General features: G+C 41.6%; 2 protein-coding genes across 11 annotated transcripts; one reads left to right on the top strand and one right to left on the bottom strand.

Moving 5' to 3' along the window:
- Positions 1 to 29,784: 29,784 nt before the first annotated feature.
- On the bottom strand, positions 29,785 to 625,585 carry NLGN1 (neuroligin 1). 10 transcript variants are annotated; one of them, XM_054040478.1, is made up of 8 exons: positions 625,051 to 625,585; positions 485,243 to 486,048; positions 484,751 to 484,810; positions 344,513 to 344,572; positions 334,315 to 334,467; positions 42,145 to 42,357; positions 34,284 to 35,073; positions 29,785 to 33,112 (listed from the first exon to the last, which is right to left on the bottom strand). In XM_054040478.1, exons 2-8 carry the CDS (start codon positions 485,733 to 485,735, stop codon positions 32,290 to 32,292), a joined length of 2,592 nt encoding a protein of 863 aa, XP_053896453.1. In that variant the 5' UTR covers positions 485,736 to 486,048; positions 625,051 to 625,585; the 3' UTR covers positions 29,785 to 32,289. The 10 variants fall into 10 exon arrangements, with proteins under 10 accessions (XP_053896453.1, XP_053896455.1, XP_053896451.1 ...); XM_054040480.1 differs by lacking the exon at positions 625,051 to 625,585 and adding an exon at positions 624,442 to 624,503; XM_054040476.1 differs by lacking the exon at positions 625,051 to 625,585 and adding an exon at positions 498,929 to 499,388.
- A 135,830-nt stretch (positions 625,586 to 761,415) lies between these two features.
- Positions 761,416 to 882,608, top strand: SPATA16 (spermatogenesis associated 16). Its single transcript, XM_054040820.1, has 10 exons — positions 761,416 to 762,030; positions 783,811 to 783,956; positions 795,638 to 795,727; positions 816,440 to 816,524; positions 834,223 to 834,370; positions 838,751 to 838,897; positions 840,790 to 840,902; positions 850,149 to 850,313; positions 853,616 to 853,696; positions 882,486 to 882,608. Exons 1-10 carry the CDS (start codon positions 761,416 to 761,418, stop codon positions 882,606 to 882,608), a joined length of 1,713 nt encoding a protein of 570 aa, XP_053896795.1.
- The last annotated feature ends 28,127 nt before the right edge of the window (positions 882,609 to 910,735 follow it).

Genomic DNA, 910,735 nt, shown 5'->3' with positions numbered 1-910,735 from the left:
ATTGAGGATGAGGCTAATGATTAACACTTCGGGTTTCCCTGCAAGGGATAGTATGAGCAATGCAAGTGCTGGACATTTTGTATTCTCGCTAGCTCACTTGCTATGCTGTGATGTTTGTGGTTCGGTGTGCTCATCAAGGTTCTCACACTAATGACAATTCTAACACTATAGCTGATCTGCCTGAATCCTGCCGGATTACTGTATGTTAAACTATCAGTTATAATCTATATCCAAATGCCAGATTTGGCTAAAGCATTCTCCATCCTTCTAATAATGCATTCAACACACAACTGACATCACTCACTGCTGGTACTGCATCCACCCCTGCAGCACTAATAATATATACACTAATATGCCACACATGGGAGAAGGGATTATTCAAGGAGTGTTGCAGCATGTGCACTCCCAACATTTTCCAGGGAGTTCTCAAAGACTTGTACTTCCTGGCACTTTGCCTGGGATGACACAATTTCTTATTGCCCGACACAGGCCAGGCCTGTCCCCCATTGTTTTGGGAGATGTTTATTTCTTACTGAGTATAGCCCTGGTTATGTAACTAGAATTGTCTTTGTTGCTCATCTTTTCAGCTCTTACCTTGGCTTCATGAATGACCTGTGAAGGGAGATATGGAGGCCATAAGGCAAACAAGAAGTGGGAGGTAGTTCAGAGCACAGAGAGTACCATGCAGTGCGGAAGCAGGGAGCACAAGGAAGGAATTTCAAGGTGGAGGACTCCCTGATGGCTTGCATGGAATTTAAGTGATGCATAGGGGTCTTTTGTTGGCTGTCTGTGCATGGATCTTTTCATTCACACGACACTTATTGGTCATATTTTGTAGCTTTGTTCATAAGTAATGATGGAAGCTGAAGAAGGAGAGAGGCTTTTTCACTGTGAATAGAAGTATATGTACAGGAGTGTGATAATGGCTGGTGACTGGGTAAATGCACTGTCCCATCTTTTTTGTCATTAGATGAATAATTCTGCAAACACATGCCTATCCACCCCATCACCTTCTGTATATCTCAAGCTATTACTTGTGCCAGAGTTACTGTATAGTGGCACAGTTGGGGTATGCTGTGAAAATTCTGTACAGTGGAAGGTTTGATATATATAGAAGGAGAGAGAGGGAAAAAAAGACCAATTTCTTCACCTCAGGGGCAAAATTGAAGTTCACAGGTGTGATGGATTGAATAACACTTCATCACAAGAGCCAATTTTCTACCTTCCCCCCTGCAGCTCTTAGAACATGGATTTAGATTTGATAAATGGTTTTTCTCTCTTTTTTTCACCCCCTGATTTTTTTTTCTTTTTTGAAAGGCAAATACAGAATTTTGTGATTTCCTGTGCTCACCAGAAGCTGGCTATTTTTAGCAAAAGCCATTGTTCTCTCTAAATAGGTAGCTGACTGATTAATTATCTTTATTTTTTTATATGAGAAAAGTAGAATTCTTTCCTTGGTGAAAACAAAAGGCTGAAAGGAAAGAGAAAGCCATGAAAAGATTAATTATTGATATTATTAATTATTATTATTATTATTATTTGTATAATCATAGCATCAAGGAACCACCATCACAGACCAGGACCTCATTAAACACAAACACAAAACAAAAAAGATAATGCCTGCCCCCGCCCCTACCTACTTAATTTACATAACAATATAAGAATAGCCATACTGGGTCAGACCATTAGTCCATCTAGCCCAGTATCCTGTATTCTGACAGTGGTCAGTGCCAGGTGCTTCAGGGGAAATAAACAGAACAGGACAATATCTAATGATCCATCCTCTGTCATCTAGATGCAGCTTCTAGCAGTTAGAGGTTTAGGGACACCACGAGTATGGGGCTGCATCTTTGACCATCTTGGCTAATAGCCAGTATGGAGCTATCCTTCATGAATTTACCTAATTCTTTTTTTAACCCAGTTGTAGTTTTGGCCTTCACAACATCCCCTGGCAACAAGTTCCACAGATTGACTGTGTTGTGTGAAGTTCTTCTTTAAGTTGGTTTTAAATCTGCTGCCTATTAATTTCACAGGGTGATCCCTGATTCTTGTGTTATGTGAAGGGGGTGAATACCACTTCCTATTCACTTTTTCTACACCATTCATGATTTTATAGACCTCTATCATATTACCCTTTGGTTAGCTATTTCTAAGCTGAACAGTCCCCGTTTTTTTTAACCTTTCCTTGTATGGAAGGTGTTCCATACATCCTACCCACTTCTTTGTACCTTTTCCAATTCTAATATATCTGTTTTGAGATGGGGTGACCAGATCTGCACACAGTATTCAAGGTGTGGGTGTACCATGGCTTTATATAGAGGCATTATGATATTTTCTAGCCCTTTCCTAATGGTTCCTAACATTCTGTTAGCTGTTTTTGTCTGGGTGGAAATGGTAGGCAAAGATGCGGAATGGGAGAGAAATAAGTTGGGGGAAGAAAAAAGTAATTGAAAGCCCTGACTCAGGGTATATCTACCCGTTGGGCTCTGGGGTGTGATTCCCAGCTCAAGGGAATATATTTGTGCTCACTCACTGGAGCTACCACATTACAAACAGAATGTAGCTATGTAGAATGTACAAACAGGCTGGGTTGTGGGACGGTCTAACAGCCCTGAGGATGACAGGCATCCACTTGGGGCAGCAAGCCCGTCCCAATGCACACATTCTATTTTGTGCTAGCTCAATCAGAGCTGGCATGTGTATGTCTCCTTGAGCTGGGGGTGGAGCCTGAGTAAAGTACTTAAACATGTGCATAACTTTAAGCACTAGACTAGTCCCATTGACTTCACCACTTTATTGGGCAGTGCCGCTAGCTGCTAATCCTGGGGCTCTCAAACATTTCCCTGCTATGGATCATTTCTTTGGAAAGAGAATCTTAGAATGGGCCTTCTCCCTTCTCACGACTGATTCCCCCACTTTCCTTACAGCCACTATAGTGCTTGATTATATGGAAAAATAATGTTAGTATGGAGAGAAGATGAAAATGAAATTGTTTTAATGCCAGTAGGTTTGGCTGCATTCACCAATTTCAATAACCAGGGTTATTAAAAGTTCTCAGATTTGATGATATTCACTGGGGCTAATTACCTGCAGTGCTTGAGTATTGAAATCTGTATCCATCCCTGTCTGAATTCAAATCCAAAACTCCCCATGCCACTTCCCTCCTTGGGTACGACACGCAAAATGTGCTTTTCATGATTAAGCTAAGCAGCCTCAATGTACCTGAAAGAATTTAAAAAGTTACATGCTAGCATTCACATAATCGGCATTCAATCCAAGAAGGAACTAGAAAGTGTGACTAGCATTAGGAAGCCCAATTAGGAAACTTGATGCCGTAGGACAAGAGACTTCTATTAAATAAATGCTTGTTGATGGCTGATGCAAAGGCGACTCCCCATTGAGGAGCTCACATTAGGGAGATTATGATAAGACCTTTGAAGAGTAGTCTTTGGTTTTTGCCTTTCTTCTGTTTTCACTGAGTGTTGTGCGGGCCTAAAATTTGCTTAAGAACAATTAAGTACTTTCAGTCTCTTTCACAAGCCATGTTACCAGAGAACTGAAGACACAACTGTGTTTCTGCCAAGGTGTCATCTTGAAGCAAAGTGAAACCTGGCCAAGACAAGAGTTCTAAGAGTGTTTTATAGCCATTTTTAATATGACAATTGGTCTCTGGTGGCCCTCACCATTATCCTTAATACGTAACACCAGCCAGAGGTGCTTTTTTTATTGGGTTAATTCCCTTGTGAAAGGTACGCTTTGGTGTCATTAAAATGATCCTTTTAGTTAATCCCCACTTGCTTTACCTGTGTCTTTTAGTCACAAAACAGCAATAAAGTTAATCAGATATATTTTGGGAGAATGAAAGGCTGTGTGTTTCATGGACTAATGGGATTTTTTTGGACAGATATTCTGGCCCCAAAAACCCTCTATGGCCCAAATCCTTAATTCTATACTTACCTTTATTCAAGCAAAACTACTGCTGACATCAGAGTTTTGCCTGAATAAGAAGTGACAAAAGATCTCCTGCTTTGGCCCTATAAGCCGGCAAATTCAGACAGGGTAAAATTTACCCCTTTGTAGAGGGGCAGCCCAAGGTCTATGAGTCACAAAAGTCCCATTTAAGTCTATTTTGAAATCATAAATTTTACATATTCATGCTTTGGACTGCAATTATGTCTAGAAGCTGCAGTCATAGACCAGGGCCCCATTGTGCTGTAGAAATAGGTCTTGTTCTGGCCCGTTGCACAAAGTTTTGTGCACGTAGAGAGAACAATAGTTTTTCCTATCTGGAAATGGATTCTCAATTGTCACTCGATTAAGGGGTCTTTCCTGGGATCTATTAACAGGTTGTCATGGAATTCTTTTTCTTTGGCGTTTGATACAACTTATCTCTGTCTTAATCATATGGCTCCACTTCAGTTTATTGACAGAAGCTCCAGGGCACCTTTGTCTTTTATTACAGCCCATATACAACGGTGATGCCATTCCAAAAAATCTGTGCCACTCTGGGTTCTATAAACTCTATTACCTGTGATTTACTTGGTGTGTCTGGAGTTTTCGGAGATGGAAGAAGTAGAGGAAAGGCAAAGAGATAAAATGCTACAGACTCCGGGGTCCATCAGCACACTGCTTTGCGGTTAGAATCTGCAGTTTAGAGACAATAGTGTCATTTCTTCCCTTGAATCATATTCTTCCTGTTTAATAAATAATAAGAACGCAGTCTGACTCCCATTATAATCAGTGAGGGTCTTGCCGTTAAAGTCAATGGGAGCTGGATTGGATTTTTAATCTGGAGAAAGTTTCAGAGAGTGCATTTCTTGTAGCATCCCCACTGCTTATCTTCTGGGCTAGATAATGCCTTATAGGAAGAGTCCTGCTGCCACACTCCTATATAGGGTGCAACGTACCTCCTCTGATGTGACTAGAAGCTCTGCTGGCTGGTGGCTTGAGGGAGGGAAGAGAGCAGAGCCATGGGCTCTGTGCCAAGTTTGGGGCACCTGTGGTCCTAGGTGAGTAGAGAGGGATCAGGGACTGGAATTCCTGCATAAAGGTCAGCCAGACTCTGACTCTTGGGTTAAAAACCTGGCTCCACTGAAGTCATTAAGAGTTTTACTATCAGTCAGAAGTGTTCGTGTCCATAGATTCTGCCAGCTCCATTGATAATTGCTGGATAGTTACAAGAAAGTCAAAGACAACCAAAGGGATGCCAGGATTTTGCTAAAGGTCTGATACCATCTAAAGATGATCTATATTACAGTAGCACTGTCAAGTGCTCTTGGGGCAGTCTCTCTAGCGGTCCCGGCTTCTCCTAACTAGCTTCCCTTTATTCATCTCAAATTAGCCCAGTCCATCAACTTAACCTAAAATGAGTCTATCAGCCCCGAAACCCCAGGGCTTGCAGTCTTCCTTTGACTCATTGTCAGTTTCTTAGCAGCAGCCTGTCATGGGGCTGGGGCCTTTCTGCCTCTTCAGCGCTCTATGATCTCCTTACTTCATAGCTGGGCTTGTTCTCCGTACTGGCTCCAGCTGTGAGTGTCTGCCATTATGACTGGCAGTTTTGCTGGGGTGTAGTCAGCTTGGTTGCCTGTAAGCAAGGAAGACTCTCCTTTCCCTTCTGCCTGTTCTCACTATGAGGTCTGTAAACACCATTACAAGCACCTAAAGCCTCATTCACAATTAGGGCCCCAGTGTGCTAGGAGTTGAATGTTAGGAACACATAACAAAAGATGGCCCCCTGCTGCAGAGAGATTACAGCCTATTGCCTGAGCCGTGTGATTGGGTGCAGCGTATAACTTAATACAAGGGCTTGATTTTGATATTCTCACTTTGGGTGGTTGTGAGGAGGCCTGTGACCAAAGATTATGGGCCAAATTTAGACCTGGTGCAACCCCCATGAAGCCATTGTGATGCGGATCCCTTCAAGTCCTGTTGGCATATCTTGCTGATATTCTTCTGCCGCAGGTTTGTCCCCAAATGTCATTCTCAGCCATCTGTATCTCCCTGCTGGTGTCCAAAATGTGGGGAGTACACGCTTACCTTTTCCAATAATACGTATTAATATCTGTCTTTGGCATCAAGTACTGAGAATAATTTAGCTTTTGCCAAGTAAGTACAATTGCAGACATTTGGTAGTGAGCTAGTTTTAGTGCTTTGCTTAAATAGCTTGTTTCTATGCAAATGCACAGCTTGCCTGGGTCCTCAATGGCGACCAGGCTGCTTATCCAGCTTGTGAGCTCAGTGACTTTAGCAATGATTCTTTCTTTTTACATTGGCTTTATTGCTCCCATTATTTTTTCTCATAATGCAATGACTACTCTGCAAGGCAGGTGCTCTGCAGTCTGAATCATTTTATTTATTTCTAAGTATAATACACCTGGAAAACAGCCCATGTCTTCGAAAACATCTTGGTAATCTGTTAGTGGCTTTGCTACAGGTATGCCACAGTGCATTGTCTGCTTTAGCTGCCTTTTTTTCATTTTGGTTGTGTATTGGAATCATTTGACACAGGTTTAGTGTCACTATGTTCATGCATTCCCCTGGTTTAGGTGAAAGCAGTGACTTCTATGTTGTTTATACTACCTGAAATTTTAGCCTATATACTTTTCCTTGATATTCTGATTGCAGTTTACATTGTCCTGGTGGTATTATGACTGTACCATCATTTTAAATTTGGCTTTGCTTGGTTGCAATTTAACTTTCTTTTCATGCTTCTCCGATGCTGCTTGGTGAATTACCTCTGTGAATTACCTCTGATGGACGGAGGCTTTGCATTTAGACGTGAGCTTGTTAACTAGATGGGCCTGGAGCCCTTGGTAGAGTTAGTGTGGGGTTTCTGAACATTCTCATTCAAGCTCCTGCATCTTTCGTCCCTAGTACTAATCTATCACAAATGACTTCATTGTTTAAGATTTGATAACTCCCTGAGTCACCTATTTTGCACAGTTTGCCAATATAGGGGTCTGTTGTTTCTCCAGAGTTTTCCATTACCCTTTGGGAAAAGATACTTTTTGAATATGATATTTTTTGTGGGTTGAAAATGTTTTTGAAGCACTTCTAGGATTTTACACAGGGTTTCCTGGTCTGCTGCTGACATATCCCTACTTAGAGCAGGTGGCAGCCTTTGTCCATTACAACTAATAGTATGGCTGTTCCATCCAGCCCCATTACGATTTTGTAGTTTTCTCACTGTGATCTAAAGAATGTTCATTTGCAAAACTTGTCTCCTTTCATGTCAGGGACAGGAATCGGATAGGCTGTGATAATAATTTTTTTTTTCTCTTTTTTCCCCCCCTGGTGGGTTTCATTTGGTTTGCTGCGGGGAGGGAGGCTGGAGCGCTTTAGCCACATATTGTAGCAGTGATGTTGCCTGACCAGCATGAAACTTACTGGTCTCTTCCTTTTTGTCTCCTGTCCTGCCTTTCCTGGTGGTACATTTCAGTTGATTAGCTTGCGCAGCAATGACCCTGACCATTGTGTCCTCTCTCTTCCTCTGCACTGGAGTCCATTTTCACTCCTCCTGAGCCTTTTCATCAATACAGAAGCGCTTATTTTCTGTTCCCTTTCTTGACTTAGTGTCACTTTCTGTTTTATCCTTAGGCGTCTCCAAAACAGAACACCCGGCAGTCTCTTTTGCTGTAATCAAATGGGCAAGTGCCATAAAGTTATTTTCCTTTACAAGCCAAACCTGCAAGGGAATTTTTGTTGTTGTTCATTCTATTTCCACTGGAGATGTAAATGTCCTTGTTGCTTTCACCGCTAGTGGAGACAGGGCAAATGTCATATTCACAGAGTTGGCTTTGAAAAGCTATTGATTTTTTCCTTTCGCTTTCTGAAGCTTCGCTAGGCTCCACTAAAGCCTTTCTCTTATACAGAGGCTCTGAATTGAGACACAACAGGGACAGCAGTGACATTAGGTGATGCAAAAGGGAAGTGGGCAGTCTGGTCAGGAATGAGGAAAAGAGATTGGCAATGGGTTTTTTTCAGAAGCTGAACCGTTTTTGTTTTGACCCCTGTAGTACTATCAGGAATCTTCAGGGACCAGAACAAAAAAAAAGGGGGGAAATGTACTATGATGTACAGAATGTTGGGAATCGCTATGAAAGGAATACATAATTAGACAGAAAATACCATATTGACTCTGTATAAATCCATGGTACGCCCACATCTTGAATACTGTGTGCAGATGTGGTCGCCCCATCTCGAAAAAAGATATATTAGAATTGGAAAAGGTACAGAAAAGGGCAACAAAAATGATTAGGGGTATGGAACAGCTTCCGTATGAGGAAAGATTAATAGGACTGGGACTTTTCAGCTTGGAAAAGAGACGACTAAGAGGGGATATGATAGAGGTCTATAAAATCATGACTGGCGTGGGAAAAGTAAATAAGGAAGTATTATTTACTCCTTCTCACAACACAAGAATTGGGGGTCACCAAATGAAATTAATAGGCAGCATGTTTAAAAGGAAGTATTTCTTCACCTAGTCAACGCACAGTCAACCCATGGAACTCTTTGCCTGAAGATGTTGTGTAGGCCAAGACACTAACAGGATTTAAAAAATAACTAAATAAATTCATAGAGGATAGATCCATCAATGGCTATTAGCCAGAATGGGCAGTGATGGTGTCCCTAGCCTCTATTTGCCAGAAGATGGGAATGAGTGACAGGGGATGGAACACTTGATGATTACCTGTTCTGTTCATTCCCTCTGGGGCACCTGGCACTGGCCACTGTCGGAAGACTGGATACTGGGATAGATGGATTTTGGTCTGACTCAGTATGGCCGTTCTTATGTTCTTATTTGTGACCTTATTTATATCCACCCATTCCTTCCCACTCCAGTTCTTCATGTGAATTGCAATGATCTTGGTTTGTTTTCATACTTCATTCTGAGACAGAGAGTCAACTAGGTAACTCTAAGGTGTTCCCTCTGGAGAGATAGCTACTTTTGGTGACAATGATGGTTTTATTCAGTGCTATGCAGACTCAAAATGTCTTTATCATTCCCCAGCAATATATAGCTCTCCATAAAGTTCTCTGAACACACACCATGTACTGAAAAGCAACCCAGCAGAGTAGTTCTCTCTCCTTGTGTGTTGTGGCAGGATACTATAGCTGGATCTCGGGTTTAAGTCTCATCCAAAAGATGGCACCTCCGGTAGTGCACTGTCCCCAGCACATTCTTCTGTTGACCTAGCTACCGCCTCTTGGGGAGGTGGATTACCTATGCCAACAGGAGAACCTGTCCCTACATTAAGTAATCATTCCAAAATACCTACGTTCAATTATTGCCTTTTGTAAAATTACCACCTACCTTACGTGACCCAGAGGAGGACAGGGAAAGAAATCAGACATGAACAAAGAGGAAAAGTCCTCATGTTACTGACTGTGAGATTATGGAGCTCAGGCCCCTATCCACTATGCTTTAAAATAAACGCATTGTTCAAAATAGTCCTTTTTATTTAGAGCTGGTTGGGAATTTTCTGACAAACCCGGAAAGTGCCAGTTCATTGAACTCGAGGGGACGCCAAGGTTTCCAGGGTCTGTGGCTCTGCCGCAGCCCCAGGGTCCTGGAGAATATATTTCCAACACGTGGTGTTTCCGAAATAATTTTTTTTCAGAATTTCCAGTTCATGGGAAATCCCGAGTTTCAGCCAGCTCTGCTTTTATCCCTTTTCCCTGTTCAGTCCTTTCTTCCCAGTAGGTCTGTTTACTGAAACCTAGACATCCACACACTGCCCTTCACCCACTCAACTATTCTGAGTACAAGAGTGAAGTTAGGCCTGGTCCCCACTAAGTCCCCACTTCGGACTAAGGTACGCAAATTCAGCTACGTTAATAACGTAGCTGAATTCGAAGTACCTTAGTCCGAACTTACTGCGGGTCCAGACGCGGCAGGGAGGCTCCCCCGTTGATGCTGCGTACTCCTCTCGGCGAGCTGGAGTACCGGCGTTGACGGCGAGCACTTCCGGGATCGATCCGGGATCGATTTATCGCGTCTTAACCAGACGAGATAAATCGATCCCAGAACATCGATTGCCTGCCGCTGGACCCTCCGGTAAGTGAAGACGTACCCTTAGAGGGCCTGGAAATAATGTCTCATTTAGCATCTTTGGAAACCTATTTTATACAAAACAGTAAAATGGTTCATTGGGCTAAAGGCCACTGTGAACAATTCATTGAAAGAGGAATAGGGCAGTAAGCAGTTTTTGAAAGCCACCTCCATAATGAATAAGGGGAAGATGTTTGATAGTTAATAAAGGTAACAGGAGTAGCTTTTCCCCTCAAGTTTGCTTACTGACTTTCCTTCCACTGACCTACTTTTTGTGCATCAGCACTGCTCCAGCTGGTGCTAACGCTTGTCAATACACTTCAACCTCACCCAGCACAATCATGGCTGGGGCTCCTTTGTTCGTCCCACCACCTTGTACTTGTCAAGTGCAATTTTACTGTCTCTTTCTCTGAGAGGAGGAGGGTGTCTGAAAACAATGACACACACCGCATGGGAGAAGAGAAATGTTATGGATACTGTTTGCCCCATAAGGACCCAAGCACAGCAAGCAATAAATACATGGTAGCTTTTTCAGTGTCCTGGGTCAGCTTTTACATTACACGGTCATCTCTGAAATGTATAAGGGCGCATCACACCTTCGACCAGTATCACCCATCCAAGTGTCAACATGTATTCGTTTCCATTACACCTGCCCTCCCTGCTGTTTTCTCTGACAAGCTTGGGATTTGAGAGCTGCTTTACGAGGCCTTTATTTCACAGACCAGCATCAGCTAGACTGCCTATGGAAAGCTGCAGCATGGATTTGTTTTCACAAAAGGCATCTACACAACCTGCCTAATCAGCAGTTACCTAGTTTGCTCACACTGGACAGCATCAATTTACGGACCGTACCTGCTGTTGTCCCTCCTGCATCCTCTGAGTTATTCCAATCTATCTCCACTAACTGAAATTAAAAGGTCTTTTAACAGGTGTTTATTGGTTTCAGTATCCCATTCCTAGTGGTCCTATAACTCAAAGAAAACAGGAGGAACTGGACATAAGGAGTCAGATTCTGCTCCCTGATACCAGTAAGGCTCTCTTATGCCACTCTGGCTGTGCAAAGCAGCTTTAAACTCACTTTAGACAGCTATCTAGGGACTTCCTTGGCACTGGAGAAATCCCACGTGGTCTAGCTAGCTCTTTGCCACCCTAACCCAGTTCACATGCACCCTTGTATTCCGGAGATCCTGGCTGCTGGAAGGAGGCCATGTGAAATTGTTGCAGCCACTGCAGCTAAAAGCAGCTCTAAATTTCACTTGGGCTATGGAGAGTTCCCGGTGGCTTGAGGATACTTATCCGCAAAACTTACAGTCACTTATGTAGACTTCCGTCCCTGCGGTAGTCACCAAGGAATCAAACAACCAGTCCTGAGAATCTTGATCAAGATGTTTTGGTGCTGTTGCTTCTCTTTTCCTTTTTTTTAAAGGACGGATGAGATTTGCAGATATTTCTTTAGAAAAGGTTAAACTTTCTGAATTAGAATTATGCCTCTGGAGATAAACAAAACCACCACCACTCCATCCTTCTGGAAGGAAGGAGATTATTAAAGAAGAGAGCTCTCACTGAAGGAAATATGGAGATTGAAAAAAATTATTGAAAAAACAATTTACTTGGCCAATATTTACTGGCATTTCCTTTGCTTTGTGTTTTAATTAGGCTTTCCTTTTTCTCGGGCGTTTTTCTCTACTTGCTTTTGCCCAGAATTCATTTCATTACACATCTTAGGATGAATCTTGCCTATCCTAAGAAGTTCTGCTGGAATGGGTGAGCAGGCTTTGAGGCTGTAAATATGTGGCCTACCTCCAAAGGGAGATAACTTGGTGTGTTTTTGTTGTTGGTTTCTTTTTGGTATGCCCTATGCACTCTGTGGGGTGGAGGAGCTGGGAAAAGGACAGCCTGGAAGACAGCAAGGCAGACAACTCTGCAGGAGTGAAGATCCACTGTCCAACTGAGGGCTCAGACATAGAGGTTCCAGGAACTAGTTGCCAGAGGTTGGATCTATTCCCACACATGCTCTGCAGCATAAGGGGAAGATTCTTCCCTCAGGCTCTGAGGAAATTATTTGTGTAGGGAATAGAAAAAAAGGGGATAGAAAATAAGACAGAGAGTATCTTATTGCCCTTGTATAAAATCCATGGTACGCCCACATCTTGAATACTGCTTACAGATGTGGTCTCCTCATCTCAAAAAAGATATATTGGCATTAGAAAAGGTTCAGAGAAGGGCAACTAAAATGATTAGGGGTTTGGAATGGGTCCCATATGAGGAGAGATTAAAGAGGCTAGGACTTTTCAGCTTGGAAAAGAGGAGACCGAGGGGGGATATGATAGAGGTATATAAAATCATGAGTGGTGTGGAGAAAGTAAATAAGGAAAAGTTATTTACTTGTTCCCATAATACAAGAACTAGGGGCCACCAAATGAAATTAATGGGCAGCAGGTTTAAAACAAATAAAAGGAAGTTCTTCTTCACAAAGCGCACAGTCCACTTGTGGAACTCCTTGCCTAGGAGGTTGTGAAGGCTAGGACTAAGTCTGTTAATGGCTATTAGCCAGGATGGGTAAGGAAGGGTGTCCCTAGCCTCTGTTTGTCAGAGGGTGGAGACGGATGGCAGGAGAGAGATCACTTGATCATTGCCTGTTGGGTTCACTCCCTCTGGGGCACCTGCCATTGGCCACTGTCAGCAGACAGGATACTGGGCTAGATGGACCTTTGGTCTGACGCAGTATGGCCATTCTTATGTTCTTATGTGTACAGCTTGGCTTATGCCTGGATTAGGCCCATAGCCAGGGGAAGTTTATGCTCTCTCACACTCAGGCACTTAAAATGTAAATTTGAAAGAGTCCCTTTTCTTAAAGGTTCGTAAGGATGGGAGAGTTATAGAAACCTGCAGAATGATTTCTGCTGGTTTGCACAGCATTAGTGTCATACACAAGCAAAAATCTCATCCTCTGAATTACTGGTTACTTGCTCAATATGTCTAGACAAAAGTTACATACAAAATATGATGTTCGATGATTACTATTTATATTGCATTAGCGCCCGGGAGCCCCAGTCCTGGATCAGGGCGCTGTGATGCTAAGAGCTGTACGAACAGAACAAATGGATGGTTCCTGCCCCAAAGAGTTTACAATAATCTCTCTACCTGTACAAAACCTAATTGCATCCATTGCAGAATGACTCTCCCCAAAATGCTCCAAGCCCTTATTCAGCACTTCCTTACATCCGAAGGAAAGTCATCGGATTCTGACTCTAGCCATCCAGGGGAAGGCATTAAGTGAGCTGAAGATCTCTCGCAAAGATCACCCTGACGGCAGCTAATGCTCCTTGAAACCAGGGGAATGCTAGTTTGAGAGCCTCATACAGTTGGAATGGGCACTGGAATCATATGAGGGAAGAGGCAGTCTTTCAAGTAGACAGGACTGAAGGCATCTACAAGTGAAGACCAGAAATCAGATCCCACGGCACTGGGGCATAATGTTCTTTATGGGAAATCCTGCTGAGTTAGTGGGCAGCTGCATTCTGCCCTAGCTACCATTTTGGAATAGTCTTAAGGTAAAGCCCCGTGTAGAACACAATGCAGCAATCTGGTCTGGAGGCACTAGGTGAATTTGACACGATCTACATCTGCAAGAAAAGGCCGAACCTTCTGACCAGGCACCACCAGTGAAAAGCACTCTTGCCAACTACAGCTATTTAGCAGCAGCTGGGGGATTCAACATGCCTTCCCCAGGATGTAAGCCTGCACAACCAATGGCATAATATTCCACAGTCTTCCCCCATTGCTTCCTCCCACCCTCTGAACATCAGCTCAGTATTATCTGAGTTGATCTTACAAGAGCTAGCCCCCATTCCCACTCAGGTGTGGTACATACTCATCCACACTGGGTTAACAGCAGAGAGGAAGATGTCATCCCCATTCTGAAGACAGCATCACCCATATTCCTTCACTAATCTGACTGGGCCCACATACGGGCCAGATCCTCCATTCCATTTAACTCAATTGAGTTATGCCAGTTTATGCCAGCTGAGTATTTGGTCTCATATGTTGCACAGGAAGGGTGACAGATGAGCATCTTGTGGAGAACCACATGAAGGAGATGAGCAATAAACCTGTACCAGGATCTCTATGAAATAAAGAGCAGAGCTACTCACGAGACACCCAGACCACCAGTACAGGTAGGGCCCCACAGATGTGCAAACACCTCACGATCAGTGGTAAAGAAGGCAGTTTATGTATGTAAAAGAATCACCATGAACACATCTCCAATCAGCTCCATGAGCTAGTCACCTGATTCACGCAGTGCAATCTCGATGCTATGCGGAAGCCTAAAACCAGAGAGAGGGAGAATTCCACAACACGTTCTGCTTAGTAACAGAGGCATTACTATTTATTTTTATTAGCTTTAAAAACTCCCAGTTCTGCAGATAAACAGTGGGGCTCTTAGGGAGGGCAGACCCTGGTGTAGGAATCTCCAACCCTGGCCCCTTTTGTGCAGCAGAAACACACCAGTTCCACTGTAGCTAATACCTCCCCTGATAGTAATGAGCTAAGATGAAGCCGCATATCCAAACAACCTCACTGTTACTTTATTTATTTATTTTTAGATGTAGAATCTAAATCCAGCTACGGATCCAAGTTTAACGTGTTGATCCCTATTTCTGTACTGGAAAAAAAAAACACCCAAAACTCTGGATCTAAACATCCCAGAGCTTAATAGCAGTGAAATCCATATAAAGGATTAAAATGTGCAACTCGGTTCTTCATTAGTACTAAATTCCAGTCTGCTGGTTGGGAATGTACAGTTTGAATGTTGACTCAAATGACGCTGACCTGTTAGGGCACCACAGGTGCATATGAGCCTGATAAGAGGCATTCTCCAATATCAGTGCATCCTTTTGATAACCTTAACACAGCTTCCCAGTGTGACCTTCAAATGTAGCACAGAGCCAGATGGTAGGCCTATGGAAGCTGCAGTGTTTGCATTCCACTGTGATGAATGACTGTTTCAGATGATCATCATGTTTTTACTCTATTACTGTATTCCAATGTGACTTCCAGCGACACACTTCGTTAAGTGTATGTGTGTAACTGAGACTAATAATGTCCTATGAGCGTACTGTCACTGACTCAAAATGAGGCCAACGTTTTTGTAGTCGGGGTAGAACAGGCACAGTCAAGATTTCTGGTTTAATTGCAGCATGCCTGTGAGAATCAGGGTGAAGGGGGAGGGGGGAGATATTAACACAAATTCTATTACAGAAGCTAACTACCTCAGCATTAAGAAGGAAATCAAAAAGTCTCCCATTTCCTAGAAGCACTCTTCATTTAATTACCGAAAGCCAAACGAAGCTATTAACATGGCAATTAAATATGCTGCACAATCTCCCTACCTCATCTCATCAGAAAATGTCACATGTAAATCAGGCCTCCTTAATACACCACAAGAGTCAGTGCTTTTTTTCAGTGGTATCACAAAGGCCTGAGTGTTGCCTGAGCAGCTGGTTGTCCAGTCAACATGAGCTGACTGAAATCATGCCACCAGAGAACTGACCTGACTTCACCATAAAACAGAACCAGTGAGACCTGGTGTTCAGCAGAAGAAGCTGAAGATAAAGCTTTTCAGGTCTTCAGAACTCTCTAGAACAGACGATGCATCTGTGAAAACCAAGCCATCTTTTGGAACAAGAAGATCCTAGGTTCCTAGTGAATCCCTTTTATATTATCTATTTATTCTGGGATAGTGCCTCACCAGGAAGTTCATATAACTGCTTTGTTCTCTTAGCAGATTCTTTGGACTAAGAGAATCCCTGGAAGATTAGCAGAGTTATTGAGTTCTGTGAGAAGATGGTCAGACTCCTGTTCCCTGAAAATCAGAGGTTTCTGTCAATCAGTGCTTTCACCTCTAACCCTTTTAACTGGAAAACCAGTTCATAGAAATTTTAGAGATTGACAGTATGGACTTCTGCTTGGTAGCGATCACAACACGTTTTGTATCAGGTAGGCTGATGCCTTTCTTAGTGATCTCTCCCCAACCTTTGCTGTCTCATTGAGACAAAAAACATTTGTTTGTTTTGCACACCTGTGACCTGAAGCGGGGCACACCTTTGGCAGTTTCATCCGTTTTGCTCTGACCTTTTCCTCCCATTTCATCTGAATCCAGTCTGAAGTTCACAGGTTTCAACCCACACAGATATTAAAAAAACAAAACAAAACCCAAAACAAGTTACAGACCTCACCCTCTAAGAACTAAAATGATCAAGTTTTGCATAGCTCCTTATACAGTCATTTGTTCTATCGCGGCACTGCTGCTCAACTATCTCTTTGGCCGAGTACAGTTTACAATTATTTAAACCAAATATAGCTCCGGAGAAGCGTTCAGAGCTGCTTGTGATCTTGTCTCCTGGATGTTAGGGACCACACAGAGGGCTAAAAATACAATGTGCAAAACCATCTGCAACATCTTGACATGGATCCATCTATTGTACGGCTTCATGCTCAACACCGATGGGTTAAAACAGTGCTCTCTCTCACAAAGCCAGTTAACTGTGACATTATAACTAGAGGCTGCAAAGCTGACATTTGATATGCTACTCAATAGTAATAAAACACCCTTCCCTTTTGGGCGATTTTGCTAATGTGTATCTTATTCTTCCAATGCCTCCAAAAGGGCCCACACCCCCTTTCTACTCTTACCTCCCCTCACATGCTTTAGTCACTAGCTTGTTGAACATAGACACATTAAGAGCTAGGTGGACTCCATTACGTAACCAGTGGCTGCACTTGTTAGCAACCAGGTGGGTATGTCTTCACTACCCGCCAGATCGGCAGGCAGCGATCGATCCAGTGGGGATCGATTTGTTGTGTCTAGTCTAGACGGAATAAATCGACCCCCGAGCATTCTCCTGTCAACTCCTGTACTCCGCCGCCACAAGAGGCCCAGGCAGAGTCGACGGGGGAGCAGCAGCAGTCGACTCACCGTGGTGAAGACACCATGGTAAGTCGATCTAAGTACGTTATTCACGTAGCTGAAGTTGCATAACTTAGATCAACCCCCACTCTCCCCCAGTGTAGACAGTCTTGAGTACCTAGTCAGTGTCAATGACAGTGATCTCCTGCTGGTAGATGCTTCTACTCCTGCCCCTTGTATTCCACAAGTACACATCAACATGCTGGGAGTTTTTTCTCCACTCCCTTGAACCTTGTGTAGCTATTTACCCCAGCCAGGGAGGAGCGAGATAAACTCCAACTAGTAGAGCAGACCCAGAGGCAGCCACCTGAGGTTCTGTTACAGGTACCGTCAGATGCTGATGACATCAGACGGCTTTCTGCATTTTCCCCTCAGAACCATCTCTTCCCTGTGCTGATTGGCTGTTCACTCCACCCTGCCCCTCCCTTCACCGTCTCTTCAGCTCATCCCCAGTTTCCTTCTCCCTCTTTTCTCCCATGCTCTATTCCATCTTACCTCCCTCTCTTCCATGCTCCCTCTCTGTTCCTTTGTCGTTCCATTTTAGTTAACCCCTTCCTAACAAACCTCCCCACCAAGAATGAAAAAAAAATGTGGCACTAACATGATGTTTGCAAACCACCACTTTGTGTGTCTTGTCTATTTAGATCGTAAGCTTTCTGGGACATGAACTGTCCCTTACTCTGAGTTTGCACAGTGCTTTGCACACTGAGTCTTTTTCTCAGTTGGCACTTAGACACTACCATAATAATAATTAAGAAAGTGGATGTAATTGCTGCTATTCTGACATGTAGCGACTTACACACTTTGTAAAACAGTCTATCTTTAGCCTTTATATGACTCCCATTATTGTAGTGTCTGAGTACTTCACATCTTTAATGTATGTATCCTCGCAACACACCTGTGATGTAGGGAGACCGGGAACTGAGGAACAAGCAGACCAAGTGACTTGCCAAAGCTCACACAGGAAAGATGTGGCAGAGCTGGGAATCTAATGCAAATCTTCCACCAACCATGTGAATGTCCTGACCAGTGGGCTATCTTTTCTCTCTAGTGAGAATGACAACACAAAGTGCAAAGCAATGGAAAATCAGGTCCAATGTGCCTAAAATGTTTTTGCCTGTTGTTATTAAGTCATTTCCTTTAACTATCTGGGGTGAAATCCTGGCCCCAGTGAAATCAATGGGAATTTTACCATTGACTTCAATTGGGTCAGGATTTCATCCCTGACGTTTTGTCTGCTGGAGCTCAGCTAATAAGTGGAACTATTTGTAACAGGTATCACAGTCATCTTGACAAAACCTATTTATGTATTTTCTTTGAAACAAAGTATTCACCGGGTCTCATGCTGACAAGTGCAGGGACAATGCCCGTATTTTGGCTGTGAGCTGGTCCACGCACATTCATAGCCTACTCCATTTGTCCCTCCTACTAAAGGTGTAAGGACATGCATAGCAGGCACTGCTGGGTTTGGAGGTGCATAGGGTTACCATATTTCCACAAACAAAAAAGAGGACACTGGGGGGGGGGAAGCCCCGCCCTAGCCCCGCCCCATCCACTCCCTCCCACTTCCCACCCCCTGACTGCTCCCCTCAGAACCCCAACCCCCCCTGCTTCTTGTCCCCTGACTGTCCCCTGCTGAGAACCCCCTACCCTAACTGCCCCCCCCCAGGACCCTACCTGTCCCCTGACTGCCCTGACCCTTATCCACTCACATGGGTGGCAGGGTTGTAGAAATTTTGGTGGTGCCCAGAACCCCACCCCACCTGCCTAAGGCTCTGGGAGGGGGGTTGGGTGGGGGGAGGAGGTCTGGGGTGCGGGTCCTGGGCTGGGGATTAGGATGCAGGAGGGGTGCAGGTTCTGGGATAGAGTTTGGGTGCTGGGTGCAGGCTCCAGGCTGGGGCAGGGGGTGGGTGTGCAGGAGGGGGTGAGGGGTGCAGGCTCTGGGATGGAGTTTGGGGGTGAGAGGCGGTGCAAAGGGAGGGGGTGCAGGCTTTAGGAGGAAGTTTGAGGGCAGGAGGGGGTGTGTGGGAAGGGGGAGGGGGATTGGGAGGGAGTTTGGGGATAGGAGGGGATGCAGGGGTGAGGGCTGTGGGTCTGGGGATGAGGGGTTCATGATGCAGGAGGGGGCTCAGGGATGGAGCAGAGGATTAGGGTGTGTGGGGATGAAGGCTGGGGGGGTTGGGGTGTTGGAGAGGCTCAGGGCTAGGGTGGAAGGGCAGGGTAAGGGCAGCCTGTCTTCCCATTAGTGGATGGGGGCACTAGGACCCGGGGGCAGCAGACAGCAGTTGTCTGCGTGTACTGCCAGAGCCAGCACAGCAGACAAGGGAGAGGCAGACAGGGATGGGGGACCCACGGAGGGGGGGTGGCAGGTGGAGGCTGGGGACCCATCCAACACTCCCCCACTCCCTGACTGCCCCCCCCACTCCTCTTACCATTCTGGCTCCACGTGGGTCGGTTTGTGCGTTACACAGGACTACAGAGAGAGGGAGGGGGGAGCAGGGGAGGGCTCTGGCTGCTGGAGGCCAATGGGAGTGGGTCAATCGGCCTAGCCGCCCAATCAGCAGCCGCTCTCTGCATGGAAGGGAGGGAGGGAGGCGAGGGAGAAAAAAACCCCGGACATTTTAACCTTGTTACCAATTCCTCCCGGACGGCTATTTAGAGACGCAAAAGCCGGACATGTCCGGGGAAATACGGACGGATGGTAACCCTAGAGGTGCATGTGCATTAGTCTGCAGCCCCTCACTTCTTAGCTATGAGGTGTTCTCTGCCCCTCCTCCCATGGCTCTTGTCACAGAGGTCCTATAGAACTGCATCCCTCTACCATATTTCAAAGGGAAAAACCACCTTCTGCGTATGTGCAGCCGCTGATGGCTGTGAATTTTCTGGGCATTTGCTACTCAATTCTGGCTCTACCCAAACCTGCACACATTGCCTCCAGGATGGGCACCTATAAATCAAAGGGGGCTGCTTCACCAGTTTGAGTGCCTGTACCCTGCCCTGGCAACTCACATATATCCACTTTTTCCATCCTCTGCTGTGTAGACTACTCGAATTCCAAGCAAATGGCGTGAGATGGACTGACTATGGGCAGCCCAATACAGTGGCAGGAACACTGATGTTACAGTGCTCATTTACACCTGTTTGGAGGGAATTTAGGTTCTGGAAAATAATTTGTCCCATTATTATTACTGATTTGAACTTAAAACAAATATATTCCAGACAGAACTAAAAGATTTTCTTTCTCAGCAATAAAGTGTCTGTGGTTGGTCGTATGTTCTAATTTTCGCAGCAATGTTGTCAGTATAGTTATTTCCTATAGGCACGAGGAAATGAATTGAGAAAGACTTGAAGGAACATGGGGCCTAGCTCCCTTCCTACTTTTACATTAGGTCCTTCCAGGTCAACAGGGAAGCACACTGGTGGTGGAGTGTGGAGCAGCTTGTGATCAGTTCTGGTCACCCCATTTACAAAAAGAATATTGTGGGAATAGACGGGGTTCAGAGAGTGACAATGAGAATGATTAGAGGCATGAAAAAACTCTCATATGAAGAGAGATTGAAAGGATTGGGACTGTTTACCTTAGACAGGAGCTGAATAAGAGGGAACACGATAAACGCATTCAGAATAAGGAATGGTTCAAAGAAGGTTAATTGTTCTTTTCTTTCTGAACAAAGGGACGTTTGGCAAAATCAAAAGGTAGCAAACTTAAAAGAGAAAAGAACCAATTTTTGACCCCAATCTGCTGTTGTTACTCTGTGTAACTCATTATAACAGAGTATCAGAGGGGTAGCCGTGTTAGTCTGAATCTGTAAAAAGCAACAGAGGGTCCTGTGGCACCTAACAAAGTTAGTCTCAAAGGTGTCACAGGACCCTCTGTTGCTCATTATAACAGAGTATCATCGAGACTAAGAGCTGGGCAGATTTCAAAAAAGTATTGAACACGTATATGGACACTAAGAGCATTTAGAGTTAGGATTAAAAACCCCCCACGAGTTTAAGAAAGGATATAAACCCTCCTGCTGCAGGGTATAAGCCAACCTCTGACTAAGAGGCGGAGGTGATAGAAGGAAACTTTCCCTATAGACAGGTTATTCCATAACTGCTGACTGCAGGGTTGTTTGCACCTTCTTCAAACAGCTGGGACTGATGGTTGATGAAACAAGATACTGGATCAGATGGATCACTGGTCTGACCCAGTATGGCAGTTCTTATATTTGTATGTTTTTCCGTAGGTAAGTAGAAGAATTTGGTCTCCAGGCTGTCAGGGTGAGCCTTTATAACCCCACACAAAATTCATAGAAAAGTGAAAGAAAAGTCTTTAGATAAACCAAAAGTCCAATTAAAAGAGACAAAAAGAGTGGTAAAGATAAGAAGTGAAATGAACAGAGATAATGAAACCTTCAAAATAACAGTTTACAAACTTGTGCAAGACAATAGGAACAGTGATGAGAGAGGTGATGAAGAACAAAATTGCATTTATCAAGAAAATGTGTTTTTTTTTAATTAACATCTTGAAAGCAGTAGGAAGAAAGGAAAATAAAACATAACTGCAAGGACTGGAATGCCATCATTGTCAAGAGAAGGATGAAACTGAGAACAAAAACATTATATACCTCGCAATACTTCAGGTCTGTGATTTAACTAGATTGCTAAAGAAGATACTTCATTAGTAAGGCTAAGATTTGGTAATGGATATTTTTAGTAAAAGTCAGGGACAGGTTACGGGCAATAAACAAAAAGTTCAGGGAAGCCCGTGACCTGTCTCTGACTTTCACTAAAAATATCCCTGATAAAATGGGGAAGCGGGTTCAGCACCCACTGCTGGGGCTCTGAGGTCCCCTGCCGCTGCAGTGAGTGGGAGCTCCGGGCTTCCCCCTGTGCGGCAGCTGAGCAGCTCGGGGTACAGCGACGCCACCTGTGGCGAGTGGGAGCTCTGGAGTCCCTTACTGCCCACAGGGGCTGGGAGCTGCGGGGAGTCTCCCCACCGCCCGTTCTGGCTGGGCAGCTGCAGGGTCCCCCCACCATGGCTTGGCAGCTGCAGGTCCTTCCCACACTGCCCGCCATGGTTGGGCAGCTGCAAGGGGATCCCCCCACCAGGGCAGTGGCCGGGAGCTGCAGGGGGGAGGGCAGCTGGTATCTCCAACCCCGGGGGCAGAAAATGTCACAGAGGTCAATGGAAGTCACGAATTCCGTGACTTCCATGACCTCTGCGACATAATCGTAGCCTTATTCATTATCACACACGCCCTTACCCCCAAAATCACAGTTGTTGAGGAAGAGCCAGGAAAAAATGAGCAAATACTTAGGAATTTGGATGTTGTACTACAGTGTAGTAACCCAGAATGCTGGTAACATGCTAAGTAGCTGTGTTGAAGAACATCAAGCTATGGCCCTCCAAATAGTAAGAAAGGTTTGGAGAAGATGGCATAAAGGGGTTTTATTTTATTTACTTACTTATTTATGTATTAAGCTATATGTAAAAATAGAAGTATTTGAATCATTCTAAAATAAGGTAATAGAAAATCTGCTAATCTGCTTACTCTACTCTGTACCTCAATTCTCCATCTGTAAGACTGGGATATTATTTCCCTACTTCACAGGTTGCTATGTGAATAAAAACCATGAATGATTGTGACACTTAGATACAGGCTGATGTGGGCCATAAAGTACCTAAATAATTCCAGCTATGCCAACATCAACCATGCGGTATGAAACAGGACCCCCAACTAAAGCTACCAACTGAAGGCCTAATGTAAAGAAATGCCCCATCTCACTTTTCTTCCCTGCAATGAGAATTTGTCACAGACACCTCAGTTGGGACAACACAGATGTGAACATTATCCCTCACCATCCAATCCCAATTCAGATTTGGAGACAAATGGTCAAATTCTGCTCTATTTTACAACCTGTACAATCCAACTGAAGCCCATGGTCTTCCAATGACTTGGATAGGAAGATCTAGCAATCAGCCACCATCTTGGACAACAACATAATCCATTATTTTTAAAAAAAAGTAATTGTAAAACCTGGACCAGCACATTAGTAACATTGTATCATTGTATTAAGGTTGTATCACTGCAAATAAAATTATTTACTTTTCAAGAACAAAATGTCAATACCATCATAGACATACAAAAGTTACCAATATTCGATTAATGTAACAATAACACGATGACCTCCCTCTACGTAAACATAACAAGGTATGCAAGAGAAGGTATCTTTAGTTGCCCCTGAACAGAGTAATTTGAGGCTGGTTCCCTGGAGGAATCTCCATTTATGAGCCCTACCATTCCCTTAGCATTCGAATTACTCAATCACTGAAAGCCATTGCTTACTCAGCAGCCAATAGAGGAAGGAAACACGACTATGATCGACAAGGCTCGTGGCTCAGCCATTCCTGGCACTATTGGTTCCTGGTACCTTGGTGACCCTACAAAAAGATCAAAATGCCAGCACTTGGTCAGGGCCGGCTCTAGGTTTTTTGCCACCCCAAGCAAAAAAAATGTTGGCTGCCCCCCCGTCCCAGCCCTGGGCTCCTCGACGCATCCCCCTGCTGCCCCAGCCCTGGGCTCTCCCCCCCACCCACACCCCCTGCTGCCCCAGATCTGGACTCCCTCATTCCTCCCCACCATTGCCCCCCACCTCCTGCCGCCCCAGCCCTGGGCTCTCTCCCCTCCCAACCTGCACCTTCCTTCCGCCGCAGCTCTGGGTCACTGGTAACTCGCTCCCAGGGCGGGTCATTCAGCAGGACTTTTAGATGTGCACAGGGGACAGGCAGCGGTTGGATAGGCATGGGAGTCCCGGGAGATTGTCAGGGGACAGGTAGGGGGTGGGGTCCTAGGGCGGAAGTTGGGGGGGGGTCGCAGGAGGGGGCAGTTGGGGACAAGGAGAAGGGAGGCTTAGATGGGGTCCCAAGGGGCAGTTAGGGGCAGGGGTCCCAGGAGGGGGCAATCAGGGGACAAGGAGCAGCGGCGCTTAGATAGGGGGTGGGGTCCTGGGGGGCAGGTAGGGGCAGGGGTGATCAGGGGACAGGGAGCAGGGGGGGTTGGATGGGTTGGGGTTTCTGTGGGGGGCAGTTGGAGAGGGTGGATGGGGGCAGGGTGGGGCTACCCTCCCTCCCTCTGGAGTGTCCTATTTTTTTAATGTTAAAATATGGTATCCCTACTCACAGTGCAGCTCTCCATTCAAGGCAGGCTGCAGCATGAGGACTCAGCTACTTCACTCCCTCCCCCTCCTTCTTGTTGGTAGTGGCCAGGGGAATGCTGGGAAATGTAGTTCTTTCCCTGCTCCAGGGCTGGCTCTATAGGCAGGGAGCTAATCAAGGAACTACAGCTCCCAGGGCCCCCTGTTGGTTCTCAGCTCCCATGCTGGATCCCTGCCGCCCCTGCAAATGGGCTGCCCCAAGCATGTGCTTGCTTTGCTGGTGCCTAGAGCTGCCCCTGCACTTGGCTAGAGAGAAAAACAAAAAGAAGATGCCTTGCTGTCCTTCCTCCATGTACACCCCTTCTTGATCCTCTGGCAGGCCACAGCAGTTCAGACCCAAAAGTGAACCAGTGGCCAACATTCTCTTTGCCTTCTGCAAATATGGCATAGCACAGTGAGTCCAGCAGCTGAGAAAGGGAGGGTAAAGTATAATGATATTGGGCTGAAAATTAGTAAACATCAGTACTTAGTTTCACATTGTGATAGGGTAATGATTTTTGGACATTACTTACCTTATCTGGATTTGAACAAGTATCCTTGAAATGAAAGCTTCTTTATCTCATTTCACATTACCTGAGCCATCTTGATCCCATTTTCAGAAGTCCAGATTTTGATCTCAGTTATTCCAGTGGAAATCCAGAGGATTGCCACCAATTTCAATGGACTTGCTCCAGATTTGTTAGAGAAAAAATTGCTCCATGGTGTTCATATCATCAGAGCTACCCAGCCACACTTATCACACCAGTGCAGCAGCCTTATGATGGAAAACAAAAAGGGTTTACAGCTGCATCTTATATCATCAGTCAGTGAAATACCATGGAATTTAATTTGAAAGTACATTTGAAAACATTTATTCAGAGCTACAGTAGTTTGTTGTTTCAGACAACTGTCAAAGATACTATTACAAAACAATGCAAGCCCCATACCTTATTTTACACAATACTAAAAGTTGAACTTGTGCATAAAGACATGGTGGTCAAATATCCAAGAATAGACATTGCCCATGGTCACATTTCAAATGCACAGGGACCTAAATTCCACTACAGTTTCCCTTGACACTTGTAACCATGCTGGGCAAAAAGTCAAAACATGGCAGATGGAGGGAGATCACAGAAGCTGGGCTGCAGCTGAAGTATCCAGAAGGAATTCTGGCAGAGTCACCAAGTGTTTTCCTGATTGTTCCTGGGCTGTGTACATTGGTGTGAGAGCTATACTGGGGGTGAAGTGTTTTTTCCCACCCCCAAAAACTGGCTAACTCTGCTTGCTAGTTGCTGGGGGATTGAAGGGCATGACTCCACCATTCCCTCCTTCTTATTACAATGATAATCTACTTAAGTAACTAATCCACAGAGATTTGGAAAAATCCAGGGGATCTTAGAAAACATGGCCATATTTATTTACATCAACCATGCTTTTAAGAAACCCACAGAAGTCCAAACACAGACTCCTGACCCAATCTTTTCCTCAATGAAGTCAATAACAAATTTCCCATTAGCTTCAACAGGCGCAAAACTAAGTGCAAACTTGCCTTTTATACAACATAGGTACAGTGTTGTCAACTCTCACAATCGTATCTTTAGACTCATGATAATACTACTAGTATTAGGGCTTGTCTACATGGGGACACTAGGGGCTTGTCTACATGCACAATTAGACTGTGGCAAGCTGAGGTGTGACTCTACCCTCTCTCTCTAACCAGCTGTGGTCCAGTTGTCCATGCATCCTGCTGATGCAGGTTAACAGTTTGTTAATGTGCTTTGAGCTAATCCCATTTCAAAGAGGACCAGCTCAAAGCACACTACCAAACTGCTAACACACATCAGCAGGGTGCACTGGGATAGTTATGTGGAGGTAGATTCACACCCCAGATTGCCCCGATCTCATTGTTCTATAGACAAGCCCATAGGAAAACGAATCAGAAATAACTAAAGAAGTGATTCACTTTGGAAGTGAATTAAGATAAACTCAATTAAGGCCACTTTAATTTTGCCTGAGACTGTCCACACAGAGGTTTATTGCAATTTAATAATTAATCCACTTTCAATTCACATCTTTAGTGAATTTGGAATAACTTTCCTGAGTGTCCCTGTGTAGAGAAACCCTTAGATATTACCTGAGAATCCCAATTTTTAAAACCAAGTAAATTTCTCATCCTCAGAGCTGCAGAGAACAGCCTACATGCTCCAACCCCAGAAAGCAAATAAAAAGAAGTTAAATGTATTATTTTTTAAATCTCAAGATTTTAAACTAATGTCACAAGTTTTGGGGGGCCTGACTCATGATTTTTGAATGCTTGGGATTGCTGGTGCTGTAGTTTATACTGTATACTGACATCAGTGTACATTTGGAGCTACTTCATCGACTCTAAATTTACATCAGTGTAATAGAAAGTAGAATTTAACTCAACAGTTTGGCTCGTTTCATTTACCGTTCAAATAATGGGAGGTGGACAAGGAGTGAAGAAATAACAATGAAACATATAGGGTTAGATCTTCAGATGGGGTAAAATATTATAGTCTCAATAACTTCAACTGAGCTACAATGATTTACACAAGCTGAGGATCTGGCTTGAATATATGCAGAAATGTCTTTAAGCACAATTTTTGTTTAATTGTAATATTGAAAAATATGGTTTAGCCACCACACTCTCTGTAACAGCTTCATTTGCTGAGATGTTATGCGTGTCAGAATGTCATTAAACGCAGAGGGCCTCTCTTGTTTGGACAATCATACAAATGATGGCAGGCACATTTTATAGCACAGCTAACTCTTTGATTGCATTCATAAATCCAGCAGTCATATGCACTTGCAATTATTTTGGGGGCAGGGGGAAATTGGAGGGTGAGATGAGCCATGATGAACACTGAGGGCCCCGGGGGCAGATCTTCAGCTGGTATAAATTTGTCATAGATCCACTGAAGTCAATGGGGCTATGATGATTTACAGCAGTTGTGGCTCTGTCCCCTAATAGTAGGAATGCAGGATCAGATGCCAACTCCACCTCTGTACTTAATACATGCACTTATCCTTGAATTGTATCCACACAGGGTAAACAGATAATACTCCCTGTTTACATGCTTTGAAGGTCTGTGACTTACAACATATTCATCAAAATACAACCGACGTATATAATGGCCCAGAAAACATATATATAAACATACTATGACAAATTAATTTTTACACCATTCTCAAAATTCCTGTGCTATTTTGTCTTCATTTAAACTTCTGTATCTAGTTACCATATGAAATTAACCTGTAGAGTCTGATCATAGCTCGACTGAAGTCATCAAAAGTTTTCACATTGACGTGAAGGAGCAGGAAGATTAGGTCCTCAGTGGGCCTTAATTTACCATTTTAAACATTATAATTAATTTTTGTCAGTAGATAAAATATAGTAAACATTCTCAATAAACTTTATTTGTTCATATATGCATGAATTATCGGGGCTATTTGGTTACTACTTAAGACAATGAAGGTTGAGTTAGTTGCACATCCACATTTTGGAAGTTGGTCATCTATCAGTCCAAGGTGATTTTATAATTTTTCCCTTCCAAACTTATTTCATCAGTTAGCGTTTAGCATTCTTACCCTACACGATGCCTTTAAATCAAGTTTCCACTGGATCTGCCAATATGAAATCAATTATGCAACAGCATTAAAAAAAAAAAAACAAGACAAAAAGGAACCTCATGTACTGCTTGTGGTTAATTCATTGATTCTTCTGTATAATTCTATTGAACTCTTTATCAAATGCAGCTAATTTCTGGCGTGCATACAAATACAGTGAAGTGCCAGAACTAAATCAAATCAAAAAGCTTAAGAGAAAGAATCAACTTCAGCAGTGTGTGTGTGTTTCAAACAGTCAGATTTCTTTGAAGACCTCAGAGGGACAGCTGACTCACGGATTGTTATCATTTCAAGAGGAAAAGAGGTATAACACTATTTGAAGAAAGTCCCTTAGTTTATTGAATTAAAAAAAAAAAAAGCCAAAACAATTGCTGCAATTGACAAGATAGCTGAAGGAATGATAACAAAACCTCAGCAGGGAAATGACCATTAATTTAATTTATGTGGGAGCATGTTTTTGCAATAATGACCAAATTATCTAATGTTCGCTTACATTAAAAAGCAATAGTCCATAACAAATCATTACTAGAAAAGGACGGGTGAGGGACAGGGGAAAGGCCAATACTTTGAATTAATACCACAGAAGAAAACAAGTTGCTAACATCAAAGAACCACCATGATGTTTTACAGCTTCCTAACAATTCCAGTTCTATTTTGTCTCTTCAGAATATTTCAGTGAAACTCGCAAGAGAAATCTCAGTAATTTCTATGCAGTGGTGTTTAAAGCTGGAACATGTTTATTTGTTAGGCTTCTTTTCACCCTGTTTTTATTGCATATCAATATTTATTTGAGGTTCAGTTAACCAAAAATATACAGTAAGAATCCATTTTTGAATACATTTAATAACAATAGCACTAACCCTGATGCTGTCTTATAGAAGAGTATGTTTAGCTATCTTAATTTCATGCTCTGTAAGTCTTCACTGGATACAGTATACAATATATGGCCTACTGAGATACTATTAAGCAAAATGTGTTTCAATTTGCTTTATTTCCCTATGCAATGTCAGCACTGCCTTCTCTGTGTATAAACTACGCATCCAAGACTAGATATAAAGTAGCATATGTCTATAGTTTGAATAGAAAAAGAATGGGGAAAAGGAGACATTGATTCCATAGTTTTTTCCTCAAAATAATAAAATATTTTTTCTTAAAAAGTCTGCAAACATATTTACAAAAATGGGAAAGCAGTAAACACAGGCTTTTCATATTTTTGCTGTACTTCCAAACTGACTAATATCCTAATTGCATTGGAAATCTGCTCCAATGAACAATACACAAAATAAAATATCACACTCCATTTGATTTCTCATTGTCTATTTTGAAAAAAAAATCAGACAAATATATCTTTTAAAAACAACAAAAGTAAATTCCATAAAGCATAACCATCAAAAATACTCCAAAATGTTTCTTACATTTGTGAGCATTTTCAGTTTTAAAAAACAGTTTGTTGCCTTCATTTATGTTATAAAATGTGGGAAATCCTCTTACTTTCAGAAAACTAGCTTCTGAACTGTAATTATAAAATAGCAACTAAAATTGTATTCACAGTTTCTGCATCATGTGAATTTTTGAACAGGAAAATATTATAAAATTTGCATTGCTGCCTTGAACTTTCACATTTGTGGTATTATTGGCTGACAGAAAAGAAAAAGTGTACTGTCATGCTTGGTTTACCTCAATCATTTATTTCTGAACTAATAAAAGTAAACAATTACCAGATAGTGAATATAGAGATAGTGTAAATAGATATAGATATGGCCACCATTAAATTATAGTAGGAAACTATGTTGAGTTTGATAAAGTTAAGAAAAGCACATGAAATCATATTTTGTGTATATCTTGTTTTATGGCCATTCATGGTTTTGTTTGTTTTGTTTTGTTTCATTAACATAGCAAAATACAATCTTCCTATTAAACAATAATTATCAGATGGCAGACAATTCTTTTTATTGGTTTACATTGGCAGGTCACAGTCTAAAAGCACAACCACATCAGGCAGAAATTGCACATAGACCATCCTGGATTTTGAAGACTTCAATCTTTATGCTTCTACCAGAAATGCTCCTTTTAAAACCGGGGATGATAAGCTATATTATATTAAATGTTAGTGGATATTTTTTATTAGTTTAGCTAAAGAAAATGACTGAAACTGTAGTGGTTTTTCTTGTTGTTTTGTTTTCAGTGTCACTTTTGAAGTCTGTATTTGATGTTCTTAAACACACTTCGAAGGGTAAGTTTCTAGTAAAATCATTTCATGTAAGTTTAATCACCCTCACAGTGTGAACTAGGTGAGTTTCATTGAATGGAATACTGCATATTTATCTGTTCCTTGACATTTCTAAATTTGATGTATGTATTTTTAATTCTTACTTCTGGCTGAAAAATGATGGCAAGTTAGTGGGTAGTGGTAATTAATGTAATACTGCAACATCATACATTCATAATGTCATGATTCTTATAAGGAACTGTTTTAGATAGGACTGGCCTATAAATATGCAGTTGTATTATCTGTAGAAGGCATATCCATGTCTTCAAAAACCAGACTAGTCTTAAGAAATGACTCTTTATTTGAGACAGTTACCATTACTTCATTAAAAAATGACAAAACAGCAATAAACATTTTAGCTCTTTAATGAGCAAAGATCAGATCTCTTAGCATTGGAATAATATTTGTTATCCAGATTATCTTTATTTCACTCAGTGACCAGTAATATGGCCAAGAAGTACAAAGTAATTTTCCATCAAGTAGTATACAATTCTTTTTTGTGTGTGTAATAAGCTTTCATTCTTGAAAAAGAGTAACTGAAAAGAAATGTTTCTGTTACTGCAGTTAGTTTGTCAGAGAGAGTTCTTTGCATTATCTTACAAACTATCAAAATTGCTAGTAATTTGAAAAAATGTAAAAAAAAATCACATAACTTTAGTCTAATAGAAATATAGTACAGGTAAGAGAAAGTATTTATCAGGGATGTGCTCTTAAGTCCATCTCATTTTTTTATATAAATGTACATCTGATTACATATACAAACATTTTGAAAGGACTGTGATATACCGTTTCTGAAAAACAACAGGGGAATGAAGAGTTTCTTGTGATTTTAGAACATTCATTTAAAATCACACAAACAAATGTAAGATTCAGGATTACAAATTTCCATTTGTTGGCTCTCTCCATCCTTATGGACCCTTTCTATCTACATTTGCACTCTATAGAGATCTCATCCAGTGAATTCACTTGAACGGCAAGGATAATGTATAGCAAAAAGGGAAACAACTTTACATTAAAATATTAGCAGTAAACTTTGTCACATGCACCATGAGTTAAAACAATAACAGAGCTGTAATCAGAGTGGTAATGTTGGGGCATCTTTATACTGCAAAATATCCTTGCAATGAAATCTTTGGACACACTTTATCTTACCAATATGAACTAAATATTTTGTAACTAAACCACAGCAAATTATAAATCCTTCATCAAAGAGGTTCCATTAAGGTTATAGTTCTATAAATTATTTAGGTGGAAACAAAAGAGAACATTAAAAACACAGAAAGATATTTTTCCCTCTGGGATTCACTGAGCGAGTGTTCACCACTATATACCTAGAATACCATCAAATACCTTTAAGAACTACTGTAATTCCTTCTATTACTGAAGCTACTGTGAATTATTTTACTGTAATTACTTTTGCCCCTTTAAAAAAATCTTCTTTAGGTTGTGCCAATTGATGGAGGAAGCTTCTATTAAAAACTCCAATGGGATGAGAAGAATTTTAATTACGGCTTAATCAGCAGCACAGCCACCAAGCATATAAATTATCATGCACATCGTGCTAAAAATATCCAGTTTCCTTTATTCCCACAACTTTTATACTGACAGCACTTATGTGATAATGTTGTACCTGCCAGGCTTTAAAACTTCTTTGTTTGACTGGCAGATTTCAGCATGAGCCCCTTACTAAGGCCTTAACAGCATTGGTGCTTTGTGTACTTATCCAAATATGTAAATATGGACTACACAATAAAACAGTTCAAAATAAAAATTGGTGAAAATTATCTGACATTCCATTAGTGTGTCCCTTGTGCATATTTATAGATTTTTTTTTAATGTCAGTCAAAGTTCTTTTCTGTTTATGTTGCACATGCCTAATTCCATTATGTAACTTAAATCTTCAAAAAATTAATAGTTGAATGTGAATGAAAAAGTATCATTCAGGACAATTGCTTCAAGCAATTGCAAAGGTTTTTTTTTAAGTTCATTTGTATATATGTACAATTCATTTTTTTTCAAAACCCCAAAAGTTCTTGATATGTATATTCACATAATATTCCTCCATATTTAAATAGTAAGATTCTTGTAGGTTGAAAGCCAAGTAATCTTCAGTAATGTCACCTACTGTAATCCATCAAAAAAAAATAAAGTTTGTTTCATCTTGTCTGGCTATACCCTGGTTGTTGAATGTGAATGGGGGTGGGGATGGGGGTGGGGCAGAGTATTATTCTGTCCTCCAGTAAAGGTATTGAATGTGTGTAGGGGCTGAATCCCTGGTATAGTGTTGGGAATCATTGTAATGGTGTTGGGTGTCATTAAGGGAATATCATCAGGAGACCTTCTCATAGCTAGTGTGTAGTCTGGGGGACAGGCGGTCCGAAGAACCACCTCATGTGGATGGATGGACTCACATTCATGATCCAAGTCAGTGTGCTTCATTTGGAGGGACATTATCTCCTCTTCTTGTGCATGGGCAAGATCATTGGTAGTAGTACGCTGTGGGCTACATCTCCTATGAACATCATGTCTCCTCTTGTCCTTTTTGTAGTACAATGCTGCAAAGGCCAGAATGTTTAGGAATAGCAAAGATGCTCCAACTGCAATAGTAACACTCAACTCTGTGGAATAGTCCCTTTGATCCACTGAAAATGGACTTGGTTGTTGTTTGGGATCATCTTGTTTGGCTGTAGGAAAGGCTGAAGTAACAGGTACAGAATTTTTCCTTGTTGGTCTGAAAGTAATATCAGTTGATGGCACTTTAGTTGTGGTCGAGGTATACTGTGAAATGTCGTTAAGATTGTGCAGATGAGGTACCAGTTCCAGCCACAGGTTCACTTTATTGGCCCTGTAATGTTCCTTCACTCGTGGTTTTAATCCAATGTGAAGATACAGTTGGTCTTTTTGAGAATATCTGGTCCATGCTACTTCCTCAAAACGATTGGGTTTAGTATGAATGAATTTTGTATCTTGTGGGACTGGTTGATTTGGGTCACTAGAATTAAAAAAAAGCTGAGATGTAAAGTCTGCATTTCAAAAGCAATTATAAAATTAAGATTTGATACTGCATTTTAACATTTATTTGGGGGAAGGGCAGTGAATGGAATTGCAGGCCTAATAGCAGTTAGAGCCAACACAATGCAAGTGGACATTGCAAGCTTCCCCAGTGCCCTTCGTACCTGAACCCCCATCAGCATCTAGCAACCCAGTCCTTTTCTCTCAAGGAAAAATTGTTAACAGTATTATACTTTGGTACTAGCGATGTAGATTAATGCCTACTCGAGACTAGGATGAGGGGTCAGAAACCTTATTTTTATTTATAACTTAAATCTCAGCCTCTGAATTCAGGTCTGCAGAGGTGAAAGGGCAGTGTGTTAACTCAGTATAGCACACATCCACTGAAAGCCCATCGGAGTGCGGAGAAGTGATACAAGGTCAGTCCTCGGTATCTCTCAAGTGCTAGTCCATGTATCTTACTTTCATAAATGCCTATTCATTTGAATAAGTGGACATCATTTTAAGACTCAACCTTCCATGTGCTGTGATGTCGGTGGCATTTTGCGTTCTTTATAATCAAAATACCACCACTACTGGAGTACAGTCAAATATTGTGGTTTGTTAAATGATGATCTGTTTTTAATGATGGGCACTTTATAACTGCTATACGTGATCTCAGTATGTTCCTTATTCACTGTAATACATGTTACAATTTCTTACACACTGGTCAGATTAAAAAAATTGAGAGTTCCAACAGATTTCCCTATTTTAAATACAGAGAATCTCACTCAAAGCATCGGAATCTTACAAAGCAGAATGAACTTTTTAAGGCCAACTACAGTACTATGAGAAAGCTAAATATTAGATTGAAAAAGATAAAAATATCAGGGAAGCTGCCTTTTGCAGCCCTTTTTTATGTACGAAGTATTTATCACACTGTTATGTATAAAATAGTCACATGGACAGTTTCCCCATGTGTTAACAGAATGTACAATTTTTAATTGAACTGAGAGATATTAAAAACATATAACTCTCAACCTAATCCTGCAACCCTTATTCATGTAAATACTCCTTCCTGGCCCAAGTATTTCCTACAGAAGTCCATAGGAAAGGATTGCTGGATCAAGTCCTTAATTTATATATGAGATTACTCTCTATCTAGTACTCACCCAGTTTTTGCAAAGTTTGTCCAATATGTCATCACCACTGCGCTTAACATGACATCATTTTTGGAGAAATTACAGGGAAATAATTCAGTAGGACCAATCATAGGGATTCCCAGAACATAAGGAACCTCATCTCCATGGGCTGCATCTGCCCAAGCAGGTACCTGATCTGTTTGGCAATGATGGTAGAAGGCATAGAAGTATGTAGGCGATCCAAAATTCGAGTGAAGATCTGCTGTAGCCACTGCTGGTGCAACCCACTGGTGATCAGTAAACAAAGCTAGCAGTGTTTTCCTTCTTGTCTCTGGATTGTGTCGGTCTGCCCAATCAGTATACATAAATTTAATAGTTTCTCTCAATATATCTTTGCCTTCAGGGTATCCATATAAGTTATCAACAAAATTGGAAACAGCAAAGTCAAAATCACTAGCTGATATGCCATCTTCGCTATCAACTATATTTTCAACAAATTTTAAACCTTCTCCTTGGTTAACTCCCAACATTATGTCATAGTTGAGGAATTCTCCTTGTTCCATCAATATCTGAGGATCATCTGGTATCACATCACCATCAATTACTGGTCCAAAGGCTATGTGGTATCGTGCTGGTTGAATGTCCTGGTCCACAAGTTCTCTATAAGGCTTCTTCTGTAGACACTCTACCAATTCTACAGTGTCTGACATGTTGCAACCAACTTTTGTAGCCAACATCCTGGCATATTTTGCAGGTTGGAAACTAACTGCCCAGCTGGAGAGAGCTGTTCCACTTTGAGCTATTGCTCTTTGAAAAAGTCCTGTGGGGGAAAAATATTTAGAAAGTACTGAGGTGACCTTTATAAGCATGTGGTTGTTTAATGTTTAGATTAGGTATGTGGGAAAATAGGAAATCTTTTATCATGATTAAAAAATTACTAATAAATAAATGCAGTACAGAAGGTAAAATCTGCTTGTTGCTGTATCCACGTCTAACGTGTACAAGAAAATGCACATGTATATATAAATCCTAGACCAATAGATAAATAAAACTCATGCAAATGCCAATTTATAGCAACTGAGGATCTGGCCCTATGTAACTCAGGAAGCTGAAAGAGTGGGAGAAATTGTCTGATGCCATATCTTGTTCAAGACAACACTGTTTGCTTTGAAAAACTCATAATACTAAAATTATTTTATTAGGTCGGAGGAAAAGCCAGTCATGCCCTGCAATTGACTGATTTCTTAGATATTGTTCAAGTCATCAGCACTTGCATGTGTATGACCATGTTTTAAATGGAAAACTGAATAGGACCTAATATACTGTTTTTATAGACTCTGTTTAGGATTGAACTTGGCTTGAGATGTACAGGGCTTCTCAATTGGGTATTATAACAAATTGTATATTCTGAAGCCATACAAAATACTGGGCAGCATTCCTAACTCATTTATCTAAGAGTCAAGATCCTTTCTTGTAAAAGATCCTATTTTAATTAAGGTTTATGGTGATCACATTTAAATAAAAAAAGGAAAATGATAAAATTCAGGTACACTGAATATCCTAAGTTTCAGAGTAGCAGCCGTGTTAGTCTGTATCCGCAAAAAGAACAGGCGTACTTGTGGCACCTTAGAGACTAAAAAATTTATTAGAGCATAAGCTTTCGTGGACTATAGCCCACTTCTTCGGATGTCCACGAAAGCTTATGCTCTAATAAATTTGTTAGTCTCTAAGGTGCCACAAGTACTCCTGTTCTTTTTGTGAATATCCTAAAATATTGCTTTGTGACTTAGACATTTACACATATACTCAGGTATTCATTTATGAGAGATGGGGTGGATGGGGGAGATTCTGCTGTCACTTATACTTGTGTACACCTGAAGTAACTCCACTGACATCAGTGCAATTACTCTGGATTACTCTGGTGTTACTGAGGGTAGAATCTGGACCAAAACCTCTGCTCACAAATATACGAAGCCGGCGGCTTAAGATCAGCATTTTAATTTAATTTTAAATGAAGCTTCTTAAACATTTTGAAAACCTTATTTACTTTACATACAACAGTAGTTTAGTTAGATTATATATAGACTTGTAGAGAGAGACCTTCTAAAAAATGTTAAAAAATGTATTACTGGTACGCGAAACCTTAAATTAAAGTGAATAAATGAAGACTCGGCACACCACTTCTGAAAGGTTGCCGACCCCTACTCTACTCCATACTCCTAGCAAATCATAATTTAGTCCATATTAGGCAATATATTTTACCCTTCTTGCTAATGAGTTTTAAAGTATTAAAACTTTTTTCTGCATCACCACAGAAGTCCTACAACTGAAGGACAACAAAACAATTTGTAATTATGCAGTCTCTTTGTACAGTCTATTGGAAAATATTTTGTAATCTGACCTATATTTATTTCATAGCTAACTATAAGTTATGCAAAATGCCCTTTGACATATACACATTACACGAACATAAAGCATATTTGGCCAAAATTTGCTTTTATTTACACCAGTACAAATCTGGAGTAATTCTAGTGACATCAGTAGAGTTACTAAGGATTTGCAATAGGGTAACTGAAGGTAACTTCTGAAGGCAACATCTGACCCTCTATCATTGATTTACGCAAATAAAATACCTTTGGGGCACACCCTGCTGATCAGCCAGTACCAGGGCCGGCTCTAGGATTTTTGCCGCCCAAAGCAAAAACAATTTTGTCCGCCACCCCCCTCCCCGTTTTTTAATTACCCCACCCCCGGCCCCGCCTCAACTCCGCCCCTTCCCCAAATCTAGGGTTACCATATTTTGAGTGTCCAAAAAGAGGACACTCCACGGGGCCCCGCCCCACGCCCCGCTCACGCCCCCCACGCCCCAACTCCGCCCCTTCCCCAAAGTCCCCACCCCAACTCCGCCCCCTCCCCTGCTTCCCGCGAACATTTGATTCGCGGGAAGCCTGAGGCAGGTAAGGGGGGTGGGGGGAGGAGGCGCGGCCCAGCCTGTCCCCCCCGGCGTCTCCAGCCTGGGACGGCTCGGGCCCTGGGGTGCCGGCCCCGGGCCAGCCCCCGGCCCAGCACCGCCGGCCCCTGGCTCAGCACCGCCGGCCCGGCCCCCGGCCCAGCACCGCCGGCCCCGGCCCCCGGTTCAGCTAGGGTTACTATACGTCCTCTTTTTCCCGGACATGTCTGGCTTTTCGGCACTCAAACCCCCGTCCGGGGGGAATTGCCAAAAAGCCGAACATGTCCGGGAAAATGCCGGCCAGGCACTTCCGCTCCCGCGGCGGCTCTGCTCCTCCACTGACTCTTCGGCTCTGTTTAAGAGCCGAGCTGCCCAAGCGCTATGTTCTTCAGGCAGTCCCCTTGCCTCCGGACCCCAGCCGCCGGCCGGGCACTTCCCCTCCCGGGCTCCGGCGGCGCAGGGTCCAGAGGCATGGGGGCTGCCCGAAGCCGGTAGTGCTGGGGCAGCTCAGCTCTTAAACAGAGTCAGGGGAGGAGCAGAGCCTCCGGCCGCGGCGGCTCTGCTCCTCCCCGACTTCGGCTCTGTTTAAGAGCCGAGCGCTACGGGCTTTGGGCAGCCCCCATGCCTCTGGACCCTGCGCCGCTGGAGCCCGGGAGGGGAAGTGCCCGGCCGGGGGCGCAGGGTCCGGAGGCAAGGGGGCTGCCCAAAGCCCAAGCACTACCGGCTTCACGGTTTGCCAGGCAGCCTCCAGACCCTGCGCCCCCGGCTGGGCGCTTCCCCTCCCGGGCTCCAGCTGCGCTGGGGAAGCGCCGGCCGGGGGTGCGGGGTCTGGGGGCTGGCCGGCAAACCGTGAAGCCGGTAGCACTCGGGCAGCCCTTTCCGTGTGGCTGGGAGTGGGAGGGAGGAGGGGGCAGAGTTAGGGCGGGAAAGGGGCGGAGTTGGGGCGGGGCTGGGGGTGGGGAAATGTGCGGGGCCATGGCCCGTGGAGGATCCTCTTTTTTTATTTGTTAGATATGGTAACCCAAGCTCAGCACCCCCGGCCTGGCCCCGGCCCCCGGCTCAGCACCGCCGGCCCGGCCCTGGCCCCCGGCCCAGCACCGCCAGCCCCTGGCCCCACACCCCCGGCTCAGCACCGCTGGCCCCTGGCCCCGCACCCCCGGCTCAGCACCACTGGCCCGGCCCCGGCCCCCGGCTCAGCACCGCCAGCCCGGCCCAGCACCGCCGGCCCCGCATGTCCCGATTTTCCCGGACATGTCCGGCTTTTTGGGATTTCCCCCCAGACGGGGATTTGAAGCCCAAAAAGCCAGACATGTCCGGGAAAATCCGGACGTATGGTAACCCTACCCAAATCCCCAGCTCTGCCTCCTCCCCCCAGGCTCTCAAGCCTAGGAGGGAGGGGGAGAAGCGGCGCGCGAAACGGCTGTTTCCCGCACCGCGGCCGCTCGGGATCTCCCCCTCCCTCCCAGGTTTGAGAGCCTGGGAGGGAGGGGGAGACCCCAAGCGGCCACGGTGCGCGAAACAGCTGATTTGCGCGTCGATGCTCCCCCTCCCTCCCAGGCTTGAGAGCCTGGGAGGGAGTGCTTGTCGCGGTGCACGAATCAGCTGTTTCGCGCACCGTGGCGAGCTAGGGCGGCCGGGGCACATTTTTAGGGGCGGCATTCTGGCGCTGGCCATGCCGCCCATAAAAATGTGCCGCCCCAAGCACCAGCTTGTTTTGCTGGTGCCTAGAGCCGGCCCTGGCCAGTACCTCCAGGGAACAGGAGTTGCACCTGCTTGACTCATCTCAGAATTTGGCTCTTTAAAAATACAAATTATGGCCTTCAACTTGCAACATGATGTGCGGATGGACTCAGGCACTGCACAGAGCCTGAGTCAGGGCCTACCTGAATCACACTGCAGGATCAGGACCATAATCAAATGCTAGTTAAAATTAATTGCTTCATGAAAACATTTTTTAAAAAGATCTTGTTGGAGTTTTAAAATCCTTGAAGATAATAACAGGACCAATTCCTGAGGTCCTTACTCAGTCTCTACTCTGCCCTTACTCAGGCAAAACTTTCATTGTAGTAGAATCTGGACGTGGACTGAAATATGTGGCTGAAGAGCATCTCTAGATCCATGAGATGAGTCATAACTGAGTTTTGCCTGAGTAAGAGCTGAGTAAGAACAAAGCAGAACCTCAGAATTAAAGGCATAGAATATATAATATTTATAGGGCCCAGGTATTCAGTTGATGTAAATCAGCTTGAAGTCAATGGATCTACAGTGATTTATACTAGCTGAGGATCTGGCCAGTAGAATATATACAGCATAATACCAAATTGGAATTTTCACTTGGATGTAATTCTTAATGCAACGTAGCTTTACTTTATGTGCATACTGTGTAAATATCTTTTTTTAATGGTTTAGAATTATTTTCTATATCAATGAAAGAAAGAGTCAGTTACATGGTAAGAAAATGCTGATATAAACACGATAGCTTGTTAAATGGCACATAAAAGGCCAGATTACGTTAAAAGTCATCACGTCCTCTAGCCATAAAGTACAATTCAGTTACTTTAAAGAAATACTTCTGTTGAACCATGTTAGTGAATAATGGATGACAGCGAGAAAAGTAATTTTCATACTGTAACTGATTTCTGCCAGCAACAATGTACAGTAAAGGAAGTGAACTAGATTTCTATCAGGAAATATTCATACTCATGGCTCAAGGGGCTGTAGGCTGATATTAAAATGACATTAATGCATAATGGGCCATATTTTGCTATCGTTTGTATGTCAAGGTCCTACTGAGGTAAATAATAATTTGCATTTATTTGTCCACAGATTTCAAAGTACTTTACGAGATGGATAAGCACTACGGTTCCCATTTTGCATATGGGGTAGCCAAAGCAAATTATTTAAGATCTCCATCTTTCAATGTGCTGAGTGTCTCCTGACCCCTGCAGAATGCTCTGTTCAGTGGGGGATGAGAGCACTCAAGTACGCACTCAGCATATAGTAAATGGGCTTGTGCTTTTGACCAAATTTTATAGTGTTACAACATGACTGTGTAGAGTTAGCTGACAAGATGCAGATCATGACTAACTGGTCATTGCAGATAAAAGCATATAGTGTTCAGCATTACATCAGCTACTTGTAATTAAACCAAAGGTTCAGTCATTGGCAGAGAATGGAAACCAGGTTTCCTGACTCTTAGCCCCATCCTCAATCCACTATGCCACAGATGACCCACACTGTGAATACTGCAGAAAAACCGATGGCATGATATGACCCAGAGATTACACATGGTTATGGGCACTATGCTTAGGCTAAGTTCTGACTAGTAAACTACTGGCTTAAAATGCCATTTTACAAAACATGTCACAGGTTAACATGCAAAAGATCTATATAATTGAGAGTGTCAAATTTATACGTGGATTCTACACTTCTACTTCAAGGTATTTCAAGTATTAGAGTGGTCTTTGGCTGGAAATGGTTAAACATTTTTTTTAAAATAATAATAAATAAAAATAATAATGATTTTAAATCATTTTAAGAATAATTTTTAAAATTAAGCCCACCAGCCTAGGAATCTATTTTCCATGATAGTATTGTTTACATAATAGAGAATTGGCCTGATTCTTCTCCTATTTAGAATCATAGAATACCAAAGTTGGAAAGGACCTCAGGAGGTCATCTAGTCCAACCCTCTGCTCAAAGCAGGACCAATCCCCAAACAAATTTTTGCCCCAAATCCCTAAATGGCCCCCTTAAGGATTGAACTCACAACCCTGGATTTAGCAGGCTAATACTCAAACCACTGAGCTATCCCTCCCCCCTTCCTCCCAGCACAGTAAGGCCAGATCCAAAAGCTCACTGAGATTTAGTGGGATTCTTTCCATTGACTTCAATAGCCTTTGGATCAGGTGCTCAATCAGAAGTAAATTCTACTGATGTCAGTGGAGTTACTCCAGTATGAGTGTACAATCAGGCCCTACAGGGAGTTCACCAATGTAAATCAGAGGAAAATCAGGCCTTATGTGTCTCTCCAGACTCCATCAACAAGGGTTTTCTGTCATCTGTCTGCTAAGTCTAAACAATATAGCATACATATATGTGAAACGGATACTGACAGGATGGAGGAAGAAAAACAATGTGATCAAAAAGCAATGGCGGTGCAAATGAGAAAAAAAGTGTGTGGAATTCTGATGCCAAAATGGAAGGAAAAAAGGTTTTTTGGCCTCAAACAACATGTTTGTAATTTCCTGCTGTCTGCCTTAACTTAACTAGAGAAAAGGTGTTAATCTATGGAATAGAAAAAACATATAGGGGCAAAAAAAAAAAAATTAATTTGTGACCTTGATGCTTTGACAATTTTGGTTCATGCATGCAAAACATTCAAACATTCTTTTCTCAGAAGACAGCAAGTGAAATTCATGCAGTTTCAGACAAAAGATTTCTGAACTAGGCACTTTTTTCCTTCCCACTAGATAATACTGTTAAGCATTTCAGCCATTAGCTTGAAAACAGGAACCATGTCGTTTTATTTTTCTTTAAATCCTGCTCCTCATGAGAAACTAAACATGCCTTTGATGACTGATTGAATATAGTCGACCTCATCGACTGTGAGCATCTCTGACTGGTTTTCCAAAGAGGACACCCTTAGGTAAGAAAGAAAAGAGACAAAAATGATGTGCTGTGCATGTGCTGTTCAGAAGTCTGTTGCAAAAGTGTTTCTACAAAGCTCCACAGGAAACAGAAAGAAAGCCACCCCAAATTTAAACGTGCACAGAAGAGTTGAGGGGAAGGCAGCTATTACAGCCTTTAAAAAGCCAGATTATTATTGAGTTGAACTCAGCAGTCCATAGAAACAGAGAGAGAAATACAGAGCATCACAGAGTACTAATGGTGGTGGCATGCAGACACCAAAATTGTCAATATTTGCAACCTGCATAATACCTTTGGTTGAATTGCTCCAACGGTTACCTTCAGAATAATGGGATAAAGTCAACAGATTGACGCATGAACCGCCTGCACCGGATCCAAAAACAGTTATTCTTAATGGGTCACCACCAAAGAACCCAATATTTTCACTAGTCCATCGCAAAGCCTGGATTAGATCAAGGAGGCCATAGTTTCCTTTTGCTGCTTGATCCCCAGTACTCAAGAAACCTGCAAATGTAAAGGAAAAAGAGAAAAGGTTTAGCATGGGCTCCTCAGATTATGCTTGTTGCACTGTTATCTTTTCAGTAATGCTTCAAATGTAAATGGAGTTAAGTACTATGGAAATACATACTTTTTTATATCCACTTGGCAATAATTTACAAGTAACTCATCCTTGCTACAGTAAATCCTTTGCTGTTCATTGTAATATTAACCATGATAAATGAATGTGAGAATTGTGTAGGTACAATACAGGATAATATGCTCATTGCAGTACAAGACTGGGAATAAGTCAGTAAAGACCTATGGCTTTTAAATATAATAAATTGAGAATAAAATCTTTGGGGAAGGGACCATGTTTTCGGTATGTGAGCAGTGCCTTTCTAATTGTGCGCACTGTTGGAATGCAACTAATGAAAAATAATAACACATACGTGTGAACAGAACACCGCAAAATTTGTAAGGCCAAATGTTCAGCTTGCAAACGTGTGTGTTAAAAGGATTGTGTCTGCAAAACTCGGCACATGCCTGTTTATGGAAGCATAGGAGTCAGATGGGCACCCAGCTACCCAATTTGCATATGCAGATGTGGGGTTGGTGCATGCCAGAGGGGTGGCTGCTCAATTTTGCAATCCATTGATTGTGGTGTAGGTACTCCCTGTATTACCACATTGCCTCCTTTCCCCCTCTTTTCTCTCCCATTCGCTTTACTCCCCAAAAGATTCAATTTATGTCACAGGACAGGCTGAGCTGTACAACCTGAGTGACTCTCCTACTCCCTGAGCTCCAACCCACATCCATTAACCTGGGTTAACTGAGTCTGCATTAAAGGATACACGAGGCAATTTGAGCTGCTCTAGTAACCCCTTAGCATTAAATAGATAGGAGCTTAGATGTAAACCAGGGAGTACATAACTTGTTTCCTCATAGTCAGATTGGGAATTGTATCAGGTGGAGAAATGAGTGCTTTTCCTGTAGTCAGTACAGGAACTTTGTTTTTTTGTTTATTAAAGACTTGTTATCATTAGGCAGCTGACTCTCAAAGCTGAACCATAAACACATCAGAGAAAAGCCCCTCTTGGGTTTTATCTTGGACCCCATGGGTCCCGTTGGCCTCCTGTATAAAGTCTTTTGAGCAAAGGTTTAAATAATATCAGCATTTGAAGGAAAACCAAAAGCCTCCACTTGTGTATGAAACTGATTTCACGCACACAAAATGGACACCGTAACAGCCTTTCAATGAGTGCCCTGTAGAGAAGTACCACCATTAAAACAATTATCTCCACAGGAACTAAATATTAGCAGTTCCTCTGTTCTACTTAAAGTTACACTAATTTAACTCTCCTTTGATGCAGAGATCACCACGCTAAACAAAAAAGTTTACAGTAGTTTTCCAGAAGAAAGCATACAACAATTCTCTTACAAACCTATTCACTCACACTATCACATCAACAGCAATACTTGCAGCTCTTAAGACTTAAATTCAGAATAATAACTGTGTATGATATTGATGGGGAAGGAAGAAAAAAGATTCCTTATTTATAACAGCTAGTTACTATGTCCTTTAAAAAAATATATCCCTTTTGCTACCCAAAATACCAGGGCATAAACAGGGAGAAGCTGAATTTACAGACTCAATTGCATAGAGAGAGAGAGATGACCATTTACTCTAGAAGTCAACAGGACAGCGACTGCAGAAATACAGAACACAACATGTAGTAAGAGCTAACAGAGGAGCTTTATTGTAATTGATGCACCTTTCCAGTGAGAAATGGATACAAATTCAAGAGAAGGAAGGTTTCAGAATATTTCTTCTCTTAATGCATAGCAACATTAAGGCCATGATTTCAAGCTTTGTGATAAAGGACTTGATTCCACCCCCACTGAAGTCAATTAAAAGACTCCAACTGACTTCAGTGGCAGTGGAACAGGTCCAGAGTTAGGCACCTAAATACAGGTGTTGTGATGTACAGAGGGGCTGAGCACATTGAAGTAAATTTGAGCTGGTATGTCCAGCCTCTCTGAAAAATAGGTCACTTTTTTTTTATAATGTGCCAAATTTTAGGCACCCAGGTGTGAACTCTTAATCCTGAAGGGTGTGACTAGATATCTGATTCAGAGTTGTACAATCACTTGGCTTCTACTGAACAAGAACTCAGATACATTTTGACCAAAATATTGATATTCATCTGCAGCCAAATAACATTTGCCCAGCATGGGTTGGGGGAGGAGATGACAAGATAAGAAGGCCCCATTCTACCTTTTGGACATTCAGCTACTGCTCCTCTTCTCTTTATGCTCAATGCCCTATTGGCAGCCTTTCCCTTTCAACAGGCCCTTCCCCCACCCTCCATTCTTTCACTTCTATTCCTCTCTCACTCACCTTCCCAATATCAAATCCCCTCCTTCTCAGGAGGAAAGTCATAAACTGTAGCTCTTGCAATCTGCATGTGAATAACACACTGGCCAGTAGTCCTCTGTGCACTCTATCCACAGAAGATGTGAATCTGTTACAGCCCCAGCTACAGAATACTCTTCTTGACTCAAGCGGGCGAGCTTCATGCTTTTAGCTCTACTGCTCCCCATTTCAATCCCCTGTGTTGGCTGGGGGCGGCTACAGAATTTGTATCATCTGCTCTTTAAAAGTTTCATTTTGATACTAGCAACAAACTTTGTTTAAGAGAGACAGATATGACTCTGAGCTTGCAGATGTAGATCTTCACCTGCTAGACCAATAGTAAAAGCAGAAGCACAATCCGATTAAATTATATAATCTTTCAAGAGGACAGCAGTCCGTTATTTTTTATTACTATTATTTTTAGACTGCAAAACAAGCAAAACTTTTATTTAAAACAAGTAACACTGTTCAGACTAGATTTCATTACACAAAATGGGAAACAACATTTAATTCTTATTGGGGTGGGTGAAATTTTCAGACGGGTCTTGATGATCAAATGGAGATGTGCTATTTGCTCCGCCTTTTTCATATCGTGGGATGACAACAGCAAGTTACGTATAATAGGAAAAGTAGGACTAGACTAAATTCTGCACACAGTTACGCCACAGTAAATCTGGAGTCACTCCAATGACTTAATGACTGGTGACTGAAGGCAGACTTTGGTTCACTGTACCTAACTGATATGTTCTGTTTTGTCAGATTATGCCTAATCACTGTTACTAGTTTGTATTACTAAAATTCTGCAGTAACAAACAAATATTTGTAATACACATGACTATTGTTTATTGCTCTAGTCTTTAGTGTTCAGTCAAATGCTCTCACATTCATTCTAACAGACCTTCCCAAACTGTAAACTGCATGGAAAGCTAATTGGCCTTGCTGCAGAGAGATCTGAGCTATGCTACATTTAGAACTACATTTGTTTGTTTTAGGTCAGTGCTGAGCTTTATTGCCCAGGGAGGGAACAGGCTAGTGGTATAAAGTGCAAGGCCAGCAGTTCTCCAGTGTTAAGACCTAATATACCACATCTAATTGGCATATTTTGTTCAGTGTAGTTATATCCGTGTAGATTCCTATTCTCAGATTTAAATTTTTTATTAAAGCTAATGTTAAAAAAAGTATATAATACATAGGTTGAGAAAAGAGTGTCTGTACATCGGGGCATAGTGCTTAGATTATCCATAAATACAAAATTTGTTTTTAAAAGTCATATATCTTCTGTCTGTGTGTTCCACTCTATGCATCTGAAGAATGGGCTGTAGTCCACGAAAGCTTATGCTGAAATAAATTTGTTAGTCTCTAAGGTGCCACAAGTAGTCCTGTTCTTTTTGCGGATACAGACTAACACGGCTGCTACTCTGAAACATGATACAGGTAGTACATAATCAGCAATAACCCAAATTTAGGTGAATAAATTTAACAATACAGTTTAGATATTAGAATCCGAATACTTGGGTACATCACTCATGAAAAGTTGTACAAAGATTTGGTTGTGGAAAGCAAAATATATCAATGAGTGGAGATTGTCCCTCAGTAATGTGCATTTAGGGTAGGTTGTCCATTTAGAAGACATAATCCATGAGGAAAGTATTTCAATTACATTCCTGACTGCGCTTCTCATCAGCACTCCAGCTCATCCCTCCTGGTATTGCCAATGTCCGGTGATGTGTTCTACGTAGATGTCCCTTGACCAGCTGATGGTGCTTGACACCATGAGTTGCTGCATCAGCCAAGCATAGCGTTGACCAATTCTGCATTCTCTCAACACTCGCTCGTTACTGGGGTCCCATGTGCCCAAGGCTCCGACAATTGGCGCATGTGTCTGAACCTGGTTAACCCCTAGCTCTCAAGGTTTCAGCCAGAGGGGTGTATTTCTCCTCCTTTCGAGCTCAGTCATCATGGAGGGCTGGGGTCCTGTTCTCAAAGGGCACTGTGACGTCTACCATGATGAACTTCTTCCGGTCCTTGTTGGTGATGATGATGCCCAGTCGCAGTTACCTGTTGGTTCCCGGGATGGTGGAGTTCAAGGACATGTTACAGATGGGTGTAATCTGCTCCTCTGAGAGTGCATGGGCCTCTCCAGTGGTTCTGGATCGCTTTTGTGTGGACTACCATAAGCTAAATGGTGTAACTCGCCCAGAAAACTATCCAATGCCACGCATGGATGAGCTATTGGAGAAACTGGGACGTGCCCAGTTCATCTCCACCTTAGACTTAACTAAGGGGTACTGGCAAGTGCCTCTAGGTGACCCAGCCAAGGAAAGGTCAGCCTTCATCACCCATGTAGGGCTATATGAATTTAATATGCTCCCTTTTGGACTGAAATGCTCCTGCCACCTTTTAGAGACTGGTAGATAACCTTCTGGTTGGATTTAGGGAATTTGCAGTTGCCTACCTCGACGATGTGGCTATATTCTCAGATTCATGGGCAGAACACCTGGAACACTTCCAAGCTATCTTCCAGTGCATAAGGGAGGCAGGATTAACAGTTAAAGCCAAAAAGGGTAAGGTACCTTGGACACCAGGTGGGTCAAGGTACTATCAACCCCCTACAGGCTAAGGTAAATGCTATCAAAATTGGCCTATCCATAAGTCAAAGAAACAGGTCCAATCCTTGGGTTTGGCCAGGTATTACTGATGATTTGTACCGCACTACAGCCAAATTGCCACCCCACTGACAAACCTAACCAGGAAAAAACAGCCAAATGCAGTTCAATGGACTGAGAAAGCCTTTCTGAAACCTTCCCTATGGGTGGCCGGATGGCTCTGACCAGGCAATCTTGGATGGAGTTGTTTCGCAGCTGCCAGGCTCTGGAATGGGGCTTGCAGCTACACCAGACGTGGGGCGATGTCTTGTTGGTATAGCTGCACTTCTGACATCGCTTGTCCCGATTCCCGTGGCGGACGGCTCCATTCAGCGGAAAGCAGTTGAGCCGGGCCTTGTGGATGAACCTCCTGTCAGCAAATGGGGTGAAGTTGCCTCTGGGGAGGAAGTGGTTGCTGGCGTCACCTTGAGCACTACCCTCCCTCCCACTGGCCCTTGTCTGGCTTCCACTTCAGGTTTTCTACATGCTGGCAGTGGAAGACATCCTTCAGGGTCCTCTCCAGCATGGCTCTAGCTTTACACTTTAAATCAACCGGCATTCCATATTATGAAAACCATCATGCTTAGAACATTCAGCTGCATAACTCAGCAGAACACTGCCAGGTGCCAAGAAAGGGCAAAAATAATCTAGGATACTTTAGATGCTCATGGAGAGGCCCCGGGAGGGAGAAATAATTAATATTAATTTATTATTGTTTTGTGTTATAACTCATTACAATTCTGTGCATGTGTGCAGGAAGGAATGGGTGCTGGTGTCATGACCTGACATCTTTCCACCTCCCCAATAGCATAGGAGCCAAACTGAACTGGCGACTGAGATTACATGTAAAGGCCCCACACACCAGAGAAGTTTTGGTCCCTGCAAATAATTTTCTTTAGGAATACTGAAGTGTAAATGAAGATGGTAGAAAAGAAAGGCTCATAAACGTTTGTAACTAGCTGTGCTTTCTTTGTAACCTGTGTGGAGCCTAAACACAGGAAGATCTGGGAGATACCAGTGGCTTTAAGGAAATATAATTCCCGTGTTTAAGGAAATTATAGAGTTCTGTGGCTGAGCATGCCCGGAAGTTGCGCCCAGCCCCTCTTTTGACTGGATTACAGACAGTTAATGAGTCTAGAACAGGCAGCACATGGAGTATGAGAATGACTGGCATAAGCTATGGGGATCAAAGGCAAACTGGCCGAAGGCCTTTCTTGAATGCCAGAAACTTTGGGATAAGAAAACAGTTATGGTCAGTGTCTATGCTGGGCTCCAATGAATGAGTTTTCCCTCTCTTTTCCTGAACATGCTTCACTCTTTGTGGTCCCATACAGGTTCTGATGTTGAACAGACCAGCAGTAGCGGTTCAGAAAGATTTTGCTGTGCCCAAGTGATCCCAGACCATTTGCCAGCAAAATGGAGGGTTGGTTCACATTGGAGGTAGGATGATTCTGATGGGGGAGGCAGGCTGGTTTGAGGGGCTAAACCACCAGCTTGTGGAACCCCATGTCCTATTCTATATTTCGTGTGCAGCAAAATGGGAGGCAGCTAAATCACTGTCTGTAAGAGCAAGTGATGAGCTGCAGAAGACCAATATGGTGGTTAAGAGCAGAGGCAAACCTCTGGTGCTATGAGAATTCACACCAAGCCCTGAACCTCATTCTAAAATACAAAAATCCTGGAAAAAATAAAGCAGAACTCATTTCCTAGAGTTAAAGAATCCTTTGCAAAAAGACTCTCACACAGAGAGCAGAAGAGGAAATATCTACTGTCCTCTACAAGGGCAGAGATTTGGAGAATGCATGTTTGGTTCAGCTAGAGAGGAGAGCTTTCCATTTAAAAAAAGAAAAAGAAAAATGGAAGAATCGGTATTATACTAATAATTTTGCCCCCATTCAATTAGATTCAACAAATTATGACTTATGTCCCAAGCACTAGATCCAATTGAGAAGAAATATCTTGTACCTCCTCAGTAAGAATCACATTGGCTGACTTCCATGTCTACACAAGACGGATAGATATTGATGTTGACTTTCATGACATGAAACATTTCTACCTCATTTTTCAGAACCATAAGATGCCTGTTAATATCACCAGCTGTTCATGCATTTTTGTTTGTGTGCACCATTAGTAGCATGGCTCAGAAGCATGCAAACTGTGAGGAAGTCAGAGAAATGACTGATAAGACAGAGGGGGGCATTTTTTAATTTTAGTGAAGAATGGCTCAAAGTGATTAAACCCATCTCTTTCTATGGCTCCACACACAGCACCTGCTCTCTAGAAACACTTTAAAACAACACAGAATGGGGCAAATTCAGTCCTGTGGTGTGAGTGGGTGAAATTCATATTTGCATCAATTTACGATGTATACCAAGGAAGAGTCTGTCTTAATACGTTTTTATTTAAAGTTTTTCATCCTCTGTATCCCAGAAAGCAATAAGATAGATACCATTAGTTCAGTGCCTTTCCCAGGTTTTTGCCCTAGGCAGAACTTGAACTGTCACTAGCTGGGTGAGTTCAGGACAAAAGGCTTACTGTTTAATCTCCTTGAACTATCCACCATTAGCACAGTGCCTGTGCAGGCAAATATCTAATCTATCAATCTGTCCGTGGTATTTCTACGATGCTGATCTCTACAATATCTAAGTATCAAGTACAGAAATGTAGAGTCCTAGGGTTCTCCATAGTGAACTCTGCTTTTCATCTCCTATACTTGTCAGCTTTTGTAAACTTTGAAAATAAAGAATCCATTCAATAACACACTTTAAAAAAAAAAACAGTGGAAGGCTTCTGCAGAAAGGTGAGTTTTGCTTTATATTCTGAAAGTGGTCAGCTTTGGGCTCATTCTGAATCCCTTAGGTACACTGTTCCATAAATAGTACCTCCCACTAAGAACGCCCCTGCCTTCAGCATCAAGAGCCCTGTGCAATATCAGCCGGAGCAATCACTGTGGTGGATTCTGGAGGGAGTATCTATGCTCGGATCTGTTGACTCCAATGGAGTTACCACCAAGGATGAGTGTGGCCTTTTGTGCTTAGGAGGGAGGTTCATTAAACTTGGGCAGCCTCCTCCGAGTTGCAGAGCAGCTAGACAAATGGGCACAGCTAAGCACCAAGCCCTGGGATTTGCATAACACACTTTTCCCCATAGACTGATGGTGACTTAGACCTACTGCTCAAACACATAGTTTTACATAGGGGATGGGCAGATTCTAGGGATCACCATACTGCTCTGCCACTGGGCTCCCCCCCCCCACTTTCATTGGTTGGCTGATGGTAGTGTTGATTTGTTTTGGTTTGTGTTTGTTTATTTGTTAAATGCTGCAATGATTGGCCAGCTTTTTTCCCTCACCCACTGGGGCGGGGAGGTTGCTGAAAATGTGTTTTGCCCTTTCTGCTCTTGTTTTTACAAGAGATTTTTAACGTGGTTGGGGAGGAGGAGTAAGATAATAAGAGAATCACAGAAGTTGAAAGGTGCTGTATAAGTGCAAAGAATTAGAGTGCATTATTCTAAACTTTGACTTGTTTTGAACATTCCCATTAACACTATGGGGTGGGGAGTGACAAGCCTTCCAAGAATCTGGGCGAGAAGCAGGGCCGGCTCTAGGATTTTTGCTGCCCCAAGCAAAAACAATTTTGGCCGCCCCCCCCCCCCGTTTTTTTCTTACTCCACCCCCCGGCCCTGCCTCAACTCTGCCCCTTCCCCAAATCTCCAGCCCTGCCTCCTCCCCGCAGGCTCTCAAGCCTAGGAGGGAGGGAGGGAGAGGGAGAAGCAGTGCGTGCGCCGCGGCCACTCAGGGTCTCCGCCTCCCTGGCTCTCAAATCTGGGAGGGAGGGCAAGCAGCGGCGCGTGAATCAGCTGTTTGGCACGCCGCGGCTGCTCGGGATCTCCCCCTCCCTCCTGGGTTTGAGAGCCTGGGAGGGAGGGCGAACAGCGGTGCTAGCGGCAGCAGCGGAGGTGAGTTAGGGCGGCCGGGGCACATTTTTAGGGGCAGCATGGCCCGCGCCAGAATGCCGCCCCTAAAAATGTGCCGCCCCAAGCACCAGCTTGTTTTGCTGGTGCCTAGAGCCGGCCCTGGCGAGAAGATGCATGTCCCATTTCATTTTCTACTTGCACGCCTCTTGGCAGGGAATCAAGATTGGCAAGACTCTTCCCTCTGAAGATTTCCGAGCACACATTATAAATCCAATATACCTGAACAACCGATCTAACAATGACAATGAATGGTTAAAAAAAGTCTTACTTGACAGCAGTAGTTATCTGGTAGAGGTATACAAGGTAGACATAGTGCTACAAAAATATAACAGAAGACACTTTATAAAAACAGTTGCCCACCCTACTTGGGTTGTTTAAAGGAATTACACTTTGGCCTTGTGACTTTCAATTCACCCCAGCCATTTGTGTATGTGTTATAATCAAATGTGCCTTGTCATGTTATTGCTTATATAGCTCCATAAAGTTAAATGTTATGCTTTTATTTATTGCAAGTAAATATTAACTGCAGATGTGCAGAAACATCATATGTGGGGGGGAGGGGAAAGGTAGATCTGCACCTCAAATTACCTTCTGCACACCCTGCAGGTATCAAGTTGTTCAGTGAAAAGATTTTTGGCTTTGATACCTCTTATCAGAATTTAATACTAATTACAAACTACAAATATGTGTGTGTGTTGCCCTTTAAAGTGTAGTTATCGAGTTGGAAGTATGTGTGAAATAACTAAAATGTATGTACTGTGATTAAATTTAAATAACACATTTGTTTTTATTGTGGGCATCTATCTTGAATTCACACCAACTAACCCTCTGCATTTATTAGGTGAGCTGCAGTGCTGTGAACATTACCGTATATGTGATATTCATGAAATAGAGAATATGGTACCTCACTTTGCTGACACTGCCACATATTTTAGAACAGGCAGAATATCCTTAATATTAGTAGCATATTTTTCTAATGGAGAAGGGATAAAACAGCTAGAAAACTAGGAATCACAATATTGAAAAAGTAGAAAGAGGGCATAAAACATAAAATGAATTTAAAAAGTCTTCCTCCACAATCAGGTGTCTGCAACACATATCAGGTTCCAGATCTTATAAACAAGGCTTCTGAAAATGTTGCTCCAACTTATGTCTTGCATCAAATGCACAAAAGACAGTGTGATTGTAATACAAGTGTAGAGTCTTCCTAGTTCTGTAGATTCATGCTAAATACGTACAGATTACAAGCAGGTGAATGATTTAAGAACCGCAGGATTTCATTTTAGTTCTGTGAGATGTGCCAAAAACAGACTAAATCATTATATGTTTTAGTATTAATAAGCAGATTCATTCTTTATTGACTGTCAAAGATGGAATGGACACTGACAGTGCTTACACTTACATAGCAGGCTGCATCTTGAAGGATTACATAAGCAGCTCTAGAGATACATTTTGGATTTGTAAGTTAGGGTTACCATACGTCCGGTTTTTCCCGGACATATCCGGCTTTTTGGTAATCAAACCTCCGTCCGGGGGGAATTGCCAAAAAGCCGAACATGTCCGGGAAAATGCCGGCCGGGCACTTCCCCTCCCGCAGCTGCTCTGCTCCTCCCCTGACTCTTCGGCTCTGTTTAAGAGCCGAGCTGCCCGAGCGCTATGGGCTTCAGACAGCCCCCTTGCCTCCGGACCCCAGCCGCCAGCCGGGCACTTCTCCTCCCGGGCTCCGGCGGCGCAGGGTCCGGAGGCATGGGGGCTGCCCGAAGCCGGTAGCGCTCGGGCAGCTCAGCTCTTAAACAGAGCCAAAGAGTCAGGGGAGGAGTAGAGCCTCCGGCCGCAGCGGCTCTGCTCCTCCCCTGATTCTTCGGCTCTGTTTAAGAGCCGAGCGCTACGGACTTCGGGCAGCCCCCATGCCTCCGGACCCTGCGCCGCCGGAGCCCGGGAGGGGAAGTGCCCGGCCGGGGGCGCAGGGTCCGGAGGTATGGGGGCTGCCCGAAGCCCGAGCGCTACCGGCTTCACGGTTTGCCGGGCAGCCTCCAGACCCTGCGCCCCCGGCTGGGCGCTTCCCCTCCCGGGCTCCAGCTGCGCTGGGGAAGTGCCGGCCGGGGGCGCAGGGTCTGGGGGCTGCCCGGCAAACCATGAAGCCGGTAGTGCTCAGGCAGCCCTTTTCGCGTGGCCGGGAGTGGGAGGGAGGAGGGGGCGGGGTTGGGGCGGGGAAGGGGCGGAGTTGGGGTGGGGCTGGGGGTGGGGAAATGGGCGGGGCCAGGGCCCCGTGGAGGGTCCTCTTTTTTTATTTGTTAAATATGGTAACCCTATGTAATTAGAAAATGAGATTAATAAATCAGTATGGAGACCTGGATCGCCATTGTACCTGGGCAAACTGCAGGACACATGACAATTCTATTACGTTTCTTGCTGTTTGCAAAATATCAATGAACAGATATGGCTTCTATGTAGCTGTTCAGCAAACCATGTATGTGAACATATTTCAATCTCTGAATTGTACGCAAACATTCACCTTGAATATGTATTTTAATTATTCATTGTGTGTCAGTTACGTCATATGGTATTGTTTATGCTCTGCAATTTAATGACTGAAATGTTATAAACTGGGGGCAAGCATCTTTCAGACAAATAGGCTATGACCTTGTTTGTAGGTGATTAGAACATTTGGCACAAAGGTCAGCCATTACCCAACAGTTATTGTAATAAAAATCTCTCCCTATAAAAGTTCATGGAAAGGTGAATAGAAAGGGGTGTGAACATGGCTGACTTGAAAAATGTTTTGGACTCCAAAAAGATATCCTAGTATTCACACAGAGCTTTACTCAACCTGTAAATACACCTGTACCTCGATATAACGCTGTCCTCGGGAGCCAAAAAATCTTACCAAGTTATAGGTGAAACCATGTTATATCGAACTTGATTTGATCTGCCGGAGCGCGCACCTTCCCCCCCCCCTTCCGGAGCGCTGCTTTACCACGTTATATCTGAATTTGTGTTATATCGGGTGGCGTTATATCAGGGTAGAGGTGTGATAGGAAACAGTTCAGCTATTTTATCTACATCATTTCAGTTTTGCTTTTGGAAGAACAGTATTGAAAAATTAAGCTTATGAACAATAAGCCATATTGTGAGCAATGCAAAGCAACTGCACTAACTCATTAACTTACTGGACCCTAACGTACTGCAGCTGGGAGGTACGATTTCTTAACAAGTCCAATATTCAGCACGACTGCACCAGTAGTTGGCCTCAGGAAATCCCCATTCCTGCTGCCAAAACAACAATTTGCAGAATGTAATCAGCTAATTGCAAAAGGTCCACATTCTAAATATAGGCAGTGACAAGAAAACCTTACCCTTTCGGCTCAGCCTAGCATTCTGAAAGTACTCATGGAGAAAAGCATGGCATTGAATTAATTCTCATCTGTGTTTTTACAAATTATAATATGAGTAACGTTGGTGGGATAGGCCGGGGTCACAAAAATGCTACAGCTGTGGGGGTCTTTGAAACAACAAAAAGAAATTCCGCCTCCTTTGGGTTTTATTCCTCATTTTCTTTTAGTGTCACAAAGCCCAAGCTACTGGAGTCCTTTAAAACAAAGAAACTACCCCTCTTTTGGATCTTAGTGTAGACCAAGCCTGAAAAGTTATATTGGCATATCTACCTTGGTCAGGGTTATGAATAAAACCCTACTCCTGACTGAAACAGCTACGCCAACAAAACCCCCAGTGTAGATGCAGCTATGTCAATGGAAGAGTGCTCCACAGTAAATAAAACAATAACAACGCTCTCATAACCCAGTGTCTCTGAAAACCTTAATAAAACCAATAGTTCCTATGAGACAACAGGGCCCAAGGCAAATCCTAATAGCAGGGTAATGTATACAATACAAAAAAATCAATCATATAGCAATCCTTTGGAACACAGACCATCCCTAAACTAAACACAGCCCCAACCAAGTCCCTAAAGATAAACCACTAACTCACAAACATAATGGGTGAGATTTGTAGTGCTAGCCTAACTCTTCTCCCATAAAGTTAATGGGGAGTTTTACTTTCAATGGGAGCAGTGTTAAGCCAATGCTCTTAGGACATTTGAAAATCCCACCTGAAATATTTTCAGGATGCTATATTTTGTCCCTTGTCTATTTAGTGGGAGAAAACAGTTTCCTTGAAGGAGGCTTTGCCTCTTTTTCTTTCATAATTATATCATGATTGCCCCACTATTCCAATCCTATCCATCTCAAATACCAAGATGTGGTGTTAAGCAGTACACAGAACATCGAATCAAATGCCTACCCCTTGCCTACTGAGCAGCATCAGAATCAATTTTCAATGGCAAAAATGGAATTATGGCATATTACGTATTGACAGAATTATACATGAAGGACTGGACCCTTCAGACCTTACTGGATATTATTGGGCAGCACAACTATGAGCCATGATAGCTTGGTGTAATGGAGAATATCAGTAAACACTGGATAGACATGGAGTCAAAAGCCTTCTCAACTCTATAAGGTCAAGAATCTTTATAATAAGAGAGCCAAGGTCTGCTGAAAAAGTCTCCCTTCCCATCCAGCTGTTTCTTTTACCTTAAAAATCTGTGACAAAATGAGGTTCTTATTCTATAATCTGATCCATGTGGAAAGACCCCTTAAAATATTGGGAATTTAAATCAGTTTTGAGAAGAGACCAGAAAATAACGCAAATTTTTGCACTTGCCAAGAATTTTTATTTTTATGAAATTTCAGCTTTTGCAGAGAAAATTTTCCCAAATGAAAAATGGTAGGTTGACAGAGCTCTATGGTTAGAAGATGCTGTGGATGATGGGATTTTAGGCCGAATTTTTCAGCGTAAGGTGCCTAAAGAGAGGCACTTAAATTCGTATTTAGGCAGCCTTATTCAACCCCAGCTCCCACTGACTGTAAATTGAAAATGTTAACTTTATTTTATTGTGTAATGGGACAGTTAATTACACATGCGACTGTTTAGAATTTGCATTGATCCAGTTTAGATTTGCTTAGTAATGTCTTTAAATTGAAAACTTCTGCTGATCTCTGCAGGGCTGCAGAACAGTTTCTTCCCACGTTAAGCCATGAAATAATCTTGGATTTGTAGTGGCTGATCTGGCTGTTTGTTAATATGGATTTTGGTTAGTATTAATACTTCCGGAAACTTTTGAAAATGCATATGGATCGATGAGATGGTGAAATGGAGATTGACACTTTTGGTGGTCATTCTTATAACAATGGTTTAAAAATATGATGAACAGGCCACTTTCAGGTTCTTTGATACAATAGTACTCAACACTGGGGGGCTCTTGATGAGGATCCAATGTTAGTATATAACCTTATAAGTCAGATTTGAAAAAAAGGGAGGTCAGGAATCTGCCTGCAAAAATGTGTGTGCAATTACTGTAATAGCATGCACAAATGTATTTAGATACCTAAATAGCCACTGGAATGTGCAATCATCCAATGGAGGTCAGAAATTCAGGTGCTAATGTGAACCTCAGAGTTTGCTTTTTGAAAACGTTGACATACTCATACTGTATTACCATGAGTTAAATAATCAAGTTAAAAATAAAGACATAAGCATCTCTTTTTAAAAATTAGGTCAGGTTAAATTATCCTATATGTGACGTTGCATCCCAAAATGCTTCATAGAAATGTAATTAGGAGTGTAAATATGACATAACTGTAATATGTTTTATGCTAGATATGCCATGTAACATATCTTTGCAAAGGTTATGATCTACTGAATATATTAATCTTATTTGTATGCATGTATCATTTTTATATTTGACGTTATGAATATTGGCTATGTATTTGTTTGATTCTAAGTAGCCTCAGTAAAACATTTGGTCAGCTTCTTGAGAAAGGACTATTTTCAGTAAGTGCCCAATCAAGAAACACTTAACTGACAATGGACTTTGGGAGATGCCAATCCACATCTGAGCTTTCCTGGGAATGTTCAAACTAACATGTAAACAATAGCATTGGCCTGCAAAAAGCTGAATCATTCATAGACATGTGACTTGCCCAGGTGGCTACCGACTTCATCTTGTTGCTGTGATTTTGCACAGGAGAACAAAGGGGTTTCTGCCCACAAGAGAAAGAATATAAAAGGCCCTGGAAACCCCTCCATTTTGACTTCAGCTGGCTCAGAAGATAGCCTCTACACCCCAAAGAGATGCCTGAAAGAAACTGGAACAAAGGACAGTAATTACAGGGGTGTGCGAGTGACTGCTGGACCCAGATTAGGAAGGAGTCTAGTCTGTGAAAGATGCTTATTGGAACATCTCTGAGGGTGAGATTTACCTGCATTTAGTTTCCTACTGTATAAGGCTTAGACTTGCGTGTTTTTGTTTTATTTTGCTTGATAATTTACTTTGTTCTGTCTGTTATTACTTGGAACCACTTAAGTCCTACTTTTTAGATTTAATAAAATCACTTTTTACTTATTAATTAGCCCAGAGCAAGTAATTAATACCTGGGGGAGCAAACAGCTGTGCATATCTCTCTATGAGTGTTGTAGAGGGCGAACAATTTATGAGTTTACCCTGTATAAGCTTTATACAGAGTAAAACGGATTTATTTGGTGTTTGGATCCCATTGGGAACTGGGTGTCTGGGTGCTGGAGACAGGAACACTTAAGCCATTTTCAGTTAAGTCTGCAGCTTGTGGGGTACATGGTTCAGACCTGGGTCTGTGTTTGTAGCAGGCTAGTGTGTCTGCCTCAACAAGACAGGGTACTGAAGTCCCAAGCTGCCAGGGAGAACGGGCTCAGAGGTAGTCTCAGCACATCAGGTGGCTGTCCCAAGGGGGTTTCTGTGACCCAACCTGTCACACTATATCTTATTCTTTGAGATCAGTCATTCATTCTGAGACATACTTGTTGAAACACACTTGAGTAACGCTCTTTTTTTTTTTGTTTTTTTTTGCTTAACATCCCTACAGAACTCATAGCAATTATTTTACTGCTATGGCAACAATTTACCTCACTCCTTAGAGGGACTGCATAGTTGACCGACCTTATGACCTTCCTGTGGTCTGGCTAATATGCTATGGTACCAAGACATAGCAAAATGAGAGAGAAAGAGAGATGGCAAGAGAGCACTCTGTCACTTTAAAACAACTCAACAGCAAATTTGTCTTTTATCAAAAATATTGCCAGTTGGCAACAGATCAATTTATAGTTATTTTATCTTTCTTTTAAGAAGAATGGGCATCAATTTTCATAAAGTAGGTGAGTAGATAAAGCATCAATTCAATTTCAGCCCTGAATTTTAAAGAAAAAATGAGGCTAGCTGACGCAGATACCAGCCCTTATCACACAAATCCACCACAAAGAAAGCAGGTTAGCACTATTGGCCTTTGTGTTCATGAGGACAGAGCTACTATATCTATTCTTATTCAAACAAAGGGATATATCCCCCTGGTCAGGAAACTATTTAATCTATGGACCTACCTACTTATCTAGATTGTTATACTGCATCCATCACTATACTAACTGTGCACCAGGAATGGTCACAAGGACTGACAATTTACCAATACTTGAGGCATCATCTCGAACTCTTTGGTCTTCAGTTTTCACTTAGGGTTACCATATTTAAGGTTTTAAAAAAGAGGACACTCCACAGGGCCCTGGCCCCGCCCCTTCCCCGCCCCAACTCCGCCCCTTCCCCCAAAATCCCCGCCCCAACTCTGCCCTTTCCCCGCCCCGGCCCAGCCCCTTCCCCAAAGTCCCCGCCCCAACTCCGCCCCATCCCCTGAGCGCCCTGCATTCCCCCTCCTCCCTCCCAGCCATGCAAAACAGCTGCCCGAGCGCTCCTGGCTTCACGGTTTGCTGGGCAGCCCCCAGACCTCCAGACCCACTGTGCCCCCGCCCGGGCGCTTCCCCAGCGCAGCCGGAGCCCGGGAGGGGAAGCGCCTGGCTGGGGGCGCAGCGGGTCTGGAGGTCTGGGGGCTGCCCGGCAAGCTGTGAAGCTGGTAGCGCTCGGGCAGCTCGGCTCTTCAGCTACACAGAGCTGAGGTGTCTGGGGGGAGCAGCAGCAGCCGCAGTGGGGAATCCGCCTGCAGCTCGCAGCCTGCTGGAGCCGCTCAGGTAAGCAGGGGACTGGGGCAGGGATGCCGGCATTTTCCCGGACATGTTCGGCTTTTTGGCAATTCCCCCCAGACGGGGATTTGAGGACCAAAAGGCCGGACATGTCTGGGAAAATCCAGATGTATGGTAACCCTAGTTTTCAGTACTTTAGTTGTGATCATTGGTAGCCAAAAATATCAAGTAATTAAGAAGTTACTGTGCCACATCACATGCCTGCTTTTTCCTACCAAACATCCTGGTCTGTCATGACTGAAGCTTTACTGTTTGCAGCTTCTGTATTTACCATTGGCTAATGTAAGATGTAATAGCTATTCAAAATGATTTCCCCCCACTGCAATCCACATTTTATGAATTAAGGCTGGAAGTTGTATAGTAAAATTTGAAAGGGGTTGGTCCTGAATGCAGCTTTTTGTAATAAAAATAACAGAGGCTGTAAATGCCACTTTAGAAAAAAATGACTGCTATTAAACTATTCTTCACAAACAGAATCCCAAGAGATTAAGCTACCGCTGTCTGCACATCTGTTAAGCAAAACAGTAGCATGAAAAGGTTATACATTAAAATACAAGTAGTATGTATAAACCCCGCATTTTGCTCAAGAACATAATTATAAAACACCTGATCACACACAGATCTTCTCTCTAATTTTGGAGCAACAATTTAAATAAATACAAGATGTCAAACATTAGTCCCCAGTTTGGGGGGAGGGGAAGGCTTCATTCAGTTCCACACGAGTTAATCGAGGCTAGAATCATTCCAGCAACATCTATGGTAATTTCACATTGATGCACTTCAATTAAGGAATAATAAGAGTGCAAGTAATTTATACTCATAGATTAGATGTCGTTCGTGAAAAAATTACCGATCGACTCAAAGAAGGCCTCTGGAATACTAGCAGAGCAAAGTAGTGGGAGTCTCAATTTTGGGGCCCCCTCTCTGACTGAACCCAGCATCCTGATCCTATTCAAAAACATGGTCATAACAGCCACACTGACATTTTAAATCATAAGAAATGCTTATTTTACAAACCACCTGTCGATTTTCTGACTTCATTCAAATGGCACTAACAGAGCTTCATTAACCAGTGACAGCAAAGAACCTTGAGCTCATTTTTCTAGTTTCTTAAAGGTTTCAAACATTTATTAATTTCATTCAATTGCTGACACAAGGATGTCTTTTTGCCATTATTATTTTTCAGTTAAAGTATTCTGTGAAAAAGTTTAAAGTATATCCTGCTGATGAGACCCTGGTGTCACCTAAGTGCATATAGGTAACTAACGTCCCATTTTGCTAATGGATAAAACCAGACACTACTGAGTGGAGACTTGAGCCCTAATAAATGTTTTCTAAAACAATGAGATAATTTCCCTTAACATCAGGAGAAGTCTTTTATTTTTATACTGTTTCTGACACTTCCACTGCCCAGGTGAGTCCTGGGGTAGATTTATTGATTTGTAGCCATCTTCCCTTGTGTATTTCACTCTTCCTATTAGTGTCAAGGGCACTGCCAATCCTGCTATGTTTTGATACCACTTGGCTGTTTGGTGGATGGGTCAGAGTCTCAGCTGGTGTGAATCAAAGTACCTTTAGTGGAGTAATGAAGTCACGCCAATTTACACCAGAAGAGGAACTCCATATGTTTCTGACCTCGGTGAACAGCTAAAGTTCATGTGTGCTGCAGTTGCAAGTGATGTTCATAATCATTGTAACAACTGTAGTTGTGACAATTCATAAAATAAATTATATTTTATGAGTAGCAGAGCAAAATTGAGGCTTAAGACAACTGTCAGTCCATGTGATGACCAGAGGCTGCTGGATGCAGACTTTCAAAAAGAAATGCATGTATGTACTTGAACTAACACACAAGTACTGAAACTGTCCTTTTTTTCCGGACAGATCTGTCCACATAAAAGTTTTATGCTCCTGTGACACATAAAATGAAAGTGACGGAGGGAAGTGTTCAGTGTTGTGTTGTAAAGCTGAAATGTGGATTTTGCCTTCAGTGCCAGTATATTAGTTCAGAAGTTGCTCTGTTTTGTAAACTCAGATTGCTCAGGGCTGACTGATCAGAGAGCATCATTGATTCGGAAAAGCATCAGATAATATGCCTAGCCTGCCCCTCCCTCTTTCCACCAGAAGAACAAAGAGGCAGATAAAGCACTAAAGGGAGGAAATTCAAAAGGTAATAAACAAAAAATATAATTTTTTTTGTAAGTCAATGGTTCATGGATTCTTCAGATATTTTAGAAACCAACACTACATATAAAACCTACCCTGCAATTATATTTGAGAAAACACTTATGGCAAAAACATAATTGCCTGATCTTTGAGTAGGAAGACTAAGTTTTTTACATTCTTCCGTTGTTCACAACCAAACTAAATGAGACATCTTAAAGCTAAAAAACACCCATCATCAGCAGAAGCTACATAGTAACCATTCTACTGACACCAAAAAGAATAAGAAAGGGAGGTCACGGGAAGCAAATTCTCAGCACAGAACAAACACTGAATTTACATAAAATTGCCAACTATAACAAAAAGCTGTCAGACGAGGACAAGAATGTCAATTTATTTTGTTAAGTTACTGAGAAATCTTATGGCAAAGAGTAACCTCTCTCCTCCCCACTCCCCACACCTCCCGGCCTTTGATCTAGAAGTATTCTAGTGAAACTCTTGTATCTTGTGCCTTTGGGAGGACATATCTAGTAGGCTCCACAGGGGTCAGCCTGTATCTGGTACTATTCCATATTTTAATTAATGACTTGGATAATGGAATGGAGAGTAAACTTATAAGATTTGCAGATGATACTAAGCTGGGTGGGGCTGCAAGCACTTTAGCGGACAGGATGAGAATTCACAAGGACCTTGACAAATTGGAGAATTGGTCTGAAATCAATAAGATGAAATACAATAAAGTCAAGTGCAAAGTATTATACATAGGAAGGAAAAATTAAATACACAACTACAAAATGAGGGGTGGTAGTACTGCTGAAAAAGCTCCCGGGGTTACAGTGGACCACCAATGGAATGTGAGTCAACAATGCGATACTAATATCATTCTGGCATATATGAACAGGAGTGTCATATGTAAGATATGGCAGGTCATTTTCCTGCTCTCCTCATCCCTAATTAGGCCTCAGCTGGAGCCAAGTGTCTAGTTCTGGGTGCCACACTTCAGGAATAATGGGAGAAATTGGAGAGAGTCCAGAGAACTACAAAAACCTCACCTATGAGGAAAAAATTGGGCATGTTTAGTCCTGAGAAAAGAAGACTGAGGGGGGGGCGGGGACCACATATATTAAGGCCTGTTATAAAGAGGATGGTGATTAACTGTTCCCCATATCCACTGAAGGCAGGACAAGAAGTAATTGGCTTAATATGTAGCAAGCAAGATTTAGGTCAGATATTCAGTAAAACTTTCTATCAGTTAGGATAGTTAAGCACTGGATTAAGCTTTCAAAGGAAGTTATGGAATCGCCATCATTGGAGATTTTTAAGAACTGGTTAGACAAAAACTCTCAGCAATGGTCTAAGCAGGATGGTCCTGTGTCAGCACTGGAGGCTGGATTAGATGACCTCTCAAGGTCCCTTCCAGCCCTTCATTTTTATTATTCTGTTTTACTCTAAAATGGATTCGGATTGACAATAGTCACACAGCACATAAAATAGTGCCAATATATTTTTAACACTGTTAACCAAACACCACAGACACTAGTGGAACTTTCCCAGCCTCAGGTGAGTTGGTCTGAAATTTAATCTGTGCTAATTTCCCTAAACAGATGGTACATTAATTAAACAGTACAGAACCATTTTACACTCTCTTTCTGAATTTGGTCCCATTAGAAATTACTTATGTTAGTTACTTAGGACCTAATTCTGCCACACTTACTCATGATGAATAACTTGAAATTAAATGACACTATGTGTTTAGTAAAATCCTATGAGTAAAGGTGGCAGAATTAGGTCCCTAGGTAGAAATCTTATCCATAATGTATTACAATAAATGTCATAATTTACCCAAAGAGACGACACAATGGTATCTGTTTATTTCGGTTATTTATCATTTTAAAATGTGTTTATATAGTAGCCATTAAAAAGTCAGTAAGTACAGTTACCGTGAGGTGGAGTTTAAGGCCAGTACACACATGAATGATCCTCATTCATGCATATAATTTACCTGAAGTCAGTGGGTGTATATGTGGGAATAAGGAACACTCAGATGAGAGCAAGGGATGCCCACACCGAAGCCCCGGAAACGATAACAGATTAGTATTGTTGTTATTTTCACTTTGGAAGGGCCTAGGAACCCCAATCATGGATCAGGGCCTTGTTTTGCTAAGTGTGGTACAGACAAGTAGCCCCAGAGAGCTTCAATCTGCAATGTAGATAGGATGCAACTGGCAGACAAAATGGATAAATGGGTGAGTTGTGAGGATGAAATGACAATAAAACAAACAGTTTAGCAGTAAAGCAGAAGTCATAGCTTGTCACTTGCCTAATAAATGAGACCAACATTGCGTCTCGTTTGGTACAACGGCCAGTACCGGATGCTTCAGAGCAAGGTGTGAGAAACCCTGCAGTAGGCAGTTAGAGGATATCCTGTTCTTATGGGGTTACTGTACCTCCCTGTGCATAGTTTCTCACCTCCCCCTCTTGCAGCGTGTTGTCCAATGTCTCTTCCTAGTGGATAGGCAATCTTCAGTTAAAGTCTGTTCCTTTTTGACATTAAGCAGTCTCCCTGCCCTGTTTACCTGTGGTGCTTAGCTGGTCCCCATCATGATAGTTTCTCAGCACCTTACAATCGTTAATGTATTTATCCTCACAACATCCCTTGTGAAGTACGGCAGTGCTATTTCCCCCATTTTACACATGGGGACTGAATCACAGAAAAACCAAGTGACTTGCCCAAGGTCACACAGAAAGTCTGTGGTGGAGCAGAGAATTGAACCTTGATCTCCCTACCAATGGACCATCTTTCATCCCCAGGCTCAGAAGTCTTTTTCCTCCTGGCACAGGCATCAGATTGTCCCTCCGAGTGACACAGCATTGGTGTTGGGGAGTCCAGTCCTTCTCTCAACTCCAGAGTCTGACATGGCCTCTTAAGCAGTAAAGTGGCTGGTGAAATACTGTGCTAGCAAATCCCTCTGAGTCTCAGCTACTGGGCATTCATCTTTGAAATTCTAGTTTGGACACTTTTTCAACGTACTGTACAAAGTAAGTCCTGTGCCAACTGATGAGACAAATTGAGTGTAAATATACCTGGCTCAGTGGCACCCTCAAAATGACATTTTTTCTCATCAGTAATTACCATCAGGCTTCAAGCAGCATTCTGAAAAAGATACCAATTGTACAAAAAAAAGAACATCTGCTATACTGCAATGATATTCACTGGGGTAAGCTTTCTGTCCCTGACCCCTTCTGCCGACTTCAAGGATCGCTTCAGCTTACAAAGGCATCTCTAACACTGCAGTATGGAATCATATCCCACGTCTGGCAAGGTAGCACATGCAGGGAAATCCCAGCTCTTTTCATAAGAGGATCAATGTGATACAATGGTTTGATTAACCATTAACTTGTATGATAACTCAGCCTCTAATGGAAGAAAGATGTGCCTGGCTTTATATTTGCACTCCACAGTATAGAACATCATTTGACACTTAAAAGTTACTTATTTTTAACTCATGAGAGAGCTGGTGAACAAAGAGAAATGCACAGTTCACCTCTTTTAGCTTTTTAGATTTGTGAACCTCTGAAACCAGTAACGGGGAGGCAGTACATAGACAATCAAAAGGGGAACAGATATTCAGTGATTAACAACATAATGAGGTCTGCATTTATATACTATAGCATCTTTCATCTAGAAAGAAAATAAATATACGATGTGCCCTGCACTGCATGATCAACTCCAACCAACCAAGTTCAAAAACTCAATATGAATGGTGAAAAGCTGCCTCAAATTTTAAGTAACAATATTTTGCTGATCCTTATGCAAAAGTTATATAGAATTTCACAGACAATTTTAATATTCCTGTAGGTTTTCAGAGTCATTCTCAAGACTGATTAGAGAATGATATATTTTTCTCTAGAAGAGATAACTTATGCACCCCAAAATTACAGTTCATATACCTTAGAGTTCAAAAGGTGGCAAATTCTGGGGCTTAATTACAGATGTTTGTGGAAACTTAATGCTGAAGATCCTGACTTTCGAAAGTTTAGGTCTTTCAAACAATAACAATGTAATGAATTACTCTTTCTTTAATGAGAATAGACCATATTTCTGCTCTCAGTTACTGTACCAATCCTTAAATAAGTTTATCCAACATGTATATAGACATTTCTATGGTTTGGGCTTGATTTGTCTCTCCTTTGCAACTTAGGGTAGGTCTACACTTACCCAGTAGTTCGGCGGCGAGCAATCGAACTTCTGGGTTCGACTTATCGCGTCTTGTCTGGACGCGATAAGTCGAACCCAGAAGTGCTCGCCGTCGACTGCGGTACTCCAGCTAGACGAGAGGAGTACCGCGGAGTCGACGGGGGAGCCTGCCTGCCGGCCGCGTGTGGACCGAGGTAAGTTCGAACTAACGTACTTCGAACTTCAGCTACGTTATTCACATAGCTGAAGTTGCGTACTTTAGTTCGAATTAGGGGGTTAGTGTAGACCTGGCCTTAGATATATATTTTACCTTTCCCGAAGTTGGTGTAAAATGCTGTCAAACCAGCATGGTAACATTTAGAAATTCACTTTCACACAGGTAAATGACAACACAAGATGCATGGCAGTGGAGAATCAAGCAATATATATTTTTTTTGGTGGTGTCTTCTATGCTTGGTGAGAACTCAATTATCTTAAATCTGGCACTGTGTGCACTGACCGACAAATCTGTACTTTCATCTACGCTAAAACATACAATATTCATGAATACAGTGAATCTACAAAATTGGTTTCCTAACGAAATGTTCACTCCCTCTCTGCATGAAACAAATGGAAAAGTTGTCACTTATATAAAACATATTATTTCCTGAACTGTAGCTTTTGACTGGATACCTATATCTTACATGACAGTTCTCTGATATGAAGATGAATATTCATTAAACGGTGCCCCCTATAATCCAATTTTTGCATTTTTATTTTGGCTTTAATTTAGTGGATGGTAAAATAGTCCTTTTAATTAAACAACTGGCACACAACACCTGGCCTTTATGTTGCATGGTACTTAAAAGCAGAGAGTAAGTTATAAAAAACATGACGCATCAGAGTGTTCTCATTGCTGAACTCAACAAAGGTTTCCCAAAGTGCTTGGCATATAATTCACATAACAGCACCCCAGAGCGGTAATGTTAGGGCAAGGTTTATACATGAAATAAACATTACATCCACGACCAATATTATTTCTGTGATATCTTAAATAAATACCTACTGTAAGTCACTTATTGGTAACTTTCAGGAATCAGTCTTAAAAATGGTAATATCGGATGACCTGATTTTCTCTTTCCTTGTTCCTCTCCCCAATTCTTTGTCAAGGGTATATATAAGATGAAATATGCAAACAAGGTAAATAATATCAATATCATATACCAAAAAGTCTATGGTAAAAGAATGTTAGGGATGTGCAGTCAAGCACTCGAAAGTTAGGAAATGCCAGAATTATGGTTGCCAGTGAAACTTCAGTCTGGCCCCTTTGTGAGTATCATTATGATACAGTCTTTATTCTCATGATCACAAAATATTTTTTCAGCAGAACCTCTCTATGTAAAGCGGTCAGCTTGACATCAGCACTGGGTATAATGACTGGCGACATAAACCATAACAGGGTCTGTACCTCGGTTTCTTTCATGCAGCCAGGTATATTGGCCAATTTACTGAAACCTCTTCAAGTACTAATCACTCACTGCCTATTATTTGCAGTATCACTTTGAGCTCTACATTGCTTGGCAGTTTCAGGATTTGAGACTCTTATCCTTACATTTTCAAATTATGTGGAATTTTAGCCATGCAGCTTCTACTGACTTTAATGAGAGGCCTAGAACAAAAGCACTGTTTAGTGCTTTGAAAATAAAGGGGTCAGTTTAATTAATTTTACATTTAGTTGAACAAATGTATTTTCAATGCTGGCAAAGACTGGGCAGGTTTTCTGGATTTCAGAATCTTAGTCTTGGCAGCTGCTGCCTGGTATATATAAAAGTTTCAGTGAAGATACGCCAGTATTAAAACTGGAGTAAGACAATGGTGAATTAGACCCCATAATTATTATTACATCAAACTCTTACTATAACACATTAGAAAATAAGAACATAGGAACGGCCATACTGGGTCAGACCAAAAGTCCACCTAACCCAGTATCCTGTCTTCCAACAGTGCCCAATGCCAGGTGCCTCAGAGGGAATGAATAGAACAGATGATCATCAAGTGATCCATCCCTTGTCACCCATTCCCAGTTTCTGGCAAATAGAGGCTAGGGACACCATCCCTGCCCATCCTGGCTAATAGCCATTGATGGACCTGTCCTCCATGAACTTATCTAGTTCTTTTTTGAACCCTGTTATAGTCTTGGCTTTCACAACATCCTCTGGCAAAGAGTTCCACAGACTGACTGTGCATTGTGTGAAAAAATACTTCCTTTTGTTTGGATTAAACCTGCTGCCTATTAATTTTATTTGATGACCCAGAGTTCTTGCATTATGAGAAGGAGTAAATAACACTTCCTTATTAACTTTCTCCACACCAGTCATGATTTTACAGACAATCATATCCCCTCTTGGTTGTCTCTTTTCCAAGCTGAAAAGTCCCAGTCTTATTAATCTCTCCTCAAATGGCAACCGTTACATACCCCTAATCATTTTTGTTGCCCTTTTCTGAACCTTTTTCAATTCCAATTCCAATATTATTTTTTCTGTCTTATTGCCTTTATTAGGGTTACCATATTAAAACATTTAAAAAAGAGGACACTCCATGGGGCCCGCCCCGCCCCCGCCCCCGCCCAACTCCGCCCCTTCCCCAGCTCCGCCCCAACTCCACCCCCATTCCAACCCCTTCCCCAAAGTCCCTGCCCCAACTCCGCCCCCTCCCCTGAGTGCCCCCACATTCCCCCTCCTCCTCCCTCCCAGCCACGCGAAACAGCTGCCCGAGCGCTACCGGCTTCACGGTTTGCCGGGCAGCACCCAGACCTCCAGACCCTGCGCCCCCGGCCAGGCACTTCCCCTCCAGGGCTCTGGTTGCGCTGGGGAAGCGCCCGGCCGGGGGCGCAGGGCCTGGAGGTCTGGGGGCTGCCCGGCAAACCATGAAGCCGGTAGCGCTCGGGCAGCTCGGCTCTTTAGCTACACAGAGCTGAGGTGTCTGGGGGGAGCAGCAGCAGCCGCTGCCACCGGAGCTGCTCTAAGGTAAGCAGGGGACAGGGATGCCGCCAAAGTATTTTCCCGGACATGTTCGGCTTTTTGGCAATTCCCCCTGGACGGGGATTTGAGGACCAAAAAGCCGGACATGTCCGGGAAAATCTGGACGTATGGTAACCCTATATTACCTATCCCTTTCTTAAGGATTCCCAGCATTCTGTTCGATTTTTGACTTCTGCACATTGAGTGGATGTTTTCAGAGAACTATCCACAATGACTCCAAGATCACTTTCTTGAGTGATAATAGGTAATTTAGATCCCATCATTTTATATCTATAGTTGAGATTATGTTTTCCAATATGCTTTACTTTGCATTTATCAACATTGAATTTCATCTGCCATTTTGTTGCCCAGTCACCCAGTTTTGAGAGATCCCTTCGTAGGTCTTTGCAGTTTGCCTGGGACTTAACTATCTTGAGAAGTTTTGTATCATCTGCAAATTTTGCCACCTCACTGTTTACTCCTTGAATAGGACTGGTCCCAGTACAGACTCCTGGGGGACATCACTATTTACCTCTCTCCAGTCTAAAAACTGACCATTTATTCCTACCCTTTGTTTCCAATCTTTTAACGAGACTCCAGTCTATGAGAGGACTTTCCCTCTTATTTCATGACAGCTTACTTTGCTTAAGAGCCTTGGGTAAGGGACCTTGTCAAAGGCTTTCTGAAAATCTAAGTACACTATATCCACTGTATTCCACCTTGTCCACATGCTTGTTGATCCCCTCAAAGAATTCTCGTGGATTAGTGAGGCATGATTTCCCTTTATAAAAACCATGATGACTCTTCCCCAATAAATTATGTTCATCTATGTGACTGACAATTTTGATCTTTACTATAGTTTCAACCAGTTTGCCTGGTATGAAGTCAGGTTTACCGCCCTGTAATTGCCAGGGTCTCCTCTGGAGCCCTATTTAAAAATTGACATCACATTAGCTACCTCTGGTCATTTGATACAGAAACTGATCTAAACGATAGCTTACAGATTACAGTTCTGCAATTTCACATTTGAGTTCCTCAGAACTCTTGCGTGAATAGCATCTGGTCCTTGTGACTTATTACTGTTTAGTTTATCAATTTGTTCCAAAACCTCCTCTAATGACACCTTAATCTGGGACAGTTCCTCAGATTTGTCACTAAAAAGAATGGCTCAGGTTTGGGAATCTCCCTCACATCCTCAGCTGTGAAGACCGATGCAAAGAATTGATTTAGTTTCTCTGCAATGGCCTTATTGTCCTTGAGTACTCCTTTAGCATCTCGATTGTCCAGGGGCCCCATTAGTTGTTTAGCAGGCTTCCTGCTTCTGATGTACTTAAAATTTTTTTTGCTATTACTTTGAGTCTTTGCCTAGCTCTTCAAATTCTTTTTTGGCTTTCATAATTATATTTTTACACTTCATTTGCCAGAGTTTATGCTCATTTCTATTTTCCTCACTAGGATTTAACTTCCACTTTTTAAAGGATGCCTTTTTGCCTCCCACTGCTTCTTTTTCTTTGTTGTTTAGACACGGTGGCACTTTTTTTGTTCTCTTACTATGTTTTTTAATTTGGGGTATACAAAAATATTGTATGTCTACATTATGTATGTATACGCACATCTGAAAGAATGGATAATCAAGTACGATAGTAAACTTACTATTCCCGAGAGCTATATAGCGTAGAAGAGTTCCTCTATTAGGAATGAATCATACAGTATATTTAAAAGATGGCCAAGACTTCAAGTCCAAGCCTCATCAGTCACTCATTCATATTAGTTTACTGATACAGGCTTTGCAATGCTCTCCAAGGGCAGACAGTTGCCCTCAAAGGGACTAATCCCGAGTCCACTGCCTTCAACAAAGAGACTCACATTGACTTCAGTAGGCCCTCATGTCCAAAAGATTTGCTATGCAGTACACTATGTGTCATATTAACTCATAATCTTGAAATTCAGTATCTATAAAACAACACTGACTTGGGAAGAAACTAGAGAGTGGACATTTTTATAAAGAATGGTGAGCTCAGAAGCCCGGAGCATCTGAAGAAGTGGTTTTTTACCCACAGAAGCTTATGCCCAAATAAATCTGTTAGTCTTTAAGGTGCCACCGCACTCCTCGTTGTTTTTACATATACATACAGTATTTTTGTGAGATATATGTGTGTACTTCATAATTATAGAATTGCATAGAAAAATGTTGAAACACTTGTTGGATATACTTTTTAGCAATGGAAGTGTCTGTAACCACAAGAGGACATGCCCCTCTAGAACCTAGAATAAAATTCAGATGTGACATGTTGGATTACAGAAACCCCCTTGGGAACGGCCAACTGATGTGCCAAGACTATTTCTGCCCCTGCTTTCCTTCCCTAGCAGCTTGGGACTCCAGCACCCTGTTTTGTTGAGTCAGACACGCCAGTCTGCCCCAACACAGATCCAGGGTCTGAACCACGTACCCCAAAGCTTCAGACTTAACTGAAAGCAGCTTAAGAAGTGTTTTTGTCTTTAACACTCAGATGCTCAACTCCCAATGGGGTCCAAGCCCCAAATAAATCCGTTTTACCCTGTATAAGCTTTATAAATTGTTCGCCCTCTATAACACTGATAGAGAAATATGCACAGCTGTTTGCCCTCCCCCCGCAGGTATTAAAACATACTCTGGGTTAATTAATAAGTAAAACGTGATTTTATTAAACACAAAAAGTAGGATTTAAGTGGTTCCACGTAATGACAGACAGAACAAAGTGAATTACTAAGTAAAATAAAATAAAATATGCAAGTCTAAGCCTAATACAGTAATAAAACGGAATACAGATAAAACCTCACCCTCAGAGATGTTTCAATAAGTTTCTTTCACAGACTGGATGCCTTCCTAGTCTGGGTACAATCCTTTCCCCGCTACAGCCCTTGTTCTAGCTCAGGGGATAGCTAGGAGATTTCTCATGACTGCAGCCTTCTTTGTTCTGTTCCACCCCCTTATATGGCTTTGGCAGAAGGCAGGAATCTTTTGTCTCTCTGGGTCCCCCCCCACAAATGGAAAAGCACCAGGTTTAAGATGGATTTCAGTACCAGGTGACATGGTCACATTTCCTGTGAGACTCCAAGCCTTCATTCCTCCCAGCCTGACTCATAGGAAGGCCTGCCTGCAAACAGAGCCATCCACGGTCAATTGTCCTGGCTGATGGGAACCATCAAGATTCCAAACCACCATTAACGGCCCACACTTTGCATAATTACAATAGGCCCTTTATATTTCTAGTTTCAGATACAAGAGTAATACATTTATACAAATAGGATGACCACACTCAGTAGATTATAAGCTTTGTAATAATACCTTACAAGAGACCTTTTGCATGAAGCATATTTTAGTTACGTTATATTTACACTCATCAATCATATAGAGTGCAACATCACACTAGGATTCCTGAGTCCCAGTACTCCTCTGCTCGAAAGAAACAGCAGTGAAACCAACTGGTAAAGTGTGTGTCTCATTCCTCTTCTAATTGCTGGTCCACACAGAGGATAACAACCTACAACTGCTACTAATTACCCTGCTAATTCAATGTGCTATGGGTCTAAAGATTCTTGGGCTAATGGCCCATGTGGGGGTCAGTATGATGGCCAAAGTAGTATGTGATCATGTAACTGAAGAATATCATAATATATGCTCTGATGGGAGTCATATTTACAAGCAACCTTAATTCTGGCATTTTCTACCTCTGAGTGCTTCACCTTGCAAAATGAATGTTCTTCTAACATAATTTTTGTATGTAATATACATACATCTCTCATATTTATAATCTAATAATATACCTTAATCTTTTGTACACACACACACACAATTAAGGTTGAAGCCCTGCAAAAAGATGTGCTGGCATGGACTCCTGTATCTGTTAGCGGTTAATACAGGATTGGGACTTTAATTTTTATTTTACTGCATGATGCTGAAAAATAATACTTTTAAGTCAGAAAAAGAAAACCAGGAAACTGAACACTAGAGCATCTCATTCTGTTTACTGCTGCAGCAGCAAAAGCTTCCATATATATTTTAAAACAAAACCCTGAAGTTATTTATTGCAAAGGGATTGATTGCTTGAGGAAAATGTTCATTATAAAATAATAAACAAATCGGTTTATAGCCCACCTATTGCATTTGTTTACTTCATTAAATAGTACAAAGGGGGAGAGGGAGAAGTGATTAATTCATCAATATAGCGGTCAACTTCATGCATTATCAAATTACTAATGGGGTGTGTGTGCAAACTTCTCACCCCTAGAATATTTTGTATTCAAAACATTTTGTTTCCCAGAAGCTAAAGTAAAAATGAAAACTATACAGTCTTTGTACCCACTGCAGGTATCTAACACGTTTTAAATATAATAAATGCACTCTGGCAAAGTTAATGTACCATAATATCAAGCAGACCCCTGTATCACTTTGATACATATATCTGGTAAAGCTTAATTGAAAATAAGAGTAATTTATGCTAAAGGAATAATCATGCATAGCAAACCCACCCTCTTTTAAGGAAGGTATTTTAAGATGCAAAAACATGACTCCCATTTCCCATTTGTTTTCATTGCTTGTATTATTTATCCAGGATGGCCTGGTTTTAGGCCCTGCTGTTAGTCAATTTTATTGCTTGAGTGAGATACAAAAAAATCAAGTGACTCATGCAAGGTCATACAGTGAATCTGTGCCTTGGTCCAACCCAGAGCTCAAAAGCATCCTGACACCTTGTCCTCTGCCCTAACTACTTGATCATCCTGCCTCCCATTTTATGCCGATCAGCTGTGAGAAAAAATCAGTCTTGTAAATTTTGTTTGTAGTCATTAAGAACTGGTGAAGAGCTACTGAGAGGGATCAGATGGCTCTTGTGATTGGAATGCAGGGCAAACAGCACTTCACTCTGGCTTGTAAAACAAACTTAAGGGGTTGCCTGCCGTCCCCATCATTTTCACAATAGTACTTATCTTTCAAGTGACAAAACAGTGCAGATGCCAAGACTGTAAAAAGTATTATATGGTTCTGCCTGCTGTCTTTTCAAGGTAAGTTGGCAAGGCAAAGGGCTACAGACAGAAAAATGGAGTAATAAAGTTTAAGTAGTGGGCAATAATATTCATCTGCAGTGCTGCAATGCCAATTAAGATTTTGAACAAATTCCCTGCAGTTCTAATTTGATTTTCTTGTGTTGTGTACAACCTTTAAGGGCCCTAGACTGATAAATCCTAGTTTTGCTTCCCATTTATTCTACATGAGTGACTGTATATAATGGACTTATCTTTAAAAGCATACAAATATGTATAGCGCTGTGGAGCAGTTGCAGTATTCTTTAGAGACCACTGGTATATTACTTTGGGGGAAAAAAAAGCCAATAAATGAATATGCCACAGCACAGCACTAATTGCTAAGTATAATAAGATGTACATAAAAATAGTAGGAATACAGAAGGCTAACTGTGGCCTTAAACGTAGTTTATATGAAACATTCCTAGACCTCACATAGCTCTAATCTTAAAAAAAACAAAACACAAAGAAAAAAGTGCACAAAAACACCATAAAGCAGAATTTGAAAAACTGACTTTCCAGGTGAGTAGAAAACTTTAGTATGTGAATGCCATCAGCTTCTGCAGGAGCTAAGCTTTCTTTTGATTTTCTAATCCTTATGATTGTGAAGAAAACTGTCCAAAACCAAACCAAGGTACCCTACTTTGTTCCTGAGTCTGCAGGCAGACAACTTAAGTGCCTCTGCTGCTGCTCACAGAAAAGAGACAGTAAATGGATTCAGAAAGATAGAGGGGGAAGTACAAGAAAATAATGAAACAGTATTTTTCAGCATAATAGGCAGTAGTCTCAGTGCACCAGCTGCCTAACCATTAACATGTTTTTGTAGGTATCACAGGAGTAGTTTTGCAGATGTTTACAAGGAGCCTTTGCTAAGTGCAAGGGGCAACATGGGAGAAAGCATGCAAGTGCTTGTTTGAAAATGTAACAAGTGGGTGATGGAGGATGGCACCAGAAGCTGATCAAAGGGAGGAGCTGACATCTCAATAATGAATGAGATGCTAGGCTGTGAAGGTCCTTGAAAGAGAAGACATGCAGCTTATGTTAGATATGACAGAGAAGGGGAACCAGTGGAGGGATGCAAAGAGAGGGTCAAAATGACAGGCTATGAGAATGATCTTTACAGCAGCATTCTGAATGGATATGAGTGGGGCAAGATTGTGTTTGTCAAGGCCAGAGAAAAGGATGTTGCAGTAATTGAGACACGACATGCTGAGAGCCTGGACAAGAGTTTTAGCTGTGTGAATGGAAAGGAAAGGCCATATCTTACAGTTGTTATGTAGAAATAATCAGAAAGACTTAGACGTAACTTGGATGAGAGGACCCAGAGAGATGCCCAAGTAGAAGATCACGTCCAGGAAACAGGCCTGAATGACAGACAGGTTAGTGGCGTTGTCCACAGTATCAAGAAAGGAGGTAGCAGGGAGGGCTATGGGTGTCGGGGAGAGTAAAAGCTGCATTTTAGTTACATGGAGTTTGAACTGATGGCTAGTTATCTGCAAGATCTCAGACAGGCTGAGATTTGATTTGGAAGAAAGGAGACAGATGAGGCGCAGACATGCTAAACCCGTGAAAAAAATGCAGAAACGGGGCTTGGCTTAATTGGCTTGTGAGTTGCTTGTTGGCTAGTTTTTGGCTTGTAGTTTGTAGGTTGTTTGGCTTGTAGCTTGCTTTAGCTTGTTTTTTTTTTTTTAATCAGTTCTTGGCAAGCAGGGGCTGGGGGCAAGCAGGGGGAAGGGGAAAGGGGGGAGAGAGTCAGGGGTGCACAGTGGGCCTACCACAGTCCCAAACTGCACACCAGGGGGATCTGGTCACATAGAGTGTTGGGGTTCTTAGGGATTGGTTTGTTTTGGCCTTGTTTTGAAATGGGATTAGCTTGATTTTTGGTTTATTGTGAAAGTCGGGGAGCTTATTTACCACGTGAAAGTTGGGAATGGTGGTGAGGAGTAGAGAGGTAGATCTGTAAATTGTCAGCATAGAGATGATAGAAGAATTTCTGTTTGCATGTGAGATTACCCAGAGATAAAGTACCGTAGAGGGAGAAGAAAACAGGACCCAGGATAGAGCCCTGAGTAGCCTCCACAGAAAGTCCAAGGGAGAATGAGGAGGACTCTCCGAAGGACACCCTGAAGATATGTTTAGAGAAGAAGGAACAGAACCAGGAGAGGACAGAGTCACAGAAGATATGTGATAGTGATGATACTTTTTATTTATATAGCATCTCTTATTGGAAGACTTCTAAGTATTTTACAAACATTCATTCTTAAAGCTTCATATACCAAGTGAAACAATCCCACCTGTTTATGCTCTCTGTATGTGTGTATATATATCTCCTCATTATATGTTCCATTCTATATGCATCCGAAGAATTGGGCTGTAGTCCACGAAAGCTTATGCTCTAATAAATTTGTTAGTCTCTAAGGTGCCACAAGTACTCCTGTTCTTCTTTTTGCGGATACAGACTAACACGGCTGCTACTCTGAGACACAGTAATGTTATTCTCATTTTACAGAGGAACACATTGAGGCACAGGGCACTTAAGTGATTTGTTCAAGATAACACTAATAGTGGATGATGCCAGGAATGGAACCCAGTTCCTTGATCTAACCACTAAAGTACACTCCCTTCTCTGCAACAGAGTTAAATTATTTAATTTCCTGGGGCAATATTTCTTTCATGTTTTTCGTCTTCACAAGTCCTTTTATTAACTCTCCGTTAGAACTCTGTTTCCAATGGCACCTGCTATATTAGCGGGTATATTTCATGTCTACCAGTGGAGATTGTGGGTATACTGATCAACGGGAGTAATATTTTGTGTGTAGAAATTTCAAATTGATAGTTGCATTGTGCTCATACTTCACAAGAACACAAGAACGGCCATACTGGGTCAGACCAATGGTCCACCTAGCCCAGTGTCCTGTCTCTGACAGTGACCAGTATCAGAGCTTCAGGGGAAGTGTACAGAACGAGACAGTTGGAGTGATCCACCACTGGCTTCCTCTCCTGGCTTCTGGCAATCAGAGGTTTAGGGTCACCCCACACATGGGGTTACACCCCTGACCATCTTGGCTAATAGCCATTGATGGACTTATCCTCCATGTTCTCATCTAGTTCTTTTTTGAACCCAATTATACTTTTCATCATCACAACATCCCATGGCAATGAGTTCCACAGATTAATTGTGCGTTGTGTGACAAAGTACTTCCTCTTGTACTTCCTGCTGCCTATTAATTTCCTTCCATCTTCACTGGTTAGGGTGACCAGATGTCCCAATTTTATAGGGACAGTCCTGATATTCGGGGCTTTGTCTTATACAGGTGCTATTACCCTCCCCCCATCCCGATTTTTCACACTTGCTATCTGGTCACCCTATCTATGAATGATTGGGAAGAAGGGTTATATAGCATGTTAATTAAATTAGCTGATAATACTGAACAGGGAGGTGTTGTGAACACCAGTGACAACACAGGAGCAATAAATATGGAAGCAGAGAGATTAGAAACATGGGCAGAAAAAGATTTAGCTTTGAAAAATGCAAGCTGTTAAATGTTGGGAGGGGGAGGGAAGAATTTAAAAAATTAATATCCCAGATATTCAATGTGTAAGAGAAGCCTGTAATAGTAAAGGTAAAAGACACTTTTGAGTAATTGTGGACAGGATGTCCAGCATGAGTTTGCAAAGTAGTAAGGCAGCCAAAAAAATGTTGGGCCTCATTTGCACAGGCATAAAATTCTGGAGCAGAAAAGTGAGAGCTCTCATTATACAACTCCAGACTGACAGCACCTGAAACGCTGGGTGCCTCATTACCAGAAATATAATGAGTAGACAAACTGAAGGAAGTTCACAAAAAGAAGGGAAAATGGTCAGGCAGGCTGGAGGTGAGTGACTTTGGAAAAGATTAAAATAGTATATAAGGTAAGGTAAGTACAGAATGGTCCAAAAAAAATGTCCCCTCCATTCCCTAAGACATCATTACAGCCTATGAATTATTTAGGTGCTACGCAGGGTTATCACTACAATGAAAATAAGAAAAGGAAAGGAAAGGAAAAAGTCAGATTGAATACCAAGAAACACATTTCTTGGAAGCAAGATCTGTTAAGAGTGTGCAAAAGTCTCTCAAGGGATGTGGTGGAAGCCCCATTGCTTGGTACTTTTAAAATTAGCATGGAGAAAGCACTAGAAAATTCTTCATTGGCAAGGGAATGAACAAATAGATCTTTTCCATGTCTAATTTTTATAGCTATATGGTGCTGTAGCCATGCTGATACCATGATTGATAAATGATCCTTACAGAATTTTACCATTACTGTGTTCTTGCTTTCCAGTAATGAGAAGACTTCCCTTAGAAGGGCAGCATATGAGAGACACTGTCTGCTTTATAAATTCTATCCTTGAAGCAGGCCAGCTGCCAATTATTACTGAAGGTTAGAGAACCTGAATGTTAGTACACTGTGTGCTTCTGATCCTGTCTCTCTCTCTCTTTCTGAAACAAGGCATTTTTAAAAAGAATGTTGATACAATCTAAATTAGGGCTTAAAAATCAGGGCCTGTCCTCATTGGAGGATTTTGCATTTTATGCTTGTGACCTGCCACCTAGAAAAAGACCCATTCCAACTTACTTCTCTTTATATTCAGAGGCAGTGAAAAAGACTTAACCAATTGTGTGACAGAATCAATTTGCCAAATTTTATTCTGATGACTAGCTCTAGTTTTTCCCTATAGACTTTTGAAATGAGTATGAGAGAAGCTCTAAAGCTTTCCTGTGGTTACAAAATCATTAGAGAAGGGACCAGTCAGGGGTAAGATGGCCTCTGTCCTTTTAGAAAGCAAACAAATATGACAAAGAGCATCAGTTTAAAAGTCACTGTTTGAACTGACTGATTTCCCTTTTCCTTAAGCTTTGATGCATTATGTATCATGGCAGCATTTTTTGGAGACAGGGGAAGCATCTGTGCTGTTTACCGATTAAAATTTGGCACACGTTCCCATATGTAGGCATTTGGAATTAAAAAGAAATCAGCAGAGAATGTCTCTAACACTTTTTTTAATGGTGAGATCCAATCAGACAAAGATGAAAACTCCAATCTATTTTGATTTTCATGTTTCTGATGCTTAGGAAAAATACATGTAATTCTAAGACAATTAACTAGTTTTAATGTCAATTAAAGTACTTTAAAAAGAATGCTATTCAGACCCCAGTCTCCATATTCATCCATCTTTTGCAGCCACAAGCACACTGCTGATGCACCTACATGCATGCAAGTATTTGTACGTGAGCCTGCAAAGTTCTATGCAGGCTTGCAAGTTCAAATTCTAGCAACGGTGTGCACATAGTTGTTAGTACTTCTAAAAAAGTGCAAGTCTGCTTGTAATTTTCCACACGAACAAGGGGAAGATGGGAAAGAAGCATGGCTGAAAGTTCAGTCCTCCATGTACAAAAGTTAAAAATGCCATAACCATAACAAATGTAGGTTGAGTTTTTATTACACAGGGCAAGCAGGGTAGTGAAATGGTTTAATGCACTAGCTGTTCATCTCTGGACTCCTGGATTCACCTCTGTGAAATAAGTTTGGCAGGCTGCACCTACTTTGAAAAGCCCTTTGACTCCACACCTACAGACCTGCACAATTCAGAGCAGATGGCAGCTTTTTTTCCTGGCAAATCCCAAGTCAGTAAGGACATGGAGTTTCAGATCAGAAGTTAGGTGCATTTTGGAGTTGCCTCCAGTTCTCAATGAAGTCGCTGGGAATTGGATTGGGCCCTCATATGGTGAGTTGGCAAAGCTCTATATGTGCCTCTAGATAAAGGCTATCACTCTCTTTTGCATGCATATAAGATGATCATAGATTTAAAGCAAAAAATAAGAGCATTTTAAAAGAATTTAAGCCCAAATCTTTAAGTCCTTTATTTTAAATTAACAAGAGTTTAGCCTGTGTGAGGACAGAGTAAAGCTGAAGGCCAGCTTGTGCCATTTAGGTGCAGTCCTGCGTTTAGAGTGGCATGGAGCTGCATGACCCCAGGAGAAGCATGAGCTGGCATTCAGAATGCCTCCTGCGGCTCCCAGACATGCAGAAACAACATGGCTGCTACTGCACCCTTTCAAGGGCTGCACTTCATTGCCAGCTCTGCTAACTGGTACAAGGGGGACAGCCCTGTGGCCCAGAACCTTCTCTGTCCCCTTCTGAACAGCAGGCACCTCCAGGGTAGTAAGGAAAGAGCAAGCCATGTGCACCCCAGAAAGCAGTGGCTGCAATTCTGACTTATGTAACAGTAGGGTTACCAGATAGCAACTGTGAAAAAACGGGACGGGGGTGAGAGGTAATAGGTGCCTATGTAAGAAAATGTCCCAAAAAACGGGACTGTCCCTTTAAAAACGGGACGGATGGTCACCCTATGTAACCTAGCCCTCAGTATTTGTTCCATAGGCCCCAATTCAACAAGGCACTTGAGCATTGAACTTAACGGGACTACTGAGGTGCTCAAAGTTAGACATGTGTTTAAGTGCTTTCCAGAATGAGGGTCTTTAGGCTGAATGTGATTAAATAATTTTCAGTCTGAGGCAAAGTTCATTTTGTTTTCCTTACATAAAGTTTGATTAAATACATCTCCAAATGTGATTTTTAGGAGTGGCAGAGCTAATTTATGAAACGGGGTAGCACAATTCAAGTCATTCTAAACATCTCCATTTTCATTTTGAAAAATTATAATCAAATAAGCCTGAGATCCAACTAATGGATTTGATGATAGACACAAAGCAAATTGCTCAAGTGCTATGTTTTGAATCTCAAGGCTCTTCTCAAAGGAAAATGCAGAGAGTTTCTACTGCTAAGATTTTAAGGAAGTATCTCTTGGGGCTATTTTAATTTTTTTGCACTCTGATCATAGGCCACTTCCTTACCAAAAATAACTCAAAAGGCTACCAATGGCTCTGGCATTTAAACAAAACCATGATACATAAATCATGCTGGAGTGTGGTTTCTGAACAGTAAGACATTTTAGCAGAATCAGGCATGGTAATATGAATAATTTTCAAAATACTATTCCTGCCGGCCCTTTCCAAGCTAGCACATTTAAATTCTTCCTTAATGAACCTCTGCAGGCTAGGAAATGATGTCCGAAGGCAGATAATCCAAATGGATTTGCAGGAACCATCTGAAATAAATCTGTTTGAAGTTTAGTTAATCTGTTTTAATAGTTCACCAGCCAGCAAATTCAAGACTTGGGAAGCTGGAGACAGACAAAACACTGAGCTCTAATACAGATGAAATGCGGTAAATATTAGAAACTAAGGCCTCTTATTAACCAGAAATAGGCTTTCCATGGGTTTCAGGTGTGGAAATGCCATACAGCTTCTACAACTCAGCATCCGGAGAGCTGAATCTTGATTTGAGAGATTAAATTATCCTCTTACCCGAGGCACAGTGTACTGTTTTGGGGCCTTCTGCCTTAATTTGCATGACAATCAGCTTCCCTTTGTTGGCCTTATATATTAATCAACAACTCAGTTGAACTCCACTGACTACATAAGGGAGTCATCTGACATCCAGGCTGAAGGAGAGTTTTTTGTGGCTGGTTGGCAGCAAGCCAGCTGCCAAGCAGTCAGATAGTTCCATAAAGGTGTCTCCCAGTGGGGTTAGAGACAGTTAATCCAGTCTCTGGGTAGATTAATTGCTAGCCTTAAAAAAATTGTTTTGTGGATGCCCTGGACTGCTCTTTGTCCTTTTCCCCCCCATTCTGAAGCATCTAAAAATCAAAGTTTATCCATTCTGTCTTACAAATTATATTGCACGTCTGTAAAGCTCCAAGCACACCTGTGGCATCAGGCAAATAAGTAATAATAATAGCATCTGAACATTCCAAGGATCCAAATTGATGTAAATGGAAGTTTCCATTTTTGTCAAGAGAAGTTCCTTTTATCCCTTCATTTTCTTGTCTCAATAAGACTTTAGTGAGAACACTTAGAAATCTCTGGTGAGGGATTCCAAGTACAGACTTTAGAGTGGATGCACCCAATTATTGGAAGGTCAAAGATATCACCTGACATAATTCAAGGTTGTGTTCTAATTAGACATTTCTCTCTGTGTCACAACCCAGCTGCTCCTGTCTGGACCTCAATCCAGGGTGAGACAAGTTATTTACATTAAGTGCCAATGTTGACACAAGAACAAATGGATATAAACTGGCCACCATGTTTCAAATTAGATGAAAGTTTCTAACCATCAGAGGAGCGAAGTTCTGGAACACCGTTCTCAGGGGAGCCATGGGGGCAGAAAACCTAACTGGCTTGGTGAGTTTATGGAGAGGATGGTATGATGAGATTGCCTACATGGCATGTGGCCCATCTGCAACTGCTAGTAGCCAATATCCTCAATGCCAAGAGATGAGATACTAGATGGGGAGGGCTCTGAGTTACTACCATAGGCACTGACTCTGTGGGTACTCCAGAGCTGGGGGAGGGGGAGGAGTGGGGATGGGGCACGCTGAGGGCTGGAGCACCCACAGAAAAGAATTAGCAGGTGCTTAGCACCCTCTGGCAGCCAGCTCCCCCTCCCCCCCAGCACCTCCTGCCCACCGGTGGCCCTGCTGATTAACTCCTCCCCTTCCCTCCTAGTGCCTCCTGCCCACTGCAATCAACTGTTTTGCGGCATGCAGGAGGCTGTGAGAGGAAGGGGGAGGAGCAGGGATGGGGCACTTTGAGGGGAGGGGGTGAAACTGGGTAGGAAGAGGCAGGGCGGGGACGGAGCGGGAGTGGGAAGAAGTGGGATGGGGTGGGGGCTTGGGAGAACGGGTAGGGTGGGGGCAGGGCCTGGGGCAGAGCAGGGGGTTGAGCACCTGGGTTATCACAGCAAATTCTTTCCCAGGTATCTGGCTGGTGGGTCTTGCCCACATGCTCAGGGTCCAACTGATCGCCATATTTGGGGTTGGGAAGGAATTTTCCTCCAGGTTAGATTGGCAGAGACCCTGGGCTTTTTTCGCCTTCCTCTGCAGCATGGGGCTTGAGTCACTTGCAAGTTTAGACTAGTGTAAATGGTGGATTATCTGTAACTTGGGGTTTTTAAATTTTGATTTGAGGACTTCAGTAACTCACCCAGAGGTTGTGGGTCTATTACAGGAGTGGGTGGGTGAAGTTCAGTGGCCTACAATGTACAGGAGGTCAGACTACATGATCACGTTGGTCCCTTTTGGCCTCAAAGCCTCTGAGTCTATAAGAACATAAGAACGGCCATACTGGGACAGCTCAATGGTTCCCCTAGCCCAGTATTCTGTCTTCCGACAGTGGCCAATGCCAGATGCTTCAGGTGAAATGAACAGAACAGGGTACTTATCATGGGATCTATCCCCTGGTGTCCAGTCCCAGAATTTGTCAATCAGAGACTTAAGGACATCCAGATCATGGGGTTGCATCTCTGACCTTCTTGGTTAGTAGTCATCGATGAATCTATCCTCCATCAGGAGGGAGGAGGCAAATTGGTGTCTAAATTTATTAAAGAGTTTAAGAGAGATTAGCCAGTAGGATGAAGGACCTCACCAAGGCTGGAGCCAGGGAGACTAGACAGTGGGAGAGAGGAGATGGAGAAACTCTGGAAAAAAGTTGATAGAACTGCTCAACATATTTTACTGGAAAATTTTCCCAGCAAAAAATGCAATTTCATCAAAAATGAAATGTTTTACAGGAAAATGTCACTTGACTTTTTTTTTTTTTTTTCAAATTTGACTGGAAATTTTGAAACTAAACAGAAATTTTCATTTCATTAAGGGTTTTGAACTTTCCCTCTTCTTGCACCAGGGAGTGAAAAAGAATGAATAATCTCCACGTTTTTTCCCCACTTTTTTCTTTTCCCACTCTAACTTCTCAAAATATCTACAACTTTGTTAAAAGTTACAGAGTGGCAAAAGGACAATGAAACACTAACAAGTAGGGAAAAGTGGGTGGAAAAAAGCCTACTATTATTTATTCTTTCACACTTTGCCACAGATGCCGATTTTCATTTTTCTGGGTGGGTGCTTCATCCCCTCTCTGCACTGAGGCCCTGCCCCTCCTCTGCCTCCTCCCCCAGTGCCCTGCCCTCACTCTACCTTTCTGCCCCCTTCCCCCAGCACCTCCCACCCACCGCTGAACAGCTGTGGCTGGTGGGTGCTGAGAAGTCACTATTTTTTTCCGTGGGTGCCTAAGCACTTTGCGACAAAAAAGATAAAAGGGAGAGAGAAGAGTGGGGGAGACTCAAAATGTAAAAAATTCATAAACAAAATCTGTTTTCCAGAACTGAATTGAAAATTTCAATTAGAATCAAATCAAAAAGAAAACTTGGAATCAAAACAAAATGAAAATTTCACTTTGTCTTTTCTGAATGTTTCTAGCAAAAATGTCAAAACATTTCAAACAAAAAATTTCAAACGGAAATTTCTCATTCCATTTTTTTTTTCTGGAATAAAATAGTTTATTTTTTTTTTTACCATTTCTAGCTATGGACATATGTCAGGAGGGAGTGGCTGATGGAGCAGAGTGGGGCTTGGTTGTAGATTGACAGAGACTGGGCAGCAGCCACAGTAATAGGGAATGAGTGGAGAACATGATTCTGGGTTAAGGACGAATGCCTAGAAGAAGCAACAAATGGGGTCAGTAACGGTGGTAGAAGGGAGGTATCTAAGGAAAAGAGAGAGCTGGATGGCTTCTGTTAGTATTTGTAGTTGCAATTCATTAATTAGGCAGTGTTGAACAGGGAATGGGATTGGAGACCAGGGCCGTCTCCAGGCACCAGCTGAGCAAGCTGGTGCTTGGGGCGGCAGATCGTTGGAGGCGACATTCTGCCCAATTCTAGGGCGGCACGGACGCATTTTTTTTTTTTGGTTCTTGCTCCGCTCCGGCCACCCTGTAGGGGGCGGTGGCGTGGAGAACCAGAGCGCCCTGCAGGGCAGTCCTCTTCCTTCCCTCCCCGCCGACCGGAGCGGAGCCCTCGAGGCAGGAGGCGGCACTTTGCCACAGATGCCGATTTTCATTTTTCACGTGGCAGCGCCCCTGCTGTAGCCCTGGTCCCCCTGCACCCGCGCTCCAGCCGCGCCGCAGGTTTTTTTTTTGCTTTGCCGTTCTGGCGGCCTGGTGTTTTTTTGTTTTTTTTTTTTTGCTTGGGGCGGCCAAAAAGCCAGAGCCGGCCCTGTTGGAGACTTGAATTTTATTCCTGGCTCTGCCACTGTCCTATTGGGTCAGCTTGGGCAAGTCATTTTGTGGCTCTGTGCCTCAGTTTCCCTATCTGTAAAATGAGGATAATGATACCCTCTGTTGTGAAGTGTTTTGACGTCTATAGGTGAACAATGTGATAAGTGCTAAATGTTATTTCTTTCTTTTATTGTCTGTAAAGCACTTTGAGATGCTTACACGAAAGGTGCTGCATAAGCAGCACAGAGTTTTAGTTTGGGATTTTTTGAGGGAAAGAGAAGATGGCTTTGAAAATGATGGTGAGAGGTGAGAATATGAACAGCAAGTCAACGTGCACAGCTATCAATTTACACATTATTTTGTTATATATAAAACCCCTGTCTATTGCCAGGGATGCATCCGAAGGCCTACAGTAATAAAACACCTGACAGCTATATAATCATTCATTACTGCACTCCTCACAAATGACTCATTACTTCTCAAACTTATTTATCTGAGGCTGGATTTTCATTTTTCATCACTGTGCTAACCAAAACATAAAAACGGCTTCTGTCTCACTGTTACCTTCTCTGCCTGTAAATCAGCGGCACTCATACAACATACAACTCTACAACATTCCTTTGCTACTCAGAAGAAGACACACAGCCACCTCTGACAGCACATAGATGATGTTTTGAAAAGAATTACTACATAATAATAGTTCTGAAGCATCTGGCATACTATTGTTAGGGTATGTGCAATATTTAATAACGTCCCAATCTGTCAATTATTACTTGTATTAAACAAAACAAATATATTAATTAAAAATCACAGCCTTTTAAATGTGTTTTGGAGATTAACAGGATGGAAACGGCCACCTTTTTCATCATGACAACTGAAGTCACAGCAGGGAAAAGTTTGAAAACCTCAGCAGTAGAGACTAGCCTTTTAGGCATAGGTTGATACCTATTGATTCTTATTAAAAGGAGCACAAACCCCTTTTAAAAGGCACAGTCTGTGCATACAATGAGTGTGACAGGGAGGTAGCTGTAGTAAAAAACAAGGTTGAGGTTGTCATGTTTTGAGTTTGGTTTGCTTTTGCAAAACCAAGTATGAAAGAAGAGGCAGTTCAGATCTGGGATTCATTTTAAGTGAAACACTTATATTTAGGATGGGTAAGGAAGAAAAAAGATCAGATCTGGGCCCGTGCTGATGTCCCATTGAACTGCTAGAGTGGCACAAAGGGACCTGAAAGCTTCCACAAAGGGGACCTAAGGATGACCCTGTGGTTGATGAAATGCCACTGTAGCCAGAAGTATATTAGCCCACCTCAGTCCATCCCCCTAGCGGTAGGAGACATGCTGAAACCACGGCTGGAGCACACTGCACTCTGAGGATCCTTGTCATCATAATGTCCCTTAGGAGAGCGGTTAACTTATGACTCAGGTTTTGATTTTGCACCAAATTTGGGCTTGGGTTAGAAGTTTCACACAAGTTCCTGGTTCATATACAGTGGTGACCATTAAAAATTCAGTATTTGCCAACAATTAACAGCAGCATTTGAAGGTAATTCACAAGAGTTGGACACAGAATAACTTGCTTCAAGTTTTCTTGAAGAAAAAAAAAACCCAGACAAAAAACCCAAAGCTAATCTAGTGTCTCATTAAAGAAATGTAAATAGGCTATGTGGATAATTTTGTTCATCTGAGTTAGTTCAGACCTTGCTGTAATCTAAATAACCTGATTTAGCTGTGAAAGATGGAAATGAGGGAGCAGAATATAAAAGAGAAAGCATTATAAGAAGATTTTATTCTAATTCTGATTCAACAGCAACTGTGGCAGCTCCTGGTATTTTTGGAAAAGCTGGGGATAGCTAATCTTAGAATTGAAGAATGGCAGTTACGCTTCTTTTAGGAAGAAAATAACAGGAGAATGGAATATTGAATCAAGTGAACAGGCACATCTTCATGAATAAACCTGGCAAGACAAAGACATTTAGATCAAGGATCTGGGAAAATTTAACTTCTTCTCAATACTGGGCACCTATTTTGTCCATTTATTCAAAAAGTCAATTAAAAATATACTGTACAAGAATTGCTTGCCAAAAGGGCTATATTGACCGCACTAGAGAATGAATCCCCCCTTTCATAGAATGGTTACTACATGGGCAAGGGGCACCATCACTGTTTCTCTTTGACCTGAGATGAGCAATATTTAAAGAAATGCACAGATTCACAAAGTCTGCAGTTGACATTTTTCAGGTGACATATGAGTCAGGAAAGAAAGTGCATCTTTACTTAGCAGGATATTTAAAGGCCATACCCATTGTCCTTCAAACTCTTCACACAAAAGAGATCCATGTACAAACAACTTCTACTACAGTGATGGGGGAGAGGGACTTTCAAACTTCTTGGGAAAATGCCATGTAAAAGCCTCTGCAGACTGTGTCAGCCAAGATTCAAAATTGTGGTGTTGGGGAAGATGCGGACTGGTATATGACAAGAATATGTACATGCGAAAAGCAGAAGGAATGGTGTGAGCAGGGACAAAATTGAGTGCAACTGCACAAGAAAGATCAGGCAGGTCCCACTTATGGTATGTGGCAGATAGTCAAAAGTTAAAATGTTTCAAATTTAGATGCCTAAGTTAGGGTATTAAATCTGTAATTAGATCCCAAAATAAAAACGGCCTGATTTTCAGAGATGATGAGAATTCACAAATTTCACAGATTTGAGCGCGCTCAGATACCTTGGGGATGGGCGAGGCATAAGAATCAGAACAGAATTAAAAAAAAAAAGATATAAGCAGTCGGTGTTCAGATCCTTTTAAAATCAGGCCACTTAGTTAGATGTTTAAATATGGATTGAGCGGTCTAACTTTAGACACCCCCATTTGACAATAGTGGCCCTAATTCTTACTAAACTTGGTCACAGATACACAAGCACACCAAGTATAATACTAAAGTGGGGAAAATCTATGCAACAATTGATTTGCTTTTTCCATTACATTTGTGAAACTAAGGTTTTGTCAGGGGTGTGCACAAGGGCCACGACCCCCCGCCTGCAGCTTCTCCTTCTGTGCTGCTGGAATTCCATGCGCTGCCTCTTCCTTCACCCCCCCCCCCCCCGACTCACCTCAGCAGGCGGTCTGCAAAGCAGGCAGCAGCGCTGGGAGTCCTGGAATTCCAGCAGCAGGGAAGGAGAAGCAGTAGTTGTAGGGTGGGGGGAGAAGGAGCTCAGCTGGCAGCCTGCCACCCTGCTACTTCTTCCCTCCCCGGGCTGCAGAGATACGGAGGGTGCCTCTGCCCAGGGCCGGCTCTAGGCACCAGCAAAACAAGCTGGTGCTTGGGGCGGCAAATTTTTAGGGGCGGCATGGCCGGCGCCAGAAGGCCGCCCCTAAAAATATGCCCCGGCCGCCCTAGCTCACCTCCGCTGCTGCTGCCACGGTGCGCGAAACAGCTGATTCGCGCGCCGCTACTCGCCCTCCCTCCCAGGCTCTCAAACCTGAGAGGGAGGGGGAGATCCCGAGCGGCCGTTTTGCGCGCCGCTGCTCCCCCTCCCTCCCAGGCTTGGGCGCCTGGGAGGGAGGGGGAGAAGCGGCGCCCGCGCCGCAGCCACTCGGAGTCTCCCCCTCCCTCCCAGGCTCTCAAACCCAGGAGGAGGGGGGGAGACTCCGAGTGGCCACGGCGCGGTGCCGCTTCTCCCCCTCCCTCCCTCCCTCCTAGGCTTGAGAGCCTCGGGGGAGGAGGCAGGGCTGGGGATTTGGGGAAGGGGCGGAGTTGAGGCGGGGCAGGGGGTGGGGTAATTAAATAAGGGGGGGGGCAAATTTGTTTTTGCTTTGGGCGGCAAAAATCCTAGAGCCGGCCCTGCCTCTGCCTCCTCACTGCTGGGCGTCCCCGCTAGAGGTGTCCCAAGAAATCAGTGTGCGGAGGGTTGCCATGCAAACCTTTCATTTGAGTGTGTTTAATGTGCCCCTCCAAAAACGGTTAAATTTAAATTCCTTTGCACGCCTCTGGGTCTTGTCCACATGGCAAGTTTAAGTCACATCATATGAGCTATTTCCCCCCTTTTTGAAAAACAATACAATTAAGTTTTTTTTTAAATAAGCAAGTTTCTTGGTATTTAAACAATTAGAGGTCTACGTCCTTCAGTAATTTAACGGTAAAATTGAGTTAAAATACCATTATCGGCGGTGTCACACCTTTTTTTTTTTTCACCCAGATTCTATTCCAAATATTATGTTCTCATTTACTGAACCCCCTGGATTATTAAAGTCACCTAGTTGCAAATTGGCTTGCCTCCCAAACTAATAGCGTGGAGACTCTCTTTCTAAAACAAATGTAATATTAAAATGCAGACAAGTGACCTAAAAATGGCCCTTGAGGGCAGGCCTGCAATTTCCTGAATCACATTTTCCTTATTCCCTCATTTGTTAAGTTTCGCAACATCAATTTTTATATTGTTGCTATTTTATTCTGTCCAAATGGTTACTGAATACTAATGAACTGTCTCTCTTTGACAAATGAGTTATTGTTTGATATATTACATTAGGGATGTAGAGAATAAACTACTTACGGACACTAGATATTTGTATAAAATAAATGTACATAATACTACACTATTAGTGTAATAAGCTCCCTTATCTAGAAATAAATAGGGGTTGTAATAAATATAGGTTTTGGCACTTTTACGACTGTATTATGAACCTTCTGAAATAAGCTTTCTGGAAGTTAAAAGGGAAATGGTTACCTTGCCTTACACATACCTTTGAATGTTGATGTTTTAGCCAACACTAGTTATTTCAGACAACCTTATCTATATTGCAACTACAATAGTGTTGGGGAACCCAATTACATCAAGGTACCCTCCAAGGTGGCTACAAAATGGTCTCACTCTGTAGTGCAAAGCTGAATTAATTTTTTCAGCTGAATAGTAAATTCACCAAAAAATGCAGCTTAGGGATGACCAAAATTATTCAGAAATTTGGGTAGGATGTGGGGAAAAGATTTGGCCAAATAAAAATGAGGACTTTTTTTGGAAAATGTTGAAACTAACTGTTTCTAAACGAAATTTCAATTCATTTTAAAATGTTACTTCAAAACAGTTTCATTTTGAAAAATGTTTCCAAATGATGTTTGACACATTTCATTCCACACAGCAAAATTTATTTTTTTCATTTCAATGACAAACACCCCGCCCTCCAAAATTCAATTTTGATTCAATGCAAAACTATTTAAAAACAATCAGTTTGACCACCAACCCGAAAAAATCAATTATTCACTCAGCTCCAATGTAGAGACATTAACCATGGGCGGGATCATCTCATTCCCACATGACTGTTCTACACAGCCGTGAATAGTCCTATTGACTCACATAAGTAAGGGTTTTGCAAGCTTGGTCTCTCTCTTATGCTAGAGACTTGACCACAGAGTGACTATTTTGTTGATCAGTGCCTGAGTTCCATGAAGAAGAAAGATCTTTATAAAAGAATAAATAAAAAGTGGAACTAATGTATTCCAAAGCATGCACTAACAAGCAGAGCTTACTGGCAAATGACAGGCATGTAATAAATGATAAATTGGATACAACGGTCAGCATGATAGCTCTTCGTAGAATCATTAGGCAAGAATCTTGCAATCTATTCTGATTAGTTTTCAATTACATTTTTACACTAGCACACAGTGAACCACCTCCCATGAGAAAATATGGGAAACTCCATATTCAACTCTAGAGTAGACTAGCTGCTGGCATTATAAACCCTGTGTCATGTAATGCTGCTGAGAGCCACTGTGGCTAATGTGCTGGTGGCCACTCTATACTAGCACTCTCTCCGTTGCTACCACTGATGCTAGTGCCAACTCTGGGACATTTCAAAAGGAAAAGAGTCAAAGGTAGACACCCCACCCCTTTGCACATCTACTCAGGCCCAAAGTATGTAAAGAAATTCATTGATGGACACCATTTTCAGACAATTGCTTTCACAGACTTTAATCATGCAGGCCTCACTAAGCTTTGACTACATGATCATTTTACCAAGTACAGTATTTTATCTATTTCTGGAAGTTATTCTTTTTACTTGGAACTCCAATAGCACTTCATATTTATCTCCGTTAATTAGAGCTGAAAAAAAGTTTCAATTGCAGGATCTTCCCCATTCATAATCTATCTTTTCTAGGATGTATTCTTCCCATAAACATTTATTTCTCATCTTCTAATCCTTCACTGTGCGGTGAATTTTCTATTGACTATTTGGGGGTGTCCATTTTGGACTACGAGCATGGTAGAAGAGAAAAGTAGGGACAGAGAAAAAATAGTGCAAATGTTTTGAAAGAATGGCTTAAAAAGACTGCAGTTTTCAACACTGGTGGTCCAAAGCACTACACTTTAAAATAGTGCTATTACAGCAGTGTTTTGGCTCATTATGTTTATAAAGCTGGAACAGAATAAAATATAACAGCAACAAATAAATAAAATCAACATGCCAAGCATGATGAAATGCAATATCTTGAAGTAAAATGAGCTGGAACTGGAATTCTTCTTTAGCATTAATAATGATTTTAGAGATATACAGAATACTCAGAATATGAAATCTTGAGAGTTTTCCATCATCTGCCTACCATTGAACAACTCTATCATTTTAATATCAATTACCAAGCAGGCATGCCTGAAGCACATTGTTTCTTGTCAGCCATTGTTCTGATGATGTAATACATCAACTGAGCAAAGGGTCTCTGATGATGTATTATTACAGTATATCATCAGACTGACACTGTGCTTTGTAACACATGATTACTATGACACGTAAGAGGACAGCCTGGTTGTGTGAGTCCTGGAGACAGACCTATTTTGTAAGCTTAGTAATAAATATTTTGCCAAGGGGCATAGGCTGGGTAAGTCCAACATTTCAAGGGATACCATGACTCCAGGAAGTGTTTCACTGCAGAAAGAAATTGTCCATTCAGAAGACCATTACATTTAAATACTCGATCATGCAGAGTGTGGGCTACAGGCGGGGTGAAAGTAACTTAAAGGAATATCGGTATGCCGGAGTCCTGAGGGGGGGGCGTGGCCGCATCTGGAAGCAGCGTGGCCTCAATCGGAAGAGGCGGAGCCTTTCAAGATTTAAAGGCCCTGGAGTTCCGGCTGTGGCTGGGAGCCCCAGGGCCTTTAAATCACCCCGGAGTTATCAGCTGCAGAGGCGGCTGGGAGCCCTGGGGCTCAGGGGCAAATTAAAGGGCCCGGGGCTCCGGCCGCTGCGGAGCTCTGGGCCCTTTAAATCACTGAGGGAGCCCTGCCGCCATTACCCCAGGGTGGCAGGGCTCGGGCCAGGGTTGTTCTACCATGTGTGTAGTCCGTACCAGACCAGCTTACTTTCACCTCTGGCTACAGGGGAAAACAAGTAAGAAGAGGCTGTGCTCTGGGACTGCTTCCCAGGGAGTGTAGGCTGTACAAGGTGGTTTGCCAGACAGAAAGCAACTGGAAAGAAAGGTTGGGAAGGAAAAAGCAAAGGAGTAAAATCTAGGGAAGTGGGAGCCAAAGTTGTTGTTGGTGGGGGGGGGGGGGAGGGGGGAGTGGGGTGGGAAAGGCATAGATGGGGTGCCACTCTGTAAACATGGAAGGAAAACATTGTCAAAGTTTTTATGTGAACCCATAACTATTGCTTCTCTGCAATACACTTGGGACTGCCACCTCAAGGCAGGCTAGTTCACAAGGCAGAAAAAACAGAGTAATATAGACTATGGAGAAATGTTAAAAATATTGGCGATAATGAAAATATTCAAACATAGAATACTATTGGTGATTTTGAAAATTACCATATTGTGATGACACAGAATGAAGATTGCAACTTCATGTGAGAGGAAAAAAAGCAGGAGCACATAAACTCTTAAAAAGCGAAATTCCTGTCCACACATAATCATTCTTTAGTAATTAGACCTGAGGGAGCTGACATGCACAAAACATGAGGTAAGTGGAATATTTTCTAAATAGTTTTGGAGGTGGGCCTGAGCCAAAACCGCAGATCTGAACTCCCCAGACTTTGAAACAGGTCTGAATTTGATCCAAAGTAGCAGATACTAACTCTCTGAAAGTTTTCTGAGTCCCTCTAGTTTGCCTTTCACAAAGGACAACAGGGAAGTTTGGTATAGCCCAAAGGATTTGAGAGATACAGAAAGATTCGGATGGCAATGGAATTCTTTGTCAACAAAAATATTCCTAGCTTTGTGACCTTTGTTATGCTTGCAAAATTTTGAGCAGCATGTAGTCCCCTTACTCCTGTATATGGGAGTTCTGAGTTGTCCTGAAAGATCCTTTGACACTTGGATATTAAGCTTCCCTGCACCTGGGAATGCAAAGCAGATCAAAGGAACTCACTGAAAACTTTTAAAGCCAGAACTTCAGAGTTGAAGAGAGGGTGCCTGAATTCCAGTCTCTCTCAACCAGGCCTTCACATATCTTGGCTCCTCTCTTCTGCATGTGGGGCCCAATGAGCTATTCATCCGATTCAGCTGTTATTTCAGAGCTTTCAACCTCAACCCTACACAGCCTCAGAATCTGGATTTGGACCTTTATTTGTAGCTATTATTCACCACAAATATTTTTTTAAAGCAAATATTAATGAGAACAGGTTCAAGTTCTTCTTAGCAAACTATTCACAAGAGCAGGGCTAACAAAGCACCTGTCAGATTTTTATGAGTGCAAGGCTGTGTAGAAAATGAAACTTATTTCATAATGCAATTGGACAGTCTGCTAGAGAGTAGAGTTGCCAGGTGTCTGGTTTTCATCCGGAACACCTGGTCAAAAAGGGACCCTGGTAGCTGTGCTGACCGGGTTATTAAAAGGCCAGTCAGCAGCGCAGTGGGGCTAAGGCAGGCTGCCTGCCTGCCGTGGCTCTGCGCGGCTCCCAGAAGCAGCGCCATGTCCCAGCCAGGGGGCTCCACATGCTGCCCCCACCCCAAGCACTGGCTCTGCATCTCCCATTGGCTGGGAACCATGGCCAATGGGAGTTGCGGGGTCGGCACCTGTGGACGGGGCAGCGCGTGCCATGCAGAGCTGCCTTGCCGCACCTCTGCATAAGAGCCGGAGCGGGGACATGCCACTGCTTCTGGGAGCTGCTTGAGGTAAGCACCACCCAGAGCCTGCACCCCACACCCCCTTCCCCACCGCTGAACCCCCTCCCACCCTCTGAACACCTCGATCCCACCTGGAGCCATCTCCTGCACCCCAAACCCCTCAGCCCCAGCCCAGAGCCCGTAACCCCTCCCACACCCTAATCCGCTGCCTCAGCCCACAGCCCCTCCCATACTCCGAACCTCTTGGTTCCACCCTCCAGCCCAGAGCCCCCTCCTGTACCCGAAAGAAACTCCTCATCCCTGACCCCACCTCAGAGCCTTTTTTTTTTTTTTTGCATGGTTCAGTTATGGCCACTATTTTCAGAATTTTGCAATATATTGTTCTTAATTTGCATAATTAGCACAATTCATATCCCCCCAGATTATCATCAATCATCTGTACAACCACAAACATTGTATCCAGTCTCTTACATAATCTACTGGTGAACAAAAATGTCTGTAACCCACACACCTTCTGGGTGTGGTGCTCTGTCTCATCTAGTGGCACCGAGACCACTTAGAGAGAGAGAACTAAAGCTGTAGAGCAGACTCATTAATCTAAGGGTACGTCTTCACTACCCGCCGGATCGGCGGGTAGCAATCCATCTATCGGGGATCGATTTATCGCGTCTCGTCTAGACGCGATAAATCGATCCCCAAACGCGCTCCCTGTCGACTCCGGAACTCCACCAGAGTGAGAGGCGGAAGCGGAGTCAACGGGGGAGCTGCAGCCATTGATCCCGCGCTGTGAGGATGGGAGGTAAGTCGATCTAAGATATGTTGACTTCAGCGATGCTATTCTCGTAGCTGAAGTTCCGTATCTTAGATTGATCCCACCCGCCCAGTGTAGACCAGCCCTAAGAGCCATATGGCTTTTAGCTCATGCAGTAAAGAGAGGCTCATACATTTAGTTCCAGAGGTCCCAGGTTCAATCCCGCCCGCTGACAACCGGGGTCTGTCGGCGTTACAAGTGAGGGCTCATCTGGGATTTCAAGTGGGAAATGTCTGAAGCTCAGGACACGCTTCCTCAGCTAGGGGAAGTATGTAATCCACCACACCTTCTGGGTGTGGTGTTCTGTCCTATCTAGACCACTTAGAGAGAGAGATTAATGAGTCTTCTCTACAGCTTTAACTAAGAGCCAACTGGCTTTTAGCTCATGCAGTAGAGACTCTTGCATTTAGCTCCAGAGATCCCAGGTTTGATCCTGGCCGCCGATAACCGGGGTCTGTCGGCATTACACATCATTACAGCATAAATCTGATATTGTGATTGTCTATGTTATCGCTGCAAAGCGTCTACATGGTACACAGTGTTAAACCTGCAGATGAGTCCGTGCTTATTAGGCAACCATCAAACCTGAGACGACCCAAAGTATCCCAAATGTAATGAGCACAGTTCTACTCTACCTTTATGATCCTATATGCAATTCCAATAAGCAGATGAGATAAAAGGTCGGTATCGAGTGGTGGGTTAAGATAGGTTTCTTTGTAGAATAAATACTTTGCATACAATCAACTTTGAGTCATATTCTGCCATCCTTACTCATGTTCTGCTGTACTTTAGTCCACAAAATTTACCTTAGTTGGGCTACTTGCAGAGTAAGATAACTCTCAACCAGAAGAAGGGTAGCAGAATATGGACTTTATGTTAGGAAAACTGTAAGGTGACACGATTAAACACTAAAAAGCCAGGAAATGCCACAGCTACAATTGCAAGTGTTTTAGAATGGAAACATTTATGCAGCCCTAATTTTAAAGGTGGTTTTTAGCTTCCCTTAAAATTTACAAATATGGATAACAGAAGGTTTTAAATAACCTTTCTTAATCAAACTGGGATTTTTTTGTTTGTTTTTGATTTTTTGCCCAGGTTGATCTGAATTTGAGGCCTACGTTTAAAAAGTGGCTTTAAACTCGCCTGGTGGTTATTTGTGCTAATTTTAAGTACTACAGTAGAACCTCAGAGTTACAGACACCAGAGTTATGAACTGACCGGTCAATCACACACCCCATTTGGAAACCAAAGTACGCAATCAGGCAGCTACACACACACACACACACACACAAAGCAAATACAGTATAATGCTGGGTTAAATGTAAATTACTAAAAAAAAAAGGAAAGTTTAAAAAAAGATTTGACAAGGTAAAGATACTGTTTCTGTTCTTGTTTCATTTAAATTAAGATGGTTAAAAGCAGCATTTTTCTTCTGCCTAGTAAAGTCTCAAAGCTGTATTAAGTCAAAGTTCAGCTGTAAACTTTTGAAAGAACAACCATAATGTTTTGTTCAGAGTTACGAACATTTCAGCATTACCAACAACCTCCATTCCTGAAGGGTTCATAACTCTGATGCTCTACTGTATGTAAATCACACAGATGTAATAGTGAATCTTCCTTATATTGCCTTATGAAAAGTTTGCAAGCATACTTGCATTATATATTGCTTACAAATGCCTCGCTGTCCTCCTGACAAACGATCTGTGGCAAATCGCTGTAATCATCTCTAGCAGCAGTGCAGCTTAAGATTCAGACCATCAAATACTCTACCTCAAAGGCTAACATCTAGCCTCAAAATTCCAAATATTGCAGCCTAATAAAAATTTAAACAGTCTGAGAACCTCTCCTGGGATCAGCTGTCAAACATCTCTTGAAAGGAAGAGGCAAACAGCCTCCACCCTAGAGTATGAATGCCTTTGTCTTTGAAAAAAAAGAAAAAGACACAGCAAGGGGTGTTTTTTTTCACCGAAAAAATATATTCAAGATATCCTTTTTGATATTAAAATGATAGATTTTTGATCTTTTCTCAAAAACTATGGCAGGGATATCATTCCAAACATTAGGATCCTGTTTATAAAGAAAAAAACAACAACCCATCGTTATTTTTTTTTTCTACTGTTTTTTTAATATCCACTGTTTTTGTTGATCTTTCCATTTGTGTTGCACAGAAAACCTTCCATTGATGTCTGCTCTAAACCTAATCTGTCCTGCTAAGTAGCCATGTTTCGCAAGGCCCTGCCTGCCCCCAAGAAAGAACAAAGTTCATTTTAGTTCAGTGGCATTTCAGATTTTTGTTTTCTTCTAATCAAACCTCATCACAGATATTTCATTCATGTTTTGGGTAAATCTTCTTGTCAGAGGATGCTTGGGAGGCTAAATCCCCAACAATCTCCTGTGGGAGGAGAACATTTATAGAATTAGAATATGTACAGTTTAGGCATCATTTGGTCCTTCTAAACCATGAATGAAGGACTCCTCCCCCACACCTATCACTCCCCCAAATTCTACAACTTTAATTATGATTTTCTGTGTTATTTCCACATCAGCACTCTCTTTTAAAGAATAATGCTAATAATGTAGGTCCAAGTAATGCCAAATAAATCTACCTACTTTATTAAGCCTGTTAAAATTATTTTGAAAGTGAAATAAATTAAATGCAGTGTTGCTCTTTTAGTATCTGGAAGAGACATACAGCTGGACTGGGTTTAATGAGAATTTATGAGAAACATACTAAAACCTCAGCTCTAAGCATTCCCAAATCTCAAAGAGGTGCACTAAAACTTTCAAATGCCAACATATTGATGAATTAAGATCACATTTAGTGGTAAAATTATTGACTAATGCTCATCTGAAGTTTCAAACCAAAGGGAAAGATACAGGGTTTCAAATGCACTAGAAAGAGTCCATGACCCAGATAGAAAGTAATATCTAGGAATAATCAATAATTTTTACCAAAGTTTGCAAACATTATTTATTTTCAGTATTAGGGGTAAAAGACAGTCATGTTGCTGCACTTTCAGATCCTTTCATTACACAGTCATGCAGTCAGTGAATTCCTTCAATTCCCTCCCACAATGATGAGATTAGAAGGGACATTAAAAACTAAAGTCTACTCTACACAAACATTAAAGATCTCAGAGTATGTTCATAACAGTAGGGTTTACACTGTATTTGAAGCCAAAACTGTACATTTTTGCAGCATGTTGTGTACCAGAGCTCTGGCCCAATGCACACTGAAATTAGGGAAATACTCACATAAATTCCAAAGCAATTGGATCAGGACCCAGGTAGTTCCTGTCCTCCACCCCAAACTTGACAGTTACATTTAAGTGTTGCTGTATGTGTAGATCAGGGATTGGCAACCTTTGGCACGTGGCTCGCCAGGGTAAGCACTCTGGCGGGCCGGGCCAGTTTGTTTACCAGCTGCGTCTGCATGTTCGGCCGATTGCAGCTCACACTGGCTGAGGTTTGCCGCTCCAGGCCAATGGGAGTGGCGGGAAGTGGCGGCCAGCACATCCCTCGGCCCACGCCACTTCCCACAGTCCCCATTGGCCTGGGACGGCGAACCACGGCCACCGGGAGCTGCGATTGGCCAAACCTGCAGATGCGGCAGGTAAACAAACGGCCCGGCCCGCCAGGGTGCTTACCCTGGCGAGCCGCATGCAAAAGGTTGCTGATCCCTGGTGTAGATGATTGAAAATTAATGTAGGATCCTTTGGAATGAAATGTCCTATTGTGACAAAGTTCCTCCTCTATCTTGGTGGGTCCTGCGCTTATTGGGGGATTTTCTTGCCTCAGAGATTCACCATGTGGGTTGGGGAACAGCCCAGAGACCTTCCCCTCTGGAAGAACCCACAGTCCAGGTCAATTGGGAGGTTTGGGGGGAACCTGGGCCCACCCTCTACTCCGGGTTCCAGCCCAGGGCCCTGTGGACTGCAGCTGTCTATAATGTCTCCTGTAACTGCTGCATGACAGCTACAACTCCCTGGGCTACTTTCCCATGGCCTCCTCCAAACACCTTCCTTATTTTCACCACAGGACCTTCCTCCTGGTGTCTGATAACGCTTGTGCTCCTCAGTCCTCCAGCAGCACACCCTCTCACTCTCAGCTCCTTGCGCCTCTTGCTCCCAGCTCCTCACACTCGCACCACAAACTGAAGTGAGCTCCTTTTAAAACCCAGGTGCCCTGATTAGCCTGCCTTAATTGATTCTAGCAGCTTCTTCTTAATTGGCTCCAGGTGTCCTAATTAGCCTGCCTGCCTTAACTGGTTCTAGCAGGTTCCTGATTACTCTAGTGCAGCCCCTGCTTTGGTCACTCAGGGAACAGAAAACTACTCATCCAGTGACCATTTGCCCTCTACCAGACTCCTGTACCCCACTAGTCTGGGTCTGTCACATATCCCGCCCCCCTGCTCAACGCCAAGGGGTTGGGCAGCTTGGGACGCCAGACAATGCACACGTGACCAGCCATCAGCGTTGCCAAGACGGCTCCCTGTTCTGTGTTGCACATGGAACTGAAAAGGTTGGAGGGATAAGAACCATCTGGTCACTCTTGTGTTCTTCTCCTTGTTCCGCTGCACACATTGAAGAGGGGCATGGTCGGTCATGAGGACAAATCTGCGCCCGAGCAGGTAGTAGCACAATGTTTCCATGGCCCATTTTACAGCGAGGCATTCTCTCTCCACCACTGCAGATTTTTGTTCCCTTGGAAGGAGTTTCCGACTGAGGTATAGAATTGGGTGTTCCTCCTCCCCGACCATCTGTGATAGAACGGCTCCCAATCCTACTTCCGATGCATCCGTCTGCAGGATAAACTCCTTGGTGAAATCAGGGGCTATCAGTACGGGGTTACTGCAGAGGGCAGTCCGTAGGTCTGTGAATGCTTCCTCTGCTGCGTCAGACCATCTCACCAGATCAGGTCCACGGGCTTTCACTAGGTCTGTCAAGGGGCTTGCCTTTGTGGCAAAGTGGGGGATAAATCGTCGGTAATACCCCACCACACCTAGGAACGCCCGGACTTGTTTCTTGCGACTTGGTCGGGGCCAATTTTAGATGGCCTCTAACTTGTTCACTTGGGGTTTTACCAGACCTTTTCCCACAATGTAGCCAAGATATTTGGCCTCTGTAAACCCTACAGTGCACTTGGCAGGGTTTGCTGTAAGGCCAGCTCGCCTGAAGGTATCAAGGACTGCCTCCAACTTCTCCAGGTGGGTTTCCCAGTCTGGGGTATGAATGACCACATCGTCCAAGTAGGCAGCAGTATAACTGTTATGCAAGTGTAATAGCTTGTCCATGAGGCGCTGGAAGGTAGCTGGGGCCCCATGTCGTCCAAAAGGGAGGACAGTATATTGAAAAAGACCCTCTGGTGTAGAGAACGCAGTCTTTTCCTTTGCGTCTTCTGCAAGGGGAATCTGCCAGTACCCCTTTGTCAAGTCTAGGGTAGTCAAGTACCAAGCATTACACAGACGGTCCACTAGCTCATCTATGCGAGGTATGGGGTACGTGTCAAACTGGGATACTTCGTTTAGTCGCCGGAAGTCGTTGCAAAATCTTGTGGTGCCATCAGGTTTGGGCACCAGCACGATTGGGCTGGACCACTGACTGTGGGATTCTTCGATGATCCCCAACTCCAGCATTTTTTTTACTTCTGCTTTTATTTCCTCCCTTTTTGCCGCTGGCACCTGATAGGGCCTCATTGTTACTCTGGCCCCAGGGTTCGTGACGATGTGGTGATATGTCTCGGTTGTTCGACCCGGTTTTGTTAAGAATACATCTTGGTTCCGGAAGATCATCTCAGACACCTCATTCTTCTGGTCTGGTATTAAATTGGGAGACACTCTCACCTGTTTGGAAGGCTTGTTTTCCTGGGTTAGGTCTTTTTGGACCGTTGTGCATGCCTCTTGTGCATGCCAGGGTTTCAGAAGGTTAACGTGATAAATCTGTTCTTGTTTTCTGCGTCCTGGCTGCCGCACCTTGTAGGTTACTTCCCCCACAGGTTCAACCACCTCATAGGGCCCCTGCCATTGGGCCAGAAGCTTGCTTTCTGCCATGGGTACCAACACCATAACCCGATCCCCTGGTTGGAACTGTCGCACTTTTGCCTGGCGATTGTAATGGGTTCACTGGGCCTCCTGTGCCTTCTCCAAATGTTCCCATACAATAGGGTTAACCCGGGCTATCCGGTCTCGCATCTGCATTACATACATTATATTTCTCCCCTCATTGGGTTCCTCTTCCCAGATCTATTTGGCGATATCTAGTATGCCACAGGGGTGACGCCCGTATAATAACTCGAAGGGGGAAAACCCAGTTAAGGCCTGAGGTACCTCCCGGATAGCGAACATAAGGTAGGGTAGTAGGGTGTCCCAATCCTTCCCATCCCGACTTACCACCTTCCTTATCATAGCCTTGAGGGTTCGGTTAAACCTTTCTACCAACCCATCAGTCTGCGGATGGTAGACCGAGATCCCAGGTTTGATCCTGGCCGCCGATAACCGGGGTCTGTCAGCATTACACATCATTACAGCATAAATCTGATATTGTGATTGTCTATGTTATCACTGCAAAGCGTCTATGCCCCCCCCCCCGCCCCGATATAACAAATATTTGAAGAAAAGAGATGGGCCGTGTGCTGTCCCTTAAAGGTTAGGCTTTTCCAGTGGAAGTGAATCCTAGAGTCTAAGGCCTCCAATAAAAATGAATGGGCATCAGCCCCTTGAAGTTTCTAACTAGGGTTTGTTAGGACAAACACTGCACATGATCTCAACTGCTGAGGTGGCATATGGAAAGGAAGATGGTCTCTCAAACAGGATTCCAGCAGTGCAATTGAATGTAGCATAGCAACAGAACAGTTTAGGTTTACTTGTTGATTCCCTGTTCTGTTCATTCCCTCTGGGGCACCTGGCATTGGCTGCTGTTGGAAGACAGGATACTGGGCTAGATGGACCTTTGGTCTGACCCAGTATGGCCATTCTTATGTTCTTAGGTTGTAAGTGACTTAAAGGCATAGCCCTGCATCACAGATGTGTAGGACAAACTCTGGCTGATCAGACAGAATTCCTCCTGGGAGGAGTGCCTGCTGCAGTGGAGTTCCCCCACACTCCCTCGATGCAGCATGCACTTCCTACTGTGCCCAGCTCACTCCATGGGCAGTGAGCCCTTACTCCAACCTCTGCCCCCTTGAGTAGCCTTGCATGGAGCAACTGCTCCTCATCCCAGCCATGTGACAGCCCCTTGTACAGGGGTGTGATGGGGGAAGCTGAAAGGCTTCCTGTGCCCTCTCCTTCTACTGATCTACTCATGCAGACAACCCCAGCCACAGTCTGTCCCTACATGTTGCCCACAGCTCTGCAGCACTGCAGTATGTCGACATTATTTAACTTTTGCCTCAATTACGAATGGGCAATTTGATACAAACTTGTTTTATTTTTCAGTTGAGGTTACTCACAGCAAGGCCTAATTTCATATGCATTTAGGATGTAAATTGCAGTAATAATCTGTGATATATAAAGTTTTCTAGGATAATTGTGTATATATTTGCCAGAGGGAGGTAAGGAATGAACCAGAGGACAGACTAATTCTGTGGTTCCAAAGCTAGCCACTACTAAATTGACTGATGTATACAGGGGAAACTTTTGCTAAAGGTTTGAAATTAGAGTCTATAAAAATCATATTGGATTTCTTTTACACATTGAAAGCTGAATTGATTACTGCCAAATACTAACTCTCTCTGAGTAGTGGAGGCCTGCCATTTATGGGTTATTACTCACTTTCACCCATTTCTGAAGGTAGTGGCAGAAGATGAGACATGAATTGTGCAGCCTTTCATTACATAAGGACGCTGTCTTTTTTTTTTAAAATATAACCTGCCAAAATCTAAAAGAATATATCATACTAATGAATGATGCTTTTCCAAAAGCACTTTGCATTTTTGTAGAACAGAGGACAATTGCTAGAAAGGGCAAAAAATCCCTTCTCTACTAGCTGGATTGATAAATGGTGTGGTTTTCTTCCACCAAACCTGTGTTATCGCCACTCCACTAAATAATAAAGTATTTGTTCTTCTTAGTAGTTTGAGGTAGTATCATTCAAAAATCCTCCAGGGAATGTCACATTTTTTGGATACAATCATTCTACTGCTAAATCTCTCATGAGCTGTGGTTGACTGGAGTATGACTATTTATTATGCTACTGTGATACAAAGGAAGGGTTGGGAAGAATTCCAATGCTATAACGCTTGCCTCAATATCTAGTATGTGACTTATGGCATATCTCAGTGCTAGATTAATGAAAAACAGAAAAATTGTAGTTATCTTTACGTTAAAGTCACAAGTTACCTTTGAAGTTGCAACATATACTTTGCACTGAATATATCAGATTGTTAAAAATCTGCAATTAAGGTATGTTTAGCACGATATCTTACATGGAAACATTTATTTAAGAGTTTGTATGAACTATGAAGATTTGAACACATGGAAAATATTTATAACATAATCTACCTTTATATCATTTCTCACTTGTATACTTAAGGCCCCAATCCTGAAAAGCACTTAAATGTCTTTCATTTCAAGTTCAGAGCTTTGCTAGCCCAGAGCCTAAATATTTAGTATTATTTTTAGTTGCATTATTCCTTGTTATACATAAGTGTCATCTTTAGATTAGCTAAAAAAACCTTAATTTGAGTATAACTGGATTTTTCTATTAATTTTTTTTTAACATGGGGTCAAAGCAAAGTTTAGGAGCTCATGTCCATAGCTCCACACCTCTGTCTGCCTCATTGTTCATTGAAACTGTATAAGTTTTCTCTCTTTCTTCATCTCCATAATTAATCAAATTCATTGGCATCACTATAGGCAAATTCTTCCCCACCTTACTCCAGCTAAACTACCTTCCAAGCCAACTGGCATTATATCTTAGTAGGTTAAATTCCAAAGCTGCTATGAATACCAGTTAAATAATGTTTAAATTAAGATTATCTTAATCACATTATTTTTATTTATTTACAGTGTAGGTAACATTTAGAGCCCAAATCAGCAAACTAAAACCCATGTTCTTCTGGGACCCCCTCAGTGGGGCTCTCAATGGATGTGCAGAGCTGCCGGCATAGAGAAGTTTGCAGGATTGAAGTTTATGATTTTCAATGAGTTCTAAATCATTATGAAAGCATAGGAAAAAATGTACCTATACTTCTCTCTCGTCTTGTACCTCAGGTTAGGAAAACTCGTTTATTTTCACTTGCGAATGTCTTGAAGAATGTAACAAGGACACCTATAAATGGCCTGAAAAATAATCTGATGTGTCAAGTGATTTCCCCCACCCCACCCATAATTTTCTTAATAGCAAAATCATTGTAGCATTGCTTCAATGGAAAAAATAAAGCATTTTGTTAGGAGCACTAGAAAAAACAAACAAGTGATGCATAACCCATCACATAAAAATGAACAAACAAAACGCTTCAGTAATGTTGACTATTTTCTCCCCTCACTCACGTCAATGATATCAGTAGGTCTGCATGAACATAACTGAGGCCAGAATTTGACCTATTAAGGTTAAGCCTCTCACTTCCAGATGCTGGGACTGGACAACAAGAGGTGGAGCACTAGATGCTTGCCAGTTCTGATCATTTCCTTTCAAGTATCTGGCATCAGCCATTGTCAGAAGACAGGATACTGGGCTAGATAGACCATTGGTCTGACCCAGTATGGCCGTTCTTATGGTTAACTTATCTTGTCTGGATATTTTTGCACAAATTTCAACATCATAGATAATTAATTCTAGTTTCTGAATGCTGGATAACACCACATTTCAGAAATTAGGAGGGGAAAAAGTGAACCTCTTGTCAATATCATACTGAGTAATTCAATAGTACTGGAAAATCCCTAGGGTAGTGAGGAATAAACAATTCATGAAGAGCTGATAAATTACATTTCAACTTCTGTTTATTGCAAAACTAGATAATGATCAAATATTTACCTCTGTTGAATAAAGATGGTCTATTGGTCTTAGAATGCAGAGCAATCCCTAAGAGCTTTTATTCCATATTTATTCCTTACGAATAAGGTTAGGGTTTTTAAGTAATCACAGACACAACAAACAGATGAGAGGATACCAGACAAGGTCAAAGAGGAAATCTGGTGGCTTGAAGCAAAATGGGTTTGTCCTTAATTCTTTCATAGTTTTGATAAAAAGAGAACTTGACTGATAGCCAGGGAATGGAAAGTTTTTTAAAGACCCATTTTTTAGATTTCGATTACACTACAAAAGCACAATTCAAAATATCTTCAGGGAAGGAGAGGACTATTTAGAAATATTCTTAACCCTAGATGGCTACTGAGTGAAGCAGTGTAGTAGTCTAGGAGACTTCTAAGACCACAGTTCAATCGAAAGCCCTTAACTAAAAGGGTTTAACTTGCTGGAGTCAGTCCCTAGAACAAAGCAGTTCTGATAGCAAAGCCACCAAACATAATTCAGCATGACACTCCTGGTACTAATATACAAGGCCCTAATGACTTGGCTATTTCAGAGACCATCTCACTACCCACAACAGCTGCACCCCCAAGGATGATAGTGCCAGGTGCTGCAGGCATACTCAGTAACAGGATTTTGGCTGTGAAAAATTCCTTCTAGGGAAGAAAGGACTGAGCCCAACCCCGCAGCACTCAAATAAAAATGCAAAATCCACCTATTTGCTAAAGCATTCCTGTCAGTCATATCTTCTTCCAGAATGCCACAACTTGTTAGGGATGAGAAAACATAAAAAAGGGAGAAAAAATTAAGGAGAAAGGTGAGATGGAGAAAAAAATAATTTTGGCCCCTTTGAGAATTGCAGAGATAAGATCAGCCTAATTATGGGCTTGTCTATACTTACCGCGTTGGTTCGGCGGCAGGCAATCGAACTTCTGGGTTCGATTTATCGCGTCTAGTCTGGATGCGATAAATCGAACTCAGAAGTGCTCCCTGTCGACTCCGGTAATCCTGCTCGCCGCGAGGAGTACGCGGAGTCGACGGGGGAGCCTGCCTGCCGGGTCTGGACGGCGGTAAGTTCGAACTAAGGTACGTCGACTTCAGCTACGTTATTCACGTAGCTGAAGTTGCGTACCTTAGTTCGATTTGGGGGTTTAGTGTAGACCAAGCCTATTTCTGTTGTAATTCACAGGTTTTAAGGCCAGAAGGGAGTATTACAAGGGCGGGCAAACTTTTTGGCCTGAGGGCCACATCGGGTTTTGTAAATTGTATGGAGGGCCGGTTAGGGGGTGGTCTAGAAGTGCAACTGCATGTTGCTTAGCAACAAAACAGTTTAGGTTTACTTGTTGATTGTCTGTTCTGTTCATTCCCTCGGGGGCACTTGGCATTGGCCACTGTTGGAAGACAGGATACTGGGCTAGATGGACCTTTGGGCGGAGTGGAGCTGGGGGTGGGACCGGAGCTGGGCAGGGGGGTGGAGCAGTGGGTGGAGTGGAGCTGTGTCTGAGGCTGGGCGGGAGGGGGGAGGGGCAGAGCAGGGCTGCCGCACGTTCCTCCATGAGCCCCTAGGGGAACATGCCCCACAGTTTGGGGACCACTGCCTTGGGGTTAAAGACTTGTACTGTGAAAAGGTGGGGACTCAAATGTTTTCTGAATCAGAACTAGTGGTCAGAAATACCTGTATTGATGAAAGAAGAGTTGGGAAGACAGCGCTAGAATCGGATACCCTTGTTTATGCTGAGCAGAACCTTCTTCCATGAATGATCTCACTGCAATGCTTTCTCAACCCAACTCTCCAGTAATCCTGACTAGTAATTCTGATTTAGAAAACATTTAAGAATGCACAACTCCCACACCACTGCTTTACCACTAGATCTCCTTCCACAGCCAAAGCAAGCACAGACAAGGGATTTCCTTCTTAACCCAATAGAATGCTCCAGGCTAGAATATTAATATATATATATATATATATGTATATATATATATATATATAGAAAGAAAGGTCATCATTCTTAATGACCCCATTGATGAACATACTATGCCCCGATGAAGCTTTGGAAATAGACAAATTGCTTTTAAAGGGCACAACTATTAAGAGATCACATCAGTTCACTGAATGAGTTTTGAAATACTTTTTAAAGATTAATTTTGAATGTATTTATTTTTTATTAATAGGCACTAGCATTCCATTTTGGCAGGACAGGCTTTTCAGATCTGTAAAGGTTTTCAAACATGAAAATCACCTGCTGTGTTTATATTACTTACTAATTTCTTTTCATCTCACATACTTGACTATGATGGGACCTACTAACCCCACACTGGGCTTCAATGGGTTAATGAGAGCCTGGGGGGTGCAATCAGCCTCACAGCACTACATCTGCAGACAGAGTCAAACCCGGAGGGAGGAGTTAAAAGGGATGCTGAACCTGCCTCAGTTAGGCTCTGCCCAGGCAGGAGAGCAGATCTCTGGCTCTCACGCAGTGAAAAAAGCCTGGCTGGAGTCAGGGAGCTGTGGTGGACTGCTGGCAGATGTACCTTCCTTCGGGAGGCTGTCTAGAACAGGGATCCCAAGGCAGATGGGAAGGAGTGACGGGGGGAGTCCATCCAGGATTCTGAGCACTGGCAGGGCCTGCAGGGGGCAGGAAGATTCCAGCAGAGTCAGGAACTGCCCTGCTGGAGGAGTAGAGAAAACTCTCCTGCAGCAGAATCAGCTGGGTGGCTGAAAGTGCTGAGACACCCTGCAGCGAGCCTGGGGAAGAAAGCAGGGCTAATAAACTGGGAGCCCATGACAGGGAAAGGTATGAAGTGGTTCAGGGATGCAGCAAGGGGTCTGAAGTCAGGTCTGGATTATGTATTCACGGGTTCCTGGGCCAGACTCCACTGGAAACGGAGGGCCTGGGTTCCCCCACCAGCCCACCGAAAGGGTGGAGCGGAACCATCCCCCCGCCTCAAGAAGGAAAAGAACTATTGACTTCCCCAATACCAGGGATAAGGACTAGTGAGTCTGGACTCATACCTAAGGTCCAATGTGAAATTGATGGGCTATTATTTGTTGGACATTTGGTACCCCAGAAGGGATGGGACTACATGTGATCTGACAGAAGACGGAGTTGCGAAAAGCAGCAGACCCGCTACAGGGTCAGACTGGCTGTCAGTGGGGTGCGCTAAGGGAGAAGAGCCTGCTATGCCACACCCAGCCACTAGGGGGCATGCAGCTGATGAATCACATCCTTACATTGACAACTGTACCTTATAAGAGTTTCACAAATCAGATGCCTGTCATCATCACCTACCATAGTTAAATTGCACTGTGAACTATGAAGCAAACTGTTCTGTAAACTGCAAAGAATTAAAAGTAACCTGGCCATCTTGCAAAACATGCCAATTTTGCCTTGGATAGATTCCAACAGTTCTCTTGTTATTTATTTAATTAACTTCCTTTTACTTACTATACCCCAGGAATACCTGGAATACTGCAGATATTGAGGTAAAGTTATTTAAGGACTTGTCAAAGGTATTGGTTTCCAATTGCTTTATGAATTACTGGTATTTCACACAACTCTTGTAGACTATCAGCAGACAGTTGCATCATCACAGTGTGCTGTTTCCAGCAGCTGCTTCAGGCATCCAGGCTCCGTAGAATCAGGTGGAAACAAGAAGGTGCCAGCCCAGCTGTCTACTCACAGCGCTGCTGCTGCTGTTGAAAGAGGAGAGGAAAGGGAACCTGCCCTTTAGGGATACAGCCACAAGGGGGAGAGAAATATGTAGTGGAGCAGGAAAGAATGAAAGGCATCTGGGCAGCATGTCCAAATAAAATGACAGCTGGGCATTACATCCAGGGAAACAAAAGAGAAGGGAATCGTGCAGAGGGAGACTGCAACTAGACAGCAGTGAAGCATCTGAACACGTGCAATGGAAGAGGACAAGAAATGGGCCATAAGCCAGACAAAACATTTGCAGAACAACCTAGGGGAGGGAGAGGAACAGAACAGATGGGAGAGAGAGAGAGAGAGAGAGAGAGAGAGAGATGAGATGAGATGAAGAGCAAAAGCTGAAGTGTGGTTAACTGTTTTCAAAAAGGCCAAAACACTTATTACATTAAAGTACATAGACAATAACAACTAGTTCTTATATGGTGCTTTTCACCTGTAGATCTTATAGTGCATTACAACGGAGGCAGGAATTATCTCCATTTTACAGATGGGGAACCAGGGGATTTACAGGGGGAAATGACTTGTCTAAGGTAGCAGAGTTGGGATTAGAACACAGGTTTTCTGAAGATGAATCAATGTTATATTCACTGGGTCACACCACTTCGGGTACTGGCCTAATATGACCCTTTCCAGGTCAGCAATTGCTGTACGTGCTACAAAGATGCTATGTGGCTGGAAATGGGAGGGGATATGGCTTGTATGATCACATATAGCAAGGCAGAGGATCAGGAGATCATATTGGTTTTAAACATGTGGAGCACAATCCACATTATAAAAATGTCTGAGAAGCCCAAAGTAAGTCAATTAGCAAGTTTTTCAAGGGTGACCATTCTCAAATGAGACTTACTTCCAGACAAATTTAATGGCCTTGACTATTTAATTAATTCTCTCTTTCATCCCAAAAGCATCTTGGCAGACATGGGCAGCGGTACAGCATTGTCACTCATACCTTTGTTCCTCCATTGAGCCCAGCCTGGTCCTACCCCCACATATGATGTCCTGCCATCTAGTCAGTGACCGGCCTCTAGGTTGGACTGCATTATTTTCTTTGGCATCCTATCAACTGTGTATCTGCGGCAGTGTCCCAACCATCATAATTTTTTTTAATTACAGCCAATCCTGTACCCTGATTTCATATCCTACTCTCCTTCTAACTTCATTTGTCTTAAAATCATTCCACTTTACATCTGTCCTCTTTCAAAGAACTCTCATCCCTACCGGCTTCAGGCTTCTGAAGCCTTTTACTTCATGCAGCTTCCAGACAATAGAGTAATACTATTTGTACACTGGTTTGCTACATTTTCACTTTGACGGCACATGTAATGCCAAGCCAAATAATTAGAGGATAAAAATTATGATGAAAGTAATTGTCAACAGATTAAGTCCAGTTTTAGAGGATATAGTACACAAGAAAGAATGTGGCTTCAAACCAGGCCGAAGTTGCATTGATCAGATATTCATGATCACAGAGGTGATGGGGATTAAATATATTTACTGTTTTCATAGACTTTACAAAGGCATTTGATTCAGTTTGGTGGGAAGAATTATGGAAAGCAGCAACAATCAAAGGAAATTCCAGCTAACATAACTGCAATTATAAAAGCTACGTATGAAGACTCCTGCCATTAAGAATTGGTGGGAGATTAAGCAACTGGTTCAAGTCAAATTTGGTTTAAGACAAGGGGGCATGGAATCACTTTAGCTTATCATGTTCTTAAAACTCTACATTAAGACCATTAGATGAGTTGGAAGGCATGATATTGGATGATATATAGTTAAGCTCCTTAGTTTAGGCAGATGCTGTCGTATAACTGGCAGACATGTTTGAATTAATGATGACATTTTTCTTTACCTTGGAAAATTTGTGTAGTTGACTTGGACTTACAATAAATGCTAAGAAGACAAAGTGATTGTACTTTAGAAAAGGGACAATAAATAAAGTTTTGAAATGCAGCAGTGGTGAAGTTGTAGAATGTGGGGTCCCATGCGGAGCGGATAAAGCACACGACCAATGTGGTTGCAAGCTGAATCCGAATCCTGTTTATTGCAAGCTTTCTTTTATAGTTTTTCTCAACATTACATAAAACAATTAGGCTATAATAACACATCTACGGATTGGACAAGAAGGAGAATCATGTGTTTATCACATGTATAGCCCCACACCGATTGGTTCAACTGTTCCTTACATAAGGCCATGATTTGTTTACCTCATCTTATATAATACTAGACCACCAGGGGGCCTTACATAAGGCCATGATCATCTTATATAATCCTAGACCACCAGGGGGTCTTACATAAGGCCATGATCATCTTATATAATCCTAGACCACCAGGGGGTCTTACATAAGGCCATGATCATCTTATATAATCCTAGACCACCAGGGGGTCTTACATAAGGCCATGATTTGTTTACCTGGCAAGTGTCCCATCGTGACCCTTACCTCCTCATGGAACTTTTCATTAGGTTGGTGTAGGGATGATACATCCCCACACCTCCCCCCTTTTTCTTAAATAAGGCCTATAGGAGGGTCCAACTAACATTAGGACAATTACTAGCCACCTGACTACTTTTTTTGAACCTATAAAACTGACGACAGGTGACATTTAACAACTGCGAAATATATGGAGAACTATTAAAAAACATAACATTACATAAATACCCATGAAAACCATTGGGGTGTAAATAAGGATAGCCAATAAGACATGTTCTAAAGGGATCCGATGGGGTGGCCATGGACAAGCAAAAAGGGCTTCTTGGCCAGTCTGGTTCGCCCAGGTGATCCAAACATTTTGTCGTGGGTTAACAAAAGGTACAGAGTTTGGACATACAAAGACCCCTGCTCCTATAATAAGGAGTCTGAACAAATAGAAGTACCACATTATCAGGTGTCTAGGCTGTGACAAACAATAAGTGCAGGTCCGGTGCTGCGGGGTCCTGTGGATCCGGTGTCACTACTGGATAAGCCTCGGGCGCAAATTTCCCCTCTATATGGGCTTCCCTAATAAGTCCGTGCCAACGCCGTACGGAGTCCGGGGGGCCCGAGCCGCCCGGGATATTGTCCGAAGCATGTCGCAGGGTGGAAACATCGGATGAGCAAACGGGTTGGCGACATCCAGTGGCCGGTGCGTGGACACGTTATCCCGTCCAGTGCACCCAATCGCGCAGCCCCACAAACCACAATGAGGACAGGGGGTAGCTACATCATCCGCCGGAGGGATCTTATCTGGCGGTTTTTTCCTATATGTCCTTTCAAAGTTAGATAAGCCTGGCTCCGCCATTCTTTTCAACCTATTCCGCAACTTCTCACCCTGCCCCGGGAACTCCGCCCGGAACTCTGGGGTACAAACATCATTGGTGACAGGAAAGCCGGGCTGGTTCAGGGCTCGCAATGTGTGGGACTGCGGGGGATGGCTCTTACCGGCCAAATGGGACAACTGATTCAGCATGTCCTGTAGCTGAAGGCCCTGTTTGTACATTCCCGCGTTTCTGCCCCCATTTCAACAAACGGGACAACGCGTCAGAGGGAAGCTTCTCTCCCCGCTTTTTAGCGATGCGTAATAAAAAATTATGCACCGTCTCCTTCTCTGCAGACAAAGCAGAGCCCATTTTATTAAAAGCAGCCGCTCACCTGTGAGCTCACGAACGTCTCTCTCGGACGACCAGGAGCCGGTATTCTCCGGTACCTCCTGCCGCGGCTACCATCTCCGCCTTTTCTTACCGAACGCTTCAGTCGGCTGTGAGCTCACGAACGTCTCTCTCGGACGACCAGGAGCCGGTATCCTCCGGTACCTCCTGCCGCGGCTACCATCTCCGCCTTTCCTCACCAAACGCTTCCGTTGGCTGTGAGCTCACGAACGTCTCTCTCGGACGACCAGGAGCCGGTATCCTCCGGTACCTCCTGCCGCGGCTGCCACCTCCGCCTTTTCTCACCGAACGCTTCAGTCGGCTGTGAGCTCACGAACGTCTCTCTCGGACGACCAGGAGCCGGTATCCTCCGGTACCTCCTGCCGCGGCTACCATCTCCGCCTTTCCTCACCGAACGCTTCCGTTGGCTGTGAGCTCACGAACGTCTCTCTCGGACGACCAGGAGCCGGTATCCTCCGGTACCTCCTGCCTCGGCTGCCACCTCCGCCTTTTCTCAAACCATGTTCAGTTTTTGGTCGTGCTCCAGTTGACACTGAGCTTGGCAAACCATCTAAATCTTGGTAGCCTGCCCTTTTATTCCCACAGATTCCCTTTCTCTGATGATCTTTGTGAAGAAGGCCTGTCTCCACCTTAACAGGGCATGGCTGTTTGCGCTTTTTGGTAGAAGGAGTGCTGGAAGGAGAAGAGCCAGCACTGAGAGCCTCTTCAATATCTAAATTCAATTGTTCCAGTTTCTTCATGAGAGATGACAGAGTCTGACCACTTAGATCCTTTTTTTGGTTGGATCTGCTTTTTCTTTGCTCAGCTTTTGAGACAACACCTGTTGGGTCTACTGTCTGAGAACATTGATCCCTGCTCCACTGGCGGCTGTGTCTAGTATGATCTCTGCTAGCTCACTCTGGGCAAAGTCCTGGCTGCCTTGATGTCCAAGCCGAATCACGTCGGGGTCACCATTTGTGGGGTCCCATGCGGAGCGGATAAAGCACACGACCAATGTGGTTGCAAGCTGAATCCGAATCCTGTTTATTGCAAGCTTTCTTTTATAGTTTTTCTCAACATTACATAACACAATTAGGCTATAATAACACATCTACGGATTGGACAAGAAGGAGAATCATGTGTTTATCACATGTATAGCCCCACACCGATTGGTTCAACTGTTCCTTACATAAGGCCATGATTTGTTTACCTCATCTTATATAATACTAGACCACCAGGGGGCCTTACATAAGGCCATGATCATCTTATATAATCCTAGACCACCAGGGGGTCTTACATAAGGCCATGATCATCTTATATAATCCTAGACCACCAGGGGGTCTTACATAAGGCCATGATCATCTTATATAATCCTAGACCACCAGGGGGTCTTACATAAGGCCATGATTTGTTTACCTGGCAAGTGTCCCATCGTGACCCTTACCTCCTCATGGAACTTTTCATTAGGTTGGTGTAGGGATGATACATCCCCACAGTAGAACAAGTAGAATCTATGTGTACCTATGAAATTTGATCAAGGATGAGATTAAAAATATGCCTAAACCACAAGTGCTGCACAGAAAATTACAGACAGATTAAAAAAACCACATTAACTAGCATTTAATAATAGCCAAAAGAATCAGACACACATTTTCCAAAAGTACAAGCATCTTCACTTAGCACCAAGTTTCGGACCTTGAAGAAGACAATTAGTGTTTCACCAGACTCATGTTAGCAAAAGTGTAAGTAATCATGGCTTTGCATTAAAAGAAGTAGAGAACTTTTCAGACAGAATGTCTCGTATTGCTAAAATAAGTGTTAGGGACATTAAGAAACCTCAGTTATGTGGGATGATAAGAACTGGAACTGATATAATGACATTTAGGGAAATTATGTGGACTGTCTTAGAATTTGAATAGAACATTAAATTGCCCTTTCATAATGAAAATGAATAACCAAATATTTAAGACACATTAAGCTGTGTAAAACTATTTAAAGCAGCAACAGTGTATCCAGAAGTGACTCAGGTTGTGCTGACCATTATTCAAAGAATTGTTTGCGGATCACATCTCTCCCTGAGATATCCCCGGGTTACTTATTTCCTTGCTCTATTAAAGACTGCTAAAAATGAAAAAGTTAAGGTCAGAGCCTGATGAGCGGAGGAGTTGGTGTGCTACTCAGAGGTGAAGAGAAATTTTCTTTGATTTTTATTCTGTGCTTCCAGTTTTAATTTGATTTGATAGCCTGCTGCCCTATGACTTGCAGTGAGTGTTTTCTCTGTGAAGAAGTCACATCTGAAAATTAAAGGAAAAATCAAAGTTTCTGTATATTGAGCTTCACAGCCTCCCTGACTATGCAGCATTGCCATCTTGCCCAGCTGCTGAGGCGCAGACTCCTGCAGCAATCTTTATCCAGAAGAGCTTTTCTAGGAGCTTTTTTCAATATCTCTATTCAAATACCAACCAAGTACAAGCATCAGCGATCACAGGAAGAACAAATAAGAGACTGTGGGCACGGAACTATCAAACATGTTGTGTGGATGTAAACCAAAAACCGCTTGAATTCCACTGAAGTTAAAATGCAGATGTTCACATGCAAAAACATAAGAGAATATTTCATAAACGCTATATAGTTGCAGACTATTACTAAGAGATGCATCAAGACACCCCAACATGCATAACATTTACAGGGTGGAAGGCCTTAGTGTGTGTTAAATCATATGACTAAACTACCTCTCTAATCTGCTGTAAGGGCTCACCGACCAACAACCCTTCTAAACAAACAAGCGAACATCCCCTACCCTCTGTGCCAGGAATTAAAGTACAGCACTGGCACCTCAGAAACGCTGAGCATAACCTATAGCATAACCTATAGCCTCCTCATCCTCTTATTCTACTGCCCAGTGTATGTAGCAACCTGCCATTAAACTGCAACGTTCACCTGCTACACTACTAATTCTGTTACAGATAGAAAACAGCAGGTAAGCCATATATACTGAATTATCCCACCTCCAAATCTACTCCCATGACAAAAACTGTATGTCCATGCTTGGATTCCCCATTTTTACCAATGCAGGATGGTCAATGACCTTATCAGCCAGGCAGGCGGGTGCTGACATATTTTTACCATGTCCATGTACTCTTTATAAACTCTTCTTTTGTCACCACAGTTAATCCCCACTTTAGCTTATCCAGTTCCCACACTTAGCAGCTAATGGCCATTAGGAATTGTAGGAGATCCCACAGGCTATCCTCCAATCTGAACCCTAGGCTGCTCCTAAAAAAGGCTCCCTAGGTGGAAGGCTGCATTGCATTCTTGATAAACAAGTCATGGAAATCTCCAGTTCCTGGAATCTGGAGGAGCAGAGAAGATCCTGTTGTGGACAAAGCCATTACACTCCAACTTCATTTAAAGGTTTATTGCTTGTTATGAAATTGAATGAGAGTTGAATGTAGTTATAACAGTGTTAGAGGATCTCTCCCCCTAAATTTACATAGGGATGGAAAAGGCATTGTGTTTGTTGATCTTTAGGGGTCCATTTCTGCCAGTCTTACAATAGAACTAATTGCAGAATAAGTCCCTATGTTACCAGATGGTCAAAACAGGGATAGGACTCTGAATGTGAAGAGGAAACCTTTTGTTCCGCTAAGAACCTGAGGCTGATTCCAGTGTGTGGAAAGGAAGGAAACTGAGTGCTGTAAAATACCAATGGAGACCAATTCTGCTGTCATACCAATTTGATCTTGGTGTAACTCCATGATGTAACTCAGTGGTGCTCAGAGCAAAATGAGGTCCAACACTAGTCAGATGTATGTGTGACAGTTTCCGGGGTGCCCAGGACAGGGAGTCAGCTTGTTACCCGTTGCCTGTAGTGGCTGGCTGTTAGCTCCCAAACCCTAACACCAGGTCAGCCACTAAGGCACTCTCTGCCATGCCATCTCATGCCATGCCAGCCCTGTCTTTGCCTTGCAGGTTAACAAGAAGTGCACCCCAGTCCATTAGTCCTCTTGAAGCATTCCCTGTGACATACAGCTCCTAATTCACCAAAATCCTAGATCCTCTGTTGCCAAAAAAACAGTTTACCCCAATTTATCAGTGTTAACTTAAATCACTGCTCCTGTATAACACACAGCACTTGTGAGCACTTATAATAAAACAGAAAGTTTATTTAAGACTAGAGATTCCACTAGATCTAAGAGAGATGGAAACAAATGATTACAATATAAAACAAAAATCACAACATTTGAACTAGGCCCCATGTGTATTTTCCTATCTAATAAAGTAGGTTGTCCCCCAAAGTTCAGTCTGTTGCAGAGCTGGCTGGCCTCCCAGGAGCAAGGTCTTTCTCCACCCTCTCATATACTGAATCAGTCTTTTGTCTTTTTTTGATATCCCCTGTCTGTTAGGTTTTGTCTACACTAGCACTTTTGTTGGCAAAACATTTGTCGATCGGGTGTGAAAAAAACACCTGACGGACATAAGTTTCACAGACAAAAGCACCAGTGTGGATAGCACTATGTTGCAGGGAGAGCATCTCCTGCCAACACAGCTACCACTGCTTGTTAGGGTGGTTTAATTATGCTGCTGGTAGCGCTCTCTCCTGCCGGCATAGAGCAGCTATGCTGCTGTAAGGTCCATAGTGTAGACATAGCCTTAATGTTCCTTTTTACCTCCAAGTGGTTTTGATTGATTGCAGTTATCTTTGATGGCTTTCCTGAAGAAGAGCTCTGTGTAGCTTGAAAGCTTGTCTCTTTCCCAAACAGAAGTTGATCCAATAAAAGATATTTCCTCACCCACGTTGTCTCTCTAATATCCCGGGACCAACATAGCTACAACACTACAAACAATAGGATTGTCCATTGACTGTTCTGGGGTCAGGTAAAGATAGACAATTGAAGAATACATTGCATAATTGGCTAGCAAGGGAGGGTGACAACTCCCTCCCACTTGAATGGGTAATCACTGAGACATAGGATTCTCTGGTGACTAAGGCCATGTCTACACTACCACTTATGTGGGCAAAACTTATATCATTCAGGGGTGTGAAAAAACACCCTCCTCGGCAACGTAAGTTTAACCGGCATAAGTGGTAGTGTGCATGGTGCTACCTCAGCAGGAGAGCTCTCTCCCGTCGGCATAGAGCAGCTACTTAAGAGATCTGTAAGATTTGAATCAGTACAGCTGTGCCACTGTAAGTTCTCTAGTGTAGACATAATCTAACTTTTACTCCAAGACCATAAGTGCATAATTTTCAATATAGTTACATTATTCCTAAAATATTACCCATACACGCACCTTGTAATGATTATGAGTATTGATAAGTTACAAGCTTTCCACAGAGAACTCCAATCATGGACCAATATCATGGAAGTGGTGTACTGCGTGTGGAGAGTTTGTCAGGTCTGAGACAAGAATTGCTGGTTAAGAACAGTGAACCCTTTTGACATTTGGCACCAATGTGCCTCTGTTTCACAGTACAGCAATCTATAAATGATATCAAATATAATAAGCCTTCTTTCATTTCTCTATGTGTTAAATTAGAGAGGGTTCAGAGAATAGCCATGAGAACCATTAAAAGATTAGAAAAACATGTCTTATAATAATAGATTCAGGGAGCTCAATCTGTTTACCTTACCAGAGAAGGTTAAGGGGTGGCTTGATTACAGTCTATAAGTATTTACATGGGGAACTGATATTTTAGAATGGGCAGAGAAAGGTATAACATGACTCAAGTTAGGCAAATTTAGACTGGAAATAAGGGATATATTTTTAAATAGCGAGGGTATTAACCAATGGAACAATTTACCAAGGGCTGCAGTGGATTTTCCATTATTGACAATTTTTAAACCAAGATTTGATGTTTTACCAAAGATCTGCTCCAGGAATTATTTGAGGGAAGTGTATGGCCTTTGTAATACAGACTAGTCTTTCTGGTCTTGGAATCTATGAAAATGTTGATGTAACCAAACTATATAAGCTTTTCTCACTAAAATAGAATACTATACCATGTGTAGATTGTAAGGTTCGTAATGTCACACCTAGTAGTTCCCTTCAGTGTGTATGTGCTTAATTTTGTTATTTATGTTGTAGCCCATCGGGCTGGCCTGCTTGCTTGCTTTATTATATCCTTTCTTATGGGTTACTTGTTTGTTTTATTATAATAGATAATAGATGTATAGATTTTTACTAAAGCATTTTGGCAGTAACGCAAGGAACCTACAGGCCACATCCTATATGATGAGCTAAAGCAAGTTAGCCTATTTATGTTTGTGACCTTTAACACAGATAGGTAATGATGAGCTGAGGCAGATTAGCATACACATGTTTGTGTCCTTTGGCATAGATAAGTGGCTGACCAACTGCCCTCTATAAACGTAAATTTATAAACTTAACAGGTACACCACAAAGAACCTGAAAATAACAACCACCGAACTGGTTCAGGCCAGAAATAATACATGTGAGAATGAGCTAATTGTCATTAATATGTATGAATGTGCCAGCCTATAGAGTAAGCATACCCTGATATTATGTGGGTGACAAAATTAAGTTTAGATGTGGAGGGTGGGCACATAGTGCTCAGGCGCCATAAAAGGGGGGAAACTACCATGTTTGTTTAGTTAATTTTAGGCAGATTTTAAGTTTTAGGCAGGTTTTAAGTTAGTTTCCCTTAGGTGTATCTACAGCTTTCTAGCTCTTTAGCTTAAGTTCTCCATCTTCCACTCAAGGATTGAGGAAACTGGATCATTGGACTCTTTTGGCATGCCAGAGGCGAGGCTGGTTCTTTGTCTCTTACCCCGAGGCTATCAAGGAAGGGTGTGAGTATATTAATCTAGGAAGTTTTAGAGTAAATAATATCACATATACCTCTAGAACAATATTATTTCCTTTTTAATTCTGCTTGATTACTTTTTCATTCGATTACTGTTCCATTTATCTCAACAAAAGTATTCAAGGCTGTATTTTTTTTTTTGCTCTCAGCATGGGTGTTCTTGTCATATGTCCTGAGAGTCCTTGCAAAACTCGGTGTAGTCTGATTCTGGGACAAGAACCTTATCTTATCAGATTAATTGGCGAGCCTCTAACCCAGAGGTGGGCAAACTACGGCCCGTGGGCCACATCCAGCCCGCGGGACCCTCCTGCCCGAGGGTACCCCCCGTCCCCTCCCTGGCTGTTTCCCCTCCCCCGCAGCCTCTGCTTGCCCCGCCGCCGGCACAGTGCTCTGGGAGGTGGGGCTGTGAGCTCCTGGGGCAGCGCAGCTGCAAAGCCACGGCCTGATCCGGTGCTCTGTGCTGCGCGGTGGCGTGGCTGGCTCCAGCTGGGCGACGCGGTTGCCTGTCCTTGGAAACCCGATGCGGCCCTCAGGCCAAAAAGTTTGCCCACCTCTGTTCTAAGCCACATTATGTAAACAGTAATATGAATCCCCTAAAATCAGGCAACACTGTGAATGTATATATAAACCATTTACTATACACCGTTGTTTTCCCTATATGGAATTTTGATTTATCTGTTGTAATACACATCTGCACCTGCACTTTTGCTGAAAACAGGGTAAATGTGTACACACAAGCGAGATAAGCTACTGGAGAATAAAATCAATGACATCTTCCACTGCTGTCCTTCAAAGCAATACATACAATAGGCGGTATTAAGTAAACTGCCAAATGCAAGTATTGCTTAATTGAGTCTCATCATATCATGAAACACGGTTTTGATTACCTCTGCCCCAGTGCATTTAGATTCCTTTCCATGCAAAAATTTCTGCAGGCCATTTCTGTGTGAATGGGCAGTTTTTCATGTGGAAAGAAAGCTGAGCCTCTGTCTTATTGAATAAAATGGGCTCATTTCATGATTCATTATGCTTCTTTTTGTCCTCATGTATAAGCCAAGTCCTCTGTTCCACAGCAGGAACGGATGCACAATGGGGGTGGTGCACAGCCATAAAATGAATGCTGCAAATTCTTACACACTAAAAGGTACTTAAAAAAAAAAAAAGAACATTTTGCAAAAGGTGCTGTCTTCATTTTAGATCTAATTTTTTCGTTCTACACAGACGTATTTTTCTTTGTACTTAAACAAAATGACAGATGTTCATAAAAATGACATTAAGGATTGCTTTTGGCACGTCTGTCCTATGTTCTCATTTATTACTGTTCTGTAATAGAGTGATGTTATTCTTATGAAATAGGGATTCTAAAAATTGCCAGGTGTTTGATGTGTGATTATTCCCTCTATATGCAAAACAGTGCATTTCCATATGCATTAGTGACTTCCATATTTAGTGAAAGTGCCAAGTATTCTGGTTCTACTCAGTAAAGCATATAAGTTTGAGGTTAAACACATGCTTATGTGCTTTGCTGGATGGGAAAAGAGTGTTCAGCTTGTAGAACTCAGACTTGAAGGAAAAGGGAACTGGGATTTGAAGGTCCTGTTCTTGACTCTTTCACTGAATAGCTTTGCATCCTTGGGCAAATTACTTAGGCCAAAATTGCAAATTTGGGTTGAGAAAAGTTAACGCTCTAAAGCCATATTTAGTAAAGGTGGTCGGAAAACAGATTTTTTGTTCTGCAGGAAATTCTGACATTTTCAAATTTATTTTGATTCTGAATCAGAATGAAAAGTCACAACTTCTATATTTCTGACAGATTCAAAATGTCAAATTCTTTTCAGAAACATCAAAAATTTTCATTTTGATAATACATTATATAACAAAATATGTAAATATAATAAATATTTCAATATGTCTATACAAAATGGCTCAAACCTGAGTGAAGTCTAGGTATGTGCACTGAACATCACTAGTAAGCAGGCTATGGGAGGCATTCGTCGAAGAAATCTTCATAAACCTAACTTAACCTTTTAAAAAATGATTTTTCCCCTCCCATCTGTGAAATTCTGTCAGTACTTCCTGTTTCACCAAAGGCATCCCACAATGCATCATTCTTTCCCCATACTAACACCATGGATTGCAGATGAAGGAAAAAAATAATTATAAAAAGTAGGTTAAAAATGTATTTCTGAAGGCCCTCTACAGACTGGTTACATAAGGACATTCAGAAGTAAAATCTGGGCTTAACTGAGCTTTCAGTTTTTGTGTCAGTTCACCTTTCACATCAAGGAGGAAATTATTAGCAACTGAAGTAGTTGGCTGCCAAGAAAGAAGAACTCATATACAACCACCCCCAAGCAGCATGAAATAATAAACTCTGATGCACAACCACAAGTGTCTGTCAGTTGCCGATTTTCTGCTCTTCAAGAAAGGGTTAACAAAATATCAGGAAGATAGCTTTTAAGCAATAAATTAATTAAATTGCAGTAGGCAGCATTGCTGAGTCTGCCCCATGTAAAATATTTCTAAAATAGTATATCTTGGCAATGTATGGACACAGGACGAATGATCCAGATTGGATTACAAAAAGCTTGATCAGAAAGCCCTAATCCACAGTATTTTTAGTCACACGACACCTGGAAAACCACAAACCTATAATTCAGCAGAAAGAAGCCCCAAACATATCTGTGGTGCAGGTGAGAACTGCAGTAGCCCCAAAGGTACATAACTGGTCCACATGTGTCCCCTCACCCCTGTGTTGCATTCCTCCAACAAATCAGGACCTACAGACCACAGCTGTCAGCCATGTAATTATATCTGGGCCTTTGCTCTTTTCCCTTAGTCTTAGCGATGGGTCTCAGCTGCAAAAATTGGAATCCACAGTTTAACTTACCCGAAGTTCAGGAGTGTTTTGTGACAGGGATTTATCTCAGGCCAAATTTCTACTCAATATAATTTAGGGTCCAGTGCTGCTCTCATTGAGGCCAATGGAAGTTTTGTCATTTAATTAAATAGCACTGGGCCATTAGGAATGGTTTCTACATTTTCTCGGGCATCTTTTATTTTATCCTCCATACCATATGGTACCTTTTCTGAAGATGCCAGTTCAGTTAAATCGTTGAACTACTCCTTCTCCATCATCTAAAGATTTCTGTTGTTGCTATTAAGCGAAGCAACACGCATTTGGCTTTTGTTCATTAATGCCTGGTAATACTGAGTAATCTGACAGGTTACATAGAGTTGAAGAAACGAAAGCATTCTCTTATAATTTTAGGGTTGTCAACCTGTCAAGGGTAACTATTGAAATGTTGTCCTTGTCTCTATTTTATGAGCATTAATGATCATCCATATCAAGAAAGACACAGTACAGCTGAGTTACATTGCTTTGGGAGGTCTATCCCTATACGATTTAAGAACAGTCACTGTGAAAATTGAAGGGCAAATTTAGCACACAATGGTCATGGGGATACTACAAATTGTGTTTCCTCTGTTCTCTGAAGAGGTTATTATGGAATGAGATTGAGGAAATGTCATCAGAGAGGTTAAAAAAAAGAATCTTCTCCCTCTAGATTGAAAACAATTTAAGATCAAAGGAACCTATTAGCTTTTCGTTATTCCATCACAAAGAGTTTTTTTTTTCCTTCCACTTTTTTACATCCTTTAGAGCACATGCTCATCACAATTTCAGAACTGTGAGCACCAACTTTTGAGGGAAAAAAATATATTTTTCATTAATGCAGTCACTAATGTTGGGTGAAACAGTGGTATTGATTCTTGAACCAGCTCAAACGTAGGCTGGGTTCAAGGATTTATATGATTTTATACATTTGGATGCAAGCAGTTCTTGCAGCTGGGAAATTTACAAAACACAGTGGAACACTCTCTTCTTGGCCTCTCACTGTTCCACCAACTCACCATTGCTATCTGTGGGAGAGAGGGTTGGTAACCATATCCAGCCTGCTGCTTCTTGGGTCCCTTCCAGTCCTACGATTCTATGATTCATAGGTCTTCAATGAACACTCCCCTATTTTGTGGGCCACTGTCCCCGTCCCCCCCCCCCAAACCTCCAGTGTCTTTTGGGCACATCAGGATCCTCCATCTCTTGCTACAGCAACTCTGATCTAAGCCAAAGCAGCTGACAGTGTCACACCTCACATCCTCAGAGATTCCTGAGCAATTACACAATAGCATTCTCCCCCCACCCCAGGAATAACTTTTGTATCATGTGATAGCTGAATACCTGACCTTTCCCTAACTAATATGCTACCATGGTTCTCCAAGGGGCATTACTTGCCCTTGAAGCCTGTGGGAGAGGCAGAGTTTCCCGTTTTAGGTGCCTTATGGGGGTGTCAGGCCACCTTCTGTCTCTCAGAACATCTCAGGGATTTGCAGGGAAAACTGGTGCTGGCCTTACCTTGCACCTCCCTTTACTCCCACACACAGAAATTGCAAAGTGAAGCCAGTTGGAGTCTGCCTGAAGATGAAGGCAGTAGGAGGTAAGAAGAAGCCACTGGATCCCTCTGAAGACTGCAGTTTACTGGGCTTGCTGGGGTGCGGGATGTTGACTTGAGGTATGAATGTATTAAACCTGAACCATCCATCTAACTAGCAGTGATTGGCTCTCTGCCAACCTCTTGGTCACAAAACTGCAGAGTTCATGGCACAAATACCATGGCATGCTTTGCATGGATCTGTCTTCCACCCAGGTGCCAGCCTGCCCTTTCTGAGACCAATTAGAAAAGGTATATAAGAACTTGCAAGCAAGAACTTGAGCAAGAAAAAATAAGAAATGGGGCACATATGCCCACTACACCTTCCAAAATGTCCTGAACCTGATTCTGTACTGTGATCCTCAGCGGGTGCAGCACAGTAGACGCAGCCCAGGAGGCTGGCACGGGACAAAGGTGGTTTTATACTAGTTATGCACCTCCAACACTCAAGGCTGCTTTGGAAACTGGTGCTGCCCCTGGAGGCTGCTCTTATTCACAGCAACCTTACTCATGTTGTTTATCAAATACAGAATACTCAGAGTGCTCTGTGCTACAGCCACTTCCCCTCCTGCCCCCAACATGCCACTATTCTGGCTTATAGAGAGGGCTACATACTCCAGCCAATGCTCCTATTCAGCAAAGGAATTCCTTAAGGGGGATACATCAGGATGCTGAATTCTGGCCGCGTTTCTCCCCTAAGATCAGCATCATCAAGAAAAACTCGACGGAATTGGTGCACCCCAGAGACTCTTTCCCCCCAGCAATGTCATTATGTCATCCATTCCCAACCCCTGTTCCTTAGTCCTACTATCTCACTTCATCCAGTTCCGCAGCCTCTGACCAGCTGACATGTCAAATAACTCTAGGAGAAACTTCAACTGTTATTTCAGAAGGAAAAATGCTGGATTTATGTTCTCATAGCTTCTCCAGAAATATCCTCATTTAAGTTCCTTTTCATCTAGTTCCCCTATTAATCATTGAAAAGCCTTCAGGGTCAATCAAGTTATTTTACAAGTTGATTGATGCTGGAGTCTGCTCTAGTGACTAACTAGGGAGCTATAGTTTAACCATATCCTAGTATTGAGGTAGGAATCCAAGTTGTGAGTCCTCAAAGGGTTGCAAAGCTCATGTAACATATATTATGTGACATATATGTTATATATATAGGGGACACCTTAGCAGAGAACTTCAGGATAGTCTATAAAGGTCAGACAAAACCCTGGTGGGCTGGGCGGTTCTTCATAGAAGTGTGTTTATACGGCTAAATTCTGCCCTCTCTGAGACCTTTTCCAGATCTTACTAGGAGGTTTTGTTATTACAAGGTGTGCCCACGAGAATGTCAACTTGTCATATTATTGATGATTTCTTAGGGCTAAATTGTGCCTGTAGACTCAGCATTGGTGCATATGCTGCACCATCCCATCTTAGGCGTTGTGCCTAAGATACACATGTCTGGAGCATATTTCCCTCCCTGCGTCCCCCTGAGCCTTGTGGTCAGGAGTCAGTAATTTGCTGCTGGTCTATACCATTAGCAAACCACACACACACACACACACACACACACACACACACACACACACACACACACACACACACACACACACCACCACTCACCATCAGTGTGCTGGTTCATCTGTGTTGATCGACACACTGGGTGTGGAGACAAGGCTCCATCCATTCATCATGCCTCCTCAACAACCTGCTCCCTGGGAGAGCAAGCAGGTGGGTAACTCCTGCAGGAATGTAAGAGCAACTTACTCCCCTGTGCAGTCATACCATCCAGTCACAATCTAGCCCTTACTCAACAGTTACACTGATTTCTATGTGCTACTGCATTCTACAGTGAATGAAACAGAGAAAACTAGACAGGCATACTGAAGTGGGTCACATTTTACAGAGAGTAGGTAGCCCACTGCATTTTTGCACATAATTTCCAGTTACAGTGTCTGAGGGCAATCTGTGTCCATTTGAAAATTTCAGAGTAAATTGTTTTCTGGACAAAGCGGTGACAGCCACGCATTTTACTTCGGACATCAGGACAAAGGCTTAGAACTTTGGGCAGAGGAGAAGGTCATTTAGCCCTCAGCCTGAATTCCTATGTACACCTCTACCCCGATATAACGCGACCCGATATAACATGAATTTGGATATAACGCAGTAAAGCAGCGCTCCAGGGGGGCGGGGCTGCGTGCTCCGGTGGATCAAAGCAAGTTTGATATAACACGGTTTCACCTATAATGCGGTAAGATTTTTTTGGCTCCCAAGGACAGTGTTATATCGGGGTAGAGGTGTATGTTCAATCTCCCAAACATTGTGACTATACCATATTAGGAAAGTATACAAATTGTAAGAGAACCTACTGGTGTGTTGACCTTGATTCTCTCAATTTTACTTGCTATGCAACACATTGGTAGGGGAAAGCTAATGCAATTGACATCAAAGAAATCCTTCGCAGTACAATGGATTGGCATACATCCAAAATTTTAATCTACCATGTGACTGACAGGACTTTAGTCCCCCAGAAGAAAGAGATTATAACACAGCTTTCTGTTTCTCCGAAGTTATCAGTGGTCTCATTCAGACTGTACCAATCTAATTCCTAATTCAAAGTGAGTCCTTTGGGACGTAGTGCTTGTCCACCTCCCACTTGGTAGAGAAAAATATATCCCTGTGCTCTCTTATGCTGAAACTGTTGGCACATGGTAGTGCCAGATGAAACTGATTTCATAAAAATAATTAGTCTGATTTAATATTCATTCACATGCACAAAGCTAAGTGAAAAGTTTAGAGCCAAGAACAATGTCCTGTCCAGAGCTCACCTATGCAGAACTAGCCTGTGCTCTGTAACTGCAGCTGAAAATGTTAGGAATACCATTACAGTTGCATCTATGTGGTACACCTACTAAGAGCTCGACTGCATGCTCGGGCCTTGATTTAGCAAAGTATTTAAGCATGTGCTTACTTCATGTGAGTAGTTCCACTGAAATCAAAACTTTAAACCTCCTTATAGGATGAAGCCCCTAATGTACTTACACATTTTCCTAGTGCAGACTGCCGTAATGTTTCACTGAAACACGCACAGCACAATCTTCCAAAATATGCCCGTTATGGTCCAGATCCTGCAAAGACTGCTCATGTTTAACTCCATGACTTTGAATAGTCCCATTCACTTAAAAAGGATTACTTATACATCGCAAGTGAACCACATGCATAAGTCTTTGCAAGATTGAGGCTTCAGAGTTTTATTCTATATGGAAACCACAGCAGCTATTAATTTTTCAGGTGGGCTTTTACTCTGTTTATCCAGAAAAATAACCTTAGACAATCGATAAGAGCAATGAAGGTGTGAACACACCATACACCTCATGGAAATATGAATTGTAAAACTAAGTAGGGACTGTTTTCACACTATTACACACAGGTAGCATGTGTCCTTTTTTCATTTGTATTCTGGTAGTGCCTCAGGACCCATAAAGAGGCACTCACCTCTTGAAGACCTCCAAACAGCAGGGTGTGGTACCACAGTCCTTTTCTCACCCTAGTACCTCCTGCAGGTTGCCAGCTGACCATGTCAGATCTTCAATGGTTTGACCTTCCAGCCAAGTCCCAAAATCCCACTAAACCCCTTCCAGGTTATTAAAGAGTCCAATAAATAAAGTCTGTTTGCCCTACCCTAGGTCTTCATCCCTGGCTCTGGGCCCTTTAAATTTGGGAGCCTTTGTTTGGGTTCCCAAACAAGGCCTGTCCCTTTCTTGGGGTTTATGATGCTTTACCCGTGGCCAGTAGGGAAACCCGGGCCTATGCTGTATTCTTGGTTCCAACCAAGGGACCCTATACACAGCGAAAACATACTGCAGTCCTTCTCTGCTACTTCCCTGAGCATCTTCCTACCAGGGCCTCTCTCTCCAGCCCTATCTCAGGGCCAACATCCTCAGGTTCTTCTCCTTTGCAACCCCACCTATGTAAGTTCAGCCAGCCATAAACTCTGCCTAATTGTCAGACTCCTTTGGCCAGAGAGGAGCACTCGTCTTCATTCCTCTGGAGCCAGCCAGGAACTGAACATAAGGCCAGGGCCCTGTTTGGCTGTTGCTAGCCCTTCTAGCTCTTGAAGGACGAGGTCTCTGTGGTTCTCAAAATGGCTGCTCTGGAGAGTCTTCTCTAGGCAAGCTTGAACAAACTACCTTTGCTGCTCTCTTCCTCTCAGCTCTTTGCTTCTTGGGTTTGGATGTGGTAGAACCCTGGGGCACCCAGCAGGGACCTGCAAAGGCTGAATAGTCCCAATCGCAGACCCCCACTGAAATCGGAGCCACATTATGCTAGGCAAACCCTGTCTCAAAAAATCTTACAATCTAAACAGATAAGATAGATAAAGGGTGAGAAGGGAGGTACAGAGAGGTGAAGTGACTTATCAAGGTCACAATGCAGATTAGTGAGAGCGCTTAGAACCCAAGTCTCCAGTCTGGTCTCTTAACCATTAGACCAATGAAAATAACAACATTAAATGAAACAAATCCCTTAAAAACCTACATTAATATCGTGTTCTGAATACACAGTGGAACATAAACAATTCAGGGAAAAACAGATTAAAATTCTCATAGTGACTTCGGGTACGTGTGTGTGTTTTAATACATAACCTTAATGTGTCATCAATTTATTTTGGGAATGTAATATAGTTTCTAATTCTGTAAAGCACTTCAAAGCTTGCAAAAGGTGATATACAAATCAATACATGATCATGTTTATTCTATTCATATTTCAAACAGGAAAAAAGAGTGGCCTTAAATCTACTTGTGCATGCAAGAAAATACTGTGTCTTTAAAAATTGATTGGAAATAAATAAAAATTGTAGTACCAGATGCACGTCTTATATTCCCAGAGCAGGCTTTGAATTGTAATAAATTATTGGAAATAGAGGCTTCACATCTAGCAAATTAACTCAAAAACCCCTCAAAGGCCAATACCATTTATGCTGTGCACCGCAGTGCCAAAGATAAACCATTCATTAAGGCTACATGCTTAAGGGAACATTAGCACGTGCAATAATAAAGCAGGCTGGATCTATTGGAAAGAAAAGAAAAGGTCCTTTTTTAGTGGTCCTTAGCCTGTTAGTGGTATACTGCTTTTGTATATTGTTTTGACTACAGATAGGAAACAATATTTTCAATTAAAATGTAGTCTGCATGACACAGTTTAAAAGACTGGGGAAAATGTTTTATTTGAATTCAAATCCAAGGTCAGCAAATCTCAACAGAATGGTGATGGAAAGTTGCCAATCCCCATGAATGCTTCATATGTATCACAGCACTAATAACATTGCCTTGCAATGGACATTACCTAAAGAGAATGTTAATTTTTCCATACATAATGCATCCAGTCAAGATTTTCTCCCAGTATGCTGCATCATATCTGATGTTCTGTACAATATATTCTGTACGGTACAATATGTATTCTAATAAGTCTAGTAAGGTGTGATTTATGATGTCGTATGCAAATTGGTCAACATCCCCAAGATGCTTCTTTTCAAATCCTGGTAAACTTTTTAAAAGCATTTCTCTTAGATCAAGATAAAACTTAACTGAATAAGTCCTCCAAGGAAAATGTGTAAAACTCTATATCTGAAAAGCATAGAACTTGAACTTGGACATTTACTTAATTTAAAATTCAAGGGGAAACCAACGCAATATGTAAGTCTCACAACGAGAACAAGGGTTTAAATTTTCCTTTTTTGTGACAGATTGTAATTGTTTCTGTGACACAGCCCTAGTTTAAATTTAGGGCTAGAATGCATGCAGCATCAGATAAACAAGCACGAAGCAACCACAGTTAAATATTTACAGTATTACCAGGATTCCTGGACTTGTTTGTATTCTGCTATAAAACTGGGGATTATATGCAAATGAAAAAGAAAAAAAAAATTACAAGCATTTTACTCCAGTTAGTGAGAGTTTTTAAGTTACCATTCATCGCTGGATATTTTTAATTACTTAGAATCTTTCACCCTAAATGGGTAGAACATATGCTTGGTGTTATTTACAAGCAATGCTTCCCAGAACTCATCAGTAGTTCTGAGAATTTGAAAGCAGGCTTGCTAATGAATACTGGACTTAATGATATAACATTTTAAAGAAACCAAAGTGGAAAGGGAAACACAGAGTATTAGCATGTACAAGATACACAGGTTCCAAGAACTTTCATAAACAAAAAAACCAGCACTATAGCCTTGATCCAAAAGGCACTCAGATAAGTGAAAAAATTTCCTATGATTTCCATGGGCTTTGGATCAGATGCTATATTTTCAGCTTCCTTTTTACACACTGCTGGAGTATACAGGTTGGTATTTATAGCAGCACATCTAAAAATAAAAAAGAGAGGTAGGAGAGCCTCTGGCAACTAGAAGAACTACCTCTATTAAAACAGCACCCACTACAGGTAATGTTCTGCTGGTATTTCTATTACAAACTCCAATTTCCAATCACTTGGCTATCGAACCAGCTCTTGACTGACATGTGGCCACAGCGGTTCTCAACCAGGGTCCGCGGCCAAGCCCTTTCAGGGGATCCGCAGGGTCCCCCGGCTGAAGCCGGGTGCACCAACGCTCCCTCCGGGCAATAGCAACAGAGCTGAAGCACTGAGCCCCAGTGCCATGGTGGGACAGCAGCCAGGAGTTGTGAGCCCCAGTGGGACAGCAACTGGGAACTGCGAGCCCGGTGCCTTGGCGGGGCTGCAGCCGGGAGCTGCGGGGTTGCAACCCCGAGCCCTGTACTAAATCCCCCAACCCCGGTACTGCCATGGGACTGAAGCCTCATGCCCTGGTGCCGCTGTGGGGCTGAAGTCTCAAGCCCTGGTACTACGGGGTGGGGGTGGAGGGTGTAGCCGCTGGGAGACGCAGCCAGAAGTCCTGAGCCCCGGTGCTGCTGCGGGGCTGAAGCCGCGGTGCCACGGGCTGAAGCTGGAAGCTGTGGCTGAAACCCAGAGCCCACTCGCCCCTGCAGGGTGAAAGCTAGCCAGAGACTGAAGCCCCGCCCACCAGTGGGCTGAAGCTCAAGCCCCAGCTTCCTGTGAAGAAGGTGGGGGCTTGGACTTCCGGGTCAGCCCCTGGAGTGGGGGTTACCCAGCCTACCAGGTGAGCCTTAAGGCCTTCTGGCCCAGCTCTGGCTCTGCCCCCAGAGACTTTGCATGCGAGGGCTCACTCCTTGGTTTCTGCCCTTGGCCCAGTGAGTTTGACGCCAGCCTTGCAAGTTAGCTAGCTCCTTTTACTGGTTGTAGAGGAGCTAGTTCAAAAGGAGCAGGACATGTTCCACAGCACAGGGGGAAAATCTGTAAGTGTAAACAATAAATATCAGATATGGATAAATTTTTAATTCGACCATCAGCTTCAATACAACAAAATCCAGACAGCGACGATACCAAACAAATTAACCACATGTTGTGTTTGGATCAGATCAGCCCAATGATCACTGACACAGTTATGTTAACCAAAGGCTTTGGGCCTACTAACTTTTCTTCCACACTTCCTTCAACAAGTTCAACCACCATAATGGCTGAAGAACATCAAGGAGGTGATGCGAGTAAGAAACACAAAGCCACAATTAACCTCACAAAATTTAAGAAATATGAAGACAGCTATTTGAATTTTGGTTTTATTTGTTCTGGAAGTTGAGATATATCTCAACCGCAGTGTGTAATTTCTGCACAAGTATTGTCCAATGAATGTTTGAAACCCTCCAAATTACAGAGGCATTTAATTATAAAACATGACATCTAACAGAATAAGCACCGTTCATTTTTTGAGCAAAAGGCCAAGGAACAACTTGGTACTAAAGCAGCAATGAAATCTACAACTACAGCAGACAAAAAGCTTTTAAGGTCATCCTACAGAGTGGCGCAGAAAATTGCAAAAACAAAAAAATCAGATATGATTGCTGAGATTCTGATAATGCCATGTGTTATTGAAATAACAGAGGAAGTTTTTGGAAAGGAGAAGGCTAAGATACTGACAAAAATACTGATGTCAAATGACACTGTCAGATGACGGATCATTTCTATGTCAGAAGACATAGTTTCTCAGTGATCAGCTGTGTGACAATGATTTTCCTATACAACTAGATGAATCCACAGACATTTCAAAAATGTCCCATTTACTTGCCTATGTTCGGTATGTGTGAAATAAGGAAATAAAGGAAGACTTTTTGTTTTGCAAAGAGCTCAAGACAGCAACAAAGTCTGATGACATTTTCAAACTGTTAGATGATTTTATGATTTCAGCAGAAATCAGCTGGACTAATTGCACTGGGGTCTGCACTGATGGAGCCACAGCAATGACCGGAAAACATTCTGGTGTTGTGCAAAAAATAAAAGCCGCTGCACCTTGCGCTATTTGGACACTGCTTTTTACACCGAGAAGCGCTTGCTGCAAAAGAGATTGAACCAGGTCCTCACAGTGTTCTGAATACCACAGTAATGCCTGTTAATTTTATTAAATCCAGAGCAACAAACTCCAGGTGTTTTGCTGCACTTTGTGAGGAAGTGGGTGCAGAGCACCATTCCTTGCTCATGCATACAGAGGTGAGATGGCGATCTTGAGGCAGAATGCTTGCCCATATATTTAATCTCAAGGAAGAATTATGTACTTTCTTGGTTGATAAGAAAACTGAATTTGCCAAAGTGCTGAAAGATGATGTGTGGCTGGAAAAACTGGGTTACTTTGCAGACATATTCTGTGAAATGAATAAGCTGAATAAAGCTATGCAAGGTGGGAACACTAATTTTATTGCCCAGTGTGAAAGACTTGAGGCATTCAAAAGAAAACCACAACTCTGGAAAGTTCGTGTCTGTGGGGGCACTACTGACATGTTTAAGCTCTTACATTCTTTCATTCAGGAACAAAACATAGACTTTGACATAATTAAACCTCAGCTAGCAGTGGATCTGTCTGGTCTGCTTAACAAATTTAATGCCTATTTCCCCAAACTCACAACAGAACAAGCTGCTACACACATGTGGACTACAAACCCCGTCAGTGAGAACATTGACGCTAAACTTCCATCCGATGTTCCATCAAAATTGTTAGAAGAGCTCATTGACATTTTGTCAGACAGCTCCCTCAGAACCAGGTTCAAAGAAATGCCGCTGGAGACATTTTGGTGTGAGTGTTCCGATGAATACAACACTGCTTCTTCTGCAGCGCTGAAAATTTTGATCCCCTTTAGTACCGTCTACTTGTGTGAAGCTGGATTTTCAGCCATCACATCAATGAAAACAAATTATCGAACCAAGATGACCATGACATGTGACATCTCTTCAGCGATACCCCCACGTCTTGACAGAATTGTTGATCAGCACCAACAACAAGTTTCATACTGAGTAAATAAAAAATAATATTCAGTTTATTTTTGTGCCTATATTGACCTTTTATATATATTTTATGTGTGTGTGTGTTTCATTGTATAACAATCCATTTAATACAGCTTTTAATCTCTGGGACATGCAGAAAAAAAATCGTTGTTGCACAGGTGGGCCTTGGAGTTTTTGTAGCATTGTCAGGGCGGCCTGAGAACCCCCTGCCTACAAGATTTCAGCCCAGGTGTTTTAAACTCGTTTAGCTATTTTAAGTCATGGGAGTGCACAAAAAAATAATTTTGTTAGGTAAGGAAGCTATTGTATATTTTAGTAATGGTTTAACATTTCACATTATTAGTAAGCTGAGTTACTGTGCATGCACAGCAGTTACAGTGTCTCCTTGCATGGAGCAGTCTCATATGGATATATTCCATGAATTAAAGTACTGCAGATTACGTCTTCTGCCAATGCATTATAACAATTTAAAAGAAGCCATTCTAGTCCATTGTGTCAGCAAACCACATTCTGAATCATTACCAAGTAGGTGTAGACATCATTGAACAGAACCACTCTGAAAAGGTCTTGTACCTAGTCCCTCACAAGTAATCTAGGAGATTTGCAAGCAGTTTGGGACCATTTCTGAATTCTTTCATACAATAATGGGTGTACCCAATCTGATTCCGACCCAGAAACTCAGAGTTAAAGGTAAGGTGAAAATCCATCCCTAATCAGTGTGGACAGCTGATTCAATTCAGATGATTGTGGATGACTGTAGATAAAGTACCATATCTGGCAAAATAATGGGCCAGATCTTGAGCTGGTGTAAATAAGTGTAGCTCAACTGATTTCCATGGAGCAATGCCAATCTACACCAGCTGAAAATTTGGCCCAATGTATCTAGGCATCATGGGATAACTTAAGGATGACATGTTGGTCTTGACACTAACACTTAAGTATTCAAAATGTTTCACGGGCATTTACCTGTGTGATTCCCATTGACTTCAGTGACTAATGGGAACTGTGTTGCTAAATCCTTATACGATGCTTTGAAACAAACAACTGGCTCTTTCACGGCCTTCAATCCAATCCAAAGGATGGGATTTTCAATAGCAGTCAGGATTGGCCTAACTGCTCCTACTGAAGTCAAATGTTACTCGAACGTGATTTTGGCACTATATTAGTAAAAATGTTTGACCCTAAATTCATTCTGAGCTAGTAGAAAAGCTGACTATAATACAGAGCCTTTGGGTATGATTCTTCTTTAGCATACCCTTGTTTGACAGCAGTGGAATGTTATTAACTTCATTTAGCTACTTCTGTTTTATACCAATGTAAATGTGAACAGAATCAGGTTCTCTAGGTAGAAATATACCAGCAAATGTTATTGTTAGAATTTTCTTTATTCTAAATTTGACATATTTTATATCCATGTAATAAATCAATGGTACATTAAAGCCTAAAATGAAAAGCAAAATTTTAGTCTATTTCTGTTCTGGCCTTAATCTCATTGATAGTCCATGGAACATAGGTTGCTAAATCGCTTTTGAAAATGAGATTTACGGCATGACTATACTGCCCTGCAGTTTGGATTATGGGGGTGTGAATAGCAGTGTGCACGAAAGTGCTGTGCTGTAACTTCCATGTGTGGACACTGCGGGCATGAACTAAAAGGTTCCATGTTTGAATTATGCAAACTAGGAACCTTTTAGTTCACGCCCACAGCCTCCACATGGGGGAGTTACAGCACAGGACTTTGATGAACATAAAAACGGCCATACTGGGTCAGACCAAAGGTCCATCTAGCCCAGTATCCTGTCTTCCAACAGTGGCCAATGCAAGGTGCCCCATAGTGAATGAACAGAAAAGGTAATCATCAAGTGATCCATCCCCTGTCACTCTTCCTTGGATGTCTTTTTTCCAAGCTGAAAAGTCCCAATCTTATTAATCTCTCCTCATACGGAAGCTGTTCTATACCCCTAATCATTTTTGTTGCCCTTTTCTGGACCTTTTCCAATTCCAATATATCTTTTTTGAGACAGGATGACCACATCTTCACACAGTATTCAAGATGTGGGCCTACCATGGATTTATATAGAGGAAATATGATATTTTCTGTCTTATTATCTATCCCTTTCTTAATGATTCCCAACATTCTGTTTGCTTTTTTGATTGCCGCTGCACATTGAATGGATGTTTTCAGAGAACTATTCACAATGATGCCAAGATCTCTCTCTTGAGTAGTAACAGCTAATTTAGACCCCATCATTTTCTATGTATAGTTGGGGTTATGTTTTCCAATGTGCATTACTTTGCATTTACCAACATTAAATTTCATCTGCCATTTTATTGCCCAGTCACCCAGTTTTGTGAGATCCCTTTGAAGCTCTTGGCAGTTTACTTTGGACTTAACTACCTTGAGTAGTTTTGAAAACTGACCATTTATTCCTACCCTTTTATTTCCTATCTTTTAATCACTTACCGATCCACGAGAGGATCTTCCCTCTTATCCCGTGACAGCTTACTTTGCTTAAGAGCCTTGGTGAGGAACCTTATCAAAAACTTTCTGAAAATCTAAGTACACTATATCAATTGGATCCCCCTTCTGCACATGCTTGTTGATCTCAAAGAATTCTAGTAGATTGGTGAGGCATGATTTCCCTTTACAAAAACGATGTTGACTCTTTCCCAACAAATTATGTTCATCTATGTGTCTGACAATTCCGTTCTTTACTATAGTTTCAATCAATTTGCCCGATATGAAGTCAGGATTACTGGCCTCTAGTTGCTGGAATCACCTCTGGAGCCCTTTTTAAAAATTGGCATCACATTAGCTATCCTCCAATCATTTGGTACAGAAGCTGATTTAAATGATAGGTCACAAACTACAGTTAGTAGTTCTGCAATTTCACATTTGAGTTCCTTCAGAACTCTTGGGTGAATACCATCTGGTTCTGGTGACTTATTATTGTTTAATTTATTAATTTGTTCCAAAACCTCCTCTAATGACACCTCAATCTGCAACAGTTGCTCAGATTTATCACCTAAAAAGAATGGCTCAGGTTTGGGAATCTCCCTCACATCCTCAGCTGTGAAGACTGCTGCAAAGAATTGATTTAATTTCTCTGCAATGGCCTTACTGTCCTTGAGTCTCCTTTAGTACCTCAATCATCCAGTGGCCCCACTGGTTGGATAGCAGGCTTCCTGCTTCTGATGTACTTCAAATTTTTTTTGCTATTACTTTTGGAGTCTTTGGTGCGCATTGCTATTCACACCCCCATTAATCCAAACTTAGACTCTAAAGTCACTTAGGTGCTTTTGAAAATGTTTGCCCAGACTTTATATATTTATATAAGTGATCTAAATAAAAGATGAGAGCATTGGCTATATTTAAATACCTAAAGTAATCTAGTGATTTAGTATGCATTTCTTGCAAAGCACTGGTGCAGTTCCTCTGACACAGCAATCAACTCTCCTGACCAGCATGCTGAGTAGACTGCGATGCTAAGAAATGTCACTGAAATGCCAGTGTGTACAGAAGGATATATAAAGCTATATGTGCACAAACCTACAATGATTTCTACATTTTAATGTGTCAGATTTCAGACAGACTGTCAAAATCAGTGTTCCACTTGAAAGAGATTTATATAGCCTCATCAACACCACCACATTGGAGCACCTATCCAAGAGACCACTCTCCCTCCGTGCTTTAGTGCCAAAGCTGAGAACAGCAAAGATACTCAAACTGCAGCCTGATTGGTACAAATGAGAGGGGGCTACTGTCACGGTGTTCTCCATGACTTCAGAATTCACTCACCTGCTGGTCTAAAAGAGCTGAATCTGATATCTTTGGGTCATCTTGCAAAGCCTTTTTTTTTTTTAAGTTTTTAAGATACCTGTTCCACTTTATTTTAAATCATACCGCTGCATTTAAGGTGTTACTTACACAATATTATAAGTTATGTCAAAGATGCCTATTGCATATACATGGGTGTATTTTATTTATTTTTGTTTGCATTTTTATATATCTACATTCAGAAAGCTGTATGGAACTTCAGACTCGTGGCGCCCACTAGGAGTAAGATGCATCACATTTTGAAAATATCCTGTATTATTTGTTCATACCATTGTGAATCATAAATAAATATTTAAATAACACCTACCTGTTCTATAGTGTTTTTATCAGTAGATCTCAAAGTGCTTTATGATGGAGGTTGGTATAATTATCCCCACTTCACAGTGAGAGACAGGGAGGTGAAGTGACTTGCTCAAGGTCATCCAGCAAGCCAGTGGCAAAGCCAAAAATAGAATCCAGGTCTCTCCTGAGTCCCAGTGCAATGCTCTATCCAGTAAGTGACACAGTTTTACTAGATTGAGTAAATGCCACTGAAAGTGCAAAATACAGGCCCTCAGAGAATATATCAGATCTCAGATTAATGCTGAACCTAATGTTTGTGTAAAAAAAAAAAAAAAAAACAACAACCCAGACTTCCACCTATGATTTTGCCTTACGTGAGTCAATTGCAATTTGTAACAAAATTGCAGGCAAAAGAAGCAGGGTAAGTAGAGGAGACGAAAAGACTGTCTTGAAGGAACGATGACCTATATTTCCATCCTCATAGCTAACCTTTGAACCTAAAGAATGTTTATACAGGAGCAAATAGTCCAGGCTGAAGGGAACTCACACTATGAACTTTAACCTCTTTGAATGCAATCTGGTAAAACTAGAGCCATAATGGAAGGTAACTGAAAAGAATACATATGGTCAGAGCAGCAGGGATTTTGAGATGAGGAACAGCCCAAGGGCCACATCGCCAGCCACCGGTGCTCCAGGCAGCACGGTAAGGGGGCAGGGAGAAGGGGGGTTGGATAGAGGGCAGGGGAGTTCGGGGTGGTGGTCAGGGGGTGGGGGTGTGGATAGGAGTCGGGGTGGTCGGGGGGGAAACAGGGAGTTGAATGGGGCCAGGGGTCCTGGGGGGGCAGTCAAGAAGGAAAGGGGGTTGGATGGGATGGCAGGGGGCAGGAAGAAGGGGTGGTTGGATGGGGCAGGGGTCCTGGGGGGTGTCAGGAATGAGAGGAGGGGTTGGATGGGGGCGGCAGGAGTCCAGGGGCGGTCAGGGGACAGGGAAAAGGTGGGTTGGATGGGACAGGAATCCTGGGGGGGGGGCAGATAGGAGGTGGGGGCCGGGCCACAACTCTCTCCCCTAACCGGCCCTCCATACAATTTATGAAACCCGATGCAACCCTCACGCCAAAAAGTTTGCCCGCCCCTGAGCTAGTGGAACCCTAGATGCACCAAGTAAGATACAGCATCCAGTGGAAATGAATTTAATTACAAATCAAGGAGAACCCATAGTAAAAGAAAGCCAATCAAGTAAACATAATATCTGAAGCTGCTAAAAATACAGTATTAACATGTTTCCACAGATTTACCTGGCCTACATTTTATAGCCAAAAAATTACGATCTAATAGTAGGAATCCTATAAGCCATTGAAAGCCTAGGAATGGAAGGAATTAACAGAAAACAAGCAGTTGATTCATATGTGTAGCAACACCAAGGACATAACCACTTACTATATATTTATATTAAAGAGCTCTAATATCTTCTGTATATCACATCTATATTGATTGCACAGAACATTATACAATATTTTGCATTTCATTTGTAACAGGCCTGAAATCAAGCAAGTCAATAGAGGGCATTCAGGATACTGTATGCACAAAACTTGGTGGCTACCACATATCTATTTCCATAAGGAGACACAAGCTGAACCCAAAGGATTTTCCCTTTGATCTTACAATATCATGGGGATCTGGGATTGATAACCACTGAGGGTGAGCAGCCCCAAAAGCAATCAACATGGGGTGTACTGAAACCACTCAATGCTCCATGATCAGAGAAGCTTTGCAGCGAATCCAGTCTGCTCTTGTGAAAGTCAATGTCAAAACTCCAAGTCACTTCAATGAGAGTAGGCTTGGGCTCAGACGAGAGAGGGACTTCTGTGTCTAGAATTACACCTCTCCTGAAAAGACAAACCATGCAATGTGAAGGGGCTTCTAAACATTTACATCATTACCAGGAGAGAACGAGCAAAACATATGGGGGTCTCACTGCAAAAGCTGTCATTGCCGGTGTAACCCACACATCTCCTGGGTGTGGTGTTCTGTCCCATCTAGTGGCACTGAGACCACTTAGAGTGAGATTAATGAGTCTGCTCTACAGCCTGAACTAACAGCCAGTTGACTTTTAGCTCATGCAGTAGAGCAGGGGTTCCCAACGCGATGCCCGCAGGCGCCAAAGTGCGTCTAAGTGCGCCCACGTACTGGCCGGTGGACGAACATCTGCCGAAATGCCGCCGAATTTCGGTGGCAACACCTCTGGATGACACCACTTGTCAGCGGCATTTCGGCGGATGCTTGTCCACCGCCACGGTCCTCTGTGGCTCGTTGTCTGGCATCCGCCAGACGAAAAAGGTTGGGGACCACTGCAGTAGAGGCTCACGCACTAAGCTCCCAAGGTGCTAGGTTTGATCCCGCTTACACCAAGTTTAGTACAAAAATGCTTTGTCAAGCAGAAATCTTGAGTCCAGGAACCCTTCTCTCACGCAGCCTCAATACTATAATTAGAAACTAGTTAGTAGTAAATTGAGCTTTATTGTAAACATTTGCTATATCTATATCAATCTATTTATACACATATAGGAAACTGTCAAATCTCCAGAGATGAAAACTTAACATCTGAGCCAATGGAACGATTTTGTATACTGCTGAACTCCAGAGACTGTGGGTTGATTCTTAGTGTTACATCAGAAGCATTAAAATTACCATCAGGTCTGGATGAGATCACCACATGTTCACTAAATTAGGCAGATTAGTTGCCCCCTGAGGGCAGGAAGGAAAAAAATCAGAAGAAGAATTGGAGCAACCTTGTGCCACTAAATGAACTGGCACTCACCCAGGACTCTAGTGCTATTAGGAAACATGAAGTGTCATAGATACCAGTGGTTAATGTACTGGGCAATAGTGAAAGAAGATTAGCTCAGATCAGACATGAAGAAGGATGGCGGAAGTATGTGGGTGAGTTAAAAAAGTGTACAGTCACTAAGCATCACACTAAGCAAGCAGTAAGATACATATTTGTTTTCTATCAACAGTGGGACATTTATTGAAAATATACTCTGCGATATGAAGCTAGCAAGCAAGCAAGCAAGCCAGCCTATTTTATTTATCTGAATAAATGAAATGATCTGATAAGGAATATTGGTAAGTGAAGAGATCAGTAAGTGAAACGCTTATTCTAATCAACGTTTTAAGAATATTTGCATTTGCAAAGCCTAATGTAAGAAATTCATTAAAATTCATCTGTTCAAGTGTTGTAAGCAATCATACATATGTGTTTGAAAATAGTCATACTAAGGGCCCAGCTCTTACAAACGCCTACTCACGTGAGTAGTCTGTACTCACACAAGTAGTTCCATTACCATTTATGGGACTTCTCACATGAGTAAAGACTGTTCATGCTAGTAAGTGTCTTATGGATCAAGACCTAAAAAATGTATTTGATTCAAACTGCATTTCTCCTTGTCTTTTTAAACAGCGGATACATTGCGGGAAGGAATCATGCTAGACAGAAGCACCCTTTTATCAGGATGTTGGTTCACAGGCAGATATTAAAAATAATCTTTCAAAGATGTAGGAGTAATTGCTTTTTCAGTGCTCTTTACTGTCAATCAAAGCTCTTATGCAAGAGGACTGTTTCCATGTCCAATCCCAACAATAAAATAGGGCTTTTTGTTTTTCCAAAGAAGAAAACCTTAATTGTGAGCAGAAACTTTTCTTCAGAAAGCTCAACATTACTCATTGCACCTAAACTTCTAATGCAAATAACCCCAAATGTAAAAAAATGAGCAATAATAAAAACAACTACAAATGGCGGTAAAATTTACAATCATCCAAGGTCCAGGTTTATTTTATAACTGCCATATGAGATTTTATTTCTGGAGAGAAGCTTCATTGATAAAGAGGTTTAATTGTCTACAAACATGCCTTATGGTGCAATTGCTTCATTTACTTCAAGCCTGAATCTTATTACTACTTCAATTCTCCAGGCTCCCCTCCATCTTGTGGCTGGTGCTTAATTAGTTCAGCCCTGGCAATGCAAGCAAATACAGAGCATTTTCTTTCTATCTCTGTCTATCCCTCTCCTCCTGACAAATCTAATAGACTATTGATTTTCCATCCTCAAAGAGATCAGGCTCCACTTTCACTGTTCAATCATGATATTAGCTGTCCATTAACTTGAATTCCCTAGCCTGACAGCTTGTTGACACCTCCAAGGCTTTCCAATCAGCCAATCAACACCCAGATAACAACTGCAATTATGTATCTCTTTGAGAACCTCAGACAAGGTTTTATTCTTATCCCTCCCCTCTTTTCCTCCTTCAGAAGTTTCTATTCTGATCTTCATTTTTCTTATTTAGCATTTGAATAAAGGCTTTCATTTCTTAACTACTGTACTTGAAAGGAGATTATATGTGTGATTGAAAGGATGATTGTGTTATCCACAGGCAAAGCCATAATTTTATGAAAAGCTATTTCTACACCTTTTCTGCACCTGTACTGTTTTGAAAATAAGCTGACACTAAAAACATTTGGGACTTGTCAAAGCAAATAAATTCATCACATTTTGGAAAGTTCCTCATTAATTTCAGCTGTGCAATTTTTCTGCCATGTCAAAAATCACAGGGTTGATTATTCCATTTTTTTTGTATGTAATTGAGATAACTGCAGAAGGAAAAGAACAGTGATAACTTTAGTTTTTTTTCCTTTCACTTCTTAGTCAATCCACTGCAAATAAAGGACAAGCATTGACTTTATGGGTGTCATTGTCCAAAATAAGAATAGGTTAATTTGCATTAATTGGATTACCTATGAGGATATATGTTCTGTATGTTTTTAAATAGATAAGAAAGTCCTTTTTTTGGCCGACAAAAGTCACAGGGCTGTAGTAATAATCATCACCACTCTGCAGGAGTCTTCAAGTATTTCTGTTCTGCTTTTAAGTAACATGTAATGACCACTGTATGAACGGATTTAGTTGTTATGCATGGCCATACAATTTGTAGCACCTCATTTATGTGAACACTTAAAAAAACCCCATAAGCTCTGAAACAAAAGGTGTATGAAAAAGTCACTGCATTCTCCCAGGCAATCTGTGGACATGCAGTTAAAAAGTTAATTTTTTTTTTAGCAGTAGGAGTTCATATAAACAATAAGCTTTCTTTCATTTTCTCTCCTTGTTTCACAATGAAACAAGACTCATCATATTGTATTATTCTAAGCCTTCTGCTTGTGAGATTTTTTGAAGGGAATGGGGGCACTTTAGTGCCACACTACATTTGGCTCAGATGTTCTTCAAATGAAATTATAGCAGATATCTAATTCCAAATAAATGTAGCCTTTCGTTACCTGATAGATTCCATGACATGACATTCTTTCTGCATGCACTGTGCCATGTAGTGATGCAACTGATATTTTAAGTGATATCGTCCCTCAATGTTAAAATATATATTTTTATGCAGATACAAACTGCGATTCTTCATAGGAAAAAATTCCACTCGTATTATGTTTTAGTTTCTATGAATTGGTAGTATTAGAGGTATCATTTTTTTGGTAGACTGATCTTATTTTGTGTAAATTCCATTTTAAACTAAGGACACTGTAGGTTTGTTGTTTGTTACAGCTACTAATATTGTAAATTAGAATATTAAAAGTCTTCTTAACATGTACAGTTTTTTCTCCATATCAGCAGACCAGTTTTAAGTAGGACTAAGGGAGCCTGATTAGTGCAAGTTTTCCTTACGCTGGGCCTTAGAATCTGCCCGGTGTTTGCAAATTAGTGCCCAATCCGCACCCCCTGCAAAAGCGAGAATGAATGCAGAAGTGGTCTCACTGTGCTCAATTCAGCTATGGAATAAAGGGACACAACTTCCACTGACTTCAATATGAGTTATGCCGGTTTATTCATGGGAAGAATTTAGCCCTTTAAACTTATAGAGTATATCCTTATAACTAATTATATTGAAATGGACTTGTGTAATATATTAAACATTGCATGTAGCTGTCACTTTTCCAAGGGCAACTGCATTTGTATTTTCCCCTTTGTGGCTCCTCAAAGGCTTCCAGCTCCCAGCCATCACCTCTCCTGGGTAGAGACTTGTGTCTCACTACCTTCTGACTGGCAGTCTCCCTGAACTTTACTCTGATATCCCCAGCAAGCCAGTTTGCCTAAAAGGCTATTTAGGTGCTTTGCTTTCTCTCCCTGGGCTACGACCAACATATTGCCAGCAGTTAAAAGTTACGCCACAGCCCCTTCTAAGCAAGCACATTTATTCTTAAGGTAAAAGCAAAGTATAGAAAAACAATACAAAACTTACATGCATGCTAAAAAGATTGTGGTCACTCCCAATTCCAAGACTGGGCTATGGTAGGTGTCAGTCCTTCAAACCGCATAACTAGGTTTTCCCTGCTGTTACAAGTTCACATCAGTCTTTAGATCAATAACCAAAATGAATGCCCCAAGTCAGTTTAAGATCATGCTATTTAGTCCAATGTTTCTTTGTCTGCTGGTCTCTGGAGAATCCAGCTTGAACCAGAATATGCAAGCCTCCCAACCAGGTGTATCTCTCTAAAGTTGTAACCTGAGTGATTTGCCTTAATCATCCCCTAATGTTTTCATCACTTCCTGGAGGAGCTTTGGTAACCCTCTCCCCTGGGAGTGCATACAATCCCTGTCCTACATTGATACATAAACCACTCAGACATTTAATACAATATGGTGTCCCAAAGATATTGTAGGAAGTTGCCCTAATCATCACAGTAGTATTGTTGGAATTCTACAACAAAGAAAATGTTTGATCATTTCCTATATAGGTGCTGCTTCATTTGGAAGGGAAGTAGAGTTTTAGAGCACTTTCATTCATTAATGATAGTGCTGACAGGTATGAAATATGGTATCTTCCCCCACTGAACATGTTCAAAAAACTTTTTTCAGAGAGCTGTTGAGGGAGGTTTCTGTACTGAATGTCTCATGCAATTCTTATGTAACTTTTCTACAGATGCATTAGGTCAGCCAACCCAACAGCCTCCATACTGGCTGATTATTCCCCTTAGTGCAGAAAATGTGTTTGATCAATCCATATGTAATTCTTTGTTGCATGAAGGGGGCAGCCAGCCAGCACATAGCGCATCCATGTAAGAGGTTTCATGCTTCGGTGGAAGAACTGCAGAGGAATTACAACTCAGCTAATAAGGTGGACTATGGCTCTAAGGAAGAAATCAGATGAAAATGCTAGAGATCAGTCATGGACGGAAAGGAGAGAGTTATGTGCCCACAAGATACAGCATTAATCACCAACGTCAATCCCGAACTAAAGATGCATATTATTATTTTATCTGTAGCCACCATTTCAAAATAATGGTGTATTTTAAAACTCAAAAAGGATTTGATCTCAAAACCATTGGCAATTTAGGAGCTTATTTTGCAAACACTCACCCCTATGTGTAACCTTCCTCATTCCTTCCTTCCCCTGCCAGCCCAGCTGCCTCTTTCTAACTGAACTCCCTTTCCTCCCTAGACATCTCCCCACACCAAGATGTCTCTGTCTGTCTGTCTCTCTCTTTCTTCTAGGAACTCTAAAGTGTCACTGTTACTTACAAGGCTGAATTGGGAGCTATAAACCAACGATCAGATAGGTCTAGTTCAATCAGAAGAATCCCAATGGTTTATTAGGCAGTGCTGAGGGCTGCATTTGGGCTGCTTCGAACTGAACTTCTCTGAACTGGGAGCTGGTTAAGACTCTAAATTCATCCTGTTAAAATAGATGTATTAGTTTCAAGTTTCCAATCACCTGCAAGAGAAGAGAGGGAGTAGTGCAGGAGCTTGGAGAAAGGGGCCGACAGGGGGAGTGTTATATCAGGCTTTGGCTTCCCTTCTTGCTGAAGATTTACTAATTTAAAAATAATAATACTTGGCTCTTATATAGCATTTTTCATAAGCAGATCTCAAAATGCTTTACAAAGGTTGTCACTAGCATTATCCCCATTTGACAGATGGGGAAACAGACACAGAGAAGGGAAGTGACTTGCCCCAGGTCACCCCAGCAAGCCTTTGATAGAGACCCAGGTCCCCTGAGTCTCAGTTCAGTGTTCTATATACTAGAAAATAGGTAGAGAGATAACTACGATTATGACAAAATCTTCTTCCATCCCCCATCAGGTTACTTCCCAAATCCTTAAATATAACAGGCTCAGGGAATTGTATTTCTTTTCTGGTGAGGAGGTCCTAATTTTGCATGGCTGTGACATCTAGAAGGCCCAACTAGTCAATTAAATTGTGGTTTTTGATCATCAGTGTCTAATCCTTTCTTGGTAAGCCGCTGAGCTGGCACTCTGGTCCGAGGGCGCCATATGATCTGTTGGGTTTTGTTTCACTTTTTGACATTTCTCAGAAGGTTTTTTGGGGTGGGGAGGAGGTACATAAAGGATAGTTAGAGGAGTTATTTTGCAATAATGATCTGAGTATGTAACTGAAAACCAGGTATACCTGCATTCTTAGCCCAACACTGCCATTGAGTCATTGTCTGACTTGGACAAATCAAATAAGGCCACATTTTGCTCTCACTTTTATTTACATCCATGCAACTCCATTGAAACAGTAGGGCTATGTGTCTGTGAGTAGAGTTTGCCCCTTAATCACAGTGCATCATAGTTTCTTCATCTGATTAGAAGTAGGTAATTTTACTTACTTCACAGGAGTCTTGCAGAGACTGGCTCATGAATATACGTAAATGTCAAGTATTGTTGGTATTATTTTGCCCACGAACATATCTAACATACTGTAGTTTTACATTCATCCACATAAGTAAAAAAGTCATGATATTGATATCCTAGTACTGTGCAAAAATTTGGCCCCAGTGTCCATTGTTACAGGAGTAAAGAATATATTTATGCAGATCCTGATTCTACAACCTTTATTCAGGTTGAGTAGTGCTTACTTACTCAAGTAGGCCCATCCCAGTCAACAAGACCACTTGAATGAGTAGATACCATCACATGAGTAAAGATTTAAGAATTGAGCCCAAGGAGAAGTCTTTACTAAAAGAAGCAAAAGTGTACTTAATGTTCTGTTCTCATTAAGCCATTCAAAAATACAGGGAGGGACCTTTCTGCATAATACATTCCATTTCTAAATACTTTGCACATGGTTCTTTTTCATCTGCTGAATTTACCCGTGGGGAAAAATTGCTGGATATCTTCTAATAAAAATTGCATCTCTTATCTGCAGTCTCTCTATCTCTTTCAACTGCAAGCTTTTTCCATTTACTCCCTTTGGAACTACTTCTTTAGACCTCTAATTAGTTGGAATAGCCTTGACCACTCATGGCCAGACTTAGTTTATTATTCTTAACTCTAAGACATCCACATATGCACTTGATCCATTACCTACAAAACACCTTCATAACTTTTCCTGAGAATATGCTTCAGTAATTTCAAGATTAATTTGTCTTTTGTGTCATGCTCTGTTCCAGCTGCTCTTAAACCTGCTATCATTGTATCTTTGCTAAAGAAGCCAATGTCATCCCTTGATGAACCTGCAAATTATTGTCCTATAACTCACCTTCCCTTCTTTTCAAAAGTATTAGGAAAATATGGAACCTAGAAACTAGCTGGCTAACTCTCATTTATTTGTAACAGGCTATTTCCCACATCTCAATGCACATTTCTGAATTAACATTGCTACAGGTTACAATCAGAACTTGGTGATGTGACTTACCTACTGAATATTTCATGTGCTTTTGACACTATTTATCATGATATTTTAATGAATTGCTTTCAGTATTATGGCATTAGCTCTAAGACTAGCCAATAGGTCTACCCTTACTTACTGAATGTATTCAGATAGGTGTTTTTTTATATTAAAAAAGGTAGAAAATATCCTTTGAATTCTAGTATAGTCCAAGGCTGAGAGCTTGAGACCACTTCTTAATGTCTACTTGCTACCCTTGGGCAGCATTACTGTGTAGAGCACTTAGATATGAATTTTCATCTCTATGCAGATAAGTCTGATTTATGGCAGTAGTAATGATATCTCTCAGTGATTCCTATTTTTCAAAATTGCTTTCAGGCTATGTAAAATTGGATAAGCAATAATTTTCTTTGAGTCCCAATGACAGCAAAATTCAGTATAGTATTCTAACATCACCTGTTCTTTTCCAAAAAGACAGTCAGGGTCAGATTTACTAAAGAACTCAGCTCCTCTTGAGGCACAAAAATAAATGGGCAGATTTTGCAAAAAGAGCTCAATACGTTGAAAATCTTCCCATGAGAGTCACAATGGGATATACAGGGTGCTGATCATTCTTGCAAATCTCACTGTTATATGGATGTCAAAAAGGAAACTGAGCTCTTTTGAAAATCTTTTCCTCTCTATTTCGCTCAGTACTTGAGAATTTGGCTCTGATAATGTAATGAGCTTGTAGCCACAGACAAGCACACACCATGGGTCTTTGGGTAATGAAGGTGGGACCATCATCACCAAAATCCACAAGCTCCTCCTACTAATACTATCTGAGCTAAAGGAGTAAATGTTAGTTAGGAGTAAAACAAGAGATTGTCATCCTTGATGCATGCCAGCTTCTGGAAGGAGACAATCACACAAATCACGTCCCAAATTTGGTTTTTCAATAGGCCCTTATTTCCCAAAAATTCACTTATTTTTAATTAGTGAATTCAATCTTGGATTGATTGTTTTTCATGTATGTGTTTATTTATTTTAATAAAGAATTACATGATAGAGGATGTATACATTGCACAAACTGTATCTCCTATACACTACAATCTTGTTTTATGCAATCCTCAGTTACCCAAAGCCCCATTTTCTATAACAGGATCACATTCCCCACCTGCACCTCTATTAATTACACTGAAAGTGCCTTAATGGTTTCAAATTTTCTCTTATACTCAAATAAATAATGTACTGGACTAGACTACACAATTCTCCTAAGGTTCAGATCACCTTTCCTGTGGCAAAACCAATGGCAGATGACTTAGGCAGCAAGGAGAGGACAACAACATGAGGTTCCCTTCATGGAATTTTCCTTGTATAGTCCCTTCTTGTGGGAGCAGCTGAAAGGGGGATTCCCAACTCCATAGGTTTCACATACATATAGGAATAGAGACGGGAGCCCACTTTGGTGCAGCTGCACGGGGTGGCTGTCGCTGTTCCACTGGTCTTCCTCTCATTTGACCTTCTGGATTCTGCAAGACAAGTGTTGTCACTGGGTCACCCTGTTCAGCAGCCGCCAGAAAGAGGAAGGGAGTGTAGCTCAGAGCTCTATTACCTCTGGCCTGGATTTCTGCACAAAAATGTGGGAGCAGGGGATGGTGCTGCAGTCAGCAGCTCCTCTTTTCTACTGCCACTGGCCCCCAGAATCCATGAAGCAGCCACACGGGGAGGGGGTGGGAGAATTAGTACTGCAAAGGTGTCACTTCCAAACTTTCATGCCGAAAGTGAGAGATCTGTATGCGTGGGCCCCTCCATGTGCAGCTCTTCTGATGTAGTCCTATTTCATTCACTCCTTTGCTTATTACCCAGTGTTCACCATGTCCATTCCAGCGTGATATGTATTTCAGGGGCTTTCAGTCCCTTGCTCCAGAGAAACATCAGTCACCCTAGCATAGGTGCTGGAACTAAGGATGCTGCCACACCCCCTGGCTTGAAGTGGTTTCCATGATATAGAGGGTTTACAGTTTGGTTCAATGGCTTTCAGCACTGTCCCCTCCTCCCCCCAATGCAAATTGTTTCAGCACCCCTGCACTCCAGTTAATCCTTTTCTTGTGAGCTCTACTTATACAGAGCATGGGTTTTTAGAATATATATTTTATTGGCGATAATATAGTTGAATATACATCTCTGTATTTTTTCTTTGATTTCATGTTGTAACTGATGTACCCTCTTCTGAATACAAGACTTACTATTGTTGGCAGTATGCTGTTCCACTAATGAAAATTCAGTACTGTAGAAAATCTTTTCATTCAGAACCTCTAGTGTGACAACCAGGTTATCATGCTTCTCACAGGAAAATGTAAATCGTCCCTCATATTGGAGAAGGGTTTTCTTGGACAAGAGGAAGGAATTATTGCAACTGCCTGGATCATTCCCAGGACTGATAACTGTTACAAATTTTGCAGTTATTTGATGGCTTAATTTAGGTACTTATATGACCCCTATTATTGTAGTGTCTGAGCATCTCACTATATTTAACATATTTATCTTCACAAAACACTTGTGTGATAAGGAAGTACCCTACTAACCTACCATCCCCATTATACAGATAGGAAAATGAGGCACAGAGAGGCTAAATGACTTGCTCTATATCACACAGGAAGTCTGTGATGTAACAAGGACTTGAATGCAGGTCTCCCAAGTCGTGTGCTAGTGCCTTAATCACTGGACCATCCTTCATCTCTGGCCACTGGGAAATTAATCAGTGGTTTTATTCCAGTTCCTGCTAAGCAGGAAATAAATCACCAACATTATCACCTTTATTGGCAGTCTCAGTAGGAAAGCCTAATAAGTGAAATGTTATGGAGATAACTCATGCCCAGAACTGGCCCCTTCAGCTCAAGATTAAAAATACATTCTTAGGAAAATGTAGGGAAGCTTGTAGTATTGCTAAGCATGATGCCTTATTTCACTGTTAAACGGGGCATGTTTTTGTCCTAGTACGAAATTCTCTTTGAGGAAGTTAAGTAAGGGATGTAGAATGTTTTGTGATTGTTTTCATGGAAGATGCTATCAAAATTAATGGATCAAATTTATTTTAACAGAATGAGCAGATTTGCAATAGAGCATTAAATATTTTTTCAAGGACTAACAAAGGTATAAAACAATTGATAAAATTAGTTGCTTTATAGAAGACCCAGATGAGGTATGAGAAAAAAATTAAAACAACATTTAATTGAAATAGAAAACGTAAGAGTGATTTAAGATAATGTTTACCAGCCAACATTTTGGTTGAGTAATAGGAAGAGTTTATGTATTACAATAACACTGGTCTACAATTTTTGAGAAGTCATCTGCTTCAGAGATAAAATGTGCTATTTATTATGTATTTTGATGTGCTGAATTCAAATATGACAATTAAAACAACTGATTGGCTACTGTTTCTAAGATATTTAAGTTTTTACATTTTATGTCTATGTATATTGTGTAGATAGTAGAGTTTTAATCATAAATTGTAAACCTAGGTCTTTTCATGTGTTTATGGTTGCTTTACATGATAATATTTCACCTGTCCTGTTTATGTAACACTTTAAAAATCAGCAAAAGGGTTATATAAATAAAATTTATTATGAAACAAAAGGCAAAAAACTATTATGTACATAGTTTAGTCCTAGTCAGTGTCTACTCGGCGCTTCTTGGCTTGTCTCTTGTATTCATTAAATGGAGCATCTCTTGTCACTGTCCAGCAATAGTCTGCAAGCATTGATGGGCTCCATTTGCCCTCATAGCGTTTCTCCATTGTTGCAATGTCCTGATGAAATCGCTCGCCTTGCTCGTCGCTCACTGCTCCGCAGTTCGGTGGAAAAAATCTAGATGAGAGTGCAAAAAATGTATCTTTAGTGACATGTTGCAACCAAGGCTTTTGTATGCCTTGAGGAGGTTTTCCACCACCAACCTGTAGTTGTCTGCCTTGTTGTTTCCGAGAAAATTTATTGCCACTAACTGGAAGGCTTTCCATGCTGTCTTTTCCTTGCCACGCAGTGCATGGTCAAATGCATCATCTCGAAGAAGTTCACGAATCTGAGGACCAACAAAGACACCTTCCTTTATCTTAGCTTCACTTAACCTTGGAAATTTTCCACGGAGGTACTTGAAAGCTGCTTGTGTTTTGTCAATGGCCTTGACAAAGTTCTTCATCAGACCCAGCTTGATGTGTAAGGGTGGTAACAAAATCTTCCTTGATTCAACAAGTGGTGGATGCTGAACACTTTTCCTCCCAGGCTCCAATGACTGTCGGAGTGGCCAATCTTTCTTGATGTAGTGGGAATCTCTTGCACGACTATCCCATTCGCAGAGAAAACAGCAGTACGTTGTGTATCCAGTCTACAGACCAAGCAAGAGAGCAACAACCTTCAAATCGCCACAAAGCTGCCACTGATGTTGGTCATAGTTTATGCACCTCAAAAGTTGTTTCATGTTGTTATAGGTTTCCTTCATATGTACTGCATGACCAACTGGAATTGATGGCAAAACATTGCCATTATGCAGTAAAGCAGCTTTAAGACTTGTCTTCGATGAATCAATGAACAGTCTCCACTCATCTGGACCGTGAACGATGTTCAGGGCTGCCATCACACCATCGATATTGTTGCAGGCTACAAGATCACCTTCCATGAAGAAGAATGGGACAAGATCCTTTTGACGGTCACGGAACATGGAAACCCTAACATCACCTGCCAGGAGATTCCACTGCTGTAGTCTGGAGCCCAAAAGCTCTGCCTTACTCTTGGGTAGTTCCAAATCCCTGACAAGGTCATTCAGTTCACCTTGTGTTATGAGGTGTGGTTCAGAGGAGGAGGACGGGAGAAAATGTGGGTCCTGTGACATTGATGGTTCAGGACCAGAAGTTTCATCCTCTTCCTCTTCCCCGTCTGACTCAAGTGAGACTGATTCTGGTGCATCAGGAACCGGCAGTCCTTCTCCATGGGGTACTGGGCGTATAGCTGATGGAATGTTTGGATAATGCACAGTCCACTTTTTCTTCTTTGACACACCTTTCCCAACTGGAGGCACCATGCAGAAGTAACAATTGCTGGTATGATCTGTTGGCTCTCTCCAAATCATTGGCACTGCAAAAGGCATAGATTTCCTTTTCCTGTTCAACCACTGGCGAAGATTTGTTGCACAAGTGTTGCAGCATATGTGTGGGGCCCACCTCTTGTCCTGATCTCCAATTTTGCAGCCAAAATAAAGGTGATAGGCTTTCTTAACCATAGTGGTTCTACTGCGCTTTTGTGATGTAAAAGTCACTTCACCACAAACATAGCAGAAGTTATCTGCACTGTTCACACAAGTACGAGGCATCTCTGCTCACTTTGGCTAAACAGAAATGTGTCCCTTTGCAAAATCAAACACTGACAAATAAGAGAGCACGACACTGTATGATTTCTAGAGCTGATATAGGGCAATTTGTTCAGCAGAGTGATGTAAGCTTCGTTATGATTGCATCATCCATGACTTCTAGGAATAACATGATGCAATACCAGCTTCAGATTGCATCATTCATTGTTTTGCCTAAAAAGCAAGTACTGTCCAAACCCAGTCATAGATTTATTCATAGATCCAGTCAAAGATGTATTTTAGTCATTTCTGGTTTAAATTGAGATCCCTTCCCTTTATAACTCACTTATCTCCGCCATTCCCAAGTCAAGGGTCGTATATACTGACCCAATAGCATATCTTGAAAACTAGAGCCAATCAACAATTTTAAGCATCATTTTTGTTCTCAGTAACAGAATTAGTAAAGTTTGACCACATTTATTTCAGAAGCATTTTGGCTGTAGTGTAATTGGTGTGATTAGTCCTGATAAGTAGATTAGGTAGGTGATCTGAAATCCTAGTCAAAGGTAGATATCTGATGAGTGTTTGGGCTGCATCAGAGGGCTAGAAAATGGTGAAAATCACATTTTCCATGAAGTTTCTATATTAGGCTTTTCAATATGAACTGAAGGAAAAGCTCCAGAAAACTTTGTATGAAATCTTCATATTAGTGGACTGGAAAATGGGTTTTCTTTACTGGGAATACTGAAAGATCTATCTCTAGCCTAAGATCAGCATCAACCATTTCAGTAGGAGATCCCACAAGAGAATGATTTTGTAAGTTGTAAACCAGCTATAATGTGTGTATAGAATTGTATTAGAAATGGTTAAGAAATATTATGTCTTCGTATCCACCTCTTTGCCACGGCAGGATTGTTCCCAATAGTATAGCTTGAAAGGTTTGTCCAGTTTAGTTGTAAATAATTCAATCAATGAAGCTTCTACCACTAACCAGGGTATGCCATGGCATAAAAGAAACATACAAATGTAAGCTGGAAGGGACCTTCAGGGCTCCTTTAGTCTATCCCCCCACACTGAGGAAGGATTAAGTAGATCTAGAACATCCCTGACAGCTGTTTGTCTACCCTGTTCTTAAAAATCTCCAGTGACAGGGATTCCACCATCTCCCTATGGAATCGGTTCCAGTGTTTAATTAGCCTTGTAGTTAGAAAGTTTTTCCTAATATCGAACCTAAATCTCCAAAGCTGCAAACTAAGTAAATTACTTCTTGTCCTACCCTTGCTGGACATGGTGAACAATTGATCGCCATCTTCTTTATAACCACCTTTTACATATTTGAAGACATGTCCTTGCCTCTCTCCCACTCTTCTCTTCTCAAGATTAAACATGCTCAAATCTTTCAACCTTTCCTCAGAGGTCATAATAATAGGTCACTGTCCCAATATTCAGCCTAAATTTCCTTTGCTAAGTTACATCCTATTATGGCTAGCTATACACACTTGGGTCACTCTAAATCCTCTCTCTATTTGGTGCTTGCAGTCTTTTAGTAGTTTAAGACAGGTATGTTATCCCCTTATATATATTTAGGGCCTGATTCTTCTTTCCCTCAGAATAGTAGCACTCAGAGGTAACTGCAATGAGGTCAATAGAGTTATGCTGTTGTAAAACAGGTATAAGTGAGAGAAATATCAGGCCCATTGTTTGGATTATGTTAATAGAAAAGCCTATTTATTCTCAGATGGGAGTCAAACTACATAGGCTATGTCTACACTACGAGAGTAGTTCGATTTTACTTAAATCGAATTTTTGGAATCGATATTGCAAAGTCGAACGTGTGTGTCCACACTAAGGACAGTAATTCGACTTTGTGAGTCCACACTAATGGGGAAAGCGTCGACATTGGAAGCGGTGCACTGTGGGTGCACTGTGGGCAGCTATCCCACAGTTCCCGCAATCACCGCTGCCCACTGGAATTCTGGGTGGAGCCGCAAATGCCTTCTGGGTAAAAAAAAAGGGTCCAGGGTGCTTTTGGGTAACTGTCGTCATCCGTCCATCACTCCTGCCCTCCCTCCCTGAAAGCGCCGGCGGGAAATCAGTTCGCGCACTTTTCTAGTCAGTGACAGCGCGGACGCCACAGCACTGCGAGCATGGAGCACGCTGCGACCATCGCTGCAGTTGTGGCCGCTCTCAACGCCTCGCAGCTTATCATCCACCTTTCCCTGAGGCAGATGCAGATAAGTCAGGCGAGGAGGCTACGGCACCGCGGTAAGGGCCTGAAGTCTGAGAGTAGCACAGACCTCTCAGTAAGCACGGGACCCAGCGCCGAGGACATCACTGTGGCAATGGGTCATGTTGATGCCGTGGAACGGCGATTCTGGGCACGGGAAACAAGCACTGAGTGGTGGGACCGCATAGTGATGCAGGTCTGGGATGAATCTCAGTGGCTGCGAAACTTTCGCATGCGGAAGGGAACTTTCCTCAACTACACATGGAACTGGGAGGTGAAACTTGGACGGGGGCTTGTGTCAGGCGGGAAGGAAAGAACTTGTCAAATTTTGGGGAATGAGAGCCTTCTACTACTAGAGCTCTCTGCAGGGGTGGAGTGAGAGTTAGCACGGACTCTGCCGCCCCTCCTTCTTTGGACTTTGGGTGAGGTGGGTATGGGACTTGGTGGCGGGGGAGGGCGGTTAGAGATAGACTGCAGCGGGGCTCTGTCCTCCTGCCTCCGTTCCTGCAGAACATCCACAAGGTGCCGGAGCGTGTCCGTTTGCTCCCTCAGTAGTCCAAGCAGTGTTTGAGTCACCTGCTGGTCTTCCTGCTACCACCTCTCCTCCCGATCCATGTTTGCTTGGTGCATTTGGGACAAGTTCTCCTGCCACTGGGTCTGCTGTGCTGCCTGGGCTTGGGAGCAGGCCATAAGCTCCGAGAACATGTCCTCCCGTGTCCTCTTCTTCCTACGCCTAATCTGCGCTAGCCTCTGGGAGTGTGATGCCAGGCTAGGTTGTGAGACAGTCGCAGATGTGGCTGTGGGAATGGGAAAAAGGGAGTGAATTCCTCAGAAAGATAAATGTAGTTGTGAACAAAGAACATAGTCTTTCTCTGTGAACAAGACCATGCACAGCACCTATCACATGTGCACTCAGCACAAGGTCGAATTCTCGGCCTTCGCATTCAGTGCCTGGGGTCTTGTACAGCACATTTGAGAAGCGGGGCAGGACAACGGAATTTCTGTTGCAGGCAGACATGGTAAGCCGTAGACTTGTGGCAGCTTAAAACTTTAATATTACAAATGGCCTCATTTCACATTGAAAGCAATGTCAGTCCCTGCTGCCAGCAATCCGGCAAGCAGGAACTCTGCCCCTGTCCCACCCCCTCACGGCTGTCCCCGGGAACGATCCCTGTAGGCTGCCCCTCTCCCGCCTCCACCGCGTGGCTGCAAACCAGCGGTTACAGTTCTGTAAAGGAACGGGCAAGCAGTCCCAACACTAACATTCCCCTACCTAATTCAAAGCAGGTCACCATGAGCGACATCACCCTCATGAGGATCTCTGACAGCGAGAAAGAGAGAATGCTCCGGGAAAGCCTCCAAAGACCAGGGCCGTATGCCGCCCTGCTGTGCAGAGCAATGATTCCTGAGTACTTGATTGTCTCGTGGCGCGGCAACGTGTCATACTACGGAGGACCCAATAAGGCCGCTCTCCCCAGGAACCTGATGCAACGGCTTTCCAATTACCTCCAGGAGAGCTTCCTCGAGATGTCCCAGGAGGATTTCTGCTCTATCCCCGGACATATAGACCGCATTTTACTCTAGCTGCAGTAGCAGTGACTAAACAGTAGAGTGGCTTGGGCAGGACAATCATGCAAAACCGGACATTGTTAGATTTTTTTTCAATAGTTGCACTGCCCATGACTGAACCGTTAAGCGCCTAGGGCAAACTAATCATGAGAAACCCATTTTTGTTATTGTTAATATTCCTGTTCTGTTAAAAATAAATGTTTAGATGTTTACAACACTTACTGGCTGATCCTTCCCCAGATTCTGTGTCCAGGGTAACGGCTGGGGGCGGTTGGTAGGGGATCTCCGTGAGGGTGATGAAGAGATCCTGGCTGTCGGGGAAATCAGCGTTGTGAGCGCTGTCGACTGCCTCGTCCTCCTCATCTCCTTCCTCATCTTCCCCGTCCGCTAACATGTCCGAGGAACCGGCCGTGGACAATATCCCATCCTCAGAGTCCACGGTCAGTGGTGGGGTAGTGGTGGCGGCCACACCTAGGATGGAATGCAGTGCCTCGTAGAAACGGGATGTCTGGGGATGGGATCCGGAGCGTCCGTTTGCCTCTTTGGTCTTCTGGTAGCCTTGTCTCAGCTCCTTGATTTTCACGCGGCACTGCGTTGCATCCCGGCTGTATCCTCTCTCTGACATGTCTTTAGAGATCTTCTCGTAGATCTTTGCATTCCATTTCTTGGAGCGCAGCTCGGAAAGCACGGACTCATCGCCCCACACAGCGATCAGATCCAAGACTTCCCGATCAGTCCATGCTGGGGCCCTCTTTCTATTCTGCGATTGCATGGTCACCTCTGCTGGAGAGCTCTGCATCGTTGCCAGTGCTGCTGAGCTCGCCACGATGTCCAAACAGGAAATGAGATTCAAACTGGCCAGACAGGAAAAGGAATTCAAATTCAAATTTTCCCGGGGCTTTTCCTGTGTGGCTGGTCAGAGCATCCGAGCTCGTACTGCTGTTCAGAGCGTCAACAGAGTGGTGCACTGTGGGATAGCTCCCGGAGCTATTAGCGTCGATTTCCATCCACACCTAGCCTAATTCGACATGGCCATGTCGAATTTAGCGCTACTCCCCTCGTCGGGGAGGAGTACAGAAGTCGAATTAAAGAGACCTCTATGTCGAACTAAATAGCTTCGCGGTGTGGACGAGTGCAGGGTTAATTCGATGTAATGGCGCTAAATTGGACATAAACGCCTAGTGTAGACCAGGCCATAGTCTCCTTCCAAACAATTCCCCTCAGTGAAGGAGCACCTCAATGATTACTGTATGTCTCACTTTTATGTTCCTAAAAGTTGTACATTCAGTATCAGAAAATCACTTTCCTTTACTATGATTCTAACCAAACCTGAAAGGTTTTGTGCACACAGAATGTATTTGCCAAGTTAGACATGGAAACGGATGCAGAAAGCAAGTGATCTACAGAAACATGAATCCTACTATTGAATTCCTTCTAGATCTAATTCTATAAATAAATAAAATTTAATTCTATTCATTGAATAAAATCTAATTCAGACCATTTACACGTTAAGAGGCAGATCATCAGCTGACATAAACTGACATAGCTGAAATAATCTGAGGATCTGACCACATACATTTATAGAGAGAAGGTCATTTCTTCAATACTTTCCTTTAAAAGTCAGAGAAAACCCCTGAAGAAATTAAATGCACATAAAATGATGTGGATGCAATTTGAGGGTTGGACAAATTAAATTAAAATAATTCAGAAAATGCCAAAGTTAAGATTCATAAAGCAACAATTAGTTGTCTATTCTGCACAGTGTATATTGCTTATACTTTGCATTTAATAGCATAAAACTTATGGCTTGATTGTTTCTTTAATGCACAGTCCTGTGCTGATTGCAGAGCAGTGGTGCACTGCCCCAATCATGCTGTAAGAGTGGCCTTTGAAAATGCTACTTGCCCAAGGTAAGAAATATTTGAATGATAGATGAGTAAAATATAACTCATCTTTTCATTATCGTCAAACATCATGGTAGATTTTTCGCTGGAAAATTTACGTGTCACTTGAAAAAGAATCACATGCCTTAAACTATATTTTAACATTTCATCACATTAAACTACACTGGTCCGACATAAAATAAGGCTGACATTATAATCGGCACAATTCCTCACAATGGAGGAAGACAACGATTTCATTATATTCTGCTTAAAATACAGAAATAGCATTTTGTTTAAATGACAGAGAATGTCTTGGAGACAAAAACCTTAGAAGTACCTCTGAAGAAGCATTTGGAAAAAACATTCCAAGTAAATGTTTTTAAAGACAGGTTATTTATTTATTACACGAGATTCAACTTTTTGCATCATTGCCTAATGAATGATGGTCATGCTCCTCTTTTTGAAACTGAACGCATTTATATTAAAAATATAGAAAGCCCCGTATACACTGAGGTTCGATCTATTGATTATGTCAGTAATAGCAGCTTTTTCATTTCCCCCCTTGTAATAGAAGGCATTACTTGCATTCAGAATGGATTCTCAGCCTTTATTAATCTCAGTGCAAAGCCTGTCCTGGGCTTTCAAAGCTACAGATTTTTTATTTTTATTTTTATTTTTTTTTAAGAGACAGTATTCCTTTTCTATGGCCTGTTCAAATCTCTCATAAAAGGGAGCCTCAAATTACAGGACAATTTAACCAACACTTAGTGATCAGTGATGTGTTTATAGTTCCTGCATTAAAAGTCTTGAGAACAAATTATATTTTTTTCAGTACACAAAGAGGTGTTTCTTTGCAGTCTTACATTCATCCCATTAACATCAAAATAAAGCTGTGTGATAGATATTTAGGGTGAGATTCTCACCACTCTTGCCTGAATGAGCTAGACAGAGAGGGCACAAGGAACAGGCTCCCTATACTCCTAAACTTCCACAGGGAACAGTCATCTTGGTAGCTGTATTCCAGGGTGGAGATAATAATAATGGAGATATCCCATCTCCTAGAACTGGAAGGGACCTTGAAAGGTCATTGAGTCCAGCCCCTTGCCTTCACTAGTAGGACCATGTACTGATTTTGCCCCAGAGCCTCCAAGTGGCCCCCTCAAGGATTGAACTCACAACCCTGGGTTTAGCAGGCCAATGCTCAAACCACTGAGCTATCACTCCCCCCCCCTGTTTTTTTTCCCCTGGCACCTAGGCTTGTCCTAGATCAAATAGGGAGCGTCTTTGCCCCCGCCCCCCACATATATACACCCGCGAGTGCATGGCTGACAACATTCTAGGAGGTTTGAGGAAAATGTAGTTCTCAAAGTCTGGAGGTCCCACAAGATTCTACAATGGTCCAGTACATGATAGGAGTTTAGTGAAAAATGAATCCACATATAGAATATCTGAAACATTTTACTTCAAACATTCTATTTTCCCTTTTGTCCCTAACAACAGAAACAGCACCCTGAACCCGGCACCTCCCAAGCCTGGCACCCTAGGTGGTTGTCTGGGTCGCCTGTCCCTAAATCCGGCCCTGCCTGGTCCTACTGAAGTCAATAGGCGTTTTACCATTAATTTAAATGGAGTCTGCTTTTCACCCCATGAGTGCAAGGTAGGGAGTGTCTATGCCATGAGAAGTGTTAGACATCCCAAAGAGCTCCATTCCATTCCCAGGGGCTGGCACTGGGGGAAGTGCAGGTGGACCTTTTTAAGGTACAGTAGTTGGTTGTATTTTGTGTGCATGCATTCTCTGAAAACAGAATGCCAGGGGTGTGGTATCCCTTTGCACCTCACCTTGACAGAGCTGAGATTTCAATAACTGCAATCTGGTCCTTTGGATGAAAGAGTATTTTATTATAAGCACACATAGTAGTAACCTTTTTTACTCATTCATATTTTGCACTAATAATTCCCCATACTCCAATATTAATTGGTGGTAATCATCTATAGCATTGTCCAGTGGTTACAGCTGGGAACTGGGAATCAGGCGATCAGGGTTCAACCACCACCTCAGGTACTGATTCACTGTTATTTAGCCTCCCTGTGTGAAACCTCTGTAAAGCGTTTTGTATGAAAGATGCTGTGAAGATATTAACAAGGGGTAGAAATGATAATATTTTATCAAAATACAACATTTTTATATAACATGTGATTCTTAGATTCAAAGCCCTTAATTATCATACAGAATGGCAAGAACACTGAAAACTAAAGCATGTGTTTCATTGCTTCTGTGGCAATTTTTGATAGTTCGAGTTACTTAAATTTGGCAGATCTAAACGTTTTTATTTCCTGCTGTCTTCGGCGCACAAGAAATGATAAAAGCATTTTGTACCCTCTTGTAAGACAGCAAAATTTATAGAGAAACTCAACAGCTTTGTAGCTTTAAATTCCGATAGCTCTGCTAGGGTTATCATCTTGTTCTTACTGTTCTGGATATAAAACCACTCTACGGAAACAAGGACTCACTGCTGAAACTCCCCGAATCCTTGTAAAACCTTAATAGTGTGTTGACTGAAAGTTAACACCAACACTCAACAAGATTTTACTTGGCATTTTTAGATTAATTACGTTTTGCCGGAAACAAAACTTTAGCACCAATGCTAGAGGAGATTCAAACCTTTTAAGAAATACACATCAAGTAAAGTAAAAAAAATGATATTAAATCAAGAGCAGCTCTGGCTCTTGATTTACAAGTAGAACTTAAACTGATAAGCATTTATAAGAAGATTTGTATTTTCTCAGGGTTGATTGGGAAGTTTCTAACTATGAAGGTAATTTCAAAATGAAATCACAAGGATCTGCATTTAAAGCAGGTACATGGAAAGTTGCTATTGTGTCTTGATGGAAAGCTGGCTAATGCAAAGGACTCTGTAGGACAAATTGACAAGGCCTCATTACACTTTGCCAAATCATTTAAAACCTCTCTAATACAAGCTAGCAATATAATATTAAGCAGGGAACTTCCACATCACTGAGTTTAGTTGCCATTATTTTGGATGTGTAGAATGCTGACAGAGCCAGTATATATATATAGGAATACATTTTAGTTAGTTCTGATCTCTTTACTGCATAGAAATTGCACTGCCTTCTTTATCTACCTTTAATGCTGATGTGCAGCAGATCATTATACACAATTTATTACAGGCATGGTATTTTTATAGATTTTATCTAGAATGCTATATAAATATCTAAAACATTGCTGCAGTTCATGCCCTAGTGTCATGTTTGCACATTTTGCAAGTATTAGGAGATAACACCAAATAGGCTAAAAAAAAAATATGAATGTCAAAATGCCAGTAAAAAGAAATGCACAAGACTGTAGACTTCCTTAAGTGCTACTGACAATTCAGACCCCAGGAAAGAATAGTCCTGCAGGCTGGAATTTTGAAAGGATCAAGAGGAAGCTAGATGTCTTGCTTTGCTGTTTGAAAGAAAATGTACTTTTTGCCTGATTAACGATCTGTGAAGATAAATGGAGTTTTGTTTGCATGTGAACTGCAAGGATCAGACTTTAAACAAAGTTGTTCAGTGGACTTTAAGGATATTTTATCTCTGTTAAAACAGGGTTATAAATGAAAAAGGAGCCCTTACAGCTCAGTAGCATATAGATTAAGGGCCTAATCATTTATGATCTTTGGTCATTTAATATGCAGAACTGCTACTGAAGTCAATGAGAAGTTTATGTGCAAAAGGATTTCAAGACTGGATAAGTTCTGGATAGATTTGACAATCCAAATGGTTGAAGTATAGTACAATGCATTAAATTCCATGCATGACTGAATTACAGGAGGAGGCTAGTTCAACTGCATTCTAAGATGTTAGAAAGAGTAAGATTAGGGGGGAAATTTAGTGCCTTGTCACCAGTAGCATATGTCAGCAGATACTGATGGGATGACATTCTAATATTTTTATTTAGGCCATGATAATTCTTTTAATGCTATTTGAGGACTTTGACTAGTGAAGAGAAATAAGAGTTTTCTGTCTTTTATGCTGTAGTTTTCATATGTCTTTTGCTTCCAATAGCATAATTACTGAGAAAATTGTACTTGTGTTGTCATTGTATTGACAGGGTCAGGGATGCTGGAACAATTTGTATAGTGGCGGTGCTCAGAGCCATTGAACCAAACTATAAATCCTGTAAATGATGGAAACCACTTCAAGCCGGGGGTCCTGCTGCACCCCCAGGACCACTAGTTCCAGCTCCTATGGACAGTGCTCAACAACTACATAATACGCACGATTTGGAATTGCAACGTTTTGTAGTTCAGTACTTGTTTTGTAACGTAATGAACTCCCACACCGCAGCTTTACATTTCTGTGGTTCATGGTGCAAAGTAGAGGAAGCAATGAATCAGTTCTAATAAAAATGCATAATCCTAGCATTAATGTGCTCTTTATACATGTTGATAAAGAACTCAGTAAAAAATCATTTCTCCACTTATCTTCCTGAATCTTGTTATCTCTGTGTGATTAACTGCATAACAAACATAAGGGAAGACATTTCATAAATTCAAAGCACACTGGGTCAGCTTGTCTGAGCAAGCTCTTCACAAGATTCCAGTGAAGGTTGGTAGCTTTATGAAAATAAAGCTTGACTGAAATGCCTTCTATAAACATTAATGCCCAATTGTTGGTATTGCATCATGTTAGAGCATTGTTCTTTATACTATGTTTAAGATGATGACCATTTCTCATTACAGTCTCACAATTCCCACAAACTTCAAGGTTGTTTCTTGAGTGTATCAATGGGGGAGAGCTGGGTATAAAAGAACATTTAATACATTAACTAATAGTATTTATATGCATAGTGCAATGGAAGCACATAGTGTTTTACTACATACATGGATTCCATGACCCTAGAAACTTCAAATCTAAGTTGAAATGAGAGCAAACCGAAGGAGAGAGCTACCATAGAAAGTGTAGGAGAAGGGATGACGAGGAAGAGGACAACATAATGATAGGCTCATCTGAGAGGTTAATGCTTTCTAGGCACACACAACAAAGGTGTTTCCCCCCCCTCTCATCTATTATTTTATTCCTTTTAAAATTTATAATTTTGTATACAGCATAAGCCGTGATGGCTTTGCTATATTAAAATTGTTCTGAAATTGCCTACAATGTGCCTTTGACTACGACACACACTCTTGTGTTATATCTATATACGGTAGAAAATTAAAGACACAGTAATTTATTTCAGTATATCACAATTTATTACAACACATTGCAATGCCTAGACAACATATATAGAGCCAGATCCTCGGCTGGTGTAAAATAGAATAGATCTATTATAGTCAATGCGGTTAGGCCGAGCTGCTAGACCACTGCAGCTAGACCAGCTGAGATTCTGGACCATAAACGCTTGTGTGCTTAACCAGCATATAAAGTGCGGCTAAAAAGGTCCTTATAGCACCTTCTTTACATGGCATTTTCTGCTTTATTCATTAAGGAAAATTACATATTGGTAATTGTGCTTGCCCTAGATGATTTATAATTCCACTTACCAGAATCCTTCATGCACCAAGCAGGATCCAGCACCTGTCACCTACCAGGATTTAAATCACAGGAGGTATAAAAAAAATCAGGTTCCATCCCCTTTCTCTAATTATTTTAAAAGCAAACAAACAACAAAGGAGATTTGTAAGTTTTTACGGCACAGCAAGAATTATGTAAGAAAGGAAGAAAGTTGGTTGGAGGAAGAGGAAGCATTGTGACACACAATTACCAGAGTGTACTATCCCCTCATTTATAGTCCTCCTTTTCTCCCATTCTAGAAATTCCATATAGCAATTGGACATGGTGAGCAGTGTGAACAAAACCAAGGTGGCTTTACTTAAAGTGGTAACCTGTAGAAATATATGACCAAGGTCAACATTGGAGGAGGATAGATTTAGCCAATAAGGAGTAATAAAGAGGGAGGAAGGGCCAGCAGAACAGCCTTACATATATATAACTGTCATCAGCTACCTAAAAAGGATGGCAATAACTCTAGCAGAGAATCTGAGAACAGACATGAAGAAGGATGTCTGTTTTGACGGTGTAGCGTATTAATACAGTCATTCTATCTAGCAATCCCATCTTTAGAAACTCTTCTGCTGTTGTTTTGACCTTGGAAATACATGACAAAAATAGATTCTTAGACTTCCACAAAGGCTTTGTCTACGCTAAAATTTGATAGCTCTCTTTACTGCTAAACTATCGAGTTCCTGAGTCACAGAAAACACAGGATGATTTATATGAAACTTCAAATTTTAGGGATAAAATCCAGAGATAAGCTGAGAAAACAACTTTGTCTGTAAACAGGCAGATAAGGAGAATGAGCAGATAACAACTGAACTTAACTCCTCCCTTGCTCCTAGCAGAGGGATAATCAGCTAAAAAACAGGAGTTTTCAAAAGCAAATAAGAAATACTGATCTCTGAGTGGCTCAAATGGAGATCCACACAGCACTTAAAATACACATCAGTGGTGGAGACAAAAGCCATTTTTTTCTACTGGATTCTGTGTAGAAGAAATTGTATCTGTTTGCTAAGATTGCTGAGCCCAAGACCCTTATTGAGCTCAAGAAAGACATGGGTGAAATCTTTTTGAGAGCAACTCGCAACAAGAAGTGCTGCAAACAGAGAGTAAGTGACCTAGATGGAAGGTGAAGAAAACCTCCCTCACACTCGTTTACCCTCCAAAACATCAGAGTAATGCAGAAAGGGTTGCTAAACACAACGGGACACAGTATGAGGTGATCTAAACACAGCAGAAGACTCCAATATGTGCTTAACAGGGGGGTCTGTCAGATCCAGAAAATAAGGACCTAGGGTTGATAGGGATGGTTTCAGACTGATCCAAACAGATCTTTTGTAATATTCTTGAAAACTCCTAAATACATGTATGCACAGAATTTACCCAAACTCCTTCCCATAGAACTATAGGAATGTTCTTAGGGCTCATAGTCTAGGCGAGTGGTTCTCAAACTTTTTTTTTGCGGACCACTTGAAAATTGCGGAGGGTCTCGGCGGACCACTTAATGATCTTTCCAAATGTTGTTTGTATCGTTAGCTAACTATTGTAAAGTGCTTTGGATAAAAGCACTATATTCTACAAATATGTTTACAAATAAAAGCACACACCTCATATTTTAATATCAGTAGTCTGACCTTTGTAATGCAATGGATGTGCCCTCTCCCCCCTGCTGTGGCAGCCCCCCCCCCCCCCCCCCCCCGAGCTTGGGCTGGGAAGGAGAGGAGTTTCTCCCACGCCACAGAGCCGAGTCTGGGAAGGAGGGCTCTCTCTCCCCGGCAGCCACAGCCCTGGAGCTGGGGAAAGTCGCCTCCTTCTCTGACTGCCGCAGCCCTGCACATCCCAAATTCCTCCCACCCCACCTTCTCTCCTCACTGCCCCTTCCCACTTACCCCCTATTCCCCCCAAGGCCACCACCTCACCTTACATGTGCACCTTCTCCAGGGTCCAGGCACCTAATTAGTGGAGCCATGTCTGCATGGCTCCACTAATTAGGTGGGTGGCCATTCATTCTCTTGTGTGTGGCCACCCGGGAGCAAACTTTAGAGGTAACTATCCGCGGACCACCTGAATGGAGCTCCAGTTTGAGAACCTCTGGTTTAGGCAGTTAATACAAATACCTTAATACAAAACTGAAGTGACTTTGCCACGGTCTAGAAGCAAACCATTCTGCTGTGGGTGTCCCATAGCTGTGGTAAATCTGAAGGTACACCTCCTCTGACCTAGGGACTAGAGACTGCCAACTGAGCAAGTTTACCTGATTATTGTATTCACTCCTGAAATCCTTTGAAGGAAATGAGTTGGGCTTCTACCCAAGGAGTATTGTCTGGAAGCTACTAACTATTCTGCAACCACCTGGCCCGAACTTCAGAGGTGGTGAACATCCTATTTTTCAAAAGAAGTCACTGGCTTCTCATACCATTGAGAATCAGATCTATTGCTATAAGTACAAAAATACTGGATAGAGCCAAATTCTCTAGAACAGTACTTTGCAGGTGTTGACAGTAGATCTAGAAGGGAAGGTAGCAAGAGAGGAGTGTGAAATGTACCGCTTAATGATTGTTGAGAGTAAACAGTGCTGCTGAACTGAAGGTCAAAGACAAGAAATGCTTTTACAAACTATTTCCTTTTCCCAGAAAGCTAGTAACCCTTGTGGGAGAAGCATGTTCATTAATGTTCCTTTTCTTCTAGAAAACCAAACTCGGGATTGTGTTTCTCTCTCTTTTTCCTCTACTGGGGAAAAAAGTGTTATCAGGAAAATGCAGAGCTCAAAACAGGAATGGGGCTGTCGCCATTTTTCTAGGATGAAGGTTGGTGGGACTCTGTCAAGATTGTCCACTGAATCAATGGAACTATGCTAATTTACACCAAGTCAGGGTCTGGCCCAGCATCTGAATGGTGAGCCAGGTCTCAGAGCATAGGCCTCTAGCAAATCCAGTGTGAGCAGTTAAGCAACTCTATTGACCACTATGACATAAGCCAGTTAAAATGGATGTAAAGAAATTTGACACTATTTAAGTGGCACAAAGCAGCCATGGTGAACCAGTGAATCTGGCCAAGAAGCAGGAGAGGACAGAGTAATATCTTTATGGGCCTGATTCTGATCTCACTTACACTGGGCACGCCATTGAAGTCAATGGAGTTTATCCTGGTATAATAAGACCTCATATATCCAGGAGAAAAGGCTAAAAAGATGGTGAGAAAAAGAATGCAGTTTATACATAGGTGTGTGTGTGTGTATTCATACACAGTGGCACCTACTCAGGTACGCACTCTATTCCCCTCCCCCACCCCCAAGCTGGTATTACATATAATGTATGGAAGGTGGGATGGTAAACATTATGCATGTACAGTTAACACAAAAGGGAATATAAATCCACTATCATTCAGCGCTAACCATTACAGCTCAGTTATGCCTCTATCTGTGACTCAGCCATGTGGGGAAGCAGAGTGTGCACTGCATGGCAGGCCTTGCTGCAGTTCTAAAGGATGCTGTAATAAATGAAAGGAGGTGGGGGGTAGCTCCCTTTTATGGACAGCCAGCCAGCTAGTTATAAATCCTTCTTGGTAGTTGTTCTCTACTTGCTTTACCAGAAAAGGGTTAAAAAGTCTTCCTGCATAGGTAAAAGGAAGGGAGTGGGCACCTGACCAAAAGAGCCAATGGGAAGGCTAGAACTTTTTAAAATGGGGGGGGGGGAACTTGCTCTTTGTCTGTCTGTTTGTTCTCCCGGAGATCAGGGACAGGGCTGGAACTATGCTGTAAAAAGTCTGAGCCAGGTATGAAAATAATCAGATCATACCTAGAAACTACGCATTTGAAACCCCAGATATGTAAGTTGATCAGGAAATGTCTAGGAAGACGCAATTAGGTTTATCTCTTATTTCTTTATGGCTTGTGAACTCCTCTGTGCTAACCCCAGGTGCTTTTGTTTTGCTTGTAACCGTTAAACTGGACCTCAAAAGAGCTATCCTGATGCTTAATCCTTGTAATGGGTTTTTTTTTAAATCTAGCAAAAAGCCTAAGTTACAAATATATTTTCTTTTTGTTTTTAGTAAAATTTACCTTTTTTTAATAACAGGATTGGATTTTTATGTCCTAAGAGGTTTGTGCACATGTTTAATTAGCTGGCGGCAACAGCTAATTTCCTTTGTTTTCTTTCTCAGCTCTTCCCGGAGGGTAAGGATGTGTGTGAAAGGGCTTGAGTGTACCCCCACTGGAAGGAATTCCCAAGTGTGCCTTCCTGGGTTCCAAAAGGGTTTTTTGCACTTGGGTGGTGGCAGCAAGGTCAGAGAAAAGCTGTAACCTTGGGAGCTTAATACAAGCCTGGAGGGACCAGTATTAATTTTTAGAATCCTTGCGGGCCCCCACTTTCTGCACTCGAAGTGCCAGAGTGGGGAATCAGCCTTGACAGATGCAGCAAGCACTTTCTCCAGTGCAGACACCCTGGGCCTTTGCGTCACTCATATCTCACCCAGACAACTTCCCTGGGATGATGCTTGCTTGCCCCAAACTCTTGCTCCACACCAGAGTGGAGGGAGGCAGATTACACCTGCACCTCCATCTCTGGACTGAGGACAAAGAAGCATGTAGTACAGGTGCAGGCATAATTTAGATCTATACCTGAATGGGAGAACTTATCCTATCCATACTGGGCCCAGTCCAACTCCCATTGAGATTGTATCAGGCCTCGTATGATGTGAAAATGCTCTCAGTTTTCTCATTATCTTATGTAAAGAAGTCCTTTCTCTCCTCCCCCCATGAAAGATCCTAACCGTTTTCTTATAAAAGAACAAGGTACTGAAGACAAATACAATGTCAGTTTCCTTCCTACATTATTTTCAGCCATAAAAAGCCAGCAGCCTAGTTTTAGAATATCCTTCCCTCAGCATTGCCAAAATGAGAAAAAAATTCAAGGAGGTCACTCTCAGTGGAGAGAAACTTTCTACAAAAGACCTAATCTCCCTAGTGATGAGAATGTCTACAAAGGAATTCTCTCAATAATGCAAACCTACAAACCCTCCAATGATTCACAATTTCAAGGAAGCGAAAAAGCAAAAGGTGCACAGAGCACAGTATGTTTTCCTTTCGGGCCATTTAGAAAATAAGTTGGGCTGATTAATGGGAGTGGTTAATAGCATAAAAAACATAACTAACTTTGTAAAAGTTTCTTATTTGTAGTAATCACAGGTGTTTATTAAAATCATAAATTCAGTTAGTGAGAGGCAAGTTCTGAGAATAAGGCACTAAAAAGCCTTTACATACAATAAAAGATCAAAGAAAAAGATCCCTCTAAACCAGCAGGTCTGACCTTAAGCTATATTTTAGTCTTTCATCAAGTGACACGTTTTGAAATGGCTGTTTTTGACAAGTGCTGAAGTATCCGAATCACTCCATTTCCACCATTTAAAATAATAGTGGGGTTTGAGAGAACATTAGGAGATGGAAGGCTCAGGGGAAAAAAAGCTGTCTGAATCATAGGTACAAACAAGGTAATCATAGGTGACAGGTACAAGCAATTTATTGTCTGTTTGCTTTGCCACAACTATGAGTAAAATTCATTCCTGAAAGTAAAGTCACTGGAGTTGCATGAGGAATGAGTTTTGGTGCAACATGTCAAAATATTAAATGTTGACTTCCTCCCATCATCTAGCATTTACAAACCTGGTATTTCTGAGTTACTTGTTTTGAAGACTGCATGTAATATTGCTAATTGCAGTATAAAAACTCCTGACTGAGCAATGCCTGGTTAAGAGACATTTAGTAGATCTACCTTGATATTTTTCAAATACTACAAATGTTTATTATAGCTCACAGAGTGTAAATCTGTAGCACCTGCATAAACCAGGTAGGCCAATGTGTTGACAGTAGAATTAGAAAGGAAGGTAGCAAGATAGGAGTGAATGAATGAATTGGGAGAGATAGGCGCCTTAGAATGGGATTCACAAAAGCCAGCATATTAGGCGGCTCTCCGCTTAAACAAGCGGATGGGAGATGCCAAGCTGACGGATGTGTGCTAAGCCCCACCCCTCTCTTGGAGATAGGCGCCTAAACCAGGCTTCAGGGAGGCACCTCCCTCTGCTTGGGTTTCTCAGCTGCAAATCCTCTCATTGTTAAGCGCCTACACTGTTTTAGAAAGAAGCTGGTGGGCGAAAGGAGGAAGACGACGACAACTTCTTTCATAACTTTTACCCAGTGATCAGGGTTCTTACCTGGGATGTGGGAGATCCCCAGGAGAGGCCCCCCCTCCACCCGAGGGGGAGAAGGGATATGAACTGGGATCTGCCATCTCAGGTGAGTGCCCTAACCACCAGTTGGTTGTGCTATGTATTAAATAATGAAAGAATCATTGGGCCAAAGAGAGAGTACTCAACCATGAGAATGACTCTATAGTTGGTACTTAGAAAACTCACCTGGGAGGTGGAAGACCCAGCATCCAATCCCACTTGGCCAATGACTTTCTTTTAACTATCTCAGGTGGGAGGAGAGACTTGAACCAGGGGCCTCCCACATCCCAGGGGAGTACTCTAACCACTGCGCTAAAAGATATTACGGAGGTGGGCTTCCACACTCACCTCTCTACCTTCTCCATTTGTTTTGTGTATAGGAGGCCAGTCCAGTTGGTGATGCGGGAGCACATGTACTGGATGGGGCCCCACAGTGAGTTAGGTGGACAAAAGCTTATCTTCATTGTGGGGTTAGGCATCCGGATGCCTGGTGTGGGGCTATGCACATGCGCAGAGGCAGAAACACAGGTGCCCAGGGGCACTTATAGTGCAAGAACTGAGGTGTTGAGCAAGTTTAGGCATCTACAGAGTTTGGTGGGAGCAGAGTGGGGGTTTTGTGAATCCCAGTGGGGCCTGACTCTGGGATTTAGGGCACCTAGAGTGGCAGTTAGGCACCTAAGTCCTTTTGTGAATCTAGCTTCTGGCAAATAAGGCATAGGACTGGGAACAGCGAGCTGCTGGTTTTATTCCTGGTTTTGCCATAAACTTTACGTGATGTTGGGCTAGTCGCTTAGCATAAATTTTTACAATCTGGATGCCTTAAAACTAGATACTGTGATAAAGTTTCTCCTCTACCTTGGTGGGTCCTGAGCTTATTGGCAGATTTGTTCGCTTCACAGATTCACCTTGTGGGTCAGGAAACAATCCAGAGACCTTCCTCTCTGGTAGAAGCTATAGTCCAGGTCAATTCTTCCTGTGTTTGATCAGGAGTTGGGAGGTATGGGGGGAACCCGGGCCCACCCTCTACTCCGGGTTCCAGTCCAGGGCCCTGTGGACTGCAGCTGTTTAGAGTGCCTCCTGGCATACTTGCACAACACCTACAATTCCCTGGGCTACTTCCCCATGGCCTCCTCCCAACACCTTCTTTGTCCTCACCACCGGACCTTCCTCCTGATGTCTGATAACACTTGTACTTCTCAGTCCTCCAGCAGTACGCCTACTCACTCTCAGCTTCTTGCACACCTCTTGCTCCCAGTTCCCCACACACACACTTCCTCTCCTCTCACTCCCCCTGGCTTGACTGGAGTGAGCCCTTTTATAGCATCAGAGGGGCCTTAATTAGAGTCAGGTGCTTAACTGCCTCACCTGACTCTTAGCAGGTTAATTGGAGTCAGGTGGTCTATTACCCTGGAGCAGCCCCTGCTCTGGTCACTCAGAGAACAGAAAACTACTTATTCAGTGGCCAGTATATCTCCCTTCTGCTACTCTGCTGTTCCCAACTGGTCTGGGTCTATCACAATACTTAAATGCATATTCTGGCAAGTAAATCCAATTCACATTTGCTTCAACGGGAATTGTGTTTTCAGCACTTTTGAAAATTAGCTACTTATTTATTTGCCTAAATATATATTTAAGGATGGAATCCTAACTCTATTGAAGTTAGTGGCAAAACTCCCATTGACTTTAATGGGGCTAGGATTTCACTCTAAATGTCTAAACAATAGGCACCCAAGTGTTAAAAATGTTGTTCCTCAACCTTGGGCTTCAGTTCCTCCATCTGCATAATAAGGATATTAATAATTACCTACCTACTGGAGTGTCAGGAGGCTTAATTCATTAATATTCATAAAGTTCTTTGAGATCTGCAGAGTGAAAGCTCAATAGAAGAATTAAATTTTATTATTTTCCAGCAACCATCTTTGATCCCTGTTTGTACCTGCTTAGGAAACTTCATTTTTTGTTTGTTTTTTAAAGTGAATGTATTCAGACTGATAACTCTGAAGACTTATATTTCTAGAGAAGAGGTGTAGCACTGGAAGCTTAACTGGAAGTTTCTTCTTACCACCTATGTGCCTCAAGCATACAGTGGTGAGACCACCAGACTTGTTCAGCCCTTGATCTCTCTGAGACAACCAATAAAGGAATCAAGTGTGCAGATGTGGACAACTGTTTTGGGACCACCACAACATTTCATGAAGCTCTCAGAATTACTTTGGTCTCTACCAAATTGGGCTGTATTTGCATCAGTGATTTAGAGTTGAAAAGCTCTATCTCCCAGCTGAAATCAACCATCATCATCCACTTGCTCAGTTAAAGGACATGCATGTTTTAATCAGGATGCCAGTTTTTCTCTCTGATCTCCTGGTGTCTAGACTGATTAATGGTCTGTTTTCTAGGCAATTTGCTACTTAAAAGTTTCATCTGCTTATTCAGAGTTTTCTGAAGGCTGCTGTTGTCAATTCCAGAAGGGTTTCTTACAGTTGGAGGTCATTGTGCCAACATATTTGCACGCCTTGCATGACATTTTGTCATATAGTGTTGAATAATTGGTTATATGTATGTGAACAGCTGTATATGCTTTTGTTTATAAGACTTCAAAAAAAGCCTGTGTTGCCTTCTTGAGATCTGCCAGTCAAGGGAAGATGAGAGTAAAATTTATATGAATGTGCCTCAAGCACTGAAAATTAGCTTCTTTTATTTCTGAGCAGATTCTCTGATATCTTGAGGCATGGCTCCTTTGTGTGGTTATTGTAGAAGTTTGAGTGACACAGATAGATGTACTGCTGCTGGACCAGCATCTGGGTTGCATTTTTATTTTCTAAAGTAATTTTAATATTGCATCACTTTGCACATAAACTTATTTCTTCAGATTAATTGGCTGTTTCCCTGAACATTTGAAATATTTTAATTTTGACTTTAGGGGCTCAATCCTTCATGTGCTCAGCACTCCTATCCCAATCATGCAAAGCACTTAAGCTTAATTTTACGCATTAAAAATAAGTGGGACTACTCGCTCAAAGTTCAGCACATACATGCTTTCTCGGTTTGGGACCAGAATGCTAAACAGCCTATAAGATTGGGGGGATTGGGCTGCCAGTCTTTTCCATGTAATAAATACGTAGCAGTGTACAGAGCCTGTTCCTTTTCTACTGCCAACACTCACCCTCATGCATGTGCACATACACACTATGATAAAAGCACTAATGAAAATGAATGGAACACTCTTCTCTGCAAGCATACTTTATGGATTTCAATTTTCCTTTGTTACAGAGATCCTACAAAATAGTCTTCAATTTCTGTATGTTTAGTTTCCGACACAGATTATATATCCCGCACAGCCGTACGCCATTTGTTATTATTATAGTATGAATTATTTGTATTACAGTATCACTTAGAGGCCCCCGTCAGGGTCTAATATACCAGGCACTATTCAGACAGACAGTAAAGAGACGGCCATTTCCCCAAACGGCTTGCAACCTTGGTTACTATCAAGACATGAGGGGTGGCTGAAACAAACAGATGGGTGAGGAAGGGAAGGCAAAGTAACAAAAATGTTAGCAATCTTTTCCGTAGACTAGATGTGTGCATAAAGTAGCTTTAAGATCTGATCTGATCCTGCAAACTGTAGGCAAAAGTCTTACTTGAGACAAAGATTTCGCTGCTTAAGGACTGCAGAATCAGTCCTTACAGGGCACCGGCAGGTAATTTGAATAAACAAATATTATTGTTATTTATTTATATTATAATAGTGCCTAATAGTGCCTAAGAGCCCTAAACATGAAGCAGGGCCCCACTGTGCTAGGTGCTGTACAAACACAAAGCAAAAAAGATATTCCCTCCCCATAAGGGCTTACAGTTTAAGTCTAATAAAACAAGAGATAATAGATGGAAACAGACAGATAGGAGAATGCAAGGAAACAGTGTGACAATATTGGTCAGTATGATAAGCAGTGGTTTTTGCACACCAGTGGCTTAACTTTTGTCAGGTTTTTGTAGGAATTACAACAATGGCTTGTTTTAAGAAGGGTGACATGTTCAAAGCAATGGGCTAGGAGAATCATAGAATATCAGGGCTGGAAGGGACCTCAGGAAGTCATCTAGTCCAACCCCCTGCTCAAAGCAGGACCAATCCCCATACAGATTTTTGTCACAGATCCCTAAATGGCCCCCTCAAGGATTGAACTCACAACCCTGGGTTTAGCAGGCCAATGCTCAAACCACTGAGCTATCCCTCCCCACCCTGATCTTTGTAGTTGTGTTCTGAATGAACTGGATCTGAGCAGGACAAGATTGTATTTGCCAAGGTCAGAGAACAGGATGTTGCAATAATCAAGATGTGAGACGATGACAGCAGAGTTTTAGCTGTATGGATAGAAAGGAAAAGCTGTATCTTAGAGATGTTATAGGTAAAGAATCTGCAAGATTTAGATGGCTGGATGTGATAACCTAGATAGAGGACATCAAGGTTATGGGCCTGACAGGAAAAATAGTGGTGTTGTCCACCATGATCATGAAAGGATATGGAGAAGTGCTTTTGGGGAAAATTAAGAGCTCTACTTTAGCCACAATGAATTTGAGCTGACAGCTAGACATCCACATGGAGTTGTCAGAGAGACAGGTCAAGAGTTTAGTTTGGACACAAGGAGACAAATCCAGAATAGAGAGGTAGATCTGTAAATCACCAGCATAGAGATGGTAACTCAATCTGTATTTGTGGATATGATTACCCAAAGATAAACAGTAGAGGAATAAGAGAAAGGACCAAGGAAGGAGCCCTGTGGAACCCCCACTGCAAGTTAGAGGTGGGAGGAAGTGGATCTGCCAAATGACATGCTGAAGGAGTGATTAGACAGCTAGGAGGAGAACCAGTAGAGGTCAGAGTCACAGAAGCCAAAGGAGGACAAGATTTCCGCAAGAAGAGCATGACTGACTGTATCAAAGGTGGCTGACAGGTCCAGGAAGATGAGGATGGGGAGATACAGATGAGCAACCGTTTTCATGTTCTCTCCACAGGTACTAATGCGGAGAGTGGACTAGATGACACATCTGAGGGAAGGGAGCAGAAGGAGACTCCACTGATTGGAAGGCATGAGATGCACTGTCCTAGGGATGGGGGTTCCACGACCACCGCTCCCAAGAGAAGGAGGCGGGTGGTGGTGGTCGGGGACTCCCTCCTCAGGGGACTGAGTCATCTATCTGCCGCCCCGGCCGAGACAACCGAGAGGTCTGTTGCTTGCCAGGAGCTAGGATTCACGATGTGACGGAGAGACTTCCGAGACTCATCAAGCCCTCAGATCGCTACCCCTTTCTGCTTCTCCATGTGGGCACCAATGATACTGCCAAGAATGACCTTGAGTGGATCTCTGCAGACTACGTGGCTCTGGGAAGAAGGATAAAGGAGTTTGAGGCACAAGTGGTGTTCTCGTCCATCCTCCCTGTGCAGGGAAAAGGCCTGGGTCGAGACCGTCAAATTGTGGACATCAACGAATGGCTACGCAGGTGGTGTCGGAGAGAAGGCTTTGGATTCTTTGACCATGGGATGGTGTTCCAAGAAGGAGGAGTGCTAGGCAGAGATGGGTTCCACCTAACGAAGAGAGGGAAGAGCATCTTTTGCAAGCAGGCTGGCTAACCTAGTGAGGAGGGCTTTAAACTAGGTTCACTGGGGGAAGGAGATGAAAGCCCTGAGGTAAGTGGGGAAATGGGATACCGGGAGGAAGCATGAGCAGGAGAGTGCGAGGGGGAGGACTTCTGTCTCAGACTGAGAAAGCGAGACGATCAGCGAGTTATCTTAAGTGCCTATACACAAATGCAAGAAGTCTGGGAAACAAGCAGGGAGAACTGAAAGTCCTGGCACAGTCAAGGAACTATGATGTGATTGGAGTAACAGAGACTTGATGGGATAACTCACATGACTGGAGTACTGTCGTGGATGGATATAAACTGTTCAGGAAGGACAGGCAGGGCAGAAAAGGTGGGGGAGTTGCATTGTATGTAAGAGAGGAGTATGACTGCTCAAAGCTCCGGTATGAAACTGCAGAAAAACCTGAGAGTCTCTGGATTAAGTTTAGAAGTGTGAGCAACAAGGGTGATGTCATGGTGGGAGTCTGCTACAGACCACCAGACGAGGGGGATGAGGTGGACAAGGCTTTCTTCCGGCAACTGGCAGAAGTTACTAGATCGCAGGCCCTGGTTCTCATGGGAGACTTTAATCACCCTAATATCTGCTGGAAGAGCAATACAGCGGTGCACAGACAATCCAGGAAGTTTTTTGAAAGTGTAGGGGACAATTTCCTGGTGCAAGTGCTGGAGGAACCAACTAGGGGCAGAGCTCTTCCAGACCTGCTGCTCACAAACCGGGAAGAATTAGCAAAAGTGGATGGGAACCTGGGAGGCAGTGACCATGAGATGATCAAGTTCAGGATCCTGACCTGAACTCCAAGGAAGAAAGGAGAGCAGCAGAATACGGACTCTGGATTTCAGGAAAGCAGACTTTGACTCCCTCAGGGAACTGATGGACAGGATCCCCTGGGAGAACAACATGAGGGGGAAAGGAGTCCAGGAGAGCTGGCTGTATTTTAAAGAATTCTTATTGAGGTTGCAGGAAAAAAACATCCCGCTGTGTAGAAAGAATAGTAAATATGGCAGGAGACCAGCTTGGCTTAACAGTGAAATCCTTGCTGATCTTAAACGCAAAAAAGAAGCTTACAAGAAGTGGAAGATTGGACAAATTACCAGGGAGGAGTATAAAAATATTGCTCAGGCATGCAGGAGTGAAATCAGGCAGGCCAAATCACACTTGGAGTTGCAGCTAGCAAGAGATGTTAAGAGTAACAAGAAGGGTTTCTTCAGGTATGTTAGCAACAAGAAGAAAGTCAAAGAAAGTGTGGGCCCCTTACTGAATGTGGAAGGCAACCTAGTGACAGAGGATGTGGAAAAAGCTAATGTACTCAATGCTTTTTTTCCCTCTGTCTTCACGAACAAGGTCAGCTCCCAGACTGCTGCACTGGGCTGCACAGTATGGGGAGGAGGTGACCAGCTCTGTGTGGAGAAAGAAGTGGTTCGGGACTATTTAGAAAAGCTAGATGAGCACAAATCCATGGGGCCGGATGCGCTGCATCCGAGGGTGCTAAAGGAGTTGGTGGATGTGATTGCAGAGCCATTGGCCGTTATCTTTGAAAACTCATGGGGATTGGGGGAGGTCCCGGATGACTGGAAAAAGGCTAATGTAGTGCCCATCTTTAAAAAAGGGAAGGAGGAGGATCTGGGGAACTACAGGCCAGTCAGCCTCAACTCAGTCCCTGGAAAAATCATGGAGCAGGTCCTGAAGGAATCAATTCTGAAGCACTTAGAGGAGAAGAAAGTGATCAGGAACAGTCAGCATGGATTCACCAAGGGCAAGTCATGCCTGACTAACCTAATTGCCTTCTATGAGGAGATAACTGGGTCTGTGGATGAGGGGAAAGCAGTGGACGTGTTATTCCTTGATCTTAGCAAAGCTTTTGATACAGTCTCCCACAGTATTCTTGCCAGCAAGTTAAAGAAGTATGGGCTGGATGAATGGACTATAAGGTGGACAGAAAGCTGTCTAGATCATCGGGCTCGATGGGTAGTGATCAATGGCTCCATGTCTAGTTGGCAGCCGATTTCAAGTGGAGTGCCCTAAGGGTCGGTCCTGGGGCCGGTTTTGTTCAATATCTTCATTAATGATCTGGAGGATGGCGTAGACTGCACTCTCAGCAAGCTTCCAGATGACACTAAACTGGGAGGAGTGGTAGATACGCTGGAGGGTAGGAATAGGATACAGAGGGACCTAGACAAATTAGAGGATTGGGCCAAAAGAAACCTGATGAGGTTCAACAAGGACAAGTGCAGAGTTCTGCACTTAGGATAGAAGAATCCCATTCACTGTTACAGACTAGGGACCAAATGGCTAGGAAGCAGTTCTGCAGAAAAGGACCTAGGGGTTACAGTGGACGAGAAGCTGGATATGAGTCAACAGTGTGCCCTTGTTGCCAAGAAGGCTAACAGCATTTTGGGCTGTATAAGTAGGGGCACTGCCAGCAGATCGAGGGACGTGATCGTTCCCCTTTATTCAACATTGGTGAGGCCTCATCTGGAGTACTGTGTCCAGTTTTGGGCCCCACACTACAAGAAGGATGTGTAAAAATTGGAAAGAGTCCAGCGGAGGGCAGCAAAAATGATTAGGTGGGTGGAGCATATGACTTATGAGGAGTGGCTGAGGGAACTGGGATTATTTAGTCTGCAAAGAGAAGAATGAGGGGGGATTTGATAGCTGCTTTCAACTACCTTAAAGACGATTCCAAAGAGGATGGATCTAGACTGTTCTCAGTGGTACCAGATGACAGAACAAGGAGTAATGGTCTCAAGTTGCAGTGCGGGAGGTTTAGGTTGGATATTAGGAGAGTTTTTTCACTAGGAGGATGGTGAAGCACTGGAATGGGTTACCTAGGGAGGTGGTGGAATCTCCTTCCTTAGAGGTTTTTAAGGTCAGGCTTGACAAAGCCCTGGCTGGGATGATTTAGTTGGGAATTGGTCCTGCTTTGAGCAGGGGGTTGGACTAGATGACCTCCTGAGATCCCTTCCAACCCTGATATTCTATGATTCTATGATTCTGAGCGTTGGCTAAGAAGAGATTATTAGCGACTTTGGTGAGAGCGATTTCAGTGGAGAGCAAGGGGTTGAAACCGGATTGGAGAGAGTCTAGCATGGAATTGGAGACCAGAAACTCCAGACAGGGATTGTAAACAGTGCGTTCAATGACTTTAGAGAAGAGACAGTAGTTGGAGAGACAAATGAAGTCCATGGTGAGTATTTTTAAGATGGGAGAGATTAAAGCATGCTAGTATTGTAAGGGAAAAAGCCAGATGAGAGTGTTGCTTGCATTGAGATAGTACAAGAATGAAAATAAAATCTCCTTCCCATCCTCTTCCATTTGAAAAACACTAGTTCTCTCCCCGCAGCGTTTTAAGCCTCCGAAACACAACCTAGCTCTGGTGTGTTTATTTATTTGTACACCTCCATCAATCAACCAGGACGACAGCAGTAATGTGCTTAGCTCTGGGAATCATGTTTTGTTAGTTAACTGCTGCTGCACAGCCAGCAAGGGAAATAAGTACAAAAATGATTTTTCTATGTAGGTACTACTAAAATAATGTGGTTTCTCACCAGTGGAACTGACGATTGTTTCAGAAAATTATGTTTAAAATCTGTAAGACACTTCCTCTCCATAATAGATTCATAGATTTCAAGGCCAGAAGGGACCACTGGGATCACCTAGCCTGACCTCCTGTATAACACAGGCCATAGAACTTCCCTAAATTAACTCCTAGAGTATATCTTTTAGAAAAACAGCCAATCTTGATTGAAAAATTGTCAGTGATGGAGAATCCACCACGATCCTTGGTAAACGGTTCCAATGGTTAATTACTCTCATGATTAAAAATTCATGTTTTATTTCTAGTCTGAATTTGTCTAGCTTCAACTTCCAGTCATTGGATCCCGTTGGACCTTTCTCTGCTAGACTGAGAGCCCATTATTAAATATTTGTTCCCCACGTAGATACCTACAGACTGTAATCAAGTCACCCCATAACAGGAACTTAAAGGAAGGCCACACTTTGGGCCTAAACTCCTTGACAAAGTACACTTTTGAAATGCATTTACACTACCTAACTTGCTTAACATCATTTCACTGTTTTTAGAACTAATTCCTTTTCTAGCATCTACGAAACAAAACAAGTGTTGCATCAAATATCCTGGCTCAATTTTGATAAATTACAAAACATCAAAATAAATTGGATAGCTAATAAAAAATTAAAAAATCCAGTTTTAACTGGTCTAGTAATCACGAGCTAATTGAGTAGTGCAGAGTGGGCAGAGGTATGAAAATTGGCATGTTGGCATTTGGTGCCATTAGTACTTTAGATGCCAGTGCACCCACAGTATTTATAATACAACAATGTGACTGTATGTTGCAGAAAATTATAATTCCACCTAGTTTAAGTTAATTTAATAATACAGATAATGTAGGAATCTGGCAGAATTTGGCATTCTACGTACAACATGAATGTGATAAAAATGATAAGCACCTAAGAAATATTATAGATTGAGTCTCTCATCATATTAAAACCAGCAGGAGTTATACTTGGTTCAGAAAGAGGAAATAGGAAATAGGCCCAAATGAATGTTTCTGGTCTGACCAATCTGATAAGTGGCCTGATGGTCCCACTGAATGGGACCATTGGACTTCTATAGCAATGGGAGAATACATTAAAAACCCACTTCCTTCCCACAAATAGAGGGATACATATTAAATAATAGACTGGTTAGGTACTTTTCTAATCATGGTACCAACTGCTATGGACCCAATCTGGCTGCCACTATGGAAAAATTCCCATAGGCTGAAATTGGAGTAGGATCAAGCCACATTAGAAACAGCCTGGTCCTTGTTATTTCTGAAAGTAGAGGTTTGGAAGTATAATACTTAGATACTGTTAAAGTGCCGACAATGCTAAATCACTGGGACTTTGACACCATTCCCATTAGATGTCCCTGGCAAAGGTGCTGGTACATTAGGAATAATAGTAATAAAATTCAATATTTTGGGTTGACATTCCCAAGGTAGTGGATTTTGGAGGAGTGGGTTGGATGGAGGCCATAATGAGCAAGCACAAGCGCTGCTGTCTTGTTAGCCCAGGCTTGCAGGAAATGGTCTCCTGTCAAACAACAGAAACAGCAAAAGTGTAAACTCTGAGCTTCCTCAAAAGGCCCCTGAATTCATTTCATTTTAGATTGGGTCCCCTGACTCCTCCTCTCCCCTATTAACTTGTGAACGTCAAAACCAAAAAAGGACCATTGAAATGCAAATATTGTTAAGCAACCAAAGAAACTGGATTATTAAAAGCTATATTAACACATGGTAATATTGCAGAGGATGCCAAAGTTAAGATCCCAACAGCAACCCAGCCATTTTGTAATACATATGTAATCTTTAGTTCATCTGTCATCATAAAAAGAATACTAAAATACAGATTTTAAAAGAAAAACAGAATTAGAAAATAATATTATTTATATTATTCCAGCACCTGGGATCCCCAGTCATGGATTAGAATCCCATTGTGTCAGGCGCTGTGAAAACATAGAACCAAAAAGACTGTTCCTATTTGGCATAACCAAGTAAACATTGCCTTTAATGGCCTTATGCCAATTTAAAGCCACTGTGAGTTAGGCCCCTTAACTTTGTTTTTTAATGTCAGAAAAAAGTCATGTAAATTTTAATAGTATTTTCTCCATTTAATGGAAACAAAAATGAAACTTCTTTCTCACATGGTTGTATGTAACCAAAGATTTCTAAATGAAAGTCAGTGGGATTCATGTGGATTTACATCAGTGCAACTCAGAACAGAATCTGCCCAGTAATTTTCTGTATTAATCAGTAATAGTGTGATTTAAACAGGAACCCCTTATTATGGTAAAGAATAATTATTATTTGATCGTCTGTTCTATTGTTTTTGGAGTCTATCTATTCCCATGTAGTAAGGGAAGTTAAAGACTATAAAGGTACTGTTTCTTTGTTCTGCAAACAGTAAAAGTACATCTGATTTCACAATAGGGAAAAGTGTGGATTTATATGCCACACTTTGTAAAACAAAGCGACTGTAAATCTCTTCTCTAACTCAAAATGCAAGGAAATCAATGCTGGATGCTCTAATTACTGAACCAAAGCCTGCTAAATATTGAACAGAATCAAAAGTTTCTGCTTTCTAACCATTTGTATAATCACTTATTATGAAGCCCTAAAATATCTGTTGCTAAGTGTTTTTTATCTGCACTGATATTCATGAGTTAGATGGAAGATGAAACAGTCACTGCTACCATTTTAATTTTTCAATTTTTGGGTGATGGGGTGAGGGAAAACCAACTACAGACAGATTTTATCCGTTCTAAACCACTCCCAGCATGATCTAATTATTTACACATTTTTATTGTGGAAGGGCTATTTGTGGCAACCCATCTTATTTTTCATACCATCCTGCCACCTCCAGCAATGAAACAATTACATACTTAATAATACAGATGGTGTACCGAATGCTGCAGCAACAGAACTTATGATTTAATGCCACAAATACTGTAACTGATTTTCATTAGCATGAAATGCATAACATAAAAGTTAGTTTAAAAGGTAGCTTGTAAGTGTAAGTGAATGTAACCTACAACCTATATGGATCAGGGGTGTGCAGGTCATATTTTCCAATATGAACAAGTTATTGGGCTGTGATGTCAGGACAAATACACCTTGCCCCCAGCAAAGACCAATGTAAAGTGTGATTCCACTCTGAAAAATATTTATATGCCTTCTTACTCAACGGATCTGCTCCTTGTGAATATTCAGTCATATCCGCTGACTTTAGTGATAAAAATAAGCAGGGCTGGCCTTAGGGAAAATGGCACCCTGGACCAACTTGTATTTTGATACCTCTGTCTCCGCATCCATCCCCTCATCGCCCCTGGACCCCACTGCCTCCCCTGGCCCCCTACCCATCCCCTCAGGATACCCATCCATCCCACTAGGCTTCCCACCTTTCCCCACTGCCCCCAGGCCTCACTGCCTCCCCCTCCCTCCATTGCCCTGAGCTTCCTTCCGTGGCCTCGCACCCCATTCCTTGCCTCTTGATCACGGCACCCCCTGACCACAGTGCCCTGGGTGGTCGCCCATATCGCCCACCCATAAGGTCAGCCATGAAAATAAGTTTACACTGTTTTTTGTTTCCGTTAGTCCTGCTGAGCTAAGACAGAAGGAGCTGAATTGTGCTCCTTCTTGTGTATCATCAACAGAATTATTTACCCGTTTCCAATCAGTTACATGCACCTATGCATTGGTGGCCCAGTCATCACTGAGGGCCTTAATTTGGCCTACACAACTATTATTACTGGTAATGGTATGTGAGAAAGACAAGACCAGGGTGAGTTTGCAAGCCTTGCAATTAGAAATAAGACTCCATATTTTTACTTATAAACTGAGTTCATTTGTTATGGAAATGATAGGGAAACAGTGAACATAAAGCCATATCAAGCCTGTTTTACAGTCCCTTTCCAGAACATATCTTTGGCCTTCATCCAAAGCCCAACGTTTAAATTATGTGAGTCTTTCCATTGAACTTCAATTGCCTATGGTCATGTAAGAATAGCAATGTAGTGGAACTAGTATTATAAAGACGCTGCAGTACACTTTAGGTAATTTGATCCTACAGCATACCCAGGGAACATGTAAAAGTGGGCCCAAGATTCAAAGTTAGGCTCTAAACTTCCCTAAAACATGAGAGGAAGGTTATATGGCTGTTCAGAGCTGGGGTTTGGATTCAGCAGATTATAGAATCAAGAATTATGGATCCAGATGGATCTAAATTCCCCCAAATTGGGTGGGTTTGGATTTGGGGAGGTGTTGGGTGTTTCCGGCCTTCAGCATTTCTAGTAAATATCACATTCACTATGCTGCCAATGAAAGTAAAGGTCCAGAATCTTCCTGCAATCCTTTCTTGAGTCATGTCTTTTCTATTAAAATGCTACTCACAGACTAAGGCTGGGTCTACACTACCCGCCTGAATTGGCGGGTAGAAATCGACCTCTCGGGGATCGATTTATCGCATCCCATTGGGACGCGACAATCGATCCCCGAATCGACGCTCTTACTCCACCAGCGGAGGTGGGAGTAAGCGCCGTCGACGGGAAGCCACAGAGGTCGATTTTGTCGCCGTCCCTACAGCGGGGTAAGTCGGCTGCGATACGTCGAATTCAGCTACGCTATTCACGTAGCTGAATTTGCGTATCTTAAATCGACCCCCCCCTGTAGTGTAGATGTAACCTAAGCAACTACTCGGTGTTAAGGGTGGTAGAATCTGGCCCCAAATAGTTATTGAAGCTTTCTCTGAAAATCATATTAGTTTTTTTTATCACAAATTGTACAGATGCTTTATTTTCTAGAACAAAACTGACCTGCTGCTCAAGTTTGAAAATGTAACTGGGGGTAGGGGGGAGGGAAGAGAAAAGAAAATGAGAAAACATGTAACTGCTTAGCTGAGAATGTTGAAACAAAGCATGGTCAGAAATGAAATAATGTGACAGGTAATTTGCAGGGATCTGATGTAAATTGACTGGATGCCAAATAACTTGTTTTAGTCATGGTAAATTTTTTCCCAGATACTTTTAGTACCTTTTTTTCAAACTGCTTTTAATTGCCACATTGTATTAGCTACCCAGATCGCTGGATTTACATTAAAAAGGGATAAAGACAGAAACTTGCTTTTTCATGTTTGAAGGGTAGTTCATTTAGGAATAATATGCCTGATCCAGTATCTCTGAAATGCACAGTAGGATTGGGTCCGATGTGCTTAGCAGTGAAGTTGGTATCAGCTCTTGGGCTTTACCCTTTATTCAATATAATAGTAATTCTGCCACTGGATATTTAGTTAATAGGAGATTTTAGGAAATACCAACACTCACTGAAGACAATGGAAAGACTCCAATGGACTTCAAAGGATGATGGATTATGATTAGAGGCTATTGGCTTTTAGTTCTCAAATATACAGGTGCTGAATTCTACGTTTAACACAACAAATATATCCAGAATGACCACACCAAGTCTCAGTTTTAACTCTATGTGTGAACTGTGACTGAAACATAATTTAGCAAGTCTCAGAGAAGTGGGAGGTACAACTTTTCATATATTTTACCTAACCCTAATGTTTCTAAAGGCATGACAATTGTTGGAACTTTGAATTACTCTTTTATTTTATTTGATAATGTAAAATAGATTAAATTTAAATTGAAAGTAGATTGGCATGGAAGAAAGTCATTTGGTTTGCTAAATGTTGCTGTATCTAAGGCCCATTTTATACTCTTACAACTGCAGGAGCCAGGGATATGGAAAAGGGGCTGGTGAGGTCCTATCTCTGTGGGCGCTGAAGGCTACTTTCCCCATTCATATGTGAAACTGGGAGGTGACACCCACTGACTCTTCTGTGAAGATTTTACCCTTGAAACAAAGGTAAAATTTCAAGGAAATCACCTGGCTCCACTATCCCTTTCCTGTGGGTATCTTCATAAAAGTGTATAATTTGGTTCTTAAATTTCTGCCCAAGTTCAATATAATCTGTTCACCTAAATCTACAAACCCATAACTGTGTACTTTAGCAACCCCAATTATTTACTCAAACAGCTTTAATTAGAGACCATTATTTTCATGCGAGTTAACTTCCCACATTGTCTGAGCGACTGCTCAGGAGTTACTGATGAGCCATATACCTCTTCCCTACAATTCTGTTTGTCTTGTGCCTTTCTATCTACAATGCATTAACTAGTTCCAGTGGCTTTACTAAGAGTGTAATGACTTTTCCTGTACTCTAGTAAAAATATATCCCCACAAATCAAGAAGAAGCAGACTCCGACTAAGTGGCTCAGAAGATTTACATTCTACTGCTAACCCAGTTATTACTCTGCTGAAAACCCCATAGCATCAATATAATGAATCCCTCAACCTTTGCCGCTAGCACAATTTTTCTTTCCAACCTCATTGGCTCCCAACTTTCTGCTTGACCTTTTACAATCTGTGTGCGGCAGAACTTCATTACAACCTTTTAATGATGCACAAATGGCACACAACACCAAGGTCACAGCAGATCCCAAGTGAGAACTTCTCAAATACCACAGACTAGATAGTGAGACTTCAGTTAAAGAGAGAGAGTAACCCAGTGGAGAAATAAAACCTTAGGATTTAGTTAGGATCCCAAGGGTTGGTAGCACAAAAAAGTGACAATGTCATAAACTGAATATCTGCTTCTGAGAAAATGTTTTAAGGGAAAAAATGCATTTGTCATGCTATCAGCAGTTAAATGAATGATATGGGTCATTTAGGGAACTATCTGAATGTCAAAAGGATAACAGTTTTTAGCTTAGAAAGATTCAGATCAAAGTCCATATGAATGGGGGTGGAGAGGGTGTTAGCAGTAAAATCATTTGCAACATCTGCATAAGCATCTCAGAGTCCTTTTTACTAGTAGGCAAATGGGAATCAAGTGACCTGGGTTCTATTCCTGATTACCACCGGCTTTTTTTTTTTTTTTTTACCTTGGACAAAAAGTAAAACCTATGTGTCACAGTTTCTCCGGCTGTACAATGGCGATAATTATAATTAACTATTTGCATAAAGTGTGGTCAGAGAGTGCTATACTAACACAAAGCTTCTCTGTCTATACACATATACACACTCTGCACAGACACTAGTGAGTAGTACACTATTCTGTTTTGATGAATATGAGACAGTGCTGATAGTGTATCTCAAGTTAGTGATACCCTCCATAGAGTATGATGCCACAAATAAATAGCTCATGCTCACAGTATGTAGTACAATGTAATTAGTTCCACACTAATGATTGTAGTCATTTACAAATATAGCAGATAACAGGTAACAATTCTAAAATAATAGTTTGTTTCAGATGCAGCATTTGATTTCTCTGATTCATTATGACCTATGGCATTTCCTTTCCATATGTATTGAATGTATGTACCGTGCATATATGCAAAGCGATGATAAATGTACATTATGTCCTGATTCTCCTTTTACTTACACTGGGGAAATCAGGAATAACTCTACTGAAGCCAATGCAGTTAGACAAGTACATAACCAATCTCAGAGAGAATTAGGCACAAACACACGCATACATTTTTCTTATAACACTGGAGATACAGTGAGCTACTATTTAAATTGAGTGCCAGGACTGCGTTCTAGCGCCCCTACATCTACTCCCAGAGCGCCTACTGATTCATCTCATTGTGACCTTGACCAAATCATTTAATACCACAGTGCTTCCATTTATCCATTTCTAAAGCCGACATCAAAACACTTACCTACTTCCCAAGGGGTAGTGTGAAGATTGATAAATACTTATACAGCACGCTGAAATTGTTGGATATACAGTGCAAAGTATTATATATTGTTATTTTCCCCTAAATCATTATTATGAAAAAAGGAAACAATTTGAGGCAAACACCATGTCTCACATTTCTACAATTTTGTTGTCAGCAGGCAGTGCTTAGAGTTCAGCAACTGCAAAATAAGAGAAGATCTTCATTAATGACAACTGAAAGCTGCTGCCTCTGGAACAAAGATTATGGGGGCCAAAATTTACCCCCAGTTACACTGATGTAACAGTCAATGGAGTGGCTGCAATTGAGTCACTCTGGATTTACACCAATGTAAACAAGAGCAGAATTTGGCCCCATTACATAAAACAGTTTGTACAAATACATGAGCCCAGAATTGTGCCTATTGTAAATTCATTAAAAAGAGGTAGATGATGCCCTAAGCCAGGGATGGGAGGTACATAAGCTGCACCACCTGCAAAGTAGTCCCGAGAAGCATTGTGTCTCAGAGACATCCCATTGAAACACAATGCCTTCCCTGATCCCCCTTTTCCTCCAGAATGAAGTAGAATCTAGTTAACTTTGTGTTTCATTATTTTACAAAGCTGATCTATTGTGTGGTAAATAGAAATTGATGTAGGAGTGTGAATTATTAACAAGGAAACAACTAAGTCAATAAATCTCTGACATCACTAGATTTGCTATTGGCAGTTCAGGGCCTTTGTTCTGATCTCACAGTTCTGCAAATCAGGAGTAACCCCACTGAAGTCGCTGGAGTGACACTAGCACCGCTGAGCCAGTGTGATGTGGAGAAGTAAACTGCATTCAATAAAGGACTGCAGCAACTTACTTCCTCCCTGAAACAAATGGGATGCAGTAAAGGAAATGCGGCTCTGAATCTCCGGTCCATCCTAGGGCTCCTGCTGGAGTGGGCTTCAGTCCTTGCTCTGGCAGAACTCCTATTTCAATGGGTGTTTTGATGTCAGACTGCAGGATCAGGGCCAATGCCTGTGAAGTGCTTTGGGTTGGAAGACATTATATCAATCTGAGATACTACTGTTTTTTGGTCCTCACATGAGGGAGAGCTACTTTACCCTTACTTCCAAGTATAGGGCACTGGTGAGGTTTCAGGTCACTTCTGCCATCAGTTAGAGTCCTGAACATAGACTAACAGTTTGCAAGAATGTTCTCACGGTTTGGGACAAAAAAATCTTTAATACGAATGGTATGCAATTATTAGGGAATAAATAGAAGGCTAAAACTTCAGTTGTAACATGCATATACTCAAGGCTGGCTCCAGGCACCAGCTTACCAAGAAGGTGCTTGGGGCGGCCACTTCGGAGAGGGGCGGCATGTCCAGCAGTTCAGCGGCAATTCGGCGGACGGTCCCTCACTCCTGCTCGGAGCGAAGGACCTCCCGCCGAATTGCCGCCACAGCTCGCGATCGTGGCTTTTTTGTTTGTTTGTTTGGCTGCTTGGGGTGGCTAAAACCCTGGAGCCGGCCCTGCATATACTGGGATGGAAATCTAACCCATATGAATATGCTCTGCTACTGGACCTTTCATTACTAGTCACTACAATCAACCCATACTACTACCTTTATAGGGCTGCAACACAATGGTGTGGAAAACCAGAGAATGGAAGCATTAATTTGTAATGTCTGCATTATGTCTTTATGCCTGATTGCAAAATACTTGCCTTCAGCATGTATGTCTTCTTGTTTCAAACCGTTTCTATTTTTCTTGCATTGATAGTAACCAATAAAAGATAAATCTCTCTCACCATTTATATTTCAGTTCTTCTATGTCCCTTTTCAAATAGCTCAGGCAATTAATACAGGACAGCATTGTATTCCAAAATCTTTCCTCTTTTTGGGTGGTTCTCCATTTAACATTTCATTCATAGTTTATATTAAAATTACATTTTTAAATAGTTGAGAAAGCTTTAACAAATGATGAATAGATGTTATAAATGTGAGTTGTATGCATTATAGATGGTTGTAAGCACATCAGTAGAAGCTTTTATAGTTATAAGCCATAGTTTTAAGTGACCTATTGAGTTGCTGAATTCCATAATAATCTAGAACAATGGATTAACCATGTATTATAACATCTATTAATAATGTATTAACTTTTTTTATAAATGTAACTTAGATACAGCAGATGATCAAGAGTTCAGTGTCTATTAACAAGCAGAAATGTTTAGTAACCTGATACACCAGTAGTTCAGTTTGGGGAGCAGCAGGAAGAGAAGAGGCAGGGGAAAATCAAGATCAATTTCACCAGCTGGTTAAAATACCTTTATTCCTGGGCCAAATTCTGAAGCTCTCACTAAATTCTTACTCCGGCAAAACTCTCTCTGATGCTTCAATTGTAGTTTCACCTGAGCAAGGAATGAGCAGAGCATTAGCATGGACCTTGGCATTTGATCTGATTGTATTTGGAAATTGTGAAAGGGCCAAACATCATCCCCAGTGTGTGGCACCAGCAGTACATGAATTATGTTCTAGGTAGCAGCAACAGGAGTGGATTTTACTAGTTAGTTTTCAGAGGCTGTATTAGGAAATCAATACACATCACTAGAGAAACCTGGGATACTTCTTTGGAAGTCTTTACCAGCCTCACTGACATCACATATCCAGGGCTTCCTCAAGATTTCCTGTTAGAGAATCATTACAGCTATAGCTGCTGAAGAGTATCAGGGTTCTGTTTTCACTTGGGGGATTACAGCCATAATCTGCATACTTTAGGTTAGGCTAGTTCTCAAGCTGTCACTTGCCACCGAATGCATTATATCCCTCCATGATGCTCTGCCCCGAGCCAAATCTGGTGAATTATGGAGCAGGATACTTGTGAGGGACAGATGTCTGTTGACACCATCTGTCCATCATGTCTTCTGGGGGGTCTTTTCCATACTGCTGTCATGGATGATTTTAAGATGATTCATACAGGGAAGTTGGTAGGCATTTGGAACAGATGACCGTATGACCTTGGAGAACGTTGGGCAACCATCTGAGAGAGGACCTGGTTAGTTAGAAAAATCGATCTCTTTGTTCGTCTTGAATTGTACCACTTGTACAATAGTTGGGAGATGCTTCGTCAGAATGGTATCTGACTTCCTTTCGGTCTTGATAGTGAGGGGCCATGTTTCATTCCATAGGTCAGAATACTGACCACCAAAGTATTACATGTCCTCAAGTTGGTCTCTCTAATTATCAGTGTGTTTGGTTTGCAAAAGACATTCTCTTGATGAGGCACTCCATTACTGATGACACATTTGCAGTGTCGGCTTCAAATTCTTTCTTGATGCTGCCCGTGTGATCGTCAACAGAACTGAGGTAGGTGAAACCACCGGCAATCTCAATTGGCTGGTCACCCACTAAGATGTTAGAGCCTGCAGCATATTCAAAATAGTCAATTAGAAGAATTTTAGTTTTATCTCAATCAATTTTCAGGCTGACATTTGCCACAGAGCTTTCCAGGACTTTAAGTGCCATAACTAGCTCATCCATTGATTCAACAAATAGTGCTTTATTGTCAGCAAAATTGATGTCAGTGAGGTTCTTATCAAGACATATACCTAAAATGCATTTACTTAGTGTCTGGTCAAGCATGTAGTCTATGACAGCATTAAAGAGTTTTTGGGAGGCAAGGTATCCTTGTTGAATGTCCAACCTAATTTGGAATAAGGTTGTTCTTTTCTCATTTACAAGACTGCATCTTGAGGAATCATAGAACTTTAGGAATAGAAGGGACTGCAAAGGTCATCTAGTCTAACCTCCTGCCAAGATGCAGGATTTGTTGTGTCTAAACCATCCAAGACAGATGACTATCCAGCCTCTTCCTGAAAACCTTCAGTGAAGGAAATTCCACGACTTCCCTAGGCCGTTTGTTATATGGTCCTACTGTTTTTACAGTTAGGAAGCTTTTCCTGAGATTTAATCTAAATCTGCTCTGCTGTAGTTTGAACCCATTGCCTGCCTTCTATAACGAGAGAAAAAAATTCTCCATCTTTTTTATGGCAGCCTTTCAAGTATTTGAAGACTGCTATCATGTCTCCCCTTAATCTCATCTTTTCCAAACTAAACATCCTTCAGTCTTTGCTCATATTGCTTGTTTCCATCCCCTTGGTAATCTTTGTCACTTGCTTCTGGATCCTTTCCAGTGTCTTTACATCTTTTCTATTCAGCGGTAACCAAAATGGGATACAGCACTCCAGCTGAGGCCTAAACAATACTGAGTAGATCAGTAGTATCACCTCCTATGACTTGCATGCTATGCCTCTGCTAATGTCACCCAAAATTTTATTTGCTTTTTTTGCAACAGCATTGCGTTGCTAACTCATGTTGAGGTTGTGATCCACCACAACTCCCAGATCCTTCTCAGCGGTACTGCTGCCAAGCCAGTTATCCCCCATTGTGTATTTGTGCATTCATTTTTTCTTTCCTAAGTGTATCATCTTACATTTGTCTTTGTTGACTTTCTTTTTGTTGTCGATAGCCCAGTTCCTCAGTTATCAAGATACCTTTAAATTTTAGCTCTATCCTCCAAAGTGTTTGCAATCCCCCCTTGATTTGTGTCATCTGCAAATCTGATCAGTATGCTCTCTATTCCTACATCCAGGTCATTAATAAAGATATTAAACAACATCAGACCCAGAACAGATCCCTGTGGAACCCCACTTGAGACCTCCTTCCACTCTAACATCATTCCTTTAATAGTTAGTCTTAATTTGTGGTTTAAGCAATTATATATCCACTTAATGGTAGTTCTATCAAGCCTGCATTTCTCCAGCTTACTTATGAGAATGTCATGTGGGACAGTGTCAAAAGCCTTGCTAAAATTCAGGTATATTATGTCCATTGCATTGTCCCCATCCACCAATCCAGTTACCTTGTCAAAGAAGGAAATCCAGCTGCTTTAGCGTGATTTGTCCTTAGTAAATCCATGCTGGCTGCTAGCGATCACCCCTTCATCCTCCAGGTACTTGCAAATTCAATGTTTTATATGTTGTTCTAGTAGCTTCCCAGGTATATGGTCTATAGTTTCCTGGCTCCTCCTTTTCTCCCTTTTTAAAGACGGGAACTATGTTAGCCCTTCTCCATTCTTTCAGGACCTCTCCTGCCATCCACGAGTTTGCAAATATTATTGCCAGTGGCTCTGAGATTACTTCAGCACCCTAGGGTGAACAGTATCAGGCCCTGCTGATTTTCATTCACTCACATTAGTCAGAAGATCTCTGACGTATTCTGTACTTATCCCAATCTGCCTCCCTTCTCCTTTATTATCTATGATAATTTTGTTGGTCGTCCAGTCACGTTATATTTTGTTTGAAGACTGAAGCGAAGTAGGCATTGAGCAGCTCCGCCTTCTTATCTTCCAGCTCACCTTCTCCATTGAGCAGCAGACCCACACCATCCTTGATATTTCTTTTTTGTCTAACTTATTTGTAGAACCCTTCTTGTTATCTCTAACATTTCTTGTAACTCATTCCTTGCCTTGTCTTGTCTTTCCTGGTTTTGTCCCTGCATGCTTGTGCTATTCCTATGTATACTTTCTTAGTAACATGCCCCTCCTTCCATTTCCTGTATGTATCCCTTTTGGTTTTAAGATAGCTAAAAAGCTCCTTGTGCAGCCACATTAGTCTCCTGTGGCTCATCTTATCTTTCCTCTGCATTGGAATAGCTTGATGTTGAGTTTCTACTATTACATCTTTTAGGAACTGCCAGCCCCTTTTAACTCCTTTTCTTCCTAGTTAGTCTCTCCATGGGACCTTGCCTACTATTTCTCTGAGTTGGCTGAAGTTTACCTTTTTGAAATCCAGTGTCCTTGTTTTGCTGTTCTCATCATATTGCAGTCATCATACAGGAGATGGAACTTTCTATAGAGCTTGTCATGAAGTCATGCAAGTTTCAAGATCAACCAAAGCGATTTCTTGTCAACATAGTCAAACATGTCTTTGATATCCACAAATGCAATGGGAATGGGGTGCTAGAATTCTTGTGCCTTCTCAATGAGCTGGGGCACTGTGAAGATTTCCTCAGTCGTGCCTCAGGTCAACCAGACAGAAAGCAAAAACTTTCTCCAGGATGGATAGAAAAGAAATGCCACGACAGTTACAACAGTGTCAGTTGCTGCCTTTATGTTTTACATTTATTATGTAAAATAATGCCTTTTTGCCAGTCAGATGGGACTGACTCTGTTCTCTGCATATGTGACCTAAAATAGTAGGAGGTTTTCCATGCTCTGCATACAGCACTGACAGCCAGCTGCCTCTTTACTGCTAAATTATTTAAACTTTTTCATTTTCTTTTCCTTATCAGAAAAGGGGAATTTCTCTTCCCATGCCTGGTGTTTAAAATATGCTTATTAGACCCCACATCTGTGCAACCCTGCTTGACAAACCAGTTCGATACTCCTTTTACAGAATATAGCACAGGCAGTGAGTGCATAGCTCAGAAGAGAGCCTGAACCAATCAACCCTTCTAAATTTTGCTGTGATAAAAAATACCTAAGTTATGACTTACTTCTCTTCTGCTCTAATTACTATTTAAGACCAATTTAAATCCAATTAAGTTCTTGGAGGCTCTCTTTTAGTCATTAATAGGCTCTAAATTACAAAAATATAAGATGCCATGGAACATCAATCTACAGTCACAATACTTTCGGTACAGTTCTCATGAAATTATAGAAGGATAACAAAATGATTGGACATAATTATGCAGGAGGAAAATAGGACCCATCTCAAAATGTCAATCAGCAAGTAATTAATCTTAATATATGAAAATGGAAAAAACGTGTGGTCTAAAAGTCTTGTTATGAAAAACAAACCACGCACTCCCTAGAGGAACTGAAGGATTCCAAGATAAACTGGAAGCCCCTTTCTTATTAATTTGATCAATTTCATGTTTACCATAGTATATAACAAGGTTGCTAGATTTATTAAAAAGGAGAACAGCTTTCTTAAATCTACAATATATCATTTGTATTTGCCAATGGTGCACTCACAAATAATTTAGCTGATTGGGAAAGGTACAATAAGGATCTCCTACCTTATCTTCAAACAGTGTCTATAATATTTAGATGCATTTGTAAAGCACTTATCAGAGTAACTAAGTGTTACAATCTATCCTGAAGGATGATCCCTCACTCTCACAGACCTTGGGAGACAGGCCAGCCCTCACTTACGGACAGCCCCCCAACCTGAGGCAAATACTCACCAGCAACTACACACCACACAACAAAAACACTAACCCAGGAACCAATCCCTGCAATAAACCCTGTTGTCAACTCTGTCCACATATCTATTCAAGGGACACCATCATAGGATCTAACCACATCAGCCACAACATCAGGGGCTCGTTCACCTGCACATCTACCAATGTGATATACGCCATCATGTGCCAGCAATACCCCTCTGACATGTACATTGGCCAAACTGGACAGTCTCTACGCCAGGGGTCGGCAACGTTCGGCACGCGGCTCGCCAGGGTAAGCACCCTGGCAGGCCGGGCCAGTTTATTTACCTCCTGACGCGGCAGGTTTGGCCGATTGCGGGCCCCCACTGGCCGCGGTTCGCCGTCCCGGGCCAATGGGGGCGGCGAAAAGCGGTGCGGGCGAGCTATGTGCTGGCTGCGGCTTCCCGCCACCCCCATTGGCCCGGAACGGCGAACCGTGGCCAGTGGAGGCCGCGATCGGCCGAACCTGCCGCGTCAGCAGGTAAATAAACTGGCCCGGCCCACCAGGGTGCTTACCCTGATGAGCCGCGTGCCAAACGTTGCCGACCCCTGCTCTACACAAAAGAATAAATGGACACATCAAGAATTATAATGTTTAAAAAACAATCTCCCTGGATACTCAATAACAGACTTAAAAGTGGCAATTCTTCAACAAAAAATTCTTCAAAAACAGACTCCAATGAGAAACTGCAGAACTAGAATTAATTTGCAAACTGGACACCATCAAATTAGGCCTGAATAAAGACTGGGAGTGGATGGGTCCCTACAAAAAATAATTTCCCTGTGGTGATACTCACAGCTTCTTGGCAGCTGTTTGAAATGGGCCACCTTGATTGCATTGGCCTCATTAGCACTACAAAAGTGATTTTCCCTCCCTTGGTATTCACCCCTCCTTGTCAACTGTTGAGAATAGGCCACTTCCACCTTAATTGAATTGGCTCATTAGCACTGACTCCCCACTTGGTAAGGCAACTTCCATCTTTTCATGTGCTGTGTATTTATACCTGCCTCCTGTATTTTCCACTCCATGCATCTGATGAAGTGGGTTTTAGCCCATGAAAGCTTACGCCCAAATAAATTTGTTAGTCTCTAAGGTCAGGGCCGGCTCTAGGATTTTTGCCGCCCAAAGCAAAAACAATTTTGGCCACCCCCCTTCCCCCGTTCTTTAATTACCCCACCCCCGGCCCTGCCTCAACTCCGCCCCTTCCCCAAATCCCCAGCCCTGCCTCCTCCCCCCAGGCTCTCAAGCCTAGGAGGCAGGGAGGGACGGGGAGGGAGAGGGAGAAGCGCCGCCCGCGCCGCGGCCGCTCGGGATCTCCCCCTCCCTCCCAGGTTTGAGAGCCTGGGAGGGAGGGGGAGACTCCGAGTGGCCGCAGCGCGCGAAACAGCTGATTCGCGTGCCGCTGCTCCCCCTCCCTCCCAGACTTGAGAGGGAGGGCGAGTAGCAGCGCGCAAATCAGCTGTTTTGCGCGCCCTGGCAGCAGCAGAGGAGGTGAGCTAGGGCGGCCGGTGCACATTTTTAGGGGCTGCATTCTGGCGCCGGCCATGCTGCCCCTAAAAATGTGCCGCCCCAAGCACCAGCTTGTTTTGCTGGGGCCTAGAGCCGGCCCTGTCTAAGGTGGCGCAGGGACTCCTCGTTATTTTTGCTGATACAGATTAACATGGCTACCACTCTGATAAGTGTTAGATGCAGATTAAAACTCAGTGAAAGCTGCTATGTGGCATCCAGTGCTCAATACTGCTCTTGGTATAATAGGGACCCCTATTTTTAGCACGTCAGTCCACTACTCCACTCTAGATTTACTTTTGGTTTAATACTTCTGGGTGTGACCAGTTCTGATTGTGATTCCCTGAGGGATACTATGACAAAGAGGTGCAATTTACAGATTGACCTGAAGATAAGAACGTTCCTCCTGATCTTCTTTAAGGTGGTTTTCTGGGACCTTAGTTCTGCTGCTGAGAAGATAATACTTGCCATTATGAGTCTGTGCCTGGATTCAGATAATAAACATAGCTAAGGGTAATCCTGCAAGGTGCTGTGCACCCTCAAATCCCATAGTAAGCAGTGGGACTTGCGGGTAAGCAGCATTGCACAGGAAGTGCTCTGCATTTTGCAGGTTTCAGCTCTACAGACCTGATTTTACTCTTACTGAATTCAATAGCAAATTTCCTCTTCAACTGAATGGGAACAACTTAGGATCCTATGACAGGAAAGTCACCCCCTAAAATTGGTGGTAAGATTTCTACACTTATATAATTCAAAATTCAGATAATCTATTTGGACTTATTATATAGAAATTGTCCTGTCAAGGGTAGCTAGCATAGGTTGCACTTCAGCAGAGTACTTAATCATATGTAAATCAGAGCCCTATATACTAATGCACAAACTAGCAGCTTGCACTTACTGTGTATGATACAAAGTAGAAAACGAATAATACTTTTGCTCTCTACATTGTACATCAATTAACAGTGACTATCATTACTGTTCAAACCCGATACAATCATATTATGGGCAAATACAATTTAATTGGCCTTAACAGTTTGATTTTCTGAAATTATTGTATCTAACATGCAACATAACCCTTCAACAGCTTCATTATATTAAAGACTGGTGGCTCAGTCCTATAAGCTCTCATTATGCCTAATTCACATTGAAGTCAGTAGAAGTCCCACACAAAGAGGATTTGATCCCAAGGATACAGTCATTGATTTTTTTAAAACAGAATTCTCCTTAATTACTACATGCTGACAGAATTTCAATCCTCTTGCTGAACATGGTGTAAGTATTTGTAGGCCTGTATCTATACCAGCTAATATGAATAAACAGTTTCTCAAATGTGTCTCATTTCTACAAGGCTCCTGTTTGAAAATTCACTACAGCAATATGCTTTAGAAGATTCATCATATCATATTTACAACAGGAAGAAATTGCTTTGAAAAATCTTAGACAAGCAGCATGTATTTCCTATCAAGGTGATGATAAGAGCGACAATAACCTTCTGTCTCTTAGTTTCTGTTTTAGTCCCTTCTAAACAGGGCAATGAGGAGTTGGTTGTAAGCATCCTATTACTACATCTACTTAGCTAACATTATTTTTGTTTGTGCTGGACAGGCTTCTGCTGGGGCAAAGCCGTTCAGAACTGTATAGATAATATATACTGATGCAGCCAAAATTGAGACTTTAATTAGAAGACCACAGACTCTGAATTTCACTGTCAAATATGCAGAAAAAAAAAGTCAGTACATTGTTTGTTATTACTCTTACATTGGCTAGGTTTGAAAATGTATTACCTGCTTTCCAAACACAGAAAAAAACCAAAACCCCATCCCCAAAAGCACACAAACTAAAAGACAAAGACAGCTAAAAGGTGGCAGAAAGGGTGCAAAGAGTGATGGGGTAATGTCGGGCAAAGATGTTTTAATTACAATGTTTGGGTTTTTTGAGTTGAATAAAACTTTACTTCCTGCAACATCCCACCACATATTCAGAAATCTCCTCTTTCTCCCACACCAATCTCCAGTTTAAATTCCAGTATTCTTACTTCTATCCCTCCCAATAATCCCACTCCTTCCATTCATACAGGTTACAAAACTCACTTACAACTTAAATAAACAGATTAGATGTAGAATTATCAGTGCAAGCTATCCATAGATAGCCACTCACCATTCTCCAGCAGTGACGCATATTATAGTGCCCTGTGTTCTTTAATAAAATCACTAGAAAATGTTGGCAAAACGAACAACAGAGAGATTGACTCTGCAATCGTTACTCACATTGAGTAGCATCTTATTTCTCAACCAGTGCTGTTGATTTCACTAGAACTACCCCTTGTATAAGGCATTGTTCATCATGTGTAAGGGAGACAGAATTTAGATCACAGTACATATTTGATTCCACAATCCCCAACTGGTAATTAATTTAGTGTCATTTCTTTTTCCATATAGTAATATTTCAGCCCTGATTTTTGTGTTAACATCAATACCACAAGTACAACACTGAGCCATGTTTTTCAATATTCATTCCTCTGTTTTGAAGATGCTTGTTATCACATTGATCTTCAATTCATTGTTTTCCAAACTTTCTGCTTACTTATTCTACATTATAAATTCCTATTGAGATCCAGTTAGCTGAAGAACTCACAGAAAGGATTCTGTTAACCCTCTAATGAAGTCCTCAGACAGGGATGCTAATATTGCGAGGAACAAAAGTAAACATTGCTTTATGCTTCAAAAGTGACCCCGTATACTGAAAAATCTGTACCTTACCTTGTTATAAATTCATGTGTTGGGTAAATTAGCCCATGCCCAAAAGACAAGAAGAAAAAAAGGCTTAAATGACATTCATACTTCACATTTCCCACCAGTTGTTTTATAGGAAGAATAGTAACATCTCAATAAGCGAATGCTGCTGCAAGTAAAAGAAGAAATTAAAATCTCACGGTAGATCTGCTTAGGATCCTTCAAGCCGCAAGCATAGATTATACTAAAAGAATAAGACATTCCAATGACAGGAAGGGACTACTTCTCAGACATAGGGGAGATGGAAAGCTCTAAGTGTCTACAGCTACTTCTGCATAGCACCTCTTCCTGTCATGTTGTTCTCTGCTCAAACGACACGTTGACAGGTTCTCTTCCTTAACTGTAAATTTCAATTGCTTTGTGTATTCGCTTTTCAAGAATGCATATAAATCTGATTAATGCTCATGGGAGTTCTGCACATACCATAAAAGGATAAACTCCTTTTCTCCCACACGTTATTGTTCTACTTTATATTTCCATATAATCTCAGACCACTTCTTATTCCTAGTTTCATAGTACCCTTTCCCATTTTTCTAGTGTAGTAGATTCAAACATCTCTGCCACTTTGCTGACTTGAAATATTGGTGTTCCTCTTTCCTTTAATCATTTAATGTAATCGGAGTTCTTAACTTTCAAAGCATATCTACCTCCTTAGCTCCATAATGCATCCTCCCACCCCTCACTCCATTTAGTGCCCTTCATTTCATTCATTGTTTCTGCCTGACCCTTTAAGCAATGTATTACCCTTCCAGCCATTCTCCTTTAAAATTATTGTGCCATTACTCCAGTATTGTGATGCCTATCTCATTTTATACTATACTTTGCTTTCATTTCTCTGTGTAATGTGACCCATTACAATATATGACTTATAATCAATAGCTGTATTAAGCAGTTAAAGCAAGGGACTAAGAGATGGACTACTGGACACTGTTCCTGGCTCTTCGACTGATAGAGTGACCAGAAAGCAAACGTAAAAAATCATAACAGGGTTGGGGGGTAATAGGTGCCTATATAGTAAACCCCCCCAAATATTGGGACTGTCCCTATAAAATCGAGACATCTGGTCACCCTATCCACTGACTTGCTCTGTGACCAGAGGCAAGTCATCTTTGACTCACTTTACTCACCTGTAATACAGTGATAATGACACATACCTTACAGTAGAGCTGTGAGGCTTTTTACAATGACTCTAAATAAGAGCAAATTATTATTGTTATGATTATTCTTAAATGTTAGAGTGTTTATATTGCACAATGTTTAAAAGAGATACCTCAAAACGGATACATTTTTAGATTAAAAAACCCCAAACCCTGTACCTAGTAGATGGGTACGTTGTTATGCTCATCAAAACACATTAGATTTGATAGTAAACTGTATTGTAATAAAATGCAAAATGGTATAGATTATTTCTACTTTTAACACCTTTCAGTACTTTAATACCAAAAGCATAAAAAGAGTACTGTATGTATTGGCCAAAAGGGACTCTTAATACAATTGTGTAAAGTATCAGAGGGGTAGCCGTGTTAGTCTGGATCTGTAAAAAGCGACAAAGAGTCCTGTGGCACCTTATAGCCTAACAGAAGTATTGGAGCATAAGCTTTCGTGGGTGAATACCCACTTCGTCAGACGCATGTGGTGGAAATTTCCAGAGGCAGCCTCTGGAAATTTCTGCTGCCTCTGGAAATTTCCACCACATGCGTCTGACGAAGTGGGTATTCACCCACAAAAGCTTATGCTCCACTACTTCTGTTAGTCTATAAGGTGCCACAGGACTCTTTGTCGCTTCATACAATTGGTTAGCGTGAATTTAATCTAAAATGATCCTGAATACAGAATACACCCATGATGAATCTGATTGATAATGGGTTTTTTTTTAGTTTTTATTCTTTAATTTATTTATACCATGCTATTAGTTGAATAACAAACATTTAGGGCCTAATTTTCAGAGGTGCTGAGCCTCGAGAACACCATCTGCAATGAATGGCAGTATCTAGTGCTCAACAAATCTACATATTAGCCTTTTCGACCACCTACAGGCACCATGAAAACCACTCAACCCATTTTTATTACTACTTAGGCAGATATTGCCTCTTTTCTCTAAATATTGAATTCCAGTTTTCAAAGTGTCTGCTTCTAAAAGGGTTTTTGTTTGTTGGTTTGTTTTTGTTAATCAATTGGAGATCGGGATTTTATATTGTGAGAGCAAGCCAATCTTATAATACTGTCACAGCACAACGACAACCGTTGAAAGTTTTCTATTACAATTCCCTTACTTCTAGTAATTAGTAACTAGTGTTTTGCATTATACTATTATTTAAATTCAGTTGCTCAACAGACTCCTGCATTATTAAACCTTTTGCTCTCGGGGACTCTGTTTCAATTTCTGGTGCTGCTGGTAGAATCAGCACAATGTTGTCTAATGTCAAGTGGCAATTTTCTCAAGTTCAGTCACGCTGGCAACGATCAGTCTCTTTATTGATAGCAAGTTCAGTTGCTGTAAGGAAGGGAGAAAAATGGTTAGGAATAAATTCCTCCTGGCCTTCATCACAGGAAGATATAGTGGGTGCTAGTTTGCTTAGTTCCATACTTAAATATTTATGTTTCATGGCAAAAGGAAAAGAACATAAAAAGAGGATGACTGCCTATATCACTATAGATCACACTGGAATTTAGGCCACCTTTGGGCATAGGGAGACTACCTAGAGAGTCCCATTCAAAAGTTCCAATAGTGTTTGGGCGCACCATACTCATTCACTGCCAGGCAAGCAAGGGACAATAAATCTTGCAGTCAGTTGGGAAATTCCTGACACAACCATGCAAAGGATTCTGGGACATGCTTAGGACAACAGGTGGCCAAATCCCATATTCACCTACACCAGAGTTTACCAAAGGTATTTAGAATTGAGAGGTCATAAATAAGGGTTCTATAAAATGAACAGCTTTAAACGTTGATCCACCTACCTACCCTCAATTGAATAGCTTGTGAAACGAGTCAGTATTATTTCATTCTATGGTCTATAGTCATGGACACAGATGTACCAGACAGAAGAATTAACATGACAATGGGTTGGGAGGGCTCCTCTATTCTTCACATATGTCACTGTGATGCTAATGATAGAACAATGGTGAGCCTACTGCTGCTCCACAAGTGAGGCACTGAACGCACAAGGAAAACAAATATTGTTATTGCCAAGGGTTAATTTACTTCTCTAAGAGCAGACATTGAATGGAAAGGAAGCCGACTCTACAAAACTAGAGTATTATACTCATGTTACAATAATTTATAATTATATAAATAATATATCTCATTTTCCCACTATAGAAGCCAGCAAGGTGAGGGGTTGATTTCTTATTTTCAGTTGAAATAAATACTGGCCCAAATTCATCATGTTATGTCTCACATATATAACATATATGTAACATACATATCATATGTTATATATATGAAATCATATAGATTATATATGATATATATATATATATCATATGTTATATATGTGTATCATATAACATATATATCATATGTTACATCATGTTATTTCTCATTATTTAATCTAATCTCGTTTAGAAAAATTATTTAATAATATCATATGTGTCTGTCATCAGAGTAGTTCAGTTATGGGGGAAGATTTGGGCACCACATAAAACTTGTGCCAGGTTTTCAAAAGCTCATCAAATGATGACAGGTATCTCCTGACATTTGTGTGCACAGATCAGGTATAAAAACCTGAACAGAAGAGACTGTTACAAGAACCTAAATAGAAGTTATAAGTGTGTAAGCCAGGGTCATTCAAAAATGCACACATCCTTTTTCACCTGTCCTTTTGAAAATGTGTCCCTAATGTCTTACCTGAAATGAAGTACAAACATGAATAGATCTGGTATTATTTTACAATAAAAGAAAAACAAAGGGACTGTTTAGATACTTCCTTCATAAGGGTCTGAACTTAAGATGCTTATTGGAGTGAGCAACTGTCAGTGTACAGCATAACTAATTACAGGGAATTACAGGGAAGTGCAGGGAAGATAAACTATAGATAGTTATGAAAATAATAGTGGACCACCATCAAACATCTCCAGAGGCTACCAAGATATTAGTACCAGCTCTCAAGCTACCACTAATTTTCATATCCCGTTCACGTACTAAATGAAGGGAAAATGGTAGCAAAGGTTCGCCTGGTTTCCATATATAAAGGTGGCTCGAGGCCTTTGTCTTCATTTTAAGAATCACTTGCACAACAATTGCTAAGAAAATTTTGTCCACATCACAAGATTACCACTAGAACTGGCATCCTTGAACGGGTCAAGGATTAAATTTCACAGAAACTGAGCCACTCTCGCCAAAGAGGTGATTCTTCCAGGCCAAGGCAATGGATGATGCTTGCCCTGGGACTGTTGTCCCTCTTCTGTAGATACGGAAAAGATTTCCGTTTCCAAGGCTGTCAGTCCGACTTCTTTCATAAGCACTAAATTCACCCACAGAACATATAGAACCAAAACCAAATCAAGAACATTTCAAAGAGGTAGAACAGTAAAATTAAACTAGACCATGACTTTCCCCTTCTCCCTTAAGCTCTGACTTCAGGCAATATATTTTTCATTCTGAAATGCAAAAAAGTAAATGGGTCTGAAATGCTGGAGTGTTATTCTCAATCTGTTTCTGTTTGACGAGATGCATGTGGCTATTTCAAATGCGTCTCTCTATGACTGAACATTTTGTTCCTATTGGTCAAAGCCATGAAAATCAGACTGAATTATGCTGACTGGGGCAGACACAGGCATGACTGAAAAAAATCACAGGGGAAAGTTGGAAGAGTTAAACTATAAATCCAGCACTCTCAGTGAATAAAATTAAATGCAATATGTTGGAAGTGACTTCCTTAGAAGGTCAAGTGTCTACATGAAGTCTCAGGGATCATCATTTAGATGTTATCATTATAACTGCTACAGTATTGTTATAGCAGATGGTATAATGACTCTTAAAATGATTACTTACCCCAAAGGTAGCTGCACTAAAGTGATGGGTGAAGTAATCCCTATACATATAAATTCACTAATTCTGCATTGCTCCATGATTATTATCACCTTATATAAGTTCCTTGTGCAAAGAAATTGATGGCAATAGTATTAGTTGAATTTTGTTTTCTAAAAAGCAGCTCTGAGATTCTCTCCCGGGCTGTGAGAGATGATTCTATTTGTATCGGGAATTGATAGAACGTGATTAGGACAAGGTCTACAGGGGGATAGCATGTTTTCTTTCTCAGCCTCAAATCTAACAGACAAGGAGACGATGCTCTCAGCAGAATGTAACAACACAACTCGTATAACAAGAGCCATAAAGTTAAAGTATTCCCTGACCTGGGACCTTCTGCACAACTTAAAAGAAAATTTGTTTTACCCAGCGAAAAAGCCTTTCTGCAGACAAAAAGGTAATAACATTGATGCTCTTTCCCTGTCAAACTAAAGATTTGTGATGGTAAAATGGAATAAGCTTTCTGAGATGAGTATGCGTATGCCACAAAGGAAGGATTAGAGCATACCTAGGTGGAGGAGACCTGGAACAGAATAAAGCAGAGCTCTGATTCCAGCACTGTGTCATAGTAAGCTTAAATCTGCTTGGCTTAATTCTGCTCTCACATATATGCATGCAGTTTCCATGAAAATCAGAGTGACTGAGGTAGCATTATTTTTTGTTGTGGCCTCTTACACTTAAGCAGCCAGATTCTCAGCTATTGTAAATCAGTGTAGCTCCATTTGATTTCATAGAGCTTCAACAATTCATATCATCTTGACAGGTATAGCTGGCCCATAATCTACTTTTGGACATTTTCTTAAGATTTATTAATTACATACTTTATGAATACAATGTTTTCTATTGTTATTATACGTTTATAGCAAGATGCTCAGATATTTTGGTAATGGGCATGACTATAAATCCTGAAGACAAGTATCACAAAAGACTGACCAGCAGGCAATTGCAATGCATTGAACATTTATTTAGCTTTATTTTTCAATTGCAGGCATGGAGACAGGCAGCTATCGTAGTGGTTAAGGGTCCTCATGCAACTGAAAGATAGTTGTGTTCCCAGCTTCACGGTTGTATGTTAAGGGAGAGATCCTCTGGTGTGTCACACATGCACTAAAGAAGAACTGGAATGGAGCAAAGGTGGACACTTCTACGCTCCCTTGAGTCTGGGGCCAATGGAGAAAGGTCTGGCCCCTGGCATAAATTACAAGATCTGTTAATGTAACTTATTCCCAGAGGCCCACAGCTCCAAAGGGCCTTTTTGATACCTGAGAATCACCCAGAATTAAAACACTGCAGCCGTATATTCTATCCCTTCAGCCTGGCTCATTGAATTGGGAGCTGGGATGGTATAGGAGATGCTATGACAGCTCTACGCCATTGGAGGAGTCCATCCACACATAGAGCAGGTTTGCTGGGTTTCTGACTGCTTTGCTCTACTGGCACGGAGCCAGGATCTGGCCTTAAGCTTTCAAAGCCTATGGAGTTACTCCTGATTTTCACTGGTGTCAGTCAAGGCAGTTGGCAGGCTCAGATTCTCTAGAGCCCTAAGAAAATTATGTGGCATTTACCCTAAACTAAAATTATTTGTTTCATTGGGAAAATACGTCTTCCTGTCTGTATGATCTGTGAAGTTGATCTTATTGGCAAGGATGTCAATGGAAATGTGAACAGGTTCGGTTAGTTGTTAGCAGCAGACAAACTTGCCCTAGGATTTTATTCCAAAAAGCCCAGCATTGTTATCCTTGCTTGGAACCTTACAGCAAAATCTAAAAATGCAGCAGCTGTCATTTACCAGCATCTCCAATACCCTTCTATCTTAGAGAAGATGAATACAGAAATCTCTGGGGGTCAATACATAAACTGCAGTATCAACAGGAAAAAGTGAAGCAGAACTCATAAAACACATTAGTAGGTCTACTACAGACTTAGAGTGAGATTGATTCAGGAAAAAATCCTGTCCAGAACTTACTGGACTGCTGCTGGCAAGGAGCAGAAACTGTTAATATAACTTATTCCCAGATGCCCACAGCTCCAAAGGGCCTTTTTGATACCTGAGAATCACCCAGAATTGAAACACTGCAGCCGTATATTCTATCCCTTCAGCCTGGCTCATTGACTTGGGAGCTGGGATGGTATAGGAGATGTGCAAGAGTGATAACTTGGTGGAATTGTGGATGAGCTTTTGGTGATTTAAAAGTATATATGTTTTGGCACTGTACCACCATCGGGTGCTGCAAAAAGGATGGAGTAAGTAGAAGCCCCAGTCTAATCTGCCGCATGGAGCTTTCACCATTTTATTTCATTATTTTCTAAAGCAAACTTGTGTGAACAGGGATGTGACACATGTAAAAAATAATTAAATAAACTTTACCCTATTTTTTTCTAATAAGTAGGCTCTGCGGTCTCCTCTTCCTTTAGCTCCTGCCCAGCACATAGGCTAAGGGTATGTCTATACTACAATGTCTACACTCACTTGGCCTCAGAGCCCAGGCTTCAGCCTGAGCTTGAACGTCTACACTGTCATTTTATAGCCCCCGCAGCCTGAGCCTGATGCGCCCGAGTTAGCTGACCCAGGCCCGCTGCGGCCACTCTGCAAGTCTTTTATCGCAGAGTAGACGTACCCTAAGGATAAATCTACAGTGTTTGCTAAACCTGGGCTCTGACTCACGTTTGAGGTCCCATCCACACACTAATCAGTCTGACTCAGGTCAGCAAGCACTCAGGACCAAGGTCCGAGGACCCTGCTAGAGGGGTGGGTCCTGCTGTGACTTGGGTCCAAGCCCTGTCATTTTGCAGTGTGGACACAGCTGAAGCTACAGTCCCAAGTCAGAAGGTCGCATAGTGCAGCATGCAGCTGTGAGACCTGGGTCCAGCAACTGTAAATGAAGATTTACAATGCAGTGTGGATGCCCAAACGTGGGCATGGAAACACTGGGTCCACAAGCCCAGGTCTGATGGACCCAGGTAGACATACCCTAAGGGTGGTAGCAGCTGGGCTGGGTCTGCTTAGGCTTTCCTTGGACAGATGGCAGAGCCTCCTTAGTTTTCCCAACCAATCATAGCTCAGCTTTGTGTCAGGCTATACCAAATGTTTCTCTAGGATTAAGGAACCCTTTTATTGGCCAAGAGGGAGGGCGCTGTCCATTCTTAGACTGAGCGCGCTCTACTCTTGCTGCAGCAAGGTTTTCCCTTCTGCTGGGTTTAGAAGAAGCTGTCAATCCTTATCCTCAGGAGCTTGTATTAGCATTTGCTGAATTTGTATTATTATTCTGACTAACACTTGTGTTCTCTCTTCTGTTCAAGTCAAACCGCAGTTGCATGTTTCCACATGTTGCAGTATGTTATGGTGCAACTTGGCAGGGGATGTAGTTGTGGCAGGGGAATAAACTTATTTGGCTGATTGGTCAAGGATAGTAAAATAGGGAGTGGAACATATCTTTCAGAATTGCAGGATTCACTGTGTAACTGGGAGAGAGAGATCCACTGGCAGAGACTACCTCTGGCCTGTCACAGTGGCAGTCCATGGAGGAGGAGCGCAGCTGCTACATTCCCCTGCAGTATGCACTGTGCATTCGCCCTGAAGCTGGACCAGCTCCACTGTCCATGGCACACTAGAGCCTGCTAATGTCAACATTGGTGCTGGCATACACTTGGCCTTAGGGTGACCAGATGTCCCGATTTTATAGGGACTGTCCCGATTTTATAGGGACTGTCCCGATTTTTGGGTCTTTTTCTTATATAGGCTCCTATTACCTCTCTCCCCCCACCCACCCACTGTCCCGATTTTTCACATTTGCTGTCTGGTCACCCTACTTGGCCTCCAGTAAGTTCAAAGAGTGCCATCATACCCAGCACCTGTATACAACAGACTACTCATTAAGCCATTCCTATATGTTCATTCTCATGCATTATAAGGCACAATTAAACCTTAAGTTATTTGTCCAGGGTTGCTCAATGAATTAGTGGCACAGACAGAAATAGTGCTCAGAGTCCTGAGTCACTGCCTCCTACTCTATGTTAGAAACTTTTCCTGGTATAGCAATGTCAGATATGGGTGTGATTGTTTTGGTGACATTTTTATACCATCAAAAGCCCAAATGTAGACGCAGCCATACCAGCATAAAAGTACTTTGTCGACACAATATATTTTGTTTGCCAAATGACCCCATCAAAACCACTTTTTAGTACATTAGAGAAAACAGAAAAGAGGGTTTTGCTGGTATAGCTAAACTAGCACAGCTTTTAAGTTTAGACTAGGCCCGCATGCTAGGCCATGCTCCCTCCTTCAAAAAAAAAGGTTAATTTTGGATAATGTAAGAACAGACTCAAATTATCTCCAAAGCCCCAGCCAAACTAGCTTGCCCATATTTCGTTTTAACCCCTCCTCTCAGACCCTTTTTTTCACTCTCTCTCTCTCAAAACGTGCCTATTCCAAACTCTAGGTGCCCTGCAGCAGTCAATTCCACTCAGCATATAACAGCCAATCTTTAAGGACAATTTGGGTCACTTGTAGCCTGCGGGAGCTCTTAACTTGCAGTGGCCACATCTAATATTTGGAGGTGTTTTTTTGTTTTTGTTTTTAAAAATGTGGTTGCACATTTCTATGTATTTGGCAGCCTTCCCTCCCACCATCCCCTTACATTTAAATGGGCACTTTGTGAAACCCCACCATTCAGAGAAGTGGGATGGGGTAAGTGGGAAAACGTTACCATAATTAACAAGGTTTTCTTGTTTTTACTTATGCAACCAAAAGCACATGGCCTACTCAATATATTAAGTATACAGAAAATAAGTCATTTGTATGGGTAGCAGTTAGGGTAGGTTGTATTGTATTCAGAGAGAGAGAGAGAGAGAGGGAGAGAGAGAGAGTCCCTTTCCTAGAAGAACAAAACATACATGATACAGAGTTGAACCGAAAGGAATCAAAGTTCTACCTCACTGAAGTATGGTTTGAGACAATACATTTTGAACTTCCATTTGTCATGGCCCTAGCTTTGCATGATGGGTGTGGCAGTAAAATGCTTGTATGGTTTGGGTATACACCAGCTCACCATGCTGTCATTTCATTCACAGAAGTCCCGTCTTCCAGAAACAGTGCTTCTGGAAATGACATTGTACAGCCAATTAGCATTACCAGTTGTGTAACACTGTTCCCAGAACAGCAACCTTCAACAGTAATACTTCCAGGAATGATACATGGCAATGTTTACATAGGCAGGTACAAAAATAGCAATAAGAATTTACTATATGTGATGTTAGAGATATCTACCTTAAAAAATTTGGGTACTTTCTCCAGGCCTACCATTGATTATATGGATACAGTCTTTGAAGGACTGGGTCATTATACAACATGAATCACACTTAATTTTCTCTTTTCTCCTCTAATGTACTAAATAAAAATAGGGCCAAGCAAGCTCTGTGATTGATCTGACAGTTTTCTTTGATCTATTGGCATGGATTTGCAGCTGCAGTATTTAAGAGTGGAGCCCTGCAATCCTTAAGTGTAAGGATTGCTGGGTTGGGCCCTAAGGAACAGATTTTCAAAAGGATTTAGTTCTTACTGAGATTTTCAAATGCACCTAACCAGGGTTAGTGCCTAACTCCCAATGATTTCAGTGGGAGTAAGATGCCTAACCTGCTTAGGTGCTTTTGAAAATGCTATTAGGCGCTTATCTCTGGCTCCAATTTTTAAAGGTATTTAGGTGTTGCCTTAGGAGCCTAAGTCTCATTTTCAAAAGTGACTTCGGCAAATTAATGGGAGTCAGGCACCTAAATACTTTTAAAAATCTGGGCCTAGGAGGCTGTCAATGGGACTTAAGCTCCTAAATTACTAAGGATGGGATCCACAGAGGGACTTAGTCATTGCAATGCTGAGAGCAACAGCACATAACCTTTAGGCACCTAGAATATCATAGAAACAACACTGTGATCCACAAAGTGAAGTTGGAGGTCTAGGTCTACGATGAATAGGGAGAGATAGGTGCCTAAGAACATGATCCACAAAAGCCAGCATGCTAGGCAGGGAATAGCCTAACTTAGCCAATGGGAGAGTCCAACTAAAGGGATGTATGCTAAGCCCCATCCCCCTCATGGAGATAGGTGCCTAAGTCTTCTAAATGGTTAGAGGCTGCCTTCCAGATTGGGCCCCACACATAACTTAGAAGGCTGAATGATTCGTGAATCACTCTGTGGCTTAGGTGGGAGATAAGCCTGCAGAAGCCTAGAGGGAAGCAGCAGTGTGCATGCTTAGACGCAGAAATACAGGTGCCTAGAGAACTTTTACTGCAAAATCTTAAGTGCACCTGCAGGTTTGGTGGGGGTTTAGTGCATTGCAGTGGAGCCAACACAAGGAATTAGGCAGCTAAGTACTTTTGTGGATCCCATCCTAAGGGTATGTCTACACTGCAATCAGACACTGGCAGCTGGCCTGGGTCAGCTGACTCGGGCTCGTGGGGCTAAGGGGCTATTTAATTGCAGTGCAGACATTTGGGCTCAGGCTGGAGCCCCAGTTTTGGGACCCTACATCCAGCCCAAACTCAAATGTCTACACTGCAATTAAACAGCCCCTTAGCAAGCACGAGTCAGCTGACCCAGGCCAGCTGCAGATATTTAACCTCAGCGAAAAACATATGCTAAGTTGCTTTTCAAAATGAAACTTTAGGCTCTAAAGTCAGTTAGACGTTGCCATGTTGAGTGGAGCAATGCCAAAATATCTTTAAGAATATGGGCCTGAATCTTTAGATGCCTAAATACCTTTGAAAATCTGGCCCTACGTCTTCAATTATTAAAATTCTTGCGTGGTCTTCCAATGATTTTTCATCATTTTAATTGACTATTACTTCAGAATGGCATGAAATTATATTCCATTTCCAACTAGCCACTTACAAACCCATTTTATTTATTAGGTTGTCGCAATAGTTTTTTCTCCTTTACCTACCCTATGTTCAAGATATATTCATCTAACTGGAATGGAATATTTAAACAGCAATGGATTTGATTTGACCACTGAAGATTAAGGTGAAAGCTAGTATATGATAGCACATTCACAGTCCCTTAAAACTATCAGAAGCATTCAAATTAGCATTTGCATTAGAGCACAGCATGGATATTAATATAAAATTAATCCTTTACAAATTTATATGGACTCCCTCAAACTGATACAGAAATAGATTCCCTTACAAAAGAACATTTAATTACATCCTTTGAAAGAACAATACTCCTTGAACTAGACAGCCACATTGAAATAATTAATTGGAATTACAGTATTGCCAATGCGGTTTTGAAGAGTTGTTAAAAATCACATTTTATAAAACAGCCACAATAAAGGGACACCACATTGACATTTTATAATTTATCAACTCTAAATGAGAACACAAAGTTTGTTTACTGTACATCAGTGAATGTCTTTTATGGCAATTACTGTTAATACCTTCTCCAAAATCAAATCGAGTTTTGTGGCAATCTTGCTATTAAAATACTCTTTTTTTGGTATAAATATAAAACTATCTAATTTTTGTTTCCTCCAGCATTTCTTGCACTGGGAATCAATTAACAATGAAGTTAATTGCAAGTTATAAAATTGCTACTTGAATCAAATTACACGTAATGGCTTTGTAATTTGGATAAATGATTGACTGAAATGAGTAACCTCAAATTTACATTACGTAGGATCTGAAATTAAATTTGAATCGGGTTCCTAAAAATGAAAGGAGATGTCAGTAACTCTTTTGATACCTGTGATCATTTAAATGGCTATGGGCCAGAGGAATGTCATGACGGCCACTTGTAAAGTGCACATTCTAGTTTTCCTGAGGGGAAAGAGAAGTAATTTAGGAAAATTTGCTTATTTTGAGCCACCTTTTGCTATCTGTCCAATTCTACCATTCAGAACTCAAAGGGCATCGGTGCCTTGCTTATTAACCATATTCAGAAGAAAAAAATAAAGTAGGCTATAAGGCTTTTATTTTTCCACCCAGCAAACAACTGACGAGGTTACCTGATTGGACCTCTGTTGATTTTTAACATTAATGATTACAAAGACTAAAAAGCTTTTGGAATTCAAGATTATATGGGGGAGAAATTGTTGAGTTATTACATCCAAAAGTCCTATCTAATGCTGGAGTTAATGAAATGTCTCTTTAATGCAGGATGGAGTTTTTATTTTTATTTGGGGTATTTTTTTTTTTATTTTTAATCTATATGGTTTATAGATTGCTGGGAATAGAGTCTGGATGACATAAGAAATGCTAGTGATTTCTATTGGCTGAAGCAGAGAACTTGGAACTAGTGTTTCTGTGTTTTATTCCTGCCTCTGCTACTGGCTGGCTGACTTTAAGAAAGTAACTCATCTTTTGCTGCCTCAGTTTACTCATTTGTTGAATGGGAATTATCACACTTATCTCATAGAAATGTTGTAATTAATTGGTAAATCTTCTGTCAAAGGCACCATGGCTCTAATTCGGCAAATCACTGAAGAATGTGCTTAACTTTAAGAATGTGCTTAAATCGCACTGATGTCAATCAGACGTAAGCACATGCTTACATGCTTTACTAAAGAGAGATGGACTTCATGATAGATGTATGTATTTTGCTGAACTGGGGCTTGTAAGTGTGAAGGATTGGTATTGCTAAATAGCCATTAGGGAAGTTTGATGTCTGTGTTTACAGTTATGTGATTTTTCCCCTCAGAGTATATTTATTTCCTTCCAACCCTCTAACGCTATATGCAGATATTTAATTCAGAGAAATAACATGTATTGTGATTTGCTGTTTTCTTGTTAGGACTTGTTCGTTAGAATTATTCTTATTAATACTGCTCTCTTTTTCTTCCTTTGTAAGCTGTCTCCCAAGGGTGTTTTGAGGATTAATGTTTGCAGAGAACTTTGAAAATGTAAAGGACTGAATAAATGCTAAGTAGTATTTAACAGCATTTTAAAATACTGTTTTTTGAGTCAAATTCTATCTTCTATTCAAGATGACCTACACGATTTAGATATTGAGATGTGGAAGGTACTTCATTAGAAAACTAATGAAACACCAGACAACTATGGAGAAACTATCTGAAGGACTAATTATAAAGGTGAAATTGCTCTCTGATTTTTAAGCTTATTTTGAATAAGTTGAGTAATATTCTCAAAACTGACTCAAATAGTTGACTACCCCTTCAAAACTGAAAATTAATGTAGTATTTCCCCACTATAAGGCTGTCTATCAAAATGATATTGCACAGTGACAACCCCAGCTCCCCCTGAGATGTTAAAGACACATTGCTGTTACATGTCAGGTTAGGGCAATACATCTGTCAGACAGAAGAATGATAACGGTCTCACAGAATGGTAGATTTGGACCTGCATCAGGTACAATGGCACATAGAGGCAATTCAGCAAAACCAGCAGGTGGACAGACAAGCAGTTTTTGTCTTGAGCTTGTCACAACGTTGATCAGCAAAATCAGAGTGAAAAGAATGCATAATAAGGTGGTTCTAGTCCCTACATATGTGGCCATTGTTTGGGGGAAGTTGGCACAGTGTCAGTCTGCACCTGTTCTCAATGCCTGGGATATTGTACTGTAAAATCAGCCAATTACAATATCCAGAACATAGAATTAGTTTAATAACTGGTGATGATTGTGTGTAATATCCTTTGTTTGTATATTACCCATAAGATGGTGAATACTAACTACGGCTAGCACACTGCAAATTATGAGTGTTGGGCGCATCTTTACAATAGCATTTATTAAATTACAGTACATTTGCATGGTTTGTCCTAGGGAATTAAAGCACAGTATTTTCATACTATGGTTCAGAAATGACAATAGCAATAGAATGAGGTTAATAACTAATGGAAACAATTTGCGAAAGAGACGATCACACAGTTAAAACCAGAAAGAACATTTGGGCCTACCCTTCAAAAGAAGTAATCCCTGAGGCGTATTTGTATTTACTCTGCTTGAATATATTTAGCAGGAATTATGAGCCAAATTCAGAGGTGATGAATGGAGGTGTAAATTACACACCATCAAATGGGTAACAGGCAGGGTAAACTGGCATAAGGAGGGGAAAAAAACAACTTACACCCTCTTATTTCTGAAATGGGCATTGGCATTGAATGTAAAACCATGATGACCTTCTCACATACAATTAAGACTATGTTAAACTTATACTTTAAGTCATACTTTATGCACCTCTCTATTTGGAAAATAACTGGTATATCAGTGATTTTTCAGCATAGCCCATAGTTTCATGGGCATACTGACCAAAGTCTTTCATTATATATATATATATATGTTATTTACACCAAGATTTAAATTACAAAAGTGTTGCCGCTCAGTTGAAGGCAAGCCATAAAGGGAAAACAACAAAAAATCAAATGCTAAAAGAGAAGTACTGCCATAATAAACTGTATAGGGGTAAATATATAAGAATAACCTCCGTTTTTAAGGCAATGGATTTTTGACATTCTTAAACTAAATCTATGGACATTTTTGATCAAAAACTTGTATTCATTCTAATCAGAGAGTGATAATGTGAAACTCTTACATTTATTTAATCCTGCAAATGATGGAACCAATGTGCCTATCAAGTGGGCTATTCACACATAAATTGCATTTAATGGTTTCCTGTTAATATGCTCTATTTGTACAATGAAAATCCAGCAATGTTATAGCATTGTTCCTCTCCTGCCATCAAGCTGAGCAATAATTGAGTCAGTCAAGAAAGTATGTTTTGACCTTGAAGTTTTACATTTACATTATTCTACCACATAATCAAAACATACTATAGAATCTCCTGTAATTGTCTTTTTAAAAATGTGGAAATCAATTATGATTCTAACATTTTAATATTTTGGACCTGATCCTGTTTCCACTGGAATCAATGGTGATTTGCATAATGGGCTATTGATACAAAATGAAATGTGTTACTGAGAAGAAAGTACAATAAATCATCAATACACTCATCAATTTTCATGTAGAAAATGACATATTTATGAAACTCAAGCTTAGTTCACATATTTGATTTTTTTAATTGCATGTTTCACCAATCATAAACCATTTAACTAAAACAATTCAGAAGTTATTTAAAATCTGTCAGAAGAGAATTTTTAACTATATTTTAGTACATAGCATATCAGTTCAGAAGAGAAATGTACTGTATGTAATAGGCAGTATTACTGATATATGCCTTAACACATTTTTTCCTGCAGTCTTTCAATAAATTGATTCTATTTAAAATGGGTTTATGCTCTTGCATTTGTATGCTCTAAATACCAGAAGAACAACTATTTAGTACCCTGTAAAAATAAATCCTATTAGTTTTCAAAGCTTTTGAGCTTTATGCTATATATAGTATATGCTGCATATATATCATATATTATTGATTATAATATAGCACCAGCGTACGACGCACTGCATAGACCACCATAAAGTCAAGGTCGAGCCAAGATTTTCAGATGCTATGAATGATTGATTCCCTCAAGTTTTGGATCCTCAACTTTAGACATTTTAAAGAGGCCTGCATTTCAGAAAACACTGAGCACCAATCCTCCAAATGTCAGGCACCTAAAGTTGTTGCGTGTCAAAAACTGAGATGTATAAAATCGCCCGTCAGCTAGTTACTTTAGAAAAATCTTGGCCAATGTCCCTACCACAACTATATTACCATGTAAAGAGCCAAGTAACATTTGAAATTAGATGATACTAAATATTACTGAGGCAAGTACTTCCTAATAGTCTCTATCTAGTGTTTCTTACTCAGGGAAAACTCCCACCGAGTAAGTGAACCATTACCTTTTACTGCTACTGTAGAAATAACATCCTACACAACAGTTATGTCAGATATAAGGTTTTAGTAGGCCTGAGAAAAGAAAGTCATAACTTCACCAACTACGTCATAACCTCCCTGGAATTCAGCATATATAGTACTACTGTCCTTCAATTCAAGGGAAAAAAAAGTCTGCTCACTTTAGCCATGGGTGACACTAGGCAAAACATTCATTAGAAATGCAAGTAATTTGAATTTTAGTAGATCCTAATTGAGGTGTTTGATTTTTAATTGCTAAACTGACATGCTAGTTCTTGATTTCATGTTTGAGATTAGCATAAGAGTCTTTTCATGTAATTTAAGATTTAATCAAGCAGCATGTACTTAACAACCGACTTTCCACTGCAATCTCCAGGATTTCAAGCAACCTTAGTCTACTCTCAGTTTTGCCAGTGTTAATACCTAGAAACTTTATGGACTTTAAAAGGAAATAATCTGGATTTATTTTGGTGCAACCGAAAGCAGAATTTGGCACCACATATAAAACTAAAATAATTTCTAATTTGATTTATCATTAGAAAAATGATTCTCCAAAAAAGTGCAATACATGTATTATAGAGTCTGATCAGTTAATTCAATTTGCTTTATAAAAATAAATTGCTTAAAAGTGAATAAATATTCACCTACCTAAATTTGCTTTTGATTTTATGAATTCAGTATTAGGGGCCCAATTCTGCCACCCTCGCTCATGTGACTACTCATTGACTCAAAAGGGACAACACATGTATATAAAGCCTGCAGGATCTGGCCCTAAGTCATTAACAGAAAAATTGTGACTGGTGCATGTCTAAACTAAAACTTGACATTACTGAACTGAATAAGGGTCAACAAAGTGATGTCACATGGGAAAACTGACAAGTTTGTGACTCCATCTACTGACCAAATGCTACAATAGCAATCCTAGAAAAATAAAACAAACTCCACAAAACGCAGTTAAAAGCAACATTTAACTTACAGGGTACTAAACTAATGTCTCTACAATGCAGGTCAGGTCATGAACCATGTAACCAGAGTTAATTTGGACTTCATGCTAGAGATCTAAGGATTAACTGGGATGGAATTATACTATCCACAGCACATACACATACATTATGTTTACTATAAAATATAGAGGGTAATTAGAACATTGTTTTATTTAGTTTTTTTTTAGATCTGGTTGAATATCATCAAAAGGGTGACTGTAATAATTTTGTTTGACCAATATGAATTTGATCTTTAAGGCAGTATTATACTGCTGTAACAGCTCACACAAAAATCCCATCCATGATTAATAAAATGCTATTTTTACTCTGTATACAGGTCGCTCATTATAACAATGTTAACATATTCCCAGGGACACCAAAAGCTAATGAAAATGGCTGCAGGGTGTCTCTGCTTATTTACATATTTTAAACAAGAACCAGGAGAAAAAAAATAAATTACATTGAAGAATCATTTATCTATGGGGATTGGACAGCCTCTTGTCCTATTGAATTATATAATAATTAATTTAATTGCTTCACTTTTGTAACATCCACATAAAAAATTAAGACCCCGTCCAGTGAAGGAAAGTAAGATAAATAACTAAGCACAAATTTGCCTATACCAAATATACTGTAATTTAATAAGTATGCTGCCTCTTTACAAATCATCTTAAGAAAAAGGAAATGACAGTCCCTCTTTATGAAGCACTGGTGTAATTGCATCTAGAATAATACATTCAGTTCCAGCTACCTCACTACCAGGAAGAGGTTGATAGATTGGAAAGAAACAGAGAAGAGCAAGAGAAGTAATTATGAATTTGGAGAGAATGACTTATGAAGAAAGATTAGAAGAAATTCTATGTATAGCTTGGCCAAATGATGACTAAGTGGGGACATGACTGCCATGTACAAGAGTATGAAGAATATAAACACCAATGAGGTGTAAGGGAACATTACCAAGATTAATGGGTTGAATAAAGCAAAGGAAAGTTTAATAGTAAAACATAATAATACTTTGTACTTATATACAATCCTGAAGCCTTAACATTCCACTTCTTGTGCACGGGACTCCTTGGGCATACCTATTGAATTCTATTGAACACCACCAATCTTCCTGTTAAAAAGAAAACACACAGTTCCTTCCAGGACATAGATTTTTAAGATTCCAGCAGCATAGCACTTTTTGAAGGATCTCAAAACAATTTACAAACTTTATGTTATTTTTTTTTTATAAGTGGGAAAATAATAGGCACAGAAAAGTGAAGTAATTTGCCTCTGTGGTAATACAATGAGTCATTGAGAGAGACTAAAACAGAACTTTGGCTTCCAGTTTTTTGGCCTAACCACAAGTTCGCTATTCTTCCTTGAACAGGATGAACAGCAGCAAAAGTTTCCTCAGACTCTGGGAAGTATGTAAACCCTTATCCAGAGTCATCATAAAGCATCGTGTACATATACAGCACTATACAAAAGGTACACTAAATTAATCAGTCCTTGCTCCAAGGTGCTTATTCACTAAAGGCAAAACAGGTACAGAATAGTTGACGAATAGTGGCTGTGGATGCTTGAGGCATCACTAACAATTGTACTGTAGGAAATAGACTTCAGCTAACACATTTTTTCCTCTCTAATTTCTACCAGCAAAACCCTGTCTTTACTATTTGGAACTGAAGACAGAGGTCAGGGTGACCCAAGGAAAAAGCCATTTTGCTGGTAGAGGGCAGGATATTTCAGAGGGGAAAAAAAGAGTAGAGCTAGCAACTGCTGCACATTACAACATACATGGGGGGCAGGAGGGCTCCATGTACATGGAAGGCTGACCCTGTTCTCAACCAAGACAAAACCACCACCAAGGTGCACTGCCTAGGCTAGCAGCCAATGCCGTAACCTAGCCCTCTCTCCAGCTCAATTTATACTTTATTTTATACTCAAACATTAGGGGTACATCTACATTACCCGCCGGATCGGTGGGTAGCGATTGATCTATCGGGAATCGATTTATCGCGTGTAGTGTAGACGGGATAAATCGATCCCCGATCGCTCTCCCGTCAACTGCTGAACTCCAGCTCGGCGAGAGGCAGAAGCAAAGTAGACGGGGAAGCGGCAGCCGTCGATCCCGCGCCACCAGGACGCAAAGTAAGTGATTATTAGTCGATCTAAGATACGTCAACTTCAGCTACGCTATTCTCGTAGCTGAAGTTGCGTATCTTAGATTGATTTCCCCTCCCCCCCCCAGTGTAGACCAGGCTTCAGTTGCAATCCTGACCTGCTACTGTATACATGAGAGATTCCTTCCTCCCACATGGGCACAGAAATATACCAGATGGCAGAGTTTAACCCTATGATTTTCAACTGTATGAAATATATTTGTAGTCTCTGGGCCAAATTCTCCCTCAGCTATACCGATAGCTGTCTTCAGTGGGATGTCATAGATGTAACTGAAGGCAAAAATTGGCCTATGATTTGATTTCTAAATAAAAGAAGAATTTGGGAAGGGATGGGTTTAGCAGTGCTAGATTAATGAATGCAAATATTCTCTCCCTGTTAGTTATTTTTCCTCAGAACTTTTATGCCAATCCAGATTCTTGATATGTAGTTCCTACTAGGAGATTGTGACAATATTTTGAGACATTTTGGTGATGTTATCCCTTGTATATAAGGGACTAGCTCAGTAAAACAGAGCACACAACTTTGAGACATTGAATTTAGCATGAAACTTAGCATGATTTAGTTGGGGTTCGTCCTGCTTTGAGCAGGAAGTTGGACTAGATGCCCTCCTGAGGTCTCTTCCAACCCTAATCTTCTATGAGTCTATGAAACTTGCTATTTGTAGAAGTCTGGAACTCTTTAGAAGACAATGCATATCTTGAAGGGTGGGGTCAGAATGGTCTTGAAGAAAGAAAATTAACAGGAAAGGAAGATTTTATCTTCTCTCTCTTGAATCTTCTCTAGGCCAGCCCAGATGCTTGGGATCTCTCAAAGCAATGTACTGTTACACAGTGGAGTGGGATTAGGGTCCCATGGCTGCCTGAAATACCCTTTTACCAAATGAAACATCAGCTGATGTCTAACCAGTTATGGAAGTTCCTCAGCTAGAGAAATTTACAGAGGCTCAGGATCTGGCCTGCAGCGTTTAGGCAACATGAACAATAGAGAACAGGCAATCCAGGTGGCTGCCTCACATATCTACAATAGGAATGCATATACTTTCCCAGTTTGTGACACAGCTAACTTCTAATGTAGCATTTAAGACATTCTTGCTTTCACTCAAGCATTTTTGAACACTTCATGGCATTTTACTTCTCTTTTGTCTCCCTTTTCTAGGGCTTTTGTGCAAGATAAATAGCCTACGTGAGGCCTTCACCTTGTAGGTCTTTTTAAGAGATTCAACAGAGCTTTTGCAAGTTTTAGACAGTAACACCTAGTTCTCTAATGGCTTTACTGGGCAGAAGGACAGCAGTGTAATAACCCTGATTCAGATGAAAGCATGTTGTTACCTTCAACCTGAAGTATGGTATTATTCTCAGCATGATTTATTTTGGTGAAAGAATTCAGTTTGGTTCTTTACAGGACAGCATTCACAGCTCTTCTAGTTGAGCAGAGCACAAAAAGGAACCAGATGCTGAGCAACACCAGCTTAAGGAATAGCCTCTTCCTCCTTAAAGTTCAATGGAGGATAACTAAATGAAATTAGTACAAGAGTTAAGACCCGAGGAAGCATGATTGGTCCAACAGCTTCTGCTTATTAACCTCTCTACCAAATCTAGGTATATCTGAGTTAAGTCCCCTGGTGAAGTATTCCTGTGTCCCCTGAAGGCTGATTGACAATGAATTTACATTACAGGTGTTAGTGCTTATTCTGATGTCCAGGTCATTTGGAAGAAATTTTAGTACATCAGCTATGGCACTATATGTTAGATCAATAGTTCATCTATTACATCAGTGTGAAAAAAATGTTCTGCAACTCCTAACTTCCTGGATTCTCTCTCTTGTACAAAAGGCGAAGAGCCTACAGATTATCAGTGCCTTATGTGGTGCAGAGACAAGATGGGTGAGGTAGTATCTCTTATTGGACCAACTTCTGTTGGTGACAGAGACAAGTGTTCAAGCCACATAGAGCTCTTCTTCAGGTCTGAGAAAGGTACTCCCAGCATCACAGCAGGCACAGCAACATATAGCTAGAAATTTTCCTAGGACCCCTAGGCTTCCTAGGACTCAGAAGCCTACTGCATTTTCTTTACTCAGACCCTTCCGATCAACTGATGTTACAGCCGCTCGAGTCAAAAATAACTAAGCTACGGGCACCACTAAGCCTCTCTGCAGAGGATGACATCACCACTAAGTCTTGTAATGTCTCCATCTGCTGGCAGGGAGGAACTATAATCAAACATCTGGACTGGCACAGAAATTAACAAGAGAAATAACATTTTCCTGGCACTAAGGGTACCTCACAACCCATGAAATAATAATAGGGCAGCTATTTAAATAATTATAGAATATACATTAATATACACTCTAACTTGGTAATGTAATGCTTTCTCAGAGCTCAGTGTGCATTAAATAGTCCTCATAGTAAGTATTACATAATTATGAAAATCGTTGTATTCTTACAGCCCTAGATAAATATTATTAGTCCCTACAAACAAAATAATATGTTCTAGCAGGAAATAGTATGGTCTATAGTACACTTTAGAATATACAAATCACAATATATTCAAATGCTTCTGCAAACAACTACTGATATCACAGGATACTATGGGGAATCAATCCTTCAACCCTTTAGACTTTTTTCTCATTTATGCAGTCTCAGGTAAGTCACTTCATTGACCTGTTTCCAGGTGGGGGCTACTGGAAACAAAACATGATAAATAATAATGATATAATAGATTTATTTAAAAACTGGATTCTGAATTATGCTTAAACACCATGAAATGATAATCTTATGGCAAAACTTAAAGAAGGACTAAATGCTATTGAAGTCACCAAGGCTCCACGGATATGACAGAGAACAGAATTTGGGTTAAAGACTGGAAATATATTTCAGATAGATCAGGACAATGGAACTATTCACATGTGTATGGGTCATATGCAGAAACAAGCAAATGCGATTAAAGAATTCACAATGCATTATGAGCCTAACACTGTATTCATTTTGCACCTAAAAACACTCTGGAAGAAAGTATAACTTAACAGTACATAGGGCTTCTTTAAAGAAATTATTTGTAATGATACTCAATGAGAAAATACACTTACAAGGATTCAGACATAAATAACACCAGCAGACAAAAGCAAACTACATTATTTGCCAAACATCAATATACAAAATATCATTGACTTGTTTCTTTGCTAAACAAAATTAATAAAATTGGTATAGTATGAAATATTCATGAATATGCATTACTATACAAACACATTTTGCACCACCACAGCTGTGAGATGTTTACTAATTCCATTTTAAATCAAAATGACATTACCTCAAGAAGGCGCATATTGCTATAACTACCATTAAGTGAGGATTAATTAAATTGCCAATACTGTAAACAGCTACCATGATACCAGTGGCATCATCTAATCTTGAAACCAGATAAAATGTTAGAAATGTAATTTCTTTAAGAGCAGAAATGTCTTATCTTCGTATTATTTTTGTGTAAAAGTGTTGCAGATGAAAACAAAATTAACTTGATTAAGTTGTCAAATGTCTCAGTCAATGGGTTTTTTCCCAGATACATTTCACTGTAAGCTCTCAGTGTAAAGAGGACCATGATGAAGAATGAACAGAGCAACAAGATTGAGCTAGAAACATGGAAGTGAGAGACTAGAACTATCTGATTTTGTCATCCCATTCATATTGCTGCTGTTAAAACTAAACAGTCTATGCATTCTGGACCAGATGGGCGCCCTTCATTGGGGCACAAGTGGGGCATTAACTTCAGCTGTCTGGGCCCCTGCAAAGGCAACAGGGATAATGACACTCCTTGAGTTCCGGGGGCCAAATGCTGGGGTGTCTTCGTGAATCGAAGCGAGTTTAAATGGAGGTAACTTGCACTGTCTTCTGGTCTATACGGGGGACAAATTCTGTTCTCAGTTATACTGGAGTAACTCAGTTAACTTTGATGACACTATTTATGTAAGAGAGGATTACTTAAATGAGAGAGGCTGCAGGATCACACTCTAAAGTTGGTCAAAGCTAATTTTGATAAATAAAATTAGGTTTCAGTCCTACAAACCCTTTCTCTTGTGAGTAATCCATTCCCAAACAGTCCTTTTGACTTCAATTGGGCATCTTGAATGAATGAGGAGTTGCAGGAATGGACTTTATCTATTCCCCTTCAACTTTAAGTATGCTTTTTATATATGCAATGACCTATATCTTTTTTCAGCCAATTTCCAGCAGAGTTTTCAGCCATAATAATGGTAAATATGTAGTGATAATGTCCTCCCTTTTCATTTCTTATTTTATTTTTAAGATCCCGTCTCTGACATCAATTTTAATTCTCTCTTTTTCCTCCAAACTAGAGCTGGTCGGGAATTTTTCTAGAAAACTTTCCTCGGGTCCAGGATGGAATTTCTGGTCAAAACACAGGAACAACACACCCCAGAATAGCAAATTCTCCAGCTGTTAGGGTAGTCCAATTTTTGCTCCAAATCAGGCAGAGCAAGGACTTGAACCTAGGTTTCTCACATCCCAGGTAAGTGCCTTAACTAATGCACTAGTGGGTATTCTGGGGTGGGAGTTGTGACAGATATGGCAATTGGCTGCATAGCCTCGAAAAACCTTCTTGAATTAAGTTTAAGTATCTTTGGGGTCAATTGCATTAAATGCAAAGTGTATGTATTATTGTTGGCTGGGATTCCATGTAACGGGTAGATATAATGTGAAGCCTGGGAGTCGAAAGGACTATATTGAAAATGTGCCATTCAAGAATGGATTTTTGGGGCAATAAATAAATGAAGTTAAGTGGATTCCCTGGGGAATACCTTGGGAAAGGTTAATGCAAATTCCCCACCTCTGGTAATGCAAAATCCCAGCCTTTTGAAGCTACGTTCCGAAAAGAGGGCGATTACCTGCTGATTATCTTTGCCTGGAGACTGGAGATCAAAGGCCCAAGCTGTATAAAGAAACAGTTGAACTGTCCAGCCTGGGTTCTGAATCTGAGATCGTTATGAACTTGTAACCATAGAGAAAACCCAGCTGTGGGTTTGGAAGGACTGATATCTACCAGAGCCCAAGGTTGAGGCTGGGCTTCACTTCTGGTAAGCATTTTAGCATGCTTGTAGGTTCTTTTATTGTTTTTAATATTTTTTCTCTGCAACACTGTTACCTTATGAATACATGTGCTTGCTTAGAAAGAGCTGTGTGGTAACTTAAAACTGCGGGAAATATACTGGGTATACGCTTTGGAGAGAATGCAAAGAGCAGACACTGGCCTATTTAGGCAGTCTGGATTGCTGGAGATATCAGAAAAAACCTTAGTCAGGAGGGAGAGGGGTGCGAGCCTCTACCCAAGAGAGGTGATGGCAGGGAGCCAGAGTCTAAAAGTGGGTGCACTTGATGGACTACAGAGAGGGAACACAGGTGCAGTCATCCCTGAAAAATTTAGAGAGGTCTGAATTTAGTCCCAAAGAGGAATGTGAAAAATTATCGAAATCTCAAAAATTTCCCTGCGACAGGAACATTTGCCAGACAAATTCCACTCCAAACATTTTTGAGATAGGATACTTTATTATTTTGGAGATACTGTACTAAAGATTCTGAGCATGTCTGGTACCCCTGGACTGGTGTGGGATGGGGGGAGGGTTTCTGGGGGGAAAAGGTATGTCCCTCCCCAAAGCTGAGTCTGCAAGGCTACCTGCCCTCAGACATTAGCTGTTAGTTGTATATCTTAATAAAGTTGTAGTGGATTTTTTCCACTCTCCCCTAAATTAGTATCTATGATTTTATTCTGTTGTGTCTAAGGTAAAGTAGGTTTTTTTTGTAGCCAGGGGACTGCAAGCTCATCCCCAATATAATTATTCTTGATAAGAATTTGCATTGATAATGTACACACATTAGGACAATTTATTAATGTAATGTAATAAGCCATATAAAATTAATGTTTTATAGACTAAGTGAAAAAGCACACATAAATTTTGATCTTCTGACATAAAATAACTTCCTAAGGAATACAACAAAGAGTCTGGTGGCACCTTAAAGACTAACAGATATCTATCTGTTAGTCTTTAAGGTGCCACCAGACTCTTTGTTGTTTTTGTAGATACAGACTAACACGGCTACCCCCTGATACTTCCTAAGGAATAGTTTATTTTATTTGTTAATCACCAATGTGTTTAACGTGTCATCCTAATCTAGCTGAGACAAAAAAAATACCCTGCAATAAATCTTTCATTTAAAATACATCCATAATTTCACATTTGTACCCTTCTGAGATTTTGTTAATCCTCTACGCACAATAAGATTTTTATTAACTCTAATCATTCCTTGATAACACTTTTGATTATTACCCTAAGGCGACATTATAGATTCTAAGTTGTTTTTCCACAGTTGTAATTACCATATGTTTTCATTAATCTGATTCAGTTAGCTCACTGTTTGCTTAGTGATCTTAGTGTCAATCAATTATTCTGCTCGCCCATGCATCAATCCCATTAGGATGGGTGTAGGACTCAGAAAGCGTAGTTTTTAATTTTGAGGATTAGTCATAAAATAAACTGATTGAGACACCATCAGTAGATGAATGACTTCTTTTTCAAATATTACACAATACCATTTCTATATTTTCAAAGTGCTGCTCCGCATATCATTTAGTCACTCAAAACCCATTAAAGTCACTGGGAATTGTGTGGTTAAATCCCTAGCAATTCTTTCAAAATGTACATCAAAGCAAATGGACAAGTGCTTAAAAAAATCAATGCAAACTGACATTTCCTTTTAAACATGTTTTGAACTTGTCACTGTGGTTAAGGGAGAAATTGACCTCAAGCAGCTACCATACTTGATGCTGTTTCCTAGCAACAGTTTCTCAAGAGAACTTTGTAAAGAATTTCAAATGCACTTTATAGCTTAATAATTCAGTACCTTGCACCCAATTAAAATTGATCTGCATCTATTTTCTATATTTTGAAATCATCATTATATTTAATCCAAAGATTTATCAGCACTTCTACATTTAATACTTCTACATTTAATAAAAATATGCTTCAAATTTTTACAGTAAAAAATTCTGCTTCACTCAATATAATAAAAATATAGCAAAACCGATTATACTTTATACGAACCTCTTTCAGACTTTGTATTTAAAAAACAATTCTAATATCTTTGATGGTCTTTAAGGAAAAGGGGGAAAACCTGTATTTAACATATGACTGTACAAACTAAATTGTAGCTGTCATGGTATAACAAACAAACTCTTTATATCTAACTCACTTTAAAGAATGTCTATATCTCATTTTGATATAAATATATTTTAGCAGCAGTACAAAAACTGGGAAATATTAATCCCTGTGTTGACAACAAATTGAAGCATAGTCCAATGACAAATCTTTACCTTATCTTTGTTAACAGTATTCAGCTGAAAACGGAGTGATGCAAAAAAAAAAAAAAAAGATTTTTTAGTTATTGTGCAGTGTCAGATATATGGTTGTGGAGTATGACTGCATAATTCATGTCTCCTGCTGTAATAATTTACCCATAGTGCCTATTTTTGTACACAGAATGCAAAGTGCACCATCTGGCTGTAAAATAGATCCTACATGTTATTCACTTAACAAATTTCATTACAGCTCATCTACTGCAAGAGCATCAAATACATTAAAGCAGGTACTGGTACATTTTTAAAGGAGTCTGGGAATCATGCCTACTCTAACTGCTTGCATGATAAACATATTCAAATGTCACTTGCCCAAACAGTGATGTTGGGAAATAAATTAAAGTAACCAAATATTAGAAAAGAAAAGAAAAGAAAAGAAAAGAAAAGAAACTTGAAACTGTATATTCCTTATCTTTGGCAGTTCAGCTCGAACGGAAAGGTTCTGGAATTATGAACTTTTCATGGGATAACCACTCATTCAGATATCAAAAAGCTATTCTAGTGATAGGAACTTTCTTTTGCTCAATAGTATGCCACTCATGAGGCAACTGACTGCAACACCTGAGAGATAACTTATATCCATTGCAAGCTCCTTGGAGACTGCTTTTTTGTTCTGCGTTTGTACAATTCACAGTGGGGTTCTGGACCTTGACTGGGCCTCCTAGACACTACCATAATACAAATAGATAACAAGCTGCACCTTCATTCTATATCTAACTCAACCAGGAAAAATGAAAAGGGCAGATTGGTAGTCCTTGCCAAAGGCAATCCAACTTTACTGGCCTCAGGGCGGTGCAAAGGCCATGGGACTAGAAATAGGCTGCTTCAGACCACTGAATCCACTGAACAAAAAGTAATGCCACAGTGTCTATTTTACACTTCTACACCTCCATGTGAGAAGACACCATTATGTATGAGGTTGTCAAGGGCTAGTCATAGGGGCAATGGAACCACTACGCCTAGGCAGAGGGCTATTTTAGTGTTCAAATTAAGACAGCAGAGAGCTCCCTGCTTCCCAGCCCTGTGATTGTTACTCTTCGTACAGCCTCCCAGGTGTATGTGCAGTTTTGGCAGCTGATATGAATTTAAATATTGCTACTCTGGATGAACATGAGGCTATCTTTAGGTGCCACTAAAATTACATTGACTTCCTAGGATACTGTTTTGCAAGCTATTCAAGTACTTATGGCAAAAAATAAGTTTTATTCACCCTGGATAGCTCAACTAGAAACTAAAGATCATGACCTGAATACATACTCAAAAGCGTACCAAGAAATGACCCAGGCCCTACAAACTGAGTTTGCTAGCACCAAAGCACCTCCAGCAATTTTCATTAAAAAAAAATAACAAGATTTCTCACGAGAATGACAAACGCGCTAACATTTTGTGTGAGAGTTTGGCCAAGGCCACCAAGGGAATGTCTCCCTCAGAGAAACTGAGGGATATTTTGGAAATTGTATTAGAAACTAAAGGTACATTTTTCTGGCATTCTACATATGCACTCTTAACTCCTTCTAGGTACCCAGCTGTCAGGGAAGCTCCTGATTTGGGGTTAGTGGATGAACAACTATTTTCTTTTACAGTCTTAAGCCTATCCTCATCCAGTGCTTATAATTCAGAAATTTTGGAACAGGGCTGTATCACCGTAATGAAGTATATCAAATATTGTTGGCCATTGTGAACACATATATTCTTACTACTACAAAAAATGGCATAAACTCTGAATTCTGTTTAAGACAGATTTTAAGGAGAGAGAAAGGGCAAGAGAAACACCAAGAGAAAGAGAGACCTCTGTTTTTCATTCTTCAAAAATCATGGATTCATTTCTAGCCTCCTTCCAAAATGGCAAAAGTTTTGTGATACTATATTTTAGGCAGCTCTTTAAAAAGAATTTAAAATATTGTAGGTCAGACTGCTGAATAAAAAACACATTATGTTTTCCTTTTGGCAGGTTCAGTGGGAATCCTTATGCTAGCCAGAGATTCCAAGATTAGTGGTAAGAATCTGTGACTATATGCTAAGTATTGTATCCTGTTCATTTAAATGTTGAGCCTTTATTTTACATACACTGTATGCAATAAACTCTATAACCCTTACAGATATCTCTACATTATCTATATAGATATCTCTACATCTAACAGAGATGTGCTGAAAGTTTCTTGGAAATTAATAATCCGATCGCGGCCTCCACTCGCCGTGGTTCACTGTCCCGGGCCAATGGGGGTGGCAGGAAGCGGCGCGGGAGAGGGATGTGCTGGCCGCGGCTTCCCACCGCCCCCATTGGCCCGGGACGGCAAACCGCGGCCAGTGGGAGCCGTGATCAGCCGAACCTGCCGCATCAGCAGGTAAATAAACTGGCCCGGCCCGCCAGGGTGCTTACCGCGTGCCAAACGGTGCCAACCCGTGGTATACACCAACATCAGTGATAGATTAGGAAGCAATTAATGTAACATTGTTTTTCAGATATAGATGGGCCAGATTCTGATCTCAGTTTCAGCAGTGTAAATCCAAATAACTTTACAGATTTCAAGCCATCACTCTGGATTTATGCTAGTGTAAAATTGGAATCTGGCCCTTGGTCTTCGCAATATCTGCTGTCAATTCAGGATTATTAATTTCCAAGAAACTTTCAGCACATCTCTGTTAGATGTAGAGATATCTATATAGATAATGTAGAGATATCTGTAAGGGTTATAGAGTTTATTGCATACAGTGTATGTAAAATAAAGGCTCAACATTTAAATGAACAGGATACAATACTTAGCATATAGTCACAGATTCTTACCACTAATCTTGGAATCTCTGGCTAGCATAAGGATTCCCACTGAACCTGCCAAAAGGAAAACATATGCCAAACGTTGCCGACCCCTGGTGTATACTTTTCTAAAGCATCCTTTCACCATAGCATCCAAATATAAAACATGGTTGGAAGAGTTCTGCCTCAGATGACTTATCCACAGATACCTTTGTTACGCATAGATGCAGTGTCACATTCATGTATAACAGACTTTCCTATCATTCAAATATGTTATCTATTGATGTGTCATCATACTTGTTCATAACATTTTTGATTGGCAGCTTAGAATATGGACTTTAAGCAGAAAATATTTGAAACAGAGCTGATTTAATGTTAGACTACATATCAAATAAATAATGTGCACTAATGTAACCCAAACTAAGTTTAACTTGGTGAAAAAGCACTCAGGCTCCATTATCAAGGCCAAGTCTCTCCCCATGCTTCAGGATGGTGGGTCCTAAACCTAGCAGAGTGACTGCGGTTCTACTGCTTGGAAAGCAGGCTACAGAGAGACCAGACAAGGACGATTCCTCATACGTCACTGAGCTACACCTTGTAGAGTCTCTGCAGCAGTGTGGAGAGAGGTTAAAGGGCATGGACATTAGTCTATCAACAAGCCAAAACCCTTGCATGTGGCAGCAGCAACTTTACAGCAGATAATTTCAGCCCACTGGGAAAATTATCTGCTGTGAAGTTGCTTTGCTGCTCTGGAGGAAGATATCTATTCCCTTAACCCAGGTCCCTGTGCAAGAAAAGACCTATTGCTAGAGATTTGTGTAGGAACCAGAATTAGGCCCTTGATAGAATTATCTCTTCGTATTACACAGTTATTTATTATTCTTACTGCTTGGCATAAGGTACTGAACCAATACTATTTCAGATGTCAATAACATTTATTTCCAACTTTACCAGTATTGGTGAAAATTGATGTTTTCCAAGACAAACTACAGCTTGGACAATAAAAAATGCACCTGTTAATAATTAGTAACTAAGTCACTTCTTCCTGTATGTCTTACTTCCCCTCTACAGGATGATTACCATTGTAACACCATACCACTGACAAGAAGTTTGGAAATGCCTTGGGTCTAAGTAAAATACTACCAACAACCCATAGGTTAATTAATGAGTGAAGTACAATGCTTTGCACTTGCAACTACAGTCTGGTCTGGGAGGCTGTTATGACTTCTTAAACTAAATGAATCTTTCCTATAGTGTTAGCCTTCATCATCCGTTAAGTCTTAAATTTGCAAAGCCTACTCTCACGCTTGTTTCTCTCATTTGATAAATGAATGCATAGTAATTGCCAAGCTTGTTTATACGATTAACAATTTAATTGCAACATAGTGGAAAATATTAAAATCCAGGTTCTTGTTAGTATTATTTTAAAACCAAAATGTATTTCAAATGATCTGAAATACAATTTACATTGCAAAGAATAAACATTTCTATAGCAGTTTTTCATAGTTCTGCATTAGCCAGCCTCCCTCTTTACATTCCTGACTTCTACATAGGGCATAAGTACATTTATAATTACAATTTCTATACATGCAAATGACAGTTATGCCTCAATATTTGTCAATGGAAACACTAGAGAATCCTAAGTGGAGCATGGCAAATCCAAAATCATTAGTAAACCTCTCTATCAACATCTGACATACAGTATCATATTGAATAGGTTAAATGTTTGTCTTTGGTGATTTTGTGCATTAGCTTTAAAAGTCTCTGATAAAGCCAGAATATTAGCGATGGATTTGACTGTGGTTTGCTCTTGCCTGTTTATCTGAGATGAATTTTTGGTAATAATCTGACTGTGAAACAAAATTCCCCAATATAAAACAAGCTTAATTAGAAATTAAATCCAAACAAGCCATTTACTAAATCAAAGAGTAAAACAATCTCCTTTGACTTTAAGACAAATCCTACTGGCTTGTCGTCTACAGAACTGAACATTTATATGTTGGGATATGCAGGTTACATTTGTTAACCTTACATGTGTTCGTCATCACAAACATTAGCACAGAACGGAAGTATATGCTAGCAACCTTTGCACTTATAACCGTAGTTTAAAACCATGTGAAACATGACAGAAAACAGAGGTAAAAATCAAAGTTCATGGTGGCTATTGTATTTTTTTTAGACAGCTAAAGCTTTCTTGCATTGGGCTATGTTTGGGGAAAGATTTAGCCTAATAAATTCCTTAAGATATGCCTATAACATAATTCATACCAGGTGTCATCTACTGTTTCAAGCTACCATATATAATTGTATAGAATGGTTTACCAGAAATTCAGACTCCGCTTAAACAGTCCCCTTCTAAGTTCCCCAGACTTTGAGATATGTGTGTCAGGAGTTATGTGATTTAGCATGGGATAATGCAAGGTAAAAGTTCTCTGATGGCTACACAGACATACCCACTGGGCCCAAAAATGTGTCATGCCTTATATTAATTTTTTAACCACTTTGAAATCTTAAATTAAACAATAATTTGTTCTCTTCTCCTCCTTCAGTTCTGGCATCTTACTAGCTAAACAACTCTACTTTTCCAAGTTAATTGACTCCCACACCCACGATTTGAGATGTCTTTTCAACATCTTTGATTCACTCCTCAAACCCTCCCCTCCTCTCTCTGCACAGGATCTTACTGATTTCTTCCAAGAGAAAACTGACAAAATCAACTTGACCTTTGCCCTCCTCTCAGTTTGCCTTCCCTTCCTATCTATAACAAACACTCTTCTCCTTCTCCCCATCACAAACACAGAAGTTTATTTACTCTTCTTCTCTAATACTTACACTTATCCCATCCCAATCCATCTCCTGATCTCCCTCATGCCAAATGTCTTCCCCTTCTTTACTCTTCTTCGTGCGGATGTCTCCCTGTCAACTCAAGTTTAACATCGCTAAAACAGAGATCTTTCCCCCAAAGCCTCCACACCATCTTCTTTTTCAAAATATGTGGAGAGCATTACCATCATGCCTGTCACTCAGGACCATAACCTGAGCATCATCTTTGTCTCAGACCTCTCTCTCACACTCAGAATACATCTAATCTTTTCCAATAGCATCCATAACATTTTCCGTAACATCTCTAAAATACAGCCTTTTCCATCCATCCACACAGCTAAATCTCTCATCCAGTCTCTCATCCTTTTCTCTGTCCTTGACAAATGAAATCTTGCCCTGCTTATAGCCATTCAGAATGCTGCTACCAAGATCATTTTCAGTTGTTTGACCATGTCACTCGTCTCAAAACATAAGATCGGCCATACCGGGTCAGACCAATGGTCCATCTAGCGCAGTATCCTGTCTTCCAACAGTGGTCAGTACCGGGTGCTTCAGAGGGAATGAACAGAACAGGCAATTATCAAGTGATCCATCCCCTGTTGTCCACTTACAGCTTCTGGCAGTCAGTGGCTAAGGACACCCACAGTCTGGGGCTGCATCCCTAACCATCTTGGCTAATAGCCACTGTTAGGTAAATTCATGGAAGATAGGTCTAATTCTTTTTTGAATCCAGTTATACTTTTGGTCTTCACAACATCCTCTGGCAATGAGTTCCACAGGTTGAATGTATGTTATATGAAGAAGTACCTCATTTTGTTTCTTTTAAATATGCTGCCTATTAATTTCATTGGATGACCCCTCTACCAAATCTCCCATTAGTTGTCTCTTTTCCAAGCTGAAAAGTCTGTCTTTTTAATCTCTTCTCATATGGAAGCTGTTCTAAATCCTTAAACATTTGTATTGCCCTTCTCTGTATCTTTTCCAATTTGAATATATATTTTTTAAGATGGGGCACTCAGAACAGTATTCAAGGTGTGGGCATACCTTGAATTAATATTGTGGCATTATATTTTCTGTCTTATTATCTATCCCTTTCCTAACGGTTCCAACATTGTTAGCTTTTTTGACTGCCGCTGCACATTGAGTGGATGTTTTCAGAGCACTATCCACAATGCCTCCAAGATCTCTTTCTTGAGTGGTAACAACTAATTTAGACTCCATCATTTTATAGGTATAGTTGGAATTATGTTTTCCAATGTGCATTACCTTGTATTTATCAACATTGAATTTCATCTGCCATTTTGTTGCCCAGTCACCCAGTTTTGTGATATCCCTTTGTAACTCCTCACAAGTCACTTTGCATCCCTCCATTGGCTTCCCCTTCTCTATCACATTAATCACTTGTCTTCACTTTCAACACCTTTCATACCCTATCCCCATGCTACCAATCACCTCTCATTCATAATCAAAATGTCAACCCCCACCTTCAATTGGTCCATGATGCCAGCCTCCATTGCCCGCCCATTTGTTAAATTTGCAAACAAGCAACTTTGTGCTTTCTCCTAGGCTGCCCCTCAAGCTTGGAAGGAATTCCCCATAAGCATCCTCACAGTTAATCCATTATCCTCCTTCAAAACCCTCCTCAAAACCCTTCTTTGCTATGTTGCCTACAAAACACTTGTCAATGGTTAAGCTGCTGGTATGCACAGACCATTGCATATCATGCTGACCAATATTTTCTCATTTTTAACTTGTACTGCTCAGTCTGTCTTTATCCATCTATTTTCTCCTGTTTTTTTAATATTTAGACTGTAAGCTCTTTGGGGCAGGGACTGTCTTTTCAGTCTGCTTGTACAGCATCTAGCACAATTAAGGCCTGGTCCTTGACTAGAGCTCCTAGGTGCTATGTTAATACAAAACATAATATAAATAAATAATTATAAGAACAACTTTTCAGTTTAATAAAAATGTTATTTTCTATCACTTCTGTTTCTATCATTTGTTCAGGGTAAGAGATCTTTATTGTACCTCATAATCTACAGATATCATACATGATCTTTGTGAAATCATGGAATCACAGAAATGCAGGGATGGAAGGGACCTCAAGAGGATATCCATTCCAGCCCCTGCACTGAGGCAGGGCCAAGTAAATCAAGACCATCCGTGAACATTTTCCTTAAAAATTTTAAGTTGTAGTTAAAAGGATATATAATATTTTTCCCCTCATCAACATGCTTTTTAGCAATTTTAGTGATGAAAAGTGGGCTTTCTTGGAAAAACGTTTTCCTAGGGAGAGATCACTCTCTCCAGCTACAGCAGAGAGGTCTTTTTACAAGTCCAAGATATCTCTGAGGAATATGAGTGTTTTGTTAAATGAAAGGAGGAATAGTTTCTTGACAGTGCAAATGGAAGGAAACCTGTGACTTCAACCTGATATTGCAAGAGCAGAGAATATCAGTACCTCCAAGGCAAAGATGAATACATCTGTAATCACCAGAGATAACTAAGCTTATTAAATAAACAGAAGACAACTAGATGGGCCAGTGGTTTTCTGCATCTACAATTCCTAAGGGCCAAATTCAGAAGTGAGAGACTAACATATAATACTTAAAGTTAATAAGACAAACTAATACTTGGGTTTGAAGTCTCAACACCCAAGAAACTGTACATCTATGACAGCATTGTAAATACACATACATTAGGAACTAGAATCCTCAAAATTGACTTTTCTTTAATGTATTACACATCTCTGTATATATCTACAAAATGATAGATACAGAGAAAAGTGCTACCTATATTAGTTTATTTATTATTATGTAGATTCATACATTAAATTAACGCTGTGTTCTTTTGATGCTCCCATTTGAGAAAGTTATGTTTTGGCATTGCTCCCATTAAAAATTATATGGTTCAAATATGTTCATTTACTAAATCTTATCTAGGGAGTGACTTCTTCAGCCAGACCAATTATCATAATCTCCTCAAAAGTCATCTATATTCTTATTTTTACAAATGATAATTAGTGGCAGAACTAGAAGTGATGAAGCCTAAAGCTTCCTTAGTGCTCCACTCAGTAAAGATGTGAATTCAGCAAGTCTTACTGCTGCCACCTTACCAACAAGCAGTGTGTAACTTTATGCAAAATGCCTCTAACTTTCTGTAAAGAACAGGAAGGAGTTCTGCACTCGTTTACAGCACAGAGTATAATTTGTATCAGTGATATTAATCTACGGGCATCAATCCAGCCACAGAGCCTTCTCAGCCAACAGAACTGGGGCAGTTCCAAAGAACAAGGTGAGAGCTGGGTGTCAGGGGGGTGCTATGCTGAAGGTACTCACTTCCAGCACAATGCAGAACTCAGCTTTTCAGGATCACCTTTTGCTGCAGCACATAGAGGTTGATTACAGATCGAGTGGAAGTGGCCTGCTTGAGGGGAAGGCCCAGTGGATCTGCTCCTGCTGCAGAAATGTGTCCTCCTTTTCACAAGGGGCTGTGTGTGCACTTGAAAATACTGGTGTAGCATCACCTAGTTGTTCGTCTCAAGCAAAACTGAAAAGTTTTTCAGGCTGGTCACCATGAATGGAATCTTAGGCTAGGATTTTCAAAAGCAAGGGCAATTAAGGTACCCAACTCACATGGACTTTCAATGGCAGCTGGTTGCCAAGCTATCTTGGGCCCCTCTAAAAGGCACAATCTTATTTGTCCATTTATATTATGCCATCTTCTATTTTAATCAAATTAGCTGGGGGCTAATTCTTAGAACAAACTGGAGTTTGGAAAACTATGCTAGAAATATTTACAGTTTCTAGTTTGGCCCTTAGTTCATAAATGTTTGCAAACAATGGGGTATTAGTTTATAAGGAAAGTAAATTTTCTGCCTATGAAAAGTTTGAACTTTGCTCTTTTATGAAGGCCTCTCTATCTATGCAGCATTTTGAACCAAGAACTTTATTTGCTTGTCACTTTTTGCAAAATGATATGTATTAATGCTTTAAAGCACACAGTAATCATGCCTCAACTTGAATACAAGTGGCATAGAAATAGGGGAAATATTATGTGCTCCTAATGGTTTTCTGTTTCCCTTTTAGGACATGACAGTGTATCTTCTCATATCATGTGAATCGGCATGTATGCAAAAACAAAATCAAAATACAGAAGTCAAATTGTTTCACTTTTTTCCCCCTCATGTAAGGCAAACCAAAATTACAGAATTATTTGTATCTTTCATTAGCTCATATTTAATAGCCACTTGGGTCAAACATCATTTCACATCTCTGTAAATGAAAATCTCCCCATAAATGGATGGCTAACATCCTTCAACAGCAGGAGGTAGGATTTATTAGAGCCTTTTCTTCAATGGCATACCGAACCAGGTAACTGATGCAGCAACGCAAGATATTATTAATGCTATTGCCTCCACTAATTCCAGATTTATTATGCACTCCTTTAAAATCCACTGTGGAAATTTCAGATATTTTGTGTCCCATTACCCCAGTGTTGTGCTTCACTTTTCTGGTGTGGAAATGTGTGGCCATTTAAATGACACTTCTGAAATAGTTTTACCAACATTTAAAAAAATCATGACATGTCTGAAACATGCCATGAAAGGATCAATTTTCAACAGTGGAGCATACTAAATTTAGAATGTTAACCAAGGAGCAGTATTGAACAGAGTGGATTGGTTCCTTTTTAAGATTCGGGCCAAGTGAAGGGGCTTACTATTGTTTTAAAATATCTCAAACATTGTCATCAGTGGAGTAAGACTCAGATACAGCAAGGCGTATAAGGCCCCCTCAAAGTCGATGGCAATACTCATGTGCTTAACGTTAAACATTTCTATGAATGTTTCACATGTTCAAATCCAAGCACGTGATAACAACAACAAAAATTCCGTATGAGTATTTCTCCCATCTCTGGTTAAGCAGATATTTATGTGCACTGTTTAGAGAGTACTTCTAACATCAGACAGTTGCTGTGCTATGAGAAACAAAAGTGCCGGCAACAAAAACTGCCAGTAGCAATTTAAGATTAATCTTTCAAAATTATATTCAATTCACAATTTGGATCGTTGATTCTTTCCTGCCCTAAGAACTTGCAAGGGTTGTCCTTACACTTTTGAAATCAAAGATTTATAATGGAAAAGGCTAAGATTGGAGTCACGTTGAGCTTGCTTCAAGCCAGTTTTTCTTTGGGGTAAAATCATTATAAAAATACGAATGCAGGGAATATGTATTTTTCTATGGATTATCTAAATGAGTCAGAACACTAACTGCATGTACAAATTAAAAATAGATATTTACTATGATATGGAATACCACTGAATAGCGCATTACCACTGGACAAATATTTTACGCATTTGTTTCTGAATAGTAAAAGCAACAACAAATCCTTATTATGAAAAGTATAGATATTATACCATCAAGTGTAAAGATATTGTACTAAACTCTATATTACTAGAACATTTCAGTCAGAACTGTTCAGCTGGGGAAAATACATTGTTTTGTTAAACAATTTTGGGGACCTTTCCCTTGAACAGCTCTCAGACCCCTATGTTTTGGAGCAGGGACTTGAAATTTGGCAGAGAAGTGGCCTTTGTATTGGTGATGTGCCTTTTGCTGTCCCTGTGAAAACACACCCAAATTTGGTCAAGTTATATGCCTTTGAAAAAAATCACAGTTTGTACAGGCTTGATAGCAACTTCTTAGATTTTAGCCGCTGCATTCCACAAAGATTCCATCCATACTGAGCAGAATTTTCCTTGCAGTTACAGGCCTGGACTATTGAGGGCCATGCAGGTATGGGCATTGTGACTGGCTGCACAAGGAGACTGGGACTGAGAACCAGTGGAACTAAGGGAGAGAGGGAGAAGAGACAGATTTGAGAAGGAACCAGTCTGTGATACTGAGATTGCATGAAGAACCCAGGGTTGAGAATAGGGCCTGGAGCTAGTGGGGGAGAACATAGGATGTGGAGTCCAGGGAGGAGAGAACAGGGACTGGAAAGTGACACATGAGATTTAGAAAAATAATTAGAAGGGCCAAATCTCACAACTCTTTCCCTCAAGAAAATAAGATCCCCACTCCTGTAAAGATTTGTACTCATGCTCAACTTCATGTAATTAGTAGTCATTGGGACTACTCACAATGTGCAATGTCAAGCAGATAGATGAGTCTCTTCTAGGACTAAGGGATAAGAGTTTGCAGAATGGGGCCTTTTGTACTTTTTTGTCAAGTTTTGTCTAATTAGTTGCATTTCTTGTCATTCCATTTAAAAACAAACAACATACTCATTACTAACAACTACAAGAGTTAATAATTTTGTTTCTGTTGGTAGGTACATAAATACCTTCAGCAGCTATTAAATACTAAATATTAAGTAAATTGAAATGAAAAGTTTATCCTCAACCCTAAAGTGGTTCTTGGACATGTAACACCTCCAGCTATATGCTTAATAAAAGCTTTGTCTTGCTCTGTAATGGTATTTCAGAAATGTGACTTTTAAAGGACAGGATCTGGGAATGATGAAATATAGAACAGCAGTGACAACTGAGTTTACAGTTGAGGGCTTACCTTCACTACAGGAGTAAGTCTACCTAAGTTACTCTACTCCAGATACGTGAATAACGTAGCTGGAGTTGACGTAGCTTAGGTAGACTTACCCCGATGTCTTTACAGCACTGAGTTGATGGGTGATGCTCTCTGGTTGACTTCCCTTACTCTTCTCGTCGAACTGGAGTACCGGGGTCAACCGGAGAGGGCTGGGTCTTCACTAGATCTGCTAAATCGATCCCTGCTGCATCGATTGCAGTGGTGTCAATCTCTCCGTAGTAGAGACCAGCCCTAAGTCAAGAGAGGTCTAGGGAGGAACCATCCTTACCGCTGGCATAAAAATACTCTTCTGGTAGGAACTAATCAAATTCCTTGAAACAGGTTAAGCTCATTGCTGGTTTCCAGGGGCTTCATCTTGGAGAGCAAAAGCATTCACAACCTAAAAGGAAACTCATATCAAATGCCTTCCAAAGATGAAAGATAAAAGTGTGAATGAGTACAGCAGGATTATTGACTAGGCATTTAACTGAGATAAGCAAATACTGCATTAAGGCTGACACTCTTTAACTTACTATAATGTGTCTTAGATTTTGGGGCCCAGATGCTGTGCTGATTCATCCTCTGACCAACCATTATATTTAATGGCATTGCAAAGAGTTTAATTTAAACTCAGAATTTGCCCATACACACACTTCCCCCAAGAATGTGAAAAACCTGGACAATTTTAAAGATGCTTTTGCAATTTAGTTTTTTTTTTTTTTTTTTTTTTTTGTCCAATGGGCCAAATAATGCTCTCAGTTGCACCTGTGCAAATCAGGAATCGCTCCACCAAAGCCAGTGTAGTTACACTGGCTTTATTTCTGTGAAGTGAAATAAGAATCAGGCTGTTTGTAGTCCCCTCTTGAAAATGTTATTACTCTTCCATTTGGCAAATACTATCACTACATTTTGAACAAAGCTTGAAACTAATTGTTTTGCTTAAATCGTTATTTGTGCACCAGCATCACCAATTATCAGCACATTTCTGGGATGAGGTTAAGTTATTTATGGCTTAGCCTTGAGATGCCAAGCAGAGCTGGCCTTAGGGGAAAGGTACCCTGGGTGAACCTGTATTTTGGCACCACAGGCCCCCTCTGCCTCGCTAGGTTCCCCATCCATCTCCCCATCTCCCTGGTCCCTGCTGCCTCCCCGGGCTCCCCACCCATCCCCTCAGCTTCTGCTGCCTCCCCGGGCTTCCCATCATCCCTGGGCCCTGTTGCCTCGCCCACCCCTGCATTGCCCCAAGGTCCCTTCTGTGGCCTCGCACCCCAGGACCGCCCCTTGCCTCTTGACCATGGCACCCCCCTGACCACAGCACCCTGGACAATCACCCACATCGCCCACCCATAAGGCCTGCCCTTGTGCAGTGCCCTGATATCAGGGGCATCTTGTGTCTTGCAGGAGGCAATGAGCTGTTCTAGAAAGAGCCCTTAGTTTGTACTTTCTCCATGGACTCTCTAGGACCCAATCATTAGCTACTCTTTTTTTTTTTTATTTCCGAAGTGTTAAATGTCAAAATAACATATTTAAATTCAAATCAGACCAGAATACAACAATCTAAGCATTAAATAGCTTGACAGTAGCCATTGTCATTTTGTTTATCTTTGACTTTCATGGCTTTTGTCTGTTTGTTCTTCATCTACAACAGCAATTCAGTTTTTGTGAGTTTAATTTGGCATAAGGGTGCGAAAGTCGAATTTAGTCTGCCTCCCTCAGCTAAATTATTATGTTCTAGACTCCAATTCATGGAGGGGGCACTGAATGATCTAACCTGTCAATCAGAGACATTTAGAGATGCTTGATACTAATTAAGCATATCAGCTATGATGCCAGACTTCAGTAAGACAAAGGACTCCATCAATTTGATAAGACTCTGCTAAGCAAGGTTTAAAATTAATTCATAATTTCTTTTTATGTTTGTCATGTTTTGTGAAAATGAACTGCCATTCAATATTTCATAAGCTGTGTGCAAGCAGCAGAGGCTTAATTTCAGGCAGTGTTCTGACAGGCCTGGGTAGTTTTGAGAACAAATGATTACCCACAGCGATCAAGCTTCAGATAATTGGAGCAGCACACTGAACTATCCAGCATGCAAATATTAATGGACAGCCACAAAGTCTCTTTGAATCTGCATAATCTAAGGATTTCTAACTCCGCTTTACTGTTTGACATTTGGGATACGTCATTATTTTCAATACAAACAACTTAGAAATTCTGTCCAAAGGAGCCACCATTAAAGTCCTTTCCCTCTTTCTATAATTAATTAAACTCATGCAATTGTGGAGCAGTGAACTTAAAAGGCAACATTTTTGCAATTTATATTTCTCAAAACATTTTCCATAATAATATTTCCTTTGTGTGTGTGTGTGTGTGTGTGTGTGTGTGTGTGTGTGTGTGTGTGTGTGTGTGTGTGTGTGTGTGTGTCTTTTAGGAAATCATAGTGCAAGAACCAGGAATGACAGCTGTGTAATCTTCAGAGCACATGACATGAGAGGTATGATTCCCAGTTTCCATTTCTCACTCCAACACTGGGTAAGTTACCAGGGCCAAAATTCTTAAAGCTTCTATTCAATTTATTTTCAGAGGTGCTAATCACCACCAATTTCAAATGAAGAGAATAGGTGCTGTGCATGCACAGCGCTTCTGGAAATCAGGCCAATGGGTTTTAAGCAGACACTCAGAAATTGAGGCTCCCTAAATTAGTGGGCACTTGAATATTTATACCAACATATCTAATTCTGTTTACATACCCCAGACGGGTGATGTGAGGCATGATTAATTATCGTTTGTAAAGCATCGTTGAAATCTTAGGATGAATGGATCAGTCTCACTCCAAAGCATTACTATTACTACCAATAATAATCCAAAACCTGCTGTGAAGATTTACAGTTAGCTTCCATGCCTATTATACTTCTAAGTAACCAATCTGTAAGGGTAGGTTAATTAATCACACTGAAAACCTGTAGGATAACTGTCTTTAATATTAAAATCTAAAATTAAAATTTAGATTTCAGTTGAAGCAACCAAGTTCGTTGCTTTAGACATCTCTCTCTCTCTCTCTCTCTCTCTCTCTCTCACATACACACACACACATACACACAGCATTAATATTGTCAAGGTGACAATGGACATATTTTATTATTTTTAGGCAGAAAATTGAAGGTATGGAAATCTTTCACTTTCCTTTGTAATATCTTGTTTAATAAAGGGGGATTGGAATAATCTTTTTTCAACTTTAACATCATTATAGAGAAAGAAAAGTGGTTTGTGGGATCTAATGTTGAAAAATATTTTCCTGCTGGCTGAAAACAATTATGTCTCTTGACAACCCTATCACTGTACCACACAAAGGAAAAAGCTTTCGGTATCCTCTCGTTAAGATCATCATGAACCCTGGTTATTGATTACTTCCTGCAGTACCTACAAACGTCAATGTACTTTCATGCTATTCAGAAAAAAAATTGTTTGTAAGCAACCACAACTGATTAGTAATCAATGAATGATATTAGCCAACAAGATAAATGCAATAGGACATCACATGAACATTCATGCTAAGGGCTGCCTCTGTTTCATTCCCCATCCAATTCAAAGTTGATTCTTTTCAGTTTAAGACAGGTGGGGAAAAAAACCAAACCCCTGTAGAAAACCAATGCATCTTGTTGAGTTGAGCACAATTCATTTCTGATCACTAATATTAGATTCAGATTAGACTTTCCAACTGAAATCTTTATATGTTTCTTTGACCAATTTTTTGTTCAATATGAACAAAATTCAACACTACATAGCTTCCTCTTACCCCGGCTTCTGCTTTATATGTAAACTGCTGTTACTTATATGCTGTTTTTCAAATGTACCAAATAATTTCACAGCCATGATGTGTAACTACACACTTTTGAATTACTTTGAAAAATGGCAACGATGAAATTAAAAGGGAGCTACTGTTACACTTAATACAATATGCTGTCCTTTCTGTTCTTCAGAATGCTGATGTTGCCCTATTTGGCAATATCAAAATGCCACCCACCTGCCTCAATGGGTGGCGGAACTTGATGGGGCAGTAAGTAAGTGGGACAGCTCTAGCACCAAGGGAGGGAGACATTCGCTGAGGGTCACCAGGTAGCTCTTCCCCACCCCCTTGGAGTCTCTGGTACCCATTGGCCAGTTGGAGTGGGGAGAGAGGAGGGGAGGGATACTGAATGGTCCACATCCCCCAGCTCTAGGATTTAACCTGGAATATGGACCATGTGGATCCTCTTTCAGCTCTGTTTCAGCATCTGGTATAAACAGCTAGTAAAAAAATCATAGAAGATTAGGGTTGGAAGAGACCTCAGGAGGTCATCTAGTCCAACGCCCTGCTCAAAGCAGGATGAACCCCAATTAAATCATCCTAGCCAGGGCTGTGTCAAGCCGGGCCTTAAAAACTTCTAAGGATGGGGATTTTACCACCTCCCTTGGTAACCCATTCCAATGCTTCACCAGCCTCCTAGTGAAATAGTTTTTCCTAATATCCAATCTAGACCTCCCCCTCTGCAACTTGAAACCATTGCTGCTTCTTCTGTCATCTGCCACCACTGAGAGCAGCCTAGTTCCCTCCTCTTTGGAACACCCCCTTCAGGTAGTGGAGGCTGCTATCAACCCCCCCCCCCCTCACTCTTCTCTTCTGCAGACTAAATAAGCCCAGTTTTCTCAGCATCTCCTCCTGCCCCAGCCCCCTAGTCATTTTCGTTGCCCTCCGCTGGACTCTCTCCAATTTTTCCACATCCTTTCTGTAGTGGATTTACAGATTTGATGGCATTGTGATATTGATTTTGGAAGAATAAATATTCTCTGGCAGTACGTCTAGAAATTAGTGCAGTGGGGACAGCCTGGCCCAAAGCCCATTCTCAAAGCAAACCAGTTCTCTCTTTCTCTCTCTGTCAGACCTCCCCACACACCTTTTTTAAAAACCTCAATCCCTTCTCTTTAGTATGTCTGTTTCTCACTTGGTTTTTCCTCACTTTAATATAAATTGGCCATCACCAGTCAGACTGAGTCAGAAGAGACTATACAATAATTTATTTCAAATCTAAGTAAAACTTTAATATCTAAATAATATTATGGACGGCATCCATCTGGTCTGAAATCAAGACCAGAAGCTATAGAAGAACACTAGTCTGACTTTCCATAGTGTTACCTGCCGTTACTGCAGAGTTCTCACTGTGATGGATGCACAGATATATTTTATTCCTGGTCCCTGACCATCTGACTGCAGCTTACATCTTGCAAACCTTATTTCTCTCAAACTCAATCCAGATCCTGCAGTAGCAAATTTGCCAAGTGGTTAAGGTGAGTGTTTTACAGTTATATCTGTGGAAAAAAATACTGCTTTGAAATCAGAGACCAGGTTGAGGCTCTTTTACAAATCACGCCCCCAAGCTGTATGTCACATAGGTATGGGGCTATGGTATCAGTGCTTCTTAAGCTCTATCTTGTATTTGTTAAGGCACTCAAGTGGTCCATTATTATTGATTATGATTTAGGCCCAGACTGTGGCAATTAGCCATTGGCCTATATTGGGGTGGTGTGGACGTGTCCTGCACCATAGGTGGCTCCATGAGGTGATAAACAAGGTATAAAATCCTAGTTGGCAGAGAAACCATACTCACTCCAACTCCCCAGTATGCAGGGCAGGAGTGAGCAGGCAGTATCATTTCTAAGGATGGTGTACCAGGCTTGCCTTTCTTCACTCAGAAAACTGTGAAGATGGTGCAGGGGACATGAGAGAGCAAGGCCATGGCGTGACCTCCTAAAAATGGATTACCGTCCTCCCACAATCACAGGGAGTGAAATTTTCCTATTTCTTGCCTAGGAAGCACAGAAATAATGGGCGTCCTTGCTGTGCACTCACTCATGGTATGTCTACACCACAAAGAAAAACTCGCAGCAGGCCAGTACCAGCTGATGCGGGCTCTCAGGGCTCAGGCTGCGGGGCTGTTTCATTGCTGTGTAGACTTCCGGGCTCAGACTAGAACCGGGGCTCTGGGATCCTCCCATTCCACAGGGTCCTAGAACCTGGGATCCAGCCCGAGCCCCATAGTCTACACAGTAATGAAATATCCCTGCAACCCAAGCCCTATGAGCCACAGTTGGCTAGCAAGGGCCAACCCTGGGTTTTTCTTTGCTGTGTAGACTTACCCTCAAAGGCCAGGGGCATTCTGGCCCTTACGAAGCATGACTCCATTACTTTGTATTGTCATTGTTAAATCAACTGAAAATGTACTATTTTGGTGGTAGTCACTGGTGGCCTTTGGACAACAGCCATTTCAATATAATATTCCCCATCTCTTCCTAAGCCTAAACCTGTACTAAGGGCTGCCACAGTTTATACCCCCTCCCAGGTCCCCTGTGTACCTTGATTGATTTTAATAGAGGAAAACCTGGCCTTTCCCTAAAGGTCAATAAAAGCATCCTTCACATGACAAGCCTAAATCCCATTTACTTGGGACTTAGGATCCTGTCACTATTAGGGCTGCCCTGCATTGTTATCTGTATTATTGTATACATATTAAATAGGGCAAATAAAATCCTTTTCTTACATTAACTACTATTTGGTTACGTAAATTCCTTTTTATGAGTTCCTGACTTTAAAGTTTTGCAAGTGCATTACTAGAAGAAACTAATAGTTCTTTGAGCTGGGCACAATATATTTCTCCTTTTAATAGACAGTTTAGTGTAGAGGATCTGGTTAATAACTTCAAATAATAAAATATCCCAGGAAATAGAAGTCTATTTCATTGTATTTGTTTGTGCGAGACCTCAGCTTAAATCCTCATACTTCTAACTTTTCCAACTAGCACTACTTACTCCAACTAACTATATAACCTTATTCCAAGTTACCAAGCACTGCAGCTAAGTAGTTTGGGATAAAGCAATAGCCTCAGTGATACAATCTGGTAATATCAGATCAATAAAACTACAGCACTTCAAAATCCATTTCATTATTCTACTGACTGCATAACAGATGATGGTGGTAATATAATGCTGAAACAAGAGTACCAATTTCAATGATATAATGGCATTGAGAAGAGGGAAGTGTCTCTCTCAAGGCTGTAACATTATTACAGGAATGGCACAACAGAACTCAGCACCTACCTTGAAGGCCTGCAAGAATGATAGATGCAATACACTAATTCCTAATGGCTAAAGAATGTTATTGCACCGTAAAGGTCATTTCTTCAGTTCTGTGGTATATCTTCAGCTGAGAATTGCAATTTAGAAACTTTAGTAACCATGCTTCAACATGCTACAAGAAAAAATATCATCGAGTTGATAACTTAAGTCTATTTATCTGCTTACATGTACTATTCCATTTTACTATGGTGCTTCTTTGCATATAAAAATTGATAACTTTAAATCTTCAAATCAGTCTTTCTTTAAAAAAAGGGGGGAGGGGGACTGGTTAGTATCTGAACTGGTTTATTCTACAGATCCAAGTGTTATGATTTTTCAACAAAGGACTTAGTAATGCAACCCCCCATTTTGAAGCATGAACAGGTAGGTAAGCACTCATTTACTGGAGCCTTGCATCCGAATGCTCTAATGTGCACAAATATGCATAGCTCTGTGTGCATGTGTGTTGTGTTTGTAATTTCATGGGTCCGTCAACTGTGCTCTCCTTTTAAAATCTGGCATATAGTGTACAGCCCTAAGAGGGTACATTCATTGGTTAGGAAAGGGTGAAGTAAGTCTTCTGTGCATGTTCACTAGTATCAGTCACGTCCACAGAACAGTAGGGTCAGACATCAAAGGCAGTTAGAGAAACATTTTAAACAGCAGGTGAAACAGAAATTAAAAATCCAATTTAATTACTGTTTAGATAAGGTTCTCTAATAATTACTCTAAACCCTTGTGCAAAAAGTTGCTCTGTTCCACTCAGAAGTGACTGCATTATGGCAATAGGTGAAATAATCATATATATACACACACAGAGTCTAATTATCTTCTCAGTAACACTACCATAATTCTACTAAATTCAATGGAGCTACTCCGGATTTATACAGGTGTCAGAAAAGTACCAGGCCCACAGTGTAAAAAGCTCATTGGCATCCCTTCTGGATGAGAGATGCTGTGTGAATATGAAGTATTTATTTCTAATTTTAAACACAAGCCTTCAAATTCCCTTACTGTTCTGGCAATTATCGTAAAAAATGACATAGGAGCAGATGTTTTATTTAAATATTAATTGTTTTAAGTACATAACAAGTCCTTTTTGCAATTTATTTTATTAAAAATAAAATTGTTTTGCCTCATAACATTAATTAAATGTACCTTAAAGCTTTTTAGCCAATACTACTCTAAATAATTCAAAAAAATTCTATTTTATACACAAATATTTATTTACTGATTTATTCACATATCCTGTTTGCTTCAGAACATGAGTAGTATTGATACATGCCATATTATATATATATATATATATATATATAAATGTAAGACATGATCCTGACAACAGAGGTTGATGGACTCCATTTCATTGGTCCTTTCCATCCATACTTTCTATGATCTATGATCCTAACATGGCATTACTGATCTTCATGCACAGGTATGGCACTCTGTACCTCAAAGCAGGACCCTGGAACCCTCATATTCTTCATATATGGTTATGATATTTCATACCAAACATGCCATGTAAGATATCGTAGGAAAGGTCACTATTTGCTGAAACCCATTGTTCTGTCAATATATATATATTGTTAATGTGTATGAAGTTATGAAATTTTGCTGTGTGGTTGTTACTGAATATGTTGTAAGTTTGAGGGTCGTCTGCTGCCAGTGACACCAAAGGAGGTGACCCACTCCCAGGAGGGTGTTAAATGACCATTAATCAGCAGGGGAGTTGTAAAAAAAGGGATTTACAATGCTGTAAGAGAGCAGCGAAAGCATCACACAATGGGGAATTGCTTAACCCAGTGACTCAGCAAAGCCCACCAGGACATGTCTGGGCTAGTGTTTTCCAGGAACATGGACTGAGGATATAAAATAGGAGACAGTGGCATCATGCTTTTACGTTTCTCTTCCCGCACCTATGCTGGAAGCCACAAGAATGCTGGGTAGACAAAGATTTGAACTGAGGAGACTGGTCCCAGGCTTAACGGGGACGCCTGTGGATTAAGAACTGTAACCTACCTGCAACATCCATTGGACAGAGGAAAAACTGCTTAATCCAAATACTGTCTAGTCCAGGGATCAGCAACCTTTGGCACACAGCTCATCAGGGAAATTCGCTGGTGGGCCGTGACGGTTTGTTTACCTGCAGCGTCCGCGGGTTCAGCCGATCGCTGCTCCCACTGGCCGTGGTTCACCATCCCAGGCCAATGCGGGAAGAGGTGGCCCAGCCCGCACCACTTCCCGCAGCCCCCATTGGCCTGGGACGGCGAATTGCAGCCAGTGGGAGCTGCGATCGGCCGAACCTGTGGACACTGCAGGTAAACAAATCATCCCGGCCTACCAGTAGCTTTCCCTGACGGGCTGCATGCCAAAGATTGCCGATCCCTGGTCTACTCCAATAAGGTTCAGGACTTAGACTGCATGCTTATCATTTATTTTCTTTGGTAACTATCTGACCTTATATGCCTACCACTTAAAAAAAATCTATCTTTCTGTAGTTAATAAATCTATTTTATATTTTACCTAAAACAATATGTTTGGTTGAAGTGCTTTAGAAATCTCAGCTCAGGTTATAAAGGCTAGTGTGTGTCCTCTCCACACCGAGGGAGGGGCGGACTGGGTAATGAACTTATGCTAGTCAGACTTCTGACCAGGGCAAGATGGTACAGTTCTGGGGTGCAAGGCTGGGGGCCTGGAGGGAATTGGCTGGTGCCTTTCTCTGTGTGATTTGTGAGTGGCTCAGGGAGCATTCACGCAATTTAGCTGGGCATGGGGCTCCACATGCTGTTGCACTAAGTGATAACAGCGCTTGGAGGGGTTTTTTTGCTTGTCACTAGCAAAGCATTGTGAGAGACAGCCCAGGTTGGAGAGTTAAGGGGGCACAGTGGTACCCAGTTCCAGGTTGTACCCCAGGGATCCCATCATAACATAAAATTGGACAAATTGGAGAAAGTCCAGGGAAGAGCAATAAAAATGATTAAAGGTCTAGAAAACATGATCTATGAGGGAAGGTTGAAAAAAATGGGTTTGTTTAGTCTGGAGAAGATGGGGGGATATGATAACAGTTTTCAAGTACATACAAAGTTGTTACAAGGAGGAGGGAGACAAATTGTTCTCCTTACCCTCTGAAGATAGGACAAGAAGCAATGGGCTTAAATTGCAGCAAGAGCAGTTTAGGTTGGACATTAGGAAAACCTTCCTAACTGTTAGGATATTTAAGCACTGGAATAAATTGCCTAGGGAGGTTGTGGAATCTCCATCATTGCAGATTTTTAAGAGCAGGTTAGATAAACAGCTGTCAGGGATGGTCTAGATAATATTTTTCCTACCATGAGTGCTGGGGACTGGACTAGATGACCTCTCAAGGTCCCTTCCCTTCCAGTCCTACAATTCTATGAGTCTATGAAATATGATACAGACAAAAAAGGATAGGTTTAATGTGGCAAGCAGCAATTTTAGTCAAGTAATCTCAAAAGAGTGGTGGGAGGGGTGTGAAACAGCCTGTCCACACACGCCTTCCTTTACCTTGTGTGGGTGAGAAAGTTACGGGCAAGAGTTATTCAGTCTATGTGAAACTTAAGAGACCGCCCCCACTCCAAACCAATCTGGGGTGGTGCCAGTAGCTTTTTATGCCCCATGTGCAGGTTTACCCAGGAGCTGCTCAGCCACTTACTACATTTATCTGCAGTAGACACTGGCTACGAGTTGTGACAAAGATGGGGTAGGGTTTTTTCTCTCTTAGTATTTGTTTTTAATTTTTCCTAACTAACTAGCCTGAACTCTAGGCTCATGTGGAGAAGGTAAGAAATCCAACCCCCATGAGCTAATCTCTGGTAAGAAAATCCCTTCCTGGCCTCTAAAAAGGCAATCTGGCTAGGCCCACAGTGTACTCAGAGACACAGCCAGACAACTACATGCAGTAAGTACTGCATAGATGGGTGGAGCTCTGTGGGGGACAAATGGTTGCTTGCTCACAAGAAAGACCTTTTATCCCCAGAGGTCAACTAGCTCCCAAGACCCCCACTTCATACTGGCCAACCTTGGCCTTACTGAGAGAGGCATGGCCTCCCTACTCCTCTCCATGAATGCATCCCACACTCTTCATGTTAACGAAGAGGACAGGAAAAGGGGGAGTCACCCTCCTGACTAGCTGGGGGAAGGGAAAAAGTGCACACATCTCTCCCCACCACCCCTCAACCCCAAGTATCCTCTTCTGATTTGATATGTTTAGTGCACACTGTGGAGATAGAAGGGGTATATTAAGCACATGATATTTGAACAATCTGGCTTATAACACACTGCCTGTGGCTGCAGAGTTTTAGTCAATATTATATACAACAAGTTGTTCAGCAAATCTACTTTTCATTTGAATGAGTGGCAATCACCCTTTTTATGTACTGTGACCTCCTATTCAGTCACCAATATTGCCATGCCCAAGCATTCAAAGCAAAACAAATCAAAATAAGGCCCCAAAAAGTCATGAGATAGAGTTTAAAAATCATGCAATTAAAAAAAAGGGTACTTTTAATTGCCTTCCAGTTTCTGAGCCTTTAGGTTGTACTCAGATGTCATTTTCAAACTTTTGTCCACCATCGTGAGATCTAGAAACTTACTTTATTTTTAAAAAAATGGAAGTTGAGATCACTCCAGGAGCCGGGGCTTTAAGAATACCACCAAATATCATGAGACTCTCAGTAAAATCATGACAGTTGGCATCAGGCTCACAACAGGTTCTCCTCAGATGCAGTTTGTTTCTTTGCATTGGGTTTCAAAGTGCTTTAAGGGAACCACCACGTGATTTGGCACAAATAGGTTTGAGGATGCTTCCAGCATCTGAAGAGAAAATGGTTTTCAGGGTCTGAGCTAATCTGCTGCAGGAGGAAACTACAAAAAGGGAATCAGTGGAGGTTTGCAATCCCACCAACAACTTCTGGCAACACCTCTGAGGACCATATTACAGTAGGTGGCATTAGCTATTCTGTATGAAGAGCCTACGTCTAAAAGTCAGTGTTAAAGATTATAAGATTATAAAATGGAATTATTGGTTCTCTTGCAACAATGTCATTGATCAGAGGTGTTCATTAATTTCTTTGGGCTGAGAACAGTACAATCTCAGTACATGCTCTACCTCACCAGCTACCTACAATTGTAGTTATATTTTGTTTTCTCTTTGCTGCACCTTAATTGTAAGGTATCTGTTTGCCAGTCTCCTGAAGATCAGGGCTCTGAGGCAATTAAAAGAGATTTTCATCAGTAGTGTCCATGGGTGCATGTCTGTGCCCTATAAATCCTTGTGCTCCAATGTGAGGGGATATAGGGAGGGGCAGACCTGCTGCCATTTCAGTTCCTTGTCAACCATAAAGCCCAGAAGCAAGACTCTGCAGCAGAGCGGACAGAGGGTGGCTGGTGGAGCACCCACAGGGACAAAATGTCTCAAAGAATTCCAGTTACTGTACAGGTAAGTAACTGCTCCTTCTTCTAGTTACTGTCCCCATGATGCTCCACCTCAGGAGACTCCCAAGCAGAACCTCAATGTGGAGGGGATGCTCATAGGATCGGAATCTGGTCAGTACCAGAGATCCTGGGCAGTGATGAACAGGAATATTGAGTGGTACCCAGACACAGTATGTAGGTACAGTCCGTGTGTTCTTTGTGACCGAGGTCTGAGGAGGATGTTACTGGAGCATGGGTTGAAGATAGCTTCTTAGAGGACACCGTGTTTTTGGAGTTCTCCAGTTCTGATGCGGATGATTATGTCATTTGAGGCAGCTTGCCAAAAGGCTTCTCAATGCAGAGTATGCCAGAAATCTTTTCAATGGGTATCAGCATCTTGGAACTGGGGCTAGCAGAAACCTTGCAGTATCCATATTAGGACACGAGGTTTCCTGGTTCTTTGGCCTCAGAACTGACTTTCCCATTCTGTTGGAATCTCTCTCCAAGGAGTAGGGTGTCCTCCTTTTTGAACACTTCAAGACTTCCAAAGTTGCCCCATGGTCTCTGGTTACTGAGTCTGAGGTCACTAGAGAATTCTGAGCAGCTGAGATGGATATACAGTGGGGATAAATCGGACCCCATGGGTCTCAAGTACATTTCCTCAGGAGGAGCTTCAGTCTGTCTTCCCTCATCTTCTGAGATCTGCTCTTAAACGCACAGCAGACCTTGCACTTAGATGGGAACTGGGACTCTCCAAGGCAACAAAGGTAGCTGGAATGCCTGTTGCTGAGCAAGAAAGATCTGTGGCAGGTCTGGCAGGGTTTGAAAACCTTGGGTCTTTGGCATAACCTGAGTATGGAGGTTGCAGATAACAGAAGCTGAGGGTGAAGGAGGCCCTGGCCACAAAGAAAGAGATTGAGGGAACCACTGGAAAAGCATAAGCCTGTGCTAAACAAAGAAATAAAGAAGTCAAAGAATAAAGAAATTCAGCCGTGTAGCTAACAGCAGACACAGCAATGCCCAGTCTCTAGCCGCAGGCGGTTGAGAAGGAACTGGAGAAGCCGTGTAGAGCGCAGGAGCAGACCAGCAAACACTGCTAATGAAAATCTCCTATCAAGAGTTCCTGCGTGCATATCATGAGGTGTAGCACCATTAGGGACAATAATTTAAAGAAAATCATTAAAGATCTTATGGGTGAGACATTCAAATTTCTCATTCTGATGGAGACTGTGGGCAAGATCCTCAGCTCATGAAAATCAGCATAGCTCCATTGGAATCAATTATATTTATGTTTAATACACCCATCTTATTTATTCTACCCTTGTTCTCTTGAATCTAGAATATAAATCATTTAGGTTGAAAGTACATGTTTTGCTCCTTGTGTGGGAGAACCTATCAGTCTCTGACTGACCAGGGATATTTTAAGAATAAGTAGAGAATAATATGAAAATTGACAAAAAAAAATTAAGCAACACAAAATGTTTGACAACATAATATAGCAATGAATGATACAAGAGGATGTGACAGGACATAAATGTCCAAATAGCCCAAAATTCTGTTAAATCTCATCATGAAATAATCTGGCTTCACTAACTATGGGATAAAGCATTTCAAACTTATTAACCCTACAATCCCCTTATTTCATATTTTAGGATAAAAGTCAAGCCATCACTTTATCTCCTTTATTTTGTTTCTCTCTTACAATCCTGTTTTTTTCACAGACATAGGAAACAGCTTTTCACCTGCTTTTATTCCATTACTTAAGTACTTAAATTTCGTTTTTGGTGAAGCCGTGTTAATGAATATTTATGAGTAGGCCCTGTAGTGTTCATTGAATGTGTAAACTTCCCTTCACAGCAGGCTGCAGATTTACATTTTGCTTTTTATTACTAAAATATTAGCCATACAAATAGATGTCACTTAGAAAATAAGAAAACAACAGTTCTTCCTGTAACTTTTAGCACATTTATCTGAGTAAATTCATGCACCATATTAGTCCCTGTCCTGGGAGGAATATCCAGTTTACATTTTTGATATGTGATACACCTCTACCCAGATATAATGCGGTCCTCGGGAGACAAAAACGCTCACCGTGTTATAGGTGAGACCGCGTTATATCGAACTTGCTTTGGCCCTCCCTGTTCCTTGTTCCCTTACTGCCCCCTTCAGAGACCCCCGTCCCTAATCACCCCCAGGAGCCCACCCCCTACCCAACCCCCCTGCTCCCTGTCCCCTATCGACACCCCCTGACCCGTGACAGGCACTCACCAGCAGCGGCGGGAAGTGGAGCAGCCCGGCCCCAGCCCACTCCACTCTGCCACCTCCCAGCCGCAGCGCTCCGCTTCCCGCCGCAGGTGAGTGTGGGGAGGTTGGGGAAAGGATGGCCCCTGTACTCACCTGAGGCAGGAAGCAGAGTGCCGCAGCTGGGAGGTGGCAGAGAGGAGCGGGCTGGGGCCGGGCTGCTTCGCTTCTGCTGCTGCCGCCGGTGAGTGCGGGGGAGGGGGGAATCCCTTCCCCCAAACCTCCTCCCCCAAGCGACATGGCTGGGGGCGGGGTGAGGGAAGCAGAGCGGGCTGCTCCCGGCTCCCCGCTAATCCCCAGGGCCGCTCTGCGACTGCGGGGCCCCCAAAAGTGTCCCCCCACAGCTCCTGCCTCCCAGACCCAAGGGGGGGAAAGGGGGAGCCCCTGACTGCCCCCGGGACCCTCTGCTCCTTATCCAACCCCTTGGCTCCGACCTGGCCCGGCATCCTTAACATGCTGCTCAGAGCAGCGTGTCAGAGCTTTACCGCCTTGTATGCAAACCCATATTATATCGGGTCACGTTATATCGGGGTAGAGGTGTATTTAATTGTAAGTCTCCCAGTAGCCAGGGTTTGAAACATGTGCAGCCTCTGAACTGGATCCCACAAACACGTACTTGTGTGAGTAGTCTCACTGAAGGCAATGGGTCCAGTCAGGTGAATAAAATTACTCACATGCATAAGCATTTGTAGGATCAAGTCCTTTGCCACTACTATAAACAATCTATTAAACAATTACATTAATTTAGGGACTGATTCTATCTTCAAACAAACACTCATTAGGACTGTTAATCATAATGATGGTTACACATGTGCATCAAGGAAAGAATAAGCCATACAAAGTCAATTCGTAGATTCCTTCCCCAACAAATATCTGGGGAGCCCCAAACTGTTCTCAGTTGACCATTCATTACATTATTCCACTGTAATCATTAAAAAAAATAAAATCAGATACTATATTCACACTAATCTAAAGATAATTCCAATTACAAATGTGTAGACAAAGCTGACAACTCTTTATTTTCTTTAAGGATTTTAGGCAATACTGTGCAGTAATTTATAGAGGGGAAACAGCTATCCATTAATGCAAAAAAAAAAAAAAATACCCCAAGCATTTAGCACAAGCTTCTACGTGCCAAATTTTTTAAAGTATGTAGACATTGTTCCTCTCAGCACTGTAGCACCTAACTGATTTAGGAGCCCCAGTTTCATTTTTAAAAGTGACTTAGGAGCCTAAGCCCCACTGACTTTCAATAAGACTTAGGTTCCTAAGGTCCATATCCTCAAAGGCACTCAGGCACCTAACTCCCATACTGATTTCAGAGTTGCAGTGCCTAAATACCTTTACAAATCTGGGCCTTACTTCCTTGTAATCAATTACAATTAAAGATGGGCCTGAACCAGCAGTATGGATAACTCTTTAAAAAGAGCTGCTCAAAAAATGGGGATTTTTTTCCCCACATTTTTCTGATTCCCACCCCCTCTCCAATTTTTTGCAGAACTGTCATTGCATTGGAAATTTTCTGACCAGCTCTACCCTTGAGCTTTAGGAAAATTCAAATCTGGGTCTGCACTTCTGAGGTTACAAATTTGCTTTCTGCTGAGATGCTTTCCAATCCACTAAATTACACTATTACTCTTTTCTAGATGGATTTATATAATTCTTATGGACAAGGCAAGAGTAAATTTTAACAAGGGCTAATTCTGTACTGAGTTTAATCCTCCCTCTATTCTGATTTCCATTTATTTGTAAATTGTGCAAATGTGAACATAGTTAATCAGAAAACTGAAAAGTTCAACCCTCCTCCCCCGGTTTGACTTCTTCAAACAACTTGAAGGTGCCAAAGAAGGCTTTATCTTCTGCATCTGGCAAGTTCCTTATGTAATTAGAAAAACTGTCATTATTCATCACTGAAAAGGAACTCATTTATGTAACATTAGGCATGTCTAACTTCTTTAGCTATTTTACCTCAATGAACAGTCATTGTAGAAAATTCAAGTATAATCCACCTATGCCTTCGTGTGTGAGTTCCTCTGTGTCCCTTGTCCCATCTCAGATGAGAATGTTTGGACACCACCAGTAAACGGCTCAGAGAAAATACTGAAACTAATGATATCAAAAAGTGCATCAAGTACAAACGCATTGATAGCCTGTGTTGATGATAGTTTTATCATCTGTTTCCTTTGAGTAAAAGCAGTTCTCAGGCACTGTCAACTGCTTTAGGTAGTCCTTTTATATAGGAATTCTGTGGAAGATGTTGCATATATTAAATTATTTTAAAAAGCCCATGTGTGTTAAACCATATCATTAAGCAATCGCTTTGTAAGGAATTGGTTGCATTACTACCTATTTGTCATACTCTTGGGGTGCAGCACAATAGATGCAGCAGTTAACACACATGATGTGTTAAGTAGAAGGTTCAAAAATAAAGGAAAAAATGCATGGATAGATTCAAAACCAATTGAACATTTCCATTATGGCAGTTTTAAAAGCATTTCTGATTCAGACATTACCACATAATCTGACTTTTAAATTGCAATCAAGGTGCAATTTGGATGGATTCATAGTCTGAAAGAGCTTTGCTTAACTCTTGTTAACTCAGACTTTTTTTGTTCCCTTCCCAGGATCAGCAGGGAGGAACAAAAAAGTTACTCTCCATTTTGAACAAAGCAGTTAGCAAAAATGCTGTTTTGTACTATTCAGAAGAAATTGTGTGACTACTAGCACAAGGCTGCTTGCTAAAGCCAACATTTGGAGATTGCTAGCCAAGTAATTTCCCTAAAAACTGTTCTTCAAAAAGCACCCTCAAGTTTGTTATACATATTTTATTGAGCAGCTGTATATTTTAATTGTGACAGCAATAACTATAAAACTATAAACCTAAAACACAGACTGCTTCCCTATCCCTAGCTCCTATATGGTGCTGGGAACTTCTATGTTGATTTACTCTCCTCAACCAAGAGATCACACTGTGCTAGGTCCATGTGCCACCCTGAATCCTACTTTGTCCTTTCAGAGACACCAGAAGTCTGCGCTTGGCATACCTGTCACAAGCTTCATACCTCTGGGGAAATGTGTCAGTGGGTGAGAGAGCTAATAAATCACAGAACCTTCCACCTGTAGCTCACCAGCTTGAATCCAGAGTAGCTCAGTAGGAATTAAAAGTTGTGCCTATCTAATGGACGTTTGGAGGCTCCTATATAAGATAACTGTGGTAGATCTCCACACCACAACACACCACATACTTGTCACATGATTTACCCTCAAACTCAGAGAGGCCTAGAACTGTTTGAGCCATGCAGACTGAATTATCCTTGACACTCCTGCAGTACACACTGCCTGCACATCAAGGCTGAGGCATGACAGCAGGGTAAAGTGTATTAGAAGCTTGCCTTGCCAATAAACAAGGACTTCATTCAGCAGGGTTTTCGGGCCAATGCCCTTAATCTACCCAATGATTTTAAACCAAAGTTCATGGTTATATGCAAATTATACATAAATTAACTAAATAATTGGCATAAACATCCTACATGGCACGAAAGTTGTCAGGTGTGTCATTTATTATGGGTTCCTCAGAACCAGAATCAGATTGAATATATAACTGTCTCGTTATGACTAAATAACTAAATAACACTGTGTCTATCTTAGAATATGAGTGGGATAGACAATTGTAAATGGGTAAACAAACAGTTAATATGCTTTGAAAATTTAAAGCAATACATAAAAAAACCCCACCTTCTCACCCTTTTACGTGGACCACCTATGCGTGCTTGTCTATATTATTAACGTAACCATAGTTATGTATCACCCCATTTGCTTCCTGCTATTTTTTATACTTTTGCATCTAATCTAAAGTGAGGCCCTGATATATTTTAAAACACTTACTAACGTGATTAACTTTAAGCACGTGAGTAGTTTCATGGAAGTCGACAGAATACTCACATGAATAAAATTAAGCACGTGAATAAGTGTGTGCAGGATTGAGATCTTAGATTGTAAACTTTTAAAAGCAGAGATCTAGTTTTCCTATTTTCACTATAATGTGCCCAGCATACTAATGCATGCTGTAAGCAATAATAAGTGCTAAGAATTATTATAAAACCACGTTGCTCCTGACATGGGCCCTGACTCAGCAAGGTGCTTAAGCATGTGTCTAGCTTTTGAGTTCATTGATATTGCTCCTGTGCTGAAATTTCAGCATGTGCTTAAACAGCTTGCTGAATCAAGGCCATGATGCAGCATACCAGGTCCACAGGGACAAAGCTATATAAAAATCAGTCAGAGGTTTAGCTGGATTCTAAGGTAGATTCTCTAGACATTATAATTAGAAAGAGATATAATTAAATTCCCCAATGATAAAAAAGCACCCCCAGAGATTAATATAATTTTACCACATTGTCATCAGGCAGATGATGTTATTGTTATGTTATTGTTTCTTTTAAACCTATGCTAGAACAAAGTGTGCAATGCTAAAAGATTTTCAATGGACCATTATATCAAAGGGTCTTCATAGGAATTCTGGAGACAAATACATAAGGAGGACTTGAACATATAGTACCTTCCCTGTCCTGTTTCTCATCTTTGAAATTCAGACAACTGATTCATGTGCTTTGAACAAAGCCTTTTTTTTTTTTTTTTTAAACAAATCTACTCTACCTGGAGATATATAGCTGACACCATTTCAACAACCTACTTGGGACAGATGTGCAAAATATTCAACTCCATATTACAACCTAAATTGCACTTTGTCTTGTATCAAATTTGTAATGTTTTTAGTTTGTGAATCTTCTGCAAACATGGCCAGTTTCATGTCTGCTGTTCACCTCCACTGAAAATACATCAAAGTTGGGTGGGGGTTTTCCCCTTCATCTGTTTGTCAGAAAAAAAAATTGATTCATGTATGTGTATTAGATATGTAAATAAGTTTTTTTATACCATCTCTCCCTCCCTCTTTCTAAACCACAAAAGGAACACTTCAATGATGACCACCTTTGAACTTCTGCTTCAAATTTCACATGCACAGGCTTTCATGCAAAAGTGGCTTTTTGTGAAAAATGGTCATGCCCCCAAAATTTTGTGCAAAAGCTAAATTTCAAAAATGAAAAATTGTCTGAAATTAGAAAAAGATTTTTTTTCCATAAAATGCCATCAAAAAGGACCCTTTTCAAACAGATCTACTTTTTTTTAAATTAACATTTGGTAGGGAAATCATGTAGGACTTGTAATGAACAACATATATACAATATTGCAGAACCACAAGCTTGCTCCTATGGCTAAGAACCTGAAATATTGAGCAGGTTGGTTCAGTACTCCAGATTCATAAGTTTCCCATATGTGACCCATAAAAACTTCCTGTATCTTCATTAGTTTAAAAAAAATTCATTCAGAGAGAAAAAAAATTAAAAAAGAGTTTCATGGAAAAGGGTATCACCATTAAAAACACTAACAGTCATTAGAGGAAACTTTTGGACAAACAGATACAGGGCACATTGTGTCTTGAATCCACATATGTGGATATACCTAGGCAATGATTATTATTTAACACTTGTTTATGGTGCCATACTTGTGAATGCCAATGGTTCAAAAGTGAGGGAATTAAGGCAAATCACTTTGGGTTTGAGAAGGGGTACAGCAGATTGATAATGAAGCCAAAAGTCAAACAATTTCTTGTAAATGAAAAATATGGGGGCCAGATGGGACATTTACTCATGTCAACAGGATTAGAATTCAGAATGATCTTGATAAACTGGAGAATTGGTCTGAAATCAACAAGATTAAATTGAATAAAGACAAGTGAAAAGTACTACACTTCATAAAATCAAATACATAACTACAACACAGGGAATAAATGGCTAGGCAGTAATACTGCTGAAAAGGATCTAGATATTATAGTGGCTCAAACTGAATACGAGTCAATAATGTGAAGCAGTTGCAAAAAAAGCAAATATCATTCTGCATGCATTAGAGGAGTGTTCTATGTAAAACACAAAATTGTTCCACTCTACTCATCACTGGTGAGGCCAACTGGCATACTGGGCACCATGCTTTAAGAAAGATGTGGAAAAACTGGAGAGAATCCAGAAGAAAGCAACAAAAATGGGTATGTTTAGTCTTGAGAAAAGAAAACAGAGGGGGAAACTTTGCCATTTTCAAATATGTTAAGGGCTGTTAAATAGAGGACAGTGGTCAACTGTTCTTCATGACCACTGAATTTAGGATAAGTAATCGGCTTAATCTGCAGCATGGAAGATTTAGGTTAGATATTATGAAAAACGTTGTAACTATAAGGATAGTTAAGCATGAAATAGGCTTCTAAGGAAGGTTGTGGAATCCCCATCATTGGAGGTTTTTAAGAACAGGTTAGACAAGTATTTGTCAGAGATGGTTTAGGTATACTTGGTCCTGCCTTAGTATGAGGGATGGACTAGCTGACCTCTCAAGAATCCTTCCAGCCCCTACTTTTCTATGATTTTATGCTGAGTAGCTCATTACTCCACACGTAATCCCACTGTAGTCAATAGGGCTAAGTAATACAATAAGGTGATAGTCAATGTAAGCATGGTAGAATCCAGCACATGACAAGTGAAGCTGAATATTTGCATCAAGCAATGGTTTTTGGTATTGTAGGAAAACAACTTTATATAAATTTGGAAGTATAAGGGAAAATGCAGCGAAGGCTAATAATATCATTTTCATTGCTTAATCAGGATCATTGTAACACATGTTAAACCTAATCCAAGAGAGAGAAAAGTTAATTTTAAACACTTGCTGTCAGCAAGTCTGTAATAAGCATCTTGTTGAGATAACGCAAAAATCCTTCTTCAGAACACCACCCTCTAGACACTTGATTTAATGGATTATGCTATTAAGCCCAGTTACTAAACATCTATCTTCCAGCCTACAATTTCTCTCTCACAATATACATACACTATTTGTGTTGTACAAAGGCGTATTCCCTCTTGTGACAGCTCCCCCTTAAATACCTTGAAGTCCTCTTCTTGTGAAATTCACTATACCTCTTAGATGAAAATGTGTCCGAGGAGCTGTATACAATGCAAACAACTCTGCTGGTGTTCCTCGTTCCTTGTTAAAAAGTGGAGCAGAATTGTGTTTCCCCTTTAGGCAATGCCTTAAAAAACTTTAGGCCATACGTTCCTGAATTATTTATCAGACATTACTATGCAAACAAGGATTAAATAATTCTCTTTGAGCTTCTTATGGTAAACACAGCAGCTAGAGGCATATTTCCTGGGTGATATCTACATTTTCCCCATCCTTCCTGGCAAACAAGTTGTGTTTTGCTGGAGATGCAGGGCCTGATTTTCCCTACACCCATAATTGTCTGAATAAGAAGTAACTCCACAGAAGTTGATGGAGCAACATCAGTGTAAAACTGGGGTCAGTGACTGGCGAATCAGGCTTCCTATTTGTATTTCAAAAGCTTTTGATTAACGAGAATTGGCCAAAAATAGTACAGACTTATTTTATCTCCCCCACCCCAAATCATCTGATATTGCTTTTTAAATAGCTAGTTGGTTTGTCAAGACTGAAAATTAAATAAAAATTCTAACAATTTCATCACGATTCTGCCTTCATCTTTTAAAAAAAGCAAACCATGCAATCAAATGTAGCCAAAACGGGGGGAGGGAGGGAGGGAAATCTTACAAGTTTTCATAAAGATAGGAATCCCTTATGGATGTATATTTTTAACCAATGTTCTTTATCTATATAATTAAACTGATGTTGTGCAGGCATTATCTCAATTTTAAAAAGAAATCCAACTGCAGAAAATGTGGATTTGCATTGTAATTAAACAAAAGAAGAAGAAAAAAGTAGTATCTGAATAGGTTGCTGAGCATGAAACAATACCTGGACACAGAAGAGCTAAAAACATTCACTGATGATGAACAATACTTAGTTTAGTCTACCTTTATCACTTTACCCTACTAGTAAAGCTGACTGTAAAATTGGAATCACAAATTGCTGAAGTGAACTCCCTGAAAGGACAGAAATTGCTCTTTTGGATTCCTCAAGCTTAAACATATTTGGACACATTCTCAATTTTTACAGCTTCTTAGCATGACAAAGCAAAATTGGCCTCCATGATGGCAGAGTTTAAATATCTGACTACTATGCAAGAGCAGCTTAGTAGAAGGATGTAAATACGTTTTCTATGGAAAATACTGAACATATTTGGATAATCTTTGTAATCGTGATCTATTGTATACTGACTGAGAGGTCTGGATAATAAGGTAATATATATTAACTTGGCCTATTTAGGGACTGATAATTGATCTCTATGGGAGCTTTGTCAACTGTCACAGGATCAAGTCTTAAATAATATGAGAAGCTAACATTGAGGGGTCGGGTGCCATATAAAGATGGATGATGTAGATGGACATTTTGAGGTATTAGTTCCAAACTTTTCAAAACATATGTAAATTGCAACAGCCTCAACATGATTCAAACATTGTTGTTAAAAGAGGTATAACAAAATTCCAGAGGGGAAAGATGAATACCTGGGACAGTACTCAAAGAAAAATAGAACAATCTCTTGGTTTACTATGTCTAAAAACCCAAACCTTTTGCCAGAAACAGCTATTTCTGTGGGAGTTTCTCTCAGGTAAGGGCTGCAAGATTTTACCATTTAAGTAGCAACAGGGGGAGAAACAATCAAAGATTTTAAAATCCAAGTCCAGACTCCAGACACTATCCTTTAATATCTATGTTCAATTTCCATTGAAGTCAATGACTAAATTCAGCCCTGGAGTAAGCAGATGCAATTCCATTAACTTCCTAGAGCTATGACCACTTAGAGTTTGGGCCTGGGTACCAGAGCATACATAAATGAAAGATTAACTTTAGTTGTTGTTTTTTTTCCCTGTAACATTAAAAGAACTTTAGAAGCAACATTTGTTTTCTCTCTCTCTGAAAGTGAGAATTTCTAAAAATATTTGTTTTTTCCCATTGATCTCTAAGCTAAGCACCTCTCAGGGGCGAGCTAGAAATCAAAATACAAACATACAATGAAACGATGTTCATGCAAATTATTTTCTTTAGCCATATTTTAATTACCAGACAGAAGCACAGTCCTTAAGGCTTGCTTATTCCCTGTGCTTTCCACACTTCATACCTTTTTATTACACCTGTCAGCCTTGACTAAGAAGCTGCTTAAGAAGATGAACACTGTTGTTGACCCTTTTCTCTTAACCTCATCCCCTTCCCCCACAAAAAACAAACACACAAACAAAAAAAGAAAATAGTACATTTTTAGGTGCTGGGCCAATGATGACAAAAATGTGGTTTGGTACCAAGTATGTAGAATCAGTGATCTCATCAATGTAGTTGACATTCCCACTGAATAAACAGTGAAACACATTTTTAAAGTGTGAATAACTAAGAGGGCTTTGTAGGAAAAAAATAGAGGGGTTCCTTTTACTAGAATAGAAATAAATGCCGACAAGACAAAGAGATGCTTTCATGGCTTCTGATACACTATTATTATGCCTTTTCAACAAGTATCAATGCTCAGCCTTCCCTTTCACTGGTAAACAGTGGAACCTTTGCTGAACTGATAGTCAGAACCAGTCAACAGAAACTGCCTCGGGTCACATGATCTCCAAGCACTGTTGTTGCCATAGCAACTGCACTATGATAAATTAGCCTGTCTCTGCTAAGCATTCTGTTTGCCTAGATGTCTTAGAAGGTGCACTTTTTTTTTTAATTTAAGCTCTATTTTCCAATTGCAAACTAATACCTGATTGAACTCCTTTGGTGGGCTTTCTGACATTCAGCGTCTTGCAGCACAAAGTCATCAGCAGATTATTCCTGACTTTTGGGATGGGATAAATACTCTCAGCTATTTAATTAAGAATTGCCAACATGTCTGGAGGGCTGTTCTATATTTTAACGGATTTTGTGCATTCTGATGAGGCTTGGTTCCTTGTTTTAGAAGCTATTCCAGCAGAGGTTAATATGGGTTTATTTCAGGTCTACTTACTTCCATATTGGTTGATAATTGAGATAAACTGCTAGACTTAACAAACCTAGACGAAAAAAAAGCTGGCTATAAAAGCAGTGGAGCTTGTAATGGCCTAAACATTTATTTATTGTAAATTAATACATTTTATTATACTTTTTAAAGATAACGGTCATACTATTGCTACAATTTGCTTGACTTCCATCTTTTGTTTTCAGAGATGTAACCCAAATTGTGGAAATTTAGGAATTCCTTATTTTCCGATGCTATGATGAGGTAATAAGATGCAATGGGGCATGTGGCTATTATTATGCACTAAACCATAGACACAATGGATTCTCCCTTTGTGATTTTAATTGCAATATATTAAGTTACTACATAGGGCTATGACTTCCGACATAAAAGAAACCCCTGTTGAATGTATTCCACCCATAATGTAATTTGTATTGTACATGACAATGCTCCTTAGGGACCTGATCCTGCAATGTGCTGAATGCCCTCAACTCCCACTGACTTCACTGAGATTCTAGGGCATTCAGCACTTTCCATAACCAGGGCCGGTAAGCCAAGCATCAAGGGATCCACCTGGAGATTGCTAAGGATTTAATGAAGCTGTAAGTAAAGGTGTAGGAAAGCAAGCAATATTTTTATAGCCATGAATGAGCACAATAAACATAAGTTCTATCTAGCTTCCCACCTGTTAAAACTATAGGAAGACAGTAACCAGATTCAGTAACCTAATCCAGACACCCAAAGTAGGGTTTGTTTGCAGAAATCCACGTAAACCACACAAATAAATCCACAATGTTAATATCCAGCAAACTTTGGACGGAATCCAGTCCTCGATCCTGGTGGTGATTAGCAGAGAGACTGAAGTTTTATTATACTTATCTATTTGCCAATACACAAATGCTATAAGTCACCCTCATTGGGACGTCCTGTAGTATGTAACAGAAAGTTATATCCCAGCTATACGATGGTAAATTCTCTATAAATTCTTTAGTTTTTAAAGTAAATTTTATAGAACCCTACTAAATACAGCATATGGAGCTATTGTGTAAGGGCGTGCTGAATTTTGAGCAAAAAAAAAAAAAAAAAATACTAAAGGATCTCTCTCATCCTTTCTATAGCTCAGACCTCCCATGGGTGCTAACAGGAACTAGACATGTATCAAAGAGGGAACAGAGCTAAATGTTGAGCATCTCTTTTGATTAGAATATGTTAATAAAAAATGTAACTTGACATTTATGCAATGGTGGCTAAGAACAGTATTCTATCTATTGAGACATTTCTAGGAACAGATCCTGCCAGGCATCCTTACTTAAGTAATCCTTTCTGATGTGAGCAGTCTCACTGCAGTAAACAGGACTACTTGTGGGTCAAATTCACCCCTGTGCTGCAGGCCACCAAAAGGCCTGTGCATCATTTATATCCTATTTTGAAGGCTTAAGCAGAGCTTTAGGGCACAGGCAAAAGGGTGACTTTCACTGTGTGTTTGTAAGAATTACAGAACAGGGTTCATAAACTGCCCATCACCATGGTCTTGAGGTGCCATGAGCATTCAAGGATATAGTACGAGAGGCTGTAAAGTAAAGTAAAGAAATAATCGTATAGTATTTAGGAGTTATGTTCCAAATATAACAAATATTAAATGTGCAATGTTTAATAGAAGACTGGCTAATATAAATAAGTTAGTTGTTACAATACATTCTGATTTAAATTATATGTAGAAGTATTTTTACATTATGTTAATCAGGCACAAAGTGTGTGTTTGAATGCAATGAGATTCTTATTGCTTCTGTAATCAATACATATTTTGATTTTGAGACTGATTATCCACCACAACCCCCAAATCTTCTTCAGGAGTCACTTCTTCCTGGGATAAAGTTGCCTATCCTGGCAACTTTGTTCCTAAGTTTATATAGTCATCTTAAAACACCTATTATTTGCTTGCAGACAGCTTACAAAGCGATCCAGATTGCTCTGATTCAGTGACGTGTCCTCTTCATTTGTTGCCACTCCCTCATTTATTGTGTCATTTGCAAACTTTATTAGTGATGATTTTATGTTTTCTTCCAGATCTTTAATAAAAATATTAAATAGCATAGGGCTAAGAACAGATCCCTGTGGGACCATTAGAAACACATGCTGTTTACAATTACATAGTTAATTATATAATTTTAGTTTTTTTAATCAAAATATCTTGCGAAAGCAGTCAAATTAGGGTGGCTGGGTGCCCAGTTTTCAACCAGAAAGTCTGGTTGAAAAGGGGACCTGACAGTGTCCAGAAAGTCAGGTTACTGTGAGTGGGGAAGGTGGGGATATGCTGGGTCATCACCACGTCAGCCCCTACTCAGCCAGGGCCACCTCTTACCTTCATCGGGTGGTTGCAGATCCCAGCCCCAGCTCCTGACCCAGGTCGGGGGCAGGAGGGGGAAAGTAGTGAGTGACGGAGGGCAGAGGAGTGGATGGGGGTGGGGCCTCAGGGGAAGAGGCGGGGCAGGGGAGGTTCCGGCACTCCTGCTGGAGTGTCCGGTTTTTAAATATTACCAAGTTGGCAACCCTAAGTCAAATGCCTTACAGAAGTCTAATATTACATCAACACTATTACCTTTATCAACCAAACTTGTACAGACACTCCCGACTTACGCAAGCGTTCCGTTCCGGAACGCCTTGCGTAACTCGAATTTTGAGTAAGTCAGAAACGTATACCAACCATTACGCACACACAAAAAAAACCCCATCTATTTCTATCTTATGGAACTTTTTCTGTAAGTGGGGATATTTCTGCAAGTCGGGTTTGTGTAACCCGGGGGGAGGGGGGGAGGGAGGGCGCGTCTGTAATAATAAAAAATATCAAGTTTATTTGGCAGGATCTAGTTTCTATAACCTCCCATTGATTGGCATTAGTTACATTACTTTACTTTAATTGTTTATTAACCCTTCTATTATGTTGCCCAGGGTTGATGTCAGATTGCCATCCCTATAATTACAGGGTCATCCCATTTATCCTTTTTAAATATTGGCACAACATTCGTTTTCTTCCAGTCTTCTGGAACTTCCCCAGTGCTCCAAGATTTTTTGAAAATCAACTTTAATGGTCCAGCAAGTTCCTCACCCAGCTGTTTTAAAATTCTTGGATACGAGTTATCAGGACCTACTGATTTAAAATAGTCTAACTTTAGTAGCTGTTGATACACTACTGAAATGAAAAGAGTGCTAAAACATATGACTGCATCGTCTGTCTCACCAAAATTGAAGTCACTGCCAAGTTTCATTTCCAGAATGAAATGATCAAACTAACTTGCTTTGAATACAAAGTTCTCAGAAATCCTCCCATAGGCGCTTGAGCTTTGTACATCACAAGAGGACTCCTGTATGGTTGTATTTCTTTGCAGAGAACTCTGCACAAAAAGATTATCATGAGTACATCTTGTACCTTGAGCATGTATGCACGGGTTTTTTTTTTTTTTTAACCAGCTATGACAGTGAAAGGAAGAGTTCAAATCAAATGGGTTAAAAAAAATCCCATCCCTTACTTAGTTCAAATATGCAACATTAAACTGTACATATATGTCAGGAAACAGGAATAAATAGCTTTAACCAGTCACAGAAACAAGAATCTTAAACAGCAGAGGACTATAATTCTAAACTCTCAGTACAAATTGTATTCACCCTCAACCATACTAATTTACACAAATATGTATGTATGTATGTATGTGTATACACACACACATACACACTCAGGGGCAGGGGTTCTTTCCTGCTTAATTGCCCGTAAAGTATCACACACATCTATGACACTATATAAATAATACATACCCACAGTAGGCTGTACAAAAGCTAGAAGCGCACGTGCTGGCTGACAAGGGAAGGATTGGGTTGATGCTTCTGTGGGTGAACTAGTCTCTTGGAACTGGAGTAGCCTCCTTTACTGTGAAGGACAGGATGCTTGTGGAACCTACACACGCCAGCAGCTGCAAAGGCTGTTTTGGGCTAGATAGAATCCCACGAGAGCAAGACATTAGAAAAAGTACTCCACACATTTTTTTTTTTGCCAGAAAATCTGTTGCTTTTGCACAATCACCACTCAATAATCAGGTTTAAATGTCATATAACTGACAAGCTGTTGAGTAAAAATTCCAGCCAGGCAATTCAGCGGTATCTAACTTTACTTTAAAAAAAAAAAAAAAAAACACACAACATAGAGTGATTCTGGAGAAAAACTAGTGTCTAAATCACTCAACTTTATTTTCAAGTGAAGGTTTTGTCTACACTGGTGCTTGTAGCCACTGGTGTAGACACACTGATGTAGCTCCACCCGTGAAAATCTCAAGTCTAGACATGGTGTAAACTGGCACTGGAACTGTGCATCTATCCCATTTTGTAACATGGTTTGAAGGTTCTACACTAGGGAGTGCAGAAAAAAAGGCACTAAGAAAGATCTCTTAGGAGACCTTTGTGTTTTGAATTGGGTGTTCCAAATTGCAGAAATAACTATAAATTACTACAGAATTACAACTGTATAATCAAGGCTTGTTTTACTGCAACTCCTGAAGAATAAGGTACTACTTGGTGCAAGTATGGGTGGCAGAATCAGACTCTTGGAGACATAGGCTGGCTTCATTTAAACTTCATCTAATCGACAAGCTTAATTTTAATGGACATTTAAATGGCTCAATTTTAAAGGATTTGGATACCCAATTTCCATTAAGTGGCTTGATAGTGCTGAATTCTTTCAGGCCTTAAATCTTCAAATCAGGAACAATTTCTACAGTTTAAGAAGAGCCATTATTGAAAGCAGCACCCATTGTTGTCAGAACAAGGTGAAAGAGGCTTTTTTAAAGTTTTAGAGGTTGTGAAGTTCTTTGTATTTTACATTAACTTTAGACAGCACATTTAGGTGCTGAACAAGGGGCTTTTATAAATGTAAATCCGATTGCTTGGAGCGACTTAATCAAATAGATGCAAGGATATCATTCCATTCTACTTGTATCAATTCAAAATTTAAGTGGTATTTATGCCATAGACATAAATCTATTGCCACACCTGTGATATGAAGTCCCTGAAGCTTATACAGGTCAGTAAACATCAATGCCCTGGTGGGAAATATTCATTATATATCATTCATCGCGATACTGATTTCCACCTTTTTCATTCACTAGTGGGTATTAATGTGATAATATGATTACTCTATTAAATAATGTTAGCCAATTCCCTTCCTACGTAACAATGGTCTAAAAAAGCTAAACTCATCTCTCTCTCTTACACAGAGCATAGTGAGAGCAACATTCATATTATATATAGTACACATATTCCGGGAAGCCGGAGGAATGATTTGGGATGGCCCAAAGAGGTGTAGAATCAGAAGAATTTAAAGGAACACTGTCAACTCAATTTTTTATACAATGCATAATTAACATTCTTGTCTCATGAAAAGGATGCCTGTATTTGCTTTCTTAAATTTTGCTCTAAAATTATTTTTTTTGGCAGATCAGCCTCTCCGTTTGAGGATGATACAAAGACCAGCCTACAAATACAAATGTGCATGTAGCCCAAGTAGGTGTTCATGTCTGGGTGCTGCTTACCGCAAAAGCAAATGCAGCTGCTTCTGCGAAAACCATGGAGGTTACGCCACTCAAAAATCCTGTGTGAGAGAGGCCTCATGGAAGTTCCTGAGTCTGGAGGGAGATTTAAAAAAAAAAAAAATTCTTTGTGCCTGGGGTTTCCTCAGAAATATCCTGTGTATCATACCCTCCATGTATGGTTTAACACGAAGGAGAATGTAGAGACATAACCCCTCATCTAACTAGATTTGTGTACAGAGGGGAAATTCCCATAAGGCTCATTATTCCTTGCGAAGAATCCCTCACTGCTGACTGGGGCAGCATTATGATATCTTACACTGGTTTTCTGGACTATTTAATTGAAATCTTGTTAAAGGTACAGCCAATTTTTTTAACTTGTGAGTGGAAGTTGCTATCTAAGCTTTAGTGTAGAGTGGCGGCGGCTGGGAGCCTGTTGCAGCAACTTAATCCCCAGGACTTTGGCAGAAGTTAGGGAAGCAGGAGGCCTGCTCTAACTTCTGCCACTGGCATAAGATCTACAATGCCATTTATGCCATTGGAGAATCAGATGTAGTGCTCTGCTCCACCAAGCTATGCCACCTTGCTGCCAGATACAAACTCTCTCTCCTCTTATGCTGGCGTGGGAGGGGCAAAGGACACAGATGTTAGGGAACTCTATGTGCTAATTAGGGTGACCAGATTTCCCGATTTTATAGGGACAGTCCCAATTTTGGGGTCTTTTTTTTAATATAGGCTCCTATTAACCCCCACCCCCTGTCCCAATTTTTCACATTTGCTGTCTGGTCACCCTAGTGCTAATTCCAGCTGTTTTAAAGCTCCTTTATGACACTTAGGCAGTGCAAACTGACCTTAGCACAATGGAGACTCTGCCCATAGTGACTTCAAAAAGGTTGCATGGGAAGACTTTGGCCCACGTGTGAGACTTAGGGTAACTAAGAGCATTTCAACACACACCAGTTTCAATAATGTTATATAATATCCCGAGTGTCTATTGTTCAAACTAGATTGCCCTGCCTAATGCAAATGTCTGCAATGGTGTCCTCAGCATCACACTGCTGTGGGAACTTTCATATACTTGGTGTGGTTTTGTCTCCACGTCAGATCATTTTGGAAAATGGCAGTAAGCATTGGAACACTGCCCCACTTCCAACTCTGCCCTCATTTCCCCTCCCTGACCCTCTCATTCTTCTGGCTCCTCCCTTCTTCTCACCTTAGTGCTCTTTTCATCGCCTTCTCCCACTCTCAGCGCTGAACCTTTACTGTTGAGGCCCCATATGCTTGGAAAAGCTTCCCTATACACTTACCCACCATGCCCCTACTCGCCTCTCAGTCAAATCCCTTGTTATAACCCAGGTCTTCCAGAAATCTTTTCCAGCATCTCGAAAACATATAATCAATCTTACCTGAATTATTGCTCTGATTCTTGTCTTCTCTAACGCAGGACTGATCTGTGACCTCTACTGTGCACCCAGACTATAGAGTAAGAACTAACCTTATGTCCTTTAGTGGGCTATCCATACTTTGGGTCCAGGTATGTGGGGCAAACAGGGCAATGCACCCTCCCTGAACCAGGTGGGCAGCAAGTGAGTAAGGATCAGAAACGGGTGGAGCTCTGCTCACCGCCAGCATAATCAACAGGATTATTTGCAAACCAGAGAACTATCCAAGGTGAGTCATGACGACAGAATCTGGCCTGTTGTGAATAAGCAGCCATGATATACGCTCAGCAGGCGAATATTAGGGAAAAAGCTAGTTGTTTGAGCAGGGGACTGGATTATAAGCACAGCTCTGTCATTCGTCTCCTGGTTACTTTGGGCAAGTTACACAGGTCAGTTTTTAAAAGTGTACACACTCTTACATAAAACATCCAATACACTTAAGCAAAATAGAGTTGTGCACATACAAAGGCATGTGTGCACATATCATTTGTGGGTGAAATTCACCCCTGAGCAGAAGATCCACTCAAAGCCTCTATAGTACTTAAGTCCTACTTAAACCCTCAAAATAGTAACTTGTGCACTTGACTTTTAGTCCTCTCTGTGCTTCACTTTATCCATGTGAACACTGGAAATAATAATGTCACATGACTCCACAAGATGGTGGTGGTTTGTTTGTTAAGGAAACTTCTTGTGGCCCTTGGATGAAAGGAGATCAATAAGTACATAGTACTGTCATCTTATCACTAATGACTGCTACAAAGCCTAAAATGAAATTTACACTGAAAAACCATGAACAGTTCTATCCAAGTTAAAAAGGAAGGTAATTCACTCATCACAAAGAAATCACATCATCGCATTATCAAAAATTTCTTGCTGCCCTTTCTCTTTGTGCTGCTTGTTACCTCTGGAATTTTTTCCAGTGAAGAGGAAAAATCCCAAACCAAGAACATCCAAAATCAAGCACCGCTACTTTGCTTGCCAAACAATGCACACACACACACACACACACACACACACACACACACACGCACCCTGTAAATCTAACCAAAAAGAAGTTTAATTATATTAGACATATCTGAATCAAACAGCTTTCTCAGCTGTTACAAGTGCCTCCTATAACTGCTACTTTTGGCAGCACTACTACTACCCAGGTCTCTGCCAGATGTTGTTTATCTTTTTTTTTTTAAATCATCTCATCTGCCAGTACCTATGGTAGTAGCCTCTGAGACTCAAGAGAAGCTCCCATTGTAAGATATACAGCATAGTGTTAAAATGGACTGTATTTAAAAATAAAATTAAAAAGGAAAATGTGACAGTACCCTTTAATTTTTGGCAGGCAGAAGGAAAAAATCTCTAAAGAAATTGGTTGAAAGTGGCTAGTTACAACTTCATACTCATACCATTGGGTTTTATAATGCAAAGCAACAATCTCTGGGGATGCATGAGCTGTCCTCCAAAGCCTCTTTTCTGCTCTCTTTGTCAACAGCTCCTATAAAGAGGCTGGCTACACCTGGCTGGAGACTGCAGTTATGCAGAAAGCAAGGTCAGAAAGGCAACATGGCTGCTAAAATAGGTTGACACCCCTGCCAGCAGCATGCCATGTGTTGCTTCCAATTACCACCTTGTCATGCGGCATGCAGGCAAAGCACTTGCTGATATGCTGCCTGTTAAATTATACACTCTTATTACTGCCATTGTCTTGGAAAGGGAGAGGGATATTTTAATTCTTTATTCCATTAACTCAGAACAGTTGTGGCTTTAGCGGAGTAATAACTTTCTGTTGCATAAATTAAATTATCAGACAACTACAGACATAAGTAATTTGGGCTTCAGAGGGTGTTTTCCCCTTTCCCTTTTTATCACAACATTAATTTTAAATTAAAACATATGCATAGGAGGTATAGATATCTAAATGGGATGTACACACACACACACACACACAGAGAGAGAGAGAGAGAGAGTTTAGTCCTTTTAGAACCTTCTGTGAAATAAAACAAAGACATTTCACCATTCATCACTTTGTAAAATATAAAACACTAATATTACTGTAATAGCAACAGTAATATTTATATAGTACTTTATTACAGGCCAGCCAAGAATGGAGTCCCATTGGGCTAGGCACTGTACAACCACAGATGGTCTCTGCTCTGAAGAGCTTTCAATCTCATCAGTCAAGACAGGGGGAGGAAGGTGGTATAACACACAAGCAGAGGATCAGAAGACTTCAATCATTTTACAAAAGTGTTATCATTGGAACTGGAGAGGTAAAGTGATATGCTCAAGATCACACTGCAAGTTAGTGTTAGAGCTAGGAATTGCAGTCCAGAGCTCTATATACTGGACCATGCTGCCTGCTAGATGTAGTAATCGATTCATCTTAAATGGTTGCCCGATAATAGTCTTTGTGAAAAAGTTACCCCGTTTTTAAGCCTTGATAATGGACTGTATGCTTTATTGTTTCTTCTTTAAATGCAGTTTAAACCAGTATATTTTTACATTGCGCTGGTCATCAGAAAGTTGCCCTATAAAATCTCTGGAATGGGTTTTTTAAATGGCCTCACTGTGCAGCCTAGTGCTTAGGGTGCCAGCCTGGCACTTGAGACACCCAGGCTCAATTCCCTGTTCTGCCACAGACTTCCAGCATGAAGTCTTCGTCTGTTTGTGCCTCAGCACTCATCTGTTAAGTGGAGGTAAAGTAATTCCCTACCTCACAGAGGTATTCTAAGGGTATATATATGAAACGACTGTGAGATGCTCATATACTATGTTAATGTGGGCCATGTATGTCCCTTAGATAGATAGCTTTCATTGTTCTCTACAGGAGCCACAGATGCCAAACTCTTCTGAAGGTCTGGCCTCAGTTATGGGCATCCTCCTGCCCATTGCTCAAAATAATGCTTCTGGAAGACGGGACTCCTGTGACTGCTGTTAAAGTGTTGCCTAACATCAGTCTACATCTTTGAAAAGAACACTTTCAGCGATGGTACTTCCGGGAAAGACATGCAACAGGTAAAACCCTGAGATTGGAGGCATCACCCTAAACCACCTGCAGAGTGGGAGGATGTGATTCAATCATCTTTACAAACCACGACAAATTGTCTAGCTCGCAAAGCCCAGAAACCTTTGCTTTGTGCACATGGACATGCATGCAGAGTACACCTGATTCAGCAAAGCACTTGCGCACAAGTTTAACTTGAATTCAAGGGTAATTCAAGACAGTATCATCATTGTTAACATTCATTTCCTGAATCCTTTTATTCACACTCCAATAAATGGTGAATACAGAGGGAAATGTAGATATACCTACACACACAGTGCCATGCCACACTCACAGTGATGGTCCCCTTCCGTTCGGTGTCCTCTCCAATGCGAGGCATTAAAAGCCACTATTTTACAGAGAAGATCTTTTGATTCATTCCTCCAATCTAGTGTTGCTATGAATGAGGCTATTCAAATAAATAAAATATAAAGTAATTTAAGAACCATTCTGCGGAGGGAAGGCTATATCTATTTCTGAGATTTTATATGTAGTATAAAAAAAATCACTATCTTAACATTTTTATTTTTTAAATTAAAAAAATCTCCTACCCACTGCTCCTGCTCCCACTGTGTGTCAATGTTACTGTTCAGAGTGCAAGTCCAGATTGCAGGAGGGAAAATGCTGTATAGCATATGGAGGGGAGCGAGAATTTTAGTTTTAGAATAAAAATTCTGTTATCATCTGGGAGCTTGATCTTTAGCCGAATGTTTTAACTTTCAGAGAACAAAACCTGCTTGCAACTCTTAGAATCATAGAATCAGACTTTAAGGTCAGAAGGGACCATTATGATCATCTAGTCTGACCTCCTGCACAATGCAGGCCACAGAATCTCACCCACCCACTCCTGTATCAAACCTGTGTCTGAGCCATTGAAGTCCTCAAATCATGGTTTAAAGACTTCAAGATGCAGAGAATCTTCCAGCAAATGACCCATGCCCCACGCTGCAGAGGAAGGCGAAAAACTCCAGGGCCTCTGCCAATCTGCCCTGGAGGAGAATTCCTTCCCGACCCCAAATATGGCGATCAGCTAAACCCTGAGCACGTGGGCAAGACTCACCAGCCTGACACCCAGGAAAGAATTCTCTGTAGTAACTCAGATCCCACCCCATCTAACATCCCATCACAGGCCATTGGGGATATTTACTGCTAATAGTCAAAGATCAATTAATTGCCAGAATTAGGCTATCACATCATATCATCCCCTCCATAGACTTATCAAGCTTAGTCTTGAAGCCAGATATGTCTTTTGCCCCCACTACTCCCCTTGGAAGGCTGTTCCAGAACTTCACTCCTCTGATAGTTAGAAACCTTCGTCTAATTTCAAGTCTAAACTTCCTGATGGTCAGTTTATATCCATTTGTTCTTGTGTCCAACTCATCTACTTCCCTTATTCTGTGAAATCCTGGTTTATCTGAAGTCAATGTGAAAACACCCTTGACTTGAGTGGGGCCAAATTTTACCCATAGTGTTTGTCAATGGTGTGAATATTACAAAGTAGTTGTGTCAAACTGATTTTTTTAAATAAGTAAGGTGTGTACATTTGATAACCATATGTACAAATAAACGGCTGCATAGGCAGAATACCCCTAATGGTACATTCAACTGTGGCAACTGCACGAGCAAATTACAAACCAAACTGCATAGGTGTTTTGCTCATGCTATTGTATGCCTGACTTATTTAAGTGCCAGGCTCTTTCAGATGAAATTTTAAACTATTTGCCGTTTCCTTTAATCATTTAAAAGATACAACTATTTTATATTGTTATTTAGTTTCTTCCTCCCTCATACTAATTAAAAGATTCTTTGAAGCAAAGGCTTGCCTCCTTGAAGTCTGTCATTAAACTAGCTGAAATTGCTGCTTTCATTATGACACTTAATTGTGATGTTGTATGTCAAGATCAATTAGAGTTTTCCTGCTGGCTTAGTTGGTAATGCCATGTTATGCCATATGGAAGGCTGAAGTTTGGAAGCAATTTTGGGGCATTAGATCTTTGTGCCAACGAAGGCTAGGACAGCTGCAAACGGAGTCTCAGCTCCAGAGACTGCAAAGTGCAGACTGTATCATTCCTTGACGTCCCCTTGTGGATGATATCATGAATGGTATTAAGAACCTCTCTGCTTGTGCCTTTCCTCTTAGACACAAGGTTAATTACATAACTGGAAGATGCTTTCTGTTAATGAACTAATAACTGTACCCAGAGGACAAGCATAAATTATTGCATTTATTCCTGGGAACCTTTATGTCAGAATTATGTAGGCAAACTGGAAGGGGCTCAGAAAAGTCAATCAAATGATCAGGGGAGGGAAAGAAAGATAAAAAACAAAACATTTACAGCTTGACTGTGGAACAACCCAGGGTGAGAACTCTCTACACACATCAGAACGATGTGAATAGGTACTATCCATTTATTAGTAGTAGTGGTAATACAAACATATAATAAAGAGGAGAGAAATTATTTCACATGGTAAAAGAGGATGCAAGGAAGAATTATGGGGTGAAATTAAAAAAAAAGGGTTGTTGCAGACAGCAGTATCATGCTGGAATAGCCCTACAAAATGTACCTAAAGGGAATAATCCTGTATTGGCCCCCAGGGAAGTGTCTAGATAGCCATTTATCACTAACTAATATGAATCTATGACCAAAGAATAGAAATAACATTGAATAGAACAGTTTCATTGCAAGGACTACAGACTGGTATTCTTAAAATCTTAATACACCTCTACCCCGATATAACGCAACCCGATATAATATGAATTCAGATATAACCCGGTAAAGCAGCGCTCCGGGGGGAAGAGAGGGGCTGCGTGCTCCAGCGGATCAATGCAAGTTCGATATAACGCTGTTTCACCTAGAACGTGGTAAGATTTTTTGGCTCCCGAGGACAGCGTTATATCGGGGTAGAGGTGTACTACAGTTTAAGATATGCAAGAGATCTTTGTAATTCACTGGGCCCAGCATGTTTTCCAGTATACGAGTGAAATCTTGCCTTTAAGTGATAGATACACATGGGCAAAAAGTAGAGCAGAGTAGTGGTAAGTGTGTGTTTATAGGCATCAACCCTTTCAGCTGGGCAGAATGTCTCAGTGCAGGCTGGAGAGGCAAGAGAGAATGGGCCTTCAGGGCACTTTGCTGCTCCTGTGAAAAGAAACAGGACACCTGACCAGAATGGGCTGCAGCATAATTATGATTATGATATGATAGGGTCTGACATGTATAGTTTTTTGCAAAGGAAAATCATCTCTCACTAATCTCTTAGAATTCTTTGAATGTGTCAATAAAGTAGAGGATTAAGGAAAACCAGTTGCCAATTTATTTAGTCCTCCAAAAGACCTTGGATAAGGTCCCTCACAAGAGATTACTTGGTCATTTATTTATATGGAGATATCTACCTATTGCATAGAACTGAAAGGGACCTTGAAAGGCCATTGAGTCCAGTCCCCTGCCTTCACAGCAGGACCAAGTATGGTCCCTGACAGATTTTTGCCCCAGATCCCTAAATGGCTTCCTTCAAGGATTGAACTCACAACCCTGGGTTTAGGAGGCCGATGCTCAAACCACTGAGCTATCCTTCCCCCCAAAGAAGCTAAGTGGTCATGGGTGAGAAGCCAAGTATCTTCATGGATTAAAAAAACCCACTAAACCCCTCTTTTTGTCCTATGACTGCAGAGGTGTTAACAGACCATTTTACTTCAAGTCATGAATGCAGCAGCAGCAGCAGCAGCAGCATATTGTTATGAGTAACCAAGATCAAATTTGTGGGTTAAAGTGTAAATCCAGGTCTGGATTGTGTATCTTGAATCTTAATTTGACGTATATGCTGCACAGTGCCTCTTTAAAAGCCCCCTGTCTTTTTGGCTGTTAATAGAGGTATTAACAAGAGGTATTTCCCAGAAGACAGGGATTTGGGGAGCCCATGGAATTTTGGCATTTGGCCAGGAGGCAACTAGGGAGCAAAACTTGAAAACAAAGAAGTTGGGTGGCAAATACCGGCATGTTATTCTCTTCCCATTAACCCTCTCCTTCAAATAACTTTTCAAAGTTGTAAAGGATTTTGCCTTACCTTTGCTACAACAGCCCACTGGTATGTCTGTCGGTCACAGTGTGGCTGTGTCCTCCTCTCCAGAGGCAGCAAGTCCTGTAGGTTAACTGGGAGGCACTGCTTGGAGAAGTGTCGGATTCAGCACTATGAAAGACAGGCAGCCTGACCGGCCAAAACTTCAGGGGAAATGGCATTAGAAAAAAGCTAATAGCAACGGGTCTGTTGTACTGAAGTTTCCTACAGGGTGGTAAGGCACGTAGTGTATGAGAGGAGGCACATACCTTCATGTGCCTCTCACAGTAAGTACCACGGAGGGGTAGCTTTAATCTGGAGGGAAGGTAAACAACTCAGAAGTGAACGCTGCCTAACATCAGATTGATGCATGCTCTAATGTGCTGGATCTCCACATGTCGTGATATAGAAATGCCTGCCTGATTAAAGCTATGCTAAGAGAAGGTTCTTTAATAATACCAGAAAAAACATAGGAATAATTTGAAAACAATACGTTGTGAAGTGGAAACTGAAAATTAACTGCTCAACAATACTTAATCAAAGGGTATTCATCAGGTACCCAGACCTCCCTGCAACAACCATGAACTCTAACTGTCAACCGTATGAGCAGTCTCAATACGGAGTCCAAGAACTGAAGCCATAATCCAACTAAGGGAACTACTCACAAGCTTAAATTAGGTATAGACTGAAATGCTTTGCTGGACTGGGGCCATAGGATGTCATCTTCCAAAGTCAAGTCCATCTAATTTAGGAGTGAGTTCAAAGCACCATGAAAATGACAAGAAAAGATCTGGAGTGAAATCCTGACCCCACTGCAGTCAAATCCCATTGACTTCAATGGATTTCACCCCAATGAATAGCTCAAAGTGCATTTGTAGTACAGTACATAGCTTCACAATACAAATGTATATGCATGTGGCGACAAGATAAACAGGTGAATTGGTAGAGTGGTCATGTAAAATAGAAGAAAAGCACTGTGGTTCTCTTTTAAGGAATAAAGCCATACTTAAACTGACATTTCAAAGCAGTGGAGATCATTGTGTTTCAAAGGATAAGCTCAATAACTCGCAGCATGCTCGCTTCAGTCTGGCGCATTATGAGGTCATACTTTGAAATGGAGCAATCCCCTCTGCTTTTTGTGCATCAGCTCTAACGCTGTGTTATGTATTTCCACTTTGAAAGTGAACAGTCCTGGCAGTGGTGACTTTTAGTAGCCAGCACTTCAAAATAAACGCAACAAAAATTTAACATTTGTAGAAGCCTTGAAATGTCCAAAGAGTGCTCAATTTCAAGCCCTGCGCATGTCAAATATAAATAGAATACAAGAAATCAAAGACTATTGGAGGCTGAGCAGGGAACAACAACAGGGGTACAAGAAGCCAGAGGCAAGAAACATTGATGGCACGAGCAAGGAGAATGCACAAGAATGGCCCAGAGCTGTTGCACTGAGCAGCAGCAAGTTAAGGGAGAACACAACAAAAGACAGATACAATACTGTTTCTTTAATGAGCATGCAATCCTGCATGGAGCCTTTCTGCTCTGGGCAGTTTGGAGACAGCTATGGCTAAGGCTTTCCTCCACTGGGTTAAAAAGGAAGAGAATCCGCTGCCAGGTGCTGGCAGTCTCACTGCAGTCAGGGAAAACCAAAGTAAGTGAGAAAATAAGCACTCAATTTAGGATGGTAATTTTTGCCAGATACTCTTTGAGTTAAAATAATGAGGAGTTCTTGTGGCACCTTAGAGACTAATAAATTTATTTGGGCATGAGCTTTCGTGGGCTAAAACCCACTTCATCAGATGCATGGAGTGGAAAATACAGTAGGAAGATATATATCATACACACAGTACATGAAAAGATGGGAGTTGCCTTACCAAGTGGGGGGCCAGTTCTAACGAGACAATTCAATTAAAGTGGACTATTATCAACAGGAGGAAAAATCACTTTTGTAGTGGTAATCAGGGTGGCTCATTTCAAACAGTTGACAAGAAGGTGTGAGTAACAGTAGGGGGAAATTAGCATGGGGAAATTAGTTTTTAGTTTTTGTAGTTACCAATCCACTCCCAGTCTTTATTCAGGCCTAATTTGATGGTGTCCAGTTTGCAAATTAATTCCAGTTCTGCAGTTTCTCATTGGAGTCTGATTTTGAAGTTTTTTTTGTTGAAGAATTGCCACTTTTAAGTCTGTTATTGAGCATCCAGGGAGGTTGAAGTGTTCTCCGACTGGTTTTTGAATGTTATAATTCTTGACGTCTGATTTGTGTTCATTTATTCTTTTGTGTAGAGACTGTCCGGTTTGGCCAATGTACATGGCAGAGGGGCATTGCTGGCACATGATGGCATATAGCACATTGGTAGATGTGCAGGTGAACAAGCCCCTGATGGTGTAGCTGACATGGTTAGGTCCTATGACGGTGTCCCTTGAATAGATATGTGGACAGAGTTGGCAACGGGGTTTGTTGCAGGGAGAGGTTCCTGGGTTAGTGTTTTTATTGTGTGGTGTGTAGTTGCTGGTGAGTATTTGCTTCAGGTTGGGGGGCTGTCTGTAAGTGAGGACTGGCCTGTCTCCCAAGGTCTGTGAGAGTGAGGAATCATCCTTCAGGATAGGTTGTAGATCCTTGATGATGCGCTGAAGAGGTTTTAGTTGGAGGCTGAAGGTGAAGGTGAGTGGCATTCTGTTACTTTCTTTGTTGGGCCTGTCCTGTAGTACGTGACTTATGGGGACCCTTCGGTCTCTGTCAATCTGTTTCTTCACTGTAGTTTTAAGAACACGTGATAGAGATCCTGTAGGTGTTTGTCTCTGTCTGAGAGATTGGAGCAATCCCTCTTAACTCTTTGGGTTAGAGTTTCTTAGGTTTTCCATGCCCATTGGCTGGGGCTTGGTCTGGGAGTCTCCTAGCTCCATTACCTCCCTGGACCACGAAGATGTGGAGATGCATGTGTGATTAAGCTAGTCAGTTTCCTAGGGATCCCTTCCGGATCTAATACCTATCTGTCCTGAGAGGATAGGAAAGAAGCCTTCCCCTCAGAAACTCTAATCCACTATCTTTCTTTTTAATATATTAGCCCTTTTGAGCACAGATGGCTGAAGAGCTTCCCTGTTTCCCCTTGAAGGAAGTTATTGCCTCACTTATTGTGGCATGTGTACACCTCATAGCCCTGCACATGTCAAACATAATTGAGGGGCCCAGGGTGACAGGCAATGGGGGATGGAGAGACAATGGGAAAAAGAAAGAGATGGGCAACCAGATTAAAGATGGGAAGAACTGGCAGAATGAAGTAAAGAAGAAGGGAGCAAGGGAAGAAAAGAAAGAATCTGCTGGAAGCAAAAGAATTGTCCAAGACATCAGGAAATACAGAAGTGAAAGGAGGAAGCCACAAACTTGAAACAAATTTAAAAAACAAAGAGGAAGTAAAAGGAAAACCAGAGGAAAGAATGCCTTATTTCTCAGTACAAAAATGATACTTGCTTGAATCTATATTTAAGTTATATGAGATCAGGAGACCATATATGTTTGAAATTTAAACTCCAACCTCTTTCCTTAGCATTCCTGCATCTCAAACACCTGTGCAATCCAGAAGGAATTCCTTAATCTGATCTTGTTTTACAAAATAATCACTTTGATTTCTCAACACTTTCCCCTCTTTACTAATATTATCACGTCCATCAGCTGTTATCTCAATCTCTAAATCCACAGTTTCTCACATCTCATGCCTTGAATCTAATCTTTCAAAACGTCTTATCCTCTACAGAGCCAATTGTGCAGAACTGCTTTTTAGTAATATCTACTGAGTTCTTCCTAAGCAGTACTAGCATTATTTGCACAGAGACATCCATGCCTTCTGAATGTATGAAAACAAAGGCAGACAGGATCTCTCTGATCTGCACAAGCTTGGGAGTGACATGCTGTCAATTTAGCACGCACAGAGGGTTTTCTTTTAGCATTATAGTATTTCTCTGTTATCCTAAAAGAGTAACTAGAGACATCAAATTGCAAAAAGTAGGAGCCGCAGCAGCATGACACTAACAGCTGCCATCTTCACCTGCTCAAGTGACCCTGACACTAATTCATTTAGTTAATTAGTTTTTAAAGACCCCCATGTGTTCCCTTTTGTTAAAAAGAAAGTTGGGCCTTTGTTTGACTCTCTTCACATTAAATCAGAACCTTCTGGAGGACCTGCTAAGCTAATAAAAGAACAGAGTATTTTCATTTTTCCATAATGGACAGCCTATTTAAATTAAGCACTCAATTAAGAAAAATATTTCCTTTCATTTTACTGTGGACTTGGGGAGGTGAAAAATTGATGGCAATTGACTCTACTCAGTCACCACAGAACTAAATAGACACACAGCTGCAGACATAATGATGGTCTAACACTTGCTTTGGTCCTATAGCTTTGATCAGGAATCTGACCGGCAAGAAATAAATAAAAAAAAACCCCAAAATCATCCCCCAAGGAATGGTTACACTCTTTATCTAGAAGTCTCCATTTCTGAAAGTGAAAGAATGCTACGGGGAGGACCTTGAATCTTGTAGTGCTTTCCACATATGTCAGAAATCACTGTAGAGGTATTCCACAAAGTTAATTCCTTTCCCATACAAACTCCTTCCATTAGCAAAATGTGATTTCCATAATCATTGGATTAATAATGTGGTGTCCTCCTAAATCTTTCCAGACATTTGGAGCAGTACACATATACACACCAATGTACAGAAGCATAATACAAAAATATATGTTTTGTGGTTTCAGAATCTGAGAGCAAAATCCTGCCTTAACACTTTGAATTAGAAAAATTTTAACAATACCTGAAACTTCAAAACATATGTCTCCATTATACTTCTGTACATATAGATACGTAAAGATATTGTATATGGGTTTTAAAACCACAGATATGCCTGGATTATGGCACAAGGAGTGAATTAACCCTGGTACTGGAAATAATTTGGAAAAAAAAATTAAGGAAATATCTTATATAATACACATGGGCATGTGAAGCCATGATAATTTTTTCATATACTTTATGTATCATTTTGACAGCTGAGACACGGTTTGTTAAATATGGGAGTTATTCCTGTTTAAACATGTAAAACATAACAAAATATTTATTTGAAACAACAGAGTGAATTGGAATCACTGATTTCATCTTCAACTATGAGGGTAGAAATTATATTGTGATAATGTATACAGAAAGTAAAGACAAAATTATAAAAGGGAATAGTGCTGGAATTCACATTATGGGCCAGCTCCTCAGCTGGGGTGTGACAGCATCGCACCTATTGACCTCCCGAGGGTCTAGCCTTATTTTTGTAAGATATTGTTATGTATTGTACGATGTAATATTGCTAAGAATAGTACTAAATGTATGATAAATGTATTCTTTAAATATTAACACAGAAAGCAGGTAGAAGACCTTCTATTTGTTTGCTACAATTCAACATATACTGCATTAAAAGACCAAAGCCCTTGAAGCAAGCTGCAGGGCTTTCAGTGGGACAAGAATGTCTTGGCATATGCCTGCAGCTACATCAGATAACCCCAAATGTTTGGGAGTACAACACAGAGGGTCATCTCTGGTTGGCCTCAGGAAACTTTGTGGCCATAGAAACAATTTATTCAAGGTCAAAGAATACTTCCCCCCGCATCAGGAATGGAACAGACAGAATAGAGAAGGCTATCAAAGCATTCTAAATCCATGTGTTTTTATAGTCACCCAGTGTTTTATCAAGCAATAGTAGGACTTTCCTTTAGACCGGGGTTCGGCAACCTTTCAGAAGTGGTGTGCTGAGTCTTCATTTATTCACTCTCATTTAAGGTTTCGTGTGCCAGTAATACATTTTAACGTTTTTAGAAGGTCTCTTTCTATGTCTATAATATATAACTAAACTATCGTTGTATGTAAAGTAAATAAGGTTTTTAAAATGTTTAAGAAGCTTTATTTAAAATTCAATTAAAATGCAGAGCCCCCCGGACCGGTGGCCAGGACCCAGGCAGCATGAGTGCCACTGAAAATCAGCTCCCATGCTGCCTTTGGCACAAGTGCCATGGGTTGCCTACCCCTGCTTTAGAGGAAGCCTATCATATACAAATGGCTTTACAGCCTGTGTAAGGACTAGACGAACCACATACTTTTTATCTAAACACATTTGTCTATGTAAATTATTCCAAAAGCTCCATGCAAATCCAAATGTGGGGCTCTATAAAAGGATCTATCCTACAAAATATAGGTTGACTTCTTAGATCCCAAAACAGGGATTTGAATGTGTCAGATTTCTGGAAATACTTACAACAAAGTGCAAACATTCAAAAATCCCTGGATACTTTTTCCTAAGAAGGTTTCCCAGTTGCAAATTGACAGAGTTAAGAGAAAATCAGATGTAAACATCACCACACATCTAATCTGTATAAATTTTTATTGCAAATCAACTAAGCCTAGTTGAAGCCCCTAGCCTTCCAGGTGCAGGATGCCAGGAAAGAACATGTTCACATTCAGTTGAGAAAGCCTAAATCCCTTTACAAGCTTCAGTGAATATTGTGCCAAGTTGCAATTACTAAACATTGAAGCAATCCAATGAACGCACTGGACACTATTTCAGCTACATCAGCTGATTCTAACTTATGCTGAAAGGTGCAAATGTGCAGCTGGAAAATGGAAGTTTCGAGTGGCAATTTATAAATTTTGGGATACAATGAGTGTTGTAAAACAGACAATAGGACTGGATTTATAGCTTACTCTGAACCTCTGCATATCAAATTACCCCAAGTAGTACCTGGTGCTTCCTCTGAAAATGTGGATTTACATATCATTAATAAATGCTAAAAGTCATATTCAGATACTGGAAGAATTAGACAAATCATTGTCTTTCCAAATGGACATTATCTTTATCCAGCTCAGCAGCATGTGGGTAACTATCTCACTAGCTTCACGACAAGGTGATCTATTTTAAGGAAATATGAGTTCCTTATATCGCTTATTCAGGTAGAGATTGAGTACAGCCATAAATAAATACAAAAACAAAGTTTACTTATTTTTGGGAAGAAAATTATAAATCTAATGTGTGTCAGTTTTATGTTCTTTGGTTTGTTCTTTTTTCGTTTCCTACATGTTTAACTTTAGAGATATAGAAAATAAACACACACACACACTCATGTATGCACAAGATATTGACTGGAAGGAATTAGGTAAGTGAATTTAAAATGATGCTTTTGTTACAAATATTAAGTAATAAATATGTACTGTATAAGGGAAAAGGAAGAACTCGATGGGCAATCATTTTAAAAGCAAAAATACATTAAGTAAGAACATACCCCAGTGAAAAAAGATTTTAAAAAATGTATTTGTTAACTAATGTAAATTAATCCAAAGATTAGTCTCCTAGAATAAGTCTGATTTTTAAGAAGTCTTGCAATATGAACTGAAGCGCATCAGATTTGTGCTTTGATGAACAGTCATGGGGAGTGAATTCCAAATTGTGTGCGTTATAGGAATCCAGCCTGGAAGTAATGGAACTATTGGTGACTGCAATAAGGACTGATTACATTCCCTTTGTACAATGGGCAAAGACACCACGTGCTGCTGTCCTAGTAAGGGATCCAATAGGATCCTTGAGACAGCCTGTCATATTGGAAAGGGACAGTACCAATCGCCTGATACTAACAACAATGATGCAGTCACTGGACTCCACCATTCCTCTAGATGAACACACTGAGCAACCAATATTATATCATGTCTGGATTCAATCCAAACAGTTCACTCCCAGCCATGTCCGAATCTTGTTTAGGGCACTCAGAAAGCATAAATGTGGGTTTGATGAAGAGATGGAGCTGAGCATCGGATGCATACAGGTGACATTGGAGCATGCTTCACCGAAGGGGAAAAAGGGGAAAATCCATTAAAATATTAGCATTAAAATGACATGAATCACTGAGTAATTTTAATTAATTTAAAAAATTAATCACTGAGTAATTTCATCTATTATTGGGAGTGGACTACATCCACCCTGATTGAATTGGCCTTGTCAGCACTGGTTCGCCACTTGTGAAGTAACTCCCTGCTCTCCATGTGTCTGTATATAATGCCTGCATCTGTAGCTTTCACTCTATGCATCCGAAGAAGTGAGGTTTTTACTCACGAAAGCTTATGCCCAAATAAATCTGTTAGTCTTTAAGGTGCCACCAGACTCTTTGTTGTTTTTGTAGATACAGACTAACACGGCTACCCCCTGATACTTGACAACATGCAAGGCACTAAATTTAGCCGTATGGAGTGGAAATCCATCAACCTCAACAAAAAACTTGCACAGATACAGACAGACATCATCTTCCTCTCCAAATGCAAACAGATGGACATCATACCAAAAGGACTGAAGGTAAAAAATCCATTGCAATCAACATACTACACTGAGTATGGTGAGAGACTGTGCCACACACTCTCAAAGAAACTGAGGAACCACCTGATCAGCATCCTATACAGCAGACAGGAGAAGATCAAGAATGAGCTCTCAGAACTGGAGACTCTCATACAATACCAGCCTTCTACACAAACTTCAACGTGGCTGGACTTTACAAAAATGAGACAAGCCATTTACAATGCACATTTCACTTCTCTACAGAGGAAAAAGGACTGTAAGCTATCTAAACTAATACCTGCCACTGGGGGCTATAACAATGGTACCCTCAACTCATCTAACAACATTGTCAATCTTTCCAACCACACACTTAGCCCAGCAGAAGAGTCTGTCCTATCTCGGGGACTCTCTTTCTGTCCCACCATCCCCACGAACATGATACAGTTCTGCGGTGATTTGGAAGCCTACTTTCGTCGTCTCCGACTCAAGGAATATTTTCAACGCACCACTGAACAGTGCACTGACCCACAGGAACCTTCCTACCAACACTACAAGAAGAGGAACTCTGCGTGGACTCCTCCTGATGGTCGAAATGACAGACTGGACCTCTACATAGAGTGTTTCCGCAGACGTGCACAGGCTGAAATTGTGGACAAACAACATCACTTGTCCCATAACCTCAGCCGTATAGAACGCAATGCCATCCACAGCCTCAGAAACAACTCTGACATTATCATCAAAGGGGCTGACAAAGGAGGTGCTGTAGTCATAATGAACAGGTCAGATTATGAACAGGAGGCTGCCAGGCAACTCTCCAAGACCACATTCTACAGGCCACTATCCTCTGATCCTACTGAGGAATACCAAAAGAAACTACACCATCTGCTCAAGAAACTCCCAGCTACAGTACGGGAACAAATCTACATGGACACACCCCCAGAACCCCGACCAGGGGTATTCTATCTACTACCAAAGATCCATAAACCCGGAAACCCTGGACGCCCCATCATCTCAGGCATTGGTACTCTGACAGCAGGATTATCTGGCTATTTGGACACTCTCCTCAGACCCTATGCTACCAGCACTCCCAGCTATCTTCGAGACACCACCGACTTCCTGAGGAAACTACAGTGCATTGACGTTCTTCCTGAAAACACCATCCTGGCCACCATGGATGTAGAAGCACTTTATACCAATATTCCACATGAGGATGGACTACAAGCTGTCAGGAACAGTATCCCTGATGAGGCCACAGCAAGCCTGGTGGCTGAGCTTTGTGACTTTGTCCTCACCCACAACCACTTCAGATTTGGGGACAACTTATACCTTCAAGTCAGTGGCACTGCTATGGGTACCCGCATGTCCCCACAGTATGCCAACATTTTTATGGCTGACTTAGAACAACGCTTCCTCAGCTCTCGTCCCCTAGTGCCCCTCCTCTACTTGCGCTACATTGATGACATCTTCATCATATGGACCCACGGAAAGGAGGCCCTTGAAGAATTCCACCTGGACTTCAACAATTTCCACCCCACCATCAACCTCAGCCTGGACCAGTCCACACAAGAGATCCACTTCCTGGACACTACAGTACAAATAAGTGATGGTCACATAAACACCACCCTATACCGGAAACCTACTGACCGCTATACGTACCTACATGCCTCCAGCTTCCATCCAAGACACATCATACGATCCATTGTCTACAGCCAAGCCCTAAGATACAACCGAATTTGCTCCAACCCCTCAGACAGAGACAAACACCTACAAGATCTTTATCAAGCATTCGTAAAACTACAATACCCACCTGGGGAAGTGAGGAAACAGATTGACAGAGCAAGACGGGTACCCAGAAATCACCTACTACAGGACAGGCCCAACAAGGACAATAACAGAACACCACTGGCCATCACATACAGCCCCCAGCTAAAACCTCTCCAGCGCATTATCCACGACCTACAACCTATCCTGGAAAATGATCCCTCACTCTCACAGACCTTGGGAGGCAGGCCAGTCCTTGCTTACAGACAACCCCCCAACCTGAAGCAAATACTCACCAGCAACTACACACCACACCACAGAAACACCAACCCAGGAACCTATCCCTGTAGCAAACCTCGTTGCCTACTCTGTCCCCATATCTACTCTGGCAACAGCATCAGAGGACCCAACCACATCAGCCACACCATCAGGGGCTCATTCACCTGCACATCCACTAATGTCATATATGCCATCATGTGCCAGCAATGCCCCTCTGCCATGTACATTGGCCAAACCGGACAGTCCCTCCGCAAAAGAATAAATGGACACAAATCGGACATCAGGAATGGTAACATACACAAGCCAGTAAGTGAACACTTCAATCTCCCTGGTCATTCTATCACAGATTTAAAAGTCACTGTCATTGAACAAAAAAACTTCAGAAACAGACTTCAAAGAGAAACAGCAGAACTAAAATTCATTTGCAAATTCAACACCATTAATCTGGGCTTGAATAGGGATTGGGAGTGGCTGGCTCACTACAGAAGCAGCTTTTCCTCTCCTGGAATTGACACCTCCTCATCTATTATTGGGAGTGGACTACATCCACCCTGATTGAATTGGCCTTGTCAACACTGGTTCGCCACTTGTGAAGTAACTCCCTGCTCTCCATGTGTCTGTATATAATGCCTGCATCTGTAGCTTTCACTCTATGCATCCGAAGAAGTGAGGTTTTTACTCACGAAAGCTTATGCCCAAATAAATCTGTTAGTCTTTAAGGTGCCACCAGACTCTTTGTTGTTTTTGTAGATACAGACTAACACGGCTACCCCCTGATACTTGACAACATGCAAGGCACTAAATTTAGCCGTATGGAGTGGAAATCCATCAACCTCAACAAAAAACTTGCACAGATACAGACAGACATCATCTTCCTCTCCAAATGCAAACAGATGGACATCATACCAAAAGGACTGAAGGTAAAAAATCCATTGCAATCAACATACTACACTGAGTATGGTGAGAGACTGTGCCACACACTCTCAAAGAAACTGAGGAACCACCTGATCAGCATCCTATACAGCAGACAGGAGAAGATCAAGAATGAGCTCTCAGAACTGGAGACTCTCATACAATACCAGCCTTCTACACAAACTTCAACGTGGCTGGACTTTACAAAAATGAGACAAGCCATTTACAATGCACATTTCACTTCTCTACAGAGGAAAAAGGACTGTAAGCTATCTAAACTAATACCTGCCACTGGGGGCTATAACAATGGTACCCTCAACTCATCTAACAACATTGTCAATCTTTCCAACCACACACTTAGCCCAGCAGAAGAGTCTGTCCTATCTCGGGGACTCTCTTTCTGTCCCACCATCCCCACGAACATGATACAGTTCTGCGGTGATTTGGAAGCCTACTTTCGTCGTCTCCGACTCAAGGAATATTTTCAACGCACCACTGAACAGTGCACTGACCCACAGGAACCTTCCTACCAACACTACAAGAAGAGGAACTCTGCGTGGACTCCTCCTGATGGTCGAAATGACAGACTGGACCTCTACATAGAGTGTTTCCGCAGACGTGCACAGGCTGAAATTGTGGACAAACAACATCACTTGTCCCATAACCTCAGCCGTATAGAACGCAATGCCATCCACAGCCTCAGAAACAACTCTGACATTATCATCAAAGGGGCTGACAAAGGAGGTGCTGTAGTCATAATGAACAGGTCAGATTATGAACAGGAGGCTGCCAGGCAACTCTCCAAGACCACATTCTACAGGCCACTATCCTCTGATCCTACTGAGGAATACCAAAAGAAACTACACCATCTGCTCAAGAAACTCCCAGCTACAGTACGGGAACAAATCTACATGGACACACCCCCAGAACCCCGACCAGGGGTATTCTATCTACTACCAAAGATCCATAAACCCGGAAACCCTGGACGCCCCATCATCTCAGGCATTGGTACTCTGACAGCAGGATTATCTGGCTATTTGGACACTCTCCTCAGACCCTATGCTACCAGCACTCCCAGCTATCTTCGAGACACCACCGACTTCCTGAGGAAACTACAGTGCATTGACGTTCTTCCTGAAAACACCATCCTGGCCACCATGGATGTAGAAGCACTTTATACCAATATTCCACATGAGGATGGACTACAAGCTGTCAGGAACAGTATCCCTGATGAGGCCACAGCAAGCCTGGTGGCTGAGCTTTGTGACTTTGTCCTCACCCACAACCACTTCAGATTTGGGGACAACTTATACCTTCAAGTCAGTGGCACTGCTATGGGTACCCGCATGTCCCCACAGTATGCCAACATTTTTATGGCTGACTTAGAACAACGCTTCCTCAGCTCTCGTCCCCTAGTGCCCCTCCTCTACTTGCGCTACATTGATGACATCTTCATCATATGGACCCACGGAAAGGAGGCCCTTGAAGAATTCCACCTGGACTTCAACAATTTCCACCCCACCATCAACCTCAGCCTGGACCAGTCCACACAAGAGATCCACTTCCTGGACACTACAGTACAAATAAGTGATGGTCACATAAACACCACCCTATACCGGAAACCTACTGACCGCTATACGTACCTACATGCCTCCAGCTTCCATCCAAGACACATCATACGATCCATTGTCTACAGCCAAGCCCTAAGATACAACCGAATTTGCTCCAACCCCTCAGACAGAGACAAACACCTACAAGATCTTTATCAAGCATTCGTAAAACTACAATACCCACCTGGGGAAGTGAGGAAACAGATTGACAGAGCAAGACGGGTACCCAGAAATCACCTACTACAGGACAGGCCCAACAAGGACAATAACAGAACACCACTGGCCATCACATACAGCCCCCAGCTAAAACCTCTCCAGCGCATTATCCACGACCTACAACCTATCCTGGAAAATGATCCCTCACTCTCACAGACCTTGGGAGGCAGGCCAGTCCTTGCTTACAGACAACCCCCCAACCTGAAGCAAATACTCACCAGCAACTACACACCACACCACAGAAACACCAACCCAGGAACCTATCCCTGTAGCAAACCTCGTTGCCTACTCTGTCCCCATATCTACTCTGGCAACAACATCAGAGGACCCAACCACATCAGCCACACCATCAGGGGCTCATTCACCTGCACATCCACTAATGTCATATATGCCATCATGTGCCAGCAATGCCCCTCTGCCATGTACATTGGCCAAACCGGACAGTCCCTCCGCAAAAGAATAAATGGACACAAATCGGACATCAGGAATGGTAACATACACAAGCCAGTAAGTGAACACTTCAATCTCCCTGGTCATTCTATCACAGATTTAAAAGTCACTGTCATTGAACAAAAAAACTTCAGAAACAGACTTCAAAGAGAAACAGCAGAACTAAAATTCATTTGCAAATTCAACACCATTAATCTGGGCTTGAATAGGGATTGGGAGTGGCTGGCTCACTACAGAAGCAGCTTTTCCTCTCCTGGAATTGACACCTCCTCATCTATTATTGGGAGTGGACTACATCCACCCTGATTGAATTGGCCTTGTCAACACTGGTTCGCCACTTGTGAAGTAACTCCCTGCTCTCCATGTGTCTGTATATAATGCCTGCATCTGTAGCTTTCACTCTATGCATCCGAAGAAGTGAGGTTTTTACTCACGAAAGCTTATGCCCAAATAAATCTGTTAGTCTTTAAGGTGCCACCAGACTCTTTGTTGTTTTTGTAGATACAGACTAACACGGCTACCCCCTGATACTTGAGTAATTTTATGATGTTGGTTGATTAACAGTGGATAGGTTATTATATTATTTGTATTGCAGTGGTACTTAGAGGCCCCACTGTGCTAGGCACGCCACAAACCCTCTTGTTCTGAGGGGCTTACAGTATAAATAGGCAAGGGATGGAAAACAGAGGCATGGAGGGGAAGGGGAGGTAAGGGACTTGCCTAAAGTAAGTTAGTACCTAGCTGGGATGAGAACAAAACAGCTCCTTGGTAGAGCTGTGATTAGAACCCAAAGCTTCCTTCCAGGTCTGTAGCCACTGGACCCCGCCCTCATGCTGTCTCTGTGAAAATACATTTCTTATTAGTCTGATAAATAAACTTTAGAAGCAGCTTATCTGAAAGGTCCTGACCAACACCCACTGAAGTCAGTGTGAGTCTTTCAGACTTGCCTGGGCTGTGGGAAACAAAGGTTCAGTTCCCCGCTCCACTGAGTTAACAGTTTGTTTGAGTACTTTGAGCTAGTCCCATTTCAAAGAGGACTAGGTCAAAGTGCTCTAACGAACTGTTCTCGTGTGTCAGTAGGGTGCTCATGCACAGTTAATCCACAGCAGGCTAGGGCAGGGTAGATTCACACCCCAGCTTGCTGCAAACGAGGCAAGTCCTTAGTTTCTCTGTGCCTCAGTTTCCAGTCTACAGAAAAAAAAAAGGTGGATAGTACTTTTATCCTTTCCTCACGGGGTGATTTGGGAATAAACAGATTAAAGGTGATTGGGGACATACAAGTACCTTAGATAACCCAGGCCCAAAGTGCTGTTCCACTCTGAAAAGAAGCTGTGTAAAAACGTCACCCTCTGACATGAGGGTTGTTCCCTATATGTAATGAGATTAACAGCCGCTTGCTCTAGTCACAAAAGCAAATATTTTGTTACATTTTATTCCTGATGACATGGCAGAGACAACACAGCTCTGGGACAGAGAGCTGGATTCTATTTTGCTCACACACGACAGGATTGCCTACTAAGTTCTGACTACAAAATCTCTATTGTTGCATACTGAACTGCATGACCCATACATAAACCACAAAGAAGCCACCTCAGTTTAGAGACTGCAGGCTGAATTTACAGGACTGACAATTGGAAAACCAGAGTAGATTTGATCTGGAGTCACTGAGGCAAAAACAAGTTGGAACCCCATAATGCTATTTTTACACACACAGTGTCTACACAGACACTGCGTCACCCTACCTACATCAACCTAAGTGCTACGTCTCTCGCGGAGGTGGAGTTATTAGGTTGGGGTAGTGGGTGACTTACATCAGCGGGAGCACCATTGTAGTAGAGTATCAGAGGGGTAGCCATGTTAGTCTAGATCTGTAAAAAAGCAACAAAGAGTCCTGTGGCACCTTATAGACTAACAAATGTATTGGAGCCTAAGCTTTCGTGGGATGTGTATTCACTCATGAAAGCTCATGCTCCAATACATTTGTTAGTCTATAAGGTGCCACAGGACTCTTTGATGCTCATTGTAGTATAGAAACTTACAGATAGGTCGACTTAAACTGCCTTACAACGACCTAACTCTGTAGTGTAAACCAAGCCACAGTCACGTTTCAAAACTAGAACAACTTAAAGTAGAAATAGAACCAATGCAGATTCATGCCATGGGTACTAGAATTTATAGATTTTTTAAGCAAACTTTTTATACTTTTCTACTTAATTTTAAAAGATGAAATTCCTAGTCCATTTTCATCAGGCATTTATAGCTTTCTCTAAACCATAAATAACCATTCCATGGGTTGCAAGGACAATACTGTTGTATGTGGGATACTCTAGAAGTTCAATGGAGGAGGAACTTCTTTTGTGTCTTGTACAACACTGAGCACAAAAGTGATACTTAAAACAATAATACAAATTATGGACCTGATCCTGCAAATGGTTACACATTAGTGAGTCAATGAGACTGCTCATGTGAAAGTTATGCACATGTTTAAGTGTGTAATAATAACCAACACACAATGGCAACAGCATCTGGGAAAAACCATGGGCACAATTACTGAGAGTTACACTTCTTGTATTTGAGGGTAGAGACTGGTGTTGATATGTGAGATAGCTCTGCAATTCTGCATGACATATGGCAGGATTATCAACATTTCTCTCCACAATTTAGCAGAAGTCCCTGCCTTAAGTTTTAACTTCACTAGCAGCTAGTTTCTGACACTAATTCAATTACAGTGGTTAAATGCCTTCATAATGTTGGTCTAATTAAATCAGGAAAAATTATGAAAACATAGTATTACTCATCAAATGAGAGCTTGGGTTTGTTTGCTCCATGCCGCCATAGCTCAGTTCATGTTGTCACAAGTGATTGATAACTGCTCTTTGTATTCACTTTATTTTCTTTATCGTTTCTCATCAGTTATCAGCAGGTTTAATTGCTGTAGAGTTATGCAAAATAAATGAACTGCAACTAAAAAAAAAACAAAGGTTACTGGTAAGCGCCAGTAGAATTCTACAATGTAGTGTTACATATTTGAAATTCATCACTATGTGTGTTAAAAGTTGAAATCTCCACTCAATAAAAAATATTATAGGGGTATGAAAAATGACATTAGAGCACAGAGCAAATAATGTCTCAGTTCATGTTCTCTAATCCTGCAATGTGTCTGTAATGACTACAGCTACATTCCGCAATTCAGCAAGCCAAGCTGTAACTTTCTCTTTTTATATGAACTAATTGTAGAACATACATTGTTAAACTGTTGCCCACAGAAGCTATACATTTCCAGAAGCAGTTAAAGAATGATTTCTGTAAGGGCAATGGCTTTGCATAGAGATTATATACGCACATGCACATACACAAACAAATGTATACACAAATGTATACACATACATGTGTGATCTATTGAACATTTGTAATGCTTTTTAGGTAAAGAACAGGAAATAGTCCAATATTTAGATTCAGGTGATAATCATAATCCTATGATTAATAAGTAACATTAATTCAACCTCTGCATTCTTGCCCAGATACTTCTTCTATCAAGCAGTGCTCACAGCTGACCTCATCTAAAAGAAAGGGGACAACCAAAGATGTTGTCCAATGAAACTTCTATCTTATTTCATCTTTATTATTATTTGTATTACAATAGCTTCTGTTGGTTCCAGTTTAGATAGAGCCCCATTATGCTAGACATTGCACAAATACATAGTAATACCTCATGATTTCCCCCTCAAAAATGCTTGCCTATTGCCCTGGTGGCATGCTTGAGGTACTGCAGACATTTTTTAGACTGCTGAATCCTTGTAGTCTGTTTACAGACTGAAAGGCCTTGGGTACTAGAAAAGGACAATTTTATTTTTACCTGCAAATTTGTGTTTTCATAGCACAAAGGGAAGCCATCAGCCTGGAGAATCAATTCCTTTGTTAATTATGTTGTTACTTTGCTGTAGGATGTCCTAGGCTTTGGAAGATACTGTGTTTAGCATTTTATGCACTTTTATGGGTTGTACAGGGAAATCAGCTAGGTCCCAGAAAGTATCTAGTCAGCTACCTCTATGTACATTAGGGAGAGTGACTACCTGGTAGTCTTATCCCAGACTACAACAGGAAGACAAAGGTATAGGTAAGAACAAAACTGTCGTATTTTTAGAGAAACTAAACACCCACAGTTCCCATTGACACCTGAAAACTGGGCCTAAGATGTTTCAAGTTGGGCACCCAAAATCAGAGGACACTTTTGAAAATTTTGGTCTAAGTGACTTGCCCAACGTTGCAGAGCAAGTGCATGGCAAAGCTGGAAACAAAGCTTAGAAATCTTGACTCACAGCCTCCTTCTCTAATCTAGAACAGTTTGCTCTATCCGTCAGTAATACTGCTCTGACTGTAGTAAACAGATAGATCCAAGACCGCTCAGCGAGAGATCTGAAGAGTCAGAACAGTTACCGTATACTGGATATGTTCTGTAACTGGTGCAAAAGGTGCTATTAGATGAAGTGGTAAACTGACAGCCCTGATAAATCAATCACTACAAGTGTGCTATCACTCTAAGAGCTTCCAAACGTTCAGAAGTTAAATGCTTAGAGTCATGGGTTTTCTCCTCTTAGACTTAGCGTAACAGTTTGAGTAAAAATTGTCTTATGATAGGAAAGGATTACGCCTAAGGAAAAGAAATTTATCATCCATGATGCAAATAGATTAAAGACAATGGACGATCACATTCTAATTATAAAAGTGACAGTAAATGATAATCTAAGTAAATTGCCAATATATACATCTATTTGCTGTCATAGCAATGAACTGCAACAAATTTATAACACATTGCTTATATCTCATTTCCACAATTGACACAAATGTGATTTTTTTCCTGTCACTTTACCCTACTAAGAGCAAAGGACATGTAATTCTTTACCAATACTGAAGTGCAGGATGACTACATGAACATGGAACGTAGCAGTCTATCATAGTTCTCCAACATCTCTCATTACAAGGGACATCAAATTGACCTCTGCTCTATACTAACCTACCATTCTTATTTCTATTACTGTCAATTATTTACATCAGAAATATGGCATAATAGAACTGAGTTGTAGGCAACACTGTTTATGCTGAAGACTAATCTCACATGGCTTAAAGCTTCATGCATGATCTTTTCCCCATGTTTTTCCTTTTGGGTCTTTTCCATTACACTGTGTCCCATATTTAGCCTGATGGTGTGCAATCTACAGATTATCATACAGACAACACGACTACTTTATTTAAACAAAACACAAGGCCGCAGGCTTTCTAGTTTCAAACAAATCACAATTAAGAAAGAAGTTTGGGGTTAGGGTGAGCCTTCCATGATTCCTCTCAATTCCCTTCCAAAACCAGCTGAACATGTCATAAAATCAAGGAGAGTGGAAAATGGCTTTGTGCTCCAAAGAAAGCTATTTCCAAAGTCAGCTGACGGGTGCATTGAGTCATTCAGCTCTGAAGTAGAGTACTCTCTTACTCAAATGTTAGAGCCCCTTGTCTCTGCGGTTATGACTATCTCAGTCCCAAAACTCAGATCCACTGCAGGGCAGTGTATTGTGCTGCCCGTAGACCCTTCTGAACTTAATGTGAAAACTGTAGAGCACATTATTTTGAAATGCAGTGGATTAAAGATTTGCCTAACTTTCACATAACTCTCGAGTTATTGGCCACCTCTTGAGTAGTGCAGTGAGCACGACACAATATTAGAGGACACATTTTATATAAATCATACCCTTGGTTAAAAAAAACCAACAACTTTGTTTCTCACCAAATGCAGAAAAATTCTGCCTTCAATGGCACCAAATCGTAATGCTTCCTAGAGAAAAATGATCAGAAACAAATGTACAAAAAGAAAGTTCATACTTTACTGGTGGTTGTATGAAATACTGCTGATCTCAATACTTTTCCCATTATCCAAGTGTCCATCATAACTGGCATTTTTGTTGGCAACCTCAGTGGAGAAGCCAAAGACTGAGTACGCTGGAGAGACTGAATGTTATTCTACGCATGGAGAAGATCCCTCAAAATACCCTCTTAATGCTTTTAGCAGAGGAGGACTTTGACACGACAGCAGAGGAATGAGAGAAGCCCAGCCACGCCTGGAACAGGAGAGTCCATAGGCAATGTTGGAAGAGAACCAGCACACAGATTCTTTTGGGTTCTCAGCTCCAGGATGCCAGGACAGGGAAGAATTGAGGTAGATTCTGAGCCCAGGCTATGCAGCACCCGGAGGGAAGGTAGGAGCTCTGTGGGGGGTGCACAGTGGCAGACGGGGTCTCTGTTCCGCAGTGGAGTTTGCAACCCGGTTCCCCAACCTGTAGGTGCATCCTTCTGGAGGAGCAGGAGCCATGCTGGGGAATGGGGAAAAGGCAACGGGGGTGGGGTTGTTGATGCAGCTTGCTTGCTACAGGGGATTCAAGCCAGGGAGGCTGAGAAGACTAAGTAGAGTGCTGTTCCCTTCCCCTGCTCCCTGCTTGCAGGACATGGGGCTGAGGAACAAGGGAGGCTTCTGCTGCTACTGCTGCAGGAGCATCCTGTTCTCTGGGACCCATTGCCAGGACCAGCCAAGTTACTGCTGCCCTCCCTCATCATCCTACTTGTGGAGGGGGGGCAAGGGACACATCTGACTGCTGCTACTGATGATAGGGTAGGGGGCTCATACAGTACCTGCTCCTGGAGCCATTCAGCTGGAACCCATCAAGATACTGGGTTCCCTCCATCACCACTCTCGGCTCATAGGGGAGGGTACCAGGGCCCATACGTTGGTAGAGTCACTCCAGGGACAGAATTAGGCTTTTCTTCCCCCCTTGCTTGGGATGGGGCAAGGGGGTAAGACCATGGCTGCCAGAGTACCGCATCTGGGGGTCTGGGACAGCTGTGACTTTACAACTGCCCTCCCTCTGCAGTACACAGGGGTTAGTGCTGCTGGGAGGAAGGAGGGGCACAGCATAGGAGTGGCCAGAGGCTGTAGAAAGGATGTCCCCACTTCTGCCCTTGAGGGTCCCAATACAGCCCTCATGGATGTAGTAAGAGTGGTGGCCTCAGAGTTTGGAGCAGATGGAAGGCAATGATGCTGAGGAGGGGAGCTGGAGGGGAGACCCTCTCCCATCCTGGATTGAGGAGCAGATTAGAACTGGGAGATCTTGGCAGCCAGGCAGAAGAAGCTGAGACCATTCACCTTATGGCTGGCAGAGAGATTCTGTGAGCTCACCCCATTTGCCAACAGAGACACAAAGTGATGCCCAGTCAGCTGTGGAATATTAGCTTCTGATAGCTGTAAGACTAGTTGAGAATGCAGGTGCCCCAAGGAGGTTGAGGGACTAAAAGCCCTGCCTTACTGAGTTCACAGAATTTAGAGCTTGGGAAAGGATTCGAGTGTCTGTGGCCCATCCCTCAGTATTAGATGGTAAGACATGCAGTGTTGATTGTGCACCAGGAGTTAGCTCCCTCCAATATATTGGGTTGACTAGCTGGCTTGTCCTTTTGGTGGAAGTAGCAAATTTTCTACACCAATGTAGGGATTTCATAGTGCAGAAGCTCTTGGAGGTGACAGGCACAGGAAAGATGACAGGAACCCCATAGCCACAGAAATTATTATGGAATTATTAAATGCTCTGCCCAGGATATGCACTTGTGGGATGGAGGTCATTTTATTTAGGGAAGCATTCATTGTAGCCTTCTGTAGTGCTTTCAGGATAAGTGAACTGATGCCTCTAAGGAGCCAGGAACAAGTCTATGTAGGCAGTTGAATTATCGGGTGCACTGTTGTCACCCAGTGCAGTGTAAGGTACTCTAAAGCAGACCAGATTTGGAAAGGGACCTCAGTGGTGTTACGTGAATATGCAGAGGAATGCCCGTGACCCATAGGGGGATTCAAAGCTCTCCTAGCCATAGGGAACCAGGAGCTGGGACCACTCTTTATACCCAAGGATAGCAGTTTCCTGACAAGATACCAGTTCTCTGCAGTATTGAAAAAAGCTTTGGCATACTACAGTCAGAACCCAGTTAACTTTGGTACACATTAGTTCAGGATTGGGGCAGCAGCATTGGCAGCATCAGAGGGTTTTCACTCACACACGGTCCAGGCATGGCCACTAGAAATGGACAGGTTGCTGGGACTGGCAATAAGTGTGATTAACCCTGTCTGTTTCTGATTGCAAGAAATATCCAAAGCTTACTAGATGTTTGGATTTGTGGGCAACCTACAGGGCACTGGGCCTACCACGAGGCAGCCAGGTCAGCAGCTAGATCACTGCTAGGCTTCAAGGGTGAAGTTGTATGCATTCAGAGGTTCAGCAGGAGTTCAGCAGAAGAGGCATGCTATGAGTATCTCTTCCCCACACAGCTGTTAACTCAACAGAAGTAAATTCACATGCACAAATATCAGAGATAAAGAAAACATTCTCTCTAACAATGAATACATATTAGAGGACATACTTGTCTATTTCCGCAATACAATCTAAAGTTTAGATTAGTCACAAGAAGCCATTTTAAATCATACATAAACTATTCCTAAGATAGTGTTAGGGTAAGAATCAAGCCAAGCAGAGGGTAAAATTTTTCAGAGATAGTGTCCTAGCTAAGATATCTACAATTACACGCGTGACCTATTCTATACAATTTACTCCTCATGATGAATAAAGAGCCTCATATAAAAATTTCATTTGGACTCAATACTTAAAGGTTTAAAATTGACATTCAAAAGGAAATGAAATCCAATAATGTGTGGGTTGAGGATTACTGTAGGACTCAAGCAGGAAGACACCTTTGGAAATTAAAGTTGTGTGTTTATGGTAGGATAACCAGTGATAAAAACCACAACCCATTTTAATAAACAGCGGTGGTGAGCAAGAAAGCCTAATACATTGAATACCTATCTAAATGGCACTATTTGAACAAAATTGATCAAATCTAAGGATTGATAGAGGCGCAGTTTTTTGTAACAACTAATTATTAAATAGAGGGCTGCTGTCCAGTTAAAGGACCCAGATTAGAAAGTGACAAATCCTTCTCCCCTTGTGATTTGTGGATGGATTCTGGGAAAAAAGAGAAGTACCAAAGAGCTAATCTTACTCTACTTATGCAGCTTTAAGATTACAATTCTAAAATATAAACCAATCCACAATGTAACATCTTTCTATTTTAGAACAGAAAAAAGAATATATATAGGCCCTTCAAATGTAGGGAATGTGCAATCGAACAAAATAAATATTAAGAATCATAGTTATAATTAATGGCAATACTTTTGTTTTTCTGTAATGATTTTCATCTTATACTTACTGTGTGGTAGCTGTTCTATCTGGTGATCTCAAAGCATGTCACAAAAAATAACGAATGTAATTTCTCAATGCGTGCGTGTGATAGGTAAATAAGTACTATTACCCCATTCTACAGAGCAATCAAGGTATCACAACCAGCCTGTAGAGAAGTTCAGCAATAGAAGCCTAGTCTTATTCCCAGTGCTTATTATAGCGATCATTCTTCATCCCATGCTGTGATGGTAAGTAGGGGTCATATCCTGGAAGGTACTGAGCATCTTGGAGGTATGTGCATCTTTGAACATACTCTCTAGGGGGGTACTTACCACACTTCAGAAATATACCTCTAGAAAAATCAAAGGAAGAGGATGAGATCTCAGAGACTAAATTTTTTACAAGGGGAAGTACTAACTTTCTACATAGGAAAAAATGTCTATATTCAAGAAGAGTTTCACTGAATATACAGTTGAATTGCATTTTAGTAATTGTTACTTTAATGAAGGGAAGATGAAAAAATGAAAAATCTTGGGGACTCAAAGGGATTACCAAATTTTAGTATGCTCCAGTAAAACACACTACATTAAAGGCACATTAAAAATAATGAAATGTTCTCTATTTACAAGTCACCTTCACACACATTTATTTTGCATTTTTACTGCATTCTAAAATGCTACATTTCTGTGCATCCTTTCTGCTTTCAAAAGTGGCTGATTCCTACTGATAACCAAGAAAGGAGAACACCACCACTTTCCACAGTGATCAATATATTAAATAAACTTGCCACAGTTCTTCAGTTTGTTCCTATGATGAGTATTATGTATTCATATTATAGCACAATATACAGAGTGATGGAAGGGATGGTGGTGGAGATTAATAAAGTCCACCAGTAATTTCCCCTAGAAATGTGTTTGGCGTAATTTTTATCATTCTAAAGTAAAAAAATGTGGTCTTCAGAAGTATTTGTATGAGCCAACAAAAAACAAGTTATATATCGCATGCACCGCTCAGCGCTGTCTTCAGGGGGTAAACAATGCCAGAGGCAAAATAAAATCCACGAAGTTCATTCTCTATCTCTCTCACATGCATTATATATATATATATATATATACACACACACACGGTTTTGATTTTTTTTAAAGCAAAGAGCCAGCACACAAACATTCACATACAAGGCATATCTGATGCTGGGTCTCAAGAAAGTGAAGATGTCTCCCATGCATTCCATGTTATGTCTATTCCAAACATCCAGACAAAGAGGATGGGAGAGTGGAAAGGCATCCACTGAGGAGAAAATGAGTGATTTTACACCAGCCAACTCTTCAAAACACACCTTCCAAGGTCCTACTCTACATGCTTAACTCTCACTGAATCAATGAGCGTTTTGCTTGAGGAACAATTGGAGACCCAGCTCCTGATACATAACTGTGCATGCATCAATTTATATGCATGACAGCTGTAATTATCCCTTAAAAGACTCTGATTTATAAAGCTCTGTATGACTTGGGTCTTCTCTGCCTTATGCTCCATATCTTGGAGGAGCTCGACACAGGCTTTAGAGGGTGCAGAGCTCTGATTGTGCAGAACTCATTGTGGGACTAGGGCCTTAGACTAATCTTTTTGTTGCAGAGACTTTGGGTGAAATTCTGGTCCGATTGACTTCAATGGGGCCAGAACACCACCCCACGTTGATTTTTTTAAATGTATAAAGCACAAAGTCATATTGCTATAAATATTTTTAATGTGATAAAATTGTAATAATACCTATCTGACTTCCTCTCCTTTGCCTCACACTGGAAAGTATCATCAACTGCGGCCACTTGCTAAAAGTGTCTATATAGTCTAGGTTTGCACACTGGTGACTGTATGTTAATTTGTATTTTTTTTTTACATTTGGCATGTAGGTACCTAATGTCAACATAGGAACTTTTTACAAATTAAAAATAAGTTTCTCTATGAGATGAGACAATTAGACAGATTACAATGCAACATCTCTTCTTCCCTGTTAAAAGACTACTGAGTTCTATCTTCAACCTGTGACGAACTACAGCTCATCTTCATCTTTATATTTAATTTCAACCATCCATGGATTATATTGAGAGTACATGCTCAGTATGACTTACTGAAGTTTGGCTTTAATTTCCACATTTTAATTCCTCCCCCCAACCAAAAAATAAACCACTGATTGTCCAGAACTAGAAGTCTTCCTTTCTGATAGGCAAGCAACATTTGCAGAAAATCTGAAGGTATATAGACTGTCTTATAGTAAATAATGCAAAAATACTCCTGACCCAGTTACATTTATATAAGAGACTAATTAACATCCATACAGGAGCCTTGTTGAAAGTAGAAATAGCAGTGGATAAATAACCTATTAACTATCTCTTTTTAATTCAAAATGCTCCCCTCCCCCAAGAGGCTGTCTACTTTTATTTTATTTTTTCTTTCCATTTTTATTTAATTTTCAGAATTTAAAAGGAAACAATTTATAGATCTCAAAAATCCTGTGTGGCATGCAGAATGCTGGAAAGAGGAAAGAAGAACCAGAAATACTTAATGAAAATTACGGGCTAAATCTTGATCCCACTTAAGTCGATGGCAAAACTTTCATTTAATTCAATGGGACAAGGATTTGGACATATTTTAAGAAGAAAAAATTCAAGGACTTTCTAGCAACCATTCTAACTTGTGTCCACACAAATTCACTTATTCCACCGTGCTCTTCACCGAAGTTTAGCACTGCTTCTGATTTCCATTTCCTTTATACACATCCTTTTAGCAACTTTGACAGCTCTCACTATCACTTGCACTTGATTTAGTCAGACTCATTGATTACTAGATTTTAAGGCCAGAAGAGACCATAATGATCATCTAGTCTGACCTTCCGAAGAACAAAGTCCTCACCAGTTTAAATTTCTCAGCACTATCCCATTAATGTGCACTAATTATGATCTGAAGGAACATATCTATAGCTGATAAATGCACGACCAGTATCTAAACCACAGATCAGTGACTTGCCAATTGAGAGTGCAAACAGAGGTGCTAGCTACAATATTGGTCTTTGTACTGTTGACACCTCTCCACTGGCAACTGGTATGAAATAAATGTCCCATGTCTCACAAATGACTGGAATCTCAGACTTTTGGTTACTTTTTACCTAGGGGCCAAATTCTGAGGTCTCTACTCTAACCCAATTCCCATATATTTCTAATGGAATTTTCACAGGAGTGAAGACCAAGGAAGACACTGTAACCCATACCTTCATAGCCCATGGACATGCAGCAGTATTCCAAAACTAAAATAAAGAAGTCCCAGCCACTTCTCCCCTATGTCAGAGCCAAGAATTTGTGAAAAACGGTTCTAACTTTTATTAACAGAAGCAGCTGTCTCAAAGAATCCCCAGTTTGTCAAGTACAAATCAGTAGTATTAAAAGAAAGAGGGCACATCAAGCATTCAGCTCTCTTGAGAAAACTGGGTTGACGTAGCTGGTATCCTGACATTTGGATTCTGCTGGAACCTACACATCTATTTTAGATTAAAACTAAACATAAATTACATTCTAAAAAAAGCAGGGAAATATCTTTAAGACTTCCCCACCACCACCATCACCACTTCATTTGTATCCTTTCATGGACGTCAGGATCTTAGATACCTACATTGCTGTAAACACTCATCATCCCACCAGATCACTATTTTATGCTAGTGCTTTGTAGTGGTTAGAGCAGCAGATTGGTACTCAGCAGTCCTGAATCTGATTTCCAGTGATTGACTGTGGGACATTTGGAAAGTCCTTTATCCTTTGTAACCCACCTAAAATATCAATCTACTACCTGCTTAACAGGGAAATTGTGAGGCTTAAATTATGGTTATATAAAGGGATATGATCCTTAAATCAAAGGTACAATATGAGTGCCAAGTGTTATTGTATATATGCTTGAAATAATTGTTATGTATTTATTAACTTTTAAATACTAAAAGAGATCATGAAGGAAAGTGAGACTAGATCTTCCAGATGTGCACTACTTAGTCATTCACATGCGCCCAATAGTAAAATGATTCGCTTTCACTAAGGATGGTCACATGACATAATTGCACATTTGTATTTATAAATAGTATTTTTGCAACAAAGGCACGATTGTAACATTGTAGCATCACTGAATGGATGTTGTATTTAAGGCTGAGAAAAGCATTTCATACACATTAATCACTACATAGAAAATCCATTTCCATGTTTAGAGAAATCACCATATTCTTCTTTTACCCACCATTGAATGAAAAAAAGCTGATCTGAAATCAGTTCTGTTATTCCATTTACAGAAACATAGACACACGTTACATGAAGGAAAAACAAACACCTAATTTTTTGTGCGTTTAAGATAGAATCTCCATTGACAAAATCATCAGTGCTTGCAGAAATTCACCCATTTTGGACTTGTTAGTGTTAAGGGCTTGATCCTGTATTCACTACACACCCCAAACTCCCGTTGAACAGGTTGGTTTGGAGAGATGCAGAATTGGGCCATGAGTCCATCATTGTGTATCAATAAAACTCTCTTCAGAATCTCTATTCAAAACTAAGTTGTTTAGTATTTGAGTCTCTTATACACTTAGGCCCTGATGCTGCAAACAGTTGGGCACATGCTTACCTTTACGCTTGTGAGCATTTCAGTTGAAGCCCCCAGGATGACTATTATGAAAAAAGTTATGCACACACATTGTTTTCAGGATAAAGGCCTTAACCATTACCTTACATTAAATGAGAATTACTTCAACTTCGAGGCATTTAGGAGATCATTTTGAAACGCAATGTTTCAGTGCCAAACTATATCCAAATACAGCGATTTGTGCTTGAGGAAATATTTGATAAGTCTGAATTTTTCCTCCCAGTTTGTTGACTCTGTTCATCAGGGGATTTAAAGCCAAACATGGTATTGCAGCTTCAGAGTCTCATACATTAAAGGAAAATACACAGTTGATCAGTTTGTAAACAAATATTGAGCAATTATCACATATTTTTTGAAGCTGTGGTTTTTATTACTTTCCCACGCAGCTTGAAATCAAGAATGGCTTCTTCTTAAAAAAAAAAAAAAAAAAGTTACTTCAATTTAAAAAAAATAACTCCCCATAAAGAGGGGAAACACTGCATTTGTTTCTTTATATAGTTAGATGAAGAGTATTTTGTTTAGGAAATTAAACTTTCATCACCACAAGATACAGAAAAGGAAATTGACAGACTAGCTACAGATTTGTTGCAAGCCTAATCCAAAGTCCATTGAAACCAGTGTCTTTCCAATCTTAAAGAAGCAGATAAGCAAGTCAGATAGCAATGTAAAAAAAAAAAAAAATAGAAAGCTAAAACAAAATACACCAACCAAGGGAAATAGAAACTGCAGATGGTTTCATAGTGGAGATTATAATAGACCATTTTCTGATGAAAGGATCTGTGATGGGGCCTTCACCCCACACTGACAGAGAAGGGGTTAATAGAGCCCTGGGGAGACTGTGCAGGAAGCAGCCAATAGGAGAGGGGCTGCAAGGAGCAGCCAATCAGGGCCGAGCAAACCCATATAAAGAGCTGCAGGGCAGTGTAGATTAGATCACTGCCTGGAGCTCAAGGAGTGAAGACAGTGTCTCTAGCAGGCTGAGACCTGCATCACCTTGGACAGAGAAACTGCTGGTAGGGGCTGCGGGAGCAAGTGGGTTCCGGACTGGCTGCTGAGACTGGGTAGTTGCATGCCTGAGGAAGGGCAAAGAAGGTGCTGGGGCCAGGGGGAAATGCCCCAGGGAAACATAGCAGCTAGCGGAATTTGAGGCACAGCAAGAGGCTGCAATCCGGAGTAGTCGGTGGGCCCGGGACCCCCTGCCCACTGGAGAAGTGGCTAGACTATAGATGGAGATACTTACCCCCAGAAAGGGGAAAACATGGATGGTGACATGGCCAGAGGGCCAAGACATGAAGAGGACGCTGCAGGTCCTGAACTGAGGCGGTTCAGCAGGTGAAGAAGATGATGAGCAAGGCAATGCAAAGAGAGGGTGTGCCAGCCAAAAGAGCTAATCCCCGAGGTGGCCAGCAGGAGGTGCCACTCTGGTGAGTGAACCCCAGGACGGGCTCAACAAGTGGCATGTATTACAGGTTATTACATGTATCATCTCCAAGTAGCAAAGGAAGCCCTTGCATTGATGACATCAGCAGTAACCTCCTGTAGCGGGGTGGTTACCCGCTCCTGGCCTGAAAGGGGTTAAAAGCTAGCCCTTGGAGAGGGCTGGGGCTGGGAGCCTTAGACTGGGCTGATTGAGAGGCAGGCTCAGATGGGGCCACGCCCCAATCAGGGCCCAGCTGGCCCTATAAAGGCTTGAGCCAGGAGGTCAAGCAGACAGTCTCTCTCTGCGTTCAGAGAGAGAAGGGCCTGGCTGCAGGGAGCTTAACTAAGTGCCTAGAGTGGAGCAGGACTGGGGAAAGGCCAAGGGAGCCAGGGAGCTCAGGCCTAGGAAAGCCCCAGGCTGCAGGCCTGGTAAGGCCTATTAGGTACTGGGTTGCAGGGGGCAGCCCATGGGTAGGCAGAGGCAGCAGGTCCGAACCCCTTTGCCTGTGATGAGTGGCTGATACTGCAGTCTGCCCCAGTGAACGGTGGCTAGATGGAGACTGGGCAGTAGCCAAGACTGAGGCGAAGTGGGGATAGTGGGTGGGGGTTCCCCTGGGAGGGGGAAACCCAGAAACCCAGGGGGCAGCACCCAGGGAAAGGGGCACCGGGATCTTGGGAGGGACACGGGGGCCAGCAGTGGCGGCGAGAAGAGGCCTGAAGAGGGCACTCCAAGGCTGACGGAGCTAATTCCCGAGGACAACCAGCAGGAGGCGCTGCAGGGGTGAGTCCGCACTGTTACACCACCATATTACTTTCTAGGCATGTTGGGATGGGTGTACAAGTTGTGATGGAGCAGTAAAATAAGACAGAAAAAGGCTGGAAAAGTACCCCAAGGCTTGTGTGATGGGGCATATTAACCCTGCACTGACGGGCAAGGCTTGGGAGGCTGTGTATGCTAGAATAGCCTCACCCCACTGCCCCATCAATCATGCATGGCAGGGAGGGGGGCTTTAAAAGGAGGAAGCTGCAGTACACAAGGGGGGAAGCCCTGAAAAGGGAGTGACTAGAGTAGGAGGAACCTACAAACGAGCAGGCCCTCTGAGTCACAGCCACTACCAGGACTAAGAGGCTGTGACCTGTACCAAGTCAACCCCATGATGGAAACTGGATGTGGCAAGGAGTCCCAGAGACTCTTTTTACAGTTTAAAATAGGAAATTTTGGAGAATTTATGAAATTTGGTGTAAGATAAGTTACTTGATTTGAAGCCAGCTGTAACTGGAAACGTGGACATGGACACTACTGCTGGGTGAGCCACAGCTACCAAATAAGAACAATTTCTGCATTAGACTGCATGGTAAAAAAGGTATAGCTATTTATCAGAAATTTATTAGGCAATATCCTGAATTAAGAGATTGCCCCAAAGAAATTCCAAATGTATTCAATACATTCAGCTCTGCCTTTACTGGAAGCCCATCCATTTTGTCAGCACCTCGAGAGGTTAGCTTTATTGTATTTGTATGGTAATAAAACGAGCTCACCTTTCATATTCGGTTTAAAGCCAGAATATCGCCTTTGTATTTGAATCCTATGAGAACTCTTATTTTGCAATGACTGTGTTATCAAAAAGTGACTACCAAGAAAAACGGCTTCCTCTTTAAAGTATTTCTAGAAGGAACCTTTCTTCCACTGCACTTATACTGCCAGCGACAGTGACTCCACTTTTTAACTCCGCTTTGCTGAGGTTTGTGTCCCATAGGGAACTATTTTCTTCTTCAATATATTTGACATGTTCAGCTGTTAGTGCTCATTATGGTCATTATGAGCTATTACTGCTCATTATGCTGTTAGGCAGATGACACCCAGATTTACTGTGCTAATAGCAATGGGGGGGAAGGGGGAAACACTTTTTTTTTCTTTTTTTAAACAAAGATACCTGAGTCATCAGAAAGTGAAGCAGCAGCAGCTAAGAGATGGGAGGAAGAAAAACTTATTGAAAGGAATACTATGCCCTGGTCTATACTACAGGGTTAGGTCAAATTTAGCTGTGTTAGGTCGATTTTATAATGAATGCGTCTACACAAGCAACCCCGTTCCGTCGACTTAAAGGGCTCTTAAAATCGACTTCTGTACTCCTTCCCAGCAAAGGGAGTAGCGCTAAAATCGACTTTGCTGGGTTGAATTTGGGACAGTGTGGACGCAAATTGACATTATTGGCCTCCTGGAGCTATCCCAGAGTGCTCCAATGTGACTGCTCTGGACAGCACTTTCAACTCCGATGCACTAGCCAGGTACACAGGAAAAGCCCCGGGAACTTTTGATTTTCATTTCCTGTTTGGTCAGCGTGGCGAGCTCAGCAGCACAGGTGACCATGCAGTCCCCCCAGAATTGCAAACATGCTCCATCATGAGGGAACGGGAGACACTGGATCTGATTGGTGTATGGGGAGAAGAATCTGTGCAGGCAGAACTCTGATCAAAAAGAAGAAATGCTAATATATATGCTAAAATTGCACAGGGCATGATGGACAGAGGCTACAACAGGGACACACAGCAGTGCCGCGTGAAAGTCAAGGAGCTCAGGCAAGCCTACCAAAAGACAAAGGAGGCAAACGGTAGCTCTGGGTCAGAGCCCCATACATGCCGCTTCTATGATCAGATGCATGGCATTCTAGGAGGGGAGTCTTCTGCATGAGGGGAGTCTCACGCAACACGGAGAAGGATTTTGTGGAGGAGGAGGAGAATGTGCAGCAGGCAAGCGGTGAATCTGTTCTCCCCAGCAGCCAGGACCTTTTCATCACCTTGGAGCCAATACCCTCCCACAGCAGGATCCCTGACCCTGAGGGGGAGAAGGCCCCTCTGGTGAGTGCACATTTGTAATTACAGTACAAGGTTTAAAAGCAATAGTGTTTTACGTTTGATTTGCCTTGAAAACTTGGGATGCATTTGCGGCCAGTACAGCTACTGGAAAAGTCTGTTAATGTGTCTGGGGATGGAGCAGAAATCCTCCGAGGACATCTCCATGAAGCTCTCCTGGAGGTACTCTGAAAGCCTTTGCAGAAGGTTTCTGGGGAGGGCTGCCTTATTTCGTCCTCCACAGTAGGACACTTTACCACACCAAGCCAGTAGCAAGTAGTCTAGAATCATTGCAGCACAAAGCATGGGAGTGAATGGTCCTGGGTTTTGGTCGCATTCAAGCAACATTCATCTATATCTTTCTGTGTTAGCCTCAGAAGAGTGATATCATTCATGGTCACCTGGTTGAAATAGGGGAATTTTTGTAAGGGAACAGTAAAAAGACAACGTTTATGCTGGGCTGTTTGCGCTTGGTTAAAAGGGATCATCCCTGAAAATAGCCACACAGTGGGGGGGACGGGTGAAGGGATCATCCCAAATAGCCACGTGGAGGGGTGGGGAAGGTGTGTATTGCACATCCACCCAAAAACCACAGCCCCTCCTTTTAAATGGCAAACACAACCAGCATTGCTTGCCATGGGAAAGGAGGGTGTTGCAGTTTGAAAACATTCCCACATGTTATCAAGGTGTTAAAAGCCAAACCCGGGTACCCTTTGGCTTACCATGGCTGCCTGGAAACCGAATTCTGTTGCCCAGCTGTGTGTGATGTTTCCCCATACTGGCAGGCGCTCAATATAAAAGGCAAAATGTGACCTTGTACCTAAAGCATATGTGCTGTCTGCTGTGAATTGCTTGATTCATTGTGAAAGAGTCTCTCCTTTGTTCTTAGAAATGTATCATCCTAAATTTTACTCTCCCTTTTTATCCCCCCATAGGTGAAAATGTTTCTATGCTCCCCCTAACCTTTCCATCCCTGAGGTTATCGCAGATTAGAAGGTGAAAAAAACGCACTAGCGATGACACATTTTCCGAGCTCATGCAGTCCTCCCGTACTGATAGGGCACAGATGAATTCATGGAGGCATTCAGTGGCAGAGTCCAGGAAAGCATTAAGTGAGTGCGATGAGAAGAGGCAGGATGCAATGCTGAGGCTAATGGGGGAGCAAACGGACATGCTCAGGCGTCGGGTGGAGCTGCAGGAAAGCCAACAAGAGCACAGACCGCCGCTGCATCCACTGTACAACTGCCTGCCCTCCTCCCCAAGTTCCATATCCTCCTCAACCAGATACCCAAGAATGTGGGGGAGGGGAGGCTCCGGGCACCCAGCCACTGCACTCCAGAGGATGGCCCAAGCAACAGAAGGCTGTCATTTGAACACTTTTGATATGTAGTGTGGCTACAATAAGCAATGTGGCCTTGTCCTTCCCTCCTCCCCCACCCCACCCGGGATACCTTATCAGTTATCTCCTTTTTTAATTAAGAAAGAATGCATGGTTTCAAAACAATAGTAACTTTATTTCCTTTGCCAGCTGTGATCGAAGTGGGAAGGGTGGTTGGCTTACAGGGAGTTAAAATCAATAAAGGGGGCGGGTTTGCATCAAAGAGAAACACACACAACTGTCACACCGTAGCCTGGCCAGTGATGAAACTGGTTTTCAAAGCCTCTCTGATGCACAGCGTGCCTACCTGTGCTCTTCTAATCGCCCTGGTCTCTGCCTGTTCAAAACTGACAGCCAGGCGATTTGCCTCAGCCTCCCACCCCACCATAAACGTCTCCCCCTTACTCTCACAGATATTATGGAGCACACCGCAAGCAGTAAAAACAATGGGAATATTGGTTGTGTTGAGGTCTAACCTAGTCAGCAAACAGTGCAAGCGAGCTTTTAAACATCCAAAGGCACATTCTACCACCATTCTGCACTTGCTCAGGCTATAGTTGAACTGCTCCTTACTACTGTCCAGGCTGCCTGTGTATGGCTTCATGAGCCACGGGAGCAAGGGGTATGCTGGGTCCCCAAGGATAACTATTGGCATTTCAACATCCCCAACAGTAATTTTCTGGTATGGGATGTAAGTCCCTTCTTGCAGCTGCTCAAACAGCCCGGAGTTCCTAAAGATGCGAGCGTCATGCACCTTTCCTGGCCATCCCACGTTGATGTCAGTGAAACATCCCTTGTGATCCAGCAGTTCTTGCAGCACTATTTGAGAAGTACCCCTTGTGGTTTACGTACTGGTTGGCAAGGTGATCCGGTGCCAAGATAGGGATATGTGTTCCATCTATTGTCCCACCACAGTTAGGGAAACCCATTGCAGCAAAGCACATTTCCCAGAGTCACTACCCTTGACAGCAGAACAACAGTGATTGTATTGGCTACTTGAATCACAGCAGTCCCCACAGTAGATTTGCCCACTCCAAATTGATTCCCGACTGACCGGTAGCAGTCAGGTGTTGCAAGTTTCCACAGGGCTATCGCCACTCGCTTCTCAACAGTCAGGGCCGCTCTCATCTTGGTATTCCCATGCTTCAGGGTGGGGGGAAAGCAACTCAAAGAGTTCCAGGAACGTGGCCTTACGCATGCAAAAGTTTTGCAGTCACTGGGAATCATCCCATACCTGCAACACTATGTGGTCCCACCAGTCTGTGCTTGTTTGCCGGGCCCAGAATTCCACTGTATCAACCAGCCCCACTGCTGCCATGATGTCCCAACTGCCACAGCTGTGCTTTCAGGAACATCTGTGTCCATGTCCTCATCACAATCGTCCTCGTGCTGCTGTCTCTTAGCCAGGTTCTGCACATACTTCAGTATAATGCGCGAGGTGTTTACAATGCTCGCAACAGCAGTGGTGAGCTGAGTGGGCTCCATGCTTGCTGTGCTATGGCATCTGCACGGGTAACTGAGGCAAAAAGGCACGAAATGATTGTCTGTAGTTGCTTTCACAGAGGAAGGGATGGAGGGGAGACTGATGATGTACCCAAAACCACCCGCGACAATGTTTTTGCCCCATCAGGCATTGGGAGCTTAACCCATAATTCAATGGGTAGCGGAGACTGCAGGAACTGTGGGATAGCTTCCCACAGCACACCGCTCCGTGAGTCGATGCTAGCCACGGTAGTGAGGACGCACTCCGCTGACTTAATGCACTTAATGGGGAAATACACAATCGACTGTATAAAATCGATTTCTAAAAATCGACTTCTATAAAATCAACCTAATTTTGTAGTGTAGACATACCCTACATTTGTAAACCCAAAGCAGTATTATTAAATCTGATTGATAGGAAACTAGAAACAGCACATCATCACAGTCCATAGCACCGCTACGTTTCTCTCCTTTTTTTCTATCAACTACTAACTTTATAAACTATAGCAACTAACTACCAGGAAAATAATTAAGTCTGAGTGGAACAGAAGATGAGCTCAGATATTCCCATTTTTCTATTTTCCTCAATCCCGTCCCTTGTGTGATGACATATTTCACTTTGGCAACTTGGCTTAATGGTACAATTTCAGATCGCCTAGGGCACTACAATTTAAGTACTACCCAAACCAAATATTGAAATATTATTGGCATAGGCAATTTCTGAAACAACATGGAGAACTATATAGCTACAAGCCTGTCTGGTAATTATACCAGTTACAATCTTGCTTTGCACCCTTTTTCTGCCACTGTATAAAAAAAACCAGAAACAAACTCATTTACCAACTTGTCCATGGATAATTTAGACAGGTATTGTTGGGTTTAGTTTTCTTTTTGCATTTGATTTCTATTTTAAAACAATTTACCAGCCAGAAACAGCAAAGAACATCTATCACATATAAACCTGAACCATAGTGACTAACGTATTTAAGGGTATAGCTACACAGCAAGGAAAAACCCGTGGCTCGCCCGTGTCAGCCGACTTTGATTCACGGGGCTTGGGCTGCTGGGTTGCTATTTCTGGGCTCAGATCTGCAGAGTGAGAGGGTCCCAGAGCTTGGGCTTCAGCCCAAGCATGGAAGTCTACACAGCAATGAAACAGTTACACAGCCCAAGCCTGAGTTGACTGGAATGGGCCAGCCAGAGGCCTTCTTTGCTGTAGACATACCCTTAGTTGGTTAAATAACCCAAGCCAACTTAATTATTTTTTCTAACACACTTCACTGATTTTTTAACTAGTTAGATAAGTCATCAAGTAGGGGGAAAAAAGACTATGATACAGATAGATATTTGATTTGGTTTCACTGGGAATTAAGTTTTCTAGTCTATGACAGCAGATTAAAAATAACATCTTGAAAAAACGATGAATTATAATATTACCTCTTGAAAGAGCTCTCTCTTAGAAGACTACATTCAATGTAAAGATACAGCACATTCTGGCTTTCAGTTCAACAGAAGTCTTTTACTAACTTTCCGCATGTCACACAACTCAACACAGCACTCAAGTTCCTTGACACAAAATCCTAGAATAGAATCTCTGGGGGTGCACTGTACTGCAATTGCTTTAAGTATTATGCACTCACTAGTGTAAAATGGCTAGTATAAGCCAAAGAGAATCAGGGGAAAGAGAACACCACTGCTGCCTGCCACTTCAGTGTAGAACAAGAAAGAAGCAAGTAATATCTTTTCCCCTCATGGTTTCTTACAGTAATAGCTGTTCACAGGAGTGAAGCAGGACCAATTGTTCATATTCACTGGCTGAGAGACAGAAAAATGCAATCAAGATGAAAATACACAAAAACACTTTATATTTACCCTTTTCTTGCACTCTAAATAACCACACATTTGGACTGCCTATGCATGCAGTATATGGATTCTCAGAGTCCCAAAATATGTGTTTTGCCTTCACCTCTGCAAAAACCAAACAGTAAATCAGTAATGAGTTGGAAGAATGAGCAAACAGATGGATTGCACCTTCCCACCAAAGCACAACCAAAGGCTCAAATATCTGCCCACACTGATCTGACTGCAGGATTAGGGTGGTGGTCCTTACTCATGACTCCCATTGAAGCCATTAGAAATTTTGACTGAGTAAAAGCAACAAGACTGGATCATCCATCACGCACTAACTTGATTATTGTCAATCTAAATATAGAGTTTAAAATGAAACCACCATATGGAGAGACTGGGCCAGAAAAGGGATTCAAGGAGAAAATTAATGAATGTGCAATGACATTTGTCCATGCTAAGAGTTTTAACTGATACAACCCATTTTCATATTTCTAGGATTGTCTCAGATTCGATGAGACACCAGTTTTAAAGGATACTGCAGATTTCTTTTCAGTCAAATAAAACCAGTACAGTTTATCATAATGTTATGGTGCAATGTGCCAACTCAACCTCATGACTTATCAAATTTGTCCTACTAGCCAAATGTTCAAAAGGTGGCAACACATTTTCTAGAGAAAAAAAATCAGGGAAATGAAGATACAGATCCTTCAACTCCTGGCAGACAAACGATAGAATTCTGATAGAAACGTGAGCTGGTTTAAACCCAAGGTTGATATCATAATGATGGGAGCAATGTACAATTTTATATAAATATAAATAATATATCTTCTGACTCTTCACTTCAGGAATCCTTTTAAGATTTCTCTTGCTGCTGATCAAACACTCCTTGATAGCTAACTGTATAGGAAAAATTAGATTAATAGATTCTAAGACTAGAAAGGGTCATTGTGATCATCTAGCCTGACTTCCTGTATAAACACAGGCCACAGGATTTCTATGAATTAACTTAACTTCTATTTGAACAAGAGCACCTCTTTCAGAAAATGATTCAATACTTATTTAGAAATTTCCAGTGATGGTGAATCCCTACAACATTTGGTAAGTTATTCCAATGGTTGTAAACTCCCACTGTAAAAAACTTGGCTCCTTATTTCTAGTCTGAATTTGTCTGGCTTCAACTTTCAGCCATTTTTTTTATAGATAGACTGAAGAGCCCTTTATCAAAGTTTTGTTCCCCATGTAGGTATTTACAGATTGTAATCAAGTCATCCCTTAACCTTCTCTTTGTTAAGATAAACAGACTAAACTCCATTTCTACAAACATATTTTCTAGTTTTTAATCCATTTAAGAGGTGCCATATTGATGTTATATTGTTCCAGCTTCTTAATCAAAATTTAATGTGATAGCAAGTCAAATGCCTTACCGAAATCTAAGTATATTATGTTAACACTATTACCTTTATCAACCATTCAAAAAAAAGATACTAAGTTAGTTTGACAGGTTCTATTTTCCATAAATCCATGCTGATTGGCATTAATTGTATTACCCTCCTTTAACTCTTGATTAATTGAGTCCCATATCAGCCATTCATTATTTTGCCCAGGATCAATATCAGGCTGGCAGGTCTCTAATTACTTCAGCTGTCCCTTTTACCCTTTTAAAATACTGACAGTTTTCTTCCAGTCTTCTGGGACTTTATCAGCATCCCAAGAGGTACTGAAAATCATCATTAACGGGCTCTTGCTCCTCGGCCAGTTCTTTTAAAACTTTGGGATGCAATTTATCCAGACCTTCTGATTTAAAAATGTCTAACTGTAGTAGCTGGTGTTTAACATCCTCCTGAGTTACTATTGGAATGGCAGGTGTTTTGTCATCATCATATGATATGACTACAGAATTTGTCTTTTTCTCAAATACAGAAAGAATAAATATTTATTGAAGACTTCTTCCTTTTCTGCATTAATTCTGTGACCAATTCTGCTTTATCTGTCAATATGATATAGAAATATACATGTTTCCGCTCAATGCCTTCATCAAGGTCAAAATCTTTTTTTCCCCATTAAATATATTGCCAGACTCCATGAAATATAGTGACATGTTACATCATAGTAAGAATTTAGGGCTTAATTCTACAACATTAAAGTTAATGGGTATTTTTCCATTTACTTGGATAAGTATAGAATCAAGCTCATAATTAGAAGACACTGGCAAATTTTAAAAAGTGACTTACATATTAACAGCTGTATGCACTATGTGATATTCCTAGAAGTATATAAAACCATAATATATTCAGGGGTAGATCTGGTGCAAATAGTTTTTTAATTAAGGAATAATATTTTGTTCCAATTGATTTACACAGTGGGTAAAGATGAATTAAATAAATTTAAAATTCAATTTTTCTTATAAAAATAAACCTATTAAAAATAAAATGTGAAATGATACGCTATTTTAAGGCATAAACTTACATAAATCAATCAAAATCCTTTTACATTAACTAAAAGTAATATTCAATCAATACATGTTTTCTATAAAAGTTTTTAAAGAAAGCGAAACTACCAGAAGTTACCGATTAAGCACTTATAACCAAAGAGTTTGTTGAAGAGCTAAACCAGCTTTTGACAGCAGTAGCTTCCTCCGCAGATGCAGAGAGAATATTTTCTTCATTTCATTTCTGTTCAATGATTAGTTCATTCAAAACTGAGAAACTGATTGGGAATTGAAAAAACAGAAACTTATTTTCCTCTTCCAATCTATGAATTAAAGTGAGGTGTGAGAGGATGATATCTACTAGTTCTACAGTCTTGAAGGTCATGGTGACCAGTAACAAACAGTTCAATCCATTAATTATAGATAACACTGCCTTTGTTTAATAAATCAGATGTTTTGCATTTAAAACTATGTGTTGATAAACTTACGTTTTTTTCTTATATTTTCTGCACATTTAAAATGGTATTTATTAGTTAAATAGAACTATTATAAAAATCTGTTTTATGTATTTTTAATTGAATTCCAATTTCCATCCAAATGCAGCTTGGCACAAATTACAAATACAAAATTTAATAATCTAATAAATAAGAAATGTGGCAATAACAATAATTAATCGAATAATGGGAAAATTAAGAATTTGAATAAATGTATATTAAGCCATATAATTGCTTAAATAAGTGTGTATAGATGTAGTGTATCTGCCTCGCTAGCAAATTCAGTGTAAAGACCATATTTAGTTGCAAATGAACATTTTAATGTTACCAAACTACAAGAACCAACCTTTCTTTAGCTTCATTAACTACAAAGTAAAAATGCAAAATAAGATTAAAATTGATTATTTTAAACCAAGGTTTCCTGCTTGCTGATTTAAATCATGATTAAAATCAGTTATTTAAATTATTTGGGTTTAAATCCATCCCCTCATTTCCCACCTGTCTCTGGGGGGGGAGGGAGTAAACAGGTGTCTTCTTACTCCTAAGTACCCGGACCCAAAGTCTGCATAGCCCATGTAGGGGCGCAAGAGGGTTTTTTACTCACTTGTGCGGGTACAAAGTCTTAACATGGCCAATAGTGAAGTTAATTATGGTTGGGAAGAATCACTGAAATTAATCAATTTAATCAGAACAAGAAATTTCTTCAGGACAAGAGATGGGAAATAAGGGGAGGGGAGGACAAGAAAAAGAAAGTTATGACAAAGGAATTTATTGGAATACGATGAGTGTAATTTTAGCAATGGGAATTAATATGGACTTTTATAATCCTGTAGTCTGCAAATTAATTCTAGTTACAAAAATATTTTCATGATCAGAAAATCTTTTTTGCTGTCATCTTGTTGTATAGTATTTTATAGCAATTCACATCTTAGATTTGTATGCTTTTAATGATTGAAGAGGCTTGAACAAAATACTGAAATAAACATTATGCAAAGTACTGTCTCTGTAAATTAGGCACAGTAATCAAACTTGAGATTTTTCTGAACCTGTACTTTGACTTTGATGAAGGCTTTGATCTGAAAGATGTATGTTCTCCTTTTCTTCCCACCGGTATTTTGCTACCAACCAGTGCTTTTTTTAATGGCACAAAATAATGAATTTAGAATTTTATAGTGCACTGAACCACTGATTGTCTCCTGACTACCAGTGCTGACCCAGGTGGACTCTTAATGGTCTAAAGATCAAAGTGCAGTATACCCATCAATTCATATTACAGCCTTAGTTTATTACTCTCTTAACCTTTCATTTGTACCTGGTGTACTTCAAACGGCATCAAAAATATATAACAAAAATGGTACAGAAAATCCTATTTCAATCAGAAATTTTTATTGCTGTACTTACAATTGTATTAACAGCATCTTGCCTGTCTTAAAGCTTCCTTCCACTATTAAAACTACTAATGCATTCTTTCTGCAAAATGAGCAGTTTAATAGACTGAACAAATTTGGTGGAAAAACCACTTCAGTTTGTTCATTTGATCCTTCTTGTCAACATCTCACTTAAAGCAAGTGTATAATCACTGGTGGAAACACTTTACAGAATAATGCAGAGTTTATTACCAAAGTGGTTTCCCCCCTCTCTATTCTTTTTAATCTTGTATTATTTTATAGAGAACAAAAGACAGATTTATGAAGAAAAAGCAATGAAAGGTCCCAGACGCATGTAAACAGTCTCTCTTGGGGGAAAACAAAACAAAGCTATTTATCAGTTGTCATCTCAGAGAGCAATACCCAAAGATGTCTTTAAAACAACCTTCTAGACTCTGCAAGTTGTTAAGCATGAGACATTTAACCTGCTTTTTGTGGCTACATTATCTCAAAATGTTGTACTATTTACACTTACTTAGAAGGAACTATTAAAAGGACCTTCAATCCACTTTACACACGTCAATTGCAGAATGCTATTAACGGTAATTGGCAATTTACATTTTTTCCTCAAATGCTGTATTAAGTTCCATGTTCAACTTGCACCAGGTATGTTGGCAAGGTTTTAGAATTTCACTAATGTATTAAAGTGATGTATTCATCCATAGCATAGGTAACTTTTAGTTAAGAAGCTTGTGTTCACCAAAATTAATTTTTTTAGTACGTGCCAGGAGATATGAAAAATGCATGGTCAGGAGAGGCACAGCGTTGTGCAAAAGGAAAGTTCAGGTGAGTGGGAGGAAGTGGAAGAGAAAGCTGCGCATGATGAAAACAAGGAAAAAAATTGAGATGCAATATCAGTCTGTACTTGGTAGGTTTAACATAGGCAATTGGCAAATAACTCAAGCAGACCCAGATTTCACTGGCACAAGTGCAGATTGTGACTTGTCCTTCTGTGGGTGTGGACATGAGGGAGAAAGGAGAATGCAAATTGCCTCCAGCCCCCTGGAACTCTCCTGAATTCAGCAGTCTGTGGACATAAGCCACTCCCCAGAGCTGGCAGGGGAGGGGACAGACCAATTCTGTCTCCTCCCCTACACTAACTAGCAGAGCAGGTTGATTCCCAAGTGATGGTGCAGTGGGGATGTTCCCTTTCCATACCTGGAAGCTTGGGGAAGGATGGTGCCTCTTTTCATTCATGAGATTTCATTTCTATGGGAATCACCACAATAGTATCTCCCATACCTTAATGAATTTTATCCTTACTACACCGCTGTCACGTAGAAAAATATTATTCCCAATTCATGGAGGTGAAAGCTTAGGTCCACACAGATTTATCTACTAAAGTAAAAAAAACCACAACACCACAGGAAGTGTGTGGCATCCCATTAACTATACTTCCCCCTTGGAAAAAGTGCAGCAGTCTACTCCAATTTCCATTCTACAAACTGTCTTTGCCATATTACAGCCTCCCAATGCTATGGGTTGTGGATATTTGGTGGCAGTTCGTTTGGTGCACTAGTTATGAATAATGGCAATAACGGATGATTAACCTTAAAACATTTCCCCAAAACGACTCGTTGTACCAGATCTACTCAGAATTCACCTCTGCCAGTTTTTGTGTAGAGAGACTTTAAAAAAAAAAAAAAAAAAAAAGCTATAACAGAAGAAGTCTGGCTGACATGGATGAATGTCAGACAGAGATCAAACACTTCCTATTAACCATTTATGAAAAGAAACCAAACAACCAAACAAAAAACAATATGGAAGTTTCTGTAGACCTCTGAAGTTAACACTGTAATTTTATACAGAAAGACTGACTATGCAGAGGGAGGAAAGGCAGGAATTTATAACCCATTTTAAACCCATTTCAGAATGCCGACTTAAATACAGAATCATGACCAACACCTCCATAATATTTTTTTTGTAAATAATACTACAAATGTTGAATCTAGGGAATACTGCAAATAGTGAGTAACTTTATCAGTCTTGGGAACCCTGGATATAAACAAGTAACATCTTGTTACTGAAACTGAACTTTTAAAGCATAACTGTTCTCCACACAGTGGGTGAAATACTAGAGCAAAGGGTGGATTGCTAGCACAGTCCTTATCTTTCTTTTTCCATTAAAAAGACAAATTATGGAATAGTAAACAGTTTCCAGTTGAAGTTTTTATCACAAACCTAATAAGAAGCTAATGAGTAAGACATCAACCTGTGTGAGAGCCTCTATGAACAATGACAGCTAGGCAGACGGCAGGTAAAATGGGTACACAGCTCCAACGGGGGTACAAGCTCAAGAAACATTCTAAGAAGTGGTTTAAAATACAAATAAACGTGGAGAGGAAAGTCCATAGTCTTTTTTTCTATATAACTTTCCTTTTTTCATCCACCATAAACTCTTCATAGTTAAGGGTTATAGAAAGTAAAAGAGGGTGTTTTTGTAAAGGCATATAATAAAGTTCCTTATTATAATAGCATTAAGACACTCCTGGGTGTAATTTACAGGATCATTAGTATGGTTTTTTAGTAGTTGAAAGTACACAGCCTTTGGCCTCATGCCTCACAACACACATGAGGCACGCATTCATGGCTCCATAAAGGATGCCCTATTGTGTCCTATTGCCTTAATAAAGCTTCAATGCTGAGCTGTTTTCAATTGTGCTGTGATATTTCAGTTTATTAGTACCAACGCCAGAGGATTTTAGGCCTGCTCCATGCTGATCACTGGCAATGGGTGGAAGCCATGGATGCAGATTGTCAGGAATCAGGGCCTACAGCAGAGCAGACTCCGGGCAACACAACAAGCGCAGATGGCCTGTCGCAGGTTGCCTGATTGGTTGAAAGAGTCAGCATCTGAATCTTAACTTACACAAGGTTTGTTGATAAGCAGTTCAGTGGCTGCTCAAAGCATTTGCCCATGGCTGCAATAGTTTCTGAGCCAGCTTGTTCTCAGCCCTGCTCCTGCCTTGGCTCACTCTCGGTAACCTGAGTCCTGCCCTTGGCTCCAATTCCTACCTTCAGATTTTGGCTCTGACCCTTGGTTCTGGAGCCTCTGACCCTTGGCTCCGATTCCAGACTAGCCCGACTCCTGCTCCAACCACAAGGACCAACTGCCCACACCCTGGTCACTGACCCAGATAAACCATTTGTCTGCAAGTACTGTCCGAAACAAGCATTTCAGAAACGGAGGTTAAAACCTGTCTACTGTCCATGGCTAAAGGGGATGATTTGTATAAGTGCTCACCAGTGTGTGCAAGGGGAGCACAATCTAAATAAGGAGAATAGTAAATTGCTTAGGAATGTGTCTGGCTTTCATTTTTTATTGAAAGCATTGGACTGTACATGGCATTCTGCCTATCCAAGTATTTCCCACCTCTAGCACTTTCACAGCTGCACTTCAACTTAGGACCCTTCTCCTGTATATTTGCAGTAATGCAAAATCTCTTCCTGTAAATACTTGTGAAAGGTGTGTGAAAAGATTGAAGAAGTTCTGTCTAATGAATATGGAAAGACTTCAGAAAGTCAAACTTCCTATAGATGAAACATACAGCAGGAAAAACGATTTTCAGTATGAGTGGAACTTCTGCATATGAAGTGAATCATTCAGAACAAGACTGCTTGCTCACCATTTTTTTTTTAATTTTCTCTCTCAGGATCCCTGACACATAGACAATCAAAAACTACTTCAGTCTGCAAGTACAAATTCCAGTGACTCAGCAAGCATGCTTGCTTCTCATTCTGAGCAATACTAAACTCTTGGGAAAAGTCTGAAACATGAGGAAGACCTACCAAATTCATTTGCATGAGAAATTATTGTTAATATACATTGCACTTGCCATAATGCCTTGCAGCAAAGGCAACCGTTTAATCAAACCTCACAATACCACTGTAAGGTAGCAATTATTTTCCTCCACATCCTTGAAGGAGAATGCAGCATCCTAGCATGGTACTGTATGTTGGTCTTATTGGTGCACTCAGAGCAACACCAAACAGCAGAATCCTGTGTTTTACTGCTGAGCTTTAAAATGCAGTGTTGGGCCCAATAGCTACTTGTTGTTCCCACAGTGTTGTGCCTTCTGGTTTGCCCTTTAAAGAGCACTGAGCACATAGTGGGCACTATCATAAATAATAATAAGTGGGGTAAGTTAGGACTAAAGTTAACTGGGAATTATGAATCAAGGCTTCTTTTTTATGATTAGCTTTAAAGAAAGAAAAGAAAAAGAGTTCCTATATGATCTTGTCTAAAAATGTATTTAGTTTGCTAATATGTACAGCACAAGAGATGTTTACGATGCTCCAAAGGCGGTGATATATTTTAAAGACAATTTTCATAACACATTACAGGGATTTTTTAAAAATGCATAACATTTACCCTTTAGGCTACAATAGCTCCTTTGGTGCTCTAACATGTCTATCGTGTAATTATGCATTCAGGGACATTTTTCACCAAAAAGTATTATTTCCATGACAGGATTTTGAAGGGTGCAAGTTAAGAAACTGCCATCTCAGAATCTGCAGTCTTCTGTTTATTCTCAGTTGGAATGTAATGCAAATTGCTACATTATACTGTACAACTTTCTATGCTGGCCCACTAAAACATATATTTACACAGGGACCACGCATCAAATCAGAGAAATAATTTAGGGCCCTCTTTTGCCCGTATTGCTGTCAAGAGAGTTTTGCATCCTGAAATCTTGTAAATGTACTGTGCATAGGGCTCTTTGGAGGCATTAAAGGTATTGCTACAAGCTATAATATAGAGCTGCTGTTAGATACAGAAATATATTATGAAGTATTGTGGCAAGGAAGTATCATCAGTCTGTAGGACGGAGCTGCTACTTCTATATGCTAGCAGCTCTACACGTGCAAAACATAGAATTTAGTCATTTTTATACAGTTAGAAATTATCATGCACAATGGCAGCAGAGTTTAGAATGGTAATGCCCACAGACCATCAATTATCATGTTGTTACTGAATGCAACTATAGTATGTAGGAGTAATTTCAATTAAGCCTTAGAAAACCAGACACTCCATTTCTATACTGTATAATTATATATTGGGCCTTATTCTCATCCCAAGTCAGTCGAGATAAACCAGTGTAAGTGGAGAGCCAGGCCCACTTAGACTGCAAAGGCAGCTCACAGGTACTGGCCTAGATCTTGGGCTGTACTGCACTTACTTAATGCCATTCTGCAATGACCACACAGCCAGCATAGCCAGACGCAGGAAGATTATGCCAATGTAGAGAGGTCCTATAGTGATGTACAGACAGCATAAGAGATCTTAATTTACCTCCATCCCTCTGCCTAGGAAAAGTGGATGTGACTGTGGTTGTATAGGTTACTTGGGAATATTGGCAACGAACATAAGTTAGAAGGGTTTAGGCTGCAGTCCCTTGTAGACTTGGGGACCAGCCTGGCCTCACTGAACCCACCTTTACATCACAGCTGCCTCCCTCCTCCCCCCCAACAATGCCACCATGGATCTGGGTCATGATGGTTGCCTGATTTAGTTGGTGTTGGTCCTGCTTTGAGCAGGGGGTTGGGACTAGATGACTGCCTGAGGTCTCTTCCAACCCTAATCTTCTATGATAATACAATTTATTCTGCACAAAAGATCAAACAATGGTGAAAAAAGTCGTTTTCTCTGACGCTGTATTGATGAGCATGATTGTTACTAGATGCAGCTAGATGAGTATTGCAAGTTAACTAAATGTGCAGAGGTGGGGCAAAAGTTACGGTTTCAGGAGTCAAAGACCTTGTTTCGTGTCTGCTCTGTGGCAAGCAGAATGCCTGTTTATTTTTACCCTCAGCGCACGCTTCCTCCTGCATATTTTGCAGACAAAATTATCACGCTGAACTTGAATAAACTCCCAAAGATACATTTGGTTTCTGGCAAAACTGAGATACATTTATTTCATGATTAAATATTGATCAAGAGAATTTCTTACCAAAAAGTAATTTCTCTCTACAGGAGTGACAAAAACTGCTTTTGTGCCCAAATGAGTAACTTTAAAGGTATGTTGTTTTTCCAGTTTTAACAAAAGAGAGAGTCCAATGACAAATGTTGTGGAAAAGATACTATTTAAAATGTCCTTGTACGAGGCTAGAGCTCTAGTGTCATCATGCCCTAAAAACAGAAAAGCAAGAGTTATCATCTATCTAAACAGATGGATAATGTCAATTTGGTGTGCCAGAAAAAGCACAGATAGAAAAGAAACGGTTCATTTTATATGTGCACTGTATATTCAGGGTGCCCATTTCATAAATATCTTGCATGCTGTGCGCTGCAGTTGACCCATTAAACATACCGAGTCAATAACCTATTGTTTACTATATGTCCATTTTGTCATTTTGATGGTACAGATTGAAGCATGGCAATCTTCTCTTCTCTCTCCGCTTCACTGCATACATGATTCTTTTGGGCTAATACCACCTCATAAAAAGCCACTTAAATGTCATGAATTACAGCAGGTCTGAGATCAGAATGCTAATCCTATTAACTGACCTAGGAAATTAGGACATTGTAAATCTAGGTGAGTAGTGGTTGAGCTTCATATGATCTGGGTTACCCTAAGGTCACTTGTTACATTAAAAAAAGAGGTGACTCAAATGCTTGCAGAATTGTAAGCAAGTCTAATCAGGGTATGATAAATGCATTGATATAGGAAATAGATGAATGCTGTCAGAGGTCCTTGATATTTTTCTAAACATTTACCACTACTATCTAGGAGAATTAAACTACTTTGCATGCTTCAGGTGATCCTGACAGCACTGATGCCCCAAGGGTGAGGGGATCAAGTAGGGCAACCTGGACTTATTACATAATGTGTAGCATAATGTAACCCCACAAAGCTGTTAAAGTGCCACAAAGTAACTACTAGGTATTGGGAAAAATTTAGAAGCCTCAATATGCAGTTGTTAAGGCCCCCAAAAGGGGTTGTGAGTTGCATTTCCTCTATGTTTTCTTACATTCAGGAAGATTAAATGAATGATCTTCTACTGCAGCATTTTGATTTTGCTATTAATTTCCCCTCTTTATTTTCACTTTAATGTACTTTTAATTAGGCAATAATATATAATCTTCAATTCATTTATCATCTTTACTCAAATGGGGAGTTGGGGGGAAGCACAGAAGGCAGCTCACCAGAGAGCCAGTGGTGGCACAGCAGAAAGAGACTAAATAAAATGCCATCTCTTGACAGTACCTTTAAAGGTTCATAAAAAGATAATGGATATGCCTGTCACTCTGATGCTAATGATTAACATTTTCTGAAGTTTTACTAGATATTAAACTATGAACTATAAAAGAATTCCACTGTATGACAAATAGAAGAAAAAACTCTGGGTTTTTTTATAATCAAAGTTATGTCTGTTTGATGTCTAACTACTTTGTCTGCTTATGCAACTCTCACTCATACTAAGTAGCACTTGTTGCCATGAGAAGTTCCACTGATTATTCATAGACTCAGAGTATAAGGCCAGAAGGGACAATTAGATCATCTACTCTGACCTCCTGTACGTCACAGGCCATTAATTTTCACCCAGTTACTGCTGTATCTAGCCACTAACTTGTGTTTGACCAAAGCCTAATTTGTATTTTGACTCAGGTTCAAGGGATTATTTGCATGAGTAAGAAGATAAAAACCAGGGTTAACATCATTCCGGAGAACTTGTGGCACCTTAGAGACTAACGAATTTAACACGGCTGCCACTCTGAAACCTATCATTCCGGAGCTCACTGGCACATCCTGGGGATGTGATGCACGCACACTTCAAACATCAGTACAAGCCCTGGTTTTGTCAACAGTGGAGTATCGTGCACCAGTTTGGTGCAACGGCACCCACACTCATCTTTGTTGACGCTGAAATCAATGCCACATTCAGGACTGTTAGTGGCTCTCTCAAATCAATGACAATACTGTGCCTCCCAGTTTGGTGGGCATCATGCCAGACAACATCAGACAAGATACTGCTGTGGTCTGGGAATACAATAAGATCCTGGCCACTCCGAACCTGCTGATACACCAAGATCTCAACTTACTGCTACTCTCCTGACTCAAATCCAGGAAGCTTCTCTGGATCCATGTATCAATAGTATAGGCTAATGGATAGGACTCCAGAACTCGCTGGCTTGAATCGTGGGCTGCTTGCGATGTCCCAAACAAAGACCTGATTAAAGAGCCAATGAAAGAAGTCCCAGGATTCTGCCTTCCCTGTAGGTAGTGGACTACACTCAACCGCATTCGGACAATCACAGAAGTTGTGGATATTTCCTACACAAACTGGAGTGGGGGAGGTCAAAGACTCACCAGGTTGTGACTGTGGTGAGGTACAAACCATGTGACATCACAGACAACTGCTGCATTCAGGAGGGGGAACCACCTAGCTAGCCCAGAAGCATTAGAATGGCTTTCAAGTCTTAAGATTCAGTTATAATCCCAACCCAATGCTTTTTGAATGCCATACAAAAGAAGAAGCTTATGGGTTGCAAGAGTGCACTATTGCTACAATATTTGCTACATTTTTATAAATGATTAAGTGACTTAAGAGCCAGATTTTCAAAAGGCATCAAGCAGGATTTTTCTAAGCAGGTTAGGCAATCACTTGGAATTAGGCACCTACCATGCTTAAATGTTTTTTAAAACCCCATTACCTGATGATTGGTATCTTTAGGCATCTAAATACCTTGAGGATCTGGTCCTTAGGCACTTAATTCCTATTGAAAATTAGGTGCTTAAATATTATGGAAGATGTGGACCTAAGTCACTTTTTCAAAAACAGCACTACATTAAAGCACACTAGAGAATATTTAGTGTTCACCAACAGGGCTACACAGATCAGTTAACATGGAACACCTTAGCGCATTTTACAGATTTACACCCGCATAGTGTGCATTATCCCACACTGTACACAGGTCCTAAATCAGTTACATGCTTTTGAAAATGCTACCTAGTATGTTCTACTTTGTATATGTTTTTGAAGAAAAAAATTCAGTATAGAAGAAATTATTCTAACCACTATATCCAAATACAAAGGAGAGTAGGTCACACCTACAAAAATTAATAATTACCCAAATAAATTGTCATCGACAGCTTTGTGAGTTAGATTAACATTGAGAAAATTCAGGTCCTATTTGAAAATATTGAGAAAAACCAGGTATCTGTGAAATCAAATTCTATTTAGAGGGGAAAACACTTTCAGTTAATTAAACGGATGGTGATACTGAATCTGGAAGTTATTTTAAAGCTGTTCAAAATACATTTTAAATATTATATATTGTAAGCTTAGCGATCAACATTGTAACCCTTAATTCAAATGGATAGCCCTTAATTATGCAAGTCATTTCTCTGGGGAAATTCTGGGTCTATTGAAGCCAATGGGCATGTACTCATGTGGGCCACAGTGAGGAAATAGCACATAGCTCTCTAAACAATAAACTACTGCCGTTTTTCTTTAAAACATACACCATTTGGTGTAGAAGCAATAATAATTTGGCAAAGCTAATACGTTTTCCAAATGAGAATAAGAATGCAATTTACACTCATTTTATTAGAACATTTGCCACAAAAGTAGGCCTAAAGGCTTTAATTTTCATCAATGGAAGTAGCTTTTTGCTCAAAAACATTGTATTTTGGTTATTGCTGCATATTCCTACTTGAACAGACTGCTGAAAAGTCAAGGGCTAGATTGCAAACTTTTTACTTACACTGCTAAGTAGTTACTCATGCAAATAGACCCACTGAACCCTATGGGACAATTTGCACAAGTAACTCCTCACCAATAGGAGTAAGAGGTTTACAGTCTGGTGCTCAATCATTGTTTCAAATGAATAAGAACCAGACTCTGCCCCCCCACACACACACACCCCGACTAGCACCTTCTTAAATAGTCCCACTGATTTTAATGGGACTATTTGGGGAATAAAATGCTACACAACATGAGTTAGGATGTCAGAATCTGAACCTAAATCTTTTAAAAAGTGAATTCTAATAGCATGAAGCCCTTTCAACATGCATCTGTACAGACAGTGCTCTTTTTTGCCATCTCGAGTGCAGGAAACCTGACTCACATTCTTATCTATTCGGTACTGATAAAGTCCGAAATGGTGGGATCTACTGTGTAACCATTGTATTTAGCAGGTTGCATTTATTTCATACTTTTTAAGTTGCTGGATGCTCATCTACCATACAGAAACAGATTGGAAACTCAAAGTATAACCAATCTGCAAAGCCAGGCAGAACATTACATCTTCACAATATAGTCTTAGCCACGCAGTATAACTCCTTGAGTATAGCTGAAGGGGTACGAATTTTAAAAGATCACCTATTCAGTGCTAAAATATATTTTCAAACACAAGGAACCATGACAAAATGGGAAAAAAACACAGCACCGTACAGTCAACAAGAACTTTATAAAGAAACAATGGGCCATTCAGAGATTAAATAAAAATAAAGTGCTCCTTGGAATTGAAATACTCAGTCAAACCTTATTAACACCCTAACATTCTATATTTGCTGAGTAACCATACAGAAAATTAAGATTTCTAAGAGTTGCTTCTCATTTTAGCAAGTGTAAAAAGAGTGGGAAAGGGAATTATAGACTGACTTTCACTGCGAGTGTAAAAATGAAGATTCTCTGCTTGCCTTCTTATCAATATTTGTTTTATATTATTAATTATTAATATACACGCCTTTTCAAGGTTCCATATGGAAACAATAATACAGTTCAAGCATATACAATTAAGCACTATTAACAAAAACCTTTACTATTAACAGCAGTTCAATTTACCAAAGTATTTGGCAGTATTGTAGTCCCGGTTCTAATTATAGGGAATACCAGAAACAACAGTATGGTAGATGTTGATTCTTTAAGGACACTCATTGGAAAAAAGAAGCCTTTTAAACAAACCTCCAAAACAGAATTGCTACATTCGTCCACCAGCTAGGATTACAAAGTCCTAAAGTGAAATCCCAGCCTCAGAGGTCAATGGCAAAATTCACATTGACATCAACATAACCAGGATTTCACCTTTGGTGTATAGAATCTGGACTGGGTCCAATAATACTGCTAACTGTATGTCAGAGGTAAAATGGGAACAAAACACAATATTGGGACGAGAGTGTGAAATACTTTAACACCAAATACCCAGCTTTAAAACTATTTATCAAGGATACATAGCATTACCATGACATATAGGATAGAAACACGTGACATTTCTCTCTCTCTCTCTCTCTCTCTCTCTCTCTCTCTCTCTAAATTATAGCTATCCAGCAAAATGAGAGAATTCTGTAAACCATTCTGGGATACAGTTTGTTTCAAAGACACTGTACAGTACAAAATAAAGATGTATTGTATTTTATCATTCCCACGTTACCACGCATTAAAAAAACATGCCACACAGATTAAGAAATACTTTGGTAACTACAAAGACAGATGAGAGATTGGATTGGAGACCTGCAGAGAGAATAAGTATTTCTCAACTAATGCAAACCGTGACTCACCTGAAGTGTCACCTCTTAAGAATGTACATATAGGAATGAAATTGCAGAAAGAGGAAAACTGGTTTAACTAATTAGTTGGCATTTCCATTATAACACAGAATGTCCTAGCTAGTTGACTGACACAATAAAACAATTCCCAGAAATATGAACTTCTGGAAATTGGAATATGAGGAAATGAAAGAACATGCAGGTAATTCAAGCTAGACAGACACCAAGAGATAGTGGATATTTAAATTCAGCCCATCTACATACTATAGCGAAGGGGACCATATAAGTATATAAATAGGTACCACAACCACACTGACAGTAAAACACATCCTAAATGTTCATCGCTTCTGCTAACAATGAATGGATTTTTCTTAATTACTTGTAACTTATTTGCAGGCGTTTACAATTTCTGTCTAAATAGCTACCATGAAAAATATTTTAAACAGTCCACAATACATTTAATATCAGAGATGCCATGGATACAGTGTTGAAGATTTGGATTCCACTGAACACAAGGGGGTAAGGTTAACCCATAGGCATTTCACCACACTCTACCTCACACACAGAAACTGTAGCAGAAAACAGAAAGGGTGATTGGAGTACCTGTGATTAAAGGTTTAACCATTTTAATGTAAAATTAGCTGAATATACCACAGAGGAAGGTAAGTGTTTTTAACCTGATTATCAAAGTCAATATCTTGCTAAATATTTAAAAGACTACTGTACAATTACAGAATTTAAGCACACCTACATCTGCTTTCTCAGCAGGGAAATCTGCTATTAGTTATTGCAATATAACCAGGAGGATCTCATTTATCGGCGTATTTCTCTCTGTGTGGGTGTATATACATAGTGGTCTCTCACTCTTAGGAGATCTGATATTTGTTTGTAGTGCCAGTGCAGCAAGATGGAATATTCAAAACTAGAAATCAGAAGTTTCCTGTTCTTACTTTGATCATTACAAATATTTGCTTCAGGCCATTAGAAGAACAGTTTAGCTGTTTCGATGGTAAACTTTTCATTGGCTTGTATAGGAAGAACAAAATGGGAAATTTAAATGAGGCCCATCACTAGCTCCAGAGAAAGATTCTCATGAATCATCCTTACATCCCCCAAGGCAGTTTAGAGATGAGGTGGAATAAAGACTGTCTGAACTATTTTTCCTTTGAATCCCATTAGGATCCTGGGAGGTAAAAAGAGTCCAAGAGCTGTAAAAATAAACTAATGCCGCAGAAGAAAGATGATCGGGCAATAGGCATAGGCAAACTCTCTCTCTTTTGCTGGCACTGCCAAGGAAGACAGATGGTAAAGCAACCTGATGCAAATCACAAAGTATTGGCCCTTTCTAAATATTTCTTTTCAAACAGAAGGACATGAAAAATAACACTGCAAGTATTTAAGTCATTTCAATGTGTTTTTGTAAGAGCCAAGGAGGACTTTTTAACCCATTCTAATCACAAAAAAACAGAGGCTCTTTATTTTCATGTTTCTTTTTTTAAATGAAGAAAAAATAAATAACATGCCACTAGTTCACTTATTATATGAAGGTATTTGAGATATACAGCTAAAGTTTTAAATTAACTGACCTCAAAATTTAACTTGTCTGCATTTTGCCCTTTTGCAAGTTGTATTTATTATAAAGAAGACATAAAACCTTCCTAGCACTTACCACTGGGCTCTCCCTTGAGAGTCTCAGAAGTTCAAGGATATCAGACTTTTCACTTACCATCCCTCACTGGAAGAGGCAGATTGCACAGGACATGCATTTAAACAGAATATAAAGGCCAGAAAAGATATAAATGATCTAGTTCCATTCAATGGTCCCCAAGCTTCCAAAGCAAACAGCTCTTCTTTCCCTCTTGTCATTAAAGAAAAATTGTAATGGGCTTTTATTCTGGAGACAGGTTCCAGACAAAGGTAAAACTGGGCCAGGAACTTCATCAGGTTTCTGGTTTGTTTTAAATCTCCCTCTTCATTTTCATCATCTTCTCTTTACTCAATACATTTCAAGTTCAACTGACTACTAACATTTGAGTCAGGCCAGTGACAGCGTAAGCAGCTTTATTGTCTCAAGCTACGTTCAGTGCAGCTTCACAAATTCTCAGAACACATGGGATTCCCTACCCCACTGCAGACCTGCAAATTCCTTCCCCATTAGAGGAGATGATGGCTAGAAATCCATGTAGTTTCACCATCCTCCCATAAAAAAGCTATGGGAGAGCAATGTAGCCTCTAGTAAGTTCATCTGCAGCGGTCTATTATTGTTGGCTCCATAGTAATCCACACCCAGATCTGTACAGCAACATTCCCCTACCACTAGTGCAGAGTGAGCACTGGAAAGAGACCACCAAATTATTAGAAACTGTTACAAGGTCATAATGCCTAAAACTAATCTACAGCATCTATCAGAAAAGTTTACAATACATTTGTGACTTCTTTTGATACACAATTGCAGAAAGTCGTATGTAGGAGGTATAGTATGATCCTGAGAGTAATGTAGTGCTGTTTCCTCAAAGCTTGCTGAACAATCAGAAATAGATTGCTCGGTATAAACTTCAATCAGTTAGGAATGAGAAATAAGATTTAAGTTAGATGTGTATTCAAGAACTAGCAATTACCGGAATATCAGATGTGCATTATCCCTGCCATGTGTTTCACAAAAAGCAGTAATTCAAAAGAGCTGGACTTGACCAAGAGCGCAACACTCAGAGAAGGTACTGAATAAATAATAAACTGAAAAAGTAAAATTAAGCTGCTTGAGTTTACTATTGTTAAGAAAAGAAATAAGCTATTTAAATAAGTTAAAGGGATCAACAGCAATATTACCAACTCACAAACAATTCAAAAAACATCTTTATATTGCCCTAAAATGCAGGTGGCTCAAGCTGGGGATTGCAAAACAGTGTTGCGGGTTATAACACCTTTGCCCTTCCCATATTGCTAAATAGGAGGAGACCCTAGCTCAATCCTGGATAGATAGGAGGGTGTCTCAGTATGGAAAAATGTCGAGAACCACTGCCCACAAAACTTTATGTCATGTACTTGTAAAAACATACCAGTGGGTCAAATTCTGCCCTGAGACTTCCCTCTCTTTCCTTCCTTCCTTCCTCCTCCCTCTCCCACACCCCACCAACATAGCTTAATATGTTTATCAGTTTTTAAGTGTTTACATAGCTAAGCTCTGTCAGTGAGGGAGACAGTGAATGTGAGAAACAAGGAGTGAAATCCTGTGGATGGCAAAGACTAATATTTTGCAGGACAATTGTTTAATGCTGAATAATATTCTTAAACAGCATCAATCGAAGTTGATATCTATTGCATTTATACCAAAAGACCTGTGTTGGGGAATTAAATACTTATTGTATAATAGTACCTGCAGCGATGTTAAAGGAAGAAAAAAGTAATGATGCAAGGCAGAGGAGAAAACTGCATACTGTATAAGTTCTTTTTAATTGCTGACTTGTTGCTGTAGTGGATACATAGTGAAGTATTACAGTCATTTTATATGCAAGCAAATGGTATGTTTACTGTATTAAGGGAAGACTGCCAACCTGAAATTTAGTCAGTTTTTGAAAGCTGACTTGAAAGGAGAGCCATTTTAAGTATTACTGCAGTCAGTTCTCTTTTCAGTTTTAGTGGTTTTACCGATACAGTTTACAATTAAAAAGAAAGAAGTACTTCTTTCTTCATTGTTGTTGTCCGAAAGACCACATAAACCAGAGGGAGAACCAAGGAATATGCAAGTTTAGTAAGATGTTACTAGCCCAGCTACTAGAGGGATCAATGTTGAAATCTCAGGCTAAAATAGAATCATGCAAAGTAGTTCATTTTTTGGTACAAAAAATAAGATTTCCAGCATTGCTGTTACAAGTACAGTTTGGAGCTAGTAAATAAGTAACAATGCAATCAGGCAAGGAGCATTTATATCACTTGACAGCCTAGCCTAGTGGACTGGTACTGCAGATACATCAGCGATAACTGCACTAAAATAAATTAGAAAAAGGAAAGTCCATTAAGTGAAAGCTGATACAATATATTGACAACGAACGTGAATCCCAAATTATTGTACCAACAAGTCAGTGTGTGACTACATTGAAATAAAAGCAAACAAGATAACATGTCGCATCGCCAAAAGAATTGCGGACAAATTAAAGCCAGGATTAGACACTAAATAAAGAGCTAGATAAGCTTTAAATAGTAATGTTCACTTTACATGTGAAAGTGACTGGGTGCAATGTAAAACAATTAAAATTATGCCAAGTTTCAAGAATCGAAGTTAGACAACATCAAAACCAAAGGCAGGCAAGAATAGCGAGAAAGTCAAATTCATTGTCTTCCAATTCCCCAGTTTTTAACAAAAAAGGTAATCGACAGATGGCAGTTACCCAGGACAGCCGGTAAGAATTAATGAATTCATGAAAAGACTAGATGCATACTAAACACAAATGAAATGGGGACTGAGTAAATAATATGACCCTGGAATGGAAAACAAAAGCAACATGCTCGATAACTCCCAGTAGCCTTTTCCTACTGCTAACATACTAAGAATAAAGTTCACTGGCCTTGTTAACTAAACAACAGGTTATTTATCACATTATTTAGCTGCCGTTTATCAAACCATTTGGGATATTATATATAGTGTCATGATTCTTTCATAAAATTTCTGGTACACTATTGCAATATCAGTCTATATAATATCCTAGAATCCAATTCACATCATGGGTTTCAAAACACAAAATATCAGCAGAAAACAATGGAAAAAACAAGTTATTTTGTTGTCTCAAGGTGGCAGCTCTGTCACAAGCTTGCCTATACTGAATGAGTGGCAAAATGTTACTTTAAGAAATACTTATGAATAGATAGTTTGGAGTCAACCTCACAACTCTTTCTTATTTAAACCACCAATGTAAGCATACATCATTCATTTAAGTCAAAACAGTAGGAGTCTACTCTCCATTCTGACTTTCTTATTCTGTCTAGAAAATGTTGGATGTACTTAACTAGACCGACACTTCCCACTTTAAAACCAAACAAATCCAGCTACATCAAGAAAGCACAATGTCGTTATAAAAATGCCAGTTTAGTATCCCAAAATCTCTTGCTTCTTCAGAGGACAAAAAGTCATGGTGATCAACGGAACATAAGCATTATTTCTAATCTTTTCCCTTCACAAACAAAAAGTCCCCATTTCTGAATTAGCACTTGAATACTATAAATTCATTTTCCCTATGCAGTATGTACATCTAATCAACATAATGTTCATAAATGACAGAAAGAGGCAACATGAACTCAGCAAAGCTGAACATCTGCATTATATTTTTATATCATTAAATTGGAAGCAGAATTCCAGGTTATCCAGCATATAAAGGCAGAAATTTTGTTTTGGAACTACAGAATAACAAGTCTTGTTTTGGAAAAAGGCTTTTAAAATAAAGACAAAAGCAGTTTTCTGAAAATATTCTCATGAATAATATGAAGTGCAATGCAGATAGCAGGGATTAATTGAAATCCAAAAGCTTCTTACCAAGTACCCCAAGGCGATAGTTGACTGTGATGACTATCACATTGCCATAACTTGCCAGAACACTGCCATCATATAAATTTCCAGTGCCTTCCATGTAGGACCCTCCATGAATATACACCATCACTGGCTTAGGTCCCCCACTGTCCCGAATGTCTGGAAAAAAAATATTGAGAAACATTTTATCCCAAGAAAGTGGCAAAAAAGATACATGCAATAATGTTTCTTAGTGAGGTTATTTTTCTTTTTCAGCATGTGTCTCTCAAGCAACATATATTAATTACTGGGCTGGGAGAGGGCACAAGTGTTTGTTTCCACACTTCATGCTTTGAACAGACTAATAAGCCAAGAAATGTATGAACACATATAATTTGGTCATTGCGTTTGTTTAAACAGGTGGAATTTTCAACACCACTCATTTGGCCTAATTCTGCCCCCATGGAAGTTGATGGTAAACTGTCCACTGACATAAGTAGGAGCAGAGTTAAGCCAAGAATGAACTATTCTGAAAATCCCACCTACAGGTTTGGGCATATACTAACACACGTATTGTGTTATTAAGATGAATTGGATCTGGCCCCATGTCTAAGTAGGCGAAGTCATATATTCTTTGCTGGCTTCTAACAAGGTAAGAGAACTAACTTGTAAAAGAAGTTGCGAACATGCCTGAAGTTTAGAGTGTCAGAATTATTCTGCTGCTGCTGGGGAAAACAGTTTGCGTGCTTTAGACCTCAAATCAATACTACGTTGTGCCAGATGGATAAGGATAAGAGGATATTTACTTTTTTTACATAATTGAGAAAAAGTATAGATTGGCCAAGATTTTCAAACAGAGTTGCATGAAATTAGTTTCCTAAATCCATACCTGAGTATCTGAATAAGTGGCCTAATTTTCAAAAGTACTGAATTGGCATGGAACTTCAGGCATCTCTTTTTGAAAATCTTAGCTTTTTTGTTTCAGAAGACACTTTTCCAATCTTGCCAATTTCCAAATGGTAATTTCTTTGGTTTTATAATCAAATTTTCCTTTGAAAAGGAAGGAGGTGAGAAGAGAAAGAAAGAAAATAAAAAGCTTTCCTCTTATTTGCTTTCGTAGGTGATGATGGGGAAAGTCACTGCCTACACACAACTATTAGAGAGACATGGTGAGGTATCTTGTACTGGACCAACTTCTGTTGGTGAGAGATGAGTTTTCAAGCCACACAGAACTCTCTCACCAACAGAAGTCAGTCCAATAGAAGATATTACCTCATCCACCCCCTCTCTCTAATATTCTGGGACCTACACAGCCACAACTATACTGCATATACACCACTATGACTGTGTGGGGAAATACTGAAATTGACTATATAGAACATGCTGCATATGCACAAAGTAAATAAATTGGGGAAATGGGGAAAATTTTGTAACTCCCCGAACTTTCATTTACTAATATTAGATGGAACCTATAACAATAACAAGCCAAAACCAGAATGAAGTGTGATTTGTAAATTGATGTGTCCACTTAAGTAAAAATGTGGATCTCTGAAGTAGTCTCATTTTTTTTTCCTCCATGGTCCATTGTGGGGGAAATCCATCTGACAAATTCAGCATTAAACATTCATTATGAAGTCACACTACTGGCTATTCTACTAATAGCTATTGGCTATTATGAAGCCATACTACTTCAGCTACTTGTTGAATTACAAATTTCATTTTAAAGATTCTTCTTAGTGGGTCCAATAGTTATGCTGGGCTTCTGTGGAGGATTTTTTAATAAATGCCAAATTTGCCCCTTAACTGTTTAAACTTGATTAACTATCATTTCCTCAGAAATGGAAGATATAAAGTGATGGAAAGGTTTAAAATTAAATTGTTATTGATACATGTTTGGATTAATGATATTTTGATTTCATCTGCTACCAGTTCACCATTTTCCATTGCCAAAGACAGCACACAATGCTGCATTCTAACATGTCTCCAAAGAGATTATGAAAATTAGCAGACTGAAGAGGATGTTTAAAATTCCAGAGTAAGGAAGAGGGAGTTCTCTCAACATCCTGGCGTAAAATTTGCTTTCACTATGAAAGATAGCCATGTTCATTACAACAATATTCACGTTTTCTCCCGTCCATGCTCCGTTTAATATCAGTGTGGAAAAGGCTATCTTAGATTTATGAGTTATTCCTTTTATTTTGGGCACACTCAGTGAAGCAGTCTTCAATAAAACTCTTCATACTTCTATCTTGAATCATATCCCAAGTATGGCAAGGACAATGATGGTTGTTCAAACACAGGAGCTCCTTCATATGACAAAGGCCAACACAGATGTTTTTGTTTTTATAAGGACAGCTACTGTATAATTTTTGTGTTGTTTTGAAAAAAAGAGTCAGAGTGCTCAAACTCCAGCGATGGGCTCTTCTATACTGCAAGTTCTAGAATAATCACTTATTTCAAAACCATTATGATGCTTAGAGGTGGCCTGCCCTTCATGAAATAACCTGCCCTTCACTCAAGCCCACAATAAATACTTTCCAATGTGCCACTCTCAGAGTTTAAAGTGAAGAGAGCACATATCTTTTTCTGTCCAATGGAATTACATGCTTAGGTTTCAAATTCAAGTAGAGCAAAGTCCTTTCAAATTCATTAAAGCATTTATTTCCAATAGCTGTTTACACACAGCTCTTGCTTCCAATTTTTCTAGCATGGATACAACTAAGAAAGCAATGATTAATTATTAATCTGAAATCACTAAATGACTGTTCACAGCAGAAACTGTACACTGTTAATTTTATACTTGGAAGTAACACAGGGGGAGATTGTTTCAAGTTCTTCTTTAATTAAAATTACATGGAATTAGAAGGCACCAACTGTGAACAGTAATGAAATCTTGGTAGTACTGTTCTGTTTATGTGAAAAATAATATTGGGGTATTTAGAGAAGAATGGGTGGATTTTATCGGAAACACATGATGAACTATACATTCATGTGCAAAGCAAAGTTCAAGGTATAAAGAAAGGATTCTTTGATAAATTCAGCCTACATTATGCCTTTCTCTGATTTCCCTGTAAATATTATGCTTGTAAAGGTTAAGAACAGGCAAGCACTGCAAATTATTCTCCATTTATCTATATGCCACATCAGATAAGACTAGATGCAATATAAATTTTCTACATGCTGCTTTGTCAAAGATCTCAACCTTGACTTAAGGGTAACCACTTCTAGAAACTAAAGGTGGTGGTTCTGTGAGTCTCACTCTCGGAAAGGGAAGTTTAACAGTGAACAAGACCGATCCACACTTTTATCAAGCTCACCTGAGAGCAAACTCAAGATCCTCAGATGAAATACATACCAAGGCTCTAATCCTATATCAGGAGACAAATAAGTTAATGGGACTCTGCACATGTGCGCTAGCAGATTCTAATGCAGGATCAGGTCCTTACTATGAAATGTAATTTAAAACAGACTAGAGATTGTTCAATTTTGAGATCCAATATTGCATTTCATGTGAAGTCAGTGGGAATTTTGCCTGAATAGGATTGCAGTACTTTATCCACATCTGGGTGTATTTGATAGGTGTAAACATTCGGGATAGAGAGGAGTTGTTTATTAACTAGAAGTTAATAATTTAACTGGTATGAAATTCAGAAAGCAGAAATGTAGGCTGTAGGAAGAATCACTATCTAACGAATTACATTAGACCTTGAAATATGTGGCCAAGGAACTGGTGTAAGCTCCATTGTTTGACACCTTTAAAAATTAGAGTGGACAAAGTAGTAAAAATATTGTGTAAGAATAAATCTGTATTGGTATGAAAAAGGATTAAAGGTGGGATTTTCAAAAGTTTTGGATTGGAGTTAGGTGCCCAACTCCCACTGAAATCAAATAGGACTTGGGCACTTAATTCCCTTAGCTACTTTTGAAAATCCCATCTAAATGACCTGACAGGTGTTTTCCATCTCTAACCTCCGAGCCGATATCAGCCCATTGTGCCAGAGTATTGCAGTGTGCTCAGTAAACTGCATGACATTAGAATATCTTCAATTTAATACATTGCAATGTCTAGACAGCGGTCCAAATTCTACATTCAGGTATACCTTTGCAGATTTCGTGAAATCAGAATTTAATTCTGAGTGAATCAGGGAACAGGTTTATCCCTAGTGTATTCTGTTGAAGTCACCCGTGGTGGACTTGGCCACTAAGGGCCTGCTCCATAACCCTTTCTCATGCTGAGTAGTAGTTACTCATGCAAGTAGTCTCAGTGTGAATAAGGCCTGCAGAATCAGGTCACAAGTTTAGTATTTCTACCAAGAGTTTGGAGTTTCTGACAAGAAGTGTGGAAATTTTCAAAAGAAATGTATATGGGACATCTCTATTCAAAATCCTCCCTGACTCCAGGCATCTCACTCCCTTCATTTATTCATACCTGTGTTTTGCCTTGATACCGTGATTTATTTGGGTCTTAAATTGCCAACTGATAATGTCTAAGTAGATGCGTAGTGGGTACATCTGATATTTATCTTATTTATATGGCCTATGTAAATACATGCTCTTATCATGGTTTCCATCATTCTCCAACCCCCATTTCTTCTTAATGTTTGTTACAACCACTTGTTATCTCTGCTGTTAATTAGATTAAATCATTCAGGGAAGAGGCTGTCTTATTCTGTGTTCCTAGAGTGCACAATGGAGCATCAATCCTGAATGGGGATTTTGGGCACGACAGTAATGCATAAAGAATAAATAACTAATTTCAGAAATAAATGTCATCAAGTTTCATTTGTTCCAGGGTCCTTTTAAAAGTCTCACTTTGACATTATAGAGATATGTGACATTTTTATTTACCATCTCATGTCCATTTGGGTTTGAACATGTTATTGTTGAAAACTGTTAAGAAGATTTTACAAGCAAACTAGCTGCTCAGGAATCCATGTACTTCGTACTGAGCAAGATTCTACATATGTACTGTTTTAGCTATTCCAAAATAATTTTCTAACAAATTTTGCATAACGAGAACATGGCACCAGTCAATGAAACTATTTTCACAGTTTAAAACCTCCTTTGAAGCCATTTTACTTTGAGTTCAAATCCATGAGACACTAAATACATCTATAGTTATTTTAATAGTGTAAGCCAGTGTCACTGAAAATCTTATTATGCAAACTTCCATTAAAAATAATCACATCTTTTAGACGTGTTGTCAAATTGAATGCCTGACAGCTTGTGATCATTAAAGAATCTATTGCACTTTTCTTAAGAAGGCGAATGTTTAATCCTAACCTTCTGACAAAATTCCAACCCTCTAATTACATTCAGCCTATCTAAATACCCCCTCAAATTTCAGTTGAATGTAGTATTCTTCTTCAGCGCCTATCTTAAGCTTTTTGGGTCATTTTGCTGTATACTCTTGTTAAGCCACTGGCTACATTTCACCTGAGAGGTGGCTGTATTTAAGTGATGGACGAAGTGATCCCTATATAGTAATTGCTGAATTTGCAAAGTGCTTTGAGATCCTTTTTGTATGAAACGCACTCTATAAATGTAAGAGATGCAAAGTAGTATGAAATGCAAGAGTTGTAATTCTGATAGGCCTTTAATATGTAAGCAGCAATATAAGGTTCTAATTAGAGAAGGACTCCGCAACCAAGTCAGTAGTAACTTATAAACTACTGAAAGATGAAAGTTAGTACTGCAAAAACTGACAGACCCTTCACCATACTACCAATGGTTGGTAGGGATATAATTATAATGGAACCCAATAGAGCTGCTTACATTAAGAGTCTGTCAGAATTTTTACTACCTATATTTTGAAGTGTTAGCAACACCATTGTAAAAATTCAATGTAGATTGAACAGAAGCTCTCAGTCAGAGGGGGAAAATATTAACTGAAAAATTTAACATGCAAATAAATTTTTTACTCTCAAATGTTGATGCTCATGGAATGAGAAACTAATATGCCTAGGTGACAGTGTGAGCAGGCACTGTGCTGTCTGTGTATATCAGTCAAAGACTCTCCATCCTAAATTGCAACATTTATGCTTTTCCAGCCTGGCTGGGACTGTAATTATGCTGAAGCATGTGGTTGTTTTGTGATATAAACAAATGTATACTACTATATACTGTTCTCTAAAGTCAAACGGTTTGAGATAAAGCTACCCAAAAGAACGCCTTTCTTCTTGTGCTACCATGGCAATAGAGATCTGCTGAGAGGGTTGAGTTAGCCGTCCCTAGCTTACTTTTAAAACATTGAGGCTGGTAGAGGGCTCTTCACCAGAAAAAATACACAGTCCTGGAATTCACTTCCCTTCTTGGTACAATAGAGCTTCAGTCTGTTGACTTTCAGAACATGATGCAATGTTTATCTCTTCTCTCAGACTTTGGAGAAAGTGGTGGAGAAGGGCTAGCCTTAGAGTCCTGGATTCCATTCCCTGCTCTCCCATAAACTTCCTGTGTCATCTCGGGCAAATCACTTAGCTTCTCCGTGCCTCAGTTCCCCATCTGTAAAATGGGTGAGACACTTTCCTACCAGGAAGTCTGTGAGGATAAACACATTAAAGATTTTGAGCTGCTCTGATACCATGGTGATGAAGTGAGACAGAAAGATAGGTGAGCTACACAGTGCATAGGATTTCTGATGGACGAGGGGAGTCCATTGGTGACTGAGTTTTCATATGTTTGTACAGTACCTAGTACTCTGAGCCACAATTCTAGCTGAGGATTTTACTAATAATTATTTGAATGTATATGTACCAAAAGTGCCTAATGGATAGGTACTTTTTAATATAAATCCAGATTCAACTAAATTAATTTTATGAACTAAACAAAAAATAGTAGGCAACTAGGATGAAAATATTCAAATCCTTTACATTTTTAACCCAAACCAGGTTTCCAGATCTGGGAAGCTAGTTTATTCACTGCCTGAGCAACTCTTAGTTTAATGTTGTGTCTACACTAGATATTTCTTACCCATTTGTCAGTAAAGGTGCGGATTCACTAATGCTACATGCATCACAGGTGTTTTTACCATAGCTCAGTGGTAACACAAGTGTAGCTACCTTGTTCAAAAACAGGCAAGAAAACGTCCAAGTGTAGACAAGGCAAAACGTTTAGTACAGCTCTTGTGAGACAGATGCTGGCCTGTTAAGACATATAAAGATTATACAGTTGCAAGAATGCAAACAAAATGGGAAAGCAAAGAAGTTTACATAACTTCTGACTTTGCACACATTTTACACTCATAGGACTTGAAAACACCTTCATTTTTTAAACTGCAAATTTGCAGATCATTAGCCTGTAATGTGCACTAGTGCCTTTGGGTCTTCTGAAAACAAAAATGAAAAATGATCTCATTAAGGCTGGCCTAATGGTTGTAGCACATACAGAAGACCCAAGTTTGATTACTGATCCCAGTCTCCTTTGTCCCTGGGCTGGCAACAATTGAGAATGCTGATGCTGTAGTAGTAACACGTAGTACATGGGACTGGGGATTATTTAATACTGTTTTATATTGAAATCTGCTGCTAATTAAAGTGAGAGACTGACTCCATAGGGAGTACTGTGTGGTCCCTTAAGCCAGGTGGCTATGATCCAGGCTCTTGGTAAGGGCTCATTGAGCCTCTAAAGAAACATAGGCAAGGTCCTGTGCTCTTCGCAACACATTATTCTTAAATTATTGACAGGGACCGTACAATTATGCAGCACAGCCCTCCTTGCCATGGCCAGCCCAATCTGAATAGAGTTTTTTGTGTGTAACTTATTTATTTTTATATTTGTTTTTGCTACCCCTAAATGTTCAGTCCTCTGCAGATGTTTGCACTGACCACAAGAAACTGTATTGCAGAATTTGTCAAGGGAAACCTGAGGATAAGGTTGGCACATGGTTTGATATATTGACATCTTGGGTGGCTTTTTTGGAGGGTGTGGGGAAGAGGAGGCAGTTCTTTTGTTTTATTTGCTTACCCACCCTGCCCCAAGTAAATTTAATTTGAGGTTTGTGGGGGGGTTTCAATCCTGCCTGTGCAACTTAGACCACAGGACCCTGGAGCTGGAAAGTCCAGCCTGAGGAGATGAGGTCACAGCAGTGCAAGTTGTCTGCTACCTCAGAGTTATCTGGCTGTGGAAGCCCAGTACCAAAGCATGTAGGAAATGCACCAATTCAGCACTTCTCCTGTGTATTCTCCATAGTGACTGTGGCTCGCCAATGGAATATATAGTTGACCTGTCCCTTTTGAAATCTTTGAGGAAGGTGGAGGGGTAAACAGTGTCTACCCTTACCTCAGGATGAATCCCCCAGATCCATCTGCTCCCACTAGCACAGAACAGGGGAGTACAATTTTCATCCCTGATGCCAGAGGGACTGAAATCCCAGTCCCATAAACTAAAATAATTAGTTATAGTTGTAATTAATTATCCCCTTTCAGTTCAACTTTACACCCTTACAATCTTTGGCTCCTCTCCTCAGACTGCCAATACTGGTGGTTGTATGGACAACATGTCCTCCAAAAATGGATGAGACCATGAAATTCATTTAACATAAGCTACTGAACTTCCATTTGATAGTCACTGCTCTGTCACTACCACTCTGAGCTGAATTTAACCACCTGTCTGAATATTCTGCTTTTAAATGTATCTCACTAAAGATTTAACTGTAAATTCTAAAATTCAAGCAACTATTGGAAAAGGATACACCACTCACATATTGGACCATCTTGGGGTCAAAAAACTCTCAGTCCTGAATGGGAGTTGGGCAACAGAACACGCCAATGGCACACAGACCGGAATGGGGATGGGCAACAACTTTATCATTAAATGTATAGAAGGGTGTTGGGATAGGAGCTGCCAGTCGAATACTAGTGGCAAAATCTTGCAATACAGGTAAATGTGTGCCAGTAGTCAGAACTACTGGGATTTAGTTGCAATCTTTGCCCCTGCTAATATTTTTAATATCGAAATGTATTGTTACAGGATTAACATAAGTGAATAAAATCAGATCACGTGAATCTAAGCAAGTCAGGTGATACAATACTCATTTTTCACATCTCTACACAGAAGCTATTTGAAGAAAAATATGAGCATCTGTTAATAGACGGTACTCCTTTTTCTTTAGTGTTAATGAAAAGGAAAGTGGTAGAGCTCTGTAGTTACAGTTATTCTATCTTTCATGCAATGGTACTTGACCAAAAAGCAGATAAGAGAGGGATGAGGCAACAACATTGGCAATTTCTAAACAGCACCTCAATTTTCTCTTTGAAAATAAACAAAATAGATGAGATCTGGAACTATAAAACTTAAGAGAAATGGGCTACACTGCTTGAGAGAAATAGGCCTAGTTACCAGTGCTTGCATGTTGTTAGTTTCTAATATGAAAAGAAGTCTTAGACTTATATGATTAATGTTTATAATTCATAAACAAAAGTAATGTGTTCAACATGTTCATACTATCTATTTGTAATAGTGTTTGTTAATGTGTTCAATAACATCAGCCCAGACAACTGTAGATCTTCGTAATAGTAAAAACATAATGGACCGCATCAAATTGGTGAAGATCTGCTCAACTCCACTGAATTCAATGGAATGAGGCCAATGTACAGTAGCTGAAAATCTGGCTACAATTTAAGTGCCAGGCGTCTTGTCCGAGTGAGATTAGGTATCTGAGCTTACATTTCTTGACATGATGACGCAGAAGGGAAGGGTTTTTGTGCTTTTGTACTGAACATTCAGTTGCTTGAGAGACACTTTGTAAGAGCTTTCTAACATTTTCTCTTTATAAACACAATATTTTCTATGTTTATCAAACTGAGATCAGTTGGTGAAAGAAATATTTGTATTTGGTGAAATATATAAATACAGAGGGTTAGAAAACATGCAAAAAGGTGTACAGAGAGACTTAAAAAAAGTGTTAGTTCAAATAGTATGGACAAAATTCAGTCAAAAGGTGGGATGAAACATATCAAAAGTCCATTTCAAAAAAACAAAAACACTCATCTTTAAATATTGTTACTCGTTTGCATAAAAATGTAAAACTTAACAACATTCTTTCTTTTAAAAGAATTAAAAAAATATAAATATATATATATATAAACAACAAGCAAGAAGACAAAACACATCAAAAATGGGAATAAAAAAAAATCTTCAAAAGACAAGAAGTTAAAAAAAGAGGGGAGAAAAAGATTTTCAGGGATCCTTGTCATGCAAATCAGTTTGGCGGCAAAAAAAAAAATACCTTCATCTTCAGCACCGTCATTATCACCTAAATCATCTGTCTGTTTCTTTGTAAGGGGACCTAGGATTGAGAATGGAGAAAATGGAGGGAAAAAAAAAGACAATTCAAGAATATACAAGACTGAGGAAAAAAATAGTCAATACTAAATTCCCAAGGATGTTTCAAGAAAAACATTTGGGGGGGAAGTTCAACTAACACATTTTTGTTCTGTTTTTTAAACTTTATAGCAAAATCTCTCCTCTAGGGTATGGCTATTAGAAACATCTAGCATGAGAGGCAAATAGTGCCTGATACTTTACATTAAAAAAAAAAAATCAAGAATTAAAGGAAATGTTTACTAAAAGCATACCCACCACAAACATATATTTATCGCCTTCATTTCTAAATTTGAAGAAGAAATGGTGACCATAACAACCTAAAACCAAATTAGCTCTCATATTTAATGAAATAATGTTGCTGATAAATATCTTGACAATTGGTGAAGAGAAAATTTTCTGTGAAAAGTAAAATCAAAGTTCTGAGTCCAACCATCTTAGCTCCTCCTTAAAAACGACAAGCATGGGTTTGGCTTTTTTTTTTTTTTTGGACTCATTTATTATATTCCAATTTAAATACAGCCGTGGACTGAAAATTCCCTATAACCTTTCTTTGACCACCTGCTGATATATTTATTAAAAAATATGAAAGTCCCAAAGTGGGCTTTAGAAACAACGGGTGAAATCTTGGCCTTACTTAAGTCAATGGGAGCTACGTTTTCCATTGACTTCAGTGGGACTAAGATGTCACACAATCTATACAAAAGTAACATTTAAAACACAGGCTATTCAAGTCTCAGCATAGGAAGGCAAATAACATCTTACAATCAAAACTAAGAATAATGGAATTAAGGTTTAATAATTCCCTTCCATATTCCATGCCAACACAAGTACCATTAACATGTAAGGAGATTCATCATTTTTTGCAAAAGAAAAAAATTGCCCTTCTCTCTTAGGAAGTAATAAAAAAATACAGCAGAAGAAAAGTCAAAGGCCGTAATGAAAATATTTCCATATATCATGTATTCCACATAGTTATGCACAAACACAAGACAGTTGGAACTCAGTATTATCTTTCCTTTTTTCAGAGCTATCCAATTTCCATGACATTCTGTAATTTGCATGCAAAAAAAGCAATCAGTACAAACACAGGACTCAAGTTAAAAAAACGCAGCCATGCACATAGTAGAAAACAAGAACTTTCTCATGCATAAAACAGACAAAAAAGAAGAACAAAGATGAAAAGTGTGTGTCGATATCTATAGTACATGTAGGCAAGAGGCACGCATTAACTTTAAGCACATTGAACAATGAAGTAGTGTTAAAACATTTGTATTTTTAAAAGCTCCCATCTACTTCTGTTATGTTATAGGATATTAGTAATCCAACATTAAGCCTGCAATCTGTGCAAAGAACGCTATAATTCTGATTAGTGCACTTAAAAACAAAAAATCTGAAAATGTTGTTTGTATTGCACCAGGTGCATGTGTTTGACAAACATAAATAATCCATGATGTACCATGAAATTTTAGTTGTGAATTTAGAAACCAGACCATATATACCTCTACCCCGATATAACGCTGTCCTCGGGAGCCAAAAAAATCTTATTGCATTATAGGTGAAACTGCGTTATATCGAACTTGCTTTGATCCGCTGGAGTGTTCCGCCCCCTCCCCCCCCGGAGCGCTGCTTTACCGCGTTATATCCGAATTCATGTTCTATCGGGTCGCGTTATATCGGGGTAGAGGTGTAGTTGAAAACCACAGTTGAATACCTTAATTACTGCATCGGTCAGGAGAATAGTTTCAAGCTCATTCTAAATACAGAACACTGGAATTATACATCATAAATTCAACAAGAGAATTTTACAATTACACCTGCAAACAATCATTCTGTTTAATTCAGAACCTTGGTGAATGCAATAGCTTCTGCTAATGGAAATCCTCAATATAATCGCTACAAATTATGATATCTACATAATGTGACCCTATCTAAATGCAGGTAGCACCCTACTGATTTGCTGCTATCATTCTCACACCATAGCTACTATACTCCCAAAAAAGGACAAAACCACTAAGTATAGCAAGGAAACTAGAAAATCATTCACTTAAAGGTATGTTTTCATTACAGCATACAGGGAAGAATCAACTATTACCAATTCTAAGAGATATGCATATAGTAACCAGTAATGGCATGTTACAGTTAAAAATATGTATTCTTTTTAAGAACCCTTAAATAGTTCTTGACAACTATTATGTTAAAAGGAGTGATCCACAGGCAAACCTAGAGATATCTGAAAAGACAAATGTCTCATGTATTTCTGTAAATAAATTGTGTAGAGGGAAAGTTCTCTTTCTCGGACTGAAAACATTTAATTGCAAATAGAAAGATGAATAGTCCCTTATTATAAGGGATGTCCCTCATATGGTACATTGTGTTTCATATCTGTCTAAAAATCAATATAATCCCATATCTTAATAGCAGTCATACAGAGAATCAAACACTGTTATATAAAGGTATGATCTTGTGCTGCAAAATGATTCACAGTACAAGTGAAACATGCCCCTTACAAATAAGTTTAGCCTCTATTTTTCATCAAATTGCCTTTTGTTTCTTTGAAACGTACGTGGTCACTTTGCTGGTCAGCTTCCTACATGGCCATATTCAATACACACAGTTCCCAGTAACAGCTGGAAACACACTGTTAATGGAATCAAATGATCTGGAACATACTTCAGGCTAGCATAGTTTAACATGGTTTGTCTTCTCAGTGTAGTCTGGAATCCCAGATTTACATTTAGGTTCTATCAAGTCTAAAATAAGAGGCTCAACTAATCTCTTCTCCTGGTGTGAAGAATTCATTCCTGATGAAGGCAGGTAGCAATACCATTGCCCTCCCTCCCCTAGATAGTCTTCCAAGATAAATAGTAGGTGTGATTTCTAGCATAACCTGGCCCATTCCTGCAAACCTTATTGGCTGCAGCATCCACTTTGGCAATGGCCACCTCAGAGCAACAAATGCCTACCTCTTTCAATATACTTTCTGCCACGGGAGATCTACTCCTGAAGCCACTGATGTGGTTGAAACCTAGGTCATCGTATCACAGTGTAGAGAGGCCTCTGTAACTATCAGTAATTACCTACTTCTCAGATGTATTAATGTTTGTAAATGCTCTGTAGTCCTTGGATGAACAGTCTGTTTAAGCACTATTGCTCATGTGGCTGTCTGAACCATTAAACTCCAAAAGAAAGACATTGTAACCTTGAGATCTTAAAGAAACGGTGGCAATTTTTTGTTTGGCTATTTATGTTAGGTACTTATATGGCCCCCTTAACCATAGTACCTGAGGCTAGACAATAGGAAGCCAAACTTCTGAAACTACCAAAGCAATGGTAGAGGTTTTAGACTTGGCTTTCCTTTGCTTCAGCAGTGCTTCTCAGTTCCAATATAGTAAATAATGCCCACTGTTTCCTTATTCTCAGGAATAATAGACTCCACTGATTAATACTGTTCCTGTGTCTGCCTACTAGGTTAAGTTAATAAGAAAAGGGCTCAAACCTGCAGCCCTTACACAGGAAAAACTCCCACTGAAGTCAATGTGAGTTCAACTCAGGCAGTAAGAAAATAAATCCTTATGGAAAAATCCTACAGAATGTAACAGACAAGAATATCCCTTCAATAAAAAATTTAAACAAGCTCTGGAAATGTATAGCAGGGACAAAATTCTCAGTTAGGTTCAAATAAATATTTATAGAAAGTTTATGTTTATGCATCTATACTTTGCCTACAATAATTTCTATGGCCATTTATTCACTATTAGATTCTATAGGGTTTTTCCGTTGGGGAAACAATTGGTTTTGATTTTATATTTTGTGCAGGTGCTAAAAGCTAATTAAACAGAATTCACTAAATGGTAGCAAGACAGGGAAGACAGAGCAGCATAAAATAAAGCTTGTTAACTTTCCAGAATTACTTCTTATGGCACCAGACTACTACATTTATAAGTGGCTTTAGATCTACTTTTTCATTCCGTTGTTCCACTTTTGCCTCTTAGTATCCTTGATGAATACTCACTAGTTCCGCTTATTTTTTCACTCATTCCATCTAACACTTGTGCATCTATTAAGAAAAAAAATCCTTTTGTTATGTTTATAAACTAGCCTTCAAATAGAAAGAGCAGCTCACTGGTCTGGACCAAGTTGTAACTATCATTTCTGCTTCTTTTTAATGCCATAAATATCAACTATTGGCACACTAAGCAGGTATCTTAAATTATGAAAAAAGAGAGACTGAAACCTCTAAAATGCTGATGCAGGGTGATTTATTTTATCACGAAACTCTATAGGGTTTGAGTCTCCCATTGTAGCATACACAACTCATTAACATTAATGGAAAAGTAGACCCTATGTCAATTGAAAAGGGAGAGAAAGTGATTATTGCATTTTATGTGTCATCAAGACAATGAACAGTCTTATTGCAAAAACATAAGGAACGCTGTGTGTAAGGAGAACTCCTAATGAACTCTGAACTCATTTAATTCCAGAATAGTGGTTCTTACATTACTGAAAACTCAGTAATTCAGATTCTTCACTCTGACTAATCCAACTGATGCTAAAGGAGGATACAATGCATTTTTAACATCTCTATAACTGACCACTCTATGCTTACAGTGGAGTATCCTTTTTAAATAGAATAAAAAAATCAGCATTTCTGTGTGGTTAACTGAAGAATAATTATGTGCTTCAAAATAATTAAAATCCAACCATATTAACATTACCTTTTACCATTCCCTTTGATGCAGGACTAATGTACTCTCAAATATATTAAAGATGATTCTAAATTCTCTTTATGGTCTTGTTTCAGGAGAAATTATCCATGGCCTTTTGTGTCATGCATGCATTTGAAAGGCATGAAAGTTGTGGATGTTATTAGCTTTTGACCTGGCAACCCTAATCATCAAAAATTCATAATACACATAATCACCCCTTCATTAAAAAAAAGAAGCACCAAATCCTCACCAGGACTCAATGTAGCTACAAGCTGTGGATCTAGTCAACATGTTCTATTGTCACAATAATAAGGAGGGGAAAGATGGGTCTTTTACCCTGGACTTAAGTAGCGTCCAGGGATCAGGTAATCACTACTGATGATTCTTTGAGTGCCTGCATTTAGATGAATGTCGTTCCTGGCTTAGATTGTCTGTCCCATAACTGGAAACTGGTGAAGGTGGTTTTAACAATGGAACAACATGGGTACTGCCAAGATTCATTAAATGGGTTGCTACATTTTGGAATTCTGGTTCAACATTAATTGCTCCATACCTGTTATAATATTATTATATATTTACCTTTAATTTAGGTGAGCTTCTATCCATCTACCACTATGCCTTCATCATTAGTATAGAAGTTTTGGTTGGACATTTAAAGATCTGCGAAATAAAATTTTATTTGTTCATTTTAGACGTTTGGGGCTATAAAAGAATAGCTGAGGTTTTGCTAGATCAGATGTCATTTTCAAACATTAGGTGACATGGTCTCCAACTAGAGTAAATTCAGATTATTTTTTCAAAATAACGTTGGTACTTTTCCAGTGTATAATGATTTTTTTAAATTTAATTTTGGGATAGTCTCAACCTCCTAAGACCTTTACGCTCCATTATACTCATTGCTTGCAATTCTAAAAATCAGACATCTGACATATTGTTTCAGGTGTATATGTTTACATATTGATACAAGTCTTTATGACAGTTGCCTGTATAAATGTTATGACAAATTGGAAAGATCCAGTATGATGGTCATTACTGAATGGTGGTATAAAATAATTTTAGTCATTAAAAAAAAAAAACAGCTAGGGGGAGAAACAGAAACAGAATTTCTTTGGGAGGAGATTTTCAGAGGCCCAAATGACCCTAACTTGGAGCTAGGCTCCTAACTGCTGCCCACACTGTAACTGGGGAGTCTGACTGCAGCATGCATAGGCATACCCAAGCTAGCGTGGGTGCTAACAGCAGTGAAGCTCTGGCAGCATGGGCTTCAGTGTGGGCTGTACAAACCCACCCAAGACCTCAGCTACTTATTATTGGTACCACTGCTATTAGTACCTGCACTTGTACGGCTTGGTTTTGCCAGCTGGTGACCTCTTTCTTCATTCTGTCTTGTACAATTATAGGTTATTGTAATTACTTTAAGAAAAAACAACAACATTATATGGCACTTATTACTGCCTTCAAAACCCAGCATGACTCTCCCTACTTGTCAACTCTTGTCTCATTCTAGGTCCCCCGCCCCATATTCACTCCTACTCCAACGATGTGAGCTTCAAATGCCCATTCATCAGCTTCTTGTACAATCATTTCTGTGCGGTCTTCCATGCTGCCCCTTGAACAAGATGAAGAAGCTTCCTGAACTTATCCATAAAGTTCCCACCCGCTACACACACAAATAACTGCTGAAGACTCACCTCTGAGAAACTTACTGACCTCGGTGCACTTGAGGAGTAAACAGATTATATTTTACATGTCCTATTTATTCATATTTGCTAACTTAACTGTATAAATGTTGTTCCTCCAGTCTGTTTTCTTTTCTCTTTAGACTGCAGGCACTTTTCTGTACGTACCACAGAAATAAAATAAATAATAAAACACAAATCGACAAAACTGTTAAGATCCACACTTCCTGCTTTCTTCAAGCCCTTCACCTCTCTTTTCATCGATACAACCTGACCCTGCTTAAAAGCCTATTTCCAAATGTACTGTCCAGAAGAGGGCTTCAGATATAAATGAGGCATGATAAGGAACTGGGTTCCATTTCTGACCACCACAATTGCTATTGGTCCATATGATTGTGTGCACTTCAACTGTTCATTAAAAAAAAAAATGAAACAGAAAAGATTATTGCATCATTAGTCTCTATAGGGGCTAAGTTTCTTTGTCTTTGTTTCCACAGAACCTAATTCTCCCCTAATGAACCTTACAGAACTTATTTTCAGCTAGGCTAAGGCTTTTGTGATGACTTTGTGAGCAATTACTGTAGTTACACCTGCCAGTGAACTACAGGTACAAAAAAAAAAATAGGCATAAAATTGATTTACTAATTGCACCCACAACAAGGAAGCCACTTTCTATGAAAGCTTCCCTGTTTAATTGCATACTCTTCAATCACCAAGCAGGCGATCATGGCACTGCTTACCTATCCCCCGCTATATTTCTTCACACCAACATGCTGCTGAGTAGTTAGGACAGGATACCTAATCCTGCAACCTTGGCTTTCATGAATAGTCACACTTGAGTCAATGGGTTAGATCCTGATCTCTGTTTTACCAGTATAAGTAAATTCTAGATGGGTGTAAACGACATCAGAAATGGGTACAGTGGTGCTACTCATCTGAATACATTTTGCAAGAGCAGGTATACTGGCAGTATGCAATTTTATTTTTATTTTGCTTATGACATTGCCATGAATATTTTGTATGGAGCCAACTATAAATCCTTATATGATCGTAATGAAAGTATATATCAGGCATTGTGGCCATCTAAGACTTTCCTTTACATAGCAGGCAGCCATTTAAAAAAGAAATCACTTTTATCCTAGCAAATAATTAAGCTTATGCAGAATAGCTTAGCAAGCAATCTCCTCATTAGTGAGACATACAGAAGATCATTCTATTTAGGGGTGGCAAATATTCTATTCCCAGCACAGTGCAGCAGCCAAATGTGTCACTTGGGGTGCTGTGGCTGGAACACATTGGTGTTCTCTCACAACAGCCAACAAGTCTAGTACTTTTAGAACACAAGGTTTAAACTAATGGGCCATGCACTGCATTTAAATAAAGGCCCAAATACTTGGGCATGCGAGTCCCATGGATTTTGCTGGGACTATTTATGCCATTAAAGTTCCTCATGTGTTTAAGCACCTGCAGGATCAGTCTCTATCATCAGAAACACCTAATAAAAATTCCAGGGATTGTGATAGCACTTACAAAATGTGTCAAAATATCCAATTATATCTTATCTTTGTAGTCATGATCACTGCTTTCTGGTAATAAGTTAGATAACTATCAATCCTTTTTATATTCTAGATACTAATGTTCATAAAATGGACCGGAGGGATGAAGAAAAAAATCTGATAGTCTGGCAATCAATCTTTCTGGCTCACTTGAGTACTGGAAATCACACATACCTATTGTAGCTTCTTAGCCACATTGGCTTCCATCACATATACCAGATGCCAATGCAAAAGGAAAAAATAGCAAGGTAATAAAAACCATTAGGGCTAGAGTCTATGAGCTTGGTTCACTCCCAGTGGCATAGGGGGATGGAATAGGCACTTGGGATAAGGTAGCAGTATAAATAGAGCTGTCCCTCCCATATGCAGGGGCGGCTCCAGGCACCAGTGCACCATGTGCATGTCTGGGACGGGCAAGCCACAGGGGGGTGGCCTGCCGGTCGCCGTGAGGTGGCAGTCAGGGTGCCTTCGACTGCATGCCTGCGGGAGGTCCTCCGGTCCCACGGTTTCGGCGGCGGGTACGCCGAAGGCGCAGGACCAACGGACCTCCTGCAGGCATGCCGCTAAAAGCCGCCTGACTGCGTGCTTGGGGCGGCAAAATACATAGAGCCGCTCCTACCCGTATGGATTTCATTGGGAGGAAGGGGGAGCAGCTTTAAATTACATCGGGGTTACAAAGGAAATTATGGAGAAAAAAAATGATGGCTGGATAATGCTAAAACACAAAACCTCAATGCCAGAAAATCTAAGGTTGAGGATGGAATGCCAGTCTCTGAACTAGAACTTTTATTTCATAGATTTCCCATCACAACCAGATGACCATTATTTATACTATTTTTAGACATTCTTTAAAGTAAATATCAGTGATACAATAAGATATAGTCATTGTTTCGACAATAGTTGGCTTTACAGCATTTACCAATCACAATCCCACTCCACTTGGTTATATCTTTAATCCATGCAGCTTTTAACATTTAACTTGCATTAATAATTCACTTTGTTTTACAAATATTCATATTCCAGCTATGACACACATTCTTCCACAGCTGCTCTGCCAGCTGAATTGAAAGTGCATGAAACAATTTTCTGTGTTCATGAGTAAGGACTAGGGCCTAGATCCTGCAAAGACTTATACACATATGTAACTTGAAGCATCTTAATAGAATCAATGAAGTCAACAGGCTAAATCTTCAGTTAATATAAAATTGGTGTAGCTCCACTGATTTTGATGGAGCTGTACCAATTTGCATTCTGAAGATTTGGATCAACAAGTCAACTCATGTGCTTAAAGTTTAGCACACACACAAGTGTTGGCACGATTGGGCCTTGAACTGAAGGGTCAAATTTATGCCAGACAAAACCCCCTGGAGTTACACCAGGGATGAATATGGTCCATTACTAGACTTTTAATCAGTGGCAAATAGTATTGAAGGTGCCCAACTAGCACATACTAGATGTGAAATAACTCAAAATTGTCTACAGTACAAATATATTCTTCTTTATTCTATTTGGAATCTAGATGGAATCCTAAACTCTTGTTATAAATCTCAGTGAAGTTGCTCAAGAATTATAAGAAGGATATGAACTCTCTTTATTCTATAAGCTTCCAAAAGATCTTATTCAGCTCATGTGGTCGAATTGCAAGTTTGGAGTTCAAAGGTCCACAATTCAAATCCCAGCAGAAGAAATTGGCCACACTGTCATCTATCAATATTAAAATACTTTCACTTTTTTCAGAGGTCTCCAACATTAATGCTGCAATGGCTGATTTAAGTGTGTGAAGCTTTCACAGCATAAGAATGTACAAAGGGATACTGTTGCTACTGAGGAAGCTACACTTCTGACACCAGGTCATGAAGTCACCACCAATCTTAAACTATGTTGCCAGATGATACCCACCGCTACCATCTGCCCAGAATACCTAAATAAATGTAGTACAACCAGTTAAAAAATTGATATGCAAGGCCTAATTTTTACTATACTGGGGAAAATCATGAAGTGCAATCAAGCCTGGAAGGCACAGGATTTAGCACAAAACTACGAGTTTGTCAAGTCAGTGTGACATTACTAATCATGGACCCAACTATACTTCCTTCAAAAGAATCAACTTTAGTTAAGGCAGTACACCAGTCCTATAGGCCTGGACTATGAAGAGAGATCCATATGCACAACAATAATCTCTTGGGACCAGATTCTGGTGCCCTTCTTCATGTTGGATACCACTATAGTCCACAAGTAGCTCCATTAATTATAGTGGTTGTTACAATGGCTATGTAGTTGATCTGTGGCACAGCTGGGAATAGAACCAGGCCCTAGATACTGGAGTTAACTGCTGCCAATGAAAAGTAGCCATGTAGAAGTAACTGTGCATTACAGAACAAATCAAATTAATCTATAATATTTTCACAAAGTAACCATGAATTATAATTAAGCATGAAACATTATTAGGCATAAATTAAGTTCTGCCCAGATCCACCACTTAGACCACATCCTTCCAGACTTGTGTTGTCCACTATAACCTGTGTACTATTTATAATGCATGACCTCTGAGAATTTAAGGGCTGATGTAATCAAATAATGACAGCCAAACCCTCATTATCTAACTAACTATCTCTGGGGGCATCCAAAATCATTGAATAACCAGGGCTTTTGCAGTAGCTGTAAAGGAAGGCTGAGGGTGTTGCTTAGGTGGCTTCTTTGCCTGGCCCACCACAGGAACATACAATAGGTGGATGGGCCAGGAGTTTAAAGGGAACCATCTGCTAACCAGGTTTCCCATTCCCTCGCATCAACCCCAGTTGAACAGCTTTCCTGCAGTGGCATGCGTAGCTCAAAGAGCATGGGAGCTGCCTTGCCCTCTGCTACTCTGTCCCATTCCTCTCTCATGCAGGCTCTGTCGCACAGACAAAAAGTAGGGAACAACAGCCCTGGAAAGCTTTGTTGATATTTTAGCTATTGCCACATAGCACTGGCAGACAGAATCCAAATACATCTTTAAAATTCACCCAGCACAGCACTTCAAAAGCCAGTGCTGTACTGGGAATATATCGATATTGTTGGAGGGCACGCAGCTTGTTGTTAAGGGAGGAAAGCTCTAACCTTTAGGGAGAAAGGCACTCCTTCACTTCTCTCCTCAGCTAGTGGCTCTCAACCTTTCTAGATGACTGTACCCCTTTCGGGAGTCTGATTTGTCTTGTGTACCCCGAAGTTTCACCTCATTTAAAAACTACCTGCTTACAAAAGCAGACATAAAAACACAAACGTGTCACAGCACACTGAAAAACTGCTTACTTTCTCATTTTTACCAGATAATTAATTGGAATTGGAATATAAATATTTCAGCGTATACTATATAAAGCAGTATAAACAAGCCATTGTCTGTATGAAATTTTAATTTGTACTCACTTCACTAGTGCTTTTTAGGTAGTCTTGTAAAACTAGGCAAATATCTAGATGAGTTGCTGTACCCCCGGAAGACCGCTGCATTCCCCGCAATTGACAACCACTGCCCCCCAGTTGACAACCCCCAGTTGACAAACCCATGTCCCCCCCCCCCAGTTGACAACCACTGCTCTAAGCCTCTCCCAGGACAGCAAATTTGGGAATTATTGGGTGCAAAGAAACTTGTGTGGAACCCCTGTGCCAGAGTGAATTTCACCTTGAATGACTCTAGTTTGTTTCGGTTAGGCACCATACACCATGGTGTGTGAATATATTTATGCACCTGTACACACATGGACATACAACCACACCTTACATATTGATTGTTTTCCTAAATAGTGAGCTTTTCAAGGTAGAAGCTGTGTTTACCTGTCCATGTGGACAGCATCTAGCACACCGCGAGTGCTACCAAAAGAGAAATGATAAATGCTGAAAATAAAATAAAAACTCATACTAACAACCTCTTGTTTGGTGCTGCACCATTCACACAGTTTGTTGCATTATAAAATAATAAAACTTCAACATAAACGTTTCTCCATAGTTCAAAGGATTTAAGGGCATCCTTACAATACTCTTTAATTGGGACTTTGTCTACTAGCTAAATTAAACATAATTATAATTGCCCTCATTTCCACATCTTTTGACAGACTCAAAGTGCATAGCACTCAAGAACAGTGGTGGGAAAGTTCAGAGGGCAACACATTTTTCAAAGGCTATCTAAAGAAGTATGAGACATGGGGAGTTGCACCAATCTTCTTATAAGTATATATAGACTTTTTAGAAGAGCAAAGTTTTTAGGCAGAAAAATTCAAAACATCTTGGCACCGGAGTGACATTGAACAAGAATAGTACAAGCAGTGTTTGAAGATTAGAAGGATCAAATACATGTCATAAAAGAGTCATTTGCATTCTGACATGTTTTCAACATTAGCGTAGCTCTTGTTTTGAAACTACCATTCACTTGCTCTGCATGTTATATTAAGCATTCCCATATGGATACATAAAGCTCTTATACTGAATGAAGCATGAAAAGAAATCAGCACAGCATTTCTAATGCAGCGGAACTAAAAGACAAGTACAGAGTCTGAGGCCATGCATTTAGACAGCTGCAGTGGACTCCTACACAGGAACAGAAGGTTCAAAACAGATGTAAACGGAAGCCTTCTTCACCCACTTACTATTTAATAGCTGACTATTACAATACTGAAGTTAGCGAATAGGAAATGGCCAATAAAAATAGATAGACTCACAAAATGTCACGTCTGGGTATACAGAATAGTTTTTGAAAAGTACATCAAGTTTAAGAGCAAAATGTCAACATGGCACTTGCTTCCACTCTCACAGTACTCATTAAGGAGAGAGTTGACAGGTTGGGGACAACATAACATGTCTAATTCTTATCTAGTGACAATGCCAACACTCTGTGGAGAAAGGCAGACACAATGCGTGCCAGATACAAATGTAAGGTTTCCCAGCATTTGACAGAATGTTTTCTCATTTCAAGATTTCCACCCCCCAGAACATCTACTTATTTTTAGTATACTGTATGGACATAATTTTAAAAATCCCAGTGTAGTAATTTTGCTAAACAGGTAATAGATTTTATACTGAGTGTTTTACAGTAAAAAAAAAGTATTTTGTTCATAAGGCACGTGTGTAGAGCTCTTACATAAAGGTTTAAGAACCACCTTGACAGATATTGAAAACTTGAAACTTATACTGTGTTTTGATGCAGAAAAAAAAATTGATCCCAAACTGAATTTCTTAAAACTCTGGGCCTCAAAAGGCAAAAAGTTAAAAATATTAACTGTGAAAAAATATTAAATCATTTGATCTTCTGAAAAGGAGAAGGATCTAAAGTAAGGCAATTCTTTCAATAATTTTTAGTCTGTTTACCGGATCACTAGAGTCAATACAGGATAAGAGGCTGTGAGCTGTCGAAAGGTCTATTGCTTTCATACTGCATTGACCTCCCCTCCACCCTGTTGGTTCTCCTCCTCCTCCCTCTATTGTAATAAAATACAAAAATATTTTTACAAGAGTTTTTCTCTTCTTTGCCTACATTGTATAATTTTTAAAAGAATTTAAGCAGTTCAAAACGCTAGACATTGGCATTTCATTATTTTGTGAATATCAGAGCACAAAACCTTCTTAAATGACAGAATCCCTTTGATATCAGATCTGTCACATTTTTTCCAATTCAACTCTATGGGGCACACTTTCCTTTCATCCCCACGGAAAGAAGACAGGGGAACTATCATGAAATCAACAACTGTATTTCATATTTGGATAAAGAACATTGGACTGAATGTTAGTGTCTAATCTGGATTTAATTTTAAGGGTGGGAGGAATTGTAGAGCCACTGAAATAATCTGGGCACGGTTTCTCGTTCATATATTTGCTAATTTCCTTTTTTATTTTGCAGTGAACTCGATGCTAGTGAAATATGCTCAAGAAAACCCTCCTGCAGATTGAAGTATTTTTTTTTTATCCATAGAACATGTACAGCATGGACAGCAGTACTGTAAACTATTCACTTACATATTAGAGAAGAATAATTCCTTTCATTGCAGGAATGAGTGAAAATCTATGGCTTGTTTTAAGATCATGGTCAGGCTAGATGATCACAATGGTCCCTTCTGACCTTAAAAACAAGTCTATACGTGTCCTTGAAAATCTCTCTCATCCCTGAACAGCAGGAACCACTGAAGGGGTGAGGGCAGAGCAGTCAACCTGCTGATTCAGTCCTCAACCCAAGTTGTGAGACTGCTAACAAAGAAGCAGGGCTTTGGAGCGGACCCCGGAGCTGAAGCTGGAGCGCGGAGCAGTGAAGCTGCAGATTTTTACCTGGAGCTGTAGTGGAGCCAGAGCACAGCTCCAAAGCCCTGCAAAGAAGCCAGTTAAGACGATGATGGTCAGTCAACTACTAACTGGGCCAAAAACTACTCATTTCACACAAGCCACTAACAGCCTGTTTGAATCTACTGAGCTGTGCTGGATTTGAACTAATGACCTTGAGATGACAGGTTCCATAGCCCACCATTAATCCTTGTACCATCCAGTCACCCTGGAGATGGTTTCAATATACTAGATAAATATCCTATGGATTCACTTCTAGATCAAAATTCTGCCTTGGCACAAGCACTGATATCAATGGGAACTGCACCCATTTGAATGGGAATTGCAGCACTGCAATTTGTTCCCAACCTCCTGATCTGAACAAAACACTTGTGATCTCATGCACTCCTAGTAAGGTGCATTCTATCCTCTTAATACGACAAACAAAGCTTATAAAACCTCTGGGAATTATAGTGCTTTACAGTGTGAAAAAAACAAAACAAAAAAAGACAAGCATCACTATGTAAATTGACTCCTGAACAACTTAAAACAGGACAAGGTGTTTTGGAAATGATCTTTGCTAAAATATATACTTTTGCACAGTCAATTTCACAAGTACTACATCCACTGTAAAAGACAAAAAATGCTTATAATCAAGCATGCAACAATGATGCACTAGCAATGATGCACTACAATTTGATCTGACGAGACTTCCTCCCAGCTGCAGTTGCATTACATTTTGGCGTTTACAGACTACTCTGCAAATTAAGCATATGCTAATCATATACCAACTATCTACAAACAGAACAGGAAAAAATAATCTTCTACTTGAGACAATAGTCTGTAAAGGATATTTTTCAACTTCTCTGTTGGGACTTTATTTTGAAGCTGGTCCCACTGGGACAAATCAGATCTTTTTCTGACACATAAAGGCAATGTAAGTAAACACTGAGCTGTCTTGTTTACGAATTGGCCAAAGGTTTCTTCCATGTATTTTCTTGATAAGGAAAACAATATTAACACAACATGAGGTAAAAGAATTACATTTTTGTAATAATGATACACATAAAATTATTAAGCACATCATTAATAATCATCTGTCTTGGCAAACAGTCCCTGGGGTAACACCGGAATATCTTCTGTTTAGTACATAAACCTACAGCCAAGCCTCTAAAAAACATGCAGCATGTATTCCCTATTTCCCTGCTCCAGAGCCCACTAAAGTCAATGGGAAGACTGACCTTGACTTTAATGGGCTTTGGATCAGACCCTAAAATCTTAAAAGGTATAATTAATAATCCAATTCTATCTTATTGGACAGAGCAAACTCCTTTGGCAAACACTGTAATTATGGATATTTGTACATGTAACTGGCCTTCATGGCTCAGGCATCTTTTATATATTACCGATAGTAAACAATATTTTAAATCTTAAAATACCAAATTGTAGCTTAAAGTAGGGAAAGTGCGAGTTATTCACACTACCTAGTCCCTGTGTGGATGCAAAGGATTGGGGAGGTCAAACTGGATCCTTCCTGCTCACAAACCCATAGGCTGAGTACAATTTCAATACTTGCTTTCCCTTAAATAAAGGAGTGAGCAAGGCTAACACCCTAATTGTACTAGTCATCCCCAAAGTAGATGGGAAAGACTGAGTAGGAGGAGAGGCCATGAGCCTTTCATTTCTCTGAAGTTCAATGCCTTTTGGATCTCATACTTCGTATGAATCTACGTGGCCCAGTTTAAATACTTTCTAGTTGTTATGGAACAAAGATTTTGGAAAGGAATTTTGACTTGACAAGAGAGGAAATAAAACATTTTGGGCAGAAGATATTTACTAAGCTTCAAAATCTGGCTAAAACTGACTTGGGTCCAGTTATTAATAAAATAAATGATGACTGTGGTGGATGGGATCAGCTACATTTCTCACTGGGGCAAAATAAATATCATCAAGCAGAATACTTTCCCATGACTATTTTAGGCTGTTAGGGTTGTGCCAGCAGGGATTTCACTTTACTACATTAAGAAGATTAATGCAATTCTTCAGGAGTACTTGTGAAGTAATAATAAAAAAAATCAAGAACAGAACTACTGGAATGACTCTCCTCTCACACGGTTTATTCACCCTTCCAAGTCCACTGACGTGAACGAAGTTACTTCTGATTTACATCAGCATGAGAAAAGCAACAGAGGGTCCTGTGGCACCTTTAAGACTAACAGAAGTATTGGAGCATAAGCTTCATCTATATTGTGAGTGCATTAAATACCATACCTGCTCCTGTACTAACTAGATTAAAATTAATTTTTTTAATCATTAGCCCTGCAGAGCCAGCACTGTGATGAGGTGGATTCTATTCTTGCTCTTGCATTAACAAGATGATTAACTAAATTCTAAATGTAGAATCTCTTATTTTTCCCCAGGGTGGAAAAGCCCCTGTTGACTTCAGTTGGTGCTGGCCCTTAGTTATTTAGCTGAAGCTATAAAGGCTCAATGCTATTAAATCTAAAAATTGTAAATTTAATCCCCAGTGATGATCAGAATGACAATCTTCATGTTAGTTCTGTAATGTAAATAGAGGGGGGAGGTTTTAGAAATATGTGAATAAAGGTGGCTTCTCTATTATTGGCTAAGCTAAGAGTTACAAGTTAGAAGAATTCACCCTTCTTTTGGGAGCTAAGATTTGCTATCCATCTGTTCAACACGTTCAACATAGAAAGACTGGCTGGGGAGAAAAAATGGTCATTTGGAAGCAAAAAGATGAAGAGGTCCCATTATTGATGATGACCCTATCACTGTGGAGTTAGGGCTCAGTGAATTAAATCAATGAGACAAATATTTCAAAAGAATGTTGTTGTTGTTTGTTTGTTTTCGTTTACTGGTGAAATTTAGTTTTGTATAAGCCATGATGGTGTCAGGGTCACTTTGCTGTGAGAAAACAAAGACATCTAATTCATCTGCTCGTTATAACATGTTGATAGATTAGAGTTATTGTAGAAGTTATTGGGAAGTTGTTGTAGAAAGGGAATTGTTATTTTAGATTTCAAAATATTATAGAAACAATCAGGCTTCCACCCACACAAGGGGCAGATGGACTGCTTCATTATTAGAAGACATTTATTGTTCTATGTTCCAGTGCATTTAATCAGAGCCAGTTACAGTAGTACCCTTGATTGATGCTTTGATTATATTAGTGGAAAATGGAGCAAGCAGAATTTTCTTAATGAGTATAATCTACATAAGTCTTTAAAATACAGAAAAATGGAGGTTAGCCATGGTTTGGATAAACATCCAAAAGTTTACATGCTAATCTGGAGTCCATCCTGTGTTTATGATTCCCTCTCTATAATCCTATAGGAGTCCTCTGGATTGCCTTTCCTTCCTGAAAACTTTCCAATAGGTCCCCAGGCTCTTTCTTCCCTAGTCATAGTATACCACATAGCGCAATAGCAACTTTTCAGCCCAACAAACATCAGATACAGAACTAGGGCCCATTTGATAACCTCTGACCCTCCAATAGAATAGACACTCACATCTCACAAGACAGTTTTAAGGGCCAGCAGTTCTCGCAGTCCTTCTGTGGGGCCCCAACTGCTACTGAATTGCAGTGCTTTTGCCCAGAGTGCATTGAGCATCACTGATGGCCAAGGCCAATCAGAGAGATTATGGGGGCACCTGGTTTCCACAGAAGGATTTTCAAAGTTAGGGATAAGGAGCTGTGACTGGAAGATCATGGGTTCATGAATAGGGGAGAAGGACTGTTGAAAAACTGCAGAGAAGAATGGAACTGCAGCTTTTGGAAGTCGGGGCGAGGAGGACAGGAGGAAAAAAAATGTGTGGTCCCAATCTGAACCTGAAAAAAGTTTCAGTTTTATCCGAATACGCTCATATGTTCAGGCTGATTTTTATTTCTTCCAAAACAGCTCATCCCATCCCCAGTAATTGCTCATACCACACGATCTACTCTAGTAATTCACCACCATGCTGACTTTGACACTATCTCAACTCATTTTGGCTACTTTGAAACTTCACTGGTTGAAGTCTTTTAATCGTAGATCAAAAAGTGCAAGTGAAGAGTGCAATGGAGACTATCCCACAGTTTGCAGCTATTCTTTAGAATACAATCCTCTCTTGGGCTCCATTTCCCTTTCCAAGCCTAAAAGCAAAATCTAACTCAGACTCTAAGTAAATGGATGCATTTACCTGGGATGTGAGTTATTACTAAGACCACAGGCTAAATAAAATAAAATGTAACCTTCTTGAGAGTGAGTGGAGTTAAAAGCCACATTCATACACTTAGAGTTTGCAGACGATACCAAGCTGGGAGGGGTTGCAAGTACTTTGGAGGATAGGATTAAAATTCAAAATGATCTGGACAAACTGGAGAAATGACCCAAAGTAAATAGGATGAAATTCACCAAGGGCAAATGCAAAGTACTCCATTTAGGAAGGAACAATCAGTTGCACACATACAAAATGGGAAATGACTGCCTAGGAAGGAGTACTGCAGAAAGGGATCTGGGGGTCATAATGGACCACAAGCTAAATATGAGTCAACAGTGTAACGCTATTGCAAAAAAAGCAAACATCCTTCTGGGATGTATTAGCAGGAGTGTTGTAAGCAAGACACGAGAAATAAATTTTCTGCTCTACTCTACGCTGATTAGGCCTCAACTGGCGTATTCTGTCCAGTTCTGGGTGCCACATTTCAGGAAGGATGTGGACAAATTGGAGAGAGTTCAGAGAAAAGCAACAAAAATGATTAAAGGTCTAGAAAACATGACCTATGAGGAAAGATTGAAAAAAATGGGTTTGTTTAGTCTGGAAAAGAGAAGGCAGAGGGGACATGATAACAGTTTTCCAGTATGTAAAAGGTTGTTACGAGGAGGAGGAAGAAAAATTGTTTTTCTTAACCTCTGAGATTAGGAAAAGAAGCAATAGGCTTAAATTGCAGCAACGAAGGTTCAGGTTGGACATTAGGTAAAAACTTCCTAACTGTCAGGGTAGTTAAGCACTGGAATAAATTGCCTAGGGAGGTTGTGGAATCTCCATCATTGGAGATTTTTAAGAACAGGTTAGACAAACACCTGTCAGGAATGGTCTAGATAATTCTTTGTCCTACCACAAGTGCAGGGTTCTGGATTAGATGGCCTTTCGAGGTCCCTTCCTGTTCTATGATTTCTATGATTGCAGATAGGCAAGTAGGCAGTGAGTTAAGTGTCAGAACCTCTATATTATTTCACTGGAAGCAGAAGTTTGGGAAGCAAATGGGGTAGTTAGTTGTCAGTTCATTCTTAATTCTTGTATGGAGTTCAACTTCCATACTGACACGATGCACTAGTTTTATATCCCATCCTTAAAGAGAACATACAGTATGGCATTATGGCTGCACAATCAAGCTGATACTTTGTATCCAAAATTAGTGCATGTGTTACTGAGAGCAGAGATGGGGGATTCAAAAATGTACGCTATATGCAAACTTCACTGAACTTTCAAAGTCTTCAAGCTGGTTTCACTTGCCATATTAACTGAAACTGCAGAGCCTGATTTGGGTTTCAAGCTTCAAAGGCCCATAAGATCTTTTCCCCATATTCAGAGACATGCGTACACACTAACACAAAGTGTATCTATTATAGGATATCATTATTTGTATGCTGTACGATACATACAGATCTGACACAAATTACCTCATAATTGTGAAGGGGAGATGGCACTACACCATGAACTAAGAACAAACAGCCAAATTTATAATAGCCAGTCTCTCTTTTGTGCCCACAATTTCCACTGAGATTTTGTGTGTTACAATGACTTGCTCATCATGATAGCTTTTTACTTCAAAACCACTACCAAGACCTGGTGTTGTCAATAAAGCCTTGCGTGGATTAAAAAATTTATATCCACAAATGTGGATATCTGCGGATATCCACAGAGCTGCAGGGCTCTACCGGGAACTGCAGCGGTGAAAGTCGCTACTGTGTGCAAACAGCTCACACTCTCCCAGACCACGCAAGCAGTCTGCGTCTCATTGGCATTTCCCACCATTTTGTTTCTTGGTAGTCTTCCAGAGTAGTATTTGGGTTGAGAAATTTTTAGAGGCAAAGTTCTAACTTGCTGATGCCCATAATTTTAGTTCGACATGCAATTGCTAAGATTTATTGCCTGAAAAATAAGGAGCCCCGGTCCTGGGCTAGTTAAAAAAATTATCCAAATGTGTCATTTTAACTTTGAATTTTAATTTTCTTTTAAAGAAAAGTATATATTCCATGGACCGCAGCTGTTTGGTAAGTACAGATTTCATATGCATATAGTACTAATTTGGAAAATGAATACTATTTGCTTGATGAGTCACAATGAATGCCTGCTGGTAAACATATATTAAAGTTCATTTCTAGAGCTCAGTCCTGCAAAGCCTTTTTTCATGGGACTCATTCTTATTCATGTCAATAGTCCCACTAAAGAACTATTCCCATCATTACAGGCCCTTACACTAATCTAACATTGAACTCCTGTGAATAAGACTGCTATGCATGGAACAAGAGTATAATGCAGCTCAGAGTATAAATTAATGGAGATATCCCATCTCCTAGAACTGGGAGGTCATCGAGTCCAGCCCCCTGCCTTCACTAGCAGGACCAAGTACTGAATTTGCCCCAGATCCCTAAGTGGCCCCCTCAAGAATTGAACTCACAACCCTGGGTTTAGCAGGCCAATGCTCAAGGAACTGAGCTATCCCTATGGTGAGCCATAACTCAAGACATACCTGGCCAGACTGTGACTACATATTTGGTTGAAAGTCCAGGATATGAGAGAAAGAGAGAGAGAGAGAGAGAGAGAGAGAGAGATGATAGGATTGTCATACTGGATCAACCAATTTGCACCTCCAATTTGATATTCAAGCACACATTTCTCATTGTGGCAGAGGACTTGTTTTGATGATCCACTCTCTGAGCCAAATGGAGTCAGACAGCTTTTGGAAGACTCCAAAGAAGATATGTAGAAGTGACAGACTACTCCACCGATGGTGTGGCACGGCATTATAATAGTCTTTTCCTCTTGGCTATCAAATATGTGGCCTATAACTGCTTCCCCCTCTGCTTAACACTGTTAGAACACCATGATATACTTCAAGCTTGTGACATATGAAAGAGGAGGGAAGAGTGATAGTGCCCGTGGCAGAAGTCTCACGCTGAGTCTGACTGCCTGCAGTATAAAGACTTTAAAATTACTCCCTGTGGGTATGCATGAGCTCAAAAAAGGTTTCTTTGACTTTCACCATAGCCCCTCCCACTCAGTGAAACTATGCCAGGGAGCAAACTTCCATTTAATCCACACTTTCTCCATTTGGTTACATACTATAGTACTTCCCATTGTAAGGCGTTTTCATGCTGATTTGGGAATAAGATTGTCAGATTCAGATTCAACTATATCTTCCTCCCTGGAAGCAGAGCTGTAACTGAGGTGGATAAACCCAGCATTCCCTGCTTGAGTTACTGCCAGTGTTGATCAGTGAGTTTCTGGAAGGACTGGGTGAGCTTTTAACCTCCTGCAACCTGAAATCCAGAGGCAAGATACTGGGTCTGCTATTAGAGGAGAACATCAATGCTTCCTTTAGGGTGGACAAGGTACCTTAAAGTAGTGAACCTAAAGTTAGGCCTTTGCTCAGGACAAAAAAAATTGCTTTTGATAGGGCAAATCTTGCCAATCACCACCTTGCCTGAACTCTCACATGGGAAAATCTTATCAAGAGATTGTAGAGAACCAATCCCAGTAGTATCTAGACTCTTCAGATTTCCTAGTCCACAGTGTGATGAGAGTAAACAAGAGGAAACTTTGTGGGCCAACAACCTCTCTATCTGAAGCAGTTCTCCCCAACAATTATCACTGTGCAATGCCAGAAACACAACATTCTAAGCTCAAATGTGCAAACAGGCCAATTGAAAACATTAACTTATACTAATCAGATGAAATCTCATTGGGTGACTAATATTGTTAGAGAATGGAAAAAGAAAGCAGCTGAGATTTTAATTACAGACTAGCCTCAGTTCCTAGAAATGCATTACCCAGAACACTCCATACTAAGCATTAACAATTACCTTGTATTTTTCTTGTCATGCATGTTTAGCTGAAAGGCTCCCCATAGTCAGTTAATATGGCTTGAAGTTCTCCCTCTTACAAAAAGAAGGAGGTGGTAATCAATTATAAAATTCCAGGCAATATCCTTGCCTAACGCCACATCATACTATATCAATGAGTTTTATAATATGCTACATGATGTTACCTTGCCTAAGGAATATATTAGGCTACCATTAAAAAATGTCAAGACCCATAGAAGAGTGATTGAAGAATTTAAACCCTTGTCTGAACAAGTTTTCTGCTCTCTTATAACCATAAATTGGGGAAATGTTTAAAATAGAAAATTAAAAATGTTAAACATTTTTCTTATGATAGATCAGCCATCTGTGAGATATTTAAAAATCTGTTTACCCTTCTAAATGTTTTAGTTTTATTAATCTGTAAACATTAAGAAGATAAATAAGAGTTATCAAAACTGGATGATACTATCACAGATGAGAAAAATGGCTTCTATAAGCTTCTCTCATGGCAAAGATATGAATTGTAATTAAATGGAAATCATCCCTTGTTCTACAAATTTAGGATTGAATTCAGGACTAAGGCCACAATCCAGCAAAGCACTTACGCATCTGTATAACTTTAAGCATATGAGTAGTCACTGAGTGCAATAGAACTCTCTGCATGTGACATTAGTGACCTGGACGTACTGCAAAAGGCATCTGTTTTATAGGGTTTGGGGAGAAGAATGAGGAGCGTGCTTCCTAGAATGAAAGGGTTGGAAAGAATTTTTTGTAGGCAGCTAGCTGAGTTCTTGTTAGAAATTCTTACTTTAATGCTGCTGGGATTTTGCTGTATTGCTAGTTGTGTTTGGGCACTTTGAGCCATGCATAGGTGTCTTTTTTTTTAAACTCTAAATAAATTAAGTAAATAAATAAATGCTCATGTCCTTAAAGTTAGGTATGTGCTTAAGTACTTTGCTGGATCAGACACTAAGAAAAATTGTAGCAATAAAATGCTAGACAACTTAGAAACTTTCCATAACAGCTAGCTAAACTTCTTGTGCTATATGAATACTTGTGAACCGCTAATCCATCACACCTTCCTTTTTTAATGGTATTAAAAGTATATAATTTTTTTTTCAATACTTAAAACTAACAAATTTGAAAAATGTACATGTTAATATTTTCCTTGTTGTATGAGAAGAAAAACACCATTGCAATTCATATTAAAAAAACCCAAGCCTCCAAATCTTAATGGTTAAGGAGTAAGTAAATTAGTCAAAAGCTTAATTAGTATCTGTGTAAGGGAAACTGGAGTCATGCCAATAACATTTGAAATCTGTTCTCTTCTACTTTTAATGACTGAAGAGAACATTAAGATGACTAATAAAAATGTGCTATTTGTTTTGTTTCATTACAGGTCAATAGTAATGATTGATATATTCATCGAGGAGAAATATAGAACTGTATGAGGTTACACTTATACGTCGTGTAGTCAAATTTAAAAACAAGTGAAACACAGTTATTGGAATAGAGCCTCTAAATTTAGGGCTACCATATGTCCGGATTTCCCCGGACATGTCCAGCTTTTTGATCTATAAATAGCCGCCCGGGGGGGGGGGGGGGGGGGGGGGATTTCTAAAAATGTCTGGGATTTCCCCCCGGTTGGCTATTTATAGATTGAAAAGCGGCGCTGCTCAGCAGCCAAAGCCCCTTCTCGGCTCCCCCAATTCCCTGCAGCCTTAGCACGCCCCCGGCCCCGCAGCTGTCTTCCCCCTCCTCCCCTCCCCTGAACACTCCGCCCACCTGCTCCTCCCCCTCCCCTGCTTCCCGCGAACCAGATCTTCGCGGGAAGTCTGAAAAGAAGCAGGGGCAAGCAGGCAGCAGCAGGTAAGCTGGAGCTGGGGGGACACGAGGAGGAGGGCTCTGGGGATGTGCGGCGCGGCCTAGTCCGGCCCTGGCTGAGCAGCTCTGGCCCGGCCCGGGCCCGGGCCCGGGCCCGACCCGGCTCGGGCCCCGGGGCACCGGCCCCAGTTCGGGAGTTGGGGGGGGCTGTCAGGGAGCAGAGGTGTGGAGAGGGGTTGAGACAGTCAGGGACAGGGAGCGGGGGGGTAGATGGGTCGGAGGTTCTGGGGGGGCTGTCAAGGGGGCAGAGGTGTGGAGAGGGGTCAAGGCAAGCAGGGAGCAGAGGGGGTTGGATGGGTCGGGAGTTCTGGGGGTCCTGTCAGTGGACGGGGGTGTGAATATGGGGTGGGGGTGTGGATAAGAGTCGGGGCAGTCAGGGGACGGGTAGGGTTCTAGGGGGGCAGTTAGGGTGGGGGGTTCTCAGGAGGGGGCAGTCAGGGAGCAGGGAGGCTTAGATAGGGGGTGGAGTCCTAGGGGGCAGTTAGTTGCAGGGGTCCCAGGAGGGGGCAGTCAGGGGACAAAGAGCGGGGGGGTTGGAGGTTCTGAGGGGGGCAGTCAGGGGGTGGGAAGTGGGAGGGAGTGGATGGGGTGGGGCAGGGCAGGGGCAGGGCTAGAGCGGGGCTCCTCCCCCCCATGTCCTCTTTTTTGATTGTGCAAATATGGTAACCCTACTAAATTATAATATGGCTTCTACATTACAGCCTCACTATTCATTCTGTCTTGTTTTTTAAAGCTAAAGACCTGAATTAACTAATTGTAATAAGCCATTTATATGTAGTCCCCGAATATAATTGCCTGCAAATATGGCGTCAAGTATCAGAGAGGTAGCTGTGTTAGTCTGGATCTGTAAAAGCAGCAAAGAGTCCTGTGGCACCTTATAGACTAACAGATGCATTGGAGCATGAGCTTTCGTGGGTGAATACCCACTTCGTCGGATGCATGTCATGCATATATGGCATTCACTAACAATGAAATTCACCCCTCTACAGAAGGCCACTATAAGACCTATGCACCAAAGTTCCACTACACCCTATTTTGTCAGTTTATTATGGGTAAGAATGCATAGGGGTACATTTCAGTTTTTCTGTAAACAGAAGCTTTTATCAAGACAGGACACATACTCAGCCCAATGGCCAAATTCTGCCATTAAAATATTCAGTGCACAGAAAATTATATGGATTTTTGAGTTATTTTTAAAAGATACAATGACTTTGGGGAATTGTGTGTGTCTTATTTTTGAAAGAATAAGGGGATGGGAAGAATTTTAGATTTTGTTTTCATTTTGCTTTTGGTGATGAAGGGCAGGAGAAAGGATTAAGGGATGGTTCAGTGGGGTGGTATTCTTGGGGAGTGGGCAGAGAAGCAGATGGTTTAGGAGGCCTGTAGGACTGAGTGTGTTGGTTTATCATTTCCCTAGGCCGAGGTTAGAGATCTGCATTATAAATAATGAATTGTGGATTGACTTCTCATTGATTGGTCTCACTGACAGGAGGCTGTGTATGGTTAACATTAGACCATCCCTGTCTCTGTTGAAAGTAAGGGGAAGGTGATTATGTCCCTTTGGAGAAGTTGTCTTAGGGTGTGAGGAAGACCCCCGCCGCGGGGCTGATACACCCTGTCACAACCCCACCAAGGTGAGAGAGAAATGGGAGAGAATGCAGGATAGGAAGGGTTCCACCCATTCCTTATCTTAATAGGGGATTTGGAAAAAGCCTGAGAGCCTAACTTGCAGGTGGGTTGTTATTCTCTGCTCCCCTTTTCTCTTACGGGATTGGTAGAAGAATATTGATATAGATAAATATTGCAGACTGCCATGGAAGTTCTTTTTCTTGCACCCTCTTTTGGGTGTATCCCAATGGAAATTTGTTATTGAGAAAATAAGTACAGTACTATGTCAAGTACATAGAAGGATAAGACCTTTCCTATTCAGGTACATGTTGACTCCATGCTGTTCACAGTTAAGAAATTGCTTTGGAATCCTTTTTGTACTTGAAAGCTAGAACAAAGCACATTGTTTTCAGGGACATCACAACATATATAAGGTTTAAAGCATGGGTTAAATCATGACCATTTGTCTTTTTGTTCATGCAAATCTATGGGACTTGAAACCTTATCACACATTGGCCAATGTAGATTTTTGTAAAAGGTCAGGGCAGCAAATCATGTAAATTATAGTGCTCTTCTGCCACACAGGCAACAACAAAAATTCTACATTTACATGAGCAGATCCCATTAACACATAAATATTGTGTTAACACATGATAAACGTTGCCACTTTTCCTTGCACCTGTTATTGCAAAGAATACGGATTTTTTTTAAAAAAAGATCTTCATTCAAACTCTCATTTATAAAGAAAACCTCTTAAAAAAACAAATGCACTTCACTAATCATGCTTCAGTAGGTTATAAATTGAAACTAACACTGCAGATAAAATCAAGTTATTCTCAAGAAGCCTGTATTTAAAGGCCAAAACCATCTTCTTCCTGAGCAAATTTGAAAATGTGATACATACAGTGATTTGATTTATAGAGATATCAGTCTCTCAAGTAACATTTGTTAGGCTAAGGAGTGTAACATTAGTGGGCACTCTTCTGGCCCTTTTAAGCCACTACTGAGATAAAATCTAGAGTACTGTGTGCATCTCTGGTTGTCACGTTATAGCAAGCATATTACAGACACTGAAAATATGCAACAGATGGCAACTAAAATGAGTCAGGGTTTGTGGGTATAAGTTATGATGCAAATGTGCTAAAATTAATTTCTATGCTTTAGAAAAAAGAGACTCGAGAGATATTTGATAAAGACTGGAAAATAAATAGATTTATGTCCATGAACTGTTTGAGAAAGAAACTAATTCAAAACTACGCAAACATGGACTGAAGTTAGCAAGGAAAATGAAGGACCTAATCCATAAATAATTCATAAATGTAACCACTATCCCTAGGAGCTGATTAAAAATAATACCTTGTCATGGTTACAAACAAAAGTTTTGTACATGTTAACGGCTGAGCTGTAGAAAAGGGAACATACACGCTTCAGACACTGCCTAGATTTTGAGGTTGTGATTAGTCATTCTTCATAGGGTTATATGTACTTGAGGTCTTCTCAGATTTACACTGGAGCCAATTAATGAGAGTTTCAAAAGCACAAAGAGGAGTAAAGCACCCAACTCCCATCAGTTTTAGACTTTCAAATTTCTTACAGTCTTAAGCTTTATTAGCTCTTTCTACAATATTCATAACCAAAGTACCTGAGAACTTCACATCGACTAATGCAGTGTTTCCCAAACTTGGGATGCAGCTTGTTTAGGGAAAGCCCCTGGTGAGCCGGGCAGGTTTGTTCACCTGTCGCATCCGCAGGTCTGGCTGATTGTGGCTCCCACTGGCCGCGGTTCACTGCTCCAGGCCAATGGGAGCTGCTGGAAGTGGCGCGGGTTGAGGGATGTACTGGCCGCCGCTTCCAGCAGCTCCCATTGGCCTGGAGTAGCAAACCGCGGCCAGTGGGAGCTGCGATCGGCCACAGGGCCTGTGCTGCTTCCAGCAGCTCCCATTGGTCTGGAGCAGCAAACCGCAGCGAGTGGGAGCCACGATCGGCCAGACCTGCGGACGCGGCAGGTAAACAAACCCTAAACAAGCAGCGTCCCAAGTTTGGGAAACACTGAACTAATGGATTTATGCTCACAACACACCTGAGAGGTATGACCATTCTCAATTTGCAGAGGCAGAAACTGAGGTTAAGTGGCTTGCACAAGGTCACACAAGAAGTCTGTGGCAGAATCATTTCCTTTAACCACATGTCCATCTTGCCTTTCATGGTCATCTCCCTTTCTTCCCCCGCCCCCCCAAAGTCTACACAAACTTTGAGTGCAGAAGCAAGTGGGATAAATCTTCTGCACCAATGGGTTGATTTGTTAACGGGGGGTTCAGAGCCTTAAACAAGAACCAGTTTGTGGTGTTTATTTCTAAGCTATTTTGCTAGTAGCTAGGGAGACCAGAGCTTTTAATGAGCACTTATTTCCAGTAAAAACTGCTCTCTCTTCCTTATCTCCTCAGCAACTGGATACCATTCAATTATTTGACAATATATTGTTCCTTAATCCTCTAGTTGCTAAGCCATTTCCCCCTACACCAAGCGTGGAACTTATTCTGCTTTGTTTACCATTTGCACTGAACTTGGACACTTTAGAGTAAAATACTTCCCTCTATATTTGTTGGTTACCGTGGTAAAACCTTAACATGGAAATGCAATTTGTGCCTTCAAAAGCAATGACATTTCTTGCCTCCATTTCAGATCTCAGTCTCAGACTCTGAGACCCCCAGTACAAAAGGAGTGCAACATAATGTGACCATTATTACTAATGGAGGTGGAGATCCCTTATCTTTTTTCCTGCTGTTAATTCCTTTCTTGATGTGCTTGGCTCTATTTCTGCTATTCCTTTCACAATAGCAGAAATACTGAAGAGCTGCTTTTTTTGGTAAGAACTGGAAATTGTTAAAACTCTCGGAAAATGCGTACATCCAAAACGCTACTCATGCTGTTTCATCTCCCTTCCTAATCCACAATTATCTTCTCCCACTTGGTTTAGTCATATCTATTCATCACTAGGCTACAGTAATCTTGCTCCTTATGAATAAAATAATGATTCCATGGTGAACTTATATACGCTATAGATGAAATACACTGGTGGGCAATGGGCCAGGACAAAGACTGTAAACTGGCACTCAACTTTTTCTCATCCCTGGTGCCCCCTGCAGCCTTCTGGCTGACCTTGGTGGGTCTTCAGAGGTTTGGCCCTCTAGCCAAGTCACAAAGTCCAAATGAACCCTTTCTGGGGTATTAAAGAGTCCAACAAACAGTCTATTTGCTTGTACTGGCTCTGGGCCCTTTAAATTCAGCCCATCATTTGGGCTTCCAAACAACCTTGTCTTCTCCTTAGGGCTAAGGCTAGGTTTGTCCCTCCTTCTCAGGGTTTATGCCACTTTTACCTGTGACTGGACGGAGAACCTGGGCCTGCCCGCTATTGCATATTCCAACCCAGAGACTATATATATAGTAGCCATGTACCGCTTACTCCAATCTGTCACTGTTATTTCCCTGGGCCTCTTCCAACCAGGCCCGTTATCTCCAGCCCTATCTCAGGCCCAACATCCTCAGGTTATTCTCTCTCTGCAACCCCAGCTATCCAAGTTCGGCCAGCCATAAACACTAATTTTCAGGCTCCTTTGGCCAGAGAGGAGCTCCCATCCTCATTCCTCTGGTCCCAGGCAGGAACTGAACTGTTAAGGCCATGCAGCCCCTTTTATCTGGGGCAACCAGGCCCAGATTGGCTGTTGGTAGCCTCTCTAGCCCTTTGAGGATCAGATCTCTGTGGTTTCCAAAATGACTGCTCTAAGAGTCTTCTCTAGGCAAGCCTGGAGGACCCAGCATCACTGTTCTTTTCTTCTCAGATTGCTGCTTCTTGGGGTGGGGTGTAGTTGTACTGTGGAGTCCCCCCACAGAGAGCCGCAAAGGCTGCATACGCACCATCACAGTATCCCTAATATCTTTCTTAAGCCTTATTCTGAGGGCGTAAGTGGAACGTAAGGTGGGCACAGGCCTAGTGCTCCTTACCTGCACAAGGGTGAATTAAACCACATGTGAATCTTCTGTCTTCTAATTTTTGCCCTTGACATGGCAGCTATATTTTAATGTATTTTTATTATGTTTTAGATCTTTTAACTACTGACGTAATGTGGCATCTTTGCCTTATCCTTCTTAATAAGATCCTGCTGGTTTTTATTCTATTGGTATAACATTTTGGTGGAGAATTGCGAAAGGGGGAATATTGGTAAAATGCCTCAGTTATTGTGAACATTGGTGTGCACACAGCCGGCTCTATAGAGAGCAGTTCTATTTTTGGTTAACCAAAGCCTACTGACCTCCGGTGGGTAGAGGCTTCATAAAAGAGCTCATAGAAACTTTAAGCTACAATTAATCTTATCCAAAGTGTTCACTGAGAAATCAGGGGTAACAAGAGTCTATAGGGCAAGGTAAAGCTGCTCGCTGAACGAGATCAGGGGTAGCAGGATAAGATAATTTAGGCTGTGTCACTCGCTGCAAGGGTTCAGGGGTGACAAAGGAAACTATACACGTGTTAAAAATGTTTAAGAAAAGACAAGGGAGAACAGTCTCAGAGACAGGAATGGAGTTTGAAGGAGCTCCAACCTCACCTTTTGTAAAAGAAATAACACCCTTTAAACAAATCCTTCAGAGATATGGGCACAGTCCTTGGACTGAACAAGCCCTTGCAGATGCTTGCTCTATTTCAGACCTGGAGGATAGATTGGCCCACTATATCCTCATATGTAAACCCCCAAATGCAGCAAAAAGAGACGCTGCAGGGATCTGGCTGCTGTGGGAGGCTTGTAATGACAGCTACCTCCGCCTAACAGCCTGTACAGAGGAAAACTTACTGTTTCTCGCTCTGATCCTGGGAAGGATTTTTATATTTGGTGGATGAACCCTCGGTGGTAAAAGCCCGAGCAATACAGAGGGAAGCTTAGCATCTCTCCCTCTGGCCCAAAGTGGGTTAAAATCATAAGATACAAATCTTGTTCTGTTAAACCAAACTCTGAAGAATATAGGAGTTTGGGCAGTGTAGTGTGGTTTATGTTTGTTTGTTTGTTTTGCTTTGTTTTGTTTTTCTTGTGAGTGATATTGTGGTCATTTCACAATATTGAAAGAAATGTTTAAGGAAAGGGACCAGGAAGGGTGGGGGCTGGTTGAGAAGCCCACCCTCCTTGCTAAATTGGTAGTGGAACAAAGCTTGTGCCCATGGAAAGGAAAGGTTCTTTGGAAAAAGCAGGATCAGGCCCAGACAAGCAGGCAAGAAATTGGTTGGAAGCCTTAAGGGCATAGTGGCAGGAGTAAGAAAGCAATAAGTGCAAGCATGTATCCCTGGAATAATACTTAAAATGGTAAAATCTAATTGATAAAGGTGTCATTTTGGGAGATAAACAGTAATTTAAGGAAAGACCCTGAAAAGTTAACTCTACAGAGGCTGAACAGAATTAAGCAGTTAAACTTTGTGAAAATGCTAAAAAGTACCATGTTAAAGAGAAACGGAATTCTTGGTTTCTTTGCAGCCATTCTGAAGGAAAAATGGGCCCTTTTCCAAAGGAATGTCTGTAAATAATCCAGGTATTTGAAATAATTTGACTATGAACAATTTAGTCAAATTTGTTAAAAACATGAGGGGATTCTATTGAAACTTAACTGACCCAAATGTATAAAGGGAATATAATCTATGTACAGCTATGTAAAAACAGCAATGTAGAAAAGATGTTAAGGAAAAGAAAATGTGTATATATCTATTTGACTGTGAAAATATGTAAGGTTCTAAGAACCTAAACCAACACATCTGGTTTGTAAAACTCCTGTTTTGTAGGTTTAAGATAAATTAGTTTTGTTTTGTTTTTAATGTGTAACAAAATAGCAAATGAGAGCTGTAGTAAAAGAATAAGAAATTAACAGTGCCCCTCTGAAGCAACAGCAGGGGTGAGGTGCACAAATCAAAAAGAAGCACTGCTAGAAACACTGAGCCTTAAGATGGCTCTGTGTAATCAGACTGTCTCTTTGAGGAGGGTACATGAAAACTCTGTAAAAACAAAAGGAAGCAGCTGCAGTTTGGCTTCTATGGAAGACCTGTAACAAGGTATTCCTTCAATTGGCTACACGCAAAAATAAAAAACTGCACCAAGATTTACAAGGTGCACGGTAAAAAGAGAATCAGATATGCAGCCATTAATTTAGAAGAAGAGGTACTAAAGGGGTATTTGGATCATGGCTCAGCACAACATGCTGAACTCCATGCCATATACCCAGTCCTAAAACAATATGAAACAGAGAACTGCCCCAAGACTGTATACATTTATGCTGACAGCAATTACTGTGTAAATGGGGTGCAATATTGGATGTTTGATTGGCAGAGGAACAATTGGAAAGCCGCAGACGGGAAAGAGATAGCATATATAGAGAATGGAGATGGATTTATGCCTGGGTTACCTCTCATCCCAACCAGCTTAAAATCAAACATGTCAAGGCACATGGAAAAGGCTCTGCAGCTGAAACAGTATGAAATAACCGTGCTGATGCCATAGCCAGAGATTATGAAGGGATAGCAGCGGTGACCCGAAGGCAGGAAAAGAAGGTATTAGAAGCAGTCCACGTCCCAGGAAGGATTGAAAGGCAGGAACTGGTCATAGCTCATCAGTTTATGCATGAAGGAGTGGAAGGGACGCTGGGAAGGTTAAAGCAAGTGGCAGAATGGAAGGGGATGAGAGATGATGTGGATACATGGGTCAGGAATTGTATACAGTGTGCCAAAGATAAAGCTTGTCCTCCACACCAACCTCAGATGCTACATCAAAGAAGGCTGGGACCCTGGCATAGAATCCAAATTGACTTCATTGATAAATTGCCAAGGAGTAAAGAAGGATTTCGATATCTACTTGTAATCACAGATTCCTTTTCAGGTTGGGTGGAAGCTTTCCCTACTAGGAACAATAGTGCCCACATTCTCCACCAAAATGTTATACCAATAGAATAAAAACCAGCAGGATCTTATTAAGAGGGATAAGGCAAAGATGCCACAACAACACTGTCCTTATATCTCAGCTTGCAGTTTCTTGGTCTTTTGATTAAGATCAAGGGTAGAATGAGTTTAAAATCTGTTATGTCTTCCATTGGGGACAATATCCTCTACATGCGGCAGACTTGTACATGTGGCAAACTCTGTCTCATAGGTCTTTTCCATCTCTCATTTTTAAGAGCCTACAGAGACATAGTTCTGCTAGAAACTATATCTTAAGCTTAATATGTCAGATACACTGAGGCTAAAGTACATTTGTAGAAAACAAAACTCAAGCCAACAGGGTTAAGCCTGCTCTCTTGGATGACAAAGAACATTCAGAATACTTAAGTGTTGCTAGTGATCTAGTAGCTAGGACTTATGTCTTGCATTAAGATCTTGCCTTCTGTCACCTGTACTTCAGCCTTGTCAGATTCCTGTGTTAGTGTTCTCACTCTTTTTGGCAAGGCCTGACAGATGAAAGCTTTAGCTCCTCCTAACAAGAGGCGGAAGATAAGACTACGTATGCTTTACATAGCTTGCTAATCAATATATGGGGCAGTATCCTGAGAGTCACCATGTGCTGGCACAGTGCGGGGAAACAACAAGGTGATACCTTCAGCTCCCCATGGCACCTAGATAGAGTGTACGAGGTGAAAATGAGTTTATCCCCATTCTTACCATTAGACATTTTAAGGATGAGGACTTTGATTTCACTGCTATTACAGGGCCAATCAAGTGTCCACTGGAGCCAATTAAAAGATACTCATTGACTTCAAATGACAGCCAGGGTGAAGCAAAATCTAGTACATGATGGATGTACTGGACTGAAGTTCATTTTTAAAGTACTACATCTGGCAGGAGCTTGGAGAAAATGCTATTCTCCAAGATCCTATCATTCCCAGTTCCGCTCCATTCCCTCTGCCACCTTCCAACCCCAGCTAGTCATCCTTTTATTTCCACTGAAATTTTTTCCAGAGTCTTTCCTCTGCTGTCCTTGTAAAAATCTTTGATTCTTATCATCTTTTTTCAACATTTCAACCTCATTTCCTTTCTATGGTAAGTAAGTTTGTTTCCTCTGAGCTGCCTAACCATCCTTCCAATACAACTCTCCTCACTTGTTCGCAATCTGAATACTGTGCTGGCCACAGCAGAATCTGCTCTTCTCTGTGATCAATTATCTTTTATTGCCAAGCCAGTCATCTTTTCTCTCTCATTTTTTTAGATCTTGATACCACATTGATCCAAATACACCTCCTCACCAAATTAGACAGTTTCCTCATGCTTTTGGTTCTGTTTTATCCTAGTGGGCTTCGTTTGTTGTCCATGTCCCTTTCAGAGTCCTCAGGGAACCACTTCAGTTCCTCCACGCATCCTATTTTATCCCTTCAAGGCCCTTCCAAACACTGTAATTCTGGCATAGCAAGAGTGGATGGGAGGCAACACTATTGGCATCATTCCCAGCAAGGCAAAGTACAGAGAGATAAGCACAGGAATCAAAATATTGGGAATTAAATCCAGGTCTTTATTATAGCACTCCAGAGCAATAATACTTTATCCTGATTATTGAACCTTACGTTTCCATTCTTTGTTATGGTTAGTGAACCATCTTCAAACACAGGATCCCTATGGGAATCCTGAAGTTGAATGCCCAGTTCCCATTTTTCTAAACTTCTCCTTGATTTTTTAAGCTCCAATTTTGAAGGTGACCTGCAATGTATTTTTGAAAAACTTGGGCATTTGTTCTTTTTTGGATCTTTATGATGATGTATAAAGACAGACTGAAGTATTGTATTTGTGTGTGGGGAGGAGATGGGGGGGCTGTTTCCTTTTGTTTAAGAGACAAGTGGGGCCCATCTTGTTTTTAACCTTAGAAATATCACAAATGTTACCTCTGTTGTTCTGGGGGGGTCTCAGAGCTTTATTGTGTGTTTTAACACCTTTATTGAAGGGGAGGTGGCTTTGAGTCTTTAACAAAATGTCCGCAATATTCATTAATTACTCACTGAATTAAATGTATCTTATCTAAATAAAACAGGCTAACTAAAAATCCCTTCCCCTCTCAACTGCTCAACTACCACTCTGTTTGGCCAGATCCTCAGTTGGTGTAAATCAGTTTCAAGGGAGCTATGCTGACTTACACCAGCTGAAGAGCAGGCCCTCCTGACTTGTTATTTCATCATTTCTTTAGTTACCCAGTCAGCACAAGGCTTGTCTTCACGGCAAAGTTAACTCAGACTCTTATTTAAGTGGTGCCCCGTCACACATAAAAAACTTTACCTGAGTGTGGTGGCAAGAATTCAATGTCAACGAGAACTTCCCATCTGCACTGGGAAGTTTAGATGGCACATATACAAGGGAACAGAAGAGAGACATTGCAACTTTTATATAATGAGAAAATACCTATGCATTTAATATTTTGGCTCACAGGGATATAAACTTTGTATTATTGACTATAGTGGCATGATATCCAGGGTCAAGCCATTAATCTAACTTAGGAAACGTTTTCTCTCTCCTTCTGGTATTAAATAACTGAGCACGTTGACTTTTATAAACGACAACAGTACACAGTTCTAAGTAAGGTGTCAAGGAAAAGAAAGCAAAAGTAAATAAAATATATATTTGTATGAAATGTCTAACGTATTTAAAATACAAAACATCCCCATCTAACACACTTCCAGTGTCAAAAAACAAACGGAGTGATAAGCTAAAACAACAATTAAGTAAAAAACCAGAAGTTGCTTAAAATCATACGCTACCAGAAACCTTAACTGCACCAAAGGACTAAGAAACTCTCAAGACTAAGAAAAACATTAACACAACACCATACATATTAAAGGAACCCTTGAGGCAATGTGTACACACTGAGCAAGGCTCAAGGAAATTTACATTTCAAAATTGCCATCACGAAGGAAAGTAAACATGTTTTAATTCCACCATAGGCATGCCTGGTGCTGTACCAATACATATGAAGACTGGGTCCCTGCCTAAGGGAATTATGAGACTCATGCCTATGACTTGGTAACAATTATTCAAGCCTTTGTGATACCTTGGCTGGACTATGCAACTCTCTGGACCTGGGTTTAAACACTTCTAACATTTAAAAAGCTTCAGTTAGTCCAGAATACAGCAGCTTTGCTTCCTTAGTAATATTACCCTTCTGCTCTGCTCACTAGACTGGCTCCCATAGACGACAGGGTCAAATTTAAGGTTGCAGTTACTCTGCAAGGCCCTCCATGGAATTGGCCCAAGATATCTCCAAGAGTGCCTCTCTTCACAATAACAACTTCCCATGAGAGTTCCCTAGGAACTCTGAAACTGTCAACCTCAAGGATGGAACTAATGATAGTAAGAGAGAGGGCTGGGCTCCCTCAGCAGAGGACCTGGGCTTTGGAATTTGCCACTTAAGATGATTAGAATGACTGCAAATCTCACAGCTTTCTGAAGGAAGAGTCAACCTCGCTTCTTTGATTTAGATTTCACAAAGCTGCAGCTAATGGAATGGGAAAAAGAACACAGAAGAGGGAAAAGAAATAAAGGAAAGAAGAAAGAGAGGAGGAAGGGAAAAGAAAAGAAGGAAATACAGTTAAAAATAAAAACCACATAATCCCACCTGCCTCGGGGGAAGTAAATTAGATAACGGGGTCTATTGTAGTTGTTGTTATCTCTTAGAAGGCACTCAGATTCTACTGTGTGGGGTACTGTTATAAGAACCGAACTAAACAGAAATATAAAGAATATGACAGAAGGTTACATACATTTGAATACAAATCAAATCTATCAATTTCTAATACAAATTAGTAGAGCTGGCTGGAAAATGTTCGTTGAAGCAAAGCTCTGACAAAAAAAGTGAACGTTTTATGGAAGGGTTGAGGGTTGCACCCCATACAGGTTCTGCAGTTCATAGAATGGAACTCCATCTCCCTCTCTTTGGCGGTGGGACCAGAGGAGAGGCAAGCAGCTTGGAAACTTAAAGCTAGCCTTGTGTATAGATTAAAGAGCTATACAGGGAGAGGTTTATGTATCAGTGATATACAATAGATAAAATAATAAAAAGGAACCATTAAGGGGTTCTGACCGAAGCCCACAAAAACAGGTCAGTTTAGAGTGAGCATTTCACTCCATCTTTATGGGCCATTAGTAAGGGCTGCAGGATTTTCTCCAGGTCCATTTCCAATTAATAAAGATCTATTAGTGGATAAAACACAGGTCTGGGATTCTGGAAACCTGGTTCTAGTCTTGTCTGTCACTGGCCAGCTGGGTGACCTTGGGCAAGTCACTTCCCCTCTCTGTGCCTCAGTTTCCCCATCAATAAAATTGGGATAATTTTACTGACCTTCTTTGTAAAGCATTTTGAGATCTATAGACAAAAAGTGCTATTTAATGGCTAGGTATTATTATTAGTTATAAAACCAAAAGCTATTATCCATATTATGGCCAAACGGTTTGCAAACTTTCATTCTTAATTTGAAACAGTGAAGCATCAAGCTAAACCAACACCAACCAAAATTGATGTTTTGCTCATGCCTTAAACAACAAAAACCACACTCCAATGGACTTCAATCGCTCCAGGGATCAGAACTTGCATGTCAGCATTGCGCCTGAAGCACTTTTCATGAGTTGCACACCATTGGAAATGTGGGCATTATGTAAATACAGAAAAAAAAATTAACCAAGATATAACCCTTCTCCCCCCCCCCCACCATAATATCAGTATGGTACATGCAAATTCAACAGGTAAAGCAAGGCAGAAAGTGCCTCAACTCATAATTGGCAAAGGGACAAATGAGTTATGACAGTCATCCCTTTATGTGTGTAGGATAAACATATAAGCTCATATTATTCTTTTCCTATCCTATTTCTAATAAATCCATGTGGAAATGTTTAGTGTCAGGAACATATTTAGTCAGATTACAGTCAACTGTTTCATTTTGAAAGGAGATGAGCCATACTGGTTTAAAAAATAATAATCTAGGTATAAATATAAATGGGGCAACCTACCTCCATGAGAGATGAGTTGGCAGTTTAATGCCTGTGCACCACCCCAGCCAGCTGGCATATATGGTCTCCACATCTCAACTGACCCTTCAGCAACAACTTCTCCTTGCCCCTGGGACCTCTGACTTTTGACTCTGCCAGCAGTTTATTTCTGACTGTACAACAGGAACATGATCAGGATATTTCAGTATGTAGTGTTGTTGTAGCTTTGTTGGTCCCAGGATATTAGAGACACAACATGAGTGAGCTAGTATCTTTTACCGGACCAACTTCTGTCGGTGAGAAAGACAAGCTTTCAAGTTTACACAAAGCTCTTGTTCAGGTCAAGAAGAGCTCTGTGTAAGCTTCAAACCATGATATTTCACCTCATTTTCCCAGTATCTTTAAAAACAATGTTTAAAAGAACATTGTAAACTTAAACGTCACACTTCTGCCTGATTTTTATTAACCAATTGTTACAAGTAACACCTAAGGGTTAATATAATTAAAAGAGATTAAAATAATCTCCTTTTTTCATCCATTTTATGTATGATAAGCACAGCACTCTGTTTATAGTCAGTTTCACTCTTTCCTTTGTATAGTCAGATTCTCCTACTGTTTGTGTGGGATTTTCACACAGGAATGGATGAAAGAAAGACATTTAGAGTCAGATTCTGCCACCCTTACTTGCCCTCTGCATTATTCTGCAATTTGTCCCATGGAAACCAATGAAACAATGTATACAGAAAGGTACAACTCAATCAGAGTGAGGTTGGCTGAATCTGGCCATGACAAAAAATAGAGATGGGAATCAACTGACAGAATAAAAGAGGCAAAGTATTCAAGTCATAATTCATTGTACTTTTTGGGTGTGGAATATCTGGGGTTGGTCATGTCTATTTGGTTTTAGTTTTAGGATAAGTACTGAATGCAATGAGCAGCTAACTTTTTATCATTTTAGTAAAATAAAATCTTGAACCTTAGCCCTTAAAATTAAACTTTATCTAAATCTGATAAAGGGAAAAAAGAGTTTCAAATCTTGAGGCCACCACCTCCACGCTAAGTTTCTGCATACTCTGGGGCTTGATCTGCCCCAGACTTTATTGTGTGTCATCTGCACTGCAACTGAAAGCAGAGATGAGATGAAGTCCACAAAGCAATTAATATTATTTTAACATTCAACTTTCGACCTGCATTTGGATTAATAGCTTTGTATTCCATGCACAATGTTACTTCATACACAGTACACTGTAAAATGTACTTAACATGGAATGAACTTATAAAACACTCTCTTGCTAAACAATTAGTATCACCTAGTTTATTCTGATAAATTTGAATGAGATCATCATTATATAACAATCATGAAGAGTGTCCTTGTTACATAAGCAGGACATTGTTACTTCATCCCAGATCCATTTTTAAAAATCATAGCAGCATGAAAAAACATTAGTTTTCTTTTACCGTATAATGTTTTAGTTCCGTACAACGGTATGTTTGCATACTGTTATATTTCCTTTCCTTGCTATTTAAATAATGAGACTATATGCTACCTTTTATTCTTCATGTATTTTTAGTCACCCTTTTTCTCAAGAAAGGCAAAATTTTCAGAAGTTTATGTTTGGTGAAAAAACAACAAAACAAAATCAAAGGAATAATCATTTCTGATTGAACAAAATGTTTACTTTGACCCTAAATTATTTTTTTTTGGCCACCAAGCCAAAGAATTAGTTATTCACTCAGCTCTACTAAGGACCTCATCACAAAACTCACCACCTTCCACTCCAAGGAAAGATGCATGCCTTCAGCCTGCCTTTCCTAACATAGGGCATGTCCACACTTAACTCTGGAGCGATCGATCCGGCAGGGGTTGATTTATTGTGTCTAGTGAAGACGCGATAAATCGACTGCTGAGCGCTCTCCCATCGATTCTGCTACTCCACTGGAGCAAGAGACGCAGGCAGAGTCGACGGGGAGCGTCAGCTGTTGACTTACCACAGTGAAGACACCACGGTGAGTAGATATAAGTACATCAACTTCAGCTACGTTATTCATGTAGCTGAAGTTGCGTAACTTAGATCGATCCCCCCCCCCCCCTCCCCCAGTGTAAACCAGGACATAGTCATAGAAATGTAAGGCTGGAAGGGACCCCGATAGGTCACCTAGGCCAGTCCCCTGCACTGAGGCAGGAGTAAGTATTATCTAGAAAATAACACATAGAAAATGTATAAGTTAAAAAACCCACCAAGGAACCCCTTACTTAAGCAAAACACTACACACACAATTCTCCCCCTGGGAAGAAGATCCGAGAAAAAACAAACCACATGTGACTGACTTTAGTCAGATCACTTAATGCAGTCCTGGAAGGCAAATACTACTGTGAAGAGAGTGGTATAAGAATCTATATTGAATAGAATAGACTGAGTGGCACTTCGAAAAAGTGGCTTTAAGCACATACGTGACTACAAGTTAGGAACAATCCACTTAAAATTTGGACTTACATATACCACTGATTTTACCATTGTTTCTGTAAAGATGGCAGAGTTCACTGCTTCCTTTTCAGCTGAACCCATTACCTTAGGGGATTCTGTGTTGAGCTGCTGAATACAGCGGTAATGTTACATGAACTCTCCTGCACAGCCTGAATTATCACAGAGGCAAGCGGAATCCTAAACACACGCGGAGGTGTTCCTGAACAGACACAACTCTGATACAGTAGGTGACTCCACAAAACAAGTGCAGATAGTGAGATGGAGTGAGCTTATCAATCCAGTGGTGGGAAACCAGAGTCTGAGAAGTCTGTTAAAGCACTTGATAATGTCTTCCCAACTCTCCTATGTATTCTGAATTATTAGGGGTCTCATAACTGCACAAGAGAAAAAACATTTGGAGTCAGGCGGTCACTCCAGCCTTAAGTCACTCTGTTTTGCCTAGGTGTTGCAGCACATCTAATCTCAATTACCCGTCTGCCTCAGAACTCTGAGTGTTCTTCGATATCGTGACAGAAGCAGTACCAATATAGCTGGCTGCATTGATCATGGAGGGCACCTTCAACACCACACACTTCAACCTTTCCACAAACTAAATATAGCAGAACCTCAGAGTTACAAACAGGGCTGCCCAGAGGATTCAGGGGGCCTGGGGAAAAGCGGGGGAGCGGACATAAAAAAAAGGTGCCACCCGCTGCGGCACTTGTACTCACCGGGCCGGTGCTCCGAGTCTGAGGTGGCGGCGGGTCCTTCACTCGCTCCGCATCTTCGGCAGAACTGAAGGACCCGCCGCCGAAATGCCACTGAAGACCCGGAGTGACTGAAGCCCGCTGCCAAAGTAATTTAAATGACACAAGCACAGAAACAGTTTCCTTACCTTGTCAAAAAAAAATTTAAACTTTCCCCTTTTTTTTAGTAGTTTACATTTAACACAATACACTCTAATTGCTTTTTAGTTGTTGTTTTTTGGTTTCTATTGCTGCCTGATTGTGGACTTCCGGTTCCAAATGAACTGTTAGCAAAAGTTGACTTTTTAGTGGTTACTACTCTATATACATGTTGCTAAACGTAGGATAGCATAAGATACTGGCATAGTCATTGAAACAAGTGTCCTGTGGATTGTGCATGTGCACCAATACCTCAGATAAATACAACTCTAAATAACTTGCCTGATGGGAAGGGTCCTTTAAATATCCCTGTACCACCTATCTCCAAGCAATAAATCTCTCTGCCTCAATTCAGTGCATTGGGGGACAGGTAGCTTTGAGACAGCTATAGGAGCGTTTGTGGTGAAGATGGGAGCGTGGAGAGATTTATAGAGCCTTCACTGCTGGGACAAGCAGCCTAGAGAGATTTATAGGAGGCTTCCCAGTGACGACAGGCAACATGGAGAGATTTATCAACACCTCCCCAATAGATGAGGTACAGCCACTACAACTGCACTTAGTCAATCTGCTAAGGGGTGACATGCCCTAGTCTACATTGCTAATTCATGATGACAAGCTTTTGAATAAATAGGATACTGCTGCTGCTAACTGCAACCTGGATATTTGCAGGTAATGGTGAAGTTGGATTTAAGGTACCTGTAAAAGGAACTGGGTTACTGGTATGAACCATTCTTTCTATGTTAAAATAAAACAATGATTCCTGAGAAGAATTTCCCAGGAGTTCAGCGCTAAAGTGAAGTGCCCTTGAAGCGTGTCTGAAGTGAATAATGTGCAGGGGGACAGACACTGGTAAAAAGAACTTTAAAGAGGAAGAGGGGAAAGAGGAACATTTATTGAAACTATATGCAAAATCCAGAATCTTGCAGAGTCAAAAATATTTTCCGCTCCAGAGGTAAGTCTCTGAGCCAGAGATAACAGTTATTCCTGGAAGGGATGGTTAAAAGTAATCAGAGAAGGATATAACAATACTAAAGAAAAGGAAACTTCAATCATCACTTCTTCCACTCAAACCCTGCCTTGAAGCAGTTAGATTGGTTTACTTGGTTTTTTACATGAAAGTTTGCAATAATCAAAGGTCGTAAGTTTAAATCCATACTGCTCTTAGCTTATGGCTAAACCAAGATGAAGGTAAATGAGCACTAATGCTTGACTGTTTATGTCAATCATTATTCCAGTTGAAATGAAAGAACCTATAACACGGGTTAACTGAGAAACTGGAACTACGGCTTTCCTCAATACAAATGTGGAGGGATACAAATAGGACGGTGCTGCTCTCAGGATGTCTGTGCACCAATACCAGGGTGTTTTCCTGTCTCTGAAATATGCATTTCTCTTTGCCAGCCACAGACAGGATTTGTCAACCCTTTAGATATATGGCAAAGCCCATTTTTACTCGCAAACATAGGGCCTGATGAAAAGCCCATTGAAGTCCATGAGAGTCTTTCCATCAACTTCAAATGGACTTAGGATCATGGTTTTAGAGACGTTGGATGTCATTACTGGAGGGACTGGAGACTGAAGAATGATCTGGTAGGACCTCATAAAATGGTTGGGTAGAGGGTCTTTTGGTTTTCTTTTGTGGGAATGTCTGTATAGTGACATTATTGTCATGGGAAATTTAAATGAAAATATTATATAGATACAATTTTAATCATGAGTTTCAACTTTGACAGATATTTAGAGCTGTGCATATGTGCCTATAAAGTAAAACAAAAGTCAAACAGGATTTCTGCTTCCAGTGTACAAATATACTGACACTTGTGCAAATATTCTTAGCTACATGCAGTATGCTTCGTTGTCATTGAACATATAGTGGGAGAGCTAACTATTTAATCAAGGTCAGGTATATATAATTAACTGATGAATATATTTAATTGAAGTCCACATATGAAAACTAAAACAAATTTAACAAGACTACTACTAATCCACTAGGACATCATGACAAACAGTAACAGTTCTACAAAAGAAACATAACATGACAAGAAAAACTGTAGCATTTGTCACGAGCGGTTAAACAAGTCAGTTCATATTTTGTTTGTTTGACCTATCCATGTTAGGTATTGTGATTTAAAATATTAATAAGGCTATAAAACATTAATGAGAAAAATAAAATAAGTTTATACCTCAGAAGATAACAGTCAGCTTTCTAATGCTGAAGTAAGAGTTTATTATTTGCAAAGGGGTCATTTTGCTAAAGCTTTGCATGAGAAAAGCACTCTCAAAATTCACTAACTATACACTTAACCCAATCCTTCATGAGGTATAATGGGACAGCTGATGTGCCAGAGGATGCAATCTAACAGCTTTGATCCTGCAATCGGCTGTGTGAAAGGACCTTTGTGCGTACATACAACCCCATTGTAAGAATAGGGCCTACAGCTTTAGTATTGGTGTATAAAGCCTTTCCTAATCTTGGTTTAAGTACTTGAGCATTTGCCTCTCATCCTGTGTACCTTCTTGGGAGTGAAAGTAGGGACTGCTCCAAGTCCCTAGGTTCCATCAGAATCAGGTGTGTCTTTCTCTGTCAAAGGTCCTTGATTATAGAACCTCCTTCCTAGAGAGGGTCCATCAGAATCCTTTACTGATTACTTTAGGAATGCTGAAAACCCCTTGTATTTCATTTGTTCCTAATAACCGAGACTGATATTTCCAAACCAGTGTAGGGAATTTAGCAACACAGCTTCCATTAATTTTATAATAGTATCAGTTTTAAAATTAATGGAAGATATTGTTAGTAAATATTAATATTTTATTATTCTTTTTATATCAAACTCTCGATTTCTTGACCAGACATCAAAGAATTTTTTCTTTTTTAGCCAAAGGGGCTGGCTAAACTCTACTGCTAAAGATGGTTTTGTTTTGGAAAAATGAATGCCTTTGTTCTAGAAGTCCTGTACTTCATTATACACTCTGAACTTTAGCTGACCCTATTGTGTTATCATTAAGCTGAATTTTAGCTGCACCTTAGCATGCTATTAAATAATGGATTGTGCATCCTTTGTACTCTGAAATCCAAACATGCAACAATTGTGGCTAAATCCCGTTTAAAAAACTCAATCTGAATTATTTGGAATTCCTCCCTTTGTTTCTGACTCTCCCAGTCCTTTGCTTGCCCCAGTCCCTTATCCAGTTGGGAGCTAATCTCCTTGGACAGGGTGGGTTTTTAGAAGCTGCCTGTTTCTGTTCTGTATTTTGACTGGACGTATTATCTCTAGTAATTATTTGAAATCTATCTTTTGCAGTCTGGTGCTTTGATGTTCACAATATGTGCTCTATTAAATTAAATAATTATACACAGTGAATAAATATGTGGGGACCTTGTCTCACGAAACATACTGCAGGGAACAATCTTGTATTGGCAGACTAGGTAACTTTGTAGGTCTTTTTCATTTCTAACCTCTCTGATTCTACAGTATTTGTACTAGTATTTGAATATAAAGGTTAGCTGGACATTGACTTCTTCTGAAGTGAATATTCGGGGCCATACAATGCCCTTGGCTCACATTTACACATCACATTGACATCAAAAGGGATCCCCCATACAGGGTGAGGGCAGAACACATATAGCCCTTGGAATGCAGAAGGTGGCCACTTGCATAGGGAAGTGAATGTCCTTTGGAAAGCTGCAGTAACACCTCAACAGAATTATAACTAGGTGAAATTAAAGGCTTAGCCAATGCCATGTGGCTATAGGATGGACTCTGGAAGCATCATTTACTGAGCACTAATTTTTCCTATTTGTTTTCCCTTCTTTCTACCTCTTTTTTTCCCCTCAGCCTTCTCTTTTTTTCCTTTTCCTTTTCTATTTTGTATTAATACCTTTTTTTCCTTCCTTTTCTCTCTCTCTTTCCTCTCCCACTATATTTTCCTTTTCCCACGTCTCCTTTTTTGTCTCTCCCTTTACCCCCATGCTTTTTTGCTACTTTCACTCCACCTGTGCGTCTTCCATTTTCTTTCTTCTCCTCTCTCCTGTTTTCTTCTTCATCCCTCCTTTCTTCCTAAATCATTATTTTTATTTCCTGTGGTTCTCAGTCAATTTAATCTGACTAATCAGTTTTAAGGTATGCAGCAGTACACAAGTTGCACAGTGCTAAATTGGCAGTCTGAAAACAAACTCACTCCAGCTCTTCTCAGCATCTGCAGTCAGTGACAAGGAATTGGCAGCACAGCTATGTTAAGAGTCTGACCAGATCAACCTTCTGACTTGTGTGGACAGCTTGAAGGATTGAGCCCCCTATTTTGTGCTACAGAAGAGCAGGGGTTTAGCAACCTCTGGTTTTGCTTCAGCGCACTCTGAAACAAAAGGCAATGAAAACTTCAGCCCAATCCTAAAGTCTCAGACTCCACATTATTTTCATTGGCCTTAGCAGTCGTTATGAGGCTACTGTGTTATCAATCTATTTCACTCAGTTTCCACAGCAGTCCTCACACTCAGTTTCTTAGACCACTCTTGCGGAGAAGGTACTCCATAGCCCCCTGCTTTGTCATATGTTGGCTGCTCCCCCCCAATCTTTATTTGAGACAGGTGGCTTATTCTGGAGTCACTAACTTCTTCACTAATAGAGAAGACAGCATTTCCTCATGCCAGACCTCTGAACGTCAAGCCACAGTTTTCAAATTGAGCCTACATTATCGGGATGGGAGAAAAAGAGTAACTCCGTTGTTTTCCTTGACATCATGGGCTATTAACACTTCTCTAGGTCAACAATTTTCTATATTCATCTGCTATCAGCCATAAAATATATGAAATCCTCAATCCATGTCTGTTTACTGGTACAAGTCAGGAACAATTGAACTTACAGGGTGCCAAGAAGCCAAAATGCAGTAACAAATATGATTCTCTGTATTAATCAATCAATTGGAAAGCCCTGTTGAGATCCTTGGATGAAAAGTGTTAGATTAGTGCTAACAGTTACTGTAAGAAAAAGTTGTTTGCTGAGTGCTAGTTTTGCAACACATAGTCTTTTGCTGACAGGCCAAGGTTTCTTCAGTGATCTATAAAAATCATTTCTTGCCAAAAAGCCTCATTTCTTTCTATATTATCGAAAGGTTTCTGATTTATTTTTCCTATAGCTCTGCCCACTCTAGGCCATGACATTTAATTATGGATTCTCAGGAAACCTTTCCCTCCGTGTCAGAAATACCTTTTCCACAAGGACTCTGACAAAATGACAGCAGGTCCCCATGGCTCTGCCTGTCTACTATTAAATCCTGAATTAACGTAAGCAAACCCTGTCAGCTGTCAGGATAAACAATTCCACCTCCCTTTTCTTCCCCTCCTTCCCTATAGGAAAGCTACTACCCTGGCATCTCACAAAGGGCTGGGTCTCTTGGTAGCCTTCTGTCATCAAGTTGATCTGGATCAACAATTTTCTATGCATTCTTTTGATGTTCTGCAAAATAATATAGTTTCCACTTGACAAGCTAGTTACTGCCTGATGTTCTGCAGCAGCACTAAGAAAGCTACTTAAAGCCAGTCATAATTAAAAACACGAAAGAAAATGGTTTGACTTCAGCCATAAGTGAGGTCACCAAGGAAAACCTCATAAGTGACTCATCCGACTATATATAGCTTCTACAGCACTTTTAAAACCAGTTGATTGGGTTTACCTTGTTGACCCCTTCAATACATAAACATAGCAAGATGCATTAGACACATCAGCATGTCAAAAAACAACTGAATTCCTTGCGTTGATCATACTCAATGACTCTAAAAAAAAAAAAAAAAAAAAAAAGTACTGTAAATACACACAACTCTCTGGAAACTTACACTGAGATGCTTTCATAGGAAACATTCTGCCTCAAAACAGCTTCTTTGAATGTACACTTGGTATTTTTTTGTGCATGTTGTGGCATTGGCACAATAATCTTAGAGCACCATTGTATGTTGTGACAGTGTCATCCTGCTCCTGTCTCTTTTCTAGTCCCAAACGGCTTGGAGACCGTACTCTGGTGCAATTTACAGTCTTCTCCCCACCTCCCTTATAAACTTGTGCAGCTCTGTATTTACAATAGCATACACTCCTTAGCTCACTCAGCCAAGAAGGGGGGAAGATACCTCCTGTGTCACTCCAGAAGCTCTCTCCTGGCTCCAACTCTCAAAAACCTACCAGTCAGTCAGTGTCTGTCGCTCTCTTCCCCTCTGAACACGTCCTGCCGGTGCCTTTCTACTTTCTGGGCTAATGGGTTAATTAGCATTGTCGTGCCCCCCAGCCTGTCCCCATTCTATCAATTAGACCCAGCTTTGGCCCTCAGGTTTACTCCAGGGCACTTTAATTGGTGACCCATTGATCAGAGTACTGGTACAGATGCTGTTGCCAATACTCTATCACAGATGTCTATATGAAATTCCAAATATTAAGTTGGCATTAGGAGGATCCATACAATTTCTCCCTCATTTGGGTAGGACTAATTTTGATTAGGAGTGTTTTTGCCTTCCTATGATAACATTAATAAAACAAGTTAAATATATTTGTAAATGTTTTTGAAAAGTTAAAAATGCAAAGAAGGGTTTTTTTTATGTAGAATAATGAGAGCATCAATTCATGACAGATGTGAAGGATCCATGGTAATCGTCTATTCTTACACTGCTCAGTAAATGCAGGGCCAAGTAAATTAAAGGGACCCAGTAACCAGGGAAATAAGTGATTTAAGTGCTCATTGTTGCAACTATAAAGATATATATTCTGTCTGTTCTTTGATATATCTAATATCTTTCTGTTTTAGGTATTTGAAAAGCATCCATCCCCATAGTATCGAAATGCTAGTTTTGACAATTTTATTTTCCAGATTTGGTTCAAAATCACTGAACCCATACAGCAAAGCCAACATTTAAAACAAAATTGGCATAGCCTCACTGTTTGTGAGATTTCATGGGAACTAGAAGACCTAGCACATGAGAAACTGTCAGAAACAGCTTGTTATAAAACAAAAACAAAGCCACAAAGCTCAGTTTTGAAAAATTCATGCCTATCTAGGGACACCAATATTTTTATTCCAAGGTCTCCGGAAACAGATGCCTGCCCCTCAAAGCAGTTTTGGATTAAATCTGTAAGTTTGCCCTTGTTCAAACTGAACAAGTTTTACTGTAAAACTGATTTATTCACAAGCACTAATACTAATCTACTGCTAGTATTCTAGTTGATTAGCTGATGAGATTTTTAATTGTTAAACAAGCCACAAAATTTTAATGTTACATAATTATCTCTGTTGACTTTTCTGTTATTGTTTGTCTTGTCAACAAAGCTGGAGAATGTTAATAAGAATATTTGTGAATCGAAAACGCCTCCGAAACCTAATTCACTTCTAAGTTTGAATAATTTATCTTACTTGTATTTATTTCATTTATACACACACAAGCTTTGAAATGTGACTACACAGAAACTCTGCTGCAACCATAACTACTGGACAACACATATAAATAGCCTGGCAAATTAAATGTAGCTGATTTTTTAAAATCATCAATAAAACATGCTGTGGCACTTCTGTATCATGTACTCAAATTTTATAGCACACTCCAATTTACATGTTGTCATCATTAGTGTTAATATTTACATGCTCCAATCACATTAAACTAGCAGGTCCTTAATTTCTGTGATGTTTCAGGAGTTGCTCTAATTTCTGCCTCTCCATTTGTAGCTGGCATTGGTTCCCTTTTAGCTACTGAACACTGCACCTGGAATTCCAGGGGAGGGTGCAAAATCTGCACCTCTCACGTGCTGTTGATATTTATTAAATACTGTAGCGTCACTAAACTCTCCTTTCTACTTAGAGAAATATAACATTCAATTAGCAGGAAAATGTGTGCATGCTTGTAACAATCTAGCAAAACTAAACAGACAGATGGCAAAATGAAAGCAATACATTGTTGAAATGGAAGTATAAGAGAATTAAGCATCTGTATGGATCATCCATTTGGAATAATATAATCTTGTAAGGCATTCAGATACTATGGTGATGAGTGTGGTACAAGTAGCTAAAAAAGAAAGATTTTATTTATTTCAATTTATTTCTAGTGTAACTATCCTATGCACTGCATCCTACAGCTATTACATAGCTTCTTCGGTGGTACTCAAGAATGTTACCGTATATACTCATTCATTAGCCCGTTCGTTTATAAGACGACCCCCCCAAAATGGATAGGTAAAAATAGCAAAAACTGTATGACCCTTTCATAAGCCAACCCTATACTTCAGGGGTTGGCAAACTTTGGCTCCTGGCCCGTCAGGGTAAGCCGCTGGCGGGTCGGGACAGTTTATTTACTTGGAGCATCTGCAGGCATGGAGCTCCTCAGCTCGCCACTTCCCACAGCTCCCATTGGCTGGGAAGAGCGAACTGTGGCCACAGAGAGCTGAGGGGCTCCATGTCTGCAGATGCTCCAGGTAAACAAAATGTCAATGTATTAGATATTCAATTCAATGGTTCCACAGAGTTTAAAATAATCAAATTTTGGTGTAGACCTGATTATAAGCCGACCCCCGGTCTTTGATGCTTCACTTTTTTACCAAAAATATTCGGCTTATGAACAAGTATATATGGTAGTTTATTTTTATAGTACAATGCCACTAAAACCTTTATATACTATCACCAATATCCACCCTTACCTCGGGATTTCCCAATCCACCTTTTTTAATTTCCACAGATTCCAGGTCCAGAAAGGACCATTGTGGTCATCTAATCTATCTGTATAACACAGGCCGAAGAAGCTCCCCTACATGACTCCTAGATCATATCTTGTACAAAGATAGCCAATCTTGATTTTAAAATTGCCAGCGATGGAGCATCCACTGTAATCTTTGGTAAATTGTTCCAATGGTTAGTTACTCTCACTGTTAAAAATGTATGTCTTATAACCAGTCTGAATTTGTCTAGCTTCAACTTCCAGCCATTGGATCATGTTATACCTTTCTCTGCTAGACTGAAGAGCCCATTATTAAACATTTGTTCCCCATGTAGGTACTTATAGACTGTGATCAAGTAACCTCTTAACCGTCTCTTGGTTAAACTAAGTGTACAGCTCTTTGAGTATCACTATCAGGCATGTTTTCTAATCCTTTAATCATTCTCGTGGCTCACCTCTGAACCCTCTCCAATTTACCATGATCCTTGAATTGTGGACAGCAGATCTGGACACATTATTCAAGCAATGGTCACACTAGTGCCAAACACAGAGGTAAAATATCCTCTCTATTCCAACTCAAGATTCCCATTTATGCATCCACGGATCACATTAGCACTCTTGGCCACAGAGGCACACTTGGAGCTCATGTTCAGCTGATTATCCACCATGATCGCCAATCTTCTTCAGAGTCACTGCTTCCCAGGGTAAAGTCCCCCATCCTGTAAGCATGACCTAAATTCTTTGTTCCTACAGGTATATATTTACAATTAGCCATATTTGCCCTTTTAAGTCTGGCTTTTAGGCCCCTATGGAGCACTTCGATCCACAGAGGCAGATCCTTCTGCCCATGCATCGTCCCATTGAAATGAATGGGGGTCAGCACATGGGGATCTGATTGCAGGATTAGGGGTATGGTTGGAATGCTCTTTGTGATATGGACTGTCTTTATCTCTTGTAGTGTGCAATGCAAAGCACATTGCTGGTGCTAAACAAGTAACGACAACAAAATTAATAATAGCAATTATAGTAAATTAATTTAGACAGTAGAACAGAACAGATAATGTGAGAAATAAAGATTTATGGTAGAAGGAAATGCGAGCTATCATTCTGTTTGCCACTGTGCAGGCAACATGATTGATCTCCAGGGTGGAGATGCCACTGTCAGAAAGCAGCTTCTGTCAACCAGCTTACCTAGGGGCTTTGTTGCCTGCCAGCCAACCCAGGCACAGGCTTTGCAGAAATCCATTCAGTTATTCTACCAACAGCAAGTGCCAAAGTAGGAAAGGAGAATCCAGAACAAAATGAGGGGTTCTGAACCAGAAAGTAAGGAACCAACAACAGACTTTGACGCCTAGAGATTGCTAACCAAAGATTACAACAGAAAGACCCTAAATAATTTTGTAAGCAACTGAGGGGAGTTCTGTTTCACATACATTTACAGTTTACGCACCAATTGCTGCCTCAATTCTGAATCTCCAGATTCAGTCTACACTGAAACTGTCACAATGGGACTTCTGTATTCTAGATAAGTTTAAGCAGATGGGATTGTATCATTTGTTTAAACTAGAAAGTTAGAACAGGATTCACTGAAACCTGCTTTTGAGCTTATTGTACTATGGATTTTGATTTTTAATTGACTGAAAATACTAAGAACATACTGAAAATGGGATAACTGCAGTGCGTCTTCTCCCCCATAGAGTAGGAAGTTGTAACATCTTATTTTGATAGGATAATAAAAATTGTTAAATATTAAAAACTACATGGAAGTAAGGCACATAGTGAGGCATCAAATACTTTCCATCGGTTTGAGTGATGGATTTTGATTCATTAGCATTCTAAATTGCACAAGTGTGAATGACTACATTAGGTGTAGGGCAGGAGAGAATCAGACCCAAGGTCATTCAGCCCTACCCCATTTCCAACTGGAGAGTTAGCAAGTGCCATGAAAGGAGGCAGAGTTACTATAATGAAGTTGTCAGCCAGGGTAGGGATGGGTCCTCGTCTAAGGCCTGGTCTACACTCCGGAGGTAAGTGTAGACATGCCCAAACTGAAGAACCCTCTTCCCCCTCGAATGATCTGAGTGAGGAGAGGCAGAGATGCAAAGGGAAATACCACAGGAACCCAGTTTGTCTCCACAACTACAAAATTCTAGTAGACTGCAAGGATTCTAAGGACACCATGCCATGGAAATGTCATGGGATAGGGTTTGGGTCATTGTTCTTAGAACTTAGTATGATAACTAATGCAGTTACAGAATACTTAGGCCTGGAAGGATTAGATTTTTATTAGTAAATGTCAGTTAATGTTGATTTCACTGTACACACAAGAACTAACAAAAATATTTCCATCAATAATAATTGAAAGTTACAGATAGGCAAAGTAAGAAAAAATGCTGCTTGAGAACATATTAAAGGCTCACCTTAACGTGGACAAAACATGCTGTGATGCCAGCATTAGTGGAGGTGGTTTAAGGATATTTACTTTGTATAATTTGACATGTGTCGTTGACAATTTGTGTTTCAATGGTTTATAAAGCTTTAATTTTTTTAATCTAAGTTATTGTCTGAACCCCCCTATCATTTATTACAACTGTGAAAATGTAAATAAATAAAAATCTAAAAAAAGCTTAAAAATAAAAATCTAACTCTGTCAAGTCTAAGAATACTCTAGCCTAGAGAGGTCTGTGTGTATCCATCCCTAGCTGAGCAGTTACCATTTAGCAGCCACAGGGAAAATATACACATTTGCTTAAAGAGTTAATTCATTCTCTTCATGACTGAAAATCATCTCTAAGGCTGCTCTTCATTTAGAAACAAAACTGCCAGTAACACTCAGAATTAAACAAAAACTAAGAATTCCATGTTACTGTACCTTGAAATGAGTTTATGCCCTGTGCCTTGCCAAGAAGTGGCAAACTTCAGAAAATATATATATACCCATCCTTTGCCATTCCCAAGAATCCTCCATAAGAAATTTTAAGAAGTTACATAAGAGTCAGCGCTTAATAATTCGTAAAAGGAGCTTAATGCATCAGAGCTGCCCATCTGATTCAAAGCAACATTTTCTTTCTTTTCCCTTTCCCTCCCATTTTTTTTTTTACAGAAAAGAGATAGAAAGAGTCATAAAAAGAGAGAGAGAGAGAGAGAGAGAGAGAGAGAGTAAAAGCCAGCTTTTTTCTTCAGCTCAGAGGTCTTGTACGTTCGACAACTGGTCACACCACCATTTAGTTAGGTAAAATAAAACCAAACAAACCACAATTTGCCTCACAATGCTACTACTTTTAAAATTCTGTCACCCATTTCCTCTTATAAATCTATATTAAAAATCATCTATCCACGGCACTTATAGGCATGGCCTCAAAGAATAACTGCAAGAAGCATCTTAGGCCTACATTGACTGTGTATCCTAGGCAACCAAGTAATGGCTAAAGCACTGCAGTGTTTGTTTAAAACGTGATGTGGAAAGTAATCAGAGGGGCTTCATTTCTGAGGAAATTCCTTTTCAATGTAAGTGTCTCACTGTATTATAAGTGGCGCTGTTTCCCCCACGACAGTTTAGTTGTCTTGCCATTTCTATTATGAATCCCTATTTTCCTAGGTTTGTAACTTGGCTGTAAAAATTTGTTCCTGGCAAAAAATGTGGCATGCAAAGGTCTGGCTCCATCAACTTTGTTGTTGTTGTTGACAAACTAACTAAATAAAATGTCTTGCGCTTTTTAAGTAAAAAAAAAAAGTGCAAAAATAAATAAATAGATGTCTGCCCACAAAAAAAAAAAAAAGAAAAAAAAAGAAATTAGATCACAAAAATGTAGTTTGACAAACTGCTAGTCCACTGTTTGACTTCTTTTTCAATTCTGAAGGATATGAAAGTATAATGAATGATTAATGCTCTGGTAAAGCAGTAGTCCCTTTTCTAATAAATTTAATCAGTATTTTTTTAGGCTGCGCTCTAAAGGGATCACCAAAATAATATGGGCCAAATTCTACTCTTAGTTATGCCAGAGAGAATTTGGCTCTGTATGTTTAGAAAACATTATATGTACTTAAAGAGCATTTGGTCTGTTCATGGTGTCTCTGTGAGGACTCTGGTTCCAGATTTACAGAGCTATGTGCCTAATGGGATTTACAAATGCTCCAATGCAAGTTAGGTGCCTAATTCCCATTGAAAGTCAATAGACGTTAGGTGCCTAACTCACTAACCCACATTTGAGCTGGGAGGTGCAATTCACAGCTTGCTAAACATACCCATGTGTCAAGATTCTGACTAGGGGAGTCGGAACCAAGGATCAGAGCAGGGTCAAACCTGAAGCTGAGTAGCACAGGAGTTCATAGTCAAGTTCCAGGCCAGGATCAATAACAAGAATCAGAGTCCGAGTCAGCCAAGGTCAAAGCCAGGAGTTCAAGAACTGAGAACAGGCATGGTCATGGAAGCTACTGCAGAAAATCCACAGTGTTACCTAGGTTCTTTCTGGGATGCCCCTGGGGTTTATATAGAACAGGGATTCAATCAGGAGCCACGAGGCAGTTCCAAAAAGGACTTATGGGTCATGGCTGTTAACCAACTGACCGTGAGCTGCAATGCTGTAAAAGGTGAGACCTATTAACTTAAAATCTTTGAAGAACAAGGTGACCAAAACCAGTTTAACTAAATACTGATAATATTTCCTTGGTTTAATAAATCAGTTATTTTTAAATGCAAAATATGAGTTGATAAGAAAAAAAGTAAATGTATGTATCCAGCCCATTTAAGATAATTTTACTTAACCAACTAAAAACAATTTTGAAATGCTGTTTTTGTGCATTTTACTTGCATTCCAATGTCTATCCAAATGCAGCTTGGCATAAATCACAAATAAAAAAAACCTAATAAATAAAAAGTATCATTTATTATTTTCTAACATAATAAAAAAGTAAAAATTAAGAATATGAACCAGTGTATATTAAGCCACATAACTGCTAAAATAAATGTGTATAGATATAATGTATCTGCCTGGTTAGCAAAAAGTACTACCAAATTATACCAATCAATAAGAATCAACCTTTCTCTAGGAAAAATAACTAAACATACAAATGCAAAACAAGAAAAAAATGGATTATTTAAATTAAGGTTTCCTGCTTGCTGATTAAAATTGGTGATTTAAAATCTATCCACCCTGCTGCCAGGCCACTACCATCTTGTCATTCAAATCTCTCCGTAATATTATTTATCTCAATTTCTAATATTTATTTTAAATAATACTTCTCCAAGGATCTAGACACCTTTGCCGTCAATTAAACATAGAATCACAATTTAAAGACCTCAACCAGGAACTGCTTCTCACACACACAAAAAAACAAAAAAGTACTGGTTTAGAGACGGAATCAATACATAGTCAATATCCACTTACCACAATATCAGCCCTTATTATGCCTTTCCTCTTAAAACCATGGTAAATACACAGGCTTTGCAGCATGCTCCGGAGGTCAGTGAAAAAAAAATTAATGGAGATATCCTATTTCCTAGAACTGAAAGGGACCTTGAAGGGTCATCGAGTCCAGCCCCCTGCCTTCACTAGCAGGACCAAGTACTGATTTTGCCCCAGATCCCCAAGTTGCCCCCTCAAGGATTGAATTCACAACCCTGGGTTTAGCAGGCCAATGCTCAAACCACTGAGCTATCCCTCCCCTGGGGGATGAGGAGGAGCAATTTGCAAAAGTTAAGGACCCCTCCTAGAAAATGCCCTGTTAGTAACTTTAGTAACCTGTTATCCCTTTTGATAATACTGAGTAGCTCTAGCTTGAGCATCTCTGCCTAGTCAAAGAGACCTTAGGCATTTAAGGGTGGTCCTGACACAACCTTCTCTATACTCCTATTCAAGAATGAAAAATTGGATAACTGTTGTCTGATATTTTAACTGTCAGCATCAAATGGTGATTTCATACGCAAAAGCTATAAAACAGGATCTTCAGGTAATATGGTCAATTTTATCTGCAAAACAAATAGACATTTCTCTATGGTTGATTTCCCCCCACCCTCCCAAAATGCCCAAACACCATATTTCCAGATCTAGGCAATGTTCCAGCCTGCTTGGCCATCATAAAGTCATTATAAAATAGACATCAAAGAATCACAGCTGTAGCCACCTGGATATTAGAATAAGGGGTTTTGATACTGACAACAAAAGTCATCTAAGCAGCTTTTTGATCCAGCACAACACACTGCAATCTCTCTCTCTCTCTCTCTCTCTCTCTCTCTCTCAAACACACATACACATACAAATCAAGACTAAGTTCTTCTGCAATGCTCACAAGAAGTCGGTCAACGTTCACAACTGCTATATTAAAAATAAAAACGGAGGCCAGTTTCTCTGTTTCTCCAAGATTATGATAAGCACAGCAGAGAAAGGGGGCTGTCAGGGAGCTGGTTAAATCTCTGAAATTCTCAAGGCAGACCTGGGCAGCCTTAGGGTTGCTCTAATTTGTACCACCTGGCTTGCATCCCTACAGGGCAGTAGCTTGCTGAGAACAAATGGAATGCAACATGTTCTGGCCGTGGCCCCTCCCTGTCCCACCACACTCCAACATGCCCCCTGTGCTGGGGCCAAAGAGAGCAGTACAAGTGCTAGCTATGTTGGCTATGCACCGGATGAGATCTCCTCCACAACAGGGAAATTCTCAACTGGTCAGATCTGGATGCTTTGCAGTGAGTGTCACAAAGAGGCTGAAACATAATCAAGAATTTGGGCTCAAAACATTTTACTGAACCATTAAGATGTGCACTTCCCTAAACTGAATCTCAACAAGGTCATATTGCTCTAATCCTTGTCCTTCTTTGGCAGCTTTTGTTTCTTCATTTGTCGTGTAACATCTAAAATTTGGGATGTCGACCTATTGGGGTAGAGACCATATATGTGTTTCTGCAAAGCAGTTTTTGTGCACCTAAAAAAAAATTATAAAAGGAAGCTCATAATTTTTTAAATATTAGCCATCACCCTTCATTTAGATAAACACTAAAACTGAAACACTAAATGACAAAAGCAAGAAAATTCAGAGATAAAGCTAACTTACTCCATCATTGTGCATTTATCTTTTGACAAACTGGCTTGAATTAAGAAATACTCTTTATTTAATCCCTTCTTGTCTCAGTTTGTGTCACAACAGTAATGTTGTTTCAGAATTGTTTTTTATTTAATTAGGAAAAGATGTAAAAAACCACAACGCCACAGAATACAGAACAAGGAAAAGAGCTTTAAAATTGTTATTCCTTTAAGAAGGCAGTCTAGTAATAAAGCTGTTTAAATTATGCATGGAGTGCTATATTCTCCCAAAGACACACATTTATTATCTCCTGAGACTCTGTGTATTAGATATTAGATTGGCCATGTGAAGATTCTGTTATAAGATTTCAGTGTAAAAAATGCTTCGGGAGATGGTAACAGCTCTATATAGTAACAGTTAGCAGTGGATATTAGTCATCTACATCACCTCAGTGTTAACATTTAAATTAGGTTCATAAAAGTTGTTTTTTAAAATCTATCCCATGGAAAGCAATTACCCTGACCACCTCAAAGGATGGAACAGTCCCTGCACTTTTTGGACAATGTGCTGAGTGCCCTCAATTTCCACTGGCTGCAATGGACATAGAGAGAGAAAGTTAAACACTGCGCGATCTGGTCCTTATTTTCCAACAAACTCTACTGCAACCAGTTCTTTTCCTGAATTATTTTCACTACCTTTAATTATTGCATAGAATCAAACAAGCAATGTATGCTATTGGGTCATACTGCAACCCATGCTTAGTGCATGGAACTCCCATTCATGCTAACTGGAGTACTGAGCCAAGGCTGCAGTTAGAATGCGGTCCATAGCTTTCCATTTCTAAATCTCCTCTTCACCGGGGGCATATATTCAGACTATTTTAATTTGTTTTGTTTTCCTGTAATTCTTCAAGAAGATAGGAGGCAACTCTGAAAATGAAAAACCAGACTCTGACAGGCCCTTAGGGTAGTGTGGAAGTGGGGACAAAGAGACAGTCAGAACCGCAGGGGTTCATATCACTCCAAAGGCAGCAGGAAGGAGTGAAGACCGTCATACACGGGAGTACGCTACAAGGAGATGTAGCAGGGCATAATGCTCCCACTAGGGCAAGGCAGTACCCATATAAGTGGCTAACACAGCCTGAAATAATGAATATACCATGAAGACATGATATGGGAACCCTCTTTTCATTAGGGCATTTTGTATCTTAAGAATACTATATAATACATAACAATGGGGAAACCAGTTGGAAAAATTAAGAATCATAAGGACACACTGAAGCAAAGAAACCCTAAATCTCCTGGAGGTTCCCATAAGTACATCTCTATGCATCTGATCTGAGGACTCTTCTAACCCCAGCCCTTCCACCTCCCAAAAGAGCTCAAACCTTTGGTGATATCTCAGAAAGTCCATACTGAGGTCTAAATCCATGTAGTGGTCTGTGCTTTATTTGTGGCGGCCTTCCAATCCTGTGTGCTGTGGTATTTCTCCAGAGTCACAGGCATATAATGTAAACTGGGCTCTACGGAGCCAGAGGAAGCCCAGCTCTTGCAAGTTGTGAAGGCAAACCTGCTCCACCTGAGACCATCAGAGCTGCAGAGACCCTGATATGGATTTGTCAAAGCTGAAGCTGAGCAAAGTTAAGGGGGCTTTTGGACAGGGAGAGGTAAGATGCAAGGATGGAGAAGAAAAAGGTATGTTGAGAGAAGAGGATTTACTGAGCCCATGCTGGGGTTGAGCCAGAATGCTGATTTTATTAAAGAGAGTGAGAAAAGGAGAGGCAGAACTCTCATTGACTGCAATGGGGTCAGCATTCCATCCAAGAAGTGCAAGGCCAGGGATCGGATCAGGGAGATTTCTGCTTAGACAAAATTCACATCTGGGTCACAGCGCTCAAACAGTAGAAAAATACTCTTGTTCTTCATGTGGAGGAAGCCTGAATTAATTATATTAATAGCATTTTACTTACATTGTACATGTGAAATGTTAAGAATAAAGGATTCACAGCACAAGCATATGAAAGCTGTTACAATATCTAAACTGGAAAGATTCACAGCAAATAATGGACGCTAAAAGATCATTATGAGGAATACAAATTTGGAGAAAAAAAAAACCATAGTTGTTACTGGAACAAGATAGATTCAAACTGAAACGACTATAAGCTGGCAAGTGTTAGTTGGACAATACTGATGTGAGTAAGGTACATATTATTAAAAAGATGAGGGTAAGAGTGTCATTACAGATAGATTACAGTACATATAAAGGAAAACCTGAAATGATATTCCTTGAAATCCATGAGTTTTGAGCACGCAAGGAATCCAGCATCAGGTAATAAGGCTAGCAAGACGGGCAGGGAAGATATGTGATATTGAGGGGGAGAGCTTATTTTAATTTATAATGTAACTGGAATAGATAAAGTTTGTACCATACAAATGATATGCAAGTGCACAGTTCATTTGTTCAAGAGCACAAGGAAAACTAACCAAGTATCTCTGATACTTATAAGAAAGGAAAATCAACTTCTTTTAATAAGAGAGACAAAGTGGATGAGGTAATATCTTTTGTTATTGAAAGAAACAAGTTTTTGAGCATATACAGAGCTTTTCTTCAGCCAGGGCCAGTTCTAGCCCACTGGGGGCCCTAAGCAGGAATATTCCTCCCCCTGACATACAACACATAATAAAAAGCAAATGGGTGGCCCCTTGAGCTGCTTGGGGCCCTCAGCAACTGCTTAGTCTGATTAAGCTCTGTCTCCAGCTATACTATTTTAAAACACATTGAATCCCAATATAAATGGCAAGATTTTGAAACTATCCTGAAGTTGCCCACATAAATTATGCACATTTACAGTTTTGCTGAGGCTATTTTTGAACATTTATTCCTCATAAAAAAGTCCTGCTAACAAACCCCTGCAAATATTTTAGTTCCTCCTGACTTTAATGTAGTCGGACATTTTTCCTACTTTTATGATCTCAGAATGAATGGATAAAAAAAAAAATAATAATAATACAGAGTATGCAGGTATAAAATATGTTTTTTAAGAAACAACAAGGTAATTAAAACATTCATTCAATTTTAATTAGCCCACTTATAGCTGTAAGAAATCTGGTTTGTCCATGTGTGCATTTAAAAAATGTTTTTATATTAATGTACATCTGTCATAAACAGTATAAATCAGGATTGTAGAACATATTTGCATTTTTTTCCCCACTACCACAGTAAAAAACGGGAAGGACAGAATTATTAGTGCATTTCAAACAGTGTGCATATTGCTTTAGAATTTAGCCTGGTTGCCTGTTTTCACACCTACACAACTTATGTTCCTAGCTAGTGCAATTTAAAGATTAAATATGGACCCTTGATGTCAGCTTCCAAAAAAAAATCTTATTAAGAAATTGTGTACAGATTTGCACTTGTTATTTCAGAATACAATAGTAAATGTAAGGTTTTAGCTTCCTCAGAAACTGAAACAAAATGAGGGTATTTTTCTCATAAATTCAAATCTCAAGTCCCAATCCTGCTACTGCTAGTGTAAATTTTTATTCCCACAAGGACTCCCGTGAAGGAGTTGAGAGTCTTTATACGGCTATACTGACACAGGAGATGTCACTACAATTCTAAATTCACACCTACAGATGCAAAAGGCTATCCACAAAAACTGGAGCCATGATGACCATTGCATATAAACAAACCAAGAGAACCTGACACAATCAGGCAGCATCCTGAATGGTGAGAGCAGTAGCCTATTTCATTTGCTTATGCCCTCTTACTATGTTCATTGCCTAGATACTATGCTAACTGGCTGGCACTGAATGAGCTGGGGCTCTAAAAGGGGTTCAAGATCCACCTCCTATTTTTGCCTGGTTGTCCTCCAGATCAAGGGACTTGTAGTCCAGGGAACGTTGAGTTGTAAGTCTCAGAGCAAGGACTCCTGGGAGAATTAGCAGCATAAAGCCAAGGCACTTTTCTCAGTGTGGAGTGAGAACTAAAGAAAATAACAGCCTGATGGATAGCTTCTCCACTGAGGGTGTTATTGGGATCTAGATAAAGGCTGTGGTGAAGGGAGGGAGGAGTGAGAGGGAGCCAAAAATAAAGTCTAAGGAAGGGCCAGAAAAGGATGCCTAGAAGGAAGGCAGGCAAGAAAACCAGCCAGTCCAACAGTTCAGGAAGAAGCCCAAGTGAGAGCCAGGGTCTAAGAGACTCATCAACAGGGAAAAGGAGGCATGGCCATGATTTGGTCATGAGAGGTAAGCAATCCCTTTACATTGGCAAGTTACCCAAGATAAAATAGTCAGAGAGATTATAATTTTGCAGGGTTGCTGTAGTCATGTTGATCCCAAGATATGAGAGAGACAATGTGGGTGAGGTAATATCTTTGATTGGAGCCACTTCTATTGGTGGAAGAGACAAGCTTTCAAGCTACACAGCATGACTGAAGAAGAGCTCTATGTAGCTCGAAAGCTTGTCTCTTCCACCAACTGAAACTGGTCCAATAAAAGATATCACCTCATCCACCTTGTCTCTCAGATGTATTGTGTTAAATCCATTCACAGCCAAATTTGGGCCTAGGCCGGCAAGTTGGTGCTGAATGACATCCATTGCTGGAACAGCCAACTAGAACTGTGGGCCCTTAGCACTTCAAACGATCTGGCCATGTATAGGAAGGCTCAGTGGTACAGGCTATTCAAGAGGAGCTTGGCCACACAAGTGCAGTCTGATATTTGCTGTGACTGTCGTTGGAAAATAGTGTTGCTTAATGTGTTATTCCAAGTGAATAGAGAGGCTGAGTTGCTTATATGTGACTGCTGTAGACTGTGGACTCTATTTTTTAAATGAGATGCATATCTCCCTGAGTAAATGGAGCATAGACAGTACTTATGCTCCTCTGATTTGACTGTGTTTTGCAACAGCTTCTGAGCAGTGTGCTTATGAATTAAGCACCAGCCTTCCCCAAATGGGAGAAGAAAGATTCTTAAATGAGGCGGACTCATTTTACAGTCAGCTTATGCTGACTAGTCATAGAATCAGATTGCATGGCCAAAAAAAAGATCATGTGCTTGGCTGGGATCTGCTCATGGCAGGACAACAGATGGTTGAAGCTAAACCTGAGCAAGAGGGAGGTTGTGCTGGTTAGCAGAGGGAAACACTGTGAGGAGTTTGCAGCCATCCAGTGCAGTCCCCTTTGGTTGACGATATACACCTACTGTGGATCAATTCACTCTGCAGTTTAGAAATGTGCCTGGATTCTTTGCTGATGCTTAGGAGATCTGCTTTCAGAGCAAAGCTAACACATCAGTCATTCCAGTTGTCAAGACCCCATCCCATCTACAATCTAGTCTCAGTCATACATGCCTTCTCTTTCCAACAGGGCTACAGCAATACAACATCCCTAGGCATGAAGTCATAAGCCTTTGGACACTCCAATTAGTATATAATATAGCACCATGTCTTCTCAGCCACACCACCTGTCCTCCACACTCTAGATTGGCTTCCCATAGAATAATGAGTCAAATCCAAGGTCTTTTTCTCATTTTCGAGGCACTCAATGATATGGGTCCAGGATATCTAAAAGATCATCAGGAGGGCCAAAATAAGGGCAGTTGTTAACAATTCCATTCCTCGGGCACAATCAGGGCCGGTGCAAGGAAGTTTCACACCCTAGGCAAAACTTCCACCTTGCGCCCCCCCCCCCCCAGCTAACCCCGCCCTCCTGCGGCAGCTAACCCAGCCCCCCACCTGGGGAGCCCGCCGCCACCTCCCCGCAGCAGCTACCCCCCCCCTGCAGCTAATCCCACCCGGGGAGACCCCCCCCTCCGCAGAAGCTAACCCCGCCTCGGGAGCCCGCCCCAGCTCACCTTGGCTCCGCTTCCTCCGCTGAGCACACCGGCGCCACTCTAATTCTCCTCCCCTCGCAGGCTTGTGGCACCTATTGGAGGAGACTTAGAGCAGGGGCTGTGTGTTCAGCAGAGGAGGCAGAGTGGAGGTGATCTGGGGCGGAGAGCGGTTCCCCTGTGCGCCCCCCCGCACTCCCCCATCCCAGCTCACCTCACCTCCACTCCACCTCCTCGCCTGAGCGGGTTTTTAGGTGCCCCCAACCATTAGGCGCCCTAGGCGGCCGCCTAGTTTGCCTAAATGGTTGCACCAGTCTTGCGCACAATGGAGCTATCTGTGGAAGGATAACACTTATCTGTCCGGGAGACAGAGCTTTCTCTGGGGCTGATGCAAAGCTGTGAATTCTCAGAGGGTCTAAGAAGTCCCTCCAACATCATTACTTTTAGTTCCAAGTGCAAGGTGAACTTGTTTGAGCATCCCATCAGTAACAAATACAGCACAGCAGACCAAATTAATTTATTTTTAGTTATTTTAAAAAACTCCCAACCCTCACATAATTTTCCTTTGGGGAGAATAGGGACAAAGAATCACACATGACAAATGCTAGTCGCATTGCTTAATGTACTCCTGGAAGCCATTCAGAGACTATTGTGCTGAGGGAAGCATAAAAAACCTGAATGGACGAGAATAGAATTGGGACATCTAATTTGAACCCCAGAATTTTGCTGTTATAGTTCATGACATAAATTCCTAAGAACATTATCTAACTGTTCTGTGCAAGTGCACATTTCCAACAGTATTTCAATAATGTTAACTATTTTAAAAGTTTGTATCCGTTTTCCTGCTGTACTTCTGCAGTACACGCATTCTTACAGATCTATGATTAAAAAGAAAAATTCCTGGTGTTTGCAAAAACACACACCATCTTTTTTTTTTCCTACTGCTAAAGCAAACAGAAAGCTTGTGTGTTTCTACGGAAAGGAGGTAAGGGGACTACAGCTGTTCTAGGCAATAAATATATTTTTTATTTCCTGTTCTCTGTTACCGTTTACAGTAGTTGATATTAATTTTAAACTCTCCTTGCATTTTGTAGGCAATAAAAAGGGCAATAAAACTTTTTTGCAAAATATGCAGTTCTAATTCTTGGTTTTTAAACCACAGCTACGTGCTTTCTCTCCTTTCGTGTAAAAATAGAAGCACTCAAATTTCCATAAATGCAGAACTAGTGTGATTGGAGAATACTGCTCCTTTCAGTTATGCTCCTAAAATGGTTAGAAAGCAGACAGCAAGAGAAAGTGCAAGAAATGTAGTAGGACAAGACCATTGCACATAGCCTAGGGGTATTTGAGCCTATATCTATGCAAATAGTGCATCAAATAAACAGAGAGCCAACACAGTGGAGTGGAAAACAAAGACCTTTACTGGCTTCCATTTTTCCACAGGTGACAAATACAGGCAAATTCAATGAAAAATTATTTTCATAAATACTCATCTTTATAGGCAATCTGTCATTGATATAGAGGAGAAACATCAACAGGCATTATCACTCTGCGTTTTATAAAAAAGAAAGGCAAGTTTGTGTAGAGGAAAGGAAAGAAACACAAGGGAGAAATAGGGAAATGGAAAGGGGGACATGCAAATGGGAGAAGGGGAGATGAAGAGCGGTGGAGCCACAGGGAATGAAGGATCAGATGAAAAAGAACAAGATGGGGATGAAAGAATAATAAATGGAGTGAAAGAAAGGAGATTATGATAAATATCTGAGGTTTCCTTGAAACCAGATTGAGTCTGGAACCTGTCCCAGGAATGGGAAGAAGCAAGAAACCTTTAACTTTGCCTTCTGACCTCATGCCAACCGCAATTACAGCCCATGAGTTCCCGCAAGCACACTCCACCACTGAGTTCTTGGTTACTAGCTACTTTTTTAAGTATGCTGGCACATCCCCATATTCACCACTGTGATATGATTATGGTATGTTTTGTACAAAGTATGGCTTGTGAGGTATCATTTTAAAAGTCTTGATCTGTTGAACATTAATATCCTATTGGATTGTATGGGCTATCATTGTATGTGAAGTTATGAAGGGTTGCTATATGTGTTGCTGAAATATGTTATGAGGTTGGGAACACCCACAACCAGCCTTTCAGTTACAACAAAGGAGTAGCCAGCAATAGTCAGATGGCAATAATGGCTCAACACACAATCCACTATCCCAGAGACTTCTCAAAGTCCCTAAGAGGGGGGCAGAGTAACCTACGTCACAGCAAAGATCTTTCCAGCAAGCTAGAAGAAAATATAAAAAAAGAGACAATGACATCATCACTTGTCCTTGCTCCTCTCGCTCCTCCTCCATCCCCCCGCAAAAAAAACTCAACACCAGGAAGAACATCTGGAGGACTGTAGCGGGGTGGTCACCCGCTCCTGGCCTGAAAGGGGGAAGCAGCCTCAGCTGGGGGCCACGCCCCAATCAGGGTCCAGCTGGCCCTGTAAAGGCCAGGGAAGCCAGGAGCTGAGACAGTCTCTCTCTGGCTGCAGGGAGCTTGAGACAGGGTACCTGAGTGGTGCAGAGCTGGGGAAAGACACAGGAGCTGAGGAGCTCCAGCCTGGAAAGCCCCAGGCTGCAGCCTAGCAAAAGGCAAGTAGGTATTGGGGGTTGCAGAGGGCAGCCCAGGGGTAGGCAAAGGCAGCAGGTCCAAACCTAACCTTGCCGATGATGAGTGGCTTATACTGCAGTCTGCCCTAGGGAGCGGGGGCTAGTTGGTGACTGACAGTGCCTTATTCTGAGGTGAGGTGGGGTTAGTGGGTGGGGGTTCCCCTGGGTGGGGAGACCCAGAGTGTGGAGGTACTGCCAGGGGGGCAGCAACCTGGAGAAAGGGGCACCGGGGTCCTGGGAGGGACACGGGGGCAAGTGGTAAGGCGGATCACCGGCCTGCAGAGGACGCTCCAGAGCTGGAATGGGCTAATTCCCATGGACGACCAGCAGGAGGTGCTGCGGGGTGAGTCCGCACCCTTACAAGGACAAAGACTTTGAACTGGGGAAGTTTGGTCCCTGGCTGGAAGGTAATCCCAGCCTGTGTATTAAGGAACTGTAACCTGCTTGTGCCATCTGTCAGAATAAAAAAAGCTCTTTGATTCAACACTTGCTCACACTCAACGTTTAGGATTTAGAATGTTGTGTTTCTATTTTTATTTCTTAAGGTAACTATCGCTGACCTTTATGCCTACCACTTATAATCACTTAAAGTCTATCTTTCTGTACTTAATAAACTTATTTTAATGTTTTATCCTTACCAGTGAGTTTGTCTAAAGTGTTTGGGAAATCTCAGCTCAGGTTCCAAAGGCTGGTGCATGTACAAAAAGTGGCAAACTAAGTAATGAACCTATATTGGTCAGGCTTCTGACCAGTGCAATTCTGGGATGCAAGACTGGTGTTCTGGGAGGAAATGGCTGGCGCCTCTCTATTGATGGTTCATGAGTGGCTGGGAGATCTTTCACGTAACACAGTTGGGTGTGTCGCTGCCTGTGGATGTCTGTGTAAGTGCAGTGCATCAGAGTATGAGAGGCAACCCAGGTTGGTGGGTTTGGAGGGTTCAGTAGGCCCTCAGTCCAGGGTTCACCATGGAGACCCCGACACAATGTCTATTTGACAAATGCTCTTTTTTCCTCATTCTTCTGTGCATAATTTCATTCTGAAATGCACCATGTAAAATAAGCTTCTGGGAAACCCTTAGCACCACAGAGCTTTCAAAAATCTACACTTCTCTCTGTTTTTTATTCCTCATTTTCTTACAAATCGCTTTACATGGGGGTTGTGGAAGCCTTGTCTTTCCCATAGTTATACTGCTTAGTGCCTCCTTTGCTTACAAATTGGTTTCCCCCAGTTGATTTTTCCCATGGCCTCAGACAAGTGGTAATACTGACTCTGGCAAAGACTGCACATTCAGTCTCAAACTATCCATTTCCTACTGGCTTTCAATGCACAGCATCAGCTGTGTCAGGCAGCAATGTGTTTGCCATCCCATTGGTGTACAAAGTGCTTTGTTTACAGCTGATCTAGTGAAAGGGTTAGAGGAACCAACTCAGCATGATCCACTTGGGTGCTCAGTCATATAGACTCAGCTGTCTGAACTGTATCTCTGCTAGTCCATGCCTCCCTGGACCATATTGAGCAGAAGATACAACTCCTCTGGGCATGGAAATAAATTAGAGAAAATTAGGGATTATAAAAGTGCTTCCTCTAGTGCTAGCCCCTCTGCTGGAAATGGTAAAAAAAAATATTTGATTTCATGTCTTTTTTGTTGCTGCTGACATTTTCCTTTTTATTAGAAGTCTTTTATCAGCCTATACAAAGATCAAATTAGCACTTCAGCCTAGATTATGTTAAATTCGGTTAATGAGTAAAATTCACCAAACGTGTTTTGTAACGGTAAGAATTACTGCGGCATCACAAAACAGAATGATGTTGCTTAAATTTACTTCAGTTGGGGTAAAAAGCAACAGAGGGTCCTGTAGCACCTTTAAGACTAACAGAAGTATTGGGAGCATAAGCTTCGTGGGTAAGAACCTCACTTCTTCAGATGCAAGTGAGGTTCTTACCACGAAAGCTTATGCTCCCAATACTTCTGTTAGTCTTAAAGGTGCCACAGGACCCTCTGTTGCTTTTTACAGATTCAGACTAACACGGCTACCCCTCTGATACTTCAGTTGGGGTAGTTTTTGTTTAATCACCTTCACTTCACAAGAATGTAGTGGAGGAATGGGACTGAGGAGTGGTTAAAGCCATCTGCTCATCAGAACTTATTTAATAAAAAGTAACTTGCAGAGGTAGCTGGAGGGGAAATCAAACATTAGAGATGAATTCAGGCTCTGCAATCGAAGCTGCAGTTTCATTGATTAACGTCTGTAAAAATAAATTGCTGGACTGTGGACTTTTTCATTTACTGCCTTCACCATATTTCAGTTGCTATGATATCCTCCTAAAGACATGTGGCAATGACTCATCTTGGAGTTGCAGCCAGTCACAGGACTATAGAAGTGAAAAATCCTAATTAAAAAGTACGATTAACAAATAACCTAAACTGAATTATTCTGCCCCTTTATTGCAAGCTTCTCTCTTGGATAATGATATACCTTGGCTCCTAGCAACACTAGAATTCTTACCCTCGCTCACTAAAATAACAGTTCTCCTGTCCCTTGGGCCAGCCAGGGCTGGATACTCTGCAATATATATGGGAAAAAGGAAAAAAAAGACACAGGGGAGAGGAAGCATCCTGCATCCCACCTCTGTTTTAGAAGTGGCATTGATGGCCTCCAACCAAAGTGGTGGAAGGCTCAGGGCTGAGACATGAGGATATTAGGGGAGGGAGATTTAAAGCAGGGCCGCCATCTAAAAAGTTATTATTAAGTAAGGAGGGCATTGATTCACTCATCAGATCTACTACTCCATCTGTGTATTCAGCGTCCTACATGCTGACTTTACAGACAAAAAAGGGCCAGATTTTTCAACAGTAATTGTTTGTGCTTGGTTTTTCCAGGTGCTGAAGACCCCCAGATTCCTCTGACTTTAGACTGGACACAGTAAACTTCAGTAGAAGCTATGAGTAAAGCTAAGATTTTGTCATGGATATTTCGAGTAAAAGTCACGGACAGATCACGGGCAAAAAAGAAAAATTCATGGAAGCCGTGACCTGTCCGTGACTTTTACTAAAAATATCTGTGATAAAATGGGGATCTGCAGGTACCCATAACACCTGAAGCTGGCAGCTGTGCAGGGGCTAGGTGCCTGCAGAAGCTGAGGGCTGCGGGGTACCCTGCCACCTGGAGCTCCAGGCGTCCCCCGTTGCACCAGGGGGTCTACCTGCTGCCCTCAGCTCTGGGGGCCTGCAGTGGCCGGGAGTTCAGGGTTTCCCTGTCGCCTGCAGTGGCCAGGAGCTGTGGAGGTTCCCCCACCACCTACGGCGGCCGGAAGCTCGAGGGGTCCCAGTGACCTGCAGTGGCCGGGAGCTCCGGGGGCCACCAGAGGCAGTGGGGGTACCCCACAGCTCCTTGCCCCTGCTGACGGTAGAGACCCCTGCAGCTCCCAACCACTGCAGGCTGAAGTCACGGAGGTCACTAGTTACAGATTCCATGACTTCCGCAACCTCCCTGACTAAACTGTAGCCTTAACTATGAGTCCTTAGCACATCTGAAAACAAGGCCCGAAGTGCCTTAAGTCAGACACCCAAAAACAGAGAGAGACTAAATTGGTGAATACTTACTGAAAACGTGGCTGCATATTTCTACTGCTTTTTACTTCCCCAGGTAGTGAGAATCTATGCCCAGGTAGTGAGAATCTATGTCATCTTGTACAAATCAGCATATTTGTTTAATAAACTCTAATTGGTTATACCTGTGTTAGTACACCAAAGGCAATGGGCTGATCAGCTGTCACCATGGGCATAATTTGAAGATAACAGAGAAGCTCAGGTCTGAGTCATGGCATAGTTTAGCCTCCCGGAAGGTTGTTTCTGGTGATGATGTGAGACAAGGAAGGAGCCCAGTTTGCCTCAGATCCATCACTAGTTTTGAAAGGCATGTAGAAAAAAACTTCTTTACTTGTGAAGTGAGTACTGGAAATCATTGTAAGCACTAAACTCGAAACCCCACAAAGCCACTTTTATGGAGTCACTTTCCCGTTCAAACCACACTTTCTAGTAAGGAGAGCAGGTGTATCTGGAGAACATACATGCATACACAAAATCCTTTCCTACATAGGAACGCCAAGATTGCAAAAAGAAGTACGAGTGGTTCTTGGCTGTAATTTTGGCCCCAATTCACAAGGTCCTTAAGCACATGCCTAACTTTCAGCCCCTGGCTGATGTTTATTTAATTGCATCTACTCTCAACCCAAACTCTTTATAGTAAAATATTTTCTAATTATCTTAGGTATTCATAATGTAACCAGAACAATAGTATCTAGGAACTGCTGGTAATATACCATTTACTTTTTAAAACCTAAATGTCATTCATAGTAAGAATTTACCATGTTCAGGCATCAGTATTCCAAAGGGAACCATATCCTATGCCATCTCAAAAAAATGTTTTAAAGGGAAATTTACTATAAAACATAATTTAACACAGTAAATTATTTACACCATATTTCCCTTATATTTGTACATGTTACTTTCAGCTGTTCTGTATAAAAAGTTGCTTAGCAGATTGCTGTAGAATCAGCTGCTATTTAAAAGAAACATCAAAACCAATGTGGTTTTGGCAATTAAATAAAATATAGCTGCTTAGTCACAGCACAGATACTTCCAGGTTTCAAATTAGAAGCTGTAAATGTTGCACGTGGAGAACAGTGCATGAGCATATATTTATACCCCAATTATTCTTTTATGGCCCTCTCCCCTCTATTTCTTTTCAAATCACACACAGACATGACTCCGAAAAATATGAACCATTTAAAGCATTTGAAATTTTGTTTAACATTAATCTAGTGTAATATTTACTAACTAAAATTCTAGGAAGCTGTTGCGGAAAATCAAACACAAATTGGATACATTGCTGTTACTTGGTACTATGTGAAGGCACAAAGAATCAAACTGGGGACAGTGAAAGGAAGTGAAACAAGGTACTTCCAGACGGGGTGGATTAAGGCAGCGGCTAAGAACATAAGAACAGCCATACTGGGTCAGACCAAAGGTCCATATAGCCCAGTATCCTGTCTTCCGACAATGGCCAATGCCAGGTGCCCCAGAGGGAATGAACAGAACAGGTAATCATCAAGTGATCCATCCCCTGTTGCCCATTCCCAGCTTCTGGCAAACAGAGGCTAGGGACACCTTCCCTGCCCATCCTGGCTAATAGCCATTGATTCTCAAACTTAAGCAATCCAAGGACCCATTTTGATTTAAAATTTTTCAGTTACCCCCAACCTTCCCCGCTCAGCCCTTGCCCTGTCCCATTTCCAAAGGCCCTGTCTCTGCCCCTTCTCCGAAGCCCCGCCCCCCACTCACTCCATCCTCCTTCCCTCCATCGCTCCCTTTCCCCCACCGTCACTCACTTTCACCAGTTTGGGGCAGGGGGTTGGGGTGTAGGAGGGGGTGCAGGCTCTGGGAGGGAATTTGCGTGGGGGGTGCAAGCGCTACACTGGGTCAGGAGGTTGGAGTGCAGGAGGGGGTGAGAGGTGAGGGATCTGATAGGGAGTTTGGGTGTGGGTTCAGACTCTGGGCTGGGGGAGGGGGTTGGGGTGTGGACTCTGGCCGGGCGGCACTTACCTCGGGCGACTCCCAAAAGTGACTGCCATATCTCTCTAGTAGTGGCTCCAAGACAGAAGGGCCAGGGGGTCTCCGCACGCTGCCTCTGCACGCAGGTACCGCCCCACAGCTCCCATTGGCCACGGTTCCCAGCCAATGGGAGCTGTGGAGTCGGCACTTGAGGTGGGGGCAGCACACAGAGACCTCCTGGGCCCCCCCAGGGGCTGCAGGGACATGCCGGTGGCTTTCGGTAGTGGCGTGGAGGTAGAGCAGACAGGGAGCCTGCCTTAGCCCCTCTGTGCCACCACACTTTTAGCACCTAAAATCTCCCGGTTTGGCTTCAGTAGCCTCCCAGAGATAGAGGGAGGGGGAAGAGTTGAGGGACTGCAGACTCCAATTTGAGAAACGCTGGATTAATGCATATGCCCTTTAGACACATGCTTAGATGGTCACATGGTTACAGGACTTTGGTGCTGAGATCAGAATCTGAGCTCTAAAAAAATCAAAATAAACAAACAAAAACACGGTTTCCAACCTTCTGTAACGGTTGTTCTATGAGATGCGTTGCACATGTCTATTCTAAAGTAGGTTATGTGCTCGCCCTGAGCACCGCCGCCAGAAAGTTTTTCCCTCAGTGGTAGCCATTGAGTCAGCTCTGGTGCCCCCTGGAGTCACGCCCTCATAATGCTGGTATATAGGATCCCACTGCCCCCTCAGTTCCTTCTTGCCAGATAACTCCGACAGAGGGATGGGCGGAGGGAGGGGTTGGAAATGGACATGAGCAACACATCTCGAGGAATAGTTACAGAAGGTCAGTAACCATTTTTCTTCTTTGAGTACTTGCTTTCCATTCCAATGTAGGTGATGCAGGTGGAGGGTTCCAAGTTCATTGGCACGCTGACTGTAACACCACTTTGACCGAAACCTGTATCATCTCTTGATTGCAGGGTGATGACATAATGAGATGCAGAAGTGTGGACTGATGTTGCCGCTCCTGAATCGGAATTTGTGTCACAAATGCTGCCAATGATGCTTGAACTCTTGTAGAATGGACTGTCAGTGGAGGAGCCGGGACCTTCGCTAGGCCATAGCATGTGCGGATACAGGAAGTGATCCATGATAAAATTCTCTGGGCCAAGACTGGATGGCTCTTCATTCTGTCTGGAATGACTATGAAAAGCTGAGTGGATTTCGAAAGGGTTTAGTGGTTACTGTGGAACTGTGAGACCACCTTTGACAGGAAGGCCGGGTGTGGCCTTAGCTGAATCTTGTGTATGAAGAAGACTGTATGGTGGTTCTGAAATATGAGTTCAGATCTCCGAGACCCTTCTGGCAGAAGTAATGGCAACCAGGAAGGCCACCTTCCATGACAGATAGAGTAGAGAGCACATTGCCAGTGGTTCAAATGGGGGTCTTGCTAGCCTTGCCAGCACCAAGCTGAGGTCTCAGGGAGCGAGTGGCTGGCATACTGGGAGGATAGCTTCTCCAACCCTTAAGAAAACAACCACAAATTGAGTGTCAGAAGACTGATCAGCCAGTCACCCGGTGAAAAGCTGAGATTGCAGTTAGATGGACCCTAATAGATGATACTGTTAGGCCTTGCTGTTTCAAGCGGAGTAGGTAATCTAGAATAAAGGGAAGTGTTGACTAAGTAGGCAAAACACCTTTTTGTGCTGACCAGATCAAGAATCTCTTCCACTTTGCCAGGTACGTGGCTCTAGAGGATGATTTCCTGCTCCCTAAAAGCACCTTACAAACAGGCCCAGAGCATGCCAGTTCTGTGGGGTTCAGCCATGGAGTTTCCACTCCATGAGATGAAGAGACTTGAGGTTCAGATGACATAGATGGCTGTGGTCCTGAGAGATCAGGTCTGAAAATGGGGGTAGGCTGATTGGTGAGGCCAAGACTGGAGAGGTCTGAGACGTAGCCTCCCGTGTTGCACCACACAGGTGCATGATGCCATATGCCCCAGGCGCTTTAAGCTGTGGTGATGGGGTGATTCCTCAGGCTCTCCTAGGAATATCAGAAGGAGGTTGAGCTAACAGACATCTGGAACTGTTCCCAATCCCAAGTAGGCAACTACATGTAGGAAAGGCCTTGTTGGGGTAAAGGACTATGTGGGAAGAGAGAACACTAGCTCAGATAAGTATACTTTTGTACACTTAACCTGAACTGCAAATATTTTCAGGTTCTCCCATCACTAGCTTTTATACTGAGTCTCAAAGAGGGAGCATGGGTGAAAATACAGTCTCCCAAAATGTGCCTTGAGCTCTATCATTAAGACAGACCAGGCAGACCTTTGGTTCTTAAGGTTCTATCCAAAATGCCTCTAACTAAGAAACTGCTTGGAATTCAATTTACCTACAGAAGAAGGAAGAGGGTCTGAATTGACCTTCCTGGAATTTGAACCTGAACTTCTAGGGTGCGTAAGTTCTCACAACAGAAAGCTTAGACCTGTAAGATATTCCTTATGACAATGTTTGTGAACAGCAATCAAAAATTAACTACAATTTTCTACTAAGGTTATTTAGAAATCTTTTCTTAGGACTAGATGTGCCACTAATATAAATTCTCAGAACTCCAGTGAAGTCAATACAGTGACACCAATTTACAGCATCTCAAAATGTGAGCATTAGTATTTAACTCAATGGGTGAAATCCTGATCTCAGTAAAGTTTTGTCAATGGGTGTGATTTTGTTTTCACTCACCCCATTATAAATCAGAAGAAACACCATTTGATTGACACTGATGTAAAAAGTGGTGTAAGAGAGAATCAAGCCCAAAGACACTTCAGAACATCTTTTGTAACAAGAAATGCTATATTGTTATGAACAGCTTTAACTCTCTATGTATAACGTTCATTATAACAGTTTGTTATAGCAGCATCTGTTAAGAATTTACTAATACAATTTTAACGTGCTTTTCAATAAGCTGAAGAACAGAGCCGCATCTATTAATCATGAATCACATATTAATGAATAATTTATAAATGGAACCTTTATTTAAAGCATTACCAATTAACTCAACAATTGCTGCATTCACAATTAAACAGGTCACCTCAAAACTCTCAAACCCAAAGGAACAATGCTGTACCTTTATGAAGATTTCAAATATTAATACAGGGAAGAAGGAAACAAAAGTGAAATCTTCACACTGACTTCGATATTCATTAGAACCACTGACAGATTCTTCAGGAAAAGCCATTTTGAATTATTTAACATAAAACATATGTGCTTCTATTTCACAGACCACAGCTTTTTAGAGACAATTATAAATGAATACTGCAAAATAAAAACAGGTACTATGTATCCTTAAAATATCAGAACTGAAGAGTGGTTGAGTTGTACCTTAATCACCATGGAGATCATATCCTTCAGCTCAGCATTTCTGCAACTATCTCATTCTGCAGGTCAGTTAGTTAGGAATAGTTTTTTTTCATAAGACATGTCCTCTCCCAACCTCTCATTTTTATAACAAACAATTCACTATTCTTCAAAGCATTTCAGAATCCTGTCCCCCCTACTCACCTAAGTGAGGTGTTAACTTAGAAACCTATGTGGGACCATTTAAACGTCAACAATGATAAACACAAGTAACTGCATTTATTTCTATTTTTTAATAAAAAGAGAAAAAATAAAATTACTATATTAACGCAAGATTAAAGTTGCACAGTTAATATCATACAGGGTTAAATATAATGGTGACATAAGTAGTGGTGTAAGTTTTGGTAACCTGGCAAAATTGACAGAAGGGTAGCCGTGTTAGTCTGTATCCACAAAAACAACAAGGAGTCCGGTGGCACCTGTAAATTATGTCACTGTATTGACTTCACTGGAGTTATGAGAATCTACATTAGTGGAACATCTAGTCCTAAGAAAAGATTTCTTAATAGTATCTATTAGTCTTTAAGGTGCCTCCGGACTCCTCGGGTTTTTTTTTTTTTTTTTTGGCAAAATTGAGTGCAACTTTCAGGAAGGCAGAAAAAGCAATCAACACATCCCTCCTTAAAGCCTCATGTGGTTCCTTTTCCTTCTACAACCCTGGCCTTCCAGCATCTCAGCATGGAAGCTAAGCTAACACAGACTTCCTGATGTGTAAGATGCAGTTGTGATATTTAGCTAATTGAAAAGCATGCTTTAAAATGCATTGGTATATTCTGAATAAATTGGTTTATAACAAGACATTATTCACATCATCCCTAAATTTGGCCCCAAACAGAAGGCAATCATTAATATTCCAATAGCAGCATTAACTTGGCCAGATTGCACATAGAGCACTATTTTCCATTTCTGTTTTTCTAAATTAAAATGTTTAATATATTGCTGTGAATATCATAAAAGCTATACCAGATATGTAATGTAGCTGGTTAGCATTGACGTTGCAAGCTCATATTTTGCAATTTCTGACTTCTTATGATTTCAACTTGCACTGATGTACAGTAGTTTTTTGCATTATGTGTTTACACACATGTGAATAGTGTTATGTATCTATATCGATAGATATCACACATAAATTTGGACAAAGATGGCGGGATGCCAGAGGAAAAGAGGAATGTATTAGTGGCATATATTATTGTTCATGCAGCAGTGAACTGAAATTTTAAAAGCTAGCTGGAATGCCCACGGCAATAGCACCGAAAAGAAAAATAAACTTCTTCTTGAGAGCTATAGAAGATACAGAAGACAGAGTAAAGAATGCTCCTACATCATATTATAATATCAGTTCACTTTAAAAGAAAGATATAAACAAAATGTCAGTGAAGGTACAGGTTACTAATAGAAAAATCTCAATATCTGTCCTAGTGGATCAATGACCTTCCACCACTATGGGGACTGTACTTAGAGCTATAGAGTTTAAGGCGAAAGGGGACTGCTACATCATATAGTCTGATCTCCGGTATATCACAGGCCACCACCACCACCACCTAGCACTCGCGCACTAAAACCAACAACAGAAATGAGACCAAAGTGAATGAGACCCACAGCAGACTAGGCTATTATGTGCCACAAGCAGACAAAAGGAGGGAGTGTGAACCACCAGTGCTTGAAGCCCCTGCAATTGCAGGGAAGTGATTAAGTGAAACATTACCAAATAATCCTGGCAAGTGACCTACACCCACACCCTACAGAAGGTGGCAAAAAAAACCTCCCACAGTCACTACCAATCTGATCTGGGGAAAATTCCTTCCTGATTTGGCAATCAGTTAGACCCTGAGCATGTGAGCAAGAATCAGCCAGCTAAGCACCTGAGAGGGAGAATGAGTTGTGTCCCAGCTCCAGTCATGGTCATCCCTGATACTTCAGAAGGAGAAACAAATCTTCCAGAATATTTTGGGGACAGGGCTCACTTTCTGACCCCTGGCTGTCTGAAACCCTGAAGCATGAGCTTTAGAAATATAAGATATAAACAGGACATGAGCCCCACAACTTATTGAGCTCTGCTCCTCCCATATCACAAGTAACCCCATCATAAAATTGCATGCAAATTGGTCCAGCTCTCTTAAAACTAATTAAGTTGTTTGCCCCCATACCATCTATTGGGAGGCTGTTCCGAAACCTCACCCTTCTGATGGTTAGAATCCTTCTTCTAATTTCCAGTCTGAATTTGTTCATGGGCAGTTTATGCCCATTTGTTCTTGTGCCAACATTGTCCTTTAGATTAAATAGCTCTTCTCCCTCCCTGGTAATTACCCGCAATGTATTTACAGAACGCAATCATATCCCCTCTCCGCTGTCTTTTTGCAAGACTAACCAAGCCAATCTCTTCCCTTCTCCTCTCATAAAATAGGCCTTCCATTCCCCTAATCATCCTAGTAGTTCTTCTCTGTTCAAGAAAGATGAATTCAAACTAGAACATGGGTGATTAGAATTGTACACAGTATTCCAAATGAGGTCTTAGCAGTTCCTTGTACAATGCTATTAATACTACTTTATTGCCACTGAAAATGCCTCACCTAATACATCCTAGGATCACATTTGCCTTTTTCAAGCCACAACACATTGGTGGCTCACAGTCATCCTGTGATCGACCCACACACCAATGTCTCTCTCCTCGTCTGTCGCTTCCAACTGATAAGCCCCCTCAGCTTGTAGCAGAAATTCATAATATTAGACCCTAAGTGCATGACACTGCACTTCCTACTATTTAATTTCATTCCATTTCTGTCACTCAAGTCTTTAAGGTCTTCCAGATCTTCCTATATAATATTCTGTTCCTTCTTCTGTATTGACCTTACCTCCCAGCTTTGTATCGTCAGCAAATTTCATTAGCACAGTCGTACTTTTTGTACCAAGATCATTAACAAAAATTTTGAATAAGATTGATCACAAGACCAATCTTTGAGGAACCCCACTAGTAACCACTCTCCAGTCCGATAATTCACCTTCAACACAACCCATTGCCATCTCCCCTTTAGCCAATTCCTTATCCACCTTACAAAGCTTGTACTGATCTGTCTCCCCTGATTTAATTAATAATTTCCCATATGGCACTGTGTCAAATACTTTACTGCAGTCCAAACATATTAAATCTACTACACTTTCCTTGTGTAAAAAAATGAGTTATTTTCTCAGAGAAGGAAATCAGGTTGGTCTGGTGTGAACTGCCTTTGGTAAATGCTGCATTACATTCCCTTTATCATTTGCCTCCATGCATTTAATTATTCTTTCATTCAAAATTTGCTCAAAAACATTTCCTACTACGGAGGTCAGACTAACAGATCTGTAACTGCCTGGGTCACTTTTTTCCTCCTTTCTTAAATACAGACACAACATAAGCTATTCATACATATGGTACTACCCCCGAATAGATAGATTTATTAACAATCCTTGCTAGTGGACTAGTGATCTCATGTGCCAGTTCTTTCAGTATTCTGGGATGGAAAATATCTGGTTCTCCTGATCTGAGTGCATTAAACTCTTTATGTTTTTCTTCCATCTGAGATTTGGTAAATTCTATTTCTAAACACTCATTTTCTTATGCACACGTTACATATGATCATCATTACTGAAAACTGAGGCAAAGTATACATTCAATTTTTGGACCATACCTAGATTATTTTTAACCTCCTTCCCATCCACACAGCATAATAGCCCAACCTCATTCTTCCTTATTCTCTTTTATTTATATAACTAAAACACCTCTTATTATGTATTTTAATTTCTTTGTTAAGAGTTAAAATCAACCTGACTTTTAGCAGGTCTCACTTTTTTCTTACACTTTCTAACCTCCACGATGTACCTTCCTTCGCTGATTAACCCTTTTTGGATTCAGTAGACTCTCTGCTTACTCCTAATAGCCCTTCAGAGGTGGCTCCAGACCCAGCTGGATGAATAACCTTTCTCTACATTTTTTCCCCAGTGTGTTGGGATGCAAATTTCCGATAGTTTTTGTATCATTGATTTGAAGAAATTTCAAGCCTCAGCCACGTTTAAGTCCTTGAGCTCTTCAGTCTAGCTGACTTTTTTAATTAATTCCCTAAATGTCCCCAAATCTGCCCTTTTGAAATCAAAAACTGTAGGCATCATTTTTATAAACCGAACAAAAAATTACAGTGAACTGTTAGGAGACACTTTAAGATATAATTTTAAAATGAGAGGTAAGAACCTGGAAGATTACTTATATCCTCCTCTCCCAAAAAATACCATTAACACTGCTTCAATGAAGTTTCCTTCAGTGGCTAGCCAACAGCAGAGCTGAGCACTGCAGTGGACATTTCAGTTCCCTGCGGTGTAACAACTATTTTAAGCAGCCTTAAGCCTTCATCTACATGAGACAATGCCTTAGTGGTACCTCATGGGCATTCCAAAACTCTCCATGGAATGTTGGCACTCCAAGCACATTTGTGTAACTTTATTGCCAGTGCTGCAAATCATAACTCATAGCTGATACGCTGATCATCCATCTGAATTTTTAAAATTATTTTTCACAGTAAAACACTGAGGAAAAATCTCTCATAAAAAGTTAAAAACTCCTCGTCTGATTCATTAAACCAACAAGTAAATTATCAGATGCTGGGACCTTAAATAAAAACTTTTTTCCTTGTCTCTTTAGTCACACAACACATGATAGGAGCCAAACAAATGAACTAAGCTGAACCCTTACCAAACAAACTAAAGTTAGTAACATGCTGGAGGCTAACATCATGTCCTCTGTCGACATCAACATGCAGCTGATAGATGTGCTAAACTGACGACAGATGAAAACACAAAATCTCACTCTCTTTCTTGATTCCGTTTACCAAACAAACGAGGTATTCAGTTCACATCAGTGTAATTTGCACTGGCAGCAGCGGTGCTACATTTAGTTCACACAGGAGGACGCAAGAGATCATGATGGAGGAGCCCTTCAGCAAAGGGCTTTGTTTCTAGTGTCTCATTTGGGTGCTAAGCGGGGATGCTGACATTTTTTAAATGGCACTGGACACAGCAATAGAAAATACATAGAGAAGAATCCTGTATTAAGAAGTGGAATAAGAGTTAGGGGGGTGAAGTACAAAATGGCCTAACAGGTCTTTTCCATTGCTAACGTCTATGACACAGAATTCCCCAGGGAGTACTATTACCAGGTATTACAATATGGTATATGAGATCCTGGGGCTAGCATGCCTTATTTATTTCGCTGAATGTCATGGGTAAATAAACTGATTAAAACACAATAAAAACTATGAGCTTCCACTAGAAAATAATCATTTGCAAACTCACTTTAGCCAAAATATGCATAAGAATTGAAGTTACACTGATATAAATAGGCAGTCTCTCCATAACAAATATATAAATCAAGCCATTAATTTATTAGTGTTATGGCAGTCTAATGTTTCAGAAATACATCCTACAAACATTGCAGTATCAGGCCTGAAATCCAAGCAACTGCCATGCAAAGATGAATATATATGGTAGCAGATCTAGATGACAGTTGCACAAGTGAGTCCTTAGGATGCTAAAAAATTTCATTTATCAGGTAATTTTTAATATAAACAGCTTCTGAATGCAAGTAGGTTTATCTGTCGCTGTTAATTAAACCTGTACTTTGTCAACATATGATAATCCATTTATTATAGTAAAAGCCATTACATTTCAAACCACTCACAAATTACAAACCATAATTGCTAGGATTATTTTATTTCCAAGTGCAGGCAGCAAAGCCATCTTAAGATTCAACAATGGTGAGATAATTCTGGAATGTAACCATAGCTCTATCTCACAGTCCATTGGCTTTAGTGTTGGCAGCAGACAAGCTGTAATTTTTCAGTTCCTAATTAGGTTTAGCCATTAATTTAACTATTCTATCATATTGGTGAGACAGTATAACACTATTTTTTTGTTTGTTTGCTTGTTTCCACTCCCTTCTTAATGATAAATGCTATAAAGCACAGGAAACACAGCAGGTTACTATAACTTCTCACCTACAGCCCTGGTGCTTTAAAGTTCCTCATCACCCTAGTACCTAAACGAGGCTAGTGGAGCCAGCTGCCAAGGTCTGGATTATCCCTAAATGCATCCATCAGCAAACGGTAATTTTCACAGGGAAATATTTCCTTCAGGTAATCAAACAAAAAATCCTGCATAGTTCTTGCTAAATACGTCTCTCCTTTCCTTGAGAAGAAAATGCATTTAAAATAAGATTAATTCTTAATTGGGATGTTGAGTTCTATGCATTTTAAAATCAATAACATCACCCGGTAATATAGAGTTTAAGCTTAAAAATTCTCAAAGAATTTGTCTACCCATGAGACAGGAAAAAAATACAGTGTCAAGTAATTTCCTGTTTTTAAAACATTCCAGCAACAGAGGGCACTGGCAGTTAATGGAGTGTGTGCAGACATAGCAGTACTGTTCCAGACATCTTGGCAACCAGCAGGGACTCAAAAAAATTATCCACTTCCATTCCAGTACAAAGAAAAATGCAGCTCATGCTAACTTTTCTGTCATTGCGTTGTTTTTCTTTAATGGACCTAAATATCTCATTCTAAACACATGTCAAGGTATGTCAATCAACAAGTGAGACTTGGAACCTATACAAAACAAAGCTGAGATCTCCACCTTTGAATCCACAGGCAATAGATCTGTTAAATGTCGCTGACACACAGTCCCTTGCTGTTGTATAAACACTACACTTACACTAATTCTTGAATGCACGGTACTTACAGAAGTGTGATGAGCGTTTCTCTAGAGACTTCAAGACAAAACAAATGACCCTTGTTATAGAAAAACAAATCTTTCATCCATGTAAGCAGCTAGCAGAAGATTACTCAATGCCTACTTATAGTAACCTTCCATTAAACTGAGTGAAATATCAAGGGCAAAAGATTACATAGTCACTGAAAATTATGTAAGGTTGTGTTTTGTATCTCTCCTTAGCACTTTTCATTTTCTATTTTCAACAACACAAAGTTTCCTGCCATACATTAAAACACATGCACCAACAAAACATCTTCTATTTTCAAACCTAAGTCCTGCAAACTCACGTTTTGCACTAGATAATTATTGAAATTTACTCTTAAGGAACTACAGTTCCTACATCTGCTACTGCTGTTCAAAGAAAAAAAGGAAAAGGAAAAAAGGAATAAGACAATAACACAATGTGTGTGATTTTAGGAAAAGCACCATTCATTGCTGCTAATTGCTTTCAGGATCTGAATTGGTAAAACCACAAGATGTTCAACAAAAGACTCTATGCAGGTAGGACCATAAAACCTAATTATTTCTCTCAAAGCAGACCATTCCATGTAAAATAAAAGAAAGCTATGAGCAATAAAGACCATGCCATTAACAATTAGTCTTCTGCACACACGATTAGACTCTCAGAGATAAAGAAGACTCTAAATTTAATGACATATCCTGGCTGGGTTCAATATTCTCTGCTAATTATGCTGAAAGACCTTGTGCTACTTAAAAGTACTTAGACTGCAAAATATGACACCATCTCCATAGATTCACTGTTAGCACTTAACATTTAACATTGGGCATTAAAATACATGTGAATTAATATTGGCATTTAGGGTTTTTTCCTATATTTATAAAAAAGTATAATTCTCAGAGGTTTCAGGATAGCATTTTGTCAGCTGTTTCCTAATGAGAATCCTCGCAAACATGGGCTGTGTACATATGCTGCCCTAAATTAAACTTTAGCAAAGCATGCGACCAAGTGAACTTTGGAAGACAGAATCAGATGAAATAAGGGGATGAATTGGCTATTTGACAAAGACAAGCTCTTAGCAGTAAACAAAGAAAACAAACGGAATTGAAGAGAGAAAAATATATCTGCAGACATACTTCTTTCTGATCTAACCTTCTGTTGCAACATACATTTAACTCCTGTTACCACTATGGGAGTAACAACTGTACAATGGCTATAGAACAGACTCTTTAGTTCCAAAAAGATGTACATATAACTAATTTAAAAATGCTCACCTAATGAACAGCACAGAAAAACTCAGAAAAATCTGTCCTGTCCAACTTACAATAATAAAAATGTTTAGCACATATACAGCATTTAGAGTTGTGCAGACAAAAAGAGTATATACTGGGTACTATAAATTTTTCTGACATAAAAATATGTTTTATACTGCTAAATATCTGAATATTTTTAATCTATTCAGTTGTAGTCACATATCTTTGGAACAATGTTTACAGTTTGGGGTATATATATGCACACACACATCTGGCGTCTTTCCTATTAGAAAAATGGAAGTGAGGAAGGTCGGGCAGTTCATATGTCTATAGATGTAAAGCAATGTAAAGAAATTGCTTTGGAGATAAATAAATATTTTAAATGTTGGTTATCTAAAATAAAATTACAAAGAACATCTGATTGCATACTTCAGGGCATAAATTATTCAAGGTCAGTTTGACAGCTCTCAATGGTACAGTACTGCCATGTTAGGTACATTAAGGAGAGTTATGCCATTATATGAAGCATCCGGCATTGGCCACCGCTGAAGATGGGAGAATGTACTAGAGAGGTCCTTGGTCTGTTTTCAAAAACTGAGCACCCTGAGTTCTGTGCTTTTTTGAAAAATCTAGCTATAAAAGTGTCACAATGTTGGGTGCTGAGTGGTTTTTAAAATCTGGGTCTTCATGCATAGATCATTGTCCATGAACATGTCTCATGTAACTGCTTTTGAGTGCCTTTGAGTCTAATCTACTTTATATTTCCATGGAGACCAATATTTCTGATTGTGCTTTTTTCTGAAAAGTAGGATTAAAAATGGCTTATTTAGTAAACCACATGCAATGATAGTATATTTCAATGTCCAGGTTGTACTAAATTTCACACAACACAGACATTCTAAAATGCACTCAACTTTTGCATAAAGCAAGGCAGTAATAGTAGATAGTTTGGAATGACAGACATGAGCCTCAGAATTCCATTCTCAGTCATTCCAGTGAGGACAATGAGAAAAATTCTGGTCCCATTTACACTGGTGTAAATCTAGAATAACACAATTAATCCGATGTATGCCAATAGGCATATATGGGTTTAAAAGCATATAGAAATTTGGCCCGACATCCTGATTCTGATCTTACTTAAATAGGTTTTTACACTGGTGTAATTCCAATGACTTGTTAAGCGTCTCTCCTGATTTACATTGGTATGAGATAACAATCAGGCCTCCAGTTTCTAGTGTACAACAAATTTAAGATTACATTGACTATATTTAATGTTAGTCTGATTCTTCAGGCTCAGTAAGCTTGGTCTTCTGTGACCTACATTTCTGAGCTAATACTTTTATTTCCAGGTGTCAATAGGGACCAAATGTCCTGTTTTTTTCAGGTGTTACTCTGAAAGGACTCCCCTACTTTTCCAGGGATGATTTTCAGCACACAGTTACAAAATGCACGATTGCTCAAATAAGATGATGAAAAACTCCCTTCTAACATTATGGTCCAGATGATCAGCTGGTATAAATCAATTTAGCTCCATTTTAGTTAATGAAGCTATGCTTTCTATATTCTGAGTGGACACCACAGAAAGCAAATACTTTATGTGAATTATCCTCTCCTGGTGAAGAAAACCTTTGACTTGCAGATCTTATTGTAGACTGCAGCTCAGAATGTCATGTCATCAGTTCTGTTTTTAAAAAAAATTACATGATGAAAAGCAAGATGAGAAAGATAAATGAATCTTCATTCCAAAGATAACAAATACCATTAATTACTAGTAACACATCCACTCTGTGCACCTTTTTAAAGGCTCATATTTGTGTTCTGTTGCTACATGGACAAGCTGGCACTGCTAACATACTGACAATAACTTACTGATTCTTACAACCATGTAAATCAGGAGTAACCCCAGTGTAGTCAATTGAGTCACACTAGTGTAAATGGGAGAAAAATCAGGTCCAATGTCTTCAAGGGTTCATTTACTATGAAAGCTGGAGGAAATGCTTACTAAATACTCCTAGATAAGTAACTTTCTTGTATTAGTTTTTCTTTCTTTTTCTTGGGCCTTTGGATTTTGTTCCAGGACATTTGGACTTTTTCCATGTCTTCCTTTGTTTTATTTAAACATAAGAAAACTCTTCATAGCTGTATGTAGCAAAAGCAGCCTTCATTATTGCTTTGATAGTTATATGACAGTGTGCATTTAATTTAGAATTTGTTTAGTATTCCATGTAAGTGGTTACTGTTAGGAAGTGGAACAACAGTAAAGAAGTACAACCTGGGTACAAAACCTGGTCTCATGACATTAACCATTACAAGTTGGGTAGACACCATTAATCAGTAAAACATGGGTAAAAGATATGGGTGCACCATTACCCATTACAAGACAAGACCTATATTGAACATGATTTCATCACTATTTATGAAATATCAGAGGGGTAGCCGTGTTAGTCTGAATCTGTAAAAAGCAACAGAGGGTCCTGTGGCACCTTTAAGACTAACAGAAGTATTGGGAGCATACTGAAGAAGTGAGGTTCTTACCCACGAAAGCTTATGCTCCCAATACTTCTGTTAGTCTTAAAGGTGCCACAGGACCCTCTGTTGCATTTATGAAATAGTCATTAGCTAACTTTTACCTTCTCCACCAAAGAGATTTAAACCCACCAGAATATCAAGCTCTACATGTTAGTGCCATGTAAAATCCTGCCATTTCATATCACAAGGTCTCATGATGACATTTTCTTTGGTTATGAAAATGCATGGATCATATGTCCACTGATTTCGCCGGGAATGAATCCAAAATCTCAAAGTGAAACTCAGGTTAGACCTATCACATATTACCTTGTTTTACACTGAACTCACAGAGAATGCTGAATTTTATAGGTTTGCTATATGAAACTATAAACCAGGCTGGATTCGCTAAAAAACAACCCTGGTTTATTGAGAAAAAAGGAACATGAACTGAATTTCTAGTTTTATTGCTAAGAATACTTTATTAGTTCTGATTGTTAGACAACTTTACCAACAAACTGAACCAAATTTTACCCTCATTTACACCAGTGCAATACCCCAAACTCAGTGGGGATGAAGGGACGTAACTGAAAGCAGAATTCGGGCCACTGTAGACAAACAGCTTTGATTGCTAAGTGGAGCGTCCTTGTTGAAGTTTGAATTAGATACATTTAGATTAAAATATCTAGCACAGAAATGTCTGAAACAGCCGGAGTTGTACACCAACGCCTTCACGCAATTCCAAAAATGAACTATTTGGTCACAACACATTGTACCATATGGGACAATATGGCACAGTGCTATTCAATAAGTCATTTCTACCAGTACAGTGATTAAATGTAGCACTCTTCCTTCCGTCACATCTCATACTGACACACTGAAACATTTTTTTAAAATTCTAAGAGGAAAGGTTGTCATGGTTCACAAGCTTCTCTGCACCCTTCCTGGACCCCGGTGTCCAAATTGTTTTCATTCAGTTCAGCACATCTCTAGTGTATAATTTGTTTTATTCAGTGGAATTTCATGTCAGGTCTTGTCACATCAGTACCGGAATGGCTCACTGCTTTAAAGAGATACAGAACGGTATACAGTGAGGGGAGGAAATGTCAGAACACCAGTCAACTCAAGCTCAACGTAAAGAGAAACATTCATATGGAAAAACTACCTCTGAGCATCACAAGAATTCATACTTCAATAAATATATACATTATTTTTATATCTGAACCATGAAAACATCCAGCAAGAATTCTTTACATAGAAAAGGCTTATGTATTATGCACACACCTTATATGGCTGCAGCATAGAAACATACGGTCTCAACCATTCTCACTCATATTTAATGCACAATGATGTGCATGGTGTGGTTTCATGTTGAGATTTTCCCTTGCTTTCAGTACTGCATGAGAAAGACTGAAGAAGATGGTATCCATATGATAAAATGTATGACGTGGCTATGGAATTTATCTTTGACCATTTCATTTGCATTCTGCCCACTCAGACTTCTAACATTCCACAACTTGGAGGAGTATTTAAATTACCACCATTTGAAAAATAAAACAATCCACTAAAGAAGTACTTTCTGATTCTCCCAAAATTACAGTGGCTCAATTCCTATAGTGGACAATTTTAAGTCTTGAAACAATGACAGCAAACCAGTCCAATATCTTACAGACCATCAAGGCTACAAATAGGAGTTTTATACCACTGGATAGACACTAATCCACTTTTCATAAGGTTTTTGTTTCTAGCCCAGTCACAGAGGTTACCCCTGGAAAGTCATCACTGACAAACAGTTACCACACACCGCTGTCTGAAATTGCCACATTTTCTCCCAATACTTAGGAGATACTGTGATAACTTTATGTGATAACTATGCGGTAATGTCTTCCAAATGTTGATTTTCTCAATGGCCTTTACTTTAGATCATAAAGATATCTGACTTTATTATATGTGGCATTTTAGGTAATTTTAGATATGTCTAAAATGTGTTCATGGTAGTTCTACCAAAGGGATATAAAATGCAGTGTCAATTTTTTAAAAACACTATAAAACACTCCTAAAATAAAACATGTGGCACATTCTGAACGCAGGATGATGTGGTGTGGTATGAAGTTTTACCAACACTTGTTTGGGATGAACCGAGTAACTCACATGACTTCGTCACTCATGAGTAATGCATTCATCTTAATCTCATGAGCATAAAACCTTTATTGTATAAGACCACCACTGTCACACACACACACACACACACACACACACACACACACACACCCGAAGGGTGAAGTGTTTTTTGTGACCCTGAAGTTCATAAAACTGCAGGAAACAATGAACTATATCGCAGATCTTCCTTCCTGTAATGCAGAATTTCAAAGTGAATATCAGTACTTCACACAGGGTCTGCAGCAGATTGTATTTATTAACTGTCTCCAAAATGTGTTTATGTGACCGGACGATGTAAATTGTTTACAATTATCAAGAGTTAATGTGTAGCAGTAGTATGAGTTACCATGAACCTAGGCCAGCATTGTTTCCAATGTATTTACACAGTAATTATTGGCTATGTGTTATTACTGGCTGCAGCACAGGAGGGGATATGCAAAGATGGCTGTGTGTGACCTTTTGCCCCCAACCCCAGGAATGCCAGGAACCAGGAAGGTTGCTCTGCTAGCTGTACATAGCCCCAATGGACCATTCTGCCCTCTGGGAATTGCCTCAGCCATATCCACTTTTCCAAAGCCAGGCCTCTTGTACTTGGGATCAGGAGATAGGGTAGTGTAGCAGCTGCCAGGGAATTCTCTTAGGCTGGGGTAATCCTCAAGGTTTTTTTTAACCCAGTGTTATGCCTACTTTACAACACTTGAGCAGTGCAAACAGCTGCACTAGGGCCAAGGATCTGGCTCTACTGATTTGGTTCAGTCTCTGGAATACCCTAATAGTCTCTAAATCTTTTTTCAGAAGAATCTGGATGTATAGGGAGTATATAATGGGGGGGGAGGGACCTATAGACACCATCATACCTGTTTTTGTGAGTTTTCATACAAATGCATGGACACGCTGGAGTAATCCAACCAAAATTAAAAGGAAGTGTTCCTCACTGGTTCATAAGAATGATTTAACTTGCTTATGTGTTTTTATTTAGATTCAGATCCACTGAGGAAGTAGTTTGCTATTGCAAAACTAGTGCATTGAGCAACTAAAAATACACAGCTCACAACCCATGAATCGTGTAAACTATATACTAATAACTCTTCCCCTGAGGTGTACTGTCAGTCATAAGGTCAAAAGATAAATGTCCAGCAATGAAGTAAAGCAATTATTACAATGTAACATACATGCCCCCAAAATACTGTTTGAGGTTTCTAATAAAGTAAGTTTCACAAACTGTTCTCACTGGAGGGGATCTGAGATGGTCTCAACAACTCCACATTCTTTTAACGAAGCACATACGGAAGACAATCAAATCACTGATTTTCTCTAGCTCATCTTATTCCATTTTATTAACAACACTGTCCAAAAAGGTTGAGGTGACTTGACCGTGTTTTGTGAGTACCTATACAGCAAGGTATCCGATATTAGTGGGCTCTTTATTACAGCAGACAAAGGCCTAACAAAATCCAATGCCGGAAATTAAAGCTATAAAAACTCAAGCAGGAAATAAGGTGCAAAGTGCAGGTAAATAGCCAATGGAATGTATTACTAAGGGATGTGGTGGAGTCTCTGTTACTTAGTCTTCAAATCAAGGTTGTGTGTATTTTTAAAAGATGTGCTCTAGTTCAATCACAGATCATTGGACTCAAAATTGGATTTCGTTATGTAGGAGGTCAGACGAGAGTATGATAATACTTCCTTTGGGTCTTAAAAATTGTGAATCTAGTTTAGATTTAAATCCATAGTTCAGACCTTGTGTTTTGGCTGAGGCCCATTTACAGTCTTGAACCTCACTCTACTTTTATACTCTCACTTCTTGTTTGTGCAGTTCCCTTAGCTGCACTTCTAAAAGTGCAGAATAAATAAGTAATACTTGGTTTGAAAAATATATATATATTACACACACACACACACACACACACACACACTGGAAAAAGACTTTTGAAAAGGACTATGCCATGCTGTAAGTTAAATATATCTGTACAGCTACATCATGGTCAATTAGATAAAAAGCATGTTCTCAATAATTTAGCAGTGAAAAAGTTAATGGGATATGTGAATTCAAGCACAGACTATGAGTTTATGATAAATCTTAGCTATCATTTAAGAGACAGAATATGACACTGTCAGCAGTGTTCAAGGAGCACACTGTGTACCTTGGGATGGGGTAGGGTACAAAGATGGCTTGATGCTGGCCCTGCTATGCAACGCAAGAGGGTGGCCCCTTGAAGAACATTAGAACAGCCTGAAGTCTGCTATAGTAAGCATTGTCTGTCATTACAACAACTGTGGACCACCCAGGGCATAGGAGCCCACAGCCACACCCTCTACGCCAGCTCCACAAGTAGGGGTGAGTTAGTAGTCAATACACCAGCACTATGTTTCTGAGGGAACTGTCTATGATGAGGTGATCTTCCCATAGCTCTAGGGACTCTGTGTCCCTGGAACAGCAGGAAGTGACTGAAACACAGATCAGAGTTCTAGTACAAAATACTACCAAAGAAATATTATATGCTGAGGCAATTAGTGAATTTTTTTTCCGACTGAAAATGTGAGTTTAGAGTTTTCCACTAGATATTGTTCACAATTAAAGATCAGATTGCAGGAAATTACATCATCTGTCGAATGGATACTAATAGGGCAGAATGGAATGTGATGCATGGTCAGATTTTAGAGGTGTTGTAAAGGCAGAAACAGCAGGACTTGGCAAGTCTGGCTGTGGGAAAGGAGAGAGAGGAGACAAAAATGACACTGCGGTTGAAATTAGCATGCGATAAATGTGCAGTTCATGATGGAAGGCAGTGGCCGTGGTGTTGTGATATAACCTTCCACTGGCTGATACAGTCAATGACCTTGAAAAAGTCACCAGTACTAGAAGTCTGGGGCTGCAAATACAGCATGCTAATAATGGGGGGTAGAGAGCAGAGTTGATGGTAACAAATTCTGTCTTATAAGTGATATTCCTTTTTTAAAATATTCAGGAATGTTCTGGCAAATTAGAGGATATTATATCCTGTGCTTTTAATGCAGGAATCGATTTTAAAACGGTCATACTCTCTTTTAAAGTTTTGTTCGGATCAATCTTGTGATGCACAAATTGAGCCACGTGTGGGCATACAAATTTCTGAATGAAATGAATACCACTTCATCCAAAATATGACAAAATCATTTGGCACCTGTTAGAAATCAAAAGAAAAGGCTTGTTCTCTCCCTCCATTCCCAGGCATCTGAATATGTTCTGTTCTTGGCCACTATCCCAACTAAGGGCATACGCCAAGGGAACTTTAAGCTCTGCGACTCAGTAACAACAGGGCAGAATTGTCCCAGATTTACATTTCCCTAACTCCCGCTGCAGCTGTGTGATGCAGCAAACCCACTGTGGACAAAGTGGCTGGGAAATGGGATGGAATCCTGCATCCTCTCTCTTAGAAGAATGAGAGCATTACCACGCTGACAGCCCCAGGTTAAAAAGCATCCTACTGGCAGTCTCTTTTGAACTCAGGTAGCAACACAGACCCCTGCAGCTCCCCCACTGAGACAGCTTCCTCTTTCCATTTTACTGTTATAATTGTTAAAAATCATATTTTGCTCTCCGTTTTCATAAAATGTAAGTAAGCTGAACTTATAAGGTTTACCAGAACTGGGAATATGCCACAGTCACGCATTTAAAATGACAGCCAGTGTGTCAACACAGTTTACTAATTTAGCCACGTTCTATCCTTGTATCTCCATAGGGTTCCTTTGGCTGCCTGCTATAATTTGTAATAGTCAAGTGTGCTTCACTTTGTCTACATCTATGGTCACATTAACTGCTACTTATTTTAATTGATTTTCAATTGAGATCATCGGATACCCGATAATTATCTGTTATTGTGTGCATACTCTAAGCTATTAAACTACCCCGTGCTAAGAAGATGGCCCCTTTGATAATGTAATAATGATGGCGTACATGACTGTTAAATCTGCTGGCACGACATTGTATGATATATTATTCAGACACCAACACAATTTGGTATGTGACATTAAGCCTCCATTGATATGTATTATTCTACAGTTTCTCACCATTTAATATAAAACTTATCTTCATAAAATAAAATCCTGTCTATAGTATGGTAGGGTGATAGACCTAATGAAAAAAGACTGCTTTTACTGTATACTGTTAATACATTGTTTCATTATTCATTTTTATAGGTACCTCATTATAATTAGACAACAGCGACAGAAAGTTTTATGAAGCTTTTTCTTTATATTCCAAGTTAGCCTCTCATTTTCCTGTGCCAAAAAATACTGAAACAGCACAGAACTCTGTTTGTCACAGCTGACTGCAATAAATCCACTTTACATTTCAAATTCAAATCACTGCACTTTAGTTAAGTAATGAAAAATCACTAAATATTTAGTGCAAAAGAACAAGATCCATTATCACAATTTCTAAGATCTACCCTTTAGTGTATGTCATGTGACCAACTGGGGGTTAAACATTAAGGAAATGAAGAAATGTTGAATCCTTTGGACATCTTAAGCATATTTTCTTTCTGTCTAAGTCTTTAAAGCCTAGCTTCTGGAGAGAGCTAATGGCCTGTGAGTAAATTAGTGCACTGAACATCTTTTACATCATATTACCCTAGGGAGACCTTAGGCCTACTCAATTCAGCAAATGAAAGCTATATTAAATGTATTCTGACCACTGACTGTCAAATTTATACTTGTCAAAGTTGCCTTAAATATTTAAAATTATAGGCAATATTTTGCACCTGATGATACTGATACAAAACTTGCCTCTACCTAATGTTGTCTGTTTTAGTGAAATACAAGACATGGCAAGAATATCCATCAATTATCTCTGAGATCAGGAAAACAAATGAGTCTTTTTAATGCTTTTGATTAAACAAACTTGATTTTGTTATGGAAAAATAAAGCCTTTGTTCTCAGTGCACAAGTTATCGTACCCCCAGTGCTCTGCCACCTGATTATCCCAGATTCTCAGCCCAACTCCAGTTCCCATCAGGTGGGCTAGCTGGTGAAGAATTAGTGTGATTTGGTCACCCTATTGTGTTGCTTTTGATTGAGAGAGTCAGGGAGCCGAGCCCCGGCTGACACAGTCAGTGCTCCCTCACGCTAAAGGCAGGTGGTATCAAGTTGTCTCACAATCCTGGGTACCCTTTGGGAAATGTCAGAATGGGTTTGTTCAATCTCCTTGGCCATTCAATGCTTGGCCTTTCCACAGAGGCTACCAACAAAGATGTCATGGTGATGGCAGCTTTTGCACTAATGGGATCACTGCCCATTCCAATGAGAACAGGACAGGGTCAGCCAAGTTTGTTTCACAGACTATCAAACAGCCATGAAATGGTAACTAACTTTTGGCCACTCCTGACCTGGGCTGGATTCAACATGTGAACGTGGAGCATCAGGTGAGATATTTCCACTAGAGACAGGGAAGTGTTAGTACCATTATACAAGTCACTGGTGAGACCTTATCTGGAATACTGGGTGCAATTCATGTTTAAGAAAGATTAGTTCAACTGGAACAGGTGTAGAGAATGGCTACTAAGATGATCCGAGGAATAGAAAACCTACCTTACATGAGGAGACTCAAAAAAACTGGCTTGTTTATCGTACCCAAAAGAAGGCTGAAGGGAGATATGATTGCTCTCTATAAATACATCAGAGGGATAAATACCAGGGAGGGAGAGGAGTTATTTAAGGTAAGCGCCAATGTGGACACAAGAACAAATGGACATAAACTGGCCATCAACAAGTTTAGGCTTGAAATTAGGCGAAGGATTCTAATGTTCAAAGGAGTGGAACAGCCTTCCAAGGGGAGCAATGGGGGCAAAAATCCTAACTGGCTTCAAGACTGAGCTTGATAAATGTATGGAGGGGATAGTATGATGAGACTGCCTACAATGGCATGTAGCTGAGCTGAGACTTTTAGGAGCAAATATCTCCAACAGCTGGTGATGGGACACTAGGTAGGGATGGCTCTGAGTTACTACAGAGCATTCTTTCCCTGGTGTCTGGCTGGTGGATCTTGCCTACATGCTCAGGCTCTAACTGACCTCCATATTTGGTGTCGAGAGGGGATTTCCCCCAGAGTCACACTGGCAGAGACGCTGGGTTGTTGTTGTTTTTTTTGCCTTCCTCTGCAGCATGGAGCACAGGTCACTTGCAGGTTTAAACTAGTGTAAATGGTTGATGGTCTGTAACTTTAAGTCTTTAAGCCATGATTTGAGGACTTCAGTAACTCAGGATGAGGTTAGGGATCTACTAAGGAGTGGGTGGGTGAGGTACAGTGGCCTGGAATGTGCAGGAGGTCAGATTAGATCATGATGGTCCGTTCTGACCTTAAAGTCTATGAGTCTATGAGCTGATATTCAGATATGACTCAAATAATGATGAATTAAAGGAGGGTAACATAATGCCAACCTGGGTTTATGGAAAATAGATCCTGTTAAACTAACTTGATACAAACTTGTCATGTCATCAAAAAAGATACAGGTAATAATGTTGATTTAATACACTTGGATTTCTGTAAGGTGTTTGACTTGGTATCACGTGACATTTTGATTAAAAATCTAGAACAATATACATTTAACATTACAGACATTAAATGGATTAAAAGCTGTCTAACTGAGGGGTTTCAAAATGTAATTATAAACAGGGAATCATCATCAAATGGGTGTGTTTCTAGGGGGTTCCCGCAGGGATCAGTTCTTAGCCCTACACTAGTTAACATTTGTATTAAAGACCTGGAAGAAAACACAAATTCATCACTAATAAAGTACATAGATGACACAAAAATTAGAGGAGTGTCAAGCACTGAAGAGGGCAGGTCACTGATACAGAATGATCTGGATTGCTTGAAAAGCTGGGCGCAAGCAAACACTATGCATTTTAAGATGGCTAAATGTAAATGTCTATATCTAGTAACAAAGAATGTAGGCCATATCTACACAATGGGGGGCTGTATCCTGAGAAGTGACTCTGAAAAAGATTTGGGCATCACGGTGACTAATCAGCTGAACATGAGCTCCCAGTATAATGTTGGGGCCAAAAGGACTGATGCAATCCTTGACGCATAAACGGGAATCTTAAGTAGGAATAGAGAGGTCACTTTACCTCTGTATTTGACACTGCTGTGACCACTACTGGAATACTATGTCCATTCTGGTGTCCCAATTTAAGAATAATGTTGGTAAATTGGAGAGAGCTCAGAGAAGAGCCAAGAATGATTAAAGGATCTTATACCTTACAGTAATAAACTCAAGGAGCTCAATTTATTTACTTTAACACAGAGAAGGTTAAGAGGTGACTTGGTAACAGTCTATAAGTAACCAAGTGGGGAACAAATATTTGATAATGGGCTCTTCAATGAAGCAGAGAAAGGTTTAACATGATCCAAAGGCTGGAAGTTGAAGCTAGATAAACTCAGACTGGAAATAAGACATACATTTTTAATGCCGAAAGTAATTAACCACTGGAACAATTCAGCATTTTTAAAAGCAAGATTGGATGTTTCTCTAAAAGATCTGCTCTAGGTATGGGCGGTGCCTGAACCGCCGGTTGCAGGAGGCTAGCCCCCAGATCCACCCATTCTGCTCGAGGCCCTGTGCCTTCCATGCCCCCTGCCAGAGCCCAGAGCCCGTCCCGCACACTCACTGCAGCCATTGGCCCTCGCCCAGCCCTGGAGCAATGGGAGGGTGGGCAGAGCAGTTGCAGCCTCACAGCCCCAGAGCGCCAGGAGGGCAGGCAGTGCAGCCCCAGCCTCCTCAGCCCTGGAGCACCGGGAGAGCGAGTGGCATGGCTGCAGCCCCCACCCCCAGCTCCAGAGCTATGACAGAGTGGGTGGTGTGGCCAAAGCCCTCTCCCCCCCACACACACACAGCCCCTGAGCTATGGAGAGCATGTGGCATGGCCACAGGCCCCCCAGACATGGAGCACTGGGAGGGCAGGTGGCACAGCCCAAGCTGGGGCCACCCCAAAGGGGGACTGGACACTGGAACCACGCCAAACAGGAAGAAGGAGGAGGGGCTGGGGGGCAGAGCATGGGCGGGGCTGTGCCTGGCTGTTTGGGGAGGCACAGACTCCCCCAGCCTATGATACCCGCCACCCATGGCTCTAGGAATTATTTTGGGGAAGTTCTTTGGCCTGTAATATACAGGAGGTCAGATTAGATGATCACAATGGTCCCTTCTGGCCTTGGACCCTATGAACCCAGATGCAAAAATCCGTAGCCCACTGCCAAATCCCCTGAGTGATTCATTCTTCCTGGAAAAAAAGTATTTACTTAAAATGATGGATAAAGGCTGAGGCATAGAACTGTATTATTTAGAATGACACCAAGGTAACAGCACCACAAATGCATTCCTGCTTTTCGAAAATAGTTTGTTGTATAGGAAAGTGAGGACAGCTAAGTGTCAATTATTATCCATCAGGACATCAATCTTTTCCCATTCTCTTTTCAAATCTTGAATACCAACCATAAAGACTCTGTGTTACCTTGCCAGGAGCAAAAATCTTGTGTTTTCATCTAGTTTCCTAGCATATTAAAAATGGTCTTCACCATATAATATAACTTTCGCTGATCTCTGTTATCTTTAAAAAGTGCTATGCTTCAACTGCCAAGCTAAGCACTCTGGAAGGGCATATGGCAAAGAGGATTGCTCATCATTACTGAACTTGAAAATAAAGATTAGAATTTAAATTGATATTTCGAGCTTTCCTTGGGCAGATAGTAGTTTGTTGTGCAATGGCAACAATTTGGGACACTGGCAGAACTTCACTACTTCATAGTTCAACAAAAGTTTAACTTCTGTGCCAGGGAAGATAATGGAGCAAGTAATTAAGGAAATCGTCTGCCAACACTTGGAAGGTGGTAAGGTGATAGGGAATAGCCAGCATGGATTTGTGAAGAACAAATCATGTCAAACCAATCTGATAGCTTTCTTTGATAGGATAACGAGCCTTGTGGATAAGGGTGAAGCAGTGGATGTGGTATACCTAGACTTTAGTAAGGCATTTGATACGGTCTCGCATGATATTCTTATCGATAAACTAGGCAAATACAAATTAGATGGGGCTACTATAAGGTGGGTGCATAACTGGCTGGATAATCGTACTCAGAGAGTTGTTATTAATGGTTCCCAATCCTGCTGGAAAGGCGTAACGAGTGGGGTACCGCAGGGGTCTGTTTTGGGACCGGCTCTGTTCAATATCTTCATCAACGACTTAGATATTGGCATAGAAAGTACGCTTATTAAGTTTGCGGATGATACCAAACTGGGAGGGATTGCAACTACTTTGGAGGACAGGGTCATAATTCAAAATGATCTGGACAAATTGGAGAAATGGTCTGAGTTAAACAGGATGAAGTTTAACAAAGACAAATGCAAAGTGCTCCACTTAGGAAGGAAAAATCAATTTCACACATACAGAATGGGAAAAGACTGTCTAGGAAGGAGTACGGCAGAAAGGGATCTAGGGGTTATAGTGGACCACAAGCTAAATATGAGTCAACAGTGTGATGCTGTTGCAAAAAAAGCAAACATGATTCTGGGATGCATTAACAGGTGTGTTGTGAGCAAGACACGAGAAGTCATTCTTCCGCTCTACTCTGCTCTGGTTAGGCCTCAGCTGGAGTATTGTGTCCAGTTCTGGGCGCCGCATTTTAAAAAAGATGTGGAGAAACTGGAAAGGGTCCAAAGAAGAGCAACAAGAATGATTAAAGGTCTTGAGAACATGACCTATGAAGGAAGGCTGAAAGAATTGAGTTTGTTTAGTTTGGAAAAGAGAAGACTGAGAGGGGACATGATAGCAGTTTTCAGGTATATAAAAGGGTGTCATAAGGAGGAGGGAGAGAACTTGTTCACCTTAGCCTCTAAGGATAGAACCAGAAACAATGGGTTTAAACTGCAGCAAGGGAGGTCTAGATTGGACATTAGGAAAAAGTTCCTAACTGTCAGGGTGGTTAAACACTGGAACAAATTGCCTAGGGAGGTTGTGGAATCTCCGTCTCTGGAGATATTTAAGAGTAGGTTAGATAAATGTCTATTAGGGATGGTCTAGGCAGTATTTGGTCCTGCCATGCGGGCAGGGGACTGGACTCGATGACCTCTCGAGGTCCCTTCCAGTCCTAGAATCTATGAATCTATGAAAATGTGTGAGCTTTACAATGCACAGTTAAGCCATCTCTATACATAAAAGTTGTACCGCTTTAATTGGACCAACACAGTTAAAGCAGTACAACCCACTAGTGGAGATGCAGTTATATCAGTATAGGGACTGCTTCTTGGGGTACGTCTACACTACCCGCCGGATTGGCGGGTAGTGATCAATCTATTGGGGATCGATTTATCACGTCTTGTCTAGACGCAATAAATCAATCCCCGAATGCACTCCCCGTCGACTCCGGAACTCCACCGCTGCAAGAGCCGGAAGCAGAGTCGACGTTGGAGCGGCGGCCGTCGATCCTGCGCCGCGAGGACGCGAAATAAGTCAATCTAAGTCAATCTAAGATACGTCAACTTCAGCTACGCTATTCTCCCAGCTGAAGTTGCGTATCTTAAATCGATCCCCCCCAGTGTAGACCAGGCCTTGTAGGCCGTATACAGATATAGCTTTATCCAAACTAGGGGTTACACAGATTTAACTATTTCAGGAGAAAAATCACATCCCTAGTTTAAATAGTTGAGTCAGTATACAAATTTTGTGTAGACCAGTCCTAATTCTACTGCTTTCTAAAAAAGGATTATGCAACCATAACACTTAGCAATTATGGGACATTTTCATCTTCCTAGTGCTTTACAAATCCTCCTAATGTCCCATACAGTAGTTTAGTAACTATTAGCACCTTATTTTATGGTGTCAACATTGCAGCAGAAAAAGTCAGTGTCAGAGCTGAGATTAGAACTCAGGAATTATAGGTTTCCACTTCTAGGCTCAGGTCACTAGACCATACGTTGCAGCTCTTTATGGAATTACAGAGAGATTAGATGACCTCCCCCCCACACCAATTTTAGGCCTTCCCTTAGCAAGTAAATTGAAGTCAATGCAAGTAGAAGCAGAAGTAAAATGATTCTGCAATTATGCTGATCCATTGAATACACAGAAAATCCAGAGCAGCAACCACTGTTCTAGACTAGAAGGGAGCTTGTGGCAGGAGAAGTGAATTTCCCCCATTTCCCGGCAGGATCAGAAACAGAAGTCAAGAATCCATGTCCCCTATTCTAACTTCTCTTTCCTATCAATACTTTTGAGTACAGTGCATTCACACTGATGAGCATATTATGAGAACCTGACGAGAAGAACCATTGAGAAAGAGAGCTCCACACCAAGAGCAACAGCTAAACCACCCACTTCACAGCCCTACACTCTACTGGTTTGCTGCTTGCGATGCCATTTGAGCTATTATAATTTCACTGTGTTTAAAAAAATGGAACATGCTCCTTTCTCCCTCCTGTTATATTACAAAATGCCACACAGCAGAGGCTCACCTTAAATCCTTTATCTTCATGCTAAGGTCTTCTGACATTTTAAATATCAACCATAATGATTAACATCTCTCCTTTATGCCAGAAGCTAAAAACTGCCAGGCTGCCAGACACAGCGACACCTTTAAACACTCACACACTTCAGCAGTTACTAATTTTCCAACCCAGTACCTGGATATGACATTTTGACAAGTTTGCAAAGGATTTACTGAACTGTTTATTAGCTCAATATATAAAAAGTACACCTTTTGCAATGGCTTTTTATTCAAAAATAACTTTTTAAATTTATTTTATTTGTGACACTTGACTCCTTCCATTTCCATGTTCCAAAGGACTTAGGCAGTAAGGCAAATCTTACTAATATCTTCTAATTAATTACACTCACACTATTTTGGACAGAAAATACTAGTGTCTATCCAGAGTCCATTACTGTACCTTAAAGTAACATACCAGTCTCAGGGAATGGGAAAGTTTAATAATAGAGACAGGTTTCAGACTGGTAGCCGTGTTAGTCTGTATCAGCAAAAGCTCCTCTTTGTTTTTTAATAATGGAATGATTATTGGAGTGATCCAAAGCGGTTGTATTGGATGTCATTCAATGACCTTTGTGAAATAGGAGGGTGGTCTTTGGCCACTTCTTAATTGATGGAGGTCCACATCACAAAAGCCACCCCCAAAATTAGCCATCTTGTTGGCAATCTTAGTAAATATGTCAAGAAATGGAGATGGAATAGACACTAGATTGGGATACACTGAGGAACACTGCAAGGGCACTGTGGAACGTTCACGTTACCTCTGCAGATCTGTGTTTAAAGGAATGGGAAGTTGTCAGATCAGCACCATTCATCAGCACAAAACTTAACTTTTAAAAAACACCCTCTGATTCAGTTACCTTACTGCCTAGATGAGAAAAAAATATTATTACTCAAGCTTTTTGAGGCTCAGTTTGGAATTGACAAACACAGTAACAACCTATTGCAATAGGCCTGGCACAAACACATAGGGAGAGACAGTCTGAAGAGCTTACAATATAAATATAAAAAGAGTAGGAGAAACTGAGCCAAACTTACTTGCTCATGGTCACACAGCAGATCAGTAGCATAGCAAGGAACAGAATCCAGGATTGCAAACTCTCAGTCCAGTAGCCTAGCCATTGGATCATACTGCCTCATTCTGAGCAGCAATTCTAACCTGCATACTCTCTGACACATTTTGTAATAGTATAAAGCTCCAAGGGCCAAATTCTGTCTTGGATGTGTCCAGGTGTATCCCATTGACTTCACAGGTAGCCAGTTGCATGCACCTCACAACAGAATTAGGCCCTCACACTTTCAAAAAGGTGAGATTGAATCTAATCCATCTGCATACGGCTAACCCAATACTGTGGTGTTACATCTTGTTATTTTCAGGAGATAATGCAATGCTATTCATATAATGCCACAGATCAAAGAAGATGGATATTACAAGCTTTCCTCATTGGAAAAAGAAAATCAGTCCTCATAAAGTAGAAATAGTCATTTACATCTGAATCACAGAGAGTAGGTCTTGGAAAATCAGTCATAATGAAAAGATGCTGATCAAAGTAGACATTTTTAGATGGTATATTGCCTACCTTTTCTGAACTTTATGAAAAGAAGTGAATTATTATGCAGTGTATAATTCATATATATTATGCCTTTTATCAGTGATCTTTTTGTACTATAATTTTTTTTTTTAATTTTTAGAGATGAATAAAGCTGGAATGGTTTGTATCCAGTTCCCATTTTATCTGAACTCTCAAAATCTGGGCAAGAGTGGAGTTTGACAGATAAACTGCTGTGGTTTTAGCCCATTTCAAATTTATACCAAATATATTCATTTATTGCAGTTTGTTTCTTCAGTTTATTAAAATTTTTAAAAATCCTGAACTGGAAAAAAATTCTCTTATTTTGCCTGATATCCCATAAGCTGTATACTAGTCAGTTTTTGGCATTCTAGTAAAAGTTATTAATATGTAGAGATGATGCATGTGTCATATACATGATTTGAAACCCAACGCTTTTAGAAATTGTGCTGCAGTTATGCACATAATGATCTATATATTATGTAATGACAACTTTGCACATTGACTTATGTTTTATGTTTTGCTTAAGAATTGTTTAAAAAGCTGTAATTTTTATTTTTTAAACAGCAGATCTGACCTCTAAATGCAACTGCAATTTTACTTAGGATACGTTTACCTCACGTAAATGCAGCGTTTATTTTAAATATGTTGCAGAAGCACTGGTGGGTTTAAATCCTTGGGATACCTATGAAACAACTATTCATCCAAGGAGAACTGGTATAATTTTTAAAGTGCAAGGCTATCATCAGGAGAATCCCTTTTATGCCATGACTGATCTGTTAATAATGTTCCTGATGTTAGACAGAAGATCCATTGTGGACTAAAACTATCAAACTCTGATTAAATGGAAACATTCCGTTCCTAACCTGAATCCATTTCCTTAAAAAAAAAAAAAAAAAGAATACTGTGTGTTGTGCTAATGAAGTTCTTTAATCTGTACCTGTTCTCTTTCACTTTGTACCCTGGCATTTTTTAATCCAATGTATTGATTTTTACATGAAGGTAACTATACACATCAAAGATATGTGGGGTTTTTATCATAACAGATCCACTTACTTTTTAAAAATACATAAGGCAGTTTTAGAGGTCGGTTACTATTGCAAACAACAGAAGAAAACTGAGGGGTACGTCATTACCTCAGTGCACAGGATTTTAAACATGTTATGTGTTAAAAAAGAAGAAATTGTGGCTTTAGTTGTCCCAAACCCTTCTCCAACACCATTATCACTATAGAGTTGGATTATATCATTTTGAGTTATGCTTCAGAGTACCATCTGCTGTTTTATCTTTACACTGCAACTCTTGTCAGTGGGAGCCAACCATTTCAAGAAGCCTTAAAATGATGGGTTTTCTGCTTATCATTGTATTGAGCCAGATAGGAAAGAAATCACTGAACATTACTTTTAAACGGTTGCCTTAATCTAGATAAGATGACACTTGGAATCTTTCCAGTCCATTTTTTGGACATAGTGAATACATGCATAGAGCATGTTGTACCTCATGGTGTACAGAACAAGAGATGACTTCATTCAATCTGGGCCCAATTTTACCTTTTTTAAAATGTACATTATTTAAACATCTCAAAAGATGAATAATGAAACCAAGATCCTCAAAAACACCTGTCCCAGACATCTAACCCATGTAATTTCAAGCTAGTTTTTGCAGTGTCTCTTACTCAGTTCAGATCTTTGCTGCCTATTTTGAAGGTCTGTCCACACAGTCAGGCTCTGGCAGGCTGAATGGCACACAGTAATGTCCTGGTGCTGACAGAGAGGAGAAACAGCTGTTCTGCTTTTTCCCCATATGAGCAGGTAAATGCTTTGGCTCTCCTCATCCTGTAGTGTTACTATTGCTTTCAAATTGAAATTGTTCTGACAATGAGGATCAACTATGAAGTAATTACTTCATTTTGACAAATCAGAATTACATTTAGACAAATGGCATTGGGCCCGAGCCTCCTCTCTTTCCTCCTCACACACCAAGTCAGTGGGAATTTTTCCAGTTTGAAGGAAGCAGGATCATGTCCTTTATGGGCCAGATTGTGACCTTCTTACATTGGTGAGGAGTTACTTACCGGAGCAGTCTCGTTGACTCTAATTACTGACAGGAGTAACTTCCTCATCAATGTGAGTAAAGGGTTCAGAATTTGGCACTAAGGAAGCAAGAGAGTCAGGACAGAAAGTTTCAAAGGGGGCCTGATTGCCCCTCCCATAGAAGCACACAAGAAGCAGCTGCGGTGAGGGAAGACATCTCCTTGAAGTTTCACTTGTGATTTTCCCCAGATGGTTGCACTGGGGGCAGCACCTGCCCTGCACAGAATGAACATCAGGGTTTGTCCCCAGATTTTACATCTCAGCAGACCCTTGGGAGGCCTTGTCCATCTACACTGTAGATTCTACAGGGTGGTTTAGTATCCCAGTATCAGCTCCAAAAACTTCCCCACCCCTGGCATCATGATTCTGTGGGTTACAGGATGAGGGGTATATTTTTCAAAAGCACCTATATGATTTACATTCTCAAGTCCCATTTTCAAAAGCAACTTAGATACTTGGGAGCTTAAGTCTCATCAAAAGTCTCCTAAGTGCCTAAGTCAGTTAGGTGTCGCAATGCTGACTGTAGCAACATCTAAATATCTTTTCAGATCTGGACCTAAATGCCTAATGATGCAGACAGGCACCTAGAAGGATATTCAAAAGCAAAGAAGTTAGGTGCCTAGGTGACTTTCAAAATCACACTAGGCACCTAAATGCCTTTGAAAATCTGACCCCAAGTCACTTTTGAAAATGGGACTTAGGTGGTTTTGAACATTTTGTCAATACTCTTTGGGCTGTTGGGTTTCTTTTTCTTTTTGGGGGTGGGAGGGTGGAGGGGGGGCACTAGTGCATAACGATCACCTTTCAGGGTACAAGCCACCCTGCTGCCTCACGGGACACTGTGAGAGACAATGAATACAAGCTTTCTTAAGTTACATTAAACAACAGTGTAGGGCCCTTAAAAGGAAACCCCAGTTATCCATTAGGATAGATATTGCGTGCGTGCATGTATGAGAGCGAGCGCACACACGTGTTCTCCCCAGATAACAGAGCTCCTTCGGTTTTATTCACATTTTTGTGTGCTTTGAACTTAATGTGGCTTCACAGTCTCATCACATTTATGTCTAAAGTGAAAGACAGTTCAGTTTCTCAGTGATAGATCATTATATACTTGTAATCTAAAGAGCAGAGAAGGGGAATGATTGTTGAATTTAACACACAGAAAGCCCAGGGAAAAATAGTGCAAGAACTCAGTTAAATACTGACAGCCTTGTGCCTTCAGCAATCAACCTACAGTAATTCTAATTAACAGGAAGCTGCTCACACTTGATTAGCAGGGACCCAACAATCATTATATATTTACGGCATTTATTGTGCCCCTTTTCCCCAAAAACTTGGCTGTACAGAAATTATGCATTAAGTTAGTCTTATAACTAAACACTGGCACCATACTATAGGGAGAGGGCTATAATATGAGTATAGTTTCATTCACTATACATTTTCCAATTTTCCAGCTCATACAGATATGTAATTATTGTGATAAAATGTCTCATCAGAGGCATATTCAAATGAAAACGAATTTTCTAAGAAAGGTTACATATAAATGAATCTCCAAGAATGGCCAATGAAATATGTACTAGGAAAGTGATTATTTCAAGAAGTAAAGAATTACATGGAGTGGTTGATAAGTGTTTGAGTTAAATTTGTATTTTCCAAATCCAGCTGGAATGTGAATGTACATCTGGTTATTTCTACTTTATTTTTTCATATCTTACAGCAGCTTTCAAGGGGAAATGGGAAGAAGTCCTTGCCTAAAGTCTCACGTACACAATGCCAGATGTTTTCATATTTGTTCAACACACCTATCGTAAGACAGACGTGTGCTGTTCAGACACTGCTCTGGAGAGTTCGCCTTGGGCAACAGCATTTCAAGATATAGTTTAAATCGGAGTCCCCAACGCGGTGTCCGCGGGCACCATGGCACCCACCGGGGCGTCTAAGTACACCCATGTACTGGCCGGCGGATGAGCATCCGCCGAAATGCTGCCAACAAGCAGCAGCATCCAGCGGCGTCACCCCCAAAATGCCGCCCATTTTCGGCGGCATTTCGGCAGCAACACCTCTGGATGACGCTGCTTGTCAGCGGCATTTCGGCAGCGACGCCTATTGAATTGTGAACAATATACCCCCTGCCATCTGTGAAGTACATAAGGTCTACCTCAACTGCTCTCAAAATATACTCTAGCATTACAGCTAAAAAAGTAATATTTTTCTAACCTTTGTAATTCTATTTACAGAGTTATATGGCTTTTCCACAGGTTTAAAAGCAAAAGTAGAACAGTGCTTTTTCTGTAGAGAGTCACCCACCCCAAGTATTTCCTCTCTGTAGGGTCACGATGTGACTGAGATGGACACAGTCTGATAAGTGGCTTCTTATACATGTATAATATCTGGGACAAGTGTTTTGTGAGTGTCAGTTGGCCTTACTGAGTGACACACTATATACTGAAAAACCGCTTTGCATTTTTCTAGGTGCCTTTGCAGCAAAGAAAGGAGAAAGGCCCATTTACCTGGGTGCCTGATGTAGTGGTACATTATTCACCTGCTATAGCTGTCACAGCATTGTACAGGCGTCTCAAAAATGGTTAAAATTTTCCTTTTATTTTATAAAAACACATACTTCATTTTCTACCTCTCTCTCCTGGGGACAGAAGCTCTGTGCAGACGGACTGAATATAGGAAAATAAGAGTCCATTTTTTTATAATTAAAGAAAATAAGTTACCACAATGTTCCATTAACCATCACAAGAAGCTTAAGGCACTATGAGCCTGTCTCGGAGTCAATAATATATACTTTATTCTGTTTTTTTTTTTAAGTGGTAGAAAACAAGGAAACAACATAAAAAGAAGCCACTCACTCTCCTCTATCACCTATGATTTAGTGCTTAGGTGACATTGAAAACAACACCCCCACTGAGAACTGAGTCATTTTGAATCCATTTGACATGTGTGTGGGTAATAGCCATCAAACTATTGTGGTCTCCCTTATCTGCTCAAAAACACATATATCAGCCATCAAACAGACTGAAGTCCATAGCTGTTTATTGCTGCACTGTACCCTTCTAACTGCTGAGTGATGTTGGTTGTACTTAGTTGCTCGTTAAATGACATATACATGATTATTAGACAAGGTGGGTGAGGTAATATCTTTTATTGGACCAACTTTGGGTCATGTAGTGGTGGGTACTGGTGTCATGGTTCCTCCCAGAGGTGGCATTCTGTGGGGTGTGGAGTAGTTGCATGTGATTTCTTTTTGAGGTAGTCCCTTCTGGAGTATGTCAGGCGCAGTAAGTAGTTCCTCTGTTTCTCCGAAGTCTGCCTGCAGAGCTGCTCAACATATTTGGAGTTGTATGTAGTGGTCTCTACGCTGATCTCTACATAAAGATCAACGCAGTGCTGAAAGCTCTTGCAGAGCAGGGCATTGACACAAACTACATTAAACTACTAAAGAAGCAATCTCTGACTGCACTACGGATATAACTCAGTTCAACACTGCCCTTTGCATCCCAGTCAAAAAGGATGTGAAGTAAGGAGACATGCTTTCACCAAAACTCTTACAGCCTAATGGTGATGAGACAGATGAACTAGAATGGTGGAATCAGTGTCAACGGTGAGCAGTTAGACCACCTCAGATTTGTGGACGATATTGTGTTGATTGCTGAAAACTCTATCAAACTACAGAAAATGCTGCAAGAACGCGACAAAAAGCAGCCAAGTCGGACTGAAAATGAACCACTCTAAAACGAAATTTATGTGGTCTGATGCCTTGCCAAAAGCCCAAATAATAGTCAAGGAAGAACAAATAGAAGTTGAGCAATACATCTATTTGGGCCAAGAAATTAAAATGCAACACAATCAGGAAGGCGAATTCTCGCGAAGAAAGAAAGCTGGTTGGCACGCATTTACTTCTATCAAGGATTTCCTTCAAGGAAAAAAAATCAAGGCAACACACACCAACCTCTTCAACTCAACAGTACTGCCAGCAATGTTGTATGGCAGCAAAACATGGGTGCTGATGACAACAGAGGAGCAACAACTGTCTGTCAAGTGATGGGAAGATTTTAACGTGAAAAGGGATGGCTCCACATGGAGAAGGAAGGCCAGGACAAGAGAAGAATGGAAGGTATGTTGTGATCAGCACAATCTATGTGAGAGCTGAAGGACCGATTGATCAAGGTGATGTAGTGGTCAGAGAGTTATAGATGCTGAGACCTTGTTTCTTTCATTTGCTCAGGAAGTAGATGTCACAGTTAAGTTTTGCTTCCCTTTTCTTCATGTTGTGGAGTTTCCACTTCAGATGGCAAAACTGAATATTTTCCATTGTTCTATGCAGTGTTGTTGTATCTGTGTCAGTTCCAGGATATTAGAGAGACAAGGCTACAACAAGATTGCATACAACAATGGAAGATATCAAACTTTGCCCAATATCCCACTAATATCCCTGGGACTGACAAAGCTACAACAACACTGCATGCACATGGTTAACTGTTTTGACATGCCACTGGTATATCTAAAGGAGATTTAGGTTAGATATTAGGAAAAGATTCTTAACTATAATATTAGTTAAATACTAGCATAGGCTTCGAAGGGAGGTTGCAGAATCCTCATCACTGGAGTCTTTTAAGAACAGGTTAGACAAACTCCTGTCAGGGATGGTCTAGGTGTACTTGGCCCAGCCTCAGTGCAGGGGGCTGGACTAGATGACTCCTCAAGGTCCCTTCCAGCCCCACATTTCTATGGTATACAAAGTTGATGGGGCAAAGTCAAGGAGGTTGTCATTTTGCCATTATGAAGAGCAGACATGTCAGTAGCAGGAGAAATGACTGAAGGCCATAGCCCTACTGAACTAGAAAAAAATTAAACCTAGCTGGGTCTGTCTGAAAACCTCATAAGAAACACATCAAAGGCCAGTTTTTTTAGGGAAAAAATACAGATCTTGAACCTGTTTCTTCCAATAAACAATAACTTTCCCAATTTGTTTTGGGATAAATACACTTTCCATGCCATACCGAAACAAAAGTGCCAGCTCCTAAAGTGCTACATATAATAATTGGGCTTTTCCCCATACTAGATAGATAAAGCTCATTTTGCTTACAGCAGTAATAATTCAATTAAACAGAGATGGCCTTAAGAGTTTTCCTCTCGAGTGTGTATCCCTGTAATACACAGCTGCACATGGATATCATCAGTACTCTTGCCCAGGCTTTTCACAGAGAAAGGTTTCTACCTCAGAAGGGAAATAAACAGTATCAGCAGGGTCTAGAGTGGCACTGTAAATGGCACCTGCATTTAATTTCTGCATAGTCTCTAAAGTATTTTTTGGTTCCTCTCTCTAATTTGTTACAGTCAGTTACAGAAACTTGAAGAGTATATTTGGTTCCCTTGTTACTTTCACCTACTGCATGCTTGAAATGCCAAATTATAAGAAGGTATTTGGGAAGCCAATGTATTGACAAACATACTATATCCCTATACAGACTGACACCTACTACTAAAACCCATTCTGGTTTTGTTTCTTTCTTACGCGGTTCTACACATGAAGACTCCCTGCTGCCTTTCGTAATGTATATGAAGGGAGTGCTTTCTGCTCGAGGCTGGCGTATTACTGACAAAAGGGGATGTTGTACTGATAAGGGATTGGCTCAGACCCACTAAGGTGTGGAGTTATTCATTCCGCTCAAGTGGTAGAAGTCTATGCTACATGACTCCATCTGGGCCTATTTCTAGGACTCCCCCTGAGGGCAGGAATTCCACAGCATGGATGGAGGGCCATGAAAACATGAACGCAGCTTCAGGATCTATAAAAATGGAAATGAGGACAACCCAGGGAATTACAGACCAGTCACCTTAACTTCTGTACCCGGAAAGATAATCAAGCAAATAATTAAGCAATCAATTTGCAAATATCTATAAGATAATAAGGTGATAAGTAACAGCATAGATTTGTCAAAAAAAATCATGTAAAACCAGCTTGATAGCTTTCTTTGACAGCTTGTGGCTAGGGGGGAAGCGGTAGATGTGGTATATTTTGACTTCAGTAAAGCTTTTCATACTGTCTTACATGACCTCATAAACAAATTAGGGAAATGTAACCTAGATGGAGCTACTATAAGGTGGGTGCAAAATTGGTTGGAAAACCATTCCCAGAGAGTAGTTATCAGTGGTTCACAGTCATGCTGGAAGGGCATAACGAGTGGGGTCCCACAGGGATCAGTTCTGGGTCTGGTTCTGTTCAGTATCTTCATCAATGATTTACATAATAGCATAGAGCAGAGGTGGGAAAACTACAGCCCATGGGCCAAATCTGCCCCGCGGGACCATTCTGCCCGGCCCCTGAGCTCCCGGCCAGGGAGGCTAGCCCCCGGCCCCTCCCCTGCTGTCCCCCCGCCCCCGCAGCCTCGGCACTCGGGCAGCTCAGCACCGATGCACCGCCCCGCGGGGCGGAGGCGCAGGGGAGCAGGCGGGAGGTGCAGGAGCGCTGCAAACGTGGCCGGAGGACTCAAGAGGAGCACCAGGCCGCCGCGCAGCCAGCCGGAGAGAAGCGGCACTTTGAAGGGGAAACCGCCGCTTCACTCCGGCTGCGTGGCTGCCCCTGCTCCTGAGCCCTCCACCCATATTCGCAGGGCCACATTCTGAAAGGTGTTTGGGGGGGGGGTGTTGGATGGGAGGAGGTTTCAGGGGGGTGGTTAGGGACAGGGGGTCGGGTCCTGGGTGGAGGTTAGGGGTGGGGATCCCGACAGGGGGCTGTCAGGGGACAAGGAGCGGGGGTGTGGGGTTGGATGGGTCGGGGATTCTGAGGGGGGCAGTCAGGGGGCTGGAAGTGGGAGGGGGTGGATAGGGGGCGGGGTCCAGGCTGTTTGGGGAGGCACAGCCTTCCCTACCCGTCCCTCCATACCATTTTGCAACCCCCGATGTGGCCCTCGGGCCAAAAAGTTTGCCCACCCCTGGCATAGAGAGTACACTTATAAAGTTTTTGGATAATACAAAGCTGGGAGGGGTTGCAAGTGCTTTGGAGGATATGATTAAAATTCAAAATGATCTGACAAACTGGAGAACTGGTCTGAAGTAAATAGGATGAAATTCAATAAGGACAAATGCAAAGTACTCCATTTAGGAAGGAACAATCAGTTGCACACATACAAAATGGGATATGACTGCCTAGGAAGAAGTAGTGCAGAAATGGGTCTGGGGGTCATAGTGGACCACAAGCTAAATATGTGTCAACAGTATGATACTGTTGCAAAAAAAGCAAACACTCTTCTGAGATGTATTAGCAGGAATCTTGTAAGCAAGATACAAGAAGTTATTCTTCCGCTCTACTCTGCGCTGATTACTCCTCAGCTGAAGTATGGTGTCCAGTTCTGGGCCCCACGTATCAGGAAGGATGTGGAGAAATTGGAGAAAATCCAGAGAAGAGCAACAAAAATGATTAAAGGTCTAGAAAACATGACCTATGAGGGAAGATTGAAAAAATTGTGTTTGTTTAGTCTGGAAAAGAGAAGACTGAGAGGACATGATAACAGTTTTCAACTATGTAAAAGGTTGTTACAAGGAGGAGGGAGAAAAATGGTTTTGTTTAACCTCTGAGGATAGGACAAGAAGCAATGGGGTTAAACTGCAGCAAGGGAGGTTTAGGTTGGACATTAGGAAAAACTTCCTGTCAGGGTGGTTAAGCACTGGAATAAATTGCCTAGTGAGGTTGTGGAATCTCCATAATTGGAGATTTTTAGGAGCAGGTTAGATAAAAACCTGTCAGGAATGGTCTCGATAATACTTAGTACTGCCATGAGTGCAGGGGACTAGACTAGATGACATCTCAAGGTCCCTTCCAGTTCTATGATTCTATGATACATTAATTATTTTTTTGAGATTCTCTGTGTGTCTCGATAGGGATAATGCACATTCCCCTTTTCCCTCCCACTTCATCCCGAATGGCAGTTCCCTGGATCCACTGAGGCCCATTTATGCATTCCGGGATGGTGGGCATTGTGCTGCTGAAATGACCGAGTCTACCTTCATGCAGAAGGAAAGATGCCATACTGCCATCGCCTGTGATTTTAGCATAAATCTCACAATATTTGGTGGTTTCCTTAAAAACCCACCTCCTGGAGTCAAGTGATTACATGAGAATCTCAGCTTTCCTTTGTGATTGTAATGAATTACAAGAACCCGATTTATTATTTTTTAAAACCTCATGAATTTGAGGGCCTAACTGAAATTTTTTTACCTCGTGTAATTGGGAATAGTGGATATGTGTTTCAATTTAATAAATAATAAAAACCACTTACATTAAGCTGTCTGTGCCCTGACACATAATATTATAAACAAAACCCCAGCAGCATTCAAATAATATGTGCAGAAGACCCCGCTATGTTCTTTGGCATTTCTATTGAACATAAACACCAACTTACTGTATTAGCTATGATGCTAGATAGAGTTTGCTACTTTTATTTTGAGGGAAAGAGAACTATAATGCTTTAAACCAGACTAAAGCTCACTGTGGAAGATAAAGAAAATAATAATTATTGTTACTTTCCTTAATCCAGTGCTAATGCAGTCTTTAAGAAAAAGTAAATGTGAATTTTCCAGTTTGAAATTACAGAATCAAAATTAACACAATGTACTATTCAGCAGCTAACCTGCATAAATTGAAAAGGTTTTCATTCTCCAGAAGGAAAGTTGGTCTAAGTTTTAGCATTGGATTATACCTTTTGAAGGAAGATAGTGATGAAATGATTTCTAAGGTCAACATAGGACTATTCCTCAAAAGGAGAGAAAATTAAATGAGATGTTACTAATACATACCCACAAGCATGATCATGGAATAAATGACTATTTCTAATATAATGTTGAGATCTAGTCAATAAACCCTAGAATACATGCACTTATTTAGCAACAGTGAACTTCTTACCAACACTCTGCTAACTCTCCTAGCTCTGCCAAGACTACTTCTAAGATCCAGTCCTGTCACTTCTTTCCCCACTATCATTAAAAAAAAAAAAAAAAATCCCCACTGAATTATTTTAATTTCTGCCTCCCCACCAAATAGAGATCAGATAAAAGCACAAATTGAAAATTACACATGCTGAATTCAATCATGCCATCGGGGTTTAGAAAGGAATCAGGTATCCCACTGGAGAGCAGATATTCCCCTCCTTTCTAATGTTATAACTCTAATTTCTAGCCCTAGGAATTGACAAAATATCAGCTCATAAAACTGCAACATTCTGATATATAGAATCTCTGCTTAGGAAAATGTGTACTGTTTTAGGAATGAACTGGTTGACATCTACTGCAGCCCTGAGATTTCAAAGATACATGTGAAGTCAGGCATTGAAAGGAGTCTATGAAATGTCTTCTGAACAGGATAAGGGCTCTGATTAAACTCTATTAAATCAACAATTATCTTCCTTCTGTTCCCAGAGGGAATATTATATATGGACACATATAACATATAACCCACACTCCATAGGTGTTTCTGGGAAATTCTGACTATGGTTTCTATGTGGTTCATCATTTCATAATATAATATTAATATACAAAAAACTTCTTTGTGAAATAGTTATGGTTTTCAATCCCAGCTTTTACCTGGTCCAGATTTAGGGGGGAAGAAACAAAATAGCAAACAAACAGTACTTTAGCTGTAGGATACTTTGAGTTATTTAGAACTTTACCAGTAAGTAATGGAGCACTGGTGGGGAAAAAAGTCAGCTTCTCCTCAGCGTATTCCCAAAACACTCCTCTAGTTTTCTAGGCAGCCATGTAATGTTTCAAAGTGATGTATGAAAACACTTTTTCCTCACACAATGGTCCTAGCAGAAAGAGCACACACCTGCTTCTCACATAAGTAGCCTTCTCAGGGGGAAAAGAGTGTGAGATGGCCTCTTACAAAATGAGACTAGGTCTTTTTACATAGATTTTTTGCACATCCGTTTAAAACAAAATGTAGAATCTAGATCAGAAAATTGTATTTACATTCAGATGATTTTGGTTTCGATTCACACAGGATGTGCAGGGGCATGCAATTTATACCTCCGTGTGCCAACTAATCCCCATATATTCCCAGGGGCTGTCTTATGGGTGGTGATACTGCCACTTTCCCGCCCTTGGCACTTTTGCTGTGGAAGGGCAAATGTGATATCCACTGGGGACCCATAGGAATTCCACCAGTGGGGCTTCTGCATGGATGAATCCTTGGTTAATTACTGTCACCCACTTTTTGGCCTATGTTGCACCCTAAAAATCCTCTCGTGGGCAGCTGTGATCACTTTCTAGTACTGCAACATCCCCCTCTCAGTGGACTTTCCACCTCAAGGCCCCTGTGCATGAGTCTCTACTGATGGAAGTCAAGAGAAACTGGAGCTGAAGCCACACCAGACCTTTGTGTTGCAATTATTTCCCTGTAAAAGAGCTGCCTGTTCTCTTATGGGTCCATCCTGTCGAATTTAACAGGGATAAAAACAAATTGCTTGTTCCCTTATGAAAGAGCCCTACAGATATTTAATAGTATCTTCCAGAATCTATTGTGAAAACTCCACAGGATTTAATAGTAAATGGAAGTCCTTCTGAAAGTTTTGTTTTAAATTATTCTACTTCTGATTCTATTGCAGCAATATAATTCTCTATTAAATTCTATGGTGAAATCCTGACTCCCTTGAAGGCAAAGGAAGTTTTGCCACTGACTTCACTGGAACCAAGATTTCAACCTATGGGTTTTATGAATTCTCATATTCTATATGACTTTTCCCTAACATACAGGAGACATTTTCTGATTCTATGTGAATGCACAGTCTCTAGTTCATTCTCACAATGTCTTCCTGTTAGATTTTTCCACCTGGTCATCAGATTTATGGGACCTATAGGGACTATATGCCTATATTACATATGCGAAATTATATTAAAAGACTGTAAAGTTAAAAAGTCAAAGACTTAGAAGTTAGGAAGCACCAGAATTAAGTTTGCCTGTGCAACCTTAATTCATCCCCCTTGTACATATGCCTTATGATACAGTGCTTAATTACATGATCATATATTATCACAGACCTGCTCAAAGTAGAGCGTCTCAACAAAATGGTCATAAGAATTTTCCCTAATCTTATTCTTAAAAATGGTTGAACTGTTTTTGCTGAAATTTTCTAAACAAAGTTTTGTTTGAAACAGATATCCATCACAGAAAACTTTAGCCTGAAGGTTTAAAGTTTGGCAAAAGTATAAGCAGCTGAAAACAGGGTCTTATAATGGAAAATGTTAAGCAACCTTAACTATCAACATCATTATCTGCATCGCTCATAATAGTCCTATGAGGAAATCCATGTAACCTGACAAGAATATGAGCAAATCTTAAAGCACGTAGTGCTGAGATCCCATCAAAGGTCACCATGTAGGGAGAGTCAGGCCAGGTCAGTATTTAGATAGGAATTTTCCAAAAGAAAACATAGATGCTGCAGAAAGAGATACCAGTGAATCAGTAGATGGCATTCTAACCTCTGAGCCAGTTCTGAAGAAATGCCACAGCAACAGAAGGCCCTGTGGTTCTCATTGTTCGGATGAGATATAAACCAAAACCCTTGCCCACTTGTGCTTATTAAACAACCCACAGAACTCTTCACAAGCTGTAAGCCCCAATTTGCAAGCCAATTACACTGCCCACCTAAATTCCTATTGCAGTTTGAAATTGATATGGTATGTGTCATCTCTCCATGCTCTAAAATTCCATAATGTTTGCTGGGCCTTATTAAGCATCTGTCACAATTCATTCCCGAGAAAGCCGCTTTTCAGCGGTAGGTGAAGCGATCCCTGTATATCTGTTTGCAAAGCACTTTGGGATTAAAGGTGTTGCCTAAAAACAAGTTATTTTTAAAGAGCCACATGCAGCATATGTTACACACAATACATTTGCATTTGTTATGTACCATGAATTATTCATCATTTATTCTGAAGTGTAAATATTTATAGTTACTGTTCAAAGAAGCACACTGCCTTCTGTTGTAGCCTTTAACTTGACATTATAGCATTTTGCTACCTATAGTTGAGCTTCTGTCAGGTTTTCCCTTTTAAAATTATACTTTTCTGTGGTATTTAACTTTTGGCAAAATTTCTCTGCCATGATTTCAAATAGACATTCTCAGCCAAAAGGCTGCATCAGTTTAATGATAACCTGCAGACAATACATATAAAAGGTGTGTGTCCTTTTCTGATTCTTTATTATATATTAAAAAGAGCTGTAAAGATCTTTTAAAAATATTTTGCTTTCTTTTACAAAACAAAGGGTTTTACTTCCTAGCTTTTTGCATTAGAAATTTGGACTTGGAGAAGTCTATGGAAAAATGGAGAATTAGAATGTTTATGATATCCAGAGATACCAAGGAAGTCAAGTCTGATTATTGAGAGGGGAAGTGATTTTTAGACAGTCTAAAACTCCTCTTTGTTTGCAACTATTTAACATTTGGAAGAAAAGTTATCTTTCATAAGGGTTTATTACCACTGTCCCTTTGATTAAAGAAAATGTCCCAAAACACATAGTTGATGCAACCAAAAAATCCCCTTCCCCCAGAGAAAGCAAACAAAACAAAACACCACAGGTTTGACAATCCAGCTATTTCTAAGGCAAAAAACTAGCAGAAAAATATTTAAAAAAAAACCTTTCAGGCCCTCTTTATTTATCATAAAGAAACAGAAAGGTCATCTTTATTAGCAGTAGTATTACTGTCTTTAAACAACATATATGAAATTATACAAATAAAGTGATAACAGCAATGACTGATACTGTTTCACATTTTCAATACACAGAAGTGTGTTTATAGCAACATATACATTTGTCTGATAGGAACTGTGGGTAGCAACTGTTACAGTTAATGGTGGAATTCTAGCTTCCATTTTCCCCATCTTATACTCACACCCATCAGCTGCTCATAGTTTTCTCTAAATGAACTGCATTGGAGCTCACTTTTTCTATGTTTAGTCTCACATACTCCCTATCTCTCTTTGCCTTCCTCTCTTAAACCTCAATCCTACCAGCTCCTTCACCTGGGAGAAGCCTTACAATCACATAAAGTCGCATTAAAATTCATGAGGCCCAACCATAGCGAAGGTCTGCATACATGGTGAAGCTTTCAGGCTCTGACCCTTACATGATCCGCTCACTCATGGCAGGCAGAAAGGGAAGTGCTGGAGCCTGTTGCAGAACTGGTCTCCTCCCCAGTCCTTTCAGTGGAATCTGGGGTTCCATCTCCCAAGTCCAAGGGGATGAGAGGGCACCTCCAGGTTTAGCAAGCCCTGGCTCAATGAGATTGGTCACCTCCACTCTCTTGCTAGCAGGCGCATGGGGCTGACCCTGTGAAGAACCTGGGAAAGAGAGACATTTGCAGAGCCACTTGCTACTGCAGGCAAAAATCTGTTTGGTGCCCTCTGCCCATGTCTGTACAAATTACATGCAGCAGAAACTACCTGCTCTCCATTTGGCTAGGGTCTACTGTCCCCTTGCCTGGTCTGGAACAACATTCCCATCTGCCCTCTCCCTTGCCCAGCTCAGACATGTTACACTTATGCAGTACAGCTGGGAGAAGTTTTTCAGATTAATAACTTATTCGCAAAAAAAAAATGCCATTTTGGCTGACCCACAACTATTTATGAATTGAAACAAATTTTCTGAATAGTTTCATCCAAAATTTTTTTTTGGAAGGACTTAGATGCTATTCATAAAAGAGTTAGAGGAAGTGGTACATGTTTGCTTTTTAACCCAACAGTTAGAGCACTTGCCTGGAACACGGGAAATCCAGGTTCAATTTCCCTTCCCTGCCTCTTATGGAGAAGAGATTTGAACTTGGGTCTTTCTCCTTTGACGGGAGCACCCTAACCACTGGGCGGTGGGATATTCTGGAGTGGGAAGGGTGCAAGTGTCTTTTAATCTCGTCTGTTGAAGCGGTTCCCCTTTTTATAAATAATTAAATTGCCACTGGAGCAAAGACTGAATCTGGGTCTTCCACATCCTTGGTTGCATCCACAAGGGTGCAGAGTCATATCTCACTCTCATTTCATGGCCTGATGACTATTCATTGTCATTCAGAGACACAATTTATAGTCATTCAGAAGACTTAAATCTACAGTATAATGTATTGCTTTACATGTTATGACTGACAAACATGTTAGTAGAAGTTTGAATCTGTAGAAATAAGTTCCTCACTTTTGAATGCCTGAATTCTCCTCCTCGGTGTTGCATTGGCACCCTTTGTGCATTGCTATTTATTTACATAGGTCTTCTGAATTTAAATATTTAAAAAAAATTAGGGCTGTCGATTAGTCGCAGTTAACTCATGCGATTAACTCAAAAAAATTAATTGCTGCTTTAATTGCACTGCTAAATAGAATGCCAATTGAAATTTATTAAATATTTTGGAGGCTTTTCTACATTTTCAAATATATTGATTTCAATTACAACACAGAATACAAAGTGTACAGTGCTCACTTCATATTATTGTTTTTGTTACAAATATTTTCACTGTGAAAATGATAACCAAAAGAAATTGTATTTTTCAATTCACCTCATAAAATACTGTAATACAATCTCTTTATCGTGAAAGTGCAACTTACAAATATATATACACGTTTTTGTTATGTAATTTCACTCAAAAACAAAACAATGTAAAACTTTAGAGCCTACAAGTCCACTCTGTTCTACTCCTTGTTCACCCAATCACTAAGGGCAGGTCTTCACTACGGGGGGGGGTCGATTTAAGATACGCAAATTCAGCTATGCGAATAGCGTAGCTGAATTCGACGTATCAGAGCCGACTTACCCCGCTGTGAGGACGGCGGCATAATCGACCTCCGCGGCTCCCCGTCGACAGCACTTACTCCTACCTCTGCTGGTGAAGTAAGCGCGTCGATTCGGGGATTGATTGTCGTGTCCCGACGAGACGCGATAATTCGATTCCCGAGAGATCGATTTCTACCCACCGATTCAGGCGGGTAGTGTAGACCTAGCCTCAGACAAACAAGTTTGTTTACATTTATGGGAGATAATGCTGCCGGCTTCTTATTTACAATGTCACCTGAAAGTGAGAACAGGCATTCGTATGGCACTTTTGTAGCTGGCATTGCAAGGTATTTACCTGTCAGATATGCTAAAGTCGTATGCCTCTTCATGCTTTGACTACCACTCTAGAGGACATGCTTCCATGCTGATGATGTTCGTTAAAAATTAATGCGTTAATTACATTTGTGACTGAACTCCTTGTGGGAGAATAGTATGTCTCCTGCTCTGTTTTACTCACATTCTGCCATATATTTCACATTATAGCAGTCTCGGATGATGACTCAGCACATGTTCATTTTAAGAACACTTTCGCTGCAGATTTTACAAAACGCAAAGAAGGTACCAATGTGAGATTTCTAAAGATAGCTACAGCACTCGACCAAAAGTTTAAGAATCTGAAGTACCTTCCAAAATTGAGAGGGACGAGGTGTGGAGCATGCTTTCAGAAGTCTTCAAAGAGCAACAGTCCGATGTGGAAACTACAGAACCCGAACCACCAAAAAAGCAAATTTCTGCTGGTGGCATCTAACTCAGATGATGAAAGTAAACATGTGTCAATCTGCACTGCTTTGGATCGTTATCGAACAGAACCCCTCATTAGCATGGACACGTCCTCTGGAATGGTGGTTGAAGCATGAAGGGACATATGAATCTTTAACGCATCTGGCACATAAATATCTTGCAACGCCAGCTACAACAGTGCCATGTGAATACCTGTTCTCACTTTCAGGTGACATTGTAAACAAGAAGTGGGCAGCATTATCTCCTGCCAATGTAAACAAACTTCTTTGTTTTACATTGTTTGTTTTTGAGTGCAGTTATTTTTGTACATAATTCTACATTTAAAAATTCAACTTTCATGATAAAGGGATTGTATTACAGTACTTATAGGAGGTGAATTGAAAAATACTATTTCTTTTGCTTTTATAGCACAAATATTTGTAATAAAAAATAAATAGAAAGTGAGCACTGTACACTTTGTGCTCTATGTTGTCATTTAAATCAATATATTTGAAAATGTAGCAATCATCCAAAATATTTAAATAAATGGTATGCTATTATTGTTTAACAGTGCAAATAATTGCACAATTAATCACAATTAATTTTTTTAAATCACTTGGCAGCCCCTATATACTGAATATCACCCATACTGCTAGAAGTGAGAGGACTTTTAACATCTGATTTAATTTTCATAGTTTATCCTGTCTTTTTACTTTATGCATTTCTCTCAGGTTGGATATTGAAAACAGACAAAATCAGTTCACTTTGCTTATTCTATTCAATTTCAACCTAGGTACAAAGTAATTCATGGGATTGCAAACTTTTTTAGGTTTAAATTACCTAATTTCTGTGAGTCTGTCTCACACAATCATTTAAAATACAGTACTTTTCACCTGAATACAATTTAACTAACACCATTTAACATGACCTATTTCTTCCTGCTAAAAGAAAAATCACACTGAAATTCATAAACCCACTGAGGCACTCAGACTGGAGAGCAGAATTTGGCCCTTTCTGTGTAAGTTTCGTAGTGATGGTGATGAATCTCTGTAAAGTAAAAACCAACACCAACTCTAGTTCAAAAAAAAAAAAAAATCACTAAAAAAAAAAAAAAAACCTAATTGAAAAATCCTTACCAACAGGAGAAAGAAATGGAGAAATTCTGCCCACTGATGCAGTTAGAGTATTTACTGGAGGTTCTTAACCATTCTAAGCCCTGACTGACTTTCAGTGCATAAACCAAGTTTTCTCACAGGAAATAAGTATATTTTCACTCTTCCCTGGGAAGAAGGGTGAGATCACATCAGCAATCTGGGTTACATCAGACTGACAGCATAATAAGGTCAGTTAGGGATCAGGTTTTGGTAATTCAGATCCAGGCTTTCTTTATAATAAAAAGGGAGCAATATTATGAGTCACTAAAATATAGCTGGATAACAGAGCAGTATATGTTGTTGCTTACCATGATTGTAAATGTGGATATAATCATCTATGCTTGTGGAAACACAGATGGAATTAGGGCAGCTTTTGCTGTATTCTACACAAAATGTTCCTATTTCAAAAGATTTTTGTGTCTATAAGCCTGGAAAATAAATCATAATAGTGTTTCATTTATAGCCAGAACTGAAATAATGGCTCCAAAGAAGGCATAAAATTCATCTTAATTGGCTCTTCTTTGAAGGAAGGATGGACCCAAGTCACAAAGTTTGGATCCAGTTTATCCGGAAACCTCAGCAGGAGCTGCGGGGGCAGTGCCTGCGGGCATGGGCAGCACACACTGTGCAGAGCCATCTGGCCACGCCTCTACCTAGGGGTTGGACATGTCTCTGAGACCAGCGCAGAGCCAGGGAAGGCAGGCAGCCTGCCTTAGCCCTGCTGCACTGCCAGCCGGGAGCCACCAGAGGTAAGCGCTGCCCAGCTGTAGTCCGCACCCCGAACCTGCTATCCCAGGTCGCAACCCCCTCCCATACCATAATTACCTCACAGAGCCCGCACCCTAATCCCCTGCCCTAAGTCAGAACCCCCTCCTGCACCCAAACTCCTGCCCCAGTCCTTAGCTCCCTCCCGCACTCCAAACCCCTCAGCCCCAGTCCGGAGTCCCCTCTCGCACCCTGAACCCCTCATTTCTAGCCCCACCCCAGAGCCCACACCCCCAGCTGGAGCCCTCACCCCCTCCCACCTTGCAACCTCCTGCCCCGGCCCAGTAAAACTGAGTGAGGGTGGGAGAGAGCGAGCGACAGAGGGAGTGGGGCTGGAGGGAGTGGGGGGCAGTGTCTCAGAGAAAGGGCGGAGCAGGGGGCAGGCCTCAGGGCAGGGGTTGGGGCAAAGATGTTTGGTTTTGGTGCAATTAGAAAGTTGCCAACCCTAGACACAGATCTGAATTCCAACAAAGTTCAAGGAGATCCAGATCTGCTGTTTGGGCCCGTCTATCATTTGAAAGTTAGTTACCAGGAACAGCAGTTCTCCATAGTCATGGAAATAAACTCTGCTATGTAGCTAAAAATTGCTTTTCCAGTCAGCACTTAGACTAAATCGAGGAAGCTTCAAACCCAGAGGCAGCAAACAAACAATGAACATTTGCCACATAGGCAGGGCCGGCTCTGGCTTTTTTGCCGCCCAAGGCAAAAAAGCCTCCCGCCGCCCCCCCGGCCAGAGTGCCGGGAGGAGGGCGGAGAGCCCGTCCCAGGCTCCGCTCTCCCCGGCGGCCAGAGCCGGAGCGCCGCGCCGCCCCCCTCCAGGTGCCGCCCCAAGCACAAGCTTGGTGGGCTGGTGCCTGGAGCCGGCCCTGCACATAGGACTGTCTTCCATCACTCCAGTCCGAGGTGCAAAAATACACAATAAAAAGGAGGCAAATTCAAGTGCTCTGCACATGCTGATTTTATATCATAATCTTCTGTAGTGTGACCATGATACAGACAATGCAGTTTCCTTCCTAGCATTGGTATAGTTAAGGCAGTGAACACGCTTCAAATGTGAATCTCTTTGTCTAGAGTGTGTGTGTGTGTGTGTGTGTGTGTGTGTGTGTGTGTGTGAGAGAGAGAGAGAGAGAGAGAGAGAGAGAGGAATTTCACTGATTTAAAAAAAATATTTTAACAGTGCAACACTCTACAGGTGAAACATGAAAAGCATAACCAAGCTAATGCTGTCATAAAAGCAATTAGCAATCTTGCAGCTGTAATAAATGACAGAATCCCTGGGGCACAGTTTCTGTGGCAGGGGAATTCCCCGCTCTAGTCTAATGTTATGTTGTTTAAAGCTATTTTGTTAGAAGTGAAAGCATGGTTTATTCCCACAAGATCAGTGATTATGTATTTGTTCATTTCTGTATATTTTGCATGATCTTTTTGTACACAGATTAGCCATCATGCTTCATGCATGTATATTAAAACAATCCCTTTTAAAGTTAATAAAATTAGACTAAATTAACAGGACTACAATAATATAGTGCCAACAATATTTTGGGCAATGCCTTTAGCCATCTCCATTCAATAGTGGAACATAAAGGAGCAAACAAAAAAATTGTGTTACTCAGATAAGGGGCCATAAAGTGAGTATATTTACATTATACATTAGTACACTCATTTTAAGGTCCCTTTATACTACCGAAGTGTTGTAAAGGTGACTTAGGGTATGTCCACACCAACACAAGGAGTTTTTCTGTTGATGTAGGAACACCACCAGCTCAATGAACGTTAGGTACAGAAGCACTTTTTCGTCAACATAGCTCCATGTAGACTAGGGTTTTGTTGGCATGGCTATGTCAATCAAGAGTGTGGGTTTTTCACATGCCAGACTGATGCCGTTATGCCAACATAACTTTTAAGTGTAGACCAGGCCTTAGGGTATGTCTATACTTACCTCCGGGTTCGGCGGTAAACAATCGATCTTCTGATTGCGTCTTGTCTAGATGCGATAAATCGATCCCGGAAGTGCTCGCCGTCGACACCGGTACTCCTGCGCCGTGAAAGGAGTACGCGGAGTCGACGGGGGAGCCTGCCTGCCGCGTGTGGACCCGCGGTAAGTACCTTGTAGTTCGAACTAAGATACTTCGACTTCAGCTACGTTATTCACGTAGCTGAAGTTGCGTATCTTAGTTCAAAATGGGGGGTTCGTGTGGACCAGCCCTTAGTGTCAATGAGAATCAGCTCTGTAAAATCTACTGTATGTGGGCCTATCCTGATCCAGGAAAGCGTATAAGCACATGTATAATTTTAAGCATGTGTGTAATCCCACACTGAAGACAAAGGGCCTACTCAACTGCTTTAAGTTAGGCACAAGCTTAAGTGCTTTTCTAGATGGGGGGCTAAAGTGGGAGTAGGAAGCCCTCTAGGTGTGTAGGCATAGTACTTTATTTCTAACATAATTACCTGAATTTCGCTACAGAAGAAACAATGTAAAAACACCTGGCCAGAAATAAGTTAGAGAAGCTATTTGTCCTGAGCTGAATAAACGTGAAACATTATCTCACTTAGACACATTGGGCTCTCTTGGCAGAAATGTATTCTGTTTTATGTATTGTCTCAATTTACTTTTTCATTTGGCTAATTATTCTATCATACATTCTACTATTCAATATTCATTTAATTTGAGCGATTCCCATAGTAACCATTGTATATCCTGGTATATGTATAGTACCATATGATGCACAGAATAGCATTGGCAAAAAATCACTGGCAAGTCTTGTCAGCGTTTGTAGATTTTTGTAGTGCTTTATGCAAAGTCCAGCATATTTCCCTCTGGGTACTCCATGCTATTTATAAAAAATTTTCTCGCTCGCCCTTGTCCTTTCATGCTTCTAAAATTAAGATCATATAGATAGGATAAATAGACAGGTTTTTTTTAAATGTGTATGGGTGCGTGCAAAGGACAGCCTACACAGTAGTGTATCTGAGCTAGCATTTTGCTTTGCACCATCATCATATTGACTGTGGGAATGAAGGAAAAATAGCAGTTACTATAACTGCACTGAAGAACGCCCCGTGCTAGAGGCTAAACATGTTATCAATCCTTGCAAATGGGCCATTTTCAATAGCTACATTTGACCTCTGAAAATATGTATCAACCAGCAAATCACATGCTGGGAATCCATGGGATAGAGTGGCCCCTCCTGGAGGGCAATACCTTGCTGGCTCCAAAGTAAAACCAGCATTTCTCTCCGTCCCCCGTTGAGCTAAATGTTTATGCTTGGTGAGCCGAAAGTGCACTACTAGGAGCAGGCCCTTGAGTGGTAAACACACAAATCAGGTCATGCCTTTTGCTTTTCTTGCAGTCTCGCTGCATTATTTGTTATTCGTCTCTACTGATGCCTCTGCCTTCTCTTGCTCATCTCTCTCTTGTGCAACCATCTATGGCTGGAATACCTTCCTTCTTTCGTCTGCCAAGTACACTCCCTCTCCCCTCCTTCCAACCCTGTCTTCAAACAATTGTTGTTCTCCCTATCAAAAATTGCCACCTCCTTTTCCAGAACTAGAGGTTCTATATATTCATTTCTGTTTCTCTGTTCATCTTTTTTATGTTACAGGTTCTCCAGGGCAGGGAACAGGTCTAGGTTTGCACAAAGCCATGTAAATTTGCAGCACTCTGTGAATGTTGGATAATAACACCTGCATACGTAACTGCAGCTACCCTTTCATTTCCTGTGTTTGGGGTAGGGCACTGGCTAGCACTCAATCAAAATTGGGGCAGAAAATACTCTAAGCAATCGATGAGTATCTGAGTCTCTCTCCTATATGGGATAACCAGTACTGCCAACTCTTATGATTTTTGAGTGACGGGATTTCAGAGGCTACTGGAGCTCATCTAGCAATGATGAAAGAAGCTCCAGCCCCCTTACAAAGCTCAGCCCTACTGGAAGCTGGCAGAGTCTCTCCTCACAGCAGGGGAAAGGGAGGCAGGAGCAATGGACCCAGCATGGCTTTGATCCCTTCTCCCCTCCTGAGAGAAATACATACAGGTATCTGCTTCTCCCCCTGCAGCACCCAGCCAGGGAACAGGCATGGGCCCCTGGAGCTGCTATCCCAGCACAGGAAGGGGGAAGGGAACTCCGCTGCAGCCTGGGTAAGGGGGGGGGGGGGGGAAATGCCCCTGGAGGAGCAAATGTGAGGCTGGGGGATGGGGTGGCTGAAATTGGGGGGACCGCTAGGATCAGGGAAGGGGAGAAGCCCTGAGGGCTGCAGGAGAGAAAATTAGTTAAAATAAATCAATTGTTTTTTGGTTTTAGGACACTTAATTATGAGATTTTTTAAAAATAATTTATTGTAATTCCTGGACAATATACCCATTTATGTAGTTATCAGACTTATACAAAGAAAGAAGAATGATTTAAAATTATTTTTGAAATACTTTGAAAGTGACTGAATTTATTTATTTCAAAATAGTATTTGGGGATTATAAATATAATTACTGCACAGAAATACAGAAAGCTCTGAAAGGTGGTTGATATTGTAAAGATATTTTTGCAGGTAAGTATCTTTGCAGCTCACATAAATCTGTATTGCAAAATAATTGGAAAACTTGATACATGTGAGCGCTTTGTGTTTCTTGGATGTTCATTTTCCAGCTCCATTTTATAGGACTTGTACAGTATATTTCTAAATGTGTGAATTAGCCTGTTCCATCATATTTTAACTTTATCACACTATAGAGCTCTCCACTGAGTACTTAGTTATAGTTGTGTACAAGAACTTAACATAAATACTCCCTCTTTTCCCCACCAGCTTGGATACCTTCCCTCCACCTCATCTCTCCAGTTTCAAAAGGATTCTTTTGAGGGGACATCCATTCTAACAATGAGATATCCTGAACAGAAGCATTACAAGTATATTGAAATGAGTCTCTTGCTACCTTTTAGGACTAGCCCAAATAAATCAAAGACTTAATCATTGTGCATCTTCTCCTTTCTAATTCTCCTTAAATACATGTGTGTACTTCCAGCATATGCCACGTCTCAAGTTGAGCAGCTAGGGGAAAGCATGTGTGCATTAAAGGTTGATTTTTAAACCTGAAAGTATCACACACACACACACACACACACACACAAAGTAGAGTGGAATTAAAAAGTCAAAAGACAGACTAAAAACATGCTTTTGTGATGTTTCCCAAGTCTCAGGATCCGTGGGGCCAATCTAACGATTTTTGAGGATCTGACTCATCATCTACTGAGGTTGGCAATACTGGGTAACTGACTGACCAATACCTCCATTTAGGAAGCAGCATTAAACAACCTAGGAATTTAAAACAAGCAGCGTTTCGTCAACTACACAAGCCAGAAAGGCAGCTTAACAGCATCAGAAGCAGCATGGTCCAATGGACTGAACGTGGGACACAGAACAAGGACAGTTTGCACGCTGATCCCAGTTTTGGCAGTGATACTACTCCTCCTCTACCCATGCTTTTGGAGAAGTCAGCCATTCTCAGTTGGTTTCCCCATCTTCAATACAAAGATGGTAATTTCCCAGGGTGGTGGTGGTGATAATGCTGCAGAAGCAGTAACCATTTGTAGAAAGAGAGAGAACTGGGAAGTATCACCTGGGAAAAAAAAGGAATAGGGTTGACAGCAAGTGGATGAAAGTATGGGACCAAAAGGAACAGAGATTACATAAGAAAGGGAGAAAGGCGAAAGAGACTAGGTATTATGAGCACAGGCGTGGAGGACAGTGCAATGTTATGAACATGAAAGAGAATGAATTAGAGGACACAAGAATATAATAAAGGAGAAATAACTGATAGAAATGAGAAAAGCAAAGGAAAATATTTTGTAGATGGACAGATGGGAGAGGAAGGATGGTCCAGTGACTAGGGTACTAGCCCCTAACATGAGTTCAATTTTCTGCTCTGCCATACACTTCCTGCGTGACCTTGGGCAGTGACTTTACTTAACCACTCCCTGCCTTGGTTTCCCCATCTGTAAACTGGGCATAACAGCACTTCCCTACCTTATAAGGGCAATGTAAGTTGCTCAGATACTATAGCGATAGATAGATACATGGAAGCAGAAAAATGCAATAAATAAATAAAAGGAGGAAGAAGCAGGAAAAGAGAGAAAACATGTACAGTAAGTAAGTTATTTATGGACTTTTTAATTGTACTTTCCTGGCAGACATCCTGGATGTCTATATATTTAGAGGAAGGGGTTGGATGGCTATTTTAAGCACTCATATTATACTACTGTTATATATTGGCTACTCTGGATTCCATAGTTAAACAACTGGAGCCAAAACAGAGAGTAAATAGCTTATACACACACACACACACGCAGCACCTGGAGGCCTACCAGTCCACAGACCAGCAGCTCACTGAAGAATGGCCTCTTGAAATAAATGCTTATATATTGGGAACTGTCCACAGATCCATGCACAAGCAGGTGAGCTCCTAGTCTCCTGCAATACAGCAGACTGGGGACAGCCCAAAGATTCCCCTCCCCCTTTAATATAAAGTGAGTCAGTTAAATTTAAAAGAGAAGGGCACAAACTCATATCACTTGAGATACTGGAAACCCTGAAGCTAGTCGTGGGTTTAGTGGTATGATTAGGGCCGATAGGAGTCCACTGAGTTTGTGAGCCCCAAAATACTACAACAAGCTTACTCCATAGGGATATCACAGTGAGATACCAATGCTTGTGGACTAATTCTTTTCCTCTCACCTCCATGTGGATCACTGCATTCATACGAAGTATTGGCAATGTGAACCACGAGAATCTTGCTTTCTGGGGCAATTTTCAAAAGCTTCTGCAAAATTTAATAAGTTACCGATCCCCTACCCAGCCCTAAATGTGTATCCATTACTTGATTTGGGTATGGAGTTGTGGGATTCAGTGGGTGAAATCCTGGACCTACTCACGTCAATAGGAGTTTTGTCATTAGGTTCAAGGGACCCAGGAGTTCATCCAGTATTTGTAAATGGGTATAGATACATCTTAGGGCCAAATTTTCAGCCCAACTTTAACAAGGCCTCCATTTTTGTACCTTTAAAATAAATGTGGTTGCAGTTCTGACACTCAGGTCACGTAAATAGCTTTGAACCATAGAATCACAGAATATTAGGGTTGGTAGAGACCTCAGGAGGTCATCTAGTCTAATCCCCTGCTCAAAGCAGGACCAACACCAACTAAATCATCCCAGCCAAGGCTTTGTCAAGCTGGGCCTTAAAAACCTCTAAGGATGGAGATTCCACCACCTCCCTAGGTAACCCATTCCAGTGCTTCACCACCCTCCTAGTGAAATAGTGTTTCCTAATATCCAAACTAGACCTCCCTCACTGCAACTTGAGACCATTGCTTCTTGTTCTGTCATCTGCCACCACTGAGAACAGCCGAGCTCCATCCTCTTTGGAACCCCCCTTCAGGTAGTTGAAGGCTGCTATCAAATCCCCCCTCACTCTTTGTACCCTATTTAGGAATGCAATCCAGTACCTAGACATCTAAATGATAGTAACTGCACCCACAATTATTTGCACAAAATTGAGGCCTGTGTCTAGTCCTGAACATTTAATCAGACAAAATATCGTAAGAGCAAAGTAAAAAAATCATACGTAAGGGCAGTAATGTACTTGATTTTACTTCAATAAAGACTCTGGAAACTAGATCTTTTTTCATAATAAAGACCCAATGACCGGCTTCTGAACAGGACACAGCAGGACACTCAGAGACACTGATTAGCTTTTATATGCCTAGGACTATTTAGTTAGATATTTGTTCCCTTTCAATGTTTTTTGTTGTTGACTTTTGCTTTTCCCTTTTTGAATCTTATTGGGCAAAATCTGAACTATTCTTCTAGTATTTTAAAACTAAAGAATTTTATTTGTGAATTGTTGGAACATTAAGAGCCTTAATACGTCACTTGCTGATTATGTTAAAGTGGCTCTCGAGGCTTGGTTCTGATCTCACTTACACCTGTTTAAATCAAAAGTAAATGCACCAAAGTCTCAGAGTGACACTGACGAAAAGCTGGTCAGTGAGGGGAGAATGAGCCCCAGACACTACAATTATTCCACAGCTATTTCTGTTACCATCTTTGTATTCAACATTAATATTACTGGACCATGCCTTTGCAAGTTTTTTGCATTAACTTGCAAGATTAGTGATAATGTTGCAGCTTTTTCTGCTCTAAATATTAACAAAAAACGGCTAGGGAAAATACTTTGCGATATCCTATAGCTCCAACTGCTATCACAATATTGTTAGAGTGACTCTCTCCACTGATTGATTTACATTTATAACTCCTCATCCAAGAGCTTCCTTCCTACATTAAACATGCTAATGATTTTCTATGCAAAATTTAACAACCTAATAGGCTGAACAAGTCAAACGAAAATACGTTAATTGTTGCCTTTGATGTATATTATTCTGCCCACTTCCCTCATGCAAACAGTGTATAAGCATTAACTCTAGCACCTAATAAAACACATATAAAGAAAAGCTACTCAGGTTGTCACTTGGAATAACATTGTACTCTGTAGAAAACATTACTTTAAGGCAAAATACTGGCACATGAACAGCTACCGTATATACAACCATTTTCAAGGGAAAACTGTAAAAGAACAAACAGTGGAATCAGCTCAGATTTGTTTACCTGAAGAAGCTATAGTAGGTTGATAATACCATACTTTGCTTGTTTTTATTACATAAGAAAGAATCATGCAACATAATACTGGAGGTATATTACCTAGAGATGAAATGGATGTTTGGAAAGTAGAAGGCTTTTTCCTCTAAAAATCCAAAAAAAGAGTTGGAATCAGATTTGCCCAAAGACAGTACTGAGATAACATAACATAAAAACTGCCATACTGGGTAAAACCCAATAGTTCGTCTAGCCCATTATCCAGTCTCTGATAGTGACCAGTTCCAGAGCTTCCGGGGGAGTGTACAGAACAAGGCAGTTGTAGTGATCCACCCCTTTCATTCCCTCCCAGCTTCCAGCAGGCTTATGGTCAACCGAGCATGGGGTTGCATCCCTGACCATCCTAGCTAATAGCTATAGGGGGACCTATCCTCCATGAACTTATCTAGCTCTTGTTTGAACACAGTTACAATTTTGGACATCACAACATCCCATGGCAATGAATTCCACAGGATAATTATGCATTGTGTGAAAAAATACTTCCTCTTGTTTGTATTAAACCTGGTGCCTATTAATGTCACTAGGTGATCCCTGGTTTTTGTATTGTAGGAAGGGTTAAATCAGTAATAGGTAAGTATAATTGAGAACTGGCCTTGAGAGGATTGGAATTATCATTGCCCACTACTGGCTGGCCCTTTTTGGTCATGTTGCCCACTTTGAAGACAGTCTTTGTGCATCAAGGTCTGAAGATCAGACTGTAGGTCAACAGGGGATACTGCCTAGCCATGGACTGGCGGTGGTCACACAGTCACATAAATCAACCTGGCTGCACCAGATCAGCAATAATCCTGTGGAGTTTGTAAACACCTGGAATAAAGCCATAGAGTGTGGTCATGGACACTTGGTGCTACAGACCTCTGCTGTCTACGCGAATTCTTGTCATGAATAACGCTTCTTTATTCACTTTCTCCACATCACTCATGATTTTATAGACCTCTGTCATATTGCCCTTCAGTCTCTTTTCTAAGATGAACAGTTCTAATCTTTTCAGGCTCTCCTCATATGGAAGCTATTCCATACCCTTGCTCATCTTTGTTGCTTTTCTCTGAACCTTTTCCAGTTCCACTATATCCTTCTGGACATAACATTCAAGATGTGGTTGCATCAGGAATTTATACAATGGCATTATGATATTTTCTGTCTCTTTCCTAATAGTTCCTAACATTGTGTTAGCCTTTTTGACTGCTTCTGCACACGGAGCTGAAGTTTTCAGAGAACCATCCATGGTGACTTTCTTGAATGGTAACAGCTAATTTAGAGTGTGTGTGTGTGTGTGTTTCTTCCAATGTGCATTATTTTGAATTTATCAATGCTGAATTTCCTCTGTCATTTTGTTGCCCACTCACACACTTTTGTGAGATCCCTGTAACTCTTTGCTGTCAGCTTTGGACTATGGACTTAATACAAAATTATTCAATATAGTTATCTGCAAACGTTGCCACTACACTGTTCACCCCTTTTTCCTGGTCATTAATGAATATGCTGAACAGCACATGTCCCAGTACAGATCCTTGGGGGAATCCTGCTGTTTCTCTCTCTTCCCTTAACAAAAGCTTTGTTGACTTCCTTCAATAAATTGTGTTTATCTGTGTGTCTGATAATTCTGTTCTTTACTAGAGTTTCTAGCAATTTGCCTGGTAATTAAGTTAGGCTCACCCACATATAATTGCCAGAATTGTCTCAGGAGCCCTTTTTGAAAAATCAGCATTACATTAGCTACCTTCCAGTCATCTTGTACAGAGGTTAGTTTCAATGATAGTTACATACGACAGTTAGTAGTTCTGCAGTTTCATATTTGAGTTCCTTCAGAACTCTTGGGTGAATACCTTCTGATTATCGTGAGTTATTATTGTTTAATTTAGCAATTTGCTCTAAAACCTATTCTGTTGACACATTAGTATGGGGCAATACTTCAAATGTGTTGCCCAGAAAGAATAGCTCTGATGTGAATCTCTCTCCCACATCCTCTGCACTGAAGACTGACACAAAGAATTCATCTAGCTTCTCTGCAATAGCCTTGGTTTCCTTGAGCACCTTCAACACACTGGTCATCTAGTGTTCCATTGTTTTAATCAACTCTTCATTCCATGTGCACGTTCATTTTGAGTACATAGAATTGTGTTCTATCCTGTGATCAATATCATACAGAGTAATTTTACTAAAGAAATTAGTATAAATGGTCTCGGTCCTCCAGGACAACTCTGAAATTGAGGCACATTGTCACTACAATTTTAGCCCAGTTAACAAAAATCAATAAAGTATGAATAATTATTTTAAAATAAATACTTGTGATTTGGGGCTATTTTCTATTGCTTAGTCTTTCTAAAGGCTGTGCTTATTATTCTTCGAATAATCTAATCTAATCGATCCATTCCTGCATTTATACAGTGCTAACCACTGTATTATTTGATTAGCGGAACAGATCTATACCTTATCCACAAATTTAATAACTGGATCTATACTTGAAATCTAGTCATGCGAGTTTACTGAAAGCAAAGAACCAGATGCTGCTTAACCGTATGGTGCAAAGTGTAGCAAAGGAGAGGAAAAAAGGCAGGAAAGGCTAATAATAATCGGAAAGGGAGCATTGGCTTTGTGTCAAACTTCTCCTTCCATTTAAAGGCCATATAGAAGGACTACACGAGATTAGAAGAGATGTGCCATGTCTGATGGGGGCAGAGCTAAGAATCAGTTGTTGTCTGTGGTATGTTCCCCTTCAAACTCATTTCTTTGCAAGTGTAAAGTGCTATTTAGTTGCTAAATGTAATTATTAGTATAGTTTTTTGTGTATTTTTTATTCTAGAGCTGCCCCAACCTGAAAACTATGAAATTTCTTGAGTATATGTCAATTGCTCCATCACCTTTTAGTTCCTAAAAGCCACCATAGTGGCAAACTTCACATTGGCTACAAAGAATTCAAGAACTAAGGGGTTAACACCTAAACCTTGCTCTTAAAAACAGACTTCAATGAACCAGGCAGTCAATCAGCCAAACTTTAAATCAAAGCCACTTTAAAAACTCAAAAGAAACTATCATTTACACTGTGCCACCTCTAAGGAAGGTGCAGCATTTAGCAGTTTATTCATAGTTCAAATGATGGAATCAGCCAAAACCCCACATGCTTATGAGTTTATGTATATTCATCCACAATGAACATTTTAAGGGGTATTAAAGGCCAGATTCTCCCCTGCATAGCTATTTACACAGAACCTTTCATCCCACAGAATCACACAGTGCTGAGTAGACTGTGGAACAACTTCTGCCCTCAAAACATTGAGCAGAACCCTCATACAATTTCACGGTCCACTCAGCCTAAACACAGATTGTAAGAAACTCACTCCAACCGCCACCCACCTTAGCCTACCTAATATACTGGCACTAAATTCAGGAAAAAGGCAAATCTTCGCCTACACGAAGAACACATTGGACACAATGTCCAGTCATTATTAATAGTAGTATTAGCATAGCACCCAGGAGCCCTAATCATAGACCACAATCCGATTGTGCAAGGTACTGTACAAACAGAAGAAAAAGAGTGTCCCTGCCTCAGGAAATGGTCAGAGTACTCTCCACTAGGTACAATCAAAGACACAAAAAAGGCAAATCAGAAATGGAACTATTTCTACTAAAACATCTGGGTACTCCTTGCTCTCTCCCTTCACTGCTGCACGTTGCCCCTGGCCTTGGTCCAGCCAGCCCATAGTTCAATCCATTCCAGCTGTGGGCTGGAAAATGACAGCCAACATGTGCCAGAGACAACACAAGGGTTTTAGGAGGGCAGTGAAGAATGGCTTCTCCCATTGAAATTGCAGAGGGGAATTTTAGGTAGGCAGATAGGTGCCTCATTCCCTTAGAGCAGTGATTCTCAACTGGGGGTCCGGGGCCCCCTGGGGGGCAACAAGCAGGTTTCACAGGGACTGCCAAGCAGGGCTGGCATTAGACTTGCTGGGACCCAGGGCAGAAAGCCAAAGCCCCAGGGCATGGGTTTGAAGTATAGAGCCCAATGCCCCGCCACCCGGCGCTGAAGCTGAAGCCTGAGCAACTTAGCTTCAGGGGGCCCCCTGTGGCATGGGGCCTAGGCAATTGCTCAGCTTGCTACCCCCTAATGCTAGTCATGGCTTTTATATGCAGAAAAATAGTTGTTGTAGAACAGGTGAGCCATGGAATTTTTATAGCATGTTGCGGGGGCCTCAGAAAGAAAAAGGTTGAGAATCCCTGCCTTAGAGGATCTGGGCCTACCTCCACTGATTTTAATGGGAGTTAGGTGTCTAAATACCTTTAAGGACCTGGGCCACACGAATTTCTTACATTAAAATACATTGTTAACACGAATCCCACCATCTCACACCCTATGTGCTGCCCTCGGTTCTATGCCTCCTTTCTCCTACTAGATGAAAACCTTTTTCACTTCTGTGCCTATTTTCACATTGCCTCCTATGCCTCGACTCCACATGCATGTCAAGAGCCTTCCCTGTCCTTCAAATCTCTGCTCTGTTTCTTTCAGCTTGTCTTCCATAACTAATCTCAGCTCATCAGGTAAATACCCTCTCTCAGGCCTAACCATATTTCAGTAATCATCTTTCAAAATAATTCTGTAACAAACAAACAAAACAAGCCAAGCAAAACGTGTCAGTGCAACCACATTCATGGGTCCACATTCTGTGCTGTGATTGAGAAAACAACACAGAAGACATAGCCCTGGAGCAGCGAACGCAAAGAATCAGAACTAGTAGATTCAGCTTCAGAATTAGGCTCTTTATAGTAAACTGTTCAGGAATCAGACCACATCTCTATAGTTGTCTGTAAAACACCGTGTAAAGTCTCTGTGCCCACACACCGGTCATCCCCCATCCAGCTCTGGGATAGCTCAGTGGTTTGAGCATTGGCCTGCTAAACCCAGGGTTGTGAGCTCAACCTTGAGGGGGCCACTTAGGGATCTAGGGCAAAAAATCAGTACTTGGTCCTGCTAGTGAAGGCAGGGGGCTGGACTTGATGACCTTTCAGGGTCCTTTCCAGCTCTATGAGAGAGGTATATCTCCATATATAAATAATGGAGCTGTGCTGCTGGGATCTCTTCCAGCTTAAAGGGGGTTCCGTGGCACAGAGGAACCACTAAAAACTGGGGGCTTAATCCAAAATCTGATAATGAAAGCCTTTCCATGGCTTTGGATCAGGCCATTAATGCATCCTCAGGTTTTTTTCTTTCTTCCTCCCTCTCTCTGGGAAGGTATAGAGCTGTGCGTGGAGAATCTCTCTCTATGTAGAGCCTGGAAGGACTATCCCCCACTGGGCTGAACCTCCCATGGAGAGTAAGACAGTAATTTTCTGCTCTTTGTAAAACATGCTTTTCCATCAGGGGGTTGCAGTCATTTTGCAGGCATAAGAAGAGCAAGAGAGAAAGAAATAGAGGCAAGGCTTTTAGGATGCTTTCTGTACATCCTTTTCTCAAAAGAACATTGGAGGGGGTTTGTGCTTTTCATGTACATTTTACAGCCAGTTCATAATGTGGGCTAATCACATCTGATATTGCCAATAAAACAATATTTAAAACTTCAGAATCACCCCCAGCTCTTTTGTGCCACAGTTTAATGAAGACATTTGCAACATCCTGCAAGTACGTTATTATCTCCTATAATTATATAATTACCATTTTTAATGAAATGATTGCATGTGCAGCAGATGCATAGATATAATTATGGTAATTGCATAAATACCTGTTTCTCAGATAACAGTTACTTTAAAGAAGACCTTTGCAAAAAGGGTAAAATATGAGAAACTGAATCTTGCCAGGGAATGAATACAAATATTAAACTGGTTTGTATTTTCTATAGGATTTCAGCCTCCTTTTCCCCATACTGTATAATGAAAGGTTCAAAGATATATTTTAGTGAATATTATATCATGCTAAAAGACTTTGATACTGTTTCTGATCCCAAAGCTCACTGAAGTCAGTGGAGCCCACAGTGATTTTATGTGGCTACTCGGTACCTTAACAAGAGATTGGACCCTGAACTGCCATCTTTATACTGAAAAAGAAAAGGTCTGAATAGCCGTTATAGCAGAAAAATCAGTGTTTTCATTCATCTCTAGAAAGCAAGGACCAAATTCCGGATCGCTGCACGAATCCTGAGAAAATGGGACCTTGAAGGTGTTTTCTATAGCAGCTGGGTATGGGAGAAAAAGCTATTGTTCAATTGCTCAGCACAGCTGCTACTACGGCTTGCCTTATCAGCTGCAGTAGTGGCTTTGGCCCGGACTCCACATGCCGTTTTTGGCCAGTAGATATCCAGATGGAGCAAACTCCTGCTCACCACAGATGAAATCCACCATAGAACACGCCCAATCCCCACCTAGCCTCTTCCCGCTGCAAACTGGAATTGAGGCTATCCTAGTCCAGTAAGGGCCTTCCACACCTTTAGCAGCGGGGCAAGGTAAAAATGCAGCACTGAGGCAATTTCCCATCCTTTAGCACATTATTAATAAGCAGGCCAAAGATTGAAATTACAATACGTTTACTGTATTGGTAGTGGTTTTGATTCTCTGAAAAGACAAGTACCTGTTCCTAACAGGTAAAATGTGAACTGCTGTTCACTTAGAGACTGGCCCTGCGTCGCTTACACATGAATACTCTTTGCTCAAGTGAGCAGTCTACCTCAGTGGGCTACCCAGCAGAGTAAGGAATTACTCCGTAGCGTAAGGGGGAGGGGGAGGACAAGATCAGCCCTTAATTTCATAGCTGTATTTCTGAAGAGAAATAATGAGCTATAGCCAGGGGCAGATTTTGGCGGCTGCTTCGGTGGAACACAGGAACCACTGCAAAATTCTCGTAGCATAGGAGAAGGGTCACCCTACTCTACTCTACTCCCCTTCCCCCTCACACGCACTGCCAGTACAGACATAGCGGGGAGGAGAGAATAGCCAGAGCACTTGGCTCTATGGAGATTCTGGACTGTGCTACTGTTAATAAGCAACCTAGGAAAGGCTGTCGAAGTTGGACCAATCCTGGAAGCTGCTCTAATTTATGTCTGGGGCCCCCGCAGCAGCCCAGAAGCCAGGTAGTGTAAAGATGGCCTAAAGGCAGCTTTGCCCCACTTCCCCTTGTGTTGTACATTTGGTGCTACCTGTCTCAGGAGATGCAGCAGGGAATCTGGTCTCAAGAGTTTATTATTGTGAGCATGCAGAAATACTGAGCAAAATAAAAAAAAATTAATATTAATAAGTGGAAGGAAAATACTTGATATCCCCCAAACAAATCTCATTGATGTTAAGCTCATTAGAGCGGTGAGGTTCTGAATGCAGAGTATAATTAACAATACTACAGATATCAAAGGAGAAAAAAAAATCAGTGAAAGGAAGGGTAAGGCATGGAAATCTGACAAAATAAAGTGAGTGAAAATTAAAAGGGCAAAAGAATTATATGTGTAAAGAATCTGAAAAAACAAGAAAGATATTTGTAATAATAATCAAGTTATAAGCGGATTATTAATGTTATAACTGAGACAATCTTTAAGAATGGCTTGACAGAACATATAGGCATATTTGCAGCTTCAAAACATATTTAAAGAATCGCTAAGAATGGTACTTGTATCCATGTATACTACAGAGAATAGGGGAATTAAGAGAATGAACTCAGAGGAATAATAATACAATAAGATTTGACAAAAAGGAAAGCACAAGAATCAAAGCTATTGAAAAGCTGAAAAAGTCATCCAATCCTTCCCTCTACCAACACAGGAATGCACCCCACCAGCTATTTTTTACAGCTTAGTCCAGCATAGCTTTAAGTACAAAATTCAGAAAGAACAGTTAAAACATTAGCTCATTGGCTTATAGGGTGACTAGATAGCAAGTGTAAAAAATCGGGAAGGGGTGGGGGGGTAATAGGTGCCTATATAAGAAAAAAAAAACCAAAATCGGGACTGTCCCTATAAAATCGGGACATCTGGTCACCCTATTGGCTTATTGCATTCAACTAGTCCAAAACAAGAAAGGGGGAGGGGAGAGCATCAGAACAGCTGTATGCTATTTAGAACAGTTTTATCAGGATAATGATAATTCAGAGCCCTGCATATCTGTGTGGGGGAGGAAGCAGAAACTGAAAGGTAAGCAGTAAAATTGGGGATGTTGGAATGAAACAAGTTTTAAACTGAACAGAATTAGAATAGGATTCCAGTCTGATAAAGTTACATCTATAATCAAGGTATATGCCTCAAGGTTCTTTACAAAATACAGTAATGGCAGCGTATTGGCTGCATTGCAGGAGCTCACAGGTTGCCTAAATAGCTGTACATTTAAACATGGCTTCCCTCAGTACAGATGGCATTAGAGGTAGTTGGTGTTTTAAAATTCAGAGTCTGAAAAAACCTTCTACCCCGAGCATTACCTCTCTCAGGAAAACGACTGTAGAAAGTGTGCTAGAATTCAAGCATTTTACGTTATTTCAAATGCGTCATTAAACTACCTCACGTCTTTGAAAACTGCTGCCACCTGACCTTAACAGCTTTAGATTGTGAAGGGATGAAAGGGTCTGTAAAAGACAGTGTTTGGTTCATTATCTTCCTCCATATATTACTAGTAGAGAGGTGCAACAGGAAATGCCTGTGTGGTGGCTAAAGAATGAAAAACAGGAACAAACAACACTTCAAACACCAACAAAAAAATGGAACATTCTTGTTTAATGTAGTGCACTAGTGCTGGGGACCATGGTGCTAAATTAATGCCAGCTGGTACCGCAAGGATGAATCTGGCCTCATGAGTCCAGAGTCAGACTGATTGCCTTTCAGTCAGGAGACATCAGAGGTAAATCCTCCCAGTAAGAGCTTAAGGCCAGACTTTTAAAGGTATTAGGTGCCTAAAGCCAGCCTGTAAGTGAGGTATAAAAGCAAGAGGTTCCTTGTGCTCTCCCCCCTCTCCTTTCCCAGGGAAAGCCACAATCTGATCCTTAGTTCCTGGGAAATACTAGCTGAAGTAGATTTGTGTTTCTTACAAAAGGCGGCATGGTATGTCCTCAACTCCCACTGAAACTAAAAATGAGGATTCTTGCAGGAGGTGGTCAGCATTTCGCAAGATCTGGTCCAAGATGACCAAAAGTGAGTATTACTGAAATTTGCAAAATTCTGACAGAAACACAGAAGACACTACAGGATACAAGGCTATCTGAGCTAGCAGTCATCTTTATTTGAAGACGACTGCTCGATGAATTTACACAAAACTAAGTGTCCATCCCTTTCTTAGGCTACGTTCACTCCTCTTCATTCTAACACTTGACACCAGGACAACCAGCATTGCCAAATTCTTTTAGGCAGTTTTGGAACAAACTAGCATGAAAAACAAGGCAAAACAAGTTAAGATAGTCTACCTTCATTCCTTCCCAAATCCCTAAAATGTCTTATATTGCTAATGGCGCAGTGTTGTAAAGTTATTGATGCCATTCATAAAAAGCAACTGGTTGTGATGGATTTTCCGTCATTAAAAAAAGTTTTAAATCGAGATTGGATGTTTTTCCAAAAGATCTGTTCTAGTTCAAACAGCAATTACTTCAGGGACATCCTGTGACCTGTGTTACACAAGAGGTCGGATAACAGGATCACAATGTTTCTTTCTAGCCTGTCAATCTATAATGCCCATTACTAAGTATAACATAACTTTTAGATTCAGTTGCCTTTCATTACCATGACCACCTTCCTGGGGCTTCTTTCTATCTCATTCAAAATGTTGAATTTTCTTACTAATTAACTGGCAACTTTATATAGTTAGTGATTGATTTATCCAGTAACTGCCACCCACCATTCTATGGACCTGAGTTAGGGTGATTCCTTTCAGTGCTTGGACCTAGAATCTAAAAGTGTGGATGAGTAGCAACTAGATTTACTCTGGGAATGTCCCTCAGGGTATATATACCCTGTACCCTGAGTACTGAAACTAACTACTACAAGTCTCTCCCTTTTTTCCCTATTTCTTGATTTTTTAAAAAATATTCTCCAATAGAAATGTGTGTAATCCTCAGAAAATAAGGGGGCCCTGCATCTTTATTTATGACTGTGTGAATCGACGTCTGAGTGATAGCAGGCAAAAGTTGCTCAATTAATTACACATGCTTGGTGATCTGCATAACAACCACCACTGCAGCATTGCACATTAGTTGAAGGCCTGCAAATTACTGCAGTTATGAGAATTTGGAGATGGGAATAAGGGGTAATGTTCCCCAGAACACCCCTATTCTCTCTCTTTCCACCTTTGCTCGGTGTACTGCACCCCTAGCAGACAGTCAGAGCAGCTTTAAAGCAGTAAGAAAAGTATATAAGGATTCCCCCAAAATAAGATTGACATGGAAATATACATAAAAACATTGTCTTCTGTGTAAAGTCCAGAAAATTGCACACAGAAATAGGCCTACATCATTGATAGAAGCCAGTATTGTCAGACCAGATGCTTAGGCTGCTGCTCTACATCTAGGTATCTAAGGGCTTGTCTACACTGGCACTTTACAGCGCTGCAACTTTCTCACTCAGGGGGTGAAAAAACACCCCCCTGAGCGCTGCAAGTTTCAGCGCTGTAAAGTAGCAGTGTAGACAGTGCCCCAGCGCTGGGAGCCACGCCCCTCGTGGAGGTGGTTTTTTAGAGCACTGGGAGAGCTCTCTCCCAGCACTATGCCACGACTACACAAGCCATGTTAAAGCGCTGCTGTGGCAGCACTTTAACATTGCCAGGGAAGACGTGCCCTAAATAACAGCAGCTGATTTTCCAGAGGTGCTGAGCATCCCACACTACTGTTGAAAGCCACTAGGAGTTGTAGTTGCCCAGAAACTTTGAAAACTAGGCCACATTTATTTTGATGCATAAATATGAAGTTAGGAGCCTAAACATTTTGGCCTAAGTATTTAAAATTATTTCTTGACATGGCCCTTTATGCTTAATTACCCAGGAGATTTACAGGTGGTTCTGGGCAAATTATATTAAAAATATTATGTCAGAACAATCGAGTTTCTGAATTTATATGCTGGTATGACTATGATGTTAATATGACGTTTCTACTATGGATTTAAGAGTAAAAGCAGCTTCTAAATAATGCATCATTTCACATGTTTTATATTGTGTTCATTAGCATAAATGTACAAATTTTACACTGTACCTCAATAGCTTTGGGAATCTGCAAATGTTCACAAAAGACATTTGCAAGTTCTCCCTTACTAAGGGGGAAAAAAAGACTAATACTGGAAGACAAAAATCAGCCAGGAGTTCTAGTTTCCAAGTTATTGGGTCAAAATATTTTAACATTTCACTACACCCCTATTAAGAGATTTCTGGCCTTACAGATGCAGCAAAGGCAAACCCACCCTCAATTCTTAAAAAGTATAAGTTTACTACATGAGTTCTGCTTTGGGGAGCTTTACAACTGCTGCTAGGGCTTAATCACTACAACACTGAAATCAGCGGGTGTGGGTTTTTTGCCATTGATATCAGTGGCAGTAGGGTAATCCTTAACGCATATGCACCACCCACTGTGCATACATATACCGTAGTTATACTTGAATGACACTTCTCTAGACTAAAAGGTCAAAGTACAGATGGAACTTGTCAATACAGTCAGCACAAGACAGTACAAGAGATATAATCAGGTGTAACGGAGTTCAGGCTTTACAAACGTTATCCTCTCATCTACTTTAACTAGGGCTCCATTTAATTATCTTTCGGGCGTCATTAAATACAAGATATTCCCTAACCTTTCACTTCACCGTATCAGCAATTAGCCTTTTCAAGATTTGTTACTTGTTCTTCCTCTGCAAAGTTTTCTTTTTCCCCCATTTTTTTTTTTTTTTGGTCCACTTTTATACATACCTCCTTTTCTACAAATTTTCTTGCCGGGTTTTCTGGCACATTCCTTGGATATTCTTTTGACTGAAAAATGAATAGAAGACTAGAAAATAAAATGGAGCTCCATCACAGACAGTAGGAGCATGCAACACCACTATCTAACTTAAATATGGCCTGCTTTTATTAGGTGCGGAGGATTCCCAATTTGTTGTGCCTGCACATGCAATGGATAAATGTTGATGCATCTTCCCAGAAGTCAGTGGGTGGGAATGAGAATTAGGTACCAACTTCAACCTAAAGTACACGTGCTGTGGGAGAAAGAAAATGAGCGTAGACAGGAAAAAAAATTGATATCGGAACAGATGCATACACAGAAAAAGCAGCATGCATACATGTAAAATGCTGGCATGCAAACAAGGAAAGCCATGCATGCTACCAGTACACATGAATTAATACTGTTAAACCTTAGAATAGGAAAATAAAAAGGTCTCCTTGTTTTGTCTGCTATTAACTCACCATCCTCAGTTGGGACATATATATTTAAATAGAGGCAGTCTTCATTCTGATCTTGTACATAGGTAGAAACTACATCCAAGTTATTAGTAAACCACACAGGAAGCATGACTTCAGGCAATCTGCCTTCTATAATGTTCTGTGGACACACTGGAGCAAACTGAGTAGCATTTTTGATATCTGACCAGGGAGATGGAGGTTCAGGAGGTTGAAAGCGATGCTCTCCTACTGGTGGGGCAGCATAAGGAACCCCAAGAAACTGAATAACAGGCCCCAAAATTTCATTATTAAGTTCCTTCTTAATCCCTCTTATCTTGCCAAAGTTGGTGGTCACGAGTGGGTCAATATCATCCAATTTTTGTGAGGACACAGCTGCAGCATGAAGCAAAAATCCAAGTATACAAAGAACAAAAGTGGCATCCAATCCCATGTGTAATAGACGGACCATCATTGCTCTCCATACGCAGTTCAGCCACACGGATCTTGGAAGGGCCATGGTCCCACATTAGTTGTATAGCTACAACGAAGCAATCTTATTTGTATCCACTTGTGTAAAAACAGGGCAACCGCAGAAAATGGATCAAATTTCCTAAATATGAGCCTGTCAGAAAAATCTCAAAAGGCTTTTCACACGACAAGTATCTTCCATTGATTTCACACTTATTGAAGCAGCATCTTCACACAGCACTATTTATCAGACTACATCCTATTGACAATTCTGTTTTCCATAGTGGCAATATGCAGAGAGCGGCCATTTACTGCAGATTCCCCTCTTATAAATCAAATCCAATTAGCTGCAGGTCTATATCCTGGAGAAAATGAAAATAAATCATTAGTATGAAAGAACTAATATGGGCAGAGTAATAACTAGTTGTTTTACAACTTATTGCACACATATATTTGCTAGAGTCATGTAAGTAAAATTCTACAGTAGGTAGTTTATGGGTTCCATGAAATGATGGGTGAACTACTGATTATTGGATTATTTACAGTGTCACCTCCTTAGTTTACAGAGTTTTTCAGAAGAAACAGGCCTTATAAAAAGAGTTTTAAAATGCACATTCCTAAAAATAAACAAATTGCTGACAGCTCAGATTAAATATGTTTTACCATTACATTTTTATATGACTTAACTGTCCCAAATTCCATTTTCAACTTGTTAGCAGAGGTTGGTTTATCAAGACAACAGAAACCATAGATCAATTATTTTATTAAATCTCAATACTCAGTAAAACCACGTCATATCGGGATGCTGAATGCTAAAACAAAGTAACTTATTTCATTAAAAATAGATTACATGTGTACATATAAGAAACACTTATTTGCCCATTTTAAAATGTAATTTATAATTCGAACACTGAAGCAACTGGAGGGAAAAAAGCCCAATCTTGTGGAATATTTTATAGGGTGAAACATGAAATACTTTATATGATGACCTCTTAACCATGTATCTATCTCCGATAGCTAATGGAAAATCAGGATGTGAGGATTTTGGCACTCATTGTCGACCGAGAAACAATCTTTGCAATAATTAACTTGATTTCCAAATATTCACAATACAGGGCCAGATTCTGGTCCTTCTGAAGTCAAAGCAAAATGCCCACTGACTTCCAAGAAGCAGGATTGGACCTCAAAGGCTGCTTCTTTTGGAAATTATTTAAAGAGAGGAATGGACACACAAATCAAAGCGAGTTGTCTGTGTATCACAATTCTCTTTTACAGCCCGATTCCTTGCACACGATTGACTGCAGTGAAAGATGTGTGTGTGCAAGGAATGCAGAATCAGTTCCCTCTACTCTTAATTTGCAATACACCCATTTAAATGCTCCCGCAAGTCCTGATTTTTTCAAACACCAGTATGTCTACTGCACAATACCCTAGAAAAATAATCTGTTAGGATCAGAGACTATATAATCTGGAATCCCAGATTCTATTTTCAACTCTATTTTATCACAAAGGTTGTGATACAGGGACTGTAATGCAGTAGTTTTGAAGATTGCTTAGAGCATACCATAACATCTTTCCTTTTCATGTTAATCACATTGCCAACACAATTTACAATATACTTTAATTTTAAATGCAGTATAATGTACAAAGTAACAGGGTAATCTTATACTCATTGTAAAACAGTGTGTAATGTACAGGAAATGAGTTTTACTTAGTATACGCCACATTTTGAAACACCTTTTGAGACAGCATTGGCAGCTTTAATGAAAATTGTTTTTATCACGTCTATACACATGGAAGAGGGAATTCAAAAGAAGAGCTTGTCTAACAGACAGACTGCCCTGCAGTTTGGCTTATTAAAAAGGAGATTGTAAAAGCTATATAGGACAGCAGGAGATTTGGTTCATGTCTAATATTCCTTTAGCTCTGAAAAAAATCTATCTCAGAAGGCAATAAGGAGATAGATGTAGCTTTTTGACAATTTCATCACTCTCTGCTAATTCTAATACCTTTTGCTGTGAAACTATATTAACATACAGAAGACAGGCTTATGCCCATCATTCTTCTGTTTCAAATTTTCAGTATTTGTTGGAAACACACAGATTTACTTGCACAAACCATTTCTGAAGGTTAATGTATGCACTTCTATTTAGCTTAATAAACATGTGCAGAATGGCACCCAGACAATTGCATCTTGGGAGATTTTTGTTTTGTCACCTTTCAGATTTTGAATTTTCTTGACCACGAGTAAGAACATGACATTTCAGAGACTGAGGAGCAGTGGTCAGTACAACCTTCAAAGTCTAAATGAGGAGAAAGTTGGTTACTCGCCCAATTTTGGTGGACAGTGATAGGTCAGTAAAATATGCCAAACTGCTTGTATTAAATCCATCTAGTTAAGTCTCAAAATCTTTTTTTCCCCTCAATGGTAAAGGAATGTGCTCTGCCCCTCTCCCCCCAAAATTCTGATGTTCTCTATTTAATAATAAGTACTTCATTGGAGTAGCTGTCCCACTAACTATATGGTTTGGGGAATGTCTAAGGAGAAATCAAATTTAACAAAGCAGCACCAAATAATTCCTTCCTTTCTTTTTCATTTTGAGTTGCTGAGTCAGTTCAAGGTGGAAAATTACCAAGATACGCTTTAAATAACAGTTCATTTAGCAGAATCCCTTCTCTTAAAGTGTCAAAGCTATTTTTCAGTTACTAGACAAGCACTTTTTTGGTATACTCCAGTATTAAAAAAGATAAATCTAGGAACCAAAGGCAATTGTCTTAAAAATAACATAAAATTAAATAAGTAGTCAGCAGTAGTCCCCTTAATCGTTCAGATGTCAGAGGGTTTCCCCCTAGTTATTAAACTATTTCCATAAGTGTAGAGCTGTGGTTTTAAACCATTCCATTGGATGTCATGCTCAGCAGCTAAACAGCTATGGTGTCATTCTGCCATGCATGGATAAAGTTTTGTTCTCTGATATCATAAGGAGGCTGCAGTGATAAGAACATAAATCAATAATATGTTTGGCTATTTTCATTAATTAGCCCTTACTGGACAGCGGGAGCCAGCAGAGTCCAAGGGTATATAATCCAGTCAGTGGGAAAGGGCTTCCAGCAGCGATGTCCACACATTCTAGTATCTGCATTTATGTTTCTTTTATAATAGGGTTTTTTTTAAATAGTTAAGGGAGTTGTTTATGGAGAAGTAATAAGAGACCTGACCTCCCCTGGAAAGTCCACTTCTGGGATGGTGGAAATAGTACATTATTTCTTCTCTATGAGAGCTACCCTGAGGCAATAAGACTAAAAACATGAAGTCAGTCAAATACAGAGATTGTTTAGTTTATTCAAGTTCTTGCGGAACTCTAACACAAAAATCTATTTGTTAGCAGTGAGGGGACCTCAGGACAGGCTGAGACTCTTGCCTGGAGCACATCTACCTGTTCTACTTAGTTGTGGCCAGAAACATTTTTTAGACCTCAGCATGTGTTCCCTGTATAGCTTTCCCCTGGTACCTGTATTGGAGCTGACTGGACAGGAACCAGTAGGGAGAAAATAAGTCTTGTGTGGGTGCACTACGGTCAGAAGCAGCAATGAGCAAGTGTGGGAATGAGCAGGACGGTGGGCTGGAAAGTCAGTTACCCAGTAGTGGTGAGCAATTTGAAGAACATGGCAGAGTATAAAGCCAATCATTCATGGCTGTAGCATCAGAATATACTGAGGTCTAGACTTAAAAATTATTGTCAGATATTATCTTTGTCTAGGGCTGAGGATCATCGTCAGTTACCACTGAGTAAATCACCTATAAACATATAAAATTTATTCAATAAATTATTTCATGGGTTTGGGAATTTTTTGAACGTATTGAGATTTTCTATATTTTGTTTGTTATTCAAAATTATTTGATTTTTTTTCTGAATCTCATTTACTTTATCGCCCCGATCCTGAGTGACAGCGGACAAGCATTCCCCACAGCTGAGGAGCCAGCATGCAAAGATGGCTTTAGGTCACATTGATGTTCCTCATGACCTGGACAATTCTGGAACAGACCAGTCCCCCAGCATAATTTAAAGCAGCCTAACCACTCCTCACAACTTAATTTCATGCCTGAGGGATGCTCTAAATTGCACCAGCTGCCAATAGCCTTAGTAGACTATTACAGCAACTGAGGCTAGGTCTACACTAAGGGGGGGGGGTCGATTTAAGATATGCAAATTCAGCTACGCGAATACCATAGCTGAATTCGGGGGATCCTATTCGACTTACCCCGCTGTGAGGACGGCGGCAAATCGACCGCCGCGGCTCCCCCGTTGACGGCGCTTACGCCTCCTGACGAGGTGGGCGTAAGCGCTTCGATTTGGGGATCGATTTATCTGTCTAGATGAGACGCAATAAATCGATCCCCAAGAGATCGATTTCTACCCACCGATCCGGGTGTAGACTAGCCCTGAGTGAGACAATAGAAGGACCTGGCTAAGTCTCCTTTCCCTTGGCCACACCCTCTGAGCCAGTTATTGGAAGTGGGGTGGCAGAGAAGTTGCTATGGCAGCTCTACACAACCTGAGGTAAGTTATTCCATCTTTGGGGCAGACTTGAGCTAGAGAACTAGCACATAGCTGCCCTAATGTAGCCCATAAAGTACCCCATAACTTGATCCCTTTCCACAAGCATTTGTGAAACTATTGCACAAATGTTCATGGAAAGTGAATACAAAAGGAACCTGAACACTTCCAAAGTGATTTCCTTCCAAAGCACAAACAAGTTTGCAGAGCATTGCAGCATTCATCCTGCTTCTACTGACATCCACCTCAAATTATAATTAAAACGCAAAAACTTACTTCATGTCGACACCAAAAAAAAGAAAGTCTAAACTAATGTTAGAGCAAAACAAGAATGTTATAGGCAGGACAATGCATGGCACTAAAAAAAGATTATACTGCACCAGAGGAATATGTTGATTGCAAACATTATCAGGTAGGCTGAAAAGATATAGTCTATTCTGGGGTTTGCTTTCTCTTCTCTAACATTTTTCATTGCTTGAAGAGAAGTTTTGTAACAAGCATTTCACATTTTCTTTCTATCTGATATTAGAGACTGAGACAAAATTCTGCTCTTGTGTACACAAGTGTAGTCAGTTGGTTTGTACGGATTTAACTCAGAAAAGGAATTGTTCCTATATCTTTTTAAAGAAAATTACTTTCCTTCTATCTACATGAATTTAATGCACTGAAGTCTGTCAAACTGACAGCACTAGAGACTGAAGTCCTGTATATATACACCCAAGAGATGTACCACACAGGCTACAACAATGCACGCTTCCCCACACTGTCTTGCCAATGTGGCTCACTCTTAGGCTACGTCTTCACTACCCGCCTGAATCGGTGGGTAGAAATCGATCTCTCGGGGATCGAATTATCGCGTCTCGTCGGGACGCGACCATCGATCCCTGAATCAACACTTGTACTCCACCAGCTCAGGTAGGAGTAAGTGCTGTCGACTGGGGAGCCGCGGAGTGAGGACGTAGCCTTAGAGTACACCTGCTTTAGAAAGAAATTCAGTATCCAAACCCACTTAAATCTTTGATCTCTACTGAAACAGCCAACAATGGTGCCAAATGTTATGTTAGCTATTTTGATGTGGTCACCTGCCCACCAGGAACTGATCTGAGACCACAAAGGTTATTCCACAAAAGTCATCTCATAACTATCTGATGGTAAGTCCTTTCAGACAGGACTAGCTGTGATCAGATAGAACCCACTATTCAGAGGTGATTGGCTCCATCCCCTAGATACCCATTCCCTGATCCATCCACTCCCCTTTATTTAACATTCGTTCTAGATATGTAAACAATGCCATATGTTTTATTTTAGATGCATAACAAATTAGTAAGAAATATAAATATCATACATACATATATATATGTAATATACATTCTATATACATAATTATTTTAGAAGCACAGTGTTAATAAATAGCTACGTTAAAACAAATGGATGACATGAGACTAAAAAGGGGCACAGATATTAAACTTGTTTTACATTTTTCAGCCCCATTATATATTTGTTTTTCATATTAGTGGGAACATTTGCTAATTACATTATCAAATGGTCTCTTTAAATACTTTTCTGCAACTTAGATTTACCAAGATAGCAAAACTTCTGATCATAATTTCCTAATAAACTGTTTCTGAATGAGACATGCTTTAAGTCTCATGGCATAGAGTCATTTACTTCTTAACTTCCATTTTCTGATATCAATAACTATTTTTTTTAAATATCCCTACTCCTTAGCTAAAGTAATTGTTTATATTACCATAAGTTGGCTATTATGTTTAACATGTAGACTAGAATTGTCTGAAATTTTGCACAGTAAGTAGGCAATGAAAATGGTGATTTTACTCAGAACAGAAAGAATAGATAACTCTGTCACTTGTGTGTAAAGTTTAGACAGTTAAGTAATACAGATTTAAATTTAAAATGACAGATGCACTGGCTTGGAATATAATGGGTAGTGAAGTGAACCTTTATTCCTTTTAGCAGCTTATGGTTAACTCTTAAATGGACCAAGTATTATACTCAATTTGAATTATATAACTATTCTGCAAAACACAATGTCCAGTTGGTTACCATGTTCCTACCAACAGTGTGCTTCTGGACTCGAGAATTTTCTGGCTTGGTCTAGAAATTTAGATGATCTTGTTTTAATGATAGATCATGTGGGTGGGAAAATGCCCCAGATATTTCTCATGTGAGTTCTTTGATACAGAAGACTTCCTGTATATTGAAGACTACAATTAATGTAATTCTCTGCTGATGAACATTTTATGAAACATTCACATGCTCCACTATCTTAAATCAACTCTGATCAGTCTTACATTTCATTGTAGAATTCACAACTAGAGAGCCCCAATCCTGCTCCCATTGAAATGACCCAAAGTTTTGTCATTGACTTCAATGGGTGAAAGATTAAGCACTAAAATTCATACTAAATTTAGATGAATAATACATACTTATTGCCAAATCTTGATTCAACAGGATGAATCCTGAGTAGATGAGCAGAATGTGACCCTTTATCATTGCCCTTTAATATACGTTCATCAAATAACCCATGCTTTCACATCAAACATGTAGGAAACATGCCAATTTCTGCATTTTTCTTATCTTTCAACATTAAGCATTTGAGATACACAAAGTCAAATACAATTGTCTGCCAAATCCTGTAGCTTGCTGGAGAACTCTGAAGGCAAAAAGGCTGGTATATGCAGAGAGACTCTGGCTACGGATTGTTCTTCCATCACAGCACCACACCGGTATCACTACCCAAGCATTCCAAATCCATGTTTGTGGAGCTAGATCAATAACTGTTTCAATTCAGTACACAAATAAATACAGTGTATATATCTGTGCTACACCAAAAAAGGAAGCATTGATATCATTAGCCCAGAATCAGATCTCAATTCCATCAATGTAACTGAGGTCAGAATCAAGCTGATTTTGATTCCGTCTTTCTTCTTAAGATAAACATAAATATAACTTTGCTGAGCACAAAGCTGTCACCTCTAACTATAGTTCAGAATCTAGAGCAGGAGTAGGCAACCTATGGCACGCGTGCCAAAGGCGGCACGCAAGCTGATTTTCAATGGCACTCACACAGCCCAGGTCCTGGCCACTGGTCCGGGGGGGCTCTGCATTTTAATTTAATTTTAAATGAAGCTTCTTAAACATTTTAAAAACCTTATTTACTTTACATACAACAATAGTTTAGTTATATATTATAGACTTACAGAAAAAGACCTTCTAAAATATTAAAATGTATCACTAGCACGCGAAACCTTAAATCCGAGTGAATAAATGAAGACTCGGCACACCACTTCTGAAAGGTTGACGACCCCTGATCTAGAGCAAGGGGGTTTTGTGTGCTATTGCCACACTGTAGAATACACACTACATTTAGTATTAGTATTAAATGGACCTATCATCTAGTTTAGGATTCCATTTACTGTGATGTATCATTCTGGTTTTTGATTCTACATCTGTAGCTGTAACTTCACTTGTATTTGCTCTAAAATGAATTTCATGCTTAGCTTGTTTTTCTTAATTAAGCTTTCTTTAGCAGTCTCTAATATGTATATTATTAAAACTCATTAAGTCCTATTCATGCTTGCCTGTCACTTTTGACTTCACGTTCGTAAACTGAAGTGCTCTGTTGCTTTATAAAGGAAGAAAACTAAATAATAAATATGAGAACTTGAACGTTTTATGAGTGTCAATATGAGAAAGTGGCTGCAAGGCCCATAAGGTTTCACACAAAAAAACATTACAGCTAAAGCTAACTCGCTGACACATCTCTGATCTATAAAGTCTGCAGTAATGGCAGCAGTAAAGTCTGTTGTGCCACAGACTGGAGATTTTTCTCCCACATGAAATAGACATAGCAGAGACTATCTTTGCTGTTGTAAAAAAAATTAAAATAAAAAGTCTCAAAAGCTTAGTGTATAATACTGTTAAATGTCTGCAGTGATTTACTCTTTCCATCTGACTTCATGTTTAGCTCCTGTTATTCAGCCGGCTGTCCTGTTTTCCTTGTCCTTTGCTACCTGGGAGAAGAAAGATACCTAATTAGGTTACAGCAACCTAGTCTCAGGTCTCCTTATGATCATGTTGGCCATGATTCCTACAATAAGAAATACTTTGAAACCAGGATGCATCAGTTCTCTTGATACAACAATTTCAGGACCTTATTCTCCTCTCACACCAGGCGTAAAACAGGAGTAACTCCACTGACTTCAGTGAAGTTACATTGCTGGGATCAAGAACTAAAAACATTTGTTTTGTTTTATATTGTACTATTCCTCTTAAATGTGATTGTTATGGAGTTACACACTATTACTAATATGTGGATTAATCCTATGGGAAAATGACATTTTCTTCTTTCAATTAAACAAATAAGTTTTAAAAAAAAAAGCATCTATCATTAAAAAATTACTGGAATTCAACTCCTGCAGCTTTCCGTATAACCAAGCATGTAAATATTGAGCAATTCTTTTCTAAATCACTTAAACGGACAATTCAAGTACAAAGTGCAATGCCAACCTGTTTCCCTCATTAACTCATTACAACCAGTTCAACAAGTATGCTAATGCCATCTTTACAGAGGTCCATTTTGGAACATTTTTAGGAAATACTAAAAAAAACAAACAAAAAAAACAAAACAAAAAACACAACTTCTGCCCTTTACATTCATTGTTCAATTAAAAAAACCCACAAAACAAAAACACACAGTTAACTTGAATCTTGCCTCTGCCAACAAACTGTCCCCCTGCACCACTTCTGTGGTTTTAAATCACACGTTACCAATTTTAAAGATGGCTTTTCTTCCCTCTTTCTGTGAGAAACACCCAAGCAAACACTAATGGAAACTAACTAACAGATTCAGTAGCTACAGTGAAACTGACTATACAAAAAGCATTATATACACACACAAAGTAAAGAAACTTTAAAAGCGGGTAGGGTAATTCTCTAAACACTTTCATTCATAGTAACCTAACCTTTTACTTGTAACAACAGTGGCAAAAAATGTTTAGACGTAAGTATGAGGCCAGATCCCCAACCAGTGTGAATTGTTCTGGGTCCATTTTCATGGAGAATCCACCCCATGATTTTTATGTAGTCAGTGTCCCTTTAACATTCTTTACATAAAAACTGATTTATTATAGAATGTGCACAGAAAAACAAAGCAAACCTAAGCAAATACGTCCATTACATGTCTGCATGAAACGTGACACACAGCATAGCCATTAATCAACTGATAATTATGAAAAGCAAAGTCTGTTGGAAAACATGTGGGTTTTCAGAAGCAGGTGTAAATACAAAGCTGAGTCACTAAGAAGTCAGCAGGATTCTCACCTGTAATACCAATAGTGATTGTGGAGAATGTAATGCCATCGCTTGTCACTAAAATTACAGGATGTGCTTTCAACGTGCAATGCTTCCTAAAGTTTTCCCAACTAGCTCCCTCTTTCACCATCCACTAACTTTCTCCCTCCTTTTGATACAACAAATACCAATGCATCACAGTTAAAATGCATGTTCCCTTTATATGTTTAGCATTTCTTCACAATATACATAAATGTAATATATTGATGTAAAAATACAAAAACATTTAATCTTCAATCAACATCTGAAGCTTAAACATTTTTGTCTTTTGACTATCTGCTACCCCTACAATTATAGGGATTTTTAGGATACTAGTAAGTAATGGACATAGTACTATATACCAGAACAGATTGTATTGCAATTATTCCTGCACGTACATTTAAAAAATATCTTCTGCAACACTTTCTAATGAGCATCTGGCAATGTGTGGCCTTTTCATTACCCACTTTCAGAGAATGACTGTATTATGTTCATCATCCTTTTTCAGTATTTAATTTTTAAATAGTTTCCTTCCGTGTGATTAAAAAAACCACAAATACAGCAACAAACAAGTGATTCAAAGCAGGCCGGAGATCTACAATACAGATCTACATATCTATTAGTAGAGAATCTCTCTATTAATAAAGAAAGGGATGTCTACAAACTAAATTCATCTCTCAGCTGCTGCTGCTTCTCTCTTCCCCCCACTTCACTCTAACAATAGTCTAGTGTGTGCTTATGTATGAGTCAGTGGTTATGAAATATGCAAATTGATAAAAATAAAATTAGCACCATCCCCAAGTCTTCCATCCTCTTTCAAATGAATTTATCAAGTTCCTACTCTATCCTGCTCTTTAAGTCACCCTCCTCAACAGACTGCTCCACCTCCAGCCATATAATCCTGAGCATGCCCACTTGGTTAAGAGTGTTAACAGCCAGAATATTCTCTTTTTTGCAAGGATGGGTAAAAATGTCCCAAATCAGTTTCAGCCCAAGCTTCTTGTTCATTTCCACGTAACAGTATTGTGATAAGCAGCCTGTATTGCCTTCACTAGCTTCCTTATGTCACCCAAAAGGGACGTGTTCCACCAAACGCTGCTTCTCAGCACACTTAGCATGATTATGTTCAGCATGATCCTTCCTTCCAGTCACATTCTGCATGACATATCATAGAATAAGAGAATGCCTTTTTCCCTTCAAATGTATCTACATTTTCCTCATCCTTTACTGCAAAAAAAGCCATTAATTTAGAACATTACTTCAGTCTATTGCTTTCCTCTAAGAAAGCTGGTGACATTCATCGAAGGTAGCTAAGGTGAGAAAAGAGTAAACTTTATATCAGGGGAATACTCTGGAGGAAAAAAAAAAGTTACAAGGCCAAAATTTTCAAAGGTGACTAACTCTAGGCTCCTAAATCCACATATAAAAATAAAAAGAAATGGATTGATTTTTCAGAGGTGCTGAACCCACACAAATTTCACAAAAGCAGCCCACTTTAAATATGAATCTAGGAGCTTAGCTTTAGCTACACAGATGTTAATATTATGGCCCATGTTTTTAGGTGTACATGTGCTTCATGCATGTGAATAAGGTAAAAGGCCATCTTGCACCATTTAGAAGGCTTGTGCTATTTCATGAGTAACCTTTATTTGAATTAAGCACCAAGAAAAGAGGAAAAGGAAGTCTGAAGCGCTCAGTGTTCCTTGTTAACCAATAATCAATGTCTAAATACACTGAAATGCTCCTACTGTAAAACAAAACAAAAAAATAACAAGCAACCAGCAGTTTAGAGTTCCCTGGAAATTTATTTTCAGTATGTTCACAACTAAATGCTCTCTAATGTGAATCACCTGTCCATACTTACTGGTACAGGCAGGTACCTCAAATTCATCTGTATAAATGCAAATATCTTCAGTGCAAGGCACTGCCTGAAAAATGTTTGCTGAAATAACTTGCTTGAGTTCACACGACAGGGAGCAGTTTAATTTCAAATTCATGAGACATTTAAGTGTGCTAAAAACATGGTATTTGCTATTTATTGCAAGGTGTGTCTATTTTATGTGAATGCATGTTAATGCCACAGTTCTTAAAACTAAAAAACAAACCAATTTAAAAAAAAATCAAACTAAAAATATAACCCCTAAAAAAGGTCACTAGATTGAGAAGGGGGAAATGGTTTCTTCTGATCATGGTACCTGCTGGAAGAATGCCACAGTTTACTCAACCTGTGTTTTGTTTAAATAAAACAATGATTCTAATTTAATTGCTTTGGAACCATATGCACCCTCAAAATGATTTGAGATAAACACCCTGTCTCCTGATTCCAAGGTAACTTCTAGCTTTACTGAGAAGACCATGGATATTAAGTAATCTGACTGATTAATTTTCATTAAACCTGCTGAAAATTGATTTTTCTTCAGCAAATCAAGATAAGGCTCTAGTGCATTGTCCAGGGGAAGAGAAAGAGGAAGAAGGAGTCCTGAACACCCAGGATTCAGATGCAAGAAGATGTCTGAAGGGGAAAAAAAAATCATCCTTCCATCAGGCACGGCAGCCTAGCAGGAGGCACTGTATTGTCCTGATGCATCAGAAATGCAACTCGGGGCTGCACGATGCACACAACAGTTCAGTGCATGGGCAAAAATCAAGCTGGAACATCTACTTATTTAAAGAGGGAGGGGGCAATAAAGTTAGCGCTGGCTGCATTAGGGAGAGCAATGCGTGCGATTGCAAAGGACAGGATCCAAATATAGCGAGTACCCTATTTCTAGGTGATACGGCGCTGCCTTCTGTGCGTCTCTCTCTCTCTGTACGCGGCCAAATCCCCCTGCAAAGATTTCCCCAAGCAGCAGCAGGGCAACCACTGGGGCGATCCCTGCATCCGGCTCCCTTCCAGGCATCGAGACTTGCTCTTGTAAGTTACACAGGCAAGAAATCTACCAGATAGGAATCAACCCCAAGCCCTGTCTTCCAGGCGAAGTTGCAGAAGCTAAAATGCCATTCTCTTTGCACACACGCACGAATGTTTTGTAAGTCGGGGGAGAGGCAAACACTGACCGTTTGGCAGCTGTGCAAAATGCCTATGAACTCACTATCCCTGCACCCCAAGCAAAGAAGCCCCTGATTGCATCCCCTTCTTATTGTAGCAGTAACAGATCCGCCCTCGCCCACCCCAATAACAGAAACAGAGATTTAACCCCTCATCAAACACTCACACAGACAGACAAGGGCACCACATTGATTCGCCCGCCCCCCCCCAAAATCCAAGGGGTCAGTTTCTATCACACCGCACTGCAAACACCACAACGTTGAAAAGCAGCAAAGTATTTACCAGTTCACAGTGGCTTTTTGCAATCACAGCTAAACCTGTAATTCACTGGATTCGAGTCGTTATCCCTTTTTAAAGCCGCTGTAACCCCCAGGTTTTTAAATCATCCCCCGGACACTTCCACATTGTATCGATTTATATATTTTTTTTCCCCTCGCCCAAGATTGGGGCGAAAAAATTCCCATCCGGAATTCATCATCCTATGTAGCAAGCCACCTCCATTTAAATCCGACCATCAGGCAAGAAATAGAAATGATCAAACGTTACTTCTTTTCAGCTGCAATCAGATAATCCTACTAATCCAATAGATTTATCTCGATCTGAAATTGCCCTCCAGATGAATCCCCTTTGCTTGATGTCCAGTTGTGTGATTTCAGAGCACTGTTGGGTGACTGAAGGAGGTTGTGTGTGTGTTTCTTTTCTTTTCTTTTTTTTTTTTTTAAAATCTTTTTTGGATCCTGGATGCACTGCTCGCTAAAAAAAATGCCGAAAACCTTGGTTTTCCCCTATTATAGGTTTCAACTCCAAATTGCTGTTGGATGAAAAATAGTACAAAGATACCCCTAGTGGTCAACAGCTGAATGGCACGAGATCTTACTCTAAAAGACAGCCATCTGCTTACATAAGTTCAATTTTAGGAGGCTGTTCAGCCTTCTTAATTAACCATGTCTCTGGACAGTGAATAACTTTAATAGTGCAAAGGCTACACAATAAACGACTTGATTTTTAAACTTTTTTAAGTTTAAAAAGCTGTATTGGATTTTTACAAAGTATTCATTCAAAGGAAAAAAATTCTGCACATGCTTGTAATACATATATATATCTTTTGCATATATATAAGAATATTATTTCATGCAAACAAATTTAGGTATACATCACTTAATTTCACGTGTGTATACATTCACACACAAATGTATTAATTTATGCAGATATAAGTTACATCTAAAAGAAAAAGTCTGCACAATATACATATTGTGTATATACAAAATATTATTTCATATAAACATACATTGGTATGAAATAATAGCTATTCATACCCATTTTACTTGAAAAAATCACTACCAGGACTTCATATATTTGTGACTATTTCCCTTCCATTGTTTTTTAAACCTTTTTTTTAGCTTTTTGTTACTTTTTAAAATTGATTTTTGCCTACTTTGCATATTTAAATTCAGACATATGCTTCCCTCCTATTGAAATATCATTTTTGCTACTGAGGTCACAGCAGGAGAATGAAAGGTGGCAATTCAGGATGGATGAGTAGGACCAATGGGGGAAGTGACCCTTTGAATTCTGAAATGCCAACATATTAAAACATTAACCAGAAACACATGCTCAGAAGCTCGCAAGCATCCTGAGTTAAGCCTGTTTCAGAGAAGTCATTAACATCTCATGTTCTGTTAGCAGAGGCTCTCCCTTCTCTCTAACACTAAAAATTATAGATTTTTAACAAATGTCTCATTTTAAAATATTGACATTAATCAAGCACAGCCTACACGTTCAAGATTCCAGTGTGCCTATAGCTTCAGGCAAGGTCTAAAGGTGCCCATAAATTTGATAAGCTTTTATTCTCCTTACCTGCACACAGCCCCCCCAGAATTCAGTGGCGGATCTAATCTATATGTCTATGGCAAGGATGAGAGCATATGGTGGCAGTGCACTGTGAATTCTGTGGTATTTCTGCAGCACTGGAACCATTTTAACCTGTATGGATTTAACCTAGTATGCACCAATAACACAGAATTCAGTTTCAAAGTCCCATGGCCCTAGAAGCACTCACAAACTGTGTAATTTAACTCTTTCACTACAGTTGAAAACACAGGTGTTGCAGAATTGGCAGAGAAAAGCACATCACATATTGCCCTGACTGTGCAACAAGATTTCTGTTATATTCTTCCCAATGAGGCACTGGGGAAAAAAAGTTTAAAACCCAGAAATAGATTCTGTAAACAAAGTTACGATCATTTATGAATATCAGCCAATCACATGCCACCAATTTGACCAAGGCCTGGATTTTTACAGGTATTTAGGAGTTGCTCTGTTCAATCCTGCGACAGCTGATTTAGAAGCCTAAATCACATTTTCAAAAATGACCCAGGCGCTTTGGTGACTTTCAATGAGACTTAGGCCTTTTGAAAATGAAATGTAGGCCCCTAAATCAGTTAGGCATTGCAACTTTAAAATGTGGGCCTAAAGCACCAAACAACCAAGAGCCAAAACACTATTATTATGGAAGGTGAAAAAAAAAAGAAGCCAGTCTCTAATTGTTACTTTTAATATTTCTAGATTTTAACAAAATTGTTTAAAAATAGATATAGGAAAAACTGAAGATACCCAACTGGGTTCCCATAGGTACCCACCAAACACTAGCCTATTTACTCTGGTCTCCCCCATGACATCTGTATAGTATTGAGTAAAAGTAGACAAAAGACCAGATATCATGGGGGATACCAGCTTTCACAGTCCTTGCCGTGTTTTTCATGGCCATGAATTTGATAGGACCCTACCCATACACCTTGAACTCCCTCTCCGATCCACTTGGACATGTCTTCACCCTCTCTTCCTTCAAGTCTTTCCTCCTTCAAGGAGGCTTATAAATCCTAAATTACTTGAACCCTTCTCAAGATGAGGCATTAACTAGCTTAATTTATTGACCAAAAATGTCCAGAAAAAATTATCTCCATTCAAAACCTGCAGAATTACAAGTCACATATTTAACCATTCACCACTGCAGAGATCAAAAGCTTCCCACTGCTTCCCTTCTCTCTCCATGGGCTGCATATGATCTAAATTAATGTGTACTTCTGGGGAGTTATAGTCTCTGTAAGGTATTACTAGCAGATTACACAAGATCATGTTTTTACAGCAGCAAATCTAAGGAATTAAAAACTTCACAGCACACACAAAGTCCTGGGAAAGATGGCAATATAGCAGTTACTTTTAACTTTACACTTAGGTGTGTGCAGAAACCCCTGACAGTCTTTTATTCATTCAAAGCTTGTTTTGTCTCTTTTATTTTAGGTACTATCTTTTAGCCCTCCAACCCATATTCAGTTTTTTGATTGATTTTTCAGAACTTTTGCCTGCATTGGTAGTATGTAACACCAAAATATTATTGAAGGGCAATTTTAAAATCCATATGAATGATGTATATGATCAATTCTTGTGACTATTGAACTTTGTATATATTAGTACATGTACATTGGTAAGAGTAAGAGATCATTGACATAACGTAATTAATTCACTTGCTTTGTGTTTATCTGAAATTACTTAGTATCATTACTTTTTTTTCCCTTTCTTTTTCACCTCTAATATCTTTTACACCTCAGATTTTTCCTTCTACTGATCAGTCTCACAGATGGATGTTCAGTCTAACTGGAAGTTTGATTTCCATTAATTCCAGTGGGGTTTGCATCAGTTACTAAATAGGGCTTGTCTACATATGAAAATTAATCTGGAATAAGGTAGGGTGTAAATTTAAAGCAGATTAACTCTTCCTGATTAACTCCATGTGTGGATGCTGTTTTTTCTGAATAAGGATGCATTATTCTGAATTAGCTTAATCCATGAAGCACTTTTATTCCAGAATAGGAACATTCACACATGGAGCTAATCAGCCTGGTCTACACTAGGAGGTTATGTCGAATTTAGCAGCGTTAACTCGAATTAACCCTGCACCCATCCACACAACAAAGCTATTTATTTCGACATAGAGGTCTCTTTAAATCGATTTCTGTACTCCTCCCCGACGAGGGGAGTAGTGCTAAATTCGACATAGCCATGTCGAATTAGGGTAGGTGTGGATGTAATTCGACGCTAATAGCTCCGGGAGCTATCCCACAGTGCACCACTCCGTTGACGCTCTGGACAGCAGTCCAAGCTCGGATGTTCTGACCAGCCACACAGGAAAAGCCCCGGAAAAATTTGAATTCCTTTTCCTGTCTGGCCAGTTTGAATCTCATTTCCTGTTTGGACATCGTGGCGAGCTCAGCAGCACTGGCAACGATGCAGAGCTCTCCAGCAGAGGTGACCATGCAATCGCAGAATAGAAAGAGGGCCCCAGCATGGACCGATCAGGAAGTCTTGGATCTGATCGCTGTGTGGGGCGATGAGTCCGTACTTTCAGAGCTGCGATCGAAAAAATGGAATGCGAAGATCTATGAGAAGATCTCCAAAGCCATGATGGAGAGAGGATACAGCTGGGATGCAACGCAGTGCCGTGTGAAAATTAAGGAGCTGAGACAAGGGTACCAGAAGACCAAAGAGTCAAACAGACACTCCAGATCCCAGCCCCAGACATGCCATTTCTACGAGGCACTGCATTCCATTCTAGGTACGGCTGCCACCACTACCCCACCACTGTCCGTGGACTCTGACGATGGGGTATTGTCGACGGCCACTTCCTCGGAGATGTTTGCGGATGGGGAAGATGAGGAAGGAGATGAGGAGAACGAGGCAGTCGACAGCGCTTTCAACGCTGATTTCCCCGACAGCCAGGATTTCTTCATCACCCTCACGGAGATCCCCTACCAACCCTCCCAAGGCGGTAACCCAGACCATGAATCAGGGGAAACATCAGTAGGTAAGTGTTTTAAACATTTATTTTGAACAGAATAGGAATGGTATCTTAACAATGGGTTTTTCATGATTAGTTTGCCCTAGGCGCTTTAGTTTCTAGTCCTTGCCAGTGCAGCTACTGGAAAAGTTTGTCAACATGTCCGGTTTTTCATGATTAGTTTGACCTAGGCGCTTTAGTTTTTAGTCCTTTCCAGTGCAACTACTGGAAAATTCTGTCAATATGTCTGGGGATAGAGCAGAAATCCTCCTGGGACATCTCCACAAAGGTCTCCTAGAGGTATTGTGAAAGCCTTTGCATCAGGTTCCTGGGGAGAGTGGCCTTATTGCGTCCTCCATGGTAGGAAACTTTTCCGCGCCAGGCTAGCAGCAAGTACTCCGGGATCATTGCCTCGCAAAGCATGGCAGCATACGGCCCTGGTGCTTGCTGGCATTCACGCAGCATGCGTTCTTTCTCTGTCTCCGAAATCCTCATCAGAGTGATATCACTCATTGTGACTTGCTTTGAATTAGGGGAATGTTAGTATTGGGACTGATTGCCTGTTCCTTTACATAACTGTAACTGGCCATTTACAGCCACGCGGTGGAGGCGTGACAGGGGCAGCATGCAGGGATCTTTCCCGGGGACAGCCGCGAGGGGGGTGGGACAGGGACAGAGTTCATGCTGGCCGGACTGCCGGCAGCAGGAACTGGCCAACGCTAGGAGCATTGCGTGGAACGTGAAAGGAGGGCACTGCTGTAAATTAAGCTTTAAGCAGCCAAAAGTCTACGGCTTACCATGTCCGCCTGCTAGCCGAATTCTGTTGTCCAGCCCCGCTTGTGTGATCTGTACAGCAAGACCCCAGGCACTCAATGGGAAGGCCGAAAATTCAACCTGGTACTGAGTGCGCATGTGATAGGTGCTGTGCATGGTCTTGTTCACAGAGAAAGAATATATTCATTGTTCGCAAAACTATCTTTCTGAGGAATTCACTCCCTTTTTCCCATCCCACAGCTGCGAGTGTCTCCCGAGCTACCCCGGCATCCTCCTCCCAGAGGCTGGCGCAGATCAGGCGACGAAAGAGAAGGACACGGGACGAGATGTTCTCAGAACTTATGGGCTGCTCCCGAGCCAAGGCGGCACAGCAGACCCAGTGGAGGGAGAACATGTCGCAATACTAGCGATCAAACAGCAAACGGGAGGACAGGTGGCGGCAGGAAGACCAGCAGGCGACTCAAATGCTGCTTGGACTAATGAGGGAGCAAATGGACACGCTCTGGCGCCTTGTAGATGTTCTGCAGGACCAGAGGCAGGAGGACAGAGCCCCGCTGCATTCTCTCTCTAACCGCCCTCCCCCGCCACAAAGTCCCATTCCCCCCTCACCCAAAGTCCCAAGAAGGAGGGGTGGCAGGGGCCGTGAAAACAGTCACTCCACCGCTGCAGACTGCTCAAGTAACAGAAGGCTCTCATTCCCAAAGATTTGATAAGTCCTTCCCTTCACTCCAAAAGCACCTCACCCAAGCCCCCGTCCCAGTTTCATCCCCTAACTGTGTAGTTGTTAATAAAAAATACGTTTCTGTTAATTACTGTTTCTGTCATGTTCTTTTAGAGGAGAGTGTGTTTGAAGGGGGGGAAGGGGGTTGGTAATTGGAGAGGACAGTCACCTTTACCAGGGTACAGACACGGGGGCAGGTTCAGCAGAAGGTCACACACACATTGTAGTCACTAGGCACCCTGGTCAGTCTGGGAGGTGGTTTTCATGTTCTGTGCGGGGGGACTATGTGAGTTTGTGGCGGGGGAGGGCGGTTACAGATCTTCTGCAGCGATCCTTAGCCTGGATGACAGAGCCACGCAGCAGGGGATCTGTAACCGCCCTCCCCCCCCACAAAGTCACATAGCCCCTCCACACAGAGTCCCGAAAAGGAGGGGTGGCAGGCTCCGTTGAAACAACCAGTCCACCACTGCGGACCGCTCTAGGAGCAGGAGCCTGTCATTCCTCGAGTTTAGAAGCGTCCTTTCCATCACTACACCCGCTCCCCACCACAGTCTGCATCCCAGTTTCAACACTTTACCACGAAATCCTTAATAAAGAAAACGGTGTAACAAAGTTTCATTTATTTTATTTTTAAAGGTGTGTTGGAAGGCGGGGAAGGGGGTTGGTAACTGGAGAGCATAGTCAACATTAACTGGGTAAAGAAACGGGGGCAGGTTCAGCTTCTGTTTAAACAAACTTAATAGTCACAGGTTACCCTGCTCACTCTGGAACCTAGCTTTCAAAGCTTCCCGGATGCACAGCGCGTCCTGCTGGGCTCTTCTAATCGCCCAGCTGCCAGGCGATTTGCCTCAACCTCCCACCCCGCCATAAACATCTCCCCCTTGCTCTCACAGAGATTGTGGAGCACACAGCAAGCTGCAATAACAATGGGGATATTGGTTTTGCTGAGATCAGAGTGAGTCAGTAAGCTTCTCCATCTCCCCTTGAGACGGCCAAAAGCACACTCCACCACCATTCTGCACTTGCTCAGCCAGTAGTTGAAGAGTTCTTTTTCACTGTCCAGGGCACCTGTATAGGGCTTCATGAGCCAGGGCATTAGCAGGCAGGCTGGGTCCCCGAGGATGACTATAGGCATCTCCACATCCCCAACAGTTATTTTGTGGTCCAGGAAGTAAATACCTTCCTGCAGCCATCTAAACAGACCAGAGTTCCTGAAAACGCGAGCATCATGAACCTTGCCCGGCCATCCGACATTGATGTTGGTAAAACGGCCCCTATGGTCCACCAGTGCTTGCAGCACCATTGAAAAGTAGCCCTTTCGGTTAATGTACTGGCTGGCCTGGTGTGCCGGTCCCAGGATAGGGATGTGAGTTCCATCTATAGCCCCACCGCAGTTTGGGAATCCCATTGCAGCAAAGCCATCTATGATCACCTGCACCTTTCCCAGGGTCACTACCTTTGAGAGCAGTAGCTCAACGATTGCGTTGGCTACTTGAATCACAGCAACCCCCACGGTAGATTTGCCCACTCCAAAGTGATTCGCAACTGACCGGTAGCTGTCTGGCGTTGCAAGCTTCCAGAGGGCTATGGCCACTCGCTTCTGGACAGTCAGGGCTGCTCGCATCCGGGTGTCCTTGCGCTTCAGGGCAGGGGACAGCAACTCACAAAGTTCCAGGAAAGTTCCCTTATGCATCCGAAAGTTTCTCAGCCACTGTGATTCATCCCAGACCTGCAGCACTATGTGGTCCCACCAGTCTGTGCTTGTTTCCCAGGCCCAGAATCGCCGTTCCACAGCATCAACATGACCCACTGCCACCATGATGTCCAAGGTGCGGGGTCCCGTGCTTTGTGAGAGGTCTGTGCTCCTCTCAGACTTAATGTCCTCACCGCGCTGCCGTAGCCTCCTCGCCCGATTTCTCAGCATCTGCCTCTGAAAAAGGTGGATGATAAGGTGCGAGGTGTTGACAACGGCCATAACTGCAGCGATGATCGCAGCAGGCTCCATGCTCGCAGTGCTGTGGCATCCGCACTGTCAATCACCAGAAAAGTGCGCGAACTGATTGCCCGCCGGCACTTTCACGGAGGGAGGGCGGGAGTGACGGTTGAATGATGACAGTTACCCAAAACCACCCTCGACACATTTTTTGCCCCAGCAGGCATTGGGAGCTCGACCCAGAATTCCAATGGGCAGCGGGGACTGCGGGAACTGCAGGATAGCTGCCCACAGTGCACCGCTTCCAATGTCGACGCTTGCCCCGTTAGTGTGGACTCACGAAGTCAAATTACTGTCCTTAGTGTTGATACACACGTTCGACTTTGTAATATTGGTTCCACAAATTCGCTTTAAGTAAAATTGAACTACTCTCGTAGTGTAGACATACCCTTAATCAGGCATAGCTATTCTGGAACAAATCTCTGTGCAGACAAACTCTAAACTATTTTGTCCCTATTTCTGATCTGACTGGTGTTTGAGGAAATAGATACAACTGCAAATGTTTATAATAGAAATTCATGTATTAATCAGGAGAAAATAGCTCCCTTGATTAGGAGCATTCCAAGTTATCAGCTTTGTTACATTCCTACTGTAAGGCATGGAGTTTAAAATAGAAGTTGAGAGCAACTGGTTTATAGGTCTTCTTGGCATCTTGGAACTTCAAGATAATAAGGCATTCGTATATCCAAAGATTCTGGCTGCTTCAAAGGCAATTTATTACTCAGATTATTTTTACAGGAGAGAAACATCCCATGCAACATCAGTAAACTTCTTAATCAGGAAAGACCAGTTAAGCACTTGGCTTGTACTGACTTCCAGGTAGAATGCCCACATTGTTCTGTTAAGCTTCCTAGATATGTCCTAAGATTCCATTGCTTCTGGATGATAATAGGTGATGGCAGCACAATGGACAACTTGGAGGAACATCAGTGAAAATATAAAGATTATTTTTATGCCATCTGTAGCAGTGTTTAATGTTTTGAAGGTATTTTTGAATAAAGAGATGTTTTAGTTTTCTGATCTCTTGTTGCATCCAGTGGGGCTCTTTGCATTTTTCATTGCAGACATAAAATATGTCCTCTTCAGTTATCCTTATCAGATTTCATGGAGCTAAAGCCCTACACTTAGCTCAGTTACATCTTCTCATGACCTAGTTCCAATCTGGTGGGTAAAAGAATGCCTGCCTATTTTTGATCCAATTCTCTTGTAAATTATGAAGCTCTCTTTTTCATTCTGAAATTTATGTAAAAAAAAACGACCACATTAATTCTTTAGAAAAAGCATCTCTTTCCACTTGCAGGTAATTTGTCTAGCTATCCAGTTTGGGGTTTTTGAACATAGAGGGTCAAACTTAGCCCTAATGTAAGTGAATCCAACTTCTAATGAATATGGTCCATAGTTTTTAACTAAACTGCTGGAAAAACATGATTATAGAAATCAAAAAAACGTTGGGCTAGGAGGGACCTCAAGAGGTCGTTGAGCCCAGCTCCTTACACTGAGGCAGGAGCAACTAAACTCGACTGTCCCTGATGGATGTTTATCTAACCTGTTCTTAAAAATCTCCAAAGACGAGGATTCCACAACCTTCCTTTGAAGCCTATTCCAGTGCTTAACTATCCTTATAGTTAGAAAGTGTTTCCTAACATGTAACCTAAATCTCCCTTGATTCAGATTAAGCCAATTACTTCTTGTCCTATCTTCAGTGGACACGGACAACAGTTATAATCCATCCTATTTACAATAGCCCTTAACATATCTGGAGACTTATTAGCCTTCTACTTCAAGACTAAACATACCCAGTTTTTTCAATCATTCCTCATAGGTCAGGTTTTCTAAACCTTTTATCATTTTGAAGCTCTCCTCTGGACTGTCTCTGGTTTGTCCACATCTTTCCTAAAGTGTGGTGCCTAGAACTGGACCCACTACGCCAGCTGAGGCTTCCCCAAAGCCGATTAGCATGAGACTATTACCTCCCATGTCTTACATATGATATTTCTGTTAATACACCCAACTTTTTTAGCAACTGCATCATATTTTTGATTCATATTCAATTTGTGATTCACTATAATCTCCAGATCTTTTTCTGCAGTACTAATGCCTAGCCAGTTATTCCCCATTTTGTAGATTTGCATTTGATTCTTTTTTTCTTTCCTAAGTGTAGTACTTTCCACTTATCTCTATTGAATTTCGTCTTGTTGATTTCAGACCAATTCTCCAATTTGTCAAGGTCATTTTGAATTCTAATCCTGTCCTCCAAAGTGCTTGCAACCTGTCCCAGCTGAGGGTGATCTGCAAATTTTATAAGCATACTCTCCACTCCATTATCCATGTAATTAATGAAAATATTGACTAGTACTGGACCCAGGAAAGACTCTTGCAGGACACCACTTGACACATCCCCCCAGTTTGACAGCAAACCATTGATAACTCTTTGAATATGGTCTTTCAACCACTGTTGCACCACTTCATAGTAATTTCATCTAGATCACACTTCCAAAATTTATATATGAGAATGTCATGTGTCAAAAGCCTAACTAATTTTAAGATATATCACATCTATCACATTATATTCATTGCATGCTTATCTGAAGGTATATACAGAAGTGATGTAGCTGATGATCCTGCCAAAGTTGGAAGATTGGAAACACCACTTGGAATGACAATAGTTGAGGATGTTAATGACTTATCAAGGGACCGTTAGCATAGATAAATGGTTGAAAGACAAAAGATTCTCTGATTGACATGAAAGCACCTCAGAAAATAACATCCACTACCACGAGAGTGCAGACAGGGCACACTACAAAAATGAAAATCAATAGAGATGGGACCAAGATATATCCACTGTGTCAAGAGTAGGCTTTAACACTTGCTTATGGAATGTATCATTGTAAGAAAAGTGAGGCTCTTTGTATTTGACAGCTTGGATTGTGCTCTTACAAAGGACCCTGTAAGAATGGCCAAATTCATTCTCCAATATCCTGGTTTGATATGGTTATCATGGGACAAAATAACAACGTTTTGTAGACATAACTATATTGAGACTGCCTAGCAAAAACATTTATATTGATTGCCTAATTGCAAAGATTTTGATCATCTATCTTCAGTAATTCGTTTAGACTTCTTGCAGCTTCCTACACTGTTAATCATAATATTCTTTTTTCTCAGCTGCAATTTAGTATAGGACTATCTGAATAGGATAGAAATAGGAAAGGATATTGCACAATCAGGTGGGGTTTAACCCTTTTGTTACCTGCTTTATTGTTAAACATAAAAATGAATTGAAAGAAGGTCGGGGTCAAACACAACAAGGCATCTCAGTGCCGAAATTCAAAAGCGAAGATTTAAAGTATGGCTCTCTTCAGCTAAGCTCCAGAGAGGAAGAGAAAACTCTCTGGTTCGTCTTTTAGCTGTTTCCAGTTTCCTAGAGATCTTTCCTCCCTGCCTAACAACGAGCCTCATCTGCTATTCTTCACAGCATATCTCTCTGATAGTGAACCAGAAGGGAACGACTCAATCCCACAGCTGATCCAGCCCTGCTAGTCTAAAAATACTTGTTCTCCAGCCAGAAGGTGAGGGTTAACCTCTTTCCTGGCAACCTCTGGTTGGGATTCATACATACCATCACTTGGTGGGATTTATGCTCTACCATCACACACAGTTCTCTTCTGGGACACTGGCTTCTTAGCATGCACACCTTGCCATTGGGGTAATATTAGTCATCAGTATGATGTAGGTATCATTTTGATGTAAATATATTTAGCATTTCCATTTGATTAACAGTTATGGCCAATGGTTTGCATAAAGTTCAGGGTCAAATGGCAAAGACTTTTGTGAAGCTGAATCCAGTAAGAATCCAGTCAGAGTACTGCTTTATTGACCAGTCTAAAAGTGCCTGACTTTCTATTTGGTGAATTTATTTAGGATAAAAGGATTTCAAACCGGTACCACCTCCAAGTTGTTACATTGTCTTGACAGGGACCTCAGTTCAACAAGACAGACATAGAAATGTTAACCACTTTAGTCATTTCTAGGATTCATCTACTGTAAATTGTTATTTTCAGCCCCTTTTTGGGTACTGTTAAGACACTGCAATTGATAAAGTAAGCTACTCCCAGTGTTCTTACTGAATCTTGATTATTAGATCATAACACACTAGTTTAGAAATCTCTACATTGTTTGCCAGTGACATTTTGCATTAATGTTAAAGTCCATGTCCATACTTATAGGGTTGCAAATACAGTTAGTTTAGAATAACTTTATAACTTGCTTTCTTTTTATGTTCCTATTCAAAGTTCCCAGTTGTTCTCTGAAGTCAGAGCCTACAAATTTCTTGGTTTGCTCTCATTATAATCTGGAAACATGGGGGGCTACAGCTTTTAGTATTTATTATGCTTATGAAATCAGCTTCTTCTTTACACTGTGAAAGCCTAAGTGGTTCTAGTTTCTAAATCAAAATTAAAAACATACATGCTGGATGCTGGTTTTAACTGGATCTGAATTATAAAGCACACAGGGACTATCAGGGAAGAAGGCTGAACAAATGCACTAAGTTATTAAATTTAGTTCATATTCTTTCATTGCCTAGCCTAATAATGACATGGCAGCATGGACCAACTTCATCTCCGGTGTAAGTCTATGGAAGTCAATATAGTCTTAGCAGAGATTAATTTAGCCCCATGTGTTTGGTTGCTTTCTGATGTCTACATCAGTGGTCTCCAAAGTGGGGTGCGTGCAACCCAGTGGGTGCACAAGAGGATCCTTGGGGGTGTGCAGCAGGGAGTGCACGGCAGGGGGTGTGTTTGGTTTTTTTTTTGCTTCGTCCAAACGGCTTTTTATTTTTTTTATTTTTTATTTTTTTTGCTTTGGCAAAAATGGTAGAGCCGATGCGGTGCGTGATCAAAAAAGTTTGGAGACCACTGCTCTACATCATCAGTGACCTCTGCTGAAAAATCAAAATATAGGCAAGATTGACAATTTAGCACTTGAAAGCAAAAGAAGTCTTTTGCAGCTTTCTGCATGCTTCCATCAAAGGATGTTTTTCTCCTTTTTCTGAGCCTGTTCCCATAAGCCAGGAAGGCTTGAAATTTTGTGCATTGGGACTTGTGGAAATCTTGAGGCTTGCATTGCACTGAAGAGGTATCTCAGATCCCTACTTCAATCAGTTAGTAATAATCTGATTTGGCAAATACAGTATTATTTTCCTTCCAACTTCTCTGGCCTTGATTGGCATCTGTTCGCCTCTAATTAGGATTACACCAATAACTCAATGACCCATGTCATTAGCCTGGCTGACATTATGGATACTGTCCAAAATGAATCAAACACTGCACAAATATTTTAAAATGTTAAAATACAGCAACAGATGTGTTCCCATTAACTAACAGCTAATGCAATTCATGTGAATTTATAATAACTTTAAAAAATCCACAAAGAATGTACTGAATGCATAAAAATCATTTTAACTGGTAATAAATCAATTCAGTCTATTTATTTGATCTGCATTTATGTCTGGAATTCAATTCTTCAAGTGCAGCACAATTGGAAGCATCTAGGGCACTAAACTAGGAGTTAAGGGACCTGTATTCTATTCCTAGCTTTGCCACTGACCTGCTGTGTGATCTTGGGCATGTCATTTCATCTCCCTTACCTCCTGTCTGGTCTACTGAGATTGCAAACTCTTCAGGGCAGGAACTGTCTCTCATTACGGAGTGAAATCTCGACCCAACTGAAATCACTGAGAGTTTTGCCATTGACTTCAGTGGGGCCAGGATTTCAGGCTATAAGTTTGTACAGTGCCTAGCTCAATGGGGCCTTTGGGTGCTACTGTCATAAATGAACTATAGGAAAAGGCTATATACAAGAAATATTTTCTGTGTTCTTGAAACATGAAGCTGCCCGGCCTTGTTGATGTGAGGATTAAGTAGTAATATCCTTAGTGTGTTTTGAAGTCTGGAAGGTTTTGTAGCAGTGCAAAGTGCTATTATACTAGTGATCACCCCAAATAACATTCATTCATTTGTCAGTATAAGGGCTTAAATTTTCTGTAAACTACAGCCACTACAGGGTGACAAATCCCACCTACTTAAGCAGATCTGGCATGCAGCCCTGTAGAGGGCAGCAGTACACAGACACCGCAGGACACTGGATAAGAATTTCAGAAGTGATTTATGGTCCTAACCAAAGACACCTTACAGGGACCTGATTTTCAAGGGTGAGTGCTCAAGACTTTTTGAAAAACAAGTTCCTTTTAAAGTGTTTTAAGTTAGTCACCAAACTGAAGCAGCCCAAATCACTCGTCACTTCTGAAAATCTCAACCATAGTGTACTTAATTATGATATACATTATTAAGTGAGTACTTAAATTAGTAGTAGTATTACAATTTAATAATCCTAATGCTTTAATATCAGAGCATCATGTATGGGGATGGGCAAATAATAAATAACAACTTTAATGATCTCACATTTAGGTTACTCCTTCTATCCAGAAATATGCTGAAGTGCTTTACAAATGTAACAAACTCCACGTGTAGATCACATCACTCAGCCATGAAATGTATCCAGTGGGGTGCAAGGTAGTAACAGTTTTTATAGGGCTCAGCATGTTGCACAAAAGATTACCACAGAAAGTGAAGAAAACGTTTTTTCCCATTCAACACTACAGGAGATGTAAGATCGATAGAATGGAATGTTCTAAATTGGAAGTTAACCACATATTGGAATTAAAACTTCTCCTCTTGCAACATGCTCTTGAGTGAGATCTGCATATGGCTATAAATGGTTGGGATGTCAATTTTCTATATCACCTGAAAGATGGGGCTGGCAGCAGCACAGTGGCTGCCTTACCACCATCCTAGGGCATTAGATTAACATTGCCTCAAAGAGAAGAATAGTACCCATTGTCACTTCCTCCAGCATGAGCATTTTGCAAGAGGAATTACCATGGCAACTCAGAAGCCTATAATTCACTTGATGTCATAACCAACAGAAATGTATTCTCCTATATGTAATATGATCATATTGCAATATGTGTATTACATGTACTTCAAAATTGATAATTGCTCTTTACAATCAATCGATCGATCGGCTAGCGCAGTCCTAAAGTGAAATCAGTACAAATACATTAGAATATGTATCTGCAACTAAATTGACTCCCACTTCCAGCAAGGCATGACAAATACTTTGAATTTTAATTTACAAATCTCTAGAAGGTGTTTGCTAAAGAATAGCCATTTTTTTCTGAAAGACATTTTTTTTTCCATATCTGGTATTTACAAACCCTAAGAACAAAATTGTTGACAGTCTCAATAAGCATGGCACAGCTATCATTTCTTTTTTGGTGGCAAAATTTTGGAATTCCGTAACTGCAGAAACCGCAACGTGCTGTTGCTTCAATAAATTGTTTTAAGGTAGCTAACAAATAATTTCCCCAGAAGAATTAGAGTGTTCATCACTTTGCTATGATGGTCTATTGCAGGGGTGGCCAAACTGTGACTCACGAGCCACATGTGGCTCGTTTACCATTAAAGTGCAGCTCACGGAGCCCCCCATGCCCCTCCATTCTCCACCTACCAGCTTGGGGAGGAAGCTCAGGACCTCTGCTTTGCAGCGGGGTGGTGAGGTAAGGGCTTCTGCCCAGCGGGGAAGCAGGTCTTGGGGCTTCTATCCAGCAGGGAGGGGGGTCTCGGGACTTCAGCTGAAGCCCCAAGCCTTGTCAAGTGCTTCCTGTGGGGCTGAAGCCCCAACCCCCGGTTCCCAGCAGGTGTGCCCTGGCTCTTGAACTTCTGAAGATGTTATTAATGTAGAATCTCCCAGGTGGCCACGAGGAAAACACAAGATAATTGTTTTCATGTTAAAATCATAGCTGGCCTCTCCTCAGCCTGTAGAGGGTGTAGTGTGAGTGAACCATAGTAGTGTGGGGCGTGCGGTTTCTTTAGCTTGTTTGTGTAGGTCAACAAATGTGAACAAGGCATACAAAATGCACACTGTATTTTTAATTCACTGTTGAATGCAATATCTGAACTGTTCTGTATACACTCTGTTCAGCTCTGATTTTAGTTCATTCTCAAACATTCTCAGTATTTTATAAACATACAGGACCTTTACGACACATGCATACCTAGTAGATTTACCCTGCAAGGAAGGCTTGCAGCGTCAAATGCCATATACTTGCAAGCTTGAGCGATAGTATAAAGATATTTTCATAAACATTAAGGATAAAAAGCTACATTTGCCTAGCAATGAAAAATTTATTTCTGTCAGATCAAATCTTGAGGTCTTTAATCAGTCTTTATTCAAGCAAGCTCCCATTGAAGTTAAAAAAAAAAAAGTCTATTAAGGTTTTTGGAATATCAGCTATCCAACTGCCAAGATGATCCAAATTAAAAGTGGGTTTTTATACGGGGGGAGCTTAGCAGGCCTAAAGTACAAATTGCTTTTAAGGTGCAAATCAAAAAAGGCTCAACTATGCCTGTCAGAGAAAGACCATAATAAGGAGAAGCTCCAGGAGGGGTGCAAAACTTCCTACCACTCTAAGATGTGTGTGGGAGAGTTCTTCTTATAGAGGAGCAATAGGCCCCCTTCTTGTCTAAACTGCCAGCTCCTGTCATTGACAGGAAAGATGGGATGGAGCCACAATTCCCCCACTCTTGCCCTCCTTTGGGGTAGCCCCGTACAGAGAAGCTCAGGGATTGCGAACATGCCCAGCTATTGCTTGGGAGGTGCAAAGTGGAGACTTCTTGTGTCCCTGACCGTAAACCTGCAACACGCCTTTAAGTAGGCATAATTCCTTGCCGGTTATTTGATACTTCAAGTACCAGTATCACCTTAGCAGCTCTGAAGACCACACAGGAGGAGGATAAAGCTAAAAAGACACAATCTCAAGCCTTGAAATGCTGTTCGTGATTTTTTTTTCTTTCCTTTGTTCAAACGAATCTGGAAGAAGTTTCAACATTTAGCAACTTATTAATCTTAGGGGCAGAGTAAATGTTTCAACTAATTAAAAATGTTTCCCGTACATTTTGCTTTTTAGCACAGAAACTCTTACAAATATTAACACAACTTTGTAAGTGCTAAATGTAATCTCTGTGTTAAGACAATCGAGACATATTGGACTGCTCCTGCTGAGCAATAGTGGGTTAAAACATTGTTTTGTGAAAAGTACAATGTTAAAACTGTTCCAATACAGCCTTATTAATACAGAATAGCTACATCAGTGTGTCCTGACGCAAGATTTGCTTAATTCATGGGAGTACAGAATGTGCCTGTTATTCATAAGTTACTATTTAAGGTAATTAATCAGCCTCTTTTTTTCCTAATAGAGAAAGTGACTCATTGATGAAAAATTGGGACAAAAGCATGCAACTCATACAATGGGAGGAGTCAGACAAAAAAAAGATGGAAATCGCTAGAATCGAAGATAACAGAATGCAGTGATTAAAAAAAATATTCCCCAGTGTTTTCTAAGTCAAAATTTCAAGTTTCATGCAATCACCATTTGCACACAACAGCTGTTATCAACTTATTGTGTTTCGCCAAGGTATAAAGTCCACTGCAAATATTACTCTGTCATCCTATATCATTAGTAATTGCTTATAGAGCACCATTAAAGTACATAGTGATGTACAGAGGACAATGAAAATTTGCCAGCAGTTACCTGCTAGGCTCTGCACATAGCTGCCAACAGTTAGAAAAGTTTTGGAATAGACTATTCTCCTAATAACCTGGAGTCCGGGACTACTATTCCCCTACCTCTGTCAGAAATTGAATATGCATCTTGAAACATTTTAGCACTTACAGGGCCATAATCATCTGCTTCCTTGGGTTTGCTTTGGATAGCTCCAGTAACACAAAACTGCCCTGAAACCAGCTAATTGACCACTGAAGGATTCCCCTTATCTAGGTTAGAGGGAGCATCCAGAACCATAAACCTGCAGAAGCTGCTTCTACACCACTCCCCATTGGGATGCTTAGTCAGCTGAATGGGGGCAGAGGGAGAGAGGTTAATGATAGAGAATGTGGAAAGCAATGGAGCTACTGGATAGGCTGAACAAATGGAGGGGGGGTGCTCAGTGGGAAGTGGGAGAGATACCCAGGATAGTCAACTACAAGCATTTAAGATTCATGAGTTTAAAAAAAATATGCCTTGGGGGTATGTAGAGAAGGAGTGTCACATTTTCCCGCCTTGCTCTGCAACCATGAGGGTTGCAAACTTACTTTAAAAAAAAGTAAGCTGAGATTCTCATGTAGTCACATGACTCCAGGACCTGGGGCTTTAAGAAAAATGTCACCTATTGTGAGATTAGCAATGAAATTGTGAGAACTGGGGGCAACACTGGGCAGCTTGAGGTTGTTCTGGGCAAAGCGAGGGTGGTTCTGGGGGTGCTCGTGCAGGGGAGTATTCTCTCACTTTTTGTCTTGTCCCCGCTTCCTCATTGTCCCCAGCTGCTGCTCCAGGGTGGCTGCAATCTGGCAGGGTGAGCAGCAAGAGTGAAAGCAGAGAGACTGCCTGGCTGCTTGCAAACAAGTGGCCCAGTGGCCTTGAATAAGAAGGAGGAGTCATTGCAAGGGAATCTGTGTTCCCTTCCCACAGACTGAGCTGCAGGAACCCACGACAGGGGTCTGCAGGTCTGAGTGTCATGTGACACTCAGCAGGCAGCCTTTGGCTTCACAAATGTGATAATGTTGGGTTAATATGGAAGTGAATATGGCTGTAATGAAAGATGATACCATGTTTGTGTGGGCTGGAGATAAACTTTGAGTCTAAAAATGAAAGATTTCTTTGCTTTTGACAAGCTATTTATTTAAAGACGTGCAATGGCACTGTCTATTTGGCACCCACTGTATCACCAACACCACTTCCTGCACCACCTCGGTTTCCTTGAGGGTTCCCATCAAAGGGTTGACTCAGATTATCCCTGCTTAGCGTACAAGATCTGACTAAATCACATCCCAAGGTGGCATGGTAAAATTATTATGGTAAAATTTAGAAGTGAACAACCTTTGCCTATTAAGAACAGCACGGACCTTGTCAATTCATTTCACACGTATACAGACAGCCATCAAATAGTAACAACTTCAGGTCAATATCAACCTGGACCAGACACAGAAACAACTAACAATCTATCAAATGAAATGCCTTGAATACCACTACCAATCCCCTCAGGCATCTTGTCCATCAAAGTATGAAACAAGCAGAGGAGAACTTATGATCAATGATGCTCTGATGAATTATGAGGGCCTGTTGCCAGTACTGAAACTTAGATGTTGTTGTTTGATGATTTGGGGTGATATTTCTGGAAATGATATTGGGTGAACTGAGAAAATTGAAGCAATCATGGAACAGGAAGTATAACGCAATATACTTCTACATTGCAGGGTCCCTTTTGGGAAACACCTGCTTGGTGGCGAGTACATTTATCAAGAAGATAATGACCAAAATAGTCATCTTGACTTTATAGAATTGTTTTTTTAAAAAAATAAGAGGTGTCTGGGGAGCTAATTAGGATGAAGTAGCTCCCTCAATGTTGGGATTGTAATCCCATTGAACAAATAAACAATTTACTGACTAACACAAGTGGAGCTAGAAATCAAGTAACAGTCAAAGGATGGCCCTTTCTGTGGCATGTGTTTCAGTAATTGTGGAGCTCAGAAAAACACGCTGAAGCAATGTTTGATGATAAAAGAGTAAAACTGTTTTATCATCTCATTTATTTTCAGACATGCATGTTTGCTGTGATAATTCTGGTTAGTGCTCATGAATCATGAAAGTTTGTTAAAATTAAATCTAATATATCTGTATCTCACTGTATTTCACAAAGGGCAATAAATACAGTATATTGGAAAAACATGAATGGTGGAGGCTGCTTATTTCCATCATTATAGTTCCTTAATGAATCTTCTTGCTCTGGTCTGCTACATTCTTAGCTGGGGAGCTTTTTATCCTCTCATATTTGAGGATTTTGAGGATCTCGGAGGCAACTAAATGTTGGACTAATGTGCCTAAAGTGTCTAAGTTCTTTAGTGGATGTAGCCCAGAAAGGCTGCTCAGAAATCCTATACCAGTTGTGGTCGTTGACTACTTGCCCAAGGTGTTGTGTTCTCACTGCTTATCTTAAACATAAGACCAACGTGGGCTAAAGACAGAGTGATTCTGACTTTCTTACTGGTCTCCTGCAAAACCCTTGATAACAAGGTTAGGCCTTGTCTACATTAGCTGAGGAAGCCTTGTTAGTACCTTGCTAGCTAGAAACATTATTTAACATGATTCTAGCTAACATGGTTACCACACTAGTGTTGACAATGTCAATGTTTTTTTTTGAAAAAAAAGTATAACAATGTTTTTAATAGACTAATGGAATACAACAAGCAAAGGGAAGAGCAGAGAGCAGCACTGCATGCATGAGAAATCCGGGATACTCTAGCACAGATACTCTAGGTCACATTTCTTAAACAATTCGATGTTGAGGTTATTGCAGACTTTGTTTCAGAGAGTGGAGAATCTCTTCAATATTAGGAGCATATTTGTGTGGTTAAAGTGTCATAAATTGGAGAAGAGGATTCTATCTGAGGCTGATCAATACTGACAGTGCTTTATTAGCATAGTTAAAGTAACTTGATCATAAATTTACAGCATACAAAGCATTGATGTATTGGGATGATGCAAAATTGCTAAGGCTATTTGTCCTTGTTTGTTGGGTCCAGTTGGGGGAACCTTTAAATGCTTTTTCTGTGAAATTGGTTAGATGTTAAAATAAGATGTAGTTTATCACTCCCATGTTAGCATAAAGTGCATGTGATTTATAACAGAATTTAGCTTGTGGGAATATTTAGAAGGTTCACAATGTTCAGATATTATCCAAGTGAAGATTTATGTACTTTAAGGGTTAGGTCAGTTTCAACTGAAGAGACGTGATTGTATACAAAGATCTACTTCCCTTAAACATCAGTTTTGTTTACTAATCATTTCCCTCTCTGGACTGTTATCAGGAGGAGACACCCAAAACAACATTTTTTAATCTTTGATTCAATCTCTTAATTAAAAGGCCTGCTGAATATAGACAAAATTACTAAACACATTGTAAAAGGCACTATGTTTGATAGGATTACTTATAATGACATGTCATGTTCATTGTTGTTTTGGCTTTTAGAAATATAATTTCAGAGACAGTTCATGTGCTGGATGACTGAGGAAGTCTTAGGGCTGGTCTTCACTATGGGGCAATTGACGCTGCTGCAATCAATACAGCAGGGGTTGATTTAGTGGGTCTAATGAAGACCCGCTAAATCAACGGCAGAGTGCTCTCCGGTTCACCCTGGTACTCCACCTCTCCAAGAAAAGCAAGGGAAGTTGCAGCGCAATGAAGACCGGGGTAAGTCAGCCTAAGCTACATCGACTCCAGCTATGTTATTCAAGTAGATGGAGTAGCGTAACTTAGGCCAACTTACCTCAGTAGCGAAGACAAGCTGTCACGTACACAGCTTGGCTCTGTTGAAGCTAGCATATTAAAAGTAGCACTATGGTCACAATGGCACAGGTGGCAGCTTGGGCCGCCCATCAGGGTATGTGTCTAGGATCTGGGACATACGCGGGCTGCTAGCCCTTGCGGCCCCACTGCTATTTTTAGCGCACTAGCTTGAGCACTGCTAGCGCATGTATATCTACCCGAGCTGGAAATTACACCTCCTAGATGCAGTGTAGACATAGACTCTGTGATAACTGTCGTGGATCAAAGCTCAGTAGTTTACAAGGTGTTGTATTTATAGGTTCTTAAGCTCTGACCCTTCAAGTACTTTGTGGGCAGTCCTTCATGGAGTGCTTTCAGGATTGGACCCTTAATTTGTCAGATGCCCTGTTTCTTATTTACTTCCACAGTGCCATAACTTGAAGAGAGGCGACTGCACTTTTACTCTCAGATCTACCAGAGACCATTATAAATTCCCTCCACAGAACACTGATGTCATTATAACACTATGGAAAAATCTCTATAAAAATATAACCAAAATAATTAGGCCCTGTAGACAAAGAAGGTTTATTAAAATAAATAAAAATAATAATAAACACATATAACTTTCACCATAATACTGATTTACAGAGAAGTGATATAGCTCTGCTATTGCATACATTATGCATGAAAGGAAAAAATATATAAACACCGTTGATAAGTGGAAGGGGGCCATCTGATATATTAATCAGAAAAGTCATCCAATCAAGAACAAAACATCTTTAATATTGAACAGTATAGTCATACTTGCATTATTCTCAAATGCACTTCTAGACCTTAAAATGTCCCTAAAGATACAAAGAGTTTGAATCATTTAAAACAAATTTTATTACAAATGATGGAGAATATGGCTCTTTCAGATTATGCCTCAATGTCTTTACTGATTGCTTTTAGCCAGCCACAACATAAGTCTTTAAAGATGGTACTTGATGGGAACAGGATAGAAAATGAGAATTTGAAAGCAACCATAATACATGAGATATATATATATATCTTTTATCTTTCTTCAATCTACCTTCCTACCATTTTGGAAGGCCTTGACGACTTATGATGTAGGATGAAGATAGAATGGTGGTAACCTCAGAGAAAGAAATTCAACTCCAGAACAGGATTTTGCTGCACCCCACTTGTACAGGGAGACTTTGGCAAACCAGTAAAGTGCCTGAAACTACTATTATTATTAAAGACAGCCTAGTCAGCAAGCTGTTAAAAGCAAGTCTCAGCTTGACCAAGGTAGGAGGGGAGGGAGTTTTGGGGTGCCACAGAAAGGGCAGCTGGACCCCGCATCCTTCCTGATAAGAACTGTGTTGAAGTTGCTGATACATGCGTTTTAAAAGAGTAGGATATGCCCCAGGAATGTCTATTGAGGTCTCAAGGATACAGGCTCTGGAAAAACCCACACCTGGAAGGAACCTCTTGCTTGAGCATTAAAACTGCTTACTTAACAAGGTTTCTGTAAGGGACATGTCATTGTATTACTAATGTATAAATAAGGGGGAAAAGCTTGAGATAGGGGGGACTCGTTTGGGGACTGGACTCTCCCTCTGGATACATCTTGTGTTCCACAGCAGCAGACGGGCTGCCACTGTGTCACTCAAGAGCCACACTCTGCTTTGGTAATTATCAAGGGTTGTGGTTTTTTTACTAATCTTGTTGCGGACGTGTATCAGTGCTTGAGACTAGTAAAGTTTAGTTTTAAGTGAAAGCACTCTTGTGTTGTCCTGTTTGTGCCAGCCATCTATCTGTCGGACGGCCGTGTTTCCCCTGATTTATTTCCTGACACCTCCTCGCACAGAGTAAAAGTTACCAAGAGCTTTGGGTTGAAAGAACCCCAGGTAACACACTCTTACAGGAAATACAAATATGACAGTTTATGTATGAGAGAGATGTCCTAATTTCTCCTTGAAAAAATGTTTTGAATTGGCAAAGCATAGCAGGAGAATTTTAGTACATACAGTTGTGATACAAATTTGTTTCACCTCCTACAACAGATTCTCAAATGCAATTAAACTCTGCAAACCATAAAACATACTGAAAATAATGAGCCGGGGCTTCATGTTACTTTGGGAGGCCTGAACACTTCTCTCTGCTGTAGATTGAAACAGACACATACAGTGACACTATATCTGCTAAATGGATAGTTTCAGCCAAGCAAACCAGAACAAACCAATCTTCCACAATCTTACGACATTCTATACCAGTGGTTTTCAACCAGGGGTACGTGTACCCCTGGGGGTATGCAGAGGTCTTCCAGGGGGTACATCAACTCATCTAGATATTTTCCAAGTTTTACAACAGGCATCATAAAAAGCACAAGTGAAGTCATTACAAACTAAAACTTCATACAGACAATGACCTGTTTATACTGCACTACATACTATACACTGAACTGTAAGTACAATATTTATATTCCAGTTGATTTATTTTACAATTAAATGGTAAAAATGAGAAAGTCGGCAATTGTTCAGTAATAGTGTGCTGTGACACTTTTGTATTTTTATGTGTGATTTTGTAAGCAAGTAGTTTTTATGTGAGATGTAATGTGGGGGCATGTAAGACAGATCAGACTTCTGAAAGGGGTACAGTATTCTGGAAGGATTGAGAACCACTGCTTATAACAATTCTGAACATACCCAGATATAAACATGTCAAACTTCTTCCCACAAGAAACCAGGTAAATTCTGGACAGTCCCATAACCAGTCACAAAATTAAAGGTAATATATTTAGGTAGTGTGGCCTAGTGAATCCAGCAATGGGCTACAACTCAGGAGGACTGGGTTCTATTCCCTGTTCTGCCACCAGCCTTGGTGACCTTGTGCAAGTCACTTGATTTCTCCGTGTTTCCATTTCCCCATCTACATAATGGGAGATCTATGGATGAAAAGTGCTAATTATAAGGGCTAGGTATTAGTATTTCAAAAATGACAGTCAACAAAGCATTTGAGTCTGACACTAGAATTATAAAAATAATTATCTGAACCTTAATTACACCAACTGCTATGAGCATATAATGAATCCAAAAGGAGGAACTTCTGCTGCCAACAATAAGGAGAAAAGACTCAGTGGCAGTCATGCCTTAGAAATGCAAAGTTATCTCCCGCTTTGTGTCAGAACTGTTGCATCTCATCCATATTAAACACTGAGTGACTACCAGATTCTTCCAAATATATTTGGCCAGTGCTTAGAGCAGAAGTGGGCAAACTATGGCCCGCAGGCCACATCTGGCCCATGGGACCATCGTGCCTGGCCCCTGAGCTCCCGGCTGGGGAGCCTAGTCCCCAGCCCCTCCCCCGCTGTTCCCCCCCCCCCCCGCGCAGCCATGCCGCCGCGCAGGCCGCACTCTGGCCCGCCGCTCCCACTGGGCAGCATGGGGAGGGAACTTGGTTCTGGCCAGGTGTCGCGGCTGAGAGCTCCTGCTGCTGGTAAGGGGGCAGGGAGCAGGGGGGTTGGGTAAGGGAGCAGGAGGTTCTGGGGGGCGGTCAGGGAGGAGGGGGTGGTTGGATGTGGCGGAGGTTCTGTGTGGGGGCGGTCAGGAGATGGGGAACAGGGAGGGTTGGGAGTGGGAGTCCTGGGGGGCCTGCCAGGGGGAAGGGATGTGGATAGGGGTCAGGAGAGCAGTCAGGGGACAAGGAGCAGGGGGGTTCGATGGGTTGGGGATTCAGAGGGAGGTAGTCAGGGGGCAGGAAGTGGGAGGGGGTGGATAGGGGGCGGAAGCCAGGCTGTTTGGGGGAGACACAGCCTTCCCTACCCGGCCCTCCATATAGTTTCGCAACCCCAATATGGCCCTCACGCCAAAAAGTTTGCCCACCCCGGCTTAGAGTCATGCTTATCTCCACTAATATACTCAGGCTGACATGAATCTGCTGCTGCGGCAAATGGTGCATTGCCCACTCACACTAAAAAATGAAATCAGAGTAAAATAAATATACCTTTACTTTAGTTCTGGCTGTTGTTCACAGCCATTAATTTAGCAGAATATTTCTTCAGATAGTATGTCGTTGTGAGGGCGACAGGAGTAGAACATATGCATATGCATGTTCCAGGACAGTGTTCCAAGCAACATCAGGAGGATTTCATTGAGCAGCCAAGCAACTTCGGCACAGACTGATATTCACTTTCAGTAGTTGCCATACGCATATGTTCAGCTAACGTGAATGTCACAGCCCCATCCAAAAGGCTAACCCACATCAGCCACTGCTTACAGATCAAGACTATGCTCCTCAAATAAAACAAGCAAACAAACAACCCCCCATACTGTCTGCAGAAGGGTAGCATCAGGCAATGTTCAAATATTACTCAGCAAGTTGGGACTGTAGACTTCCATTGAGACCTTCTTGATGGTTAAAGAGAAGACCTTCAGAAGAAATAGATCAGTGGTACATTTCTCATGACCTAATATATCTCCTTAGTACATCATTTCTACCCTTCAGCATCATTCATCACTAATGGCCTAATCACTAATGATAAGAGTTTTCCCATCTTTCACAGGGTATTCATCAGAGCTGGCGCCTGACAACATTTTTGTTCCTTTTTGACCATGGAAGCATTGGCCATCCAAATTCATTATAATCATCAAGCCATGATAGCTACAGTGCTAGCTGTAAAAAAATAAAGGGCTCCTAAAAGACTGGAACAAGAACTCTGGAATTTCAATGGGGAACATGTTTGTTGCTGTACCATCCTGGTGGGAGGGCTTCAACCTTTGGTGAATGCTTCTGGAATAATAGGTGGCTATTCGGGAACAGAGTCGGTCCATTCTCATTTTGACTGGCCTTCTCTTTCAAACCAGAGTGCAAGAAACCTTCCTGTTATTGTGACCCTGCATATGGACCAGGCATAATATCCCTAGGGAGTAGAGGCATGGAACATCGCTTACACTACCAGCAGCACTGGCCTCCCCAGAGGGGCCTGTAGGGGCTAGGTGAGGTCTCACCCTCTTCCTGTCATGGCATAGAGATGAATGTGCTCTTGCTGCAGTATGGGTTTCTTCTGGAGCACTCAGGACAAATTCTGGCATGGCCCCTCCACACCTTCCTCCATTGTGGACTGGAGCTCTAAGTCACAATCTCCCTCAGACTGTCTAGGGTACCCAGCAATGGATGGGAGGACATTCCTAACCCTCATGTTCATCTTGCTTGTATCTACAGAAGAATGCCATAGCCATTATTCAGCTTTGTTTCTCTGTATTGCCATATCCACCCTGACTTTTGTCAAAATAAAGGGAAGAGTGACACCCCCCACTCCAGGGCACAATGGAGGGCACTAGGGCCTCATAAATCACAATGCCTAATGAAGGTCAAAGGGGGGGGGGCATTTATATCTCTGTTGCAAAGGAAATAAATAATGTGCTAAATATAGTTGGGTGCACATTATTATTGACATTTTAAAAAAACTTCAGTTGGATCTGGGCAGGGCATGAGAAAAAGGAGAAATGAAATAAAGGACTATATGAGATACACAAAGGATTCTTTTTTCAAGAGTGCAGAGAGATTTCTGGAAACCTGTCAAAGATAACTGATACCAAAGTTTAGGCTGAAAATATTAATTTTTCCTCCCTCCCTTCTCTGACTTGATATCTTTCCATACATCATTTCTAAACTATACATCATGTCTAAATGAACTTGTAACCTCCTCAGGCCTTCTGTTGTTATATATAGCATCATGCACACTGGTTGCAAATGTTATGCATCAAGCACAGATTTAACCATTGTAGTTGCTGCTGACATAAAATGCGCTAGCAAAAGAAGGGGTTACAGTCCTGGAGCTGTAACTTTATATACATATATATATATGTGTGTATATATATATATAATGCAGGGAATGGAGCTCTTTTTAAAAAAAAAAAAAAAAAGAGGAACTCACTGTTACTCAATGGCATTTACTCAGCAGGGCAGGAAATTGCCCCCCAGGACAGGTGGAATTCTAGGGCTGCAGAAGAATATATTTTTCATGTAACCAATTTTTTGCTTTTTTCTCCATGACATTTTCAAAGGCTTTCAGTGTTATTATGGTCACTAATACTGCATATCAATATCAATCATCAAAACTCTAAATCCTAATTTTATGAAGTGCTGTAAGGGCATTTACTTATGCAACTTACATTGACTTTACATTTACATGTACATTACATTTACAACTGATAGTTAGGAGACAAGATTTAAACTAAATATGAAAATAATATTGTGCTTCTCAGACAATGATCAATATGACAAAGGCAATTAAATATACAGTATGATTCTCCCCCAAAGCAAAGGTTGTACCATGGTATCTTTCTTTTGGAAGGAAATTTAGAAGCAGACATGACTGACCCTGCTGTTAACACAACCTCTGGTCATCTAAAGAATTCTATAATTTTGCTGCTAAAGGTGAAAGCAAACACGCCCATCTTCTCAAATGCACACATGACACTAGTCCTGCTGCCTGACTGTTATATTTTTTATTATTTTTTCAAAATACAACAAATAAACCAAAATACCAGATTCATCATAATACACGAAGTAAATAAAGAGGGTAGGTGTGACACTGCACCCCATATTCTTCACTGTGATATTATTATGATATCACTATGGCATAATTATGATGCATTTTGTACAAGATGGGTCATGTGAGGTGTCATTGGAAAAGTTATGATTTCCTGAATATGATTATACTATTTGTATGCATGTATCATTTTTGTATCTAAAGTTATGAATATTGACTATGTATCTGTATTTCAAATGTGCTTACTCTGGGTGACACCCACAACTAGCCTTTCAGATACAACAGTGAAGAAGCCAAACAGTGCTGATGGCCCATCAGCAAAGACAATGGACCCTGGAATAACTTAACCTTCCTGTAAATGTTCCAGACAGCCAGTAAGTAACGGTTGCTGTAACTCAGCAAGGTATGCAAGGGCATGTGACCAGGTCACATGACTCTGGACTCCATCTTGGGATGTCTGTACTTTTCCACAATCTGCTCTGGGAACCCAAGTTTTGAAACAAAGGGTTCCCGCCATATGCTAAGAAAGCTATATAAGGCAGGGAGTTACATCATCTGTTGTTCTTCACTCCCCACACAAGAGGACTCCTGGAAACACCTGAGGAAAAAGACTGAACTGGGGGAAGTACTGGAGCCAGGCTAAAGGGATTTTCTAGCCTGTGTATCAAACACCTGGGGATTCCAAGCTGTAAAGCAAGTGCAGCTTGTGCCTTAAGAATCTGCAAGGCTGCTTGTACCATCACTCAGGGTGAGAAACTGCTAATTCATATTCAATCTATCTAGAATGTTAAGCTTAGATTTTTTTTGTTTATTTGTAGGATTGCCAACTTTCTAATTGCACAGAACTGAACACCCCTGCCCCACCCCTCCCCCAAGGCCCTGCCCCTTCTCCAAGGCCCTGCCACCCACTCTCTCTATCCCCACTCCCTCCGTCACTTGCTCTCCCCCACTCTCAGTCACTTTCACTGGGCTGGGGCAGGGGTTGCGGTGTGGGAGGGCGGTGAGGGTTCCAGCTGGGGGTGAGGGCTCTGGGCTGGGGTTAGGGATGAGGGGTTTGGGGTGTGGGAGAGGGCTCCAGGCTGGGATAGGGGGTTGCAGTGCGGGGGGGTGAAGGCTCTGGCTGCGGGTGCAGGCTCTGGGGTGGGCTGGGGATGAGGGGGTTGGGGTGCGGTAGGGGACTCCGGGTTGGGCAGTGGGTTGGGTTGTGGGGTCTCAGCAGCGCTTACTTTGGCTCCCAGGAAGCGGCCACCAGGTCCCTGCAGCCCCTAGGTACATGGGTGGCCACAGAGGCTCTGTGCGCTGCCCTCGTGCCCACAGATGCGACTCCCACAGCTCCCATTGGTTGCGGTTCCCAGGCAATGGGAGTTGCAGAGCCGGCTGTCGGGGTGGGCACGCAGCATCTCTATGGCATTTCCTCTCCACATTGAGGGGTAGGCAAACTGGATAATAAATTCATACTGGTTGGGGTTTGGACCAGGGCAGGATGGTACAGCTCTGGGGTCCTAGGCTGTAGCCTCTCTATTGTTGGTTTATGCAGTGGCTGGTCAGGAGCCTGCATGTAACTGCAGCTGGGTGTGTCCCACCCTGTGTGAATGCTGGAGGAAGTGCAGGACTGCGAGCAGGTCTGCAGCTTGTCACAGCAGCACAGTGTGAGAGGGAGCTCAGGCTGGTAGGTCAGAGGGCTCAGTGATAGGGACAAAGGGAAGTGACATATCTATCTATCTAAGTTAATCATAGACCTCTAAAAAAATCAGACCAAACTGCTTTGAATTTTTCTGTGGAATGCCAGACATTCATTAGGTGCAGAGTCAGCAGTATCATTGAGCCAGGCATCAATATTTGCTGGGGACCAATTTTTCCATTTTTGCAAGATTAATTTTTTTAGCAATCAAAGCTGCACATTGGAACCATGCTGCCATGTTACTATGTAATCTCCAGGGATCAGGAATATATCTAAGAATGCAATTTAACAGGAAGAGCTTCAGTTTAGCATCAAATATCAAACTGGTCCTTTGACTCACCTCATACTAGAAATTCTCAATACAGGGGCACTTCCAAAACATTTAAGCCTATGTAGTACCAAGGGAGCTACATTTCCAACAGTGGTTAGCATTTATGAGATGCACAGGAGCATGGTCAGGTATAACAGTAGAACCAATGCCACAATCAGTGACAGAACTGATTCAGTCTTGTGGCCATAGGATTACCCAGTCTCCACACATGTTGTAAACCAAAATCAGCCATGTCTGTATGAAGTAACTGACAAGTACTCGTGTTTTTTATATGGAGATGGAGAAGATTTATCAAGGACAAGGTCTAGGTTTTATTAAAGTCTCCAGCTGAAAAAACAGAATAGTAGCCTATGCCATTTATACTAAAAAAAAAAAAAAAAAAATATTGATCATCCTGGTTTAGCCTGTAAGGATTGGCAAAAATGATTATAGAATTGCCAATTCCAGCCTTGAGGACAGTAAATCTGCCCTCACTGTCAGACCTTGGGCTCAGAATATTAACACTCGGCTGTTTATGTATTATGCCCCTCGCTTTGGAATTAAAACAACTAGAAATTGAGAAGCCTACTCAATCTCTATTCAGTTTACAAGCTTCAAGTTCTGTCAGATGTGTCTCCTGGAGCATGGCAATGTTATTCCCTTTTTTAAGCACTGAGTATATATATTTTTTCTTCTAATGTGGTTTTTAAAACCCTTTATATTCCAGGAGACACACTTAATTATTGTCATTGTTAAAATATACTGGATAAAACAAAGTCACTTTAGGAATAAATGAGAAATTGGAAACTTTTCCTAGGCAGCGTACAGTCCTTGTATAGCTAAGCAAAAAAGGTATCTAAACCAGGGGTAGGGAGTCGCTTCCCAGTACATATTCTACAGGAGCGAGAAGGAAATTCCCAGCATGGTGGGGTAACAGGAGCGGGGGAGGGGGCAGAAAGAAGAATTAAATAAATGAAAAAACAAAATGGAAAAGATAATGGAGGGAGAAATACACATTAGTACCATACAATCAAAGAGAAGAATCTGTTTAAACAGTCTAAAATACAGACTTGACACCCAGAGGGGGTGGTGAGATCAGGTGAAACTTAGAGATCCTCACAGTCCATGGGGCCACAGACATTACAACTACGGTAATTACCTATTACCAACAGTATCCTGATACCATAGTCCATCAGGAAGCACCATCTAATAAATCAATTACATTGGTTTATACATATATCTATATAAACAAACCAATTTACTTCCTATTATCTTAGCTCACAGGAAAGGATCATCAGTATAAAATCTATCATTTGATTAGTAATTTTATTTATATATATATTATTACCAATTTACTTTATATATATATATATATGAAGTAAATTGGTAATAATCCTTTAGCCCTTCAACCCCAATAAGAGAGAGAAAAAAGAAAAAGAACTAAGGTATCAATGTCAACTAGCACCCATCAACTTGTTTAGAGCAGCCATATAAGATCTCAGAGAGCAGTACATAAATTCCATACAGTCATAATATTCTATAGATATCTCCTCTTGTGAGAGAGGAGTTTGCGGATGTTTTAGGTATTTTTCTGCTTCCTGAGGGAAACTGAAAATTACTTCTTACCATTCTTAATATGGAGCATTGCCAGGTATTTAATAAAATACTTCAAGTCCATCTTCCTGGACAATTGTTCTGTTTGGTTGCCCTCATTGCAACCACATCATGGGCATAATCTACAAAGTGCAGTATTTTACCTGCTGGTCCTCCCCATAACAGCTCTTTTTTTCCCCTCTGGATTTCTGCAATATAAACTCCTTAGTGGTAAACTTCAAAAATTTCACAATCAGTGCTCTAGACCAATGGTGGGCAACGTGTGGCCCATCAGGGTAATCAGATGGTGGGCCGTGAGACAGTTTGCTTACATTGACCGTCCACAGGCACGGCCGTGCACAGTTCCAAGTGGCCGCAATTCGCTGTTCCCGGCCAATGGAAGTTGCAGGAAGCGTCAGCCAGCTTGCGCCATTTCCCGCAGCTCCCATTGGCTGGGAACGGCGAATTGTGGCCACTGGGAGCTGCGGGGGCCATGCCTGGGGACAGTCAATGTAAACAAACTGTCTCGCGGCCCGCCAATGGATTACCCTAACGGGCCACATTCAGCCCATGGGCCGCAGATTGCCCACCACTCTCTAGACTGACCTTCTGGAGTTGGCTTGGGGGCAAGGGCCTGGTATGTTCTTGGGGTTGGATGGTGAGGTTTAGGGAACAATGTTTGGGGATCCCCTGTGGGCCACTTCAGAGTTCAATGAACCTCCATCCATCTTGGTCTCAGTGCCCTCTAGTGTCCTTCAGATTTTGAAAAGTTAGTGAAACTCTACCTCTGTTATCAGAGCCAGACAACAGTACCAGATATCACTTAATGCTCCTAAAGGTTTTACTTTTTTCACTGCTAGGATAAAGGAAATGTTCACATGTACTGCTGTTGAAAGATGGGCAGGTTAAGGACAGGACAATAAAATAAGACTCTCTGTTCAAAGCCAGAGTAACAGTGGCAGTAAGTACTGGTATCTTCTAAAAGCTCAAATAACACTGCCAAAATGGTTACTTATGTAGCCTCAGTTGAATGTAAATCCAAGTCTATTGTTCTAAAGAGTAAATGTAATCACTAGTTCATCTCCATTTAAGTGATATATTGGGATAGGAGGAACACCACAGCATTGGTAGCTGCACAAACAGATATTTAAGACTGGTAGCATTTTATTCAAACTACCTATTAAGCTACTAGGAAAGTATCAAAAATGTAGTAAAAGTAATTAAATAATGGACAAACCCCAGATTGCATAATAAGTCTTCCAAAGCACAAAAACAACGCCAAAAGATAGTACAGATTCAGTAGCATTTGAAAATCTTGGGCATTATGGGTTCTTCAAGTTCTATACTCTGATCTTCTCTTTATTACCCACCTGCAAAACATCTAACCATTTGTATTTCAATAACCATCCATTATGATATGAAACTTGAATTCAACCTACACAGCAAGGTATGTTCATCTCATTGGTGAAGATAAAAAGATGTGTGCATAATACAGGCTGCTTTGTTTAGATCTTAGATCTCCTGACCTACTAAAAATTTAGACTTTTTTAAAAGGCTATTTGCATGTTATGAAGAGCAGAACTGGCTGTGGAGAGAACTGTTTTACCTGACCTCTCCAAATAGTTTATTTCATGCCACCTTTGAGTTTTGCAGGTGTTCTGCTGTCAAAGCAGAATGTAGCCTTTTGGATCAAATGATGAACACAAGCAAATATAGTGGGATAAGCAAGGAGTGTGAGATCATAGAATATCAGGGTTGGAAGGGACCTCAGGAGGTCATCTAGTCCAACCCTCTGCTCAAAGCAAGACCAATCCAGACAGATTTTTACCCCTCAAGAATTGAACTCACAACACTGGGTTTAGCAAGCCAATGTTCAAACCACTGAGCTATCACTGCCGCCTAAAGATACCTGAAGCCAACTACACTGACTTAATAATCCTTGGAATCATGTGAATTTTACCCAGTATTTGCCAACTTGAGTCATGCCACAGACCTTTACTACTGTACCAGTAAATATATCTTTATCACAACTCACTTTTTACAAGATAAATCACCATATCCTGAGCTGAATAAATGCCAAGGATGAAGGCCAAAGTGACGTAGCTCAGGATATGATTAATACTGAGTTAGCAGGAAGGGACCTTACATTATTATTACGTGTAAATACTTCATTAACTATTCACAATGAAAAGTAAAGAAAGAAAAACTACAAGAAATGGGGCTGTCAAAATGCTGAAAGATACATTATTTTAAGAAAAATACTTGAACCCTTTTGGCTCTTTCTTCTCATCTTTCCCCCTTCTCATTTTCCTTCTTCCTACCTTATTCTTTCCTGTTCCCTGCCCCTGAAGGGCAGCAATTTCTTCACCCCAGAAAAGCTGCAATACCTTTTCATGTTTATATTGTGTTTCTGGAGCCAGGGGCTGGGATTCTGCCAATAAAAAACAAACAATATAAGCACAAACACATGACAGTTACCTTGTTAGCCTAAGAGGAGGGAAGAAGAATGAGAGAATAAGGAAGAAAATGAGTCAAAGGCTTTTACAAGTTATTATTGAGCCCCATTCTCTATTTTCTGGGGCAGACGTTTCATTCTCTTTCTCATAAATGCTGATGTTTCATTCTTCTTCAGATGAAAGGACTAAGGAAGAGAGAGATTGGGCGCTTCTTTGATGCTGCCAAATCCTGAAAGGATGCGCCAACCAGTAGTGAGGGATTATAGCCACCAGACAGAGTAGAAAGATCTGCACATTCCCTATGTATGGTTCTTGAGAAATAACCAGTCGGTGATTGTGGAGTTCAAACATCCACAACCAATCAGAGGGCCGGAAAATGCACAACAGAGACAAAGCTGTATGTTTATGGCTCAGTAGCCAAACAGCACCCGCTGGTACTCTGACTCGCTGAGACAATTCTACTTCAGTATAATGAACCAAGAGTGTGAAGGAAATGCTGGGTGCTGAAGGACAGAAATATATACCAATGTAAGATGATGTCATATAGTCATACGGGCTGATATATTTGTTTAATAGAACCTAATCCTTAGTTTTTACTCAGTCTTTTCTCAGTCAAAATTCCCTCTGACCTCACTGTGGGGGTGCCGCCTTAATACTTTATGTTTCCTTCCACATCTGCATAAGGAGGTGAGCCTGCTACCACTCCAAGAAGGTGGGAAGGTTCCACCTATACGGCATGCCTCCAAACCCTGTGTTGTGGATTCACAAATTTAGAGTGGGGTAACGAGCAGGCTGGGCTACTCCAAATTCTCCTGCTCCAAAACTCATGGAAGGGAAGTCAGGGGTACCTTACTAGAGCTTCCAGCTGTATTAACTTGCACCAGCTCCCCTCTCTGCTCTGTGACGCCCTGCTTTGAGATAGCTGCAGTCAGGAGAATTCCTGGAAAATCTCCTGCAGGAGCTGTGCTCATGAGGGGCTAGCAGGAGCTAGAGTCCCCAGGTGACAAAGCCGATACCCCTTGTCTTCTATGGCCCTAAGGACATCTGAGGATTCTGCATGCAAAACCCCAAAACATTTTCAAGGAGAGACAGTTCTAAGTAAGAAATGGGGTCCTAATTCTGATCCCATTTATAGTGATGTACATCAGAACTAATTCCATTGCATTAATTGGAGTTATACTGGTGTCAAACTGATAAAAGTGAGATCAAAATTAGTTTCGAGTAAGTACATTGAGATTTGGCCATCACAATTAGTATGAAAATAATAGTAAAGGCCACTCCATGAATTAAAGTAGTAAGTGCATGATAAAGGAGGATGGAAGGTACAATTTATAAATAAAAGCTAAAGAAAGGATTTTTCAATCGCTTGGAGAATTAGACATGCAACTCCCATTGTGATGGATGGGAGATGTGCCAAAAGGGTTGTACCTGAAGAAGAAAGACAGTTTGGAACAGATAAATATAAATATTTCTTTACACAATGTATAATTAATTGGTGGAATTCACTTCCACAATACAGTACTGAGTCAAGTAATTTAGGAGGATGTAAAAAGATTCTAGGTACCTTAGAAACATGAATAAATGCAATGTATCATAGATAGTTACCCTAAAATACCACATTAGTCCACACTAAACACAAAGGAAAATGAATCTCATTGTTGAGGATGTAGGATGATCACCCACGGGTGTGGAAAAGGAATTTCCCCCCAAAATAAATGTTCACAATTTGGCTAAGCAAAAAACTGGATGATGGGATAGTTTCACCTTTCCCCAGAGCACTGGATAATGGGTTGGCATTGATCTTGATGTGCTATTTTGAGTGTTACGTCCCTATAGAAGAGATATGTGTTTTCCAAGGTAACATTAAGGAAATTGAGCAGAAGATATATTAAGTTAATTCATAGTTCATAGATGGAACCTTTGATCTGTCAAGGATAAAATGAATAACTAATGAGCTACTGAAGCCACTCATGAGGGAAAGCATGGGATTTGTAGATGGTTGAGAGTTAAGCTGGCATCAGAGAAGTGAGCAGTTGGACAGGCTAACATTGAATAGTCTTTTTATATGACAGGACTTGGTGAGTCGGGATACAAAATAAATCATCAATAATTCATGACAAAGAATTAATTTGACAGTGAAAGTGACAGATTCAGAAAGAAATACAAAAGTGGGGGGGACGGGGATAGAAAGTTTATTCCACCTTCACAGAAAGAAAAACATGAGTGAAGGCAAGTTTGTGCTTCTATCAGTATAGTAGTAGCACTAAGAAGAAAGACTGTAGAGCAGTAAGCATTAGAGCAATTGCATAGGTGGGAAAGTAGGTTCCATTACAATCCTTTGTTTCCATATGCTTATAATATTTGGTAACATTCAGCTTTGGGGCTAAAATTTCCCTTGATTGGTCTCTGGCAGTCACCATGTTTTGGGGACTGAGCACATTTTAGATTATGTGTTTGAGTCTTCAGATATAAGTCTTTTCTGAGCATCTTCAATGGGACCTGCTAAGAGTTTAGCAAATCTTACTGAAGCCCTGAGCCTCTGGTGACATCAGTGCCCATTTTATCTACCTGTGCTCACAGGCACAATGTTGACTGCAAATGTTTCACTGAAATCCCCCATCACCTGAATGCCAGGAACAAAAGAAAAACCACAGGTGTGAAAAAGAGGTTTTCTGCAGATCCTGCAGTTTTGTGGTTTGGGTTATTCCATTTGCATGTTTTCTGAATTTAATATGTATTTCAAGATAAATATCCCACAACTAAACTGGGATGCTAGGGCCTGATCCTTAGGGACAGATTCACTATTACCCTGTATTTTGTGTACTCAGTAATAGTGCAAAGAGAACAAAAAGGGGTTTAACGCTTCTATATCTTAATGGTAGCAGTTTACATGCATTGCATTAGTATAAATGACTAAACAAGTCAATGGCAACTGAGTGTATGCTTCCTGTCATGAGAACACCCTGATTTCAATAGGGAGGAAATCTATATTTTATACCATACTTGTTACCAGGGTATTTTAAAATTATCATGCTTAAAACCTTTCAAATTTTGCCTTACATGACTTTACCTCAGTTTTTGCAGCAACCCCCATGTAGCTAATGTTATTTAATGATTTAAGGCACTGGGAAAGTTTAATGCATAATGACTATACTTTCCCCCACTAGAATAAGAATGAATTACTAAGAAGAGGTAGTGTTTCCTTATAGGCTATTGTGGATTTAGAAAACAAGCCATGTATAATATACCCAAGATATTCATCAGAACATTTTCAAAGGAAACAAGCACAAAAATAATGGACGTTTAAAAAGGTAGATTCTGAAGGAGTGATCTTAAGAAAATTGATGTGACTTAAATAGAATCCAAAAAATCCAGAGTAGCAAAGAAAGGATATTACAATTTATGCTTGTATCTACGGTAAATGTCACAAATGAGAACAGAAGCTAAGGTGAGGCAGCAAAGTAGGAGGAAAACACCTACCAAGGATAAAATGACAGCATTAAAAGCTAAGGAGGACCTGGAAAACAGGAGGATTATGTAAATTATAACAAGAGCCCGAGGCAATCAAAAATACTTGAGGAAGCCAAATTGAAAAATGAGCATCAAATAGTGCAGAGCATCTCAACTAATACCAAAAGATATTTTAAGCATAATTATACACTTAGCAACTGACAGGAGAAAAAGGTGATGGAGTGTAAAGGAATAGGCAGGCTATACAGCAATTATTCCTGTACCTATCTTTAAAATTGAAGAGAGCAGACATTTGCCTAAGACTCAACATGCAGGAACGAAAGTGAGGAATTAAGGAACAGGCAGATAATACCTAAACTGGCAATTAACTGGATTGTTCTTCTTAAAACTGATAAGAGACCAGAACGAGACAATATTCACCTGCAAGTGCTAAATGAAGTAAGCACAGTCACTGAAGAAAGTGTAATGAAAATTTATATTTAGTTCACTCATTTCAAGAGACTGAAGTGGAGCCCACTAGACATGCAGCAAGGAATTACCAGTCAGTTCATTTTCCATTAGTTGTAGAGGAAGTCTTAGAAGACTATTATAAGGGATCATGTGGTGGGTGAATGGATAGATGAAATCTGGAAATGCAGAGTTTCATCAAGGACAGCTAATATTGTTTCAGGTCATGCCTCAGTAACTCAGACTTTATTGAGGCTATTACTGTCTGGCCTGGCAAAGAGGATGTAGTAAATGTCAAAGCTGTTGGTTATTTAGACTGTCAGAAAACATTTGACAAAGCTCCACATCCAGGAGGAACTTATAAATGTTATAAACTAACAAGCAATACACTCTCGTGCATTTTAGCAAGGTCTAAAATTTGCTTATTAAACCAGAATTATGGCATCCTGTAGTTGACTACCATGGTTAATATAATACACTGTGAAGCTCAAGGCACTTAGGCTCAGATCCTCACAGGTATTTAGGCACTTAACTCCTGCTGATTTCAATGTGAGTTAGGTGCCTAAATACCTTTGAGGATTTGGGCTTTAGAAATCAAGGTGACAGAAACCTAAGAAATACCTATGCTTGGTCTCTTAGGAAGGGACTAAGAAGGTTTGCAGATTCAAATTCTGTATAGGGATGAAGTGTTCTTTGTTCTGAGTCACCCTAAAGTCAAATGATAAAACCCTGCATTTAGAGTCAGTAATTACTGCTGAGTCATGCTGGCAGGTAGAGTCAGCTAGCTCAGGGATTGGCAACTTTTGGCACGCGGCCTGTCAGGGTAAGCCCTGGCGAACCAGGACAGTTTGTTTACCTGCAGCATCCGCATTTTCAGCTGATCGCGGCTCCCACTGTCCGCGGTTCACAGTCCCAGGCCAATGGGGGCTGCGGGAAGCGGCGCGGGCTGAGGAATGTGCTGGCCGCCGTTTCCTACGGTCCCCATTGGCCTGGGATGGTGAACTGCGGCCAGTGGGAGCTGCGATCGGCCGAACCTGCAGATGTTGCAGGTAAGCAAACTGTCCTGGCCCGCCAGGGGCTTACCCTGATGGGCCGTGTGCCAAAGGTTGCCAATCCCTGAGCTAGCTTCAAGCAAGATACAAAAGGTATGAGAAGGGCACTTTGGGGACAGAAGATATCCTGGAGGGAAACCCTAGGAGCAGCCAAGCAAAGGGGGGAAGTTGAGGCTGAGTTTTGTTATTGTGTTCCCAATAAAGCTAGACACCAGCAAGGGGGTATCTGGATAGTAATCCTGTATGTGTGTGTGCGCACTTTGCTGGGGAGTCTGGATGCTAACTCTGGGTGGGTGTGCCTTTTTGGGCAAGAGATAAGGGTTTCATCCATTCACAAGGAAAACAAACACTTTGTAGAAACTAGCAAGTGAAGACCATCTATGCTTTCATACTTGTATGGATGCTGATATCTGCTGGCTTTATAGCCTCTTGACCTGATTGGTACAGTGTCAGTCACACCCCCAGTGTTGCCCAATTGCTAAGGTGGTATTTATTTTTATGGATTATAAAATGCCTCCAAATCCAGAATCGTAGTAGAATTGTCAATAGAATGAGGATCTTGAGGAATGCATGAGAAACAGGTCACTGTGTGTTCTCTGTCCAGTAATGTTATAAAATTTATTAGCAAAACAAACAAGATCACAAACACTAATGTAGCAAAGGAGATACAGCCAATACAAAATGGCTAGCACTTGCATACTCACACTGTTCCTTGTAAGGGACCCCAGAATATGTTAGGCCAGCAGTTCTCAAACTGTGGGTTGGGACCCCAAAGTGGGTCATGAACCCATTTTAATGGGATTGCCAAGGCTGGCGTTAGACGTGCTGGGACCCAAGGCCAAAGTCCAAGCCCAAGCCCCACTGCCTGGGGTCGAAGCCCAAGCCCGAGGGATTCAGCCCTGGGTGGCGCAGCTCAGGTTACAAACCCCCGGCTGGGGCCGAAGCCCTTGGGCTTTGGCCCCTCTCCTGGGGCAATGGGGCTCAGGCTTTGCCCCTCCCCACTCAGGGTGGCGGGGCTTGGGTGGGCTCAGGCTTCGGTCCTCTCTCCAGGGGTCGTGTAGTAATTTTTGTTGCTAGAAGGGGTTCCGCAGGGGTCTGTTTTGGGACCGGCTCTGTTCAATATCTTCATCAACGACTTAGATATTGGCATAGAAAGTACGCTTATTAAGTTTGCAGATGATACCAAACTGGGAGGGATTGCAACTGCTTTGGAGGATAGGGTCATAATTCAATATGATCTCGACAAATTGGAGAAATGGTCTGAGGTAAACAGGATGAAGTTTAACAAAGACAAATGCAAAGTGCTCCGCTTAGGAAGGAACAATCAGTTTCACACATACAAATTGGGAAGAGACTGTCTAGGAAGGAGTACGGCAGAAAGGGATCTATGGGTTATAGCTGACTACAAGCTAAATATGATTCAACAGTGTGATGCTGTTGCAAAAAAAGCAAACATGATTCTGGGATGCTGTGACAATGCGGTTCTGGCGGAACCCAACTGAGAGTGCCAACTCAGGACAAATTGCTAAAATAGGGCAGTTACAGCCCAAGGCTGGGGTTTTTCCACCTCTAAGGCAAACCAAACCAGCCAGACTAAGACTTCGGTCTCATCCCACTGGCTAACCGCAAGTCTCACAAGCAATCTCCTTAGACACTCCAGTTTCCCAGTATTACCACCAGTGCCACACGTTATGGGGACAAATGGTTATAAAAACCAATATCCCAGTAAAAAAAAAAGGTTCTCCTGATCCCAAAGGACCAAGCCCCAGACCCAGGTCAATATACAAGTCAGACCTTACCCACAAATCACGCTACTGCCAATCCTTTAGAATCTAAAATCTAAAGGTTTATTCATAAAAGGAAAAAGATAGAGATGAGAGTTAGAATTGGTTAAATGGAATCAATTACATACAGTAATGGCAAAGTTCTTGGTTCAGGCTTGCAGCAGCGATGGAATAAACTGCAGGTTCAAATCAAGTCTCTGGAATACATCCCCAGCTGGGATGGGTCATTCAGTCCTTTGTTCAGAGCTTCAGTTTGTAGCAAAGTTCCTCCAGAGGTAAGAAGCAGGATTGAAGACAAGATGGAGATCAGGCATCAGCCTTATATAGTCTTTTCCAGGTGTAAGAACACCTCTTTGTTCTTACTGTGGAAAATTACAGCAAAATGGAGTCTGGAGTCACATAGGCCAGTCCCTGCATACTTTGCTGAGGTACAAGGCGTATCTGCCTTCTCTCAATGGGTCCATTGTATAGATGATGGTCCTTAATGGGCCATCAAGCAGGCTAGGCAGAGCTAATCTCAGCTTCTCTGGGATGTCACCCAGAAGCATAGCATAAGTTTGCCATACAGACAGTATAGAGCCAATATTCATAACTTCGACTACAAAACTGATACACACATATAGACAGCATAATCATAACCAGTAAACCATAACCTTGTCCTAGACACCCCATTTGACCCCCTTTATACAAGATTTGGGTGCCACTACAGGACCTTGGTTGCAACAATGATCTATATGGTCCCAGTTTATGTCAATAACGTCACAGATGCATTAACAGGTGTGTTGAGAGCAAGACACGAGAAGTCATACTTCTGCTCTACTCAACTGGAGTATAGTGTCCAGTTCTGGGCATCGCATTTCAAGAAAGATGTGGAGAAATTGGAAAGGGTCCAGAGAAGAGCAACAAGAATGATTAAAGGTCTTAAGAACATGACCTATGAAGGAAGGCTGAAATAATTGGGTTTGTTTAGTTTGGAAAAGAGAAGACTGAGAGGTGACATGATAGCAGTTTTCAGGTATCTAAAAGGGTGTCATGAGGAGGAGGGAGAAAACTTGTTCACCTTAGCCTCCAAGGATAGAACAAGAAGCAATGGGCTTAAACTGCAGCAAGGGAGGTTTAGGTTGGACATCAGGAAAAAGTTCCTAACTGTCAGGGTGGTTAAACACTGGAATAAACTGCCTAGGGAGGTTGTGGAATCTCCATCTCTGGAGATATTTAAGAGTAGGTTAGATAAATGTCTATCCGGGATGGTCTAGACATTAGTGGGTCCTGCCCTGAGGGCAGGGGACTAAACTCAATGACCTCTTGAGGTCCCTTCCAGTCCTAGAATCTATGAATCTATAAGGGGGTCACAGTGCAATGATGTTTGAGAACCTCTGTGTTAGGCAATCCGCATGTAGTCATCGAACCAACGTCTCCAATATATCCTACTGCACTCAGGGAGGGTCCTAATTTTTATAGGATGTTGCGCTACATGCCCACCATATTTTATACATATTCAATAATGGTTTCAATCTTTCTTCCTTATATGTACTGCCACCCCTCAATAATATTGGGGTCCCTATCTTCAACAGGTCAATTAGTCCTTTACGGCATGCTCATTAGCATTTATGTTAATTAGTTGCCATGGTACTACTTGCAGTTAGTACATGCAAGTTTCAGTTAAGCTCAACATTCTTTTAAATTTTCCCTAAAATTCCAAAAGTACACTTTTGTGGTACCTCACTTTGCCTATTCTCATCATTTACTACTCCCGTTTACTGTAACACTTATCTGTGACTTAAGGTCAAACTACTGGTTAAATACAACTTATCTAGTAACTATCTACATTGTCATTTTATGCCTTAGTTATGCTAAGCTAATAGTCATACAGGCTTGAGGCCTGTAGGCCTATGTGTTACAGCCTTATGATTTATAAATGGCTCTTACTACTACGGCTGGCTAAAAGAAGGATTTCAGGCAGTTGCAGCCCTGAAAACCCACTTACACCTTCATGGAGGGCCCTTATTCATTGCTATAAACTCAGGGCATGATCCCAGAGATTAGGGACATTTAAATCCTTCTCTGCAGTTTACCAAAGCCTCAGGAGGGAGACTCCTGTAGGGTGGGGAAGTGGAGGTACCCAAGAACTCTTCTCTCATGTGCAGAATACTAGCAGATCACATGACTACATGTGGGGAAGGCAGCATGCTGAGTGAGATCTTTCAGATCTGCCCATGTCCCCTTCAGAAGAAGCTTGGAAGGCCGTGTGCTTTTTTCATTCCTCTCCCACACACTTTCCATAAGTGCAGCCATGAAGTTGTGGGAAGGGGGACCCCAACTGCCAGTGTATGAGTCTGCTGCTATGTGAAAGGACCGTAAAAAGCCATGTGCTCTCCCCCCCACAACCGCCCACCCCTCCCCCCACATCCTGTCCCTTTCTATGGGGAGGGTGTTAGCTCTTGTGTCCTACAGGTCCTTTGACATGCTTGTGTACTTGCTCCCTTGTTCTCTCTGCCTTCCTGCCCAAATGCTACACAACATGACTCTTGTCAGCTCAGCTGCCAGACATTCTCAACAAGCCAGCCAGTAGTGCTATGGAAACGAGAGAGAGAGAGAGACATGCGGGTAATAACCAGGTGGGAAGGCCGAGGGAGAACGTTAGCCTTGCAGGGAAAGGAACTCAAAGAAGAGGGGAATTAATCAAAGGAGATGACGGGGAATGGAGCCCCAGGAGATAAGGATGAATGGAGTGCAGGAAGTTGAACAGGAAAATAAAGGAGAGTGACTTGGCATCCACAGGACTATTGTGTGCTCAAAGTTATGCGTGTGCTTAAGTGCTTTACAAGATCTGAGCCAAAGTGCTCAACGCTTTACAGGATTGAGTGCTAGAATCAACTGATTTGAGCAGCACAGTAAGTTCAGTGCTCACTTTTATTTCTTCCCATTCATTCAGGTAGTTGAGGCATTAAATAATCATTAATCCTTCAATCTCTTCCACCCAACTTTTTCTAAACTCTCATTTAGACTGTAATCCTGCTTGTCACAGAAGAGTCCTTTATTGTACAAGATTTTACAGTACTTACAAATATCATTTATGGCTGTGTGCATAGGTGTTGATATGCCCTCTACATTGTCCCACTTATGGATATTCATTAATCATGGTCACCCAACCACTCTGGGACATTAATATTGAAAAGTACAAGGTTTCAGGGAGATATTTTAAGGAATTAGACTAGAACCAGTGAAACGGGGTTTCCAGGACTGTAATGTCAAAACCAGGCCAGTGCTCCAGACTCGAGTTCATGGCCATTTGCAAGAGGGATTTGCAAATTTTCAACATCAACACTGGAAATGGGGAAGAGGCAGCCAGCAATAGGCTATACGGGAGGGTTGTGCTGCACCAAGAAATCAAAGAAGCCGAAGACAGACGATTGAGAAAGAGAAGAGTGCAGCAGGCCTCAAGCACTAGTGGTACGCTCAGGGCCGGCTCTGGCTTTTTTGCCGCCCAAGGCAAAAAAGCCTCCCGCCGCCCCCCCCCCCCCCCGCCCTCTGGCGGGGAGCGCGGCAGGGGAGGGTGCTGAGCCCAGCCGCGGCCCCACTCTCCCCGCTGTAGCGCCGCGGGGAAGGCAGCGAGCCCGGCCAGGGCCCCGCTCTCCCCGACCGGCCGGAGCTCCGGGAGGAGGGCGGAGAGCCCGGCTGGGGCCCCGCTCTCCCTGACTGGCCAGAGTACCGGGAGGAGGGCGGAGAGCCTGGCCGCGGGCCCGCTCTCCCCAATCGGCCGGAGAGCCAGGGGGCAGGCGGCGAGCCCGGTCACGGCCCCACTCTCCCCAAGTGCCGCCCCCCTCCAGGTGCTGCCCCAAGCACATGCTTGGTAGGCTGGTGCCTGGAGCCGGCCCTGGGTACGCTGGTTTAATCTTCTGACTCTGCACCTTACTCCTGCACCCCAACTATGGCCAGGGCTGCCCCTGAGAACTGGGTTTCTTAGCCACTCGTGATGCTGCAGCACAATACATAGTAACTAAACTTCTTTGGCACTTACACCATCATCTTTTGAGAGGGGCAGTTGCCATATCTAAAGTTATTACCAGCGTTCTCATCTTCTGGGGATGGTTCTTACAGTAATGATGGCAAAACACATTCCGAAAGGTTAAAAGGAAAAAAAGCCAACTTTATAAGGAAATTTCAAATATCTTGTTAATCAGCAATGATGAGAAATTAAATCTAAAAGTATAGAACATCTTAATGGTGTTTAGATAAACTATTAGGGGCCAAATGCTCAACCCTTATAAATGAGTATATCTCCATTGACTTCAATGAAGTTATGTCAATTTACTCACCTGAGGATCTGGCCTCTTATCTTTTAAAGTTTAGCTGAGAATGACGAGGCGCTTTCTCAAATTATGCCAGAGCTTTTGAGAACAGGGATGTGTAACTTATAATGAATCAGGCCTACAATCTGCACTGAGGTCTTCTGGCTTAAAAAAAAGGGAGGGGATAAGTGAATAATTTAACCTTGTGACAGAAAGAAACTGGAAGAGAACTACATGAGTATATTTGAGACATCTCATTGGCTGAATTAAACAGAGAGAAAGAGCATGTTGATTTATACATGTTCAGGTTTGTTTTACTCATTTTTATTTAGACTAAACCCAAGCAAATTAAGAGAATGAATCAAACTATTTTTAAAAATTCTTGCACTGTTTCCAAGATTTACTGTTGCTTTGGATGTACTCTTTCATCACCAAAACTCAGTACAATATAATGATAATTATTCCAGTGAAATACATAAGAATGATGGGGATGAAGAAGATACAACACAGAACTGGGGGAGGGAATCAAATCAGTATCTTAGATGTCTGTATACTAATACAAGAAGTATGGGGAATAAGCAGGAAGAACTCGAAATGCTATTAAATAAACACAATTATGACATAGTTGGCATCACAGAGACCTGGTGGGATAATACGCATGACTGGAATGTTGGTATAGAAGGGTATACAGCTTGCTCAGGAAGGACAGGCAGGGAAAAAAGGGAGGAGGTGTTACCTTATATATTAAAAATGTATACACTTAGACTGAGGTTGAGATGGAAATAGGAGACAGACTTGTTAAAAGTCTGTGGGCAAGGATAAAATGGGTAAAAAAAAGGGGGTGATGTCATGGTAGGGATCTACTACAGACCACCTAACCAGGAAGAAGCACAGGACTTGGTGATGATGGGGGACTTCAACTACCCAGACATCTGTTATAAAATAATACAGCAGGGCACAGATTATCCAATAAGTTCTTGGAATGTATTGGAAACAATTTTTTTTTATTTCAGAAGGTAGAGACAGCTGCTAGGGGAAAGGCTGTTCTAGATTTGATTTTGACAAACAGGGAGGAACTGGTTGAGAATTTGAAAGTGGAAGGCAGCTTGGGTGAAAATGATAATGAAATGATAGAGTTCATGATTCTAAGGAATGGTAGGAGGGAGAACAGCAAAATAAAGACAATGGATTTCAAGAAGGCAGACTTTGGCAAACTCAGGCAGTTGGCAGATAAGAACCCATGGTAAGCAAGTCTAAGAGGAAAACAATAGAAGACAGTTGCAGTTTTTTAAAGAGACATTATTAAGGGCACAAAAGCAAACTATCCCACTGCATAGGAAAGATAGGAAGTATGGCAAGAGACCACCCTGGCTTAACGAGGAGAGCTTCAATGATCTAAAAATCAAAAGAGTCCTACAAAAAGTGGAAACTAGGTCAAATTACAAAGGATGAATATAAACAAATAACAAAAGTATGTAGGGACAAAATTAGAAAGGCCAAGGCACAAAATGAGATCAAACTAGCTAGAGACATAAAGGGCAACAAGAAAACATTCTACAAATACAATAGTAGCAAGAAGAAGACCAAGGACAGGGTAGGCCTGTTACTCAATGAAGGGGGAAAAATAATATCAGAAAATGTGGACATGGCAGTGGTGCTTAATGACTTCTTTATTTCGGTTTTCACCAAGAAGATTGGTGGTGATTGGACGTCTAACATAGTGAATGCCAATGAAAATGAGGTAGGATCAGAAGAGGCTAAAATAGGGAAACTACTTCGCAGTTCGGTGGAAAAATATCTAGATGAGAGTGCAAAAAATGTATCTTTTGTGACATGTTGCAACCAAGGCTTTTGTATGCCTTGAGGAGGTTTTCCACCAACAACCTGTAGTTGTCTGCCTTGTTATTTCCGAGAAAATTTATTGCCACTAACTGGAAGGCTTTCCATGCTGTCTTTTCTTTGCCACGCCGTGCATGGTCAAATGCATCATCTCGAAGAAGTTCACGAATCTGAGGACCAACAAAGACACCATCCTTTATCTTAGCTTCACTCAATCTTGGAAATTTTCCACGGAGATACTTGAAAACTGCTTGTGTTTTGTCGATGGTCTTGACAAAGTTCTTCATCAGACCCAGCTTGATGTGTAAGGGTGGTAACAAAATCGTCCTTGATTCAACAAGTGGTGGATGCTGAACACTTTTCCTCCCAGGCTCCAATGACTGTCGGAGTGGCCAATCTTTCTTGATGTAGTGGGAATCTCTTGCACGATTATCCCATTCACAGAGAAAACAGCAGTACTTTGTGTATCCAGTCTGCAGACCAAGCAAGAGAGCAACAACCTTCAAATCGCCACAAAGCTGCCACTGATGTTGGTCATAGTTTATGCACCTCAAAAGTTGTTTCATGTTGTTATAGGTTTCCTTCATATGGACTGCATGACCAACTGGAATTGATGGCAAAACATTGCCATTATGCAGTAAAACAGCTTTAAGACTCGTCTTCGATGAATCAATGAACAGTCTCCACTCATCTGGATCGTGAACAATGTTGAGGGCTGCCATCACACCATCGATGTTGTTGCAGGCTACAAGATCACCTTCCATGAAGAAGAATGGGACAAGATCCTTTTGACGGTCACGGAACATGGAAACCCTAACATCACCTGCCAGGAGATTCCACTGCTGTAGTCTGGAGCCCAACAGCTCTGCCTTACTCTTGGGTAGTTCCAAATCCCTGACAAGGTCATTCAGTTCACCTTGTGTTATGAGGTGTGGTTCAGAGGAGGAGGATGGGAGAAAATGTGGGTCCTGTGACATTGATGGTTCAGGACCAGAAGTTTCATCCTCTTCCTCTTCCTCGTCTGACTCAAGTGAGAATGATTCTGGTGCATCAGGAACCGGCAGTCCTTCTCCGTGGGGTACTGGGCGTATAGCTGATGGAATAATGCACAGTCTACTTTTTCTTCTTTGACACACCTTTCCCAACTGGAGGCACCATGCAGAAGTAACAATTGCTGGTATGATCTGTTGGCTCTCTCCAAACCAGTGGCACTGCAAAAGGCATAGATTTCCTTTTCCTGTTCAACCACTGGCAAAGATTTGTTGCACAAGTGTTGCAGCATATGTGTGGGGCCCACCTCTTGATCTCCAATTTTGCAGCCAAAATAAAGATGATAGGCTTTCTTAACCATAGTGGTTATACTGCGCTTTTGTGATGCAAAAGTCACTTCACCACAAACATAGCAGAAGTTATCTGCACTGTTCACACAAGTACAAGGCATCTCTGCTCACTTTGGCTAAACAGAAATGTGTCCCTTTGCAAAATCAAACTCTGACAAATAAGAGAGCACGACACTGTATGATTTCTAGAGTTGATATAGGGCAATTTGTTCAGCAGAGTGATGTAAGCTTCGTTATGATTGCATCATCCATTACTTCTAGGAATAACATGATGCAATTCATATCATGTATGACACAATCCCAGCTTCAGATTGCATCATTCATTGTTTTGCCTAAAAAGCAAGTACTGTCCAAACCCAATCATAGATTTATTCATAGATCCAGTCAAAGATGTATTTTAGTCATTTCTGGTTTAAATTGAGATCCCTTCCCTTTATAACTCACTTATCCTCCGCCATTCCCAAGTCAAGGGTCGTATATACTGACCCAATAGCATATCTTGAAAACTAGAGCCAATCAACAATTTTAAGCATCATTTTCGTTCTCAGTGACCCAGAATTAGTAAAGTTTGACTACATTTATTTCAGAAGCATTTTGGCTGTAGAGCAGTGTTACAGAAGTTTTAAAGAAACTTCAACTTCCGAGCCTACTCTTAATTAGTGATGCAGCAACAAGAAGTCTTAGCTGTTCTGTTTTAAACAGATATTTCAGACAACCACTGCAAGTCACCCAGCCTTAGATCTTCTAACTGAAATAAGCAGCTGTATTACTTTATAGTTGCTGGTTTCACTACTTTGACGCATTTTGACTTGTATAATATGTATATTCTACAATCTCTTTGCTTAGCAGAGCAATTTATGAAACGTTTGAAGAAAATAAATAGCTTTTAAAAGGCTAATATATAATTTTTATTAGTTGTTGCAATCATTCTAAAATATGCAGTGCAATCATATTTGAATGACCATGCTGCGTGACTTGTGGCAAGCTGTTTCCTGTATGAAGTGTCCACCAAGATTTAAATTTGGCCATTAATCTTTTCATAGTAGTGGTCAAATTGCCAACAAATTCTAGTGTGATTATTAATCTATTACCATTGCAAGAAAGGAGGAGCCATGACAGCTTGGCATTTTCCTTATTACAAATGACATGATATTCTACAGCAATGTTCAAACACTACATTTTACAGCAGTGGTACTGCATTTATTAGGCCATTATTGTACTGTTGTATTCGTTATCAATTAAAATTGTCTTTTTTAATTCTGACCTAAGTCTGTTGTCTGTCGTGGAGTGTGTATCTCATACTTTCACACAAATAGAATGAAAAATAGATGGTACGGTATATGCCTATGTTTTTCAAACTATGATACCCTTATATTATGAGCCTTTGTATTCCTAGAAGTTGATATGCATCTGGGAAAGCTTACCATCTGCTGTAAGAGGCTGGAGGTTGTGTATGTTGAAAAGGGGAGGAGATACAGTAATTTAAAAATGGACATGTCTTGCCAAAAAAAAATATATATATATAAAGAGCAGAACTGAAGTGTGTGTATGTGTACTGGTTAATAGTGACTCATGTAAGGAAACTTACAAGAAGTGGAAACTTGGACCGATGACTAGGGAGAGGTATAAAAATATTGCTCAAGCATGCAATCAGGAAGGCCAAAGCACAATTGGAGCTGCAGCTAGCAAGGGATGTGAAGGGCAACAAGAAGGGTTTCTACAGGTATGTTAGCAACAAGAAGGTCGGGGAAAGTGTGGGACCCTTTGTGAATGGGGGAGGCAACCTAGTGACAGATGATATAGAAAAAGCTGAAGTACTCAATGCTTTTTTTGCCTTGGTCTTCACAGACAAGGTCAGCTCCCAGACTGCTGCACTGGGCAGCACAGTATGGGGAGGAGGTGAGTAGCCCTCAGTGGTGAAAGAACAGGTTAAGGACTATTTAGAAAAGCTGGACATACAAGTCCATGGGTCCAGATCTAATGCATCTGAGGGTGCTGAGGGAATTGGCTGATGTGATTGCAGAGCCATTGACCATTATCTTTGAAAACTTGTGGCAATCGGGGGAGGTCCCGGATGATTGGAAAAAGGCAAATATAGTGCCCATCTTTTAAAAAGGGAAGAAGGAGAATCCGGGGAACCACAGACCAGTCAGCCTCACCTCAGTCCCTAGAAAAATTGTGGAGTAGATCCTCAAGGAATCTATTTTGAAGCACTTGGAGGAGCGGAAGGTGATCAGGAACAGTCAACGTAGATTCACCAAGGTCAAGTTATGCCTGACCAACCTGATTGCCTTCTATGATGAGATAACTGGCTCTGTGGATATGGGGACGGCAGTGGATGTGATATAGCTTGACTTTATCAAAGCTTTTGATATGGTCCCCCACAGTATTCTTGCCAGCAAGTTAAAAAAGTATGGATTGGATGAATGGACTCTAAGGTGGATAGAAAGCTGGCTAGATCATCGGGCTCAATGGGTAGTGATCAACGGCTCGATGTCTGGTTGGCAGCCGGTATCAAGCGGGTCGGTCCTGGGGCCGGTTTTGCTCAACATCTTCATTAATGATCTGGATGATGGGATGGATTGCACCCTCACCAAGTTCGCGGATGACATTAAGATGGGGGGAGAGGTAGAATCATAGAATCATAGAACTGGAAGGGACCTTGGGAGGTTGTCTAGACCAGTCCCCTGCACTCATGGCAGGACTAAATATTATCTATACCATCCCTGACAGGTGTTTGTCCAACCCGCTCTTAAAAATTCCCAATGATGGAGATTCTACAACTTCCCTAGGCAATTGATTTCAGTGCTTAACCACTCTGACAGTTAAGAAGTTTTCCTAATGTTCAACCTAAACTTCCCTTGCTGCAATTTAAGCCCATTGCTTCTTGTCCTATCCTCAGAGGTTAGGAAGAACAATTTTTCTCCCTCTTCCTTGTAACAACCTTTTATGTACTTGAAAACTGTTATAATGTCCCTTCTCAGTCCGCTCTTCTCCAGACTAAACAAACCCAATTTTTTCAATCTTCCCTCATAGGTCATGTTTTCTAGACCTTTAATAATTTTTGTTGCTCTTCTCTGGACTTTCTCCAATTTCTCCACATCCTTTCCTGAAATGTGGCACCCAGAACTGGACACAATACTCCAGTTGAGACCTAATCAGTGTGGAGTAGAGCGGAAGAATTACTTCTCGTGTCTTGCTTACAATACTCCTGCCAATACATCCTAGAATTATGTTTGCTCTTTTTGCAACAGCATTACACTGCTGACTCATATTTATCTTATGATCCACTATGACCCCCAGACCCATTTCTGCAGTACTCCTTCATAGGCCGTCATTTCCTGTTTTGTATGTGTGCAACTGATTGTTCCTTACTAAGTGGAGTACTTTGCATTTGTCCTTATTGAATTTCATCCTATTTACTTCAGACCAGTTCTCCAGTTTGTCCAGATCATTTTGAATTTTAATCCTATCTTCCAAAGCATTTGCAATCCCTCCCAGCTTGGTATCGTCCACAAACTTTATAAGTGTACTCTCTATGCCATTATCTAAATCATTGATGAACATATTGAACAGAACCAGACCCAGAACCGATCCCTGCGGGACCCCACTCATTATGCCCTTCCAACATGACTGTGAACCACTGATAACTATTCTCTAGGAACAATTTTCCAACCATTATGCACCCACCTTATAGTAGCTCAATCTAGGTGGTATTTCCCTAGTTTGTTTAGGAGAAGGTCATGGGAGACAGTAACAAAAGCCTTACTAAAGTCAAGATATACCACATCTGCCACTTCCCCCCTATCCACAAGGCTTGTTACCCTGTCAAAGAAAGCTATCAGGTTGGTTTGACACAATTTGTTCTTGACAAAACCATGCTGACTGTTACTTATTACCTTATTATCTTCTAGATGTTTGCAAATTGATTGCTTAATTATTTGCTCCATTATCTTTCCGGGTACAGAAGTTAAGCTGACTGGTCTGTAATTCCCTGGGTTGTCCTTATTTCCCTTTTTATAGATGGGCACTATATTTGCCCTTTTCCAGTCTTCTGGAATGTCGCCCATCTTCCATGACTTTTCAAAGATAATTGGTAATGGCTCAAATATCTCCTCAGTCAGCTCCTTGAGTATTCTAGGATGAATTTCATCAGGCTCTGGTGACTTGAAGACAGCTAATTTGTCTAAGTAATTTTTGACTTGTTCTTTTCCTATTTTAGACTCTGATCCTACCTCATTTTCACTGGCATTCACTATGTTAGACGTCCAATCGCCACCAACCTTCTTGATGAAAACTGAAATAAAGAAGTCATTAAGCACCTCTGCCATTTCCACATTTTCTGTTATTGTCTTTCCCCCCTCACTGAGTAATGGGCCTACCCTGTCCTTGGTCTTCCTCTTGCTTCTAATGTATTTGTAGAATGTTTTCTTGTTTCCTTTTATGTCCCTACCTAGTTTGATCTCGTTTTATGTCTTGGCTTTTCTAATTTTGACCCTACTTACTTGTGTTATTTGCTTATATTCATCCTTTTTAATTTGACCGAATTTCCACATTTTTTGAGTTTTAGATCATTGAAGATTTCCTGATTAAGCCAGGGCGGTCTCTTTCCATACTTTCTATCTTTCCTACACAGTGGGATAGTTTGCTCTTGTGCCCTAAATAATGTCTCTTTGAAAAACTGCCAGCTGTCTTCAGATGATATGCTGGAGTGTAGAAATAGTGTCCAGAGTGACCTAGACAAGTTGGAGGATTGGGCCAAAAGAAATCTGATTAGGTTCAACAAGGACAAGTGCAGAGTCCTGCACTTAGGATGGAAGAATCCCATGTACTGCTACAGGCTGGGGATGGACTGGTTAAATTGTAGTTCTTCAGAAAAGGACCTGGGGATTACAGTGGATGAGAAGCTGGATATGAATCAACAGTTGCCAAGGAGGGTAATGGCATATTGGGCTGCATTAGTAGGAGCATTGCCAGCAGATCGAGGGAAGTGATTATTCCCCCTCTATTTGGCACTGGTGAGGCCACATATATTGAGTATTGCAGTACAGAAAGGATGTGGACAAATTGGAGAGAGTCCAGCGGCAGGCAATGAAAATGATTAGGGGCCAGGGGCACATGATTTACGAGGAGAGGCTGAGGAAACTGGGCTTATTTAGTCTGCAGAAGAGAAGAGTGAGGGGGGATTTGATAGCAACCTTCAACTACCTGAAGGGGGGGTTCCAAAGAGGATGGAGCTAGGCAGTGGTGGTGGCAGATGACAGAACGAGGAGCAGTGGTTTCAAGTTGCAGTGGGGGAAGTCTAGATTGGATATTAGGGAAAACTATTTCACTAGGAGGTTGGTGAAGCACTGGAATGGGTTACCTTGGGAGGTAGTGGAATCTCCATCCTTAGAGGTTTTTAAGGTCTGGCTTGACAAAGCCCTGGCTGGGATGATTTATTTGGGGTTGGTCCTGCTTTGAGCAGGGGGTTGGACTAGATGACCTCCTGAGGGTCTCCTCCAACCCTAATCTTCTATGATTCTATTATTCTATCTTAAGATTTAAAAGTGATCTGAAAATAAAATGAAAAAAAACTTTGCAAATTTAGAACTATATGCTGAATGCCCAATAGAGCAAGAGTAAAAGAGGACATTCAGCCTAGAGCAGATATACCACCTACCTTTCTTTATTCCTTCATTTGCAGGGCTAGATGCCGCAGTCACCAGCTCTTGCTCTATGTCTTGTCTTTATATGCACCATGCTAGTGAATCATGCATGTCACAGAAACCTGACGCAAACTTGATTTGGGCTATAGAGCTTTGGACTTTTTCTTGTCTTTTCATGTTGCACGGATAAGCAACGTTTTTATTCTGAAATATTCTAAATTACTGAAATAAGATTATTATAGGGACATTGTCAGGGTACAAATCACTGCCCCTAATTCTGCAAAGAGTTCCATTCATGTAGACCCCTGTGCTAAAGCAGATCTTACTAAGATCCACATATTAAAGGAAAACGATCCTTACCTCTGTCACCTCAAATTATTGAAAAATAAAAGATGATTTTCAGTATTTATGTCCTTTGTTTACTCTTTTTGCATTCCTCTTCGCTTGGACAATTAAAATATAGTAGTTGGTTTCATTTTTCTTTCTGTTTAGTTTCTATTTAATGTCACTCTTGGGTTCTCCCGCATTGGCTCAAAGCTGCAATGTGCAGATTTATTTTAAAAAAGGCAAAAACCCAACCATGTTTCCAACTAAATTAAAATATTTAATGGCAATGTTTCTAGCAGTTTGAGAGCTTCGTTAAAGTTTTATTTATTGTTTTTACAAAATATAAATTTGGAGCCGAATTTTGTCCGAATACTGCTGCCATTAAAGTATAAAAGTAATAAGTTGGTTCAAGTCAGCAATGGAATTATTTTCTGGCTTGCCTTCACACCAGGGCACACAGAAAATTAAGAAAAATTTCCCTGTGTAAGTGAATGATTATTAGTCATGTTTATTACAGTAATACCAAAGGAACTACTACGATCAGGACCCCATTGTGCTAGGCACTGTGCAAACACAGAGGTATAAATAGTCCTTCCCTGAAGAGTTTACAATTTAAATAGACAAAACAGACAAATGTAGTGAATATTCTTCCTCTTGCAAGAATTTTCAGCACATACAGTATTTCTATGGGGCGGCGTGAGCAGAGCTATAACAGTTTGCACCAGCTGAGGATAAGTCCCTATATATGCTGGAGATTTCTATTTAAAATGTTGGAGGTTTTATTGTTGTTTACAAGATCATGTTGCCATGATTTCAAGAAAATTTCAAGCATAATAGAATGTTACAGCTAGATTCAAACAACAATGTTAACCTTCAGAAATATAATATGGACCTACCTATTGATAAATTTGAATGTTTAAGGATAGCTCCTCCCAAAGGAACAGAATATACTCCCCACTCTCCCCAAACTATTGTTACCTTCTAATTTTTATGTAATCTTCACCCACCATAGCAACCCATGACATCTCCTTTTTTGTATAATTATTTGCTGGAATATAAAAATGCTTGTTTGTTTGTGAATTTTCAGTTCCCCCAGTTCAGCGGAGTTCTTAAGCATATGTGTCACTTTTATTTATGTGAGTAATCCTATTGGTTTCATGTGATTAAAGTTAGTGATGTGCTTAAGTACTCTTTTGAATTGGGACCTCAGTAGCCTTTGAGACTCAGAGTCCAGTCCTTGTGTACATTAAGCTCCCATTGATTTTTAGAGTGTAACTTCAACTGGACTTTGAGGAACTCAAAGATTGAAGGATCACATTCCACATCCTGACTTGATATTTATGCTCAAATGTCCCTGTGTATCACATAGTTCAAAGGGGAAGGACCAAGTTCTGCTTTCAGTTATGCAGGTGTAAATCTGGAGTACTGCCATTCAAGTCAGTGGAATTACAAAAGATTTAAATGGTGTAGTTAGGAACAAAACTTAGTCCTACAAGAGAACACTTCTGTCTTTTCATTGTCAAAAATACAATATGTGGGTTCATATAGAATATGTAGTTGCATATAGATTTGAGGCTTTATTCTGGGTGACACAAATCATTGAATCTAGAGAGGAAGACCTAATCATTCATCTGGTCCATTTCTTTGCCTGTTCAGTACTGTCCCCTACTGTACATTCATTCTTGCTTTATTCAGTCTCATTTTAGTTGTGCCAAGGGATAGAGTTTCCACTATTTTCCCTAGAAAGCAACAGAGGGTCCTGTGGCACCTTTGAGACTAACAGAAGTACTGGGAGCATAAGCTTTCGTGGGTCAGAACCTCACTTCTTCAGATGCAAGTCCTTGTGTCCTTGCATCTGAAGAAGTGAGGTTCTGACCCACGAAAGCTTATGCTCCCAGTACTTGTTAGTCTCAAAGGTGCCACAGGACCCTCTGTTGCTTTTTACAGATTCAGACTAACACGGCTACCCCTCTGATACTATTTTCCCTAGGAAATTTTCACAGCCTAATAGCTCTCACTATCAAGTAGCTTTTCCTGATATTCAGCCTTTCTTAAAGCATCCAAAATGTCAAACATACAGGGCATAGTAACTCCGGTTTGTGTTTTGACCATGTAAAACACTCAGTTGTAGTGTAGCACAAAATCCCAGAGAAATTAAACCACAACTGTAGAGTAAATGTGTCTATTAGAGCCGGAAATCTCAAAGAGCATAAGTGAAATAGATTTTGGACTGAGAACAACATACACATTATTAATGTGAGAGGAGAGAGCTACAAGCCACCTCAAGCCCCAGAGCCACCATTTTTCTGTTTCTAGCTCATTTTTATCTTGCTCATCCCACTTTGCCTTCCCATGCTGCACTGCAGAAATCAAAGGAACTCAGAGCTCTTTGGTTCTGTTTCAGTGACCTATTGAGATCAGCTGAGATATGGAGGGGATGCAGATATTTGTTTTACTCTCAAGTTTATTAAATAAATTACGATGGTTGGGGGACCAATACTGCTTCTGTGGAAGTCAATGAAAAAACTCTCATTCACTTCTGAAGTGAGTGTGTTTGTGTGTGTGTGCATGCGCTTGGTTATTATTATTTTTTTTTTTAACATTCTTTGTTATTTTATGTCTTGTCTTCCAGGACCTAGATAGGTGGAATAGGGATGAGGCAGAGAAAATGCCCTGAATTAGGGATAATATGACAGGATTTCTTTTCTTTTAACCAACTAAAATATGGATATGCCAAGGTAATTTATCAGTAGTCAACTCCTGTGGTGAACAAAGAGAACAGAAAATCTGTTGATTAAAGCACATTTTCAGAAAAGTAAGACCCAAAATGTATGAATAAAACTATTTTCTCTAAATATTTATGTACTTTGGCTTTTGGAAGTGATATTTCCTTTCTAGTAAAAGTATCAGACTGACATTTGCTATATACCTATGGGATTATTCCATTAGATGTAAGTGAATTGTTTGGTAATTACCAGTAAGTGAGACAAGGTGGATGAGGTAATATCTTTGATTGGACCAACTTCTGTTGGGGAGAGAGATGAGCTTTTGAGCTCTGTGTAAGCTCGAAAGCTTGCCTCTCTCACCATCAGAAGTTGGTCCAACAAAAGATGTTACATTGCCCACTTTGTCTGTCTAATATCCTGAGACCGACATGGCTACAACAACTCTGCATATTCCAGAAAGGGAGGCATTCCTCCAGCATTATCAGTGGCTACATGCAGGCAAATGGTTGTCATTAACTTACTCCACAGGTTTGTTTTGCAGCTTCCATTTTTGGAAGACAAGGACATTACGGGAGTGAGTTTGGCAGAGGTGGCAGAGGTGGCAGAGAAGTCCAAAAGACACAGAGATTTGGAAAGCAGGAAAACCAAATTCCATGCCACACCACATCATGAATTCCATAATGAAGTGGCACACATCACAAGTTTAATGACGCATGTAACACAACTTGGAAAATGCCTTGAAAACCTATTTTGGAACAACAAATCCACCTCATGAAAACTGGAGGATGGTTCTTATTTCATGTGTTTGGATCCTCTCTCTGAGTCAACTAAGCCATCGGATTTCTAAGGGACACTGTTAGGAACACCCAAATTTCCCTTCCTACAAGAACGTTAAAGTCCATACAACAGCTCTAAGAATGCAAGAAGTAACTACAGAAGCTCACAGCGGTGTGGATTGATTTTAAATTATCATTTAAATCAGCAATCAGGAAACTTTGATTTAAATAGTTGATTTTAATCTTGTCTTGCATTAGTATTCTTTAGTTATTTTCCTAAAAAAAGGTTCAGTTCATTCTCGTTGGTTTGCATAACCATTAAACCATGTTGATTTGCAATCACATAGCCTTTGCACCTAATATGCTGCTAGTTTTTTTGCTAACCAATAGGATACACTATATCTATGCACAAGTATTTAAGCAATTATATAGCTTAATTTACTAATTTTCACATTTTATTATGTTAGACAGTGGTGCATGATACATTTCTTATGTATTAGGTGATTTTTTTTTCTTTACTCAGGATTTGTGTCGAGCAGCATTTGGATAAAAACTGGAATTCAGTTAAAATATATAAAACCAGCATTTTTTAAATTGTTGTATGTTAGTTAAGTAAAACTACCTTCACTGTGCTTGATATGTTAAAGAGAAAAAGTAAGTTTATCAAAACATATTTTGTATTGAAAACTATCTGATTACCATAATTAAACAAGGGAAGTATTAACTTTAGTCAATCAATTGATGAATTGTTTCTGGTCATGATGGGCCAGATGTTTAAATACATTTAGGTGTCAAATTGCAGATAGGTGGCCTAGTGGGATTTTCAAAAGTAGTTCCTAAGAAGCTTATGTAAGGTACCTAACTCCCATTGAAATCACTTGTTTTTTATTCATTGATTGGAAAAGAAAACAAGCTTTCCTGCTTTTTTCAACTCTCAGTAGGTTTTTTCAAGCATGAACTAGGCCAAATGAAGAAAATATTCTCTGCAGCTACTATTTAAACTGAAATCAACACTAATTAAGGCAAAAGCTTTTCTATGCAACAGAAACTGAAAGTCTTGATATTTGGAAAACTTTGATACCAATATTTGCTCCATTGTAAAGATTGCAAATAACATAGATGCTTGACATTGTGACATATTTATAAAGCTTGCATTGACCTCAAAAGGTGTCTTCCCCCTGGTTCTGTATATAATTAAAAGAGCAATACTCATTAAAACATGGAGATCTTGATGTAGCACTTTATTTTTTAAATTTATTTTAATAAATTATCGTAAGATTAGGGTGAACATTAGGGTGAACATACATTTGTCATACTTTCAAATGTAATTTTAAACATGTTTGTTTTAAAAAAACGTATTTAAATAAAATAAAATATATATGTTGGGTTTTTTAAATCTGAATTTTTAATTTTTTTTATAAGCAATTTTACCCACCCAGCTAACAGTAGCAAAATACGGGGAAATTGGAAAACAAAGAAAATAAATCCCAATGCTCTGCATCAATCCCAACACCATCCTCAGAACATACAAATGCATTAACCACTAAACACTAACTCCATGTGGTGCAACACAAATTCAGTAATATGCATATTATCTCATTATAATGTTACACATGACAACGCCACATTACATGTTACAATGCTATTGGTTCCAGGGGCATGAGACTCATTTTGAAATCTCATACTACAGCACCTCCGCAGTTTGAAAACCATACAGGCATGAAAGGGCTGTGGTGTTTCCCCAAACCCTCCTCCATACAATAAACTAGGTTTGATATTATGTGATTATAAGGGAGGGGCAAGGAATTTGTTCTCACACAAGGCATATTCATGTTACTGTGTTTGAATTCTATATTTGAGTCACTGAAGACCCAAACCATATATATAAGATGTATTTGTGCATACACCAAGTAGGTGTTGCCACCTGGCTATCAAATGGAGGTAGGTGGTGGTAAAATGCATGAGTTAATCTCCTAGAAGTGCAGGTAAGCAATCTCATAATTTCTATGTGTTAGAATGATTTGTCTGAGAAACTTATCCAGGAGCACAAAAGATCCCTGATGATAAGGGGATAACAACATATGTAAGTACAATCCTAGAATACAGCCTTTAGTGTTAATAGAATATTTTGTAAGAATCTCATTAAACTGTAACTAGAATTTACATATTGAACAATACTAAGCTGAATCTTTCCTTAAGGGACAAAAATGAAATATAAACCTGGCTCCTGCCAGACTTAATATATTCACTTGAAATAATTCTCTTTTTGATATTAGATATGAGCCACCATGCTCCCTATTTTTTCTCACCACCCAACTGCATGGGTTATGTGAAGCAAAATAGGCATTAAATACCTCAGCCTTCTTGATGTTATCTGCTATCAGCTCTCCTTCCCTTCCCTCTTTCCTTGGTCTTTCTCTTGCTTCTAATGTATTTGAAGAACCTCTTCTTATAACTTGTATGTCCCTTGCTAGATGTAATTCATTTTGTGCTATAGCCTTTCTGATTTTGTCCCTACATGCTTGTGCTATTCTTTTGTACTCACCCATAGCAATTTGTCCATGTTTCCACTTTTTATAGGCATCCTTTTTGATTTTCAGTTCAATGAAGAGCTCCTGATGGAGCCATATTGGCCTCTTACTATTATCACTCTCTCTCCTTTGCATTGGGTAGCTCAGGAGTTCTCAACCTTTTTCTTTTTTGAGACCCCCCCTGTCATAACTATAAAGGGAAGGGTAATAGCTGTCCTGTGTACAGTACTATAAAATCCCTCCTGGCCAGAGACTCCAAAATCCTTTTCCCTGTAAAGGGTTAAGAAGCTCAGGTAACCTGGCTGGCATCTGACCTAAAGGACCAATAAGGGGACAAGATACTTTCAAATCTTGGGGGGGGGGGAGGGCTTTTGTTTGTGTTCTTTGTTTGGGAGTGTGTTCGTTCTCGGGACTGAGAGGGACCAGACATCAATCCAGGTTCTCCACATCTTTCTAAACAAGTCTCTCCTATTTCAAACTTGTAAGTAAATAGCCAGGCAAGGCGTGTTAGTTTTCCTTTGTTTTCTCAACTTGTAAATGTACCTTTTACTAGAGTGTTTATCTTTGTTTGCTGTACTTTGAACCTAAGACTAGAGGGGAGTCCTCTGAGCTCTTTAAGTTTGATTACCATGTAAGGTTAATTTCCATACTGATTTTACAGAGATGATTTTTACCTTTTTTTCTTTAATTAAAAGCTTTCTTTTTAGAACCTGATTGATTTTTTCTTGTTTTAAGATCCAAGGGGTTTGGATCTTGATTCACCAGGAGTTGGTGGGAGGAAGGAGGGGGGATGGTTAATTTCTCCCTGTTGTAGATCCCAGGGGGGTTGGATCTGTATTCACCAGGGAATTGGTGAAGGTTTTTCAAGGTTTCCCAGGAATGGAATCCATTGAAATGGTGGCAGCCGAACCAGATCTAAGCTGGTAGTTAAGCTTAGAAGTTTTCATGCAGGCCCCCACATTTGTACCCTAAAGTTCAAAGTGGGGATCCAGCCTTGACACCCCCACATAGGGTTGCCAACTTTCTAATCGGTCAAAACCGAACACCCTAGCCCTGCTACTTCCTCGAAGCCCCGCGCCCGCTCACTACATTCCCCCTCCGTCGGTGGCTTTCCCCCACCCTCACTCACTTTCACTGGGCTGCAGCAGGGGGCTCCAGGCTGGGACAGAGAGTTGGGGTGAAGAAGGAGGTGAGGGTTCTGGCTAGGGGTGCGGGTTCTGGGGTGGGGCTTGAGATGAGGGGTCTGGGGTGCAGGAGGGGGCTGCAGGCTGGGGAGTGGGGAGGAGGGATTCAGAATGTGGGAGGTGGCTGCAGGTTGAGGCAGGGTGTTGGGATGTGGGAGGGGGTATGGGCTCTGGACTGGGGGTGCTGGCTCTGGGGTGAGGCCGGGGATGGGGGTTCAGGGTGTGATAGGGGCTTGGGTGCAGGGGGATGAGGGCTCGGGGCTGGGGATCCTGGCTCTGGGGTGGGGCCGGTGATGAGGAGCTTGGGGTGCAGGAGGGGGATCTGGGTTTGCATGGGGGGGCTCAGGGCTGGGGGTTGGAGTTTGGGGTTGGTGTGCGGCTCCCTGCCTGTCCTGGCGCCACGCTGCACCCCCGAAGTGGCCAGCAGGTCCGGGTCCTGGGCAGGGGGCCAGGAGGCTCTGAATGCTGCTCTTGCCTGCAGGCACCGCCCACCCAGCTCCCATTAGGATTGAGGAGCTGGTGCTCAGGGTGGGGGCAGTGTGTGGAGCCCCGTGGCCCCCCTGCCTAGGAGCTGGACCTGCTGGCTGCTTCTGGGGTGAAGCACAGTGCCAGCCAGGACAGGTAGGGACTAGCCTGCCTTAGCCCTGCAGCACCACTGACTGGATTTCTAATAGCCCGGTTGGCAGTGCTGACGAGAGCCGCCAGGGTCCCTTTTTGACTGGGTGTTTCGGTTGAAAACCGGACACCTGGTCACCCTACCCCCACAACATGCTATAAAAACTCCAGGGGCCAGCGGGGGGGGGGGGTGACTCGGGGCTCTGGGCGGGGAAGGGCTTAGGCATAGGTGTAGTTTGACTTCTGTTTTGGGTGGGCAGGGGCCAGCGGGGCTCGAATCAGCTCCGCACAGCAGGGTCTGGGGAGGGAGTGCCACCTCCACCCCCGACTCATCTCAGAAGGCCACCCAGCCTGTCTGGATTGTGGGAGGGGGGCACAACCAAAAATTATAACTCAAAGGTGGGGGGCTCAGCTCAAAACGTTTGAAAACAGCTCAAGGTGCAGGGAGGCGGTACCTAGGGGCTGTGTCCAGGCAGGGGGGTAGCTCAGGGTGCAGGTGGGGGCTAGCTAAGGGCTATGTGTGGGCAAGGGGGTACCTCAGGGGGCAGGGAGGGGGCTGTGTGCTGGGAGGGCTCCCCTGTGGTCCCTGTTCCCCAAGGGCTTTGCCAGCCACAGAGCCGGGTCCCCTGCCCAGGTGGCTCTTACTGGCTGCGTGAGCAAAGGAGGCTGGGAGCTGAGAAGCAGCTTCAATCCCCTGCACGAGCTGTCTGCTCCATGGCACCAGCCAGAGCAGCATCTGTCCCGCATTGCCTGGCTCTGTCTTCCCTCCTCCGACCTGGCAGGGGGCGAGAAGAGAAGGAGGTGTGTGTGTGTGGCAGGGGAGGAATATGGAGCTGCCCCAGGAATGCCCTGCTCTTGCACTGTAGTTTCCGGGGGGGGGCAACACCCCCGTGTCCTCCCATCTCTGCCCATGGGCTCAGGACTTCAGCCCCATGGGGAGCACCAGGGCTCAAGGCTCCGGAATTCAGCCCTGCTGCTCCTGGCTTCAGCCACATGGGGGGCGCCGGGGACTGGGGTTTCAAACCCACGGCTCCTGGCTCCAGCCCCAGGAAAATGCAGGGGCTCGGGCTCTGGGTTTCAGCTGCGGGGCCCCGTGGACCCCATGAAAGAGTTTGCGGACCTCCAGGGGGCCACGGACCCCCTGTTGAGAACCGCTGGGATAGGTGACAGTTTGCCTTTAATATTGTCTCCTTGAGAAACTGCCAGTTCTCCTGCACTCCTTTACCCCTCAGATTTTCTTCCCAGAGGACCTTACCTACCAGGTCTCTGAGTGTGGTGAAGACTGGTCGTTTTGAGTCCATTGTTCTTATTCTGATGCTCTCACTCCTTCCTTTCCTTAGAATAAGGAAAACTATCATTTCATGATCACTTTCACCCAAACTGCTTTTTGTCTTCCTCCTTGTTGGTCAGAATCAAAGTCTAAAATGGCTGTCCCCCGGGTTACTTGTTCCACTTCCTGCAACAAGAAGTTGTCCCCAATATCTTCCAAGAACCTACTGGGTATTTTTTGTGTTTTGCCATGTTACTTTACCAACAGATGTCTGGATAGTTAAAGTCCTCCAGATCTTGTATTTTAGATATTTCCATTATTGGTTATAGAAATGCCTCATCCACCTCCTACTCCCGATTTGGCAATCTACGGTAGACCACCTACCATGATTTTGCCCTGTTTTTTCCCTTTTACCTTAATCAAGAGACTTTCAGCTGGTCTACCTCTCACCTCCTTCTGTACGTCAGAGCAAGTATATATATTCTTGATGTATAATGCAACACGTCCTGCCTTTTTTCTCTGCCTGGCCTTCCTGAACAAGCTATTTCCCATTATACTAATATTAGGTCCCAACAAGTCTCTGTGTAACCAATTAAGTCATAATTTAGTTTATGTACTAATACCTCCAGTTCTTCCTGTTTATTCTCTACACTCTTTGCATTTGTGTATAGACATCTCAGATGTTGAGCAGATTCCCCCACTGATTTCCCTGTTGTTGATCCTAATACCCTGTTGTAATTTTCCATTTCCCCCGACCATTTAGCTCTGTGATAAGGTCACCTTTTTATATACATTGCTGTGGTTTTTGTCCTCTGCCTCCTTTGAACCTTGTTTAAAGCCATCCTTGCTGGGTTGGTGTCTGGAGATGCCCTTCTCCTTCTTTATCAGGTGGTCCCCATCTCATCCCAGCAGTCCTCATTCCCAGAACAGCATCCTGTGCTTAAGGGAGGCAAAGCCCTCCTGTCAACACCATCTGTGCAGCCAGGCATTCATCTCCAAGATGCATGTCCCACTCCTTGGGTCCTTACCCTCAGCTGGGAGGATGAATGAGAATACCACCTGTGCACCTGACTCCTTCACCTTTGCTCCCAGAACCCTATAGTCCCTAGTGATCTTCTCAGGGTCATAGGGCAGTATCACTAGTGTCCAAGTGGGTGAACCTCAGCAATCTTTCCATATCAACTTGAATGCAGACTCCAGATAGGCCACAAATCTCCCAGGACATCAGGTCAGGTTAACAGATGGATGCCCTCATCACCCTCAGAAGGGAGTCCCCAACCACCACCACCACCACCATGCTATATCTCCTTCTCTTGAGTGTGGTGGCCATGAGCCTCCTAGCCTTGGCAGCGAGTATCTCCTTTTCTTCAGCCATTGTGGGCTGCTTCTCCTGTTGCTAATACAGCTTGCTGGTTCTTATCCTTGATGGATGGGGGATCTGGGTGGGGGATGGAGCACTGTCTGCTGCCTGAGCTGGCCAGCAGCCCATCTCCTCCCCTTTCTTGTTTGCCACTGCTGTAGTCTTCTCTATTTGCCTAGCATCCTCCATCCTGGACATCTCCATGTGCATCCTGTTGATGAAGTCCTCATGCTCCCAGATGCTAAACAGATGAACCATCTCCTCCGGCAGCTCTCTTACCTGCTTCAACAGACATCTCACATGGATGGTTCCCCCAATATGGCTTTCTTTGGCAGGGACATGCAAGCCCCCACAAGGTGCAGGTAGAGGAAGAGTTAGTAGTGGTAGGGGCAGTGTGCTGTTTTCTTCCCATTGCGGGTTATTCCATATAGAGTACCTGCAAGTAAAAGAGGGAAAAAACCCAACCCTACCTCCCCTCTTTCCTCCACTGGTGAACTCAACTGACTAACTCCCTTAATCTTCCAGCTGCCTAAACAGCTGAATCAGAAGACTAAAAATTAGGATTTAAAATACCAATTATAATAAGAGGTTTAGTGTCTAAGAAGCATAATTGAGGTTTGGAAATTTATACATACTGAGTATGAGTTTTAGTGAAGAGGAAATTGATTTCACAGTTACATTTCAAGGGTGTGAAGTCTTCCTGTGAATTAGGCCCACAGTGTGCTCCATCTATTTCAACTATCAAGGTTACTGAACTTCAGATACACGTTTCCTACTGCGTTTACAAATCAATTAAGTAAGAAGAACAAAGCTTTTTTACATGCTGCCGAAGTAATACTCATTAAATTTTGGATTAAGGTACAAAGACAATTGCTTCTAAAAATGGATTAAATTAATTGCTGTCTTGGTTTCTTTTGATCTTCTTTACATTACATTATTCTTATTGGGTTTTTCTCCCTCTCTCATGAATTTATTGCTGTTCCAGAGACTACCATGCATTACCGATTAAAACAATATTTTTATGAATAAATTTGCCTGCACTCTGCCATCTCCAAAAACAACGAGCTTGCATGAAGAAAACAGATATTTAAGATAGGCAATGTCTTCATTTACTAAATGCCTTTATTAAGGCTGCTTTTAAGAGGTAATGTTGCCCAGTTGGTAGAATATAGTATTGGGATCCACTCTGGACTCAAAGAACATACTCTTCAGATATGATTCTACCTGTTTTGTGCACCCAAAACCTCCAATGATTTTGGGTGCATAAAAATGCAGCACTGGACTATGCGTCTCAGTTTCTCAGTCTGTAAAACTGGGATTGTATAGCTATTTTACAGGGCGAGCAGTGAGGAGTAATTAATGCTTGTACTTTGAAGATATAAGATAGGCTATGCAGTATAAATGGTAAGTAATAATTACTGTTGAAGATATAATAAAGTTGCCTTAAGCATTCAAATTACAAAATTTTATAGAGAAGCAATGTCTTAAAGTACAAAGAGCTGTTTGTTTTAAAGCTCAATTGACTCTCAATAGACAACTAATGCTTGGAAATGAATATTATTCTAATATTGGAAATTATGGAGAGCAAATTTGTATATTTAGATTACAAATTACCTTGTATTCAGTGCAAATTCCAGAGTAAGCACTTTGTCCCCACTTTTAACTTTTTCTTTTCCTGAGTATAAGTGGACACCTCTCAGTTCAGCACATAAGTGCGCATTCAACACTGAGAAGAGTCATTTTAAGAGATGCTTCTGAGAATATATTATTCAGAAGTTACAACCTCTCTCAACAAAAGTGTTTTAAGTTACAGTATTCCTGAGGTACAATCTGACACTGCAGTCTTTAATCAAGCAAATCACTCACTGATATCAGTGTGATTTTTTTTTACCTGAGCAGTGATGATAGGATTGGGTTCTTAGTGCAAAAGTAGTTTATATGTCACAAAGAGAGCACATAGATTTCTGTGCACACTGCTGTTTAATTTAAAAATACATGTAGCCTAGTAAACCTTGCATAGTATAGGTCTTGGTTCTATATGGTACTCTGCTCACTGGGGTAGATAATTGATTGGTCCAGCAAGGATTAGATTCCCTGCAGGTCTTTCTCATGCATCAGATAGAAGAAGAGAATTGCCATGGGGAGGGGGAAGTTAGGGGGCAAAGCCAAGCTCATGAAGCATCTTGGTCCTTCTCCCTTGAATGCCCTATATGGGGCTCCAGTTGGGGAGTGGTGAGAGTCTTTCCCATTTTGACAGGGGGACGGAGGAATTGGGGGCAGAGCAGGGATCCAATGAGGTGGTTTTGTTGTTGGGGACAATACTGATAACCTCAAACCCAAAGACAAGGATGGATGAGGTAAGACTGAGTCCTGCTCAGGATTTGGGTGGAAGTGGAATCTAAATGTGTGGGCAAAGGTGAGGTACTCCTTTGCTAGGCTCTCAGATGCAAGTCAGTTTAGGGGATTTTGGTTAAGAGTAGCCAACCGTCCCCTTAGCCTGGTGTCTTATTGTAAGGAATTTACTGCAATGAAGCAGGTGTTGCTGGGAGGTCTATTCGCTATTTAGAGTAATAGCATTATTGCCATTATTGAGCCATATTAATTTTTCTCCATGTCTGCTTATCTGTCATGCCCATATCAATCAGAGTAGGAATATGGCCAATGTAGGTTAACAGCCTTTGATTTTTTTTTCTTGGAAATATTTGATAAACTCACTATTGAAATAGGAAATATTTAGCTAGACGCTTTTGGTGATATTTGAATTCTCTGGATATTTTTCTAGAATGGGATTGGGATTCTTATGTTATATTTCAAATGCGGTCACTCGTGAAATTATCCAACAATTCCAAATCAGCAGAAGTATCGCTGCACATCAGACCCTTTTTAACTCATGTGGAATATAAGCCCCTATAAATACCTGTTCTTGACTGAAACTATTTGTTCTTGATAAGATGTGTGAAACAAAAAGATTGTGGTAATATTTGGATGTGCAGTAATATATTTAGATTTACAATAATGTAAGATAGAATTTGGGGCATAATTTCATTTGTACAACTGAAAATAATGTATATTTGACTTTAGTCATATTACACTACTGCATATTTAAATAACTGCACATACTATAAAATATCAAAATAATAAAAATATGATCCAAAGTAATTCATGTTCAGATACATGAGAGATAACATTGTTTTTTTTCTTTCATTGGATTATTAATAACAATAATGAGTCATACAATTGAATTGCAGAACAGTTAGTAATTACTGTAGGCTTTTAAGACTGAAGTCAATGAGAGACTTTCCATTGGTTTCTCTGGACATTGGATCAGGTCATTAATCTTCAAAATGTGTTACAAACATTGATCTTAACAAACCCAGGAAAGATAGACACATATTATTATTCCCGTTTTACAGATGAGGGGAGACTTAAACAGAAGTGACTTTCTCAAAGGCTAGAGGAAGTAGCTACTGATAACTAAAACTAAAATATCAGAACCACAGGAAGCTTTGGAACTGAATCCAAACTTTATGGTTCCTACCTGTGATCTGGGTCCATTAGTACTTCATACAGAAAATACTGATTCCCCCGGGTCTGGCTGATCATCCAGTAAGATACTAAGACTACAGATGACTTTTGTTTCTTTCCCCATGGTCTCTATGAGCAAATGTACTAAGTGATTATATGGGAAATGGGTGATGGTTAGTGGCAAGACTCAGCAGTCTCTTTATATCTTGATCTCCTAATTCTCCTGCTGTTAATATGATTGATAAAACTCATCTGTCATTATGCTTAGTACCAGGAATCTGGCAAAGCGAGAATATCCATTTATCCGAGTAATGTCATCCGATCCAAGATGATTCATTAACACTTACCATTATGCGTTTTATCATATCTTTACAGTGCATCACAGTTTTTCTTTTAATATCTGAAAAGCAGTCAACTCAACTTTGCCTAACTTTTGGGTGCTCCTGGAAGCATTTTTAGAAGGATTTGCTTTCTGTTTGGCTCTGTGATTGCTTAACATTCTGCATCAATGATTTTATTGCAAAGACGTTGGCATTTTATTCATTATCACTTTGGTTCTCATGCCAGATTGTTGCAAGAACAGTATTTGATGCAAGGTGCCAAACAACCTTTGTCATTCCTCTGAATGAAGCATTGCTTGTGTTCTACAGTCAAGATTACATCCAATCCTTGTGACCATTTAAAAAAACAACAACCTCAGTCATCTCGTGGCCACACATAATTTGGCAAAAAGCAACAGAGGGTCCTGTGGCACCTTTGAGACTAACAGAAGTACTGGGAGCATAAGCATAAGCAAGATGTCTTGCATCTGAAGAAGTGAGGTTCTGACCCACGAAAGCTTATGCTCCCAGTACTTCTGTTAGTCTCAAAGGTGCCACAGGACCCTCTGTTGCTTTTTACAGATTCAGACTAACACGGCTACCCCTCTGATAATTTGGCAAGGACCAAGATTACTTCTGAGACTGTACCTGCTCTCAGTATGAGAGGAATAATGCTTCCCATTGCTCAACATCATCTCTGGCCAGTTCATGGGTTCTGAAAGCAGAGGTATCCAATACTCCTTGGCTCGAAGCATGGTGGCTGTGGTGTGGAGACAAAATATGGTAGGACGTAAGGCTCCACAAAGATACAAAGGTGTCCTCAAAGTTTAAAATTTTGCTTATAAATATCTATGTGCAATACCCCCACCCATATGTTTACCTGAATTGTATTGTCTGTTACAGCAGGAGGTGGGCGCTTTTTCGCTCCTTTGTCTAGCTTCTTTGTTCGAACCCGGCTCGGTGTAGGGTGCTCTGCCCAGGTATGCAAGACCTAAAGTGGCCACATAGCTGAGCATATGAGTCATACCTGTGACTCAGAACTTGCCCAGACATGTCCTGTGCCTACCTGCAGTTTCCCTGCCTTCTCTCCTCCCCTGGATTAAGGGGAACCAATCAAAGTTACTGGCGGGAAACTGCCTGAATTTGCCCTTAAAACCAGACATTTTCTGATCAGACCCCCGGAGAAGGTCCTTGCTTTGCCACCTGGTCTGATCAGCTAGGGGTCTTTGGGGGGCCCTCTCCCTGCTCTCGTTTGTTTTTAAGCCTACCCCCGTTTTTAAACTCCCCTCCCACGAACAACGAATTTGTGCCTGGAAATCTCCTGATTATTGTAAGCGAATCGAGTCCTCTCTGCGTCCTCTGATGCTGAAACTGCTGTTCCTGCTGCTGCTTTGGGGATTGGTAAGGAAAAACCTCTTGCACACTCCCCTTGTTCTAGCTGCTGGCTTCCTTTCCCCAGCAGGCAGACCCAAGCTAACTCCTTGGTCTGTATCTGTAATCTGCTTCTAGCTCCGCAGCGCCTTTGCTGCTAGAAATAAGCCTGCTTGCAGCCACCACTAGTTAAACACCCCCCCCCCCCTTGAAGCTGTGTCCTGGGCACACACCACTCTGCCCTCTGGAACTACCCCTAGTATAAGGTGCACCCATTAGGTTAGATTTAGCCTTTAGTCTAGATAAATTGTAATTTCATTTTGCATAGTTGTGGTTAAGTTAGGTTTAGAAAATTGCTTGCATTGTACTCTGTAAGTTAGGCTTAAAGAATTGTTGCATTGTGTTTTGTTACTTGTACTTGCTAAATTTGTGTAGTTTGGGTTAAATTAAATCATAGATAAGCTTTTGCTGTGTTCTGTATAATTGTCTCTCTGCTGTTTAAACTTGTAGCCTGTCTGCTCTCTGTGTGTGTCTCTCTCTCTCTTAATCCCTTCCCCCATGTGCTCACCCTGCTCCTACTGCTGCCAGACCTCAATTGTATTACTGAAGTCTAGGCCAGTTTGTTTACCTGTCGCGTCTGCAGGTTCGGCCGATCACGGCTCCCACTGGCCGCGGTTCACCGTCCCAGGCCAATGGAGGCTGCAGGAAGCGGCGCAGGCCGAGGGATGTGCTGGGCACCCTTCCCGCAGCCCCATTGGCCTGGAGCGGTGAACTGTGGCCAGTGGGAGCTGTGATCGGCCAAACCTGTGAACGTGGCAGGTAAACAAATAGGCCCAGAGCACCAGGGGCTTTCCCTGAACAAGCGGCGGCCCAACATTGAGAAGCACTGATCTAGACCATTCCTGACAGATGTTTGTCTAACCTGTTCTTAAAAATCTCCAGTGATGGAGATTCCACAACCTCCCTAGGCAATTTATTCCAGTGCTTAATCACTCTGACAGTTAGGAAGTTTTTCCTAATGTCCAACTTAAACCTCCCTTGCTGCAATATAACCCCATTGCTTCTTGTCCTATCCTCAGAGGTTAAGCAAAACAATTTTTTTTCTCCTCCTTGTAACAACATTTTTCATACTTGAAAACTGTTATCATGTTCCCTCTCCGTCTTCGGTTTTTCAGACTAAACAAACCCAAATTTTTTCAATCTTCCCTCATAGGTCATGTTTGCTAGACCTTTAACCATTTTTGTCGCTCTTCTCTGGAGTCTCTCCAATTTGTCCACATCCTTCCTGAAATGTGCACCCAGAATTGGACACAATACTCCAGTTGAGGCCTAATCAGTACAGAGTAGAGCGGAAGAATTACTTCTCGTGTCTTGCTTATGACACTCCTGCTAATGCATCCCAGAAGGATGTTGGCTTTTTTTGCAACAGCGTTACACTGTTGACTCTTATTTAGCTTGTGGTCCACTATGACTCCAGACCCATTTCTGCACTACTTCTTCTTAGGCAGTCTTTTCCCATTTTATATGTGTGCAACTGATTGTTCCTTCCTAAATGGAGTACTTTGCATTTGTCCTTATTGAATTTCATCCTATTTACTTCAGAACATTTCTCCAGTTTGTCCAGATGATTTTGAATTTTAATCCTATTCTCCAAAGCACTTGCAACCCCTCCCAGTTTGGTATCATCCGCAAACTTTATAAGTGTACTCTCTATGCCATTATCTAAATCATAGATGAAGATATTGAATAGAACCGGACCCTAAACTGATCCCTGCAGGACCCCACTTTTTATGCCCTTCCAGCATGACTGTAAACTACTGATAACACTGCTCTACAGCCAAAATGCTTCTGAAATAAATGTAGTCAAACTTTACTAATTCTGGGTCACTGAGAACGAAAATGATGCTTAAAATTGTTGATTGGCTCTAGTTTTCAAGATATGCTATTGGGGCAGTATATACAACCCTTGACTTGGGAATGGCGGAGGATAAGTGAGTTATAAAGGGAAGGGATCTCAATTTAAACCAGAAATGACTAAAATACATCTTTGACTGAATCTATGAATAAATCTATGACTGGGTTTGGACAGTACTTGCTTTTTAGGCAAAACAATGAATGATGCAATCTGAAGCTGGTATTGCGTCATACATGATATGAATTGCATCATGTTATTCCTAGAAGTCATGGATGATGCAATCATAACGAAGCTTACATCACTCTGCTGAACAAATTGCCCTATTTCAGCTCTAGAAATCATACAGTGCCATGCTCTCTTATTTGTCAGTGTTTGATTTTGCAAAGGGACACATTTCTGTTTAGCCAAAGTGAGCAGAGATGCCTCGTACTTGTGTGAACAGTGCAGATAACTTCTGCTATGTTTGTGGTGAAGTGACTTTTGCGTCACAAAAGCGCAGTATAACCACTATGGTTAAGAAAGCCTATCACCTTTATTTTGGCTGCAAAATTGGAGATCAGGACAAGAGGTGGGTCCCACACATATGCTGCAACCATCAATGTCACAGGGCCCACATTTTCTCCCGTCCTCCTCCTCTGAACCACACCTCATAACACAAGGTGAACTGAATGACCTTGTCAGGGATTTGGAACTACCCAAGAGTAAGGCAGAGCTGTTGGGCTCCAGACTACAGCAGTGGAATCTCCTGGCAGGTGATATTAGGGTTTCCATGTTCCGTGACCGTCAAAAGGATCTTGTCCCATTCTTCTTCATGGAAGGTGATCTTGTAGCCTGCAGCAACATCGATGGTGTGATGGCAGCCCTCAACATCGTTCACGATCCAGATGAGTGGAGACTGTTCATTGATTCATCGAAGACGAGTCTTAAAGCTGTTTTACTGCATAATGGCAATGTTTTGCCATCAATTCCAGTTGGTCATGCAGTCCATATGAAGGAAACCTATGAAAACATGAAACAACTTTTGAGGTGCATAAACTATGACCAACATCAGTGGCAGCTTTGTGGCGATTTGAAGGTTGTTGCTCTCTTGCTTGGTCTGCAGACTGGATACACAAAGTACTGATGTTTTCTCTGTGAATGGGATAGTCGTGCAAGAGATTCCCACTACATCAAGAAAGATTGGCCACTCCGACAGTCATTGGAGCCTGGGAGGAAAAGTGTTCAGCATCCACCACTGGTTGAATCAAGGAAGATTTTGTTACCACCCTTACACATCAAGCTGGGTCTGATGAAGAACTTTGTCAAGGCCATTGACAAAACACAAGCAGCTTTCAAGTATCTCTGTGGAAAATTTCCAAGATTGACTGAAGCTAAGATAAAGGAAGGTGTCTTTGTTGGTCCTCAGATTCGTGAACTTCTTTGAGATGATGCATTTGACCTTGCACTGCGTGGCAAGGAAAAGACGGCATGGAAAGCCTTCCAGTTAGTGGCAATAAATTTTCTCGGAAACAACAAGGCAGACAACTACAGGTTGTTGGTGGAAAACCTCCTCAAGGCATACAAAAGCCTTGGTTGCAACATGTCACTAAAGATACATTTTTTGCACTCTCATCTAGATTTTTTTCCACCGAACTCCGGAGCAGGGAGCAACGAGCACGGCGAGCGATTTCACCAGGACATTGCAACAATGGAGAAACGCTATCAGGGCAAATGGAGCCCATCAATGCTTGCAGACTATTGCTGGACAGTGACAAGAGATGCTCCATTTAATGAATACAAGAGACAAGCCAAGAAGCGCCGAGTACACACTGAATAGGACTAAACTATGTACATAATAGTTTTTTGCCTTTTGTTTCATAATAAATTTTATTTATATAACCCTTTTGCTGATTTTTAAAGTGTTACATAAACAGGACAGGTGAAGTATTATCATGTAAAGCAACCATAAACACATGAAAATACCTAGGTTTACAATTTATGATTAAAACTCTACTATCTACACAATATACATAGACATAAAATGTAAAAACTTAAATATCTTTGCCCTTGTCTACACTTACCCCGTAGTTTGGCGGCGAGCAATCGAACTTCTGGGTTCGACTCATCGCGTCTTGTCTGGACGCGATAAGTCGAACCCGGAAGTGCTCGCCGTCGACTGCGGTACTCCAGCTCGGCGAGAGGAGTACCGCGGGGGAGCCTGCCTGCCGAGTGCGGACCAAGGTAAGTTCGAACTAAGGTACTTCGAACTTCAGCTACGTTATTCACGTAGTTGAAGTTGCGTACCTTAGTTCGAATTAGGGGGTTAGTGTAGACCTGGCCTTAGAAACAGTAGCCAATCAGTTGTTTTAATTGTCATATTTGAATTCAGCACATCAAAATACATAATAAATAGCACATTTTATCTCTGAAGCAGACGACTTCTCAAAAATTGTAGACCAGTGTAATATTAGCAACATACTGAATGTTCAAGTTAGTTAGCTAGATTCAAGCTCCACTTCAGTTTCTCTTATATACAGCATATAAAACCTGGAATAAATCAGTAACTGTGACAGGTATTTGAACTGCATCAGCAGAATGGAATTCTGCTTTTAAATGAATTGAAAGCTGCCACTGAAACCGTTTTAAAGTCACCAAACATATTTTCAAATTACAGAAAAACAAAGTGCTGTACGCTAATTAACCTAAAACACTCCGGTAATACTATTGTAAACTGCAGAGATTTGGGCCATTATTAAGGAAAAAGCAATCTTCTTAGCATCACCGATTATTAAATATGTAATGGAATACTTCATTTTAAATCAACTGATGTGCAGGGAATGCTATCATTAACACAATGTACTGAACAATTTCATATGAGAATATATGCACTGATTATATTCAGTGAAAATGGGTGTTCTGTAGCTGTATGTATTGAATATATTAAGACAACACATCATAATACAAAGCTGACTCAGACATTTTTCTAAATAAAGCACTCAATGTGCCCTGCTACACAAAATGTAACTTAATTTATATCTACACGCCACATAGTTGGACCAGTTGGCTGTATCTACCCAGAATTGCTTCACTTTGCAGAAAATCACTATTTAGTTTAAAAACATGCTTTTGTAAATCATTTGAGATAAAACTGGTTCTGTATAAATTGTCTTTATGGAAAACTTGGCTACCATAAATGATTATATTATTAAAAAGGTCTTGAATAAAACCAAATTATAATATCTCATGCTGTTCATCCTTTGGCTTCCCTCGCAGTACAGGATCACGGCACTGTTCTGAAAACACAGCAGGACAATAAAACAGCCTGGAGAAATGGCTGATGTACAGCAAAGAACTAAATGACTCTCTCCCTAACACAACTGCTATGTCTTGACAAAGATTCTAGGGATGAGATTCGCAGCTGGAGTAGTCACTGGAGTGACAGATGCCAATGGAGTCATACCAATTTACACTAGCAGAGAATCTGCCCTAGATGGTTAAGGCTGTTATGATTCTTGACAACAACAAAATGGACTGACTACCATAACATGTTTAAGTCAACAAAATTTACATGGGCTAGGATGAAGAATTTAAGCGGGGTTCATTAACAAAATAGTTTGGATCACAGGTACTAAGAATGAGGCAATCTCGCAGCCACAAGAAATGTGGATTTTTGTAGAAAATGGAGAAGGTTATGGGAGCATTCTTTTAAGAATAGTAAAGGGTAAACAAATATTAAATGTTTCTAGTATAGAGTATGTGCAGTACATTATTGTGATATAGTAAAAGAGCCAGAATTAGAAACCATAGTGAAGAAATACAGTGCAAGCAATTATGTGCTGGGGCTCACGCAATTTTTTTACTTTCATAACTCATGTGGCAAGCCCAGAGATGCTGGGGCTATGAACTGCCAAGCCTAGAGATGCCAGGGATCAGCCCTGGCACAAATTAAGTACTGAAGAAATCTTTTGGCAGATACATAAGCTATCGCAGAAGCGGTAACAAACTGCAGACCTGGACTTTAATTAGATGAAGTTTTTACTGGTGGTCACCCATGTCCAAGAAACCGCTGGGTGCCTGATGGAAACTAACTAAAACCATAACTTCCAACAAGGGAATCCTGCCCAAACAAATGAGCACCTGCAAAAACCCAAACCAAACCTAAGTCATGTTACTGGAAACATAAAAGTAAAGATCTGATGTACAAAAGCTAAACAAATAGGGATACATATCATTGCCAACCAGTTGTATTACACACTGTCAAAACATGAAGGTAAGTATTCCCCATAGCATAAATAAAATGGGACAGATCCTCATCTAGAATATCAACATTCAACAAGAGACATTCCCTGTAAACTGCAAGGAGGTGCACACATACAGCTGTATGCTGAACACTGAACTCAAAAAAGAGTTTATGATATCAGAAAACTACACCATTCTCCCACTGCATCTGGAGCTCCCAGGCTTGTTGGGCCACCAGTCACTATCCAGATGTTTAGCCCATTCAGCTATAAAAGACAATTCACTGCCCTCTTAGGGTCCTGCCTCGACTTTGATAGACTTCAATGGCATTTGAAGGTGTCCACGGAATACCAAGGAGGTGCTCACAGGTCAGGCCCTTAGTGTCTGAACAGGATATAAACATGCATTCATAAAGATGAGTAAAAGGGCTGCTATGTTTCCATAATGAGGGAAGAGATCTTTGTACACAGGGCCTGTTTTTCTAGTCCTTACTCAAGACAGGAATGCTTCCCACAACTGGCCCATGGTATAATTCTGTAAGGCACTTGAAGACAGATGAAAGCAATCTATGTATCCTTTGTGTTGAAGCAACTCTATTATGGTTAAGCATACTCACTAATAATGGTTTTGTTTGTTTTGGGGTTTTTTGATGGGTCTGTTTGGTGCGGGACAGAAATAGTCGGCAGACTATTCCCATCCCTGTGGAAATCTCTGGAGCAACTTCCCATCCCTGCAGAAATCTCCAGCGCAGCCACCTTACTACTAATAATTCTTTCATTTTCTGTTTTTTTTCTTTGTGAGCAGAAATGTAATTTTAAGTGCAGCTTCTCTTGAAGTTCCACTGCCGTAGTAATGGCATCATGTTGATAAGTAGCACCATAAAATGCTCTCAGAGTAATTAACTAGTGTGTATGTTAGCACCACACTGCTAGACACAGACACAAGGTCAACATTTTCAGAGGGTTTTCTTCATGAATGCATATTCCCTCTGTTGACTAACTTGCCCTTCCTCATCTGCCTTTGATCTCAGGAAGCTAGCTGCATGTAACTGCCCATCCATTAACATGGGGTCCAAACACAAAGTAAGTGTCATCTCATAAATTTCATAAGATGGAAATTTATGCAAAGTAGATTCATCCTCTCGCTTCCTCCACACCAATTTCATCAAAGCAGTGCATGTTAGTTGTGTTATGTGCTATGAGCTTACTTAACTGATTTGTTTGTTACTGTCCATTTTTATTAGATACAGGGCCAGCTCCAGGCACCAGCTTCTCAAGCAGATGCTTGGGGCGGCCGCTACAGACAGGGGCGGCACGTCCAGGTATTCGGCGGCAATTCGGCGGACAGTCCCTCACTCCGCCTGGGAGTGAAGGACCTCCCGCCGAATTCCCGCCGCAGATCGCAATTGCTACCCTGGCTTTTTGTTTGTTTGTTCGTTTTGGCTGCTTGGGGTGGCCAAAACCCTGGAGCCGGCCTTGATTAGATAGGGACTCATGTTGCAAAGTCAGGGTCAGGTTTCAGATTTTTAAATATCCCTAAGGTCAGTGTGTGTTTAAATGCAGGGGATGGATTCTGCCTGTGGAGGGGGAGCTCTCCCTACACCAGCCCAAAGGAGAGGGAACTCTTGTAGGAAGAGGAGTTCTCTCTCAGCTTTTAGCAGAGGAAGAGAAGTTGTGATCCTCACTGACATCCTCTCCACATTACTCCTGAAATCAGATCATTATAGGCCAGATTATGAAGACCTTACTGGCACATGTGAGCAAGTACTCACACAAATAGTCCCATTGCCATTTACTACATTCAAATAAGGATCCTGCTTTGGATTTCAAACACCTCCAAAATGTTAAGAGGATGTTCAGATCCTTTTTGATATTTTTATCTAATAGACCAGGTTATTTTTTAAAATGCCCTATATTGCTATTACACACACACAGCTGAAATGCTTTGCCCAAGAAAGGCACTTGCTTAACATGGCATTTTAGGGGGCCTTTCTAGTTACTGACATTTAACATTTGCTTCTTACTGGCAGCTGTAATAATTAAACAAGACTGGAAGGTCAAGTAACTTGTCTAAATGATATCAGACGGGACCGTCTGAATTCTACATTCATAGGAGGAGTCCAGCTGTAGGCGTTCATTTGTCAGGATGTAAAGAATTAATTAACTGTAACCCATTAACATTTCATCATTAAAGTAATATTTTTTTTAAAAAGTCAAAATAATGTGACCCTGTGTGCTCCAGTTCCAAACCTGAGGAAAAGATTTGTTCTTGGGTTGGCAGGTGATGTTCTCGTGCTCTGGAGGGATGGTGCATGGCTTAGTGTGGACTATCTTTTGAAAGCTGTAAATGCATCTGAGGGTAGGAGAGAATTAGGATTAGGATTTTAATAGGAGATAAGTGTGGCCAAGAACGAAAGGGTGAATGAAAACCCAATGACGTGACTTGGGCCATTTCCTTAGAGAGGGGAGAACATTCCTTTGCCATAATAACTAATAATATAATACTTTGCAACAGAGGATATAGTTTGCTTCCAAGGATCTCAAAGCACTTTAAGAACATTAATCAAGTCTCCTCATGAAATTTGAGGTAGCTAAGGAATGCATACACATGGCTATGCTCATCCTCAAAACGGCTCCCACCTCAGAACACAGCTGCTGAAACACTAACCAACAGTTAGGAGCAGAAGTTCAAGGAAGAATGAGAGTGGACAGTGTGAGGTGATTTAGGTAGGCAGAGTGAAATTACATAAACTGCAGTTCGGTCATAACTTGGAAGTTAACACTGTTTTACAAAAAAGGCACTGTGGTATATTTAAATGGGCAGGGACTCTGTTTCATACCACACTTGAACAAGAGCACCTTTGCAAACATAGCGTCTCCTATCAATATGAAGGGTCATGAGTACCATACTGGTCCAATGGGAACAGTGCCATCTGCTGACTCAACAATATCAACTTCAGGCAGTACCCTGGATTTTGACTTGTGATGTCTCAGACAAGTAGGTTCTGTCCCTACTTGGATCAGAGCACAAGAGGCTAACTCTGAAGGAGACCATGGCTGTACTGCTTTAACAAGAACCGACCAACCCAAGGACAAGCTAGCCACGGCACAAAAGGAGGATTTTTCAAAAAATTTTTAACTAGTAACATGAGAAAAGGGTGTTCTTTTGGGATTTCAAGTAGGACAACACAATGGCTCCCTGATCTAGTTTGGGTCTTCTAGATGCTACTGGAATATAAATATGTAATATTAATTTAAATGTAAGATATGGATTAAAAATCATTGTTAAATCATTTGTGTACAAAGAGGTATTTGTCCTAAAACATTGTGTAAATATTGTTCATTTTAAAAAGTAAACACGGTTAAAAGAAAATCATTCATAAATTTTGGGCCATGCATATCCAGTATTATGGAACAACTTTCCACATACACTTTATATATAATATTACAATATATCATTCAACACAATGCAAACATTAAACTGAAAAATAGAAAATAAAATACATTATATATTAATTTCTCTCTATTAATGCCCTGGACATGTCACTAGAAGCCATATCTTGTGTGTTCAGTCACAGAAATATAGGTTTGGCAGTCTAATGTTACATATAAATAATGAAGGGTAATTATAACTCTAACAATAAAGCCTGCTTATCTGATCACATATAATATTAAAGATAGCTTATCTGGTACTGTTTACTAGTTCACTGAATCTATAGCTTACATTTTCTGGCATTGATCTTTACATATATAGTTTCTTCTATCATAGCAGCTTTGTAAATATAGTTTACTGTTGTAAAATGGAACTGAATGGTTGCCATCAATGATTTTATTAAAGCTTGGTATGTTTATGAAGACAACCATTTACCTTCCATAAAATGTAATCGTTACAAATTATTACCACTGAGGACTAGTTTATTATGTTTAGTTCCTTAGATATTCACGCTGTTGTAAAGTCAATTCCAATCTCTTACTGCAATTGAAGTCAGACAAAGGAAAAGTTGGTCAGAGCAGTAAAAATTATTTACTTCAAACTGACCTTCAAAAATATGAAAGATATTTAAAGTATAATAAAATACAGTACACCCAGGAACTTTGATCCAATGAGAATTCTTCACTGGTTGATTAGTCTGATGAGTCTTTTAGAAGAAGCAACATCTGCTGTAATGCAACAGCTAATGGACCATTCTAATAGACCACTCAATTGCCCACAGAGTAATAAATAACTTTGCATGTCCCTATAATTTCTTATCTGAAGATCTCAAAGAACTTTGCCAACATTAATGAATTAACCTCAAAAACTCCAGTGCAGGACCTAGACAAACACTCCTAGAATTTGGTATTAAATAGCACATTGCATACTCAAGGTATCTTAAAACGCTTTATATGAATAAATTATTTTAGTTAGGTGCTTGTTAGTATAGTGGTTGAGTAAGCAAACAGCAGCCATTATGCATTCAGTAATATTTCACCCATTGCCTTGGATAAAGAACACACTTTTTTTAATGAGAGAGGGAATTCTGGCTAGGACATTGAGGTCAGGTAAGTTAACCCTCTCCTCTTTTCAAAAGAGTCTATGTGGATTTTAATTTCCACCTGTACAGTCACAAGAGTCATTGGAGATTTTTAAGAGCAGGTTAGATAAACACCTGTCAGGAATGGTCTAGATAATATTCAGTCCTGCCATGAGTGCAGGGGACTGGACTAGATGACCTCTCGAGGTCCCTTCCAGTACTATGATTCTTTGATATACATACATTATTGTAATAATAATGGGCCATGATCCTTGACTGGAATTCCCAAGTACTGCTGTAATAGGCATTATTGTAATAATGTATGCCTATTACAGCAGTACTTGGGAATTCCAGTCAAGGATCATGGCCCATGGTGCTAGGCTCTCTACAGACAAATAAAAAAGAAGAGAATCTCCACCCTCGAGAATTTACAATCCACATGTGTAGGGATGAACAGATGGACAAAGGGGACAAAGTGGGTGAAGGTGAGTTAGGAGGATGAAGCTGTAATCAAACAGAGTTTAGTAGAAAGGGCTTCAGTTTATAGAGATAGGGCATTCTCCAACTAACTGGTATCTTTGGGGGTTAGCACAGAGAGGTCACACATGCACTCCTCTCTCACACAAACACCCTTAAATGCTCCCCCATCTACTGACATCCATGAGAAATCATTTACCTTAGTAGTCCTCAAAATAGTTAAATGCAGATGACATACTCCATTATACTCACACAGACTTTATTCTTCTGCCACCTCCCAAATTCAAAACAGAAGATAACGTTCAGTACCAATGCCGACTAGCAATTACAACACATTAACCTATGTATTTCTTTTCAAATATTGTTTACATGGATTATCGTTACCATATTAATCTATCGCTATACCTTCAGCGTATTGGATTCAGATTGGCACACTGGTCAGTGTTTATGTGAGGGTTTTTTTACAATTTTAAGATCACATCAACACTCTAAATGTCTACACCACAAGTGTTTTATACTTTATTAGCCTCATTTGTCTTCTCACCATAACTCTGCTCTGTTGACCAATAAGGTATATTGGTGTATATGTGCCAGTGAGGCTACCCAGGGTCCTGTTCATTAGTGTGTTATGCACCATTTACAACCATGTACACATAAAAAGTTCAGTACCCACCCAACGGTCTACATGCCCCAGCTTTACAATACACACAAGGCTTCTTACTTTGTATGTCAATCAATAACTCTTCCTTTAACTAGATGGGTTGAAATCAAAATAAAGGAGGGAGTTACCACTTGCAATAGGTGCATGTCTAGCTGGAAAAAAAGCACGAGAAATCCTGTTTATCAAAAAATAAAATTAAATGGGCCAAATTAATCCCTGTTGAGACAATTTGGCTCTGTTTACCTTTCAAAGTGACGGTACCATAGTTGCCAATTTAAAAAAAAAACAAAAATGAAACATACTCTATTGTCTACCATGGTATTTCCTATATTTATAGAGCCAAATTCTGCTCTCACTTACACCTGTTTAAATCCACTGAAGGCAACTGAGATGCATTTTACCACTGCCTGCTGGAGCATAACACTTGTGCTACTTTTTAGGTAAAGAGCACTTTCTCAAAAGCCCAGATACAGTATATCAGTGCCTGATATAAGCTTGTTCAGGTTTCAATTTTTAATGCAATTAGCATTAATTAAGGAATATATTTATTGCCTTTTTATGTCTTTTTATAAAATTAGTATGAATAGTAATGCTCATGAAACTGCCAAACTGAAAGCACCGGCTCCACACTCCAGTTGGCTGGGAACCACTGCCAATGGGAGCTGGAAGGGGTGATGCCTGCGGGCGAGCGCAGCACGTGGAGCCTGCTGGCCTCCCTGCCTAGGAACTGGACCTGCCAGCCCACACCCCCAGCCAGAGCCCTTACCCCCTCCCACACCCCAACACCCTGCCCCAGCCCAGAGACCTCTCCTGCACCCTGAACCCCTCATTTCTGGCCCGACCCCAGAGCCCACACCTCCAGTTAGAGCCCTCACCCCCTTCTGCACCCCAACCCCCTGCCCCAGCCCAGTAAATGTGAATGAGGGTGGGGGAGAGTGAGCCATGGAGGGAGGGGGAATGCAGTGAACGGAGGGTGGGGCCTCGGGAAAAGGACGGGGCTGGGGTGTTCGGTTTTGTGCAATTAGAAAGTTGGGAACCCTACATCCATCTGTATCCACTGTAATTTTCATCCGCTGAAGTGAATGGAGTAAGAAGGATGTAAGAGAAGTAGATTTTGTCCCAGCAGTGGAAGGTGAGTTGCAGGTTTCCCCATTACTTTGTGTGCCCTTTTGGCAATGAACCTCAATCCTGATATGCAACACCTCAATTATTCAAGCATTCTGGGGACTACTGCTAACCATTCTAAGTTTTGTTTGTTCTGTGATGTAAGCAAAACCAGACTGGGGTGAGACCACTTATGAAACCCCGGGCATCAAAGCAATGAACCATCAACTCCTTCTGGAATCTAACATTTAAATAATACAATTCTTTATATAAGACGAGAGCTCCATTTTCCCCTCTAAATGAAAACAAAAAAGCAAAAAATATAAGTTGAAGCAGAAAACCATTTTGGCATCCATCACCGGATGGACACAATGGACCAGAACTCTTTTATTTTGAGAAAGTTGGATTCTTCACCCAAGAGGGTTGAAGTCTCTGGAAACTGATTATAAGTGAGAAACCTGCTTAGACCAAGATAGTAACTTGCTGAAGTTAAGTTTTAGTCACTAGGAAACATGTTCTGTTTCACTTGTAAACATCTGTGTGTCTCCTATTCTTATTAACACTTAAATCTCTGTGCTTTGTTAATAAACTTAGCTCTTGTCTTATTACAAAACCATCTCAGGGGTGTGTAATAAACTGAAGGGTAAAATCCTCAGCCAAGCTAACAGGCTGATGAGTGCTCTGTCTCTGGATGCAGTGAACTTGAATACTTCTATGGGGGTCCAGTGAGAGGGCTGGACATTGCGGAGAGATGTCTCTGGGGAACTTGGGAATTGGGGTTCATTGATTGTTACCTGCAAGTCGAGGTTTGGGCAGGCGGAGTCCTGAGGAGTTTGCTAGCAAGGCAAACAAGCTGGGAGCTCACGCATAGCTTAGCAGCAGCAAAGCTCACTCTTGCCAGAGCAGAGCGGTAACACACTGGCTCACAGTTCTGGGTAAGCGGAGAAAGGTGTCACAGCATCACATCACAAAGGAGAGATGTTAACAATAGGGCCAAGAGACAGTTCTACTGTACATCACCTGCTAATGGCAAAGTTCTGCCTGTGCCAGAGGCTTCAGGGCAGGAAAGCCTCATTTCACCTTTTCTACAGAGGATTTCCTTCCTGGGAGGTTGAATTCCACTGACTAAAACCCTGCAGGAAAAACAAGACCCCCCACCCCTCACCCCCATGTAGGAAAGGAATGTTAAGGCTCTAGACTGTAGTGAGGAATGCAAAGTTGGTAAGCAAGTCGTTTATGCCTTGTGATGAAAGTAAAAATAGGACTACACCTCTGTGTTAAATAGATGTGGCTAAAGCAAAAGACAGTGGGAAATGGACCAAAGGAGTACGATCATCTATGAAACTAGAGTGTGTGTATTTATCCATTCTAAGCATAAGCAAGAAGCCAGCTATAAAATGCTTCTCAGAGGAGTTGCAGCCACAAGCAGCCTATAGTAAATTGGCCTGGTTCTGCATGACACTGACATGAAGTGGTATGATTTCCATTAGACTGGGTACATTGGACTCCATCTCTAGGTAAGAGCAGCTTCCCACGCTGCACTGATTTTTGGTATACTTTATAGGTACCATTTCTTCAACTTTACTAATGCTCTGGTGCATTTTTTCAGGGGTAAGTGCTACTCAGTGTAAGGGTTACAGAATTGGGTAAGACTAGGTCAAGATTTATTTCTAAAAGTGGAAACTACACTACAGTGTCTATTGGTACATAAGTGGATTAAGGCCATTTTATAAGAAACCCATAAGGTGTGTGTCTGTCTATCATGAACACTGCTTATGAGTTCTGTGTGTCAGCATTTCTAGTCTTTCCGTATTAATTATGTTTTAATATGGAAAACTGGAGCGATTAACATAGTTAAATACACTATAATTTTCTTTGCAAGACAGCTTGTTTTCTCTTTAGCCTTGTCTAGATGTTTAATGAAGTGACTGCCACATCACACAACAAGATGGGTTAAATAAATCAAACAACATATTGCTTAATGAGAAGAGTCTACAAAAGGTGTTTTGTAAATTATTAGGATTTTTTTTAACACAGATCTACAACTTCAAGACTTCACAAGGTTTGTGTTCTTCAGAAAGTCAGAAATCATTGTGAAAAATAATGCTAAAAATGCCATACAGAGGAAGTGTAGGTAATGAGAAGAAACTTTGATCTTGCTTGTAAATTATTTGTTACATTGCAGAGCATAACAATCTATGGTGTTTATTTTACCACTTTATACCAACAAAATTGCAATTAAAGGAAATCTGAAATGGCTGCCAGAAATCTTTAAAGAGGTACATGTAATACTGAAAAGATTTCCCACCCTGCCAACAAATAGCATTTAAAATTCTCCATTCTACTATCAGTGTCACTGCTTTGCACAACTAGTATTTATCACAGAACAAGATTCTGTTCCCTGTAATGTACATTTTGTGCAAGCCAATGGGGCCAACTCTGGCTTTACATCAGCTTAGTTGAGAACAACATTTGATTCCCTAACAGCATTTTTCATACTATGATCATTTCACTGTTCCAACTTTTGTGATTTTTATCACAAGTTTAATATTTATGTGTTTCCTTAATCCTGGAGTCCTGTAATTAGGTGACAATTTCAGCTTTCATTTTACAAAAGAAAGTTTCGAGCCATTATGGTTACAGAGAAGCACTTGAAAACAAGGCCCAAGTGCTCTCTATGGCCTCAGAGACCAGAAGGGAAATAAAAACACCATCCATTTATTGTTTTAAAACCTCATTATTTTTAACCCACACATGATTTTATGGGCCCTGAAAGTAGTAGAACAACAACTTCTTACTAGTTAATTTGCTTTCTTATAGTTCCTTGGAGCTAGACCAGACTATAGGAAATGTTAGAGATCCTCCTACCAGCTGATAGACACAGGGAGCTCACTTCTTCATAAAATGGACAGAGGCTAGGTCTATACTACCCGCCTGAATCGGCGGGTAGAAATCGACCTCTCGGGGATCGATTTATCGCGTCCCATCGGGACGCGACAATCGATCCCCGAATCGGCGCTCTTACTCCACCAGTGGAGGTGGTAGTAAGCGCCGCCGACAGAAAGCCGCAGAAGTCGATTTTGCCGCCGTCCTCACAACGGGGTAAGTCGGCTGCGATACGTCGAATTCAGCTACGCTATTCACGTAGCTGAATTTGCGTATCTTAAATCGACTCCCCCCTGTAGTGTAGATGTACCCTAAGTGGCTGGCCTCTCTTAATAGGGCACCTACCAAGCAGCAAAAAAATCAATTACTTCTTAAAAACACAATTAAAAATTTCAGAAAAAAAATCAACTCTGTCTACACAACACCTTACATGGCTGTGAGAAACCATGGCTGAAATTTTCAAATGCTGGTTCAAAGCTGAGTGTCTACTCATTAATATAGATGGACAGAACTGGGTGCCCAGCTTTTCACAGATTTTTTCAGACTTCAGTCAGAATACTTCATGTCCCTATGCTTTTAGAAAATCTGGCCAAAACTGTGTGAGCTACTGGCCTGGGCCTATGGGTGCCAAAAGGAATTTTCACTGAGTGCTATGAGACAGGATTTTCAAGACTACATCAGTGTGAAACAATCTTAACCATCTCAGATCACAAGCATAACATTGTACAGCCTTTGACATGCCTCTAAAATGAGTGGGAGGAAGGAGTTGGGTGGGAATAAGGGACAGCTTACCGGTACTTTCTTTTTGTTAATCAGCAGTGCTTTCAATTAATCCACATATAGCTTTCCACAGAAACAATATTCCACAATAAAGAAAACATAACGTAGGTGATTAATTACAAGGAAAGTACAATCAATTCTGAGAAACAGCATGCATTAGATAAGTATACCCTGTAAACAGTAACAGTCTAGAACAATCAGATGAATGGAAGAGATTGCCTGTAATTGTAACGTGACACCAAAAGTATTGGCCTCAAGATCAAATTTTGTGATCATATAAATTTCCCCTGCTATTCTTTTGCTTAATCTGTTTTATGAATTGCATAATGAGGATCACCAGATTACCATGTAAATAGAATGGGATAAATTTATAGCATTTTTCAATCTCATTACAATATCTGTCATGAGGCTATGCTGTGCCGTTTTTCCCCCCACATCCCTGTCACAGTCTTGATCATAGGAATAGAAGTATCACCACTTCAATTCCTGACATATTCATGGACAGCAGCGCTGCCCCTCGACTTCTTCCAGGGGTCCGTATTGCTGATTTGCTTCCATTCCTACTTCACAGGTCACATGCTGTTACAAAGTGACTGATTAAAAATGGCTGGTGCACACAGAAGCCCATATTACCACTTTATGCGTCGTGGCTGGAGAGTTGGCCTAATTATGAAATAATGTGCTGTTTTTTCCCTTCAAGCTCCATATGTACCTCTAGGCTGTATCAGTCTGAAGCGAAACAGCAACTTACACTGGGGCAGACAGGTGTAACTTGCTGTGAGCTCCCTCACAGACAGACAGTTACTCCCAAGGAGCTGCTCACTGACTAGCAAATAATAAACTGTATTTAAAATTGGGCTTATAACAGTCTCCTCTTTACAATACCCATGTGCACTGTGGTGATTTACAAGCAGTGGGGAAGAGCAACATTGGTCAGCAAAGTATCCCATTTTATTTTCTTCTTCACTGTTACATGTCATGTGCATGTAAGGCTCGTTATGTTGGAAAAGGTCAGTGCCTGAAAGGTTTACTGTTAGATTTAATTTCTGAATATGCTGTCAAGTAGAAGAAAAGGACCTGATTCTGACCTCTGTTGTAATGGAGGGTACTGCAGATAGCAAGATTCTGTATTCTGGCTTTCTGCTCTGTTGAGGTGTATTGTAACGCCTTTCCAGAAAGCACAATGGTAAAAAGAATTACGTGGTTCCTAAGAACAAGCTTATATAGACGGTGGGCTATGCTGAACAGAGAGTTTATTGTTGTGCCCTTTAGGATTGTCTTTAAATCTTGGTTCTGATTCTGACTGATTATACACTGGTATCAATCAGGAGTGCCTTCACTGAAGTCATGGAGTTACACCCATTTAAACTGAGTGTACAATCAGTCAGAATCAGAACCAGGGCCGGCTCCAGGCACCAGGCAACCAAGCACATGCTTGGGGCGGCACCTGGTAAGGGGCGGCGGGGGGAGCGCGGCATTCCGCGGGGAGGGGGGGCGCTCCGGCGGCGCGGTGCTCGGCGGGGGGGCGGCGCTGGGGGGGGGGTTCCAGCGGCGCTCGGGGGGGGTTCTGGCGGCACTCGGCGGGGGGGGTTCCGGCGGCACTCGGGGGGGGGAGGGTCCGGCGGCGCTCGGTGGGGAGGGAGGCGGGTTCCGGCAGCGCGGCACTCGGCAGGGGGGCGGCGCGGGGCGGGGCGGGGCGCGGCGCTGCAGGGGGTGCGGCGCGGCGCTCAGCGGGGGCGGCGCTTTTTTTTGCTGCTTGGGGCAGCAAAAAAGTTAGAGCCGGTCCTGATCAGAACCAAGCTTTAAAGACACTTCTAATGGGCACAACAGTAAACTTTGTTCAGTTTAGTCCATAGTCTATATAAGCTTGTTCTTAGGAACCAAGTAATTTTTTTTACCATTGTGTTCTCTGGAAAGGAATTAAAATACACCTCAACAGAGCAGAATGCCAGAATACAGTATCTTTATATCTGCAGTACCCTCCATTACAGCAATCTTGCAGCAATAGCCCAAAGCAGTAATTACTTAATACCCAACTGATCTTGTTTTACCTATTCATAAGCAGAACATGAATGAACTAAACTGCATGGATTCTGGCAGGATGATAGACTTTATCAAAAACACCGTAGTTACTAAACAATCAAGTAACATCTATCCAAAGAGCTCAGGGCACCAGATAAGTGAGTGAATAATTAAACAGAAAATTGTTGCTATGCAAAAATCTATCAGCTTGCTAGATCGTCACAATATTTCCTATAGAGAAATTAGAAAGATTGCTATATTCGCCACCATGTTACAAGGCTAAAACCTCTTGTGTACTTCGATTCTGTATTATGTTATGTGATACTGCAACAGGCAAAACAGCACCTTCATGAAATAAATGCTTCTTGACAAGTTAACTTCATTTAACCACAAATCAGAATGAGCATCACTGTAATTAAGGTGTGACTATAGGCCGTATTGTCTCTGAAGGTGAGGTTAAAATTAGGCATTTAAATGATCTACATATTGTGAGGCACTGTCTAGTGGGTATGTGTCCCACTGCCCTAAAGAAATCAGAACTGTTTAGTCGAATTTCAAGTTGCTATACTGTTGCTAACAGCTAAAAAGATGCTCCTTCAACTCCCGTTAGAAGCAGCTGGATCCATGTTCTACTCCAGTTGCTACCTTGACATTCCAATAGTATGGCATGTGCAACACAGCAACAACTGACCACATTTGTTACAACTAAAGGCTCAATCCTTTAAAGTGCTGATCAGGTGGTAAAAGTTGCTAAACCTCTTCAGCTCCCACTTAAGTCAGGCAGAGCTAAGCACCTCACAGATACGGCTCTGTAATACAGAATGGATTGAGCCACTGCTGCCATTTCAACTTCCATGTGCTTCCAGGGAATTTGGGGGTAAGTTGGTTGCTAAAAAAAACTAAAAATGTAACAGAAAAGGGTCAAATCAGGGAGGCCGCTTCTCTCCCCACCCCCAACACACCCCTGGACTCAGACCTGTGCAGGCATGCTCCTTCCCTTCCACCATGTGGGCTTTAGAAAAGAAACTATTAGGAGGAACCAGCCAAAGACTGAAGCCATCAAAGCAGCTGCCGAAGCAATTCAAGCAGATACTGCTGCACTGGAGTCCAGCTGGGCCATCCTTCATTTTAGCACCCCCAGCCCCTAGCTCAGAGCTGTGCAGGAGAACTCCACCTTTTGGGGGCACTGGGGTCCATGAGTTGCCTTCCCTCTCCCACCCCCACCGCCCATCCATGTGGTATTTGGGAAAGAAACTGCAGGAAGGAGCACCAGAGAATGAAGCTGGCAGAGCAGCTCCAGAAGCAGCTAAAGCAGCGACTGACAGTTACTGATAATTGGCTGATTGCCTGTTTGCTCCAATGTCACCCCCGATACCTGCCTTACTGTCTCTTCACTCTACACCTGGTCCTCATCCCTTCCTCCCATCCCTCTTCTCACCTTCGCTGTTCCTCTCATCCCTCCCTTGTCTTTCCATTTAGCTTATCTTCTCCCAACCCCATTCCTCCAAAAAATTGGAGCTGTTTGCCACCATTATGTTGACTGCTTTGCTTGTGGGTTATATCCCTTTCCTCCCCCCTTTGTCTTTTCTATTTAGTTTGTAAGCTCTTTAGGGCAGGGACGGTCTACTACAGGGGTAGGCAATCTATGGCATGCGTGCTGATTTTCAGTGGCACTCACACTGCCCAGGTCCTGGCCACCGGTCCGGGGGACTCTGCATTTTAATTTAATTTTAAATGAAGAATTTTAAACATTTTAAAAACCTTATTTACTTTACATACAACAGTAGTTTAGTTATATATTATAGACTTATAGAAAGAGACCTTCTAAAAATGTTAAAATGTATTACTGGCATGCCAAACCTTAAATTAAAGTGAATAAATGAAGACTCGGCACACCACTTCTGAAAGGTTGCCGACCCCTGGTCTACTACTTTGTGTCTGTATGGAGCCTAGCACAAAAGAGTCCTAATCTCAGTTGACCCACCGGCACTTTCATAATAAACACGATGAATAACTTAGTGCATGTAACCATTGTTCCATTTGCCTATACAGCTCTGCTAATGTGTATGAAGTCTTACATGAAACACCTGTATAGGTGAAAATACCTGAAAAGCCCTGACCCCTATTAAGCCATTTAACCATTTCATCTAACTGAATTGTGTCATGTTATACTAATTTACCCTTATGCTGAATAGTACCACATTCCACTAGTGGTCTCACTGAAGTCAATGGGACCACTTGTGGAGTAAGGTACCACTGAATATGAGTAAGGGTATGACAGATTACTGCTGCAGAGCAAGATGATCTAGCATAAGACTACGTTTTTTATGTAAAACCTGCATAAATAGGCTGAAACGACAACCATAACATTGTGTTGTGCACCACCTAGACAGTGCAGGGATCTCCATCCAGTGTATGACTTTACATGCAAACTTACTGATCTTACACTTCTGTTTTTGTAGTCAAGTCTATTGAGTTTGACCTGAGTAAGGAATGCACAGTGACTCACTAATTCCTGCATTAGCTACTCGGAGTATATTGAGGTGAGTTCAAGTTCGGATAGGTCTTCACTACCCGCTAGATCGGCGGGCAGCGATCAATCCAGCGGGGATCGATTTATCGCGTCTAGTCTAGACATGATAAATCGACCCCCGAGCGCTCTCTCATCAACTCCTGTACTCCAGCTCGGCGAGAGGAACAGGCAGAGTCGACGGGGGAGCGGCAGCAGTCAACTCGCCACGGTGAAGACACCACAGTAAGTCGATCTAAGTACGTCGACTTCAGCTACGTTATTCACGTAGCTGAAGTTGTGTAACTTAGATCGATCCCCCTAGTGTAGACCAGGGCTTAGAAAGCCAATTTCTGCCTTCAGTTATATCCCCAGTTGACTTCACTGGGACTGGATATGTGTACCTCATACAAGAATTCATCCAGAGTTTCAATCAGAGCTCTGAATTCTTTCGTTTTCTTATTATTAACAAAAATTGTTTATATACCACTAATGCTGTAGTTAGACCTCAATATAAATAGAACACTTTTCCTTATTTTAAAAAAATTGTTTATTAAATATACTTAGCTACTCAGAATATCCTCAGGATTTTCAATATAAGCAGGATCTAAAGAACACTACAAATATTATTACAAAAAACTAAGGCTGCACATGTACCCTTAATGTGGCCCCCTTGTGCATATGCATTATCATACAGTCTTTATATAATCACATAATATTTGTTCCACAGGACCCCTGCCTTATTCAGTGGGCACCAGCAGTGATGCATTGAGAGCACAAGACAGTCTTCCTGATCTCATTTCCTGTGCACAGCACCACAGCAGCCAGAAGCAGCAATTGCAGGAAAAGCCCTGCTCAGCCTCTGCAACCCTGGGATGGAGCACACTCATTACAAGTGGAATTTTTGATTCATTTAGCAGCCAAACTCTAACAAATCTCTACTGAGCATTTGCTGAGATTTTTCCGAGAACTTTCTAACTGGACCGATTTGGGCCATTTTTCAAGGGAACATCAAAAGGCATATCCCTGATACCAGTAGAACCCCATGCCAAATTTTACGTCTCTGCTCCAAAACAAGAAAGACCGAGAGCTTCTCAACTAAAAGGTTGTATGGATTTTTTTTAATATGGGCAAAACAATGTCTTTTTCTCTAATCTCATTATGACAAACGGCTGAATTGGTTTAGCTGGGGAAAAAGCCCCAGGCAGGCACCCCGCACAGAAAATTTCAGCCCAAATGGTTAAAGTTTAGCAAAGAGATAAGCAACTGAAAACAAGGTCTTATAATGAGAAATGTTGGGCAACCTTAACAAAGGCATTGTTAGCTGAACCACTGACGATAATGTCATTATATAACTCATACGCCCTCACCTGGAATATAGTATTCAGTTCTAATGACCCTGGTTAAAAAATTTCAAAATAGATTAGGATATTTAGATACACATCTCCTGCCGAAATTGATTACATTACAATTAATGGGAGTTGTGTGTCTAAATACCCTAACTGGTTCTGAAAATCTCAATCCCTATCTGAAAAGAATATGGCAAAAATAGAGGGGGACAAGCAACAAAAATTAGAGGCATGGAAAGACTTCCATATGAAAAGAGAGTGAAAGGAATGTAATTGTTGAGTAAAGAAAGGTAATGAATAAGAGGAAACAAAATATTCATGGCATAGAGAAGTAGATTGGGCTGGTTGTTTACTCATTCTCAATATACAAGGATAAGGGGACAGTCAATTAAATTAAAAAGCAGAAGATTTAAAAACTGATAAAAGAATAGCTATGAGTATCTATATAGATATACACATTTACATAATCCAAATTAACCTGTGGAATTCGTTTCCACTATACACAATTGAGGGAAAGAGCTTAGTAGTGTTCAAACAAGCCCTACACATTTACAAGAGCATGGGTGAGAGCTCTCATATATGGATGAGAGCATTCACATTTATTAGCTAGAGAGTTGTTTGTTGTTGTTTTTTAAAGAAGAGATATAATCCTCATGTTTTATGCCATAAACCAATCACTGACTAAGGGCAGGTCTACACATAAAACATTGCAGTGGTGCTGCAGCTCTTCAATGAAGAGGCTCCTAGGCCGATGGGAGAGCTTCTCCCATCAGCATAGTTAATCCATGAGAGGTGGTAGCTATGTTGATGGGAGAAGCCCTCCAATCGACATAGTGCTGTCTACACTGAAGGTTAGGCTGGTATAACTACGTCACTCAGGGGTGTGGATTTTTCACACCCCTGAGCAATGTCGTTATACTGATGTAAGTTTATAGTGTGGACTTGGCCTCTATGGGGTTAAACTTCCTCTATGGGCAGATTACTCCATAATTGTCTATCATGGAGTTTCTTGCACCTACCTGTGATGCATATGGTATAAGCCACTGTTGGATACAGGACATTGTACATTGGATAGGACATGGCCCACTGGTCTGATTAAATATTGCAACTCCAGTGCCTATTCTACGCATCTTGCTCAATCAGAAATTCCACTGCCTTCTAAGCTTTGCATGATTGAGGTGTATAGGATCCATGACCACTGTATATCACTCTGTAACTGGCCCCTTTTTATGTAGATCTTACAGAACAACAACATCTTGTGCTACACCAACTTGTTCTGCAGCAACAGCAAATTGTCATACCCTGTTCCCAGAGCAGAGCTAACATTACCTCTGAAGCTGATCCACAAGCAAGGAAGTTTGCAAAAAGGCATGTTAATGTCAAACTCTATCAAAAGTACAGGTTGAAAAACACCTGACAAATAGAAAAAGGACGAGTCATAAGAAAGCTCGAAAGCTTTGCTCTCCAGCTTCTAAGAGGACATTACACACACAAGAGGATAAAATAGAATTCAACATTATATAAGTATGACAGTGTCCATTTAATTTCAATACACTTATTTGCTTTACAATAATGCACTATGAAAAAAAGGCCTTACCTTGCTTTGACTATCACATGTATATTTCTAAGGCCAAATAACAGGCTATATATATATAGACAGGCAAAACAGCTCTTAAAACATTACTGAGGAAGTGCCCAACACACAACCTGCTCTCTAACAGTCTGGACACCGTGAAGTAGAACTATGACTTGATGTGTAGAATATCTACAACTGGCACATGATTTGTTGATTACACTCTGACAAATCATGGATCACCTGCTACTATGTAACACTAACTTCTAGTTCTTACATGTCTCCAGACCACTTATTTAGCAGCCTTGTGTTGGCTAATTACCCTTCGGATCATAAAATATGCTCATATGAGGGCCTCCAATGCCAACCAAACTAATATAACAATTCCATAGCATAAACTACATTTGCAATTTCAAGACATATTAATACATGCCAAACCAAACTCATAGAATTTTAAAAAGCCATTTGTTCAGTACTATTATTACTACAAATAATCAAGTTTAGAGGTTTATACATTTACATGGTGTTTATAAATATAAACTAAACAGAACTGCCGTAAGACAGAACTGCCGTCTTACAGTCTAAGGAAGACATACAAACAGACACAAGACAAAACATGTCAGAGCTTGGTGAGCAAGGATTATTGGAATGGACAAGTAAGAAGGAAATAATAATGGATTTTAGGGAAGAATTTTAAGGAGAACATAGAAGGGGCATGATGGACAAAAGTGGGAGCTATTCCAAGCATTGGGGCAATCAACTTGTGAATATGGAAAAAAGATCAAACAGCAAAAAGGAGAAAGAGATGATTTTGCCTTGCGTAGGAAATTCCCTGGGTATTCTCCAATTGCATGGCAGTGAAATTTTCTGTGGAATTCACCTTTTGCCTCACAACTGTGTTTGACAGTCAAAGCTTTCGTTTTGTGTGTGTATGTGTATATATGTATATATCATTCATAACTGAGAAGAGAACAATGGAAACATCAAATGAGCATAACCAACATAATGTTGTCTCCCTGAGACTACAGACAGCAGGAACAACAGCTCTGTGAAGTGCAAGCTACCAACCTCATTGAGATGAATGTTTGACTCTGGAACCTAACAACTGCAGTCTAAATGTGAATATTACTGTTTCAATAGTGATCATTTTAGCAGAAACATCTGTGTATCCATCTGTCTAGATTATTATTACACTTCTCATTGCTGCAGTATTTGAGTATCTGCTCAGCTACATCCAGCTAATATGTTTATCCCTCAATCCCAAACTACCTCCAATGCCTCCTCTGGAGCCAAAAGCCCCATATGGCCTCTACCAGGTTGCCAGAACTTCCAGATTCCCTCAACTGCTCCCATGATGCAGTTATGTGAGGTCAGTACCAATTTCTGTGATGTCACTAAACTGTACATGTGTGGAGAGTATTGAATGTAATATTGGATAAAAACACAGCAGCTACTGTTCTGGCTGAAAACTATTCATTCATATTGGATTCATTAAAAACCTCCAATTAAATTTAACTGGAACTGCCACCTCATTTCCCATATGCCACACGAGAGTGCTGCAGACTCTGGGAATCTTGGCACAGAATTTAGATTCAGTTTGCTGGGGAGTACGTATTTCCTTGAGTTCAGAAAGTGACTGACAGAGTGGCAGAGACTCAGAACATCGATGTATGCAGGGAGTAGGTGAGATTCTGTAAGGCCTTTAGGGTGATGGTGTAGAGCTTGAGTTGGTAGGGTAAGAGAAACCCAGTGAAGGGATCTGAGAAGAGTGATGTGGTGGAAGAGGACTTTAATAATGGCACGTTGGACAGGCTGGTAGAGGGAAGAAGGACAGAGAAGAGAATGGTCTAGTAAATGAAGCAAGATATGACCCAAGGTGAGCACAAGATTTTCTAGTAAATTTATTTCAAATACCAGTGGAGATTTAAAACAATATTTTCTGTTAAATATATTATGAATGATTAATATCAAGTTAAAGAATGAAAATGTTAAAAATAGTGTATCTGATGCAATTCCCATCTATTTTTCACATTAATGGCATAATTTGTACAAGTCAACATGAAAATCAATGCAGAGTTTTTGGCAAGGTACAGTGCTACATGACAGAATCCACCGAGGGCAATTACATTAAAACAATTTAAAACCTGCAAAGAAATAAACACAAATTAAATGTAAGTATATTACATAAAGGTTTACTGTTTGTGATGAAAAATGGCATCATTTGTTTAAAAAAAGAATTACAGTAGTCCTTAATAGGACAGGAAACTGCCTTAATGTTAAACATTCAGAGTACAGAAAATTTTAAAAGTGAATATTTAATAAAAGTGCATATTCCATCATAAGTCCATTTTCCTTCTCTGTGCAAATGTTTCTTGTTTCATTTGCTAATGCTTAAAAGATAGGCATTCAGGCCCCAATCCTGCAAAGACCTCTGCACATGCTTAACTTTACACACAGAGACCTTAGAATATTTCCCATCATACCCATCAGCGTCCAAACAAACAAACAATGAGGGCTGGGCTATCAAGAGAGTCAGGAGGCTGGAGACAATCAAAAGTGCCATCTGAGCCTAAAGTGTCACCAGTTCTCAACTACAGTCCCTCCACCATCACTACTTCCTTGTTGCTTCTTTTTTCTTTACTTCTTGGCCTCTTTGTTCTACACAAAATCCTCCCTTCTTCCTTCTCCAGCTCCCAGCTTGCAAAGAACTTTAAAATGAATACAAATGTTTTTGCCAGTATTAACTAGTATTCATTATGTTTTTGCTTTCTGTGAACATTCTGGTGAATAAAAGCTAGCTTACCCAAATGTGTACCAATAAAACGGAGTTCAAATACCATTGAAACAACAGGCTTTATTAGCAAGAAAATCCACAAGTTATGTACTCACCCACCTTTATATGGGAGTCAAAGATTATACAGGTTTCAGAGTCCACGAAAGCTTATGCTCAAATAAATTTGTTAGTCTCTAAGGTGCCACAAGTACTCCTGTTCTTTTTTTTTTAAGATTATACAGAGATTTCCAGTAAAGGTACTCATAAATTTGCTTAGCAGATGATCTTGCCTACCTCCTGTGTGTATAAAGTGATTTTGTTGTTTCCTTAACTGAAAAAAAATAAATGGATTCAGAGTCTCTACTCAATTTCCTCCACCTCTGGTGCACTCAGTCACTAATTTCAACTGCCCCTTATTACAAAACCAAAACATTGGCAAATCTTCAGATTGGGACGTTATAAACAATGCAGATCAACTGTAAGAAGATGTCAGCTAGAAATGAGGTGATTCTTATTGAAACATGAATCTCTTCATTTGGAAACTAGCCCTGTCAATGCCCATGGTGTACCTGGTTCTATGGATGAACAAAAAATGTCCATAGAATATCTGGGCTGGAAGGGACCTCAAGAGATCATCTAAGGCAACTCCCTGCTCAAAGCAAGATTGATCCCTGGACAGATTTTTTGTCCCAGATCCCTAAATGCCCCCCCCCGGGACTGAACTCACAACTCTAGGTTTAGCAGACCAATGCTCAAACCACTGAGCTATCCATTCTCCCCACCCTTTCATAATAAGGAGGAACTAAACTCATATTAAAATGCACTTATGTCTGAGAACTGAATCTATATAAATGGCATCATTAAATTCAACATATATTGCCTCTGTGACTCCTGATCAAATTTACTCAGCTTGTAAGTCAAAGAATGGTTTTCTAACAGCCAGCACCACAAACTTCAGCTTGGGATCTGAACATCAAGTTGTGTTGTTTACGGATTATGCACCATAATTCTTAATAAAGCTCTGCTTTTGGAACTTAACGATTCTCTTGGCAATGTAGAGCCAAGCCAGAATCCAGTTCACGGTCTCCCAGCGATGGCCCCGCAATGCTAAATGATTAAAGAATAGTACATACTTATTTTTCTACAAAAATCAGCAGATGAGAGTCTGAATGTAAACAAAAACAACAAGGAGTGCGGTGGCACCTTAAAGACTAACATATACTTGGGCATAAGCTTTCATGGGTAAAAAAATCCCACTTCTTCAGATGCTCTTTAAAGGTGCCACCAGACTCCTTGTTTTTGTGGATACAGTCTAACATGGCTACCTCCTGATACTTGAATGTACGCAGGGAATAGATCTGCTGAACAATAAGATGTCATTTTTGCAGTCACTTTTCTGACCATTTTAAAAAAAAAGTCATATTTTCATTCACTGCCAAATCCTGCAGCCTCTACTCAATGGCAGTTTTGCCAGAGAAAGGACTTGAGGTTATATAGAAAATTATTGGCATAGTATTACATTGCATTTTGCATGGATTTTGCCCCTTCTGATGTTTGCTGTTTAAGTAAACAATCTTTAAGTTAATAACGGATTTGATTAATTTCTTTATTTTCAAAAGGCATGGTTAGGGTTGCCACCTTTCTAATGGCTGGTAACTAGACCTCTAAGGCCCCACTCCTTGCCCCATGGTCCTGCCTCGCCTCTTCCCCAGGGCCACCCAGAGGATTCAGGGGGCCTGGGGCAAAGCGGGGGAGCGGACATAAAAAAAGGCGTCACCCGTTGTGGCGCTCATACTCACCGGGCGGCGCTCCGAGTCGTCACCATCGGCGTGCCCTTCACTCGCTCTGCGTCTTCGGCAGCACTGAAGGACCCGCCGCTGAAATGCCGCCGAAGACCCGGAGCGACTGAAGGACCCGCTGCCGAAGTGCTGCCGAAGACCCAGACCGCCGCCAGGTGAGTAAAAATTAAAAAGGCGCCACTAGCCAGGGAAGGGATTCTTGGCCAGGGCTCGTGGGGCCCCTGCAGGGCCCGGGGCAAATTGCCCTACTTGCCCCCCCCTCTGGGCGGCCCTGCTATTCCCCCTCCCCCCCCCCAAGGCCCTGCCCCTGCCCCTGCATGCCACACACCACCGAGAGCCACACAAGCAGCCCGGCCCCGGAGGCAGCAACTGCTGCTGCTGCTCCGCTGCCTCCTTCCTTCCACCTAGGGTTGCCACCTTTTCCACAGATTGTAAAAACTAGACATCAGGGCTTGTCAAATGGCACTTGGACACACAAGTTAGGTGAAAACTGGATGGGTGGCAACCCGAGCACAGTCCTACCATTTTGTTCTGTCAGTAACCTCTGCACTATTCAAACATCTAAACATTGGGAATGGGCGATTGACTTTTTATTTCTTGTTTTGTCCTTGCCTTCCCCTATCCTGAGCAAAATCTGCCAACTGTACAATAATGGGAAGAATTACCTGTGATGAGGCCTTTCTGAGGTATACAGCAGGAATGCTGATTAGGGGATGAGCTAAAGATATATTATATATAGGATTTAAGATTTGATCTGGGCTCATGGTTAATAGCAGTACTTTGTTCTCAGTGCTACTGGAAGACAGGGATATGGGCAGAGCTACCCTATGCCAAATTGCTGCAGACTGACATTCTTAATTTTCTGAGGTAGGAAAACTGCCACCTCATTAAAGAGAGCACTGTATTACTAGTCTGCTGGCACCAGCTGTGGAAAATGCAGCACGCATGTCTTCTTGACTAGAGGAAGGAATCTGAGAAGATTATTTCTTTAGAGCGGAAGCAGGGAAAGGAGGTTTTAACAGACCTGAAACAATAGCTTAAATCAAAATCTCAACCATTGTGACCATTTTAAAATCCTCAGGAATTCAAGACAAGTGGTTGACATCCTAACACTGAAAACTTTACAACCCAACAAAGAGAAACAATATCACAAAGAGGCCGAAGGGTGCTGCTATCATAATCCAGATTACTTTCCTTTTTCCCCTTCTATACACGGGGCAATAAATACTAATGGGAAGAAAAAGCAGCTTTCATTCTAAGAAGTCTTTCTGCAAATCAGCATTTTCAGCATTTCAGTACTTATCTTCCACAGCAGGGAGTTAGATTTTTTTTTTTTTTAGAGGATTAACAGCCAACTATCCAACTGAACTGAGGGAATAATGTTCTCTTTGAAGTTCTCTTTCACCACACTGGGAAAGTTCAGATGCTCTTGCTGGGATAGTTCATACGTTCCAGACCTGCACTAATTACAATATTAGGTTCTCTGCATTCACTTTCAGTGTTAATTGTGAGAATCTGTAGTTAAGGTAGTTTTACAATGAGTCTGTTGTTGATTCTCACATAGGTATTAGATCCTAACTTAAATCAAACTCCTTCTCAAGGAGCTAGTTTAAGAAAATGCTCTACATTTCCTACCATGCTTTAATTGACATGTAAACTATCATACATCTTGCTTTCCTTTCACTTGCAAACAGAATGTATCTAGAATGAATGGCTTTGCTTCATAAGTGCACACTGCCCTTTGCAGAAGAAACAACTAATCTCAAAGATGCATTGTTTCTATTGGGATTTACAGCCTAGCATTGTCTAATTATTCATGATATGTTATCCATCATATTCCAAACTTCTTCCCAGGAAAAGAACTTGCCTCCATTAGTGAAAATCAGACTAAAAATGAGCCATATTCAGCCCTGGTGCAAGTGGGTGAAACTCCCCATTGACTTAATTGGGTGTTGCACCTGCTGTATTTGGCTGTGTCGTTTTTTGGGTAACTGAAGTTCTCAGAATAACAGAAGAAAGGGCACTACATAATGAGCTGAATCAAGTAGTCATGGCAACTGAAACTTTACAAAATTCATTACGTCTCTCTGCTAGAAAGATTTTTATTTTCTTTGTCTTCATACGCAAAACATCCTACACTGTTTTAATGGACCATTAATAGTTATAGCAACAGTTGTGAACTATGTTGTTAATTAGTCAAAAATATCAATTAAAAATTGAAAATTACAAGTGTAGAAATACCAGCTGGGACAGAATGGTTCAAGGGGTTGCTGTTGAGTCACAGAACATTTTACCTCTAGATCACTGATTCAAATCCAGCCCAAATTTTGACTGAAAGTTGTTACCATCCGATTGCTGTTTGGTGTTTTATGTGAAGCATGTTCATAGATTTCTGACCATTTCCCAGTATAATGGTGTCTACATTTCATCCATCACAACCCAATCAGAAATAGTGGGCTTTCTTGTTTGCAGTCTCAGCACAGCACAGCAAAGAAGTCAATGATTGGGAATGCAAACTGAAGTCGGCCCACCTCACTTTCTTCTGGTGGAACCCAGGTGGATCTCCTCAATGGAGGAGAGAGCAAAATGGCAGAAATCATCCACAAAGTATCTATAAAGTGAGTGGTGTTGTTTAGGGAAGGCACAGTCCTACGGCACCAGTAGATGCACAGAATCAGTGTATGTTCCAGACAACCTCTTGTCCAGGATTTCTATGGAGCCCCCGCTGGAATTTAAAGCTCCCGTGACAGTGTTGCCACTACCTGGCCTTCTTAGGGTACATCTACACTACAGCGGGGAGTCGATTTAAGATACGCAAATTCAGCTACGTGAATAGCGTAGCTGAATTCGACGTATTGCAGCCGACTTACCCCGTTGTGAGGACGGCGGCAAAATCGACTTCTGCCGCTTTTTGTCGGCGGTGCTTACTACCACCTCCGCTGGTGGAGTTAGAGCGCTGATTCGGGGATCGATTGTCGCGTCCCGACGGGACGCGATAAATCGATCCCCGAGAGGTCGATTTCTACCCGCCGATTCAGGCGGGTAGTATAGACCAGACCTTAGAGGGTAATTTCCCTAATAGGCACCAGCGCTCTCTTGAATATAGGAGATTGCAAAGTTGAGCAGGTATGAACCAAAGCTTCTGTATACTGGGCATCCTTTGAGACAGTTTAGATTTTAGAACTATTTATCTGCAAGTTAAAGGGAGCATAGGCTTCCCTTTAACTTGCAAAACAATTTGCATTTAAACTGAATCCAAACTCACGTCTCTGTTCAACAATCGGGAAGATTAGCCCAGTGATTAGCCCATGAGACTTCTCACAATTTCCATGTATTTTATATGAGACCCTGAAGTCTCTAAATCCATTTTCTTTCTTCTTATTTCTATAATCTTCATACCTCATATGCTTTCTTATTTATTGCAGCACAGTGTTGGACCACACAAAAACAGTCTCAAATATCCCCTTAATAACCTTCATCTTTTTTTAAAAATCTGAATTCTGACTCAATCAGTTTACGCATACATTTATCACTCCTACCCAAGGGTACTGCCATTTCTCTGGAATACGTGCCTGCAAAAGCTTCAACCCGACTATCAGAATATGAGGGTCTGAGTGAGAAGTACCACAATGAATCTAGCATCAGACAATCCCATCTCATATCTCTCTTGCCAGATTCCTGCATCTTGGCATCCTCAAGTCGAAAGGACCAGCTGTTCATTGCAGTTTTTGGAGAGTGCCCAAACACATCTGAATGTCCCAATATCTTTTTCCTTCTGATATTTGATAAACACAAATGAGAATGATCTTTTCTCATCCATCACACCCTTTATTTGCAGCCTCAAATGACACATAAGCCACTGCATTAAGATTGTGAGAGCTTGCCTCGCTCACATGGTGTCCAGATAATAAAGGAAAATGTACTAGGCCATCAAATGCTTGTTGCGAACATCTTGCAAATATCAATTCAAATCATATTTCTGTGAAGACTGCTTCCAAACTCTGTACAGGTTAATGGCATAAGAATCTCAGGCATGTAAAGTCACTTTGAAGCAGCACAATGATTAAGAGTTCAACAGACTTGACTAGCCGAGTCATCCCAGCAAGGTGAGTTTTGTAATGATGCATGTATGATTCCACAGCAAACCACAGGGTAAAGAGTATTGTGTCATTGGGGTAGCCAGGCAGTTCTAACAGGGAGTTTTAACAGTCCAAGACATATTTTTACATTTTAATGGAACTAGATTACAGCAGTGGTAGACAGTGTCCTACTTGAAGTAACATCTATAGAGGGGAAGCCTGTTGATTATTTCAAGGGGTAGGGCATGCCAAGGAAGAAGTGAAGTGTATGCTAACAAAGCAGATCAGCATAAAATACATAGGAAAATTGGTAAAAACTGTAAAAATATGTTCAGCTCAGGATTTAGTACTCAGTTTCCTGAAGCAGCTGATGTTATGACCCCTCCCTGAAGCACTTGTATGAGCCTGAGTGGATAGTAACTACTCATGATTTGCCAGGAACAAGGCAAGATCTTGGTACCCTGTTTTATGAAGAATTTGGTATTGGTAAGATCTTAGGCCGAGATCCTCAATTGATTTCAATCGGCATTAGATGCCTAAATAACTCTGAGAATCTGGGTCTTAATAACTAATAAATTATCTGCCTATCAGAAAATGGGAGTGTGATGCAGGGCACCAGTGAAGTGACTCATTACTTGCAATATGGTTACTGGGATTTTCACCTAATGTACAGTATCTTTTGTTTAATAACAGTGTATCCATTAAAGCATGTGCCAGTCCCATGTGTTAGTTCTCTTTTCTACTTTCATTAGTCTCATTTCAGTTTATCGTTTCCAGAGATAAAGTCCAGTCTTTTAGAATTCTGAAATTCACCTGAAGTTTGCTTTAATGGCAGGGTGAAGGATCAGTCTCCCACTACCATATGAGTATATTTGAAGCATCTTTTAATATGTATTGCCATTTATAATTGATTTAGGGCCATAGAATTTAATGGGGTTCCCCCTATCCCAATAGAACATGTATACCCTGTTTGTGTCAATTATATCATGCCTATATAAGGACTTATTCATCAGGCTCATTATATACTCATTCATATTGTTCTAGGCAAGGAAATAGGCACCATCCAGGAAATATAGTGCACAGATGGACATTCAGTTGGATTATGCCAAGCTGTACTGAATAAGAGAATCATTCACAGGGTGGGCATAACTAATATCATCATCCCTTTAAGCATGGCTGTGCCTGCCCATGGTTGGCTCTGCAGGTGGCGCATTTCAGTTGAGAAGAACATCTGGGATCAAAAATTAAATTATGGATATTAAAATCCAAATGAAAAATTCTGCATATTTGCATACTTTGCTTAGCAAAAGAAGACTAGTTTGCCAAAAATGTTAGTGGCAATTATTGTTGCCTTTTTAAGGCAATGCACCAGGGTTTATGTTCACTGATTGTACCCGGGGACAGGTCAAGGTAAAATTACTGTTTAAAGAATTCCTACTGGATGCGATTTTGATAACTGCCAGGGGAAGTTAAGCGACCAGCTCCCATTTGAAATAGTAATTCAAAATGTTTGGAGAAGTAACTGTTACATACCTATTTATTTTATGGGAAAAAATTGATGTGAACATTAGCTCCCGAGCTGGATTTTACCCTGTTCTTTTTTATGTGTACATTCAACATTACTGTATGAATTGTCTAGTTCCAGTATAAAAATTGATTTTAAGTGCAAAATATTTAATTGCATTGCTACTAATGTGAAATAATATGAGTAATATTTTAATTTTCTGCAAGATTCACTCATTAGCTAAAGCTTTTCTATCATAATCGAAGGTCTTGATCCTGCAGACATGCACGTATTTAACTTTCAGGTCAATTGGGCTAATTGCAGGAGTAAATTTAAGCATGTGCGTATGTAGGATCAGGTTCTCAGAACACAGTATTTATTAAATAAAAGAAAAAAGCAGAATAACTTTTCATGAACCAGGGAGAAGCACAGGGGGGTTTTCTTTGGGATCTACTATAGACATGCGCATCAGATCTACTTTAGCTGTTCAGTGATTAGACTCTGATCCAGCAAAAACACATATGCATATGCTTACCTTTGAGCACACAAATAGATCTATTGACTTCAATGGGACTACTCACATCTTTAAACATGTGTTTAAGGGTTTTGATGAATCAGGGCCTTAGATATTTTTTAGAGAAATTAGCACTACAAACAACCTTAGATAGATAGTATAGGCCAGTCCGGCAAAGGCCTAAGAGCCTCATGCAAGGTGCTAAGTACCTTCAACTCCTGCTGAAGTTATTAGTTGTTGGGGGTCTAAGCACACCTTGAAGGATCGGGCCCTAACAGAATTTCTCATAACGGACTTACCACTTTTATCAAGTCTTCCTACTTGATAAAAAAAAAAGATCTGCTCCATATTTGATCAATAAAAGATTTTGCATAATAATAGAAGTTTTAGTGATCACATTATTAGTACTATTGTGGATGTACCTCTTGCACAAGCCTATGAGGTATGTCAAAATCTCTTTGGGAGTACTCAACTGAAAATTCTTCAAAGTAGTAAGAATATTTATCTTCAGCTTTCTAGCAAATCTCAACCTCTCACGTTGTCAGTCCTATATTTTATAAAGAAATTCCTGTGTGAATAAAAGATTTTCCTGTCTTCTCTGCAGAAGTCAAAATATTAAACAGCGATTTCTTCAGACTTCACTGTTAATTTATCAAGAAGGAAAAGACAAGACAATCTCATATGTAGACTCAGAACTTTTATAGTGAGATAGCATGTCCTAGTGCAGGGGTCGGCAACCTTTCAGAAGTGGTGTGCCGAGCCTTCATTTATTCATTCTAATTTAAGGTTTTGCGTGCCAATAATACATTTTAATGTTTTTAGAAGGTCTCTTTCTAGAAGTCTATAATATATGACTAAACTATTGTTGTATGTAAAGTAAATAAGGTTTTTAAAATGTTTAAGAAGCTTCATTTAAAATTAAATTAAAATGCAAAGCCCCCCGGACCAGTGGCCAGGACCCAGGCAGTGTGAGTGCCACTGAAAATCATCTTGCGTGCCGCCTTCGGCACGCGTGCCATAGGTTGCCTACCCCTGTCCTTGTGGATCAAGAATCAAAGTAGGAGGAAGGAGACCTTGGGCCTGATTCTCCTGTCATTTGCACCAGTTTAACATTATTGTAACACCATTGACTTAAACACTAGCACTTGATTTACAACAATTCAAGTGAGAAGAGAAGCAGGCCTTTGGGTTCTATTCCAAGCAGTTATTGATACTCTTTGTGAGCTTGGGATCTTAACCTCTCTGTGTTTCCATTTTCCCCATCTATAAAATGTGAATAATAATACTTATGAAGTTTTGTAAAGCACTTTGAGATTTAAAGATGAGAAGTACTAAGTGTTAGTATTATAAATGTGAATCGTCAGATCAGCAGAGTAAAGACACATGATCTCCTTTGATATTCCAAAAGCTGCCAAAACATTGCATAAAGAAACTAATAGGGCTGAATGTTGCCTTCAGTTATACCCATACAATGTCATTTACTTCAGTGGTGCTACACAGATGTAAAAGGTGTTAGAATCTGATCCACTATTTATACAGATTTTTTTTTAAATGTGATTTTTTGTGAAAAAAAGTTATAAAATAACAGAGATGCATAATTATTTCCCTTAGTTATGGTGAAGTAACACCATAAGTAATTCCATTTATATCAAAGATCTCTATTTTTATTGTCGCAGGTGTTCTACGGCAACTTGGATTATGGAAAATTGAAGCTGCAGGTATACGTTTATATGTGAATTGGTTGCTACTGTCCAAATTGACAATCTAATGAAATGTAAAGTTCTACTTCTACATTAAGTCCACCCTTGACCACAATATGCGCCAGATTCTCCAAAATAAGATAAATTCATGTGTTTCTCCAATCTTCATTCAGTAGCTATCATGTGACAAATTATCAGCTTTAAGATCACGTGTGGAGGCGCAGAGAGTTATTCTGCTGACTCATTCTAGAAGCCTCAAGACAATCTTATTAGGTCCCACTCAAGTATATAAAAAAACTAAGCATCTCTCGAGGCCAGGGAGAGCTAAAAGGGGCAAGACACGAGGTCCTGTAGGGAGAAACTCTACAAACAGCCAGCTCAAGAACTTTTAGTTCTGGGGTTTATAGGACTGATCCTCCCGCCATTACAATGAATAAAAGCTTGCTGTTGACTCCAAGAGTAGCAGGACTGTGCACTTTGGGCCAGATTTTTAAAGATATTTAGGTGCCTGAAGATACAGATTGGTGCCTACTGGGGTTGACTTCAATGGGACTTAGGCACCTAAATGCTTTTGAAAATCCCACTAGGTGCCTATCTGTATCTTCTTTAAAATCTAGCCCTTTTTGCCAGATCTTGCACCACAGAATTCAGTTCCAGCTTTATCGTTGACTTCAATGGGCACAAAAAACAAGCCTTAAATTTGTGAGTATAGCCCCCTTTTAGGCTTTTGTCACTTGAATAAAGACAAACCCAAAGAAGAAAATGGGTTTGGATAATAACCAGCATGTGTATGTATGGGTGCATACATGGGTGTACATACATGCATCCACTGTGTTGAGTGAGGATGCTACCCAGTTAACAGATTGCTGGTACATGTTCCATCAATTACTTTTTTTTCCTCAAATGCTGAGCTGTTGGGTCAGGTTCTGCAAGACTGAAGCTCCCGTTCTTCAATCCCATTCTCCTGAGTCATTCAAGCCTACACTTTGCCAACACAGCACTAGGCCAACTAATTGTATAAATCCTAATTATACATATAACTCTGAAAAGCCTTAATTCCTTCTGGAGAGATATAAATAAATGATCAGGAAATTGAATTACTAAATGTTTCCAGATCAAATTAGACTACAAATTTCTTAATATCTTCCACCATAAACCTTGCCAGTGTACTTTGAAGTGGAAATTCAGGAAATTTATTAAATTCTGCAAAACTTGTGTTATGTATGGAATGCGTTTCCACCCGGTTATCAGAATTGAACAGCAACAGTGTGAGCAGTAATAGGTACAGATAAAGGAAAGCAATAAAATGATTACCACTGTGTGGAAATTATGAAAATGCTTTATTAAATTTATTCAGCAGAAAAAAAACCACTACATATATTTCAGCAGTTGGCTTTCTGACCAGTGCTTGCAATGTGCAGAGTTGTGAGTTTCCTCAAGCCCCCATTTGATAGTAGTTACATAAAGGACAACTCTGCTGAAGTTTGCATACAGAAAAGTGACATTTATTTCTCAGTCACTTGCAGAGCAGACATCTTGACTTGCTTATAAAAACAAAACATGTCAAGAGAGAATTCAACACAGGCGTAAGAATGTTTGCTTCAATTGTAGGGCTTCTGGGCCCAATCAGCCAGCACCAGGGGCCAGCACAAGGGGGGCGGGAAGGAGCTGCCCCCCCTGCAATGATCGTTGAGGGCACAGAACTTCTCTGACCCCAGGGCCGCAAAGGCAGAGAAGAGCAAGCTCCCCCTGAGGGTAGGCCGGGGTGGGGGTGAAAAGGAGGAAGACTGAGCTCCTCTTGGGGCCAGGCCAGAGTAGGGGAGGGAAGACCAAGCTTCTCATGGGGCCAGGCCGGGAAGGGGGAAGAGAAAAGTGAGCTCCTGCAGGGCAGGGTTGGGGGAGGGAAGAGGGAGCTCCTGGGAGGGGGCACAGAATGTGCCCCTCCAAAAAGGGGTCATATTTAAATTCCTGTGCACACCCCTGCCCAGCATGAGATAAAATTAACTCCAAGTGAAGTCCGTTGACTTTGATGGGAGTTAGACTGGTATGATTCTTGAACCTCCAACGGTACTGTCTCTTAAAACACGGTTACATTCCTTTGAGCAAACCATGTGCAAAGGAAACATAAACTCCTTAATTTCATTGCACCTCTAAGATTTGCTTGAATCTGCAAATATTGCAAGCAACGCCCTCTCCCCGCAAGTCGGAAATATAAATCATCGGCCTTCATTTGCTTCAATACATCTACCCATTTCTTCACGATCCTCAAACTCTGTGGAGGTGTCTGCCTTCTCTCTAGAATTTCATCTCTCTATCTTAGGGCTTGTCTATACTTACGCGCTGGTTCGGCGGCAGGCAATCGAACTTCTGGGTTCGATTTATCACGTCTTGTCTGGACGCGATAAATCGAACCCAGAAGTGCTCCCCGTCGACTCCGGTAATCCTGCTCGGCGCGAGGAGTACGCGGAGTCGACGGGGGAGCCTGCCTGCCACGTCTGGACCGTGGTAAGTTCGAACTAAGGCACGTCGACTTCAGCTACATTATTCACATAGCTGAAGTTGCGTACCTTAGTTCGAATTGGGGGGTTAGTGTAGACTAGGCCTTAGGCATCTCTAATGCGTCCATTACTATAGCATATAGGATTTCATAGGAGCTATGATGATTTGAAGCAGACATCTGAGCAGTTCATTATCAAATTCTGCACTGAGCTGATTGAAGGCAACTTGTTTAAAATCCCTGAGCTTGTCATTTGAGAAACAGAGCCGCTAAATCAATACATTTCAAAAAAAAAAAAAAAAATCACCAGTCCTTGGTTATGTCTGGCTGATTAACCCATGTGCTACATTCCCCTAGTCACTCAAAGTCCCACTGCCAAAGGCAGAAAAAAATTCAAAGCTCAGACGACCACTCAGTGCTCTAGCTGCTTACCAATCAGTCTGAAATGGCCCTAATACTTTTTTCTCTTCCTGCTCTTTCACAAAATGAGGCCATATGAATTTGGAGTGAAACTTTAATGTTAATATTTTATAGCAAGTTTTTGTTTCAAGTTCTGATTTTTCTGCAAAAACACTATAGAAGCTTATAAGTGTTGCAAGTTAAAGGGGCAGCAGCTCTTGGGCTGAGAGTGGAGGTAGGAAATATATAGGGTGGTAGAGCTAAACAGATTACAAAAGGATTGAAGGAACAGAAAGGCTAGGAGACAGGGAGAATTAAATAGGAATTAAAGGATCCAGATAAAAGCAGGGAAGAAATAATATTTTATATTTATTAGAAATGTGATTTTTTAACGTGAAGCCCCCAGAGTACTTTACCAGAGAAGCCAGGGCACAGCGACATTAAGTGACTTGCCCAAAGTCTCCACAGGAGTTAGTAGCACTGTTAGGCCTAGTCTACACTGGGCGGGGAGAGGGGGAAAATCGATCTAAGTTACGCAACTTCAGCTACGTGAATAACATAGCTGAAGTCAACATACTTAGATCTACTTACCGCGGTGTCTTCACTATGGTGAGTCGACTGCTGCCGCTCCCCTGTCGACTCTGCCTGTGCCTCTCGCCAAGCTGGAGTACAGGAGTCAACGGGAGAGCGCTTGGGGATCAATTTATTGTGTCTAGACTAGACACGATAAATCGATCCCCGCTGAATCGATCGCTGCCCGCCAATCCGGCTGGTAGTGAAGACATACCCTTAGAATCTAGATTGCCTGACTCTTGGTCTCTGAACTCAGTCCACTAAACTACTGCTGCCCGCCAGCCAAACAAAAGGATGGGTAAGATAGGAATGTCAGTGGAATTTCTGGATTTAATGAATTAAAAATGTTAAAAGTGGAAAAATCTGTTGTAGAAACACCGTCACTTTTTGTTCTCTTCACTCTCAGAGAAGGAATTCATTTAAATCTGGCAGCACAACTTGTAAAGTATAGAAGAATTTCATACTTGATTTAGTCCAAACATGTAAAATTGGCAAGCATGTCCATTCATTTCCAAACTCTGTGCAGCGAACAAATGAGGCAATTCTGATCTTTCTTATCAAAAAGAACAAAGCTAGGACCCTGTATGTGTGCTGAAGTTGCTCAGTAGATGTAAGTTAATGAAATCTAGCACTTTGGGGCAAGTTTACAAAATCTCTTATTTTCCACACATGTATAATATATATTTGTGTTATACATACATATATATATATATGTTTGAATGTTATACATGTATATTTGGAAATGCTCTGTTCAAGCAGACATTAATTTGTAGTTATATAATATTTTATGTTAAATTACTCTTCAGCTCTCCATGAATTTGCATGACATTTTCAGTATTGTTACATTGCTGGAATACCAGTGGAGCATCCTGTCCCAGAGGAAAGGATATATTTGTGTGTAAATAAGTAACTGATTTCTACTACCTGAGTTTATTCTTGAAAATACTAATCTATTTTAAAAAAAACCTTACTGTTGTTTGCCTCTGTATTCACAGTATGGCGATCAGTTCTTATGGCATTAAAGTTAGGAGAGCAAGGATGATCTTGTGGATAAAGTACTGTACTGGGATTTAAGAGATTTAGATTTGATTCCTAGCTCTGCCATAGACTTACTTTTGTGAACTTGACAAGTCAGACAAGCCCCGTTTCAGACAAACTTTTCAGCCCACTGCTACTCAGGGGATAATACTTCCTTTCTCCAATAATTTGTCTGTCTTGTCTATTTAGATTGTAAACACTTCAGAGAATGAGCTGTCTCTTATTACTGGTAAATACAGTGCCTTGCACAACTGAGCCCTGATCTCAGTTGGGACTTCTAGACACTACTGTAATACAAATAAATAATACCTAATTAGCTATGCCTAAAATACAAGATCTTAGATGCAAATCTAAGAGAAATGCCTCTCCCATGGTATGCTGCTCAAATTTCACAGTCTAGTAGTCTGAGGGACATGTCAAAATATGGGCCAGATCCTTAATTCCTGTGCACCCAACAAGCTCACTGAAGACAAGGAACGTAGGATCTGGGGCACAAAAATGCAGAATTGGCCATATCTATCTACCTACCAGATATTACATGATGTGATGTAGAACCAGAAATGTTAGAGCCCAGTATGTAATTACTGAATTTATTTACCTTAAAGTTAATCGGCAAATGCATGTATTTAACTGCATAACATATTAAATGTATATCAGTCAGACTGCAACACATATTATTGTAGTATCTACAGAATCTAGATAATACTCATGATTTAAATTCATAATTCAGTTTTAGAATAATGTTCTATCACCCCACTAGCTTTAACGACAACATTCTAAATGCAAAGTTGTATGTGTACATTCAGATCTAAATTTAAAAAAAATTTAAAAATGCCTGAATCAGTCAACTGCTCCAAGTAAGGACTTATGTTTTAAAATATAATTTACAGTGTCTGGACTATGTCCAACTGATTACCAATTTTTTCTGCCATTTTGTCCCTTATTGTTTGAACATTACCATCATTATAGTTCTATCCGGTCAAGAGATGGGCAAATGGCTCCCTCTGGTGCCAACATCAATACTGCTCTCTAGATTTCATAGCTCTTACTGACTGTATTTCACAGTCTAACCGTCAGCAGGATCAGGTCCATGTATTTATACAGTAGTCTCCTTTTTTTGTCATGGCTTCAGCCAGAAAATGAAGTTATGAACTTTTGATTCTTTAGTTTAACAGCATGAAAAGCAACATACAGAAATTAAGGTATCGTATATGCAGCATACTACAGGATTCGGCTCTTTTCTGGTATTTATGAATTTCCCTGTATTTTGAATAAAAAACAACTTAAAGTTCAAAAATATTTAATACTTTCTGAATAGACAACTTTGTAAAATAGTGCAAGAGATAAAATTACCATTTGAGCCTCAACTGCTTGCTATAATAATAAGTTCGACATATTGGGTTATTTAGTTTAGATTAATTCATACATTTCTGGTGTTTGCATGTGTTAGAACTATGTTAGAAATCGCTTTTCCCAATTTTCTGAAAGCCGTGCACTCTGATGCCACAGTTATCCAGACTAAAGTCACAATAGGTTGCCAGGCCCTATTTTAAAATATTGGAGTAGAAAAAGGTTTATGACAAGGAAGATTAAAACAACACATAACACAGCTCTGTGATAGTAAAGGGCCTGTCAACATTTCCATTACCATTCCTTATTATCATTCTGGATTGGGGGGTTTTTTTTGTGTTATTATATTCTAAAGAATCCTACTTGCCAGCTGAGAGGCTCCATATTTCATGGAAATGTGCTTACATCTATGTAGGACATAAGTATGCTGGATGTTTCTGTTTGTATGTCATAGCTAGATATGTGCCTAGATCACATCGAATCCAACCCTCTCACCCCAAATTTTGGGTAAATTGAGATTTGTATCGCAAGAACCTTGGGACTTGACTCTCCATTTAGTTATAACTACATCTTTTCTTTTCTTAATTTATTTAATGTTTCAACATTTTGCAAGCAGCTACTCCTTCATACATAATAGTTTGGAAAGAAACATGCTTGGAAACGGATGAGATAGATGCTATTTTCAAATAAAAGTATCATCTAGCAAGTCACAATCCTGGAAGCCCTCCATGTGCAATTCCCATGGTCTTAAAAAGGCAGCCCATGGTAGCAGCACCACCTAGCAGCACAGGCGTGGAGGAACCCAGGCCCCCTCACTCCACTGGGTTCCAACCCAGGGGCCCTCTTGGGCAAGATAAGGCCCCCACCATCAGGGCATGTCATGGTAGTTGTCCCTGGCAATCTGATCCATGGGTCTCAGAGGCTAGAGAGTCCCAGCTCCATGTAGTAGACCTCCCTTTGGGGATGTCTTCCTGGCATAGTCCTTCTGCAGCTGCGACTGCAGATCCTCCTCTCTCTGCCTGCCACCCTGCTGGTCTGAAGAGACTCCCTTTTATGTCCCTCACTCCTCCAACTGGAGAATGCCCAACGGGCCTGTTGGGGTGGGGCTTCCCAGGCCCAGAGTTGTTCCTGCCCCCTTGACTCTCTCCAGGGTGGAGTTTATCCATCCCATCACAAACAGTAGGTCAACACTTATTTATTTTAAATGACACAAGATTTATGCATAATAATTTTAAGAATAATTAACATTGCACTTTTCATCTTCAAAAGAACTTTACGGAGACTAATTACATCCAGAACCTCTGTAAGGTAGTCCTTTCACTGATGGGAAATTAACAAAGAGAGACTGAGTCTTGGCCTACACAGCCATGAAGGAGTGTAAGGGGTAAAAGACCACCCTCTCTTCGCCCTTAGGCCCATGTGCAGGTTAAGACCTTGGGAACAGGCCTACAGGAGGACGCAGGTGCAATGCACTTGTTACTCCCCTACCCAGAGCAGGTGGATGAGGAATGGGTGGAGAAAGGACAGGGAATGGGCCAAGCTTTTCTCTGCCCACCCAAGTCAGTGCCAACCAGTCCACCTGAGTCAATGTGGGTTTGTTATAATTTGATATTGGTATAAGCTTGCAAGAAGTTACATCACCCTGTAGCAGGAAGGAAACAAAGAAGGAACTGTGCCGCTCAGACGACTTGAGGCAAAAGCAATAATTGAAAGGATTGAAAGAGTTCCTGACTCTCAGTTCTGGAGACCGTGTCTCTTTCTGGTAATATTTTTATCCTTCATTTTACACAATATTTTAGGGTGTGAAAAGAATGTCATCTACCAACGAGTGAAGGTGAACTCAAGCCACAAAGTTTGGATCCAGACCTGAACTTCATCTTAAAAGATTTTTGGGGTGGGGGGGGGAAAGAGAGGGGAAAGTAATATGGAACCAGGAGCTTTTAGTTCAATCAGCCTCTTTTATAAAGCACTCAACCCTCACAGGAAATTCATGGTAGTTTATACAATACTGAGAGGATTTCAGGATTCTTTGTAGAATTTTCTCCACCGTTTACAAGTAGATTCCAGATAAGACTGCCATTATTTTTATGGAAGTGTCACATAAAACTTGTGGGGAAAATAAAAAGAATGACATGAAATTTACAATAATGTTGTTGAACTTATCTATACTCGAAAACAATAAAACTTGAAGGATAGAGTGTTTTTTCTCTCCTAATAATCATACATACAAAAGCATAAGAGTCACAAGACTAAAGCAGAGTAGGTGTGAGCCAAGAACAATGAAATCAACTGCTTTTGACTCTTCTGGAAACCACTCCTTACTTAAGTATTAGTTGCAGTAAAGGCCCCCATTCAGTCGGCAGTCTCTTGTCTTAAACAACCAATTTAAATTAAGGTTTCCCGTACAATTTGTTCAATCTGTAATTAAAAACCACCTTTACTTGGCAACTAAATATCACTTGTCTCTTGAATGGTTGCTCAAGGCAGGTTGCACTTAGACGTTACTGTAATTTTTTATATTCAGCTTGCTGTGTCTGAAGAATCAAACAACTGAAACACAGAAAGTCAGAGTTAGATATACGTGTTTTCATATCAGATTACAGGTACATATATATAACAAAGTTGCACTCTAAAAAGAACGGCTCTCGTTCTAATCCCACAAACTGTATTAACACCAGTTTAACTCCACTGACTTAACTGAAGTTACTCCTTATTTACACTGGTGTAACTGATATCAGAATCAGGCCCACTGTGTGTATAATATTTGATACAGTACAGTATCATATAATATAACAGTGGTTCTCAAACTAGGGCCACCGCTTGATCAGGGAAAGCCCCTGGCGGGTTGGGCCGGTTTGTTTACCTGCCGCATCCGCCGGTTTGGCCGATCGCAGCTCCCACTGACTGCGGTTCGCTGCTCCAGGCCAATGGGGGCTGCAGGAAGTGACGCAGGCCGAGGGACGTGCTGGCTACCCTTCCTGCAACCCCCATTGGCCTGGAATGGCGAACCGTAGCCAGTGGGAGCCGCGGTCGGCTGAACCTGCGGACGCGGCAGGTAAACAAACCGGCCTGGCCCGCCAGGGGCTTTCCCTGAGCAAGCGGCAGCCCTAGTTTGAGACCCACTGGTATAGAATATACATTTACAGAGGAGTATATCAAAGCTATTAGGTTGTCCAGGGAGTCTCTGATTGCGTGATTCAAAAAAATTGCCCCCACATGCTCAGATTCCTTTGCATGCCAAGGAGATTTGCCACCCATTGTCTTGATCACTCTACTAGTATGTTTGCAGCCTATTTCTCCCCCCTTTACCTTATTTATTTAGGCCATGAGCCTGCAATGATCTCTGTGTCAGTGCAGAGGTCCGCTTGCCCCAGAGCTCACTGCAGGAACAGGTCCTTAGAATGAAAGCGGTACAGATTGTCTTTTATTGTGGGTTCGTACAGCACCTCACACAATGAGGTGCTGATTCAGACTGAGGCCTCTGAGTGCTCTGGACTACAAATAGTAAATAATAATAAGTCCAGTGAATAGCTTTTCTTCCATAACTGAGAAACTTCAATTTTCATTGTACTGCCATTTTAACAATAAAATTGCCAGCTGGCTACGGCTTTCATCTGCTGTTCAGCCACTTTTAACTTTAGTTTTCTAATAAACATGCTTAATTGGAGGCATTCGGCGGTTTTTTTCCTAGTTCAGATTTTTTTCTTAATGGAATATAAAAATTGAATACATCTCAGCTGGAGGTGAGGCTTTACTAAAATAAAAGATAAGTTAATTCTGCAGTAGGAACGCTGAACAAAAAGAAGAGACAGAAATAGTCAAATAAAATACCGCCAGCTCATGCAGGGCCTATAAGATTTAGCATACACTTGCTTTTGTTTCTCTTAACTTTACCTTTACTGAGTTTTGGTAATTAACAATATGAAATATTAAGAAACAGATCATGCACACACACGCATCATACTTCATTTGAACACTTATTATGTCTACTTTAGGATGAGGTACAACGTGGAGCTGTCAAGTGGTGCCATTACCATAGAAACAGGAATAAACAATGACACCCTCAACACATTAAAATGACCACTTTGAAATATCTGCATTCATTTCTGTTAGTTTAGTGTCTCTATCTATTATTTCAAGACATAACATTGGATTTCTTTGTGACCTCAAAGCATCACAACAGCAATCTAAAGAGTAAAACAAAAATCTACCAATAAATGAGTGCAGGTATCACTGATTACACTTCTAGGCAATATCATCATCATCATCATCATCTTATTCACCATTAGTTCACCATGCATATTTTACCACCCATGTTGCAATGGTGATCCTATATCTGGTTCACCTATGTACAAAGGCATCCAAATCTTTGTTTGCCAAGATGCTCTTTTGCCATACTCTCCAAAACTGTCACACGATCGGAGTTTGGCCAGTGACTTGTCCTTTTTGATGACAAGACAGAGGTGCAAGCAATTCAGATCTTTGTAGGTTTCCTTTTCTTTCTTGCTCTGGTCATACAGCATTGTGTGCCAACTTCCTTGCTGCAGAGATTGAGGCTTGTCTGTCTCTCCCAATTTGGCAAGATCTTGATGGTGAACGTCACAGTGTCCTTCAAGAACAGGACCCCCGCCTTCCACGGTGCCCAAGCTCGAAAAGTGGAGAAATACGCTCCTCTAGCTGAAACCTTGAGAGCTGGGGTTACGAGGTTCAGACACACATGCTGATGGTCGGAGCTCTGGGTGCATGGGACACCAGTAATGAGCGAATGTTGAGAGAATGCAAAATCGGTCAGCACTATGCTCGGCTGATGCGACAACTCATGGTGTCAGACACCATCAGGTGGTCAAAGGACATCCTCAGACATCGGCAATACCAGGAGGGATGAGCTGGAGTGCCAATGAGACATCAGGAAAGTAACTGAAATACTTCCTTTATGGATTGTATTTTCTAAATGGACAATCTACCCTAAATACTCAATTACTGAGGGACAATCTTCACTCATTGCTGTATTTGCTTTCCACAACCAACTCTCCGTATAACTTTTCATGAGTGATGTACCCAAATACTTGGATGCTAATATCTAAACTGTATTGTTAAATGTATTCACCTAAATTTGGGTTATTGCTGATTATGCACTATATGTATCTTATGACTTTTAAAACAAACTTTGTATTTGTCTATAATCTAAGCTATATCTAGATGCACAGACACTCTTTTCTTAACCTGTGTACTATATAATTTTTTTAACATTAGCTTTAATAAAAATTTTAGCTCTGTTTGTTTTGACAATGGGGGGCATGGATCAGCATTCACTGTTGTATTCCCCATCAGTACTCAGCCAGGGCCGGGGAAGCCAATGATACAACCATCAGACCAAAATTTGGTGATGAATCCTGGTCACGTGCCATCTAAGGTACACTGTGCATACCCTAAGAAGTTTTGACAACAATAAACACAGATTTCCTCCCCCCAACTATGAAATGGGGATGGCACAGTCACATTCTGTTAATGTGTGTGCAGCAGGATGTATGTTGCAGATGTCAGCAGTGAATGTGTCACAAATGGTATGCCCAGGTCTGAAGTGATGCTTGTCAGTTGTGCTGGGGGTGCTGCCTGTTTCAATCCACATGTAATCTATGTGTTCCATTTTTGGAAATTAGTGAACAGCAAGGATCAAAACATCTGTATTAGGTAACCTAATTACTATGGGTCCTTTGACACCAAAAGACACAAAAGCCACAATGGCATATGCAGCATGCAGAAGCGTCCTTCTGTCCACTTCCTCTTGAGTGTTGCAGAAGTCTTGGGCTTCTTCACACCTCTACTGGTGATGAACTTTGCACCACTGGAAAAGTCTCCAGCAAGAAGGAGTGTTTGTGTTGGGTGTGCTCCCATGCTCCCAGGTGCAATCTGAATCATATATTCACAGAGGAATTTTACAAGTGACTGTTTCTTGGATGCCATGTTTAGAATCTTTTTCCATGGAGGCAGGGGTCATCCATCAATTACCTGGTATTTCTTGCATTCAACCTTAGATCTTGCCCTGCACTGTCTTTCTGCATTTTTCCACAGTTACTGTTGTGATATCTGTCAAGGTCTTTGATTACAGAATTAATTTTGTCAAATCCTTGTAGGACCTGCCTCAAGTACACAGCAGCCAATTCATCAAATGTGTGGAATTTGTCTCTAGCCATCATTTGTATGGCAGCCATGGCATCTCTGGCGTTCCCTGTGGTTTCTTTGTTGAATGCTTTTAGCTCATGGATTCTTTCAGCTTCAGCTTCCAGCTGATGCCCTAATTAAGCCTTGTCTGCTCTTCTCCTTGTTTCATCAGCATGGAAGAGGGCCATAGGCACAGATCCTAATGGGTGACTAGGAACAGTTGCCATTGAAACATCATCTCTGCATCTTGCTAAGGGCAGGGCTCTGTGGAAAACAATTTCTGAACTGATAGCTGCTGTGACTGTCCCTCTCTTGCCAGACTTAATTTGCTCAGCAAATATTTTGATGCCAGATTTCTTAACTGGCCTGGAGAAGCTACGTGTCCCATCAGAATCAAGTGAACCTCTCACAAATCTCACCATTTGTTTTTCACCAACATCTGCTATTTTCATCCGAGACTATTGTACATCTGATGTTACATAAAGTCCAGTAGATATGTTGTTAAGCATCTTTGGCTGTAATTCTGGATCAAATGGGTTTTTCATATTGTTGATGACATGGCTGATAAGAGCTATAACATGCTCTTCATCCTTCTTTAATGCAGAGGCAAGGACTTGTACGTGGACTTTGTCTTCATCACTACTTCTTGTTAGGCCACTTCTTTCTCTGACAGCTTTTGCATATTCATAATAGGAATATGTGTCTTATCTCTAACACATACTGACCTGTGCATAAGTGTCACTGAATTGAAAAGCTAGCTTCTAGAATATTTCAAAGGCTGCATAGACATGCATAGGCAATTACAAATTAAAACCTTCTAAATGCTACCTTGTATATACAAAAGCTTACCAATGGAGAAGCATTACAATAGGAATTCACATACATTTATATCTTCCCACTATGCAGTACAAACCGTGGGCATGCCATCTACTGTTACTGGTGCACAACCTTCACTATGTGTGCACTCTGGTCAGTAAATTTCAACTGAAAATATAAAAATCACTTGTGAGATACTTTAACAATTGACAATGAGATACGAAAACATTTCATGTTGGTATATTGCAAAATGTTCATAGTCACCATTTTTGCCAGTGCTAAAAAGCTTCATTTCTGGGGGGAGGAAAGCTTGCCCATGCAAAACCAATACAAATCTTTTACTACATTGTTGTTTGTAGCAACATTGTTCTTGTTTGACCAATAAACACCACATTAAGGTGTTGAAATTAATATAAACGGTAACACGGGTAGTCATAGTCATGTTGTAGTGTTCCTGGAACTGTGCAAAAAAATGACACTTTTATTTTGGATACCATTGTTTCACCTTACCTACGGGCTTATGGTACCATTTGACAGCTCCACATCATACCTCATCTAACAGACATAAAATAAGCTTTCAATGGTATATGATGGGGTATGTGTAAAGTGGGTACATTAAACTCCAAAAATATGGCCCTTTTTGGAGAACTGCTGCACGCCTATATAGGTCCCTGCAGAATGATATAGTAGTTCCATTGGATAACCAGGCAGTGCTGTGGGTAGTTTGACTCTTTTCCTCTCATCCTGTGACCATGCTTCCACCATGTGGGTTGGGGAGGAGGAGGCAACATACATTTAACTTGTAACCTAATAAGGACCTGATCCAGCTCCCACAGAATTCAACACAAAGACTCCCATTGACTTCAATGGGAAGAGGATCAGACCCTAACTAAATAAAAAGAGCTGGTATTTAAGAGTATTCAGTTATTTTAAGTTAAAAATAATGGCAGTTCCATTATGAAAATATAAAAACCCTCTAAAAAGCATCCTTCAGATGGCTTAATTTTTCTTACACTGTGTAAACATAGGTGCTACTATTGGTATTCCTGCTATTTATCCCTTTTTCATATAATGAGTTTATAGATATGAGAAACTGTCTAACACGTCTAACTAGTTCTGACTAGTTCAATACTGTATATTATAAAACGGCATTGGGAAACCTCGTGTTCTCACTGGCCAACAGTAGTGAAGATATTTAGCAGCTATGGTCCTGATTTTCCATAGTTTCACTCCTGCTTTATGCTAAAAATCAATGAAGCCACATGACATAAAACAGTGTAATACAATGTGGACTCAGGTTTTACATTTGAGTTGGAACTAGTTTTGTTTCAAGCCACTTCACAAATATCAGTGTGCCTCCAACAAATAATGGATATTGACCAGGAAGAATTTTCTAATTATATTCAATTAGTAGCTATTATATTCAATTAGTAGCAATCTGATCACCAATAAATGCTGGCTATGTAATCTTCTCTCCAGTCAGGTATCTTCTTTCCAGCTTCCTCCCTGTTTCCTGTTCTCCCTTCTTTCTACTTTCACCTTCCCTGCTTGACTCTTCATGCTCTCCACCACCTTCCTTCCCCTAGCTCTGTCTCCTTCCTCCCACCTGCAGATGCATGAGCTTGCCTACCCTCCATGGGTTCTCTGATAGCAGTCCCATTATCTGTTCAGGAAAGGTCTCTACTCCATAGGGACAAGACCTCTGACTCCTCTGCCAGCATACACACCAACCACGTAATTCCTCCCTTCCTTTGTTTGCTTGTTTTTTCAGGAGAGGACATACTCTGAGGCTTTCATTTCGGAACTACATTTTGAGGTGGAAACATACTTGAAGAAGAAATAAAACCATTTCTCTTCATTTTTTCCTCAATTTTTACAAAGGGTCTTCCGTGTGTGCATGTGTACATCATGCTCGGGTGTCGCCATTTCTCAGGGGGTTGCACAATATGATTTTGGGCATAATTGTCCTCAGGGAACATGGACAGTCTTAAAACAATTTGATCTCTCCCTACTTCCAAGCTATTTTATAATCAAAAGCAGAATCTTATTCCCTTCATCAGCACTTACAAAATCCTAAATCTGTTGTTTGACAAAATGTATGACCCCACTTAAATTGCCCTTCTTAGAATGAATGTCAGCATTTTGGCCCTCTGTGGCGTATGTTATGGAAGACACTGGTAGGCCAGTTTGTTTAGTCATACAGCAAACTACGGTAAGGACCCCGCCATCGGCAGAGTCTGTACCCCGGACTTTCAGCTTGCAAAGCCCAGACCTGTAATACATGAGTTAAAAGGAGTAATTCCATTAGCTGGCAGCAGCAATAGGCTGTTATCCTCTGTGCAGACAAGCCACTAGAGGATGAGCTAGGGCAAAGAATAAAATTCTACAGCAAAAAGTAAGATTAGTGCTGCCAGATTAGTATTCACTCGTAACACCACAATGGCATAAAGACCCCATATGCAGAGTTGGAACTGCCCCACTGCAATGGGGATACCACTGCCAGTATAGTATGCAAACCATCAGTATTACCCAGATAGGTGGGGGAATATGAATGTCTGAAAGGTTTCTGTTGTCCCATATGGTGGAGGCCACATTATCTATGGCTTCCATATCACGCACTCTCTCTTGCTCAAACCAGGTTTATCCGCCCCTTGCACTTCCCTGGCCTATTGATAGAATGGTGAGGCCAATTTGGGATCTTGTAACCTTAGTGGGAGTTTTGCAAGATGTCTGCAAGGGGGGGTGTTCTGGCTCCATGTTTCCCATCTCCATGTTTCTTTCAAATAAGTCTATTTTGGAGAAGGTACCATTTCATTGTCCTGTATCATTCACTGCTTTCCTTCTCCAGATCTGTCCTATATATTGCAATATTTGCAATTTTTCCAAATGTTTAACTTCCACCTAGTGGGTTGTGCATGGAACCAGAAGTCAAGAAACTTGAGTTCTATTTACAGTTGCCACTGAATTGCTGTCTGACCTTCCATAAATCACTTACTTTTTGGGGGGCCTATTTTCCCATCAACAAAAGTGGGGATACCGATACTTACCCACAACTGTAAAGCACTTGGAGATTTTCAGATAAAAGGTATTATGTAAGTGCCAAGTATTATTAGTAACCATTTGAACATAGGTACAACAAATCAATGTATTTGATAATGAAAAACCTGGGGCCCAGAACTCGCAGTGCAGGGTATAAATAACTCCATCCTGTGATGTTACTCATATCAGGTCCCTGTAATATTGTTCTTCCTCTAAAAGATGTTCCCAGTGCTAACTTAACAACAAGAACAAAATGGGAAACTATATTTTACCTCTACCAGAAATTATGCCTAGAGATTTAATTTAGCATGCACTAGATCAGCAATGTTCTCTATCCAGTAATGAAGTACTATGTTGACCTATGAACTTGAGCAGTTGCCTGGAACTGACTTTCACTTTAGGAATGGTTATCATCACAGCATATGTACCACTGAAATCTAGTCTTGTTGCAGCAGATAGAGTGATTGTCTGAATGTTCAAGGAATGTTCAAGTTAAAATGATCAACAAAGTTCTGCAAACACTGACTTCATGATTCCATAATTAAATCACAGGCAAATGTAGAACAAAGAACCCCACAGCAAGCTTAACAATGTGAAGCTCAGATGGATATGCCCATTACAAGTAACCAGTTAATATTGCTAAATATTTCTGAAGTTAAAAAGAAGGAAATTAAAAGAGTAGAATTAAAAATAAACCTGCCCTCACTGCAGGATAGGGGTGGGGATTTTTTGTTGTTGTTGTTGTTTTTTTAAACCAGTGAGGTTAAAAGAGGGTGGCTAGCTTTTTTTGGAGTTCAGTGGGTTGCATAGTAACTCATTTTGAAAAAAACTCTTTGGTCCCTTCCAGTCGTAAGGACAACAGGTTTGGGCCCAATGTTTCTGAGAGCATTCAGGTTAATACAAGTTCTAAAACTTTGATCCAAGAAGTGTCAGAGAAAATGTGGTAAGCCAAAAAATGTTGCCACCATATAAATCATGAAATGGATTCTGAAATCCTTATTCTTCCTTACTCTGCCAGTAGTCCCATTGAAGACAATGTTATCAGAATCTGCACATACACATTTTACAGAAAAAATACAAGGTAATGCTTTGATTAAAAAATCCGTTTCTTTGACTAATTATATTACGTTCAATAGTAGCCCAGAGAACCATATGATGAATTGAACCTACTTTTGGAATCATGTTTTTCCACAATGATTTGTCAATAACATGAAATGGAATTCCAATTGAACACTGTGTGAGATATACTTAAAATAAATAATCAAAGTCGCCTTATTTACAAGTGTTGTCTCTACCACCAGCTACAGATTGTTTTAAAGATTACTAAAGAGAACTGAAGGGAAACGTAGGTAAATTCAAGTCTTGTGCTTGAGCAATCTTTTAAAACAGCCAGGCTTCATTCTTCTACAATAGTGAGTTCCCAATGGTCAAAAGAGTGGCTTTAATTTTTTATTTCAATTTTGGATACATCCTAAATGCAAATGATGGATAAAAAAAACCCAATCAATGAATAAAGAAAAAGGTGAAAATAAAGTCAAGGGAAAGGGATAACATGAAAAAGGAGATTCCCCTCAGCACTGCAGGAGCATTAATATATTCTGCTGGAAGACTGAACACCACAGCGCCTGCTTATATTTAAGAGGATTGGAAAAGCTAACGACAGAATCAGCAAGCTTACAAAAAACATTTACTACTTCTTTTAATCAAAACATGTAATCAGAAGGCCAGAGTGATGATTACCTTCTTCTTTCAGTGTAAGTCACTGAAACAGGCTGTTAGCTGGACTTCAGCTCCTGTCTATGCCAAGGACAATGTAAATATCACAACGCTGAAAAGGTATGGTCAGGCATTACCCTTATTTCCAAATAAACTCTTCTCTGTAGGCTGGCCTGTTGCTAGATTACAATGGTTGTCTAAAATCAAGATCTATTCACTGAACTCCATACAATGTGAGACCCACAGAAAGAAACATCCACCTTTTGTTAAGGACACCTTTATTACCAAGAACCTTTTAGTAATTGCTGAGTGTAATTAGTTATTCGGGGGATGCTGCAAAAGGCTAAAGTTACCCATACTAGAACACAATTTATTTAGATTCTTTATAGACTGCTGTATTGTTAGCATTCATAGATTTCTTTGTTTTAAAAGTAAAAAACCATTAAATCCCATAAAAAGCCGAATATTTCTACAGTTGGCTGCTAACTGAAATTCTTACTCCTCAAGGGCCATGTGTATCATTAAATAGGACCTGGAGAAACAAAAATAATTAGAGCAAGTTGATCGAGACCGAGAGAAATCTCTAGTGTTTGAGACTGAAGAGCGGGCCAGTATTCCGAGTCCCACCCCACCCCCAGGTATAATGATGCCCTGATAGCACAGCTCTGCCCAGAATGAATGTCCAGTCGGTGCAAAGTCACAACCCAATTTCATTTAACATGCAAGGCAGGTGCTTTTCCATCATCCCCACCACACATGCTGCTGGGCCCGTACAGAACATTTTACATGTTTGGATTACATTCCTGGGGGAGAAGGAAGGTAACTGCCTAATAATGCAGCGTGCCTGAGAACTACCCGAGCCGGGAGGGCTGGGGGGGGGGGGGGAGAGAGAACTCTTGTCCTTACAGGGGCTTCAAAAGGAAATGCATAAACTTTAGGGGGGGTGCATGCCGGATTAGTGTAAATGGGGAGGGACGGGGCTACCCAACAGGAGAGCGTGGAGACTAGGCAGGGGCAGAATGCGGTTTCTCCGCGTGTGTGCTGGAGCTGGAGCGATCTCGCCTTCCCTTTGTGGCCAGATCTCTTCCCTCGCCTCCTCCCTGTGGGTATCCCCCCTCCCCAGTACGGCCTTTCCTGGCTCTCCTTTATCTCCGCTACCCATTGGCTCTGTCTCCGGCTCCTTCTCCGCGCTGCAAAGCTGCAACTCACTAGCGAGCGCGCCGCACTGAGGCTGCGGCGGCCCCAGCACTCGCCTTGCGTCGGTCTCTCGCCCACCGAGGCTTTTCCTGACTCTCTTGATGAATCCCTCCTCGCCCGCACAGACACACACACACACACACACCCCTCGGCTAGCTCTCCCCTGTACACACATGCACAGACGCACACAGCAGCCACTGGACATTCAGGGGTCAAGCGATCATACGAGAGAAAGAGGGGGAGCCGCAGAAATCTCAGCGATGAACAAACAACGGAGGAAGGGGGATTTAGAGGAGATGAGATTTAGGGAGCCACCGGAGGGGAAGCCAAGAATTCCCAAATCGCCAAGGCGGCGGGCAGCAGGGCGGATTGACACTGGTAAAAGAAAGTCCCTCAGACTGAAATGACATACCAGAGTCTGGGCTGGAGCAGGAAACGTGTTGGTTACTCATGGAGATTGAGCACACACCGCAGAAAGATTCCCCTTATCCTCCCATCTGAACCCTAACATCCGCGATTCAGTCTCCTCTTGGTAACTCTTGCTAAGATGAACCTCCCAGTTCAATTAATTTGCTTTTAGTGGAGGGAGAACCTGCATTTTTTGTTGTTGTTGTTGTTGTTCCACTGTCGAGTTCTCCCCTGGGGAATTTTAACTACTTATCTTTCCTTTTTAAATGCAAATAAAGGCTTTTGTGGGCAATTTTCCACAGGGCTTTTCAGAAATACTGCCCTGCTCCAGAAAGTGCTATCAGGAGATTTATTTTAAAACAGAAGGTGGGTGTTTTAAAACAGTTACCAAATATATTCCAAACATGTGCACAACCAACAAACTCTTAGATATAGCGATGCAAGTAGCTGCGAATATCAATATTCACGGAAGAAAGCAACCATCTGCATTATAAAAACTCAAAAGGACGAGGGGATTGCACAGAAAAAGCAAAGAGATCAGCCCAGCTGCTCTGAAAAAGAAGTTATTGGTAACCCATAGCAAATGCTGTGGCCTCAAACAGCTCACCCTTACCTTATCACTACTGCTCGTTTGCACCTGATCTGCAACCATAAGTACTTCGACGTACTCAATGTGAAGCTGAATTTAAGCAATTTCTTCATGCGCGTCTTTTATAGGCTCAAAAGAAGAATGTTATGACTGTCCTCTTCGGTATCCATTCGCTCCCCAAAGAATTCCCATTTTCTTGAAAGAGGCAAAATCATATATATGTCTACATACAAACGGGTACTGTAATATATCCAAAAAGGGGGGGGAGGGGGAATCAGAGAGGTGTCACTACAAACTTGGCAAGCAAGACGTATCCACGGATTTCCTAGCAGGAATGCAAAAAAAAACCTGATGCAAAATACAAAATTCCCAGGGAGATTTAGAAGCCAAAACGCCACACTGGAGAAACGCGTGAAAAGAGCACAAACGGGATGGTTGGATAAATCTTTCCTAGCTATACATCCGTCAGCAAAGTGAGCAATCGCCTCCCAAATCCGAGCCAGTGCAGCTGCTGCAGTTGAGTTGCTTTCTCTCTCCCGATGCTGCTGCTGCTACCTGTAGACACACACACACACACACACACACACACACACACACACACACAGGGACCCACAGCTGTGCAACATGCACGCTGCTGCTGCCTGTGCAAAAACGAGGAGCAGGTTAACCAATCAGCAACGTGCCTCCCTTTCCCTTCCTCCTCTGCTCCCTCACAGTGGGGCCTGGATTCTGGGGGGATCCCGCGCGCGTATGTGTGTGTATGCGTGTGCGTCCTGCTCGCGCTCTCTCTCCCTCTCTCGTGTCTCTCTCACACTCCCTCTCTCCTGGCTCTAGACTTGGCCAGCAGCGGCGTGGTGGCAGCACTGAGGGTGAAGGGCCCAGACGTCAGATGTGACGTGCACCAAAGACACTGAGATGCACGTGAGTGAGGAGAAGCAGCAGCAACAGCGGCTGAGAGCCTCTGCCACTGAAAGTTTCCCCAGACCCGTTGGTCTATCTGACCACTTTCCCCAGCTTCCTCCCCCTTTATTTTTCCAGGCTTTAAACGCAGGAAACAGGACCACCAGGACAGGGAATCCATACAGCATGATGGGATGCTGGGGGGGTGGGGAGGGTGTCTGCTTCAATTTGTCCCCATCTCTAGCCCTTTCTCCCCCTCTAAGTTCAGGAACAGAGGTTGTCCAACTGGAAAACACATCAGCCAGCCAGTCAGTTTGTCCAATATGGTGTATTCAGAAAGAAAAAAACAGCTCTACTGATCACCACCTCCCTTCCCTTTTTCCATTCTCTAGCTGCAGGAGCGCGTTAAACAGGCAAGAAAGCCCATCACTCACTATGACATATTCCAACATCAGGCTCTTCCCCTGCAATGCCCATTGCTAATGGTGGTATGTGTGTATTACATGTACACCCGATGCCCCACCCTATAATGACCATAATCAGTTCAGTTCCACACATGAGTGCCCGAAACACCCGGCCTCATCTTTCCTACCTCTTTTTCCAGTCGCCGTTGTACATTTGTCTGAGACTTTCCAAGAGCTTTATCCATTTTAATTAATGGGGATCCACAGATCCTCTGGTATAGTATTATCATTGCCCATAAACCAAATTTTACAGGTGGGTCGATGGAGGCCGAGAGGCTAGTCACACAGAGGCAGTGGCAGAGCTGTGAATGGCATCTAAGAATCCTATCTTCCAGTCTTGTCTAATGCAGGCAGCTGCATCAGAGCAAAATGGGCCCTGGTGCCACTTCAGCCAGTAAATTACCTTGGTACCAGTGCAAGCTCATTTTATACCAGTACAGTACTTCCATAGTGGAAGGATTGTACCACTGGTGATACATTGGTGTTATGACCCCAATGCAAAAAAATCCCAGGATAGACAAGGGACAAAGTCTCTTGCTTTAACTACTATTATTGTTATAGTTCATAAACATGCATGATGCAGAACAAACAGATACAAGAGAGTCCCTGGCCTTGAGAGTTTACAATTTAAGTTAGGACATGACTTCAGTGAATAAGACATTGGGGATGTCAGGGCAAAGGGGAAAATAATGAATGCAAATCAAGAACAACAGCAGTATCATATGGTACTACTTGATGAGCCCGGAAGACCTCTACATACCCCTGTTTGAGAACTACTGGCTTAAGATATGTCTACACTGCAGTGTAAGCCCAGCAGGCTTTGAACACAGAATCAAGCCACCCACCCCTTTCCATTTACACACAAATTATGCTAACCCAGCCTGAGCCCAGACATCTAGACTGCAATTTGATAGCCCTGGCCACAGCTGGAGTCAGCTGAGATAGACCAGCTTCCAGTGCTTTATTGCAGTGTAGACATACCTGAACAGGGAAGCAGAGACTAAATCCTGCAGGCCCTCGAAAACCACTCAACACTTTCTTGTGAAAGAAAATGTGACACAGCGTTTCTTATTGAGAGAGACAGGTAAACCCAACATCACAGCCCAGCAATTCGTTATATTGCTGGATTTTGTGTGTAAGTGTGGTCTGTCTCAAGAGTGTGATTTCGAACAAAGTAAAGTAGGGGAGGAGGGACATAAGGCTGAGCCCAGCAAAGATTCCTCACAGTTCCTGTGTGAGACAAGCATGCACAAAAGCTATTTATAGAAAGGGCAAAATATCACTGCTGAGAAATCGGTGCAATTGGATGAACAGATGGAGTGAAATGTTTTATTCTTTAATAGTAGTGCTGGATGCAGAGCAGCCTAGAAATCCTGCAGATATTCCAAAAGGTATCACACATGGATGTGTTCAAGTATGGGATTTTTTAGCACTGGAGTCCATGTAACATATGGGGTTCTAAAGCAGAAATCTGTCCAGCAATCCCAAAAGTTTGGGGCATGGAAATGCCTTTTTAACAGCCATTCAAAACCTTGATTTATCACCAGGAGAAATGTACATGACTTTTGAATATATGAGCACTCTCTCTTTAGTGCCTGTTTCCACTGGCTGCGAAAGCAGGTCCAGATTCTCCCATCTGCTGTATGGCATTGAGGGAGGCAAAATGAGCCTGTAGAGCCCCAAATACATGGGCTAGTGGAAGTAGTACCTCTGCTATACTTCCCCAGTCTCAGAGAAATGGAGTCCCCCAGCCACTACCCTGCCCCACTCATAAACACACATAAGAAATGGGTGGTTCAGGCACCTGCAGCTTTGTGGTGAGGGGACCTACATGTGTGGAGGAGAGAAGCTATTCTACATGGCATGCTCCCCCCCATGCTGTGTGAATTTCTCCTGGAAATCTGCATAGTTGTTACTGCTGATGGAAGCAGCAGTATCTCTCCTTCACCTTCAGACCCATTTGAGAAAGTAGTAAGTTGCAGATACCAGAGAATCCAAGGCAGTGTTGCTTCTCTAAGGGAGCTGTGAGACGGATGTGGCAACATCCTGCCACATCCTTGGAAGACTTTATTGAATTATCTTTAAGTGTCCATTGGATTAAATGAGCAGTTTATGTATTACTATGGACTGGGATTGTATGTAACTTTTGTACAAAAACCCAGCCTTTTGAAGCCAAGCCCTGAGGAGAGGGTGATTAACTGCTCCCAGAGACCGGAAATCAAAGGGCAGAGCTGTATAAAGAAACAGGCTGATGTGTCCAAGCTCAGTTCTGGTTCTGAATTTGTAATCACGGGGGGTGGGGGACCCACAGTTGTGGGTTTTGAAGGACTGACACCTACCAGAGCCCAAGTCTGGAGTTAGGGTTGATCTTTGATAAGCTTGTTAGTATGCGTGTAGGTTCTTTTATGCTTTTTAATATGTTGTCTCTGTAATGCTTTCATATTAGGAATAAATGTGCTTATAAAAAGCTGCATGGTAACTTATAACTGCGGACAATTATGCTATACATTTGCCTTTCAAGAGAAAGCAAATGGCAGATGCTGGTTGGTTAGGAATACTATACTGTAGGCAAGGAATGGTACTGCCTGGGAAAACTCCAGTCAAGAGGGACACAGCAGGGCCGGCCTTAGGATTTATGGGGCCCTGTGCAGTATTATTAAACTGGTGCTCCTCTGCCCAATGGCAGCCTGGGCTCGCATGTGAATTTTAGATAAGGGTGGGCTTTTGAAGGATTTATTTTAAAAATTATATGTATAAAGATCCAAGCATTTAAGGCTAAAGATGAATACTCAGATTGTGCATCTAAAAATCTATGCAAGGATTTTTTGAGATATGATTTTATCATCTTCAGCAACACACTCATGAAATGTTTTTAAAGCAAATTTTAAACTAAAGGTCCTGTAGACTAATATGTTCTGAGTAAATATTACAGTAATGCACAACTGTTTTTGTCAGTAAATTCAGGAAGTGACAGTATATACCTGGGGGTTGGCAAATGCCCGTTAAATGGCTTCATTACCACTTGAGTGGCTCTTTAACAGTTTCAATGTTGTGCTAATAGGTCTGGCAGGCTCTCACTTTTGAGTACTAACTAGGTCCCCTCCAGAGGAAGACTCGCCACCAGGTGGGAGCCTACAGGAAGGGTCAGAACAGGGATAGGAAGAGGCGGAAGTGTGGACAGTAGGACCTAGGGGTGCCCCGAATTTTTGGATGCCCTACGCAGCCATGTATGCTGCGTAGGGTGACCAGATGTCCTGATTTTATAGGGACAGTCCTGATATTTGGGACTTTTTCTTATATAGGCACCTATTACCCCTCACTCTCTATCCCGATTTTTCACATTTGCTATCTGGTCACCCTAATGCTGCGTATGCCTAAGGACGGCCTTGAGAGACACAGATCTCTGCCAAAGATGGCTGGGAGCTGCAAGCCTTTCAATGGGCGTCCTTGGTAGACCATGGAAGGGAAAGATGGGTGCAGTTGCCCTGAACTGTGACAAGCCATGCTGCCCAAAGGAAGAAGGGCATTATGAGAGCTGCAAGGGGTCGAGGCGATACAAAGGCTACATTTTCTGAAGCAGTCACTTGTTCGGGGTGCCCATCATGAGACATCCATCCATTCAGGTACTTACATGATCCCAATCAATCACTGTAGTATCTGCATGCATAGGTGTTTCAAATGGGGCCCCTAGACACATGAGCACCCAAAAAAGTGTGGCTCTGGCTGGTTTCAAGAGCTCATTCCACATGCCCACAGCTTCTTCTTCATGATCACTTAAGCCCTTCCACTTTGACAGGTTTCAGAGTAACAGCCGTGTTTGTCTGTATCCGCAAAAAGAAGAACAGGAGTACTTGTGGCACCTTAGAGACTAACAAATTTATTAGAGCATAAGCTTTCGTGGACTACAGCCCACTTCTTCGGATGCATATAGAATGGAACATATATTGAGGAGATATATATACACACATACAGAGAGCATAAACAGGTGGGAGTTGTAAGACAACTCTGTATGTGTGTATATATATCTCCTCAATATATGTTCCATTCTATATGCATCCGAAGAAGTGGGCTGTAGTCCACGAAAGCTTATGCTCTAATAAATTTGTTAGTCTCTAAGGTGCCACAAGTACTCCTGTTCTTCTTCTTCCACTTTGAGTTTCCCCAGCATGTTCTCTTCAGTGGGGGGAACTTTCTGGAGATTTCTATGTAGTTTCTCCACTCCATCCATCTCCTGCAGGTTTTTCTGTGGGTGGAAGATTGAATGCAAGGCAGTTGCACATATCAGTTCCTCCTTTCATCATGAGGGTGATTCGTCAGGTTTAGCCTCAGGGGTATTTCTCATACCTTCTCTTTACTTGTGATGACGAAACAGGATTGTAGACATTTTCAAGTCCTTCCCGGCTCCTACACCTCTTCCTGTAGATTTATATAGAGAGTAAGAGGCTGTAATTCAGCCAGTAGCTAAACAGCTCACAAGGACAACATAAAGTCACTTTATTAACACAAATTTAGCCCTCCTCAGGCTGTAATCACAGTTCTCTGTGCTAGCCTGTGGGTCTTGCCAGGTTCTTTAACACTCAGAGAAACCTCGCTAGAATTTATACAGAATAATGGGAAATAATTGCCTGTTTTAATGTCTGAAAGAGAAAGAGAGAGAGAGAGACTTCTAAACCTAATGTAATCAGCCCTGCTTTATGAGACTGAGAAAATGAAGGTGCCCAAAACATGACAAAGAAAATGATATGCACATAAGTAGAGGGAAGAAAGCTGCATAATAAAGCTGTCTTTTGTAACTGTCCAAAAGAGACTGAGAAGGCTGAAAATGAATTATTGGAGAAACAGACTTACAAAGAAAACTGTCAACTTGTTTAGTTCCCCAAATTCGCATCCTTGTGCAAAATGATTATATAAGGGGCAGTGTGGTCCAGTGTTATGGTGGGAAGGGAGGACGAACTGAAGGTCAGGAGACCTGAGTTTCGTTCCTGTCTTTGTCACCGACTCAGTGTGTGACCTTAACTTTTCTGCCTCTATAAAAATAGGGATGATAATACTCACCCATCCTTGTAAAGAAGAATTTTAAGATTCTTGGTTAAAGGAGCTATATAAATGCACATGGAAATATTATGCATATGGTATGGTAAAAATTCCAATCCGGAGTGCAAAGCTAGACTCTTAAGTTAGTATAAGCACTAAAATAAAAATGGTTCGACTTTCAGAGGTGTGGAGCATCTGCAGCTCACATTAACTTCTGTGGGATTTGTGGGTGCTCAGCACTTCTGAAAATAAAGTAAAAAAGTTAATTTAAGTGCCTGAATATGGATTTAAGAGTAAATTTAACAATTCAAGTTTTATCATTTTTGTCTAGCTCTCTAGATCTCATTCTCTGTGCATCTTCCTGGAGTCATTACTCAGCCAAAACTTTCACTGGCTCTACCAGGAGCTGGCTTGGTCGCAAAGACAATGGGCATTGAGATCTAAGAATTCTAGAAGTGTGTAACAAAATGTTTGGATTGTTAAAGACTGAATTTTCAAGCAAGATTGTTTGTTTTTAAACAATAAGGTTTCCCCCTCCCCCACCCCCATTTACAAAAATATAAGCAGATGCCCTCAAGGATTAAATTCAAAGCCTAAAAAAGCTGACACAGTACCTTTCAATAAAAATTATGTATAATATGGTACTAAAGGTGCTATATAAATATAATAGAATATATGGGGCATACTGCTTACTATAACATTCCTGCATTTAGTGCCTACTGCTTTAAAAGGGTAAAGATACTTTACTCCCTTCTGTTATTAACATGGACATAGCAGTGTTAAAGGGCTCTTATTGAGTAACCAGAAACCATTATGTAAAGAGGAAACAAATGCTGATGTGTTGGGATTCTGGTGTGATTTGAGGTGGCTGCGCTTTTCGCCTCACTGCAGTTGTCTCACCATCACTTACTTTTAACCTTTATATGGAGAGCATAAGAAACACTCATGAGCATTTGGTGTATGTTAACTCTCCTTAAATTCATGCATCTCCCCATAACATTAAATAATAGAGTTGCATTTACACCAGTAGCATCACCGAGCCAAATGTTAAGCAATGGATATGGGTGTTAGAAGAAACTTCTGTTCAAGGAAGATTTCATGCTGATGTAAATCAGGAGTAGTCCCACTGAAGCCAAATGAGCTACATGGATGATAAACTGAATTAAGTGCCCGGGGCCAGATTTTTAAAAGGTATTTAGTGATGACTAAAGTATATTCTCATCCTTCACATTTCCACGCTTAGGGCCCAGGCCTTTGAGGTTCTAAGTACTCTCGCTTAATTATTTCAGTGGGAGTTATGGGTGTTCATCACTTCACAGGACTGGGCCAAATGTGTGGTGACTTATGTGTACAATTACTCACACAGAGCCAGTTGCTGCTAATGAAATTTTGCCACTGATTCCGATGAAAGCAGGATCGGGCATGCAATGAGATCATTTGGGGCCAAATGCAGGAAAAAGATACCATTGACTTCCAGATCCAGCTCATGCCTCTGGTACTTCAAGCTAGCCAATGTGAGGGGAAGAGGCCATGGCCACACTTCTTCCCCACCTCCACATAGGTGGCTAGCAGCACTAGCCTTGTAATTAGATGAATTTGACACACCAAAGATGCTCCGACACAGATGCAGGAGCTCAGGGATAGGAGGCATCTGGAACCTTCATACCTCTTACGCACTCACAGCAGTCTGGCACAATCTAGCCTGAGCATCTTGTGGCTCATTTAAAATGAACACAATTTATCACAGTGTTTCATAACTACTGTTATGTTTATGATATGGACAATCAGATTAAATGATTGAATAGCTGAGTTTATTTATAATTAAGCTTAAAAGGCAATTTGATAGAGTAGGACAATAAGATGTGGTAGAATAATTCATATATTTCAGTTTAATGTTAACTGAAAAGCAGAGTCGCTCTCATAAACACCTCAGAGGCAGAATTATGGACTAACGCATGTAGAGGGTGCTTTACAGGTCAAAGCTGAGCTTCATTAAAGGTACAGTACAGCATAGTCATCATTGCACTTGTCTGATTGTAGCTGGCTTGTGGCAAACAGAGGGTTTCATTCTGAAGTGCCAACATTACATTAAATAAATGTATTGCTTATCAGCCCAAAGAATTACTGTCAGTTATTATACGAACATCCTCCACAAGCATCGCAGCTCACAATCAACATTTGTAAAGCTATTGTTCGATGTTAAAATGCTATATAACAGTATAAGCAGGCAAACAAAAATGTACCAGCATCCAATAGTTTTTGCAAAACATACATTTAAGTCAAGCTAATATTAATGTATCTTCAACCATAACATTAATATGATACGTTCAAAATTCTATTTTGCACCAAATCAGATATCTTTTTAACTCAGATGAATAAAAAGGGACCAATCCAGCACTCCTTATTTAGGCAAAACTTCCATTGATATTAATGGGAGCAAACAGCACTCTAGATTTGTAGGTGTATTGTAGGAACTTTAAATTACTTTATATTGTTCTTGAATAAAGAAGCATTATTTAAGCAGCAGCATTTGAAAACCCACACATCAGATAACAGAGGGAAGAAATCAGATTTGTGATCATGAAAATTAATGGATTTTTAAACTACAATAATTGAAACAAAACTGACATACATATAGTTTGGACTAGAATATTCAACACAGAAGTGAAACAGCTTACCTAGGTTTAAAATATTATACATTATTATTTTTTAGGCATTTGCTACTTTCTCAAATATTTTAGTTGTCAAGAGTCTCATTTCTATATTTGAGACTACTAGTTCCACTAGATGGAAAGATTTATGATTGTCTTTAAAATGTATCTGACATTGCTATTAACACTTTAAACTGGCCACTAATGCACTTGTAGTTTCATCCTTTTAGAAGACCTGACACATGAAGAAACTCTGCACATTCAGAGTATTACTCTCTAAAAGCACATGTGGAGAGATTACTGAACCAATAGGGGTGTGTTTTTTAAAATTTCTATTCAAGTTGGCTCAGTAACTGTACATTATTATTATTAAAATTTTGGGGGTTGGGAGTGTTTGTTTTAACACCTTTTCTGAAATCCATACATAATTTAAAATTAAATTAAAATTACATACTCATGAATACCTACAATTTTTAAGTAGCATGTTAATCTGTATCCACAAAAACAACAAGGAGTCCAGTGGCACCTTAAAGACTAACAGATTTATTTGGGCATAAGCTTTCATGGGTAAAAAGCCTCCCTTCTTCAGATGCAGATGAAGTGAGGTTTTTTACCCATGAAAGCTTATGCCCAAATAAATCTGTTAGTCTTTAAGGTGCCACCGGACTCCTTGTTGGTTTTGTACAATTTTTAAGTCATCCTCTTCTAAGGCTATAAAAAGTGTTAGTATTTGAAAACGTAGGACCCAGTTCTGTTCTCGGCGATGCACTGTAAATATAGAGTAACTCCACTGATTTCAAGGAACACCCTGCCATGACTGAACCAATTTTCTCTCTTATTGCTACATTATTTCTTTCAAATATTTCACTTCTGTAGCTTGCTTTCGTTAATTATACTTCTTATTCAACCATACTTTGTGGGCCTCTCCAGAGTCTGTTGCAACAATAGTGGTTTTGTGTATCCTATAGAGGCAAAATCTGATAGAAAGGAGAAGAAAAAGAAAGAAAAAAAAAAACACATGAAACAAAGCCAGATAATCAACATTACGGACCAAAATCCTCAAATCCTTACACTGACCAAGATCATCCCAACCTACAGTAAAAGGAGGAGGAAGCTCAAATAAAGGAACTCTCCATGACAAACCACTCAGAGAATTCCTTCCTTGTTGTTCGATGGAGATGGTAAGAGTTATACCCAGCCTCACAGAAACAGGGGCAGGGTCCCATCCCTTGTTTCAGCATGCCTCCAGGAATTCAGAGTAGGTCAGGCCAAGAATCCCTGTTAGAAGGCTCTGCAGAAAAGTCAACATGTTATTTTCCCACAGAATTTCTGTAGGGCCAGAGAGGAGCCTAGTCTCCACCCACTCCCCACACATGGACACTGGTCCCAATTAGAGGCATCTGTGGTGAGGTCATGAAGGTGGAGGACCACACCATTCTACCCAGGTGGTGGGAGATCCACACAAAGAAGGTCCTTCCCATGTGCATCTCCAAAGTACTATCTGGGTCCCCATTTTCATTTAGTCCTTATGGGGGCAAAATTCCTATTAACTTAAGTAGGAGTCTTGCTTGAGTAAAGTGATTTAAAATTGCTTTAGGACCTCAGGATTTGGTTCCAAGTGAGTGTGTACATAGCTGAACACATTTACCACCTTGTTTTTCAGGTCAGACCTAATGACAGTAGCTAACAGTACGGTTGGGTTTCACTTGTAGGAATTTTCATTTATAGCTAACGACCAATTTTACCAGGTGGTCATTGATGATTAAGGTGAAGAAATGTTCATATTAAGGGCCAAATCCTGCTTGCACTGTGCACGTGAGTAGTTCCCTTGATTTCAGTGGCACCACTCACATGAGTGAGGCAAACAGGATTTGGCCCCACAAGCATCAGCTCACTGCTTAGATGAAGAATGGACATATCTGCTATTTCAATACATTCTTTACCACATGTAGTGGCAGTTAAGTACTACTGAGTTTACTAGGCTATATCGAATTATAAGAAGAAATGCCAGGCTAGATTCACAAAAAGGATTGACAGATTTCAGAGTAGCAGCCGTGTTAGTCTGTATCCGCAAAAAGAACAGGAGTACTTGTGGCACCTTGGAGACTAACAAATTTATTAGAGCATAAGCTTTCGTGGGCTATAGCCCATCCGAAGAAGTGGGCTGTAGCCCACGAAAGCTTATGCTCTAATAAATTTGTTAGTCTCCAAGGTGTAAAAAGGATTGAGGTGCCTAATGCCACTTGGCACCTGAATCCCACTGAGATTAACAAAATGCCCTCTCAGCTGCCACTGAACCCTATAGGTGCCTAAACTTGCTCAGCATCTAAGTTTTTGCAGTAAATGTTCTCTAGCCACCTATGTTTCTACCTCTGGGCATGCACACTGCAGCTCTGGGCCTAAGCCCCAGAGCAATGCACAGACCCCTGGTCTGTCCCCCTAACTTGCCTGTGGGGCCCGATCCTGTAAGTGATCTCAGGGCTCACCTCCTGGATTGGACCCTTTTAGGTGAGCTTGCACAAAATGGCTGGGTGACAGAGGGTAGGAACCTCATCCCTTTAGCTTAGTGGCGAAGGTACTCTATGGGATATGAGAGACCCCCTATTCAAGTTCTCCCCCTCCCTCTTCATCTGAGGTGGAGAAGAGATTTGAACAGGTGTCTACTACCTCTCAGAGGAGTGCTTGTCTAACCACTAGGCTATGAGATATTCTAACATGGGCCTCCCCCGTCTCTCCACTAAAGCTGCTCCAGTTTGGATAAATAATTAACAAGTCACTGCAGCAGGGGTACTGGATCCTGGGTCTCCCATGTGCATGCCCAAAGCACCAGGATATGGACTTATATATTCTCTTTCTCGGGGACTTCAGTGGGAGCAGAATTAGGTCAATGCTGAGCATTTGAAAATCCCACCTCTTAGCTTTTAAGAATTCAAAAGTTAACCCAAGAAAAATCTCTTACCAGGGCAAAAGTAAAGACTAAAACTAAAGTGTGTTTATTGTAGGGTGATCTTTTGGGCAAAATAGATGTATGTTCTCTTTGGGGATGGGATGTTGATTTTCTTCTGATCCTTGACTCTAACAGGCAAGTTGCCCCTTTATAATTAATTAGGATTTGTTATCTTTTGCTAAGGTGCCTAGAGATCTTCCAGCACAAGTGCCAAAAAAACCTGATCATGATTGGTTTCCCTCTCCCCTTCAGCTCCCACCCAACAATAACCTTATTTCCTTTGTGCACATCAGAAAAACAAAAACGCTGTACCATGAAATTAACTTGTTGTGATTCCCTAGCCATCGAGGACAGGACAAGAAGCAATGAGCTTAAATTGCAGCAAGGGAGATTTAGGTTAGACATTAGGAAAAACTGTTTAACTGTAAGGGTAGGTAAACACAGGAACAAATTCCCTAGGGAGGTTGTAGAATCTCTGTCATTGGCGGTTTAAGAACAGGTTTGACAAATGCCTGTCAGGAATGGTCTAGAGCAGTCTTTTTCCAATGACTGAAACATGGACCGGTGCAGGTCCCTGAGATCTCTCTGACACAGGCAACAAGCCGGTCTGTGGTATCAAAAAGGTTGATAAACACTGGTCTAGAGAAAACTTAGTCCTGCCTCAGTGCAGGGGACTGGACTGGATGACCTATCAAGGTCCCTTGCAGGCCTACGTGTCAATGAAAAGAGAAACACAAGACATTTCACAAGGGTTTTGAAGTAGCAGAAAAGCTGTAATTGTGAACAGTAACTTAAATGAGAGCAGAGGGAGCCTTGTGCTTTCAGGCAGGGGAAGCTTCATTGCAAATTAAGTTTTGTTTCCTTTACTTGCTGCAGCAAAATGACAGCCTTGACAGACATATGGGTTGTTTACAATCCTAAAGGCTTTTTAGTTTTAAGTGCTTCCAGAATTTATCTAGCTGCATTATATGACGTCGACACTGATTATGGCCTTATTCTGCTAAATATAGCTTGTAATTGGAACACCTTCCTGAATCCACACAGTAAAATATGCTTTGGTTCTACTTCTGCATTGTTGGACTAGCTATGGAGATGACCCAGTCAATCCAATGGAATGTTTGTCATTTATTCCAATGGGAACAGGATCAGACCCTATGGGTGAAATTCATCCCTTAGTAGACACCCAACATCAAGGCCTATGCAACACTTAAGTCCTGTTTAAACCCCATCTCCAAAAAAACCACCACCCCATTTTTTCCCTCCGTGGTTCAAAGAGTGTGATCTTAGACAGACTCCAATGAAGTCTTGCTTTAATTTAAAATGTGAGTTTACTCTGAAAACTGACTTTAAAGTGTCATAGTGGGGTTTCATGTGCCTTGTGGCTCAATTATATCCAAATCAAATCGGCTCAGTGTACAAGTTTTTTTTTTTAAATGTCTTTTCTAAATACTAGCCTTGTAAATTTAGGGTCAGATACTGGTTTCAATTCACACCATGGTAAAGCTGGATTCAATCCATTCACTTTGGTAGATTTACACCAGATTGACATGGGTATGTGTCTGAGATTAGATTCTGGGTCTTTACCTGGGCTATGTAAATCAGATTGTGCCCTTTCTGGCTCATGCATTATCACCAATAAGAAGATTCTGCCTCATTTATATTTGTACCACTCCATTTTCTTCACTGCTGTTTGGAATCTTGTGCTAAATTCTGCCCTTACTTACGCTCCATATAAAAATGACAAAAAGCAATGGATTTGCTCAGGTGTATGTCTTGCTAATAGTTAACAATGCTTAATGTTTTACGAGCTAGTGCAGAACTCAGATTGCTTTCCCAGAGCTTTATTAGCTCTGCTAGCAGAAGAAAAATATTAAAAACTTATTTTCGTCATTGAAGTCAGCTGGTAAGACCCTGAATACACAGAGAGAAGATCTCTGAGCAGGCAGGTGCCATTCCCCCCCCCCTCCTGAATGCACAATTGGTTGGAAGATTCTTCCTTTCCTGGCTGCATTTGCAGTTGCACAGTCTTATAATACACCCATTCCTTCATCACTGTAGAATTCCCACCCTTCCCTGTGGAACCCAGTCCAGGTTCCTTTCCCCCTTCTTGCCCAGTAGATGCCTTAGACATTGCTGTAGCCCTACAGCTGCTGTAACCTCTTTGGCCCCAGTGGGAGACAGGAAACATTGGGACAATGGCAGCTCCATGTCAATATCTCAGAGGGGCACCACCTCTGCATATGCTCATAACTTGGCCACTATAGGTGCTCAGATACTACAGTGACAGGTGTGGTATTAGAACCCAGATAGAACAGAATTTAAGGACCCCCTGGAAAGTAACTCTGAGTGCTGTTATGGTGGCCATGCTGTTCCATTTTTCCTGGCTGGTTTGGAACCCCCTAGTGGGATTTGTACTACTTGGTCTGGAGCACAAGAACAGATGCACCATATGAGGTCACCCGGGGTGTAGAAGATACAGCTGGAAGGACTCTGCATCCAAAAGAGAGAGGAGACTAGATTCAAAGAGAACTGTGAGAATGACACAGAAATTACACTTTTCTACTTTCCTTTTTAAATTTGAAAATTATCTTCTGCATGCACAAGAGTCTCCTGGGTGCCAGCTTCAGAAGTCACTTAAGGAAGAAAATTCTCTTGTCATTTGGGGCTGATGTAATGCAAGAATTCTCTCTCGCACAATCGCACAGTCTTTCAGAGAGACAGGACAGAAAACCAGACTCCCACTCACACGCAGAATTTTTCCCTCTGAACATTTGTCAAAAGAGTCTGTTTTCTTCCCTTGGAATAATGAGAATGTATCCATGGAAATTCAGCAGGCAGAGCATAGAATTTCTGTGACTCAGTTTCACCATCAGTAAAACAGGGATGTTGCAAATATTAACTTAATGATAATTAAGCAAATGATGATTAAGTGCTTTGAAGATTAAGAGTCATGTGTAAACACTATAGTAATTCTGTATTATTGAGAAGTATCCTAAGGATCAGAATTTACTGTGTGTTTTTCCAGACCAAGTTTGCAATCTTGATCTTGTACTTTATCCCATTAAAAGATGGAACACCCCGACTTTGTGAAATAGATAATTTTGGGTTTACTGTCAAATCCACATTCAAAGGCTAAATGTCTGATCCATCAAGGTGCTGAGTAACTGCCTCAGTTCTTCACAGGATCAGGCTATCCGAGCAGAAAAAACCCTCCCATGATTATTGCTTCTCAATACTGGGTGAGGTCATTTTCAGGTCAAACCTTACACTCTTCCCCCCCCCCCCCCCATTTCATGGCTATATGATAGCAGAAATGATGTCTCCACTTTGGTAACAGAGGGCACAATCCTGCTATTCTTACTCAGGCACAAGTTCTGTGCCTGAAAAAAATCATCATGCTTTTGTCACTGCTCGCAAAATCTGTAATGTTAATTTTTGAACAGGCTCATTTTTCAGAAGATGGTTCAAAGCCACATCTGGCACCTATATTATATCGCTTTTATACTAGAACAATTCTTATGCCCATATAAACAGTGGCTTTTCACCTGTGCAGAGTTTTTCAGTTGCACGGGGGAATTCTATTAAAGAGATCAGGGTTGTAAAACAGGGAACCAGATTCTCCAGCAGAAGGTAAAGTCACCCTGTACCTGTGTGTACCACTGTATGTGTTGGGATGGTTGGCAGCTGGTAGCATCAAGTAACAGATGGAAGCAGACCGACAGAGAAGAAAGAATTTTCCTGCATTAAAAACATGTTTGTGTGGGTTGTTTGTTTTGCTTCTACACTTGATTTGGCAAAAGATGTCGTCTGTTTCAGTCACCTGAACCGTGACGTGAATGAGGATTGTTCAAATAGGTTGTATGTTGTAGTATATACACACACATATCCCATTAATCACGTCATAACAGTTTGACTTGGCAACTACTCCACACACTGGTTTTGTATTCAAAATAAAGATGTTGAAATATATTCTATTATAATCTAATGTCACCATATAAGACTATTACTGAATTCTAAATGTCTTTAGAGGATGGTAATATCCTGGTATAGCTTCCGTTTTGAGCAGAAGTCGTTGTTACCCCTTGAACACATGTCTTTTTGTTGCTAAGCAGGTGCAGATCAGAGATCAGAATAGAGCACTTGAGAGGAAAAGAAAGCAATTCCACCTCCTCAGATTTAAAGACAATATTGCCTTGGTAACAGGTAACACATGGTAAGTACAATAGTTAATTAAGGCCTCTAGTTATAAAAGCAACAAAACAGAAATGAAAATGAGAGGCACTGTAGCAAAATATAGACAATCCTTAATAGTCATGTAGCTTAAAACAGATTAGTATACTTGGGGAACATCATTAAATAAGTGAAAAAGAACTATGCAGGTCAGATGGAAACATAATGAACAAAAATGCAAAAGGCAACTAGGTGGATTGAAGTGCACTCAACAAGATAAAGAGACATTATGAAGAACAAATTCCCACTTGAGGAAGAGAAAGTAAATTTCCCTGAAGTTAGTTTAGTGATGGGGAATATAGCTGCACCTATCTTGAGCTCATTATGTGACTTTGGTAATGCACATAATACACACTTTAAAATGAAAAAAAATATATATATCAAGGTAGGACACCCATACAGGAAATACACCCATATATGTGAAAAGGGAAAAAGACCTCCTACAGCATCCATCTGACCACAACACATCCTTCCATCAACCTCCTTACTGAAAATCTTGCCCCCAAAAGGGAGAAATAGATTATATAAAGAAATACAAAAAGGGGAGAGAGCACAATGAGAAGTATGATGGAATATTATGAGAGAGACATTCTAAGCATTCAAGGAAAAGCAAAAAAATCTAAATAAATATGTAAGGAAATGGCAGCGGATGAAAAACTGGACCTTATTTAGAGCTGCTGATGAGCTGGCACACTAAATTGAAAGGACAAATGGGGGGGGAGGGTCAATCATAGTTTTGCAATAAATGTCAAAACTTGGACAGCATTTCAGCAAAGTAGAAGAAAGATACAGGGGCAGGGCTCACCCAGTCTAGGAAAGAGCAGGTCAGACTTGGGGAATATTTATCTTGCAGTAGAATTGCAGGACATCACAAAAACCACAATGCTGATGATGGATCTGGAACTACTGAACTGCAAAGGTCCAGGAAGAAAATCATAATTCATGGTTTTTGACAAGAGTAACAATTTTTTTTTTAAAGAAAGGCTAAAACAAATAACATGGGATGACTTGGAACAGAAATAGAAATGAACATATTGCCATGTTTCCTAATACATTATTTCTACTCAGAATGGATGAAGGTAAACTGTTCTATTCTTTTAAGTTCTATACTGGACAAAAAAATAGAAGATGTATAATTCAATTTCTATAACTCATTCATTTAATGAGAAATATTCCATGATAACCTGAATTCTTAAATGTCAGACAATACAATAAGAAAAACTGAGCTAGGCTCAGTTAAAGTAGGGTATCATCCACCTATAGTGAAGAATTGTTGCTTGCATTCCACCAGTTGGTATATCCAAAATTGATAGATGATCCCAAATTAATTAGACAAAAAGTCTAACAAGATGACAGAATATAAGGTGGAAATGGGGAAAGCCTTACCTGATCCCGCTTACCTGAAAACAGGGGATACATTTCTGTTGGTACTATTGTAGATGTAAACACCTGGCCTCCTCCTGGGTGACCCCTCCTGGCCTCAGGGCAGCCCTGCAGGTGGTCCCTCACTTCAGTTTTCCTTTTGGGTTCTGTCACAATGTGTTCCCCTGAGCCATTCCAGACCATGCTATTTGAGGTCTCCTTCAACACCATCCTGTTTCATTTCAGTGTTTCATCAGATTTCCACCTGTAGTGCTATGTACATATATTTTTGAGCCCCAGCCAGCTCCCCAATGTGCTTTTGGAAAAGGGAACAGAGCTCACAGCCTACCTTCCGGCTCTTAGCTTCCCCCTTCTGGGGCTTCTTTTCCCTCCATTTATGTGCTCCCAGCTGCTGTTGCTTCCACCTCTAATTAGCCCCTCAGCTGTAGCTCTGCTCAGTTGACAGGCCTTCTAATGAGGTCTCAGCCAACACTGGTGGGAATTTGAATGACAAAATGCTAGGTTAGCTCATGACTCAGCACACCCTGTCACAGGTCCCCAGGCAAGCTTGATCTCTACTCCAGCCACATGGTTTACTAACAAAAGTCCCAAAACATGGCCCATATCACCGCCTCCCGCCCATGCATATACTCCTTAAAACTAAGTTTCTTTCTCACCAGACTCCAGTGTAATTTGCCGCACCTCCAACCTTCTACCAAGATAGTCACCTCAGCCCTTCCTTCTGGGGGTGCAACCCCACTCTTCCTCAAGGGAACTCCCATAACCTCTCTGATGGGAGCATTCTTGACAGGCAGCTTACCTCACTCCTCCCCCTTTCACTGTTCCATTGTTCCTCCAATTCTCCAGCAAAAACTTGTCAGCAGGTAAGCCCCTCTGCTGCTCCCTCTTTTTTCAGCCTCTGGTCCTTAGCTCCAGCTCTCTGGCTTAGAGCCAGCAGGCATCTACTTGTTCTGGTGCTGCTGCTTCTGCCACCAGCCTTCCAGCACTGGCTCTCTGGCTTGTGGACACCAGCCAGCAAACTCCTCTTGTTTTTCATCGGTCTCTGACAGCTCTCCTCTCCTGCTTTTCTCCTGACTGATCTTTCAGAGTACCCAGATGCTGCTCCACCCTCTTAATTGGCCCAACTCACAGTGCCTGAGCTGGAACAGGGGCGCTTAGTCCAGTTTCATATAATGGGCCAGCTACCCCGTTACAGAAGACAAATATTTTTATATATTCATTCAAGAAAAGTGTGTAATTTTTAAAACCAAACATAGGGCTCAATTCTGCAAACCTTATTCAGATGAGATAATATATACTTACATGAATCACTGAACTTAAATAGTCCCATTATCAATGGGGAGTCCTATTCAATTTCAGGTGTGAGCATTGGGTTCTCAATAGTTTCATCATCCTGAGATAATGTATCTGAAATCCTGGCACTTGGACAAGAAACTTGTTCCCTCTAACAAATATAAACTATAAATGGGCTCAAATCAAAACCCCATATCCCAATACTCAGAAACACAAGGTGCGGTCAAAATCTGAACCCAGCTTTCCAAGGCTGAACCCCACTCTGCATTGTGCCAAAGTGAAGATCTGGTTCCAAACACCCTTGAGTTTTTTGATGTTCAAAATCTGGATTAGAATCAGAATTCTGCAGGTTGCTCTCATCTCTATGACAAACTGATATGAATAGCTCAAAACAGCCTGAGCATGTTTCTATGTGGATTAAACAAAAAGTCCCACTCACATCCATCTGAAGGGATCATTGAGATTTTCTGAGCCTTCTTTTAATCAACTTCTTCTGTTGAATAAGTACATGTTTTAAAAAATATATTAATGACTATTTGCTATTACAGGTCACTACCATTGGAGGTTATCCAGGAATTTTCTAATAGATTTCAAATGTCTCTAGTATAATCTTTGCCATAAACTATATACATTGAAGTTAAAGCATAAAAATCAGTGAAAAGAATAGAATTCGAAGGCAGGGGGAGGAGGTTTGGATGCCTTAGAAACATACTGCAGTATATTTCCTGCTGGAAAGCTCTTCCTTCACAGACATGAAAGAAAAAGTAGAAGAAAATGTCATTCAGATCTCTCTTTTACTATTTTATATTTTGTGGGCCTGAATCCTGGCTTCCTTGCACACCAGAAATAGCCACTAAAGCAGTGGTCCCCACGCTATGGGGGCACTCCCCTAGAGGGGCATGGAGGAACATGCGGTGGGGGCCGGGCCAGCCCCCACAGCGGGCAGGGAGGGTGCACCACCCAACCACGCTCTTTCCCCAGCCCAGCTCCAACCCCAACCCCAGTCCCAGCTCCACTCCACCCCCTGTTCCATCCCCAGCCCAGGCCCCAACCCCAGCTCTGCTCTGCCCTCAGCCACAGCTCTAGTCCACCCCCAGCCCAGCTCTGCCCTTATTCCCTCTCCGCCCCCAAGCCATCTCCACCTCTAGCCCCAGCTCCGCCTTCAGCCCAAGCTCCTCTGCTGAGGAAGTCTTGGCTGTGCAGTAATGGAGTGGGGGCGGGGCGCAGACAGATTCCATTACTGGCAAAGGGGGCGGGGGGCTGACAGAAAAAGTTTGGGCACCACTGCACTAAAGCCAGTAAAACTTTCAGGAGTGAAACTCATCCCTGTGTGGAAGGCCAGCAGAAGGCATAAGCACCGCATACGTCTCACTAAGTGTGCACTTGTGCAGGCCCTCTGCACATAGGTGAATCTTACCCCATGTGAATGACGAATGCAGGATATGGCCCCACGTTAATACTGGGAAGCAAATTATGCTCATGAGATTTGTGCATTTTAAAACGATGTGCAGAATTAAGGCCTGATTCACCAATGCATCACATCATGGTATGACCGTGTGATGCCACTGAAATCAGCAGAGTTACACAGGCCTAAAGCTGGTGTAATACCAAGGAGAATTTAGGCTCTGAGTTAGGCTAATCAGAGAAAACAGGTTAATTTCCATTTTGCAGAATTTTAATGAGCAAGTGGCACGTTTGTTCCCTGTTCATGTATTTGCAGTTTTAGCTATTTTATCAGTACCTATGAATGGTGCTTTACTGACAGCCATGGGGATGGGAAGCCTTTGTTTATGAACAGAGCAGGTATCTCGCAGGCAGCAGCAGTGCAAACTTCCCTTAAGTGTCCCTCTAATGTGCCTTAATCCAGGGAAGGACCATTCCACTGAAGTCAATGGGAGCTGTGAGGACTCAGAGCCTTTAAATTCAAGCAACTTATGTAGGTGCCTAAAAGATTACAAATTTTGGCTTTATCTCCATGCCTCAGTTGCCTTGTCTGTAAAATGGGGCTAGTAACCATTATACACTAGTCTCCCAGGGATGTCGCAAATTAATATTTGTAAAGTGCTTTGATAATGTGGAATGTTACAGAGATGGTAAATATTATTCATAACTTCAGGCGCAGGCCAGATTTGAAGAAGTAACCTAGAGCTGAAAGAAAGGATCACGGTCCCACTACAAATCCCCTGAGATTTCCCACTATTTTCAAAGACTGTCAGATAGTTGCAGTGCCACAATGGTAACCAAACTTCCTTATTTAGTATAGTTTATATAATTCCACAACACTGGTTTTCAAGACAGACAAAAACCCAGTTATTAATTATTAGCACTGTTTTGATTCAATTGCACAGGCAAAGGGGACTAGCCTGCCATTTACATTTCATTAAAAGATTATTTAGTCATTTTGCATGTGATGAACCCTTTAGCCTGGAGATCGTGTGTTTGTTTTCAGAGTAGTATGATGAATTGTCTTATGGGCAGATTTGCCACTAGCCTATCCTGGAAATGTGGGTGAGATCCTGCAAGAAAGCTTCATGCATGGTCCTTCCTAATGTAATTCACAGCTTAGATGTAGATTTTGCAGAGGCATGTAAAAAATCAGAGGTAAAGGCTCCCAGACATGCCTTGATAACTCAGATATGCGGGTCAGGAAGAGCAGGGGAGAAGATGTGGGAAACAGTGGCTCTGGGGAATACAGAATTTTTACTTCCTCCAAGGGCTTGGGGAGAAGAAACAAGCACTTAGTAATTCTAGAGTATTGAAGTGACACTAGATCAGGGGTCATCAATAGGCAGACCACAGGCCAAATCCGGACTCCCAGCACAGGCGCCAACTTTCATTGGTGCTGATGGGTGCCCACGTGTCTCCGGCCCTGCCCTCAGCCCCGCCCTGACTCTGCCCCCTCCCTGCCCCTATTGGACCCCTCCCAAATCCCCGCCCTGGCCCTGCCTCTTCCCCGAGCGTGCTGCATTCCTCCTTCTCCCCCCTCCCTGGCTTGCCATGCGAAATAGCAAGCGCTGGGGGGGAGAAGCAGGACACCGTGGTGCATTCAGGGGAGGAGGTGGAGGCAGAGTAGAGGCGGAGGTGAGCTGGAGTGGGGAGCTGCCAGTGGGTGCAGAGCACCCATCAATTTTTCCCCATGGGTGCTCCAGCCCCGGAGCACCCACAGAGTTGTTGCCTGTGACTCCCAGATGTGTTTGAATGGGTCATGAAATCTTTTTATTTACTTATTATCGTCATTATTGTTGTTGTGGTGTGAAAAAATGTTTCTCTGGAGTCTGGATGTTGACTATACCTTGACCAAGGAATTTGGACCTTCACAAAAAAATAAATTGACTACCCTTGCTCTAGATGTTTCAAAACAGTGGAGAGAGGGAAATTTTGGCCAAGTAGGCAGGCATACCTTAGGTGTTATCTGATACTCATGTGAGCAAGGTTTGGCAGGACTGTGGCCTCAGGCCCTGATCCAGCAAAACAAATTAAATGTTTGTAAACTGAAGCCAGTGGGACAACACATAAAGTTATGTACATGCTTCAGTTCATTGCTGGATTGGAGCCTTGGCTGGCATAAAATAAATGTACGGTTATACAAAACTCAGATGATTTGCACAAACATTTGCTTTTGTTTCAGTGTGCTTGGCTATGCACCATTTAGGTTTTGCATTTGAGATTTGTGCAATCATTTAGGATGAGTTGTCTTCTAATTATTAGTTCCAATATACAGAGATTGTTAATCCTTAATAAATTTGCTTTAAGATTTAGCCCATATTCACTTAACAGGCAATAAATGACAATATTTGTTTTATGACCAAAACATTTGAAAACTTAATTAGAACATGGTGTAAGATCTGGCCCTGACCTGCACAACAGAGATCCAAATGCTTTGCTGGGGCTTCTACTTTGTAGCTGTATTGTCTTTTTCTCTTTAATGGCTCAGCTGTAAAGTACCCTGGGATTTTCATGAAAAACACTATAAAATTTCCTGTTAAAAGCATTACTGGTTATTGTAAAATTTATTTAAATTGCTGATTATCTTAAGTTAAAATGACTCTTGTTCCCAGTTCAGCAGTGACTGAGGGTATGTCTATAAAGCAATGAAAGCCCAGGGTTAGTGGGACTTGAGTTGGCTGACCTTGGGTTAGCAAACCTAGGGCTTGAGGATCTACACCAGTGGTGGACAACCTGCGGCCCGTCAGGGTAATCCACGTCCCTGCGGCCCACGCCGCTTCCTTCAGCTCCCATTGGCTGGGAACGGTGAACCGCAGGCACTGGGAGCTGCGGGAGGCCATGCAAATGTAAACAGTCTGTCTGGTGGCCTGCCAGCGGATTACCCTGACGGGCCGCAGGTTGCCCACCACTGATCTACACTGATTATTAACCCTATGTTACAAATTTTCTAACTGGGGCTTGAACCTGGGTCTCTGGCGTCCACACTGCAGCATACATGCGAAGTCAAAACAATCATATTCCAAATTTTCTAGTGCCCTTCCAAAATATAGCCACTCTAGCCCTTTGACCTTGGTGCACTAAACTTGACTGTCCATTCTGCATTTTACAGGAAGTTTGAACAGCGTGCCCACACATCCTGCCAAGCAGTCATTTTGTGCTCCCAGTATTCCAGCTACCGGAGCCAGCAACATGGAGGAGGCACCTTTTGAAGAACGTTTCTTGCTTGCATTTTCATTCCTGTGTCAGGAAACAGGCAGAACTTTCTTGAGATGTGGGTGTACATTTTGGCAGCATTTTCTATAACCCACCACAGGCACCTGACAGAGCTTGTGATAGAACAAGAGGAGACATGACAGACTAATTGGCTCATGCTGCTCATGACACTCAGTATAGTCACTGATGCCCTCTATGAAGACTGGCCCTTCTGGAGCAGGGCCACAAGCAGAGACTAGTGGGACCACTTCATCATGCAGACCTGGGATGACCAGCAGTGTGTCCAGAACTTTTGCATGAAGAAAGCCACAATTCTGGACCCTTGTGAGCAGCCAGCCTGGCCCTCCCATGTAAAGGCACAAACCTGAGCACGGGCATCCCAGTCCAGAAGTAGGTTGCTAAAACTGTCTGGAAGGTCCAGACTGCTACAGGTCCATTGCCAACCAGTTTGATGTTGGAAAGTCAGGGGTGGGTAAAGTGGTGGCAAAGGTTTCTGAGACAATCAGGTGTGTGGTTTACCCGTAGATGGCAGCCATAAAAGATATTCCTGAAGTACCTGCTCGCTTTGAGAGGATGGGTTTCCAAACCATGCCAGGGCGAATGATGGGACTCATGTGCCCATAGTTTGCCCTCCTCAAGGAGCACATGAGTATATAAACCACAAAGGGTACTACTCCATTGTAATGCAGGCCCATAGAGGGCAGTTTATGAATGTCAGTGTGGGTTGCCAGCGTCAGGAGTCTATATTGATGGACAGGCTTCAACACTATTCCTACGAAATGATATTGTGATAAACTGAGGGCTTGTCTCCACTTACCGTGGATTGATGCTGTGGCGATCGATCTACCGGGGGTCGATTTAGCAGATCTAGTGAAGACCTGCTAAAGCAACTACAGATTGCTCTCCCATCGACTCCGGTACTCCACCGGCACGAGAAGCACCAGCCCAGTGTAGACACTGCAATAAGTTGACCTAAGGTATGTCGACTCCAGCTACTTTATTCACATTGCTGGAGTTGCGTGATTTAACTAGACTTAGCCCCATAGTGTAGACCTGCCCACAGTTACTGTCCCCACTGTTATTCTGGGAGAGCCCATGTAACCACTTTTCCCTTGGCTTATGAAAGTGTATCCTGATTTCAGAGGCCTTGGCAAAAGACAGTTTAATTACACTCTCAGCAGGTGTAGAATGGTCATTGAATGTGCTTTTGGCATATTGAAATCCTGTTGGAGATGTCTATAGACCCATTTGGAGCCCACTATCATCCATGATCTCTTCATTACTTGCTGTGCTTGTCACAATCTCTGTGAAGCAAGGGGCGAGCCAATTCCTTCTGAATGGAAATAAGTCAGCAAGGGGCTGCTGAATTGGTCCCTGCACCCAGAAAGTGCACGTACCACAGTGGGAGCTGGATGCACCTAGGCAACAGAAGTCAGGGATGCTTTGTACTCCCCCATTATGGACTTGCATGGCTCAACGGTGGCAGGAGAATAGTACATTTATGAATGTGCTTGTGGGCAGAGGGATGGAGTTCATTGATTGGCGGGGGGTGAGGGGAGGAGGGAGCGTTTCAGTGTTTGGGGATGGGGTTGATTGCCATACAGTGTACTTATGAATGACGTGACCACTTATTGGATGAGTGGGTGGGTTGATTCACAGTATGGATTGATTAAGGAATTGATTGAAGTAGACCACTGGTTCTCAACTGGGGAGTCTGTGGTCCCCTAGGGGTCTGCCACAATAAACCAGTCTCCAGCCCCGTGGTGCTGGGGCTTGGGAAGGGAGTGCCACCTCCATCCCCTGACTCCCCTCAGCAGGCAGAGAGATCTCCCCATACCCTCAGAAGGGGTTGCCTCACAGCCATTGACTCCACCAGCAGGCAGCAGTTAGCCAAGGAGTCACACCACTGCTCTGCTACATCAGTAGAGATGATATGGGGCATCTGTTCCCCATTCTTTATACTTTATCCTCTTCTTTGAGAATCATCTCTAGCTGGAGTTCAGGAGACAGTCTGTGGGGACAGGAACCTCTAGCTGTTTCTTTGCCAAGATGTAAATTTCTCACTCACGCCCTTTTAAGCAGCCATTCTTTGGCAGGAAAAACAGGTGATCGTCCACTTGATTTGTGTCTATCCTTTTCTATTATGAAAATGGCATGAGCTTGTGTTATCCAGGAAAGGAGTGGGCAGTAAAAGATGCACTTTTCTGGAGGAAAGTCTGGGACTGGGCATTTACTGGTGTTGCTCTGCAGTTTAATTCAAGAGTGGCTGGCCATAGCACTCATATGTCTAGCTGGGAGTGATTTACATGCTGCAGGCTGTGTGTGAGCAGATCAGGAATGGTTGCTCTCACAGCAAAGCAGTTTAAAAGGCACCCCAGGCTGGAGAATTGAGGTGACAGCTGTTCACTAGTCCAGATTGTACCCTGGGGAATGTCACAGTCACCTAGGGACTGCGTGGACTATCTTTAACTGAAATGGACTAGATTTGTAAATGGAACACATTTCCCTCCACACAGTTCACTGTCTCCAGGTGACTTGTTACACAATTGAGAGGTCAGAGTGGCATACTTACAGGCATGGCAATATAAGGTTATTATTTATAAGAAATGGGAATGCCCTAGCAAAAGTCTGTGCCTTCCCAATAAAAATTCCTGGTGGTTTTTAACGTTTGCATTTACCAGTCTCTGTTTTGAACTCCATGTGGTGGGGGCATCAAGCTAATCTGCCATTAGCGAATGCACAGTGCTAGCTGGGCTTCTAACAGAATGAAAAGCCTTCCTGTTCCTATAGTAATAAACATTAAAATGGAGACAGAAACTTACTGGGCTATGGGGCAACTTCTGTCCCTTCCTTGTCTGCTGCAGGCTCTGTGGTGGGCTTGTCCCCTGAAGGGGCATCGGACAGCTCCTTAGAGTACAGCTCCTCCTGTTGCAAAGCCTCCTCTGGGATCAGTTTTAGGAACAAAGTCACTTCACTGTCCTCACTTGGTGCCTGCTTGCAGCTCTTATCAGTTCCCATGGTAGAATCTTGGGCCAGTAGGTCACCATTCCAGCTGACCAGGTCATCATGCACCACTGTTGGCTCTGTGCTCTGCACAGTGCCCAGTGCCCAGTCAAACTCCTCATAAAAACAGGCCTGATGTTGGCAAGTTGCCTGAGGTACAATTCCGGTCCCAAATTTTCCTGTACTCAGTCTTGAGCCACTTAATCCACTCCCTGTGTTGGTCACTAGTCTGGTAAATTTGCAATGTTGCCAGCTTCTTCACTAGTTACCAGTATGCATGGTCTTTCCTGGTCCTTTTACTCAAGTCCATTGTTTTCCTGGCCTCGCACCAAAATCTGGCTGTGTTCCCATGGCCATGGAGCAGTGTGTTTTGCAAAAGACTTTTTCTGTTCAGTCTCCATTGCAAACACAGAAGGCTTTCTGACGGTGTGCTTGCAGCTCGGTGTTCAGAAGACAATGGAAAAGTTACACGGACTCACCAAGATGCTGCACTATGCCAAAGAGGGTGACCGGAAATTCCTGAGAGAGAGAGGACAAAGGAAGTTGGCCATGGGATTGCAGGATACATTTGGTGGACTCCCAGGACCGGAGCAGGGTGGGCTGTGTCTACAGTGCAAAGCAATAGGGCTCGAATCCTGGGTCCCAGCTTGACTTGGGTTCGGACCCTCCACCTCTCAGGTTCCTAGATCCAAGCTTGAGTCTGAAAGATTTCCATATAGACGAACCTAAACCCTGCTTCCAAGCCTGAGTCTGAGCCCAGGCTTCCAGGGTATGTCTACACTGCAATGTTCATTTTTGAACTAGCTAATGGCTCTTTGGTGCCCTATGTTAATCAGCGAATTCTCCTCTTAACATCAAATCTGAGCAGCTAGGTTAGATGAGGGGACTATCCACACTAGTGCAATTAATCCTTATCTTCCCACCTCTGCCTCAAGGCCACAAAGCAGCTGCAAGGCACTATCTGCCTATTTGCAAAGGATGGACAGGCAATGGCTGGTGGATCCACCATCTTCCCTCTTACACCCACTTTTTATTTTAACCTTTGACCATTTGCCCCCCTTTTCCATTTGATACATTTTTTATTCTCATTAATACAAAACATCAGATCTATTTCCAAATTGATAGGGTGAAATCTGCTCTCTGCCATGCACAGGGCTAATATAAGGCCTATGAACCTCAAAACAGGGCTTAAATATTACTTCAGGGGTGCTCAGACCTCATGCCAGCCCTTTGCACAGGAATGAATTTCATCCATAAAAAAATAAGCACAGAGGGTCTCTTACAACACTGAAAAACAATGGAAAGGCTGCTTACGGGTTATAGACATGAGAGAAAAAACAAGAATCTAACATTAATATTGTACATCCAACAGACCTCACAAGTGCATAGGGACTTGGGAGGCAAACTGCCAACAACAAGTTCATAATACAAAAATAAACACATTTCATGAAAAGAAAAAAAGATCACAGGAATAAATAAATAAATCTCCATAACTTATAATTTTACCTTTAGCTTCTTTTCACACTCAGCAACCAACCATTCAACGTTCTTTATAAACACAAGGAAATAAAGAGGTTACTAAAAAAAAATTCATAATTTACAACTATATAAAAGTAGAAAGAATTATTCCCTTGCATGAAAAAAAAAAAAGGTTCACATTAGTTACCTGGTATTTATGACCAAAGTTCATTTGAGGACTAATCATTCTTTCCTAGTAGGAAATACCTAGTCATTGAGCAAGATCATTCTAGGCTTACTACGGCAGCAAGAAGGATAGAATAGTTTAAAGTTAGCTTCAATCCATTTGCTATCTGGAACCAGAAAAATAAAAGATGGCCTATGAGTCATGGTTGTTTGTGCCAGATGAGGAAGAGCTGTATTTTGCCATTTGTGGAAGGTTTAGCTGACAAGCTTTAAAATCTGTTTCCGCTCAAAAGCTCAATCCCGCCCCCACTGACTTCAGTGGGGGCAGCACCAGGCCTGTAGCTTTAAATGAATATATTCTTTCCCACCCCCCTCGCTCCCATCTTTTCCTCGTGAATGGAGGCAGAGTGAGGGCAATATCCAAAGTAGGAAAATCAGAATTTAAATCGTGCACAGATTTCTGATGGAAAGTTTAGAAAATGATCTTCCGAAAGGGAGACATTTATTTTTTCCCCAATACATCTGTACTGAATTTAACCATATACAACATCATCATTTGGTAAGTTTGCAGATCTTCAGCTGTGGTATTTTTGTTGATTTTTCTAAAGTTTTCTATGTTTCTCCTATGTAGGAAATAATCTCACATTAAAAACTATATCCAGAGAGGCATAGTGACCTTCTTTACATACGACTTCTAAGTAAACCTTTGCCAGTTACAAATAAACCGACTTGTCCTTTATCTATTCTTTGATCCATACATGCAAGAACTATCAATAAAGATTTCAGCAACTGAAGAAGCTGGCAACATACACGAGTTTGCATCCTACATTTGGTTAATAAAGAAATAAAAGAGAACAATGTAACTAATGCAAATGAATAGATCTATAGATCCTGTCAAACTACCTTGACCTTTTTTGATGAGATTACAAGGGTAATAGTAGATAAAGGCAATAGGGTTGATATTATTCTTCTATAAGGTATTTGACTTGGTACCACACAACATTTTGATTAAAAACCTAGATTATAAAATTAGCATGGTACACATTAAATGGATTAAAAACTGGCTAACTGATAGTATCAAAATATGTCAATGGGGAATTGTTATCAAGCAGGTGTATTTCCAGTGAGGTCCTGCAGAGTTTGGTTCTTAGCCCTATGCTATTTAACAATTTTACCAATGATAGGGAAGAAAAACAAAATCATCACTGATCAAGTTTGCAGATGATGCAAAAATTGGGGGAGTTGTAAATAATGAAGAGGACAGGTCACTGATGCAGCATAATCTGGATCACTTGGTCAACTGGGTGCAACAAACAATGTGTGTTTTAATATGGCTAAATGTAGATGTATGTATCTAGGAACAAAGAATTCAGGCCATACATAAGTATGGGCATAAGATAGGCAAGTATACATAAGATAGGCAACTATTTTGGGAAGCCGTGATTCCTGCAAAAAGATTTGGGGGCTGTGTGGATAATCAGCTGAACATGAGCTTCCAGTGCAACTCTGTGGCCAAAAGGGCTAATGTGATCCTTGCATGCATAAACAGGGGGATCTTGAATAGAAATAGAGATGTTATTTTACCTCTGTGTTTGGCAATGATGCAACCACTGTTGGCATACTGTGTCCCATTCTGGTGCCCACAATTCAAGAAGGATAAATTGATAAATTTGAGAGCGCTCATCTTTGAGTATCCACATGGGGAACAAATATTTAATAGTGGGTTATTCAATACAGGATTTTGTGAAGGCCAAAAGTACAACTGGGTTAAAAAAAAAAAGATAAATTCACGGAGGATAGGTCCAATAATGGCCATTAGCCAAGATAGTCAGGGATGCAACTCCATGCTCTGGGTGTCCCTAATCTCCAACTGCCAGAAGTGGAGACTGGATCACTCAATAATTGCTCTTTTCTGTTCATTTCCTCTGAAACATCTGGCAATGGCCACTGTCCGAACACTGAATACTGGCCTAGATGCAGGGCCGGCTCCAGGCACCAGCTCGGCAAACAGGTGCTTGGGGCGGCCACTCCGGAGAGGGGTGGCAGGTCCAGCTATTCGGCGGCAATTCGGCAGACGGTCCCTCACTCCCGCTCGGAGCGAAGGACCTTCTGCCGAATTGCCGCCGCAGATCACGATCGCGGCTTTTTTTTTTTTTGGCTGCTTGGGGCGGCCAAAACCCTGGAGCCGGCCCTGCCTAGATGGACCCTTGGTCTGACCCGTATGGCCATTTTTTATGTTCTTATGTAGATGAGTGACAATGTTCCTTTTTGGACTTGGAATCTATGAATCTGTTTCCTCTGCATTAGTGCTGTAGATCTCTGGAACACACCTGAGTAGCCCCTCCTCCTGGCTGACAGCCAAAGTAACTGAAAGAGCTAAAAATTGCTTCTGGGGACATCATTTGCATTCTCTGGATTGCATTTGAGCCAGTGTAGAGGTGGTAAAGCTCCAACTTTGCCTTCATTATGCTTATTTTCCCCATTACTCACCAGCATGCAATTTGATAGAGCCAAAGATTTGCTCACATTTCTCTGCACTGTACTGAGTCTCTGCACAGGTGCAGAGAAACCCCTAGAACTTTGACTCACCACATCTCTTTCAACAACTGGTAGTATTGAGTCCTGTTTGTGGTTTTTTTTTTAAATGGTAAATAGAAATGTGGACATTGCAAGCTTTTGCTGATATAAACTGAAAGAAAAGGGATCATAATATGCAAAATAAGGGAATACACCAGTGGAGACAGATAGATTATGGGCCACAATGTTTATACATACTGTTACAGGTTGACCATAATTTGTATTTAAGTAGTGCATCCCTCTTCATTAATATTTCATTAAATAGTTCTGTTGTTAACCTAAAAAGGAGTAAAATATTCCAGTTCTCTTAATTATATTCCTTGCCTATTGTTTGTTTGTGGGAGAGAGGGTCTTTGCAAGAAAACTTGCATTTTCACCATATATGTCAGACCCATTCTGTGGAGAAGTGACTACGATTCCACTCAATAAATCTCTTAAACAGCAGCTTTCATAAGCATTTAGTTTTTTTAAAATATTTTATAATACCTATTAGATGTTTTCTTTCATTTACTGATGTAAAACAAAAGTGAGAAAAGGTGGGCTGAGATGCCTTTTCTGATCTTTGTATGTACAGGTAAGCAGACAGAAAATGGTTTTCGCCCAGGAAAGGTCTTGTCAGAGATTATTAACAAGGACAGCAGATGCAATGTAATTTATATGAAAATTTCAGGAAGTCCTTGATAAAGTTCCAGAAGGCAGGTCATACATAAATTAACAAGTCAGGGATTTACGGTAACACTTGGAAGTAGATGAAGAACTAATTTAAAAATCTACATGTGCCTCTACAAGTATATCTAATGAAAGGGCTGGGTGCTCCCTTCTGCTCACAGTAACAAAAGGCAGAAGAGGCAGGCAGGCACTGAATGGGGATTCAGAAACAGAGGGCTGGTCCACACTAACCCCCCAGTTCGAACTAAGATACGCAACTTCAGCTATGTGAATAACGTAGCTGAAGTCGAAGTACCTTAGTTCGAACTTAAAGGTACTTACCATGGGTCCACATGCGGCAGGCAGGCTCCCCCGTCGACTCTGCCTACTCCTCTCGTGGAGCAGGAGTACCGGCGTCGACGGCGAGCACTTCCGGGATCGATCCGGGATCAATTTATCGCGTCTAGACAAGACGCAATAAATCGATCCCAGAAGATCGATTGCTTACCGCCGAACCCGGAGGTAAGTATAGACGTACCCAGAAAGGGGGAGCAGAAGGCAAAGCATCTTCACGGAATTCTCCCTTTCCAACTGCAGAAACCCCTCCACATGTCCTGGACTTGACTTTGCTACTATTACTCACCCTGGTGAGCACTCACACTAGCAAGTAGTCCCCATTGAAACTAGTAGGACAACTCACATGAGTAAGCCCTATCAACATGAGCCAGGCCTCCACTGTGGCTGAGGTTTGCCTCTTGTCTATGTGTGAGTAGGCCAAAGAGCAGCTGCAGTAACCTACATGAAGGTCTTCTCTCAAATCAGCAGAAATGCTGCCAGGAAAGACAACTGGGATTAAAGCTGCTAGGAGCACAAACTATACACCTTGGAAGCAGCATTAAATTTCATTCTGCATTGTCCGTTTCCCCAAAGAAGTGGGTGCCAATGGCAGGTTTCGGGGGTTGGTCAATGGTGGTACAGACCTCACGGAGAAGTGAGGCTAGTATAAGGGGAACCCGAGAAGAGTGAACATCTCAAAATCACTGGCAATGTGAAAAAGCATTTAAACAGCTAAATGCTATGGTAGTTAAAAGTATAACTTGTAAACCCATTGGAATTTATAGGGAAGTTATATTGTTTTTGAAGAAGCCCTATTTAGGGACAAGTTATGAAGTACATTACGTATGTTCTATACGAAAATAAATAAATAATAATATAAATTCGTTGTAGCCTTCAGTGCGGTTCACTTTAACCAATTTTTACTTATTTACTTTCCATACCCTATTCATGGTAGAAGACAGGTTCTACTTTGCCAGCATGAAAGGACTATTTCACAAGCCATTTCAATCTCTCCTTTTTTTCTGTGTTTGCTGCCAGTGCATTCTTGCTGTCATTTCTTCAGTGATTGCTGTGATGAAAGAGCATGTCTCTTTTTGGTCCATGATGATAACAGTAAATAAGACAGCACAAAGAAGCAGAGTTGTTCAAAATAATTGTCCATCAGGGTGAAATGCAGGTAAACTGCATAAGGCAGAGCAACAGGTCTTTATCTAGGTGTACTATGTGGGAGTTAGTTTGGGGAAGGGGGAGACACACAATCCATTTCTCCAGCTAGTGGGGAAGGACTATTCCCTCAGCTGAAGGATTTACTGAATGAAGTTCTATGGCCTGTGTGATACAAGATGTCAGAATAGATGATCATAATGGTCTCTTCTAATCTTAAAACCTAGAAACTGATGAACACAAGAATAGCTGTGGAGCTACAGCACAGCCCCTTTGGGGTCACTGACTCCCCTGGCCCATGTAACACCCACAGACCCCGGTTGTCGGTGGGCGGGATTGAATTTGGGACCTCTGGAGCTAAATGCATGAGCTTCTACTGCATGAGCTAAAAGCCACATGCCCCTTAACTAAGGCTGTAGCAGACTCATTAATCTCTAAGTGGCCTCAGTGCCACTAGAGGGGACAGAGCATCAGACCCAGAAGGTGTGTGGGTTACATACTTCTCCTAGCTGAGGAAGCACGTCCCAAAGACTTCCCAGTTGAAATCCCGGACAAGCCCCCATTTGTAATACCGACAGACCCCAGGCGGCGGCGGGCAGGCTTGAACCTGGTACCTCAATGCATGAGCCTCTACTGCATGAGTTAAAAGCCACCTGGCTTTTAACTAAGACTGTAGCAGACTCATTAATCTCTAAGTGGCCTCAGTGCCACTAGAGGGGACAGAGCATCATACCCAGAAGGTGTGTGGGGTTACACCAGCACCCTGGCCACTGATTTTCCTCCACCCTTGTAACCTGGGTTCCCTATCACTGGCTCCACATAGAAGTGGGCCCCCCTCCTTGATGCACTCTAAGCTCCCTTCCATGCCAGCCTACTCATATTGAGAGTAGAGCTCCCTACCCTAGCACTTGGCAACCCCTCCCATGCCTGGCTGCTCTCCTCAAACTCATACACCCAACTTATGGCTATCATGAAGTTTTCACTATTGTAGGGAAGCCCTCTCTGGTTGCTTTTGGGAGTGGTGGGTTTCCTATTGTGGATGCTTCTTTTTTAAAACACGAAATTTAAGACATGATGGTGCTTGAGCTTATCTGTGCCCATGAACCAAGCAACTGCTAATCAGCTGTTGACTCAACAGTTCAATAAAAAATTAATTTAGAACATGTTTTGCCATGAAATTATTGATATATATACTGTATGCCAAGCATAGCGGAGAAAAAAATACAGGTATAGAACATATTACAAAGATTAAATCATACACCCAAGTGAATAAATGATAAATATTAAGACATGCATATTTTGCTTTTAACCTCTCCAACACACATTTTAAAAATGTTTAAACTTGTGGCATTTTCTCACATCAAAGGCAAACTATCACAATTGTGTGATGAAAGAGCAGGAGGAAGAGATGCAGCTTTTCTACAATTCATAACAACTCTGGGTATTACAAAACCAGATTCATTAGAGGATCTCAGAGAAAAAACAGATATAGAATGAAAGAATGAATCTTTTCTAATAAGCAGGTGCCTAAACAGACAGGGAGTTGAATAAAAATATGAACCAGGGGAGTTGTTACATATTCTGAAAAGAAATCCATGACAGTTGCATATATATTTCACAATGATGGACAGAAAAATTGCAAGAAAGGACAAGCCTCCAAATTAAGTTAAGTATTATTGAATTAGTTGGTGAGCTTGTGGGAAGAAATTAAAAGAAACTCACACCGCTACCATAACCTAGATAGGACAACAAAAGATAAAATCTTAATTTGTCTGACTTTTTGCTTAAACCAATAGAACTCGAAAGTTTATGATTAACTGCCATCTACAAATCTCAGGTGTGAAATTAAGTCCAATATTCTGGTACCTGAAATTCTGACACTGTCAGCAGCCCAGGTCATAGGTGGTCATGGCTAGTGGTTGGCGCCTGAATGCAAGAGCCAATGGGCAAGACAGAGTCAAAGTCAGGAATCAGAGCTGAAGGTCAGGACTGAAGTCAGAGTCCAAATGCCAAAGCCAAGTATTGAGGCAGAGGCAGAACTGAGAGTCAGAGCCAGATTACCAGGAGTTAGGAACAGGCTAGAGCAGGATGGGTACAAGGCTGGGTGCAGGACAGGCTCTGGGCTGTGGAGGACCAGAGCAAGAACAGGACTCGGTGAGACAAGCACATGGAAGCAAAGTTCACAGGCATGTACACTGAGCAGCCAGCAAGCCAGCTGCTAGGTTTAAGAACCAGTCTGCTGGCTCCCTCAGCCAATCCCTGCCTGGTTTGTTAGGGTGTCAGGAGTACTGAGTGGGTGCAGTTGAGGGCCTTGCTCCTGACAGACACCCTCCTTGTGCACCAATCCACTGATGGTGGGGGAGGTAATTGCCCAGGGGCCCAGGTGATTTAAAAGGGCGTGGGGGCCCCGGGTCGCTGCCACCGGCAGCGCAGCTGGGCTAAGGCAGGCTTCCTGCCTGCCCTCGCTACACGCCACTCCCAGAAGTGGCCATCCCTGCAGCACTTGGGAAGGGTATCTCCATGCGCTGGCCCCGCCCCAAGCACCGATTCCACAGCTCCCATTGGCCAGGAACTGTGGCCAATGGAGCTGTGTGGGCGGTGCTATGGGCAGCGGCACACAGGGACCCCCTGAACCCCACCTAGAAGCGGCTGCCAGAGAAATGTGCCAGTTACTTTCGGGAGCTGCCCGAGGTAAGCTCCGAGCCCCTGACCCCATCCTGCACCGCAACCCCCCGCCCTGGTCTAGAGCCTGCACCGCACACCCAAACTCCTTCCCAGAGCTTGACCCTTCACCGCCTCCTGCACCCAAACTCCCTCCCAGAGCCTGACTCCTCAGTCCCTCCCACACCCCAATCCCCTGCCCCCGCCTGAGTGAGGGGAGAGTGAGCAATGGAGGGAGGGGGGATGGAGTGAGCAGAGGTATGGCCTTAGAGAAGGGGTGGGACAGGGACGTGGCCTCAGGGAAGGGGTAGGGGAAGGGCAGGGGCGGGGCAAGGCTCTTTGGGTTTGCGCGATTAGACTGTTGGCAACCCTACCGGGCCATGCCGGAAGAGCGCGCCCAGCAGCACAGCCAGCAGCTCGCTGGGCACCAGCCAGCACAGGCACACCACTGCCCAAATGTCAGGCACGTCCACGCAGGTGCATCCGTGCAGGTGCAGCTTGTGTATGCGTGGGAGCCCATTGCGTGATCTGCCCTGGGGCCTGGAATTGCTGTCGGCAGGCCTGGCACCAATCATCTGACTGGTACAAAATCCCTGTTTTTTATCTGGATCAAAGCACTGATATCAAGAAGAAAGAGTATTTTGCTGTGTCTGGAGCTCATGCTTCATTTAATCTTGTTCTAAGGAGGCAATCCCATTCCCAAATATTTAAACACATCAGACCTGATCCCGTGGATTCTGTTCAGACAAAACTCTCCCTAACTTCAGTGTGAAGTCAGGTTTTCAGTGAAAGTTTTGTCTGTTTATGGCTAGATTCTGAATTTGGGCACAGCCCTAAGCAAGGAGTGGTGGATAGATTGCTTCATCTACATAAGGACATACATAAGAATGGCCCTAGTGGGTCAGACCAAAGGTCCATCTAGACCAGTATCCAATCTTCTGACAGTGGCCAGTGCCAGGTGCCCCAGAGGAAATAAACAGAACAGGTTATCATCAAGTGATCGATCTCCTGTCGCTCATTCCCAGTTTCTGGCAAACAGAGGCTAGGGACACCATTTCTGCCCATCCTGGCTTATAGCCATTGATGGACCTATTCTCCATGAAGTCATCTAGTTCTTTTTTGAACCCTTGTATGGTCTTGGCCTTCACAACATCCTCTGGCAAGGAGTTCCACAGGTTGACTGTGCGTTGTGTAAAGAAATACTTCCTTTTATTTGTTTTAAACCTGCTGCCTATAAATTTCATTTGGTGACCCCTCGTTCTTGTGTTATGAGAAGTAGTAAACAACATTTCCTTATCTACTTTCGCTACACCAGTCATGAGTTTATAGACCTCAATCATATCTCCCTTTAGCCATCTCTTTTCCAAGCTGAAAAGTCCCAGTCTTATTAATCTCTCCTCATACGCATATCTCAGAAGCAATCCTTGTAATTACTGTGCATAAGAGATCCACTTCTGAATCCCTCCTTCTCCCTTGCTTCCTCACAGTTCTGGAAGTGGAACTAGTAATTTACTGCTGACATACGTCAGTAGTAAATCACTACATTTCTTGTACAGACTTAGCTATTCTGGACATAACTAGGGGAGGAGAACTAAGGTTCCTCCCAAATCCTCTGAGGAGGAAGTAATCCGCAGATAACCGGGTTTATTCCTATACACCTGAACCCAAGGGAGTAAGTTGAAGTAAGAACACAAGACCCAGGAAGCATGTGTAAGATAGAGTGGTTCTTACACCCTCTTCCTCTCTTCTGTGGGTGTGTAATCTGAGTCACAATCTAGCCTTTAAGGCCTGGGACCAAGTATGTATGAATGAAGCCTAAAACTTCACCTCTTGTGGGATACATATGAACCATTACTCCTATTTTACTGATACAGACACAGAGGGATTACCGTATGTACCCTTTAAAAGTCAGTGTCTTCACTTTATAGAAGAATTTATAGCTTCAAATGGATCCATATGCGGGGTATTATAATTTAATGTAGGGAGCTTCAGTAATGCTGACTTTTTGAGTCAGCAACCACACATAAACTTGACCAACATCACACAGGAAGTGGCAAAGACAGGAGTATAACCCAGATCCCTTGACCTCCTGTATTTTGCCTTGAATATTAGACATGGCATCTCACCCTGACCATACCTCAGTTTAATTTTCCTCTCTCCTTACCCATTCTGGACTTTACTTTTTGAAAGTCAGGTCACATGGTAATCACATTTTTCATGCAAAGATGGTTAGCTTCTAGAATTCGGCTGTTTTACAAAGCACATTTGAGGAAAATTGGGAATGGTATCAATGCTACAGATTTTTGCTTCAGAGAAGATTGAGCCTGAGAATCAAATTATCTTGGCTTTTTGTTCTTGCCCTTTCAGTTGGCTATTTTTGATCAAATGAGAAGAACTTCATCTTTCTGCCTAATGACAGGAACCAACTGAAGATCTCTACCATTTCTTGTGTCTCGGATTTAAAAATATAAATGAAACCAAAATAAAGAGCATAAAGGTAGACGTTCGGCCCATGATTCATCAACTTAACACAGAGAATCCTTCCATCCCTAGTAGGAGTGCTTCCATCCCTCTCCAAATGGATTTTATTTTTTAAAATGTGGGGTTGATTTGTCGTCTCTCACCATTTTGACAATAATGGAGTTGCTCCTGATTTATATCAGTGTTCATGACAGGAGAATCAGGTTTTATGTCTGCAAGAGATCAAGCTCCAATTGCATATTTACTTTCTATTTTAGTGAAGACATGGCTCTGGTACCTCCAACAGTTTCAGCCATATGGAGGTACACTCTTCTATTATCAAGGGCCGCACCACTTTACAAACATACAGTAGTCAATTTGGGGCCCAATACAGAGCATTGTGAAACAGGACAATATGCTGTGGACATGACAATTCATCACTAATACTGCCCATCTGGTATCTAGAGGAAGAACATGATTGAAACCAATCATCTGCTTTTTGATTTAAATTGATTTCAGATTAATTTCTCTATGTGAGAATGACTAGCAGTATCAAAAGGGCCTTGTACAGGGTAATAAGTATTGCACCTCTAAATAAACTTTGATCCAATAGCAGAGAAAATGTCTCCAACAATCTTAATGCAATGACAGTGAAATAATGAGAATGAAATCCAGACTGAACATCATTCAGTATGTTGTTTAACTCCAATACTTAAACAGTTGTTTGTGAACTAATTTATTCATTATTTATTATGGATAGGGTTGGAAGCAGTGAGATGGGTCTATAAGTAATAAGCCCAGTGGTGAGTGTGTGTCTCTCTCTCATATAGTGGGATAATATTTGCTTTCTTCCACACAAGTGGAACAACTCCAAGACACGGTGATAAATTGAGCATATAGATGATAGGGCCCTGGTATTAAAGGAGCAGCCAGTTTTAAAATTTTTGGAGACAGTTCAGTAACACTTCCCAGCAGAGTCTGCTGCTGCTATTTCCGCATTTGCATAGGCCAGTCTGTCTCACAAACTGCTGCTCATGTTCCTACAGCTTCCCCATGCCATATTCCTTCAGTCTGTTGCAGGTGTGCAGGCCAAAATCCTTCAATCTGTTGATGGTATTTCCTGTAGCGTCTGAGGCTGAGTGCTGCTCCTGCTCTTGCTCCTGCAGCTGCCCAGTCCGAGCTATGGGACATATCTTTTTGCTATTTGTTCTGCATTTGCTCAACAAAGCCCTCTAGGGCAGGGATTGTCTCTTTTCTATGTTTTAACTGCACACAACACCGGGGGGTCCCACTGAAGCCTTTGGGAGTTATAATTAGGGCTCCGTGTTTGTCACAGTGGTCGCAGAAGTCACAGATTCCGTGACTTCCTGCGACCTCCATGACTTCGGCAGCTACCAGTGTGGCTGACCCCAGGGCCCCTGGCTCTGGGCCCGGCCAGCTGCTCAGGCGGCCCTCGGTCAGGGGTGAAAGTAACTTACAGGACTTACCGGTACTGCCAGAGTCCTGAGGAGGCGTGGCCTCATCTGGAAGAGGCGTGGCCTCAACTGGAAGAGGCGGGGCCTTTCAAGATTTAAAGCTGCAGAGGTGGCTGGGAGCCTCAGGGGCAAATTAAAGGGCTCGGGGCTCCGGCCACAGCGGAGATCTGGGCCCTTTAAATCCCCATCGCAGCTCTGGCAGCCGGAGCTGCAGGCGGGATTTAAAGGGCCTGGAGCTCCCGCAGCTGCAGGGAACCCCGAGCCTTGCCGGACTGGGGCCGGGATTTAAAGGGCCCGGAGCTCCTGCCATTGCGGGGAGCCCCAAGCCCTTTAAATCCCAGCCCCAGCCCGGCCGCCGGAATTACGGGCGGGATTTAAAGGGCTCTGGGCTGCCTGCAGCCGCGGGGAGCTCTGAGCCCTTTAAATCCCGGCCCCAGCTCAGCCGCTGGAGCTGCGGATGGGATTTAAAGGACTCTGGGCTGCCCGCAGTGGCAGGAGCTCCGGGCCCTTTAAATCCCCGCCGCGGAAGCCGGTGCGGTCCAGCACGCCGTACTGGCTCTTGCCGGTACGCCATACCGGACCGGACCGGCTTACTTTCACCTCTGCCCTTGGTACAACCACACCGGCTGCTGCTGGAGAGGCTCTGCAGCCAACCACCACAGCCAGCTGCAACGGTCACTGCTCTGGCAGCCCCGGGGAGCTGGCCCTGGGGACCGCCTGAGCAGCGGCTGATGCAGCTGGCCCTGAGGACTGCCTGAGCAGCGGTCCTGGGGCAGCCAGAGCTGCTGCAGCTCGGCAGCTCCCGGCGGTGGTGCTAGGGCAGCCAGACCAGAGGCTGGCCCCGGGTTTCCCTCCCTCCCCTGGGGGTGGCCGGAGCAGCCACTGGCCCCCCTGGGCTTCTCCTCCAGCGGCAGGCCCCTCGGGGCTCTGCGCCACAGCTGGTGCTGAGGGCCCCAGGGCTTCACCCCCCTGGAAGCTGGTGCCATTGGCTCCCCTGCCCCCGGCAGTGCCCCCCCTATGATTCAATCAGGGGTATTTATGGTATAAGTCAAGGACATGTCACGGGCTATGATTTTTTTTTAAATTTATGATTGATTTCTTTCCCCTGACCTGTCCATGACTTTTACTAAAAATACCAGTGATTAAATCATAGCCTTAATCATCATACAAATATTGACAATGTAAAATAATCCCCTAATTAAATTATTTTTATTCTCTTTATCTATGTAGGCACAAAGGATCATGAAGTAGACTCACACTACAGCAAGCTCTCCATAAAGGTTTGGTAAGTAAATGATAAGGGCAACATCCTATTTCTTATTCAGGCAAAACTCTTATTGACTCCCATAAATAGCAGGTTTGGGTCCACAGTTACTGATAATAATAATACTGCAGCCACAGAGAGCCACTATGCAATATCATGGGACAATATGGACTTCCTAGAAAGATACTGTCACTGGCTAAGATAATGTATGAAGGTTCAAAATGCTATACAAGGACAGAAAGTGGAGAGACCGATCGGTTTTATATTATCACTGGAGTGTGACGGGGATGCATCTTATTACTTCCCCTTCTGCACTGTGATAGATCACGTGATGTGAAAAACAACATCAAAGGAAGATACAGAGATTATGTGGAGTAGAGGAAAACTTCAAGATCTCAACTTTGCATCTGACATTGTTCTGTGGGGTACAGACGATGCTGCTATGAAAAAGACCACTACCAATGTCAAACATGAGCCCACCAAAGCAAGATTAAGAATCATCCAAAAGAAAACAAAAGTCATGTTTGTTGAAAGAGGAATCTGCAGTGTTGGTGCATATATGATCAGTAGTGAAGACTATGGCATGGTTAATAAGCTAGTATATCTTGGAAGCACAATTAGTGCCAATGGCCAGCTCCATGAGGAGGCGAAAGCAAGAATTGGAAAGACAAATTTTCAACAGTGGCAAATATCTGGAAAAATAAGGAGATTCAGACAAGAACTAAGACAAAATTATACAATGCCATTGTGATACCCGCATTGTTATATGCTTCTGAAACTTGGCAAATGCTAGAAACCCATAACAGGAAACTTGAATGAATTCCATCAGAGATGCTTGTGAAGAATACTTGGTATTTGCTGATGTGTTACAAAGGACTGGCCAGCAGACTGTTCAGCCTTCTTTCTCAAATCATTGTCTCAAGTGGTTTGAACTGATATGGATGTCAAACAATTCCTATACAAGACGTTGACTGAATACCACCTGGCAGAAGATGGAAAAGAGGAGGACAACAGATGACACATAAGAAAACCATTGAGAAAGATGTCGCTGTCATGGTAACAAGGTATAACAGAGCAAGAAATGTGGCATTAGGTAGCGGTGGAAAGATTAGGTTGCCTCATATTACGAGAGCAAGGCATGACAGCATCTAATAATAATCAATATTACTGATAATTCAGACTTGACAATATGGAAAGAGCCTAATTCTTCCTGTGTGTTTGTAAAGCACAATGATGCCACAGTCTTCATTGGCTTAGGATGTTACTTCAATAAATAAGCAAACAGAAAAATAGAAAACAAAATCAATGCCCAAAGGGCAACATAAGGATAAAACTCCAGCATCTCTTACTCAGACAAAATTGAAGGGTTAAGCCTTTACTGCTTTTGAATAATCCATACCCTACTAGAATTCGTACCCAGATCCTGCCCTGGACTCACATTAGACAGGTGGCATTTGAACAATTTTGGCTTCATGGTGATGGGGGTCATGGGAGATAGAAGACAATCTCTTTCTATATCTAGGGCCAGATGGATATAAGATGGCCACTCTATTTCCCTTGCCAGCTCTGGATTCATGGAATCTGATTCTCAACTGGTGTAAACTGGCATAGCTCCCGTGACATCAATGTAGCTACGCCAATTTACAACAGGTTAGGATCTGGCCTATTGTGGGTTGAGTATCTTGCTGATATCAGCTGTACCAGAAGGAGGCTGGCAAGGTCACTCAGCTATGGTTATCTTCTACTATTCCACATATGCACAACAGCAACCAGACAGAACTAATTGCCTCTGCCCACTTCAGCTCCATCTAATGCTTGAGAGGAAGACATTTTGGCTAGCTACGTAGGATGAGAACAATGGTATCAAGAGATGTGTATTCATTTAAGATTTTTTTTCTTTATCTGCATTTATGGGATTCTCTATGCAGAATTACTTTATGCTGTTCCTTGATAGCCATATATTATACACTTAAGCAAAGAATTACAGATGGTCACATATTCCTCCCCGACCTATTTCCATTTCTGTCTGCATAATATCCTTGACAAGTGTGTATATTATAGTTCTGTGTTTCTCGCTCCCGATAAGCAATTTGGTGACATCTCTTATCAACTGCTGTATCTTAATGAGGCCAGATGCTACACCACCAATGTAAACATTTTGAAATTTAACGGGGCTAATACTTAAACAGGGAAGACATCAAGATTCCTGAAGATATATTATAATATTGACCACGTAGATTAAAATAATTAGGTGAATTGGTCAGTAACACCAAGCAAAGATATTTAAATGGAAGCACAGCTGAAAATCCATGGGTCTCAAGTACCATTGGCTTTAATGAAAGAAAAATCAACCCCTATTTTTCCTCTTATTGTACTTCCCTTTAGTCCAAAATGTGGGTGAGTGTCTAAACACATAATCTAGCAGAGAAAAGCTTAAGCCTTAAACTGAACTATTCCTATCAATTACAAAATCCATAATAGTGTTATAAATATTGTTGTAGGTGTGAGAGAACTGTACAGTCATATTCATATAAATGGTTATTCATCTTTTTGGTCAAATAATACCTGGTGCTTTCCATCTTCAGAGCACTTTACAAATTCTGCTCCATAATGAACAATAATGATTGTATAGCCCATAAATACTACAGAGACCAAATAGCTCCTCCTCCGCTTTTATTTTATCTATACCAGGTAATATAATCACCAGGTACACTATTGTGGTTGCCTAGTATTCTAGGATTATCAGTCTCATGACCAAGATCGTTTGATAAACTTGGCGTGCATCCTTCTGGCTTAAATATCTCTCATCTGATGAAAAAGGTGACCCTTCTGAAAGCAATGTCTCTTATGCTACTTTATTCCAGTATATATCTGTAGTATTTTAGACACCCAGGTCTTAAAACAATAAGTAGTAGCCAAACACATGCTTTCTGCTGGGCAAAAAGAAATGCTTTTCTCAGTTCTGTTCATGTCCTTGTATGTAGCTTAAGTATATATATTGCATTTGCTGTATGAATAAGCACATCCCAACACAATATTTAATAAATATTCATTCTCATCTGGATCATCAAGAACAGACACATTTAATCCTCTGAAGACTAAGTGCACTACATAAGTGGGAAACCATAGCTGATCTTAAAGTATGCAGAATGTTAACCTCTACTAATACTCTGAATGGTTAATCCTCAGAAAAGCGGCAAGTGTTCCTGAACACTGGGAAGGACTTTGATGCAAATACAAAATGCATATGTAAAAACACTGCTAGTATAACAGCAAATTAATTTATGCTAAGATTGGTTCAGAATGTTAAATACTTTTATTGGCGACAAATGATGTTTTTTTCTATTCTCTCAGGGAATAGTTTACATCTGTTGTCAAGTTGTTGCTGAGATACCGTGTTATCCTCGTGCTCATACTGTGATTTATAAAAAGAGGAAAAATTCTTCATGCATTATCCTGGATTGTCTACCTACTCTCTTGTGCTCTTGCACCTATTGTTTACAACAATCAGCCATGGAAAGCTAATGTTTCCATGATTGTATTTACTTATGGGTAGCAATTGAAATAATTATAATTGCTTAATTTAGTGCTGCATAAGGATTGAGTAACTTCACTAAGTGTAAATTGTATTTATTTATTTAGACAAATAATAGTTTTAAAAACACCACTGCAAAAAGCTGTAGGCACCCTGACAATTAATTAGTATTACAACTATATAACAATGACCACCCAGCAGCAATAAAGAAACATACATGGAAAATAAATAAATTCAGCCCACTAGCACCAACAAACAGTCATGGAAGGTAACAAATGAACTCAGACAGCTAGTAAGCCAAAGTAACAGAAAAACAACTCTTCGCCCCACACTATCTCTGAGAATATCACTCAGATGTCCCACAAATCCTATAAAAATGATTTTTGTACCATGCCCAGAAAGTCAAATTCAGACTATTTGCAGGAACTAGGGGGAATTTCACATTTTTAGTATACAGATGTGTATCCATTACTGCTTTGATTTAATGTTAAAATCAAAACTTGTATATGTAAGAATCATTAGCTGTATATATGATACACTAATTCTTTTTGGCATATATTTACAGTTCCTCAGAAAAACTAGTCATATATATTTCTGCACAATCATTTGTATTGCACTTGAAATATATACCTGCTAAAAGTAAGCAGAGAGGTAGTTTTTTTCTTTTTTAGGAATATATTACTACAAAAATTACATCTAGGCATACTATAAAATTAGAAAGAAATGCGGTAGTTCTGAAAGCAGTGATTTTGCCTGATCTTTTGGAATTGCAACCGTCTCACACACACACATTGTGGTATTCATTATACTTAGTACATGCTCTTAAATCTTGTTCATAGATTGTTCACACCAAACAATTAACGACTATCGACAATGCCAGTCATATGAGACATTTACCCAATAGAAAATGGCTCAACTGGCACCAAATCCTGCAACAGACATCTGCCTTATGTAAGGGTAGCAGGATTTGGCCTCAAATAAGGGACTAGATTCTGGCACTAAGCGAGGAGTTAGTGTGTAAACTGCACCACCCGAGGAATAGCTCCAAGAGCTGCTGTGATTCACAGACACACCTCTGAGTCTCAGTTCTTCTCCTGCTTCCTCCTTGCTCCTGGGAGACTGCAATTTAAAGTTGGTAGAGGCCTTTGCTACACTAGCTACCCAGTAGGGGGTGTCCATTCCCTGCCCCTACCAAACCACCTTCTTTGGAACAGGAGCAAGTGGATGGGTAGCCTTGCCTACATAAGTGCACCCAGACCCAAGGTCCAAATACCTGTACATAGGGATGTAACAGAGGGGTGGTTTGCTCCTTCTTACTCCCTTGCCCAGACATGTAGTCCAACTATTTGGTGGCACTAGCTTCCCATCAAACAGTTGTTACAAACTCCAGAACAAACAAACTATCAATGACAGATACCTGACTAGAGCTATCAGGACAATATTCAATAGATTAATAGATTCAAAGGCCAGAAGGAACCACTGAGATCATCTAGTGTGACCTCCTGTATAACACAGACCACCACAGAACTTCCACAAAATAATTCCTGGAGGATATCTTTTAGAAAAAATTCGATCTTGATTTAAAAATGGTCAGTGATGGAGAATCTACCACAACCCTTGGTAAACTGTTCCAATGGTTAATTACTCTCACTGTTAAACATTTATACTTATTTCCTATCTGAACTTGTCTAGCTTCAACTTCCAGCCATTTGATCATGTTATACCTTTCTCTGCTTAGACTGAAGAGCGCATTATTAAATATTTGTTCCTGAATAGATACTTATAGATTATAATCAAGTGACCCCATAACCTTCTCTTTATTAAGCTACATAGATTGAGCTCTTTGAGGCTATCATTATAAGACATGTTTCTAATCCTTTAATCATTCACATGGCTCTTCTCTGAACCCCCTCTAATTTATCAACTTCTTTCTGAACTGGACATAGTATTCCAGAAGCAGTTGAACCAATGCCAAATACGGGGATGCAATAACCTCTATACTCCTACTCAAGATCCCCCGGTTTATTCATCCAAGGATCACATTAGCTCTAATGGCCATAGCATCAGACTGGGAACTCACATTCAGCTGATTATCCACCGTGAACCCCAAATCTTTTTCAGAGTCACTGCTTCCCAAGATAGCATTTCCTGTAAGTATGGCCTACATTCTTTGTTCCTAGATGCATACATTTAGCTGTATAAAATACCTATTGGGTGTTTTCACCCAGTTTACCAAGCAATCCAGATTGCTCTGTCCTCTTCATTATTTTCCACTCCCCCAATTTTTGTGTCATCTGCAAACTTGATCAGTGACGATTTTGTTTTCTTCCAGGTCACTGATAAAAATGTTGAATAGTATAGGATCACTGGAAACAGGGCCGGCTTTTGGGCGATTCACCTGATTCCCCCGAATCGGGCCCCGCAACGTCCCTAAAAACCCTCTGCTGACAACCGGCAGCCAATAGAGCTGCCGCCGAAGTCCCGCCGCTGTCTTCGGCGGCAGTTCGATCACTGCCGCGGAAGAAGGACCCTCCCCCGACGTGCTGCCGAAGGCACCGGCAGCCAATTGAGCTGCCGCCGAAGTCTCGCCGCTGTCTTCGGCGGCAGCTCATTCTAATCGGGCCCTGCAGTGCCTAAAGTCGGCCCTGCCTGGAAACACACCTGCTCCATGACAATTCTCTGATTGCAATTGCATTTTGAGACCAATCAATTAGACAGTTTTTCATCCATTTAATGTATGCCAAGTTCATTTTATTTTGTTTTTTTAATCAAAATGTTGTGTGGTACCAAGTGAAACACCTAACAGAAGGTTAAGTATACAACATCATCACTATTACCTCTATCAACCAAATTTGTAATCTTATCAAAAAAAGATATCAGGTTAGTTTGACAGGATCTGTTTTCCAGAAATCCATGTTGATTTGCATTAGTTACATTACATTACCCTTCTTTTATTCTTTATTAACTGAGTCCCATATCAGCTGCTTCATTAACTTGCCCTTGATCAAGGTCAGGCTGACAGGCCTATAATTACCAGGGTCATCCTGTTTACCCTTTTAAAAATTGGCACAACATTAGCTTTCTTGTCTTCTGGATCTTCCCCAGTGCACCAAAATTAACTGAAAATCAATATTAATGATTCAGCAAGTTCCTAGCCAGCTCTTTTTAAATTCTTGGATGCAAGTTGTCTGGATCTGCTGATTTAGAAAGTCTAACATCAGTAGCTGCTCTTTAACATCCTCCAGAGATACTAGTGGAATGGAAAGAGTGTTACCACCACCAAACATGATTTTTTTCCCCAAATAAAACAGGAATATTTATTAAACACTTCTGCCTTTTCTGCATTATTACTGATAATTCTACCATTTCCATCTAGTAATGGGTCTCTACCAATTGTCAAAAAAAAAGAAGATGAGAGTAAACCATGATGGAATAAATCATACTTGCAATAAAGGATTTTTTAAAATAATTGTGCATTGTTACAGTTCAGTTTCACAGAACTACCTCATGAAACAAAATGATAATCCACATATGTCTAACACTAAAATGGACAAGTGATCACATAATATATTTGGATTGTCCGCATCAGCTCATACAATTTAGATTTTATTTTTATATGCAAAGATCTATAACACTTATTAAAATAGGCTAAAGAAAATCTGAAAATATTCCCGAATTGCCCAATTAATTGTTATGGTGGATGTGAATTATTTTCTTGTAACACTTCACTAGTTTATTCTCTATAAACTATTTGTCAGGCATTTCAAACATCTCAAACAATTTCCTTTTCAATAAAATGGGAATACTAATTCCATAACAGAAGGTTCCATGATATGGGAGAGCTATGATCTCTCTAACTCAGTTCAACTGGTTAGACCTGGGACCAGTACTGTTCAACATATTCATAAATGATATGGAAAAAGGGGTAAACAGTGAGGTGGAAAAATTTGCAGATGATACAAAATTACTCAAGATAGTTAAGTCCAAAGCAGACTTTGAAGAGTTACAAAGGGAGCTCACAAAACTGGGACACTGGGCAACAAAACGGCAGATGAAATTCAATGTTGATAAATGCAAAGTAATGCACGTTGGAAAACATAATCCCAACTATACATATAAAATGATGGGGTCTAAATTAGCTTTTACCACTCAAGAAAGAGATTGTGGCGTTGTTGTGGCTAGTTCTCTGAAAACATCCACTCAATGTGCAGCAGCCAGGGCCAGCTCCAGGCACCAGCCTGGCAAGCAGGTGCTTGGGGCGGCCACTCCGGAGGAGGGCGGCACGTCCAGCTATTCGGCGGCAATTCGGCAGACGGTTCCTCACTGCCGCTCGGAGCAAAGGACCTCCCGCCGAATTGCCGCCGCAGATCGCGGCTTTTTTTTTTTTTTTAGGCTGCTTGGGGCGGCCAAAACCCTGGAGCCGGCCCTGGCAGCAGCGGTCAAAAAAGCTAACAGAATGTTGGGAATCATTAGGAAAGGGATAGATAATAAGACAGAAAATATTACCTCTCTATAAATCCATGTATATAGGTTCCAATGGTTTGCCCACATGGTACGCCCACATCTTGAAAACTGTGTTCAGCTGTGGTCACCCCATCTCAAAAAAAAAAAAATTCGAATTAGAAAAGGTTCAGAAAAGGGTATGGAACAGCTTCCATATGAGGAGAGATTAATAAAACTGGGACTTTTCAGGTTGGAAAAGAGACGACTAAGGGGGGATATGATAGAAGTCTATAAAATCATGACTGGTGTGGAGAAAGTAAGGAAGTGTTATTTACTCCTTCTCATAACACAGGAACTAGGGGTCACCAAATGAAATTAATAGGCAGCAGATTTAAAACAAAAGGAATTATTTCTTCACAAAGTGCACAGTCAGCCTGTGGAACCCTTTGCCAGAGGATGTTGTGAAAGCCAAAACTATAACCGGGTTCAAAAAAGAACTAGATAAATTCATGGAGGACAGGTCCATCAATGGCTATTAGCTAGGATGGGCAGGGAATGTGTCCCTAGCCTCAGTTTGCCAGAAGCTGGGAATGGGCAACAGGGGATGGATTACTTGATGATTACCTGTTCTGCTTATTCCCTGTGAATCACCTGGCATTGGCCTCTGTTGGAAGAATGGATACTGGGCTAGATGGACCTTTGGTCTGACCCAGGATGGCCATTATTATGTTCTTACATTGAATGGGATTAAGCATGCTTAAAATTAGGCATGTGGTTAAGTAATTTCCTGAATTGAGGTACTACAATGGCAAAATGACACTTGGGCCCAATGTCTTTAATGGGCACACACGTACAAATTTTACAGCCACAGGAGAAAAATGTATTGTTTTTTAATTTGCAAAGACTTCTCTGAATCCAAAATTGCTAAGTTTGGTCTTGAAACCAAATTTATCAGAAATTTGATTCAGTGCTAACATATACTATATAGGACCTGAACCAAAGGCTACTGAAGTCAGTTGAAAGAATTTAATTAGCTTCAGTGGCCTTTGTATCAGGCACGTAGAGATTCTGGTGTTTTAATAATTAAACTTGCAATAGTTAGTTATATGATAACTCTGTCATTGAACAAACCATTAGAACCTATGTACAATCCATAAATGTTACTAAATTCACTGGGCTGGCTTTACTTTTACTGCTTTGGGTTTGAACAAACATGCAACTTAACGTGAAACACATGCCCCAAAACTGGCAAGTTTAGCAAATTTCTGGTGCAAATCACTCAAATTAAAGCGGCCCATAGATTGTTTTCCTTCTTATTAGCAGTCCAACTTTTACAAGTTTTTACAATATTTAAAGTAAGGCAAATTGTAAACTAGCATGTTACCTATCTCCTTTTCCTATTCCCCTCCCCAATTTCTTATTAAAATTAATATGCAGTAAATCCAAGCCGAGGAGACCAAACTTCATAGGTATTCTTTCATACCTTACAGATTTTTATTGCTCAAATAATTTTTGTTTCTCTATAATGGAAAAAATAGAATATAAATACTGGTGCAATTTACATTTCACTTTCATTGCTTCATTAAACATAACTGCAACTGTATGAAATATGAACTAAATAATATGCCATACAAAAGAAGATATTTAATGTAGAGAAATTAATCTGCACTTGTCTTCCATTTGTCTGCTCAGACTGCACATATTCTGATCAGTCTGACCCCTGGGTAACAGTTCTGCAGAAAAAACTCCTTCATTTATTGCAACAATATTAACCATTATGAATTCATTTGGCTTAATGTGAATTTAATATGTATATTTCCATATGAATTCAATGATACTCTAAGATTTATTATTACCCACTTATTGTAAAAATTATTCTATTCCTATATAACCAAGATCATAACAAAGAAGACATTTATATTTTAAAGCTTCACATTTTTTATATCACCATTTAATTAAGTGGTGACAATACTTTCTTAATAACCCATTGTTGTCAGAGACTTAATAGTCGGGCATACACTTGGGGATGAAAACTAGCATGAAATCACTAATATGGGAGCAAATTTCTTTGATAATTAAAAATAAACTAATTCAGATTTGTATTTGTGGTAGTCCCTCTGCATATTTATACTGCTCCTACAGCCACTGTCAGTATCTGAGTGCCTCCCAAATGTTTATGGGTTTATTCTCTCAATACCCCTATCAAGTAAGGTAGACCTGAGGCACAAAGACATTGAAAGAAATCAGGCTCAACCCAGACGAGTCAGAAGGAGTTTCTCATAATACATGCTTCCTTCTCTTGTCTCCCCCTCCTCTTTGTGGGGGGTGGGAGGGTATGGTACTTCACCCTGTCTAGGCCAGGTCTACAATACAGAGTTAGGTCAACGTAAGGCAGCTTACATTGACCTAACTCTGTAAGTGTCTACACTACAGTGTTGCTCCTGCCGATGTAAGTGTCCCACTAGATCGACCTAATAACTCCACCTCCACAAGAGGCGTAGCACTTAGATCGATGTAGATAGGATGACACAGTGTCTGTGTAGACACTGCATTACTTACATCCCTGTCAGCACCACGCTGAGCTCTCAGTGCCAGGCAGCCAGGCTCCTAGCTGGGAGCTCTACACTGAGCTGAGAACCCAGGCTCTCAACCCGCCCCCCTCCCCCACCACTATCCCCCTTAAGTTGGTACAAGCGCTCCTGGTGAGGACACGCACCACCGGCAGAAGGAGGATAATGTTCTGCTCCTATTGAATTAACTGAAAGTATGCCTAAAGAAAATATCTCATGTTTTGTCTCATTGTATATATACCTAGCAACAAGCTTTCCATTACTTCTCATTGGAGCCTATTGTACAGCATAATAGTAGATCTCACAGATGGGATGCTCTTTGTGATATGCAGCCTAAATTTTCCCTTTCTCAACTTCATCATATTCCTCTCTTCTGCTCTAAATAATTCCTGTCCCTCTTCCGTGTCTGATATTTATAGACTTCTGTCTCCCTGCCATCCCAACAAAGGCTTTGCAGAGCTAGATAGATCTTTCTGATGAGAGCCTCCAGCCCCCCCACTGGTTCTCTTCTATGAATTCTCACTTGCTTACCAGTATCTTTGTGAACTTAAAACCCAATTCTCTTCTCACCCAAATTTTACACCATTGGAGCCCCACTGATTTCAATGGAGTTACTACTGATTTCTCCCATGTAAAGGAGAATTAGGCCTTTCGTAGGTCCTGGCATTTCCCTTTTTCTTACAACTCTGATCACCACTGTAGGTTTCTGTATTTAATTCTTGAATAAGGTTGCGCTTCCAGTCACAGTCAGCACTAAACATTGTGCTTAAAGCTTGAGGACACCATAAAATCTCCTTGAACTCTGTGAAGCCATTAGAGTCTGCTTCCCTCCTCCTTTCCCCAGCACCATGCCTCAGGCACTTAACAAAAATTAGCTCCAGCCCTGATCTTAAAGGTGATCGGCAAAGGACTTGCTGAAAATTAAAAACTTGCTTGAAATCCCAAAGGGACATAAAAGTACACAGCTGTTTTAAAATGGAATTAGCACCGTATTATAATAAAATTGTCAATTACTCCATTCCTGCGCTTGTGGCAGTGAGGGTAGGGAGGATGCAAAGGCGGCTTTAAGTCTCCTTTGTTCTCCCCACATTCTGGAACAGGCAGGGGCCTGCCAAATTCCCAGTAAAATTTACAGTAGCTTAAGGCTGCTCTAATTTACACTCCGCTTTCCATACCCCTACGAGTACTGGAGGTGTTTTGCTCAAAATGTTGAGGAGGCAGACATTTCCCTGCAGCAGCACAAGGCCACCACCCATCAGTGCAGCCCCCAAAAGGTTCCAACCTAAGTTCCTTTCTTTCTACCCACTTAAAAACAAGTAAAAACCCCAGCACTTACTTTGTCCTCATCCCCTCTCTCTTCCGATGTGGCTGTATTTGACTGGCTCCCATCCTGCACTGAAGCAGCCTGCAGACTATGTGCTTAGATTCCACCATCCTGCTAGACTCCTAATCTCCCTGCTTTACCTCCTCCTCCCCCTGCCCCCTGCCCCACCGACTTCTCTCTGTGTGACATCTTCCTAACTCCCTTATTTCACACAAACTCCTCCAGTGTATCCTCACTCTCCCCCAAGCAACCTCTCTCCTTCTCCCAAATCACTGCTCAAATCACAGACTCTACCTTGCAGGAACCTCCATCCCCACAGCCCCCACCCCAGTCTCTGCCCTGCAGAAATCCCCTCCTCATTCTCTGTTCTCCCTTTCCCCAAGCTCTCCTCATTCTCTCTCCCTCTCGCCCTCAAGCCCCTGTCTCCGACCTAAACTGCATCTCCCTCCAGTTTCATTTCCCACCCAACCCCTCCTGCTCAGCAGATCTCTAAAGCTAGCAGGGGAGCCCAGGCAAGGAAGGAGCTGAGAAATCTGCAGGCTGGAGCCACAGTTGTAAGCTCCTGTTTGCCCAGCAGGAGGCTGCAGTTGCAGCTTCTTGCTGTAAACCCGAGGCAGGCACACAAGCTGTACAGGGGAAAGAGTGCTGAGCCCTGTTGCACAAAGGAAATTCACTCTCCTCACTCCCCTTCAAAGCCTGCCAAAAGTTAGGAAGGGGCAATATCCCCCCATTCCCCTCTTATAATTACACCCACCACAGCTCTCGGAAGCAGAGAAATGTCATAGGGCAGCAGGCTCTGGCCACGTCTCTTCCTGCCCCGGGGTCACACTGGGTAAGTCTGCACTGCAGTTAAATACCCAGGTCAGCAGATTCAGTCTCACAGGGCTGGGGAGACGGGGCTGTAATATTGCAGTGTAGACATTCGGACTCAGGCTGGAGTCTGGTCATCTACACAGCAATTTTCACAGTCCCGTGAGCCCAGGTCAGCTGCCACAGGCCAGCCGCGGGTGTTTAATTGCAGTGTAGGCAGGGCCGGCTCCAGGCACCAGCCCACCAAGCATGTGCTTGGGGCAGCGCCTGGAGGGGGGCGGCGCGGCAGGGCGCTCCGGCCCAATAGCGGGGCCGGGACTGGGCTCGCCGCCCTGCTCCTGGCACTCTGGCTGCCGGGGAGAGCGGAGAGCCCCGGCCGGGCTCGCCGCCCTGCTCCTGGCACTCTGATTGCCGGGGAGAGCGGAGAGCCCTGGCCAGGCTCGCCGCCCTGCTCCTGGCACTTTGGCTGCCGGGGAGAGCGGACAGCCCTGGCCGGGCTCTCCGCCCTCCCCCCAACGCTCTGGCCGGTCGGGGATTGCAGGCCCGCAGCTGGACTTGGTGCCCTCCCCTGCCACTCTGGGGAAGGGGAGGGGCGGCGGGTGGCTTTTTTGCCTAGGGTGGCAAAAAAGCCAGAGCCAGCCCTGAGTGTAGGAGTAACCCTTGACAGGCCTCTACTCCAGAGGCTGGGAGTGGGGCCAGCATAGAGATGTTATTTCAGCACTACACTGGCCTAGAAGGCCCCTTGTGAAGGAGTATTTCCAGAGGACCATTTTTGCCCCAAGTGGTGTGATGGTTCCTTAGCAGAACTGAAAACTTGGCCTTGAGCTGCAGACTTCTGGTTTTCTTAGGGTTACCATACGTCCGGATTTTCGTGGACATGTCCGGCTTTTGGGGGCTCAAATCCCCGTCCGGGGGGAAATCCCCAAAAGCCGGGCATGTCCGGGAAAATCGGGAGGGCTCTTTGGCCGGGACCGCGGGCATGGTGCCGAGCCCGGCCGGGCGCGCGGTGCCGGGCCGGGGTCGCAGTGCTGGTCCGGGGTGGGCGCGGGGCCGGGCGGGGAGCCGGGGGCGCGGTGCCGGTCCGGAGTCCGGGGGATCCGTGGGCCGCAAGCCGGGGGGTCCGCGGGGCCGGGGGGTCCGCGGGGCCGCGAGCCGTGGGGTCTGCTGGGCCGCAGGGCCGGGGGGGGTCCGCGGGTCCGCGGGGTCCGCTGGGCCGGGAGGTCCGCGGGGCCGCGAGCCGGGGGGGTCCGCGGGGCCGGGGGTTCCGCGGGGCAACGAGCCGGGGGGTCCGCTGGGCCGCGGGGCCACGAGCCGGGGGGTCCGCTGGGCCGCGGGGTCCGCGGGGCCGGGGGGTCCGCTGGGCCGGGAGGTCCGCGGGGCTGCGAGCCGGAGGGGTCCGCGGGGTCCGCTGGGCCGGGGGGTCCGCGGGGCCGCGAGCCGGGGGGGTCCGCGGGGCCGCGGGGCCGCGAGCCGGGGGGTCCGCTGGGCCGCGGGGTCCGCTGGGCCGGGAGGTCCGCGGGGCCGCGAGCCGGGGGGTCCGCTGGGCCGGGGGGTCCGCGGGGCCGCGAGCCGGGGGGTCCGCGGGGCCCGGCAGTGCTGGGCGGGCCGGGGGTGGTGGGCCAGGGCCGGCACCCCAGGGCCCGAGCCGACCCAGGCTGGAGCCGCCGGGGGGCCAGCCTGGGCCGCGCCTCCTCCCCCCCACACCGTCCCTTACCTGCTACAGGCTTTCCGCGACTCAAATGTTCGCGGGAAGCAGGGGAGGGGGCGGAGACTTTGGGAGGGGGCGGAGTTGGGGCGGGGGCGTGGGCGGGGCTGGGGCCGGGGCCTCTGGGGGTGTCCTCCATTTGGAGGCACAAAATATGGTAACCCTAGGTTTTCTCTGTGTAGCGGGGTGGTTACCCCACTCCTGCCCTGAAGGGCTTAAAATAACCAAGGAGAGGGCTGTGGCAGGGAAAAGCTAGACTGATTGGGGAAGCAGCCACAGCTGGGCTATGCCCCAATCAGGCCCAGCTGGTCCCTATAAAAGGCTGTGAGCCAGAGGCCCAGAAAAAGTCTCTCTCTGCATTCAGAGAGAGAAGGGCCTGGCTGCAGGAAGCTAGAGACTGGGTACATGAGTGGAGCAGGGCTGGGGAAAGGCAGAGGAGCTGGGGAGTTCCAGCCTGGAAAGCCCCAGGCTGCGGCCTAGCAGAAGGGCAGCCCAGGGGTAGGCCAAGGCAGCAGGTCCAAACCCAACCTTGCCAGTGATGAGTAGTCTGATACTGCAGTCTGCCCCAGGGCATGGGGCTAGATGATGACTGACAGTAGCCTTATACTGAAGTGAGAATAGTGGGTGGGGGTTCCCTGGGGAGGGGAGACCCTAAGACTGAAGGGTTATGGCTAGGGTGCAGCACCCCAGGTAAAAGGGCACTGGGATCCAGGGAGGGACATGGGGGCCAGAGGATCCCCAGCCTGCACACGACAGGGCTCAGGACGGAGAGAGCTTGGTGGCAGCAGCTGCGGTCTCAGCAAGCTGATCTAATTAACAAGGCAGTGTACTTAAGAGTAGGGTCAGCTACTTAAAGGGGAAATGTGCATCTCTCTCTCTCACACACGGTGTGTGTCTGTCTCTGTCTGCGATGCTGTCTCCCCTCCCTCCATTCCTGCTGCCTTGCAGAGTGTGAAAGTTAACCCTTGAGCCTAGCCTAGGCAAACCTGAGGGCACCCTTGCCCTGGCTCGGAGTCCCCCCCAAAATGATGAATTGCTAGTTCATCATTTAGCAGTAAGGCATTCCCTGGGAAATATCCCACCCTCTGACTCCTCCACCTCAACGAAGCTTCACAATCATTATCACTGTGTACCAGTACTAAATTGTTTGTTTAAAACTTAGTGTGTATGTGTATATATATATATATAATCTTTTGTCTGGTGAAAAAAATTCCCTGGAACCTAACCCCCTCATTTACATTAATTCTTATGGGGAAATTGGATTCGCTTAACATCGTTTCGCTTAAAGTCGCATTTTTCAGGAACTTAACTACAACATTAAGTGAGGAGTCACTGTATTATTAAAACTGAGTGACTCTTTTCAAATCTTAATCCAACTTAATGGTTTATTACATAACAGGCCTGATTCTCTTCGGCTTTGCAACCTGTGTAGGTATTTACACCTGTGCAAGGTGGGTGTGAAGTCAGCATGGTAGCGTGTTACACCCTAGGCTAACTGCTGCAATATTTGGAACCTTAGCTGCCTTACAATAAATAAACACAAACCAAATGTGTTTATTTATTTGCCCATGTTTATTACATAAAAATAATGGATTCCTCAATTTAATGGGATGAGATTGGTGGGGAGGGACATGGGGTTGGGGTCAGTTACAAAATTATAAAGCTCATCCATCATATAGCATCACAGGAACTGAGAGGAGGTGTTTGCACTGTGGCTACCATGGCCTTCGTAGGCCCTGCAGCAACTAGGGAATGAGCTTGGAAACCAACCCAGTCACAACTCAACTCTTCCTGTTCTCAATGCATCCCAGTGGAGCTAGTGAACAGAAGCAGCAAACAGGAGTTTTTGCAAGAGTTCTCCAGGTGAAGGAGGAGCAACGACATCACCCTTGTGGTGAGTTTATTGTCCGTTAGTTTGTTTGTTATTGTATGCTTCTTTGCTTGCCATGTGCCTGCTTGGTTGCAGTTTATAGTTAGGGTGACCATACATCCCGTTTTGGTCGGAACAGTCCCTTTTTAAAGCCGTGTCCCTGCCATCCTGACTTTTTTGGGCAAAATTAGGCATTTGTCCCATTTGCTTTTGCCAACTGATGGTCAATTTGCAAGAGCTAACGGGACAAATGCAGTTTTGCCTAAAGAGTGGGGTGCACCCCTAGCGGGGCACGGAGGAATCGGGGGTGAGCAGCAACGCCAGCCCTACATGGGAGAAAAAGCTTGGGAGAGCAGCTCAGGCTGGGCTGGCCCCATGCGGGTGTGCGGCAGGGTGGCTCGGGTCAACCCATGTGCAAGGGGTGGAGACGGGGGTCTCAGTCTGGCCCCGCACGGGTGGGCAGCAAGGGGACTGGGGTCGGCCCCGGGTGCAGGAGAAGGGAGACCTCAGGCTGGCCCATGTGGGCGGGAGGCAAGGAGGGTTTGGGATGGCCCTGAGTGGGGGTGGAGTGGGGCCGGAGTGGGGCCTTGGGATGGCCCCATGGAGTGTCTCATTTTCCCTTTGGGAAAATATGGTCACCCTATTTATAGTGAAGTCGGTTTGGGGGTTGTGGGCTGAGCCTAGCCTTGGCAAACCTGAGGGCACATCTACACCGCAATTAGACACCCACAGGTGTGCCAACTGACTCAGGCTTCTGGGGCTCAGGATAAGGACTGCTTAACTGTGATGTAGATGTTTGGGCTCAGGCTGCAGGCCGAGCTCTAGGACCCTCTCACCTTGCAGGGTCCTAGAGCCTGGGCTCCAGCCTGAGCCCAAACATCTACACTGCAATTAAGCCTTCCGAGGTGCAGTGTGGTGCCAGGACAGGTGTGCCGCTGATTGGGAACTGCCCCAGGTAAACCTGTGCCCCATCACCCAGCCCCAACCCCCTGCCCTGGCTCGGAGTGCCCCCCCAAACCCAGAGTCCTCTCCTGCACCCCAAGCCCCTCATGCCCAAAGCCCACACTCCCAGCCCAGAGCCCGTACCCCCTCCTGCACCCCAACACCCTGCCACAGCCCAGAGCCCCCTCCTGCACTCTGAACCCCTCATTTCTGGCCCCACCCTGGAGCCCACACCCCCAGTTAGAGCTCTCACCCCCTCCGGCACCTCAATCCCCTGCCCCAGTCCAGTGAAAGCGAGTGAGGGTGGGGAAGAGCAAGCCACCGAGGGAGGGGGAATGTAGTGAGTGGGGGCGGGGCCTCAGGGAAGGGGTGGGGCTAGAGTGTTCGGTTTTGTCCGATTAGAAAGTTGGCAACCCTATTTGTGTCCTAGAAAAATTAACCCACACAGCTCAAATTTCAAATATTAAATAGTGACAAAGGACTACTCACAAAGGACTAGATATTGTACTCACATTACCCAGTACATTAATTCCTCAATGAATCCTGTTGACTTCATTGGGTGCTGCTTGTGGAGTAGAATCCTACTCATCATGAACAAGGGGAATACAATCTGACACAAACAACCTGCAGAATAAGCATTATGCTTAGCAATTGTTCAGCAGATAATTTTGAAAAGCAAATAAATTTGAGAGATTACTAAACTACTCTCCGACTAGTCACAAACAGAAAGTTATTGTCACTATATAGTGCCTGAAAGGCACTTAACAAGACACATAAAAAGTCCATACACAAAAGAGTTCACAGTCTAAAGTTCCAGCCTGCAATCAGATCCACTAGCAAGAACCCACTAAGGTCAATTGGGCTCCACCTGGGTACAGGGGTCTCCCTGTGTGGATCTAATAGCATTATTAGACCCCATGTCAATGAGACTCTGCCTGGGAATTGGGGATAATCAAATACACTATTCATTGAGTATTATTTACCCAGCTCTACGATGAAGTTGTACTTGTCTAAATGAGATTATATTTTGTTTATAAATGTTCTTTAACTCTGGTTGAGTTTACAGGTGAATCTCATCTTACGCTGGGGTTACGTTCCGCTGTCAGCACGTAAAGCGAAAATCGCATATAGTCAATATTACATTGAGTGTAATGGCGGGCGGAATCTCCCACACTACAGGTACAGTATTTAAATTGTTGTTGTTTTTTTCCGACCGCGCATGTTAAATGCGCATAAGATGAGACTTGCCTGTATATAATGTGTTTTTCATGTTAATGGGAAACAGGTCAGCCCTCCTTTAATAGTTAATCCGCTGGGTTGAGTGTGGAAGTGAATTTTATACTTTTGCTCCTATACTTTTTACCTGGAGCAGAGAACGTTTTATGTATTTGCATATGCAGGAAAAGTTAATTATTCAGGGAAGGGGAATAGAAACTTTGGGCCAGACCTTCAGTGGATGTAAGTTAAATTAATGGAACTATTCCAGTTTATACCCCTGCAGATCTAGCCCTCTTTCTTTAAAATGAAAGAGTGGAATCTATTAAATGATCATGATAGTACAGAACCAGTATCTATTCTGAAAACTTCAATTTTCCCCTGAAATCAACTTGCTCATATTGTGAGAAGTCATTATAAAAATGAAGCCTCCAGTGGAATTACAGGTACATTTTTTCAGTGATCTTAAAAGGTGTTTCTAAAGCTGGTGGGTGTCACTTTGCAGAGAACTTTAGCACATTTAAGACACACTTAAATTAGCCTCCCACATCTAAGTTACAAGGTTCCCTAGGTAACCTTGGGGCAGAAGTTCCTCATTTCAGGGTGTTCATTTCCCTGAGATACTATAACAAAGACAATTGCCCCAAGAAATTGCTTGTGTTCAGATAGCACCTTCTCTTTGTCTTATACTCTCACAACTTCAGTTATATTAATGCATTCCTCCTCAAAGTACAAGGGATTGCTGCAGATTTCAAGCAGTTCTACAGGACAATAGAGAGTTAAAAGAGCATATATAGCCAAAAAATATAATCAAAGCCTTCAGCATACTAAGGAGGAGAGAGCAGGGCAGGCAGATAAAAATCAATGATAAACCTCAGGACACTAGGAGAGCAATTAAAAATAAACAAACAGCAGTTAAAAATAGAATTCAAGCAAAATGTTTTCCCCCAAGGGTTATAAACTTGTGGCGCACCCTACCATGAGCAGCAATAGAAAAGCAAATGCCTTTCCTGTTTTAAGGAAAGTGAGATCTATTCTTTTGCTGGAAAGTAAGCTAACCAGCCAAATGAAGCAGATTAAACACAGCAAACAGGCTGATTTCCATTTTAGGGATTTGTAAGCACTAGACAACTGTTAAGGAAGGAGAATTTGGGAGATTTGGTTGCTGCATGCCTTGGATGTTGCAAAACATGTTAATTCTTACACTGTGCCTGATTTATTGCAATTAGCTTTTGGCATCACTGAAAACCCTGGTGAGCGGTTTGCTCACTTCTTTTGGCTAACACAGAATGCAGGTTGAAGTGCCTTCTGATTAATTGGCAGTCCCTTCTAAACAAGGGATAACCCAGGCACTTCATCAAGTCACATCTCTTTAACGGATGGTGGAAATTTGTCTTTAATTTTGTCACTTCCCATCCCTGGAAAAGTGCAATGATCACACATGGGTGATTCAAGGATTAATGGGACTGTGGTAGGGTGTGTACTTCACACAAGCTCTGAACGGGTTAATGTGGGCCTGGGAGGCCACTTATGTTACCTGGATGGAGCTGGAGGGAGAGGCAGCCTTAATTGAGCATGAATCCCAGTTGGGATGGGAGAAGGCTAGTTAGTATAAAGAGAGGAAGTTTGCTGCAGAAGGAGTCTGAAGGGAAAGAGTTTATGGTCATGGGGTTGGGAGAGGAGCTGAAGGGGTAATAGGATAGATGTAGGGGTAGAAATAAGCCATGGGATCCTAGCCCTGAAAGAAGGCTCAATGTTGAGAAGTCATGGGGAATGAGACAGGCAGAGACGGAGCTCAGGGGAATAACAGCAAGGTGTGGGACTGCGTAGACCTTGGTTGCTGATTATAGGGCCCCTGGGCTGGAACCTGCTATGGTTGAACAGCCTGGGTTTTCCTACCAGCCACTGGTAATGATGTGAGCCTGGAGTTGAGGCCGAAGACCCACCTGTGAGGATATTAGTCAGACTTTCTGTTACTCCAGAAGGAGATAACTAAATTGTGATCTGGCTAGAGGGTGGAGTTCCAGGAAGAGTAACTACCAGAGTGACTGTTTTGAAGGGGTGCCAGGCTGGCAAGATAGTTGCTAAGCCATGCCTTACCACAAGGAGGTGCTTGAGAGGTGTTATGACTTATTTGAGGAACTGCATATAATTCTGTGCTAAAAGCCAGCATCATACTACACATACAGAAAGGGACAGATTTAGGATTAGCACCTGGTTAATCACCATTAAGCTACTTGGCACTATCTAGGTTTATGCCAACATTGTCTCAGTTAACCAACAGTTATTATCATTCCCTCTCATTAGGCTAAATCAGCTTCCTGGGAGATGTTCCAGTTATCCAGCTGGCCTAATATAATGTGTCCCAGTGAGCTAGAATCCTCTGTAATTATATTTTCTAGGCATACAGCATCTCTTATCTCAAAGCACTTTCTGCACTTTATTCATTGAGCACTTTGGTACTTCACTAGGCTCTGAGGTGAAGGGTCAGCAGCAACCAACTGGAGCAGAAGATGCTGATAGGGCAAAGGGATGTTTTGTCCAACAACACCACTGCAAACCTCTGCTTTTACGAACTGCATGATGAGCTCTTCAATACCCATGAGTTTTCAGTCTATTTAAAAAAAGAAAGAGAAAAAAAAATGCTTGGCATATGCAGTTTATGATGTTTGAGAATGGGGGTCTGAGCCAACCATGCCTGTGTTTGAACTGGTGTTTAGATTGCTAAATGATCTCCTCCAACCTCACAACCACTACATAAGTGAAGTACAACGTCTTACAAAGATCCGTGAAGATGACAGAAGTGGCTCTGAGGCTAAGATCCAGGATATCCTATGTACATTCCTCTAGACTAAAGGACCATTTTCAGAAGTGTGTGTTTTGTACCAGACCCTGTATTTCCTTAGACATATGCCCATGGATCCTAGCGAGGTCAGAGTCATTCAGGGGATGAGAATAAAGGAGTAGATCCCCTGGCTAGCTTAGCTATGCACACAGGCTCAGTGTGACTTTCCACAGTTGCACATTTTATTGAAGTCAGTATGTTCTGGGTCAGGCCCTCAGTTGGGAGAACCCCAATTCAAAAGATACTCTGCATATACAGAGTGTTTTCTTCAATGTCTTATGGCTGATCCAATATTCCACAGGAGATATTTTTGAAAGATTTGATAAGGGCTACTTACATGTCAAATGTAAAATTTCTGCCACAACATATTTTGCCTGTAGAGTTGACCCAAGAAGTTGCATTGTTTTTAACATAATGGAAATGGTGTATTTTATTCACTCTCCTTGTATTCTCAAAGGTCAGAACCTTTATGGCCTAAACTTTCCCAAACAAAATTGCCTTAAGACAAGAGATCCAGTCTGGAAAACTTCAGCCTGAAAGGTGAACATTTCAGAAAGATCCAAGCAACTGAAAATTAGGGGTTAAAAATAAAAACTGAAATGCAGCCTTAGCTACAATGCCATGCCTTATCTTACTATACGGTCCTAGGATTCTGCAGTGCTTGGGACCATACCTTTCACTATTCAGGATATATTGAGTTTACTGTTGAGTCTTCCACCTTAACACCCTGAGTTTTTTTGGCCAGCCCCTAACATGGATCAGGATTTAAAATCTCTTATCTTTCTATAAAGGACCAAACCAGACATCCACATCAGAAGAACTGTAGGATGCATCTCTCTGACTCGTCATCCATCAGTCCTTTCCATTTCAGTGACATAGGTAATTCTTAGCCATTATTTTAACAATAGAATACTTTAGGTGCTTATAATTGGCACTAATGTTGTCAATGTCCTCTAGAGTCAAAAAGGGATTTTTGATTGTTAAATGAGAATTGTTTAGTTCCAATCTAAACAAAAAACAAAACACCAGTGATCAAGCAAGAATTGTTAGACTGGACAAATGTAGCTTGGCATAATATTTCTTAAAGAATAAAATACAATGACCTGTACTATCGAGAACAGGTCCTTGAACTCTATGGGTAGAATTTTCAAAAGCAATCAATGCACAGATTGGCCTAACTCTGTTCCCACTGAAGTCAATCCTATATTTTGAAATTGTGTTTAGTCAAACATAAATTGAGTGGATTCTCATTCTATTTGAAGGGCATTTTATTATGCTGGAACACAGCATATTATACTGGAACACAGAGGAAGTAAAAGGTAGAAATTTCTACCCCAATAGTATTAGTTCAGCACATATTAGGCACATTTTTTTAAAAAAAAAGGGAAGAAAAATAAGGATTCTCATTAGAGCTGGTTGAAAAGAGGTAATTATATTTGACCAAAAAGTTGGCAAAACAACAAACATTGTCATTTTTTTTTTCACAATATATTTCACTTTCAAGCAAATTTAGCAATGGTGTTTTTTTCAACATTTTGAAAATTAATTTTAGGGGAGGGCAGCAGGAAATGTACTCTTTTTACTCCCCTTTCCCTCCCCTTTCTCTAGTGGAAAAGAATTAAAATGTGAGAGAGTGGCATATTTCCAATGAGAAATTGTACATAAACTTTTCATTTTTAACATGTCAAAAGATAGCAACTTTTGATTTAAAGCAAAGTATTTTTGAAAATTATTTTTGTTAAAACTGCCTTCTTGACAGAATTGTTTTGGTTAAAATATTTCCAATATCAAATTATAATACTCCAGAGGTCCCCTTCTTCTCCAGAACTTTTAATGCTGTTTCTGTTTATATATAATTTGTATAGCAATTGGAAACATCGCCAGGGATTTTTTTATTCTTATACACCTCTACCCTGATATAACGCGACCCGATATAACACGAATTCGAATATAATGCAGTAAAGCAGTGCTGCCGGGGGGGGGGGGGCTGCGCACTCCGGCAGATCAAAGCAAGTTCGATATAATGCAGTTTCACCTATAATGCAGTAAGATTTTTTGGCTCCCGAGGACAGCGTTATATTGGGGTAGAGGTGTACCATTAGCAGAGTTCCTATCTAAAAGGGAATAATGACCAGTGGCTGTTTATACAGCATAAGACTCCCTCTGTTAGGAGTTGTGAACATGACCCCTGGAGATCTATAAAACTAGTGGCTGGAAACTAGATCTGTGCTGTTGCTTGTTTTAAAAATAATTGATAAAACTTTAGCGTTTGCAAACTTTTTTTTCTCAAGTAATAACTAATTTAGTGCTCTAAGTGCTTTAGTGACTTGAGGCCAGATCCTGCATTAAGTGAAGTCAATGGCAAAACTCATTGACTTAAGAAATGGGCCCTCAATACTAATGTTAGCCAGTTGTTGTTCTTCAGTTTCAAAAGCAGTTCTTAACCAGCCAGCATTAACCTTTTCTAAAAAATAACCAGCTACTGTATGAAGTTGCAATTCTGTTATAAAGAAATTGGAATTAGAAAACAAAGCAATACATACTCCAGTTTTGGAAGTGCAAAGGTATAGCCTACTATTAGAATATAGATATTCAGGCCTGCCTGTAAAGGCCTATACTTTAAGAACTTAGGTGTATTTTTATCACTTAGCTAGTTATAGAGGTATAAAACAAAGAATCAAAATCACAAGTCCACCTGTATTTGGGCCTTCTATCACTAGGATAGTCTGAGGCCTTGTTTTTAGTCTAAGGCCGTTGGCTAAGCAGCAGGGGCAGCCATAAACTGGGAAGCGTAGGGTCATATCCCAAACCAGTCACATTGAAATAAGGTGGCATTGGGCTGTTAGGAAGACTATCCGGTCCTGATAGTGCCCATCACCGCCAGATAAAGAAACGGATCTTAAGATTGTTAAAGAAAACTTAGTTTGATAGCATCCTGTCTGGCAAGAAATCACTTCTCAATGGTTGTGGTTGTGAAACCCTCATTTCTGTATTGTTTCATATTTATGGCTCCCACTTTTCTATTGTTAATCTGTCTGATTCTCTAATTGTTTCTGTCTGCTGTATAATAAATTTTGCTAGGTGTAAGTTAATTAGGGTAGTGGGATATAATTGGTTAGAGAATTATGCTACAATATGTTAGGATTGGTTAGTTAAATTTCAGTAAAATGATTGGTTAAGGTATAGCTGAGAATTACTATATAAACTGGGGTCAAACAGGAAGTGGAAGGGAAATTGGAATCATGCTTGCTAAGGGTGGGGGACGGGAACAGGGATCAGGGACACAGGCAAGGCTCTGCAGCGTCAGAGCTGGGAAGGGGAACACTGGGTAAATGCTCTGCTGCATCAAAGCTGGAAACACAGCACTGGGGAACAGACTCTATCGGCACATAGAGATAAGCCCGACTGGTGTGAAGGGCTTCGGAATATGCTTGCTTGGAAACTAACCCCAATAAACATTGCATTGTCTGCACTTCAGACTTCTGGTCTTTTGCAGCTTGCTGTCTGCGTGACAAGAACCAAGGAAGTGGGAGGGTGAAGGGAAAGCCTTCTAATACCTACAGTACACAAAGACATAAGGGTTGTATACCTTCATGCTTCAGGACTTAAGCCAATCCCCAAGTACTGTGGGTTAGGAGTAAATTATCCCTGGGACCAAGTTATCCCATAGTTACCTACTGCAGAATTTTTCACACTTCTTCTGAAACATAACATACTGGGCTAGTACTGGAGACAGGACAATAGTGATCTTATCCAATATGGCAACTCCAGTGCCATCAGAATATGTGGCAAAGCTACATCAGTCTTGGTGGAATGTTTTTTGAGCTACAAGAACTTACAAAAGAAATTACTTTGTACAATTTGTTCCATACTTATCAAAACAGGATATAAATTGAGTAAAACTAAATGAATAAAAAGATAACTTACTCTCACAAAGGGGAAACTTTTCTCATGGAGCTGGAAGAATTGGCTGCTCAAATTCATTAGCAGGAAGGGGAGCTATGCACTTATTTCTTGTATCACACCGATCTGCACATTTTACCCCTGGATGGTTAGGTTATCAGAAAGTCTTCAAACAGAGCTTGAGGGAAATATCAGCATTGCCTACATCTATAAGTGTGCAGCTGATAGTGTCAAAGAAGTTATTTGAATCAACATCAGGGAACCAAAAAAGCCTGACTTTAAATCTTAGTATAATATTTTATGTAATCTTTATAACACACTTGTCAAAGTATGTAGAAACACATGTGGGAATTTGGCAACATAAAAAAACTCGAGTAACATTGGGCTATATTAAATTATGCATAGTACAAGAGCAACTGACAGATGGTATTGTAGAGTGTGCTGAGACTGGTATCTATACAATGATCATTAAAATAAATTTGTCTAGATAAATGAGGTTATTTGCAGGTCTGACGCACCTAACTGAAATAAATGTTTATTTTAGGGTTACGTGCAACACGCACAAGTTATTTTAGAGGCTGCATCTGTCAGAATGTGAGTGATGTTCTGCAGAAATAAAGACACTAGTAAAGGGAGCTCACAGTAGCATGTGTAGAGCAGGGAGATATGAGTGTGAAGAGGGAGCAGCTTCTGTAAAACAACAGCACTGCACACAAAGAAACTGTCTCGACAGTGGGAGGAAATGGGAGAGATGAGTAGATAGGTAAACAATATTAGAAATCATTGGAAAATGATTTCAGGAAGTTAAAAGATCAGATCTGGGGAGCAAATAAATGGCTAAAAAGGAAGCAGCTATGTAGTGTGACAACTAGCTAGCAGGGGAATAATAGTCCCTTGCTATCTGTATCTCCCTTCTGCCCTCATGACTCTGCCCCCTCATTCTAAGAATGTTGGAAAACTGTAAAACTTCTAGGGCATAGGAAGATTGGAACTGCTATAACAGAACAAACCAGTGTCCATCCACTCCACTATCCTATCATAGACACTTGCCAGAGGCTTTAAAAAAGCGTGAAAGATACGCTGAAACATGTAATTACCCCTTGGGAAAATGTCTTCTAACCCTGAAGAATTAGAGGTTGGCTTAAGTCCTGAAGTATGAGGGTTTAGATATCCTTTCCAAAACTCTTCTTTATCTGCTTAGCATTTACTGCTGCTGGTCCTTTGATTTTGGAGACAGAGTCAACTCTCTTTTCACTTATCTGTTGAGCTTGAAATTGTACCAACCAGAGCCAAATCCATGGTGGTGTAGGATGGCATCACTAAATCTAGTCTAAATAAAATAAAAGGCTACAAAGCAAAAGCTGGAGCTACTTGTTTCTTCATGCAGCCACCTCAGTGAGCTTCACATTGTCCCTGCCAGGTCTAGTTCAGGCAGGCAGCTTCTTCAGTTTCACATGAAGTTCCTAATTCACCTGCTATGTCTTACTTGTGTCCCATGGCTGCATCTATGATATCTCCAAGCCTGAGTGAGACCTGTGTAGGACAGTATGAAGCTCTGCTGGGATGAGGTGGACAGTGGTTCTCTCTTCTGCTTCCTGCACAACCTACCCCTGTGGATGTGCAAGAGGAAAGGTGGAGCTCTTCTTGCAGTCAGTCCACAGGTCTGGATTGGAGAGTGCTGGCATCTTTAAATAAAAAAAAGCAGGGGGAGCCCACTGTATAGCCCTATGGAATACAGTGAGTGATATTAATGCTCCCATACCAACTATCAGAAAACACCAGAAATACCACAGACCCAACTACATAAGACACTGCATTTACCAGGGTAGGGAATGCTGAAATTTTAGTGACACTCACTTTACAGTACTGGATGCTCAAAATTCCATCTGTCCTGCAGAAGATTTCCTGCCCTGCAGGGTGAATTTAACTGAATAGTATTGAGTTCCTGTAAAATAAAGAACAGGAAATGCCATACTTGGTCAGACCAATGGTCCATCTAGTCCACTATCTTTTTTCAAACAAACAGTGGTTAATAAAAACCACTTTGGAGAGAGAAATCCTGAAGCAGGCATCTATACCCTCTTAGAAAATTACCTCTTAAATCCCAAATGATTATAGCCTGGCTTATACTCTGAGGTTGTCTTGAAGATTTATATCCTTTCCAAAGCACTTTATAAAAACATATTTTCTATTATAATTCTGGATAGTCTTGTTTTCCTATAAACATTCAATCCTTGTTTAATCCTGCCAAACCTTTGGTTTCAAAGCTATCTTGTGGCAATGAGTTCCACAGGCTAATTTGGATGTGGTTTGAACGGTATTTTAATCAGTTTTTAATTTACCACCTTTCATTTCCTTGACTGTTCCCATATTCTTGTATTTTGTGTGTGTGAACAGAAATTCCCACTCTATCTTCTCTATGCCATACATTATTTTGTATATTTTTATCATATGCCCTCTTATTCAGCCTCTTTCTGCAGGACTGAAGTTTTATTACAGGAACAGGTTTGTAGTTAACATACGTTACCAATTATTGCCAGGTGAAAGAACACACTGAAGTAATAATCTCAACCTATGTGTGTCCCCCTTTTATGGGTACTCTTTTATAGCTTTAAACATTTGGCTATAAAGTAAGCATCCAAAATTTTCAAAACACATTCCTCTTACAGCCCAGCTCCATTTGGGTTTTCATAACCCATGTACCTTCCCAGAGTCTCAAAGAACAATGAAGGATGGGAACTCTTTTCTACTGTAGTTTACACCAGTCTTGTATTTTTTTTGCTCCTGCAAAGGAGCCTTTATTATTTGAAACAGGAAATCAAGTAAGATGGTTCCATCAGCTAAGTGAAGTATCTCATTCTGTCCCCTGTCTATATTTTAATTGTTAGTTATTTTATAACAATAATTTCAATAACCCAAAGGAGAGACCCAATGGCCCAAAGGTCTACATGTTTCATGGTCAAAGACAAAACTTCAAAATCTAGGACTAGATCTACATTCCGACTCCAATCTCTTTGAACAACTAAACCGTTGAATCAGTTTCCAGCTTACCAGCTCCTCCAGTTCTAAAACGGAGGTTCTCCATTGGATCGGCATCGCAGCATCTGCCATGGGCTATTTACAATGGATATCATCTTAGTATGACAACCAAGTTCAGGATTTATTTGAGCTGTATCCTTCCCATACTGTTGTACGGCTGTAAACATGGACACTATGCCGTGCAGACTGGACAAAGCTGGAGGTTTTCCACACAAAATATCAATGTTATATACTGGGTATAAAGTGGAATGACTTCATCTGTAATGCAGATGTTTATGGTCATTCAGGTCTACAGACTACAGAGGCCATTGTCCGCAAGCGGTGCTTTACAGTTTTCTGACATGTCGCAAGGATGCCATAACATGTTCCAGCAAACGCCGTTCTCTAGGTGGCTTGTAACAACTGGGATAAAATTCCAGCAACTGAGGGCTGGTCTACACTGGGGGTGGGGGGAGAGATCGATCTAAGATACGCAACTTCAGCTATGTGAATAACGTAGCTGAAGTCGAAGTATCTTAGATCGACTTACCTGGTGGCCGCATGGCACGGGATCGAAGGCCGCGGCTCCCATGTCGACTCTGCTACCGCCGCTTGCTCCGGTGGAGTTCCGGAGTCAACGGGGAGCGCGTTCAGGGATCGATATATCGCATCTTAACGAGATGCAATATATCGATCCCGGATAAATCGATTGCTACCCACTGATACGGCTGGTAGTGAAGACGTACCCTGAGGGGTGAAGGCGGCCCAGAGGCAGACCCCCTATTACATGGGTTCATCAAGTCTGTTCTGATGTTGGACTCTCAGGCCAGCAAGCCTTTGCGGTTGCGCAGGAATGGACCAATGGCAAACGATCGCTACGGCCGAATGTCTGGCTGAGCATTGAAGAAGAAGAAGAAGAAGAAGAGAAAGGAGAGAGAGCTTTAAAAAGACCTGTAGCTTGGTTGATTTGGAGAGGGTATTTGAGTTCCACCTGTTATGAAGATAGGAGCGAGAGGGAGAGAAGATGGCAAAATATCTGAAATCAAAGCTCAGAGAAGGTATAATGTACATTGGTATCAGGGTAATAATCCTATCTGCCCCAGTGAAAACCAATTAAGTGCTAAACTCCTGCCTCCCTCATGGCTGCCCTATCACATACATATTTTAGAATTTCTTGTTGCACTTGTACATATTGTTGCTGGACCATTCTAATTTATAGTCTACTACTTTTGTAGGTCTTCTGCTGTTGCTACTCATTAATATGATAACATCACCTTTCTCCATCAGCCAAATTAAATTAAAAATCTCCAACAGAGGCTCCCACAGAAATCAATATCTTTGTGCCCTACAGAATTTCTTTTTACAAATTTAAGTAGGGGATTAAGTACAGGATTGATTATGTTGTTAAGATATGAACCATAAAAAGCATGTGTGATGTAGGAAGGATGTAAATGTGATACCCTTTAAATGGAAAGGGGAAATGCCAATGTACCCCTCCCACACAATAATTCTAGTGACTGATGTGTATTTGTGCAGTCCGTAGGTCTCTGGTCACTATGGATCAGTGCCAGCAACACTGCTTAGCCTACCAGCCATACATCCAGGCTCTTCTCTGTCCCAAGTAAAGCAGTTAGTCTGTGCACATATATAGAGCTATTAATATAACAAACATAACAATAGCAGTTAACATGAATCTGAGCATTTAATTTTGTCTTTAGAAGCGCCTCACTGACATTATTCCAATTCTGTACAACAAAATAAATAGTGCCAAAAAAAAAAAAAAAATCTAGTGGAAGTATCTTCAGACAAGATGATTTCTCCCGATTTAAAGACTCGTACAGCATGTAATGCATTTATTTGCATGAAGAGGGCATTATGCCAGTCAACATCTGTTCTCTCTAGAGTTGGTAATTCTGCCTCCCATAACAAGTAATCAATTCTGCCTGAAAACACACAACTATCTCTTTGTTATAGATCCTACATACTGTCCAACTTCTGTGTGCAAGTTTAGTGAATTACTTCTATAGTTAAAATTTTATTTCAGCAGTGAGACGCCATTCAAATCTCATTTCACTCCCCTCCCTCTCCCCACCCCCGAGATGTGGATGTCATTCTAAGAACTTCACTCGCATGTTTGATTACAAAATGTTTAAGGATCAGATCCTCAGCTGAAATAAATTGGCATAGCTCCTTTGAAATCAGCAGATCTATGCTAATTTACACAAACTCAGGATCAGGCCTTAAAACTTGAGAGGCATTTAAAACAGATGTGGTTACAGTGTGCAAATGAACTTAAAGTCATATGAACTTTATAATGATGGATTGGACTACATCAGCTTACAATAAAAACCAAGCTATTTTCACCATTGGAATACAGCAGGGGTCTCAAACTCAAATGACCATGAGAGCCACATGAGGACTAGTACATTGGCCTGGGGGCCGTATTACTGACACCTCCCCCCCCCACCGCCCTTGGCCCTGCCCCCACTCTACCCCTTCCATGAGGCCCTGCCCCAAGGGGGTGCAGGAGCGGTGTGGGGTGTGATGGGGGCTCAGGGCAGGGAGTTGGGGTGTGGGGTGCAGGAGGGGTCAGGGATACAGCAAGGGTGCAGGGTGCAGGGTGCGGCAGGGGGCTCAGGGCAGGGGGTTCAGCTGCAGGAGGGGTTTGGGGGGCAGGATCTGGCCCGGTGCATACTGGGGGCAGGGCAGGCTCCCTGCCTGCCTGCCTGCCCTGCCCCCACAAGAGGCTGGAACATGGGGAAAGGGGGGCGGAGGGGCTGTGTGTTTCTGTTGCTTGAGGCACCGCCTCCAGCAGCTCCCATTGGCCGCGGTTCCCCGTTCCCGGCCAATGGGAGTTGCTGGGGGCGCTGCCTAAAGTAACAGCCACACACAGCCCATCCGCCCCCCCCCCCCCCCACGTTCCAGCCTCTTCGTGGAGCTGCGCAGGGCAGGGCAGGCAGGCAGGGAGTATGCCCTGCTCCCGGTGCTCGTCCGGCCGCTCTGGTAAACGCTGGGGAAGGGCAGGGGGGCTGCGAGGGGCTCGCGGGCCGCAGAAAATCACCCCGCAGGCCGCGTGTTTGAGACCCCTGGAATACAGAGACATACAGATAATGGTTAAGAATGGATTTTTTTTTCCAATTTAAAATGGCTGCAGGAAGAAGGTGCTAGATTTTTAAAGGTATCTAGGCCTCTAAAGATGCAGATAGGTGCCTAGTGGGATTTTCAGAAGTGTCTAGGTCCTTGAATCCCATTGATTTCAATGGGAGTTAGGTGTCTAGTGCCACAACTGCTGAGAGAGAAGAAGGGGTGTCTACTGGGAGTCCACTTGCCTCTTCTACTCTAAGGGTATGTCTACACTGAAATCAAAAACACCCATGGCTGACTGGAACTGTGGGGCTGTAAAACTGTGGTATAGACATTCAGGCTGCAGCCCAAGCTCTGGGACCCCTTGCGGGGGGAATGGTCCCAAATGTCTACTCCACAGTTTTACAGCCCCGTTGCCCAAGCCCTGAAAACCCATGTCAGCTGATTCAGGCCAGTCATGGGTGTTTTTAAAGGCAAAGTAGTCCTACCCTAATAGTTCTCTCTCCCCTAGGGTTCCCCTCCTCTTGACTCTGCATAAAAAAATTACTTTGAAATGTCTAAAAATGGAGAAAACTGCATTGGCTATTTCAACATTTTCTATGGAAGATACCTCTGTTTGTATTTACATCAATACAGATTTTCAAGAGCACTGGGATGTGCCGTCCCCCATTTCTGCAAATTATTCATGCAAATAATCTTTGGCTGACTGCGGGCCTGCTTGGGGACGTGAACTGTTTTTAGATGCATTTCTTCTCTTGTCAGATTTCTCTTTTCCTTGCTGTATCTGGTGACCACAAGATGATACAGTGCTGCATCATCATGTGATATCAAGATCTGTGTTAACAGCCACCAAAATGTATGGGTTTCCCTGTCCTGACTTGATCTAATTTAGCCACTGGAAGAAAATAAAACAGCAATGATTCCAGCAAGAGGAATGATGCTAGAGTTGATCCCAAAAGCAGTATGCATTAGTAACCTGATTATTTTCCATCTGCTAAGAGGTTTATGCCAATACAGAGGACGAAGCTAAGACAAATGACAATGGTCAGTTTTACAGTTCTTGTTTTGATGGACTTGCTTCTGATAAATAACAATGTTGGGTAAAATTTTCAAAAGCACCTCAGTCATTTAGGAAGCTAAAATTCATTCACTTTAATGCCACTAAGTTATTTAATGCCTTCCCCTCTGTGCATTTTTACACCAGAAGAGAACATTAAGACTGAAGAGATTTGCTGATTAGCTGGCATCTAGAGACCCAAGGAAGCACTGAACCTTTGTTGTGATGTCATGTAATATTTTTGTACCATAGAATAGCTCTGTCCTTAAATAAGTCAGAGAGGCTAAGACAATAATTGGACTTCACTGGAAATATCCTGGAATATATAAATTTAGGGCTGGGAGGGGTCTCAAGAGATTATCAAGGCCAACCCCTAGTGTTAAAGCAGGACTAAGGCTATCTAAGTGTTTGTCTAACCTGTTCTTAAGCACCTCCAATGATGGAGGGTACCCAACCTCCCTTGGAGTCCTATTCCAGAGCTTACCCATCCTTATAGTTAGATATTAGGTAAAACTTTCTAACTCAAATATCCCTTGCTGCAAAATAAGCCACTTACTACTAGTTCTACTAAACATCTTTATAACAGCCCTTAGTCTTCAGGTATGTTATCAGGTCTCGCCCCAGTTGTCTTTTCTCAAGGCAAAACATGCTCAGTTTTTTAACCTTTCCTCATAGATCAGGTTTTCTAAACCTTTACTCATTTCTGTTGCTCTCATCTGGACTCTCTCCAATTTGTCCACATCTTTCCTAAAGTGTGGTGCCCAGAGCTGGACACAGTACTCCAGCTGAGGCCTCACCAGTACCAACAAGAGTGGGACAATTACCACTTTGTTTTACGTACCACCCTCCTGTTAACACACTCCAGAATGATATTCTCCTTTTTTGCAATTGCATCACACTGTTGATTCTCATCCAGTTTGAGATCCACTATGATCCCCAGATCCTTTTCTGCAGAATTACCACCTAGCTAATTATTCCCAGTTTTGTAGCTGTGAATTTGATTTCCCCCCACCCCCTTCCTAAGTAAAGTAATTTGCACAGTTTCTATAAAGAACTATATCGCAATGAGAAATTTCTCCAAGGTCTAACTGCCTATACAGTCCATAAACAGAGCTTGTAACTCTAATAGCACCATCTGTTGACTCTCAGTGTTATTTGGGCAACTATCATGTGCAATAAAACTGCAAATATTAGCAGAAGGACCACCTCTCTTTACTACTATGTTCAATATTTGCAGCATCCATTTTGTTTGAAATGGTTCCCCAGGACCCTTTATGAGTGAATGGTTGGGATCTCTGCTTTGGCTTCTGTGTAACTTCAGCCACTGAATGAAACAACCATATAACACTTCAGCAAACAGAACAAGAGCACTCAGTGGAAATGCCATGTGCTCTGAATATCCACACCAGTCAAAATGTCTTAGATTGGTGAGGTCAACAACATGCCCACTTCCTCATCAAGAAATTGCATAACACTGTTTACTGCTTCTTGAAAGGTTTGTGATCCAAATTATAGTTGCTATATTACTGTCAATTGCAGTACACTGTGCCTCACTTTTAGAGACAAACATCTTATTTCTTTGCTGAGGTTATTAGATTTTGTGCTTTAAATTCAAATCCCTCTTTGGTCTCCATGTTTTCTCTTGAAATCGTTTGCATTTTGGACAAGAAGATAGATTTCTTTCCCTTGATATGATTTTGACTTCTCATATCAGAGGTAGAAGAGTGTGGCACAGTTTCAGGTTATTTGGAGGAGCCAATTTTCTAGGATTAATGTCTCAATCAAGTGGAAGTACAGTTTCAATTTTTTTTCTTAAAAGATGCATCAAATCACATCTTTCTCTTCCCTGGCAAACATTTTACTTATTTTGCAGCCTGCAAAAATTTTGAGTCATGTCTTCTCTTAGGTCACCACAGCAGGGGCAGATTTGATTGTCAAAACTGCATACAGATTTGTTCCAGAAAGACTTATTGACTGAAGCTGGGTGGCTATACCTTACTCAAAGAAACAAGAGTAAATTCACATCAGGTAAGGTTCTCCACTTGTTCACATTTTTAACTCAATATGTTCTTTTCTATTCAGAAGCTGACACCATTTTTTTACACCAGTTTTAAAAGAGGCTCCTCTAAGACTGATGTCGACAGGGGTGCTTTTAAAGACAAATTTCACCAACCCAGGAATCTGCAGTAACTGTGATACCCTCCTATCAACAACAGGAGATATTACAGTGTGACAGTTGCCATGAAGTACCAAATATGGAGGTTTCTATGGTTCTCATTATATGATGCACAGATTGATAAGCAAGGGCTGATTAGGTGGGAAGTGCCTTGTGCATCCCCATGCCTCTCAGAGACCAAACCTGGGTCAGTTAGAGGAAGCCATGTTCCTTTGTGAAAAATACTGTGTGTCAGTGCCTGATACAGCGTGAAAATGCTACTGAGGTGAAGGAGCAAACAACACACTAACTTCGTATGTGATCCCTAGGAACTCTCCCTCCCTTGAGTCATTGTCAAGCCGCTTAAGTAGGACCAAAGTGTTGTAAAAATCCTTTAAAAAAACCACAAGATTTACTATGAATATAAATGGCAGCGTTGGGGATGTCAGTCCCCTCAGCCACGCGATTGTCACTTCTATTTGCATCTTTCCCTAGAGCAGCTGAACACAGCCTAGATGAGAACAATTTATACCTCCCCTTCAACTCCCACAAAGTGCTCTTTCTGTAGAATAAAGTAGTGGCCTCCTTCAGTCCAACACCATCGTCTCTCCATAAATCAGCTGGTGGCAGCTGCAGGCACTTGTTACTTTTCTCAGAGTCCTAGCGCCTCAAATCCTTAATGCATTTGACTGCCACAGTCTCAGATCTGGATGCTCTAAGTTGTCCTTAAATATAGTACTCCTGCAGCCTTTCTGCCAGCCTAGTAAACCAGCTTGTCACTCATCTTTAACTAGACATTTCTACAGTTTAGCTTGTTTTAATTTTAAATATTTTCTGTTGTATTTTGCATGATACATTTAACTTTATGTTGACTAAACCAAAAAGTTCCTGGCTGCCATACTAAAAACAACTCAGTTCAGCAGATGTTGTACCTGTCATTCTAAGTTTTGTGTCTCTCTCTACAAGGATGGAAAATTGGTTTAGTGAGAGTCCCTATTGATCTGCACTTAGGCTTGTAACATCAATGCCTTCAAAGTTTGCACTGGCATGCATCAGCCCTACTCTACTATGCCAGATGGTAGGGCAAGACTAAGGTGTGTTTCTCTCCATTTTTGCTTTAACAGTATTCAGACTGCTGCCATACACAGAGGGTGACATTATGCCAACATAAACCACTTAGTCCTCAATGCTCATCTAAACAGCTGGAAAAAGCTGGCATCTGATTAATATCGTGGTGGTGTACACGATAAGTCTATATGAAAAATAAAGGAAACTACTTGCGGATTTGTAAAAATCCACAACATGATAGCTGATAGTTAGAACTGGGAGAGTATAATACAACCTCAGTTGTCTAAAATATAGTTCTTGTAGTCTATCATTGAAAACTCCCTCAGGTATTTGATATTATTTTTTATCCACATTCAATGTCCTGTATGATACTCATATCAGCAGGGATTTGCTGTATAGTGAATCTCATGTACAGTCCTTGGCAGACATCTATACTCACAGGGGAATGTAACAAGAGGAATGCTAGCTTTATTTTTGCACTTTCAACGTAATCAGTTGATAGGTCCCTAGGGAAATGTTGCTCCTTTCTTTTATGAATGGGGGATTTCGGAGAGCAACACCTAATAAAAATAATACCTAGAACTTACACTCCATGTTTTTTTATCTTCAAAGTACCTTATAAACAAACATGAATCAAACCTCACCACACTAATGTGAGTTAAGATAGCTAATACAAGCATCTGTATTTTACAGATGGGAAATGGAGGCAGAGAGGTCAAGTGATTTGCCCAAGGCCCAGTCTCACCAGAGTTCCCACCTGCCAGCACTGTGCTCAGACCATTAACTGTGCCTCCTACAAACTGATCAAGCCATTGGCATTCCCAAAAAGAATGTACACCAACACAACAAGCTTCTTCTGACTATACATCGGCACGTTAGCTTGCTCTTTTGTCAATTAGACTTTCTACAGTGGCCCCAAGAAAACTATTTTCAGTGAGACACTTTTTGGAAAGTATGTCTTAAGTAATTTGCTGGCATCTAGGTTTGGGGTGGGGAATGGAGATCAATAGAGTCACCAACTCCTCTAATTCCAGAGAAGAATATTAGTGTATTCTAAAAAATTAACAATCTACATCAACAGGAGCTGGAGGTTTTTCACCTTTCTCCGCAGCATGGGGCAGGGGTCGCTTGCTGGAGGATTTTCTGCGACTTGAAGTCTTTAAATCATGATTTGGGGACTTCAGCAGCTGAGTCAAGGGAGAGAATTATTCCAGGAGTAGGTGGGTCAGCTTTTGTGGCCTGCATCATGTGGGAGGTTAGACTAGATGATCATAATGGTCCCTTCTGACCTTAAAGTCTATGAGTCTATGAGGAGCTGGGGAATAGAAAGATACTGCCAGGAGCACAGAGATGGCATGGAACCACTACTCAAATTGCCTGGTCCTCCAATGCCTATAAGAAATCCCTGGGGGTTTGTGAGTAGTCCCTCAACATGTTCTGCAAGTGGTCAGACCCATTCCTACAATGAATATCAGGATAAGCCTCCATAAGGAAAATCTCACAAGGATTCACCCCTCCCTTTCTTTTGCAGGTTTTCCTGGGGGAAGAAGTAATGAGGCTCCCCATTATTTTATTATTATTTTCATTCCCAGTACAGCAAAGGAAAATCCAGTTCTAATAGTTTCATTCTGTTCCATGTCCCCCAGCCCATTCACTGTCTCTAGCCAATGCTTTTATTTTAGGCACTCCAAAAGTAAATGTAGTGTAGTACCTCAAACACCACTGCATTGCCAGCATTCATGTGAGTTTTCTTCCTAATTTTATGTAGCTTTTTCTGGACTGGGGTGTAAATCATTAACTAGGCAAGAGCAAGTTAGTCTATATTTGGAGGAAATGGTCTTATTTCTCATGAGCAAGTACACTGCTCTACAGCCAAAATGCTTCTGAAATAAATGTAGTCAAACTTTACTAATTCTGGGTCACTGAGAACGAAAATGATGCTTAAAATTGTTGATTGGCTCTAGTTTTCAAGATATGCTATTGGGTCAGTATATACGACCCTTGACTTGGAAATGGCGGAGGATAAGTGAGTTATAAAGGGAAGGGATCTCAATTTAAACCAGAAATGACTAAAATACATCTTTGACTGGATCTATGAATAAATCTATGACTGGGTTTGGACAGTATTTGCTTTTTAGGCAAAACAATGAATGATGCAATCTGAAGCTGGTATTGCATCATACATGATATGAATTGCATCATGTTATTCCTAGAAGTCATGGATGATGCAATCATAATGAAGCTTACATCACTCTGCTGAACAAATTGCCCTATATCAGCTCTAGAAATCATACAGTGTCGTGCTCTCTTATTTGTCAGAGTTTGATTTTGCAAAGGGACACATTTCTGTTTAGCCAAAGTGAGCAGAGATGCCTCGTACTTGTGTGAACAGTGCAGATAACTTCTGCTATGTTTGTGGTGAAGTGACTTTTGCATCACAAAAGCGCAGTATAACCACTATGGTTAAGAAAGCCTATCTCCTTTATTTTGGCTGCAAAATTGGAGATCAGGACAAGAGGTGGGCCCCACACATATGCTGCAACATTTGTGCAACAAATCTTCGCCAGTGGTTGAACAGGAAAAGGAAATCTATGCCTTTTGCAGTGCCAATGATTTGGAGAGAGCCAACAGATCATACCAGCAATTGTTAGTTCTGCATGGTGCCTCCAGTTGGGAAAGGTGTGTCAAAGAAGAAAAAGTGGACTGTGCATTATCCAAACATTCCATCAGCTATACGCCCAGTACCCCACGGAGAAGGACTGCCGGTTCCTGATGCACCAGAATCATTCTCACTTGAGTCAGACGAGGAAGAGGATGAAACTTCTGGTCCTGAACCATCAATGTCACAGGACCCACATTTTTTCCCATCCTCCCCCTCTGAACCACACCTCGTAACACAAGATGGACTGAATGACCTTGTCAGTGATTTGGAACTACCCAAGAGTAAGGCAGAGCTGTTGGGCTCCAGACTACAGCAGTGGAATCTCCTGGCAGGTGATGTTAGGGTTTCCATGTTTCGTGACCGTCAAAAGGAACTTGTCCCATTCTTCTTCATGGAAGGTGATCTTATAGGCTGCAACAACATCGATGGTGTGATGGCAGCCCCCAACATAGTTCACGATCCAGATGAGTGGAGACGGTTCATTGATTCATTGAAGATGAATCTTAAAGCTGTTTTACTGCATAATGGCAATGTTTTGCCACCAATTCCAGTTGGTCATGCAGTCCATATGAAGGAAACCTATGACAACATGAAACAACTTTTGAGGTGCATAAACTATGACCAACATCAGTGGCAGCTTTGTGGCGATTTGAAGGTTGTTGCTCTCTTGCTTGGTCTGCAGACTGGATACACAAAGTACTGCTGTTTTCTCTGTGAATGGGATAGTCGTGCAAGAGATTCCCACTACATCAAGAAAGATTGGCCACTCTGACAGTCACTGGAGCCTGGGAGGAAAAGTGTTCAGCATCCACCACTGGTTGAATCAAGGACGATTTTGTTACCACCCTTACACATCAAGCTGGGTCTGATGAAGAACTTTGTCAAGGCCATTGACAAAACACAAGCAGCTTTCAAGTACCTCCGTGGAAAATTTCCAAGGTTAAGTGAAGCTAAGATAAAGGAAGGTGTCTTCGTTGGTCCTCAGATTCGTGAACTTCTTCGAGATGATGCATTTGACCATGCACTGTGTGGCAAGAAAAAGACGGCATGGAAAGCCTTCCAGTTAGTGGTAATAAATTTTCTCGGAAACAACAAGGCAGACAACAACAGGTTGTTGGTGGAAAACCTCCTCAAGGCATACAAAAGCCTTGGTTGCAACATGTCACTAAAGGTACATTTTTTGCACTCTCATCTAGATTTTTTTCCACCGAACTGTGGAGCAGTGAGCGATGAGCATGGCGAGCAGTTTCACCAGGACATTGCAACAATGGAGAAATGCTATCAGGGCAAATGGAGCCCATCAATGCTTGCAGACTATTGCTGGACAGTGACAAGAGATGCTCCATTTAATGAATACAAGTGACAAGCCAAGAAGCGCCGAGAAGACACTGACTAGGACTAAACTATACATAATAGTTTTTTTGCCTTTTGTTTCATAATAAATTTTATTTATATAATCCTTTTGCTGATTTTTAAAGTGTTACATAAACAGGACAGGTGAAATATTATCATGTAAAGCAACCATAAACACATGAAAAGACCTAGGTTTACAATTTATGATTAAAACTCTACTATCTACACAATATACATAGACATAAAATGTAAAAACTTAAATATCTTAGAAACAGTAGCCAATCAGTTGTTTTAATTGTCATGTTTGAATTCAGCACATCAAAATACATAATAAATAGTACATTTTCTCTCTGAAGCAGACGACTTCTCAAAAATTGTAGACCAGTGCTATTACTCACTGTCAGAGATGGAGTGAGCTGGGCAAGTCCCTTCATCCCTTGGTTTCAGTCTCCCCACTATGAAATGAGGATATTAAAATTACCCTGCCTGCTGAGGGTGCAATGAGGATGTATTAGTCTCCATGAGATGTGCAGGTACGCTGCTACAGGAGCTCATGTAAACAGTGTGTGGTGGGTAACACTGGTTGTTAGACAATTCTTGCAATTTCTTCGCACATCGCATGAATACAGCTCAGACAGGAGCCAGTCTCCCAATGACCCAAAAACTGCAGCCTGCTCCCAAATTTCAGCTCTGCCCATAAGGGGGACCCTCTCTGATTGGCTGCTCTTCCCCACACCCCCACCACCTGGGGAAGAGCAGGCCATTGGAGCTGCTGCAGGAATCAGGCAGCTCTCCCCCTGCCTCCTATGAGGCAACATCATTGGCACAGAAGGAGGGAGCAGAAAGAGCCCTGCAGTTCAGGGCAGCTCTGCTCCTTCCTCCCCACCTGTGAACACTGGCATGGCTCCTCCATCCCTCCCCACTCTCTCCTTGCACCACCTGGGCCTGGGTTAGGGGGGAGAAGGAGTGAAAAGCCTCTGGAGCAGCCCCCTCCCTCCCCAACCCTCAGGAGGGGTCTGAAAAGCTTGGGAGGAGCGGGTGCTAGAGGACTTGTGACAAGAAGGACTTGGGGGGCAGAACTAACTGCGTGCAGAATTAATTGTTCGCTGGAGTCGAGCAGATGTGGAAGGATGAAAGCTCCTGCAGTGGGAGCCAAAAAAAAAATGGTGAGTGTTGCCAACACTAATTCTCTCTCTGACACACTCACACACACAATTGGCAGCAGGGGCCAGTCCAAAAAAAAAAAAAAAAAGACAGACCAAAAAGCATACATCTTTGTTTTCAGGGTTGGTAATCCTTGTGTAAGAGCTGTGGCTGGCCTCACACTTGACATAATAAGACTTATCAGAGCCCCTATTCTAAGGCATGCCAATATATACATTTTGATTTTTAAAAATCTCCATTTGTTTTATGTTAATACAATGTGGAAACAAAATTTCTATTTTCAGATTTTTTATCTGTTCAAAAAAACAAAATGTAACATGGTAAATAACCCTTGTTATTGATGTTTAAAATTGTTCTTGATGTTTAAAAATATCTGAGACATTTAACTTTGAAAGTGCCTAATGTATATTCAGAATATCCACATTTACTGTTAAAAATAAATTTCCAAGTTTTTTATAGCAAGTCACAAATACTTGTAATTAATACCAAAGAGCTGATCTATCTCTGTGTTACTCCAGTTCTGCACCCCTATAACTCCACTGGAATACCTCAATGCTACAAAAGTAATCAGCCAGGCCCTCTTTCACAGTGCTGAGCTGGGTCTTAAAAGAGCTGCTGGTTGCTTAAGTCCTGACAGGGCAATCTGATTGAGCTGTTTCGCTAGAAACTGGGAGGTATGCCTCAGATGGAGAGTTAGGGTAGAATACCTATGTGGAGCTGCTGGGATCCATGAGATTTGTGGGTAGGTACCATTGCTTAACCTACCAGAGAGCAAATCTCACCTCCCTCAGTGGAACAATTTGGGAGAAAGCTTCACAGATGTCCTCTCCTTAATATCCCCTTCTGCAGGTTTTCCCAGGGAAAGGTTGATTGGGAACATAGCCTTGACTGATATTAAGCATCAAGGAGACTACTACCTATTGTTGAAATTAGCTAGTGCTGTGAGGACAACAGAAGATCTCCAGGGCCTGAGGAATGGTTCATTTCCATTGCAGGAGGGAGGGGAAGTGGCTCCACCCAGGGGTTTGTTAGGGTTTTGTGCATGGTTACAAATTTCACCCAAAGTGAGAAAGCAGAAGTCTTTGAACATAAACTTGTACATATTGAAGATGCATCAATATCCAGTGACAAATGCCAAGAAAATAAACTTTCATTGATACTAAAACAAAACATTTTTTGATAAGACACTGAGCAATTTTCTCTCTCTCTGCTTTGTTTTCATAGGGAAAACTGTGGTGCTTTGCAATAACAAGGGGGGAATCAGTGAGGGAATCTGCTCAATATCTTGGATGAATATACACACATGCAAGGAGTATGGGGAATAAACAGGAATATTAGCACACAAGGCTACATTATGACTTAATGGGCATCAGAGACTTTGTGTGCTAAATCTCAAGACTGGAATATTAGCACAGAAGAGCTGTGACATTCTGCTCAGGACACCCAGAACCCTAAGCCACTGTGCTACCTCTTTGTCTCAGCAAGAGCCAGCTTTGCTGAAGATTAGACTGTGTATCAGCTCCCTGCCACATCTGTCTGTCTGCCCCACCAGCAAAATCCTTGAGACGCTGCCAGGCTAAACCCTGTCCTGCCGGTAACTATCAGTGAACACTAGTTCCCCAGAGGCATATCTCTGCAGTGTTCACTCGCTCTCACTATGAAACTCACTGAAATTATTACGTTTGCTGCCTCCAAAGTGACAGTGTACACACCAGCTGGTTAGGTTAGCTGTAGCCTCGCACATCACTTTAATACACAGCACTGATACAATTTTGTAATAAAAACAAGAATAAGTTTATTCATTAAGAACAGAGATTTAAGTGAAACTAACCAAGAGGGGAAAAAAGACAAGTATGGCTGCAAACAAAACAAAAATAAAACATGCTTTCTAGTGTCTAAAGCTTAGCAGATTACAATGTTGGTCTCAGGCAATTTCTCACCTATAGTCAGTTGCCAGAGACTTCAACCCACATGGTTGAAGGATCCACTTTTCACCGATTGCAAGAGCTCTGACGGCCTTTGTCCCTTAAGTGATGGGTCCCTGAAATGTCTTTTTGCATGCCTTATATTACCCAAAGACTGTTATCTCTTTCTCAAGAGCCAGGGAGGCATCCTGGGATGCAGACTCTGTCCCCTGGCATGCTTACTAAAATGTCTCTGCTGCTGCTTGGTGGCTTTGTTTGCCTCCAAACAAACATGTTTACAGCACATGTGACTTTTAGGTACTGTGACAGACCCAGACCAGTGGGGTACAGGAGTTTGGTACAGTGCAAATAGTTTTCTGTTCCCTGAGTAACCAGAGCAGGGGCTGCACTAGAGTAATCAGGAACCTGCTAGAACCAGTTAAGGCAGGAAGGCTAATTAGGACACCTGGAGCCAATTAAGAAGAAGCTGCTAGAATCAATTAAGGCAGGGTAATCAGGGCACCTGGGTTTTAAAAAGGTGCTCACTTCAGTTTGTGGTGTGAGTGTGAGGAGCAAGGAGCTGTGAGGGTGTGCTGCTGGAGGACTGAGGAGCACTAGCATTATCAGACACCAGGAGGAAGGTCCTGTGGTGAAAATAAGGAAGGTGTTTGGAGGAGGCCATGGGGAAGTAGCCCAGGGAGTTGTAGCTGTCATGCAGCTGTTACAGGAGGCACTATAGACAGCTGCAGTCCACAGGGCCCTGGGCTGGAATCCGGAGTAGAGGGTGGGCCCGGGTTCCCCCCAAACCTCCCAATTGACGTGGACTGTGGGTTCTTCCAGAGGGGAAGGTCTCTGGGCCATTCCCCAACCCACATGGTGAATCTCTGAGGCAAGAAAATCTGCCAATAAGCACAGGACCCACCAAGATAGAGGAGGAACTTTGTCACAGTACATATTAAAATAGTTGTCTGTTAGGAGTAGCGAGTGTGTCAGGCCTCATATGAGTTACAGGAGGGTGGCTCCTCTGCCAGTTAGCATTGAGGGGTTCTTAGGGTCACGGGGCTATAGCTTGTTCCAAGAAAAAGAAAGAGAACAGCAGAATAAGAACAATGGTCTTAAATAAAAGTACACTTTCCCAGACTCAGAGAACTGGTAGGTAAAGACCCCTGGCAAGAAAATATAAGGGATAAAGGAGTGCAGGAGAGCTGGCAGTTTCTTAAGAAAACAGCATTAAAGGCACAACTACCAAATATCCGATGTGAAGGAAAGATAGGGAGAATAGTATGAGGCCAACATGGCTTCTCCAGGATCTCTTTAATGACCTGAAAATGACAAATGAGTCCTATAAAAAAGTGGAAACATGGGCAAATTGTTAGAGATGAGTACAAAAGAATAACACAAGCATGTAGGGACAAAATCAGAAAGACTATGGGACAAAATACACCTAGCAAGGTATATAAAAAGCTATAAGAAGGTTATTTAAATATAGGAGGAACTTGAGAAACATGAAGGAAAGTGTAGGTCCCTTGCATAGTAGAAAAGGAGAGCTAATAACGGATTACATCAAGAAGGCTGAGGTGGTTAATGCCTATTTTGCTTTGCTCTTCACTAAAAAGGTTGATGATGACCAGATACTCAGCACAATTGAGATTAACAACAAGGGGGGAAGAATGGAAGTAAAAATAGTGAAAGAACAGGTTAAAGAATATTTAGATATGTTGGATGTATTCAAGTCAGTGGAACATGATGGAATTTATCCTAAGTCCTTAAGGAATTAGCTGAAACAACCTTGGAACCATTAACAATTATCTTTGAGAACTCATGGTTGGACAAATGAAGTCCCAGAGGACTAGAGAAGGGCAGACATAACACCTCTCATTAAAAGGGGGAACACAGAGGACACGGAGAATTATAGACCAGTCATCTTAACTTCCATGCCTGGAAAGACACTGGAGCAAATTATTAAACAATCAGTTTGTAAGCACCTAGAGCAGGGGTGGGTGAGCGGGGGCCGCATCCAGCCCTTCAGAAGTTTTAATCCAGATCCCGAGCTCCCGCTGGGGAGTGGGGTCTGGGGCTTGTCCCACTCTGGTGCTCCAGCTGGGGAACGGGGCTGGGGGCTTGCCCTGCTCCGCGTGGCTCCCAGAAGCAGTGGTATGTCTCCTCTCCAGCTCCTACGCATAGGGGCAGCTGGGGGTCTCCGCATGCTGCCCTTACCCCAAGCGCCACCCCCGCAGCTCCCATTGGCTGGGAACCATGGCCAATGGGAGCTGCAGGGGCGGCACCTGTGGATGGGGCAGTGTGCAGAGGGGGGGTCATGCCACTGCTTCCGAGAGCTGCTTGAGGTAAGTGCTGACCGGAGCCTGCACCCCTGACCCCCTCCCATGCCCCAACCCCTTGCCCCAGCCCTGATCCCCCTCCCACCCTCTGAATCCATTGGTCCCAGCCTGAAGCACCCTCCTGCACCCCCAACCCCTCATCCCCAGCCCCACCCCAGAGCCCGCACCCCTACCTGGAGCCCTCACCCATCCCCCCATGCCCCAACCGCCTGCCCCAGCCTGGAGCCCCCTCCCATACCCTGAACTCCTCATTTCTGGGCCCATCCCAGAGCCCCCTCTCCAGCCAGTGCCCTCACCCCCTCCCACAATTTCATGAGCATTCATGGCCCGCCATACTATTTCCATACCCAGATGTGGCCCTCAGGCCAAAAAGTTTGCCCACTCCTGACTTAGAGGGTGAGAAGGTTATAAGGAATAGCCAGCATGAATTTGTTAAAAACAAAACATACCACCAACCTAATTTCCTTCTTTAACAGATTTACAGGTATAGTAGATTGGGGACAATCAGTAGACATTATATATATATAATTTTGTTTTCAGTAAGGCCTTTGACACAGTCCCGTATGACATTTTCATAGCAAACTAGAGAAATGTAGTCTAGATGAAGCTACTATAAGGTACGTGCACAACTGGTTGAAAGGCTGTATTCAAAGAGTAGTTATTAATTGTTTTACTGTCAGACTGGGAGAGTTTATCTAGTGGAATCTTGAAGTGGGCACCACACTTTAAGAAAGATGTGGATAACTAAGGCCTGGTCCCCACTAAGTCCCCACTTCGGACTAAGGTACGCAAATTCAGCTACGTTAATAACGTAGCTGAATTCGAAGTACCTTAGTCCGAACTTACCGCGGTCCAGACGCGGCAGGAAGGCTCCCCCGTCGATGCCGTGTACTCCTCTCGGCGAGCTGGAGTACCGGCGCCGACTGCGAGCACTTCCGGGATCGATCCCAGAACATCGATTGCCTGCCGCCGGACCCTCCGGTAAGTGAAGACAAGGCCTTAAGAGAGTCTAGAGGAGACAAAAATGAGAAAAGGTTTAGAAAACCTGACCTGTGAGGCAAAGTTTAAAAAGAAAATGGGTATGTTTAGTCTTGAGAAAACAAGACTGCAAAGTACCTGATAACAGTCTTGAAATACGTTAAGGACTGTTACAAAAAAGGTGTTGATCAATTGTTCTGCACATCTATTAACGGTAGGGCAAGAAGTAATGGGCTTAATCTTCAGCAAGTGGGATTTAGGTTAGTTATTAGGAAAAATATTCTAACTATAGGGGTAGTTAAATTCTAAAATAGGCTTAAAAGGTTGTGGAATCCCCATCATTGGTGGTTTCTAAGAACAGGTTGGACAAACACCTATCAAGGATGGTCTTGGTGTACTTGGTCCTGCCTCAGTGCAGATGGCTGGACTTGATGATCTCTTGAGATCCCTTCTGGCCCTACATTTCTCTGAAATTGCTTTAGAATTTTATATTTGATTATATGGGACATAAAATAAGGTGATCAAAAAAGTCTCTATGGTGGTTCTTGCTTGATTTGCAATATAAAGTGGAGAAAGCCTGACTTTATAGACTCTAAAATATAAAAAGGACCTGAAATCCGATATATAGCCTTTTTGTTGTTGTTGGCTTCAATAAATCTTCATTTTATCTTCTCAGCAGTGCACATCTTTATCTTCCAAACAATGACCACTTCCGAGATATACTGCAGAGCTGCTGATTGTATTCCCCCGCTCTCTCCTCCCCTCTCCCTCCCACTCCTCCCCCACAAGAATCCATGTGTGATGGGGTTGGGCTTACCAGTTGCACTGCCTAGTGGCTAGGTCACTGGGCTTCCACTTTGCCCCTATATCCAGTACCTACTGCTGGCAACCATTCCAACACTGTGACAGCTCACCCCTTGGTAGGTGGCCACTCACCCTCCCCCCGCCCCGCTGGGTTTCCAATTCAGTTCACTCCCTTTCAGGGTAACAGAGTTCAAAGAAACATATAGACTTCCACATCCTCACAACAGGGAGGGCTTTAATCTACCCTCTGACCCTTGGACGTGGCTTGCCCTTGCCTTGGTGCTTTCAGCATCTCTTAATTAGATAGCCATACTTGAATCTTTAAGAAAAAGAAAAGAAACAATTTAGCACCATCCAGGTGTAGATTTCACGAGGTATACAGATGCATACAAGTATGCTGGATTCTAAAGCTATATACAGCTGGTAGTTGATAATGTATAGTTAGATTATCAGTGACTCTTCGCTTTGCATCTTTTTTTAACTTTCTGGCATGAAAGAACCAGCTCATCACATTACATATTACCATTAGGACCCATTACCACAGCTTGATCTTTCATTAAAGTATCAATATTCCTCCCAACACCCTTTGCTCCAAAATTCCCAATTAAATTATGGCTTTAATTGTCTGCTGTCATTGATGGATAGGTAAAATACATGAACATAGTCTGCAGCAGCAATTGAAAGTACTTGCCTTGATGCTGAATTACAGTGTGGATTTAAATGTTCTTTCTTTAATGCATGAGAAACTGTCATAAATCACTGCTTCAGCAAAGTCCTCTTTTAACAGTGTTTCCTGAACTGTGGTCCCAGAGGGCACTTACTGGTGGCCTGCGGAAAGCTGGCTGTTCATATGATGTTGGCCCCTCCTGATTTCCAGCCTCTGTAACTGAATTGTGTGACAGCTAAAATCACAATAAATATCTCCCTAATATCACTGTTCCAGGTCATCAACTGCTATAGTTGTCACAGGGATGTTATTTCTTTGCTATTAGGCAGGGAGGTAGATCCAGGAGACTATTTATTAAAAAGTGGTCCATGCTTTGAAAAAGCTTGAGAACCCTTTCTATAACTCAGCACTGATAAACACTAAAGATATACATTCAACTTAGTGATTTGATTGTTTTATACTAGATTACGAACTTAAAATTGTGCTGGAACGGATTTATGGTTCTGGTTAGGTTAAAATGAGGTCAGCATCTTAAAGGCACTTTTGTGGTATTTATATAGACAAATCATATGATTCTAACTGGGTGAGTTAAATGTAGGCCTGGGTATTTCAATATAAAACACCTGGGTTCAAGAAAAGCCTCAAGTCTCTTTCCCCTTTTGAACCACTAAAATGTAGGTAGACTGTGAAGTTGGCAGCTGTTTACTATAAGGTAACCTCCTGCCTGCCAAATAACAGGGCAGCTGTTGGCTCCCATCCACTTTCCTGATAGAAAAAGGAATACTGAGTTCATTACAATCAGAATAGAACTAAAAATGGTAAATTCACCAAATTGGAAGGATGTGAGCTTAAGTGGTACATGTATGTTGTGTTGGCATTCTGCACAGGGGTAAATTCCACCACAATATTTGATTGCAATATAGCTACCAAATTGTAAAAATGATACATATCTATTTCTAGTCTGGAAGCATTGCAGGAAATTGTGAGATCTACAGCACTAACTCTTAAAGTGCCTCCCAGAATACTTCTTTGTTGAGCTAGTCTCTGTGCTCAGGAAAGATGGCTGGATATCCTCTTTTGTTCCTCTCAGTTGAAAAATCCATTTTCATCTCACTTGTCATCTTCTTTGGGTTTTTCCTCTCATACGGGGAAAAAATAGTGTTAATCATAAACACAGATGTATATTACATATCAAAACTAATGTCAACGCCATGTTAAAGTTGAGAAATCAAGGGCAGAAATGTCAATAAGAAATTTCTTCCCGCAACCATCTAGGCCCGTCTCATCCATCCAGCTTACTAATATTGGATTATTCGTAAACTCAGCAAAAGGCTGCAACAGCTGCAGAAAGTGGCTTCTCTCTTGCTGCATAGGAGGAGGACAAAGGATTTGGGCAAAATTTCCAAAGCACCTAAGTGTTTTAGGAGCTAAGTCCCACCTTCAACAGTGATTTAAGCACTTAGGCCCATATCTTCAAAGATATTTCAATGCCTAACTCCCGCTGATTTCACTGAGTTAGGGGCCTAAATACCTTTGAGGATCTGAGAGATAGGAACATAACTCCAATGAAAGTTAGGCTCCTAAATGCCTAAGTCACTTTTAAAAATGGGACTAAGACTCCTAAGTCACTTAGGGTGCTTTTGAAAATGTTACCCAAATTCCATGATTAACACTGGATGCCAGCATGCCAAAGAATACAATACAATTTCTCCGCATGATTATTAGGGCTGTCAAGCGATTAAAAAAATTAATCGTGATTAATCACAATGTTTATAGAATACTATTTATTTAAATATTTGGATATTTTCTACATTTTAAAATATATTGATTTCATTTATAACTCGGAAGACAAAGTGTACACTGCTCACTTTATATTTATTTCTGATTACAAATATTTGCACTGTAAAAAAAAAAAAAAGAAATAGTAATTTTCAATTCACCTAATACAAGTACTGTAGTGCAATCTCTTTATCATGAAAGTTGAACTTACAAATGTAGAATTATGTACAAAAAATAACTGCCTTCAAAAATAAAACAATGTAAAACTTTAGAGCCTACAAGTCCACTCAGTCCTATTTCTTGTTCAGCCAGTCACTCAGACAAACAAGTTTGTTTACATTTGCAGGAGATAAAGCTGCCCATTTCTTGGTCACAATGTCACCTGAAAGTGAGAACAGGTATTCTCATGGCACTGTTGTAGTCAGCATCGCAAGATATTTACAGATGCGCTAAAGATTCATATGTCCCTTCATGCATCAACCACCATTCCAGAGGACATGAATCCATGCTGATGATGGGTTCTGCTCAATAACAATCCAAAGCAGTGCGGACTGATGCATGATCATTTTCATCATTTGAGTCAGATCCCACCAGTAGAAGGTTTGTTTTCTTTTTTGGTGGTTTGGGTTCTGTATTTTCCACATCGGACTGTTGCTCTTTTAAGACTTCTGAAAGCATACTCCACACCTCATCCCTCTCAGATTTTGGAAGGCACTTCAGATTCTTAAACCTTGGGTCGAGTGCTATAGCTATGTTTAGAAATCTCACATTGGTACCTTCTTTGCATTTTGTCAAATTTGCAGCAAAAGTGTTCTTAAAATGAACATGTGCTGAGTCATCATCCGAGACTACTATAACATGAAATATATGGCAGAATGTGGGTAAAATAGAGCTGGAGACATACAATTCTCCCCCCAAGGATTTCAGTTACAAATTTAATTAATGCATTATTTTTTTAATGAGCGTCATCAGCATGGAAGCATGTCCTCTGGAATGGTGGCCGAAGCATGAAGGGGCATACAAATGTTTATCATATCTGGCACATAAATACCTTGCAATGCTGGCTACAAAAGTCCATGTGAATGCCTGTTCTCACTTTCTGGTTACATTGTAAATAAGAAGTGAGCAGCATTATCTCCTGTAAATGTAAACGAACTTGTTTGTCTTAGCAAATGGCTGAATGAGAAGTAGGACTGTGTGGACTTGTAGGCTCTAAAGTTTTGCATTGTTATGTTTTTGAGTGTAGTTATGTAACAAAAAAAAATCTACATTTGTAAGTTGCACTTTCATGACAAAGAGATTGCACTACAGTACTTGTACAAGGTGAATTGAAAAATACTGTTTCTTTTGTTTATCATTTTACAGTGCAAATATTTATAATCAAAAATAATAATATAAAGTGAGCCGTGTACACTTTGTATTCTGTGTTGTAAATGAAATCAATATATTTGAAAATGTAAATGTAAATTTCAATTGATATTCTATTGTTTAACAACGTGCTTAATGCTGCGATTAATTTTTTTTTTAATTTGAGTTAATCACATGAGTTAACTGCAATTAATCAACAGCCCTAATGAATATACATAGCTCTTTGTAATATAGGTCATAAGTAATGAAGCAATCACCTATGTTGCCTAGCAATTTTGGTCAGTGTAGGCTGGTATGTTGATTCTCTAGATTCAACATTGATCAATGGTCCTTCGTTGTGGAATTCTGACCCCAAACAGGGCCACTGGAGTCCCCCACTTTTTAATATTGCCTTCAGGCTGAGCTGGATCATGGAAAATTTCAACATGAAAAAGTATATTTTGAGAATGTTATGGGTTGTTGAAAAAGCTGGGCTGCATCTTAACCTTAACTTCAGCACTTGATATCAAGAACACTATAATAACATCATAATTATGTATAATATCTGAGAATTTTCTGTTCTTCCTACTTAAAGATAATGCAGTGTGAGTCAGTAAAAATTATGAAACCAAATTGTCATTTTAATTCCAAGATATTATTATCTCAACTTGCACGACCCAGATATCTCTCTCTAGGCAGTAAGTTTTCATATTTACACAGGGAAAATATATGCAGAATAATTGAACAGCCATTGGTTTAGAGCTGGTCTTCTGGGCATTATTATACTGGAGACAGTAAGATTCGGTCAGCCTGTGGTGCTTCACTTCTCCATCTGCTGTTTCTCTTACTGATTTTTGGCAGTTTCTCTAAATGACAAGACTATGGCGAAGGTCTGAATACAGTGATCTGAGTGGGTGATATCTATCAATCTTGTGCCACACATATGCAATATTGCTAGGCAACAGGTAGCAGCATGACATCTGCATTCTACATTTTCCTCTTGGTGAGTTAAACTTCTGCTATAATGTATTAACTATGCTGAACTTCCTTTCAAATACTTTGGATGGTAACTTTGATCAATATTATTCTTTGAGCTTAGATTTCTTTCTGTTGGACATCAAATATTGATCCTAGTGAATTGGTACATCGTTTTTGTAATGATTGCAAGAAGTGGATGTGACGCACTGACACTCCTAATATTGCTGGTAGGGTTGAAGGTAACTATATGGCCAACAAGAAAGTTTCTTCAAGGCTGTCAAAATACAAAAGACCATGAAGAGATAACCAAGGGGGAAGCTGATGTACTTACCTGTTCCTGTTCTTGCTCCCTCTCGTCCATCTTCTCTGATCCAGGGGTTAGGATCTTGGGAGACTGAGGTTCAAATCCCTGCTCTGCCAGAGATGTCTTGTGTGAGCTTAGGCAAATCAGGGCATTCCAGAGTGAACTTGAGTTATCTCCACTCATGTTATTTCTATTGAGTTAGCCTAGCTTGAGTGAGAGTGGCCACACTGTGAAACAACACTTGAACCGCTGCGTCCCCATTGGTGCTGAACTCACTCACGCGTGACACTAGAACTTCTGGGGGCACATCCCATGATTCTTTGTGCTGCAGTAATCCGAGCCACTCTGTGAATTTTCCCATTGAATTGTGGGATAACTTGTCTGTCTGTGTCTTTTCAAGGCACACAGGAAGAACTGTGGGAAGGCATTGGAGGACTATTGGCATTCAAGTGGAGCTAGTCTGCATCCACACTGCAGAGGAGTCATGTTAGCAGCTGAGTTGTGCTAGCTCGAGCTTTAACCTAGACCCCTGACATGCCAGTAGGGTTGCCAGCTCTGACTGAAGCTATTCCGGGAGATTTTTTTTTTTTTGCCAACATGACAATGTCATTTTCTTAAAATATCCCATTAAAATCTCCTGGATTGCTTTGAATAGTCACCAGGAGATCAATGCCAATTCCAGGAGACTCCAGGCCAGCCAGCTTGAGTTAAAAACACCACTACATTCGAGTTAAGAGTTGTCAGTCATGGAGGATAGGTCCATCAATGGCTATTAGCCAAAATAGCCAGGGATGCAACTCCATGCTCTGGGTGTCCCTAAACCTCTGACTTCCAGATCATGGGATGGATCAAGTGATAATTACCCTGTTCCTTTTATTCCCTCTGAAGCATCTGGCATTGGCCTCTGTCAGTAGACCATATACTGGGTTAGATGGATCATTGGTCTAACCCAATATGGCCATTCATTCTTCTCAAGGGGAGTAGGGGTGAAAAACCTAACTGGCTTCAAGACTGGTCTTGATAAGTTTATGGAGGGGATGGTGTGATGAGGTTGCCTACAATGGCATATAGCTGGTCTATGACTGCTAATAGAATTATAGGAGTGGAAGGGACTTCAAGAGGTCATCTAATCCAGTCTCCTGCACTCATGGCAGGACTAAGTATTATCTAGTCTAGACCATCCCTGAGAGGTGTTTGTCTAACCTGCTCCTAAAAACCTCCAATGATGGAAAAGTATCAGAGGGGTGGCCACGTTTACGGTGGATCTGTAAAAAGTGAGAAAGAGTCCTGTGGCACCTTATAGACTAACGAAGTGGGTATTCACCCACGAAAGCTTATGCTCCAATACGTCTGTTAGTCTATAAGGTGCCACAGGACTCTTTCTTGCTTTTTCCAATGATGGAGATTCCCTCCCTGGGCAATTTATTCCAGTGCTTAACCACTCTGACAGTTAGGAAGCTTTTCCGAATGTCCAACCTTAAATCGCCTTTGCTGCAATTTATGTCCATTGCTTCTTGTCCTATCCTCAGAGGTTAAAGAGAATAATTTTTCTCTCTCCTACCTTTTATGTACTTGAAAACTGTTATGACCCCCTCCTACCTCCCAGTCTTCTCTTCTCCAGACTAAATAAACCCATTTTTTTCAATCTTCTCTCATAGGTTCTCTCATAGATATTTCCTAGACCTTTAATCATTTTTGATTGCTCTTCTCTGGACTTTCTTCAATTTGGCCACATCTTTCCTGAAATGTGGCACCCAGAACTGAACACAATACTCCAGTTGAGGCCTAATCAGTGTGGAGTAGAGCCGAATTCCTTCAGGTGTCTTGAATGCAATACTCCTGCTAATACATCTCAGAATGATGTTTGCTTTCTTTACAACAATGTTATACTGTTCACTCATATTTAACTTGTTATCCACTATGACCCCCAGATCCCTTTCTGCAGTGCAAATATCTCCAACCCCGCTGGTATTGGGACACTACATGAGGAGAGCTCTCAGTTACTACAGAGAATTCTCTCCCAGGTATCTGGCTGATAGGTCTTGTCCACATGCTCAGGGGCTAACTAATTGATCACAATATTTGCGGTCAGGAAGGAATCTTCTCCTAGGCCAGATTGGCAGAGAACCTAGGGGAGGGTTTGCTTTCCTCTGCAGCATGGAGCCCAGGTCACCTGCAGGTTTAAACTAGTGTAAATGGTGGATTCTCTGTAACTTTAAGTCTTTAAATCATAATTTGAGGATTTCAGAAATTCAGCCAGACGTTATGGGTCTATCGCAAGACTGGGAGGGCGAGCTTCTGTGTGTGGCCTACAAAGTGCAGGAAGTCAGATTAGATGCTCATGATGGGCCCTTCTGGCCTTAAAGTCCATGAGTCTATGACAAGACTTGAGTTAGGGACAACATTCAAATTATAACTCAAGTTAATTTTTCAGTAAAGACAAACCTCTTTTAGTCTCTCTGTGCCTCAGTTCCCTTTCTGTAAATGGGGATAATAGCACTTCCCTAACTCACATACATGAGGATACATACATTGAAGATTGTGAGATGCTCAGATACTATGGTAGTGGGAACCATATAAAAATCATAGAACTTTTCTTTTCTTCCAGCTTAAATGTTGTTATATTAAAGAATTTGACTGATGTATTTTCTTTGGAAAAAGAAAAAAAATACTTTAGTTTTTATATCCATTTTATTCAAGAAAACAAAAACACATATTATACTTTATAATTAACTTGTTTTTATAAACATGACATACTATTTTAGAGCAATAATACAATTTAAAAAATAAAAACCGAGTTCATTTAATGATCAATAACTAATTGGTTGTAGGCATCAGTTGTTCAGGTGTCTAGTATTCCATAGCTGAGTTGGTTTATACAAATGGGCATATTTTTAAAACCTCAATGGCTGTCTCTTAAATGTCAGTGAACATTGATGCAACTCTGCAGTTTTAATTCACAAGCATCTGTGCCCAGGTTCTGAATATCACACAATACTGTTAATTCATCATAGGGCCAGATTCTGCTTCACACTGGTGTAGATTTGGAGTAACTACATTGGCGTCAAATAAATTACTTTGGATTTATATTGGTGTAACTGAGATGAGACTCTAGTCAGTATTGTGTACATATTGAGGCCTCTTTCCCATGATCTGCAACACGTGGGCACCCACACGGAGGCCTGTAGGCTTCAGTGGAGCTCAGCGCTGGCAGATGTGCCTGTGTGAATTACAATAAAGGATCAGATCTTTAGTATGTCAATTGGATATTTCTTTAGGAACTACATTTCAAAATCATAGCCCAGGTTGGAAGGTACTTTGCTATTCATTGTCTTTGACACCATCTCCCTTCTTCTCCATTTAGGTTTTATACTGTGTACATCACCATGCTGTCCAAGTGCCTTCCAATGGCACATTAAGCGAAGGGACTAGTATCTGTTACAAGTGGTTGCTTCTTCATTCTTCTCCCCCAGGGGAAAATAGCATGCGGATATTTGTGGGGCTGGAGGGTTGTTGTTGTGCATATGTAGAAAGCTTATTTATTTTAGTCTGGATTTCATTGATCATATATGAATATCCAGTTAAATCATTCTTAATCACATTATTTTTCATGCAATGGATATGAAAGTGCCATATTTACCCACTGATTTTTAGGCAGCGTCAGAGTTCATCACCACAGTGGCACCTCTTGCTGGCCATCCTGGGGATTAGCTTTGCCAGTTGGTGAGCCCTCTTCCAGTGGTGCCTCTTCTGTCATCGTCTCTGCCTGCAGACCTACGTCACTCCAGGAACACATCTTCTTTGTGACTCGGCCCTCCAGACAGGTCAACATCTTGGTTTCCCCCTCCGGGGTGTGTATCCTGGTCCATAAACAGCTGCAGCGGCACAGGAGCCAGCAAACAGAGCTGTAAACAGAGGAGTTTGAGTGGGACTTCTGTTGGAGGAGAAGAGGCTGGTAGGGGCAGTGTGCTGGGAGAGAAGCTGAGCCCTGATTAGCCCCTCTAACTAGGGGTCCTATAAAGGTAGCCAGCCAGTCAGGCACTGGCATAGACAGCTGCAGCGGCACAAGAATCAGCAAACAGAGCTGTAAATGGGAGTTTGAGGGGAAGACTAAGAGAGCCAGGCAGAGGAACAGACAGGTTAGTGAAGCGAGTGTGTGGCGGTCGGGCAGTGTTTTGGTGCTCGTTGGGGGTTTGTGTTGCTGTGAGTGGTGGTGTTTTGATTTGGTTTGTGTTTCCCAGACTAACAGGACGTAGGTGGGAAGGCTATGACAGATACAGAGGCCGCAGTGGTAGTGACCCAAGCAGTGGAAGACACAATGAAGATGACTGGATGTGGAAACTGCGGCATGTACATGATCCAGGAGGGTTTACCTGAAAAGAGTGTTATCTGCATGAAGTGCCGCCTGATAGAGCTGATGAAAGAAAAGATCTGAGGATTAGAGATTCAGGTGGAAACTCTGGTTTAGTTTAGAAGGGGGTTTGAGCAGATGATGGAGCAAAGATATGAGGAGGCTGAAGAGAAAAAGCTCGGACTTGCAGATGGAAGCAGGACCAAAGAACTCTGAGGGGAGACTGCTGGGTAAGGAAAGTGGACAATGGAAGCATGTGACTAAGAGAACCAGGCAGAGGAAAAGACGGGCTAGTGAAGGAGAAATAGAGCTCAGGAACAGGTTTGCGGAGATGGAAAATGAAGAAGGGGCACAGCAGATGGTCGCTGAAGGTCAGAGGGCCAGGAAGAAGAGAAGAGCAGCTAGTCCTATAGGAAGAGGGAAAGAGTCAATGGAGATAACACCAAATATGAGCCCCAGGAGGATACAGGATGTGTTACGGAGGATTGCAAGGGACAATAGGAATTGAGAGGACTTGCACCCATAGGGAGCAGGGAATAGACCAGAGAATCGCACCATTACCAGGAAAAGGCAGGTCTACGTGATTGGGGACTCCTTACTGAGAAGAATAGACAGGCCTGTAACTAGAGCTGATCCAGAGAACAGAAGGGTGTGCTGTCTGCCTGGTGCTAAGATACGGGATGTGGATCTGAGTCTGAAGAGGATCCTAACAGGAGTGGGAAAGAATCCACTGATTGTTCTTCATGTGGGAACAAATGATACAGCTAGATTCTCGCTGCAACATATCAAGAGAGACTATGCCAGACTGGGGAAGACGCTTAAGGAAATCGAGGTGATCTTCAGCGGGATTCTGCCTGTTCCTAGAGAAGGACAACAAAAGTGTGACAAGATTATGATGATCAACTGATGGCTCAGGCAGTGGTGCTATAAGGAGGGCTTTGGGATGTATGGCCACTGGGAAGCATTCATGGACAGAGGACTGTTCTCTCAGGATGGACTTCACCTGAGTAGGGAGGGAAATAGACTTCTAGGATGGAGGCTGGCACAACTGATTAAGAGAGCTTTAAACTAGGAATTTGGGGAAGATGGATGGGAGATGTCCAGGTAATCTCCACACCGGATTTTAAAATTGAGAGGGAAGAAAACAAAGTAAGAAAGGATATAGCCTTGGGTAGGAGAATGGACATAAGGAGGAAGGGTAGTAGTGTAGACCTCATAGAAGAAATGGTTGTAGGGGACAACCTTGGTTCGAGCGATCATGAGCTAATTCAGTTCAAACTAAATGGAAGGATAAACAAAAATAGATCTGTGACTTAGGTTTTTTATTTCAAAAGGGCTAACTTTAAAAAATTAAGGAAATTAGTTAGGGAAGTGGACTGGTCTGAAGAACTTGTGGATCTAAAGGCACAGGAGGCCTGGATTTACTTCAAGTCAAGGTTGCAGAAACTATCAGAAGCCTGCATCCCAAGAAAGGGGAAAAAACACATAGGCAGGAGTTGTAGATGAAGCTGGATGAGCAAGCATCTCAGAGAGGTGATCAGGAGTTGTAGATGAAGCTGGATGAGCAAGCATCTCAGAGAGGTGATTAAGAAAAAGCAGAAAGCCTACAAGGAGTGGAAGATGGGAGGGATCAGCAAGGAAAGCTACCTTATTGAGGTCAGAACATGTAGGGATAAAGTGAGAAAGGCCAAAAGCCATGTAGAGTTAGACCTTGCAAAGGGAATTAAAACCAATAATAAAAGGTTCTATAGTCATATAAATAAGAAGAAAACAAAGAAATAAGAAGTGGGACTGCTAAACACTGAGGATGGAGTGGAGGTTAAGGATAATTTAGGCATGGCCCAATATCTGAACAAATACTTTGCCTCAGTCTTTAATGAGGAGCTTAGGGATAATGGTAGGATGACAAATGGGAACGAGGATATGGAGGTAGATATTATCACATCCAAGGTAGAAGCCAAACTCAAACAGCTTAATGGGACTAAATCGGGGGGCCCAGATAATCTTCATCCAAGAATATTAAAGGAACTGGCACATGAAATTGCAAGCCCATTAGCAAGAATTTTTAATTTTTAATAAACTCAGGGGTTGAACCATATGACTGGAGAATTGCTAACATAGTTTCTACTTTTAAGAAAGGGAAAAAAGGTGATCCGGGTAACTACAGGCCTGTTAGTCTGACATCTGTAGTATGCAAGGTCTTGGAAAAAGTAGTTAAGGACATTGAGGTCAATGGTAATTGGGACAAAATACAACATGGTTTTACAAAAGGCAGATCGTGCCAAACCAACCTGATCTCCTTCTTTGAGAAAGTAACAGATTTTTTAGACAAAGGAAACACAGTGGATCTAATTTACTTTGATTTCAGTAAGGCATTTGATACAGTTCCACATGGGGAATTATTAGCTAAATTGGAAAAGATGGGGATCAATATGAAAATTGAAAGGTGGATAAAGAACTGGTTAAAGGGGAGACTACAACGGTTCGTACTGAAAAGTGAACTATCAGGCTGGAAGAAGGTTACTAGTGGAGTTCCTCAGGGATCGGTTTGGGGACCAATCTTATTTAATCTTTTTATTACTGAACTTGGCACAAAAAGTGGGAATGTGCTAATAAAGTTTGCAGATAACATGAAGCTGGGAGGTATTGCCAATACAGAGATGGACTGGGATATCCTACAGGAAGATCTGGATGACCTTGTAAACAGGAGTAATAGTAATAGGATGAAATTTAATAGTGAAAAGTGCAAGGTCATGCATTTAGGGATTAATAACAAGAATTTTTATTATAAACTGTGGATGCATCTCTTGGAAGTAAGAGAGGAGGAGAAGGACCTCGTAGTATTGGTTGATCACAGGATGACTATGAGCCGCCAATGTGATATGGCTGTGAAAAAAGCTAATGCGGTCTTGGGATGCATCAGGTGAGGTATTTCCAGTAGAGATAAGGAGGTGTTAGTACCGTTATACAAGGCACTGGTGAGACCTCATCTGTAATATTGTGTGCAGTTCTGGTTTCCCATGTTTAAGAAGGATGAATTCAAACTGGAACAGGTACAGAGAAGGGCTACTAGGATGATCCAAGGAATGGAAAACCTGTCTTATGAAAGGAGACTCAAAGAGCTTGGCTTGTTTAGCCTAACCAAAGGAAGGCTGATGGGAGATATGATTGCTCTCTATATATCAGAGGGATAAATACCAGGGAGGAAGAGGAATTATTTAAACTCAGTACCAATGTGGACACAAGAACAAATGGATATAAACTGGCCATCAGGAAGTTTAGATTTGAAATTAGATGGAAGTTTCTAACCGTCAGAGGAGTGAAGTTCTGGAACAGCCTTCCAAGGGGAGCAGTGGAGGCAAAAGACATATCTGGCTTCAAGACTAAGCTTGATACGTTTGTGGAGGGGATGATATGATGGGATAGCCTAATTCTGGCAATTAATTAATCTCTGACTATTAGCAGTAAATATGCCAAATGGCCTGTGATGGGACACTAGATAGGGAGGGATCTGAGTTACTACAGAGAATTCTTTCCTGGGTATCTGGCTGGTGAGTCTTGCCCACATGCTCAGGGTTTAGCTGATCGCCATATTTGGGGTCGGGAAGGAATTTTCCTCCAGGGCAGATTGCCAGAGGCCCTAGGTTTTTTTTGCCTTCCTCAGCAGCGTGGGGCACGGGTCACTTGCTGGAGGATTCTCTGCACCTTGAAGTCTTTAAACCACAAGTTGAGGACTTCAATAGCTCAGACATAGGTCAGGGGTTTGTTACAGGAGTGGGTGGGTGAGATTCTGTGGCCTGCGTTGTACAGGAGGTCAGACTAGAAGACCATAATGGTCCCTTCTGACCTTGAAGTCTATGAGTCAGGCCACGCCCCCAGGGGCTAATGGGAGGGACCCAGGCCTACCCATTACTCTGAGTCCTGACCCAGGGCCATGTAGATAGCAGCCTTCTGCTGTGTCTCTTTAACTTTGTTCAGTGTTGCTTCAATTCTCTGGGCCATTTCCCCACAGCCCCAGCACTTAATATTTCCTCAGGGCATTCAGCCAGCAAGTTCCAGCAGCCAGCCAGAAGGAGCTTCCTCTTGCTCCCCCAGTCACTGCCAGCAACAGCTCTGTCCAAGGTGCTACCTTACTGCAGCCTGCTAAGAACACAGTCCTCACTCCTGGGGCTCGCTGCAGCAACCACCCCTGGTCTGCCCTGCAGCTACTAGCCTGCTTGGCCCTGACTGTTGCTTTGTGCAGCCTCTTTCCAATTGGCTGCTTCCTGCACACTGTCTCTAGGGAGTGTGAGTCCTCTTGGAGGACTCACCTCCACTGCTCCTTTCTGGAACGGGATATGGCAGGTCCATAAGGCTAGGGTGACCCGATGTCCCGATTTTATAGGGACAGTCCCGATTTTGGGGTCTTTTTCTTATATAGGCTCCTATTACCCCCCACAAACTCTTCCCCAATTTTTCACACTTGCTGTCTGGTCACCCTACATAAGGCCTCCATTAACCTCTTCCATTCGTGTGAGGTGAACACCCTATTACAGCCAGTGACATCTCAGATTATAACTGTGGTTGAAATTGGTTTCCCATGTTGAAGTTTTCCCATACACAAGAGTAACCTCTTCAGGAATTTGAGAAATGTGAGGAACTTCTTTCTCCTTACTTAGGCACTTATCCTCTCCCACCGTCTGCTGTGCAGTGCATAGAGGAGCAAAATAGAGAGTGGGGCAGAGAGCAAAGGTGGCCAAATAGAATGTTCATCCCACCTCTGCATAGCTGCCCCGCTGCAAAAACCTCTGCACAGCCTATGGGTTATTCGGGGGGGGGGGAATTGACAGGGGCAGGAGGGTTGGGACTGGGGAATAGGTGCTGTGAGTGGCACATTCTCCCTCCCACACATATTATAAAATCCAACTGACTCAGGCCCTTGGGACTCTTGCTGTCGGGCTAAAAATAGCAATGTAGACATTCAGGCTCGGAGTAGAGCCCAGGCTGTGAATCACAACAAGAGAAGAGGGTCTTGGAGCCCTAGCTCCAGCCCAAGCTTGGATGGCTACACTGCTATTTTTGATCCCATAGCACAAGCCCAACAAGCCTGAGTCAGTCGACCCACGCTCTGAGAGTCTGCCATGGGCGTGTTTTGTGCTGTGTAGATATACCCCTCCCTCACCCCCGCACACACACACATCTTTTCAGCATTGAATCCCATTGGTCCTGTAGAGCTGAGGGAAATACAGGCTGACAACTGCACATAAAAATGTGGATGGGTTTTGGATTAGTTTGTTCCCTGCTGCTGCAAATTTTTATGTGGCATATGAGCCTCAATAAGACCTGGGAAAGCCTGCCATGCTTGCAAACTCCTGCTACCCATCAAAATGTGAAAATGACTTTGAGATCCACATAGGTCTTTACTGAAAAATGCTTTTGTTTAATCGAAAATAAAGTTAGGGTCTGCATTAAATGTCAGGATTTTCTAAATTTCTGTTAACGGTTTAGTGAAAAGCATCAAAAGGTCTAGGCTGGGGAATTCATACTCAGGCAGGGATTCAATTAATATAATTTTGGATGTATTTGCAGTAGGTGTGATATTGACTTTGGGGACTGATACATTAATTAGATCCCAGTTTAAAAGCTTTGCATGCCTAATTTCATGAGCATTTTTTCCAAAAATAAATATCTTAATTTTATATAGGGTGTTGCTTTATTTTTGCTGAACAAGCAAACACTTGATTACTTTGACATCCTGGCCTTGACTGAGCCCTCAAAATTAGGATCTCATTGTAAATGAAGATTACTTACTTAATGGCTCTGCATAATCCCACGTATGGGGACTGTGCCAACTGGTGGCACCCAACAGCAGAACTTTCTCCAAGCAGTGCCTGCGCACCCCCCTCCTAAGGGGTTTTCGAACATTCTGAGGGCAAAGATATATAAGGGGGCACTACGCACTTTGCCGACTCAGTCTGAGGACTTGACGCTGGGTCTGTGGGGTTCCAGGCAGGCTGCACTTCCACAGCACCTCGAGGTAGCCTTGGCAGAGCTACTGTCAACGCCTCATACATCCTGGGAGATCAGTCACTGCAGGAAGTGCCACCCAGTGACTGGCAGCTCCTCCCATGACCTCTGATTGACTCTGATCTACTGTTTAAGCCTGGAGGGAGTATCAGGAAGTTGTCCATGCAACAAGGTAGATCTCTCACCTGTTGTTGAGATAGAGCCTTGTTCCTGGTCCCTGCCTCCTTGCCCAGCCCTCTGATTCCTAGCTACTGACTCCAGCTTGACCCCTGGTGACAGTTCCTGGCTCAACCCTTGGCTACAATTGCTGGCTACTAATTCTGGCTCGACCCTGAGCTCTAAACCCAGTCGTGGGCAGGTGACTGACTCTGGCTCAACCCCTCAGGCCTGACTGTCTATGACTCTAACTACTGGACACAACTGCCTATGCCCTGGTTCCTGACACACTGTTCCTTCCAACCACTCCACCAGATGGAAGTGAACCATTCTGGTCTTTTGAATCCACAGTTTTCTCTAGTTATAGTGCTTTGCTATGGTTGTTGTGAGTATAGTTTGAGTATGCAGTAGTTTTTAAGTCTAGTAGAATATAGATAGTTTTAAAATAGTTTTATGAGGCAGTTCTGTATGTTTGAAAATACCAAAGGGAGCTTAGGAGGGGGTGCACATGCACGCTCACAGACACTGTTTGAAGAAGATTCTACTGTTGGGTGCTGCCAGGAGGCACAGTGGCCATAAGTGGGAATATGCAGAGCCACTCAAAGAAGAACTTTAATATTTGAACTGAACAATCTTAGAATATAGGCTAAACTTATCTAAAGAAATGAGGCACTTATATGAAAAAGGGTCAATTAAATTTAAAGTTTGTTTATTTCAAGAAGATAAAAATACAGGTATGTAGCAAACCACAGACTCACTGGTGCAGCTCCTTCAGCTGGTTGCTTCAGGAATTAGCTCGATTCCACTTTGGAGCACCCACTGCTGGCCAGCGTCTCTCTTGCCTCAGAGCCCCCATGTCCCTCCCAGACTCCCTTACCTTGGGGTTCTGCCCCCAGAAGTCCCCCCACACTCTGGGTCTCACCTCCCAGGGGACCCCCAACCCTCTAAGCCCAACTTGCCTCAGTGGCTACTGCCAGTCTTCATCTAGTCCCCTCTCACTGGAGCAAACTGCAGTCTGTAATGGTCACTCATCACTGGCAAGGGCGTAGGACCAGCTGCCTCTGCCTTCTCCCTGGGCTACACCTCTTCAGCCCCAGTTCCTCTTTAGACCTTAAGGCCTCAGCCTGGAGAGTTGCCAGGCTGGAGCTCCCCAGCTCCACTTGTCTTTCCCCAGCATTGCTCTAGGTCAGGTACCCTCTGTTCCCAGGCAGCTAGGCCATTCTCCCTCCAAGGCTAGAGAAAGATTCTGACCCAGTGCCTCCCTTAGCCCTTCTTATCAGGACCTGCTGTGGCCTGATTAGGTGTGGCCCCAGCTGTGGCCGCTTCCCCAATCAGCCTACCTTTTCTCCCAGGAGTGGAGTAACTGCCCCGTGACAGGGTAACTTAAATAGAAATTAAAGCAAATGTTATATAAAGTATATATGGGGTAAATTTTCTAAAGCATTCAACTTTCAGTGTTACATAAAGATCTTTAGTGCAAGTGACAAGAGACAGTAAATAAAAGTTTACATGTCTCTGTAAACTGCACTGCAGTAACAACACAAGTGCTGGTTATATCCTTCTCTCACTTAACACAGGCATAAATCAGGTATAATTCAATTGACGTCAATCGAATTACACCAGTGAAAGTGAAAGGAGAATCAGGTTCACAATTTTTTAACATAACTTCACAGAATCTCACTTCATGTTCTGATAAAGCAGTCTGCTGTGCAGTCAGTAGCAACTGCTTCTTGGATTGATTGCATAATTTAAAATATATACATACCATATAGTTATAAAACGATGCAAAACAAGTTGGCTGTATTTGTGGACACAATGAAGGTCAAATATGTTTTATGGACATTTTTTATTCAAACAGTGATTCAGTGGTCAAACTTTTCACATATAACAACCCTGTAGCAATCTGTAACTAAGCAAAATAATTAAATGTTATAATAACACAATGGCAGAGAATCATAAATACAAGGAAGAGAGAATTTATTTGCATTATTTTTGAGAAGATATAAAACAATTCATTTGGCAGAAAAGGAGGAATTTGTATAGAAAATCCTTTGTGTTGTTCCTCTTCCCAAATCTGTGTCTACCTGTCTGTCCATCATTAGTCTTTGGGGCAGAAACCATCCCCCTTCTTGTCCATCTGGACCGCTCATAGCACATTGTGGCTGCGACCTACCACAAACTAATAACAATAATAATAATCTCTCAGGGTCAAATTCTATACCGGTTTACATACTATGCGACCCCATTGTTTGACTTATGAGTCAGGGCAGAACTTCATCCCTCTGTGGGAATTTATATGACCTAGGGTCTTCAGTGGTGCTCACAGTGGCAGATTTTGAGTTAGTGGGGCCCTGTGCGCAGCTTCATTTTTGGGGGGCCCCCGCTCAGGACCCAGTGAAGAAAAAGAACATTCTCTCTTATCTCCCTCCCTCCCCCTGCCGGTTTTTCATTCTTTTTTTCTTCATCCTCCTCCTATATTATAAGTCAGTGGTTCCCAAACTTGTTCCACCGCTTGTGCAGGGAAAGCCCCTGACGGGCTGGGCCAGTTTGTTTACCTGCCGCGTCCACAGGTTCGGCCGATCGCGGCTCCCAGTGGCCGTGGTTCGCTGCTCCAGGCCAATGGGAGCTGCTGGAAGCGGCGCGGGCTGAGGGACGTACTGGCCGCCACTTCCAGCAGCTCCCACTGGCCTGGAACAGCGAACCGCGGCCTCTGGGAGCCGTGATCAGCTGAACTTGCAGATGTGATAGGTACACAAACCGGCCCGGCCCGCCAGGGGCTTTCCCTGCACAAGCGGCAGAACAAGTTTGGGAACCACTGCTATAAGTAATGGAAAGTAAATAAAAATAAAGTGAGGTACCTTGATAAGGACGGGCTCTGGGAGAAAGTTTGGGTGCTGGCTGCAGGCTCAGGGCTGGGGCAGGGGCTTGGGGTGTGGGAGGTGATGCAGGGGGTGGGCTTTGGGAGAAAGTTGGAGTGCTGGGTGCAGGTTCTGGGCTTGGGCAGGGTGTTGGGGTGTGGGAGGGGGGCAGCGCTTGCCTCAAGTGGCGTGGCTTCCAAAGCGATTAGCACACACACCCCTCTGGCAGGGTGGGAGCAAGGGGGCCTCCGCATGCCGTTGCCCACAGGCGCCGCCCCCGCAGCTCCCATTGGCCACAGTTCCTGGCCAATGGGAGCTGTGGAGTCGGCACTCGGGGCGGGGGCAGTGCATGGAGACAATGTCCCCCTCCCCGCCCCCAGGGGTGGCAGGGCAATGGCCGGAAGCGAAGCGGCTCAGAGGGAGGGAGGCAGAGAGGGTGGGGAGTAGGGTAACCAGATAGCAAATGTGAAAAATTGGGTCTGGGGTGGGGGGTAATAGGAGCCTATATAAGAAAAAGACCCCAAAATTGGGATCGTCCCTATAAAATCGGGACATCTGGTCACCCTAGCAGGGATCCACCTTAGCCCTGCTGCTGGTATGTCTCTGCAAGCCCCTTGGGGGTGGGGGGGGCAGCGGTTCCTCTCCCCACCCCTCCCCCCACCAGGGGCACGCAGAGAAGTGCCAGCAGCTGGGGGCCACGAGCCACGGCATGCAGGCAGCTTGCCTGCCTGAGCCTTGATGCACAATCGGCAGAGACTCGGGTGCAGGTTGTCAGATATTTGTCCTGCATTTTGGGGGGCCTCCTGTCGTTGGGGGCTGTGTGCCACCGCACAGTTTGTTTCATGGTAAATCTGCTCCTGGGTTTTCAAATGGTGAGTTGAGACCCCAAAATAGGTCACACTCCTATTTTAATGGGGTCTCCAGGGCAGGTGTTAGACTTTCTGGGGCCAGGGCTGAAGCCAAAGTCCAAGCCCCACTGCCCAAGGCTAAAGCCAAAGCCGGAGGGCTTTGGCCCTGGGCAGTGGCGCTCAGGTTACAGCCCCCCATCCCTGGGCTGAAGCCCTGAAGCTTCAGCTTCAGCCCCCCCCCACCCTGGGCAGCAGGGCCTGGGCTACGGTCTCCCCTCCTGGGGTCGTGTAGTAATTTTTGTTGTCAGAAGGGGGTTGCGGTGCAATGAAGTTTGAGAAATGCTCCTAGATGGTCAAAATAATTTATATAATCCTGCAATTGGCTGCTCTTGTGTGGAGACCTATTGAAACCAAGTGGGGCTCTACACAGGCCCAAGAGTCGGCACAAGTGGCTCCAACTGCAGGAGTGGGATTGTACAAATAACTAATAAAAATATCATAGATTTCTCATGCCTCAAGAAGAGAACAGACCTCAGATACTCCCTGAGTGGGTCAATTTCAGGCAGAATTCCACCCCCTATAGTGCCTAGTTCAACTGCTAATAAGATCTTTTGAAGTCATGAGAGTGTTGATGCTGGAGGGAGAAGCAGATGCAGGGGTGGGTTAGTGCTGCACAGAAGTAACAGTATAATGAGGCTGTCCGTTCTCTTTGGGGAGCCCAGGTCAAATGAATACATTTCTTGAAGCAGATTCTCTGTGTTTTTGATGTCATCACAAACCCTCAGTGGAATACAGCAGTGTGAGGTTACACAATTCCTATGCTTCTCTTACTCAGGTTCAATTCCAAAAAGCAATTTGTTCCTCAAATTTTAACAAACGCTTCTCTCAGCCCAGACTTATTTTGGTCTTTTGAAGATACTAAAACATAAAGGAGCCTGATTCGCCATTGCTTTGTACTTTGCCTCTCATTCACCCCCGTGCAAAGTGGGTATAGAATGCTGCCAAATAACAGTGATGGCACTTTACACCCACTCTTGCACAGGTGCAAACGACTACACAAAGCGCAAGATGATGGGGAATCAAGCACATGGTTTTGTCAGCGGCTTCAAGTGTTTGATTGCTCAGCTATGGCAGATTTTTTTTTTTAAAGCAAAAATTGTCTGGTTTTTAGTGGTTAATCTCACCTAGCCATTATGGCAGGGGTGGGCAAACTTTTTGGGCTAAGAGCCACATCTGGGTGCAGAAATTGTATGCTGGGCCATGGCAGAGGGGTGGGGTGCGGGAGGGAGTGCGGGGTGTCAGAGGGGGTGCGGTGTGCAGGAAGGGCCTCAGGGCAAGGGGTTGGGGCAGAGGAGGGGTATGGAGTGTATGAGGGGGCTCAGGGCAGGGGGTTGGGGTGCAGGAGGGGTGCGGGGAGTCCAAGGGGACTCAGGGAAGGGAGTTGGGGTGCAGGAGGGATGCATGGTGCAGGCAGGGGGCTTAGGGCAGGGAGTTGGGGAGCAGGGTGCAGCAGGGGTTCGGGCTCCGGCCTGGCACCACTTACCTAAAGTGGCTCCGGGGTGACAGCGGCGCGCTCTGGGGCCAGGGCAGGCTCCCTGCATGGAGGGCGGGGCCTGGAGGCAAGGGCAACACACAGAGCCCTCCGCCCCCCCACCCGGGGGGCCACAGGTAAGTGGTGCCGGCCACTTCTGAGAGCGGTGCGGGGCCCATGGCACCATAGGGGGCAATTCCATGGGCCGGATCCAAAGCCCTGAGGGGCCGGATCCAGCCCGCAGGCCATAGTTTGCTCACCCCTACATTATGGATATGTCTACCCTGCGAGGGGGAGGGTCTCAGATCCCAGGCTCCAGCTCAAGCCTGAATATCTACACTGCAATGTGTAGCCCTGTAGCCTGAGCCCTGCGAGCCCAAGTCAATTGATCCAGGCTCTGAGACTCGATACTGCACTGCAGGATTTTTCACTGCACTGTAGACATACCCCGTATTTCCTCTATACATATATGTGCACCCAGAAAATCTAACAAAAAAAAGTGATGAAAAGAATGGTGCAGCTTGATTTTTTATTCAGATTATTGAATCATTTCAAGTTTCCTGCTTGGAGTAAGATTTTTATTATAGAGCCAGCTGGAATATACATAGCTAGTGGGGTATATTACTAATATACAAACCAGATTTCTTATTACAAGGGGGTTTAGATAGTAAACATTTAATGAATCCACAAGTCATTTCTCACTAAAAGCAAAAGATGCCAGGGTCTTTGACCAAATTGTCTTTTTTTCCCCTCAAGATGTCCAAAACCATAGCAAGCACATAAATTGAAGGCTATAATGGCTATATCAATATGTCCCTAGTTCTATTCTGAATCATGAACGTGATCTACGATAAGACCAGCCAAGGTTATCACCAGATGTTTCTTGTCCCATATACCACAGATTGATTCTGGTGTAATTTATTCAGCAGAAAAGTTTGTCTGTAAGAACTGTGTCTTCAGCACAAATTCAAGCTTGATTTCATATACTAGAAAGCCTGTTAGATTTCTTAAAGTGTCCTGGAGAATTTGAAAATCTGCAAACAGTGTCTGAAAGAAAGTATTTACGAAAACTGCATTTAAACAGCATCAAAGAGACATTGTCAAAGCTGTTGTGCTAAAAACCAGACCTGTTTAGTTCGGAGGCCTATACATGTGTGTTACACATAGTGTGTATAACAATATCTCCCTCTAGAGGCTGGCTCCCTAGAGACTAAGAGCCCACTACTTACATCTCCATGTATTTATTTATAATTTTTGTTAAAAAAAAAAATCTTAGACAACTATTCTCCTGCAGTGTAGTGGACTCCATGTTGTGCTAGTGCATGATAATCGAAAAAGTTAAATTATTTATAAATGCATCAAGTTGGCCAGTCTAATTCCATTGTGTAAATGTGTGAAATGCACAGAGTGAACAAACAGCATCAATGGTAAAAAAATTATTATTCAGTGGGAGTTGGATGCTTCCTCAATCCAATTTAGGCCCCTAACTCCCATTGAGGAGCTGTTCCTAGGCGCCTTATGGGATTTTTCAAAAACACCTATCTGCATCTTTAGGCACCAAAACACCTTTGAAAAACTGGTCCAAAGTGGCTTGCCTTAGGTCATACAGCAAATTGGAGTCAGGGCAGAGGTTCAAACTCAGAACTCTGGTTTCTGCATTTAGTCCGTGCTTTTTCTTATATAATATTTATCCTATTTAGCCATCCCTAGTATAAGCAAGCAAGATAATCAGAATTCTTTCTTCATGATATGTTGCAGCCATTCCTCTAGTTCCTTATGGGATGCCAGACCATGGGCCTAACACAGTTCTTTGTTGTGGAGAAATGATGAATATCAATTATCATTTACTTTGAAGGTTTGAAGTCCAGTTTCTTAAAAATGGGAAATAAACCACACAGTCTGATACCAAAACACTTGGAACTATGATGAAAATTTTAAAAAAAACCAATGTATTCTGTATTTTTTAAAATGTGTAATAGTAATATCATTTATTACTTTATTGTGTGGGGGTTATTGCAGTAAGTTTATACACAAACCTGCTGCACAGTTTATTCCAAAACCAGCCTGTAGAATATTAGCCTCAGCGCTAAATTAAAGGTTAAGGGCCCAATTTTCAAAGGTACTGAACACCCATTACTCCCATTTACTTCAGGCGGAGTTGTGTGTGCCCAACACCTCTGAAATTTAGGTCCTAATTAAAGATAAATATGATTTTTATCGTGGTGGTATCCCCTTAAGTATCACCCAGGAATTACGTGCTCTAGCACTTCCCATATGAAAAGTAATTGTCCTTTGGGGTTATTTTAAGATAAAAGCATGGACCAATGTTAGTCCTCTTAGTGGCTACATACTAATACAACTGGAGAAAAGAAGGATTTATTTGGAGTTTTCTAATTGACCTCAGTGGAGTTCAGGCTTGGAACCATTAAAACATTTATGAAAACATGAAGAGTACGCACTCTAAAACATTAATATTTAGGCAATATTAAAAGTAATTTGTTTAAAATGAGACCCGGGGAGAGCCTGTCTGTATTAAAGCCGAAAGCCTAAATGTCTATCAAGTTCTGTTGGTCTTTTTAAGTCACTGAGACAACTTCTCCTTAGGGGTCTCTTTCCAAACTGCATCTGGGTGCGGATAGGATCCAATATCTCTCATTTTTACTTCAGTCTGGTGCTATCTCGATTTTAGGTGAATGGCCTAACATGCCACTGTTCTTCTGAACAGACAAGTTCTACCTCTTCTTCCTCCTCCTCAGCAGGTACCTATGGCCCTAAAGGCAACAGAACTGACTGAAGTGGTTGAGAGGGGAAGTCAAAACGCAAAGGGCATGTGCTGAGTGGGGGACCATAGCCCCTGTGCACCACAGAGCATTTCTGCATTCTCCATCACTCCAGGTTGGCAGAAACTCTTCGATAACACAGTGAAGGTACTTTAGAAATGCCATATTGAGGCAGGGGTAGGGGCATGGCTACTAGATATGGGACTATGAAACTCCCCCGGTAACACTATCCCACTCTATAAAGGGTACTGCTGCCCCAAAAGTAGCCGAGCCCATGAGGATGCAATAGTGGCTGCCCTGTGTCTCTGCTGATGCTCCACAGTCTTGAATGAGAGTAGAAGGATGGTGTTCTCCATGGACTGCACGTGCAGTAGGTCACTTAATGCAGGATTTGGTCTTAAAGCAGCCTCTCTGTTGTTTTGTAGTTAAAGTAGATGCTTTCTCTCAGCTAACCCAGTGTCTGAACGTACGGTAATAAGCACTGGATGAAGAGCGGTTGGATCAATCTTAACCCAGGTAGGAATGAGATGAGGCTGGTAGATAAAGAAAAGTGATTAGACAAATTGTTGGGGAACCTTGACTGCTCCCTCCACCAAGGACATCATCCCTCCAACCATCAGAACATTGTGCAGTCTCAGACTCCCCCATGATTTCTCTCTAAAACATCCCAAATATCGACAGTGGTCAGACATGCTTTTTTCTTTCAACGTGTGGAATGCTGTGCCCGATCCTGTCAGATACGGCTCACAGCAGAGTGGTTCATGCTTTTGTTGCATCAGCCTATGACAATTGCAACATTGTCATCCATAAAAATTAGCTAGATACTCTTAAGGTGACACAGAGACCCATTGGTTCCAGTTGACAAAGTGTTCACTACTCTGTGACATAACTTCCTTGGAGGCCTGACAAACTCACTACACCTAACACATTGCTGTCATAGTATTTAGAATGTTGTGTGGGGCAGAGGTGAAAGTAAGCCGGTACAGTGATTTAAAGGGCCCAGGGCTTCAGCCGCTGTGGGGAGCCCCGGGCCCTTTAAATCCCCGCCGGAGCTCCCCACCGGAGCATGGAGAGGGTGAGGTCTGCAGAGACATGGAAGTCAGTGTTTGTGTGGCCAGTGGCTGTTGGTTTAGGGAACTGAGCTAGAGGAGGCATTAGACAAAACTGCTTCATGCTAAGGGCAGATGGAGTGAGGCGCCTCACAGCCCTGGGAACACCTGTGGAGTGTCCCACTTAAGTGGTCCAATACATGGCAGCCCATCTTTTCACTGGAACTGGTCTGAGAAAGTATATCACTCTTGTGGTCCATATGCTATTCTGGCTCCCCACCCAGGCACAGAATCCAGCTCAAAGACCTAAACCTAATTCACAAAGTACTCCCTGGGCTAGGGCCTGATTTAGTGACCACCACTCTTTTCACATGCTATCTGGAATTCTTTGATCCGCAAAAGGACTACAGCTGACAGAGTCCAGGATGACCTTTCAGGTCTCTGAGAGCAGTCTTTGTCAGAGAACGACTTTGGGCTGCAGAACCCCCTGCCGCCATAGATTAGGTTTAGTCCACGTCCTCCTCCTTTCAGCATACAATACCAAACATTAGAGCTGGTCAGAAAATTTGGGGGCGTGCAGGATACTGCACCGTGTATGGTACCTCCTCAAATCTTCCTTCTGTTTCAGGTGTTTTTGTTAACAGAGTCAGGAAAGCAGAGAAACATAGGGAAATAGCTTGTTATAAGCATGGCTTAGATTCCCTGCAAGCAATTATAGGATGTATAGCATATCACTCCCAACAAACAACTTTTATTGGACTTCAGCTCTCAGTACCCCAACACAGGTCCAATATTATGAACAAGCAATGTAAATCATTGCTTATGCCTTGTAATGTGGTCTGAGGGAGAATGCACTAGTTTAGATCTGTATTGATCTGGCAACTTGTTTCCCAGTCATGGGGCCATAACTAGGAATTGGAGGACCTCTGTCAACACGGTGATAGGGCTATAGGTTGTAGAAGGAAGGCTTATGGGTTTCCACCCCACAGAAACCTCTAGCCACCCTGGTCTTCCACTCCCTTCTTGCTGCTTCAGATGCTGCTGCTAGCTGTTTTCCTCTCCAACTGCTCTGTGCTCTGGAGCCCTACCCCCCACAGTGGAGCAGGAGGAATGGATGGAATGTAATGTTTCAAACCCCTCTGGGTTCCACCTGCCACTTAGGGGCCATACCCAGGTTGCAGCTGGGGGAGCTGCAGCTACTGCAAAGTAAGTGTCCATCCTAGGTGATAATTCATTCTGCGGCATGGAGAGGTTGTTTATATGAGGTTGGGGCAAGCTAACCTCTGACCTTTTCCCTTATGAAGGTTCATTTTACTTTGATTTAGCTGGGAAAGGTGACCTGTAGCTCTCCCCTTACCGCACAGAGACCCTAAAGGAGAACTAGAGAAGGCTCATAGCAGTAGTATAGCAAGCCACACCCTCTTTCTCCCTCCCCACTCACCCAACAGAAGAAAGGGCTTGGGAATGGGAAGCCTCTCTCTCTTTCCAAATCACCTAAATTTGCAACCAAGCCTCAACAATAAAAAACAACTAAAACTTTCTTCCAAGCTGCCTCCTCTCCTCCCCCATCAAGTTCCCAGCCATTCCCTTGTTCCCTTCATTGCCTAAAATCAGGCTTCACCCAGTGCTGCCATCTCCCTGGGCACATCAAGAGGGTTCCCCAAACTCTCTCCTGCACCTGCTCCCATCAGGGTCACTTAAGTAAAAATTACATTCACTAACTTTGAAGGGGTAGGGAGGAATGGGCAGAAGCCTCCTTTCTTTGTCCCCCTTTTTGTTTCTCTATTGCCTTCTCTTTCCATCTCTCCTTCCCCTTCCATCTCCAGTCAATTCTCTCTTTCTTTTCTCTGATTATTGCATTCTCTCTCCCAGGATTTCTCACCCTCATCCCTCCACACTTGCCCAGGTCACCCACTACCTCTCTATTCCTCCCTTGAGCCATCCACATTCCTTCTCACTGTCAACCCAACTGTACCTGTGGCTACCTGCATTTCTCTTCCTCACCCTTCTTGCTGCCTTAGATCCCCTTGCCAGTCCAGTCTCACTGTTCCCAGTACCACTGCTCCATATGCTGAAGCCCAGCAGAGCCAGAGATTTGGATAGAAAGTCTTGTTTCAAACCTCTCTGGGTTCTGCCTGTCCCAGCAGCCACATAGCTGGCGCATGTGCTGCTCAGGGGCCACACCCAGCTGGAGGAGCTGCTCAGAGGTAGCACCAAAAGCAAGTTTCCTGGTAGGTGGAGTTAATCATTCAGCTGCCTGGTTTGTAACAATCTAGTGCATTTATTGTTCTGTTTGAGACTTTAGGTCTTATTTGTTCTTGTTTGTTGTATCTTCTTTGTGCTGCCTCATCCACCTTTTTACCTCTGACAATAAGGCTTTTTAGGAGTTTTATTCAAGTTACCAAATATTACTTATAAAAAGCATGTTTCTAAAAACTGGGTTGGGCTGGCTCACCAGCCTTTGGGGAGGAAGTGTTCCTTAGAGAGGAAGAGTATGAGTAAGTAGTTGGATGAGGATGCAGGAGAGATGAATTCAATTCCCATCTCTGCTACTGACTTCCTCTGTGACCACGAGCAAGACACTTCCATCTCATTGGGTTTCAGTTCCCCTTCAGTAAAATGAGGATAATAATACTTCCTTTCTCTGTTTTATATATTTGGATTGTAAACTTTTGAGGGTAGAATCTTACTATGTGTATGTACTAGCGCAATGTAGCCCTGATCTCAGTTGGGGCCTCATTGCGCTACTGGGATGATAATAAATATATTAAGCACACACAATTGCTCTGCACACAAGTGGATTTAATGATGTTGGCCCCTGATCCCACCAATGGTTCTGCATGGATGTATCCTTGTGCCTGTGCCGATCCAAATACAGGATCAGGGCCTCAGCTGGAATTTAGGGAGCTGGGAGAATTCCTGCCAACATTTCACTGCTATAGAGAAGAAAAGAACATGAGACTCCAGGCCAGTGAAAAGAATATATTTTTCAGACATTTTGATTTTTATCTCATTGGGCTTCCTTTTTCTCGGTAAATTTAATAACATGTTCTAAATCTAATATCCAAACCCATAGTTCACCAGTCTGTTTTATAGTTGGGGGAAATATAATCTGCAAATGAAATGGAACTTTTTTCCAGTAAAGTTTAAAGAATGCATGACAACTAATCTTAAAATATTGCCACTTAATGTCAGCTTGTTTACTGAAAAAATACATGATAAAGCCTTTTCGGTAATCACAGCTTGAAACAAAGCAGAGCTTTCTTGGGCTAATGAGTGAAGATACATTTATTCATTTAGCGGCTTTTCAATGGCACTCATTATCCTAATACCTTAGTGTTTCACAAGAATTAATAAGTTTATTCTTACAGCACTCTGGTGAAGAAGGGAAACATTATTATCTCTCTGAGGGACAAAGAGATCACGTGAGTTATCCAAAACTACACAGGATAATCTGCAGCAGAGCTAGGCTAACACGGATTTCCTGGTTCTTACTCCAGTCCACAGCCTGAACCACAAAACCATCCTTCCTCATCCAGTATTGCTACTCCTAAGCAATACAAATCATTATTCAGGCTCCAAAAAATCATGAGATTTTAAAAAAATAATACATTGGCAGGCTTTTTCTTTGCCTTCTGGTTTCTGAGCCTTTACATTGCACTTGGGTCACGTTTGCAAGCTTTTCTTTGCAACCTTGAGGGGTGTTTTTTTTTCTTTTTTAATGAAAGCTGAGCTTCTCATCTAATCACTGGGGCCTCATGAAGCTTTCAAAATATGGCGAGACTTGCCATAAAATCATCCTGGTTATATCATATACATTTTGTGTAAACCATTACATTGCCAAATCTAATTCCTCCTTTATCCTGTCCATACTGTGCCTTACTTTTTCTAATGCTTTCAAACTTCTTTTGATTTCATGTGAATTTGGCGTGCTTGGGATGCAGGATGGGACACACATTATAACTAAGGAATATGCACATACTGTATAACCTTTATGCGGATAATTCTGTGACCACAGACCATGGAGTTTTATTCAAGTTACCAAATATTACTTATAAAAAGCATGTTTCTAAAAAGGCAATTGAAAAATGTTTATGGACAATCACCAGTTACACAGAGAGTGGATTTTTAACAGCATTAACTCCCATTGAAGTCTGTAAGAATTTTACTGTTGATTTCAATGAAAGCAGAGTTAAACCAATGAGAAAATCCCACCCATATACACGATTTTAAAAGAGTGTGCAGTGGGGACAGTTAAAAAGGTTTTACTGGTTCCAACAGTATTGCTCCACTGTAGAAATAGGCCCTGATCCTGCAAACGCTCATGCACATGCTTAACTTTATGGAAGTCAATGGGCCTACTCACAGGTGGAAAATTCAACCTGTGTCCGGGTGTTAGTTCTTAGCACCATAGGGAATACATGTTTGATGTAGTAAAATCTTATCTAACACTTTAACAAAAAATAAAGACTAACTGTGCCCACTCTAATTCAAATATTTATTACAAATCTTTCAAAATGTGCAGTACATAAAAACCCTGCAAGCCTTAGGATCTTGTAGGCTCCTTAATTCTTCTGTAACTAGGCTACAGAGTAGCACTTAAGCTGCTGTGCCTTTGTTGCCGCTTTGAAAATAATGTAGCTGCAGTTGCAGCAGGAATTTAAAGAGAAGCCAGTGTTTGAAGCGAGCGCCACTAAGAATCTCCTGTCTTTGTGCTTAGTTTTCCCCCTTTTTTTTAAATTTAATTCCAGCATCTGCTCATATTGTGCTTGTTTCATGGTGGAAATGGCTAAGGGTTGAATTCACAGTGGTTTTAGTTTGGCCTTGTTACTGAAAACCTTTGCATTTACTGTACCTCTGTAGACACAGCCATTTGGAGGACAGCAAATGATATCTCATTGTAAAAAAATTCTCCCTGACCATCACTAAACCAATTTCTTTAAATGCAACAGTATCAGGAAAAGGAAAAAAAAATATGGGCTACATTCTCAGTTCCACTAAGACCCCTTCAGACTTTCTGCAGCATAAGGGGCACCAATATCCACTGTGCAGGGGCTGACCTGGACTGGTGCCGAGCTGGCCGATGCTGCGCCTCGATCGTAGCATGTGAGGATGGGAATACGTCAGGGGCAGGGAGGAAGGTGTGGTCAGTGCACTGCATTAGTTGTTCTCTGCTTTACAAGGCCCCACAGGGGACCAGAGGAAGCAGAATGTAAAATGTAGCAGTAGGGCTCCGAATAGTCACAGAACAGAGGCAGCACAAAGGAAACTGCCACCATCCTCGCCCTGTTCCTGCTCCTATTGTGACAGATTTTTGTTACCAATCTGCCTGGAGCATCAGTTGATCAGGCTGACACCACAGGATTGTTGGGGGAGAAAAGATGAAACGCATCAAGTGTCTAGATTTTAAAAATCTTTATTGATAAAAATAATAAAATAACAGCAGAGAGTGCTGAGAACGCTCCCACATCACTCAGGGGAAAAAAGAAAGCATTAGAGCCCCAAGCCACTTTTTACAAAACTTAATGGAGATACCTTATCTCCTAGAGCTGGAAGGGACCTTGAAAGGTCATTGAGTCCAGCCCCCTGCCTTCAATAGCAGGACCAAGTACTGATTTTGCTCTAGCTCCCTATGGGGCCCCCTCAAGGATTGAACTCACAACCCTGGGTTTAGCAGGCCAATGCTCAAACCACTGAGGTATCCCCCCCCTTTCATACTCACACATGCACTACCCAAAACTGGCCAGGCCTCAGTGTAATGTAAGAAGAAGAGAGGGGAAGGGTGGACGGGTGTGTTGTCCTGGGCCCAGGTCGTCTGGGGAATCTGCTGTTATCTCTGAGTTGCTCCAGCTTTCAGGAGGGTTTAAGTCCTGGGCTCCTGGCGGCGGAGGGGGGGCGGCAGGGTATTCCACTCAGGGACCTCTGCTTCTGGTGCTCTTTGTGCCAGTCCAAACGGGCTTGCTGTGGCCTTCTCAGCTGCCCAAAACACACTGGCCCCGGAGAATTTGTTTTCCCTTCTGTTGGCCTTCACCGTCGCTGCCTCATTCACTCTGTTTTCGCTGCTATCTTTGCAGCTCTGCTCCACTTAGTTCTCCTCTTCTCACACACCTTTGACCCTCCCCAAAATGCTTTGCGATGCTTGCAACAGCGTTAGCCACATACAATGCTGATCTGCCTTCCCCGGGGACTCCCTGAGGGAGGGGGCCATTGGGGTGTGACACTATTGCAAGGACGGAGTAACTGAGAATCAGGTCTGATAACTTTCCCTCTTTTCGGGGCATGTTGATATGACAGTGGGGGAGATAACTAAATAATTTTGAACTATGCAATTGAATAAACCTGCATAGGTGACTAGGAACTGACATCAGCTAATCATACCACTCCATCATTCATATCCATCTTATAAAATAAAGCCCTTAGAAGAACACTCATTTTACAGAGCTTTCCAATAAGACTTGATACAAAAAAGCAAAACATCTTCTTAAAAAAGAATAATCCAAGATCAAATTTAACTTGAAAATGGTCTCTTAATTCAGCAGTTTGGGTTTCTGATCAGAAATGACCTGTATTTGTAATTCAGGACACACAGCAATGAAAGCACCGGCTCCTTTTTTAACCTGGATTTTGCAGTAGCCAATAGAACAGCTTGGAAAATCTACAGCAATAAAAGTCATGCTTTGGCAACAACTGTGATACCATGGTCCCAAATATAACATTACTGTACACTATCAGGTTCTCCTGGCAGTTTTAAAATCATTTGGATACTGAACAATGGAACCAATGTAATTCCCTCTCAGCTGGTGTAATATTTTGAATCACCTTATTGCAAGTTAATATTCAGGTTGCAACATCTTGCACCCATTGGAGCCTTGCAGAATTTTCTCAGGAAGGTCATAAAATAAAACATTACAGTAGTCTAACTTAAAGGTTACGAAAGCATGGACTACAGCATCAGCATTAGTCTGTGACAGCATTGGCTTTGTTCCAGCAGTAGTCTGTAGAAGATAAAAGCAAGGGCTAACCATATATTTAATATGATAAACACAGGCACGAGAGCCCATTGCAACCCCTAGGTTTATTTATTTTTTAATGGAAGTAGAAGGAACATTTAAATCAGCAGTAATGCATACATATAGAAAGTGTGTGTACTTGGTAGGAAGGTTTCCAGTATAAATAGGAAACCTACAATGCCGTTTTATATCAGCCCCTTCTTTAGATGTGTATGACCAAACCAAGATGACTGCAGTATTCCGTAAAAAGAAAGAAAAGAACTAATGTTCTTGTAACATTGTAATCTTAAAATAATGCATTGACGGTAATAGATACTGCTAAAGCAAGAACATGGAGATCAAATAGAGATCACCATGAAAGCCAGCTGTTGAGAGATGAAGAAACTGAATTAAGGTCAGAAATTAGGACCAACCCACTGGTAAAATACCAAATAAGTTTCAAAAGTAAGAGATCTATCTCAGAGACCAATCTGAAGATTGTGGTTGTTCTAGGAGGACACTATAATCCAGCGTCAAAAGTTGCAGGCTAATGAAAAAGAATAAAAAGAAATACTGAACTAAAGTTTGCAAAAAGGGTATAGATCTTCTTAGTATTTTACCAAAGTGACCTCAGTCCTTAAGCAAGATAAATAAAATGTATAAGGAATCTTTGGGGAGATTCTACCTGCTCCAAAGTTAAGGCTGAGTTTTGCACTTAAAGAAGGGATTCAAATTCCTTATTATGTATGGGAAATATAGTGTACCTTCCCCCAAATTACAGCATTTATTTTATGAGAACAGAATGAATTTTCTGATAATTTACAAGTAAATCTGTGTTAAAATTAAATTTTAAATTGGAAGTTTAAGAAATTTAACAGCCTGTGTTACATATTGTTTTTATCCCAAATGATATACGTAACTAAATTTGTTAGTCTCTAAGGTGCCACAAGTACTCCTGTTCTTCTTTTTGCTGATACAGACTAACACGGCTGCTACTCTGAAATATGTAACAGAATGTCACATACTCTTCAAAAATTTCAGGCAGTTAAAACTCATTGAAATCTCATACATAAGGTACTTTTGAAGATAGTATGTTGTAATTAAGCTAAGTTATTATTATAGACGAATATACAGGGCCAAGTCAATAACTCAGGTCACTGTTCAGTGGAGCTACTGTGACTTAAAGAGCAGCTTAACCAATCATCATATTTCTCTCCAGCTAATTAGTATACTGCTATTCTGTTGGTTGAGATAAGTCATTGTGGTCAGGGAGAGGAGTCTACACAAATTAATAATTCTCATTGATAGATTTCTTGGCCCTCAACTGTCATTGCTCTTAAAAATTCTATGGCTGCATGTAAGCAAATGAAGGGCCAGTACATGCTGGATGGTTTGTGTTGTTTCATTTGATGCAAAATAGCGATAAAGCTGGTGCTCAGAGACTATGGCAATGAGAGCCACAAAAATCCATGGAAAGAGAGAGAAAGAGAGAGAATGCTCCAGCTGTTTTGCATTGCTCCAAAGTGATGCAAAGCAGCCAGAGGAATCCGGCCTTAAAAATTAAAATATAAAAAGTAATTTAAAAGGTTGATATCATCTGTGATAAACTCATTAAATATCTGAAGGGTAGCTGTGTTAGTCTGTATCCACAAAAACAATGAGGAGTCTGGTGGCAGTTTAAAGACTAACAGATTTTGTGGGTAAAAAACCCACTTCATCAGATGCCTGGAGTGAAAATTGCAGCTACAGGCATAAATATATATTGGTACATGAAGAGAAGGCGGTTATCTTACAAGTGGAGAACCAATGTTAGGGTGGATGTGGTACACGCCTAATAATTGATGAGGTGTCAATACCAAGAGAGGGAAAATTGCTTTTGTAGTGAGCCAACCACTCCCAATTCAAGCCCAAATTGATGGTGTTAAGTTTGCAAATGAATTGTAAATCAGCACTTTCTCTTTGAAGTCTGTTTTTGAAGTTTTTGTTGTTGAAGTATGGCTACTTTTAAACCTGTTAGTTAAACTCATTTAAAGATATCACAACTCTTTAGGCCTCCCATTTTGCATTCACATGTGGCATTTTTAATAATAATAAAATAGGAAATTCCTGTGGAAAAACTATTTTATAATAGAGTTAAGGTTGAGAGTACATTATGGTATTTTAAGGGTAAAAAAATTACATCATAAACACAAGCCTAATAACCCCAAGATATTCAGAGTTAAAGTTACTTTTAAATGACATCCAAATATGTTATGCTAAGGAAATGCACAGCTAAAGCACGCAGGCAACTTTAATGATGTCATGTGAGGGGAAATTAAAATCTAATTTCTCATTAAAAGTCAGGTTAATCTAATTTGAGATAACAAACACTAAAATTGTAATTATGATTATTGCATGCTGTTATTACAGGACGTAGCTAAAGTTGTTTCCTTTAAATTACTGATGTCCACTGTCAAGCTTATCTCCAGTGTAATGTAGGTTTTCATTTCTTTTCTTTTTTTGTCAAGGACTATTAAACAAAGTTGACGTTATTCCACACTGCATAAAATGGAATAAGCATATCTTGTGTATTTGCTAGAGGAGCTAGTGCAAGTCAGGACTTGGGACTTCCTAAGGTCTGGGGAGCTATCTAAATGCTACATCATTTATCCAAACTTTTGAGGTTTGCCTAGCTATAGTTCCTATCACTACAAAAATATTGTAGCTAAGATGAAGAGCAAGTAGCGCTTTACCATAAAGATAACAAGGCAAAGGGCAGTGGTGGCCTAAAGAAGGAGCATGAATCTGTAGGACTGACCATAGGACTAATTGCCAGGAACTCCTGTATTCTAGTTCCTCCATGGGCATTGACTTACTGTGTGGCTTTGGGTAAATCGCTTAATTTATCTGCCTCAATTTCCCCACTGGTAAAATGGAAACATCAATATTTAATTTCATACCTAATGGGGAATTCAGCCTGACTGAGGTACTGTGCCACCTCAGTTCCCCTGGTTTTCAACAGGATTGGTGGGAGCACAGCCCCTTGCAGTATTGGTTGGGGCTGCACTGGGGATTAATTAGCTTATATTAGAATAGGGCTTTGAAAATACAGAGCGCTCGATCTGTTCTGAGTAAGACAATACTATATTTGCTACTGGGTTGTATTATTGATGTCCCCTTATTATTCTGTGTTATTTTCATCAAGTAGTACTCAGAGGCCTCCATGGAGATCAGGCACCATTGTGTTTACTGCTGCTGCTTTTAAATCTAATTGCTCTTTGCCACCACTAAATTTAAAGTGAAGTGTATTTATTGCTGCAGGAAGGAGCAATCATCTTTTTCCATCATCAGGATGACTCCTCCCTGCCCCCCTTCAAGCACTTGCAGTCCTCCCTAGTGTATAGCTCATTTAATAAAGCAGTGCATCGGGTCTCGGATTTAGACCTTGCTCTTCAATTGCTATAACAAAAATGAATTATTAGCACAGACGGTTGCACGTGAATAAATGTCTGCGGTTTTTGAGAATAAACGTCTCCACTTTACCTTGATGTTTATTTTTGATAAATGTCTTGCCATCTCAATGAGGAACCTGAGTCATTTACCCATCACTCATTGGAATGACACCTGAGCCTAGAGATTGTCTTGAAAGTTTCAGCGATTTAAGTCCCTGTCGCACTGCATTCCTTTTCTTTTCGTGGCATCAGGAAATTCCAGGTTGTGGGTGTGCATTTGATTACACATGCATGAATGCTTCAGTGCCCTCCCACCACTTATCACTTTGATTCTTATTAGCCAGCCTAACTCAAGCAGAAGAATTCCAATACTGTCTTTAAGGATCACCTGAGCAGAAGCTTCTGGATAAATTGTATTGTTCAATGAATGCACCCAAAGTTCTGTGCAGCTAACTTGTCAGAAAACAACATAATTCTGTAGACTGAAGTACAAGGATTATGGTTATGACATAGTTTGCTCATTCTTTTCTATGAGGAATGAAATTCTGATACATAGGAATTGATTAGCTCCCAGGAGTCAACAGCTTCCCTCTTTCCAGATATGTGTACAGGAAACTCCAGGCCAGATCCAAAAAAATGGTTAAAAAATGTATTGTTGCCAATTTACACCAGTTGAGGATCTGGCCTGGCTCTTTAAGATTTCCTAATTCTCATATAGGGACTGGGGCCTGCATGGACCCTTCCTGCAACATTTTCTCAATTGTGGAACAGATTATGCTTTTCAACATCTGTTGTCTGCTGCTCTGTGTTCCAACCCTTGATTTTGCTCTGCTGTTTTTACTGTTCTTCTTTCCACTTCACTACCTCTGCATGGGACATCAGATATAGTAGTTACAAAGCAATCAAAACAAAACAAAAACCCAACCAGTGAAACAGATCAAAAATTAACTTTAGAGTTAACTAAATGTAGTCAGGGAGACCTATGCAGTGAATGAAGATAATATGGGAGGACATTTTGGAAAGAAGAAAGCCCATCAGATAGCTGAAACTGGCTTATGTATTCATAGGTGAGGGCAGTTCTGGGGTGGCTTACATTTTCTTCTCTTTCTCAGACCCCTCCTTCTGATTTCCTTTGCATCTTTTCTTCTCCCTCCTTCTTTTCTTCTTTCCATGATTGCTCTTCTTGTCTTCTGTCTTCCCTTCTCTCTTCTTTTGCTTGTCTGATTTTGTGATATATACAGCTCATTCTTTAAGCCATAAGCCTTTCCCTGTGTCTCCGTGGAAAACTTTCCCCCCAGTTTCTCCATAATTTTGTTATTGATCTTTCAAGTAAACTTATAAGCTCCACACAAATATTGTAACTTGGTTTTGTGCCATTCATTATTGGAAGTTCTTTAGCTAACGCTAGAGTAGTACAATATATTTTGTAAAGACTGGACATAATTATTTGAACTGAGCCTATTATTAATGGAGAAATGGTCTGAGTTAAACAGGATGAAGTTTAACAAAGACAAATGCAAAGTGCTCCACTTAGGAAGGAAAAATCAATTTCACACATACAGAATGGGAAAAGACTGTCTAGGAAGGAGTACGGCAGAAAGGGATCCAGGGGTTATAGTGGACCACAAGCTAAATATGAGTCAACAGTGTGATGCTGTTGCAAAAAAAGCAAACATGATTCTGGGATGCATTAACAGGTGTGTTGTGAGCAAGACACGAGAAGTCATTCTTCCGCTCTACTCTGCTCTGGTTAGGCCTCAGCTGGAGTATTGTGTCCAGTTCTGGGCGCCGCATTTTAAAAAAGATGTGGAGAAATTGGAAAGGGTCCAAAGAAGAGCAACAAGAATGATTAAAGGTCTTGAGAACATGACCTATGAAGGAAGGCTGAAAGAACTGGGTTTGTTTAGTTTGGAAAAGAGAAGACTGAGAGGGGACATGATAGCAGTTTTCAGGTATCTAAAAGGGTGTCATAAGGAGGAGGGAGAGAACTTGTTCACCTTAGCCTCTAAGGATAGAACCAGAAACAATGGGTTTAAACTGCAGCAAGGGAGGTCTAGGTTGGACATTAGGAAAAAGTTCCTAACTGTCAGGGTGGTTAAACACTGGAACAAATTGCCTAGGGAGGTTGTGGAATCTCCGTCTCTGGAGATATTTAAGAGTAGGTTAGATAAATGTCTTTCAGGGATGGTCTAGACAGTATTTGGTCCTGCCATGCGGGCAGAGGACTGGACTCGATGACCTCTCGAGGTGCCTTCCAGTCCTATAATCTATGAATAATCAGACATGTTAGTTCTCAGTGATCCTTCTACATCTTGTTTGGCTTTTTTATCTTTGATAAAAGGCTGGATTGAAACTTTAGGCATAACCCAGATCAAAAGGTGGTCCATATAATGCATCAACTCAGGAGTAACCCAGAAGACATTATGACTCAGACACTCCTCTGAGCCACAATTCTTAACTTGCTCCTTCCTTGCTCTGTGGAGTAGTAATTAATTGCTAACCAATACCAACTGGTTCTCTTTATAATCCCTTTTTATATTGTTTTCCCGGCCTCCTAACATAATTAGAAAATAGCACAGTACCCACATTCCCAGCACCAGGGGGGAAAACAAAACAGGATCTCTGGAGCTCTTAGCTCCACCTTCCCAGCTCCTAGCCATGGGAAAACTCTTCATGATTTAGGGATTTCCCTGAGCTTATTTCCCTGTTTGTAACCTACACATGCACCCTTGTTTCTCACACAAAGAACTGATCTTTTTATGGACTCCTCCTGGTTTCTCTTCTTTTCTTCCCATATTGGCTGTTAAATCTCTTTTTTATATATATTTTTTATTTCTATTTTCTCTTCCCCTTCCATCCTGATTTTCCCCCTGTGTATATCTATGGTCATGAAATTGTATGGCTCTGCTCCTGCTTTGTTGAACTGCTGGTCCCTTGTGGAAAGGCAAACCAGGCCTCAGATCCTACTCAGGTACAATACTGGACCTCACAATGTTGGGCTGATAAGCAGACATTACCATGAAATGCTGAGATGCTCTTCTTGCTGTCTCTTTTCTTTCTCCCGTGGTTAGGCAGTATTTACTCCCTTTCTTTTTGATGAAAGTCTTTTACTAGCAGATAGAGAGAGGAATTCACTTCCACAATCCCTACAATCTTGAATAGAGGAGCTGAAATTGTCACTTATTCCCTTTACCTTTAGCTGGGGAGAGTTTTTAGGTGGTATTAAAATGGTATTAACTGTCCCTATTTTGCAAAAAGAAAGAAGTTATCTGCTCCGGACAATCTTAATGTTGTTACTTTTGTTGTGATTGGGTTCGATCCTGTTTTCTTGAAGACAAAACAGGACAAACACATCAAAGGACACAGAAAAAAATTGCAAAGATAGAAAATGCAGCTTTTGTCACTGCCACTGACTTGCAACCTTGCTGCTGGAGAAATATAGGCACAGCACACGGTCTGATTGCCCACTCCAAGATCTGGCAAATTTGTACCAGCACTGGGCTGTTTAGAGTGGTACTCTTAGCTGCCTCACTGACCACTGGTTCACAGCAGTGTTGCAAAACATGCAGTTTTGGCCAGCTACACCAAACAAAAGGCAAAAAGTGAAAGATAGGAAATAAGGCGCAGAAGGAGAAGAACTCATGAGGAGGGAGTGGAACCAGGAAACCACATTTCACATTCCAGGAGCTGTTCAGAATTTAGACAAAGCCAATGGAGGTGGTGATGTCATCATTTCCCTCTCTGTGGCCTGGTCGGGTCAGGATGCCTTTCCTGGTAAGGATGATGATGGCCCAACAGTGATATGGTGAATTTGTGGACAATGGGAGAGAGCCCAAAGGACTGGAAATGGGCAAATATAATACCGATCTATAAAAAGGGGAATAGGGCAACCCAGGGAATTACAGACCAGTCAGCTTAATTTCTATACCCAGAAAGATAAAGAAGCAAATAATCAAACAATCAATTTGTAAGCACCAAGAAGATACGCTGATAAGTAACAGTTAATATGGATTTGTCAAAAACACATCATATCAAACCAAGCTAATATCCTTCTTTGACAGGATAAGTAGTCTTGTGGATAGGAGGGAAACAGTAGATGTGATATACCCCGACATTAGTAAGACTTTTGATACTGTTTCAGATGAATTTCTCTAACTAGATAAAAATAGCCTAGATGAACCTACTGTAAGATGGGTACACAACCGGTTGGAAAAGCTTACTCAGAGAGAGTTATCAATGGTTCATAATCAAGCTGGAAGGGCATATAGACTGGGGTCCCACAGGTATCGGTCCTGGATCTGGTTCTAGTCAATATCTTCATAAATGATTTGGATAATGGCATAGAGCAGGGATCAGCAGCCTTTGGCACGTGGCCCGTCAGGGGAAATCTGCTTGCGGGTCGGGACGGATTGTTTACCTGCAACCTCCACAAGTTCAGACGATCGCGGCTCCTGCTGGCCGCAGTTCACCAGCACATCCCTCAGCCCACACTCCTTCCCGCAGCCCCCACTGGCCTGGAACGGTGAACAGTGGCCAGTGGAGCTGCGATCGGCCAAACCCGCAGATGCTGCAGGTAAACAAACCGTCCCGGCCCGCCAGTGGATTTCCCTGATGGGCTGCATGCCAAAGATTGCCGATCCTTGCGCTATATAAACATATAATAAATGATACTCCTTGCCTCGAAGAGCTATGGGAGACATATGGCTAACTCTCTGCAAACTACCCTGAAAAATTACCAGTCCTCATGCCAAGGTTTAGTTGAGAGCACAGTTTTTTGTTTTGTTTTGTTTTGTTTTGTTTACAACCAAGTTAAACATAGTGAGTGAAAATAGTGGTTTATAGAGGAAGTGCTGACAAAACTTTACTGCAGCAGCCCGGACAATGCAGCTATAATAATGGCAAGTATGCCCTTATCCCAGCAAGAAAAATGTAAGGAATTTTGATTTTATACAGAATGAGCTATTACTTATGTCTACCACCAAGAAATAGAGTACCTGGAAAAAAATACATTAAAGTTTTTTTCCAAAAGAAAACTAAAAATAAAAAAAGATGAGATGTGACTCAGGCTTTCAAACAATAAAAATAGCAAGATGAAAGAACTAGGTTGCTTCATTGCCTACAGAAATGGCTAGAATCTTTAAAAAGTCTGAAACCTGATTGTGAAAGATTCACTTTTATGGGCTGCTAAGAAGGTGTTGACCTTCGTCATCAATAGACAGCCTAAGCTTTTGTGGTTTTCAGCAGTAAAGGAAGTGATTAAGAAGTCATCCTATTGAAATGTCAACTGGAAAAATCTCTAGTTCGAATCTCAGTGTAGCTGTTGTCTACATACACATACACACACAAACTATCTGTAAATTGGACACAGATATATCTTGTTTCATTTTTAAGTGACAAACCTGGTATGCCTTTACTTTTTGGACTGATGAGGCTATCTGGAATCTGGTACAAATGCAGTTATGATAGTTGACGTTTAGCTAATAGCCTGTTTGGTGGGGGTGGGGACTTTGGAAGTGTTTTTCAATAGTACTATATATTTGCACCCACTCTGGAGAACTGAAATGTAGGTCACTGAACTGTAGGGATAACAATGGTGTAGTGGGTCCCTGAAAAATGGGATTGCTTGCATGCTGTTTATGATGACTTTTGTTCCTGCACTGGTATAAATGTGTAAATAAACAAGTTGCAGTTAGAATATACCCAGATGTCATGTCACTGAAGTTTCCTCCACTAGGAAGCTTCTCTGAAAAGCGCCAGAAATGTGTTACTGCTCAGCAGAAGGGCAAAAATATGATAAATCCTTAGAAACAGATGTCATTTCCAAATACAGCTGAGTGACTAATTTTTTTTTCAGTTTAAAGGCCTAACTGAAAAATTAAAACAAAACCAAAAAAAAAAAAAAAAAACAACCACCCCAGTTCAATTTGAACTAATAACTGAACTTTTCTGTTTTTCTCAAACAAAAAAATGAAAACATTTAATTTCAAGTTGAACAAAATGTTTCATAATTTTCATTTAGCTTTGGGTCATTTAGGATGTTTATTTCGCTTTCTTTTTATTTCGCTAATTTTCAGAATAAAAATACTGTTTTGAAGTGAAAAGTTGAAACACTTCATTTTAGAAAAGCCAAAATGAAATATTTCAACATTAAATAAAAAGCCAAAACTATTTGCAAATTCAACCTGAATTTATTAATAACTTCAATGCCCTGAAAAATGCACTTGTGTTAATTTACTATTCGCCCCCCCAAAAAAATTAGTCCAGCTCTATTTCTACATTTTTTCTCTCAAGATGGAGGTCAGGATGAATTCTCAGCTTGGGTGCCTTGCTCAGTAAGACTGATTTTTTTTTTTTTCTGGGAGCTTTTGAAAAGCAGTCCTGAGGTGTCTGAGAAAGACGGCAGTGACATTATGGAGGGTGCTGTGGCACTACCAGATCCATGCAGTGGCTGAAGATGCTGTTCACTGGGTGGTATGCTGCTTTTGGGCCCTGGGATGGGGCACACAAACCTCACCTTGGACAGGAAAGGCTCAGCCCTGCCCTGCTACGTCTGCAATAGGTGCCAGGCTTGGAAGGTGGGCTTAAAAGGGGTGAACACAGCTCGTTGGGGAGCTATGGGAAGGAGAGCATCTCTTCATCAGTCCTCACTCTGTGAGAGAAGCCTGGGTAGGGCCAGGAACTGGCTAGAGACGGCTGCCTGACAGAGCATCTCTGAACGAAAGTAGGCCTGATGCCTGATGCGGGACTATGACCGTGATTTGCTACCAATGATTTGTGATTTGCTTGTCATTGCTGGGTAAGACTGCGGCAGGTGATGCCTTGCTTGAAGGAGGCTATAGCAAAATAAAGATCTTTTGTTTTGTGCACCTGACTGAGGCCCCAGCAGTGGTTTTTCATGACCCCCGTAGTGACCCTGTCAGAGGCCCAGTTCCTGGGACAGATACTCTCCTTTGCCAGGCCTATGGGAGGTGTCAAGGTGTTGGTTTTGGCCCTCTGACCACACCCCACCTTGATCTACCCTCTATGCTGGAAGGGCCCAGAAATGGCAGAGATGTGCCAGCAGGGGCTTCTTCTCTGTAAAGGGAAATATCTGCTGATGATTTGCAGTTAGATTATGGCCTCTTTGCCCCAACTCACTGGAACAAAGGGGCTTTGACCAGACTTCAGTTTATGGCCCCATGACTACAAAATGGTGGGACTGAGTTATTCCTGACATCTGGGATTAGTATCAATGTCTATGTAATTTCAAAATGAGGAAGGAGGCTGTTCTATACCCCCATGAAAAACCAGCTGTGACGTTGCAGAACCAGACCACGAGCACTTCAATCACTGCGGAAAAGAGAGCAATAAAATACTGTAGTGGCCCACTTAGATAACAAAATCCACCTGTGAACTGGATACCCTCAGTGTAAGCAGCATACAAAATATTTCCAACTGTGAGCATAGAAAAGTACTGAGATAACCTTAACTGTCTGGGGAATTAATCCACAGCCACTAAAGAAACTCCACTGGGTGCCTGCCGGTCATACCCAGGAGACTGGGATTACATCACTCTAGTGTTCAGGTCACTGCACTAGCTGCCTATTCGTAACCATATTGGATTACAGTCAAAATCTGAGGGCAGGTCTTCACTACGGGGGGGTGGGGGGGTCGATTTAAGATACGCAAATTCAGCTACGCGAATAGCGTAGCTGAATTCGACCTATCGGAGCCGACTTACCCCGCTGTGAGGACGGCGGCAAAATCGACCTCCGCGGCTCCCCGTCAACGGCGTTTACTCCCACCTCCGCTGGTGGAGTAAGAGCGTCAATTCGGGGATCGATTGTCACGTCCCGACGAGATGCGATAATTCGATCCCTGAGAGATCGATTTCTACCCGCCGATTCAGGCGGGTAGTGTAGACCTAGCCTGAGGCTCAGAAGTTGGGATAGGACATGGCTGGTTTGGGTCACTTTTGATGGGGAGCTGACTCAAACAGCTCTGGGGGATAACCCAGTGTATGAGGGTCCTCCAGCATAATGGCCTCTATGCCATACTGAGACTGAGGGTAGAAAACACAGCTGGGGGAGAAGGGTGTGGTAGACAAAGCATTTCTACACCCTGCTGCTCCCCAGCTGTTGACAGGCCTATTGGAGCTGTTGGCTTCTGACAGGCCTGCCTGATGGCGACGCCAAATTATGCCAGAGTGCCAAACAAATACACAGTCAGTCAAGGACTGGATGAGCACAAACATCACCTTTGTACCTCACCCCAAACTGAGCTCTGTGCTCCTCCATAGGTATGGCTCTGTGCTCTAGTCTTGGTTTCTGGAGCTTTCAAAGGGCTGGAAGTATTTTTTTCCTCAAAATCGCCTCTCCCTGCAGAGCCACTACCTCTCAAGATTGCTGAGCTCCTCAGGGGTGATAACTTTTGCTGTGGGTTAAAAGTTTTTCATGGATGCAGGAAAAGGATCCTTGTCAGTAGCCAGCACAGGAGCATGGAACTCACTGTCAGAAAAGCTAAGGACCTGACACGACTCTGACGTCGATAGGCTTCGCGTCACACACACGTACATCCACACCCACGTGTGCCCACAACTTCTCCTCCACTAAAATTCACTACTCTGCCTGCTCTCGAACGAGGGAAAGAATATCAAAACAACAAGAAAAGAAGCGAATGTTCTAATCCATCCAATTTGCCTCTGGCCAAATGGAGAGAAGCATAAAATCAGGTTTCTGAGTTGACTACTCCGATTATTTACATTTTGTTGGTCACATACATACTATGGACAGGTGCATGAAATAAAAATCTTAATCTATTTGTTATGTACCATTGGCTCATTTTAATGTCACTGGTGTGGTTAATAGTGACACTTAAATACTGTCCTCTTTAGGAGCTTGATCCTGCAAGATGCTGGGCTTAAGGCCCTGATCCTGGAAAACATATAAGCATGGTCTTACCTGTAGGTACGTGAATAGTCTCATAGTCTTTAATGGGACTACTCACGTGCTTAAAGTTAACCACGTGCTTAACTGCTTTGCCAGATTGGGGCCAAACTTCTCACCTGCTTGCAGGATCAGGGCCCGGATGACAAAGTGCAATTCATGTCTCTGTCAGAGCAGCTGGGCCAAATTCATCTTTGGTGTAATTCTGTTTGAGTCAATGCTGAATTTAGCCCGCTGTTTCTGTCTGCAGCTGCAGAAAGCTAGCACTGTATCATTTCATGTTTGGAAAGCGTTCTTTGTAATTATAAGGGCTAAAAACTTTTTTGTTTAAATTCTGAAGAAACTAATGGGGTCACCTGAGAAGTGACAGAAGAACTTAACAACAGGTGGCATCTAAAATGCCAGTATGATTTAGCTGTACATGCTGCTTTCATCTGATGACAGATGATAAGAGGGAGTTGAAGGTAGAACCTAACTAGTTACAGAATAAAAAGGCATGAGGAGCAGAACTGGTGCATTGAATGAAGGTTGCTAGGTAGGCTACTTTCCCTTAGGAGGGCCTTCTTAACCATTATAAGAGCAGAACAATCAATGAGCTAAAATTAGAAGATTTTAAAGATAACTTACGTGACATAAGACTTCTTCAGTAAAAATAACACATTTTAAAATTGAAACCTTTCCATGTGAACGCAGCTGATTCTATTACAAAGAAAACCAACAAAAGCTTTGTTGGGATACCTGGCAGATCTGTGAATTATAGTATATGTGCAAGAAAGAAGTACACCTCTACCCTGATATAACGCGACCCGATTTAACATGAATTTGGAGATAACGCGGTAAAGCAGTACTCCGGGGGGTGGGGGGGGGGCGGCGCACTCCGGTGGATCAAAGCAAGTTCGATATAACGCGGTTTCACCTATAACGCGGTAAGATTTTTTGGCTCCCGAGGACAGCGTTATACCGAGGTAGAGGTGTAACTCCAAAATACATGGAAAGCTATTCTTGGTTGTGTACCACAAATAAGCTTGAGAATCCACTAAGTAAATTTAGAAGAGCTGCCCTCTGGAAATGATGATGAGTTGCCCCTCCATGTTCACATTGATTCATGATAAGCATTTTAGATTATTTTTGTTTTTAATACAAATCCTTTCTTTTGACAGTTGCCAAATGTGCTAGATTGCTTGCTACTGTAAGGAACCTAGTTTTGCAGTAAACTGTTCCAAAATAAAGAATGGGCATTTGAACAAAAGTCTTTCAGGAAAATACTTATCTGACAAAGATAATGATTTTCTAATTGCTTTTTCCTAAAAGTGTCCTTTATTGAGGCAGTGATTAAAGTGTATCCCTGCTGAGTTATAACATGCTTCCATAGTACAACTTAACATCACGTTAATCAACTTGAACACATAAAAATACAGTAGGAGGGGAGGCTGGTGGTGTAGATCTATCTGATACATCGGGGTCATTTCAGACACCATTCAGAGTGGAAAAATCTCCCACCAGTGATTGCAAAAATATGAGTCTACATTTTTACAAGAAAGGGTCATGGCCTGATTTTTTTTTTTTTTTTTTTTTGGGCTTAGTTATTTTAAACTTTGCTCATAAGGATGGTTCCTGATGGCACCTGTGGCCTGATCCAGCTCCCATCACAGCCACTATGAAAACTCCTATTTAATTTGTTTTGAGTTTTTGGGGGATACAGTGGAGTAATTCAGTCATGCTCCATCATATCTCAGTACCATACATACAGTAAAATGCTGAACACTTAAGGCAACATTTTCAAGTAAATTTGAGTGACTTAAGAGTCCTAAGTCCCATTTTCAAAAGTGACTTAGATGTCATTGAAAGTCAGAGCATGCACAGGAATAAAAATTTGAGACTTTTGGAAGGGCACCTTTTGTGCTCCCTCACTTCCCCGGGGCCAGAGGAGCTCATTGTCCTTCCTCAGCCCCTGGGCCGGAGGAGCTCTGGGACACCCCACAGCCCCGGGGCCGGAGGAGCTCACTCTCCTGCCTCTGTGGCCCCAGGGCCGGAGGAGCTCTGGGACACCCCACAGCCCCGGGGCCGGAGGAGCTCACTCTCCTGCCTCTGTGGCCCCAGAGCCGGAGGAGCTCTGGGACACTCCACAGCCCGGGGCCGGAGGAGCTCACTCTCCTGCCTCTGTGGCCCCAGGGCCGGAGAAGCTTGCCCCCCCCTTGTGCATGCCCCTGTGAAAATCAATGGGACTCAAGCTCCTAAATCACTTAGAAGCTTTTGAGAATTTCACCCTTAATCTAAAACTGCAGTCAGGGCCGGCTCCAGGTTTTCGGCCGCCCCAAGCGGTGGGGGGGGAAAGCCACTTGGTGGCACTTCGGCGGCAGCTCAATCACGCCGCTCCATTCTTTGGTGGCAGTTCAGTGGTGGGTCCTTCACTCCCTCTCTTCCTCTTTGGCAGCACTTCGGTGGCCGCTCGAAGAGGAAGAGAGGGACTGAGTGACCCGCCGCTGAATTCCTGCCGAAGACCCAGACGTACTGCCCCAATAGTGGACAGAGTGCCACCCCTTTGTATTGGCCGCCCTGAGCACCTGCTTCCTTAGTTGGTGCCTAGAGCCAGCCCTGACTGCAGGCAGCATTGAGCAATCACAACTCCAGGTCATTAAGCAGGTTTCTTTAAAAAAAAATGGTGCATGTTATAAAACAGGTAAAATTGACACCTATTTCAAGGGTAACTTTCCTCAGCTGCTTGGGGCTGCCATTCCAAAAGCTTGCTATAAATATGGTCACTTTGGCATCCAGCCAGGATTGTGCTGAGTGTTTTCAGCTCGAAATCAAGTCAATGGGAGTTGTGGTTGCTCGGTGCATCACAGCAAAGGGCTTTTGAAATCCCCTTAAATCAGGCTCTAACATATTGCTTCCCCATCTATACAGGACCGGCTCCAGGATTTTTGCCGCCCCAAGCGGCGGGAAAAAAAAAAGCAAAAAAAAGCTGCGATCGCAATTGCGATCAGTGGCACTCCAGCGGCAGTTCCACCGTGCCGCTTTCTTCTTCAGCGGGAATTCGGCGGCAGGTGCTTCCCTCTGAGAGGGATCCGCCACCAAACAGCCTGATGTGCCGCCCCTTCCCTTTGGCCGCCCCAAGCACCTGCTTGCTGGGCTGGTGCCTGGAGCCGGCCCTGCGTCTATAGTATTTGTAGAGGCCTGAAAATGCTTTTCTGGGGGCAGTTCTTCTAAAGCCAATTTCTCAACCTAGAGGTTGGGAACCGATGTCTGCAGGTTGTGACTACCTTGCTATTCCAATACTGTGAAATGGGAGAGGGGGTCCCAGTTAGATCCCATCTAGATGAGAGGAGGCCTAGGGTGATCAGGTGGGTCGCAACGTGACAAAGGTTTGGAACCCCTGTTTTACGCTGTGACTGACAAAAAACATGGTCTCATGTGGCCTACAATGCCGCCACCTGTTTTCTCCGCTCTCTTTTCTCTTTTTCTTTTTCAAATGCACATTGCCCTAAACAGTGAATCTGATGGATCACTGTGCGATGGTGTCCACAGACATATGTCCTGCAATAAGCCCCACCGTACTCAATGGAGACCTTTACCAAGGGTGAAAAAGTTTGCTAGGTGTAATATTTTAAAATCTGTTTTTGCTCAAACAAATCATTGCATCTGTTTTGTATCTATCATTCATACAATCTGTCCTTGTATTTAAGCACTTTAAATGTGTAGGAGAATGTTTAACTGTAATGCGAGGTTAGAGGCCAAACCTTTCTGCTTAACAAGCCATTCTGAAAGACAGTCGCCATTAAACCTACCACAATTAATCATAATAAATTGAAAAATGAAAAGAAGTCCTTCTGCCTCCCACACTTCTAGATTGAGTTCAGAAGAGGCAGCTGTGAATGGGGGGGGGGGAGTGAATCTGAAGTCTATTATGCAAGCTAGCAGTCAGCTTTGGTTCAGGCCACCTCTCTCTTTCTGAGAAAAGTAATGCAGAGATGAAGACTGAGCCTGATTCTGCATTCTGTTACGCTGGTTTGATGCCTCTGTACCTCCATCAAAATGGAGTACAGAATTGGACCTTTCGGCTTTTATGTTTTTTAATAGCAATGGTAACCTGTGGAATCTCTATACATGAGATGAGCCTGAACCATCAGCCCAGATGTGAATGATCTCAGACTTGGCTCAAATTAGGATCCATCTTGGAAATGTGCAGTTATGACCCCTCTCTAATGCCCTCCGCGGTCTGATTTTTGTCAAACATCCCACAGCTCCTATTACCTCAATGCCTGAAAATCAGGCAATGGTTTTCTCTTGAGATGACTTTGGGCAGTCCATGAAAGTGTGCATTGTGGGTCAATCAACCACAGATGATTCCTTCTGAGATGAAGGGCCTGACTCTACCATTCCTGTTGTACCAGTAGCTCCCACTGAAGAGGCTGAGAGTTAAACCCTAGGACTCTGAATTAACTAATAACAATTTAGGACTAGATTTTGTCACAAAGATACAGTCCAAACTGCAATCTAGTCCTTAGTATTTTTGTTTCCGTGAGCCCTAAATAAGAATCTACGAAAGCTGCAGTTTTTTGCATGTCATCTATGTAAGATACAGAGACCCTGATGTCACCATTAAAAAGATACCCTTTGCCAACAGCTACCAAACAGTATCTGACACCTTATTTATTGCCATATGCACAGAATAACTATGCAGTCTCTGATAAGCTGTGTGCTAACTGCTGGTGAATATTGACTGGTAATGGTGCCAGCAGTAGATGTGCTAAATAAAATACTTACATGCATTGTTTACTTTGCAGCAGTTTAGAATTCTAAACCTTTCCACATTTTCTCATAGGACGTTCTGCTTTCTTCAATGAGTCATGGAGTCAGCAAGCAACACAGGTTTTGGGAACATCATAAACAAGGTGTGCCAAAATGAAACCTCCCCAAAAGCAAATGCTAGTAGGGAGCCAACCATAGCAGCCAACAAACTGAATGATATTCCGGAAGCATTGCAAGAGGTGAAAAAACACCCCAGGGAAACAGCAGTAGAAAATGTATTGGAGAGAATAAAAATGGCAAAGAATGGCAAGGAAAAACAAAGTAATGATTTAGACAGAGCAGGATTTAAACGGAAATTAGAAAGTGAAGAAAAGCCAGCTGTGAAAAAAGAGGCAAGAATGTTAGAGCTTGATAATCAGTTAGCCACAATGCCTTTGCCTCATATTCCTCTGAAAAGTCTAATGGATGTGGAAATAAAGTTGGTCTACATTGATGAGGAGGATATTACATATGAGTTTGTTGGGTCCATGGCGTCTACCAGCGCACAATCAACGTGTCGAGCTGTTGAAATAGTAGACTCTCTGAGTGCACCTAATTTCAGCTTTCTGCCACAGATTGACAAATGGCTTCAGGTAGCCTTAAAAGATGCCAGCACTTGCTATAGACAAAAGAAGTATGCCGTAGCAGCAGGGCAGTTCAGAACAGCACTTGAGGTATGAGATTAAAGTAGTATAGATGAATGGCCGAAAACTATGAAATGCAAGGCTATGATTGCACTTAGTGGTTCTGACAACATCATAATGAGCAATGGTCACAATCTTGCAATGTGATTTCAGGCCAAATCTGCAAACTAAGGGATATACATAAATCCTGGGGTTTGTGAGGCATTATAATAAACACAACAAAGCTCAAGTGATTTGTGGTGTTAACTGAACCCTAATGTACTGTAATATACTGTATGAGGGGGAAAATGTGACCGCTAGGATAAATGCATTGTTGCTCTATCACTTTATTTACTCCTGTATTCTACAGAAAGCAAGGATGGATCAGTGGTTAGGGCATGAGCCACTCCAAAGACTTGGGTTCAAGTCCCTACTTTGCCACAATGTGGCCTTGAGCAAGTCATTCTCTCTCTCTGTGTTTCCCTTCCCCATCTGTACAATGGGGATAAATAGTACTTCCATACTTCATTGGGGGTGTTTGTGAGGATAAACACATTAAACCTCATAAGGTACTCAGATACTGCAGTAATAGGGATCCTATGAGTACCAAGGATCAATGTTTCTCCTTGTTCAATGCCATTACTATCCATCTTTAACCCCAACTTTTTCCTGTTGCCTTATGAACAGATCTGTGTTGGGCTTATTATTATTATTATTATTATTATTAGAGCTATGCAAACAATAGTTATTTTGATTCAGTGGCCAAACCAAAGAAAAAAATAATTATGGGTCAAACTAAACACTTTTTCATTTTTGAGTTTTTTAACTTAAAATTGAAGCAAATTTCAAAACAAAAAGTCCTTTAGAATCAAAACACTTTATTTTGAGAATGTTGACACAAAATATTTTGATTTTTGGGGAGGAGGAGGGAATTTTTTTTTTTAAGCAAAACAATTCAGTGAATTTGACACAAATCTGTGAAATGTTTCTGTTGACCTGAATCTGCATGTAAAACTTTAGCTGAAAAAATTCGCCCAGCTCTAACTGTTATGTCCGTCTTGTGAGGGAATGTGACATCAGAGGTAAATAAACCAATTATCATTTTCTACTTTCTCCCTTAATGCATTTGCATCTTATTAGTTAAAAATGTATCATAATATTTTTAATGAAAAATCAAATCTTTGGATGCATATCAGAAAAAAAGATATTTTGATTTATATTCTATTCACTGTAACTGGATCAGAACTACAGAAGCAAAGTGAACCTGGATGATCTGAACCCCCCCACCTCTTATGCTCCCATTTACTGTATACTAAAATTCTCATATTCATCTGAATCCCTGTTTATCTAAATTACTTTAATGTATCCCATTGTGATATTAGATGATTCACTGCCATTTGTTGCAAATAGAAATGTATACAGACAGACAACTGGGGGCTGATAGACCACAGTGAGTGAGAAGAAAATAATTCTATGTTCCCTTATACCATCCAGGACAATTGGTACAGGTCTGCCTACCAGGAGATGGAGACAGGAGTAAAGCAACATTTTTGTCACTTGTCCAATAAAAGGAAAGGATCCTGCCCTGGTGTTTTCCTCTTCCAGCAGATATGCCTGTAAATAGTTCTTTCAGTGGCCAGGCAACAGTAGACTTTAGCTATTTATTACTTTTAATTTGATGATTTCCACTCTATTCCTCCAGTCACTTATCTTCTGCTGGGTTAGACAGGCTGTAGAGTGCTTTGCAGGGAAGACTTTGAGTTTGTATGAAGTTGGGTTTTGCTCTCATATGCCTTAGAGCACTCTATGGGGAGGCAACCCCTGGCTGCTATGTTTGGTTCTTTTTCTCCTAATTATCATGGATCAATCTGCTAGACAGCAGCTCTCTGTGGATATAGCCCAATTTTTCTCACCAACGAAGAGACCAGAGCTTCAGCTTCAGTGATGATTGCAAAGTCTCAGCTGCTCCAGACACAAAATAAGTAAGATCTTGGCTAAGATTTCCAAAACCAAGAGATGATTTTGAGTGACTATTCTTAGTGGCCCAAGCACCTTAAAGGAATCTAATCTTCAGAGGGCAGATGCTCTGCACTTTCTGAAAAATCAGGCTCCCAAAATTAAAGTTCCCAAAATCCCTAGTCACTTTTGAAAATCTTGGCCAAGTTTGTGAGTGAGGTACCATAGTTTCACCAGTGCTATAATAACTTCCTAGATGAATGGAATAAAAGGAGGAATTCCCATGGCTTTAATAAGAATACAGTGAATTCTATTGGAAGAGAAGGAAGAGAAAAATTGTGAAATCTTTAGGAAGCCACAGCTTTGCAAAGTTATGCCCAGATTTCTTTGGTGCTGCCAGTCTCAGTTAATTATATTGGAAATCCCTTGTATTATAACCGTGTAATTCAAACTGTGCCAGTAGAAGTCATGGTTCATAATAATCACATAATGGGCAAGGAATTAGACGTAATCAGATTTTAGTTTCCCTGTCGTGTTTCCATAATGCTGCTATAAAACCGACATAATCGCAAAAAAGCACCAGTTTTTTTACATCTTTATCAGATTGATGTACTGTCTCTCTCTCTCTTGCTCTCTCCTCTTTTAAACAATGAAAGATAACAGAAATTGGATTACAATTGCCGGGAACAGACTATGATAAACTGTTTGCTTGTGTGCAGAATCAACCTTAATGATGTCATCAGTCTCTCTTAATCATTAGTGATTAGCCTGTTACACTTGTATCATGCTGCAGCCAAAGGCTGCATCAAAAGAACTGATATTACAGCATTTTGAAGGTAGTGTCTCTAGAAGTTCATATAGGTGCCCTATAAAGCTTGAGTGATGGCCACTATCCTCATAGATAAGGCAACAGCCCAAGTTAGTCTTGCCTTTTTTTCCAATAAGTATTGCAAAATCTCACCCATAAAGGGCTATTAAGAATTTGGAAGCTAGAAGTTTTACCTACCCTGATGTTAGGCTCCTAAGTCATATTTAGACTCTAAAACAAGTGGCCTGATTTTTAAAAGTGCCAAGCATATAGCAGCCACTACCTCTCCTCCACCATCCCCCTTAACTTCACTGAGCCATCATCTTGGCCATTATCTTTATCAAAAAGTACATAGATTTCTATTTTGGCTTTATGAAGGAGGACAGGAAAATGTTGACTCTACACAGAAGTCATTATAAAAGCAAATTATTTTGAGGGTGATGCTTATTGACATCTGGCCTAGCTTTCCGGTTTCTAAGGACTAATCTCAGAGGGACTGATATTTAGACCCTTATTTTAGACACTTTATTGAGCAAATCAAGGTGACTGGAAGTTGTAGTTATTTAACTCATCTCTTCCTGCAAATGTCCACAAAATTTCTCCAGGCTTTATAATTATGTGCAAAAACATAAGTGTATCAGAATAGCCATACTGGGTCAGACCAATGGTCCATCTAGCCCAGTATCCTGTCTTCAACAGTGACCAATGCCAGATGCTTCTGAGGGAATGAACAGAACAGGGAATCATCAAGTGATTCATCCCCTGTTGCCCATTCCCAGCTTCTGGCAACAGAAGCTAGGGACACTTCAGAGCATGATTTTGCATCCCTGCCCATCCTGGCTAATAGCCATTAATGGACCTATCATCCATGAACTTATCCAGTTCTTTTTTGAACCCTGTTTTAATCTTGGCCTTAACAACATCCTCTGGCAAGGAGTTCTACAGGTTGACTATGTGTTGTGTGAAGAAATACTTCCTTTTGTTTGTTTTAAACCTGCTGTCTATTAATTTCATCTGGTGACCCCTAGTTCTTATGTTATGAGAAGGAATAAATAACACTTCCTTATTTACTTTCTCCATTATTTTATTATATCTCCCCTTAGTTGTCTCTTTTACAATCTGAAAAGTCCTAGTCCTAATAATCTCTCCTCATATGGAAGCTGTTCCATACCCCTAATAATTTTTGTTGCCCTTTGAATTCCATCTGCCATTTTTTCATCAGTCACCCAGTTATGCAAGATCCCTTTGTAACTCTTCGCAGTCTGCTTTGGACTTAACTATCTTGCATAATTTTGTATTGTCTATAAATTTGCCATCTCACTGTTTACCCCTTTTTCCAGATCATTTATCAATATGTTGAACAGCATTGATCCCAGTACAGATCCTGGGGGACTCCACTCTCTCCATTCTGAAAACTGACCATACATTCCTACCCTTTGTTTCCTGTCTTTTAACCAGTTACCAATCCATGAGAGGACCTTCCCTCTTATCCCATGACAGCTTATTTTGATTAAGAGCCTTTGGTGAGGGACCTTGTCAAAGGCTTTCTGAAAGTCCAAGTACACTATATCCACTTATCGCCCTTGTTCACAAGTTTGTTGACCCCCCCTTAAAAAATTCTAATAGAGTGGTGAGGCATGATTTCCCTTTACAAAAGCCATATGGACTCTTCCACAACAAATTGTGTTCATCTGTATGTCTGGTTATTCTGTTCTTCACTATAGTTTCAACCAGTTTGCCTCGTACCGAAGGTAGACTTACTGGCCTGTAATTGCCAGAATCGTATCTGGAGCCTTTTAAAAAAAATTGATGTCACTTTAGCTATCCTCCAGTCATCTGGTACAAAAGCTGATTTAAGTGATAGGTTACATACCACAGTTAGTAGTTCTGCAATTTCATATTGGAGTTCCTTCAGAACTCTTGGGTGAATACCATCTGGTCCCGGTGACTTATTACTATTTAATTTATCAATTTGTTCCAAAACCACCTCTATTGACACCTGAATCCAGGACACTTCCTCAGATTTATCATCTAAAAAACTGACTCAGATGTGGGAATCTCCCTCCCATCCTCTGCAGTGAAGAATGCAAAGAATTCATTTAGCTTCTCTGCAATGGCCTTGTTTTCCTTGAGTGCTGCTTTAGCACCTCAATTGTCCGGTGGCCCCACTGATTGTTTAGCAGGCTTCCTGCTTCTGATGTACTTTAAAAAAAAATGCTGTTAGTTTTTGTGTCTTTTGCTCGTTACTCTTCAGATTCTTTTTTGGCCTGCCTAATTATAGTTTTACACTTGACTGCCAATAAGTTAATGAACATTATGGTTAAGAGTTTTCATGCACATGGGCCAGGAAATTCAAACTTATGGTTCCCAAAGCAATTGTCAGTAAGACACTTGGCACCTCAACTGAGTCTCCAACTGCAAAACAATCACAGATACCATTCAGATTTAAGGAAAGAAATTATTGTTTTATCCTGACATATTATTTGTTTATTTTGAGTCTGAGGCACCAATCCAGAAAAAGCATACGCCAAGCTTTAAGTGCATGAGCAGTTCCATTGGAGTCAAGTGCTACCATAACACAAACAATCAATAACAATAATAGCAGTTATTTTCTTAAAATATCCTTTGCACACCTACCTATAGGTTTGTACAGCATCAACACTCTTCTGTCCTTGCTTTAGAGGTGCCGCCCTGCACTAGTGACACTATCCTTGTATTTCTCAGAGTATTGCCTATGTACTAACCTGATAATATATGTGCACATGTAAATGTTGATTTTGAAAATCTAACTCTAAAGATGTCACATTTCATTAATCAAGGGAAAATATTTGGAGAAGAGGAAAATTGAATTTCTTGTCTCATTCAGAGACTCTTGTATATTAGAAAGCATGCTATTGATCACCACAGACCCAATAAAAGTGCTGTTATCAAGAGAAGAATAAGTTGCTTTTCACCATTTCTATACTATTTATCAGCCATTAAAATAATCAGACAGGACAAAATAATGCTTCCTTGGAGAACTCTCATCAATGGAGCTTAAGAATTAAGTGGTTTCTGCCACTAGCAAGGAGAACACCTGAAGAAATTGGTGTACTGTCCCTGTATCTTGGCAATATGGTATGTGGAGAGGAAAGCTCTGTAAATTCACCTTAGTTTTTGGCCTCCATCTGTTGGAACAGAAGGAAACATCTGGATTGCTATGAGGGGATATGAGAAATAACTCTTCCGCTTAATCAGGTGTAACACCGCCAGACCCCGATTGTTGGCGGGTGGGATTGAACCTGGGACCTCTGGAGCTTAGTGGGTGAGCCTCTACCATATGAGCTAAACTCTCACGCTCTCACTTGCTTGCTCGCTCTCTCGTTGCCACTAGATGGTACAGAACACTACACCCAGGAGGTGGGTGGGTTACAAAAGCTCTACAAAACCCAGACTTACATATGTCAAAAAATATTGTTGTGGCCATTTGTTAATAACTTAGCTAGCAAGAAACATGATGCCTTGGGGGGGGGGGGGGAGAGGAGAGAGGGTCAAAAGAGCTGATCTTAAATCTGATCTTAAATTAATCTTCCCAGCATCAGAAAGTGTAAAAATACTTCATAAACATCATGCTATGTCATACATCTTTTAAAACTTTAAATTTTGCACTCTGTTGTCCTGAAAATATTTTTCTCCTGGTCATTAAACCAAGAAATGAAAGAAGCTAACAACTACTCTGTTACTTAAGAGCATAGAAAGAATCCTGCAGTATTGCAGTACATACTATATCCAGAGTGGCGTGTGTCTCTGGGATATGAAATTCATCCCACGAGTGAGGTGAAGACTTCAAATAAAGTGTGATTAATTCACAAGAGTGCTATTGTGGTCTTTTTCATGAGCTGGATTATTTCCATATTCCACAGATGGCTATTATGGGCTCTGTGTCTGTGACACTGAAACAAGCATTAGTGTCTTTATTTTTTTTTTAAGTGCACTTTCTGATTTTAAATTAACCCTCTGTGTGACATGCTGTTGCCTTGTGAAACAAGCTTTTGGCAGGGACACTCTCTCCACCTTCTCAACAACACCATCCTTGAAGGCCAGACATTTGGGGAGAGAAAATTAAGGTGGTAGGGTACGGTGGGCATAATTACAATTAGGCAATAAGATCCAACATAGCCTTCCATCATGTGGCTTATTACACACCTTCTGTGCAAATAAGGCAGGAAGCAAAGATGAGTATTTCCCAAGCAGCTGCAACACCTACACAAAACAGAAGGTTAATCTGAAATAGCATGGTCAGATAGTGCCTACTAGGCACATCTGGCCTGCATGGAGTCAATGTAGACCCCTCTGCTGCAGTGGGCACTTTGGGAGGCATTGAGCACAGTGTCTGCTAGCTAGAGCTCTTAGGGCGTGCAGCCACTGCACCATGCTTGGAGATATATGGGATATATTCTTTTCTGCAGCCAGTAAACTCTTACTAGCTGCTCTGAGGGATTGGGGGCAGCCATTTACTGCCTTCTCCATGTTCCTTCCTGTGCCTTTTGGCATGTCTTGTGTCCTAGGGAGTACACAGGGGACTGAAATTATAGCTGATTCATGCACAGGCATGAAAGAGAAGAGAGGGCATGTCCATGTTATTTCCCCCAACCCCTCCTCATTGTGCCCCTGAACAAGCCAGCCACAGTCTGACCCCTATGAACTGAAAAATCCCATGGGCTGAAGTGCTAAGCACTGCAGAGACAAAGATAGTCCTTGCCCCCAGAGTGCTTAGAATCAAGATGCTGAGCTTACACTCCAGTAGTAAAGTTTTATCCTCTAGTAACAAACCTGCTCCTTAAATGTATACGTTGAATTTAACTTTCTTGAAGAAAGGCCTCATAATCAGCAGTTTTTCTCTCCCTATAGTACAATCATTATATTTTTAGGCCTCAAAGCCAAGACATTGATTTTTTTTTCCACTGCTACTTATTGTCTTTTATTGCTCTAGAAGATTTTAGATCAGGGATGTGAAACTTACAGATGGATCAAATCTGGTTTGTGGAATGGAGTGGGATTCTGTTATAATGATCCATTGGGGCATAAACCTCACCTTTTCATCACTGAATTTGAATCTTTCTGTCTTCCAGGCATTTCTAGAGTGCCTATCACCGTGGTAAAGCTAAAATCTGCACCGCTATTTGTCAACAAGGGATCTCACTCTGCCCTACTCTTTGTTTGAGTTGATGTTACTTATTTGGCTTACGTAGTGCTTTTTCTCAAAGAATGCTATGTATGAATCCATAAAAGAATGTATTTCCCTGATCAGACTTGTACAGAAGCAAAATCCCTATTACAGAAGGGACAGAGCATATTTTGATATCCTTTCAGGGCCAGAGCAGATCAGTCAATTTATAATGAGTTCTAATTGGCACTTCTACATGCTATTAAATTATTTACCTGGAGGTGACAGGCTTTCAAAAGCACAAAATATTTTCCTATTTCCTTGGAAACATTAATAAACAAAATAATAATAATTGTAAAAAAAAAAAAGTCACCCTTACCTGTCACTTACAGCTGAAACTCCCACTGCTCTGTATGAGTGACAGGTAAATGTTTCACTACCAGTGAGAAACTAAGATGTGGTCCATATAGTGGACCCTCAGTAGGCATCATACAGAGAAGGAAGGATGGTCCAATAGTTAGGGTACTTGCCAGAGAGATGGGTTCAATTCCTTGTTGACACAAGCTTCCTGTTTGACCTTGGGCAAATCTCAAAGTTTCTGGGCCTCCTGGAAATCAAAATGGGGTACTCATTCTTCCCTGCCTCACAGGAGTGTTGTGAGGATGAATATATTAAAGCTTCTGGGGTGCTCACATACTACAGTAATGGCAGACAGAGAAGTACCATAGCCAATATGATAGCAGGTGGTTGTGTTTGAATAGACAGCTTAGAGATCTTGCATGCTGGGGAGCTTCTTTCCTACTTAGTAGGCTGGAACCATCTCTAAACTTTCCTGAATATTGCACAGAAATGAAGTGGGTGGATCCAACAATAAGGAGGCCCCAGATATGGCTTGTGACTAATGTAGTTTAACTAATATTCTATTACCTGTATTTATGAGCCATGCAACCTACTTCTGAGCGTGTTTTCGATATGTTCAAAAACACCAGTTAGTAGTGATTCACCAACAATTACGAACTGGCAGGCAATTGCTAGATTAGTCACTGTCACCTCATTAATGTGAAAGGAACCCCAAACCACCAGCCCCACCCAATTCTATAGGCCAGAGTTACCTTCTGCCTAAGCCATTGCACTATGAGCCTTGCACTATGTTAGGTACCTTTATGGCCCTATCAACATAGTATCTGAGCACCTCACAGACACTAAGGCAAGTACTTTCACTATATCCCCGTGAGGCAGGGAAGCGTAATTGTCCCTACAGTTACAGATGGGGACGTGAAGAGCGAGACTAAGTGACTTACCCAGGTTCACACAGGAAGTCGTTGACACAGCCAGGAGATGAAGCCAGCTCTGCTTTGGCTCAGTTCAGTACTTTAAGCATGAGTCCATGCTTCTTCCTAGAATCAAGGTGCTTCCATAGAAAAGCTCCCCGTCACCAGTGTCTGGGAATTTACATGCTGGGACAATTAATTAGAGCACCTGGGCTGGTGGCCACTGTCTGGAAGGTGCATAATAGGATTCCACAGGGCACGAGGATTATTATTTAATTTGTGACTGTGGCATTTCATGACTGGAAGCAACATTGATTGAAAACATGGTGACGTTCAGCTTAATTTGTAGGGAGAACTCCTATCTGGGCAAGTACGGCGAAAGTCCAAACATCAACAGTGGAGATTAAATAGCACAGGCAGGTGGTGGTAATGGTGGGGGTGTTATGTTATAGTATTTTTTACCTGAAGAGTCTTTAAATCAAATTGCTGCCCACTTATACAGACGCCTCTGAGAAGAGAGCTGAAGATGCAGGCTGAAGTGGGCACTCTGCGTTGGTAAGTGTTCATGGACTGATTGGAAGTTAACTTTATCTATGAGGACAGTTTGGAGAAAATGTGTTATTAAAGTACTTTATTTCCATTTAGAGATTCACACCAGCACACACAGACAGCAGACAGTGACAGCTCTTACCAGACCCATTTGTTATTTTACACTCTCAAAGGCTGAACAGGAGTAGGATGAATATAAGTGCTAGAAAGCTGTATACCTGTGAAGCAGACAATGAAAGGCGTAGGTGGGTGTAGTCGGGTTCTGGATGCTTTTGGGGAGCGCTTTGGTTTTGCTTGTTGATAATGCAAGTGAGATTGCCAGGTTTCTAATACCTCGTGCTGACAGCACCATTCAGAGCAAGACTCTCTTTGGAGTTTACCCCATCACACACATTACTGGAATTGTGGAAGCAAGGGAGGCTATGCTGATACTGCTTGAAAATAACTTCCGCAAACGGTTGCTTTTCACCAGTTCTGGTGAGTTGGCCATCCAAGTGAAACAATTACTTCTGTTTCTCACCGATGTTGCCTTACGACTTGGTTTGGTGAACTGAGATGTGTGCAAATTTGTATATAGTGGTAGAGTTAAATGCTATTGTGTCTTTGGGTGGGATTTGAATGAAGAGAAGGTGGGGATTGGTGTAGTGAGAGTGGGAGTTGGCTGGGGGCAGGATGGTCAGATTAACAGGAAAGGAACGTAAATTGAGTGGCTGCATTTGGGTGGACTGAATGTATCCAAAGACCAGAAGAAAGGAGGCTGCAGGAATCAAGAGAGGAGAGAGAGAAGCTGAAGAGGACCCCTTGGTTACAAGCCTGGTTGACAGGATAATGGTGTAGCCAGCAGTAACAGAGAATGGGTGCGGAAATTTGCATGGCCTTGCACTAGTAGGGTGAATCTGTCCTTTATCTGGACTAACATATTAACATCTCATGCTGTGGATGTGTGATACTAGATATGGTAGATCAGAAAGTGCCACGAGACATTTGCAAGACAAGATGCTCTATAAATGAGATTTGATTGTATTGCTCAGACCACAATAGCTCCTCTGGAACCATCACGGTATATTGATTCAATAATATATGTTTAATTGCAGAGTTGTGGGTTTTTGCTTCCCTGACCACACCTTTCATCTTGGCAATATTCACATCTGGAGCATATTGTGAAATAATGATTCCTAATGAGGGTCACAGTTTTATAGTACTGCACACGGGTTAATATGATGGTGGATTCATTTATGTAAAATGGATGGCATTTTCTGAAAATGTAGTGTCCTGATTTAACACTTCTGATGTAAATAATTTATGATAACAGTACCAGCTGCGGGTTACAAGTAGGGTAGAACCTTGGACTGAAATTAGGAGAATAGACTGGCATGACTAAGGGGTGGGACTGCTCTAGGGACTGTATGCTTAGCTATTGTAGATGAGAATACTTCATGTCAAGTTTATATATATATCTATAATATAGTGTAGCAAACGACCACTGTCTTTTAACAGCCAACTAGAAATGAACACAAACTGAAATGCGATATCTAAGCATGCCCTGAGTTTTGTGGGCATTTGACGTCTGAATTTTGCAAATGGCCCCCATCTTCATTGGGGCTGAACAAAAGACCCACATCCTCATACCCTCAAATTTTGGGGAGCTGGAAATCTGGAGCTGGATTTGAATGTTTTACTTTCAGGCCCACCCTGCAACCAATCCATTCACATACTCTTAATTGTTGAAGAGAGACACACTAAAAGTTGTTTTAGACTCTGGCTGAGAAAAGCACTTACACATGTGGGTCAGGGCCCTTCCTGAATACTGATGCTTTTCTGAATGGGGGCCTTAAGTATAAGAGAGAATCTTCCAGAGTTTTGCATGTCACAGATGCACCTAGCTCACTGCCAGCACTATCTAAATAATAGACAATTATATCCCCATCTACACGCTATACAAAACATCCATGGCAGAACAGCTTGTGAAAAGCCTGGTGAATTTAGCTCTTCTTGTGTGACAGCTGCATACAGTTTTAATAATGAATTAAAATGATATGACCCTTTCATTGTGCAGAAAGTTATTTACACAAATATCATTAACAATAAAGGCAGAGTTTTTGCATAGATTTCCTGCTCAGTTGACTGAAGCTATAACCCAAGATGTCGATATAATGTTGAACTGAAGAAGAAAAGTTGGGCTTTGACCAATGATATCACTAAGAGCCAATCCTTTCCTCTTTTTTTTTTTCCATCCACACTGATTGTTATGGGTTATACTATGCCACTGTTAACTAGTTCTTTATTATACTGATGTCCTATAATTTTGCTTGGAAAGTGAGGCTGAACAGAATATACTCAGGTTTCAGAGACTGTATTTGTTTATTTATTTGGAAAAAGATATTTAGTTTATATGAAGGTTGTGGTGGTCAAGCCATAAACAGCAGTGGGTGCTGCCAAGTCTTGAAAGCTATTCCTGGAAGTAGCTTTCTGTAAGAGGCAGTTCCTGGGACGAAATTGCAGTGTTAGTACTGTTGGCTGATGGACATGCAGTATGATTCGGTGTTGTTGTAGGCCTGTTGGTCCAGGATATCAGAGAGACAAGGTGGGTAAAGTAATATCTTTTATTGAACCAACTCCTGTTGGGGAGAAAGGCAATGTTTCAAGCTTACACAGAGCTCTTCTCCAACCAGCGGACAAAATTCAGTGATGAAATCCTGGTCACGAGCCACGAGGCATGTTGCACATACACTAAGAGGAAGTAATTCTCATCCTCAAAGGAAACCTGCACAACACTTTCGAAAGATGAGCCTGGGAACTTAAATTCATAACCTTGCTGGACACTAAAAATCATGGACTAGTGGTTTTATTATGTCGGTATAGGAGGAGAGTTAAATCAGCTGGAAGAGCATTGCAGTGTGCACACTCCACTGTTTTGTCAACGAAAGCTGCCTTTTGTCAACAAAACTGTGTAGAGTAGACATGTCCTTGGTTTCCCAGACCTGAAGAAGAGCTCTGTGTAAGCTTGACAGCTTGTCTCGCTCACCAACAGAAGTTGGTCCAATAAAGATATTTACCTCACCCACCTTATCTCTCCTGCAATATAGTGGCACTCCTGACCACAGTACTTAGTGATGATAGTCTTGTGGTTAAGGCGTTGGATTAGGATTTAGGAGATCTGAGTTCAATTTCTTCCTGTCACAAACTTCTTCTGTGACCTTGGCCAAATCTCTTTATTTGTATTCCTATAGCACCTAGGGGCCTCAGTCAATATGTGCTAGCCTCTATACATCCAATACATACAGTAAGAGACAGTCTTTGCACTGAAGAGTATATAATATAATTAATCTCTGTCTGTTTCCCAGCTCTAAAATAGACATACTTCCTTTCTCCTACTCTTTGTCTTCTCCATTTCCATAGTAAACTCTTTGGCACACAGTGCAGGGCTGTCCAGAGGGGGGGGCAAGTGGGGCAATTTGTCCCAGGCCCCTCAGGGGCGCAAGCCCTAGCCAGGCGGCGGTCTGGGTCTTTGGCGGCATTTCGGCGGTGGGGGGCCCTTAAGTCGCTCCGCATCTTCGGTGGCATTTTGGCGGCAGGGGGCCCTTCAGTGCTGCCGAAAACGTGGAGTGACTGAAGGGCCCGCCGCCGCCGAAATGCCGCCGAAGACCCGGACCGCCGCTGGGTGAGTACAAGCGCTGCAGCTTCCCCGCTTTGCCCCAGGCCCCCTGAATCCTCTGGGCGGCTCTGGTGGCACACACACGGTCTCTTATTAGGTGTATGGACAGTGAGCCCACAATTGTAGATGATACCTCTAGAAGCTGACATACTATACATTAAAAAAAATATTGTTCTGCAGCTATTCAGACACTGAGCACTATTGCTGGAAGTACTCTCCCTTCAGTGTACCCTGGGTAAGTATTCTTAGGTAATCTGAGACTATCTCAGTTTAAAAGTAAACCTTCTGAAAGTAAAAATACTGTCTGTCATATGTGCAGGACGTAAAATGATAAATTTAAGCTTTTTATTTTTTAATCCCAGAATGGTTGTAAAACTTCAACTGTTTAAATTGTTTTCTTCAACTTTATAGCACCTATAAAAATTCTAGACACACAAAGATTTCCACAGACCCAAAATGGCACAAAAATCTTTCGTAAAAAGTACCCCAAAATTTCCCAGTTTGGCATTAAAAACAAATTGTGCTCTGTAACATAACTGGAAAACAACACCACCTATGCAAAAGCTAGGAACCTTTCCAAAACTTCCTCCATCTTTTGAATGGTTTTCAAAAGGCCACATGCTTGCTGCAATGATTTGGGGTGGATGACCCAACACTGGTTTCTTCCAACCTTGTTCATATTAACACGAAAAAGTCTTCCTTACAATGATGGTAATAGCTATTAGTTTATTTAATTTACTGTTCATCTCACTAATATCAGGTACTCTAAACATTTCATATATTCAAACCATTCTGTTGTGCATAGACTTTTACTTTTGAAAATAGAGAATGTTCTAATTGCAACACTGTACTTGGGACATTACAGTAGCATGTAGAGGCCCAAATCAAGATCAGGACCCCATTGCGTTAGCCACTATATAAAAACTTAGGAGACAGTTCCTGCCCTGAAGAACTTACTACAGTACATGAATAGACAAGACAGATGAAGTACTGTTACTCCCATTTTGCAAATGGGGAACTGAGGACCAAATTGATTAATGGAGAGATTGTCATTTATGTCTTTGAAAAATCTCCCCCTAAGCATATATGGCAAGTATATGGTACAAGTAGGAATTGACCCCTTGTGTCCTAGCCCAGTGCCTTAATGACAAAGCCATCCTTCTTGTCTATATCAAAGCTCGTCTGGCAAATCCTTATCTCTTTTAAAGTAGGTTGACCAGGCTCATGCTCAAGGCCGGCTCCAGCATTTCTGCCGCCCCCAAGCAAAAAAAAAAAAAAAAGCCGCGATCGGCGGCGGCAGGTCCCTAGAGGGAGTGAAGGACCTGCCGCCCCTGAATTGCCGCAGGTGCCGCCCCTCTCCCTTGGCCGCCCCAAGCACCTGCTTGTTAACCTGGTGCCTGGAGCCGGCCCTGCTCATGCTCCCTTCAGAGACTTTAGTAGGATTATAGCATTGAACATGGTTTTTCAAATCAGCAATAAAATGAAACCTTGAGAAAGACAATTGAAGAATTTCAGTGTTTGGATCCTGAATGATTCCCTCCTTCACACTATCCTTCAAGAACTTGCAGTCTAGGGAGTAGCCTCAATTCTCCAATTCCCATAAATTTAACAGAGGTCACAGCATGACCTATTCAGCTGAGAAGCCTTACCACTGAGACACCCAATGATACCTTTACACTCATTGATGTGTGAACATAATTCTCTGAGTCTTTTAGCCACACATAATGTGTCTTACCCATAGAAAGACTTCAGCAGATGTATACGGCACCATGAGTAAAGTTACAAGTGATGAATTCTCTGATTTATAACTCTTCCTGGTAACAAGATAATAGGAAATTGTAAGCTTATGGGTGTTGCAGAGTGCACAACTTCTTCCAGCAGAGGCGAGAAGGGAAAGAGAAGATATTCATCACCCCTAAACTAAAGGGACGCTTGGTTGTATGACCCCTGTTGTCTGTTTTGAGACCAGCTCCATATTTTACAATCACACAAAATGAATTTTAAAGACCGTGGTAGCCTTGTAAGTGTTAAATGTCAGTGACGGTACAAAATAAGATTTTGGAGACACTTGCTTACCGTGCCACCTTTGTTATTTAAAGAGATGTGTTGGTCTGTCAATGTAGCTTAGCACATTTTAAAAACAATTGAGTATTGCATCTAAAACAGATATTAGCAGGTCACAAATTTTGGCGGGGAGGAAATGGACAGAGAAGAAACCGACATATGCCCAGTCCTCCATTCCAAGGTTCTTGATCACATTAATGTGCACAGCAGGCAGTCCAGAATTGTCAAACCTGAACTCTGGTGGGCAAGACCTCGGTGTAGTATGATCCAGGCAGAAGTTACTCTTCTGAGACAGAACTTGCTTGGGGGTTAGTGCTCTCTTGGGGTCCTATAGATCATTTTCAGTAAGATCTTAGAGTTTAAAGGCACATCTTTGGCAAATCATAACTCAGTATTGCCAACCTCACAAAATCAAAAATCGAGAGTCGGACGTTCAAAAATCATGAGATTGGCCCAAAATATCATGGGAATTTTTTGGCATAAATATTAGACTGGATTTTTTCAGTCTGCCTTTTGATTTTTTTGATCTCCCCCTGCCCATCCCATGTGCGTCTCTCTCTCACACACACTGTTGCCCACTCTCCCAAATCTATTGGGCAAGCTGTTTTTGGCCTCTGCTGCAGGAGTTGCCCATCCCCTGTCCCCCAGCGCTCCAGTCAGTTCAACCTCCACTCCTCCTGTTCTGTTCCCCCAGCCTCACTTCTGCTTTTTTTAGGGCCCTTCACCACCCTCCCCCAGGCCTGAGGGGCTGCAGTGGGTCCTCTAACCCTGCTCAAGGCTGTTGGGGGACAACTCCAAGGGCTCTTCACGCCCACTACCCCTGCCCAGACCAGATGCTGTAGGGGTAAGAGGGAGGAGCAGAGGTGTCATCCTGCTCATATTTCTCACAGGAAGGGAGCAGGGATTAAGAAGCAGAGCCACACTGGACTGTTGGGCTCTTAGGGCACATCTACACTGCAATTAAAAACCGGTGGAACTGAGTCTCCGAGCCTGGGATAGCTGACTTGGGATCACGGGGCTTGGGCTGCGGGGCTGGAAATTGCCGGGGGAGGGGCGGGTCTCAGAGGCCATGCTCCAGCCTGCCTCTAAACATCTACACTGTAATTTTCAGCCCTGCAGCCCAAGCCCTTTGATTCTGAGTCAACTGACCCAGGCCAGCCACAGCCATGCTCCAGGTCTTTTATCACCCTGTAGATGTACCCTTTGTTCCCTCCTCCCCCTGTGAGAAGGATGAGCAGAGGGGAGAGACTGTCAGCTCAACTTCATGAGGGAGTGGAGCTTCTCACATCATCGCCAGATGAGCTCCAGTTCCCTCTGAAATCCCGTCACTCATGAAAACATCACGAGAGTTTAAAGCTCGGTTGCAATGATGTTGCTCAGCTACCACTAAAGCCATCATTTTTTGTCCTCCCCGCAATTGCTTGGCACATGGGCCCGGTAGCTCCTCCCCTTAGGCTGAGGGGAGGGGCCTTTAGCTGTGGGCGGGCTTGCACCCACCCATCCCCAATAGGTACCACTAAAGCCATCCTCTTAAAGAGATCTGCTCTGATCAAGAGGAATGACATATTACAATTACTCTTCTGTTAAATTATTTTCTCTAAAAACATTGTTTTTCTACTGGATCCACAGTGTGTTTGTGATTTAATTCAGTGCCCCTCTCTTAGGAATGGTCAACTAATTTATCCTCATTTCAATTTCCCTTTTTATGTGACACTAGAAAGTTATTCCATTGTCATGGTAACACCCTGTTAAATAGAAGGACCTGATGACTATACTCCCATAGATTGTCTCTAAACAAGAGCTAACTCTTGTAATGATTGTTTTGTTTCTGATATTTATTCTTGCCGCCAAGTTAAAGAAGTATGGGCTGGATGAATGGACTGAAAGGTGGATAGAAAGCTGGCTAGATCGTCGGGCTCAACGGGTAGTGATCAATGGCTCCATGTCTAGTTGGCAGCCGGTTTCAAGCGGAGTGCCCCAAGGGTCGGTCCTGGGGCCGGTTTTGTTTAATATCTTTATTAATGATCTGGAGGATGGCGTGGACTGCACTCTCAGCAAGTTTGCAGATGACACTAAACTGGGAGGCATGGTAGATACACTGGAGGGTAGGGATCTGATACAGAGGGACCTAGACAAATTAGAGGATTGGGCCAAAAAAAACCTGATGAGGTTCAACAAGGACAAGTGCAGAGTCCTGTGCAGAGAGCCATTCAGTCCCTAGTCTGTAGCAGTTCATGGGACGGAAGAATCCCATGCACTGCTACAGACTAGGGACCGAATGGCTAGGTAGCGGTACTGCAGAAAAGGACCTAGGGGTCACAGTGGACGAGAAGCTGGATATGAGTCAACAGTGTGCTCTTGTTGCCAAGAAGGCTAACGGCATTTTGGGCTGTATAAGTAGGGGCATTGCCAGCAGAGCGCGGAACGTGATCATTCCCCTTTATTCGACATTGGTGAGGCCTCATCTGGAGTACTGTGTCCAGTTTTGGGCCCCACACTACAAGAAGGATGTGGAAAAATTGGAAAGAGTCCAGCGGAGGGCAACAAAAATGATTAGGGGTCTGGAGCACATGACTTATGAGGAGAGGTTGAGGAACTGGGACTGTTTAGTCTCCAGAAGAGAAGAATGAGGGGGGATTTGATAGCTGCTTGAAACTACCTGAAGTGGGGGTTCTAAAGAGGATGGAGCTCGGCTGTTCTTAGTGGTGGCAGATGACAGAATAAGGAGCAATGGTCTCAAGTTGCAGTGGGGGAGGTCTAGGTTGGATATTAGGAAACACTATTTCACTAGGAGGGTGGTGAAGCACTGGAATGCGTTACCTAGGGAGGTGGTGGAATCTCCTTCCTTGGAGGTTTTTAAGGCCCGGCTTGACAAAGCCCTGGCTGGGATGATTTAGTTGGGAATTGGTCCTGCTTTGAGCAGGTGGTTGGACTAGATGACCTCCTGAGGTCCCTTCCAACCCTGATATTCTATGATTCAATGATTCTATGATTTGTAAACTTGTTAATTTTTCCTAATTAAATAAAAAAGAGAGTTTATTACATTGTCTGTAGCTGAGGCAGTTTAGTACCAGCCCATCAGAGAGCTTGAAACGCAGTTATATCCAAACCAACTTTTTGTTCTGAAATTCTACCCATGAGTCTCTGAGCATCCTTGCACTGTTCAGTCTTAGGGTACATCTATACTGCAAGCAGAAACTGGCAGCAGTAAGTCTAATAGCACATGCATATGTCCCTAACCATAGCTGGGTAAATGTTCAGGATTAGGCTCCAGAGCCCAAGGTCCAGCCTAGGAAGCATGGCGGGCTTCAGACACAGGCTCTGAGACTCGCTACCATAGGTTTCCACATGCGGCGCAGATGTGCCCTTAGCGAGCCGGTAGGCAGACCTACACCTCAGCGGCAGCCTATAGTTGGAAAGGCTCAGGAACTCAATGCGACTTTGTGGTTAACAAGCAGAATTCACTAGTTCAGTAATGGTCAGATTCAAATCTTACCCTTCCCTCCCAGGAGCGGCGCCAGGGTTTTTGGCGCCCTAGGCGGGGGTCTTTCCGCGCTCCCGGTCATCGTCATCAATTCTGCAGCGGGGGGGTCCTTCCGCGCTCCCGGTCTTCAGGGCACTTCGGCAGCGGGTCCCGGAGTGAGTGAAGGACCCGCCGCAGAATTGCCGCCGAAGACCCGGAGAACGGAAGGACTCCCCGCCGCTGAATTGCCGCCAAGGGCGGCAAAATGCCGCCCCCCAAATCCTGGTGCCCTAGGCAACTGCCTAGGTCACCTAAATGGAAGCACTGGTCCTGTTCCATCCCCCCTCCCAGGCACCCTGAATCTACCCATATTAGCTATACTATTATTATTATTTGTGTTACCATAGTGCCTAGGAACCCTAGTCAGAGACCAGAACTCCACTGTGCTAGGCGCTGTACAAACAGAACAAAATGATGATCCCTGCTTACAATCTAAATATAGGACAAGGGACAACAGATGGATGCAGACAGATTGGGCAATACAAGGAAACAATGAGACAATATTGGTCAATATGATAGTCTGTGGTCTCAGCACACCAGCAGCCTGTCAAGTTTTTGTAGGCATCGTGGAGAAGGATTCTGAGGGAGGATAATGAGTTAGTTTTGTGGATGTTTATGGGGAATTTCTCCCAAGTGTGAGGGGCAGCCTAGGAGAAAGCATGATGGTGTTTGTTTGAAAATATAACAAGTGGATGCTGGAGTCTGGCATCATGGACTGACCAGAGGCGGGAATCAACATCTTGATAGTGAGTGAGAAATGATAGGAAAAACTGTAGCTTTCAAGGCCTCTCTCTTCCCTTGCTCATGCTATTTTCTGTAAGGCTACCCCTGATATAAGGCTCTTGCTCTTTAGGGCAATTCCACTGAAATCAATATTAAACTCCTTCATTCTGTAGAGCACTCACTATAAATGTTAATGCTTCTACAAACAACCTTACAGAAAAGGACCATTTATACACCATGTATAAACTGCTAAAGGATGAACTAATCTGGCAGAAAATCTAGATCCCTCAAATTAGTCAGTCAGCTAGGCCTTGGGGTTCCAAAGCATTAGAGACCTTGTCTGAGGATTCTTGGAGGATATGACAAGATAAATGGATTATCTCCAATAGGCTGGAGACGTATGAGCTTCAAGGCCAGGTGAAGAGCTATGAAATATCAACTGTAAATCTTAACAGTTGGCAAAGAAAGCTCCCTCAATGGAAAAATATGTATAACCTGCAATGGGGGATGGAGCAGGATAGCAGGAAACAGATCATAAAGGAAGAGCAGGTTATTCTCATCCCCTAAAAGCATAAGGATCTTTATAAAACATATTTGCTTGCAAGTAGGTATTGAGGTTATCTGTTAACAAGGGAAAGTTAGTGTTAGTATGATATATTCCCACTTCTCTGCTATTCCTGGCTGTAAGCCATATGACCTGTGTATCCTCAAGTATAGTAAACAGTTGCAGGTATATTTCAACTTGAGGACTGTAACTTTCTGTGGTGAACTATACCATTATTTTCCTAACACGTCTGAGGATGGCAGCTCTTTTTAGTAGTCTATTTGCATGTCTGGTGACATGTGAGGCCCTTACTGACAAGTTATTTTACCAGTCTTATGGTCACCACATATCTAGCACTCTGGATTTTCATTAACAGATTCTGCTGTTACCACAGCCTATCTATTTAACACAGCTGGACTCATCTCCCATAGGACCAGATTCTAACATCCTTATTAATGTTCAATCGCACCTTAATCCATATATAATCCCATTAAAACGAATGCCCAAGTTGAGCACGGGATCATAATCAGGCATAGAGAGATTTCCTTGGCACACAAAGAAGTCATTGTCTTCATCTCTGTTGGTTCAATAATCCTTCTGCGCTTCCCCTGAAGATCTTGAAGTGCTTTGGAAACATTCATTAATTAACCCTCACAGACCCCAGAGAGGTAGGTACATATCATTGTTGCCATTTTACAGACAGGGAAAGTGAAGCACAGTGTGTCCATGACTCAGTTGCCCAAGGTCAGAAAGTGAGTGTGCTGGAAGCAGAACCAAGAACTGCAAATCCCAGTCCTAGAGCCTAACCACTGCCCTTATAGAAAGGCCCTGTAGAACTTTATTATAAAATGATTCCCTTTCATAGGCCTTTAAAAAAGCTCATATAATTGAATAGAGAAATATATTTGTGCTTCAGAATTCTGCATGAGTCTTAAAAACACACCTATGCATAGGAGATTGCTCACTATTAAATTCTATACAATTTTAGAGTAATAGAATAAAACCAAGGATATTGGCTTCATCCCTATTATATTTTATGGGACTTTTCCATAAAAGCAAATAATCTTGCCCATTACCTGGGAACTGGGAAAGATAATTGCCTCCTTATTTCCCTTTGGTTTCCTTCTATTACGTCCTGGGATTTCTTAACTGTAAGTCTGACTAAGACAGCCTAGTCCAAGGTCTCCTCTCTTTTGGTATGTAGACATTCATAAATGCTTTCTGACACTGCCCTTGCTTAGGTGCCTGATCCAGAGACCCCCAGTGAATTCAATGCGCTTGGGAGCAGGTTCTTACTTGGTGAATGGGGGAAACATGGTTATCTTTTTTTATTTGTGCTCGTTTAGCTTTTTAATTTATTATATGTTGTCTGGAATATCCCTTATATGGAGTATTGCACAATGAAAGGTGACAGTATATTTTATACTACATTCATAGATAAAGTGGGTATCGGTTGTTCTTATATTAATATGAATATTTAAAGTCAGAGTATGTTTCACTCAAAAGTCAACTTTATTCATTCATCAGCTAAGAAATGCATTTAAGAGAAGTATATTGCAAATTAGTAAACAATGTTTTTGTTTCTTCTATAGCTCTGCAGTAAAGGTGCAGCATTAGGGAAACCCTTCGATGCATCCCCCCAAGATATTTCAAGTATTGCCAGTTTTATTGAAACGAAGCTTGTAACCTGCTACCTAAGGATGAGGAAGCCTGACCTGGCTCTGAATCATTCTCACAGGTAAAAATGAATATTGATTAATGTGTTACTAGGGCTTGAAGCAGGGAAGAGAAAAGCAAGTATACATTTTGGACTGGAAGGATTTGAAGCAGTTAATTACCCAATCCTATGACAAGAAAAGGGGAATCAATAACCCACCTTAAAAAAAATCCCACTTGGGATAGACTAAGAGGAATGCTGGGAATTTGGTCATTAAGGCACAGCGATGCTAGAAGGCTCAAATAATTGGAAATGAAATATAATCCCTTTCTCCTCGTTATCAGTTCAATGTCAGGCCAGAGGGGACTTCAAATTCTTTCCATCAGATGGTTCTTTGGTGGTCTCAGTCATTGTCCATATCTCAAAGACCAGCACCACAGCTGCAGTCTCGGCAGAGAAGCCAGAAATCAAAAAGGCATGAAAATCAAATGCTCCCTTTGACTCTTTGGAGTCAAGATTTTGCCTGGAGTCTCCAATCAATGTTCAGGCACATTAGCATAAGCTTGCACTGCCACTATCCATCCTGTACCTATTCTGTAAACAAAGGATTTCACTCTGTGGCCTGCCAGTCCACCACTTTTCAATATCATTAAGTATATCTGAATAAACACTGCAGTTAACGCAGGTTGAGTTTTTCTTACAATTGTCTTAAGTTAATGTAAATGAAGGGAAACTACTGTGAAAGAGACAACTTGATTATATCTAAGAAGAAAGGTATGTTTGTGCCTAATACACTAGAGAAATTGGTGATGGACAATTCATCAGTATAAAAATATGATCCCTGTCATGGTGCTAAGCTAGTAATCTGCTACCTTAAGGCCAAGTGATGTCAGGGAGAGTTCTGGATGCAGATTTACAGTGATTTATGGCTCTAGGTGTTGGTGCCCCCTGAACAACTCTGCTCTGTAAATGACGCACCACATTTCCTAAAAGATTGTGCAAAGAAAAATACCTAAAGTTTGCTTATTTGCCTACTTTTGGAAACATGATAATGGAGATCCCTGCCTCATTCTAAGCACAATCCCCAAGATGCACACCGCAATAAAATGGGAGGCTAACAAATGTGTATAATAAAAATTGGCAAACCTTCTTTTGCATGTTGGGGAGGGAGGGATAGCTCAGTCATTTGAGCATTGGCCTGCTAAACCCAGCATTATGAATTCAGTCCTTGAGGGGGCCACTTAGGCTCTGGGGCAAACTCAGTACTTGGTCCTGCTAATGAAGGTAGGGGGCTGGACTTGATGACCTTTCAGGGTCCCTTCCAGTTCTATGAGATAAAAAATAAATATATGGAGATTTACCTATGTTTTAAAAATACTAGGATTGCAAAATATGGCCCTGATTCTGTAGTGAGCCTCATGCTGGGGAACCCCAGTGTTTGTTGCACAGCCAGATGGTGGGGCATTTTTGAAGTCCATGGGAGTCTACCCACGTAGAGTCATAGCAGGAGATAGGGGCCATAAACAGAGTAAATGAAGTTGGATTAGGATCTCTGGGTTACTGAAGGAATAGAAGGTCTGGTGTCGGGTTGGGGTGTTTTCTATTCTTTTTTTTTCTTGCATCTGATTTTAACAGACATTCTAACTTGCTTTCCTTTTAGTTAATAAAAAGGAGAAATGCAAATCAATAATGACTGAATCCTCAATTTAATTCAATTAATAATGCAGATTATGAAATAAATCTACACACTGTGCTTGTCAGACTGTGGAGCTGCAGGAGCAGATACAGACAGGACTCGAATATGAAAATATTCTGAGATACTATTAACATAAATACAGAAAATGAAGCATAATCAATATCTGTTTCTCAAAAAGAATAAATAAATAAATTACTCTGAGTGCTCATACTATAAATAGCTCTTAGCCGTCAGTTATCCAGTGCATGCAGAATTTTGCTTCCTATTGAGTTTTTATATCATCACTGCGTTGCAATGGTTAGGTAGTAATCATGAATCAAAATTAAAATATTAATTTCTGCATTTATTTGCATTTGCTAGACTATCTTTATTTAATTCATGTAAATCTCACTGTTTCTGCATACACTTTAGAAGCCTTATTAACTAAAAATCCTCACGCGTCTTTGTGTGCGTACACTTGCACTGTGACCCAAAGATGCAAAGCTGTTCTTCAAATGGCTGATCCTGCATGCTCTTCTTAACTGGGGTCTGGTCTACACTACAGACACACACCTCTATCCCGATATAGCACGAATTCGGATATAACGCGGTAAAGCAGTGCTCCGGGGGCGGGGGGTGGAGGGGGGAAGAAGGGCTGCGCACTCCGGCGGATCAAAGCAAGTTCGATATAACGCGGTTTTCACCTATAACAAGGTAAGATTTTTTGGCTCCTGAGGACAGCGGTATATCGGGGTAGAGGTGTATATTGGTATCACTGTGTTGCTAAGGTTGCTTATGCCGACCTTAACCCCCTGTGTATGTCAGTAAGAGCTTCTCCTGCCAACATAGCTAATGCCTCTCAGGGAGGTGGATATGCCAGCAGGAGAGCTCTCTCCTGTCAGGTTAGAATGTCTTCATTAAAGTGCTACAGCAGTGCAGCTACACCGATGCAGTGTTTTAAGTGTAGACGTGCCCCTAAATATAGCAGTTTTGTCAGTTGTGACGCTTCCTTCCAAGCATATTATATAATACGCTTAAAAGAAGCTTGTACAATGTTACAAGTGACCAAACTCCAATGTCTACGTTAAGAGGAGTGTGCTGGTTCGGAGAACAGCTTTCTCACTAACTGAGTGAAAGAGAGACATTTCCATTGTCCTTAGCTTTTGAGCATGTGTTGGAGGTACAGATGAGCTTTTCCTTACAACTGTAAATAAATCTGCTGGTTATTGTTCTCAGGACTTGAGGCTGCCCTTTTGTGCTGTTGATAACATGAGAGGAGAGGACATCCATTGGATTTTGACCATTTGGCCGGCTGACATAAAAGATGCTCACTGGGTGATAAAAGGCTATTAGAAACACTCCTAATTCATCACCAGTGTGAATAAATGCATCTGAGTTGACCTAGCCAAACAGCCACCACAGTAGCTTATTTGACCATTAGCTGTCATCATTAAGTAGCCATCAAGCCAATACCTAACATCCAGTCTAAACTAATAAAAAATACAATCCTCCAATAAAAAGTGAATCATAAAACGTTTCCATTCCCTGCAGTCCGCTTGGCCCAGGCATTATGGCATATACCAGGGTTTAATGATCCTAATAACCCCATATGGCTTGCGGAGAAATTAGATTTTTCCCTTTTGTTGCAGAAGGCAATTTTCAATTACACCAGATGGCAAAACAGTGAAGGTCTAAACTTTACGTCAAAAAACTGACTGGAACCTCAGAATCGTGTTGAGGCCTTATGTTGCTCAACCTGATCTCCAAGGTTGATTTTTATTTATTTATTTATTTATTTAGGCTCCAACTGAAAGCTGTTTTGAAACAGAACACAATGTTTCAGTTCATCAGTCTCCTCTTTTGAGCCTGTCCTTTAGAGGGTCTGGCCCAACAGAGAAATACAGGAAGCTGCAATCATGTGAGGAAACACAAGCGGCAGTGCAATGGCATGTATGACCATGTAACCAAGAGGCGCTATTATGATTTGATTTTCTCTGTCCACCTTTAACATTGAAGAGGGTGGAGACGAGCTGTGATTCAAGGTGGAGGATCTGGCAAAGCGAGACAGACATTCTGCTTTTTCAAGGAGACTTCAGATTTGTGCCTTGCTTTGCTGGTATTCTCCCCCCTCCCCCCAACGAAAACTAATCTACACTGACCCCACGTGCTTCACAGCTGGTGTGTGGGGAAAATAGTACAGTATCTTTGTATTTTCAGGAAGGAACGTCCTCCACACCCACACGTTTTCTTAGAGATGATGGTTCATGGGAATTCTCATTGCCTGACTCCTTCAGAAGTTCAAGTAGGATAGTTTAGCAATAAAATGTAACTATCCGACATGGTCAACTAGCAGGACTTCACACCCATTGTTACTTCAATTAAATTACCGTAAGTCTTCTGATTTTGTAACACAGAGGTACAGAGATGGCCAATCCGAAGGCAAGCAATGGCCATATGCTCCCCTCCATTGAGCATTGGAAAATAAAAATCACAGAAATTCTGGGTGGAAAAATGAGGTATGTTTTGGAGGACCATCTGGAATGAAAAGTTTACTATGCTCCTCTTACCAAAAAGCCACTGGCATCCCCTCAACATATGGTCCTTCAAGAAAAGGAATGTGTCAAGCAGGAGACAGTGAGGAGTCAGAGGAAAACCACCCTTTGTGGCATGTTTCCCTCTCTGAATGGTGTAAATGATGCCTGACAAAGCCAGAATTACTTCTGCCTTGATGAGGGTTGCTGTGGACGGTCTGAGAACTGTAGGGTTTAACCCAGGTTTCCCTTCAGACCCCACACTTTCTGCAGGTATTGCCACCTGCTAATTCTGCATCTCCCTTCCGTAAATGGAATGCAAGGAGGACTTTGCCCTCAGCAAACCCATGTCCCTTTTCTACTAAGGTTGCTTCTTCTGTGCCTTTTTATGTGTTCAGTGGAGGATATGGCCCTTTGTAACACCACTTGTACAATTTATGGAGAGGCATATTGATTATGTAATTGTTATGTGATAACTAATTGATAATAAATAGCATGGTGACAGCTTAAGGTAATACAGTTAGTGGGAATCAAAGGGAGGAAAAAATAACTATAGATGGGAAGAGAGGTTTGCTGATAAAACTGGAAAAGGGAGAGGAATTGAGACCAATGCTGATGATTTGTGGAAGGGAAAGGCCCTAAGATATCGTATATATCCCTCCAACCCCATACCCTCACTAACACCCACCCCCCAAAAGAAAAAGAATATGCAAACTTTCTGGAGAATCCAAATGAGTAGCTTCTAATAACCTTTAGCAAATATAAGGGGTACGTTGCAATATACATAATTGATAAGAAATTATTTAATACAAGGCTAGTCACTTGAGATGTTCTGAGACATCATAAGCTAGATGCACTTTAAAAAACACCTAGCATCCTACAATAAAATTCCCTTCTCTTATGCTGCATTTTGAATATTTCTTTATAATACAACTGCTTTATGAAAAACATTTTCAGTTAACTTCCCCACCTTTGAACTATATTTTATTTTCAGGGCAGTAGGCCAATTACATATTTGGTATCCAATAGGGTTGATCCTGCCCCACACACTCCCATTGACTTTGAGGGTGACTAATACCCATAGTGTGTATTATTTTGTAGGATTCATTCAAAAAGAAGCTCCTAAAACAGCTTTTCTTCCTTCTTAGGAGAAACACTGTTCATGATTGAAAAGATTAAAGCAAAGTCCAACAGGTTTTATGCAGGCTGAGTTAAATATCCTCATCCTAGAATTGACAGCAGTTGTAAAGATGTTAGTGAAATTTGGTAGTCAAGAAATTAGTACTTGTACAGTTGGGAAATCAGTCAGCAGTGGATTACATGAATAAGACAGGGAAAGCAGAATCTGTCCACCCATATTAGGAATAGCTCAGGCCCCTGAACTGGATGCTTTGAAACAAGACCTTTCTAAATATCCTTTCATTTAGCAAGGAAGGAGAATGTTCTCCTTGTTCTTCTCCTTTATAGCTAATGAATTGAGAGCTGGCGGGCAGATTTATCTCTTGGTTTGCAATTCAAAGTGATTCACCACTGAATCCTATGTGTAAGAAGAAAAATGTTTAGCATGGAAGATGCATTCCCCTTTCCTGTCAGAAAAAAAGATACTATGTGTATGAGAAAGCCTTGGTGTAAAAACCCCTTCATTATGTTTAGACATGAAAGCAGCTTCATGATATTTTTTGGTCTGTGTGCTAAAAGTGTCCTCCGCTGTCGCAGACACTATATTCACAGCTAATTCTGTTAGGCTGTACTACAAAAATCTGATTACACAAAACCAAGTTGTGTCTCAGACAGGGGGAGGGAGAAACAGTTGTCTCACCAACAATGCTGTGATCCAAACCCCATCAAAGTCAGAGGGAGTCCTTCCATTGATATCAGCAGTCATTGGATCAGCTGTAGTGAAGATTAAATTAAAAAGGATTTCAAACTAATTTTCAGGTTACCATAGAGGACATCTTAGGTTGTCTTCTGGGCAGGCATTCTCCAGCATTTACATAGCACCATTCACAGATGCAGCCAGTGGGGAGGTAATAGGGTATATGTCCTCCAGCTTTCTAGCTCCAGCTTTTTATTGTCCTGTTGATATCCCTCTCAGAGGGGCTGTGGGTGTCATAAATTTCATTACAATATTCCCTACAATATTTTTTTTTTGTGGTGACACTTATACCGCCACATTCTTGCCATCATGGAGAGATTGCCAATAAAAAGTAAGTATCGGAGGGGTAGCCGTGTTAGTCTGGATCTGTAAAAAGCAACAGAGAGTCCTGTGGCACCTTTAAGACTAACGGATGTACTGGAAAGCTTATGCTCCAATGAAAAGTAAGTTCACATTCCTTCTACCCTCCAGAAGATACCAGCAAAATTAACGCAGCCTCTGCTGAAGAAGGTATGTGCAAACAGATCATTACTAGGACAGTGTGAAACAAAGGTCAGATTGCTTGCAGCAGTTTTCATACATTTTATTACGAACTCAATCTGGGGCCCATTTTTTCCCTGTGCTGTTCCTCCCACATTGCATGGAAAAAATGTTGCCAGTTTTGCCCAGCCCTAGTCATTTTATGGGCCTACCCAAACATTCTGGGTAGCTTAATCGCTGGCTGTATATGAAAGCTTTCAAAAACCATTGACACACATTTTGAGAACTTCAAGTTTTGTATGCTGGGAGACACTCCTCCCTATCTTCAAAACAGCATCAATAAGGAAACTTGTTCAGAACATTAAGATGGGTGTGAGGAAATGCACCCTGTAGAGGAGCGGACTCACCCCTGCGGTGCCTCCTGCTGGTCGTCCAGGGAATTAGCTCACCAGCCTCTGGAGCGCCCTCTGCAGGCTAGTGATCTGACTCGTTCTCTCCTTCTCGGCTCCCGTGTCCAACCTAGGACCCGGTGCCCCTATTACTGGGATGCTGCCCCCTGGCAGTACGCCAAAGATCTGGGTCTCCCCTCCCTGGGGAACCCCCACCCACTATCCCCACCTTGCCTCAGCACTAGGCCACTGCCAGTCACCAACTAGCCCCTGCTCCCTGGGGCAGACTGCAGTATCGGCCACTCATCACTGGCAAGGAGGGTTTGGACCTGCTGCCTTGGACTAGCCTTGGGCTGCCCTCTGCAACCCCCAGTACTCCTTGGCCTACTCCTAGGCCGCAGCCTGGGGTTTCCAGACTGGAGCTCCCCAGCTCCTCAGCCTTTCCCCAGCCCTGCTGCACCCAGGTACTCTGTGTCTAGCTCCCTGCAGCCAGGCCCTTCTCTCTCTGAAGACATAGAGAGAGAGACTCTTGAGCGCCTGGCTCCCAGCCTTCTTATACAGGCCAGTTGGGGCCTGATTGGGGCGTGGCCCAGCTGTGGCTACTTCCCCAATCAGCCCAGTAGCTTTTCCCTTTGCCCCAGCCCTCTGCCAGGGCTGTTTTAAACCCCTCTGCAGGAGCGGGGTAACCACCCCGCTACACACCCCCATACTGTTTCCCCCAAAATGAAATCGTTAGAATCACCATGTAGCTAAACATACAAAATTCCAGACACTATGATGGGGTCAAGTCCTCAGCTGGTGTAAAGTTGAGTAGCTTCATTGATTTCAATAGATATGCTGATTTACACCAGCTGAGGATCCAGCCAATGGGACTGTTATTTTGTGGGGCAGGAACTGTCTTTTTGTTCTGTACACCTCTACCCCGATATAACACGACCTGATATAACACGAATTTGGATATAACACAGTAAAGCAACGCTCCGGGGGGGGGGGGGGGGGCTGCGCGCTCCGGCGGATCAAAGCAAGTTTGATATAACGCAGTTTCACCTATAACGCGGTAAGAATTTTTTGGCTCCCGAGGACAGCGTTATATCGGGGTAGAGGTGTATTTGCATAGCACCTACCAGAATGAGGTCTACAGAGAGACAAATAATAATTATAATTATTGTAAGAGAGACTGTATCGTGGTGGACTCAAACAGTTCTAAGACTAGTTTGATGAGTACTGGACTTTAGATAGTGAGCTACCTGGAATATACAGGAAAGAAAGAAAAACAGCCGCAAGTTAAAACTAAATTGTATAATAATCAGAATTTGTCAGTCTCATCTATATAGTGATTGTATAACTACTGAAAACAATGAAGCCATGACATTTTACGTCAGCTGAGGATCTGGTCCACTCTGTCTAATATTTTCTGGTACATTACTGCACATAAATTGTGTATAACAATGTTACATATAACGTCCAGTGACTATATTTGAATAATTATTGTATATCAGTGATGTATGTTCCTACTAGAGTATAACATTGCTGTATCTTACACCTATCTATACATCTCCTTGTGTAGGTGATGTCAAACCAGCCAGACCTCACTGTATAAATCAACATTGCATCCAACATTTACTTCTGTATACCTGGGCAATTACCTGTAAATACCTCTATCCATTAAAAATGTTAAAGCAAATGTTTGTGCAATAAGCTAGGAGTGCATTACATGCAGGATTTCTCCCAGCTGACAAATGTGGTGTCTGCATCTGCAACTTCAATCCCAAAAGCACAAGCCCATGCCACTTCAGTTAAAGAGCTCACTATGTTCTCTTCTAGGAAGTAGCCAGCTTTAAGCTTTACTGTGCCTAGCCACCAGAGAGGGACATGATCACAAGCACTAAGCCAGTGAAATACATTTGTTTGCTTGTATCTTTCATCTATAGAGACAGTCCCTTGACTTTTTTTTTCTACAAAGACTAACTAAACACAATGTACTGGTAGATAGCTAAGATGTTCCTCTTAATGTTAATCAGATGCTTAGAACTAAATCCCCATTGCAGTTGGGAAGAGCTGCAATAAAAAGATGTGCATTTCCGGAGAAAAGAGAGAGTGAGGCTGATGTTTTCCAGAGATCAATTTTTATACAGCAACTTGCCTTTCTTGCTGCATCTGGTGTTTTTGGAGTTGGGAAGTCAGGTCGAAGGGGAACTAAAGGTAGAAAACTATGGTCAAATACGCATACCTTTAATTCATGTGCCCTGATAGCTCTGGTGGGAGAAAACTGATGTCTCGTTTTTTTTTTTTCCCCCATAGAACTTGAAGAAATGATAATAGGACAAACCCTGTATTATTTTTAAGGGAAGATGTCAAGATGAAAAAATGAAAATGTCAAAAAACAGGTTGATATACTGTATTACTTAAAAACTGTTTTGTTGAGAAAAACTGACCAAATGATTTAGGAAAGGCATTTACTGGACAGTCTTTGGATTACACTGCAGATGAAAAATAAATGAAAATCCATTTCATGTTTACTTTAGTCTAGTCATTTTAATGGTGGGGTGGGAGAGGTCAGGGGAAAGTCTGGCAAGAACACAAGTTTTAATCTTCAGACATAGGGTTTTTATTTGCAATGTTTCCAATGAGAACTTCTTTTGCATCTGGATCAAGAAATAGTTGTTTCAAAAAATTTTATTAAAATTCCTTTGTCTTTATGATGTCCCCCCCCCAAAAGCACATCAGTAAAAAATTAATGGAAGCTTTGTACCTAGTGGTGAGTGATACTTCTCCACACGATACACACACAGCTCTTCATGACCCTGTAGTACATCCATTAGGCCCATCTCCTTCACTGCTGGATCTTCCCCACCTCATTTTTCTTTCAGCGCCTGTCATTGTATGGAGCCCTCCATGGCTGGAGATGGATATTGGAGCAGGACTTGTTCTCAGTGTTCACAGCCTTGCAGATTCCCACATAGTTGGATGGACCTCCAGTCTGCTCTCATTTCAGGGATGGGCTTCCTGGATTGTTGCTTTTCTTCTTGACCTCTGTTTGTATCATTCATTTTCCTTTATATGATCCCCCTGCTCACTCCTGTCTTTGTTTTTTTTACCAAAAGTGGCTTCTCAGATCTGGAGATAGTATTATCCAGGTCATGGGCCAGCTTTACCCACTTTTAAGTTCATCACATGACACGAATAATAATTATTCTACAAAAAAGCTGCTAAACTGTAGTGGTATTGCTGTGTCAAACAGCTATTCTATGTAAATCCACAGAACTTGGCATGCCTGGGAGTGTACACATCTCTGAAGAAATAACAGCATTCAGCTGAACGATCAAATAATCAAAGGCATTTTTAGGTCTCCGCTTATAGCAAGGGAGTGAGATATTTGTTGTAGGTTTTAGAGAACGCTATCATATTTTTTCAGTATAGAGTTTATAGATAGAAAGAAGGAGTTGATCTTTTTAAGATTAGGAATGAATCAGGATGAAAAAGGAGAGGTGAAATCTAATTCTTTGAGATTCTGCTACAATTCTGTATTTATTATGAACCTATCAGAGTACATCCTGCTCTAAGTCTTGTAGAAAATGCGTTGCTAACTACCAGGAAATTATTGATTTTTTTCATTGCTGTTGCTTAGCTCTGGTAGAGCCGATAACTTGAAAAAAAATCGATGTTGCTATTATCAAGTGTTGACTACAGTTTATAACAGCAATAATCTCCTTTAAAATCTCTTCCTGCAGCACCAGTTATCATTCAGTTTGTTAAAGTGTTAATGCCTTGGGCATTCTGATCATTAAATGTCAATAATATTTGAAGTCCTTTGGGATTGCTTTCTGGCTAAACTCAGAGTTTGCCTCAGAGTCTTTTGAACTTCCAAGTTCTCCAGCACTGATTGCAAAAATGTAGTATCTGACGCAGTATCTGTCTATCGTTGGTAACAGTGATCAACCTTTTAAAAAGATGGTCACTCACCACAGCTAAATTATAACTAATATTTCAAATTACTGAGGGGGGTTGGGTACTGTATCCTAGATAAATCCTTGTACCGTCCTTGTGACTGTAGTATCTAAGCCCTTTCTAGTAGTGAAATTGTAATGTCAGCAAAGAAGTAGGATCCAGATTCACTCTGAATCTCTGTCCCCTGCTTACACCAAAAGACATACTGCCTGTCTATTCTAATAGTATAGTGTATACTAGTTTTCCTTACACCTCCTAGTGATATAGACCCCGCTTCTGCAATTGGATCCATGTGTGAGGATACCCGCATTCAGTGAAGTCAGTGAGGCTGAGAAAGGTACAAGGATTCACCCACATAAATCCAACCTGAGTGGGACTATCCTTTGTTACAATTTTGGAAACACTCTCACTGGCTTTTAGGATTTTTTAATTAGTTATGTGTGAATAATTCCTTTAAGATAATAATGTAAGATTATCATCAAACCCAGAAATATAGATGACAGATAACAAAGGAAGTTCTACAATAATATGTGGTATCTTTGCTGATGTTATATGCTAGCTAAATGCAGTATAACGTGCGCTCACTGGGACTTTAATAGCTGTTTCTGTAACAATAGGCAAAGCTATAAATGAAATTGCATTTATGATACAAATTTAATAGACATTTTAATAATGCCTGTTCATCCATCTTAGCTGTCAAGGGAGAAAAAGTGATAATTCATTATTGGGTTTTGGGAGATAGATTCTGAAGTGTGTATAGAAAGTGTGTACAGCATGTGCCTTATTCAGAGTTTGATATTAACGATCTTTTAATAGTGTAACAATTTGAGGTTTAACTTGATCATCTCTTTTACATTTCAAAGGAGCATTATTTTGAACCCAGCCTATTTCCTGAACCATCTTCGTCAAGCTGCTGTATTTAGATGGTTGGAACGATATTCTGAAGCTGCAAGGTATGGCTGGCATTTGTGGATTTTCTACCTCTAATGTTTTCCCTACAGCTCCTTCGTTCCAGCTCTCAGTACTACAGACAATTGGGGAAATAATTTCCTACAGCTCATCAGTACTAGGGACATCATCATGTGTCCATGCTTCATTCTAGTGGTCCATGACTTTGTCAGAACCCCTTGATAGATTCAAATTCATGTAATACATAGTGATTGCTCCTCCTTTCTATATTAAAGTGCTACTAGAGACCCTGATACTGCATCATGAAAGTCCATGGCAACTTTGGTTTCAGTGAGCATAGGATCAAACCTATAGGAGAGATCTGATCCTGCTGCCCTTATTCACATGAGTAGTCTCACTAAAGTCAATGGGACTGTTCACGTGAATAAGAACTGCTTGCAGGGGTAAGTTCTTGCAAGATTGAGCTTTACTTGTGTGTTTATACTGGAAAAATGTGTAGACGTTGTGCAGTAGTGGTGCAGCTGCACTGGCACTACCAAATGGTGGAAACTGAAGTGTTGGCAGGGAGCAAATATTGTTACCACCTGACAGGTTTATATGAAAGAAGTTACCTTCCAGGAGGTGAGTAAGGTTGCCTAGTGTAATGCAAGAAGTAACTATGGCTGGTCCACACTAACCCCCCATTTCAAACTAAGGTATGCAAATTCAGCTACGTTAATAACGTAGCTGAATTCAAAGTACCTTAGTTTGAACTTACCGCGGGTCCAGACGCAGCAGGCAGGCTCCCCCGTCGATGCCGTGTACTCCTCTCACCGAGCTGGAGTACCAGTGTCGACGGCAAGCACTTCCGGGATCGATCTGGGATCGATTTATCACGTCTAGAGAAGACGCGATAAATTGATCCCAGAAGATCGATTGCTTACCGCCGGACCCGGAGGTAAGTGTAGACCTACCCTTATATACCTATGTTACTGCTTCTACTCAGCACTTATATAGAACCTTTCATTTGAAGAGCATAAAGTGTTTTACAAACCATTAGTGAATGAAGACAGAACAGGCGTGAATTAGGTAAGAGATATAGAACAGTCACTTCACTCACTGCTGAAATCAATCACCTGTGGCATAGAACATGGTAGCTGTTTAACAATGAATGGCAACCCTTAGACAACAGTTTAGTATGGGAAGGGAAGAATACTTTATCCAACCAAAACTTCAGAAAGAATTTAGGGAGTCCGCTTGTAATTATCTCTAATGAACTTTGCCCAGGAGCTGTGATTAACACCCTGTAAAAGTTGTCACGGGATCTTGGACCACAAGTGATCTGAATCTTGGTTTTACATCTCTTTCTAAAGAAAGTACCTCCAACAACCCAATCTCCCTAGCATCTTGCTGGGGTATTGGGTCAGTATTGATTCAGAGAAAATTGCCACCTATTGAATCACCAACACTCAAGGTTCAGAGTAGCAGCCATGTTAGTCTGTATCCGCAAAAAGAAAAGGAGTCCTTGTGGCACCTTAGGGACTAACATCTTGCACAGTTTTAAAGGTTGTAGCAGGAGACAACATTATTCCATGACTGGCAAGGAAGCCTGATTAAAGCGTCTATTTTCAGATCCATTAATTCTCTGTTATCCCACCAACAGGCAAGAGGGTTTTACTTGAAACCAGGTAGAATAATGTATTTTTCACTTCCAGGAGTTGACCTTTCCTAGAAAGTAATGCATAGAAAATGAAAGTATCTGAGAGCATAATGTGATCCAAGAAGAAAATGAGGTGCTCAGATAACTAGTAACAAAAAAAAAGGTGGTTGGTGTTGCTGCAGATAAGTAATCATTCAACAGGAGTACTGCATCAGCAAGCAGGAAGGAACCAGGTCAGCTTTTTTTATGTCAGGAAGCCTTCATGGAACTAGTTGTTTTTAAATGAGATTATGATGTATTTTGCAAAGGAGGAGAAATTTCTGACAGATGGAGACCAAGTGGATCCAAATAAGTGACAGTAGCGTTGTGAGTTTAGCTTAGTTTACCATAGTATTGTAATAACTGTGTGGAGTTTTTGTTCAGCCTTGTGTTAAACTAAGCTAAGCAGAAGCATCTCTTTGGAGTCAGTGGCATCAGTCCGACCCTGTTAACAATGTAGAATGCAATCTGTCTGTTACAGATAGACTGCAGTATGCAGGTGTTTAGCTGCAGTTTCTAAAAGTCTAAATATGCTTTTGTTAGCATGAGCTGTCATTTATCTTTGCTTGCTCTATGTATGTGAATGAGGTTAGTGTGTTTCCTTGTGTAATTTTTTTTCCATCTTAGTTATTATTATACATATCCAGAACATTGTTATAGGCTGTGAACAATTGTTTATGGTTGCGATAGCATACATGTATACAGCAAATGGGCAGGAATAACTCAGCCCACCTGGTGCCCAAGATAGAGAACTATTGATCTCTTTGAGGATATAGCAGTCTAAATTCCCTGGAGCAAATTCTGTTCTCTGTTCCAAATTCAGAGATGATGTGTCAACTGATGTATGTTAGACCCCACTGTGTTCAGTTAGACTCCTTCATACTTACTTACACCTATTCTCTCCATATGTAAGAAGACTGAACTGGTATAAGTTACACACCGAATAGCCATAAGGTACAAGTTAAAGTAGGATGAGGGGTATTGTAATTTTTACTACCTTCTGGCTCCTCAGTGTAACTGACACCAACTCAGGCTGCCTCAGATATTGGTAGAATGGATGTAAGTATGTATGAGGCAACCTGGATGCCAGGGAGTCTAAATCAGTGTGAGCAGTTGAACATGTATCACTGCCTGCCTCATCTCTGAATTTGGCTCCAGGTGTCTAAATGGCTCCTGTATGGGACTCTAATAGGCTTGCCAATTTTGGTTTGATGCATTCCTGGAGGCATCATCACATGACGTAATCTTTACTTAAAGATTAATCTTTAATTCCTGGAGACACCAGGACAATCCAGGAGGGTTGGCAACCCAAGGGCTTGTCTATACTTACGTGCTGGTTCGGCGGCAGGCAATCGAACTTCTGGGTTCGATTTATCGCATCTTGTCTGGACGCGATAAATCGAACTCAGAAGTGCTCCCCGTCGACTCCGGTAATCCTGCTCGCCGCAAGGAGTACGCGGAGTCGACGGGGGAGCCTGCCTGCCGCGTCTGGACCGCGGTAAGTTCGAACTAAGGTACGTCGACTTCAGCTACGTTATTCACGTAGCTGAAGTTGCGTACCTTAGTTCGATTTGGGGGTTTAATGTAGACCAAGCCCAAGACTCTAACCGGCTGCACTTCATGCAGTGTACAGTGTTGTGCAGTAATCCCAAAGGCACTGCTTGATGGATCAGAGCTTTGAAAAATGAGCAATTCTAGAAGGTGGTAGCCACTGCCTCTAAGACATACTAAATATTTCAGTCAAAATGTTTCTCCTCCAGAGGTATCTCTGAAATGTGGAGAAATGGATTAGAGGGTGGGGAGAAACTTGAAGTCTGACAAGAAGCATGCTGGATTGCCTGTAAGTGAGAGAGCATCTAGGGAAGTTAATGAGGGCAGTGCAAGAAGAGTTGTCACTAAACACTGCCATTGAGGGATGGGGTAAGGCAGTAGTCATAGAGAATGCATTGCCTGCAGAAATAACTGGGCAAACCAGGGGGCATAGATATGAAAGCTATCATTCTTCCCTGCCTTGCTAATATATGTTACATGTGATCTAACCTCTTTAACTGGAGCAGGGTTGAGCCTGAGTAATACAAAGTGAAAATTTGCAATGCATAGAAACAGTCAGGCTCCATATTGGGTTTGAAACCTGAAGTTCAAAGTCCAGAAGCTTATTTTTGCTTCTTACAATAAAACCATTTCGCTGTCATCTTTTTGCTGCTCAGAATGCTGTACTGCCTGGTTTAATTGCATCATGTTCTGTGAGGCACTTACCGATAGTACTTTTTGAAACCAGCTAGAACACTAGCGACTTGGAACTAGCTGTATAAAAGCAAAAGAAAGTGGATCAAAGCACAGACTCATTCTTCTTATGCCAGAACACCTCATAGTCACCCGTGACTCCATACAGGATAGTGCTAAGCAGTGCTGAAGAAGGAAGAAGGTTTAGGATCTTAATAGCCTCAGTATCGATGACTCAGCTGTTTACTGCTTCTATTTAAAATGGCATTAGATAGTCCCATCTGCTCTATAGCAAACCAGACTTGGTAGTTCTGAAACTCAGCATTTTGTCGATTACAGGATCTCTCTCTCTTTCTCTGCATGAATCTAGTTCCTGGTCCCATTTTATCCAAACCCTCCAAATTTGTACTGTGGGGAAAGGGGTGGATAAATGGTTCTGATTTATCACTTAAAAGACATATGTTTGAACAGTTTAGTGTTCCTAAGAAGTTTAGTCATTCTGTTCTTAGGAACAGTATAACTTTAAATTTCATTATGGTGCTATCACATAAATATTGATCCTATATTCTTCTCCCAAAGCCATTAATTGACTTCCCTCTACACTTACCTGTTTCACGGGCTACTTCCTGTTAAAAAAAATAAATCCTACAAGCTGTTTTTTGCTTTTCAAGAAATTGAGGATGGTCTATTTATCTCTCTACTGATTTTCTTTCAGTTTACAAAAAACAAAGCAAAAACCATTTCAATAAAAATCTGTTGTCATGGAAACCAACTTTGTTCTGGTTACACTAATGAAAGTCCCGTTGGGGCCGCATGGTTTGCGCAATGTTAACAGATCTTGTAGCGAAGGTTATTTTTATACTAGTATCTCAGGCCCTGTGAATTTCTTGGGGTCAAGACAGAGAGAATGAATTTAAGGTAGTATCCTGTGCAGTGCTTCTTCAGTATGCCAGAAAATCATTGCAGCAGAGGAAGATGTAGCCAGTGAAAGAATCTTGATATCAGATACCCAGATACATCCAGTAAAGCAAGAATCCTTATGTTGGGCTGGCTCAACACTGAAGTCTTTTGGGGTGCCATTTATTACTTCTGCTTTCAGGAATGAAGTGCTCAGAGATAAGAGAACTATTTTGCATTTGCTATTCATGGTGGCATAAACGTCAGTACCAACTCTACTGTAAACATCATGCATGTGTGATGGCTGCCTCTTGGATGACACACCGGGGATTGAATCTGGGACTTCCAGAACTATAACCACAAACTGTTACAGCTTGAGCTAAAAAGCCAAGGCTGTGTAATAAAGGGCTGTTTCAATTCCTGTCCTCTGTAGATTGGCACGGAGAAGGGACCTTAACCCACATTCACCAGTGGGTTACATAAGGATGGTGCACAAGGCATGCAAGTATCATTTAGAAGTTTTAATGTATAGACTAGGCACAGAACACACCTAGTGTAGGACACTCATGAATATGCTATGCATACATTATCTTTGCATTTCTGTCAGTGGAAGTGCTTGCCATATTTTGGACCAGCCACATCCCTTTTGACTGAAATCACATACTCTGCTGCCTTAATAATGTCTTGTTGTCTTAGGCTAGGTCCACACTACCCGCCCGATTCGGCGGGTAGAGATCGATCTTCTGGGATCGATTAATCGCATCTCATCTGGACGCGATAAATCGATCCCAGAAGTGCTCCCCCGTCAACTGCAGAACTCCTGCTCGCCGAAAGGAGGAAGCGCTGTTGACGGGGGAGCTTGCCTGCGCTGCGTGGACCCGCAGTAAGTAAACTTAGTTCGATCTAGGAAACGTCGACTTCAGCTACGCTATTCTAGTAGCTGAAGTTGCATTTCCTAGATCGATCCCCCTCCCCAGTGTGGACCAGCCCTCAGAAACTCATACCTAATAGCATGCTCTTGTGCACAGGTAGGATCTCATTTGAATGTCCATATTGCATGCCAACTTTGCCCTCCTTGCTACATCCTGGCATAGATAAAATAAAGGAAGAGTCAAACCCACCTTATCCCACGTTATTTTGCTCATTTTCCTTCCACCTTGTTTTTTACTGTAGTGCAGCCTGATGAAAGCATTTCTTGTTAGTTACAGTCACTGACTTCCTTCCCAGAGCCAGGGGGCAGGGAGACCTCTGCTGGTGAGAATGACAATTTGTGATGTCAGATTTTTCAGTATTGAAGGAAGAAAATGAATCTGGGGGGTTTCTGCAAGCAAGGAACGGAGAGTTTCCACTATGTGTGTGCTATTTCCCCAGAGAAATATTACAAAGGAGCACTTCATAAATTGCAGCTAAGAAAGAAGCTTTGACATTTATCAGGATCAGTCAAAGCCCAACGGAAAGTCCATGCAGCTTATTATTTAATTTGACACCAGTATGTGTTGTCAATCTGTAGCCAAAAAAACCTAGCTGTTATTTCTATGCTCTACGCATTATTCTTTTATTACTCTCAAATGTGTGTGTCAAACAATAGTCCATTCAGCTGAAGCAGTGTCAAAAACAGTGGGCAGCTTTAGTTACTAATATTTTTCATTAAAAGTAAACAGCATTGTTGATAGTATGGGTTTTGTCTTTATAGAGGGGGCATTGGGTGTATCAGAAAAGGGAATACAACCAAACTGAGGAAGAATCAGTTCTGACTTACAGGGAGTATAGATACTATTATTCTAAAAGTTACATCAGCTACCTGTTTTTAGGCCATTCATCCCAATTACTCCGTCTTTTCTCAAACAGTTCAGCTGTTAACCTAAACAGGCAGCATGGCTTTCCACGCCTCTTGAGATTTGCATGACATGCATCTATGCAAACTACTATTTGTTTGATATTGTGTCACAGAGCATCTGAGATCTTGCTGTGCTTAATGACCTGTTTTCCTAAGTGCCTCCTGTCATTTCTTTCCTTAAAATTTTGTCCTTTCCAAGTACATCATCTCTGCTTTTTACTCCACATTTGCAAGGTCTTTGTTTCCTTACATAGTAGTTGCCATTTCAAAGGTAGCCTTTTTGTAACAAATTATATTAATCTCAATACAACATAGGAAAATATTACTACTTACTACCAAAAGACAGGTTCTTTTAAAAAGGCAACCACTGCACAATAAGAACTACTGATCTGGTGGTTAGTACTCTTTATTGCCCCGCTGGAGACTTATTTTTGTTTCCTAGTAATGGTCTCTCACTGCCTAAGCCATCTGGGACTCGGAGTACAACAGAACAGCACGCTCAACCCTTGAGTGCTTTGTGTTGCTTCTCCATATGATAAAGGTTCACTGTTGGCAGGTTCCCTGGGAGTTCTATCCACTCCTCTGCAGCCAATAAGATGTTAGCAACGTCATGAGCCACAGGGCTCCTTTTGCTGCATTTGGTAGCTATTTCCATATCCGTGTACACGCAATCATCAAACCCTGATTGTGCTAATTTCACACCTCTCTCCTTTATTCAAAATTCCAAAACCAAATTTTGTTTATCTGAAACTCTGATTACACTGCTCTACAGCCAAAATGCTTCTGAAATAAATGTAGTCAAACTTTACTAATTCTGGGTCACTGAGAATGAAAATGATGCTTAAAATTGTTGATTGGCTCTAGTTTTCAAGATATGCTATTGGGTCAGTATATACAGAGTTAAGGGAAAGGGGTTGGGTCAGCTTTTGTGGCCTGCATCATGCAGGGGGTCAGACTAGATGATCATAATGGTCCCTTCTGACCTGAAAGTCTATGAGTCTATACAACCCTTGACTTGGAAATGGCGGAGGATAAGTGAGTTATAAAGGGAAGGGATCTCAATTTAAACCAGAAATGGCTAAAATACATCTTTGACTGGATCTATGAATAAATCTATGACTGGGTTTGGACAGTACTTGCTTTTTAGGCAAAACAATGAATGGTGCAATCTGAAGCTGGTATTGCATCATACATGATATGAATTGCATCATGTTATTCCTAGAAGTCATGGATGATGCAATCATAACGAAGCTTACATCACTCTGCTGAACAAATTGCCCTATATCAGCTCTAGAAATCATACAGTGTCATGCTCTCTTATTTGTCAGTGTTTGATTTTGAAAAGGGACACATTTCTCTTTAGCCAAAGTGAGCAGAGATGCCTCATACTTATGAGAACAGTGCAGATAACTTCTGCTATGTTTGTGGTGAAGTGACTTTTGCATCACAAAAGCACAATATAACCACTATGGTTAAGAAAGCCTATCACCTTTATTTTGGCTGCAAAATTGGAGATCAGGACAAGAGGTGGGCCCCACACATATGCTGCAACACTTGTGCAACAAATCTTCGCCAGTGGTTGAACAGGGAAAGAAAATCTATGCCTTTTGCAGTGCCAGTGATTTGGAGAGAGCCAACAGATCATACCAGCAATTGTTACTTCTGCATGGTGCCTCCAGTTGGGAAAGGTGTGTCAAAGAAGAAAAAGTGGATTGTGCATTATCCAAACATTCCATCAGCTATACGCCCAGTACCCCACGGAGAAGGACTGCTGGTTCCTGATTCACCAGAATCATTCTCACTTGAGTCAGACGAGGAAGAGGAAGAGGATGAAACTTCTGGTCCTGAGCCATCAATGTCACAGGACCCACATTTTCTCCCATCCTCCTCCTCTAAACCACACCTCATAACACAAGGTGAACTGAATGACCTTGTCAGGGATTTGGAACTACCCAAGAGTAAGGCAGAGCTGTTGAGCTCCAGACTACAGCAGTGGAATCTCCTGGCAGGTGATGTTAGGGTTTCCATGTTCCGTGACCGTCAAAAGGATCTTGTCCCATTCTTCTTCATGGAAGGTGATCTTGTAGCCTGCAACAACATCGATGGTTTGATGGCAGCCCTCAACATCGTTCACAATCCAGATGAATGGAGACTGTTCATTGATTCATCGAAGACGAGTCTTAAAGCTGTTTTACTGCATAATGGCAATGTTTTGCCATCAATTCCAGTTGGTCATGCAGTCCATATGAAGGAAACCTATGACAACATGAAACAACTTTTGAGGTGCATAAACTATGACCAACATCAGTGGCAGCTTTGTGGCGATTTGAAGGTTGTTGCTCTCTTGCTTGGTCTGCAGACTGGATACACAAAGTACTGCTGTTTTCTCTGCGAATGGGATAGTCGTGCAAGAGATTCCCACTACATCAAGAAAGATTGGCCACTCCAACAGTCATTGGAGCCTGGGAGGAAAAGTGTTCAGCATCCACCACTTGTTGAATCAAGGAAGATTTTGTTACCACCCTTACACATCAAGCTGGGTCTGATGAAGAACTTTGTCAAGGCCATTGACAAAACACAAGCAGCTTTCAAGTACCTCCATGGAAAATTTCCAAGGTTAAGTGAAGCTAAGATAAAGGAAGGTGTCTTTGTTGGTCCTCAGATTCGTGAACTTCTTCGAGATGATGCATTTGACCATGCACTGCGTGGCAAGGAAAAGACGGCATGGAAAGCCATCCAGTTAGTGGCAATACATTTTCTCTGAAACAACAAGGCAGACAACTACAGGTTGGTGGTGGAAAACCTCCTCAAGGCATACAAAAGCCTTGGTTGCAACATGTCACAAAAGATACATTTTTTGCACTCTCATCTAGATTTTTTTCCACCGAACTGCGCAGCAGTGAGCGACGAGCACGGCGAGCGATTTCACCAGGACATTGCAACAATGGAGAAATGCTATCAGGGCAAATGGAGCCCATCAATGCTTGCAGACTATTGCTGGACATGACAAGAGATGCTCCATTTAATGAATACAAGAGACAAGCCAAGAAGCGCCGAGTAGATACTGAATAGGACTAAACTATGTACATAATAGTTTTTGCCTTTTGTTTCATAATAAATTTTATTTATATAACCCTTTTGCTGATTTTTAAAGTGTTACATAAACAGGACAGGTGAAAAATTATCATGTAAAGCAACCATAAACACATGAAAAGACCTAGGTTTACAATTTATGATTAAAACTCTACTATCTACACAATATACATAGACATAAAATGTAAAAACTTAAATATCTTAGAAACAGTAGCCAATCAGTTGTTTTAATTGTCATATTTGAATTCAGCACATCAAAATACATAATAAATAGCACATTTTATCTCTGAAGCAGACGACTTCTCAAAAATTGTAGACCAGTGTTATCTGGTGGTTTCAGATATCTCCAGAGACCTTAAAATAATCAGAGTTTCCCTTTATTCATGACCTGGGGCAGATGTTTATTTCTTTGTTCACTCTCTGAGTTAGGTAAAAAAGGAACTGCCTCCAACCGTATTCCAATTTTTTTAACCTCCAGAAAATGTAAGCTGTACCATATCAGAAGAGGATAGTGGTTCGCCTAGAATTGTGTATTAGAGAGCTTGTAGAGCTATTAAAACTGCAAAAGAAGTATAACTATATTTACCATTTGAAGATTGAGAGCCAGCTAACCAACAGTACAATGGGGCCCTGATTTGGCCCTTTAGACACTATTATAGAATCATTAAAACCATAGAAATATAGGACTGGAAGGGACCTTGATAGGTCATTTAGTCCAGTCCCCTGCACAGAGGCAGGACTCAGTATTATCTAGACCGGTGGTAGGCAACCTATGGCACATGTGCCGAAGGCGGCTTGCGAGCTGATTTTCAGTGGCACTCACACTGCCCACGTCCTGGCCACTGGTCCGGGGGGCTCTGCATTTTAATTTAATTTTAAATGAAGCTTCTTAAACATTTTTAAAACTTTATTTACTTTACATACAACAATAGTTTAGTTATATATTATAGACTTATAGAAAGAGACCTTCTAAAAACGTTCAAATGTATTACTGGCACGCAAAATCTTAAATTAGAGTGAATAAATGACGACTCGGCACTCCACTTCTGAAAGATTGCCCACCCCTGATCTAGACCATCCGTGACAAGTGTTTGTCTAACCTGTTCTTAAAAATCTCCAATGATGGAGATTCCACAACCTCCCTAGGTAATTTGTTCCAGTGTTTAACTACCCTTACAATTAAGAAGTTTTTCCTAATGTCTAACTTAAATCTCCCTTGCCTCAATTTAAGTCCATTACTTCTTGTCCTGTCCTCAGTGGTTACGGAGAACAATTTATCACCCTTCTCTTTCTAACAACTTTTTACATTCTTAAAGACTATTCTCATGTTTCCCCTCAATCTTCTCTTCTCCCCACTAAACACATTTTTTTCAATCTTTCTTTGTAGGTCATGTTTTGTAGACCTTAAAAAAAAATTTGTTGCTCTCCTCTGGACTTTGTTCAATTGGTCCACATCTTTCCCAAAGTGTGGTGCCTAGACCTGCACACAACAATATTCCAGTTGAGACCTTATCAGTGTTGAGGAGAGTGGAAGAATTACTTCTTGTGTCTCACTTATAACACTCTTGCTAATACACCCCAGAATGATGTTTACCTTTTTGACTCATATTTAGTTTGTGATCCACTATAACCCCCAGATCTTTTTCTGCAGCAATAATTTCCCATTTTGTATTTGTGCAATTAATCATTTCTTCTTAAGTGGAGTACTTTGCATTTGTCCTTGTTGAATTTCATCCTATTTATTTCAGACAGTTTGTCAAGATGATTTTGAATTTTAATCCTATTCTCCAAAGCTCTTGAAACCCCTCCTAGCTTGGTATCATCCACAAACTTTATAAGATATTGAATAGAACCAGATCTAGGACACATACTTGCCGGGCCTCACTCGATATAGTATTCCAGCTTGATTGTGAACCATTTATAACTACTCTTTGAATATGCTTTACCAACCAGTTGGGCACCCACCTTATAGTAGGTTCCTCAAAGCTATATTTCCCTAGTTTGTTTATGAGAAGGTCATGTGAGACAGTATCAAAAGCCTTACTAATGTCAAGATATATCAAATCTTCTGCTTCCTCCCTATCCACAAGGTTTGCTACCCTGTCAAAGAAGGATAGTAGGTTGGTTTGACATGATTTGTTCTTGACTGTTACGTATTACCTATGTTAATCATCCAATCACTGGTAACTTTTCTGATGAAAATTGAAACAAAAAAGGCATTTAACACTTCGGCCGTTGCTGCATTTTCTGTTATTGTCTTTCCCTCCTCGATGAGTAGTGGACTTACCCTATCCTGGGTCTTCCTCTTGCTTCTCATGGACTTGTAAAATGTTTTCTTGTCACCTTTAATGTCCGTAACTAGTTTAATCTTGCTTTTTGCCTTGGTCTTTCTAATTTGGTCCCTATGTGCTTGTGTTATTTTTTGTATGTATTCATCCTTTGTAATTTGACCTAGTTGTCGTTTTTTGTATGACTCTTTTTTTGAGTTTCAGGTTGTCAAAGATCTTCTGGTTAAGGCCAGGTTGTCTCTTACCATACTTCTTATCTTTCATATGTATTGCGATAGTTTGCTCTTGTGCCCTTATTAATGTTTTTTTTTAAACTGCAAACTTTCCTGAACTCTTGTTTTCCCTTAGACTTGCTTCCCATGGGATCTTGCCTACCAGTTCTCTGAGTTTGTTAAAGTCTGCCTTCTTGAAGTCCATTGTCTTTATTCTGCTGTTTTCCCTCCTACTATTCCTTAGAAGTATGAACTTTATAATTTCATGATCACTTTCACCCAAGCTGCCTTCCACTCTCAAATTTTCAACCAGTTCCTCCCTGTTTGTCAGAAACAAATCTAGCACCGCATCTCCCCTAGTTGCTTTCTCCACCTTCTGTAATAAAATGTTGTCTATGATGCATTCTAAGAACTTTTGTTGGCTAATCTGTGCCCTGCTGTGTTATTTTCCCAATGGATGTCTGGGCAGTTGAAATACCCCATCACCACCAAGTCCTATGATTTGGATGGTTTTGTTAATTGTTCAAAAAATTATCATCCACCTCTTCTTCTTGGTTAGATGGTCTATCAGAGACACCTACCATGATATTACTCTTGGTTTTTTACCCCTTTTATCCATATCCAGAGACTTTCAACAGGTCTGCCTCCCACTTCTATCTCAACCTCAGTGCAAGTGTATACATCTTTGATATACAAAGCAACACCTCCTACCTTTTTTCCCTGCCTGTCCTTCCTTAGCAAGCTGTACCTTCTATGGCAATAATCCAGTCGTGTGAATTATCCCACCAAGTTTTTTTTATGCCAATTATGTTGTAATTGTGTTTATGCACTAGTATTTCTAGTTCTTCCTGCTAATTCCTCATACTTCTTGCATCAGTATAGAGACATCTAAGAGGTTCATTAGATTGCCCCTCTATATTCCCTCTTGTCTCTCCTTTGTCCCTGATGTGATTGCCCATGTTCCCCACAGATTCTGACCTGTCATCTAGCTCTCCATGTTTTGGATTTACCTTTGAGTTTTATCTCTTGCCTCTGTTGAACCTCATTTAAAGCCCACCTCACTGGGTTAGTCCATCTGTATCTGAAGATACTCTGCACCTTCCTTGATAGGTGGACCCCATCTCTGCTCAGCAGTTCTTCTTCTTGGAGCAGCATCCCATGGTGGAGGAAGCTAAAGCCCTTCTGGTGACATCATCCGCATAGCCATGCATTCACCTCCAAGATGTGTCTGTCTCTGCTTGGGCCAACCCTTGACCAGAAGGATCATGAGAACACAACCTGAGCCCCCAACTCCTTCCTCTTCACTCCCAGGGCACTGTAATCACTTCTGATCTGCTTGCAGTATCATTAGTCCCCACATGGGTGAGCAGCACAGACAGTCAGATGATCCTCAGCAATCTTTCTGTAATCTATCATATATGGGCCCCTAGCAGGCAACACACCTCCTGGGATGCCACGTCAGTCCAGCAGATGGATGCCTCCTTCTCCCTTAGAAGGGAGTCACGAACTACCAGCCCCATAGTTTCCTCTTGGGAGTGGTGGGTGCAATCCTTCCAGCCTTGGGGGTCAGGAGCAGTGAAAGCTTCCTAAAAGTGGGGGGCCACTTCCCCTCAGGCCACTTCCTGCTCCCCCCATGCCACTCCTTCCCCCTGAACTTCTGCTCTTGCACCACCCCTTCTCCCTGAGCCCCCACCCCCACCCCACCCCTTTTCCCTGAGGCCCTGCCCCCCTACTGCCCCTTTCCCCAAGTCCCCCACCCCTAACTCTCTCTTCTATGCCCCCTCCTCCCTGTTGCTTGCCCTTACAGCCAGGAAAAAGTGGTGAAGCCATGACCCCCTGGCTCCCCCTGTTCCAGCACAACTGTTGGGGGTACATGGCTTCTCCTTCTCCACCTTTGGGGGAGATTCCTCATCCTATTTCTCATGCTATTGTACTAGTAATAATTGATGTTCAGGGCCAGTGGAGATCATAATTACCACTTCCAGTTCTCATCACAGACCCCTCATGCTGTTCTGCCTGGTCTGGCCATATGCGTTCTGTTGGAATCAGCAGTACTCATGCGTCTAAAACTTTCTTTGAGTCTTTTAATATGTATCCTTTAAGATTAAGACAGACTTCAGGGTCTGTTGTGGTGTCTACAGTTCTATATAAATATCTTATTGTTTTACACCACCAAGTGGCCAGATTGAGCAGACATAGCAAGAATTTTTGAATCTAGCCTTACTACCGTAACACATGCTGGGTTTGGGTTTGTTGCGGTAGCCCTTACAGGGCACAGGTGCTTTCTAGTGACTGCTAGCGACTGCTTTCCAAACTTCATTTGGATATAACAAAAGACCTCTCATTTAAATGTCAAGCCGATTCTTGAACAACTGCCTCTGCAACCTTCCACTCTTGGATGCATTTGCCATTACCACCGTAGTCATCCTGAAAGCAGTGACCATTGGGGCAGTGTGCATGCCCCCCTGGGGCAGTGCTCAGAGTTCAAGTACATGAGAAGCTGCAACCTCAATAGCTCTCATGCCACTCCACTCTGCCTCCTATTTGTTCCTTTCTTCATGGGTAAGTAGCTGAAGGAAGAAGTTGCTACGCATTTCTCATTAGGGTCAACAACAGAAATTCTCAAGAGAACGTGAGGGAAAAGACTAATTTCTAATGGGTAAAGAAGGGTAGTCTTTGTGGTGCATTGCTAAAAATAGAGGGTAAGAATGGAAACTGCCCAGCAACATTTTAGTGGTCATTGCTGGACTTGCTATTAAACTTAGTACCTTCCATCTGAGTTCTCAAACATTTTGGCTATTAATGAATTAAGCCCCCAATACCCCTATAATGCAAGAAGTGTTATTTAATTTACAGATGAAGACGCAAAGACAGAGATTAAGGCCAACGTTTTCAAATGCAGCCACTAACTTTGGGTTTGTCAGGTTTGGGAATGATATTTCAGAGGTGCTGAGCCCCGGGTACTGCCTCTGACTTCAGCTGGAGTTGTTGATGTTCAGTTCCTCTGAAATTCAGGCCGTATTTTAGGTGTCTCAAGCGGGACACCACGCTTTTGAATTTTGGGTCTGACTTAGTCAGTGTCATCCAAGGAAACGATGACAGAGCTGGGAATGGAACCCAGGTGCTAATTCCCAGTCCCATTGCTTTAACCAGAAGTCCTAAAAAAAGAAACTGTGAAGAGAAGAGGTCGCTTTCCCTGCAAGACTATTCATTGGAAAAGCCTGATTATTTGAACTGACTCTAATAAACTCCCGGCAACTGCTTGTTCTCTTTCAGTCCAGATTATCCATGTGCATTTTCTGCCACCTGAGCAATATGAGTAATTAGGAGTGTATTGATAGCCTTAGAAATTACACGTTTGTACAGGTCTGTATTTTATACTGTGATGCCATGTCACTGGAGGTGTCAGAAACAGGGAGATGATACCATGAACTGGAGTCATATTACATAGCAGTGTCTTGAAAATGCTGTTTATCTGACCATAGGCATAAAGCTATAATTTGTCCTGCCCCTGCATAGCTGCTTTAGGGGAGGAAGTGTACAAATAGGAGCTTTCTCCCCTTCTTGTTTCTCTCTGCCTTCCTCCTCCCCCATCCCCATGTAGGGACAGAGGACAAGTACATTCCTTGCGCTCAGGGAAGTGCAGGGACAGGTTAGGCACCTAATTCCCATTGAAATCCAGGGGAGTTAGGCACTTAACTCACTTAGACACTTTTGAAAATCTATCAGCATCTTTAGGCTCCTAAATGTACTTGTACTTGAAAATGTAGCCCTTGGAAGCCTAAGTCCCACTGGCTTTAAATAACAGCTAGGCTTCTAAGAACCAAGGGCTTTTTTGAAAATGGGACTTAGGCACTTTTGAAAATGTTACTTCAGATCCTCTGCTGGTGACCCATATTCACTTCCTTCTCTCTTATCGGCTCCTTCATTAGAGATATAACTTTATTTCTGCAGATGACTCATTATTCCATATCCTTTGCTCTGATTTCTGTCTTCATTGCTTTATGTTTGAAAGGATTTCAGCAAAGGGGATAATGCTGTCTTCAAATCTAAGGCAATTTGGGTCCTGGGAAGCTTTCTGTCAATCTGGTGGCCTTCTTCTTCCTTTTATAATAAACAAATAAATTGCTGATAATACTTTACAGAGTTATGAAGGGCTTTCCTTCTGAAAATCTCAGAGAGCATTGCAAACATTAATGAATTAATATAACACCTTTGGGAAGAAGGTATCCTCATTTTGGAAACAGAGATACTAAAACAATGAGGAGTCTGGTGGCACCTTAAAGACTAACAGATTTATTTGGGCATAAGCTTTCGTGGGTAAAAAACCCCACTTCTTCAGATGCATAGAGTGAAAATTTCTATGCATCTAAAGAAGAGGGTTTTTTACCCACAAAAGCTTATGCCCAAATAAATCTGTTAGTCTTTAAGGTGCCACTGGACTCCTCGTTATTTTTATGGATACAGACTAACATGGCTACCCCGATACTTGACAGGGAGATTAAAGTGATTTTCACAAGGTCATAAAGGAATTTCTTGATGTCCTGGGGAACAGAACCCGGATTTCCTAATTGTGAGGCTTTTGGTTTAACCACAAGATTGTCCTACCTCTCATTTATGATTTCTGAAGACCCTCCAGGGAACAGTTAAAGCATTTAGATGAAATAGTGGCTCTTACGAGTAATCCCATGTGTCAGCTTGATCTTCTAATTTTCCATAGTCAGTTCTTGTAGAATGTGTGTCTACTATCACCTCATCTTCTAGTGCTTCCAATATTCCATCCTTTTCTACCTTTGCAAAATCTACAGTGTGCATTAGGCCATTAAAAAAATAACCCAAGTTATTAACATTTAGAAATTAGCTACAGTACAAGCAGAGTATCTTTTATATATGTATATTGAATGGGATGGACCAAATAGCAAGTTGATATAATACTAAATATGGATTAATACCAGAGACTGTAAAGACTCTAAGGGAGCCATCCTTTGTGAGTTAGTCAATTTTACACTTAAAATTAGAGAAAGAATAAAATTTACACAACTCTACATTATACTGAAAGATTGTATTTTTATTAAGGGTTTATGATGAGAATACATATCATGAGAGTGAAGCTCAATGGCTTTATAAATGTCACCTGAACTCCCATGATAAACAGAGCGCTATAATACGCACACCACATTATGGGGTATCATTTATTTCCCATTTCCATCTGTGTTTTGGGAAGAGCAGAAAGTACAGGTCCCTTGAAACAGAGGTCCCTTGTGTATAGTAATTGACATTCATTTAAAACAGAGTGAGACACCATCTTCTGTATTGCTATTGTGATTTGTATTATAGTAACACCAGAACTGAGATTGGGCTGCTGTAAAAACACAGAGTAAGAGAAAGTCTCTTCTGCAAAGAACTTACATGCTAGAGTTAGGATAGGTAACAGGTAGGAGAAAGGAAGGATTATTATCCCCATTTTGCTGATGGGGAACTGAGGCAGGGAGAGACTAAGGGCCAGATTTGTAAAGGTATTTTGGTGCTGAAAGGTGTAGATACGTTCCTAGTGGGATTTACGGAAGTGCCTAAGAAGGGGCAGAAATTTAGCAAGAACTGGAGCAGATACTGTAAACTAAACATGGAGGCATGAAATTTGTACATGGTTAGAATCCTGTTCATAGAAATGAGAACAAAATAATGGGGAAGAATAATAGGGAAATGGTATCATCTGAAGTACAACGGTGCCTTGAGGCCCTACCATTGGGCTAAGCACTGTACAAAGATGTAGTAAGAAATGGCCCTTGCTGTCTTACAAATTAAATAGGCAAGATAGTCAAGTATTATTGTTCCTACTTTACAGACAGGAAGCTGGGTCACAGAGACATGAGGTGGCTTTAATGTTTGTACTGAATCCACATCTGAGTCCCAGTCCAGTGCTTGAACTACAAAACTACCCCTGAAAACTGTTTGAAGCTGAGGAGGAACAGGCGGTCCATATCATAGAAATGACAGGTGGATTTGGGGCTACATTTTCAACAGAATGGAGTCACTTGGATGATAGGCTCAGCGAGTGTTGCCTGGAGTGAGAATGGGGAAACAATCTGCTGGCATATGCCAACTGACCCACCTGGTCATACTTGGCCCATGGCAGAGCGGCTTGGCATCCGCACAGTGACACATTCATACTGCAGTGGACAGAGTGAGGCCGTGATGAGCATGACATTTTGGACTAAGGATTTGCAAAATGTAATCTTTAAAATTGCAGCAGTTGTTGAGTAATAGGTCCAGATGCAATCCCAACCAGCAAATGTCGCTTATTTCTGCATTCTGCTAACATAAAGCCAGCTGAATGGATTATAGATCCTACCTGTGCACCTTCCCATCTCAGCAAAGCTTAGAAAATGGACACATGTCAAACCTGGATAGATAACATTCTTGGTCTTGGAAAGAATCCATAGTTATTAAATAAATCTCTCCTCATCACACATGCGCCTGGTGAGCTGGAACTAGAACAAAGACTTTCAGCTTTTCTGGCCTTCTTCAGGCCTCGCCACTCGACTTGAAGAAGAACTGCTTTAGTTCATAATAAAAGTCTCGTCTTTCTTTTGAGCTAGACACTAGAGGGCAGCATCACTCACATACACACACAGTACATTGTAATACTAACTATTGCATTTACCAGAGCAGGGGGAAATATTACAGACCACCCTGCATATAAATTATGAACAACAATACAGAATCGTTCTACAAATGTAGGCAAAAACCTTCCAGACCTCTTGCATGGTTCTTATGTAGCTTCTCCCTTCCTCCTCAGTTACATGCTGGGAGTGAAATCCTGGCCCCGTTAAAGTTAATGAGAGTTTTGCCATTAACTTCACAGTGGCTGTGATTTCACCCTTTGTGTCTACTGTATCAGGGTACAAGAATACTAACTGTGCTAAGTTAGATGCTGTTCTTTTCAACAGGATGGAGTCACATGGACGATAGGTTCACGTGTGTTGCCTGGAGTGATGATGGGGAAACAAACTGCTGGCATATGCCAAACAACCCATCTGGTCATATTTGTCCCATGTGCTCAGTTAGGTGCTGTTCTTTGTCCTACTGAAGTCAATGGGACTTAGAATCATAGCATCTCAGGGTTGGAAGGAACCTGAGGAGGTCATCTAGTCCAACCCACTGCTCAAAGCAGGACCAATCCCCAGACAGATTTTTACCCCAGTTCCCTAAATGGCCCCCTCAAAGATTGAGCTCACAACGCTGGGTTTAGCAGGCCAATGCTCAAACCACTGAGCTATCCCTCCCCCCCACAAGTCCCACTGACTTGTGCCAGTGACTTGAATGAGGGCTAGATAGAGAGCCTTAGAGCTAAATCTAGCCCTCAGGTGCAAATCCATGGCTTCCACTGAAGTCATCTCTCCCATTGAAGTCAATGGAAGCTGCATGCATACAACTGAGAGCAGATTTCATTCCTAAATCTATAATACAGTATCACAATATGCAGCCTCCTAATACCAGGCCTGCTTTGAAATGTTTATTATTAAATCCTTGTAATTTTTGGTCAGATCTTGTTAAGAACATAATACTGGCTTGGAAAACAATCGGAAAGGGTATTAGAACAGGATTGGGATTACTCGTTGCGATACACTTAACTGAGGGGAGATTTCAAATTCAATTTACAGTAATGTCAAAGTACAATTAATATATAGGCAGTGATAAGGGAAACATGCAGATGTACACATTGATAGCACTACATCAACAAATAAACTTTTGGTGCTAGTAATTAGGTACACAAGATTATTATATGTTTAATTGACTAAAGTGACAATTTGGAATTACATCTAGTCACATTTAATTGGATTTGGAATCTCCAGAGGATAGGAAATGGAGAGCAGTTTGGAGAAGCAGCCATAAAAGCAAACTGATTTTCTAAAGTCAATGAAAGCAATGCATTAATATCTGCTTTACAATAGTTTTTAATATCCCCTCAGTCTAATGAGAGTAATGCAATGGTTATAACAAACTGTCTGGATACTAAAGCGTATTCAATTAGATACAAAGATTGCTGATTGGTTTGGGGTTTTTTTTATAGCATAATTTAATCAAAGGTGAACTATGTTTGACTTTGCTGTAGACTGAGGTATTCTCAGACTCGCAGTACATCTCAGTGCTGTTCTGGAAGAAATTTAGACTATATTATAGTATTTTAGTCCATAAATGCTTTAAAGCATAATAAGCAGCAGCCAGAATAAAATATTTTTGAGCAGCCATTAAACATCTGAGCACAATATAAATAGAAAAACCATAAAAGGAAAAAATGTAAGGTTGTTTTCTCGCATATAGTTTAGCTACCTAATAAAAATGCTTGCTGTAGTCCCAAAATGTGTTTTACTGTTGAGCAAGGACTGATAGTTATGTATAACTGTGTGCCCTTTTTATATAAACTTCATATTATATTCATTTTATATTATCTGCTTTAAAAACTTGGTACTTTTATCTCCCTCCCCTCCCCAACATTCACGTCTTTATTCTGCTCTTGTCATTAGGAGTGCCATGACTGCTGACTACATGTACTGGCTGTCAGGAGGCAGTGAGCAGCATATAAGCAAGCTCATCAAACTGTATTGGCAGGTAAAAATTGATGGTCTAACTAGAAAGGAGGAGCCCATCTCACTATTAGGACCAAAATGAAGGATTAGTGCTTAAAAGACTGCCGACAAAGATAGCTCTGGGGCATATCAATCAGCAGGACACTGTACAGTGCTAACATATTTATAATTAAGTAGATTTTCTGTGACTAATTTTAAGGGCAAAATTCAAGGTTGTTGTTAACCCTTGGCTCATACTTCAATTTTATGGAGTGCTGTAACATTTAATTCCAGATACTGAGCCTTTTTTAAAAAAATTTTGTCTGAGACTGTTTTTCTGATAAATTTTCATACTCTTTGAAATGGAAGGGAAAAAGACCTAACCAGTGGTCCCAGGGAAACAGAGTACAATAAGAAAGACAACTAGTAAGACCCCAATTCTGCAAAGATTAATCACTGCATGTAGTCCTATCAGCTTCGATGAGCCTCATCACTCAAGCAATGATTACTCCCTTGAGTAAGGTTTTGTAGGATAAGGGCCCTGATCTAACAAAGCACTCGAGCACATGTTTAACTTTAAGCACATGTGTAGCCCCACTGACTGTAATGGGAGTACCGGTATTCTTGGAAGTAATCAAGTAAGTGTTTGCTGGATTGGGGCTTAGTGCTAGCTCACTGGTACTGGTTACATTTCTAGCCTCTGTCTCAAACACACCCACGTGTACACACACACACACACACATCTATGCTCCGGAAACTCTACTCACTCCAGTAACTGCTTGAGAGTCTCTCCTCCTTCCTGTCTCTTTATTTTTAGGATTGGGTTAAGGGGCTAATAGCAGGATCTCCTTATTTTTCAGTTGCTTCTTCCCATCCACTCTCTGGGCATTAGTTCCCTACTTCTCTCCTTCCTGTTTGTGCCTTCCCTCCTGATTGCCCAAGCTGGCCCTAAGCACAACCAAAGCATGGTGCCAAGACTGTGTAACAGCTGGGGTTCCACCCTTTGGGGGACCCACCTACCGTGCAACCTCTGCAATTTGAGATGGGGCCCAGTCCACTCATCTGGCAGTGAAACCCAACAGGAACGAAACGGTTCATTCCCTACCATCAGAGGGTAATTCATGGGCTCTCCCTCCACATGCCAGCACTTAGAGAGCTCACCTTTGCTTTTGGCCCTATCAGTCATAAAGCTAATCCTTTCCACTCCCTGATTGATATTTGTCCCAGCTGTACCTCCCTATCTGCATGCCCCGTTCTCCATAAATACATGCTTCATGGCCTGGCTCCCAGGATGAAAGAGGTTTTATGTCAAGCTACTTTGTCACTGGTTAAATGGTTAATAAAAATCCATACAATCTACAAAGGTTTCATACATTATGCATAAACTTTACCTTATGATAAAATATCGGGGTCTGACTCTGATCCCGCTTACACTGGCATAAACCACATCACAGTTACTCTTTGTTGTATGAAGAGCAAAAGAAAAAACATTTCTAATTTACTTCAGTGTAATGAAGATCAGAATCAGGCCCTTTATGTTCCAGTGTCACTCCTGGAGGTCTGCAGGATGAATCTTCACTTTCCTAAATTGTTAGCTGCATCCTCTGACTTCTTATTTATACACACGAATACATCTCACTCTAGGAGCCACCGTCTTTCAGAACTGTTGTGAGTGCAAAGCATGTCTAGTTCAGAGTATTACCCATTGGGCTAGCATTTGCTGTGCCTGTGAACTTTCAAATGTGAATAGATCAAAGGACCTGTGTATTAACCTCTACCTCAGCCCAGGTTCCAGCTCCACTCCCATTCTGTGGACTTGATTCATGGGCTGGACACTGAGAAGAGTATTTGCCCCCTAGGTGCTTACTGTATATGCATCAGGAGATCCAGTAAAGTCCAACTGCCCAAGACCTCACTGGTGGGAACATGCAGTCTTTGCCCTCTCTGTTCCTGCTTCTTTTCTGCCTGTCCTTGGAGCTGGAATTTCTTGTCTCCTTTGTTTGCAGAAGCTGTGAAGTGTCAATGAAGATCTTCCCATTTGTTTGATCCAGGGCCGGCTCTGGCTTTTTTGCTGCCCCAAGCAAAAAAAAAAAAAAATCGGGGAGGCCAGAACGGTAAAGCAAAAAACAAAACAAACCTGCGGCGCGGCCGGAGCCAGGGTGCAGGGGGACTCCCTGCACTGCAGACGTGCCCCAGCTAGCGGGGGGAAGGGGGAAGGGGGAGAGAGCGGGGGGAGAGAGAGAAGGGGGCCGGCCAGGGCTTCAGCGGGGCACTCGCCACGCGGCCCCGACCACCACGCCGCCTGCCAGGAGGGCTCTGCGCCACTCCGGTCGGTGGGGAGGGAAGGACGTGGGCTGCCCTGCCAGGCTTGCTACAGACCTGGCACCGGCTGGGGCAGATGGAGTGCGCAGCCTGCTCCCAGCCAAGCGCTCCCCTCCTCCGCGCCGCCGCCCCCTACAGGGCGGCCGGACAGCAAACAAAACAAAACAAAAAAAGTGGCTGTGCCGCCCTAGAATTGGGCAGAATGCCGCCCCGTAGAATCTGCCGCCCCACGCATGAGCTTGCTCGGCTGGTGCCTGGAGCCAGTCCTGGTTTGATCTCTCCAGGTGCTTGATTTTCACTGTGGGGCAGACATTGCTTCACTGAGCAAAGTCACTGGCTTTCAATTTAGTGTCTTTAGCATGGGCTAAGGACTCAATAACATCTAGGAGTGTTCACATACAGGCAGATAGGGGCCCAATATTGTGCCCATTGAAATCAATAGAAGTACTGGGGCCTGAGAAAGCACTGTATGTTGAAGATGCACGAACAACAACCTTACCTTTTTGAGTTGCTGAATTCTGTGCATTCAGCATTAAGTGTCCCTTCAGTGTTAATAGTGCCCATAGCAATGATTACCCAGTATTTTGTGAGGCATGACACCATAGTGAGACCTATCACCAGAGGGTGACCGGGTAGCATTAACAAGTACTAATCTTTATGTTAATGTTCTCTCTTTATCTCTGGATAAAGCTGAAAATAACTTGTCACGACTGTACATGCTTGTGTGCCTTTGTAACCAAAGCAACAGCTATTGATGCATACTCCTTTTCTTGTTAACCATTCTCCTCCTCCGGAATTCTGCAAGGCAGTCTCACGATTTTGAGGGAAAGTAGAGAAGAGGACATACCCAGGGCAGGGTATCTTGGTGGAGATCATTGAGGCTCTTTACTTTGGTAAAGATTGATTTTTATGCGGGGGGGAAACTATCACACCTTAATTCAGATCCAATGGCCAGACAGGTTTTCAGGATTCTACTGGCTATCTTTGTTTCTTCACTTGGTGATTTTGCTTTGGAATAAGACTCACAGCCCATCTTCTGCCTCTTCCATGGCTTTGAATGTGTTATCACCCTTCTTGAATCTTTCCACTGCTAGCTTCCTCTTACTGCGTAAAATTGAGGCTCTTTATCCATATAGACAAAGCTCTTTATTATCATCTTGCCTCCATCAAAATCTCAGCATTTTTTTCTTCCTCTGTTCCTTATGATCACATTGATCCTTTCACCTTATTTCTCCCTTCGTCTCCCTCTCTAGTGTTGGGTTGCCCCTATCCCTGGCAACATCTGCCAAAAATCCTCTTTCTCCTTCAAATCCCTCCTTAAAACATGCCGGTTCAAACAGCCTTTTCTCATTATAGTAACCCTTAGACTTTTTTTTTCTCCACTGATGACCTATGTCTTCTCTTGTGTTTGTTTGCCTTTATATATATATTGTATACACATTGTAAACTCTTACCGATCTTAAAGCCACCCAGGATTATTGTGATGATCTAATCTAACCTCCTGCATAAAACAGGAGACCTGGCTGCAACTCCTGACTCTGCCATAGACTTCCTGTGTCATCTTGAGTAACTCACTTAAGATCTGATCTACAGCCAGTTAAAGTTATTTCTTCTCTGTCATACTTATTTGGATTATAAGCTCTTTAGGGCAGGAACTGTCCTATTAGTATGTGCTTCCATCATTAGAGTATTTGAGCACCTCCCAACCTTTAATATATTTTTCTTCCCAGTACACCTATGAGGTATGGAATTTCTATTATTGCCATTTTGCAGATGGGGAAACTGAGTCAGAGAGAGACCAAGTGACTTGTGCAAGATCACACAGGGTAGTTGTGGCAAAGCAGGAATTGAAACTAGGTCTGCATCAGCCTAGGCTACTGCACTAACCACTTGACCATCCTTCCTCACTGAGGAAGTGTTTGTACAACCCCATTGCCATCAGAATCCTAATCACAGTTGGAGTTTCTGTAATATTTTGTCCCTTTGCTTATGAGATTGCACCAATCACTTGTACTTGAATTTTTCACTGTTCCATAAAATAGCAGTGAGTTAATATCATGTCTGATGCTATTTTAAAGACGTTTTGTTGCTGTAGTTGTTATTAGTATCTTCATTCAGGCAGCCTTCTGTGTGTATCTAGCCAGGTTATTTTTAAATTATTTTTTCCACACAGTCGTTTCCCTTTATTAATTTTCCTCCCTTCCACATGATTTCTACTTAGTAATATTTTTTTAATATCAGATAATTAATGGCAGGGTCATTGCTGGTTGAATCATACCAATTTTTTCATCCATTGAGAAGTTAACACTTTGAATGTCGCTCTTATTAAAACAAATGGTTTAATTATCTCTAATTTCAGAAGGGATGGATTTATTTAACCAATATTTCAGTTTAAAGTAATAGACAATACATATCTTGGTCATAGTCAATAGCTATTGAAATCCCAATATAAAGCACAATACAAAACCCAATAAAAATTTTAACCATTAATGAAGACCCATAAATCATGTTGTAAAAATGAGGTGTAAAAAGAGAGCAATCTGGTTGGGTAACAGAAGGTCCATATCATTTTTAAAAATGCAGGAGGGAACAAAAATAATATGAAAATGCCAGGAGTAGAATCCTGAACTCATACTCTGCTTAGGGGATGGGTTTACTAGACTGCAGAGGGAAAAGAGCTTGAAGATTCATGGGGGAATCTAGACCCATCCAGGAGGCTGCCAAGGAAATGTCAGGAAAACCCAGCCTCACCTCCCTCCCAGGCTGCAGGTCTTCTTCAGGAGTTATGCATCCATTATCCTGTTTCCCCCCATCACTGCATACCACCTCCTCTCTGAAAGGAGATGAAGCAAAACCTGTGCAGTTCCTAGAAGTATTAACTGCCACATGACTTTCCACTTGGACATCTGCTCTTATTCTAGGGGGGGATACCACACAGAGCTTTAGATGAAGTCTCTTAGAAGGGAGTAAACAGTTGGTAGATTTCAAAAACATGCCTTAATTCTACATATAGTCAAGTTGCGTGGCCACTAGATCAGCAGCTCTTCACTTACATAAAATGCGATCTGCCATTGCACTGGCCCAGTCATGTTAGTTGATGCATCTCTGAAACCCAATAACGTCATCCTGTTCGTAGGCAGACCATGTCTGTCTCAGTCTGTCACTGACTGATTAAGCGTCTCATGTTTGGATCTGGCTCCCAAAGGGCATGGAACTGTGTGCTGGGAAGTAGGACTGATGTCTCCTTCAGTGAGCGTTAGCTTTTTGCATTGCTTTCATGTCAGCTTCTATTTTTCCTGTTAAGGCCACTGGAAAATTCCAGAAATAAGCATTCCATGTCCCCTTCAAGGGGTATTTCCGCTGTGTCACTTCACATTCCCCCATATTTTGAGACTGGAGGACAAGTGCTACAAATAATACTAGGGTCCAGATTTTCCTGGATGTGATAGCTGACAGATTTCTTCACCGAATGCTCTCCAAATCTACAAGAGGTGATGCCATTTTAGATTTCGTACTGGTGAGGAGCTCATCAAAGAACTAGTTGTAAGGGGACAACCTTGGTTTGCGTGATCATGAGCTAATTTAGTTTAAACTAAATGGAAGGATAAACAAAAATAGATCTGCAACTAGGATTCTTGATTTCAAAGGGGAAGTGGACTGGACTGAAGAACTCCAGGATCTGAATGTGGAAGAAGCTTGGAATTACTTTAAGCCAAAATTGCAGAAACTATCTGAAGCCTGCATCCCAAGTAAGGGGGAAATTTCATAGGTAAGGGTTCCAGACCAAGCTGGATGAGCAAGCATCTCAAACATGTGATTATGAGAAAGCAGAAAGCCTACAAGAAATGGAAGATGGCATGGATCAGCAAGGAAAGCTACCTCTTGGAGATCAGAAAGTTTAGGGAAAAGGGGAGAACTGCCAAAAGCCAAGCAGAGTTGGACCTTGCAAGAGAAATTAAAACCAATAGTAAAAGGTTCTATAGCCATATAAATAAAAAGAAAACAAGGAAAGAAGAAATGGGACTGCTAAACACTGAGGATGAGGTGGAGATAAAAGATAATCTAGGCATGGCCCAACACCTAAACAAATACTTTGCCTCGGTTTTTAATTAGAGTAATTAGGAGTCTGGGAGTATATGGAAGTAGAAATTACCACAACTGAGGTGGAAGTCAAACTCTAACAGTTTAATGGGACTAAATCAGAGGGCCTGGATAATCTCCATTCAAGAATATTAAAGGAACTGGCACATGAAATTGCAAGTTCAATAGCAAGGATTTTTAATGAACCTGTAAACTCAGGAGTAGATCTATGACTGGAGGATTGCCAATATAGTACCTATTTTTAAGAAAAGGGGGGAAAAGTGATTTGGGAAACCACAGGCCTGTAAGTTTAACCTCAGTTGTACAATTGAACAAATTTTGAAAGAGAATGTAGTTAAGGACATAGAAGTAAACAGTAATTGGGATAAAATACAACATTGTTTTAAAAAGATAGATCATGCCAGACCAGCCTCTTCTCTTTCTTTGAAAAGATAACTGATTGTTCAGACAAAGGAAATGCAAATATAATCTAACTGGATTTCAGTAAGGCATTTGATAGAGTTCCACATGGAAAACTATTAGTTAAATTTGAGAATATGGGGACTAAGATGAAAACTGAAAGGAACTGGTTAGGTTAGGAGACCAGGTCATACTGAAAGGTGAACTGTCAGGCTGGAGGGAGATTACTTGTGAAGTTCCTCAGGGATCAGTCTCGGGACCAATCTTATTTAACATTTTTATTAATGACCTTGACACACAAAGTGTGTGTGCACTAATAAAATTTGCAGCTGACACAAAGATGGGAGGTATTGCCTCTACAAAGGAGGACCGGAATATCATATAAGAAGATCTGGATGACCTTGAAATTGGAGTAATAGAAATGGGATGAAATTGAATAGTGCAAGGTCATGCTCTTAGGGACTAACAAGAAGAATTTTTGTTATAAGCTAGGGATGTATCAGTTGGAAGTGACAGTGGAGGGAAAAGATCTGGATGTATTAGTTGATCACAGGATGAGCCGCCAATGTGATGGGGTTGTGAAAAAGGCTAATGCGATCCTAAAATGCATCAGGAGAGGTATTTCCAGTAGATGTTAGTGCCATTATACAAGGCACTTGTAAGACCTCATCTGGAATACTGTGTCCCATTTTTAAGAAAGATTAATTCAAACTGGAACAGGTACAGAGAAGGGCTACTAGGATGATCAGAGAAATGGAAAACCTCTGGGAATGGGAGGAGACTCAAAGAACTTGGCTTATGTAGCCGAACCAGACAAAGGGTGACAGGTGATAAGATTGCTCTCATAAATAAATCAGAGGGATAAATACCAGGGCGGGAGAGGAGTTAATTAAGTTAAGCACCAATGTTGACACAAGAACAAATGAATATAGACTAGCCATCAACAAGTTTAGGCTTGAAATTAGACAAAGGTTTCTAACCATCGGGGGAGTGAAGTTCTGGAACAGCCTTCCAAGGGGAGCAGTGGAGGTTAAAAACTTAATTGGCTTCAAGACGGAGCTCGATAAATTTATGGAGAAGATGGTAAGATGAGACTGCCTACAATGGCATGTAGCTGATCTGCGACTGCTAGCAGCAAATATCTCCAATATCCGATAATGGGACAATAGATCGGGAGGGCTCTCAGTTATTACAGAGAATTATTTTCCTGGTGTCTGGCTGTTGGGTTTTGCAGAAATGGTCAGGGTCCAACTGATCACCATAATTGGGGTCAGGAACGAATTTTCCCTCAGGTCAGATTGGCAGAGACCCTGGAGCTTTTTTGCCTTCTCTGCAGCATGGGCACAGGTCACTTGCAAGTTTAAACTAGTGTAAATTGTGGATTCTTTGTAACTTGAAGTCCTTAAATCATGATTTGAGGATAACTCATCCAGAGGTTGGGGTCTATTACAGGAGGGGGTGGATGAGGTTCTGTGGCCTGCGATGTGCAGGAGGTCAGACTAGAATAATGGTTCCCAAACTTGTTCCGCCGCTTGTGCAGGGAAAGCCCCTGGCGGGCGGGCCAGTTTGTTTACCTGCCGCGTCCGCAGGTTCGCCCGATCGTGGCTCCCAGTGGCCACGGTTCACTGCTCCAGGCTAATGGAAGCTGCTGGAAGCGGCGGCCAGTAAGTCCCTTGGCCTGTGCCGCTTCCAGCAGCTCCCATTGGCCTGGAACAGCAACCATGGCCACTGGGAACCACAATCGGCCAAACCTGCGGACGCGGCAGGTAAACCAGCCCGGCCCGCCAGGGGCTTTCCCTGCACAAATGGCGGAACAAGTTTGAGAACCACTGGACTAGATGATCATGATGGTCACGTCTGACCTTAAAATCTATGAGTCAATGAACACATTGAGGAGTCAGTTGGTGGCTTCAGACTCCTTTGTGTAGATTTTAGCCTCTAGGTGTGATTGTACACGTACTGAATGATGCTGAGCCTTTGGTTCCACCCATGTGGTGTGAGACTGTCCTCTCTTTCTGAGACCAAGCTATTTAAAACTTCTGCAGTTTATAATTCCTTGCCTATATCACTGGAGAAACCTAACAATGGGCAGAGCATTCAAATATCAGCCACCTTCCCAAGGCACTGACGGCAACAAAGGTCCACAACTGTAGGTCTTTTGAGCGGGTGCTAGAAGGAAAGTTCGGTTGTACAGGGACAAAGTCACGTTAAATTCTCCTTTTCAGCTGCTGGAATTCTACTCCTGCTCACTATCAAAACAATCTCTTTGTTTATAAAGAAAGGGTAAACATTTAGCAATGTTGGTTAAAAGCTTTTTGGGCCAACTTCATTATTCCCCACAAATATGTGGGGGCACCAATTCAGTGGACTACCCTATTTTGCATTGGTGTTGCGCTGAATTTCCAAGTGAGTTGGTCTTTGAATTATAGATTTTAGCAACTACTTTCCCCCTGTTAGCCCATTACAAATTTAGCTATGCCTCATTCATTATGCCAGATAATTCCTTCTCATTGGCTTGATTCTCCCCCCAACCCACAACTAAGAGAAATTCTGAATAAAATTCATCACTGGGACTCCTATCCTGGGGCACAAAGGACAGATTCAGTCTCTCATCCACAGTTGACGTCACTCATGATTTGCTTGTAAACGTGTTACATAATATATGAGCACTTCCAATGCCATCATTCCTGCATGTTCTGTGGGATTTGGGGGTGAGCTTTTGTAGACATGTGTAGATAACTTGCTGATTGCTTTCCCTAACTGGTAACAATGTATTCAGGGAATTTCAGTAACAGCCTAGACTTCTCCCTTTCCCTGCCACCCACTTTTTTTAATGAGTAGGGATCTCTACAGAAGGATGTAAAGCCTAGATCCTCTTCCCCAAAACATAAAATGATAGTTATGGAAATATCTAATACATCTTGAACCATAAAGTAACCATCTTAAGCATTTCTGCTTCCACCTTTTAGAACTCAGCAGAATACACAGATGTATTTTTATGCTGCTCTGCAAAGCTGGTTTTAAAAATATACCGCACATAAAAAAACTGGTAGCGACTTAAATACATTAATAACTTAAGAACCTAAATAAGCTGACATTTGATGTAACATACGTTAATGAGGTTAATGAGGAGGTATTACATGGCAGATAAGCAGAAAGTTCTCATCTACGGTACAATATATGATTTTTCATCGCATAAACAGATTGGGGAAAAGAACATGCTACCTATTTTCCCCCCAGAAAAGTGAAAATAACGTAAGAAGAACACAACAATAAGAAGATAGTCATATTGCAGCACTGACAGACTTAGTGCAGAGCTACCAAATATTCCCTCATATTAGGAAAAATCTAGAGGACAGTGTGTAGGTTCCATTGTAGTGTTCCCATATTTCTAAGTGTAACATTCCGGCATCCGAGCAGTAACCATTTGTAGAGGAGGCTCTCAGCTTTGCCCTGCCTGATATCATTACATTCATAAAAATCGTCAATAAAAACATCAATGTATATGTGACAGTGGCTGAGCATGCACTGCAGCCCCGCAATAAGGCTCTAGGAAGATGTCTAAATTTTTAGCTACTCTAGATGTCAAGATAATTGGATTTTCCAAATTAAACCTTTCTGCACTTTAAGGTTAGGGAGGGTAGCCACAAAAGCTTCTGTCACCATTATGAAGAATTTGCAGCCGTGCTGTAATTTTTCTTCTCCCGTGTCTGTTAGGAGAGAGGCAAAATGGCAAAAGCTTCATTAAAGAAAAGTGGTTATATCAGCTGCCATGAAAAGTTGGCATAGGAAAGCTTTGTTTCTTGTAAATCTACCTGGTCATTTTATGAGTTCTTGCCAAAATTTTAGAGGTTATTAAAGAGGCAATGTAAGATTGTTTGGGCTAAAATTTAAGTTTCATTAAAAGGTCTATGAAACCGCTTATTCGTAGACACGATATAGGGTGTCTCTGATATATTTCCACAGAAGTTGGGTGGTCAGAAATAAACAGGATATGTGGTGTTCCTTCTGTTTAAGGAATATGTATTTAAATCCTTGACTTTGTCTAGACAGAGCTTTTTATTTGGGAATGTTTTTAGTTTATTTTTTTTTAATTGTCATGATAGCAATGTAATCTTAAACATTCCTTTGATAAACCATGGAAACGTTGAACATAAGAACAGCCATACGGGTCAGACCAAAGGTCCATCTAGCCCAGTATCCTGTCTTCTGACAGTAGCCAATGCCAGGTGTCCCAGAGGGAATGAACAGAAATAATCATCAAGTGATCCATTCCCTGTCGCTCATTCCCAGTTTCTGGCAAACAGAGGCTAGGAACACCATCCCTGCCCATCCTGGCTAATAGCCATTGATGGACCTGTCCTCCATGAATTTATCTAGTTCTTTTTTGAACCCTGTTATAGTCTTGGCCTTCACAACATCCTCTGGCAAAGAGTTCCACAGGTTGACTGTGAATTGTGTGAAGAAATGCTTCCTTTTGGTTGTTTTGAATCTGCTGCCTATTAATTTCATTTGGTGACCCCTAGTTCATGTGTTATGAGAAGGAGTAAATAACACTTACTTATTTACTTTCTCCACACCAGTCATGATTTTATAGACCTCTACCATATTCCCCCTTAGTCGTCTCTTTTCCAAGCTGAAAAGTCCCAATCTTATTAATCTCTCCTCATACGGCAGCCGTTCCATACCCCTATGGGTATTTTTATTTCAGATTAAAATGAATCAGTGATTCAATATCTGAGGTTGAAAATTTAAAAACTCTGCTGCCTAATAATTATTCTACAGACTGTGATTTCACACAGTTCCAAAACAAGAGTTTTCGAAAAGATATAAACCCTCATTCTTCAGGGCATGTCAGCCATGGATTATAGGAGGAAAATGTTCCTGTGGGCGAGTTATTTCATATCTTCCTGTTAAAGAGTTTCTTGTACCTGCTCTGAAGCAATGGGTACTGGCCACTGTTGGAGACATGGTACCAGATTGGAGGGACTGGTCTGATCCAGTATAGCAATTCCTATGTTTCAATGTGCTGCCGAAGAGGGTACTTTTGATTCTTTGCAATGCTCAACAAGGGTCTGATTCAATGCCCGCTGAGTCAAGGAGCACTACATCAAGCCCTGAATGAGAGAGAATAGAGGCTCTATTAGCTTGACTTGCCCCAAATCTGGGAGGTCTGGGGAGGAGAATGTTTGAAATGTTTGAAAATCTTTCAAATTTTTATAAAGAAAAAAAATTGCATTCAGATTCATTGTGACTATATTCTAACTCTAGGTATAACCTGGCCATTTTATATATGTTTATACATAAATATAGCAAGCCTGGACCAAAGGACAAGAGATCCCACACTCCTTCCTCTCTCCTTTTTAAAGGAAGTGGGATCCCACCTGTCTGTGCAGGGACACCGTGCTATGCATTGTACATGGTAGAACAACATTAGTCCCAAAAGACTGGAATCCAGTATGACCTGTAGGGAAGATGTTTATCGTGGTGTTCATGGAAGTTCCAGAATTTTCCATCTTTTTCTCTGAGTTCCTTGGTGTTGTTTCCCCTCACCCACTTTTCTAATCCCACTAGGGTCAAAGAAGTGCCAATGCCATCGTTGAGATGTCATCACAAATCGCTTGTGTCAGGCATGTGTGAAAATTCAGCCACGGCCTTATATAGTGCATAGGGAGATGTCTCTGCCTACCTAGAGGGTGTCCACCTCCATCCTTATGCAGGAGTGTGAAGATTCTGCGATTAGCACCATCCTCTCCCTGCTGCCTCTCTGCAGAGCCCATCAAAAGGCATGAAGGCAGGAAACAGAATGACTTTCCCAATCCTGTTCTCCGGGGTCCCAATCCAAAGTCCAGTGAAATCAATGGACGTCTTTCCACTAACTTGAATGGGTACTGAATGGGCTCTGGGTGCACATGGGAAGGGGAATAACAGTTGCTAGCATCTCATTCTCAGTGCCTAAACATGCCTGTAGATTTCTGTGCTGAAGTCTCCCTGAGCATATGGACTTCAGTGCATAAAGACTTCAGCCGAGAAATCTTTAGGGACCCCACTGCATAAAGTTTTCTGTTCCAAAGTTTTTATGCGCTGAAGTTTTTATGGCCTTAAAGATTTTAGCCCATAAAAATCCAAGGGGCTAATAAAACAAATAGCAGCTACATGCAGGCTCCGGAGCTGGAGAAAAAAATTGCTCTTGGATTATAATAGGACTTTCAGTAGTAGTGTGGACCAAAATCTAAGGAACTGTTTTTTCCCCATTGAGCGATATTTTACCGTCTTGCACTCTGACCCAGTCCCTATTTGCATACTGCACAGACTGTTTATGGGTACATGGTGGTGTAAAGGTTTTATTGCCATGATTTTGAATTGTTCTCAAGGCTGGTGAAGCCAAAAGTGAGTTATGCAAGTAAGTTCCAATAAAACCTCTACACTGCAGCATGCCCCCATGCATTCCATTTAGACTACATATTAGAAAATTGCTTTCTATAGCTTTATGGTTAAATGCTAATAATGGGTGCCCAATATCGGCACCAAAATGCCAACCCCATTGAGTACTTGTATTAGAACTGTAAGTTGTGTTGCTTGTGTGTGTGCAAATAGTTGGGCCTTTGCTTTTTAAAAAATGTGTCTCTTGAAGACTTTATTGGTGCTATTTTTCATATTTCTTCATCTCTAAAGCCAGGTTTTGCAAGTCCTAGAGTGATAGACAAATTAGAGTTCATAAAACTAACGTACAACATCTGAAAGAGCTTTCCTATAAATCATGGTGTTGCTATTTTAAGGTCTACTATTTTTCAGCTTGCCAGAGCTAGCCATGGCTACTGTAGATATATATCATGTGAATGTTATTATCCCATCTCATGAGAAGGAAACAGTCAGGGTACATCTACGCTGCAAAAAAACCCCAACCTCTTAGCAGCGCGTCTCAGAGCCCTGACTTGGGCTCGCACTGTGGAGCTAAAAATAGCAGTGTAGACATTCGGGCTCAGGCTGGAGCCTTAGCTCCAAGACCCTCCCCACCAACCCTGCTGAATTTCAGAGTCCGGGCTCTCGGCCGAACGTGAATATATACCTGCTTTGTTTTTAGCCCCATTGTGCAAGCCCCTCGAGCCCGAGTCATTTGACCCAGGCTCTGAGACTCGCCGCCATGGGTCTTTTTTTGCCTTGTAGACATATCCTTAGTGTCCCTACATCTGGTGGCTCATGGTATAACAGATATTTTAAACCTGTTACTGGCCAAGACTGAATATTGTCCATTCTGGACTGCAGAGCAGGGTAATTTTCAATCCCGGCTTTTCCCTACTCCATAGTTAAGGTGAAAGAAGGCAGGGTTTTGTTTTGTTTTCCATGTCTCAGAGGTTTGGAGTGTTAGAAGTCATCCCAGCAGAGATGGATGAGTGGGCAGGAGGCAGGTGAGTAGGCTAACAGGACTTAGTGAGCCCCAAATGCTACCCTAAATAACTGCCTGCGTATTGTGGCAGGGCCCTGGAGAACTCCAGGGCAAAAGGGAGAGGAGTAGTCTATATGGCCCTTACACCTACAAACTGGGAGAAACAGACCAGAAGGTCCACTCAGCTGCACTCCTTTAAGACTGTGCCCAGAGGTGAAAGAGCCGGTACGCCGTGCCGGACTGGACCGGCTTCTCCAGCGGTGATTTAAAGGGCCCAGGGCTCCAGCCGCTGCGGGGAGCCCCAGACCCTTTAAATCACCACCAGAGCTCCAGCAGCCAGGCTGAGGCAGGGATTCAAAGGGCCCGGAGCTCCGGTCCCTGCGGGGAGCTCCAGGCCGTTTAAAGCGCTACCCGAGCCCGGCTGCCGGAGCGCCAGCGGCGCTTTAAAGGGCCCGGGGCTCCCCGCAGCGGCCAGAGCCTCTGGCCCTTTAAATCACTGCCAGAGCCCCGGGGCTCCTGCAGCCGGGCTCGGGCGGAGATTTAAAGGGCCCAATGCTCCTGCAACTGCAGCCCTGCCACCACTAACCCACAGTGGCAGGAGCACCGGGCCCTTTAAATCCCCGCCCGAACCCTGCCGCCCTGGGGTAGCAACAGCAGGGCTCCCGCGGTGATTTAAACGGCCCAGAGCTCTGCGGCGGCTGGAGCCCAGGCCCTTTAATTCACCCCTGAGCCCCGGGGATCCCAGCCGCCTCTGCAGCTGGTAGCTCCAGGGTGATTTAAAGGCCCTGGGGCTCCCAGCCACAGCCAGAGCCCCAGGGCCTTTAAATCTTGAAAGGCCCCACCTCGTCCCTTTGCGGCCACGCCTCTTTTGATTGAGGCCACACCCCCGCTCAGGACTCGGGCGTACTGATAAGTCCTTTCAGTTACTTTCACCCCGACTGTGCCTTACCTACCAAGAGTTGTAAGCATGATTGCATAGGCTGGTTCTATGGCTTTGGGCCTACATTGCATAGGGGTTACAATTCCTTGCATGTATTCCTAGCATCCTGGTTGACTCCCTGCAGAGTGAAACTGCTCCATTTCTGCTGCTGTGAGGGCTGTCCATGCCAGCAAAGGAGATGGATGGATTTGGGCCTGAATGCAGTTAATTTCCTGGGTCCACAATATATTCCGTGGTTGTATCAATTTATTTATGCAGTGGGTATCATTACAATATATGTGGTATTGTCTTGCTATTGAGAGCATGTGTTTTCTCTATATAAAGTAGCCTATTTCTGAATTTTGCCTCCTTTTGAAAATGTTTATGAAGGGCAAGCCATCTGACTCTTAACCACATCCACAAACAAGTCATTTGAGAGACACATTCTACAAAGAGAATAGATCTTTCCACTGGATCCAGTATTCTGCTACTAGAAGTAAATTGGTACAATGCATATAAAAGGACCTGCTTACGGCCATTATAGAAAAGGACACAGATACTTAGCTCGTGTCCTATTGCAGTTGTGACGAAGTGGGACTGTTCTTAATGTTTCCTCTGAATACTGTGTGGTGCCTCAGTTTCCCCTATGCATTTCTTAAGTCTCTAGGTGGAGGGATAAAGGCCAGTGTGCATAAATCACTGATACTCTGTCTCCCTGGCAACAAATGGCCATGGCCCTTTCCCCCCTGCAAGGGAATAGCTGAAGGTGAACAAAGAGATCAGGTGACCTCCTGGCCCTGGAAAGAGACAAAGCCCAGAGAAGGAGGGGCTGGAGGGGGTTCCAGTTGGGTGCTCGCTGGGAATGGGGAAGGGAGTGCAGCTGGGGTGTCTGGCTCTCTGAACCCCATAATAGACCCAGCCGAGGGGTCCCGTTCACTGCTGTACCTACAAGCTCTATTTTAGACCGTGTTCCTGTCATCTAATAAACCTCTGTTTTACTGGCTGGCTAAGAGTCAAGTCTGACTGCAAAGTGGGGGTGCGTGCAGGACTTCTGGCTTCCCCAGGACCCCGCCTGGGCGGAAACACTGTGGGAAGCGCACGGAGGGGCATATGCTGTATGCTCCAAGGTCAGACCCAGGAGGTGAAGACGTGTGAGCTTCTTGCCCTGAAGACGGTCTGCTCCGAGGGAGAGGAGGCTCCCCAAAGTCCTGACTGGCTTTGTGGGGAGCAGTTCCAGAGCATCGCCCGGGGACTCCGTGACAGCAGTCTTCCATTCCAGGCTAGCAGAAACAATTGTCTGTTGAGCACATCGCTCAGATATGCTCATTATTTCCTGGGCAATTTTATATCACTGAGGAATGACTTCAACTACTGAAGTAAGATCCATTTGGTCGGTCAGTAAAAGAGCTCAGTTCAAAGCTCAGTTCAAAAACTGAGATTTTCAGTGATTCACTTCAATATAGGGTGTGATGCGAGGGCTATTCCCTGTTGGAATATGGAGATCTGTCTCTTTATGCTTTTTTCTTTGTGATTGTCTCCACTTACCTTGTGTTGGGTGAATGATTACACATAAACAATGTTACACTGAAGAAATGTTTCAGAGTAACAGCCGTGTTAGTCTGTATCCGCAAAAAGAAGAACAGGAGTACTTGTGGCACCTTAGAGACTAACAAATTTATTAGAGCATAAGCTTTCGTGGACTACAGCCCACAGCGTTCTCAATTTTATGGAAGCTTTGTCGACATTAGGGAAAATGCAACGTATGTCTGTAATGGACGCAGCTGAATCAGTGCTGAACATGATTTAACAGGACGTGCAAATCAGAATGAGCTGTCTGTGTTCAATGCTGTTTCAGAAACTGGTTCAATCCTGCCCTATTCAGGGGCAGTAATCATGCTGAGCAAGATTAGTTCTGATCTATGTTGGCAGTTAACTCCAGTTCAGCTGTGGGGTGGGGTGATCTCATTTTATTCTGGTAGTCCATTTAGGGTGAAATTCACCTCTGTTCAGGAGGCCAACATAATGTATCATTTAGCCCTATTTTAAGGGTTTACATGATGCATACACCTTGTGCTGGCCCTCTGCACAATCATGAATTTCACTCTTTATGCAAACTATGTATAGAATTAATATTTAAGGCCAACATTCCATTCAGCCCGAGTACTTGATTCATGCCAACCCAAGGGGTAATGTAAATGTAAAGTATTGTTTAACCAGCTCCCAAATAATGAACAAAACTTCAGGTGAAGGATGTGACCTTCAGAGAACATAGAATCAATTTGGTCTTTTTAACTTGCAGATAGTTTACCTAATACTTTTTTCCCCATTGAAGACATAGGCTCACTGCACTGAAAACTGTTTACAAATGTTTTTTTTACATTAAATTAATTTTCTGAGCATGAGATAGGCAATGTTTTCTGGAACTAATTTGAATTTCTCCCTAATTAATATTCAAGAACAAAATATGTTATCTTTGCATGACTGTGCAATTATTAAAGGGGAAAATATCAGCTGTGACGGCAATTATTTTTCTTTCCCTCCCATATTTTTTTTTTAATGGCAGTTCACTTTTTACCAGCACAGTATGTATCATTTCTTTCCCTTTTTTTTTAGGCTATGATTGAAGAAGCCATCACAAGGGAGGAATCTTTTTCAGTTATGTACACACCATTTGCAACAAAAGCAAAGGCTGACAAAATAGACAAGATGAAGGAAGCTTTTTCTAAAAAGCACCCCGATTATGTGGAGTACATATACACCGGTAAGAGTGGATTTCACATCTTCAAGTGGCATTGGACCTTATTGGATTGTGTGGATTGCGTGTTTGTAGCTGACATTGAGTTTGATTTGTGGGTGGTTGGGGCCTGATCCTGCAAATTCTTACTCTTACCTGGGGTGAAATTCACCCCTGAGCAGAGGGCCAACATATGACCTATGTAGCACTAAAGTCCTCAAACACAATTTAAGGAAGAGCTTTGTACTGAAACCTGCACAAGGGTGAATTTTACCCATGATGCCTCAAAGCGTCATTCTTTGACTTCCATTATTGCAGCAAAGCTTTTGTTGTATGTTGGGCTTTGCAATGTGCTCTGAAGATTGTCAGGCTTGGGCTCACCCTAATCTCTGGTAGGAGTTCTATAGTCAAGAGCCCCCCACTGATGATGCTCTGCCTCTGCCTCTTACTGGTCTCACCCACCCTGGGCACTAATGATCGATCGTTCCCAGCAGTCATGAATGGGTAGCCTGGCCTCATTCAGAACCAGGACCTTGAGTAGGACCCAGAAGTGAATGGGGATCCAGTGGAGGGCATCGAGTTTTGGTGTGAACGGGGGAATCTTTTGTGTGACCCTCATTGTCCCCTGCTGGTTGAGCGAGTTAAAGTAGCCTTTTCCTGAGTTGATAAGCTCTTAGATCACAGTGAGAAGGGCCTCAGTCCAGAAGGAAAGTAGATGATGGGCTACGGTATGTCTTGTCATCATTGCTAACTGAGTTACTTGGCGCAGTAGTGACTATGAGAAGACCCTAAGGTGTCACTCTGTGTTGATGACTGGGGATCAGACAGAGGGAGAGGTAAATTTCTCAGTATGTCGAATTGCTGGAGGACATTTGCTCCCATCACAAGAACCCACACTATAGCTGGCACTTTGTGGGCAGTTCTAGCAGAATGCTCCAGAAGACTGAAATGCTCTTTAATTCCTAGAGGTATTGCCCTGGGTCAGAGCTGAGACTTATTGATTGGGCTATATGGCTATACCACTTGCTATGACATACCAGCTCTGTGAATAACGACTTCATCCTTCAGGGCAATCAATATGGAACCTTTCAGGAGCACTAAAAACTTCCTTAATAAAAAAACAAACAGAGACTAGTAAGTCCAAGCACTAACAACAAAGTCATGCAAGTATTGTACACAACTAAGCACATTTATTTTGTTCATTTTATGTTTTGTTTTAAAAACGTCACTGTAAAGACAGATCACCTTGATTTTACAAGTTGAAGAACATCCTTATGTGTGGTGGTGTTTTTTTAAATAGAGAAAATAGGAACTTGTTATTTGTCATGGAGGTTATAAAGTAGCTGTCTTCTGTTTACTTGCTGATGTGAATTTGTGGAGAACTTCCAGGGAACAAAAGTATTGGCATTAAGAGGAGTATAATATAAAACTCCCTGAACCTGACTGAAAAGGAGACAAACTCATACCTCACAGAATCCCATCTCCACAATATAGAGAGAGGGTGGGATTTTCAAAAGTCCTTACGTGACCTAGGAGGACAAGTTGCTTAGAAAGTCAATAGGACTTGTGTGCCTAAATCACATAGGCATTCTGAAAATGTCACTCTTAATTTTTAATTTCTTTCACTACTATATCCAAGGAAAGAAAAAAAGATAAAGGGGAGGGGAAAGGGAGAGGACCTGGTTATAGACCATTTTAATCAAGCATTTTGCTTATAAATAAAGCTAATGGACCCAGTTCTGGCCTCAGATGCATGGTTATAATACCCATTAGACTTCAGTGAAGTTACTTCTGTTTGACACTGGTGTAACTGAGAGCAGAATTTGGCTCATTGATTTCTCTGGGAATTGTCCTGTGTATCTGAGATCATAATTGGGTTCGTCATGTGCAACTTTTTGTGTAATATAGGTTAAAAAACAGTAAAAAATTTAGCATGGCTTGTTTTATTTTGTTTCCTTTTGTGACTGCAATGATGCTGAAGGATGCTGAAGTCACAACTCTGGAGTTTGCAGCCCTTATATGTTCACAGAACAGGTAAAGCATAGGCGGTGCTGCAGTCCAAGCTTCTCCACCAACATGCCCCATTTCTGACCTGCAGGGAGCACCCTCTAAGGCTGAGAACTTAGGACCAGGATGGAAAAATTAACTGTCACTAGATGCTCTGCTGAGGTAGCTGACAAGGGTAACAGCTAGCGCCAACTGTGGCGGTGTTGTTCGTGACTTGTCTATTCAGAACTGGACTGAGACCCCCAAGCCATTTCACTTAGTTCATCAAACAGCTTTCAGCTAGTGACTGTCATAGTTCAAGGCAATTGCACCTCGTGGACCAGCAAGGACACCCACTCTAGGCTCCTGGCTCTTCAGCTGTCACCTCTCTGAGGTGGAGACTGGCATCTCTCTCTCTCCTGACCAGCATAGGCCCCTGTCTACATTGTGAGTTCCCCAGCAAGCAAGATGGCCTATACAGCCAGTATCTGCAGGGAAATTGCCCACTGTTGTAAGTTTCCACACAGCCTTTCTAAGTAGCAGTTATTCTTAAGGTGAAAGCATGACAGAGACAACATATTAAAAAACGATGGAAGAACCTACACACATGCTAACCTTACCAGAGATCACCCCCAACTGCAACAAAATCTCTGGTGGGTGATCAAACCCCATCCAGGGGGTTTTCTGTGATTACAAGTTCTTAACAGCTTTTCCTCAGAACAAGAACAGAAGTTAGCCTTTCCTTTATACAGCTTGGAACTTAGATATTCAGGGAGTGGGGATAGGTAGTCAGTCAGAGACAATGGTTCTCTCCTCAGAGTGTAGCTTCAAAAGATTGCGTCCAAAAGTGAGACTTTGCATTTCCCTCCTGCCAGGTATTTCCTAGGAGACCCATTTAACTTTGTTTGTCCCGAATGTTCCTTCTTGTCTGGCACATTGTTTAAAATAGTCTGTTGAAGCAAATAAAATTTCCCAGGGTTTGGATTGTCCATGTCTCTCCCCTAAAGAAGTTACATACAATCCCACAATAATACATAAACTTTGCATTTGTAATACAATTGACTGCAAAGCTATTTAAACTTAATTCAATAAGATCTCCCACAGATATTGCAGGAAATTGCCATATCTGTCACAGTGATGATTTTCCATCACTGCCAGATTGGCACAGGTCTGAATTTATGACCTGCAGGTGAGAGGTTCTATACCCCGCATCTCTGGGATTTTAAATGTGAACTAAACCACTTCTATGAAAATACAGTTTGAAATACCAGATTTCTCATTAACTTGTTAGTTAAAATAACCTTAAACATGAATTTCAGTAACATTCATTCATCCAAATCTTGGTTCAAGTTTTGACTTATTGTAAGGATGTATCATACTGAATTTCTCCACAAGTTTTCCTTTGATCCACGGGAAGAAAAGGAGGTATATTTTTAAATTCAAATGCACAATGCAGTCTATTTTAAACTTCTGAATCCATCAGAGGCAGAAAGCTTTTAGACTATAGGTACGGCTTTTAAAACCAACAATTCCAAGCCCCTAGCATCCTATTAAAAGCTACATAGAACTTCAGCAGGTAGGGATTTATAATTTCTGGCTGTTAACCACCTGCTAAGTAAACGCTGTATATACAAATGAGATAAAAAGAATGGAATGGTACAGCACAAAATTAGCTCATTTAAAATATTTGCACACATCCAGAACATGCATACATTCAGAGTACAGCATATGAGTAAAACAAGGACTCTACCAAATAGAACACATTCTGAGATCACATCAGTGGAACTTTGTAGTTTCTCTAGCAAAGTTAATAGAGAGCAATTGGCATAATACTGGGGAAGAGGAATATCTAGCTCACTGTATTTTATTTATGTGCTAGTAAGCCGGTGAGCAGTAAATGAGATTCTCTGTTTGTCATTCTCTGACTATATTACTAGGCATCTTAAAAGTAGAGCTGGTTGAAAACAGGATAAAATTTTTGTGAACATTGTCACTAAAATGTCATCCTGCTTTTTGTGCAGGATGGTGGTGTTTGAGGTTTTTGGTTTTGTTTTGTTAAAATTAAAAATTTCAACAACAAATATTTAGGAATTTTTTGATGAGCTAGTCAAAAAATGAGACAAAATTTTCATGAACATTTTTACCCTTTTTGCGGTGAAATTTTAAATTTCAATGAAAAAAATTCATCAACATTCAGAATTTCAAAAACTATTTATACCTATGCCTTGGCACCGAACATGTTTAAGGGGTTTCTCTGGCCACTTGTTTTGGTGGGTGTTTTATGTTAAATTCGCTTGACTGCAGTACTCTTTTAGCACTTTTCTTTTTCAAGTGAGGAGGCTAAGATTTTTCAAGAGAGGAGCTAACGTAAGCCCTCAAGAAAAAGCAAGGGTGCAAAATGCTATCACTGTCTTGTTCCAGATCCTCATGGACTTCACATCTTACCACAGACAGCAGATTGGGCTTCTTTGCCTCCTCAACAATATTTGTTGACCCTGGGTTTCAAAAACAAAGATGTTGGGAAATTCTTGGAAAAGATATCAAGTAAAAAGCTGCCATCCTTTTCAGGTATGCATTGCTGATTTGCCTAGTAGTTTGAATGCAATGTAGTTTGTCACCAGTAGAGGCAGAGGACTGGTTGGGGCACAGATCAAGGGACTATGCTAAAGTGCAGGCCACAGTGGATATGTCTACGCCATTATGCAACCAGACAACCATTCACTTCATCCCCATCCTGAATACGTAGGGCAATTGTCACTCCTCCCCACTTTCCACCACACCCCACTCTCCTCCTCCCCACCCTGTCTATGTAGACATTTGTCACTGTGTTTGCCAAATGCCAGTGCAGGCAGATATTCACTTTAAATTATTCACTTGGCTGTAGCGAGGAAGGAGGTCTCCTCCTAGTTATGGTGCTACCCTGGGACTTAGGAGATGTGAGTTCAATTCCCTCCTCCCCCAAACTTCCTTAGACAAGTTGCTTAATTTCTGTGTGCTGCAGTTCCCCATGTGTTATTAGCACTGCTCTACCTCACAGAGGTGTAGCAAGGATAAATATAATAAAGATTGTGGGGTGCTCAGATACTCTTAGAAAACTTTAGTTGTCCAAAAAGCACTTGTGTTACAGTAATCTTTGGAGACCAGTCATCTCATCTAGCAGTGCCTCATTTTCACCATATGGAATGTGAGGCTAAAAATCACTCACCTCACAGAGGTGTTGTGAGGCCTAATTAATTAATATTTCCAATGGAAAACACGGTAGGAGTGCAAAGTAATATTAAATGTAATTATTTATTTGATTATGGTGGTACCTAGAGACTCCAGCCAAGAATGGGGCCCCCATCCTGGTAGACACTGTACAAACATAGAGTAAGAAACAGTCCCTGCGTCAAAGAGTTTAACAATCTAATTAGATAAGACAGACAAAAGGGTGGGAGGAACAACGTGATGGTTGGCAAAGGTCACGTCAGTGCCATGATTTTTCGTGGTTGGTTGATTTATTTCTATCTTTTAATTTTTTTGGAAGGAAGGTTTTGTTGGAAGGGGATTAGCTAAACAGAAACAAAGGATGGTAGAGAGAACATTGAAGGGAGGATATAGTGTATGGCAGGTGTGGCCAGACTGGTTTGTGAGTGCATGCAGCTCTTTTACAGTTATTTTCCACCTACCAGACTGGATGTGGGGGAGTTTCTGCCCTGCATTGGGTGGTGGGACTAGAGGCTTCTAACCTGCATGGAGGGGGGCCTAAGGACTTTAGCCCCTCACCCCAGCGGGCGCCGCCCCACAGGATAGGTTGTGCATGTCTTGCAGCTCTCAAACTTCTTAGGATTATTGTATGCGGCTCAGCAGGTCAGTAAATTTGGCCACTCCAGGTGTCTAAGAATAGGGTAATTTTCCTTTAAATAGTTTGTAATCCCTGAGTGGTGCTCACATATTTTTAGAAGCACGAGAAACCAGCCAGAGCAGCAGTGTGTACGTAGATAGGCCTTGCATGTTTTTATATATTGAGCAAATGCAGTTATTTGGGACCCAACCGTGCCCCAGTGGTTCTGTCATATTATTGTTGTGCAAAGATCAAAAGATTCAACAGTGGAGAGGAGTAAGGAAAAAGGAGGGAAGAAAGGGAGCATGAAAGGCAGGGGGAGTGAGGCTGAAGTATAGACACTGTGAAGGAAAGGGGTTGGATTGAACATCCAACCAGCACAGGGGAGAGAATGACCAGATTAAAAACTGGAATAAAATAAAGCAACCAGGCCCTGGCGACATCATCAGCTTCCAGAGGTCCCTCCTGCAGCTGACTTTCTCTGCTCCTGCCAGCTGAGTGTCTGGGTGGCTTTTCCCAGCAATTTCTCACTTCCCTGAGCCCACATGGCTTGCTAAATCCTCGGTAGAATACCTTGTATGAAAGGTGCACTGGTATGATCAAAAACAATATCAAGGTTTACTATTTCATTTCTTAGAACACAGAGCTCCTTTTAGTCCTCTTACAAGAGAAGAATCAGTAAGACACTTGGAGACCGTAGGGAAAAAGATCTTGCCAATAATGGATTTTATCAGAGGCACCAAATTAACTGTGGGTATAGAATCTACTTTATAGAATGCAGTGAATGCAGTATTAGAGGTTTGTGTATATGTGATTATTAAGATGTGTTTTGTTGATGTCTTTTATTCTGTTGTTTCAGACAGATATTTAAGTGAATCTGTAATTTGATAAACAAGAAAATATTTGTAGTTAGTGGTTCTTTGATGTGTGGCAAACTATGCATGTATGTTTGCAAAGCACTCAGCTGACTTCAACAGGAGCCTGAGCCGGGACGTCTACACTGCAATTTTATAGCCCCGCAGCCCAAGTCCTGCAAGTCTGAGTCAGCTGATATGGGCCAGCCATGAGTGTTTTATTGTAGTGTAGACACACCCTTAGATTAAATTCCAGCCTAGCCTCTACATCGGGGTGGGCAAACTATGGCCTGCGGGCCGGATCCGGTCCCTCAGGGCTTTGGATCCGGCCTGTGAGATTGCCTCCCGTGGCACCGTGGGCCCCGTGGCGCTCTCAGAAGTAGCCAGCACCACTTCCCTGCAGCCCCCGGGTGGGGGGGGCAGAGGGCTCCGTGCGTTGCCCTTGCCTCCAGGCACCGCCCCCCGCAGCTCCCATTGGCCGGGAATGGGGAACTGCGGCCAATGGGAGCTTCGGGGGAGGAACGTGGAGGCGCGGCAAGGGCAGCACATGCGGAGCCCTCCACCTCCCCTCCTCCCCAGGGGCCATAGCACTTCCTTGAGCGGCGCAGGGCCGGGGACAGGGCAGGCAGGGAGCCTGCCCTGGCCCCAGTGCGCGCCACTGCCACCCTGGAGCCACTTTAGGTAAGCGGCGCCAGGCTGGAGCCCGAACCCCTCCTGCACTCCTCCCCCCCAACTCCCTGCCCTAAGCCCCCTGCCTGCACCTCGCACCCCTCCTGCACACCAACTCCCTGCCCTGAACCCCCTCATACAGCCCACACCCCTCCTCTGCCCCTATCCCTTGCCCTGAGCCCCTTCCTGCACACTGCACCCTCTCCCACACCCCACACTCCCTCCCACACCCCAACCCTCTGCCCCGGCCTTACATACAATTTCCCTACCCAGATGTGGGCCTTGGCCCAAAAAGTTTGCCCACCCTTGCTCTACATAGTGAAGTATGTGAAATTACTTTCAAATCTGATACAGACATATTGTAGATATATTAGCATATTCCACACCATACTTTTTACTATAATGTACACAGCTTTTTATCACTTTGGCTTTTGATTAGCACAAAAGGTCAAAAATGAAATTTGCCTGTAGACTAGACTATTTTAAAGCAATTCTTAAATTGTTCTCCAGAATATAAGTGGAAGAAACCTCTCCTCAACAGACTGCAAATGCTAATGTTAACATTTTTTCCTTAGCAATAACAGTTTTCTAGTATCTGTGTCATGGAAAAATCAGAGGCATTTCCTCATCAGGTGTTTTATCAAATGACAGAATTAATATTCTTACTCTCTGACAGTAGGTAGGAGGTTGACAAAAACTGCTACTTAGCAACCTCTATCAAGTGAAAAACATTAGCTAAAATCTTGGATAAACTATATCTTCTTCACTCTGATGGTAATAAGTAAACAGACAAGAATGAACTGATCTCACAAACTCAGTGGGAGGTGAAGTGCTCAGCACCTTGCAGAAATGGACCCTAATAAAACATTTGCTTATTAGTTCAGTATGAGGAAGGGGAAGGAGTCTCATGGCACAGATCCCAAAGGAAATGTATCTTTTTGTTTTCAGTGTTAGCATGCCTCTTCGAATTCATCTGTCCTTGACCATTCTCTGACTGACCCAAATCCCCGTCTAACTGGTGTGCAGGCTGATTTGAAATGGCACCACTTTGAGAAAGTACATTATGTGTCACTGATGTGCTTGTGCATCTTTAGCATAAAAAAATCCTGAAGTCTATTTAGACTCTCCAACTTTGTTGTTTCCAAGGATGGAATCCTGGCCCCTTTGAAGTTAACGGCAAAATTCCTATTGACTTCAATGGGAGCGGGATTTCACCCCAAGTTTTAGAACATAAAAATGGCCACACTGGGTCAGACCAATGGTCCATCTAGTCCAATATCCTGTCTTCCAACAGTGGTCAATGCCAGATACTTCCAAGAGAACAGAACAGGGCAATCAAGTGATCCATCCTCTGTTGTAGAGTCCCAGTTTCTGGCAGTCAGAGGCTTAGGACACCCAAAGTATGGGGTTGCATCCCTGACCACCTTGGCTAATAGCTATTGATGGTCCTATCCTCCATTAATTTATCTAATTCTTTTTTCAACCCAGTTATACTTTTGCCCTTCACAGCATTCCCTGGTAATGAGTTCCACAGGTTGACTGTACATCATGTGAAGTACTTCCTTATGTTTGTTTTAAATGTGCTGCCTATTAATTTCATTGGATAACCCCTGGTTCCAATTCTAATATATCTTTTTTGAGATGGGGTGACAAGAACTGCATGCAGTATTAAAGGTCTGGGTGTACCATGGATTTATGCAGTGGCGTTATATTTGCTGTCTTATTATCTAGTCCTTTTGTAATGGTTCCTAATATTCTGTTAGCTTTTTTGACTGCCACTGCACATTGAGGGGATGTTTTCAGAGAACTTGCTCTGAAGTATGTAATGTTACCACCTTTTCTCTAAGACCTTCATATAAAACCTTAAGGAAATATACCTGCGTCCAAAACGAGCCATTCTTTTTAGGTAACAAATCTTAGGAACTGTCCCAGAATAAATTGTTAATAGAGGAGGTTTTGGAACAAATTGATAAATCAAACAATAATAAGCCCCTAGGACCAGATGGTATTCACCCAAGAGTTCTGGTGGAACTCAAATATGAAATTGCAGAACTACTAACTGTGGTATGTAACCTATTGCTTAAATCAGCCTCTGTACCAGATGACTGGAGGATAGCTAATGTGAAGCCAATTTTTAAAAAAGGGCTCCAGATGTGATCCTGGCAATTACAGGCCAGTAATCCTAACTTCAGTATCAGGCAAATGTGTTTCTCCATTTCTAGTCTATCCCGGAAATTAATTTGCAGAAACAAGGCTAGATGGTCTAAATAGAAAAGTTTCCCATTTGAGATCTTGGTATATGGGATGCAAGAGAAAAGATGCAATCAGCCAACATAAGAAACAAGATCAGTGGAATATGTGGTAGGGTTATTTGATCTTATGAACCAGAAGCTTCACTGGTGTGAACTGGCATAGCTCCATAGACTTCAATAGAAGAATGCCAATTTACAATAGCTATGGATCTAGCCCTTGCTGAGATTATTGTTCTTGCTGAGATGGATACCTGCCGAGGAACCACAAAATAGATGTGGTGATCTCCTGCCCCTATTGAAATCTGGGGCAAAACTTCAATTCACTTCAGCAAGACCAGGATTTCATCCATGAAGTTTTGATACGACCTCCCTGAATGCAACTTAACTTTACAAGAAGCAGAATTTTAAGTGGACTGAGTAAAACGTATTCATATAGATTCTAAACCAGCAGCCACTTTACCAGGAGGTCATAAGTAGGGGCTTTGCTAGAGGACAGAAAAACCTGACACAAAACTAATTATCATTGATTTAGAACCAGCAGCTGTCAATCTTGCACAAAAGTATAAAGATTCAGGCATATGTTATTGGCGGGGGGGTGGAGAAACTGTTTTTCTTCCCTTCAGTCTTCTTAGTGCAGAATGATCCTGACAACATAGCATTCCTGAACAAAAAATCAGATTACAAAGCAAGCTAGACCTAATAGTACAGAGCAAGGTCTATTCTGCTAGCCCTGATTAAAGCTTCATTCAAGGTAATGCAAAAACTGGACACTTCAGTTTGCTTGAAATTATTCCAAGTTTTTCTTGAAGCCAGAATTTAATTTTCACCTGTTATTTATTTCTCAAAAGCTACATACAATGTAGTCCCAAGAAGAATATGCTTTGTAGACCACTCCACTTCAATTACTGATGTTAGTTGCAAAAGCTTCTTGTGCGTTAAAAGAAAACAAGGTCATTTATGAGGGGAAACAAAAACAAAAAAGCTATGCTTAAATTGAAAAGCCAGAGCTACCCAAAATGCAACCCAAAATTCTTCTGCAACCCAAAATTCTTCTCCTAGTCATTTTAATGATATTCCTTGGTGGAAACATCTTAGTGCTAAAGCAGAACTAATTAAACAATAGCAGCTGTCCTAAATATAAATCAATTCCACCACTTCAGACGTGCAGCACAGTAACCTGGAGTTAATTATACAATTAATTCAAGCTTTGCTGTTCGTAAGTCATGGAGTTAATGATAAATATTCGCCGAACATACATTGTGCTCTCAGCTGTGATACTCCTACTTTCATTGAACAGTAGTACCTTGCTACCCACAGAGCCCTACTAAAATCACTGGGACCGTTTGCATAATCAAGTAAGACTGAGAATGAATAAGGGTACCACACCCTAGTAGCAACTTCATCTGATGGTAAAAATTCTTTAAATCTAATCTTCCAGACATTTAAACCAGGCTCACCTCTCTGGTATCTAAGTGTCTCCCACTTCCTGCTCCCATGGAAGTCTTTCTTGTTGAGCCAATGGGAGCAGAAGCAGATTTTTACTCTAGGGCCAGATTATGAACCCCTTGGTAAGCAGGTACTCAAACAAATAGTCCCATTGGGTCAGACTCTGCCATTCTTGTCTGTGTTGAATAGAACCTTGCTCCTGGAGTCATCCCATATGTATGGGACAGGGTGCTACATAACATGACCAAAGGGGGCCCTTAGGTATATACTCCCCTCAATGGGTTCCACAGCAAGACATACAGAAATAAAACACACTTAGGGAACAAATTGCTTTGCTGTCTGTTTTCAGTTCTGTAACAGTGTTTATTATAAGCAGATTCCAGGGTATGTTATCTGGAGAATCCTGAGGGCTTTGAAGAACTGTGATGACAGATTTCCAGATTGTTCCAACTCATTACTGGGCTTGTTCGCAAGGCACAGCATCATTCATATGCTAAGCTGATAAAATGGAGATACCATAAAAATGAAGGACAACAGCTGTGGGGGACTGGATTGCAGAAGTTTGCAAAATTGTGTTCCTCAAGGCTGGATGGCTAGACATGCCACTTGCATTTGATGTCAGAGTGCCAGCTTTAAATCTAAGCTGAACAACCACTTTGTTTCTCTTATTCTCTAGGACTCAGCAAGCAAACTTTAATAATTACTTCTTAAATAGAATCTAGAAAAACAAGAGGGGGAATACCATCTTTCTGATATATCTCAATGTCATGTGGGACCAATAATATGCAACCTGAAGTTCTTAAGGACACTTAAGGTTGCCCTGTATTCAGGGCCGGCTCCAGGCACCAGCTTGCTCAGCTGGTGCTTGGGGCGGCAGATTGTTCGAGGTGGCATTCTGCTCGATCCTAGGGTGGCACGGCAGGCGGCAGGAGGCGGCGCAGCGGGAGGTAGCGCCCCTGCTTTAGCCCTGGCCGCCCCCTTCTCTCTCTCCCGCCCGCTCCCTTCCCCTCCCCCCCCCCAGGCCGGTCCCCCTGCACCCGTGCTCCGGCCGCACCGCAGGTTTTTTTTTTTTTTTTGCTTTGCTGTTCTGGCCACCCCGTTTTTTTTGTTTTGTTTTTGTTTTCATTTTTGTTTTTTTGCTTGGGGCGGCCAAAAAGCCAGAGCCGGCCCTGCCTGTACGTTACAGGCTTTCCAGCTTCTTTTGCAATAAGACAACAGTCTTGCTTTGCTTTAGGTTTTGTGCTTCAGAGGCCCGTCTCACTGCCCAACTAATGGTGTCAAGCAAGCTCCACCTGGAGTAGGCTGGTTTTCTGTTGGATTGGTCCTCTCCATTGGTGATGACCTTTCAAGAACTTACAGAGGGATCCCAGAGCTGGGGTTCGGGAACCACATCTTTAGATGTTCCTGTCCTTCCAGCGGATCCCCCAAGATTCCACTACTTTTTCTGTGGACAGGCAAACCCCACCTGTCTAAATTCAGGGGGAACTCTTGTGAGATTTCTCTTTTAGCTGTGGGTTTTCTCTGGGGAGGGGCAATCTCGCCCAGAGTAACTTTGGCCCTTGACTTTAATGAGTCGATACATGTGAGTGAGGGCTGCAGGACAAGGCCCAACAATTGTTAATTTTACTTTTCATTTATTCTGTGTGAGACCTGGATGATGTATATCTGTGCGCATCTGGAAGGGAAAAGCCTTGTGATTTGTCTGCCAATTAATGTTTTAGTCCCTTATGGCATTCCTATCGAAGATGCATTTTCAACCCTTCTGATGAATTTGTTGGTTACATCACAGTCCTATTTCTTAGACATTAAACTCTTCCCTCTATTAAATAGGCCAATTCTTTCCCCCTAAAGCCTCCATTTAAGATTGCTATTTACTTAACCTTCACTGTACCTGTAGAGGCAGTTTCAGCTTCATCCATGGCCACTTTATTATATTTTTACTGCAGCTTAGTAGCCTCTTGAACTCCACTGTAGTTCATGTAATTCTCATCATGTGGTTCATATCCCTGTGAACTCTTTTTCGTGCCAGAAGCGGTTATTTACACTCTCTTTCTTCATTTTTCATTGTCACTGAAACACAACCCCTGACAATGTTCAACCTGTTATAATTCCTTTAAAAATATCCTGCTGTCAGTTATTTATTTATTTACCTCTGGCCTACTGTAAACGTCAATAACATCGCTATGGCCATAAAGCACGAGCTGGCTCAGGCACCAAATCTGGGTTTTTAGCTCCATGATGTGTTCCCAAATCAAGATGACAAAGAGCGGTTTCCTTTCCCTTTTTTCCCCCTCTTTACTTTTATAAAAATTGGAGAAGCACGCTTCCCCCGTCCCCCCGCCCCAAGACAGCATGATTCAGCCAGATGAAGAAGCATTTTTAACCTCTTCCTCAGTTGATGAGTCAATACACTCATTTCTTATCATTTATATGGGGGTGGGAGCTCACGAGTCCAGGAAACAACGTTCTGCTGCGACTAAAAATGTGATTTGACTTGTTTTCAATTGTTACACGTTAATAAATTCCCTCTCAAGCTCTCATTAATTAATTGTTCTTCTTTATTTGAATGAATATATATCTCTATTGCTGCAATGATAAAAACCTTTTCCTTGACTTTTCATTCTAATTATTCTAATTCATATCTTGGGAACATAGAAAGCCTGTAGAATAGGGCTTTTCTCACTACGAAAATGATGACGGGGCTGAGGGATGGAATCTCCTCTACCCCCCATAAGAATCTAATCTAAAGTTCATTGAAGCCAATGGGCCTTAAGTACCTTCCTGAAGTTAAGCAGATGCTTAAGTGGTTTGTTGAATAGGGATGGACTTCAATACATGCTTAAATGTTTTGCTAAGCTGTATCCTAAATGACCATACTATCTGTGCATGGGGAGGAGTAACAAACATGGCTTGCTACACCACCTATACAGGGATTTGGTTCAGTGAGCCCACATAGTGGATGTACCCACTGGTGACTCTCTGTGGCAGTCCTCCTATCTACCAGGGGCTGTGTTGACCTGCTGGGGTTACCTTCTTTATGATGCATAGAGGACAGCATTGTTTCTCTTGCATGGGATCTCCGGTGGTTTCTTCTGTAGCGCTGTAGTTTTATAAGTAGGAGTTAAGGAAATGACTTCCCTGGAGAGATGAAGGGATTATTTACTTGTACTTAGATAACTGCCCATCTTTCTTTTATGGTTAGGCTTGAAGACCCCGATTTCTAACTGGGACTCCATTCCTTCCCCCATAGCAGAGGTCAAAAATTATGGGCAAAATTAATTACATTCACAGTTGCTCACTTTTAGGAGCCTAGTTATTAGAACTGGTCAAAAATGGGGGGGAAAAAACATTTAAAATGTCAAAGTTGTTTCCATTTCACAGATTTTGATAGGGACCTTTTTTTATTTTTTCCAAAAAAAAAATTGTGAAATTTTGTAAGAACACTTTTATCGAAAACTGTATCGAAGCCGTTAGCAGGATTCTTATCGAAATCTTCCATTTACTGAAAATCCAAGTTTTTGATAACAATTGCAATAACCATTGGATGATTTTTTTAATTAAAATGTCAATTAAAAATATCTCAAACTTTTGTGAAAAACCAAGAGTTAAAAGTCAAGATTTTTGCCAAAAAAAACTAATTTCATTCAAAAAATTTCTACCAGCCCATTAACTGATTGGACCCATAAATCACATAGCTAGGTATCTAGCTGGATGCAACCACACCTGAAGTTTTGCAACTACAGTATCTGTGATTGTGGGGGAAAAGATCTGCCAAAACTATTAGAAGCTGTCTTGAAAATCTTGTCCAACATTTTGAATTTCAGGCTCTTAAATAAGTGGGCTGATTTTCAGAGATGCTGAGCGCACACAGCTCCCGCTGAACTTGTATATCCTTCTAATCACTGATAGTTTGCTTTCATAAAACCTGTTGAGGAGTTTTCAGTGAGAGAGCTGTGTACCCTTCAAAAAGAGGGTAATGAAGATGATAGCTCCCCTTTACAAACCCCTTGTCCCACCTTCCTCAAGAAAATACTTGAATATGCTCTACAGATCTGATTTTCAAACAAATATTAGGCACGTAGGGTGATTTTCAAAAGTACTGAAGTAGATTAGGTGCCATGGGAGTTAGGCACCAAGGCACTTTTGAAAATCCCACTAGGCATCTATGTAGATCCTTAGGCACTTTTTAAAATCTAATTTAGGCCCTAATCCTGCAACCACTTGGGCATGTGCTTAAATATAAGCACATGACTAGGCTACTCATGTGCTGAAAGTTAGCCCTTGCCTGAGTGCCTACAGAATCAGACTCCAACTCTGCAGCTTTCTGGTGTTTAAGATCAGGTTTGAAAGCTGTGGATTTTCTTTGCCTGCGAACAGGCGGTAGATTTATGCGTTACATGGTTTCCTCAACCTCGTCGCTGAAACATGAAAAGCACAAAAGCCAAACAATATTTTAACAAATAGGATTATGGAAAAGCCTTTTCTAAGTGATGACAATAAAAATTACATTAATATCGGATATCTGCAGTCTCCCCCTTCCTATCTGTTTTCAGCTATGTATTTATTTTTCTAGTACTACTAGAGAGATTGTGTAAAGGATGTCTTTTTTCTATATAAGATTTTAGAAAGCATTATCTTAAAGGTGCTGTATGCCTCTTTGGTTACAGTATTGCCAGCGTGAATATATATGATGATAAACCCTGACATAAGTCTCAAGAGAGAAGTAGATTTTCTGTGGCTCTCTTCTAACCCATTTGCTTTTGCTGAGAGGATAGGAGAGTTTCTCTGCATGTTCAGGTGTGATAGAGAAGTTGCAGTATGCCAGCCTCCTCAGTCGGTTGCAGCGAGTCAAGGAACAGTCTCAAGTGATTAATCAAGCGATGGCTGAGCTAGCAACCATTCCCTATCTACAGGACATCAGTCAGCAGGATGCTGAATTGGTAAGTATTTATTTTTAATCCTTGTTTTGGCTTTTGTAGCCAGTGCGCCAAGAGGGGAAAAAAAACATTGCAGTGCTATTTGTAGTGGAAGTCCATTTTTAATGTGCAGAGAACTTGGAATAGTTTTGAAATCCTCGCTGCAGCATTTTGTCAGAGGAGGGAATAAGCACCTGGAAGAATCACTTTTATGCAACCCGTCTGAATCATTTACACTTGCATTTTTAAAATGTGTTCCCTTCCTCTCACCCTCAGAAAATAATCCTAGAAAATGATTGCAGTTATTTCGATTGTGATGAATTTAAAACATCTAGCACTGTAGCAGGATGAAACAAAAGAGGCAGAATGGTCTAGTGGTTAGAGCACCAGGGTGGGACTCAGAAGTTTTCTATTCCTGGCTCTGTCACAGAATTGCTGTGTGACTTTGGGCAAATCACTTTGCCCTTCTGAGCTTCAGTTTCTTTGTGTGGAAAATGAGGATATTAACACTCACAGGGGTGTTGTGAAGCTGAATTCATTAATGTTTTTAACCGACTTCGATATCCACAAATGGAAAGTGTTATAGAAGTGCAAGCATTGTCAATACTGTATAGGATAAAGGTTGTTTTATTAAATCACCTGCATGTTTTAAACATTTAATTCCTCTTATTCTGGCAAAACAAATCTCTCATGATTTGACTGAATGAGGATTACATGATCCTCACTCCCTCCATTTATTTTTTATCAGACTTTGATGATCCAAATCCTGGTTTACCGAAGCTCTTGGATTTCCTAAAGCCAATCCCCAAGGTTTGACTGCAGTCCTGCAAAGCTCCTAAGCTCTGCAGTATTGAAGCTTCTCAGAGTAGCTTGCCGTAGAGAAGCTGACCAAGTGCCTATGGCTGAGGGAAGTAGTCACCAGATTTTGAAGTCTGTGCTCAAGATAAGGGGAAACCACATTACAGAGCAAATGGTTTATTAAAAGTCACCATCCTTTTGGCAAGGGTTTTCTGGTATTAGAACCCTATGTCCCCATGTTTTAAGGCTGACTAGAGGAATATCTTGAGTTACTGATACATTTATCAGCACAGACTTTCTCCAGAGTACTATATTTTTATTATATCACAGCTAAGAAACATAGTATTAAAATGTTGCCTAAATCTACTTACAACAGCTTTTCTCCAGCTGTGAGCTTGACCTTCCTTGGGAACTTTTTTTGAAGCTAGGTTCCAGGAAACCTCAGGAAAACAAGGACAGGGAAAAACTATTCTTTTCTTTTTTGCACAGGACTTTGCAGAACCAGAGCCCATTACTGAATATTCAATCATGAATATTAAACATTCAGTAGGAAATTCCTTGTTTGCCAAGCTCAAAGTACAGATGATTTAAAAGGAGAGAAAAATTAACAAGCTGTCCTGTCCATAGTATTAAAATGTACTTATGATTTTCTTCATTTCCCAGTGGTTCTTTGCCCTCTCATCTTCTCCAGGACTCTGTCTGACTGCATTTTTTAAACTGCTTACATTGAAGGACACTCAAATTCCTTAGGGCTTGAATGTTATAGCAAAGTTTGGGTATCTCTCAGTTAGGGCACAATTCTGCAGTTACTCCTGCCCAGTGTCCCAGTTATTTCACTGGGAAGCTACCTGGGAGACATACAGGAGTAACTGTTTGTAGGATTGGGCTCTCAGAGCCTGATACAGTATCCATTCAAGTTAACAGAAAAATTCCCACCGATGTCATTGGGCACTGGATGGCATCCTTAATGAGTGTGCACTCTGGTGGTTTTGGTTAGTCCTTAATTCCCTTTTATAGCTGTATGACTAGATTTTTGATATCTTTCCATCAAGAATATAATAGGCCAAATCCTGTTCTCATTTGCACCTAGGTAAGTCAGTGGAGATACTCTAGATTTACACTGGTGCCATTGAAATTAGACTTTAGCCCATTTAAGGCTAGTTTCAGATTTACTGGTAGGAAAATGCTAAATCTGCCATAGGTTTGTTATTATGTACAGTATAAGCAGTATAAAGGGGAAAAAAACAGCAGTGTGCCATTTCCACTGATACAGTGAAGGGCTCGGAGGCATTTCAGATATAAACTCCTTTCTGTAACTACTAAACCATATAAATTCACAGAGTCCTAAAATATGACAGAGAGAACCTCAGCTCGGGATTTTTTAAATTATTGTTAATTCATAAAATCTGTGGGGGAAGGAGAGACTTCAGTTAATTTGAGCTGTCAATGCAAACAACAATCAATAAAGACCTTCCAGAGGTTTTGTGGTTTCACATTTGCGTTCCCATCAGTCAAAAACCAAAGCTGTCTGAAAAATGGAACTCCATTCTCATGAAAATCTTTGCTTTTTTGAAAAACTGTCCATTTTAAATGGGATAAAATATCAAAAATATGAAATTTTTCATGAGAAGGAATTTCCAGAAAACTTTTGTTTCTGGAGAACCAAAACAGAATTTTTCAGCTTGCTGGCTGCCTTCCTGGCTAATGTGAGGTTTCTTGCACCTTCCTCTGAAGCATCTGGTGCTGGTTACTGCTGGAGACAGAAAACAGGACTAGATGAAGTATGGGTCTGATCCAGTCTGGCAATTCCTATATTATAATCTTATTTAAATGCAGTTGAAAATGTATTTTTGAAAATGTTTGAGAGGCGGACCCCAAAAGAGGCAATGCCATAACCACACTGAATTTTGGGCCTAGCCTCTAGCACTGAATACTGGTTATCAAGCATTTATCAATACATACTTTTTATGGTTTACAGTAGAAATAGTCTGCCTTGTTCTTTATGCTCTGTTATGCTGAATGATGGGAAGGCTCTGTCAAAGAAAAGGATAGTAAAAAAGGTAAATGAGCTACATGCTTTGAGATACAATAAAAACATCTCAGCTTTAGAATTGTCCTCTAGTGAGGTTTTACGTGCTGTCTTAAATTATGATACATTAGCCTTGGAAGAAAACACACACACAAATTCTTGTAATACATAGAATATCTTGGAGAATTAAATAATAAAATATGGAACCTTTATTCTTTACAAAAATGGCTTTAAAAATATAAACATTTACTGCATTAAAACCAATAGGTGTAAGTACAAATTTTCCAGCGGAATTTTCCCCATTGTTAAGTATTTTATATCCACAATAATACAGAGTAATGGCTGAAGCGAAGATGAGGTGGTGATGCTCATTGTGTGAAAGATGAGTAATAAAATCATCAGTGTACAAATGAATTTTTAATTGGGTTTTAATCTGTGTATTTAGGGAAGTTATTTCTGTGTGAATTCCACACTGATAATTTTTATCTTGGTGCCACAGCTGCAGTCGCTAATGGCAGATGCCATGGACACCCTTGAAGGAAGAAGTGATAAAGAACGTGTGTGGAATAAAATTCAGAAGGTAAAACTTGCAGCTGAAGACAGCAATGTGCTCTGCTTCTCAGGGAGTGAATGTCCATCTTGGGGCACATTTGTTCCGATGGTGAAAATGAAAGTTGGTGCTATTGTGGGCCCAAACTTTTGTCTTGGCACTTGTTAGTGCACGGACAGTTAGCCCCAAATAAGTGTTTGTTTTTGCTTTAATACTCTCATATGTTCAGCCTTTGACAGCGTTAACAGTTTCACGTGGTCATCATCTGGGGAAACAGTTTGAATCGCTTTGTTTTGATGATTATTATACTTACCTTCATTCTCCCCCTTTTTGGGATATTGTTTTAACTGTTTTTCATTTCGGGTAAAATTCAGCCCAGATCAGAGAACACACACAAGACTCTGTGCGCTATTTACACCTCACTTAAACCCCACTGAAAAGCTTAAGTGAGGCTTAGGTGGTGTGAGGCTTACAGAGTGTGTAGTGCCTTTCTAGGGACTTCTGCATTTGGTCAATATCACCCTTAAGGGACGTAAGAAGGGTTAAATGGTACCTAGGGTCTTGTGCTGACTGTCAGCACTGGGATGAATTTGACCCTATATAATAAATAATGGCCTGCCTGTGAAGAAATAAGGATATCTTATATTGACACAAAGCCTTTCACCCCAAAGCACTTTACAATTGTACACATACAGCACTGGTTAAATAAAGCCACCGCTGAGAAAGGGGATGATAGCACAGGCAAGGGGAAATTTTGCTCGAGGTTCAAAGCATTGCTCTGTTACAGATTGTCATGGGATCTTCAGTGTCCCAGCCAGACAGATGGGACTTCAGTTTTAAAGAGCCCATCTAAATACCCATGCATAGCAAATTGCATCTCTCTTGGAAAAATGAAGGGCAGATGACTTGAATTTGAATACTGCCAGGACCTGAATTTGTGGTTCCAGGGAGTTAAGAAACTAGATTCTGGTCTCAGTCACATCAGTGCAAACTCTAACCCTAAATCCATTGATTCAATGTAACTTAGTAGTGTGTACTCCAGAGTTACACAGGTGTAACTGAGACAAGAACATGTCCCTAGTTATTTCAGAATTCTAACATGCTTCTACATCTGTGCAAAGAATGCAGAGGAATTCGGGCATTGATAGTTCCATGCTCTATCAACCCAGCAAAGCTATAGTGGTTTGATAGCCACCATTCCATGCCATTAAATACAGTTTGTTTATTTCCTTATATTCCAGTGATCTAAATGCTACCAGAGCAATGTAGAGGGATTTAGTCACTTTCAGAATCAGTGATTACAACTGAAGCCAACTGGGTTAAAATTCCCAGAATATGTTGTGTCTAAATGCAGTTTTAACAAGAAATAATTCATTGTCTAGATGTCAGATCAGATGACTTTTTCAAAGTACAGAATTGTTTGCAAAAGGCGATCATTGGGTTTTTTTCAAATGTTTTTCAAAAATACCTGGAGTAATAAAGAGATGTCTTTTTGTCATATTTTATTAGAAACATGAAGAGATTAAATAAATGCTATCATATTCACAAACTTTCAGCTCTGCAATTGGTATATCTTAAGATTATCTCACATCTGCCCACAGATCCCTCCCATGAGATGATATTTTTAATGCTTATACTAATGTTTCCTTTCATAAATAATAACTAAACATTGATATAAAATTTTTTAAAAAATACAAACTGCTAGTTGAATGTCCACAAAGATCTGACTGCCTTATGCCTCATTTACAATTACCCCTCCCCCTTAGTTAAAAGGGCCAATATCTAGCCTCAGATACATCTTCCATGGATAGCAGTGGGAAAGGTGTGCTCATATCTGCTAGCAGAATTTAGTGCTTTGAGATTATCTCTTTGTATAATTAGGTGTCTCCGAAAGAGTTCCAATTTGAGTCACAGGATGTGGAATTGTTCTGACTTAGGTATACAGTACTCCAAATCTGTGTTAAACAAATATTACGTTTGTATCCTCAAGCACTCAAAGGTAGGAAATACCAAAATTAAGGTTGATTGGGCATCTTTATTATTGGTATTATGACACTGTCTTTAATTACATGATCACATAGACTGGCACCCAGTCCCAGTCTTTCCCCCAGGCTCTTCATCCCAATCTACTCCCTCTGACCCCTCTCCCTTCCACCCTCACTCCCTCCCTGCCCCATGGGTCCCGCTCTTCTCTGTGCAGTTATTTGGCTTTCTCCTCTTCTTCCATGCTGCCAGCATGCCACCAGAGGGACCACTGAGAGCACAGGAGAAACAGTCTCCCCCCTGCTCTTGATTCTGGTGCCCAGTGTGACCATCTCAGTGATCTGTAGCAACCAGGAGCAGCAGTTGCAAACAATTGCGTTATATGACCATCCAATCAACATTAAGCAGTATGTCTTTCATACAATATGCAAGTGCAAGCTTCAGTTTACATAATTTTTGCTGTCCATTCTATTTCCATGTTGTTATATCTCTCTTCTAACTGGTTTATTATCCCTGATCACACACTGATCATGCATGCTGACCAGGCCTTTCACCCCTGTTTTTTCACAATGTGGGAACTTTTTGGTAGTACATTTTGTGTGCTCATTGTGCTGATAACTTCCTCTTATCTATGTAATATCCTCCAAGTCAGTACATTCTGTGAACAAAACATCACCTTTGTCCTGTACAGCACTATTAACTAAGTTCACATAAGGACATATTAGCAAGGCAAACACCCATGTCAAAGACTAGGCTCGGGGTGGACAACCTGAGCCTGAGAAGGAGCCAGAATTTACCAATGTACATTGCCAAAGAGCCACAGTAATACGTCAGCAGCCCCCCATGAGCTTCCCCTCTCCCCCGCTCCCAGCGTCTCCTGCCCACCGGCAGCCCCGCTGATCAGCGCCTCCTCCTCCCTCCCCACACCTCCCAATCAGCTGTTTTGTTGCATGCAGGAGGCTCTGAGGGGGAGTGGGAGGAGCAAGGGCATAGCAGGGTCAGGGGAAGAGGCGGAAAGGGGTGGAGTGGGGGCAGGGCCTGTGGTAGAGCCAGGGGTTGAGGAGTGAGCAACCCCCGGCACATTGGAAAGTTGACACCTGTAGCTCCAACCACGGAGTCGGTGCCTATACAAGGAGCCGCATATTAACTTCTGAAGAGCCACACGTGGCTCTGGAGCCACAGGCCATAGCCTGCAAGCTTAGTGTAAGTATTACCCTGGCCTGTTCAACCTCATGCACTATACGTATCCCATGCTTATGACATTTCCAACAAGCTATGAGGGGATGGCGCATGCTCAGTGCAGGTGAGCTCTTTGGAGAATTTAGCTGCCAAAGTCTTAACAAGTCTCTACTGAGCATGTTAGAACTGAGATTTTTCAAAGGCTTATAACAGCCAAATATTCATGAGGGTGGCAAAGGTATATCCCTGACACAAAGGGCATCTCCTGCCAAATTTCAAGTCCCTGCTCCAAAACATGGGCGCAGTAGAGCTTCTCAATGAAACAATTATATTAATTTTGTTAACATGGGCAAACCTACATATTTTTCCCTAATCTAATTCTTGGAAACAGCTAAATTATTTTCACTAAAACTTTCCAGATAAATTCAGTCAAGAGCAGCCACCCAGCATAGAAAACTTCTGCCTGAATGGTTAAAGTTTGGCTAAGTTATAAGCAACTGAAAAAAAGTCTTATAGTGAAGTGTTGGGCAAACACATATAGACAGCACTATTTGCTCTGCCTATAATACAGAGGCACTACATAAATGTATTCTAGAACAGTGAAATTTGAAAAAACTAAATGTCGGAGACAGTTTTTTTTAGAAATGGACACCTAAAGTAAGGAGTCTAATCTGTATTTGGGCACCTGGTTAAATAAATTGATTATCAGAAGTGTGGAGCAACCCCACATCTCACAATGACTTCAGTAGAAGCTGCTGGGTTCTCAGCATTGTTGAAAATCAGGCCACTTATCTAGGCACCTGTCCTAAATATTGACTTAAGGCCTAATTGAATGCCCACTGAAATTAATGGAAGGATTCCCAGACACTTCAACAAGTGCTGGATCATGCTTTATGTATCCTAACTTTAGACATTCATTTTTGAAAATCTTGGCCAGGGTATTTTTCTCCCTTGTATTGTAACCTTAACGTGAACCGGTTCAACCGTTAAAACTGAACAGCATATTCTATGGTTGGGAATAGAGCCGTGCAAAATTCAGAATTTCCATTCTGTGGGAAATTCCAACATTTCAAAATTTGTTTTTGTTCTGAACTGTAACAAAAACAAACAAAATTAGAAATTTCCCACGAAACAGAATTTTTGAAAACACTTCTGTTCCAGTCAATCAAAATATTTCATTTTTATATGATTGAAACATTTTGTTCTGATTTTGACTTGTATTTTATAGAAGATTATAATTTAATAGAAAATTGAATACGTTTCTAAACAAAAGATCAAAATGTTCCATTCATATAAGGTTGAAATGTTCTGTTTTGACTTTATCAAAACACATTTTATTTGTTTTTTTTCCTAAATCAAATTTAATTAAAATCAACATGTTCATGTGGAAAGTTTCAATTTCAATGAAACAACATTTTCTGACAGAAAAATCATCCTGTTGGGAACTTTTTGACCAGCTCTAGTTAGGAATGTTAAACAGCCCTAATACATAGCTGAGGAGAAGGATTACATCAGATGATGAAGGGCTGGTGGATGGAGGTTGTACGTAGAATACAGTTTGTAATCCATATGTGCTAAGACTTTTTGGAGAGGTTCAAATTTCTCAAAGGGCTATAAATTGCTCAGCTATCCCATGACTGATTACGTGGCTGTATGCATACAGCTGTATGTGGCTTTATGCAGTTACAAGTTATTTAGTTGCCTTTATTGCCATTGAATTAATGTACATGTTCTGAAATAAGCAGGAGACTATAGTGGAGCTTGTGTAATCAGTTATAAATGCAAAGCTCTTAAAAATCTGATATCCAGATTGCCACCACTTAAGTTTGGCTTTTCATAGAATCATAGAACTGGAAGGGACCTCAAAAGGTCATCTAGTCCAGTCCTCTGCACTCAAGGCAGGACTAAGTATTATGTAGGCCATCCCTGACACGTGTTTGTCCAACCTGCTCTTAAAAATCCCCAATGATGGAGATTCCACCACCTCCCTAGGCAATTTATTCCAGTTCTTAACCATCCTGACAGTTAGGAAGTTTTTCCTAATGTCCTATCTAAACCTCCATTGCTGCAATTTAAGCCCATTGCTTCTTGTCCTATCCTCAGAGGTTAAGAAGAACAATTTTTCTCCCTCCTACTTGTAACAACCTTTTATGTACTTGAAAACTGTTATCATGTCCCCACTCAATCTTCTCTTCTCCAGACTAAACAAACCCATTTTTTTCAATCTTCCCTCATAGGTCATGTTTTCTAGACCTTTAATCATTTTTGTTGCTCTTCTCTGGACTTTCTCTAATTTGTCCACATCTTTCCTGAAATGCAATAGAAGCAGCAGTTGTACCTACCCAAAACACTCAAAATTTTCCTCTGAAGCAGCAGAATTATAGCTGTGCTTATTTTCCAAATGGTTAAAGGGTCTGTCAGAATTCTCTTTGCAAACCGCTATTTTCAGGATATTATACTTTAAGTCAACCATAAAAATTCATTCAGGCTGAAACTTGATATACAAGGACCCTCCGAACACATTTCTTTTCTTCCTGCAATAGTAGAGAGGGCTTATCAAATTAGTTTCAAATTATTCTGGCCATTTTTAAACTGTAAGACTGACAAAAACATTAGACTTTGGTGGAGGCAGATGTTTTATGGGATTCTGCTCTCATCCCGTTCATTGATGGCTTTGCCTTTTTTCATTAAATGTTCTGACTGAATTTAGCATTCGGGTTAATTGTTATTTTAAAGTATTAAAAATGAAGCAAAAATGGCTGAGTAATTTTACTGATAAAAGCAAATGGCTATGTAAAGAGTCTGTCTTTCTCACTATTAATGGGACATGGAGACTTTCACCTGTAGGTCCCTGCATAAAATTTGGCCAACGGCCCAAGTTGTTGAAATTATTGCTACCTGACAGCTGTTTGAGTTGGAGGCAATCTCAGTCCATTTCCTGGTGAACAGGTGTCCGACCACAGAATGCTCACTAATCACTGACACTGGTATTCTCAGCAGACAGGCCAAGAAATTAGGTACACAGGAGCTGAAATTCACCTCCCTTCACCCTCAACCCAAAGCCCAAGTACCTGTGATTTGTGCAGGGAAGCTAATGTTGCAGGTACCAGGTATAAAATCTCTTCCATGTCCATCTGTCTCCACACCTGCCCCCAAGCTAGAATAGAGGCTGAGATCTCTGCAGATCCCCTCCAGTGCAGGTTGTGGCCACAGGATCCATGTAATCAAGGACCCACTGGACATGCTTCTGTCTAGTCCCATGCAGGCAAGTTTCCATGTTCCCATGTGGGGCTGAAATAGACCCTAGGTCCACCATGTGTAGAAGGTATAGAGTTCTCCTGCATCCCTATTATGCTGTTCTCCTGCATCCCTGCTGTTCACCCTCCATGCAGTGAATCCATGGCACTGGCAGTTCCGCAGTGAGGACTTTCTGTGCCATATATTGCTAGATACATTTAACCCACAGAGACCTACCCTTCCTCTCACCCATCAGGGTAATCTCTCCAAGTCAGCATTCAAGTACATTTACTGAGCAGTGTTGAAGAACTTGCATTGTCACTGTCTGGTCTGCTCCTATATTTAAAAATGATCTTCTATCTACCTGCCAGGACCTTGTGTCAGGGTACTGTGTATCTGATGCAGTCCCTACACTGCTGTAGATGTTAGTGATGTCATTAAATATTGCAAGGAAACAGACTCGTGGACTCAGGACATTTCAGGTAATTGAGGGAGGAACTGATTTTCAGTCATTTCAATATAAGACCAAGTGCATTAATAAAATATCTTTGACTTCCATCTCTCTTTTCTAGTTTTAAGAAACTCCCATCTTAAACTTGCCAGAGCCTACAAATCATAACTTTTGGGGTTACAACAGAAAAGTTTTGTCTTGTGTTCAAGGCACTGGGCCAGGACTGTAGCCTGATCTATAGATTATGCATTCATTATATTGATTGCTTAATATCCAGTTATCACTTTGAGGTTTGACTCATTCTTATCCCAAGATCAGGCTCAGTATTATCAAAATTACTGTTCAGTTGGGAACGCCAATGTGCATGGTTGCAGCACTCACAATTTAGGAACCTTTCTATATTTACGATAGTTTATTAATACATTTAGCAAAATCCCAAACACTCTAACCCGGCAAGGTAGATAAAGATAAAACAGACTGTACATTTGAACATTCATATATTCACACCATGCCTTGAAGAACAACCTGAAATGTTAGACATTATCTTCCTCATCATTATCATCCTGGCATTTCCCAAGGGCGACATCTCTCTCTCCTCCTGCTCAGAGACTGGGAATCCAACTTTTATAATATGTTACACTGACAGCACTATGCCTAATGCATATTCAATAGGGGTGTCTCTCCTCTTCCTTATTTGGATTTCCTCACCCTACTGATGTTGGGGTGACCTTCTCCTCTAGCAGTGGTTCTTCTTCGAGAGATGTCCCTGTGGGTGCTCCATTCCATGTGTTGGTGCGTCCCTGCCAGGGAGGGCTCCAGGGTTTTGGCCGCCCCAAGCAGCCAAACAAAACAAAACAAACAAACAAAAAAAGCCATGATCGTGATTGCGATCTGCGGCGGCAATTCCGCGGGAGGTCCTTCGCTCCGAGCAGGAGTGAGGGACCGTCCGCCAAATTGCCGCCAAACAGCTGGACGCGCCACCCCTCTCCGAAGTGGCCGCCCCAAGCACCTGCTTGGTAAGCTGGTGCCTGGAGCTAGCCCTAGTCCCTGCGCCTTTGCTCGGAGATTTTTGTAGCAGTCCTCGTACCGGCCACGCATGCGCAGAACCTGCCCTCCGCTCTGAGACTAGCTTAGTAGTACGCATGCGCGGCCGGTCTCCTCAGTTCCTTCTCTACCGTCTCCAGCCTGAGACGGAGCTCAGCAGACTCGTTAAGCAATTCTTTCCTCTGGTTACAATTACAAAAGTTTGTTGTTAGTTCGTTGTTAGTTATAGTTAGTTACCATTTCTATCTTTTAAAAAAAAAATTTGTTCCTGTCAGCCGCAGCCGCTTCGGACATGCCTGGCTCCACAGGCTTTAAACGCTACTCTACCTGCAAGGAGGCTATCCCCCTGTCAGATGGCCACTCACAATGTATAAAATGTTTGGGGGAGACCCACATCCCCCAAAGATGTGCCCATTGCAGTAAACTTAGCTCCAGGGCACAGAAGGACAGGGAGCTTAGACACTAAACTGGTCCCCCTTCAAAAATCCCTAGGGTCAGCTTCAGACCCAGGCGCTGATTCCGGCTGCGTTGCCCGCCACAGCCCCCCCCCGCCCGCCTCAAAGAAGCACAAAAAAACTGCAAGAAAAGGGCAACTTCTGTCACCAAAGAAAGCCAGGCGACATAAGATTTCTCCAGGCAGGTCTACAGCTTCCCTGCCTGTGCTCCCCCGCTTGAGCACATTTGACGAGCCGGGCTCCTCTGGCACCGCGCAAAACCCGCCTGAGGCTGCGGCGGCGGCACGAAGCGCCGGTGCCGAGGCTTCAGGCTTCCAGCTGCCTGCCTCTCTTCTGGCACCGTTCGGCACCGTGAGGGACGCGGTGCCAACATTCCACAACCTGCCTGACCCCCTGCAGGCTGATATTGCTCTCCCAGCACCGGCCACGGCACCGACACCCGCTGGGCTGACTGGCAGCGAGCCCAGGCTCAAAACACCGGTGCAGAGGAATTTTTCCTCACAGCAACTTCCTCCTGCACAGCCTTCGCCTCACACAGGCGCCTCAGCACAACAATTTACTCAGGCAAGAGATCTGTTTGTGTCACCCATCCTGCAGTCACCCCTGCTGAATGACTGCTTCTCTCCAATGGCTGAGTCAGGATCTGAACAGCCTTCCTCCAGTGAGGAGGAAGCTGAACCACAGGGGGATTTTTCACCGTATCAAGACTCCCATCCCCAGACCCCAGTCAATAGAGGTCATAGAAAAATTACCTCATCCTATTCTCAGGATCCTGCCCACTGGGGTGTGAACCCCTGGATGGCACCACGATGGCAATATTGGGCCCCATGGGCATCGTACCCTCGAGAACACACGCGCTACTCCACCTCAACCAGGCGCAACACCTGCCAAGCACCACCACCTGACAAACCTGCCAATGACACAAGACACCAGGCAGCACCGTCACACTTGCAGGATCAATCAAATCCTGCTCCTATTCCAGTAGAGCTGGAGGTAACGCCTGAAGAAGCCTTACTTCCACCTCTTCCAACATTGTCGGATGACTTCTCAAAATTCCAAGACCTTTTTAAAAGAGTTGCCAGTGACTTGAGAATTAACTTGGAGGAAGTCCCTGAACAACAGCATGAGTTAACGGACATCCTACACCTTCTTCCTCTAGGGTAGCATTACCAATCAACGTAGCCCTTTTAGAACCTGCTAAGTCCATCTGGCAGACTCCAGCTACAAGCCTACCTACCTGTAAACAAGCGGACTGCAAGTACTTCATCCCTTCTAAGGGTTCTGAATTCCTTTTTACCCATCCAGCGCTTAACTCATTGGTAGTAGATGCAGCGAACCAAAGGACCAAACAACAGTATTCCCGCTCCACCCCGGCCAACGAGGAAAGTAAACGCTTGGACCAATTTGGTCATAAAGTGTGTGCATCCTCAACACTACAATTTCGTATTGCTAATTATACTGCAGTTCTTGCAAAATATGACCACAGAAACTATCATAAATTCATGGACTTTATTGATGACATTCCAGAACAGAAGAAACAACAATTCACAGCTCTGGTTTCCGAGGGACAAATCATATCACGTACCGCTCTTCAAGCGGCCCTCGATGTAGCCAATACTGCAGCAAGATCGACCACCACAGCAGTGGTCATGCGCTGAGGTTCATGGCTCTCCTCCTCTTTCTTTCCTCGAGAGATCCAGAATACCATTGAAGATCTTCCCTTTGACGGTGACAAACTCTTTGCTTCCACCACGAACGACGTACTTCATTCAATGAAAGACTCAAGGGCAATCCTCCGGTCCTTAGGAATCCAAACCCCTATGACCAGAAGGCGACAATATAGATATCAACCTTACCACCGTCCACGCTACCCCGCATATACACAACACTTCCATCAATCACAGGAACAACAACAACAACAGCAATGCCAGAGACCGAGATTCCAGCATCATCGTCCCAATTATTCGGGGGCACCTCAACCCCCTCCAAATAATAAGCAGATCTGAAGCCTTGGTCGAGGGTTTAGAAAACAACGTTCCCACTTCAGCAAGTACACCTATTTTTGGACACCGCCTACGACCATTTTCCCATCAATGGCAGAACATTACCGCCGACAAGTGGGTTATAGAGGTTGTTACAATTGGCTACTCCATCCCCTTCCTCTCCTTGCCTGCCTCCCCCCCACCCACCCACCCTCCCCGTCCCTCTTCAGGAACCCTTCTGATGAGCAACTGCTCCTCCAAGAAGTGCAACATCTCCTTCAACTGGAAGCAATAGAAATTGTGCCTGAACGGCACAAAGGGAAGGGTTTTTACTCCCATTATTTCTTAACAGAAAAGAAAACTGGAGGATGGCGACCGATCCTCGACCTCAGGCAGCTCAACAAATTTGTCAAAAAGCAAAAGTTCAAGATGGTTACTCTCACCTCCATAATCCCAGTGCTGGAGCAGGGTGATTGGTTTTCAGCCCTCGACCTACAAGACGCCTATTTTCATGTGACTATACACCCGGCCCACAGACGCTTCCTTCGTTTTACCCTTGGCTCAACACATTTTCAATACAGGGTTCTATCCTTCGGACTGTCCATGGCCCCCTGTGTTTTTTCCAAGCTCCTAGACGTAGTCACTGCCTACCTCAGGAAACAAGGGGTCATAATATTTCCTTACCTCGACGATTGCCTCCTTAAAGCCTCAACGTTCGACGAAGCTCTCCGATTCACGCGGCTTACCGTCGATTGTTTCCTATCTCTAGGCCTACAAATAAACAAAAACAAATCCACATTATGCCCCACCCAACATCTGGAGTTCATAGGCGCAGACCTTGACTCCCAGACGGGGTTGGCATCTCTCCCACCCGACTGCTTCAACTCCATAAGCCTACTGGCCACAAAACTTCGCAACAGTACCTAGGTCACTGCCCGAGACTGTCTACAACTACGAGGTCACATGGCCTCGTGCACTTTCATGGTCCAAAATGCACGACTCTACATGAGGTGCTTCCAAGCGTGGTTGGGCACGGTTTACAGACCGAATGTGTACTCTCTAAACAAGCCTCTCTCGATACCGTTCGGAGTCAAAGATTCTCTACTGTGGTGGACAGTTCACTCCAACCTCTGTTCTGGAGTCCCCTTTCTCCAGGAGGCTCCATCCCTCATACTGACTACCGATGCATCCCTGACAGGATGGGGTGCACACATGTCTCACCACACAGTCCAGGGGCTATGGTCTTCAACCGAAACCTCCCTGCACATAAATGTCCTAGAACTTCGAGCCATACGCAATGCGTGCCGTCACTTCCTCCCACTAATCAGGAATCAACATGTATGCATAATGACAGACAACATTGCCTGCATGTTCTATGTAAACAGGCAGGGAGGGGCTCACTCCCACTCGCTTTGCACAGAGGCTATGAAGCTCTGGAATTGATGCCTTGCCAACAACATCCGGATATCAGCTGCCTATCTTCCCAGAGTGATGAACACCACAGCGGATGAACTAAGCAGATGCTTTCCCTGGGATCACGAATGGGAGATAGATGAGAGAACCATTCACAACATATTCCGTATTTGGGGTCACCCAACCATAGATCTTTTTGCAACTGCAAAAAACACGAAATGTCCCGACTTTTGCTCCAGAGCGGGACTGGGCAAACATTCCCTGGGAGACGCATTCATGATCCCATGGCACCAGAACTTACTCTATGCTTTTCCCCCGATACCGGTTCTCAACAGGGTCCTGATAAAAATACGAACAGACCATGCCACGGTGATCCTGATTGCCCTGTCGTGGCCCAGACAACCGTGGTTTCCATTCCTCAACAGAATGTCGATTCGACCACCAATTTTGTTGCCCCTCATCCCGAACCTCCTGTCACAGCAACACGGCCGATTTCTTCACCCCAACCTGTCCATGCTTCACCTCAAAGCCTGGTTCCTACATGGTTCTCCCAAAGCGAACTGGATTGCTCTGACCAAGTTCAAAGAGTGCTCCTACATAGCAGAACACAATCTACTCACACCACCTATCTACGAAAGTGGAAGCGATTCACACAATGGTGTTCAGCTAAACAACTTTCTCCCATATCGGTACCTCTCCCGATCATACTTGACTACCTACTGGATCTTAAGCAATCTGGCCTTTCTTTCAGCTCCATAAGAGTCCATTTAGCTGCTATTACAACCTTCCGTGACAGAACCGACGATACTTCTGTTTTTGCTCATTCAATCACCAAGTGTTTTCTCAAGGGACTCCAAGCCCTATACCCAGACATTAAACCGCCTACCCTTCCGTGGGACCTTCATTTAGTACTATCCTGCCTAACTCAACAACCATTTGAGCCCCTAGCCACTTGCCCCCTTTTACACCTTTCGATGAAAACAGCATTTTCAGTGGCAATTACCTCCGCCAGACGGGCAGGAGAAATAGCAGCTCTTATGGCAGATCCACCATATACGCTATTTTTCAAGGACAAGGTTACTCTTAGATTACATCCCAAATTCCTTCCAAAGGTGCATTCCTCATTCCACATTAATGAGCCGATACACCTACCGACCTTCTTTCCGAAACCACATGTGAACTCTTTTGAAGCCACAAGGCATACGTTAGATGTACGCAGGGCCTTGTCCTTCTATTTGGATAGAACCAAACCTTTTAGAAATTCTTCTAGACTTTTTGTCTCCATCGCGGACCGTTCCAAAAGGACACCTATTTCTACCCAGAGACTTTCAAACTGGATTTCTGAGTGCAGCCGATTGTGCTATCACATAAAGAAAGTTACACCTCCAGCCGGCATCAGAACTCACTCCACTAGATCTCTGGCTGCCTCTGTGGCTTTCTTACGCAAAGTTCCCCTGGCTGACATCCGTAAAGCAGCCACTTGGTCCTCTGAACACACATTTGTTAAACACTATGCCCTGACGCAAGGCCCTCTCTGATACACGTGTGGGCAGAGCTGTACTATCTACTGCATTCCTATCAGATCCGAAGTCCCTACCTCCTTGAAACACATTGCTTTTAAGTCACCTGGAGTGGAGCACCCATAGGGACATCTCTCTCTCAAAGAGGAGGTTACTCACCCTGTGCAGTAACTGACGTTCTTCGAGATGAGTGTCCCTGTGGGTGCTCCACTACCCACCCTCCTCCCCTCTACTTCGGAGTTGGGGTAGCCTCCGTTGTAGAGAAGGAACTGAGGAGACCGGCCGCACATGCGTACTATTAAGCTAGACTCAGAGCGGGGGGCAGGCTCTGCGAATGCGTGGCCGGTACGAGTACTGCTACAAAAATCTCCGAGCAAAGGCGCAGGGACGCACCAACACCTGGAGTGGAGCACCCATAGGGACACTCACATCGAAGAACGTCAGTTACTGCACAGGGTGAGTAACCTCCTCTTCTCAAACTTTTGTACTGGTGACCCCTTTCACACAGCAAGCCTCTGAGTGCGACCCCCCTAATAAATTAAAAACACTTTTTAAATATATTTAACACCATTATAAATGCTGGAGGCAAAGCGGGGTTTGGAGGTGAAGGCTGACAGCTGGCAACCCCCCAGGTAATAACCTCGCAACCCCCTGAAGGGTCCTGACCCCCAGTTTGAGAACCCCTGTCCCATAGGTTATTATATTAATGAGCTCAACTTATTATCATATACCTCACCTTGTTGCCATGGCACTCTTGTGGTCAGACATCTGCAGATGTTCATATCCTAAAATATCCCAAAGCTGGTATTAGCTCATATTCCTGTGGTTGCCTGGTGTCAGTAAGTACAAACTTCCCCATTAAACACTCTATTCCCAGTTCCCCAAAACTTAGGGGTGACCATTAGGCCATTTATCTGGGCCAAACTTCATAGGCCTCAAGCCTTATACTAACTGCTGAATCCAATGTCGTACAGGGGACAGGCCTGTAGGTTCCTTGCGTTACTGCTAAATAAAATAAATGCTAAAGCTAGCTCTACAAGACTATGCTGTGCAATATTGGTCGAGTCACTTAATTGCTCTGTGCCTTAGTTCCCCACGCTGTACAATAAATAAATAAATGACATAGCAATACTTCCCTCCCTTGTGAGAATAAATTCATTCATATTTGTGAGGTACCCAGATACTAGAGTAACTGGGGGGCCTGTAAGTGGATAAACATACATATTAGAACCTACCAACTGGTAACTTCCACATCAGAAGAATAATACAGCAGGGCCGAATACAGATCTTTTTAATCTTCATATGTAATAATGCAAATCTTTCCATCTCCTCCTTTCAGTTCCCTTGGAATTCAGACAGCTTGTGGTTTAATAGGGTCCTTTTAACATCGTCTGAACAACTGAACAATAGACACAAGTTGACAAATAGACTTCTCTGAACTGCCACATGTGAGACACTTCATAAAATCTTAACATCTGAGTTTACCTCAAGGGCATCACGTATTTTGCAATGTAGCTAAGTTATGGCCGCCGTTTGCTGAGCTCAGGGGAATGACTATTTCATAAATCTGACAGCAGAGCAAACACGTAAGAATGAATAAAAGAACAGATATAACTAACATAAGGATAAATGTATGGGAAAAGCAGTACTAATGTATGTGAATATGAAACAGAGTAAAATTAGGCTATATTTTTGCCAGGCAAACAGACTGCTGGGTAGCTGATCTTGGCTTCCAATGCCTATGCCTTTTTCAGAGCAACAGGCCACTGTTTGATGAACCACTCTATTTCACTGACATTCCCTCTTAATTGAAAATTAAACCATGGCAAGGCGGAATAGACTAGATAGTCTTCAGGTCAAGAGTAGGAAACAACAAGGGACACTCTTGGTATCTTGATGGGGAAAAGGACATGTTAAATAGTACTGGATTCTGGATACTACTATACTTACTTGGTATAGATGATGTTGGAAGGTAGAGGTGGAAAAAAAATGTACGGTAATCTAATCCACTGCCCATTGTATTATACTGTTCACATGCAATATGCTCTGCAATGCCGTATTCTTTTAAAGTCCCTAGCAGGCTTTCAGTGCATTGTAGCAGGAGTTTGCTCAGGTTTTTATAAGCTAGTAGAACAGGGGTAGGCAACCTATGGCACGTGTGCAAAAGGCGGCATGCAAGCTGATTTTCAGTGGCACTCTCACTGCCTAGGTCCTGGCCACCGGTCCGCGGGGCTCTGCATTTTAATTTAATTTTAAATGACGCTTCTTTAACATTTTAAAAACCTTATTTACTTTACATACAACAACAGTTTAATTATATATTATAGACTTATAGAAAGAGACCTTCTAAAAATGTTAAAATGTATTACTGGCACGCGAAACCTTAAATCAGAGTGAATAAATGAAGACTCGGCAACCCACTTCTGAAAGGTTGCCGACCCCTGTAGTAAAAGATAAATGGGTCCTCCTGTTCCACCCCATTTCTGGGTGTGTCCTGTTTCAAATGGAACCTCCACAGAAACGCCATTCTACTCTGAACAGTGACTGAGTAAAGAAGACAAGGATGGTTACAAAAAGACGTGTGAATTTGACAGGAAAAACAATGGGAATCTAATGGAGAGATTCTCAAAGAGAAAAGGGATGTGGACAGCACCAAAAAAGGAAGATGGTTTTAGTAGCATCAGTTTGGCTGGACTGAGCATGAATGAGATGATTAGCAGAGCATCTAGGGAGCAGAAGGCTGGTGATGATCAAACATGGGCTTAATGAAAAGGGAGGAAGAGGCAGCATTTAAACACACTGTAGCTGATGGGGTTTGTGACAGCCTGGTGAGAGAAGGGCAGGGGGAGGGAGGTCTGACTATGACAAGGAAGTTTTGAACCTGGTGCCAGGGAGCACAGTGGAATTTTCAAAGGGGTTGCAGAAGTAGAAAATGAGACTCTGTACTGCTGAGTCTCTGCTGATGCAGGATGGGAGTGTTGGAAAGACAAGCAAAGAATTAAACCAGTAAATTCAACAGCATTGTTGTGACAGTAAAAACATGTCACAGTCTTCACTTGTATACCTGTATAACCAGCGATGGTTATAGAATTTTTGGAGTTTTCAAAACTTCCTGCCTGTAAATCAATCACTGCCTTCGAAATGTAATCCCTTTGGTTCTCTCTCATATACAGAATAGGCAGAAGTGAGGAAATGGCAAGAATGCAGTGCTCGCAATGTTATCTGAGTATTTTTATGAATCTGCTGCTCATTTGCCTCATAAAGACATTAAACGGGTTAAATTCACCCCACCAGCTATGCAGAAAAAGAGGCAAAGCATCTAACATCATGTTAGACTGAGGAATAACATCAACCACTGACCTTTTATGTGCCTCCAAGTTTCTGATAGGCCAATAATAAAAACCAAACACATTGGCTGTTACTACTGGGGAGCAGAGGGGGTGACTGCCCTGTTGCTACAAGTGACTTTTAATATCACTAGTTCCTAATTAATAGAAATTTGACCTGTTCCACTATGCATGATGCAGGAAGAGACTGTTCAGGGGAAGAATTTTAAATAATGGTGAAAAATATAGCAACATAGTAGTCTTTGAAACCTTAAAAAACTCCACTAATTGTGGTCACCAATTCAGTTCTTTTTCCAGTAGGTCACAGGGCACAAGGCATTAAATATTGGAACTAGGCAAAATATTTTGACCAAAATGTTTTTCAGTGAAAATTGCCAATTCAAGTTCAGTTGCACATTTTGTAAATTCATGCTGAGTTCACCAAATTGTTTTGGTTGGAAAAAAATACCCCCCAGAAATCTGAAACGAATCAAAACCTTTCATTCTGACATTTTCAAAACATGTTTCATTTCTTCTATTTGAAACAACTTTTCATTTTGAAATTTCCTTCAATTATTTAAAAAAAAGTTAAAAAAAAAAAACAAATAAAAATGCAACATTTCATTCAACCCAAAATATTTTCCCCGACTTCTCAGTTCAATGAAAATTTAATTTTTTTGTTTGTTCATGTAAAGTCTATTAGAAATTAATTTTCTTTTCCAGTTTTTCAGAACAGTCAGTGAACAGTCAAATCAGTTATTTTCAGAGCTCTGTTGAAAATCCCACTGCACTTTCCCTATAACTAGGGATTGGCTCTGGTATTTTCCTTAGCGCTTGCTGTCATGAAGAGTCCTGTGCATAAATTCTATGCTTAGCTGCTGCCCTGCACAACAGAGGTGGCATCCTTTGCCCAGTCAGATATGCATATGGAACCCAATCCTGCAAACTCTTACTACCAAGCATTATGCTTACTACTATGAGAAATACCATGAGTCATCAAGACTACTTGTAATAGTAAGCACTATGCTTGATAGAGAGTGTTTGCAGGATAGTTTGTGAAGTGAAATTGGATTGTTCAAGCTGTCAGGCACTTAGTAAATGTAATCTATCATTATTATTATTCACTCTCTCATTGCGAAACACTCCTCTTCCCCTACCTACTTTTAGCACCAAATTAATGCTAACATGACAACTGTCCTGTTTCCTATCGATGCATACTGAACGGTTTTTCAGTGATTCACTAATTCAGTCCTTTAAGAAGGAAATGTGTGACAGAGCTGTCTGTCACTTAATATGCCTGTTTCATTAAAGAATGGCAACGCAGATGAACCAGATGTGTGCAAAATACGAAAGAGAAACATTGTATTTATCTTCTGCATCAGCATCCAAAATTGTGGGCTCTTCTGGAAGTAGGTCCAAGGCACGGATTGCACAATCTTTTAGACGAAGTTGTCAAACAATTGTAGGCAAGTGCTTTGGATCTGGACACAGTAGTTATATGGTGTACGTCACAGTTCAGGGCAACCGCACCTGTATTTCCCCTAAGCGGTAAGCAAGGCACCTACATTTAGGCTCCTGGCTCTTCAGCCATCACCGCTCCTAGGTTTTTCCAAGCTGCACAGTTTCCTCTCTGCACTGTGAGTTCCTCAGCAAGTCAGACTGCCTAAGCAGGCCTGCTTTGCTTTCTTCTCATAAGAACATAACACAAGAACATGAGAACAGCCACACGGGGTCAAACCAAAGGTCCCTCTAGCCCAGTATCCTGTCTTCTGACAGTGGCCAGTGCCAGGTGCCCCAGAGGGAATGAACAGAACAGATAATCATCAAGTGATCCATCCTCTGTCACCCATTCCCAGCTTCTGGCATTGATGGACCTATCCTCCATTAATTTATCTATTTTTTTTTAACCCTTTTATAGTGTTGGCCTTCACAACATCCTCTGAAAAGGCAGCCCCTCAGAAGCTATAAATAAACTACCATACAGCTTTTTCCTAAGCAAGCACATTAATTGTTAAGGTGAAAGCATTACAGAGAAAACATATCTAAAACACACATGCTAATAAGCTCACCAGAGATCATCCCAACTCCAACAAGGACTTTTATAGGAGTCAGTCCTAATTGCGGGTTTTTCTGTGGTTTTTCTGTGGTTACAGGTTCATAACACCTTTTGCCCAGAACAAGAACACCATGAATCTATAACTCACTCTTTTATACAGTTTGGACCTCTGATCTTGTCCTCGCATAACAGGTAATCAGCAGACACAGGTCCCCCTCCTCAGGATGAATCTTCAAAAAGCTGAGTTCTTGCATAACCGGAGAAGTACATTTGCATTCACTTCCCTTCAGAGATTTCCTGGGAAACCCACTTAACTTTAAAAGTTAATTCTTGTCTGGCACATTGTTTCAAATAGTTATTTTTTTGAAGCTCATAGAACTCCCAGGGTTTACATTAGTCATGTCACCCCACCTAGAGACATTGCATACAATCCAACAGTGATACATAAACATTTGCATTTTTAATACAATGAACTCCTAAGATACTTAAATTTAATTCAGTAAGGTAACTTAATTCAGTAAGGTTTAATTTAATTCAGTAAGGTTTATTGTAATTCAATAAGGTTTGTCCAGGACATTGCAGCAAATGGTCATATCTGTCACAGTGTGTTACTGTGCATGCCCCCAAAAAGAGCATTCTTGTAGCAGCTGTGCTTCTCAAACATGCACAGCCAGATGTACTAACAGCAAGGAAAATCATGCATTTCTATGGCCAGAGTTTCCCCAGGTAATGAGCACCCTTTGCTCCCAGAACCTGTGCAAACCAGATCACTTACTTTTTAAATAAAATCTGCAAAGATTTCTGCTCATCATTTTTACTGGATAATCCTCTCAGCTCTTATTCTTGTGCTTCATATATAAACCTCACTAGCCTCTCTCTAAGATCCCTTTCTATAGAGTTTTACTGTCTATCTTCATTACACTGAGGTGCTGTAGAAGCTGGATAAGCCTTAATGTAAAATAAAGGTATGAAGAAGGAAGATGTTGAGACGATGTTTAAAGGCAGCATATTGCCTCCTAATACCAATAGTTCCTAACCGAATAGGAATAAATACAAATGTTTTAAGATTTATTTTGCCAGTACGTGTAATTTATGGTTCTTAGATAAGATTTTCAAGAGTAGCTGCACCACTTAGGGCTAGATTTCTAAAGGCATTTAAGCACCTAGAGATGCAGATAGATGCCGCGGCACTTTTGAAAATCGCACTAGATACCTAAGTCCCATTGATATCAACGAGAGCGAGGCCCTGTGAGGTACTTTGAAAATGCCAATAGGCACCTAGATATCTTTAAAGATCTGGCCCAACCAGGGGCCTAATTCCCATTGTTTTGTTCAATGGCATTTAGGGAAACTGGGACATAGGCCCCTGAGTGAGTTAGGTGCTTTTGAAAACTTTACCATGTGTCATATCTTCCAGAGATGAAAATTAATTGGTTTGTTACATATTTATCTATTTTTTCTCCAAATAAAGTGAATACTTTTCCTCTATTGGTTTGCCCCCATGGAATATTGCCTCCTGCATCTTCTGCTTTTGCAAAGCCTTTGATCTGTTTTAGCAGCTAGCATGGTGGATGGTAGGTAGGCCTGCTCAGATCTGTGGAATTGTCATGCTGCCCTTTTAAAAGATACATGTGCATTCCGGCAATGTTGTGACCAAAACTGCTTTCCTGAGTACTGGCTAAATCAACATCCGCCTGGTGATTGTTTGGAAATCATAGAACCATAGGGTTAGAAGGGACCACAAGGGCCATCTAGTCTAACCCCCTGCCAAGATGAAGGATTTGTTGGGTCTAAACCATCCAAGCCAGATGGCTCCAGCCTCCTTTTGTAAACCTCCAGTGAAGGAGCTTCCACAACCTCCTTAGGCAGTCTGCTCCATTGGCCTCCTGGTCTTACAGTGAAGAAGTTTTTCCTGATATTTAATCTAATTCTGCTGTGATGTAGTTTGAACCCATTGCCTCTTGTCCTGCCCTTTCTGGCAAGAGAGAACAACTTTTCTCTATCTTTTTTTATGGCAGCCTTTCAATATCTGAAGACAGCTATCATGTTCCCCCTTAATCTCCTCTTTTCCAAATTAAACATACCCAGTTCCTTCAACCTTTGCTCCTATGGCTTGCATTCCATCCATTCGAACTTCGTCACTCACCTGTGGAGCCTTTCCAGTTTTGCTGCATCCTTGCTATACATTGGTGACCAGAACTGGACACAGCTGAGGCCTAACCAGTGCTGAGTAGAGCAGTACTATCAGCTCCTGTGAATTACATGCTATGCTTCTGGTAATGCAAGGTAAAATTGCATTTGCTTTTTTTGCAGTAGCATCACATGTTGAGGTTGTGATCCACCACAACTCCCAGATCCTTCTCAGCAGTGCTGCTGCCAAGCCAGTTAGCCCCCATTCTGTATTTGTGCATTTGGTTTTTCTTCGCTATCTGTAGCACCTTACATTTGTCTTTGTTGAATTTCCTTGTGTTGTCTATTGCCCAGTTCTCCAATTTAGCAAGATCCCATCCTCCAAAGTGTTTGCAACCCCACCCCTAGCTGTATGTCATCTGCAGATTTCATCAGTATGCTCTCTATTCCTACATCCAGTCATTAATAAAGATGTTAAATAACACGAGACCCAGAAGAGATCACTATGGAACCCCCACTTGAGACCGCCTTCCAATCTAACATCATTCCATTAATAGCTACTCTTTGCTTGTGGTTGTTTAACTAATTATGTATTCACTTAATGGTAGTTCCACCAAGCCCGTATTTCTCCAGCTTACTTATCAGACTCTCATGTGGGACTGTGTCAAAAGCTTTGCTAAAGTCCAGGTATATTATGTCTAGCGCATTCCCACATCCACCAAACCCGTTACCCTGTCAAAGAAGAAAATCTCTGATCATCGATGTCTGTTCCTCAGGGCAAGCCCTCTGCAGCAATTATATGTAACAGTGACAAGTTTAGTGACATCTGTGATTCATTGGGACTTGGATGAAAACAGCCTGGACTACGGATTATAGCTATATAATACATCTTGGGCCCATCATCCTGTTTGGTGCATGTTGTGTGTTTAAGGAAGACTATGCAAAGTGTCCTTGTCCCAGTGAAGAATAGCACTGTGTGCACAAAATCTCAGTGCAGTTGGACTCTCTTTGAGAGTACTAGTAATGTATATGTGAAGCTAGCACTACCAGAAGAGGAGAAAGTCGTCTTTCCAAAAGAAACATGGCCAGGCTGAAAGAGCCTGTGTCACATGCTGTCCCTTTTCCTGCTCCAGTGAAGTTGCATATCAAAAGCACACAAGAGACTTAGGATGTCTCTGGCAGCTCCACACCCAGTTACTGTGTGCTTATAGGTCTGTGGAGTTAAAAGGATGGGTGGGTACTGAGTGTAGGCAGCCACATGAGACACCAGGAGAGTCTGGCAGTAGTAATAAGGACACCATGGCCAAACAGATGCAACATCATTCTTATCCCTCTTATGGTCCCCCAGATAAGGCAGCATAATAACTGGAACGTTCATGATCCACCTGCTAATGGTATTCAAGACACAGGGACTGACTGTAACAGGGACTATACAGGTCTCTCACATACATGAGGGAGACCTATATAGTGACACTTGGTGGCTAGGTATAGATATCCAAAACTAACCATCTGGCCATTACAAGGTACAAGTAAGGTGGGCACAGCTGGCCCATATGCTGCCAATTATATCCCCCTTCTCTCTAAGCAAACAGGCTGTCCCCCAGAGAATAGACTTGAACCAGGGAACAGCAGAGTGATGTGCCTAGGATCCGTGACAACTCCCTACGGAGGGCACTTTTCCAGCTGATGAGCAACATCGACAGTTGTCACCTGCGTTTCCATTCACTATCACTGACCCACCTTACCCCTCCCTGCTGGCAAGCCTCAAGCTATTTGCAGGATATTATTGGTAAAATAGCTAGGGTCAGGACTGAAAATACCTTTATTCACTTCAAACAAGCATATATTGTTCCTTATCTTTGTATGGAGTTCTATTTAATGTCACTTTCAAGAATGCAATAAAATGTTTCTTAATCAAACTCCCAGCTAAAGTAAAAACCATATATTCTTCTTGACTGACAAGAAATTCTGCAGTTCAGTCTTCAAATAAATCATGTTCTGTTATCAAAGCACCCCATATTGGTATTGCAGCCTGGCATTAACTATATTAAATAAATGTGCTGAAAGTATTTAACCATTTACAATTTCTGCACACTTTTGTACAATAATGTAACAGCATTTTAGTTAAATATGAGCTGTTTGCCTTTGTAGTTAAATGAACCACAGACCATCAAATAGCCTTTTCTATTGTGAATTCAGAATGAACATATAGTGCAGAGTAATTGACTTGTAGCCCATCCCGTCATTTCGAGTACATTAATGATACCTTTCATCTTTTTCAAGATGTGTGAGAATGGAAGTGCTTTTATGTGTGGCCCTGAAATAAGACAGGCATGGACCTTCCATCATTCCATTTATGTTCACTTTAAAAAAAAAAGGGGGAAAAAAAGAAGTGGGAAAGTGAAAAAAAGGAACTCCTTCAGGTACATGGTTGTGTCTCAGCAAAAGTGAGAAGAAAAGGGACTTTCTGATCAGTGGAACGCCAGGCCTGTGGATTACTGGTTTGATGACACACCCTGTCCTGTACTCAGCTTTGAAGTGTCCCCATCCTTTTCACTGTCAGTGCCATTTAGGTGCCACCTGCCTGGTTGTTAACAGCCCTGTCCAGTTTTTGTGCTGCTCGGTTTTGTCATGTGGGACCAATGTTCACTGTAAGCTGTGTGCACAGTGATCTTGTAACTACCGTGCAGGTCATGGCTGGGAATGTGGCCGGTATCCAGGTCCCACTCTGTGGGCCAGGTCCTCCACCTACCAAAACCAGGGTGGCTCCTCTCTCAACTGGAGACTGGGAAGCAGGACAGACCCGACGCTTGCCAACAGGGAGAGGGTAAGAAGTAGGGTGAGGACTGCGGGTGGCCAGTGGCTGGTTATTCTGCATCTCAAAGGTGGCAACTATAATCAACTCAAAATGTCCAAAATAAGAAGTTCACAGCGTTACAGGTGGGCAAGTTAGCCTTTAACTCCCCATGTCACATTTACTGTTTTCTGTCCATAATGAGACATGGACTTGCAGTATATCATTTGGTCACTAGCTGTCTCAGTATGAAGTACAAAGTTCCATATAGGTTGTGGGCTCTGGTAAACAAGGGAAACAAAACTCAAACTCAAGTTCGGTGGAAGCCTCTTAGCAACCTTTTTCTTTAATAAAGGCCTCCTCCTGAAGGACTCTGATTCCCTATATCCTGGCACTTGCAGTCTTAGTCCCTTTGCAGTATAATTTTGCCACATTCTCACAGTTCTACTCCCCATTTTTAAAAACCTCCCTGACTCTGGATCCATTCTTTATTTCTTCTGTATCTCTTTCACCCTCTCTTCTTCGCCCAGATTATCAGTCCATCTCAATTTTCTACCTCTTTGTCTTTTCTTTTTCTCTTTTCCTCAGTTTGGCTTCTGTTGCTTTTCTCTATATCAGTAAATTCCCCAGGGCCTTATATATTGTTGCCATTATATTCCTTCATGCAGAATTATAGACCAGTATCTGAGGGTACATCTACAAAGCAACTAGACCCCGGTGGCTGGCCCATAACATCCAACTCAGGCTGCAGGGCTATTTCATTGCTGTGGTGATGTCCGGGCTCTGCCTGGAGCCGTGTTCTGGGCCCCAGTGAGGTGAGAGGGTCCCAGAGCTTGGTTCCAGCCCAAGCCCGGAAGTCTACATAGCAATGAAACAGCCTCACAGCCCGAGCCCGACTCAGCAGGCACAGCCAGCCACAGGTTTTTCTTGGCTGTGTAGAAATACCCTAAGAAGAGAATTACATGTAAAACCAGCAGAACTCCATTGACTTCCTCAGTAGAAACTCCTTATGGCAACAAAGAAAAGCTTATACGTGTGAATCCCTCAGAAACTGATGCTGTTGTCTTCCTTAGGCTGCAAACAACGTAAGTTAAACTAGTTGTGAGATGGGCATAGACTTCCTTATGCATCTCAATCAGGGCCGGCTCTACTGTTTTTGCCGACCCAAGCAGTGCGTTGAATTGCCGCCGCGGACGGCGGGGACAGTCCGTGTGCCGTTAGGGTGGCATGCACATTTCCACAGCGGCAGCAATTCGGCTGCAGCGTCTGTCTTCAGCTGGAAGACAGAAGCCACCGAATTGCCCCTGCGGGCAGCTGAACATAGAAGCTGCCGCCGAATTGCCGCCGCAGGCACCTGAACATAGAAGTTGCCGCCGCTGCGGAAACGCACGTGCTGCCCTAACGGCACACGGGCTGCCCCCGCCATCCGCGGCAGCAATTCGGCGCACTGCTTGCAGCGGCAAAAACACACGGACTGACGCCCCGTGCAGATTGCCATCCCAAGCGCCTGCTTGGAAATCTGGTGCCTGGAGCCGGCCCTGATCTCAATAAGGTATTAGCTATGAAACTTAATTAGGACAACTTACATGCATCATTGTTAAGCATTTCACCCCACTCATTGTAGTAGCTAACATGTGTACCCCAGGATCCCAAACTGTCTCTCGTGCCTTTCTCAGTATCAAATGCCCCAGCTTTCCACTATCCAGCTACCAAGACCTCCAACTTCTACACCTGACAACTTCTCCGGTGTGTTGTCCATATAAGACTCTGAAGCACAAGAGAAAATTTACGGGCGACATAAAATAAATTGAATTTAATATCAAGTTAAATAACACAAGAAATACACTGCACTGATATTAGTTACATATTTCATTCCATAAAAACCTCAATTTTTATATTTAACCAGAGCTGCCACTGCACTTGAAGTCTGCCATGCAGCTGTACTGCAAAATGGAGGGAATTTTACTACAGCATTGAGGTCTAGCTTGCTACAAAGTATATATGCCCCTGTTTCTTCCATCTCTCCCCTCTTTCTCTTTGGTTTCCCTTCTGCAATGTCTTTCCACATCTCCCCTGTTTCCTCTGTCTATTGGGACCTGTCTGTAGTGACCCAGTGAGAAGAAACAGCCAAGTACAACCTGCGATTAGGACCTGAAGGGGAAGAGCTGCGAGCCACCTCAGTGAAAGGGCTATTCCTGTCATGGACCCAAAGAATATCATATAGGCTGCATTCAGCTGCTTCTCTGCTGGAAGCTTATCGAGAGTAGAAATGGTTTCTGCTGCCACTGTATGGCTGAGAGGCAGGTATGGTGGGAACACCTGCCTGCAGAGTGTGGGGAGGTGCAGTTCATGGAAGCAACACAGCAAAGCACAGGTAGCAATACAAGTTGTCTGGTCAATCAATGAAAATGGGCCTCCTGGACTCTCAGGTCACCAAGCACGTCAGAATGTGCACCCTAGCACAGGGCCATCCAAGACACTGTACATCTGGATGCATAGGTTAAGTACATCTCTTGCAAATAGGGAAGGCATTAAGGGACATCACTGTTGGGGCTCCCATGATGTCAAAGGCTTCTTGTATAGGATAACCCTAATGGGCCCAGTCCAGGCATTGACCTCCCGGTGGAACGTGCTGCATCTCTGTAAAGTGGATAGTGTTTTTTTCCCCCACTGTGGAAGCTGAAAGGCTGATCCAATGGGCATAGGACCAGGCCTGAAATGAGTCACACAAGAATCACTAACATAATTGACTAGTGTCAGGTCTATGACCAAATCCTGCAGGTCTTGACTTCAGTGGTAATGTTGCCTAAGTAAGGACTGAAGGACTTAGTGCTATCGCTGCAGGATTTGCCCTTGTCAGTAGTAGGCTATCAGCGATTGTCACAGTTTGGCTATAATTATTTCTAACATTTTCTCTACAGCAGCCATGAAACGCCCGCTCTGTGACAGTAACCTCTTTCGTGCCACCTTCTGACTATATCCCTTCAACGTGACAGCCATATGCTCCATTTACAATGCCTCCAATTTACCTTTTGAAATGACATGTGCAAGCTAAGAACCATGAATAAGCACTACTGAAAAGTGCTGCCACCTAACAGCCATTCTAAACTAGCCCCCACCACCTGTCATGTTGTCAAAGGACAGTATTTTCTTTGTGTTCGTATGCTAATTTAAATCTTGCTCCGGCTCACGGACGTACATTTTAATTGCAAGTCAGCTATGGTTTGAATGCCATCGCTGCTGTGCAAATAACATCATCAGCTCATCAACTGTGGCGGTAGCACAGCCATTATGTAAGCAACTATTAGCCCTCCACCCCTTGCTATGCCATTTTGGGGGGGGATTCTTGCTTTGAGAAGTGTGTTATGAATATAAAATGCACACAATAACAGACGTGTTGTGATTTGATCTATGAAAATAATCCAGGGATTTCTGGGGCCATTATAAACCATAGTTTCAGTGCTGCACTGGTTTATTGTGTCTCAGGAACCGAGCAGAGAAAACCCACATCACCACCACTCCCCATAGCCTGTTTTGAACAAGGTTTAGGAAATGCTGGCATGAGGGGGAAACAATGGGCGCCACACCCCCAAGGTGTTTGCTTGGCTGAAATAAAAGAGTGATTTTGTTAACTTCAAGGAAAAGAACAAAGTTGCCTTTTACTCTAACCTTGGGTGGGAGGATGGTCTTGCAGATAAAGCACTGGACTGTGGAAGGCAATTCCCATCTCTGCCTCACCTTCCTATGGGACATTGGGTAGGTCATTTCATACCTAGGAGCCATTGTCGGGGGGGGGAACCGAACATGAACCACGTTTCCTAGGATAGCTGGGAAAATATACCCGTGCAGGAGTTTCACGTGGCTGTCTAGCAAGGTGCTGAGTATAGGTGCCCCATTGAAAATCTGTACACTGCAGGGGTGGTGGTGCCCCAGAAGTCATAGAGAGGCTGTACTGAGGGCCTTCTACAGCAAGAGCCTGAGAGGGGCATTCTAGGAAAAACCCTGAGTCATTGTGCATGACCTGCATGAGCTTTACATGCCCTCCCTCATTCCCCCCCCACCCCACCCCACCCACACATATATGCATACACACCACACATAACCGGGGTGGAGTGGAGCTGCTTAGAGCTGGGGATCAGAAGCCCAGTAACACCCGCTGCCTCACCGATATTGGAGGCATGTGCAAGCAGAACCTGGCCCCAATCTGAGAGTGTAGTAGTAAGCCATGCTCGGCTTAGTTCGGAGCTGTCTGTTCTGTTGTGACAAAAGCAACGCTCCACTGAATGTGTGTCAGGATGATAGATTAAGCCTTTTTTTTTTTTTTAAAGTATGCCTCTTAGAATGCAATTGGAAGATTGCTTCTTTAGATGCTTCTAGAAATAGGGCACTATGAAATGAGTTTGTATGTAATTAAGTGCAAACTCATCAAAATCATGTTCCCCTTATGAGAATGCTGCTCATTTCAGAGCGTGGCAATGGCTCTGAATAAACCTAAACTATGGGTATAGAGAACCATATAAATATGTATGCGTCAGTATTTACCGAACACCTATACACAGCCGCATTTTGTATATGCTGTTTTAGATTGTTTTAAAGCTGGTGTTGACAGGAAAAAAGTGCGTGTAGCTGAATGTGCCATTTATTAGACTAATTTTGATTTTATTCTAGCAGGAGACTGATGGTATCGTCAGGAATTATTGTTTTGCATCCTTTAGTCTTTTACTATCCTCTGGTGAATGATATTTCATGGGAAAATGTATTTATTCAGAACTTCATTTAGATTTAATAGAAAAATGACTCTTGCCAGGGCAATGTGGACTATTCATTTTTCTCCCTGTGCTGACTTTCAGCATATAAATGCCAGACGCCTCTGTTCTCGTTCGTCATTCTTTCCGTATCAGAAAAATTTGCTTGAGATTAATTTCCTCATCATGCCTTCTTTTAGAGGGACTGTTTTTCAATGCCATTAAAAAACAGGGCTGTGATAAATTCCTAGTTCCAATGTGCACAACCCAGTGAAAGGAATCCGTAAAGGAATGCAAGCCCCATGGATAGGAACAAAACAATATTTAGATACAGTTACACCAACCAGTTCTTTGGGAGCACTGTTCATTCCCTAAACCAATTTTTTTATTTAAAAAAAAAAAAAAGAATTTTTTTTGAGAGACCAAACCTATTTGCTAAGAAGCTTTTTGTGTTTATTTGCAGGGGGAACCAGAGCTTTGACATTTATTTATTTATATTTGCAGGTTGGAATAATTGAAGACTTCTTATATCACTTAGAAGACAGCTTCTTAAAGACCAAAAAGCTCAGAACGGCCAGAAGGCAGAAAATGAAAATGAAGAGGCTTCAAAGTGTACAGCAGCACTAGTCCCCGGGGAAATATGATACTCCCCCCTCAGCCCTCCAAGACATGTCGAGGACGGCAGCAAGGACATTAATACCGTGGAAGTTTTGACAGTTGGGACAACAAAGGCCTGTCTTCAAATTAATGAGGTGTCCCCTCACGATGGCTCATCCTTAGCAAGGAGCTCCGGCACTTCATTAGTCTCAACTGGCAGGAATAAATGTTTGCAGGAAGCTTGGCTTGAGAGTCTTATTCAAAATTGTCTTGTTTATTTAAACATGGTGGAGAAATAGCCATTGCTGCATCTTTCCCACTTTCTCCTTTTAGTAGAGAATAAAGGGGCACACACACACACACACACACACACACACACACACTCACTCTGTGACTATCTGTGGACTACAACTTGAGCCCAAGCCTGCTCACCTTGCCCCCGCATGAAGTCCACTTGACTTACAGTAAGGCCAGCAAGCTTTACACTTACAGGTCCACGTGCTACAAAAGTGGCCTAGAAATAGGGGGACCTCTTTTTTCAGGTGCCCAGTGTTAGGGTCCTGACTCACAGAAATGCTAAGCATCCAATTGAAAATCCATTTGAAATTAATGGATGCCATGAGCCTCAGAAAACAGACTCTAGGGTGCAGATTTTTAAAGGTATTTAGGTGTTGCTGTGCTCAGCATTACAAGACCAGAGGCCCAGGTCCTCCTGGATTCCAGCAGGGCAGGAGTTAGGCACCTAAATACCTTTGAGAAGCTGGGCCTAAGTACCTAAGTCACTTTTGAAAATGGGACTTAGCCATCTAATGCCATGTCTACATTAGGTATGATTTACTGGCGTAGCCCAGCATTCCTAGAGCAGCCACTGCCACACCAGCAAAGCTGCGCTTTTACCAGCATAGCTTATTTTATTTCACTCCTCTCTGAAGGAAACAAGCTATAATGGTACGATCACAGTTGTGCCAGTATAACTGGCTACATTAGTGACTTTTGCTGGCAGAGCTATATTGGTCAGGGCTCACACCTCTTCGCATGCCTGTCCGACATTTGCTGGAGGCTGTAGTATAGACACAGCGTAAGTCACTTAAGGCTATACCCATGAAGCGCTTTAGGTACCTAATTGCCACTTTAGCTCCCTAAATCCCAAATTTAGATCTTTGAAACCCTGCTTAGCTGCCACCTAGCCACGTAGGTGCCTAAATTTCCTAAGTGCCAATGTGGGCGCTGGTAAAGTTCCCTAGGTGCCAAAATGTCTGCCAGTGCACATTTGCAAAGCCACGTGACGCTGCTAAGCTGCTACGCGCCTAAGCCCCACTCACAACTAGGTGGTCCCCTGCCTAATTGCTAGGGGGCCCGATCCAACAGGCGTTCTCACAGCATGCCAAACTCATAAAACACAGAGCTGTGGAAGAGGTGGCACTGCCCTCCCTTTGTACTGAATAGCCCAATGGTTAGACCGCTCACCCCCACACACTCTCTGCCTGAACTGTCTCAGGTCACTGTCTAGATGAGTGCCCTCACCCCTGGGTTGTGGGGTATTCTGGGGTGGTCGCGCGCTCGCTCAATCTCTCCCGTTAAAACTGTTCCACTTTCTATAAAATTCTTAAATATTGATTAGGCCAGAGAGAAGACAGCACAACTCACTTAGGAGGGCTGGGTTCCGGAGTCCCCATGCACTGTATAGGGAGTGGGTGCCTACGTTTTGGCTGAGGCTTCCATGAGGGTGGCAGGGCACCATAAAAATTATGTGAGAGCTGCAACACCTCAGTCCCTTTGTGAATGCTCAGGGGCCTACATACCTTTGAGGAGCTGAGCCTAAGACCCTTAGATGCTTTTGAAAATTTTATCCCAAGGCTTTTCAGATGAAATCCTGGCTCCATGGACGTCAATGGCAAAACTCCTATTGCCTTCCATGGGAGTCAATACTTCACCATTGGGGTTTGCTCCCTTACTGCTTTTCCATTCCCTTCAGATGCTTGTGACAGTCTTGCCAGGCCCTTGTAGAAAGCACAGAGAGTAGTGAGATTTACACAAACTGAAGAACCTTACATCAAAATGCTAGTAAAACCATGATATTCACAGCAGGATAAATGCTTGATATATACAACCATGATTCAAAGAAATGGTAGAGCAGAATGAAAATGTGATCAACTGCTTGCTACATAATCTGCACTACCTAGACCTATTTTAGACTCATGGGACACAGCTATAAAGGCTTATTGTACTATGGCGGCAGGGTTACTGTACAACAGGATAGATTTTGTCAGCTGGAATTTTATGACACGTGATGGCAATCATCCATTTTTAATGAGCAGTCGCAGGGTAAAATGGAAAGCTAGCTCTCCAAGGACCAGAAAGTTACAAGCTAATCACATCCTATTTTGGTAAACTGTCAGGATGACAGGAACTTTGGTGTAAATTGGCATAACTGTTTATTCTGCAGTATGGAAAACAAACACAAATATTTCTACCTAGGATGGGGTAAAGGACAACGTGCAATGAAAACAGGTGATTACACAAAATCTAAAGCTTGGGGCAAGGGAGACATGTTACTGATGCTGTAGAAAACAGTTTCCTGTCCAGTATTAGAAATCTGATTGCTCTGGTACGGTTCCGACCACAGACCCGCTGTGAGAGACCTTGTGTGGGGTGTGCAGCGGTGTGGGGGAGAGGCAAGATGTGGCAGATCACTTTCAGGAGCAGATGTTTGATGTCCAGATGGGGAAGAAGGACAGCTCTACATTTTGCACTCAGGTTGATCTGTAGAGTATCATTGCTAGAGGTCATGTGTTGTGCCCTGCAGGATTCCTTGTGCTATAACAATTATCACTCAGGGAAAGAAGTCTGTGGCACAACGCAAATAAAAACGTGAAAAACGAATCAACTCGGCCATGGAGAAAGAGGCGGGGTGGCCCATAAAAACGTTCTCACGTACCCCAATAGTGTGTCCAAGGCTGTATGTGAGTTATTGTTACGTGTAATTACTGTTGTCTTTACCCTACACAGTGAAGTCTCTGCAGCACCAGTATTTTGCTCATTACTTTCCCAGGTGCTTTGAAACTCCTTGAGTATAAGAGGCTCTCTACAAAACATAGTCCATTCTGGGAATGCAGGATTTGCCCTAACAAATCAGACCTGTGGCCCAGTCAGTGTGGTAGCCTGCCTGTCCTGTCACAACACCCAATCATTGATATTTCAGAAAACAGTGGAAAGAACCATCGAATGCACCTGATCAATTACTCAGTGGCATACACTGGGAAAATCACTTATGCCTGCAGCAGCCAACATAGATGTTAAAGGATGAGATTCAACTGCACCTGCCTCACCATGCATAACTACAAATGTAAATAGGTAGTCAATTATCCAGCCCTTTACAAAAAATTCTAGCCACACCACTTGATGCTATCATCGCCTGTGCTGCGGCACTGCGGCTGGTGATTACCTACTTGGTGTCTTTCATTATTTTCAAACTTATCTGCTATGACAAACTTCTTGTCCTCCTGTTTGGAGCCAGCATTAAAAACGCTCCGGTCTGTGGTTGCAATGGGAGTTTCGGCCATGTAAGTGAGGGCACATTTGGGACTTTTCTCACAGGCTTCCAATTTTAGGTTATTTGTGTTGGAAGTGCTATTTCCTGAATAAATAATGGTTATTTTCCTACCGTATCGCTTTCTCCTGTGTCATGAAAATGACTGACCTATTGACAACTGGGTTCACCGGCCTCAAGCAGCTGATGTCAGTTAAAACTGCTCAATGAAAAACAAAAAAAATTGCACCAATTTCAAAAATTGATATAAAGATCCAAGCCCTCTAACAGTGCCTGTTGTCTTTTTTCTTGCTGCTGAAGTTAGAGCCTGTATATGAAGACCAATGTGTCTGCTCTAAACACTGGGCACGTTTTTTTTATCCCTTTCAGATACTAGGTAAATTACTATTAACCTTAATCATGAACCAAAACTATCGCTAGCAATGCAATCAGTTCAACATTAACAAAGCATTTGCCACAGTAAACTTTTTCACATTGATAATTTATAAAGTCTTTCCATTTGGCAAGCTGCTGGGGTATTGCACAAACACTTTAAAATACAGGACAGGATCACTGCAAACAGCAGAAGAATGACAATCCAGTGGTTAATGTACAGCCCTGGGACTCAAGAAGGCTGGGATACATTCCTGACTCTGCTACTGACTGACTTTGGGCAAATCACTTAATCTCTATGCCTCAGTTTCCAATCTGTAAAATGGGCATAATAAATCCTTCATTTCGCCCACCTTCAATCTGTACTGTCTATTTAGACTGTAAACTCTTCAGGACAAGGACAGTCCCCTACCATGTATTTGCACAGTGGCTGGCCCTGTAGCCACAATCTCAGTTGGCACTTCTAGGTCTTATTATATTACAACCATATTAACACCGTAAAATAAACAGCATTTTAAGGGGTTAAAAACATCCAAAAATCCACACCGATCATGAGCTTCTAAAATGCTATAGAGAAATAAAGTGACTTTCCTTCCAGCAAGTCAGTGGAAAAGAGCCCAGCAGTATACAATGATTACAAACCAATGTAACCCATAGGTGCTGCTATATTAAGAATAGGATCTTGTGGGCTACCTAAAGCTGATCACATAACTTTAATTTTAAAATAGGGCAACGGTAGGTTACAGTCTTACACAGTCCCATTTTAACGACAGTCATTGTCAGGAGCACACATCACATTGGGCCATTTTTTGTTCTTATTGCCATCCATCATGATGAGATCTGAGATTCAGTTTCAGAATAGTCCATGAAAGATAATAATACACTGTATTACTTTGACCTTTTCAGTTTGCTTTGTAATGTGATTGGCCAGCCAGTCCTATTCTCCCCTGTTAACCACTTCATTAACCTGGGAGAAAAAGGTGGAATGGACAGACAATTAGCCTGCAGAATATTAAAAAGGTTAACATTGAATTTCAGAGTCTTGGCTTTCCTCAGTTGCAGTGGATATTAACATCCTGATGTCTTGTTCCTCTTTCAGAGTCTGCCATAAAAATAAGAAATGACACAAGATGAACCTAACCTTATTCTCATTCTAGCTTTAAAACTGTAATCATGTAATTCTCCTCAGATATCACACCTAGTTGACGTTAGTTTATGCAAGAATAAACGTGGTGTGATGTTCACTACTCTCCCCTCTCCCTGCTCTGATTGAATGTTCTCTATATTAAAGCAGTCAATTTGTCTGTCCCGCACTTGAAGTTGGTCCTTCCTGAGTAAATGGAATATTGAAGAAGATAAAAAGCTTTTTCTATAGAGATAGCTTTTTATCTTCTCCTTCTTCAATGTTCCTGCTACTCAATAATATTGCAGTCACCAGCGAAAGGTCATTTGCCACACAGCTGTACCTGAGTCATTGCAGTTATGTCCAACTCACTGTGTGCTGTCAAGTGCTGATTTTTTTTCACTTCAATTTTCAGCATTATTGTGAGGTTGATGAATACTAAAATCCCCATTTTTACAGGTGGAGAAAGTGAGGCACAGAGAGATTGTCACAAGTCACCTAGTGCCTAACTCCCATTTGTGCTTTTAAAAAGCTCAATGTACAGGCATGTCTACACTGCGGCAAGCAGCAACCCTCCCAGCTCAGGTAGACAGACTCATGCTATCAGGACTCACACTGGAACACTAAGAATACCAGCATGGCTGTGGAGCACCAGCAGAGGTTCAGGCTAGCCACCCCAACTCAAGTCCACTAACCCCACGCGTTCAGGCTCATGTGGCTAACCCAACCATCTGCCAATGTCGCAACATGCACAGAGCTCTTTTATCACACTAACTTGAGCCCCACAAGTGAAAATCTGTCAACCCGAGCTGGAAGGCTCACTCCCAGCTGCAATTTAGGTGCACCCTATGTTTCTCAACCGAGGTCACTCAGTGCATGAGGAACAGAAAAGAATAATCACCTGCTCTGACCACCAGACAATGTTTGGAAAGCCTGATTGAGGGTTAGAGCAGATGACTTGACTATTTTAGAGAGAGAGAGAGAGAGAGAGAGAGAGAGAGTTGATATGAACATCACTGCACATAAAGATTTTATATGCACCACATAGGCACACATTCCACCTGGCTAATGTCTATTATGATGATGTTCTTCCTTTTCTTTGTGCCCATACATTGTCTTTGGCAGGTAGCTTCAGGGTGGTTTTGGTATTAAATTTTAAAAGGGCTCAGAGAAAGTGAGAATTAGGCTGAATTTTGTGAATAGTGGCTAATCTTTACATTAATGTATTGTGAGGAGCAGAAAACCGCATTAAACCAATGAAAGGAATACTCATGCTCTTTTTGCAGTGTTTTTTCTTCTAAAGTACCAATGGTTCAAATATTACAATGTAATCAATTGATAATGACTAGAGACAAATGCATCATAGACCTCACAGTGTCCTGTATAAATAACAAGACAGAGACAACCATTACTGATGAGGGAGCATCAAGGTCATAATCTCATTTGTATTACTCTTGAAGGTTATTACACATCCAGTTAACAAATTGAATAATAATTAGGGTGAAAATTAAATGGCCGAGTTTATGTAAATATGCAGTTCTCCACTTGGAATAAAGGGTGAAATCCTGGCCCCACTGAAGTCAATGGGCATCTGTGGGACTAAAATTTCATTCAAAGCCTGAATGAATGGAATTGCTTGTATTAATTAAGAAACAACACAAGAAGGAACATAAAGATTCCAGATACTCCTTATTCTGGGTACTTGACTTTAACGACCTCTGGCCACAATCCTGCAATACAATTTAGATATAGAATATCAGGGTTGGAAGGGACTTCAGGAGGTCATCTAGTCCAACCCCCTGCTCAAAGCAGGACCAATCCCCAGACAGATTTTTGCCCCAGATCCCTAAATGGCCCTCTCAAGGATTGAACTCATAACCCTAGGTTTAGTAGGCCAATGCTCAAACCACAATTTGATCTGCAGAGTACTAGGTCTGTGTAAACCCCATGCAATAAAATGTGATTCTGGTTGGGCTAAGAAAGTCCACCACCATGGATCAGGGCCCAGGCACTGCACTGATCATTTACTGTACCTGATGCATAAAGGAAGACGTGGTTCTTGCTCATACCGTGCACACACTAAGAAGGGCAAACATAAAGCAGCACTATAAGGTGGGATTTTTTGATGTGGCCAGGGTTGGCCTATATCTGGCAGTTTGACATAAGCATCTGCTTTTCTGATTTTTTTTTTTTTAATTAATTGAGAGTAAGCTGCGGCTGAACAATGCTGAACAAACATGCAGTCATAACTGGAATTTTGTAATGTATTAATTAAACTGTTCTGCCATGAATTTTCTTTATAGAGAAGACATAGCCCAGAGTGATTTATTTTTAATTATTTTTTTACACGAAAGCTACTTAAGGAAACAATGTGGGGTCCATTTTAAGAAAGTGATTTTTTTAAATGTTTTTATCTGAAAACTTTTTCCAAGTTCACTCACTGCTGAGTTGAAGGAATCACTGTGATACCATTGGGGTCCATCTCGCCAGCCATTTTATTTGTGTTCCAGGGCAGGTAGCCTCTCCGCACAGAAGGAAAGGTACTGAACAATGTTCAGTATCTCAATTGCATTGTGTGTCTGAACTGGCTAACTTAGGCCCTGATCCTAATGACACTGAAATCAAGTCAAAACCCCCTTTAACTTCAATAGGAAAAGTACTGAGTCCTTAGACTGTAAGGACCAAATTGTACCATCTTTGAGCAAAACTCCTGTTGTAGTCAATGGGAGTTTTGCTTAATTTGGCTGTGAGCACTTTGGGATATGGATTGTGTCATCTTTTGTATTAAATACAGGACCAAATATATTGATAACACCCACAAATAATAATAAAAGTGAGTGAGAGAGAGAACATGCCCAGGACTAAATGTGTGTGAGAGATCATATCTCCCTCTAGTGATTGCAGCATACAAATTATACAAGGCCTAATATTAATAAATAAGCATGAAGGTTTCATAGCTTGCCACTCATAGGCATCATTTACTAATGTGTGTCTCTTATTTTGCATATCAAATGAAGATGCAAAGGATCTTTTCTTAAAAAATCCAGTGTCAGGAAATTCACTGCCAGAGGCTCACTCTTGTTCTTTGAGTAGTGTCCTATGAGTGCTCTGTTTCAGGTAGACATGCACCACTAGAGACCTCGATCAGAGATTTTCAGTTAACCATGTCCCCTGCATGCCCCCATACCTTCTTCTGCCAGATAGCGAAGTTATGTAGGGGGGGCACAGGTAAATCACCTCAGTTCCTTCTCAACCATTTTGGCCAGAGATGGAGCCCCAGTGTGTCGTCCTTGTGTGTGCCTCAGCTTTTCTAATATTTCTATAGTGGTTAAGATAGTTGCTATGATGCTGTCTAATTAAAATATAATCATTCACATCAACATTGCTACCACTGCTATATAACTGCAATGAATCTTATAAAGAGTGCAACGCATGGCCAGAAAGGGTTACTCCTCCTGCAAAATAATTAACCCAGAGTCAGCCTGTAGAGACATGTTAAAAATGGTAATTAAGGCCATTCAATGCTAAATAGGCTAGAACTTTGAAATGCAAACCTATGTGTTAGAAATGATACTAATTGCATATGTGTACTCATAAATGTCAGCCATGTAAACAGGCAGTTCTTGTCTGACACTATAGCTATGGATTCAAAGATCAAAAGGGAATTCATTTAGATGAATCTTGGGTGAAATAATGTCATTGTCTATATGTCTGTTTGAAGTTTGTGATAGACTGCCTAATGAATAAATTGCCCTGTGTTAATTTGTATAACTAATTCTGGTAGTGTTTAGGAAGCAGAAGGTTACTTCAAAAGCCTATTGTTTACTCAGGACTATATGGTCAAGTGGCTGATAGAAAACCGTATAAAAGACCGGTGGGTCCTGATTCTGTTATCTCAGATCTGCTTAAGCTGCATCAGGTTTGAGTCGCAAGATGAAATCCCAGTTAAACTGGTACACCCTGGATGTGATATTGGACATTGGACTATAACCTATGGACTAAACTCTAAAAGAACTCTTTGCAACTACAGAGTTTACCATCTCTGCTATAACTCTGAACCTCAAGAATTGAACTCATGTCTGTATGTATATTGATTTTTTAACCATACTGTCTCTCTTTTATTTTTAAATAAATTTTAGTTTAGTTAAGAATTGGCTATAAGCATGTATTTGGGTAAGATCTGGAATATTAATTAACCTGGGAGGTAAGGTGGCCGATCCTTTGGGATTGGTAGAACCTTTTCTTTTATATGATGAATAAGATTTTCATTAATCTTCATCAGATCTAACTTGAATAACAAGGTGGAGGCCTGAGGCTGGGTTACTTTTAAGGGAACTGTGTTTTGGACTTCTGAGTAACCAGTAAGGTATAACAAAAGCTGTTCAGTGCTGGCTTGGTAAATCTAAGTATTGAAATATCTGAAGGACATAAATCCACACCGTGTAGAGGTCAAAGCATAGGGGTTTATTACACACAGCGCTGGCGGAGTGTCACCTGGCTTATTAGGCTCAGAGACACTGTCAATCAATTGATTACAATGAAATATATAGATTTTCCATGGGCGGGGGAAAGTGACGGGGTAGGCAGTTCCACACCCCAGGATAGGTTTTGCAGCAAGACAAGATAGCACAATAGCCAATGGTTAAAAGGTTACACAATGTCTCCGCCCATGGTCTCAAGTTAGCAAATTAACATTTGATTAATACTTTGATAAAATGTTATTAGTATAAAATATATATGTTGAATTCTGATTTGGGGTCCATAGGAATGGAGTAACTCCTTTGATTGTCCGACAGGTACATGTCTAGGGGATAAAGCAAAGAAACAGTGAAAGCATATGAAAATAGAGATTGTCTCCTTTATGTCTTAAGGCAGGGCATTGGTCCCTTGGAAGGGAGGTGGAAGGGTGCCATATCATTATAGTGACATGTGCCAATATTTCATAAACTCGAGGTTGGATCTGTGGGAAGACTGTTTTCCCTTCAGGAGAAACACAATAGGAACAGGGATCCTTTGTTCAATTTGAAACATTGGATGAAACATAATTATTCAGTTATTGCTTCAACATCTGGCATTTCTACTGAGCAAGCAGATCTTAGTAAAGGCAATGTTATTTTGTTTACCACAGCGTTCTCTTAGCTGATCACTATTAGTTAGGCCTCTGGTCTCCAGACCAAACTCTGGACTTCGGGTCTGAAAAAGAGCTGGCACAATCCATATATACCAGGTTGTTATATAACATGCACATGGATTTTAACCCTTCAGTCCCTCCTCTTGACCCTAGGGTTCCCTAACCCGCCAGGTCAAATATACCAATTTTAATGTACTCAGCCTACTGCGGAGTCGCCGATAAAGCACCAGTACCATCAGAAATGTTAGGATAGACAATCCCCACATAACTTGACAAAATAACACCCAGATCCATCCCCAGGGGACCTTGTCACCTGAGATGGCATCGCCCATAATCATTGCTTTAACCTCCACTGCCTGGTTCCTTGCCTTTGAGTACTTCACATCGGCCTGGTCCACGGTTTCCCCTATCTGAGTGTACCTCAGACGGCCTTCTCCAATATGCCTCTCGGCTTCAGCCACCAACTCCTCGATCTTCGCCTGCAGGGCCTGTAGACCCTCCTCTAGATACTTACTGCCGTAGTGCCATTCCGGATCCCATGTTAGGTTACCCATCATTGGCGGAGTACGGTGGAGCCGCGTCCCGTCAACAGTCAGGGTCGACCTTCGGGGGACCGTCATACACACGGATGGATGTCTCGAGGGGCAGGGCTTTCCATTTAGCTCGATGGAGTGGTTCTGGGCAGTCACACACCAGTAGGTACTGTTCATCTGGACCAGCTCCGTGTGCGCCAGTTTCTCAGTAATGGCCACTTCGAACCTAGACAGATTCGTTAGAACATTATATGAGCATGTACACAGAATTTCCTTATCAGAGTGGGTGCAACCTTCACTAGGATACAATGCTCTCCCAGCGACCTCAGTGTATGCCACACTTTCTATTTTAATAACATGAGCCCTCCTCCATACTGGCAGGGAGGTCACCATTCTGCAAGGGTATCTAGTAATCCTCTCTTCTGTCTAGTTAAGCGCTGACCAATTTGGTTTGTTAGGCTAGTAATGTTTTTACTTATTCGAGGCCTGACCTTTGCACATTGTCTGTTTACTTCCTTTAAAGGAATACACACCTCGACCATGTAAGTGTGGAATACCACCGAGGTGAGGACCGGTAGGACTGGTCCTATTATTAATTCTGGTTTTGGAACAGGGATTTGTTCAGGACATGATACACAATCGGGTGGTTCCACTCTGTCTCTGATAACCCAGTTAATTGTTACCAGTCATGGACATTCTAATTTGAGCCATCGTTTAACAAATGTATGCCATGCCTTTGGGGTTACCTCCGTCCGTGTTTTAAGTGGTAAGCCCCATCCTGATTCAGCAGGCCCAACCTCCACTGGTACCATGTCAGTATAATTGGCACATAATCGTTCATGAGTGTTTGGTTTCTTTTCCACAAAATCTCACACAAATTCCAGTATCGAGGTCTGTGTGTTTCCTCCCAAGCCATTGTGGCAATATGCCATGCAATTGTGCTCAAATGAGGGATAGCCCAAGACTTTGTCGTCCCCTTCACACATGGCACACGACTTGTGTCCTTCCTCATGCACTACAGGGACAGCAGAAGCCTCCCCATGGTCGCTCTGGTTGTCCTGGTCACCCTTCAGTCCTTCTTATTCTACCTCTTGTTGTTCACCTGTGGAGACACTTGTGGAAATGTCGTTAGTATTGACAGATACTGATTTAAACAATTTTAACTGATTTTGGTGACGCCAAAATGTTCCCAATTTTCCCCCAGTCTTTGCACATGTGTTAGTAGTCAGAGGGACCCTCATAGGGCCTTGCCATCTTGGCTTTAAAATTCCTTTAACCTCTGGGTAAATGCGACACATTACCAAATCCCCAACTTTAAATGCAGGTTTGTCCAGATTGCTATTATCATCCAGCTGGGTTTGATTTTCCTTCATTTGGTTGTATAAATCCTTCAACTCTCTCTGTCCAATGCCTTGATGTAGTTTTGCAGCCTGTCTGCAAAAAGCCCTGACTCCCCCGCAGGGAGGATCACAGTGCTAGGCATTCTCATTGCTCTTCCTGTCATTAGCTCAAAGGGTGTCAATTGAGTCAGCCTATTTGGGCTGCCTCTAATTCGGTACAATACAGCAGGAAGCATACGAGCCCACCCTTCTCCTGTATCCAGTACTGCTTTTGTTAAGGCTGTTTTCATTGTTCTATTCATTCTTTCCACCATTCCCGAGCTTTCAGGGTGGTATGGTATATGGAATCTTTGCTTTATTCCCAGTGCCTTGCATGCCTCCTTCATTACTCGCCCTGTAAAGTGAGTTCCTTGGTCAGAGTCTATTGACAGTGGTAAACCCCATCTGGGTATTATTTCTTCTGCTAGGATTCGAGCTACTGTTGTAGCAGTACAATTCTTGGTTGGGAATGCCTCTACCCATCGGGTAAAAGTGTCAATAATTACTAAAATGTAAGTGTACCCTCTGCTTTGTGGCAAGGGTCCAGTAAAATCAATTTGCAAATTTTGCCATGGTCCCTCTGGTCGTGGTTGGTGATTTAGAGGCACCTTTTTCCTTCTACCCACATTCACTTGTGCACATGTTACACATCTTTTGAGAAATTGCAAAGCATCTTTTTTCATGGCTGGCCACCACCAGTGTTCCAAGGCGGCCCTCATTTGTCTCCACCCCAGATGAGCTGGAGAATGAATGGCATGGAGCAGTAGAGCCCGTATGCTACCAGCTCCTTCCCCCCTGGCCCATACCAGAGGTGATTTTTATATACACAGCCTTGTTTTTCCAATATACTTTTTTCTTCTGGGCTTATGGTTGCATATAGTTTTCTTAAATTCACTTCCTCTTCTGGCACTCTAGCTGCACAAATCTTAATAGGACTTGCTTGTGCAATTTCTTTGGCACGTTTATCTGCCCAATAATTTCCTTTTTGTTCCTCACTTGAGATCTTACTGTGGGCTTTTATCTTTACTACTGCTAGTTCTGATGGTAGTTTGGCAGCTTTTGTTAGTCTTTGAACTGCTTCCATATTATTAATCGGCTTGCCAGTTGTTGTTATAAAACCTCTGCGTGACCACACGTCCATGTAGTCATGCACGACTCCAAATGCATATCTGCTGTCTGTATATACAGTGAGCTTCTTGCCTTCCCCCACTCTTAAAGCTTCTGTGAGGGCTGTTAGCTCCGCTTCTTGTGCTGACTTTGATCCTTCCATCTGACCTGACGCTATCACTGTCCCATCACTGAGTACCACTGCCCATCCGGTGTGTGGCACTCCATTTTCATACTTTCTTGATCCTTCTACATACAAAACTATATCTGGATTCTGTAATGGCTCTTCTTTAATTCTTCCCAACATTTCCTCTTCTCCATCTATAAGACATGCGTGTACCTCTCCCTCTATGTTCAGACATTCGGCTACATTTATTTCCTTGTCTCTTACTATGGAGTAGTTTGGGTTTTGCAAGCACAATGTTGATTCCCACTGACTCCTGCGGGCATCTGTTACAGATCTTAGTCGCCCGGTGTTGAGGAGATTGATAAGTGTATCGGGTGTTTGAAGCACTAATTTCCCCATAAGAGTGTATGATTCACAAGCTTTCATAGCCCACGTAGCACAATCTAGAGCTGCGACGCACTCCGGTAATTCCTGGGATACAGGGGGTCTTATGGTAGACAGGAATGCTACCGGACGCTGTCTATCTCCGTGAAGCTGAGTTAGTACTGCAGAATACTGGGTCTCGCTATGGCTACAGTAAAGGTGGAACGGCTTTCCCATATCGGGTAAGCCCAGGCTGGGGGCGGAGGCTAAAGCCTGTTTTATTTTTATAAATGCCTCCTCTTGCTCTGTGCCCCATATTACTAACTCATTTGCAGGCTTTCCCCCCCAGTGAGGTTTTGAATTGGTTCCACCATCTCTGAGTACTCCGGTATATAGGTTCTACAGAAATTAAGGAGTCCCAGGACTTTTCGGACTTCCTTAACTGTCCGTGGTTTCTTTAACCCTCGAATTGCTTGCTTTCTGTCTATTGTGAGTGCCTTTTCTCCCTGTGATATGTTATGCCCTAGGTATAAAACTTGCTGCTGTTGCAATTGGGCTTTCTTTGGGCTTAATTTAAATCCTGCCTTGCGAAGATACATGAACAGTCTGTTTAGGGTTTTTAAATGGTCCTTTTCATTTGAACTGGCAATTAGCAAATCATTTATATACTGTAGTATCACAGTATCCCCTTCCAAAGGCACTTGTGCTACTACTTCTGCCATTGTCCTGTGGAATATGGAGGGAGAATTATGGAACCCCTGAGGTATTCGGGTCCAAGTGTACTGCTGGTCTCCTACTGTAAATGCAAATTTCTTCTGACTCTTCTTTGCAAGGGGAATACTCCAAAATCCATTAGCTACATCCAGGACTGAAAATACTGAATGTTCCGGTGTTAGCAAATTAAGAATAGTGGCAGGGCTTGCCACAATAGGATGTGCCTTTGGAGTCACCCGGTTAAGGTGGGTGTAGTCTATAGTTAACCTCCAGGTCCCATCTGGCTTTCTGACGGGCCAACTTGGGGAATTAGTTGTGGAGGTGGTTTTTCTAATCACCCCTCTGGATTCCAAATTAGTGACTATATCTTTAACTGCCTCTAAGGCTTCCGGTTTAATTGGGTACTGCCTGTGGGCTTTGTGAGTTGGTCCTTCTACAGATATAGGCTTCATGTTTACTAGCCCACAATCTTGTTTATCTGTTGCCCACACTTCAGGGTGAAGGGAACACAGGGTTTCTACTGGGCTCTCCCCCCACTCTGGTATTATTACTTTATTACTGGCAATTATGGCTATATTTTGAGATGATCTTTCCTGTTTGGACCCTTTGGCCCATTCAATGCAGCTAGCTCTGGGGTTGATTACTTCCCTGAGCTCCTTTTACAACTACTGCGTGTTTTGATTTTATTTTTACAGTCATGTGCCAGATGTCCAGGCTTATTGCATGTGAAGCAGATAGTGGTTCTGACTGCATGAACCGCTACAATTTCTTCGGAGGGTGTGGTTGCTGCTACCTTCCTCTTTTTTCTGTTTTTCTACTTCTGTGGCCCATTTCATTACTGCTGAGTATGTCTCCCCCACTGAGATGCCTAATGCCAGGACTGCTTGGTGATCTGCAGACAGCCCCTCCGTTAGGATTTGAAGGAATACATCATGGTCTTGGGATGTTATATTCTCCAGACCTGAATAAGCTCGGAATGCATTCCATTTCTTTTCAGCATAGGACATGGCAGACTCTCCCTTCTGCTGAACCACAGACTGCAGAGCCCCCCAGTTAGTGGTCTGGGCTCCTAGAACAACAGCTAGTGCATTCCTAAATTCTGTTACAGTGCCTGCGTCAGGGTTTGGGATTCCTGCTGGTTCTTCAGCCTGATCCCCTCCCGCTGGGTTGGGGTTACGATCTTCAGCCCAGCGCCCTGTCTTTCATTTATTATCTAGATTCTCCCACACATCCCTGGGGCACTTGCACTTGACCAGGATGTGAACGTCCTTCCTATGGAGGCCATGTATTTCTGTCAGGCCATCCAGCTTGTCCCAGAACTCAGTATTCTTGTTATCACGCTTGAGTTCGGGTAAATCAGACAGTAGTGCCTGTTTTTCCTGGGGGGTGAAGGGACGGTAAATTTCAGTTGTTTCTGTTCTAAGTCCCCTTACTGGTTCACCCTCCGTGTTAACATTTCTGAACCTCCTTAGCTGTGTTTTGATTGGAGCCATAGGCTGTACTTGCTCCCCTGGGGTAATTAATCCTTGTGGTGCTCCTTTATTATCTCTGTGGGTGCTTAAATTTGGCCTGTCATGCGAAGAAATGTATGGAGGGGGTTCTGATTCCTCCCCTTTGCTTTGTGCTGCTGAGTTTTCCCACAGATAGTTAATCGGCGGAGCGGTGGGCTGGCATATGCCAGGAGTTTGCTCTCCCCCTCCCAATCTGGAGGTGTGTCCCAGACATGATGATTCTTTTTCTCCGGGATCTTTTCCAATTTCCAGACAGTTACATATTTTAGAACATAGGCTCTTATCTCTCAGAGCCTGGTTTTGAGATCTTAACGTTGCAATTTCTTTCTCCTTTATGTTAAGAATATCCAATAAAACTATTACTGCTTTGTCTGTTTTGTCACTTCTCTGATGGTTCCACCAAGTAACTAGATCTGCCTCTGGTCCGGCTGCAGAGTAGTTTGCTTTTTTAGCTGCTGCCTGCCGAGTGTTAACATGTTTATATTCCAAGTACTCTCGAGGACTGATTATTGCCTCTCCTTTTGACGCCATGGGTTTTTCGTCACCCTGGCTGCTGACCTTGAAGGGAACTTGCGTCTTCCCCCCCTAAATGCTTGTCAGCCTTTATGAGGAGTTACTTTTCCCCCTTTTTATGCTATGGTTCCAACTCCCCACAGCCTTGAATTTCATGAGGACGTCTCCCCACCCTTAATACCAAGCGTGTCTTCAATTACACACACATGCCGGACTTATTGGTTGGAGACTTTGTGCTATTCGAAAGTATGTACGTCACATGCCTGGGGGGGGGCACTCCCCTAGGACTTGCAATGTTACGTGCAATGAGGAAATGGACCACCAGTTTGCACTGCCTACCGCTTGCGTACCCAGCCAATCCTGGGCTTAACTCACGGCCAATCGCTTGCTGGTGGGTTATTCAAGTCCTCCGTATCACACCCCTTAGTTGTATAAACAGTACATGACCCTCTTGCACAAGTCTTCCCTCCCAAGTGGTACCCTTATTTAACCCCACTGCTTTGACCACATGTGTCTAAGGTCCTTCACACAAATTAAAAAGGAAACAAGATGTGTCTGAAAGGGGATGAGAGACTTCTATCCCTGGCCTAATGAGGTGGTAAAGTAAACATACTCACCTCTTTTGGATTTCAGTCTCAGATCCTCAGCCAGTTCACAAACTTGTATCCCGGACGAGCCCCCAAACTGAAGGACATAAATCCACACCGTGTAGAGGTCAAAGCATAGGGGTTTATTACACACAGCGCTGGCGGAGTGTCACCTGGCTTATTAGGCTCAGAGACACTGTCAATCAATTGATTACAATGAAATATATAGATTTTCCATGGGCGGGGGAAAGTGACGGGGTAGGCAGTTCCACACCCCGGGATAGGTTTTGCAGCAAGACAAGATAGCACAATAGCCAATGGTTAAAAGGTTACACAATGTCTCCGCCCATGGTCTCAAGTTAGCAAATTAACATTTGATTAATCATTTGATAAAATGTTATTAGTATAAAATATATATGTTGAATTCTGATTTGGGGTCCATAGGAATGGAGTAACTCCTTTGATTGTCCGACAGGTACATGTCTAGGGGATAAAGCAAAGAAACAGTGAAAGCATATGAAAATAGAGATTGTCTCCTTTATGTCTTAAGGCAGGGCATTGGTCCCTTGGAAGGGAGGTGGAAGGGTGCCATATCATTATAGTGACATGTGCCAATATTTCATAAACTCGAGGTTGGATCTGTGGGAAGACTGTTTTCCCTTCAGGAGAAACACAATAGGAACAGGGATCCTTTGTTCAATTTGAAACATTGGATGAAACATAATTATTCAGTTATTGCTTCAACATCTGGCATTTCTACTGACCAAGCAGATCTTAGTAAAGGCAATGTTATTTTGTTTACCACAGCGTTCTCTTAGCTGATCACTATTAGTTAGGCCTCTGGTCTCCAGACCAAACTCTGGACTTCGGGTCTGAAAAAGAGCTGGCACAATCCATATATACCAGGTTGTTATATAACATGCACATGGATTTTAACCCTTCAATATCCACCAGCTTTGAGGATTGACTCTCATTCTTTGCAGTTCACCCTAATTGAGTGACCTCAGCTGGCTCCCACCCCCCCCCCCCCCGGGACCCCAGTCACAGTTGCAATTGTTAGTGTAGTTACAGTTAGTTAGATAAGAAGTGAGAGGATTGTTTTACTCTTCTCTTTCCTCTTGGGAAAACTTATTTTTTCCTGGCTTGCCAGGTTTCAAACACTCTCTCTTCTGCCTAAAGGCTATACCGGTGAGTGATGGCCTCTTTAACTGTGTCTATCACATGTGGGAGTCCCACATCTCCAAGTAGTGAAACTTCTGCCTGGTCCTCAAGTCAGGGCAAGGAAAAACAGGAAGATTAAATGAAGACTGCTAACAATGGAATGTTTCCTTCAGCCAACTTGAGACAGGTCAGGAGACCCTATCCCCTCCGCACCTCTGTCTCCAGACAGATCCAAGGCAACTTCCCCTAAGAAAGGGAAGGCTTCCAAAAAGAAAAGAGTGGACTCTCACCTTAAAGAGCCAGCTATGAAAAAGTACAGGAAATCTACTGTCCTTCAAGCCTCAACTTCTTGCTTCTTGCCCTATCTTTAGAGGTTAAGGAGAACAATTTTTCTCCCTTCTCCTTCTAACAACTTTTTATGTACTTGAAAACTTATGTCCTCATTCAGTCTTCTCTTCTCCAGATTAAACAAACCCATTTTTTCAATCTTCCCTCATAGATCATGTTTTCTAGACCTTTAATCATTTTTGTTGCTCTTCTCTGGACTTTCCCCAATTTGTCACATCTTTCCTGAAATGTGGCGCGCAGAACTGGACACAATATGCCATTTGAGACCTAATCAGCATGGAGTAGAGTTTAAGAATTACTTCTTTTGTGTGTTGCCTACAAAACTTCTGCCAATACATCCCAGAATGCTGTTCACTTTTTTTGCAATAGTGTTATACTGTTGACTCATATTTACTGTGATCCACTATGACTCCCAGCTCCCTTTCCGCAGTACCCCTTCCTAAGCAGTCATTTCCCATTTTGTATGCGTGCAACTGATTGTTCCTTCCTAAGTGGAGTACTTTGCATTTGTCCTTATTGAATTTCATCCTATTTATTTCAGGCCATTTCTCCAGTTTGTTCAGATCATTTTGACTTTTAATCCTGTCCTCCAAAGCATTTGCAACCCTTCCCAGTTTGGTATTGTCTGCAAACTTTATAAGTATACTCTCTGTGCTATTATCTAAATCACTCATGAAGATATTGAACAGAACCGGATCCAGAACTAATCCTTGTGGGACCTCACTTAATGTGCCCTTCCACTTTGACTGTAAACCACTGATAGCTACTCTCTGCCATGGTTTTCCAACCAGTTATGCACCCACTTTTAGTACCTCCATCTAAATTGTATTTCCCTAGTTTGTTTATGAGAAGGTCACATGAGACTGTATCAAAAGCTTTACTAAAGTCAAGATATACCACATCTTCTACTTCTCCCCTATCCACAAAGCTTGTTCCCCCAGTCAAAATAAACAAAAGAACTATTAGGTTGGTTTGACACAATTTGTTCTTGACAAATCCATGCTGACTGCTACTTATCACCTTATTATCTTCTGTGTGTTTGCAAATTGACTGTTTAAATTATTTGCTCCCTTATCTTTCCAGGTCCTGAAGGTAAGCTGACTTCTCCTTCAGTACTGGCAGGGCTGTTAAGTCCCTGAGCATGAAGGAGAGCAATAGCTCCATAGAGCCTCACTATCTTCTACCAACAAGGATGGCACTTGAGACTCGCACCATTGAGTTAGCCCAGCTGTCAGTACCCAGGCATTCGGTTCCCTAAACTCTGAGCAAGCAATGGTGCAAGACACCATAAGTGTATACTTTAGTACGCCCACCACCGGCAGTGCTGTCACCTTCCAGGATCACGGCCTTGGCTTTGGTACCAACCCCATTTCAGTACCACAGGAGTTCAGATATACCAAGGACCTCTCAATAACAGATGAATGGGAGTCCACACTCATCGTGGGCAGAGTATCTCTCAGTACCAAGACCCAGATCTCTGGACTACATCCTCTGGTACTGCAGGACTCTTTCTGCGGGTGCTTCACCTTTGGCTGAGATGGAGGAGGATGAAGGAGACTTCCAATCGGTCTCCTCTATTTGTGTTCAGATTTCTCCCACATATCCCTTCAGGAACCCATTCTCTGAATCATAGAGAAGACAGGATACTGCACTGTAGATCAGGATCTTAGTTTCCATTTGCCGTTCTCTGTCAATAAAGCCATGACAGAGAAATTTTCCAAAGGATGTGCTGGTGCAACAGATGCTATGTTCTATCTCCACATCAAGATTGGCAGCTACCAAGGTAAGGGAAATGCTCAATGTTTTCCAGGGGTTCACCACTGATAATTTGTGGGATAAGGGGGGCAACTTGTGCTTAGGCAGGCTGATGAAGCCCCTTAGTCTTCCCAATGCTGAGGGAAGGCTATGATTGGTGCCTGAGGAAAGATCTAGGGTGGATTGCAAGTCAGCCTCACTGTGTGCGAGGATAGCACAGTCATCAGCACACTGAAGTCCTAGTAACCTTAGTTTTAGAATAAAGACACCACAGGTTGAAGAGCTGGTTGTCCATGTGAGACTCAATCCCAATTCCAAAGGAAAGGTGGTTACAAATAAGAATCAAAATCACAGCAAGATAGATGGAAAAAAGGGTTCAGGCAATAACACAGCTCTGCTTCACGCCAGTATAGATGGTGAGCAGGTCCATCTCCAATTCATTACAGAGGAGGGTGTCGGTCACCTCATCATGAAGTAGCCTGACAACAAGAATGAACTTCAATGGACAACCGAACCTGGACAGTACCTTCCATAACACTTCATGATTGATGGAATCAAAGGCCTTAGTTATATTAATAAATGACAAACAATGGCTGGTGTTGTTCTCTACACTTCTCTTGAATCTCTTGTGTAACAAACATCATGTCGGTGGTGCCTCGAGACGGTCTGAAACCACATCGGGAGGGGTTCCAGACCATTATTCACATGACGTGCTCAATCGATTGGATACTCCACTCACTGCCATTAGGATTGGTTTATTCAGAACAATGAAGAAATCCTAGCTCTTATTCATCTGAAGAGAAGTGCATTTTGTACTTGCAAAATGAACCCTCTAACCAGCAAAAATGAGAGACTTATCATCAGCTTAAAGGTGTAGTTCAAAGGAGCTTGTGTGACATCAAGAATCACTGCTGGCAAGCAAAAGCCATAGAGATCCAGAGCTTCACTGATCAACATGACGGGAAGTTTTTTTCAAGCAACAAAAGCCATCTATCGGCCAAGTTCAAATGGCACAACTCCTCTGCAATCCCAGGATAGTTTCACCCTTCTTAAAGACAATGTAGCCCACAAGCAACATTGGAAGGAGCATTTTGAGACTGTTAAATGGAGAATCTGAAGTCTCAGCTGCCACCATCAAGTCCATTCTTCAGCATTCAATAACAGAACATCTTGATGACCCCCCCCATCTTCTGAAGAAGTTTGGTTTGCCATCATTCAATCTAGAAACAAGGGGCCAGGCCCAGACGGCATCTCCCTGGAGGTCTTCAAAGCTGGTGGCATAGCACTTAAGCAAAAACTTCATCAACTTCTTGTTAGAATTTGGATTAATGAGGAAATTCCACCCTACCTAAACAATGCCAATATTGTGACTATTTTTAAGACAGGGGACAAGTCAGTGTGCAGGAATTATTGAGGATTGCCCTCCTCTCCATTGCCAAGATCCTTGCTCGCATTCTTTTGAACCGTCTCCTCCCTCTTGCTGAAGATGTTCTTTACACCCCGTGGACCTCAGTGGAGTTGCACAGCTGTAAATGAGGCCTGAATTTGGACAACTGACCAAAGACTATGTTTCACTTTTTTTTTTTTTTAAGTGATGGAGAGAGGCTGACATAAAATGATATGGATTATTATGAAACATTTTAATACGCTTTTATGTGTTATATCAGAAATATTTTGCATACAGATATAACCCACTATATTAATAAAATTTGAAATCTGAACCACAGGTAAAGAAATTACTTAGATGTTGCTTGGGACAAATGCAACAACTTTATTTTTACAGCACCTTTAAAAAAAAAACTGTTACATTTAACTTCAGTTGAGGATGACCTTATGTAAATCAGATCAACCTATTCATATTTGGCACAAGAGGCTGAACCCCATTTTATTCCATTTCATGTGTTAAGAGACCCGCAAGTACCTTTTTGGATTAATGAAACAAATCTCTAAACTATGTAATCTGAGTCTATCTACGTCATCTACTATGTTTCTCTGTAGCACTCATCATTCTCATGTTTAAACACTAAATCAGCAGTATAATTTAATTTTTACTTTGGATGATGGATGTCTCCTCTACATACCACTGCTTAGAATTTTACATTTGTAATTGGCATTGACTAAGTCCTTTTATTGTCTCAGATTAATACAGATGCCCCCCAGGTTACGCAAACCTGATTTACGCAAATCCACATTTATGGAAAAAGTTCCGTAAGGTAGAAATAGTTTTTTGTTTTGGTTTGGTTTTTGTGCATAATGGTCAGGTATACGTTTCCGACTTATGCAAAATTCGAGTTACGCAAAGTGTTCTGGAAGGAATGCTTGCGTAAGTCGGGGAGCATCTGTAATAAAAATGGTCCCTGGTTTTTTAAAAGGTGAAGAACTAGATTCGGATGGGGATATTCCTGATATTCAGGAAGTAATGATGTGTCTTATCATGCTTTATCTTTTTCTTCTAATACACCTTGCTTGGGTTTTTTCCCTTCTTTAGATTAACACCAAAAGGGACAATTATGATTATCTGAATGCCAAGAACTCTAACACTATACTTTTTGATAAATGCGAGCTGAAATAATGTCTTGTTCTCCTTTACCTTGGCTTTATGGCAATATCTCTTGTGGACTTCCGTGCGCATAGGTTGAGCTATTCACTACTTTGTTGACACACTCACAGAAGCGTAACAGATTAGGAAAGCAAAATTTTCCTTTAGAGATGCTGTGCCAATTTTCCCCTTTAATGAACGTTTGTCTAAGTTGTTTGCAATTCTATTTTAATTACAGTTTCAATTAGTAAAACTGCCACTACTGAAGTAAGGCTTTCTGGTCTGTAACTCCCTGGATTACCTTTAGCACCCTTTTTAAAGGTAAATCCTGTAAGATTTGCTTCCCTCCAATCCTGCAGCATAATGGCTAATTTTAATGAGACCGGGTTGTGAATTTAATTCTGGAGTAATATTTTTAATATTACCAGACATTTTTTGAGAAGTGTTATAGCTATTAGTCCCCCAACTCTCCATGATGCTGTCTGTTCCCATCTAACGCTTGATGACAACCACCTCAAAAAGCTCCCACCTTCTACCTCATTCTTTGTCTAGATTGCTATCATTAAAGTATGCCCCTCTGGCAGGGATCAAATTAAATTCCGAAAGCGTGTTGAATAAAACAGACAAACGGAGGGGTAAAAAAGTCCATTCCTGCATTTGTTCTGGTGTCTGGGGGCAACCTAGTGGGTGCCTGGGGTGGTGAATGAACTGTCCCATTTTACAGATAAAGGCTGAAGATCTCATTGTTCTTCATATTCAGTGAATGATGGGTAAGGTGATCCATAAGAGACGGAGTGTGCCGGGAACCACGCTGAGTCATTATCCTGCTTTTAACCGTCTCCCTCCAAAGTCTCCTTTATAAGTGAGATGATAGATTTAGAAAATAGAATTACTATTTATCTGCCACTTACGTTAAAACTACCTTGAGAAATTTCATTTCACACAGGGATAAGAGCGTCAAATTTTACATAACCAACAAATGAGCACAGAGAAAGCTTTTTGCTAAGATCCAGAGTGTCACTTTTCAAGGGGTATAAACTGGAGGTGCAGAAAACTGAATTCTACCATTTAATTAGCAATCAGCAATGATCTGTCAGTCATAGCTACTGTAATTCATGAACTGCTAAGTCAAAGCAAAATGGCAAGTAATTAGACTGTATCCATTAGAGCTTTGCTAGCACTCACTCATACAGCTAGAGTTTTAATCTGAGGAAGAAATGGATGTGTGAAACTCCTTAATATATTCAGCTTTTTAATTAGCAATCAGTGCTGATTTGTCAGCCATACCAACTGTAATGCACAAACCATTGAAACACAGAGAAAAGACACATTTTGGAAATCAATTATGCTTATATTTACATTCCCTCCAGGCTGAGACATTGCAGAAACTACCCAAATGCTATCTTTGCCATCACAGAGTAGCAGAAAGCATGTAGGAACTTGCAATCCAATATAGGCAATAAATCACTTACTGTTTAGGTAAAGATAGGGAATCTGAATATTCATGAAGGCAGTGATGCTGAGGTGGTTAGCATCTCCCAACAGTGGGACATACACACCACCATTTTTAACTGTACACAAAACAAATCCTCCAAGAGCACAGGTAACAGGATTTAGATTCTAGTCAATCCCAATTTAGAAGAAGCTCTCAACAGATCAATACTGTGCTCAGCAAACTGTGCTTTTATGGGAGGAAAGGACGGAAATGAGCACCCACAAACCATCTTCCAAGGCCTCAGATAGAAACAAGCTTTCCTCCAGCCCACAAAAGTAGACGGCAACCTCACCCCTGAGCCCACTAATTCCATCTTGAGCCCTTGCCAGGGATTGTGAATTGGGGAAAGTGTATGAATTACTAAAAGACTGACACATGATATTACTTCCCCAAAAGGGGGACACATGTTGCATCCTCAGTGCTCCCAGCCCCAGCCCACCCCCCAGAACAAAGGATTCACATCTGACTGGCATTAGGTCAAAAGGCAGACCCTGCCCTAGCCCAGCTGGCAAAATACTTTTTTACATTATTAGCCATCCAGTGATTCTGAAAGACTAGAAATTTCAGTTATGGCTTCAACACCACCACCAACTCTGTCTCTGTATCACAACCATTGTTCCTCTTACCCACTTACATTTCTACTCCAGTTCACATAGCCTTACTTATCGCTATTGATCACTTTGTTGAGTGAGAGAAGACAAGTGAAAAATGGTGAATTTTTTCACAAAAATAAATCAATGAACATGAAAATATTTTTTAAAATTTCAAAACAGATCTAATGATCAACTAGACCATTCCAATCCAGCATCTATAGGCCACTGGTCTTGTCTCTTCACTCCTACTGGTTAGCACACTCTGCAGAAACCCATATCTTATCTCCTAGTTCACATATGTACTCCACATATATAAAGCCTCCCATACGTCCTATCTATGCTCAAAATATGAGAATATCTCACATCTTATACCCTTCACAAATGTATTATCAGCCTCCTCTTTCTTCAACATCGGTCCTGTTCTCCTCTTTATACAATAATAAAAAAAAACAACCCACCTCTCAGTCATTATTCCTACATTATTAGAGGTGACGGCATCAGTTGTGGTTATACATAACCCTTATCTGAACATTACCAAGCTTAATTAATTACTGCTATGATCAGACAATTAAAGGCACTAAAAGAGCACAAAACTAACAGGCTTTTGCACACACAGTGGATAATTGTGTGCCTAACTAATTTGCACAAACAAATGTTCAGTTGTAAATGTATTCTGTGGCAACTGAAAATCCAGCCCTTAATCGCGCTAATGTTCCTATCTAAAACAACTTGTTTGCCTAATGTTTGACATTTAATTTGTTTTTGTGGCATTCTGATTGCCCTTTTGCCTTCTATCAGTGGTAGAGGAGAGCAGTTTTCTGACTCTGAGCTTAAAACCAGTCTCAAGGCAAAGAACTTGACATCAATTTTCTTCACCACTCCAACAGCTGTTGTGTAGAGTTGGCCAACATACCTAGCTCTGAACAGCTTTTCTTGCCTGTTTAAAAAAAAAAAAATCACTTGAGCTGGCCCTTATTTTGTCCTCAGCTGATGTCTGGCTTCTAGATGTAAACATCAGTTTCAAAAATAGTAACAAGAAAACAGTGTGAAATAGCTGCTATTTTATTGTAAAATACAGGTCAAGCAGTCTTCTCTGCACCAGACTCAAAAACAGGTACACTCAGGCAGTTTCAATCTCTCCACTTTTTCTCTTCAAACAAAGCATTGTGAAAGATGAATCATCTGAGTCCATAAATGCTTTAATAGCTTGCAGTGAAAGTATGTTTATTTCAAACGGTGAGGTATGAATTCTAAATAGGGATAGGTTTATGGCTGGCTGCGACCTTGGAGCTCTCCGATCTGATGTAAGGAAGCGTTCTCTTGCAATTCAGGCACTGGACAGGGACTCAGGAGGAAAGGGTTCAAGTCGAGCTGCCGCCCAGACTTCCCGGATGACCTTGAGCATGTCACTTCCTTTTCCTGTGCTTTAGTTTCCCCATCTGTAAAACGGGAGCAATAATCTTCCATGTTTTGTCAGTCTTGGCTATTGACAATGGAAGCTTTTGAGGGCACTGATCACTGGGCACTACTGTAACTTTTCTTATAATAAATCTCTTTAGCTTAAGCATGGCCATGGCATTCCGTTATGTATTAACTATGATCTATAGTAATGATATCTCTAAACCAGGGCGAGGCAGTTAGCAAAAGGGACTTGAAAGAGATGTACATACGCACTGGGAGAGAAACATGAGGCTGATACCCAAAATTGTTGAAGGTGTGGAGAACATTCACCTTGATAGTAGCTATGTAACTATTTAGTAGTGCAGATTGTAAGGGCATGGCTACACTTGCGCATTAAAGCAGCCCCGTGCGCTCTAACTCACAACGCGTCCACACTTGCAAGGCACGTAGCGTGCACTGACTCTGCGGCTGGAGCGCTCTTGGTACTCCACCTCTGTGAGAGGCATAATGCTTGGTGCGCCATGGCTGGAGCGCTGCGGCGCCAGTGTGGATGCCCTGGCCTGTTAATGCGCTCTGATTGGCCTCCAGAAGTGTCCCACAATGCCTGTTCTAGCCACTCTGGTCATCACTTTGAACTCTACTGCCCTGCCCTCAGGTGACCAACCATGGGACCCGCCCTTTCAATTCTCTGGAAATTTTGAAAATCCCTTTCCTGTTTGCTCAGCCAGGTGTGGAGTGCTCTCAGTGCATCTTTCCAGGTGACCATGCCTCCACACACCAGGCAATCCCCAGTATGGAGCAATGGCAAGTTGCTGGAACTCATCAGTGTTTGGGGGGAGGAAGTTGTCCAGTCCCAGCTAAACTCCAGCCATAGGAATTACGATACCTTCGGGCAGATATCAAGGGACATGATGGAAAGGGGCTATGACCAGGACGCACTGCAGTGCAGGGTTAAAGTGAAGGAGCTGCAGCATGCCTACCGCAAAGCCCGCGAGGCAACCTGCCACTCCAGTGCTGCCCCCGCGACCTGCCATTTCTACAAAGAGCTGGATGCAATACTGGGGGGGGCGACTCCACCTCCACTCCGGGGACCACCGTGGACACTTCAGAACCCAGTTCAACAAGGCAGGCAGGGGAGGAGGAGGAAAGCGGGAGCGAGGGTACTGAGGAGAAGGAAGACGCCCCGGCATCCCTAGCTGCATGCAGACAGGAGCTGTTCTCAAGCCAGGAGGAAGGTAGCCAGTCACAACAGCCGATGCTTGGGGAAGGACAAACACCAGAGAAGGTGCCCGGTAAGCAGCTTTTATTTTGGGAAGGAAGTTATTCGGTGCGGGCTCCTGGGGCAAGGAGGGTTAGAGTTGAATGCCTGCCTAGATGCAGAATAGGGAGTTGATGCGCTCTCTCACATCGCAGTAATCGGCCTCAGTGATCTCTTCAAAGGTCTCAGCCAGAAACTGTGCAATGCGCTTGCGCAGGTTCCTTGGGAGCGCTACTGTACTCCTTGTCCCAGTCAGGCTAACATGTCCACGCAACGGTGCTGTGAGGGGCGGTGGGAACCACTGCTGCACACCGGCAAGCTGCATATGAAGCAGGGTGGAAGCCGCATTGCAGTAGAAGACCCTCCCTTGCTTCCCAGGTCACCCTCAGCAGCGAGATATCTTCCAGGACGAACTCCTGTGGAAAACGTGGGGACAATGTTCAATATAGGGGCCCCCTGCAGCTGTTGGCTCTCCCCAAGGCACAGAACTCCAGAGGAGTACGGCCATGAAACAATCAGTCCCCCTCGACCCTGTGCTTACTCACCATTTTGGGGCTTCTCTGGGTTATGTGCGCTTACTTTGGGACAGGCAAATTC

This window comes from Malaclemys terrapin, chromosome 9 (assembly GCF_027887155.1).
Source record: "Malaclemys terrapin pileata isolate rMalTer1 chromosome 9, rMalTer1.hap1, whole genome shotgun sequence".
NCBI lineage: Eukaryota > Metazoa > Chordata > Testudines > Emydidae > Malaclemys > Malaclemys terrapin.
Note: the sequence above shows the minus strand (reverse complement) of the source record. Positions and strands in the feature narration are given on the sequence as shown.

Coding starts and splice junctions, on each gene's coding strand:
- NLGN1 (XM_054040478.1), bottom strand. CDS start 485,735: ATGGCCCTTCCAAGATCCGTGTGGCTGAACTGCGTATGGAGAGCAATG. Junction 344,573..484,750: donor GAAAATTTGTAGAAAAGGAG/GTATGTATAAAA, acceptor TCTCAATCCTAG/GTCCCCTTACAAAGAAACAG. Junction 42,358..334,314: donor CTATCGCCTTGGGGTACTTG/GTAAGAAGCTTT, acceptor TTACATTTGCAG/GTTTCTTGAGTACTGGGGAT.
- SPATA16 (XM_054040820.1), top strand. CDS start 761,416: ATGGAGTCAGCAAGCAACACAGGTTTTGGGAACATCATAAACAAGGTG. Junction 834,371..838,750: donor TGTGGAGTACATATACACCG/GTAAGAGTGGAT, acceptor GTCTTGTTCCAG/ATCCTCATGGACTTCACATC. Junction 853,697..882,485: donor TGTGGAATAAAATTCAGAAG/GTAAAACTTGCA, acceptor TTATATTTGCAG/GTTGGAATAATTGAAGACTT.